Source organism: Grus americana, chromosome 6 (genome assembly GCF_028858705.1).
Source record: "Grus americana isolate bGruAme1 chromosome 6, bGruAme1.mat, whole genome shotgun sequence".
Lineage (NCBI taxonomy): Eukaryota > Metazoa > Chordata > Aves > Gruiformes > Gruidae > Grus > Grus americana.
The window spans coordinates 42,760,167-43,674,816 of NC_072857.1; the positions used below are offsets into that span (position 1 = coordinate 42,760,167).

Below are 914,650 nucleotides of genomic sequence, written 5' to 3' on the forward strand. Positions count from 1 at the left end.
GAAACATATATTTTCCATCTCTCAATTTCCTACCGTACAAAACGTTGGTACCTGTTTTTCCCGTATTGCAAACGAGGGGATCATGATATACCGTGTCCCCAGGCAGCTGAAGCAGCCACACGATACATTTTTGCACCCGTACTGCATGGGAAATATATTGTTTTTCCAGGTGAGCCCCAAGACTCCATGGCCTTTCCCCCTCTCCCTACCCTGGTGCCAGCGGGCAGCGCTGGCAGCTCCTTTCCCTTCTCCTCCCGTCGCCAGTGCCAACTGCTCAGCTGTCCCGCGGGGCTGCGGTGGGGGGCCCCGGGCGATGCCGCCCCGGGATGGGCAGGGGGTTATGGGCTGCAGCCCCAGCACCGAGCTGGCGGGGTTGTGGCATGGCTCAGAGGGGGCGAAGGGAGGGAGTTTGCTTGAGCAAGAAGGTGCGTGCCGGCTCTCTGCGTGTATCGGGCAGCACGGTCACCTCCCTGTGAGGTCCGCTACCCCAGCCCAGGAGCGTGCTGCCGGCAGAGCTCCAGAAAGGTGGTGGAGGCTGCCGGCCCCTGCCGCTCAGCGTCAACGATTCGCTTGGCCTAAATGTCGTAAAACCCGTCCGTGCTCAGCTCTCTGGAGCTTTTCCAGCCTCTGCATTTAAAGGTGCTTCCAGCTCCTTCCTAAGATGCTTTGCTGCCCATTCCCGACCCCTTGCTCTTCTCTCCCTGGCACTTTGGATTCAGCTGTGCCTTTCAGGTGGTCCAGTGGCCCAACATGCTCAAGAACATCCCCTTGCTCCCCATCCAGGGGGGCTCGGGTGCTTTGGGCAGTGCTACGGGGGCTTGGGTGGAGCCGGTGGCCTCCTCCAGCAGGAACCACACCCCCCCCCAATATTCGTGCTGATGCTGGAGCAGGGAGGGAGCCCAGGCACCAAATGTTGCCTCCCCCAAGTTGCCGACTGGCCAGAGCAAGCACAGAGCCAAGGTGGTAAGACAGCTGCGGGCAACCGGCACTCCTCATCTTCTCTTGTTCTTCACTCTGGTCTAGCCCAGGTTTTTTTTTTTCCCTGTTGAAAGAATAAACTATCCGCATGTGAAAATAACCACCCGTCAGTGTGCCAGAGCCACCACGGGGGCCGGGGCAGTGAGCCGGGGCACGTGCCAGCCAGCGAAAGCCCCACATCCCACTGCCACCACCCCCAAGCAAAGCGACGGCAGCCGGTGGCCTGGGGTGATGTCCCCCTCGGAGAGCGATGGGATGCGCAGGGAGCCAGCCCGTCCTGCTGTGCTCAGCCCTCCCCTGGGGCTGCACGACAAGCCGGAGGACGAGCAGATCCCGCAGGCGATGGAGGAGAACAACCGAGGTGTGTGACAGGAGCAGCCCGCATCTTCTCGCGCTGCTTTCTCAGCATGCGGGAGCACTTTAAGCCTCTGGCACGCAGGGCGCAGTCGGAAATCAGCAGCAGCGTTGTGCTGACCAGGACGGAGGAACCCATCGCGAGCCAATGCATTTCTGGGGTTCACGCGTCTGCCGGGCACTTCTGCCCCGAGGAAGGCATGGGACCTTAATGGCTTGCTAATTGCAATGAATGTGGAAATGGCTTTGCATGGGGACCTGCGGTTTCTGCAGATCGTGGCTGCCCTGAATTTCTCTGCTGCGTGTGTGCTGCGCTCCCCGTGCTGTTCCCCACCTCTGCTGAGACACCGCTGCCCAAAATAGCAAATGCCAGATTGGGTCTGTCAGATGCAGCCCAGCTCAGAGGCTACTAGAGAGGGGGAGCAGACTGCAGCAATACCTCCGCACCCATCCCCACGCCAGCGCACCCGCAGATAACATCCCCCGCCGGGTACCATCCCCGTCCCAGCCTGCTGCGATACGCCCATCACCCAGCAAGGCTGTTCCTGCCAGTAAATCCACCGGGAATCGATGGTGAAGGAGGGGAAGTCAGATCCGAGCATCGCTCTGGCATCAGGCGCATATCGGAGCTGTCGTGTCAAGCCGCACGCTGCAGCAAGGACCTGGGCTGGTGGGAACGCTCTGGGGATGGTGCACGGGGCTGCGTGGGGAGCAAGGGACGGCGCCAGCGGTAGCGGCCACCTTACAGGAGCACCGCGTCCTTGGAGCCTCGGCTCTGCGTGGAGTAGAGATCTTCCAGCACCTAGATAAAAAGCAACACCACTCGGGATGTGGTTTTTAAGGACCATTGCTGAAATGTGCCGTCCTGGAGGTCAGAGCGTGGGGATGGGCTTTGCCTTCTCCCCGCGGCATTTCAGCTCGCTGTCTCCCAATGATGTCTGCTTGCTTGGTCGTTAAATCTCGAGGTATTTCCAAGGGACTTGAGCAGGCAAAGGAGCCTCAATGTACCAAACCGATCGCAATTCTGCTTTTTGCTCTGATACAGGATGCTTTTTTGCTTTAGCTGTGTGGAGACCATTTATAATAGAAAAAGCCACTTGAGCAGCTCTAGCCGGGAAATGCCAGCCCTCCTGCAAATGAAGCCAGGGGTTTCTCAGACCGGGCATGCAAAAAATGATAAATCTTGCTGGGCCTCTGCAAAGCAGACGCTTCTTCGCCTTCCATTGCTCAGGAATCCCCTCCTCGGCGGAGGGACGGATACAGCCCGGCCTGCTGCCTCTCCCCCATGCCCCGTGTATTTGGGGTTCGGAGGGAGTGGGAAGGAGCTGAGCCCTTTGCTGAGAGGGTGCAGCGAGGGATGTGGCCAAGGCATCCCTCCTTCGGACATTACCTTTGACTTTGCGACTTCGCTTTGGGGTCACATTTCCCAGGTTATTTTGCAAATTTAAAAAGAAAAAAAAAAGAAAAAAAGAAAAGAAAAGAAGAAACAAAACTCCAGTGTTATGTGGGAATTATAGCAGCTTATCCTCATCGTCTAGGCTTGAGCAAGGCCTGGAGCAAGAGGTGTTTAAACAATTGCAGCATCTCCTGGGAACATGGTTGATGACAACGATAACAACAAAATCACAAGGAATGTATCAAATTCGGCTTTGATTTCTTTGGTATGGCCCAAAAAGAGATTTGCTGTTTTCTTTTGAAGGAGACTTAATGTTTTGCTTTTTCTTGTGATATGTATTGGATTTGCATTTTACACGAACTTAAAATGCTCCAGTGGTGCATCCACAGCCACGCTGCTGGGAAAAATATATGCACATCTCTAGTATTGGAGTGAATATTGAATACAAGGTGAACGGCCCAGTTAATCAACAGAATAGCTTTAATGCATCGCTTGTCTCTCTCAAAGCAATGCATTTTATCCAGACAGAATGATTCAACATTTCTGGAAGCAACTGACTGGGTATTACTCAGTCAAAATCTTTGGGAATGCATTATTTTGTGGGAAATTGTTACTTTGGCAGGAAAGTATTGGTCCGATGCCTCCCCCTGCCCCCAGGGCGTGGTGGCTCTCCATCAGAAAGGGGCCGGCTGAGCTCAGCCCCTTGGGATTCAGCTGGAGGTCTTCACACCCCATCACGTCCTTCCCAGGTCATGCTCCCAAAATTAAGTGTTTGGAGTATTGTTACATGCATTTTTTTTTTTTTCCTTAGACTGTATTTGCAAATCTAGTACATAATAGGAGTTGAAAAAATAGATTGTTTCCCCTAAGGGAAAGTGACTTTCACCAGGGAGACTTTTTAAATTTAATACTCTCTTTTAGTTGTAATTCGGGGGGGTTTATGTATTCATGCTAGTCACTTTTAATTATGCTAATTTCAAGCTTGCGGTCCATTAGCAAGGGTAATTTCACCCCTCCAGTGCCGGCAGAGGTGGGGTTTCTGGGGGGGGGGGGTCGCTGTGTGCTGGGGGAGGGATGAATCCTTCATCTCACTTTCTCCTGGACCACAGGGGTGGAAGGACGCTGCGGGCTCAGCACAAACCCTTTCCGACACCTTTCTCGCGCCGTTTGCAGGAGATGAGAGCCCAGCAGCCCACCTCCCCTCTCCCTGCCTGGCTGCAGCCCCCAGCCCCGGGGAGGTACCCCGGTACCCCCCCAGGCTGGTCACTAGGTGTCCCCCTTGACCATCTTTTCGCACGCATCCTGCTCCAGCCGGGGCGTGGGCAGCCCTGGGACATCGGGTGCTCCCAGCCTCCGCTCCATCCGCTTGCAGAAGACTTGCCGCGCTGCTGGGCGTGAGAAGGGAGCGGGGGGTGTGTGCGTGTCTGTGTGTGTGTGTCTGTGTGTCTCTGTGTGTGTGTCCGTCCACCACTGGTGACGAGCGGTGACATCCACCTAGCAGGCGGCTGGCAGCGTGTCCCACTGCGGGAAGGGTCCCATCAGTGCTGGCACCTTCACGGAGACACCCTTGCCCATCCGGGCAAGCAGCATGGCTAGCAGCTCCCTTGGCCATGCGTGTCCCCACGCTCTCCGGTTATACCGGTTGTGCCAAGGGATGAGGCTGGCGGCACAAGCCCCCGCTGTACGCTGGCCCAAGGCCGTGCGGTCTTACTGGCCTGGCGTTTCGCAACACAAGGACAAGGTTTTTCGGGGAGGTCCCGAGGGTCTCCAGCCCTCGCTGTCCCCGGGGAGGTCGGCGTGCGCAGGCAGGGAGCACTGTGCCTTGGCTCACGGCAGGAGCGTCTGCAGCTGGCGCGGGCGCAGAGCTCGGGGTGGAATGGCTTGCGGAAAGGTCACGGTCTCCGTGCGATTCCCCTGCTCCCATGTTGGATATCATGGGGAGCTGGGGCTCTGCTGGGAGGGTTATTTTTACTTTCCCTTAAAAAAAAAAAAATTGCAGCTGCGGATCTTAATCCGCTGTGCTATGCGTCGAGCCCCAGGCCTCCATCCAAAGGGTAACGTGGCAGTGACTTTTAGGAAGTACTGAATGTACCAGATGTGCAACTCCTTTGACTCCAGATGTGCAGCCCCTCTCCCACTCCGCCTCAGCACAGTTGTCCTGCAAAGAGGAACAAGAGCCACCAGATCGCTCAGAAAGCATCCCGCAGACTAAATCTAGCCAAGTGCAAAACCAGACTGGCTCTGGATTCCCACCCCCGTGTTTAGGCAGCTTAACCGCAGGGATGTCTCTTCCCAGAAACGATGCTCGCGTCGGCTCCGCACATGGGGAACAAAACCAGATGGGAGATGAGCGAGATAGAAATGGAGTGGCGGGAGGAGGCTTCGTTTCCGAGCCCCGTGCCGAACCGCGGCCTGTTGCTGATTTAAAACACGCGTGCTGTTTCTAGAAGGAACTGCTTTGATCCCGAAAGGGAAAGCCGAGATGTGCATGAGGACTCGAGTATTTGAAGCACTCCCGGGGTGCTGCGTTCTGGTTCCCTGCAGGCAGCGTCTCAGCGGTGTTGTTTATTCCTGGAGGAAAGCCTGCGTCTAAGAGCATTTGTGTCTGGACCATAAAGGGGACGAGTGACGCTTGACTCTGGAGCCTCTCTGGGTTTTGATGCTTCAGATGAGACTCCGGGGCGTGGGATGCTCCGGGGAAGCGCAGGCACGGCGGCACGGCGGGCCACCAGCCAGCTGGCAGCACGGCCAAGCACGAAGAGCTCAGGGAGAGTGGGCTGGAGGGATGGAGCAGCATTACTCCTGAATTCAGGGTTGCATGCATGGCTTAGGCTCGAACCGCAATGGAAATCCAGCCGGATTTCCCAGTGCAGAGGAGAGCAAGGCAGCTTCGTGACGTGCTCACCCAAGAGCTCTCATTTAGTGGTGTGGGGTTTTTTTTGGTGGGGTCCTTCGGGGAAGAGCTCCCACCCAGACATTGCGATGACACAACCTCAGACTCCTGCCGCAGCCCCTGCTGTGGTTTTCCCAAGGGACGTTGCTGTGTGCTACTTGGCACACAACCATGCTCCCAAATCTCTTATGGGAGTGCTGCAGAGGAACGGTGCGCTGCTGCTCACTGCCTATGAAAAGCCAGTTAAAGGTGCCAACCTGGCACCCCAGAGAAAACTGCCATCTCTGTGCTTAAAACAGATTTTCAGCTGCATACTAATATTTCTTTTCTTGCCTCAAGTAGATTTCCCCTCCGTATATTTCAGGCTGAAATGTAATGATTTCAAGATGTACAGGATGGTGCAGCGCATCTTTAAATGCAGCCGCATTCTTTTTTGGACCAAAAAAAAGCATTTGCTCACGTGCACGTGCTCATGTACCTGGGATGCGAGATCCAGCCTGTGGTGCTCATCCCCGCTGTGCTGGGGCAGCCTGGGGCTGCGTGACCACGGCTCCTTGTTGGCCAGAGTGCGGGCAGGGTGGGCTTTTGTCCCTTTAGCGCAACACCGAGCACAAAACCTACTCACGGGCTTTCCGCTGCTCCCCAGCAGAGGTGGGGTAGGGGTGTGCGCCCTTCCCCAGTGCTCCTCAACCGGCTGCCGGCTCCTGCCCATCGCCCCCGGCCCCTCAATGCACTCGCCCTTTGCCCATTGCCCCAAGCCTCGCCGCCTGGGCTGACGGGGGCCAGTGGCACCAGCTCTCCTCAGTCACCATCCTCATTGCCACGTTTGTGGGGCAGGCAGGGGCAGGCAGGGGCAGGCAGGGGTGATGCTCAGCCCAGAGACAGCCCACAGCGTGGGGTCGAGGCATTTCCCCTGCACACAGCCTGTGGCCCCAATACGTTCAGATGGCTGCCCTGCAGCCCCCCGAAAGCGGCTCTCAGCACCCGGTGAGAGCCCACGAGGCAAACCTGCAGCACGCCGGGCGACCACCTCGGCTCAGCCGGCAGCCCAGGGTGCTCACGTAGGATGTGTTCGGTGCGAGCTCCGGTGGTGGGGGAGGTTTGTGTTGGTGTAGCAGAGCTCAGCCTGGGCACGGCTCCCCCAGGCTGGGCCTTGGGGGTGCGGGTGATTTCAGCATCACGCTGGAGAGCTTCTCAGGGCGTCGTGCGGGGCCATGTGTCCAAGTAGCCCAAGGCATGGCTGGGGCTGGGAGGGGGAGGCACCAGTGTTGGAGCCTCGGCAGAGCCCTGACCATCTCCCTTGATTGACCCCCAGCTCTCCAGACCCTGATCCCCACGGGAGGAACACCTTCACCGCCTGACCACAGCGCCGCAGCAAGACATGGTGCCAGTGGCTGATGCTTGAGCCCCCCCCGAAGACTCTGCCGGCTTCCCGTGAGCTTCTCCCTCTCCTCCGTGGCACCTTTTTGGGCCGGCTGCCCAAAGCCCCCTGCCCACGGCCCCCCCGGCTGTGGTACGGGGCAGCGGCAGGACCGGGGGGCTCGAGCAGCAGCTCACAGCAGGACAGCAGCTTGCAGCCAGCGTGCAGCAGTACCTGCTTCTGCAAGCAAGCATTTCCCCGTCGCCCCTCTCTGCGCTTCTTCATCTCCCCTCGCTCCCCTGCTGCTTTGCAATGTATTTTGTGGCTTATTTGTGTAATTGCAATAAAGCTTTTGTTGCTTGAGGTCCCCTCTATGGTTAGCACGAGTGGTGAGAGCAAAAAGGGGGTCCCCAGCGGGGTGCACAGCCGTGGCTTGGGCGGGGGGGGGCATCCACAGGGAGGGTAGTGGGATGCTGTGGGGTGGCCCAGCGGCGCAGAAGCCTCTGTCCCCCTGGAAGGGTTAATGGGGAAAGGCAGCCCACGCAGCCCGTGAAGCAAACCACTGCTGGCTGGAAAAAGGGCCTCAGAGCCCTGGCTCCACTCAGCATCCGCACGGGAGCGGGGCTGCCAGGAGGGGAGGGGCAGTGGGCCGGGGGGGGAGCACTGTGAAGAAAATCCAGAGCTTTCCCTGAAGGCAGCGACGGCCGGGATTCATTATCCGTCAGGAGATGTGTTTATAGCAAGCGTGAGTCACTGCTGGGCCCCCGGATGGGAGCGGCCCACGGCGGTGGCCGCCGCCAGCAATTCGGATGGGGTACGGGCTGCCCATCCAGCCCCACACAACGGCAGCTCTCAAGCTAGCCCCCCCGGGCCACCACACGCCGGCCCCAGACCTTGGAGCAGACCCAGCACTATTTTGGGCTGCATCGGGGCACGTGTTTTCTCCAAGATGCTTCATTTCTCATTTGAGACGCGATGCCAGAGCGCTGCGCCTCCCTGCCACGCCACCGGCCCCGGCAGTGCCCACCCGTGCCTGTGCCCTTGGGTAACGCCAGCCCTAAGCAGGGGGCATCACCCCGCGATGATCAGAAACGGAGCTGCCAGCTCAGCCCCCCACTCCGCCTAGCACCCCGATGCACCTGGGGGGGGTTCTCTGTCTCCAGCCGGTCCAGCCCTGGGGCTGAAACGCAGCCAGGAAGCCAGGAGAAGCCACACTGACCACCGGGACCTCTGCCCTGGGGGGAAACAAAGGCAAAAAGGCCAATTTCACCCTTTTTATCCATTTGGGGTTGTATTTTCCACAGCACATGTCACCTCTTCTCCCGTTTGGCCCTGCAAAGGGCTGCGGGCAGGCAGGCAGCCCCCCCCCCCCCCGGGTTTTGGCAGCTGGCCGAGCGCAAGCGTTGCTGCCAGACCCTGCTTTTCACCCCTGCTAAAGCTGCAGGGCTAGCCCCAAATCTGCATGGGCGCTGGTGCTTGCCCCAAGTGCCACCAAGTGGGAAGCCATCCTCCCCTCATCGGTGCTGTCCCTGGCACCCCCTTCGCTGGGGGCTCAGCCCCACAGCCGATCACACAGGCCCTATATAGAGGTGTCAGCCTGTGGCACCATTTAGGGAGTTCTCAGTCACCTCATGGTCAGCATTATGGGCCCACGGGTAAAAAAGGTGCCCGTTCCCACCCCGTCCCAGCACCTGTACCCCAGAGCATCCCCGGGAGGAAGAGCCACCCTTGCAGGCTTGCAGAAAGCCAGGGAGCTTCCACAGTAAAACATCAGCCAGTGCCATCCTTTAAAGCACGCTGTTATCTTGCCTGAGATGGGAATCTGCCTGGGAAAAATCATTTTGCTCCTGCTCTCCTTCACCAATCCCTTTATTTCAGATGAGGTGACACAGCAAAGGGGACCGAAGATGCACACTGCTACCCGTGCTGGCTCCCATGGTGCCCAGCAGCTAGCCCAGCTCGGTGCCTGGCTCAGGCAAGCCACAAAGCCACCCACAACGTGCAGCTCCAGGCCTGGCACCCACTTTTCACTAAAAAAAAAAAGGTTTTCTGGGTTTCTTCTGCCCCAGCAGCTGGTCATATGCTTTGGCTTAGAGAAAAACCCTCGTCCCCACTCCTGTCCCATTCCTCGGAGCAGCAGCACCGTGGAGACCCTCCCAAAGCGGGGCGTCACCAACTAAGACCAATGCTGAGACCCACTGAGCCTGGCTCAGAGCTCCTTTCCCACCTGCCCATGGGCCTCCCACAAGCACCTTGTGTGACCGTGCACCCTTGCACAGTGCTGGGGGACGCTGCCAGAGACAGAGACAGCCGGGCTGGGAACAGCCCTCGGGTGCAGCTATGAGTGCAAACACCTGGGGCTCAGCACCAAATACCGCTGCCCACTCACAGGGCTCGAATCCCTGCCCAGGCTGGAGAGGAGGGATGTTATGGGATGTTAAGCACCCTCCTCCTTCACCTGCACGCACTGGCTTTTCCTCTGCAGGATGCCTCAGCTGAAACACGGAGCACCTGTGCCCAGTGAAGGCATTAAAGGATGCAGATGCCCCCCAGCCCTCCCCATTGCTTCCAGCTCTCTGCTGCAGGCAGCTGGCTGCAGAGCTCAGTGGCTTCCTCCTGAGAGGGTGAGTGTTTGGAGATTTGAAACAGCCTGTTTACTTTTGGCCGTTCCTCTAAAAAATAAAGCAGTGAAGGAGAGATGCTTATCTTTATGGCCTGCTGGGATTTCCCTTGCTGCAGCTTGTGCTGGGGGCCTCTGGTGTGCTGTCTCTGCTGTGACCCCTGCTTCTGCTCCGGGGTGGAGCAGCTCAGCCTCTCCTCCTCTGCCCTGTGCCTGCTTGGTGGCCTGCTATCTCTTTAAAAAGTGGCTGCTCCTGTCCCTTTGTGGGGGGGTTGTGCTGGAGACCTCCATAGTGGGGTGCCTGTCCACAGGACCGAGGGTTGTCCCCCCTTCAAAGAGCAGTGCTGCTCCTCCGTGGTGCCCCTGAGGGACAGCTGTCCTCCCTGTGTCTCCTCCAGCTCAGGGTTGTGGCTGCTGCTTCAGCCACGGCGAAGCACGGAGCAGGGGAAATAGGCTTGAGGACAGCAAAATGGCTGGGTGGCTTACATCGCTCTTCATCGTCTGCAAAGGATCTGAGGAGGATGCTTGGCACTGCTGGGAAGGCGTCCTTGCCAGGAAGGGTAGCTGACTTGTTTTATACTTCTAGGAAAAGGCTGCAGGCTGGCTCTGGCTCTGGTGTGAAGGCAGCTCAGCTGCCAGCCTTGCTGCATCCTCGGGCTGCTCTCGGGGGGCACGGCCACCCCAGAAACCGTGATGGCTGCCGGAGTGACAAAAATAACGAGTATGAACAGCGCGTACTGAAAAAAAATGGGAGCAGAAACAGCCTGGGCATGGGCTAACAGGGACCTCGGGGGGTTTGGCAGAGATGTGCGAGCTCCTGGGGAGGGGTGGATCGTCCCCCTGGGAAAGCGCGGGAAGGGGTCGGGCTGGCTCGGCGCTGCACTGTGAAGCACTGAACTGAGGTATGTTACCCAGAGGGTATCCACCAAGCAAGATAGACCTCTGTGCTTCCGAGGGCTTTGGGGGTTGCTGCCAACACCGAGGGAAAATGGAAGCGTGTTTAGGGGAGTGGAGGGCACTCAAGAGCAGGCAGAAATGAAATGAAAAGCAATTAGGGGTTGTCTCCTGGTTCCGCAGGAGAAGACGTGAGCTGTGCTGTAGCACCACTGCGGCTTGAAAGACAAGCCAAGCTGGTGGAAAACCACGAGGGGTGAAAGGAGAAGCCTAGCGCTGCGTGGGCATCGGGGGGTTTGCTGTGCGGCTTCAGGAGGGGACAGGGAGTGCTGCCAGCCTCGTGCCACCCCTTCCACCCTGGGCTTGCTGGGACCAGTCCTGGATGCTGTTGTGCACCAACAAGCTGCCGAGCATCCGCATGGATACTCGGGGGGGGGGGAGCTTAGAAGTGGTGCTGTATTCCATGGCAGGGGAAAACCAGGTTTTCTACCCGGGTAGCTCATCTCTTTGCAGTTTGGTGATGCAAGCTGGCCCGGATTCTGCAAACCATAAGGCAGGGGAGCCCTGCGCCACCCCCCGGTGCGGGGTTGGGTGGGCGCCAGTGCTTCCAGTCCCCCCAGCTGGAGCCAGGGCTGTGTCTGGCGGCTGCCTGGCTGTTCCTCGAGCGCCCGGTGCCTCCCTTCCCCAGGAAGATGTGCCCTGTCCAGCCCAGCGAGCACGCTCTGCTCCCTGGGAATCACCCAAGCGACGTGTTTTATTGCCAAGAAATGGAAAATATTCTCCGCCCAACGGCTGGAGGGGCTAGCGCGTGTTTTTCCACCCGGTTTTCGTGCTGTGCCTGCTGGATGTGCTCCACAAGAGGCTGCGTGGGAGAGGCGGGTGCTCTGTCCCCGTCCCGGCAGCGGTGTCCCCGGGGCTGGGGGTGGCGTGTCCCGGGGTGCTGCTGACACCACGCAGGCTGGCTGGGCTCAGCTAGCGAGCAATGACACTCAGGCATCAACACCTCCCATTGTTTTTTCTCGAGTTTTCTCAGAAAACCAGACCCCTCCCATCCAATTTTATTTTCTGCAAGAATAGGAGAAGAGTGCAGGTGTTGCCGATCTTTCTGTTTTGGGCCAGTTTTATCCCCAAACCACGATGCTCCCAACCCCCAAAAGCCTATGCTTTGGGCTGTTTCCATTTTCTGAGTGTAAAGTGTAGGTTTTCCCTGGAGAAAAGGGGAAAAAAAGAGCCCTGAAAGTGAGTTTTACTTTGTTTGCCTTCAAGCCTTCATGGTGGGGCTCTTACCCCCAGGAGAGCACGGGGAGGCCCTTCCTGATATCCCGAACGTGTGACGTCCCGGCATCCTGTGGCATCCCCATGAGGAAAGCATCCCTGCGAGAGCTGGGAGGGGGGAAGGAGGGGGCTGAAAAAGGAGCCCAAAAGTGTTATCTTTCCTCCGGCTCCCACGCTGCATCTGCAACCTCCCTTCTTGCCTGATCTGCTCTTCTTTCCTAAGAAGCCGAGCCAAGCTTTCCCACAGACCCAGACAGCTATTAGAGAAATATTATTACCAGATGCTTTGGTTTTTTCCATAGGACCAGAGGCCAGCGTGAGGTAACGGGGAAAATATTAACCCGCCCCGCACCAGCGTGGGCGCGGGGATGCGGCTTTGCCAGTGGAGCCGCGCCGTGTCCTGGCTGTGCCGGCACGCAAGGGGTCTGCAGAGCAGGATGCGGGGGGGCACTGGATCGGTGGGGTGGCTGGAAACCCCCCCTTGGACCGGTGGTGGCCCTGTGGGGTGGCTTAGGAAGGCTTTGATGGGGAAGGGAAGAGCATGTCCCCAAACGGTGCTGGAAGGGAGGGAAGAGCCCCCCCAGGCCAGCTCGAACCGGTGTAGGAGCAAAGCCCAGCTGGCAAACTGCTCGGTGGGGAAGTTCGCGCCGGGTCAGACGAGCCAGAGTTTCAAGTGGAGGAGAAGCGCCACATCCCGGCTGTCCTGCCTCTTGCAGGGTCCATACGAGCGCTAGGTAGAGAAAAGGTGCCACTCTGAGTAGGGGTGCCCAGGGATTTGGAAGATGCTGCATGGCATGGGTTGGCTCTTCCACTGGGTCTTTTTGCAGGTGGGTGGATGAGTGTGAGACCCTGAGCCCGCTCTGTGCCCATGGCAGGATGTTCACAAGGCACCACCCGCCTGTGCTGGGAGAGCTGATGCTCTCCTGCTTGGAGGAGTTTCTCCACTGCCTCCTCCTGCAGAGATCCGCTGTGGGAAGCTAAATTATCATGTGCACAAACACCACAAGCCACACTCTTTCCAGCGGGGTTTGTGGGTGGCACAGTGCTTGGCTCGGACCGCGGCTGCTCCCGTGGTGCAGGTCGGAGCATGGAGATGCAGCGGCCAGCGGGGATGGGGCTGAGCCATGGGCAAGCTGGGTTCTGCACCAAGGGGGGACGGGGTCCGACGGCCTGGGGAGGTGCAGCCCGTGGTAATCAGAGCACACGGAAACCTCTCCTAGCAAGCACTGAGCAAGTCTTGGGCGCTTGTGTCCCCAGGAGCGGGGGGACGGTGACGCAGCCAGCTGGCAGGACGCTGGTGTGCTTCATGTGGTTGCCACCAGGGAAATTTCAGTGCCCAGCACAGTGTGAGAGGACAAAGTAGCCCCAGCTGCGGAAGATGGAGCTGGAAACCTGGCACTCGGTCCTTCCCTGCTTCCCAAAGCACCCTTTGGTTATGAGTCTGCTGGTGGGTTCAATCCTAGCTTTTCCCAGGGGAATTCATTTCAGCTCATTTCCATATTTCCTATGGAAGGAGTATTTTCCATTTCTAAGTGGACTTGATTACAGGGAAGGAAAGGTTGCACGAAAGAGTTAATAGCAGAAAAATGGAGCAAACTCATTCTTTTCTCAATCTCTAGGAGGAGAAAAAGCAAAAAATTCTGTCCCAAGTGCACTTTTTTTCTCTGCACCCCAGTTTGGTCTGGAATTGGACTAAAAGTTTATTGCTTGCTGTGCAGCGCTGCATGCTGGGACTTGGGATGGGGAGCACTCTTTCCCTGGGGCATGCAGGCATCGTGGAGGGGCTCCCCTTGCCCATCTGCATGGTGCTCTGGAAGGATGCCGGCTCCGCGCAGGTAGATGGGGGGGTCCCTCGCTCCTGGAGGGCTTAGCCTCCCCTGGCCTCACCTGAAGAAGGGAAAGGTGATATCTTTCACAGACGCATGTCCTTAGATTTCGGGACACGATGGCGTGCTGCTAGGCCCAATGATTGCAACACCCCTGGGCTCAGCCTGCAAACTGCTGCCCAGCTATCAGCTGGATTTCTGCAAAACTAGCCCACACTTTTCCAAGGAAGCGGCCGTTCGGTGCTCCGGGGACGCTGCTGGCCCTGGTTTAGCACCACGGACCTGGAAAAGGCCATAAAACTTTGGAAGCTGGATGCAGATCTGAGCCCATGGTCTGGTGGGACAGTGGGGAGGATGCGCCTGGGACGTCGTGCCTGATAACAGCCCCTGGGGCTGGTGGCTGGGTGCTGGGCAGGGGTCCCTCGTGGGGTGGGGGGAGCCCTGCCTTGCTGGCTCCCCCTGCCAGGGTGCACGGGGTCTGAGCGGCTGCAGCTGCGCAGAGCCATATACGGTCAGCAGGCGCCTTGCACAAGCCATACCATTATCATTAAGTCTTCGCTGGCGTGGCCGATTGGCCTCCAGCTTGCAAGGCTCTGCGGAGCGGCCGGGCTGTTCCTGAGATGGATGTGCTTTTCCCTTCCTGTAAGGGAGGGGGGGGGGTTAAATCGGCTCTTCTGCTGCTCGGGGTAATTCTGTGGGAGGGAAGGCGAGAGAGGAAGAGATAAAGCAAAGAGGAAATGTCTCTGGTGTGCACATTCACGGAATGCTGATGCATGAGGACAGGTCCCTTCCCAGCACCCCCTTTCCTGGGAGCCCCTGGCTGGTTTTCAGAATCCCAGGTGAGCTCCCCCATGGGAGCCCTGAGGAGGCAAGCTGGAGAGCCGAATCAGGTCCGACATGCCCCCCCACACACACCCACCCCATGAACAGTCATGCAGCAGGATTTGTCCCTGGACATGCTTGCTGTCTTGGAGAGCATATTCAGTAAGTTTGAGATGCCTTGAAAATTTGCCTTTTGGTGTCCTCATCTCCTGGTGCCACCAGCACAGCTCTGCAAAGCCCACCCGCCTCTGCACCTGGGTGGTTACTTACACCAGCTGGGTTCACACTGGTACTCAAGCATTTTGGCTGGGGGGAAAAAAAGTGCTTTCTTCAGCCTAGCAAACACCTGGCTCTTTTGGGACCAGGGAGCCTCACGCACAGTGTTGTTTCACGTTTTGGTGTCACCCCTCAACGCTGCCCAGCCTCGCTCCAAGGAGGAGCCGTGCTGGTCTGGCTGCCCCTCAGTCGAAGCTCATGGCGCCCCAATGCTCTCCAAAGGCCTGGAGGAGCTGTGGGGGTGCAGGGGTGCCCAGCAGCAGTCCTGCCCCTCCTTGGGACCACCAGTTTCCCCTCTTTCCTTGGTTTCAACATCAGCTTCCACAGATGCACCTAAATTTGTGTTGGTGTGAAAAGCAGCGCTTGTGCTGTTGGGTTTATGAGGTTTCAGCTGAGCGCAGTCCGTGTCTTTTTTCCACTGACTTTGGATGTTGTTTATCCAAAGAGTCATTATTTGATGCATCTGCCTTGATAGTGTGGACAGGCTCCTCCACTGATGTAATCTGTAATCACTGGAACTACAGCTTTTTTTTTTTTCAGTTGTCTCAACTCGAGACAACTTCCTACAGCCAAGCCCATGACGTTTTCTCCTGATCATTCGTGCGAAGATGCTGTCAGCATAGTTGTGTGTGAAAGGCAGGGCGATGGAGGTGGCAACCAGCCCTGCGTGGCCCCATGAAGCAGCGTGGCAGGTCTCCTGCTGCCTTTGTGCAACCAACTTGCCTGCAAACCATTTGTACTGGCCGGGTTTGTGCTGTCGACTCTTTGCCCCTGGGAGCCGTCCTGGTCCTATGTGCTTCCACAGGATGCTCTGCATGGCCCGGATCAAGAACATCTCTGGGTTTCATTTCAGCTTTCAAAGGCAAGGTGCCTCCTTAGCCTGGACAACCCATCAATTTGTTATTAAATGACAGCCGTTGGTCCCCTCCTGTACTTGTGGGAGCAGGTTACAGCTGTGGCAGGATCAGCCTCCAGGCGTTTTACCTCTCTTCCCTGATAGCAATTAATGCTCCTGCTGCGATGAGGGGTTTGGCAGTACCCGCCTCTGGGTCTGAGTTCAGCAGCATGGGACTTGTCTCCAGTGCTGGCCATGGAGAGCGGATGGTCTACAACATGCTGGGGAGGCCTTGCTGTGGGGGTGCAGGTCCTCAGGTTCTCCTACCAGATGGGAAGATGCTCATCTCCAGGCACTCCGAAGGGCTTGGGGTCTTGCAGCTACCTCTTTGACCCCATCCCCGCTCTCTGCCCTGAGCGTGGCTGGGAGAAGGTTGTTCCCAGTCTGTGGGGGTCCCTGTGGGGTTTTTCTCAGCTTGGCCCCTCAGATTCCTGACTGGGTTGAGTAGAAAACCCTGAAAGTCAGGGAGGAAGATTCTTCCCCAAAAACGTGGTGTCTCCATGGTGCCACCATCCCCAGGTGGCCATGGGACAGCTCCAGCTCTGCCCTGCGGTCAGCAGGAGAACGCGTGCCAGCTCTCGTGCAGGTGGGGATGCGATGGGAACGCCTGTCCCCCCGGGAGCCGGGTGGGAGCAGGCTGGCAGGAGCCCCACAGAGCCGGCTGACCCCCAAGGGGGGTGCTGGGCACTGACCGTGCTGGGGGTCCCTGCATGAGGCTTGCGGAGGTCCCAGGCGCCGGTGGCCAGGGTGCCATCGCAGGTACAGAAAAAGGACAAGGAGAAATGCCTCATTTGTTTCTGACTCACAGCTGACAGCCCCTGATCCCTCCCTCCCTCCTCAGGCTGGAGAAGTCTCCTCCTCACCCTTACCCTCCTGCCTGCTCTTCCTCCCACGGAAACCAAGGGGAAAGCGGTAAAAAAAAATCTCCAGCAACTCCTGCCTCCGGACCGCAGCCTCTCTCAGCTGCCGGGTTCTCCTTCCCTGCTACTTTTTTTTTTTTTTTTTTTTTTTTTTACCTCCGACCCAGCTCGATGGTAATCTGAACCACGCAGAATGAGGCTGCGAGGCTTTCTGCTCACTTTGTTGCTCCCGGCCGTCTTCCTGGGGGGGGGCTCGTGGGCTCAGCGCCCAGAAATCACCACCCGGGTGGCAAACGCAGAAGGTAAGCCCGGGGTTGCTTCCCAGGGTGTTTTTCCTCCCCGGGATCGGCAGAGAAGTCCGGCTGCTGCTTCCCTCCTCCTGGGCGGACGCCTCGGCTGCCACACACGGCCGCGGCTTTGTCGGGACGTTTGGGGGAAGAGTTGTGTTTGCCGAGGAGAGCGATGCAGTATTAGAGAGGATCTGCAAGACGTACCCACTTTTAATGCTTTTTTTTTTTTGCTCTTTCTCTTTGGCTGTGTCCTGCCAGGTGTTACCAGTAGCACTGGGATGCAGTGGGGGGGACAGCAGCCGATACCAGTTTAGCTTTCTGAAAGATTTTGGTTTTGGCACTGGCTGTTAAGGTGCCTTTGCTCTCCTCTGCGATGATATTTGTGCCACGGTGTGTCCAGAAAATTGTTAATTTTTCATTGTGTTAATTGCCATCATGTCTTGGTTTTATGTAAGTGGTTGTTGCAGCTGCAGGTTATTTTATATAATAACTGGTATTGGTCTTGCAAAGGTAGTCTTTTAATGTAAATGGAAAAAAATGTATAGGAAGCTGTTAAATGCCACAAGCCAGTAAGTATGTGCTCGATCCGGCTTACCCTTGATGCTAAAAGAGAAATGAACGACTTCACTCGTACGTGTGTGTGCCTGCATGGGGTTAGGATGTCAAAGCGGTCCCCTAAGCACGGACCTGGGAGCCTACCGGGCGGGGGGGAGCTGGGCTGCAGGCGTCCCCGGGCTGGGGAGGCGATGCACGGCTGCAGCCCGGGCTGAGCCAACCCCCGCCTCTCCGCTTCTTCCCAGACTGCCCCGTGGACCTGTTCTTTGTCCTGGACACCTCCGAGAGCGTCGCCCTGAGGGTGAAGCCCTTTGGGGACCTGGTTGCCCAAGTGAAAGATTTCACCAACCGGTTCATTGATAAGCTGACAAACAGGTACCTCTCCCGGGGTTTTGTCCAGCCTGCTTTAGGGATGGGTCCTGGTGCTGGGTGGGATGCTGAGACTGCCCCGCGCGCCTGTCCGGAGGGAGAGGAAGAAAGCAGGGATGCAGGGGAGGGGGTGGGAGCGTCTCCTCCCTCTCTTGGTCTGCAGCCACCCCGTTTTTGCTCTGTCCTCGCCGAGGGCAGCGGCGTGCCTTTACCAGCCCTCGGGAAAGCGAGGGCTTCCCGGAGCGGCAGCCCCGGCACCCCAGCCTCTGGCTGGCCGAGTGGTTATTCTGTAGTGGCAAAGCGATGCTGCACCCCGTGCCATCGGCCACTCAGGCCCAGAACAACCCGGGTGCTTGGGTGGCAGCAGGGCACCTCTGATGTTAAACCTGGCACTCACGGGCACCCTGCAGAGCACCCCCCTTGCAAGTGGTGTACCCCAGGACAACGTGCAGCATTGAACCCAGCTTTGGATGCCCCTTATCCACCCCACTGCCCAGCCCTTTATCTGCTTCCTCCTCTCCCACCCTTGCAGCTACCAACCCGGATCGGACCCTGGCTTTCCCAGGCGAGGTCACCCAGGGATGCCCCAAAGCTCCCAGATGCCGGAGGGGGGTGATGCTGGGAAGGGCTGCAGGCAGAGGCCGTGGCTCGCCTGCTGGCGGGACATCCAGGGATGCACAGGAGCACCACAAGTCCTGGAGGCACGTGGGTCTTGCTGAGCCCCTTGGGACAGGAGGAAACACGTGCTGGTGCCCAGAGGGGCACCATGCGGATGTTCCAGTGCTGCACGAGCTGGAGGGGCAAGGCACCCATCTTGAGACAGGCGGGAGGGGGTTAGCAGCTCACCTGCCCGTTGCCCAGGCACGAGAGCTACCTTACCAGGCATTGGGTGACCAGGAGCCCTGTGCTTGGGAACAACCTGCCAGGCTTCCATCAATGCAGCATGACTCTCTCCTAAGCAAGACTCTGGGCTTTGTCCAGAGCCCCTGCTGCATGTGGACAGATGGATGGACCTCCCAAGCCCACCCCAAGCACCCCTGTGCCTACCCTGCCGCTCTCTACCTTCTCTGGCTCTTCAAGCTACCACCGTGCCTGCTGTGCTGCCAGGCATCCGCAGTGTGCACGGTGCAGTCAGCACGGGCGATGGCGAGGCAAATGGCAGCAGTGGTGTGGAGGGGACAGCAGTGAGAGGTGCTCAGGTAGTTTTGGGAAAGGTCCTGCTGGGCAGAGAGGAGATGGGCTGGGGAAGTGAGGGAGCTGTGCAACCCCATCCCTTTGGGATTGGCCCCGGCATCCTGAAAAGACCCTTTTTGGGCCACAGGAGGCTGTGGTGCCTCTGTCCCAGGGAGTCACAGGTGCAGGTCATGTCAGCGTGCAGGACGAGGCTTCAACGCACACACTCATCTGTCTCTGAATCAGAGCATCCCTCAGAGGGAAGGCATCCCTCTTTGATTTTAACACATCCAGCAGCGGAAAACTCACTGCAGTCCTGTTTGGGTATTTCGGTGCTTACCTGCCTTGCGCGCGCACACACACACACACACACACGCCCCTGGCTGTCTGGCTCAGCATCTCGTGCTCAGCTCCAGCCTGGTACCTCTTCAGGAAGCCTCTCTGCCAAACTGTCTGACCCCTGTGGACACCCACCAGCTTGCACCCCTTTGCCCTTCCACCTGCTGAACAAACCGCTCTGCTCCCGTGGCTGGGATTTGCACGTGAAGCACATCCCAGCCTTGCAGGAGAGCAGGGAGCCCTAGCAAAGCCCCTGCAATTTTTGGTGGAGGACTTGCATTTTGCGTGGCGGGCCTGTGCAAGTGAAGTGGAGGTGGTGGCAGACAAAGGTGCTGAAAGCACGTGTCCTGGTCTGTTTGCGCAGGTACTACCGCTGCGACCGCAACCTGGTGTGGAATGCTGGGGCACTGCACTACAGCGATGAGGTCGTGCTCATCAAGAGCCTCACCTCGATGCCCAGCGGCCGGAACGAGCTGAAGAACCGTGTCTCGGACGTGAACTACATTGGGAAGGGCACCTACACCGACTGTGCCATAAAGCGGGGCATCGAGGAGCTGCTCATCAGGTAAGGCGGTGGGGCTGGGGCGGGCGCAGAGGGTGATGCTGGTGGCATGGCTGTGGTGGATGGAGGTTGGGAGCTTCTGGGTTAGGATGTCCCCGTGCGTTGTGCAGAGCTGTCCCCGGGGTGGGAGAGGAGGTCGCCTAGGCACGAAATAGGGGGTGGCAGGTTGATAGCGCTCCGGCTTTGCTGGGACATGGCATGCTCTGACCATAGGCTGGGGCACTGCCTGGGGTGAGTGTCCAGAGGTGCCCAAGCCAATCCGGCTAAATCTGTTAAATCCTTGCAATGTTAAAGTCTGTGTTTAAAACCTTGCAGTGGCTCCCATCACAAGGAGAATAAATACCTGATTGTGGTGACGGATGGACACCCCTTGGAAGGGTACAAGGAGCCCTGCGGGGGCCTGGACGATGCTGCCAACGAAGCCAAACATTTGGGGATCAAAGTGTTCTCCGTCGCCATCTCCCCCAACCACCTGGTAGGGACCACGCGACAGGGATGCTCCCTGCAGGTGTCCCAAGTGGGACCACAGGACCCTCCTGCGTGGCAAAGGAGACTCTGAATGCCCCTCAGAGCCCTCCCTGGAGGAAGGATGCGGGTTCCCAGGGTGGTCTCTGGGGATGGGACCTGCACGGGTGCCTGTCGGTCTCACTCTGCCCTCCCCACCCCCCAACCCTAGGACCAACGGCTCAACATCATCGCCACGGACCATGCCTACCGCCGCAACTTCACTGCCACCAGCCTGAAGCCAACGCGGGAGCTTGACGTGGAGGAAACCATCAACACCATCATTGACATGATTGTGAGTGCCGCCCACCCCCTCCCCAGCCCACCCTCTCCCCGGGCTCATCCATCCCTCTCAACCCCCTTCTCTTTCCTTTCTTGTCTTGCAGAAAGCTAACACGGAGCAATCGGTGAGTGTACTGGGAGCCCTGCATCCCCCCAGTCCTGTGCCTGAGCCCACCCTGCGGGTCACCTGGAGCCAAGCGGGGGCTCGGTGTCACAGCCCTGCCTGGCCCTGCCAACCTTGGGGGCTGCCCCGAGCAGGGTGCAGCCTGGCCCCGGTGCTGCCTGCTGCCTCTAATGCTGTTTTCTCCTTCTCTCTGGGCAGTGCTGCTCCTTCGAGTGCCAGGTGAGTCGGGCTTTTGAGACCCCCTGTCCCCTTCCCTGGCATCCCCATAGCCCCAGGCTGTGCCTGGGTGGCTGGTCTAACCCCTGCCTCCCTCCCACAGCCTCCCCGAGGACTCCCTGGACCTCCCGGCGACCCGGGCAACGAGGTGAGGGACCAGCTGCGGCCGTGCTGCGGGACCCGGGCAGTGGGATGGGCTCACTGGGGATGCCCGGTGGGGCACGGATCCTTGGTACCCCACCACTGCCCCACGGAGAGGTGGATGAGGACCCACACCACCCTCCCACGCAGCCAGCATCATCTGCTCCCCATGTCCATGGAGCATTGCTGCTACCATCCTCCCTGCTCTCCTTTCAACAGGTCCTCGTTCCGTTCCTGGGGATGATGCGCTAACTTTATTTCTGTCCTGTATTGCAGGGAGAAAGAGGCAAGCCAGGTCTTCCTGGCCAGAAAGGAGATGCTGGAGACCCAGTAAGTAAAGGAGCAGCCCTGGTGACTCTGCGCAGGGGCTATTTTTTGGCTGCTTTTGGCCAGACCTCTCGGGAACATCCTTGCCAGCCCTTGCCCCTGCATCACCCTGTTTCCATGGGGCAGTCAGTGGAGTCACGGCCAGCTGTCCCCCTCCTCTGTTGAGTGGTGGCTCCTGGTGGGCAGTGGGGTGGCCCCCTCCTCTGTTGCTACAAGGCTTCCTTGTTCCTCACCCAAAATAGCCGTTCCTCCTGGAGGACACGTCTCTGACTCATGTATGCCAGCCCAGGGCTGGACTCTGGGCTCCCTCCCGCGTCCTCTGACACAACAAGCACGGCAGTGTTACAGGGAAACCTTTGGTAAATAATAAGCTAATAGAATGAGAAAACTATTTCCCTCCTCCTCCCCCTTTTTTTTTTTTTCACTAGGTACACTTATTTTTGGGAGGTGTGTTTCTCCCACACACGTGAGTGTGCAGTTACTCATCTTGTGCATTCCCAGTCTGGAAACCCCATGCCATCTGTTTTTCCTTTCCAAGGGTTTTCTGCCCTTCCCTTTCATCCAAGATGACCTGTCCCCAAGCGCCCAGTTTCCCTCACCCCCAGGAAGGGCTGGAGATTGTGGACGTGAGGGCAGGCCCCCTCTGCCCTCCACAATGATCCTGTGCTCCCAGACCAGGCAAACAAGGAGTGGAGTTATGGGAGAGCCTACTGCGGGAGGCATGGCAGCTGGGACCAGAGCCCCACATCGAGACCCTGGGGGAAAACTGCCCCACGGTGATGGTGGTGACAGTATCTGCCTCCGTAACACCATGTTTCTGTCTCTAGGGCAGGCCAGGGGACATGGGACCTGTTGGCTACCAAGGAATGAAGGTACGTGGGGCTGCAGGGTCACGGGCATGGTTCCTAGACGGGCCACAGGCTTTGTGCCGCAAGTGTTTTAATTTTCCCATTTTCCTCTCTCCTCTCGTCTCTAGGGTGACAAAGGAAGCCGTGGAGAAAAGGTGAGGACAGCAAGGATGCTGCGGGGAGATCTCTGCGTCCCCCTTTTTGGTTACCCTGGGCTGCCCCCGCAGCTGCGTGGTGTTGGGGTCTGGTACGTGCCCACGCATCTGTCCCCGGAGCGGGGATCCGACGGGGTCAGCCAGTTTTCAGCTGACGCAGCCTTGGGGATCAGACAAGCACCGTGCAGTAGGCACAGCCAGGCAGAAGGGGAGAGACTGGTGGTGTGCAGGGGTGCAGTGAACGCCTGCACCCTTGGACTGAGCTGGCGTGGGGACCGCAGCGTGGTGGGGGGATGGATCTGCTCTGCACTGGTCCCTAACCTCTCTCTCCTTCCCTTTGCAGGGCTCGAGAGGAGCCAAAGGAGCCAAGGTCAGCCTCTGATTTTGCACCATTTATTCTTTCTGTTTGATGCCAGGGGGGAGAAGGGTCTTTGGAAATCACTTCTTCATGGTCCCTATTCTCCTTTTCAGGGTGAGAAGGGCAGGCGTGGAATCGATGGCATTGATGGCATGAAGGTAAATCTCCACCCTGGGGCACATTGCTTAGCCTGATGACCCTGGCTGTTGCCCCTCCAAAACCATTGTGGGGTCTGGGAATGAAGCCGGTGGGGCAGTGGGGCTCCCTCCCTGCAGGGCTGCCCGCCTGCCAGCCAGGGACAGGGCTGGGATGTCCCTGTCAGGGCTTTGGGATGATGGACGGGCTCTTCCCACGGGCGCTGCTCATGGAAACCCCTGCTTTGTCTGTCTGACAGGGTGAAGCTGGATACCCCGGGTTACCTGGCTGCAAAGGCTCACCCGGATTCGACGTACGTACCCTGTGGGTGCCCCTTGCATGCGAATGAACTAGCCCAGCAGGTCTGCTGTGATGGCGTGTGGAAATGGGGAGCCCCTCCAAGAAGGGGAGCGGTGGGAGGGAGTTGCCACACTTGGAAACATGCCTCTAGACATGCCATGCTCATCCCAGGCATGGCACCTCTGGGGCGTCCCTGGGGCAGCCTGCCTTGTTCTTGCCTGGAAGCTGTCCCTCATCGCACGGGACTGCCTGGGAAGCTGCACGGTGGAGGAATGTTTGGCTGGAGGCTGTCCAGCACACGGAATTTGGCAAAGAAGAGCTTAGAGCCAGATAGGCAAGTCCAAGATTAAGCAATTCCAGCCTGCTGTGACCAGCCACCCAGAAAATGTTGGAGGTTTTGGAGGGCTCTGGAAAACGTTGTTCTGACATTGCATTTCTCCAGTTTCCCTGCTTGTTTCCGTGCTCTCAGGATAACACATCCATGGTGGCACCAGCGCTACTGTGGTCCAGCCACAGCAGCCCAACAACCACCTTTTCTGCCACTTTCCCCTGAGCTGCAGAAGCACACTCGGTTTTCCAGTGTTTCAGCAACGTGGCCGCACGGCTCCATGGTGCAAGAGTACCGTGCCATCCCTGCGTTGCTCCTGAGTGCATGTCCCTCCTGTCCGTCCTGCTGGGGAGCTGCGGGCCAGCCTGCTGGGATGCTCAGTCCATGCCCAATTTTCCGCGGATAGTGATACCAGCTTGGTTTTCAGTGACGCTGCCTTTATTTTCAACAGGGAGCTCAAGGCCCACCTGGACCAAAGGGAGATCCTGGTGCTTACGGACCCAAGGGAGGAAAGGTGAGCCTCTCTGCCCAGCCCCACGTGGAAGGAGGGGTGCTGGGACCCCTCTCCTGCAAGAGGAAGAGGTGGTGATGGACCCATCGCTGGCCTCCTTGCTCTGGCCGTCACCCACAGTAAGATCTGGCCGGTGTGACTCCCAGCGCGCCCACGGTTAGCGGGTACTCACACACCTGGCACGAGCATCCCCGAGATATTGGGTGGCCGCTGTGGAAAGGTGGCTCGCGCTGGGCAGGTGGGGTGGGAGGGGGATCTGCTGCAGATGAGGAGCTCCCTGGGGAGAGACTACAGCCCAGAAAGGGGCTTGGGGTGCACCGGGGCTCCTGACAGCCTCTGCGTGGTGGGAGCCAAAACCCACCACTGGGCACTGGATGTGATCTTGACGGTGCCTTGTGTCCTTGTGAAGGGGGAAGCTGGGAACGACGGAAAGCCTGGTCGGCAGGGGATTCCCGGCAGCCCTGGAGAGAAGGTGGGTGAAATGCCCGTGCGTGAGCATCCTCCACCCTCTGTGAGGGGGAGACGTCCCCTGCTCCAGCCTTGGCTTCAAAGCAGAGCTTGCTCAAGGCTCTGCAAGCACGCAGGGCTTTGCTCCGAAACCTGCTGACTTGTCTCGTTTGTGTCCCTGTGGCTTGCTCACGCAGGGTGCGCCTGGAAACCGGGGTGAGCCTGGACCGGCAGGAGAGACAGGCGATGAGGTGAGTCCTCTGCCCGTGCCCTTGATGCCCCCCGTGCATGCTTGCTGGCCATCTCCACCGCCTGACCACCCCTGTCGTTTCTCCACAGGGTGCTCCAGGCATGGATGGTCCTCCCGGAGAGCGGGTAAGTGAGGGCACCGCTGCCGGGCACTGTGCCGGCAGGGCATGGGCAGGGGCTGGTACCCTGTGGAGGAGGAGGAGGGCTGGGGATGAGCCTGCTTAGAGGTGGGCAACGAGGGAGGGCTTTGCTCCTGCTTGGAGCAGGTCCTGATTTTGTGTTCCCACCATCTCCTTGCAGGGCAGCAATGGAGAAAGAGGCCCCCCGGGCTCACCGGGTGACCGCGGGCCAAGAGGAGAGCCGGTAACTGCGTCCGCGGGGCAACTTTTGGTGTCTGCTTGCAAACAGGGTCACGCTTGGCAGCTGGGGGCTGGAAATAGGTGCCCAGTGGTTAACTGCACCAGCCTGTTGGCCAGCAAGCAAGCTCAGTGCCTTTACCTGCCAGCCCAGGGGGGGAACCCACCATTGCGCCCCAGCAATCGCCCCATTATGCGGGCAGGCAGCCACCAAACAGCCAAAACCCAGAGGAGAGCGTGCCCCGCAAGCCAAGAGCAGGTGGGGAGCCGTCAGCCCCTGCCTCACGGCTGCAGAACCGCTTGATGGAGAGCAAAGCGGCAAGGTGTCCTCCTCCAGGTGCCCAGGGGCTGCTCGGGGTACGGGTGGCTTGGGAAGAAGGACGCGGGTGCCATCAGCAGCAGGGCAGCGTGCGTGGGTGTGGACGGGCGGGGGGAACACCCTTCCCTCCCCTTTTGGGTGGGAGTCACTAGGAAAGTATTTTTCCTGCCTACTGGGTTGAGTCACCGAGCGTGAGGGCGGGAGGGACAGGCAGGAGCCCTCGCAGGCCAGGACAAACATGTGGCAAGCGGCAGAGGTGCCACGCACGCCGGGGAGGGACGAGGGGTGCCGCTGCATGGGGCGGGGCGGGGGGGGCAGCAGGAGCCAGGGCGTCCGGCAGCAGCATCCTGGCGTGTGGCCAGCCGTGTCCCAGCACCATTCTTCCCTGTCCCTGCAGCGAGGACAGCCAGTACCCACCACTGGCTCGGAGGGGGGGGCAGAGGTCCGCCCTGGGGAGGGGGCAGCTCTGGCGGGGGGGGCTGCTGGCAGCTTTCCCTTTCCTGTTTACCGCTCGGGGAGTGGCAGCGCTGCCGCACGTGGTGTGCGGGGCAGATGTGCACAGGAGGTGCAGGCACGCCAGAGTCCCAGAGTTAAATTGTTCAGCAGACGATGGGCTGCTTCCTTCCAAGTTTTAGTCCAAGCACGAGGCTACGTAACCTCGCCAGAAACGTCTCCACCGGCGCTCAGGGCCCTTTGGAAGTTGTGTTTTATATTTACTGTTTGGCTGAGGCATCTGGAAGCTTCTAGCTTGCAAACAACAGCTTTAGGCCACCAAGCTTTCAACTGCTTTCCTTAAAGTTTTAGGTCAGGTGTGACTGTCACGGGAGGTTTCTGAATGCGTCCCTTCCCTGGGGGCTGCCTGTCCCCACGTCCCAGGGCTGCAGGCAGAGCAGCACCTCGTGCAAAGATAACTTGTCTTGCAGCACTTGGTGCTGGCTGATCTCGGGGGTGGCTTGGCTGTAAGGTGCAAAGCTCTGTGCTTAGCTGTAAAGGGTAACGCTCTACTTTTTAGGGGGGAAAAGCTTTCTTCTGAGTTGCCAGGAACTTGCTGCAAGCCCTTGGGCTGCAGGGATGGTGGGTCATGCATCCTGGCTCTCCTTTTGCCTCCCTGGCTTGCTCGCTCCTGGCTGTGGGACAAGATGGGGAAGGTGCCCCGGAGCCAGCCCGGGTCTGGCAGACACACTGCCCTGTTGGGACGCAGCGCTGCTGGCCTGGTGGAAGGCTGTACCTTTCCACATTGGTGAAGTGAGAGTGGAACTGAGCCGTGCCCAGCCCTTGGGCATCTCCTTCTGTTGGAGCTGTTGGGGTGCAAAAACACCCAGACTCAGGTTTTTCAGGCTCTGCTGGGCTGTCAGTTCTCTGCAAACAGCCCTAACCCAGCTCAGGGTGCTGAGTGTTACCAAAGATGGGGGGAGAGCATCAGCAGTGAGAGGTGAGGATGTCCTGTCCCTCCCCATCTGCTGGCTCGTTCCATTGGAAATGCCCTTAGGTCTGCAGGCAGGGCAGGCTGGAGGAAGAGGGGGTGGAGGAAGGAGGCTGCTAGCCTGGAGTCTCTGCCAATGCATGGGGACAGCAGCTCCTCTCCATGCAGACTGCCCAGGGCAGGAGCTGCTCTAGAAAAGCAGCTGTGGCTACAGACTGTGGCTGGGAAAAGCCACTACGTGGTTTTGGGGCCAGGGCCAGGTCTGTGTATCTGCAGAAGCCTTGCAAGATGGATCTCTTCAGGCATTTGCTTTTCTGGCACAAAATGGGCTGAAACATGTCACCCAGGGGCGAGTGCTCCCATACTTCAGAAGGTCTTCCTCTTGGGCTATCTTCTTGGCTTCAAGGTGCCCGTGCTAGCCCGTCTTTCTCTCCCCGCACCTCTTGATAGTTTCCTACCCAAATCCTGAAGTTGCCTCAAACCTCCCTGTTTGGATGGCTGCATTTCTATCCAGCATGCGCTAGCAGTGCTGCATCCCTGCTCCCCATGGCACGCAGGGCCCTTTGCACCCTACGCCTGCCCCTCTCATGCCCTCTGCGTGCATTTTCAGGGAGAGCCTGGACCACCTGGTGACCAAGGGCGGGAAGGACCCCTCGGACCACCTGGCGACCAGGTAAGAGCTTGGATTAACCTTCTGGATCCCAAGTGGAAGTGGTTGGGGCAGGGGGGAGATGGGGTAGGGGGCTTAACTGATGCCACAGCATCCTGGGGCAAGTTCTCGGCGTCTTCCAGACCAAGTAGCAAAGCTGGTGAAGAGGGGCAGGGATTTCTAGGAGAACTCAGAGTATGAACAGGGCTAAAAAAAATGGAGACTTGGCTGCCGGGCTGGGGACAGAGCAACCTCCACGCCATTTCCCAGTCCCATGGAAACAGATGTCAACATGTCTGACAGATCTGGAAACTGGCAAGTGCAAGCTGCAGCAATGCACAAAGTGTTCAGGCCTGGGGCCAGACGCTGCTCACCTCGGTCAAGGGAGTCAATGAGACATCTTGTGTCAGTGAGGATAGCCTGACGGGGCCCCAGAGGTGTCCCTGACACCCTTGGCATCTGCAGAGACAGTCTGTCCCAAAGCCAGCGTTCCTCTGCTTGCTGCGAGGTCTGGTCCTCCTGCTCTGGGATCTGCTTGTCCTCACGTGCCTCAAGGAACAGATGTCAGATCCCACAGGCTTTCTGGAGAGCAGAGCTGGCTTCCTCCAGCCTGAGGAAGGCTTCTGTCCCCTGCACAATTAAAGGCTCTTCCCAAAGCTGTACCCAGCTCCCAGTTGATAACTCTGGGTCTGGAGGTGTTGCTGGGTTAATCCTCCATGGTGATAGCACTGATTGCAGTGGCCAACAGGGTCTTTGCACCTGAGCAAGCATGCTTTGACATCACCCTTGGACGGGGCTCTCTGGGATAACTCCCCTCCTACCCATACCATCAGAGTTTTGGCAGAGCCCAAGATACAGGGAAGTATTGAAATAAACGTTCCTACACCGGCAGAGCAGGACTTCCACAAGGGGTGAAGCATGGAGACCAGTGTGCGGACAAGGATGAGACAGCTTTTGAACTCCTTTATGGTCAACCAAGTGTTGAAGAGCCCTGAAGGAGATCAGCAGTGCAGGACAGCCATGATGGGGCCTCTGTTGCGTTCACGTTATCCCCAGCATGGGTGACCACACCACACCGCAGCCTGGGCAGAGGACATGTTTGTGCCAGGGTTGTCCTTGTCTGGAGTCAGCCTTCCCTGGAGCCCATCTCGTGCTAGTGAAGAGCACCAAATTCACACAGGAGGATTGTCCAAATCCTATGTCTGTAGCAGAGCTGAGCTCCTGCCGCAACCAAAGAGCATCTGGCAGTATCCAGCTTGTTGGGCACTGCCATGGTGAGAGGTGTCGTTTTGGGAGGTGACCCTGGTAGGAGGGCAGCTCTTCGGATGTGTGTGTAATGGACCGGTGCTGCAGGGTGACACCAGCGACGGAGGAAGGATGGGAGATGCTCTCCGTGTGGTAGAGGCTCATTCTGGGTTCAAGACAGGAGAAGGATTGTGTGGAAGAAGAGTTAAGCTGGAGATTTGATGCAAGCCTGGGAGCCCAAGCTGTGCAAGCATGGTGGGGAGCCAGGCTGGGATAGATCCTGCCTCCTGCCAGCCTTCACTGGTGGGGAGGAGGAGGAGAAAGGAGAAGGAACAGTCTCCCTGCTGTCACTGAGCCTGTGGGATGCCAGTTTTCCCTCCCCAGCACTGAGCTTGAGTCAAACCCCTGTCAGAGAGGGAAGCATTAGAGAAGCAGCTCCCATGTCTCCCCAGCCCAGAGACTGCCCCAGCGTCTCCACTGCTCCAGGGAGATTTCAAAAGCAGTTGCAAAGCGAGGACGTTTTTTCCATAAGCTGAGGAAGAATGCTTTTGCTTGGCCAAATTAAAAATAAATGTGTAATTGGGCTTGGGCAAGAGTAGGACTTTGGCAAACACAAGTGTTTTTCAAGCCGTGTTATCTGCAAGCTCTGGCTCTTGGACCGTGTTTCTCTTGGCAAGGGGAAAGGGCTCCCGCTAACCTGTGACTCCCTTTCATCCTCTTTCTATCCGAGAGACTCTGAAGGTCAGCACGCTCTTTCCCTCATCCTCAGGGCAGGTTTGGTGGTCCCTCTCTCTTCCTGGCCATGGTGCCCATCCCCCCTGTGGTTCTTGTTACTCCCAGGAAGGTAGCGGACAGGGAGCTGCTAAAGATTTCCCGACCCAAAATCCTGCATCTTCATAAAGTCCTCTGGGGCCGTGAGGGATTTGCACTGTGTGCTACAGCGAGGACGTGCACGGCCAGCGCGAGCCAAGGGTACCGTGGATCCAGCTTTGGCTGATGTGAATGATCATGAGTTCCTGTCCCTCCTTCCCAGCCTTCTCTCTTCTGGGCTTTTGTGCAGAAATAAGGTCACATGCCTTTGAGCAGTTTAGTGCTCTGCACTGCGTAATTGTAAGTCCTCTGCACCCGCATGCACACCTTTCCCTGGAAGAAGGGTGCGTGCGGCGTGCATGGATGTTTGGCACCAGCTTCTCCCAGCCGCTGTCGTGCGAGGAGGAGCAGAGATGACAGCTGGAGGGGATTTCAGCTTCCTTGGCTTTCGGGTGGTGAGAGCAAAGCTGGGCCAGGCTGAGCCACCGCACCGAGGCAGCTCCCAAAAAGCGCAGAGGTACTGCTGGTGCACTGGAAGTATGGAGGAAGCTCTTGGGCATGCACCGCTGCGATGCTGAAGCCCAGGTACTGTTGAGCGAGTGCTGCCTGCCAGGAGACTGCAGTCGCATGGCTTGTCGCAGGAAGCATTTCGGGATCGGGAGTCGAACTGGCACGCCCGCTGCCTGCAGCAGCGATGCTGGAGGGGCCAATTGCCGAGCCACTGTGCTCTCCCACCATGGCTTGCTCTCTGCCTGCCTCTGTCATCTCCATCGCCTGGGGACTGATTGCACACCCAGCTCCACGGGAGATGCTGCCTTGCTTGAGCATTGGCACCCATGGGGAAGAGCATCGTTACCCCATCGTTACCCATGTCCTGGCAAGTAAACCCTGCAAAGGGCTGTTGGCACCGAGCAGAAGGTGGAGGGGCTCCCTTGGACATCTGTTGGAGCTCTCTGAGAACAAAAAAAAAAATCTCCTCCCGCCTCCTCTCTGGCCGTCCCTAGCCAGCCCTGCAGCTGACAGGGCGAGCGGCCGCTGCCCAGATGGGATGTGGCAGAGTGACAGCTTTGGTCCGTTCCAGCACACGCTGCCAGGGCTCTGCAGCCTCCTGAGGACACAAACTCCCCAGAGCCACGAAAGAGCCTCCGCCAGCCCGGCTGCGACCCAGACGTGTCTGAGCCCCACGGCACGGGGAGGGCCTCTGCGCAAGGAGGTCTGTGTCACCTTCAGGGTGACGTGCTCCACCAAGGACCGCTCTCTGCCCCGGGGCCACCTCTGCCACAGCTGATGAGCTGCCGCTGTGGAACCCGGCTGCGCTTTGCTGCTAGACAGCATCACCCCTGCCTCCCTGGTCCTCTTTCCCACCAGGTCCTCTGTTGCTGGAGTGAGGTGTGGAGCAGAGGGAAGGCTGTGAGGGCCTGGGAGGCTCTGCTCAGGGATGCTCCCTCCCGCAGCCTGGCCGCCGCTGAGAGCACGTGGTGTTCAACCCATGCCTGCAGCGTCACACCTTGGCCTGAAAGCTTCTTGTTTTGGCTCGTGCTCAGTGGGGATCCGGCCAGGGCTGCCTCCAGGGCTTTGCAGAGAAAGCAGGGTGTAAGGAAGCGTGGGGAGCTGCAGCCCGTGCAGGCGGGGGGCACGGGGGGAGCCAGGCGCAGCTCCTGAAGCATCTCCCCACCTGCGTTAACCCCCGTCAATAGGTCCTTTCTTGTGAGGCTGGCCAAGGCGGAGGTGACTCACGGATGGGTGCGAGGCACGAGGCGGATGCCCCCACCCACCACATCATGAAGTGAAGGGACCAGCCCTTCAGGGCAGGGGCAGCACCAGGAGAAAATCCCTGTTGTGAGAGCTCCTTGTGTTTCCCCAGGGCGAGGTTGGACCCCCAGGACCCAAGGGCTACAGGGGAGACGACGGTCCCCGCGGCAATGAGGTCAGTGCTGCTTCATCACCGCATCTTCTGCGGGGGGGAATTGAAGGGAAGACCATGAGATGCTCCCCGTTAGGGCTGTCCCCACATCCTTCAGATCTTGGAAACCTGTTGTAGGTACAAACTCGGGTGCTAGCTTCCTGGCAGGCACATCGAGGCATTTTTCATGGGTCCTTAAGGCCGTGGCTACCTTTTTCCCCACCTCCCAGGGGCCGTTTCATGGAGGGGGTGTAGCCACACCACAAGCCACGTGGCTTCCCATCACAGAAGGTGAGGGAGCTGCTCTCCAAGGGCAGCCACCTGAACCTGCCGGCAGATTTGATCCCCAGGGCAGGGAGCAAGCTGAATCCCAAGCCCAGCTGTGGGCTTTGCATTGCTCTTGTATAAGCCAAACATCTCCCGTGATGGGCTCATGATGGTAGCTGGTTGCCTCAGAAGGCATCGTCTTCCCAGCTCAAAGGATGGTGTGCAATGCTTAACTGCTGCTTCTGCTCCTTCCAGGGCCCAAAGGGATTGCCTGGAGCACCTGGGCTGCCTGGAGACCCTGGCCTGATGGGAGAAAGGGTGAGTCTGTCTGGGGGGATTGCATGCCATGTGGAAAGGATGGTACAACAGGCTGGCTCCACACAACGTGATCCAACTCAGAAAAGAAATTACATTCGTACACAGCTGAGATGCTGGGAAAATTTGCAAGCAGCCTGCTTTTGAATATGCATCACATCTGCAGGCTCAAAGACCTGTATTTTGGGATGTACTTTCCAGCAACAGAGACCTGATACTTCCCAGCCTGTGGCCATATCCCCAGTCTCTCTCATGAGAGAGACGGTGTCACTCTCCTCTCAGTGGCCGTGCTGGTGTCACACAAGCAAGTTGGCCTTTTTACCTGCCTGCACCAGTGTCCAACCCACCAGTTGCGTATTTTTTGCACAGAAGTTTTGCTGTGGAAATAAACTGTCCAAGGAAGGCAGGATCCTGCTGCCATGCTATCTAAGGAGTCTGCTTTTCATTCTCTCACATATTTCTCCCTTCCTTTCTAGGGGGAGGATGGCCCTCCTGGGAACGGCACGATTGGGTTCACAGGCGCCCCAGTAAGTTTTTTTTGTGCTTCTTTGAAACTGTAAAACCCTTATTTCTGCTTCTCTGACCTAACATGCTTCCTTTCCTTCATCCCTAGGGACAGCCAGGAGACAGAGGTGACCCTGGCATTAACGTAAGTGTGCTGCTTCCTCGTACACCCAACAGAAACTGCCCAGGCCAGCGGTTTGGCTCCTAGAGCCTCTCCATCAGCTGCCTGAAGCAGCCTGCTCCTCCAAAGCCCTCTTTACCTTCTGCCCACCTCTCCCTGCAGTGGATGCTTCTGGTGGAAGTGTCCTGCCTTGGTGCACTGGCAGTAACACCCAAGGGCAGCAGCCTGGGCTGAGTGCTCTCCGATGCAGCCCCAGAGACAGTGTTTGGGGTTGGGACTGCCACCCAGGGGGAGCTGGATGGTGCTAGGACAGTGAAAGCCACCTAAGAAACCCTCTCCCTCAATTGCACCACAATTTGGTACTAAGGACCCTATACGCTCCCCTTCCCCACCCTCCCAAGCCAGCTCTCACAAGGTCACTGCATGCCAGCACCACCAACAGCTTGTCCATGCAGGAGTCTCTTCCATACTGTTTTTCAGGGAACGAAAGGCTATGTCGGTCCTAAAGGTGACGAAGGAGAAGCTGGAGACCCTGGCAATGATGTGAGCAGTCTGTATAAAGCTGAATCGCCTTTCTCTGCGAACACGGGGCAGGAGCTTTGGGCTGGGTCTCTAACACTGCTTTGCATGTGGGTCAGAGCCCATCAGGCTTTGTAAGTCTGCAACGCGCCCTTTGCCGCTGAGCAGTGTCTGATGGCAAGGGGAGCTCTCTCCAGATGTTCATGTTGTGTCCTACAGCTTATGGCTGGCAAACCTCCAGATCTGCTAGGTTGAGGTGGGTATCATTTCCACAATGTTTTGTATGTTTCCAGATAGCACCAGTGGTTGCACCTGTGCTGCACCGCTGTCCTGCGGAGGGAGATTTTCTGTGTCCTAACTCATTTGCTTGGGTACAGCAATCTCAGAAAACATTTTTGTGGTTATGCAGGGCTCAGCAAACATCTAGAGGGGAAAGTGCTGCACCCTGACACACACAGATTTGTGAATTTTGTCTCTGTTTTCATTCCAGAACCCAACCCCTGGCCCCAGGGGCATCAAAGGAGCGAAGGGCCATAGGGGACCTGAAGGCCGCCCGGTAAGTAAGGACCTTGGCAGGGTTTGCACCGATGAGCGCAGCGTGCTGGGCTGATGGAGCTCCCAACCGCAGGGCTCACTGCAGACTTGCTGTGCTTGGCCCTGCTCACAGCAGGAGTAAGGCAGTTTGTAAAAACCACTGCTGCAGCCTGAGCTGAAATCATGTTCATCCCAAATTCAGGGCAGAAAATACAGGCACTTGTGCTTTTTCATGAGCAAAGCGTTCTCGTATGATCAGGTTCAGTAAGGACGAGCAGCCTTTTGGGGTGGCCATGCTGAACCTGAAAGCGTTTCAGTTCGTGTTGAGGCGCCATTTGCTGGTGTTGCCTTGTGTTGGCCCAAAGGCTACGGGAGAGGCATCTTCCAAGCAAATGGCATCCATCCGTCCATCCATCCATCTATCCCCTCAGTGCTGTGGGGGCAATGCCAAGCCATCTTACACACGGTGTGTGTGCTCACTGCCTGCAGCAAGAACTTGCCTTCCCACCTCGGTGGGCATGGCACACGTGGAAGTGGGTCTCCTTCCCCTCCCCGTCCCATGCAGCGCCAGGGCATTGTGCAAGCAAGCAGATGTACCTGCTCAAAGCCCGGTGCAGGGGCCAGCAACCAGGAAACCAAGAGTCTCCAGACTCTGCATTGCTTAGCAAGGTATCGCTGCAGATAGGACTGGCTGCTCTTGTAACTGCTCTCTCCACGCTTCTGTTTGACAGGGACCACCAGGACCTGTGGGGCCTCCAGGACCAGACGTGAGTGGGACAGGATCGGGGCGCTGCTTGCTTGCTTGGTCTGTGCTTCCCCTGCCCCCCATGATGGGGGGTGGTCACTGCTGGGGGAGCCTCCTGCTCCTGGGCTGGGTGGTGGCTGCCCCCCATTACTGTCCCAGCGAGTCTCACTGGCCAGATTTCCTTCATGCCAGTCCATCACCAGCCATCTCCTCTGTAGTGCTCCCCGCTCGCACATCACTCACTTCCAGATCAGGACCTGCTCTGGGGGCACAAAGCAGCAGCGGGGGGGGGTGGGCAGCACCTGGGAGCCAGGAAGCTGCCTTCACTGTTATTCAAACATTTCTTTACCTCTGCTTTCAGGAATGTGAGATCTTGGACATCATCATGAAGATGTGCTGTGAGTATCCCTGTTTTGCTCCTCCTGCCCTGCTCAGCTCCTTGCTTTTTCTCCGTCCCCCAGCAAGCAGGGCCATCCTCAGGCAGCATGCAGAGGGATGCCGTGGGCATTGCTGCCCTTCCACGAGTCACAATTAAGTCAAGGAGCTGGGGGAGAGGTGGGAGGTCCTCCCTGTAGCTGGGACAGCACCCCAAAAGAGGCAAATCTTTTACACAAGTCTTTTCCCTTCTCTTGACCCAGGGACTTCCAGCTCCATCTCTAGAGTAGGTCATGCAACCGTGTTTCACTTGTGCATGCTGCAGACTGGTTTGCTCTGTCTGTGGCTCTGTACATAAACGATTACCCTTCAGGGAAAAAATGAGCAAAGTTGTGTAAAATCTTTATGTGGATCATTTTACAATTTTTTTTTTTCTTAAATAGCAAGGCCTGACTTTCCCCCTTGGGAAAGGGAGGTCTGTTCTGGGGTGTCCTGCCATGGGGAGCAGCAGTACACACGTGCTGCAAAGGGTTTCTGGCCCACGGCCAGTGATGAAGTGCTGGAAGTACGCAGGGTACTTAGGGAACTGAGATTCAGCTACAGACTCTGGTGATTTACTGAATCCCTCCAGGACTAGCTTTTATTTTTATTTAAATAAGAATGCATCAGCATGTGCAGAAATGGAGCTCTGCTGCATGCAGTGCTCCAGGTCGGGGCATTGCAATCCAAAACAGGAGGGAGATCTGGATATTTCAAACAGGAGGGAAACCTCCATGGGCTTGAAATGTTCAGACCAGGTGTCTTTGGGTTTGCAGAAGCACAAACCTGCAGTCTGCATTAGTGCGTGAAAACCCCTTGTGTCAAACTTTTTAACGTTCTCTCTTTCTCTCCCTTCTCCTCTAGCTTGCTGTGGTGAGTGTTACTTGGCAAAGTCGCTCTGCAAACATTTGCTAGCCCTTATCCTTGCATGCACCCCTCCCTTTCCCTGCTCCTTGCCTTCTGCTATGGAGACGTGGTGAGAGCCCAGGAGGGAGGACTGGGCATGAGCAAGGCAGGGGAGGGCAGCGAGTTCTCCCCAAAGGTGCTGTGTGCGTTCAGAGGCTGCTGGGGCTGGGTCCTACAACTGGAAAACTGTTGTCGAGGTGCCCTGTGCCAGCAAACTGCAGGCAGATTTTCTCCACCCTTTCTGCAGCTGAAAGAGACGTCAGCTCAGGGCACACTGTGGATCCAGCTCTGTCCACCTCCTTCCAAGTCCTGTGCTGGTCTGCAGAGAAATGTGCTGGTTTTTTTTCCTCTGATGCTGTCCTGATGGGTTGGGTTTGCAGTCCAAAACCTTGAAGGAAGAGCCAAGGGCACATGATGTCCTTCAGCCATGGGAAAGAGGGGAGCAAGCTGAGTCAGCCTCCTCCAGCCCACCACTGTCAGCTCTGTCCTCCTGGGCTGGGTGAATGGAAGAAGTGAGAAGGCTTATGAGGAAATGGGTTTTGGAATAATTACTGGGAGTTTTAAGGGTACTTGCAGCTTGGAAATGCTACGTGTCTTATAAGGGGCACTGAGCAAAATGAAAATGGAAAAATTAGTAAACTGACTCTCAAGTCTCCTATGCAGCCATTTTGCCGCTTTATTTTACGCTGTGCTTTGCGGGTAGATAGGACGCAGGCACCCACCTGGTCTGGACTAACAGCAGACATCAGCTGCTTGCTCTGGTATGCCTCCCTGCAAAACCTGCCGCTCTGAGCCAGCTGCTCAGAGAGAAAACGCAAGCCCCTCCGCTCCTGTGCCTTGCTGCAGAGTGCACCTGCGGTCCCGTCGACCTCCTCTTCGTGTTGGACAGCTCGGAGAGCATCGGCCTGCAGAACTTCCAGATTGCCAAGGACTTCATCATCAAAGTCATCGACCGCCTGAGCAAGGATGAGCGTGTGAAGGTGAGATTTCCACTGCGTGCTGGGATACGCTTGTGTGCACTCATTTTTTATTGCAAGCAGAAAAACGGGGAGATGCCTCCACTCCAAAGAGCCTTCACTAGGTTGGGTCTTTATTTCTCCCAGATTCATAGTGATGGAGATGAGACAGAAGTTTGTTGTCCCAAAATACAGACATTTCACTCTTTCTGGGCAAAGCGACTCTGCTGCTGCTGTGGCTGTGAACTCTCCCTCCATGTCCCAGAGCAGATGGCTCATAAAGCATTGGCCTGATCAGTCAGTCTCTCAGTCTTTTCCTTGTCCTGATGAGCATTTCAGGTGGCTGGAGTAGATAACACATGAGGTGTGTTGCAACTTACCCCAGGAACTCTTGTCTGCCCCCAAGCTTGGGTTGTGGTTCCCAGTTAAGCACACTGCTAAAAAGGACCTTTGCAACCCAAACCAGCAATGCTGTCCCAGTAGTGAGTCCTTCTGTCTGAAGAGGGACACGAATGCTTACTGTCCCAACTCCTCCCTGGTAACCCACTGTGCATGGGAAATTTCCTTTACCTCTGTGATTTGGAAGGGATGTCTGGGATCCAGTCTTTCCTTAAGGTATGACCAGACACATCTGCAGCACACGGGGTGTAAAGCCACAGTGACCTGCCGTGGGACACTTGTGTGGGCGTGCACGGGTCTCTTTGGCCAGCAAAGAGCTGGTAACAAGCAGAAGGGCTAGAGCTGGGCAGCAAAACCACTGTGTTAGAAGAAAAACAGGAGTTCTGAAAAAAGACCTATTCCTAGCCACCTGCCATGGCAAAGGGCTTGTGTGGAGACCACTGAGACGGGAAACCCGGGTTTGGGTCTTGTGTCACTGACTGGCTCGCTGAATTGGCCCCCCACTCCTGTTGGGGCTCCTTCTGCCTGGAATAAGGTGGAGAAGAGGCGGCAGAGCCTGCCGTGAAGGCGTCAGCACAGACCACCAGCAGGATTTCCGAGCTCCCCAGGGCACCCTGAGGTATCTGACCCACGCTGGCTTCTGGTTTTTCCAACAGTTTGAAGCCGGGGAGTCCCGTGTGGGCGTTGTGCAGTACAGCCACGACAACACGCAGGAGCTGGTGGCCATGGGGGATGCCAACATAGACAATATCGGAGCGCTCAAACAGTGAGTTTGTGGGGTCTTGGTGCATCACGCAGAGACCTGACCCAGGGACACCTACTCACCTCCCACCCTCCATCTCCAGGACAGCGGCTCCTGCAACTGCAAGGATGCTAAATGTTCTTTAGTGGAAAGTAGGGGTTGGTGGTATTGTGGGTGGTGCTGAGGCCAAGGAGCTTGCTAGTTTTCCACCCAAACCCCCGTGCAGGGATGTTGCGCTGCCTCACAAGCATGTCAGAGATGCGTGTTCCCAGGGGCTCCTTCCGTATCCATGGGGCAGGGCTGGCAGGCTCACTGGGGTCTGTGCTTGCAGGGCCGTCAAGAACCTGAAATGGATAGCTGGGGGCACCTACACTGGAGAAGCCCTGCAGTTCACCAAGGAAAACCTGCTGCGGAGATTCACCTCTGACAAGCGCGTTGCCATCGTCATCACGGACGGACGCTCCGACACGCTGCGGGACCCTACCCCGCTCAACTCTCTGTGTGATGTCACCCCGGTAAGGGCACGAGGAAGCACCCTGCCTGCAGAGAACCGCTGGACAGCAGCTGTGCATCAGAGTAGTGCAGGCTTTCTGGGGCTCTCCACATCTTTGCTACCCAAGTCTAGGGCAGGGGGGACACGTGTCACTAGGAGCACTCTCTCAAACTGATGGGCGTTCAAGGTATGAGTGCATCAGGTGATGAATGCATCCTGTGATGGGCTCTAACTTCCCTGCAGGTGGTTTCCCTTGGGATAGGTGACATTTTCCGGAACCCTCCAAATCCAGATCACCTGAATGACATCGCTTGTTTAAGCAGACCAACCAGGCCAGGACTGTCCATTCAAAGGGACAACTATGCCGAGCTCCTGGATGACACCTTCTTGCAGAACATCACCTCGTACGTCTGCCAAGGTGGGTAAAAGGATGTGGCTGGAGGCAATAAGGCAGATAGTGAGGATTGCCTCAGCCAACAGGTGAGGGATGCAGGCTGTCCTCTCTTGCCTTCCCCCAGTCATGCTCTTAAGCAGATGTTGAGGGAGGAGAGCGACGTTCAAGGTTTAGTTAAATAAGAGACAAGGACATCTCGTGTCTCAGAACACTATGCACCTGGGTCCAGGTCCTCTCCTGCTGCAGGACATCTCTGTCCACAGCATTTTTCAGGCACCTCTGTGCTTTCTGGTGGACGTTTATAGTCTATGCCCAGAGCTTTGCACAGTGTGGCTGTGACCGAGGCAAGCGTGTGTCCCTTCCGCATCTTGGTGGGAAGCTATAGGAGAAGTGGTTTTCCCGGGTGAGCTGGTGACGTTACTCTTTCTAATTTTCTTAACAGAGAAGAAATGTCCGGATTACACCTGCCCAAGTGAGTAATGACTCCTCATGCCATTCAAAGGGGTTGTGGGTGCTGTGGAAGTGGGAGTTTGTGGGAGTGAGTAGCTTGGAGGCCTCTTGCAACAGGGATGCTCCTGGGCTGGAGAAGTGAGTGGGGTCTGACATGCACATGTGCCAGCCCAAAGCACCCGGAGGAGAAGCCTAGAGAGTTGCTTTTCTGGCACCTCAAACCTAGAGAGGAGGCTGTGCCAGATTTTAATCCTCACAGGCTTTAGCTGAGGCAGGTAGTGAGATGGAGTGCTATGTGGTGGTGGGAGCACGAGGAAAAGTCAGCACCGTGGCAGGGATATTTGAGAAAGGTGCCTGAAAAGTGAGCGCAAGGAGGAATTTAGTGGGGTCCGCCTCCAAGTCAGAAGCGTATACAATCCTCAGACTCATCACGGAAAGAAGCCGGCCTCGGAAGACAAAGTGGTTCCCCAGACACGCAAGGACAGCGCCGTGTTTAGGCCGCAAGAGTCACTAGATTAGCTAAGCCAGATAAGTACCTGGGAACGCAGCCTGAAGTAAACCAAATAAAAGAAGGAATGAAAGGGTAAAAGGACAAGTGTAGGACAGCACTGCATTGGGGTAGGGGAAACCAAGCTAGCAAACACCCAGAGCGTAGGGATTTCCCAAGCCTGACAAGGCAGGAAGCCTGCGAGACAGCCGGTGACTTCACCGACTTTCCGTGGAAGAGGCAGGAGGAGAAACGCAGCGTAACGAGCCCTGGGCCTTTCCCTTGCAGTCACCTTTGCCGGGCTGGCAGACATCACGCTGCTGGTGGACAGCTCCACCAGCGTGGGAAGCAAGAACTTCGAGACCACCAAGAAGTTCGTGAAGCGGCTGGCGGAGCGGTTCCTGGAGGCCGGCAAGCCTGCTGATGACTCCGTGCGTGTCTCGGTGGTCCAGTACAGCGGCAGGAACCAGCAGAAAGTGGAAGCTCAGTTCCAGTACAACTACACAGTCATCGCCAAAGCCATTGACAACATGGAGTTCATTAATGATGCCACGGACGTCAACGCCGCTCTGCAGTACGTCACAGGGCTGTATCAGCGGTCGTCCCGTCCCGGGGCGAAGAAGAGGGTGCTGGTGTTTTCTGATGGCAACTCTCAAGGGATCACCCCGAGGGCTATTGAGAGGGCTGTGCAGGAAGCTCAGCAGGCTGGCATCGAGATCTATGTGCTGGCAGTGGGCAGCCAAGCCAACGAGCCCAACATCCGTGTCCTGGTCACGGGGAAGAGCGCAGATTACGATGTGGTCTATGGGGAGCGCCACCTCTTCCGTGTGCCCGACTATACCTCTCTGCTGCGTGGCGTCTTCTACCAAACTGTCTCCAGGAAGATAGCTGTTGACTGAGCATTTGGGTAGGTTTCTGCCAAGGCCGTGCCTGCTTCTGTCTTGCCTAAAATTGAAAACCAACAAAACAAAACAAAAAAATCTTAACAGCATTTCTGACCAACCTGAGGAATTGTGTCTATGCAGATAGTAATAGTGCCACAGCCTGGCTGTGCATTGTCCCCTTCCTTCTCCCCCTGCTTCATCATCTGCCTCTCTACTCTGTTAGCCTCAAACTTCCCTCCCTGCCCATGACTGCCTCTCCTTCCCCACAGCAGGCAAACACAAGTACACCTAGCAATAAGCCGCCAGAACACCAATAGAAACCTCATCCCACTGTTTTTTGCCAAGAAAGAATCAGGATGAGGAATTTTGTACCACTAAGGACTAGCTGGTCTCAAGGCTGATTACGCTCTTTTCAGATACAGGTTTGTTTTTTTTTTTTTTTTTGTTCGTTTGCTTCTTTCTTTCATACATCAGCTGAGCACTTGCCCAGCTCACAATGGTCCTAACCCAATGCTGTGCTTCAAGTGAAACATTCAACACTTCAGCAAGCCTTGAGAGGGGATCGTTGTCACTGCTGGAAAATTTAGTTCTTATCTCCCATGCTTGGTGGGGGAGGGCTGGACGGCGTTGCCCGAGCTGGGTGGAAGCATCTCTAGCCTCCAGTGCGATGGGATGGGACACTGACTTCCCAGGGCTGGGGTGGAAGTAGGTGGTAGAGCATCCCTCAGCACTGACACTCCCATTCAGGGCAGGGAGGCTGGGCACCGACCAAATGAAAGACGGACAGCAGCCATTGGGGAGGGGGGAACCCTAGAAGAAGCTACGTAACTGCACTCCTCTAACTGATCTCATGGTTCTACAGTGAAACCAGGAACCTCATGAATAACCTGATGACTTGTGTTATGGTCCAAATGCCATTCTGGAAAATATCTCTGAGCCCAGTTAGTGGGATTTTTTAATTTTATTTTATTTTTTTCAAAAGCGCCAAGCTGTCTAATTCCCAATGAGCTCTCTGGGAATACTGTCTCCATAGGACCATCTCGGAGTTAGGCACCTGGGCCCTAGGGAAACCCACTAACTGTACTATATATTGAATTAGGGCCTCATCCACAGCCCAGCAAAGTCAAGGGAAAGGCTGCCATTATCTGCTGGGGTCTTTGACTCACACCCTATGGATATACTGACAAAGGTGCTATCACTATGTGGGTGATGCAGGCCCCTGGTGTTTACACAGTTGTTTCCAGGACCACGCTGAAGATGTGGTTTGGCTGGTGAGATTTTGTTTCAGTGCTTCCATTGGTGCTCTTGCTATGAATTCATGCGCTTCTGAGAAAGCAACAGTGATTGCCAGGTATCGGCATCCCAAACTCTTTACTTTGTATCCAAAAACCCATTGTACAAGTTAGTTTTATTTTATGCCTGTGTTTTACTAAAATTGTCCATTTTGGAAATTTGTCAAATAAATTGTTTTCCACAATCTCACTGGAAGGTTGTCTGACTTGAATTTCCAGAGTTCCAAATGTGCAAAAAGCCAGTTGGTAAAATTAGAGGTTGATGGGATCTGGGAGGATTTCAGCAGAACTTCTCACATGAAACTGTAAGGGATAGAAGAAGAGAAGATGTGTTGCTTTTGCATCGCATATCTGGCTATTATTGAATGCCATGGATTTGAGAAACCCTGTGAATTCTCTTCATTATGAAATAGCACATAAAACCTGTATGAGAAGAGCACTGAGCTACCAAAGGGTGGGAAATGCTTACGCAGTTTCTGTTTGCCTTCTGGTGGCAAAAAAACCTAACTACACAGGTAGGTACTGTTGTTTCCAGAAGACCAGGTGCAGAGGGATGGTGATCATCAGGTGAAGAGGTAAGCTGTGTTTGCTTTCTGCTTACGTTCAGTCTCTCCTCAGTACCTCATTTCCCGGGCACGTGGGGATGCTGCTCTGCAGACCGGGCTAGTGGTGGAGGTATCAAACATCTCACCCAGCTTTGCCAGGCTCAATGCTCCCCAAACATTTATTTTACACCTAAAGGGTGCCTATCTTTGGGGAAGCTCCCAGGCCATACCTATACGTCCCAAGAGCTTGTTGCAGCCTTTCACTGTGGATGCATTCACAGTCACTTGTTCCCCAGACAGTGGACCACATTCACGTCCTGTTTCTGTAACGGAGAGGCACTGCCTTGCTTCCCCCTTGTCTCACATCCTCCTCTTAGTCACGCTCTCTCCTGGGCCAAGCATCTCAGTTGAGATGCTTCTTGGGCTCCCTGGCTGTCCCGCAGCGATGGGTACAGCTCACTCACAGCTGGAAAGTCTGAGGAGCACCTCTGGGGAGGCTCTGCGGGTGGCTGCAGTTTGTATCGGATGTCCTGCTCTCCTCTCCACAGAAAGTCAGGAAAAAATGCCTTCATGTCTGCCCTAATAAAAGCAGTTATTGTTACAGCTCAAGAAATATTTCTTAACGGCCTGCCGCAGTCCTCGGCATGAATCATCCATGGAGGAAGGGAACGTGGTGGGGACGAGCCCCTGGGTTACACCCCTGCTGCTAGGGCTGCCCAGCCGGTGGGATGCACTGCTGCCAGCGGCGGGGGTGGGAAAAGGGGGCTGCCCCCCCCCCCCATACAGCTCCTGCACCCTCCCGGGCATATGCCCCCCTCGCACCCTAGCCGGGCCATGTCAAATACAGGGATGCAGGAGACACCTGGAGAAAGCTCGCTCTAACTTTGGGCTGGTTTACAGCTTTTTGCTAAAAAAGCAGGTGGCAGGAGGGATTTTTTCCTGCTTCTGTCTTGCTTCTCCTCCACCCCATGCCCTTGCTTTTTTTCCCTTTACTGAAAGGGGAAGAAAATCCCAAACCAGCAAAAATTGTTGGTTTCCAAGCCTCAGTTCTGGAGTGTTTGTCAGTTTTACCCATGAGAAAAATCTAAACATTCCCTTTAAATTCCAGTTTGCCCAGAAGAAACACAGTTTTAAACAGAGCCCAGTGAAGAGCCATCTTCCCCCAAAAGACAGGGACCTGCAGGGATTTTTGAGCAGTGCCCAACACCTCGTGTTTAGGCGTGTTGCCTTGTCTCTCCCTACGCCCATGCACTGTCTAGGCAGGATCGCAGGAGCCCTTGTCGGGTGTTTGGGCCAAATTTGGCCCCGATATGCTGGATCCATTTTGTTTTCCATTTCTGGTTATATTTACTCCCCTCTTTTCAGTCTCAATTTTTATGCTTCCATTACAGGGAAGGTCAAAAATGCCTCTGCCTGCGGGCTGGCTTTGTTAAACTTCAGATGTTCTCCAGATGTTCAGCAAGGGGGTTTATGTAACAATGACAGAATTGGGCCACATTTCTCTGTTTTCCTCTGACTAAATTCTCATCTGAGGCAATGCTGATTCACAGCCCTTCATGGGAAGGTGATGGCTGGGGAAGGAGGGGATCGCTGAGGCCGCTTAACCAATGTGGTAGGACTCCTAAAACAAGTACCCTATGAGCAACGCGAAAGAACAACAGTGCAACTGTCTGGGACAGTACTGTGGGACGGCACTCCTGAAAGAGCAAAAAGTGATCTAAGAGAGGTAAACTGCTAAGTGAGAGATAAAATATCCTGCCCAGTTAGCTCTCGTACATGAGAACATGAGACTGCTTGCACTTGGGAAGCCCCAAGAGGCTCAGCTACACCTGTCCACTGGCACCGCTCATCTGTCCACACCTACCCAGCTTTGTGGCTGCAGCTCTGGAGCAGGTCTGCAGATTAGTTGATTGCCCTGGTCATTATTTAAGAGCCTTTCCCGTGCCTACGGTTTTCCCAACGAGCAGAGGTCCGTTGCCTAACCTCACTCAGATTCAACAGCAGAATAACTGACTGTTCAAACGCCTCCCACTATCCTGTGGTTTGGGGTTTCTTTTAACTCTGTTTTTCCCAAATGTGTTTTAGTTTAAGCTTTGCGTTATTTTGTCCAATTGCACGGATCTCCCCCTTAAAAGAAATCATATTGTATAAGGAGAAAGTATCCGTGGTGTACGTAAGCTTGTGGGCAAACAGCAGGGGAAAGACTGTCACCCATTAAGAAATACGGGGTTGACACACAGAAGTAATTCTGAGCAAACTCAAGACCACAGAGGAAGACCCTTCCCCCAACACGTGCTATTGTCATCATAGTTCTCCTGGTAAAGGATCTGGGAAGCTGATGGCCTCTCATAACATTGCACAGGACGGGGAAGCATCACCAAAGCATGGTGCAACTCTGGGAGTCGTGTGTATAGCAATCTTAGTTTTTGCTAATTCCCATCAATAATTAAATTGTTTAGATTATAAGCACCTATGTAATAACCGGACTAAATAAGTTGTTGTATTCTGGTTAGGCTGAGAAGATGGGTCTTCAGATGGGTTAGGCAAACAATGGAATTTTAGATCTGCAATCAACAGCGTCTTCCTTGGTTGTGAGCTAAGCTCACAGGCAACAAGCATGCTCTGCCAGGGTCTTTCCCCTCAAAATTTGTCCTCGCTGGCTGTTGGGAGATCGGGCTGGGTCCACGCTGTCTGCTTTCCATGCTTTTCTGCAGAAAGCGTATGTTGCATCAGCCCAGTTCACGGTTTCCTCCTGGTAGGCCGTGGCAGAGCTCCTGGGACCTCTGGCAGGAGGGAAGCGGCAGCCAGCCGCTGCCTCACCAAGCAGCTGAGAGGACTTCTGAACAGAGTAATGGGTGCTGTTTAACCTCTTTGGTTTTCTTGTTTCATTTAAAGAGTTTCTCACACACGTGGCCATCCCCGTCAGACGTGGAAACTACAGAGGTGCTCAGAGGAGCACCCCGAGACAACGACACGGCCTTTCCAGCAAGGACTGGGAATGCACGGAGCGACTCATCCCCGAGAAGTACCTCTGCAGCCCTTCCACCTGCCTGCCGTCTCAGCAGAGCAGCGCTCCTGGTCCTGTCCATTGCTGCAGACACCCACAGGAAACCCTTCTCAGCTTTGTCATCCCTGTGAAAATGTTAGAGTTCAACATCCAAGCCACTGAACCAAAGGAAAATACAGCTGGGGTGTCTCTTCTTGATGGCAATATATTAAAAAAGGAAAAAAGAACAAAATAGCAGAAGTTGGAGGCAATGCAGGCGCATCCTACTCCTCATGTCAGGCTTCTGGAGAAAATTTTTGGGGTTTTTTTTTTTCTCACCAAGGACACTTTCCGCTTATGGCACGTTGTTCTGGGTGACTCCAAAGGTCTTGGGAGACAAATTGTTTCTTGAAATAAGATGAGTTTTCTAGTGCAGAAAAATCCTGCAAGAGACTCTGGGGCCATGTATTTGTACACTGTCATCTGATTTGACTGCACAAAGCTGTAGCAGTGCTGGTGTAGCCACGGACTTAAACCTCTGTCTAAAAACTTTATTTTTTTTTTTTTTTCCACAATCTGTTGGCCAAATAAAAGATGCTGCCTCATCGAACTTGGGTTTCTTTAGTCACTGAAGCACTGAGAAATAAGGCACGAAGAGGTCATTTAGCCCATTTTTTACCTTAAAGGTATGTTTTACTGCACAGGCTCTGTATTTGTTCCCCTGTCAGATGGGTGTTTGTCCGTCCTGAAAGAGCTCTGAACACAGAGACTTTAGTGCGTCTGCAGACAGTCTGTTTCAGTGCAAACCACCGCTGCTATTTACAGTGCTGCAAGTAATGCAGCTGGGGCTACTTCTGGAAAACATGTCCTAGTGTCCAGCCTACCTCTTGCTGCCATTGAGCCTGTTACTCCTTGTGGTCTCTCGAACACAGAGATCATGTTCCTCCTTCCCTTGCAGAGCCATTTATCAGCTGAGGTCACTTATCGGTGTTGTTTCTTTTCTCTCAGGACCTGAACGCCCAGTTCTTGTTCACGGTGCCAGAAGCCTGTGGCAGCAAAAAGTCCAGGGGTCTGTTCCCAGCCATGGCACCTATGGAGAAGGTCCTTGTGCCGGACATGCTCATCACAGCAGCAATCTGGAAAACCCTCTCTCAACTGGTAAGGAGCCTGATGGTGGTGGGGGTCCCCTTCCTCCTTGGTCCTGGCTCTGTTTGGGGTTGTTTTCATAGGTTATTCATACTTATGTCTGTATGGCCAACCTTTCTTTTCTGGTTGGCTCCACAGGTTGGTTACACAGTGATCATTTGGAGACCTCTACCCATCCTAAAGGTATTGCAGGGACAGGGCAAAGCCTTTCCGAGCCCACATGGAGCAGATTAATAACCCAGACTAGACTTCTGGTGAGAGAACCTCGAGACATTCATTTTGCACAGTTCTCCTAGAGACTAGGAAGGGATTAAGGCACAAATTGTCTGTGTACAGGCAGCTTTGAAACAGCCTTTGTGGAAGGCAACCTCTGGTTTACGTGTGGATCAGTGGAACGTGCTCAGTTAGCCATCTTCAGCAGCAAGCTTATACCAGCCAGCAGCAAATCATTTTTGAAGCTGAAAGTTGAAATCTGACCTGTTATCCTGGAAAATATGGGCCTCGGAGAGTTCCCAGTCACAGAGGCGAGGCCAGGACATGCTTGACAAAAGGAAATAAATAGCATCATTCCGCAGAATCAGACTGAGGAGAAGAGGCAGCCTGCCAGACCCTGTGGTACCCACATCCCTCAGATGTGCACCGCGACGTGCAGGTGAGCCTGGCTGCTGCAGCAGCACGCAGGGGTGGTGGAGCCCAGGAACCGAGGATGGAAAGCCACCAGCAGACTTTGTGCTTCCTGAACCACTTAGTTTCCAAACGGCCAGCCTGATGTTTCAGCTTTGCAATGACCCATGTCTCCCAGTGCTCCCTCTCCCACCCGTCGGGGCAGGGTGTCTTGCTGGGACTGTGTCCTATGGGTGAAGGGGTCCCAGGGGATGTCCACAGGCTGCTACACGTGGAGCATCACTGCCAATGGCCCCAAAAGCCTCCGCAAAGAGGACGAATTCTGCATGAAATGGAGCGAGATACACACATCTACAACAGTTTTTACATCATCATGTGAGAGCTCTCAAAGCCTCACAGTAATTTCAGGCACTTACCAGGACTTGTCCTTCCTGAGCATGCCAGTTTGTACTCTGACTCCTCAGGGAGACCTGAAATGAAATACCAAAGCAGACTCACGTGTTTCGTAGACCGGCTGGGACGGGCAGCAGCAGCTACCTACCTGGGCCTCATCCAGCATCTCTGGTGGGAGTGCAAAGCCCCCCTGTCTTACCAAACCTTGTCTTTCAGACTCCCTCCCTGGAAGAGCCTGTCGTTTCTTGGGATGATCTCAGGATCATCCCTGCTACCGCTTCATTTTTTCCTTTCTCTGAAGATGGTCCCTGTTGATTGCCGGGCTGAAAATCACTAGAAGCAGGTAGTTCCTTGGCCTTTGCACAGGGGGATAATGGCTCTTTGATGTTCTTCCAGCCTCCCAGAAACAAGCTTTTCTTGCGTTAGGACCAGGGGATTAACTCTCACTGGTGTATTAAACCTCAGATGCTGCTGCAAGCCAGAAAGGGATTTCTGCAATGTCACAACTGCATCTCTTGCAGTCAGACTGAACTAAGTCAGACATCGGATGCCTAGTCCCACGTTGCGTGACCTCGCACCATGTTCGAGGCATATCTAGCCCAGACGCTGGCTAGCCCTGGCAGCAGGACGTCCTTGCCCATGGAGGTCAGCCAGCAGTTTCAAAATAAGTCTCGCGATAGATATTGCAGGCAAGCAAGGAGCCTGCAGCCCCCTTTGTCTGTGCTGCTGCTGCCCCGGTCCTGGCCCCGAGACAGCTGATGGGGAGAGGCAGCGGAAGGACAGACTGCAGGCAGCGTGGGTCCAGAGCACCCCGTTTTGAAAGTAGATTTTTCTACATGGCACCAACCCGGCATAATGTGATCCTAAAGATCCTAAAATGATCCCAAGGTTGCCCCTCTGTCTCCCTTTTCTTCTGCCCCAACAACCAAATCCCGTACCCTTCAACCAGCATTTTTCATAGCTTAAGAGAAAGCAAACAGGGCAGGAATAAGCGTGCAAGGTCGGCACCTAGATCCCACAGTTTTTCACTGCTCCAGAAGGCATATCTGTCAGACCCTGGCTGGTGTTTCTTTCCTGGCTCAGTTCTAGAGAGCAGTTCAGACCTTCATAAACATGGATATTAGCTCAAAGTGCTTGTCTATAGCTTCTGAAATCCCTGCAAATCCCTCTCTTGCCCTAAAAGAATCCAAACCCTCAGGAGCCACAAAGCTTTTGCTCCTTCGTCTGAGTCATGCTTATTTCTACATAAATGGGAAATTCAGCCTGGAGTGTTTCTGAGGGTCCTGGATTTCTGATAGTTCCTCTGGCGATAAAATTATCCCTGCATATAAAATTATGTCTTGGTTAATGTGAGAGCTAAAACACAGTTACATACAGTATTTTCAACAAGACCTGAAGAACTTGAGATTTTTCAAAGGCAGCTTGTAAAACTAGCATGTTGCTTTTCTAGGGCAAGCCTGTCCCGGATAAAGCTTGGACCAAGAGCAGCAGACTGCAGTTTTTTCTGGCTCCAAGAGTCTAGCATGGAAGCGCTGGGCACGTACTTAACAAGACGCAGCCGAGGGCGGCTGGATGAGTCCCATCTGGAGCTCCGCAGCTCCTTTGAAAAGTGTGTCAAAAGGGGTCTGGCGTGCGGGGGAAATGAGAACATGTGGCAGATTACTGCACTCGGATCCAGCCGTCCCAGCAGCAGCCTGGGATGTGACCCAAAACGCCGTCCCCAGGGCGCAGCGGGGTCCTGCCGAAACTGCCATTCGCTACGTTGCAAAGCAAGGCAGGAGCAGACTAGCCTTGCATACATTTCCCTCTGCAACATCCCTGGGTCTCGCAAGCCCCATCCCATGGGAAGACCCATGCTGGGTGTTGGAAGACCACGTGCTCCCCGTGGTGCAGGAGGAGAGGTGCATGCAAAGATGGCAATATTGTTCTGAGGCCACATGGGCCTCGAGCTTGTGTGATCTGGCCAATAGTCTCAGGGTCCCCACAGTTTCCAGCTTCAGTTGATGTCTCATCATCTAGCCCATGCTGTCCCCTTTGCTATGCAAGCTGGCTGCATTGCCAGCTCCTTTGCAAGTGGGTGGGTGCTGGGAATTCAGTGGTCTCAAACCCAAATCTTCATAGTCACCAGGGGATTTGGGATTTCCTGCAAATTCAGGGTTCCTTGGGTTCACATTCTTGTATGTTTTATGCAGGGCCTGGGAAGCCCCTCACGCATGTGGAAAGACATGGCCAAGAAATACTCTGCTGGTAGATGCTGCACGACCGAATGGTGAGTCAATTGTGGCGTTGTTTATGCAGAATACGGGCATTGCCACATCCCGGGAGCTGTGTCATCCAGTTGATGACCGGCTGCTGTGTGAGCATTCTGATAGACTCAGTCTGGCTGCTAGACAGGTACCACTCAAGCATGGAAGGCAGAAAGCGGGCTATCTGGGAAGCTTCTCTGTATCCTCTTTGGTGCAGGGAAGGGAATTTGCAAGAGAAGGCAATTCGGTGTGAGAAACTATAAAACAGCAATATTTGGCCAGCATAGCAAAGATGGATATGACTGTCATATCTGCACAGGGTCAGGGAGGCATTGCACAATTCAAATGCTTCTGCTTTGAAATCAGAAAAATCAGTTTCTGATCATCTTGTGCCCGGTCTACAGGTAATGCCAGAAGATACTGAAAGCACTCTGATTGACAAAGATGTTTGTATATTTGTTGTCTGTGATGTCTAGTGGGTTATTAGGTGAAGAAAAGAGCTAGAAAAATATTATGTGAGCTATTTCACTGGCAGGGAGTTGCAAAACAAAGAAATTAAGAGTTTGCCCAAGACCATAACTCAAGTCAGTAGGAGATGTAGGAACTGAACCACTTTCCCTTGATTCCTGTGTGCAAGAGATTCTGTGAAAACCATCCTGAGTGCACAGGGGACACAAGGCAAAGGCAGCAATGTGCAAAAAAAAGTCAAGCTCCTGTTCAGACACACTTTGGGCTTAATGTTTTCCGCTCCCTCTCCACTGTGCATGGAGTGTGGGAGCACCCTACTGAGACACCTATGTTGGCTGTGCCCCGTACATCGCTGCCAGGCCAGATGCCTTCTTTTATAAGCCTTTTTTTGGGGGGTATTCATTTCCTATAGCTTGAGCTATCTTCAGTGAAGACACCTTAGTCTAAGCGAATAATTTGGGACCTCTTCATAGCAGGGGTAAGAAATAAGCCCTGTGAGACAGGTCAGAGGGTGACAAACTGGTCCATACAAGTCCCATTTCTCTCCACTGACTATCAAGGGGGTGACGGTGGCTCTTTCAGAAGTGCATGGCTACTTACGATCCCAAGAGCAGACAACACCCTTCAGCTCTTGTACAGTGTTATCACATGTTTTTGTGCAGTATTTCAGATAGTTGAATCAAGCCTGACACCACTGTGTCTCCAGGTTTTTTACAGTCCATTGACTTTGATAGCCAAATTAGAAGCATGTGTTCATTGCACAGTTGCGAAACTGAAGTACTCAGCTGACCCACAAACAATATTTTCTTATTGCACTTACATGAGTGGTTGCTTGTTAGCCACCGGAAAGGACATATGTGTTGCGTTAGTAAAAATAGATTTATTACTTTGCACATTTTTTCCAGGAAATTTGCATCAAACCAGTCCAAAAAGTCCCTTTAATTCTATTAAAACAGTTGAGATGTAGTCTTAAATAATCATTCAATGAATAGGGACCTGATAGTTTTTACTGATACATTAGGAGAAATTTAGTAAGTAAGTGATTTTAATAGGATACGAGCCAGCAATGCGCCCTTGCAGCCAAGAAGGCCAACGGTGTCCTGGGCTGCATTAGGAGGAGCGATGGCTGCAGGTCAGGGGAGGTGATGCTTCCCCTCTGCTCAGCACTGGTGAGGCCACACCTGGAGAGAGAGATGGACATACTGGAGAAGGTCCAATGAAGAGCCATCAGGATGATGAAGGGATTGGAGCGTCTCTCACATGGGGAGAGTCTGAGAGAGCTGGGACTGTTCAGACTTGGGGGATGTGATCCATGTGTATAAATACCTGATGGGGAGGGAATGAAGAAGCGGTGCCCAGTGACAGGACAAGAGGTAACGGGCACAAACTGAAACACATGAAATTCCACCTGAACACAAGGAAACACTTTTTTTACTGTGAGGGTGGTCAGACACAGAAACCAGTTGCCCAGAGATGATGTGTGTTCTCCATCTGTGGAGATACTCAAAACCCAACTGGACGCTGCCTGCTCTGGCTGACCCCGCTCGAGATGGCGGGGATGGACTGGATGATGATCTGCAGAGGTGCCTGCGAGCCTCGACCGTTCAGCTGTGATTCTGCTCGTCCCCATTTCACCCCAGGCAAGAGAGAGTCATCTGCTCTGCCTCCGTGCAGGTCCCTGAGCTAATCAAGGTTTCAGAGGAAAACATTCTGCAATCCCAAGGCATTACACGAGGCAGAGGAAAATTAAAGAGGGATCTTCTCCCCTCTTTAGTGCATCACCTTGGACTCAGAAAGTGGGGGGGAAAGTTTATAAACTCTGAAATGGTTCCTGACTTCTTATGTCAAGGTAATCCTGCTGGATTTGGGACCACCCCTGCTGCAGACCACCCGGAGCCCAGCTTCAGGAGCCGGGCGCTCCGTTGCTCACTAGCTCCCAGTGTCTTTGTGTTCCTGGTGACCAAGCTCTAGATGGGGATGGTGGAAGAGCAGCGGTGGGAGTTGCGTGGTTTTTGTCTGTGTGAAAGAGCAGCAGCTTACAGAAAGTACAGTATCTTGTACTGATGTTGCTGCTTAGTCATACTGCAGCGACTGTAACTTGGCAGCTGGTCTCACCCCGGTTCCTTGCAAATGTTTCCATTTATGGCTGGGATTTTTATTTCCCTTTGCCTCCAATCGCCACACAGATGGAAAGTCTCCAAAAGGGAAGGCCGTGGGTTTACATCGGGAGAAACCAGCTGCGTATATTCATACCTTGCATTTCAAGTATCTCTTACAGGACCACACCACCCAGGATGCTCAAGGGATTCATTAGGGATCATTTTGGCCAGAAGCGGGTGCCGTGCCTGTCTGGTGGCAGGAGCACAGATGTCATTGTGGTTGTCAATATTTTCCTTGCCCAGGGCTCAGATAAGCTGTGAAGGAGAAAGCTTCAGCCATTTGACCTGGTTGTCCCTGCTAGCAGCTGGGTGCTGTGGCTGGTCCTGCCAGGGGCACCGGAGAAGGGGGGGGACCACGTGAGCAGGCGGTGCTGGGGACCCTTGGGGCTGTGCCCATCCTCTTCCCAAAGCCACAGCTCCTGAACGCTCCTTGCTGGCCTCCAGGAAGAGGGGATCCAGTTACAGAGAGACAGCATGTGGGATCCAGGTTCCCTCCATGAGTTACAGATGTGCAGGTTTACGACACAGTGTGCTCCAGCAAGCCCATGGAAAAAAGCATTCCCGGCTTATGAAGAGCTTTGGGGCAGATAAAGCAGAGTCGTGACCTGAGCTGGAAAAGGGATGTGCCTGCTGCAGACTTGTTGCTGCGGTGGGAGCTGGAGCCTCTGGGGGAATGGCACTGGGATGCTGCACCCTCGTCTTGCTCTTGTACCTTGTCTGGCTTGCCTGTTCTCCTGCTCACATGGATAACATGGAGCAGCAGGCTGAGAACAATTAAAGGAAAAAAAAAATTACTTTCCTCACCCAGGGCACCGGATTGGAAAAATAACTGATCTTTCATTTAAGGCCAAATTTCAGCAAGGCACTGAAAACCCCAGGCTTTTTGCTCCCACTCCACATAGTTTTGTGGAAATTAAGTGCATGCCTCAGTGAAATCCGGACTGACCGGTTGGAGGTGGCTGCAGGTGGAGCGGAGCTGTGCTCCCACCCCCCAGCAAGGCATAAAGGGTGCAAAGACTGGAGCACTGACTTGGCAGCTGTCTCTTCTTCAGGTTATGGATAACCTCTCCATGTCTGAATTGTTTCCTTTCAAACATTTGGCTCGGTTCTGGGTATTCTGTAGAAACATGTGATTTCTGGAGAAACCTTTTGAAAGAGGGCATCGATTTTTTTCCAGCTAAAAAAGCCTAATCTTTGCCAGAGCCGATTCCTCTACAATCAAAGCATTCAGCTCCTATAACAGTGAGCCACCGTGGGAAGACCAAACGTGTTGTTATTGCCCAGCCCTGCTGATGAAGTCCCTGTCTGCAGCTCTTGGCTTTCTGGCCTGTGTTATCACAACAGGAAAAGAAGACGGGAGCCATTTAAAACCATCAAGTCATGGTGTAGCATCCCTCACCCCATGTCTTGGGATGCAGAAACCATGTGCATTATTCCATTCTCAAGAGCTGGAATCCTACCCAGTCCTTTCTTTGTCTGGGCAGGGAGAAGAACGGGAGAGAAGTGTGGGGTTAGGGGAGATCCCAAAGCGCTCTTCCCAGGTGGGAAGGCAACTGGGCCAACATGGGTTGTCTGGAGTGATCTGGTTTCAGAGTCTACTGATAAAGCTCAGAGCAAAGTCTAGCTCCACAGACCAGAGAGGGGGAAATCTGTGATACAAGTAAAAAATAGACATGCAATATAATTTTTAAAAATATACGCAAGCAATATTGGTGGCTACCTAAAAGTTTGTTTCACTGCTTCATGACCCACTCAGTCTTGTCCATTCCCAGAATCACAGAACCACAGAACAGTTAAGATTGGAAGGGACCTCTGGAGGTCATCTGGTCCAATCCCCTGCTCAAGCAGGGCCACCTAGAGCAGGTTGTCCAGGATCATGTCCAGATGGGTTTTGGGTATCTCCAAGAATGGAGACTCCACAACCTCTCTGGGCACCCTGTGCCAGTGCTCGGTCACCCTCACAGTAAGAAAGCAGGAGTGGTGGTGGCCCGGAGCTGGGACCATCACCATGTGCAGAATCCAGAGGCACCAGCCCAGGAGATGCAGCAGGACTGTGCTGCGTGCCAGACCCTGGGACAACATGTGCTGCTCCGCTGTGGGGATGCCCGGGGCTCACCCCAGCCGGCCGGGGCTGCTTGGCAGGGCTGGAGAGTCCAACCGATGGCTGGGGGCGGGGGCAATGAGCTGCTAACAGGGGCACTAGTGGGGGGCTCCTGGTGGGGAGTCAGCTGAAGCTGAAGCTGCCCCCAGAGCTGCTGCAGGAGCAGGCAGAGGAGGGGGGTGACTCTCCCGGAGGGGGACCCCAACAGCCAGGACAGGGAAATGGGGAGATGTTCCTGCAGTGGCTATGGTGCTGCTGGGACACTGGAGCTGGTGGGATGCAGCTGATGGCGTGGGAGAGCAGGGTGCTGGGGCCCATGCTGTCCTGCTTTCAGGAGGGGCAAGTGTAGGGATATGTGGAGCGGTGGATCCATCCTGCTGTCCCGTGGAGGGACACCATGTGGAGTCTGCAATAGGTGAATATTCAAGCGGCTGGTGCGTTCGGGGATATCTGTTCCGCACAGGCAAGGGATGGAGCTTATTACAGCATAAACTCTGTGTCCTGCTCCACAGGGACGACGGGTGGAGATTGTCACCTGCATGTGTTTAAACTTGTAACCCTCTTAATTTGAGGGGGGGTGTTTTACTGAGCGCATGGACACAGCGTTACCATGTTCATCCGATTTGTCAGGGAGGAAGGGTAGAGTTTGTAGCAAGGGTATGGGAAGGCTGTGATGATGTTAAAAGTGTTTGTAATGAATGTATATTCGAATGATGGCTCTTAAATACATGTTCCCCTGAAATGTGGGCTTTGGGCTGCATGAAAGCAGCTCCTGGTTCTGGAAACATGCTTTCCCTGCAAGCAGGACTCTTAAGTCAGCACGACGCTATTGAAACCGGAGCCGGCGCTGTTCAAGGATCTCAGCAGCTCAGCCGTAGCGAGCCCAGGCTGCAATCTCTGCTGGCAGTTCTGGTTCAGGTCCTCTCCGGTGTGCTCCTCACCCGCCAGCGCCAGCCCCTACTCTTGCCGCAGGGAGCTCACACGGGTTTTGTCTGGCGGCCGCAGCGTTTACAACCATGGCTGCAGCGGGGCCGAAGTAGACCGGGGACCTCCCGTGCTCCCGCACCTCTTCCCACAGGGTTCAACGGCAGAACCCCGGAGCAGAGGCAAGCTTGCTGTTTGCTCGCCGAGACGAAACAGGGCAGAGGCTTTGCCAAAACCGACTGCTGCCCGCTGTCTCCTGTTGCCAGATGCTGCCAGCCCCGTCCCCCCCCCCCAGGAGAGATGTCTGTTCACTGCCGGCCGAGCTGCGGTCTCTCGATGGGATCCATGTGTTCTTGATGAGAGGCCTGGGGAACTTAATAGTCCCTGGTCTGGGGTTTTCTGTCAAGCACTCCTACAGCCTTCAATTATCTGGATTCCCCAGAAGGGATGTGGGAGGCTGATTTCCTCACAGGGTTTCCAGTGGCTCCTACAAGTCCTTCCTTCCCTATTTCCCTCTCCCAGCACCCTTCGCCCTTTCCCACCGTCCTTGTCCTCCTGCCTCCCTGAGGGTGGGCTCTGCTAGGGCGTATCTTGATCACAGATGCACCTTTTCTTTTGTCACACCTGACAGAGATGATGCGCCAAGCAGACAGGACGTCGGTTCTGCCTCTGCAAGGCAGCGAGGTGTGCAAACACGCGTGGGCTGCTTCCCAGGGTGCGCACGTCTGCCTGGTCTCGTGCGCGGGTTGGCTGTTAAACCTCGTGGCATCTCCTGTGACTGGTCAGCCTGCCACGATCCCACAATCACCACCACGGTTTTAGGATGGGAGCAAACAATTTGCTTCCTTACTGTGTGGCAGGGCACCTTTTTTTTTTAATGTGGCTGTATTAGTTATGCTGCTGCGTGAAGAGGCGCTTGGGGAGGTAGCATCAAGCATTTCAGGACCCGTTAGACTGCCAGAGCAATGCAGGGGAAATCCTCACGTAAAGTGAAAATCGGGTTTCTGTACCCAAGAAGGCAATTATAAAAGAAATAAATAAAGCATGATTTCTTGCTCACTTCTGCTTCTCTTCTTTATATTTTTATCTTTGTAGGTGAAGCTGTCGGAGTGTGGATGGATGAGGGGCAGAAGGGAGGGCAAAGAACTGTCCGTAGAAGACAGTGAGTGCACGCCTGCACTTTCAGCTCCCCACTCTTCGTGTTGTGTATCACACACTGAAGCTGGAAAATCTCAAGCCTCTTTGGACTGGAGATAAGCATTCAAGTTCCACTGGCAGTCTTAAGGAGAAGTAGTATAAACATGGGATGTTATTTATTGTGTGCATGTGACCAAAATTACTTTGTTGGAGGCTGGGCTCACATTAATGCCCAAGCGAAGAGCCCAGACATTCAGTTACACTGGTAAAAGGTTATCCACATCCCTGGTAAAAATATTTTGACTTCCTTGTAACCCTGATCTCTTGGGCTGATTTAAGGTACCATCAAAAAAGAATCCCAGGAAGGATGGAATGCTTCTCTCCTCCTGTACCTCTGAATCGCTAACTTGCTCTGCAGAGTATTCGCCTGCTTTATCTCAGAGGAATGCAAGTTAAAAATGCAGCATATTTTTTTGGTTTGGGGTTGTTGTTTATTTTGGTTTTACTTTGTAGGAGGACCTTTGAAACCAACTCAGATAAGAATCTTTCTCTTAACACTAATTATGTGTCTAATTATATTACATTTCCTATACACATAAAAAAAATCCCATTAGAATTTTTATGACACTCGGTGCAAATACCATTTTCCTTTTCAGTAGTGGCAGGTTCGCCTGACGGTAAAGGGGAATTTTATTGCAATGTTGTATTTGGCCAGGAGGACGCTCCATTACAGAATTACACATTTCTTGAGCATCAGTCTATAGCTGCAAATGAAACAAGGGCCTCTAACGTTTTGTGTTAGAGCAAGAATTCGAGCACATGCGTAAGAGAAGGGGAGGTGTTAAGCATCGTGCCAAAAGCAGGCAAATAGCGCTCTGCTGTACGTGACCCAGTGAGCTGGGCCGAAGCACTGCACAGGGTTCCCTGGATTCACATCAACTATGTGAAAAGCAGCAGCCACCGAGCAGTGGAAAAGCTCTGCAGCCCGAGGAACAGCTGCTGGGTGGCTGCCCACCGCGCTGCCCCGCGACAGGGATGTCCGGAGAGGAGGGCAGCTCCCCGCAGCCCCTACCCCAGTGGGGGAAAGCAAGTCCTGGGAGGGCTCAGCACATAAAGTCTGTCCAAGGAGGGCTGGAGACATGCTGGGCTTTTGCTTCGTGGCTTGGTGGTGAGGTGGGCACAGATTTCAGAGGTCTCTGTCACTCCATTTCAGAGGCACGTTTGGATGCCTGTGGCATACGCTGTTAGCAGGACTTGAATTAGCTGCAAAATTTTTTTTTTGCAAATTGTTTTGCAAATCATTATAATTGCAAATTTGTGGAAAATTTTTGCAAATTATTGTTAACCTATGACAAATTTGGCCTCGTATTCGGGTCACGAAAGGGGTCATGAGGGAAACCCTTTCTCCAGGACTGCACTCGTCTTCCAGAGAGTTTGGGGGCCATGTCGTTAGTGAGTAGCCAGATACAGTCCCTTACCACTGCAGAAACTCCAGAAGATATTACTGTTCAGTCTTACTCATTGCCAACGTTTACCTGTGCATTGTCTTTTGCCCATCAAACCATTGATTCACGTGAGCATCAATCAGATTGTCTTCTAGACCCCTTGCTGGCCTCCTTGCTGCCTGCAGCCTGTGGTTTGGGGAGGGAGGGTTTGTATTCCCTTGTAACCTCTATGAGGTAAAAATTAAAAGCTTACTGTGTAGTTAGGGAGAGACTCAAGGGAAGGCTTTTCAGCAGCTTTGTGCTCCTGGAAGGCAATGCAAGCCTCTTTCAGATGGTGTTAGAGGTTCTGCTGGTGGGGTACCAGCGCAGGGGATGCCGGCAGACCTTCCCTGCTGCCTTCGGTATGGACCTTGGGCTCATGTTTGACCGCTGCACTACTGCACCCATGTGCTAAAGCATCCCAAGTGAGGACAGCTGAGCTCATTTCTCAGACCCAGCCACCTCCTGGGGGTTTGTTAAGGTTGAGGGGTTTTCAAGAAGATAAACTTAATGCTTTCTCTTGGTGAGCATCTTTAGTTACAAGTTGCAACCTGGAAGTCTCAGATTTTCATTTAGGACCTGAATCACAGGTCCCTACAGCCAGTAAAAAGCCTCTCATTGACTTCAAGGTGGGGTCTTTTTTTTTTCATATTTCCTTTCTAATTCCTTTTTACTGGTCCTGTGGAAACGAGAATTACACATTATCTGTCCCAAGGATTCTGCTCCATACAGGGGTTGATGTTGGAAACATTTGTTTAAGACGCGAGGGCAGCAGAACAGTGTGGTTAGAGAGAGACAAAGCTGGGATTAAAGACAAGATTAGCATTTCAAATAAATCAGCTGAATTGCTGAGCCCTGATGTGTCCTTGCCAGGCCACCAGACTCCAACCGGGACCAGCCTTCCCCCAGCCCAGCAGCCCACACTGCCATACCCCCACATTCAGAGAAAAGGCTTTTTTTTTTTTCTATATGTGATCCCTTTCAGCCCCCTCTTTTCCCAGGATAAGGCACTAATTAATTCCTTTCCTTTCTATTTATACCCATTAGTCATTGCAAAAGTGTCCCCCGGTAGATTTATGGTTCAATATAATGAGTACGTCTTGAGGGAATATTATTCATACAGTTAGCTGAAATCTAACAGAGAAAGTCTATATTTTATTTGTAACCTTAGCCAGAGCAGTCATTTCATGGGGAGGCAGTATCTCCACGCTCCAGTGTGTTTAGCAAATGTTTAGATAGCAGAAGGAGGAAACTGAAATCTCTTTCTTAGGTCTGTACACGGCGTTAAGGACCGTGGGTGGGGCGGGATGTGACTAAGTTCAAAAATGTACATTTTTTTTTGAACCATCACTGGTAAAAGGCTGGAGAGGGGAATGAGGTTTCCCCTATAAACTATGTGGTTTTTTTCTCTAAATTTCATGGAAACACCACTGCAAGTTTTTCCTTCTCGTTTCTCTGGTGACAAGAAAATAAAACAAATGCAGCTGGGTCATTCTGCTCTCGCTGTATTTCACCATGAAGCCCCAAAGACACAAACCGTGTGTTTTAACTCTCTCGCTACCCTGGGCTACAAAACAGATCGTTTGACATCTCCACAAAGATAGCTCGGGATTATCCAGCACGTACTGCGGACCACAGAGGCATCAGCCGCCTCTCCGAGGTCCTGCCTTGCCAGGGAGCTGGAATGCGATTGCTCCACTACACGAAGGCTCTTCCCAATGAGTCAACGAGTTTTGGGACTCAACCGTCTTGACTGGCTGCGTGGAAAAAATGTGCTGCAAGGGATGAAAGCGTTAAGAAGCAAGGATTGTGAAACCGGTAAAAGGGGAACTATTCTGGGAGAAAGGGTTTCAGTCCATCCTGTCCACACTCTCTGCCCTCTGTCCACCTATTTTTTTGCTTGCTGGGTTCATCTGTGGTCTTGTGTTGATGCTACCTGGCACCTCTGGGAGCACCCCGGGCACCCTCGCTTCCCCTGGAGTTGAAAAGCCTGAGCTGGCTCTTCCACAATGGCGAGGAGACCCAGGAATGGTCAGCTGGAAGGAAGCCCTGGGCTTTCTCCTTGTCTGGAGGGAGCAGCTCCAGAAGTGGTGAGCAGTCAGGGCACTGTAGAATAGCTGACTCTGGACACGAAGCCTGGGCTGAGCAACTGGAGTTAAAATATTAACAAGTATGGCCTCAATGTCAAAAGGCCAAACTTCAGAGACCCAAAAAAATTGTGCAGCAGGAGCAGCTTGGCACAGGAGCTCCGGAGCATCCCTGCCATTCCTTCAAGCCAGCGTACTCAAACTGGCCTCAGGAAGGCAGATCTGGAGCAGAGGGGAATAAAACTTGGAGCAAAGGTCTAACGAAGTCTAAATGAGCACTTCAGGAGGATTATCAGGAATGGTGGGGAAGCGGGCTCATGGCTGGCTGTGCGAGCAAAGCCTCAGCGAGAAGTAGCCCACAGCTGGGACAGAGAGCCAGGAGGACGCCATCCTCTTGCACGAGCTCTCATGATGAAACCTCTGCTGTGCAGAGCAGAACCGAAACGGGCCCTGGGCCCACCAACAAAAGCAAGCTGCATCACGCTAATACCCGCTGGTGGCATTGAGGTGGCTCCTGTAACCTTCTCTGGAGGCTGTGCCATGGGGGACCAGCTGGAAGATGGGGGGCTGCCACCTCCACTTCTGGCCGCTTGCTTTCCCACCGCTGTATCTAAACAACGTAGGGTCTCTGGGATATCATCATCATCATCCTCTAAGGATCTTGAGCTCTAGTGAAAAACCACAAGGTCACAGATAGGGGCCTGCGTCTGGCAAGGCTTCAGTAACGCTGTAGGTTGGGAAATCCTTGGGGCTGTTTAAAAGAAAATTCTAGACACGCCAAACAGTGCTTCCTTATGCGTTAGCAAACAACAATTTACAAGCACGCAAATGCTGTATATAAAAGTGCTAAGTAAATAAGAACTGCAATAGCATGGGAGACTTAAAAGTTAACACCAGGATATTAAAATAGGAAAAAGTACGTGAAGCCTCAGATTGCACTTGTGTGTTCATGATGACTCTAAACATCCTGGAGCAGTTGTCTTTAATGGCCTAAATCCCAGGAAATGCTGCTAAAATATGGTATCAAATGAACATTTGCTTTTTTCTTCAGAAAGATTCCCTTTTGTGTCTCCTTTTACCACAATTCAAGAATGTCAAACACAGTGGGGGCTGTTGCTCATGTACATGACCTGGGTTAATCTAGAAAAATAAGCATTTCTTTCTTCTTTTATTTCTTTAATAGATGTCTTCTCCTGGGCACCAGTGAGGATGAGCAAGACCTGTTAGGGACACCTCAGAGCCAGCCAAGCCTGCACCCAGTGTCCACACAAAGAGGGTGGACCAGCATGGGTGATGCTGTAGTAGGGGGTCTGCTGCAGACCACCTGATGAAGAAAAGGAGGTGGATGAAGGGTTTTTTAGGCACTTCTTGGAATCTTTTGGATTAACCACTGCACTACCGGCTAGGAGAGCAGTGCAGCTGGGCATGACCACCACAAGGGGTTTCTGGAATGGTTTGAAGGCAATGAGAGCAATCGAATTGCAATGAGAGCAATTGAAAGCTGGTGAAGGGTCTGGAGCACAAGTCTTATGAGGAGTGGCTGAGGGAACTGGGGTGGTTTAGTCTGGAGAACAGGAGGCTGAGGGGAGACCTTATCGCTCTCTACAACTACCTGAAGGAGGTTGTGGTGAGGTGGGTGTTGGTCTCTTCTCCCAACCAACAAGTGATAGGACAAGAGGAAATGGCCTCAAATTGCTCCAGGGGAGGTTTAGGTTGGATATTAGGAAAAATTTCTTCACTGAAAGGGTGGTCAGACATTGGAACAGGCTCCCCAGAGAGGTGGTGGAGTCACCATCCCTGGAGGTGTTCAAAAACCATGTAGATATGGTACTTCGGGACATGGTCTCATAGACATAGTGGTGTTGGGTTGACATTTGGACTTGATGATCCTAGAGGTCTTCTCCAACCTTAAAGATTCTATGATTCTATGATTCAATTTTGTGATGGAAGTGATGAATGAACTGACCAGGGTAAATGCTCTTTTGGACCCGCTACTCAAACACGGGGAAAATGAGAAGGCTGGAAGCAGCCTTGTCCGCAGAGACTGCAAGACTGTGGCACTTAAGGTGCTGAGAGAAGTCAGCAAGGCAAAGAGCAGAATTACAACCCTGACCCTCAGAGGAGCAGGGGTTTGCCTGTTGATGGGGGAGGAATACAAACACATTGTATTACTTGAGTTAGGAAGCAAGAATTTCAGAAGATGGCAACTACAAAAGGGCATAAAATCCACCCTTCCATTTGTCGTCAGTGAAAACACTGAGATTATCAACCGCATACTTACAAATATTTGAAAACCAGTGTTCGTTGTTTCCACTAAGCACTTAAATATCTTGGCCTCGTTTTTGGTTCTCTTCACATATTTAGAAAAGACGACCCTTGGAGACCACTGTATAATCTCAGAGTCTCATGAAGGGCGGATGCACTTGCAGACAGGCACAAAGAAACTGCAGTAGCTGTTTCCCAGAGAACCACAGCAGTCCCATAAAGCTGTTTCAGTTGTATGTATGTGATTTAAAACTAGGAGATTGCATTTTATTGGGGGCTAAAAAAAAAGATGTAAAAAAAAAAAAATAAAAACAGCTACACAGTTTACAAAGTAACAACTAAACATACCATAAATCACATTTAAATCTACAAGAGGATGTAAATGAAATAGTAGCCACCTGTGCCTGACTCACTTCAAACTCTATACAGAGTCACAGAGTGACCTTTTTTTTTCAGAAAATTAAGCATTTCTTTCTTTTTCTTTCTTTCTTTCTTTCTTTCTTTCTTTCTTTCTTTCTTTCTTTCTTTCTTTCTTTCTTTCTTTCTTTCTTTCTTTCCTTCTTTCCTTCTTTCCTTCTTTCCTTCTTTCCTTCTTTCCTTCTTTCCTTCTTTCCTTCTTTCCTTCTTTCCTTCTTTCCTTCTTTCCTTCTTTCTTTCTACTCTTCATCTTCCTCCATTTCTTCCCTCTCCATTTTAAATGTAATTGAATAATAAATATCTGTTCAGTACATAGTGTGTTCTGTGAGCAGCAATAATAGTATGCGGGTCAGGTACATAGGGAATGAGCAACTAATCCATGACATTCTCTGCAAAAATCTTTCCGTGAGATTTGTAGTTCCGCTGAAAGGAGAGAAAAAAAGAAAGGCAATTGATTTGAGGATTAGGAAGAGGAGCCAAAGAGAGCACAGAGATAGTGGATGAGGCTCCCATGAGTGAAGGGGGGGATTCCTCACCTGGACAGACATCTTTATCTTTATCTTTATCTTTATCTTTATCTTTATCTTTATCTTTATCTTTATCTTTATATTGCAAGCACTATGTATAAAAGAGGATCACTGCGCACAAAAATAAATGCCTTTGCCCATCTTGATTCCCCTAACAAAGAAGAAAGAAGATGGTAGGTAAAATTTTGGTACTGTCTCAAAAAGTTCCTGCCCCACGTCCATTTTCCTCTAGAACTTCCTACGTTCTCATCCCATTCACGAGAACAAAAGCTCAACTACAGAGAACTATTTCAGGCCTTTAATGCCACCAGCTACGAAAGAAAACTGTAAAAAAGCCCAACAAATCCAGAAAAAAAGGCAGCATGTTGTTTTGAGGTTATTTTGTCCAAATTTCTATGTAACCCCAACATAAGAAATGAACTCTCCAGATGTGGCCATCTATGATAGAGGTGTGAAGATCATATTCCTACAAAAGTCATGAAAACGGATGCCTGGGTAGGTGAGAAAGACCAAGTTAGCCCTTTTTTATTGAGGGAAAGGATGCAATAGGGGTTTGTTTTGTAAAATATACGAGAATCCTTATGGGGACGTTATGTCATGTCAAGCTGCAGGAAAAGGTTTTGATTTGACATGAGGAAGTTCAAGAAGCACGCATCGAAAGTTGAAAGTCTGTAGGTCCTTTGGTCAAGAAACTGCAGACAAAAGACAACGTTCACAAGTCTGTGAGGAGGAAGAGGGAGATGCGGAGGTGTGGGGCTGTGCTCTCCTCCTTTCTACACTTTGGACCCTTGCCAGCAATGTAGGAGACAGATGTGATGTCCAGATGTTTGTGATAAGGCATCCTGGTGGAGAAACAGCTTCTGCAGGGGCAGATTCACCTAGAAATAGGCATGCTGAACGTGAAGCAGCATTGGTGGGTTCTCGTGGATGCAACAGAGCTGGGACGCAGCAGCGAAGTAGGCAAAGAAATGGGCTGGTATGCAGTGTGATCGCTGGATTACTGGAAAGTGAGTGCTCTGCTTAGACATCTCATGGACTGCCCAGTAAATGGCTGTCATCAGAAGCTGGACCCCCTCCTCTTCACTAAAGATGCTCCAGAGGAAACACAACCATCCCATTCAGAGCTGCAGGAGTGCCCCTGGGAAGGGATGGCCCCACAAAATCCTTCCTTGCTCTTCCAAGGAATCGTTGAGAAATTTCTTGTTTCTCAGGTATTCTTATTCTTCAGCGTCCCCTTGCTCCAGAATGAGTCCTGCTTCTGTCACGGGGCTTTAAGATGAACTGGGAAACGGGCACGGAAAATTCCAGCTTACAGCTGTGGTTCCTATAGGTGCTGCCTGAGCATCGTAGAATCATTGGGGTTGGAAAAGACCTTTAAGATCATTGAGTCCATAAAGCTAACACTGCTAAGTCCACCACAGTACTTCTGGTGAAGACACTGACACAGAAGATATTCCAGAAATGTACCTTTTCAAGCACTAGCAGCTACACAGAATTGGGTTTATTCTTTTCACCTGGTAGCTCAGATGTCTTTTCGCAAACACAAAGAGCAATGCGTTCCTGCAGATCCGGACTCGGGGGGGGGTTAGATGCTCTGAGATCTCTTGAGACAAACCCTTTGCTTTTGTCGCTACTGGGGAGTCAGTCACGTGAAAGGAGAGTCACGCTGGGTTTCCCCATTGTGATGGCTTTGTCTGGCAGCTGGGTCCGACCCTGGTCCTGTCACACCATCCATTTACACAGAGTTTGGAGACAGAAAGTCATAGCTCAAGGGATAACAGGCCACGTTCCTGAAAGTCATTGCTGTTCTCCATATTTTGGAGGGACATTTGCTCCTATTTTTCATTTAGCAGAGCTAAAATTTGCCTGTGAAATTAAAAATTTAAAAAACCCAACAACCCCCCCAAAAAAAAACCCCAAACAAAACCCCAAAAAACCCCAACCCAACAACAAAAAACCAAAACCCAGAAATTAATCAATAGGTAGAGGTAATACTCAGACTTGGATGACTCTGAGCAAGACTTGGATACTTGCAAAGGCTAAGATGCACGTTGCTCTTTTTTTTGAAATGTTCTTGTTTTATTTGTTCCACTCAGGACACGTTACCAGGATGAGAAGAGGAGGAGGACGGCGGGGGGGAAAGAAAGAGGAACACTATTTGATGGTATAAATATGTGGGGCAGCAATGCCAACCACGAAAAGAGGCCTCTCATCATGGAAAAATGAGACTTCTTCCAGCTTGTTTAAAAAAAAAAAAAAAAAAAAAAAAAAAGAAGCCTGCAGCTCCAAAGATGACAACCTCGCCCCAGCCCAGCATCCGCCCTGGGAGGGGACCATCCTGAGGTGTCTGTAGACCCACAGTGACTCTCCGTGGATGTCTGCAGCTACTACAAACGAGGATTTGCTTGATTTTGAAGGAGGAGGAATATAGAGGGGAGTTGCAGGGAGCAGAGGGACGGGGCTGGAGACGCCTCTGCTGCTCCTGGCCGCTCCTCCCCAGCGCCTGGAGCTCACCCTGCAGCCGGGGATGCGGGAGCCTTCCTGACACCAGCCACTCCACAGAGTCTTTTTTTTTTCTCCTGACTTTTCGGAAGCTTTTTGGAGGAAATTTTGATGACCTCGTTTTCCAGGTAGGCAAAGCTTTTCCTCGCCTTGTGTAGCGGTCGTGCGGCTTATTGACCGGTGGCTCTCCAGCTAGGAGTAACAGAGGCAGCCCCTGGAATCCCAGCCTGTGCTCCTGCTGCTCACGGGCTCTCCAGCAAGCTGCACATTTCAGGCACACCGTGTTTAGACAGTACCTGCTGTAAGAGAGTATATATTTTTCCGTTACTCTCAGCTTTTGGCTAGTTAGGGTGTTTTTCAAAGAGGGGTTTGGTGGGGTTTTTTCGGTGTGGTTAGTGTGAGCCACAGACTCTCATCTGCCAGGGCCAGAGGTCTAGAAAATCCCTCGGGGGGGGGACCTGTTGAATTAAATTCTTCCCTGGGACAACGGTGTTGCATTCAGCAGCTCCGCTGACATGATGGCAGCGGCACAGGACTCCACCACTGCTGTGCAGCACAGAGACTGATCCGGTGCACGATTCCTCCTTGATTTTCAGAATTTCAGAACATTTGGACTAGGGAAACTTGTGTTTCTCAGTTATGCTGAGTTACATAAGCACAAGCACAAGATTTTGGGGGGTAACTGCACGTTCGGAAATGCCTGCGAGCTTGTTGCTCATCTGGTCAGCTATTTTTTTGCTGGCAGGGCTCTGCGTGAGCGCTGTAAATGCAGGTTTCTGGCTGCCAGAGCAGAAGCTCCAGGGAGCTGCAGCATCCTCGGGGTGCTGCGCGGTCCCACGGCCAGAGCACCCTGCGGGGGCTGCTCCCCCCAGCCTTCCCGTGGCCTGGGCTTCCCTGGCTGAAATCCCGGGAGAGGTGCAGCAGGAGAGCTGGAGAAGAACCAGGCTCCTTCCCGGGGGGAAACCTCCCGCTGGGTGGTCTGCCCAGGGACCGAGGCTGCAGGGCATTTGGGTAGAGATGGCGACGATCACTGAAATTCCCTCCGCGTGCAAAGTGCAAACCGAGTGCATGCAAATGAGGAAGAGGAGGTGCATTTAGAAGAGCTTTTGTTCCAAATGGGACACTTTTTCTTTTTTTTTTTTCTTTCCTGGTTTTATTTAGCAAACATTTGAGTAGAGCAAAATGCTGCCTGCCAAGTGGGTGGCACCACAGGCATGGTCGTGAAAAAAGTTGGGATGGGGTCCCTGCCAGAGCAGCAGTGCTGGTTCAAACTTTATTCTACAGAGGACGTAGCTACCATAATTCTCCTTTTCTGAGAGTAATGCGATTTTTGTGGCCTTAAATAAGCTCCTTGCAGACAGAGTCAGCTTAGAGACCGGAGCACCTGAATTTTTGTAAATTTGGGAACAATTTGCTCAGCTATAATAGGTGTTGTGGTATTGCAGGAGGAGCTTCAGAGATATCCATGTGTGGGATAAGACAGACCATGGCTCTGCCTGGCCAGGCACATGAGCTGACCTTTCTAGTGCATTAAATCAATCTGATAATCAGTTGTGAGTGCGCAAATAAGCCAACTGTAATTTGCACATTTGAAAGAGTAATTGCAAGCCACTCGTTTGCCATAATATTACATCTGGTTCAGTTGCTCAGGGTGGGAAGAGGTACCCACAAGCAGGGAACTCAGGTCCTCTTGCAAGACCACCGTTTTTGCAGGGCTCTGTGTAGATAACTCCATACACTTTTGCAATTGTGTGGGTAACAGCCAGGTCACTTGGGATCTGAGTGTGGGAGCAGCAAACAACCAAGTATTTTTCTCCCGAGCACTTGAGGCATTAGGTCGGAGCATAGACCCTAATTCAGGGAGGGTGGTGCAAAGCAGTGCCCTCAAAAGCTGTTTAGGGAATCCAAAACCACTGCTCGAAATTCCTTGGTTTGTTGGGGGTTTTTTTGTGTGTGTGCATCTCATGGGGAAAGAAATGCATCACTCAACAATACAAATATTGACAGAAAGAAATTTCAAGATAAATCCTTGTAAGGCCTTGCTCCTACAGTATCATGGTCCTGCTCTTGCAGAGAAAGGTCAAGGAAGAACAGGATGGCCAGACCCAAGTGTTCAAACATAATGAGTCAGCTCCCAATTTGTTCTTTCCATTAGTTTTCTGGACTGTCAGTGTTCAAAACTCATCTTCAACATCCAGAAATGCGTTAGTCCGAAGTACACCCTTTTGCTAGTGAAATCTGAGACTTCCCTTTGAGCGTTTCGCAGCAGGAGATGGGGCTTTAAGGAAAATATCAAGTGTTACAAGATTCGCAACAGCATCACAACAGCTGATAGCATTCTGAGGATGACAAAATAGGGACCATGGCCCACCCCAGCCTTGGAGACCCCTTAGATGGGGAGAGGAGTCTCCAGCAGCCTCCCCACCATGTGCCCACTCACCATTAATACCAGAAGGGATCCTGGTATGGCAGAAGGCTAACGTAGCCCGAGGTGCAGAGGTCCCCCCTGAGGGAGACAGAGTGCCTGTGACAAAGTGGAACAGAGCAGACCGTGTGCGACAGGACCACGAAGAAGTGCGGTGTGTCTCGTGTTTTCTGCCTGGGTAGAGGCAAAGGCCGTGGTGCTTCATGGACCCAGTCAAAGCTGTGGGCAGGGGCAGTCCTGGCCCTGGTTGCCCATGTGTTTTAACTGCTCGCCACGGCTCTGCCTGGAGAGCATCTCTTCTACACAGCGCCTTTCCCACCCACACACACACGGCAGGAGGGAGGGAAGGAGGTGGTTAAACGTGGTGATCCGTGAGTCAGACACTTGGCCAAAGCCTCCAGCGCTCCCAGCCTCTCCAGGAACTGACGTCTCCGGCTTCCTCAGCTGACGCTAAAGACTAGCTCTAAAATGGTGCTGTCTGAAGGCACAAAGCTGTCGTGTCCTGCAAAAGATGAGGATCTCCTGCAGCTCTGCTTTGTGGAGGGCAAATGAGATGAAGGAAGCCCGTAGTGATGCTTGAGGGAGGAAGTCTTGATCTTAACTAAAATACCCATTTAGCATTAAAGTATTTTATCCTTACCACACCCCTTCTGTTCTCTGCAGGACAATGAAAACTGAGCCACACTGGCCTGTGCAGGGTCTTCACGAGGCCACACTCAGGTCTCTTTGCAAACATCTGTGCAGCTGCTCTTGAGCTGGAGGGGGAGGAAAAGGACCCATGAACTGCTTGTTAGGGACATTTGGGTGCTGAGCTGGAGGCACGGGAGAGGCCCTTGATGTCAGTGGCCTTTGCTGAGCCACGTCTGTGAAGCACCTCAAGTTGGTGTCCCCAAAGCTTTTGGATCTCTTGTCCCATCCACCTAGGAGACCCAGCATGAGGGTTTCTTCTTCCCCTGTCCAAAACCCAGCCTGAGCACTGGCTCTTGCAGGCTTGTTAGGGTACTCACAAGCCTTAGTAAGGAGGAAGGCTGTCACTGTCGTTAGGAGATCGGTGGCACTGATACGAAATGGCATCTCCAGCATCAACCAGTTTGCAGAACCCTGCGAGGCACTGCAGCTTGCAGTGTAAACTGGAACGGGACATGTCCCACCAGGGAATAGCAGGTCACCACGTGGAGAGAGGTGTCTAGAGAGATGCGGGGGGAGCTGAGCTGCCTGTATTCTTCTGGTAATGCCATTTCTCATGCAACTGAGATGGCAGCTCAGCTGCATTACAGACTTGCCCTCCCACTGCACTGCCAATGCATCCGAATGCACTCTCAGTGTCCGTTCAAGCCTTGGACTCTTCCAAGAGCTACCCAAAAAAGCCATTCAAGGAAGAAACTCTCTTTCTGGACTGGCCTCAGGCCTTCCTTTCATAACAGAGATCACACATGCCCTTTTTTGTTTGTGTTGAGTTGACCACCAAGCAGAAAAGCGTCTATGCTACCACTTGGTCTGTGTGCCAGCAAGGGGCCATGCTGGTTAGTGCGGTTGTCCTCTAAACATGAAGGCGAGCATCATTCTTTGCTGTTGATAAGTGTCACTTGGGTATTGTCTGTGAATGTCCTTTCAAAGCCTGAACACATTTCCAAGAAGTTCTCAGACTAGATCTCTAACTCTTCTGCTGCTTAAGTTACCATAACCCTACACAAAATATATTCCCATGTGCAGCTGGACCTTGGAGGCCCAGTGACGGGTTGAATGCTGAAGATGTGCATTTCTTCAAGTGCTGATTTATTCATCCCTTCACTCCGTGGGTTATGCAGCAGCACTGTTAAGGAAGGGATTTTGTACCTTTTCAGTATGCGCAGGTGTCACCACACCCAGATGGGAGCTGGAGGTGGAAAGGACCTGTTGCATGCCTTCACTGGTAGTCTGGCCAAGGAGGCAGAGAAAGGAGCATGGATGCTTACCGCTGCATGGATCAGGGGTGATGGAGTCAGTGTGGTCATGGAGCAGACAGACACACACTGGGAGAGAAACCATGAAATCAGAAGATCCTGACACACTGTCAATAGCTCCACCGCCTGATCCCTGCCTTCAGACTGACAGAGAAGCTAAAGCACTATTAAATCACTCGCCCATATTCCAACAAAGGAAATATTTTAATTGCTTAGCTTTTGAGTCAATACAAAAATCTACATTAGTGGCCCAGTGATGCATCACGGTGATGGAGAGGTCATGGTTTTCACACACAGGGTTTATATGGAGCATTGGCTGGTTTGTATCTTCCCAGCAGAGCTAGGAGGTTGTATATTGTCCTTAACATGTAACTGGTGTTTTCCCACAGGCATCTAAATATCCAGAGGAACCGCTGAGATGTTCCGAGAAGCCTTTTTTTCCACTCTCCTTTGTGTGGTTCTGGTTCCTCTCCACGCTCAGTTTGATGGGGATCCTGGAGATGTTAGTCCTACCTCCTGTGCAGGTACAAACCAGATAATTTGGGTGTCTCTCTCATTTCTAGGCAGCCATTTCATCAAAAGCAATCGCCCTGCTCGGTTGTAGAGCCTGCTCAGAAGGACTTGACAGTGGCACGTTACACCTCTCCGGCCCCTTTGCACTCCTGGGGTAGCAATCCGTCTGTAGGGAACACCATCCTCTACGGAAACTCCCATTTCTGGGTTTGCATTGGAGTGCAGAGAGGTGGAGATGGAAGAGCTGGGGTCCGCCAGTGGTGGCTTCTACCAGCTGATGCAGTAATAAATCCCAGTCAGTCTCCAGAGCTCAGCTCTGTATCTGATGTCGGACAATAGTCCATTTTGAATTGGATTATTTCAGCGCTTTTCAGTGTCAGTGTGGAGAAGGTGATTTACGTGTCCAGCCTGACTTTTACAAAAAATGGCAAGATTTTTTGAGACTGATTCAATAGTGAGCAGATCTTAGGATTTTGAAGTCCTGGGCACCGGAGAGTCGTCTAACCCGAATGCAGATGTTACTGCTAGAGCTAGGTGGGACTTGGGCTTTTTCCAGTATCATGCTTGGGTATGATCTTTTTGAAAATATTTATAAATCAGAGAGCAACCAGCAGCCTGGCAGGCAGGGCATTCATTTAGCGCGAGCGAGCAAAAGTCAATACCCTTGCTCTTTGTTCAAACCTGGCACTTAGTCCTCAGTTTCCTTGTTTGCTCCAACCCAGGTGGAAATAGCTCCTGATTATTTCCTGCAATGCCCTTGCGGGAAGGTGAATCTCCAGCCTCGTGCTGGGGTTTGCTCTCTTCACAGCTCGGAGTGCTGTCCTCTGTGTGCTGTCTCTATATGCCTCTCGGTCCAGGTTTCTGGGGGACAGTGAAGGGGGTGCAGGGGTGCATGAAGTGCTCTGACCTGGTCTGAATAATTGTCTCCATGCAGAGAAGAGGAACTGCCCCATCAACGTGTACTTCATCATTGACACCTCGGAGAGTGTCGCTCTGCAGACGGTGCCCATCCAGAGCCTCGTGGATCAAATAAAGCGGTTCATCCCTGTGTTCATTGACAAACTGGAGAATGAGCTCTACCAGAACCAAGTCTACATCACTTGGCAGTTTGGTGGACTTCATTACTCGGATGTGGTGGAGGTTTATAGTCTTTTAACAAGCAGCAAAGACATATTCCTCCCCAGGCTGTCCGCTATTAATTACCTTGGCCGGGGCACCTTCACGGACTGTGCCATCTCCAACATGACGGAGCAGATCCAGACCCAGATGGCCTCGGGTGTGAACTTTGCGATAGTCATCACTGACGGCCACGTCACCGGCAGCCCCTGCGGGGGGATGAAGATGCAGGCTGAGAGGGCACGAGACATGGGGATCAAGCTCTTTGCGGTGGCCCCCAGCGAGAACGTCTACGAGCAGGGACTGCGGGAGATCGCCAACCTGCCGCACGAGCTGTACCGCAACAACTACGCCATCACGCAGAAAGACACCCTGGACATCGATGTGAACACCATCGACAGGATAATCCAAGCTATGGTACGGAGTGCCACCTGAGGGGCAGGAGTATAACGGGGGGTTGAGTATAACATGGATTGAGGTGGGGGATGCTTTCTGAGCGGCCCCATGGTGGGTTTTGCCAGGGCTCAAGCGAGCACCTCCAGCAGGGTGCTGTGGTTTAACCCGGCCGGCAGCTAAAACAACCACACAGCCGTTCGGTCACTGCTCCCCCGCGTGGGATGGGGAGAGAAGTGAAAAGGAAAAAAAATGTAAAACTTGTGGGTTGAGATAAAGATGGTTTAATAGGACAGAAAAGGAAGAGAATAATGATAATAATGATAGCAATGATAACAATGATGATAAATAATAATAACAATAATGCTAAAAGAATATACAAACCAAGTGATGCACAGCACAATTGCTTACCAAACTCTGACCGATGCCCAGGTAGTTCCTGAGCCACGGCCCCTCCCGGCCAGCTCCCCCCAGTTATATACGGAGCATGACGCTGTATGGTATGGAATATCCCTTCGGCCAGTCTGGGTCAGCTGCCCTGGCTGTGCCACCCCAGCTCCTTGTGCTCCCCTGGGGAAGGCTCACGCCTCCTTTCTGGCAGGGCCTGGGAAGCTGAAAAGTCCTTGACTTAATTGTAAACACTGCTTAGCAACAGCTAAACATCAGTGTGTTATCGATGTTATTTTCATACTAAATCTAAACTGCAGCGCCCTACCAGCTACTAGGGAGAAAATTAACTCTATCCCAGCCAAAACCCGGACACAGGGAAACGCCTCCATTTGCTTCTCTTCCTTTTCTATGTCCTTTCAGCACTTAGGGGCCAAACGGAGCCTCGAGCATCCCTGATTTCTCTGGTTAGGTGCTTAACCAGGACTCCTTGGTCTGCGCCTCGGTTCCCCCGCAGCACGCCTGGGCAGGCTGCCACCCGGTCTTGGCTCTTGCTGAAGGCCAGACCCGTACCCCAGCCTGCTCCCCATCCAGGGGCGCGCGGAAGAATGTGCAGCACCGAGACGTGTGCTCACCATCACCACGGTCTGTGGGGCCCCACCTGGGAGGCACTACTAAGGGGGGACTCTGCTGAGAATGTCTTCACAGCCACGGGACCTTTTCCGCCTCCTCTCCCTCACCGTCACACACACCTCCAAGGGTGCGATGCGGTTTTTCTCCTGGGGCTCACCACCCTAACTGATTCTGTTCACCCTGTTTTCTCCTTTGCAGAAACACGAAGCCTACGCAGAGGTGAGTGAGCAGCATCTTTACGCCGTTGCCACATGACACAGGTTTAAGTTGCCTCACTTAGAGAAGAGCAGCTCGCGCCCCGGAGTAGCAGGCCAGATTTTACGGCGAGCTGCATGGGATGGGTCTCTGCCCACCTGCGGACCAGTGCAGAGCCTGGGGATCCGTCCCCTGACCCAGTGGTTAAAATGGCACACTGGACTCTTCACTGTCCACCTCCCCCTCACCTGCAATGAACTCAGGTCTATCGAATAGACTCATTTTATTACTTTGGAGGCATGTTTCGCAGGTGCTCTGCAAGCTGAAGCTCCTGCCCTGCTGGTATGGCATGGACAGGGTTTGGCACACGCAGGGAGGAGCGTGCAGAGTGATGCTCCCAAGGGCACGTGCATCCCCTGATGGCCCCAGAAGAGCAAGCCCACACCACCTCACCTGACACTTAGCAGTCCTGTCTTTTCAGTTTGGGCCCAGAGCCAAGCCATCATGAATGTGCTTGTGGCAACTTTCTGCTTTTAATTTATGGGCAGCATTTTTCTGCATGCTTGTTGCTGCCTCAACTCTGACCCAGATGGAGCCATGGTAGTTTTTCAGTGCTGCGGTCACGGGGAGAGGTGCGTGGAGAGCCGTGGTGCGGGGCCGAGCTTCGGGTGCGCGCTGGGTCAGCACACGAAGCAGCCGGCATGCTGCAGCGCGGTGGTTACACCTCCTGTTTAATTTGTCGTGTTTCAGTGCTACAAGATGAGCTGCCTGGAGATTGTGGGTCCGCCTGGTCCCAAGGGATACCGAGGGCAGAAGGTAAGTTGCCTGGGAAGAGAATAATGCCAGTGCCTGCCACAGACACTGCAGGATGCCCTAGATCCCACTTCACAGGTGTAGCACCCAGGTGGGAAATAACTCCCCAGCATCTCTCCTGGCCCTGGGACACTGCCGTGCCGCAGTGAAAGGAGCACACAGCCAGCACCCCTACCCCCTCGTGTCCGTGCCGGGGCTGATGCGTTGACAGCAGTGCAGAGAGGCATCCGAGCATCGGCCGTGCCAGCCACAGCCGGCACCTTCAGCACCTGAGGACAGCAGGACGAGGCAGCAGTTGTCTCCGATTCTCCCACCCTCAAGAGCAGAGCTCTCCTGTGCGCAGGGTGCCCCCTCCCCTCTCCTGCCCCCAGCTCCGTGCGCTCCCCTCCCCATACAGTCTTTCCCCGACTTCCCCAGGATAAAGCAGGTCCCGCTCCGCCAGCACGCTGCCCCAAGCCTGATGCTCCCAGAAATTGCCATTTTCTCACAGTCAGCGCCAAGCCCGGACTTATGTTGGGTTGTTTTTTTTTCCTTTCCTTAGGGTGCAAAGGGGAACATGGGTGAGCCAGGCTCCCCTGGGCTCAAGGGACGACAGGTGAGTTGTGGAAAGTCCCCCGCCGCCGCAGCCAGCACTGCCGTCCCTGCGTTAGCTGGGGCCGCATCTCTGCCGCGCTCAAGCTAACTCTCCGTGTCTTCTTCCCTTAAGGGTGACCCAGGTATCGAAGGTCCGATCGGATACCCTGGTCCCAAGGTAAGAATCCCATAGCCGGTGAGTGGGGTCTTCGCATTCATTGATTTTTGGTAAAGCAGGGGGAGCTTTGCTTCTCCCTCTCACCTGCCCATTTCCTACCTGAGACCCCCAGTACTCCGCTGCCTCTGCTCCTGCTGATCCCCAGGCACTAACACAGGGTTTTTCTTCTTTTCTTTTTGTCTAGGGTGTCCCAGGGCTGAAAGGAGAGAAGGTGAGAAAGAAGAGACCAAATGGCATGTCTGGGCCCTTGGGGGGCGCTGGGGGAGACAGCCTTCTGTTGCAAAGAGGGAGAGTTTAGCTGTAATGGGGAGATTAATAATCCTATTAGTATGTAATTGTGGACATGGGGAGGGATTTCCAGGGGCATCCCAAAGCCTGTCTCATCCTTCAGGCATTGCTTACGGTCTTGTGAAGTGGTGACGTTTTGACAATGTAAGTGGGTGGGATGTAGGCAGTGCCTGACTCCTGTCCTCCTCTTCCCCCAGGGCGAGATTGGATCCGATGGACGGAGGGTAAGAAAGGACATCTTCTAATTTGCATGTTGTTCCAGCTACCAACCCTTGAATCCGTGTTAACAGATCGCTGATCCCTCTTTTCTTCCCCCTGATCCCAGGGTGCCGCTGGTTTGGCAGGCAGGAACGGCACCGATGGACAGAAGGTAACACCACCCGGGAGCACCTTGGAATGTCGCTGCTGCTGTTTCGTTTCTTTACCCACCCTTGTCTCCACAGGTTGTTTTGTTTCTCCCATCCCACTCGCTAGTTTTTTGTTCTGACTGAGGTTTCTATGAACTTATTTGCACATTATTCTGCATGTCCTGTAGAAATATGCAAGCTGGCTGGAGATTAATTAGTTCAGGTCACAGAAGTGCTACCCCTTCCTTAGCAAGCTCTCTGCAGGAACTAGATGTGTCACCCGGACTGTGCTCCTGCTGCAGGAGGATCATCTGGGTGTAGATATCTCCTCTTGAGTGGCAGTGACCCCTACAGGACATGTACACAGGAAGTTTTGCAGAAATTTGGTTTTCACGGCAGTTCATCATAGAATACGAAATTTCATCTCTAAGCTACTGCTTGTTCTTAATATTAAAGCCCTAAAGCCAGGTTCAAGTACCTTGTAACAAAGTCCCTCTGTCCCCTCTGCGGTGAGCATAGAGGGCCACGACGTCCCTTAGCTCACACGCCGCGCAGATGTACCGCAGCGGGATAGCCTAACCTGAGGTGATTTCAGCGGGCTTTGCCCATGGGCCAGCACACATTGGCTTTGCTCTGCACTTTCTCACATACCCAGCCAACCACAGCTGTGAGACAATACCAATTATTCTTCCCACTCCTAAAATGCCTGCCAAAGCTCTAAAAACACAAAAGTCCTTCAGTCACCACCGTTCTCTAAGCCGGGCTGAGCTGTCTAAGCGCTGCTGGCAAAGCCATTTCGGGGTGCAGAGCAAGGCGGTCACCGCTCTCGCGGTGTCCATCAGGCAGCCTGGTTCCTGTGAACCTGAGCTGCTCCGACGTGAGAAGCACAATGGAGGACCAGCACAACCGTGGACGTGAGTGACCACCAAATCCAGCCTCAAGGGATGTGTCCACCACCCCAGGCATGTGCATGGGATGAGCGTGCCTGAATCCCCACCAACACCCATGCTGCCACTCGGGGCGTTGTGGTATTTTCTCCTCCTCCATTTGTCTCTGCACACCACACTCCTGTTTAAGGAGTAAAAATTGATAGCACTTAAAAATGAAATAGCACTTGCTATTTATTCTCTAACTGACCACAGGTACGGTCAGCAGATGACGTTAAAAATTAGTAACTGTTAACAGGAAAAGCTGTATTTTCCCTTCAGACACCTACAGCTTCTCTGTCTTCTTTTGAATGCTATCTCTCTAGGGCAAGCTGGGGAGAATTGGACCTCCGGGCTGCAAGGGAGACCCCGGTGACAAGGTAGGAACGCTTTACTCTTTCACTAGGCACATCAGCTGTATCGCCCCGACTTTAGCTGCTGCTTGAGTGGCACATGCAGAGAAATACGGCCAACGAGAGGTTACTGGCCCATTTTCCAACTGATTGCATGATCTGATCCCAAGCCCGGGATCCACAGAATAGGGAGCACAGACTGAATTTCTTGTGCCTCCTTTCCATGGGCAGGTAAGGTGGGATCCCCGAGTGTCCCTCCCTTCCACGTAGAGAGGATGAACTGCTCCTTGTGTCAACACTAGCGACAAGCAAAAACTATTTTAGTCTCTAGAGCAACTTTCTAAGTCAGTTGATTTATTCTGCAGGGAAAATGCATATTGTTGCCACTGCAAAATGTGTGGTTCTTTGTCCTTTCCCTCTGTAGGGCCCCGATGGCTACCCAGGAGATGCAGGAGACCAAGGTGAAAGAGGAGATGAAGGCATAAAGGTACAAGTAGTCAGAACAGCAAGCAGGGTGTGGGCAGAGGCCACCAGTGGGGACACGGTTGCCTATATTTGCTCTTGAATCCTTCCATGGAGCCCACAGGCTCTGTCTGCCTGGGGTCTGGACCCCATCACCAGACACAGGAGCTGAGGGAAGAGCCTTGCTGGCCACACTCCTTGGGCTCCTCATGGTGCACGTCAGTGGTGCACAGCAACATGCTGACGACGCAGGCAATGACCATCGCTCTCTGGCTATTTCAGGGAGATCCTGGCCGGCCTGGTCGCAGCGGACCCCCGGGACCTCCAGGAGAAAAAGGAAGCCCGGTAGGTTCATGCAAGGTTCAGATGTCTCTGCTCCACCTGGCATGGAGCAGGACAGTATCAACTGCTCTTCATGGGGCAGCTACAGCACAAAGATGACTGCTCGCCAAGGCATCCTGGTGGTTCTGCACATTAGCCCACCGGCACGGAGAACGCACAAGCCCCCAGGTGGGGCGGTCGAGTGAGCTCTCCTGCCGTGCGTGTCCCCACCGGTACAGTGGGAAATGTCACGTGGGCAGCAGGAGAGGGGACTGAGCAACATCCCTGCAGCTGCCCAGAGCAAAATGAGAATGGGCCCAGAGGAGAGAAAAGCAGGCAAAATAGACTTAAGAGGATTTACCTTTCTAGCCAATCCATTGCACTGCATCTTTCCCTGCCTTCCCATCTTCTCTGGAGTAGAAGGTCCCTGTCTGGCCGTGGTCTCTCCGCCACAGTCTCATGACTTCCTCAGTGTTTATGGCAGTGCCAGTGTTTGCAGGCTGCGGGTGGACTTTAACGATTAACTGCTCAGAGATCTAACGCAGGCTTTACCCACCGCACTTGACCTTACAGCCAAAGGGGTTGCTGTGCTGATGGCCAGTTACTTCAGACATAGTGGAGGAGGCTGAAATAGCCCCGCGGCTTTAGGCAGGGCTGAACAGGCGCGGCAAGGAAGAGTTGACAAGCCTTTGCAGTGGCTGATGGAGAAAAGGTGACACAGCATCACCCTGCTCCAAGGCTGGAGCCTGTGCATGCTGCTTTGACATGAAGGCATGGTGGGTGCGTGGAAGCATAAGCTGTGTGCTCATAGACACATCTGCTCAAGGGTGGACTGCTTGACACAGGACAAGAGGGGTGTGTGTGTGCACCTTGACCTCTCTTCTAATGAACTGTGTTTCTTTTTCTTCTCAAGGGACTTCCGGGCAACCCTGGAGCTCAAGGGCCTGCTGGAAGTAAGGGAAGAAAAGGTGAAGTGGGACCTCCTGGACCCAAAGGAGAGCCTGTAAGTGTCTGAATAGCTCTCTGGTCAGTGGGCACACCACGGGAGCGTGATGCAGTTTCATGGATGAGCTCCAAGAAACTGCTCCATTTAGCGTGCCTGCCCTGCCTTCTGCATCCCAAAAGATGTGCAGATGCTGATCTCCTTGCCTTCCCCATCTTCACAGAGCAGTACTTCCATAATCCTAAGCGTGATGTTAGCCATTTCACCTTAGAGAAGCATCCTGTATTCCCACATAGCCACAAATGTCTCCATGGATGTCCAGGGACCCTTTGGCTGTACTCTAGCAAGTTCCCCAAACCTCTGGATTCCTGTAGGAGCTCACAGAGTCGAGATCTGGTGGCTGTTATAGTAGAGCTCTGCCCTGAAAAGAATCACAGCTGTGTCACAATATCGATGGTGCCTCACAGACCAAAGCTAATGTGATGGGGCACTGCAAAATACAGGAGTGGGTTGGAGATGACGTTCCCTGGAAGAATACAGCTGCATGGCTCCACCAGAGCCAAGAGACCAGAACTCAGCCAGCTTGTGTCCTTGTGCAAGATCTGGTGGGGGAAGCAACGCCAGATGAGCTGGAAGTAAAGCAGAGTCTTTAACCCTGAGGGAATGAACCACGAGTGCTTGTGGCCACTGCAGTGACCACCCTCCTGAAAGAGCAGTCTGGCTGTGGCTTCCCAAAAGCCAGAGGCAAGATCCCCCAAGCAGTGCCGGCATGGGCATTCCTGCTCCCCTGGTGCCAGGCACACACTCGCTAAGGGGGCAAGGAGACGTCTCTTGGGCCAGGAGGGAGAAGGCAGGGCAGCCAGGCATCACTGCTCGGGTAGCATCCATCTTTGCATCCCATTTATGTGACTTTCTGTGTCTGCCAAGGGTCGACGTGGAGATCCAGGGACGAAAGGCAGCAAAGGCACTCCTGGGTCCAAAGGAGAAAGGGTGAGTAAAGCAACTGCCCAGACCATTGCAAATGAGCCCAGATGCACAGGAGTGTTGTGAGTGATGCATTACTGCCCAGCCGTGAAGTGTCCAACACCAGCGCTGGGAACTGCAGATCCCCGTGGGCTCTGCATGCGTGCTCTGTTCCCACCGTACCCATGCCTGCCCTGGTGGCAGCCGGTACAGCCTCCTCTTCCAGGGCTTCATCCAGAGAGGGCATGAAGGGCAGCAAAGCTCAAGGCTAAGAGACATGTTGAGAGGGCACACTGCCCTGACTCTGTGTTTCAAGCCAAGAAACACCAGATTTGAGAAAAGCATCATGCCTCCTCGCTCCAAGGAGCGCTGCCATGCGCACAACTAGCATTGGAGACATCCCTGACTGGGAATACCTTTACCCTCTTCACAGGGAGATCCTGGTCCAGAGGGTCCTCGTGGCCTGCCTGGCGAGGTTGGAAGCAAAGGAGAAAGGGTAAGCATGGAGCAGGGGCTGGTGACAGCCAGGAGGGAGGGAGAGTGGTGCTGCCATCCAGGGCAGCTCACCCAGCTCTCCTCCTGATGCACACCTGCCTGTACCTGCCTCTCTACATTCTTGCATCTTGCTTTGCCTTGCAGGGAGACCAAGGACTGCCAGGACCCCGAGGCCCTTCAGGTGTTGTGGGAGAGCCAGGCAAGATAGTAAGTCATCCTGGGGCATCTGTGTGACCGTGTCCTCCCTCTGCGGTGAGAGCTTGTCCTACTGACATAAGCTGGCGGTGCTGTCCCTCCCAAGGGGACCCTGCCTGACCTTTTCTCAGGGAGGCTCAAAAATTATCCCAAGGGCACCTGGCTAGCCCTTCCTGGGGCAAGGAGAAGTTGCAGGACCCAGGAGTCCCTGCTTCTCCATCACTCCCCATCCCAGGTGTACCTATGATCACATGGAAGGGTGTCTCGGAGCGAGGAAAGACGGGTCTCCCTGGGCGCCCATTTGTCCCAGGCCTGTGGTCAGTCCAGCACCCCGCTGCGGCAGTAGTGCCGTAACACTCGTGTGGCTCCATGGGATGCAGGAACCCAAGTGCTGAACCAGTCACTGTCACAATAACCTCATCGGGAGAGGGGGGATGGTCTCGCAGCATCGTCCCAAGAGCTGGTTTCTCCAGCACGGCCCCCTGTGCGGCTGGGGAGCCGCAGGGAACAGCCTCACCCGCTCCCCCCAACGCTGTCCTGCAGGGATCGCGTGGGGACCCTGGCGACCTGGGCCCAAGAGGTGACGCCGGACCACCAGGACCAAAGGTGAAGTACCTGAATGCAACTCTGCATTTGAAAGGGTATTTTGGTGTGCTTTTTTTTTTTTTTTTACTTATTGTTTAAAAAAAGGCAGTTTCCACTGCACAAACTTGTATGCCTTGGGAACAGAATGGCTCAAACCTGAGCCTTCCTATGGGGCAGAGATGTAGGTCTCGCTCTGGCCAAGGCAGCTCTGATTACGCCCCTCACCCCGCACAGATTCAGGGGGGTCCCTGGCATGCGATGTCCCCAAGACCCTGCGAAGCCTGGCTCCGCACAGCCATTCCCAGTGTTTCGTGGCCAGCTGCAGAAGCCACAGCTCCTGGTGGTGCCTCACCCCAAGAGAAGACAAAAACGGCTCTGTCACTGGCATCACCAGGTCAGAAAGGCCAGGTTTGGTTTCTAACGGGTCATATTTTTTCTAACAAAGGGTGACAGAGGCAGACCTGGCTTTAGCTACCCTGGACCAAGAGGACCGCAGGTATGTATGCCTCATCTGGCGCAGATATACGTGCTGTGAGGAAGCTGTTTCGGTGGAGTTGCTGTTGGAGCTGAGCAGCCTGGGAGAAGAGGGAAGGAGGAAGAAACATGATCAGGGTTACAAAAACATGGAGCCTGCAAAGGGGGCGAGGGGGCTGAACGCCGGGACTGAGCCTGGCTGCAGCTCCATCAGCCTCATGGCAGAGGTGCTGGGAACCGCAGCCTCAACGGTGGTGATGGGGAGGTGTCTGTGCCCACCACCCCAACCATCAGCCTGAAGCTACGCCAGCCATTCAGCTTCGTGCCCCTCACTGCAAACATCGGATGTACGCGTGCATGATGGGGGGCTGGTACCGGTTGGATGCTGACGTCTCCCTCCTCTCCCTTTGCAGGGTGACAAGGGTGAGAAGGGGCAGCCGGGACCCAAGGTGAGTGTGTTTGTCTCCGTCGCCTGTTTTTTGCGCTGACTGAAATGCAGAGTAGTGGTCGCCCGACCCTCCGGGTGCGTGGCCGAGGAGCCGGTCCTGCCGGCAGCTGCCCTGGCTGTTCCCTGCAGCTGCGGAGCCTGGGTGTATCTCCCAGGCCCATCTCCTTTTGAAACTATCTGAAATATGCTTTGTGCAAAACTTCTTTATTCTTAGTTAATGCCTATGTAAACACTGTTTATTTGCTCTGCGCTGAGCTGCTGGTGTAGAGGGTGTTCTCCCGGGCCAGGCAGGCATGTGTTTTTGACGGGCTCATAGCAGCAGTGGCTCTGCCTGAGCACATCCAGATGTGCTCCATGCCGGATCTGTTTCTCCTTCCTTCGAGCAGGGAGGAAGAGGTGAGCTTGGACCAAAAGGAGTGCAAGGGACCAAAGGAGAGAAGGGGGAACCGGTAAGCAGACTTCCCGTACTGCCCGTGGGGTCAGCGTCCCCCTCCCATGCCTCTGCCAGATGTACTGGGGATGGTGCTGCCCAATGCCCTGCCTGCCCTGCGTCCTCAGGCTCAGCCTTGGCAGGCTGGTGACCGCGATTAGCAAGGCTGAGCCTGACGAGGGGGTCAGGAGGAGCCCCGCACACCAGTGGCTGCATTGCTGGGGAAATATTTGACCCTTCTTTGCTTCTTACCCAGGGTGATCCTGGCCCAGGAGGTGAGCCCGGACCCCGCGGTCCAACTGGTGAAGCAGGCCCCGAGGTACGGTACCATGCCATCGTGTCTGAGCAGATGCTGCAGCTCCCTCCTCTCCTCCCCTCTTCTCCTTGATGCTCTAAAGCCCAGAGGACCCCAGTGGGTCTCCCTGCAGCAGGGCTTGCTGGAGGGGACACCATGCCAGACACGTCTCCTGACTCCCTGCGAGGCTTTCCTACCCTTCCCATGGCAGACCTCTGCAAAAAGCCATGGTTTTGATGGCTCTGATGTCTAGTTCCCAAAAAGGGAACTCATGGGAAAACTGCGCCTGAAATCCCTGTGCTCTTCTTACAGGGGACCCCCGGCCCACCAGGAGATCCTGGCCTGACTGTAAGTAGCATTGCTCTGCAGCCCCTGGTGCTCTCCCTTCTGGGGCAACCACGGCTTTGCCGTGCAGAGCCTGACAACAAAACAGGTCACCAGGTCCTGCCGCTGCCTGGCAGAGGTGGCCTGTGGCTTCCCACGGGAGCCAGGGAGGGAGGGGAGGGGGCCGGCTGGGTGGGAAGGGAAGGGGGAGCCTTTCCCTGAGAGGGGACGGATACTTCGTAAGGGGAGGGAGGCATTAACCCTGCAACCCTTTGCTGGCAGGACTGCGACGTGATGACCTATGTGCGAGAGACGTGCGGATGCTGTGGTGAGCAGACCATCACCTCCCCCCAGGGCAGGGAAACGACCACTCGAGGGATGGGGAAAGGGGGTCACAGAGGCTGCCTCCTTCTTCGGGAGCTCCCTGGAGGGAGCTCTGCCCCCTGAGCTGTAACACGGAATTGCATGGTCCAGATGATAGGATAGAGTGTATCACACAGCAAGATTAAGGTTTCTTTTGGTATCCTGTGACAGAAAGATGCATGTAAAATCTTCCCTGTGCAGCACCACAAACCCTGTGGTGTGATGCTAACTGTCTCCGTCTTCCCATAGATGGTCTCTTCTGCCCTGGTGGCTTTTGTCCCCACCATCATTGACCTTTGTGCTTTCCTCCTCCTGTCCTCCTCCCCAGACTGTGAGAAGCGCTGCGGTGCCCTGGACATCATGTTTGTCATAGACAGCTCGGAGAGTATTGGCTACACCAACTTCACCCTGGAGAAAAATTTTGTTGTCAACGTGGTCAGCCGGCTGGGCTCTATTGCCAAGGACCCCAAGTCACAGACAGGTCTGGGCTGTGTGGGGACACAGTGGGGCACGGGAAAAAGAAAAGGGTCTTGGATCCCTCCAGCTTCCACATTTGTCTGTAGCTGCCCTGGGCTGCAACCCATCCGTCCAGCATTTTCTCAGCAGTTTCAGCTCTTCCCCCTTCCCTTCCCAGCTCTGTAGACCAACTGGGCAGTTCTTTGCAGATACAAAAGTTTGCTGACTTTCTCCACTTTTCACTGAGGATGCAAAGCCAAGTAACGTGACTCTTCATTGGCAGGTGCCCGTGTTGGGGTGGTGCAGTACAGTCATGAGGGGACCTTCGAAGCCATCAAGCTTGATGATGAGCGCATTGATTCACTGTCGAGCTTCAAGGAAGCAGTGAAGCGCCTGGAGTGGATTGCTGGAGGCACCTGGACACCGTCTGCCCTTCAGTTTGCCTACAACAAGCTCATCAAGGAAAGCAGGCGGGAGAAAGCCCAAGTGTTTGCTGTGGTGATCACGGATGGGCGCTACGACCCCCGGGATGACGACAAGAACCTAGGGGCTCTTTGTGGTAGAGATGTGGTTGTCAACACCATTGGCATTGGAGACATGTTTGATCAGCCAGAACAGAGCGAGACCCTGGTCTCCATCGCCTGCAATGAACCCCAGCGAGTCCAGAAGATGAGGCTCTTCTCAGACCTGGTGGCAGAGGAGTTCATTGACAAGATGGAGGACGTGCTCTGCCCAGGTCTGTACCTGGCCTTGCACAGTTCTTACCAGGACTGGAGTTTTCACCCCCAGGGTTTGGGGGCAGGGGGTGAGGTGGGGGGTGCATATATGGTGCATTGCAATGACTGCAGAGACTGCAGTGTGTCCCAGTGGGTCTGTCAGTAGCTCATAAGTTGGATCATTCATGGCGGGGGCTGACCTTTATGTAGCCCTGGATAAAGAGTCCTTCCTCAGATACGGTCCAGCCTTTTGGGGCAGTCCTTCGGAGTCCTTTCGCCTTGTAAGAGACCTCCCTGACTGCGCAAGCCATGCTGGCAGCACATCACTCACTTTTCCTTGTTTCTTTTCCTTCCAGATCCACAGATCGTCTGTCCCGAGCTGCCCTGTCAGACAGGTAAACATGACAAGTAGCTTCATGCCATCTGCACGGGGTGGTAGGTCTAGGGGAGAGCGCACAAGGATGAGGAGTGGGAGGGGGGGGGCGTGCAACCCTATTCGTTCCCTTTGGATGGCAGGAGTTTGGGAAATAGCATTACTTTACATGAGGAGAGGCTCCAGGGTTTCATCTCCTGCTCTTTTCCTGTCTCTTTGAGTTCTCTGCACAGGTAGGTACGAGTGCACCGCGTTAGTGCACCAGCATGACTCAGCCCTGATATTCCTCCCTGTCCCAATTCCGGGGATCCACCAGGTTTGGACCTCCAAACTCGGCATTTAATTTCTCACTTGTTCCATACATCAAGTCAAAACACCCTTGCTAAACTCTCCCACCCTTGTGACCTTTGAGATGCAGAGCCCAGCCTGCAGCACTGGGCAGGATGCTCCTTGGGAGTGACAAGGGGCTAGGGACCGCTTGGAAAATGACACCGTAGTGGACCCAAAGCTTTGGCTTCTCTAACGCTGGCTGTATTTAATTAACAATTAACTCAGGGTGTTAGATTAAAGGAAAAAGGCTGTGAGGATCCTCTGGTATAAAGGACAGCTGCTGCTCGCTGCAGGTAGCTTTACTTGATTCCATTTTGTTTCTGAAGGAGTAGATCTGCAACCTGAATTCCTAGAGATCCTGTCTGAGCCTCTGTGCCTGTTTAAATACAATAGATGCACATTTGCTGATGTACATAAAGCTTATAGGGGACAAAGTTTTGCCAGTTCTTGCAATTTTTGTCTCTGCTCTTGCCGTGAATGTTTTTGTGAAAGTCCCCAGCTTCAACTCAGTATTATACAGAACCTCAAATTTCATTTTCAAAGAAGTCCCTTTGTTTCCATACAAAGCAAAGGAAAACTGGTCCCAGGATGCTCAGAAATCTGAAGACAGAAAAGCTATAATTATTCTCTCACTATTTTGAGTATTTGTACCTGGCCATGCAGAGAGCACAATGTCCAACCGTGCTGCTGAGCTATCCACCCAGGCTCCTCTGTGGTGTCCTCTGAGGAGCTTTGTCCTGCGGATCCATGCACAAGGAGGCGACTTCCCCAAGCCACACTGGTGACTGATCAGGTGTCTTCAAAGGTTTTGGTCTTTGCAGCCTGCCCGTTTCTGAGGAACACTGCAGGAGAGAGACTGACCCAAGCAGTGGCACACTCATGTTCTCCTAGGCTTGGGCCATCAAAACCCTCCAAAGCAAGGCAAAGTTGGCGGTCCTTTCCCTGTAGTGCACTTGGGTGTTTCTGGTCCTGATGCAAGGTGAGAACAGTTTGCTGGTACCTGACAGTCCTGGAGACCAGAACAGAAACGGCTTGAGGAGGCATCTGAGGGGGTTCTCTCCTGGGCGAATCCCTCAAGCCATGCTGTAGGCAGGCCAGGTCAAGTGCAGGTTCTACACCTGTGCCCCAGAGGACATGGAGGGACCTGGCTGGGTAGGTGTGGGCCTCCTGTGAAAGTGCCCGTATACCCATCTCAGCATGGGCAAAAGTGGTCCTGGTGTGCGAGGATCTGTGCTAGGCCTGGTAGATCAAGTTTTAAGTGATACCCAGGGGTTCAGGGGTCTTTGGGCAAAGCACCTTCCACCCGCCGCGCTGGATGATCCATGATGCATATCTGTCAGCATTTAGAAGGATTTGCAATGATCACACTTGCCTAGTGGCAAGGGAACACGTTAGATGGGATGTGACATAAGGCATGTGACAGAGCCTGGGGCTTCTCTGCTCAGTGCTCACCCTCCTCTGGTTCTCCAAGAACATCTCAAGAGCTGGTGCCAACTCACGTGCAAACCCTTTGGATGGAGACGGTGCCCTTCGCAGGGTATGTGCGTGAGCTTCGTGCACATCCAATGTGTGTGACAGGACAGACGGGTTCAGGTCAGGGAGGCAGCTACGCCCAGCCCTGTTCTTGGCCTCGTGGCTGTCGGAGCTGCAGTCCTGGCACTTTATGAAGCAAATCAATTGCTCATGATTGAGCCTGGGTATTGTCAGCAGAGCGCAGGGAGGGACAGGTATTACATACACCTGGCTTCCTCCCTGCTGCCTTGCAGAGCCAGGCACATCGCCACTTTGGGTTGACATCCGCAGCTGAAGGCGTGCTGCCCCAGTGCTTTGCCTAAGGAAATCCAGGTTTTCCTATTTTCAGGGCAGACCCTTGTCTCCCTGTTACCACCCATCGATTGCTGCGGTGCTGACAGGATGCTGGAGTGTTAAATGGGTTAATTGCCAAGCAAATCTGAACTGACCACTTGCTTCAATAGAAACCGCATGACGCTCCGTGACGCTTCTTCTAACCCATGCAAAAGGCTTTGCTTTGAGCTTTGGGATGTTACTCGAATCTAAGTTCAGGTGGAGATGGAGGCTCTCAGGGTCCCGACTAGCCCAGATGCCGCACAGGAGCATTGCACAGCGCAGGGCAGTGACTCTAGCCAAAGCGCAGCAGGCTGTGTGCCGGGCAAGGAGTTCACATAATGCTGTCCCTTAGATGTCTTTCTGGCTGTACAGCATCATGCGTACAGCTTGCATGTAGCAGAATTCAAAGCTCTGTGATAGCTGAATCCCATACAGCAGAAAGGATCTGGACCCCGTGGCCCTCTTCCAAGCACTGCTCTTTCTCCATCGTGCCTGTGCTGGATGACTGGAAAGGAACTGGGCAGTTAAGGTTTCACGTCATTTTCTGAGGTCTCTTGGTTGATGTGTGATTGACTTTGGTGTGAATCCCATGGTTCCTCAGACGTAAAAGTGGCAGAAAGATTTAAAATCTGGCTTGGTCTTTACTTCTCTGTCCCTCGTTAGCTCTGTTCTTCTCTGGTGCAGTGCACGTAGGAAAGCCAGGCAGCATTCAGAGACACAGCCGTTGCTAGCAAGCCCTGAAAATATTCTTTTGACGCTCACTTGCAGATGACAGGAACCCTGGGAACGTAAACCCACTTATTTTCCGCCCCATGGAAGAGGGAGTCAACATAGATTTCCCCAGCACCATACATTCGATCGCCCAGTTCCTAAACTCCACGCGGGAAACCCAGGACCCCAGCATGTACACCCAGCTGGTAGCCACTTTGGCCTTTACCGCCGAAAAAGCCAAGTTTGCCACTGGAAATGAGCGGCAAGAGTGGATGGACTTGTTCATTGACACCTTCAAAATGGTGCACAGCGAGATTGTGGGAGACCCAGAAACCGTGCTAGGGCTTTGCTGACACCTCCGTTAGAGATCTCATGAAGTGGGTGGAGGCAGAGGTTGAGCGGAGGTGGCAATCGTCTTTCCTCGAGTGCCTGTTTGGCAGAGGGGACAGGTACATTGGTAGATGCTTTTAGTTTAGGAGAAACACAGGCAGTGAAATGGCTTGGTTGCACTCAGCTGGGGACGTGACACAGGCAGCAGTCCCCTCCGGCTTGGCTGGCTGATGAGCATGGCTGCTTTCCCCAGGGATGTCAAGAGATGCTCTTTTTTTGCCCCCTGCTTTTCTGCAGAGGAGCTGCATTGCCTCGGTCCCTGAGCCAGCCACACCGCTCCCCTCCAGCCCTCCCGCGCTCTCACCCAGCTCCGGCAGACTCGCATGTCCCGGCCCTCAGCCACGCGTGAGCACGGGGCTCCATGAAGGAGACTGCCAGCACGCACGTGGCTGAGGGCCAGAGCAAGCCCCTTGTTTGCAGAGAGCCTAACGATGCGCTTTTCCCACGCCTTCCTACATATGTACTTGCTGACTGCTTCTGAAGCATCTTCTGCATCCTCTCGCTGGGTTACCGTGAGGGCTCTCTTTGGGTCCTGCAAGCCATTTGTGTGGCAAGGCTGGCAAAGCAAGGCGCGTCCGCTCTCGCCGCAGTGAGTGTCTCTGTACAACCATTCGATGGGCAGCTGGGGATACTGAGGGGACAGAGCAAAGAGTATGGGAGGGGTGCAACCCTGGCTTTCCATCAAGAGCACCAAAACCCGGGGAGTGCTTCTCTTGGAAGCTGTATGAGCTCCCTCTGCCTTTTTCTCTGCTTGTACGTTTGTGTTTCTTCTGTCTTAATTAGCAACATGTACCTGTTCATATCCACGATAGAGGTTGTGTAGGATCAGGCAGTGCAAAGCAAAAAATCCACGACTGCACAGTCAAACCTCCATGATACATTACGTGAGCTGTTTAAAAGCAAGTATTCGAACTTGTAGTATAACCCATTCAATCCATACCCAGGGCTAGTGTGGTTCAGAGAGACTACAGACCCGCCACTTGCACTGCGGGTACGTGCGTTTAGACAAGGAGTGGCATTTCCATGAGCTCAGCTGCCCCTTGTTTTCACAAAAAGTCGGGCAGGTGACTGCCATTCCTGCCTCCAGAATAACTACTGCCCTCTCAAACTGTAAGAAGAGGAAAAGGCATTTTGCGTGCAGACACAAGAGTAGAAGTGTTTACTGCCAGCAAGTGAATTTTGCAGCCTCTCTAACTGGCATGGTATTATTGCAATAAAGTATACTGAGCAAACGTCATATTTAATGGGTAGGAGGGAGATGTACGGTCTTCAACAATGCGGTTGGGCTGTAATGTTTCCAGGTGTGCGAAGTGGAGCCCGTTGCCAAGCTCATGCATGGGAATTGGAATGAGGAGCTTGCCCACTTGGAACTTCTTGCGGTGTTTTCAACATCTGGGGCTTGCCAGTCTAGGCTAGACGCCGTCCGGCGATGGGCACGCAGGGGAGGCGTTTGTGTCGCTCAGCACGTGAGCAGGTCAGACGCGCTGCACAAAAATAGGCTTTCTCCCAAGGTTTCAGCACTTTTTGCTCCCAGTCTATAGGGACAGGGACCTCAGGACAAACCCAAGGTTTTGCTGAGCTGCCTTGCATCTCTTATGTTCCCACGGGATAACTCCTATGTAAAGGCATCTTACCGCACAGCTCGAAGGCAGCCCTCTCCCGCCGTGAGGGCTGAGCAGCGAGCGGAGTGTCTCTGGGGAGTGCTGCTGCAGTAGAGCCTGCCGGGAGAGCCAGACATGTGTTATGCTCTCGCTGAAGCTCCATGGAGTGATGCTGCTCTCAGACATGGTCTGCTTAACTAGGAGCTCTTAAGGCTTGCTTCGGGTCATGTGGGAGGTGGGTGGATCTTGCTTGTTGTCTCAAGAAACATGACTACACATGGACAAGCATGTTACAGACTGGTAATGCTTCTCCAGCACGATATGCAGCCCTCGCTCCCACCCGCTCGCTTCCACCTGCTTTTGCAGACCCCTACGTAGATTTTGGACTGTGAGGTTGCGAGGTGCGTGCCTTCCCTCCTTTCCCTCTCCATGACTGCGCAGAGCAGGTGAGGACCAGGAGCGCAGGCGCTGCCAAAGCCAAGTATGCTTGTGGCAGCAGCGCCCGCGCACCGGGAACTGCAGCATCAATGCACCCTTAGACAACACTTCTCAAGGAAGGTTGGGCAGAGGTGAGTATGAACCTTTATTGATTTAAAGGAGTGGAGTAGCACAGTTGAATTTCAAAATGTAATGTTGAAAAAGCATCGCTTGGAGATAGGCTTCTACTGCAGTCGGAACTGGCATTGCAGAGGGCTGTTCGCAGTTAGACAATGTACAGTAAGCACCACGCAAGGCATGCTGTCGTTGTAGATATGTTTTACAGTGCGGGCTAAGGAGAAATGCCAGTCTACTATGTCAGGGAACACGATGCAGAAACAACCACAGACTTTTGCAGCGAGTTATGTTAAACCACAAGTACCAGCAGAAGTTCCTGCATCAGGTTTGACTGTTTTATCATGGATGGAAGTGGTGCCAAATAGTCTGCGAGCTCAACAATATGCACCATCGCAGCTTCTGCTACACTGTCTTGGGCTCTTGGTTTTGTGTTGGACACTGTTTTTGTAGTCTCAAGGGTGCAGGTATCTATTTTGCTTTAAATATAACTTTGCTGTTTGCTGAATGTTGACCGCACACATACTACTAATGTACTAAACAGCGATCCACTTGTTGCTCAGCTCATACAAGGAATTCCACTGGCTCAGCACCCGCCGTGCTGAATCCAGGTGTAACAGTGTTCAGCACTGAGGAAGAATTTTGTCAAGTTGGATTTGCTCATAGTAAGGAAATTCAACCTGATGCGATAGTCCTACCCCAAAAGTTACCCCTCGCTGTCAGAAATGGATGTTTAAGCTGGGGCTGCTCCAGAACCTCCTATTCCTTGCCAGTCATGCAACACAAGATGACATCGGCTCCAGGACTTCACCCTTTTGAGATTCAGTCTTAGAGCCACAGAATTGCTTGACAGTGATACAGCCATTGCCCTGCTGCAAACTCGGGGGGAGGGGGGCCATCCGCAGCATGTACATCACAAATCAAGACTGCTGTTGCCATCATATTCCTGACTAGTGCTTTCAGCAGAGAAGGAAACTCAAAGGAAGAAGAAGAAGAAAATTCAACCATGCAGTAATGGAAGTGTTTCTCGGAGTAGTGTACACAGAGGAACACCAAATGCAGTGCACATAACTACTGCAGAGGAACAAAATAATGGTCCCTAACTAACAGCTGTCTCCAAAGACTGCTGTTTAATTCTCCCTTTTTTTCTGAGTTCATTCACTGTGTATATTCTTTTATGCCCACTCTGTGGACAGGTGTGTTCTGAGTGACTGAAGAACAATGTCCCACTGTGTTTCACTCCAATATTGGTCTGTTATATATTACAAAAGCTGCTTTGCTACGTACAGGTGCATCAACAAGAGTAGTCTTGTTTTCCAACCGTATGACCCAACCTTTATAAGCTCTTCAGGAATTAGTGATTGCTGATTAAGCTAATCTGGGTGAAAGGTACGAAAACAGCTTTTGTCCTACACATCTGTGTGTTTCAGAGTAACCCTGAAAGTAAACCCCTCTCTAGAAGTAACTGAGAGGTTTGCAGACACTGCCTGCCATCAATCTCTGGACATTCCTGTTACGGATAAGAGCTGGGCACTGCTGTAAGAAGGTGGATGTAATTCTGGGACTCAAATGCACAGACCTGTCTAATCTCACGGATGCTTGTGGAGGTCTGTCACAGGCCCCAGAATTATCATTCATTAAGATCTAGTGCCCAGGACCTGAGGGAATCAGAAGCAAAGCTCCTGCAGTACCAGCTGCAAAGACAGGCTTTGGCAGCGGAGTGGGGCTCGTCCTTCTTTGGACAAAGATGCACAGAGGCAACACCAGCCCGAACTGCCCGAGACAACCCCCAGACGTATCCCGTAGGCTTTCTTATGCTCCCAAATTTGTCTTCTTCTTTCTCCTGCAGAGCTTGCGGTGGCCCAGTGCACGCAGCGCCCCGTTGATGTCGTCTTCTTGCTCGATGGCTCTGAAAGGATCGGGGAGCAGAATTTCCACAGGGCCCACCACTTTGTGGAGGAGGTGGCCCGACAGCTCACGCTGGCCAGGAGCAACAGCGACAACATGAATGCCCGGATTGCGCTGCTGCAGTACGGCAGTGAGAGGGACCAGGATGTGGTCTTCCCACTGACCTACAACCTGACGGAAATCTCCAATGCCCTGGCACAGATCAAGTACCTGGACTCGTCCTCCAACATTGGGTCAGCCATCATACACGCCATCAACAACATCGTGCTCAGCCCAGGAGATGGGCAGCGACTGGCCCGGCGCAATGCCGAGCTCTCCTTCGTCTTCATCACTGACGGCATCACAGGAAGCAAGAACCTCGAGGAGGCCATCAACTCCATGAAGAAGCAAGACGTTATGCCCACAGTAGTGGCTCTCGGGAGTGACGTAGACATGGACGTCCTGCTGAAGCTTGGCCTCGGGGACCGGGCAGCCATCTTCCGGGAGAAGGACTATGACAGCCTCTCCCAGCCCAGCTTCTTCGACAGGTTCATTAGGTGGATATGTTAAATGAAGGGAGTACACATGTCTTCCTCTCACCAGTATACACCCCCCCGATACTACCTGTTTCATTTTCTTCCCTCTGTATGGTTGCTAGCAACTCTGAGCTGGCCCAGAACAGCTGCCCTCTGGGTCCTCCTTTCTAGCCAAAATCCAGAGCTCTTTATTGATTTTTCATGATGAAAAGTCATGTATCTTACATTTATGGTGCTAATTAAAACCAAGATCGAAGCAGGATACAGAGCCATAAGACATATTTCTGTAAAGCTTTACACACACTAAGCCATGCCTTGCGTACGTACTGTAATCCTAGGAGGGCTTGTCAGAAACCCTTACAGTGCAGTAGGACAAATGATCATCTCTAGTTTTCAAAAACTCTCAATATCCCTCAGTCTTCTCTGAGGAGCTTTATTGTTGTGACATCCCCTGTTCTTTAGCAAACCCTTTTCCAGATTATCTTATCTTTTTTGTTCTCTTGGTACTTCTGCCCTGAGAGAACCAAGTGAGTTTATGACACATCACATGCTGCTTGAAATGGTCAGCAACTTGCTTTCCTTTTGCATGGCCCTTGGTGGCTTGGTTCTCTTTCCCAGGAGCAATGGGTGGTGAGAGGTTTTGCTGCCTTCTACAGTTGTCTGCAGATGCTCCTTTGGGGGCTCTATCTATACTAAATTTCATAGATCATCTTTAAGATCTTCACTTTCCTATGGGTCATTACTTCCTTTTGCCATTCTGACCTTCATCAGAACCTGTTCATTTATTACTGTACCCAAAATCCTGGCTGAGAGGGGCAGCATACCTCCCAGCATCTCACAAAATACCAGGCAGCCTCCAGAGCTGCCTCCCTGTCATCCCAATGTGCTCAAAGCAACTATGGTGCCTTCTTCCCACCGGTATCTGCTGAGCAATGCCCAGATTTGAACATGAATTATTGTGCTGTCTGCAAAAATGAACAAATAAACTCTTTTCACCCTATCCTGGAAAAGCCTCTTTATTTTGTGGTTTGTCTCCTTTTTAAAAATTATTTTTAATGAGCAGCTGTTTCTCCTGGTGCTAAGCTGTTAAGTCCAGATAAGTTTGTATTCTGCCTCTCCTTGCAAGTGCTGGAGCACAAGGCCGGGGGTCCCAGCAGCGCAGGGGCCATGGGGCACTGCTGAGGACCTGAGGGGCTGCAGAATGCTGATGGGGCCCCTCCAGCTCTCCCCCTGTCTCCAGCAGTCCCCTTGCAGACCTGTTCCTCTGCCCCCTGGCCCGCACCCCCCCAGTGCCCATCAAACTGTGGTCTCTCGGCACGACAAAGACTGTCTCTTCGTTCCTCACCTGCGTCATGTTCCTCACCTCTTCATGGGTGAGCAGAGCAGGGGTGCTCAGGTGCCCCTCTTTGAGGGGGGCTGTTTCCCCACCACGAAGGTGGCATCGCACCACAGTCGGGCTTTCCCCACGCTTTCTTCAGCCCCTCTTGCATCCAACACTTGTGTGTCTCAAGCCAGGACAGCGGGGCAGGGGAACCCTCCAAGGACAGGGGCATTTCTGTAAGGTCGCATCCACGGTGGTGGAGGTGGGATGGGAGGAGAGGCTGGGCAGGGCTTGGGTTGTCCATGGGGACCCCCAGCACGGGGCACGGGGCACACGGCGGTGGGGAGCTGCGGCCACGTGTGCTGCAGTGCTGCTGCCGTGTTTTTTCCTTTGGAAAGGAGAGCTATCGGGGAGCTTTGAGGGCCGCAGGACAAAACACGACCGCAGCCAGCGAGGGGCCGGAGGGGTGAAGTCCCGCTGCCCCAGCACGCACCGCATGCCCGGCCAGCAGTGCAGCAGGGGTGGAGAAGGCTGCGCTGGCAGCACATCTGGGTGAGATGGGCTGCGCCACCTCTCTTGGAGATGCCCTCTGCCACGGTGAGCCGCTCGTGTGCGTGCCGCTGGGTCCAGCAGCCAGTCACGCCGGCTGGCAGCAAAGCCTTCCTGGTAACGGGACTGGGAAGGGCCCTCCTGAGCCATGACAATGGGCAAAACAAAAACAAAAGAGCAGCAAAAGCAGCCCTGTGTTAAAACTGCTGCAGTGAAAGCACTGCCAGGCTTTTCACCTTTCCTAGTGAGTGTGCCGCAGTCCCACGGCCATAGCTCAGGGGCTTCAGAAAGAAAACTCACTAATTTTTCCTATTAATTATTACCCTGGCGTGGAGGATGGCAACCCATACAGCTCAGCAAGGGGTAAGTTAAAGCATTCCTCGGCCGACCCCTCTGCTACAGCTGGGAGAGCTCATGCAGAATGAGCTGCTATGGGTGGTGGGACCCACGTTAGCAGCCGGCATCGTTGCCCAGGAAAAAACACACAGACACCAGCAGACTGCAAACCAGCATGTGATACTCCCCACACTGCTACCTGCAGCCTCAGGGGTGACTTTCAGTGGGCTCTCCTGAAAGACAGAGGACGGAGCTGCTGCCCATCGTCTCACAGCAATTCCAGGTCAAAGAATTTACAAGCTAAAACCAAGAAAATCACTCAGCAGGCAAAACGCTACTCTAAGCGAAAGGGGAAAGGAGCAGAGCAACACGCAGGTGGTTCCCACGGGGCGTTCGGCTTCGTGTTTCATGGCCGTGCCGGTGGGAGATGTCCTCTTCAGTCAGAGTCAGAACTGCTGCTTGAGCTGCTTGAGCTGGAGTGCTGGAGGAGATAAAACAACTTTAGGGTAGCACAGAAACAACCTTCTTTCACACCGTTTCTGATAGGTGTTAGCGATCCTGCGGTGGGTGCTGGTTCCCAGTGCCCAGCCGGGTCCAGGTTGAGCCTGCAGCGGCGGCGGCTGCAGACCCACCTCTCCCCAAGTGCCTTTGCACACCAGAAAAATAAGTGCCCCCAGTTTTGCACACTGGCTGGATTGCAAGCCGGTAATTAATTAATGTCATGCTCCAGGGACCACGGGGAGGGTGAGCTGGTGTGGGAGTCAGCTGGCACCATGGCCCCAGGCAGCGAACCCCAGCCACAATACCTTGACTTGAAGATAAAATGGCTGCTGCTAACATCACCGCAGTGTTCATTGCAGTGCTGTTACAAACCATGTTTTAGAGTTTGGAGCCATTCTTTTTCTGCTTGGAGAATATAATTACGGGCATATCATGGGAGGGCTGGGGTTTTTATTATTATTTTACAATGTTCAGTCCAGAAGTGTCCTGCTCTCTGCCAGCGAGGGCAAACGTCAAGGCAGATCACTTCCAAAGCCATTACACAGTGAGAGGAGCTGATGGTTTGGTTTGCTTGGGAAATGCTCCTACCTCTGATGCTGGAGCTGGGGTTTTGTTTACTGGTCCCTCACTCAGACCTATTCCATGGATGGTGCCCATCCCTGCAACAGCATTTTCTGCAGCATCTACTCCCGGCACAGAGAATTGCTTTTCCTTTTTTTTGTTTTGTTTTTGTTTTTTAAGAGGGAACTGAACTGCCCCTCTGCTGCAGAACACTGAGCGAACGTCCCTTGTGGAGGCACGACTCGGTCTCAGGTGGGCAGGACAAAGTCCTGGGATTTAGTACACCGCGTGGTGCACCCTGGGCTGTGTCGCTGTTTCAAATGGCTTCAAGGAATTTCATGGATCACGTTTCAAAAGACTCGCTTGAAATGATTCATGCTTGCCTGTTTATTAACCAAATCGAAGTCTCCACATCTAAAAAAAAGCCACTGAGGTGCTGGCAGCCAACTCCAGCTGCTGCAGGGTGGAAGAGGGGAACCTCAGCTGGCAGGCTGGACGCTGTGGCATGCGTGAGGGGGTCTGAAGGACCACAGCAGAGATTCGGAAGGGTCTGCCGCCACCTCGCTCTTACCTTGCCTCTGTGGTGCTTGGAATGCTTCTTCTTGTGCTTCTTATGGTGCTTCTGATGGGAGTTAGGGGGGCACGGTGTGCACCCCGGCATTCCCGGTGGTCCCAGATGGGGGTGCCCATGGGAATGATGTCCTGGTGGTGGATGTCCACTGGGGTGCTGTCCTGGTGGGCAGGGGCCAGGTGGAGCGGGACCACAGGGATAGCCACCTGGGAAGGCTGGGGGACAGGCTCCAGGGGCACCGGGTGGCACTGGAGAGTAGCCAGGGTAGGGACCTGCTGGAGCGCCGGGACAAGGGTGTCCCGGAGGGGCAGGCGGGCAAATTTGCACTTGCGGTGGTGGCACCCCTCCGGGCACACCTAGGAAGAAGAGGGGGGCTGTTAGTGAGCAGAGCCAGGCTCTCCCCAGACAGGCCATGCAGGGAGCTGGTGTACCTATGCACCCAAAGGACCCCTCCTGGTCCACCCGCTCCCCACAAATGGTGCCCCACTCCCCTTTGGTATGCAGGCAATCCCCCCAGGTGCCCCTGGTGATTGCACTGAGCCCCCCTGCGAGCCCCGATGGCTGTGTGGTACCCATAGCCCTGCCCGGCTCTGCGGCCCCTCACCTGAGTTGGGGTTCCACATCCTCTGCGACCCCCGAGCTGCAAGGGAAGGACAGGCACCATCAGTGCTCCCTCATGGCACCTCTCATCACAGGGACATCATCGCCCTGCCAGCAGCCAGGACCCAGCTCCTCTGCCCCACAAGTCTGCCCTGGGCAGAGACTGTGCTCACTTCCCTAGGAGTGCCGTCCCCCCGCAGACCCCAATAGCCTCCCTGTCCCTTTGGGTGACAGCGCCAACCCTGAGAATGACTGTCCCCACCTCTGTGCACCCCCAAAGCCCAGGCATGCGGTTTCCACCGTTAATGGAAATAATAAACCAACTCCAGCCGAGCCTGGGTGCCCGGCCCACACCCACATCCTTGTGGACCATGAGGGGCTGGGGACACCATGTCTTGGTGCAGCACCAGCCATGGGGATGGTGCACCCTGACCCACAGGCACCTGCGCTCCCACCACCCCGTGCTCCCCGGCTGCCCTGCCAGGCACTGCTGCCTCAGGGAGCAGCTTTCACTCACCAGATCTGCAGAAAAGCTCCTAGCAGAGGCGATGCTGGCAGCACCCTCTGAAGGCAGCGCCACCAGCAGCACCCCCGGTCACCGTCCTCAGCACAGCTCTCCCGGGGTGGCAGACACCCGTTAAATACCGGGGCCCTGCCTGGGTGAGGAGGGGGTGCGGCGGGCAGGGGTGACACCGCTGAGCAGTGGAACCAGCCGTACCGCTCCCTGCACCAGGGCTGTCACCATGGGCACAAGGAAAATGTCAACATGCCACTCCCAGCCTGCACAAAGGTTCCACAGAGCTGATAAAAACGGGACAGAGGGTGGTGGTTTCACGTCCCGGCGTCAGGTGATGGGGTGACTCAGGCGTCCCCACCACGAACCCTGGCTGGGTGCTCCCAGCGTGAGCACAGTGTCCGGGCATGGGGGTGTCACCCACCCGCAGGCACTGCTGTGGGACAGCGGGTCTCGGGGTGCAGCTAATGACTCCCTGTGACACTGCTCAGGGTGCTGCCATGCTGTGCAGGTGGAGGAGGTGATATCTGCCATCAGACCTGGTCAACAGAGAGGAGGCAGGGTTGGATGTCCTAGTGCTCTTCCTCTCGGGAGGATCTATGAGGAGGGGGCAGAGCTCCTCCCGTCCAGTCCCCATCTCCCTGCTAATACCCCCGATGCTGCCCCGCGTTTGGCCGTGGTCCCTTCCCGGGCCAGTGAGCAATGCAACAGGCTGGTCTCGTCATGCACTGTCAACAAGACACGTCGCAGAGAGGGGCTGTGCCGGGACTTGTCCCAGTCCTGGGGGCAGGGTGGTGTCTTGGGGGGGTTTCTGGGCACAGAAACACACAAGGGTGTGCGGGGTCAGGAGGTGCCCATGCACAGGGACCTCCTCCCGGGCAGCACCACGGGGTCCCTGCCATCCCCTCTCTTGGGAGCCCTGTGGCCCCGGGAACTGCCAGCCCAGCCGGATCCTTCTGGCCCAGGGATGGGGGGGATGGAGACTGGGGTGAGAGCACCGTGCAGCAAAAATCACCGTTGGCCAGGGAAAGGCCAGCAGAGAACATGATGCTGGGATCTGCCTGAGCAGAGCAGCTCTTCTGAGGTGGATACCGAAGGAGCCCAGGCAGGGACGAGTGTGTTTCCCAGCTGTATTTGCTGCTGCAGAGCCCCCGCACCCATCCCCAAGCTCCTCTCAGGCCACCCGCTTCTCCAGCAGCGCCAGCACGAGCGCCGAGCCTTGCTTCGCCTCCTCCAGCAGCCTGGAGACCTTCTGCGACATCTGCGTGGAGAGGGAGAAGGAGCATTGTTTGCCACTCAACAGGACAGAAGAGCTGTCCACCATCCACCCCGTGCATCCCGCTGGTGGCAAAGGGGTGGTGTGCCCAGACATGAGGGGTCCCAGGGGTTTTATCTGCATCTCTGTCCCACCTCATGCCTGCCACCAGGGCCAGGGCACACACACGGACCCTGCTTACCGCAAGCTTAAACTTCTCATCCGTTATGTCTTTGAGGTTGATCATGACATTGAAGTAAGCTCCAAACACAGCCGTTTCCAGCATTTTGGCTCCCACCTAGGAAAAGAGGCTTGCGAGAAGCTCTCCTGCTGAACCCAACCACCACCACACGGTCCGGCAGCGGGGCAGATCCTCACGCTGCAGGACTCCCACCCCCCGTCACCCAGCGGCACCCAATGCTTTCCAACACGGTGTTTTCAGGCTGCGGCAGCGGGAACCATTCATGGCCTTGCCACACAGGAGGGAAAAGTCAGGCGAGGGCTGGTGGGGGTCAGCTCTCTACAAGGGCTGCAAGCTGCCAAAACGTGAGCATATGGAAACCGCTGGCCTGTTTGGGGAGTGCGGCTGGAGAGATGCATCAGGACACGATGGGACACCTCGCAGGGAATGCAGTGAGCCTGGCTCCTCCAAAGCCCGAGCCGGGCCAGCGCGTGAGCCCGGGGCCATACCTGGATGTCAGATTTGCAGGCCAGGTTGCAGTGGCATGCCAGGTCCTTCAGAGCAGGCCAGAGCCCACTCACCTTCTCTGCCAGGGCACAGGGCACCCTCACGGCTGTCTTCAGCCCCTGCTGCATGGCAGCCGCACGTCTGGGAGGGGGGACAGCCCCGGGTGAGTGCCGGGTGCTCATGGTGGCCACTCGGCAAATCCCCATGAGCCCAGCTCACCTCTCCCGCTCCTCAGGGGTGCTTTTTGGCAGCTTCATAGCTTCCTGCAGGCAAAGAAAAGCAGATTTGCTGCCATTTGCTCCAAGACCCCGCACGCCTTGCATCAGCATCCAGGGCAGACCTGGGAGCTCCCATGCTCTTGCAAACCTCCTTTAGGTGATGATGTCCCTTCCCCTGGCCCTGGCTTGGGCCAAGGTCACAACCCTGCTCCTAGGACACCAGGACGCAGCGATGCCGGCCCCTGTCCCAGCTGGAAACCGCCCGCCCCCCCCGCTTCCCCACAGGACGTCTGATACCGGTGGGACCTCACCATGTAGCTGCTGAAGGCACGGGAGTCGGCGTCCACCATTGCCACCAGCTCGTCCATGGCTTGGTGGAAGGGGGGGATCAGCTTCCTCATGATGGGGTCCAGCTCCTCAAACTGCCGCTTCCCGTAGCTCATCAGCCCCACCATGCAGCCCAGCGCCGCTCCCTGCGAGGGCACGGGGGTAAATCCTCCAGCAGGACACAGCGCCCGCCGCTACTGCCGTGCCGGCTCCCCTCAGAGGTTCGGCACATCCAGAGGACCCCCTGGGCAGGGACGCCATCCCGATGTGGGGCACGTACCATGGCAGCCGCAGCTGCGGACACGGAGCCTCCTCCTGGTGCTGCCGACCTGCCACCGACTGCTCGCACGAAGGTGCCCAGTGGCTTGGCCACCAGCCCCCCATCCACCTCTCCTGCCTGCACCAGGTACCTGCGGCACAGCGGCCCTGTGGGTCAGAGCCCCCCAGGTTCAGGGACACCCACCACCACCCGGACCCACCACTGCCCTCTCCAACAGGTTTTCATCCACCCCTTGGCTCTGCAGGTGGCTGAGAAGGGGGATAGCCCAAAAACCCCAGCGGGAGGGTTGGGGAGAGGACAAGCAGCCCCTTGGGGACAGACGGGCAGCTGGGGAGCACGTCCTGTGATGCTGGGGGGTTGCTCTGCATTAGACAGGGTGGGCTTGTGCAAACGGCATTTGGTGGGACAGAAGCATGCCTGCAGCCACATCTGCAGGGGGGGGGGGATGAGGACTTAAAGTGTGCGTCCTGATTGCACCTTGGCACAGGTGGATTTCCCTTCCTCTCCCCCCACACACATGCATTTTACACCGGGTGCCGCAGCACAGCATCTCTCCTTGGAGGGCAGCGTGTGAGCCAGAGGCAGTGAAATTTGGGGTGGGGATGGGGTGGAAGATAGGATGGTGGTTTTAACGCATACTTGCTCAAGTCTGGCCACGAAACCTGCTCCTGCTGCCTGCCCGGGTGACCTGGAGCCCACCCACCCCACATTCACCACCATCAGCATTTGGGAGCAGGGACCACCCTGCACAACCCCTGGCAGAGATGTCCTCTGGGTGTGAAGAGGAGCTGGGTGCAGGCACCACTCCCAAAACAAGCTGAGTGCAAGATACAGGCAGCGGGATCCCCCTGTCCAGGCAGGGGTGGGCACCATGACGAGAAGCAGGATGGGGGTCCCTACTCAATGATGCGCTCCCGGGGGTGAAACGCAGACAGGGAGTCCAGGCCCAGCCGGCTGACCACCTGCAAGGAGCAGCACCGCCGCATCAGCCCCGTCACGATAAGTCCCGTTGCATCCTCATTCCCTGCTGTTAATTAACCATGGGTGACCCAGCCCTAGAACAGAGTTGCTCAGGACACCACCCAGGGAGAGGACAGCTGGCGTCACCATCCTGTCCCAGACATGGGGGCAGCGTGCGGCTGCCTACAAACGACTGGAAACTGCACCGATAAATAATTAGCTTGCTCTTATCTAGCACGTTCCCCATAGGGTGGAAAAGTCCCTCCCTCCTGCAGCAGAGCCCGTCTCCTCATTGCCAGCTTACGCCGGTGCTGGGGCAGTTTCCCCTAATGCCATGCACTGTCCTTGAGCTCTGGGGAGGTCTCCTTCCCCTCCTGGCCGCCGTGCTGGGCAGCTGCTGCCCACCCTCTGTCCTCACGGGATGGGGTCCCTGTTCGCTGAGCATCTCGGCATCCTCAGCAATAATGCAACTTGTCCCCGTCGCTGTGCCCTCACAGCTTGCCAGGCACCATCCCTGGAGATAAGTGTCATGCCTGGAGGCTGCCATGGACCCAAATCTTTGTTCAGTGCCACTTTGGGAGGCTGGGGGGGATGGTGTGTGCATGTGTCTCTCCCATAATCCCACCCTTGTCTTGGTACCAGGAGGAGCCACGTTACCAGCCTGATCTTCTGTTCCTCCTCCAGGATGAAGAGTTTTTCCTTCTTGATATAAAACTCGGCCGTGTCCAGCATGGCCTTCTTGGGGACAAGCCCCACCAGCTGGGACCCCACCACGGGCAGGTTCAGTGCCTGTGAAGGGCATTAGAAGTGTAACTGTCCCCAGAGCCACCTGCCCTGCCACTGCTACCACCCCAGCCTGGTGGTCCTCATCCCTTCCCAGGACCTGGGGACCTCATGGAAAAGCCTTCAATGGAGGAGCTGGGGGCTAGTAGCAAGTTGCTGAGCTTTGGGGATTTTCATGCTGTTCAGCACTCTGCCTAGCTTGGCCGAGCTGAGCGTGAGATAAAGCAGATCCTGACCTGGGGATGGGGAGAAAAACTTGGAGGGACACATCCTCTGCAAAGCCTCCATTGAAACAAGCGTGGCGGGCCGCCCCACACCACTTACCTGTGCGTCTCGGCAGACCTCCTCGTAGACGGTGTGGAGCGGCGTGGTCTCAAAGTCCAGCAGATTTGTCGAAACTTGGGCTATATTCTCTTCCTCCAAATACCAGCCAATGCCCTGCACCTTCTTCAAGCGCCCGGGCTGCCAAGACCCGCTGCGGTCAAGTCACAGCCTGGGAGGTGTGGGGGCAAGCAGGCCTGTGCCCGGCACGCCGCCGGCATGGGGGTACCTGGTCGGCACCGCGGCCCTGCTCGCGGATGTTGAGGGCGATGCGGTGAGCCAGCTCCTTGGTGCACATCAGGTTGATGTTGTAAGCGATAAGGAAGGTCCGGGCACCCGTCACGGTGGCCCCCCAGTGGGGAACAAAGGTTGGGGGCCCAAAATCGGGAGCCCACTCTGGTTTTGCAAGCTGGGGAGGAGGGAGGAGAGCACGTGGGCTGGCACCGCCAAGCAGCACAAGCCACCCTCCCGAAGACGGCATCTCCCTCCCCAGCTGGCATCTGCCACAACCACCTCCATGTTCAGCAGCACCCAAAGCATTTCATCAGCTCCTCTTGGAGTGAAGGGACTATGTGAGCCCCCGGCACCCTCCCCAAAGCCGGGGAGGTGCGACTCTGCCCAGCCCATGCCTGCCAGCCAATTGCTGCTGGGCTCACCTTCTCGGGGAGCGCCTCGTACTCCCCGGCACGGATGGCAGGCAGGGCTTTCCTGCTCTCCTCCTGTGCCGCCTCTCCGTACAGGTAAACTGCAAGACAGAGCACGGGGTGAGCACTGCCTGGCAGGGGCTAGCGGCAGGTCATCTAGCAGAGTCCATTTTTTACCATTTGGGAGCAAACCTCATTTGGTTAAGCTTTTGCAAAAGGTGTGCAGTTTCTCCACAGCTGGAAGCACGCGGGGTGGGCTGGGACGGGCAGAGGTTCCTGGCCTCCACTCACCAGGGACCCCCAGCTCCGCTGCCAAGCGCTGCCCGAAGACATTGGCGCAGGTGATGCACTCCTCCATGCTCACATTCATCACCGGCACGAAGGGGCAGACGTCCAGGGCCCCCATGCGAGGGTGTTCACCTGGTGGTGAGGCACATATAAGGGTGGGAGCTGGAAAGAGCAAGCACACAAGGAGGGAGGACGGCCCTTTCTCAGCCTTTTTTGCAGACTGGGCACTGCCACCACAAGGAAAGTTGAGTTTGCTGCAGAAATGTCTACTCCAGCCCAGGGACAAGAGGGATTCAGCCCCTCTGGATCGGGAGGATGAACAAGAGCTTTGCATGGTCCCACCACCATCCATCCCAGCAGCACTGCTTGCTGCAGGTGCAGTAACATGCCGTGCTTGGCCACCAGCAGCTGATTTTTAAGCTCCAGCCATGCAAGATGCACCCAGAGCCGACCACGGACTGCAGCCAAGGGATGCTCCGTGCCAGATCAGCTCCTGCGCTGCCCCCAAGCTCACCCGTGTGTCGGCTCATGTCAATGAGCTGCCCAGCCACGCGGGCCGCGCTCAGTGCCCCTTCGATGACGGCCTCGGGGGACCCCACGAAGGTGTAGACGGTGCGGTTGGTGGAGGCGCCGGCGTCTACGTCCAGCAGCACGCAGCCCGGCGTCCGGGAGATGGCCTGCCCCAGCGCATCGATCACCTGCCACGCAGCAGAGGGGGGCAAGGCGGCTGAGCCAGCCAGAGCCCTGCCACAGCCACAGCTTTGCAAGGTGGGGAATGCCTTTTCTCAGCTCACTGGGGTTGGGGATGACCCCAAGATCAGTGGGGATACAGCCCTGAGTATTTCTGCAGCTTTGCAGATCTTGCAGAGGATGCAGGATCCAAAGGCACGAGCATCCGACTCCTACCCAGGGGGTTGGGGACACCTATGGCTCCCAGCGAGCCCCCAACCCGCCGTGGTGGGGGAGAGATGCCCGACTGCTGCTGCACGTCAGAGAGCACCATCACAAATTTATGTTCCTGAGGATACTGTCCCCTACTAGCTTCAAAACAGATCTGGCTCTGTAAAGCCTGTTCCCTGGGGGGAAGCAGTGGTTTTATTGCAATTTTGGGTTTGTTGAACTCCCCCACCCCCAGCCCGGACAAAGTTCAGCCTAGGGCTGATGCCCAGCACAGATCCCATTGACCTGGATGGCGTATTTCAGCACAACAACTGCAAGTGATATTTCTCTGAGGGGGTAAGCCAGACCACCCCAATCTCTGGTGCTACAACAACCTGCAGGCAGTGGGGAGGGGGGGGTTCTGAGCCCCACTTCTCACTGAGGTGCCAAAAGGGAGCAGGGGCTGCCTTTGGGGATTTTTGGCATTAGCCGGGTAGGGAAAGCTGCGCAATGCTTCAAAGGAGGCAGGGCTAAACCTGGCAGCGGGTGCTGCCTGCAAGGCCCCTCCGCCAAAGCAGCCCAGCCACCTGCACCCCACATCGCCCACCCATCAACCCCTCCTCACCCTCCCTTACCTCCTTGTTAATCCCCTCCGAGAAGTTGGGGACACACTCCACTAGCTTGGCCATGGTCCCAGGGTCTGCCGGCACCCCGCAGCACTGTGCTCGGCTCCTTGCGCCCTCTGGGTTTTCCTGCCCTTTCCTGTCCCACTGCGGAGCAAAATCCTCCCAGCACCCAACCCGTTGTCTCTTCCCTGAGCCAGGGTTTCTCATTAACTGCATCGATCTGCGGCCAGGAGACAGAAAGGGTCTTGGATAAACAACATGGTACTGGCCCTTCTGTGTACCGAGCAGCTCCGGGCACAAGGGCACTGCATGCTCACAGGGCCAGCCTACAACACTAATTACCCACAAGTGCAAATTAATTGCTAGGAGAAAGTGATGCCACATGAAGAAAGGCATCTTCTGTGCCCAGCACCATGCTGTGGCTACTGGCGGGACAGACTGCTCCTGCCCAGGTTGCAGCAACAGGACCACTGGCACCTCCAGCGATGGTGGGGGACTGGTGCTCCCCAGGACCCCCAGCATGGGCACCCCAGGCCCCCATCGTGGGCACAGGGCTGGCAGGTAAAAGCTCTCGCTGTGAGCAGGATTCGAACCTGCGCAGGGAAACCCTATTGGATTTCGAGTCCAACGCCTTCACCCCTCGGCCATCACAGCCCCAGCCCTGGGCACCCGGGGGGACACCTGCCCCCCCCCCCGCCCCGGGCACCCCCTTTCCTGGGAAGTGGCCGGTGCATCCCCACACACACGCTCAGCCCCGCTCGGCTCCCCAGGGGCTGGCACAGGGTCGTTCCCCAAAAAGTGTCCCTGGGGTCCCCGGGGTCCCTTTGCAGCGCTGCCCCCCCCAGCACCCCAGTGCCCGCACAGGGTGGGGGTGCCCGGGCAGCTGCGCACCCCGGCTCGTTGGTCTAGGGGTATGATTCTCGCTTAGGGTGCGAGAGGTCCCGGGTTCAACTCCCGGACGAGCCCTCCTTTTGGGCACCCACCGCCGGCACAGCACCCGCGGGCTCGGGGCACCCACGGGGCGACACTGCCCGGCACAGGGGGGACAGGCGGCCTCCCCACCTCGGACGCGGCCCCTCAGCTGCCACGGTGCCGCCAGTGCCGGGAGCGAGCGAGGTGCTGCCCGCTGCCCCATGGGCAGAGACACGGCTCAGCCGTGGCCGGGGCTCGTCCCCTCCTGGCTGGGGAAGGGGCTGTCGGGGCAGCGGGGGACGGCAGAGCGGGGCCCTCAGCCACCACCACGGCCCCGGGGCCAGCTCTGCCCGGGGGCTGCGTCCAGAGAAACATGTCCCAGCTCTGCCCCACAGCCGTCCTCCCTGTGCCGGCCGGCCCGGGGGCAGCCGAGGGACACCCAGTGCCTGCAGAGCCCGAACCCAGGGCCAGCGGCTGCGGCAGGCGGGGAAGGGAGCAGCGCCAGGGATTTTCCGGGAGGGAAGAGGAAGGTCAGAGGGAACATCAGCTTTGGGGGGTGCCCCATGGAGGAAGAAGGGCGGGGGTGATGGTGCACAGCAGCGGCCATTTCCGCACCGCTGCAAGGGCCAGGGAGGAGGTTTTGAGGAGAAAAACCCCGGAGACGCTGGGAATTGGGGATGCTGGGCACGAAGAGGCTGCAGTCACCTCCAGCTGCTGGCTCCACGCACAGGGATGTCAAGAGGGACCTGCCTGCTCCCAGAGTGTGCCCAGGGTCACGCAGAGCCTCAGCTGCCCCCCCAAAGCCCCAAAAGTGCCTGGGTGACAGGGGTGGGGGGGCAATGGGGTGCAGCACCCCGGCTCGTTGGTCTAGGGGTATGATTCTCGCTTTGGGTGCGAGAGGTCCCGGGTTCAACTCCCGGACGAGCCCTCCTTTTGGGCACCCACCGCCCTCGGCTGGTGTGCGGGGCCCCCGGCCGGTGGTGGGAGCAGGGCCAGGGAGGTGGGAGGGCACCGGTGCCTGGTGTCGCAGGGATGGTCAGAGTGTTTGGGGTGGGCACAGCCCACGGCCAGGATGGATCGCAGCAATGGGAATGGTGGAGTGCGACCCCTGACTGTTTTGAGGCCCTGGGCAGAGCAGGGCGAGGGGTGGGCAGTGGGGCAGCGCTGCGGGTGAGGGGACTTGCCCAGGCCCCCACCCCTGCCCACGCAGAGGGGATGTAGCTCAGCGGGAGAGCGCTTGCTTTGCATGTGAGAGGCCCTGGGTTCAACCCCCAGCATCTCCAGCTTTTGCCTCCTGCCCAGGCTCCCTCCCTGCCCGCTGCGGGGCTGACAGACCCCCAACCCCCCCCCCCCCGAAAAGGTCTGGGGTGCTTCCTGGCACCCGCAGCCCACCTGGAATTGCCAGCGGCCCTTTCCCTCCCCTGCCCGGGTGCTGCAGGGCACGGGGGCACTTTGTTTTCCTTCCCACAGGGCTGGGGGTCTCTCTTGGGGTGAACGTCAGTGCTGGGGGAGCAGCCGGGCGGGAGCAGGGCGGTGGGTGCCCAAAAGGAGGGCTCGTCCAGGAGCTGAACCCGGGACCTCTCGCACACTAAGGAGAATCCTTCCCCCAGACCGAGGAGCTGGGGTGCACAGCTGGGACCCAGCCCAGATCCTGGCCCCACGGCTCCACAGCCCCACGGCCCCGGCACTGCACAGCCCAAATGGTGCCCAGCGCAGGTGGGGGCTGCCCCGGGGCGCTGCCCTCTGCTCTCAGCCATCGGGTCCCCCAGCTTCCCCAGGACGTGGCACGGGGCGATGGCAGGGAGCCCCTCGGCATCTCGGCACAATGGTCCTCAGCTCCCAAACACCGCGGCCCTTGACGGCTGCTTCCTCACCTCTCCTGGGTCTGCAAATCCTGGGGAACCCCGGGGGGGGCTGTGCCCCTCCTGCTGCGGGGCCATCACAGCCCCGAGGCCCTGGGGCATTGCGGGGGACGCAGCCAGGGAGCAGGGTCCCTGGGGCAGGAGCTGCTCACCAGGGAGGAGGTGCAGGGCTGGCGCTGCCCGGGTTCCCTGCACGCTCCTTCCCCAGCTGCCCAAGGGCCCCCAGCACCTCCAGCGAGGTCACCCCAGGACCCTCAGCGTGAGCCACCCCAGGACCCCCAGCATGGGCACCCCAGGCCCCCATCGTGGGCACAGGGCTGGCAGGTAAAAGCTCTCGCTGTGAGCAGGATTCGAACCTGCGCAGGGAAACCCTATTGGATTTCGAGTCCAACGCCTTCACCCCTCGGCCATCACAGCCCCAGCCCTGGGCACCCGGGGGGACACCTGCCCCCCCCCCCGCCCCGGGCACCCCCTTTCCTGGGAAGTGGCCGGTGCATCCCCACACACACGCTCAGCCCCGCTCGGCTCCCCAGGGGCTGGCACAGCGTCGTTCCCCAAAAAGTGTCCCTGGGGTCCCCGGGGTCCCTTTGCAGCGCTGCCCCCCCCAGCACCCCAGTGCCCGGCACAGGGTGGGGGTGCCCGGGCAACTGCACACCCCGGCTCGTTGGTCTAGGGGTATGATTCTCGCTTAGGGTGCGAGAGGTCCCGGGTTCAACTCCCGGACGAGCCCTCCTTTTGGGCACCCACCGCCCTGCTCCTGCCCGGATGCTCCCCACACACATCCCAAAATTCCCGCCGAGAGAGGCCCCGATCCCTGTGGGGAAGGGACACAAGGTGCCTCCACACCCCGCACTGTCTGGGCAGGGGAGGGAAAGGGCCACGGGCATTCACCGCACTTTGCAGATGCCGGGAAGCAGCCCCAGCCCATCGGTGCCCACAGGCAGCCCCAGAGCTTTTCTGGGGGCTTTGGGGGTCTGTCAGCCCCGCAGCGGGCAGGGAGGGGGCCTGGGCAGGAGGCAAAAGCTGGAGATGCTGGGGGTTGAACCCAGGGCCTCTTACATGCAAAGCAAGCGCTCTCCCGCTGAGCTACATCCCCTCTGCGTGGGCAGGGGTGGGGGCCTGGACAAGTCCCCTCACCCGCAGCGCTGCCCCACTGCCCACCCCTCGCCCTGCTCTGCCCAGGGCCTCAAAACAGTCAGGGGTCGCACTCCACCATTCCCATTGCTGCGATCCATCCTGGCCGTGGGCTGTGCCCACCCCAAACACTCTGACCATCCCTGCGACACCAGGCACCGGTGCCCTCCCACCTCCCTGGCCCTGCTCCCACCACCGGCCGGGGGCCCCGCACACCAGCCGAGGGCGGTGGGTGCCCAAAAGGAGGGCTCGTCCGGGAGTTGAACCCGGGACCTCTCGCACCCAAAGCGAGAATCATACCCCTAGACCAACGAGCCGGGGTGCTGCACCCCATTGCCCCCCCACCCCTGTCACCCAGGCACTTTTGGGGCTTTGGGGGGGCAGCTGAGGCTCTGCGTGACCCTGGGCACGCTCTGGGAGTAGGCAGGTCCCTCTTGACATCCCTGTGCGTGGAGCCAGCAGCTGGAGGTGACTGCAGCCTCTTCGTGCCCAGCATCCCCAATTCCCAGCGTCTCCGGGGTTTTTCTCCTCAAAACCTCCTCCCTGGCCCTTGCAGCGGTGCGGAAATGGCCGCTGCTGTGCACCATCACCCCCGCCCTTCTTCCTCCATGGGGCACCCCCCAAAGCTGATGTTCCCTCTGACCTTCCTCTTCCCTCCCGGAAAATCCCTGGCGCTGCTCCCTTCCCCGCCTGCCGCAGCCGCTGGCCCTGGGTTCGGGCTCTGCAGGCACTGGGTGTCCCTCGGCTGCCCCCGGGCCGGCCGGCACAGGGAGGACGGCTGTGGGGCAGAGCTGGGACATGTTTCTCTGGACGCAGCCCCCGGGCAGAGCTGGCCCCGGGGCCGTGGTGGTGGCTGAGGGCCCCGCTCTGCCGTCCCCCGCTGCCCCGACAGCCCCTTCCCCAGCCAGGAGGGGACGAGTCCCGGCCACGGCTGAGCCGTGTCTCTGCCCATGGGGCAGCGGGCAGCACCTCGCTCGCTCCCGGCACTGGCGGCACCGTGGCAGCTGAGGGGCCGCGTCCGAGGTGGGGAGGCCGCCTGTCCCCCCTGTGCCGGGCAGTGTCGCCCCGTGGGTGCCCCGAGCCCGCGGGTGCTGTGCCGGCGGTGGGTGCCCAAAAGGAGGGCTCGTCCGGGAGTTGAACCCGGGACCTCTCGCACCCTAAGCGAGAATCATACCCCTAGACCAACGAGCCGGGGTGCGCAGCTGCCCGGGCACCCCCACCCTGTGCGGACACTGGGGTGCTGTGGGGGGCAGCACTGCAAAGGCACCCCAGGGACACTTTTTGGGGAATGACCCTGTGCCAGCCCCTGGGGAGCCGAGCGGGGCTGAGCATGTGTGCGTGGATGCACCGGCCACTTCCCAGGAAAGGGGGTGCCCGGGGGGCACCGGGACAGATTTTGTGGGGCCAGCACAAGGGGAGAGAGGGGGGCACAGGGAGCCCCGCAAGGCCCCAGGATGGGGCTGTGATGGCCCTGGGGCAGGAGGGGCACAGCCCCCCAAGCCTTTCCAGGCTTTGCAGTCCCAGAGGAGGTGGGGAAGTGGCATTTCCCGGGATGCTGAGTGGGCTCCCAGGCATCGACGTGTGCCCCGTCCCCAGGGCGCTGGGGGAGCCGATGGCCGGAGAGCGGAGGGGAGGGAGGGGGCAGCGACCTGTGAGAGGTGCGGGATTCAACTCCCGGACGAGCCCTCCTTTTGGGCACACACCTTCCCCGGCGGCACGTGGGACCATGGCATCAGCGGGACACGGCGAGGGCAGCGGTGCCCGGCACAGAGGGGTCGGTGTCCCGTCCTGGCTGGCACGTCCCCGTGGGCAGGATGGCCCCCAGGAGCGGGCAGCGAGGTGCTGCCGGGGGTGAGGGCAGGAGGCCGATGGAGGCCAATGGAGGCCGATGGAGCCGATGGAGGACGGGGTTGGGAAGGGCAGGGAGAGGCAGCACTGGGCAGCGCAGCACAGAGTGGGTGCTGCGGCAGCGAGAGCCCCGAGAGTCTGTTCCTGGGGTTGGGGCCCTGGGCAGAGCAGGGCGAGGGGTGGGCAGTGGGGCAGCGCTGCGGGTGAGGGGACTTGCCCAGGCCCCCACCCCTGCCCACGCAGAGGGGATGTAGCTCAGCGGGAGAGCGCTTGCTTTGCATGTAAGAGGCCCTGGGTTCAACCCCCAGCATCTCCAGCTTTTGCCTCCTGCCCAGGCTCCCTCCCTGCCCGCTGCGGGGCTGACAGACCCCCAACCCCCCCCCCCCCCGAAAAGGTCTGGGGTGCTTCCTGGCACCCGCAGCCCACCTGGAATTGCCAGCGGCCCTTTCCCTCCCCTGCCCGGGTGCTGCAGGACACGGGGGCACTTTGTTTTCCTTCCCACAGGGCTGGGGGTCTCTCTTGGGGTGAACGTCAGTGCTGGGGGAGCAGCCGGGCGGGAGCAGGGCGGTGGGTGCCCAAAAGGAGGGCTCGTCCGGGAGCTGAACCTGGGACCTCTCGCACACTAAGGAGAATCCTTCCCCCAGACCGAGGAGCTGGGGTGCACAGCTGGGACCCAGCCCAGATCCTGGCCCCACGGCTCCACAGCCCCACGGCCCCGGCACTGCACAGCCCAAATGGTGCCCAGCGCAGGTGGGGGCTGCCCCGGGGCGCTGCCCTCTGCTCTCAGCCATCGGGTCCCCCAGCTTCCCCAGGACGTGGCACGGGGCGATGGCAGGGAGCCCCTCGGCATCTCGGCACAATGGTCCTCAGCTCCCAAACACCGCGGCCCTTGACGGCTGCTTCCTCACCTCTCCTGGGTCTGCAAATCCTGGGGAACCCCGGGGGGGGCTGTGCCCCTCCTGCTGCGGGGCCATCACAGCCCCGAGGCCCTGGGGCATTGCGGGGGACGCAGCCAGGGAGCAGGGTCCCTGGGGCAGGAGCTGCTCACCAGGGAGGAGGTGCAGGGCTGGCGCTGCCCGGGTTCCCTGCACGCTCCCTCCCCAGCTGCCCAAGGGCCCCCAGCACCTCCAGCGAGGTCACCCCAGGACCCTCAGCGTGAGCACCCCAGGACCCCCAGCATGGGCACCCCAGGCCCCCATCGTGGGCACAGGGCTGGCAGGTAAAAGCTCTCGCTGTGAGCAGGATTCGAACCTGCGCAGGGAAACCCTATTGGATTTCGAGTCCAACGCCTTCACCCCTCGGCCATCACAGCCCCAGCCCTGGGCACCCGGGGGGACACCTGCCCCCCCCCCCCGCCCCGGGCACCCCCTTTCCTGGGAAGTGGCCGGTGCATCCCCACACACACGCTCAGCCCCGCTCGGCTCCCCAGGGGCTGGCACAGCGTCGTTCCCCAAAAAGTGTCCCTGGGGTCCCCGGGGTCCCTTTGCAGCGCTGCCCCCCCCAGCACCCCAGTGCCCGGCACAGGGTGGGGGTGCCCGGGCAACTGCACACCCCGGCTCGTTGGTCTAGGGGTATGATTCTCGCTTAGGGTGCGAGAGGTCCCGGGTTCAACTCCCGGACGAGCCCTCCTTTTGGGCACCCACCGCCCTGCTCCTGCCCGGATGCTCCCCACACACATCCCAAAATTCCCGCCGAGAGAGGCCCCGATCCCTGTGGGGAAGGGACACAAGGTGCCTCCACACCCCGCACTGTCTGGGCAGGGGAGGGAAAGGGCCACGGGCATTCACCGCACTTTGCAGATGCCGGGAAGCAGCCCCAGCCCATCGGTGCCCACAGGCAGCCCCAGAGCTTTTCTGGGGGCTTTGGGGGTCTGTCAGCCCCGCAGCGGGCAGGGAGGGGGCCTGGGCAGGAGGCAAAAGCTGGAGATGCTGGGGGTTGAACCCAGGGCCTCTTACATGCAAAGCAAGCGCTCTCCCGCTGAGCTACATCCCCTCTGCGTGGGCAGGGGTGGGGGCCTGGACAAGTCCCCTCACCCGCAGCGCTGCCCCACTGCCCACCCCTCGCCCTGCTCTGCCCAGGGCCTCAAAACAGTCAGGGGTCGCACTCCACCATTCCCATTGCTGCGATCCATCCTGGCCGTGGGCTGTGCCCACCCCAAACACTCTGACCATCCCTGCGACACCAGGCACCGGTGCCCTCCCACCTCCCTGGCCCTGCTCCCACCACCGGCCGGGGGCCCCGCACACCAGCCGAGGGCGGTGGGTGCCCAAAAGGAGGGCTCGTCCGGGAGTTGAACCCGGGACCTCTCGCACCCAAAGCGAGAATCATACCCCTAGACCAACGAGCCGGGGTGCTGCACCCCATTGCCCCCCCACCCCTGTCACCCAGGCACTTTTGGGGCTTTGGGGGGGCAGCTGAGGCTCTGCGTGACCCTGGGCACGCTCTGGGAGTAGGCAGGTCCCTCTTGACATCCCTGTGCGTGGAGCCAGCAGCTGGAGGTGACTGCAGCCTCTTCGTGCCCAGCATCCCCAATTCCCAGCGTCTCCGGGGTTTTTCTCCTCAAAACCTCCTCCCTGGCCCTTGCAGCGGTGCGGAAATGGCCGCTGCTGTGCACCATCACCCCCGCCCTTCTTCCTCCATGGGGCACCCCCCAAAGCTGATGTTCCCTCTGACCTTCCTCTTCCCTCCCGGAAAATCCCTGGCGCTGCTCCCTTCCCCGCCTGCCGCAGCCGCTGGCCCTGGGTTCGGGCTCTGCAGGCACTGGGTGTCCCTCGGCTGCCCCCGGGCCGGCCGGCACAGGGAGGACGGCTGTGGGGCAGAGCTGGGACATGTTTCTCTGGACGCAGCCCCCGGGCAGAGCTGGCCCCGGGGCCGTGGTGGTGGCTGAGGGCCCCGCTCTGCCGTCCCCCGCTGCCCCGACAGCCCCTTCCCCAGCCAGGAGGGGACGAGTCCCGGCCACGGCTGAGCCGTGTCTCTGCCCATGGGGCAGCGGGCAGCACCTCGCTCGCTCCCGGCACTGGCGGCACCGTGGCAGCTGAGGGGCCGCGTCCGAGGTGGGGAGGCCGCCTGTCCCCCCTGTGCCGGGCAGTGTCGCCCCGTGGGTGCCCCGAGCCCGCGGGTGCTGTGCCGGCGGTGGGTGCCCAAAAGGAGGGCTCGTCCGGGAGTTGAACCCGGGACCTCTCGCACCCTAAGCGAGAATCATACCCCTAGACCAACGAGCCGGGGTGCGCAGCTGCCCGGGCACCCCCACCCTGTGCGGGCACTGGGGTGCTGTGGGGGGCAGCACTGCAAAGGCACCCCAGGGACACTTTTTGGGGAATGACCCTGTGCCAGCCCCTGGGGAGCCGAGCGGGGCTGAGCATGTGTGCGTGGATGCACCGGCCACTTCCCAGGAAAGGGGGTGCCCGGGGGGCACCGGGACAGATTTTGTGGGGCCAGCACAAGGGGAGAGAGGGGGGCACAGGGAGCCCCGCAAGGCCCCAGGATGGGGCTGTGATGGCCCTGGGGCAGGAGGGGCACAGCCCCCCAAGCCTTTCCAGGCTTTGCAGTCCCAGAGGAGGTGGGGAAGTGGCATTTCCCGGGATGCTGAGTGGGCTCCCAGGCATCGACGTGTGCCCCGTCCCCAGGGCGCTGGGGGAGCCGATGGCCGGAGAGCGGAGGGGAGGGAGGGGGCAGCGACCTGTGAGAGGTGCGGGATTCAACTCCCGGACGAGCCCTCCTTTTGGGCACACACCTTCCCCGGTGGCATGTGGGACCATGGCATCAGCGGGACACGGCGAGGGCAGCGGTGCCCGGCACAGAGGGGTCGGTGTCCCGTCCTGGCTGGCACGTCCCCGTGGGCAGGATGGCCCCCAGGAGCGGGCAGCGAGGTGCTGCTGGGGATGAGGGCAGGAGGCCGATGGAGGCCAATGGAGGCCGATGGAGCCAATGGAGGACGGGGTTGGGAAGGGCAGGGAGAGGCAGCACTGGGCAGCGCAGCACAGAGTGGGTGCTGCGGCAGCGAGAGCCCCGAGAGTCTGTTCCCGGGGTTGGGGCCCTGGGCAGAGCAGGGCGAGGGGTGGGCAGTGGGGCAGCGCTGCGGGTGAGGGGACTTGCCCAGGCCCCCACCCCTGCCCACGCAGAGGGGATGTAGCTCAGCGGGAGAGCGCTTGCTTTGCATGTAAGAGGCCCTGGGTTCAACCCCCAGCATCTCCAGCTTTTGCCTCCTGCCCAGGCCCCCTCCCTGCCCGCTGCGGGGCTGACAGACCCCCAAAGCCCCCAGAAAAGCTCTGGGGCTGCCTGTGGGCACCGATGGGCTGGGGCTGCTTCCTGGGTATCTGCAAAGTGCGGTGAATGCCCGTGGCCCTTTCCCTCCCCTGCCCAGACAGTGCGGGGTGTGGAGGCACCTTGTGTCCCTTCCCCACAGGGATCGGGGTCTCTCTCGGCGGGAATTTTGGGGTGTGTGTGGGGAGCATCCGGGCAGGAGCAGGGCGGTGGGTGCCCAAAAGGAGGGCTCGTCCGGGAGTTGAACCCGGGACCTCTCGCACCCTAAGGAGAATCGTTCCCCCAGACCGAGGAGCTGGGGTGCACAGCTGGGACCCAGCCCAGCTCCTGGCCCCACAGGGACCCTGCCCCAGCCCTGCCTGCACCGCCAGTAGAAGCACAAGGGAGAGCACAGAGTTCCTGGCACACAGGAGCTGCCGGTGCTGGGAGTCGGGGACATCCCCAGTGGAGGGTCCCCTTTGGCAACTGGTTCGTAGGAGGGTGCTGCAGGGCTGTGTTTCATCCTCGGTGTTTCAGCCTGTCTGCCAGGTGGCAATGGCCGAGCAGGGGTTGGTCCCCTTCCCAGTGCCGGGGTCGGGCCAGACTGGTGGGAGGTAAACGGAGCTGGGTGAGGACCAGCGGTCTCCAGCACCTGCTGCACTGGGGAGCTGCTCCGGCCACTCTCCCCCTCGGTGTGCCTCATGTGCCTCTCAAAAACCTGGCGATTTTTGGGGTGCCTGAGCACTCAGAGGCTGCACTGAGACTGTTTCGGTCGGCCTTGGGCTCTCCTGGGTGAGCCGGGCAGGTGGGCGATGCCCTGGGGATACCCAGGATGCCAGAGGGAGAGGGGAGATGGCAGCGGTCGCCTCGGGGCAGTGCAGGGTCCGGGGGCAGCTGACAGCACTCTGTGGGGGAAAGGGGAGGAAGGCAGCAAGTCCCCGCACGGGTGGGACCCCAAAACCCAGCTGGTGCAGGGAGGGGAGGTGTTGGGCGCCCTGTGCCGGGTCCCAGGTCAGCACTGGGGATGCTCCCAGTGGCAGAGAGAGAAGGGTTTGGGGCAGTGATGTGGGGCACAGGGAGGGGGTGGGGGGGGGTGGGCAGAGGGTCAGGTGTGTTGGGGGGCACCCCACAGCAGTGGGGCAGGTGGGCGCCATGGCTCAGCTGGTTAAAGCGCCTGTCTAGTAAACAGGAGATCCTGGGTTCGACTCCCAGTGGTGCCTGGGCCTGGGGGCTGTTTTTCCTCCCTGCCCCAAGCTGGGGGTCTCTGTCCTACCCCAAGCAGTGGAGCCCCCCCACCCCTCTGTCCCAGGTGACCCCAGTCTGGGGGGGAAGGTATTTCCTTCTGCTCCCCTCTCCCTGGGGAGCTCACAGTGGAGAGATGACCCAAGCTATCTCCCATCCCCAGGGAATTTGGGAAATAAAGAGGTATGTCCAATGCTGGCTGGGCACCCCTACCACTACCACCACCCCCATCTTTCCCATTAATTTACACAACTGGTAGTGAATTGTGCAGGAAAACCCTCTGGACACAGGTTGGGGGTGGGTGAGTGGTGGCGTGGGGGTGATGGAGACCTGCAACAAGTCACAAAGCCTGGGGCACACATTTTTACAGCAAAAAATATGCCACCTTGCCCTTTGCCATCCTCTGAACACAGGGACAGAAGGGGACATGGGAGAGAAGGGGACATGGGAGGGGGAAATGGATTGCCAGGACCTGCTTGCTGCCCTGCCACAAGCAGGCGGGCAGCTGGCTGCCACGGCCAGGCAGAGGGGCGGCCGGGGCTCTGCCTGCCCAGCCCGGCTCCCCGGGGGAGAACCAGCCACAGCTTTGTAGCCTTTGGTCGAACAGGAGAAAAAAAATCCTCTAAAAAAGTGCTGGGAACAGAGGACGAGGTGGCCGAGTGGTGAAGGCGATGGACTGCTAATCCATTGTGCTCTGCACGCGTGGGTTCGAATCCCACCCTCGTCGGGCCTCCCGGGACCCCCACCCGTAGGGAGGCTTTTAGTGCAGCCCGCGGCGTGGCCAGCTTCCTCTTGCTTTCTCCGTTTTGCTCGTTGATGTTAAATACACGTCTGCCCCTGGATTGCTACTCCCATTTGCCAAACCTCCTCCCAGTTGCTCAGGGACCTGCGTTGCCCTTCAGTGCAACGTGCTGGCCCCCACACCCACGTGCAGGGGCAGGGTACTGTCCCCCTCTGTTCCCCGAGCTCACCTGCTGTCCATCCTCCTGCCAGCCAAATACATCTTCTCCAGGAGGCCAAGCCCCAAACTGTGGGCAGGGAAGGTCAGCGACAGGCTGGCCGTGCCGGCCGGGCAGCGATGTGGGCACATCCTGAGCCTGGGCGCTGCTGCTTTCCCTTCTGCATCTCATACACAAGCCCTGGGCATCCCTATCACGCCAACAGGAGCCAAAAGCCAACCCTGGACAAAGCTGAGCCTTGCTGAGACACCGCCACGTCCTAGAGGTGCTTTTTTTTGAGGATGGCATCGCTGCTGCTTGTTGGCAGCTCCCTCCTGTGTCTGCAGCAGTGCTTGCAGCAGAGGTTCCTGGGCAAAGGAGAGGGTGAGCTGTGCTGCAAGATGAAGGGGAAAGAGGTAAAAAGACTGGCCTGCTGGGAGGTTTCTAACTGCTGAAATCCCGGCGGTTTTGCGGAGAGGGAAGCTTTCATTCCTCAGAGCATGTCTCTGCTTCAACTCAGCTGGGGAAATGTGTTGCACCAGCCTTGCAGGTGCGTTCCATGCTCCCACCCCTTCATTCCATGGATGAGGATGTGGCCAAGCAACGCAGTGGCTTGGAGGCAAGGCGAGGATGCTCAGACATAGCTGCCCACGCCACAAACACTGCGCTGGCTTTTCGACCTTCCCTGGGGCCACGTTTCCTTCCCGTGACTTGGGGAGATACCCCCGGGGACCTGCTAGGAGCTGCTTCCCTCTGACAGCCTCTCCCGAGCCAGATAATGGTGATCAGGCTGCAGGAAAATGCCATCCCCATCCCACTGCCGTGGGATGCTGTGGGGCTTGGCCAGCTCTGCTGCCCTGGGGAAGGGGGATGTCCATGCTCAGAGAGCCAGGCACGCTGCAAGAGCGATGCAGGAGATTTCCTGGGGAGAAAGCATAGATTTTGGTGCATGGGTGTTACAGCCCTGGTGAAACACCAACTTGCAGCTGGAGACGGTGAAATGGGAAGGGGCGATGGGTGCAGGCTCCTCCTCGGGTGGTGGTGCATGGCATGGGGGCTGCTCCAGCAGGATGGGACCTGGGGGCTTGCAGGGCAGAGGCAGCTGGGAGAGGAGACAAGCTGACTCCCTTGGGACACCACACAACCCTGCTGGGCTGCCTCTGCCCTGGCACACGCCTGCCCCTGCCCTGGCATGCAGTGACGAGGCATCCTGGGGGGGACGTGCCAGCCTCGGTGACGCCGGGGAGCATCAGCCCACCCGGGGACCCGACAATTATAGGGGACATGTGGTGGCATGAAACTGGATCATCTGCAGCCCCGGGGAGGCACACAGCAGCAGGAGCCCAGCTCTCCCCAGCGGCACAGGTCGGGCTCCGCTCCCTAGGCTGCTCCCCTGAAGCACCCTGAGTCTGCTCCAGCAAGGACATGGCAGCCAAGGACGCTTCATGGCTGCGGTGAAGGGGCAGCTGCCCAGGGGGAGTCTGTCTGCGTCAGGATGCTGACTCCTGGCACCGGGATGTCCTGCTTGCCCATCAGCCGCCTGGGAGCGGACCCCGCACGTCGAGCTGCCAGCAGGTCGGCTGCAGCCCCGGGGCAAGTCCTGGGCAAGAGCGCTGGATGCAGGTGTTCCTTGGAGATGGGGTGCAGTGGGTCTGTTGCTGCTTCAAAATGTGCCTTTGCATTTGGCTTTCAGGAGAAATTTTGGGGCAGGGGCAAGCTTCCACTGTCCAGCTGGTCTCAGAGACATCTAGCCCTTGGGTTGTTGGAAATCAAAACGCAGAGCAGTGAAATTGGAGTTGGAGAGTGCTGCTGGGGCTGGTGATGCAAAGGCAAACACAGTGAGTGTTCGTCCAGGGCCATGGTTTTGCTCATGCGCTTATCTGCAGGAAGAACCAGGGCCGAGATGGCCACACATCCAGGATGTGCAGAACTTAAGAAAATGGGTCTGATGTCTTTGATTTGGTGAAATTTTCTCAGTTTTGTGGTTCCTCCAGAGAAAGCCATTTCTTAAGTAGAAAGTGCTCATTCCCTGGAATGGATATTAGTTGGAAAAACCAGCCCTTGTCTTCTCCCACATAGCTCCATTTTCAGGAAGAGGTCTTTCCCCTATGGTTTTCCTTTGATTTAATTTGATTCATTAAACAAATGTGATTATTTTAACTTCCTGACACGTGCCTTTTGTTTCCCCTGTCCCCTTCTCCAGGTAAAGGCCTTGTTTCAGTGCACAGATCCTCTCCCATTCAGCAACATGCCCTCTCTAATTGCCCCCGTGCTTTTATTTCAAGCATTGCTGCATGCGTGGATATTCTTCTGGGACATGATGGTCCGGTGCGAGCACAACCTCAGGTACTTAAACTGGGTTGCAAAACTGAAACACATAGTGAGGCTGCAAATCAGGAGATCCCAGCCTGCGTCGGGAAGCCTGGAAGGGAGTCCCCCCAGGACGGGCTGTTTTCCTGGGATCACGGGAGTGCACAGAGGTACACAAGAAAAAGGATGGAAGATGGTTAGTGAAGGGGAGGAAAGCCTGACTGGCAGAAGAAGGGTTTCATTCTTAGGCTGTGGGTCCAAGGTGCATCATGTGGCATCATGTTGTTATTCAAAAGTGGTGCAAAAAGCAGAAAGGTAAAGCTTAAAATCAAGCCTCATCTTTTCCTGCTCACCAAATTGGCCTTTAGGAGGTTGTGATGAACCCACAGCCTCCTGCCTTACTCCAGCAGGCTGGAAGGTTGCTTCTGGCTGCAGCACGTGTCCTCCGCTGCACCTTGGAAAAGCTGATTGCCTCTTTTCCCTTCCAGAATGACGTTAAAAATAGCTGGGCTTGACCCCAGCAGTTCTGAAAGGCTTTTTTGCTCTGGCAGGCAGGGCAGGAAGGGACAATTCAGTGCTATCAACTGTGGCTCTTCATGGCCAAGTCACCCTAGGAACTAAAATGACCCCCAAAACCCTACAAGGCATGTCTTTAACAGTGATGCTGGCAACTCCCAGCTCCACACATGCATAGCACATATGCCCCGGTACTACCACGGTTTATTCCAGGGCAGATGATGTTTGTGCCTTCATCTGGGCTCTGCTGGGGTGAAATGAAAAGCCTTCTTCAAACTTTCCTTGTCCCTGGAGCCTGATGGCTCATTCCCCTGCTTGACACCACGTCAGCGATTCCCTCTCCCCAACGTGCAGGTGATTCACGTTTAAGTGCAGGTCGGGACTTTTGCAACTCCCTGGCTGTTTAGCAGCTAACAGGCTTTCAGCAGAGCAATCTGGTGTCATGCCACAGCCTGTAATTAAAAATGTCTTGACGATGTCACTCCATCACAAGGAAGCATAGCTGTGAACTTCTGGCTCACCGCTGTTAGCATACCCAAAGAGCAGGATGGAAAGGCTCTTGGCCTCAGAAATCAGCTCACTGTGCAAAATTAGTATGTTTTGGTGTGCGTCACCTTCAAGGGTGGACTCCAGAGCCCATGATTATTTTCTTTTTAAAATTTGATGTGCCTTCCAAGCAGAATTCATACCCTGGGCGTGAGGAACAATAACAAAAAAAAAAAAAAAAAAAAAAAGCCAAAATCCTCTAAGTGGATCCAAAAGCGTAACAATTTGGTTGTGCTGGGCTAGCTCAAGTCCCCGTGTCTGTGTCTTTAGCACCGGGGCAGGAGAAATGCCCCTCCAGAATTTTTCTCCCAGCTGTGCGTGGTCCCCCAGCGCCCTCACCCCTGCAGCCCCCCTGATCCTCCTGCCGTGGATGAGACCGCTGTCGCAGGGTACATCTACAGATGCTAAACCCCCGAGCTCACCTCAGGTGCACTGGGGACCTGAATTGTTGTGCTCAGAGGAAGGTGGGGAGCAATGCGCCTGCCCTAAATTCTGCTGAAACGCTTTCCTGCCTCATGGCATAAGACCTAAAAAGTACTTTGGCCTTAGGAAGCAAGGTAATTAATGCCTGTAGCCCAAATCATTTCAATCTTACTCAGTATTAAATGGAAGCAAAACATGACAGATGAAAGAGGGAACTATTTAATCAGCCGGGTGAGCTTTCCAGGAGAAAACTGCCGGTTGTTGGGGAGTTTCAGGCAGAAGGTATGCGCCTGCTCCCCCGGGGGCCAGGGCACCCTATAAAACCCCACAAGGCACCCGTCCCTGCCACCCGCTCCCAGCCGCCGCCGCTGCCTCTGCCGCCCGGGTAAGTCGAGACAGGCTCCGTCTCTTCTCTCCACTGAGCTGTTGCTTTCGTCGATGCCTTGCGCCCGGTCCTCCACAAGAGTTCAAGGTTTGTTACCTGCCTCCCTCCCGCCTGCGGAGGATGTCGGGGAATGGTTTATTTCTGCTCCAAAATGAGGAGTGCAGGGGGTTGTGGGATGCAGGGCTTGCGGGGTCCATAACCACATAGCCAGGTGCATCCTGCATGGTTTCCTTGCTGAAGGAAAAAAAAAAAAAGAATAGCACATGCCCAGGTTGCAGGGCTTGATATGTCCCTGTTTACGGAAGGGCATCAGGGGTCCCTTATATTTTGGGATGGGATAGCTCAGCTCACATGAAGTCCACCTTACTCATGTTGTATTGATTTAAGTGGGTTTTGCTACAACTAGATGTGTGGCAGAGAGCATTTTGCTTGCTGAAGGCTTGCCGTCAGCTCTAAGGCAGGCAGCATGCAGGAGTGGGTCTGCTCTTGGTGCTCTCAGCATCTGGTGCCCTCCCCGGACATGCAGCTCAAACCAAATTCCTCGCTTTCTCCTCAGCGGGTTATGGGAAGGGGGAAGCTGTCTCCTGCCCATTTGGAAAGCCTTCCTTCGGGGTTTCTAAACCATCCAAACTCACCCTCTAGCTAGCTCTCCCACACCTCTTATTATGGGAGCCACTGAATGAGGGCTCAGCAGGGATGGACCAGCCTCTGCCTTGCATTTACGCCCTGGCTCTGGCTTTCAGGTGTACGTCCTCGCCGAGCGATGTCCTGCTACGACCTGTGCCTGCCCTCCTCCTGCAGTCCCCGGCCGCTGGCCACCAGCTGCAACCAGCCCTGCTTCCGCCGCTGCGGGGACTCCACCACCGTCATCCAGCCCCCCACTGTCGTGGTCACCCTGCCCGGGCCCATCCTCAGCTCCTACCCGCAAAACACGACGGTGGGGTCCACAGCGTCGGCGGCGGTGGGGAGCTACCTCCGGTGCTGCGGGGTCCCCATGGCCTCCGGTGGTCCCCGGGGGCTGGGGAAGGCGGGACTGCTGTGCCTGGGCAGCGGGCTGTAGGGGTGTCCCCGGCGGTCACCTCCTCCTGCCGATGCCAGCAGAGCGGCCGCGTCGGGAAGGACAAACGAAGCACAGGACCAAGACTGGGGAAGAGGACTAAGGAAATGCCCGTGGGTTTCCCAGCTTTGGGGGGCACCCGCAGCCCCCCCAGGAGGAGGGGAGCCTCGCAAGCTTGTCACTCGAGCCCGTGCCTCTGTATACCTTTCTCTCACTAAGCCTTACTTTATATTTCCATGTAGGTGTCACACCCTGTGGTGCTGCACAGCATTTGCTACGCGCTGGGAGAAAATGCTTATAGCAGGCTGTAGACAGAAAATGATAGTCATGGGGCGGTGGGGCAGAGGAACACCTTGTAGGGACTGGCTTGTCCCGCAGTGGGGTTTATCCATTTCTTTACCGAGTGCTGGAAATGCACTTCTCATACTCTGAACTGGTTTATTCTCCTTCTCATTAAAGTCATGCTACATCATAGCCTGAGTCTTCTGGTGTTCCTTGTGCCTCTGGTCTGGAGGGGTAGCCTGCTCTGGAGGCAACTTGCTCTGTGTGTGGAGGTTTCTTTTTTGTCTGAAATGGGAGTTTCTGCTGCTCAGCTCTGCGCTGTGCTGACCTAAGTGTGTGGTTTGCTGGGACCAGCCCAGAGGCAACTTTCTCAGCCTGGAAACCTCTCCTGCTGCCCTGTGGCAAGCACCTGCTTAGGGAGGACTTCCTGCAGGAGCAGACTTGTTGCCTGTTCCCTCGGGGAAGTGGGGACATGAAGGGCTGACATTTCAAAATACATTGGGCAGCAATTTTTTGGGTGAGCTAAGGAGGATGGATGTGTGGTCAGGAAAAAAAGGTAGAAGCGGGCTTCTTGGGAGATGCTCCTTTGGATGGTCATCCCATGTCCAACTCAATGTTTTATTGGTGATGATGAAGGGTATAAAATTCCTAAGATATACCAGGGTAAAACTAGACCTCAAGCATTAGGGTCTTCATTCTTGCTCTTTACAACAGCACGTGGCAAAAGGAGCCTCATGCAAATAAGTAGGTACTGACTCAAACCTAGGTACCCAGGTGCCAGTGAGGCATGTGATGTGTCTACATCTGGCTGTATCTCTTAACGAAGCAGCAGAAACATTTTGTTCTGCGCTGCTGCATGCACACACAGACATGCATATGTACAGGTGTGACGGCAACATTTGCCTCGAGTGAGCCCTGCGAGTGAGCCCTGCGAGTACCATGAGTACCCACGCTCCTGTGCTAGCTCAGGGAATGCGATCCCACCTGGATGCGGAGGCACCTGGTCCTACAACCCATGTCCACTGTAGCATCCCCAGCCCCATCAGAGGAAGAGGGGTGCCTGCAATGCGAAACATGGTGCAGGGTTACCCAGGTTTCCTCTGGACGCAGACATTTGGAAGCCCAAATTTGCTGAGACCTGTGACTGAGCACTGATTGATCAGAGGTGTTATGGGGAGAGGCATCCTAACATTTCTCAGAGATACCAAGCGTGAGGGACACCCAGACCTGTGGTAATGCCATCAGGAAAGATATATAAACATAATGATAAGGACATGAAGAAGAAACTATCGTTTCCCCGTGTGCTCCAGGAACAGAGGCGAGAGCAACAGCTGGACCGGCGCTCAGCAGGGAGCTTTACTGTGTTACTGAGGGCAGAGACCTGCAGGTCCTGTCCTTGTGAGCTGGCCAGTTAGAGGAGGACAAGGACAACCTCATCCCTAGCTCCAGCCCCAGCACAGTGAGCTCCATACAGAGCTCTTACCAAAGACTGGGACCCAAGACTTTAGTTGAACACATTGGAGAATAATTGTTTTACAGGGAGGGAATACAGGCGTCTCTGGAAAAAGATGCCAGGCATTGAGCAAAGCCTCTTTTTAATGTGTCATGTATCATCAAGCAGAACCTTTTCAGCAGATGGAAGAAGGATTAAGAGTCCTCCATCGTTATTGTTTAGATCTTCTTTTGTACCTTAAGCATTTTGGTAGCGTGACAATTTGCATAAAGCTTATGAGTGTTTATAATGAGGGATTATGCTGAGCTTGAAAGTGTGTTGGTCTTCAAAAGCCTTTTACCAAGCTCAACTGGTTTTATTGCTCAGGAGATCTTCACAGAGGTGCTCCTAATTTGGAGAAAATTCATGTGGCAATTGCTCAGCAGTCAGAGCACCAGGAGAGAGATGTAGTTTCACATCCCTCTTCCAAGAACTGCTCAGATATTTTTATCCCAACTCCAGAAATTGTCTGCAGAGATAGGATGCAAAATTCTCCTGAAAACTGCAATGAGGAAAAGCATTGAATTTCCAGAAAAAACTTTGTTAGAAAGCTGTAGGCATCTGGGCTTGTGCAACTGTCTTCCACCAGTCTGTTGCACAGGACAGTCCAGGATGGAGCAGGGGGAAAGACTAATGACATTTTTATGTGGCTTTTCACTGAATAACTCCACTGGTGAGATTATACAGATTTTTTTTTTTTCCCCTGAAGATCCAGTGTCTCAAAGGAGACTAAAATCAATGCAGGTCCTTGATTTGACTTGAAAATTGTGATGCCTTAGTGCAGACAGAGTCGGGGAAGTGAGAACCTCGGTGCCCTGCAGGGCTCCTGTCCTAAGGGACCTGGCACCCTGTCTCCCACGGGTGCTGTGACTCCCGGCTGGGAGCCGTGCCATCTTGGCTCCCAGCTCAAGAGCCGTCCTGAATTCACTCTGTCACGTATCCCCTCCAGCCAGCACTTGCCCAGGGCAGGACCCCACAGACCTGCTGATCTGGCCCTAAAATACAGGTTCCTGCAAAGACAGTGCAGCCAAAGGTCCTGGTGAGAAACAGAGAACTGCATACCAAGACTGAGATGAAAAATAGTGTTTAGCAGGTGGAAGGATGGAGGGAAATACCTGGGTCCTGGGGTTTGGTCCCAGCATTGCCTACTTATGGCTTCCAAAAGCATCAGCAGCATTTCTCAGAAAATCCTGGAGCATAGCCCACGTGCAACTCTTTGGCCATACCTGCATCTGTGGCATTTCATGTCTCCTGCTCACCTCCCATCTTCCCTCACCTGCTCATGTCCTTGGAGGAAACCTTCTACCTGCTGACACTCAGCATCCTCCTCCAGCAGCAGCCATTGCTTCCTGGAGACCCCAATTTCCCTTCATTTTCTTTCTTCTGTCCTTTGCTTTGGTGAAGTCAACTGCATCAGCAGAAATTACAGTGCATTAATTACGGTGAGGTACACCAGCTCAACAGGGAGCAGCTGAAACACACCGGCCTAAGAAGGTGATGGGGTCACTCCCCATTGTGGGGTCATAGCCTTCGGGGTGTCAGTCTCCTCTTTAGGGTGCGTGTAACCATGGGGACATTGCAGCCTGCACCAACACATCTGGCAAATGAGCTTGCTCAGGTTTCTCTGCATTTACGTACTTGGGGAAGCCAACAGAAGCAGCCAGCAAGCATCTCGCATGGTGATGAGTAAGTTGCCACCCTGGGGATGGATGAGGTGGGGAGGAGGGGTGAAGTCATGGTTTGAGTTGGAACAAGTAGAGAAGCATAGACAGTTGTCATGGAAAAGGGAAGACTGATGTGAATAGCAAGGAGTGGAAGCCCCGGGCAGCACGGGGCTGGTGATAGGGATGGAGGGATTGGTGGTGGCTGGATGATGGCTGGGTCAACAAGAACCCGGCACATCAGTCTGTGGCTTCTCTGCACGTCCAGATGAGAAGACAAAAATCCCGGTGACTCACAGCAGTGGGACAGGATGAAGAGACAGATCCACCTCCTGTGCCTTTGCTGGGTTGCAAAGGGTGTATCCCACCCCAGCACTTGGGCGTCAAGCTGAGGGCAACACCAGGAGGGTGAGCTGGCCTCAACAGGCAGCGTCCCTCATCCTCCTTGCTGGGGCAAGGATTCCTGGCCAGAGCACTTGGGGACATGTGTCCTGGAGCCAGCCAGGTGGAGAGACGGAGCCCCTGGAGCTGGGAACCTGCAGGCATGGCAGGCTGAGATGAGACTTGTTTGCCAATAAAAATCTGCTTCCTCACCCACCAAAGCCTTGCAACGCAATTTCCCACCAAAGCAGGGAGGATGCCTCTCTTAGGCTTTAGGAAGGGGAGAGAAGTGATTGCATGGCCGGGATAAGAGGGAGGAGAGAGCACGACCAAGAGGACATCCCACCCCAGCACCCATGCACTGACCGCAGGACACGGGCTCATTGCGGTTTCTCGGAGCGCCCTCCCTGCGCCAGCCAGGGGACCCAGACAGGCAATGGCTCCAGCAAGGGCTCCGGTTCTTCCCCAGGGCTGGAGATCCCATGAAGCAGGGAAATAACAGGCCACCCACACATGTGAGTCACGGGGGAAGATGCATGCAAATCAAAAGGTGCTGGCATCCCGGTCTGGCCCTCCTGGTACTACCCGTGGGAGTGGGGCTCACAGGGCTTGCACCCCAGAGAGCCCGCAGACCTGTTGGCTCCACCAGCACCGTGCCTCACCCTGAGCCCAAATCATCGCCAGACTCCGTTCCTGGCTGTCCTACACCCCCTTCTCCTCTGAGCTTCTCCCCCTGGGGAGGGCAGCCCTCAGGGAGAGACAGGGATGAGCGCAATGAAAGTAGAGCCCAAATCCCAACGGTTTGCAAGGTGAAATACTTGGCAATTTGAGTTTCCAACTCAATAATTGTTCAGTTAAATATTCCAGGGCTGTTAATTCACGTTTGCTGAGAATTAGGTGTCTGCAGGATTCCCAAAGAGGAGAAGGGTGATCTGGTTACCGCTGTGTAAGGTAGCTGGTGTTAGCACTGGACACGTGGGGAAGGAGCTGGGCAGCCGTGGGGGGTTATGTGAGCTGGAAATCATGGGGGTGCAGTGATACCCCTGCCCATTCCTCCCATCAGAGGCTCTCTGCAGGCTCTTCACCCTGTTCCCCCCATGGCTGTCCTGTGTGGAGGGGGGTCCAACAACTCAGCAGCTTCTCAGCTTCTCACCCCGGCACAGCTATAGGCAGCCCTACCCTTGGGGACTGTGTCCAGAAAAAATCCCCCTGTCCTGCCCCAGAGCCATCCTCCCAGTCCTTCCCCCCCCCCCCCATGGCACCCATGGGACCCCAGCACCAGCACCCTGCTGACGCCCCCAGTGGCAGCTCCTGGGGGCTGGGAAAAAAGAACATCCGGGGGAATTTGCCAGTAACCTGGCAGTCACAGCTCCTGCCCCTTGTCCCAAAGCCATGCTGGCACCCATGGGGCAGGGGAGAGGGAGATTGTTACCGCTGGGACCATGTGAAATGGGTCTCTGAGGGGCGGTGGTGGGAGATGGGGCACCTAGGGCCATCACCCTGTGCCCAGCACCACGTGTGGATGGAGGACAGGGACCAAGGGCAGGGGGGATGGCTCTGCCCTGGCTCGTTGGTCTAGGGGTATGATTCTCGCTTCGGGTGCGAGAGGTCCCGGGTTCAACTCCCGGACGAGCCCTCCTTTTGGGCACCCGCCTTCCCTGGTGGCACGTGGGGCTGTGACATGACCAGAGCATGGGTTAGGGCAGTGGTGCCCAGCACAGAGGGGTCTGTCCCATGTCCTGGCTGGCACATCCCCATGGGCAGGATGGACCCCAAGAGCTGGCAGCGAGGTTCTGTGGATGCAGAGGGGATGTAGCTCAGCGGGAGAGCGCTTGCTTTGCATGTAAGAGGCCCTGGGTTCAACCCCCAGCATCTCCAGCTTTTGCCTCCTGCCCAGGCCCCCTCCCTGCCCGCTGCAGGGTTGACAGACCCCCAAACCCCCAAGAAAAGCTCCGGGGCTCCCTGCGGGCACCGAAGGCCTGGGGCTGCTACCCGCACCACCAGGCTGTGGGTGTTCTGGGGGAAAACCACAGCCTCAGCTGCACCCCCAACCCCAAAATGTGTGGGGTGTACGAGCTGTGGGTGCAAAAGGGGTGCAGCAACTTGGCTCATTGGTCTAGGAGTATGATTCTCATTCTGGGTGCAAGATGTCCCGGGTTCAACTCCCATTTGAGCCCTCCTTTTAGGACAACCCCTGCTTTGGGGACTGCATCTCTGCTGCTCTCTGCAGAGCCGGTGGAGGAGGGTCAGCACTGGTATCCCACAGCTGCCAGCAAACGGCAAAACCGTGGTATGGCCATTGGGTTTCTCTTTCAGCTGACACTGTTTTTAGCAAGCATGGATGCTGGCGCTGCGGTGGCAGGGACGGTTCGCCCAAGGCATAGCCCTGGGCAGGGGGATGTAGCTCAGCGGGAGAGCGCTTGCTTCGCATGTAAGAGGCCCTGGGTTCAACCCCCAGCATCTCCAGCTTTTGTCTCCCTGAAAATTTCCTCCAGAAAACAGCTCCTTTCTTGCTGCATGGGACATCACCCCCCCAAAGCCCATCTCTGTCTTGCATCATGGTGGCTCCCCTTGTCCCTGGAATCCCAGTGGCTATTCCCTTTCCCAGCAATCTGCCTCTGCCCCTGGGCAGACCTGTCCTCGGGGCCGTGGTGGTGGCTGAGGGCCCCGCTCTGCCATCCCCCGCTGCCCCGACAGCCCCTTCCCCAGCCAGGAGGGGACGAGCCCCGGCCACGGCTGAGCCGTGTCTCTGCCCATGGGGCAGCGGGCAGCACCTCGCTCGCTCCCGGCACTGGCAGCACCGTGGCAGCTGAGGGGCCGCGTCCGAGGTGGGGAGGCCGCCTGTCCCCCCTGTGCCGGGCAGTGTCGCCCCGTGGGTGCCCCGAGCCCGCAGGTGCTGTGCCAGCGGTGGGTGCCCAAAAGGAGGGCTCGTCCGGGAGTTGAACCCGGGACCTCTCGCACCCTAAGCGAGAATCATACCCCTAGACCAACGAGCCGGGGTGCGCAGCTGCCCGGGCACCCCCACCCTGTGCGGGCACTGGGGTGCTGTGGGGGGCAGCACTGCAAAGGCACCCCAGGGACACTTTTTGGGGAATGACCCTGTGCCAGCCCCTGGGGAGCCGAGCGGGGCTGAGCATGTGTGTGGCAATGCACCGGCCACTTCCCAGGAAAGGGGGTGCCCGGGGGGCACCGGGACAGATTTTGTGGGGCCAGCACAAGGGGAGAGAGGGGGGCACAGGGAGCCCCGCAAGGCCCCAGGATGGGGCTGTGATGGCCCTGGGGCAGGAGGGGCACAGCCCCCCCAAGCCTTTCCAGGCTTTGCAGTCCCAGAGGAGGTGGGGAAGTGGCATTTCCCGGGATGCTGAGTGGGCTCCCAGGCATCGACGTGTGCCCCATCCCCAGGGCGCTGGGGGAGCCGATGGCCGGAGAGCGGAGGGGAGGGAGGGGGCAGCGACCTGTGAGAGGTGCGGGATTCAACTCCCGGACGAGCCCTCCTTTTGGGCACACACCTTCCCCGGCGGCATGTGGGACCATGGCATCAGCGGGACACGGCGAGGGCAGCGGTGCCCGGCACAGAGGGGTCGGTGTCCCGTCCTGGCTGGCACGTCCCCGTGGGCAGGATGGCCCCCAGGAGCGGGCAGCGAGGTGCTGCCGGGGGTGAGGGCAGGAGGCCGATGGAGGTCAATGGAGGCCGATGGAGCCAATGGAGGACGGGGTTGGGAAGGGCAGGGAGAGGCAGCACTGGGCAGCGCAGCACAGAGTGGGTGCCGCGGCAGCGGGACCCCGAGGGTCTGTGATATTGTGCGCTCCCTGTGCCCCCCTGGATGCCCTCTCCCAGCCCGTCCTTGCTGCCCCCTTTTCCTGGGAGCTGGGAAAGTCTCCACAGTGGCCGGTGCATCCTCGCACGCACGCTCAGCCCCGCTCGGCTCCCCAGGGGCTGGCACAGGGTCATTCCCCAAAAAGTGTCCCTGGGGTGCCTTTGCAGTGCTGCCCCCCACAGCACCCCAGTGCCCGCACAGGGTGGGGGTGCCCGGGCAGCTGCGCACCCCGGCTCGTTGGTCTAGGGGTATGATTCTCGCTTAGGGTGCGAGAGGTCCCGGGTTCAACTCCCGGACGAGCCCTCCTTTTGGGCACCCACCGCCGGCACAGCACCCGCGGGCTCGGGGCACCCACGGGGCGACACTGCCCGGCACAGGGGGGACAGGCGGCCTCCCCACCTCGGACGCGGCCCCTCAGCTGCCACGGTGCCGCCAGTGCCGGGAGCGAGCGAGGTGCTGCCCGCTGCCCCATGGGCAGAGACACGGCTCAGCCGTGGCCGGGGCTCGTCCCCTCCTGGCTGGGGAAGGGGCTGTCGGGGCAGCGGGGGACGGCAGAGCGGGGCCCTCAGCCACCACCACGGCCCCGGGGCCAGCTCTGCCCGGGGGCTGCGTCCAGAGAAACATGTCCCAGCTCTGCCCCACAGCCGTCCTCCCTGTGCCGGCCGGCCCGGGGGCAGCCGAGGGACACCCAGTGCCTGCAGAGCCCGAACCCAGGGCCAGCGGCTGCGGCAGGCGGGGAAGGGAGCAGCGCCAGGGATTTTCCGGGAGGGAAGAGGAAGGTCAGAGGGAACATCAGCTTTGGGGGGTGCCCCATGGAGGAAGAAGGGCGGGGGTGATGGTGCACAGCAGCGGCCATTTCCGCACCGCTGCAAGGGCCAGGGAGGAGGTTTTGAGGAGAAAAACCCCGGAGACGCTGGGAATTGGGGATGCTGGGCACGAAGAGGCTGCAGTCACCTCCAGCTGCTGGCTCCACGCACAGGGATGTCAAGAGGGACCTGCCTGCTCCCAGAGCGTGCCCAGGGTCACGCAGAGCCTCAGCTGCCCCCCCAAAGCCCCAAAAGTGCCTGGGTGACAGGGGTGGGGGGGCAATGGGGTGCAGCACCCCGGCTCGTTGGTCTAGGGGTATGATTCTCGCTTTGGGTGCGAGAGGTCCCGGGTTCAACTCCCGGACGAGCCCTCCTTTTGGGCACCCACCGCCCTCGGCTGGTGTGCGGGGCCCCCGGCCGGTGGTGGGAGCAGGGCCAGGGAGGTGGGAGGGCACCGGTGCCTGGTGCCGCAGGGATGGTCAGAGTGTTTGGGGTGGGCACAGCCCACGGCCAGGATGGAACGCAGCAATGGGAATGGTGGAGTGCGACCCCTGACTGTTTTGAGGCCCTGGGCAGAGCAGGGCGAGGGGTGGGCAGTGGGGCAGCGCTGCGGGTGAGGGGACTTGCCCAGGCCCCCACCCCTGCCCACGCAGAGGGGATGTAGCTCAGCGGGAGAGCGCTTGCTTTGCATGTAAGAGGCCCTGGGTTCAACCCCCAGCATCTCCAGCTTTTGCCTCCTGCCCAGGCTCCCTCCCTGCCCGCTGCGGGGCTGACAGACCCCCAACCCCCCCCCCCCGAAAAGGTCTGGGGTGCTTCCTGGCACCCGCAGCCCACCTGGAATTGCCAGCGGCCCTTTCCCTCCCCTGCCCGGGTGCTGCAGGGCACGGGGGCACTTTGTTTTCCTTCCCACAGGGCTGGGGGTCTCTCTTGGGGTGAACGTCAGTGCTGGGGGAGCAGCCGGGCGGGAGCAGGGCGGTGGGTGCCCAAAAGGAGGGCTCGTCCAGGAGCTGAACCCGGGACCTCTCGCACCCTAAGGAGAATCCTTCCCCCAGACCGAGGAGCTGGGGTGCACAGCTGGGACCCAGCCCAGATCCTGGCCCCACGGCTCCACAGCCCCACGGCCCCGGCACTGCACAGCCCAAATGGTGCCCAGCGCAGGTGGGGGCTGCCCCGGGGCGCTGCCCTCTGCTCTCAGCCATCGGGTCCCCCAGCTTCCCCAGGACGTGGCACGGGGCGATGGCAGGGAGCCCCTCGGCATCTCGGCACAATGGTCCTCAGCTCCCAAACACCGCGGCCCTTGACGGCTGCTTCCTCACCTCTCCTGGGTCTGCAAATCCTGGGGAACCCCGGGGGGGGCTGTGCCCCTCCTGCTGCGGGGCCATCACAGCCGCGAGGCCCTGGGGCATTGCGGGGGACGCAGCCAGGGAGCAGGGTCCCTGGGGCAGGAGCTGCTCACCAGGGAGGAGGTGCAGGGCTGGCGCTGCCCGGGTTCCCTGCACGCTCCCTCCCCAGCTGCCCAAGGGCCCCCAGCACCTCCAGCGAGGTCACCCCAGGACCCTCAGCGTGAGCCACCCCAGGACCCCCAGCATGGGCACCCCAGGCCCCCATCGTGGGCACAGGGCTGGCAGGTAAAAGCTCTCGCTGTGAGCAGGATTCGAACCTGCGCAGGGAAACCCTATTGGATTTCGAGTCCAACGCCTTCACCCCTCGGCCATCACAGCCCCAGCCCTGGGCACCTGGGGGGACACCTGCCCCCCCGTCCTCGGCACCCCCTGCTCCCCCCTGGGTCCCCCCTTTTCCTGGGAGCTGGGAAAGTCTCCGCAGTGGCCGGTGCATCCCCACACACACGCTCAGCCCCGCTCGGCTCCCCAGGGGCTGGCACAGGGTCGTTCCCCAAAAAGTGTCCCTGGGGTCCCCGGGGTCCCTTTGCAGCGCTGCCCCCCCCAGCACCCCAGTGCCCGGCACAGGGTGGGGGTGCCCGGGCAGCTGCGCACCCCGGCTCGTTGGTCTAGGGGTATGATTCTCGCTTAGGGTGCGAGAGGTCCCGGGTTCAACTCCCGGACGAGCCCTCCTTTTGGGCACCCACCGCCCTGCTCCTGCCCGGCTGCTCCCCCAGCACTGACGTTCACCCCAAGAGAGACCCCCAGCCCTGTGGGAAGGAAAACAAAGTGCCCCCGTGTCCTGCAGCACCCGGGCAGGGGAGGGAAAGGGCTGCTGGCAATTCCAGGTGGGCTGCGGGTGCCAGGAAGCACCCCAGACCTTTTCGGGGGGGGTTTGCGGGGGTTGGGGGCTCTGTCAGAGAGAGGCCCCGATCCCTGTGGGGAAGGGACACAAGGTGCCTCCACACCCCGCACTGTCTGGGCAGGGGAGGGAAAGGGCCACGGGCATTCACCGCACTTTGCAGGTGCCGGGAAGCAGCCCCAGCCCATCGGTGCCCACAGGCAGCCCCAGAGCTTTTCTGGGGGCTTTGGGCGTCTGTCAGCCCCGCAGCGGGCAGGGAGGGAGCCTGGGCAGGAGGCAAAAGCTGGAGATGCTGGGGGTTGAACCCAGGGCCTCTTACATGCAAAGCAAGCGCTCTCCCGCTGAGCTACATCCCCTCTGCGTGGGCAGGGGTGGGGGCCTGGGCAAGTCCCCTCACCCGCAGCGCTGCCCCACTGCCCACCCCTCGCCCTGCTCTGCCCAGGGCCTCAAAACAGCCAGGGGTCGCACTCCACCATTCCCATTGCTGTGATCCATCCTGGCCGTGGGCTGTGCCCACCCCAAACACTCTGACCATCCCTGCGGCACCAGGCACCGGTGCCCTCCCACCTCCCTGGCCCTGCTCCCACCACCGGCCGGGGGCCCCGCACACCAGCCGAGGGCGGTGGGTGCCCAAAAGGAGGGCTCGTCCGGGAGTTGAACCCGGGACCTCTCGCACCCGAAGCGAGAATCATACCCCTAGACCAACGAGCCGGGGTGCTGCAGGTGGGCAGGAACCCCCGCCCTGACCCCCAGTGCTCCGGGAACTGGCAGGGGATGGTGCCTGGGGAATCCCTTTCTGCCCCAAGTATGTTCAGAAGTGGGAGGTGCCCCTTGCTCTGCTCTGGCATGGGGCTCGTATCTGGACATGGCCACGGGCTGTAAGTGCCCCAGCTCCAAAAGCCACAGGGCCAAAGGACCAGCACGGGCAGCAGGACATGCAGGGTCAGGCAGCCCACAGGCAGGGGATGTAGCTCAGCGGGAGAGCGCTTGCTTCGCATGTAAGAGGCCCTGGGTTCAATCCCCAGCATCTCCAGCTTTTGCCTCCCCAGAGCCACCTCCTCCACTGGGCTGTGCTGATAAACCTCACGTCTACTTCTGCAAGGCCTCCCCAAAAAACGTTTTCTGTGCCAGCACGCAGCACCTCAGCACTGGGCAGAGCTGGCCCCGGGGCCGTGGCGGTGGCTGAGGGCCCCGCTCTGCCGTCCCCCGCTGCCCCGACAGCCCCTTCCCCAGCCAGGAGGGGACGAGCCCCGGCCACGGCTGAGCCGTGTCTCTGCCCATGGGGCAGCGGGCAGCACCTCGCTCGCTCCCGGCACTGGCGGCACCGTGGCAGCTGAGGGGCCGCGTCCGAGGTGGGGAGGCCGCCTGTCCCCCCTGTGCTGGGCAGCATCGCCCCGTGGGTGCCCCGAGCCCGCGGGTGCTGTGCCGGCGGTGGGTGCCCAAAAGGAGGGCTCGTCCGGGAGTTGAACCCAGGGTCCCAGAGGCCCACCGGTGCCCAGCACAGCTCTCCTTCTCCACTGCTCTCCAGCCATCTGCTCCCACGGGTTAATGGTGCCCTGGCCCCCAACCCCATCCTGCCGTGGGTAAAAGCTCTCGCTGTGAGCAGGATTCGAACCTGCGCAGGGAAACCCTATTGGATTTCAAGTCCAACGCCTTCACCCCTCGGCCATCACAGCCCCTGACAGCCCCCCATGGGCAGCGACTCCCCAGCTTTGCCCTGGGCTCTGCCTCCAGGGAGAAAATGCCCCCCCGCCCGGCGGGGGCCATCTGTACAGTCCCAATGCCCCTTCACAGCCACAGTGCCCGCACCCATCTCCTCCACAGTCTGCACATGCCAGGGTGGGGAAAAAGGAACACCCAGGGTTATTTACAGATTGCTGGGAAAAATCCCAGTGCAGCAGAGCACTAAAGGGAAGCGTCCTCCAGTCATGCCCAGGGAGACAATGGATTTTTGGGGGAAAAGGACATGGAGATGCTGGGGGTTGAACCCAGGGCCTCTTACATGCAAAGCAAGCGCTCTCCCGCTGAGCTACATCCCCTCTGCGTGGGCAGGGGTGGGGGCCTGGACAAGTCCCCTCACCCGCAGCGCTGCCCCACTGCCCACCCCTCGCCCTGCTCTGCCCAGGGCCTCAAAACAGCCAGGGGCCGCACTCCACCATTCCCATTGCTGCGTTCCATCCTGGCCGTGGGCTGTGCCCACCCCAAACACTCTGACCATCCCCACGGCACCAGGCACCGGTGCCCTCCCACCTCCCTGGCCCTGCTCCCACCACCGGCCGGGGGCCCCGCACACCAGCCGAGGGCGGTGGGTGCCCAAAAGGAGGGCTCGTCCGGGAGTTGAACCCGGGACCTCTCACACCCGAAGCGAGAATCATACCCCTAGACCAACGAGCCGGGGTGCTGCACCCCATTGCACCCCCAGCCTCTGCACCCCACAATTTTGGGGGTTGGTCAGCGTGACTGATGCTTCCTTTTACTGCTGGACAGCCTGGAGCAGGGAAATCCATCTTACTGTGCCCAGGATGTGGGGTCGGCATTTGGAGGTGGCCACAGCACGGAACTGCCCTGGCCCCAGTGGCCATGGGGGCAGCTGGAGCACAGGGTCAGCAGAGCCCCCCATGCACAGCCCTGCCCACGCAGAGGGGATGTAGCTCAGTGGGAGAGCGCTTGCTTTGCATGTAAGAGGCCCTGGGTTCAACCCCCAGCATCTCCAGCTTTTGCCTCCTCCCCAGACCCCCTCCCTGCCCGCTGCAGGGCTGACAGAGCCCCCCAAAAAAGCTTTGGAGCTGCCTGTGGGCATGGCTGGCACAGGACTGAGGGGACAGCAGCGTTGCATGCAGAGCCAGTGGGTGCAGTGGGTGCTCGCACCCCATGCCAGGACCCACAGGAGAGGGAGCTGCCCCACTCACCCTGCCCAGCCCCGAGCTGCAGTGACTGTGGGGCACTGTCAGGGGGAAGGAGGGGATGAAAGCCAACAGCTGACCCCAAATGAGCTCTGTGCTCCCCAGACAAAAGCAGGGCAGGCTTTGCCCAAAGTGAGGGCTCCTCCGGGAGTTGGACCCAGATTCTTTTGCACCTGAAGGTGGAACTATACCCCAAGCCTGCCTTGGGCTCCCCAGCCCTGCTTCTCTTCCCTTTGGCCCCACAACCCACTGGTAAAAGCATCTGCAGATAAACCCACACCTGGCATCCCTTGGCTGTGGGTCCCCAACCTCTTTGGGTGGTCCTTGTCCCCCATCGCATCTGCTCAAGAGGGAGCAGTTCACCTGGCCCCAGGGCAAATGTCCTGCCCCGTGTTGCCTCACTCTCCCGGGGCTGCCAGGGAGCAGGGTCCCTGGTGCGGGAGCTGCTTCCCAGGGAGGAGGTGCACCCCAGGCCCCCATCGTGGGCACAGGGCTGGCAGGTAAAAGCTCTCGCTGTGAGCAGGATTCGAACCTGCGCAGGGAAACCCTATTGGATTTCGAGTCCAACGCCTTCACCCCTCGGCCATCACAGCCCCAGCCCTGGGCACCTGGGGGGACACCTGTCCCCCTGTCCTGGGCACCCCCTGCTCCCCCCTTGTGCCCCCTTTTCCTGGGAGCTGGGAAAGTCTCCGCAGTGGCCGGTGCATCTCCACACACACGCTCAGCCCCGCTCGGCTCCCCAGGGGCTGGCACAGGGTCGTTCCCCAAAAAGTGTCCCTGGGGTCCCCAGGGTCCCTTTGCAGCACTGCCCCCCCACAGCACCCCAGTGCCCACACAGGGTGGGGGTGCCCGGGCAGCTGCACACCCCGGCTCGTTGGTCTAGGGGTATGATTCTCGCTTAGGGTGCGAGAGGTCCCGGGTTCAACTCCCGGACGAGCCCTCCTTTTGGGCACCCACCGCCCGCAACTGGCACAGAGCTCATTTGGGTCCTGGCCATTGACTTTTACCCCCCAGGGACACCTCGCAGTCCCTGGGCCTTTGAGCTCAGCGTGACACGCAGGACTGTCCCCCATCCCCGTGGTCTCGACCCCATGCCCAGGCCCATGGATCCTGCAGGGTGACCCCGGAGTCAGGGTGGCCACACGATGGGGACAGGGGCTGAGCAGGGGACATGGCTGTAGCACACCCTGCAGCCGTGGGGCACCCCATGGCAGTGGGGCAGGTGGGCGCCATGGCTCAGCTGGTTAAAGCGCCTGTCTAGTAAACAGGAGATCCTGGGTTCGACTCCCAGTGGTGCCTGGGCCCGGGGGCTGTTTTTCCTCCCTGCCCCAAGCTGGGGGCACTGCTGGGGGTTTCTGCCTGACCCCAGTGTCCCCATCGGGATTTCCTCCAGTGCCCGCAGCCTCCCTTCCTTTTGCCCTTTGAGGAGGGTCCAGCTGCGACTTCTCGGTTACCCCTGTCGGTGGGTGACACGTCCCCCTATCCGGGCAGTAGCCCCTGGTTCTCTGCCCCGCTGCCCCAGTTTGCCCCCTCCCAAGGATGACGCTGCCCTGGCACAGTCTGGGTGCATGCTTTTCCCAAAAACTTATTTCAGCGCAGGACAGGGACAGTCCTGGAGATGCTGGGGAAGATCTGGAAGTCTGGGTGGGGGCAGAAAGGATTTGGGAGCATCTCTGGGATGTGGGGTGGGTGTTGGGGGGCCGGCAGCCACACATATGTAATGATGGAGCCCATGGAGACAAGGGGAAGGTGCCCCCTGAGCGTACCAGGGCTAAGGCATCTCTGGGTGGATGGGGGGTCCTGGGAGAGGGGACCCTGGGCACAGGCTCTGCTGTGGGGCTGGGTCACGGGATCGGGTGCCCTGGGGCAGGTTTCCAGCGCTTGTTACGGGCAGCAGAAGAGCCGCAAATCATTCAGGGCTGTGTCGTCACTCTTCAGCCCCCGTGCAGGCTCCTGCCGCCTCTGGATGCCGCACACCGCCCTGGGGCACTGGGGACTCCAGCCGCCTCACTGACCCCAGGGGGACCCCGTCCCCTCCAGGACGTGCCCGTCGGAGCAGGCGAAGCGGGCGCTGGTGGCAGCCACTTCATCGCTCAGGAGCCCGTGCTGGGGCACCTGGACCCGCAGCGCAAAGCCCAGCAGGCGCCCTCGGTGCGGGCACCAACAGGCCTCCAACCAGCGGCCCCACCTAGGAGAAGGGAAGATGGTGGGTGCCAAGGGCGGGGGGGTGCAGGAGGAGGAGGAGGAGCACAAGCCCTTCTGAGCTGGAGGCAGCTGTGGAGGAGGGTCCTCAGCCACGGGGAGGGGCTGGGGGGGCTGGGGGCTCACCTGCCACTCTGGGACTCGGCTGTGTATCCACCACTGGGATCCCCGCCACAGGTGCAGTGCAGCCGAATCCCGTTGAGTGCCGTGTCGTCCTCCATCACCCCCTGGGGTGCCTCTACCTGCGAGGGAACAGAGGTGGGGGGTCACTCTCCATGGGAGGGGGGTCCCTGGACTGGCCATGGGCACCGGCACGGAGGCTGCACCTTGAAGCTGACACCGCTGGCATAGGAGCCCTTGGGGCACATGTCCAGCCAGGCCGTCTCCCCAGGGTCCCCCGTTGGACATGGCGATGACAGAGGCATCCCTCCCACCCAGCTCCCGCTCCTGCCCCTGCCCTGTGGCACCCACGAGGCCCCGCCAGCAGCAGCAGGACCCGTCCCCACGGCATGGCTGCCCTGCCTGTGGCCGGCCCGCCAGGCTCTTATACCGAGCAGGGCTGGTGGAAGGACCCTGACAGCATCTCAGTTACCTTCCCAGGGTGCCCGGGCCTGTTGGATGGCCAGGATTAGCTGCAGGGGAGGGCTAATCCCCCGCCGGATGGGATGCAGAGAGATGATCCACCAGCTCTTTGTTTGGGTCCCTCTCAGGGCAGCTTGCCCAGAGCCACCAGCATCCCGGTGCCAACCGGGGCTTGGGGCACCTTCCTCTCCTCCTCTGCGCTCCTGCTGTGTGCAAGATGGGACTTGCATTCTGCCTTTTGCTTCCTGTCTTTTTTGCAGTTAAAATGAATGGGCATGTTCACTGACACCTCTGATGGAAATCCCTTCCCATCTTCTCTGCCCCCACTCCCCAAGGTATCCATATCATCATGGCTTCATGCTTCATTTGTCCCAGTTTGCTTCCCGGTTGCACCCTCCTCTTTTGAAGGGTTACCGTCTTACTGCTTAACAGCCACTGTCTGCAGTAATAGCTCTTTTAAGGATTTCTGAGTGGGGTTTTTTCCCATGAGTCTTGGGATAAAAGACTCCCAGCCACCTCCATACCAGGGTCTGGCTACCCTTTCAGATGCTTCTTCAATTTCTTCTGCCCAGGCTCCTCGGTTTCCTCCTGCCATCCCCTTTCCAAAGTCAAAGGCTACTGTGGAGCCACTGGTGACCTCCCCGTGGAAGGATGCGGTTGCACTGGTGGACCAGACACTTCCTATTAGATCCCCCCGCGTCTCAGACACCGCTGGGTCCCCGTGTGCCAGGCAGGAGCTTGAGCCAAGCCCGGCCGCAGGACACGCCAGCCCGGGCTGTCGTCATTTACCCCACGCTGCAGCAAAAAATCCCGACGAGGGTGGGATTCGAACCCACGCGTGCAGAGCACAATGGATTAGCAGTCCATCGCCTTCACCACTCGGCCACCTCGTCCTGCCCCGCACAGCCAACCGGCCCCGCCCCTCGCTAACCGGTGCGGAGCCCCGCTGCCGGCCGGGCGGGGGGCGGCTGCTCTCCCGGTGCCGCCCCGGTGCCTCCCCGGTGCTCTCCCGCCGGGGCCCGGTGCCGGCCCGGTGCTGACCCGCCTGGGCCCGGCCCACCCGCCCGCTGGAGGCCCGTCCCCAGGCTCGCCCCCCGCCGCCCTCTTAGCGCAGCCGGCAGCGCGTCAGTCTCATAATCTGAAGGTCCTGAGTTCGAGCCTCAGAGAGGGCAGCGCTTTTCCCGCCCCGCCTGGCCGGTGTGCCGCCATTTTGCTGCTCCGCGCAGCCCCGCGGCCGCGTCAGGGAGCTCTGCGGTGGGCCCAGGGCCACCCTCCCTGCCCCGCGCCCAGGCTCCGCTCCTCCCCGCCGCGGCCCTGAAAAAAAAAAAAAAAAAAAAAGCTGTCCCGGGGCCGCCGCCCCCCCTCGTCCGGTTCATCCCGCCCGACGGGGCGGCAAAAGCTTTGCCCTCTCTGAGGCTCGAACTCAGGACCTTCAGATTATGAGACTGACGCGCTGCCGGCTGCGCTAAGAGGGCGGCGGGGGGCTGCTCCGGCCGGGCCCTCTCGTGTTACAGCGGCGCGGGCAGAGGCGGGGCCGGCTGGCAGCGCGGAGGGGCGGGGCCGGCTGGCGGCGCGGGGCAGGACGAGGTGGCCGAGTGGTGAAGGCGATGGACTGCTAATCCATTGTGCTCTGCACGCGTGGGTTCGAATCCCACCCTCGTCGGGACTTTTGCTGCAGCCCCGAGTTTTCCCATCACGTCCCGGAGCCGCAGCTAAGGTGTGAGGTCATGGGGCGTGACGACACGGGGGCTGCTAGGGAGCGAGACCCCCCCCTGCAGTCTGGTAAACTCAGGTACCACACACTAGAAAGGCAAGAGATTATGTTTAATCTCTGAGCGCACCCCGTACCGGGAGCTTTGGCACAGCAACGAGGCGACAGCGCGTTTTCAAGCCGCTACAAATTTATTAGGTACAAAACACATTTACATCAGATGGTGTGAACCACATCCCAAAACACTTTTGGGTGTTTACAGCTGAGTTCCAGGTAAACAGAGAAGCCCAAGGGGCGGCGCTGGGGTAAAGCAACTGTGCTGGGCTGAGGTACGAATAGCCTCAAAGCATCATTTCCTCAGTTGAAATTTCTTATTTTGTCTTAATATTAAGATACTAGTGCTCTTCTAGGTTTAAGGGAAATAATAAAATGCTATTTTAACCCCCCCCCCCCCAGCCAACTATAAAATGACTGGTTTTGGAAGGCATCTGATAGTTTTGGGCTACTGAGAATTTCTAATGAAATCAGGAGCAAGTCAGACAACTGGTCTCTGGCAGGCAAGATAATTGGCGTTCACTGCCAAAGCTGCAGTAATTTGTGTTTCAGCAGGCAGAAGTTTCTGTGTGAGAAAAATCTGCTAATATTCTAACAAAACAAAAAGATTACTTGCACAGGAATACTGCAGACACGAAGTACATCTAGATACTATTTACTGAGAATCATTACTAAACTAAAAAACAAAGGTCTCCAACTTCCAAAGCCACAGATTCTTAAATACCGGAGAACACAAATAATCTGCTCTTCCACAAAAGGAAAATAATTTCTCCAGAGCTGTTTACTGAAGAAAGCATCCTGCTTTCCAGCATGACAATTATAGAATAAGCAACTCATCTGGTTTTAATGCTGTAAATATTCAGTACAATAAAACTTGGGCCCAGCAGAACAAAAATCCTTCTGGATTTGCACTGAGCATCATTAAGTACAACAGACAGTCAAGCGTTGCACCGACTGGAGAACTGACATTCCTGGGCAACAAAACAGCACTTCAAGCCACGGTGCGGCTGCAAGGCAGCTTCTGCATGAAGCAAGCAAGCGCAGAGCTGGGACACCACCCCGAGGACCGTGTCAGTGGAGAGCAATTGCTCCAATGCTCCCAGGAGCCCCTGCTACCTTACAGTTTCCTCCCAGTGAAGCCACATTTACCCACAAGGAGAGCTGGTAGAAAGAAAAATCACCGCTAAGCGTCAATTTAAGGCCTTCCGAGAAAAGCATTTGACTCTTCTCCGTGCCTGTGAAGCAGAGGAGGGAGGCCCAGACCGGGCAAAGCTCACCAGCGAGCCACAGGGACACAGCAAGCCGGGACGCGCTGTCTCTGCGCAGGCAGCCAGGTGAGAGGGGCCCAGGCCCCACGCCTGCTCTGTGTGCTTCTTCCAGGAGGGCACCTGCTGGTTCTGGAACGTGCCCCAGGAGCTCGTCTGTTCTATCACCCGGATTTCTTTACCAAGGTGAGACTCAGCTCTATCGCGTATCTCAGCTCTGCTCAAATATCCACCATGTCCACCAGAGCAGACAGGTGGAGCTCGGAGGCAACTTCACCCTCCTTGTTCGCTCTGAGGAGCTGTTGCAAGTGTTTCAGTCTGTCCGACAGCGCGGGGCTCAGCTCCTCCACCAAAACCTCGCATCCCTCTTGACTCCCAGCCTAGGCAGAAGGGAAAGAGATGAGACTGAGAAAGAAGCATTACCCAGCACCAACCAGGAACTTCTCAGCCCACTGGCTGTTCCCCCACTTTTGAGAACAACCATGGAGGTCAGCACCCCCCACCCCTGAGGGGGTAAGGCCAAAATAGCACGTTCTTCTAGTTCTGTCCCCAGCCCGCCTTTAACTGGGGGAAGCTGACCGACAACAGCGATTCCCTGAGTTGAAGTGCAGCACCACAAGGGCCACTGTTACGACTGCCAGCAGCAGAAAGCATTAACACCTGTGAAGAACTCTTATTCCAGACCTGCAGAAAGCAGTCCCCTCCCTGGAAAGAATTATTTATTTCCAAGGCGTAGTTTTTCAGTCCTTTATTTCCCAAGTCTATCCAACACTGCACACCAAGGTTAATTCCCACCAAAGGTTTTGCAACTACAGCAAGTTTGGCACCTGCGCTCCTCAGAGCTACAGTAATTCTCAGCACCTTTCTTACCCCTTCAGCAGATGACACGGGACTCTTCATCAATGGACAGGTGACAGTTGGGGTGGAGACCAGAGACTGGGGGAGGTAGAGAGGAAGACCTACAAAATCACCAAGGGGCTCGATGTCCTCAACTAGACATTGACGCAACTGTTCTTCAAACCTGGACAGAAAAGATCAAGAGCACCAGCCAGTTTGCAGCCTGGCTTTGTTCTTGTAACCGGTGGGTTAACCAAGAGGTTTGGGTTCGGAAGTGTTTGTAAGAAGGATCTGATGTTCACAGACATTTCCAACACCTTCTGACATACCCCACTGCTATGACAAAAATCTGTCATCCGTGGTTGTGATACAGAAAGGAGCCAGACAGAATGAAGACACACCCAACTGATGGGGAAGGCAGAAGAGACAAGAAACCCTAGGGCCAACCTCAAACACTTTAGTCCTTCAGCTTCATGATCTGCATTGCTACAGGCACCAAAACTAACATCCCAAAGTGGACTTTATAGATGTTTGTGATACTGCAGGACACACAGATTACTGTACACACTGTACTGCTTTTGTTTTGGTGGCTTGATTGACCACAGTTTCCAACCATTCCTCAAATCTCCAAGTATTTCCACCATCCCAGACTGTTTCTTGTGATACAAGTAGGAGCAAGCAGGGAACTGCACTGAAACAATGTGCTCGATGAAATGAGATGAAACGAGATCATCGTCACCTAAGCACTGTTGGACTTCAGCTCCCCATTCCATACAAGTTAGAAATTGTTTACAACCCTGGGCTGGAGCTGCAAGGACAGGATGCTGCTCTGCAAACTTACCTCCTGCTTTCTCTTTTCTCCAGTTGCAATTGTGCCAACAGACGCTCTGGAAGCAACTCCTGGGCCGAGGCTGCATCTGTGAATCCATCTGCACCGGGAATGCTCTTTTCTTGGCCTGACAGCGTGCTCACACCAGAACCATATTGCCCCGGCATCGTAGAGACGCTATAGGGTTTTTTCTTAAAAGAGTTGGGAGATTTTACCCTCAACCTGAGAGAGGAGGAAAAAACAAACACAAGCACAGAAATTGGTATGAGCATATTGATTTTTCCCTACTAGCTTGAAGTTTGGAAATAGCAGGGAGAGAGAATTGATCACTTGGGAGACATAATTCCCTTGTACCAGAGTCCAACATACCACCACGTGCATGGGATTTGAGAGGAACTAATCTGGCAGGGGCTGGGATTCACCCCAAAGAAAGGTACCTACCCGACATCCGCTGCACAGCAGAGCAGTGGCTAAGCTTCCAAGAGGAAAGAGAGACTGGCTTCACGTTGAACAAGGCTAGGGAAGGGAGCCAGACTCTTCAGATCTCAAATACTTTAATGCCACACAGCTAAGGCACGCTCCCTCCTCAACCTCTAGCACTTTCTCTTAGCACTGGGACTCTCCGGGTGTCTTGCCACAAGTTGGGGACAAAGCCTCTTTTGGAACTCAAAGTGTTACAAAATTAATGTGCAATTACCAAAGAGTAAATCTGCAAATCATCTAATGTGTAATTTATCTGTCAGGTCCAGACTGCAGCTGAAGGTGAATGTAAGGGAGGGGGCACTGTTAAGTAAGGGCACACTCATGATGTATCCTGATGCTCTTCCCCAACCTCACACTGTTTTTCCTTCATGCTTTGTGCAGCTAGAGTAAATGCAAGTCTAATTCCAAAGCCTCAGTGGTGTTTTCTCTGGCAGAAGTTAATTTCTCCATTTATAATGCTTTAAGTGGCCCCCCTCCCCAAGCAATCCATTCCTTTGAGAGCTGAGTAACCCTGAAGAAATACAATCTATTTACTACCTGGTTTCAGCACACCCTTGTCCATCATTTTAAGGAGACGTACATAAGTGTGTTCTGGGAGGATGCCACGTGCTGGTTTTCAGCATCATGACTGCGCTGTGCGTTCATCATAGAAGTCCCGAGCGACCTCCTTGGAGTTCGCCGAGCAACTCTGACGGCAAAAGGGACAGCCGAATGGTACTCCCACACGCGGTGCCAGCAGCCGCCTCACCTCTTGTGGCCGTGCCGGATCTCCTCCTGCGTGCGCAGTCTGGCTTGTTCCCATGAAAAAGGGAGAGCAAAATTCTTTAAATGCTCCTTGAAGAAGTACACACGAATCTGGCCATCTTCACTTACTGCTTCTGTGAATAAACCCAAACCCAACGTTTATAAGAGAACAGATTTTCTCCTTCAGAGGAAAAGATCAGTATTAGACAGCAAATTTGAGGAAAAATTGTGTGTTCAGTTTGAAGTAGCTTTAAGTTGTAATCTGTGTATAAAAAGGAGTGTTCAGCTGATTTACAGTTCAACAGCTACTAGGTTACTGGGAAAGACTGTAAAATCTTGCTTTATCTTGATTTTAAAAATTCTAGTGCCTCTAAATTCAGCGTTCAGTGGGTTAAGTAGTCACCTCATTAAAGGAGACTCCCTACGATGAGGCCACAGCATAGAAAAAAAGCCCACACACTTGAAATTGAAAGTAAACAGAATCAGAGACAAACTTCATTAATCCACGGAAGCACTCATTAACATTCTCGGGCCAGCCGAGATGGCAGGCTGCTCTGACCTCTGAGGGACCAATTCCTGGCCTTTTGAAGAATCTAAAAACCTACCGGGAGAGGTGGGCTGAAAGACTCTGACCATATTCCTCCACACAGAGACCAAAGTTTTTAATCATGAGTTCAAGTCAAGTCATAATCAACACCAAATACCCACTCCAAAAAACAGAAGGATGTGCAGTAAGCACAGCGTCATTCTACAGGAGGAGATCAAGACCATAGCTCCCTCCCTGCTACGTATCGCTCGTTGCCATGCATAAAGGCACCACTGTTGAGTCATTAAACACAGTTACGCAAGTATCATCCATGTTGTAGAAGGACACACAATACCTGGAGCAACAGGTAGTTTGGGTGGTGTCCAGTCTCTCAGTTTATGATCAATGCAGACTGCCAAGATATCATCCCAAGGGATCTCATCAACAGAAGGTCCATCTTTGGAGCTCCCAGAGGTCCTGGTTTTCCATTTCTGGTAAGTTTTGCTCAGCAGATTCTCCACTTGAGACTGGATCAGTGGTTGAGTATGGGAAGAACTAGCAATCTGAGAGACGTACTGAAAAATCATGTGGCAAACAGGACGCCAAGGAGCTATTGGAAAAAATAAATGGCAAGAATTTGTGACAGGCTGGTAGTTGAACCCAGCACGGGAACATCTGAGAGAACACCATGCCACCAAGAGGACACTGCAGTGTGAAGTACATACCACCCAATGGAGGCAGATCTAGGTACGGGATCTGGAAGGACAGCACAGCCTTTTTCAGCCAGGCCAGGTGATCAGGCATGTTCCACTGCAGGTGGGGCAACAACTTGTTACCCCCAGGCTCTGAAAACTCAGTAACAGGCCAAGACAAGTCATAAAGGTGCTCTGAGGATGCCACATCTGAAAGAAACTGCAGCACGCTGTTGTACAGCTCTATGATGACCCCAGGCTCCTGAGATGGCAGGCCAGCAAAACGCCTCTCCTTGCAGTCATGGTAGAAGCGCTTGCCAAATTCACTGTCAATCCCATCCTCAATGTACTCCTGAAGGGTCTGACTGCAGAGCTCAAGAGAGTCGGGGCACTGGGACACCAGCCAGCACACAGCCGCAGAGATCTACGACACACAAAACAGGGGCGGTTGGAAACCGCTCTGCAGCAATCAGGACACAGAGGATTCAATCCTGCAACCCTAAGTTTGACGTAGCACCATTCAAGATGCTATGCAGCAAAATACAAACAAATGAACTATCATCATCCCAATATTTGCAACAGTAGTTCTCCAACTAGATGGTCACAAACCAAATTTGCATGCAGGAGGCTCAGGAACAGACAGAAAGAGGCTGTTCACACCAGGTGCAGTCGTGCAGGGGAATTTCCTGCTGCAGGATGCTGGGGATGCCAAAAACTTATCTGGGGGAAATTGGTCAGATTCACAGATATTAGCCCAGGGTGACTACACCCAGAGAAGCCGTGTTTGATCCTGGTGGGCCTTGAACTGCAAAGAGATGCACACTGTGAGGGTTTAGGGGGGAGCATCACTCTGGACTTGTCTTGTTCTCACCTTCTTTCGTAGGCACCTTCTTCAGACACCTCGAGAAGGGAACACAGGGCTGGAGCTGCTTTGGGTCTGAGTCAACCTGGCTGCTCTTGGCCATTACCCTTCTCCCACCTTTGCATTTCAGGACTAGGAGCTTAAGGGTACAAAGGCTTACCCACCACTAGCACCTGTCTGTTAGGCAGCAACTGTACCCCTGCCACTCAATGACGGGAAGACAGACAAGAATGGATTTACCTAATCTACGTACTTTGGTCTCAGTGCAGTTTTCAGTATTACACAGATGAAAATATCTTTTATGTTGCAAATGCCACTGAGCTCTATTAAGTTAAAATAGAACAGTCAGGAATAATGGAAAAGTAGCAGAAATATTTAATTTCAGAATAGTTCTGGCTGATGTTGGAATCACTATTAACAAGCAAGTACCTGACTCCAGCAAATGTGTGTGTGTGAAAAAAAAATGGTAAAAGAGGTTTTTGGACAAAAACTATGTTACAGAAACTTCAACAGAAGTGATATCCCATTACAGAACACTCAGTTGCAATTTAAGCTACTGAGAACATCATCATTTCTTAAAAGGCATTAGTAATTGAGAGGTTAATGATAAACCAGTCAAGTATCTCTTCATGCAATGTGCTGTTCTTACCTTTCTGGTGCCTTGTAAGTCATTGATAGAACCTGGGAGCTCAACAATGGTGTAGTCTGAAACAAGCTGGGCTGAAATCAAGTCCTGCAGCATCAAACCTTAAAAATAAGAAAACCTGCCATATACACAGAGAAAGAACAAACGGGTATCTCCTACTCTGACCACACTCTCTGCACACATTCACAGCATCACTTCTCTCCTCCATCCTCACCTGCAGACTCTCAGGATTAAATACTGTGCCCAAAGGAAAACTGGAAACCAAAAGGAAATTAATCTCTTTCCATATCAATCAGTTCTTAAGGCCTCAGGATTTCTAGCAAAGCTTTGAGAAATACTGTACTTCACAATCCCTCCCTTTACTAGACAATATATTTGAGAGACTGCACTAGCTGCAACAGTTCTACCTGGGGCAGCCCTAAACATTCACATTGTTTTTTCAAGGCACAGAAATAATTACATACCTTCTTCTACTTCTTTCTCTGTGGCCTCCTCTTCTTGACTGGGGACTAGAACCACCAGGGGAACTATCGGGTGGAAAGGTTTGGCCTGAAGCAACTGTTTTAACTGCAGCAAAGCTGAAAGCCAATAAACATCATCTTCTGCAACATCTTCACTCCTAACTCGAGGGGGCAGGAGAAGAATGAGCCCGCTGGTTCCAAGCAAGTCTTTTTGCATCTCAACTGTATCAAGCTCAGAGTTGGACAGCGCACCATGTGCCACCTACACAAGTTACAGAGATGACAACAGTAATGTAGCTAAAGCTAAAACAAAGCTATTTTCGTACTGAAATCTGCAGTTTACTATCATTAGCATTCAGCTTTGACATTCGTTACCAGGAGCTCTACAAATCCTAAGACAATGAGTTATAAGACAAACATGGATGTGTGCAACAGATGCAGGTGAGCACAAAAGCACCTTCGGCACCTGATTTGGCATCAGGAATTGAGATGATTGAGGTTCTAACTACTGCACTGTATTCAGGCAGGTATTTACTCAGTTGACTGGAAACAAGGGAAAAAAAAAAAAAAAAATCGATCTTTTTTCAGACCTCTTGACAACCCCATCCCTCCCAGTATCATCTCCCTCTATCCAACTGGACACTGCCGGAAAAGCCTCCACACAACATCCACTGGAAAAAAGCACACCCTGTTTTTATTGCCTGTTAGGTATCATGGAATTGTTCTCACCTACCTTTACACACACACTGACTTTAATGCTTCTGCTCCCTTGCATGCCAGGAGAATTAAATAACGTCAGTGTTTGAATTCTGCCTTCTGTATGCAAAGCGTTTTTCTTCCAGCTTTTGTCTCCCATAAATTTGGCTTTCAACCAATCCACCAGTACCCTAGAAAACAAGAGCGAGCAGGTTTTTGGGGTATTTGTTTTAAAAAAATGGCATTTTAGAATTTCAGCACCAACACCTCTAAAACACCACAAGGCATCAGAACACCAACCTTCGCATTGTTTGGATTTTGCTAAATAGCTATTAAATGTCCTGAAATTATCCACACTCCTACATACCTCAAGGTTTTGTTTTTAGTATGAGCAAAAGGAATTAAGTGAAAAATGTCAGGAGAAAATACAGACTACTGCAGTAAGCTATAGCTATATTCTTTAGTGCTCTGGAGAAAAAAAAAACAAACTGGAAATTTTACATGGTATGGGGAAAAAAAAAAATACATCAAGGACTGTATCCTACTACTCTTCTTCTATTTGACTGCCCTGTTTGGGAAAGGAACCCAGCAATCAACTCTTACTTACATGTTGGGATCGTCCTCCGCATATTCATCATCATTTGGCAAAACCAATAGCACCTTCCAAAAAACCTGTTCTTGTTGAACTGGAATATGTTCGGTGATTAATGAGACAAGATCCAGAGGAGTCCAAGCAAAATCACTTAAAAGAGAGACAGAAGCAGGTGAAAAGGCCTCCCTGCTGCTCATTCCCACCTGGGAAACGTTTTTCTTGCTTTGAAAAAGTTACAATACTGTAAGTAGCTATGTCCAGTTTAAACACTTTAAAATTAGAGCTAATTCTTTAGATCTATTTCACCACAGACCAGATGCCTTCAAGAACTGCAGCTGCTAAATCTATTACAAGCCCTGCTTTAGGGATGGTGAACTACTTTACTTCCACACTGTTTCACTTTAAGCATTTACATCAATCCCTTCGTATTGGTAACCGCTCATTTACTCCTCTCCCCGTATACCCCATCCCAGGCACCATCCCATCCAGGTATGTAATAAAAAACCCATAATATCCATCAGATCCTTGAAGTTACACCTACAGCAATAGGATCAGATGGCCTAACGCTGTCATGAATTTATCTTCCAGTTTCCCTTATCTGGGAAATACTTCCAGAAGCCAGGCTGCAAGTGGACACTCGAGTCTGATTTGCCATTCCTTACCAACATTTTCGAGACCTCTGGTATGTCTGTTACAATTTGCTTAGAAAGAAAACACAGATCAAATGCCAATGTACCTTAACAATTGCTGGTAGAAGTGCTGAACTTTAATTTCATGCATTGTCTTGTTTCTCAGCCAATTCAATCTAGAAACAAGAGATTCTTGGTTGCAATTTTTCGTATAAAACGGATACTTTAACCTAATTTAAGAAACACTAAGACCTGAGAAGTACTGCAGATGCTTTAGAAAGTTGCCATTAATAAAAGAAGTTTTTTTAGGTTTGCAGTTTTTGTCATTGCATTTGCACAGAAAAGGTCTTTTTGGGGGTATTGGAGAACAAACAGTTTTGCAAAACCACAATGAAGGTTCAAAGAGGGCTACTTTGTAACTTACCTTCCAAAAAATCAAAGAGATTGCCAACTGCTGTCACTGTTAAGTATCCTTACCTCGTGCAAGAGACCCCCAACTTTCCTCCGTTCCCCAGGTTTACAATTCTCTTGCACAAGTTCTCCATGCTTATAGGCCACTCGGCACTAGGGGACAGTGCTTTCAGTTTATTTTTTGGATCCACACAACAGGGAGCGGCTGGAAACGCCCTCATTTGGCGTTTCAACTTTGTTCGAGCTGCCACTGCCTCCCTCCACCTTTGGAAGAGAACAGATAAATAGGTCACATCAATAAACTCTTCTGCAGACCAAACAGGTTTGATCATCTTCGCTCTTCAGACTGGATTGGGCTCTCAGACACCCCACAAAGCAACAGTCTGCCAGGGGCGAGTGCGTGGTGGTGCAGCGGGTTCGGGCCATATTTCTGCACTGCACACAGCCGCAAACTCACAGCTCAAACAGAGCACGAGAGGACAAGAGGAGACCTGCCATCTGTACGCACACACTGTCCGAAAGGGGCATCCACAATACAGACAACAGGGAGCAGCCTTCCGCTCAGCAAGCGGCACTTGCGCTCCGTAGCCAGACAGATCGCAGGAGGAGAACAGGGTTGCCCCTTCCATCTCTTCCCCTGCTCAGTTGTCCTAGCTGTGCTCCCCAGGCAAAAGTTCAAGCATAGCTTTGCTTCCCCATTTTCAGGGCATTTATTCCTAGCACACAGTGCATTTTACAGTGATCCCTTAATAAAGCTTCTCTGATATCTCAAGCACTTGCTGAAAATACTTTTGCAACACCTATTGCAGTAAGAAAGGTATGCCTCTTTTCTCTCTTGTTCTGCTTTGAAGGAACATTTTAAAAGGCAAATTCACCAGCAAGGAGAGGACATATAATAAAGCCTTTATCATTAGATGTTTGTGTGTTTTCCTCTGATCAAATGATTCAAAATGGGTGACATCTAACAGTGTTATAACACAAAAAAGCCAATTTATGAATCGAAAATTTTTTATTGTGTTTCCTCAAGTACTTTCAGTGCTTCTAAAAATATTCCTGCATCATCCAATTTCTTTGACTGCTGCATGTACACTTGTTTTACGTATCTTTAGGCTCCTCCTTAGTTTTCCCTATGCACTGAAGGCTGTTTACACACGCTCTGAATAGACACATGAACTCAATTTTAGGACAAGAACTCTGCAAGGGAAGGCGCTCCACAGAAAAGAGAGGAAGCAGCAGGTTAGTCTTTAGCGGTGAGAGATGCCACCTGAAGTACACTGTAGAAAATACAGAAGGTTAGCAATGAAATGATTATCATAGGACTGCCTGTTCTGAGAAAAATGATGAATATGTACATTTTGATTCTATATAACCTGTGTGTTGGTAATCACCTGCGTGCACGTTGGGTGGAGCTGATTCCCCCTGCATCCAGCGCTGCAATAAAGCAAACCTAGGGCAACTCACGTCTGGTAGATTTCTCATATCCTTCTACAGATGGCGACCCAGATGGGACCCTAGGACGCGAGAGGAAGGAGCACCAGCTAATTCTCTGGACAAACCCGAGACCAACACTCATTGCCGGCATAAAAATAATAGGTGAGTTCACCTAAGAGACTTGGACACGGGTGATTCCGGACAATACTGGGAGTACTCTTGTGTTTAAACTTGCTAAAGATTTGGTAAGAGGAAAAAGAAAAGAAGAAATGGGAAATACACCCAGCGTTGAAAGGGGGACGCCCCTTGCTGAGGTTTTGGAAAATTGGAATAAGGTTTATGGGGCACAGACTTTGCAAAAGAAAAGACTGATTGGGTTGTGTCAGGAGGAATGGCCATTCCTAACTCGAACTCGAGGGGGAGGACCTATGGATATTTGGCCTCCCAAAGGAACTTTTAAGCCCCGTAAGTTAAAATTTCTAAGGATCATGTTAGAAGATACTGCAAGTCAAAGTACTGATTATTGGTATATTTAGTGTGATTGGTCCTATCAAAGACGTAAGCCATCTAAACTACGGGTAAGCTCGCTTCCCTCTGCCCCTGAGGCCGAGGAAACTGACCTTCCCCAAGCAGGGATGTTTCCCATGAAATTGGATTACATCCCAAATCCCAGAGCAGGACCAGGAGCCCCTCCTGGTGTCCCTGCAGTGACTGCTGTGATGCGCCACGAACCTTGGAAACAAGGTGACTTGATCATGTGGCAAAGCAAAATGCCAAGATTAAGAGATGATGCAGATGGATGTGCACAAATGCTAGCTGGAATAGTCACTGATTACACACCTAACTGGAGTGACATGAAAACTTTGCTGAGAGAACTATTCCAGATGGATGAGCGAAATAAAATTTTTCAAAAGGGCCGAGAAATTGCTCGGAGAGGTCAAGGATTAAATCCCTGGCCCACTGAGGACCCCAAGTGGAATTTAGCCACAACCAATGGAATGCAAACTTATTAAGCAGCCATCGGGCAATTATTGGAGGCCATGCGGCAATGTGGTGAAAGAATTATAAACTGGACAAAGGTCCTTGAATGTAGACAAAAACCTGATGAACGTCTCAGTGATTACTGGACAAGATTGAAAGCTACCCTGTTGAAGTACGGGGGAATGACTAGAGAAAATTTTCAAGAACCATTGGCTATTAGTGTATTTGTGGAGCAGTCTTCTCCTGATATAAATAAGTATTTTAAAAAGCACATGCCTGGGTGGCAAGGGGAAACCCTGACTAAAATACTGAGTATTGCTGCTTTTGTTTTTGATGGTAGAGATGAAGAAAAACAAAAAAGAGAGAGCGAGAAACATAAACAGGAAAAGAAGCAAGAACAACAGGAAAAAAAGAGAAATCAGTCTGCTAGCTGCAACAATTACACAGAATTATCAACCAAGGGGAAGGGGCAGGGGAATTTCAAGGGGACCTCCAAGAGGAAGGGGACATGGGAGAAGGGCTCCCTTTCCTCCTTTCCCTAACCAATCTAATCCTAACATTTTAGAGTGTTTTTAATTGTGGGAATATAGGACATATCCAGCGGGAGTGCCCACTCCGCCCAGTAAGTGCTGGACGAGGATCAAATCCACTGTGTCCACCGCGCCCTCACTCACAACAGAAAAATAAGCTGAACTCCATGCTTGCCAAAGGACTGCGAAAATGTCAAATGAAGGAGTGAAGGTAAATGAGTATGGACAAATTACTGCAAAGGTAAACGGACTTTTTGTTGAATTTTTAGTAGACACAGGAGCAACTTTGTCCCTTTTGAATTCTGCAATCCCACAAACACTGATTTCTAAAGAAAACGTACTTATAAGAGGGGTTGTTGGACAAGAAATAAAATATGTTTCAACCCCACTTCCAAGTATCATTGCAGAAAAAATGGTATGGGGAAGATTTGTGATATCTCCTAATTCACCTGTGTCTTTGCTAGGACATGATCTTTTGCAGGAATTTGGTACTCAAATATTCCTTGCTCTGGCTGGAATCAAATCAATAATCATGGGATCAAAAATTGTGCAAATTCCACAAGAATAAGAATCAGCTTTTAAAATTCCAAAAGGACTTGAAGCAGTTCTCCGGGAGCTATGGGGCAGCTCTGGTGATGATATAGGATTATTGTTATCCGCAAAACCGGTAATAATTAAAAAAAAAGGGGTCACCTCCATCAATTAAACAGTACCCGATTGCAGATGAAGCTATTCCAAGTATTCAAAAAACAGATTGCAGTTTTCTTAGAAAAAGGAATACTCAAGGAATGCCAAAGTCCGTATAATACTCCAATCCTGCCAGTAAGTAAACATCGATTAGATAAGGATGGCTATCCAGAATATAGATTTGTTCAAGATCTCTGCGCAGTAAATGAGCATGTAATTTCCCCACACCCTGTTGTCCCTGACCCGAGTTTAATTCTTACCCAAATACCTGTATGGGCACAATATTTTACTGTTTTGGATTTAACAGGAGCAGGTTTTAGCATACCCATTGCTGAAGAAAGTCAATCGATTTTTGCTTTTACTTGGCAAGGGAAACAATTGACTTGGACATGCTTGCCACAAGGGTTCACTAGTTCACCAACTATTTTTTTCTCAAATTCTCAGAAAAGATCTAAGAGACTTAAAATTTCCTGGGAGTTCTATCTTGATTCAGTATGTCGATGATCTGCTACTAGCAAGCCATACGGCTGAAGATTGTATGCAGGATACTGAATATCTGTGCAGCCAACTTGCAAAAAAGGGTCACCGTGCATCTCTATCCAAACTGCAACTCTGTCAACAACAGGTAAAGAAGGATCTGGGGTTTATTCTTAACCCAGGGAGGGAGAGAAGTAGATCCAGAATGGGTAAGAGCTAGACAAGAAATTCCCAGACCAGTAACAAAGAAACAATTAAGGGGAGTTTTAGGACAAGTGGGATTTTGTAGGCCATGGATTCCTGGATTTAGTGAAACAGCGAAACCTCTTAATGAGGCAACGAAAAATGAGGAAGTGGATCCAATAGCTTGGGGTCCTGAACGAGAAAAAGCCTTTCGTGCATTAACGGGAGCATTAATGCAAGCTCCAGCTTTGGGGCTTCCAGACTATTCTAAGCCCTTTAAACTTTATTGCACAGAAAACAAAGGAATAGCAAATGGAGTCTTAGTTCAAACTTTAGGGCCACGTGAAAGACCTATAGCCTATTATTCTTGCACGTTAGATTCAGTAGCAAGAGGAACTCTGTTTTGCGTAAGAGCTGTGGCTACCGCTGCTGAGTTAGTAGAAAAAAGCTGGAACATAGTCTTGGGACATCCCCTAGCAGTCTGTGTGCCACATGAAGTTGAAATATTATTGAAGCGATATGCCGAGAAAGCACTTTCTCCACAAAGAGCGCCTAAATATGAACTAATACTTTTGCCTGCTGACAATTTAAGATTGGAAAGATGTAATACCTTGAATCCTGCCACCTTAATGCCACTGCCCACGGATGGAGAAAAGGATGAACATGATTGTGAACAGGTAATCAAAATGACGAGCAAACCGCGAGACGACTTGTGAGATCAACCTTTAGATGACCCAGATATGAACTTATTTACCAACGGCTCCTCCTATTATGAAGAAGGATGGAAATGTACTGGGTTTGTTGTTACCACTGAAACTAAGGTATCGTTAGCAGGACCTTTGCCTCCCACTTTAGGTGCTCAAGGCACAGAGATCGTCACCCTCACGAAAGCTGCACAATACGCGATCAGAATACAGGTTAATTTGTATACTGACTCTAAGTATGTGTTTGGAGTTTGTCATGCTACAGGAATGCTGTGGAAAGAAAGGGGGTTTCTCATGTCAGCAGGTAAAACGATCGCCCATGGTCAACAGATTAAAGAACTCCTGGAGGAGATTCAATTACTATCCGAACTAGCAGTGATAGATATTAAAGCACACACCAACCAAGAGAATCAATTGGCAAAGGGAATGCGCTCGCGCACCAGGCTGCAAAAGTGGCAGCCCAACAAGTCATCTTTGCGATGACACTGACCCATCAAGGGGAACTCGACCTGGAATTACCAGACATGCAGAAACCGTACGAGGAACTTCCCGAGGAAGACAGCCAGCTCTGGGAGAAGCTGGGAGCCGAACAGCAGAACGGACAATGGACTCCAGGGGGTAAACCATTACTCCCAAAAAAGTACTTAATACCGATGGCGCGATGGCACCATGAGAAAACCCATGGTGGACCTGAAAATACAGCCTCGAGAGTACAGAGATTGTGGGCAGCACCGGGGATTTACACTGCTATTAGGAGAGTTTGCGAAGGGTGTCGACTGTGCAAAGAGTATGCCTCTTTGAAAATTAAGACACCAGCAGGAAAACGACCTCCAGCAACATATCCTTTCCAAAAACTACAAATTGACTACGCGGAGATGCCTAGGGCTATAGGATATGCTTATTTACTTGTGATTGTCGATCAGCTTTCGGGCTGGGTGGAGGCTTTCCCACAACTCAAAAGAATGACTCGGTTAAAGCTCTGTTGAAAGAGGTAATACCTAGGTATGAAGTTCCTGAAATAACTGACTCAGACAGAGGAGCACATTTCTCTGCCGCAATTTTAGTGCAAATTTATCATTCATTAAATATCAAGATGCAATTGCACACACCTTATCACCCACAATCATCAGGGCAAGTAGAAAGGATGAACAGGATGATCAAAGACAAATTAGTTAAAACTTGTAAACAAACTGGCTTGAAGTGGCCAAAGCGCTAAATTTAGTACTTTGGGATATTAGAAACACACCGAGGCAACCACTAGGTGTATCTCCAGCAGAAGTTTTATTTGGGAGAGTTTTAGCAGTACCTGGAACTTATATTCCAGTGAAAACAAGCCTTTTGGATGGAGATGAACAGGTAACTCAATATTTGTTGTACCTGCAAAATTCTTTTATGCAATTGCAAAATCATGCTTATTGGTATGAAGGGATAACGCCTGAAATACAGGTACATAATATTCATTCAGGGGAATTGTTGACTGACATACATAAAATTTGGGAAGTTAGCTCTCAGATGCAACAAGTACAAAAGGGTGACACATCTTGGGGTTTTACTGAAACTGCATCATGATTGACCTCCTGGATTCCTGATTTATCGGTATGGCTCAAAAAGGGCGCTTGCCGTAGTAGCCTTAGTGATTATAGGGATTGTGTGTATAATAATGATTTTTCAAGGTTGTATAACCTGTTTTTCTAGTATAATAGCAAAATTGCAAGGAGCTTGGAGATATAAATAATTGCAGGGATGCAATAAAAACAAAAGGAGGGAATTGTAGAAAATATAGAAGCTTAGCTATAAGAAAACTTATGTTAACCAGAAAGCTACTCAAGGCCTAGAAGGAAAACTTCCAAAGGGGGAAATGTAATCGTGGCATAGAGGCCGTGAGACAGAAACTATAGAATGATTAGCTTGGAATAATTAGTTTGTAACCAAGGTAACAGGTAATGAAGCTAACTGACCATGGCAATGTACAATGCTCCTACGTTCCATATACAATTCCTTCCCAACCGGACAATAGGCCCGGGAATATTAATCTTATGAAGTAAGTTGTTACGGACAGGTGCACCCACAGCGAGGATACTGCGCGTGCCTGCAAGAAGAGGGTCATCCAGCAAACATCCTGACGACCACCAGAGACCCCTGAGGGCCACCGACTCAAATCACTGAGCATGCGTGACGGGGAGGACAATATGTAAATGAATTCCAAGAAATGATTATCATAGGACTGCCTTTTCTGAGAAAAATGATGAATATGTACGTTTTGATTCTATATAACCTGTGTGTTGGTAATCACCTGCGTGCACGTTGGGTGGAGCTGATTCCCCCTGCATCCAGCGCTGCAAGAAAGCAAACCTAGGGCAACTCACGTCTGGTAGACTTCTTATACCCTTTTACGTGCACCTCAACCTGGCTGCACTGGGGCAGCACGGGGGAAAATGAATCTCTGCCTTGGAGCACAAGAACCACTGAACACATAGCACATAGCCAGAAAAACAAGTGTCCAACAGAAAGAATGCAAGGAGAAATTCTTAGAAGTTTCTAGATAGAATGAAGCTGAAATCTCCTACCAAGCTCATTACCTCACTCTGACGCTCCCCTCCCCACATAAAGCTGAGTAACTCACTACAGGCTGGCAGTAAGACTGTACGTCTGCCCTTACAGAAGGGACAAGATGACAGCAAAAAGAACGCAACCAGACAGCAGTATTTCAAACTGTTAACCACCCCATGCCAGCACTCCCAAGGAAAGCAGCTGTGTCACAGGGTGGCAACTCACCGCTGTAAGTACTTGCAGAAACACTGGAGCTCCTGAAGGGTTTCCTTAGCAATCTGGAAAATCTCATCCTCCAGAAAGAGGTCCATGACGTGACCGCAGACTTCTTCTGAACAGCGGGCAATGCGGGCTTGCCGGTCTCTTTCTAAGGCACATCTAGTTCAAAACGAAACAAACCAACAGCTCTAGTGAGGTGGAGGCTACAGCAAACACCAGTACCTTTAGCTGAGGTGCAAACAGGGAAGACCATCACATTTAGCAAAGGAGAGAGATTTTTCACTCTTCTGCTCTATGGCCCTTCTAATTACATCCTGTAATCAATCAGAAGTCATTTAAGTTTTACACTGATCATGGGCTTCCAAAGAAGGGTCTACAAGAGAGCCCACAGCTGAGCGTAAGGGAAGCAGAGAAGGCCAAGCAAGAAGCCCACCACTCCCTGACAAATTCCTACCCTTAGGAAAGCATCCTACAGCAAAGTATAGCATACAATATCTTGTACGTACTTTAACTCACTGGTTGAAGCTTCTTGAACACTCTCCTTTATTACTTCTTCCATTAACTCCATACCCACCAACTGGCTCAACTGCTTTATTAACTGTTCTCTTTCCTGCTTTTGCCTGGAAGACAGAGAACAGATTTACACAAGTGGCAAGACAAGAGCAGCAAGATTTACACAAGTGAAAAGACTTACACTGGCAAACCTGTGTTAGTTACACAAGCGCTACACACAGTGTCAGACAGCTAATTCGCCTAAAATTGAGTTCCCACTAGCTGTTTTCTCTCTCTAAACAGCTTTGCATGGAGCCAGGTTTCCCTCAAAAATACAGGTAACAATGGGGTTATTTTATTCTTACCCCAGTAAGCTACAGACAACTAGCTCACTCGGAAGGAAAAATTCCTGCGCAGAGGAGGGACAGGATGCATTTCCCCCTCTGGAAGCTCTGGGTGAATAGAAGTTCCCAAAATTCCCACCCACCATTTTCTCAGTGGCTCTGTCAGGTCCCCAAAATACTGACCAGCAGATCACCTCAGGGACAGTCGGTCTGCATGATCCCCGGACAATTCAGGGCAAGACAAACTGAATGCTGTTGGCATAGCAGAAAGGCAGAGGGCCTGAGCACACGTGCAAGGACTCAGGTTGGCACCAGCTGCCATTACGTTGCCCACGTATACAGCCCACCCTGCCCCATGGCAAAAGCAGGGACTCACCTCTCTTCCTCCACTCTGCGCTTTTCCTCTTTGACACGCTCCCTTTCTGCGCTAAGCATGCTTCCAGCCACTTGTCTGAGGATCTCCCCCATCACTTCAGTCGCGAGTTCCTCCATGGTGGCCTCCGAGGTGCTGTGCAGAAACAGCGATTCTCTTTTCAAAGTCAGGAAGTTCTCATTCCAAACCCTATGTCTGTGCTTTTCTCAAGCACACCCTTGCTCCGTTGTGGTGGGCTGACTCCCGCCACCAGTCAAGCACCTGCACTGCTACCAGCTCGCTCCCTTCCCCACATTGTGACAGCGGAGAAAAAAGGAAGAACAAAGGCAAAAACACTTCATGGATGGAGATAAAGACACTGTAATAGACAAAGAGAAAAAAGCCACACTCACAGCCCCACCAAGCAAAGGCAGTCAGCCACCACCTCCACAGACAGACCAATGCCCAGCCAGTCTCCAATCAGTGGCCACTCTGGAAGCCAGAAAACCCCATTTTCTTCTTTCTCTAACCCAGTTTTATTGCTGACCATGACATCACATGGTACAGACTATCCCTTTGGTCAGTTTGGGTCAGCTGTCCCAGCTGTGTTCCCTCCCAGCCTCTGGCACAGCCCCAGCTTACTCACCGGGGTGCAGTGGCAAACAAGGAAGCCCCTGACACCGTGCCGTTCAGCAGTAACCAAACACTGGTGCTTTAACAACACCGGTTTGGTCAAACCCACGTGTATGACTACCAACTGCCTTGGAGGCAAAGTGCTATTTGAAGCAGGGTGGCAGCCAGATATGGACATACTCCTTTTGTCCCCTTTTGGGTACCTTCCCTTCCACAACACATTTTTTGTGGCAGCGGTGCAAGTGTCACCAAGGCAAGGTTTACAGAGGTTTGCAGTTATCCTTTCATTAGGCTAGCTGTGCGTAGCAGAGAGGTGGCAGACGCGTGAAGAAGGGTCTGCTTTCCCCCCAACCGTATCAGTAAGACAATCTCCACTGTAGACCTCGCCTTGCTTAGTTTTATCATCCTCAGACACAGTGCTGCTATGGCAAATGGCAGCTTTGATGACAGACTCCAGGAGTGCCAGCAATAAATGCTCTTTACCGGATGGCGGAAGTCACATAAGCCGCTCCTGCTCTGCCGACTTCTCTGCACTCTCCTTTGAGGACGTCCTGCACGAGCCCGTCCACCACTTCGGCAAGGTCCTACAGCACAGCAGAGGAAGCAGCTGAAGCAAGATGCAGTCCTGCTCAGGATGACCTGCATGCACATGTGAACTGGGAGCGAGGCCTTTCAGCCTTGTTTAACTGACGGTATTTCTACTTACAAACTAACCTAGCTTAATCAAACAACAGTCTGGAAATTTTAGACTATCTAAAAGGTTAATGACAGCCCAGAAACAAAAGCAGCTTTCTGCATTAAAGATAGAAATAATAGCTAAGAAAAGTGAATTTTGAGAGGGATTCCTATCTTTGTACTTGACAGTTTCGCCTAGAGTTGCCATTGCTCTACACATACTAGCCAATTTAATTGCAAATGAGGAGGTCTAACCTTCACCGAAATGTAGCCACATTCAGGTAGAACACGGCAACTGTACTTCAGAGAGCAATGAGACACTCCCGAGGTTGGTTCAGTGTTAGTACATATCTAAACTTGTGTGGGAGGGAGAGAAAAGGGAACAGCACAGATACATGGGGTGCACATTCAAGACCCAAGCAAAGTTTACCTCCTAAGTCAAGGTAATGACTTTCTACTGTCACTTTCTGACTCTGTCCTTAGAGGTTTCTCCGATAAATGCTAATCAGACAAGACTATTTATCCTGTGAAGGAGGCAGAGCAAGCACTGGCATTTCAGGCTTGCATCTAAAATCACTCAACTTTTTCTCTTCAGAACAGTTCAAGGAAACAACTTCTCAAAGTATCCACAGCACTGACACAGGCAGTGCCTCCTTTTGACTCTACCCAACACATGCAGATTCTGGAAAACTAGAACAACCCAAGAACTTAGTTACCTTTTATTCTCTCTCACAGATCTTTCCCAAATACTCCATGAAGGTTTTAAATTTCCTTACTGTGTCTGTGTAGACAGGCTGAGGCTTTGAAGGGAGAGGCTCGTGTTGTCCTGCAGGTTGGGAGATTCCCTGCGCAGGAGGCAGCATTGGCACAAGCTGACGAGGTAACAACGAGGGCAGAAGATGAGCTGGGGGCTGCACTCTTACTGCCGCGGCATCTAAATCCACCGCTTTGCTTTCCACTCGTCCTTCTTGGGAGCAGGGGGAAGAGAAAAATTAAGGAAACTAGGTCAGTCACAAATAGAAGCAAAACTATTCTTATCTTCAAAAGTTGGCTTGTCTGATAAATCTCGTCAGGTCATAAAACAAGTCCGTAACAAAAACTTGCTGCCTTCAAATTAAAAATATAATTATATCGTAGAAATTAATTTGTATTTTACACAAAACATTCAAAAATTTCATTGTATATTACCTCAAATACCAGGTACATACGTTTCCAATAAAACAACTGTTTTAAGTCAAGTATCCCTAGCACCTACACTCACCTCTTCAATAAACACGAATATTTGTACTTTCAACAAGGACAACAAAAGCGCACATTCAGCCAACTTGAAAAACAACATCATTATACACACAGTAGGAACAAACAGTTGCAATACAAAATCTGCAAACTGAAGAGGGAAGTTGGCTGTCTGAAGTAGGTGAAATAACTAGATATTTGGCTATGGTGGCAAAATTGCGCTCATCCCCATTAGTACATTTCCTGTATTGGGAAATATATTTTATTAATCACAAAGCTGCTTAGCTTTTACAGATACACGAGTACATTTAAATCAAAACATGCTTTCAGTACACCTAAATTCCTGCACAATTTCAACCCACATGAGTCAAGAACAGTCTCTGCTCTGTAAAATAAAACTGCTCACAGAGCTGACCCAGCACTATGTCCCTGAGCTGTATCTAAAACGCACGTTTGCTCTTACCTGCTGCTTCCACGCTGGGTTTTTGGCTACTACTAGCTTGATCCACAGAGGTGCTTCCACCAGTATACTTGTTCTGACCGTTGAAGCTGGACACAGGCACGTGGTGAGGCACTGAAGGCAACGGCCCACCATTTACAACTTCCCCGACCGAAACAGACAGCTTCTGGCTGACAAACATCGATTTACGTGGTTTGGGTAACCCATCTGGCTCCAGGAAAGCCGAGCGATTCAGCTCCACGTAAGCACTGGGGAAAAATAAAAAACAGGAGTACATACTCAAAGCTCTGGTAACATACAGGTTTCCAGCTGGACAGCTTAGCAGGGCAAAGTGATGCACTGGGCACTCAGGACTGCTCCCTGTAGCCTGGATCTTTGCCTGGAACCAGAGCAGGGAAAGCAAAGAGCACTGTCCTCACAGCTGTCCTCCCAGGACAGAGTACAAACTGCACTGACATTTCTGGACACTCTTGTGAACTATTCTGGCTCATTCTCCTTTTAACCTTTATCCACAGTGTGTATTATCCATGCACATTTTACCCAGACTACATCCCACGCGACAGATGCCAGGGCTATCTACAGAAGTCATTGGGCCACGAAGATGCTCAGAGGGCTGGAAACAGGCTGAGTTGGGATTGTTCAGCCTGGAGAAGAGAAGGCTCCAGGGAGACCTCAGAGCACCTAAAGGGGCTCCAGGAAAGCTGGAGAGGGACTGGTGACAAGGGCAGGGAGTGACAGGACAAGGGGAATGGCCTGGAGCTGCAGGAGGGGAGATGGAGGTGGGATCTGAGGCAGAAATCCTTCCCTGTGAGGGTGCTGAGGCCCTGGCCCAGGTTGCCCAGAGAAGCTGTGGCTGCCCCTGGCTCCCTGGCAGTGTTCAAGGCCAGGTTGGATGGGGCTTTGGGCAACCTGGGCTAGTGGAGGGTGTCCCTGCCCATGGCAGGGGGTGGGACTGGATGGGCTGTGAGGTCCCTTCCAATCCAAACCATTCTGGGATTCTACGCTCTTAAAAGCTGCAATCTTCTTCCAATCTTGGCACCTGTAGTCTGGCCAATTCACTATCTCAAAACAGAAAGTTAACAGGAAATAGAGCACTAACCAGCATGCTCAAGTTTTTTGCCTTCTCCAGTCTCTTGAGATTTTAAGTCTGTACAAAACGCACCTTACAACGTATGTATTTCTGTAGCAGACACTCTTAGCTGAAAACCGTTGGCCTCCAGCATCCTCTAAAAACTGGTCTGCGCTGTTCATCTTCATCCTGCCCTACATGCATCATCATAATGCCAGTTTCCTGAGAAGCAGAACTCTATCCTCATTTCCTATAGTGCTGCAATTTACTACAATTCAACTGCAAGATAAGAACCTAAAACAATTTTTTTTTTTCCTCTACTAGGCTATCCACAACGTCTCTTTCTAGGGAGAAAATCCATGGTGTCCAATGGAGACTGAGCTCAATATGCAGTGTCTCCTTTGAGGGAAAGGTTTCTCTTGTTTTTCATCACCTTCCAGAAAGGGTTTTGTATCCTTGAAATCCCTCATCACCTTATCAAACCAAGTAAAAAAGCTATTGTGAGAAGTCACAGTAGTTCCAAGGATACAAACCCCATTTCTTGAGGGAAAGATGAAAATTAAAAAACTTTTAATAATTACAGCAATAAAAATGGAGCAGATTATTAAAATTTGCTCCCATCACTACATTAGTGCTTTATTCACAGAACACAGCCCCTACTCTTCACCTGTTCTGTTCTTCTTCTGGTTGCAAACTGCAGGAGCAGCCCATCCACATTAACGCTTCGCCTAACACCGGGCTAACCCTGCCAGGCATCCTAAGACGTGGACACCCTTTTCCTCACACTTACCCGTCAGATACACTCAGGCCATAGTAACTTATAAAATCAGTCGCTTCCTCGCAATCTTTGAACAGTAGCATGCGGACCAGGTGATCCAAGGGAAACACTGTACATCTTTGGGTGCTCACAGTGTAGGCAATATTGAGAGATTTGAGAGCATCTTTACGAATCTAGGGGAAGAGAAAAGAAAAAGCTACGTAACTACTAAGTCAAAACTCCCAAAATGTACTATAAAGTGTACTATACACACGAAAATCACGTTTAAAAGAAATCAGTACGTCATCAGCTATCCACACAAACAACTATTCAGATTTAACTTTATTTTTAAATTCTATGCACTTGCTTTCTAGTTTCTGCTTCTCTTCAATGCTGCTCATTTTGAGCATATCCCTTTGGGATCCTTGTGCAGAAGAAAAAGCTTGCAAGGGCTTCTGAAAGTGCAGGTTGATATTTCCTTTGCAAAAGTCTCAGGCCTCCCAGTTATTTTCAGGGCAAACAATATGCATTTGTACACGGTTACAGGGAAAAAAAAATGCTGAGAAGAGCATTCTAGTATTTGCCTTTTATATCACAGCAGAAAACTCTTGATAAATTTTAAATGCTTCTGAAGAAGCAAGAGCAAGATTATTTTTAAGGCTAAACGTGTACCAAGTTTTCTGCTAAGAAGATTTCCTCTCAAAAGTCCTAGATTGTTTTACTGATTAACACTTAAAAAAATATCCATCTGTCTTTTTCTCACCTGGTTGAAATAACCATGTAAGAGACAAGCATTCAGATAGGAAGCTGCTTGCACTAACTTGAAAAACCTCACAAAGTTGTTGCTGTTTAATGCAGCAAAAGCTTGAACTGCAAATCTAACTTCAGGAGAATTTCTAACCTCTGGATGAAACTGCTGTACTTCTCTGTGGAGATAAGAGAGAGACAGAAACCTTTTACTTTGATATTAACAATCACAACCTGTGACAAAACAGAATTAAAATTTAAATGAGACATGCAACTCTCGTCCAAAACCAATGGCTGTGAATTCAATTCACAGCATTATTTATTGATCATTGATCTTCTAACGATGCTTGCATAATCAGCATGCATATATTTAGGTACATCACTCCATCTAGAGAGGAAGGCAGTTAGGAGAATGACCAGAAGAGCAAAGTATGACTCTGCCCACAAAATACTTTTCGCTTGGTCCTACTGCAGATAAAGCAGTGAAGCTTAGACACCACTCCGGCAACAGAAAGAAAAAAAAATATTCCTTGATTGAGAATAGTGAAGATTTAACTTCTTTTTTGTTTGTTTTGTTAGTTTTTTTACTACCTGCAGAAGCTCTAGTGAGTTATTCCAGCAGATAAGAAGAAAAAAAAAAAAGCTTTGTTTTAAGAGAGACACTTTAAGTGATCTATTGAAAAAAATCAAATAAAACATTACTACAGTACACTTTCCTTAACAAAAAAAAAAAGTTTGCAACTGAGCTTTTCACTTCCATTACAATTTGTCTGGACTTAATCGTAATCTCGATTCTTCCCAGAGGCAAAGAGAGAAAACAAATGATATCCATTACTCCCACCTGAGAATATCGCCCTTGTTAAGATTCAGCAAGACGTTATAACCTCGGAACTCTGCTTCACTCTTGCAGTAAATTCCCTTGTTAGCCAGGTCCTGATACATCTCCTTCAAGCTCTGCAGGCATTTAGTCATGTTCTCATTGTTGATTTTGGCATCGAAGGAGGACATGGGCTCTTCACACAAGTGATGAGCACAATGGATATGAAAGCGAGTGCACTTCTCAATCAGAGACACCATCAGTGGGTTGCAGAGATGTTGCTGGGTTATATCCTAATCAGAACGATAAAGAAAGCACTGCGTGTATTTTTAAACTACACTTGAAGAGCACAGTCATCCAGCACTACCTTTGGAAAACTCATTTCAGCAGTGCTTCCAGTCACTTTGCAATTTAAAACATTTGAATTACTATTGCTTTTTGCTTCACTTTTTACAGCATTATGTGATCTTTTGCTTTCTATCATCAAACACCTCCATCCGCCAGTGCTCACCTTTCTTATTCCACGAGTTCTGTTCCAGACAAAGTCATACCATTCTCGGTAGTTTCCTTCTCCTTGATCCATAATGTTTGTCACCAAATAGTCCATGGTCATGCTCAACACCTCAGAGGGTCTCAATTCATGGGGCAGAGGTTCCTCCTGATCTGCTGAAGACCTGCTATATTCCTTGATTGCTGCCGCATGATCTACCTGCAAGATGTGGAGAAAAGAATCAAAGTTCGAGTAGTATGTTCAACTTTTCAGGAGGGGATTTCATCCCATCCATGCCTTGACTTTACTAAGGAGCAGACTATTAAAAGAGTTTCTCCACTGTTCACACTAACAGCCCACGTCCATTCTGCTACAATAACAAATATATTTTATTTTCTTTTATGATAGGATCCTAAGTGTTGACTTAGTCTCATAACCTTCAATACAATGTATACTACTGCCCTATAGTGTGAGAACTACAGTTCTAAAAGCCTGTCTGTAGCAAAATAAAAGACATGAGAGAGTGAAAGAGCAATTCTCTAGCCTTCTTGTTTTACAATGGGGAATTGAAAGACATTAATGAAACGGCCTCCAGAATTTTTCCACCAGAATTAACCCTGTAATCAACTATACAACACCACTAGCTTTATATAAGCAGTGAGCAAACAGATATCCTGGGAACAACAAACCCCTGCATACAGAGGGCCCATACCTTGTCAGATCCTAGAAGCAATTCAAAGATACTGAGCTGGTTTCTCGTCTCCCTCATGTAGCGCTCCTTTTCAGGACACATGTCTGGGCAAGTGCCAACAACAGTTTTTGCTTTGCCAAGATCAGTCCTTTTTATTCGAGCTAAAAGAAAGAAATAAAATTGAAGCAGCACTAAGCATCTCTCAGCTTTGTTTTCATGACAAGCTATTACGCTGATGTGCCAACACAGCCCTAAGCCAGATGCCTCAGCTGGAGTCTGTGCGTTGGTCAATGGATGGATGTCAAGAGGTACATTGTGAGGGCAAAAGTTCACAGAAAAAAAAGTGGTGGGAAAAGGTCTCTAGAGATTCCCATCCTACCTCTACTCAGAGCAAGGCTGTACCCACACCTTGGCATGGCCAGAAATGCACAGGGATGGGGTTCCCCGACTCTGGGGACTGTCTCAGGATTGCACCGCTCCTTTGGGGAAGTTTCTCCTGCTGTCCCACCTGGATACCCAGAGTTTTGCAGAAATGATTGAAGCCTCTAAAAGATACCCAATGTTTTGTGTCCTAACTAAGCACTAGCAATTTCACAATTCCACATCAAATGGATGACAAATCTGTTTGTGGGCAATAAAATAAGATCTTTAATTAAAAGTATGGTCAGCTTCGAAATGACAAGACCAGGGTGGAAGAGTTTACAACCCAGCACTGTAAAATGAAGGGCCATTTCTTGAAATAATTACCAGCTGTGTAGTAGTTTGAATTTAGAGAAACATGGTTAGGCTTTGGGTAGCTTGCTTAAAAGAGCCTGCAGGGACACAAATCTCCCTACATGACCTCCTTTCACCGAAGATGAACAGTCTGCTATTCACCTTCCACACGTAAAACAGATTTTTGCATGTTCTACAAGAAATTAATGTATATATGTACAACAGAAGAGTATTTTACAGACTGCTCCATGTTAAACTGTCTCTTTAAAGCCATTTCCATAATATCACCACAGCTTTGCAACAGACACTAAACACTTATTTCTTTCCAGCAGAGAAGCAGATGTTACACTCATTAACTTGTGTAATTACCTTGTCTCATGATTTTGTCCCTTTGGTCCAAAAGACGGTATCTTTCTTCAGATGTCTCGGCCACTAATCCTACCAGGTTGCTAAGAGATGACAACGAAGCTCCCAAGGCCTCTGAGCTCTGCCCTTCAGAACTAGAATCAAACAGATCCGCTTCGAACTGCAGCGCCTTTCGAAGACCAGGCTTCTTTGCCGGAGAACTAAAAAGAGAAGATTTTTTTAATCAATAATACAGTAATGCATGCCCTGGCCTGAATCAGTTTGCTGTTCTTTAGGACATCAACATCTCTATTTAGAAGAATATTTTGTTCACAAGGCAACGTATCAAATAAACAAAGTATGTATCAACGCACTAAGGTTGTTATGAGCTAACACTAGCACTGGGAGTTAATCTGGTTAAGTCCTCAGCACTGCCTTGATAACACCACCAAGGATTCTTGACTGTGGTGAAAGCACCACAACAGAAATGCTATTACTGAATCTGTCTTAGAGTGGACAGAACCAGATGGTTGTTGCAGCGCTTTTGCATCACTATGGCACAGCAGTTTGCATTTTAAGCCAGGAATTAGACTGCTGTTTGGTGTGAAAAAAACCCAAATGTTTTCTATAGCAACAGAGATTATTAAAAGATTTTACAGGACCCAGATACAAATGTATTTTTTAAATCAAGGAACATTCATTCCTTCACAACATATTACTACTATGTTTTATTATATATATTATTAATATATTATTAATTATATGACTACACACACCAAATTACTTTTGTCAAACTAGACACACCATTAAGGTACGACAGAAAGATGACCACCTTGCCATTTCAGCAACTGACACAAAACAGGAGGATTCCTGTACAAAGACCATTCACTCACAGCGAGGCAAGATGACGATCCAAATTCATCAGCTACTCTGAAAGGGGGATTCTCATTCCAGACTAATTGCCTACAAATGAAACTACTCGCTTCAGAAGCTTGTTTGATCATGACCACAGAACAGTGTCTTACTGCTCAGTCCTAGATTGGCTCCGCACTGTTTCATTCAATTCCCTTACGCCTCACTATTGCAGGCATTGTTACTCACGTTATGAACAAAATATTCAAAAGAAATATGCAGAACAAAGTAAAAACCTTATTAAGCAGTTAGAAGTGTCTTTCTCACAAAGTGAGAGATATGCGAGCTTGTAATTCAGACAAACTGGAAGAGAAGCACGCTCCCTGATAAGAGCACGACTCTTTGGCACGCACTGATCATCGTTTTTCCCCATGCACCCCGTTTCCTGACGGACGGATTCCCAGAGGACCAGACGTACCTTTTACCAGGCATGACACTGCTGGCAGAGGATCTTATTAAGGGTTTTCGAAGAGGGGAATGCTGATAGTTTTGCTCTTCACTGCTTTGCCTGCCTTCATCTTCACCTGCTTTCTTCTCCTTGGATGAAAATTCCCTTTTTGCTGGACCTGAAGTGATATATAAACACAAAGCCAGGTAATTACCAAATAGTTTAAGCAACGACTCTTTTTCCCCCACAGGGGTGGTGGCAAGCAGTTTGTTTAAAAAAAATACTATTAGAAAATAAAACTAAGAGTCACAGTTTTCCACATGTATGTAAAACTTCCAGGACAATTTGCCCTACAAGCCGTACCGAGTAAGTCTACCAATTGCTGGTCAGCTTCACTGTTCTATAAAGAATAAGTATTTTTCAACAAAATATCACTTAGCAATAACTATAAATGGTCAGCAGATTGTCAGTAAATGAAGTCTGATCATTATCTGAATCTAAGTTCTCTCAGGTTTGGAATCTAATCCACAAGTCACAACTCTCTACAGCAGATGACATCCATTTGACCTATGTAAACTACAATTCCCAGTTGTCCTGCTGAAGCATTTTAGTTATTAATTTCCACAGACCCAAGCTTAGACTGTGGTTGACATGCCTTCTCAAGAGTTACATCCACACCTTGCAGGGAGGGCGAATTTCTTCTTCCAGGAATAAATTTTCAACCAGTTGGAGTTCTTAAATTCTCTCAGATTAGTTATTTTAGAATACTGCCATTCACGTTTCCATAGACTTAACACCACAATAAAATGACAAAAAGGCACCCCCCACAACTGCTGCTTCAAAATGTTAATTCTCAGGAAGACAGCTCTGCAGCTGTTCATTTTCTGTGAAGGCAAGTTTGCGGCTGGTCAAAGCTGTGGCGAACCATTCGTTTGCCGACAGCTGAAGTGCATCCCCAGGCTAGGATCTCAGAGGTACGCACAAAGTGTTCATAAAGCTAAGGAAAGGGAAGCACTTGACAGTTCAAGTATTTGCCTAGGGGGTGAACAGCCAACATCCACATCTCTTGCCCTAATCCCAAGCAAGGTCTGCAATCCAGGTTTTCCATTCCTAAACTCAGTTCTCTGGAGGCCAAACACACACGCTGTTCTCTCCTTTTGGTTCAAGCAGTACGTAAATTGTTGATACGCAGAACTCCGACCTCTGCAATGCAGACACTCACTCCAGAGTACTCCTAAACTCAGCGGTCGGGACACCTTCCTGAGAACTGGAAGCCCACATCCCAGTCCATGCTCTGAAGCAGGCAGCAATGCATTTGAAACTGGGTTTTCTTACACCCTCAAAGGACATCCTACTTCCAGATAGGTGCACAAAGTTAACATATTCCTCTTGTGTGACTGCACGAATGGTTTCTAAATTCTCTTGTAAAACTACGCTGTCATTTAAAGTATCTCTAGCTCTTTTGTATGGCCGAAACAGCATTTTGGCTTACATCAAGCAAAATATTTTAGACAACAGGTATTGAAGAAAGAAATGGTGCAACTTCCAACTGTGATTTGCCATCACTCACTTAAACTCTCCTCAATACCAGAGGACAGTACTGCAGATGCTGGAAGTTCACACAGCTTACAAAAGCAACTGGGTAACTTCACAAGAGAAAAACTCTCCAAGAGCTAAGACATCCTTTCTGGCTCCCAGGGTTCCCGAGCCACAGGCTGTTACAGGCTGAGAAATTATTGTGCTTTATTATATTCTTTATCCTGTTCTTTTTCCCCTCCCCTGCATATTCACTATTAGCCTTTGCCGCACACAGAGCCAGCCGGGATATCACATAAACGCAGAACAACTATTTTTATGCTTCCGCAAAGAATAACCTTCAGTGCTCCCAGAAGCTCTGCGCACCAAACAGTCTGACTAGCAAAAGTCAAAGAGAACCATCATACTTCTGGAGCTGTAATAATCCCACTGCAGAGACTGTCTTTGTATTGATCTCAGCACATCGGTTAACAGGAACAAAGTAGATGCCATGCCATTTATCTATCACCCAGTAATCATGGCTGGAAACACAGACTTACTTGTTTTCTTCTTTTGCCAAAACGTTACTATGTCTTTGTGCAACTCTTTTGCTTTTTTTCTGGCAAGAGCTGCAGAGGCCTGAAAGAAAACAAAAGCAGAGTATGAAAACCTATTAGCATCACAACACTGAAATGCACAGCGCAGTTTTTTTCTAGAGAAATATTTACCAATTTCCATAAAATTCTGGTTACTGCATTTTAACCTCTCACTCAAGACGTACATGCAACCAGCAGGACTAGTTTCCACAAAAATCATTGTTTTTCTAAGAGCTACAGCAAGCTCAGAGCACTTGAGACCAAAGGTGTGTTTTTAAGCACAAAACCAGAACAGACCATGCAGTCTCTGAACTGGCTCCTCAACGCACCTCAGTGCTGACATAACGGGTCACTCTGCAGAGCTCACACGAACTCAACTCGCCCCTGGCGCTGCCGAGCCTGAGCAAGAACGCAGCAGCAGATGTAATTCAGGTTTGGGCAACCTGAGACAATAAACTGGAAAGATCCGTCTGGTGTTTGAGCTGGACGCTAACAGGACAGCTAAAGCCAGGTAGAGCTCTGGCAGCTACCACATTTTAGGCGCAACTCAGTACACTACTATCCCTATCTGTAATACGTGATACATAATACATGATACATAATACGTGATAGCTTCCACCCAGGTGAAAAGCACACCACGTTACCAAACGGGTGCAGTTCTCACTAGAGCTGGACCCATCCCAAGCCCTCAGCTTTACGCCTGCTCTCCTATCGATTGCTTCCGATACTCACGTGATCAAAAAAGTGGAGAATGGCCATTTTTTTACTGCGCCTGGTCATGATCCGTCGGACTTTTACAAACTGGCTGAAGTGCTTCTCCAGCACCGTCCTGTCGTTGAGGTAATCGGGGATGTTCTTGCACTGGATGGCGGTCAGCTCGCCGGGCGACAGGCCCCCCAGCCCCTCCGTGCTGTCACTGCCCCGAGCCCGGTGGGCAGGGGTCGCGGGGGCGGCATCTGTGAAGGGAGAGAAGCGGCCGCCTCAGACACCGGGGTGACCCCCGGCCGGCGGGGTGGCCCGGGGCTCCCCCGCCCCAGCCTACCTTCCCGGGGGGGCTCCCGGGCCTCGGCCGGCGGCGGCGACTCCTCAGCGGGTCCCCGCTCGGTGTCGGCGGCGTCCCCGCGGTCACGGTGCCCGCGGCCCTGGCTGCGCAGCACCTCCTGCAGCGTGCGGCCGAAGAGCGCACCGCCGCGGGGCCGGCTCAGCAGCACCGCCCGCTTCTCCGGCGGCGCCACCGCCGCCCGCCCGCCCGCCACCGCCCGCCGCGGAGAGCGCTCCCGCTCTTCCTTCCGCTTCAGGCCCTTGGGCGCCGGCTCCCCCGGCTCCTCGAAGAGCGGCCGCGGGCCCTTCTCCTCCGGACGGCCCAGGGCGGCGGCCGGACGCGAGAAGGAGAAAGGTGTGTCCCCCGCCGCCGCCGCCTCCGGGCCCGCCTCGGGCGCGAAGCCGACGGGCGGCGAGAAGGTGAAGGCGGCGGGGGCGGCCGGGCCCTTCTCCGCCTCGCCACCCGCCAACGGCTTAAAGGCGGCGGCGCTCTCGGGCGCCTTGAAGCGGAACTCGGGCGCCGCGAAGGCCCCGCCGCCGCCCGGCACCTCGCCCGGCGCTGAGAAGCTGCCCAGGTTGGTGGGCGGCTTGAAGCTGAACCCCGCGTTGCCCGCCGGGGCCCCGCTGCTGCCCGCCACCGCGAAGGCCGGCGCCTGGCCTAGCCCATAAGGCTGTCCGAAGGCGGCGGGCCCGGGGGCGAAGGGGAGGCCGGCAGCGCCACCGCCCTGCCCGAAGACGGCGGCCTGCCCGAAGCGCAAGGGCGGCGGGAAGGCGGGCGATCCGCGGAACGGACCCCCGGCGTTCATGGCGGCTGCCGCCACCTTTCCTCAACGGGCGGACCGGGAGGGTTGGGCGGAGCCGCGCAGGCGCGGGTGGGAAGGGGCGGGGTACCGGGTCCCTCCGCCAGGTCCCGCCGCCGCCGTCGCCATGAGCGTGGTGCTGCGGAACGCCCAGCGGGCCGTGCCGGTCCGTCGGGCCCCGCTGCGCCGCGCCGTGTGCGCCCTGCGGGCCGCCCTGGGCGCCTCTCGCTTCGACGTGGGGCTGGTCTGCGCCGGTAACGGGCTGATGCGGCGTCTTAACGGCGCGTACCGGCAGCGCCCGGAGCCCACCGACGTCCTCTCCTTCCCCTTCCACCGGGTCGCGGCGGGGGAGCTGCCGCGGCCGAGCTGCCGGGACGAGTACAACCTGGGGGACATCTTCCTGGGAGTGGAGTACATCCACCAGCAGTGCCGCGCCACCGGGGAGGACTTCGACAGCGTCCTGGCGGTGAGCCCAGCGGGCAGCGGGCAGCCGTGCCCCTGGCCCCGCGATGCAGGGAAGGACAGCCGCGGGGTGGCCCCGGGGGCAGAGCAGCGGCTGCCGCTTTCCTTACCCGGCCGGGCTAAACAAGGAGGCGATGATCTTACCGCTTACCCTGAAAGATTCACTCTGTATTTTAAAACTTGTTTATTGTACTTGGTGAGTTCAGGTGCTGCCGGATCCTCGTTGTTCGGCAGAGCACCGGCTTTTCCCGGCAAGGTCTGGCAGAACGGCAGGTGACCGGTACGGGGTTAGCCCCGGTACCCCCGGTCGTTCGCTGGTGCCCGGGCTGCCCGCGCAGGCGAGCTGCTGGCGTGGGGCTGCGTCCGTTAATACGTGTCCTTTGTTCTCGCCTCTTCGCGCAGGTGACGGCGGCCCACGGGCTGTGCCATTTGCTTGGCTACCGGCACAACACAAAACCTGAGTGGCAACAGGTACGGCGGTGCCCCGGGGCCGGGCAGGTGGGAAGCATCCCCGTGTCTCGCACACACATGCACACCCCCCCACCCCCCCTGTGACGGGGAACCCTCGGGTCTGGCTGTGCAGAGCTGTGGCCGGCGCTGATGCCGGCCCCGGTAGGCGCTGAGCCGGTGCCGCTGACCCTGGCTTCTCTCCTGTGCCCTCCTCCCGCAGATGTACCAGAAGGAGCTGGAGATCCTGGAGGAGCTGAACCGGCTCACCGGCGCCAGCCTCCGGCCCCTGACCGCGGGCCTCTTCTGAGGGGGCTGCTCCGCGGCCGCCGCTTCCCGCCCGCGTACCGAGGGGCCGGGCCGCCGCCGGGGCCGCCCCGGACGTGGCGCGGAGATGGCGGCGCAAGGCCCCGGCTGCCGCCTCCTCCTGCTGCTGCTGCTGGGCCTGGCCGCGCTCGCCCCCCCGCCGCCCGCCTCCGCCCAACCGCCCCCCGCCGCCCTCCGCGCTGGCCACGCCGCCTCCTCGCTGCCCGCCGCCGCCGCCGCTCCGCGCACCCGGTGAGGAGCGACCCCCCCGGCCACTATGGGCCCCGGCAGGGCCGAGCCCGGGCAGCAGCACCCCCGGCCGCTCCTGCCCGCCGGGGTCAGCCCCTGCCGTCCCCGGGACACTCCTCTCGGCAGGTGACGAGCACCCTTGTTCCCGACGTGTCCTCCCTCATGTTCGGCTCACGGGAGTTAGCCCAAGTAAAGTGCCAGTTTCACCGTTCTCACCACACACCATGTTACCCTCGGGACGTGTGAGACATCTGAGGGGTTCACCCCTTGCCCCCCTGCATCCCGCCTCACCGCAGGAAAGGCTCGTGGCATGTGTCGCCTTGGCAATGTCCCGCAAGGAGACCCCAGTGACACCCCCCCCCAGCCCCTGCAGCATGCACTCAACCTTCCTCTACTGCACCCCTTCCATCTTCTGAGTACTACAAACTCATGGAAGTTTCCATCCCCCTAGAACTGTGCCACATGATTATGGGGTAAACACCCCCCCCACCACCATGTACAAGTTTTTAAACTCCCCACAGTAATTACATTGCTTTGTTCTCCCCAGGTACCTTTTGTACGATGTCAATCCTCCTGAAGGGTTCAACCTTCGCAGAGATGTCTACATTCGCATTGCTTCCCTTCTAAAGACTTTGCTGAAAAGTGAAAACTGGGTGTTAGTTCTGCCTCCCTGGGGACGTCTCTATCACTGGCAGAGCCCCGACATCCTTCAGGTCCGGATTCCTTGGTCTGACTTCTTTGATCTCCCAAGCCTCAACAGGAACATCCCCGTCATTGAATACGAGCAGTTCCTTGCAGGTGAGAGTATGGAATCGTACAATCTACAATTGACTAAATATTTGAGGTGGTTTCATCGCAGGTTTATCCCTATATGTGCTTTTATCCTTACATGTGAAATAAAAAAAGTTAAAGGTGGCGAGAGGAGGGATGGGAAAGAATTGTGTTGAGTAACAAACCACTGGGGTGAAATAACCCAATCATTTGGCAGCTCATTTGATGTAGCGCTGTTGACCCCTTGACTTTCTAGGGACCCCAAAGAATGACAGTTAATGCCTCTGGTTAAAGTCAAAGATACTTCTGCGTAACTTTGGCTGTAGTAACAACCCTTGAAGGAGAGAGAGGCGGCCTGCAGCTCTCTGTTGAAATACAGACAAGCCACCTTTTTCTGGAGGCGGTTGGACAGTAAAAGCTGTACAGCGGGTTCTTTGGTGAACTTACTTTTTCATCGTCGCCACTGCATGTACTCAAAATACTTATCCTCTGTTTTTTGTGTACAAAATGGTATGTGAGAAAAGCTTTCCCTAAGAATATGGAAACTGTGAGGTTGGTTCCTGTAGGATTTAATGCCATGTTGAGCTAATCACCAAATGCCAAAATCTGCAGCAGTGTCACAGACTTTTTCAGCAAAGGCCACCAAATGTCACATTCTTCAAAGAGCTCTGAAGGGTTCGTTATCCCCTACCTTTCAGGTAAAACCATTTAAAACCCGGGAATTTAGGGGAAGAAGGGCTTACACTTGTTGTTTTCTTGGACGCGCTCTTCCCATAGCAGCTACTTACAGCATTGGAAACCTCTGTGCTTCATGGTGTGTTTTACCAGCTTCTAAATTTACATTTCTATGGCAATTCAATTCTGTTTCGCACATGAAGTCACGCATAGATGGGTGGGAGTAGCAGGTTGTCACATCCCTGACCCTTCTAGCTTTTCCGGCTCACGCAGAGCTTCCTTTTCTTTTTTATAGGGAAAACAGGGAAGGGAGAGAGTAGTGTAATATTAGCATTTCTAGCAGATTTTTAATTGCAAATAATGCTAGTTCATACCTTTATCGCGTGTTTTTTTCGTACTCACTGATACTTTGCCTTCTGCTCAGAGTCAGGTGGGCCCTTCATCGAACAGATTTATGTCCTACAAGGCTACGCAGAAGGATGGAAAGAAGGAACATGGGAAGAAAAAATAGATGAAAGGCCATGCATTGACCAGCTTATGTACTCCAAAGACAAACATGAGTACTACAGGTAACTTCTAGCAGTCCTTTCAGTCTTCTTTTTAGTGGCATTCAATGAGACATTTGCCTACTCTAACAGAACAGACTTGCACAGTTATTGTAGCGTTGTCTGTGAATCTCTGGATGCTTGGGGTTCGCTTTGTTTTTAAAACCCATCGGTAATAAAATGTTCTATTGGTACTAGAAGATCTGATTTTAGAAAGTTGTTTTTTCACACAAAAACAGTATAAAGGAGCTGGCTGGTTTATTTATATTATGTTATCATCTTTCTAGGGTATACTGTGTGCTTGTTTCGTTATATACATGGCGTTAATTTAAAATACAAGCCTGTGGACCAGTACTTTGTGTTCTCTTTCAGGGGATGGTTCTGGGGTTACGAGGAAACGCGGGGCCTAAATGTCTCTTGTTTGTCTGTCCAAGGATCTGCCTCTATTGTGGCGCCCATCCTTTTGAAGAACACTTCAGCACAGTGAGTTGCCTTGTGTTATTATTTATCGTTGCATTGTGTGCCCGCAAACCCATTGCCAGGTGGGAAGAGCAGGGGGAAGTTACAGGCTATGTCCCAATGTTGTGGTACTTCATCACTGAGTTATTGTAATCTGTTAAAATCACTAGAAAAGAAATTTACACTAAGAAACATCTAAGTTAGGTTAATGCTGCAGTGGTAAAACCTAAGAGGAAATAGCCTTGAGCTCCTTCGTATTCTCTCTCATGTACCTAAACGTCCTTGTCACCCTGAATTTACCTTTTCCTTCCTTTACCCTTCGATGCTGGGTCAAGATGAAACAAACAGAGTGGAATCAGAGTTCCCAAGCCCACGTCTCAGATCATGAGGTGCAGTGCCTGGTCTTGTCCATTCTCAATAACAGGAGCCGGGTTTAGAGAAAGCAAGCAGCATGTTCCGTCTTTCTGCTCTGAGATACTACTAGGATGGTCGGAGGAAAGGAACGCTCTTATATGAGAGATGGAGTGTGCTTACATTATCCCAGTAGCAATTTCCAGTCAGCTGTGACACTATAACAACTGAAGACACTCTTGGCAAAGAAAAAAGCTACTGGGGTACAGGGGAGAACAGGAAACGATCATACTCTATGAATACATCAGGGGAGTAAATCTATAGGAGAAACACAAACCGCGTAAGCTGAAGTGCAGTTTTGCCATGAAAGCAAAAACATCCAAAAATTTGACATCGAGATGATTTAATTGGAAATGAGATGAAGGTTCCCCTAAGCAGAGCACTAGGGATCTGTAGTACCTCCCACTGGGAGCAGAGGGAGCAAAGTCCTGTTTTTTAGCAGGGATGTTCTCCTGTTTGTAGGAGTTATACCATAATCTTTGACAGCGATAGCAGAAAACTGGATTAAATAAGCCATAGAGCTCTCTGTGTTTAGCCCTACAGTTAACTCTTTCATGGCAACTGTCAAAGGTCTGGGGATGAGGAAGGTGAAGAGAAAAATTAGGAGTGGTGCGCAAGTATTCCTGACCCACGTATGAGGTGCTTTATCCACAAGGTCACGTTTCTCAGTCAGCTTGAGTGGGAAGAAGTACCAACATAGCGGCAATGTAAGGGCAGCTACAGTGGTTTGTCTTAAAACTAGTGGCTCATGTTAAAGTTGGTCTAGTTTAGTGTGTGAAATCCAAGAGTGGCTAAAATCAGATGTGTGGGGAAAAGTATAAGAACGGGGCAATGTGTATTATCCCTCCCTTGAGTCCTGTCATGCCCGTCAGATTTGTGGTTGTAGGGATTTTCTGAGCCAAAAGTGATTTTCCTATCTTTTATATCCTTCAGTGAGTCCATGGATCTTTGCAGCTTCCCTTTGAACCCCCACGCACACTGTTAGCATCCACAAAATCTTGGGGCAAGACTTAAAGGTTTTGCATTTTAACTGTGCATCGTATGAAAATCCACCTCCTTTTGTAACTCCTACCTGCAAGTTCCATCTAATGTCCCCTAGTTCATATAGTGGAAGAGACAGTGAACAAACAGCTTTTCCATATTCACCTCCACACCATGCGTGATTCTACATCTCTATCATATTCCCCCTCAGCTGTCCCCTCTGCAGTGGGAAGAGTCCTAGTTTCATGAGTTGTTCTTCGCGTGAAAGCCATTCCGTGCCTTCGGTCATCACTGCCATTCTCTGAACCTTTACAGTTCAACTGGACCCCGCACACTGAGTGTGGGTAAACCCATTATGTATTGGTATAATGACACGTTCTGTTTAGTGCCGCCTTCTTTTTCTGGTAATTCTTAATATACAAGTTCTTTTTTTGACCTCTGATGAGGTTTGATGATGCCTTGACGTTTTCATCAAACTGTCCTCATTCCTGAGCATCGATGGTTAGCATAGAGCCCTTTAGTTATCAGATGAAGCCAGTTTTTTTTTTTTTTACTGGATGCACTCCTACATTAGATTTCATCTGCTACTTTATTGTCCAGTCATCAAACTTCTCTAATTCTTCACAATTTTCCTTTGCCTTTTCTGCTCTGAGCAATTTAAAATGATTGGCAAGCTGTGTCACCCCAAAGTTCACACCCTTTTGTGGGGTGGTGAGGAATATGGTGAAAAGCAGATCCCTTCCACTTGTGACCTCCCTCTACAATGAGAACTGGACATTTATCCCTTCTTCATCCTTAAGTTCCTTGACAGCTGTTGGGTGAATGCAGCCAAGTGTTGGTTTGTTTTGTCTAGCTGTTCCATCGCTGGACGCTTCCTATGGACACTTTGGTTTGAGACACGTCCTCTGATAAGTTCCCCTATAAAAAGTAGTCCTGGCACATGAATCTTCCCAACTCGTCCACCTAGTGCACAGCTAAAAAAAAATTACATTCGCTGTTTCTGTCATGATGTTACTGTCTCCAAGTGCTTGGTAAACCTTTAACTTCCTTTTTCTTTGTATTGGAAGGAAGATTTGTCATTAGATTGAAGGCCTTTATTTCTTGGTCAAAAAAGAATTTGTGCAACTTCTTTATTGTCTTTTTCTGTTTAACTTCATGGAATTGATAAGCCTTTCTGTTTTCTTCACTTGGACACTACTCCTCCATTTTTGCGTAGTCCAGAATGCAACTGCAGTAACATTTCTTTCAGCATTGCTGATCCAGTGGGATGCTGAAGATGAGTACATTTATGGCCACTGTCACAGAGTAGCTCTTCTGCTGCAAGATTTTGGTCCTTGTCTTGCTGCTACTCAAGACAACGTCAGGAGCTACTCCCTGCCCAGTTGGTTCATGTCTTTGACAGTGTCTCAAGCAGCAGTTGCTTAGTCGCATCCTGCTGCGACGCTTTCCCAGGCTACCTGGGGACAGCTGGAATCCCCGGTGGGACTTGTGCACCATGGCCTCTCATCTCCCATATTGCCCTTTTGGCCAGACAGTCAGTTGTACGGTCCTAATACTGTATTATTACTTCAGGTCTGGTCACTTATAGGAATCTTCTTGATACATTTAGATTATTAATCTGATTTACCTCCAAGCTTCCTGTTAAATGCAGTGCTGCTTCTCCACCAGCAGAGCCTAGTCTATTTTCCAGTGATAATCTAGTGATAATCTAAAGTTATCTAGTGATAATCTAAAGTTGATTGGTTATTTGCTTCCTCTCATTTTCGTAGAAGAAGGTCCAGATAACAACTTTGACCCCTTCAGCAGAAGCATTTCTCTGTGTGTTTGCTCATATTCAGTGTGCTCAGAGCACAAACTAATCCTACATCCCCTATGCTCTTGGATACTCTCAAAATCTCTTCTGCTTCTTAGAACTCAGATAGTGCAATTACATTTCAAGTACACAATCCTGAACTGTGTGTATTTATGAAAAGCACAGGCTGTTTTCACGTTGGTGAAAAATTTTCATTTTAAAATGTGTGCTTAGTTGTTGACACACGTTTTTGTAGTGTCTATGTGTTCTTTGATCTGTTGTTTTACTGTAGGACATGTTGTTCTGCATGTGGAAAACACCTTCCCTGCTTTTGCTTTTGTGAGCATGACTCCTGCTTCCTCCAAGAGGCTCTCGCGTGCTCTGAGGCCGAGCATCATCTCCTAGGTCATTTCTCCCCTTTGGATCGCTCTCCCTGTTGGCAATCTTATTTCTCCAACAGCAACTACTGTGAGGACTGCGTGAGAGATTATTAATGCTTGTTTGTGTGTAACTGTCACAATTAAGAGTACCCTTTATTAAGGAAGAGAGCAGGAACACGCAGTGGCATAGTTCCCTTCTCTCCCCAGCAGGCTATGGGTCACAATTGGCTTTACACAGAACAGATTGGCAGCCTATCCCTTGTTCCCCATGCTCCCTTCGCAAACAGATCATAGTCTGTGCTTTATCCTGGCAACTGTATAAAGAAACATCGTAATATAAATTCTATTCCTAAGGGAACTGCACTCAGTTTTACAATTTTTAATAGGTCAGTGATGTTAGACAGAGCTGAAAACCTTCTTCATGACCACTACGGAGGGAGAGATTATTGGAATGTGAGTATTTTCCAGTTAGCTTCTCTAGACTTTGTACTTGGTTCTGATAAATATTTGATAACCGATATGCACTTCAGTTTTGCCTTGGGTTTTTTTTCTTGAAAGCATCTTGTGTCTTATGTTTCAGCAGTATGTGCTAAAGATGGTCTTCAGGCTGCTGTGGGTTAATATAATGCAGGAATTTCTCCTGGCGTCTTGTCCCCAAAGACTCGGTGCTGCAGGGCGTAGCATTTAGAAGGACATCCCCTGTGCATCTGCAATCAGAAGGAAACTGCCTTTGAGCAGTGTCTTGTCTAGTTAGCCTCAACATCAGGCTTTTTAAAAGAATTCCCAAAAGCGCTCCATATTGTCCTAACTGTCTCCCCATTGGCTTTGATGGCAAAATTCCCACGGGTTTCAAGGTAACACCGAGCACTTTGGGAGACTTTCTTGTATTTCAGTTTTAACTACCCGCATGCTTTCTGTTTGGTTTTTTTTTTTTTTCCTTAATAATTCTCTGGATAACATCTGGAGTTCTTTATAAATCATGCTAACAGATGCCCTCTGTCTCAAAGAAGTTTTTAAATTGTAAAAAGACCTCTTCCCTTTGCAACCAACCTATGTATTTGGTGTCCAAAAATACTTGAATTTAATATTGAACTGCATTGCTCGCTTTGTTGTCACCATTTTTGTCTAGGCTTCTCTACCACTGCAAGCTGAAAGGTATTGGTTTGGGATTCTTAATGGTTGAACAACCACGGAGCAGGAAAGACCTCCCAGAATGGTTTAGAAGAAACTGTTGAATCCCTTGAAGAGCATCAGTGTAGCATGAAGAACACATGAGCACTTGACCATCTATATGGAAGCAGAAAGCTCTCTAAGGACAATTCTAGAAGAGCCAACAGTTTTGCATTTGCTTTCACCATTTTGGGGGGGATGATCTCAAAGAATTAGAGGATCTGTACCACTAATTCAATTCATATGCATGAAAGGGAGCATAACCAACGCTGATTTTATTTGTTTGCCTGTTTCCCAAACTTAGACTCACAGAAAAATTCAGGTGGGGAGGTGTCCCGGCAGCCCTGCCTGAAGGTTTGTGCTTCAGAACTTGATCTGGTGGTTTGGGGCTGTGTTCAGCTGAAGGTGGAGAGTCCCCAGAGATGGAGATCCACCATCTCTCTGGGGCCTGCCCCATGACCGTGCCACTCTTAGGGCAAGAGGTTTTGCTGATAGCCAAACAGAAGTTGCTTGCTGCAGCTTGGTCCCATGGCTTCTTGTCTCTTTCCATCCACCTCTGAGAAGCATCTCTCCCTTCTGTTTGTTTCTTTGCAGACAAAAAGGGAGAAGCAGCGAAACTTGGAGGTAGTTGGAAAGAGTGATAATATTGCACGTGCAGATTTGAAACATATACTTTAAATAAGAGGATAACCAGATACAGAGAGCATCCACTTTAGAAAGTGTATCAGTGGAGGCTGACACATTCATCTGTTTTCTCTTTTACATATGCTGTTCCAGAATAAGCGTTCATCCAAAACAGTTGCTGTCAGAGGAGTGCTTTGTGCCCAGGAAAAACTCGGCACAGCATACTGTGTGGGTGCCACACGTGACATGGCAGTTGTGCAGTCCGTCAGGATGAAGTTGAGAGTGTTTGACACAAGTGTAGCATTCACAGCGCTCTGCCATGCGTTGCATATGCTTGTTTGGTGTCTCTTGGGCATACTGTGTTGATCGCAACTTGGGTGAGGTACACGATGACTTGACAGGATTGTATTGTGTTGGCATATTACAAAAAGGAAGGAAAATGTGTCTCTCTGAACTGCAGCATGAGTGTTCTGCAGCAGACAGATATCCTCCCTTGATATAAATGTTTTGCTGGAGGATTTGGGATGGGATTAGAAAGCCAGTGCTGATCTCGAGAGATGCTAGAAGAGCAGGCTTGTACTCCCATTAAATATTTAGAGGGTGTGGATCTCCAGGTACCAGCATGATGGATCTAAATTGTTCTGTGTCTTACTGAGCGATACAGGGGAGGCACCAGTTCAACCACAGTGAGTTTGGCATACGGAGAAACAGCTGCTCTGGGAAAAGATGAAAAAAGGCTGGCACATTCTAGTTGCTGCCCCTTTGCTAGAGCAAGGCAAAGGCGCGATCGGTGTGGCTGTGGCTTGGAGTGCCAGTAGTGCTCTGTCTAGCTTCTCTGTTTTGTAGCGAAGTCTGTGCACTGTGGGCTTCACCATGCTGAGAAAAGAGAGGCCGTTGGAAATTGGAGGGAAGTGTTTTCATTGCACCTTCTTTGGTGCCCGTCACATGTCAGACTAGGGACTCGTATAAAAATAAGAACTAGACCAAATTGCTGAGCGGTGTAAGTCACCTGGGATTTCCTGGTTTGTGTGTGCACGTTAATAAGAAGGCTACCTGTGACTATGTGCAGTGGTAACTGCATCACAAAATCTTGGAAAGAGGTTATTATCCACAGGTGAAGGAAATAATTCCTTTTTCATCATTTTTCCACTGAATTAGATAGGAGTGTCTGTGGCTAGACGCAGGCTTTTTTTTAAGCGGGTTTTATTCTTACAAGTGTTTTGCAAGCTGAAGTCTCTTTGCCCAGCTTTTGTTTCCAAAGATGAGGTGTATTGCTGGAGTGTTCAATTTGGTGTCTTATCTGTTCTGTTGTGTAAATGACTAGAGTCTACCCCGTACACCTATGTATTGCAGGGTCAGACGAGTATACTGGTTATAGATGTGGTTATGATTAGGAATAAACAGTTAAAGCTCAGATGAAAGGTTAGAAATTACTGCTTGTAGTGCTGCATGGATGTATCAGAAGTAACTGCATCCTGGAAGCTCTGTGTATGTGAAACTATCTCCATTTAGTCATTTTTAGCTCTCCCTTTTTCTGACTCGGCATCTGCTCTTATTCCAACAGACCCGTCGGAGCATGGTGTTTGCTAAACACCTCCGTGTAGTGGGAGACGAGTTTAGAAACAAGTATCTTCAATCCACGGATGAAGCAGACAGGACTCATTACAAGGAGGACTGGACACAGATGAAGGTAAAATCACAACAGTCTTATTTCCCATAACAAATGTAGCAATTTTTTTTATTGCAGGGAATTTTGGAAGATAGATGTGAATCTAGTTCTCCCTGCTCAGATCGAGGTGGACGCGCACGTTCCTGCTGTACTCTCTTCTCCCTGTGTGACATGAGTTAACGGAGTCTATTGAGATGTGGCTGACTGGTTCTGGGTGCCAGGCTTCTGCTACCCTCATTTCGCTAAAGGAAACCTGTATTTCTTCTTGTATTCAGCAGCATCTGTGGGTGTGAAGTTCAGCTGCAAACTGCCAGTTGTGGATGTGGTCAAGGAGAGCAATTTTTGCTTACAAAGATTTCGCACTCTGATTTCTCCTGTTTGGTGCAGGCCAACCAGGATCAAAACACTGCAATAAGTGTCCCGAAACACTGCCAAGCCATACCTTAAAATGATGTCCTGCAACTGGAGGAGTTCAGGGCCTTATCTAGAGATTACACGTTCGGGGCTTTTCAGTGTGAATGAATAGTGGTGCTCTCAAGTGTTAAAGTTTATTGATCTTTCTCTCTTAGGTTAAGACGGGCACAGCTCTAGGTGGCCCATACCTTGGGGTTCATCTCAGAAGGAAAGACTTCGTTTGGGGTCACAGAGAAGACGTACCTTCCCTGCAAGGAGCAGTAAAGAAAATCCGCAGCCTCTTGGAGACACATAAACTTGAAAAAGTTTTTATAGCCACTGATGCTGTCGAGGAGGGTAGGCAGATTATAGTCAGTTTAGGACTGATCACCTCTGACAATGAGTGCAGCAATTGCCACTTGGTTTTTACAAATAACTGGAAGTTCATATGCCTCCATCATTGGAGGGGGAATTGAACAGGACTTGGGCAGCTGTTTCCTAGGGATCCGTTTCAATGCATGACGCTAGAATAGCCCTGCAGGGCACAGCTTCTGTGAGAACCGGTGTAAGTTTGCCCCCCTCCATCTACAATACTCTGACGTTTGGCAAACGTGTTGTAAAATTTGTAGGTAGATTTGGGCTTCGCTTGCTTTGTAACTGTTGACCCAGGGTTTCCTTAATCGCTTACATCTTTTGACAGCAGCGAGTTGCTCTTTATAACGTAAAAATAAATTTGCATCTTTCCCTTTTTCAGAGATTGAATTGCTGAAGAAACTGCTGCCTGAGATGGTGAGGTTTGAACCCTCTTGGGAGGAGCTGGAACTCTACAAAGATGGGGGCTTGGCCGTGATTGACCAGTGGATCTGCGCGCACGCAAGGTAGTAAATTCGACTTTTCTTTGAGGAGCCAAATCTTACTGTCATGAAACTGAATAGTGGTTTCTACCCAGATATAGTTGTTTGCAAACTATATATGACATGATATTATATAATTGATATATATATATAAAAAATGCATGTAAAATAGTTATATTGTATAGAGAAAATATATATGACAATTTCATTACCATATAATTTTAATGAACATTAAAGTTCATTGGACTGAAATTGATTACTTGCATTTTAAAAACTGACCCCCTTCACAAACCCATTCTGATTTTTTTCACAGGTATTTTATAGGCACCTCAGTTTCTACATTTTCCTTCCGGATCCATGAGGAAAGGGAGATCTTGGGATTTGATCCAAAAACAACTTACAACCGATTTTGTGGTGAAAAAGAGAAAAACTGTGAGCAGCCAACTCACTGGAAAATTGTATACTAAAAATACAGAGAAATCCAAGGACTTCAATATCAGCGAACTCAAAAGAATAAGGAAAAAACTATGGGAAAATACCTCCCTTTGATCAAACTACAACTTAGTCCTCCACGCTCTTCTTGGTGTTTACTTGTCATTTGGGTTTTGAAGTACAAGTAATATTCATTTTCTTAGTCAGACATTGATGGGAGCAAGAAAAATGAGGTCAGCCTGGGATCCAGTTCCCAGCACGGTTAGGATTAGAGGACAAAACCAGACACTGCAACTGATACTTGAAAGGCAAAAACTTTGTCCTGAAACTGAGTAACAAGTCACGGCTTTGGAGTTCTGAGGAAGAAGAACAGTTTTAACTTTTATAAATGACACACAGCTGTGGTCTGTACTGCATTTCTGTCTTTATTTTGTTGTTCTGTGCCTCTCTGCTCACCAAAAAAATACATCTTGGTTTTGTAACCTGCACTACATGAGGTGCAGATTGTGCATAAACTCTGCCGTTCCTTGGGGAAGTCTTCCCTTTTCAAATAGTAATTTCTGAAGATTCAAATTGTCCGATGCAATCGGTGCTCGAATAAAAGAAGAGGAGGTGGTTATTTCTACGTGAACACCAGCTGCTTCTAACAGCAGACTCAGTGGGTCTGTGCTGAGAGAGGCACAAAGATGGGGGTTGTAGGGTGGTAAGAGAAAGGTTGTGTTTCTTCTTGTGTTTTACCATCATGAAAGAAACTTTTTCCCCGCATTGTCCTCCCAAAGGCCTGTTCAGTTGGACTGATGCAGAAGTCAGCACCCTTTTGGGATCACCCGGTCACTCAGTTTGGTGACACTGATGCTTTGCTAGGGAGCATGCTAAAAAGCCTCTCAAGTGTCCGTGTCAGTGAAATGGATTGTCCCAGTGGTTCAAAAAATGAATTTGCTGCATTTCTGCTTTCAGTTTATGCAAGGGAGCAAGCTGAGGACAATCACAGTCAGCAAAGGTTGTTGGCCTGGGATAACGTGTGTAAGCCTAAGAGTCGGGAACCTCGTGAGTGAGGTTGTTCTCTGATGGAGGTGGCTGGCCCGTAGTGGAGGGAAAAGCCCCATGCTGCACCACCAGCCGGGGGAGAGCGCAGCTCCTGTTTGAGAAGGGTTTTGTGTGAGTACCAGTTGTAGCTCTTGCAGCCTCCTGCTATGTAGAATTGGCTGCTGGCAGGTATTCTGCTCCATCCTGTGCAACTGCAGCAGAAGCTGTGAAGACTGCAAACAGAAGTAGCAGCAGCTCTCCTGTTCTTACCGGCTGGTTATTTTACCTGTGCAGCAGCTGAGCTCCTCTAGCAACAAAGTGTTTTTCAAAGCAGTGCCTTTTCCCACCAAGTCAAATGTTCTGGTTTAGGCTGCGTGCCATCTATAGCGATGGTGGCATTTTACGTGTAATGTATACCTCAGTTCATTAAGAAAAATAAACAGCTTTGTAGCATTTTATGTGACGTATATGTGCTTCTTATGTCTTTCTAACTGTGCATTTTGCTGTCTCCTAGGTCCCTAGCATAGGACTCCAGAAAAGAGAAACTTGGTTAAAACCCGCTGTGCCCTGACAACATTTTTTTAATCATTTGTCCCATGAGGTACTGGTTAGCAAGTGTAGCCAGCGTTACTGTTCTTGGTGCTGGAGACTGCATTGGTAAATCTCGGTGCCCCCAGTTCAAGACGGATGTAGACAAACAGGAGAGAGTCCAGAGGAAAGCTGCTAAAACCATTGTGACCTGGAGGACACGGTGTATGTGGAGAGGAGGAGAGAGCTGGGCTTTTTCAGCCTGGGAAAGGTGAAAGAGGGATCTAACTGTTGTCTTTCACTACATAAAAGGGCTCATGGGGCGGCAGAGCCAGGCCTTTCTCAGAGGTGCACAGCAACAGCACGGGAAGCTACAGGCACAACCTGCCGTAAGGTAAAGCCTCTTGTCCCAGGAGCTACAGGGCCCAGAGAAGAGCAGTGGGTCTTTCAGCTGTGCTGTTTCAGCCTCACTGAAGGAGTCAAAGGCAGCAGAGGACAAGCTCACGTGAAAGTAGGTATTAGAAAATCAACCTTTCCGGCTCAACTACAACACATGAATTAGAGAGAGATGAGAGCAGGGTGACAGCTCCCATGGTCAAGGGTTTCCAGCAACATCTCTGCCTTGAATCCCAGTCATCACGATAAAAAGCTGGAAAGGCGACAGCAATGGTGCACAGACACCGTGGGAGCCTGCTGAGTTGGATTTTTATTGGGTCACAGCCACCATGGGAGTGTGGTGCATTGTTTTGTTACTGGGTATGTCCATTCTTGGCCATTGAGCTCCCTGGCTGCCCGCACAGCCTTTGTGTCACAAGGTGGAGACAGTCGAGCAGTCTGTGATCAGCCCCAGAGCCAGATCTCCAGATCCACGCTGGACCAGAGCAGCTTCTCCAGCAAATCACTGGACTAGATTCTGAGGGTACGTGTAAAACCAATCATGATAACAGTGTGTAGGGATTGCCGTAACCAGCTGTGGGTGGCTGCTGAGAAAGCAAGGTAGCATTCTCATGCAAAATCATCCATATACCACCTACAGCATTTATACATCTATCTCAACAGCTCCCTTATCTACCTCCCACCCCACAGTGTGCTTCTGTGATCACGTTAGGGCTGCCCTTGTTCCCCTCCATCTCTTCGCACAGCTCTTGTGGCAAAAGACAACATGTGAGCGCTGCAGAGCGGGTGCATGGGAGGAAAAAGGTTTTCCTCTCCTTTCCTCTTGCTCTTGCAGGCTGGCACCTGTGGAGCAGCTGGCACCTGTGGCCGGGCCACGGGCTGGGGTATGGCCAGTGCTGCCACTGGCTGCTGGAAAGCCATCGTGGCTGGTCACTCCCTCCTGACGAGGGTCCTGGTTGCTTCCAGCTTTGCTGCTGGTTTACTCCACAAAGGAAGGACGTGCACAAGGCAGCACCTTCTCCGCAGTCCCGTGCTCAGAGACCACTTCTTTTTTCCTCCAAAGGTTTCTTTCTGCATCTGTACGGAGTGTCGGCAGCTGCAGCCGTTAGGTTCAGCTCCCGTTAAAAAGTATGAAGCTACACAGGTTTAAAGGCCTTTAATTGTTCTTCCCCTTTCATGCTCCTGGGTCTCTGTGCATAACAACACGGATTGCATATTCCCCTGCTGGGTGACAGAAGAGCTGTCCCAGGAACAGGGAGAGGCCGGGAGCCACCCGGCCCTCCCCACAGGCTCAGGCGGCCCAGCACACGGAGCTCCTGGGATCACCTCTGCACAGAGCTCCAGCAGCACAGCCAGCCACTGTCCTGGAGAGAAGGCCGCCTACTCCACGCCTTGTGGAGTCGGTCCTGCAGTGCCTGCAGCCTGACTCCAAAGGAAGGTCTTCTCTCTGCACCTCTTAGCAGGAAGAGGGTTTGAGCTGCCAGGTTTGAGACGGAGGGGCTGATGTCATTTGTCATGCCTTGAAGGGCTGGAGGAAGAGAGAGGAACAGAGCCAAGGTCAGAGCCCGCATCTGCGGGGACCCCAGGCACCCCTCCTGCCGGGCCGCCCCACCCAGCTCTTCCCATGGCCAGGACGGAGCAGGGGTCAATAGGATCAGCCGCAAGGTGCTGGCCACGAATACCCCACGTGCCCCTGAAATCTCTCTCTGCTCTGCCCATGCCAGCCCCTTGTCTGCGCAGGGAGCAGAGCCTCCCCGGCCGGGGCAGGGATTCCAGCTCCCTGCACAGGGTCTTTCCTCCTCCCCGCCGTGTCCCGCTGCCCTCACTCACCATTGTAGATGATCTGGAGCTCCTTCTCCTGATACCTCATCCGTCGCCCAGCGAGCCCTAGGAACACGCAGCCCATCACAAATCCCGCTACCCCAGCAGCGCAGCTTCCCCACGACAGCCCCGCTGCACGCTTTCCTGCCCTTGGCAGGGCTGAGCGCGGGGCGTTCCAAGGGCAGGGGAGGGAGAGGGTGGCAGGAAGACCCGCGGGCTCCACATCGTGTAGTCGGTGTTCCACAGCCACAGGGCCGATTCCTGCTGCCGGCGCAGCAGCTGCGGCTGGGGCTGAGCTACAGTGGGGCAGGGAGGGACCCCCAGGGGGTTGTGACTCACCAATAAACCTGACGGCTGCCTCTCGTATGGACTCCTGTGGGCTCTGCAAATACAGCAGGGACTGCAGCAGGTACTCATCTGCTCTGCTGCTGGGCTCCGTCAACTGGAGAGAACACAAGGGGATGGAGGGAAGGGTTAGCGCAGACTCTCCCCCTTGGCCGGGTGCTCCATATGCCCAGCATTGGCCTCCCCTGCCAGGACACCCACGATGCCCGGCCAGCAGCCAGCTGGTGCTGGGGTTTGGAGGGAGCAGAGGGCTGGGTGCTCCCCGGGGAGCTGTGGTGCCACCCTGCTGCCAAAGCCCAGCTGGGCTGGGGCTCCGTCGGCACCCCTGGGCTCAGGGAGGGAGGGAGAAGAGACGGGAGGAGAGCCTGTGGGGCTGCACACACGAGGGATGGGAGCGTGTGTGGGGTGCAGGCTGGCGGTGATGGGCTGAAGCAGCGGGCAGAGGCATAGCCGCCAGCCCCACACACTGGGCATTGGGGCATGGGGCTTGTCCAGGCTGGGTCTGGGGTCTCGTGGCCATCCTTACCAGGCACTCACCGACCGCCCATGTCCGCTGCTTCTTCAGCAGCCATGTGAGCTTCCTCATCTTCAGGAATGTGGCAGCTTGAAGCATGGTTTCCTGACAGGCCTGCAGAGCAGCAGAGATTGGGAGGTGACACCGCTGCCCAGGACACAGCACCTGCGTCCCTTGCACCTGGGCAAGGCTCAGGGCCTTTCCTGGCCCCTGCTGGCAAGATGCAGCAGCTGGGCAACGCCTCCGTCGGTGGGTTTGGTGCCCAAGCAGAAGAGTGGGGCAGCCCTCATGTCGGGCACCTGGTGCTGCCGGGGCAGCAGGACAGAGGCCCCCGGAGCTGCTGCTCTGTAGCCAAGGCCAGGAAGAAGCTGGAGCACTGCAGTCCGCAAGGTGCCAGGGCAGCAGGCAGCCGAGCCACCTCCCACGGGGAAACCAGCAGGTCAGGAATCCTCACCTTTGCCACGCGCTGGTTCTCATCGTGCAAGTGGTAGAGCAGTGGGAGCAAGCTCTGCTGCACATGTGGCTCCAGTGGCTTTTTTCCCACTTCCGATACAAACTCCATCACATTTCGGAAGAGGCGAATGGAGAGCAGTTGCACATAGCTGGACTCCTGGTGGAAAGGAAGAGGGCAAGACCTCAGCGCCGGCTGCTCCAGGCCCACCTGGGCACGGGTCTGTAAATCTGCAGGGCACAAAGTTCCCTGGCAGCACCCAGCACCCGTGAGGAGGGGAGGGTGGATTGTACAAAGCCTTACCTTGTCAAAGAGTGGCTGGAGCGCCTCAGCCAGCTGCAGAGCGATGGGGCTGGCAATCGGGATGTCTATGGCCAGGAGCATCATTCTGAGCACAGACAGGGTCATCCTGACCACCTCCCCATCTGCATCCTGCAGTAGCTCTATAAACCTTGGCAGCAAGAACTCCATTCTTTTGGCCTGTGTGGAAGATAATGCCATTTCATAGAATCTTAAAGCGGGAAAAGACCTCTAAGATCACCAAGTCCAATCGTCAACCCAACACTACCATGTCTACTAAACCATGTCCCGGAGTGCCATGTCTACATGCTTTTTGAACACCTCCAGGGATGGTGACTCCACCACCTCTCTGGGCAGCCTGTTCCAATGCCTGACCACTCTTTCCATGAAGAAATTTTTCCTAATATCTAATCTAAACTTCCCCTGACACAACTTGAGACCATTTCCTCTTGTCCCTTTGCTAGTTACTTGGGAGAAGAACACCCACCTCACTACAACGTCCTTTGAGGAAGCTGTAGAGAGCAATAAGGTCACCCCTCAGCCTCCTCTTCTCCAGGCTCCCTGCCAAAACCCCATAAAAGGCTCCCTGCCAAAACCGCTCCAGCAGTTCGAGCCCATGCTGCTGCCTCAGGGCACAGAAGTCAAAGGCCTGCCCCAAAGGACTCGGGCAGGTGAACACGGAGGCGGGAGAGCTGGGAGCAGCTACCACAGCTCCCAAAGCCCAGCCAAGTCCAAGCTACTGTGTTACCCAGCACACCCCACCCAGACCCACCCCACCAGCATGGTTTTAGCTGCCTGCCCCTGCTCACCATCAAGGGTGTCTTGCAGATAATGATGAGGGCTCTGAGCACCATGCGACGCATCGCTCTGCACTCACTCTGCAGGTACCTTGGGATGAGCTGCAGGATGCGATCAGCCTTTATGCCAGGGCAGGCCACGAGCTGAAACACACAGAGCAGTGACACGAGGGTGCCCGGCCGGCAGGACCCCAGCACCGTGCAGGGCTGGCTCCAGCCAGCAGCACAGGGCACGAGCACCGTCCCAGGCAGCCGAGCCTGAAGGCGGTAGTGACTGCGGAGAGCCCCTGGGCTCCTGGCTCTGTGCCGCGGGGCACACAGCACAGGTCGCTCTCCCCCTCCGCTGTGCCTCCCAGCCCTCGGCACCTTCTGATTCCTCGGCCCAAGGAGCCACGATGGAAGAGCGAGAGCTGGCACAAGGGGGACACAAAACGCAGGAGGGGACAAGCATCACCCCAGCAGCAAGGAGCCAAGGGCACACAGCGCAGACCACCCCCTGCCTCAGCACCACACACTGGGCTCCCCCCGCAGCTGCGCCTACGAGAGGGCAGAGTGGCTGGAGGCAGCTCAGCGAGGCAGCGCTCGCCATCAGGCTCACCTCGACAAGGAACGCCATGGCAGGGAGCTCCCAGCATGTCTCCTTCCCACTCAGCAGCTCGAGGAAGTACTGTGTGATCTCGTTACACACGTTCCTTGACATATGGCGCATCTCTCTGGCAGGAGGAAGAAGGCACCGTTGGCCCTGAGCAGGGCAGGCAAACCTCTCTTGGCACTGACTGGTCTTTCCCCAGCACCTCTCGCCAGGAGAAAGGCGGTGCCCACCACAGCAGACGGAGCCCTCGTTCTGTGCCGGCAGCCCAGGCCCCACGGGAGGGGACGCTGGTGCTTTGGGAGGTGGCCGCTCCCATGCACCCACCTCTCCCAGGCTTTTCCAGTCTGCTGGGCCATTCCTCGGTGACAGGTCCCTCTCGCCCACGCCCAAGGGGATTGTGTGGGGCTCCCTGTCTGCAGGGGAACAATGGAGGGGGGGAGCAGGGAAAAGGGGGCTCTCACCTGGCCAGCAGACCCATTGCGCAGTGCTGGGTCTCAGCGTTGAGCAGTATGTCCCAGCCACGCTTACGCTCAACTTCAAACATCACGTTTTCATAACCAAGGCGGCAGAACAGTGCTTTCATGGTCAGCACTGCAAATCTGTGTGCAGAGCAAAGCCCAGGTGATGCTGGGAGCCCTGGCCCCAGCTCTGGAGCCATGGGAGGGATGGGAGGACTGGGATGCAGTACCTGTTGGGGTTGGTGGGAAGGCAGCCTTCCTCCTGGCATTGCCTCCAGAAGGTGTTGACCTCCTCTGGCATCTGCTCTGTTCTGAAAAAAATTTGGAAGAGCAGTGCCAGGAAGAGATAGGGGAAATACTCCATCAATGCCCCTGTGTGACTGGGCAGCTGGAGGATCTCCCATAGCGCCTTGGTTGCCTGCAGAAAACAAAACACCCAGAGACAGCGCTCAGTGCTGAGACGTCCCCGTGGCAGGGCCAGAGCGTGGGAGAGCGAGGCTCAGGCACTGCCCTGGCCCACAGGAGATGCAGGGGGAGCACCTGGCCTGGCTGCCCCTAAACCTGTCCCTAAGCCAGGTTTCCAGCCCTGCACGTGAGGCAGGGAGAGGCAGTGGCGAGAGAGGATGGAGAGCCGCCCGGAGAGGTGACCCTGGGGGCAAGCAAAGGCCTGGTCCAGAAACTCACAGCCAGGGCAAAGATGTCCATTATTTCACCATCGGAGGTGGACGTGGTGTGCAGTGGCCACTCCTCCAGCACACAGAGCAGCTCCAGCAGCACCTTCTCTGCAGTCCGGTTCATAGAGACCATGGCCCTCCACATGGTCGCAGCAGCTCTGCAGGCCCAGAGCTCTGTGTCAGTGGGGTCTTGGCCACAGTGCCGTGGCCCGGGCCACCCCAGGGGCCCAGGCTGGCCGACAGCCCTGCCTCTGCCCACTGCCCCTAGCAGGCAGCACCCAGCGGGCCTGGCCCTGCGGCAGCTGGCGGCCGAGTGACGGTGCCGTGACGGGCAGGGAGGGAGCATGGCAGCGGGCTCTGGGGCTGCCATGCCAGGGCAGGGAAACAGAGGGGTCAGAGGGTCCTGAAAAGCTCCCTCTCTCTGACACCCCACGTGCGACAGGCTCTACACGCTGATGGGCTCTAAAGGCTGGTGAGCCCTGAGCCCTCAAGGCAGGTGGGCCCCGTACCTGTCACACTCTGGGGCACAGTGCAGGAGGGTCACCACCACATCATGGGCGTGCATGTGGGTCAGCTCCAGAAGGGGGTTGTCCAGCCTGTGCTCGGCAGACACATCCGTGTTGGACTTGAGCAACCGGTAGATGCACCTCACGATGCTCGGCACCTGGAGGAGAAACGGCTGACAGATGGAGCCATTTCCCCAGCTTCCCCCTGGAAGTGCTTCCCTTCCCACCACACCTTGCTGGCCTAAAAGGATGTCAGGAACCCAGTGGACCCGACTTCAGGGGCCACACGATCCCCAGGGGGCTCACAGGCTACTTACACGCTCCAAGGTGGAGGCATCCCTTTGCACAAGCGCATCGAGCATGGCAGCACAAGCCTCCGCATCACAGAAGCCAGAGGCTTCCATGCCCTTAATAGCCGTGAGGGTGCTGTGTTCACGCTCACCGGGCTTCAGGGACTCCCAATACACCTGCAGGAGAAGGAAGGGCAGGGAAGAGAGGGATGTCACACCGAGTGTCCCAACAGCGGTGCTTGGCTGAGCAGCGAGAGCAGGCCCAGCCCAGGCGAGGTTGGCTGCTGGGTACCTGTGCTCTGCTGTGGGAGAGGGCACGGGTGTTTGCCTGCTCCTGCTCTTCTTCTGGCGGCTCCCAGTCTAGGTCTGGCAAAGACCAAGTACAAGCAGAGCTGAGGGGCTGCGGGAGAGGCTGGAGAACACAGCTGAGCCCCTCACTCACCAGGCAGTGCCAGCCGTGGGACAGGGGCTACTGGGGACACTGACCCATCTCTCTGGCCCCAGGTTGGGGCTGGGGGTGCCCAGTGGATGGAGGTTGGCTGGAGCCCAACCATAGGGAACAAGCCCATGCCCTCTTCCCCTTTTTCCCTGGGGATGTCCATGGGGGAAGGCACGGGGCCAAGCTGGCTGCAGCCACTAGCCTTGTGGCCCAGCTCAGTCACTCACCCGCCTGCAGAGGCTGGACCTGCTGCACCTCATCAGGCTGCCATGCTGGGGCAGCCCCAGCACCTGTCATCTTCTCCTCGTTCTTCTCCCCCATCCAGGCCAGCCTGGGCACACTGGGGGCTCTCTCTGCCATCCTGTGAAGGTCTGGCCTCGAGGCCTTCTCTCACAGGGATGGGAGATGCCTCGGAAAAGCGCCACAGACGTGGGTCAGCAGGGAACGAGGTGGCTGCGTAGGGGCTCCTCACAGCCCCACTGTGTCCTGTCCTGTCCCTTCACGTTCTCTGGACACTGTGGGGTGGCCACATCACCACTGGTGCCCATATCACAGCGGGTCACAAAGGGCCCTGTGACATAATGTCATGTGACCGTGCCCTGGGGTCTCCAGCTGCCCTGTACCCTCAGTGTGTCCCACCCGTGTGTCCTCGGGGCACTCTGCCATCTCATCCCCTCAGGGCCTCCCAGCAAGCCCAGTTCTCAGGGCCACCCATGGGCAGCACCTTTTATAGGGACACCAAGGCTTGGCAAGAAGGACCTCTAAGTCTGCCTTGCAGCACAAAACCCCTTTTCCTGTCATTTAAAAATATTTATTATTATGGTATAAAATAATTAATAAAATTTCTCTATACTTATTATTAATGATATTTGTTCAGTGAGAGCAGTGCGAATGAATTGGCTTCATTCACGTTCCTTTTGAACACCTTGGTTCAGTGCTCCGTGACACAGCGATGCGCAGGTCCAGTTCTGGGTTCAGTGTATTTGGTGCTTGGTTTAATGGCCGCCATCGCTGGAAGAGAGACCTCCCGCGGACACGAAGCTCCAAATGCGAGAGGGGCATTGTTGGCCGTGCTTGCTGCATCCTGATGGACCTCCTGTGTTTCCCAGTCCCCCCTTCTCAATTCTGCAAAGGGTTTTGCTGAAAGTCGGCCAGGAAATTTCCCCCATCCTGGATCTCGCTCAGTTATGCTTGCAAACAATTCGGGAGGTCTTGGTGCCTTTTGCTGTTCTTAACAAGTGGCTTCACACCCCTGTGAAACCCTTTCTCTGGGAGACTGTTAAGCAGGTTCGAAAATTCTGCCTCCGAGGTTTGGAAGCATCCAGACAGGAGAGCTTTTATGGGGGACATGGCAGCAAAACCACTTGACGGCAACGTCTCCAAAGGTCTGTTTTCAAAATGCCCTCTCCCCAGCATGGTTCCCTCCCGAAAGCAGTTACTTTCTCACTCCTTGGTCACATGTCACCTTCACCTTGATGGGACAGATTAAGGGCATTTAAGGGCGTTTATTTTTTTGAAAGTATCTGTTGGGTAGCGTACTCCTGACAGCCCCTTGTCCTCGCAGAAACAGCCAGCAAACCTGGAAGACATGTCTTTTTTTGTGCAAGAAAATGCACAACTCGCCTTCGTGTGCGACAGCTCTTTCAAGTGCTTTGCCACAAGAGGACCAGCAAGCAAACCCCTGTGTGGCTCAGAAGTTTTCCCTGGTCACTCCCCATCTCACGACCAAGGATTGTAAAGACTCCACGGTTTGAAGGCCTTGTTTTTATAAAATTAGCCATGCCTGTGCAATCACTTGCCTACAAACAACCCAGCGAGTGGCTTTCATGTGCTGTCACTGCAACCTCACCCTGGGATCCCTTTTTTAATGCAGCCACTCCACCACTGTCCTACCGTCTCATACCCGGCCCATTGCCATCACACCCACCGAGATTTGCTTCTTGTGCCAGGGGTTTCTGCGCCATGCTGCCCAGCAACGCCGGGATCCTCCCCGCAAAAGCCCACCTCAAACGTCACTGTGCAGCTGGTGAGGCCCTGGGAGATCTCAGGCAGGTCGGAAGTGGGGCTGGAGGAAACGCAGCACCCGCGTGGCTGGAATAACGTCAGCGATGATGCCGACTGAGATAGTGCCACAGGGTAAGACATGGCAGTCTGCTTTGTGGAAAGGCTATTTATTCGTCCCTCTCCTCATTGATGCGACCTATGAACCGCCTTACTAGCCTTCACAAACAAAGCTTCAGCTGTCAGCTGTCCACCAGTGAGCCTCGTCTATGACATTAGGAAAGCAAAGATCAAAACAGACGAAAAGCCTTATGCTTTTCGACAACTGGACATCTGGCACGTGTTTTGGGGGCCTCTCCGCAGGTTACTGCTAAGAAATTTCCCTTTGTGGCAGACATCACTTGCTCTACCTCTGCACAGACCTTGTAGAGCACCAGCCTGTTGGGGACTTTGGGGTTCCTTTATTGCACTGCATCCTGACAGGCAGCAATAAATAGAAGGTTGTGACGGTGACGTCTGGCAGGCCACACTACATGCTGGTAAACCACCAGCACATTGACACGATCTCCACCAAAGCAGACTGACTAGAACAAGCACCTCTCGTTTTGCTTTGCGAAAGTGATTGTGACGCTGCATCTTTGGTCCCGGGAGCCTCTGATATTTTAAGAAACCGCACCAAAATGGTAGTGGTAAAAAATTCTGGGGACCTGTCCTTTTACATGAATTAGTACAGAGCTCAGGGCAGCAAGTTCTGCTGTGCTGTTTCAGCCTCACTGAAAGAGTGAAAGGCAGCAGAGGACAAGCTCTCATGCAAGTAGGTTGCAGAGAAAAGAACATCCACCTTTCCAGCTCAAATAGAGCAGAGGGATTAGAGAGACGAGAGCTCCCATGGCCAAGGGTTTCCAGCAACATCTCATCTCCCTTGAATCCCTGTCATCACGATAAAAAGCTGGAAAGGTGACAGCAGTGCATGAAAGTGGGATCTGCTTCTTGTTTCTTAAGTCCACAAGAGCTTGAGAGATGACTCTCCTTTATCTTTGCAATAACAATACATGTATTTCCAAACATACGTATGTACGCAAATACACACACAATGATGTATGTATACATGACCACAGTGCCTTTCATCTGGCAATCTGCACCAAAGCATCTATTGCCCTGTAATTCTCTATTTGCTGGCGTTCTATCAGTGTCTGCTGCTTCCCGGGTTGGAGACTAAGACATTGACTAACGCAGACCTCGTTATCCCATTGCACAGGAAAGCTTAGAAGATTTGTATCGTTGGCAGTCATGCTGTTATGTTCCATTGTGAGAGTGGGTGGACTTGAAGGATCACTTCTCTCTGTCTCAGTGTACAGTGGAAGAAGATGCATTCATCAGTGTGAAAATAGGAAGAGCAAAAGTTCTGTGAGATGCAAGAATAACCACAGAGTATTGTGATGGTTTTCTCTCCACCTTAAAGGACAATCATCGTGTATTTTGTGTCTGCTCGCACTCCTTTCCACAAAGGAAGTTTTAAAGATGGAGTGAAACCCAAAGCACAGCTGCGATTGTGTCCTTTGCACGGCCACTGTAGGAGCCTGCTGCATTGGTTTTTTTATTGGGTATGTCCTTTCTTGGCCATTGAGCTCCCTGGCTGCCAGCACAGCCTTTGTGTCACAAGGTGGAGACAGTGGAGCAGTCTGTGATCAGCCCCAGAGCCAGATCTCCAGATCCACGCTGGACCAGCGCAGCTTCCCCTGCAAACAGTGCTGGACCAGGCTCTGTGGGGACCTGTAAAACCAATCAAAGCAACCCTGGTTGCCTTTCCATGATGACAGTGTGTAGGGATTACCGTAACCAGCTGTGGATGGTTGCTGAGAAAGCAAGGTAGCATTCTCATGCAAAATCATCCATATAGCACCTACAGCATTTATACATCTATCTCAGCAGCTCCCTTCTCTGCCTCCCACCGTGCAGTGTGCTTCTGTGATCATGTTAGGGCCGCCCTTGTTCCCCTCCGTCTCTTAGCACAGCTCTTGTGCCAAAACACGGGCAGCTCCAATGTTCGCGCACCAGAGGCCGTGGGGACACAAATGGCCTGGGGCTGCAGGCTGTACCCCACCCAGCCCTTGCCACAGGAGACGTGAGCACTGCAGAGCGGGTGCCCGGGAGGAAAAAGGTTTTCCTCTCCTTTCCTCTTGCTCTTGCAGGCTGGCGGAGCAGCTGGCACCTGTGGCCAGGCCACGGGCTGGGGTATGGCCAGTGCTGCCACTGGCTGCTGGAAAGCCATCATGGCTGGTTACTCTCTCCTGAGGGTCCTGGTTGCTTCAGGGTTTTCCACTGTTTTACTCCACAAAGGAAGGACACGCAGAAGGCAGCACCTTCTCCGCAGTCCCGTACTCAGAAAGCATTGCCTTCCACCTAGTCACGGCAGCTCTGCGGGCCCTGAGCTCTGTGTCAGCAGGGTCTTGGCCTCAGTGCTGTGGGCTGGGCAACGGGGGGGCCCGGGCTGGTTGCCCGCCCTGCCGCTGCTCACGGCCCCTCGCCGGCAGCACCCAGCGGGCCTGGGACTGCGGAGGCCCCGTCTCCTCCTCCTCCTCCAACAGCCTGGCCAGCCGAGGCACGTTGGGGGCATCCCCACCACCTTGCCAAGGCCTGGCCTCGAGGGCTTCTACCGCAGGGATGGGAGACACCTCAGGGAAGCACCACAGAAGCAGGGTGGCAAGGAACGAGGTGACTGTGTGGGGGCTCCTCATGGCCTCCTGCCACTCTGTCCTCTCATGGCCGCCTGCTCCCAACGCCTCCGGGCCTCCTACTGCTTAATCCCCTCAGGGCTTTCCCACCACCCTGCTGATTCAGGGCCGTCCGCTGCCCTGATGCACCAGAAGACACCCCACCACCTGTCCCCTCATGGCTTTTTGCCACCATGTCCCCTCAGGGCCTCCCCAGCACCTCATCCCCTCACGACCTCCCACCACTCTGTCCCCTCAGGGCCTCCAGCTTCCATGACACACCTGAAGGTGCCCCACTGCCTTGTCCCCACAGGGTCTCCCCCCAGCCCAGCAAACCTGCCCTGCCGCGGCACAGCACTGAAGGATCTCCACGGCAGCCAGCTAAAAAGGCACCTCAGACCCCTCAACAATCCAGCCAGCATCACATAGGCGGGAAGCATGGCTGGGAGAGTATTTGTGGACATCTCCAAGGACAAGATTTTCAGGCATCCCCACAGCTCTGAGCTCTGCCCATGAGCTTTGTCAGAAGCATTAAGGCTTCAGCAGAAGAAACAAAGGGGGTTCTGGACACTTTTCCAACCACGCTACACACGCAAGAGCCCTTTTTCTTCTCTTCCCCAGTGCCCTGGGGACACTAGGGAGCAAAGCAAGGTTGGAGAACAATGCGCAGAAGAGAAGCAGCTCAAGATTTGCAGGTACAGCCATTCCTGGGCTGCTCACCACCACCACAGGATGGCCAAGTCCAGCACCAGGAAAGCGTGTGGGACAAGCTACAGAAATAAAGGCTCTGGAAGAGCCTAGAAATCTGATCACTTCTGGGTTGGTGTTTTTCTCTTTTCCTCCAGAGCTTCCTTTCTGCATCTGTACGGAGTGTTGGCAGCTGCAGCCGTTAGGTTCAGCTCCCCTTAAAAAGTATGAGGTTACGCAGGTTTAAAGGCCTTTAATTGGTCTCGCCCTTTCGTGCTCCAGGGTCTCGGTGCATAACACCACGGATTGCATATTCCCCTGCTGGGTGACAGAAGAGCTGTCCCAGGAACAGGGAGAGGCCGGGAGCCACCCGGCCCTCCCCACAGGCTCAGGCGGCCCAGCACACGGAGCTCCTGGGATCACCTCTGCACAGAGCTCCAGCAGCACAGCCAGCCACTGTCCTGGAGAGAAGGCCGCCTACTCCACGCCTTGTGGAGTAGGTCCTGCAGTGCCTGCAGCCTGACTCCAAAGGAAGGTCTTCTCTCTGCACCTCTTAGCAGGAAGAGGGTTTGAGCTGCCAGGTTTGAGACGGAGGGGCTGATGTCATTTGTCATGCCTTGAAGGGCTGGAGGAAGAGAGAGGAACAGAGCCAAGGTCAGAGCCCGCATCTGCAGGGACCCCAGGCACCCCTCCTGCCGGGCCGCCCCACCCAGCTCTTCCCATGGCCAGGACAGAGCAGGGGCCAATGGGATCAGCCGCAAGGTGCTGGCCACGAATACCCCACGTGCCCCTGAAATCTCTCTCTGCTCTGCCAAAGCCAGCCCCTTGTCTGCGCAGGGAGCAGAGCCTCCCCGGCCGGGGCAGGGATTCCAGCTCCCTGCCCAGGGTCTTTCCTCCTCCCCGCCGTGTCCCGCTGCCCTCACTCACCATTGTAGATGATCTGGAGCTCCTTCTCCTGATACCTCATCCGTCGCCCAGCGAGCCCTAGGAACACGCAGCCCATCACAAATCCCGCTACCCCAGCAGCGCAGCTTCCCCACGACAGCCCCGCTGCACGCTTTCCTGCCCTTGGCAGGGCTGAGCGCGGGGCGTTCCAAGGGCAGGGGAGGGAGAGGGTGGCAGGAAGACCTGCGGGCTCCACATCGTGTAGTCGGTGTTCCACAGCCACAGGGCCGATTCCTGCTGCCGGCGCAGCAGCTGCGGCTGGGGCTGAGCTACAGTGGGGCAGGGAGGGACCCCCAGGGGGTTGTGACTCACCAATAAACCTGACGGCTGCCTCTCGTATGGACTCCTGTGGGCTCTGCAAATACAGCAGGGACTGCAGCAGGTACTCATCTGCTCTGCTGCTGGGCTCCGTCAACTGGAGAGAACACAAGGGGATGGAGGGAAGGGTTAGCGCAGACTCTCCCCCTTGGCCGGGTGCTCCATATGCCCAGCATTGGCCTCCCCTGCCAGGACACCCACGATGCCCGGCCAGCAGCCAGCTGGTGCTGGGGTTTGGAGGGAGCAGAGGGCTGGGTGCTCCCCAGGAAGCTGTGGTGCCACCCTGCTGCCAAAGCCCAGCTGGGCTGGGGCTCCATCGGCACCCCTGGGCTCAGGGAGGGAGGGAGAAGAGACGGGAGGAGAGCCTGTGGGGCTGCACACACGAGGGATGGGAGCGTGTGTGGGGTGCAGGCTGGCGGTGATGGGCTGAAGCAGCGGGCAGAGGCATAGCCGCCAGCCCCACACACTGGGCATTGGGGCATGGGGCTTGTCCAGGCTGGGTCTGGGGTCTCGTGGCCATCCTTACCAGGCACTCGCCGACCGCCCATGTCCGCTTCTTCTTCAGCAGCCATGTGAGCTTCCTCATCTTCAGGAATGTGGCAGCTTGAAGCATGGTTTCCTGACAGGCCTGCAGAGCAGCAGAGATTGGGAGGTGACACCGCTGCCCAGGACACAGCACCTGCGTCCCTTGCACCTGGGCAAGGCTCAGGGCCTTTCCTGGCCCCTGCTGGCAAGATGCAGCAGCTGGGCAACGCCTCCGTCGGTGGGTTTGGTGCCCAAGCAGAAGAGTGGGGCAGCCCTCATGTCGGGCACCTGGTGCTGCCGGGGCAGCAGGACAGAGGCCCCCGGAGCTGCTGCTCTGTAGCCAAGGCCAGGAAGAAGCTGGAGCACCGCAGTCCGCAAGGCGCCAGGGCAGCAGGCAGCCGAGCCACCTCCCACGGGGAAACCAGCAGGTCAGGAATCCTCACCTCTGCCACGCGCTGGTTCTCATCGTGCAAGTGGTAGAGCAGTGGGAGCAAGCTCCGCTGCACATGTGGCTCCAATGGCTTTTTTCCCACTTCCGATACAAACTCCATCACATTTCGGAAGAGGCGAATGGAGAGCAGTTGCACATAGCTGGACTCCTGGTGGAAAGGAAGAGGGCAAGACCTCAGCGCCGGCTGCTCCAGGCCCACCTGGGCACGGGTCTGTAAATCTGCAGGGCACAAAGTTCCCTGGCAGCACCCAGCACCCGTGAGGAGGGGAGGGTGGATTGTACAAAGCCTTACCTTGTCAAAGAGTGGCTGGAGCGCCTCAGCCAGCTGCAGAGCGATGGGGCTGGCAATCGGGATGTCTATGGCCAGGAGCATCATTCTGAGCACAGACAGGGTCATCCTGACCACCTCCCCATCTGCATCCTGCAGTAGCTCTATAAACCTTGGCAGCAAGTACTCCATTCTTTTGGCCTGTGTGGAAGATAATGCCATTTCATAGAATCTTAAAGCTGGAAAAGACCTCTAAGATCACCAAGTCCAATCGTCAACCCAACACTACCATGTCTACTAAACCATGTCCCGGAGTGCCATGTCTACATGCTTTTTGAACACCTCCAGGGATGGTGACTCCACCACCTCTCTGGGCAGCCTGTTCCAATGCCTGACCACTCTTTCCATGAAGAAATTTTTCCTAATATCTAATCTAAACTTCCCCTGACACAACTTGAGACCATTTCCTCTTGTCCCTTTGCTAGTTACTTGGGAGAAGAACACCCACCTCACTACAACGTCCTTTGAGGAAGCTGTAGAGAGCAATAAGGTCACCCCTCAGCCTCCTCTTCTCCAGGCTCCCTGCCAAAACCCCATAAAAGGCTCCCTGCCAAAACCGCTCCAGCAGTTCGAGCCCATGCTGCTGCCTCAGGGCACAGAAGTCAAAGGCCTGCCCCAAAGGACTCGGGCAGGTGAACACGGAGGCGGGAGAGCTGGGAGCAGCTACCACAGCTCCCAAAGCCCAGCCAAGTCCAAGCTACTGTGTTACCCAGCACACCCCACCCAGACCCACCCCACCAGCACGATTTTAGCTGCCTGCCCCTGCTCACCATCAAGGGTGTCTTGCAGATAATGATGAGGGCTCTGAGCACCATGCGACGCATCACTCTGCACTCACTCTGCAGGTACCTTGGGATGAGCTGCAGGATGCGATCAGCCTTTATGCCAGGGCAGGCCACGAGCTGAAACACACAGAGCAGTGACACGAGGGTGCCCGGCCGGCAGGACCCCAGCACCGTGCAGGGCTGGCTCCAGCCAGCAGCACAGGGCACGAGCACCGTCCCAGGCAGCCGAGCCTGAAGGCGGTAGTGACTGCGGAGAGCCCCTGGGCTCCTGGCTCTGCACTGCGGGGCACACAGCACAGGTCGCTCTCCCCCTCCGCTGTGCCTCCCAGCCCTCGGCACCTTCTGATTCCTCGGCCCAAGGAGCCACGATGGAAGAGCGAGAGCTGGCACAAGGGGGACACAAAACGCAGGAGGGGACAAGCATCACCCCAGCAGCAAGGAGCCAAGGGCACACAGCGCAGACCACCCCCTGCCTCAGCACCACACACTGGGCTCCCCCCGCAGCTGCGCCTACGAGAGGGCAGAGTGGCTGGAGGCAGCTCAGCGAGGCAGTGCTCGCCATCAGGCTCACCTCGACAAGGAACGCCATGGCAGGGAGCTCCCAGCATGTCTCCTTCCCACTCAGCAGCTCGAGGAAGTACTGTGTGATCTCGTTACACACGTTCCTTGACATATGGCGCATCTCTCTGGCAGGAGGAAGAAGGCACCGTTGGCCCTGAGCAGGGCAGGCAAACCTCTCTTGGCACTGACTGGTCTTTCCCCACCACCCCTCGCCAGGAGAAAGGCGGTGCCCACCACAGCAGATGGAGCCCTCGTTCTGTGCCGGCAGCCCAGGCCCCACGGGAGGGGACGCTGGTGCTTTGGGAGGTGGCCGCTCCCATGCACCCACCTCTCCCAGGCTTTTCCAGTCTGCTGGGCCATTCCTCGGTGACAAGTCCCTCTCGCCCACGCCCAAGGGGATTGTGTGGGGCTCCCTGTCTGCAGGGGAACAATGGAGGGGGGGAGCAGGGAAAAGGGGGCTCTCACCTGGCCAGCAGACCCATTGCGCAGTGCTGGGTCTCAGCGTTGAGCAGTATGTCCCAGCCACGCTTACGCTCAACTTCAAACATCACGTTTTCATAACCAAGGCGGCAGAACAGTGCTTTCATGGTCAGCACTGCAAATCTGTGTGCAGAGCAAAGCCCAGGTGATGCTGGGAGCCCTGGCCCCAGCTCCAGGGCCATGGGAGGGATGGGAGGACTGGGATGCAGTACCTGTTGGGGTTGGTGGAAAGGCAGCCTTCCTCCTGGCATTGCCTCCAGAAGGTGTTGACCTCCTCTGGCATCTGCTCTGTGCTGACAAAAATTTGGAAGAGCAGTGCCAGGAAGAGATAGGGGAAATACTCCATCAATGCCCCTGTGTGACTGGGCAGCTGGAGGATCTCCCATAGCGCCTTGGTTGCCTGCAGAAAACAAAACACCCAGAGACAGCGCTCAGTGCTGAGACGTCCCCGTGGCAGGGCCAGAGCGTGGGAGAGCGAGGCTCAGGCGCTGCCCTGGCCCACAGGAGACGCAGGAGGAGCACCTGGCCTGGCTGCCCCTAAAGCTGTCCCTCAGCCACGTTTCCAGCCCTGCACGTGAGGCAGGGAGAGGCAGTGGCGAGAGAGGATGGAGAGCCGCCCCGAGAGGTGACCCTGGGGGCAAGCAAAGGCCTGGTCCAGAAACTCACAGCCAGGGCAAAGATGTCCATTATTTCACCATCGGAGGTGGACGTGGTGTGCAGTGGCCAGTCCTCCAGCGCACAGAGCAGCTCCAGCAGCACCTTCTCTGCAGTCCGGTTCACAGAGACCATGGCCCTCCACATGGTTGCAGCAGCTCTGCAGGCCCAGAGCTCTGTGTCAGTGGGGTCTTGGCCACAGTGCCATGGCCTGGGCTGCCCCGGGGGCCTAGGCTGGCCGACAGCCCTGCCTCTGCCCACTGCCCCTAGCTAGGAGCAGCTAGCAGGCTCGGCCCTGCGGCAGCTGGCGGCCGAGTGACGGTGCCGTGACGGGCAGGGAGAGAGCATGGCAGCGGGCTCTGGGGCTGCCATGCCAGGGCAGGGAAACAGAGGGGTCAGAGGGTCCTGAAAAGCTCCCTCTCTCTGGCAGCCCACGTGCGACAGGCTCTACAGGCTGGTGGGCTCTAAAGGCTGGTGAGCCCTGAGCCCTCAAGGCAGGTGGGCCCCGTACCTGTCACACTCTGGGGCACAGTGCAGGAGGGTCACCACCACATCATGGGCGTGCATGTGGGTCAGCTCCAGAAGGGTGTTGTCCAGCCTGTGCTCGGCAGACACATCCGTGTTGGACTTGAGCAACCGGTAGATGCACCTCACGATGCTCGGCACCTGGAGGAGAAACGGCTGAGAGATGGAGCCATTTCCCCAGCTTCCCCCTGGAAGTGCTTCCCTTCCCACCACACCTTGCTGGCCTAAAAGGCTGTCAGGAACCCAGTGGACCCGACTTCAGGGGGCACATGATCCCCAGGGGGCTCACAGGCTACTTACCTGCTCCAAGGTGGAGGCATCCCTTTGCACAAGCGCATCGAGCATGGCAGCACAAGCCTCCGCATCACAGAAGCCAGAGGCTTCCATGCCCTTAATAGCCGTGAGGGTGCTGTCTTCATGCTCACCGGGCTTGAGGGACTCCCAATACACCTGCAGGAGAAGGAAGGGCAGGGAAGAGAGGGATGTCACACCGAGTGTCCCAACAGCGGTGCTTGGCTGAGCAGCGAGAGCAGGCCCAGCCCAGGCGGGGTTGGCTGCCGGTTACCTGTGCTCTGCTGTGGGAGAGGGCACGGGTGTTTGCCTGCTCCTGCTCTTCTTCTGGCGGCTCCCAGTCTAGATCTGGCAAAGACCAAGTACAAGCAGAGCTGAGGGGCTGCGGGAGAGGCTGGAGAACACAGCTGAGCCCCTCACTCACCAGGCAGTGCCAGCCGTGGGACAGGGGCTGCTGGGGACACTGACCCATCTCTCTGGACACAGGTTGGGGCTGGGGGTGCCCAGTGGATGGAGGTTGGCTGGAGCCCAACCATAGGGAACAAGCCCATGCCCTCTTCCCCTTTTTCCCTGGGGATGTCCATGGGGGAGGGCACGGGGCCAAGCTGGCTGCAGCCACTAGCCTCGTGGCCCAGCTCAGTCACTCACCCGCCTGCAGAGGCTGGACCTGCTGCACCTCATCAGGCTGCCATGCTGGGGCAGCCCCAGCACCTGTCATCTTCTCCTCATTCTTCTCCCCCATCCAGGCCAGCCTGGGCACACTGGGGGCTCTCTCTGCCATCCTGTGAAGGTCTGGCCTCGAGGCCTTCTCTCACAGGGATGGGAGATGCCTCGGAAAAGCGCCACAGACGTGGGTCAGCAGGGAACGAGGTGGTTGTGTAGGGGCTCCTCACAGCCCCACTGTGTCCTGTCCTGTCCCTTCACGTTCTCTGGACACTGTGGGGTGGCCACATCACCACTGGTGCCCATATCACAGCGGGTCACAAAGGGCCCTGTGACATAATGTCATGTGACCGTGCCATGGGGTCTCCAGCTGCCCTGTACCCTCAGTGTGTCCCACCCGTGTGTCCTCGGGGCACTCTGCCATCTCATCCCCTCAGGGCCTCCCAGCAAGCCCAGTTCTCAGGGCCACCCATGGGCAGCACCTTTTATAGGGACACCAAGGCTTGGCAAGAAGGACCTCTAAGTCTGCCTTGCAGCACAAAACCCCTTTTCCTGTCATTTAAAAATATTTATTATTATGGTATAAAATAATTAATAAAATTTCTCTATACTTATTATTAATGATATTTGTTCAGTGAGAGCAGTGCGAATGAATTGGCTTCATTCACCTTCCTTTTGAACACCTTGGTTCAGTGCTCCGTGACACAGCGATGCGCAGGTCCAGTTCTGGGTTCAGTGTATTTGGTGCTTGGTTTAATGGCTGCCATCGCTGGAAGAGAGACCTCCCGCGGACACGAAGCTCCAAATGCGAGAGGGGCATTGTTGGCCGTGCTTGCTGCATCCTGATGGACCTCCTGTGTTTCCCAGTCCCCCCTTCTCAATTCTGCAAAGGGTTTTGCTGAAAGTCGGCCAGGAAATTTCCCCCATCCTGGATCTCGCTCAGTTATGCTTGCAAACAATTCGGGAGGTCTTGGTGCCTTTTGCTGTTCTTAACAAGTGGCTTCACACCCCTGTGAAACCCTTTCTCTGGGAGACTGTTAAGCAGGTTCGAAAATTCTGCCTCCGAGGTTTGGAAGCATCCAGACAGGAGAGCTTTTATGGGGGACATGGCAGCAAAACCACTTGACGGCAACGTCTCCAAAGGTCTGTTTTCAAAATGCCCTCTCCCCAGCATGGTTCCCTCCCGAAAGCAGTTACTTTCTCACTCCTTGGTCACGCGTCACCTTCACCTTGATGGGACAGATTAAGGGCGTTTAAGGGCGTTTATTTTTTTGAAAGTATCTGTTGGGTAGCGTACTCCTGACAGCCCCTTGTCCTCGCAGAAACAGCCAGCAAACCTGGAAGACATGTCTTTTTTTGTGCAAGAAAATGCACAACTCGCCTTCACGTGCGACAGCTCTTTCAAGTGCTTTGCCACAAGAGGACCAGCGAGCAAACCCCTGTGTGGCTCAGAAGTTTTCCCTGGTCACTCCCCATCTCACGACTAAGGATTGTAAAGACTCCACGGTTTGAAGGCCTTGTTTTTATAAAATTAGCCATGCCTGTGCAATCACTTGCCTACGAACAACCCAGCGAGTGGCTTTCATGTGCTGTCGCTGCAACCTCACCCTGGGATCCCTTTTTTAATGCAGCCACTCCACCACTGTCCTACCGTCTCATACCCAGCCCGTTGCCATCACACCCACTGAGGTTTGCTTCTTGTGCCAGGGGTTTCTGCGCCATGCTGCCCAGCAACGCTGGGATCCTCCCCGCAAAAGCCCACCTCAAACGTCACTGTGCAGCTGGTGAGGCCTTGGGAGATCTCAGGCAGGTCGGAAGTGGGGCTGGAGGAAACGCAGCACCCGCGTGGCTGGAATAACGTCAGCGATGATGCCGACTCTGAGATAGTGCCACAGGGTAAGACATGGCAGTCTGCTTTGTGGAAAGGCTATTTATTCGTCCCTCTCCTCATTGATGCGACCTATGAACCGCCTTACTAGCCTTCACAAACAAAGCTTCAGCTGTCAGCTGTCCACCAGTGAGCCTCGTCTATGACATTAGGAAAACAAAGATCAAAACAGACGAAAAGCCTTATGCTTTTCGACAACTGGACATCTGGCACGTGTTTTGGGGGCCTCTCCGCAGGTTACTGCTAAGAAATTTCCCTTTGTGGCAGACATCACTTGCTCTACCTCTGCACAGACCTTGTAGAGCACCAGCCTGTTGGGGACTTTGGGGTTCCTTTATTGCACTGCATCCTGACAGGCAGCAATAAATAGAAGGTTGTGACGGTGACGTCTGGCAGGCCACACTACATGCTGGTAAACCACCAGCACATTGACACGATCTCCACCAAAGCAGACTGACTAGAACAAGCACCTCTCGTTTTGCTTTGCGAAAGTGATTGTGACGCTGCATCTTTGGTCCCGGGAGCCTCTGATATTTTAAGAAACCGCACCAAAATGGTAGTGGTAAAAAATTCTGGGGACCTGTCCTTTTACATGAATTAGTACAGAGCTCAGGGCAGCAAGTTCTGCTGTGCTGTTTCAGCCTCACTGAAAGAGTGAAAGGCAGCAGAGGACAAGCTCACATGCAAGTAGGTTGCAGAGAAAAGAACATCCACCTTTCCAGCTCAAATAGAGCAGAGGGATTAGAGAGACGAGAGCTCCCATGGCCAAGGGTTTCCAGCAACATCTCATCTCCCTTGAATCCCTGTCATCACGATAAAAAGCTGGAAAGGTGACAGCAGTGCATGAAAGTGGGATCTGCTTCTTGTTTCTTAAGTCCACAAGAGCTTGAGAGATGACTCTCCTTTATCTTTGCAATAACAATACATGTATTTCCAAACATACGTATGTACGCAAATACACACACAATGATGTATGTATACGTGACCACAGTGCCTTTCATCTGGCAATCTGCACCAAAGCATCTATTGCCCTGTAATTCTCTATTTGCTGGCGTTCTATCAGTGTCTGCTGCTTCCCGGGTTGGAGACTAAGGCATTGACTAACGCAGACCTCGTTATCCCATTGCACAGGAAAGCTTAGAAGATTTGTATCGTTGGCAGTCATGCTGTTATGTTCCATTGTGAGAGTGGGTGGACTTGAAGGATCACTTCTCTCTGTCTCAGTGTACAGTGGAAGAAGATGCATTCATCAGTGTGAAAATAGGAAGAGCAAAAGTTCTGTGAGATGCAAGAATAACCACAGAGTATTGTGATGGTTTTCTCTCCACCTTAAAGGACAATCATCGTGTATTTTGTGTCTGCTCGCACTCCTTTCCACAAAGGAAGTTTTAAAGATGGAGTGAAACCCAAAGCACAGCTGCGATTGTGTCCTTTGCACGGCCACTGTAGGAGCCTGCTGCATTGGTTTTTTTATTGGGTATGTCCTTTCTTGGCCATTGAGCTCCCTGGCTGCCAGCACAGCCTTTGTGTCACAAGGTGGAGACAGTGGAGCAGTCTGTGATCAGCCCCAGAGCCAGATCTCCAGATCCACGCTGGACCAGCGCAGCTTCCCCTGCAAACAGTGCTGGACCAGGCTCTGTGGGGACCTGTAAAACCAATCAAAGCAACCCTGGTTGCCTTTCCATGATGACAGTGTGTAGGGATTACCGTAACCAGCCGTGGATGGTTGCTGAGAAAGCAAGGTAGCATTCTCATGCAAAATCATCCATATAGCACCTACAGCATTTATACATCTATCTCAGCAGCTCCCTTCTCTGCCTCCCACCGTGCAGTGTGCTTCTGTGATCACGTCAGGGCTGCCCTTGTTCCCCTCCGTCTCTTAGCACAGCTCTTGTGCCAAAACACGGGCAGCTCCAATGTTCGCGCACCAGAGGCCGTGGGGACACAAATGGCCTGGGGCTGCAGGCTGTACCCCACCCAGCCCTTGCCACAGGAGACGTGAGCACTGCAGAGCGGGTGCCCGGGAGGAAAAAGGTTTTCCTCTCCTTTCCTCTTGCTCTTGCAGGCTGGCGGAGCAGCTGGCACCTGTGGCCAGGCCACGGGCTGGGGTATGGCCAGTGCTGCCACTGGCTGCTGGAAAGCCATCATGGCTGGTTACTCTCTCCTGAGGGTCCTGGTTGCTTCAGGGTTTTCCACTGTTTTACTCCACAAAGGAAGGACACGCAGAAGGCAGCACCTTCTCCGCAGTCCCGTACTCAGAAAGCATTGCCTTCCACCTAGTCACGGCAGCTCTGCGGGCCCTGAGCTCTGTGTCAGCAGGGTCTTGGCCTCAGTGCTGTGGGCTGGGCAACGGGGGGGCCCGGGCTGGTTGCCCGCCCTGCCGCTGCTCACGGCCCCTCGCCGGCAGCACCCAGCGGGCCTGGGACTGCGGAGGCCCCGTCTCCTCCTCCTCCTCCAACAGCCTGGCCAGCCGAGGCACGTTGGGGGCATCCCCACCACCTTGCCAAGGCCTGGCCTCGAGGGCTTCTACCGCAGGGATGGGAGACACCTCAGGGAAGCACCACAGAAGCAGGGTGGCAAGGAACGAGGTGACTGTGTGGGGGCTCCTCATGGCCTCCTGCCACTCTGTCCTCTCATGGCCGCCTGCTCCCAACGCCTCCGGGCCTCCTACTGCTTAATCCCCTCAGGGCTTTCCCACCACCCTGCTGATTCAGGGCCGTCCGCTGCCCTGATGCACCAGAAGACACCCCACCACCTGTCCCCTCATGGCTTTTTGCCACCATGTCCCCTCAGGGCCTCCCCAGCACCTCATCCCCTCACGACCTCCCACCACTCTGTCCCCTCAGGGCCTCCAGCTTCCATGACACACCTGAAGGTGCCCCACTGCCTTGTCCCCACAGGGTCTCCCCCCAGCCCAGCAAACCTGCCCTGCCGCGGCACAGCACTGAAGGATCTCCACGGCAGCCAGCTAAAAAGGCACCTCAGACCCCTCAACAATCCAGCCAGCATCACATAGGCAGGAAGCATGGCTGGGAGAGTATTTGTGGACATCTCCAAGGACAAGATTTTCAGGCATCCCCACAGCTCTGAGCTCTGCCCATGAGCTTTGTCAGAAGCATTAAGGCTTCAGCAGAAGAAACAAAGGGGGTTCTGGACACTTTTCCAACCACGCTACACACGCAAGAGCCCTTTTTCTTCTCTTCCCCAGTGCCCTGGGGACACTAGGGAGCAAAGCAAGGTTGGAGAACAATGCGCAGAAGAGAAGCAGCTCAAGATTTGCAGGTACAGCCATTCCTGGGCTGCTCACCACCACCACAGGATGGCCAAGTCCAGCACCAGGAAAGCGTGTGGGACAAGCTACAGAAATAAAGGCTCTGGAAGAGCCTAGAAATCTGATCACTTCTGGGTTGGTGTTTTTCTCTTTTCCTCCAGAGCTTCCTTTCTGCATCTGTACGGAGTGTTGGCAGCTGCAGCCGTTAGGTTCAGCTCCCCTTAAAAAGTATGAGGTTACGCAGGTTTAAAGGCCTTTAATTGGTCTCGCCCTTTCGTGCTCCAGGGTCTCGGTGCATAACACCACGGATTGCATATTCCCCTGCTGGGTGACAGAAGAGCTGTCCCAGGAACAGGGAGAGGCCGGGAGCCACCCGGCCCTCCCCACAGGCTCAGGCGGCCCAGCACACGGAGCTCCTGGGATCACCTCTGCACAGAGCTCCAGCAGCACAGCCAGCCACTGTCCTGGAGAGAAGGCCGCCTACTCCACGCCTTGTGGAGTAGGTCCTGCAGTGCCTGCAGCCTGACTCCAAAGGAAGGTCTTCTCTCTGCACCTCTTAGCAGGAAGAGGGTTTGAGCTGCCAGGTTTGAGACGGAGGGGCTGATGTCATTTGTCATGCCTTGAAGGGCTGGAGGAAGAGAGAGGAACAGAGCCAAGGTCAGAGCCCGCATCTGCAGGGACCCCAGGCACCCCTCCTGCCGGGCCGCCCCACCCAGCTCTTCCCATGGCCAGGACAGAGCAGGGGCCAATGGGATCAGCCGCAAGGTGCTGGCCACGAATACCCCACGTGCCCCTGAAATCTCTCTCTGCTCTGCCAAAGCCAGCCCCTTGTCTGCGCAGGGAGCAGAGCCTCCCCGGCCGGGGCAGGGATTCCAGCTCCCTGCCCAGGGTCTTTCCTCCTCCCCGCCGTGTCCCGCTGCCCTCACTCACCATTGTAGATGATCTGGAGCTCCTTCTCCTGATACCTCATCCGTCGCCCAGCGAGCCCTAGGAACACGCAGCCCATCACAAATCCCGCTACCCCAGCAGCGCAGCTTCCCCACGACAGCCCCGCTGCACGCTTTCCTGCCCTTGGCAGGGCTGAGCGCGGGGCGTTCCAAGGGCAGGGGAGGGAGAGGGTGGCAGGAAGACCTGCGGGCTCCACATCGTGTAGTCGGTGTTCCACAGCCACAGGGCCGATTCCTGCTGCCGGCGCAGCAGCTGCGGCTGGGGCTGAGCTACAGTGGGGCAGGGAGGGACCCCCAGGGGGTTGTGACTCACCAATAAACCTGACGGCTGCCTCTCGTATGGACTCCTGTGGGCTCTGCAAATACAGCAGGGACTGCAGCAGGTACTCATCTGCTCTGCTGCTGGGCTCCGTCAACTGGAGAGAACACAAGGGGATGGAGGGAAGGGTTAGCGCAGACTCTCCCCCTTGGCCGGGTGCTCCATATGCCCAGCATTGGCCTCCCCTGCCAGGACACCCACGATGCCCGGCCAGCAGCCAGCTGGTGCTGGGGTTTGGAGGGAGCAGAGGGCTGGGTGCTCCCCGGGGAGCTGTGGTGCCACCCTGCTGCCAAAGCCCAGCTGGGCTGGGGCTCCATCGGCACCCCTGGGCTCAGGGAGGGAGGGAGAAGAGACGGGAGGAGAGCCTGTGGGGCTGCACACACGAGGGATGGGAGCGTGTGTGGGGTGCAGGCTGGCGGTGATGGGCTGAAGCAGCGGGCAGAGGCATAGCCGCCAGCCCCACACACTGGGCATTGGGGCATGGGGCTTGTCCAGGCTGGGTCTGGGGTCTCGTGGCCATCCTTACCAGGCACTCGCCGACCGCCCATGTCCGCTTCTTCTTCAGCAGCCATGTGAGCTTCCTCATCTTCAGGAATGTGGCAGCTTGAAGCATGGTTTCCTGACAGGCCTGCAGAGCAGCAGAGACTGGGAGATGGCACCGCTGCCCAGGACACAGCACCTGCGTCCCTTGCACCTGGGCAAGGCTCAGGGCCTTTCCTGGCCCCTGCTGGCAAGATGCAGCAGCTGGGCAACGCCTCCGTCGGTGGGTTTGGTGCCCAAGCAGAAGAGTGGGGCAGCCCTCATGTCGGGCACCTGGTGTTGCCGGGGCAGCAGGACAGAGGCCCCCGGAGCTGCTGCTCTGTAGCCAAGGCCAGGAAGAAGCTGGAGCACCGCGGTCCGCAAGGCGCCAGGGCAGCAGGCAGCCGAGCCACCTCCCACGGGGAAACCAGCAGGTCAGGAATCCTCACCTCTGCCACGCGCTGGTTCTCATCGTGCAAGTGGTAGAGCAGTGGGAGCAAGCTCCGCTGCACATGTGGCTCCAATGGCTTTTTTCCCACTTCCGATACAAACTCCATCACATTTCGGAAGAGGCGAATGGAGAGCAGTTGCACATAGCTGGACTCCTGGTGGAAAGGAAGAGGGCAAGACCTCAGCGCCGGCTGCTCCAGGCCCACCTGGGCACGGGTCTGTAAATCTGCAGGGCACAAAGTTCCCTGGCAGCACCCAGCACCCGTGAGGAGGGGAGGGTGGATTGTACAAAGCCTTACCTTGTCAAAGAGTGGCTGGAGCGCCTCAGCCAGCTGCAGAGCGATGGGGCTGGCAATCGGGATGTCTATGGCCAGGAGCATCATTCTGAGCACAGACAGGGTCATCCTGACCACCTCCCCATCTGCATCCTGCAGTAGCTCTATAAACCTTGGCAGCAAGTACTCCATTCTTTTGGCCTGTGTGGAAGATAATGCCATTTCATAGAATCTTAAAGCTGGAAAAGACCTCTAAGATCACCAAGTCCAATCGTCAACCCAACACTACCATGTCTACTAAACCATGTCCCGGAGTGCCATGTCTACATGCTTTTTGAACACCTCCAGGGATGGTGACTCCACCACCTCTCTGGGCAGCCTGTTCCAATGCCTGACCACTCTTTCCATGAAGAAATTTTTCCTAATATCTAATCTAAACTTCCCCTGACACAACTTGAGACCATTTCCTCTTGTCCCTTTGCTAGTTACTTGGGAGAAGAACACCCACCTCACTACAACGTCCTTTGAGGAAGCTGTAGAGAGCAATAAGGTCACCCCTCAGCCTCCTCTTCTCCAGGCTCCCTGCCAAAACCCCATAAAAGGCTCCCTGCCAAAACCGCTCCAGCAGTTCGAGCCCATGCTGCTGCCTCAGGGCACAGAAGTCAAAGGCCTGCCCCAAAGGACTCGGGCAGGTGAACACGGAGGCGGGAGAGCTGGGAGCAGCTACCACAGCTCCCAAAGCCCAGCCAAGTCCAAGCTACTGTGTTACCCAGCACACCCCACCCAGACCCACCCCACCAGCACGATTTTAGCTGCCTGCCCCTGCTCACCATCAAGGGTGTCTTGCAGATAATGATGAGGGCTCTGAGCACCATGCGACGCATCACTCTGCACTCACTCTGCAGGTACCTTGGGATGAGCTGCAGGATGCGATCAGCCTTTATGCCAGGGCAGGCCACGAGCTGAAACACACAGAGCAGTGACACGAGGGTGCCCGGCCGGCAGGACCCCAGCACCGTGCAGGGCTGGCTCCAGCCAGCAGCACAGGGCACGAGCACCGTCCCAGGCAGCCGAGCCTGAAGGCGGTAGTGACTGCGGAGAGCCCCTGGGCTCCTGGCTCTGCACTGCGGGGCACACAGCACAGGTCGCTCTCCCCCTCCGCTGTGCCTCCCAGCCCTCGGCACCTTCTGATTCCTCGGCCCAAGGAGCCACGATGGAAGAGCGAGAGCTGGCACAAGGGGGACACAAAACGCAGGAGGGGACAAGCATCACCCCAGCAGCAAGGAGCCAAGGGCACACAGCGCAGACCACCCCCTGCCTCAGCACCACACACTGGGCTCCCCCCGCAGCTGCGCCTACGAGAGGGCAGAGTGGCTGGAGGCAGCTCAGCGAGGCAGTGCTCGCCATCAGGCTCACCTCGACAAGGAACGCCATGGCAGGGAGCTCCCAGCATGTCTCCTTCCCACTCAGCAGCTCGAGGAAGTACTGTGTGATCTCGTTACACACGTTCCTTGACATATGGCGCATCTCTCTGGCAGGAGGAAGAAGGCACCGTTGGCCCTGAGCAGGGCAGGCAAACCTCTCTTGGCACTGACTGGTCTTTCCCCACCACCCCTCGCCAGGAGAAAGGCGGTGCCCACCACAGCAGATGGAGCCCTCGTTCTGTGCCGGCAGCCCAGGCCCCACGGGAGGGGACGCTGGTGCTTTGGGAGGTGGCCGCTCCCATGCACCCACCTCTCCCAGGCTTTTCCAGTCTGCTGGGCCATTCCTCGGTGACAAGTCCCTCTCGCCCACGCCCAAGGGGATTGTGTGGGGCTCCCTGTCTGCAGGGGAACAATGGAGGGGGGGAGCAGGGAAAAGGGGGCTCTCACCTGGCCAGCAGACCCATTGCGCAGTGCTGGGTCTCAGCGTTGAGCAGTATGTCCCAGCCACGCTTACGCTCAACTTCAAACATCACGTTTTCATAACCAAGGCGGCAGAACAGTGCTTTCATGGTCAGCACTGCAAATCTGTGTGCAGAGCAAAGCCCAGGTGATGCTGGGAGCCCTGGCCCCAGCTCCAGGGCCATGGGAGGGATGGGAGGACTGGGATGCAGTACCTGTTGGGGTTGGTGGAAAGGCAGCCTTCCTCCTGGCATTGCCTCCAGAAGGTGTTGACCTCCTCTGGCATCTGCTCTGTGCTGACAAAAATTTGGAAGAGCAGTGCCAGGAAGAGATAGGGGAAATACTCCATCAATGCCCCTGTGTGACTGGGCAGCTGGAGGATCTCCCATAGCGCCTTGGTTGCCTGCAGAAAACAAAACACCCAGAGACAGCGCTCAGTGCTGAGACGTCCCCGTGGCAGGGCCAGAGCGTGGGAGAGCGAGGCTCAGGCGCTGCCCTGGCCCACAGGAGACGCAGGAGGAGCACCTGGCCTGGCTGCCCCTAAAGCTGTCCCTCAGCCACGTTTCCAGCCCTGCACGTGAGGCAGGGAGAGGCAGTGGCGAGAGAGGATGGAGAGCCGCCCCGAGAGGTGACCCTGGGGGCAAGCAAAGGCCTGGTCCAGAAACTCACAGCCAGGGCAAAGATGTCCATTATTTCACCATCGGAGGTGGACGTGGTGTGCAGTGGCCAGTCCTCCAGCGCACAGAGCAGCTCCAGCAGCACCTTCTCTGCAGTCCGGTTCACAGAGACCATGGCCCTCCACATGGTTGCAGCAGCTCTGCAGGCCCAGAGCTCTGTGTCAGTGGGGTCTTGGCCACAGTGCCATGGCCTGGGCTGCCCCGGGGGCCTAGGCTGGCCGACAGCCCTGCCTCTGCCCACTGCCCCTAGCTAGGAGCAGCTAGCAGGCTCGGCCCTGCGGCAGCTGGCGGCCGAGTGACGGTGCCGTGACGGGCAGGGAGGGAGCATGGCAGCGGGCTCTGGGGCTGCCATGCCAGGGCAGGGAAACAGAGGGGTCAGAGGGTCCTGAAAAGCTCCCTCTCTCTGGCAGCCCACGTGGGACGGGCTCTACAGGCTGATGGGCTCTAAAGGCTGGTGAGCCCTGAGCCCTCAAGGCAGGTGGGCCCCGTACCTGTCACACTCTGGGGCACAGTGCAGGAGGGTCACCACCACATCATGGGCGTGCATGTGGGTCAGCTCCAGAAGGGTGTTGTCCAGCCTGTGCTCGGCAGACACATCCGTGTTGGACTTGAGCAACCGGTAGATGCACCTCACGATGCTCGGCACCTGGAGGAGAAACGGCTGAGAGATGGAGCCATTTCCCCAGCTTCCCCCTGGAAGTGCTTCCCTTCCCACCACACCGTGCTGGCCTAAAAGGCTGTCAGGAACCCAGTGGACCCGACTTCAGGGGGCACATGATCCCCAGGGGGCTCACAGGCTACTTACCTGCTCCAAGGTGGAGGCATCCCTTTGCACAAGCGCATCGAGCATGGCAGCACAAGCCTCCGCATCACAGAAGCCAGAGGCTTCCATGCCCTTAATAGCCGTGAGGGTGCTGTCTTCATGCTCACCGGGCTTGAGGGACTCCCAATACACCTGCAGGAGAAGGAAGGGCAGGGAAGAGAGGGATGTCACACCGAGTGTCCCAACAGCACTGCTTGGCTGAGCAGCGAGAGCAGGCCCAGCCCAGGCGGGGTTGGCTGCCGGTTACCTGTGCTCTGCTGTGGGAGAGGGCACAGGTGTTTGCCTGCTCCTGCTCTTCTTCTGGCGGCTCCCAGTCTAGATCTGGCAAAGACCAAGTACAAGCAGAGCTGAGGGGCTGCGGGAGAGGCTGGAGAACACAGCTGAGCCCCTCACTCACCAGGCAGTGCCAGCCGTGGGACAGGGGCTGCTGGGGACACTGACCCATCTCTCTGGACACAGGTTGGGGCTGGGGGTGCCCAGTGGATGGAGGTTGGCTGGAGCCCAACCATAGGGAACAAGCCCATGCCCTCTTCCCCTTTTTCCCTGGGGATGTCCATGGGGGAGGGCACGGGGCCAAGCTGGCTGCAGCCACTAGCCTCGTGGCCCAGCTCAGTCACTCACCCGCCTGCAGAGGCTGGACCTGCTGCACCTCATCAGGCTGCCATGCTGGGGCAGCCCCAGCACCTGTCATCTTCTCCTCATTCTTCTCCCCCATCCAGGCCAGCCTGGGCACACTGGGGGCTCTCTCTGCCATCCTGTGAAGGTCTGGCCTCGAGGCCTTCTCTCACAGGGATGGGAGATGCCTCGGAAAAGCGCCACAGACGTGGGTCAGCAGGGAACGAGGTGGCTGCGTAGGGGCTCCTCACAGCCCCACTGTGTCCTGTCCTGTCCCTTCACGTTCTCTGGACACTGTGGGGTGGCCACATCACCACTGGTGCCCATATCACAGCGGGTCACAAAGGGCCCTGTGACATAATGTCATGTGACCGTGCCATGGGGTCTCCAGCTGCCCTGTACCCTCAGTGTGTCCCACCCGTGTGTCCTCGGGGCACTCTGCCATCTCATCCCCTCAGGGCCTCCCAGCAAGCCCAGTTCTCAGGGCCACCCATGGGCAGCACCTTTTATAGGGACACCAAGGCTTGGCAAGAAGGACCTCTAAGTCTGCCTTGCAGCACAAAACCCCTTTTCCTGTCATTTAAAAATATTTATTATTATGGTATAAAATAATTAATAAAATTTCTCTATACTTATTATTAATGATATTTGTTCAGTGAGAGCAGTGCGAATGAATTGGCTTCATTCACCTTCCTTTTGAACACCTTGGTTCAGTGCTCCGTGACACAGCGATGCGCAGGTCCAGTTCTGGGTTCAGTGTGTTTGGGTGCTTGGTTTAATGGCTGCCATCGCTGGAAGAGAGACCTCCCGCGGACACGAAGCTCCAAATGCGAGAGGGGCATTGTTGGCCGTGCTTGCTGCATCCTGATGGACCTCCTGTGTTTCCCAGTCCCCCCTTCTCAATTCTGCAAAGGGTTTTGCTGAAAGTCGGCCAGGAAATTTCCCCCATCCTGGATCTCGCTCAGTTATGCTTGCAAACAATTCGGGAGGTCTTGGTGCCTTTTGCTGTTCTTAACAAGTGGCTTCACACCCCTGTGAAACCCTTTCTCTGGGAGACTGTTAAGCAGGTTCGAAAATTCTGCCTCCGAGGTTTGGAAGCATCCAGACAGGAGAGCTTTTATGGGGGACATGGCAGCAAAACCACTTGACGGCAACGTCTCCAAAGGTCTGTTTTCAAAATGCCCTCTCCCCAGCATGGTTCCCTCCCGAAAGCAGTTACTTTCTCACTCCTTGGTCACGTGTCACCTTCACCTTGATGGGACAGATTAAGGGCGTTTAAGGGCGTTTATTTTTTTGAAAGTATCTGTTGGGTAGCGTACTCCTGACAGCCCCTTGTCCTCGCAGAAACAGCCAGCAAACCTAGAAGACGTGTCTTTTTTTGTGCAAGAAAATGCACAACTCGCCTTCACGTGCGACAGCTCTTTCAAGTGCTTTGCCACAAGAGGACCAGCGAGCAAACCCCTGTGTGGCTCAGAAGTTTTCCCTGGTCACTCCCCATCTCACGACTAAGGATTGTAAAGACTCCACGGTTTGAAGGCCTTGTTTTTATAAAATTAGCCATGCCTGTGCAATCACTTGCCTACGAACAACCCAGCGAGTGGCTTTCATGTGCTGTCGCTGCAACCTCACCCTGGGATCCCTTTTTTAATGCAGCCACTCCACCACTGTCCTACCGTCTCATACCCAGCCCGTTGCCATCACACCCACTGAGGTTTGCTTCTTGTGCCAGGGGTTTCTGCGCCATGCTGCCCAGCAACGCTGGGATCCTCCCCGCAAAAGCCCACCTCAAACGTCACTGTGCAGCTGGTGAGGCCTTGGGAGATCTCAGGCAGGTCGGAAGTGGGGCTGGAGGAAACGCAGCACCCGCGTGGCTGGAATAACGTCAGCGATGATGCCGACTCTGAGATAGTGCCACAGGGTAAGACATGGCAGTCTGCTTTGTGGAAAGGCTATTTATTCGTCCCTCTCCTCATTGATGCGACCTATGAACCGCCTTACTAGCCTTCACAAACAAAGCTTCAGCTGTCAGCTGTCCACCAGTGAGCCTCGTCTATGACATTAGGAAAGCAAAGATCAAAACAGACCAAAAGCCTTATGCTTTTCGACAACTGGACATCTGGCACGTGTTTTGGGGGCCTCTCCGCAGGTTACTGCTAAGAAATTTCCCTTTGTGGCAGACATCACTTGCTCTACCTCTGCACAGACCTTGTAGAGCACCAGCCTGTTGGGGACTTTGGGGTTCCTTTATTGCACTGCATCCTGACAGGCAGCAATAAATAGAAGGTTGTGACGGTGACGTCTGGCAGGCCACACTACATGCTGGTAAACCACCAGCACATTGACACGATCTCCACCAAAGCAGACTGACTAGAACAAGCACCTCTCGTTTTGCTTTGCGAAAGTGATTGTGACGCTGCATCTTTGGTCCCGGGAGCCTCTGATATTTTAAGAAACCGCACCAAAATGGTAGTGGTAAAAAATTCTGGGGACCTGTCCTTTTACATGAATTAGTACAGAGCTCAGGGCAGCAAGTTCTGCTGTGCTGTTTCAGCCTCACTGAAAGAGTGAAAGGCAGCAGAGGACAAGCTCACATGCAAGTAGGTTGCAGAGAAAAGAACATCCACCTTTCCAGCTCAAATAGAGCAGAGGGATTAGAGAGACGAGAGCTCCCATGGCCAAGGGTTTCCAGCAACATCTCATCTCCCTTGAATCCCTGTCATCACGATAAAAAGCTGGAAAGGTGACAGCAGTGCATGAAAGTGGGATCTGCTTCTTGTTTCTTAAGTCCACAAGAGCTTGAGAGATGACTCTCCTTTATCTTTGCGATAACAATACATGTATTTACAAACATACGTATGTACGCAAATACACACACAATGATGTGTGTATACATAACCACAGCGCCTTTCATCTGGCAATCTGCACCAAAGCATCTATTGCCCTGTAATTCTCTATTTGCTGGTGTTCTATCAGTGTCTGCTGCTTCCCGGGTTGGAGACTAAGGCATTGACTAATGCAGACCTCGTTATCCCATTGCACAGGAAAGCTCAGAAGATTTGTATCGTTGGCAGTCATGCTGTTATGTTCCATTGTGAGAGTGGGTGGACTTGAAGGATCTCTCTGTCTCAGTGTACAGTGGAAGAAGATGCATTCATCAGTGTGAAAATAGGAAGAGCAAAAGTTCTGTGAGATGCAAGAATAACCACAGAGTATTGTGATGGTTTTCTCTCCACCTTAAAGGACAATCATCGTGTATTTTGTGTCTGCTCCCACTCCTCTCCACAAAGGAAGTTTTAAAGATGGAGTGAAACCCAAAGCACAGCTGCGATTGTGTCCTTTGCACGGCCACTGTAGGAGCCTGCTGCATTGTTTTTTTATTGGGTATGTCCTTTCTTGGCCATTGAGCTCCCTGGCTGCCAGCACAGCCTTTGTGTCACAAGGTGGAGACAGTCAGTCTGTGATCAGCCCCAGAGCCAGATCTCCAGATCCACGCTGGACCAGAGCAGCTTCCCCTGCAAACAGTGCTGGACCAGGCTCTGTGGGGACCTGTAAAACCAATCAAAGCAACCCTGGTTGCCTTTCCATGATGACAGTGTGTAGGGATTACCGTAACCAGCCGTGGATGGTTGCTGAGAAAGCAAGGTAGCATTCTCATGCAAAATCATCCATATAGCACCTACAGCATTTATACATCTATCTCAGCAGCTCCCTTCTCTGCCTCCCACCGCGCAGTGTGCTTCTGTGATCACGTCAGGGCTGCCCTTGTTCCCCTCCGTCTCTTAACACAGCTCTTGTCCCAAAACACGGGCAGCTCCAATGTTCGCGCACCAGAGGCCGTGGGGACACAAATGGCCTGGGGCTGCAGGCTGTACCCCACCCAGCCCTTGCCACAGGAGACGTGAGCGCTGCAGAGCGGGTGCCCGGGAGGAAAAAGGTTTTCCTCTCCTTTCCTCTTGCTCTTGCAGGCTGGCGGAGCAGCTGGCACCTGTGGCCAGGCCACAGGCTGGGGTATGGCCAGTGCTGCCACTGGCTGCTGGAAAGCCATCATGGCTGGTTACTCTCTCCTGAGGGTCCTGGTTGCTTCAGGGTTTTCCACTGTTTTACTCCACAAAGGAAGGACATGCAGAAGGCAGCAACTTCTCCGCAGTCCCGTACTCAGAAAGCATTGCCTTCCACCTAGTCACGGCAGCTCTGCGGGCCCTGAGCTCTGTGTCAGCAGGGTCTTGGCCTCAGTGCTGTGGGCTGGGCAACAGGGGGGCCCAGGCTGGTTGCCCGCCCTGCCTCTGCTCACGGCCCCTCGCCAGCAGCACCCAGCAGGCCTGGGACTGCGGAGGCCCTGTCTCCTCCTCCAACAGCCTGGCCAGCCTAGGCACGTTGGGGGCATCCCCACCACCTTGCCAAGGCCTGGCCTCGAGGGCTTCTACCGCAGGGATGGGAGACACCTCAGGGAAGCACCACAGAAGCAGGGTGGCAAGGAACGAGGTGACTGTGTGGGGGCTCCTCATGGCCTCCTGCCACTCTGTCCTCTCATGGCCGCCTGCTCCCAACGCCTCCGGGCCTCCTACCGCTTAATCCCCTCAGGGCTTTCCCACCACCCTGCTGATTCAGGGCCGTCCGCTGCCCTGATGCACCAGAAGACACCCCACCACCTGTCCCCTCATGGCTTTTTGCCACCATGTCCCCTCAGGGCCTCCCCAGCACCTCATCCCCTCACGACCTCCCACCACTCTGTCCCCTCAGGGCCTCCAGCTTCCATGACACACCTGAAGGTGCCCCACTGCCTTGTCCCCACAGGGTCTCCCCCCAGCCCAGCAAACCTGCCCTGCCGCGGCACAGCACTGAAGGATCTCCACGGCAGCCAGCTAAAAAGGCACCTCAGACCCCTCAACAATCCAGCCAGCATCACATAGGCAGGAAGCATGGCTGGGAGAGTATTTGTGGACATCTCCAAGGACAAGATTTTCAGGCATCCCCACAGCTCTGAGCTCTGCCCATGAGCTTTGTCAGAAGCATTAAGGCTTCAGCAGAAGAAACAAAGGGGGTTCTGGACACTTTTCCAACCACGCTACACACGCAAGAGCCCTTTTTCTTCTCTTCCCCAGTGCCCTGGGGACACTAGGGAGCAAAGCAAGGTTGGAGAACAATGCGCAGAAGAGAAGCAGCTCAAGATTTGCAGGTACAGCCATTCCTGGGCTGCTCACCACCACCACAGGATGGCCAAGTCCAGCACCAGGAAAGCGTGTGGGACAAGCTACAGAAATAAAGGCTCTGGAAGAGCCTAGAAATCTGATCACTTCTGGGTTGGTGTTTTTCTCTTTTCCTCCAGAGCTTCCTTTCTGCATCTGTACGGAGTGTTGGCAGCTGCAGCCGTTAGGTTCAGCTCCCCTTAAAAAGTATGAGGTTACGCAGGTTTAAAGGCCTTTAATTGGTCTCGCCCTTTCGTGCTCCAGGGTCTCGGTGCATAACACCACGGATTGCATATTCCCCTGCTGGGTGACAGAAGAGCTGTCCCAGGAACAGGGAGAGGCCGGGAGCCACCCGGCCCTCCCCACAGGCTCAGGCGGCCCAGCACACGGAGCTCCTGGGATCACCTCTGCACAGAGCTCCAGCAGCACAGCCAGCCACTGTCCTGGAGAGGAGGCCACCTACTCCACGCCTTGTGGAGTAGGTCCTGCAGTGCCTGCAGCCTGACTCCAAAGGAAGGTCTTCTCTCTGCACCTCTTAGCAGGAAGAGGGTTTGAGCTGCCAGGTTTGAGACGGAGGGGCTGATGTCATTTGTCATGCCTTGAAGGGCTGGAGGAAGAGAGAGGAACAGAGCCAAGGTCAGAGCCCGCATCTGCAGGGACCCCAGGCACCCCTCCTGCCGGGCCGCCCCACCCAGCTCTTCCCATGGCCAGGACAGAGCAGGGGCCAATGGGATCAGCCGCAAGGTGCTGGCCACGAATACCCCACGTGCCCCTGAAATCTCTCTCTGCTCTGCCAAAGCCAGCCCCTTGTCTGCGCAGGGAGCAGAGCCTCCCCGGCCGGGGCAGGGATTCCAGCTCCCTGCCCAGGGTCTTTCCTCCTCCCCGCCGTGTCCCGCTGCCCTCACTCACCATTGTAGATGATCTGGAGCTCCTTCTCCTGATACCTCATCCGTCGCCCAGCGAGCCCTAGGAACACGCAGCCCATCACAAATCCCGCTACCCCAGCAGCGCAGCTTCCCCACGACAGCCCCGCTGCACGCTTTCCTGCCCTTGGCAGGGCTGAGCGCGGGGCGTTCCAAGGGCAGGGGAGGGAGAGGGTGGCAGGAAGACCCGCGGGCTCCACATCGTGTAGTCGGTGTTCCACAGCCACAGGGCCGATTCCTGCTGCCGGCGCAGCAGCTGCGGCTGGGGCTGAGCTGCAGTGGGGCAGGGAGGGACCCCCAGGGGGTTGTGACTCACCAATAAACCTGACGGCCGCCTCTCGTATGGACTCCTGTGGGCTCTGCAAATACAGCAGGGACTGCAGCAGGTACTCATCTGCTCTGCTGCTGGGCTCCGTCAACTGGAGAGAACACAAGGGGATGGAGGGAAGGGTTAGCGCAGACTCTCCCCCTTGGCCGGCTGCTCCATATGCCCAGCATTGGCCTCCCCTGCCAGGACACCCACGATGCCCGGCCAGCAGCCAGCTGGTGCTGGGGTTTGGAGGGAGCAGAGGGCTGGGTGCTCCCCGGGGAGCTGTGGTGCCACCCTGCTGCCAAAGCCCAGCTGGGCTGGGGCTCCATCGGCACCCCTGGGCTCAGGGAGGGAGGGAGAAGAGACGGGAGGAGAGCCTGTGGGGCTGCACACACGAGGGACGGGAGCGTGTGTGGGGTGCAGGCTGGCGGTGATGGGCTGAAGCAGCGGGCAGAGGCATAGCCGCCAGCCCCACACACTGGGCATTGGGGCATGGGGCTTGTCCAGGCTGGGTCTGGGGTCTCGTGGCCATCCTTACCAGGCACTCGCCGACCGCCCATGTCCGCTGCTTCTTCAGCAGCCGTCTGAGCTTCCTCTTCTTCAGGAATGTGGCAGCTTGAAGCATGGTTTCCTGACAGGCCTGCAGAGCAGCAGAGATTGGGAGGTGGCACCCCTGCCCAGGACACAGCACCTGCGTCCCTTGCACCTGGGCAAGGCTCAGGGCCTTTCCTGGGCCCTGCTGGCAAGATGCAGCAGCTGGGCAACGCCTCCGTCGGTGGGTTTGGTGCCCAAGCAGAAGAGTGGGGCAGCCCTCATGTCGGGCACCTGGTGCTGCCGGGGCAGCAGGACAGAGGCCCCTGGAGCTGCTGCTCTGTAGCCAAGGCCAGGAAGAAGCTGGAGCACTGCAGTCCGCGAGGTGCCAGGGCAGCAGGCAGCCGAGCCACCTCCCACGGGGAAACCAGCAGGTCAGGAATCCTCACCTCTGCCACGCGCTGGTTCTCATCGTGCAAGTGGTAGAGCAGTGGGAGCAAGCTCTGCTGCACATGTGCCTTCAGTGGCTTTTTTCCCACTTCCGATACAAACTCCATCACATCTCGGAAGAGGTGAATGGAGAGCAGTTGCACATAGCTGGACTCCTGGTGGAAAGGAAGAGGGCAAGACCTCAGCGCCGGCTGCTCCAGGCCCACCTGGGCACGGGTCTGTAAATCTGCAGGGCACAAAGTTCCCTGGCAGCACCCAGCACCCGTGAGGAGGGGAGGGTGGATGTTACAAAGCCTTACGTTCTCAAAGTGTGGCCGGAGCGCCTCAGCCAGCTGCTGAGCGATGGGGCTGGCAATTGGGATGTCCATGTTCTGGACCACGTTGCTGAGCACAGACAGGGTCATCCCGACCACCTCCCCGTCTGCATCCTGCAGTAGCCCTATGAGCCTTGGTAGCAGGAACCGCATTCTTTTCGGCTGTGTGGAACATAACGGCATGGTGTGAAGCCGTAAAAGGCTGCTCTGCCAAAACCGCTCCAGGAGTTCGGGCCCACGCTACTGCCTCAGGGTCCAGGAGCCAAAGGGCCGCCCCGAAGGACTCGGGCAGGTGAACACGGAGGCAGGAGAGCTGGGAGCAGCTACCACAGCTCCCGAAGCCCAGCCAAGTCCAAGCTACTGTGTTACCCAGCACACCCCACCCAGACCCACCCCACAAGCATGGTTTTAGCTGCCTGCCCCTGCTCACCATCAAGGATCTCCTGGACATCACAATGAGGGCTCTGAGCACCACGCGACGCATCGCTCTGCACTCACTCTGCAGGTACCTTGGGATGAGCTGCAGGATGCTATCAGCATTTATATCAGGGCAGGCCATGAGCTGAAACACACAGAGCAGTGACACAAGGGTGCCCGGCTGGCAGGACCCCAGCACCGCGCAGGGCTGGCTCCAGCCGGCAGCACAGGGCACGAGCACCGTCCCAGGCAGCCGAGCCTGAAGGCGGTAGTGACTGCGGAGAGCCCCTGGGCTCCTGGCTCTGTGCCGCGGGGCACACAGCACAGGTCGCTCTCCCCCTCCGCTGTGCCTCCCAGCCCTCGGCACCTTCTGATTCCTCGGCCCAAGGAGCCACGATGGAAGAGCGAGAGCTGGCACAAGGGGGACACAAAACGCAGGAGGGGACAAGCGTCACCCCAGCAGCAAGGAGCCAAGGGCACGCAGCGCAGACCACCCCTTACCTCAGCACCACACACTGGGCTCCCCCTGCAGCTGCGCCTACGAGAGGGCAGAGTGGCTGGAGGCAGCTCAGCGAGGCAGTGCTCGCCATCAGGCTCACCTCGACAAGGAACGCCATGGCAGGGAGCTCCCAGCATGTCTCCTTCCCACTCAGCAGCTTGACCAAGTAGCATGCGATCCAGTTACGCGCGTTTCTTGACATATGGCGCATCTCTCTGTCAGGAGGAAGAAGGCACCGTTGGCCCTGAGCAGGGCAGGCAAACCTCTCTTGGCACTGACTGGTCTTTCCCCACCACCCCTCGCCAGGAGAAAGGCGGTGCCCACCACAGCAGATGGAGCCCTCATTCTGTGCCGGCAGCCCAGGCCCCACGGGAGGGGACGCTGGTGCTTTGGGAGGTGGCCGCTCCCATGCACCCACCTCTCCCAGGCTTTTCCAGTCTGCTGGGCCATTCCTCGGTGACAGGTCCCTCTCACCCACGCCCAAGGAGATTGTGTGGGGCTCCCTGTCTGCAGGGGAACAATGGAGGGGGGGAGCAGGGAAAAGGGGGCTCTCACCTGGCCAGCAGACCCATTGCGCAGTGCTGGGTCTCAGCGTTGAGCAGTGTGTCCCAGCCACGCTTACGCTCAACTTCAAACATCACGTTTTCATAACCAAGGCGGCAGAACAGTGCTTTCATGGTCAGCACTGCAAATCTGTGTGCAGAGCAAAGCCCAGGTGATGCTGGGAGCCCTGGCCCCAGCTCTGGGGCCATGGGAGGGATGGGAGGACTGGGATGCAGTACCTGTTGGGGTTGGTGGGAAGGCAGCCTTCCTCCTGGCATTGCCTCCAGAAGGTGCTGACCTCCTCTGGCATCTGCTCTGTGCTGAAGAAAATCTGGAAGAGCAGAGCCAAGAGGAAACGAGCAAAATGCACCTTCAACCTCCATGGGCGCCTGGGCAGACGGAGGATCTCTCGCAGCACCCTGGTTGCCTGCAGAAAACAAAACACCCAGAGACAGCGCTCAGTGCTGAGACGTCCCCGTGGCAGGGCCTGAGCGTGGGAGAGCAAGGCTCAGGCACTGCCCTGGCCCTCCACATGGTCACAGCAGCTCTGCAGGCCCAGCTTCCCCCTGGAAGTGCTTCCCTTCCCACCACACCGTGCTGGCCTAAAAGGATGTCAGGAACCCAGTGGACCCGACTTCAGGGGCCACACGATCCCCAGGGGGCTCACAGGCTACTTACCTGCTCCAAGGTGGAGGCATCCCTTTGCACAAGCGCATCGAGCATGGCAGCACAAGCCTCCGCATCACAGAAGCCAGAGCCTGCCATGCCCTTGATAGCCGTGAGGGTGCTGTCTTCACGCTGACGGGGCTTGAGGGATTCCCAAAACTTCTGCAGGAGAAGGAAGGGCAGGGAAGAGAGGGATGTCACACCGAGTGTCCCAACAGCGGTGCTTGGCTGAGCAGCGAGAGCAGGCCCAGCCCAGGCAGGGTTGGCTGCTGGGTACCTGTGCTCTGCTGTGGGAGAGGGCACGGGTGTTTGCCTGCTCCTGCTCTTCTTCTCATGGCTCCCAGTCTAGGTCTGGCAAAGACCCAGTACAAGCAGAGCTGAGGGGCTGCGGGAGAGGCTGGAGAACACAGCTGAGCCCCTCACTCACCAGGCAGTGCCAGCTGTGGGACAGGGGCTGCTGAGAACACTGACCCCTGTGTCTCTGGCCCCAGGTTGGGGCTGGGGGTGCCCAGTGGATGGAGGTTGGCCGGAGTCCAACCGTAGGCAAGAAGCCCATGCCCTCTTCCCCTTTTTCCCTGGGGATGTCCCTGGGGCCTCCAGCTGCCCCGTCCCCTAAGTGTGTCCCACCTGTGTGTCCTTGGGGCCCTCCGCCCTGTCATCCCCTCGGGGCCTCCCAGCAATCCCAGTTCTGTGGGCCACCCATGGGCAGTGCCTTTTATAGGGACACCAAGTCTTGGCTACAAGGACCTCTGAGTCTGCCTTGCAGCACAAAACCCCTTTTCCTGTCATATAAAAATATTTATTATTATGGTCTTAATGCCTCTATACATATTATTAATGATATTTGTTCAATGAGGGCAGTGCGAATGAATTAGCTTCATTCACGTTCCTTTTGAACACCTTGGTTCAGTGCTCCGTGACACAGCGATGCGCAGGTCCAGTTCTGGGTTCAGTGTATTTGGTGCTTGGTTTAATGGCCGCCATCACTGGAAGAGAGACCTCCCGCAGACACGAAGCTCCAAATGCGAGAGGGGCATTGTTGGCCGTGCTTGCTGCATCCTGATGGACCTCCTGTGTTTCCCAGTCCCCCCTTCTCAATTCTGCAAAGGGTTTTGCTGAAAGTCGGCCAGGAAATTTCCCCCATCCTGGATCTCGCTCAGTTATGCTTGCAAACAATTCAGGAGGTCTTGGTGCCTTTTGCTGTTCTTAACAAGTGGCTTCACACCCCTGTGAAACCCTTTCTCTGGGAGACTGTTAAGCAGGTTCGAAAATTCTGCCTCCGAGGTTTGGAAGCATCCAGACAGGAGAGCTTTTATGGGGGCACAGGGCAGCAAAACCACTTGACGGCAACGTCTCCAAAGGTCTGTTTTCAAAATGCCCTCTCCCCAGCATGGTTCCCTCCCGAAAGCAGTTACTTTCTCACTCCTTGGTCACATGTCACCTTCAACTTGATGGGACAGATTAAGGGCGTTTATTTTTTTGAAAGTATCTGTTGGGTAGCGTACTCCTGACAGCCCCTTGTCCTCGCAGAAACAGCCAGCAAACCTGGAAGACATGTCTTTTTTTGTGCAAGAAAATGCACAACTCGCCTTCAAGCGCTTTGCCACAAGAGGACCAGCAAGCAAACCCCTGTGTGGCTCAGAAGTTTTTCCTGGTCACTCCCCATCTCACGACCAAGGATTGTAAAGACTCCACGGTTTGAAGGCCTTGTTTTTATAAAATTAGCCATGCCTGTGTAATCACTTGCCTACGAACAACCCAGCAAGTGGCTTTCATGTGCTGTTCCTGCAACTTCACCCTGGGATCCATTTTTTAATGCAGCCACTTCACCACTGTCCTACCGTCTCATACCCAGCCTGTTGCCATCACACCCACCGAGGTGTGTGATTCTTCTCTGCCTTGAATCCCAGTCATCATGATAAAAATCCTGAAAAGCGACAGGCACCGTGGGAGCCTGCTGAGTTGGATTTTTATTGGGTATGTCCTTTCTTGGCCATTGAGCTCCCTGGCTGCCAGCACAGCCTTTGTGTCACAAGGTGGAGACAGTGGAGCAGTCTGTGATCAGCCCCAGAGCCAGATCTCCAGATCCACGCTGGACCAGAGCAGCTTCCCCTGCAAACAGTGCTGGACCAGGCTCTGTGGGGACCTGTAAAACCAATCAAAGCAACCCTGGTTGCCTTTCCGTGATGACAGTGTGTAGGGATTACCGTAACCAGCCATGGGTGGTTGCTGAGAAAGCAAGGTAGCATTCTCATGCAAAATCATCCATATAGCACCTACGGCATTTATACATCTATCTCAGCAGCTCCCTTCTCTGCCTCCCACTTGCTTTGTTCCCTAGTGTCCCCAGCACACTGGGGAAGAGGAGAAAAAGGGCACTTGTGCTCGGCAACAGTTGCCCAGACGTGCAGCACGGTTGGAAAAGTGTCCAGAACCCGCTTTGGTTCTTCTGCTGAAGCCTTAATGCTTCTGACAAAGCTCATGGGCAGAGCCCAGACCTATGGGGATGCCTATGGAGATGTCCACAAATACTCTCCCAGCCATGTTTCCCACCCATGTGATGCTGGCTGGAATGTTGCCATTTTAGCTGGCTGCTGCAGAGATCCTTCAGTGCTGTGCCATGGCAGGGCAGGTTTGCAGGGCCGGGGGCAGACCCTGAGGGGGTGGGGCAGTTTGGAGGCCCTGAGGGGATGGGCTGGTGAAAAACCCTGAGAGGACGACGCAGTGGGGCGCCTTCAGGTTTGTAATGGTAGCTGGAGGCCCTGAGGGGACAGAGTGGGGGGGGGGGCATGAGGGGATGAGGTGCTGGGGAATCCCTGAGTCAAAGAGGTGACTGGAGGCCCTGAGGGGACATGGTGAAAGACCCTGAGGGGACGGGGCGGTGGGGCGCGTTCCAGTATGTCATGGTACCTGGAGGCCCTGAGGGGATAGTGTGTTGAGAGGCCCTGAGGGGACTGGCTGGCAGGAGGCCATGAGGGGATGAGGGGCTGGGTAGGCCCTGACAGGAGGCCCTGAGGGGACTGAATGGCAGAGGGCCTTGGGGACAGAATGGTGGGAGGGCATGAGGGGCTGAGGTGCTGGGGAGGCCCTAGGGGACAGAGTGGCAGGAGGCCATGAGGGGATGAGGTTCTGGGGAGGCTCTGAGGGGACTGAATGAGGATAGGCCCGAGGGGGCAGAGTGGCAGGAGGCCATGAGGGGCTGAGGTGCTGGGGAGGCCCTAGGGGCAGAGTGGTAGGAGGCTATGAGGGGATGGAGTGGTGGGGTTTCTTCTGGTGCGTCAGGGCAGCAGGTGGCCCTGAAGGGTGGGGTGGTGGGAAGGCCCTGAAGCGGCAGGGTGTCGGGAGGCCCTGAGGGGACAGGAGTGGCAGGAAGCCCTGTGAGGACAGGGTGGCAGGAGACCATGAGGAGCCTCCACGCAGCCACCTCGTTCCTTGCTGCCCTGCTTCCAGGGTACTTCCCTGAGTTGTCTCCCATCCCTGTGGTAGAAGCCCTCGAGGCCAGGCCTTGGCAAGATGGTGGAGATACCCCCAACATGCCTAGGCTGGGTTGGCTGAGGGAGGAGGAGGAGGAGACAGGGCCTCTGCAGTCCCAGGCCCGCTGGGTGCTGCCGGTGAGGGGCCGTGAGCAGTGGCAGGGCGGGCAATGAGCCCGTGCCCCCCGGTTGCCCAGCCCACAGCACTGAGGCCAAGACCCTGCTGACACAGAGCTCAGGGCCTGCAGAGCTGCCGTGACTAGGTGGAAGGCAATGCTTTCTGAGTACGGGACTGCGGAGAAGGTGCTGCTGAGATAGATGTATAAATGCTGTATGTGATATATGGATGATTTTGCATGAGACACCTTGCTTTCTCGGCTGGTTACGGTAATCCCTACACACTGTCATCATGGAAAGGCAACCAGGGTTGCTTTGATTGGTTTTACAGGTCCCCACAGAGCCTGGTCCAGCACTGTTTGCAGGGGAAGCTGCGCTGGTCCAGCGTGGATCTGGAGATCTGGCTCTGGGGCTGATCACAGACTGCTTGACTGTCTCCACCTTGTGACAGAAAGGCTGTGCTGGCAGCCAGCGAACTCAATGGCCAAGAAAGGACATATCTTTTGTGACCCTCCATGATATGGGCGTTGGCAGTGATATGGCCACCCCACAGTGCCCAGAGGACGCAACGGGACAGGACAGGACGGAGTGGGGCTGCGAGGAGCCCCTGCGCTGCCACCTCCTTCCCTGCTGACCTGCATCCGTGGCGCTTTTCTGAGGCATCTGCCATCCCTGTGAGAGGAGCCCTCGAGGCCAGACCTACACAGGATGGCAGAGAGAGCCCCCAGCGTGCCCAGGCTGGCCTGGATGGGGGAGAAGAACAAGGAGACGAAGAAAGGTGCTGGGGCTGCCCCAGCATGGCAGCCTGATGAGCTGGAGCAGGTCCAGCCTCTGCAGGCGGGTGAGTGACTGAGCTGGGCCCCATGCCATCCCCCATGGACATCCCCAGGGAAAGAGAGAAAGGGGTCAGTGTTCCCAGCAGCCCCTGTCCCACGGCTGGCCCTCCCTGGCGAGTGTGAGGCTCGGCTGTGTTCTCCAGCCTCTCCTGCAGCCCCTCAGCTCTGCTTGTACTTGGTCTTTGCCAGATTTAGACTGGGGCCACGAGAAGAGGAGCAGGAGCAGGCAAACACCCGTGCCCTCTCCCACAGCAGAGCACAGGTAACCGGCAGCCAACCCCACCTGGGCTGGGCCTGCTCTCGCTGCTCAGCCAAGCACCGCTGTTGGGACACTCGGTGTGACATCCCTCTCTTCCCTGCCCTTCCTTCTCCTGCAGAAGTTTTGGGAATCCCTCAAGCCCCGTCAGCGTGAAGACAGCACCCTCACGGCTATCAAGGGCATGGCAGGCTCTGGCTTCTGTGATGCGGAGGCTTGTGCTGCCATGCTCGATGCGCTTGTGCAAAGGGATGCCTCCACCTTGGAGCGTGTAAGTAGCCTGTGAGCCCCCTGGGGATCGTGTGGCCCCTGAAGTCGGGTCCACTGGGTTCCTGACATCCTTTTAGGCCAGCAAGGTGTGGTGGGAAGGGAAGCACTTCCAGGGGGAAGCTGGGGTAATGGCTTCATCTTTCAGAACTCCATCTCTCAACCATGTCTTTTCCAGGTGCTGAGCACTGTGAGGTGCATCTGCCGCTGGCTCAAGTCCAACACGGATGTGTCTGCCGAGCACAGGCTGGACAACACCCTTCTGGAGCTGACCCACATGCACGCCCATGATGTGGTGGTGACCCTCCTGCACTGTGCCCCAGTGTGTGACAGCTAGGGGGCCCACCTGCCTCGAGGGCTCAGGGCTCATCAGCCTTTAGAGCCCATCAGCGTGTAGAGCCTGTCGCACGTGGGGTGTCAGAGAGAGGGAGCTTTTCAGGACCCTCTGACCCCTCTGTTTGCCTGCCCTGGCATGGCAGCCCCAGAGCCCGCTGCCATGCTCCCTCCCTGCCCATCACGGCACCATCACTCGGCCGCCAGCTGCCGCAGGGCCGAGCCTGCTAGCTGCTCCTAGCTAGGGGCAGTGGGCAGAGGCAGGGCTGGCGGCCAGGCTGGGCCCCTGGGGTGGCCCGGGCCATGGCACTGTGGCCAAGACCCCACTGACACAGAGCTCTGGGCCTGCAGAGCTGCTGCGCCCATGTGGAGGGCCATGGTCTCCGCGAACAAGACTGCAGAGAAGGTGCTGCTGGAGCTGCTCTGTGCGCTGGAGGACTGGCCACTGCAGAGCACGTCCACCTCTGATGGGGAAATAATGGACATCTTTGCCCTGGCTGTGAGTTTCTGGACCAGGCCTTTGCTTGCCTCCGCAGTTGCCTCTCCGGGTGGCTCTCCATCCTCCCCCACCGCTGCATCTCCCTGCCTCACGTGGAGGGCTGGAAGCCTCCCTGGCTTAGGGACAGGTTTAGGGGCAGCCGGGACAGGTGCTCCCCCTGGTTCTCCTGTGGGATGGGGCAGCGCCTGAGCCTCACCCTCCCACGCTCTGGCCCTGCCATGGGGATGTCTCGGCATTAAGCGCTGTCTCTGGGTGTTTTGTTTTCTGCAGGCAACCAGGGAGCTGCAGGAGATCCTTCAGCTGCCCTGGCACCCATGGAGGTTGAAGGTTCATTTCCCCCGGCTCCTCCTGGCGCTGCTCTTCCAAAGTTTCTTCAGCAGAGGGCAGTTGCCAGAGGAGATGAATACCTTCTGGAGGCAATGCCAGGAGGAAGGCTGCCTTCCCACCAACCCCAACAGGTACTCCATCCCAGCCCTTTTATCCCTTGTATGGTTCCCGGCATGACCTGGGCTTTGCTCTGCACGCAGATTTGCAGCGCTGACCAACAAAGAAATGCTCTGCTGCCTTGGTTATGAGACCATGGTGTTTGAAGTCGAATGGAAGCCTGGCTGGGACACACTCCTCAACGCTGAGAGCCAGCACTGCACAATGGGTCTGCTGGCCAAGTGAGAGGCCCCTTCTCCCTACGCCCCCGACCATTGTTCCCATGCAGACGTGGAGCCCCACACAATCCACTTGGGTGTGGGTGAGAGGGACTTGTCACCGAGGAATGGCCCAGCAGACTGGAAAAGCCTGGGAGAGGTGGGTGCACAGGAGCAGCCACCTCCCAAAACACCAGGGTCCCCTCCTGTGAGGCCTGAGCTGACGGCACAGAACGAGGGCTCTGTCTGCTGTGTTGAGCACTGCCTTTCTCCTGGCGAGGGGTGGTGGAGAAAGACAAGTCAGTGCCAGGAGACATTTACCCGCCCTGCTCAGGGTCAATGGTGCAAGGAGAAGGAGGAGAAGAAGGAGAAGGAGAAGGAGACAGGCTGTGAGGTCCCTGCCATGGCATTCCTTGTTGATGTGAACCTGATGGCGAGCGCTGCCTCACTGAGCTGCCTCCAGCCACTCTGCCCTCTCGTAGGCGCAGCTGCGGGGGGAGCCCAGTCGGTGGTGCTGGGGCAGGGGGTGGTCTGCGCTGCGTGCCCTTGGCTCCTTGCTGCTGGGGTGACACTTGTCCCCACCTGTGTTTCGTGTCCCCCTTGTGCCAGCTCTTGCTGTTCCATCATGGCTCCTCAGGCCAAGGAATCAGAAGCTGCTGAGGGCTGGGAGGCACAGCGGACGGGGCGAGCGAACTGTGCCTTGTGCCCCGTAGCACAGAGCAGGGAGCCCGGGGGTCTCCACATGTCACCAAATATGGGATAATAAACTCTCCAATACACCGTTTTAGTATTAGAAAGCAGGCATTGCTTTATTTGGCACCGGATGCATGGGGGATCGTTCTGCCTATCATGCATACCCTCAAACAAAAGTTCATCCTTTATATGCCTTAAAGACATGAATATTCAAACATTTTCCAAGAAGTCTCCGCCTCTGTGCCTAGAGAGCATTTACATACTGCTGGCGTGGCAAAACTACACTGCGCGTGCGCAGGGGTCTCGGGTAGTCATCGGTGGTCGTTTGGGGAGTTAGCCCCCCACTCCTTTTTCCCTTTTATGGTCACAACTCTTGAGGACAGTTCCTTCTCCTTGCATGTTTCCCAACTCTGTTGTCCGGCCAAGCAGTTCTTCCTTATCAAGCCTGTTTGGGCAATCCTGCCAAGATGTTTCTGTTCTCAAGGTTAGGATATCTTCTCTGTATACATTAATTACTCACAGGCCTTGCTAAATTCAAAGCTAATCGTTCTTTGGTAAAAGAATATCTCAACACCGGGGCCATGCGAGCAAGAGGAGGGTTGGTCTGGAGTACCTGTTGGGGTTGGTGGGAAGGCAGCCTTCCTCCTGGCATTGCCTCCAGAAGGTATTGACCTCCTCTGGCATCTGCTCTGTGCTGAAGAAACTTTGGAAGAGCAGAGCCAGGAGGAGCTGGGGGAAATGCACCTTCAACCTCCACGGGCGCTTGGGCAGCCAAAGGATCTCCCGCACACCCTAGTTGCCTGCAGAAAACAAAACACCCAGAGACAGTGCTCAGTGCTGAGACATCCCCGTGGCAGGGCCAGAGCGTGGGAAGGTGAGGCTCAGGCGCTGCCCCATCCCACGGGAGAACCAGGGGGAGCACCTGTCCTGGCTGCCCCTAAACCTGTCCCTAAGCCAGGGAGGCTTCCAGCCCTCCACGTGAGGCAGGGAGATGCAGTGGTGGGGGAGGATGGAGAGCCACCCGGAGAGGTGACCCTGGGGGCAAGCAAAGGCCTGGTCCAGAAACTCACAGCCAGGGCAAAGATGTCCATTATTTCCCCATCAGAGGTGGACGTGCTCTGCAGTGGCCAGTCCTCCAGCGCACAGAGCAGCTCCAGCAGCACCTTCTCTGCAGTCTTGTTCGCGGAGACCATGGCCCTCCACATGGGCGCAGCAGCTCTGCAGGCCCAGAGCTCTGTGTCAGTGGGGTCTTGGCCACAGTGCCGTGGCCCGGGCCACCCCAGGGGCCCAGGCTGGCCGCCAGCCCTGCCTCTGCCCGTTGCCCCTCGCTGGCAGCACCCAGCGGGCCTGGCCCTGTGGCAGGAGGCGAACGAGTGATGGTGCGTTGATGGGCAGGGAGGGAGCATGGCAGTGGGCTCTGGGGCTGCCATGCCAGGGCAGGCAAACAGAGGGGTCAGAGGGTCCTGAAAAGCTCCCTCTCTCTGACACCCCACGTGCGACAGGCTCTACACGCTGATGGGCTCTAAAGGCTGATGAGCCCTGAGCCCTCGAGGCAGGTGGGCCCCCTAGCTGTCACACACTGGGGCACAGTGCAGGAGGGTCACCACCACATCATGGGCGTGCATGTGGGTCAGCTCCAGAAGGGTGTTGTCCAGCCTGTGCTCGGCAGACACATCTGTGTTGGACTTGAGCCAGCGGCAGATGCACCACATGATGCTCAGCACCTGGAGGGGAAACAGCTGAGAGATGGAACCATTTCCCCAGCTTCCCCCTGGAAGTGCTTCCCTTCCCACCACACTGTGCTGGCCTAAAAGGATGTCAGGAACCCAGTGGACCCGACTTCAGGGGCCACACGATCCCCAGGGGGCTCACAGGCTACTTACCTGCTCCAAGGTGGAGGCATCCCTTTGCACAAGCGCATCGAGCATGGCAGCACAAGCCTCCGCATCACAGAAGCCAGAGCCTTCCATGCCCTCGATAGCCATGAGGGTGCTGTCTTCACGCTGACGGGGCTTGGGGGATTCCCAAAACTTCTGCAGGGGAAAGAAGGGCAGGGAAGAGAGGGATGTCACACCGAGTGTCCCAACAGTGGTGCTCAGCTGAGCAGCGAGAGCAGGCCCAGCCCAGGCGGGGTTGGCTGCCGGTTACCTGTGCTCTGCTGTGGGAGAGGGCACGGGTGTTTGCCTGCTCCTGCTCCTCTTCTGGCGGCACCCAGTCTAGATCTAGCCACCAGCCCTATGGCCCTGCTCAGTCACTCACCCATCTGTAGTGGCTGGACCTACTCCACCTCATCAGGCTGCAATGCTAGGGCAATCCCAGTGAACGACCCAGCGAGTGGCTTTCATGTGCTGTCGCTGCAACCTCACCCTGGGATCCATTTTTTAATGCAGCCACTCCACCACTGTCCTACCGTCTCATACCTGGCCCATTGCCATCACACCCACCGAGATTTGCTTCTTGTGCCAGGGGTTTCTGCGCCACGCTGCCCAGCAACGCTGGGATCCTCCCCACAAAAGCCCACCTCAAACGTCACTGTGCAGCTGGTGAGGCCCTGGGAGACCCCAGGCAGGTCGAAAGCGGAGGAAACGCAGCACCCGCGTGGCTGGAATAACGTCAGCGATGATGCCGACTGAGATAGTGCCACAGGGTAAGACATGGCAGTCTGCTTTGTGGAAAGGCTATTTATTCGTCCCTCTCCTCATTGATGCGACCTATGAACCGCCTTACTAGCCTTCACAAACAAAGCTTCAGCTGTCAGCTGTCCACCAGTGAGCCTCGTCTATGGCTCTGCCATTAGGAAAGCAAAGATCAAAACAGACGAAAAGACTTATGCTTTTCGACAACTGGACATCTGGCACGTGTTTTGGGGGCCTCTCCGCAGGTTACTGCTAAGAAATTTCCCTTTGTGGCAGACATCACTTGCTCTGCCTCTGCACGGACCTTGTAGAGCACCAGCCTGTTGGGGACTTTGGGGTTCCTTTATTGCACTGCATCCTGACAGGCAGCAATAAATAGAAGGTTGTGACGGTGACGTCTGGCAGGCCACACTACATGCTGGTAAACCACCAGCACATTGACAACGATCTCCACCAAAGCAGACTGACTAGAACAAGCACCTCCCGTTTTGCTTTGCGAAAGTGATTGTGACGCTGCATCTTTGGTCCCGGGAGCCTCTGATATTTTAAGAAACCGCACCAAAATGGTAGTGGTAAAAAATTCTGGGGACCTGTCCTTTTACATGAATTAGTACAGAGCTCAGGGCAGCAAGTTCTGCTGTGCTGTTTCAGCCTCACTGAAAGAGTGAAAGGCAGCAGAGGACAAGCTCACATGCAAGTAGGTTGCAGAGAAAAGAACATCCACCTTTCCAGCTCAATAGAGCAGAGGGATTAGAGAGACGAGAGCTCCCATGGCCAAGGGTTTCCAGCAGCATCTTCTCTGCCTTGAATCCCAGTCATCATGATAAAAATCCTGAAAAGCGACAGGCACCGTGGGAGCCTGCTGAGTTGGATTTTTATTGGGTATGTCCTTTCTTGGCCATTGAGTTCCCTGGCTGCCAGCACAGCCTTTGTGTCACAAGGTGGAGACAGTCGAGCAGTCTGTGATCAGCCCCAGAGCCAGATCTCCAGATCCACGCTGGACCAGAGCAGCTTCCCCTGCAAACAGTGCTGGACCAGGCTCTGTGAGGACCTGTAAAACCAATCAAAGCAACCCTGGTTGCCTTTCCATGATGACAGTGTGTAGGGATTACCGTAACCAGCCATGGGTGGTTGCTGAGAAAGCAAGGTAGCATTCTCATGCAAAATCATCCATATAGCACCTACAGCATTTATACATCTATCTCAGCAGCACCTTCTCTGCCTCCCACCGCGCAGTGTGCTTCTGTGATCACGTCAGGGCTGCCCTTGTTCCCCTCCGTCTCTTAGCACAGCTCTTGTCCCAAAACATGGGCAGCTCCAATACTCGCGCAGCAGAGACCGTGGGGACAGAAGTGGCCTGGAGCTGCGGGCTGTACCCCACCCAGCCCTTGCCACAGGAGACGTGAGCGCTGCAGAGCGGGTGCCCGGGAGGAAAAAGGTTTTCCTCTCCTTTCCTCTTGCTCTTGCAGGCTGGCGGAGCAGCTGGCACCTGTGGCCAGGCCACGGGCTGTGGTATGGCCAGTGCTGCCACTGGCTGCTGGAAAGCCATCATGGCTGGTTACTCTCTCCTGAGGGTCCTGGTTGCTTCTGGGTTTTTCCACTGTTTTACTCCACAAAGGAAGGACACGCAGAAGGCAGCACCTTCTCCGCAGTCCCGTACTCAGAAAGCATTGCCTTCCACCTAGTCACGGCAGCTCTGCGGGCCCTGAGCTCTGTGTCAGCAGGGTCTTGGCCTCAGTGCTGTGGGCTGGGCAACGGGGGGGCCCGGGCTGGTTGCCCGCCCTGCCTCTGCTCACGGCCCCTCGCCGGCAGCACCCAGCGGGCCTGGGACTGCGGAGGCCCCGTCTCCTCCTCCTCCTCCCTCAGCCTGTCCAGCCTAGGCACGTTGGGGGCATCCCCACCATCTTGCCAAGGCCTGGCCTCGAGGGCTTCTACTGCAGGGATGGGAGACCCCTCATGGAAGCACCAAGGAAGCAGGGCAGCAAGGAATGAGGTGGCTGCGTGGAGGCTCCTCATGGCCTCCTGCCACCCTGTCCTCTCAGGGCCTTCTCACCATCCCCCTCAGGGCCATCTGCTTCCCTGAAACACACCACCACTCCATCCCCTCATAGCCTCCTGCCACCATGTCCCCTCAGGGCCTCCTGCCACCCCTTTGCTGCAGGGCCTCCCCAGCACCTCATCCCCTCATGGCCTTGTCAACAAATATGGGATAATAAACTCTCCAATGCTCCATTTTTACTATTAGAAAGCAGGCATTCTTTATTACGGCGCCGGATGACGCAGCCAGTCACAAATCCCGCTCTTCCCAGCAACGCAGCTCCGCAGCCACAGGGCCTATTCCTACTGCCAGTGCAGCAGTCGCAGCTGGGGCTGAGCTGCAGTGGGGCAGGGAGGGACCCCCGGGGCGGTTGTGGCTCACCAATGAACCTGACAGCCACCTCTCATATGGACTCCTGTTGGCTCTGCAGGTACAGCAGGGACTGCAGCAGGTACTCATCTGCTGTGCTGCTGGGCTCCGTCAACTGGAGAGAGCACAAGGGGATGGAGGGAAGGGTTAGTGCAGAGTCTCCCCCTTGGCCGGGTGCTCCATATGCCCAGCATTGGCCTCCCCTCCCTGCCCAGCAGCTGGCTGGTGCTGGGGTTTGGAGGGAGCAGAGGGCTGGGTGCTCCCCGGGGAGCTGCGGTGCCACCCTGCTGCCCAAACCCATCTGGACTGGGGCTCAGTTGGCACCCCTGGGCTCGGGGAGGGAGAAAAGATGGGAAAAGAGCCTGCAGGGCTGCATACCCAAGGGAGTGGGGCATGTGTGGATTACAGGCTGGCGGCAATGGGCGATGGGAGACGGCACCTGGGCAAGGCTCAGGGCCTTTCCTGGCCCCTGCTGGCAAGATGCAGCAGCTGGGCAACGCCTCCGTCGGTGGGTTTGGTGCCCAAGCAGAAGAGTGGGGCGGCCCTCATGTCGGGCACCTGGTGCTGCCGGGGCAGCAGGACAGAGGTCCCCAGAGCTGCTGCTCTGTAGCCAAGGCCAGGAAGAAGCTGGAGCACCGCAGTCCGCAAGGCGCCAGGGCAGCAGGCAGCCGAGCCACCTCCCACGGGGAAACCAGCAGGTCAGGAGTCCTCACCTCTGCCACGCGCTGGTTCTCATCGTGCAAGTGGTAGAGCAGTGGGAGCAAGCTCTGCTGCACATGTGCCTCCAGTGGCTTTTTTCCTGCTTCTGCTACAAACCCCATCGCATCTGGGAAGAGGCGAATGGAGAGCAGTTGCACGTAGCTGGACTCCTGGTGGAAAGGAAGAGGGCAAGACCTCAGCGCCGGCTGCTCCAGGCCCACCTGGGCACGGGTCTGTAAATCTGCAGGGCACAAAGTTTCCTGGCAGCACCCAGCACCCGTGAGGAGGGGAGGGTGGGTGGTTCAAAGCCTTACGTTGTCAAAGAGTGGCCAGAGTGCCTCAGCCAGCTGCAGAGAGATGGGGCTGGCAATTGGCACGTCCATGCTCTGGACCACCTTTATGACCACAGACAGGGTCATCCCGAGCACCTCCCCATCTGCATCCGGCAGTAGCTCTATGAGCCTTGGCAGCAGGAACCGCATTCCTTTGGCCTGTGTGGAACATAACGGCACGGTGTGAAGCCGTAAAAGGCTTCCTGCCAAAACCGCTCCAGTGGTTCGAGCCCACGCTACTGCCTCAGGGTCCAGGAGCCAAAGGGCCGCCCCGAAGGACTCGGGCAGGTGAACACAGAGGCAGGAGAGCTGGGAGCAGCTACCACAGCTCCCGAAGCCCAGCCAAGTCCAAGCTACTGTGTCACCCAGCACCACCCCCCCAGACCCACCCCGTGTGCCACTGCTCACCATCAAGGGTCTTCTGGACTTCACGACGAGGGCTCTAAGCACCACGCGACGCATCGCTCTGCACTCACTCTGCAGGTACCTTGGGATGAGCTGCAGGGTGCGATCACCCTTTATACCAGGGCAGGCCACGAGCTGAAACACACAGAGCAGTGACACGAGGGTGCCCGGCTGGCAGGACCCCAGCACCGTGCAGGGCTGGCTCCAGCCGGCAGCACAGGGCACGAGCACCGTCCCAGGCAGCCGAGCCCGAAGGCGGTAGTGACTGCGGAGAGCCCCTGGGCTCCTGGCTCTGCGCCGCGGGGCACACAGCACAGGTCGCTCTCCCCCTCCGCTGTGCCTCCCAGCCCTCGGCACCTTCTGATTCCTCGGCCCAAGGAGCCACGATGGAAGAGCAAGAGCTGGCACAATGGGGACACAAAACGCAGGAGGGGACAAGCATCACCCCAGCAGCAAGGGGCCAAGGGTACGCAGCACAGACCACCCCCTGCCCCAGCACCACTGACTGGGCTCCCCCTGCAGCTGTGCCTACGAGAGGGCAGAGTGGCTGGAGGCAGCTCAGTGAGGCAGCGCTCGCCATCAGGCTCACCTCGACAAGGAACGCCATGGCAGGGAGCTCCCAGCGTGTCTCTATACATCTATCTCAGCAGCTCCCTTCTCTGCCTCCCACTTGCTTTGTTCCCTAGTGTCCCCAGCACACTGGGGAAGAGGAGAAAAAGGGCACTTGTGCTCAGCAACAGTTGCCCAGACCTGCAGCACGGTTGGAAAAGTGTCCAGAACCCGCTTTGGTTCTTCTGCTGAAGCCTTAATGCTTCTGACAAAGCTCATGGGCAGAGCCCAGACCTATGGGGATGCCTATGGAGATGTCCACAAATACTCTCCCAGCCATGTTTCCCACCCATGTGATGCTGGCTGGAATGTTGCCATTTTAGCTGGCTGCTGCAGAGATCCTTCAGTGCTGTGCCATGGCAGGGCAGGTTTGCAGGGCCGGGGGCAGACCCTGAGGGGGTGGGGCAGTTTGGAGGCCCTGAGGGGATGGGCTGGTGAAAAACCCTGAGAGGACGACGCAGTGGGGCGCCTTCAGGTTTGTAATGGTAGCTGGAGGCCCTGAGGGGACAGAGTGGTGGGGGGGGCATGGGGGGATGAGGTGCTGGGGAATCCCTGAGTCAAAGAGGTGACTGGAGGCCCTGAGGGGACATGGTGAAAGACCCTGAGGGGACGGGGCGGTGGGGCGCGTTCCGGTATGTCATGGTACCTGGAGGCCCTGAGGGGATAGTGTGTTGAGAGGCCCTGAGGGGACTGGCTGGCAGGAGGCCATGAGGGGATGAGGGGCTGGGTAGGCCCTGACAGGAGGCCCTGAGGGGACTGAATGGCAGAGGGCCTTGGGGACAGAATGGTGGGAGGGCATGAGGGGCTGAGGTGCTGGGGAGGCCCTAGGGGACAGAGTGGCAGGAGGCCATGAGGGGATGAGGTTCTGGGGAGGCTCTGAGGGGACTGAATGAGGATAGGCCCGAGGGGGCAGAGTGGCAGGAGGCCATGAGGGGCTGAGGTGCTGGGGAGGCCCTAGGGGCAGAGTGGTAGGAGGCTATGAGGGGATGGAGTGGTGGGGTTTCTTCTGGTGCGTCAGGGCAGCAGGTGGCCCTGAAGGGTGGGGTGGTGGGAAGGCCCTGAAGGGGCAGGGTGTCGGGAGGCCCTGAGGGGACAGGAGTGGCAGGAAGCCCTGCGAGGACAGGGTGGCAGGAGACCATGAGGAGCCTCCACGCAGCCACCTCGTTCCTTGCTGCCCTGCTTCCGGGGTGCTTCCCTGAGTTGTCTCCCATCCCTGTGGTAGAAGCCCTCGAGGCCAGGCCTTGGCAAGATGGTGGAGATACCCCCAACATGCCTAGGCTGGGTTGGCTGAGGGAGGAGGAGGAGGAGACAGGGCCTCTGCAGTCCCAGGCCCGCTGGGTGCTGCCGGCGAGGGGCCGTGAGCAGAGGCAGGGCGGGCAACCAGCCCGGGCCCCCCCGTTGCCCAGCCCACAGCACTGAGGCCAAGACCCTGCTGACACAGAGCTCAGGGCCTGCAGAGCTGCCGTGACTAGGTGGAAGGCAATGCTTTCTGAGTACGGGACTGCGGAGAAGGTGCTGCTGAGATAGATGTATAAATGCTGTATGTGATATATGGATGATTTTGCATGAGACACCTTGCTTTCTCGGCTGGTTACGGTAATCCCTACACACTGTCATCATGGAAAGGCAACCAGGGTTGCTTTGATTGGTTTTACAGGTCCCCACAGAGCCTGGTCCAGCACTGTTTGCAGGGGAAGCTGCGCTGGTCCAGCGTGGATCTGGAGATCTGGCTCTGGGGCTGATCACAGACTGCTTGACTGTCTCCACCTTGTGACAGAAAGGCTGTGCTGGCAGCCAGCGAACTCAATGGCCAAGAAAGGACATATCTTTTGTGACCCTCCATGATATGGGCGTTGGCAGTGATATGGCCACCCCACAGTGCCCGGAGGACGCAACGGGACAGGACAGGACAGGACGGAGTGGGGCTGCGAGGAGCCCCTGCGCTGCCACCTCCTTCCCTGCTGACCTGCATCCGTGGCGCTTTTCTGAGGCATCTGCCATCCCTGTGAGAGGAGCCCTCGAGGCCAGACCTACACAGGATGGCAGAGAGAGCCCCCAGCGTGCCCAGGCTGGCCTGGATGGGGGAGAAGAACAAGGAGACGAAGAAAGGTGCTGGGGCTGCCCCAGCATGGCAGCCTGATGAGCTGGAGCAGGTCCAGCCTCTGCAGGCGGGTGAGTGACTGAGCTGGGCCCCATGCCATCCCCCATGGACATCCCCAGGGAAAGAGAGACAGGGGTCAGTGTTCCCAGCAGCCCCTGTCCCACGGCTGGCCCTGCCTGGCGAGTGTGAGGCTCGGCTGTGTTCTCCAGCCTCTCCTGCAGCCCCTCAGCTCTGCTTGTACTTGGTCTTTGCCAGACCTAGACTGGGAGCCGCCAGAAGAAGAGCAGGAGCAGGCAAACACCCGTGCCCTCTCCCACAGCAGAGCACAGGTACCCAGCAGCCAACCCCACCTGGGCTGGGCCTGCTCTCGCTGCTCAGCCGAGCACCACTGTTGGGACACTCGGTGTGACATCCCTCTCTTCCCTGCCCTTCCTTCTCCTGCAGAAGTTTTGGGAATCCCTCAAGCCCCGTCAGCGTGAAGACAGCACCCTCACGGCTATCAAGGGCATGGCAGGCTCTGGCTTCTGTGATGCGGAGGCTTGTGCTGCCATGCTCGATGCGCTTGTGCAAAGGGATGCCTCCACCTTGGAGCGTGTAAGTAGCCTGTGAGCCCCCTGGGGATCGTGTGGCCCCTGAAGTCGGGTCCACTGGGTTCCTGACATCCTTTTAGGCCAGCAAGGTGTGGTGGGAAGGGAAGCACTTCCAGGGGGAAGCTGGGGTAATGGCTTCATCTTTCAGAACTCCATCTCTCAACCATGTCTTTTCCAGGTGCTGAGCACTGTGAGGTGCATCTGCCGCTGGCTCAAGTCCAACACGGATGTGTCTGCCGAGCACAGGCTGGACAACACCCTTCTGGAGCTGACCCACATGCACGCCCATGATGTGGTGGTGACCCTCCTGCACTGTGCCCCAGTGTGTGACAGCTAGGGGGCCCACCTGCCTTGAGGGCTCAGGGCTCATCAGCCTTTAGAGCCCATCAGCGTGTAGAGCCTGTCGCACGTGGGGTGTCAGAGAGAGGGAGCTTTTCAGGACCCTCTGACCCCTCTGTTTGCCTGCCCTGGCATGGCAGCCCCAGAGCCCACTGCCATGCTCCCTCCCTGCCCATCAACGCACCATCACTCGTTCGCCTCCTGCCACAGGGCCAGGCCCGCTGGGTGCTGCCAGCGAGGGGCAACGGGCAGAGGCAGGGCTGGCTGCCAGCCTGGGCCCCTGGGGTGGCCCGGGCCACGGCACTGTGGCCAAGACCCCACTGACACAGAGCTCTGGGCCTGCAGAGCTGCTGCGCCCATGTGGAGGGCCATGGTCTCCGCGAACAAGACTGCAGAGAAGGTGCTGCTGGAGCTGCTCTGTGCGCTGGAGGACTGGCCACTGCAGAGCACGTCCACCTCTGATGGGGAAATAATGGACATCTTTGCCCTGGCTGTGAGTTTCTGGACCAGGCCTTTGCTTGCCTCCGCGGTTGCCTCTCCGGGTGGCTCTCCATCCTCCCCCACCGCTGCATCTCCCTGCCTCACGTGGAGGGCTGGAAGCCTCCCTGGCTTAGGGACAGGTTTAGGGGCAGCCGGGACAGGTGCTCCCCCTGGTTCTCCCGTGGGATGGGGCAGCGCCTGAGCCTCACCCTCCCACGCTCTGGCCCTGCCATGGGGATGTCTCGGCATTAAGCGCTGTCTCTGGGTGTTTTGTTTTCTGCAGGCAACCAGGGAGCTGCAGGAGATCCTTCAGCTGCCCTGGCACCCATGGAGGTTGAAGGTTCATTTCCCCCGGCTCCTCCTGGCGCTGCTCTTCCAAAGTTTCTTCAGCAGAGGGCAGTTGCCAGAGGAGATGAATACCTTCTGGAGGCAATGCCAGGAGGAAGGCTGCCTTCCCACCAACCCCAACAGGTACTCCATCCCAGCCCTTTTATCCCTTGTATGGTTCCCGGCATGACCTGGGCTTTGCTCTGCACGCAGATTTGCAGCGCTGACCAACAAAGAAATGCTCTGCTGCCTTGGTTATGAGACCATGGTGTTTGAAGTCGAATGGAAGCCTGGCTGGGACACACTCCTCAACGCTGAGAGCCAGCACTGCACAATGGGTCTGCTGGCCAAGTGAGAGGCCCCTTCTCCCTACGCCCCCGACCATTGTTCCCATGCAGACGTGGAGCCCCACACAATCCACTTGGGTGTGGGTGAGAGGGACTTGTCACCGAGGAATGGCCCAGCAGACTGGAAAAGCCTGGGAGAGGTGGGTGCATGGGAGCAGCCACCTCCCAAAGCACCAGCGTCCCCTCCTGTGAGGCCTGAGCTGACGGCACAGAACGAGGGCTCTGTCTGCTGTGTTGAGCACTGCCTTTCTCCTGGCGAGGGGTGGTGGAGAAAGACAAGTCAGTGCCAGGAGACATTTACCCGCCCTGCTCAGGGTCAATGGTGCAAGGAGAAGGAGGAGAAGAAGGAGAAGGAGAAGGAGACAGGCTGTGAGGTCCCTGCCATGGCATTCCTTGTTGATGTGAACCTGATGGCGAGCGCTGCCTCACTGAGCTGCCTCCAGCCACTCTGCCCTCTCGTAGGCGCAGCTGCGGGGGGAGCCCAGTCGGTGGTGCTGGGGCAGGGGGTGGTCTGCGCTGCGTGCCCTTGGCTCCTTGCTGCTGGGGTGACACTTGTCCCCACCTGTGTTTCGTGTCCCCCTTGTGCCAGCTCTTGCTGTTCCATCATGGCTCCTCAGGCCAAGGAATCAGAAGCTGCTGAGGGCTGGGAGGCACAGCGGACGGGGCGAGCGAACTGTGCCTTGTGCCCCGTAGCACAGAGCAGGGAGCCCGGGGGTCTCCACATGTCACCAAATATGGGATAATAAACTCTCCAATACACCGTTTTAGTATTAGAAAGCAGGCATTGCTTTATTTGGCACCGGATGCATGGGGGATCGTTCTGCCTATCATGCATACCCTCAAACAAAAGTTCATCCTTTATATGCCTTAAAGACATGAATATTCAAACATTTTCCAAGAAGTCTCCGCCTCTGTGCCTAGAGAGCATTTACATACTGCTGGCGTGGCAAAACTACACTGCGCGTGCGCAGGGGTCTCGGGTAGTCATCGGTGGTCGTTTGGGGAGTTAGCCCCCCACTCCTTTTTCCCTTTTATGGTCACAACTCTTGAGGACAGTTCCTTCTCCTTGCATGTTTCCCAACTCTGTTGTCCGGCCAAGCAGTTCTTCCTTATCAAGCCTGTTTGGGCAATCCTGCCAAGATGTTTCTGTTCTCAAGGTTAGGATATCTTCTCTGTATACATTAATTACTCACAGGCCTTGCTAAATTCAAAGCTAATCGTTCTTTGGTAAAAGAATATCTCAACACCGGGGCCATGCGAGCAAGAGGAGGGTTGGTCTGGAGTACCTGTTGGGGTTGGTGGGAAGGCAGCCTTCCTCCTGGCATTGCCTCCAGAAGGTATTGACCTCCTCTGGCATCTGCTCTGTGCTGAAGAAACTTTGGAAGAGCAGAGCCAGGAGGAGCTGGGGGAAATGCAACTTCAACCTCCACGGGCGCTTGGGCAGCCAAAGGATCTCCCACACACCCTAGTTGCCTGCAGAAAACAAAACACCCAGAGACAGTGCTCAGTGCTGAGACATCCCCGTGGCAGGGCCAGAGCGTGGGAGGGTGAGGCTCAGGCGCTGCCCCATCCCACGGGAGAACCAGGGGGAGCACCTGTCCTGGCTGCCCCTAAACCTGTCCCTAAGCCAGGGAGGCTTCCAGCCCTCCACGTGAGGCAGGGAGAGGCAGTGGTGGGGGAGGATGGAGAGCCACCCGGAGAGGTGACCCTGGGGGCAAGCAAAGGCCTGGTCCAGAAACTCACAGCCAGGGCAAAGATGTCCATTATTTCCCCATCAGAGGTGGACGTGCTCTGCAGTGGCCAGTCCTCCAGCGCACAGAGCAGCTCCAGCAGCACCTTCTCTGCAGTCTTGTTCGCGGAGACCATGGCCCTCCACATGGGCGCAGCAGCTCTGCAGGCCCAGAGCTCTGTGTCAGTGGGGTCTTGGCCACAGTGCCGTGGCCCGGGCCACCCCAGGGGCCCAGGCTGGCCGCCAGCCCTGCCTCTGCCCGTTGCCCCTCGCTGGCAGCACCCAGCGGGCCTGGCCCTGTGGCAGGAGGCGAACGAGTGATGGTGCGTTGATGGGCAGGGAGGGAGCATGGCAGTGGGCTCTGGGGCTGCCATGCCAGGGCAGGGAAACAGAGGGGTCAGAGGGTCCTGAAAAGCTCCCTCTCTCTGACACCCCACGTGCGACAGGCTCTACACGCTGATGGGCTCTAAAGGCTGATGAGCCCTGAGCCCTCGAGGCAGGTGGGCCCCCTAGCTGTCACACACTGGGGCACAGTGCAGGAGGGTCACCACCACATCATGGGCGTGCATGTGGGTCAGCTCCAGAAGGGTGTTGTCCAGCCTGTGCTCGGCAGACACATCTGTGTTGGACTTGAGCCAGCGGCAGATGCACCACATGATGCTCGGCACCTGGAGGGGAAACAGCTGAGAGATGGAACCATTTCCCCAGCTCCCCCCTGGAAGTGCTTCCCTTCCCACCACACTGTGCTGGCCTAAAAGGATGTCAGGAACCCAGTGGACCCGACTTCAGGGGCCACACGATCCCCAGGGAGCTCACAGGCTACTTACCTGCTCCAAGGTGGAGGCATCCCTTTGCACAAGCGCATCGAGCATGGCAGCACAAGCCTCCGCATCACAGAAGCCAGAGCCTTCCATGCCCTCGATAGCCATGAGGGTGCTGTCTTCACGCTGACGGGGCTTGGGGGATTCCCAAAACTTCTGCAGGGGAAAGAAGGGCAGGGAAGAGAGGGATGTCACACCGAGTGTCCCAACAGTGGTGCTCAGCTGAGCAGCGAGAGCAGGCCCAGCCCAGGCGGGGTTGGCTGCCGGTTACCTGTGCTCTGCTGTGGGAGAGGGCACGGGTGTTTGCCTGCTCCTGCTCCTCTTCTGGCGGCACCCAGTCTAGATCTAGCCACCAGCCCTATGGCCCCGCTCAGTCACTCACCCATCTGTAGTGGCTGGACCTACTCCACCTCATCAGGCTGCAATGCTAGGGCAATCCCAGTGAACGACCCAGCGAGTGGCTTTCATGTGCTGTCGCTGCAACCTCACCCTGGGATCCATTTTTTAATGCAGCCACTCCACCACTGTCCTACCGTCTCATACCTGGCCCGTTGCCATCACACCCACCGAGATTTGCTTCTTGTGCCAGGGGTTTCTGCGCCACGCTGCCCAGCAACGCCGGGATCCTCCCCACAAAAGCCCACCTCAAACGTCACTGTGCAGCTGGTGAGGCCCTGGGAGACCCCAGGCAGGTCGAAAGCGGAGGAAACGCAGCACCCGCGTGGCTGGAATAACGTCAGCGATGATGCCGACTGAGATAGTGCCACAGGGTAAGACATGGCAGTCTGCTTTGTGGAAAGGCTATTTATTCGTCCCTCTCCTCATTGATGCGACCTATGAACCGCCTTACTAGCCTTCACAAACAAAGCTTCAGCTGTCAGCTGTCCACCAGTGAGCCTCATCTATGGCTCTGCCATTAGGAAAGCAAAGATCAAAACAGACGAAAAGCCTTATGCTTTTCGACAACTGGACATCTGGCACGTGTTTTGGGGGCCTCTCCGCAGGTTACTGCTAAGAAATTTCCCTTTGTGGCAGACATCACTTGCTCTGCCTCTACACGGACCTTGTAGAGCACCAGCCTGTTGGGGACTTTGGGGTTCCTTTATTGCACTGCATCCTGACAGGCAGCAATAAATAGAAGGTTGTGACGGTGACGTCTGGCAGGCCACACTACATGCTGGTAAACCACCAGCACATTGACACGATCTCCACCAAAGCAGACTGACTAGAACAAGCACCTCCCGTTTTGCTTTGCAAAAGTGATTGTGACGCTGCATCTTTGGTCCCGGGAGCCTCTGATATTTTAAGAAACCGCACCAAAATGGTAGTGGTAAAAAATTCTGGGGACCTGTCCTTTTACATGAATTAGTACAGAGCTCAGGGCAGCAAGTTCTGCTGTGCTGTTTCAGCCTCACTGAAAGAGTGAAAGGCAGCAGAGGACAAGCTCACATGCAAGTAGGTTGCAGAGAAAAGAACATCCACCTTTCCAGCTCAAATAGAGCAGAGGGATTAGAGAGACGAGAGCTCCCATGGCCAAGGGTTTCCAGCAGCATCTTCTCTGCCTTGAATCCCAGTCATCATGATAAAAATCCTGAAAAGCGACAGGCACCGTGGGAGCCTGCTGAGTTGGATTTTTATTGGGTATGTCCTTTCTTGGCCATTGAGTTCCCTGGCTGCCAGCACAGCCTTTGTGTCACAAGGTGGAGACAGTCGAGCAGTCTGTGATCAGCCCCAGAGCCAGATCTCCAGATCCACGCTGGACCAGAGCAGCTTCCCCTGCAAACAGTGCTGGACCAGGCTCTGTGGGGACCTGTAAAACCAATCAAAGCAACCCTGGTTGCCTTTCCATGATGACAGTGTGTAGGGATTACCGTAACCAGCCATGGGTGGTTGCTGAGAAAGCAAGGTAGCATTCTCATGCAAAATCATCCATATAGCACCTACAGCATTTATACATCTATCTCAGCAGCACCTTCTCTGCCTCCCACCGCGCAGTGTGCTTCTGTGATCACGTCAGGGCTGCCCTTGTTCCCCTCCGTCTCTTAGCACAGCTCTTGTCCCAAAACACGGGCAGCTCCAATACTCGCGCAGCAGAGACCGTGGGGACAGAAGTGGCCTGGAGCTGCGGGCTGTACCCCACCCAGCCCTTGCCACAGGAGACGTGAGCGCTGCAGAGCGGGTGCCCGGGAGGAAAAAGGTTTTCCTCTCCTTTCCTCTTGCTCTTGCAGGCTGGCGGAGCAGCTGGCACCTGTGGCCAGGCCACGGGCTGGGGTATGGCCAGTGCTGCCACTGGCTGCTGGAAAGCCATCATGGCTGGTTACTCTCTCCTGAGGGTCCTGGTTGCTTCTGGGTTTTTCCACTGTTTTACTCCACAAAGGAAGGACACGCAGAAGGCAGCACCTTCTCCGCAGTCCCGTACTCAGAAAGCATTGCCTTCCACCTAGTCACGGCAGCTCTGCGGGCCCTGAGCTCTGTGTCAGCAGGGTCTTGGCCTCAGTGCTGTGGGCTGGGCAACGGGGGGGCCCGGGCTGGTTGCCCGCCCTGCCTCTGCTCACGGCCCCTCGCCGGCAGCACCCAGTGGGCCTGGGACTGCGGAGGCCCCGTCTCCTCCTCCTCCTCCCTCAGCCTGTCCAGCCTAGGCACGTTGGGGGCATCCCCACCATCTTGCCAAGGCCTGGCCTCGAGGGCTTCTACCGCAGGGATGGGAGACACCTCAGGGAAGCACCAAGGAAGCAGGGCAGCAAGGAATGAGGTGGCTGCGTGGAGGCTCCTCATGGCCTCCTGCCACCCTGTCCTCTCAGGGCCTTCTCACCATCCCCCTCAGGGCCATCTGCTTCCCTGAAACACACCACCACTCCATCCCCTCATAGCCTCCTGCCACCATGTCCCCTCAGGGCCTCCTGCCACCCCTTTGCTGCAGGGCCTCCCCAGCACCTCATCCCCTCATGGCCTTGTCAACAAATATGGGATAATAAACTCTCCAATGCTCCATTTTTACTATTAGAAAGCAGGCATTCTTTATTACGGCGCCGGATGACGCAGCCAGTCACAAATCCCGCTCTTCCCAGCAACGCAGCTCCGCAGCCACAGGGCCTATTCCTACTGCCAGTGCAGCAGTCGCAGCTGGGGCTGAGCTGCAGTGGGGCAGGGAGGGACCCCCGGGGCGGTTGTGGCTCACCAATGAACCTGACAGCCACCTCTCGTATGGACTCCTGTTGGCTCTGCAGGTACAGCAGGGACTGCAGCAGGTACTCATCTGCTCTGCTGCTGGGCTCCATCAACTGGAGAGAGCACAAGGGGATGGAGGGAAGGGTTAGTGCAGAGTCTCCCCCTTGGCCGGGTGCTCCATATGCCCAGCATTGGCCTCCCCTCCCTGCCCAGCAGCTGGCTGGTGCTGGGGTTTGGAGGGAGCAGAGGGCTGGGTGCTCCCCGGGGAGCTGCGGTGCCACCCTGCTGCCCAAACCCATCTGGACTGGGGCTCAGTTGGCACCCCTGGGCTCGGGGAGGGAGAAAAGATGGGAAAAGAGCCTGCAGGGCTGCATACCCAAGGGAGTGGGGCGTGTGTGGATTACAGGCTGGCGGCAATGGGCGATGGGAGACGGTACCTGGGCAAGGCTCAGGGCCTTTCCTGGCCCCTGCTGGCAAGATGCAGCAGCTGGGCAACGCCTCCGTCGGTGGGTTTGGTGCCCAAGCAGAAGAGTGGGGCGGCCCTCATGTCGGGCACCTGGTGCTGCCGGGGCAGCAGGACAGAGGCCCCCAGAGCTGCTGCTCTGTAGCCAAGGCCAGGAAGAAGCTGGAGCACCGCAGTCCGCAAGGCGCCAGGGCAGCAGGCAGCCGAGCCACCTCCCACGGGGAAACCAGCAGGTCAGGAGTCCTCACCTCTGCCACGCGCTGGTTCTCATCGTGCAAGTGGTAGAGCAGTGGGAGCAAGCTCTGCTGCACATGTGCCTCCAGTGGCTTTTTTCCTGCTTCTGCTACAAACCCCATCGCATCTGGGAAGAGGCGAATGGAGAGCAGTTGCACGTAGCTGGACTCCTGGTGGAAAGGAAGAGGGCAAGACCTCAGCGCCGGCTGCTCCAGGCCCACCTGGGCACGGGTCTGTAAATCTGCAGGGCACAAAGTTTCCTGGCAGCACCCAGCACCCGTGAGGAGGGGAGGGTGGGTGGTTCAAAGCCTTACGTTGTCAAAGAGTGGCCAGAGTGCCTCAGCCAGCTGCAGAGAGATGGGGCTGGCAATTGGCACGTCCATGCTCTGGACCACCTTTATGACCACAGACAGGGTCATCCCGAGCACCTCCCCATCTGCATCCGGCAGTAGCTCTATGAGCCTTGGCAGCAGGAACCGCATTCCTTTGGCCTGTGTGGAACATAACGGCACGGTGTGAAGCCGTAAAAGGCTTCCTGCCAAAACCGCTCCAGTGGTTCGAGCCCACGCTACTGCCTCAGGGTCCAGGAGCCAAAGGGCCGCCCCGAAGGACTCGGGCAGGTGAACACAGAGGCAGGAGAGCTGGGAGCAGCTACCACAGCTCCCGAAGCCCAGCCAAGTCCAAGCTACTGTGTCACCCAGCACCACCCGCCCAGACCCACCCCGTGTGCCACTTCTCACCATCAAGGGTCTTCTGGACTTCACGACGAGGGCTCTAAGCACCACGCGACGCATCGCTCTGCACTCACTCTGCAGGTACCTTGGGATGAGCTGCAGGGTGCGATCACCCTTTATACCAGGGCAGGCCACGAGCTGAAACACACAGAGCAGTGACACGAGGGTGCCCGGCTGGCAGGACCCCAGCACCGTGCAGGGCTGGCTCCAGCCGGCAGCACAGGGCACGAGCACCGTCCCAGGCAGCCGAGCCCGAAGGCGGTAGTGACTGCGGAGAGCCCCTGGGCTCCTGGCTCTGCGCCGCGGGGCACACAGCACAGGTCGCTCTCCCCCTCCGCTGTGCCTCCCAGCCCTTGGCACCTTCTGATTCCTCGGCCCAAGGAGCCACGATGGAAGAGCAAGAGCTGGCACAATGGGGACACAAAACGCAGGAGGGGACAAGCATCACCCCAGCAGCAAGGGGCCAAGGGTACGCAGCACAGACCACCCCCTGCCCCAGCACCACTGACTGGGCTCCCCCTGCAGCTGTGCCTACGAGAGGGCAGAGTGGCTGGAGGCAGCTCAGTGAGGCAGCGCTCGCCATCAGGCTCACCTCGACAAGGAACGCCATGGCAGGGAGCTCCCAGCGTGTCTCTATACATCTATCTCAGCAGCTCCCTTCTCTGCCTCCCACTTGCTTTGTTCCCTAGTGTCCCCAGCACACTGGGGAAGAGGAGAAAAAGGGCACTTGTGCTCGGCAACAGTTGCCCAGACGTGCAGCACGGTTGGAAAAGTGTCCAGAACCCGCTTTGGTTCTTCTGCTGAAGCCTTAATGCTTCTGACAAAGCTCATGGGCAGAGCCCAGACCTATGGGGATGCCTATGGAGATGTCCACAAATACTCTCCCAGCCATGTTTCCCACCCATGTGATGCTGGCTGGAATGTTGCCATTTTAGCTGGCTGCTGCAGAGATCCTTCAGTGCTGTGCCATGGCAGGGCAGGTTTGCAGGGCCGGGGGCAGACCCTGAGGGGGTGGGGCAGTTTGGAGGCCCTGAGGGGATGGGCTGGTGAAAAACCCTGAGAGGACGACGCAGTGGGGCGCCTTCAGGTTTGTAATGGTAGCTGGAGGCCCTGAGGGGACAGAGGGGTGGGGGGGGCATGAGGGGATGAGGTGCTGGGGAATCCCTGAGTCAAAGAGGTGACTGGAGGCCCTGAGGGGACATGGTGAAAGACCCTGAGGGGACGGGGCGGTGGGGCGCGTTCCGGTATGTCATGGTACCTGGAGGCCCTGAGGGGATAGTGTGTTGAGAGGCCCTGAGGGGACTGGCTGGCAGGAGGCCATGAGGGGATGAGGGGCTGGGTAGGTCCTGACAGGAGGCCCTGAGGGGACTGAATGGCAGAGGGCCTTGGGGACAGAATGGTGGGAGGGCATGAGGGGCTGAGGTGCTGGGGAGGCCCTAGGGGACAGAGTGGCAGGAGGCCATGAGGGGATGAGGTTCTGGGGAGGCTCTGAGGGGACTGAATGAGGATAGGCCCGAGGGGGCAGAGTGGCAGGAGGCCATGAGGGGCTGAGGTGCTGGGGAGGCCCTAGGGGCAGAGTGGTAGGAGGCTATGAGGGGATGGAGTGGTGGGGTTTCTTCTGGTGCGTCAGGGCAGCAGGTGGCCCTGAAGGGTGGGGTGGTGGGAAGGCCCTGAAGGGGCAGGGTGTCGGGAGGCCCTGAGGGGACAGGAGTGGCAGGAAGCCCTGCGAGGACAGGGTGGCAGGAGACCATGAGGAGCCTCCACGCAGCCACCTCGTTCCTTGCTGCCCTGCTTCCGGGGTGCTTCCCTGAGTTGTCTCCCGTCCCTGTGGTAGAAGCCCTCGAGGCCAGGCCTTGGCAAGATGGTGGAGATACCCCCAACATGCCTAGGCTGGGTTGGCTGAGGGAGGAGGAGGAGGAGACAGGGCCTCTGCAGTCCCAGGCCCGCTGGGTGCTGCCGGTGAGGGGCCGTGAGCAGTGGCAGGGCAGGCAATGAGCCCGTGCCCCCCGGTTGCCCAGCCCACAGCACTGAGGCCAAGACCCTGCTGACACAGAGCTCAGGGCCTGCAGAGCTGCCGTGACTAGGTGGAAGGCAATGCTTTCTGAGTACGGGACTGCGGAGAAGGTGCTGCTGAGATAGATGTATAAATGCTGTATGTGATATATGGATGATTTTGCATGAGACACCTTGCTTTCTCGGCTGGTTACGGTAATCCCTACACACTGTCATCATGGAAAGGCAACCAGGGTTGCTTTGATTGGTTTTACAGGTCCCCACAGAGCCTGGTCCAGCACTGTTTGCAGGGGAAGCTGCGCTGGTCCAGCGTGGATCTGGAGATCTGGCTCTGGGGCTGATCACAGACTGCTTGACTGTCTCCACCTTGTGACAGAAAGGCTGTGCTGGCAGCCAGCGAACTCAATGGCCAAGAAAGGACATATCTTTTGTGACCCTCCATGATATGGGCGTTGGCAGTGATATGGCCACCCCACAGTGCCCGGAGGACGCAACGGGACAGGACAGGACAGGACGGAGTGGGGCTGCGAGGAGCCCCTGCGCTGCCACCTCCTTCCCTGCTGACCTGCATCCGTGGCGCTTTTCTGAGGCATCTGCCATCCCTGTGAGAGGAGCCCTCGAGGCCAGACCTACACAGGATGGCAGAGAGAGCCCCCAGCGTGCCCAGGCTGGCCTGGATGGGGGAGAAGAACAAGGAGACGAAGAAAGGTGCTGGGGCTGCCCCAGCATGGCAGCCTGATGAGCTGGAGCAGGTCCAGCCTCTGCAGGCGGGTGAGTGACTGAGCTGGGCCCCATGCCATCCCCCATGGACATCCCCAGGGAAAGAGAGACAGGGGTCAGTGTTCCCAGCAGCCCCTGTCCCATGGCTGGCCCTGCCTGGCGAGTGTGAGGCTCGGCTGTGTTCTCCAGCCTCTCCTGCAGCCCCTCAGCTCTGCTTGTACTTGGTCTTTGCCAGACCTAGACTGGGAGCCGCCAGAAGAAGAGCAGGAGCAGGCAAACACCCGTGCCCTCTCCCACAGCAGAGCACAGGTAACCGGCAGCCAACCCCACCTGGGCTGGGCCTGCTCTCGCTGCTCAGCCAAGCACCACTGTTGGGACACTCGGTGTGACATCCCTCTCTTCCCTGCCCTTCCTTCTCCTGCAGAAGTTTTGGGAATCCCTCAAGCCCGCTGAGCGTGAACACAGCACCCTCACGGCTATCAAGGGCATGGCAGGCTCTGGCTTCTGTGATGCGGAGGCTTGTGCTGCCATGCTCGATGCGCTTGTGCAAAGGGATGCCTCCACCTTGGAGCGTGTAAGTAGCCTGTGAGCCCCCTGGGGATCGTGTGGCCCCTGAAGTCGGGTCCACTGGGTTCCTGACATCCTTTTAGGCCAGCAAGGTGTGGTGGGAAGGGAAGCACTTCCAGGGGGAAGCTGGGGTAATGGCTTCATCTTTCAGAACTCCATCTCTCAACCATGTCTTTTCCAGGTGCTGAGCACTGTGAGGTGCATCTGCCGGTTGCTCAAGTCCAACACGGATGTGTCTGCCGAGCACAGGCTGGACAACACCCTTCTGGAGCTGACCCACATGCACGCCCATGATGTGGTGGTGACCCTCCTGCACTGTGCCCCAGTGTGTGACAGCTAGGGGGCCCACCTGCCTCGAGGGCTCAGGGCTCATCAGCCTTTAGAGCCCATCAGCGTGTAGAGCCTGTCGCACGTGGGGTGTCAGAGAGAGGGAGCTTTTCAGGACCCTCTGACCCCTCTGTTTGCCTGCCCTGGCATGGCAGCCCCAGAGCCCACTGCCATGCTCCCTCCCTGCCCATCAACGCACCATCACTCGTTCGCCTCCTGCCACAGGGCCAGGCCCGCTGGGTGCTGCCAGCGAGGGGCAACGGGCAGAGGCAGGGCTGGCTGCCAGCCTGGGCCCCTGGGGTGGCCCGGGCCACGGCACTGTGGCCAAGACCCCACTGACACAGAGCTCTGGGCCTGCAGAGCTGCTGCGCCCATGTGGAGGGCCATGGTCTCCGCGAACAAGACTGCAGAGAAGGTGCTGCTGGAGCTGCTCTGTGCGCTGGAGGACTGGCCACTGCAGAGCACGTCCACCTCTGATGGGGAAATAATGGACATCTTTGCCCTGGCTGTGAGTTTCTGGACCAGGCCTTGCTTGCCTCCGCGGTTGCCTCTCCGGGTGGCTCTCCATCCTCCCCCACCACTGCATCTCCCTGCCTCACGTGGAGGGCTGGAAGCCTCCCTGGCTTAGGGACAGGTTTAGGGGCAGCCGGGACAGGTGCTCCCCCTGGTTCTCCCGTGGGATGGGGCAGCGCCTGAGCCTCACCCTCCCACGCTCTGGCCCTGCCATGGGGATGTCTTGGCATTAAGCGCTGTCTCTGGGTGTTTTCTTTTCTGCAGGCAACCAGGGAGCTGCAGGAGATCCTTCAGCTGCCCTGGCACCCATGGAGGTTGAAGGTTCATTTCCCCTGGCTCCTCCTGGCGCTGCTCTTCCAAAGTTTCTTCAGCAGAGGGCAGTTGCCTGAGGAGATGAATACCTTCTGGAGGCAATGCCAGGAGGAAGGCTGCCTTCCCACCAACCCCAACAGGTACTCCATCCCAGCCCTTTTATCCCTTGTATGGTTCCCGGCATGACCTGGGCTTTGCTCTGCACGCAGATTTGCAGCGCTGACCAACAAAGAAATGCTCTGCTGCCTTGGTTATGAGACCATGGTGTTTGAAGTCGAATGGAAGCCTGGCTGGGACACACTCCTCAACGCTGAGAGCCAGCACTGCACAATGGGTCTGCTGGCCAAGTGAGAGGCCCCTTCTCCCTACGCCCCCGACCATTGTTCCCATGCAGACGTGGAGCCCCACACAATCCACTTGGGTGTGGGTGAGAGGGACTTGTCACCGAGGAATGGCCCAGCAGACTGGAAAAGCCTGGGAGAGGTGGGTGCACAGGAGCAGCCACCTCCCAAAACACCAGGGTCCCCTCCTGTGAGGCCTGAGCTGACGGCACAGAACGAGGGCTCTGTCTGCTGTGTTGAGCACTGCCTTTCTCCTGGCGAGGGGTGGTGGAGAAAGACAAGTCAGTGCCAGGAGACATTTACCCGCCCTGCTCAGGGTCAATGGTGCAAGGAGAAGGAGGAGAAGAAGGAGAAGGAGAAGGAGACAGGCTGTGAGGTCCCTGCCATGGCATTCCTTGTTGATGTGAACCTGATGGCGAGCGCTGCCTCACTGAGCTGCCTCCAGCCACTCTGCCCTCTCGTAGGCGCAGCTGCGGGGGGAGCCCAGTCGGTGGTGCTGGGGCAGGGGGTGGTCTGCGCTGCGTGCCCTTGGCTCCTTGCTGCTGGGGTGACACTTGTCCCCACCTGTGTTTCGTGTCCCCCTTGTGCCAGCTCTTGCTGTTCCATCATGGCTCCTCAGGCCAAGGAATCAGAAGCTGCTGAGGGCTGGGAGGCACAGCGGACGGGGCGAGCGAACTGTGCCTTGTGCCCCGTAGCACAGAGCAGGGAGCCCGGGGGTCTCCACATGTCACCAAATATGGGATAATAAACTCTCCAATACACCGTTTTAGTATTAGAAAGCAGGCATTGCTTTATTTGGCACCGGATGCATGGGGGATCGTTCTGCCTATCATGCATACCCTCAAACAAAAGTTCATCCTTTATATGCCTTAAAGACATGAATATTCAAACATTTTCCAAGAAGTCTCCGCCTCTGTGCCTAGAGAGCATTTACATACTGCTGGCGTGGCAAAACTACACTGCGCGTGCGCAGGGGTCTCGGGTAGTCATCGGTGGTCGTTTGGGGAGTTAGCCCCCCACTCCTTTTTCCCTTTTATGGTCACAACTCTTGAGGACAGTTCCTTCTCCTTGCATGTTTCCCAACTCTGTTGTCCGGCCAAGCAGTTCTTCCTTATCAAGCCTGTTTGGGCAATCCTGCCAAGATGTTTCTGTTCTCAAGGTTAGGATATCTTCTCTGTATACATTAATTACTCACAGGCCTTGCTAAATTCAAAGCTAATCGTTCTTTGGTAAAAGAATATCTCAACACCGGGGCCATGCGAGCAAGAGGAGGGTTGGTCTGGAGTACCTGTTGGGGTTGGTGGGAAGGCAGCCTTCCTCCTGGCATTGCCTCCAGAAGGTATTGACCTCCTCTGGCATCTGCTCTGTGCTGAAGAAACTTTGGAAGAGCAGAGCCAGGAGGAGCTGGGGGAAATGCACCTTCAACCTCCACGGGCGCTTGGGCAGCCAAAGGATCTCCCACACACCCTAGTTGCCTGCAGAAAACAAAACACCCAGAGACAGTGCTCAGTGCTGAGACATCCCCGTGGCAGGGCCAGAGCGTGGGAGGGTGAGGCTCAGGCGCTGCCCCATCCCACGGGAGAACCAGGGGGAGCACCTGTCCTGGCTGCCCCTAAACCTGTCCCTAAGCCAGGGAGGCTTCCAGCCCTCCATGTGAGGCAGGGAGATGCAGTGGTGGGGGAGGATGGAGAGCCACCCGGAGAGGTGACCCTGGGGGCAAGCAAAGGCCTGGTCCAGAAACTCACAGCCAGGGCAAAGATGTCCATTATTTCCCCATCAGAGGTGGACGTGCTCTGCAGTGGCCAGTCCTCCAGCGCACAGAGCAGCTCCAGCAGCACCTTCTCTGCAGTCTTGTTCGCGGAGACCATGGCCCTCCACATGGGCGCAGCAGCTCTGCAGGCCCAGAGCTCTGTGTCAGTGGGGTCTTGGCCACAGTGCCGTGGCCCGGGCCACCCCAGGGGCCCAGGCTGGCCGCCAGCCCTGCCTCTGCCCGTTGCCCCTCGCTGGCAGCACCCAGCGGGCCTGGCCCTGCGGCAGGAGGCGAACGAGTGATGGTGCGTTGATGGGCAGGGAGGGAGCATGGCAGTGGGCTCTGGGGCTGCCATGCCAGGGCAGGGAAACAGAGGGGTCAGAGGGTCCTGAAAAGCTCCCTCTCTCTGACACCCCACGTGCGACAGGCTCTACACGCTGATGGGCTCTAAAGGCTGATGAGCCCTGAGCCCTCAAGGCAGGTGGGCCCCCTAGCTGTCACACACTGGGGCACAGTGCAGGAGGGTCACCACCACATCATGGGCGTGCATGTGGGTCAGCTCCAGAAGGGGGTTGTCCAGCCTGTACTCAGCAGACACATCTGTGTTGGACTTGAGCCAGCGGCAGATGCACCTCACGATGCTCGGCACCTGGAGGGGAAACAGCTGAGAGATGGAACCATTTCCCCAGCTCCCCCCTGGAAGTGCTTCCCTTCCCACCACACTGTGCTGGCCTAAAAGGCTGTCAGGAACCCAGTGGACCCGACTTCAGGGGCCACACGATCCCCAGGGGGCTCACAGGCTACTTACCTGCTCCAAGGTGGAGGCATCCCTTTGCACAAGCGCATCGAGCATGGCAGCACCAGCCTCCGCATCACAGAAGCCAGAGCCTTCCATGCCCTCGATAGCCATGAGGGTGCCGTCTTCACGCTGACGGGGCTTGGGGGATTCCCAAAACTTCTGCAGGGGAAAGAAGGGCAGGGAAGAGAGGGATGTCACACCGAGTGTCCCAACAGTGGTGCTCAGCTGAGCAGCGAGAGCAGGCCCAGCCCAGGCGGGGTTGGCTGCCGGTTACCTGTGCTCTGCTGTGGGAGAGGGCACGGGTGTTTGCCTGCTCCTGCTCCTCTTCTGGCGGCACCCAGTCTAGATCTAGCCACCAGCCCTATGGCCCCGCTCAGTCACTCACCCATCTGTAGTGGCTGGACCTACTCCACCTCATCAGGCTGCAATGCTAGGGCAATCCCAGTGAACGACCCAGCGAGTGGCTTTCATGTGCTGTCGCTGCAACCTCACCCTGGGATCCATTTTTTAATGCAGCCACTCCACCACTGTCCTACCGTCTCATACCTGGCCCATTGCCATCACACCCACCGAGATTTGCTTCTTGTGCCAGGGGTTTCTGCGCCACGCTGCCCAGCAACGCCGGGATCCTCCCCACAAAAGCCCACCTCAAACGTCACTGTGCAGCTGGTGAGGCCCTGGGAGACCCCAGGCAGGTCGAAAGCGGAGGAAACGCAGCACCCGCGTGGCTGGAATAACGTCAGCGATGATGCCCACTGAGATAGTGCCACAGGGTAAGACATGGCAGTCTGCTTTGTGGAAAGGCTATTTATTCGTCCCTCTCCTCATTGATGCGACCTATGAACCGCCTTACTAGCCTTCACAAACAAAGCTTCAGCTGTCAGCTGTCCACCAGTGAGCCTCGTCTATGGCTCTGCCATTAGGAAAGCAAAGATCAAAACAGACGAAAAGCCTTATGCTTTTCGACAACTGGACATCTGGCACGTGTTTTGGGGGCCTCTCCGCAGGTTACTGCTAAGAAATTTCCCTTTGTGGCAGACATCACTTGCTCTGCCTCTGCACAGACCTTGTAGAGCACCAGCCTGTTGGGGACTTTGGGGTTCCTTTATTGCACTGCATCCTGACAGGCAGCAATAAATAGAAGGTTGTGACGGTGACGTCTGGCAGGCCACACTACATGCTGGTAAACCACCAGCACATTGACAACGATCTCCACCAAAGCAGACTGACTAGAACAAGCACCTCCCGTTTTGCTTTGCAAAAGTGATTGTGACGCTGCATCTTTGGTCCCGGGAGCCTCTGATATTTTAAGAAACCGCACCAAAATGGTAGTGGTAAAAAATTCTGGGGACCTGTCCTTTTACATGAATTAGTACAGAGCTCAGGGCAGCAAGTTCTGCTGTGCTGTTTCAGCCTCACTGAAAGAGTGAAAGGCAGCAGAGGACAAGCTCACATGCAAGTAGGTTGCAGAGAAAAGAACATCCACCTTTCCAGCTCAAATAGAGCAGAGGGATTAGAGAGACGAGAGCTCCCATGGCCAAGGGTTTCCAGCAGCATCTTCTCTGCCTTGAATCCCAGTCATCATGATAAAAATCCTGAAAAGCGACAGGCACCGTGGGAGCCTGCTGAGTTGGATTTTTATTGGGTATGTCCTTTCTTGGCCATTGAGTTCCCTGGCTGCCAGCACAGCCTTTGTGTCACAAGGTGGAGACAGTCGAGCAGTCTGTGATCAGCCCCAGAGCCAGATCTCCAGATCCACGCTGGACCAGAGCAGCTTCCCCTGCAAACAGTGCTGGACCAGGCTCTGTGGGGACCTGTAAAACCAATCAAAGCAACCCTGGTTGCCTTTCCATGATGACAGTGTGTAGGGATTACCGTAACCAGCCATGGGTGGTTGCTGAGAAAGCAAGGTAGCATTCTCATGCAAAATCATCCATATAGCACCTACAGCATTTATACATCTATCTCAGCAGCACCTTCTCTGCCTCCCACCGCGCAGTGTGCTTCTGTGATCACGTCAGGGCTGCCCTTGTTCCCCTCCGTCTCTTAGCACAGCTCTTGTCCCAAAACACGGGCAGCTCCAATACTCGCGCAGCAGAGACCGTGGGGACAGAAGTGGCCTGGAGCTGCGGGCTGTACCCCACCCAGCCCTTGCCACAGGAGACGTGAGCGCTGCAGAGCGGGTGCCCGGGAGGAAAAAGGTTTTCCTCTCCTTTCCTCTTGCTCTTGCAGGCTGGCGGAGCAGCTGGCACCTGTGGCCAGGCCACGGGCTGGGGTATGGCCAGTGCTGCCACTGGCTGCTGGAAAGCCATCATGGCTGGTTACTCTCTCCTGAGGGTCCTGGTTGCTTCTGGGTTTTTCCACTGTTTTACTCCACAAAGGAAGGACACGCAGAAGGCAGCACCTTCTCCGCAGTCCCGTACTCAGAAAGCATTGCCTTCCACCTAGTCACGGCAGCTCTGCGGGCCCTGAGCTCTGTGTCAGCAGGGTCTTGGCCTCAGTGCTGTGGGCTGGGCAACGGGGGGGCCCGGGCTGGTTGCCCGCCCTGCCTCTGCTCACGGCCCCTCGCCGGCAGCACCCAGCGGGCCTGGGACTGCGGAGGCCCCGTCTCCTCCTCCTCCTCCCTCAGCCTGTCCAGCCTAGGCACGTTGGGGGCATCCCCACCATCTTGCCAAGGCCTGGCCTCGAGGGCTTCTACCGCAGGGATGGGAGACCCCTCATGGAAGCACCAAGGAAGCAGGGCAGCAAGGAATGAGGTGGCTGCGTGGAGGCTCCTCATGGCCTCCTGCCACCCTGTCCTCTCAGGGCCTTCTCACCATCCCCCTCAGGGCCATCTGCTTCCCTGAAACACACCACCACTCCATCCCCTCATAGCCTCCTGCCACCATGTCCCCTCAGGGCCTCCTGCCACCCCTTTGCTGCAGGGCCTCCCCAGCACCTCATCCCCTCATGGCCTTGTCAACAAATATGGGATAATAAACTCTCCAATGCTCCATTTTTACTATTAGAAAGCAGGCATTCTTTATTACGGCGCCGGATGACGCAGCCAGTCACAAATCCCGCTCTTCCCAGCAACGCAGCTCCGCAGCCACAGGGCCTATTCCTACTGCCAGTGCAGCAGTCGCAGCTGGGGCTGAGCTGCAGTGGGGCAGGGAGGGACCCCCGGGGCGGTTGTGGCTCACCAATGAACCTGACAGCCACCTCTCGTATGGACTCCTGTTGGCTCTGCAGGTACAGCAGGGACTGCAGCAGGTACTCATCTGCTCTGCTGCTGGGCTCCATCAACTGGAGAGAGCACAAGGGGATGGAGGGAAGGGTTAGTGCAGAGTCTCCCCCTTGGCCGGGTGCTCCATATGCCCAGCATTGGCCTCCCCTCCCTGCCCAGCAGCTGGCTGGTGCTGGGGTTTGGAGGGAGCAGAGGGCTGGGTGCTCCCCGGGGAGCTGCGGTGCCACCCTGCTGCCCAAACCCATCTGGACTGGGGCTCAGTTGGCACCCCTGGGCTCGGGGAGGGAGAAAAGATGGGAAAAGAGCCTGCAGGGCTGCATACCCAAGGGAGTGGGGCGTGTGTGGATTACAGGCTGGCGGCAATGGGCGATGGGAGACGGTACCTGGGCAAGGCTCAGGGCCTTTCCTGGCCCCTGCTGGCAAGATGCAGCAGCTGGGCAACGCCTCCGTCGGTGGGTTTGGTGCCCAAGCAGAAGAGTGGGGCGGCCCTCATGTCGGGCACCTGGTGCTGCCGGGGCAGCAGGACAGAGGCCCCCAGAGCTGCTGCTCTGTAGCCAAGGCCAGGAAGAAGCTGGAGCACCGCAGTCCGCAAGGCGCCAGGGCAGCAGGCAGCCGAGCCACCTCCCACGGGGAAACCAGCAGGTCAGGAGTCCTCACCTCTGCCACGCGCTGGTTCTCATCGTGCAAGTGGTAGAGCAGTGGGAGCAAGCTCTGCTGCACATGTGCCTCCAGTGGCTTTTTTCCTGCTTCTGCTACAAACCCCATCGCATCTGGGAAGAGGCGAATGGAGAGCAGTTGCACGTAGCTGGACTCCTGGTGGAAAGGAAGAGGGCAAGACCTCAGCGCCGGCTGCTCCAGGCCCACCTGGGCACGGGTCTGAAAATCTGCAGGGCACAAAGTTTCCTGGCAGCACCCAGCACCCGTGAGGAGGGGAGGGTGGGTGGTTCAAAGCCTTACGTTGTCAAAGAGTGGCCAGAGTGCCTCAGCCAGCTGCAGAGAGATGGGGCTGGCAATTGGCACGTCCATGCTCTGGACCACCTTTATGACCACAGACAGGGTCATCCCGAGCACCTCCCCATCTGCATCCGGCAGTAGCTCTATGAGCCTTGGCAGCAGGAACCGCATTCCTTTGGCCTGTGTGGAACATAACGGCACGGTGTGAAGCCGTAAAAGGCTTCCTGCCAAAACCGCTCCAGTGGTTCGAGCCCACGCTACTGCCTCAGGGTCCAGGAGCCAAAGGGCCGCCCCGAAGGACTCGGGCAGGTGAACACAGAGGCAGGAGAGCTGGGAGCAGCTACCACAGCTCCCGAAGCCCAGCCAAGTCCAAGCTACTGTGTCACCCAGCACCACCCGCCCAGACCCACCCCGTGTGCCACTGCTCACCATCAAGGGTCTTCTGGACTTCACGACGAGGGCTCTAAGCACCACGCGACGCATCGCTCTGCACTCACTCTGCAGGTACCTTGGGATGAGCTGCAGGGTGCGATCACCCTTTATACCAGGGCAGGCCACGAGCTGAAACACACAGAGCAGTGACACGAGGGTGCCCGGCTGGCAGGACCCCAGCACCGTGCAGGGCTGGCTCCAGCCGGCAGCACAGGGCACGAGCACCGTCCCAGGCAGCCGAGCCCGAAGGCGGTAGTGACTGCGGAGAGCCCCTGGGCTCCTGGCTCTGCGCCGCGGGGCACACAGCACAGGTCGCTCTCCCCCTCCGCTGTGCCTCCCAGCCCTTGGCACCTTCTGATTCCTCGGCCCAAGGAGCCACGATGGAAGAGCGAGAGCTGGCACAAGGGGGACACAAAACGCAGGAGGGGACAAGCATCACCCCAGCAGCAAGGGGCCAAGGGTACGCAGCACAGACCACCCCCTGCCCCAGCACCACTGACTGGGCTCCCCCTGCAGCTGTGCCTACGAGAGGGCAGAGTGGCTGGAGGCAGCTCAGTGAGGCAGCGCTCGCCATCAGGCTCACCTCGACAAGGAACGCCATGGCAGGGAGCTCCCAGCGTGTCTCTATACATCTATCTCAGCAGCTCCCTTCTCTGCCTCCCACTTGCTTTGTTCCCTAGTGTCCCCAGCACACTGGGGAAGAGGAGAAAAAGGGCACTTGTGCTCGGCAACAGTTGCCCAGACGTGCAGCACGGTTGGAAAAGTGTCCAGAACCCGCTTTGGTTCTTCTGCTGAAGCCTTAATGCTTCTGACAAAGCTCATGGGCAGAGCCCAGACCTATGGGGATGCCTATGGAGATGTCCACAAATACTCTCCCAGCCATGTTTCCCACCCATGTGATGCTGGCTGGAATGTTGCCATTTTAGCTGGCTGCTGCAGAGATCCTTCAGTGCTGTGCCATGGCAGGGCAGGTTTGCAGGGCCGGGGGCAGACCCTGAGGGGGTGGGGCAGTTTGGAGGCCCTGAGGGGATGGGCTGGTGAAAAACCCTGAGAGGACGACGCAGTGGGGCGCCTTCAGGTTTGTAATGGTAGCTGGAGGCCCTGAGGGGACAGAGTGGTGGGGGGGGCATGAGGGGATGAGGTGCTGGGGAATCCCTGAGTCAAAGAGGTGACTGGAGGCCCTGAGGGGACATGGTGAAAGACCCTGAGGGGACGGGGCGGTGGGGCGCGTTCCGGTATGTCATGGTACCTGGAGGCCCTGAGGGGATAGTGTGTTGAGAGGCCCTGAGGGGACTGGCTGGCAGGAGGCCATGAGGGGATGAGGGGCTGGGTAGGTCCTGACAGGAGGCCCTGAGGGGACTGAATGGCAGAGGGCCTTGGGGACAGAATGGTGGGAGGGCATGAGGGGCTGAGGTGCTGGGGAGGCCCTAGGGGACAGAGTGGCAGGAGGCCATGAGGGGATGAGGTTCTGGGGAGGCTCTGAGGGGACTGAATGAGGATAGGCCCGAGGGGGCAGAGTGGCAGGAGGCCATGAGGGGCTGAGGTGCTGGGGAGGCCCTAGGGGCAGAGTGGTAGGAGGCTATGAGGGGATGGAGTGGTGGGGTTTCTTCTGGTGCGTCAGGGCAGCAGGTGGCCCTGAAGGGTGGGGTGGTGGGAAGGCCCTGAAGCGGCAGGGTGTCGGGAGGCCCTGAGGGGACAGGAGTGGCAGGAAGCCCTGCGAGGACAGGGTGGCAGGAGACCATGAGGAGCCTCCACGCAGCCACCTCGTTCCTTGCTGCCCTGCTTCCGGGGTGCTTCCCTGAGTTGTCTCCCGTCCCTGTGGTAGAAGCCCTCGAGGCCAGGCCTTGGCAAGATGGTGGAGATACCCCCAACATGCCTAGGCTGGGTTGGCTGAGGGAGGAGGAGGAGGAGACAGGGCCTCTGCAGTCCCAGGCCCGCTGGGTGCTGCCGGTGAGGGGCCGTGAGCAGTGGCAGGGCGGGCAATGAGCCCGTGCCCCCCGGTTGCCCAGCCCACAGCACTGAGGCCAAGACCCTGCTGACACAGAGCTCAGGGCCTGCAGAGCTGCCGTGACTAGGTGGAAGGCAATGCTTTCTGAGTACGGGACTGCGGAGAAGGTGCTGCTGAGATAGATGTATAAATGCTGTATGTGATATATGGATGATTTTGCATGAGACACCTTGCTTTCTCGGCTGGTTACGGTAATCCCTACACACTGTCATCATGGAAAGGCAACCAGGGTTGCTTTGATTGGTTTTACAGGTCCCCACAGAGCCTGGTCCAGCACTGTTTGCAGGGGAAGCTGCTCTGGTCCAGCGTGGATCTGGAGATCTGGCTCTGGGGCTGATCACAGACTGCTCCACTGTCTCCACCTTGTGACACAAAGGCTGTGCTGGCAGCCAGGGAACTCAATGGCCAAGAAAGGACATACCCAATAAAAAAACCAATGCAGCAGGCTCCTACAGTGGCCGTGCAAAGGACACAATCACAGCTGTGCTTTGGGTTTCACTCCATCTTTAAAACTTCCTTTGTGGAAAGGAGTGCGAGCAGACACAAAATACACGATGATTGTCCTTTAAGGTGGAGAGAAAACCATCACAATACTCTGTGGTTATTCTTGCATCTCACAGAACTTTTGCTCTTCCTATTTTCACACTGATGAATGCATCTTCTTCCACTGTACACTGAGACAGAGAGAAGTGATCCTTCAAGTCCACCCACTCTCACAATGGAACACGTCTGACCCACGTCTGTGGCGCTTTTCCGAGGCATCTCCCATCCCTGTGAGAGAAGGCCTCGAGGCCAGACCTTCACAGGATGGCAAGGAGAGCCCCCAGTGTGCCCAGGCTGGCCTGGATGGGGGAGAAGAACGAGGAGAAGATGACAGGTGCTGGGGCTGCCCCAGCATGGCAGCCTGATGAGGTGCAGCAGGTCCAGCCTCTGCAGGCGGGTGAGTGACTGAGCTGGGCCACGAGGCTAGTGGCTGCAGCCAGCTTGGCCCCATGCCCTCCCCCATGGACATCCCCAGGGAAAAAGGGGAAGAGGGCATGGGCTTGTTCCCTATGGTTGGGCTCCAGCCAACCTCCATCCACTGGGCCCCTCCAGCCCCAACCTGTGTCCAGAGAGATGGGTCAGTGTCCCCAGCAGCCCCTGTCCCACGGCTGGCACTGCCTGGTGAGTGAGGGGCTCAGCTGTGTTCTCCAGCCTCTCCCGCAGCCCCTCAGCTCTGCTTGTACTTGGTCTTTGCCAGACCTAGACTGGGAGCCGCCAGAAGAAGAGCAGGAGCAGGCAAACACCCGTGCCCTCTCCCACAGCAGAGCACAGGTACCCAGCAGCCAACCTCGCCTGGGCTGGGCCTGCTCTCGCTGCTCAGCCAAGCACCGCTGTTGGGACACTCGGTGTGACATCCCTCTCTTCCCTGCCCTTCCTTCTCCTGCAGAAGTTTTGGGAATCCCTCAAGCCCGCTGAGCGTGAACACAGCACCCTCACGGCTATCAAGGGCATGGAAGGCTCTGGCTTCTGTGATGCGGAGGCTTGTGCTGCCATGCTCGATGCGCTTGTGCAAAGGGATGCCTCCACCTTGGAGCGTGTAAGTAGCCTGTGAGCCCCCTGGGGATCGTGTGGCCCCTGAAGTCGGGTCCACTGGGTTCCTGACAGCCTTTTAGGCCAGCACGGTGTGGTGGGAAGGGAAGCACTTCCAGGGGGAAGCTGGGGAAATGGTTCCATCTCTCAGCTGTGTCTCCTCCAGGTGCCGAGCATCGTGAGGTGCATCTACCGCTGGCTCAAGTCCAACACGGATGTGTCTGCTGAGTACAGGCTGGACAACCCCCTTCTGGAGCTGACCCACATGCACGCCCATGATGTGGTGGTGACCCTCCTGCACTGTGCCCCAGTGTGCGACAGGTACGGGGCCCACCTGCCTTGACGGCTCAGGCCTCACCAGCCTTTAGAGCCCATCAGCGTGTAGAGTCTGTTGCACGTGGGGTGTCAGAGAGAGGGAGCTTTTCAGGACCCTCTGACCCCTCTGTTTCCCTGCCCTGGCATGGCAGCCCCAGAGCCCGCTGCCATGCTCCCTCCCTGCCCATCACGGCACCGTCACTCGGCCGCCAGCTGCCGCAGGGCCGAGCCTGCTAGCTGCTCCTAGCTAGGGGCAGTGGGCAGAGGCAGGGCTGTCGGCCAGGCTGGGCCCCTGGGGTGGCCCGGGCCACGGCACTGTGGCCAAGACCCCACTGACACAGAGCTCTGGGCCTGCAGAGCTGCTGCGACCATGTGGAGGGCCATGGCCTCCGCGAACAGGACTGCAGAGAAGGTGCTGCTGGAGCTGCTCTGTGCGCTGGAGGACTGGCCACTGCACACCACGTCCACCTCTGATGGGGAAATAATGGACATCTTTGCCCTGGCTGTGAGTTTCTGGACCAGGCCTTTGCTTGCCCCCAGGGTCACCTCTCCGGGCGGCTCTCCATCCTCTCTCGCCACTGCCTCTCCCTGCCTCACGTGGAGGGCTGGAAACCTGGCTGAGGGACAGCTTTAGGGGCAGCTAGTACGGGTGCTCCCCCTGCATCTCCCCTGGACCAGGGCAGCGCTTGAGCCTCACCCTCCCACGCTCGGACCCTGCCACGGGGATGTCTCAGCACTGAGCGCTCTCTCTGGGTGTTTTGTTTTCTGCAGGCAACCAAGGCGCTATGGGAGATCCTCCAGCTGCCCAGTCACACAGGGGCATTGATAGAGTATTTCCCCTATCTCTTCCTGGCACTGCTCTTCCAAAGTTTCTTCAGCACAGAGCAGATGCCAGAGGAGGTCAACACCTTCTGGAGGCAATGCCAGGAGGAAGGCTGCCTTCCCACCAACCCCAACAGGTACTGCATCCCAGTCCTCCCATCCCTCCCATGGCCCCAGAGCTGGGGCCAGGGCTCCCAGCATCACCTGGGCTTTGCTCTGCACACAGATTTGCAGTGCTGACCATGAAAGCACTGTTCTGCCGCCTTGGTTATGAAAACGTGATGTTTGAAGTTGAACGTAAGCGTGGCTGGGACACACTGCTCAATGCTGAGACCCAGCACTGCGCAATGGGTCTGCTGGCCAGGTGAGAGCCCCCTTTTCCCTGCTCCCCCCCTCCATTGTTCCCCTGCAGACAGGGAGCCCCACACAATCCCCTTGGGCGTGGGCGAGAGGGACTTGTCACCGAGGAATGGCCCAGCAGACTGGAAAAGCCTGGGAGAGGTGGGTGCATGGGAGCAGCCACCTCCCAAAGCACCAGCGTCCCCTCCCGTGGGGCCTGGGCTGCCGGCACAGAACGAGAGCTCCGTCTGCTGTGGTGGGCACCGCCTTCCTCCTGGCGAGGGGTGGTGGGGAAAGACCAGTCAGTGCCAAGAGAGGTTTGCCTGCCGGGCTCAGGGCCAACGGTGCCTTCTTCCTCCTGCCAGAGAGATGCGCCGTATGTCAAGAAACGTGTGTAACCAGATCACACAGTACTTCCTCGAGCTGCTGAGCGGGAAGGAGACGAGCTCCCTGCAATGGCATTCCTTGTCGAGGTGAGCCTGATGGCGAGCGCTGCCTCACTGAGCTGCCTCCAGCCACTCTGCCCTCTCGTAGGCGCAGCTGCAGAGGGAGCCCAGTCGGTGGTGCTGGGGCAGGGGGTGGTCTGCGCTGTGTGCCCTTGGCTCCTTGCTGCTGGGGTGATGCTTGTCCCCTCCTGCGTTTCGTGTCCCCATTGTGCCAGCTCTTGCTGTTCCATCATGGCTCTTCGGGCTGAGGAATCAGAAGGTGCCGAGGGCTGGGAGGCACAGCGGAGTGGGCGAAGGACCTGTGCCGTGTGCCCCGGGGCGCAGAGCCAGGAGCCCAGGGACCCTCTGCAGCCGCTACTGCCTTCGGACTCGGCTGCCTGGGACGGTGCTCGCGCCCTGTGCTGCTGGCTGGAGCCAGCCCTGCACGGTGCTGGGGTCCTGCCGGCCGGGCACCCCCCTGTCACTGCTCTGTGTGTTTCAGCTCGTGGCCTGCCCTGGTATAAAGGGTAATCGCATCCTGCAGCTCATCCTAAGGTACCTGCGGACTGAGTGCAGAGTGATGCGTTGCGTGGTGCTCGGAGCCCTCGTCACTGCTGCAGCCCATCGCCGCCCACCTGTACCCCACACACGCTCCCTTCCCTTGGGTGTGCGGCCCTGCAGGCTCTTTTCTCATCTCTTCTCCCTGTCTGAGCCCAGGGGTGCTGACGGAGACCTGGCCCAGATGGGTTTTGGCAGCAGGGTGGCACCGCAGCTCCCCAGGGAGCACCCAGCCCTCTGCTCCCTCCAAACCCCAGCACCAGCTGGCTACTGGCCGGGCATCAGGGGTGTCTTGGCAGGGGAGGCCAATGCTGGGCATATGGACTACTCGACCAAAGGGGGAGAGTCTGCACTAACCCTTCCCCATTATGTAAATGTAGTAGATAGGCGGAGAGGCAGAGACTTCTTGGAAAATGTATGAATATTCATGTCTTTAAGGTATATAAAGGTATATATACCCTCTCGTTTGAGGGTATGCACAATAGGCGGAGCTATCCCCCGTGCATCCGGCACCGTAATAAAGAATGCCTGCTTTCTAATACTAAAAACGGAGTATGGGAGAGTTTATTACCCCATATTTGTTGACAAGGCCATGAGGGGCTGAGGTGCTGGGGAGGCCCTAGGGGACAGAATGGCAGGAGGCCCTGAGGGGACATGGTGGCAGGAAGCCATGAGGGGATGAGTGGCAGGAGGCTATGAGGGGATGGAGTGGTGGGAGGCCCTGAGGGGATGGGTGGTGGGGTGTCTTCCCGTGCTTCAGGGCAGCAGATGGCCCTGAGGGGGGGTGGTGGTGGGAAGGCCCTGAAGCGGCAGGGTGTCGGGAGGCCCTGAGGGGACAGGAGTGGCGGGAAGCCCTGAGAGGACAGGGTGGCAGGAGGCCATGAGGAGCCTCCACGCAGCCACCTCATTCCTTGCTGCCCTGCTTCCTTGGTGCTTCCATGAGGGGTCTCCCATCCCTGCGGTAGAAGCCCTCGAGGCCAGGCCTTGGCAAGATGGTGGGGATGCCCCCAACGTGCCTAGGCTGGACAGGCTGAGGGAGGAGGAGGAGGAGACGGGGCCTCCGCAGTCCCAGGCCCGCTGGGTGCTGCCGGCGAGGGGCCGTGAGCAGAGGCAGGGCGGGCAACCAGCCCGGGCCCCCCCGTTGCCCAGCCCACAGCACTGAGGCCAAGACCCTGCTGACACAGAGCTCAGGGCCCGCAGAGCTGCCGTGACCAGGTGGAAGGCAATGCTTTCTGAGTACGGGACTGCGGAGAAGGTGCTGCCTTCTGCGTGTCCTTCCTTTGTGGAGTAAAACAGTGGAAAAACCCAGAAGCAACCAGGACCCTCAGGAGAGAGTAACCAGCCATGATGGCTTTCCAGCAGCCAGTGGCAGCACTGGCCATACCCCAGCCCGTGGCCCGGCCACAGGTGCCAGCTGCTCCGCCAGCCTGCAAGAGCAAGAGGAAAGGAGAGGAAAACCTTTTTCCTCCCGGGCACCCGCTCTGCAGCGCTCACGTCTCCTGTGGCAAGGGCTGGGTGGGGTACAGCCCGCAGCTCCAGGCCACTTCTGTCCCCACGGTCTCTGCTGCGCGAGTATTGGAGCTGCCCATGTTTTGGGACAAGAGCTGTGTTAAGAGACGGAGGGGAACAAGGGCAGCCCTGACGTGATCACAGAAGCACACTGCGCGGTGGGAGGCAGAGAAGGGAGCTGCTGAGATAGATGTATAAATGCTGTAGGTGCTATATGGATGATTTTGCATGAGATACCTTGCTTTCTCAGCAACCATCCACGGCTGGTTACGGTAATCCCTACACACTGTCATCATGGAAAGGCAACCAGGGTTGCTTTGATTGGTTTTACAGGTCCCCACAGAGCCTGGTCCAGCACTGTTTGCAGGGGAAGCTGCTCTGGTCCTGCGCGGATCTGGAGATCTGGCTCTGGGGCTGATCACAGACTGCTCCACTGTCTCCACCTTGTGACACAAAGGCTGTGCTGGCAGCCAGGGAGCTCAATGGCCAAGAAAGGACATACCCAATAAAAAAACCAATGCAGCAGGCTCCTACAGTGGCCGTGCAAAGGACACAATCGCAGCTGTGCTTTGGGTTTCACTCCATCTTTAAAACTTCCTTTGTGGAAAGGAGTGCGAGCAGACACAAAATACACGATGATTGTCCTTTAAGGTGGAGAGAAAACCATCACAATACTCTGTGGTTATTCTTGCATCTCACAGAACTTTTGCTCTTCCTATTTTCACACTGATGAATGCATCTTCTTCCACTGTACACTGAGACAGAGAGAAGTGATCCTTCAAGTCCACCCACTCTCACAATGGAACACGTCTGACCCACGTCTGTGGCGCTTTTCCGAGGCATCTCCCATCCCTGTGAGAGAAGGCCTCGAGGCCAGACCTTCACAGGATGGCAAGGAGAGCCCCCAGTGTGCCCAGGCTGGCCTGGATGGGGGAGAAGAACGAGGAGAAGATGACAGGTGCTGGGGCTGCCCCAGCATGGCAGCCTGATGAGGTGCAGCAGGTCCAGCCTCTGCAGGCGGGTGAGTGACTGAGCTGGGCCACGAGGCTAGTGGCTGCAGCCAGCTTGGCCCCGTGCCCTCCCCCATGGACATCCCCAGGGAAAAAGGGGAAGAGGGCATGGGCTTGTTCCCTATGGTTGGGCTCCAGCCAACCTCCATCCACTGGGCCCCTCCAGCCCCAACCTGTGTCCAGAGAGATGGGTCAGTGTCCCCAGCAGCCCCTGTCCCACGGCTGGCACTGCCTGGTGAGTGAGGGGCTCAGCTGTGTTCTCCAGCCTCTCCCGCAGCCCCTCAGCTCTGCTTGTACTTGGTCTTTGCCAGACCTAGACTGGGAGCCGCCAGAAGAAGAGCAGGAGCAGGCAAACACCCGTGCCCTCTCCCACAGCAGAGCACAGGTACCCAGCAGCCAACCTCGCCTGGGCTGGGCCTGCTCTCGCTGCTCAGCCAAGCACCGCTGTTGGGACACTCGGTGTGACATCCCTCTCTTCCCTGCCCTTCCTTCTCCTGCAGAAGTTTTGGGAATCCCTCAAGCCCGCTGAGCGTGAACACAGCACCCTCACGGCTATCAAGGGCATGGAAGGCTCTGGCTTCTGTGATGCGGAGGCTTGTGCTGCCATGCTCGATGCGCTTGTGCAAAGGGATGCCTCCACCTTGGAGCGTGTAAGTAGCCTGTGAGCCCCCTGGGGATCGTGTGGCCCCTGAAGTCGGGTCCACTGGGTTCCTGACAGCCTTTTAGGCCAGCACGGTGTGGTGGGAAGGGAAGCACTTCCAGGGGGAAGCTGGGGAAATGGTTCCATCTCTCAGCTGTGTCTCCTCCAGGTGCCGAGCATCGTGAGGTGCATCTACCGCTGGCTCAAGTCCAACACGGATGTGTCTGCTGAGTACAGGCTGGACAACCCCCTTCTGGAGCTGACCCACATGCACGCCCATGATGTGGTGGTGACCCTCCTGCACTGTGCCCCAGTGTGCGACAGGTACGGGGCCCACCTGCCTTGACGGCTCAGGCCTCACCAGCCTTTAGAGCCCATCAGCGTGTAGAGTCTGTTGCACGTGGGGTGTCAGAGAGAGGGAGCTTTTCAGGACCCTCTGACCCCTCTGTTTCCCTGCCCTGGCATGGCAGCCCCAGAGCCCGCTGCCATGCTCCCTCCCTGCCCATCACGGCACCGTCACTCGGCCGCCAGCTGCCGCAGGGCCGAGCCTGCTAGCTGCTCCTAGCTAGGGGCAGTGGGCAGAGGCAGGGCTGTCGGCCAGGCTGGGCCCCTGGGGTGGCCCGGGCCACGGCACTGTGGCCAAGACCCCACTGACACAGAGCTCTGGGCCTGCAGAGCTGCTGCGACCATGTGGAGGGCCATGGCCTCCGCGAACAGGACTGCAGAGAAGGTGCTGCTGGAGCTGCTCTGTGCGCTGGAGGACTGGCCACTGCACACCACGTCCACCTCTGATGGGGAAATAATGGACATCTTTGCCCTGGCTGTGAGTTTCTGGACCAGGCCTTTGCTTGCCCCCAGGGTCACCTCTCCGGGCGGCTCTCCATCCTCTCTCGCCACTGCCTCTCCCTGCCTCACGTGGAGGGCTGGAAACCTGGCTGAGGGACAGCTTTAGGGGCAGCTAGTACGGGTGCTCCCCCTGCATCTCCCCTGGACCAGGGCAGCGCCTGAGCCTCACCCTCCCACGCTCGGACCCTGCCACGGGGATGTCTCAGCACTGAGCGCTCTCTCTGGGTGTTTTGTTTTCTGCAGGCAACCAAGGCGCTATGGGAGATCCTCCAGCTGCCCAGTCACACAGGGGCATTGATAGAGTATTTCCCCTATCTCTTCCTGGCACTGCTCTTCCAAAGTTTCTTCAGCACAGAGCAGATGCCAGAGGAGGTCAACACCTTCTGGAGGCAATGCCAGGAGGAAGGCTGCCTTCCCACCAACCCCAACAGGTACTGCATCCCAGTCCTCCCATCCCTCCCATGGCCCCAGAGCTGGGGCCAGGGCTCCCAGCATCACCTGGGCTTTGCTCTGCACACAGATTTGCAGTGCTGACCATGAAAGCACTGTTCTGCCGCCTTGGTTATGAAAACGTGATGTTTGAAGTTGAACGTAAGCGTGGCTGGGACACACTGCTCAATGCTGAGACCCAGCACTGCGCAATGGGTCTGCTGGCCAGGTGAGAGCCCCCTTTTCCCTGCTCCCCCCCTCCATTGTTCCCCTGCAGACAGGGAGCCCCACACAATCCCCTTGGGCGTGGGCGAGAGGGACTTGTCACCGAGGAATGGCCCAGCAGACTGGAAAAGCCTGGGAGAGGTGGGTGCATGGGAGCAGCCACCTCCCAAAGCACCAGCGTCCCCTCCCGTGGGGCCTGGGCTGCCGGCACAGAACGAGAGCTCCGTCTGCTGTGGTGGGCACCGCCTTCCTCCTGGCGAGGGGTGGTGGGGAAAGACCAGTCAGTGCCAAGAGAGGTTTGCCTGCCGGGCTCAGGGCCAATGGTGCCTTCTTCCTCCTGCCAGAGAGATGCGCCGTATGTCAAGAAACGTGTGTAACCAGATCACACAGTACTTCCTCGAGCTGCTGAGCGGGAAGGAGACGAGCTCCCTGCAATGGCATTCCTTGTCGAGGTGAGCCTGATGGCGAGCGCTGCCTCACTGAGCTGCCTCCAGCCACTCTGCCCTCTCGTAGGCGCAGCTGCAGAGGGAGCCCAGTCGGTGGTGCTGGGGCAGGGGGTGGTCTGCGCTGTGTGCCCTTGGCTCCTTGCTGCTGGGGTGATGCTTGTCCCCTCCTGCGTTTCGTGTCCCCATTGTGCCAGCTCTTGCTGTTCCATCATGGCTCTTCGGGCTGAGGAATCAGAAGGTGCCGAGGGCTGGGAGGCACAGCGGAGTGGGCGAAGGACCTGTGCCGTGTGCCCCGGGGCGCAGAGCCAGGAGCCCAGGGACCCTCTGCAGCCGCTACTGCCTTCGGACTCGGCTGCCTGGGACGGTGCTCGCGCCCTGTGCTGCTGGCTGGAGCCAGCCCTGCACGGTGCTGGGGTCCTGCCGGCCGGGCACCCCCCTGTCACTGCTCTGTGTGTTTCAGCTCGTGGCCTGCCCTGGTATAAAGGGTAATCGCATCCTGCAGCTCATCCTAAGGTACCTGCGGACTGAGTGCAGAGTGATGCGTTGCGTGGTGCTCGGAGCCCTCGTCACTGCTGCAGCCCATCGCCGCCCACCTGTACCCCACACACGCTCCCTTCCCTTGGGTGTGCGGCCCTGCAGGCTCTTTTCTCATCTCTTCTCCCTGTCTGAGCCCAGGGGTGCTGACGGAGACCTGGCCCAGATGGGTTTTGGCAGCAGGGTGGCACCGCAGCTCCCCAGGGAGCACCCAGCCCTCTGCTCCCTCCAAACCCCAGCACCAGCCGGCTACTGGCCGGGCATCAGGGGTGTCTTGGCAGGGGAGGCCAATGCTGGGCATATGGACTACTCGACCAAAGGGGGAGAGTCTGCACTAACCCTTCCCCATTATGTAAATGTAGTAGATAGGCGGAGAGGCAGAGACTTCTTGGAAAATGTATGAATATTCATGTCTTTAAGGTATATAAAGGTATATATACCCTCTCGTTTGAGGGTATGCACAATAGGCGGAGCTATCCCCCGTGCATCCGGCACCGTAATAAAGAATGCCTGCTTTCTAATACTAAAAACGGAGTATGGGAGAGTTTATTACCCCATATTTGTTGACAAGGCCATGAGGGGCTGAGGTGCTGGGGAGGCCCTAGGGGACAGAATGGCAGGAGGCCCTGAGGGGACATGGTGGCAGGAAGCCATGAGGGGATGAGTGGCAGGAGGCTATGAGGGGATGGAGTGGTGGGAGGCCCTGAGGGGATGGGTGGTGGGGTGTCTTCCCGTGCTTCAGGGCAGCAGATGGCCCTGAGGGGGGGTGGTGGTGGGAAGGCCCTGAAGCGGCAGGGTGTCGGGAGGCCCTGAGGGGACAGGAGTGGCGGGAAGCCCTGAGAGGACAGGGTGGCAGGAGGCCATGAGGAGCCTCCACGCAGCCACCTCATTCCTTGCTGCCCTGCTTCCTTGGTGCTTCCATGAGGGGTCTCCCATCCCTGCGGTAGAAGCCCTCGAGGCCAGGCCTTGGCAAGATGGTGGGGATGCCCCCAACGTGCCTAGGCTGGACAGGCTGAGGGAGGAGGAGGAGGAGACGGGGCCTCCGCAGTCCCAGGCCCGCTGGGTGCTGCCGGCGAGGGGCCGTGAGCAGAGGCAGGGCGGGCAACCAGCCCGGGCCCCCCCCGTTGCCCAGCCCACAGCACTGAGGCCAAGACCCTGCTGACACAGAGCTCAGGGCCCGCAGAGCTGCCGTGACTAGGTGGAAGGCAATGCTTTCTGAGTACGGGACTGCGGAGAAGGTGCTGCCTTCTGCGTGTCCTTCCTTTGTGGAGTAAAACAGTGGAAAAACCCAGAAGCAACCAGGACCCTCAGGAGAGAGTAACCAGCCATGATGGCTTTCCAGCAGCCAGTGGCAGCACTGGCCATACCCCAGCCCGTGGCCCGGCCACAGGTGCCAGCTGCTCCGCCAGCCTGCAAGAGCAAGAGGAAAGGAGAGGAAAACCTTTTTCCTCCCGGGCACCCGCTCTGCAGCGCTCACGTCTCCTGTGGCAAGGGCTGGGTGGGGTACAGCCCGCAGCTCCAGGCCACTTCTGTCCCCACGGTCTCTGCTGCACGAGTATTGGAGCTGCCCATGTTTTGGGACAAGAGCTGTGTTAAGAGACGGAGGGGAACAAGGGCAGCCCTGACGTGATCACAGAAGCACACTGCGCGGTGGGAGGCAGAGAAGGGAGCTGCTGAGATTGATGTATAAATGCTGTAGGTGCTATATGGATGATTTTGCATGAGAATGCTACCTTGCTTTCTCAGCAACCATCCACGGCTGGTTACGGTAATCCCTACACACTGTCATCATGGAAAGGCAACCAGGGTTGCTTTGATTGGTTTTACAGGTCCCCACAGAGCCTGGTCCAGCACTGTTTGCAGGGGAAGCTGCTCTGGTCCAGCGCGGATCTGGAGATCTGGCTCTGGGGCTGATCACAGACTGCTCCACTGTCTCCACCTTGTGACACAAAGGCTGTGCTGGCAGCCAGGGAGCTCAATGGCCAAGAAAGGACATACCCAATAAAAAAACCAATGCAGCAGGCTCCTACAGTGGCCGTGCAAAGGACACAATCGCAGCTGTGCTTTGGGTTTCACTCCATCTTTAAAACTTCCTTTGTGGAAAGGAGTGCGAGCAGACACAAAATACACGATGATTGTCCTTTAAGGTGGAGAGAAAACCATCACAATACTCTGTGGTTATTCTTGCATCTCACAGAACTTTTGCTCTTCCTATTTTCACACTGATGAATGCATCTTCTTCCACTGTACACTGAGACAGAGAGAAGTGATCCTTCAAGTCCACCCACTCTCACAATGGAACATAACAGCATGACTGCCAACGATACAAATCTTCTAAGCTTTCCTGTGCAATGGGATAACGAGGTCTGCGCTAGTCAATGCCTTAGTCTCCAACCCGGGAAGCAGCAGACACTGATAGAACGCCAGCAAATAGAGAATTACAGGGCAATAGATGCTTTGGTGCAGATTGCCAGATGAAAGGCGCTGTGGTCATGTATACACACATCATTGTGTGTGTATTTGCGTACATACGTATGTTTGGAAATACATGTATTGTTATCGCAAAGATAAAGGAGAGTCATCTCTCAAGCTCTTGTGGACTTAAGAAACAAGAAGCAGATCCCACTTTCATGCACTGCTGTCACCTTTCCAGCTTTTTATCGTGATGACAGGGATTCAAGGGAGATGAGATGTTGCTGGAAACCCTTGGCCATGGGAGCTCTCGTCTCTCTAATCCCTCTGCTCTATTTGAGCTGGAAAGGTGGATGTTCTTTTCTCTGCAACCTACTTGCATGTGAGCTTGTCCTCTGCTGCCTTTCACTCTTTCAGTGAGGCTGAAACAGCACAGCAGAACTTGCTGCCCTGAGCTCTGTACTAATTCATGTAAAAGGACAGGTCCCCAGAATTTTTTACCACTACCATTTTGGTGCGGTTTCTTAAAATATCAGAGGCTCCCGGGACCAAAGATGCAGCGTCACAATCACTTTCGCAAAGCAAAACGGGAGGTGCTTGTTCTAGTCAGTCTGCTTTGGTGGAGATCGTTGTCAATGTGCTGGTGGTTTACCAGCATGTAGTGTGGCCTGCCAGACGTCACCGTCACAACCTTCTATTTATTGCTGCCTGTCAGGATGCAGTGCAATAAAGGAACCCCAAAGTCCCCAACAGGCTGGTGCTCTACAAGGTCTGTGCAGAGGCAGAGCAAGTGATGTCTGCCACAAAGGGAAATTTCTTAGCAGTAACCTGCGGAGAGGCCCCCAAAACACGTGCCAGATGTCCAGTTGTCGAAAAGCATAAGGCTTTTCGTCTGCTTTGATCTTTGCTTTCCTAATGGCAGAGCCATAGACGAGGCTCACTGGTGGACAGCTGACAGCTGAAGCTTTGTTTGTGAAGGCTAGTAAGGCGGTTCATAGGTCGCATCAATGAGGAGAGGGACGAATAAATAGCCTTTCCACAAAGCAGACTGCCATGTCTTAACCTGTGGCACTATCTCAGTCGGCATCATCGCTGACGTTATTCCAGCCACGCGGGTGCTGCGTTTCCTCCAGCCCCACTTCCGACCTGCCTGAGATCTCCCAGGGCCTCACCAGCTGCACAGTGATGTTTGAGGTGGGCTTTTGCGGGGAGGATCCCGGCGTTGCTGGGCAGCATGGCGCAGAAACCCCTGGCACAAGAAGCAAATCTCGGTGGGTGTGATGGCAATGGGCCGGGTATGAGACGGTAGGACAGTGGTGGAGCGGCTGCATTAAAAAACGGATCCCAGGGTGAGGTTGCAGTGACAGCACATGAAAGCCACTCGCTGGGTTGTTTGTAGACAAGTGATTGCACAGGCATGGCTAATTTTATAAAAACAAGGCCTTCAAACCGTGGAGTCTTTACAATCCTTGGTCGTGAGATGGGGAGTGACTAGGAAAAACTGAGCCACACAGGGGTTTGCTTGCTGGTCCTCTCGTGGCAAAGCACTTGAAAGAGCTGTCGCACGTGACACAACCCCAGGGCGAGTTGTGCATTTTCTTGCACAAAAAAAGACACGTCTTCCAGTTTTGCTGGCTGTTTCTGCGAGGACAAGGGGCTGTCAGGAGTACGCTACCCAACAGATACTTTCAAAAAAACAAAGGCCCTTAATCTGTCCCGTCAAGGTGAAGGTGACATGTGACCAAGGAGTGAGAAAGTAACTGCTTTCGGGAGGGAACCATGCTGGGGAGTGCCCCGAGGACACACGGGTGGGACACACTGAGGGTACAGGGCAGCTGGAGACCACAGAGCCCTTTCTGACCCGCTGTGATATGGGCACCAGTGGTGATGTGGCCACCCCACAGTGTCCAGAGGACATGAAGGGACAGGACAGGACACAGTGGGGCTGCGAGGACCCCCTACACAACCACCTCGTTCCCTGCTGACCCACGTCTGTGGCGCTTTTCCGAGGCATCTCCCATCCCTGTGAGAGAAGGCCTCGAGGCCAGACCTTCACAGGATGGCAAGGAGAGCCCCCAGTGTGCCCAGGCTGGCCTGGATGGGGGAGAAGAACGAGGAGAAGATGACAGGTGCTGGGGCTGCCCCAGCATGGCAGCCTGATGAGGTGCAGCAGGTCCAGCCTCTGCAGGCGGGTGAGTGACTGAGCTGGGCCACGAGGCTAGTGGCTGCAGCCAGCTTGGCCCCGTGCCCTCCCCCATGGACATCCCCAGGGAAAAAGGGGAAGAGGGCATGGGCTTGTTCCCTATGGTTGGGCTCCAGCCAACCTCCATCCACTGGGCCCCTCCAGCCCCAACCTGTGTCCAGAGAGATGGGTCAGTGTCCCCAGCAGCCCCTGTCCCACGGCTGGCACTGCCTGGTGAGTGAGGGGCTCAGCTGTGTTCTCCAGCCTCTCCCGCAGCCCCTCAGCTCTGCTTGTACTTGGTCTTTGCCAGACCTAGACTGGGAGCCGCCAGAAGAAGAGCAGGAGCAGGCAAACACCCGTGCCCTCTCCCACAGCAGAGCACAGGTACCCAGCAGCCAACCTCGCCTGGGCTGGGCCTGCTCTCGCTGCTCAGCCAAGCACCGCTGTTGGGACACTCGGTGTGACATCCCTCTCTTCCCTGCCCTTCCTTCTCCTGCAGAAGTTTTGGGAATCCCTCAAGCCCGCTGAGCGTGAACACAGCACCCTCACGGCTATCAAGGGCATGGAAGGCTCTGGCTTCTGTGATGCGGAGGCTTGTGCTGCCATGCTCGATGCGCTTGTGCAAAGGGATGCCTCCACCTTGGAGCGTGTAAGTAGCCTGTGAGCCCCCTGGGGATCGTGTGGCCCCTGAAGTCGGGTCCACTGGGTTCCTGACAGCCTTTTAGGCCAGCACGGTGTGGTGGGAAGGGAAGCACTTCCAGGGGGAAGCTGGGGAAATGGTTCCATCTCTCAGCTGTGTCTCCTCCAGGTGCCGAGCATCGTGAGGTGCATCTACCGCTGGCTCAAGTCCAACACGGATGTGTCTGCTGAGTACAGGCTGGACAACCCCCTTCTGGAGCTGACCCACATGCACGCCCATGATGTGGTGGTGACCCTCCTGCACTGTGCCCCAGTGTGCGACAGGTACGGGGCCCACCTGCCTTGACGGCTCAGGCCTCACCAGCCTTTAGAGCCCATCAGCGTGTAGAGCCTGTCGCACGTGGGGTGTCAGAGAGAGGGAGCTTTTCAGGACCCTCTGACCCCTCTGTTTCCCTGCCCTGGCATGGCAGCCCCAGAGCCCGCTGCCATGCTCCCTCCCTGCCCGTCACGGCACCGTCACTCGGCCGCCAGCTGCCGCAGGGCCGAGCCTGCTAGCTGCTCCTAGCTAGGGGCAGTGGGCAGAGGCAGGGCTGGCGGCCAGGCTTGGCCCCTGGGGTGGCCCGGGCCACGGCACTGTGGCCAAGACCCCACTGACACAGAGCTCTGGGCCTGCAGAGCTGCTGCGACCATGTGGAGGGCCATGGCCTCCGCGAACAGGACTGCAGAGAAGGTGCTGCTGGAGCTGCTCTGTGCGCTGGAGGACTGGCCACTGCACACCACGTCCACCTCTGATGGGGAAATAATGGACATCTTTGCCCTGGCTGTGAGTTTCTGGACCAGGCCTTTGCTTGCCCCCAGGGTCACCTCTCCGGGCGGCTCTCCATCCTCTCTCGCCACTGCCTCTCCCTGCCTCACGTGGAGGGCTGGAAACCTGGCTGAGGGACAGCTTTAGGGGCAGCTAGTACGGGTGCTCCCCCTGCATCTCCCCTGGACCAGGGCAGCGCCTGAGCCTCACCCTCCCACGCTCGGACCCTGCCACGGGGATGTCTCAGCACTGAGCGCTCTCTCTGGGTGTTTTGTTTTCTGCAGGCAACCAAGGCACTATGGGAGATCCTCCAGCTGCCCAGTCACACAGGGGCATTGATGGAGTATTTCCCCTATCTCTTCCTGGCACTGCTCTTCCAAACTTTTTTCAGAACAGAGCAGATGCCAGAGGAGGTCAACACCTTCTGGAGGCAATGCCAGGAGGAAGGCTGCCTTCCCACCAACCCTAACAGGTACTGCATCCCAGTCCTCCCATCCCTCCCATGGCCCCAGAGCTGGGGCCAGGGCTCCCAGCATCACCTGGGCTTTGCTCTGCACACAGATTTGCAGTGCTGACCATGAAAGCACTGTTCTGCCGCCTTGGTTATGAAAACGTGATGTTTGAAGTTGAACGTAAGCGTGGCTGGGACACACTGCTCAATGCTGAGACCCAGCACTGCGCAATGGGTCTGCTGGCCAGGTGAGAGCCCCCTTTTCCCTGCTCCCCCCCTCCATTGTTCCCCTGCAGACAGGGAGCCCCACACAATCCCCTTGGGCGTGGGCGAGAGGGACTTGTCACCGAGGAATGGCCCAGCAGACTGGAAAAGCCTGGGAGAGGTGGGTGCATGGGAGCAGCCACCTCCCAAAGCACCAGCGTCCCCTCCCGTGGGGCCTGGGCTGCCGGCACAGAACGAGGGCTCCGTCTGCTGTGGTGGGCACCGCCTTCCTCCTGGCGAGGGGTGGTGGGGAAAGACCAGTCAGTGCCAAGAGAGGTTTGCCTGCCGGGCTCAGGGCCAACGGTGCCTTCTTCCTCCTGCCAGAGAGATGCGCCGTATGTCAAGAAACGTGTGTAACCAGATCACACAGTACTTCCTCGAGCTGCTGAGCGGGAAGGAGACGAGCTCCCTGCAATGGCATTCCTTGTCGAGGTGAGCCTGATGGCGAGCGCTGCCTCACTGAGCTGCCTCCAGCCACTCTGCCCTCTCGTAGGCGCAGCTGCGGAGGGAGCCCAGTCGGTGGTGCTGGGGCAGGGGGTGGTTTGCGCTGTGTGCCCTTGGCTCCTTGCTGCTGGGGTGATGCTTGTCCCCTCCTGCGTTTCGTGTCCCCATTGTGCCAGCTCTTGCTGTTCCATCATGGCTCTTCGGGCTGAGGAATCAGAAGGTGCCGAGGGCTGGGAGGCACAGCGGAGTGGGCGAAGGACCTGTGCCGTGTGCCCCGGGGCGCAGAGCCAGGAGCCCAGGGACCCTCTGCAGCCGCTACTGCCTTCGGACTCGGCTGCCTGGGACGGTGCTCGCGCCCTGTGCTGCTGGCTGGAGCCAGCCCTGCACGGTGCTGGGGTCCTGCCGGCCGGGCACCCCCCTGTCACTGCTCTGTGTGTTTCAGCTCGTGGCCTGCCCTGGTATAAAGGGTAATCGCATCCTGCAGCTCATCCTAAGGTACCTGCGGACTGAGTGCAGAGCGATGCGTCGCGTGGTGCTCAGAGCCCTCGTCACTGCTGCAGCCCATCGCCGCCCACCTGTACCCCACACACGCTCCCTTCCCTTGGGTGTGCGGCCCTGCAGGCTCTTTTCTCATCTCTTCTCCCTGTCTGAGCCCAGGGGTGCTGACGGAGACCTGGCCCAGATGGGTTTTGGCAGCAGGGTGGCACCGCAGCTCCCCAGGGAGCACCCAGCCCTCTGCTCCCTCCAAACCCCAGCACCAGCCAGCTACTGGCCGGGCATCAGGGGTGTCTTGGCAGGGGAGGCCAATGCTGGGCATATGGACTACTCGACCAAAGGGGGAGAGTCTGCACTAACCCTTCCCCATTATGTAAATGTAGCAGATAGGCGGAGAGGCAGAGACTTCTTGGAAAATGTATGAATATTCATGTCTTTAAGGTATATAAAGGTATATATACCCTCTCGTTTGAGGGTATGCACAATAGGCGGAGCTATCCCCTGTGCATCCGGCACCGTAATAAAGAATGCCTGCTTTCTAATACTAAAAACGGAGTATGGGAGAGTTTATTACCCCGTATTTGTTGACAAGGCCATGAGGGGCTGAGGTGCTGGGGAGGCCCTAGGGGACAGAATGGCAGGAGGCCCTGAGGGGACATGGTGGCAGGAAGCCATGAGGGGATGAGTGGCAGGAGGCTATGAGGGGATGGAGTGGTGGGAGGCCCTGAGGGGATGGGTGGTGGGGTGTCTTCCCGTGCTTCAGGGCAGCAGATGGCCCTGAGGGGGGGTGGTGGTGGGAAGGCCCTGAAGCGGCAGGGTGTCGGGAGGCCCTGAGGGGACAGGAGTGGCGGGAAGCCCTGAGAGGACAGGGTGGCAGGAGGCCATGAGGAGCCTCCACGCAGCCACCTCATTCCTTGCTGCCCTGCTTCCTTGGTGCTTCCATGAGGGGTCTCCCATCCCTGCGGTAGAAGCCCTCGAGGCCAGGCCTTGGCAAGATGGTGGGGATGCCCCCAACGTGCCTAGGCTGGACAGGCTGAGGGAGGAGGAGGAGGAGATGGGGCCTCCGCAGTCCCAGGCCCGCTGGGTGCTGCCGGCGAGGGGCCGTGAGCAGAGGCAGGGCGGGCAACCAGCCCGGGCCCCCCCCGTTGCCCAGCCCACAGCACTGAGGCCAAGACCCTGCTGACACAGAGCTCAGGGCCCGCAGAGCTGCCGTGACTAGGTGGAAGGCAATGCTTTCTGAGTACGGGACTGCGGAGAAGGTGCTGCCTTCTGCGTGTCCTTCCTTTGTGGAGTAAAACAGTGGAAAAACCCAGAAGCAACCAGGACCCTCAGGAGAGAGTAACCAGCCATGATGGCTTTCCAGCAGCCAGTGGCAGCACTGGCCATACCCCAGCCCGTGGCCCGGCCACAGGTGCCAGCTGCTCCGCCAGCCTGCAAGAGCAAGAGGAAAGGAGAGGAAAACCTTTTTCCTCCCGGGCACCCGCTCTGCAGCGCTCACGTCTCCTGTGGCAAGGGCTGGGTGGGGTACAGCCCGCAGCTCCAGGCCACTTCTGTCCCCACGGTCTCTGCTGCACGAGTATTGGAGCTGCCCATGTTTTGGGACAAGAGCTGTGTTAAGAGACGGAGGGGAACAAGGGCAGCCCTGACGTGATCACAGAAGCACACTGCGCGGTGGGAGGCAGAGAAGGGAGCTGCTGAGATAGATGTATAAATGCTGTAGGTGCTATATGGATGATTTTGCATGAGAATGCTACCTTGCTTTCTCAGCAACCATCCACAGCTGGTTACGGTAATCCCTACACACTGTCATCATGGAAAGGCAACCAGGGTTGCTTTGATTGGTTTTACAGGTCCCCACAGAGCCTGGTCCAGCACTGTTTGCAGGGGAAGCTGCTCTGGTCCAGCGTGGATCTGGAGATCTGGCTCTGGGGCTGATCACAGACTGCTCCACTGTCTCCACCTTGTGACACAAAGGCTGTGCTGGCAGCCAGGGAGCTCAATGGCCAAGAAAGGACATACCCAATAAAAAAACCAATGCAGCAGGCTCCTACAGTGGCCGTGCAAAGGACACAATCGCAGCTGTGCTTTGGGTTTCACTCCATCTTTAAAACTTCCTTTGTGGAAAGGAGTGCGAGCAGACACAAAATACACGATGATTGTCCTTTAAGGTGGAGAGAAAACCATCACAATACTCTGTGGTTATTCTTGCATCTCACAGAACTTTTGCTCTTCCTATTTTCACACTGATGAATGCATCTTCTTCCACTGTACACTGAGACAGAGAGAAGTGATCCTTCAAGTCCACCCACTCTCACAATGGAACATAACAGCATGACTGCCAACGATACAAATCTTCTAAGCTTTCCTGTGCAATGGGATAACGAGGTCTGCGTTAGTCAATGCCTTAGTCTCCAACCCGGGAAGCAGCAGACACTGATAGAACGCCAGCAAATAGAGAATTACAGGGCAATAGATGCTTTGGTGCAGATTGCCAGATGAAAGGCGCTGTGGTCATGTATACACACATCATTGTGTGTGTATTTGCGTACATACGTATGTTTGGAAATACATGTATTGTTATCGCAAAGATAAAGGAGAGTCATCTCTCAAGCTCTTGTGGACTTAAGAAACAAGAAGCAGATCCCACTTTCATGCACTGCTGTCACCTTTCCAGCTTTTTATCGTGATGACAGGGATTCAAGGGAGATGAGATGTTGCTGGAAACCCTTGGCCATGGGAGCTCTCGTCTCTCTAATCCCTCTGCTCTATTTGAGCTGGAAAGGTGGATGTTCTTTTCTCTGCAACCTACTTGCATGTGAGCTTGTCCTCTGCTGCCTTTCACTCTTTCAGTGAGGCTGAAACAGCACAGCAGAACTTGCTGCCCTGAGCTCTGTACTAATTCATGTAAAAGGACAGGTCCCCAGAATTTTTTACCACTACCATTTTGGTGCGGTTTCTTAAAATATCAGAGGCTCCCGGGACCAAAGATGCAGCGTCACAATCACTTTCGCAAAGCAAAACGAGAGGTGCTTGTTCTAGTCAGTCTGCTTTGGTGGAGATCGTTGTCAATGTGCTGGTGGTTTACCAGCATGTAGTGTGGCCTGCCAGACGTCACCGTCACAACCTTCTATTTATTGCTGCCTGTCAGGATGCAGTGCAATAAAGGAACCCCAAAGTCCCCAACAGGCTGGTGCTCTACAAGGTCTGTGCAGAGGCAGAGCAAGTGATGTCTGCCACAAAGGGAAATTTCTTAGCAGTAACCTGCGGAGAGGCCCCCAAAACACGTGCCAGATGTCCAGTTGTCGAAAAGCATAAGGCTTTTCGTCTGCTTTGATCTTTGCTTTCCTAATGGCAGAGCCATAGACGAGGCTCACTGGTGGACAGCTGACAGCTGAAGCTTTGTTTGTGAAGGCTAGTAAGGCGGTTCATAGGTCGCATCAATGAGGAGAGGGACGAATAAATAGCCTTTCCACAAAGCAGACTGCCATGTCTTACCCTGTGGCACTATCTCAGTCGGCATCATCGCTGACGTTATTCCAGCCACGCGGGTGCTGCGTTTCCTCCAGCCCCACTTCCGACCTGCCTGAGATCTCCCAGGGCCTCACCAGCTGCACAGTGACGTTTGAGGTGGGCTTTTGCGGGGAGGATCCCGGCGTTGCTGGGCAGCATGGCGCAGAAACCCCTGGCACAAGAAGCAAATCTCGGTGGGTGTGATGGCAATGGGCCGGGTATGAGACGGTAGGACAGTGGTGGAGCGGCTGCATTAAAAAACGGATCCCAGGGTGAGGTTGCAGTGACAGCACATGAAAGCCACTCGCTGGGTTGTTTGTAGGCAAGTGATTGCACAGGCATGGCTAATTTTATAAAAACAAGGCCTTCAAACCGTGGAGTCTTTACAATCCTTGGTCGTGAGATGGGGAGTGACTAGGAAAAACTGAGCCACACAGGGGTTTGCTTGCTGGTCCTCTCGTGGCAAAGCACTTGAAAGAGCTGTCGCACACGCAGGCGAGTTGTGCATTTTCTTGCACAAAAAAAGACACGTCTTCCAGTTTTGCTGGCTGTTTCTGCGAGGACAAGGGGCTGTCAGGAGTACGCTACCCAACCGATACTTTCAAAAAAACAAAGGCCCTTAATCTGTCCCATCAAGGTGAAGGTGACATGTGACCAAGGAGTGAGAAAGTAACTGCTTTCGGGAGGGAACCATGCTGGGGAGTGCCCCGAGGACACACGGGTGGGACACACTGAGGGTACAGGGCAGCTGGAGACCACAGAGCCCTTTCTGACCCGCTGTGATATGGGCACCAGTGGTGATGTGGCCACCCCACAGTGTCCAGAGGACGTGAAGGGACAGGACAGGACACAGTGGGGCTGCGAGGACCCCCTACACAACCACCTCGTTCCCTGCTGACCCACGTCTGTGGCGCTTTTCCGAGGCATCTCCCATCCCTGTGAGAGAAGGCCTCGAGGCCAGACCTTCACAGGATGGCAAGGAGAGCCCCCAGTGTGCCCAGGCTGGCCTGGATGGGGGAGAAGAACGAGGAGAAGATGACAGGTGCTGGGGCTGCCCCAGCATGGCAGCCTGATGAGGTGCAGCAGGTCCAGCCTCTGCAGGCGGGTGAGTGACTGAGCTGGGCCACGAGGCTAGTGGCTGCAGCCAGCTTGGCCCCGTGCCCTCCCCCATGGACATCCCCAGGGAAAAAGGGGAAGAGGGCATGGGCTTGTTCCCTATGGTTGGGCTCCAGCCAACCTCCATCCACTGGGCCCCTCCAGCCCCAACCTGTGTCCAGAGAGATGGGTCAGTGTCCCCAGCAGCCCCTGTCCCACGGCTGGCACTGCCTGGTGAGTGAGGGGCTCAGCTGTGTTCTCCAGCCTCTCCCGCAGCCCCTCAGCTCTGCTTGTACTTGGTCTTTGCCAGACCTAGACTGGGAGCCGCCAGAAGAAGAGCAGGAGCAGGCAAACACCCGTGCCCTCTCCCACAGCAGAGCACAGGTACCCAGCAGCCAACCTCGCCTGGGCTGGGCCTGCTCTCGCTGCTCAGCCAAGCACCGCTGTTGGGACACTCGGTGTGACATCCCTCTCTTCCCTGCCCTTCCTTCTCCTGCAGAAGTTTTGGGAATCCCTCAAGCCCGCTGAGCGTGAACACAGCACCCTCACGGCTATCAAGGGCATGGAAGGCTCTGGCTTCTGTGATGCGGAGGCTTGTGCTGCCATGCTCGATGCGCTTGTGCAAAGGGATGCCTCCACCTTGGAGCGTGTAAGTAGCCTGTGAGCCCCCTGGGGATCGTGTGGCCCCTGAAGTCGGGTCCACTGGGTTCCTGACAGCCTTTTAGGCCAGCACGGTGTGGTGGGAAGGGAAGCACTTCCAGGGGGAAGCTGGGGAAATGGTTCCATCTCTCAGCTGTGTCTCCTCCAGGTGCCGAGCATCGTGAGGTGCATCTACCGCTGGCTCAAGTCCAACACGGATGTGTCTGCTGAGTACAGGCTGGACAACCCCCTTCTGGAGCTGACCCACATGCACGCCCATGATGTGGTGGTGACCCTCCTGCACTGTGCCCCAGTGTGCGACAGGTACGGGGCCCACCTGCCTTGAGGGCTCAGGGCTCACCAGCCTTTAGAGCCCATCAGCGTGTAGAGCCTGTCGCACGTGGGGTGTCAGAGAGAGGGAGCTTTTCAGGACCCTCTGACCCCTCTGTTTCCCTGCCCTGGCATGGCAGCCCCAGAGCCCGCTGCCATGCTCCCTCCCTGCCCGTCACAGCACCGTCACTCGGCCGCCAGCTGCCGCAGGGCCGAGCCTGCTAGCTGCTCCTAGCTAGGGGCAGTGGGCAGAGGCAGGGCTGGCGGCCAGGCTGGGCCCCTGGGGTGGCCCGGGCCACGGCACTGTGGCCAAGACCCCACTGACACAGAGCTCTGGGCCTGCAGAGCTGCTGCGACCATGTGGAGGGCCATGGCCTCCGCGAACAGGACTGCAGAGAAGGTGCTGCTGGAGCTGCTCTGTGCGCTGGAGGACTGGCCACTGCACACCACGTCCACCTCTGATGGGGAAATAATGGACATCTTTGCCCTGGCTGTGAGTTTCTGGACCAGGCCTTTGCTTGCCCCCAGGGGTCACCTCTCCGGGCGGCTCTCCATCCTCTCTCGCCACTGCCTCTCCCTGCCTCACGTGGAGGGCTGGAAACCTGGCTGAGGGACAGCTTTAGGGGCAGCTAGTACGGGTGCTCCCCCTGCATCTCCCCTGGACCAGGGCAGCGCCTGAGCCTCACCCTCCCACGCTCGGACCCTGCCACGGGGATGTCTCAGCACTGAGCGCTCTCTCTGGGTGTTTTGTTTTCTGCAGGCAACCAAGGCACTATGGGAGATCCTCCAGCTGCCCAGTCACACAGGGGCATTGATGGAGTATTTCCCCTATCTCTTCCTGGCACTGCTCTTCCAAACTTTTTTCAGAACAGAGCAGATGCCAGAGGAGGTCAACACCTTCTGGAGGCAATGCCAGGAGGAAGGCTGCCTTCCCACCAACCCCAACAGGTACTGCATCCCAGTCCTCCCATCCCTCCCATGGCCCCAGAGCTGGGGCCAGGGCTCCCAGCATCACCTGGGCTTTGCTCTGCACACAGATTTGCAGTGCTGACCATGAAAGCACTGTTCTGCCGCCTTGGTTATGAAAACGTGATGTTTGAAGTTGAACGTAAGCGTGGCTGGGACACACTGCTCAATGCTGAGACCCAGCACTGCGCAATGGGTCTGCTGGCCAGGTGAGAGCCCCCTTTTCCCTGCTCCCCCCCTCCATTGTTCCCCTGCAGACAGGGAGCCCCACACAATCCCCTTGGGCGTGGGCGAGAGGGACTTGTCACCGAGGAATGGCCCAGCAGACTGGAAAAGCCTGGGAGAGGTGGGTGCATGGGAGCAGCCACCTCCCAAAGCACCAGCGTCCCCTCCCGTGGGGCCTGGGCTGCCGGCACAGAACGAGAGCTCCGTCTGCTGTGGTGGGCACCGCCTTCCTCCTGGCGAGGGGTGGTGGGGAAAGACCAGTCAGTGCCAAGAGAGGTTTGCCTGCCGGGCTCAGGGCCAACGGTGCCTTCTTCCTCCTGCCAGAGAGATGCGCCGTATGTCAAGAAACGTGTGTAACCAGATCACACAGTACTTCCTCGAGCTGCTGAGCGGGAAGGAGACGAGCTCCCTGCAATGGCATTCCTTGTCGAGGTGAGCCTGATGGCGAGCGCTGCCTCACTGAGCTGCCTCCAGCCACTCTGCCCTCTCGTAGGCGCAGCTGCGGAGGGAGCCCAGTCGGTGGTGCTGGGGCAGGGGGTGGTTTGCGCTGTGTGCCCTTGGCTCCTTGCTGCTGGGGTGATGCTTGTCCCCTCCTGCGTTTCGTGTCCCCATTGTGCCAGCTCTTGCTGTTCCATCATGGCTCTTCGGGCTGAGGAATCAGAAGGTGCCGAGGGCTGGGAGGCACAGCGGAGTGGGCGAAGGACCTGTGCCGTGTGCCCCGGGGCGCAGAGCCAGGAGCCCAGGGACCCTCTGCAGCCGCTACTGCCTTCGGACTCGGCTGCCTGGGACGGTGCTCGCGCCCTGTGCTGCTGGCTGGAGCCAGCCCTGCACGGTGCTGGGGTCCTGCCGGCCGGGCACCCCCCTGTCACTGCTCTGTGTGTTTCAGCTCGTGGCCTGCCCTGGTATAAAGGGTAATCGCATCCTGCAGCTCATCCTAAGGTACCTGCGGAGTGAGTGCAGAGTGATGCGTCGCGTGGTGCTCAGAGCCCTCGTCACTGCTGCAGCCCATCGCCGCCCACCTGTACCCCACACACGCTCCCTTCCCTTGGGTGTGCGGCCCTGCAGGCTCTTTTCTCATCTCTTCTCCCTGTCTGAGCCCAGGGGTGCTGACGGAGACCTGGCCCAGATGGGTTTTGGCAGCAGGGTGGCACCGCAGCTCCCCAGGGAGCACCCAGCCCTCTGCTCCCTCCAAACCCCAGCACCAGCCGGCTACTGGCCGGGCATCAGGGGTGTCTTGGCAGGGGAGGCCAATGCTGGGCATATGGACTACTCGACCAAAGGGGGAGAGTCTGCACTAACCCTTCCCCATTATGTAAATGTAGCAGATAGGCGGAGAGGCAGAGACTTCTTGGAAAATGTATGAATATTCATGTCTTTAAGGTATATAAAGGTATATATACCCTCTCGTTTGAGGGTATGCACAATAGGCGGAGCTATCCCCCGTGCATCCGGCACCGTAATAAAGAATGCCTGCTTTCTAATACTAAAAACGGAGTATGGGAGAGTTTATTACCCCGTATTTGTTGACAAGGCCATGAGGGGCTGAGGTGCTGGGGAGGCCCTAGGGGACAGAATGGCAGGAGGCCCTGAGGGGACATGGTGGCAGGAAGCCATGAGGGGATGAGTGGCAGGAGGCTATGAGGGGATGGAGGGGTGGGAGGGCCTGAGGGGATGGGTGGTGGGGTGTCTTCCCGTGCTTCAGGGCAGCAGATGGCCCTGAGGGGGGGTGGTGGTGGGAAGGCCCTGAAGCGGCAGGGTGTCGGGAGGCCCTGAGGGGACAGGAGTGGCGGGAAGCCCTGAGAGGACAGGGTGGCAGGAGGCCATGAGGAGCCTCCACGCAGCCACCTCATTCCTTGCTGCCCTGCTTCCTTGGTGCTTCCATGAGGGGTCTCCCATCCCTGCGGTAGAAGCCCTCGAGGCCAGGCCTTGGCAAGATGGTGGGGATGCCCCCAACGTGCCTAGGCTGGACAGGCTGAGGGAGGAGGAGGAGGAGACGGGGCCTCCGCAGTCCCAGGCCCGCTGGGTGCTGCCGGCGAGGGGCCGTGAGCAGAGGCAGGGCGGGCAACCAGCCCGGGCCCCCCCCGTTGCCCAGCCCACAGCACTGAGGCCAAGACCCTGCTGACACAGAGCTCAGGGCCCGCAGAGCTGCCGTGACTAGGTGGAAGGCAATGCTTTCTGAGTACGGGACTGCGGAGAAGGTGCTGCCTTCTGCGTGTCCTTCCTTTGTGGAGTAAAACAGTGGAAAAACCCAGAAGCAACCAGGACCCTCAGGAGAGAGTAACCAGCCATGATGGCTTTCCAGCAGCCAGTGGCAGCACTGGCCATACCCCAGCCCGTGGCCCGGCCACAGGTGCCAGCTGCTCCGCCAGCCTGCAAGAGCAAGAGGAAAGGAGAGGAAAACCTTTTTCCTCCCGGGCACCCGCTCTGCAGCGCTCACGTCTCCTGTGGCAAGGGCTGGGTGGGGTACAGCCCGCAGCTCCAGGCCACTTCTGTCCCCACGGTCTCTGCTGCGCGAGTATTGGAGCTGCCCATGTTTTGGGACAAGAGCTGTGTTAAGAGACGGAGGGGAACAAGGGCAGCCCTGACGTGATCACAGAAGCACACTGCGCGGTGGGAGGCAGAGAAGGGAGCTGCTGAGATTGATGTATAAATGCTGTAGGTGCTATATGGATGATTTTGCATGAGAATGCTACCTTGCTTTCTCAGCAACCATCCACGGCTGGTTACGGTAATCCCTACACACTGTCATCATGGAAAGGCAACCAGGGTTGCTTTGATTGGTTTTACAGGTCCCCACAGAGCCTGGTCCAGCACTGTTTGCAGGGGAAGCTGCTCTGGTCCAGCGTGGATCTGGAGATCTGGCTCTGGGGCTGATCACAGACTGCTCCACTGTCTCCACCTTGTGACACAAAGGCTGTGCTGGCAGCCAGGGAGCTCAATGGCCAAGAAAGGACATACCCAATAAAAAAACCAATGCAGCAGGCTCCTACAGTGGCCGTGCAAAGGACACAATCGCAGCTGTGCTTTGGGTTTCACTCCATCTTTAAAACTTCCTTTGTGGAAAGGAGTGCGAGCAGACACAAAATACACGATGATTGTCCTTTAAGGTGGAGAGAAAACCATCACAATACTCTGTGGTTATTCTTGCATCTCACAGAACTTTTGCTCTTCCTATTTTCACACTGATGAATGCATCTTCTTCCACTGTACACTGAGACAGAGAGAAGTGATCCTTCAAGTCCACCCACTCTCACAATGGAACATAACAGCATGACTGCCAACGATACAAATCTTCTAAGCTTTCCTGTGCAATGGGATAACGAGGTCTGCGCTAGTCAATGCCTTAGTCTCCAACCCGGGAAGCAGCAGACACTGATAGAACGCCAGCAAATAGAGAATTACAGGGCAATAGATGCTTTGGTGCAGATTGCCAGATGAAAGGCGCTGTGGTCATGTATACACACATCATTGTGTGTGTATTTGCGTACATACGTATGTTTGGAAATACATGTATTGTTATCGCAAAGATAAAGGAGAGTCATCTCTCAAGCTCTTGTGGACTTAAGAAACAAGAAGCAGATCCCACTTTCATGCACTGCTGTCACCTTTCCAGCTTTTTATCGTGATGACAGGGATTCAAGGGAGATGAGATGTTGCTGGAAACCCTTGGCCATGGGAGCTCTCGTCTCTCTAATCCCTCTGCTCTATTTGAGCTGGAAAGGTGGATGTTCTTTTCTCTGCAACCTACTTGCATGTGAGCTTGTCCTCTGCTGCCTTTCACTCTTTCAGTGAGGCTGAAACAGCACAGCAGAACTTGCTGCCCTGAGCTCTGTACTAATTCATGTAAAAGGACAGGTCCCCAGAATTTTTTACCACTACCATTTTGGTGCGGTTTCTTAAAATATCAGAGGCTCCCGGGACCAAAGATGCAGCGTCACAATCACTTTCGCAAAGCAAAACGAGAGGTGCTTGTTCTAGTCAGTCTGCTTTGGTGGAGATCGTTGTCAATGTGCTGGTGGTTTACCAGCATGTAGTGTGGCCTGCCAGACGTCACCGTCACGACCTTCTATTTATTGCTGCCTGTCAGGATGCAGTGCAATAAAGGAACCCCAAAGTCCCCAACAGGCTGGTGCTCTACAAGGTCCGTGCAGAGGCAGAGCAAGTGATGTCTGCCACAAAGGGAAATTTCTTAGCAGTAACCTGCGGAGAGGCCCCCAAAACACGTGCCAGATGTCCAGTTGTCGAAAAGCATAAGGCTTTTCGTCTGTTTTGATCTTTGCTTTCCTAATGGCAGAGCCATAGACGAGGCTCACTGGTGGACAGCTGACAGCTGAAGCTTTGTTTGTGAAGGCTAGTAAGGCGGTTCATAGGTCGCATCAATGAGGAGAGGGACGAATAAATAGCCTTTCCACAAAGCAGACTGCCATGTCTTACCCTGTGGCACTATCTCAGAGTCGGCATCATCGCTGACGTTATTCCAGCCACGCGGGTGCTGCGTTTCCTCCAGCCCCACTTCCGACCTGCCTGAGATCTCCCAGGGCCTCACCAGCTGCACAGTGACGTTTGAGGTGGGCTTTTGCGGGGAGGATCCCGGCGTTGCTGGGCAGCATGGCGCAGAAACCCCTGGCACAAGAAGCAAATCTCGGTGGGTGTGATGGCAATGGGCCGGGTATGAGACGGTAGGACAGTGGTGGAGCGGCTGCATTAAAAAACGGATCCCAGGGTGAGGTTGCAGTGACAGCACATGAAAGCCACTCGCTGGGTTGTTTGTAGGCAAGTGATTGCACAGGCATGGCTAATTTTATAAAAACAAGGCCTTCAAACCGTGGAGTCTTTACAATCCTTGGTCGTGAGATGGGGAGTGACTAGGAAAAACTGAGCCACACAGGGGTTTGCTTGCTGGTCCTCTCGTGGCAAAGCACTTGAAAGAGCTGTCGCACACGAAGGCGAGTTGTGCATTTTCTTGCACAAAAAAAGACACGTCTTCCAGTTTTGCTGGCTGTTTCTGCGAGGACAAGGGGCTGTCAGGAGTACGCTACCCAACCGATACTTTCAAAAAAACAAAGGCCCTTAATCTGTCCCATCAAGGTGAAGGTGACATGTGACCAAGGAGTGAGAAAGTAACTGCTTTCGGGAGGGAACCATGCTGGGGAGTGCCCCGAGGACACACGGGTGGGACACACTGAGGGTACAGGGCAGCTGGAGACCACAGAGCCCTTTCTGACCCGCTGTGATATGGGCACCAGTGGTGATGTGGCCACCCCACAGTGTCCAGAGGACGTGAAGGGACAGGACAGGACACAGTGGGGCTGCGAGGACCCCCTACACAACCACCTCGTTCCCTGCTGACCCACGTCTGTGGCGCTTTTCCGAGGCATCTCCCATCCCTGTGAGAGAAGGCCTCGAGGCCAGACCTTCACAGGATGGCAAGGAGAGCCCCCAGTGTGCCCAGGCTGGCCTGGATGGGGGAGAAGAACGAGGAGAAGATGACAGGTGCTGGGGCTGCCCCAGCATGGCAGCCTGATGAGGTGCAGCAGGTCCAGCCTCTGCAGGCGGGTGAGTGACTGAGCTGGGCCACGAGGCTAGTGGCTGCAGCCAGCTTGGCCCCGTGCCCTCCCCCATGGACATCCCCAGGGAAAAAGGGGAAGAGGGCATGGGCTTGTTCCCTATGGTTGGGCTCCAGCCAACCTCCATCCACTGGGCCCCTCCAGCCCCAACCTGTGTCCAGAGAGATGGGTCAGTGTCCCCAGCAGCCCCTGTCCCACGGCTGGCACTGCCTGGTGAGTGAGGGGCTCAGCTGTGTTCTCCAGCCTCTCCCGCAGCCCCTCAGCTCTGCTTGTACTTGGTCTTTGCCAGACCTAGACTGGGAGCCGCCAGAAGAAGAGCAGGAGCAGGCAAACACCCGTGCCCTCTCCCACAGCAGAGCACAGGTACCCAGCAGCCAACCTCGCCTGGGCTGGGCCTGCTCTCGCTGCTCAGCCAAGCACCGCTGTTGGGACACTCGGTGTGACATCCCTCTCTTCCCTGCCCTTCCTTCTCCTGCAGAAGTTTTGGGAATCCCTCAAGCCCGCTGAGCGTGAACACAGCACCCTCACGGCTATCAAGGGCATGGAAGGCTCTGGCTTCTGTGATGCGGAGGCTTGTGCTGCCATGCTCGATGCGCTTGTGCAAAGGGATGCCTCCACCTTGGAGCGTGTAAGTAGCCTGTGAGCCCACTGGGGATCGTGTGGCCCCTGAAGTCGGGTCCACTGGGTTCCTGACAGCCTTTTAGGCCAGCAAGGTGTGGTGGGAAGGGAAGCACTTCCAGGGGGAAGCTGGGGAAATGGTTCCATCTCTCAGCTGTGTCTCCTCCAGGTGCCGAGCATCGTGAGGTGCATCTACCGCTGGCTCAAGTCCAACACGGATGTGTCTGCTGAGTACAGGCTGGACAACCCCCTTCTGGAGCTGACCCACATGCACGCCCATGATGTGGTGGTGACCCTCCTGCACTGTGCCCCAGTGTGCGACAGGTACGGGGCCCACCTGCCTTGAGGGCTCAGGGCTCACCAGCCTTTAGAGCCCATCAGCGTGTAGAGCCTGTCGCACGTGGGGTGTCAGAGAGAGGGAGCTTTTCAGGACCCTCTGACCCCTCTGTTTCCCTGCCCTGGCATGGCAGCCCCAGAGCCCGCTGCCATGCTCCCTCCCTGCCCATCACGGCACCATCACTCGGCCGCCAGCTGCCGCAGGGCCGAGCCTGCTAGCTGCTCCTAGCTAGGGGCAGTGGGCAGAGGCAGGGCTGGCGGCCAGGCTGGGCCCCTGGGGTGGCCCGGGCCATGGCACTGTGGCCAAGACCCCACTGACACAGAGCTCTGGGCCTGCAGAGCTGCTGCGACCATGTGGAGGGCCATGGCCTCCGCGAACAGGACTGCAGAGAAGGTGCTGCTGGAGCTGCTCTGTGCGCTGGAGGACTGGCCACTGCACACCACGTCCACCTCTGATGGGGAAATAATGGACATCTTTGCCCTGGCTGTGAGTTTCTGGACCAGGCCTTTGCTTGCCTCCGGGGGTCGCCTCTCGGGGCGGCTCTCCATCCTCTCTCGCCACTGCCTCTCCCTGCCTCACGTGGAGGGCTGGAAACCTGGCTGAGGGACAGCTTTAGGGGCAGCTAGTACGGGTGCTCCCCCTGCATCTCCCCTGGACCAGGGCAGCGCCTGAGCCTCACCCTCCCACGCTCGGACCCTGCCACGGGGATGTCTCAGCACTGAGCGCTCTCTCTGGGTGTTTTGTTTTCTGCAGGCAACCAAGGCACTATGGGAGATCCTCCAGCTGCCCAGTCACACAGGGGCATTGATGGAGTATTTCCCCTATCTCTTCCTGGCACTGCTCTTCCAAACTTTTTTCAGAACAGAGCAGATGCCAGAGGAGGTCAACACCTTCTGGAGGCAATGCCAGGAGGAAGGCTGCCTTCCCACCAACCCCAACAGGTACTGCATCCCAGTCCTCCCATCCCTCCCATGGCTCCAGAGCTGGGGCCAGGGCTCCCAGCATCACCTGGGCTTTGCTCTGCACACAGATTTGCAGTGCTGACCATGAAAGCACTGTTCTGCCGCCTTGGTTATGAAAACGTGATGTTTGAAGTTGAACGTAAGCGTGGCTGGGACACACTGCTCAATGCTGAGACCCAGCACTGCGCAATGGGTCTGCTGGCCAGGTGAGAGCCCCCTTTTCCCTGCTCCCCCCCTCCATTGTTCCCCTGCAGACAGGGAGCCCCACACAATCCCCTTGGGCGTGGGCGAGAGGGACTTGTCACCGAGGAATGGCCCAGCAGACTGGAAAAGCCTGGGAGAGGTGGGTGCATGGGAGCAGCCACCTCCCAAAGCACCAGCGTCCCCTCCCGTGGGGCCTGGGCTGCCGGCACAGAACGAGAGCTCCGTCTGCTGTGGTGGGCACCGCCTTCCTCCTGGCGAGGGGTGGTGGGGAAAGACCAGTCAGTGCCAAGAGAGGTTTGCCTGCCGGGCTCAGGGCCAACGGTGCCTTCTTCCTCCTGCCAGAGAGATGCGCCGTATGTCAAGAAACGTGTGTAACCAGATCACACAGTACTTCCTCGAGCTGCTGAGCGGGAAGGAGACGAGCTCCCTGCAATGGCATTCCTTGTCGAGGTGAGCCTGATGGCGAGCGCTGCCTCACTGAGCTGCCTCCAGCCACTCTGCCCTCTCGTAGGCGCAGCTGCGGAGGGAGCCCAGTCGGTGGTGCTGGGGCAGGGGGTGGTTTGCGCTGTGTGCCCTTGGCTCCTTGCTGCTGGGGTGATGCTTGTCCCCTCCTGCGTTTCGTGTCCCCATTGTGCCAGCTCTTGCTGTTCCATCATGGCTCTTCGGGCTGAGGAATCAGAAGGTGCCGAGGGCTGGGAGGCACAGCGGAGTGGGCGAAGGACCTGTGCCGTGTGCCCCGGGGCGCAGAGCCAGGAGCCCAGGGACCCTCTGCAGCCGCTACTGCCTTCGGACTCAGCTGCCTGGGACGGTGCTCGCGCCCTGTGCTGCTGGCTGGAGCCAGCCCTGCACGGTGCTGGGGTCCTGCCGGCCGGGCACCCCCCTGTCACTGCTCTGTGTGTTTCAGCTCGTGGCCTGCCCTGGTATAAAGGGTAATCGCATCCTGCAGCTCATCCTAAGGTACCTGCGGAGTGAGTGCAGAGTGATGCGTCGCGTGGTGCTCAGAGCCCTCGTCACTGCTGCAGCCCATCGCCGCCCACCTGTACCCCACACACGCTCCCTTCCCTTGGGTGTGCGGCCCTGCAGGCTCTTTTCTCATCTCTTCTCCCTGTCTGAGCCCAGGGGTGCTGACGGAGACCTGGCCCAGATGGGTTTTGGCAGCAGGGTGGCACCGCAGCTCCCCAGGGAGCACCCAGCCCTCTGCTCCCTCCAAACCCCAGCACCAGCCGGCTACTGGCCGGGCATGAGGGGTGTCTTGGCAGGGGAGGCCAATGCTGGGCATATGGACTACTCGACCAAAGGGGGAGAGTCTGCACTAACCCTTCCCCATTATGTAAATGTAGCAGATAGGCGGAGAGGCAGAGACTTCTTGGAAAATGTATGAATATTCATGTCTTTAAGGTATATAAAGGTATATATACCCTCTCGTTTGAGGGTATGCACAATAGGCGGAGCTATCCCCCGTGCATCCGGCACCGTAATAAAGAATGCCTGCTTTCTAATACTAAAAACGGAGTATGGGAGAGTTTATTACCCCGTATTTGTTGACAAGGCCATGAGGGGCTGAGGTGCTGGGGAGGCCCTAGGGGACAGAATGGCAGGAGGCCCTGAGGGGACATGGTGGCAGGAAGCCATGAGGGGATGAGTGGCAGGAGGCTATGAGGGGATGGAGGGGTGGGAGGGCCTGAGGGGATGGGTGGTGGGGTGTCTTCCCGTGCTTCAGGGCAGCAGATGGCCCTGAGGGGGGGTGGTGGTGGGAAGGCCCTGAAGCGGCAGGGTGTCGGGAGGCCCTGAGGGGACAGGAGTGGCGGGAAGCCCTGAGAGGACAGGGTGGCAGGAGGCCATGAGGAGCCTCCACGCAGCCACCTCATTCCTTGCTGCCCTGCTTCCTTGGTGCTTCCATGAGGGGTCTCCCATCCCTGCGGTAGAAGCCCTCGAGGCCAGGCCTTGGCAAGATGGTGGGGATGCCCCCAACGTGCCTAGGCTGGACAGGCTAAGGGAGGAGGAAGAGGAGACGGGGCCTCCGCAGTCCCAGGCCCGCTGGGTGCTGCCGGCGAGGGGCCGTGAGCAGAGGCAGGGCGGGCAACCAGCCCGGGCCCCCCCGTTGCCCAGCCCACAGCACTGAGGCCAAGACCCTGCTGACACAGAGCTCAGGGCCCGCAGAGCTGCCGTGACTAGGTGGAAGGCAATGCTTTCTGAGTACGGGACTGCGGAGAAGGTGCTGCCTTCTGCGTGTCCTTCCTTTGTGGAGTAAAACAGTGGAAAAACCCAGAAGCAACCAGGACCCTCAGGAGAGAGTAACCAGCCATGATGGCTTTCCAGCAGCCAGTGGCAGCACTGGCCATACCCCAGCCCGTGGCCCGGCCACAGGTGCCAGCTGCTCCGCCAGCCTGCAAGAGCAAGAGGAAAGGAGAGGAAAACCTTTTTCCTCCCGGGCACCCGCTCTGCAGCGCTCACGTCTCCTGTGGCAAGGGCTGGGTGGGGTACAGCCCGCAGCTCCAGGCCACTTCTGTCCCCACGGTCTCTGCTGCGCGAGTATTGGAGCTGCCCATGTTTTGGGACAAGAGCTGTGTTAAGAGACGGAGGGGAACAAGGGCAGCCCTGACGTGATCACAGAAGCACACTGCGCGGTGGGAGGCAGAGAAGGGAGCTGCTGAGATTGATGTATAAATGCTGTAGGTGCTATATGGATGATTTTGCATGAGAATGCTACCTTGCTTTCTCAGCAACCATCCACGGCTGGTTACGGTAATCCCTACACACTGTCATCATGGAAAGGCAACCAGGGTTGCTTTGATTGGTTTTACAGGTCCCCACAGAGCCTGGTCCAGCACTGTTTGCAGGGGAAGCTGCTCTGGTCCAGCGTGGATCTGGAGATCTGGCTCTGGGGCTGATCACAGACTGCTCCACTGTCTCCACCTTGTGACACAAAGGCTGTGCTGGCAGCCAGGGAGCTCAATGGCCAAGAAAGGACATACCCAATAAAAAAACCAATGCAGCAGGCTCCTACAGTGGCCGTGCAAAGGACACAATCGCAGCTGTGCTTTGGGTTTCACTCCATCTTTAAAACTTCCTTTGTGGAAAGGAGTGCGAGCAGACACAAAATACACGATGATTGTCCTTTAAGGTGGAGAGAAAACCATCACAATACTCTGTGGTTATTCTTGCATCTCACAGAACTTTTGCTCTTCCTATTTTCACACTGATGAATGCATCTTCTTCCACTGTACACTGAGACAGAGAGAAGTGATCCTTCAAGTCCACCCACTCTCACAATGGAACATAACAGCATGACTGCCAACGATACAAATCTTCTAAGCTTTCCTGTGCAATGGGATAACGAGGTCTGCGCTAGTCAATGCCTTAGTCTCCAACCCGGGAAGCAGCAGACACTGATAGAACGCCAGCAAATAGAGAATTACAGGGCAATAGATGCTTTGGTGCAGATTGCCAGATGAAAGGCGCTGTGGTCATGTATACACACATCATTGTGTGTGTATTTGCGTACATACGTATGTTTGGAAATACATGTATTGTTATCGCAAAGATAAAGGAGAGTCATCTCTCAAGCTCTTGTGGACTTAAGAAACAAGAAGCAGATCCCACTTTCATGCACTGCTGTCACCTTTCCAGCTTTTTATCGTGATGACAGGGATTCAAGGGAGATGAGATGTTGCTGGAAACCCTTGGCCATGGGAGCTCTCGTCTCTCTAATCCCTCTGCTCTATTTGAGCTGGAAAGGTGGATGTTCTTTTCTCTGCAACCTACTTGCATGTGAGCTTGTCCTCTGCTGCCTTTCACTCTTTCAGTGAGGCTGAAACAGCACAGCAGAACTTGCTGCCCTGAGCTCTGTACTAATTCATGTAAAAGGACAGGTCCCCAGAATTTTTTACCACTACCATTTTGGTGCGGTTTCTTAAAATATCAGAGGCTCCCGGGACCAAAGATGCAGCGTCACAATCACTTTCGCAAAGCAAAACGAGAGGTGCTTGTTCTAGTCAGTCTGCTTTGGTGGAGATCGTTGTCAATGTGCTGGTGGTTTACCAGCATGTAGTGTGGCCTGCCAGACGTCACCGTCACGACCTTCTATTTATTGCTGCCTGTCAGGATGCAGTGCAATAAAGGAACCCCAAAGTCCCCAACAGGCTGGTGCTCTACAAGGTCCGTGCAGAGGCAGAGCAAGTGATGTCTGCCACAAAGGGAAATTTCTTAGCAGTAACCTGCGGAGAGGCCCCCAAAACACGTGCCAGATGTCCAGTTGTCGAAAAGCATAAGGCTTTTCGTCTGTTTTGATCTTTGCTTTCCTAATGGCAGAGCCATAGACGAGGCTCACTGGTGGACAGCTGACAGCTGAAGCTTTGTTTGTGAAGGCTAGTAAGGCGGTTCATAGGTCGCATCAATGAGGAGAGGGACGAATAAATAGCCTTTCCACAAAGCAGACTGCCATGTCTTACCCTGTGGCACTATCTCAGAGTCGGCATCATCGCTGACGTTATTCCAGCCACGCGGGTGCTGCGTTTCCTCCAGCCCCACTTCCGACCTGCCTGAGATCTCCCAGGGCCTCACCAGCTGCACAGTGATGTTTGAGGTGGGCTTTTGCGGGGAGGATCCCGGCGTTGCTGGGCAGCATGGCGCAGAAACCCCTGGCACAAGAAGCAAATCTCGGTGGGTGTGATGGCAATGGGCCGGGTATGAGACGGTAGGACAGTGGTGGAGCGGCTGCATTAAAAAACGGATCCCAGGGTGAGGTTGCAGTGACAGCACATGAAAGCCACTCGCTGGGTTGTTTGTAGGCAAGTGATTGCACAGGCATGGCTAATTTTATAAAAACAAGGCCTTCAAACCGTGGAGTCTTTACAATCCTTGGTCGTGAGATGGGGAGTGACTAGGAAAAACTGAGCCACACAGGGGTTTGCTTGCTGGTCCTCTCGTGGCAAAGCACTTGAAAGAGCTGTCGCACACGAAGGCGAGTTGTGCATTTTCTTGCACAAAAAAAGACACGTCTTCCAGTTTTGCTGGCTGTTTCTGCGAGGACAAGGGGCTGTCAGGAGTACGCTACCCAACCGATACTTTCAAAAAAACAAAGGCCCTTAATCTGTCCCATCAAGGTGAAGGTGACATGTGACCAAGGAGTGAGAAAGTAACTGCTTTCGGGAGGGAACCATGCTGGGGAGTGCCCCGAGGACACACGGGTGGGACACACTGAGGGTACAGGGCAGCTGGAGACCACAGAGCCCTTTCTGACCCGCTGTGATATGGGCACCAGTGGTGATGTGGCCACCCCACAGTGTCCAGAGGACGTGAAGGGACAGGACAGGACACAGTGGGGCTGCGAGGACCCCCTACACAACCACCTCGTTCCCTGCTGACCCACGTCTGTGGCGCTTTTCCGAGGCATCTCCCATCCCTGTGAGAGAAGGCCTCGAGGCCAGACCTTCACAGGATGGCAAGGAGAGCCCCCAGTGTGCCCAGGCTGGCCTGGATGGGGGAGAAGAACGAGGAGAAGATGACAGGTGCTGGGGCTGCCCCAGCATGGCAGCCTGATGAGGTGCAGCAGGTCCAGCCTCTGCAGGCGGGTGAGTGACTGAGCTGGGCCACGAGGCTAGTGGCTGCAGCCAGCTTGGCCCCGTGCCCTCCCCCATGGACATCCCCAGGGAAAAAGGGGACGAGGGCATGGGCTTGTTCCCTATGGTTGGGCTCCAGCCAACCTCCATCCACTGGGCCCCTCCAGCCCCAACCTGTGTCCAGAGAGATGGGTCAGTGTCCCCAGCAGCCCCTGTCCCACGGCTGGCACTGCCTGGTGAGTGAGGGGCTCAGCTGTGTTCTCCAGCCTCTCCCGCAGCCCCTCAGCTCTGCTTGTACTTGGTCTTTGCCAGACCTAGACTGGGAGCCGCCAGAAGAAGAGCAGGAGCAGGCAAACACCCGTGCCCTCTCCCACAGCAGAGCACAGGTACCCAGCAGCCAACCTCGCCTGGGCTGGGCCTGCTCTCGCTGCTCAGCCAAGCACCGCTGTTGGGACACTCGGTGTGACATCCCTCTCTTCCCTGCCCTTCCTTCTCCTGCAGAAGTTTTGGGAATCCCTCAAGCCCGCTGAGCGTGAACACAGCACCCTCACGGCTATCAAGGGCATGGAAGGCTCTGGCTTCTGTGATGCGGAGGCTTGTGCTGCCATGCTCGATGCGCTTGTGCAAAGGGATGCCTCCACCTTGGAGCGTGTAAGTAGCCTGTGAGCCCACTGGGGATCGTGTGGCCCCTGAAGTCGGGTCCACTGGGTTCCTGACAGCCTTTTAGGCCAGCAAGGTGTGGTGGGAAGGGAAGCACTTCCAGGGGGAAGCTGGGGAAATGGTTCCATCTCTCAGCTGTGTCTCCTCCAGGTGCCGAGCATCGTGAGGTGCATCTACCGCTGGCTCAAGTCCAACACGGATGTGTCTGCTGAGTACAGGCTGGACAACCCCCTTCTGGAGCTGACCCACATGCACGCCCATGATGTGGTGGTGACCCTCCTGCACTGTGCCCCAGTGTGCGACAGGTACGGGGCCCACCTGCCTTGAGGGCTCAGGGCTCACCAGCCTTTAGAGCCCATCAGCGTGTAGAGCCTGTCGCACGTGGGGTGTCAGAGAGAGGGAGCTTTTCAGGACCCTCTGACCCCTCTGTTTCCCTGCCCTGGCATGGCAGCCCCAGAGCCCGCTGCCATGCTCCCTCCCTGCCCGTCACGGCACCATCACTCGGCCGCCAGCTGCCGCAGGGCCGAGCCTGCTAGCTGCTCCTAGCTAGGGGCAGTGGGCAGAGGCAGGGCTGGCGGCCAGGCTGGGCCCCTGGGGTGGCCCGGGCCATGGCACTGTGGCCAAGACCCCACTGACACAGAGCTCTGGGCCTGCAGAGCTGCTGCGACCATGTGGAGGGCCATGGCCTCCGCGAACAGGACTGCAGAGAAGGTGCTGCTGGAGCTGCTCTGTGCGCTGGAGGACTGGCCACTGCACACCACGTCCACCTCTGATGGGGAAATAATGGACATCTTTGCCCTGGCTGTGAGTTTCTGGACCAGGCCTTTGCTTGCCTCCGGGGGTCGCCTCTCGGGGCGGCTCTCCATCCTCTCTCGCCACTGCCTCTCCCTGCCTCACGTGGAGGGCTGGAAACCTGGCTGAGGGACAGCTTTAGGGGCAGCTAGTACGGGTGCTCCCCCTGCATCTCCCCTGGACCAGGGCAGCGCCTGAGCCTCACCCTCCCACGCTCGGACCCTGCCACGGGGATGTCTCAGCACTGAGCGCTCTCTCTGGGTGTTTTGTTTTCTGCAGGCAACCAAGGCACTATGGGAGATCCTCCAGCTGCCCAGTCACACAGGGGCATTGATGGAGTATTTCCCCTATCTCTTCCTGGCACTGCTCTTCCAAACTTTTTTCAGAACAGAGCAGATGCCAGAGGAGGTCAACACCTTCTGGAGGCAATGCCAGGAGGAAGGCTGCCTTCCCACCAACCCCAACAGGTACTGCATCCCAGTCCTCCCATCCCTCCCATGGCCCCAGAGCTGGGGCCAGGGCTCCCAGCATCACCTGGGCTTTGCTCTGCACACAGATTTGCAGTGCTGACCATGAAAGCACTGTTCTGCCGCCTTGGTTATGAAAACGTGATGTTTGAAGTTGAACGTAAGCGTGGCTGGGACACACTGCTCAATGCTGAGACCCAGCACTGCGCAATGGGTCTGCTGGCCAGGTGAGAGCCCCCTTTTCCCTGCTCCCCCCCTCCATTGTTCCCCTGCAGACAGGGAGCCCCACACAATCCCCTTGGGCGTGGGCGAGAGGGACTTGTCACCGAGGAATGGCCCAGCAGACTGGAAAAGCCTGGGAGAGGTGGGTGCATGGGAGCAGCCACCTCCCAAAGCACCAGCGTCCCCTCCCGTGGGGCCTGGGCTGCCGGCACAGAACGAGAGCTCCGTCTGCTGTGGTGGGCACCGCCTTCCTCCTGGCGAGGGGTGGTGGGGAAAGACCAGTCAGTGCCAAGAGAGGTTTGCCTGCCGGGCTCAGGGCCAACGGTGCCTTCTTCCTCCTGCCAGAGAGATGCGCCGTATGTCAAGAAACGTGTGTAACCAGATCACACAGTACTTCCTCGAGCTGCTGAGCGGGAAGGAGACGAGCTCCCTGCAATGGCATTCCTTGTCGAGGTGAGCCTGATGGCGAGCGCTGCCTCACTGAGCTGCCTCCAGCCACTCTGCCCTCTCGTAGGCGCAGCTGCGGAGGGAGCCCAGTCGGTGGTGCTGGGGCAGGGGGTGGTTTGCGCTGTGTGCCCTTGGCTCCTTGCTGCTGGGGTGATGCTTGTCCCCTCCTGCGTTTCGTGTCCCCATTGTGCCAGCTCTTGCTGTTCCATCATGGCTCTTCGGGCTGAGGAATCAGAAGGTGCCGAGGGCTGGGAGGCACAGCGGAGTGGGCGAAGGACCTGTGCCGTGTGCCCCGGGGCGCAGAGCCAGGAGCCCAGGGACCCTCTGCAGCCGCTACTGCCTTCGGACTCAGCTGCCTGGGACGGTGCTCGCGCCCTGTGCTGCTGGCTGGAGCCAGCCCTGCACGGTGCTGGGGTCCTGCCGGCCGGGCACCCCCCTGTCACTGCTCTGTGTGTTTCAGCTCGTGGCCTGCCCTGGTATAAAGGGTAATCGCATCCTGCAGCTCATCCTAAGGTACCTGCGGACTGAGTGCAGAGCGATGCGTCGCGTGGTGCTCAGAGCCCTCGTCACTGCTGCAGCCCATCGCCGCCCACCTGTACCCCACACACGCTCCCTTCCCTTGGGTGTGCGGCCCTGCAGGCTCTTTTCTCATCTCTTCTCCCTGTCTGAGCCCAGGGGTGCTGACGGAGACCTGGCCCAGATGGGTTTTGGCAGCAGGGTGGCACCGCAGCTCCCCAGGGAGCACCCAGCCCTCTGCTCCCTCCAAACCCCAGCACCAGCCGGCTACTGGCCGGGCATGAGGGGTGTCTTGGCAGGGGAGGCCAATGCTGGGCATATGGACTACTCGACCAAAGGGGGAGAGTCTGCACTAACCCTTCCCCATTATGTAAATGTAGCAGATAGGCGGAGAGGCAGAGACTTCTTGGAAAATGTATGAATATTCATGTCTTTAAGGTATATAAAGGTATATATACCCTCTCGTTTGAGGGTATGCACAATAGGCGGAGCTATCCCCCGTGCATCCGGCACCGTAATAAAGAATGCCTGCTTTCTAATACTAAAAACGGAGTATGGGAGAGTTTATTACCCCGTATTTGTTGACAAGGCCATGAGGGGCTGAGGTGCTGGGGAGGCCCTAGGGGACAGAATGGCAGGAGGCCCTGAGGGGACATGGTGGCAGGAAGCCATGAGGGGATGAGTGGCAGGAGGCTATGAGGGGATGGAGGGGTGGGAGGGCCTGAGGGGATGGGTGGTGGGGTGTCTTCCCGTGCTTCAGGGCAGCAGATGGCCCTGAGGGGGGGTGGTGGTGGGAAGGCCCTGAAGCGGCAGGGTGTCGGGAGGCCCTGAGGGGACAGGAGTGGCGGGAAGCCCTGAGAGGACAGGGTGGCAGGAGGCCATGAGGAGCCTCCACGCAGCCACCTCATTCCTTGCTGCCCTGCTTCCTTGGTGCTTCCATGAGGGGTCTCCCATCCCTGCGGTAGAAGCCCTCGAGGCCAGGCCTTGGCAAGATGGTGGGGATGCCCCCAACGTGCCTAGGCTGGACAGGCTAAGGGAGGAGGAAGAGGAGACGGGGCCTCCGCAGTCCCAGGCCCGCTGGGTGCTGCCGGCGAGGGGCCGTGAGCAGAGGCAGGGCGGGCAACCAGCCCGGGCCCCCCCGTTGCCCAGCCCACAGCACTGAGGCCAAGACCCTGCTGACACAGAGCTCAGGGCCCGCAGAGCTGCCGTGACTAGGTGGAAGGCAATGCTTTCTGAGTACGGGACTGCGGAGAAGGTGCTGCCTTCTGCGTGTCCTTCCTTTGTGGAGTAAAACAGTGGAAAAACCCAGAAGCAACCAGGACCCTCAGGAGAGAGTAACCAGCCATGATGGCTTTCCAGCAGCCAGTGGCAGCACTGGCCATACCCCAGCCCGTGGCCCGGCCACAGGTGCCAGCTGCTCCGCCAGCCTGCAAGAGCAAGAGGAAAGGAGAGGAAAACCTTTTTCCTCCCGGGCACCCGCTCTGCAGCGCTCACGTCTCCTGTGGCAAGGGCTGGGTGGGGTACAGCCCGCAGCTCCAGGCCACTTCTGTCCCCACGGTCTCTGCTGCGCGAGTATTGGAGCTGCCCATGTTTTGGGACAAGAGCTGTGTTAAGAGACGGAGGGGAACAAGGGCAGCCCTGACGTGATCACAGAAGCACACTGCGCGGTGGGAGGCAGAGAAGGGAGCTGCTGAGATTGATGTATAAATGCTGTAGGTGCTATATGGATGATTTTGCATGAGAATGCTACCTTGCTTTCTCAGCAACCATCCACGGCTGGTTACGGTAATCCCTACACACTGTCATCATGGAAAGGCAACCAGGGTTGCTTTGATTGGTTTTACAGGTCCCCACAGAGCCTGGTCCAGCACTGTTTGCAGGGGAAGCTGCTCTGGTCCAGCGTGGATCTGGAGATCTGGCTCTGGGGCTGATCACAGACTGCTCCACTGTCTCCACCTTGTGACACAAAGGCTGTGCTGGCAGCCAGGGAGCTCAATGGCCAAGAAAGGACATACCCAATAAAAAAACCAATGCAGCAGGCTCCTACAGTGGCCGTGCAAAGGACACAATCGCAGCTGTGCTTTGGGTTTCACTCCATCTTTAAAACTTCCTTTGTGGAAAGGAGTGCGAGCAGACACAAAATACACGATGATTGTCCTTTAAGGTGGAGAGAAAACCATCACAATACTCTGTGGTTATTCTTGCATCTCACAGAACTTTTGCTCTTCCTATTTTCACACTGATGAATGCATCTTCTTCCACTGTACACTGAGACAGAGAGAAGTGATCCTTCAAGTCCACCCACTCTCACAATGGAACATAACAGCATGACTGCCAACGATACAAATCTTCTAAGCTTTCCTGTGCAATGGGATAACGAGGTCTGTGTTAGTCAATGCCTTAGTCTCCAACCCGGGAAGCAGCAGACACTGATAGAACGCCAGCAAATAGAGAATTACAGGGCAATAGATGCTTTGGTGCAGATTGCCAGATGAAAGGCACTGTGGTCATGTATACACACATCATTGTGTGTGTATTTGCGTACATACGTATGTTTGGAAATACATGTATTGTTATCGCAAAGATAAAGGAGAGTCATCTCTCAAGCTCTTGTGGACTTAAGAAACAAGAAGCAGATCCCACTTTCATGCACTGCTGTCACCTTTCCAGCTTTTTATCGTGATGACAGGGATTCAAGGGAGATGAGATGTTGCTGGAAACCCTTGGCCATGGGAGCTCTCGTCTCTCTAATCCCTCTGCTCTATTTGAGCTGGAAAGGTGGATGTTCTTTTCTCTGCAACCTACTTGCATGTGAGCTTGTCCTCTGCTGCCTTTCACTCTTTCAGTGAGGCTGAAACAGCACAGCAGAACTTGCTGCCCTGAGCTCTGTACTAATTCATGTAAAAGGACAGGTCCCCAGAATTTTTTACCACTACCATTTTGGTGCGGTTTCTTAAAATATCAGAGGCTCCCGGGACCAAAGATGCAGCGTCACAATCACTTTCGCAAAGCAAAACGAGAGGTGCTTGTTCTAGTCAGTCTGCTTTGGTGGAGATCGTTGTCAATGTGCTGGTGGTTTACCAGCATGTAGTGTGGCCTGCCAGACGTCACCGTCACGACCTTCTATTTATTGCTGCCTGTCAGGATGCAGTGCAATAAAGGAACCCCAAAGTCCCCAACAGGCTGGTGCTCTACAAGGTCCGTGCAGAGGCAGAGCAAGTGATGTCTGCCACAAAGGGAAATTTCTTAGCAGTAACCTGCGGAGAGGCCCCCAAAACACGTGCCAGATGTCCAGTTGTCGAAAAGCATAAGGCTTTTCGTCTGTTTTGATCTTTGCTTTCCTAATGGCAGAGCCATAGACGAGGCTCACTGGTGGACAGCTGACAGCTGAAGCTTTGTTTGTGAAGGCTAGTAAGGCGGTTCATAGGTCGCATCAATGAGGAGAGGGACGAATAAATAGCCTTTCCACAAAGCAGACTGCCATGTCTTACCCTGTGGCACTATCTCAGAGTCGGCATCATCGCTGACGTTATTCCAGCCACGCGGGTGCTGCGTTTCCTCCAGCCCCACTTCCGACCTGCCTGAGATCTCCCAGGGCCTCACCAGCTGCACAGTGATGTTTGAGGTGGGCTTTTGCGGGGAGGATCCCGGCGTTGCTGGGCAGCATGGCGCAGAAACCCCTGGCACAAGAAGCAAATCTCGGTGGGTGTGATGGCAATGGGCCGGGTATGAGACGGTAGGACAGTGGTGGAGCGGCTGCATTAAAAAACGGATCCCAGGGTGAGGTTGCAGTGACAGCACATGAAAGCCACTCGCTGGGTTGTTTGTAGGCAAGTGATTGCACAGGCATGGCTAATTTTATAAAAACAAGGCCTTCAAACCGTGGAGTCTTTACAATCCTTGGTCGTGAGATGGGGAGTGACTAGGAAAAACTGAGCCACACAGGGGTTTGCTTGCTGGTCCTCTCGTGGCAAAGCACTTGAAAGAGCTGTCGCACACGAAGGCGAGTTGTGCATTTTCTTGCACAAAAAAAGACACGTCTTCCAGTTTTGCTGGCTGTTTCTGCGAGGACAAGGGGCTGTCAGGAGTACGCTACCCAACCGATACTTTCAAAAAAACAAAGGCCCTTAATCTGTCCCATCAAGGTGAAGGTGACATGTGACCAAGGAGTGAGAAAGTAACTGCTTTCGGGAGGGAACCATGCTGGGGAGTGCCCCGAGGACACACGGGTGGGACACACTGAGGGTACAGGGCAGCTGGAGACCACAGAGCCCTTTCTGACCCGCTGTGATATGGGCACCAGTGGTGATGTGGCCACCCCACAGTGTCCAGACGACATGAAGGGACAGGACAGGACACAGTGGGGCTGCGAGGACCCCCTACACAACCACCTCGTTCCCTGCTGACCCACGTCTGTGGCGCTTTTCCGAGGCATCTCCCATCCCTGTGAGAGAAGGCCTCGAGGCCAGACCTTCACAGGATGGCAAGGAGAGCCCCCAGTGTGCCCAGGCTGGCCTGGATGGGGGAGAAGAACGAGGAGAAGATGACAGGTGCTGGGGCTGCCCCAGCATGGCAGCCTGATGAGGTGCAGCAGGTCCAGCCTCTGCAGGCGGGTGAGTGACTGAGCTGGGCCACGAGGCTAGTGGCTGCAGCCAGCTTGGCCCCGTGCCCTCCCCCATGGACATCCCCAGGGAAAAAGGGGAAGAGGGCATGGGCTTGTTCCCTATGGTTGGGCTCCAGCCAACCTCCATCCACTGGGCCCCTCCAGCCCCAACCTGTGTCCAGAGAGATGGGTCAGTGTCCCCAGCAGCCCCTGTCCCACGGCTGGCACTGCCTGGTGAGTGAGGGGCTCAGCTGTGTTCTCCAGCCTCTCCCGCAGCCCCTCAGCTCTGCTTGTACTTGGTCTTTGCCAGACCTAGACTGGGAGCCGCCAGAAGAAGAGCAGGAGCAGGCAAACACCCGTGCCCTCTCCCACAGCAGAGCACAGGTACCCAGCAGCCAACCTCGCCTGGGCTGGGCCTGCTCTCGCTGCTCAGCCAAGCACCGCTGTTGGGACACTCGGTGTGACATCCCTCTCTTCCCTGCCCTTCCTTCTCCTGCAGAAGTTTTGGGAATCCCTCAAGCCCGCTGAGCGTGAACACAGCACCCTCACGGCTATCAAGGGCATGGAAGGCTCTGGCTTCTGTGATGCGGAGGCTTGTGCTGCCATGCTCGATGCGCTTGTGCAAAGGGATGCCTCCACCTTGGAGCGTGTAAGTAGCCTGTGAGCCCCCTGGGGATCGTGTGGCCCCTGAAGTCGGGTCCACTGGGTTCCTGACAGCCTTTTAGGCCAGCAAGGTGTGGTGGGAAGGGAAGCACTTCCAGGGGGAAGCTGGGGAAATGGTTCCATCTCTCAGCTGTGTCTCCTCCAGGTGCCGAGCATCGTGAGGTGCATCTACCGCTGGCTCAAGTCCAACACGGATGTGTCTGCTGAGTACAGGCTGGACAACCCCCTTCTGGAGCTGACCCACATGCACGCCCATGATGTGGTGGTGACCCTCCTGCACTGTGCCCCAGTGTGCGACAGGTACGGGGCCCACCTGCCTTGAGGGCTCAGGGCTCACCAGCCTTTAGAGCCCATCAGCGTGTAGAGCCTGTCGCACGTGGGGTGTCAGAGAGAGGGAGCTTTTCAGGACCCTCTGACCCCTCTGTTTCCCTGCCCTGGCATGGCAGCCCCAGAGCCCGCTGCCATGCTCCCTCCCTGCCCATCACGGCACCATCACTCGGCCGCCAGCTGCCGCAGGGCCGAGCCTGCTAGCTGCTCCTAGCTAGGGGCAGTGGGCAGAGGCAGGGCTGGCGGCCAGGCTGGGCCCCTGGGGTGGCCCGGGCCATGGCACTGTGGCCAAGACCCCACTGACACAGAGCTCTGGGCCTGCAGAGCTGCTGCGACCATGTGGAGGGCCATGGCCTCCGCGAACAGGACTGCAGAGAAGGTGCTGCTGGAGCTGCTCTGTGCGCTGGAGGACTGGCCACTGCACACCACGTCCACCTCTGATGGGGAAATAATGGACATCTTTGCCCTGGCTGTGAGTTTCTGGACCAGGCCTTTGCTTGCCCCCAGGGTCGCCTCTCGGGGCGGCTCTCCATCCTCTCTCGCCACTGCCTCTCCCTGCCTCACGTGGAGGGCTGGAAACCTGGCTGAGGGACAGCTTTAGGGGCAGCTAGTACGGGTGCTCCCCCTGCATCTCCCCTGGACCAGGGCAGCGCCTGAGCCTCACCCTCCCACGCTCGGACCCTGCCACGGGGATGTCTCAGCACTGAGCGCTCTCTCTGGGTGTTTTGTTTTCTGCAGGCAACCAAGGCACTATGGGAGATCCTCCAGCTGCCCAGTCACACAGGGGCATTGATGGAGTATTTCCCCTATCTCTTCCTGGCACTGCTCTTCCAAACTTTTTTCAGAACAGAGCAGATGCCAGAGGAGGTCAACACCTTCTGGAGGCAATGCCAGGAGGAAGGCTGCCTTCCCACCAACCCCAACAGGTACTGCATCCCAGTCCTCCCATCCCTCCCATGGCCCCAGAGCTGGGGCCAGGGCTCCCAGCATCACCTGGGCTTTGCTCTGCACACAGATTTGCAGTGCTGACCATGAAAGCACTGTTCTGCCGCCTTGGTTATGAAAACGTGATGTTTGAAGTTGAACGTAAGCGTGGCTGGGACACACTGCTCAATGCTGAGACCCAGCACTGCGCAATGGGTCTGCTGGCCAGGTGAGAGCCCCCTTTTCCCTGCTCCCCCCCTCCATTGTTCCCCTGCAGACAGGGAGCCCCACACAATCCCCTTGGGCGTGGGCGAGAGGGACTTGTCACCGAGGAATGGCCCAGCAGACTGGAAAAGCCTGGGAGAGGTGGGTGCATGGGAGCAGCCACCTCCCAAAGCACCAGCGTCCCCTCCCGTGGGGCCTGGGCTGCCGGCACAGAACGAGGGCTCCGTCTGCTGTGGTGGGCACCGCCTTCCTCCTGGCGAGGGGTGGTGGGGAAAGACCAGTCAGTGCCAAGAGAGGTTTGCCTGCGGGGCTCAGGGCCAACGGTGCCTTCTTCCTCCTGCCAGAGAGATGCGCCGTATGTCAAGAAACGTGTGTAACCAGATCACACAGTACTTCCTCGAGCTGCTGAGCGGGAAGGAGACGAGCTCCCTGCAATGGCATTCCTTGTCGAGGTGAGCCTGATGGCGAGCGCTGCCTCACTGAGCTGCCTCCAGCCACTCTGCCCTCTCGTAGGCGCAGCTGCGGAGGGAGCCCAGTCGGTGGTGCTGGGGCAGGGGGTGGTTTGCGCTGTGTGCCCTTGGCTCCTTGCTGCTGGGGTGATGCTTGTCCCCTCCTGCGTTTCGTGTCCCCATTGTGCCAGCTCTTGCTGTTCCATCATGGCTCTTCGGGCTGAGGAATCAGAAGGTGCCGAGGGCTGGGAGGCACAGCGGAGTGGGCGAAGGACCTGTGCCGTGTGCCCCGGGGCGCAGAGCCAGGAGCCCAGGGACCCTCTGCAGCCGTTACTGCCTTCGGACTCGGCTGCCTGGGACGGTGCTCGCGCCCTGTGCTGCTGGCTGGAGCCAGCCCTGCACGGTGCTGGGGTCCTGCCGGCCGGGCACCCCCCTGTCACTGCTCTGTGTGTTTCAGCTCGTGGCCTGCCCTGGTATAAAGGGTAATCGCATCCTGCAGCTCATCCTAAGGTACCTGCGGAGTGAGTGCAGAGTGATGCGTCGCGTGGTGCTCAGAGCCCTCGTCACTGCTGCAGCCCATCGCCGCCCACCTGTACCCCACACACGCTCCCTTCCCTTGGGTGTGCGGCCCTGCAGGCTCTTTTCTCATCTCTTCTCCCTGTCTGAGCCCAGGGGTGCTGACGGAGACCTGGCCCAGATGGGTTTTGGCAGCAGGGTGGCACCGCAGCTCCCCAGGGAGCACCCAGCCCTCTGCTCCCTCCAAACCCCAGCACCAGCCAGCTACTGGCCGGGCATGAGGGGTGTCTTGGCAGGGGAGGCCAATGCTGGGCATATGGACTACTCGACCAAAGGGGGAGAGTCTGCACTAACCCTTCCCCATTATGTAAATGTAGCAGATAGGCGGAGAGGCAGAGACTTCTTGGAAAATGTATGAATATTCATGTCTTTAAGGTATATAAAGGTATATATACCCTCTCGTTTGAGGGTATGCACAATAGGCGGAGCTATCCCCCGTGCATCCGGCACCGTAATAAAGAATGCCTGCTTTCTAATACTAAAAACGGAGTATGGGAGAGTTTATTACCCCGTATTTGTTGACAAGGCCATGAGGGGCTGAGGTGCTGGGGAGGCCCTAGGGGACAGAATGGCAGGAGGCCCTGAGGGGACATGGTGGCAGGAAGCCATGAGGGGATGAGTGGCAGGAGGCTATGAGGGGATGGAGTGGTGGGAGGCCCTGAGGGGATGGGTGGTGGGGTGTCTTCCCGTGCTTCAGGGCAGCAGATGGCCCTGAGGGCGGGTGGTGGTGGGAAGGCCCTGAAGCGGCAGGGTGTCGGGAGGCCCTGAGGGGACAGGAGTGGCAGGAAGCCCTGAGAGGACAGGGTGGCAGGAGGCCATGAGGAGCCTCCACGCAGCCACCTCATTCCTTGCTGCCCTGCTTCCTTGGTGCTTCCATGAGGGGTCTCCCATCCCTGCGGTAGAAGCCCTCGAGGCCAGGCCTTGGCAAGATGGTGGGGATGCCCCCAACGTGCCTAGGCTGGACAGGCTGAGGGAGGAGGAGGAGGAGACGGGGCCTCCGCAGTCCCAGGCCCGCTGGGTGCTGCCGGCGAGGGGCCGTGAGCAGAGGCAGGGCGGGCAACCAGCCCGGGCCCCCCCGTTGCCCAGCCCACAGCACTGAGGCCAAGACCCTGCTGACACAGAGCTCAGGGCCCGCAGAGCTGCCGTGACTAGGTGGAAGGCAATGCTTTCTGAGTACGGGACTGCGGAGAAGGTGCTGCCTTCTGCGTGTCCTTCCTTTGTGGAGTAAAACAGTGGAAAAACCCAGAAGCAACCAGGACCCTCAGGAGAGAGTAACCAGCCATGATGGCTTTCCAGCAGCCAGTGGCAGCACTGGCCATACCCCAGCCCGTGGCCCGGCCACAGGTGCCAGCTGCTCCGCCAGCCTGCAAGAGCAAGAGGAAAGGAGAGGAAAACCTTTTTCCTCCCGGGCACCCGCTCTGCAGCGCTCACGTCTCCTGTGGCAAGGGCTGGGTGGGGTACAGCCCGCAGCTCCAGGCCACTTCTGTCCCCACGGTCTCTGCTGCGCGAGTATTGGAGCTGCCCATGTTTTGGGACAAGAGCTGTGTTAAGAGACGGAGGGGAACAAGGGCAGCCCTGACGTGATCACAGAAGCACACTGCGCGGTGGGAGGCAGAGAAGGGAGCTGCTGAGATTGATGTATAAATGCTGTAGGTGCTATATGGATGATTTTGCATGAGAATGCTACCTTGCTTTCTCAGCAACCATCCACAGCTGGTTACGGTAATCCCTACACACTGTCATCATGGAAAGGCAACCAGGGTTGCTTTGATTGGTTTTACAGGTCCCCACAGAGCCTGGTCCAGCACTGTTTGCAGGGGAAGCTGCTCTGGTCCAGCGCGGATCTGGAGATCTGGCTCTGGGGCTGATCACAGACTGCTCCACTGTCTCCACCTTGTGACACAAAGGCTGTGCTGGCAGCCAGGGAGCTCAATGGCCAAGAAAGGACATACCCAATAAAAAAACCAATGCAGCAGGCTCCTACAGTGGCCGTGCAAAGGACACAATCGCAGCTGTGCTTTGGGTTTCACTCCATCTTTAAAACTTCCTTTGTGGAAAGGAGTGCGAGCAGACACAAAATACACGATGATTGTCCTTTAAGGTGGAGAGAAAACCATCACAATACTCTGTGGTTATTCTTGCATCTCACAGAACTTTTGCTCTTCCTATTTTCACACTGATGAATGCATCTTCTTCCACTGTACACTGAGACAGAGAGAAGTGATCCTTCAAGTCCACCCACTCTCACAATGGAACATAACAGCATGACTGCCAACGATACAAATCTTCTAAGCTTTCCTGTGCAATGGGATAACGAGGTCTGCGTTAGTCAATGCCTTAGTCTCCAACCCGGGAAGCAGCAGACACTGATAGAACGCCAGCAAATAGAGAATTACAGGGCAATAGATGCTTTGGTGCAGATTGCCAGATGAAAGGCGCTGTGGTCATGTATACACACATCATTGTGTGTGTATTTGCGTACATACGTATGTTTGGAAATACATGTATTGTTATCGCAAAGATAAAGGAGAGTCATCTCTCAAGCTCTTGTGGACTTAAGAAACAAGAAGCAGATCCCACTTTCATGCACTGCTGTCACCTTTCCAGCTTTTTATCGTGATGACAGGGATTCAAGGGAGATGAGATGTTGCTGGAAACCCTTGGCCATGGGAGCTCTCGTCTCTCTAATCCCTCTGCTCTATTTGAGCTGGAAAGGTGGATGTTCTTTTCTCTGCAACCTACTTGCATGTGAGCTTGTCCTCTGCTGCCTTTCACTCTTTCAGTGAGGCTGAAACAGCACAGCAGAACTTGCTGCCCTGAGCTCTGTACTAATTCATGTAAAAGGACAGGTCCCCAGAATTTTTTACCACTACCATTTTGGTGCGGTTTCTTAAAATATCAGAGGCTCCCGGGACCAAAGATGCAGCGTCACAATCACTTTTGCAAAGCAAAACGAGAGGTGCTTGTTCTAGTCAGTCTGCTTTGGTGGAGATCGTTGTCAATGTGCTGGTGGTTTACCAGCATGTAGTGTGGCCTGCCAGACGTCACCGTCACAACCTTCTATTTATTGCTGCCTGTCAGGATGCAGTGCAATAAAGGAACCCCAAAGTCCCCAACAGGCTGGTGCTCTACAAGGTCTGTGCAGAGGCAGAGCAAGTGATGTCTGCCACAAAGGGAAATTTCTTAGCAGTAACCTGCGGAGAGGCCCCCAAAACACGTGCCAGATGTCCAGTTGTCGAAAAGCATAAGGCTTTTCGTCTGCTTTGATCTTTGCTTTCCTAATGGCAGAGCCATAGACGAGGCTCACTGGTGGACAGCTGACAGCTGAAGCTTTGTTTGTGAAGGCTAGTAAGGCGGTTCATAGGTCGCATCAATGAGGAGAGGGACAAATAAATAGCCTTTCCACAAAGCAGACTGCCATGTCTTACCCTGTGGCACTATCTCAGTCGGCATCATCGCTGACGTTATTCCAGCCACGCGGGTGCTGCGTTTCCTCCAGCCCCACTTCCGACCTGCCTGAGATCTCCCAGGGCCTCACCAGCTGCACAGTGACGTTTGAGGTGGGCTTTTGCGGGGAGGATCCCGGCGTTGCTGGGCAGCATGGCGCAGAAACCCCTGGCACAAGAAGCAAATCTCGGTGGGTGTGATGGCAATGGGCCGGGTATGAGACGGTAGGACAGTGGTGGAGCGGCTGCATTAAAAAACGGATCCCAGGGTGAGGTTGCAGTGACAGCACATGAAAGCCACTCGCTGGGTTGTTTGTAGGCAAGTGATTGCACAGGCATGGCTAATTTTATAAAAACAAGGCCTTCAAACCGTGGAGTCTTTACAATCCTTGGTCGTGAGATGGGGAGTGACTAGGAAAAACTGAGCCACACAGGGGTTTGCTTGCTGGTCCTCTCGTGGCAAAGCACTTGAAAGAGCTGTCGCACACGAAGGCGAGTTGTGCATTTTCTTGCACAAAAAAAGACACGTCTTCCAGTTTTGCTGGCTGTTTCTGCGAGGACAAGGGGCTGTCAGGAGTACGCTACCCAACAGATACTTTCAAAAAAACAAAGGCCCTTAATCTGTCCCATCAAGGTGAAGGTGACATGTGACCAAGGAGTGAGAAAGTAACTGCTTTCGGGAGGGAACCATGCTGGGGAGTGCCCCGAGGACACACGGGTGGGACACACTGAGGGTACAGGGCAGCTGGAGACCACAGAGCCCTTTCTGACCCGCTGTGATATGGGCACCAGTGGTGATGTGGCCACCCCACAGTGTCCAGAGGACGTGAAGGGACAGGACAGGACACAGTGGGGCTGCGAGGACCCCCTACACAACCACCTCGTTCCCTGCTGACCCACGTCTGTGGCGCTTTTCCGAGGCATCTCCCATCCCTGTGAGAGAAGGCCTCGAGGCCAGACCTTCACAGGATGGCAAGGAGAGCCCCCAGTGTGCCCAGGCTGGCCTGGATGGGGGAGAAGAACGAGGAGAAGATGACAGGTGCTGGGGCTGCCCCAGCATGGCAGCCTGATGAGGTGCAGCAGGTCCAGCCTCTGCAGGCGGGTGAGTGACTGAGCTGGGCCACGAGGCTAGTGGCTGCAGCCAGCTTGGCCCCGTGCCCTCCCCCATGGACATCCCCAGGGAAAAAGGGGAAGAGGGCATGGGCTTGTTCCCTATGGTTGGGCTCCAGCCAACCTCCATCCACTGGGCCCCTCCAGCCCCAACCTGTGTCCAGAGAGATGGGTCAGTGTCCCCAGCAGCCCCTGTCCCACGGCTGGCACTGCCTGGTGAGTGAGGGGCTCAGCTGTGTTCTCCAGCCTCTCCCGCAGCCCCTCAGCTCTGCTTGTACTTGGTCTTTGCCAGACCTAGACTGGGAGCCGCCAGAAGAAGAGCAGGAGCAGGCAAACACCCGTGCCCTCTCCCACAGCAGAGCACAGGTACCCAGCAGCCAACCTCGCCTGGGCTGGGCCTGCTCTCGCTGCTCAGCCAAGCACCGCTGTTGGGACACTCGGTGTGACATCCCTCTCTTCCCTGCCCTTCCTTCTCCTGCAGAAGTTTTGGGAATCCCTCAAGCCCGCTGAGCGTGAACACAGCACCCTCACGGCTATCAAGGGCATGGAAGGCTCTGGCTTCTGTGATGCGGAGGCTTGTGCTGCCATGCTCGATGCGCTTGTGCAAAGGGATGCCTCCACCTTGGAGCGTGTAAGTAGCCTGTGAGCCCCCTGGGGATCGTGTGGCCCCTGAAGTCGGGTCCACTGGGTTCCTGACAGCCTTTTAGGCCAGCACGGTGTGGTGGGAAGGGAAGCACTTCCGGGGGAAGCTGGGGAAATGGTTCCATCTCTCAGCTGTGTCTCCTCCAGGTGCCGAGCATCGTGAGGTGCATCTACCGCTGGCTCAAGTCCAACACGGATGTGTCTGCTGAGTACAGGCTGGACAACCCCCTTCTGGAGCTGACCCACATGCACGCCCATGATGTGGTGGTGACCCTCCTGCACTGTGCCCCAGTGTGCGACAGGTACGGGGCCCACCTGCCTTGATGGCTCAGGCCTCACCAGCCTTTAGAGCCCATCAGCGTGTAGAGCCTGTCGCACGTGGGGTGTCAGAGAGAGGGAGCTTTTCAGGACCCTCTGACCCCTCTGTTTCCCTGCCCTGGCATGGCAGCCCCAGAGCCCGCTGCCATGCTCCCTCCCTGCCCGTCACGGCACCGTCACTCGGCCGCCAGCTGCCGCAGGGCCGAGCCTGCTAGCTGCTCCTAGCTAGGGGCAGTGGGCAGAGGCAGGGCTGGCGGCCAGGCTGGGCCCCTGGGGTGGCCCAGGCCACGGCACTGTGGCCAAGACCCCACTGACACAGAGCTCTGGGCCTGCAGAGCTGCTGCGACCATGTGGAGGGCCATGGCCTCCGCGAACAGGACTGCAGAGAAGGTGCTGCTGGAGCTGCTCTGTGCGCTGGAGGACTGGCCACTGCACACCACGTCCACCTCTGATGGGGAAATAATGGACATCTTTGCCCTGGCTGTGAGTTTCTGGACCAGGCCTTTGCTTGCCCCCAGGGTCACCTCTCCGGGCGGCTCTCCATCCTCTCTCGCCACTGCCTCTCCCTGCCTCACGTGGAGGGCTGGAAACCTGGCTGAGGGACAGCTTTAGGGGCAGCTAGTACGGGTGCTCCCCCTGCATCTCCCCTGGACCAGGGCAGCGCCTGAGCCTCACCCTCCCACGCTCGGACCCTGCCACGGGGATGTCTCAGCACTGAGCGCTGTCTCTGGGTGTTTTGTTTTCTGCAGGCAACCAAGGCACTATGGGAGATCCTCCAGCTGCCCAGTCACACAGGGGCATTGATGGAGTATTTCCCCTATCTCTTCCTGGCACTGCTCTTCCAAACTTTTTTCAGAACAGAGCAGATGCCAGAGGAGGTCAACACCTTCTGGAGGCAATGCCAGGAGGAAGGCTGCCTTCCCACCAACCCCAACAGGTACTGCATCCCAGTCCTCCCATCCCTCCCATGGCCCCAGAGCTGGGGCCAGGGCTCCCAGCATCACCTGGGCTTTGCTCTGCACACAGATTTGCAGTGCTGACCATGAAAGCACTGTTCTGCCGCCTTGGTTATGAAAACGTGATGTTTGAAGTTGAACGTAAGCGTGGCTGGGACACACTGCTCAATGCTGAGACCCAGCACTGCGCAATGGGTCTGCTGGCCAGGTGAGAGCCCCCTTTTCCCTGCTCCCCCCCTCCATTGTTCCCCTGCAGACAGGGAGCCCCACACAATCCCCTTGGGCGTGGGCGAGAGGGACTTGTCACCGAGGAATGGCCCAGCAGACTGGAAAAGCCTGGGAGAGGTGGGTGCATGGGAGCAGCCACCTCCCAAAGCACCAGCGTCCCCTCCCGTGGGGCCTGGGCTGCCGGCACAGAACGAGGGCTCCGTCTGCTGTGGTGGGCACCGCCTTCCTCCTGGCGAGGGGTGGTGGGGAAAGACCAGTCAGTGCCAAGAGAGGTTTGCCTGCCGGGCTCAGGGCCAACGGTGCCTTCTTCCTCCTGCCAGAGAGATGCGCCGTATGTCAAGAAACGTGTGTAACCAGATCACACAGTACTTCCTCGAGCTGCTGAGCGGGAAGGAGACGAGCTCCCTGCAATGGCATTCCTTGTCGAGGTGAGCCTGATGGCGAGCGCTGCCTCACTGAGCTGCCTCCAGCCACTCTGCCCTCTCGTAGGCGCAGCTGCGGAGGGAGCCCAGTCGGTGGTGCTGGGGCAGGGGGTGGTTTGCGCTGTGTGCCCTTGGCTCCTTGCTGCTGGGGTGATGCTTGTCCCCTCCTGCGTTTCGTGTCCCCATTGTGCCAGCTCTTGCTGTTCCATCATGGCTCTTCGGGCTGAGGAATCAGAAGGTGCCGAGGGCTGGGAGGCACAGCGGAGTGGGCGAAGGACGTGTGCCGTGTGCCCCGGGGCGCAGAGCCAGGAGCCCAGGGACCCTCTGCAGCCATTACTGCCTTCGGACTCGGCTGCCTGGGACGGTGCTCGCGCCCTGTGCTGCTGGCTGGAGCCAGCCCTGCACGGTGCTGGGGTCCTGCCGGCCGGGCACCCCCCTGTCACTGCTCTGTGTGTTTCAGCTCGTGGCCTGCCCTGGTATAAAGGGTAATCGCATCCTGCAGCTCATCCTAAGGTACCTGCGGAGTGAGTGCAGAGTGATGCGTCGCGTGGTGCTCAGAGCCCTCGTCACTGCTGCAGCCCATCGCCGCCCACCTGTACCCCACACACGCTCCCTTCCCTTGGGTGTGCGGCCCTGCAGGCTCTTTTCTCATCTCTTCTCCCTGTCTGAGCCCAGGGGTGCTGACGGAGACCTGGCCCAGATGGGTTTTGGCAGCAGGGTGGCACCGCAGCTCCCCAGGGAGCACCCAGCCCTCTGCTCCCTCCAAACCCCAGCACCAGCCAGCTACTGGCCGGGCATCAGGGGTGTCTTGGCAGGGGAGGCCAATGCTGGGCATATGGACTACTCGACCAAAGGGGGAGAGTCTGCACTAACCCTTCCCCATTATGTAAATGTAGTAGATAGGCAGAGAGGCAGAGACTTCTTGGAAAATGTATGAATATTCATGTCTTTAAGGTATATAAAGGTATATATACCCTCTCGTTTGAGGGTATGCACAATAGGCGGAGCTATCCCCCGTGCATCCGGCACCGTAATAAAGAATGCCTGCTTTCTAATACTAAAAACGGAGTATGGGAGCGTTTATTACCCCGTATTTGTTGACAAGGCCATGAGGGGCTGAGGTGCTGGGGAGGCCCTAGGGGACAGAATGGCAGGAGGCCCTGAGGGGACATGGTGGCAGGAAGCCATGAGGGGATGAGTGGCAGGAGGCTATGAGGGGATGGAGTGGTGGGAGGGCCTGAGGGGATGGGTGGTGGGGTGTCTTCCCGTGCTTCAGGGCAGCAGATGGCCCTGAGGGGGGGTGGTGGTGGGAAGGCCCTGAAGCGGCAGGGTGTCGGGAGGCCCTGAGGGGACAGGAGTGGCGGGAAGCCCTGAGAGGACAGGGTGGCAGGAGGCCATGAGGAGCCTCCACGCAGCCACCTCATTCCTTGCTGCCCTGCTTCCTTGGTGCTTCCATGAGGGGTCTCCCATCCCTGCGGTAGAAGCCCTCCAGCTTTAAGATTCTATGATGTGGCATTATCTTCCACACAGGCCAAATGAATGGAGTTCTTGCTGCCAAGGTTTATAGAGCTACTGCAGGATGCAGATGGGGAGGTGGTCAGGATGACCCTATCTGTGCTCAGAATGATGCTCCTGGCCATAGACATCCCGATTGCCAGCCCCATCACTCTGCAGCTGGCTAAGGCACTCCGGCCACTCTTTGACAACGTAAGGCTTTGTACAATCCACCCTCCCCTCCTCACGGGTGCTGGGTGCTGCCAGGAAACTTTGTGCCCTGCAGATTTACAGACCCTTGCCCAGGTGGGCCTGGAGCAGCCGGCGCTGAGGTCTTGCCCTCTTCCTTTCCACCAGGAGTCCAGCTATGTGCAACTGCTCTCCATTCGCCTCTTCCGAAATGTGATGGAGTTTGTATCGGAAGTGGGAAAAAAGCCACTGGAGGCGCATGTGCAGCAGAGCTTGCTCCCACTGCTCTACCACTTGCACGATGAGAACCAGCGCGTGGCAGAGGTGAGGATTCCTGACCTGCTGGTTTCCCCGTGGGAGGTGGCTCGGCTGCCTGCTGCCCTGGCGCCTCGCGGACTGCAGTGCTCCAGCTTCTTCCTGGCCTTGGCTACAGAGCAGCAGCTCCGGGGGCCTCTGTCCTGCTGCCCCGGCAGCACCAGGTGCCCGACATGAGGGCTGCCCCACTCTTCTGCTTGGGCACCAAACTCACCGACGGAGGCGTTGCCCAGCTGCTGCATCTTGCCAGCAGGGGCCAGGAAAGGCCCTGAGCCTTGCCCAGGTGCAAGGGACGCAGGTGCTGTGTCCTGGGCAGGGGTGCCACCTCCCAGTCTCTGCTGCTCTGCAGGCCTGTCAGGAAACCATGCTTCAAGCTGCCACATTCCTGAACAAGAGGAAGCTCACATGGCTGCTGAAGAAGCAGCGGACATGGGCGGTCGGCGAGTGCCTGGTAAGGATGGCCACGAGACCCCAGACCCAGCCTGGACAAGCCCCATGCCCCCAATGCCCAGTGTGTGGGGCTGGCGGCTATGCCTCTGCCCGCTGCTTCAGCCCATCACCGCCAGCCTGCACCCCACACACGCTCCCGTCCCTCGCGTGTGCAGCCCCACAGGCTCTCCTCCCGTCTCTTCTCCCTCCCTCCCTGAGCCCAGGGGTGCCGACGGAGCCCCAGCCCAGCTGGGCTTTGGCAGCAGGGTGGCACCACAGCTCCCCGGGGAGCACCCAGCCCTCTGCTCCCTCCAAACCCCAGCACCAGCTGGCTGCTGGCCGGGCATCGTGGGTGTCCTGGCAGGGGAGGCCAGTGCTGGGCATATGGAGCACCCGGCCAAGGGGGAGAGTCTGTGCTAACCCTTCCCTCCATCCCCTTGTGCTCTCTCCAGTTGACGGAGCCCAGCAGCAAAGCAGATGAGTACCTGCTGCAGTCCCTGCTGTATTTGCAGAGCCCACAGGAGTCAACGCGAGAGGCGGCTGTCAGGTTTATTGGTGAGTCACAACCCCCTGGGGGTCCCTCCCTGCCCCACTGCAGCTCAGCCCCAGCCGCAGCTGCTGCGCCGGCAGCAGGAATCGGCCCTGTGGCTGTGGAACACCGACTACACGATGCGGAGCCCGCGGGTCTTCCCGCCACCCTCTCCCTCCCCTGCCCTTGGAACGCCCCGCGCTCAGCCCTGCCAAGGGCAGGAAAGCGTGCAGCGGGGCTGTCGTGGGGAAGCTGCGCTGCTGGGGTAGCGGGATTTGTGATGGGCTGCGTGTTCCTAGGGCTCGCTGGGCGACGGATGAGGTATCAGGAGAAGGAGCTCCAGATCATCTACAATGGTGAGTGAGGGCAGCGGGACACGGCGGGGAGGAGGAAAGACCCTGGGCAGGGAGCTGGAATCCCTGCCCCGGCCGGGGAGGCTCTGCTCCCTGCGCAGACAAGGGGCTGGCATGGGCAGAGCAGAGAGAGATTTCAGGGGCACGTGGGGTATTCGTGGCCAGCACCTTGCGGCTGATCCTATTGACCCCTGCTCCGTCCTGGCCATGGGAAGAGCTGGGTGGGGCGGCCCGGCAGGAGGGGTGCCTGGGGTCCCTGCAGATGCGGGCTCTGACCTTGGCTCTGTTCCTCTCTCTTCCTCCAGCCCTTCAAGGCATGACAAATGACATCAGCCCCTCCGTCTCAAACCTGGCAGCTCAAACCCTCTTCCTGCTAAGAGGTGCAGAGAGAAGACCTTCCTTTGGAGTCAGGCTGCAGGCACTGCAGGACCGACTCCACAAGGCGTGGAGTAGGCGACCTTCTCTCCAGGACAGTGGCTGGCTGTGCTGCTGGAGCTCTGTGCAGAGGTGATCCCAGGAGCTCCGTGTGCTGGGCCGCCTGAGCCTGTGGGGAGGGCCGGGTGGCTCCCGGCCTCTCCCTGTTCCTGGGACAGCTCTTCTGTCACCCAGCAGGGGAATATGCAATCCGTGGTGTTATGCACCGAGACCCTGGAGCACGAAAGGGCGAGACCAATTAAAGGCCTTTAAACCTGCGTAACCTCATACTTTTTAAGGGGAGCTGAACCTAACGGCTGCAGCTGCCAACACTCCGTACAGATGCAGAAAGGAAGCTCTGGAGGAAAAGAGAAAAACACCAACCCAGAAGTGATCAGATTTCTAGGCTCTTCCAGAGCCTTTATTTCTGTAGCTTGTCCCACACGCTTTCCTGGTGCTGGACTTGGCCATCCTGTGGTGGTGGTGAGCAGCCCAGGAATGGCTGTACCTGCAAATCTTGAGCTGCTTCTCTTCTGCGCATTGTTCTCCAACCTTGCTTTGCTCCCTAGTGTCCCCAGGGCACTGGGGAAGAGAAGAAAAAGGGCTCTTGCGTGTGTAGCGTGGTTGGAAAAGTGTCCAGAACCCCCTTTGTTTCTTCTGCTGAAGCCTTAATGCTTCTGACAAAGCTCATGGGCAGAGCTCAGAGCTGTGGGGATGCCTGAAAATCTTGTCCTTGGAGATGTCCACAAATACTCTCCCAGCCATGCTTCCTGCCTATGTGATGCTGGCTGGATTGTTGAGGGGTCTGAGGTGCCTTTTTAGCTGGCTGCCGTGGAGATCCTTCAGTGCTGTGCCGCGGCAGGGCAGGTTTGCTGGGCTGGGGGGAGACCCTGTGGGGACAAGGCAGTGGGGCACCTTCAGGTGTGTCATGGAAGCTGGAGGCCCTGAGGGGACAGAGTGGTGGGAGGTCGTGAGGGGATGAGGTGCTGGGGAGACCCTGAGGGGACATGGTGGCAAAAAGCCATGAGGGGACAGGTGGTGGGGTGTCTTCTGGTGCATCAGGGCAGCGGACGGCCCTGAATCAGCAGGGTGGTGGGAAAGCCCTGAGGGGATTAAGCGGTAGGAGGCCCGGAGGCGTTGGGAGCAGGCGGCCATGAGAGGACAGAGTGGCAGGAGGCCATGAGGGGCCCCCACACAGTCACCTCGTTCCTTGCCACCCTGCTTCTGTGGTGCTTCCCTGAGGTGTCTCCCATCCCTGCGGTAGAAGCCCTCGAGGCCAGGCCTTGGCAAGGTGGTGGGGATGCCCCCAACGTGCCTCGGCTGGACAGGCTGTTGGAGGAGGAGGAGGAGACAGGGCCTCCGCAGTCCCAGGCCTGCTGGGTGCTGCTGGCGAGGGGCCGTGAGCAGAGGCAGGGTGGGCAACCAGCCCGGGCCCCCCCGGTTGCCCAGCCCACAGCACTGAGGCCAAGACCCTGCTGACACAGAGCTCAGGGCCCGCAGAGCTGCCGTGACTAGGTGGAAGGCAATGCTTTCTGAGTACGGGACTGCGGAGAAGGTGCTGCCTTCTGCGTGTCCTTCCTTTGTGGAGTAAAACAGTGGAAAAACCCAGAAGCAACCAGGACCCTCAGGAGAGAGTAACCAGCCATGATGGCTTTCCAGCAGCCAGTGGCAGCACTGGCCATACCCCAGCCCGTGGCCCGGCCACAGGTGCCAGCTGCTCCGCCAGCCTGCAAGAGCAAGAGGAAAGGAGAGGAAAACCTTTTTCCTCCCGGGCACCCGCTCTGCAGCGCTCACGTCTCCTGTGGCAAGGGCTGGGTGGGGTACAGCCCGCAGCTCCAGGCCACTTCTGTCCCCACGGTCTCTGCTGCGCGAGTATTGGAGCTGCCCATGTTTTGGGACAAGAGCTGTGCTAAGAGACGGAGGGGAACAAGGGCAGCCCTGACGTGATCACAGAAGCACACTGCGCGGTGGGAGGCAGAGAAGGGAGCTGCTGAGATTGATGTATAAATGCTGTAGGTGCTATATGGATGATTTTGCATGAGAATGCTACCTTGCTTTCTCAGCAACCACCCACGGCTGGTTACGGTAATCCCTACACACTGTCATCATGGAAAGGCAACCAGGGTTGCTTTGATTGGTTTTACAGGTCCCCACAGAGCCTGGTCCAGCACTGTTTGCAGGGGAAGCTGCTCTGGTCCAGCGCGGATCTGGAGATCTGGCTCTGGGGCTGATCACAGACTGCTCCACTGTCTCCACCTTGTGACACAAAGGCTGTGCTGGCAGCCAGGGAGCTCAATGGCCAAGAAAGGACATACCCAATAAAAAAACCAATGCAGCAGGCTCCTACAGTGGCCGTGCAAAGGACACAATCGCAGCTGTGCTTTGGGTTTCACTCCATCTTTAAAACTTCCTTTGTGGAAAGGAGTGGGAGCAGACACAAAATACACGATGATTGTCCTTTAAGGTGGAGAGAAAACCATCACAATACTCTGTGGTTATTCTTGCATCTCACAGAACTTTTGCTCTTCCTATTTTCACACTGATGAATGCATCTTCTTCCACTGTACACTGAGACAGAGAGAAGTGATCCTTCAAGTCCACCCACTCTCACAATGGAACATAACAGCATGACTGCCAACGATACAAATCTTCTAAGCTTTCCTGTGCAATGGGATAACGAGGTCTGCGTTAGTCAATGCCTTAGTCTCCAACCCGGGAAGCAGCAGACACTGATAGAACGCCAGCAAATAGAGAATTACAGGGCAATAGATGCTTTGGTGCAGATTGCCAGATGAAAGGCGCTGTGGTCATGTATACACACATCATTGTGTGTGTATTTGCATACATACATATGTAAATACATGTTATCGCAAAGATAAAGGAGAGTCATCTCTCAAGCTCTTGTGGACTTAAGAAACAAGAAGCAGATCCCACTTTCATGCACTGCTGTCACCTTTCCAGCTTTTTATCGTGATGACAGGGATTCAAGGGAGATGAGATGTTGCTGGAAACCCTTGGCCATGGGAGCTCTCGTCTCTCTAATCCCTCTGCTCTATTTGAGCTGGAAAGGTGGATGTTCTTTTCTCTGCAACCTACTTGCATGTGAGCTTGTCCTCTGCTGCCTTTCACTCTTTCAGTGAGGCTGAAACAGCACAGCAGAACTTGCTGCCCTGAGCTCTGTACTAATTCACGTAAAAGGACAGGTCCCCAGAATTTTTTACCACTACCATTTTGGTGCGGTTTCTTAAAATATCAGAGGCTCCCGGAACCATAGATGCAGCGTCACAATCACTTTTGCAAAGCAAAACGAGAGGTGCTTGTTCTAGTCAGTCTGCTTTGGTGGAGATCGTTGTCAATGTGCTGGTGGTTTACCAGCACGTAGTGTGGCCTGCCAGACGTCACTGTCACAACCTTCTATTTATTGCTGCCTGTCAGGATGCAGTGCAATAAAGGAACCCCAAAGTCCCCAACAGGCTGGTGCTCTACCAGGTCCGTGCAGAGGCAGAGCAAGTGATGTCTGCCACAAAGGGAAATTTCTTAGCAGTAACCTGCGGAGAGGCCCCCAAAACACGTGCCAGATGTCCAGTTGTCGAAAAGCATAAGGCTTTTCGTCTGCTTTGATCTTTGCTTTCCTAATGGCAGAGCCATAGACGAGGCTCACTGGTGGACAGCTGACAGCTGAAGCTTTGTTTGTGAAGGCTAGTAAGGCGGTTCATAGGTCGCATCAATGAGGAGAGGGACGAATAAATAGCCTTTCCACAAAGCAGACTGCCATGTCTTACCCTGTGGCACTATCTCAGAGTTGGCATCATCGCTGACGTTATTCCAGCCACGCGGGTGCTGCCTTTCCTCCAGCCCCACTTCCGACCTGCCTGAGATCTCCCAGGGCCTCACCAGCTGCACAGTGACGTTTGAGGTGGGCTTTTGCGGGGAGGATCCCGGCGTTGCTGGGCAGCATGGCGCAGAAACCCCTGGCACAAGAAGCAAATCTCGGTGGGTGTGATGGCAATGGGCCAGGTATGAGACGGTAGGACAGTGGTGGAGCGGCTGCATTAAAAAACGGATCCCAGGGTGAGGTTGCAGTGACAGCACATGAAAGCCACTCGCTGGGTTGTTTGTAGGCAGTGATTGCACAGGCATGGCTAATTTTATAAAAACAAGGCCTTCAAACCGTGGAGTCTTTACAATCCTTGGTCGTGAGATGGGGAGTGACTAGGAAAAACTGAGCCACACAGGGGTTTGCTTGCTGGTCCTCTTGTGGCAAAGCACTTGAAAGAGCTGTCGCACGTGACACAACCCCAGGGCGAGTTGTGCATTTTCTTGCACAAAAAAAGACATGTCTTCCAGGTTTGCTGGCTGTTTCTGCGAGGACAAGGGGCTGTCAGGAGTACGCTACCCAACAGATACTTTCAAAAAAATAAACGCCCTTAAACGCCCTTAATCTGTCCCATCAAGGTGAAGGTGACACGTGACCAAGGAGTGAGAAAGTAACTGCTTTCGGGAGGGAACCATGCTGGGGAGAGGGCATTTTGAAAACAGACCTTTGGAGATGTTGCCGTCAAGTGGTTTTGCTGCCATGTCCCCCATAAAAGCTCTCCTGTCTGGATGCTTCCAAACCTCGGAGGCAGAATTCTCGAACCTGCTTAACAGTCTCCCAGAGAAAGGGTTTCACAGGGGTGTGAAGCCACTTGTTAAGAACAGCAAAAGGCACCAAGACCTCCTGAATTGTTTGCAAGCATAACTGAGCGAGATCCAGGATGGGGGAAATTTCCTGGTCGACTTTCAGCAAAACCCTTTGCAGAATTGAGAAGGGGGGACTGGGAAACACAGGAGGTCCATCAGGATGCAGCAAGCACGGCCAACAATGCCCCTCTCGCATTTGGAGCTTCGTGTCTGCGGGAGGTCTCTCTTCCAGTGATGGCGGCCATTAAACCAAGCACCAAATACACTGAACCCAGAACTGGACCTGCGCATCGCTGTGTCACGGAGCACTGAACCAAGGTGTTCAAAAGGAACGTGAATGAAGCCAATTCATTCGCACTGCTCTCACTGAACAAATATCATTAATAATAAGTATAGAGAAATTTTATTAATTATTTTATACCATAATAATAAATATTTTTATATGACAGGAAAAGGGGTTTTGTGCTGCAAGGCAGACTTAGAGGTACTTCTTGCCAAGCCTTGGTGTCCCTATAAAAGGTGCTGCCCATGGGTGGCCCTGAGAACTGGGCTTGCTGGGAGGCCCTGAGGGGATGAGATGGCAGAGTGCCCCGAGGACATACGGGTGGGACACACTGAGGGTACAGGGCAGCTGGAGACCCCAGGGCACGGTCACATGACATTATGTCACAGGGCCCTTTGTGACCCGCTGTGATATGGGCACCAGTGGTGATGTGGCCACCCCACAGTGTCCAGAGGACGTGAAGGGACAGGACAGGACACAGTGGGGCTGCGAGGACCCCCTACACAACCACCTCGTTCCCTGCTGACCCACGTCTGTGGCGCTTTTCCGAGGCATCTCCCATCCCTGTGAGAGAAGGCCTCGAGGCCAGACCTTCACAGGATGGCAGAGAGAGCCCCCAGTGTGCCCAGGCTGGCCTGGATGGGGGAGAAGAATGAGGAGAAGATGACAGGTGCTGGGGCTGCCCCAGCATGGCAGCCTGATGAGGTGCAGCAGGTCCAGCCTCTGCAGGCGGGTGAGTGACTGAGCTGGGCCACGAGGCTAGTGGCTGCAGCCAGCTTGGCCCCGTGCCCTCCCCCATGGACATCCCCAGGGAAAAAGGGGAAGAGGGCATGGGCTTGTTCCCTATGGTTGGGCTCCAGCCAACCTCCATCCACTGGGCCCCTCCAGCCCCAACCTGTGTCCAGAGAGATGGGTCAGTGTCCCCAGCAGCCCCTGTCCCACGGCTGGCACTGCCTGGTGAGTGAGGGGCTCAGCTGTGTTCTCCAGCCTCTCCCGCAGCCCCTCAGCTCTGCTTGTACTTGGTCTTTGCCAGATCTAGACTGGGAGCCGCCAGAAGAAGAGCAGGAGCAGGCAAACACCCGTGCCCTCTCCCACAGCAGAGCACAGGTACCCAGCAGCCAACCCCGCCTGGGCTGGGCCTGCTCTCGCTGCTCAGCCAAGCACCGCTGTTGGGACACTCGGTGTGACATCCCTCTCTTCCCTGCCCTTCCTTCTCCTGCAGAAGTTTTGGGAGTCCCTCAAGCCCGCTGAGCGTGAACACAGCACCCTCACGGCTATTAAGGGCATGGAAGCCTCTGGCTTCTGTGATGCGGAGGCTTGTGCTGCCATGCTCGATGCGCTTGTGCAAAGGGATGCCTCCACCTTGGAGCGTGTAAGTAGCCTGTGAGCCCCCTGGGGATCGTGTGGCCCCTGAAGTCGGGTCCACTGGGTTCCTGACAGCCTTTTAGGCCAGCACGGTGTGGTGGGAAGGGAAGCACTTCCAGGGGGAAGCTGGGGAAATGGCTCCATCTGTCAGCACTCCATCTCTCAGCCGTTTCTCCTCCAGGTGCCGAGCATCGTGAGGTGCATCTACCGGTTGCTCAAGTCCAACACGGATGTGTCTGCCGAGCACAGGCTGGACAACACCCTTCTGGAGCTGACCCACGTGCACGCCCATGATGTGGTGGTGACCCTCCTGCACTGTGCCCCAGTGTGCGACAGGTACGGGGCCCACCTGCCTCGAGGGCTCAGGCCTCACCAGCCTTTAGAGCCCACCAGCCTGTAGAGCCTGTCGCATGTGGGCTGCCAGAGAGATGGAGCTTTTCAGGACCCTCTGACCCCTCTGTTTCCCTGCCCTGGCATGGCAGCCCCAGAGCCCGCTGCCATGCTCCCTCCCTGCCCGTCACGGCACCGTCACTCGGCCGCCAGCTGCCGCAGGGCCGAGCCTGCTAGCTGCTCCTAGCTAGGGGCAGTGGGCAGAGGCAGGGCTGGCGGCCAGCCTGGGCCCCTGGGGTGGCCCGGGCCATGGCACTGTGGCCAAGACCCCACTGACACAGAGCTCTGGGCCTGCAGAGCTGCTGCGACCATGTGGAGGGCCATGGTCTCTGTGAACCGGACTGCAGAGAAGGTGCTGCCGGAGCTGCTCTGTGCGCTGGAGGACTGGCCACTGCACACCACGTCCACCTCTGATGGGGAAATAATGGACATCTTTGCCCTGGCTGTGAGTTTCTGGACCAGGCCTTTGCTCGCCCCTAGGGTCTGGGTGGCTCTCCATCCTCCCTCGCCACTGCCTCTCCCTGCCTCACGTGGAGGGCTGGAAACCTGGCTGAGGGACAGCTTTAGGGGCATCCAGGCCAGGTGCTCCCCCTGCGTCTCCTGTGGGCCAGGGCAGTGCCTGAGCGTCACCCTCCTACACTCTGGCCCTGCCATGGGGACGTCTCGGCACTGAGCGCTGTCTCTGGGTGTTTGGTTTTCTGCAGGCAACCAAGGCGCTATGGGAGATCCTTCGGCTGCCCAGGTGCCCACGGAGGTTGAAGGTGCATTTCCCCCGGGTCCTCCTGGCGCTGCTCTTCCAAAGTTTCTTCAGCACAGAGCAGATGCCAGAGGAGGTCAACACCTTCTGGAGGCAATGCCAGGAGGAAGGCTGCCTTCCCTCCAACCCCAACAGGTACTGCATCCCAGTCCTCCCATCCCTCCCATGGCCCCAGAGCTGGGGCCAGGGCTCCCAGCATCACCTGGGCTTTGCTCTGCACACAGATTTGCAGTGCTGACCATGAAAGCACTGTTCTGCCGCCTTGGTTATGAAAATGTGATGTTTGAAGTTGAACGTAAGCGTGGCTGGGACACACTGCTCAACGCTGAGACCCAGCACTGCGCAATGGGTCTGCTGGCCAGGTGAGAGCCCCCTTTTCCCTGCTCCCCCCCTCCATTGTTCCCCTGCAGACAGGGAGCCCCACACAATCCCCTTGGGCGTGGGCGAGAGGGACCTGTCACCGAGGAATGGCCCAGCAGACTGGAAAAGCCTGGGAGAGGTGGGTGCATGGGAGCAGCCACCTCCCAAAGCACCAGCGTCCCCTCCCGTGGGGCCTGGGCTGCCGGCACAGAACGAGAGCTCCGTCTGCTGTGGTGGGCACCGCCTTCCTCCTGGCGAGGGGTGGTGGGGAAAGACCAGTCAGTGCCAAGAGAGGTTTGCCTGCCCTGCTCAGGGCCAACGGTGCCTTCTTCCTCCTGCCAGAGAGATGCGCCATATGTCAAGAAACGCGCGTAACTGGATCGCATGCTACTTGGTCAAGCTGCTGAGGAGGAAGGAGACATGCTGGGAGCTCCCTGCCATGGCGTTCCTTGTCGAGGTGAGCCTGATGGCGAGCACTGCTTCACTGAGCTGCCTCCAGCCACTCTGCCCTCTCGTAGGCGCAGCTGCGGGGGGAGCCCAGTGTGTGGTGCTGAGGCAGGGGGTGGTCTGCGCTGCGTGCCCTTGGCTCCTTGCTGCTGGGGTGATGCTTGTCCCCTCCTGCGTTTTGTGTCCCCCTTGTGCCAGCTCTCGCTCTTCCATCATGGCTCCTTGGGCCGAGGAATCAGAAGGTGCCGAGGGCTGGGAGGCACAGCGGAGGGGGAGAGCGACCTGTGCTGTGTGCCCCGCAGTGCAGAGCCAGGAGCCCAGGGGCTCTCCGCAGTCACTACCGCCTTCAGGCTCGGCTGCCTGGGACGGTGCTCGTGCCCTGTGCTGCCAGCTGGAGCCAGCCCTGCACGGTGCTGGGGTCCTGCCGGCCGGGCACCCTCGTGTCACTGCTCTGTGTGTTTCAGCTCGTGGCCTGCCCTGATATAAATGCTGATAGCATCCTGCAGCTCATCCCAAGGTACCTGCAGAGTGAGTGCAGAGCGATGCGTCGCGTGGTGCTCAGAGCCCTCATTGTGATGTCCAGGAGATCCTTGATGGTGAGCAGGGGCAGGCAGCTAAAACCATGCTTGTGGGGTGGGTCTGGGTGGGGTGTGCTGGGTAACACAGTAGCTTGGACTTGGCTGGGCTTCGGGAGCTGTGGTAGCTGCTCTCAGCTCTCCTGCCTCTGCGTTCACCTGCCCGAGTCCTTCGCGGCGGCCCTTTGGCTCCTGGACCCTGAGCCAGTAGCGTGGGCTCGAACCACTGGAGCGGTTTTGGCAGAGCAGCCTTTTATGGCTTCACACCATGCCGTTATGTTCCACACAGCCGAAAAGAATGCAGTTCCTGCTACCAATGCTCATAGGGCTACTGCAGGATGCAGACGGGGAGGTGGTCGGGATGACCCTGTCTGTGCTCAGCAACGTGGTCCAGAACATGGACATCCCAATTGCCAGCCCCATCGCTCAGCAGCTGGCTGAGGCGCTCCGGCCACACTTTGAGAACGTAAGGCTTTGTAACATCCACCCTCCCCTCCTCACGGGTGCTGGGTGCTGCCAGGGAACTTTGTGCCCTGCAGATTTACAGACCCGTGCCCAGGTGGGCCTGGAGCAGCCGGCGCTGAGGTCTTGCCCTCTTCCTTTCCACCAGGAGTCCAGCTATGTGCAACTGCTCTCCATTCACCTCTTCCGAGATGTGATGGAGTTTGTATCGGAAGTGGGAAAAAAGCCACTGAAGGCACATGTGCAGCAGAGCTTGCTCCCACTGCTCTACCACTTGCACGATGAGAACCAGCGCGTGGCAGAGGTGAGGATTCCTGACCTGCTGGTTTCCCCGTGGGAGGTGGCTCGGCTGCCTGCTGCCCTGGCGCCTTGCGGACTGCGGTGCTCCAGCTTCTTCCTGGCCTTGGCTACAGAGCAGCAGCTCCGGGGGCCTCTGTCCTGCTGCCCCGGCAGCACCAGGTGCCCGACATGAGGGCTGCCCCACTCTTCTGCTTGGGCACCAAACCCACCGACGGAGGCGTTGCCCAGCTGCTGCATCTTGCCAGCAGGGCCCAGGAAAGGCCCTGAGCCTTGCCCAGGTGCAAGGGACGCAGGTGCTGTGTCCTGGGCAGGGGTGCCACCTCCCAATCTCTGCTGCTCTGCAGGCCTGTCAGGAAACCATGCTTCAAGCTGCCACATTCCTGAAGAAGAGGAAGCTCACACGGCTGCTGAAGAAGCAGCGGACATGGGCGGTCGGCGAGTGCCTGGTAAGGATGGCCACGAGACCCCAGACCCAGCCTGGACAAGCCCCATGCCCCCAATGCCCAGTGTGTGGGGCTGGCGGCTATGCCTCTGCCCGCTGCTTCAGCCCATCACCGCCAGCCTGCACCCCACACACGCTCCCGTCCCTCGCGTGTGCAGCCCCACAGGCTCTCCTCCCGTCTCTTCTCCCTCCCTCCCTGAGCCCAGGGGTGCCGACGGAGCCCCAGCCCAGCTGGGCTTTGGCAGCAGGGTGGCACCACAGCTCCCCGGGGAGCACCCAGCCCTCTGCTCCCTCCAAACCCCAGCACCAGCTGGCTGCTGGCCGGGCATCGTGGGTGTCCTGGCAGGGGAGGCCAGTGCTGGGCATATGGAGCACCCGGCCAAGGGGGAGAGTCTGCGCTAACCCTTCCCTCCATCCCCTTGTGCTCTCTCCAGTTGACGGAGCCCAGCAGCAAAGCAGATGAGTACCTGCTGCAGTCCCTGCTGTATTTGCAGAGCCCACAGGAGTCAACGCGAGAGGCGGCTGTCAGGTTTATTGGTGAGTCACAACCCCCTGGGGGTCCCTCCCTGCCCCACTGCAGCTCAGCCCCAGCCGCAGCTGCTGCGCCGGCAGCAGGAATCGGCCCTGTGGCTGTGGAACACCGACTACACGATGCGGAGCCCGCGGGTCTTCCTGCCACCCTCTCCCTCCCCTGCCCTTGGAACGCCCCGCGCTCAGCCCTGCCAAGGGCAGGAAAGCGTGCAGCGGGGCTGTCGTGGGGAAGCTGCGCTGCTGGGGTAGCGGGATTTGTGATGGGCTGCGTGTTCCTAGGGCTCGCTGGGCGACGGATGAGGTATCAGGAGAAGGAGCTCCAGATCATCTACAATGGTGAGTGAGGGCAGCGGGACACGGCGGGGAGGAGGAAAGACCCTGGGCAGGGAGCTGGAATCCCTGCCCCGGCCGGGGAGGCTCTGCTCCCTGCGCAGACAAGGGGCTGGCTTTGGCAGAGCAGAGAGAGATTTCAGGGGCACGTGGGGTATTCGTGGCCAGCACCTTGCGGCTGATCCTATTGACCCCTGCTCCGTCCTGGCCATGGGAAGAGCTGGGTGGGGCGGCCCGGCAGGAGGGGTGCCTGGGGTCCCTGCAGATGCGGGCTCTGACCTTGGCTCTGTTCCTCTCTCTTCCTCCAGCCCTTCAAGGCATGACAAATGACATCAGCCCCTCCGTCTCAAACCTGGCAGCTCAAACCCTCTTCCTGCTAAGAGGTGCAGAGAGAAGACCTTCCTTTGGAGTCAGGCTGCAGGCACTGCAGGACCGACTCCACAAGGCGTGGAGTAGGCGACCTTCTCTCCAGGACAGTGGCTGGCTGTGCTGCTGGAGCTCTGTGCAGAGGTGATCCCAGGAGCTCCGTGTGCTGGGCCGCCTGAGCCTGTGGGGAGGGCCGGGTGGCTCCCGGCCTCTCCCTGTTCCTGGGACAGCTCTTCTGTCACCCAGCAGGGGAATATGCAATCCGTGGTGTTATGCACCGAGACCCTGGAGCACGAAAGGGCGAGACCAATTAAAGGCCTTTAAACCTGCGTAACCTCATACTTTTTAAGGGGAGCTGAACCTAACGGCTGCAGCTGCCAACACTCCGTACAGATGCAGAAAGGAAGCTCTGGAGGAAAAGAGAAAAACACCAACCCAGAAGTGATCAGATTTCTAGGCTCTTCCAGAGCCTTTATTTCTGTAGCTTGTCCCACACGCTTTCCTGGTGCTGGACTTGGCCATCCTGTGGTGGTGGTGAGCAGCCCAGGAATGGCTGTACCTGCAAATCTTGAGCTGCTTCTCTTCTGCGCATTGTTCTCCAACCTTGCTTTGCTCCCTAGTGTCCCCAGGGCACTGGGGAAGAGAAGAAAAAGGGCTCTTGCGTGTGTAGCGTGGTTGGAAAAGTGTCCAGAACCCCCTTTGTTTCTTCTGCTGAAGCCTTAATGCTTCTGACAAAGCTCATGGGCAGAGCTCAGAGCTGTGGGGATGCCTGAAAATCTTGTCCTTGGAGATGTCCACAAATACTCTCCCAGCCATGCTTCCTGCCTATGTGATGCTGGCTGGATTGTTGAGGGGTCTGAGGTGCCTTTTTAGCTGGCTGCCGTGGAGATCCTTCAGTGCTGTGCCGCGGCAGGGCAGGTTTGCTGGGCTGGGGGGAGACCCTGTGGGGACAAGGCAGTGGGGCACCTTCAGGTGTGTCATGGAAGCTGGAGGCCCTGAGCGGACAGAGTGGTGGGAGGTCATGAGGGGATGAGGTGCTGGGGAGACCCTGAGGGGACATGGTGGCAAAAAGCCATGAGGGGACAGGTGGTGGGGTGTCTTCTGGTGCATCAGGGCAGCGGACGGCCCTGAATCAGCAGGGTGGTGGGAAAGCCCTGAGGGGATTAAGCGGTAGGAGGCCCGGAGGCGTTGGGAGCAGGCGGCCATGAGAGGACAGAGTGGCAGGAGGCCATGAGGGGCCCCCACACAGTCACCTCGTTCCTTGCCACCCTGCTTCTGTGGTGCTTCCCTGAGGTGTCTCCCATCCCTGCGGTAGAAGCCCTCGAGGCCAGGCCTTGGCAAGGTGGTGGGGATGCCCCCAACGTGCCTCGGCTGGACAGGCTGTTGGAGGAGGAGGAGGAGACAGGGCCTCCGCAGTCCCAGGCCCGCTGGGTGCTGCTGGCGAGGGGCCGTGAGCAGAGGCAGGGTGGGCAACCAGCCCGGGCCCCCCCGGTTGCCCAGCCCACAGCACTGAGGCCAAGACCCTGCTGACACAGAGCTCAGGGCCCGCAGAGCTGCCGTGACTAGGTGGAAGGCAATGCTTTCTGAGTACGGGACTGCGGAGAAGGTGCTGCCTTCTGCGTGTCCTTCCTTTGTGGAGTAAAACAGTGGAAAAACCCAGAAGCAACCAGGACCCTCAGGAGAGAGTAACCAGCCATGATGGCTTTCCAGCAGCCAGTGGCAGCACTGGCCATACCCCAGCCCGTGGCCCGGCCACAGGTGCCAGCTGCTCCGCCAGCCTGCAAGAGCAAGAGGAAAGGAGAGGAAAACCTTTTTCCTCCCGGGCACCCGCTCTGCAGCGCTCACGTCTCCTGTGGCAAGGGCTGGGTGGGGTACAGCCCGCAGCTCCAGGCCACTTCTGTCCCCACGGCCTCTGGTGCGCGAACATTGGAGCTGCCTGTGTTTTGGCACAAGAGCTGTGCTAAGAGATGGAGGGGAGCGAGGGCGGCCCTAACGTGATCGTAGAAGCACACTGCGCGGTGGGAGGCAGAGAAGGGAGCTGCTGAGACAGATGTATATGACACACGTCTGATTTTCCATAAGATTACTAGCTTCCAGATGAGGGAAGGTTTGATCCAGGTACGCCAGCACTGCTGCCTGCCCCCAGGGTGGGTTTGTGCCCTCAACACTCCAGAGCTGTAAGGCTGCTGGAGGCCTTAAGGACATCCCTTGGGAGAGAAGAATCTTGCCCCTGCTCCACCAAGCACCAGCCTGTTTCTCTGCTGGGCGCTGTGCCTTCACATGAGGGATGGGTGCCTCAGGGGTGGGTGCCTCAGGCAGAGGAGAAAAAGGGCACTTGTGTGTGTGGAGTGGTTGGAAAAGTGTCCAGAACCCCCTTTGGTTCTCCTGCTGAAGCCTTAATGCTTCTGACAAAGCTCATGGGCAGAGCCCAGAGCTGTGGGGATCCCTGAAAATCTTGTTTTGAGAAAACACTTCCCCATACTTGAAAGCTGCCCTGCCGTCTGTATGGTGCTGCTCGGAGAGGTAACAGGTCCCACCCAGGCCACCCCCAAAGCCTCCCGCAGTTTCTGTGAGGCAGGGTGCACCCCTGGGCAGTCATTCACAGCCCAACCCATCCTGTTGGAGCAGCAGGATGAGCCTCTTTATTGCTGGCCAGGGTCTGCTTCTGTCTGCCTCCCCAAGATCAAACCCATCTGATTTTCCAGCAAGGCAAAAGCACCCAGTGAAGAGGTGTCCCTGGCTGTGGAGGCCTGCTTTTACATGCGACCACCCTGCAGACCGTGCATCTTGCTTGCTTTCTTCCAGACTATTTACCCCCCCAGGCTTCTGTAGACGTTTCCTCCCTTGCATTCATTGCCTGGGAGCCCAGCGAGGCTGCTGGCTGCCGGCCCGTTCCTCAGCTCCCGGCTTGCTGCTGCAAAGATCGGCAGAGGGCAGGGCAATCCCACCAAAGGGTGACCCAAGACAATTCCCAGGAGCCAGGGTATCCCACCACAGTGCCATAGAGGGTGGCTGCCGATGAAAAAAAGTTCAGGGTGCCCAACCGACCTCCTCCCCGAGGAGGGTGCAGCTGGTCAGGCAGGGTCCCTGCCAAAAAAATAGGCAGGGTGCCAATGAAATTGCTTTTGGAAGTGCCAGAGATCCTACTTCCAGCTTAAAACCTGCATCCTTTGGGGGTCTGGGAACAAGCCCACCCTGGGTAAGAGGCAGGCAGCGCAGCCCTGCTCTGGCAGCTGGCTCTGCCCGTGCTGAGGCTCCCCAGAACGAGTGCAAGGGAGCCAGCACCTCTCACGCTCCAGCCCTGACCTGCTTTGCAGGAAGGAGCTCGCTCCCAGCTGTGCTATGTGCAGGTAACAGGGTCTGCCAGCAGCCACAGCAAGAGGATGGGCCGGGGCCAAGAGCAGGGCTGTAGGCAACACCAGGAGCAAGGCTGCAGCGTGGACCTGAGGGATGCATCCAGGAGATGGGGTGAACACAAGCTGTCTACCACACTGGTATGAGGTCCACACAGGAAACAGCGCCTGAGAGAAACTACCTGTTACACAGGTCCAAGGTCCATCTGGAGACAGAGGCATCAATAAACACGCCCTCACAGAGCTCAGGCCACGACTAGGTGCTCAGGGCTGAGCTGAAGTGAGTGCAGGGCCCACCACTGGAGGACGTGTGGGTGGAGGTCCCAGGAGAGGCTGTTCAGGATCATCAAGACCCATTAGTGGCCTCAGGGACCTGACACTTAGAGCAAGTCAAGGTTTGAGCATGTGGTGTGGGCCACCCAGTGCCTCAAGGGTTCAGCTCTGGTTGGGGCTACTCCTCAAGACGGGGGTTGAGGGGAGCTGCATGGTGATGGTGCCCATCCCCATGTGTGGCCATGGCCAACTACCTGAAACCTGTTTCCTCTCTTCCAAAAGTGGAGTTTGTGGATGTTTCCTGTGGGTAATCTGCCAGGTACCATGTTTGTACAGATGCTCCATCAGAGCCCAACACTTGGTATCTTTGCTTCTTTGAAATCCCAGGTGCATCTGGGTCACCCAGCTTTGGAAAATGTCATTGGGTGGCCAAGGCTGACTTGTTCATTTGCTTTCCTAGGTGCTTGGCTTTCAAGGGTCCTTGGCACTCTCCTAGTGAATGCACAGAGGGGTCGCATCCCCTGGAGATGCTCTTTTGTCTTCCCAGCAGACAGGCTGGAGAAAAAAATCCGACTTTCCTACCCATGAATTGCAGCCAGAGAAATGAAGCAGATGAGTGTCCAGCTGTGCCGCTGAGGTGATGTGCCAAAAAGCCAACTTCAGGGGCTGGGGGCCAGGCATGGGGGGGCTGCATCTTCTCCAGGAGCCTCAAGGAGGCTGGGGGGAGTGCAGGACAGAGAAGTCGCGAACCCGCAGCACAACACAGATAAGCAGCCTTGTTTCTGCAGCCGGCAGCCATGCTCATAAATAGCAGGAAGTTTCAGATACCAGGAAAAGCAATTTCAACTGCAGTTGGTTTTGCCACATGCAGAGGGTGGTTTGGTATCCATGCCTGGAGGGCATGATTCTTCTCCAGCTCACCAAGTCTGTCTGTCCTCCTCCGGGCCAGGGCTCTGCAGGGCTCTGTGCCTTGCCGGCAAAATCTCTGCAGGAGCAGGTGGAAAGCATGCCTATGGGGACACATCTGCACGTGTCTCCATGCTGGGAGGGCTGGGGACGGGCTTTTATGGGAAAGCCTAGTGTCTCGCCTGAGCACGTGAGCCCAACAGCTGGAGCTTTGAGAAACAATTTGAGATTAAAAAATAAATACATCACAGGAGGCAACGATACCAGCAAGTGCCCAAGGATCCCCCAGCCCCACGCAGCCTGCACATCAGGAGCCTCCTCTTGCCCGCTACCCACTGCCCAGCTGTGCTAGAGCTGCCAACCCACACCTGTGTCTTCTACCTGCTGCATTTGGGGAGAGCTGTGACACCGAAAGGTCTCTCTGCGAGAGATGGAGCAGGACCAGTCCTTTCCCTGGTGCAGTCTACCCAGGCGTGGGAGGGGAGTGGAGAGGGCCTTTCTTTCCCAGCTCCAGCAGACGCAAGGGCAGAAGTGGAAGCACACAGCAAGCCTTCAGGGTCCAAGTTTGCACCTTGTTTCTCTGCTGGGGGCTGGGGGCGGTGGGAATTTGGCAGCTCTCCCTCTTTGGAAAGGGTCCAGCTGCCTTAGGAGAAATTCCTCACATAGCTTTGCTGTGAAGAAAGTGCTGACCTGTTCGGGGGCGTTTGCTGAGCAAGTGAAGACGAGCCAAAGGCAGCTCGTAAGTGCTGGGAGAAAATGGCCTGTTGTCTGTTGTCTCATCACCAGGGTTAGGCGGCAGGTCAGGATCTTGGGGCAAAGCCGTGCCTGGTGGCACTTACTTTGTGTGCCGCAAGCAACTCCAGCAGGATGCCCTGATGTTCGCTGCCTTCACACGCTGCCAGGGAGATGCTGCGAGTACGGCAGAGAAGCTGATCGTGCGGTAGGTATCGGAGGGTGAGCTGGCAGCTATGTCCAGGCTGCTTGGCCGGACACTGAAACCCTGGCAGTCCCAGGGGTGAGACCCAGGAAACATGCGGAGAGCAGGAGTCTCAGGGTGGGGATGAGACGGTGGGTCAGAGGAGGGGGCTTTAGCTATGGTAGGACTCGGAGCACCTCTTGGGATGCTAGGGACACACACAGGACGGAGATGCTGTTCCTTCATTGTAACAGAAGCAGGATGCTGGCACTGATAACCGCAGTGCCAGGAGTATTTAAACCAGAAGCAGGCGGCTTCTGGCCTGATGGAACTGACGTGGGGAACGCAGCTAGTGTTCAGTACGCTTCTGAAAGTGCCAGCAGGAAAATAAACAGCGTAACTGCAATCAGTAAGGAAGGCAAATCAGATCCCCTGCCATGCCAGGAGAGCAGCCAGCTCTGTCTGGGCAACAGAGCAAGGGAAAACCTACAAGTGCTGCCGCACCAATGCCACACACCTAAAGCCAAATACTTAGGGGTTTTAGGGGAGGCTGTAATACGGGAACACTTCAACTACCCACTTGTGGACTGGATTGAAGTGTCAGGGGACAAGATGTAAGCATAAAACGTTTGAATTGGGTACATGGTGCCATCCCCCCACAGAAGCAGTCTGAGAACCACCAGGAGAAGATGTTTTTCTGGATCTGCTCTTGCACAGCACATGGGGCTTAGCTTGGGAAGGTTTAGGCCAGCTGTGATACCACTTGGTTTTAATTTTATGGTAAGGAAGAGCAGGCTGAATAAATCCAGCATGTGGTTATTCAATTGGAAGACAAGAAACCGTGTAAAACTGAGGAAATGTGTCAAAAAAGAAAAAATTCCAAACCTCTCAGCGGTGTGGTCCAGAAAGCCAGAGGCCTCCAAGCTGCCTGGAGGCTGCAGAAAAACGCCACATTAAGAGCCTCAGTAAAACACGGAGTGAAGAGCAAATTGGGCAATCCTGTAAAGCTCCCGCACAGCTGATGGGAAAGAATGGGGAGCACAGGAAAAAGGTGGATGCTGAAGAGCAAAAGGTCTGCCAAAAGAAGAACAGGAAAGCTGAAAAAAACACAACAAGTTGGATATAAACAAGGAAGCAAGAGGGATAGGAGCAGGCTTGAGGAGTGTCCTGCCAAATGTGCTCAAACCAGTGGTGAACAGCTCAGCAAATCTACTGCAGGGACCAGGAGGTGAGCAGGGTGTGAGGGGTTGGATGGCCACAGCGGACAGGTCTTTGCCCCGGGGCATTCCCACCCCCGCCCATCCCAGCCCATTTTTTTTTTCCCAAATAGGAGGGAAGGGTTCATAAATTGGAACAGAAATCCTGAGGGGGTTATCCTGGAGAGACAAGCTAAATGTCGGTCAGTGCTGGACAGCTCGGAGGTGGCTGGCTCGGAGGTGGCTGGCACCAGCTGGGCCAGAACGGGATGGGGCACATTGACTGTCAGCAGACACGTGGTCAGGTCCTAGCGTTACCCTCCGCAAGGTGGGTGCGAGGATCCTTGAGCGTGGGGATCCTCACGGGAGCAATCCTTCCCGGTGGCCAGACCCCCTCCCAGGCTGCGGGAAGCCTGGCAGCTCAGTGCATCCTGGCGTGGAGAACTGGGGCAGAACCTCAGGGCATCCAGTCGCTGAGCAGCCTGGGGCGGTCCGGTCCCACAGAGCCAACGAGCACAAGATCTTCCGTGAGGAGCTGGGAATTTCCTCTTCCCAGGAAGGAGACAGCTCATATTTTGAGTCTAGCTGGAACAAAGGACTCTGATTTCTTCCTTTTTTTTTTTTTTCTTTCCAGCTGAGTCAAAGTTGACCGTTCCTCTCCAGGGGAGATGCTGAGTGCAGTCTGGGAGAGAGGAGGTGACAGCCTCAGGGCTGCTGGGAGACTCCCCAAGGAAGCAGCACTGCCACATGCCAGGGCCGTTTGCTCTCATCATTACCTCCACCCAGGGAAAACACAGGCGTGCTTCACCACCGACACAGCATCCCCAGGGTCCCACTGGTCCCTCCTCCAGCCACAACCCTGCACTGTGACCCGTGTCCTCCCACCCGCATCCAGCTCCCCGTGCCTGAGCCAGAGACATCTGTGACTTACAGCCCGTTGGACAGTGATGCTGACAGGGCTCTCCCCAAAACGGCAGCCTGGGCTCAGCCCCATTACTGTGCCAGACCCGTCTCTCTCCCAGAGACCTTGTCCTGCCTGGCCTGATTTCAAGGCTTTCCCTTGAGCAAGCACCTGTCTGTCAATTCAGGAAGGAGGAGGAACATGGTCTTTTTCTCATGTTAAAAATAAACTGCTTTTTAAGAGCTCTCTCTGAAAGGGCTGGGGACGGGAACCAGGAATCCGGATGAGTTTGCTTGCTCTGTGGCTGCTGGCCCCAGCTTGCACCCATCAGGGCGGGCAGACGTTGATTTGAACTGGAGTTTCTGGAGAAAAACGGGGAGCTGGGGGTGTGAGCAGAGCTTGCTGGGGCACAGCGCCCACGGGCAGGCCATGCGAGGGGAGGGAGAGCTCGGGGCACGGGTCCCAGTCGGGAGCTGGAGGGTGCTGGTCCCCACCAGCCGTAGGAGGGACATTGAGGGGCTGGAGCTGGCAGCCAGAGCGTCCCAGCACGGGAGGACTCCTCCCTTGCATGAGCAATTCAGGCAGCACAGACGACCAGGGCGTTTGGGAGCTCTCCCAGCCTTGCTGGGTTTGGCAGAGCTGGGGACAGATGGTGCTCCAGGAGAGCCCAGCCCTGCAGAGGGATGGGGGCTTTGGGCAGGGTGCGCAGTGGGAAGGGGCAAAGGGGGACCCGGTGTCACTCCCTGGGTGGGTGATGGGGGCTCAGGCTGGCACACGTCTCCATGGGCTGTGACAAGAGATGCTGCTGGGGGATGCCGTGAGCCTGGCCACTCCGTGGGCTGGTCCCCTCATACTGTCTGTAGTCACCACATCAGGGATATGGGTGGGGACGTGCCTGTCCAGGCTCTTTAGGGCCTGTTCACAATCATGATTTCTCTCCTCCCTTCCTAGCTGGTCCTGTCCACGTCCCCATCCCACCATGGCTGGGGACAGAAATGCCTGCTGGGGTCTGCTCTCCCCTCTCTCTGCTGAGCCTCAGCAAGTGCCCCCGATGCTGGCGTTACGGGCTGCAGCGAGGAACAGCTCTGCATCCACCTCGCCCACCAGCTCTGTGAGTGTGTAGCCCTGCATCATCCCCCCTCCCACCCCCTCCTCCCCTCCCAAACCCCTGCCGGGTGGTCTCGCCCCTCAGGCAGCTGCTCTGTCCTCTCCATCGTTGCAGATGCTCCTCACCCCAGCTCCAACGGGTCCCTCTGAAGCTATGAGGGACCAGACCTGCACCTTGTGCCTGGGACATGGGTGCACCAAGGTTTCATGCAGCTCCAGAGCTCTACCCTTCTTATCTTCCACTGGTGGTGTAGGAGCATGACTGCACAGCGGGAAGGGAAACAAGTGCCATTTCCCACAGCCAGCCAAGAGGCAGAGACCCAAGGGCGAGCAGCCGGGATGAGGCATGCGAGAAGCATCCACCTCATCCCCTTTCCCATGAAATGCTTCTCTCGGTCCTTTGTCTGATGTGTGCTGAAATACTGATTTTCCCCTGGAGTGGATGAGTCACGGAGAAGCCAGGAGGGAGTGGGGGCTGCCAGGACACCTCAGGTGCCCGTCTCCGGTGGGAACACTGCACAGGAGGGAGCAGGCACTGCCCAGGGGTGCCGGCAGGGAGCAGGAAGGATGCACGTGGTCCAGGGGTCTGGGGCTGGGTCTCTCCCTGCCGACACTGCACAGGGCTCCCCAGCCCTGGGGTAGGAAGGGGGATCCCTCCTCTGGTCCCCCTCCTCCGGTCCCCCTCCTCCTTCCCTGGGGAGGCAGTTACTGTGCGTAGGGGGGTGAGCTCTTGGCTGTGCCTCTGCTGAATTAGCGGCTTTGTATCTGCTGGCTCCAGAGCAAATGCTCTCGCTTGCCCTTCTCTCTCATGCGTCGCTCGGCTCTTTTATTGCCAATACCCAGCTTGGGAACGGGCCAGGCTGTCTCCATCATGTTGTGACTCTGCCAGATGAGAGCTCTCCCCACCTCATGGCCCAGGGAGAGAGGCAGCGGCTCCAGGACGTGGCCGGGGCTGGGGTGCCCTGCCTGCCCAGCTCCATGTGCAGGGCTCTAGGCCCTGCAGTGGTGGGGGGGCTGGGCCACGCAATGTGGCAGACAGGAGTCTGCCCTGTCCCTGCTGAGGCAGGAGGTGATGGCACGGTGGTCCCTCCCTGCCGAGCTGCAGCAATCCACGCTGTCCTGTCCTCCTCGCATCTGCGGGAGGGATGCGAGTGGGGTCCAGATCCTGGAGCATTTCTGCTGCCAGCCAGGCCTCTGGCCGCACCTGTAACACCTCCTTCTACCCTCTGCAGCCCCTCGCTAACGCGTCCACCAGATCTGGCTGCTGGGCCCAGCCTCCCACCACCCCAGCCTGGGTTAGCTCATCCCCGCCTGCATGGGCGGGTAACATGGTCCCCACTCGGCCAAGCACTCCTGCTTGTCAGCTTTCCTTGTTCAGGGAATATCTGGATTTCCAATTATTCCCACTCCCTGCCTGAGCTCCTTGGGTCCCTCCCAAACGCCCACCTTCGTGGCTGTGCATGCTTCATCTCCGGAAAGGAGGGATGCCTTTCGCAGACCAAGATGCTGTCGCATCATCCCTCGCCAGATCCTCGGTGAAGGTGTCAGCTGAAGGGAGGGCATTGTGCTGCCCTTTGCAGCAGACATCCCTCCTGGACCAGCTCCTCCACCGCTGTCCTGGTGGGTCTGGGCCGTCAGTGCACACGGGCTTCTGAGCCAGAACAATGGATGTGGCAGAGAGATGCAAAACTGGCTGGTGCCAGTGGTCCTGAGTGCTCATGCCCAGGGGCTGCAGCCAGGAAAAGGTGGCTTTAACAGGGACAAACGGCACATCAAAGTGTCAGGACCAGCCACAGCCACCTCTTGGGGACTGGCACAGACGGGACAGCCCTGCCTGTCAGTGCTTTTCTGCTCCTTCCACTTGCTGCAGCCTTTGTTTTTCTGCACAGATGCTTGCCAAATATTGTCCTTTGCCTTCTCGTCCCTCACTGCCCCTTGGCCCCAGTCCTGTGGCTCCCGCTGCCCCCCCGCCTCCTCACTAAGCCCCCGCAGAAAAGCACGGTGGTGATGGGACAGAGCCCCCTGCCCGCATCCCAGCTGGAAGTCACAGGAGCATCTCAAGGCAACTGTGCAAAAGCAACCGATTTTCGGTGGTAGCGACAGTTCACGGTGTCTGCTGGCACCCCCACTGCTCCCACGGCAAATGGGTCACAGCTCCTCGGGCCACTCGGCAGCCTGAGAACACGCCGGGGCAGCCGTCGTGCCGGAGCCTCTTCGGGAGGGGGACGTGGACACAGGCCATGCGTGCCAGCCCTGGAGCCACTGCCAGGGACGCGCCTGGGCCGCGACAGTCGGCATTTCCAACCCTTCCTCTCTGTCCAAAGGAGGGAAAAACAGGCCAGTCGTCCCACAGGGTTGCCGGGGTGACATATTTTTGGCTGCCGCGCTGTCCCAGCCGCTGAGCTGGCAGGGGCTGTGTGCTGGGAGCTGGGACAGCCCCTCTGTCCCCGCACCGGGGTGCCCTTGCCTGGGGCCACCCAGCAGCATGGGACGACCAGCCACGGGATGCAGCAGGAGGGAGCGGGTGGGAGCCAGGCACAGGGGTGGGAGCACAGCAGGACCCTGGAGGAGCCGTGCGGAGATGAAAAATGCCAAAGCTTTGCTGGAGCTTGAAGCCTGCAGGGCAGGAGGGCCTTTTTGGCTGGGGTTTGGGAAGTGGCGGCTGCGAGTAGCTGAGCCAAAATCGGAGCACCACTGGTTTCCATTTGGTCGGCTTTCGAAAGAGCTGCCTCCCTGGCAGCGTGTCCCCCCCCCGTGGCAGGCAGTGTTTGTTTGCTTGGGAAAAGATGAGCCTCATTATCTGTCCTTCGCGGCTCTCCAAAGTGCAGCGGGAGGAAATTTTATGATGGGAAACTGCCCCGGTGTCAGCCAGGCACTTTGCATGGAGGTCTGCTGGGGGGAGACGGCCCTGCGGCGTGGGGCAGGCACCGGGGCAGAGACCCACTGGCATGCACAGGCAGGATGGTGGGCAAAAGGTGATGCACTTGAACCTGCCCCGTGTCTCTCCCTGGAGAACGAGCACAGCGGGAGCCAGGGGAGCACAGCCGGGGCAGGCAGAGCCTGGAGGTGCAGCCAGGAGGAGGTTGGGGCTGTCAAGCAGCTCCACATTCACCTGCACCTCAGCGCTTGCAGCGCCCAGCAGTAACATCTCTGCTCTCGCTGAAGCACCGGCTGCGTCAGTGCGTGGGAAGGTCCGGGCAGGCGGTCAGGGTAGCCCCAACCAGGTTTGCACCTCCTGGCCCATGCGGCACTGATAACGATAGGAAGGGTCAGCGCCGTGTTTCCCTGCTGAGCAGAGCAATGCCGCCCCGGAGCTGCCCATGGCCTCTCCCACCCTGCGGGAGCATTTCCCCACCCGCTCCCATCCAGCCCATTAAAAGCCGGTTCACTTTGAAGATACCGCTGCTACCAGGGAAGATCATTTTCTGTTTTCAAGGAGAGTTTTCCAAGCACCATCCTCACCCCAGGACTCTCCTCCCACTTGCTCTACACTCTCCAGGCCCAGCGCCATCGCGACTCCTCCTGCAGCCCATCCGCCCCTCTGAAATCCCTGCGCGAAATGGCAGCCCGGTGACTCAGGACTGCCACGTGTTGCCTTTTGTGCAGCTCAGGTACTTGGGCAACGCACATCAGCGTCTACCTGGAGGAAAGGAATCCAGCTGCGGGAGGAGAAAGGGGTGGTAAGTATTTCAGCATCCAGCCAGGAAAGCGTAAATTTAACAGGCCCAACCGCGTGAAATCATTCTGCACCCAAACAAAAAGCAGCTTCGGTGTCTATTCATCAGCCCCAGACCAGGGTTGTGCCGAGGGGCTGCCTGCCTTTGGTTCCATGGTGCAAGGTGCGGTTAAAAGATTCATGGCTAAAAGACGGATAGCGATAGTGTGCACCTCTGCAAGCACGGAGCCGAGCAGCTGGATGCCATGGTTTATTCTGCTAAATCCAAACCGTGACTTAGACTAAACACCGCCTCTGCCATCAGTGAATCACTTCTAGATCGCCTGGAAGTTTCCAGGGCTTGGATTTCGGAAGCTTGCTGCTGCGGGGCACTAAAACGCGGCGGAAGACAAAGCAAGGTGTGGCAGGTTCCATGGGGATTATCCTGCCCTCTGCCGTGCTGGGGCCGGAGGGAGAAGGGAGATGAAAGCTGGGGTTCGGGGAGAAGGTGGAAGTGGGCGGCAGTGCCAGCTTGAACTCCTTTCCCTGCGTGGGAAAGGTGGGGTCTGCTGCCGCCCGGGGCCCTGGCACTCCAGCCCCCCCCCCCCGGTAAGGGCTGTCCCGGGAGGGGGCCCAGGGACCCCCAGGTTCATCGCACGAACAGCAAGAGCAGCAAGGGAGGCTCGTGGGGTTCCCAAGTCCCCCACACGCAGTGGGGAGGAGCGAGGGGCAGCTGGGGTAGGGAAGGGCCAGGAGAGGGGGGCATGGGGTGCCCGGACGGGAGCACCCGTCCCTGCTTGGTGCCCCGGGGCTTGGACAGGGGAGAGGAGAGGGGATGAGCTCGGCTCGCTGATTCACTTCCTCCTCCAAGACCAGGCCCGGCCCCTGTGAGCCAAACCCCAGGGGCTTGGTGGAGCAGGCGGTGCCGGGGCAGGTCCGGGCTGCCGGTGCCCTTTGGGGGCGAGGGCGCTCCCCGACGCCTCGGGGTGAGGATGCTCCTCGGAGTGGGGCGGGGGGGGGGGGAGGAAGCTCCTCGGAAGGGGGATGCTCCTCGGGGGGGAGCTGCTCCTCGGGAAGCCGTGCCGTGCTCCCCCACACACCGGCCGTGCTGGGGCTGGTGCAGAGCCCGGACGCCCCGTGCGGTGCAAGCCCCGGGACGGGGGCTGGGGGCGGGCTGAGCCCCGGCGCGCCCGCTCTGCCGCCAGCCCGGGGCGGGCCGCCTCTCCCCTCCCCGTCCCTCCCTCCCCGCCACCCGGGCCGGGCCGGGCCGTGCCGAGCCGAGCCGAGCCGAGCCGAGCCGAGCCGAGCCGAGCGGGCACCATGCGCCCAGGGTGAGCGACGGGGCCGATGGGCTGCGGGCGCCGGGGCTGGGGGACACTGGGAACGGGGAGCCGCCGGGGCTGGGGGGCACCGGGACCGGGGAGCCGCCGGGGCTGGGGCTCATCGGGACCCCGGTGCACCGGGACCCCCGAGCTGCCGGGGCTGGGATTCACCGATACTCCGGTGCACCGGTGCCGCCGAGGCTGGGGGATACGGGTACGCAGTGGGGACCCCGGGGCGCCCTGGGGCTGCGGGAGTTTGGGGGGAGGGGGACCGGGGCGGGCGGGAGGGTGGGTAACCCCTTGCTCTCTCCTTCCCCTCCCGCAGGTGCCCCCCGCGGCGGCTTCTGCTCGGGCTCTTTGTCCTGCTGGTCCCCGCCGCTTCCCAGGAGCCGGGTAACGTGCGCGGGGTGCTGGGGGGGTGGGGGGTGTCCCTGCCGCCGTGCCCCAGGTCCCGGACCCCCTCCCTGTCCTGAAGCCCCCGGTCCCCTGGGGTGCTGTGCGAACGCAGCCCCGCTCCCCAGCGCGCGTGGGGTTGCGTCTTCCCTCTGGCCACGTGGTGCACCCAGTGGTCCCCAAAGGGAAGGGTGATGGGGGCAGTTCCCCCCCACGCATCCCTTCAACAGCCGCATCCCTCGTGGCTGCTGAGGGTGGCAGGGTTGGGGTCCCATGTGCCCCATCTCATCGAAGGGGCACCGGGGAAGGATGCTGGGGAAACGCTGTGCCGGGCAAGCCTCGAGACAGATGCCTGGCTGCAGCGTGCTCGAAGGCTTTACTGGGGTGAGAGTGGTTTGTCTGGTCCGTGCTGGTTGTGAGACGGACAGGATGGCGTTACCCCAAAGTGGCCGTGCTCCATGTGTTAGCGGTTTCTGCCGCGCCTGCAGAAGTCTTCCCCGTGACTGCATGTCCTTGGAAGCGTTGCGAGTGGTAGGAAGCCTCGGGCGTGTGCCCCGGGGATGCAACACCTCCCACGCCACTCGCTGGCTTTCCCCTGCCTTCGGGGCTCTGCGAACAAACCGCTCATCCTGCTCTCAACCTGCTCCTGCCCTGGGAGAGGGGAGTTCGGCGCTGACTCAGCTTTCAAGCCCTTCTTTCCCCATGGGGCACGCCAGCCGGTTCTCCCACTGCCTGAGCGCACGAGCTGCCTATTTTCCTGGTGAATTCTACCTCCCCGCCGGGGAAGTTTCCTCCCAGCTGCCAGGCCAGTTGAAAGCCCTCCTCCCCTTGCAGCCGGTCTCTGGATGTGTGCCTGGCGCGAGGCGGCAGAGAGAGCCGCGGCTGACACCGGGAGCCCCCGACCCCACTTGCGGCCCAGGAACCCTGTTTGCAAAATCAGCTTGAGGTGCAAGTGGTGATCTGAAACTGGGTGAGGGTGATTTTGCTCCACGGTGATGTTCTGGTTGTCTTCTGCTTGCCCGAAGCATTGTCAGCTCGCCAGCATGTTACAAGGCATGGCTCGTGCCCCTCTCTGTCATCGTAGGCTGGGCGAGACGTGTTGGTAAGTGGCTGCCCCAGGTACAAGCGAGCTGGAAGTCAGACAGGTGCTGGGCCGTTAAATCGGTGGATTATTTACTGGAGCAAGGCTTCCTGTCATCTAGGAACAGCTCGGGCACGGCTGTGCAGAGGCTGGGTCATGTCATGGAGGGGAAGAGAGTGGCCTGGGTGGCAGGGATGCCCAGCACTCCCCGAGCGTGTCTGGGAACGCTTGGAGAAGGTCTCCAAGTGCCCCGGGCTGGGTTTGTGATGCCGCTTTCCATGGCGTGGGTGCCTCCCCTGGGAACAAAGCTCCCCTTGGAGTTCTCCAGAAATGGGAACAGCATTCCCATGTGAAATCCTGATTTGACTATTTTAGGTCCCTGGAGACCATCCAGCACGGCTGAACTGAGCTGGAGGGCTGGGAGCCGCTGTAACAGCGGTTACTTTGAGCTATTCGTGCCCTTCCCACCCCTCTCTCCGTCCTGGCTCCCGGCACAGCATTGCACACGCGGGGCTGGCACGCACGTGTTGCACACGCTGAAGCTGCATCCCCCCTGCTTTTGAGCAGCCATGCTGGGGGACCCCAAGGAGGCTTCACGTGGCGTGTGGAGGGGTTAAACGTTGGGGGACCCCTACCTGGTCACCGCTGGCAGGGAGCTGCCCCTTTCACCCAGCTGACTTGGCTGTCTCCCTAAGGCTGGCTACGAATCTGGTTTTAAAAGAATTTGCAAGAGGGTTGGTGTTGCTTTTTTTCTTTCTTTTTTTTTTTTTTTTTTCCCCTTCCCTTGGTTCAATGTCCAAGGACTGCAGGGCCTGTTCTGCCAGCCCTCCTTTGTGATGGCTCCTGGGGAATGTTTGCTCTGAAGGCTGTCCTGGCATGGAGATAACCTTTCTGTTTATCTGCCTGCCTTGCAAATTTGGGAGCTTAGCTGCCCAGAGCTGGTCTTACCTCTTATCACCAGATCTCTGGGATTCCTCAGCAAGGGCACGTAGCCACGCAGGGGATGAGGATGCTGCAGGATGCTGCTGTGGGAGCGGTCCTGAGAGCACGGGGGATTTGGGGCGTATGTAGGGCTGTGGGTGTCCCCCGTGCACAGGGCAGCAGCCCCGGCTGTGTCGGATGCTGGGGATGTTCCCAGGAGGGGCGACAACCCCAGGGCAGGTCCCTGGAGGTGGGGGATCCCCACCATTAGGGGTTTACAAAGGGGTTTGGCCAGGGTAGCCCCACTCTGTTGGTGGAGACGGCCTGACTTCACTCATCTTCTCTCGCGCTTAGTTTCTCTGCATCGATTTGGGGCCGGGATGGGCTGGTACATCAAGGTCTTGGCTGGTGATGAGGAGGAGGATGCAGGCAGCACCTGGGAAGCCGAGCTGCCTCCTCCCGTTGTTAAATATAGCAGGTGCCGGAGCCGCTTGCTGCTGGCGTAGAGGCTCGTGCCTAATTTTATTTCCATCTTCAATGGCTCGTCGGTCTCAATTGCTGGGATTCCTTGCAAGCACGTGCCTTCAAAGATGAAACAGGTGCCGTACAAAGCGATTTACAGCCTGTGACATAACTGCTTTGGCATCGGTGCCTGGGGATTTTTGACAGGTGGATCGGAGCTTTCGCAAACATTGTTTTAAGAATTTTGTCTATAGACTAGGGGAAGGACTTTTGGGGAATCGGCTGGAGGAAGAGAGAAGAACAGAGCCAAGGTCAGAGCCAGGATCTGCGGGGACCCCAGGCACCCCTCCTGTCGGGCCACCCCATCCAGCTCTTCCCATGGCCAGGAAGGAGCAGGGAGCAATGGGATCAGTCGCAAGGTGCTGGCCACGAATACCCCACGTGCCCCTGAAACCTCTCAGCCCCCTGCTGCATGCTTTCCTGCCCTTGGCAGGGCCAAGCCCGGGGCATTCCAAGGGCAGGGGAGGGAGAGGGTGGCAGGAAGACCCGCGGGCTCCACATCGTGTAGTCGGTGTTCCACAGCCACAGGGCCGATTCCTGCTGCCGGTGCAGCAGCCGTGGCTGGGGCTGAGCTACAGTGGGGCAGGGAGGGACCACCGTGGAGGTTGTGGCTCACCAATGAACCTGATGGCCGCCTCTCGTATGGACTCCTGTGGGCTCTGCAGGTACTCATCTGCTCTGCTGCTGGGCTCCGTCAACTGGAGAGAGCACAAGGGGATGGAGGGAAGGGTTAGTGCAGAGTCTCCCCCTTTGGTCGAGTAGTCCATATGCCCAGCGTTGGCCTCCCCTGCCAAGACACCCATGACACCCGGACAGCAGCTGGAAGGTGTCGGGGTTTGGAGGGAGCAGAGGGCTGGGTGCTTCCTGGGGATCTGCAGGTGCCACCCTGCCACCAAACCCCAGCTGGGCCAGGTGTCCGTCAGCACCCCTGGGGTCGGACAGGGAGAAGAGATGGCAGGAGAGCCTGCAGGGCCGCACACCCAAGGGAAGGGAGCGTGTGTGGGGTACAGGCTGGCGGCAATGGGCTGCAGCAGTGGTCAGGGGCACAGCTGCCAGCCCCGCACACTGGGCATTGGGGGGCAGGGGGCTTGTCCAGGCTGGGTCTGGGGCTTCGCACCATCCTTACCAGGCATTCGCCGACCTCCTATGTCTGCTGCCTCTGCAGCAGCCGTGTGAGCTTTCCTCTTGTTCAGGAACATGGTAGCTTGAAGCAGGGTTTCCCGACAGGCCTGCAGAGCAGCAGAGATTGGGAGGTGGCACCCCTGCCCAGGACACAGCACCTGCATCCCTTGCACCTGGGCAAAGCTCAGGGCCTTTCCTGGGCCCTGCTGGCAAGATGCAGCAGCTGGGCAACGCCTCCGTCGGTGGGTTTGGTGCCCAAGCAGAAGAGTGGGGCAGCCCTCATGTCGGGCACCTGGTGCTGCCGGGGCAGCAGGACAGAGGCCCCCGGAGCTGCTGCTCTGTAGCCAAGGCCAGGAAGAAGCTGGAACACCACAGTCTGCGAGGTGCCAGGGCAGCAGGCAGCCGAGCCACCTCCCACGGGGAAACCAGCAGGTCAGGAATCCTCACCTCTGCCACGCGCTGGTTCTCATCGTGCAAGTGGTAGAGCAGTGGGAGCAAGCTCTGCTGCACATGTGCCTCCAGTGGCTTTTTTCCCACTTCCGATACAAACTCCATCACATCTGGGAAGAGGTGAATGGAGAGCAGTTGCACGTAGCTGGACTCCTGGTGGAAAGGAAGAGGGCAACTCCTCACACCGGCTGCTTCAGGTCCTCTTGGCCATAGGTCTGAAAATTTGCAGGGCACAAAGTTTCCTGGCAGAACCCAGCGCCTGTGAGGCGGGGAGGGTGGATGTTACAAAGCCTTACGTTGTCAAAGAGTGCCTTAGCCAGCTGCAGAGCGATGGGGCTGGCAATTGGGATGTCTGTAGCCAGGACCATCATGCTGAGCACAGACAGGGTCATCCTGATCATCTCAACGCCTGCATCCTGCAGTAGCTCTATGAGCCTTGGCAGCAAGAACGCCATTCTTTTGGCCTGCGTGGAACATAACGCCGTGGTGTGAAGCCATAAAAGACTGCTCTGCCAAAACCGCTTCAGCAGTTCGAGCCCACGCTGCTGCCTCAGGGTCCAGGAGCCAAAGGCCTGCCCTGAAGGACTCGGGCAGGTGAACACAGAGGCGGGAGAGCTGGGAGCAGCTACCACAGCTCCCGAAGCCCAGCCAAGTCCAAGCTACTGTGTTACCCAGCACCCCCCGCCCAGACCCACCCTGCCAGCATGGTTTCAGCTGCCTGCCCCTGCTCACCATCAAGGGTGTCTTGCAGATAATGATGAGGGCTCTGAGCACCACGCGACACATCGCTCTGCACTCACTCTGCAGGTACCTTGGGATGAGCTGCAGGATGCGATCAGCCTTTATACCAGGGCAGGCCAGGAGCTGAAACACACAGAGCAGTGACAGGGGGGTGCCCGGCTGGCAGGACCCCAGCACCGTGCAGGGCTGGCTCCAGCCAGCAGCACAGGGCGCGAGCACTGTCCCAGGCAGCCGAGTCCGAAGGCGGTAGTGGCTGCAGAGGGTCCCTGGGCTCCTGGCTCTGCGCCCCGGGGCACACGGCACAGGTCCTTCGCCCACTCCGCTGTGCCTCCCAGCCCTCGGCACCTTCTGATTCCTCGGCCTGAGGAGCCATGATGGAACAGCAAGAGCTGGCACAAGGGGGACATGAAACACAGGTGGGCACAAGCGTCACCCCAGCAGTAAGGGGCCAAGGGCACACAGCGCAGACCAACCCTGCCCCCGCACCACCGACTGGGCTCCCCCCACAGCTGCGCCTACGAGAGGGCAGAGCGGCTGGAGGCAGCTCAGTGAGGCAGTGCTCGCCATCAGGCTCACCTCGACAAGGAATGCCATTGCAGGATGTTCCCAGCATGTCTCCTTCCCACTCGGCAGCTCGAGGAAGTACTGTGTGATCTGGTTACACACGTTTCTTGACATATAGCGCATCTCTCTGGCAGGAGGAAGAAGGCACCGTTGGCCCTGAGCAGGGCAGGCAAACCTCTCTTGGCACTGACTGGTCTTTCCCCACCACCCCTCGCCAGGAGGAAGGCGGTGCCCACCACAGCAGATGGAGCCCTCGTTCTGTGCCGGCAGCCCAGGCCCCACGGGAGGGGACGCTGGTGCTTTGGGAGGTGGCTGCTCCCATGCACCCACCTCTCCCAGGCTTTTCCAGTCTGCTGGGCCATTCCTCGGTGACAAGTCCCTCTCGCCCACGCCCAAGGGGATTGTGTGGGGCTCCCTGTCTGCAGGGGAACAATGGAGGGGGGGAGCAGGGAAAAGGGGGCTCTCACCTGGCCAGCAGACCCATTGCGCAGTGCTGGGTCTCAGCATTGAGCAGTGTGTCCCAGCCACGCTTACGTTCAACTTCAAACATCACGTTTTCATAACCAAGGCGGCAGAACAGTGCTTTCATGGTCAGCACTGCAAATCTGTGTGCAGAGCAAAGCCCAGGTGATGCTGGGAGCCCTGGCCCCAGCTCTGGGGCCATGGGAGGGATGGGAGGACTGGGATGCAGTACCTGTTGGGGTTGGTGGGAAGGCAGCCTTCCTCCTGGCATTGCCTCCAGAAGGTGTTGACCTCCTCTGGCATCTGCTCTGTGCTGAAGAAACTTTGGAAGAGCAGCACCAGGAGGAGCCGGGGGGAAATGCACCTTCAACCTCCCGCAGCACCCTGGTTGCCTGCAGAAAACAAAACACCCAGAGACAGCGCTCAGTGCCGAGACGTCCCCGTGGCAGGGTCCAAGCGTGGGAGGGTGAGGCTCAGGCGCTGCCCTGTCCCACGGGAGAACCAGGGGGAGCACTTGGCCTGGCTGCCCCTAAAGCTGTCCCTAAGCCAGGTTTCCAGCCCTCCGTGGGAGACAGTGAGATGTAATGGCAGGGGAGGATGGAGAGCAGCCCGGAGAGACGACCCTCAGGGTGAGCAAAAGCTTGGTCCAGAAACTCACAGCCAGGGCAAAGATGTCCATTATTTCCCCATCAGAGGTGGACGTGGTGTGCAGTGGCCAGTCCTCCAGCGCACAGAGCAGCTCCAGCAGCACCTTCTCTGCAGTCCTGTTCGCAGAGGCCATGGCCCTCCACATGGTCGCAGCAGCTCTGCAGGCCCAGAGCTCTGTGTCAGTGGGGTCTTGGCCACAGTGCCGTGGCCCGGGCCACCCCAGGGGCCCAGGCTGGCTGCCAGCCCTGCCTCTGCCCACTGTCCCTCACTGGCAGCACCCAGCGGGCCTGGCCCTGCAGCAGCAGGTGACCGAGTGATGGTGCCGTGATGGGCAGGGAGGGAGCATGGCAGCGGGCTCTGGGGCTGCCATGCCAGGGCAGGGAAACAGAGGGGTCAGAGGGTCCTGAAAAGCTCCATCTCTCTGACACCCCACGTGCGACAGGCTCTACACGCTGATGGGCTCTAAAGGCTGGTGAGGCCTGAGCCGTCAAGGCAGGTGGGCCCCGTACCTGTCGCACACTGGGGCACAGTGCAGGAGGGTCACCACCACATCATGGGCGTGCACGTGGGTCAGCTCCAGAAGGGCCTTGTCCAGCCTGTACTCAGCAGACACATCCGTGTTGGACTTGAGCCAGCGGCAGATGCACCTCACGGTGCTCGGCACCTGGAGGAGACACAGCTGAGAGATGGAGCCATTTCCCCAGCTTCCCCCTGGAAGTGCTTCCCTTCCCACCACACCGTGCTGGCCTAAAAGGCTGTCAGGAACCCAGTGGACCCGACTTCAGGGGCCACACGATCCCCAGGGGGCTCACAGGCTACTTACACGCTCCAAGGTGGAGGCATCCCTTTGCACAAGCGCATCGAGCATGGCAGCACAAGCCTCCGCATCACAGAAGCCAGAGGCTTCCATGCCCTTGATAGCCGTGAGGGTGCTGTGTTCACGCTCAGCGGGCTTGAGGGATTCCCAAAACTTCTGCAGGAGAAGGAAGGGCAGGGAAGAGAGGGATGTCACACCGAGTGTCCCAACAGCACTGCTTGGCTGAGCAGCGAGAGCAGGCCCAGCCCAGGCGGGGTTGGCTGCTGGGTACCTGTGCTCTGCTGTGGGAGAGGGCACGGGTGTTTGCCTGCTCCTGCTCTTCTTCTGGCGGCTCCCAGTCTAGATCTGGCAAAGACCAAGTACAAGCAGAGCTGAGGGGCTGCGGGAGAGGCTGGAGAACACAGCTGAGCCCCTCACTCACCAGGCAGTGCCAGCCGTGGGACAGGGGCTGCTGGGGACACTGACCCCTGTGTCTCTGGCCACTGACCCCTGTGTCTCTGGCCCCAGGTTGGGGCTGGAGGGGCCCAGTGGATAGAGGTTGGCTGGAGCCCAACCATAGGGAACAAGCCCATGCCCTCTTCCCCTCTTTCCCTGGGGATGTCCATGGGGGAGGGCACAGGGCCAAGCTGGCTGCAGCCACTAGCCTCGTGGCCCAGCTCAGTCACTCACCCGCCTGCAGAGGCTGGACCTGCTGCACCTCATCAGGCTGCCATGCTGGGGCAGCCCCAGCACCTGTCATCTTCTCCTCGTTCTTCTCCCCCATCCAGGCCAGCCTGGGCACACTGGGGGCTCTCCTTGCCATCCTGTGAAGGTCTGGCCTCGAGGCCTTCTCTCACAGGGATGGGAGATGCCTCGGAAAAGCGCCACAGACGTGGGTCAGCAGGGAACGAGGTGGTTGTGTAGGGGGTCCTCGCAGCCCCACTGTGTCCTGTCCTGTCCCTTCACGTCCTCTGGACACTGTGGGGTGGCCACATCACCACTGGTGCCCATATCATGGCGGGTCACAAACGGTATGTCCTTTCTTGGCCATTGAGCTCCCTGGCTGCCAGCACAGCCTTTCTGCGTCCCACCGCACAGTGTGCTTCTATGATCACGTTATGGGTGCCCTTGTTCCCCTCCGTCTCTTCACACAGCTCTTGTCCCAAAACATGGGCAGCTCCAATACTCGCGCAGCAGAGACCGTGGGGACAGAAGTGGCCTGGAGCTGCGGGCTGTACCCCACCCAGCCCTTGCCACAGGAGACGTGAGCGCTGCAGAGCGGGTGCCCGGGAGGAAAAAGGTTTTCCTCTCCTTTCCTCTTGCTCTTGCAGGCTGGCGGAGCAGCTGGCACCTGTGGCCGGGCCACGGGCTGGGGTATGGCCAGTGCTGCCACTGGCTGCTGGAAAGCCATCATGGCTGGTTACTCTCTCCTGAGGGTCCTGGTTGCTTCTGGGTTTTTCCACTGTTTTACTCCACAAAGGAAGGACACGCAGAAGGCAGCACCTTCTCCGCAGTCCCGTACTCAGAAAGCATTGCCTTCCACCTAGTCACGGCAGCTCTGCGGGCCCTGAGCTCTGTGTCAGCAGGGTCTTGGCCTCAGTGCTGTGGGCTGGGCAACCGGGGGGGCCCGGGCTGGTTGCCCGCCCTGCCTCTGCTCACGGCCCCTCGCCAGCAGCACCCAGCGGGCCTGGGACTGCGGAGGCCCTGTCTCCTCCTCCTCCTCCAACAGCCTGTCCAGCCGAGGCACGTTGGGGGCATCCCCACCACCTTGCCAAGGCCTGGCCTCGAGGGCTTCTACCGCAGGGATGGGAGACACCTCAGGGAAGCACCACAGAAGCAGGGTGGCAAGGAACGAGGTGACTGTGTGGGGGCCCCTCATGGCCTCCTGCCACTCTGTCCTCTCATGGCCGCCTGCTCCCAACGCCTCCGGGCCTCCTACCGCTTAATCCCCTCAGGGCTTTCCCACCACCCTGCTGATTCAGGGCCGTCCGCTGCCCTGATGCACCAGAAGACACCCCACCACCTGTCCCCTCATGGCTTTTTGCCACCATGTCCCCTCAGGGTCTCCCCAGCACCTCATCCCCTCACGACCTCCCACCACTCTGTCCCCTCAGGGCCTCCAGCTTCCATGACACACCTGAAGGTGCCCCACTGCCTTGTCCCCACAGGGTCTCCCCCCAGCCCAGCAAACCTGCCCTGCCGCGGCACAGCACTGAAGGATCTCCATGGCAGCCAGCTAAAAAGGCACCTCAGACCCCTCAACAATCCAGCCAGCATCACATAGGCAGGAAGCATGGCTGGGAGAGTATTTGTGGACATCTCCAAGGACAAGATTTTCAGGCATCCCCACAGCTCTGAGCTCTGCCCATGAGCTTTGTCAGAAGCATTAAGGCTTCAGCAGAAGAAACAAAGGGGGTTCTGGACACTTTTCCAACCACGCTACACACGCAAGAGCCCTTTTTCTTCTCTTCCCCAGTGCCCTGGGGACACTAGGGAGCAAAGCAAGGTTGGAGAACAATGCGCAGAAGAGAAGCAGCTCAAGATTTGCAGGTACAGCCATTCCTGGGCTGCTCACCACCACCACAGGATGGCCAAGTCCAGCACCAGGAAAGCGTGTGGGACAAGCTACAGAAATAAAGGCTCTGGAAGAGCCTAGAAATCTGATCACTTCTGGGTTGGTGTTTTTCTCTTTTCCTCCAGAGCTTCCTTTCTGCATCTGTACGGAGTGTTGGCAGCTGCAGCCGTTAGGTTCAGCTCCCCTTAAAAAGTATGAGGTTACGCAGCTTTAAAGGCCTTTAATTGGTCTCGCCCTTTCGTGCTCCAGGGTCTCGGTGCATAACACCACGGATTGCATATTCCCCTGCTGGGTGACAGAAGAGCTGTCCCAGGAACAGGGAGAGGCCGGGAGCCACCCGGCCCTCCCCACAGGCTCAGGCGGCCCAGCACACGGAGCTCCTGGGATCACCTCTGCACAGAGCTCCAGCAGCACAGCCAGCCACTGTCCTGGAGAGAAGGTCGCCTACTCCACGCCTTGTGGAGTCGGTCCTGCAGTGCCTGCAGCCTGACTCCAAAGGAAGGTCTTCTCTCTGCACCTCTTAGCAGGAAGAGGGTTTGAGCTGCCAGGTTTGAGACGGAGGGGCTGATGTCATTTGTCATGCCTTGAAGGGCTGGAGGAAGAGAGAGGAACAGAGCCAAGGTCAGAGCCCGCATCTGCAGGGACCCCAGGCACCCCTCCTGCCGGGCCGCCCCACCCAGCTCTTCCCATGGCCAGGACGGAGCAGGGGTCAATAGGATCAGCCGCAAGGTGCTGGCCACGAATACCCCACGTGCCCCTGAAATCTCTCTCTGCTCTGCCCATGCCAGCCCCTTGTCTGCGCAGGGAGCAGAGCGTCCCCGGCCGGGGCAGGGATTCCAGCTCCCTGCCCAGGGTCTTTCCTCCTCCCCGCCGTGTCCTGCTGCCCTCACTCACCATTGTAGATGATCTGGAGCTCCTTCTCCTGATACCTCATCCGTCGCCCAGCGAGCCCTAGGAACACGCAGCCCATCACAAATCCCGCTACCCCAGCAGCGCAGCTTCCCCACGACAGCCCCGCTGCACGCTTTCCTGCCCTTGGCAGGGCTGAGCGCGGGGCGTTCCAAGGGCAGGGGAGGGAGAGGGTGGCGGGAAGACCCGCGGGCTCCGCATCGTGTAGTCGGTGTTCCACAGCCACAGGGCCGATTCCTGCTGCCGGCGCAGCAGCTGCGGCTGGGGCTGAGCTGCAGTGGGGCAGGGAGGGACCCCCAGGGGGTTGTGACTCACCAATAAACCTGACAGCCGCCTCTCGCGTTGACTCCTGTGGGCTCTGCAAATACAGCAGGGACTGCAGCAGGTACTCATCTGCTTTGCTGCTGGGCTCCGTCAACTGGAGAGAACACAAGGGGATGGAGGGAAGGGTTAGCGCAGACTCTCCCCCTTGGCCGGGTGCTCCATATGCCCAGCACTGGCCTCCCCTGCCAGGACACCCACGATGCCCGGCCAGCAGCCAGCTGGTGCTGGGGTTTGGAGGGAGCAGAGGGCTGGGTGCTCCCCGGGGAGCTGTGGTGCCACCCTGCTGCCAAAGCCCAGCTGGGCTGGGGCTCCGTCGGCACCCCTGGGCTCAGGGAGGGAGGGAGAAGAGACGGGAGGAGAGCCTGTGGGGCTGCACACGCGAGGGACGGGAGCGTGTGTGGGGTGCAGGCTGGCGGTGATGGGCTGAAGCAGCGGGCAGAGGCATAGCCGCCAGCCCCACACACTGGGCATTGGGGGCATGGGGCTTGTCCAGGCTGGGTCTGGGGTCTCGTGGCCATCCTTACCAGGCACTCGCCGACCGCCCATGTCCGCTGCTTCTTCAGCAGCCGTGTGAGCTTCCTCTTCTTCAGGAATGTGGCAGCTTGAAGCATGGTTTCCTGACAGGCCTGCAGAGCAGCAGAGATTGGGAGGTGGCACCCCTGCCCAGGACACAGCACCTGCGTCCCTTGCACCTGGGCAAGGCTCAGGGCCTTTCCTGGGCCCTGCTGGCAAGATGCAGCAGCTGGGCAATGCCTCCGTCGGTGGGTTTGGTGCCCAAGCAGAAGAGTGGGGCAGCCCTCATGTCGGGCACCTGGTGCTGCCGGGGCAGCAGGACAGAGGCCCCCGGAGCTGCTGCTCTGTAGCCAAGGCCAGGAAGAAGCTGGAGCACCGCAGTCCGCAAGGCGCCAGGGCAGCAGGCAGCCGAGCCACCTCCCACGGGGAAACCAGCAGGTCAGGAATCCTCACCTCTGCCACGCGCTGGTTCTCATCGTGCAAGTGGTAGAGCAGTGGGAGCAAGCTCTGCTGCACATGTGCCTTCAGTGGCTTTTTTCCCACTTCCGATACAAACTCCATCACATCTCGGAAGAGGTGAATGGAGAGCAGTTGCACATAGCTGGACTCCTGGTGGAAAGGAAGAGGGCAAGACCTCAGCGCTGGCTGCTCCAGGCCCACCTGGGCACGGGTCTGTAAATCTGCAGGGCACAAAGTTCCCTGGCAGCACCCAGCACCCGTGAGGAGGGGAGGGTGGATGTTACAAAGCCTTACGTTCTCAAAGTGTGGCCGGAGCGCCTCAGCCAGCTGCTGAGCGATGGGGCTGGCAATTGGGATGTCCATGTTCTGGACCACGTTGCTGAGCACAGACAGGGTCATCCCGACCACCTCCCCGTCTGCATCCTGCAGTAGCCCTATGAGCCTTGGTAGCAGGAACCGCATTCTTTTCGGCTGTGTGGAACATAACGGCATGGTGTGAAGCCATAAAAGGCTGCTCTGCCAAAACCGCTCCAGTGGTTCGAGCCCACGCTACTGGCTCAGGGTCCAGGAGCCAAAGGGCCACCCCGAAGGACTCGGGCAGGTGAACACAGAGGCAGGAGAGCTGAGAGCAGCTACCACAGCTCCCGAAGCCCAGCCAAGTCCAAGCTACTGTGTTACCCAGCACACCCCACCCAGACCCACCCCACAAGCATGGTTTTAGCTGCCTGCCCCTGCTCACCATCAAGGATCTCCTGGACATCACAATGAGGGCTCTGAGCACCACGCGACGCATCGCTCTGCACTCACTCTGCAGGTACCTTGGGATGAGCTGCAGGATGCTATCAGCATTTATATCAGGGCAGGCCACGAGCTGAAACACACAGAGCAGTGACACGAGGGTGCCCGGCCGGCAGGACCCCAGCACCGTGCAGGGCTGGCTCCAGCTGGCAGCACAGGGCACGAGCACCGTCCCAGGCAGCCGAGCCTGAAGGCGGTAGTGGCTGCAGAGAGCCCCTGGGCTCCTGGCTCTGCACTGCGGGGCACACAGCACAGGTCGCTCTCCCCCTCCGCTGTGCCTCCCAGCCCTCGGCACCTTCTGATTCCTCGGCCCAAGGAGCCATGATGGAAGAGCGAGAGCTGGCACAAGGGGGACACAAAACGCAGGAGGGGACAAGCATCACCCCAGCAGCAAGGAGCCAAGGGCACGCAGCGCAGACCACCCCCTGCCTCAGCACCACACACTGGGCTCCCCCCGCAGCTGCGCCTACGAGAGGGCAGAGTGGCTGGAGGCAGCTCAGTGAAGCAGTGCTCGCCATCAGGCTCACCTCGACAAGGAACGCCATGGCAGGGAGCTCCCAGCATGTCTCCTTCCTCCTCAGCAGCTTGACCAAGTAGCATGCGATCCAGTTACGCGCGTTTCTTGACATATGGCGCATCTCTCTGGCAGGAGGAAGAAGGCACCGTTGGCCCTGAGCAGGGCAGGCAAACCTCTCTTGGCACTGACTGGTCTTTCCCCACCACCCCTCGCCAGGAGGAAGGCGGTGCCCACCACAGCAGATGGAGCCCTCGTTCTGTGCCGGCAGCCCAGGCCCCACGGGAGGGGACGCTGGTGCTTTGGGAGGTGGCTGCTCCCATGCACCCACCTCTCCCAGGCTTTTCCAGTCTGCTGGGCCATTCCTCGGTGACAGGTCCCTCTCGCCCACGCCCAAGGGGATTGTGTGGGGCTCCCTGTCTGCAGGGGAACAATGGAGGGGGGGAGCAGGGAAAAGGGGGCTCTCACCTGGCCAGCAGACCCATTGCGCAGTGCTGGGTCTCAGCATTGAGCAGTGTGTCCCAGCCACGCTTACGTTCAACTTCAAACATCACATTTTCATAACCAAGGCGGCAGAACAGTGCTTTCATGGTCAGCACTGCAAATCTGTGTGCAGAGCAAAGCCCAGGTGATGCTGGGAGCCCTGGCCCCAGCTCTGGGGCCATGGGAGGGATGGGAGGACTGGGATGCAGTACCTGTTGGGGTTGGTGGGAAGGCAGCCTTCCTCCTGGCATTGCCTCCAGAAGGTGTTGACCTCCTCTGGCATCTGCTCTGTGCTGAAGAAACTTTGGAAGAGCAGCGCCAGGAGGACCCGGGGGAAACGCACCTTCAACCTCCGTGGGCACCTGGGCAGCCGAAGGATCTCCCATAGCGCCTTGGTTGCCTGCAGAAAACCAAACACCCAGAGACAGCGCTCAGTGCCGAGACGTCCCCATGGCAGGGCCAGAGTGTAGGAGGGTGACGCTCAGGCACTGCCCTGGCCCACAGGAGACGCAGGGGGAGCACCTGGCCTGGATGCCCCTAAAGCTGTCCCTCAGCCAGGTTTCCAGCCCTCCACGTGAGGCAGGGAGAGGCAGTGGCGAGGGAGGATGGAGAGCCACCCAGACCCTAGGGGCGAGCAAAGGCCTGGTCCAGAAACTCACAGCCAGGGCAAAGATGTCCATTATTTCCCCATCAGAGGTGGACGTGGTGTGCAGTGGCCAGTCCTCCAGCGCACAGAGCAGCTCCGGCAGCACCTTCTCTGCAGTCCGGTTCACAGAGACCATGGCCCTCCACATGGTCGCAGCAGCTCTGCAGGCCCAGAGCTCTGTGTCAGTGGGGTCTTGGCCACAGTGCCATGGCCCGGGCCACCCCAGGGGCCCAGCCTGGCCGCCAGCCCTGCCTCTGCCCACTGCCCCTAGCTAGGAGCAGCTAGCAGGCTCGGCCCTGCGGCAGCTGGCGGCCGAGTGACGGTGCTGTGACGGGCAGGGAGGGAGCATGGCAGCGGGCTCTGGGGCTGCCATGCCAGGGCAGGGAAACAGAGGGGTCAGAGGGTCCTGAAAAGCTCCATCTCTCTGGCAGCCCACATGCGACAGGCTCTACAGGCTGGTGGGCTCTAAAGGCTGGTGAGGCCTGAGCCCTCGAGGCAGGTGGGCCCCGTACCTGTCACACTCTGGGGCACAGTGCAGGAGGGTCACCACCACATCATGGGCGTGCACGTGGGTCAGCTCCAGAAGGGTGTTGTCCAGCCTGTGCTCGGCAGACACATCCGTGTTGGACTTGAGCAACCGGTAGATGCACCTCACGATGCTCGGCACCTGGAGGAGACACAGCTGAGAGATGGAGTGCTGACAGATGGAGCCATTTCCCCAGCTTCCCCCTGGAAGTGCTTCCCTTCCCACCACACCGTGCTGGCCTAAAAGGCTGTCAGGAACCCAGTGGACCCGACTTCAGGGGGCACACGATCCCCAGGGGGCTCACAGGCTACTTACACGCTCCAAGGTGGAGGCATCCCTTTGCACAAGCGCATCGAGCATGGCAGCACAAGCCTCCGCATCACAGAAGCCAGAGGCTTCCATGCCCTTAATAGCCGTGAGGGTGCTGTCTTCATGCTCACCGGGCTTGAGGGACTCCCAAAACTTCTGCAGGAGAAGGAAGGGCAGGGAAGAGAGGGATGTCACACCGAGTGTCCCAACAGCACTGCTTGGCTGAGCAGCGAGAGCAGGCCCAGCCCAGGCGGGGTTGGCTGCTGGGTACCTGTGCTCTGCTGTGGGAGAGGGCACGGGTGTTTGCCTGCTCCTGCTCTTCTTCTGGCGGCTCCCAGTCTAGATCTGGCAAAGACCAAGTACAAGCAGAGCTGAGGGGCTGCGGGAGAGGCTGGAGAACACAGCTGAGCCCCTCACTCACCAGGCAGTGCCAGCCGTGGGACAGGGGCTGCTGGGGACACTGACCCATCTCTCTGGACACAGGTTGGGGCTGGAGGGGCCCAGTGGATGGAGGTTGGCTGGAGCCCAACCATAGGGAACAAGCCCATGCCCTCTTCCCCTTTTTCCCTGGGGATGTCCATGGGGGAGGGCACGGGGCCAAGCTGGCCGCAGCCACTAGCCTCGTGGCCCAGCTCAGTCACTCACCCGCCTGCAGAGGCTGGACCTGCTGCACCTCATCAGGCTGCCATGCTGGGGCAGCCCCAGCACCTGTCATCTTCTCCTCATTCTTCTCCCCCATCCAGGCCAGCCTGGGCACACTGGGGGCTCTCTCTGCCATCCTGTGAAGGTCTGGCCTCGAGGCCTTCTCTCACAGGGATGGGAGATGCCTCGGAAAAGCGCCACAGACGTGGGTCAGCAGGGAACGAGGTGGTTGTGTAGGGGGTCCTCGCAGCCCCACTGTGTCCTGTCCTGTCCCTTCACGTCCTCTGGACACTGTGGGGTGGCCACATCACCACTGGTGCCCATATCACAGCGGGTCACAAAGGGCCCTGTGACATAATGTCATGTGACCGTGCCCTGGGGTCTCCAGCTGCCCTGTACCCTCAGTGTGTCCCACCCGTGTGTCCTCGGGGCACTCTGCCATCTCATCCCCTCAGGGCCTCCCAGCAAGCCCAGTTCTCAGGGCCACCCATGGGCAGCACCTTTTATAGGGACACCAAGGCTTGGCAAGAAGTACCTCTAAGTCTGCCTTGCAGCACAAAACCCCTTTTCCTGTCATATAAAAATATTTATTATTATGGTATAAAATAATTAATAAAATTTCTCTATACTTATTATTAATGATATTTGTTCAGTGAGAGCAGTGCGAATGAATTGGCTTCATTCACGTTCCTTTTGAACACCTTGGTTCAGTGCTCCGTGACACAGCGATGCGCAGGTCCAGTTCTGGGTTCAGTGTATTTGGTGCTTGGTTTAATGGCCGCCATCACTGGAAGAGAGACCTCCCGCGGACACGAAGCTCCAAATGCGAGAGGGGCATTGTTGGCCGTGCTTGCTGCATCCTGATGGACCTCCTGTGTTTCCCAGTCCCCCCTTCTCAATTCTGCAAAGGGTTTTGCTGAAAGTCGGCCAGGAAATTTCCCCCATCCTGGATCTTGCTCAATTATGCTTGCAAACAAATCGGGAGGTCTTGGTGCCTTTTGCTGTTCTTAACAAGTGGCTTCACACCCCTGTGAAACCCTTTCTCTGGGAGACTGTTAAGCAGGTTCGGGAATTCTGCCTCCGAGGTTTGGAAGCATCCAGACAGGAGAGCTTTTATGGGGGACATGGCAGCAAAACCACTTGACAGCAATGTCTCCAAAGGTCTGTTTTCAAAATGCCCTCTCCCCAGCATGGTTCCCTCCCGAAAGCAGTTACTTTCTCACTCCTTGGTCACATGTCACCTTCACCTTGACGGGACAGATTAAGGGCATTTGTTTTTTTGAAAGTATCTGTTGGGTAGCGTACTCCTGACAGCCCCTTGTCCTCGCAGAAACAGCCAGCAAACCTGGAAGACGTGTCTTTTTTTGTGCAAGAAAATGCACAACTCGCCTTCACGTGCGACAGCTCTTTCAAGCGCTTTGCCACAAGAGGACCAGCAAGCAAACCCCTGTGTGGCTCAGTTTTTCCTAGTCACTCCCCATCTCACGACTAAGGATTGTAAAGACTCCACGGTTTGAAGGCCTTGTTTTTATAAAATTAGCCATGCCTGTGCAATCACTGCCTACAAACAACCCAGCGAGTGGCTTTCATGTGCTGTCACTGCAATCTCACCCTGGGATCCGTTTTTTAATGCAGCCACTCCACCACTGTCCTACCGTCTCATACCCGGCCCATTGCCATCACACCCACCGAGATTTACTTCTTGTGCCAGGGGTTTCTGCGCCATGCTGCCCAGCAACGCCGGGATCCTCCCCACAAAGGCCCACCTCAAACGTCACTGTGCAGCTGGTGAGGCCCTGGGAGACCTCAGGCAGGTCGGAAGTGGGGCTGCAGGAAAGGCAGCACCCGCGTGGCTGGAATAACGTCAGCGATGATGCCGACTCTGAGATAGTGCCACAGGGTAAGACATGGCAGTCTGCTTTGTGGAAAGGCTATTTATTCGTCCCTCTCCTCATTGATGCGACCTATGAACCGCCTTACTAGCCTTCACAAACAAAGCTTCAGCTGTCAGCTGTCCACCAGTGAGCCTCGTCTATGGCTCTGCCATTAGGAAAGCAAAGATCAAAACAGACGAAAAGCCTTATGCTTTTCGACAACTGGACATCTGGCACGTGTTTTGGGGGCCTCTCCGCAGGTTACTGCTAAGAAATTTCCCTTTGTGGCAGACATCACTTGCTCTGCCTCTGCACGGACCTTGTAGAGCACCAGCCTGTTGGGGACTTTGGGGTTCCTTTATTGCACTGCATCCTGACAGGCAGCAATAAATAGAAGGTTGTGACGGTGACGTCTGGCAGGCCACACTACATGCTGGTAAACCACCAGCACATTGACACGATCTCCACCAAAGCAGACTGACTAGAACAAGCACCTCTCGTTTTGCTTTGCAAAAGTGATTGTGACGCTGCATCTTTGGTCCCGGGAGCCTCTGATATTTTAAGGAACCGCACGAAGATGGTAGTGTGAAAAAAATTCTGGGGACCTGTCCTTTTACATGAATTAGTACAGAGCTCAGGGCAGCAAGTTCTGCTGTGCTGTTTCAGCCTCACTGAAAAACTGAAAGGCAGCAGGGGACAAGCTCTTATGCAAGTAGTTTGCGGAGAAAGAACATCCACCTTTCTGGCTCAAACAGAACATGGGGATTAGCGAGTCAAGAGCAGGGTGACAACTCCCATGGCCAAGGGTTTCCAGCAGCATCTTCTCTGCCTTGAATCCCTGTCATCACGATAAAAAGCCTGAAAAGCAACAGGCACCGTGGGAGCCTGCTGCATTGGTTTTTTTATTGGGTATGTCCTTTCTTGGCCATTGAGCTCCCTGGCTGCCAGCACAGCCTTTGTGTCACAAGGTGGAGACAGTGGAGCAGTCTGTGATCAGCCCCAGAGCCAGATCTCCAGATCCACACTGGACCAGAGCAGCTTCCCCTGCAAACAGTGCTGGACCAGGCTCTGTGGGGACCTGTAAAACCAATCAAAGCAACCCTGGTTGCCTTTCCGTGATGACAGTGTGTAGGGATTACTGTAACCAGCCGTGGGTGGTTGCTGAGAAAGCAAGGTATCTCATGCAAAATCATCCATATAGCACCTACAGCATTTATACATCTATCTCAGCAGCTCCCTTCTCTGCCTTCCACCGCGCAGTGTGCTTCTGTGATCACGTCAGGGCTGCCCTTGTTCCCCTCCGTCTCTTAACACAGCTCTTGTCCCAAAACATGGGCAGCTCCAGTGCCCGCGCACCAGAGGCTGTGGGGACCGAAATCACAGAATCACAGAATCCCAGACTGGCAGGGGTTGGAAGGGACCTCAGGAGATCACCTAGTCCAACCCCCCTGCTACAGCAGGATCACCCAGAGCAGGTTGCACAGGATGGCATCCAGGGGGGTTTGGAATCTCTCCAGAGAAGGAGACTCCACAACCTCTCTGGGCAGCCTGTCCCAGTGCTTGGTCACCCTCAGAGTGAAGAAGTTTTTCCTCATGTTGAGATGGAACTTCCTCTGTTCCAGTTTGTGCCCATTGCCCCTTGTCCTGTCACTGGGCACTACATGTGCAGGAGCTTGCAAGATGGTTCATGTCTGTGCCTTGTTGCTTGTGAAGAAGGTGCAGGTGGCAAGTGGAGTGTGTTGAGGGCATGGGGAGGCATTACTTACAGTCAGCTAAATACACCATGGACCAGGTGGGCATGAATTCAACTGGCAGTTGTGTCAGCAGCCAGGAAAATGGAACAGCTGCCCAAGCTTGTTATCTGGTTTGTTGATAACCACACTTTTAGCTGTGATTATGCTGAGAATCCCTTTAACTTGCCTTCCCAGGTGCCCTTACACAACAAATATGAGACTCTAGAGTTCGAAGGACAGGGACATGATGAGGTGGATGACAATCCATCTATGCTAGAAGTCACCATAATCAGGTCAGCCTATTCCCACATCATGACCACTTCCATGAAGAAAAAAAAAAAAATGGCCTTTGAGGGGAACAGAGCACCCAATCTGTTAACCAAACCCACCTTTTAGAGAAGTTTTCTGCCTCTCTGGGGCTCGGGTTAAAGTCGTTACCAGGAAACTTCCTCCCTGGTAGGGCCCTGAGATTATTATTCACTATTGCTTTTTCATCCGAGTACCAACAGAGTCATGATGAGAAGCCCAAGGGTGATCAAAGAGACTTCAGGGCTATGGGGAGATTTAAAAGGTTTCAGGAGCACAGTTAGTATTCTCATCTATCCTCCCAGTCGTAAGGAATGACATCGAAAAAACCAGACGAATCCAGTTTATCAATATCTGGCTCTGAGGCTGGTGTTACCAGCAGAATTTTGTGGTTTTTCTATCATGGGATGGTCTACAGGACACCAGACCTGTTGAGTCCCAATGGGATTCACCTTTATCAAATGAGGGGAAAGAATTTTTTCTCGTAAGTTAGCAGGGCTAATTGAAAGAGCTTTAAACTAGGTTTGGAGGGCAAAAGGGTTAAAATCGGGCTTACTAGTGATAAACAATGGGATGGCATGACAGTGTTTGAGGGATGGTGTGCTAGTGAGGGCTTTCATGATGTACTGAGTACGCTGGAGAGCATCTGAAATATTTATACACTAATGCATGCGGTATAAGGAATAAACACAAGGAACTAGAAGCTTCATCTCAGTTTCAGAGCTACAATATTGTTGGCATAAGGGAGATGTGGTGGGAGGAGGCTGTGACTGGAGTGCTGTGACGGCTCCTTGGGTGAGAGAGGCAGGTGAGGTGGAGGGGTGGCACTGTATGTAAAGGGGGGGATTGGACTATACAGCACTTGCAGTTGGGGACAATGTGGCTGAAAGCCTCTGGGTAAGGTTTAGGGGCAAAGCTAGTAAAGTGGATGTTGTTGTGGGAGTCTACTATAATCATTCAGCCAGGATGGTGACACCACTGTATTATTCTATGGGAATTAAGGGGAATCTCTAGATCAGTTGCCCTTGTCTTTATGGGCAACTTCAACTTCCCAGATGTTAACTGGGACTGTCATACAACAGACTCAAAACATAGCCTAGGGGACAAAAGGCTGGAGTGTAGCCCTGCAGAAAGAGATCTGGGGGTTTTAATTGATGGTAAACTCAATATAAGTCAGCAATGTGCCCTGGCAGCCAAAAGGGCCAAAACTGTGTCCTGGGATGCATTAAGCACAGTGCAGCAAACTAGATGAAAGAAGTGATTGTTCCATTATCCTTAGCATTAGTGTAGTCTCACCTGGAATACTGTGTGCAGTTTTGGGTTCCACAGTATAAGAAGGATATAAAAATACTAGAATATGTCCAAAGGAGGGCAACAAAGATGGGCATAACTTATGACGAGTGGCTGAAGATTCTGTTTAGCTTAGAGAAGAGGAGACTGAGGGGCAATCTCATGTCTGTCTACAACTTCTTCATGGGGGGAGTGGAAAGTGCTGATCTCTTTTCTCTAGCAATAGGACATGAGGGAGTGGCTTAAAGCTGCCCTGGGTGAAGTTCAGATTGGATATTAGGGAAAAATTCTTCACTGAGTCATCAAGCACTGGAACACACTCCACAAGGTCATGGCCTGTTGGTGCTCAAAAAGTGTTTGGACAACACTCTTAGATATATGGTTTAACATTTAGGTTGCCCCCTGTGAAGTCAGGAGTTGGACTCAATGATCTTAGTAGGTCCCTTCCAACTCAGGATATCCTACAATTCTGTGAACTTCAAACATTATTGTATAAATTTGTGGCCTTGTAAGTGGGTAGTGAACAAACATCAGCAAAATTGCTGCAGTCTGATTTTGAGAATGGCTGCCATGTGAGAAAATACACCCCGCTCCTTCAGATGACCAGCAGCTGTATGAAAGATCATATAGCCTGTTGGCTGACAGGGAAGAGTTTGCCCATGGATGTATCCTGTTCACCATTGACTTGTCTCCAAACCAAAAATGTGTCAATGACTATTTGGGTTGTATGATGCCATAGTCATATGATGCTATTGCTATATGTCAAAAGTACTACAGCAGGAGTCACCTGAACCAATGAAAACTGAACCTTACGAGATTCCTTACAAGGAACTGGGCAAGTGCAGCAGTGGTCCAACCTGAGCAGGTTTCAGCACTGAACAGTCCAACACAACACACTGTCCCAAATGACCATCGCAACAGATGAAGCTGAAGTCCTGGACAAAATTAACTGAATACATATTGGAATGGACATTTGAATGGCTGTGGCCCATAGACTAAGGAAATGATACCTGTGTATATCACAAAGGACAGGGAAGTGGGCACTGGTGGTTGATGAAAACGTATTGAATACTGTAGGGCATGAGCATGATGCAAATGGTATGGAATAAGAGGTGGAGATTGTACTGGATTTGGCTGGGATGGAGTTAGTTTTCTTCACATCAGCTGGTATGGCGGTGTGTTGTAGATTTATGCCCAACACAGTGTTGACAGCACACCAATGTTTTGGCTGTTGCGAGCAATGCTTGCACAGCCTCAAGGCCTTTTCACTCTGTCCACTGCGAGTTGGCTGGGAGTGGGTGAGAGGCTGGGAGGTAGATGCATGGTTTTGTTTAGATGGTGAAGGAATAGAGGTTAATAAGATCACAATGATGTATCTTTTCATTAGGGCCTACTTTGTGATACAGTCAAATGACATTTGTCCTGCCACGGACCAGTGTCCTGGCTGAGCACTCTACATCTCACTGTGCTGCAGCGACCCACTCCTGATCCCATACCAGTCTGCTGCTGAAACTCGCTCTCTTTAGGTGGTTCATCTTTTGTTGTGTTGTATAATACAAATATCCAACAGTGGCCCCCGCCAGAGGGTTCCTATCATTTCCACAGCAGCATTTGATACAGCCATGGAAAAAGCACCCATTACCTTCAAACTCTGTCGGCACCCCATCACTGATTGCATAGCCATCCAAGAAGTAGGATCCTACTTGATGTTCACTACCTTGTAACACAGGATAGATTTGAATATTTTTCAGCAATGTATATAAGCCATTGAAGAGAGGGGACTGAGTATCAATTTGTCCTCCGAAAAAGAAGGGAGGGAGAGTGCAATCTGCTAGGCTATAGGAACATTCACCAGTATGTGCCCATGCGAGTAGAGGCCAGTGCAGTGCACTGAGACATACCTGTAGAGCAACAGACCTTCACCTTTATGCTGTCCTCTGTCTCACAGAAAGCGTGATGGATATCACTGTAATCTCATTCCCATATGCATAGCTTCCCTCAAAGCCTTTACCTCTTGTTGGCAAAAATAACCCAGGGGAGAGGGACTGTTTATCAGGGAGTGTAGTGACAGGACAAGGGGAATGGGCTTAAACTAAAAGAGGGGAGATTTAGATTAGATGTTAGGAAGAAATTCCTCCCTGTGAGGGTGGTGAGGCCCTGGCACAGGTTGCCCAGAGAAGCTGTGGCTGCCCCTGGCTCCCTGGCAGTGTTCAAGGCCAAGCTGGATGGGGCTTTGGGCAACCTGGGCTGGTGGAGGGTGTCCCTGCCCATGGCAGGGGTGGGACTGGATGGGCTTTGAGGTCCCTTCCAACCCAAACCAGTGTGGGATTCTATGATTCTATAAAAGTCCCCCCTGAGCCGTTGCATGGGATACAGCAGCTCCAGGCAGCAACATGCCAAACCCTGCAGGTGGCTAGCAGCAAGCTGCGGAGGTAGAGCCAGCTCCGCTGGGTGGCAAATGCTGACCTGGCCTTTGCAGCACCAGCAAAACCACAGCTGCAAACCGAGCCCTGACCCTGCACAGGGACAGGCTGGTGGTGCTGGCACATGCTGGCCATCAGCAGCCTTGGGGATGGTGGCCCACAGAGAGGGGCTGACCAGGGACCCTCTCCCACACCCTTTTGCCCTTCTGGGAACTCAAATGGGTTCCCATCTTGCCGTTTTGAGGTTCAAAAAAAATTGCTCTGAAGGCTGGCTGCCACCAAGGCAGATGTCCCAGTGTGCCCATGGCTGTAGCAGTGATGCTGCCAGCTGTCCACTTCAAATGCTGGTACATTTCCTAAGCTTGGGATGATGCTTCTCATGCCTGGGAGCATTTTTTTGCTTGTTTTTAAAAGGCATGCAATCATTCTTCCATAGCACCTAAAAAAGTCGCCACTGTTTACTGTTGCTATGAAGCACTATCTTTATTTGAACAGCATTAGCTAGACCATGACATTTGGCAGGTGAATATGTCCCAAACACCCTTGCTGTTCTCATAAATATTGAATTTTGGCTGACATGCAAATTCATTGGGAAGCTCGAGTGTTAAGTTGGAGACACGGTGACATGCAGACATGAGAAGCTTGACCTTGATTGTCATTGGTTGCCTCTGAGGGTGGTAAAGCTTTTCCCTTGCCTCTGGGTTCCACCTCCCGGTGTAGCTGCCAGTTGCCCAGGGCAGCGAGTGTGGCCCCCTCCAGGACCTGCCTGTCCAGGGGGTCACATGAGTGGCCACCCTCGACCTCTGATTCCTGAACCCAGGTGCATTTGCAGGCATCCTCACACACATGCTCGGGAGGGTGAGTTCTGCTTCCCACGTACCTCGAACTCTGTCAGGGAGCAAGTGGTGCATCCTCTCTGTGCCATAGCCAGCACTCTTGTGGGACACGCATCCTCTCACGGGACCCAAGGGCTGCCACGGCCCTGGGGCTTTTACAGGCCACGCTTCAGTGCAGACTGAGGGAGGGAGAGCGAGAAGTGACATTTTTTTAGCAGCTAAGGGCACCAGGTCTGGGCTGATCTCACGTCAGGAAGAGCTGGGTCAGCAGCAGCACCAATGGGCCACACCTCCATGTTGACACTGTGATAGGGGGGCATGGGTTGTCACAGTGATTCTGGCCATTTCAAAAGCCTGGAAATGAAATTCAGAGTCGAGCTTTCTGATGAAGCTGTGATAGAGATGAGACAGGGAAGGAGACAGAAAAAAAAAATTCCATTAAAACATCCCACTGTATCTGCAGCTTGGTGCTTCCTATAATAAGCCAGTGCACAAAAAGCTACTGACTCACTTTTCCTATAACCTTCTTATACGCGGCATGAAGGAATTTGCCACAAAGCACTAATTTCCACATCAGGGAAACCGAGTAAACGTAGCTTCACCTTCAGAGGGAATGGCTTCCCCAACCACCATTCCTGCCTCCACCCACCACCGTCCCGCTTTCACTGCACAAGGAAATGCCTCGGAGGAGATCCCTGCCCTCCCCTAGGTACCTACCACCGTGTCTGGTGCAATAGGTCCCTGAGCCAAGATGGTCCCAGCAGGTGACAATGTCACCTGGCTGTGTAGAGCCCAGTATCACCATGAAACATCTGAGCCAGGAGCTGCTCTTGGGGCTGGTGCCTCTTGACATGGTGCCACTGGCTGAGCAGAGAGGCTGGAGGGGACAGCAGCAGATGCTAGTAGGAGGAATCACTCTCTGCTCACTGGCCTCATCTGCTGGGGGAACGTGACCCTGTTGTTAGCTCAGACAGCGGATCCAGTCAGCTTGCTTGTGCTCACGGCAGTGGGCAAAGGCGCTTGAAACACGTGTCCTTCATCCACAAAGCTATTGCCTTTCTTGGCAAAACAGGAACGAGCTATGCCTTGGGGCAAACTGCTGGGATTGAAGCGGGTGGGTTGTGCTGTGCCTCTGCCAGCCCCATTGCTTCCCCCTCCAAGCAGTTCCCACTATCTCACATCACCCAATTTGTGGTTGTGCTGGGGACCACGGCGCACAGTCGATGACAGTGCCCATCAAGCCATCATCTCAGAAACCATTTTCACGCTGATGGAGTTTTCTTTTGCACGTGTCTGGTCTTTGCTTTTCCTGTTGTTCATAACGAAGGTCACAGAGTTTATAAGGGGTCTTTCCAAAAAGGGTGCATCACCCATGCAGGGATCTCCTATCTTGCTCCTCTCCCAACCAGGAGTTGAGATGATAAGCCAGGTGAGAACAAATACCAGCCTGAAGGCCACCATCCACATCAGTCCCACAACAAGCTGGTTGTGGAGCTGAGCTGACACGGATCTGTCTCCTTTTTAGGATGAATTTCCTCTGTGCAGGGTCAGATAAACAATGCCCTGATGGCAGTCGGCTCTGTCGTCAAAACACACTGGTTTGTTCATGGAAAGGTGTGTAGGGAGAGCCCCATCTCGGTGGGCCACAAACTGTGCATCTGCTTCTGGAGGTTGGGCTGCATGGAGGGGGGGGTTAGAGGTCCCTGTGCTGCCCCAACTGTCACTGCAGCCCCTGAGCTGAGAGGGCATTTGTGTGGCTGGTCAACTGAGTGGACACCAGGATCTTCCATTCCTCTACTGGGGCACGTCAGCTGGGAGAATGTCCCAGAGCTTTGTCGGTGGCTTCTGCATGTGCCGCAGAGATGTCCCTTGAGCAGGATGTGAGCACAGCAAGACCAGGCTCTCCCACTTTGCCAGGACAGGTGCTGACAACGGGTGAGAACCAGGCGGTTGGGCTTTTGCCATCCCCAGCACTGGGGACCCGGGTTCCCACCCCGGGCGGTGGCACTGCAGGCACCCATGGGGCTCACCCAGCCCACCAGGCAGCAGGGCTCACAGCTGTGACCACGTGCAGGATCCAAACCCAACAGAGGATGCACGCTGAGATGAAAACTCTAGTGACCACCTACAAGTCCCTAGAAGTTATGGACACATCATCCACTTTGGATTTGAGTAAATGACTGCAAACCACCATTTCCCAAAAGTGGCAGCAGTCGCACAACCCTCCCCGCACCCAGCTGCAGGCCACATGCCCACGCTGGAGCTGCAGACCTGTATTTTCTCGCCCTCCCCTCTCCCATGCTCTGGCCATCAGCATCACCACATGTCCACCCACCCAACCACACCCAGGCAGTGTCGGTGTCCCATGGGCAGGAAGGGCAGCTCCCACCTCCAGAGCTTCCTATTCCAACCGCAGGAACTGCACACCCCGGGCGCTCCTGCTTGCCCAGCGAGGTGATGCCGTGCGTTCCCAAGTATGCAATCCCTCCGTCTTTGCAAAAGCTGCAGTTTCAGAGACCAGGTTGGCAGCTTCAGAAATACACCCTCAGCTGACTTCCTCGTGAACTCTTCAGGATGTAACCAAACCCACTGTTTTACGGACATGCACAGTATTTTGTGATGTTTCACTGATTTTTTTTCTTGCTGCCACTAGCGATATCAATAGACAAAAACAATGATGAAACTTAGCAATGCTATAGCTCTTTATATTTTCAAATCTCTGTACAAACGTTAATTAAACAAAGCAAGGTAGTATGCAAAACAGTCATTGCTTAGAATAGTTGACTGATGGGTTGTGCTTCAGCAGTGACACAGCCATAGGAACAAGTGTGCTGTAAGGAAAGTGACAAACCAGAGGTAAAACGAGGTCTCATCTTCAAAGTTGGGATTATGAGCAGAGAAAATAAGCGGTGAGGACAGTATCTGAGAGTGTTCTTTAATATCCTTACACCAGGTAGGTAGAGCTAATGCATTTGCACTATCACACAGGAAGATTGGGGAAGAGTAACTGCTTAATGCAAATAATATACAGCAATATATATATATATGTATAAATATATATTCACACACACATTTGATCTTAAATTTGTTAAAGATGCCTCAGCCGAACTACAACAAAAAAGAGATTGGCATGATAACGATGAAGATATTAAAAATGTAAAAAACCACTGCACTAACCTCGACTGGGGATCTTTCCCTCCAGACAACAAAAATTCTTTAAATCTTTACACCTGCCAAGGCCGGCTGCCCTCGGTACTGACAGCCAACACGACTCTTACATCCCCTTTTCTGGAATGACTGAACAAAACATAGCTACCCATAAAACTCATTCCTACACAATTAACTGCCAGTTTATTAACAGGCAACAGGACAGACCTTTGGCTGCAAAGGTTCTGAAAAACACCATACGCTGGCATGATCCCAGGGGACACTCAGGTCCTATCTGCTCTGTGCCAGCTCTGGCAGATTCAGGATTTCAGCCACAGCTCATTTTCTGCAGCCCCCTGAAGTTTTGCATTGTTCCTGCCATAACCAGCTCAACAGAAACAAGGAAATAAATAAATACCAGAAGCGCCGTAGCAGCTGAGGCCCGTGATGCAATAGTGGATGTACTCCATTTTATCCGCCTGGGTGTGCTTTGGGGACACACACACCACCCGCCTAGCGATGAACCACCACACATCCTGCGGCTGTAAATCCCCAACCTGCCCACCACAGACACCCACGCAACCCTCTTCCTCAGGGGTCAACCCAAAATTGTTGCAAATACTCCAGTTGTTTCCATAAAGGAACGGCAGCTAGCTCGATGCACCCTAAAAGCCTCAGATTCACAGGCAGCTGGGGCCGGCCCATGCTGCGACGGCTCCAGGAAAGGCCGAGGCTGGGACACGCCTGCTGCCGAGCAGACAATTTGTTTGGCCCGTGCTCCTCGTCTCCTGCGCAAGGGCCTCTCCAGCAGAGAGCAGGACGGAGCAGAAATCCCAACCCAAACCATCATTTCTGCTTTAGGAAGTAGAGAAAGCAGCAATTTCTCTCTCCTCCTCCTCCTGCTTCAGTCAGATGCTGACTCAGCAGCAGCTGGGGCACATCAGACCAAGCCAACAGTGGTCTCCACTGAGCCACCAGCAGGACAGGGACCGAGCCCAGGCCACTGCACTGGGGTGCAGCAGGGACCTGCCCCCGCACCATCCTCCTCCCAAGTCCCATGTCCCTTCCAACATCCACTTCAGGTCCCTCTCAAAACCCGTGCCTCGGTTAGCTCTAGGTAACCCTGGGATAAACGTCCTCTCCCAAGAGGAGTGCGCTAAGCCAAGATGTCATCTTTTAAACTCAACTGAAATCACTTGGCATTAGGAAAAAAAAAAACAAAAAACCCAAACCAAAAACACACGGCCATTCTGAGACAGGTTAATTATATTTTATACGTTTTATTTCTGTGGGTTCTTAGGTTTTAAGTAGCATTAGACATTTTTGTTCTGACTGCATACCTGAAGTGCAGCTCTTCTTTTTCAGTAAACTTTGGGGTAATTTTCACAGTGGACAGTTTATGATGATAAAAATGCAAAGAATTCGAAGCGTGAGCCTTCCAAGCATCAAAGCTTAATTTACGGAATGGCAATAATCATCTTAGCTATTTAGAAAACCATTGATATATTGATATTTTAAAAAAAACCAAAACAACCCTCAATTATGCAGTGACCACGACCGAGCAATTCTTAGAATTGATTCTCAGTTCCCGGTTGGTTATTTTTTTAAAAAGCTTGGTTTCAAAAGGTGGCACTACTCTTCCATAAGACACACACTGCTTTGTGCTACCAAGCACTCTGAACCAACGGTTTTATTCTATGCACGTTTTCACTGCAAGAGCAGGATGAGATTTGGGATTTCCCCTCGGGAAGACACACTCTTGGACATCACAGAACTGGACTGATGAAACGCAACACCAGCTCTGAGATCCTTAGACTTGCAGCTGCAAGTTATTTTATATTTAGAGGATGCACAGAGTAATAGCACACAAAAATCTTCTACTCCTGAGTTTCCTATGCAGTAACTAGTCGTGAAGAGGTTGCTCTAAGATGAGAAGATCAAAATCGCCAGTGGTACAGAAACCCCGGGGCTGTGCATTCCTAAGCACGCAGAGTCACGCTGACCATCACTAGTAACGTGGGGGTGAGCGGGGGCCGCAAGCACTACGTGGACATCCACAACGCTGGGGGAGAACAGTTGCTAACAAACTCCTACACACGATACGCTTCACACACAAGCAGTAAGAAATAACCTATAGTTATTACCAGGTCCTGAGTACAGCCATAACCGATATTTCAAGTGTTAAACTTTAGGTCCAAATTTCCTTAAAATGATCCTGCAGAACACATATATTTCAAACATCTATATTTAAAACGATCTATGTTACTAACCTACAAACTTTATTATAGCTAGACTCATCTGGAGAAAAAAACACCTTAAATTAGATTTCAAGTATTCATCAACATTAAAGTTGTTACTCTTTAAGTCCTTTGAAGATCCTGAGACAAACACTCATATTCAATCACAAGTAAGAAAAAAAAAAATAATTAAAAGAACCGAAGCAGCTCCCACCCACCCAGCCCAGGCTTTCCAGACAGGCTCAGCCTCCCAACCCGCCAGGGAGACCTGCAGCTCCCAACAGAAAGGTCACCCACAAAATTCAGCAGCTGCTGGAAGCCGAGTCATCTTATCTTTTGCAGTCGCTCAAAATTATATACATCACTATCCATTCTTGCTCGGTGATGGTGGTTTGTGAGGAATACAGGAACATCAGCAATCGCAGTTCTGCCTCCCAACTTCTGTCCATGTACTGACTGCACAAAAAGGGACAAGCAAGTGAAGGAAGCCAAGCAGTGTTTTATTGACTCCCAGAAGACAGGTATGGATTGCATACAACCCTGGAAAACTTCTTTCTTTTTAAAATCCCGGAATTATAAACAAGAGAACTCATTCCTCATAAATAACCTGACACCATTCCTTCGCAAAAGATTTTGGCATGGAACATATTTCCTTTACTTTTAATCGTTCATTCAAACAGCTTAAAAAACTATGTCTATAATAATACTTAAATATATTGCTCATATTTGTGACTTCATAAAAAAAATAGTTTGAGCTAATACTTTCCTAGTCGTCAAAAAAATCCAGAGACACCAACTTTTGAATGAGCACTTCAGAAAAGATGGGTAAAAATAATTTGCTGGAAATTATCAAGAGACTTCATTTATCAATAGACTGAGCCCCTTAAAAAAAACCCACGTGTATTTCATCTAATAGCAGTAACGATCTCAAGAAAATGCAGACGGTGCAACCAGCTTTCCCTTGATCCTGAAGAAAGGTGTGCACTTATTCAACCACAGCCACAAGAGAATTTCTGCAACGTGAACAAGATCTCAACAGTGGACGCCCGAGTACTTGCAAAAATCTGACCACATATAATTAAATTCCTTCTAGTTTAGAACAGATCAGTCTAAGCCTCTGTCAGGTGACAACCACGAAAGCCTTGTCGGGCTGGCAGAGGCCATGGGAGCACTCCTGGATTTAATGAGAAGCAGACAGGATGGATGAAGTTGCCGACGAAGCTGAATTAACGCAATTTGTCTATTGCTGCTTGCAACTTGTTCCTCTGGCATCTGGGAAAGGCAGTAACCTCTGGAAGCATCACAGTCTTTTCCAAGGGGATAACTAGGCCACAGAACCGCTTGCCTTCCCACAGCTGTGCTCGCTATTGTCTGTAATACTGCCAAAAACGCGTTGTTTGCACCTCAGTGCATTACACTTCCAAAACACTAACCCAGAGGCTTCAACTAATGCACAAGTGATTTTCAGGTTTGATCAGTTTTTGAAGTTGAAAACAGGTTCCTACTTGAGCAGTAACAAAGCAGAACATCTCCTTGGCATCCGTGATTGGCCAGAAGTGTTTTTTTCATCAAAGTCTCCAATGCTCCAAGTATTGGCTAACCCCCTGGAGATGCTGGGGCTGAGGTAACTCATACAGCTCCACAACGCACAGGCTTTGGCCGTGAAGCTGGCCGAAGGGACCCATGCTCCACCCCACCGCCTCCGCAGATGCGCCAGCACAACTCTAAACTGGGTCTCTGACCCAATGTGGGTCTCAATAACACCTGACTTGACTTCAAAGCACGGACCAGCCCGCTGATCTGATGTCCCGTGTGGCACAGGCAAGGGGCACTGGAACAGAGGAACAGGAACCAACAGCTGGAGCGGTGGTGCACCGGTTTGGTTTTGTCAGGCAAGCTCCTGTGTCATGAAGCATCCACCTTCATCGTTTGCAAAGGGGACACGGAGGATCTCCCAGATGCTCTTCGGAAAGCGCAGGTGATACCTGGATGGGCACGAGCCAAGGGGTGTGTTGGGCACACGCCTGTGAGCAGAGAAATGGTCCTGCACGTTGTCTCATCTAAAAAGTGTTTTTAAAAATGCCTTCTATACACCAGTTAAACTGATCTCACAGTATTTTCCTTCTATCTTACATTTGTACATAAAGCAGAAGTGTCTACACCTCTCGGAAAAACACCTTTCTAAGTAATCGTCAAAGCAAACGAAAGCACGTTTGAGAGCAACTTACCTAATTAGCTTTGTGAAGACCATCACACATGTAAAGCCAAAAGGCAATGAAATCTCTGAGACACAACAACTTGGGTGAAAAGCAGATATAACTCACAGGAAAGAAGTTTTAACAACTTTTTGTCCATACGAGAGCTTTTCATTTCTTCAAGAGGAGAGCAATCAACACCCAGCAAGTGACTGGTTTTGGCAATTCAGGCTTAGTGCTCTTAAAATGAGCAATTTTTTTTTTTTTAAGTTGTCATATTACAGTTACGATTGTATTCTGATGAGTTCCTGGGATATACAAATCACCTACTTCTAAACAGGTTTTTGCATGTTATAGACTAAACTTCTTAACTTACAAATAATTATTTTGCTGTTTCCAGTTTTACAATGGTAAAAAAAAAAGAAGACTTCACAATGTGTGTAAATGGGAGGTAAATGTATTTTTAAAAACAGAATAAAAAGCTGCATGTTAAAAACTGGGTCACAGACTAATAAATACATACATCAAAGACATGAAATTTTCAGCAGCTGGTTTTAAAGAGCAAGGAATTGGGGAAAAACTAGCTGTCCAGACTCCATTCTGGCTCTGTGGTCTACGTGCTAGAAATACCTGCAGTTCAAAAACAATTTAACAGAGGAGTAGTATCAGCTTTGTCACCTATTTTCTTTTTAAAAAATTAAGCTACTTCCTAAAAGTGTGGTGTAAAACCTACAGAAACTTTCATTTCTTCATGCACTTGATGACATTGAATTAAAAAAAGAACTTATTTTAACCCAGAAAAAATGAGTCATTGTATACTGTAAGGACAGCCTTACTGCAAGTTTTCTACAGTAAAAGTATTTCTAGAAATACACCAGAAATTACTTTCCCATAACAAAATATACAATTATGTGTCAGATCATCATTGAGTTTCAATACTTGGGCAAAACAGAAACAGTTACTATGAAGTTTCAAAACAAAAGAAATCAAAGGAGAAAACCCAACTCCAAGCAGTAAAAAGATGTTTTGACGGCTGTGGAGATGCCAGAAAGCGATGCTGGACACCAGGAATTTCCAGAACAACCCCCTTTCCAAAGTGATGTGCAGTCTGTGAATTAGACGGTGAGAGAAAACTGATCCTGTTCTATGGGCTTCTCCACCCAGGCTCCAAGTCCTGCCTTCAGGAATGCTTTAAACAAACACTCTTTGGCAGTTTGATACTCCGTGGCTCCTTGCTTGGTTTCGTGGTACAGGTTAGGCTTGAGGATCTTTGAGCGCAAGCTGGAGGAAAGCTGTGTGGGTTGCAGATGAGAGAGACAAGAAACTATTAAGCCAAACAGCTTGCGAGCGACTGAGTTATTAAAAACGACTATTATTAAAGCAAGGTAACGAACTACTAACCCAAGCGTTCAGGCAAGGGCAGACAAGCGTACAGCACTGCTCCTTCATGGCGCTGTGCCTGGCTGCGGCGTTTGCCTCTCGCCGAGCCAGCCCCTTGCAGCACCACGCCGGGGGTGCTCACTCCTTGGACTAGGCTCGCCCCAGCTGGCCTGCTTTTTGCTTTCTCTGCGTTATCAACTCCCTTCGGTGGAAGAAATCTAGCCACTGAAAAGCCACTGACAGATATTTTCTTGTAGCTTTTCTCTCTAAGAGAGGACAGAGCGAAACCTCGGTAGGTTCGCTTGAAGCGAAACTGGGACTACCCCTCCAAATAAATTAAAATGAGAAGGCAAGCTCAAAGGAGATAGCACCCTTAGCTATAAACCAAGGATTATTAGATCTTTGCATGCATTTTGGACCAGACATCATCAAAATAAAGAATAAGCTAAACAAATGCACTGTTCTTTTCCATTACTACACAGAGCAGTAGCTAATGTCAGGCTCAGCTTAAAATGGGCTTAGAAAGTGGCTTCTGAGTACAGAAAGCAGCATGCATGGATATTTAATTCAGAATTAAAAAGAAGTGGAAAATCTAGCACTCTGGAAGATATACCTTTGCATGAATACGCATCCAGCGGCTGTAAAAAGCATGCTTACAAAGACGAGATGCACGACCCATTTCATCTTTGCCGGTTGTAGCATTAACAACTTCAAGACCAGTGTCTCCTACTGTCCAGTTCACGCTGAAGTTTGGTGCTTTCCCTGGTTGACGGGCTTCTGCATTACTAATACCTGAAAGAAAAATGAAGTTTAATAACAATAGTAAATACTAACTCTTGATCTTTGTTTTTACTGAGGAGTAAGCAATACAGCAGCGCTACCGAAATCACATCGCTAAGCAGTCTTACAAGCGGATCTTTTATTCCGAGGACATTCTCCTGCAGATTTTTCACTGACTCACAGAGATATCGCCATGCACATCTCATTCTCATCCTGGCTAAAGCGCTCTCTCCTTCCGTCCTTCCTGGCAGGGCAAGTGTGCGTGGCTGGAGCCGTGAGAAACCAGCCTCCTCAGCGGAGGGGATCACAGAAAGGTCTGTGGCACGGGGCATGGGGACAGCAACACGAGCACCTTGCCACATCCATCTCAGGTGGATCTGGTCTTGCTTATTGGGCAAACCAATGAATCAATTAACAACCTGCAAATAAGTACAAAGTGGAAAGAAAGCGGCTCTGCTGCTGCACAAGAAACCGCTGCTCTCAGAGCCCACTCAGTAGCGGGACAAGTCGAGTGTAGGAAAGAACAGATACTGCGAGGTTTTGTCAGTTGGAAATCTCCCATCAATTCCCTTTCGCTCTGCTGTTGTAAAAAATTTAAGTGCATGTTGCTTATCTCATTTCAAAACGGGTGTGAAACTATGAACCCTGGTCACGTTTCAACACACAGTTACAGTTCAGCTAACAACTTTGACTGCAGTTGTATTCAGAGAATCCCAGACTGGTTTGGGTGGGAAGGGACCTCACAGCCCACCCAGTCCCACCCCCTGCCATGGGCAGGGACACCCTCCACTAGCCCAGGTTGCCCAAAGCCCCATCCAACCTGGCCTTGAACACTGCCAGGGAGCCAGGGGCAGCCACAGCTTCTCTGGGCACCCTGTGCCAGGGCCTCACCACCCTCACAGGGAAGGATTTCTGCCTCACATCCCATCTCCATCTCCCCTCCTGCAGCTTCAGGCCATTCCCCTTGTCACTACACTCCCTGATAAACAGTCCCTCTCCAGCTTTCCTGTAGGCCCCTTCAGGTACCGGAAGGCTGCAATTAGATCTCCCCGGAGCCTTCTTTACTCCAGGCTGAACAACTCCAACTCTCTCAGCCTGTCCTCATAGGAGAGGTGCTCCAGCCCTCTGATTCGGAGAGGTCATGCTTATTTAGAAGTGACTACAAGGTGCTTTTTCACTTTCCCTCATAAAATTGGAGTTAGGTCAGAGCAGTGGTATGAGCCTTGCAAACCAAGGCATGAAGGTGCCTGCGTTTCGGTAGCTGTCGAGCGTGTTTCATTAAAAACTACCAATCTATTTCCTCCTTCTTACGGGCTACGCCGGGGCATGGCGTGACTAGCACATGCAGTGGCACTGATGCTGCGGGCATCTAAGTTAGACAAAGCGAGCCCCATCCTCAGCATCCTCTGCAGAAAGCCAAAACTGGCAGACATTTGGGTCTTTCCACGTAAATCCGGCTGTGCTTGAGCTGCCTCCCCACTTTACGTGCCCATCGCTACTGACAGTGCCCAGAAACGGCGAACTGCAGGACTCAAGAGAGGATGCAGATCATTTTGCTCAGTGTTAAATTGTGCGACACCTCTGAAATACGGCTTCATCGCTACAGATGGAGAAGCAAAGCCACCAGAAGTCTAACCCAAGTGTGAAGTGAGGTCAGCTGTCTGCCCGGGGCAAGATTTATCCCCCCCCAGCACCCCGACGCTGCAGAGATGTGCTGTATATAGTGACCACGGTACCGTGCTTGAAGGTGACAGCAGCCACTGCCATCCACCTGCAACTCCTCTCCTGCACGGTGCTCGCAAGCAGCAGCCAAGACCATGAATTTGGGTTGTGCATGCTATGGAAAAGCCAAGGAGCACATCGGTTTTGATCCTGCAGATGTTACAGGGGTGGCAAACCTCTACCTTTAAGATGTCTCAGTTGTCTCACCAGGAGAGAACAAAGAACAGGGCAATTTTTTCTTTCTAATAGGTAAAGATCCCACTTTTAACGCAACCCTCACTGAGAATCTATTTCGAATCTACTCTGAGGTTATGGTAGGTCCTACGCTTTATATAATTAGCAAATTTGTATAAATTGAACAGAAATGTTGCAGCAGGATGCATTTCTTGCTGATATTTGAAACACAATCTAATAAACAAAGTTAAGCCAACCTCAGGCACCCAAGCACAGGACGGGCTCGTTGGCCCGGGACTCGCGGCACCTCTGAGCCCAGCACTGAGAGCGAGTCACCTACGAAGTCTGAGTGACACAGCACAATTCAGTTTGCTTACTATCATCAATTCCCCATTTAATAAATAAACATTTTGAAATATCAATCATATTGAACTTCCTGAAGCTGTTGTATTTTTATGGTTTATGTCAACCTGGTCACTATGACTAATAACCAGTAATTAAGTGAATAAGTACATAAAAAAAAATAACTCTACCATTCTCCATTTTCTTAAAATATAAGCTGAAAAAAATTAAGAATCAGAACAAAAGTTTCTTGAAGAGTTTTTTTCTGGTTTATTTTAGGTGCTGAAATACAGCAGGATGCCACAGATCTACATCCACCAATCTACTGTAAATCGGTGAGGAGGGATGTGGGATCCACACACAGCGGTCCCTGCTGAGCAGGTACCATCAGCAACATTACGCAAGCAATATTGAGGAAGACCCAGCAAGAACAGGGCTTTATGATGAGAGTCAAAAAGTCCCCATCACAACTTCTGCCGTCCTTCCAAGCAGTTGGCAATGAATGCGTGCATCACGCCTCCGGAAAACCAGAGCAGTTCGTGCACAATGCAACTTGTGCTGTGCCACTGAAGTGCAAACGCTGCCACTCCATGAGTCACACCACACAAGGCTCGCACCTAAACACCTAATAAATTGTAAATTTTGGGTGCACACAAAACGAATCTCAATTCTGAGTCTCCAAAATCATATAAATTCAGGCTGCTTTTGTGAAGCTTATGTGAAACAGACCCATGCTGACAAACTTCTTAATCAAAAATTGGGTTTACCAAAACTATTGAGGCAAGAGGGACAGGAAATTGCCACCACACAAGCAGGTCACCAGTCATATTTTTTCTTTAATGCTATTTATACGATTACCTTTGCTTTCGTTCCATACACTACTGAACAAGTACAGGGATCAGATATAGTTCATCGAGTGCTGCAAACCACCTTGAGTCTGCTCCTGCCCTATCAGCTGCTCAAACACCTGTGACGTCACAAACACCCGCATAGGCCAGGTGCCTGCTTGCACCCTATCAGCTGCTCAGACACCTGCGACATCACAAACACTCACACAAGCAAATCAAATAAAGATGAGGAAGTTGAACATCCAGTACGCACTATATTTCCATAGCAATTATACAATTGCATTCCTTAGATTATTTGGATGAATTAAATAAAAAAAAACCCAACAGACTCAGAATTTCAAATAGACTTAAATAACACCACCCTGTTCAGCTGCTTAATTATCTGCACGAACCCTGGAGAGATGGCAAAATAGTCCCTGAAGGTGGATCACGGGTAGCACGGACAGGGAATAAAGGTCATCTCAAAAGCAAAGTGTCTGGTAACGCTTTAGGTGGATCCTATCTCCTCCCTCAAAATCTAGACATGAACATAAGCTGAAACTAGTAATGGGAGAGAAAGCTAGGATAGAAAGTAAAATATTTTATTCTCCTTTGAAAATTGATGTAACTAAGCTATTTAGAGAACATCTCTCAGAACTTATTGTTGAATATGATTATAATGGGGTATAATAAGCAAAAGGAAAGGTCACGGCTCTTTGTGCAAGTGCTTATATAAATAATAAAGCTTGACAGTTCTTTGAGGACAGAGCTCAAAAAAGCTTCATTAAAAAGGAGATAGAGAGCTGAAAAACACCAATGTGAACAGGAGGATAAGGTACCAAGGAAACAGCCCCCCCCCCAAAAAAAAAAATCACCAAAGGTTCTGTTGAAGGATTTATTTTTGTTTAAAAAAAAATTAAAAATGCAAATGTAGACAGCAGTCAGGGGAGTGCTGAGACATGAGCATTTATAATAACCCCTCTTGCTGTGGTGGTTGAAGTCTTCTTGTGTATAAAAAACAAATGAGTGTTTTGCAAAAAGGGTAGGTGGGTGCCCAGGCCGGAGCCCCTCTTCACAGGCAACATGGCCAGAGGAGCCACCTCCCACTGAGGTGCCTGTAAGAGTAGTTCTAGGATATGTGTATGAAGTAAGCAAACACCAGTTACGGCACCCAGACAACATTCAACCACATTCGAGGAGACCAAAGACAAGGCAGCAAGAACAGCAGTTGTGATACATAACCTCTCATCAGAAACCATGCAAGTTGTCCAGGATGAAAGGTGGCCAATGGGACTCCAATTTTTAAGTTTAGAGGTGTGCCAGGGAAATACCAATCAATTACAGAATCACAGAATCCCAGACTGGCAGGGGTTGAAAGGACCTCAGGAGATCACCTAGTCCAACCCCCTGCTAGAGCAGGATCACCCAGAGCAGGTTGCACAGGATGGCATCCAGGTGGGTTTGGAATCTCTCCAGAGAAGGAGACTCCACAACCTCTCTGGGCAGCCTGTCCCAGTGCTCGGTCACCCTCAGATGGAAGAAGTTTTTCCTCACGTTGAGATGGAACTTCCTGTGTTCCAGTTTGTGCCCGTTGCCCCTTGTCCTGTCACTGGGCACCACTGGGAAGAGTCTGGCCCCTTCCTCTTGACATCCACCCTTTAGATATTGATAAATGTTGATCGGATCCCTCTCAGTCTTCTCCAGACTACCCAGCCCCAGCTCTCTCAGCCTTTCCTCACACCAGAGATGCTCCAGGCCCCTCATCATCCTCGCAGCCCTCCGCTGGACTCTCCCCAGTAGTTCCCTGTCTGTCTGGAACTGGGGAGCTCACAACTGGACACAGAACTCCAGATGTAGCCTCACCAGGGCAGGGCAGAGGGGGAGGAGAACCTCCCTCGACCTGCTGGCCACGCTCTTCTAAATGCAACCCAGGTACCATTGGCCTTCTTGACCATGAGGGCACACTGCTGGTCAAGGAGAGCTTGTTGTCCACCAGGACTCCCAGGTCCTTCTCCACAGCGCTGCTTCCCAGCAGCTCAACCCCTCACCCGTACTGGTGCCTGGGGTTGTTCTTCCCTAGGTGCAGGACCCTACACTTGCCCTTATTGAATTTCATTAGGTTCCTCTCCACCCAATGGCAGCACGGCCTTCTGGTGTGTTGGCCACTCCTCCCAGTTTTGTACCGTCAGCCAACTGGCTGAGGGTGCACTCTGTTCCCTCGTCCAGGTCAGTGATGAATATTTTGAACAAGACCGGACCCAGTGCTGAGCCCTGCGGCACATCACTAGCTACAGGCCTCCAACTGGACTCTGCGCCACTCATCACAACCCTCTGGACTCTGCCGTTCAGCCAGTTCTCAACCCACCTCACTGTCCACTCATCCAGCCCACACTTCCAACCCACAATAAACACGCCATCGGCACCAGGAAGGCTGCAGGAACTACACCACCACGCTTCTGGGCGCAGACGTAAATACAGTGATATTGGGAATGACTCAACAAAAAACTGCCTCAGTTACTGAAGACTGGAGGTGACCAGTGTGACACTAATTCTTAGAGACCCCAGAGAGTAGAAGGCTGTTCGATGTCTACCTTAAAAACAGACTTAATGGACACCTGGATGAGGATGGTCTCCTTGGGAAGAGCCAACACAGCTGGAGACCTTCAGGCTCTGTGCAGACCTGGAAAGGGTGTGTGTGGGGAAAAAAAAATGAGGTAAGATTGTTATTATACTAAATTATTTAAGAAGGTAAATAAGAAAAGCAATTGTAAAGAGGAGCAGAAAAAAGCTCACACTGTTGGGTGACTGAACAATAAAAAAGCAGATGAAATTCCTCACATATAAATATTAGGTAATACATACGAAGAAAACAACAAAGCAATTTTGCATAAGGACTGCCGTACTTGGAGCTGGATATTAGCATTCAGGAATGAGATTTTAGTTTCTAATATTCAGTTCTACCAAAAGGTCAGGTCAGTGATCAACAGTAATCAAAGGAAGAAAAGTGGAATATGGCAGAGGTACAGAAAACTGAGCGCCATGACAAAAGCGCCATGACTACTGCTTATAACCTGTATCGTTTGGAGCACTGAGGAGCATCTAATTCCATTGCACGAATCTTGGCACATCCTACAGCCCTCCATGCTAAAGGAGGCTGCGGATGGTAAAAAGTTTAAACCAGTTTAAAAAACAAAACCAGGAGTGCATGAATGAAAGATCCGTTAAGGATTTCTAGACACAAAGATTCTCAATACTTGACTTGGGATGTCCCTGATCTGCAGATGACTACTGCAATTCTCAGGAGGTATCTGCAGAGGATTGTGATTTCCTTTTGCTTTTCACTGCCTGACTACCTGTGGAAAAGAGTACTGGGCTGGATGGATCGTACCTTCATATCATATCTTGGTCTTACTGAAGAGAGTTCTTACGCTAGTGACCAGATAATCAGCAGATGTGACACTGCTCCAGGATGTTTCAGCCAAGAACTGAAATAGGAAATACCTGTCAGCAGCACCACCAGCAACGGGTCAAAATGGCCAACGACGTTAATTTCTGACAATACTCTGGTTAAAGATGGGAAGCTTTAGAGAAACTAAAGCATAAGCAACTGTCAACTGACCGGTCATCAAAAGAGGGAAAACTTTGCCTGTATTAATATTATAATCACAATGAAAAGAGGCATTGCCCACAAAAGCGGACGCTACTGCAGGGTTTGGTTGAGAAGCCGTTGCAGACAGGAGAGCATGTTGGGGCCCAGCCTGCCGTCTGCTTTGTGGTCATAGCCCCAGCGGAGGCCATTAGCTGAGGTCCTTGGGCCTCCGAGCATGCCTACCAGCAACAGGAACCATAACGACAGGTGCCTGATGAAGTTTGGTTCACATTAGTTGCCTCCAGTGAAGAAAAGCTTGTATTTTATATGTAATGTGCTCTCTTGAATGCAAGACGTAATTAATGATTTCAGCTCTCAAGGATTTTCAAGGGCTGATTCTCTGAATGGAGTATCTGCTGAGCTCTGCCACCCTACTTCCACCCTGGGTGAACCCCTTCGTGCCCACCTCCCACAATGGCTCCAAAAAGAGTCTGTGCAGATTGCCCTGCAGACTGGCACTTTGTTATAGGCTGATTTATGCAATCCTCATTCTATTTGATTGAGAAATCGATTCCTTTTCAGATTATTCTAGAAATTCACAAGATTCGAACCTGTCTTCGCTTCAAGTGAGCTGGCCAGTTCTCAGCGAGAGCTCATGTGCCCTTGGTGCCACAGTGCTAAAGGCATCCTGAGAGGCTGGGTCCTGCAACCAAAATGCTTCCAAGAGTCAGCACAGGGAGGGAGTTTTCTACCAATGTGCAGGTTTCCTGCATCCCCTAGCTGAAAATCAGCCACTCTGATAGGCATGTTCACAGTTAACTTGCTGGGAAAAGGAGGTATAAGTAGAAAATCTCCTATAAGGAAAGAAAGATGATGAAAAGACAATTTTTAGCAGTAGATAACAGTAAGTCTGGCTTTGACTTAATGCAATTGTCCCTGCAGACATAAAACTTGTTTTATGAGAGAAAAAAAACCAGTTTTTACAGTACTTTCACAGCTAAACAGGTGAGAGAGAGTGGGGAATGACAGCTATTTCTCTTTCAGGTCATCCCTCTGATAGAAACGAGCCACCATCACACAGTTGTGCGTGAGGTACCGGGAGGAACATGGAATTGGGGACAGGTATTTCTGCGGTGCTTATTCCACGTAAGAATACACCGCAAAACGTGTGAATCAAAGAGCAGATGGGTAGCTACATGACGGCCCCAGCTGAATCCAACAGCGTGGGTCAGAAGACAAACTTTCAAGACTGAACCAGCAGAAGAAAATCCATCAACACGATTCTCCACCCAACCTCCCAAACCAGCTTCCCGTTCATTTCTGAGATGTGTATTTTTCATGAAAACTCAACAGCTGAGAATGTTTCCGAACTCCCTCTACTGCTCAGCAAGTCCCAGCTGAACTGTTTAAACAGATGGTGCTATTTCATGGCAAATAGGTGATCTCAATATTGCAGAAAGATCATTTTTAAGAAGACACATAGTATTATATGTTGTGAAAAGGATAACAAAAGCTCCTTCCACCCCAAACCTGCTCTTTTGATAAAAATTCCCGAAAATCAGGCAGAAACAGTCAATACATCAGCTACTATGTCCATACAACAATTTAATATTTGGTACTGTGAGTGTTGTAACTGTTACTTGCTAATATAAGGACAAATATGTTAGTTAACAATTTAATATGTGCTAGTCCAGGGAATCCTTGATTACCTTTCTTATCTAAAGAAATGCTGGTTATTCAGTAGGCTCCTTTCCCCACTCCCTCCCTAAATCTATTTTAAAAATTTATGCCAAACTTTAAACATGCTTTAAAATACTGAGCTTTTTTCTTCCTGGAAAATAAACAGACACATGCCAAAAGCCAAGCTCTACAGAACAAAGCAATGCACACAATGAGAGGGAGGATAAGAGATTTCAGTTTTAAAGCTCTCTCAGCATTACTGTAACCAGCAGTTTTAGAATTTCAGACACTTCAGAACTTTCCTTTGAAAGTCATGGCTCAGTTAGAAGTTACAACCTGTTAATTCAAAGACTGTCATTCCTCTTAGCCCCGCTACAGCCTAGCATCAGCGCAAAGCCAAAAAACAGTACTTAAATGTTCAAAAGCAGCTGCAAAGGACAACCACTAACTACACTGGCTGGGGCTTGCCATATTGCTGTCCGCCAGATATATTTAATACTCTATTAAAAGTATTCCCAGAGAATGTGCCACCGGCTTCTGAATGCAGCATTTGTGCATTAACCTACATAGTGGAAATTAAAATATTATGATTATTGGGTCATGCAAACAAGTTGGGTGCCATGCTAACTAAAGCCAGTGCTGCATCCAACAGAGATCGATGACAAAAAGAAAATACAACCAATGGTAGCTGAGATGTTCTCTCCATCCATTTTTAGTTTGTTATTGATCTAGAAATTGTGAACCAAATGTGTCTATCTTGGCATACTGATTCCTGACGTGGCCGTTCAACAAACATCTGCAATGGCAAGAGAAGTGACAGTGAGAGCTAACGCGCTATTTCACTGGTGGGAAGAGGTTTCACTAAGCTGGGGCCTTCAACTTGCCTCACGTATTGCTAGGGCACGCTCCAGACAGCAATTATGTGACACCGCATCCAAAGGTTCATTCCGCAGTTCCTTCCACCTTTTAACTCACGAAGGGTCCTTGCTATGGTATTTCTGACTGAGTATCTATGTCAGGTTTAGACCATAACTTCTCTGTTGTAACCAGAAAGCAGTTTACTCACAGTACATAATTTGCAAGGTTTTGAAAACTGCAAAATCACATTGCTACTGGAACAGACTTAGTTACCGGCACGGCCTTCTCCATTAGATACTTGCCACTAAGTAAAGGTCTGTTGAGTGTATAAAGAGGTGGTAGATCTTCTATCTCTGCTATCCTCTGGTATACGGCTCTGGATAGATGATCCCCATGATATAAACTCCCCAAGATGATGCTAGAGAAGTAAATTGGCTCCACAAAGAGGCTAAGTAAGGCTCCTTGAATACCCAATACGTTCCACCTAAGAGGGAGGGAAAAACAAAACAAAAAAACAAAAAAAACACTTTCTTTTTAATGGAACAAGTAACATCTGCCAGACATAACAGCAGTCAATCACAATGGACCAGACTTTCAACCCTTCCTCTTGACCAGCACATGACTATGGTAGCATAGCTGTGACACCTGCCAGAATTTCAGAGATCAGCTTATGGGATGCTCAACGAAATCCTGAGTAAGATGACCTATAGCAACAGGCCTACTGTTAGCATCCACTTCAGGAGCAGACTCCATAACTTTACTTCCCCACTAACATGCCTGGTGATGCATTTTCCAGCACCCTAATCCCAGAGACGGACAGCATCATTCAATCGGGGAAAGCCAAAAACTGTGAGGTCCTCAGTCAGAAACAGTAGCTGATGCCTCCAAAAGCCACCTGGCAGTGGGCAAACGCGAGAAGGATTGTGTCTGCAAGACCTCAGCACCTCATCGCCATAAGGGAAAGCTTGTCCTTGACACCCTAGCCATGCTGTCCACATCCTGCTGCCAGAAAGGACATCTATAGCTGCTTGCAATATCCACGGGCAGGGAGAAAACTGAATCTGAAAACTGAAAATATGCAAAGAGTGCATATACTCTTTGCTTCATACACTCCAACCATAAATCCCTGTCTGCACCCCTGTGACCTACACTGGATCAGGCCCAGTGGCAGGGATATAGCGTGCATAGGAGCTAAATATTGAAGTTGTTTTGTAGCTGTGTTCATTCAATCAAGTTTTGGCTCTCAATCTGCACGTAACAGTCATGCAAACTGCTTTTTAAAACCTCAAAGTCTCCTGCAGAGTATTTTCACTGCCCTTGTCTCTGAGGTACAGATTCACAGAATACGTACGTACATTGTACGAGGCATGCCTGCAAACAGCTTGGCACTATTAAAATAGCATACTTGAGTACAACTGCAACACCCAGACACGAGCAGCAGGAAAGTTTCTTTTGGTGCTTGAATAAAATACATGAGCACGACAGAAGCTCCCATGCTCACATCAAATGGTTCTCCTTATTGAAAGACCCACTCTAAACCAGGTTGCAAGGGTCCTCCAGTTACTCTGATGTAGCTAACAGTGTTTCTTGCAGCTTTTGCTGGGATGGGATGGCTATACATCATCAGTTCGGGCTAGAAACTGTATGGCACAACTGCTTCCCTACTGCAAAAACTGAACTACACATATTGGCTACAAGACTTGTAAAATGTTTAAAAAAAAAAAAAAGGTAAAACGAAAACTGCAATCCAAGGAAACAATTTCTTTGCGTATCTTTACTGAGGATGAAAATGGAGGCAACATGCATTAGCTTATTCACCTGTCATTAAAAAAGCTGACCCTAATGAATGAGTAAAAATACTGTCCTAATAAAAAATAAGGCATATTTTACATTTTATAAAAGCGCATTTTGTATAACACTGAAATTGCAATCAGGAACCAAACGTCAGAGTAAAGGTATCAAGTGAAAATTATTGCTTCCCAGGGCCAGGATGCCTTTCTAAGGACCTTACCATGACCACAGTTTTGTAAGCACAGAGGTATTTCAAGTGCCAAATCAATCACAATAGTGTTTTCTTGTTATCTGCAGTTTTCCCTACATCAAGCATGGAGAAGCGTATGGACTGCTACAGACACAGGTAATATTATGGAAGCAACATCTGGAAAGAATTCAAGACTAAACATTGCAGACTCAGGTCTTACAATTGTATCTGGAACTTGCAGACACACAACCCGAGCTTCCTTCAGCAAGGCACGTCGCATTTTACTTTTCACGAACAGTACTCAAGTGATGGATGGACATTTTAAAAAAGGCCAAAGCATTCCTCTGGCAAGCCCTAGCTCCCTAAATAAAACCTCTGCCAGACCCTTCTCCTTGCTTCAGTGGTCAGCATTTCCAGAGCTTGTGTTTTGCTGCCTCCTCCCACACTTGGTGACCTTCTCCGGCAAAGAAAACAAAAGCTGAAGTTTGTCTTCCTAAACTTCTTCTGATTAAAAAGAGCGAGGACACCTGAACAAGCCTCTGCAAGGTGAACTGTATGAACCGGTATTACAAGAGCTACCCTGAGACTGCCCACATGCCCACTGTTTTGCTGCATCACATCTACCGCTGTGGTACGTGCTTGTGAGCGCTGGATTCGGAGCAACCTTCAGGACAAGGCTTGCAGAAACCATTCACACAACCAAAGCCTCGAGCTGTTAATATTGATTAGGCAGGGCTGGATAGTGGTTAGGTTCATAAAACTAGCTTTAAATCTCAATTGTTGTAACAAAAGAACATATACTTATCTATAGAAACATATACTTGTATCAGAAACTGGCAGTACCGCAGAGATAAAACATGAAACCCAAATGAAGTTCCGTGGGTTGTAACAGAGTCTAAAGGAAGGATTGCACAGAGACTTTCTTGTTGTTCCTTTTTTATACTGTACTTTTCTGTCAAACAGTAATTTCTCACTTCCATTAGCACGTACACTAAAAACAACCTTTATAGATATAAACTGAGAAGAAGCTACAGCAACACCACGCATCAGTTTTCGAAAGGCCACAGGCGTTGCCTCCTGAAATGGTAAAACTGCCTCCTCCTTCCACTTTACAAGCACGAGCTGTCAGAATGCATGCCAACAAAATGCTGTCAAACTAGTACTGCAGCTTACTGAAACCACAAATTCTTGTGAAGGTAATGGGCCAAATTCTGTATTTCACTACAAACCGTGAGGTGCAGAGCAGTAAGAGCAAAATTTATTACAGAAAACTTTAATAAAGTCAGTGCTGCCTTTCCAGTGAAACAATTAAGCAGATGATTTTTTTCTTCATATTAAAAATATTATCAAAAAGGGGTAACTGAAGCGACTTAATTCTAGCTTATGAACGCAAATCTTCCAAAGCTCAGATGCAGTTTGTAACACAGAAGTGAACCTTTCCACACGGCAGTAGAGTGGACGTGGACCCTGGCCGCAGCCCTGTAACTCCTTTAGGAGCGTTTGATGGCTCAAGAAAGTTATAACAGGAGACAACTCTCCCATCACTAATTCAGCAGTTTCAATCTCTCCTGCACCGGCTGTGGACAAAACCGCAGCGCTCCCACGTAAAACAACCTGATCTCGTTTTACTGGGCAGACGGCAGAGCGGACCGGAGCTGCGCGGTACCTCTCCTCACCACTAAAGCAGGAAAACGGCACCACGTTTGGAACAGAGAAAAGCACTAAAAGCAGGAGCGTAAGCAGAATACGGGAATGCTGCATCACGCCAGCGGCAATACTGAAACGCCTGAAGCAAGGCGCGTAGACAAGAGATGTGCTGAGGGGGCAGGAGACACCCTCCGGTGTAAAACTTCTCACTCGGAAAATCTGAGACACTTGTCTTAGCCGAGCATAAAACCAAGGCCTCTTGTGACAGTTTTTACATATTCCAAGTGTTCTGGTTTTAAGTTACTACAAGAATTTTCTTTCGCAACCTTTATAAAACCTGAAAACAAAGCTGGCATTTAAAATACAAGCTTTTCTACTGATATAAAGCGCAAGTCACTGGAGTTAGGCCCAGACTGTCGGCATGTACGTACAGGTGCCTTGATTTGAGCTGGGAGTCTAGATCTCATTACAGTTAATGAGCAGCTGAGCAAGACCACGGTCGTTGGGCTGAACTCCGTCACTGGGCTGGCCGTCTAACGCCAGAGAAGCTGGGGCACGCGGTGCGGATGGGGACACCTGCGGCCACATGCCAGCCGCACCTTCACCAGCCCGCAATACTCTTTCCGCTCCAACTCTGTGGTTCTGCATGTGATGCACGAAAGTTCAAAGGCATATGTACTCATCCTGAACCGGCTTTTCGCTTCAGAGCTGCCAGAAGGTCGTTCAGAGTCACCAAGCAGTTTGGTTCCCTCTCTACCAGGGGCTCCCTGAGGTGATATTTAAGCCCTACCATGTTTGATGAGGCAACAATTTCTAAAGCTCTTCAGCAATAATTAGAAAAGTTTAGCATGACAAGGGAAGCAAAAGCTGCAAAGCAAAACCACAGCTCTCCTTTTTCCACAGACAGGCCAGCCACACACCACAACGCCCTTACTAGCACCCGGATTAGGAGGTTCAGTGTTCCCATCACTACACGTGTGAGCTACTGCTGCTTTTCTGGGACAAGGAAAAAATAAATTATAACTTTATCTGGCCACTGAGCAGCTCCCAACAGTTAAAAAACAAACAACCCTGGCCTTGTATTTTGAAAAGACAAGTTTCTCTAGTCTGGTTTACGGCACAGCTCCACAAACAACTGCGGGACCGCTGCGGACACGCAGCGTGCAGAAGGGATGCAGCACGTGGGCGTGGGTACTGGGAGTCTCCCAAAACACTTTCTCCATCAGCAAATACACTACTGAAAGCACGGTCCCAACCCCAGCTGCAAGTCTGCTTGGGTTTAGAAACGAAATAGGGACTGGACAAATGCAGCTTTTTCCTGCAGAGAATCTTTTTTATTTCAGCAGGGGCACTCTGCTGAGCAAAGTAATGCAAGGCGGAGCGAGATGATGCAAGTGTGAGGAGCAACAAATCACATCTGGTCCGACCAACATATGACATGTATCCTTTTAGTATCCTCTTATTCCCCTTAAATTCCTTATTATTTCATATATTCACTGTTTGCTGAGGAAGAAATAATGCATAATTACATAAAGCTCTCTTATTCGGTATCAGGTTTGTTATTCTGAGAAATTTCCATCAAAGTTGTACCAGCGGATCATCTTCTTTGATGAAGCCTTTTTCTTATATAAAGACTCTGCTTTCCATCGAGTATTTTTGTTTAGCATGAAAAATTCAGCCATCTGAAAAAATTTCAGGTGCAAACCAAAAACTGCTTCAACTCAGAAATGCTGCCGAGATGTCTCCCTGGGAGTACAGCTTGGGGTGCCAAGTATCCCCACTTTGCTCTACAGTTCGCAGCTTAGCTTAGCTGCAAAAGCCAAAATTTTCCCTGTCACCAAGATTTTGCCATGTCCTTTACCTCATCTACGAAGTAATCTCATGCCTGAGCATGCAGAGAAATGCTCTTTCAAACCACTACATCTCACCACCTTTACCGACTAGACCCCTGACATGTGACTTGTGCATGTGAAATGTGTTCAACTCCTGACTATTTACACAGAGGATACACTCTGTGTAGTGTGCTCACCTGGGGTTTTATAGCCAAGCACCGCGCTGGGGAAAGCTGAATTTTACAAATTTATCATGCTGAAGTTGAAGCTGAATCCTTTCCTTACTTGATATTCACCACGTAGATCCTGTTGATAACAACCTGGAGGATGGATGCACTTTCTCAACCTTCTTGCTGTTCTCAATCATACGACATTAAAAAAAGAGGGCAGAGAAACTGGAGACTGACACCAAATCAAGAGGTGTCCTCTCCTCCTTGCTGTGTTGTCACATTTCTGCTTTAGACTACCATGCGCTCGGAGGCAAGGCTGACTACAGTGGATTCCTAAAAGGTCTACTGATGTCTTCATGACACGCAGCTGATTTCACAACTCTCAATACATGAAAAGGGAAGTCAAATTTAACTCTGCAGCAACGCTTCCACGCAGCGTGCCAATGCACCTCTTGCCAAAAAAAAAAAAAAAAAAAAAAGAAACCCCAGGTTGAAAAATACATGCTTCAGGTGAAAACTCTCCTCTGAACTTTCCAAATCCAAGCTGCAAACAGATTCTGTTATTTGCACTATTTTAGAGAAAACATAGAAATGAGGGGACCCTAACAGCAGTAAGCAATAAAGCTTGACGTTAATATCAAACGTCTTGGTATCAGTCTCAATAACTTTTATGCAGACAGCAGTATGGAAGAGGCGAGTCACCACGCGTTGCGTTTACAATGTGTATGTGTGGCACTGGTTTCAGAATTCATCCCAGGAAAATGAAGAGGGTCTCCTGCAACTACCAAAATGAGAGCTTACTGTTGAAAAACTGAAATTATATTTATGATAGACTGCAAAACCTGGCAAACCCAAGTGTTTACAATTCAAAGAGCTGCTTTTGTTAATATAATTTATAAGCAGCAATGACTATGAAGAAAGGAAAATTATTTAGCAGGCATTTGGTTTGTGACAAGCTTTTACTTGCAACCAATGGCAAGGGAGAGAAGGCGTCAACGTGTGAGAAGATGTCAGACTATCCCCAGAAAGCATTTGTCACATGCATCTCCTGCCCTGTCTCAGGAGCAATCCCAAAGGCAAGCTTGGCTTACTGCGACATCAACGCCATTTCAAGGTCTTTTGAATGGCAAGATGAACCAAGAGCTCCCCACGACCACGGTGCAGCCAAGATGGGGCAACTCACTCCTTACCACAGAGATGCTGGAAGCCACAGAGCCAGGGGCTCTCACTAGCTCTGAACTGGACACTACGGAGGAAAAGTGCTCAGGTTTGCAATAGCTCCGCCCGTGGGTTTTCCTGCACGTTCCTGGTTTCCAGGACCGCTGTGATCAGCCTGCCAAGTTTGAGGCTGGCAGCAACCCCAGGGACGCTTGCAGAGCCCTGTGGTGGTTTCACCTCTGTAGCTCGGTGACAAGCATTTGTCTGTCTGTGCAACCGCGTTCGCTGTGGTTCCTCATTCACATGCAGGGACATTTCTGCTGCTCAGCTTCAACTCAGAGCCACTCTGGGCAGGTCACGATCTGCTTGCTGCGGGCCCCCATCTAGCTGGGCTTCACGCTCATCACCTGGCAGAATGAACGGGCAGAGCTGACTTCAGTCAGCTAACCGCGATCTGTTTTCTGTTCTGGTTTTAAATCTGACTTCTCTTTGTTTTCTTAAGAGATTAAGTGAATCTCTACGACCAGCCCAGGCCTTTCACGAGCCACAGCATGCAACATCTTTACATGGAGGGTAGTCGGAGTTTCTTTTACATCAGATGACTCTGTTAGCGGCCCACACTATAAGAAGCCCATGCTTTTTGACAGTAGCACTTCTCGCAAACATCTTTTTATTTATCCTGATGGTCATATGTGCGTTCCAGACAAGAGGACCTGTTTTCCCTTGTACCTGTACCTAGGCTGGCAACCACAGAGCTCTGAGATGTCCCAGCGTTTCTGATGGTGCCTGGATTTGCTGCGTACCTGGGTCAAGACTCAGGTCACTGGTGTGACAGGTTACGTGATGCTACACCTGGTTATTTAGATGCTACGTCTTGGGTAGTAGCTTCCTACCACTTTCTCCCAGGGTTTTTTCCTAGGTGTCACATAGCCACCGCATACCAAAGTGACTACATTCACATTGGCCACTGCCACTTGGGTTAAGAGCTGGCGAGAAGAACTGCTCCTCCTAACGCTGTTCAGAAATCACACCGGCTCCGCCATGGAGCTTGCCACTTGGAAATAACCCTCAAAGACAGCTGGAGAACATGGACACAGCTGCAGAACATGCAGCCTTCTGTGAGCGTGCTGAGGATTTTAAGATGTGTTTGTGCAACTTCATCAGTCCCAGAAAACTAGGTGGTGGGGTCAAGAAAACATTGGGGAAATAAAGAGAAAGATTGAGTTACAAACTTCCGTTCGTACTCCCCACTCTGAGTAAGCACAAAACAAGGCCAGTGCATGGGCATGTAATGTTCTTTCACACAAAAGATTGTCAGAAATAATATTTTCCCTTCTTTAGTGTAGAAGAGTACTAATGACTTCCTCTTTAACAACTCGACCTAATGTTAAAGCACTTCTCAATTCCTACAGCAACGAAATGGGATGAAAAAAAATTTTTTTTGCTCTTCTCAGCAAGACATTAGCCACAACTGGAATGTTTCACGAGAAGTTAAGTAATTATTTGAAGCCAAAAAACTTACAATGAGCATGGGTGGAAAAACGCATCAAAAGGAGAATGACAAAAATACACATACTAAAGTCCCATGGAACAAGGTTAGGATACACTTAAAACAAATGCATGTATATTAATGTCCCGAAAGAGTTCCTCTGGCCACAGAAACCACCCTAACACCATACTGCAGTGCCACCAGGCACCAACACACCAGGATAATCCTGTTCTGATGCTGCCAACCCGAATGGGACTGCACTCACGGCCTTTCAGTGTTTCCCACAACTTTTCCTGGGTGTTCCTACCAGGCTGAGGAGGGTGCTAGACAGCACACTGCAACGAATCCCTCAGAGGCTGGAAGTAACAGCTTGGATTATACATATAATCCACACAGATGAGGATGTTCAGATACAAGGAGTTTTCCTGCCTGTTTAATCCTGCACCTCGAATTTATTCACAACTTTTTCAGGCTGGGACTGTGAACCTTCAGGAAAACTCAGTGGAAATTTGCAGGGCTCAGGCATACTGGAGGACTGACTACTGGACACTACGGAGCAATGCATTTTTTCAAATGGAAATGGACAAAACACGGTCATAAGTGGCAGGGAAATGTAAAAAAAAAAAAAAAAAAAAAAAGAAATATGAAAATTTGGGCCTCCTTACCCGTCATACAGTCTTTGTTCTGTGTCAAGGGGTTCTATTTGCTTCCTTCACTGGCACAAACAAAATTATTCCCATTAGCCCCAAGGAGAGGTGACAGCTAGCTACGCAAGCGAGAGATGGATTCTGTTCTGCATCACACAAAATCAACAAAATAGTCAAATGTGTTCTAGCTCAACAACTGTCTTCATATTTTTTTTTTATTTGCACTAACAGCAATGACGATGTGATAAAAGTCAAATGAATGTGACACGATTATCGTGTCGGGTGGTTGGGAGAAGTCCCTGGCATGAAGTTGGGGAATTTATTTGGTGAATTTTATTGAAAATATTATAAAAGAAACTGAAATGTCATTTTTGCAGAATCACCTTTCAACAACTTACTGTCCTAGCTTCTGAAAGGCCCTATCCATTTATGTTAGGGGGACTTAAACCAAAGTCAAACGTCTTCCTTCAGTGGAGATGCTGATTACTTGAGACACAACGAGAGGAACAAAGCAATTAGGCAACCTTCCTCCTGTATGTTTGATTTGGCATACATGGTTCACAAGAATAGTTCCAACTTAAAACACTTAATAAATTTTGAATCAGACTAACTGTGACTTGACAAAACAGCAGAGTTATTTTAATTAAAAAAATAAGTAAAATATCATCAGCTGAAAAACTTGGTGTTTCTCATCTATTTTGCAAGAACACAGAGGCTGCAAACACACAGACTCATTTCAAAAAATTGTATTGCAACTCTCCCATACTTCTGATACTTGTTAAAGGGTACTGCTGCTAAATTTTTTGGGGGGTAATCATTTGTCCATTTACAGTTTTATGAAAAAAGTAAAATCTTTCAATCTTTGTCAAAAAGGACAACGAAGAAGGAATCCGATAAAATATAAATAAAAGCACTAGTATTGGAAACAAAATATTTCATTATGGTAAAACTATTTAAAATTAAAATAATTTTAAAGTTAAAAATCAGTTAAGATTTTTAACAGGTAAGCATATCTGTTAAGATTTTTTTTTAACTGGAACATTTTTTCCCCTGTATAAAATAATACAAATCTAAATCTATTCATGGACAATGTATGTATCACAGAATCCCAGACTGGTTTGGGTCGGAAGGGACCTCTCAGCCCATCCAGTCCCACCCCCTGCCATGGGCAGGGACACCCTCCACTAGCCCAGGTTGCCCAAAGCCCCATCCAGCCTGGCCTGGAATACTTCCAGGGAGCTGGGGCAAGGATGTATACCACCAGAGGAAGCTGTCCAAATATAACTAATGCAATATATTTATTGCACTGTTTTCCTAATGCTACTTTTTTTTTGGGGGGGGGGGACATGGGGTGGAAGAATACCTCTCCTCTTTCCTAGTGATATAAATACAAACGAAAGCTGTCATGACTTGAAGTGGCTGGAATGATAGATAATGGTTTCACCTTGCCTCTGAAGCCAGCAGAAGGTCTGACACCAATTGCAGGTGAAGAATCACAGCTTTATCACTCACAGCCACCCCCACGCTCCGTCTAAGCAATGAAACGAGCCAATCCATAACCTGCACATTGACTGCAGGCATCATGCAACCCTCCGTTCTTGTCCAGCAATAAAAAGCAACAGCAAAGAAACCAATCACTCGATATATCTCACCTCGCTATCTTGTCACTGCAGGACATGGTAAGCAGCCTTTCTCCTTGCAATACGCCATCCCACGTCTGGATAGTGGTAGTAGAGCGCACAGGGATGGTCCCTTCCCCAGATTCTATTTTAGTCCGTAGTTGTCCTCTCGCTTTGCGGTTGGGATGCCTGTCCCCTTGATCTAAATGACAAAAATCACTTCCAATCAGCTGAGAAACCTTCTCAAAGGGTTTTACAGATAGCATTACAGTAAGAAGAGTCGATTAAAGCTATTTGCCTGCGTAACTGTTGGCTTGGATAACAGTTTCTATTTCTCCTTGCAAATTAGCTACAGCATCAGACATCTCTCACAAATACTGTCTTCTAAACCACATTTGCAATTAAACCAAACTTTCCATGAAGCAGCAGCACGCAGCAGGTAGCTCTTCAATTCTCTTCTGCACGTTACAGCGTTAGAATGAAGTTAACGGACAGGTCGAGAAAGGGGCAGGCAGACAGCCACCGTTAAAAGATGGAAAGAGCGAAACGGCCCAGTTAGTTCTGTACAAATCCTTGCTGACTCACTGGCTTATCTCGGCTAGCATTCAGCCTCTTCAAGACCACATGGTGGATCAGTCTACACTTAACTTCTACCACACCAGAAGAACAGCTCAGATATTCTTTTGAAGAGATCTTTGTCTAACACACGTCTACACTAAAAGGAAAGAAGACGTCTACATTTTAACTTGTACACGCTCAAAGAACACTTTAAACTCCCTTGCTCAAGCAGGGCTGCTGTCATACCCTCTTGTGCCGCTTCGTGCGGTGAGAAAATCCTTGCGTCGCCACAAGGAGATGTGCTGATATAGAGATGAAACTGCACATTCTCCTTCAGCTTAAACCCGCCTCGCTCCGACTTGATAAAAATGGATTTTTGTTGATCTTCTTTATTGCTGAAACAGAGAACAAAGCTAGAGTCAAAACTGGCTTTAACGTGTAAATAACCATAAGCTGGGCAGTCTTAATAGGCATTAAAAGCAAACACAGAATGTCTGGAAATTTTATAGTATAAATCTAACAGTTATTACAATTAATTAACAAAAATAAAAGACCATTGAGACAAGAAATAGAGAGCCGCTGACATCCCCAGATGTCAAGAGCTTTCAGGCACTTAACAGCAACTGAAACATCACCGCCCTTTAGCCCACTTAAGATTATTTTGATTTACATATTTACAGTTTACAGAATGAGTCCAAATTATTTTCCTGTCCTCCCACTCTCATGATTGACACCTAACTGAACACATGTTTTGTTAAAGTCAAACTTTAGGGCAAAGGGCCCGAGTTCTCAATGAAACATCCTAATGCAACAGGACAAGTGTTTCACATTGAAATAATTAAGGCAGATGTTTTACACAGACACCTTTTCAGCTCCCTGTGATCAGCTCGTCTCCCTTTTCCCTCCAGCTTACCTTAGATAAAGCTCAAGCTGCATGTACAGAAATTTAAGCAGGCACCGGCGAGATATAATTTCCGCATGGCAATCATTTAATGCAAGACCACGATCACTCATGTATTCACCGTTGATGCATTTTGTCCCTGTAGAAACACTTATTACCAGGGCATCTTTCACATCTGTACCTGGAAAACAGAATTTCAGGAAGAAGATGCAATTAAAATCACAAATAATCTAGCAAGTGAGAACCCAAAGGCCTTTTTGGTTTTGCTCGCTTCTTTAAAAAAAAAAAAAAAGTTTTTTCTTCCAGTGCTTTATTTAAAGCAGAAACTTCACTTAGCCATACCCTCCCTGTACCAGTAAGGTCTACAGTTCTTGTGAGTTCTTCATGTTGGAGTTCAGACAAGTTAGAAATCAAAAACCTGCAGGGCAAAAAAGGGAAAAACCTGCAGGAAGGTTTATTAAAGCCTGAGCTCCAAAGACGGTGCTTTTTACCTGAGCCTGAGGCAGCCAGCTAGCTTCCAGCATGAGCCTTCTGGCCAGCCGTGCAGATAGTCAGAGCGACTTCAGAAATCGGAAAGGCACTGATCTGTTAAAGCAGCAACACGTTGTGGAAGGGTATTAAGCCAACAACAGGAAAGGTAAGACTAGGAAATGAAGAAGTTGAAATGCTTGAATCATTGTGAAGCTTATCAGCAGTATAATGCTTCTAGAAGTGTAGTTCATGGTATTAAATCATTCCGTACAATAGAATTAAAAAAAATATTTGGGGTGTTTTCTACACAGAGAACTGTCTTTATCACACACATAAGGAAAAAAAAAAGGTCAGCTGCATGAAGAATTCAGAAAGACAGGTCAAAATGTTACATCCCTCTAGCAAAACAGCAAAAAAAAGCCCCAACAAGCCAGACTAACTCCTCTGAAGCTCCCGAGGCCTCACCAGAGTGGCCAAGCCCTGCCCAACGCCTTCTGCTGTCTTCCTCCCACGGAATAGTTACTGCGGGATGGAAAACCAGAAAAAACGCTTTTGACGCACCCTGAGCACCTAGAGTTGAGGATCTTCCCACAACCACCTGGCTGCACGACGGCGGTGCTGATATCTAAGAGGCATAGCTAATAATTAGCAAGGGAATGGGTAACTGAGTAATTAAAAAGATAACTGAGAGATGGGCTGCTTGAGCTCTCACTCCTGATGAAATATATGGCCTTAAAAAGCTGAGCCTGAGCCCAGCTGCCCCTCCTGCTCCACAGCACAAGGCTGCACAACGGGGTCATCTAATTCCAGGGGCTCACCAGACCCGTATCCAGGCAAAGATGGTTTCTAATTCTGGGTAAAGCTATTTCTTCAGTTAATCAAAATGTATTCACATATTAACTAAGTCTTAATTCTTTGGTCACGTGGCTCTTCTGGTAATTGTGGATGCAGGACTGTAATTGCAAGAAAAGCTTCTTAAATATCACAAAATATATTAAATGAAGCTACAGCACGTTCCTCACAGTGCTTTGCCTTTGGGGCAATGGTGTTGGTATCAGACCAACGTTTTGGCTGTCGCTGAAAGGTTCTTGAGGAGCGTCAAAGGCTTTCTCTCCCAACCTCCCAAAGGTGTGCCGGGGCGGGCGAGAGCCTGGGAGGGGACACAGCCGGGACAGCCGAGCCACGGTGACCAAGGGATACCCCCACACCATGAGCATCATGCTCAGCAATAAGAGCTCGGGGAAAGGAAGAGAGGACGTTTGAGGTGACGGCGTTCATCCACTCATGAGTCTTCTCGCCCTCCTTCCATTTTCTCCCCATGACCCCCCGAGAAGGCAGCATGCGAGAGGCCGGGTGGGTGTTTGCTGGCCAGGGTCAGCCCACCACAGATGTCTTGTGAGACTTTGGGCCACGCTATCCCCTTGTCACATCCCCCTGTCCCTAGAGCATGCAGGTGTCGCCTACGTGAACCAGCACCCTCAGACCTCGGCAAGGAAACGCCTGCTCGGAGGAGGAGGACCCCCCCTACAAACATCCCCACAGGAAAAGGGTCGGCGTTGCCCAAATCACCACGGGAAGCTGCTAGGCAGCCTGAAGGACCAAGAAAAATGCCCACAGCACACGCTCCATGAAGACTCAGAAGAAACCTGGCTGTACATTTATCGTGGATGTCTGTCTGACTTGTACAGCTAAGCAGGGACATTTCACGACAGGTCCAAAATGAACATCCCATCAAGGGTTCAGACGGATTGAAGACCAAGATTAATCTTGACCTGAGGAAAATTCAGCAGCAGTGCGGAGGCAGATCGGCTTAGGGCAGAACCTCAGTGTTTTGGGTGATCTGGCAGAGCCCAGACCTTACACCCGCAATCAGGAAACCATGACATTACTGCTGTTTGTGCACACGCACAGCGTCAGCTGCCAAAACATAAGCTGCTTTCTTCAGATACTTTTGCTAAAATGACAGAGACAAAGCACGAAAAATAAAATAACACAAGAATAACTCAAAGTGCAAAACCTTAAAAACTTGGAAAGCAAGCATAAATTCTTACATAATATGGCAAAATCCAAGAATGCCATCTGTGTGACCGATGCGGTGAAATTTATTTTAGATTTACGTTCAAAAAAGTTGCATGATTCATTTTAAAAGGTACGTGTGTTTTGTAGCCCATGAGTCTCAGATGACTCGATCAAGCAGAAGACAGGAACTCTGGAAACAGAGGTACTTGCACGTCTATTTTTCCTGTAATTACCTTTAGCTAAGATTTAATTGCTATATTTCGTGCACCTTGAAGATTAAATAGTAGAAATTCTTTTCAATACAGGTTGACTGAAAAAAGATAGTTTATTAGAATGCAAAAAGAGCTCTTGTATTCACGCAGTTAAAATAGTACTTTTTTCTTTTTTCTTTACCTGTTGTCATGACAATTCCAGCAAGGACTTTTCTACGTGCATGTGGAGATGTGAAATTTTCTGTCAAATCACTGAATTTATCTACAACCAAGCGTGCAACAGCATCAGCTAAAACCTGTAGGATCACACAGAAATGCACATTAGAAAATTCAGCAAATAATTTAAAAATTACAGCAGCATTAGGTTATGAAGATTTGCACTTTTAAATGATTTGACGCAGTAAATTAAACGAGTGGACACCAAGGCATCAGCAAGACGTCAAGGAGGTGGCTGGGTCCAATTTTCAGGCGTATTGAACCCTTGCAGCTCTTTGGAAGTGGAAGCAGAGCTCTGTGTGCTCCACGTCTATTAAAACAGGGTCAGACAGCCCTAAGCCAAGCATCAAAGTACCTAATGCTCATGGTCGTTATGAACATTTGAGGCTTAGGAGAACAACTGGATAGACAGATAAGTCTATGCTTTCATGCTCAAACCTCAAAACACATCATTTCAGTATTCTCAACATTGGACCTGACAAGAAGATTGGAGTGCAAAAACCAGGCTCCTCAAACCAACACGTAAACCTTTTATAACTATCAAATTAATTATCTAGCAATTACATAAATAAGAATGAATCTGTTTTCAACACTGGTTAAACCAATTCAATTTCTTATTTTTACATATACAAATCCAGGAATAGAAACTGCCAATGTATTACCCAAAATAAACTACCTCAAAATTAGGAAGGATTTATCTCTTTCACCTTCAGGAAAACTTGAACAATAACAGTCACAGCCTTGTATCTTGCCAGCAGGGTTAGCAAGCAATGTCGGTCAGACTGTAAGGGGGGCTAAATTCTAATTTTAAGGAAAACTTCAAAATAGGACGAGGAGCAGACAAGCCCGGGAGGAAGCTCAGGTTGTCTGTGTGTTGGCACCCAGCAGTATCTGAGTTGTTCTGTAGTAACCACCTGGCCCACAGGTTGACACACCAGAAGGACACAGGTGCTGTGTCCTACCTGCCAGCGCCATGCAGATGTCTTAGATACCCAAGAGCATCCAACATGGTGCTGAACACACAGGTAAGCAACTACATCAAGCCCAAAAGGATGTGGCCAAGAGTCGTCTGCTTACAAACTGGTTTTGGGCTCTCCGTAACGGAAGATCATCACTTCACCCCTCCAGAGGATTCAAGGCAAATCAATGGTGCTGATGGGCGGCACTATACAGAGCTTGGGGGCACCCACTTGAAACGGCACGAACTCTTGAACACAATCAGTTCTAAAAACAGACTGCCAGGGTCAAAAGAAAAGAACAAAAAGAGGGTTTGAAGACTGCCACCCTGATTCACCACCATTGCCTTACCAATGCTCATGAGAACCGACAGCCTAGAAATAACGTTGGAGGAGCTCTCAATGTTAACTTCCTTCTGGAAAAGCTTTAGCGGCCAAAGAAGCAATAATTAAAGCTCATGTGTCATGACTTCAGAGTTCAACAGTTTTTTCCAGAATCTGACTGGAGATTGCGACCAGCAGTCAGTGGTGACTGGGGGGGTCACATCTGCACCCAGCTTTGGTCAACGTTTTGCAATTGCACAACTTGTCGAGTCAGAAGACTCCCAACAGTGCAAATACAAATTTTCTTGACGCATTTGAATGGACTGCAACTCAGAAACTCTTATCAACAGGTTGAGAAATTTTTCAGGAACACAGTTTTGCTCAGAAGCTACGAACGTGTCTAGTCAGGCACTGTTTCTCAAATAATGTCATTTGCTGCTGGACCCAAAATTGCGTTACAGTCCGTGCTCTGACAGCACCATGACCATGCAGCACATCTGCATTTTATTGTGCTAGTACTTACCTAATGCAGAAAGCTGAACTTTAAGGTAAATACACAAAAGAAAAATAATGAATGACAGTTTTATTATCACCCTGGTTTTAGGAATGGAAAATTAATACACAAAAGGCTTAAACAATTACCCTCGCTGCAGCCATGCAGGCAGATCACTGCAGGGACAAGAAACAGAGTCCCCATTCCAGTGTTTTATCCATAGCCCCACTGCATAACTATGGATACTGCTTCCCAGATGCAAGTTTTATGCTCTCGTTTCTGTAATGCATGTATTTTTCTACTCTACATCATGACATGCTGGGCAGGAGAACACGGCTGGCAGCTGACAAGCTACCAGGCAACATAAAATCATGCTGAATGACATTATGATGGAACATACTACTGCAGAACCAGTGAAACAAAATTTTCCAAGTAGGGATGGGCCTGACCCACCAAGAGAACACATGCTTCAGAGCCTGCCAGAAAGGCTTGCCATCCAGGTAATAAACAACATGGCTCACCCCTTCTCCAAAAACAAAGTAGTAACTGGAGGAGTCTTCTCCAACGCTGAGCTACACAAAACCACAAAGTTCAGCACATACCAGAAATGGTGATTCCAAAATGCTGAACTAAAACCAAGCGGTTGCAAAGGGTGAACATAGAGGAATGCTTCTTCCAGCATCAGCGGACACGGGTAACTCACAGATCCTCAACCTGCCTAGCCAAATGGAGGCTGATGTACAGTCCCTGGCAACCAGGGCTGGCTCGGGGAGGTTCTCATCAAGAGGTGGCAACTGAAGCTGCCAGGCGTTTCTGGGAAGAAATGGCCCACTTGCCTGCCAATGCTGCCGACAAAAAGGCTGCTTGAACAGCAGTTGGGTAGGATGCTTACATACAGCATGGACACATTATCTTTTTCCAAAAAGATTATTTTTTGCACATAATGAGTAAAGCAGAGGAACCTGTGGTGTTGGTACACAAGTGAGAACACGATGAGTCCCTCTGGGAAGATGCAAGCTGGCCCAAAAGGATGGGATGGGGCTGCATCTCAAACAGCGTGGAACTAAGCTGCTGGCAAGGAAACCTTGAATGAACATGAAGCCAGACAGTGGGGAGGGCTGATAAGAAGGACCAAGCAGAACTCAAGCGAGACAAAACGACCACTAGAAATGCAAACAATACAGGAGGAACTGGAGGGGAGGGGGAAAAAAACCCCACAACAGGCAGATATATTACAGATTGCTTTATTCTATTTGATACCCAAGTTGCGTGACAACAGGTGGGTGGCGAGGAATAAACACTATTAAATGTCTGCAGATTTAGTTATTAAGGTTTTGGTCTTTTATAAGAATACTCACCTGATAAACTAGAAGCATTATCCTTTTCACCCGAGTGGTCTGTTACGTTAACATAGTTAGGAGTCACTAAGAGCATGGAGGAGATGGGAATAAGGCAGGCTATGAACAGACCACTGCAGCGCCAGGAACAAGACTCACTGACCTAAAATGATGTCCTTGCTGTCCCCATCTCAAAACCAAGCTGTCTCCACATCAAGCCCAGGCCACTGATGGGCCTGGGTAGGGATCTTTCATTACTCATTCTGACTCTACTCCTCTTCATATAAATAAATATTAATTGGAACAGAAATTGAACTCGTGTCTCACCTTCCCAGTGAGTGCCCTAACATCTGACACACGGTTCCTCTACCCTCGCTCCTGCATTAAATCATTATTCAAAGTTGGGTAATTCAAAAAAGGAAAGACCTAAAATAGCTGACAGTTTGCTCGTTAAGGCATGTGAGCTCAAAGCTATTTTGGGTGCGTTATTCCTTTCTCTGATGAAGTTACAGTGAAGCCACTTCTTTTCTATACATACAGACTGATTTTGGTTAACATACACCTTGCAGCAATGTTGTAGCAGAACCCACAATCATCCATGGTTTAAAATATTGTGAAGCTGATGAAGTTGAGGTCGGTCTGGATCCGAAGGAAGACCTTGGCAGGCCACATCGGCCCCCAGTGAATGCTGGTGAGCACGCGTGTGTCGGAGCCCAAGGCACCTCCGTGATGGAGCAGGGGCACTGCGTGGGCCAACAACACCCAGTGCTCACTGGGGAACTGACCCAAGGCCTCCCCATCTTTTGTGCTCTCCTTGGATCTCCAGTGATCCTGCCCAAGCACAAATGTTCTCCCTCAGCTTTATTTCTTCTTACCTTCACAGCTTAGGGCTTATGCGAACTTTCACAAGCTGAAGAACAGTGTCAGTGCCCACAGTAGGTAAAATCAAAGTCTGCCAGGTCCATTATCTCTCCTTGGACAGTGACCAGCACACACAATTCAGAGAAGGTGCAAACATCTCTACACTAAAAACAGGGTAATTATTTTCTAGTGCTCCAAAGTTTCCTGTGTTTACTTAAAGGACCTGCTACCTGGCAATAGATCCTCTCCCTGCTTATGCAAATGTATCTTTTACATTTTTGCCAATTCCACAGCAATTACTCCAACATATTACTCATTAATTCCCATAAACACATTCAGTATTTTTTGCTAGGTTTGAATTTGTTACATTCTCATTCTCCTGTATACTGCCTAGAGCTCTCCAGTACCCCTGCAGAAGCAGCTTTCCCAGATCTCCGATCATTTTCAACATTCATTTGTTTATCTTTTCTATATTTGAATACTTCTTTTATAGCTTCCCCCCGCCCCGGGCTGAACGAGGATTAAGATAGCACTTCAGGTAAAAGTAGCCATTGCACTACGGGTTCTCACTTCATTCCTTCTGCTTAATGTTTTCTTTCAATGCCTGTCTACAGTGATATACAGGAGAAATTAAATTTGCAACACAATGAGGTGAATGATTAGAAGTATTCCCTCTAGTGGATTTTTTAAAAATTAATTTCATTTGGAGCTACAGTCCTTATTTGTGTAGCTGAAGTTGCTTTCTCTCATGATAGTCCAGCTTCCACTGTCTAAATAACTCTATATTTAAGCTTTGATACTTACAATTCCAATTCTCTAATCTCCACCTCTTTGCATCCTGACTAATCAGTTATCTTTTTTAAGTCAGCAGTTTGAGGAAATCTGGGAAGTATCATTATAAAGCTTACATGGAGGTCTTCCTAACAGAGGCCATCAGTGGCCTAAAGAGGATGTCTCCACCAGCAGGTTCCTACCTTCTGATGGAAACCATTTCCATCAATAATGCCACCATTTCCATCAATAATGCTGGCAGCCTGGACCAGCAGACTTCACCAAAAGTCACCAAGTGCCCTAGGGCACACCAGGATGCACACTGCACGTTCAGAACAAGTAAGATGAGACTTTTCTTCCCACAGCACATGCTTAAACAGCAGAGCCCATTACTACAAGGTGCTGTGGAAGCTAAAGGATGACAGAAGTTCAAGAAAGGGTTGACATTCATGGGGGAAAACAATCCATCAAGGACTCTCAGATGGAAAGACACCATTTCTGGCTTAGAAAATCCTTGAGACGCGAAGTGCTGGAGGTTAAAGGCACATACCGGAGAAGTACAACACCAATATGCCCTTTTCTCAGTTTTTTTCAAGGCATTTGGTACTGGCCTGAGTACTTTTAGGGATGGCACCATCCCACCTTTGACAGAGGTGTGAGACCCCTGCGTGGCCTTCCTTGGGAAGCAGGGAGCATCTAAGGGAAGAGAAAAAAGGAGAGAAAACAAGTGATCTCTGGGAGACTTCTTTCTGGGTGATAAAGAGATCAAAAATGAAGAAATAGGGAAGTCCAACAGAGCATCCGCTGCTCCCAAGGTGTGCAAGGATGGCCTTGTCCCATCTCCCAAGACGTGCAAGGCACTGCTAGCAGGGACATGGCACTGGGGATAGGATGATGTGTGAGATGGAGCTTTTGCATGGCACAGTGTGGCTCTTGCTGTGGTCGAGTACTCAACAATACTCTTTTTCCCCAGAAATCAGATTTGGACTTTGCGCTAACCGTTTTCAAAAACCTGGTCACATTGACCTCCACGCTTCATCTATAAACGTGTAACCCTTTGTTCTCAGAAGAGATTTTAAAAGACTGTTCACATTTCACTGTCTTCTCCAGTTCTCATCACCTACCAACCCTGCAGACCTATGAGAAGCCATGCACTTAAACTTTTAAATGATATTAATATAAGTATGCTGAAACATGCAGGGTTTTTCTATGGAAAAGAATAAAACTTGAAGGACACACATTTTAGAGCCCTTGGTACATGGCTTATTGCAGAACACAGGTCACCCCCTCGCATTGAGGGGTGGGAGGTAGAGTGAGGATGGCTATCAATTTACAAAGTGTACCTAAACATAAAAATATTTTGGTTTTGGAGAGGCAAGCCCTATAACACAAGACTGACAACCTCTTCCATTTTAACACGCTCACTGCCAAGGTAATAAATGCACGAGCGCTGATTTTTTTTTCAGCAGGCCGTTTTCATCCGCTCCAAGGCACACGTTGAGTGACTTACTGGCTTTAACTCACTTTCCCAGCAAAAAGATTGTCCTCACCGCAGGCAACATTGCTTTGTCCCTCACAAAAGGTCAAGCTGTAAGCAAGCAGATAAAGCTTGCTTTGCAAAGACTGGTTTTAAATATATTAAACCATGGGATCAGCACCTCGGTAACCCACTCTACAGACCATAAGATTATACCTACACCCATTTTATAAGCTGATTTCTGATGTCAACTGCCCCTCTGTATCATTTGATAGCTTGCACGTGTATTTCCACATTTAATTTCCGCTGAGCGCCTGCAGCTGTTGGGAGGTATGTGATCATGGATATGCATTCCAGCCGATACCCACGACCAACGCTGGAGCAGGGATGGGATCTCCTCTCCGTCGCTTCTTCTCACGAGGCACCACAAATTAATGCACATACAGGGTTTGAACCAGCCACCCAGACAGTCAATCCCAACATCTTCATCGGCACAACCGCACTGTACTTTTTAAATTTCCACTGAGCATTTGGATTTTTCCTCCCCTTGCATGTTTCCAGCTTCCATTTTTTTCCAATCCAATCAGCATTTTATTTGGTCTACAGGTTATAATGAATCCTATTCTCATTTACATCATTCCTGTACTCTCCAATGTTTGCAGCTTCACCTACTTTAGAATTATCTCCAAATTTAACGTCTTTACACATCCTGAGTAAAAACTCTGTAAAAAAATAAAACAACTCATAGAGTTAAAAAAAAAAAAAAGAAGATAAAGCAGCACCTGAAAACATCACAAATGCTTAAATCCCTTATTAATCATTAATAGATACCAGACCAAAATCACTAATATGTAACAGACCTTGATATAATTCCAATAACTAGACAGCTAATTATAATTAAAAGCAGAGTAATACAACACAGCAAAGTGCAGAACGGAGGACGACGTCCTCATGACAGGCTGATCAAAAGCCTCTGAATAAGTAACGGACTTTGAATCGGGTCTACACGAGGCAGTACCAGCAACCTGCCCCTTCCCACCCAGCGTACCAGCACTACTCCAAAAGCCCAGGAGCACCCAGGCACTGCTCCTAAAGCCCACCAGGTTCTCCTCCACACCGGAGCAGCCTTTTTCAGCGCACACCCACGAGACAGGTGAAACGCAAGCCAGCCCTGGGGCACGCTTTGTTGTACACAACACGGGTATCAAGGTCAGTGTAGGAGCACTGGGAAAAATTAAAAATAGTGTTTCCATGGGTTGCTTTTTTGTTATTTAACACCATAGCCTAGGCTCGAACACCCTGATCGCCCCATAAGCTCTGGCACAGCTACCTGGGAGTCAGCCAAAACCTGACCAAGGCAAGGAGCTGATAAAAACCCAGCTCTGCCCAGCAGTCACCAAAGTCCCTTAAAGAAGAGAGGCTGTGTAAGCTGTTACACGTCAGTCTGCGGGGCAGAGAAACCCTCTTGGAATGTCCCCTCTTTCACGTCTCACCCCGTGCTCTTTCACACTTGTCTGTTCCGGTTCCAATTTTCACCACTTTACCAGTTCAAGAACTAATAACACACAAATTACTGGCAGCGAAATGTTTTCGGCGACTGGGGCCAAATCTACTTTTAAAAGCACAGCAGAGAATGCAGTCTGAAATTACTGAATCTACTGAAGAAATCATAACTACCTGAAATAGCATGATCCTAGATTTGAAAATGAAGGGAACAATCATCAATAATGCAATAATTGCACAACATTAAAAAAAGAGAGCATATAGGAATTTCTAAACAATGCATATTGTCCATGCATTTTCAGAAAACATACTTAAAAATAGTCACAACACCTACTTACACTCTTCCACCCCACATTATGAATCAAACCAGTATCTTCTATTTTTAATGACATCTAAACCAGTGGTTTTGAGATAGAAAAGGTCAAAGCCTTAAAACTGTCACAATAAACAGATAGAAAGTTGCAAGAAAAGTCACAGGCAAGTATTTTAATTTAGACAGACATATAGTATCATTAAAAAGACCCAAAAGCCGCAGTTGAAAGAGGGTAGTGAAACAATCATTACTGTAGTTTGACTGGGGAGAAACATAAGCAAGCAAATAAGAGAGAATTTTTCTTCATTAAAAAAAATTTAAAATTACTCCGTTCTAGCTATTTTAAATTTCTGGTCTATGTCTGGTATGTTTGATACTTTCCCTAGTTCATTAATTATTTGATTTAAACTATTCCTCATCCAGATTTACTTGCCTACGTAACTTACATATGCTTATTAAGTAATTCGATTAGAGCACAATCCTTTAGATGACGGCTGTTTAACCACAGGTCTTGGATATGCCCTCTGTGAGCGCGCTGTTTATTGAGCCCCTGGAAATACACGGCAACTGCATTAGCCTCACTTAATCTGTCCTTGACTTCCGTTATTCAGCTCTGTTGATGCCAACAATTTCAGTTTGCAGAACAGAGTGATTTTCTTCTCTGCTAAAAACTGTTGTCTTAAATAATAATTTTACTTAAAGTGGTAATTCTGACTTGAAGTCCATCTAAGTCTTGCTGCCTGAGATGAGCAGGACGCGATTCAACCTTTCCTCAGCACAAACCATAATCCAAGCTGGCACTGCACAGGGCTTGGTGCCTTCTTATGTGACATGATCGAGGCTGAAAGGATCAGCAAGAAAGCCTCCTCTCTGTCCAACAGAATACAAAGATTTCATGCAATTGTCAGAAGCCATAAGTGGATAAATCACCTTATATATATATATGTTAAAAAAAAATATATATATGTCCACACACATCTGCAAAAGCAGAATAAACAGCAGAAATGCTGCTCAAGCTGACTTAATACACATGGCTTGGCTACTCTTGGTCATTACCCAAAGACATCAACAAAACCAAAGGGCTTCTCATCTCACCTGTGGCAGGTGTAACTGGAGCCCCTCGCTGGGAATGGGCTGTCGCGACGGGGTCTGGTCCAGCTGCATGTTAAACAAGGATGCCAGGGCCGACTGAGCGGCCCGAGCTTTTGCCAGCTTTTTATTCCTTCCCGAGCCTTCAAAAGTCTGACCGTCCACCGCCACGGCCATGACAAAGTTTTTGGCGTGGCTCTCCCCGCTCTCTGAGAGAAACTCATACTTTAGCCCCGGGCGCAGCTCGTTGAGGATCATGACGGGGTTCTTCCCGCTGGCAGAGGGGTAGGGCGATGGGGCGGGGAGAGGCGACTGGGAAAGGCTGCTGGCTACGGCAGACGACGGCAAACCGTAGTCCCCGCTAGAGCTAAAGGACCCGTCCCCGTTGGACCCTAGGTAAAAGGATGCATCAGAAGGGACCGGCGTTTCGAAGCCATTGAAAAGGGTGTCAGGGAAGTCCGCTTGGTCAGAGGTGAAGTCCGTGTTGACCGACAGAGTCCTCCCCATTGCCAGGTGGGCTTCCGAGGCATTTGGAAATTGGACGAAAGACCGCAGAGCCTTCTCGGCGGCATGAAGCTTGGCTTTCTTTTTCGTCGGGCCAGACCCCTCAAACACCTGCCCGTTGACTTCGACTGCCATCACGAACATGGGGGCATGGACCGGCCCCGTCTGGGAGAGGAGTTTATACTGTAAACCAGGTTTAATCTCGTTAAGTTGCATCAGGGCATTCTTTGGCAGAACAGGGCCGGGCGTTTTCTTCCTCTTCTTCGGGCGAAATTTGGAGTGGCCATTGTTGCCCTCCTCCAAAGGACGCTTTCTGCTGCTGCTGCCACCGCCGTTGGAGAGCTGCGTCCCCTCCCCGGCACCTTGCCCGCCGCCGTCCTTGGGGGGAACGTTGTCCACGTTGCGGTTTTCTTTAACATCGGTGCTGCTCGAACCTGCGGTGCCCAGAAAGAGTAACTTACAATGCCTTCGTTGCAGGATCTTGTAAATGCAAAATTTATAGATTCCTTTATCTCTCTTTGTAACTGGTTAAGTGATGTGTGCTCACACGTTAAATGTTTTGCAATACCAGCAGAGATAATAATAACGCAATACAACCTCTCGACAATTCAAAAAGTTAATACACTCGAGAATGATTTTCAAACTATGCATTTGATACAATCATATGGCAATAAAACACTGCAGCTTTTTTCTTTCTTTTTTGTTTTTTAATTTATATCATGATGGAACAAAACTTTTACTCATACGTTACATTTGGCCTGAAAAATGCTTTAAACCAGAAATATAGGTTATAGTAGCATATGCCTATAAAACCACGAACTACCATTAGTAAAATAAAAATGGATGCTTAAGACCAGTACTAGGAGATGGATATTTAATTTTACTTTATTCTTATTTTATTCACGTTACATTCTTTTTCTCAGTGACTTTAGTTGCTCAAATTGAGACATGACATAAATAAAACCTAAGCCATGAAAAATTAGGCAGTTTTTTGGTAGGCACCTTGACTGAAGAGTGTCTGAATGCTTTTGTTTCTGTTTAGCTATTCCATATTCTCCAAATTCAATTCTTTTTATGCTTTTCCTAGACTTTCATTCCACCTCACCCCAGTTTGCTCAGGAACTACCTGCTCTGCCAGCATGACCACAAGACTACTTTGTGTATTTCCACACAGACTTCTATTAAGAAACCTTATATTTGCCATTTACAAGCTATTTTTTAATTCCTTGCAAAGTAAGAAAATGGCTGACACGAGAGTTACAAACCCAAAAATCATGATAAAGATCCTCTCTCAAAACTGCGCAGAATACAAGAAGGGTGACAAAAGCGGCGCAATCACAATGATGACATTTTAATGGGGGGCCAACAGGCATTGTAATATTAATTTAATGATTTATTTTCTTAAGTAGAAAGTTGGGTAATGATATGTCAGAGGTATATTTGAATAATTATATTTGGTATACCTGCAAAGACCTCATTTTTATCCTGATAAAGAAACTAGAGAAATTAATTATTTGTGCTTTATACTGGCATTTATGAATGACAAGGCAAATTTACTAGGTCAAGTATTTCTAACATTTCTGTTCAAAGCCTACAAAATATCTATACTTACATCTACACTGATACTAGGTGATAAATGTTAATTGAAATGAGAGCAAACCGCGCTGGAAGCTCCCTTTCACAGTGACAAATTTCAACCACACCTTAAGCCTTCCCTAAGAATCCCCTACCATGCACACATCACTTCACCCAAGTTACAAAGCTGATGGAATGGTTACTAAATTTTCATTTATAACATCCTCCAGCAAAAGCTCGATAGGTTACTCCTTTCGGTGCTCAGAGAGAAAAGAAGGAAAAAAAAAAATCAAGAGAAAAAGCCAAAGTAGGAACACATTTTGTTAAAGCACAGTAGCACAACAAAGAATTGTACAGTACTGAACATTAAATTCCAGTCAATTATATTCGGTCAAGAATGAAACACTAAATATTCTGAAGCATTTCATTGCTAGAAATCTGCTAAATTTAATAAAGTTTCCTTTGGAATGTTCAGCCGCAAATTATATTTCCTGCAGAACATGTGTTATAGGGCCACAACTGTCAATACACAGTGTTCATGCATATATATTCTTTTTTTATATACATATATACACAGTGAAGAAATCTAGGGACAACAGAGTGAATTTTTAAATCTTTCCTTACAGTGAGTTTCTTACCTGAAGCTGCAATCTCCAAAAAAATACATCTCATCTAAAACACCATTTCTGGAACATTGCTTTTACCAGCAGCACCAGGAATTTGCTACCAACCAATATGACTTTTAGGCTAACCAGAAATATTCCGTTAACACAAATTAATGGCCTCTTTTTACATGAAGACTACTACCAGTGCCTGTGGAAACCACAGAAGGAAAATATCAGTTGAACAGACTCCAGCTGAACATAAAAAAAAAAAAAAGAACTCTTGCATGTAAGTACAGCAGCTGGAGGAACACCTTCATCCATCTCATGGCACAGGTAGGGGAAACGATGTCCTGACAGAGAGGAGGGACTCGTAAGAAGCAGGAAAAACTTGCATGCTTACCTTGTCTCAGTAAGAAAGAAGGGAAGAAAACTACTCCTTGCCTGAGAGCTACTAGGCTTGTTAGCTTTGGAGAACCTGCAGGGTGGAAGAAACTAGGAGACAAAGCAAGCAGGGAGCTAGCAGCCTGGGTCAAACTCAGAGACCACGAAAGGAGGCAAGTTTCTACATCGCGGAGGTGATCCAAATCTAAGCTTTGCACGTGATGGAAAGAAAAAGACTCTCCATGCAAAGCAGACAGACCTGGGTTTGTTTCAGCCCACACAGTCACTGGACTGCAAGAAAGAGCAACTGCTTCTCAGGGTGAAGGCGTGCTTTTGGTCCTTTTCTTTAGCCTGCCCTGCCCAGCACTGGTGAGTTCCCCCAAGTACCTTCGGGCTGGAGAAGAGCTGACAGATTAGTCAAAAAGCAAGATTAGCTGCCACCACCTGTTAAAGCCAGAGAAGCCATCTCATTTCATCTTGTCCATGATCGGACATGGAGTAACTCCTCCAGCCCAGCCTCTCCTCCCTGTTCAGAAACAGCTCTCCCTTCCCCAGGCATCTCACCTCATTGGAGAAGTAAAGAACAGCCTCACTGCTCATCCTCGCCTCGCCCAGCTCCCCACCTGCGACGGGGCCACCAGTGGACCCCAAGAGAGGACATAAAACTGGAGCAAGGACACAGCAGTGCTTCCCCAGGCAGGCTGTCAGCTGCAGGGAGCCGCAGGTCTGGGCTGTCCCGGAGGGGTGGCAGGGAGCCACCCTTGGGGGCTTTTCCTCCCCAGGAATTTTTCTAACTGTTTTTCAAGACTTCATAAACCCTTGGTATCCACAGTGTCCTGGGCAATGCGTTTCACATTGCATGAAGACATCTCCCATTGCTTGCTTCGAGCCCCATCGGTTAGTCTCACTTAAGAGTATCTATTATTTTTTAATTGCTTTTTTTTTTAATTTGATGATTCCAATATCAAACACCCTGTACTGCTCATGATTTTACTGATATCTCTACTATTTCAAACTTGTCAACCCTCTTCTACACCGCAGGGCTCTCTGTCCCTTGTCCCGAGGTCATCCTCTTCTCACAGCAGCAGACTCTATATTTGCTTTTCTTGCTCTATTCTGCAGCCTTTTTTTTTTTTTTTTTTTTTTGGTAGTACACTCTTTTAGAGACTGTAAGACTTTGGGGAGTCTCTCAGTCATTCCAAAGAGAATGAGGGAGGGCATCTTCACCCCCAAAAGTGATCAAAGAGAAAGGCCAGGACAGCCACATGCTAGTGTCCCAGGTTTTCTCCCTTGTCCATAAGGCAATCGATAAGGAGAGGCAACAGGGTGAATTTACACCTAGAAAATTATTTATTTCTATTGTATCAATGCTTCCGCAGGGCTCTCTGATTTGACATGGAGATAATATGCAGATGGGCTTCTGGCACAGATTCCTGGGGCCTTCAGAGTGCTGTGGACATACCTTCCATGCAAAGCAATGGAAACCCAAATAAAAACATTCTAAAAACCCCCAAACCTTTCCCCAAATCTCTTGTAACATCTTCTCTATGTTCAAGGGATAAAGAAGGAAGACCTTTAAACCTGAAGTCCGAAACACTGTATTTTCTCAGGGATATTAACGTACCCTCATCACTGTCTTACATTTCAGCTGAGCCAATACAAGTTTAATTCTGGCTTCTGCAGAGCAATTCTAGTTATGCAACTGCAAGCTACAAATATTGCATATGCCCACCTCCCTTTCCTGTAAGATACTTCCCCAAAAAGGAGCTACATAAATAAAAAAAATTAATAGGCAACTTTCGATATCGCACTTTGCAATCTTGAGAGATATAAAAATACTGTAAGATTAAAAAAAATTTAAGGAATCTTTGCACATATTAAGGGGAAGAACTGAAGAGTTTGAACTTTGATTTCTCTCCCCCACATCTGATGAGGTGACAAAGTTCAGTGAATGGGTTCCCAGGCTGATGCACTAACAGACAAAAAAAAAAACCCAACCCAGAAGTAGACAAAAACTGTTTCGCTTAGGGACATTTACAGAATGCCCCTGTGAAGAGATGATATTTTCTCCAGCTCAGGAAGGCACCTTTTCTTCATGCTCAGATATTCTCCTTATTGAGATAAGGGGATGTTTTATCCAAAGAATTATCTTAGGTGGATTATCCAACTACAGCTGTTGCTTTTTTAAAGTCCTCCTCAGGGAGATCACTTTTAGGAATAGCTAAAGCATCCACCTGAAGTAACTTCTTTTATACCAAGGAAAAGAAAGTGTTAGCAATCATATTCCATACTTTGGTCAAATAAAAAAAGATGCATTCTAGTCCAGTTAATATTTTTAGGGGTTTGGGGGTTTTGGGGGTTTGGTTTTTTGTGTTGTTTGCTTGTTGTTTTTTTTTAAACACAGCGATCTAGCTTCTTATCTCCCGCTAAAAATGTTCTGTATCTCCTTCAGACTGAACTAAAGTCTTCCACCCTAAAGCCTCCTACACTGCTGGGCTTTGTCAGCTTTGCCAGAGACGCGCTGTTTAGCCGTTGTCACTTAGGGGAAAAATAAGCACATTTGTTATTACATCACATACAATCATTTACAGTCAGGCACAGCACAGCAGCACAGCAGCAACAGAACATTTCTCTCATTCACAAAAGATAGTGGAAAGGCCAATAATAGTACAAGTATTTTTATAATGTTTTAATGAGAAGACTTTTCTCCACAGGTTGTCAGACCTTAATTACACCAGAGTTAGCAACCTCGCAGCGCTTTGCCAGCGTGTGCATCACGATGATCACTATATTTAACTATTTTTGTGTTTAAACACACTTGCGCAATTCAGTAGCTCAGGGCTGGAACAAGCAGCACCTAATGAGGATAATCAGCCACGCAAGAGCTCTTCTAGCTCCTTGTGTTGGGTTTGCGTGGCAAGGTTTTGGTAGTGGGGGGGGGGGCTACAGGGGTGGCTTCTGTGAGAAGCTGCTAGAAGCTCCCCCTGTGTCTGACAGAGCCAATGCCAGCCGGCTCTAAGACGGGCCCGCCGCTGGCCAAGGCCAAGCCAATCAGCGCCTCTGTGATAACATATTTAAGAAGAAGAAAAACACTTAGAGAGAGAGAGCTTTTGCAGCCGGAGAGAGGAGTGAGAAGATGTAAGAAACTCTGCAGACACCAAGGTCAGTGCAGATGGAGGGGGAGGAGGTGCTCCAGGCACTGGAGCAGAGATCCCCCTGCAGCCCGTGGTGAAGACCATGGTGAAGCAGGCTGTCCCCCTGCAGCCCATGGAGGAAGGATGAGGGGGTGTAGAGATTCCACCTGCAGCCCGTGGAGGACCCCACACCGGAGCAGGTGGAGGCACCTGAAGGAGGCTGCGGCCCGTGGGAAGCCCATGCTGGAGCAAGTTCCTGGCCGGACCAGTGGACCCGTGAAGAGGGGAGCCCACGTCAGGGCACGTTTGCTGGCAGGACTTGTGGCCCCGTGGGGGACCCCACGCTGGAGCAGTTTGCTCCTGAAGGTCTGCACCCCGTGAGAGGGACTCCATGCTGGAGCAGGGGAGCGATGAGAGGAGTCCTCCCCCTGAGGATGAAGAAGCAGCACCGTGAGATGAACTGACCGTAACCCCCATTCCCCGTCCCCCTGTGCTGCTGAGGGGGGGAAGGTTGAAGCCGGGAGTGAAGTTGAGCCCGGGAAGATGGGAGGGGTGGGGGGAAGTGTTTTAAGAGTTGATTTTATTTTCTCATTCCTCTACTCTGTTTTGCCTAGTAATAAATTAGATGAATTCCCTCTCTAAGTTCGGTCTGTTTTGCTCGTGACGATAATTAGTGAGTGATCTCTCCCTGTCCTTATCTCAACCTACAAGCATTTCGTTATGCCTTTTCTCCCCTGTTTAGTGAATGAGGGGAGTGAGAGAGCGGCTCTGGTGGGCACCTGGCCTCCAGCCAGGGTCAACCCACCACACTCCTCCTTTTGCTTCTCCTTCCTCCATTTCTGCTTTCCCTCATTTATTTTGTGCATTTTAACTCTATCTCCTTCGTCTCCCCCCTCCCTTTTGACTGGTCCCCAACCCTTGGCACTCCCAGTATTCTCCCTCTCTTCTTCATTGCAGGTTCAAAACAGGAAAATATTTTGTTTAATTAGTCAGTTGTTGGAAGAAAAATATGAGACACAAAGTATAACTAGGTTAGCGTATAGCCACGCGCATTTAAAACACTTAATGCAAAAGCTCCGATTCACTCTTCTATCTTGTATTTTAAAACATATAAATAATTTTCATTTGTGCTTCCAAAGTTTCTTCGCAGTCATCCCTGTGCTCGTGAGGAAAAAGTCACCTTCAGAAATGATTACATCATTTATTACTGTGTAAATAAGCACATCTTACTCATGTTTTCTTCATCATCTACATCCATTGTGAAATATTTTTGCTGGTTTCTTGGCTGGCGGAGACTGCTTCTGTCTGGAAAACAGAGAGTGGGATATTTAAGCTTTAAGGTACCAAGATACAAGGTAAAGCATTAAATGTTCTTTAAAAGCAGCAGCCTGGGCACTGGTTTTGCTTTGGGCTGTCCACGGTTTTTGCTCACTTTTCGCATAATATTTCCCCAAAGTGCCTATTTCTGTAGCTGAGGTACACGCCGCAGAATTGAAAATTTGACAAGGTTTGCAAGAATTCGGGGTTTTTTATTATGAACTACAATATTTTTATCTGAAGGAGTATGTAAACTACATTATCTATTTCTAAAAAAAAAAAAAAAAAAAAAGAAAAACAAAACCTCAAAAATAACGTCAAATCCACTCTGCAGGTTACCGGACAGACAATTTAAGCAGTCAAAACACCGAAGATGCAGTTTTTTACCCAGCACCAAACTGATGGATGTCTGTTTGGTTTGGTTAAATCCTGACCCAAGATCCCTCCTACAAATGAGATGATCATCAACCACTGCAGGATGTAGCCCCACATCAGGCGAAGGGCAGAGCCGGTAACGTAACCCTCTCTCCTACACTGGATTTTCTTATTAACTGAAAAATCCAGATGATATTACCTGTGGGTTATCTGGCTGTGTGGAAATAGATTTTATTAGCCACAGGAATTTTCAATTCATCAAGAGAGACTGATCTAAAGGTGAATATAACCATCAGACATGCAAAATCTGCCTAGCGTTTCGTTTGGAAGAAGGCAACGCTTTTACCCAAGTCAAAAGGACTAATTTAAGGGTGATGGGGTTTGCGGTTTGGTTTCGGTTTTATTATTACTCCTGTTTGTTTTTTCCTGAAAACTAATCAAGTACTTAATATCTGTCGTGTTCCAGGTAATTGCTCCAGTCTCATTATGCCACGAGCGCTCCAACAGGGAGCACTGAACCCCAAAACCACACAAACAAAAAAGGATCTTTTGTTAAAAGATCCATTATTACAGTGAGAAAAAAGTAGCGGAGCATTAACAGGCTTCACGTTCTTACACTGGAGTGGATCAAACCATGGAAATTTGTGTTGTACTTGCCAATCTGTTGAATTTTGGCATCTGTCTCAGCTCTTCTGAAGCATTCCCAACTAAGCGTTGCGCCTGCATGGCAATATATATATTTTTTAATATAATGCATTAATTTTCAGCTGATTCTTCACCACAATTAAATGTTTGGAAAGTACCTGAAGAGAGTGAAGTCCAGTACAAACGCAAAACCGCTCTGTGATAATCTAGTCCCGTGTAACATCTGTAAACTTTGATTCCTTTTGCTGACAATCAGATTAAATTAAGATTGAAGTCCTACTTTTAAGTGCATCTTTGATCCTACTCCAAAACTATTACGAATAGTCCACAGAAATCACGGGGTGAAACTTCAACCTTCTTTTGTTACTTCCAATATAATTATCTCCCAGCCGAGCTTCCGCCTTTTACTTAGCTTACTTTTACCACAGAGAGTATCAATTCTAACTACCCGTGGACATTTTACTTACGCTGTACATATCGTAAAAGTTAATGATTGCATGGATACTGTCAGGTAAGCGTTCAGGACGCGGCAGAAGAAGCGATACCCGATTCAGCCCGAGGCTGCGGTCACATACGTCAGATCAGATGAGGGAACTGATTCTCACCACCAGCACATCACTACTGGTGCCAGTAAAAATACCTGGGCGCTGTGGCGGGGAAGAAGAGAGGCACGATGATGTCTTAGGAGGATACTGCCAGGCATGGTAATGTCTTGTAAAACCAAGGGCTGAGGCTGCTGCTGGAAGGGACGGGGAGGTCGGGGTGGGAAGCGGAGGTCGTTGGTGCCTTCAAAAGCGTGGGGATGCTGGGAGGTGGGCGGCGCAGGAGACGCTGCTTGGTTTCCCGCTGCCGTATGGGCTGGCACAATTCACAGCACTCAAGTATTTGCTCTGTTACATTACATTTTGCCCTTCCCTCAGCGAGGACACACATCTGTGTCTCCCATCCAGCTGCCAACGTCAAATATTTAGGAACGTCAATGCTTTGAGACTTAAAGTGTCAGCACTGGTGGAAATCAGACAACAGAGTCAGAAGTTTTCGAGAAGAGGAACCACATAAACCAACATGGTCACTTGATAAGGCTGACACAATAAAATCAACGCTCAACAACAAACATGGCCACGTGCCTGCTCCGTAATGACGAATTTGTTCCATCTCTCTTCCCTCCTCTGGTGGAAAAAATCTAGCTTTAATTCCACTCTGAATTAAAACTGTAGTCAGCTGTAGCTAGTAAACAAGAGGCAGAACTTTGCACCCATGTTGTTCTTAATGCACAGATGGCATACAAGAGTAATTGGAGAGCATAAGAAGTAATTATTCAGTTTGCAAAAAGAAACTAGCCATTCCTACCCTATTTATTATTTCGGTAGACACTTCATGCAAAGCATGGAAAAGCATGCTGCAAATCCAGAGTCCAGGCATAAACGCCAAACGTAATGAACTGCATTGTTCTGGTTTGTGCTTTTTGAAGTCAGTTTGGTTTTATCTTTCCTAACAAAAGAAGAAGAGAAAAAAAACCTCACAAAAAATTCCACCCAAGAAGGAAGGGTATGTAGGGATACAGAAACAAATAACACAGCTAACTGCTCGACAGCAGTATAACCCACAGGGATGATGCACACCACAGAAGCAGCACTGATTGCCCTGCAGGCTGAACAGCTGGGGAACCATCCATCCACTGCTCAGCACACTCAAACTTCATCCTGACCTGCCAGATGATGACTTTGGGACAGGATAACTGTGCAACTTGCCCAGCGACACTGTCACTTCAAAACCAGGGGGTTGTAAAACTGCAACCACTGGCACGTAGGCGATTAAAATGTGTTAATCGTGTATACCAGAAACATCAAGAAACTTGTAGTCCAAAAATATCAGATATGGAGAAATGAAGAGCGACATTAAAATATACGTATGGATGTGTAAGTTTGCAATGGTAAAATCCACGCTAAATGTTGTTATTCAGTAGTTTAAAACAATGAAATCTGTTTATCCTCAACTAAAATCCTCAGCACAGTGCTATTTGCAATCTTCACAGCTTACTTTTCACAGCAGGAGCTAAGCAGCCCTTACTGAAAATGTAAAATGTGCCTTTAGCAATCATTACACTAATTAACGCTACGTCTCTAATAGTAGAAGGAGAAAGAAATATATCTCTGTGTTTGTCACCATTTCACACATTGCTTCAAAACCAAAGCCCACGTGCTTGCAGATATCCTGAATTTCCTACCGCCACCACCAGACATTTCTGATCATCCCAGTTTGTGACCTGGAGTGTCTTTGCTCAGGCAAGACGATTCCTTTTCGCTCCCCAACGCTGCCTGGAGAAGACACTGATTTAAGTAACTGAGAGGATTCTGCACAAACAAAAAGGAGAGGCAGTGACCAAAGATGCAAAACCACACTTCTGAGCACAGAGAAGCTGTTCAGATTCCCCACAAGCCAGACAGCACAAACTCAAGCAGATCGTAAAAATATGATAAGACAAGCAGTAAAACTCCCCATTAATTTTGTCACCAGCAGTGCAGAATTTCAAGGGGCACAGAGCTAAAATACTTGACCCACACATACTACTTCTCCCAAGACTCCTGGGAGCACCTAAAACAAATAACTGCATTTCCACAACATTTTTTTTTTTTTTTAATCCCAAGGCTACGTACAAAATGACTATGTAAACTCCATCTCACATGCATCAAAGCTTTAGGTAAACCGTGGGTTTCAGCGTGACAATCTCTCTCTCGCATCCCTGTCACCGTTCACCTTGTATACCACAACCTCGCCGCTGGTCCGTAACAAATCCTGTATTCCAGGGAACATCTGCATATTCAAAGAGCTTCCCAGAGCATCGCTTCCAGCCCGGGTATACGTACATACACTCATCCTCTACACAGCGGGTTGCTCTCCTTCCTCCATCCCTTTTGCTGTGCAGGAAACTCGTGTGGCTCCTCACACCCAGCCCAACTCCTCTTTCTGGCTGCAGCAGTTCTTGGTGCATTTTCCCCTTCTTAACTCTGTTATCTCAGAGGCACGACCACCCTCACTGATGGGCTCGGCCTTGGCCAGCGGCGGGTGCCTCTTGGAGCCGGCTGGCATTGGCTCTATCAGACACAGGGGAAGCTTCTAGCAGCTTCTCACAGAAGCCACCCCTGTAGCCCCCCCCGCTACCAAAACCTTGCCACGCAAACCCAACCCACCTCCCACACCACTAAAACTGAGAGGCTTCACTCCCCAAGATGCCCGTGCCTCATTTCACACAGCACGAGACAGCTCCAACCACAATGCAAATCCCTTCAGCATCAGAGGAGCACTGACGTGCTTTAGGTGGGTTATTCCTCCTCTGAGCTAAAATACTCATGGTGACCTGAGGGGGATGCAGAGCTTCCCATCATGTTTTATCCCAGCTGCAGGCCATGGCAGCCACAATCCTGGCTACTTCACTTTGGGCTGGCGACCAGGGTCCCCGTCTCATGGTGGCATCTGTCGCAGTGCAGTAAGGGGGAACAAACCAACCAGTAACTGAAGTTGCCATAAACCCGCATGTTTTACTAAGCAGAGTAAAGCAAATACATCACCTCAATCACTCTTCGTTTAGATAGAGTTTAAGAGTCAGAAAAGCCTTTCAAACAAACAAGTGGGAGCCGATCAGAGTTCCCTCTCTCCCTCCAACTTCAAGAGCTTCTGGATTTCATCCATACACTGAAATACGCCCCGCTGTGCTGAATGGGGCAGCGGAGCCGCCTCTAGTGCTTCATACTGAAAGAATTAGCAGCCTTTTCACTGCAGGCAATTGCGTGGCTACGCTAGTGTGTTATGCTAAGCAAGAACTTGCAAATGTGTGTATTATTGAACATTGGCAACTATGGGGTTTATTGCCTTTTTTGCAGTACCACCCGTCCCTAGACCTACGGTCACTGGGGGCTGGAGCAGCGATGCTTGCATCAATGCCAAGTACACAAGTGCCAGCAATAACCAACAAACAACAGAAATACTTACTGGGGAAGGAGGGATGAGTGAAAGAACTAGGAAGAGAAAACAGTTATTTTCCAGCAAAAGTCAAAAGAAATGCCTACGGCTTGGGGACAACTACTTTCCCATAGGATGTGCAATGCCCGAGGGCGCAGCGGGAGGAAAGGACAGGACACCCGGGCACCTTACTTTGCTTTTTGTTGGAGTGCCAGAGATGCCAAAGAGCTGTTGAGAATTCCCCAGTCCCAGCTGGGCAGCGCAGACTTTGGAAAGAAGACACCGCTTCAGAATATCCGAGGCGCCGTCCTAGTGCGCGCTCCGAACGCAACAGATTCAAGAGGACCTCTGCCACCAGTTGGGCTCCCTGCAACGCGGCAGCTCAGACGGGCAGGATCGCACCCCTGTCTGATCCAGGTCCCCGTAAGACCTGCACACGCCTGGCTCATCAATTTTTAACGACAAAGCATGCCATGCTTCCGCTGCGGCAGCGCCAGCTTGGGCATCTCTCTCGCACCTGGTCACCATCCTCGCTAAAGCAGATGGACAGAGAGAGGGGAGAGGATCACGCAAATCACATAAGTCTTTTCCCTTAAAGAGATTAGAAATTTGAGCAGAACTTTTGCTAAACAGGCTACTTTATTTGCTCTATAAAAGCTGCTTAAATTTGCTTTCCTATCACCATAGAGAAAGCCTGATTCCAGTCCTAATTAACTCTGTACTATCAATAAGGCTGTAACTCTCAGCATACTAATATTACCATCAACCAGATTACCTGTTGTGTATATTATGGACAGCATTACACACAGTTATGTACAGCAGTTAAGAGGAAGCATTTCTCCACAGTAACAGAAGCAGCAGCGCTCATCCTGTGCAGATACACAGCTCAGATACCACACAGTCACAGATATTTAAAATCCAGCTATGCCGGAAAAGCGTAAAGATTGTATCTGCAAAAGGTGAATTTTTTTGTGGGCTGTGTTTCTGTGTTATCATGAAAGCACCGTGTTTTATTTTATCATGATGATGCACGTTTCATGACAACCAAGCACGGACCAACAAGGTATTTTGGAATCAGAATCAAATTCCAGCACCTCCCAAGCGCTATGGGCACGCTGCTTGCCATGCGGAATTTGGGAAAGGGATATTCGCGTGTTTGCAAACTACCCCTGGCCGTACTGTGTATTGTACGTGTGTATACAGTGCCTCATGTAAACTGTATGTACTTACTAACTACATTTGGGGTTTTAAAACATATAACTGAAGCAAGTGTGAAGGCTTAATACACTTTCCCTTGAACTGATTGGCAAAGACAACAAAAACAAAGTGATAAATAATATTTTTTAACTATTAAACCAAAGGGTATTTATGGTTTAAAAAGCAAGCATTTCAAATATGTTTGAAAACCGGTGAGATGCTTCTAAAAGTACTGTATTCCAAAAGATGTTACGTTTTCCAAGCTTGTATCAGTTCAGATAAATTTCCCTTGAAAATATATTAATTCTTAGAGAAAGGACCTGCAACATTGTTGAAAAAATAATTTTCCTTTTGAGTAAAGATTCTTTTCAGAATTATTTATTTCAATGCGTATGAAACAGGAAAATAAAATACTCCTGAGACGATAAAATGCTTTAAAGGCTTTAGGCACGGCGAGGTATTCCTAAAGACCACAGGGAGCTTCAACATCAATTTTCAACATCCCGTGCCATCACCACATACACCTAACTGAATAAAGGTTAAGAGCTTGAGCAAGTGGGCTGGGAAATTCTGATCTGTGACTGGAATCAAGCGCATTTATCACCGAGCCAGGCCAGAGAGATCTGGGGAGAGCGAGGGCTGCGGCAAGTATCAGGTCCAAGCCTGAATTAGATGTAAAACAGGAAGAGGTTAGCTCTCCTTTGATCTACTGCCCTCAGGAGCGTGGTGCCCAGCGCTGTTCGTCCCTCGCAGCCCCGAGTGAGTGTCACCGCTGTCCTAACCCACTTGTCACAGCTCAGGGTTGCTGCCGCCCGAAGTCAGAGGCAGGGTAAAAAACCCCAACAAATAACCAATGTTCTTACCAAAGTACTAGAGCTACTAAGGAAACATTTTGCTGTACTGCCACATTTGCATTATGTAGCATCAGCACAACTCCAGTGTAACAAGAAGAAATTAGTTGACTGTAATCAACAGGACTTGTAAATAATTGTCACCTTATTTAGCACATCAAACCGGCTCCAGCCACTCCCGCAGCACCACGGCTTGCTCAAGGACGAAAGACTTGGACAATTCCCCTTTGAATCACCACGGAAGCGATTGGCAAGCCGAGCCAGAAGTGAGAGACGCCGTACAGCTGCCTCACGCTGCCGTATGGGGGATAAAGCCTCCCGAGGAGCTGGGTTATCAGTCTGGGCTCAGCACCGCATCCCCACAGCCGGGCATCCTGCTCCTCCAGCCTGAAGCAGAGGAAAAGCAAGCTCCTGTCTGCTAAAAGCATAGGTAAACGGGAACTCCAGTTGCATAAATATTTGTATAAATTAATGTAGACTGTTGGTGGCATTACTGAAGTTTGTAAGACACAGAATTTACACAGATCTATTTAAAAAAAAAACAATTAAATAAGTGTGCTAAAAAGATTTTGGAAGCATCAGTTAAGATGGTCAGTAACAGGGATGGTTGACACAAGGGCTGTCAGGCACGTAAGAGATGCGACGCCAGAGTAATAAATAACGCAGCCAAACGACACTAAACCATCTGTCCACATTTTCTAATGAAGCGTTTGTATCCTTTTAACATTTTATGTATTTAAGAGTTAGTATAATGAATGACTACATTTTTTCCCAATCCTTTCCTTATAAAAAAAATACACTTGAGAAAAACTAGCCGTGCTCAGCCCTTCCCCCCCAGCACCCAGGACTACAACAGTGGATTACTCCTGCCTTGCTCTCCTTGCTGGCCTGCTCCTTCGCAGAAGTCACCTAGCACAGACCCCGGGCTAGAAAGCCCAGCCGAGCTTGGCTGACTGCCCACCAAGCCTGCGTCTCTGCACCGTGCTCTCCCATGCTTTGCGTCCCTGGGCGTTGCGCCGCAGGCGCTGAAACTCGCCCTGCATGGAGCGAATGGGTTCCGGAGAACGCGTTGAGTTGAACCGTGCCACCCACGTGGTCCCATCACTACATTTCAACTCAACAACGCACACTCCCACTCGTACAAAGCTGTGCACGCACCATCTTCCCAGGCAGGGAAGAGCTAGAAAAAGAACTACTAACATATCTATAATATTTTAGCATCCTAACAGATACCAATTCTCAGTTCACGGACTCCACAAGCATCCAGACTCCTCCCTTTGCTTGGCAAGCAACTGCTCAACTGATCTAAACTGACTCTACCTGACTCTAAAACTGCCCGACAAGGCTGGGATTTGACTTTGACACCTAAAGCAAGGAGTAAAGTGCACCTGAAGTCTCTCAGAGCACCATGGGTGTATTTTTCATTACAGTTCCCCCATCCCAAGCACATCACTACAGCAAGAAGGCCGTGGGCATTTTATGGAAGTAACGCATCATTGATTTCCATTACACCTAACTTCTGACCTCTTAACAGTCAAAAATGCTTTGAAGAGAATGAATTAGATGTACTTACTAATGAAATCCAAAACCATCTACTTTTCCTAGCGAATAACATTCAGACAGTACGTATAACACGTAGGAGAAAGTACTTAGCTGGGGCAGAGAGAATTAACTTCTCAGCACTTTTTGTACACATATTAATTAGGAGATCAAGCTGTCAAACTTGCTGCGACTGGATTATGTTTTTTTATTATTATTTTTTACCTGGTAATTAAAAAGAAATAATTTAAAATAATATAAAATAGTGCCCACGTATGTTTTCAGAAACTGAGGGTAGATTTTTTTTTTCAGAAAAAGGACTCTGAACCCAGGCTGCTCACTACAGGAAAGAGCTTCCTCTCTTGCCAAGGCATGCTTGATTACTTCTGAAATCATTAATAATTCAGTTCTCATTTCACTTTGAAGAAGGAACAGCGGTTTTGACTTCTTTGACCTTCCAAACTTTTATTCGAGCAGGTTTCATAATGCAGCAAAACCGCGCTAATACATACATTCACTGCCTCTAAATAATCTGTTTACAGCAACAGACGTCCAGAAACCTCTCAGATCCTACAGGCACAAAGTCTCTGCACGGCTTCAGCATCAAGGTTTGGAACCGTCGGTGGCATCTGAGCAAGGACAGCTTCCAAAAGGACTCCACCGAAGCCTCAGACAGCAGGTGCGAGTAAACTTTTTATTCCTAAAAACCTGCTCTGACACAAGCTCCTTGAGACCACTGGAAAAACTTTAAGTTTGGGGGGAAAAAAAGAAAGGTAAGAATAAAGGAAAAAGCTTAATTGCTGCTCAGAGATTTACAGATCTTTCAAAAAGAACAATAAAGAATAATTGACATACATATTAGTTAACTGCTTTAGGTCAGTGCATATACAGCATTTTGTATGTGGAATAGGACTAAGGAGAATGTGCAGCCAAGGAGCAGGCTAAGTGTTTTTTCTCGGGTATACTGCTAAAATAAATTCAGGTTTCAACTACACTATGCTGATGTAGTAGAGGGGATTTTTGCTTCTAACGTGAAGCAACAAACCAAAGTGCAGCTGTTAGCTAAACACGCCGAAGGGAAGCGATTCTGCAGAGTAGCACACCCCACAATATTTAGACTACAAGAAATACTGCAAAAAGCTTTCCTTTCCTAAATGCATGACATGCCAGCCGTATCAAACGCAAAAACATCTAAATGTATGCTAATTTAAGTGGAGCCACGAAAAAGTACAGTATATTTACACTTTTAACTCTCTCCTGGTTTTGAAGTCTCTATTTCCCACCGGGTATTGTCGAAGACAGGAAGAACACCAGAAATACTTCAAAATGTACTAGCCAACACAACAGCATTTGCATTTATTTCCTCAAGAGACTCCTTGAAAGACTTTTAACTAAATGTTGGTGATAGCAAGTACACACTACATGAGTACAGAGATACAACTTGCCTTTTGTTTGAATATTCTATGTATTCACTACACATAAAAAAGTTGTGAAGGCCCCTTTTATCAGCTATCTTGGTTTAGCCTCATCACTGAGGAGAAAACTAGATACACCTCGAAAGGAAAATTTAGCGGCTACCCAACGTTTTATGTTAACAGAGAATGGCATATATGCAAAATATCGTAACCTGGCAGCTGAAACAAAACTATTATTAGAAGGGAGTAGAATGCAGAAAGCTGCAGCTTTAGAGAAGTTTTGTATTTGTTAAACAGTATTCTCCTTCCAAACTTGGAAAGCCAAGTGAAATAAAACGTTGGGAGACGTAAAAGGATTCTGTTCAAAATATTTCTTTTAATCCAAACAGAACAAACTGAAGTTGCACTTAGCAACAAAGGTTCAAACCTCACCTGAAAACTTTTACAACTACCCCCCCGGCCCCCATACTTTGTTTCGACCACACAGCAATTAAAACACTACCTTTACGCTCCGATCGTTTATTCCGCCTCCGCTTACAGCGCCGCCGGACCGCACTGGAGAGGGTCCCCATGCCGAGAGCCGTGGCCAGAAGAGATGCCACGCAACACTGCCAGCCCCGCTTGCCAGCCCGCGGCACCTCCTCCTGACAAGGCAGCGATGTCTCCCCAAAAAGGGGGTTCCCCCTGCGTTCTCCTTGCGCTCTCTTCACCCAACCCAGGCCCCTTGAACCGCAGGACGCGCCGACGCACGGTCCGATGAACAAAGATGAACGAACGCTGCAGCTCGTCCCTACCCGCCGCAGGAGGCACATGTGACAATTAACCCTTCGGTAAGTGACGGGGCAGGGAAGGACAGCGTTCTTAAAAGGACAATGTCGAAGACATCCTCGCGACTGGGTGTGGAAAGGCAAATTTATTCTTATTTTGTTATTAGAAAAGGAGGGCAAGTCTTTGGCGTGGCGTCAGCCTCGTACATATCTCGGGAACAAGGAGAGACATAAGCAAGGAAATGTTTATACAACCCAGTGCATGAAACCAAGGTGCCTTCAGCATCCTGTGTCATTGTTTCTCATGTTCTTAGTCACGTATGTCATACGCTGCCCAGGAACGCAGAAAATACATTTGTGAACAGCAGGAATACGCAAATATGCAAATCTCCAAGAGCTATGTTTCAGTCGCACATTTTCCATACGAGGGTTTGTACGCCGGGTCTTACTGAGAGACTTCCCAACAGCAACGTTAACTGTAGCATTTTCCAGCCTTTTCATAAACAAAAAAGCAACACGTGACATTACGGGATGCTGTGATATTACCCCGCTTCCCCAGTTTGAGCAACCAACCGAACACATGTTCATCCTTTGGATGAGCAGCACAGACTGGGGCTTGCAGCATCCTTTAATCCTGCACGTAGATTAAACCTCGCAGGACAGAAAACACCTTCCAGCAAGGGCTGTTTGCAGGTGCAAGCTCCACAGGTTTCTTCAGCATGTTACCAGAGCAAGGAGGCTTCTCTGACAAGTCACCTCCACCTGCTCTCAGACCTTCATTTCTCAGTGTATCAGGCCTCAGCTCTTTGGATAACAGCACACCATCAAATCTGGATAAACTCTGGTAGACGACATACATGGACCATCACGTTTTGACAACTAGCCAGGCTGGCATTTTTGGAAAAACATTGCCGCTGGCATCTTAAATTAGCAGTACTTCACTAACCAAAACCAACACACTCAGGCTCACCACTGGGACTGGGCTGACCTGCTAGAAGGAACCCTACCTCTCCACCTCCTGCTCTCTCTGCTGGCACTTGTTCTACAGATCCTAGGGAACACCTTTCTCATCTCCAGCCTGCGATGGAAAGCTCCTGAGACTGAGTTAACTTGCTGACTGAAATTATTTCTGCAGGAAGCCTAAGTGCTAAGGGCTGCAAACTTCCCCGCTTACTTCAGAGGAGCTGAAGTTCTACTTCAGCATCTACATTAATGGACACCACTGAGGATGAAGAAATATCAACAGAACCATTTATGCTCAGCTTACACTATTTAAAAAGAAGAACTTGCAATGGTGGAACAAGCCACCAATGCCATTGTCACGCTATCACGTGTTCACCAACATCAAGAAGCCCAGGAAAAAATGAGTCCCACCATCATCTAAGACCAACTCCCCAAACCAGTCTTCCCTGGAACAGCAAGGTGTGATCTTCCTTTGCAGCAGACACAAAGGCAGGCATTTTCTTCTGCTTCCAGCATCTCTCCTTTCTTTACTAAATACTGCCCACTTGGGCTCACAGACCAGAGGCACGCTCTGGATTAACACAGCAACATTTGTCCCTTCATGGAAGCCAGAAATAGCCTCATTTAAAAGTGATGATAGTCTGACATCAGGCCTTGCAACCCAACAGAGTCACGGCAAGGTTAAGGCAGACATCAAGGAAACCCCCATGAAGCCCACAGCTCGTGTCAGCATGGGCACCAGCTGCGCATGGGCGGAGCGCTCTCCCATCTCACCAGACCTAATTTAAGACTAAAGTTAGTGATTCTGCAGCTCACTAATTAACAGTTTCAGGCCAAGTTTGACATTTAAATCCACATTAAGCTGTGCATGACAGGGAAAGGACAAGGAGGGTGAGGTATCCACATCTACACGGCCTTGAAGGAAAAGCACCATTGATACACAGAGAGAAAAAGGCAAAAAACACTCCTGAGGGGAACAGGAATTCATTTTGTTCCTTTGAGCAAACAGCACACTTTGTAAAAAGCAAAGAAACAGCCTGCGAAACCACTGAGCTCTTTACCATAATTCTTCCAGCTAGGGAAACTTTCACCACCTTGTTCTCGCCACGGGCAAGACAGATGTACGTAACAACGTGTGTTTCTCCTTCCCTTTCAGGGAAGAGTAGCTGCATCAGGTATTCAAAGTTCAAACGTGATTTTGCCCCCAACAATTAATCTGCCCCAACCTGCCAGAGCTTTGGTTCACAGAACTTGGTGTGAAGACTGAAAAAAGACTCCTCCAGCTCAGCCCTGTGGCTCTCCTCTCCACAGCAGCTCCGACTCAACTGACCACTGCTCCCCAAAGCAAAGCGCCTCTGCACTATGAGAATCAGGAAGAAGATCTGAGATAATTTTAGCTTGAAGAATGACAGCTTTCAACAGAGAAATAAAGTCTCTAAAATCTGACTACTGACTCAGGAATGTACATGATGCACTTGGGAGAGAAACTTAGTGACCCACTGCATTCATTCGCAGTTGGCACATTAACGACAGTGTTAGGAAACAAAAAATATGCAATCTGTACTATGTGTGAGATTCGATATTCAATATCGGAAAATATATTGCAACATCTCCATGATTAGAACAAAGCAGGTTAAAACCTGAACTTGAGGAAGCAAACGCGATGCACCGGAACAAAAACGTGGCATTCAGTTTTAACGTGTTCCTTGGAAGCAGTAAATCCCGTAACATCTTGTATTTCACAGATTCAACACCCACAAAAGCATCAAGGAGAAACCGGACTGCCTTCTCTCCAAAGAAAACACAATTCCCAGGGGGAATTCAGTTACGCACCTACAAATCTCACCTGCAAATCTCGGAATGCAGAGACCCTAGACAATTAAGGTGTCCTCCATCAAAACCCCAGAGGTAAAGTAACCCAAGTGACACCAGAGGCTACACAGCAACGCTGACCGAGACGTTCCTTTTTTCTCAATTCTCTTCTCTGCCACCTAGACCACCGGAACAAAGCCAGCCTAGGTTTCTGTGCATCTATGGCTTGTGACAGATGGGGTTTTGTGGCTAAGTATTTGTGAGTTCCACCTGACGACCCTGTAGCTGTGGCATCTACAGGCCCTTCCCATCGAGGTTCCCTAGCACCAGGAGGCTTAAGGCCACGCTGCAGCCCTTCTGCCAGGCACAGCACCTAGGGAGGGTCTCCTTCACCTGGCACTCTTCGCAAAACTCATAGGAATAATTATCTCTTTGGAATAATTATCTGATCTTTAGGTACCCACTAGACTCACTTCAAATCAGGTAAGTTGGAAAGCTGCTGGGGAAAGGAGAAAGAGGACAAAAAGAGTTTGACCACTGAACAAAAAAGAAACTCACTACTACTACTTTTAAAAAATAATATATTGCACCAAAACCATCCTTGCAAATCTCACTTACTTATAGATTTGGTCACTACTATCAGCTTACTGATTGTATCCATTGAAGAAACGGTCACACACCATACTTTGTAAGCACTCTTAGTGATTTTTTTTCCCCCACGTGCAATTCATGTACTTCTCAAGCACGAGGACAGCATTACAGGCCAACAGCAAGTTTTCCTTCAAGTTTTGTGTACTGCAGCACGACTGAATATAAATTAGCAGCAAAGGCTAGAATTTGTATAGGCTAATTACAGCCTGAGCATTTGCTCTGCACAGCAAATCTCAAAACACAAAGCTGCTGGCTGCACTAGGAACCCCCAGAGCTCTGGCACCTGGTGCCCCAGCTCGCAGGGCCACTCCTCAGGCGATCGACTCTGCTCCAACAGCACCATCTACTGTTGCACCACACAAATAACGGATTTTACGGCTATAGCTCCCTTGACCAAGGAAGTCTAGAACCCAGCTCCAAATTAGAAATACCTTACGGTGTTTGCGGATTTATTCTACAGTGAACTGTTTCGGAACATATATTTATTATGAGGTTTGGTAGCCTTTGGCTGTATCCTTCTTACTGTCTTACTCTGAGGTCTGAACATCTAATTATTCTTTTTTTTTACATTATTTTTGAAGGACTCCTCAAATACCCGTGACTGTCAGAAATGTATTTCCAAGGAAAAAGTGGTAACCATTCAGAGAAAAAAACCCTGAGCAGCCTAGATCTCCCAGTAAGCAACATCAGTATTTTCATCACCATTTAAAAGATAATAGATGCAGCTACCCAGTGGTGCTAAGGAAAATAATAGTTAATTGGAAGAAAGATCTAAAATAGTTTTAAAGGAGCTTAAAAAAGTCTCAAAGATTTTGAAGTTATTTTATAAAAAGAAAAAAGGAAAAAAAGAGTCATGCAGGTAGGGTGATGTTTGGCATCAGGAGACAGACTTAGAAATTGGCCATATTTCCTCCTTTCCAATCACAATCAGTTATCGAGCTTGGCTCAAACACTCAGCAAACTCTCAAGTTCTACGTGCCAGCTTTGCATATTTATTTTATTAATATGGATTGGATAAAAATTTGCAGTTAGAAGGGTAAGTAATTTTTTGTAACATGTACATCGGCTTGATACAGTTATATAATTCTTAACAATATTTTCTCTATTTTAAAACCGTACTGATCCAATATCTTTGAAGGGGTTTAGAGTACAAAGATAAAGAATAGTTATATATAAAATAAGAAAGTTTAAATAACTCTTTAAGGGCATTAAGATGAATTCTCTCTTCCAAGTTACGATCTGAATGCATCCATCAGAAAACAAAGACTCTCGCTATATATTTGCCAATGTGCTCTGCTTACCTTTTTAACTAGTAGAGACACATGCTGATTCTGCAACCTGCAAAAAGAGGAAGCACAGTTAACATTTTTTTCTTTTACAGATTTAAATGCATTACAAATGGCAACTCCTGACCTTAAAAGGGACAAATTTCTGATTCTGTAAGAATACCTAGTACATACTGCATATACACAGTCAGAGAGCCAGCTCCCTTGTAACCCCAGCAAAGGGAGGGGGAGAAACAATTCTGGACATTCCTGGCTGGGAAAAAAAAAATAAATTAAAAAAAAAATCAAGACTGAAGCTGCTTAGTACTTGGGGCCAGGAGAAACATCCCAGAGGTACAAGCAGCTACTTAGCAGAACCCAATCTGCAATCTCTGCACCTTCTAACAGAAAGGGTCAGCAAAAAATTTGCCCAATAACGGCTGAAAACTAAAATCAACTTCTGTGTTATCACAGCCAACTTATCCTGCAAGCAAAACTAAAGCTGTTGTCTTGTTAGAATTTTTTTTTTAATTTAGACCTTAAATTTTCTTCTTAGTGGTTGATTTTAATCCACATAAACAAGACCTTTTTCAAACACCAGTTTCTTGATACTACCGGCATCAGCTTGCATCGTGCTGAAGTGCCTGCAGAACCGGAAAATCCCTCAACTACCAGCAATGGGGTAAGAAGGACACAGGATAATGGAAAGGACTAATGCTACAAGAAATTTTCTTTTATTTCCATAAATACATATAAACTGCACGGCTGTTCAATCAGGAACAGTTAGTTTTATTTTTACAGATAACCTAGTTACAGGAAAATATTTATGTGACTTTATCAATGGGAAGATCCGCTATTCTAAAACGGTTCAGCAAATCACAGAAACTGTTTCCAAAACAACAGAGTATTTTGGCCAGGTGGCTGCGTTCTGCAAACACCCCCAGGCAGTCCACCGGGACCTGTGAAGGGGTTTGATATTTGCACCTTGAAAAGACAAAAATTCTCTGCTGTTACACTGCCCACGAGAGGGTGCTGGCACCCTGCAAAAATTTAAGTTATGCAGCACGCACAGCACAGCTATGGACCAAACTGGTGGATGTACACATGGTATCTGAAACTGCTTTGGTCAAGTTAGACAAGGGATCTGACACAATATTTAAAGTCCGTAAAACATTTAAATATTTATTGAAACAATTTTTAAATAGTAAAAAATATTTAAATACCAGGAGATTGCATTAATTCAATCCGGGTTGTGGTGGTTTTTTTTTCAAAGACATTTCAATTTCCCAACACTTCACGGTGGCATTTTCCACTAATCCAGAAAAATATGCCAATAATATATTGGTCTTAGCATGAAGTAGTGAAAATGCCTAGAAAGCTCAGCGCAGTATCAGCTGAAGCCAGCTTCCCAACGGAAGCTGCAACGGATTATACGCAATCCCACCAAATGGAATAATGCAGTATTTACAGCATGATGATTTACCATTTCCCTCATATTTTCCCAACCTGGTAGCCCCATATCCACAACAAAACCTCTTCCAAACCCTTGGAATATGAGCTATAAACTGTGTGACATGAAATTCCAGTATTTGTGGCAACATCCACACACACACAAAAAAATTAAATGAGTTTTTGATAATTCTCATTCTACATGAGCATTGCTTTATTTAAAGTTATAATGAATCCTGAGACAACACACTGCTAGTAACTTCTAACTAAGTTTTTACATTAGTATACCCTCAAGTTGTTTTAGAAATTGTATTCCTTATAGGCTGTATCACCCCAGTCAGTAATTCTCTGAGTTTCAAACAAACTAAACAAAGACAATTCATGAGACTTGGAGCTTAAGTACAAAAAATCCGTATATATCGACAGCTGCAGACCCAGGGTAAGAACGGGCCCACAGGCACAACGCGTGAGGAGCAGTTTTGCAGTACTGCTTACAAACGTACCTACAGTGAAAACCCCAACCTTTATTTTCTAACTCCTAGTTTTCTAGCTGGTAAACCTCAGCAGTCCAAGTCTGCACTGCAGGAGGTGAGCAGCAGCAGGCAGGGCAGGCAGGGCAGGCAGGGCAGGCAGGGGGGCCCTGCCAGCTTGCCCAGACAGGGCTGGTTGCTGCTTCTGCAGGGCACCACAGCGCTCTTGCCCACTCCCAAGGCACTACATTCATCTCGGGGGGAAAAAAAGCAGGAGCTCACCACCAGGAAAAAGAAATGCTGATTTTAATTTTTCTATTTAAAACCCATGGGCACACCATGCCATTTGCACGGGGTTTTCACAGCGGGCAGAGCCACGCGTGCAGACACATCTCGTGGCTCCAAGGGCATTTGCTCAGCAGAGGATCGCTCTGCCCTTAGGTTTTGTGGCTCCCGCCCCACAGCGGCAGCGGCAGAGCCCCCTGCAAGCCAGGCCCCAGCCCAGAGCCCCCTGACCTGCACTAACCCCTCCCGCCGGCGAGCGCAGGCGGACGAAGCCAGCTTTGCTGCTGAAGGACTGCGAGCAAAAAGAGGGGCGGAGGAAAAAGTGAAGATATTAAATGGGAAAGAAAAAGAAATACCACTGTTATAAAAACCAGGAATAAACCTCTCATCTTCCACACACCCTGCCTGGCTCGGCCTGGGGGCAGATGGGGATACCTCAGGGCTCGCTCAAGTCAGAACGCGCTTCCCCACCTCCTCTTGCAGGGGCTCCTCCAAGAGCTCGGCACCTCCCCACAGCATCTCCACATCGTTACTTCCCAAAAAATCAGGAACCCAATTCTTAGACCCTTACGAATGTCAGGAAACAGGCCCCGAAGACAGATGTGCATGTCGCCTCACTGGCATTTGCTTCCCTCATGAAACCACGACTGTCATTTTCATACAGGTTTATCCTCCTGCCACAGACAGGAGTAAAATAGAGTTCAAAGCAAGCCTGAGAAGAATTCTTTTTCATCACGTGGCTGGAATAACAACTAAAAAGCAAAACAAATGGAAATCAAGGGACTTCCAAACAGCTTCATTTTTAAAAATGACTAGTGAGTTTATTCACATGAAAAAGTTGGAAACACACCCAACATGATTTCTCCCTGGACAGCAAAGGATACTTGAAACCCATTTGAAGAACATGTCATGTTGGACATTTAGGACTTTCTGAAAAGACTAACTTTTTAAAGCTCAACTGAAAACGTTTCAAGGCAATGAGAAACAAATCGGAGATCTGATAACTAACTTTGTTACACAGACCACATCTCATGTGTATAAAACAGCATCTCCAGTTTCTCAGAGGTAATCTGCCGGCCCTTTGAAATCTTCCTTTGGAGAAAGGCTTCCAACTAACATTTCGAAGTCTTCGTTGGTCAACAAATAGTCCTAAAATCTTTGAGAAAGAAAGATTTCAGGGGTCTCCTTAAGCAATGAAGATCTCCTTCCTTGAAGGCAATGAAGGCCTCCTTGGCTGAGCAGGTGGCGGAGGTCCTGCGACTCCAACTCTACAGCTACCACTGCCACCCTGCCCGTCCCAGGAGCCATCAGCCCGTCCCAGGACCATGCTCCAGCCCAGAGGAGCGGAGGCACACCACCAGGCAGGGACCCACCTTATGAGGTCAGAGGATGGGATGCAGCGGCAGGTCCCAGGCGTGACACCAGCAGAGGAGACAAGGGGAGCAGGCACCCTTGCGTTGGGCACATGTGCAAACACATCCATGTTTCTCTCCGGTAACTGACAGTGATTTTCCAACAGAATTTAAATTTGCAAGATGCTAGATATGTCAAATCAGTTCTGTAAGATTTTGGGGGGGAAAAGTACAGCCAATGACAGAGATCTCCCAACCACCAACCCACAAGGGACAGGAGGTCCCACCTCAAGACACAAACCTGCGAAGTAACTATCTGGAGACACTTGCCACCAGCCGCGGGATAAGACAAAAACCACTAGTTCCAATCTTTACATATTTACTTTCCTATTTATTTTGGATGGGGCTTTGGGCAACCTGGGCTAGTGGAGGGTGTCCCTGCCCATGGCAGGGGTGGGACTGGATGGGCTTTGAGGTCCCTTCCAACCCAAACCATTCTGGGATTCTATGAAAGACACAGGTAAGCCAAGCCAAGGCATTTCAACTGCACGCATCCACATGACAAAAACCACAGGTATGTTAAATCCAGCATCTCTGCCCTTCCAATTTTACTGCTGGCTCAGGAAACAGCACTGCTTAGAGGTGGAAAGCCAACTGCATTGCTCAGCTCGTTTTTGCTCAGTTTACACTCTGACGCAGGCTGTCTCAAAACATTTCACAGACAGGTCAAACAAGAAACTCAAAAGATGGTGGATTTTTGATGCAGGCACAGCCACAGTTTTTGCTAACTGATTTACACCCTCCCTAGGCACCAGAGGAGCTAGGGTTTTTATTAATTAAAATAGACTTGCTTCAGACTCTCAACCCCAGATTAAGGCGAGCAGCTGCAAGAAACCTTTGGAAATAGTTTTTCCACCTAAATACAAAGAAACAATTTGACATCTATGATGGTTCCTACCTTATTTTATCAGACTGAATCAATGAAATAATAGCCCAAATCCAAACCACGATCACTATATCCCTTTTGAATTGCTCATTTAAAATTCCAAAATCAATTAGGAAAGACTAGCAAGCGATCATCATCATGAAAAAAATAAGTTTCAAAAAAAGCAGTAAGTGCAGTTTATACACAATACAAAGCTGTCAAATGTGTCTCCTTCCCTTGGCATAAAACAAGCTCTTTATTTGAACTTACGTATAAAAAGTATCTGTAAGACACTGAAACCAAGTTCACTGACACTTCAAAAGGTATGAAAATTCAGCAGCTATTAAGCAACAGGAATCAGGTTAGTATCCACAGGAAAAGAAGTATGCTACTCCATGAAGCACTGCTTTTGCTGCAGGTATTAAATAAGATTACATTCATCATTTACTCTGGAACACTCAAAGATTCAAACCTGTTCAGGAACAAATACAGACGTAAATTATTTTTTTTCAAACATTCTCTCACCAAAAATGCTTTCACATGTTCACATAATATCAGCAAGGAACTTTTAATTTCTGATTTTTAATTTTGTGATCCAAACATTTGAAAAATTATATTAACAATGTGTTGGTGTACTGGTTATTTATGACAGCCTAAAGCCTCAATATAAAATTTCAGTATTGAAACAACATTATTTCAGAATCAAAGATTTTAATGCCACTCCTCCCTTCTACAGGATCCCGACACCCCATGTATAAGAGAGTTACCTTCGAGAAGAATGCGACAGAAGCCAAAGGAATGATTCACATGAGCAAAATTACCAGAAATGTCTTCAGGGAATCTAGGCTTTAATCTTGTTTTTTGTGATTTCACTATAGCTAATGTTTAAATATTTATATTACTCATTTAGTTGTTTTAAACATTAGTCAAACGGAAATAGTACAATAGCGTGATCTCGAGACTAAGCAGCAACTGTTGAAATACAAAGGAACTTAAGAAATCAATTGAAAGTAATTTCTCCATTCTGTATTAGTACTTTTTAGACAACAGCTACAAGAACAAGATTAGTCTGGACTACAGACAGACTGTGGACAAGAATTTAGGCCCAAGGAGTGGTGGGGATGGGACAACCCACCCGTCCCAGCTGCACCGACCAACTCCGGCGCTGGAAGATGCTCCACCAAGGCGGGCGTTCCTGCACCAACTGAGAAAGCTGCTGAAATCTGTTGTCTCTGCTACGGTGAGCGACCGGGGGTTTCTGCTCAACATATCCTGAAAAAAATACCTGTAAAACCCCCTGCATGCTTGTTCGACATATGTTCAGCATATACTAGAGGTCCGCAAACCTTTCTTCATTTGAACAACAGCGATATTTTTAAGACTTCCAAACAAGGCAGGCTGATAATCTTCATTCTTACTTCCTCCCTGAGGCAAAGATAAGATGCACATGAGCTACGTGGACATTTTGTACCTTAACATTAGGCTTCAGAAAAATGCATCAGAAATCAATGTTTAGTAAAAAGATGCAAAACACTTATCACTCAGTTTAACAGTGTTGAAAACCATGAGATGATGTCCTGCATTAAGGACATATGAATGTCTTCTCTAGGCTTTACCGTGGGAAGTGACTCCCCACGATCCTTAAATATTAAATTTACTGCTTCAGGACCACCAAAACAACACATCTTATCCACAGACTTCTACTTTTACAGGCAGGACAGGACAGCCGAGCCGCTGCCAGGCAGAGAACCAAACCGCTGCCTTCAGCTGCTTCCAACCACCCGGTGTAACAAGCAGCTGCTGACGAAGCTGGGAGACAGAGCAGTGATGAGCAAAGGTGGGGTGATGTACGCCCACGCCAAGCAGCGCCTGGTTACGAGACACAACTCGCTAGTTGCTCCCACAACGCTGCTGAAGAACCAATGCGATTTATAGCTGGATTTACAAGCAGAGTATTGACTGGGACTAGGGTTACCTATCTGCACCTGACAGAGGACGAGCGACACAAAGGAGGTTAAAACCGACAAGACCCAAGGGGCACAGGCATATCCACACACCAATGACTGCAGGAAAAACACTCACGCAGCCCAGCCACAGAATTTCATTAATTTTATCACTGAGATTAGAAGGCAACTTGATTGCAGTTTATAGCGCCTATATGAAGATAAAACAGCAGAAGAGGGTGCTGCAACTTCAGTAAAAGGAGTACGCTAAGATAAAATGTACAGGCTGGAAACAGGGCTTAACATAGACATTGTTTGTGCACATTTCAGGCTCAGCCTTTGATATGAATCACGATGCTAATCGTTCTCCATCAGCCTGCAGCTCACCAACAGCTTCCCCCACCGAGAAAAAACAGCACAAAACCCCATCCGCTGGGCACAAAAAGCCAGGAAGCACAAACTAAACCGGGGAAACAAAAATCGTGGATTGCACACGTGTACCAAAAGCCAGGGCACCCAGCAGCGGCGGCGGCAAGCACTCTGCCCTAGCAACCACCCCACTCAAGCAGACAGGTTGTGGTCACTGCCAGTGCGCGTGCTTTATTATTTTTTAAATAAGTGTTATGCATTTAACGTGGGAGGATTTCAGTGCGCTCTAATCCCTTGGCTTTAATTTGCACATTACAGGAACTCCATGCACAGGGTAGTTAAAAGACTGCAGAAGAAACCCAAATCATGCCGTTTTCCCAAACAAAGGACCGGGCCGCAATTAGCTGGGCATCACATTTCCAGGTCAGTTGTTTTCTCGCTGCTTCCCTATTTATGCATCTATACCCCAGCAGAGCTGGGAACTGCGGGAGGGCGATGCAGACAGGAGAGGGGCTAAGCTCCATGGGAGATGGGAAGGGGAAGAGTTGCCAAAGGCTGCACTGAGCCGTAACTTTTGCCCTTCTCTTGCAAACGGGATTACCCACATCCCAGCACACACCGCTCTGCCCCACCATCCCGGTCTGGCTGCGGCTATTTTCACAGCCCAACCTGAGGGCTGGACCATGGGCAAGGACTCTGACCTACCTGTGGGCACGGTGGCCCCTGCCCTGCAGCACAAAGGGGATCCCATGAACTGCCTCACTGCACTGGGGAGTCAAAAAAACAGCACCTGTACCTTAAATTGGTTGGGGTTTTTTCCCCCCGCAGAGGCCCGCTCTTAGCCCGCTGCAGCGTGCATGGAGAGCGCATGGCAACTGAACTCGAAGCACCCCGTGTTTGTAACTCAAGTCTCGCTGACAGTCTGCATTTCCATGGTGGCAGCTTGCAGGATTTTTGTGTGTGTCTCATCACTGCAATGTTTCTGGTAAAAACAGCTGCTGGACTTCTAAGAATATGAAAGTGTTACCTTTCACTTCTAAAAATCACATTTCTGCTATTTCTCCACTACAAATATGAGCGGATTTGAAGAACTTCAAGCTAATTTTTGAGAGGGCTTGACTCCCAGTTTCTGGAAGCCTTCCTCAGGAGCTGGCAGTTGCAGCTGGCTATTGGGATCTCTCTAACACAAGACTGACTCAAACTGTCCCTTCCGGAGCAGTTCCTTGTGTTATTCTATATTAACTAGCTGTATGTTTTAAAAAAACAACCACCAACCATGCTTATGGTGTAAAATCTGACTTCCATCACCACTCTGGTGTGTAGGCAGAGTGTTTGCCATCACAGAATATTAGACATTTTACAGCCACGACGTGCAGAAACGGTACTTACCACCTTCTTACTCAAGAAATTGTAATACATCCCCGAATTTTACAAGACCAGCAAGGGAAACGCCGGGTAGGGTTTGGATAGGGCAGGAGGAGAGCGAGAGAGAGGGAGGATGCTGGCATGGCCCAGGCACAGGTCAGGATGGCATGGCCAGAACAGACCCTTGGCTTGCATGACTTGCATACAGAAAAAGGGTTGAAAAAATCTTTTATGTTGTGATTCTCAAGCAGAAACCACAGCCAACTGGGCCAAAACTTGTGAGTGTATCAATGCGGAGACTTGAGACTACAGAAGACAATTTTGATGCATTACCCCCATAGGCTGAGTTCTCAGTAGGTAACTCTTACGCTCATTTTCATTTGTCTTTTTGAGTTCAGATAAAATTTGATTAATACCTTTTCAGATAATACAGTATCTCTTGCTGAGTATTAAAAGTTGCTCCTGATAGCCAAAGGAAATGAGGCTAAAAAGAGCAGAAATACATATGCCTACTTTAGTTACTAAATTATACAAAGTGGCCCCAAAGAATCTCCTAGCAAGACAAACCTGAAACTACATATATTTAAGAGGAGGAGAATTAATCAGTCAGTGATGAAAGTTCCTGATACAGAGCAAATTTTTTCTTTGTTTTTGTGTGTTTGAAAAGTTCCATAATAATAAAAAAAAAATTAAATATTAGGGCTGAAAAAAATTGGTTAAAGGACTGTAATCTTGAATAGAAACACAGATGTTCAAGCTGAAATAATTCACGTCATTGGTTCATATGAAATGCTTCTCCCAGCTTACACCAGAACCCACCTTGCCCTGTGTTTGTGGGCTGTTGAGCCGATGGCCGGTGCCGCATGAGCATGGAGATTCCCATATTGCTTGTGGTTTTTTTCCAGGAGCATCCCAACCTGCCTAGCTTCACCGGCTGCAACTGGGAACTTCCCCACATCTTGAGCTGCTGCGGCTCTCGGTGCAGCCACAGCTTGTATTTCAAACTACCAATATTCAGGTTATTCCAACAAAACCAGAAGGGAACAGAAAATACAGTGTTTAAGTCTGAACGCAGAGCTCAGCACATGCTGCAGTTGAAGTTACGATTCATGGCTAGAAGATTTTGTGCCTACAACATTCAGTAAAAAATCCTGAATACAAGCTCTGGATGACCCCAAAACTCAAACCAATGAAATGGCAGGGCATGTAGAGAAGTATTTCTCCACCAAAGCTGGGTAATTTGCTTCTCCAAAGTACAAGTCTCTTAGAACCTCATGGGAACTTGGGGGCTGACTCTCCCGTTGATTAACAGAGAAAATACCACTTCTCTGACCAAACTACCACAGGTCCCAGCAAATGCCAATTTCCACTGTAAATCAGTTCCCAGCTAGTCAATCTCTTGGTTCTTTTGCCAAAATCTGCCCACTTCCATTTGGTTTTTTTTTGGAGGGTGGTTTCTCCACCCTTTGTGCATTTACAGACATGTTTTTATAGTCCCATGGTTTTTTACCCCCATTAGTCTTAACAATGGGTGAGAGACATGGTATTTCAGTTACACATATTGAGCTTCAGATATTATTTTAAATATAATTTAGAGTAATTACAACCTCTTGGTGGGGATTTTTTGTTGTTCCCACACCAGTTCTTCAACATCAGTACTCCCGTGTTTACTTTCATCTGTGCTGCTATCAATTTCTGTGTTCCCTGGGTAGCATAAAGTCTGTACTGCTGTTACTGCCCTTTGCTTGGATGGGACTTCACTTGGAATCCACAAAAGTGTTTTCCTGATTCATAAGCAATGCAGACTGAGAAAGCTGGACAAATATTTATGGTGGAAGATGCAAAAAATATTTTTAGAAGAAAACCCAACAAAACCACACTTTGAATGGGAATTAACTCCTCTGTATATTAGTTGAGCCAACTGTTGAGTAAGACTGGCCAAAAAGAAAGCCTTGCTGAGCAGCATGCGAAGCTTCAGCGGGGACCATGTACCCCGTGGGACCCCAGCATCAAACCGTGCATTATCATTCACTAGAGATCTCGAGTGCATCAGCGAAGCATTGGTTAGAAGCAGGCGTACTGACCTCACCTAGCTTTTCAAATGGCTTTTGCCAGTGTCTCCCTCTCAAGAAATTGCACATCTTTCATGATAGTCACCATCATCGGATGGGGAAGAGATAGAGTTGGAGTTAATACCAGTCTTACCAATGAAAATAAATCAATACGGTATTTGATAGAAGACCATAATAACTAACTAGTTCTGCAGAGGAGATGGCGACTTCCAGAACGAGGGGGCTTAAAAGGAGAGAGGACAGAGTTCTGCCAGAAGGGACATTTTGTTGGGGAAAATTTACCAATACAAGAGAATTATTTACACCAGAAATTTATCATTGCACGAGGCACGGCAAAATTGCATCCGGACTCTGCCCATCTCTGCCATCTCTTACAAATCGATATCGTTTTGAAGCAGAAGGTAAATAGGGGAGGACTACGGGGCCATATGGAGCATAGAGAGCTCGAGAGAAGTCCCCCAAGAGCTGCTCAGTCTAGGAGAACAAATCAGAGCATGACTGTGCCAAATACAGGGGGAGAGGAAAAAAGAGAAGAAATTATCTGTCCTGGAAGGGAGCGCTGTCAGAACCAAGCGAGGCTTTTTGTATGAAGGCAAGAAATAATCGATGCTTTTCAGGCAGAATTGATACATGCCACAGATGACGGCAGAGCAAGGACTATGCTGGATTAGCCAGGAGTGCCTTCGTTTTTCTTCAGCCTTTCAGAAAGCATTTCCTGGTGGCCCCAGGAGGAGGAGGAGAGCTGCCAGCATTCCACGCGTGCTGTGGGAGGGCAGCAGCTGAGCAGCACCCAGCCACCAGCCAGCCCCAAGCCCCCACGGAAGGAAGGGTGGACAAGCCAAGGGAAGCCAGCCTTCACCTGGGGCACAAGGGGCACCTCCCTGCGATTTTGTTGGAAACCGGAGAGCCGCATCTCTTTTTCCCAGGCTTGGCTGCATTTCTGCTCCAGCCAAAACCACAGCACCGCAGTGCCATCCAAGCTGCCGGCTGAGGTACGGGATGCTACAGCCATCCTCCCCACCTCACGGGGCACGTACCACCACCACATCCCTCCTCCGTCTCTGCCACTTCCCACACACAAGGTCTAAAGACCACCCCAGCATAGGTCCCCAAGAACTTAAAACCAGCAAGAGATTAACAGAGGGATGAGCACCTCTTCTGTATGTACTATGCCACATCTGCTCCTGGAGCAGGGTGGAAAATCCCCGTTCCCCTGGCACACCGAGACAGGGGAAGCAAACAAGTCCAGGTGTAAAATTTGCTTCAGGTTCTCTACAGCAGAACTGCAGCGTGAAAGAGCCATTTAATGCAATCAAGACTACCTAAGCGATCTCAGCCAGTACATCAGTTCATATGTGAAGAAACCACGTTACTGAGTGGAATTTAGATTCTGCACCTACTTTAGTGACCTTTTACTGTATCTAAATTATTTTTAGACTGAAATTCTTATTCTGGACAAAGTACTGAACGTAAAAAATTATACACATGCATGTATTTCATATATATGCATATACTGCACACATCTTCTGTGAAGAGGAAGCTATTCCTTCCGAAATACAGGGAGTTAGCCGTTCTCTAAACAACGCTCTAAACAAGAAACCAAGACTTTAGCTCTGTGAGGTGAAAACCTCCAATAAAAACATCAGCAGCCTCCCAGCACAGATCCAAAGTCATTTATTCAAAATGATCCCACTGCACACACACGAAAGTAGTATTCACTACCAATGCTGCCATGGATGATGTGCACCTCAAGTCCAGCAAACTGTTGGAGCAAGAGGAGTTTGTATGCATTTTAAGTACCAGTGGATGCAAAAATACACATTTATACTCACTTTCCTGGACTTCTGCACATCTAGGGGTTCCTGCTGTTCCCATCTTTCATGCGACAACCACCATCCCTCCGTATCAGAGGGACCTATATGAGTCTTAGAACCATCATGGTCAACCTGCCCCAGTGCTCAGCAGGCAAAGCACTGGTCATGGGTATAGTTAGGACTTACACAAGATGACGGTTACGGCTCAACAGCAAGAGCAGCAAATACTTCATAGTGGCAGTGTAGTATCCCATTTTAAACCATTCACTCACGTCTGTCAGGACAGCCCACTGTCTAGTTGTTCTTCTGGGTGTCCAGCTAAACAGACACCGTTAGCGCTTCCTACCTCTTCCCAGGCACAGGAACTAGCCTGTCCTGATTAATATCCTTGTTTTACAATTTTGTCCTGTTTGCACTACAGCAATGTATCAAACCAAGGCAAGAAACCACTAGAAGATGGCAAAGAAAGTATGCAAGCCAGGGAGCAGCGCGAATACCAAAGCCAAAGCATTAGCTAATGCTGAGGAGCTATGTTACACTGAAAGCTACCAGGAGAACAATTCCTGTTCCTACTTTCTAACACTGCACTATAAAAGCTATGACCTTCAAAATATTGTTGTTTTTTTTTTCCTTTAGGATTCAAAGCAGCTTGTTTCGTCTAAGCAGTCCTATAGATCAGGTGATATTCTGGCAAGAGAAAAACAGTCAATAGCCATATTCCTCAACAGAGCTTTTATTGCAAGAATCAAATGTTGTACTCCTAGTCTCTTCCACATTCACTCAAAGCAATCAAGAGCAGCTGTTTAGAAAATGGTCTCACAGCTATCAGGGAAGCTTGCTGAAGACTGGAAAGTCAACTTTCTTTTAAAATCACAAAATCATGGAATGGTTTGGGTCAGAAGGGACCTCAAGGCCCATCCAGTTCCAACCCCCTGCCATGGGCAGGGACACCCTCCACCAGCCCAGGTTGCCCAAAGCCCCATCCAACCTGGCCTTGAACACTGCCAGGGAGCCAGGGGCAGCCACAGCTTCTCTGGGCAACCTGGGCCAGGGCCTCAGCACCCTCACAGGCAAGAATTGCTTCCTCACATCCCATCTCCATCTCCCCTCCTGCAGCTTCAGGCCATTCCCCTTGGCCTGTTACTCCCTGCCCTTCTCACCAGCCCCTCTCCAGCTTTCCTGGAGCCCCTGCAGGGACTGGAAGGGGCTCTGAGGTCTCCCCGCAGCCTTCTCTTCTCCAGGCTGAACAACCCCAAACTCTCTCAGCCTGAGGTCTCCAGAGCAGAGGTGCTCCAGCCCTCCGATAATCTTCGTGGCCTCCTCTGGACTTGCTCCAACAGCTCCATGTCCTTCTTGTGCTGGGGACCCCCGAGCTGGATGCAGTACTGCAGGGGGGTCTCACCAGAGCGAAGTAGAGGGGCAGAATCCCCTCCCTCGACCTGCTGGTCACGCTGCTGGGGATGCAGCCCAGGACACAGTTGGCTTTCTGGGCTGTGAATGCATGTTGCTGGCTCGTGTTGAGCTTCTCATCAACCAACACTCCCCAAGTCCTTCTCCTCAGGGCTGCTCTCAATCCATTCTACACTCAGTCTGTAGTTGTGCTTGGGATTGCCCCAATCCACATGCAAGACCTTGCACTTGGTCACATTGAACTTCATGCAGTTTGCACAGTCCCACCTCTCCAGCTTGTCCAGGTCCCTCTGGATGGCATCCCTTCCCTCCAGCGTGTTGAAAATAAACCTCTTGAATGAGTTACTGCAGAAAGAACAGATTGCAAGCAGGAAAAAGGACAACTCCAAACCTGAGGTAGGTTTATGCTGAAAAAGCCAGGCAGGACAGCACTGATGCAGAGAGAAGCTGCATACGTTCAGAACCGGGCTGGTAAAGCCAACCTCCGAAGTGTCCTGGTTCACCTGCGACTCAGATCTCACCTGCCAGCCATTAAACCAGACGCAACCCTACATGAAAAGCAGGCGGTTTTGCCTAAGAAAAAAAGCATGAGGAGGCCAAAGGAAATGGAAAATGAACAGTGGAGTTGGGAATACTGTCTAATAGTGCTGAGTATTACCCGGGCTACAAAAAAACCAGCCATCGTGATCTGAAATGTAACGATGGGAGAAGGGGGGCTGAGAAAAATGTATGGAGTTACACGAACACCAGGTGTATTTATTTAAGCTGTATTACATTTACACCATCTCCAGGAAACGTGACCATGGCCTAACGTCCAAAGTTTACAATTCCAGCCCGCCAAAGCCCTCAGCAGAGCGAGGGGCAGCTCTGCGGAGCGCAGTGCCACACAGACTTTGTACCTTTGCGCAGCCCGAGTCCAAACCGAGACACCCCCCGCTCTGCTCCCAGCCACGGATCCAACCCCGGGCGTCAGCAGGGCGGACTGAGCTCGCTGGGCGGGCCGGGCCACGCCACGCCACGTCACCCCCGGCCGGCCGGTCACCGGCACGGCCACGCGCGCTCCGGCGGCGGGACGGGGCGGGGCGGGGCGGGGCGGGGCGAGTCGGCCCCGCTCGGCACCACGGAGAGCTCCCGCCCTCCCTGCCGCCCTCCGGTCACGGCAGCAGCGGCGGCCGCGGGACAACCCGCCCTGTGCCCCCCCCCAACCCCTCCCGGCTCAGCACAACCCTCCCTGTGCGCCCCCCCCCCCAACCCCCCCCGGCTCAGCACAACCCTCCCTGTGCGCCCCCCCCCCAACCCCCCCCGGCTCAGCACAACCCTCCCTGTGCGCCCCGCCGGGCTCAGCACAACCCTCCCTGTGCCCCCCCCCCCCCCGGCTCAGCACAACCCTCCCTGTGCCCCCCCCCCCCCCCCGGCTCAGCACAACCCTCCCTGTGCCCCCCCCCCCCCCCCCCCGGCTCAGCACAACCCTCCCTGTGCTCCCCCCCGGCTCAGCACAACCCTCCCTGTGCGCCCCCCCCCCCCCCGGCTCAGCACAACCCTCCCTGTGCGCCCCCCCCCGGCTCAGCACAACCCTCCCTGTGCTCCCCTCCGGCTCTGCGGGGCCTCAGCCCTGAGGAGAGGCGTGCAAAGCTCCCGCGCGAGGAGATTGACAGGTGTCGATCACCGCCTTGGTCTCCTCAAGTGGATCAACCCTCCTAAAAAGGGGAAAACATAAAGTTTGCCACCAGTCATTTTACTTTCAAAGCAGGAAACAAAACTCCGTTTCACAGGCTGTATCTAAGGAATTTGTACACAGAACAATTACTCTTGACAGCACCGAGGCAAACAAGCGGGGACGGTGCAGTATAAGAAGCTAGATGCATGAAGAATGATGCTAGCTTCCAAAAATATAAATAAATTATCATCTTGGCAATAAATATGAGCCAAAGCCCGAATGAACTATTTTACTTCCAGGCAAGTTCATTCATAGATCTTATTAACAGTGAACCTGGTTCCTTTATGAACTCAGGAGCAGCAGGAGGAAAAGCATATAAGAAGATTACGTTAATACTATATTTAAGCATATGTAAGGACAGTGAATGAAATACTGATTATTCACTCAATTCAAAAAAAAACAACCACTTACTAAGAATAGCTTTCAGGGGATAAGAGAAGAGAAACTAGGCTGCACCAGAAAAAAAAAACCAACCCTGACAGAGCTACAGTAGTACTCCCTATCCCTCATTATCCGCATTCATCACCGCTGAGGTCTACGGAAATCAACTTTGATATAAAAGCATCAACGGGGATAAACTACCCAAAGGCTTTCAGACTAATGCGCCCTGTGCACAGACAGGGAGTATTTCCAATTCATTATCATCATTATGGAATTGGGTTTAACGTAACTTCCCAGATTTTTGCAAAAAGGTTCAAAAACACAGGAAAAATCAGACTTTGCTGACTTTACTGCGATGGAAGGACCCGACAGTGCTCATGAAATAGAGGGGAGGCGATAGGCTCAAGCTTCCACCGCTCCAAGCACGTAAGGTTACGGAGTTAAGAGAGGATTTTCTGCACTTTCTCGAAGCTCTTTAGTCGGGAGACTTTGCCCCTTTGCCTGTACTTTGCCAAAAGCACAGGCACGCACGCTCCCAAGCAGACCTCCGTGCTTTCGCTCGAGTCAGCTCTACTTTTCTGTTTCACGTTCTTAAGAGCTGCTAACTCAGCAAAGGGGTCCCAATTTAGCTTCTGATTAATCAAAGGCTGAACGCTCGTGAGCAATCGAGGCACGACCCAATTGCTTACTCAGAGGCGGCGGATGTGCCCCTGGAGCTCATCTCTGCGCTCGCCATCCTCTGACTTTGTTACTCCTCTGTCTGAGCTGAAGCACAAGTACGTGGAGACAAGCAGGAGACTGCCAAAAGCACGTTCCCAATGCAAATTAAAATCCTAACGTACGCACCCAACACACAACTGCCAGGATCACTGGTTCGAGTTAAGCATTAATTTCCAGCTCCACTTTGTTATCAAAACACAGTATCACACTACATCAAACCGCAGAGTACCGCTTGGCGCTGGTAAGCGGCGAGAGATAAAAAGCATCTGTAAAAATGCGACTATAAGAATGTCTGTATAATACACATTAAATCCCAGGAAAGCAAATCTGCTCTCAGCACTTGAAGGATGACTTCGCTGCTGTAAGAGTGCTTCTAACCAAGAGAGTGGCTGCAGCTCCAGACAAGACATCAAAGCCATGGCGGCTGAGAAGATGGAAGTGCAGTGCCACACGGCTGCTCTGAAAAGCTTAAGGAGAGGAAAAAAAAAATGGGAACGTGGTTTAGCCTAGCTGGTTTAATGTGGAATATGACCGTAACTCATGGTTGCCTGTGGCTCCACACCTTCGAAACAGCACCCAGACTTTCTGCAGACTCCACAGGCAACAGGTTCAAGGGACTGCAAACCTACACGGAGTCAGTGTCCAAAAGGGGATGTTCAACCAGATTACAAGTTTCAGCTACCAAACCTACAAAAATTTAAGTGAGAAAACAATGCTGCTTCTCATACAGATCAAGCAGGAGATCTCTCCCTCCGTAACACCCCTTGCTACCTTCTGTAGTGTGGGAAACACACAGAACACATGTGCTACAAAGTTCTGTCCAGGGTGGAAGCTCGATCAAAGGCTATCAGATGAAAAAAGCAGGGAAGCACCTGACAGAAGAGCAGTTATCTCCTCCTCCTCCTCTGGTCTCCCAGTGTGAGCTACATGTCTGTGTCAAGAGCAAGCTTTAAAACTTGAGCAGCGGAGGAGGGATATGAACCCAGTTCCCCCACGGAGCGAGCTTTATTACAAGTTTCTCACAAACGAGGCACAGTTCAGCCATCAGCTTATGTTCATTCTTCTCATTTTTCAGAGACTTAAATATACCAGTACTGATCCTCTGTCTTTGGAAGTGAAAAGCATGGCGAGCCTAAGGACAAAAGCAGCCTTGAAATGTGTTATCTTAGTCTGGTTTTGATCAGTAGACTTTTTTTTTTTCCTTACTATCCCCCTAATGGCATCCAGGGTGGACCACACCAAGGCTCCATCATCTTGAGTGCTACGCTCTTCCCTCAGCAGCTGCTCCAAGAACAGGGCAAGCCTGCAGCGATAGTTTCCTTCAGTGCTCTCCCAAATCCCTGGTAATTTCTGCTGCACAAATTTCCTGATTTACAGTCTGTACCTTGATGTCTGTATTACCCCTAGCTGGAGTCTTCTGCTAGGGCTGGCCACATTTATTTTCCAGCTAACCTGCATGCATGTGCAATATTTATTAATGAAAACATAGGGCTGAGCATGCTTTTGAATTGAAGATCCTACTATGCTCTTACTGGGAGTCATATAAAGTCTTTTTTTAAATTATTATTATGAAGTACTCAATATTTGAGGTGAAAAATAAGAACTCATTTTGATTCAGAATGGGCTTTCTAAACAAAGTTTTCTAAAATCTGCATCTAAAGAAAGAAATCAAAGATATTTTTTCCCCTCTAATAGTTTCTCAGTAGACTGTGCCTAAATATTAGAGTATAATTAAACAAGGAAAAAAGGCAGTGAAAGTTTAAACTTAAAGACTCATTTGCTAATAAAGGTGAGGAGCTGAGTAAATCAACCTAAATATCAACCTCATTTTAGATGCACTGAACACTTTCAGCAGAAGCCCTTCAGAATGGAAGAGGCAAGTACTAATTATCTCTGCAAATCTCAAAATTTAAACAGATTAAATGGGAAAAAACCACTTCTAATCAAGGCTGCCTCACAATCCCTAGGTAAAAAACTTCATTTTCACATGCTACATCTGACAAATGAAAGAAACTAATGTTTTCCATACTTGCTTGTTCTCTTTTTGATCAAATTTTAAACAATTCATCTCTTCCCAGAGCTGATACAACAAAATTAATAGCAGAAAGGAGGAGGGGGAGTCATTGGGAAATTAAGAGTGCTAGCACATGTAGAGTTTGGAACAATGATAAATTGGTATCGGTATAGTCCCCAAGCCTAATATTACCAAAGGCCCATCACAAAATTTTTTACGTGACTTAAAGTATTACAGTAACAAAAGGTAATCGGAGAGTATGCCCTGACATGCAGCGCCAAACAAGGAATATTTCTACTTTCCTTTAAATTCAAAATATACCATATTCCTCCCACGTTTTCTCTGAATGAGAATACTTGGGATACTCAGCATCTTACCCGCAGGATTCAAGATATGGGTCCAAGAGCTCTGTTCTGTTAGAATCTCTTCAAAATAAAAAATAAATTTTTAAAAAAAAAATCCCATTTCAGTATGCCACACAAAGGAAAAGCTTCAGAAACCAAAATGGAAAAGAACATCCATATAAATACCTTAAATTCATACTGGTGCAAACAGGAAAAAGGCGATGCTCTTCAGTCCCCCGAGCAGACCTTCCTTTTGCATCTCTGCCAAAAGCACTCTGCACAGAAAACTCCTGACCCGAGCGGCTACGTGGCACCTATAAAAGGACGTTTTCCCAGACAACTGCAAAAGCCTTTACAGTTAAATTTAAAATCTTCACTCATCTCCCTCCCCCTTCGGCCCCGAGGGGCAGGGTGAAGGACGGCACCCGAAATCTTTTGTTTTCTTCTGTCACCTATGACAATGCAAGATTGCTACTTGGATCACTCCTCACCACTTCCACAAAGGAAAACAAGGACACTCAGCTTCTACTGGAACCATTTATGAAACTCGATTTCCTGTTTGTCTCCCTACCATGAAGACCCTCTGACGTCTAATAATATATTTGCACTTGGCCAACAGCTTTTCTTCCAGCGGAGTGCTAACCTGAGAATTTCCTCCACGCAGATTCTTGTCCCCCGTGCACCTTCTCGGCACTTACCTTTGACAACTCTACCCTCTCGTCAAATTTGATGGACTTTTCAACGTGTTGACCAATTTCATTAAGGTACGCTGACAGTGCGATGCTTATGCAATGGGACATTGAGCTCAGAAACATACGGGAGTGGCAGGAGTTCTTGATAAAAACATTTGTTTGTGAGGTAATCCTGATTTAAAAACACGGACAGCATCCTCACGTTAAGGGGCAGGAAACACACAGAGCCCTAACCCTACAGCATCAGGGAAGAAATTTCTCCGCAAGGAAAACAAAGCACCATTCCTATTCAAGCAGATAAAAATAAAATTAAATTCAATAAAATTTCAAACCTGACACAACCCACAAAGATATCAAACCATAACAGCGTGCTATCAAGTACAAAGGAAAGGAGCTTCTGGCCTCTGAGCTCCCTGGCACTCCCACAGCTGCTCGGTACGGCATATAAAAGCTCAGTAATGACCAAGTTCCACCACAGACACGCACAATTACCGAAAGCAGCCCCGCATTCCCAGATCCCTCTAACCAGCACATACCCACAGAGGACACTTCTGTAATCAGGTTATTCCCCGGCTCTGTTGGCAGCGGGCTGGACGTGCGTCCGAGGGGACCGCACTGAGTCACAGCCCTCGGCAGCCAGCACTGACTCAGCCCCTGCTCCCCGCCGGCGAAGGAGGCGCAAGGTAACCCGCGCAGCTTTTCTGGAGGCGCCGAATTCCCTTTGCACGGGGACGGACAAACGCCGTGGCTGACCCGGAGGTAGAGAATGTAAAAATGATCCCAATTCCCTTTGCAACCAGATATTCTTGAGAGGATGGCTGTCCAGGGCATCACTCTGAGACAAGCTCAGCTCCCAGAGTAGTATCAGTTACTTGGGTTTCTTCTTTTCTTTTTTTTTTTAAATTATTATTTTTTTAAATGCACAGACATGCTGCTGCTTTGGTCAGGTACAGACCCTGATACTCACAGCCGGCTCTTGCCAGCTCCCAGAGCCTGCTGACGGCCTCTTCAAGGACTCAAATTGTGAAAACAAATATTTCTCATACCTACCATACAAAAGACATTCACTAAAAGGACTGAAAAAACACACTCTGTTGTTAAATGGTAGGAATGAGCAAGAAACAGCCACATTGTATGCAAACAGGAAAGAAACTTGCTTCAAAATGTCATTTCGTTTGCTTACATAATCAATTTGCCAAGTTGTTGTGTTGGTTTTTGTTTTTTTTTTTTTTGGTCACGCAACATTTATACTATAAAGGCATTTCCTTTAAAACCAAGATACATAAATAACAGCTTCTACTGATAAATACAGTCCAAAACCACAGTTTTAATCTCTGGTACTTAAACTTAAACTGAAATCCATAGCACGGCAGCTGGATGGGCTGAGTTTCAAAGGTGCCAAGCACTTACTGGTCTCAGAAGCTGCAGAAACAGCAAGTGCTACGTGTCTCTCTCCATCAGACCACGTCCTTAGATGTTCAGAGATTCTCACCTAACATCTTCGGGTTGTGCGCCCACTGAGCTGACTTCGAATGCAAGAGGCATCGACCTGACCAGCCACGCTCACTGCCAGCACCTGGAGACAGCCTAGTTCAGCCTCGCCTAAGATCGTCCTGGCCTGGAGAGGCACTAACGGACTCGTTCAGCCCTTGCGCCGGCGAGATGCTCCTCACCAGGGGCATACCCACTGCTGCCATCCCCACAAGTTTCTCCAGGCACGGATGACATCCCAAAAACATCGATGCTGAGTTCCTTAGAGGGCGTGTTATATTTCTGGTCTGTTCCATGGCTCTCCAACACGACGGTTTGCCATCACACTGTTTAACAGGACCCCTTTGCTCCCCCGCAGGGTCTCTGACCAGGTGACTGCGAACAACCAAAGGCACCGGTACGGGGTACACCGGGCACTGAGATGAGTCTGCGGGAGGGCAGCGGAGCCCAACCTGGTTGCAGTCCCAAACTGCGACGATGCCCTGCCTGAGCTAATAAGCCCAGCCGTTTAGGTTTTACCCACTCAAGACAAAACACAGTTGGCTTTTAAAAGAGAAGCCAGTCCCATTTGCGTATAATAAACAAGATTAAAGTACTCTAGGGGATGTATGTGCTCATAGCAAGCAAGAGGCCTGCTGCTGAAGGCTTACGGCACCGCATTTCCATTCCTGAACCACGTACAGCCCATGAAAGGGCACTAAACTGTCATCAGAGCAGATAAATCTGAATAACCTGGGGGCAAATACAAAAATGGCCTGAGGTCCACGAGCGCAGCACGAGCAAAGCTCTGACACACCTCCTGCTTCAAACACTGAGCACAATGTCCTCCACGGTACCTTCCCAGAAAACAAGTCTTCATAAAGCAAATTCTCCTCCTGCTGAAAAAGCTGGGCTGCTCTTCCTTCCTTGAGCTGAGGAGCCGGTGCTTTTGCACACGAGCCACGGCCAGCACGCTGGCTGCTGAAAAGAAACTTTAAAAAGCATGTGTGCATGAGGGGTGAGGGCCACAGCTCATCTGTTACGCTCTGATAAACCGTATGGCAAAACGTGAGAAAATTCCTCGCACAATTCTTTTGCTTAATTACCGGAAGCAAGAATTGCACGTTAATGCTGCTGTGCCCTGGCAAACTCGGGGAAGGCATCCCGGGAGGCCAGCCTTGCAAAACCGAGCGCCGTGACAAAGAGCCCGGCACAGGGTGAGCACATCGGCACAAGCAACGCAACCACGATCACGCCTGAGCTGCTCTTCGCACAAAAACCATGGACTTACCAGCACAGACAAACACTAGCCGACAGAGCTCTGCACTTAATTAACTGGGGACAGCGCCTCCAAGCAAAAGTGATGCAGAGTCACCTGTCAAAGCCAACTGCTGGTCACGCTTCTGCGTAGGTGGCAGCGCACAGAGCAGGAATTTCGTGGAAAAGACAGGACTGCTCGACCTTGGGCTGCCAGAAGAGCGGTGGGGAAGCTTTCTGTCCTGCCGTGCCAGTCCCGAATGGCAAGGGTTACTAAGCTTTTCCTCTGGTCATCGCACGACTACACGCCGTAAGGGCCAAGAACCACATTATTCGTTGCAGAAAAAAAAGGGTCAAACAGACAGAGGATTTGGCAAAACCCCCAAAAGCATCTATCTTCAACATCCTAAAAGTAACAACAGTCATTCAAGACGTGACTGTTTATACTACGAGACTCATTACACAGGAGGCCTGCCTATTTTTAGAGGTAGATATCACTACAATTGAGTGCTAGATAAACCCAAACAATTATTTTAAAAGGGTATTCCATCACTAATTATTCTAAACATCTTCTGCACTCTGTAGGTTGGCCTGCTGCCACTCTCGAGCATAACAGCTCAGAGAATGATGCTAGAATGGTGCTACAACTTCACCCATGCGACGCTCAAATGGTGGTGACGGATAACTCACAGAGCAAACGGCGTGTCCGTACGAGTCCAACAGCCAGGACGAGCTCGTCACCGCTTCTGCGCGCCAAAAAAAAAAAAACCAACCAAAAACCAACCGCAATCTTGTTTATGCTACAAAACCCAGGAAGTTTTAATTTACCACCGAAAAAGATTCCCCGAGGAATAAACATGCTACAAACAGTGGCAAAAGCCCTTGAGCAGCAGCGCCACGTTCAGAGCCCCAGGGCTCAAATCCGATACTGCACAACATAGAAACATCAACAGCAGTTTGCTGCTGCTCAAAAGAACCTACTGGAGATGGAGGGGGAAAAAAAAAAAAAAAAAAAAGAGGTTAGGTTCCTGCACAGAGACATATCTGCTCAAAGAACTAAATAAAAGCCCAGGCCAAGCGTGTTTCTAAGGACCAGCCTGGCTGCTGCTGGCTACGGCGCTCGTTGGTCTGCTTTGTGGTTTCACCAGACTGAGCCCAGAGTCCCGACGGCTTTGCAGCCTCCCCTCTGGCCCAGCGCCGCCGGCCGTCCATCACCCCGAGTCCTGACAAGCACAAGGTGAGGACGCGGGCGGAACGCCGGGCTGGAGCAGGCCAGCAGCCACCCCTCGGCCACAGCCCAGCCGGGCATCCTTCAGGGCAACCCAACGCGCCTCGATTGCTAAAAACGCGCGCAAACATTTTTTTAAGCGAACCAGACTTTTTGCACAATAACAGATATCGCCGCCGCAGTTTTGTTCCAGCACAGCCTAAATCCAACCAGATCCAGGAGGAACCAGGAAACCCCAAACCCACCAGGAGCCACAGCAACAGATGGCACGCTAAAACAAAAAAAAAAAGGGGGGGGGGGGCGGGCGCTTTGGGGCTTTTAGGGTTTTTTAACCAGCCAGGGAAAAAAAGAGACGCTGCGAGGTGAACCCGCATTTCACGCCCGAGCTCCTCTCGCAAGGACGCGCCCGCCCTCCCCGCTGCAGAGGGCGGGCAGCGGGGGCCGGGGGGAGGCGGCCAGCCCCGGTTCCCCCGGAGGGAGCACGCCGGCCCCGGGTGGCCGGGCGAAGAGGAGGGGAGGGCGGCCAGGCCACCGCGACCGCCGCGCTCACCTTCGCCGCCAGCAGCGGGCTCCCGGGCGGCAGAGCACCGGGCGCCAGAAAGCAGCGAGCCCGGTCCCCGCGGCGGCCGCGTCCCCGGGAGGCTGGAGAAGACGCCGGGCTCCGCGGCCGGTCCCGCCGGGTGGCTCCCTCCGGGGAGGGCGACCGGGGCCAAACTTCCCGCCGCGCCGTCACCCCCTCAAAATGGCTTCGCCGCCGCGGCCCCTGGCCGAGGAAGGCCGCCCGGGAGCCCGCCCCCGCCCCGCCGCCGGGCACGGCCGGGCCCCGCGCCGCACTGCGCCCCGCCACGCCGGCGGCCGGCACCCCCGCCCCGACCCGCCCTGCCCCGCCCCGACCCGCCGCGCTCAACAGGTGCGGAGCGGCCGGGCCCGCCGCCGCCGCCGGCACCTGCCGCCGCGTCAGGACCTGGACAGGTCCCGCGGGGCGCTCCCGCCGCCGCAACCGCACCTCACCTCACCCAGCGCCGCGCCGCTGCCCGGGCCCCTCCGCCGCCGCCGCCGCCGCTCCGCCATCCGCAGCCCCAGCCGAGCCGAGCGGCGGCCCCCGCTGCGCCGCCGCCGCCGGCTCCCGTGCGCGCCTGCGCGCGACCGGGACGACCGGCCGCGCGCGCCCCCGCCGACGTACAGGCCGCACCGGGCCCGCCAGCGGCGCGAGCCCCGCGCGCGGGGCGGGACCGGGGGCGGGGCCTTCATTCCTATTGGCGGGCCCCGGGAGGGGCGGGGCAGGGGCGCGAGCGGGGAGCGGGCGCGCGCCCGGGCGCGCTCGCACCGGGAACGGCAACGGGAGCGAGGCGGGGCCGGCTGCTGGGGGAGACGGCCGCCGATTGGGCGAGCGTGGCGAGGGGGCGGGGCAGGCGGCGGCCAGAGGGGCGGGGGGGGCGCTGCGACGCAGAGCCGGCAGGGGCGGGGCGGGAGCGAGGGGCGGGGCCAGCGCCGGCCCGGGGGTGGGGTCTGGAGCAGGGGCCGGGCCGGGCCGGGCTGGGCCCGTCCCGTCCCGTCCCGTCCCGTCCCCTCGCTGCCTTCCCCGGCACTACCCACCCCGCTGCCCCGGCGGCGGGCGGCCCTGGGCGAGGCCGGCTGGGCTCAGGCAGGCCCGCCGCTCCCCGTGCCAGGCCTCAGCAGGCAGGTGACAGCGGCATTGGCCCGGCCGGCTCTGCGGGGTGTGCGGCGCTGTGTGCCCGCGTCCCCCGGGCAGCGTGCCGGGAGCAGCCCCCCGGGGGCCGGTGCTGGGAGCGACTCCTCGGCCCACCCGGCGAGTCCGTCACGGCCCGGACAAAAGGGACTTCGAGTGCGCGGGGCCGGCTGCGGGCGAGATGCCTACAGCAGGGACTTTAAGGAAAGCGAGAAAAAAATACAGTTTAAGTCATCCAAGTGCCTTTAGCATGTGGCAAAGGACCCGGCAACGTCGGCAGCACCTGCGGCTGAGGGTGCCCGGGTGCTGCTGAGGGTGCCCGGGTGCGGCTCAGGGTGCCCGGGTGCTGCTGGACACCCCCGAGATGTTCAACGTCACCAGGAGCACGCAAGACGCTGAGGAGCTTTTCTGCTTTTGACTTCGTTTGCCTTTTAGACCCAAACGCCTGCATTTTATTTTTCAACAAGGTCACTTTTGGTCAAGAGGCACGGAAATGCCAGCGTTGGTTCAGAAGAGGGGGAAAAAAAAAAAAAAAGAACAAGTCCCCATGTCCTCCGTGCTCAACCCCCGGGGACTTGCGACTGGCGTCGGAGCCAGCAGAACCCCAGGACTGAGCTTTTCATTTCCAAAATCATCTCGGATGCGATGTCCGTGTCCGAGTCCATCCCACCAGGCCAAGATGAGAAAGCCAAACAGTGTTTTCCAGCAAACAGTGAGTGATCTCCACTCAAACACCAACAGCATAGTTCATCAGTGTATCTCATGGCTCGTTATGTAAATTATGGCTTCAACCTCTCGCAGAACAGGAGATCCAAAAAGGCTTAAATAATTACTTTAAAACCTGGCTCTCGCACGGCCTGCTGGTGACAGCAGGCTGAGAGTGAAAGCATGCGGTCACCTTGGGGAGCAGGTTTCTGAGCGATGACTTGCGTTTTGCTCTTGACAGCTGCAGGTCTCAAAACAAGCTCACAGGATGCTACAGGACACAGCAGGACACAGCACTGGCCTCACTCTTCCCCGCTTTCGTGGCTTTTTGGGCTTGCACTCCTCTCCTCTGTCCTTTAGAGTGCTTCATCATGTCCTAAAAACTTGTTCCCAGCTACAGCTGACAACACTGACTGGTCGAGCAGCAATCTTACTTTCCCAGCTTCTGTGCCCTTGAGGTTACCAAATGAACACAAAAAGTTATTAAAGAAGCCAACAGCTTATTTAATTTGCCCTCAGGTAATATTTTTCTAAGAAGCCACGCTCAACGTTATATACCTCAGCCTCTTTGCCTGGAGCACGGTTTCCAGAGCCAAGTGATGGAGCAATCATCCATCACACACAGATCTCAGGGCAGAGGTGGACCCGTCTGCAAAAGCATCAGCTCTATGCCCAGAAGCTGCCCCGAAGCAAGGGGCAAGCTGGCAGAGTCAGCTGCACCACGGTGAGCACCCATGCCAGCCCTGCATCTCATGGCCTGGGGCACTTCTGCGATGTCACAGAATCACAGAATCCCAGACTGGTTTGGGTTGGAAGGGACCTCAAAGCCCACCCAGTGCCACCCCCTGCCATGGGCAGGGACACCCTCCACTAGCCCAGGTTGCCCAAAGCCCCATCCAGCCTGGCCTTCAACACTGCCAGGGAGCCAGGGGCAGCCACAGCTTCTCTGGGCAACCTGGGCCAGGGCCTCACCACCCTCACAGGGAAGGATTTCTGCCTCACATCCCATCTCCATCTCCCCTCCTGCAGCTTCAGGCCATTCCCCTTGGCCTGTCACTCCCTGCCCTTCTCACCAGCCCCTCTCCAGCTTTCCTGGAGCCCCTGCAGGGACTGGAAGGAGCTCTAAGGTCTCCCCGCAGCCTTCTCTTCTCCAGGCTGAACAAGCCCAATTCTCTCAGCCTGTCTCCATAGCAGAGGTGCTCCAGCCCTCCTATCATCTTCATTCCAGGCAGCAAAGCTGTCCTCTTCATGGTAAAAAAGGTAATGGCTGTTCTGCACTGGGGTATTTCTGGTGAGAAGAGCAAGGTGTTAAGCCTGAAGTCAGTGAAATGCAGAATATATGCTGCAAATATCAGAAGAAGAAGCTTCCTCCAGGGGAGCAATGGAACATCTGGCCATGGGCTGCACCAGCCCCAGGACTCTCTGCAGCGGGTCAAAGCAGAAGAAAGATGCAGAGTACCAGAAGTACAGAGGGGAGCTGGAGCACTTCCCTCAGCCTCCCTCCCCTCCAAAGCAGAGACAGGTTCCTCCACCCAACACAAAGTCTGAGCTCAAAGCCCCCGGCTGCTGTTGGCACCAAGACACGAGCAAAACCCAGGAACTGCCAACCTTTGCATGGAGCACAGGGGTATCCAGAACGGCAACAGCCAATGCTGAAACCAAGGTGCTGTGAAGCAAGGTGGGACCTTGCCTGCAGGGCCCCTCCTGGAAGACCACTCCTGGTGTCCATCCTCCTGCAGCTGCCCACAGATCCACAGGTGACACCCAGCTTGCTCGCCACCAGAAAAAGAATCTGTTCCTTAAAGTAATTAGGATCCAAAAGGAAGGGGCATTTAAATAAAAGATATTTAAAGGGGTTATTTAAAGAAAAACACATGATTTTCCAAGGCTTTGACCCACAGACATGCCGGTGGGAAGAACCACCAGTGGGAAGAGCCTCTGGCATCTCCCATCTGGCTTCCCCCATGGGAAGCTGGCCCTGTCCCACAGTGAGGTGTGCCCAGCCATCACAGGAACCTCATGCAGAAATCAATCAGACAAAAATGATACGTAGTGCTGTAACACCTCAGTGTTATCCAAAGCTCGTGCCAAGAGCTTCACGTGCTTTCTCGCCCATCTCTCTAGAGCACTTGGGTGGTGGCACCCACATTACCACGTTGCACCGCGGTCCCTTCAGTGCCCAGCGCGGGCTGTAGGTGCAGCACCGAGCGGCTGCTGCGCTCGCGCCTGGCTTCTTCCCTCACCCTGTTTGTTCCTGGCAGGGTAAGGATCTGTACACACGTTCACAGGGATGGTGAAGAGGACCAGCACGAAGGCCTGCGCTGGAAACAACAACCTATTTTTATACTTCCTCCCTCGCAGAGACAATCCTCCGCCTCTGCCCTGCTTGGGAGCGGCAGCACCCGCAGGCGGGCAGCTCTTGGCCAGTGAAGCCTTCGCCTCCGGGAACGCCTGTCCGCGTTTCCTTATCGTATTTTATTTTTGGCACAAGGAATTTAACACTAGCTACTGCTTTCTTTTTTTTTTTTTCTCCCCCCCCTTAGGATCAGCAGTGAAGCCAGCAAGAACAAAACCGCATTCCTCAGTTCCACCTCTGTGTCATGGGCTGAAGCGGTTGTGTTCTGCTGGGATGTCGGGGAAACCGCTACCAGGGCAGGAGCGGGGGGGATGAGGCTGAGAATTAGTTACTGTGGCTGGTACCACTGATGATGATGAAAATACAGCAGTGGGGAGGTGCTGGCCCCCAGGATAGCTGTTGCCCCAAGGACATCTGGATGTGTCCCCCAGGACAGGCACAAACACACTCTGGGACATCCCCTCTGGCCCCGCCGGAGCCGAAGGGCTCAAGGAGGGGGTCTCTGCCAGCTCCGGCCCTGCGTCCGAGAGAGGAAAGCCACCGCCGGGGCCCCCACGAGGGCTCACGTTGGGCAGACGGCGCAGGGCGAGGGTGGTGTGGAGGGCACAGCGTCCCGTCCCGCCCCCCCCCCCCAGGCGCCTCATCCCGCTCAATGGCTGCCCCATGGATCAGCTGGGTTCCTGCCACCGCGAGGACAAACAGGCTGCCTCCCCAAGAGCGCTGGTCTTGCACAGTTGCTGGTGCTTATGGAACATCACTTTTTTCCAAATCATTTCCTCTTTTTCTTCCTTATTTTCATCCAAATCTTGTTCTGGTTTTTGGGGGTTTTTTGCTTGGTTTGTTTTCCATAAACTTACTTTAATAAATGAATGCTTTTAACAATGGCTTTTTCATCAAAGTCCTGGGAAATTGGAAATATTAGGCTGTTGCTTGTAAAACCGAACACAGCGCGTTTCGAACACCACAAGCCAAAAGCAGCTTTACAGTTTCTGTGCTCTGAAACGCTTTTCCACCCAGGGCAGCCTGATTTGGCCTCACTCCTTGGGGTGCCCACACCCCAGGACCCATCTCGGGGCTCACTTAGCACCAGTGGGAGTGGGGCCATGCCCAGCACAAGGCTTCTGCACACGTCCTGCCATCCCTGGCCATGGCTAATTTGCTGGCCAGTGTCACCGGTGAGGCTTGTGCAGCCTTGGAGGTCCCTGCGGGACATGGGGTTTCAAGAGCTGAGATGACTGTGGGCTTACCAGAGCCACAGATTTCAGAAATGACTGACTCTTCCCAGAAGCATTGCCTGTGATTTCAGGGAATTTTGTCTTGAAATCTTGCCTTACTGCCATGTCTGACCACCAGCTGAAACCTGCTGCTTTTTAATGGCTCTGTCTGCATGTGTCCTCTGCGTCGTGCTGGCATCTTCTGCAGGCAACTCGCCCATGAGCTCTGACCTAGAGAGCGGAGTCCAAGGTGAAGGACCCATGTTTCAGCATCCCGATGGCCTTCAGGGCAGGCACTGAATGCAGCCCTGTGTGCTGTCCTCCCATCCCAGTGAAACACTCCTGCAATGTGTGACCAGCAGGTCGAGGGAGGGGATTCTGCTCCTCTGCTCTGCTCTGGTGAGACCCCCCTGCAGAACTGCATCCAGCTCGGGGGTCCCCAGCACAAGAAGGACATGGAGCTGTTGGAGCAAGTGCAGAGGAGGCCACGGAGATGATGGGAGGGCTGGAGCACCTCTGCTATGGAGACCTCAGGCTGAGAGAGTTGGGGTTGTTCAGCCTGGAGAAGAGAAGGCTGCGGGGAGACCTTAGAGCCCCTTCCAGTCCCTGCAGGGGCTCCAGGAAAGCTGGAGAGGGGCTGGTGACAAGGGCAGGGAGTGACAGGCCAAGGGGAATGGCCTGAAGCTGCAGGAGGGGAGATGGAGATGGGATGTGAGGCAGAAATTCTTGCCTGTGAGGGTGGTGAGGCCCTGGCCCAGGTTGCCCAGAGAAGCTGTGGCTGCCCCTGGCTCCCTGGCAGTGTTCAAGGCCAGGTTGGATGGGGCTTTGGGCAACCTGGGCTAGTGGAGGGTGTCCCTGCCCATGGCAGGGGGTTGGAACTGGATGGGCTTTGAGGTTCCTTCCAACCCGAACCATTCTGTGATTTCCATCCCACACCCACTGTGCTGGAGCCACACCTTGCGCCCGGTATGCTGGGTCATCCAGATCTGTTTTTAGAGTCCTTGTCCTCACCTGAGGGACGTGGTAGATGCACTGCCAGACCTGTCGCCTCCTCCATCCCATGCCACCAACAGAACAGAAACTGCATCCCCAGAAAGCCCTAGCAGCAGATCCAGCCATGGCAGTTTCCCCTCATATCGTATGCTGCCATATGATCCTCAGTGGAGCAGCAGCCAAGCCCAGGGAACCTGCAGCCAAAGCCGTGCTGCAAAAAGGAGGGGGATGTTTAACCCAGCCCTCACAGAGGGTGGCAAGCTGGCTGTCGTATGGGAGGACAACAGTGTCCTCACCGGGACGGTGGCTGCCTGCCGGAGGACACCTGGGAAGCACAGTTGCCTCCTCCAAGGTTTAGCTGCTTGCCAGTAGCAATCCTTCTTAGAAAAGAGACAGGGCTGGGGGAAACGCTGTGGTCTGCAGCTCCCCTGCCGGAGAGCCCTGGGCATGTTGGCATTGGCCAAGCTCCCCGCACCCCCACCACATCCCACCCCTCCTGCCCGGGGCACTGGGCACCCTCGCCCCACACCGGGTGAGCTCACAGGCATTAGCTGTGTGTTTCTGAGCAGAGATTGCTACAGAGCATGTAATTTAACTCTCATAAAAATCATCACTGCCTCAATTATTCAGCACGCTCGCCCCATGGCCCAAGCTCACTTGCTGATGTTTCCATGCAGTTGAGATATCAAATTGTTTGTTGTATAATTGGTGTTGGTTGCCAAGATCCAGCTCCTACTCTGTAACACACGTGTGCCTGTATTCCTACTGCCTTGTTTATACGTGATTGAACTTACGCATGTGCAGATGCCTGTACATGATACAGCTGCTTTGTACACGGTCTCTGTAACATGAATTTCTGAGGGCAGCGCGTGATTCAACGCAGTTTGGCAGCTCCACTTGCAGTAACCTGCTTGTGCAGATCCTTGAAGGATGCCAAGACGCGTACCTGTGCTTACGCGGTGCCGTGCGCTGGGTCTGCAGGCAGGACGGTGATGCCAGACCGGCACATGGCCATGAGCCCCCAGATCGGGTGCTGGCTGCCAGCCCAAGCGGGGTGACCTGCCTGCTGTCATCCGAGGGAGAGCTGGCAGCAGGACGGCCCTGAGATGGAAGGGCTCCTGCTCTGCGACGGGGACAGGTCCCAGAGGTGGGGAACTCCATCCTTGGGGGTTGGAGGAAGGGTGATGTTGGGCCAACGCAACTTTACACCAGCAGAAACGCTCCCGTCTCCTCGCCCCCTGGCAGGGACCCTTCCTGGGGCCATGGCGGAGGAAGGTCTGGCTCTGGCTCCTCCTCGCCCTCTGCCCGAGCTCACATCCCCGGGCTGAGCAGCTGCGGGCATGGGGCTGCATGATGCCACCCATGGCAAAGTGGCCCCCATGGGTCATGGTGGGCAGGCAGGACCAGAAGCCAAAGTGCAGGACTCCCTTGGGGGCAGTCACAGCAGTGTCCAACTGTGAAGCAGGTCATGAACCAACCTGCTCGGTGACCAATGCAAGGCCAATTTTTAAATCATGAAGATCTAGGGAAGTGCTGGTCCAAGCCTGGGCAGAGCTGCACAAACCACCCTGGAGGGCAGGAGCAGCCATGCATGGATAAGCACAGCACACAGGAAGCCAAGGGACATGGGGGACACAGCTACTGGGAGACTACGCAGGTGAGGGAGATCAGCGGACAGCGGCTGCTTGGACATCTGCAGACATTCAACAGGGTCACCCACCGGGGTCTAAGGATGCCAAGGGGCAGCAGGATACGGGGGAAGGTCTTTGCAGGGATAAATCGCTGGTTACAAGGATAGGGAATGGAGGGTATGAGCAACAGGCAGTTTTCATCGGGGAGCCCCACGGGGATCTGTGATGGTAACTGCATTCTTCAACATAGTCATAAACAATCTGGAGAAGAAGCGTGCAGCGAGGTGGCACGGTTTGTTGCTGATACTCACATCAAGGAAGCAAAGACAAGGCAGGACACAAAGAACTGCAGAAAGATTTTCCAGGGCTGACTGAGGGTGCCCCCAAAAAGAGGCAGATGAGACACAGTGTGGGTAGTCACAGTGGGATGCACTGGGAAAACGCAGTCTGCAGCCCTGGGCTGGCCGTTACCACTCAGCCGCGAGGCCTTGGCGCTGCGGCAGACTGAGCTGACCTTTTGTGGAGCTGTGCCAAGGAGAGGTCAAAAAAATAAAAATAGCAAAGTTAATGTTGGGAATTAGGAGGAGGAAAAATTGGAAGCATGATCCAGCAAGGATTATTAGGTACAAGAACAACATCTCTGGCTGAAAAATCCCAAGACACGGATTGTGGGAGGTTGGAAAAAAATGTGTGAAGAAGCATTGCTTGAACTGCTTTGCTGCTTCCCTTAGAGCGGCCACCAGCAGCAACAGCATCCAGGGCTCGCCCCAGGTCCCTGCGGCATGTCCTGCTCCACCAAGGCAGCACATGTGCACACTAAGCAACGTGGAGCATGCTGAGAGTTCACCTGGTGCCCACCACCACCATCACCCCCTAAAGGAGCGCAAGCTCTGCCTTTACACGGAGGACTGAAGAGCAGGTGGAGGAACATCAACAGCTCTGTAAGAGTTAAGTGCTCTTCCCCACTCCCAAACTACCAGCAAGTGGGTTCATGAGACAGGCCGCGGTGGTTTTACCGAGTGAAGTGGAAGGTGTTTAGATTAACCTTCGCACTGGTGAGCGATGATTAAATGTATCCAGGATGGCTGTAAACGCACTCAGATTAAACGTATCCAAAATAGCTGAAAACACAGGCGCGTCCCCTTGGCCTGGCGCACCCACACAGCCTGCAGCAAGGAGCTGCCGGCTGCGTCTCTGGGCCACGGCACCGCTGATGGAGTCAGAAACCCATCAGACAGCGGTCAGGCCTGCAGCCCTCGCACGCTGCAGCAGGCATCAATCCCCCCCGCAGCCCCATCCCGGTGTGGGGCTCTGGGCAGCCCCCTCCTCGCCACCGAGCTGGCGGAGCCTGTGGGGAGCGGAGGGCCGGGGGCAGCAGCACCCCCAGGGAAGCAGCTCTCCTTCTTGCCTGCCCCCTCGCACGTGTTGGTCTCTATCCCTCGGTACCTCAAACGGTGCCTGGTAGAGCTGGATAAGCCACAAATACATAAAGACCAAGTATTCAACCGCGAGAACAGTCTGTCCTCATGGCCCCCTTCTGCCGTCTGTCTGTCCCTCCTCCCGGGCTGGCTGAACGTGGGACAAAGGGGTGCGTGCGCCGGGGCGGTTATCTCTTCCTCCATCTCCTTCTCCTGGGAGGATATCCTGGCATCATCTGCCTTCACCTACCCAGTCCCTGACATTTGTTCCCTTCCCAGCAGCTTCCTGTTTGGGATATTTCTTTGTCTCGGCTTCCTCTCCTACTTGTGCCACTGAAACCAAGGCGACTGTCGCAGGAGCATCAAGCGAACGAGGTGTTGCACGCCAGGTTTTGTTCTGTCAACATCCTCCACAGCAAATTGCATCCCACACGCTCGTCGAGCGGACCTGCCAGCTCGCCACGCCGGGCAGCAAACCTGCTACGGCAGCCTCGACGCCACCGGCGAGCCCAGCACGCAGCTGTGGTTCCCACCAGCCACGCTGACACCTCTGTTGCCCGGGCCACGGCTCGCTCAGTCACAGAGAGAACCTGCAGTATGTGAAACCACAGAAATCCCCACCTGATGAACGTGAGCACGGTGTCCAGATCCCACCGCCACAGCCACCCACCCTCATTGCCCCGGGGCAGCACAGCAAACTCTTCAGCACCCTGGGGGACGACTGTGGCTCCCTGCACGCGCAGGGATGATGAGCCATGCCGAGTAGATGCAGGCGGACCTGTATGGTGATGGGAGCAGTTCATGCGCAAATCACAGCGAGTTCAAACAGGGTCACCAACACACCCCGTCTGGCACGAAACACCGATCATTAAAGCAGAGAGAAACCCTTAGATTATATTTTTATGTGTCCTACTTGAAACCAAGTGATCTGGAAAATCCCAGAACACTCAGATGCAAAGGTCTAAATCTTAACGATGCTCCTGGCAAGGCTCTTGTGCTTTGTTTGCGCTGTTTAACAGCTTCTTCATAAGGAAACAATTGACTCGGTTAAGGAAAAAAGCCACCACAAAAATCCTCGCCTTGCCGTTCAGCCGACAGAGCTCCATCAGCGACGTCAGTCTTGATGCCGGTCCCAGTTTGGGTTGCTGGAGCTCCTGCACCCAGCGAGGCGTCTGGACCAGGCGGGGAGAAACCACAGAGCCGCACGCTGCAACTCTGGCTGCTCGGGTGCCGGGAAGGGACCAGCCTCAGGGAACTGAAGGCGACCATTTATTTTTGCATGGTTTTGGAAACACTTCCTTTAGCATACAACACACTTTCCTCTGATCTGTGTATCTTATCGCCCTCAAATATTTAGTTTTTTTACCACAAGTCTAACTTTGTTACATAAATTTGTGCTTAGGAACTGTAACCTATTTCAACACAGGGTTTTGTTGGTTTTGGGGGTTTTTTTGTGGATGGAGGCAAAGCTTTTTCACACGCCCTGAGTGAGAAGCCCAGCCCTGACAACCGACATGCGGCACAACCAGTGGCCTGCCCAGCACTGTTCCCATGTCCTCCCTTCGCCACCCTGCGCGAGGCAGGGGAGACATCCTGGCAGCTTCAGGAAACCAGAGGAGCTGGGATTTGCACATCAGGCATCCGCCTCTGCCCTGTGTCCGAGCTGCCGGTGTGCCAGGCCAGGTCCCCAGCTGCCACCCCGGCTCAGTGCTGCTTCCCCCCCGGATCGCAGCTCCACGGGGGCAATGCCGCCTTTTGCAGAGAAAATGGCTGAACAGGATTAAATTGCTCATCAAAATGAAAACACGAAGCTAGGTTTAACGCCTCACACTGAAGTAAGCCACGGTTCAGAGCAGAATCAGCAGATGCCCAGATAATTATCACATTGGGGAAGAGTTAGCATCGCAGCGCATGGTTTTCCCTTGCAAGGAAATGGCAAGTACGGAGATGAGGGTGATCCAATTAACCAGGCTTTATGTGGATTTCCAAATGGCATGTGGCAATGCTCTTAAGCGCTTAAAGAATGCCTAAAAGCTCTTAAAGAAACTGAGCTGCCATGGGATAAAAGGTAGAGACCTCCTGGGATTACTAACTGGTTAAAGGCCAAGAAGTGAAGAGCAGCAGCAGGACTGCATCTATCAAGGGAGGGCACTGGTGGAGCTCCCGAGGGTCTGACCCATCCTGCACCTCCCCAAGTGCTATGGAAAAGGCCAGGACATGACAAGGTGATGACACGTCCTGGCAGGACGACCACCAAGGGCAGTGAAAGCAGCAAAGGCCGCCGCAAAAAGGCCATGGTGAAGTCCACGCTTCAGGGCAGGGACACGTGGCTTTGTGCCCGCGACAAAGGCTCGATCAGGTGGTTGACCTCGCCCCTCTCTTGTGCAACATGTGGATGAAAGGAGGAATTGCTGATGCCAATCTCATCTGCTTCCAAAATCATCACGCAGCTCAAATTCGCATGCAGTTGTATTTCCTGCTGCATCTGCAGGAACCCATCCTGGGTTGGTTTCAGATTTTCCTGTGCTTTAGATAAAAGGCAAAAGAAACAGGTACGAGTGTGCAAGCAGCTTTGTAAAGTGTGGGAAATGCAAGGATCAGCTGGGGAAGAGGGAATGTGGGGGGAGAAATAACCCCACGCAGGGAAAGGGCTCGCTGCGCTTGCTGGAGCATGCAAGAGGGAGGAGTGGCAGGTCACAAGCGCCAGGTCTCTGCTCCACCAAGCCACGTTCAGTTTTGCCTCTGTCCCTTGGAGGCTGGAAGGAGCAGGAGTCACTGCAGCTTGAACCCTTTGGAGCTTCCTAAGTGCTGGGCCAGCCATGCTCCTGGCAGCGGGACTGCTGAGAAGGTCTTCATGGCTGGAAGGAGCCTGCTGCCTGGAGCAGTTCCCAAGCTGAGCACCGCAGCCACTTCCCTCACAAGCCGCCCCAGGCAGAGCACGCAGGGCAGGCATGGAGGAAGGAAGTCCAGCACTACTTGCTATTCAAAGGAAAAATCTGGCTTCCTCATGCCCCAGGATCTCTGGTTCCACCGTGCTCCCCAGGAAGCCAACTCGTACACGGTGGAGCCGGATGGGTGCTCTGGGTCACAGGGAGGTGACCAGGACCAGGGCTACAGCAAGGACAGCCACAGCCAGGCTGAGTCATGGCCGGCCAGGTCCCAGACAGCTGCTCCCGTGGGCTGGGGTGTGAGTCAGCTCATGGAGCGGCCGCCCTTGCTCACAGCCCGTCCTGGTGACACGTGGGGTTAGCGAGGGTGAGGAGTTCAGATCTTCTTTGTGAGCTGGGAGACACCTCCTCATCCCCGGGTGGCAAACCTACAGATGCACCGCCAGATGACTGCAGAGGTTCAAGGCTTGACATGCTCCTGGGGACAGGCTGACCAGAGGCTGTGGTGAAGACATGCATGGGAAGGGAGCCAGCCCCAGGCGTGCCCTGGCCAGGGAGCAGAGAGGAGCAACCATCCTGCAGCAAAGACCCAATGCTTCCAATGCTCCCACTGCTCCTCACCAGCTGCCAATGACAACACCAAGTTCTGAGTTGGAGTTGCACCAGACCAAGGCATGACCAGCTGGTGGAGAGAAGAACCGGGGAGTCATCCCAAGGAGCTCACAGGAGCCCCTCAAGCCCAAGCTCCCAGCCAGCAGTCAGCATGAGCCATCCAAGAGCCTCTGGCAGATCCCATGAAGGAAGGATGGTTGGGCTCCCCCACTGCTCAGCCAGCCGGTGCCTCCTGTGGCGCAGACCAAGGTCTCGCTGCACATTGGAAGCCGTTCCTGGGTCTGGCACAGCCACAACATGTCAGAACTTGGGATCAAGCTCAGGAACCCACAGGTTCCAGCATGGCTGGAAAACAGCATCCCTGTCAGACATCCAGCTGCTTCTCCTCGGCCATGCCAAGAGAAGGCTTCACTCCCAGAGAGGTGATTACACTGCGTGGATGAAAGGCAGGGCGACGGTCGGTTTTAGGGATCCAAGTGCAGACTACTCACACAGCCAGAGTACCCCCGCCAGTCCTGGGGTCACTTCACTGGCTCAGCAAGACTCAGGAGAAAGCAAATTAATCTGTCATGCTCCCATTCCTCTCCTCTGCAAATTGGTGTTGGTATGAAGGAGGTGGTGCCAACAGCAACCCTCCCGTCATCCAAGAAAAGGTACTACCAGTGCATACCAATGCTGTCCTGCCTGTACCCTGCAACGATGATACCGCCCTTGATCTCTCCATGCCAGCCCCATGCGCCAGCCCAGAGCATTTACTAACAAAGCCAGTTCAACTAAAGCAGCGTGGATTAGCTGGGGTTTGCAGTCCATTACAGACGTATTTACCAGGAAGGCAGAGGCGGCCAGCTCCATCCCGGCAGTACCAGGCACGTCCCTCAGTGCCGGAGCTGGCGGGTGTTGTGCTGGCCAAAGCCATCACGCATGCTTAGCTCTAGGAAAAAAAGCAAGCCATGGGGCCAACGCGGCTCATAGCTTCAACGAGAGCATAAGCAAAAGTACTCTCTACCCGGCATAAGATACTTTCCATATGCAAAGGGGATGGGGGGAACTCGCTTGCACAAGGTCTGTAAGGAAAACTCTGCAGGGCAGACAAGCCAGAAAGAGGAAGGAAGGAGGAGGGAGTCTACGTACTCACACTAGGGACTTCCTTGGGTTAGACGAAGGGTCGGGGCCAGGTCCGTGTGACTCACCACATGTTTCTGAGACATGCTGCTGGCCCAATGCAACCCCCGCTCCAGCAGAAACAAAGCACGATGGGCCATCGCTGGTGCTGGGGCGAAACACGGGAGTTGCAAGAGCTGCTATAAAAAAATATCCCTTTGCAACCTGCCAACCAAAGATGCTACCCATGAGCTGCTGGTAAAGGAGAATCCCCTTCCACCCACCACTTTGGGTGCTTTGTGTGTAGCAGAAAATAACTGCCAGTAGCACCAGATGGACAGGATACCCTGGCTTCTGCTTTCAGACATGATTCTGTGACCAGCCTTTAAGGACAAAATCACCAACAAGAAAGAAAACAGCCGTGAAAAGTAGCCCCACATTTTTCCAGTCCTGCCTTCTCAGTGCATTCCCTGCTTACTCACTTCTTGCTAAGTCTAGAGCTGCCGGGTGGGGCCCCCACCCTCCCCTCCGGCACAACTACTCCTTACAGCTTGGAAGCTATTTTTTTCCTACCCCGCTATCTAAAAAAAAAAAAAAAAATTAAAAAAAAAATATTGGCGTGAAAGCTTTTATCATCCTGAAAACATGCCAACTGCAAAGGCGACTCTGTGTCTCAGACGCCTGTTTCCTGGCAGATTTTAAGTCCTTTGCTCAACTGCTAGGATGGCGGGGGCAGGAGATGCTGGCAGCAGCAGGCTGTGAACTGTAGTTTCAAACAGTCACATGTTTAACTGCTGCTAAAAACCCAGGAGACCAACACTTTCAAACAGTGGGCTAAGAGCGAGACACGCAGCCAAAGTGACGGCATCGGCCCATCCGAGGTAAAGACAAGGTGTGAGTGTGCCGCAGGGGATGCCGTGCACGGAGATGGAGGGCCACCAGCGTGGGTACCACTGCCAGGCACTACGGAGGGGGTGACCTGGCCCAACGCCTCCGCCTGGTCAGTCACCGCTTCGCTTCCCGGGTAACGAGGCTTCAGCTCTGTCGGCTCCCAGTGGTCTGGAGGGAAAGGATGGGACCAGCAACTGGGCTGAGAAGTGCTGGACGGCTGTGCTGGTGGTGTCCATATTGCCAAGTGCCCAGCGCTGGCCATCACCACCAGTTAGCACTGGGAAGCCCCCGTCTTGACGCCACCCTGGAAGAGCTACACAGACCACGGAGCCCTTCGCCCTGGTGATGCTTTCTGGGGCTCCAAAGTGCTCAGAGCTGGTTTTGCACGCACAAATCCCTTTTCCACGCCAGGCCCAAACTGCAGGGCCTCTTAGAAAAAAACTGCACAGGATGAGAAAAGGATGCAGTCTGTCCGGCTTTACTCTTTTGGAGATAGAAAGCATCTCTCTCTTGGCACGTGACCCACAGTGACATCTACCCTGGTACCCATCTATACGTAGTCCTTCTGCCGGCTGAGGATTTTCCCTCACGCTGCAGTTCAGGCCATCCAAGCATTGCTTCAACTCTGTTACTTGGAACCACCTGTGAAAAGAAAACTGAGTAGTCTGGGAAGACAGGAATTTAAAACCTTTCAGATATTTCTTTCACCCTAGGGAGAAATTACTAAGAAGAAACTGGTCTGGAATGGAGGTGCATGGGACAATCCAACTAACCCTCCGGGGGCTTTAAAGGATCGTTTCGCTCTGTGCCAAATAGATGGTGTGCCCAGGAAATTGGTGCTTGCCAGATGAAATCACCGCTCCCGCTGGATCTCTGCAAAGCAGAGTCATGGTGCACCACATGGATCTCCAAGGGGAGGGATACGATCCCCCCCGCAGCGCACAACCCAGGAGGCATTTCATAAACTCGCCTGTGGCTTCCCTCACCTATCGCACCGATTTGCGGTGGCATAGAGCAACTCACCGCCGCTGCTGCTGCGAGGGGAAGACGAGGGCACAGCTCGGCTACTGCACGACCCAGCTGTACACGGAGGCCAGGGCCAGGTCACATACCGTATAAAAACCACCAGACAAAAAGAAAGCTGCGAAGCTCCTGCAAAGTACCAAAGACAAGCAACAGAAGTCCTCCAGTGTGCCATGCAAGCCGCCTTCTGTCCCTCCTGCCCTGCAGATACACTTCTCCATCCCCCCGAGTGCCCTGTTCACTGACAAGAGGAGCAACCTTCATCCTCCTTTGTACTTGGATGTCTTCACCTTCTTCATCTCTCCCCTTCCCTCCATTTAAGCACAAGGATGGCGCCTTTCTCAGGAGGCAGCTAGCTACGAGATGGAGGAAAGGGTAAACAGGAGGCTTACAGAGAAAACCACCCCAAAAACCTTAGCTTGGTCCAAGTCTTAGTCATATCTTGGGCTGTTGGGAGGCAGGAGCAGCAGGAGCAGCTAGGTCTCCGATTCAGTGCCCAGCCTGGATAACAGGAGCAGGGAATGCTGGCGCTCAGAGCTCAAAATCCAACATGGCCTAAAAGAAACACAGTCGGACACTGGTAAGAGAGCCAGCAGGAAGCAGCTGGGAGATGGGGACATTTCGAGTTGTCTGACCCCACCCCAGCCCTCTGCTTTTCAAAGCCTGGGTCCCTTTGCTCAACAGTGCCAGCCTAGAGGGAGAAGAAAAGCAGCATTACTGGTGACGCAGGAGACAGGCATGACCAGGGTCCCTGCCGCTCCCGTTGCAGCGGGTTTTGGGCACTGACTTGGGTGAGAGTCAGCTGCAGCTTCCGTTCTGTCTGGGCATCAGAGTGAACTTCTTTCTTAAAGGTTTCAGGTGCTCCTCAGGGTTGACCTGACATAGGCAGGCTGTTTTTCTTAAGAAGCATCAGAAAACCTTTTTGTATGGTTCAAAAAACAGCACTGACATTTTGGGGTGTGAAAATGGAATCATCTCAAAGAGAGAACACCCTGCCTTCAGTTGTCCCCATGAAAATTCACTGGTTTTTTTGTGAAAACTGGTGTTTGGTAGAAGGAAAGGCCCCCCCCCCCCCGCTGCAGCAGTTCCCAAACCCAAACCTGTAAATGACCAGCTGAAGCTCCCAGCCAGTAGCCAGGACACATTTTGGGACGCTTCCATAGGGCAGGCCAAGCAGGGAACACGACAGGGGCCTAAAGGGATCAGCATCGCCCACGGGCAGCACACACTTCCAGGGCAGGAGGAAGGCAAGGCTATGAGTTAGATGTGATCTGCAATGATTTCACGTGGCTTCACTGCCTAGTGTTTCGCTGTACCCAGGGAAAAACCCATTCTTTTAAGTTGTTTTTCCAGTGGTGTGAATGAAGTCATATTTCAATTAGTATTTACCAAAGCAAGAGCCAGAAAACCTCAGTATTGCGTGAAAGTGTGTTTATTCCAAAGCTAAATTTCTCACATAAAACAACGTCTCTGAACAGCAGCATCAGTCCTTACGCAGATCCACAACAGCCTTCTGGGCTTCAGGGCACGGGGTCGTGAACCATCTCAAGAGAGCAACAGGGAATCTCTTTTCAGAGCTGTCAGAAAGGGGAGCGAAACGACAGAAAACAGATACATTGCCACTGGCACAATTTCTTAAATTGTGCCTGCTCGAGAGAAGAGAAAAGGTGTCAGGACACTTCGTGGGGAGCTTAATGTCTGCACAAAGATCTCGCAGAGCGCCCTGCTCTCTGCAGGCTGCTTGCCAAGGAGCAGCTGCCGCTGTCAGGAGAGAACTGCATCATTCCTGCAGACAGAAAACAGGACTGTTGGGTTTAATAATCTGCTGAACCGCTTCCAAGGACTGAAGTGGCTGAGAGGTCGTGGTAGCGATGTGCTCCTTCGCAGCCTGGAGCCCTCGCACCCGCTCCTGTGTGCATGTTTGGTCCCAGCTGACACCCTAGAGGGGCTTGCTGCCTTCCTCCTGCCTCAGCCTCTTGGAGAGATGCTCACTGATGGCCATGAGGGGATTGGCTCTGTACCTGGGACTGGCGATGACCTCATGAAACCGAGCCACTTCCTCCTCTCTGAGGAAAGAAGAACAACACACAAATGCTAAGTGCTTCACGCAAAAGGAACTGGGCAGACAAGAACTCATAAAGCAGCGGGTTTCTGTACAGACGGAATGATCCTGGGTGTAAACCTCAGAAAGAAGTGCGAGAAATAAACCTGATTTACCCGAGGGCAAGGCTCAAATTGCTGCCAGCTCACGGGAGCCAGAGACTTGATCTAGTGCCACAGAGACAGAAACAATCGCGTTAGTGTCCAGCATCACTTGGAAGGGTGGGGGTTTTTACAGCTTTTCCCTAGTAAATCAGGAACGAGAGACTATGGGTATCTGGTAGATCACTAACAATGAAAACTACTTCAGAGTGCACTAGCACAAAAGCAGATTCTGCTTTCGAGAGCTCATCTATGGACCCTCTTTATTGCTCAATGTAGAGGCTCGGTAATCCTGTGTGCAACACTAGTTAAACACCCTGGGAGGAGCGTGACAGAATAACCTTTGCATGCTTGGTCACAGCTGCTTGCTGTGGAAATGGTCTTGTCTTAAAAAGTAAGCAAGCAGGGAAGAAGAAGAACAGAGCAGGAGGAGTGTTAAAAAAAAAAAAAAAAAGTGAGTTTTCACAGAAGTCACATCCATTGCGACCTCCCTCAGACAGACTGCCAGGCTCTCCTCAGCCCAGCCAGACACACATCTCCATGCTCTCAGCAGTTGCTGTGGATCAGCAGAGAGCTCTTCAGCTCGCAGCATGGTTCCCTCTCTAGCAGGGCCCTTCCCCTCCACACCGGCCCTGCCCCTGCAGAGGAACAGAGAGAGAAGCCAAACCTGAAGGTTGGGGCAGCTGGGGCAATGGGGTGAGGCTTAGGGAACCTCCAGTACCAACTAACGTCCTGGAAAATAAACCTCCGAGGCCTTCCTCCAACTCTTTTCCCTCCCACTCCTGGACAGACTTCCCAGACTGCTACGGTAGGATACACACCACTACTCGGTGCATCCGTCCAGTTTTGTGCAGAGAAGAGGGGGGCAAACAGGGGGTCACCAGCGTGCTGACACAGGAGATTGTTGCCTACTGGGACTTAGATCTGTATACAAGTTCCTCCTCAAGCAGCGTTCCTCACCTACGAGCACAATGAAATGCACACTGGTGGCGCTCGAGGCCGTGACCCTCGGGCTCCTGCAATGAGCCAAGGAGGGACTCATCCAGAAAGGCAGAACTGAGCAAGAAAGGGATCCCAGCACCGGCACTGGCCAGTTTCAGACAGAGAAGGGTATTCGCAGCCTGTGCTGGAGAGCAGGGCTGGGAGCTGCAGACTGACCGTTCTCCTTGGCGTCAGGCTGAAGTTGAACGTCTCAGAACTGACAGAAATCCTGGAACAGGGATCACAGAAAGCAAACACTGCGAGATCACAGTGCCTAGCCAGGAGAGCTGTGCTGAGGGGAAATTAAGCTCTTGATGTCTAGTGGCAGTATAAAATATCCAACAGATTCTACAGAGGAATAAGGAGTTCCAGACCCTTAACCAAGTCCAAGAATTATTCAAAAGCTTCATTTTACAAGAAAAGGTTTGGCAGACACCAATGGACAGCTGTCCTCCCAAGGGATGTACGGCAGGTAAGGTAGCATTCCAGAGGTGTTCCAATGGAGCTGCTGAAGCTCCTGATGCTACGCAGAGTTCCAGGAGCTCCTTGCCTACACAACCACAGGAGGCTTTCCTGAAGGGCATCAGCTCTCTTTGCTTAGATTTTACATGAGACAGAAGCGGAAGCAGACTGAATCCATTTAGAATTGACAGAGTCTGATACGGTCAAAGCAGAAGGACACCACGAACATCCTGCACTATGTAAAGGGGAGAATCAAGGCTGCCACCTCTTCTAGGGCCTTCGGGTGTGAAAGACTGAAACACTGGAACTGGTTGCTTAGAGAGGTTGCGTGATCTCTATCCTTGGAGATACTCAAAAGCTACGTGGACGTGGTTCTGGGCAACCAGCTCTAGGTGACCCTGCTTGATGCTCTGCAGGGGCTGGACACTCTGATACCTGGGTACTTACAAGAGCTGGTGTTTCTGGGCCTGTTTCATCAGACAGAAGTCTGCTGGTTCTGCCTTTGCTTTCACACGGCTGTGGAGAGAAGAAACAAAAGTGAGCGAGCGTTATAGAGCAGCGGTAATTTAGCAATTGCTGTGGCGATTGAAAGGGTCCAGGGATTCTGCATCTGCCTTCCCAGAAAGTATAGGTAATTGGCCTGTGTGGAAATTGTCCTGAAAGGCAATTATTTCCATAGCCAGACAGTAACGGAGATGCAAACTCCTTCCGCCACACGCTGACAACAGCTCAGGAGTCAGGACTGCATGGGCAGGAGGTGAATGCACTAAAGAAAAATTGGATCATTTAATTCTAGAACTGGTCATGAGCTGTCCATGCCCAGATCACTTTCTGCTTATCGCTAACCTCCGGGTCAAACTGATACTGCTGCTTAGAGAAAAGATCCCATCGAACTTCCCCTCACCACCGGGCACACATCACCTCTGCACATCTCGTGTTCCTTGCTAATGCTGCCGAGCTCCAGCATCAGCAGGCATCCGTTATAGACAGTGCCACGGTTACTCAGCAAGAAGAGGGGACCGCCAGCCCTGCTTCGAGTCCTGCGGTGGGACCACTGGGCTGTGAGGTGTCATTTATATTTTAATATAAAGAATGGCAATAGTCTTTTCTCCCTTGCCAAAGGCTTGCTGGTTTAAGTCAGCTGCAGACAGATTAGCCAAAGAGAAAGCACAGCAACGGAGCGTCAGCGTTGAGAACCCATGCAGTTGCAGGAAGATGGACTCAGGGGAACGTAGGCTGGTGCACTACGTGCAGCCGAGACACAGCGGCCAGCACAGATCTGCGCTCTCGGCACCCATTTCTGATTCCTGGGCAAAGTCCAAGGAGACCAGAAGTGTAGCCCCATCCTGCGCAGAATGCTGGAAGCACGTGGTGCCTGACGCCAAGTAGTGGCAGAGGTTTACCAAAAAGCCAAACACTGAGCCCAAGCAGGGGACACGCAGGAAGGGCAGCGACTGCTTTTGGGACTTGAAGTGCACAAGGGGAGTGAGTTGCTGGTAGAACTGGACATTAAGGAGCAGAAACTTCCATTCCTCAGGATTACACAGCTACAGAGGGAAACAGGAGAAGCAAGTGGGGAAGAGGGTTTACCTCTGCAGAGAAGCTCCCCCCCCCACCCCGATTCGCCCTGGGGGAGGAGGGTCTGCTGCCCACCCCTCTGCTGGGGCAGGGCTCGAGGAGGAACCTCCCTGTACTGGTGGGTGCTGGGGGCCAGGGCCTCCCCCACCTCATCTGCCCCTGAGCCTTTCAGCTTTCTCAAGGAAACATGACAGCCCCTCACCTTCTCTTCAAGAAAGATCTGGTCTTTTGTTGGCAGTGTTACAGTGATGTCCTCTTCCTATTTCCCTCTCTGACCCACTACCCTTCCATCCTTTTATTCTGCACTGGTTTTCCTCATGCTTCCTGTCTTCCTCCTCCCTTGCCCCATATTCCCTCGCCGCACTCACTTGCATCATCCCTCTCCACTCGATCAGCTCCTGCTCGTTTTCCTCATCTCTCCCTCTCCCCATTCTGCCCCATTTTATTCTTCCCCGAGGTCCTCCCTCCTGGGGTCCCCAGGCTGCTGAGGGCTGCTCTCACCACTGCCCCGATCCCATCCGAGTTACCCTCAGCCCAGCACGCTCTGCCCCAGCACCAAAGCTCCCTGCCAACCCAGACAAACCCAAACAGCGTGGATGTATGGCAGCCAGCCTCTGCGGCACAGAGCCCGTGAGGAACCGGCGGCCAGGCAGCTCAATGCCTGCGCGCTGCTCCTGTACCCTGCAGTCCCTCCCGAGGTCACCCTAGCACTGCCGGCGTTACACAACAGGCCCGCGAGCTCACGAGGAATGGCCATCAGCAAGAGCAAACAAACAGCTACAGGGGTTCGAGCAGCTCACGTCACACTGCTACGTCCACGGGCACGGCAAGGCGCAGAAAGAGCAGGAAGCACCTCTGCTCTCTTCACGGCCGTTAACCGCTTGGCACAGGAACAATTTCTTGTCCGAGGTTGCCTGGATCGCTCACAGCAGCACAGAGAATCTCTCCTCAAGTTGGATGGCACCCCACCAGAGCAGGGGCTTGCCAAGCGTGCCACCAAGTCGCCACGGCAGTCCCTTCAAAGATGAGCAGCTCTGCAGAGGGCGATGACGGAGTACACCCGTCCTGGGCCATCCCAGACCACGTGCCTCTGGGGACAGCTTCCTCTGCCGCACACCACGAGGGCGCGGGGCGCTCCAGGCTGTGCAAGCCCACTTTAGCCTTCAGCCACCCCACTATTTTAAAGGGCTGGGCGCTTCTGAAGGCTTTTCAGTTGCACTCAACAGCTCTGCCCCACCGGTCTGGCTGCTGCCTGCATCTCCTCCACCAAAGCACCAGCACGCTGCCTGCTCACTTGGACTGTGTTAGCAGCCCTGTTTCATTACACTTCATTGCCTTCATTCATTATAAAACAGAATAAAAACCTCACTGTAATGCTCTCTTACCCAGCAGGAGATCAAATTCCTGGAGAATCTAATCTTTTATTAATAACGCTGACAAATCACCAGAGTATTACCCTTCATTTATGTAATGATTCAAATCCTATAAAAGCCTCCCCTGATTCTTTCAAACACTTATGCACACATGTCCTCACGCAGTCCAGGAAGTCACAAGCCAGCATGAGGAAGAAGACCACTGTAGCTCCTCCATGCCAGCACCAAGGGACTCTGCTTTTTGGCTGGCAAGTCCAAGGACACCTGGGTGACATCAGTCAGTGACAAGCTCCCACCTCTGCTGTGCCGACTGCACATCCTGAAATTCTCAGCCAGGGTTGGGCTTCTCTACCCTGCTGTGCCACAGCCCCGCTGGGCTTTACAGACACTAGAGCCTGGCAGTCGAAGTGAAAACAAAGCCAGAGTATGAGCTCAGGCTTCCAGAAAGAGAGAAGGGCTGCCACGCTCCCACAGCAGGTCTGGGTTTGGGGAGAGAGGGCGCTGACAGCGCTTCTCTGAGGATGTCAGCCTAGAGATGCATGCAAGACCACCAAACGCTTCCACATGTGGAACGCTTCCTCTGCTATGAAGTGTACTACAGAAGAGAAGAGTGACTGCGGTGAGTCCGCTGAAGGACCATTTTGGGCAGTGTTCTGCCCCAACGCAGCCAGAGAGGGTGGCCAGAGAGGAGCTACACCAAGGCAAGCGTATAGCCACGTCCTCGCCAGGATTTGCAGCTCAGAGACCTCGTGCCAGCTGCAGTCTATAAACATGCCGTAACCCTCCAAGGAGCTCTCCTCACTGGATTTGTCAGGTCTCACCTGAACCCACAGGCTTCCCTCAGCCACGACATCCTGCAGCAAGGAGCTGGGCAGAGCAGTGAGCCTCCTGCTAGCGCTGAACCGGACACTCACTAGCTATGTTTGATGTCTCTATTTCTCATACTGGAAAAGAAGATGAACTACATCGTAACCACATCGCACTTGATTTTATAAAGAATTACATTCCCAAGCCTCTTTGCCTCTGTCTCCTGTCCAGGCTGAGGACTCCCCAGCTCACGTAGCCACCCCTTGCGCAGAAGCTGCCACAGACCCTTCACCGTCATCCTTGTCAGCCAGCTCTGAGCCTTTTCCAGTTCTACTCTATCTTCAGCTGGTCCAGAACTGCAGGCAGCAGCGACGCCGTGTATTTGTAGCCAGCCGGGCAAGCAATCCCCAGAGGAAGCACCCTACCTGTCCTCCCTTCCATATACGTACTTTCTGCAAGCCGCTCTCCTGGATAGCGGGGGCTCAGCCACCAAGGGGGCCGGGGGAAAACGACTCCTGAACACAACCCGGATGCCACGCATGGTTGTGGCACAGCATCACAGAAAGAGGGCAAAGCCACCTATTCAGGCTTAGGCTGAGCCCTGGCCCAGAGCTCCATCCAACCAACCCTCAGCACTCTGCAAGACTTGAAACACTGTGTGCACTTTTGCTGGTCGTTCCCACCGAAAGAGAGGGCAGGCTGACTGAATGGCTGCATAAAGGGAAAAAAAAAAAAAAGAGGAAAAAATGCTATTCAAAGAATTAGAAGCCAAGTAAAGGACTGAAATATTTTCCGATGCTGAGATGCAAGGTTTGTAGCTGCTGTTTGTCTGACGAGTGGCTTTCCAGAAGCACAGGGAACTGCCAACTCAGCCATGCTCTGTAGGCGGATGTCCCACCTGGGTCAGAGTTTATTTCTGGGGCATCCAGCAAGTCACAAGAGGGTTCATGGTATCTCCAGCCTTGATCTGCAACCAAAGAGGAGGGTGCTTTGCCAGACAGCCACCTTTTTGGCTGTTCTCTAATCCAAATGCTTTCTTATTACGGTCAAAACAAGATTCTAGCTCCAACTGAGCAAGTTGCTCCACTGAGCAACTGGAGAGGAGGGATAAGTGTTTGTGCAGCACGCAGAGCACTTTTATAATGTACTGAGGGATGCAAAAGCAGCTGCAACACCAACCAGATGGTCAGGCAGAGCACTGCATTAAAATGAGAAAACATAAGGGCAACCAGAACCCACCCTAGGGCTGGCTGGGACGGCTGACATGTGGATGTCAGGGGCTCAGAAACAGCCCTTCTCTTTCAGTGCAATAAAGGGAATGGAAACACCATCTTTCTGCTCTTGTCCAAAGTCACATTCCAAGCCAACGGGGCAAACAAAGAGTCTGGCCAGAGCGTATAGCTCTGCTCAAAGGGCTTGAACTACCTCAGGAGAAAGCCCGGACGTCTGGAAGGACAGAACGGCCGGCTGACATGGCCAGAGGCTCATGGGGGAAGGGAGTCTAAAATCCTAGCAGGCAGCACTGTGCTCTGGACCCTGGCTCTCCAGATCCACTCCCCCTTGTCACCCCAGAGCTGTGTGAATTTGGGCAAGCCATTGTCCCAGTCTTTGCCACTTGCAATGAAAGAATTTGTCCCCTTTGCAAGCTGCAGATATACCCTGCTAGAAGAGAGTGGATTTCTCTCATGGAGTCAAACACCATTTGCTGATAGTGGCGTTGAGGACAATTGTCATCATAAAAAACAAACCTTAAGTCCAGATTCTCAGGTGAGCTCAGCAGCAATTCACTCCGGACACATGTGTGTCACTCCTGCAACTCCCAGGACATCTGGCTGCTCCCACCCCATCTCATGCCAAACCTCATCTGAGCAATACCGTTCCCCTCTTAGCTGTGGATTCAGAAGGCACATTTAAGCTTTTTTTTTTTTTTTTTGCGGGGAGTGAAGCATGGAAAGGGGTGAAATGGCGTTGAGAATGAACCCTGTTCTCCTGACCACTGGCACCCAGCTTGCGTTGCCTGCAGCTACAAGCTGAGCTGAAAGGCACCTCATCTTGCAGGAGGAAGGGAAATACAGAGCCCATCCCTAAGGCCACGTACCTCCGGGGTGGCTTCCTGCCCCTGCTACCTGTGGTCAGGTCGGAGAGCTCGGGCAGGGCTTCCATCAACGGCTGCATGTCTCCCACCACAGGTGTTGCTTTCCGCTTTGCTTCGGCTTTTTGCTTCTGCTTGGCTAGCTTCACGCTTTCTATTTCTGAATCAGAAACAAGACATCACTGGAGGAAGGGGAAGCGTTTGCAACCCTTGAGCTAAGAAATTCACAGGCTGCTTCAGCATCTGCAGGAACAACAGGCCAGAAGTGATTTAAAGCAGGGAAAGGCTGAAAATAATGGAGCTGGGTAGTTCCCTCCCTTGCTGTGTTTGCTTATAACTATATACATCCCTACTGAGATTTGCACCGGGAAGTGAAATCCCCAGACTGATTTTGTCTGAACTGTTTCCATCCCCTGCACCACGGCACGTGAGACTGTTCATCGCTCACAGCGACACGTCACAGCAGTCCTGGGGTGGGAAAAACCACAATGACCTTGCACGGAATCAGGAGAGAGAAACAAGAGGGGAAGGGACAAACCAAATACAGTCAGCTCCACGTGTGGCATTAAACAGTCACAGCCCCATCTCTGCTTTGCTGTTGGGACAAAACAATGGTCTCCTAGCACGGGCAAAAAAGATGGACTTAATTTCAGTTGTTTATTTAGTTTGGAGCAAGTCAAGGCCTCACCTTCATGACTCACAGCAGAGCTCAAGCAGTCAGATGCTGGGTGACCTGGGCCCTTGGACAAGCACTGCACCAAGTGCCTGACACAGAGGCAGCTAGCTTTTCCTCCAGACCACGTTCGCCAGCCTCCCTGCAGCAGCTCTCGGCAAGGCTGCAGGCACATAAGGCTCTACAAACGTTACGGCAGTCTCCCTTCTCGGCCATGGGAGGTGGGCGTTGAAAGCTGCGGGCTTCTGCCTCAGCCCTCGAGGCTTCCTGGTGTAGAAATAAGTCCCGCAGCTGCCCAAGCCTTGCAGAGCCAGCAGCCTCCAGGGAGAGCCCCAGCAGAACGTGTTCCTCTCCAGGACAGCCCACCAAAGCCCAGCACTGCTACAAGCCCCCAGCCGAGCTCCAAGATGCCCCAATCTGTCCCAGAGGTCCCTTGACAATGCCACCAGAAATAGCCAGAGCTCAGTGGGATCCATGAGCTCCTTTTCCTTCTGCCAGGTGATCTCCGGGCCCGGAAACCTGCTGCATTGCCTTGAAACCCGCAGGGGTACCAGTGCTGCAGGGTACACGATGGAGGACTCCACCTCCTCCACGTGCACCCAGCGGAGGCCATGGTGGAAGAGAAGGCTTCTGCATCTTGCTTTGGACAACGAACGTATTGCAAGGACGAGCCTGAGTGCCGAGCTACAAACTCCTTGTCTGGAGGTGACGGAGGCAGTGCCAGCGGCCGCGGGGCCAAGCTGGAGACACAGGGAGGCCAGCAGCTTCCAGCGCAGCATGGCCACAGAAACAGGACTAAATCAGTACAAGTATTTTTCGTGGGAACACAAAAGCAGCCAGTCCCACTTACAGACTGCAGGCAAGATGCCACCTGCAATTCTGGGTCTAATCCTGCTGCCTCCTTTAATATCTTTGTCTTGTTCCTTCCCCAACTCAGCTGAGTCGAAGAGCAACAATATTTCATGAACTGCAATTTTGCTGTAAATGGATGTTTGTGACAAATCTGGATTGTAAACGCTTCTCCTCACAGCAATCCCTGCCAAGAACACAGCTTTCTGTTCTGCATCACTTCTTTTTTTGGTCTGGCTTTACGAAGCTGACTACTTCAGTGCTTTCATAAACAGTATGCGCTCAAAATTTTCAGACACCTGATTCTGCGCAAACATCCCAAATTCTTTTCCTATGAAGTCTTGTTCGTCTGAGGAGCCATGCAATATATGTATTTTTAAATGTGCATACTTCTAATGTCTGAAGCATTGCGTAATTTTTTTTCCTTCTCTAGTCTCTCATGAGATGATTTATAGGAATGGAAGAAATCTCCAAGTTTTGCATTTGCACTACTGAGCTGAACTTCATTTCCCAGGGTCTTGGCATCCAGTGTCACAAAAGCAGCCCTGGGACAAGAAGAAACAACAAACTCTTGGGAAGATTTAGGAAAACAGCGATGCAATGATAACAACTTCAGCAGTCCAAGTTGGGATCTCTTTTGGGGGTGAGGGGAGCAGGTGAGGACTGCACAACCCACAAAGAATCGGCAGAGTTATCGGCATCAGCTAAAAATCAATGTGTTTCAGTTGACTGCAGCTCTTTAAGGTCACAACGTTAGAATGTCAAGTTTCATTTATAAATCGCCATCTCTGGAAATACCAGTTCATTTTGCTCCATTAGCTAATAATAATAGTATCGGTTTCTTTATTGCTGTTTATATAGGCTCTTTCCAGCTATTCCATTTTTCTCAACAACAAGCTGCACACCTGGTACTTACACTTGTGACTTTTCCTACAGAAATCCCCAAGTACTCCCTACCCTTAGCAAAGCATTTGCTAGGGAATGCTGGCGTTTGCCAACTGGCCGCAAGATTACTGGGGGAGTCAAGACAGCCAGCAATTTAGGTACTTCTGTATCTGTAAAGCACTTCTAATACCTAGTATCTTCTAAGACAGAGATAATTTGGTCTAAGTTTTCTATCTTGGTGTTCTCCTCAAAGTAAATCCTTTGCATTTCATTTGTATTTGCTCAACTCAGTAATTTCAGAGCCGAGAGTGGAGGAAAGAGGCCACAGCAGGGCCAAAATAACATATGAGATCTTGAGAAAGACTGATGCCACAAAGGCGTACGTGCGGGAGGACAGGATTAAGAGAGTGTAGGGATCCTGCTCCTGGGCCTTTCCAAAGTGACCATGGGAGCAGTGCTGTCATCTAACTGCAGGAGCATGCCCTCTATTTCTTGCAGAAGACATGAGTCCCATGCACCCCTTTTGCTGTGGATGCTGTCATAAAATGTTGCTGAGGATGTGCCTTTCTCCATGGCACCTAGTACCAGTCCTGGTATCAGGGGAAGGAAAGCTCAGCTGCGCTCCAGCAGTCCCCTCCTCTCTCCCCACAATGGTATCAGACAAGGAGAGATCTTTAGGAGCACCGAGATCGCAGCTGGCATGCCAGACGTCAGGACTAGCGCAGCCACCTTTGTGCCCAACAGGGACACCGAGGGTTGCAGATGCCAAAGGCACTTGGTAGTTGTTGGTTGGTGACAAGGAGGGTTTCCTTCACAGTCACAGTGTTAAATTATCAGCTTTTCACGTAAGAGGAGCCAGAGACACCTTTGCTGTGAGTGGTGAAATCACGGGTTGACGGACCTGAGCTCAGGAGCAGAGAGCATATGGTGCGGCAGAAAGGCCCATCCCTCAGCCCCAAACACAGTCTGTCACATCTCTGCTGGGCAAGAAGGTGTTCAGGGAAAAGCCTGTCCCAGGAACAGCTCCAGGTGGGAAAAGGCATCCCCGAGCAGGACAGCATAGTCTCTTACTGTGCTGAGCTACTCGAAGCAAAAATACAGACACTTCCCGCAGGAAAGAGAAGCATTTCTGCCATGGGCTGGTTTTGTTTAGCTCGTATTTCACAGCCTCAGGAAAGGCCAGACTGTCTGGTGAGTGGGTTCACTGACCGGTGGCACGTGGGAAAGAGCAGGGACACAACCAGCAGCGCCCAGAGATGCCCCTGCCTGACGGGCAGGAGGGCCCACAGGCTTCCACCTCTGGGCCCTGGCATTAGCTGGTGGCTGCGTGGGGCTCAGCTCCAGCTGCCATGTCTTCCTCCTCGGGGAGGAGAAGCTCCGCTACACAGCTCGTCCCGTCTGTACCAGAGCTTTAACAGATAGAGAAACGTGCTAAACCTACGTGGGCACAGTGTCCAATCTGGATAAATAAGGTTTTACGTAGTCACTTACATCACACGTGGAGGAAGATCAAAAGCAGGTTTGGGGCAATGACTGAATCTCAGTGCTAAACACTGAGAAGCGATACCTGGGACTTTTACCCCCTGTGAAGGTTTCTGAGAAGCGTTCAGCCTCCCTCGGCACTGCTTAGCGCTGCCACCCACACCCCAGGTACGGAGAGACCCACCAGAGCTGCGCTCTGCCATGGCCGTGGTACTGCCGTGCTTCGGAGGAGTACTTACTCTGCAGCCATTTTTCCTTCCTCAGCTTCATCTTTTCTTTTTTGGAAAGAATCGTTTTTTCTTCTAAACCTAGGAGAGAAGAGAGATGTGAGATGGAGCCTGGCTACCACACACAGGTTCAGTGCTGGACACTTCCCAAAGATAGCAGAGTCCGTAATATTTTGTTCAACCCTTTTGACCTTGCTGGCAGGTCGGGCAGGCGGCAGGCAGACTGGGGGCTACACCGCACCCCAACTTTTAGCCAAACAACTTGAACCCATCTCACCGTCGGTTAAGAAATAAGAAACGGGTGAGTAGATCGGAGCACCAGGCCAGGAAGCTCTTGGAGAAAAGGTTTTTGAGAGGCCCTTGCCCCGTGTCCTGCACTCCTGCATGAACCTGGCCTGGGAGCTGGCATGTTCTTCTGAACACTAGCCCCAAGCGATGGGTGGACATACAGGTGCCAGAAATGGGAGCAAAAAGCAAGTTGTAATCTGAAAACACGCAGGCTGATAAAGCTGAGAAGAAGGAAAACACGGGCTGCAGACACGTGCGAGGGTAGGGGGGATGGCGACCAGCCGTGGCTATCGGCACACGCCGGCCCAACGGCCTCACCGCCTGCCCAGACAGCACGGGGCAGGCAGGGGAAGGACTGGCAAGGGTCTGAAATACCCACATCTGCAGCAGCCCTAAGGAACAGCTGATTACTAACAGCTTGTAAAAAGGGCTAGTACCTACTATGTACCAAATTTAGTATTTGGAAAGTAGCTGTTGATCATTGATATCAAGTAAAATAACGTCACAAATATTTTTTACTGGAGATCTGTTGCAGATGCTATAAAATTTTATCTTATCTCCAATGTTTAAGACAAAATTGACTTTAGCCAACTTTTCTCCCAAAATGTGCTGGCAATACTGCTACAGGAATGCCAATGGAGGAACAAGCTCTCAAAAGACCTCTCACCTTAGGTTACTCTTAAGCCTGGAAAAAACCCCCCAACATTTTTCTCCTCAGAAGAAAGGAATTCATCGCAACTCTAAAAACAACTCACTGAGGACAACTTCTCTGCAGCTGCGAATCTTTCGGGGTGATGTAAACAAAAGCACGACCATAACTTAGTAATGTCAATGCCTTAAGATCAGAACAAGCCTGCTGGGGCTGGGGAGGCTTTTCCATACAACCCACAACCACCACCGTGGTTTGAGTTTCTAGAGGACCTGGAGAACGAAGCTGTAGCTTTCGCCGCCTTGTGTCCCAGAAAAATAGGTTACTGCAGTCAATGCACCCAGGAAGCGAGAAATAAAACGACGCCTAGAAGCCATCACTTATTTACAAAGCTTGGGGATGTCTTGAAGGGTTTGTATGTGACTGACGCCGCTGTACATTTTGCCGTCTCCTGCACGAAACGCCGATGCACGGGCACTCTGGTAGGCCCGGGCCAGCACGACAGCCCCGCCAGGACACGGGGCCAGCTAGAGCAGAGACAAACATCTAATCACGTTAAGGGCAAATTCCCTCAATCCATTTGCTGTGGTATCACTGCGGATGCTAAACCAACTAATTGCATGTTCCAACAACCAACTCCCAGCTACCCCCCACCCCCATCACCCCACATTTCTGTGGGTTCAGGCTAAAAAAGGATGCCGGCAGGCGACTTGCGCCCCGATGATGCCCGGAGGGCTGCCTGCCTGGGACGCCTCCGTCCTGCCTCGCCGGCTGCCCAGCCTGCCCAGGCGTCAGCGGTGGCAGTGCCGGGCAGATTCGCCCCCTCGTCTGAAAACACGCTCATTACTTCATTGGGAAAACAGCGTCCAGTGGGATTTGTTAATGAAAAAAAAAAAAAAATTCAGCCAGCTGGCCAATTCTAGTAATAACATCAATTCAGATTTTTTTTTTTTTTTTTCTCCCAAACGGCAGCAGAATATTTAAGGAAACACAAAAGCTGTTTTCTTGGCAGGAGCCCAAGCTCGCTGCAGACCGGGGACGGCGGCCGGCACCCCGGCCAGCAGCCGCAGATCACCAGAGGGGTGCGGGGCGGGGAGCCGGATCCCTCCTGCACCCGCTGCGAGCAGCCGGGGAACAGCCGGTTTCTGCCCTTTCTCGGCGCCTGCTCCCCGGACACCTCCATTTTACGTATCCCACCCCCTTCAGGAGGCTGTTCTGCTGCTGGAAGGTGCCAAGTTGTGTTTGGCAACTTCCAGTCGTGACGCCGAGTGCCAAAGCTGCTGGAAACCCACTGGAGAACAGCAGAGGCAGAATTTAGCTAGTTAATTAACGGCACAGACTGTCCCCAAGGTAGTCTTTTATTTTTATTTAGCTTATAAGCACCTCTGAGATCAAAGCCAGACCGCAGCTCCAGTTTAATTATTTCTCTGTGAAATCAGAAGGGTTCTGGTCCCCCTCCCTGGCCCATTCCACACGTAACAACACTTGCCTTTGAAACCTTGTGCACAAAAGAAAGGTGAGCAAAACCCGCTTCTGTTAGCTGAGAGCAATTTATATACTGTAAACTTGACAATTATTCCTTTTAGTGCCTGGATGTGTTTTTTCTTCCCTCTAATCTGCACAGTACAAAACATCTCAAATATAAACAGATTAAAAAAACCCAAAATAATAGCTTTTTGCCTCCTACATCAAGTGTTTGATACTACTCCTGGCAACTCTCAGGATCCTGCTTTCAAGGCAGATAAGCAGATTCTTTCTGAGTACGGCTTCCTTCATTTCAAAAAGGTTGAGGTTTTTTGGTAAAAGACTCCTTAGACTAAAAAAAAAAAAAAAATTAAAAAATTATATATGTATTTATGATCGCTTTTCATAAAGGACTCCTTGGACTAAATATATAGATATCCTATCTTAAAAGTCCTCATTTCATCCTTTCTAGGCATTCAGAAAGAAGCTGGACTGGGTTAAAGCCGTAACGCTACAGACTTCCCTGAGCCCCGAGATCCCACCATTTCAGTTTGACTCCACAACCGAGAGGTGAAACCACGGACTTCACCGTTCCAGGAAACCACATTATTTCGAGGACTTGGCCATGAGCAGAAATATCAAATAAACCTGTGCCTGTGCAACGCCACGTGAACAGAGGAGGGTCCTTCGGCAAAGTCCCCCCTTTGGTACGAGCTATTAAGAAATAGCACGTAGTATTAAGTATTACTCCCAGAACTCCGACGATACATAACAGTAAAGTTGTTGCTGCTCGAAACATAATATTTTGGCAAAACAGGGTACCGTATAAATTGAAGTTAAACAACAACAGATGTGTTAATTTTAGCCTCGGTTGTATAACTGCAGCAAAAATGAGCACATGCCTACAGCTGTGCGATGAGTTCACTGAAGAAATTCAAACAGTGCATCCAAAAGGAGAGGACTGGGTGTGGGTTTCGGGTTAGGTTTTTTGTTGTTGGTTTTTTTTTTTACATTACATGGCGACACTTGTAAATCGTCTGATACACCTTTACACCAAAAGGGCCTGGGAAATGGTAAACCACAGTCTGCGGGGGCACAGGCAACGGGCGACCTCCAGCTCCACCACTTCTCTGGAAAGCCCTCGCGCGGAGCCTGGTCACCAACGGGACTGAGGTCCGGAGGTGGCCAGGCCAGAGGCAGCGGGTTGACCCAGGCTCTTTGTCCCCCCTGCTCGCAGAGGAGCCCCCGGAGACAGCCTGGCACCTGTACGTGGTACACCGAGACCGCGGCGGGGGGGAGGTTGGATTTACCCAGCCCAAGCCATGCCAGGCTGAGCGGGCTTGGGAACCCGTGCTGGAGAGGTGACAGCCCCTGCTGGGACAGGGCAGGTTGCACCATGGATACGGCATTTGCTTTTTGTGTTCCAAAACAAGCTGCATTATTTTTGTTCATGCTTAATCATTACACCAGCACGCAGGCTTTCCTCCTGCCCCTGATGAAGGAGGAGTCCTATCTAAAGTGGGATCTGCATTCTCAACCTTTCCAGATCCCCCAGTTATTCAAAGCGGAGCCTACTTCCAAACCCGGCTTCCCATCCGAGACCCGGAGGAGCAGCACAACTCGCGTCCTCGCGCCGAGGTCAGGCCTGGTAAACATCCCCGGGCTCCGACCAGCTACAGCAAGGGCACGAAACCTCCCTCTGCAGAAGAGCCGAGACTCATCTCTAGTTAGCCGCATAAGTGCACAAGTGACGTGCCATCTGAAGCGGGAGCAGTTCCCCTCAGGAGGTGACCGAGAAGTCACAATCTGCACAGTAGTCTGCAAAAGGCAACTCCAGACACAAAGTCACAGAATCACAGAAATCACAAAATCACAGAATCCCAGACTGGCAGGGGTTGGGAAGGGACCTCAGGAGATCACCTAGTCCAACCCCCTGCTACAGCAGGATCACCCAGAGGAGGTTGCACAGGATCACATCCAGGCGGGTTTGGAATCTCTCCAGAGAAGGAGACTCCACAACCTCTCTGGGCAGCCTGTCCCAGTGCTCGGTCACCCTCAGAGGGAAGAAGTTTTTCCTCACGTTGAGATGGAACTTCCTGTGTTCCAGTTTGTGCCCGTTGCCCCTTGTCCTGTCACTGGGCACCACCGAGAAGAAGAGTCTGGCCCTTCCTCTTGACATCCACCCTTTAGATATTGATAAGTGTTGATCAGATCCCCTCTCAGTCTTCTCCAGACTAGCCAGCCCCAGCTCTCTCAGCCTTTCCTCATACCAGAGATGCTCCAGGCCCTTCATCATCCTCGCAGCCCTCCACTGGACTCTCCCCAGTAGTTCCCTGTCTGTCTGGAACTGGGGAGCCCAGACCTGGACACAGAACTCCAGATGTGGCCTCACCAGGGCAGAGTAGAGGGGGAGGAGAACCTCCCTCGACCTGCTGGCCACATCTGTCCTCCCAAGCAACGCCTTAAGCGCTGCAGGCACACGCAGCCCCTGCCATGAGGTAGAAGTGCCTCCTCCTCCGCCCGAGGGATTTTGCACTTTTCAGAAGTCCTTGGTCTTCCCACCCGCACCCTCCCCAGCACAGAGGCTGACATTTCAGAGGTCTGTCTCAGACAGACACACAGAGGATGCTCAAGGTGGCCCAGCGTGTCGCTGTCCTTAAAGCCACTTTTGCAGCCGGAAGGTTATTTTCATAACCAAGGCAGAAGGAGGTAAAACGTCTTGGGGAACCTAGATTTCTCAACCAAATGTGACACAAGGACTGCAAAACGCCTTGTTCTGAGCCAGGTGCTTGGCATTGCCAATTCATGGCACAGAGAGACCCCAGAAACCACCATGATCCTTCCGACTGGAGAAGCTATGGCTGCCACAAGAAGCTCATCTCATCTGCCAGGTTCCTCCCTGGGAACAGTTACCTTTTGCTCTTGGAAAAAGGTCAGCTTATTTCAGGAGCTATCTCCCCCGTAAAACATGTACAGGGTACAAACACGGTGGGGTCAGAGGGAGAAATACCCCACCACAATTTCTGTAGCGTGCAGCCTTCTTAGGGTGGGAGCCTCCACAGAAGTAGCGCTGGGGGACACCAGGACAACCATGTGGTCTCTGCTTTATTTTGTTCATGAATTTCCATTAGCGCCTTTCCTGTATTACCTCCGTCCTGCTGCGAACACCCGGGAGGGCAGCAAAGTAGGTCAGACCCATCACTAGTCCAGGGCACTGAAATGCCTTTTTTTCCCCATACATTTTGCTGGTTTTGGAAAGTTTCTCATAAAAAATTGAAAGAAACCACGTAGTTACTATCAGCATGTCCTGCTGAGTCACTGGGTAGGCAGCGAGACTGAAGAGGGAGAAGGAAACACAGGATACCAGACAGCCAGTGCCACTGTCTGATACCAGACAGGCTGCGCTGCTTCCCCTTCCTGACCAGGAGAGCATTCTGAGATGCAGCCGGGACCCACCGGACACGAAGCTGCTGTAGAAGTCTTTGCTACAGGAACAGGAGGACTTGCCTAGAGCAGACAATGTAGGCTACAGAAAGCCTGCATTTAAGCAAACCAAAGGGAAAGACCGATAACCATTTGACAGCCACTAGAGCTCTTGAAACTGCCAGCAGAAAGTACCTTTTTTTATATATTTTCTTTAAACTGATTTGTCCTTATTACATTGCAGATGCACAGTTTTGCCTGAATAACACAGGTGCTACCACTCACCCTCCTTTTTTCCTGCCACTTGCATGTTTGGCTGCCCTTTCTCTGGCAGTCTTGGATGAGTACGGTGAGCAGCAGCCAAACCAGGCTCTGTGCTCAGCAGCCTCGGAGGTACCCTCTTGCCGTTCCTCCACTGAACACGAAGCAGCGAATGAGATGAGATAGCTCCTCACCTCTTTCTCTACGGCTTCCCTGGTCAGAGAAAAAAACCGTTTGGCAAAAGGTGCAACTACTGAGGATGTTATTGCACCAGTGCAGGAGCTCCACGTCGTTTGCTAGAAAAAGCATCCCTAGTTGTGCATCCTTACCAGCCAGATAGGTCAGGTTGCTACCTGGATTCAACACATCTTTGCGAGAAAAGATGCTGGATTACTTTTTATTTATTTCCGTTCACGTCTCTTTTGCACTCAAAAAAAACCCAACAAACCCAAACCAAACCAGTTCTCAGTACTCCCTGAGCTGTAATACTTCAAAAACACAAAACAAATGCAGAAAGGCTCACCCACAGACAGGTGCCCTGGGAAACACATGCCATGTTGGGGTCTTTGCAGGACCAGGTGTGATTTTGTTCAAGAAACAGCGTTTTCCAGCTTTGGAAGAATGAGTTTGCTTCCAAGAAAAGACATTTCAATCCCCCTCTGCCCCTTTTCTTATCCACGAGGAAAAAAAAAAAAAGGATGATGTACATGCGACAAGTGTGTGTACATGTCTTCCAACAAAAAAGCAAGAAGTCCTCCAAAAGTATCCTGAAGTCCCACAGCACAAATAAGATATTCTTATTTATCAAGGGATGGCATGTCCGAAAAAGCTGACTTTTTCTTCGCTTCCTCTGGCATGTATTTGCAGCCCCATAAACAGCTTAAATATCAGTGATCACAGTGAATTTTATGCCCAGCAGCTCTCAGCAAGTGGTGCTGCAGCTTCTAGCCTTACAAAAGGTCCCCCAGTGCAAAGAGAAGAGAAGCAAGGGGCATCAGGGCACGTTTGAGACACTCCTAACAGCTCAGTTCATGAGATTTCTTTCAGGTTTCATGACGAGCCATCTTGTCCTTCCTGCAGACCCTTCTCTGATCACAGCAACTCGCATAGGAAACAGCCACGGAAGATGAGAATTTGCCGTGTCTGTGTGCGAGGCAGAATGAATGGCAAAGCCTTCTTGCAATCAAGCTGATCCAAGGAGTTGTAGGTCTGCAGCACAACCTCGGTTTTTCCACGCTCAGCCAAGAAACCTGACCATCTCCAACCTCCTCCTGCCTTGCTACTGCTAGCAGAGAAACCCCACCTTCGGCTTCTGAGGGCAACTTCATGGCCCCAGCCACCTCAGCGGGGAGAACCAACCAGGCTTTCTTCGCTTTTGTCATCTGTGTAGAAGCCTACGAGTCAAGCGTCCAAGACGGTGGAGCCAAATGCTGCTTCAGGCAGCGCCAGGGGAGCCTGGACCCACAGTGCCACCATGCATTTCCCTCCCTCATAAGGGAAACAAGTCTGAACTGCTCAAGATATTCCCTAAGAAACATGAACAAGGGCATCTCTGCCAGATCCCAGGTTAGAGAGCTGGTGAGCTCGTACATTGGCATTAAGCATTGCCACGGAGGCAAAGCAGCTTCCTCTGCTGTAATTCAGATCTAGGGGACAACGGCGCTATGCGAAGCCCTCAAGACCTGACTCTTGAGAGTCTCTCTCAAGACCTGGGCAGCCCTCATTCCCAAAGGCATCAGCATTCCCAAAGTTGTGGCACCCAGCCCTAGCAGAAGTTTTGCAAATAAGCAATGTGTAACCCACCTTGGGAGTACACCCACTATACCTGCTTCCCTGCTCCTGCTGGGAATGAGACCTGGTCTGACAGGATTTGCAGTGTCTCTGTTCCGCTGCCAATTCCTTCCCTTGTCCATGGAAGCCTAGCAAGCCGTGCTTCCTCCTCCTCATAGAACAGAATCATAGAATCATTAAGGTTGGAAAAGACCTCTAAGATCATCAAGTCCAACCGTCAACCCAACACCACCATGTCTACTACACCACGTCCTGAAGCGCCACTTCTACATGTTTTTTTGAACACCTCCAGGGATGATGACTCCACCACCGCTCTGGGCAGCCCGTTCCAATGCTTCGTCCTTTCATCCAGCACTCATACTATTCCTGGGAAGTAGCACATAAGCTTGGGGTATGAAGCACTCCACAGTAGCCCATGCATTTGCAGCCCAGGTCAGCCGTGGTGTAAGCTAGGACTGAAAGCAGCCTCGTTACTATCCTCTTCTCATCTCTGCCACACACACTTCTGACCTATTTCTTTCTCAAGTTTTGAACAATTTGACTTTTCTTCCAATGCAACAGAAAAATAAAATTCTGCTCCCTTCAGCAAGAAAGCTGGCACTTGGCTCTCTGCAGAGATGGTTTAAAAAAAAAAAAAGCCCAAGAGATCTGAGAGTTCAGGCCCTCAGCTCTCACTAGCATGCAGTCTCAAATGCCATGCTAAAAGTAAAACCAACCCAAAATTAAATAGCCACATCACTTCCCAGATGGTGTGTTGGGGGCACTTTCCTTGTGCAAGCATGACTGACACACATAGTCATACCTTCAACGTGAAAAGACTACCAAGACAAGGAGGTCAGTCATAGGAAGACGTAGTGAAGAACGCCCTGATCATTCTCTCACATGTAAAAGGGCCATGGAAAAGAGCAGAGAGGCTGTGCTCTCATTTATAAGCACTGACCTTTGGGAAAGGCTGACAGCAGAGGCAGACCACACACTGCTTCAAGGTACTTGGAATCTCTCCATTGAGCTGGATGTGGAGTTTTAAGCAATTAGTGAGAAAGGTCAAAACCAAACCAAGTGGGTTAGAGCCAACCACCCCCTGAACGGCTGTGAAGGGTGTACACACCTACTGGACACCATCACAGCCGTCCACCAACGGAGCTTTGCACCAACTCAGTTGTGTAGCTCCCCTCCATCACTGCCTTCCTCTTCTCCACCTGCCTCCTCTTCTCCATGTCAAAAGCTTCCAGAAAAGCAACAGAGAGCAGCTGACCAGCTAGAGAGCATCTTTGGTGGCCACCAAGTTGAACATGAGCCAGCAAAGGCAGCTGACAGTGTCCTGGGGTGCTTTAGAAGTGTTGTCAGCAGGTCAAGGGAGGTGATACTTCTCCTCTGCTCAGCGCTGGGGAGGCCACACCTGGAGTGATGGGCCCACTTCTGAGCTCCCCAGTACAACAAAGATATGGACTTACTGGTGTGAATCCAGCTAAGGGCCACTAAGATGATGGGAGCATCTTTCTCTTGAGAAGAGGCTGAGAGCGCTGGAATAGAGGTGGCTAAGGAGAAAACCCATCAATATGCATAAATACCCGATGGGAAGGAAGAAGAGGGAGCCAGACTATTCCTAGCAGTGCCCTGTGACAAGACAAGAGGCAATGGGCACACATTGAAACATTTGGGTTTGGGATAATTTTTATGTTTTTTTAACTGTCAGGATAGTCAAACACTGGAACAGGTTGCCCAAAGAGGTTATAGAGTCTCCAGGTCTCCATCCATGGAGACACTCAAAACCTAAGTAGACACAGTCCTGGACAACCTGCTGTTATCTGCCTCTGCTTGAGCAGTGGCTGAACCAGATCATCTTGTGAGGTTCCTTCCAACCTTAACAATTTTGTGATTATGTGCAACATCCAAACCAAAAAATTCAGACAGTTTTTATAGGCGCACCTACTTTCAAGGCCTCTACAGGGGGGCTATCCTTTGGGAAGGATACTTGCCGTAAAAACAAAACACTTGCCTGGCATGGCATGGGAAAGCACTGCAGAAGATTTTTCATCCCTACCCTTGCCCGCTGCTGATTTCAAAACAGATCGGTGCCACTGGCAGAGCACACGAGCTTAGCACAGATCAGCTCTTGACTCCAGCACACGCTGACCACGCAGGGTAGCAGGGCTTTGCTCTCCAGTTTATTTTCCATAAGGCAAGAGCGCCAGACGTACAGAGAGCTGGACCTTCCTGGCTGTCCCGACAGGACACAACCCACCTTCCTGGCTGGGCAGCACGATGTGGACAGATCCATTCCCTTTTGAGCCCGTCCTCAGTTTACGTGCAGTGAGGAAAGCATGCAGATCTGTGGCTCCCTTGTCAGAAAAGACCTGCCCTTGAAAGAACAGTATTTGAAAAGTCACCTTGGCAACAGAGTTCCTTCCAGCAGGCATCTGTAAGGCAATGACTCATAGGTTTGCCATCGCAACCTGAAAACAAGGTACCGGGGCACGCGGAGGTGTTGTTCTCAGCTGTTTTCACCTCCTGCAGCAAGTGTCTTTAAGGTTCGTACAAAACCATGGACACCACCAAGGTGGACCACCAAAGGAGACCATAGCACGGCATAATCCGGCCAGTCGGCAAGTCCCCTTCCACAGAGGATAAAAATTTATATTTTAACCACAAAGAAAGATACGTGCACAAGAGATATTTGTGTGGCTATTGCAGTTTCGATAGGGAGCAGTGGGAAGAACAGAATACAATTTCTATAAAAGCTTAAACAGCAACAAATATCTGGAATGAGATTTATTCTGAGACCAAAAGTAATTCATGTTTACCAATGGGTAAATTCTCTCCTTAGGGCTTACTAAGGGAGACAGAATACTGAAACATCCCTATGCTTTTTGACAACGCCTTGCAGGCTTGTATTTTAAAGAGATTTTCCCCAAAATATCCTTTCCATTCCTGCTACTAAGATTGCCTTTGACTACATCGTCCTTTGAAAAGTTTGAAATATCAGTAGTTCAATACCTTCTGCAGTATTCCCCAGTGAAAGACCTAGATCTGAAAGCGGCAACACTATTTGATTTTACCTAGTGCTTGTAACTTATGCAAAATGCAAGAAAACATTACTTTACCTTAATTTCCTTGTCTTTTAGCTATATATTAGCTAGTAGACAATTAAATGGGCATTCTCTAGGGAGGTTTTCCATTTCCAGCCACTGGCTCCTGTAATGCCTCTTGCCTTTGTTTTGGTACCTGGCATTTCTTTTACAAGTGCACTCTTACCTATCACGTCATGTTGTACTTGTCATTACATTCTCAATGCACAGATTCAGTGGTGGCCCTGCAAACTGATCATCAATCTCCTTCCCTAGGTTTGATAACAGGCAGATTTCTTCCCACCTGAATTTCTCTGCTTCAGTCCTTAAGTCTCTGAAGAGCTCCTTTAATGGGACTGCGGACAAAAGACTTCTGTTTTATCCAAATACTGGCTTTACCGTTCAGCAGTTCTATATAGTTGAAGCCACCCTACACCTCAGACAATTCTGTAGCTCCTGCAAGTCATGCACAAGAGAGATTTAGACATAACCGATGTTTATTCATATTTATGAACACACTCATATATTCGCCATAGCTGTTTTCTAACCACAGGTATTTTTCAAGATACGCAGCAGAGAACCTCATTTTATGCTGCATTTCCCTCAATGCTGAAGCAGCGGCCTGATGGGGTGCTGGGGGAAGGAGAGAGGGCAGACAGCAATAGCGAAAAAAGGGAAAAAAATGAATATTTAAAGATGCTGAGAGGAACTGCAAAAGCCCAGAGGGCAAGAGTTCCGAAGCAGACAGGCAAGTATGTCACTGCCAGGTGCCACCGCAGCACTGGCAGCAGACCAGCCGCGCATGGAAGGATGCACGAGACGATACCTAGAACGAGTTGTAGAGTTGTTTGCTGTTCCTCAGGAATTACAGCAAACACCACAAGAAGCCCCACCTTCCCCCCCCCCCCCCCCCCCCCACTTCTCCAGGTAATACATTTCATGGATTCCTTGGTTTGTTGTTAGAAGCACTGAATCTTCCTCATTCCCCCCATCCGGGTTGAGCATCTAAAGCCATTTTCCTTCCCTCCACTGGGGAAAAACACAACATGGGAGAGATGCAGACAGACAGTATCATCTGAAATTATTTATTTCAACTGAAATGGGGAAGGACGGGCAATCGGACTGCATTCACCGTACGACTCGGTGAAAGAAGCGCCTGCAGGAACCTCCGCCTTAACCAAGGGACAAGGGATGGAGGCAGTAGGAAGAGCTGCAGCTGGACCTTTCCTCAGGTGGAGATGGGGGAAAAGAGGCAGCCGGAATCCCTTGGCTGGTACTGCTGAGCAAAGGCAGCGTACGCTGTGCCTCACAGTAAGAGCTGGGGAAGGAAGAGACACCAATAAAACAGTCACGCAGCTAAATATTATCTAAAACTGAAGACAAGGCTGCACCTTCAACCCCCCCTTTGCATCTATTTCGATGCAAATACACACGAAGGCGCAGGAGGAGATGCTGCTTCTCGGGCAACACGCACTTAAGATCCTCACAGGGGCCAAAAGCTCTGCTCTGCCCCTTCTCCAGCATCCCTGCTCCTTCCCAGAGCAGCGCACGGTGAATCCAGGCTGTCAGAATGAGCTTTCCGTGGCAACGCGGCACAAAGCAGCAGCGACAGCGCTGGCATCCCTGGGCCGTGTCAGTCTGCAGCCAGGCTGCAGTTTTCTGTAAAGCAGGCTGCCCTTCGGCCAGCCTCCGAGCGCCGGCCTCTCGCCGCGCGGAAGCACGCCACACCTCGCTGTGATTTTTGCTAAAACACCAACAATCGGTGGCAAATGTTTCCTCCATCCTGGGAAAGACTGCGGATTCCAAATTTGAACGACGTCAGAATTTAAGGATACATTAACAGAGATTACAAAACTATCTCCATCAAAATCCTTTCGGTTTAATGCTTTTGACTCCGTTTTGAAAAAAACCACAACGTTGCAAAATGAAGCATATTTCAAAGTTTTATTCCGAAATTTTCTTTAGCTCTTCCTTACAAACAATTCAGGGATACAAAAGGATTTTCAGGCAGCTTTTCATTAGAAAATGCAAATTAGGAACCACTCCATAAAGAAAAAACAGCCCTAAGACTGTCGCACAGCAACAAGATGACCTGGAGGACCACTCCAGATACCTTAAAACATGGAGAGAGGTTGTTACATCTACGCTAGTAGGGTAAAACAACTTTAACAAAGTTGTGTTCTTTCCAAAGAGCGCAGGATGTAACTGGAAAACACGTACAAAACCAGCGACGGCGTTACGCAGGCAAACCTCACTCTGACATCGCCCGAGTCAGCACCAGTATCGCTCCAAAAGCAGAAAATTACACAGGAAACCATTTTATAAATGATATTTCTAATGGTAGACCCTCTCACCCTTCTCCAAGCAGCATACAAGCTTGGTTTTCATTTACGGCTATTTCCAAGCTTTGAATCTAAATGTCCTCCCAACATTCAAGTCCCGCAAGTCAAGTCGCAGCTCCAGCCACTCCATACAGAGTGGGATGTACCACAGGTACCATGGTCTTCAACTCCACAGCCCATCCACTCTGTTTTACGTCAGTTTGACTTGAGTATTTGAAAATACTTCTTGCAGGTTTGTTCAGACCCTCTAGTCTGCTGGGACTGGGTACTCAGTGTCCAAATCGAGATCAGTAACAAGCTGCACCCCTGAGGGGTCCCTGCTGGGACCAGTACTGTTCAATACCATCATTAATTGCATCGACAGTGGGATCGAGTGCACCCTCAGCAACTTTGAGGATCACACCAAGCTGAGCAGTGCCATTGATTCACTTGAGGGAAGGGATGCCATCCAGAGGGACCGGGACGTGCTGGAGGAGAGGGCCCACGTGAACCTCATGAGGTTCACCAAGGCCAAGCACAAGGTCTTGCTGCACTGTGACCCTGCTAATTTGAACAGCCACGTAATTGGCTAGCTCAGTACCCAAATCCCCAAATATCTTGAAACCTTCGCAATAAAACGGGGTTTAGCTCACCACAGACATGGCAGTAACTAAGCAGGAGGGACGCAAAGGAGAAAGCTCTGTATGTCCCACCACATTCATTGAGGTCAGGCTACATGATATTTTTATGCTAGTTGTCGCACTCAGGCAGCCAGCAGGGACACAGTTTCAGGTTAAGCACACAGCTCATATTAAAGGCTGCCTCTGACCAGAGGTTTTCAAAGACTTTTGATGGACAGAATCCAATGTGAACTGGTAGCAAGACTTCACAGCAGAGAAACATTCTTTTTCTCATCTGTGCTTCTCAAGCTGCATCCACAATGGCTCTCTGTAGCCTCTCTGCAGGTCTAAGGGAGGCACGGGAGTCGGAGCAACGGAGACCACCAGGGAGCAAAGAGGACAAGTTGCATTTATTTGCACTCTCTGTGACGTGGAGACCTGGCAGAGGAAGGCATCTTCCAGCAAGCAGCTATTCAGCTCCTGAATCAGGTCAGCCACTGACAGATATGCCGTCTGAATAAGAGAGATGCCAGCATTTTCCAGGAAGCCCCCAGAAAGCGAGATGCTAACTGGAAGTACTCCAGCCTGGCTTCTAACGGACGAGAGGATTTAGTAGTAACCACTGAGGTGGCGTAGGGCTTCTGGAAATTTATGACGAGCAGAGAAGAACAAGCAGGAGCAGGCAAGAAACAACAGTACCAGCAAAATAGCAATGCCCAGATCACCACCGGGCGAGGGACTCGCAACTATTAAAAGGCAAAAATGTAAGGAAAGACAGCACGCCACTCCAAGGCCTCTTCTCTACACCCTTCCTCTCAACACATGCACACGCTACTTAAGCTGGTAGGTAACAAACATAACTGGAATGACATACTGTTACACATAATTAATATATTAACCAATTTGACTGCCGAGTGCACTGTGATCAATACTTAATTATATTTCCAGGCAATACAACAATGTCAGCCAGAATTCAATTGAGTAGACCATGCAGATACATAACTTGAGGGTCAAAACAAAACCATCACAAGAACAGCAGTAAGCTGGACTTGTACAGGAATTTCAGCAGTGCGTGCGGAGTAGAGAGAACAGATCACATCACAGATGTCTTCACAGCGAAGGAAGAAGAACTGAGCCATGAAGGTCAAGAAAAGAATGTCAAAATTGGCTGAAATGACAGGTTCAAATGACAGCAAGATAAGGATGAAGCTCTTGCACAGAGAGAAGGGAGGGAAGCAGGAACAGCTAGGGAAGGGGCAGAAACATGGGCATTAAGGGAAGCCGGACATCCACAAGACACCATTAAGTGTGCAGCGAGGTTCATCTTCCAACTGACAGATGCAGGGCTGCCAGGCAACTGATGCAATGGCCAAACCGAAGCAGACAGAAAGCCCACCTGGGCAGACAGGGAGAAGAAGTGCTTTCCAGAAGGCAGAAGAACCATTTCTGTTCCCAGCCTGGTGACCTGAAGAAGCTACTCACTCAGCCTTCTCTTCTCTGAGGTGCCCATGAGGCACAGATCGGGCAAGTTTTATCCCCTCCTTTCATCAGTGGAGAAGGAATAGACATTCAGAGGCACAGCAGAAGGCAAAGAAGAGCTGGGAACGGAGAGGGTTCCCCTCACCATTACTTCCTCAGTCTCTAGTTTGCCAGAGGGGCATCAAGTACTTCACCCAGCATCTTCCCTTTCAGAAATAGCTGTGCTCATCCCAATCAGTGCTTTGCAGAAATACCTGAACCTATTACTTTTTAAGCAGGACAGCTGACCCAAAAGTAACATCCAAGCCTTATCTCCGCACCCCACCATTCTCCATGGCAGCCACTATTCCAATGGCAACAGGGACTTGAACTTGCTTGAACTAGGAGAAGACTGCCTAAAATTTATTCCTGAAGCCCTCCCTGTTTCACATGTGTCCAGAAATACAAGGACACAAAGGAAGCACATGTGCGAAACTGGAAGAAATCACAGGAAGACTCTTGAAGATCCACACGAGTATTCTTCCCAGCCAACAGTTTCCCTGCCTCTCCTTGGGAGATTCTTGAGATTAGCATCTGAAGCGTGTATTGTCTTCCAGTTGTGCAGAACCCAGCCCCTGAGCATCTAAATCTAGCCCTGAGGAAAGGGATTTGCTGGATGGCCCTGACTGAATGCATTTGTTTAACACTGTCGCGGCAAGTAGCCATCTCAGGACACCTTTTCAGCAAGGCTGCCTGCTCAGGAAGCAGAGGGGATGCTCCATCAGTAGGAAGGACCATCTTGCCACCCATGGTCCAGGGAGCTGTACGGCCTCAGGCTCAGTCTGCCATTAAGTTCAGAGCGCAGTGGCAGAGGTGTGACAAGGAAACTGACATGTCATTCCTCTGCTTTCCCACCCCAAAACAAGAAATAGTGCTTCGGCATCTATAATCAAGCTGGGATTCCACCAAAATACATATTCCAGAAAAACATGTCAGGCAACAGACAGAAAGCCTGAAGTGCAGCCAGCCACACCTAAGGTATGCAGTCCTCAGCCTCTGCATCAGGGGAGCCTTGACAATTTAATAAACGCTCTGTTCAGTAAATCTGCTTTCTTGGCTCACTAGCAGCCTCTGCCACTACACGCCTGTACAGGCCACATTTCCCACACGCCACTCCAAGGTTTCTATATGCCAACACCCCACCTATTGTTAAAGGGATTGCTCCCATCCATCAGCAAATATCCATCAGCACAGCGAGGGCGGTCGCTTCTGCACAAGGGCCTCACATTCACGTTAAAAATCAGAATAACTTCCTTCCAATACAAATGGAAGAGAGCTAATTTAAGTCTCCAGCGTGGCTTCCTGCCCATGTCCAAATCTATGAAGAAGAGGGGGCTGCCTGTGCAGACACACTCCTCAAGCTCTGCTGTGATGCTGGCAGGATGCTCAGGGGTGGTTTGGGGAGGAAGGAAGAGTTCTGGAAGGTGCTGACCTGCTCCAGGGAATACTGAATGCAATATTGGATTGCTTGTCTCTAATGGAACTAGAGAAAAAAAAAATCAATTGCAATCGATTTCCCTTGTGAATGACACAGAGACAGGGCTGCTTCCTCTGGAAAGATCGACATGCAATGTGCGGCAGTATCAATACCAGCAACATTATCAACACATGACATTTGGAAACTTGGCACGGAGACAACAGCAGGCAGACTCCAGCAGAGAGCAGCTCAGGGTGCAGGCAAACGAGAGCTTAGCTTAAGCTTAGCTTACCCAAGAGTTTGTTACTGCAACAGCAGCAGCCTTCCGCCATGCCTCCCCCGCACCCTCCTACTCCAGCTCTGGTGTCCACCTCCAGCAGAAAAACCTAACTCATTTCCACCCGGAGTTAGTTTTCTGGTAGTTTAGCGAGCTGAACCAAATCAAGTCACCATCGGGTCAGGAAGACATGGTCAGGGGAGGAGGAAGCAGGCCTCCCCATCTTCAGCAGCAGCAAGCTGTTTGAGACAGCTGCACTGATCTTCCAGACTTCAGCCCCAAGGTCTAAAGTGCCCATAATCTATTTTAGACAGAAGGTAAAATGGATCAGTAGCAACATATCTTTAGGCCAACTGTTGTCTTTATTCCAGCCTGACATGAAGGAGCACATGAGCACTTCAAGTCCCCCACAAGCACAAGGGCAGAGGGAATGTCTGCAGAACCTCTCGGGGCCGGAGGAACAGGGGGGCTCAAAGGATTTGGCACTGGCGGTATCTACAGCCTTCTTCTTCAGCTCACTAGTTTGTGCTCCGTACTAGTTATGAGGCACTGGGAGTTTTAAGTGCCCAGCTAAGCGTTTTGAGGAAAGTACTGCTATATTCCCCAGGTTCTCCCTCCGGCTGCTGTCAAAAGATGGGATTGCTCAACTTGGCTACCCTTTTGTTCTGACGCGGTACACCAGGTCATATGCCAAGCTACATGGGAAGGTGGGGAAGATCTTGTCACAGTAAGAGGTTCAGCAGTGACAGCACTGACCCAGCCCTGAGAAACAAGAGGAACCTGAAAATCATTGCTTCATGCCTCTGGCCTAAAGACCTAACCTGGTAATTCCTGCAGTGGGCAGGACGCTGGACATGAAGTACAATTTCAGAGTTTGATTAGTGGGGATATTTTTGGTTTAAACTTTCCTTCACAGAGCCCAGAGCAGAAAACTCTCAATGATCTACTAAACTCACGCTAAAAAAAATATCAAAGGCATGAAGACAGCAATCCGGAAATACTACTGCCTTGTGCCTAAGTTAAGTAGATGAACTGAACTGCCATGACACGAGATAAATGTGTTCTAAGGCAGAGTGCAGTCCTCTCCTCTGCGCTCTGCATGCTGCCAGGGGCCCAAGTGTGAAAGTCCTGTTGATAGTTTGGGACAGAAGAAGCAGCTGGATCCTGAAATATATCCTGATTTCTAGATTTGTTCAAACCAAGCAACAAAAATGCATGATGGTCCCACCCATAGGGACCACAGAAACCATACTTATCACCACCAGACAAGGAGGGGAAGAAACAAATCTCCTGATTAAACATCTCAGCACCAATTCCCACCCTGATAGCAGCCCCGAAGTGGCTTCAGAAACAGCTCAGAGGTCAACATCAAACCAGCAGTTTTCGACCTGCTCTAACACCAGCTCATCAACAGCTTGAAAAATCTTCCTTCCTCCCCGATTTCACCTTCTCCTTTAATGTTTCTTGCTACAGATTTCTCAGCTGGGTTCCGCCTCTTCCCAAGGACCTAATTAGGAGAACAGACAGCCAAAAGGCAGCCGCCACAGCTCCACCGGGAAATAAGGCAACACGTGGCATTGGAGAAGGCGGGCGACCAGAGGCAGGCCGTGGAATGGCACCACAGCTTGATTTCCCAGCCAGACTCAGACAGTACCTCAGGTTTGACTCCAGAAGAGCCGTGCTGGTGGAGCAGCTGGCAGCACTCCTAACAGGGAAACCTGGATACATGCTCTGAATAAAGAGCTTTTGGGGTGGACCCTGACAACATCTGTCTGTTGAAGTTATGATGAACATTGCTATAGTATCTCCTCCCTCTCTTCTTCTCCAGAGATTACCTGAGTAACAGCTGAATAGTTTAGTCTCTCATGGCACAAGCACCTCTCCTCTCCTCCTATGGTCCCGTAACTGTCCCATGAACGAGCTTTCCACCACCTCCACAGTAGTCTCTTCCTTTCCTACTCACTCTCTAGGGCTACTGAGGTGTCGACACCTCTGTCTCAATACCCAGAAGGGAGATCTGGCTAAGAGATCAGGCCACCAAGACTACAAAACACGAGCTCACAGCTGTGCCAGGAAGCTGGCGGTAAGAGGCTGTGCAAGCACTCCAAGGATGCAGCAGCTTTCAGACAGAGATGACAAAGAAGAAAGTGCCCGCACTGGCTCTCGGAGAGCAGCTGATGGAAGAAAGCAGGCAGCCAGAGAGGTGCTCTCCGGCACAAGCCGAGGCACGCTCAATGCAGTCCTGCTGCACGCTAGCTGAGGTTTCACAGCCACATGGGCTCCCAACACCCACAGCTATAGAGACAGGCTCCTTCCTTCTGGCACATCAACAGCTCAGCACTAACAGGAGGTCCAACCTCCTCGTCTCTTGCTGACGTGCTCTGGACACTGAGCTTTCCCCTACGAGGGCCTCAGGAAAGAGAAAAACAGAAAATAAAATGTCAGCGATGCAAGAAGAAAAATACGGCAGGTACGTGAAACGTTTGGTGACGCACACAGGCCTACCTCTGCGGCCAGGCTGACGTGGTCTTAGAAGTTACACGTAGTGTGTTTGCCCCAGCAAATTGGTAACTGGCCCCAGGCACACACAGAGCGTGGGATACACATAAAATCAGCGGTACTGCACCAGCCAGCCCACTGCCCAGTTTGGCCCAGAGCATGTACCCAGAGAGGAGCATGTGGCTACTAAACTGAAGATGCGCACGTGGGAATTCTACAAGCAATAAACAGACACAGCTTACATAAGCCAATGAACAGAAGAAAATAGAATGGGAAGAGAAACACAGGAGAAGACTAAAAACTCTAGTCCGCTTTAGGAACGGGCATGAGGTGAGAAGGAGGTTCAGGCAGAAGACCACACCATCCAAGACTTCACAGCGTGCAGAGGCCAAGCACCAGAGGTGCATTTAACGCCGCTCTGTTAGCTAGCTTGGGCAGCCTCCTACTCCTTCCAGCCCTCTGCAGGATGGGCTGAAAGCCAGTCCTACGTAACCCTGCGTAACACGGGGATAACAGCTAGGAGTTTGCAATTAATTAAGCTGGCCGAGAGCAGGAGCACAGACACACTGAAATTGAAGGGCATTCCCTGCCTCCAACTTGGTGTGCAGAGACTGAGCAAGACAGAACATTACACACAGTCACCCCACAAACCGGCCGTAGCGTTTAGCCAGACCTGAACCGCTGCAAAAATCCCGCCACACGCTGTGGGGTGGAAATCTATCATAATGGCTCACACGCCTGGTATGGCACGTCATGGCAAGGCAGGGGAGGAAGGGGGAATGCGGCAGGAGGCTTCTCTCCCCTAGGTCAAGGCTTGCTGTGGGACAGCTCACCTCTCTAAGCTCGGCTCTCCCTGAAGCACTCAAGGAGCTGCTCTGGCTTCCCACAATCACATGCCAGGAGAGCAAAGCTGCAGGCTCCGGGCAGGGTGACCTGGGACGTTAACCATATGCTGGGACAAAGGGCCAGGAAGAAGGTTCAAGCCTCTTCTGAGGAACCCCCAGTGCTTGATCCTGGGCAAGACTAAACAACAAAGAGGAAGAAAAAAAGGCTCGCCTCACCTTATTTTCTTTCAGGTAGTGCATGAATAACTGGTGATGAGTTTTGCCTTTCAATGCTAGTTAATCCAATCGGTCCCTGCCCTTTTCAGCTGCCTCTGCTTTCCACCCAGCCTCCACACCGTTGCTTCCCAGCCACTTGGGCTCAGGTTACCCTTTTTCCAGGCCAGCAGAGTCAGCATTTCTATTGTCTACTATATTCTTACCCTGTTTGCTGTTTAACCGTAATCTCTCCTCCCCAGCGCTGCAGTAGCCAATGTTTCCAGTCTTGCCGTAGCCCTTATTTTCCAGACGAAACCCGCACAGCCTGTCTTGAAGCAAGAAACGCAGAGCAGATGCCTCATAACTCAGGCAATGTGTTCCGTTTCTCTACTTTATCTGAGATAGCACTTCCAGCAAACTCCTGCCACATGCAGTGGACAAATTTCTTTCCCTCTTCTTTTTTCCTCACCAATTAATTCCATGACAGATCTGAAGGCCAGCAGGAAGCACAGCAGAGAAGTAAGTAAGTACAGACTAATGACTGCAAAACAGACTGGGAAGATTTAGCAATTTTCAGCCAGTTACAAGAACACTACAGACAGAAGGGAAGAAAAGGCCCCAAACCGAACTTGTACCCCTGAAATACTCTTAATCAGCTCCTCTTGATTTCAGCAGGTCTGCCACAGAACTGTATCAAAGGCAACTGCACAAGGTCAGATTCTTCACACTTTCATTTCAGTTTTTAAATTGCACTAGAAATACAGCGACAACTTAATATAGACAAATGGCAGAATCATTGCATGAATGTATTTGGGACCAGGATCAGGACAGAAACAAAAAAATTCCACTTTGGTGCCGCTTAGCTGTGCCACTGGCACCCCCTCGGCCCCATCCCCAGCTGCAGGTGTCTGTAGCTTCGGGAGACAGAAGAGCCACTGAGATCGTGGGTTGGAGGGAACGTCCAGCGTCCTCGCAGGCTCTTCGCAGCACACAAGAGCATCGCCACCGTGAAGCGCATGGCTACGTACCTCTTCTTACGGCTGCAAGGACAGACATTATGCTAGGTGCAAAGCCTAACTAGCAGAACAGATGAATACAGGAAAAGTCTCCAAAGTCCCTCTCATTCCCCCCACATTCCCAGGAAGCCTGCTGCCTCTATCTTTTTGGTTGTTTCCTTTTGAATACCTATCACAGAATCACAGAATCCCAGACTGGTTTGGGTTGGAAGGGACCATCCAGTGCCACCCCCTGCCATGGGCAGGGACACCCTCCACTAGACCACATTGCCCAAAGCCCCATCCAGCCTGGCCTTGAACACTGCCAGGGAGCCAGGGGCAGCCACAGCTTCTCTGGGCACCCTGTGCCAGGGCCTCACCACCCTCACAGGGAAGGATTTCTGCCTCACATCCCATCTCCATCTCCCCTCCTGCAGCTTCAGGCCATTCCCCTTGGCCTGTCACTCCCTGGCCTTGTCACCAGCCCCTCTCCAGCTTTTCTGGAGCCCCTGCAGGGACTGGAAGGGCCTCTAAGGTCTCCCCGCAGCCTTCTCTTCTCCAGGCTGAACAACCCCAACTCTCTCAGCCTGAGGTCTCCACAGCAGAGGTGCTCCAGCCCTCCCATCATCTCCGTGGCCTCCTCTGGACTCGCTCCAACAGCTCCATGTCCTCCTTGTGCTGGGGACCCCAGAGCTGGACGCAGTACTGCAGGGGGGTCTCACCAGAGCCGAGTAGAGGGGCAGAATCCCCTCCCTTGACCTGCTGGTCATGCTGCTGGGGATGCAGCCCAGGACACAGTTGGCTTTCTGGGTGAGCACACATTGCCGTCTCTCTTGCCTCTGGCATTGCCTCCTCTTTGCAAGGCTCCCCAGAGATTGACGTACTACAGGCAGTACTGACTGGCATTCGAACGAGTCAAGATTAGCAGCCCATGTGTTTCGATAACAAAAGTCCCCTCATAGCATTACAAATCCAGCTGCCCAGTTACATGGTAGATGTGATTAAAGCATTTCCACAAATTAGGAGATATGACATCACCTGTAATTGCAAGCCAGGGTTGCAAATGCGACGGAAACCCCAAGACACGGTCAGCCCCCCTTGCCTTTCACTCTGTCCAAGCGAAAGAGCACTGCTCCTGCAACCATCAGCAGGAGCTACACACAAAAACCTCGTAGAGCTTTAACAGAAGGTGTTTTGAGGACCTGAGCTTGAGCCTTGGTGTTCAGCTTTAGCACTAGTAAATAGAACCATTGGGCTAAGAACATCCCAGGCCTGACCACAGCTTCATGCATGCCAATACCACGTGTCCAACAGGGCCAGCGATGAATGCCCAAGTACAGAGCGGGCACATTTAGTACCCCCAACGTATTTTTACCAGTTGCTTTGAAGCCCATGTGGGTACTAGTAATTCAGAACACCTATGAGCAAGGAGTCCTACTATTTAACCACCATTTTCCTGAACAATCTTTGCCCATCCTGAACCCAGCATCTTCTAGTTTAATTTGATTTCTTTCACTTATCTCACTGGAAGAGACTGGGAACAAGTCTAATCTCTCTTCACCTCTGTGGTAATCATATTTTACTAAACTTCATCAGCTCCTCTTTTCTCAGACAGTCATCTTTTCCAGGCAAAAGAGCTCTGATCCATTTAATCACTGCTCACATTCCACGCCTTTAGCATCAATGCTGAAGAGCTGATCTACAGCTGACACGAATGCTCTGAAAGGACCGCATTTGACTGCAGAAACTGTTATGAGCTCGTATATCCCGTTTGGCTAATGGCTTTTTTCTTTGAGGGGAGGCACGTGTGCTTTTTCTGCCCCTGTGCTGAAGAAGCTCAGTGAACCCCAGCATCACCTTCTACACATTCACAACCACGAGTACTCAGGCCATGCCTCCGCACCAGTGGAAAGAAAAGCAGGAGCTGAGTTTCTAGAGACGCCTCCATTCAGCTCCAATCAGAGTTTTCATGAAGTAATTACTCTGAACCTTACTCAGAGCTCATTAGGACCACAGCAAAATTTCCAATAGGTTATTTTAACCATTGATTAATTCTCCTTTCCTGGCCGATTTCCTTGGATTCTTTAACATGTCTGGTCTCAGGCTCCCCATGGTGTGGGTTCGTTTCCCCACTCCCAACATTCCACGCATTGACAGGGAAATGAAAAAAGTAATCACTGTCAGAGCTCGCCCTTGATTTTTAAGTCTTTGTGGCAGATTAGTGGAGTGCGCTCCCCCTCCCCATGCTGTCCTATCTATTGCACAACCGTACGTCAAGGAGTTAATCCCACCGTCTGCAGCTGTCAGAGCTCCTGCCACACCAGGAAACCCCAACTCCTAACAGTGTGGGAGCACCAAGGGAACAGAAAGTCCAACCACGTCTTCTACCACTGAACGGTCATATATTAAATGTAATAATATTAATTTCTTTTACCCAATAGCTCGCTTAGTCAACATATACAAGATAATTTTAGATTTAGACATGGAAAAGAGCTCAACAACTCAGGCTGTATAATGCCAGCAGACTTTCATTATTTACATAATCTAAGAATTATTAGCTCGATCCCGGACACATTTTGATCAGTCACTTCCAACACCACTCACATTATAAGTGGCTTTGTAAACTGCCGCACACGCAGAGGACTCCAACACTAACATAAAGTTGGAATGAGGGTGAGAACACCCGGGAAAGCTTCCCAAATTGTCTGCGACAGGCCTGTGTTTGACCTCCAGCCCCCAACTCACCGTTCAGCTTTGCCTACAAGCAGCTGGGCAACAACCGACACGCAGGATCAGCAATACCTAACATTGCTGGGGCCTCACCGCCCATTCTTCCCCTCTCCTGTTTTTTGGAGCACATATAGCAGACTTTAAAACAGGAAAGCATTTGAAGAATAGAGCTAGACAAATAATCACCTGGAGAAGTACAAAGCATGAAATCCACGCTACTCTGGTCTGAGACTGGGGTGGAGAGATACCTCAATGCCAATCTCAAGCACCTTTTGCAGGTTAACATCTGCTGCTCCCCGGTACCCACTCCTGCCCGACACAAGCACATGGCCCTCCCAGTTCAGAGGGCTGGCAAGCTATGTCCAGAGCAGACACAAGCTGACTTTTTTTCTTCACATCACTATAAAACTGACTACCACTGATAAGTAAACGCTTCACCACAAGATCAAGATTGGAGATGCCAAGCAGAAGCCCCCGAAGCACAGACATGAAGACTGTATGATAACAAGGGCCCTCTAACCTTGAAAAGTGTTACTAATCCTGGCATTCATATGTGACACGGGGAACTACCTTTTTTTCTGTGGTGGTGATGTTGATTACACAGTCCACCAAGCCAAACCCATGAAAATACCCGTTCCAGGAGATGCCCGAGCACCTCAAGTCTCCTTCGCTCCTCATGGGTGCGCAGACTGCCCCATAAGTGGAACGGGTCCAAACGCTGCTTCTCCACCTCTTCCAGCCTCCGGCGTTTCTGGTGGCTGCCGCTTTTGTGCCATCTCAACTGCTCTTCTGCTTCAGTGAACAATTTATTGCTCCCAGAAGCCCTGAGGCACTAATATGATCACCGGCTCTGCCATCTTACGGAACACACGACACTCCCACAGTGTCTTCCCCCCTGCACACCCTACATCCTCCTCCCTGCTCCTCCTCTGCCTGGGCTCCAGGGGACACAGGCACCGTCCCGCAGCTTTGCCAAGCCCCTCGACAGACCACCGTGATCATCACCCCACCATGGACCTCCTGTGGCATTCTTGTTCTCCTGTTTGACCACTCTGCCAGGGACCCTTCCCCTTTCCCCTAATGATTCTCACACAAGACAATTTCCTTTTTTCAAAACACTCTACTCCAATGTGCCCATTTGGCTTACTTAAACGAGGATGAAATCGTCAAAAGAGAAAAATCAAGATCTGGGTCCCTCTAGGAGAGGCAGAAGTTATTTTTTTCTCCATCTCATCACCTCTTTCTCTTTTCTTTATTTGAAACTTGTAGGACAGGATCAGTCACCCATCCTGGAACGACATTCTTCCAGTAGAATCTATTTTAAAGCAAGCAATTTCAAAAACATGACAGGGCTCTGCTACTTTGTACTTCGTGCTCTCTACACCCCTGCCAGCAGCACACGCAGACAATAGCAAGCCTCGGCAAACGGCACGCGCTGCTGCACAGCATCGGTACCGCGCCTGCACTAGCACAAACGGATGCTCTCACCACAGCCCCAGCGATGAGATCAGCAGCTGCCAGAAGAGAGCTGTTGCAAGAACACCCGTGTCATTAAAATAAATAACAGGGGTGGGGTGGGGAAGGACCAAACCATAGCAGGTGCTTCTGTGACACTCCCTGCCATCAGTTTTCAGAGCTGCCAGACATTTGGCATTGCCTTGGTCTTACAGGACTACAGCACCAAACGAGAGAGCCTGGAGACCCATCTGCGCCCTCACCTCTCTGCACCTCAGTACCCCCACGCTGACGGGGTCTGCTGGTTTTGGCTGGGATAGAGATCGTTTTGTTCACAGTAGCTGGTACGGAGCTTGCTTTGGATTTGTGCTGAAAGCAGCGTTGGTAGCACAGGGATGCTTTCGTTCCTGCGGAGCAGTGCTTACACGGCGTCAAGGGCTGTTCTGCTCCTTAGCCCACCCCACCAGCAAGTAGCTGGTGGTGCACAAGGGGCTGGAAGGGGACACAGTTGGGATGGCTGTGACCCCAGTGACCGAAGGAATATTCCATACCATATGATGTCATGCTCAGCATATAAAGCTGAGGGAAGAAGATGGAAGGGGGAGGGACCTTCGGACTGATGGCGTTTGTCTTCCCAAGTCACCGTTATGCGTGATGGAGCCCTGCTTTCCTGGGGATGGCTGAACACCTGCCTGCCGTGGGAAGTGGGGAATGAGTTCCTTGTTTTGCTTTGTTTGCATGTGCTGCTTTTGCGTTACCTATTAAACCGTCTTCGTCTCACCCCACGAGTTGTCTGTTTTACCCCCCATCCCACTGGAGGGGAGCGAGTGAGTGGCTGCGTGGTGCTGAGCTGCTGGCTGGGGCAAAACCATGACAGTCCTTTTAACTCTACCTCAGCCAAAACCAGAACACAGGGGAACGCAGTCTGGTGTCGTTCCTGTAAAGAAAGCATTCCTCCAACAAAAAAACCCTACACACCCCTTCCCAAGTGGTAGTCTTGCAATACTTAGGCTCACCATGCCCAAAATACACCTACTGAGAACATCCGCATCCCCAACAAAATACTGTACTATTTCTCAGAAGAGAGAGACTTTCACTGTAAAAGAAGGGCCAGCAGAATTTCTTTCCATATTGCACAGAAGATGCTGGCAAGAGGAGTATTTCTCTGCGGTGAAGAGGGCTGCTGGCATGAGCGCTGCGCCTGCAAATTTCCTAATATGGACCAAACAGTGCAATGGGTTGAGATCCACACATCGCGCGCCTGCGGACTCATCACTGGTGTAAGACTGAGTTTAATCTTTTTACCCTACTGACAGGATATTAATTTTTACCTAATGGACCAAGAGCTGCCAAGCGCTATGAGACATTTTTCACATTTTTCTGGCTCTGTTCAGCTTTCGTTTCCTGACGAGGATCTTCCCATCAGTCCTGCCTTCGCTGAGGTGTCGCAACGAAGACATGAAGAAATGCCAGCTTCCCAGTGGATCCCAAACCAAGAGTGCAAAGCACAATCTGCACCTCTCCGGGAGGTGGGACTGATCCAAGCCGCTGCGCCAGGAACAACGTTTGCCAGTATCAGGAAGGCTGTTCCACCTCAGCGGTTTGCGGGCTTGGAAATTGCCACCCTAAAAAATAACGTAGGACAGAAAGCAGCAGCCAAGTACACCCTGCTGTGCTAGGGTACCCACCCATGTGAGGACCACGAGGTACTTACCAAGCCCTGAGGAACCTGCAGCTCTGCGTCCCTTTGGGTGGACACATGTCCCTTCGGGTAGGGGAGGGGGAGATAGGGGAATCTGCAGGACGTAACGTGGAAACACTCTCTGGGAAAGAGAGAAAGGTGTCGTGTCTCCCCTTGCCAATCCTCACACATGCTCCTCCACTCTAGGCCAAGGAGCTTCAGGAAGACGAAGGTTCAGCAAAGATTCTCGAGACACAAAACCTATTTGTACATCTCTTGAAATATTTGTTTTCTTCTAATGAAGTTTTGCTTCCACCGAGGAACCTTGCAAAATCAGAGCCATCTGTTGGAAACCAAGGGCTGATGCTGCTAAAACTGAAAAATCCATTTTTCCTGCTATTTCAGCCACCTTGAACCAGCTCACGTCCCCCCGAGAGGTCAACGGTGTGCAAAATCCTGCTAATAAGATGTGCACTGGACAGGTTCGCTCCTAGCCAGGATTTCTACACAGCTCCTCCTGAAGCCAGAAACACACTAGCTGCAAAGTCAAACAGCGCTGCAGCCGCCTTCTATGAATGTTACATAATAAATAATGTATTTAAGTATTGTGATGTTGGGCTCCGAATCCCAGCCTCACTTAGCCTTTAAAGACTGTGCCATAATTATTTATAGTATTTATATTACAGAGGATGGGGGTGTACTATCAGATCTCGTTTAAAGACTACTTTCAGATGAAGCAAGTCTGGTTCTTTAACGTTTTCTTCAAGCAGAAAAAGGTGGTGGTGGCAGCTGGGGTACAGCAAACAAATCAATAGATGCATATGGACATATAGGTCAAATAAGAATTAGGCTGAGCAAATAACAAGTTAGCTGTGAAGCATTCCTTTGGCTGCTTTTCCACATGCGGTGCTAGCCGTTTGTGGTTTCATCTTAGAGAAGCTCCGTCTCGTTCGAGCCTGCAACACTTACAAGCTTCCAAGAAGCAAGTTTTTACTCTAATTGCTCTATGTTTCTTTACACTGGCTAATGTTTTCATATGAGCATCGCTGTTTTATACACTTACTGCACTAGGAGAAACTGAAGGAGGAACTGGAAAATTTTGTTCTGTGTCCTGTCGAGCAGAAAAATATCATTCAAAAAATACAGAACTGACCTAGAAAAAGGAAGAGTTATTCTGCTGCCCTCTAATGAGCACATCTAATATCTGAACAAGAGCACTCTCAGAGATAATATTCTGTTCTGCCACAGGCACATCCTCTCCTGCTACAGTGCTGTCAGCAGTGCAGTCACAGCTGGAGCAAGGCAGCACCTCCTACACAGTAAAGACATGCAGAAGAAACATCTGGATGGACCGGAGACCTATTCTGTACTTTCCTGAGCTTAGATTAGAGAACACGGCTGTGTCCTGTTCTGGTCCCTTTCCTTCCCCAAATAGAGGGAGGAGGGGAGAGGTTCCTACTTGTGACCTTCAGGACACAGGCAAATGTACCAGCTCACCTCTGCAGCTTCCACCAGGACCACCCTCCCTCTAAAGTTACCTCCAAAGTACATTTGCTGCATTCACCTTCTGTGTCCCTTCCTTGGGTCCCTCTGGATGCTATTCATACGTTAAATCTCTTCAGTCACCCTAACAAAAAAGTACTGTAACCTCAGGATACGGAGTTAGACCATAGGCTTCACTGCTGCAGAGGGCCACAATGTTCTTACATACAGGGACAACAGAAACACGGAGGAATGACTTGCTTAAACATCTGTGAGTGTTACTGAAAAGCAAAGGAATTCAGTTCTCATGTGAGGGATCTGGATCTGCACAATGCTGAGAGACATTCAGTTGTAGAAGGCAGTAACGAAGGCAGAGGAACAGCCACGGAGCAACAGTTCTACGTGGCACTGAGTTCAAACTCAACTTCTACCAAGGTACGGTAACGTGGTGGGCTGACTGTAGGGAGCTGCCAGATGCCCACCCAGCCACTCCCTCACTCCCCCTCCTCAGCAGAACAGGGGCAGAAAATAAGATGGAAAATTTGTGAGCCGAGGTAAACGACAGGGAGATCACTCACCAATTACCATCACAGGCAAAACAGATTTGACTGGGGGAAAATTAATGTATTGCCAATTAAAATAGAATTGGGCGGTAAGAAATGAAAACAGACACAAACACCTTCCCCCACCCACCCCCCCTCTCCCCAGGCTCAGCTTCACTCCTTCATTCCCAACTCTACCTCCTCCCCTGAGAGCGCAGGGGGACAGGGAATGGCATTACAGTCAGTCCGTCACAGCTCCTTCCTCCTCACGCTCACCCACCGTGGTCCTCTCCACAGGCTGCTCTGGTGACCAGAGCCCCTCGCCTCCTCATTCTCTGACCCTGGTGTTCACAGGGCCATTTCTCACTTTTTTCACCTACTCTTCTGCCTGCCCAGCATTTTTACCCCTTCTTAATTGTACGTTTTTCCAGAGGCACCACCATCGTGGCCAACCAGGTCAGGGCAGCCCCAGCCTCTCCCCCTGCTACCCAAACCTTGCCACTTACACCCAGTACAGGTGAACACGCCAAAACCCTCTAGTTTGGAGGAAGAAAACACATGAAGAAGTTATAACAACCCCATATAAACAGTATCTACACATTTATATGCTATTTCCGTAAATAAAAACTGCTGAGGTAGAGGCACTAAAGCACCAAGCGCGCCTGCAGCTGCAGGGGAGCACATGTAAGCCCAGCCCTGGGGCCACAAATCGCTGGCATGAATCAAAAGCAATAGCCAGAAGCTTCATTGAGATGAAAGTACCACTGAACAAAACAACTTAAATTCGAAATCAGGATTTCTGTCAGCAGAATTCCTGCAGTCTGGAACAGCCTTCCCCTACCTCCCTGTCGACAGGCACACCGGGTTATTTCAACTCAAAGCGCATTGCAAAATAACTACTGCATGTATAGACACAGCCCGCACCCGTCGCAGCTGGGAATGTCCTACCCATGCTAAAGGAGCCATTCCCAGTTACATAAGAACACTCAGTGACCTGAATTTACAAATAATCTTTATTTTGAAAGGAAGGAGAAGACGACAGACATAAGTAAAAGCAAATTTAGAAAGCCATGTAGCTAGGAAGTGCCACAGCAGCAAATCAGCCCAGAGCATGCACGTGCACAGCCACATTAGGCATGAAAGTCCACGATACCCACAGAAGCCAAAGTCCTTTAAGCAGATCTACTGATTTTCTGCGTGTCCTCCATGCACACAGCACCAGTGGGCCAGGAAACAAGGTTGTGTGCCCCACTTTCCCTCAGATATCCTTCTGCCAGGGACTCTCTGAAACAACACATTTCATTGGAGCTGGTTAACAGTATCCCTAAATACAATGCTTTCAAGAGCATTCCAGCTGCAGGTCACTCCTTGCTTGAAGATCTGCTTGGACAGCCTGTTCTTCTCCCGCAGGATCCATTTTCTATGGTTAGCTTCGTGGCACATTTGCAACACTGCTAGTTCAATCTAAACCTGTCCAGATTACCATTTCAAACAGCCCAGAATATTTCGGTACCCACCACATTTAATTCTTGCCTAGTCTTTTTTCCTACATTTAGCTCAGACAATGTCCATCGAGATTTACAGTGTGAAAAACTCCATTAAAACAAAAAAAACCCAAAAAACCTTACTTCCTTTCTACAAGCCACTTGACTAAAAAGCTAAACCCAAATTATGTGCTGGTTAGGCTACATATGAGCATCAATAATACCACTTTTGAAGCACTGAGGTGGGCAAACAGCCCTTCAGCTGGTGCACACAATTTTACCCAACCATAAAGAACACCTTTGTCCACAAATTGCTCACAAAGACTCTTTGAATACCTCTGTATCCCAAGGATCCCCTGAGCAGAATGGCTCTCAGCACAGGAGCCAGCACTGTTCACCATTTCTTAAGTGTGTGGTGCAATCAGCCTGAGAGGAGGAGATGGCTCCAGGACAGTATCATGTTTTCCCATAATTAGAACTTACGGGCCATTAGTACTGCCACTGAGGGATTGCAGGTTATCTGGGAGTGAGTGCCCCATTAACAGACTGCGTAATTTAAAAAACAAAAACCAAAACCTCAGGCAAGCTAGACCTGCTCCTATTCCAATAAGGTATAACTTGCGTAGAATAATACTATAGATCCCACTTAGTCTGAATTAGAGACATTAACTCCTAAGAGATCTACTACTAAATACAGGGCCTGCAATCCAGGTAAGACTCACATTAGCAGGGCGGAGATTTCTCTCTCAGTAAATCAGAAATCTGATTTATGTAGATGCCCTTGGAAAGCACAGCCAAGCAAAACCAAGCACAGCCAAGTCTTCCTCACAGGGGCATTTCCCAGGGGCATTAGCAGAGGAAAGAGGACGACGACTTACTCCTGCACCCCAAAAGCACGTCAAGGCAAGTCAGAAGGGGCAACCCAGGAGAAGGAGACCTCTCATCTCATCCACCCTTTACCAATTTTCTAAATAGAGCATCTATTAAATATTAAACTCCCAGGATGCATATTTCAGAAATACGTTTGACAGCTTGACACAACTCCGTACCGATGCTGGTGACAAGGGAAGGGCTCTGACTTCCAGAGCTGTCAATCCGCCCTCTCCACAAGCGCTGCTCCATCCCTCTCGGGAGTCAGATTCTCAGTTCACGCAGTGTTAAACTGTTCCTCTCTGGCCCCATGAGAGGGTTTCATTACCGGCACTTGTGCTGGGTGGTATCTTTGCCACCGGTGCAGAACTATGCCTCCTCTCTCTTTGTAGCATTTACAATTTTATAACTCGATTATGCCAAAGCTGTAACATTACAACAGCAAAGGCGTGGATTTTGGTTCATAGCCCTCTTTTGTAACACTGCAGCTTCAGCACTCTGCTAAGCAGGGCTGATCTATTTTTGTGTAAGTAAGGATGTCTGACCACTTTAAACTGATTTAGCAGGAGAATACCAGGCTAGATTAGTATCCTTGTAAAGCTTTGGGAATCATAATCACATGGAGCAAGACGTGGTGTGACATGCAAGCTGCCATGCCCCATCATGCCTGAAGGAAGGCAAGAAGGTCTGCTGGCCTCAAACTCGGCGAGCCCTTCAGCGGCACGAGGCATTTGACCTAAAAAGTACACATTTGAGCATCCAGCTTTTACAAAGGCTGGAGGAAGGCTTTGCAAAAGCACAGAGCAGCACCCGGAAGCCTCACCAAAGGAGTCCCCAGTCCCTCGCTGAGCCCTACCCTTCAACGCACCCACAAAGCAGCACAAGAGGCTGCTCCAGGGCAGGCGCGTACCTTCCACCATTGCCAGTGGTGAACATTACGCAGCAGGCACAGCCACAGGAACCAACCAGAATAAGAAATCGCAGGGATCTGACACATCATTCAAACTCCTAAGACTCATTTCAGGCTCTTCCCACTACCAACAGCCTCCTCTCCCTGGAGCGGACTGCAAACACCTTGGCAGCTTCGGGCACTCTGGAAAATGTTACTGTGTTTGTATAGTGCTCAGTATCCATGACCACTAGCTAATTTGAGGATTTTTAAAAAAAAAAACTGTTAATTTTAAGAACAAGGACTTAGCCACAGCTAGAGGGAGGGGAAGGAAAAAAAAAGTTAATTACTTCCATAAATATTAACACAGCTGATTCCCATGATCTGGCAGAAGGCACTCACAACATGGAAACAGTCTGTCTCCAGAAGGGAAGTCAAAGCACTTGAAGGAGTGCAAGTTTCAGACGCTCATTTGGCTCTTTTCATTTAATTGCACTGACTGTAATTAAAGTGGAGTTTCATACAGCTACACTCACAGCCGGCACCACACTGCACAGACAATAAATTGTTAAACTAATTTTAAGCAGTGTGGATTTTTTTTTTAAAGATTGTTATTATTTTTATTTAAGGTATCACTGTCTTTAGCTTTCAGTGGGATTCCCACTCCAAATTCTCCCAGAAGCTACCCACAGCAGGTCCCTGTCCTCCATTTCAAGCAGTCCCCACAGCTGTTCGCCTCTGCTGGAGAACTTGGCCAATTTGACCCTTGAAGCAAGGTCCCATGGATTTTGAGCCCTCTGGCTTCAAGGTGAGTTGCTACAACCTACAGTCTTCTGCCTGAGGCATCCTGTAGACCGAGGTCATCTGACCTCACTGGAGAGGCTTCCCATACCTCAAACCGCTATTTGAGCTCCTCTCAACCACCACGCAGTTTTGTAACAGCCTGTTAGAAAACACTCGGACACCACATTGCCATTACAAGGTGATCTGGCGTTGTGTGGTGGGTTGACCCTGGCTGGGGGCCAGGTGCCCACCAGAGCCGCTCTCTCACTCCCCTCATTCACCAGACAGGGGAGAAAAGGTATGACAAAAAACTTATGGGTCGAGATAGGGACAGGGAGAGATCACTCCCTAGTTATCGTCACGAGCAAAACAGACTGAACTTAGGGAGGGAATTCATCTAATTTATTACTAAGCAAAACAGAGTAGAGGAATGAGAAATAAAATCAACTCTTAAAACACCTCCCCCCACCCCTCCCATCTTCCCGGGCTCAACTTCCGGCTTCAACCTCTGCCCCCCTCAGTGGCACAGGGGGACGGGGAATGGGGGTTACGGTCAGTTCATCACACGTTGTTTCTGCCGCTTCTTCATCCTCAGGGGGAGGACTCCTCTCATCGTTCCCCTGCTCCAGCATGGAGTCCCTCTCACGGGAGACAGTCCTTCACCAGCTTCTCCAACGTGAGTCTCTCCCACGGGCTACAGTCCTTCACGAACTGCTCCAGCGTGGTCTCTTCCATGGGGTGCAGACCTTCAGGAGCAAACTGCTCCAGCGTGGATCCCCCACGGGGTCACAAGTCCTGCCAGCAAACCTGCTCTGGCGTGGGCTCCTCTCTCCACCTGCCAGGAGCCTGCTCCAGCATGGGCTTCCCACGGGCCACAGCCTCCTTCAGGTGCCTCCACCTGCTCCAGCGTGGGGTCCTCCACGGGCTGCAGGTGGAATCTCTACACCCCCTCATCCTTCCTCCATGGGCTGCAGGGGGACAGCCTGCTTCACCATGGTCTTCACCACGGGCTGCAGGGGGATCTCTGCTCCGGCGCCTGGAGCTCCTCCTCCCCCTCCATCTGCACTGACCTTGGTGTCTGCAGAGTTTCTCACATCTTCTCACTCCTCTCTCCGGCTGCAAAAGCTCTCTCTAACTGTTTTTTTCCTTCTTAAATATGTTATCACAGAGGTGCTGATTGGCTTGGCCTTGGCCAGCGGTGGGTCTGTCTTGGAGCCGGCTGGCATTGGCTCTGTCAGACACAGGGGGAGCTTCTAGCAGCTTCTCACAGAAGCCACCCCTGTAGCCCCCCCCACTACCAAAACCTTGCCACGCAAACCCAACACACATTGTCAAGGTAAGAGCAGATCCTAATGATGCAGTCAAAAAAACAAATTTCAGCCAAAAAGCAAGAAGGAACCTATGGTAAACTGCTACCAGGAGCAAGTTACCCAGGTATGGTAAATTGTCACCATATCAAACTAGCAGGGTGGCTATCCTGGATGCAGCCTTGCTCTGCTAGTCAGGCCAGCACGTACGCTTCCGAGCTCTTCACCCGCTTTCTCCTTTCTCCTTCAAACCATGGTCTCCTTATGGCAACTCCCATCCACAGCCAAAAGCAGCCTGCCTGTAGCCCTAAGCCTGAAATAAAGGTATTTTCAGCTCCCGTCAAGTCTGTAAATAAGTGGTATACTGGGTTACCAAAAGTTAACAGCACTCCTCCAAGAGGTTCAAGTTTTTTGCTTGCTGCTATGCAAGAAAGGAACTGGGGTCCCCCTGCTCCGTGCCAGTTGGTGCTTGGCTGGCATCGAGGGCCTTCTGGCTGGGTCGGGGTCTCCTCCCGCTCAGTGCCACCAGTTCAGGCTCTCACTGCAGTGTCACACTGGTCAGGGCACAGTTAGTTACAGCTCAGCTCAAGGCATGGAAGTGAGCAACGCTTTTTGGCCTGCACTTCTGCAAACAGGCAGAGGAACTGCTCCCCCAGTTAATGGAATAAAGATAGATACAGTGTCCTTCACAGCCATTTCTGGATGCCAAGTCCTTAACCTTGGGGCTGGGGGAGAGGCAAAGAGGATGGCTTTGCCTGTTTAACCCCTGCCCAGCATTTCCCCTTTCCTGGGAATTTTTGCTTTCTTGCAAATTCTTTTCTTGGAGGTTTGAAGCACTTTCATACACAATGTCAGAGAAAACACCAGTTCATGGAGGGAAGGTTGCAGTTTGACCTGAGACCTGCACGTTCCAGTCCTGGGAGACACCCCTGACCCATGCTGATTACATGAAGGACACGGCCACCTTGCAGAAGATATGTGGGTGGGGAGGAGAGAGGCACGCAAAGGAGAGGTGTGCAGCTCACATCTGCCTTGGGAGAGAGCGCTCGGGGGCTGAAGGGGGCTGCGCTTTGACTGTTCATGTCAGCGCGGTGGGTAGATACAGTAGAGATAAGAATATGAAAGAGAAATGAGGAACTGCCAAAACAGCTGCTGGCTTTCCTGAGCCCTTCTCCTCCCCACGTCCCTCAAGCCTGCACAGGAAAGGGGAGCTGGTGTCTACCCAAGGCTGGATGCTCACGGGCACGCGTCATTCTCAGTCTGTCAGGGCAAGAGGCAAGGGATGCTGCAGAGTACTTTGTCTGTCCTGAGGGCGCAAAAAGCAGCCACTGCCACTCACATCCGGGGCGGATGAGTGGGGCAGGCTGGGAGCACAACGTCAAGTGATGCTTTATCCAAGTTGCAATAGCTGAAGGCGCCTTTAATGGAGGTTGGGTGCCCTGTTTTAAAGCCATGTGGATATCCAGTCCCCGCTCATGAAAGCGAAAAATTCCAGCTCAAATGCCACTCAAATAGCCGCTCCTCCTAGGGCAGCGTCCACATGCCAAGTAAAGATTTTCAAAGACAAGACATTAAAATCATTTCAGTGCAACACCACCAAGGGCATCGCCAATAAGCTACCCCTGACCCTAGCTTAATGGAGAGCATTTCAATGCTCCCAAAATTCACACAGACCAAGGCCTGGGCAGCTAATAACAAAGACAGATGGAGCAGGAATATCTTGTCATTTTGGACTAGCACAGCACGTCACATTTTACACACGTGCTGGAGATGCTACAGCCGCTCCTCACAGGCCGCTCACTGTCATCCTCAGCTTGCGGAGGAAACTGTTTTCACCCTATTTCCATCTGAAGACTGTTACGGTGGGGAACAGCTTGAGAAAGACGCTCTGCACAAAACAAACACAAGATGGGCATGACAGCTGCCAGCACAGAATTAAATACTGAAGAAAAGCGACAGCAGCAGAATCATGAAGATCCAGCAGCTTTCTACACCAGGGATGTGGCGAATGACCAACACAAGCAGAAGATTTAAAAATACCCCAAACTCTCATTAAGAAAAAGCAGCAAAGGCTTAAAACTGATATTCAGAAAGGATCTGTTCATTAAAACAAGCAGGATTAATTTTATTTTTTTAATCCTTCAATTGCTAAACACTCCAACATGCCAGAAAAGAAAAAAAACAAAATAAAAAAAAACCCCAAACCAAACAGGAGACCTCCAGCTGCATGAGGCCTGGCACTGCACTATACCCGGGAAGGCACAGCCAAAGGGGACTACATGACGCTCTACAGGAGGTGAAGGAAATGCCCAAAATGTACACAATGGGAAGGCTGCCAATGTCTCCGGTCTGTTCTTACCAATTTATGGCACCAAAAATCTATCTAAAGAAGGTGCACAGCACTAGGAATAGACATGGCAGGAGGGCAGACTCACACCATGCTCTGCAGAGTAACACAGCAAACTTCTTCCCAGCAGAAGCGACCTGCTCCTACCAGCATCACAGCTCTAGGATTTGCACAGAAGCATTTCATGGAGAAATGTGATCGGGGTGAGGACAGAAGAGGAAGAACCATAATATTTACAGGCCACAAACAAGAAGAAATCTGACAAAAAGATAGGAATAAACTACAGGACACAAAGATCAGAGCTCCTGAAGCATAACAGGGGACTGGCCACGGCTGCAATTCTGCAAGCAACACAACAGTGGTGACCATGAATCCAGACACTGCAGGAACAGCGATGCTGGAAGACAAGAGGTCTCACAGGGATCCTGGCATATCACGCATTAAAAAAACAGGAAAGTAAATGATGTCACATGAAGTTAGTGCATGGTCCCACGACAGGACAACAATGCTAACCAACCACAGCTTTTCTGCTTCTCATTTGAGGCTATGAAAGGAGAACAGCCTTGGAGTGCAATGAGCCCAAGGAGGAAGCAAGCAGATATGTGACAGACACAGCAAATCCAGAACACCAGAGCAGAAGCAGAGGTGCAAGCCAGAGGGCATAATCAGTGACTCTGCAGAGGGAGGCTTGGTAAGAAAAGGAACTCACAGAGTACCTAAGAAAGAGGAAAAGCAAGACTGTACACAGCCTGCAGGCTCCAGCAATTCCAAGCTGTCAGGTTTCTGCTTGGCCTGATTTTATTCTCTCCTGTCTCCACATTTCTTCAGGAGGAAAAGGGACTTCCATCTTTGTCAGATGATCAGTAATTTTACTCCTCTGCTCCCCTCTGTGCCACTGACAGAGGAACTCATGCTGCAAGACAGTCCTGGTCATCAGAGGACAAAAGCTCTCAAGATACAAAGGGAAAGTCAGAGATACTACAGCATGTGTGCCAAAACTCCCCTATAGCTTTGCGTCACATTGTGCGGATCCAGGCTTCAGCCACAGCAAGGCCCAGCTCAACCTCTGTTCACATCATTCTGTGCCCCACACCTTGGTGAAGAATCATAGACTCACAGAGTGTTTGAGTTGGAAGAGACCTTCAGAGATCATCTAGTCCAACCCTCCTTTCATCTTTCACTAACCCAGGTTGCCCAAAGCCCCATCCAACCTGACCTTGAACGCTTCCAGGGATGGGGCAACCACAGCTTCTTTGGGCAACCTGTGCCAGGGCCTCCCACCCTCTTCATAAAAAAATGTCTTCTTTATGTCCAGTCTAAACCTACCTTCTGGTAGACCTTATGGTTTCCTTAAGGACCCTTAACTGGTCCAGGACCAGAGGCAGCAAATGGTTTTAATCCTCGTTTCACATTTTTCTGGCTCACCAGGGGCACAGTGCAAGAGCTAGAGCAATCTGCAGGAAAAGCTACTCTTGCCACCACCTCAGAAATCAAGGTAACAAGCTAAGGTTTCAAAAGCAATTCTGAAGTAGTAGCACTTGCTGCTGTTGCACTTTGGCTTTCTCAGCAACACATCTTGTCACAGTTCCCTTCCGGAGAAGCTGAAAATAAAGCAGGGAGCTGCCAGTCCAGTTGTTCATATCATTCCACAGCTGGTTCATCATCCACTCCAAAAAAAGACATTGCCAGGCAATTGGTTTGCCAGAGCCACACTTGAACAGGCCCTTGATTCAAGGAGCAAACTCTGAGGAGGGAAAGCTAAGGCAAAAAAAAAAAAGCAGCAGCATGCCCCCAGCCCCCCCATACAACAGGCCATTATTTCTGACATAGTTAGAAACATTTAATTCCCACGCTACGGAGGCTCACCCAGATGAGAATTATTCATTCCCACCAGTAACAGAGGTCCTTGCATAGATTAGATTATGGCAATGCATTTGATTTACATTACGTCAGTGACTAAGTAAACTACACTGATAGGAAGCAGTCATTCAGTAAGCAACTAACTCATGGACTTTACTCCGGTGTTCGCAGTGATGTTGCTGGCTTTTGTTACCTACGAGCATGTGGAAATCATCTGGAATCTGGTGTTAAGACGAACTAATGATTAAAGACAAGAAGCAGAGCAGGAGAAAGTAATTGCAGCAGGTCTGTTTCACAGTACGACATGGCTCAGAGCTCCCCATATTAAAATACTTTCCATTTTAGACCACTGGCTTTCTACTGTCACACACGCAAGACTCACCTAAAATTAATTCCATTTGGTGACATTTTTTATTATAGTTCCACCCTTTCCTTCTCATGCCGCAACAATTACCAATGCCAGAGCAGCCTAAGCTGGTACCTCGCACTGACCACAAGCAGCATGCTTAATCAGCCTTGTATCTAAGGGAAGCAATGAGACCATTACCATGAGAGTAGCAGATGCTTTGACAGGGCACCCTGCCTCCACCAGATGCACCAGGAATCTTCAGAAATCCTCAGAAAAACAGGACCTTCAGTTGGCACCACCGGTTTATCCTCCCAAAACAAGGGGCCTTTTTCCATCTCCTTTCAGCCCCAGCACACACCTGCGCGGGCACACACGACCACTTGTGTTAACCAAGATGCAAACCCTGCTATAGATGCTGAACTTTGCAACTTAGGTACCATACTCCTCCCTGTTCCCTCAGAGTAACCACAGCCAGAAGAGCAGCAGAAGCTGGTCACTTAATAAATTGAGGAAAACTAAGGGAAAAAAAAGTAGAGAGAGAGAGGTCTCCTCTTTCGTTGGTGTCTACAGGCAATAGCCCCCAAGCCCCAGCATGACAATGGCTTGGTTTCCTACAGGATTGCTTCCCTCTGGCTCCAGCACATCAAAGCAGGTCTTCCAGATGAAGCTTTTCATCACATGGAAGTAACCATGCTCTGCTGTTTAGTTAGCCCCTAGCAGATCACGCAACTCCACAGCCGCGGTCCAGGCCCTGCTCTCGCCCCAGCCATCCCACACTGTCCTGGTGGCAGCCCGTGTCCCCTCCCGGCACATCCCAGTGGCCTGAGCCACCGCACAGCCCCCCGGCTGCAGCACAGAGGGACCTCCTTGGAGTTAGGACCACCCTTGGGGGTGGAAGAAGCCTGTCTCCAGTCCTGCTGCAGCACTACAAGCCATGGCCAGGCCTCAACTTCCCTCCCTTTTTCCACCTAAGACCCAGCAGGAGCAGAACCGCCATGCTCCACCGGTGCGTCCCAAATCAGATGAGTCCTTGTGTTAAGAAACCCCATCGGCCCCCTCCATCAATCTGTGCAGCCCCTTTCTGAACCCGCAGAGGCGTCCAGCGCTCACATCACACACAGACATGGAGTCCAGAGCCAAATTCACCATGTGAGACACGAAATGTCTTGTTCGGGTGCGTGTCCACCATCTGCTACTGCCATTGCTTCTTCCAGGTTTGCAGCGGAAGAAACGGCAGCCAGCCACAGGCAGCTCCAGGCTTCCATCACAGCCTGCCTCGCTGCCCTCCCCTAGCTGGAGAGCCTGGGGCTTTTGCTTTAGGAACAAAGCAAAAAGGCATCCCAGGCCTCTGAGCAACCTTGCTGCCCTTCTCTGAATCTTTGCTGGTCTGCTACATCTTTTTTGAGACAAGAGGACCAGGGCCACACATCGTATCAAATAGCAGCATGCACCAAGGATTTATTTATGGACCATAACAACGTTCTCCAGGTCATTCTCTTTTCCTCCTATTTCCCAATTTGCTTTTTTTGACCACTGTTGAGCTCCGAGCTAATATCTTCTACAATATAACCCAAATCTAAGCTTTCCCTCAGACTAGATTTTAACTAGAAGAGACCAGACCCGCAGAATGAAGCACAGTGTAAAAATTGAGTACACAAGGGATATCTTTCCTTTGCCACTACCAGCTGATTTTACAGGTACTCCGAATAATTCAGTGAATTCAGAATATCATCTCTCTGTCTCCTGCCCAAGCTGCCCTGTCTTTGTTAGAGCCCCGCAGTTCAGGCAGTCTTTCTCCCCACTGCAGCCAAGGCCCACGCTTATACATCTGCCCATGCTCCCATCCTTCTGCAGGCTGCTTTGAATGAAGACAGGGCAACTTGAAACCTGCCTTAGGAACTAGGAAGATGAGGAGAAGATAGCCATCCTCTTTGATAACAAAACTGAACACAAACCCTGAGAAAAAAGCCTGTCCAGGCGAGGCTGGGAGAGATGATCCTTATTACAGATGTTAGCCCCAACCACTAACAGCATCTGAGGCTTTCAAAGAAGCACTTGCCTTTCTCCGCAGCTTGCTTCTTCAGCTCTCCATCCCCTCCCAAATCTAAGGCATTGAGAACTGGGATATGGCAGGGCACAGTCAGCTCATGGCAGACACAGGAATGTAATAGTGGAGTGAAACATGTCTACTCCAGCTGCTGGACTAACATTTACCTCTCTAAGCTCCTGGTGTTAGAATGAAAAGATGACAGCAACCAAGAATCACCTCATCTTCTCCAGAGAAAATGAAGCAGAATGTTTTGTCATGAGCATAGATACCTTCAGAGCTGGACAAAAGGTAAAGAACTGCAAAAGCTGCCCCAAGTGCCCAGGCCACCCGGGAGAGAGGAAGGAACCACACAAGTATGTCAAATAGGGAGAGGACGGACAGAGAAAGTGGGGAGCCAGAAAGTACATCCCAGGCACAGAAGGCAGAGAGGGAGGCCAAGGAACCCGAGGGAAGTAGCCAGCTAAAGATGCACCGTCATAGTCACCTACTCATCCCAGTTAGGACAGAAGGAAAGGGAGCTCCACAACCCTCCAAGTCTTCCAGGGAGCCCCGCAAGAGCAGCCCTGGCTGGCTCTAACCCCTACACCACCACCTCAAACTGGTCCAGGAGCATCTGCTGCCCTGCACCGTGCTCTGAGGAGACCAGGCTTTCCAGGTCTCTTCTGCTTATCCAGCCAGCCACTATCCTCGCTTAAACAGTGACGGGTGGGGCAGGGGGAAGGTGTGACAGGTGGAGCTGCAATCTCTCAACCCCACATATCCTTCTGGGCCCGCTCCACATCTGACAGCTTCAGAGTTAGCAGAGAGCACTCCAGCTCACACAGCTTTGGTGCTCAGGCTCTGTCAAGACAAAAGTTGGGTCCCTCAGTTCAAGCACAAAGCCAAAATGTGAAAGCTCAAGTGGAGAAAGTAACAGAGGCAAATAGTAGTAGGAAGATCAAATGTTTTACCCATAAACATCTTACACAGATACCTTTGACCATGGAAGCACAGCCATGGAGCGAGATGCTGACTTTCTGGGAACTGCACCTCCAAAGGCAGAGGGATGCAGGGTCTAAGGAAGAGAGATAACAGAGCCAAAACCCAGCAGAGTATTTTCTGCCAGGTCCAAGCCCTGTAACCTCTCCCTTGTCTCACTCACACCCTGCAGGCCTCTCTAAGCCCACATTGAAGCCTTCCTCGCTGTCCCTAAAGCGTCACAGCACAAGGCCAGATCGTAACACAAAACACAGAGATACCAGCAATCTTAGATAATGTGAAGCGATCTTAGGTAACGTGAGGCACGCGTGCACACAGGGAGGACAAATATACCAGCTTTCTCAACTGCCACATAGCATCCTTGACAGAAAAAAATCTTCTTCAGCTGTGAAAAGCACAGGAGATAGAGTAAGCCTACCTACAGTCTGCCAACTTGACCTTCTCAGAGCTTGAAAAGCATGTGGGAGAGAAACACTTTTTTTGTCTTGCTACTAAATCTTAAAATAACAATGTGTAGGAGAATCCTACCCCCTATCCTGTGCACTGAGCTAAGGGGGGGTGGGAGGAAGGAGTCAAGTTGAATTTCCTGCTGAACAGGCCCTCAGCTGACCAGAGATCCCAGGAGACAAAGCATGTCTGCCTAGAATCTCTTTTCTAACTCCAGGGTATCTGCCATTGTATGCACAGCCTAGTTACAGTTCACTGAATTAACACAAAAAAATTGAATTGATTTCCATAATGAAAAAGCCTCCACATGGCTCCAGAGTGATACAAAAAGAAAAGGCACAGCAGCTTGGGAAGATTTTTAAAAAAAAAAAAAAAGATCAGATCACTTTTTGCCTCGTTGAATTGCAGTTTTGAGCCCCCAAATGAACAGCTATTTTTAGCTGATCGCTTTGAAAGTGCGAGGGAGCACAAAGCACCATGGTCAGCATCACTGTGTGCAGGAAGCCAGCATGCAGCCTGAAGAGAGGGTTAAACACAGTCAGGCACCACACATCTGCATCATCAGCACTGCACGGGGACCAGCAGCACAGGTCTATTTATAAACCAGACATGTACAGCTGTAGCCTGCAATGAAAGACTAGGATTGCAGGCTGTCAGCCTTCAACAACATGCTGTCTAATTTAATTAAAGAGATGGCTGCGTTCACGTGCACACACATATGCACACATGTCCTTTTCCCAGGAGAGTTACCAACAATGAGCTCGGTGTTCTGAAAACAATACATCTCACAAAGGTTTCTGTGCAGAGGACACACATCTCCAGCAAGCATGTCCTCAGACAACCTTCCCATTCCCCCACTCTGCAACCAGATGTGACCGATGGGCTACGGCAGCTACAGCTCACCACCGCTCGGGTAACCATTAGCCCTTGGGTGCTGTCCTGGTTTCAGATGGGATAGAGTTAATTTTCTCCCTAGTAGCTGGTAGGGCGCTGCAGTTTAGATTTAGTATGAAAATAACATCGATAACACACTGATGTTTAGCTGTTGCTAAGCAGTGTTTACAATTAAGTCAAGGACTTTTCAGCTTCCCAGGCCCTGCCAGCAAGGAGGCGTGAGCCTTCCCCAGGGGAGCACAAGGAGCTGGGGTGGCACAGCCAGGGCAGCTGACCCAGACTGGCCGAAGGGATATTCCATACCATACAGCGTCATGCTCCGTATATAACTGGGGGGAACTGGCCGGGAGGGGCCGTGGCTCAGGAACTACCTGGGCATCGGTCAGAGTTTGGTGAGCAATTGTGCTGTGCATCACTTGGTTTGTATATTCTTTTATCATTATTATTGTCTCCCTTTTCTGGCCATTAAACTGTTTTTATCTCAACCCACAAGTGATTCTCTCCCTCATCCCACTGAGGCAGGGGGAGCGAGGGAAGGCTGTGTGGTTACTTTGGCTGCCTGCGGGTTTAAACCAGGATGGGTGGTTACTGGGTTTGTTTGTAGCCCTGGACATGAGAACAAAGTCACTGTAGCAGTATTAATCTGCATGGAGAGAAGAAACTAATTTAGTTTGCAAAAAAGGTATTTGGGTGTCACACACATCTTCTGCACGAGGACAATTGCTGTGCCATCAGATTCCATTCCAAGGGGTGAAACCCAGTTTCAGATACAAAGCTCTGTCTGCTACTGAGCAGCTAGAGGGAGCGTTTCCTTGTTACAGGACTAGAAAACAAAAGCCTCTATCATCTCCTCCCTTTTCCCACTCTCACTCTTGACACTCCCTGGTAAGCTGGACTCTCCTGCCCAGGAATCCTTGAGCCAGGGACCTAACAACAGCAAAGGACAGGAGGAGAGAACTGGCTGCAACCAGGCTGCCGCGGGCAAAGCACTGTTGGGACACAGCAAGCAACTTGCTGACAAAACGCTGGGGTAGGAATGGCAGCTGCTGGTGGGGCAAAAGCACTGCAGAGGAAACCCAGAGATCAGGTCACAGCTGGGGCTCTGCGGTCCCCTCAGCCCCTGGGGACCAGGAGCCTCTGGCTGCATGAGGACATCGCACATGTGTGGAGACATCCTTCACGCCTCTGGCTGCACGAGGACATCACACATGTGTGGAGACATCCTTCACGCCTCTGGCTGCACGAGGACATCACACATGTGTGGAGACATCCTTCACGCCTCTGGCTGCACGAGGACATCGCACACGTGCAGGGACATCCTTCACGCCTCTGGCTGCACGAGGACATCACACACGTGCAGGGACATCCTTCACGCCTCTGGCTGCACGAGGACATCACACACGTGCAGGGACATCCTTCACGCCTCTGGCTGCACAAGGACATCACACACGTGCAGGGACATCCTTCACGCCTCTGGCTGCACGAGGACATCACACACGTGCAGGGACATCCTTCACGCCTCTGGCTGCACGAGGACATCGCACACGTGCAGGGACATCCTTCACGCCTCTGGCTGCACGAGGACATCGCACACGTGCAGGGACATCCTTCACGCCTCTGGCTGCACGAGGACATCGCACACGTGCAGGGACATCCTTCACGCCTCTGGCTGCACGAGGACATCGCACACGTGCAGGGACATCCTTCACGCCTCTGGCTGCACGAGGACATCGCACACGCGCGGGGACATCCTTCACGCCTCTGGCTGCACGAGGACATCGCACACGCGTGGGGACATTCCTCACGCCTCTGGCTGCACGAGGACATCGCACACGCGTGGGGACATTCCTCACGCCTCTGGCTGCACGAGGACATCGCACACGCGTGGGGACATTCCTCACGCCTCTGGCTGCACGAGGACATCGCACACGCGTGGGGACATTCCTCACGCCTCTGGCTGCACGAGGACATCGCACACACGTGGGGACATTCCTCACGCCTCTGGCTGCACGAGGACACCCCACACATCTGGGGACATCCCTCACGCCTCTGGCTGCACGAGGACATCCCACACACATGGGAACATCCCTCATGCCTCTGGCTGCACGAGGACATCCCACAGGCGTGGAGACATCCCACGGGTGGGGGCTCCAGCTGCCTGGCACAGCCCAGCAGCCCTCAGGTGGCCTGAAGCTGGTTCCCCACCTAGGGAGCGCTAAGCACGCACACGCCTTTCTGCCACCTCCAGCTCCAAACAGAAAGCACTCCTAAAAGGAACAGGAGAAGCTGTGTTTGGGTTCGAGTCTCCTAGGCTTGTTCTGACAACCACTGCAAAGTCCCCAGTGTCTTTGCTCACAACCTAAAGTGGCACTCATTCAAAACACAACAACAAACCTGTTCTGGAGGAGATGATGCTTCTGGAGTCCAAGTCAAGCTTCTTTACTAGAGTATCAGGGTCAATCTTCAGCCCGGAAAAGACACCAGGAGATGAGAAGTCCCAGTCCTTATGCACAAGAAACATTAAGCAGGAGTCAGTACAGTCACCACCAGGCAGCATTCATTTAAAACCCCTCAAGCCCAACACCATCCAGACAGGAGCAGGGTGCATTCTCCAGCAGCAGGTGCAGGTGCCCCTCCTGAGCAGGCAGGGGTAGGTAAGGCACCTCACTGGCTTGGCCCCCCCGGCTCTTCCACACACAAGGAAGTTTCTCAAAGTCATGTTTTGGATTGCTCTATTCCTAACAGATTTCTGCCTGAACTCAGCCTCACCTCACTCAAGTGTATTCAGGTATTATGCCTAGGAGAACTGTGAATGGTATCCTTCGGAAAAGCCAGATTTATTACAGGTATGTAAGTATGTAACAATACAGATAAGCAACAAATGAACAGATTGGGGTCCTAAATTGATGGACATTAAGAGATCTAGTAGCAACTTCAAAATCTTCAGCATGTAGTCGCTTCAAGCATGCACTACCTCCCTAAGTCCTAAGCTGCGCAGTAGCTTCTCTGGTTGGCTTAGAAGAGTTTATTATTTTGGCCAGCAGTATCTCCCAGTGCCAACACATAACTTTATAGTGGTATAAAACCAGCTGTATATGGCACAGCCTATTCCTCTCCTCCCAAGAAAGCCGTAAGTGCATAAAAACCATTTACTGTTCTGTGTCCTTGCTGTGAGGGGGCGGGGGAAGCACTCAGCTTTAACCTGAACTGTGGGTTAGTAACACAGCTGGTGAAACAGGATTATGAAGACAGACTGAGAGAGTTGGGGCTGTTCAGCCTGGAGAAGAGAAGGCTGTGGGGAGACCTTAGAGCCCCTTCCAGTCCCTGCAGGGGCTCCAGGAAAGCTGGAGAGGGGCTGGTGACAAGGGCAGGGAGTGACAGGCCAAGGGGAATGGCCTGAAGCTGCAGGAGGGGAGATGGAGATGGGATGTGAGGCAGAAATTCTTGCCTGTGAGGGTGGTGAGGCCCTGGCACAGGGTGCCCAGAGAAGCTGTGGCTGCCCCTGGCTCCCTGGCAGTGTTCAAGGCCAGGTTGGATGGGGCTTTGGGCAACCTGGGCTAGTGGAGGGTGTCCCTGCCCATGGCAGGGGTGGGACTGGGTGGGCTGTGAGGTCCCTTCTGACCCAAACCAGTCTGGGATTCTATGAAACCACACATGGTCTAAATCTCATAAATGACTGTGTGCAAACTAACAGCTCATCTCCACCTGCCCTAGACAGAAACTGAAGAGAACAACTGCAAAACGAGCCAGGCAACCTCTTATCCCTCTGCTCCCAACACTTGCAGGTAACGATCCCCACTACTGCATCCAAGTCACCCCTCAGAGGCACAGCACAGGCACTCATTCCCCCAGCAGCGGGGTCACCGCCGCCTCCCCACGCAGTCCCCCTCTCTGCAGGGTAAAGGCCTGGGGATGCTACGGCGGCTGCCACAGCGCTGCCGTAGCTATGGCGGGTGGCGGTTCCATCACCGTGGCTGCAGTCCTGAAGCTCCAGGCTCCCTTGTCTCGCCTCCCTTCCTGCTCTGAGGAGCCGTGGCCTCGTCGGCACCGTCCCTCGGGTGATAAGCGGCACAAGAGGAGAGCAGCTGCCGGGCAGGGTGCCACAGCAGCCTCAAGGCCGCAAGAAGAGCATCGAGGGCACAACGAGGCTTTTTTAAGCAGGAGAAGAGACCGGCCTTCAGGAGACAACTTCCCCCGACTCCTGCCCTGCCGGCTGCCACCAGCCCTCCACCGTGCCCAGGACCGGGGGTGTCCGTGCCCCCAGACACCCTGCGGTGCCACACACGGGTCCTGCGCCCGTGACGGCCACGCCTGGGACTCCACGGCGTCCCAAGAGCTCTACAGACCCGAGCGCTGCTGCCGCCACCGCCTCAGTCACCGCCCCGGCCCCTCACAAACCGCCCCCCCGCGCCGTGACCGCCGCCGCCCGCAGGAGGTGGAGCCCCGCCCGGCCCACGTGACGCCGCGCCGCTGCCCGCCCGCCCGCGCTACCTTGCCGGCTGTCGCGTTCCAGCCGCCGGGGCCGGGGCCGGGGCTGGGCTTGGGGCCGGGCTCGGGGAGCGGCGGCGGATCCCGGGCGGGCCAGGGCCGGGGGGCGGCGCGGTGGAGCCGCGGGCGCTTGGCCTTCCCTACCATGGCGGGCGGCGCGGCGTGGCGGAGCGGGGCGGGGCGGAAGGGGGCGGGCTGGCCTGTGCCGCGCCTCTCCCGCCCCGGGGCCGCCCCCGCCCGGGCGGGCCCTGCCGGCTGGTTCCGCCGGCGCTCGGGGCGGCTGCGGCAGCGGAGGGCGGCGGCCCCGGCGGGGTTGGGAAGCGTCCGTCCCCCCCCCGTACCCCCCGCAGCAACGGGCAGAGCCCAGGAAGCGCCTCCGCGGCAGCCGCAGCTGCCCCCCCCACCCCCGCCGTCCGCGGCTGTTAACTCTGAAGCGTAATGGTGGCTGTTAACTCTGAAGCATAATGGTGGCTGTTAACGCTGACGCATAACGGTGGCTGTTAACTCTGAAGTGTAATGGTGGTGTTACTGCTCAAACGGCAATAAGAACTTTCCAAACGGAAATGCAGTTTAGAAAGCCAACATTGGTTTATTCAGCACTGGGTGCATGGGGGATCTCTCCTAACATGCCCACCTAGCCTACAAACATACACATATTTATAGTCTCAAACCACACATAGTTACAATTACATCACATAGTTACATAGTTACTTCATTATGATTGGTGGAAAACTTTGCTTTTAAAGCTATAGACAAATTCAGAGAGCATGCCCAGGGAGGGGGGGTCATACCTTGGAGGTGGGCAGCTTTTAGAATGGAGGTGCGTTTGGGTATTATGATTAGATTATAATGAACAAAGTTCACTCAAAGGACATGATTTTGACAGAAAATGAAATATTACTTGGCTCATGTACCAACTACACAATTTATCAGCTCCATGGTACCACCAAGCTCTCAGGTTCTCATTCTTAAAATGTTTTTATTAGCTACCTGTTAGGTTGGGGCTGTACAGGGACCACAGCAGCAAGACTGGTTACTAACACCACAATCATTTGACCATTACCTTACTATTGCTAGTAATCTCATCACCTTGGTCCCATCACCCTGGTTACAAAGACTATACACAACCTATCCCATTGTCACCAAAATTCAGGACTAAAAGAAAACTCCTTAACACCAATTTAGCAATAAGACGTAGGCATTTCCTTTATTGCAGCACTGGGTGTCAGGAGGAGAGTTCCTCACATCAGGCACCCCTAACGCCGGTTCTCTTGTCATATTTACACACACGTGTTACAAAGATTACAAAGTGGTACACTCCCCGTTACAATGATTGGTTCATATTTCTTTGCCTAGTATGCAAACTAGAACGCATGCTCAGTTCCTTTCTCCACCTCTATCTTTTGCATAGGTGGGATAATTTGGGTGGGGGGCTCATGGGTCGGTGGTGGTGGGGACCCTGGCCCAAATTACCTTTCCCCTAGTTTCTCAATACTTCGGTGTTGGTAATTGTTCGCTGTATGCCTCAGGAAGATAAGGCTGCTGCTGGAGGCAATTAGTGTCCTCCCTTCCTGCAAAGTGTGTACATAAGGGCCTTGAAGTGTTTTGGAGCTCCTCCTTTTTCTCATGCTGTGTAGCAGGTGCTCATTCTAAGAATCGTTAGCCTTCTACCTAAAGTAATAATGAAGAGTTTCTTAACACATATAAGTAGGCCTTCATTACAGGCCTATCTTTTTTGCTACACCATCACCATGGTTAAAAAAAGTTAAACGCATCGGTTACAGCAGTGTCTTAAAGGCCAGCGTTCTGCCACCAGCCGCTTTGATGGGCAGCCCCGGGGTTAACGGCCTTCAGGCCAGCAGCAGGCAGGCGGCTTGCGGAGGGTGGCTCCTGGAAGCAGCCGGAGGGTTTTCATTTGGTGTGCTTGGGCTAAACCCAGAGACTCTGCAACGCAGTTAAAGCCTGGTGTAAGCCCCTGGGAGAGCTGAGGCCTCTCGGTAGCGCTAGCCAGAGACAGGGATGCCACGGTAGGACAGAAAACCAACCTCTGAAATTATTTCCATAGTTCTAACAGCAGAAAATACCTGAGGAGCCCCCATGGAGCCCAAGCATGTGTTTGACTGTGCAGTTGTGGGTCCAGGTGGAGACCCCCAACAAGAGCCATGGCCCTCGCCGCGCCTTCCCATGCACGTGAGGGGGTGAAATGCAAAGCTGCTTCTCCCACAGGTGAATAAAAAGCCCCAGTCTTGGGAACCACGGTGGTTTTGCTCTGAAAAGGCCCAACGGGTGCTCTGTGGTTAATGCATCCTCCATTTTCCAGCTGGCCTTTCTCTGCCCTCCCCATCCCCCCCAATCTGTGTTTCCCAGGTGTTGGGGAACAGCCCCAGGGACCCCCATCCCCACCCTCACTTCAGGACTACCCTGGGTAGCATTTTTACACTGGTTTTTTGAAACCTCAAAAATACAACAACAACAACAACAAAAGACACATGTTGTGTTCACCAGTAAGTGATTTCTTAAAGCAAGGCAAACCTCTTACCGCATACTTCTCCACACTGACTGAAGTTCCTTTTTCCTTTTCCCCAGGTCCCTTGTTCAGCCCAGGCTTGCAGATGGATGAGCACGAAGGTGCCAGAGGAGGAGAAGAGCGAGGCCGGGGGAAGCCCGGCTGCTCCTGGCAAGAAGCTCAGCATTGGTGAGTCCATCTCCTGGGCGGCAGTCGCTCCCACCCGGTTAACGAGTATGGATTGGCGTGGGCAAGCTGTACCACGGGAGTGCACGGCTGCGACGCTCCTCGTGGGTACCAAGGACATGGGGCAATGCGGGGAGAGCTCCCTGGGAGGGTGATGCTGCTCGGAAGATGCCACGTCCAGTTTAGGCACCTGCTTGTTCAGCCTGAGTATGGCGGTGGCTGGGACGTGCAAGGGCAGATTGAACTTTCATCGGAGATGACACCCAGAAACCTTCCATTACCCTGCTGTAGGCTGGGTGAGCAACGTTTAGGAGCAAAGCACTGCAATGAACAACTCTGGGGAGCAACCACTCCGAGGGTGCCCAGCAGGATGCACAGCTGGATGCCCTGCTCTCTGCCCAGCTGCTCACGAGCATCCTGCAAAAGCCACAACAGTCCCACTGTCGGGGGGGGTGTGTGTGAAGCACAATCCACTCTAGTAAAAATAAAATTAAAAGGGGGAACTAATAAAGATGGTTAAAATAAAATAGAAAAAAGAATATTTAATAGCTTAAAACGCTTACAATCAGGCTGGGGACCATCCCACGGTCACGCACTGCAACTGAGCGCATACATGTCTCTCAAGGATGCCCACCCCCTTCATGTGCAGCAGGCTTAGATAGCAGCAAGGAGAAATAAAAGACAGAAATAAAAATACATCCTCTAAAAAATGGAAGTTGTTCCCAAACCAGGAAGTATCAAAGATTAAAACCCAAAGCAGGTGAAACCTGCACCCGAGGAGCGTGGGTTTGGCCGGCTGTGGGGGGTGGCGAGCAGGAGAGGTTGGACATCAGCATCCTAATGCTGCCTGCTCCAGCCCTGGCTTGCTTCTGCTTCATCTTGTCCTGTGTGTGCTTGTGAAAGCACAGACACAATGTAAGAGTAGCTACTCATTGGCCAATACACGTAGTGAATAGCCAGGACTAACGAGCTACCAGGCTAAGCACTGGTGAGCTGGGGGGGAGGGGAGGACACACGTGTGAAGGGTCCCCTAGGAAGTGTTAGGGACGGTGCTTTGCTGTGGATGTCTACTCACAGCCAGAGAGTGTGAGGAACAGCTGGGAGGAACTAGGAGTACCCCCGCGAGCTCCAGCCTTGGGCCAGAAGGCCCCATGGCAGAGCCGCTCTGGTCCCGCTGCTCCAGCTCTCCCTCGTCAGCAGGAGCGGAGCGGTTCGACAAACCCAATGAAACAATTGAAGAGAGCAGCCCAATAAGGGCCTTACACAACACAAAAAGAAAAATTACGACAGCTCATCTTGCTCGAGCACACTTCCTTCCCCCAGATCTGTAACCAGCAACGCTGGCAGTAAGCCCCACCAGCTTTCCCAGCTTCCTCCACCCCGGCTCGCCTGCCGCAGGGCCGGGGGTGCTCTGCAGCATCCAGCCGCAGCCACCCGGCTTCCCACACAAGCAGGGGGTGGGCACCCCAGCTCCCAGCAGGCTCACCCGCAGGCTCCATCCCCACCGTACCTCACGCCAGCCAGGCGATCGCAGCTCTGACGCTCCCATCCCGCTGCAAGCATTGCTCCAGTGCTCCCTAACTACCCCAGCGCCTGGCTGAGATGAAACCTGCCCAGAGCTCTGTTGTCTTCTTTAATAAAAACACTAACCCGTGGAGCATTCACCAGGGCTCGGAATTCTGCTGCTAGCACTGCGATTCTCTTTGCTTGCTGCAAAAATAAACCCAGCTCCATGACTGTAGGTGAACTGCATCGGTGTCTTGTAATGCATCGCGGTTACTCAACATCAGCTTGCTGGAAGGGGAACCTACAAAGCAATTAACAAAAGCTTCACATTAATTATCTTTATAAAAAAATCTACCATCCTCTACATTTTCTAAACAACTTTTATTTTTTTTTAATTTACTGCCCTAAAGAGGTCAAAAAATAGTTGCCAGGAGGCAGTTCCTCTCTGCTCAGGGAAATTATGTTGCGGGTGCGCTGGCAGGAGGTGTTGCAGCCTGCACAACAAAATTTGAAGGCTGCTTAAGAAAAACCCCACACAGCCCTGAGCTGTGCCACTGCGAGAACTGCACTGGCATCCTCTGCCAAGCGAGGAGGCCTCGCTACCTCGGCAGTGAGCCGGACACAAAAATTTCAGAGCCCAACCCAGAGTCTGAGGGGAGGCAGCTCCCCATCTTCACGCTCCGGGGCTCCCAGAGGAACCACTTTCCGCCACTAACAGCTTTATCTGCATGCTGGGGGAAAGGGCTGGCCCCTGGTGGCACTGTGAAAGGTTAAAAGTGGGGCAAAAAGGGCGGGTTTTGGGTAGGGTCCCTTTCCTGGGTGCAGCAGAGGGCTGCGGCCCCCGCGGCATAGCCCAGGGAGCCCAGCCCCAGCCCCGCAGGGCAGGATGCTTCGCCAGGGCTTTGGGCAGCGTGAGTGGGGCTGGTCAAGTTTTGGGGGGGGGGGAAACACACCCTCCCACAGCCACCGCTCCGACTTCCTCCTTTCTACCCAAGCCGACTGTAAGACAGAAATAGGAAGGAAGGATTGGGGTGCGTCGCAAAGCTCCTGATGCCCAGCTGCTTTTCCCAGGCAAGCTCGAGAAGCTGAGACCATCCTCATCCAGCCCAAGCACGGGACGGAGGAGAGGCTTGATGCGAGGCAAGTACAGCATCTCCACTTTCTTTGCTTCTGTTCCTCCTTCTTGCGGGGGGAGGCAGCCAGGCGAAAAGGTGGTTTCATAGCTCTGGTGTTTCCCGTTAATTTGTTTTATAATTCCCGATCTAACCTCCCGCCGCTCGAGTCCTTCAGGGACTTTGGCCTGGTGTCCCTGCCGTGTGCGGCATGGTGTGGTGGTCAGTCTGCTTGCCTGGTCTGTAAGGTTTTTGCTTTTGGAGGTAGGATTAAACCTGGAACTGCCAGTGATTACTGGGGGGGAGAGTGTCAGACCCCACACAAGCCCTCCCTTGCTGCCCCATGGGCCTGGCAAGCAGAGCAGCGAGGGTGCAGCGTGCTCCCTCTGCACTCTCACACATGGCGCTGGGGACAGCGGCGCCAGCTGCCTGCCCAGCTGGCAGCACCAGGCAAGCGCCAGGGCCGGGGGCTGCGACGGCTCCTCTCCCGAGACCCCCCTCTTCCTCAGGGGATCCCGTACAAGCACCCACCACCGGCTGCAGGATGGGATGGCTCAGAGGGGAAGAGGGAACCGGCGTGGCGGCATGGTGCGAGGGCGGCAGGGATGGCTGCCGAGGGGGGGCTTGGCACGGTGCCACGGCCGGCACGCCGGCACAGGGACCTTCCTGGAGAGAAGAAGTGGGGGAGGGCATTGTGGGACCCTTTCTCATCTCCTCCATCTCTCTGTGTGCTGTGCACATCAAATACTCCGCTGACAACCGTTGAAAATGCCTGGTGGCGGCAGAGAAGGCAGCAGAGGCTGCGGGCAGGCTAACTGTGGGGAGAGCACGTCCTTCCCAAAATCTCCGTGGCTCTTGGACACAGACAAAATGTGGGGCACACCCCAGGTGTCAGGGAAAGCAGGCTGGCATCTATTTTCAATGCTTTTTCCAGCACCGTGACCGCAACTCCCAGCTCCCAGGCAGGTGAAAAGCAAATGTGTGAACACTCGCAGAGGCGTCGTGCCCTGCGGCCGTCATGGATGCCCGTACACAGCTACTGCAATGTGCGGGAGGGCTTTACACAGTGTATTTCACTATCACGGCTGTCACATCCTGCTTCACACGGTGGTTTTGCACTTCTGTCGTCATCCCGGTGTTGTTTTAATCACAAGCAATCTTGGCGTGCTGGAAAGCGCGGTGCAGGGTGGTTTATTTTCTCAGAGAAAGGCATACTTGAGTCACCGTAGGACTGGTGGTGATGGGGGTCCCTCCTTTGCTCCCACGAAGCGCGAGCTCTGCCAGCTCCAGGGGATGGGCTGTGCCCCTGGGCAGGTCCCTGCATCCTTGCTGAGCCCCAGGACTCCGTCCTGCATCTCTGCAAACCCTGCAGTGGTCACAGCGTCCCTGCTGGGATCAGCCAAGGGGTGATGCCCACTGGAGACCAGGCACAAGAAATGGCTTCTCTGCTCCTAAACATCCCAGGCTGCCCAGGGCAGCCCCTGCCCACCTAAACAGGGCTCTGACCCAGGGAGACCCTCTCAGGGCAGGGTGAGGGTCCTACGGGCACCCAGGGACCTCGGCATGCAGAGCCAAGGGACACCACGGGCCCTGCGCTTGGTGCACATGGGACAGTGCTCATCCCACGCACCCATCCCCTGCAGGCACTGGAGGCTGCTGGAGGGAAGTGTATGTCAAATATATTTGTATAATAGGACATGGGAAGATATATATATTCTTTTATATATATATAAAAAAGTACTTTCCTATATATTTATATATTTTGTATTTTTCTGTATTTTTATATATTCATATACCCAAAAATATATATAAAAATACATATACACACACACTGAGTGTGATACTCTGCACAGAGGGGTCTGAGCCAGCAGGAAGCCCTGAGTATGGCTGTCTGCCTTGATGGGAGCTACCCGCATCACACAACCAAGTGATGGAAGCAATGGCCACGAGCCAAGTGACGTCCACTCTCCCATCTTTGCTGTGCCCCACTCTGCTCATTTACCACCCATGCATGGGGTCTGGGGCTGCCCAGAGTGGGGCAGGGGGGAAAGGAGCAGCTGCTGGGCACAATACCCGGCATCTCTGTCACAGTGTGATGGTGATGCGGCACCTGGGATGCTTGGGAGCGTGGAGGAAGCACCCAGGGACACCAAGGCACAAGCACTGACACTAGTGGCACCTCACCGTTGCAGGTGGATGGTGCAAATGCCCCAGGAATCCTCCCAGGATACTGGGCACGAGAGCATGTCCTCCTGTTTTGCAAGAAAACAGATGTTTAGCAAAGCACTGAAGCGGAGTTGTGGCTAACAGACTGCAAGACCCGTCTCTGCTGTTGAACACTCGTCTTACAGCAGCGAGATAGCAGCTAGCATCAACACTTCCCCTTCAGCCCTATTTATAAATCCCAGCTCAGCCCTATTTATAAGTCCCAGCTCGCTCCTCAGTGCTGCACAGCAGCCGGCCCCGTCCCACCGACACCCCCAGCACACCCAGCGCCCTCAGAGGCTGGCGTGCCCTGCTCTGCTCCCTGCCTGCAGGACAGCACCCAGCCCTTTGCTCGAGCACCTTCCCCAAGGCCGCGTTCACATTTTCTGGCTCATAGACCCCTCAGGAGCATCTTGCCCTGCCTGAGCCATGCCACGTATATAACACATGGCAAGCGAGAGATGCTCCATAGGTGGAACACCCTGCTGGCTTCTGCAAAGGGCTCCTGGTGAAGCAGGGCCCTGGTCCTGAGCCACGTGGTGAGAAGATCAGAGCTCAGGGCCAAGGAGGACCCTGGTCCTGGGGTGCAGCCTTCTCCCCCCGATTCCACCACGCAGCCCTGGCCAGGGAGCAGAGCCTGGTGGCAACATGCCCTGCCCCGAGCCAGGGTACTCAGTCTCGGCACCGTGCTCCCCATCCTGGCATGAAGGTGGTTGTAAAGCTCTGCGGTTCTGCTCCTTCACACCAGGGCATGAGGATAGCATGTGTGCATCCCTCTGCTTGCCTTTATTTATGAAAAAGAGGGGAAAAACCCAACATCCCAGGCAGAGCATGCCCAGGAGAAGAGCACCCAGGACCAGCGGTGACAGTGACAAGTCCAGGACTGAGCCAAAGGGATTGTCAAGGGAGCTGGAGAAAACACTGCTGAGGCCTGCACCTGGGCCCTGCTAATGCAGAGCGCCAGACCAAAAGCCTGCTTTCCCCTCCCCTGAACGCTGTAAGGAGGCAGATAAAAGCAGAAGCCCCATTTTTTCTCTTTGAAAGTCACCTTACGTCACGTATACACTCATCTACCCACACAGCAGTGAATAATTCCTCTCCACAGCAGAAGAAAGAAGTGGTGAGCTTTCTGCTGCTGCTCTCCCCTAGTAGCAGGGTGCATTTTATGTGCTTGCGACAGGGTAAAGAAACAACTTTGGGGATTAGAGAGGCATCCAAATCCAGCCTACAAAATGAACCCTGCATTACAAAATTCAGTAGCAGTCAGAGCTGGGCGAGGGGTTGAAGTTCCCACTTTATTTCTGGGGTTTGGGAGCTTTTTTTAATTGGAAACTTGCTCTGTTTTATGAGATGAGCCTGTTAGCAGGACCCTCAAAACCTCCAGCAAGGATGAGGAGCTCCCAAAGCCTCAATCCGCCCCATCGCTGCCCCATGCCTTGGCATGGCGACAGGATGTAAACACTTGGAAACATTGGGCAGGTGGGATTGCAGGAGCTCATAGAGCCCCTGGGTTCGGTCCCCACAGCCAGTGCGGGAAGTTGGAGCCTGTGGAAGAGCTGGAGCCTAATTAGGCACATTTGGGGTGTCGATCAGCTGAGTGCTACAGGAAATGAGGGTGGGAGCGGCTCTTCCCTCCTGCCAGCAGCGGCAGCTCTTCCTGGGCAAGAGCCTGTTTCCCTGACCCCATTTTTTGGGAGGGTTTGCAGAAATAGGAGCTCACGCTGTTTTCAGCATCCCCTAGTAATTAACTAGATGCATGTGGAAAAGCAGGTGCAAGCAGGGATCAATAACAAATGGAGTGTGAATACAGCTGAGAGTACGGCAAACGTGGTCATGAAGGAACCAGCCGTGCCTCGGAGTGCGACATTGCTCTTGGAGGACCTCTCAGGTGGGGCTGGGACCAGTCACTGGGCACATCCTGGCGCAGGGTGCCACAGCCCAAGTGAGTCATCAAAGTCATTTCCCAGCCAGGTGCACCCAGGAGGGTCCAACACGCATCTGGTGTCCACCCCGCCTTGTAGAGCTTTCACTGTTAAGACCTTTTTCTTTTTTTTATACTTTTAAGAGTTTGTAGCTGTTGTCCGCAAGGTCACGCAGTGCTGGCGGAATTTGAAGGTGACAAAAATGTGTTGGGCCAGCTAAGCACGGCAACCGCAGATGGTGCAGGCTGGGACGTTGCAGCTGTGATGATAAGCAATGCCGGTAAAAACTTACCAAGGTGGACTGTGGTGCTGGAGAGGGACTTGTGGAGGACGTCTTTGTGAAGGGCTCTGTCCACCCACCACAGGAAGGTTTTGGGCCAGAGATGGCAGAGTGAGCTCCTGGGCCACGTCACTGTAAGGGCACAACCAGGTGACCAGAGAGGCGCCTGTCATTGCCTGCACAGCCGTGTGGTGGTGATGCTCCCGCAGCTCTGCTGGGAGGCTGGCTCAGGGCAGGCTGAGAACCCTCACATCCAGATGGCCCTTGCCATAAGCAGTGGTGGCAACCAGCCTCAGCAGTCCTGCCACATCTCTGAGTCCATACTACAGCTGGGCACCAAACCTCACTGTGCAAATGTCACTGAAACGACACCCATGAACCTACCTAGACCTTCCTTCTGCCCTCGGGAGGAGACCGGACCTTCTTTCAAGGCTGACCAGTGTCATCCTTTGCTTGATGGGTATCTTACAGACGCTGACAAGGGAAGAAAGGACATACTCAAGTCTCAGAAGGGGATCTGAGCAGCCCTACGCACTAACCTGGCCCTGGTGCCTTTGAAGGTTTCCCTTGTTTTCTCATTTCCATTTCACCCTGAGCTGTTAATTCAACCAGTTCCTGGGGAGGGTGATGGCACTTTGTGGAGTTGGCAGGAGACAGGCAGTGGTGGTTTTCTTGCTCAGGGCAGCACCAGAGCTATTTCAAAACCAATGACCTGTTTTTCAGATTCTGGGTCTAATATTGCTAAAAAGGGCAATGTTTGTTGTTCCTTCATGCTTATTCCTTTTTCCTCTTTTAACAAATTCCTCTTTTTTCACTTCACCGTGTGCGTCCATGTTGCAAGGCCACTACTCAGTTGGGTTTTACTCCAGGGCTGTGCTGGGGGGGAGGCGTTATGAGAAATGACAGCATTAATGAACATGATCTCATTGACACCAGAGGAAGAACACTGAAAAATCAGTCCCTGAGAGTGATTTAGTCAACTTTATGGACAGCATAAATTTCTGGGATCGGGAGAAGTGAATAGTGTGAGCAGCTAGAACAAGCACTGCAAGAACGTGCTTCTGAAGGGCAGGGTCTGCATCATGCTCTGAAACGCTGGCGTAACTGAGATTAGCAACTGCCTGTGGGGGTTGGATGATGTGCTGGGAGTCCTCCCCTGCACACCAGTAAGAAATGCGCAGCCACCTCTGCAGCCCCGGGGTCAGAGCCCCCACGCACGGCATCATGTCCTGGCCCCCCCTCCCCATGCCGGTCTGACTCCAACACCCCGTCCTTCTTCCTCACCCTGCACATTGTGCAAGAACCAGCCTGATGGTTGTTGCCACACCGGCAAGGCTGGACCTCACCATGCAGTGCGAGCCAGCCTCTCCACTTCGCTCAGAGATGGGACTGCAGCTCTCCTAAGATGTCGGTCACTCATGCTGTGATGTTGCAAACCCTTGCTTGTTGGAAACTCAGCAGAAAAACTTGTATTAATCCATGATGTGGTTCAGCCCCAGCTGAGCACCACGTGCTGCTCACTCACCCCCCGCTCCCAGTGGGATGGGGAGGAGAATGGGGAGACAAAGGCAAAACCTCGTGGGTTGGGATAAGGACAGTTTACTGGGACAGCAAAGGGAGAGGGAAACAACAGCAACAGTACCAATAACGGAATATTCACAATGGGTGATAACAGAAAGCAATTCACTGATCTGACAACAGACCAACTGGATGCTCAGCCCACACTCAGAACCTCCCGGAGCCGCACTGACCCGCCCCTGCCCGACTGGCCCCCTTTTATGGTGAGCATGATGTCACATGGTATGGAATAGCCCCCGGCCAGCTTGGGTCACCTGTCCTGGCTCTTTGGGAAATTAACTCTGTCCTTGCCAGAACCAGGACAATTCACTACATGAAATACTTCATTTTCTTGATGAATCAGTTAAATGTAAAGCAAGTAGAAATAGACTTGTTTCCCACGTATCTAGCACGCCTTGCTACTTAATTATTAGAAATATATGGTCATTTTCATAGAATCATAGAATCATAGAATCACAGAATGGTTTGGATTGGAAGGGACCTCACAGCCCATCCAGTCCAACCCCCTGCCATGGGCAGGGACACCCTCCACTAGCCCAGGTTGCCCAAAGCCCCATCCAACCTGGCCTTGAACACTGCCAGGGAGCCAGGGGCAGCCACAGCTTCTCTGGGCAACCTGGGCCAGGGCCTCAGCACCCTCACAGGGAAGGATTTCTGCCTCACATCCCATCTCCATCTCCCCTCCTGCAGCTTCAGGCCATTCCCCTTGGCCTGTCACTCCCTGCCCTTGTCACCAGCCCCTCTCCAGCTTTCCTGGAGCCCCTGCAGGGACTGGAAGGGGCTCTAAGGTCTCCCCGCAGCCTTCTCTTCTCCAGGCTGAACCACCCCAACTCTCTCAGCCTGAGGTCTCCAGAGCAGAGGTGCTCCAGCCCTCCCATCATCTCCGTGGCCTCCTCTGAACTCGCTCCAACAGCTCCATGTCCTTCTTGTGCTGGGGACCCCAGAGTTAGACGCAGCACTGCAGGGGGGTCTCACCAGAGTGGAGCAGAGGAGCAGAATGCCCTCCCTCGACCTGCTGGTCATGCTGCTGGGGATGCAAGCTCGCATTGCCAGCTCATGTTGAGCTTTTCATCAATGAACACTCCCAAGTCCTTCTCCTCAGGACTGTTTTTAATCCATTCTCCACCCAGGTTTTGTTAATTTTGATTCCAATTTCCATACAAATATAGCTCAACGCAGAAGCTGAAAAAACTCACATCTAGTAAAACCTAAATGGAGTGCTTGAGATTTTCCAGTGTTACATAGATGTAATCATAGGTCTAAGAGTCAGGATAAATACTATGTCAAGCTTTGCAGCAGTTCAGCTGAATGCATAGCAGTACAGTGCAAGTTCCCGCTCTGCTGACTTCCACATTTAGTCCAAAAGCTATTGGAAGCCAATGTATTTCTGTAAGAGCACACCAACACCCATCCTGAGTCAGCCCCCACACCCGGGGTGGCTGCCCTGGCCCCAACTCCTGGGGCTGTGGCAGGGTGACGCTCTCAGGCTCTGCCCGCAGTGGGATGGCTGCAGGAAGGGAACATCCCCCTGGGGCCACCATCCTCTTCAGCCACTTTCTGTGGGGTTCCAGGGCTGCCTTCCCTGCTCCAGGCGGTCACAGGGATGCTTTTTGTCTTGCAGAAAATGTCGTGTGACTGCTGCTTCCGGCTGCCAGCGGTCACCTGGGTGCTGCTGCTGGTGACGACAGGTGAGCCCTTCCTCGCTGCCTTCCCCCGGCACCTCACGTGGGCAGTGAAATGGGGAGGGGGGGGCCCAAATGCTGCCCATCAGCTGGGGGAACATGGTGCTGAGAGGCATGCAAGGGCCAGATTCTGCATTGCTGGGATCTGGAGTTACCTCGAGCCAGCCCAGCTGAGGGACAGTGAGGCAGGTGAGGACCCTGCCAGGGCACCCAGCATGGGTTTATAGGCAGGGCGGGCTCAGGACAGCATGGGTGCCCGGTGCTGGGTGTCAGAGCACCCCACGGCTGCCGACACTGCAGACTGGCCTTCCCCGAGTCCCCTCCCATGCCAACTCAGTCTTCTCTCCATTTCAGCCTTTGCCATGGAGTGCCCCAAGATCAAGGTGGGGACATGCAAGGACTGCATCCAGTCCGGTCCTGGCTGTGCCTGGTGCAAGAAGCCGGTAGGTCCACGTAGGCTCCCGTGCTGTCAGCCCCCAGCAGTCAGTCAGCTAACAGGCAACGGGATGGTCACCCTGCCCGCCTGGCTCTGCCTGCAGTGGACGGGGGAGACTGTGTCGTGGGAGTGTTTCACGTCCTACCTGGTGGACGGGAGCAGGAGGGAGCTGAAGGCAGGACCCTTCAACCTTCCTTTCTCCATCAATACCCTGGAGACCTGGTTTGGGAGCTGGGTCATCTTGTAACGAGCCCGTTCACCTCCTGCTCCTCTGATTCTTTCCTGCTGATGTTGCAACACACAGAGTTTCACCAAAGCTGGCGAGCCAGACTCTATCCGCTGCGACACCATCGAGCAGCTGCAGCAGAAGGGATGCCCGCGCAATGAGATTGAGTTTCCAGTCAATGTCATTACAAGGACACAGGACAGTCCCTTAAGCAACGACATACAGCTGACTCCCCAGGAGGTGCACCTGAAACTGAGGATAGGTACGGTCAGCCCGGTGTCCCCAACGCCCTTCCGCCCGCCCCCAGGCTCACCGGGGACGTGGCGGCACTTCACAGCCCGCACTTCCTCCCTTTGCCAAAAGAGAGGAGGATCCCAGCGGGGGGTGGGCAATGGGGCGAGATGTGAGCCACAGCACGGCAGCTGATCCCAGCGTTCCCATCCCGCAGGCCAGCCTGCTGTATTCGAGGTGAAGTTTCGCCGTGCCATGGGGTACCCCATTGATCTCTACTACCTCATGGACCTCTCCTACTCCATGCTGGATGACCTGGAGAAGGTGAAGAAGCTGGGAGGGGAGCTGCTGAGGGCGCTGGAGAGCACCACCCCTTCCCGTCGCATAGGTGAGCCTGTCTCCAGCACGGGACCCCTCTTTGCTGCTGGGAAGAGCTGCGGAGCTGGAGCAAGATACTGGCAGCGGGCAGCGTGACCTGTCCTCTGCCAGGCTGGAGAGTGTGCTGGGGCAAGGGACGTGGACACGTACACAGGGGCCAGCAGATTATCCATGCCCTGTGCCGCAGGGATGTCTGCCGGTCCCTGCCTGCCCCTGACACTGCGGTCCTGGATGCCCTAGGCTTTGGCTCCTTCGTGGACAAGACGGTGCTGCCCTTTGTGAACACGCACCCCGAGAAGCTGCAGAACCCCTGCCCCAACAAGGACAAGCAATGCCAGCCTCCCTTCGCCTTCAAGCACATCCTCTCGCTGACTGACAATGCCAAGAAGTTCGAGAGTGAAGTGGGGAAGCAGTTTATCTCAGGGAACCTGGATGCCCCGGAGGGGGGGCTGGATGCCATGATGCAGGCAGCTGTCTGTGGGGTGAGTCTCTGCATCTGCCCTGCTGTTGGCAACTGTGGGCAGGCATGAGGGCTGCGACCCACGCTCATGCGCCGTCCCTCAGGAGGTGGCTCTGCCCCTCTCCAGGTGGGCTCTGGAAGTCCTGATTCGGCAATAGGACAGGTTACTCCAGGGGGGTACAAGACAGCATCTTACCCCAGCCTCCTGACCCCAATCTCCTGTAACTCACCCCCTCCATGTCCCCTGCCCCACACCGTTGCCGACACGAGACTTGCTGTGCTTTGGCGAGGGCCATACCATGCCCCGCTCAGGGACAGGTCTCCATGCCGCTTGCAGGACTTGATCGGCTGGCGCAATGTGACCCGCTTGCTGGTGTATGCCACTGATGATGGCTTCCACTTCGCTGGTGATGGCAAGCTCGGGGCCATCCTGACCCCCAATGATGGCAAGTGCCACTTGGAGGACAACATGTACAAAAGGAGTAACGAGTTCGTAAGTACCCAGAGGCTGCTCAGCAGCTCTGCACCCTCAGCCTCGCTCCCCCAGGCAAGAACAAAAGGTCATATAAAAAGCCTGTTGTGAGATCGCAAGGTCACCATAATCACCATAATTTGAGCCGCAAATCCCAAACTGTCCGACCTGCTGCTGGTGGGGGAGATCATGCTGAGCACAGCATCCCTCTCCCCACCCAGGACTACCCGTCTGTTGGCCAGCTGGTCCAGAAACTTGCCGAAAACAACATTCAGCCTATTTTTGCTGTGACCAGTAAGATGGTGGATGTTTACAAGGTAAGGAGACTTCAGATGGTTCAGGTGGCCCCTGTCCCTCCCCAGGAGGACAGCAACAGCTGTGCGTGTCCTCCTGCTGCTGCGCCCTGCTCCACCATCACGCAGGGGGACCGCTTACCTCTGCTCTCCATTGGCAGAAACTCAGTGAGATGATCCCAAAGTCAGCAGTGGGAGAGCTGAATGAGGACTCCAGCAACATCATTGAACTCATCCAGGTGGCCTACAATGTAAGTGCTGGAGGAGGCTGTGTTTCGCCTGTCTCACAGGGCTCGGAGCAGGGAAAGGTTCCCATTGTGTGTCCTCACCGTCAGAGAGCAGCTGGGACCAGGGCTCTGAGGACAGGACATGATGAGTCCCTCTGCCCACAGCAAGCAAGAGGTTCCAGCCTCTCCAATGCTATCACCTGCCTTTCCAGAACCACCCCAGGCAGCTGAAAGCCCAGCCTGCAGGGGTCCCTGTCCCTGTCCCCTGGGCTGGGGGGAAGCCCTGACCTGCAACCCCACACCCCCTTGCTTTGGTCTCCTCTTGGACTGATCGCACTTTCTCCACCATTTCCCCACAGAACCTCTCCTCGCGGATCATCCTGGACCACTCTGCCCTGCCGGACGTCCTGGATGTCAAATACGACTCCATATGTGGTAACGGCAAGGTCGTCTTGGATGAAGCAAGAGGGCAGTGTGACAACGTCAAGATCAACGATGAGGTATGTTCCCCCATACTGGGAACGCCCCACAGCTTGCAAGGTTCTTGATGCCCGTCCCGTTTAATGGCAGGAACCCAGCCGCTCCAGGCTCTCTGTGTACATGAATTTAATGCCAAGAGTGTCCAAAATTATGCGTGATGGGGGAATCCTCCGTTGCACTGGATGTGCGCGTGCTCAGCTTGGCACTGATACCACCCTCCAATTGCTGAAGCTACCTGACAGCCTCTGGCCCTTCCCTTTCTCACTCTGCACTTTCTAGGTCATCTTCAAAGTGAAGATCACAGCCAAGGAATGCATCAAAAGCCAGTCCTTCACCATCCGGCCACTGGGCTTCACAGACACCCTCACCATCCACCTGGACAGCAACTGCAACTGCAACTGCAATGAGCAACCCAACCCAACCGCCTGCAGTGGGAAAGGCAGCATCGTCTGTGGGATCTGCAGGTACGTGCTGTCCCCATAAAACAATATTTCAAATGCTGCCAGAGCTGAGGAGCTGCTGGGAGAGGGCCGTTGGGCCAAGCCAAGGGCAGCTGCGTGGTGTGCTTGGTTCCTCCAAGCACCTTTGTGCCTGGAGAACGTGGGGCCAGTTGAGGGCTCAGCAGAGGGATGTCTACATGGTGATCAGTCATGGCTCTGCAGCTTTGCACCAATTTTCTTACTCAGAGAGGTGGTTTATATTCATGGAGGCAGGGGACAGAGTGAGCTCTCTTTTCTGTTGGTGGGGGTCTCTGCTGCTTCCCTAAGGGCATCCATCCACTCACCCACCCATCCATCCAACCATCCACCAACCCACCCACTGAGCAGACACAGATTTCTGTAGAAATCTCTCAACATCCCACTTCAAGGCTGTCATTCATGCAGATCTTTACGTGCAATTATTGCTTCATGGCCCCTCAGTGACAGGGAGAGGAAAAGACTGGGTTTCCTTGGGAAACACTCAGATCTCCTTGGCAAGGGTTTGGAAATCATAAATATAACAATAATTTCCGGGCAACCGTCTGGTGTTGTAAATATGACCAGCGGGGAGAGCTGCATTTCTGAGGTTTCTGCCTGATCAGCCACCCTGCTCCAGCACGAAGTGAGCACCAGCGTGCTGTGGTTGGGTTTTGGCGAGGCTGTCCCAGATTCGCTCCACTTTGGCCGAGGTCTGGGCCCCACACATGCCCCACAGCGTTTCTTGTGGCTGCTGACCCAGGCCCGCTCCTCTCCTTTGATGGCAGCTGCAATTCGGGCTACACGGGGAAGAACTGTGAGTGTGACACCAAAGGCAAGACCAGCAAGGAGCTGGAAGGCAGCTGCCGGAAGGACAACAGCTCGGTCATCTGCTCAGGGCTGGGGGACTGTGTGTGCGGGCAGTGCATCTGCCACACCAGCGACGTGCCCAACAAGCAGATCTACGGCACCTTCTGCGAGTGCGACAACATGAACTGCGAGTTTCACAACGGTTCCCCCTGTGGCGGCAAAGGTGATGCACCTGCGTGACGGGTTCTCCACCCGCACGCTGTTTAGAGAGATTAAATCCCCAGGGTGATGCTGCCTTTCCCTACCAAAACCCAAGTGGCTGGGTTTGGGGGTCCTGGGTCCCACCGCAGCGGCCTGCAGGACCTCCTTGACCATCCCATGGAGGGTGGCAAGGAGAGTGCAGCGTGGGGGATGCTCTCCATGCACGGGCAGAGGGAGGGTGACCTGGCTCTCTGTAGGATCCTGGTCTGAAAGGCCTTTCCCCGCAGAGCGTGGGAAATGTGACTGCGGGGAGTGCAAGTGCACACCCGAGTACCAGGGCAGCGCCTGCCAGTGCAAGAAGTCGACAGATGGCTGCTTGAACGTCCGCGGCAATGAGTGCAGCCACCGCGGGACCTGCCACTGCAACCGCTGCCAGTGCCGGGGGGGATATCAGCCCCCCTTATGCCAGGAGTGCCCTGGCTGCCCCTCGCCCTGTGGCAGATATGTGTGAGTGATGCGCGGGGATGGCGCGGGGAGCGGTGGGGATTGCCCCCACCTCCCAGGAAGGTGCAGGCAAGCCCTGCCTGTGCTCATGGCCAAAGCCAGGTGAGAGGGCTCTGCCCCTGCAGACATGAGCTGTGGCCACCTGTTTTGCAGCTCCTGTGTGGAATGCAAGGCCTTCCAGAGCGGCCCCTTCCAGAAGAACTGCTCTCAGGCCTGCCCCAACATCCAGGTGGCCAAGGAGTTGACGGGGGTGAGCAAGCAGTGCAGGGAGAAGGACTCCCAGAACTGCTGGATCTCCTTCCGCATGGTCCAGGAGGATGGCGAGGAGGTGTACAGCATCACCTTTGATCCTGAAAAAGGTACCCCAGCCCTGCTCCTCCTGCCCCTCTGCGGGGAGGCTGCAGGGGGTGGTGGCCTCACTGCCCCGCCGGACACTGTCTGTCTGCCCCACAGAGTGCCCAAAGCCTCCCAATGTCGCGCTGATCGTGGGTGGCACCGTTGCTGGCGTGGCCCTCATTGGCCTGGTGCTCCTGCTGATGTGGCGGCTCTTGACGGAGCTGTTTGACCGTCGGGAATACCGCCGCTTCGAGAAGGAGAAGTCCAAGGCCAAGTGGAATGACGTAAGAGAGTCTGTCCGCATCAGGGGGGTGTGCTGGGACATTGATGTACCTGTGGTGGGGACATCTGGAGAGGTTATCCTCTCCAGAGGCAGCCATGGCAGACCTCAGCCCTCCCCACCAGCTGGGTTTGCAGCCGGAATTTGCAGGGCGCTAAAGCAGCTGGTGGGCTCTTCTGCCAACACTGTCTGCACCATCGACATTGGGAGGGGTGGGGTGGGTAATGCTCCGCTGAAAATGGGATACAGCACAACAACGCGGGCCTCTCACCTCTCTCCCTCTAGGCTGATAACCCCCTCTTCAAGAGTGCCACCACCACAGTCGTGAACCCCAGGTTCAATGAACAGTGAAGCGGAGTAACGCCCAGCAGCGCTGGGACCCACCGTTCAATAAAGAAATGCCAAGATGAGGAAATCTCAAACTAAGGCTCCCACCTCCTCTTCTTTATCCTGTTGGTTTGTTCCCTTCTTCCGAGAGGCCACCAGCATGTCAGGCTGCACCATGCCTGTCTCCTGGCGCAGCGCTCGACAATTGGGTCAGTGGAGCTGGGAGAGGGGAACAGACGGCTTTACCATGGATGGGACAGCAGAGCAGGTCTCACCAGCGAGCACATGCACCGGCTCCTGTACCGGTTTCTGACTGCCTTAGCTCTTGATGCTTACTTTGCCTTCTGGCAGGAGTCTTGGACACCAAGCCCCCAAACCAGCTGAGTGCACGGAGTGCTTTCCAGCTTTGGTTTGGAGCTGGGATTTCAAAACTGCCCTTTCCCTTCTGCTCTAGCAGGATCTGCTCACAGGCTGCTCCATGCCTTCCCCTGCTACGCTTGTCTCCACCACTATGTTTGCACTAGTTTCTAAAGCACTCGCTGCTGAGTTGGACGTGGAAGGTCCTCCAGGCTGGCAGTCTGCTCTGGACATTGCAGTGAGGTGATGGGCCCTAAGGGCTAGTGAGCACCTGTATCTGGAGACAAAGAGCAGCTGGGGAACATGCACTGAATTGTTTTTCCAAATCATCAGCTGCTTCCCAGTGTTGCTCCCCTCTCACATCTACCTCAGGCAAGGTTCTACTTGGGCTCCTGCAAGCTTGGCTTACCTCTGCCAGGCCTTGAGCTCTCTGCATGAGGAGGCGGCAAGGGAGCAGCTGTTTGAACTATGAAACATCAGCACCGAGCACATGAAACATTGCCTGCAGCTCAGAGCTCGGCCACAGCTTCTCCCACTACCCCCAGGGTGAGATCCTTCCCCTGCTCTGCGAGCGCATCAGACATGCCAAGGGCCAGGCGTGCAAAAGCCCTGGCAGTACCTGGAGCATCTCCAGCTCAGCCCTTTTCCAAACCATGCACAGCAGCTAATTGCTCTTACGTTGTGGGGACATTCCTGTGAAATAGCGGTACAATTCCATATTTGCTTTAATTTGGGGAATAATTTGCATATAGCTGTATTGTGTTACATCTTTGTTTGCTCTCTGAAGAGGTTTATCATTAATAAAAATTAATATATAAATACATCTGTCCTGCTAAGAATCAGGAGCAAGGGCAGCAGCTGAAGCGTTCATCGGAGAAACTACAGCAAAATCCTGTCATCGCTGCCAGCATCTCCCGTAGATACAGCGCCTGGGAAAGGTGCTGTCCAGAGGAACAAACTGTATTCTACATTAATGTGCCATCTACATCCTGAAAGGTGCTCCCCTGCAAGCCAAAAACGACTCACTGAGTGATGCAAACCAGTTCTGTCCCTGCCCATCTGCTGGCAGCTATACGTAAACCACCTCAAACAAGAGTGGCAGATCAGGGGTTAACGTGGGCCATTTTGCTGTTCTTCAACAGTGACCGTGAGGGTCTAGGACAAGGTAAGAAGAAGGAATGTGTGTCTGATACTCCCCCCGGTACTATCCCAGCCTGCAGCTAGTTTTGGCTCAAGGAGCCCCAACGCAGAGTAGGTCCCGTGCACCCCGTGCCTGGCTGCAGGGGCACCTGAGGCACCCGTGCGGGCTCTGGGCCTTGGGCGCATCACCCATTGCCAGGGACCCAGGCAGAGCTGCTGTTACTTGAACGTGAAGAGACTATCTGTCTGCCCCATCAGCAGCTGCAGGTCCTACCGCTGGCGTAGTGTGTGCAGAACAAGTATGACCATGTAGGTGCTTTGGAGGACAATTAGAGACAATCGATGAGGGATCCAGGCTTTTTCAAAGAGAAATATGATCAGTAATGGTGTTAGACAGAAGTATATGCTAGGGCACATGCAAAAGTCCAGAGGAAAACAGCAAGCTAGGAGGGTCCTTCAGGCCCCTGGTCTTGCTTTAGCCCAAAGGCTGGGTGGTCCCTCTGTGGAAACCTGCTTGCAAAAGCCAGAAATATTTCTCAGTCACATGTGGAAGGCCCTTTCTGCAGGCTTCAAGCATTGCCCCAGGACATCCTTTCTTAAAGTTGTTTCATTTCCACCAAAAATAACTGAACCATATTTTCTCTGACTTGGGGTGGGGAGGAAGCTGGCTGATTTTCAAGTCAAGACGTTGATTTTGGAAAGAGCAGCAGCCAGCAGTACAGGCTGGGACACCCCAACCAGTTCAGGTGGCTGTCCTGCTGGCTGGGAGGCCGCACGCTCCCCCCGTTACTGCGCACAAAGCCCACACCCAGCCCATGACACACCACATCACTCAAGATGAGGCTGCTGAGATGAGGCAGAGAGACAGCTGAGCCCCTGCAGAGGCTCTCGGGGCACTCTGTGCCCCATGGGCTCCTCTCACCTGGGGAGAGGGACCACCGCTCCCAAGGGGGCAGGAGGCAGAGGGGCTGCAGGAGCTGCCAGGCCACATCCCAAGAGAAACATCGTCATCCAGCAGAGCCAACAGCCCGTGCCCTCACTTTTATTACGACCAGAAGCTCCCCTTACATTTAAGCCACTTGTTTTCCAAAGGGAAAATTCCCAATAGTCTTCAGATAATGGGACCAGCCCCACAAGTTTTCCATGCAGAAGTCCAAATCCCGTGCCAGCCGCCTTATGAGCAGGTAGGTGCCACCCAGTCCTGCTGCCCCCATGACAAAGAGCCCTCGATTAATTATCTGCAAGTGCAAAGAGAAACCCCGGCATCATCAGAGGTTTGCTCCTACCCTGTGGCACCAAGCGAAGTCTTCATGCCTGCGCCCACCTGGCAATATCCCACCACCAAAGCTCCCCCCCTGCAGATGAACAGTGCTGGTGTGCAGGATGCTCACGAGGCTTGTGGCATGGGGAGGACGGGCACCACCACTGACCAACCTTTTTCTGCCATTTCCAGCGCTGAAGTGCCTCATGGTAGCGAATTCTGGTGAAGGTCACCTGGGAGGGTTGCAGGAGAAGGTCACCACCTCAAAGCCAGGCAGGAGGAGCTTGCGGCAGCTCAGGCAGTGGGGATCGAGGTGCTGGCCTTACCATGGTGTACAGCGGAACGATGGTGGAAGGCATGAGGGTGTGGAGGAAGTTGTCTACATGCTTCCGGAAAATGAACCATGTTGAATTCACGTGCTCACGCATCTGCAACAGAGCAACCATCACCCCTTTGCAGGGCGTCCTGGCAGAGCTCCCCCGTGTTTTGCTAGCTCTCCCGCTGCCTGCCCTGGGGGTCAACGCAAGGAGTGGAGCCTCCCAGCCCCAGCGGCATTCCCAAGGGGCTCTTAGGCTAAAGTCTGCCGGGGTGAGAGCCCAACCAGAGCCTTGCCAGAGACCCTGCCCACTCCATGTGTCCTAACAGAGGGCCACTGTGTGCACGGCCCATGGGACCACAAGTCTGCGTGCGGCTCGCCTACCTCTACGTAGTTGTACATGGCTAAATCCGAGATCGCGTGGTCATCTGGCACCCTCAGCCGGGAGAACTCAGGGAGGCAGGCACCTGGGAGAAGAAAGCAGTGGCTCATGGGCAGCTCCCCAGCAGGGTCTCCAGCTGCCTTCAGCTGCAGAGGGATCCTCCTCTGCTCTCGCTCCTCCCCAGCCACCCGACTCACCGAGGTCATTGTGGAACCGGTCCATTAATTCATCAAAGACCAGACAATCCTCAAAGCCCTGGGAGGAAAATTAGAGGGTAAATTGGCAGAAGGAACAATGCGTTCACGAGAAGTGCTCTCACAAGTGCTTAGCTAGTGCAGCTGTTTGCACGAGCAGGGTCCCACTGACCACCACTTCAGAGCAAGGAGTCTTACTCCGGGCCACTCTGCCAGCAGTCTTGCAGAGAAATCCAGGACTTTGCCTTTCCTGGCAGACTGGGGCTGCCCTGCTGGACCCCCCTCCCATGCAGTCCTCTGCCCCACAGGAAGGGGCCACCGCCACCCCGTCCCCTCTCCTCCCCGGGTACAGCAGGTCCCAGTGAGCAACCAGGTGCCCGAGGGGAGTTCAGACCTGCCAATTCAGAGGACATCAGACTGTGAGACAGGCCAGCCCGTGAACTCTACAGAGCTACGCTCTAAATCCAGGCCTTTCTGGGTGAAAAGAGCGGGGACCCAACTGACAAGGCCCATGAACTTACTGCATTCATGCCCTGTCCGTAAAAAGGCACAACAGCGTGTGCGGCATCTCCCATCAGCACGCACCGGGAAGCGAGGTGGTAGGAGGAGCACTTCACAGATATCATGGCCTGGGCTGGCAGCAAAAAGTAATCGTGCTTCAGCTCTCGCCTTCAGGCAAAACAACAGATACTTCATTTGTGGGACCACAAGAGAGAAGAAGAGCAAGTCATGCCACGTCCAAGCTCAGAAAGCCAGGGCCACGGGCACTGTCAGTGTTGGGATGCAAAAACCAAGCCTACTGACTAGAACATTTGTGCTGGGAAAAAAGTGGAAGCCAGAAAACCTATTTCATTAACTTCCTCCCATGTACCAAATATTTTGTCTGCAGCTTTTAAGCTCTGTACACAACTTGACCGTGGGTAAGAGTGTCATCGACATCTCAGTCCTCTTACCATGAGCAGTGGTGGATGGTGGTCACTGTAGGAAGGATATGCCAGAGGATATCGGAGTTTCTAAATTTATATGAAGTCCTGTGATACAGTCTCCTTAAGAGGAAAGGAGACTGCCTAACACAGCTGAGACTCTTCCTATCAGCCAAAACCAGCCCATAATAGATAACTACGTTGCAAAGCAGAAGCATTAATAGGGTGGGCTGGAGCTCGCACCGGCTGGGGAGCTTCCCTCTTTGCAGGAAAAGTAGGACGTGCTGACCAGAGCCATGGCCATCAGGATGTGTGCTGGAAAGGCTGGTCCTGGTCCCCACTGCCCCCAGGGCCCCTGGGCCGAGCAGGATGCTCCAGCTCCACGCTGCTGCCCTTGTGCCGTTTGCCCAGCAGCAAGAGGGTCCCCACTGCCCGGGGAGCAGCACGCCGCTGGGAACTACCTGCTCCTGCACCTCACAGCCCTGACACTTGTTCCAGCCATACGATCAATAACTGCCAGGCTTTCTTCAGTCAGCACAGTGGGTTGGGTTGGGTTTTGGTTTTGCCGAGCCCAGCTTTTCTCTGTTAGCTAAATTCTCAACATTTGCGCAACCCAACTATCTGAACAGCGGGACTGCCTTTGTGCTGCTGGTTTTGGTGCGCAACCCTTACCTTCACTCTAGCAGAGTCACTGTGCTCACCCACCTCTAACATCAAAACCACACAGCTTATGAACAGCCAATCCATCCCTTGAGTTCAAAGCCTTTAACAGCAGTACGAAAGCAGCAGGAGGTGATCTGCACTTTGCTCCCGCAGTGGCAGGGCCTGGGCCGTGTCTCCAAGGGACAGAGCGGTGCTTCAGTGCAACTCTGTCAGAAACGGCCACGGGATGGGGCTGCATCCCACTGCTGAGCCTGCTATTCCAGCACGGACACAATGCGGACCTCAGTCTGCTCGCTCCCCACTCTTTCAGACATACAGGCCATGGAGATCCACCCCAACAGTGTTCACAACCCCTTGGCCCACCAGCTTCAGCGGAGTCTCCATCACCAGGCCCCCGAGGCTGGGTGGGGATGCGTCCCCTGGCTTCATGGTGCTGCGATGATGAGCGAGAAGGGAAGACGGGAACACTTACTCTCCAATGAGGGGGATGGCGTCTGGGAAGTAGGTCTGGAAAAAACCCAGCACTTGCTCGCCTGTCGTGAGCTTCTCAAATTCCTCAAAGGGCATGAAGAGTGTGCAGGTGAAGGACTTGTCCTGCCAGCCGGGGAGGAAGGTCAGAAAGAAGCCCAGAGGCCACAGAGAGCAGCTGGTGACTGCAGCAGCAGCTCAGTGCTCAGCCCGTCACCCAGCAATTGCAGCGACCCACCTGCGCAGCAGAGACGAGCACCCAGCCACCCTGTTTCCCACGGTGGGCTTGCACATGCTGGGGGCAGGCAGGGGGGAGGCAGAAACAGGCAGCGTGTGATCTGCCTGGCATGCTGCCCTCTACTCCCATATCTCGTTTATAACATCCAGCTGCAGAGAGCTGGTTTTCGGGGTGCTCAGGTGGGCTCGGATGGGCGGGCAGAGAGGTGGCACAGGTATCTGCTCAGCACTGTGAGGCAGGGCCGGCTCTGGGGGTCCTGCCCTGCACCACCCCCGGGCTGTGGGATGCCTGGCGTGGGCTGGGGGTCCCTCCTGGCACCTTGTCGGCCCTCCCAGCCCCTGCCACGTGCCTGCCACCACAGCCAGTTCACCCCCACAAGCTCTATCCCGTGCCCCAAGAGAGCGTGGCTGTGGGTTATCACCATGTTGGGCAGTGCAATCATCATGAAGGTGTTTCTTGGCCAGATATGGAGGTAGTTTGGTTCCATGGCAAACTGAAAGAGAAGGAGAATCGCCTTGTGTCCCTGCCCTGCTCAGTTTCCTCAGCCCAGCCTCTGGTTCCCCACCACACTACCACACCAGTTCCCATCCATTGTACCATGAGAAGACGCAATGACCACAGGGCCCCTTTTTGGTACCTGATGCTTCAGGGAGACACAGAGCAAGGGCAAGAGGAAAGGGTAGGAAAGATGAGCAAAAATCTGCTGGCTTGCTATCGCTGATGTCCCCACAGACCCACTCGCATATCCCCAGGACCTCTCAGAGCTAGAGTTAACCCCACTGCTCTGGGACCGGCTCTGCAGGATTTTTGCAGCCAGGTACCAAGACATTGGCCCCACCACTGGAAGAGGAAAAGATGCCTCCCTTCTCCTAGGAAAGTTTTAATCCCTTGGCTGAGCCCCAGCTGAGAAATTAGTTTCTCTAGAGCTGCTGTAGCAGAGCCACCACGAGAGGGGAGCAGGGTGTCCCACCCGCAAAGGGGGTAGCAGCCCCCCAGGACAGGCACACTTACATCTCCACCCTTGGGAGGGATGGTCAGCTCCATATAGCCATGAGGAATGTACTCATGACTGTAGTTAAAGCGCGTTTGCCTCATGAACTGCTTTCTCACTGTTGAGAAGGCTCCATCGCATCCCACAATGAGGTCGTAGGTGACTTCCAAGGGCTGCTGGTCATATCTGAAGGCAAGAGAGCCCTGTGGATCAATCCTGCCGTAACTCCAGGCCAGCTCAGCACCGCTGGGCACAGCGGATCTGCCTTTTGCAAAATGCTGGGGTCACCTTCAGCATTATTCATTTTCTAGGGTGAGGGAAGATGGCTTTCACTGACTGGGAAGCTCAGCGTTAGGACAAATAATTATCCTGTATGTTATCAAAAGGATAAATCTGCCAGATCTACCCAAGAACACAATGGGCACTGTTGGGATAATGCTGCTGCTTGTAGAGCCTGCGTCCCCAGGTGTATGGGGGGCATGGCCAGAACTTAACAGGACTATGAAACAAGGTCGCTATCTGCCCTCCCTGATGAGCAACCTGTCCCTGAAAATCAGTGCTACAGAGACTGGCATGTTTATTCCCTGCACAGGTCAGCAAGCAAGTGCCTACTGCCAGGCTGCTGGGGGTTAGGGAGTCGCTTAAATTGTTTTTCAGCCTCCCCACGGCCCCTGCTTCGATGTCTCTCCTTTCCAAAGCTGACACCAAGTTTTGCCCGCTCAGGAATAACACGGTAGTTTCAAACTGAGATTGCTCAATTGTTTGAGGTTTTATGAATGATTAAGCAGAAAACAACTGAACGCAGCAGTTTTGATCCCAGGCTTGCTCAGGGATTACCTTTTTATGGTTAACATCCCCAACTCTGTGTTGCACCCCAGGAGCTTGTGTCCAAAGTACAGTTTAGTGTTGGAGTACTTCTCAGCAGCTGTGAAAAGAAAAGACAACTAAATGTAGAGGTTTGTACTGTGACTCCAAAAATATTTCCAAGGGATACCTGAGTTATAGAGACTTTTGCCATTACAGCAAATAAGATAGCTGTGTTGAGTGATGGCCAGGGCAGGGCACACTAGGACTGCGTTTGGTCAACTCTGGTGAAAACTATTTAAAAAGTGCAAGGAATCCTGCAAAGATTTCTTTCTTCCCCACAGCAACATGAGTCATTGACCTGTTTCCACCATCACTCCTTTCTGTTTCAGGATGGGATGTGGTACCTATAGTCAGTGGGGAAATTTGGGGAAATTTGGCCTGATTACATGCTCTGCTCCGATTTCTACATCTCTGTACAATCAGGGGTTGCAGAAAATGCCACGAAGTGTGGCAAGGCTGAGGAGGTATCTCCTGCTTTGGCTGGTGAAGTTCTGGCAGCAGACTCCGGTGCCAGGAGCCGGAGAGCTGAGGCAGCTCCCACTCGAGGGTGAAGGAGGGAGAGCTGCTCCTCGGGGATTTCTGCACATGAGAAAGGCCTCAGGGGGACTTATCTGAATATCCTTTTTGTGTCAGACAAGCAGCAGGGAAACAGCACAGATTTTCGTCTTAAAAACACAGCTAGTTCACGTGTGCACTTTCTGAGAGCCAGGATATGCAGAACTCATGGGCAAAGACAGCCTGGGGGCCAAAGTCTCCTGTTCATGGGGCAAACCCTAAAATCCTCAGTGAACAGGGTGTAAAAGTGTTTGCATTACAGAACTGGCAACCTACCCGTTAGCAGCTCTCTGTTTAAGTTTGCTCTGTCCACAGAGAGAATGTACTGCAAGGTAAACAAAACACGGGGTTCAGGAGGCATGGCTGAAGGATGCTCTGCACGGCCAGACAAGAAACATCACCCTCTCCAAACCGCCGCACTGAACCCAGGGGGTCACGCAACCCCCTTCCCGCTCAGGGCATCCTTTCTAAGAGCGCGAGCCCCAGGCTGTCCGTCACACAGAGCTACAAACGCCATCAAAGACCCCTTGTGCTCTGCGAAGCATCTCCGAGTGGCAGCAGGAGACCAGTACCTGGTTCTTCTTCCCATAGGGGATAGAGTACTTCTTTCCTGATGGCATATGTATCCTCCTTGCCCGCATGGGAATGCCTTTGGACACAATCTGAAATGGAAGGGAACATAACCCAGCCTTCTGCCAAGGGGGAGGGCACAAGGTACCCAGCACCATTCCCCCCGCACACTGCACTCCAGGCAGAATGGGATGCTCTCTGCTCACGCATTTTCGTGTGGCTATCTGAGTTACTGGGGAAAATTCTGTAGGGCTGTCAACACCAAGTCACTGCATCTTACTGAGATTACTTACGAGCTCATTCTCATAAAAATCAGTGCAAAAATATTTCTTGATAGAAGGGACATGAAAAGCCCCAGGGTGCTGGACAGGGCAGGGGATGACAGCCAGATTACATCCTAGTGCGGGAATACGACCTGTCAAAGCCTGGGCTCCTTCTCTGCAGGAGCCAGGGGCCAGGAGATCCCACCGCTGCCAACAGCTGGATGTTAAACAGTAGCAAGCACCCAGAAGAGGAGTGCTGGGCTCTGAGTCAGGTGTGTTGTGCAGAAGTCAGTGTGCATGGATCTCAGGGGTCAGCCCAAAGCTCAAAGTTTTGGGGGAAAATACAAATCTGCGCATGTCAGCGAGGAAACCAGCCCCCTTTATCACATCCTGCTGGTGCTCCAGTTCTTTTGGGAGTCCACCTAGTCCTGCCCCATTTTCCCTCACCCTTCAGCAGGGAGGAGAGCATGGCAGGGAGGTAAACACTGGAAGGTGTTGTCTGAGCGTTGGTTTCCTGGGGAAGCACCCTCTGCCACAAGCAGAGCCCAGCTGCTGCCCCCAGGCTGGGGGAGATCTCCATTGGTGGCTGTGCCATGAAGCAGTGGAGAGCCAGGCTGCAGACATGCAGTGGGAGAGGTCTACCCCCACCCTCAGGAAAGCAGAGGTGGCCCCTGTGCGCTTGGGGAGCAGAAAACAGCCCGTCCATCACCAGCTGAAGTCAACAGCATTTTAACAACAGAGACCCCACCACTGACAGGAGCTGCCGGAGTACCTGCTTTTCCATCCCCACGGCTTGGAGGGCTTGGCGTCCTCTGTGGGACAGGGCCAAGTTAATGCTTCTGCCACGGGCAAAGCTGGCCACACGGATATCTGCATGGAAAGAGCAGCTGGTTATGAGATGCCGATACCACAGACTGGTGCGGGTGGCATCTCCTGAAATCCCTGCAGCTGCAGCAGGCAGGGCAGTGGGGAGTCCCTGTCCCCCGCCGCGTGCACAGAGGGCAGGTATCACAGGGCATGTTCAGCTGTCAGGAAGGCAGCCGAGCAGCTTCGAGGCCGCTTGCTCCGTGCCGCCTCCAGCCTGGAAGAAGCGTCTGCAGCCAAGTGCTGCAAAGGGAACGTTGATCCTGACAGCTCCGCACAGTGCCGGAGAGCTCATTATCACCAAGAGCCATTTCCCTTCTAAGCAGAGAGAGCTGAGTGATGAATGCCTGGCAGCTTCTGCTGAGACCCACAGACTGATGCTTTCACCTTCTCCATCACTGTCCAGTTCAAAATGTCTCAGCGCTGGCCTGTTCCTCCTCTGAATGGCTCACTCAGGCTTCCCAGGTTGTCCGGCCAGCACGTGTGGCAGGGCCTCATCCCAATAGCTTTCAGGGTTGCATCTCAGCACAACAAATGGGCCAAAAACTGGAGTAGAATGGTAAAATGCATCTGACTCAGAAGGCAGGTAAGAGCAACCAGAGGCTTTTTAAACCTGTGAAACTTCTAGTATATACAACATCCAGAAAAAAAACCACAGTGAAAAGCCATTTGCTCTTGCTTTGAGCCTGCAGCCTGCTGGCATCATTTGGGGCTGGCTGCTATGAACCCCCGTTTCTGTGGCAGGGACCCAGAGCTGTGCACAGAACTTGGGCTGGGCACAGCTGAGAGCCATGAAGCAGAACTGCCCATGCCGATGTCTGCCCGAGCAGAAACAGTCACCACAGAGACGAGGTGTCAGACGGGGCTTCTCCTCCCCTTCACTGCACGTTTGAGTTGAGTTTCACCTTCCATGGTGTCAATCATATTTGCCATGTAGCTTGCCATCTCTGCCCGGGTTTTATTTGTCTGTCAGCTGATAGACACTGGAGGTGAACAATTTCTCTGCCTTTCAGCCAGCACCTGGGCTCCAAATCATCTTTTCTCTGTTGGGGTGCCCTGCAGAGCTCCATCTCTCCTTCTGCACCAGCCCTCCTCACCACCAATGGCAGTGGTTACACATCAAGTCAATGCTTTCAACCCTAACAGAGATGCTGCAGCATTAACAACAGCCGTTGCTTCCAAACTTCTGACCCAGTCTGGTTCAACAGCACTGTGCTATAACTCTTCATGCAGAGACCAGTTTTCAAAGGTGAGGATTTGAATCGGTATTTAAGCCAAGAACATAAAAAAAAGGCATCATTTTAGTAGCTGAAGGGTGGGTTGCCTCCACACAAGATGGCATGTTTCAAATAAATGCTCCCCCCACCTGGAGCTAAAGGGAAAAGTGAAAAGAATATCCCCAAAGTGCCACAGATTTCATTTTCTTTCTGCAGTTTCAGTGAGCTCACATAGTTTCTCTTTTGCTTCTTCAAGAACTGTTACCAGTAAAGGGATAGAAACATATTAATAGAGCAGTAATAATCAGGCTGAACTTACCTTCTCTGGCTTCATAAACGTCAACATGGAAACCTCGTCTAGCGAAGAAACAAGCATTTAATGCGCCCACCTACAAGAGAAGGATCAGGAATGGTGGGTGAAGCATTTCGCGAGCAGCTGTATCACAGATCACTGCTGAGATGCATCAGGGGAAAGCAGTGGCCAGGGGATGCAGCTCAGCATATACAGGAAGACCCTTCGATCAAGAACCTTAGAGAACTTCTTCCCAGAGAGGAGTCCTCTGGCACCCCTGATGTGCCTGCAGAGCCTCCAAGACAAAAGTCACCCATCAAAACTCATCGTATACATCATACCAAGTTCAGCGCTTGTTTACATGCAGTGATTAATTGCAGCAGGGCTAACCCCTTCAGCCAGAGGCAGAGGCTCCCTGCTCCTCTCTGGACTATATTTATCTTCCTCGATAGAGTTCAGGGTGCTGCAGCATTCCCTTGGGAACACAGCAGGGGAAGCTAGACCTGTGCAAAAGCAAGGTGTTACCTTAAAAAGGACAGCACACATATGTCCTGCTTGTTATTTAAATGGTTGGCTGTCTTGTTCTTGTTTAATTGCCATCATTAATTGCTGTCAGAACTACAGACTCATATGTCATCACTCTTTTCCAGCAGCACAGGGACCAAGAAGCTAATGGCCAAAAAGTCAAAAGAGCAATTTAGGTGCTGCAATGCTCCATGCTGTCCTTTAGAGTTAGACCACTCTGTGAGTAGGAATGGAGGAAAAGCATTCCTAAAGTGGGCAGGGGAAGGCATTTCCTCTTAGCCTAGCATTTACCAAGTCGCAGTCCTCACAAAGCATTTCACGTTGGTAACTTGGTTAAAGCCAGAAGCAGCCAAGGGGCAGGAGGATCTGGCAGCCCAAATGTTATTTAGCGTACCTGGGCACCTCCCAAACCCCTTCCTCTGAGAAAAGGACTCTTGGCAGCGGGATTTATTTGCACACACCGTTCAAGGCAAGCGCCCACCACAGACACGTGTTGCGACACTGGGATATCTCAGCAGCAAAGCTTTCCCTCGAGGGAAAGAGCGGTTCTCCTCCTACAAAGTCCTAGCTGCTCAAATGAGCCTCGCCTGCCTCCCGCAGCGGGAACTCAACCAACTCCTCCATAACACTCCATCATCTGAAGGAGGAATGACTTTAAAAAAAACATTTGCCCCACACCCAAGCAATATTTTCACAGCCCTGGCTCCCTGGCCAACGCAATCACACAGTAGCCAAATTGCGTTTCCTACCAGACCACCGCCGATGATGGCAACTCTTTTCCCCCGTGGGTCACCGGGCTCCATCGCTGGGGCAGCCCCTGGATCGCAGGTTCTTATGGCTGCGGCCCTGCTCCCTGTCCTGCTGTGCTGCCCTGGCCAGCGGGGAGGAGAATAGGAAGGATGTGGGCGGCTGAGTCACGCCTGGGTTCTTCTCCCCTGGTTCATATTAAAGTTTAACTCCCAGCCCAGGGACTACCAGCGAATCAGCCTGGCTGTGTGGCCAGCCACACTGAGCCAGAGGTGGAGAGATGTGAATGTGGCGTTATTCTGCCAGGCCTTACCAAAAGGCATCTTTTGAAAATTGTAAAGCAATTCTGCAGCCTTCAAGGACATCCTAATGAAATGCACAAAAAACAGGAGGAGAACTTGCATCTGCCAGGCTTTTGCTGGTGCTTTGCTGGGCTGCAGCTGCAGAGGCACCGTGGGATGATGCGGACTAACTCCCAGGGCCTCACGGGACAGACACTTCTGAGGGTGGGATGTGAACCATGCCGCTTGCCCCGATCCCATCTGCGAGGACATCTTTCACCCCAGGAAGCTGTGTGTGGCTCCAGCGTTCTGGGGCGTGATCTGAGCAGAGGCCCATGCCTAATCTGCAGAAGGTTTCCAGGACTGGGACGAGACTGTGAGGAGACATCTCTGCGTGCACCATTTCACGTGCCCGTCCTTGGGAGGAAGTGCTCTGCTCAGCCAACGCTGCACACAGTAAGATTTTAAAAGGGAGGAGCACACAATAATTAAACAGCAGACAGTGAAAACACATACATTAACATACACCAGCTACCATTTATCGCTAAATCTGCAATGCACAGCCCAAACCAGCAGGTCTGTCTCAAAGGAGCAAGATCAAATCCCTGCACAAGCACAGCGCCGTTCCCCATTGCGTGTCCCGGTGCAGGAAGGGCCAGCTGCTCCCGAGGGAACGGGGAGCAAGCACCGCGCCATGGTCCCACCACACAGTACCGTGCAAGGAGAGGACATGCAGGATGGGGTCAGCAGGACCGACAACAGGCCCAGGCCCAAGTTTCAATGGGATTGCTGGCCTTGGGGCAGGCAGGCATCCCAGCTGGGGCTGGCTGGGGCTGAGAAAGGCTGTTAGTGCCCGCGGCCCTGGCGCTGAACAAGCGGCCACTGAAGACCCTTCGTTGGGTTTCTCTGATCAGCTCAGCAGTGAATTGATCCACGCTGACTGACTCACACACACAGAGCAAAGAAAACAAAGCAGGGAGGGCAAAGAGCAAGGTAAGTTTTACATAGTAAATAAATGATTCATTAATTGTTTTCAGAGCGCAGACAGCACACCATTAGCTTCCAGCAGTGACAGTTATTCTTTGGAAGTACCACTCACAGCACCCTTTGCATACTTGACCAGTAGGCTTTACAGATTGCTCCACCACACTGGCTCATGAATTTGATAGCAGCACTTTAAGGTACGCCAATTCATTCGCAGACTCCTGTGGATAACACAGCAGACAATTGTGTAACTAAAGCTGGTTTTGTAATACCACTTTCTGCACAAGCAGCCTCGGCCACAGTCCGTGTACCAGCTCTGGGGGATACACGGGGAAGCACTGACCTGTCGGCGAGCAGCGTTACGTGGTACCGTATGTGGGTCGCAGTTTGAAAGTTTTTCCTTCCAAGATAATGCATATCTGCTTCTCGTTGCCAAACCTGTCTGCTTAGCTACTGACAATAGCTCTTGGCAAACCAGACTAACCATTGCCTATCAGGGACTCTCTGTGCCCAGTGCAAAATCTTTTCTTCTGGGTAACCATTCCAAACAAAATTTAGGTCCCTGGGTTATCTTAATCAGATTCACTCATAAACTGCACCAGGCAAAACCAACATAAAAATGTTCTCCACTTTAAAAACAGGAGAAGGTGGAAAGACATTGAGAAAGTGCAACCAAGTCATTGTTTATCTTTCTGTAATAAACACAACCAAAAATATCACTTGATTAAAACTCTGAGTGAGCCTCCCGAGGAGTCCTAAATGAAAAAAAAAAAATAGGATAGCATGGGGTCAGATTAAAGTCTGCCCTCTGAAACATTGTGGGAAAAGTAAAGAATGGGAAAATGTTTGATTTATGTTGCTGAAGAAAAAGACATGCCAATATCCAAGGAAGAACCTCGGGATTTTATTATTTAAAAGTCAAGTCTAAACCCTGATTATATGAGAGAAAGGTTGAGAAACAATGAAACAAATATACACAATTCCAGGCTGCTTAAATCACCTTCCAATAGCTCTTTGAGAAGAAAACCATGGGTAGCTTTGTAAATGTGAGATTTGGGAGAGGCTGAGAGTCAGAGCCCTCCTGGGGCAGAAAACGTGGACTGTGGTTAGCTGGGGGTGGGCATTGCACAGCGACGTTTAAACCCAATGACCACAGAAGCAGATTTCCTTCTGTTCTTCTCCACTGAGAATTATTTATCCAAATAGTGAGTAAAGCCAACTGGCACAGGTAGGGAAAAGTGGTGGTCTTTGGGAAAACCCAATGCCAAGATTTTGCTCTGCTATGCAGGTAACTTGCATTTGGATGGTTCCTGCTCATCTTTAGTTCCCCAGGTAGGTAATTACTGTCGGACGAATATATGTGAGTGACAGAGTAAACCCAAAAATGCTGAGGGAGGAACACTTCAGGCTGATGAAGTCTGGGGACTAAACCCTCATTCAGGCGTCCTGGGTTAGTTTGCATTGTCCTCCCTGGGAGGGCAGCAGCCCCCTTTGCACGGGGCATTTCCATGCAGGTGTAGGGGACTCTCAGCCCTGGAGCTGGGTCACCCTCCTTTGCAAGGGCTCAGATAACAGTGGTGCTCAGATTATTTCACGCCCAGGGACTGCTGCCAAGCCTGCAAGACACTTCGGGGTGGGTTTTCTTGGTTCTGTGAAGAAAGGGCAAAACCAGTGGTGCTTGTTTGTGGCTGTTCTGGGCTTGGAAGATATGAGGAAACAACTGAACTAGCAGAAGTGGGTGAGCAGACCACAGGTGCACGGTACGTTTGTTCTGAACATCTGCAGCCTTTCTCCCGCTCCCTTCTTGTACCAGTGCAGTCATACAGGCATTAGGCTGTCAATCATCAGACAGATTATTTAGGAACTGTTCAAATACAGGCTGACCTCAGCAAGGCCATGGTCCACTTGGAGAGGAGCGTGTACTGTCAGTATGTGGGCCACCTGCAACAAGAAAAATGGCTTTATTGTGGTTGGTAATAGCCAACAGTGCGTGCTTGCTGCAGCTGCAAAACGACAGCATAGATGTGTCAGATTTCCTAATTCATGGCGGAAGGTAGCTGAAGAAGAGGAAGAAAACAGCTTAAAAGCCATGACAAGATCTTCCTTTGTTTTCTGCAAACAGCTAATTGCACTGATCCTGGAAGGAGCCAAGAGATCTTTACCGGTACAGATTACAAACCCATATAAAAGTGAAAGGGGTAGAAATGTTTATCCCATATAATCCTATTAGGTACCTAATCTGTTCAGGAATTCAAATCCCATGGTAAAGAGGGCCATACAGATACCCCTGCCAGCAGGTTGCCCAGGCCTGAGGATGCAGCTGCCTCCATCCTGTCCTGTTCACCGAGGCTTTGAAAGAGCCATAGCACAGGAATAAAAGCTGTGTTCTGACCGGTGCAACAGCGAGTCCCCACCCCGAAGTCCCCAGCCACCCCACCACACTCCAGCAATGTGCATTCCTTTACCAGTTTCAGCACATAAGAACATTCTGGCACCGCTGCTTCCACACCTGCTTTCTTGCTATCCCTTCCTGACGTACTCAGCAAAACACTGCACTCTCAGCTCAGATCCTTGCCCAAGACCCCTCCTGCTGCTGACGTTCACATGACCAGACTAGTTCAAACACTAGTTTGCTCAGAGGTAGCAGGGAAGAGGCAGCCTGGAGGAAGCCGGCTGCTGACCTCTGCTAAGGGCTTGAGGGCTCTATGGACCTGGGAGCAGCCTGGGGAGAAGTCCATCCATTTCCGTACTTGAAAAAACACCCCAGCTACGGGCACAGGCTTATCACAAAGGCTCAGCTTTATTTCTGAGTACTCCCCCCGCTTTGTACCATTTTCCTTAGCAAGTAGTGGTGGGGGTTTTTTCCAGGAATTCTGATTAGCAAATGTCTCAGCAGTGTTTTAAGACTATAAATCCTACTGGGAACCTTAGCCTGAATGTAAAACACATGTGGCCCTCATTTAGCAGGGAGGAGACCCAAAACCCCAGGTAACAACCACTGCGGAGAGGATCCATGCAGCATTGCTGGGTGGTGGCTCTGTGCAGCAGGGACACGGCTTGGTGTCATCTCCAGAACTTGTCTGATCCTCATGTTTACTCCACAGCAAGCAAGGGTTAATTACTCAAGTTCTAAGATTGAGTGTACCAAATCATTACTTAACCCGCCTCAGTCCCACTGTTGTGTTAAAGACACTATTCAGGACTGGTCTCAGCGAGGAACCATGAAGACATGGGATTGTCTGGTCTATCTTGCTACCCCACCTGTGCAGGAAGGAAGGGCTAAAAGTTTACATCGTGGCTGTTTACTTACGTAGGCAGGGCAGGGAGCGTGCTGCCAGTCCAGTGGTGTGCCGTGGATGAGGATGGGAAGCCCCCGTGGGGCACCGGGAGCACCCCGGTGGGGGGGTAGTGGTGGTGGTGGTGCACCGCGGATGGCCTGGGCCTGTCTGCTTTCACAGCCAGGGGAGCAGCAAACTGCAGGTCCTTGTTGGAGAGAGACAAAGAGCAAATTGTGAAATCTGTGCCCCCATGGGAAGGGTCTGTGGCCGAGGGACTGGGTTCCCACTCGGCCACCCCTTCAGCACGTGTCTGGAGATGGGGTCTGCCAGCTCCAACACAGAAGGTCCAGCAAACACTCAGTGATTTCAGGTTTCGCCTGATATTCAGAGGCACTCAGATCCCACTACCCCCAATTTATCCCACCAGCCTACGTCAGGGAATCTCACAGTGACAGGATGGCCTGGGGAGGAAGGTGGGGACGGGGCAATGCACGCTCTTCCTCTGCCACCTTCCTTTAGACTTCCTTTAGGCAGGGTCCTCCACACAAAGCTGCAGACAAGTCTGCTCGCTCTCCCAGCACCACCGTGTGCCCCAGACATCTCCCTCATGGCAAGGGGGAAAGAGTATTCAAAACCAGAAACTGCAAAGTTGAAGTAAAATAGAAAAGGATTTCTGTCCGAGGCCATGCTCGGCGCAGCTCTGACACGAGGAAGAGCGGGCACTGCCTGCCCTGCCCACAGCACGTCCGCCCGGGGCCACGGCTGACACAGCCAGTGGGCCCCTCTGTGCCGCGGGCAGCCTCCTGGGGTGTCAGTGCCCCGAAAGGCAAGAGCTACCAGCTGCTGTCGGGGGCTTTCTGTCCCGGACAGACATTTGGTCCCAACAGGTGCAAAACCCCATCAGTTCCCTCCAAGCCGTGGGATGGGCTGTGGAGGAGGATTGCATTTCCCACCCACCGTTAAACCTGGGGCTCGGCGGCTTTTAAGCCGTCTGTTGTTTTTGCAAAGAGCAGGTAGGAAAGGTGTGAGTGAGCTGGGCAAGGACTGCAGGAGTGTGGGAGTTATGTTCTCAGCACCTGACAGCCTTAACAACTGAGAAAAAAAGCAAATCTTTCCTACAGCACAGGGAAAAGACATAGTTAGCCTGAAAATGGAGAGGTAGGAAAAGTATAGGGGAGGTTTTTGCAACACTGGGACATGCCCTCCTCCCCAAAGATCAACTGTCCTTGCTTCTTCAGCAATAAATGCTACAGATTGGAGACTAGAAATATAATTTTCCAAAGCACTTAAGAACACTAAGGAGCTATATCACCTTCTTAAAAATAGTTTAGGAATTGGGCACTCTTATCAGGCACTGGATACATTTTGGAAAAATCCCTACAAGCATCTACACACCAAAATACCTTTAAGATCTGTCCTTTCAGAGCTCAGCAGCCATTGATTTTCAGCGAGACAGGAACTAGAGCAGTGGGCCTCCAAGTATGATCACAGAATCTGTGCTTGAGCTCTAGCCCCTTTGAAACTGCCAGGTCAAATTTTACCAGTTACAGGATTTGTAACATAAACATTGCCCTGCTGTTTGCAGCAAGCGGACCTGCAGCAGCACATGCCCAGTGTAGATGTCTTCCCTGCATAGTCTGTTAGTGGTTCCATTGTGCAGGCTAGATAATTTTCAGAGCTGGACCGAACCTGGTTTGCACTTGTGGAGGAGACATTGTTCCACTGGGTGCTGTCGCAGTGCTCATCACGGTAAAGAGGCAGGCTGTGCTCTGCTCAGTGAGTCTTCTAGCGCAGTGGCTTGAAGGTGTGCATAGCTGTTAGACATCCCAGACTTTCTGTGTGTTTTGTCCAGGCCCTGCGCCCTCCCAAGGAGATGAACCACTGCCTCACGTGAGCAAGGACGCCCTTCGGACTCCGGTGTCATTACCTGCAGCGCATGCTGAAGCAGGGGAGAGCTGGCTCCAGCAGGCTGTGCAAACGACATCGGTGGCAGAGCCTTCAGCATCATGTTCTGCATGATGATCTGGTGCATCTGAGCATTCTGCATCAGCATCATTTCTACCATGTCTTGGAAGAGGTCACCCCAAGGAAGAAAGTAAGAGCTTTATCAGCAACTGACAAGCAGCAGAGGCATCTCGGTAAGAAGTGCCCTCCAGCATACAGACTGGTCACTGCAACCAAGACAAAGCAACTGAAAGGGACGCATGAAGAATATTAGCAATATTTGGCCAGGCACTGCAAAATTAATGTCTGTGAATGTGTCTATGAATGTAGCATGACCAGCAGGTCAAGGGAGGGGATTCTGCCCCTCTGCTCTGCTCTGGTGAGAACCCCCTGCAGTGCTGCGTCCAACTCTGGGGTCCCCAGCACAAGAAAGTCATCAAGCTGTTGGAGAGAGTCCAGAGGAGGCCACAAAGTTGATCAGAGGGCTGGAGCACCTCTGCTATGGAGACCTCAGGCTGAGAGAGTTGGGGTTGTTCAGCCTGGAGAAGAGAAGGCTGCGGGGAGACCTTAGAGCCCCTTCCAGTCCCTGCAGGGGCTCCAGGAAAGCTGGAGAGGGGCTGGTGACAAGGCCAGGGAGTGACAGGCCAAGGGGAATGGCCTGAAGCTGCAGGAGGGAGATGGAGATGAGATGTGAGGCAGAAATTCTTGCCTGTGAGGGTGGTGAGGCCCTGGCACAGGGTGCCCAGAGAAGCTGTGGCTGCCCCTGGCTCCCTGGCAGTGTTCAAGGCCAGGTTGGATGGGGCTTTGGGCAATGTGGTCTAGTGGAGGGTGTCCCTGCCCATGGCAGGGGTGGGACTGGATGGGCTTTAAGGTCCCTTCCAACCCAAACCATTCCATGATTCTATAAGACTGTTCAGATCGGTTCCTGTTTCTCCTCCCTTCTACAAGAAAGCTGCTGTTGAGCATCTTCTGTTTCCCCACAAGCCTGCCCTGGGCTATGCTGACTGGCAGGCTGGAGAAGGGCTGAGCGCTAGAGCTCTCTCGTTTACTCCAGCATGGACTGGCTCCTTACAGTGCTCTCCATTGCTTCAGCTCAAGATCATTGCTTTCCACGTGAGAGGTTTCCTCAGCTTTGCATGATATTGCAGTGCCACCTTGAGAGCCCACTGCATGTGCATCAAATCTGCTTACTGTGACCTCTGGGTCCTAATCACAAAGGACCTGTGCAGTGGAACTAATTTGCTAGGGGGGAAAGGATGGAGGGAGAGGGGGAAAAAAAGAAAATATCAAAGCAACTCTGCTTTTTTTTTTTTTAACTGGTCATACCAAAAGTTATTTACATGTATCAGCTTTGGAAAAGTCGTGCATTAATTGGGACTATTTCGTTTATCAAAATAGACTCTGATTCAGAAATCCAGACACTAAGATGAAGAAAGAGCTGAAAAATATTGCAATTTCATGACTGAGGATTTCTCTGTGGGATGAAGAAACCTGTGATTGAAGGTTGAGCCAGGGAAGTCATCCCAGGTTTTTGTTCACGTATTATTTCACAGTAGCATCCACCTATGTTTAGAAACAAACTCTTTATTGGCATTGCACTATATTTGGAACAGCCCTTTCAGCTGTTCTGTCTTGTTTCCAGACATGGGGCATAATAAAAGCCTGTATTATTCTGAGGAGATTGACCTGCAGGTTAAGAGGGAACGAAATAATAAGAAACAGATTTTAGAAGCCTGTTTGTTAATTTTGGAATCATCTGTGTGCATGAGTTTGACCTTGTTTAACATTACTTAGTGCCTTGGGTTGAGCTGTTTTACTTTCCCAAGCTTCCCTGGCAGCTAACTTGGCTTTGCTGAGTTTGTAGTCCCTTTCTCTTTAGTTTTAGCAATACGAGTTTTTCTGAAAGCCTCTCAGAAATGGTATCTAGTCCATTTATGGACTGTAATTCCCACAGGTCCAGTAGCAGCCCAGTCATGAAACAGCACATCACTAACTAGCTTGGACGCTCTCCCGTGCCTCCTTCCACTTGCCATGGAACCTCGCCTGCCCTCTTGAGGCCTGGCGATGGGGGCTGGCTGCTAGACGGAGGGTACGTTACCTTCTTTAATGCTTCCAGAGCGGGGGGCTGCAAAGGGCTGGGCAGGGGGGATCTGCGTGATCAGGGGGGATGGATGAGGTAACTGCTGGATGATGGTGGCAGGCTGAGGCGGCATCTGAAAAAGAAAGGAAAATGGAGAAGTCAGGGTTGGTTTTGGCCTTCTTCCTCATCTTTGGGAAGGGAGAGCAGTGGGTATCATCCGTCTGGATTTCAGTAAGGCTTTGGACATTGTCTCCCATGAGACCCTCGCGGAGAAGCTGTTGAGGTTGTGGGCTGTGTGAGCAGCAATGTGCATTGGAAACCAGTTGAATGTCCAGGCCAGAGTGTGCGCAATGCTCCCGCTCCTCTTGCTACCTCATTCCTATGGTAAACCATTCATTTTGTGCCTTATTTGTAAGATGATTTCCCTTAGATTTTGCCTAGGGCAGTAAGTGTCCCATTCAACAGCAAGAAGCGTGTCTTCCCTTTCGGTGGGATGAGCGCTTCCACACAGCCCCCGAGTCCCTCCAGCTGTGGTGGTTGTCTCAGAGCGGCACAGCGCTAGTGGCGTTTCCTAGGAAAGAGGATCCTCACCGTCTGCTGGATAATCCTTGGTGGCTCCACATGGGGAGCTGGAAAAGGTATCTGGTAGACATGCGGGGGGGCATCTCTGTGGTTATGACATTGTCCTCCAGATGGTGCAGGCGGCTGTGAAAGCTCTTCCAGAAGGTGCTGCTCCTGCAAAATCAAGTATCTTCTTAAAGAAAACCTGGTCACAGAAAGGCAGACGGTATTGTTACGCTCTCTGGACTAAATGGGATTAGCCCTTGGGAGCCCACAGCGGGGCACAGCCTTGCTCGCCAAAACACTGCTGCAGGAACATCCAGCACTGCCACCTCTGCCAGGCAGACCACAACTGACCACTGCCTGAAGGGAAGCACTCAGCCAGTGCCTGCACAGGTATAAAGACAGTTTTTCTTCCCACATATCTCGAAGCCATACAGTTGTCAGTGCAAGCAAAACGGAATGTAAAAAAAAAATTAAAAAAAAAAAAGTGAAGAACAAACCGTCAAAAGTTTGTGAAAATGTTTCATTAATGGTTGGGACCCTCCACAACAGGAATAAGTAACAGTCACTATTGTCCCTATTTTGGCAGTACTACAAGTCCCTTATTTGCATTTTGGCACTACCCCAGACAGCTTATGATGCAGCAGTTCAGGACAAACAGAAGCAACCCACCAACCAACTGAAGCGGGTGCAAGCTTTGTTAGCTGTAGCGAGGGAAGATGGACTCCCTCCCGGCCCCTCTCCCTGGTTAGCTGGCCCAGCCTCTATACCCAAATACTGCCCAGCCGAAGAGCTGAAGGACAGGAAAGAACCGAATCCGCACCGGCAGTGGACGTGCAGATAACCTGGCCCTTTCTGTTGTTTCTGTCCACAGAGAGGGCTCTTACCCTAAGCTCCTGCAGGAGATCTTTCCTTCGCCTTAGGGCGCTTTGGAGCATATCCTCACGTCTGTTCCCTGAAGGAGGAAAAGTCCATTATCTTCTCAAAGGATCACAAAGACAGAGCTATTATAGCAGCTACGTTATGAGATTAATTCTGTTATACGTGTTATAAGATAGCTTGACTTCTTCCCCAAAAGGCTTCAGGCTACTTTTCTTGTCAAGTCCAGGAACAGATAATGACTTTATGCCACATACAGACGCAGCTGTTCAGCGGCTCTACAAAGGCGATGCACCTTCTCTGAAAACAAACTTTTCAGACTGCTCTCTGAAGCCTGCTTTTAAACTTTTGGCTTAGAAACTCATTTCAGCCTGAAATGTTCTAGATATACTCTGTACACGCAGAGGATGATTGCGCAAAGTGTAAAAAAAAGGTTTTTATGACATATCAAAACAAACTCAGTTTTGAATGTCAACTTTTCTGTTTCCTTTCATTCTGAATCAACTTCCTTTTCAGTTCTTCCCTCACACAGCTGATTTTGAACTCACTTGAAATGAAAATAAGAACGAACGTTTTCAGATACATTGGAGGCATGCCTGACATCCGCTATGAAAAGCATCATTTTGTATTTTGAAATTGTAAGTTGTTAAAGAGATATTTAATTTTTGGCCACAGCATTGAAAGCTTCCAACTATTTGTGCATCAGCTCAATGAATATGAGCCCAGAGTACAATTTAGAAATATTACTGATCTTCTACTGGTGGCCTTTAATCCATAGATAGTACAATTACAAACACCGTATGTGTCATGCAAAGAAATGAATGCACTGCCCATAGCATGCATAGCTTCCATGGGAGTACTGAAGGGAACACACTACTTGTACGTGAAACCTCATAGCAGTCTTTGAAAGAGTTTGATAAAGACACAAGTTATTTTAAACTCCCTTATTTATTGACTTTTAGCTGGTTTGCTAGCTTTTCTAGAGAATTGTCTAAACTTTGAAAGTTTTGTGAGTATGCTGGGATTCCCAAATCAAAGTCAGGATGTAATTGCACATGCATCGATTCCTTGTAAAACGTTTTCCCAGCTCTTATTAATGCAGTCCTCAAGATCAATTCTTTCAGTATAATGATTTGTTTCATAAGCTGAGTCACATTTTTTTACATTGGAAACCACGTTTTGGTCTGCACAAGGCTGCATTAGTCAGCTTTGCAGGTGCAAAGCAGCATTGGTAGTGGAGTGTTCCTCCTGCCTGGATCCCTCAGAGACACACAGTTGTCCTAACGATGCCTTTTTGGGATCACCAAAGCCAAGCATACAGCTGGACTGCAACAGGGGCTCACTCCTAGGTATAGGAGCTGGGACAAATAGGATCACCAGTAGTTTGCTCCAGCTGAACCAGCATCCGCAGCTGAGAGGCTGCAGAGGACACCTGGGCAGGAGGTCGTTCTTATGTCAGTGCTCAGCTGGCTGAGCTTTCTCTTTGTCCAAAAAAAAAAAAAAAAAAAAGTTGAAGAAAAACAAAAGACAAAATGTAGATCGCTGCACAGTTTAGCAAGTCACATCAAAGCCACTAAGATTCACTGGTTTGGCTAGGACCGAGACTAGTATACAGACTGACGTTACTGAAGAAGCTTCACTGGAACTTGCATTTTTGCTACTTCAAATTCCAGGGCTTCATACAGATTTAGATATGCGGGCTGAGTTGGGGCAGCACTGACTCAAGTTCAGAACCTCCCTCCTGCCCTCCAGACAATGTCCCTGTTACAGAAGCCAGGACAGAGCAAGTTCTGACTACCCAAATGCCCAGCCACTGAGGACGCAGTTAGGGAGGACATGTGATCATCTGGTGTGACCTACTGAGAACATCACTAAGCCCTTTCCATTTTATGCCCATAATTAGAACAAATGCTTCTCTTTACTTGCAGCTGGGAGAGGTGACTCCATCTTCTCTAAGCTCTCCTGTTCATTTTCTAGTCTCTGTTGGTAGAACCACAACAAGAACTGGTTATGAGTCAGGCACCAAAGCTCACAACAATTTCCAACCCTACCCTACAGGCGTAGGTTTGGGATGGAGGAAATAAAGCAGAAGTGGAGACAAACGATGCTTCTTAAGTGCTAAATCACAGCTAGCGAGGGCTACAAGAAGTATTCATAGAAGGATGAAACGTCTCACCACAAATCTAGTAATGGTAAAAGAATAGTCATGCTTCCAACTGGCCAGGTTACCCCAGACCTGGAAATTGATAGCATGGTGAATCAGGAGACTTATACATAATTTATTTTGTGTGGTAGAGAGCTGGATCATATGAAGATAATGCTGGAAAGTTTGGGGTATCTGGTGCACTAATAGGCCTAAATGGCCCTGACCAGCCTTACCTGGGGCTTCCATCCACGCCTGCTGCTCATGTGCCTAGGACCCCCTTTAATCTCAGCTCTAGGTCTTCAGTTCCCACCTGAGCTCTACTGCATGAGTATTGGTTTGCAGTTCAACCACAGCCATGCCCGTGACTGGCCATGGATCCTTTTAACCCTGATCCCAATCTGCAGTCACTTCCTAGGTTGGCCTTGGACCTGCCTCATCACCATGAGCTTGCCCGATAGATCTAGCCACCATCTCTGGCTCTGCTCTGCTTGCCTCGCTTGGGGGCTGGCTGGCCAGGCCCCTGCTCTGCTGGCTGTGTTATTGTGCTCAACTCCTTGGTCCTGAGGGAGCAGCTCCCTGATGCTTAGAAATTAGAGACCTTTTGCTCATGCACAGGCTCTTTTCTTGGTTCTGCATGGCTCCACACTGGTGAAAGCTTTGCCCTCAAATGGCTGCTGCATCTCAGACAGACTCCACTGTGGAGACAGGTTAGATGCCGCTTCCAGCATTCACATCTCCAGGCAAATTGTTTTTCCTTCCAACTCCTCTTTAAAGTGGCTTCTGGAGGACACTGAAGCAGAAGATCCACACTAGTCGGTGTCAGATGTGCTGAGGGTGGAGAACCCTGGGTACATTAGTGTGTGGAGTCACAACAAAGAGCTACTGGGGTTCTGTGCAGCACCTCATGTGCTTTCAGTGAAGGTCTGCCCGTGTTTCACCAGGTAACATATCTTATGTGAAAATAGACAAAAAAGATGACGCGGGATTGCCTTAAAACAATCCGAGGTCCTCTTGACTCAAAATTTACTCTTAAACTTAGCATGTCACAACTCAAAGTGGTTTTGACCTAACTGGTGACATTTCCCATAAGATCAAAGTTATTTTAACTCTATTTTTAATTTACTGTAGGTCCACATAAACTTGTACAGTGTTATTTAAGAAAGCGGGAGTCACCATAGCACCACTGCACATTGGTCTGCCTCTGCTCGCACGAAGAAAGGTTCTCAACTGGTTGCAGATCCTCTTTGTATCTCAGTAGAAATATAATTATTTAAAATAGAATGTTAATGCTTAAACATCTGAGAGCAAACAGCAGAGCAGAGGTGACCACTGCAGAGTTAATTCCCTTACCTTTTCTAGGAGTTTGAGTTTCAGTCGTGTCAGGTGATCCACCATGGAAGGATCTGTCATTGCAGTAGTCTCCTGGAAGTGTAGGCAGGCAAAAACAGGTTAAAAAGCTAAGCAAAGGCAGATAGGTTTCCAGTGGTCATTTTTTCCTCTCCATGACCTTCAGAGAAGAATAATTCCATTGGAAAAAAAACCCCGTAAGATTGTGAGCAATCTTCAGTTTCACTCCCACGTAGGAACGAGCACAGACGTTCACCACAATGTCACAGGCGCAGCTTTTTCTGCCATTTCTCCCAACACACTTTCGTGCTGCAGGCTGCGACGGCCGTGGCGGGGTAACTCAGAGTGAATATCTGTCTGTTCGTGAGAGTCACTAGCCCTTCCCCGGCAGCGGCACTACGCCTGGCCCTCTGTGTTGTTAGCGTCTTCTAACTAGCTCAGAGTTTTGTGCCGGTAACCTGGTTGCTAAGTTTGTCGTCTCAACCCACAATATAAACACTTTAATCTCCAGGTGTAGAAACTCATTCACCTTTTGTAAAGCAAATGCCCAGCACATTAGTGGACAAGAAAAAAGAGAAATAAAAGTGAACAGTTCTTTAACACAAGCCCAGTGGTAGGGCTCAGTTTATGACCTTGCTGATTGATGCCTGATAGCAATATTTATCCCGCTGTAAGGTGCCCGTACACATTTGACATAGCCCTTCATATGAGTTTTCATCATCAGGTAGTAACTAAAAGCTCAAAAAATTAAGGAACATAGCTGGAACTCATCCCCAGATGAGTAAAAGAGCAAAGAGGCTACGGTACAATGTCCTTTTGCTTACCACCTCCCAAGTGACCTGTAGGTTGTCTCCCTCTCCTGGCAAGGCCCTACCAGCATAAAACCCAGGGTTTTCATGTCATCAGTGACAGCCATAACATCAACACCAAGGCATGAGAAAGAAGCCAGGTAATAGATACTCATTCTCAGTATCATATTTTAAGCCCAGTTCTGCTCCTTGAAGAGCAAAGTTACAACCCCTTCCTGAGTTAAGGGCACAGCAAAGCTGCAGCTGAGCCACTGCCGGCAGCTGGAGTGGCTGATAGATGCTTGTAGGTAGCTGCGTGGGAGCAGCACACATCTCCTCCTCCAGCTGTGACCCACACAGCATGTGTGTGCAATCTGGCCCTAAAAATACACAGGCTGGCGGTCACTAGAGAGGTTACGGAAACTGAGAGGTGAGGATCCCAAAAATAGTTGTGCCGTGTCAGAGCTGGGGCTCAGCTTTCTCTGGCAGGGCTCATTTGTGAATGCTATGAGAACAGGAAACCCTCTCACCCGCCAGCAGTTTTCTGAGAAACAGCCCTGTGTACATTTTTGTACTTTAAAACCCCAGTAGACTTTTCTCCTGTTATCTTGAACACCTTTGATCCCTTCATCCTTTGGGCAGCTGCAACAACAAACAAGGAGTTTCCTAGCTGTCCTAAGCAGAAGCCTAGTTATGCAAGTAAACTGCATAAGTATAGTTCGCTTAAGTGTTAGGCAAAAAAAGGATTACTGTTTTAAATCTAGATTCCTGAAAAGTTTATTGGAAATCTTCTCATTTATTATGTGAAATATATACGACTGTTCTCCACACACTTTTTCCATACCATTTGCGAGTTATATTCCCATATCATATTCCCATTCAGGTGTCTCTTTTCTAAGCAAGAGAATCTACTTAATATGTCCTCAAACAGCAGGTTTCCCTTGCTCGTTGATCTCCTGGCTCTGCTGGGAAGGTGTCATGCAAGAGCCCACCCGGGCTGTTCCCATCCCCGCCTCCCGGCCACTCTCAGAGATGCTGCATCAGCTGCACCTCTGACCACACTGTGGCCATACGTCTCTGCACAGGCTCACGTTCCCCGTAGTTGCTTCTCTCCCTGCCTTTCTAGTTCATAAACCCTTTTGGGATGGGGGACCAGGGTTGTGGGCAGCATTCAGGCAGCAATGTAGCAAAGCAAGCTATGTTGGCGTCTCCAGACAACCACAACAGCACCAAGCCTGCTGTTAGTCACCACTGACGCTGTAGTAACTTTTTGACAGCTGATGAATATTGAGTGGATGTTTTACCATCAACTAGTTTAATACAGTGCCCCCTAGAAGTTAAATTTCTCAAGCCTTCATTGCAATAGAAATAGAGTTACAGGAAAGGTTGACAAAAAGAACCAAGTATTCCAGTAAAAATACAGCGCCAGTGTTAAGCATCTGAGTTGACTATAGAGGAAAAGAAGAAGGAGAAACTTCTGCTTGATGTGACAGGTATCCCAGAGAAAATCCAACAGTAGGTAAAAAAATGCTGTCTAGCAAATCTGCTAAGGGATCTTTTCCCACACTTAACGGATGCCCTGCTCACAGTGGGATCCCTCATTGAGGCACATCTTACAACCTGCTAATTAACAACTTGCCAGAAACGTGTCAGCCAGACACAAGAGGATCTTGCTGAAAGGGATCTGTAGTAACACTGAATCACAAACTGGGGATCACACATGAACAGAGTGATGCAAAAGAGCAAAAGCAGACAAATTTAATTCTGAAAAGGATTAACAGGAGTGTTACGTGCACCTCACAAGAGATAATTGTTCTGCTTTATTTAACAGCGCTGAAGTCAGAGTTTGAATACTGTGCCTAATTTTAAACATGGTGGTTTAAGAGGGAAAGAAAGTCCATAAAAAAATAAAATGGTACATTTACAAAATCTAAGTTCTGAGGAAGACATGGAGGAACTGACTTTAGTTAGTAAGTAAATGGTGAAAAGAAGACAGGCTATCCTTTAATTTATTTAAAGATTGCTACAATCAAGAACAGGGTGGGGGTTTTTTCTGTCTGAAAAGGCTGGGCAAGAAGCATTTGGCTTAGTGAGGGAGAGGAAACCTGATAAAAACAAGAAAAAAATCTTAATTATATAGTAAGATAAATGGTGGAGCAGATATCTAAGAAAAAACTTTCACAGAAGATGTTTAAAAACAATATAGAAAAACAGCTGTGATGAACATTGTAGGACTGTTAGACCCCTCCTCAGAAACAAGAATGGATTAGATAACCTGGGGACGGCCACAGCAGTACTACATTTCTACAGTGTCTTTTATTGATTTAGATACTTTTTGCCTTCAATTTTAGTTACTATGATTTCTAAAACACAACATAAAAAGAACCAAACTGACACACCTGGAAATATCTGGAGACAATACACTTTCATGCTGTGGTTCCACAGCGAGGAGTCTTTTATCATTTCAGTCTTAGAAGAGTTTTTTAATTTATTAAAAGAGAGTTAAAAGAATAAAGAAACACACACAAAAATCACCAATGGAGAAATACATATACTTTCCTTCCAATCAACTCTCTGCTTCTGCTAATTGTAATGTTGCAAATTAATAGTCAAGAGTTCTTTTTAGGCTGCTTGGTGGTTACAAGTATTGTAGAAATGTCCTGACTGCGTTTGAAGCTAAACATATGAATAAAACATAGTCTACAATTAGAGTTATTGTGCATTCTTATATGACAGTGGCATGAAATCTTGTTTTTTACTGTTATTTCTGAAAACAGTGCTCCTAGTTTGAACCAAATTATACTTACGATTAAGTCTGCTTACTTATGATTAAGTAAACTGTACTAATCATATACTATATTTATGATTATTGTCTTCTTATGTGACAATGGCAAACCACTAGTCTCTGCAAACGCTGCTCACTTATTTGCAGATACACTGCAGCAGCACCCAGAGTTGTCCGTAAGGTTTCTTAGTGCAGCATTCTCAGTGCCTCTGCTAAGTTAATCGAGGTGTAAATGACCTCCACTGCTTTTGTGGTTATGTCAGGTATGATTTGCCCCAGCGGAAACAGCGGTGGTGGCCCTGCCACCAGAGACAGGTCCCTTTCACGTACTTGCTCTGGAGTCAATTTAATTAGATTAGCACTAGAAATCCTGACATTTTAACAAACAGACAGGGATATAAGAAAATATAATGCATGAGTTGGTTATTAAAAAAAAAAAAAAAAAGAATTACCAATAAACCAAAATCCACTAAACCCAAACAAACATGACATTTATTTTACATTTTTAGCTGGAACGAGAAGTCAAAACAGTAATTTATTGTAAACCAAATTTTTTAAGTGACATATCTGATTTAACAAAATTGCCATTATAAATGCCATGATATGGTATCTTTTTTCCTTTAAGAAACTTCTTTGTTCTGAGCTTACCAGTTTCCTTTTGCTTCTCAGATGACACAAGCTTTTGCACTGAGAAATTTCATAATTCAGACTTTCTCTCTTAGCATTGACCAGGGACAAACTCCAGAATCCTGTTTACGGGGTCAGAGAACATGGCAGTACTACCTGGAAAAACAAATAAACAAAAAACCACCTCAAAACAGCCAAGGGCTGACAAAGCAGGAGGTGACCAGAATTAGCACTAGGAGCCTGTCCTCGCCATCAGATCTAGTGTCTCTGCACGGTTTGCTCCCTGAAACTTCCATGCTTCCTTAGAAGAGCCAAATTGGTTGTGAAGAAAAGGAAAGCCAATGCATACTGTTCCCTGCAGTAGTTTAACATTTAACCTCTACCTGGGCCCTGGACACAGACAGGCTTTCAGATGCATAGAGCAAGCCGTGCCATCTCTGCCTTGCTCCCAGCGTCCCCAGCTTTCTCTTTGGAGCACTGAGCACGCTGCTCCAGTCTTCATGTTGTCTACGCTGAAACATTCACATAGAGCTAACGCAGGAGGCCAGGAGATTGGTACAAAAGGGCTTATTCCAAGAAAGCAAACACGGCCACATTTCTTCCCGCATACTTTTTGGATGGTGGTTGACATAGGCATGGGAAACCCAGAGTGCGTAGCTGCACTCCACAGGAGCGGCTAGGCCCAGCTCATGACCTGGATGACGCAGCGTCTGAATTTGGGGCAAAAGCCCATACGGAGAAGAGCCCGACTTAAGGATCAAATGCATAGAAAGGTGCAGGGATAGAAAAGGGGTTGTTAGATCACAAAGACGCTTGCCTTTCTGTGTTTCTTCGAAAGAAAAAGCCAGTGCATTGCAAGAGGTTACCACTAAACTGAGCAGAGTAACAACTTGAAGCTTCAAGAGACAAAGAAGCCGCCAGTTTTGCAGATGACAGCAAGGTTAATTTTTCTCAATAATAACAAAAGAGCACCTCATTTCTCCCTTTTTACCCCACAGCTGTTGCCGGCCGTCAGCTGCCGCCCGGCTCCTCACAGCGCGCTCCCTGCAGTGACCGCAAAGCGCTGAGACAACACAGAGCCGAGACGCACAACAGACACCAAGGGCGGACGAGGCGTGCTGCCGAGGGCAACAGTTCTACACAGAAGTTTATAATCAAGCTGGACGGCCAACCGCCCTGCGACAGCGCCGGGACCGCTCACAGAGGGGCAGGAACGGCAGAGGGAAGGGCGCAGCTCCCACAGGCAGCCTCTCTTTGCGGAAGGCCGGCCTCGAGCCGAAGCACCAGCCGCGGCCCCCGAGCGAGCAAGGAGCGGCACAGCCCGACCCTCAGTGCTGCTCGGCAACGGCCGGCTCTGCTTTCCCGCGGCAGCCGCCCCCTCCTCCCATTGGCTGCCTCCCGCCCCTGGGCGGGGCCGTGGCTGGCGGCCCGTTTGAAACTGGCCATTCAGCGCAGCCCGGGCGGCGGGCGGCTGCCTCTCCCATTGGTGGCTGCTGGGGAGGGGGCGGGCGCTGGCGGCAGCGGGGGCGGAGGCAGAAAGCGCGCTGCGGCTTGCGCTGTCTATCCCAGGAGTCAGTTAGCGAGAGTGGGCGGGGCTAGGCTAACGGCTGCTCTAGGCATTGGCTGGCGAACCTCCTGGCTACGGCGATCCTCGCCAATTCCTGGAGAGCTTCCTCCCTTCTCCGGGAGGGTGGGCCAGACCCTGTCTTCTGATTGGCCAGCGCTTACTGTGCCGCCTCGCGATTGGCGGTGGAGTCGAGATGGGCGGGGAGAAGGCTCTGGGGCGGCCATGACCGAAAGTTCTGTGCCCCCTCCAGTGTGACAGTTGGAGTAGCGAGGGCCGCGGGCCGGGGCCGGCTGTTGCCCCCGGGGCCCGCTGTTGCCCCCGGGGCCCCGGTTCCCCTGGCACATGGACGCGGAGGAGGAGGCGCGGAGGCGGAAACTGGAGGCCGGCAGGGCCAAGGTGAGGGAGGGGTCCCGGCTTGCGGGCGGGGGGCCGCGCCTGCCTCGGCCTCGCCCCCGGCGCCCTGCGGTGCCCCCGGTCGGGTACCGAGCGGTGGGGCCTGGCGGCGCGCTGGCTCCCGGAGCCGCCCACGGCATCGCCTCTGCCCGCCCCGGGTCTCTGCCCCGCGGCGGGGCGCCGGCGGGTTTTCCCTCGTTGAGTGGCGGGGCCGGGGCCGCGCTCGAAGCGGCGGTGGGGTCCGGGCGTTGCGGCCGCTTGGAGCTGTGTCAGGAGGTGGGTGAGGGGTGTCACCTGGGTAGCGAGGCTCTGCCAGAAATAAACATGCCCAGCGGGGCTCCCGAGTGCGGGTTGCCTGGGAGGTTTCCCGAATTACTACAGAGGTATATAAACGTTCTGTTCAGTGAGCAAGGAGCGGCTTGAATTCACGTGTATATCTTCCCCTAGGTTCTGGTTTTGTGATTTTTTTTTTTTCCTCCCAGTTCTCCCATTTTTACCTGGGATTCCACTCAGTTGTTTGTGGAAATACTGTATGTCCACGTGAGAATCCCCAAAAGCAGGTGTTGTGTGTTTTACTACTTCAACCCCCACAAGTGCTGCCTCCAGCTCGGGGGTCCCCAGCACAAGAAGGACATGGAGCTGTTGGAGCGAGCCCAGACGAGGCCACGGAGATGATGGGAGGGCTGGAGCACCTCTGCTATGGAGACCTCAGGCTGAGAGAGTTGGGGTTGTTCAGCCTGGAGAAGAGAAGGCTGCGGGAGACCTTAGAGCTCCTTCTAGTCCCTGAGGGAGCCACAGGAAAGCTGGAGAGGGGCTGGTGACAAGGGCAGGGAGTGACAGGCCAAGGGGAATGGCCTGAAGCTGCAGGAGGGGAGATGGAGATGGGATGTGAGGCAGAAATCCTTCCCTGTGAGGGTGGTGAGGCCCTGGCACAGGGTGCCCAGAGAAGCTGTGGCTGCCCCTGGCTCCCTGGCAGTGTTGAAGGCCAGGTTGGATGGGGCTTTGGGCAACCTGGGCTAGTGGAGGGTGTCCCTGCCCATGGCAGTGGGACTGGGTGGGCTGGGAGGTCCCTTCCCACCCAAACCATTCCGTGACTCTATAATGACTAGTCCACTTGCCCTTGCATCTGCAGGTGGGTTATTGGAGAACTGGGTTGGGTTGTTTCCAGTCCTGCTGTTAGCGAATGCTTCATACACTTTGAGCAGTTACATGCCTTCAGGTAGGTGTAGCTTGGTGGGACTGTCTAGAGAGCTCATATGGTGTGACTGATGTATAAAGGTGACATTCTCTTAGTAACTATTTTCTGCAGCTACGTCCTTAGCACTTGGTGTGTATTAACCATGTTAGATACAAACTTCTGCTTTGGGTAATGATGTTCAAGAAGCTGGCTAGAAATGCCCGATTACTGTTCTTTTAATTCAGCTTCTCAGCTGGTTTTTGAGCTGTTATTGTCATATTTCCCTTCTGGAAATCTACTGCTGAACAAGGCTGGCCAGTCTGCACCTACCGTTTTTCCCTGTCCTCACCATCCTGGTTGGACTGCAGTGGGGGATTGCAACTAGAAGGCAATAGCTGTGGCTGCACAGGGCATCAGGAGGTTTGGACAGATCAAGATGTTTCCATGAGGCTGCAGCCTCCTCACCCCAATACCAGTCTTAGCGACTCTCCCGCAGGCAAAGGGTCATGGCCCTTTCTGCAGGGGACCTGTCTGGAGGTCTGGCTAGTGGGGTCAGAGGTGGTGTGGAGCTGTGCTGTCGGCCCCAGAACTTTTCAGCAGTCCTCTGTGTTTGTGTTTCAGCTCCCTCTTCCCAGCGTTGTGCAGAAGGCGATTAAAGAGAGTGTTACTGGAAGGGGAGCAGGATTGGGGCTAGAGCTTAATGGTAGGCAGTACAGATCCTCTGGCTCTGGCCCTGGCCTGTACCACCCAGAGGCTGTCGTGGTTGTCACACTCCCCACTCAGCAGCTCCTCATCCGCTTGCCCTCGCAGCCTTGATACGTGCTGTGTGGATGCAATCGCCTGTCAGAGAATGATTGCATGATTAGTTTTTGGATTAATACGGAGAGAGGAAACTTGAAGAACAGGAGTTCTTCAGGTTGAAAAGTTACATTAGCTGTGGCAAGACTTATTTTAACATTTCTTTTGTAACCCTTCTCTAAGTGCAGTATCTGTTTATAGTTCGAAAAACGTGATAGACTTGCCTTGAATAAGTTATTAGTTCCCACCTGTTGTACAGCTGTTGTTTGACATTGGAAAAAAAAAAAAGTAGGGACTTGCATTACGTTTCAAGTTATGTGTGCAGAGCCAGTGTAGCATTTATTTTTTTTTAAACTATATGCTAAATATTTCTCATCTTACCATTTTAAAAAAACTGTTAGTGGCCCATCAATGTTGCTATTGCACGGTATCATATACCTGATGTAGTGAGAGGAAAGGAAAGGGTTTAGGAAGGCAGAGATGGTGTAGAGCTTCCTCTGCTTGTTAAAATGTCACAGAGATCCATTGCTTGGCTAGCAGATCATGGGCACCAGATAATTTTCAAAATACACCCAGACAAATGAATGGAAGCAATATCCATTTGGGCTATTACACGCAAAGATAGTAAGGACATGGAGCTGTTGGAGCGAGTCCAGAGGAGGCCACGGAGATGATGGGAGGGCTGGAGCACCTTTGCTATGGAGACAGGCTGAGAGAGTTGGGGTTGTTCAGCCTGGAGAAGAGAAGGCTGCGGGGAGACCTTAGAGCCCCTTCCAGTCCCTGCAGGGGCTCCAGGAAAGCTGGAGAGGGGCTGGTGACAAGGCCAGGGAGTGACAGGCCAAGGGGAATGGCCTGAAGCTGCAGGAGGGGAGATGGAGATGGGATGTGAGGCAGAAATCCTTCCCTGTGAGGGTGGTGAGGCCCTGGCACAGGTTGCCCAGAGAAGCTGTGGCTGCCCCTGGCTCCCTGGCAGTGTTGAAGGCCAGGTTGGATGGGGCTTTGGGCAACCTGGGCTAGTGGAGGGTGTCCCTGCCCATGGCAGGGGGTTGTGTCTGGATGGGCTGTGAGGTCCCTTCCCACCCAAACCAGTCTGGGATTCTGTGATTCCATGTTTGGCTTTGGAAGGCAAACCCGTGAGCTGCAGATACCTTAGCATGCTCACACCCAATTTCTAGCTTGTATGGCTCTGTGCTTGCCCTGTTTTTGTATCTTATATACCTGCAGTTGTAGAGCTGGCTTATGGAACAGATGCATATTGGGCTAATTACTGAAATAAATGCACTTTTGGTCTTAGTGTAGTTCTGTGCGTGTTCTTAAGCCCATAGTAGGATATGGTCCTGCTGCTGAGTAGGTGGGCTGCAGGACTGTAACTTGCTTCAGCAACTTCCTTGGGATAGCTCATGTTTTTGAAGGTTCTTATATAATAGAGTAGTAGGGAAATGTCCCTCCTTTTTGTTGTTTTCCTTTTCTTTTTTGTTTTCTTTGCATTGCCCTCCTCATGAATACAAAAGCAATTTTGAAAGGGAAAAATAACCATGAGCAGGTACGATATTTCCTTCCTGTGGTGCAGACCTACAGCAGCCTAAGGTGATCCCATCTCCGGACCGATACAGAAGTGTTCAGTGTCCATCCAGATCAGCTTCCTGAATTATCTCACCGTGTCGCTGCGAGGGTGCTCAGGACGGTAGGGGACAGGAGTGCAGGTTGTGTGTTGCAGACCTCTGTTATAGCAACCTGACTTGTAGCAACACATGCAGCTATGCTAATCGCAGTCTGATACTGCGTGAATCTGGAGGTGGGAACTACTGTGGGGTTTTCTGCCTTCCCGCCCCCTCCTTTCCCCATCAAATTTTATTTTTTTTGTCTTTGGCATCCTTAGATTTTTAGTCTGCTAAATAATCACTTGGGGAAGGAATGCAATGCAAATGCTTTCTTGTTTAAACCAGTACTTGTGTTATTCTTTCTCATGTAGGAATAAAAACTCCATTATTGAAATGCATTTAAGTTATCACCAAATAATAATTCTGACTTATATTAATTGGAAATTGTCATGATTTGGAAGCTAAGTACTGACTGTCGCAGGTATTTCAGACTTCCATTTTAAATAAATGCAGTACTGATAGCCAAGGTAGTAATTGAGAAACAGAACAAAATCCAAGTGCTGCTTTTTTCTCCTTGATTTTTTTCCACCTGGTGTTAGCTAGTGTGCATGTTGGTCAGCTCTAGTTACAGACCTGTATGTGCCGTACCCCATGCGTGAGCAGTTCTTGCTGTTCCTGCATTTTATGTGGTAGGAACTCAAAAAGGAGTGCGAGTTTTCCAGGAAGATTTCCCGCTTCATTGGCTTGAGGAAGCTTTAGAAAATCTTTCTGGGTTTTGTCTAAGAGCACTCTTTGCTTATGTTTACCGTATCTAAGAGGTGGACTAAGGTTTATTTGAACAACTTGTTTCTGTTTGGTGCTGATACGGTTTTCTGTTCTGTGCCATTTTCTATGGGCATTCTTTTCGTACTGATTTCTGAAGCATGTAAAGCTTAATCCAGGAGTAAATCGTGTGAGAGGTAGGCTGGGGAGAGCTGAACAGCGCTGCATGTGCCTCAGTTTTCTTCTCTGCTGGTCCATGCCGCTGGTAGCAGTTAATCGGGGGCAGGGATGACACGGGGACCACGCGGCACAGGACCTGGCAGGCTCATGCTGGCGTACCAATTCAGCGGTGCCTTGCGGTTGCCACTTTTAACTGACTGGTCCCAGTGGAATGAAGTTGCAGTATATTGGTACCTGCAGAAAGGTCGGAGAGCTGCTGGTGGTGTTCCTGTGGCATGCTATGTCTTGGCTAAAAGCGAAGCTTTCGCCTTTGCACATGCTGCTAGAGGGCAAACCGAGAATTGGATCCTTCTGAAGGGGCATGATGGATCTCCCTGGGATGGGGGTGAATCTGTGCGTTCTTCATATTCACACACACTTCTTCATGTTGGATGGCTGGCTGTGTATCTGATGATACTCTTCTAATGACACTTTAATTCATGTAGCTGATGAAAAGCTTTGGAAACCTGATACTGCCCTAACTACGCTTTTCTCCACCCAGTGTTTCCATAAATCTGGAGCCTGTTTAACTCCAAACTCTTTCGTGGACCAACAAGTCCAGTAGTTCTGTAAACTTTTGGAGTAGGTGGATATTTTTGCATGATATGTATTATGATTTCGTATGTTTCATATTGGGGAAAATGTTTTGTTTTCTTCGAACTGCGGGTTTAAAAATTTGTACTCATTTAGATGTTCAGTCATGCCACATCCTGGTATTTTAGTGTCAAATTCTTGGTCTCCCTTCATGAAATCATTAACCGCTCTCTGTGATGGCCACTCTCTCTGCCTTTCCTTTCTTATCTTTTCTGATCGTTTTACTCGTGTTTTCCCTTTTTTCCTGCTTCAGTAGCTTCTTCTGTTCTCCATTTTTCTGCAGGTTTCCTCCTGTCCCTTTCCCCCGTGTAATTGGGTTAATTAGTGCAATAGCTATTTTTGACATATATTGCCATCAGTAAGTGCTAGAGTTAACGCCTGATTCCAGAGAATAGTATTTGCGTCTCACTACTGGTCTGTTCATTTTGCTTATTTTGAAAGGCACCTGGCAATCTTTATTTAATCTGCATTCAGTATTAATAAATATGGAAACTACGGAGTGGTAATCTTAAAAATAAGCTATTTGTACATAAACGTCTTAACTGCTGGTACGAAACTGGTGTCTTTCTGCAAATATACCTTTCAAACTGGCTGCTCAGGGGAGCAGGTGTGTAACCATGTATCTGTTGAGTAGCTGAGTTGTCAGGTAGAAGTTGCTATAATGGCAGGGGTGTGAGGAGAAAGAACTGAATTAAATCCATTTCACAAGTTGAATGAAAAGAAACGGGCATGATTTTTCTGCAAGGTGGCTGTTTTACAGGAATACCAAGCTGTCAAACAGGAGATTTTCTTATATATTGCAGGTAGAACTTGACAATTGTTTTTGCATCCTGTCATCATTTGACTATTTTATCTCATCACAAGGATATATTAACAGTGCACTTGATAACCTATGGTTGTAACCTTGGAGAAGGCTTTTTCCTTATGAGAAGGAGGTCTGGATTTATGCTGCGAGGGAAATGTTACTTCGAAATGCTGCCTAAACACAATACTAGAGTTGAAAATACGATAATCCTTTTTAAGCTGTTTAAGGTGCTAAGGAAACTTGGGTAATAAATTCTGTCAGTGACATTCTTTACAAGTCCCTGGTGCTTCAGAGAGCTGTGATAGTCTGATAAAGTAGAGCATCTGATTCTTCAACAGAAGAAATTAAAATGACCTGGCTTAATTGATTTTCTATTTATGTACTGCTTTCTGGCTAGGAAGTTTTGCTGTATTCTCTTAAGGGGGTGGCAGGGAAGGAGCGTGAGGATTCACTTCCGTTAATTTTAATCTTAAAGCTTACACTGGCAAAGATCTGTTTAGATACGTTTCTAGGGGGTTATTGTTTTTTGCCAGTCTTGCAGAAAGACTGCTCAATTATGATTTTTTCCTAGTGATTCTAGTATATCAACAACTCGTTCCTTTACTAATCTGTCTTGCTGTAATTCTGGATTGTCATTGACACACAAAGTTTCACTGAGTAAAATTTGATTCTTGTATTGAAATGAGTCTTTAGTACTGGTGTGAGATTTCTTGCTTAATTGCACAGTTATCGAGTATGTTCTGAATGTGTAGCAAGTAGGAAGATAAAGCAGTTTTTCTGCAGATGTATATATTTTGTCAAGACAGGATCTTCTTCACCCATGAGTGTGTTAATCTTGTGGTCCTGCTACCTTTTTCTCACTTACCTCTCCCTCTACCTCTTCCAATCTTTTCTGCACAGTTTGCTTACTTCAGACAACGAAAAACAAAAGGTGACATCACGCAGTCGCAGAAAAAGACGTCGAAGAGGAAGGGCTCGTCTGTCCACACGCATGACGTTCCGAAGGAAGAGTACGCACTAGCGGCCCAAGATGTTGGTAAGGGTATAGAGAGTAAGGCTGAAGACACCAACCTACTAGAGACAACAGCAGAGACAGAGGTAAATCTTTAGTATTCTTGTGTTTCACTTCACTCCATCTGCAGATAACAAGTGTTTCAGGGGTTTGTTTTACTTAATTGGGTGTTAACTCTCTGGCACCATCAACTAGCTGCCATTGAGAAGTAAGTAAAGTGATGTATTTTCGCTTGTAATAATTAACTCTCTTACAAAGTGATGTAAATAACTGAAAAAAAATCTCCATTTTATGGACTGGACTGGTATTGTCAAGGAGCTGTCTGCTGTTAGCCTCCTAAATTGAGGTCCTTCACCTTTCACTGTCATGAACTTCTCTTGGGCAGACTTCTGGTTATGTGGCTGTGACTCCAGGAAATGGCAAATCTAGACTGAGAGGCGTGGTAGATGAGCAAAACTGTCAGGACCTTATAATGCTCAGTATTAGTTTGGTTTTGTATCACTTTGCTAGCTCAAATGTGCTTAATATTTTCTGAAAAAAATATAATTTGTTCCAGCATGCTCTTAGTAGCCATCATAAAGCCAGCATAGATTTTACATTCTCTGACAAATTTGTTTAAAATGCAACTCTGCTTGTGCCTGATGTATTTCAGTGTGTTTGTACTGATGACTCTCTAGAGGTAGCCCTGTGGTCGTGTTGAAAAACATAGAAACAGCTTCCGATACAGCTTGAGATTACCAGACATCTGCCAATAGACGTACTGGTCTGCCTGAATTAAGCAGTTGCTTTCTTGCTTGAGCTCACAAGCAAGATTTTTATTTTTGTATCAGCTGTGGATTAGAGGATCATGTAACGCTTGCTTCTTTTTATTATGAGACAGAAAGAGAGAGAAAAACATAGTTTTGAACAATTTTGTTTTTGTAGGAATCCAACTTGCTTCTGAACTGGTCGGCTAATGCTTTCCCAAGCCTCAGAAGCTACAAGGCAACTCTGGCTACAACAAAATATATCTATCTCAGTCTGGGAGTTCATTTAGAAAGTAGTTTTCGGGTACATTTTGGCATCTTATCTATGCAAAGGTTCATGAGTTTTGGGGAGGCAATGCCTTCTGCATGAAAAGCATCTCGCCAGCTGTTGGTGTTTTTTCACAACATCCAACAATAGCATCAGACTGGTGTATTTGCAAACCTGCAATAAAGGAGGATACTGCTGGCATGTATGATCCCGCTTTCTGTTGTGAGGGCATCCCTAGATCCTGAACCTAATGTTAGCATTGCAAAGGCTTTGAGGCAGCTACATGCCAAGCCATCTGCACTGAGAAAAAAACGTACAGTATTTTGTCACTCAACCATAGCAGTGTCCTTATTACGTTCACGTGAACTTAAATTAAAAAACAAACAAAAATCAGTTATTGCTTCTAAACAGCTTTTGTCAAAATAGCTGGTTTGTAAAGCAAATGGAATCGCTTTCTAGGTTACATGGAGAGGGCACCTCTAGGGAGAGGGCGATCACTGGGAACTACTCTGTGCAGATTCAAAATACAGGGAGGGTTATGGGCTGCCTTTTCTAAATAGTGCTGCAGTCATCTTTGTCTTGTTGTGAGCTTAGTCAGAGGTAAATATCTTTAAAATATCAAGCTATGTTAAGTATATGCGTCAGAAAATAGTACTGCTTTCATCATTTTCTGAATTATTTTAGCAAGTTTGTCAAATAGTTGACTAATATTTAGTAGTAGATTAAAGAGTGCTCAACTATATTTGCAAGGTACAAAAGCAGAAAATAAAACATTGAATCTCAATGGTGAGACTTAGCCCTGCATTTTTGAGTAGACATTCATAATAATTTTGGGTTTGGTTTTTTTTTTTTTTTTTATTTCATTCATTTGACCATGCATTACCAGCTGAGTTTAACATTCAAGTCAGTCTCTCACTAGTATGTTGTCTCACAGCATGGCCCTCTCTGGTTCATGTGCTCAGGGTGTTTCCAAAACAATTCTGCTTCTCCTTATGTTTCTTTAAAATGGCCATGATTTAGTCTTGGTTTTATTTGTTTACTTACCAGGGGAGCGCTGACTTGTCCACCTGGGATGTACTGAGTGACCATGCCCCTGAAGTAAGTGTGAAAGAATGTCTCTTTAGTGAGAGATGGTGATATATGTGTGAAAGAAGAGGATGATAATTGGTTACTAAATTGATTAGTTATTGACCATTGTCATCAAACATCATAAGCGATGCGATTTTGCTATTTTACAGCCTAAAATGGGTACTTATCTGTATGTACGTGTACTGGCTGCAAGATTGGTTGCTAAGAGAGTTGGTTTTAGTGAAATCATGGACCTTGTCCAGAGACATTTGAACAATGTTTTTAATTGAAAAGTAGATTTATTCTTTGTTTTATACATTAAAACAAAAAAATATTTAAAATAAAACACAAGATACTGTCTCCTCTGTGAGAATTGTAACAATATTGCTCCTAAGAAATCACAGGATTGATTGGAGCAACTTCTTTGTACTTTTTTGTTTATTTGCTTTGCTGTTAAAGGCCATAGACACTCAGAGTATGTTGAATATTTATTTGCAGTAGTTGCTTACACTTGAATTGAATTTTAAGTCAAGAACGTTACATTATTATTTTTCCTATGGATGGACTGTTCTCTAGTCAGCGCATATGGATGTAAAAACTTTGTTTAATTTTGGTAGTATTCCCCCTCTCCTCCTGCAACCTGTGAGTTGGAGTGTATTTTAAATCCCAACATGTGTCAAAATGGCACTTTACCAGAATTTGGTGCTGTAGAATCACAGGACTCTTCTCCCTAATTTACTTTTGTGCCTTGAAGTATCATAGGAAAATATATTATCTATGAAGTGTTTTTTATTTGAAATTTTTAAGAATTAAGGACTTTATACATGATGTTTCTATTAAATACAAAGCCTCAATGTTGCATTACTTTTAAGCTAGAATTTGCTCAGAATTTAAGCTTATATTCAGAGTAATCGCAAAACAGAAATGGTATATTATTTTGGTGAGTAAATATGCTTTTGTTTCTTTTATGAAGGAAGTTACAATAAATTCTGCTGCAGAATACAGTGAGCTTGATGCTAAGATGTGTCAGGCGAGAATAGCTGAGAACAGATTTTGGGAGAAACAAGAAGCCGTCGAAAGACTCACTGCACAGATGGATGAGCTGCAGGAACAACTTACCCAGCACAGTGACTCTATGCAACTTCAGGTACATTTCATAGAATTGGATAATGGGGATAATAGTACTTCAGATTAATCCTAAAAACATTTAGGAGGCAAAACTCAAAATAAGCATTATTTTTACTGAAAGTACTTCACCTTGCTAACATGTGCTGCAAAAAGCAGTACTGAGGTTTTCCGGGACTTCATATTGCTTGAATCGAGTGAGAGTAAAATTAAATTTGAAATGCTTCTATTTTTAGACAGTTTTTATGAAATGTGTAGTTAAATTCTTCTGCTAAGAAATAGTTGGACGCTTGCTGCTAGTTTTTATTGGTAAATTTTCTTACTATATTGAGGAGTGGGCCTTTAGAGAGAATCTGCAAGAACCACTGAGGTTAAGAATAGTTAATCGCACATTGAGGTAGGGTTCGGTGTAAAAGCATGGGGCTTATAATTATATAAATACTGACTTTATATATGTTATATATCAAGGTTATGCTGAAAAATGGTGGAAAAAAACCTCTGAAACATTGTTCAAACTATTGAAAAGGAAGTACTTATTACAATGTCAGTGTTTCTGTGGATATGACAGCAAACCACTTCATGGATGCAGCTGGGCTCCTTTTCAAATGTTCACATGGGATGGCAGACACCACCACCCCCATGGGTGAATTTTTCCCCAGAGATCACTCACACTTTTTGAATATTTGTAAATACTTGTGGTTTTCTGGTTTTGGGGTGGTTTTTTGGTGGTGGTTTGGGTTGGTTTTTTTGTTTGTTTGTTTTGTATGGACAAATGATTAAGTAGGAGAAATTAAACTTTATTAAACTGACAGGTACCTTCCCCTCTCCTAAAATATTAAAAAAAGATATTTTGAATTCCTTTTCTCTAGCATTTCTATGTAAAGGGAAATTACCAGGTGCTACTGAAGAATAGTTACTTCCCCTTTTACATGCTGTTTTTCTCCTTTTAGGACTGGGAAACAAAGACATTTCCTGTTGGTGAGAAGTACATTGAAAAGGTTAATGTGATTAACATAAAATAGGATTAATGTATCCCATCTCATTAGCTTTCTCTCACATGACTGAAAAGGAGAGCTGGCAGATAGGAAACAATTTAGGGGGTACTAAATATTCATTATATCCTGTAGAAAACTTCATTGTTTTTACATCAATAAGAACTACAAAATTTTTAACTAAAAATATTTATTTCATTACTGGTATCCTATCATTTGTTTAAAAAGTCACTTTTGATTAGCTTTGTCATCTCTTTGAGATCAGTGTAAGATTCTTATTTCCTCACGCCTGCTGTCTTTCTTGAACAGAAATATTTCTGGTCCTTTGGTGCAAGTTTTTCAAAACTTAAGTGTAACTATAGACTCATAACAGCTTTGCTTTGAGAAAACTTACTGGATTCCTACTGTGCTAAAACTGTTTTAATTTTATAACTGCACTTCTTGTGGTCCATATAGGAAACTACTGTTCAAGAGCAGAACGAAGTCATCAGGAAACTAACAACCTGCCTTCAACAGGCGAAGAAGGATCGGGATGACCTACAGGAAGAGGCTTCACATGTAGCTGGTCAGATCCATGATCTACAACTTCAGTTACATCAGGTGTGTCTCTCCTCCGATTTTTGTTTCCTTACAAAGAGCATAAGAACAGGTTTGGAATATGAACATGAAAACATATTGAGCTTATCACATAGTTCTTCATAGTTCAGTTTGCGATGCAGCAGTGAAGATGATTTCAGGGTGAGGCAGAGTTTTCCCCAGCTGCTAGGGAGAAGTCCCAGAAATATCCTTATACCTTCCACTTGCTTGTGTAATGTTTGGGAGGTCATTACACTTCTTTGCCCATCAATTTAGCCCTTGTTAGGGAATCTTCCCCAATATTGTTGTGGTTTGGGATCACTGTAGTGGTATGGGCTTACGTGCGATCAGTTTTCCTTGCCTTTGCCAAAGAAAGCTCCAAGTGTGTGCACGGGCAACTGTAACAGCTCAGCTGTTCCACAGAAACTTGCTGTCTTGAGGTAACGTGACTTGGCTCAAAGATGGAGATTTAAAATAACCTGAAGACAGTTGATGCAGCCCCTGTGACACATAGAAACTGCTTCAGTGCAACAAGTTGATTATGGATCTAATCCTGGGATAATGAGAGATCCTACAGCCTTTCATCTACTTTACATATTTTTTTCCTTAAAATACTTTATGCTTTTTCGGTGATGCTCAATGTTCCAGTGGCTAGTCTCTCTAAACACCCCTTTATTTGTTGTCTCAGGAGCCTTGTAGTATATGCCAGAGAGTTATAGTTATGTTTACTTACCATTTCAGGTTTGCAAGATAAGAATTGTGCTAGGAGGGATTATGTGTCTTAAATTTCTAGATAGGAAGGGGGTTTGAAAAAAAAAAAAATAATGGGACTTACTGAAGTCTAGGGATTATCTTGAAGGAGTTGCTCATGCCCTGGAAAATGTATCTTCTGCTAAATGAAATTCTAAGTTTGGAAAAGAAAAAAAATACTGCTTTCTATCTACAATTCTGACTGCTATTGGCAAAATATGGGGTAATAGTGAAAATTAGTCTAAAGATGATGTTGGGATTTGCTCCATAAGCCATCAAAAGACAATGATAAAGCCTCTAAATAGCACTTCAGGCATATTCTAAGTAAGGCTAGTAATATGATACAAGTTGTTTGTGGAAGCACATCAACGTTAATAACAGATGAAAGTACTAATACTATCTTAAATATTATCTTCTTGGTTTTAGAAAAATCTTTAGAAAAAGGTTTTAAAAATGGGGGTAAAATAAAATATGTTTTATTCATGGGGGTGAATGTTTTCTTTTCATTTGGAGGGAGGTGGAGAGAAAAAACCACCCTTTAGTACAGAGCTGTAAATCCTTTGCAGAGAAGACTGGTTTTGTTCATTGTACTCTTACCAGGACGTCCAGTCCATTGGAAGTCCTGCTTTGTTTTGGGGGCTTCATAGACATAAATTATCTAACATTTATATCTTTACAGTAAGTAATAGTATCTAAAACATGACAAGTTTTGTCTGACCTCTTAGGGAGATTCTTATTCACTGAGAATGAAAGACATAGGGTAAACCTGTGGTAAATGAATATAGTATATTTTATGCATACATTGAGACTTGTGTATGAGTTATTGTGATATGAACTTTCTTCTGACTGTGAGTACCTTTATGCGTTCAGGTTAATGAGATGCTGAGGAGTAAAACCCCTGGGAAAACCAAAATATTAGAAGCCCAGCAGCAGATGTCCTTGTTTCAGAACCGTCTCAGAGAGCAAAATGAACATTTGGAGATGCTGCGTCAGAAAGCACGTGACCTGGAAGTACAGCTGGAGTCTTCTCAGAAGGTAAAAACTGTTTCAAGTGCCTTTAGAATTAGGAGTTCTAGGTAGTTAGGTTTTTGTTGCGATCATGCAAGCCAAGGTGGTACTTTTCATAGAATCATAGAATGATTTGGGTTGGAAGGGACCTCACAGCCCATCCAGTTCCAACCCCCTGCCACGGGCAGGGACACCCTCCACTAGACCACATTGTCCAAAGCCCCATCCAACCTGGCCTTGAACGCTGCCAGGGAGCCAGGGGCAGCCACAGCTTCTCTGGGCACCCTGTGCCAGGGCCTCAGCACCCTCACAGGGAAGAATTTCTGCCTCAGATCCCACCTCCATCTCCCCTCCTGCAGCTTCGGGCCATTCCCCCTTGTCCTGTCACTACACTCCGTGATAAACAGTCCCTCCGTTTTGGAGGAAGAACCTGCAATGAACATTTGATTTGTGCATGAGGTAACATTGATGCCTCAGGACTGAAACTACACTTTAATATGGAATTAAAAATCTGTTCTTCTGAAGGTAATGTTCAGCTAAGCCAAAATCGCTGCTTGCAATTTAAGTTTTGGGTTGGTTTTCTTTTTTATGGAATAAGGGTTCAGTTCTGGCTCTTTCAAATTTGTTTATTTATTGAAATTACTCCATCGGTTTCTGTTGCAGTAGGGTTGGTCTTTAACTCTGTTACTGAATTGTTGTATAAGAAGTCTCCATCAGAAGCAAGTCCATCTGGTGTTTGTTGAACTGAGGCATGTGGGAACATAACTGACAGAGGCTTGCGGTGGGGTGATGGGTGCTGAATATGCTGTGTAAGCATGTAACAACACAGTTGTGTGTGAACTTGAAACACCTAGATGAGAGTAAGTTAACTGTATCTGTAATCATGTTAGCTTCAGATGCAAAACAAAGTGAAAAGCTCGTGTGGGAACATTTTGATGTACTCATTTCAGAAACAAGCGCTATGAGTAAAGAAACTCAGCTAAAGTTAAAAACGCATAAGAGATATTTATTTTTTTATAATATGTATTTCACATTTGGTGATAAGTCCGACCTGCCGTAGTGGCATGGTCATGAAAAAAGTCCTTTTCTTTAGAAACAAATTTATAGGGATTGTGATTACTGACATATATTAAAGGAACAGCTTAAAAGGTCTGATTTCCTTTAAGCACACAACCAGCAATGCCATAGAAGCCTTAAACTTTTGAGTCAGATGAGTCAAAATTTGACGTGGCTGTTCAGCTGGCCTATTCCTGCCTGCGGGAGGTGTTTTCTCTGGCTGTGAGATGGAGATGTGTCAGTAGCTCTGGTATTTATTTATTTATTTTTAATTAAAATACTCAAAGTTTGAGATATGCCACGACTAGAGAGAAAGAAAATAGTGGCTGCAACTTGTAATTACTTGGACAATTTGGTATTTGTTACCACATTTGAAGAGTCTTTCAATAGTACTTTCCACTCTCAAGGATGTGCTTGAAAATCCTGTTGCCTAGGCCAATGATACACCCTGCACTAAACAGTAAATATTATGTGTGAAGATACATTAAAGACATGAGTCTTAAGGAAATTAAAACATGGCATATTTCATATGTAATATTTTATTTTTAAGAATACCAAAGATAAAGAAAATCTTCTTTCCCAAATGGAAGAGGATATAAAAGATACAATGCAACATCTATACAAAAGCATAGGAGAAAAAGACCAACATATTAAAAGTCTTCAAGATCTACTGACATCGGAAAGATATAGCTTATCTATACTACAACATACCCTTTCTCTCCGGGACTCAGAAATAACAGAATTAAAAAATGAAATAGCTTTATCCAAAATGAAAGAACAGCAGTGTATTGAAGAACTGAAAATCAATCATGAAACGGATATTTGCAGACAGTTGGAGAACTTGAGGGCTGAGCTGGAGAAGTGCAAGAGAAGAGAGATTGCAGAAGCCAAGCAGGTATATGAAGAAGAAATTATTTTAAAATATAAGAATGAACTTGAACAGTTAAAAAAAGAGCTCTGTGCTCTGAATTCTGAAGAACACATTCAGAATTTGAATGGCATAATAATTGACTTAAATAATAGTCTTCATGAGTCTGAAATTAATAAAGAAAATTTGAGAAGGAAACTTGAAAACCAACAGGAAGAGTTCCAGAGAGAAAAATCTGAAATTGAGACTAAATACAAGGATTTAATTGATGGCCTTAAGTCTCAACTTTCTGATGCAGAAGAGCAGGTCAAGGAAGCCCAGCGATACAAACAAGAAAAACAGTCCTTGAATGAAGAGATTCAGAGACTGAATTCTTTCATTCAGGAATTAAATGAAAAGCGACTTTATGAAGCAGAAGAAAGTATGGATGTAGGAGAAAAGCATGATGAAGAGATTGTCTCCAATAAAAACCTAATGAAACTGAAGGAAAATCAGATTTTACCAGAGGTGTCGCTGAGAGCAGAGATGTGGAATAAACCACATGAGTTGAAAGGTGAAGATGAGCTAGTTCACGAAGAACTAGAGTTCCAGCGTGACTTGGGAGTAGAGTCCTCAAGTGATCAACTAGAAGAAATTAAGAATTCAAAGATCGCAGAGAATAATGAAAGTAGTGAAGGAGATAACCTGCCTGAAGAACACTTGTCAGAACTAGGGTTCTTCAGTGGTGATGAAGGCATATTGGCTAAGTATCTCATATCCACAGAGAGACCAGAAGAGTCATATGCGTCCAGCTCTTCTGACAGTTATGCCATTGAAGAAGGTAGATGCAGTAGGTATGGGTTAGACAGTAGTGTACTTCTAGAACCCAGCAGAAGCTTGGCTCAAGAGACTTTTGAAGAGACTGAGGTGGGAGCAGAGACCTTTGTTTCATTTTTGTCAGATAGCTCCCTGCAGCAAAACAAAATAAGTGACCATGGTGACTTAAAGGATAATGAGACAGCTTGTTTAGTAGAGAGATGTGTGAAGCTAACTGAGCAGCTCCATGAGAAGGAGTCAGCCTTGAAGAAATCTTATCAGGAGACCCAAGAAGCTGTTGGAAAATGGGAAAAAGTAATGGCTGAGCTCTCTCATATCTGTGTGGAACTGGATGAGGAACGTGAAGCACGGATCCGTTGTGAAAAAGAACTTCTTCAAAAAACGGAGAAGGAGAAAGAACTTGAAAACAAAATAATGTTTCTAGTAAAGCAGCAGGGTGAGGATGGAGGCCAACCTTCCTGCTCTGTAGAGCCTTTAACACAAGCATCAAAATCCTCGACCTGGCAAGAAATGGTAAAAGACCTCCAGGAGGAAAGAGAAATGTTGATGGTGCAGCTGCGAACTCAGGAGCAATTGGTGAAAGATGTTCAAGAGCAGAAAACAGCTTCTGATTCTGTAACAAGTGAAGTACAGTCCCTTTTTGGGCGTCAGTTAGCTGCCTTGCAAAGTCAAAGGGATCAAATGCAAAGTCAGCTTGATGCTCAGAAGGCTAAAAACCAGGCAATAGCAGAGCTGCTTGGTCAGAAAACTGTATCTGAAGAGACATTGCTAAAAGAACAGGAGTTGCTCAAAGCTGAAATCAATAATAAAGAACAAAATTTAGCACTCTTACAGAAGGAAAAAACAGCCTTAGGAGAAAGATTGTCTGACGTGGAGAAGGATCTCATAAAAGCAGAAAAAGTACTAGCAGAGAACGCTAGCATCATTGAGGATCTTGAGAAAAACATACATGAACTTAATGCTGAAGTAAAAAACCTCAAAGAAATACAGGAGTGTGAAAGACTGGGATATGAGGACAGATTAAACTTCAGCAACCTAGAAATTCATAAACTTAATGCTGAAATAAAGGCAAAAAATACTGAATACAATGAGAAAAAAAGCCAGCTGACCGAAGAAATTGCCCATTTGAAGACTGTTCATTTGGAGCTTGAGACTCGCTTGCAGGAGTCCTTTCAGTCTGCACAAGCTGCGCAGGAGGCGCAATCCCAGATGGTGAAACATTACAAAGAGGAAATTGATAAAATGGAGACTCGACGCCTTGCCGAATTAACTAAAGTGAGTTTGATACACAAGAAAGAGGTAGGAAACCCTCTGATAAGGGCAGGAGTCTTGGGATTTCAGAATGCTCAAGGAAGTCATTGCAAATGTTTGTATGCCTGTTTTCAGATAGAAGAATTAAATGCTGAAATAAAAGATCAAGTGGAAAAACAGCAGAAGTTGGAAGAAGAAAGAAAGGAACAGATTGCTTTAATAAAAAAGGTAAATGCTGTCATTGGGTTTATTTCAGAAAAATAACCTTATCTTGTGTTGTTTTTCATTTAAGTAGTACAAAAGTTTTAGAGATGAAAAAATTGTTTTTTTCCCTTATGTCTTTGATTTGGGGTCAGGAGGAGGGGAGAATTCTGGCTCAATAATTTATTGGGGGGCTAACTAACTATTTTGAAGAAAGCTCTTTATCTGAGTATTCTCTGCAGGTACATGAACGGGAGCATGATCGTGAAATCTCTGAACTGATTGCTAAACATGAAGAGGAAATGGAGACGGTGCGTGCTGAACTAAATAAAGAGCAGCAGCACCTGTTGGATGAACTTCGGCAGCAAATGGCAGCCGCGCACAAAGCAGAGATTGAGCAAGCTCAGCTCCAATCACAGGTAAAATAAAAAAATGCAGTAATTACTACTGTCGTGGTTACCTGGCTCTTGCAGAGAGAAGGCTCCTTGATTTTTGTGCATACTGTGTGTGCTGCAATTGAAGAATTAGGAGGGTTCCCTTGGTGGGCAGTAGGAGAGATTTTCTACAGGAGCTTTCCAGGATCCTCACTGCAATTATATTTTAACATTAATTCTGAAGAAAACTGGATACTTAAATTGATGTGTTTAAAAAAACCCATGAAACTTTGTCATTTTTAATGTCTTTAACAAGTAAATTTATAAAAAATACTTTATAAAAGTCCCACTTTTTCATTATCCCACTAATGCGATTAGGAATGCTCTTGTGCTAAACTTAAGTATGTAAACCTGACTTTTTCCTCTAAATATTTACTGGGTTTTGAACATTTCCACTAAATGCAAAGTGGAAATGGAAAGAATATGTCTATTGTCAGGTCAAATTACAAGATGTTTGTGTACTGTTTAGTTTACGTAAGAACTGAAAAGTTTAGTTGGTCTATTTCAGCTACCATTTCTAACTGTTGGATATTCCTCACTTTTTTTAATGAGGCATGGTCAATTTTATTTCTGCTTTTCCACCACCACTTCAGAATTTTGCTTTTTAACAAATGATAACCAATAGCAAATATGAGGAATTTTTTTTTAAATAGAGAGTGAAAGGTCAGGATGAGCTTGTGTTCTGGTCTGATGACACTGTGAGGAAGTGGACAGATACAAGGTATTTGGTAGGTGATGAAATTAAGAGGCAGGTAAGGAAAAACCTTTTACCTCGCACTGAAAACGTTATGCAAACCTCATGGTAACAAAGGTCAGCTTATTTTCAGGGTTCTGTCCCTGCTGTGAAGAAACACTCTCCAAGTACAGAAAACTTTGATGTGTTTAACAGTTGAAAGCAATTGAAACTCGTCATGGAAAAAGTGAATGCGTTTCATTAGAGGGGAGGGAAAAACACTTTTTCTTCTCTGTTACAGACACTGCACAGCCTTGAATTGGAAGCTTTACGCCTAAGCTTGAATAATATGCACACCTCCCAGCTTGAGCTTACTCAGTCGAACTTGACAAAAGAAAAGGAAACGGCCCTTGTGGAACTACGGGAGATGCTCAATGATAAGCGTGCTCAGGAGGTAGCAATTCTGCAAAGCCGCCATCAGATGGAGTGGGAGAAGAATAAACAACAGTGCCTGAAGGAAAAAGAAGACCTTGAGTTAAAGTATCACCAAGAACTAGGTATTAAAATTTGGGAATAATGGACCAGAAATTGAAACACTCTTGGTATTTTTCTTCCTCCACAGGTTCCTGTCTTGGTGTAGAGCTGACCTTTTGAGTGACGACTGGTGTTGGCTGCAATAGGGATAGCACCTAGACTGGCATGTGGAAAAGTGCATGTCGTATATGCGAAAATGAAGATGTCCAGACCTAAGTTTAGTTTTTCTTCAACTATATGGGTGTTTTGCTGCCACTTCTGTAACATAGCACTATACTGAACTAGTTGCTTTCAGGAAGCATTAGACAGAGCTCTCATGAAGAATTTAATTGGCACAAAGAGTAGAGCTCTTACCCCTTATGTTTCTTAAGGGCTTTTATTGCCCTAAAGTCAGCACTGACTACTGTTGTGTTTCTGACAAGATATGGAAATGCTTCCTGGCTTGTCGTCTCTGGTTTATAAAGGAGTGGGAAGGGAACTGAAAGGCTCAGTGAGAACCTGCAGCTGGGTGTCCTTTGAGATATGTTTGATGTAAGATTGTATTTTCACATCAGCAAGAGGAAAGCTGCACTTGATAGTACTGAAGGCCTGCTGATGGTGCTTTTAGCATTGTTTGGAATATTTGCCTCTTCCCAGTTCAGGAGACTGTTTCTGACCTGTATGGCAGAGCTTGAGGAATTTCTGGAGAAAAGTGACGCCAGCAGTAACTCACTGAAGAAGTTTAGGAACCATTCCTTTAGTTGTCTTTCCCTCAGAGGAAGAGAATCTTTCAGGGTTGTGTCTTTTTGACTGAGAGTAGGAAACCAGATTTGGGAGCAGGAGGAGGTCTGGATGCAGTTCTTAAGATGAATGCTGTTCACGTGCGTTTTGGCAATGTAACGATGAATGTAACCACTTGTGAGTGCTTGAACATAGGGGCTGAGAAGGAGAATCTGGAATCAGATGATGCAGGAGACCTGGTGGGAGTTGTGGATGCTGTTACCTGGGGGGGGCTAGAGGAAAGACATTTCAGGGAGGTGATGACTGGGCATGAACCAACTTACTTGAGTGCTGGGACACTGCCTTGTAACTTAGATGATATTTCTTCCTCTGCTGGACTGTTAGGTGGGTACCTGGCACCATCTTGGTCTCCGAGTTCTCATTTGCCACTGAAATAATTGAAATAAGGTGGTAGGCTAAGGCAACGGTACTTTGAAGGTGTAAGGAGGGGACTGATAGGCCTTTACAGGGTTCTTGCAGATCAAGAAAGGTGCTGAACAAGAAGTTGGAATGAATTGGGGAAGGAAGAAGCCGTTGGTGTCAGTGAGCAGATAACAGCATCTGTCTTCCAGTCTCTTTCCTAGGCATTTTTAGAAGACATTGGAAGAGAGTTTCCTACTCACTGCTGCTGCCAGCTGCTCTTTTGCTGTGTCTCTGGAGATAGAGATGATTCAAACACTTAATAGTGACGTGCAGTGAAATGCTAGCATCTAAAATGAAATTGATAGGCATTTGAATTTATATCTTTAGGAATAAAGGTGTGGGGTTCTTTGTGGTTTTTGTGGTTTTGTTTGTGGTTTTTTTTAGTATCATGCTCTCTGTAGATTTAAGCAGACTTTCTGTTGCTAATTAAGCTGAGCCTAACCTTCAGGGTTGTCTTTGCCGTTGTAACTGCTAGATGCTTATTTTCTAAAATGAAAGTGAATTACTGGGATGTAGCATAACAGCAGATTTGGGTAGAACCCGATACCCCTCACTGCTGCATGCAATTAAAGCTCTGAGTTTGATACCGAAAATGGTAATCTCATCCATGTTTCTACTTCTCATTTAATCGTAACATTTTGTGTAAATTTATTAATAAGTAGTATTTTGTTTCACAGTTGATCAGAGAAAGAAAATAGAATTGGAAATGGAAGAGACACATATCCAGGCATTAGAGGTACAAATTCTGTTCTTCATACAAGAAAAAGTAAAACGCCTTTCAGCAAAATAGAGCTGATAGAAGTCCTATGTCTACTACACATTTATTGTAGAGACAAATAAATGGAGGAGGAAAGAAAAAAAAAAGGTACTAATTTACTAAATGTGTTTGCTTTAATAACGCATGTCTCGCTTTCTTAGACTCTCAAAAGAGACTGGGAATTGGAGTCTGAGATGCGTTTAAAAAGTACACGTGAAGAGCTGTCTGAAAAATATCAGACCGAAATGGTGGAACTGCAGAAAACTCTGGAAATGGAATTAGAAAAAGTCAAAGCTGAGCTGGGACCTCTTTCTCTTGAGAACGAACAGTCTAAAAGTAAGTGCCATGGTCTGGAAGCAGTTGTCTTTATTGAACAATCAAAAAGCTAACAAAGTGTTTTTAGAACCTGCATAAAAAGAAAACAGAAGATATATCCCATGTACTCCTAAAAGCTGGGTTGATGGCATGAGACTGTCTAGAAAACAAGATGTAAATGAAAAACTGTTTAAAGCCTAGTTAGCTGTGTTGTGTTTTGACTTCCACAGAATATAAGATGGACTATTTTTACCTTCAGGTGTATTAAAGGGAGGTGCTACTTTACTTCCAGCTGAAAACCAGCTGTGGCAGTTACTGAATTAATCAAAATTCTGATTAATACCAATAGAAGCTTCTTCTAACAAAAAAGTCGGATTTGGACTGTGAATAAAGTGTAATGGAACAGCAGCATTTTCAAATACTGTCCTGGAAGTGATGTTTTTGAGACTACTGTAATTGGAGTTTCCATTAACTTCAAAAATGAAATCTGGATGAGCACCTAGCCGGGTACATCTGTTTATATCTTTTGCTGAGGTGCTGATAGGAGGAAGGACTACGAAAAGTCTGTGTAGGTAGTTTGCATCTCTGTCGAGATAGTGGTTGACCAGCACAATAGTGTCAGATTTGCTGTCCGTAATGGCATGAAAAGGAGCCACGAGATGTGGTGAGCCATGAAGTGAAGAGTTGGGTTGCGTAGCCTCTGGGGCGCTGTGCACATGAGAGACATGGGAAATAATCCTCTCTCCAAATAGATGGAAATGCAGTCTTAAGGGTACTGGATGATGCTGGTTGGCAGGCAGTAAGACCAGGTTTAAGAAGTGAAGAGTAGCTTCAGCCAAGGGCTGGATGCTTTCACAGTGTTTGACTCACCTTTGGCTGCTGCGAGGATGTGTTTGTAGCAATGGCTTGTTCTTCCCAGCCTGCACTGACTTTACTAGGTTTCTCTGAACCTGTATCATTAAAGTCTGTTCCATGAGGATACCGTACATCTCTTGCAGCTCACTGTGGTCGTTTGATTGCAGATGCTTTCTGGGAAAGTCAAGATTTGTTGACCAGATGAGGTAGCAGGAGGTTTACAGGGTTCAGAGAGTGCTCGGTCCCTCTGGCGCTGCTGTTGGCTAACACTGTGGGATGCAGGGGACGAGGAAGCACTGTGTGGAAATGTTTGACTTTGGAGTACTTTACTATTCAAGTATTTTTGTGATTCCCTGTAAGCTAGCATTCTAGTCTAGAGACATGCATTTCTATTTTAGTTGCAGAAGAGTTGTACAGGTTATTTGGTAACCAGGATGGTGGTGTAACAGAACTCATTTTTAATTTTAGTCAAATGTATAGAATTGGAGAAGCAACACCAGGTAACCATTACAAAATTACAAGAACAGCTGCAGACTGAACATAACCAACTCCTAGAAGACATGAAGATGAAAAGCCAAGAAAAAGAACAGAATCTTCAGAAGGAGGTAAATAGGATTTCTTTATGTGTTTTGAGTGCTTGATTATATATAATGTAACAAAAACTAGACCATATGCATATCATCTGGGAGACTTGTTTGTATTTGGGGATTTTATTGAGAAACTAAAATGCATCTCATGAAGTAGGTAAATACCCTGGGATTCTACAGTGGTTCAAAATCTTTTGAATGCAATTGTCTTTATGCCATTTAGTGCTGTTTCTTCTGCTGTATTTATTTATATGCTTAATTTTCTGGTTCCTCTGTTTCATTTTTATCTAGCTAATACTTTATTTTTGCCAGTGATGATAAATACAGCATCAGGAACAAATTCCTCTCTCTTAGAGGAGTGAGTCTAACAGTGAAGTGCTACTCAGTATCTCTGGTAGCCTGGGTCAGGAGCTGAGAGTCCAGTTGTCACTAAATGTTTCCACCTATTTCTGACAGAACTATCTGTGGCATATAAAATAAGCAATTAGAACAAAATTATTTTTAAAAGTTGGGGGTTTTTTGGTTTTTGTTTTGTTTTGTTTTTTTTTAACATATCTTCCATAGCTGGAGAAACTTCAGGTCATGCATGAAGAACTCAAGACTCGGTCACAAGAAGAAATCAGGCAGCTTTGGTCTCAGCTCGATAGTACCCGAGCAAATCGGCAGGAGCTAAGTGGTATGTTCAAAAACTGACGTGTTTTATTTTTTGCCTCTTCTTCATACAGAAGTATGCATTAGTGACACAAAATACTTTTAACAGTGTACCAGAAACACACAGGTGGGTCACAGAATAGGGTAGGTTGTACCCTATTGATCTGTTACTGAAGTGAGAGCTGGGTCGATGTCAGATGATGAGTGGGTTCTGCAGTGCCAAAAAGGATGGCGTGGCCTTGGGAAAAGCTTGCTCCGTGTGTTTTCCTTTCCCTTCCCGCTCCATTCCTGCACCTGATAAAAATCTTCAGTGAAAACAAACATTTTTTTCATAGCAATGTCAAATTAAGTATAGTGTAGTTAAAAAATGAAGAAAATGTTGGTCAATGCAGTAACATGCTCCTGTGTGTATTCAGCATGGAAGCAAGTACGAATTCAATGGTGAAAACTGTTCATTGAAGGTAGGCAGTAAAGATCACCACTCAGTTTATGACTTGAGTGGTTTATTGTGGCTACAATATTTTCTTTGATTTGGAGATAATTAAGAGATCAGTCTGCTTAAAAAAAAAAGCAGAAATATTTTAAACCTGTGTGATTAGGTTATATCTTGAGGTAGCAATGGCTTTTTTTCCCTTTCAGTTTTAAGGTGAGCTAAAATGCTTTTTCATTGACATTGAAAATGAAGATTTACCATCTTCTGAAAGACTTTTAATTCTTAAGTATAGAAGTGCCCTGGGTAGATATCTCTATTTTAAAAATAAAAACGTTCAGGTGATACTTCTGAAATCAGAATGAATGATAATGTTGTTTTCTTATGAGGCTAAAAATAACCTATTTCCGTAAGGATGCTTCTGTTTTAAAAATAAACAAATCCCCTAAACCTAAAAGCAAAAAATAAAAGGAAAATATTGTGCACAGCAATTAAACATGACTAGTTTTGAGGTTTTTATGGGTTTTTTTTTAATTAGTCTTATGTATATCTGCATTAAACTTATAAAAAAATGTAAAGCTTGAGAGAAAATAATGACTGGTTGAAATCTGGCACCATATACTTTAGATATCTTAAGGTATCTAATTCAAGATTTAGGTGCAAAACAGTCAACTTTACGGAGTAGTGATTGGAGGTGCCACATTTTCTGTTGAAGTGAAGTAGGATGTGGCTCAGATGTGTGTGTGCAAACAGATGTATAATACATGAAAGAAGAAATTTTGGAAAAATAAAAAAGCTAGAGACCGCAACGTTAACCTTGACTATGGGTGTGTTCACCTTGTATTGAGACTGCATCATTAGGTCACGTTCTTTTCTTCTGTTGGGGTAGTTGAGCATATTATATTGGCCTTTTGTTTTAAATGCAGTTTCAGATTTTCTAAATAGTATACTGGTAAATAGTTTTTGAAGTATAATAGGGTTTTGTGAGGGTGTTTGTTGTTGTTTTTATTGGTCATAAATTGTATAAATAATTTTTCTATGTAGTCAGACTTTGCCTTGACTTTTTCAAATCTCTGATTTGATATTACAGAATTATAGCAGATAGCACTGGAATTTTTGTATTTGCTGTATTTGCTGGAATTCTTATATTTCCTCTCTGTACTCCTAACGTTTATTAACCTTTCAAATGTTTTTCTATGTTTCTAATCACTCATGTTCCCATTCTTTGAACCCTTTCTTTTCTTTTTCATCTTGCTTGAGATGGTGAGACCAGAATGCAAGCCCATGGTCCAGGTGAGGATATCTCTTTTGGTGTGTGAGATCTGAAAGGTGTTTTGGTTTACTCTGCTTTTCTTCACTTGAGTGATCATTTGACAATGCGTTTGCGTTGGTTTGAGGTCTCATGGTGGTGGATTCAGAACATAGCAGCAGGACAATGGGATTGCTGCTCTGATGTAAGAGCGACATGCCAGTTCAAAAGTGTTAAACACTTTTCTGGGTTAATTTTGTGCTGGCAGACTTTACTGGTTAGGCAGAACATACCCATGCCAGATCAGACTTGCCTTGCCTGTCCCATTGGTGGTGTTACTTGTCCCTGCTTGTCACTTGATTTCTCTGTTCCTTGGGCTTGACAACTGCTCCCTTTGGAAGCAGGCTTGAGCCATGTACTTATTTCTCTTATTCTTTCTGTTTGCATGTTTGTTATGTGACTTTTTAATGCCAAGTGTGTGTTTTCTGGTTTGCTACACAAAAACAAACTGTGACAATCAGCTGTGTTCCTTCCTGGGTGGCCTTCTCTGTTTCTGTAAAGGTTTCTGGTTTCTCTTCTTGCCTAATGTAAGCAGATGCTTTTTTCCAGGTTCTTCATTCTTGAAATGCAGTTCCATCTTCAGTTGATTCTGTGGGGATTCAGCTAACTTAAGTCATCTGGGAAGTTGAGCCATCTGGGAAACTTTTTTTAATTCCCCCTCATGATTTTTGTCCTTTTTTCCTACCTTTTCACTTCCTAATTCTTTAATACAGAAAGTGAGGAAGAAGGCTCTCCAAGAGTTCATGAACAGGTTGCAATGCTGGCCATGGCCTTCCCTCCCTGAAAGGAAGGTAGCTTGCTGAACCAGCCTTGATCGCTGTTTGCTACTGCATTCTATTTTATTTTTTTCTTGTTGGATGGTTCTTTTTAATTCAATGAATTTAGCCTCTGCTTGAGTTAATGATGGATAGCCAAACCATCAATAAAGTAATCCAGAATTGATTTTTTTTTCTTGTGATTTTTGTTTTTCTACATAGTTTGCACTAAAGTTGGTTTCGTTTGTTGGGAAGTTTTTCCTGGAGCAAATTAAATGTTCTTGACTAAATTATTGCTTCTGGTTGCCACAACCAGCAGGTGTGAAGGTTAAGCAATATTGCAGGACTCTGCATGTCACTGGCCCAGACCTGAAGCCCAAGGAAACGAGGAGGGCCAGAAGTCTGCTGGTAGTTTTGATCCTTGTCATGAAGATGGTTTTTTCTGAATACCATGCAGAACATGGTTTTACTGTCTTCTGAGGAAGGAATGTTTTGTCTGTCAGAAGTTCATTTTCTTATGTAGCTTGTTGGGATAACATTTTACTACTATCTCAACAACTAAAGCGTGGCTGATCTTCATGGAATGACTTGGCCTGACGATACGTACCTCTGAGTCTTTGTGTTGGTTTTGCCTTCCTTCCAGAGCTAAAAGAGCAGCTCCTGGCTCGTGCATCGCGGGTGGAAGAAATAGAGCGTTTAAAACAAGAATTTGAACAGCAGCGTCAGCAAAGGAAAAGTGAGCATGAAACTGAATTGGAACAACTGAGACTTTATTTTGAAAAGAAGTTAAGAGTTGCTGAAGAAAACTACAGAGAAGAATTGACTTTGCTGCATCAGAGACTGCAAGACCTGAAGGAATATTCGCTGTCAGAGTTGGAAATGAGTCAAGACCAAGCAGGGGACATCAGGTGATCTATTCTTTATTCTTTTTTCCTTTTTCATTTCATCTTATGTTAGTTAGATCTGTAGTTAGAAACACAGCGTTGGAAGTCACAAGTGCACAGTCCTGAGCAATTGTTAAAGTTGCTCTGTGCCTGCTTTCAGTACTACATCGTAAGTCAGCAAGTTCATTTAACTTAATTTGTGACACATGTTACAATCTCACTCTACCACACTTTTCTCAGTTCTTCTGTTGCAGTTTTTGAAGAGACTGCTGAGAAAGAGAGAGGCGATACAATTGGTCAGCTAAACCAACAGCTGGAACAACATCAGGTAGTATTTTCGATATTCTACTGTTCATTACATCATCTGTATCAAACTTGACGTCTGACTCCTAGCTCTTAGCAAAGTGTTAGTTAATTTGAGATATTTATTAAGGCTTAATTATTTTTGACAAGTATATTGTAAATTGCTAACTTTAATAGTTCTCAGGCTAGTAGAACAGATGAAACATGGTGTTCTGTAATTTTGTATGCTGTTTGGATTATCCCGTGCCTAATAAGGAGCTTATCAAAGCTCTTCCACACAAGTACACAATTCATGGTGTGTCTCTTTTCTGTAGCTTCTGTAATAATTGTGCCTTTTATTGCTGTCTTTTCTCTTCAAGTGGAGATGCTAATTTGGTCCCTCTTCTATTTATGCACCTATTTTTATATACCTTGTTGTAATTTAAGATCTTGACTTCTTTGCTCAACTTATCTGAAGTTGGCTAAGAGTTTCAAAAAGGAATTTTCCTTTTTTTTCTTTAGAATTTTTTTATTTTTTAAATTAACTATTAAAAAAATATTTTTTTAGTGAGGGAATGACAAGCAGACAAGACGTACACAAGACAGCACGAGCTTAATTTCATTAGAAAATCACACAAAAACCATATGAGTTGTAATTGAGAAATGTATACATCCTGCCTTTTTTCTTGCTGCTCTTTGCTACCTAGCTGAGCATGAAACTGCCATTCATAGATCGTTACTTCTAAGTTCTGTGGTGTGTAGAGGGTGGTCTTCTCAGTGTGGAGAGTCAATAGTTTCTCCACCCAGATGCATGTGGGACTTCCCCCTCTATTATACTTTCAAATGGCTCCTGAAACTCAGATCTGCCTTGTGGCATGGAGCGTATATACTTTTTCTTACTCAAAAGGCTCTAATATACAGATGTTTTAGAGACTATTTTGTTCTTACCCTGTTTCCCTATTCGAAGTACACTAAGACAGCAGCTAGGGACATGGTTTAGTGGTGCACTTGGCAGTGTTAGGTTTATAGTTGGACTCGATCTTACAGGTCTATTCCAACCTAAATGATTCTATAATTCTACTTCGAAGGGCTCTGCCTCTCCAGTAGCAGATGGACTGGCAGGAATGGAGCTTCTCGGCCTTTTGGCTAAGATCAAGTGTGGTATCGGTTCTTACCAGTTTAATATCAGATACTTACTTTTTTCTTTTTGTGGTTGGACTGGCAGTGGGAGGTTAATAGTTAGACTTGATGATCTTAAAGGTCTTTTCCAACCAAAATGATTTTATGGTTTTATGAAAACCAGCAGGGTTTTTGGAAAGCAGATATATACGTGTGAAGCAGGTGCATTATAGTGCAATTTATGCAGTGCTCTCATTGAAAGGTTCTCGGCATGGTTTCTTCAAAGCTGAAGATGTCTTTCTAACCCATTTGTTACGTAGGAAGAACTTGCCTCTTTGCAGGTACAACTTAAAGAACAACACAGGCATGAATTAGATTCCTTAAGGTCTTCCCTTGCGCTGCAATATAAGGAGGACCTAATGAAAATGAAGATGGATCTGTCAGACAAATATATATCAGAAATTGAGGAAATGAAAAGAAAGCATTGTTTAGAACTTGAGCAGCTCCGTGCCCAACTTTCAGAAGAGCATATTAAAGGTAAGAAGAGCTGACAGACTGGGAAGTAAGTGGTAAGCTGCTTGTGTGGCTTATATTTTTCTTTAAATATTTAAAGGTTTATCTGAAGAAGTTTTCAATTTGTTATTAGTTTAAACTATAGGGAACACTTAACACGTGTTAATCCATGGCATTGAGTGCTTTGCTTTTTGACTTTTATCACCATGTTGAGCTGTACTTCCAAAGATGTGCTGACCTGAAGTTGATTATTCTGTAGTAAAACCTACTGCAACTGTGGAGCAGTTGCTAAAAGGAGTTGATCAGTTTTCCATTCCTGATGCCTAGAGGGGCACTGCCAATTCCTGAATTAATACTTATTGGAAAATTTCTTAGTGTTGTTTGTCAGCTATGTTAAATGTCTCTTGTATTTCCATGAAATAGGTCCGTTCTCACTCTGTTCCATAGAGCAGACCCAGTTCTGTTCTATGTTCCATGCCTTTTACCTGTTATCCTTTTGTGGATTATTATTTAACGTTAATATTTCTTTTCCCTCCTGTGTTTGCCAACTAGTTGGCATACGTATTGGGATGAATTTTTTGAACAAAGAGGAAAGTATTTATTGGGAGCAGAGTTTGTAATAGGTATCTTTTGCTGTAGGGTTCAGGTTAAAGTTCCTCTTACGGCTAAATTTAATGAGACTTCCAACGTGATCATGGGTTTGTGTAATTTAACAGTTGCTGCTTTTCTTGGAATTGTGATTTATAGAAATATGCTGCCTGGTACTGGTTCAATATGAAATGTGTGTATTGTTGAGGTGCAGGTGAGGGATCATGGCAGTTCTTGTATCTGCAACCTGTCTCTGGGAGCACAGTATGACACACAAACATTTGAACTCATCATCCATAACTTAGTTACCTATTGAACACACATGGCTGTAACTACATTCCACTGTGTGTTGGTTAAAAGGATCAGTACAACTTTTTTAAATTTGCAGTTATATTTCTTATCTTCATTTGTTTATTTATTTTTAATACTAGACAGCATATCAGAACTGCTTAAATTAGAATGTTTAGAGACTTGTCCCATCTGCTTTTTGGGGAAATGCCTTATGTAAATTGTGTGTGCAAAAGAGGAGATAGAACTTGCGTAAATCTGCCATTACCTTGTCCAAAAAGAAAGTCAGCTCCTGTGGCTGTTGCTGATAGGAGGGAGGTCCTGCTGCAGGTCTCATGATCCTTCCCCATTATTCCGTGTGTGTTCATACTGATAAATTTCAGAGATGGTGATGAAGCAGATCAGAGTACAAAATCCCGATGAGGGATTCTTGTTGGTCTGCAGTTAGTATGGCTACTGATAAACTGCACAGCTGCCAATGCTCAGCTTTATTTCTGTGCATTAATAGGACCTGTTAAAAGAAAATAAATTCCAGAATGTCGTTTTGTTTTGTTTTTTTCTTTTCAGAAATCACCAAACTGCGCCTACAGAGTGCTCAAGATGCAGCCCGTCAAGTTGAAATGGAGGTGGCTGACCAAGTGTCTGTGCTGGAGGAAGAGCACAAAGCTAAGCTCTCTCTCCTCCACTCTGAGAAACAGCGTATTGCAGAGCTTTTGGAAGAAATAAAGCATTTAAAGGAAGAGATTACTAAACAGAAAGATTATTCTGTGCAAAATGAAAAGCATCTAAAAGAGGAAATGGAAAAGGTAATCTGTATTAGAGTACTGTTTCATATAGACATGGGCAAGCTCAGATCTGTTGGTAAGGCCCAGGGAGATAGAAGCAGCACTTGCTTTTAAATGTCCTTACTTTAGTGATAGTAACTTCAGCTTTAAATGGACTTGCATGGATACACACAAATATTGGAATACAAATCTGAAGCTCAGTGCAATGCTTAGTTTCTCCACAGATGTTCTTTTCTTTAAGAGCACAGATAGTGTGGGAAGGCAGGACCTTCAGGGGTTGATCCAGTCCACCTTTTATATTGACGTGGGTAGAGCGTATGTATACCACACCAATACAGGCAGGTACAAAAGGTCCTCATCCTGCACATCTCCCTGCTGCTCATTGTAGTGTCCTGGTGCAAGAGTAACATGGTGCACTTGCATACTGTCACTGGTAATGGAGAATTCAGCAGAAAGCACTGTGGCAGATGGAAAAAGCCCCTCAGCTGAATGGGTCCCCTCTAAGAAATTTCTGGGTTTGATAGGACTGTCTTTTGAAGCAAATAACCAGAAATACAAAACTAGGAGTGGCTGACACAGCAGAAGGCTGCGCTGCCATTCAGCAAGATCTGGACAGGCTGGAGAGTTGGGCAATGAAATGATGAAATTCAATAAGGGCAAGTGTAGGGTCCTGCACCTAGGGAAGAACAACCCCAGGCACCAGTACGGGTGAGGGGTTGAGCTGCTGGGAAGCAGCGCTGTGGAGAAGGACCTGGGAGTCCTGGTGGACACCAAGCTCTCCTTGACCAGCAGTGTGCCCTCGTGTCCAAGAAGGCCAACGGTGTCCTGGGTTGCATTTAGAAGAGCGTGGCCAGCAGGTCGAGGGAGGTTCTTCTCCCCCTCTGCCCTGCCCTGGTGAGGCTACATCTGGAGTTCTGTGTCCAGTTGTGGGCTCCCCAGTTCTAGACAGACAAAGAACTATTGGAGAGAGTCCAGCGGAGGGCTGTGAGGATGATAAGGGGGCTGGAGCATCTCTGGTATGAGGAAAGGCTGAGAGAGCTGGGGCTGGTTAGTCTGGAGAAGACTGAGAGGGGATCTGATCAACACTTATCAATATCTAAAGGGTGGATGTCAAGAGGAAGGGGCCAGACTCTTCTTCTCGGTGGTGCCCAGTGACAGGACAAGGGGCAACGGGCACAAACTGGAACGCAGGAAGTTCCATCTCAACGTGAGGAAAAACTTCTACGTCTGAGGGTGACTGAGCACTGGGACAGGCTGCCCAGAGAGGTTGTGGAGTCTCCTTCTCTGGAGAGATTCCAAACCCACCTGGATGCCATCCTGTGCAACCTGCTCTGGGTGATCCTGCTGTAGCAGGGGGTTGGACTAGGTGATCTCCTGAGGTCCCTTCCCAACCCCTGCCAGTCTGGGATTCTGTGAAATATTTTTTCAGACCTTTTTTTGAGGGAAGAAGAAAGAATCTGGACAACAGATTTTTGCCTTTGCTTTGGTGTAGGTCTTATACCTTCACTCTAAAAGACTTAGAGTTGAAAGAATCGTATCTGGCACCTTCCCTCTTACCTGTTAAATCGGCTGTCCCATCTGAGGATAAACTTAGATTGGATGTTAATTCACTGTTTAATTTATTCTGATATTTGAATGCTTATAAGAATTAGATGGATCAAGCTCTCATTTCTCAAGTCCTCCTTTCCTCCTTTTAATAAAGAGAGATCAGTATGTGTATCCTTTTCCAGACTTAAAAACTGGTGTGGGAGGCCAGAGAAAACACTTGCAGACTGTTTGTAGATAACATGGAGACTCAGGTGAAGCTTCCAGTAGTGAAGCTTTCAGTACTGCTGGTTTACCCACAATATCGTGTTTGTGGCACTGCTGGCTGGGTTAAAGACAAGCATATCCAGAACGGGGTGTTTGAAATGAGCTTGTTCCACCTGCTGATCCACTGGCTGCAAATACGTTATTTTGTTTCCCTTCTTGGTCTCTTGCTCTCAGAAGGAGAGTGAACCAATTTCCTCAATTGCCTCTCTGTTTCCAGGGCATCCCCGCCAAGTTTTCATGGATTGTCTTAATCAAAATTTGGGGTTTTGTCTTTCTTTTCTGCCTCTTCATTTAGGTTGTAGCATAAATGAATGCTTAAATATTTGTTCAAAACAAACCTTCCAAGTGAAAAATGAAGAATATACTTCTTACTGATGCTCCTACGTGATCTCTTATTAGCTTTTAATTTTCTTTGGAGATGACCTTGTTGTTTCCTTAGTTTACTATTTATTTGTTTGCCTGTTTACCTCTAGTGTATTTTTTCCCTTTTGTTATTGAGCCACCATTTGGTGCTTTTGCTTCTGGTTTTGTGCTACATGTTTTTATGTTATTTTTATGCTGTGCATGGATACTGCTTATAGAATGACACTGGAACATGCAAGGAGAGGAGAGGTTTAAGATTTTTAATCATATAAATACTGAAGGTGCCTATAGCTTTATAAGTTGAACTCCTGAAATGAAGAAGAGTATCCCCAAGAGAAAACAACATCGAGTACCATATTAATTCTAGAATTTTCCCTTAATTTTTTTCTTATCTTCCTTATCCTAATTAATTCTTAATAGCGCATTGAATGAAATGCCTGAGAATGTTCACTTCACACACTTCAGTTTGGTTTTGTATTTTATACATTTTTTAATAACTGTTTTCACAGGTAAAATGTAAAATTGCTGAGGATCACAAGAATAAATTAAGGGAAGCCAGAGAAGAAGTCCAGAAAATAGAGACTATGTACAAAGAAAAAGAGATGAAATGGAAATGTGAAAGCGAGGACCAAAGAATCCAAGCAGAAGAGAAGTTATCATTGTTGCGTATAGAACTGCAAAATAGAGCGGAATATGAGAAGCAGAATTTACAAAAAGAGTTTGAACTTCGTGAAGCCGAAATGAATCAGCTTCAAGATCACCAAGCTGCCAGAATTTTAGAATTGGAGAAGCTGGTCAAAGAGCAGCAAAACAACTTGCAGCAACTAGAGGACAGCCTTGCGAGTGCACAGGCTGTGCAGAAATCTCAGGAGCAATATGACTGTGACCTGCAGGCGGCCAAAGCACTCATGGCAAAAGAAATGGAAAAGGCCACGCTTTGTCTGCAGGAAGAATGCACGCTGAAACTTATGGAGGCACAAAACAAGTAAGTCCTGTGTATTTGAGCACTTCAACTTACCAGTTCAGTCAGTTCTGTTTAGTATCTTTATCAATGATCTGGACAAGGGGATTCAGTGCGCCCTCAGTAAGGTTGCAGATGACACCAGGTTGGGTGGGAGTGTCAATCTGCTCAAGGGTAGGAAGGCTCTACAGAGGGATCTGGACAGGCTGGATCGATGGGCTGAGGCCAACTGTATGAGGTTTAACAAGGCTCAGTGCCGGGTCCTGCACTTGGGTCACAGCAACCCCCGGCAACGCTACAGGCTTGGGGAAGAACGTCTGGAAAGCTGCCCGGTGGAAAAGGACCTGGGGCTGTTGGTCGACAGCAGCTGAACATGAGCCAGCAGTGTGCCCAGGTGGCCAAGGGGGCCAACAGCACCCTGGCTTGTATCAGGAATAGTATGGTCAGCAGGAGTAGGGCAGTGATCGTCCCCCTGTACTCAGCTCTGGTGAGGCCGCACCTTGAGTGCTGTGTTTGGTTTTGGGCCCCTTGGTAGAAGAAGGACATTGAGGTGCTGGAGCATGTCCAGAGAACGGCAATGAAGTGGTGAAGGGTCTGGAGCACAAGTCTGATGAGGAGTGGCTCAGGGAACTGGGGGTGTTTAGCCTGGAGAAAAGGAGATTCAGGGGAGGCCTTATTGCTCTCTACAACTACCTGAAAGGAGGCTGTAGTGAGGTGGGTGTTGGTCTCTTTTTCCCAAGTAACAAGTGATAGAACGAGAGGAAACGGTCTCAAGTTTTGTTGGGGAGGCTTAGATTGGGTATTAGGAAAAATTCTTCACTGACAAGGTTATTGAGCACTGGAACAGGCTGCCCCAGGAAGTAGTTGAGTCACCATCCCTGGAGGTGTTCAAAAAACACGTGTAGATGTGGTGCTTAGGGACATGGTTTAGTGGTGGGCTTGGCAGTGCTAGGTTAATGGTTGGACTTGATGATCTTAAAGGTCTTTTCCAACCAAAACGATTCTATGATTCTGTGATTGTCATTGTTACTTTTTCTTATTTTAGTGAGCTGTAGCGATGTAGGTTTGTCACTTGATGGCACCAGCTAACTTATATATGTAAAGCTTACTCCTAAGGAACAGTAATGCTGTCCGTTACAGTATACTATAGAATTTTGCTTCATGTAAATGTATTTAATCTAGCCTAGCAAATCAAATGAAGTGTAGTCAAGTTCTGCCTGTTACAGTTAAGAATACAACACCCAGCTGAAAATCGTATACTAGCCTTGGAGGAGGGGAAGTGATACAGGACATGTAAGTGGAAAAAATCTGTAAATTTTTTTTCAACTGTTTTCAAACAATTCAAATGAATTTGAGCAAGCTTTTTCTGGTGAACGAAGCTTGTGTTATCCACTGAATGCTGAGGCTGATGGGCTGCATATGGTATTCTTCTTCAGTTCTGGTTAGACGTGAAGGTTGTAACTGCTCGGTTTTTCCTCCTCTTCCTACCACCATTGGTTTTAGTGTATTAAAGGAAATATTCAAACAACTACACGTTCGTATTTGTATGCATTGCTTCAAATTTATCCCTTCTTTCCTCCCCAAACATATGCTCATAGAACAAGATTGGGGAAATAATTATAGTAAGAAAATGCTGAAAGCTGGAACTTAGCCTTTAAATAACCAATCACTTTTTAATTATTGGTGTCTGTCTCCGTAAGTACTGTAGTTAATGATTACAGTAAATTGCAGCATTACAGATAGTAAATCTTGTGCATCGAGCTTTAAGCAGACCTCAGAGAGCTGAGTGGAGTTTGGAGGAGCCCCCAAGGATCCCATGTACACTTCCACCATGGTTTTATGTCTGAGTCTTAACCAGATGACACTTTGTTTCCTTGCAGACAGCACATTCGAGATGTAGACAATGTATATACTATGTCCTGGATGCTCTTATATGGCAGTATTTTCTCAAACAGAGAATGACATTTGTATGTTGCACTGTATTAGTGAGTAATTTAATGCCAGTAAACCTAGTAATACCCAGATACCACCAAGTGACATTGCATAAACCTTTAATTATGTGGCCATGAAATCATCTTTGTGGCTTGCTTTGAATTTGTTCTGTATTTGAAACATAAAGTAAAATTTGTGGAGGCTAAGTAAAGCCTACTTGTTATTCTTTGATTTGTATTTATTATTTCAATTATTTAAAAAAAAAACAACAGTGCCTTTTTGACAATATTCTCTTAACTTTTTTGGAAATAATATAGGTTTATGGAGGAACACAAAGCTATGACTCAGAAATTCACAACTGAGCAAGAGATTCTTCTCCAAGAGCTGAAAAAGAAACATGTTGATGAGCTGGAACTCCAAAGTCAGCAGTTACAGGAGAAGCATAAGCAGCAAATTTTGTCTCTTACAGCTGAGTTTCAGACAAAGCACCAAGCTGAAATGGAGACACTTAAATCTATGCTAGAAAGTAAACAGCAGATTCAGCTTGAAGCTTGTGTTGCTGAACTACAGACAAAGCATCAGACACAAATTGATGAGCTGGAGGCTAAACACTTATCAAATCTGGATTCCTTAGAGTCATCCTACCTATCTGAAATTCAGAATATAAGAGATGAACACAGTCAGGCTCTTGAGAAACTACAGCTGCAGCACACAGAACAGCTCCATGAAAAGGATAAAATGGATCAAGCACGCTTGGTTCAGGAGATAGAGATGCTGAAATTAAAGCATGCTGAAGAACTTCAGCTTTCCCAAAATAATTTGAAAATTGAGCTAGCTACTGTTCATATGGAAAAACTTAAAGCCATGGCTGTTGAAGCTGAAGAAGCTCATAAGGTGAGTCAGAAGGAAAACTTGGCATAGAAGGTGGCATTTCCTGGTACGTTGTGTGGGATCACCTTTTCCCTTGTGCTTGGGGTGTATTTCTACAATGTCCTTTGTGCCAGCACTGACACTTGTGTGCGTCCATATTGTGAGCGAAACAGGAAACTGAAGCTGAAAATTAAGTCCATCTGTCACTTCCCCCCAAAATGCTCAGACTAATGAGTTTTCTCTCTCAGTGTGTGGGAAAGGTACAAATGAAGTATATATTTTTAACATAATTCAGATTGGAGGGTCTCCATTTTGTGGCTCACAGCTTCTCTGCCTGATAGAGTTAGCGTGTAATTCTTCAGATACGATTCTGTGGGTTAAGCTACATCTCTAAGAATCCAAAGATCCTGCCTAGTGGCACAGTCTCAAGGGGAAGAATGGAAGAAAGGTATCTCTAAAGGTCCCAGGTGGGATTTTGGGAGCAGGTCATGGGTGAGTGGATATTGTCTTAGGGCCTTTAACAGAAGTCCATAGCTTTACTCGTCGTAAGGCAGAGGTGTGAGCTCTTTTAGAGTTCAGAGGGGTAAAAAATGATCCTGAAACTTCTCCAAGTCAAACAGGTAAGGAGGTTTAACTCATTGCTAAAACTTCAGAGCCTTCCAGAGAGAGATGTACTGTTTTTCAGGCTTGTCTGTTGCCATGCCCGCTTCCCAGACTTACAATTATATGTGGTTTCTGTGCCCACAAAGGCGAAGAGGAAGGTCTTATGGGAGGAAAGGTGGTAGTTTTCTTCTGTCCTATCTTTGCTAACTAATCTTAAATCTGCATTTTGATTGTTCTTGAGTGTAAAGAAAGAAAAAGTTGAAGATTGTGTTGATAGGGAGTGCTGTCATGGATAGAGGAAAAAGTAGAGGATTTACAAAACTTTTAATAGATAGGAAAAATAAACCCATTTCAATGACAGAGGGAGTGTGTATGTGTGCTCATGGTTCATGGGGCAATATCGTTCCTGTTTACTTCAAAGGCTTTGATACTGCAGAACATGTGCTTTACAAATGGGTTACAACAGTATTTGTACTTACTTTTTTCTCTCATTTCTTAATTCATGCTTACACAGGATGAGTTGAACACAGCTCTTCAAAATCAAAGGAAGTTGCTGGAAGAAGAAAAACGTCTGGCCCTGGATATATTGCGTGAGGAAGTATTGCATATGGAGGAAAAGCATAGAAAAGCACTCCAAGAACTTCAGGATCTTCATGAGGCAGAAATTAAGAACCATAAGGAAGAATACTCCAGGGAGCTGGAAAAAGAATTGAGGAAACTAAAAGCACAGCATGAACATGAGCAAGAGGTCAGAATGTTGCTAATACCTAAACCCAAAATAATCCCTGCTTACATAAAATAAATTCAGTTTTATTAACCTGAGAAATAAGGCTGTTTATCTAGACACTTTTTGGATTATTTTTTTTTTAATAGTGCCAGTAGATAAGAGACAAAGTTAACATTTTTAAGCCTTGCTTTATCTAAAAGGACTTAAAAGAATCTGTATATATGTATTATCCTGAATTTTTAAAATTTAATTCCATATTTTCAGGGCTCTCTTTATCGGGGCAGGGGGAAGTAGGCTAGCTTTCTTCTGAGTCCCTACTGTATTTTTAATTAAAAATTTTAAAGCTGCTATTTTGATAGAAAACTAATAGGTTAGGTCATTAACCACTTGTGGAAAGTAATTGCTCACTTCAAGCTTTTATAAGTGAACAACCTGTACTAACATTGTTTTCTTCTTTTTGTAGAGAAATCATAGTAGGTAATACTTTTCCAAATATGTTTTCTCAGTGAGATTTGGAAATCTTCCTAGTTGCCCTTAAAGCTTTACCATTTCTTCTTGATGGGAATGTTTACGTGTAAGCTTGATGATAGTTACTTTTATAGGGAAGGCTAAAGATTTGATCATCTATGCTAAGTTCTCCTTAAACATCAAAATGGAGTAAGATCTATTTATTCAGTCTTTTATACTATCTAACTTCTGTTGATGCAAGCAACCACGAGTGATTAAGACTTTTCACTTTTCTATATTATCTATTACATTCATATATTAGGAGAAGTCACAAACAAAATGAGTTTTATCCAGCTACAACCAAACAACATATGTTATTGTAAAATATAACTTACTCTTGCTTTTTCACTTAGTAATTTGAAAGTTGGATCGTGTGCTAAGTAACTCCCTAGTCACTGGTGCACCTTTGTATTACTTGTGCACCTCCCAAAAACCATTTAGGTTTGAGGACATCCCCTGTGTCCTTTCGGACTGTCAGGCCTTAGAGCTGGTAGTGGTTTCCAGCTGGCCAGAGCGCGTTGCAAAGTCTTCTCACTTTTGGAAGATTAGTTTGCCTGGGAAGTTAGTTTTGTGGGAAGTTCTCGTGATTATTAAATTTTTAAGCCCTTCATCCTAGAAACAGGATTTATCTCTGTTCTTGTTACTACAATGACTCTTCTTAGAGAGGATAATAGGAAAAAACAAAACGAAACAAAAACCCCCAAACCTTTCTCTGATACTTTTGACGGACTTCTTTGTTGTATTTCATAGGGTAATTGCATTAAGTATAGTGCATAATGTTTAATCCCATTTAAACAAGAAATCACGTCCTAACAAAACATGCTCTCCTTGTGTTTCTCTCCCCCTCTTCCTTCCTTATTTCTTTGAATTTCTCTTAGACAAGTGTCTGTTGTAAAGAACAAGCAGGGAGTACTCTGTTAGTCTGACCTGATGGTCTCGTGAATACAGGAGATACTTGATACCTAATGCCTTGTTGCTTCTTATCTATTTTTATCAACTTGATTTTTTCTGCAGTCAGTGTGATGATAGATGGAAGCGCTGTGTGACCTTGAGGATTGGAGTAGACCTGTTGTGAAAATACTCTTAAGAATTGGGCTGAGCTTGATGGTTTTGTTTTGGTTTGGCTTGATTTTTTTCCTTAATTATAACACTATGGCTAAAATATTTTATATTTCTTACTTGTCTGCAGATGTATGCTTCTGCATCGGCCTCTGAAGTAGAAACTGTGCGGACGGCTCTTCTAGCTCAATTTGAGGAGGTAAAATTGAAGCAGCAGCTTCAGTTCCAGGAAGAGATTGAGCTGCTGAAGTGTCAGTCAGAGGTACTGCTTGAACAGCAGATTGCACAGCTGAAGGTAGGGTCTGATGTAAATGAACTTCAGAGCATGCCCTCTGTAGTAGTGTGTTTTTCTGAAAGAGCACTATTGGAAACGGTGCAGTGTTCTGTAAGCACTTATGATATTTACTACAGGGTTGTCTTAAAATCCTTAATTAGATGTGAGGTGGTGTCCTTCAAACAAAACAAAAATATCAATGGAAAGTCTTTACTCTAACCAACCGTCCTTGCGTATGTTTATGTTCAGTTTGAAATGATAAACTTTTTCTTCTTGGTGTCTGCAGAGACTACGCCCTTGGCCTGTCATCCCTCGTCTTCTGCGCTCATGTATATATGGCCAATAACATTCCGTGTTATCTAAGCTTTTGCCAAGCGCGTGATGACAGTGAGCACTTGGTGCATGAGATTTTTTTGTAGTTGTTCTTAATTTCTGCTTTCTTGGGTTCGTCTTTTTTGTTCCAAACTTTTATCTTGATGAGCACCTTCAAGATGCTTATCCCTGAAAATTACCTTTGTTTGCCCTTGTGTACAATGTAGTAATTGCCTGTCATCTTCTGAGCCTTGTGCAAAATGTCTTCATTGGCTCACTGACGAGCGCCTGTCGATCTATTAAATGAATGGAGAAGACACATCCTGTGTCAGAAGAGAGGGAAACGCACCAACACCGGAGAGCAGTGCTTACATGCACCTCAGTGCTATCGCTGTACTGTGTGTGGAGCACAAATAACTTGGATTAGATGAACTACCGTTTCCTTCTTTGCTTCTCCTTGAGAGATTTCAAGAGGTCCTTGCTGTTCTGTCAGTGCCCCAACCTGAGGTGGGACTCTTCCCAACAGCTGCATGAACCTCTAGAACTGGGTGCTGCAGACGTGCAGAAAATTTCTCTGGCTTCCTGCCTCTGGCCCAGTGTGGAGCCCTGGTCATTCTTTGACCTCCCTCCATCTGGTGCAGCTGTCTTTTGAAACAGAGGATGCACGTGTGTCCCAAAAAGCTGCTGGAGGTGTATTTGGCATTGCTGTCCTCGGCTGAACCCCAGCCTTCAGCCCGCAGCCACTGGGACGGGGCTGGCCGTTATGCGCCTGCCCCAGTGGCGATTCCTGCTTTTCCCTTTCTTGTGCTGCCCAGGCGCTTCAGTTACTGAGTAGCGTTTGGGACACCAGGAACTTCCCTTTTTGTTGAAACTTTGCCAGGGGTAATTCCGCTGCTAGTACAGCTGTCTCTGAGTTGGTTTTTTTCTCATTAACTTGATGACTGGTGTTTTGTCCCAGAAGAGGCTGGCTGGATCTCTTTGCAGTGTCGGGCTGAGCTGGCTCATGGTCCGATACAGGTTTTTACAATGAGCCTTCCCCTGCCTACTCCTCCTCGCTATCTCAGCAGTCTGCAATGGCCTGGGTCTCAGTGAGCACACGCAGATAGTTCATTCACCTACTTAACTATTTTTAAATCATTGTTTTGGCATAATTTTGTTGATTGGGGGTGTTAACTGTGTAGTTAATCTGAGATGTAAGGCGGAAAAAAAAAGGAGGGGAGGGTTTTGGTTGTGGGGTTTTTTGGGGTGGTTGTTGGTTGTGTGTTTTGTTGTTTTTTCCTCCCTCTGTAAATCAAAGTGTATGTGACTTACACAGGAGGAATTTGAAGCTGAAAAAAAGGCATCACTACATGACAAGGAGCAGATGTTGATTCAGGAAAGGGAGAAGGCACGGGCTGCTCACCAAAAGGAGCAGGAGATGTTATCAGCCCAGCTACAGGAAAAAGCAGCAATAATTGTCCAGGTGCGTGGAAAATATTTTAAACATCGATTTTAAATGTGCTTTTATGGTTGTATTTTAGCACAGTGCTCTTGCCTTTCTCAAGATGTATACAGAGGGACTGTGTGTATAGTTCTTGTGATCGCTAGTTTTCAAGATTCAATGTCTCTTAGTTGGAGTACTACAGCAGCAACATGGAAGTTGAACCGGGAGCAGCTTGAAAACTGATCTTCAGCCATTTCTCAGGGAGATTAACACTGCGTTATAAGAGAAGGTTGGACATTAGCCCTTGTTGTCTGTGTATTAAATGCCATCTGTATCTATCACGTTTTTTGTCAAAAGAATAGTGCTCTAGTAGCTTTTGTTAGACCAACTGACCTATAGCTTGGAGGAAGTAAGACAGGCAAGTGGGAAGTTTGCATCTAGAAGTGGCAAAGATAATATTCATTTGCCAAACAAAAGAAAATTTAATGCCTCCTGTAAAGCAAATATCTAAGTTGAATTTAGTTTACCCAGAAAGCTTTAAAGAGAGAGGAACAGCTTGAAAAAGGTGTCTGTTTTAATTAGGAAGTTTAGAAATGTCAAGTTCTTTTTTTTTCAATAAAATAATAATTAAAATAATAGCTTTGAGTTTTCAGAAAAGAAGATAAAATGAAATAAAACATTCATGTCTTCTTTCACAATTCAGGAAGCTCTGACCAAAATGTAAATTTGATATATTGGACTGTTCTGTTAGGCCTTTATGTTTAGTGGGAAAACTGGAAGCAAAACTAAGAATTTCCTCTACTGGAAGAAGTACATTATTGTTTTGTGCTCTGCATGCAGGATTTGATGAGAGGTGAGAAGGTGAGCAAGGGAATAGAATGCTTTTCTTTCCTTGCAGTTTCTTCCCAAATAGATATTTTGACTAATTTGTTAGCTTACTTTTGAGACAAAATAGGACTGATTAGTTTGGCAGTAAAATACAGGGGTTGGGGTGGGTATATACTTTCATTTTTATATATAAATATATATATATATGATGTGGGATGGAGGAGTCATCTGAACATATAAATATGAGAAAACATTTTTCTAGATACTTGTTTTCAGGCAGAGCTTATAAAGCAAAGATGACAGTTGGCTGGTGCAGATGGTACTGGCTCAGGTTGCTGTTCAGGTTTGTGTGCTACAGTGTCAAAACTTATGCTAGGACATTGCTCTGTGTCTCTGAGGCATAACAATGAAAGCAAACTAAGAGCAAACTAAAGTTTGATGTGAAGTTTTTACAAGCTTTTTACATTGCTTGTATGCATGGAGTCTGAATGCAGGTGAGGCAGCTCCCTGAAGCAAAATCGACATCAGAAAAGGAAAACTAAAAAAAAAAAATAACCGTTCATTTTTAGCCTTTCTGCTCTCCTTCATTTCTAGTACTTGTGGAAGCAAATTTGTGTAACAGCAGACGATGGTTGTGTGAATATATACGAAGTGATGAAGGGTAAGATCGTTGGGTGAAGTTCATAGTTTGGGCAAAATGATCAACTTTGTTGCATTGTTACTGTATTTTCCACAGCTGGAAAAGAAAGTGGAGTCTTTAAACCATGAAATAGAGGAGACCAACTCTGAACTGGAGACACTCCTTCAACGGCGGGACAGAGAAAACCAAGAAGGAGGGAATTTGGTAGCCATGTTGAGATCTGACATTGAGCAGTCCAAGGATGAACGGTTTGTACATCTTGGGTTATATAATGCTTGGTGGTTGGGGTTTTATTTGTTTGTTTTCTCACTTTTCATAAAGATATCAATAACTAGGCAAAATTAAGCCAGCTCAAATTAATAGTGTAGGATGATGATGTAATGGCTTTATTTTCAAGGGTTTTTTGAGGAGGAGTTTATTACCAACCTATCTTGGTATGGACTGCAAGGGTGTTGTGGGGTTTTTTTCCTCCTTTTTTTCTTGTGGTCTGATGGAGACTTTGGTGTTTTGGGGTTTCCACTGTCTGTAATCTTGAAAAAAGCTAGGAAATGAAGAAAGCCTCTTGGTCACAGAAACCTTTCAGTGCAATGTAGATTGGTTTGATACGTCATTGGAATGTGTGGGTTAGAGAGAAGCTGTCATGCTGAATAAAATTCTAGAAGAATTCCCTGTCTCACCTTTTAAGAAAAACAGTAAGCCAGTTTTTTTAAACTAAAATGTTTTCATAAATATAATTTTTGTTGTCTAGTCTGCCAGAACACCCCTAGTTATTTTGATTTCATAGATATTACAGTAGTATAGTATAGACGTGTTCTCCCTGCTGGTGCTTCCACAGACGTGGAAGCCTGAGATGCTTGTGACTGCAGTATGATCTCTCCATCTACCTGTGGAGAAGACAAAGGTTTTTTTGCTGAGCCTGCTCTGTGGAAACAGCCTTGGTTTTTTGCAAGTCATCTGAATGGTCTTCACTATTAACTGTCAAACTATGGCAAGATATCCTTTTTAGACTGCTGGTTTTTCAGTAGGTTCAAAGTGTCTTTTAAATCAAGTGCATGCAATTTTTGAAGTGTTCAGTATGCTTTTGTTCTAGGAAAAAACTGCAGGAATCTTACCAGCATGTTTTGAAATTGCTTATGGAGTTGGTGAAGGCCACAATAGACATTGAGGACCTTATCTGCAGCAAAATTGGTCTTTGCCTTGATGACAGTCTGGCTTCTGGGTATTCTAGAGAAAGTCACAGTATTGTGGAAGAAATAGGATTTGTGCAGTATTTCAAAGCCAAAGAAAAGCATCACCTAGAAAAAGGTGAGTACAAATCTGCATAACTGGATGTAGTCAGTTCACGTTCTTGAAAACGCCTTTTTATTTCCTTTTATATGGACAAGGTTCAGAAAGGGGATAACTCTTGTTGCAGTATTTTCTGTGTGTCTTTCAAAGTTGCTCCACACTTAAGATAGTGTCTATCAATGTTCTTTCATTTAAATACTTTTCATAGTTCAGATACTAAAATGTTGCTGGGAAAAGCTGAATGAATTATAGGGCAGGAAAGATGAACTTGGTGAATGCAGAGTTTCAGGCCCTTACATATAGCACAATATTTCCAAATGTTGTGAAAGACAGTCTTGATTTGTCAACAGTGAGTTATTGATGTATACAGGTTTTCACCTTGTAATACATCTCCAGGACCAAGCAAGGTCACTGTCTGCTGTCAGTTGTTACCTGAGTGGCCAGTTCTGTGTCATTTTTCTGTGTTTTTTTTGAAATAGCTTGCTTGTTTTCAGCAGAAGAGCTGCTTGATGAAACTCTCACCGAACACAACCAGCTGTCTCCAGTGACTGACGAGGGGTCTGACTTGAGCCAATACTTATGCGAAAGTGTTTTTGCAAAGCCAGAATTGGCATGTGAAAATGAAGAAATGATACTGAAAATTGGTCATCGCTTGCGCACTGCAGTGGAAAGACTTCTGGAACTGGTTACAGAATCAACTAAACGGGTAAAACTTATTAATCTATAGAGAGGTATAATTATACTGAAGAAAATGTGAAATCTGTTTTAAGGCGTGTGTGTTAGCAATCCGTAGGACTGGCTACTAAAAAGAAACAGATTTTGTCTGAATACGTGACAAGTTATCAGTATAGGGAGTCACGTGCATCCCCTGCTTCGTACAATGAAGGTTTTGCCCTTATTTGATCATTTTTATAAATGAGACTAATGACTTTTTTTTCTTTTAGTAGATCTGTAGGAAGGCTATGAGTTGGTTGCCTTAAGTAGATTTAGTCTAGGATTTTAGATGCATTTGGTAAATTGAGGAGACCAAGAGTTAAGGGTTTTTGAGGGGTTTTTGTTGCACTTCACATCGATGATTCTTCAACATTGATAAGCAGGTTCAAGAAGACTCAGTCTTATGTTAAAATGTTTTGGTAATATGTAGATAGCAGTAAGCAAATGTCCTTGTAATTATATACTGCTTAATTGTGATAGAAGGAGCTCAACTCATGAAAGAATTGGAGTATTTCCATAGTGAGCTTTGCAACGTCTAGTCATTCAGGTTTGGGAGGAGGAGTTGTAAATCTGAGGTAGATGCCTGAGTACCGTATACATTTAGAGGATTGAATTTAGTGCTACAGTAATTAGTTTGTTGAGTAAGGAAGCCCCTAACTTCAGAGAAAATGTGAAGGGAAGGAATATATCTTGAAATTCATCTTCTTGTCAGGTATTTTGTGCAACACAGAGATAAGTGTATGTGTGAAATGTATATTCACCATCTTAAAAAATCCCTCCTACACTGAGGTGCTGAAATTTGTACTTTTGGGTACTGATGGCTGGTTCCACTAGCATGTAGCTAACTTGGGGTTAAAGCACTTGCCCAAGCCATGGCAGATCTAGATTCTAGGTCACCTTCATCAGCTGCGTTTAAGCATACTTTGTTTAGCTCTGTGAAATGTCCTGCCCACCAGGATAAGCTAATTAGCAACTAAATGGGAATGGCACTGATCTATTCCTTTCCTTTGAACTTGAGACACTGCACATAGGAATGCAGCGTACATAGTCTCAGAGAACTGCTGCCCATACCTTGAAAACCTGGTGATGTATTGACTTCACTGTCTGTTAGACATGCCTGAATCTCTTGAAGAATTTAAGTGCAAGTGATATCCGGCATCGAATTTAAAGGTTAATCATAATTCTGTAGCTAAGAAGTTACAGATAATTCTTCATAGTTCCATAGTTAAGGATGTCACAGATAGTTTTGTTAATAGTTGCTAGGTACTACTGAGGATGGCTATTGTACAGTCCTACCATTGTTAGGTAATATTTACCCAAACAATGTATTAATTAAGATGTGATTGTCAAGAGGTAGAAGCATAACCGATAAATTGTTTGTCTGATCAACAGACCCTGAAGAACCATTTGGAAGTGCCAGAATTATTGAGAAACTAGGGGAAAGGTAATTTGGGCCAGGGTCTCTGCGACCACCGACCCATGAGCCCCCTACCCAAATTATCCCACCTACCCAAAAGATAAAGGTGGAGAAAAGAACTGAGGATGCGTTCTAGTTTGCATACTAGGCAAAGAAATATGAACCAATCATTGTAACTGGGAGCGTACTCATTTGTAACATTTGTGTATAAATTGGTGTTAGGTGTGCTTGATTTGTGGAAATCCACCAAGCACCCAGGCCTGAATAAAAAGCAATATCTCTCCTCCATGTGTGAGAATTGACTTATTGCACACCAGGCAACGAATCCGCTTTTCGGACAACACAAGGATGCTTTGAATTTCAGGTGGCTCAGAAAGTGTCATGCTGAGCAGTTCAGCCAACAGGGAGGTATATCTTTTTATGCACAGTAAAGAAGCTTATGTCCCTAAGGAAGATTTGTGGCAAAAATACAGGGAGTCACCAAAGTTTCCAGGGGTTTTGGGCAAAGTCAACCTAGTACTAAAATTAAACTTCAAAACCTGGACCTTAATACATAAATGTTATAAAAAATTGAGAGGTTTTTTGTTCAAATGTCTGTAGTATTGTTACATTGCATGTGCATCCAAGATCTGATGCTAGGGGAAATTGTTTACTTTTAGCTGGAGAAAATGCACGAAAACCATGCGCAATTTGAAGAAGAATTCAGCCGCCGAAATTTGGAAACTGCCCAAGTGGTTAGTCAGCACCAGGAGCTAATGGAGTGCCTCAGCGAGGAAAGCGAGGCCAAGAATCAGCTGGCACTAGAGCTTCATAAAGCAGAGGGTAAGAAAATGAAACCAATAGGAACAGATCTCAGTGCCATTTACTCATACCTCTTTCCTCCAGATATCTATGGTATGCTTTTTTGTGGCTTTTGTTGTTGATTTCCCTGTCTATCATCCATTTTCTGCCTTTCAGATTACTAATTACTTGAAGCTTGGGTCTTCTCTTGCAAATCTACTACTTAACTCTTCTCATCAGAATTGCATTTCCCTGGGCCACATGTGACAGTGCTTATAAATACTTATTCCATTGACTGCATGAGAAAAATACCATCATTTTTTAAAAACGAGCAGTTTGTGTTCCTAAACACAGGAGCTTGGATTATTGAAAAGAAGATACACTCCCAGAGTAAATCAGCCCACCTGTCTGACCTTGGGAGGGTTCAGCGTGAACTGGAGCAGTATTTGATGGTAGTGCAGGCATAAAGAGATTCTGTAAGAAGAGACAGAAAGGCTGAGGCCTTTGATCTCAACACTATCACAGACTGCATATCATCAGTCTAATTCCCCCTTGTGAAGACTACGACTTGAGGTCTTCGTGTTTATGTAGGAGAATCTTGAGGGTTTCCGTGTCCTTTAAGTTGAGCTTCTCTCCCTGATCACGGCATCTGCTTTCCATTCCTCTTCTCAGTCATAGTCCTTTAGGCTTATTTGGTCTTTCCAAGATCCTGTTTCCTTCCTTTCTGTGAATCATTCCTGGATTTCTTGGGCTTTGAATCTAACACTTGATCTTACTTTCTGTAGATTCTGTTTCTTCGAACCCCAGCCCCCAGCAGAGGATGTGTCAGACTGTCCTATGTTGCGAGGTGATCCCAGGCCATCAAGGCTTAATAGTCCCCATATACATTCCATATGTTTGGAGACATTTTGTGACACGTCAGCCTCATAAAATCTGTTAGAATACATCAACTGGTACATTTTATTCCTTAAGATGCTTCAAGAAGCCTAGCTACAGTGTAAATTTAAGTCATCTTCCACTTCTTCCTTTCTGTGTCACCTTTCATTGTTTGCATAAAATCGTTTACTCATGTTTTCAAGCTGCTTTTTTCCAATAGATGAGTTTGCGGCTTTATTTGCATTCTAACTTGGGATTTTAGGCATTATCGAAGGCTATGTTGCAGAAAAAGCTGCATTGGAAGAGGCCTTGAATCTGAAGGAGGAATCTGAGCGTCGCCTTGTTGTGGAGCTGGAGAATATGCGTGAACGCTTCCAGGAGCTAACCCAGGAGCAAGCAATTCTTGGTGAGGAGTGTGTATGACACCATTAGTGGAAAGGGCACACTGCAATGTGTTTCTATAACGTATCAGTCTTTGGTTTGATGACCTAGTGAGCAGCTCAGTCTGGTACAGATGTTAGCAGGGTCTTCCTGTAAAAGCAGAAAATAAAGCAACTGGTTCTTTGCTGATACAAAGACAGTACTGTTAGTGAAGAGTACTGCTGTAGTCTTATGTTTAGTTAAGAATGGAAAGTGTCTGAGAAAATAAGAGGCATGTATTAACTACAGGTAGTTAGTTGCAACAAAAAATTAGCACTTTGTTAGTAACTGAAATGCTGGTTATTTGACACTGCAGTCAAAGATAAGAGTTGGAGCTTCAAGACTTTTGACTGCTTTCAGGACTAATGAGATAGCTTAATAACGATGGTAGAAAAAAACCCCTGTTGGATGATTATTTGAATTATGCAAAACTTATGGTGGTGATGTGTACTTAGTTTCCTACGTAAGCTTTTCCCTGCTCCCCAGCCTTGTCCTGTTAAAACACACGCATGTGATCAGTAAGGGTGACTGTGGAAAGAGTTTAATGATCAAGCTCAAAGTCTGTTCAGGTTTTTAAAGGAAAGTACATGGGTTGAAAAAGCTGCATGAGGTAGTGTTGTTGGAGAGGATAACGTGAGGCAAGTGTCTTAAACCTTTATGTAAGGAGTGACTCACTGCAAGCCAATGACAGCTGCTGAAATACCAAATCAAACTCAGACTAGGTGCAAATCAGCAGGCTACATAACTCCTTCCCTCACTCCATCATCCCTCAGCCCCACAGCGTATGTGATATGATGTAAGCTGACTACAGGAAGCTTGTGTGGGGAAGTGAAATAGGATAAAGGGGATCTCTTTGAGATACTGGAGGGAATCTATTACTCAATGGGTGGAAGTTGGTGCTGTGATAACTCACACTGCAAATGAGGTAGCACACATTTTAACAGTGACAGCAGTGATTTAATAAAGACTCTGAAAAATCTAAGTGTAATATAACTGGTTTACATGTAAGATTTTTTTTGATTCACAGAAGAAAATTCAGATATGTGACTTGCACTATGCAGGAACTCAAGACTAGGTTATGCTGGCTCATAACGAATCTGTGAATCATTTCAACAGCATTATGTAGTTTTGACTTCTTGAATTTGCAGCCTTAATGTCATTCTAATACTTCTATAAGTGAATTTTTCTGTATCGTCTTCCAGTAGAAATTTTGTCACTTGGGATCACTGTGTTTCCGTTTCTGCTAGTGCCGTCATTACGCTACCCTCAGCTATGTCACCACGATGCCACCGTCAGCTATGCGGCATAGATCATTACTGCCTGAGCAGACTACATAACTGGTAGTTGTACATAGTGCGTGCTTGGGCTGGAAATAAAGACAGCAAGAAACAGTTTTCTAGTGGATTTCTCCATTGTCGGTAGTAGAGGAATATAAAGACTCTAGCCTTTAGGTATGGATCCACATTCTACAGGAGGGGTGTGTTTGGCTGAACACAGTCTGTATATTGCAATTATCTGTCCACCTCTCAGGAGCCTCTGTTGTAGACTAATGCCTGTCTCTCAGCCCTACTGTATCATTCTTCTGCAACTCTTCTCTGCCTCTTGCCTCTCCCCCACCTCATCCTCTCTTCTTCTCTTCAGCTTGCTGTTCTTCACCTCTCTTCTGGCTCTTGACTCTACCATTGTCCTGCTGTTGTGGGCCGCCATCCTTCTGTGTTCTTCCTTTTGGCTCTGCTCTTGACCTTTCAAATGTAGTGCAATCAAAATACTCATGTTGTATGTAGAATCATAGAATGATTTGGATTGGAAGGAACCTTTAAAGATCGTCTAGTCCAACCTTCCTGCAACGAGCAGGGACACCTTCAACTAGAATAGAATATTTTTAGTTGGAAGAGACCTACAATGATCATCTAGTCCAACTGCCTGACCACTTCAGGGCTGACCAAAAGTTAAAGCCTGTTGTCAAGGGCATTGTCCAAATGCCTCTTAAACATTGACAGGCTTGGGGCATTGACCACCTCTCTAGGAAGCCTGTTCCAGTGTTTGACCACCCTCTTGGTAAAGAAATGCTTCCTCGTGTCCAGTCTGAACCTCCTTTGGTGCAGCTTTGAGCCATTCCCAGGCGTTCTGTCCCTAGATCCCAGGGAGAAGAGCTCAGCACCTCCCTTTCCACATCCCCTCCTCAGGGAGCTGCGGAGAGCCATGAGGTCTCCCTTCAGCCTCTTTTTCTCCAAACCAGACAAACCCAGTGTCCTCAGCTGTTCCTCAGAGGACATCCCTTCCAGCCCTGCCACCAGCAATGAGAGCGGGTTGCTCAGAGCCCCATCCAACCTGACCTTGGATGTTTCCAGGGATGGGGCATCTACCACCTCTCTGGGCAACCTGCGCCAGTGTTTCACCACCCTGATATTTGTAAAAAATATCTTCCTTATATGTAGTCTGAATCTACCCTCTTTACTTTAAAACCATCGGCCCTTGTCTTATTGCTACAGGCCCTACTAAAAAGTATAATACATGTGTGTCTGTCTCTGACCTCTCATGTGATATCTTAATAATATCTTACCGTTCCCTTAAGAGACTAGTACCTTACTTTGCCCCAGTAAGCAGAGGAAGAGGGGGGGGAAGACCTCTCTTCCTCAGGGCAAAGACAGCAGAACATAAACAGATTCAGGGGCTGCAACTGAAACTAAAGGCATGTTGTGCTTACTTTACAACAGTGATTATGGCCTTGAGTAGTATGTCCCACAGGAAACGCAAAATAATTCCACGGAATTGTTGATCGCAAGTACGTCTGTGTGTCACGGCAATGTGTGACATATTAGTCTGTAAGTCTGTGCCAGCTGGACTGAATCCTGCTTGGAATCCCCTGGCAGGAACTAAAAGGGGGGTTTGAGGCATTAATTATTCCATCTCTGTCTGGGGAAAATTGCAAAAAGAGAATATCGATTGTATTAGAAAATGCATAAGTGACAAGCCAAGAATGTTGCAACAGACTTGCATGGTTATAATGTAAACCCATTTCTATAGTAGCTCTAGTCCGATTAACAGACACGGATCAACATATGTCATCAGGAGCTTTGTGTCATAATAAAGGTGATGTGCATTTTCTGCCAAATAAAAGGTAGGCACTCTCTGTGTTACGTATGAATTTTTTGTGTTTTAAAAGATGGAATGGATCACAATGCCCTATTCTTGTCTTGTACATATCTCTGTGTTTTGATTTCTAGGAATACCTTTTGCTAATGTAGCACAAAAAGAAGGTTCAGGTTTGTAATGATGAGTGTGGGGCTTTTCTGGTTTGTGTTGCTGTAACACTGACTGACTGAATTGATAGTTTTGATTTTATTTTAACAAAGAGGAATAGTACTTCATAAATAGGCCCAAGAAATTACTGGGATTATGAATATCTTGGCAAAAAAAGAGTTATGACTTCTGTGATGCATCAGAAAACAACTAAAGCTAAGAATATTCAATTCACGGATCAATATTTAAAGGAAAAAAAAACGTTTTGCTGCTGTTTAGGCTTAAAAGACATTATGCCATTATCTTCATGTTTGCCATCTTCATTTTTCTTTTGAGGGGATGGAGTGGGTTGTAAGTTTGCTGTGAGCTTCTGGTGATACACAGTGGGCTGTTAAAATGATTAAATTATTTAAAGGGGGGGAAAAAAAGAAAAAATATTTGCGGTGATGTAAAATGCGGAGCTAAAATACAGCCAGAACTGAAGGAAGTCTAAGGGAGACTAGAGAAATGTAACTGAATGGCCAGGTAGATCAGAAAAAAGAAGGGCAGAGCAGAACGGTAAGGAAGGCTAGTTATGGGAAGAACGATGAGACCAAAAACAAGCAAGAAGGGTCCGTAGAGCTTTACGCTGACTTTGGAAGTCTAATGCTGAAGTAAAATTTGCAGGTGCCAATTTGAAAGAGGCTTTTTTTTTTTTTTTCTTCCTCCTAAACTGTAGTGCTCCTGAGTAGCAAACATTTAAATCTGATAAATTCTGATAAATTCGTAGCTGCCATGATTAGGTTTTGTGGTCTACACAAAATATAATTATCTTACCATCTTTTTAGATTAATTTTATTTGTATGCACATATGTATTTGTAGATACGTTCTCTTGCATATTCACTGTCTCGTTGTTTCTAGACTTTTTCTTTTTCCCCAAAGAGTGTGAGCTGGGTAAACCGAACCCCTCAGGTGAATAAAAAAGAATTAACTAGGTAAATTCCAGTTAAAGTTAAAAAAGCTGCACTGGGCTGTCTTGCCCATTATTACATCTTTATTCCTTCTGTCCCTCAAACACTATTATTATTTAATGTACTTTTTGTGGCCACCTCACTGTCCTGAAATTTGCTGCTGCCTGCTTAGTGCGAGGGAACATCTGACCGAGCTGGCTGGGGGGTGGCTGGGGACTGATGTTCCCCTGGTAGCTGCAGTCCGGCTCTTGCCAGCAGCTTGTTTGAACTCTCAGAGAGTTCCATTTGCTGCAAGTGCCGAGCCCTAAATTTCATTCCCTTTCCCCCACCCCAACCAGTAGTACTCTTCCTCTGGTTTGGAATTGTTTGTAGTATGTGGAAAATATGATAAATAAAAATCATATTGTTTGGAGTTGATTGACGTGGCTTATCCCTTGAAAAGCTGATGTGGAGTACTAATGTGAGTAGAATGGCCTCGCTAATAAAATGCACTTAGAATGGAGCTTGGCATTTGCTGATGGTGATCTGGGGAGCGGGGAGGAGTGTGCCGGGGCGTTACCAAAGTGGAATTGCATGATTTGAATAAGCATTAATAAAATAGCAGGTTTGTCCCTACAGAGGAACAAATCTGTGATCTGATGTTCTATTCATGTTGCTTGAAATTATATTTATACACTTGGGGAATGTGTGCTTAAAATAATAAAAATTAGAAAATTGCTCAAAGAGATTACACTTACTGAGATGGCCAAAATTTGATACCTGATTTCTCTGAAACATTCTCAATTCCATGTAAAATCTCTTAGCCTAATTACTTTTTTCTATTACCTTGCATTTCTGTCCGAGGAGGTGACCATGACCGTTTATTTCAGTTTTATCTAATCAATATTTTGTTCCTCTGAAAGCAATAGTGTTCCTTTTGAAACTAAAAAGAAGCCATCCACTCATTAATGACCGTGTTTCTTAGGGTATAGAAGGAAAAATTCTTGTGCTTGTTTCCACAAAAGCATCAGTTCTTTTCTCGGTCTACATACGTGCCCCTCCTACGGGTTCATGTATGTCTGTACAGACTCCTCTGTGCACTGTGGACAAGCAAATACAGTAGAGTGTTTATTTTTATTTTATTTTATTTTATTTTATTTTATTTTATTTTATTTTATTTTATTTTATTTTATTTTATTCCCATCTCCTGCCTGGCAAAACGCAGCACTTGGTAACAGATACTCTGTGTTGTGCAGCTGTGGTGGGGTTCAGTCTCCTAATGGAATTCAGACTGTCGTCAGCATTTTTCTGGACGGTGTGTTTCAGCCTTGGATAACATGCTGTGTGGCATCTCACGATGGCAGGAGGCTCTTACAGCTCCGAGTGGGATGTGAGAGAGATTCTTTGGTGGAGACTCTTCGTTTACCCACGTGCATTCTGCCAGAGCCTGAGTTACATCCGCAACTCAATGAACATTTGATTAGGAAACTCGGAGCTTAGTTCGTGTGATTATTTAGTACTGTGGTAGAAAAGGTAGGGAGCGTGGCACTGCGATTGCACGGTTGTCGTTAGTGTGTAGGCATCTGAGATACCGCTCTTGGTAATTGTGAGTTTGCAAAATTAGTGCATGCGGTGAAATGTAGTTGGATGTAGTTGTGGCTTATCACTCAAAGGCAAAAAGTACCTACCAGGACTAGAGCTTTTGGAGATACACAGTCTGTGTGTGTATCTCCAGCAGTTCCTCAAAGGCCTTTATTAACCCTGTGATTTGTATTTATCAGCTGATAGCAAACTTAAAATGGCAGGAGAAGCCCGGTGCCAGTGTAGCCGTGTGTAAGGGAGAGCAGGCTCTTAACACGTCATCTGGAGTGACTGCAAAACAAACCAGGTTGGGTTTTTTCCCCTTCAGCTGGTGTGCGTCATGCTCTCATGTTGCCAATGTACACCCGTGCTGCGCATCTCGAAGAATTCCAGTGACTGATAAGCAATTTTGTGTCCGTTCCAGTTGGTTTCAAAACCACTGTGGGTGATTAGCAAATCTGACAAAGGGCTAGAGAATCTGGTACAGTTCTGTATCTGCTAAATTTTCTTTTGCTCAGTTAACCTCTTAGTTTTCTCTTGCATACTTTGATATTGTCTTAATGCAGAGAAAGTAGAGTTGCTACAGTAAGAGACCAGGGTGACTAAATCATGGAGTCACAGGGTTGCTGTGGAACTCGAGAGCTCATTCAGTCCATGTTTTTGTCCCAAAACAGAATTTACTTTACTTGTTTCTTTGTCCAGCCTCTTGAATTTCCAGAGACGGAGATTTCACAGCCCCTGCCCAGTCTGTTCCAGTGCTTCATTAGCCTTACCGCGGTGACGTTTTCCCCAATGTTTAATGTAAATGTTAGTGCATCATTCTGAGCTTGTGACGCTTATCCTCTTAAGCATGAACATAGAAATGTTCATGTTTCTTGGCTTATTTTAGAGTGTCTAGAAATTTAATTAAATACCTGTGGATAGTGAAGCACTAGAAAAGATGTTTTAAGAAGGGTGTGGTATCACATTTGTTTTTGAAGGTTTGTAACAGCAACTTAGAAAGATGTTAGCTCAGGAATCGTGTGGATTGAGTTGATCATGCTTGGAAAACGGAATTGAGCCATCCTGGGAACTGGGCTGCGTGACCAGTTAAGGTCCTTGTTGGAGTCATAGACTTACCTTTTTCTCTATGACTGAAAACATTTAAGATGAGTAATGGAACATTTGAAGAGTAAAATAATGAGTTCTTGCAGGACCTTGCTTTAAATACTAAATAGCTGGACTTCTGTTTTTATGTTCAGGTTACTTTCAGCTATATTCACACTAAAATAGTTTTACTCCAAGTGCATTCACGGTAGAGTCTCAGTTTGGGCCTCCTAGGCAGTATATTCAGTGCATCCAGCTGATTGAAAATGCAGTTTATAGGTATAAATTTGGTCTTGATAACTTACATAATCTTGAGCTATGTACATGTTCATAGTTGTGGTATTTCTTTTGCAGTCTGTGTAGGGCATATACCTGCCATCTTTTTCCCAGGTGTTTCTTCCCTTTGCAGCCTCAGAACTGGACTGATTTTCTGTAAGCCTGATTTTTTTTTTTCTGGGTTTTAATCCCCGCTCAAAGAGAAAGCAAAGAGAAAGATTACCTTTGCTTCCTCATAGCAGCTAGCTTCAGGGTAGGGCTGGGCACCGGTGGCCGCTGAGGAGGAGATGGACTGGGTGCTGACTGAACCGTGTGGACATCAGCAGCAGTATTCAGCATGGATCGAGAGGAGTAACAGAGAGGCTGGCCTGAGACTAGGTGTTGGAGGTCTGAGGCTGATCTTGGCATGATGGTTTGGAGCAATTGAGAATTCAGTATTGGATGGTTTGATTGGGAAGAGATTTGAAGTAGGGTGGGAAGTTGGGATGGAAGGGGTGGCAAGGATTTAGGATAGAATAGTGAAGGATGGAGCAGTTGGAAGGATGGGTATGAGAGACGAGGTGGGTGAAAGTGGGTGTGGGCTTTAAACTTAGGGATGGAGCACATCTGGAATGGAATGAATTTGGAGAATTGAGGAGCTGGTGTGGTTTGGAAAGAGCTGCTGGGCAAGGAGGAGTGTGGACCTGGGGTTGAGAGGGCAAGGACCTAGAGAGAGAATTTGAAGGACTTCTGATCAGGTGAGATGGAGCTCTCTGGAATTGGGAGGTCTCCAGGGGTGAAGATGAAAGCTTGCTATGTGCCCAGAATATTTCCAGCCAGGATTTACTTTGGGATTGAGCACAGATGCCCATGTCGTCCTTTACTACATCGTACAGTAGTCTTAACAGAGATGGCTTTCAGAAACACAGTTGGCAGTCAAGTATCATGCTTCCTTTTGTGTCTCTTATGGACCGTCTCGGGAGACTTTTCTTTGGTTGCGATGCTGTCCAAAGTACCTGAATTTAATCTCATCTTAAACTTAATTTGATTTTTGTACCCTGCACTGAAAACTTTGTTGTTATTTTTGTGTTCTTATTCAGGTCTACTCAAGGAAGTAGAGTATTTAGCAAAGGAGAAATTAGAGCTTCAGTGTCAGGCAGAAAAGGACCATTCCAACTTACGCTCTCAAATGAAAGTTTTGGAGGTGGAACTAGAAGAACAGCTGCATAGTAATCAAGACCTGGCCACACAGTTACTGGAGGTTGCTGAATTAAAACAGCAAATTCAAGTTCTTGAAAAACAGCTTAAAAACCAGCGGCAATTCATGGATGTAAGCAAGCTTGGTACCACGTTTCCATGGTTTTGGAGGTGATAAATACCACCAAGTTTGTGCTTGGGACTTGGGAGATGGTTCCTAAAATGGGATACTTTCTGTTTTGTTTGAAATTAAGAACTCTGTATTCTAGTCTTGTAAAGGAAAAAAAAGGTAGTTTTTAAATTCCCATTCTGTAGTATTACAGGATAATTTTTTCCTTTTTATTAATTGCTAATTGTAGTTTGTGTTTACATTGGAGTCAAAAAGGGGTTTTTGTCTTTCCCTGTAATTTTAGCTATGCTTTCAGGACTACTAAAGGGTGAATTATTTTTAAGTGAGCATAATTTCTTCACCACAAAACCAAACCCCAGTTTCTTCTTTTACTCAATGTTTTAATGAAATCAAAAGTTTCTTAACAAAGATTTTCATTGTCTCTGGCTGGGTTTACAGGAACAAGCTATAGAAAGGGAACACGAACGTGATGATTTTCAGCAGGAGATTCAGAAACTGGAAGAACAGTTAAAAATCTCAGCAAAATCACAGACTTCAGGAGAGCCCAGAGAGTATAGGGTGAGTAAAATCACACTTAGTGGCCAAAGGAGTTTATTCACTACAATTAAATACTCAAACCTGTATTGTCTTGGGGGACTGGCTTTTGAGAGACTTTTTTTTCCCTCTGTTGCCACCCAGAGAGCAGATTTTCCCCCAGCTGACTGGACTACATTTAGGCAGTGAGAGTGTACTTACATTATTTCTTACGGAGATGGAAAGAAATGTTGTATGTGCATCACAGTAAAATTTCACAGCCTGTGAGTCCGATTTAAATTAACCGAGGAGACAACAATACAGACGCTCTGCTCTACAGAGCACACCTGAGGGATGACTTCTGGGTTCTACATGTGTTTAGTTTTTCCAGCTATAACAGTTGTAATAAGAGATGGTCTTTGTCTGCATGCCTTGTCCTATTTAAGTTTATAAATCAGTCCTTTTTTTCACATGTTCATTTGTTTGCTGCTTGGTTTCAAAGATTAACTTTTGCTTTTTTGTTTTTGTTTATTTTTTTTCACATAAATGAACATTATACAGAACTATGAATTGATTCTACAGGTATGGAAAACGGCATGAACATCTCTAACTTTTCTTTCCTTTTCCTTTCAATCCTTTCTATTAATTAGATCTGCTTTGGCTTTTTTCCCTATTCTTGATATGTCAAGGCTGCTTATCCTGGGTGATAAGGATATGTGTTTTAGGGTGGCAGAATTCTTGCAGGGAGTGAGGAACTGCTTTCAGTTTAATTTCCTAGACATAAGTGCTTTGTTCTCCTGGCTTATTGCTCAGATGTATTTCAGGCAGTTATGTACCATAAAAGAGCTTTTTGGCACGAAAGGAGAAGTTGAGGTTTGGAGTATGAAACTGAGATAATGGAATTATGGTGATACACTGTGCCTTAGCCTTCAGCTTTTGTTTGTGGCCCTGCTCTTCAACGTGTATAGTACCTCATTTCATTTCCATCTATTCATTTGTGCACAGTTTATGAAATTGTGTACCTTGGTGGTAGAGAAGCAAATCTTGTAAGGAACAACTGAGTCTTTGATACAGAGAGTGAATTTTCCATGCTGGAGGGCACCTGATTGTCACTTGCCTTCTGTAACCTCTGATAGGACTTCATCGAGCTTCTGAAGTAGAGTGATTACATATCATTCTGCATCAGTCTCGGCTTCTCCTTTGCATGAATATCATTCATTATCTGGCATTAAGGCTTTCTGAGTATATCACACACATAGCCTACGTGCTATTTACACTGTGGCGAAGATCAGGAAAAGAATGGCAAAGATTTTTGTTTTGAAGGCCACGTGACTTGTTGAAGATCTGTTGGTACCTCTGTGGCAGTCTTGTGTATACAGAATCATAAAGGGTATATGTCAGGTTATTCAAAATATTTCAAACTGTTAAGACTTGCTTTCTGTCCAAGATGTTAGGTGGATGACAGTTAGTTACTAGTGTGCCTGTGGCTTAGTAAAGGGGAATATCTGAAAAAAATGAAGACTAGCTGCTGTGACTTTGCAACCTCTCTCAGGATTAAAACTTCGTTGGAGAAAGGCACATGAGGAAGGTAACTAAGCAAGTGCCATTTGTGGGTAGAGCGAGGTATGCATGCAAGCTGTGCCAAAATAAAATGTCAGCATTTAGACAGTTCTTGTGCAGTTGTTTAATGCAGCTGTAACGTCGGTAGTTGCTTAACTCGCTCTGAAACAAATCAGTTCAAGTGAACTTCTGATTTCTGCATGTACGAGTTACAAGAAGTTCATCGTGGTTCTCTCTGCTGTTCTCTAGGCTCAAGGTAGATGTGAATGGGATTATTTTATGAAAAGAGTGCTGAGTGGTGCTGGGAGCTGCCATCGGAGAGCGTGCCGCGAGGGTGAAGGTTGTGAAAGGGTTTTCTTAGCTACAAGGTTGCGGCAGTAGCTTCCTAGCAACCTGGTATTAAACCCCACACTTTTCATGTGTAAAGTGGCATAGTTTCTGGGATTCTGATGCCAAAATTGTATAGCGTTAGAAAGTAGTAGACTTCTGAAAGATTTTTCTGTAGCGAAAAGCTTTACTGTAAGGCTTGCGTTATGCTTAACAGTTGATTGCTGGTGAGATGAGAAGGGAATAAGATATATGCATAATTAAGGAAACTTATATGTGCCTGTAAGCAGTTTAAAATGTAATGTTAATCACTTTTGGTATTCTTGACTAGTCTGTGACGCTCTCCATGCTTATTAATTTAACTAAATTATTCTTCTGTATTTTGCTAGAGAGTGTTTTTCTGCTTTAGTAATATCTGTACAATACTGTGAAGATGTAAAGTTCACTATTAATACAAATAATTTTTATTTTATAATATTGAAGTGAAATTTGCATAAATTCAGACACTTGCTGATGTAGAAAGCATTTGTTTTGTAAAATCTCGGCTTCTTTGCTCATTGGTATTGACCAAATTATTTCTCCTTTAGGTTTCCCATTTCTTTCCTATCTGAGCTTGCTTTCAGTATGCTCAGTGGCTTTATCACTTCCGACGTAGTCTGCCTGTCACACTTGGTTCTCTCCCGCCTCTGTTAGCCACCCAAGCTCGTAGCCTTGCCTTCGCATTAGTTACTGGGATGAACGAGTGACTGTTTTCCTGCAGCTCTGTGCATGATTGGATCTCAGTGAGCTCAAATGCAAAATTGTTATCCTCTTCATATTTAAGCGATTTTTTGGAAAAAGAGTACCTGTTCTATGTTGACTGCTGTGAATCTTTCTGATTTGCGGGCACTCAGTATGTTACGGTGCATACTTATCTTTCAATTCTTGGTATCTTCCTTTAAACTGGAATTCCTTGAAGTAATGGAAGAGAGTTTTGAGGTTACGGAAATACACCTAATTCTATTACTAATAATTCATGTAATCTGGTTTTTTTTTAATCTTAAACAAATAAACAAACAACAAAAGAAACAACAAAACTCCCACTCACACCACAGGGCACCTTTTGATGGGCCTTGAAGAGTATGCCTTCATCCAGCACTTTGCTAGAATACTGCAAATTTTAAGACAGAGTAATCAAATGTGAATTTAAAAGCTACTGCATTTGGAAAACAAAATTTCAGAAAGTTACTTTTTCATCCTTTCTGTCTACATCTGTTTTTTCTTTCATCTGGCATTTTAGCATAGTTTAGTCCATAGTAAAACTCCACCTGCTTTGCCATCAAATTGCTCTTGCTTCCAATTGGAAGTCTGTTGTATTGCCTGAATATCTGTATAATGTGATTTCTGTATAGGTAGAATCTTTGCAAGCAGAAATAAAAGAGAAGACGGATGATTACAATAAGCTGTTATTAGAAAAGGAGCAAAAACATCAAGAAATCACAGCTCGTGATAAAGAGATAGAAAAACTGTTGGTGCAGATACGAGAACTGGAGCACCGCGGTACTGAAGTCTCAAAGACTGTACGCTACCTGGAACGACAACTGGAAAAAATGAAGAAAGTGGAAACCGAATTAAACCAAGTAATTTTTAAATACTTCTTTAAATGGGAGCGGCATTATACAGACAGTGTCATCAATGACTGTGTTAGTGTTGTTTGAGACTATCCCTGGCACCTGGTGGTGAGTTAAACTGTTGTATTAACGGCAGGTATCGGGGCCACAGTTTTAAACAAACTCTGGTTTTACGAACTATAAGCCTACTTACTACAGACTACATGACTATACAACAACTACAGTTGTCAGGTTTGCATAGATCAGAGCTGCTTTTTTGCTTCGCTGGAAGTTCCTGAGAAGATGGTGTTACTGAATATTAAACATCATGGGTCTTCAGTAAATAACTGCGTTTAAACTCCTATTATCTTAATCGGCAGCTCTTCTTGCTGTGTGGGTTTGGAGCCAGGTCGGTTTGTCACACTCCAAAATTTTTAGTGCTTTTTTATTACTGCAGATTGAATCACAGCATGGAGTTAGGAATTACATTCCATTTAGCAAAAGTATTTGTCTTTTACCAAACATCTGAGTAACCTTCTTAAACTAAATGTTTCCGTTTCCTCGCAGCAATTTTCCTTGGTTCAGTATTGTTGGTGCGCCTGTCAAGTTTGAAGATTTGAGAATGGCATGATCTAAACTAAATTTATTAGTTTACTTGCTAATTGTGTAAATATTTACTTCTATTATTTTTCATTTTAAAAATATTGAACAAAAGGTTTTTTTCTTGTAGCTTCAGGTAAAGTGATATGGACTAGCCAGTGTTAGTTTATATTATTCCTATTTACTTGCCACTTGCAAGATTGCATCTGGGGAATTGCTTGGTTTTAGACTCCCACGTACAGGAAAGACATTGGTGGACTGGAGCAAGCCTAGCAAGGGACCATCAAGATGGTCAGGGGGCTGGAGAAGATGATTTTTGAGGGGAAGCTGAGAGAACAGGGTTTGTTTAGCTTTGTGGAGATCTTATTGTTGCTACAGCCACATAATGTGAGGTTATAGAGAAGATGAAGTCAGACTTGGAGGTGCACAGCGAAAGGATGAGAAGATATGAGCATAAACTGCAACAAGGGAAGTTCCAGTCAAATGGTAGTGGGAAACAGTCATACTGGGGGCAGCCAAATGTTGAAAAAGGGGCTCAGGGTGGCAGTGGCGTCTCTGTGACTTGGAGGTGTTCAGAATTCGGCTGGCCGAGGCACTGAGCAGAGCCAAGTTGGTTCTGCTTGGAGTCAGAGGTTGGACCAGAGAGTTCCAGGGACCCTTCCCAGCTTAAGCTCTTCTGTGATGTTATCCAAGTGTGCAAAAGCCATGCCCGTTTGCTTTCCGTCTGGCTTGCCTTGGAGTGGATGGAGACTGTGATGCTCCTTTTGGCAAGTGGCTCTTTTCTCTGAAATCTCAGCTTTCTGTTAAACAGGCTTTCTTTATCTACGTGCATTCAAAATATTCTTTCAGCTCTTTGAATGTCCCAGGAAACTGGACATTCTTAAAAATCCTAAATAAGTCAAATTCAGTCTTTTTTTCCCCAAAAAACTAATTAATCAGCTTTAAACAAGGCTATACTATTCAATTTGCCAACTGTAGGCATTATAACAGCTTGTCTGGAAGCACTTTCATGCAGTAAATAACTGCCAACAGAGCTCTAAGAATGATTGCATGTCATGAAATGACAATTACAGATTTTTATTTTCCCCAGATTCCAACATATGAAAAATATAGGTGTTGCAGATAATGGAGAGTAGTGCTAATGAAAAGTAGGTCTGGAGAGAGTGATTTTGAATATGGAACAGTATCTTTTTGTGAAGAATACCGACTAAACTCACAGCTAGCAGATCCGTTTGTCCTGCCGTCATGTGCGTGGAGCAGGTCTTTGTTTTTTCCTGGTCCGATTCCTTTCAGTTGTTCAGGTTGTTGGTACGTAACATTGACGCTTCTGGTTAGGGTTGTGCTGGGAGGACTCTTCATGCTTTGGCTTGAGGTCTTGAAAACGGGGCTCCCTAGAGAGTCTGCTGTCCTATGGATTTTGGTATTGGTGAAATACCATGTTAGACTACATCTGCAAGGGCATCCAGAAGGTTTTACAGTGAAGGTGCGTTATGTAAAGCTCTGTTTTTTGCCTGGGTTGCCATTTGCTTTTCCTGGGTCACTGTAGCAACCTCAGGACATGGCAACAGGAGAATGCTAGGAGAAACTTAGCTCTTGTGTGCAGCGCCGCGCTGACGCCATGAGCTATGGCACACTTGCAGCTCTGCTGTCCAGTGAGTGCAGGAACATCTGCGGTAAGGCAGCCCGGTTCTGCAGGAATCGGGATTTGCACAGTGTTACTGGAAGTTTTTTGTCAGTGATCAAGATGGTGCGGGTAATGTCTTATTTTCAGTTGATACAAACCAAAAGCAGTCTCTGTTCTTGCTTGGGTATTTCTGTGTTAGGTGCTTTCTTACCCAAAAAAGTGAAGGTGATGCTTTCATAATGATTCCATTTGGTTTTTATCCTGCCAGTGATCTTAGGTGTGAACGACAGCTTTGTACCCAACTGGCTGTCTCTCCTGTAATTTCCTCTTTCCTCTTGCGTGTGCCTGGGCTGTCCCCAGAGCTGGCCCGAGAGCCAGGGGGACTGCCGGGGGCTACCGCGTGGAAATCAGGTGGCCTGCTCAGTATGTGAACGTGAGGGTTTGGACAATGGTTTTAAATCCTTGTTCTGGGGCATGCTGCTTTGATACTGCGATACAGCGTTAACTTTGTAATTTATTTTTTATTTTTTTTAATTGACGTTTCTTTCATTTTAAGATTAGAAGATTCTATCCATGTACTCTGGGTCATAGTTCTCTTTGATTGAGAGAAAAGATGGTCAAATTTTATATAAATTTTTGGCAAATCATATGATGAGTCTAAAATAACCCTTCTGTTAGAGGAATTGTGTAGTGAGCTATGGGTAGAGTAAGTGTTGAACAGCAGAGGCAGTTACTGCCTTAAATTTTAAAATAAATAAATAAAACAATGGTAGCTTGACAGATCACAGATCTGACAGAAACTTAATGCTGGAGCTTCACATTCTGACTTAACATGATGGTTTGGTAGTAGGCTTTTGATCTACCCAGAACTCTCTATCTCTTAAGTTTAGCTTGGCAAATATATGGTATCACAATAAATGAGAACAAGATGTTTAGGTTATTAAACATACGAACTGCTGTGTAATTGAGAAAGTATAATGTATCACTGAATGCTAAATTTTCAGAAGTTGTTAGACTTGGGTTAGAAGAAATAAAGGGGTAAAAACTTAAGTGAGCTAAAAACATGCAGTTGTTCTGCATTCCTGTTTCTTTGTAGGCCACTGGGATTAGGTACTTCTCTTCTTGTACTGGGGTTTGCCAGTGTTTTGGCAGGATTGTTCTGGTTTGGTGGGTATGTATATTGACAGCAATTAATTCTAACATTAAAAAAAAATGTTTTGCAGGATAAAGAGGCATTGCAACAGCAACAGTACAATAACCTGATCCAGATCTCTGCCTTACAGTCCAAACTGGACGAGGCGAGGCACAGAGTACCAGCAGACGGCAGTTCTGCCCCCGTGCTGAAGGAGCAGTTACAGGCAGAGCAGGAAGCGCTTCACACGAAAGAGAGAGAGGTAAGAGCTCTGGCAGGGTCCTGTGGATTTCTGACTCGCTCACATAACTGCAGAAACATTTTGTGCAAACTCGTAGCGGTGAATTTAAGCCGTTCCAAAGCCCAATGACTGATGATGTAGTAAATGTGCCTTCTTGCCCAGTATTCTCTCTGCTTTGGTGTTAACTAACCTTCCCTTTTCTTGCTTTTGTGTCCATCTCCCCTCCCACTGGAAACTGTCATGTGATGATTCCTGTCAGCTTTGAGACTGATTGATCAATATCTGTTGTAAACTGATTTTCCTTTCTTTCCAAAGTGGAAGTGGAGCGGAAGGTAGATATATTTTGGTCTGAGTGAGAGTCAGTGGTAATTCCTTTAAGAACAGAAGGGACAAATACCCATAATGGCATCATCAGACCTTCTCTGTTTTGTGAGCCAGAGAATGTTAGCGATGAGTGAGTACTTGTGCCAAGCTAAGTTGAAACGCAGTGTAATTGGTCACATTATTTAGATCTTTTACTGGATTTACATGCACAGGTACATAGACACTTCCCCCCCCCCCCCGCCCCGGTGTGGGTTTATGTAATATTACATAATTATTATAGTATCTGTAGTATACAAACATACAGTCCAGTTTAGGAAGTGCAAAGAAGAAAAATGTGGGTGATCCTCCAGTTAATTGTGCACCACTGTTTCAAGAACAGTACGACAATAAAACCTAATTTCTTACAGATGGAAGTTCCCTGTCTCTTATGAAGTCTGACTTCAGGAGCCACTACACCTTTTCCATTCTCAGAGCCCTTTATACCTTGCTACCCATTAGGGCAAAAAACCTAATTTATTTAGGTTTATTTTATTAGGATAAAACCTGTGGGTGGCAAGATCACAGTGTTTCCAAGCAGCTCTTTGCTCTCAAGCTGTCAAACAGCTACAAGCAGAGAAATGTGTATTTACTGACTCTTTTAGAGCTTGAAGGAGTCCATGCTCAGAATTTTGATTGCTGGGATTAGCACTGCAGTGCTAATTGCCATCTTCTAGGAGGAGCAAAATGGTGATTATGTTAACTGCTTGTGATTACATTAGCCATCAAATGCTAACATGTCTCCTGTTGTTATGTCAAATTACATCAGTGGTCAAGGCTTGATTATTCAGAACAGAGGTTAATGTATCTTTTACGAGCAGTTAGATATTTTTATTTTTAAAGAAAATGGAAAACCACCTTAGTAGTACTTTGGTTTCGCAGCTGAGGAGCTGGAACACTAGCTTCTTACTCTCTTTTTACGTCTCAAATATTTTATTAATGCAAACTGATTACAGAGAGTTTAAATCATAGAATTTGCTGAAGTTACTTGCTCTCAGTAAATAAGGCAATGAATGAAGTTTTATCTTTTCTGCTTAAGTAAGAGGACTTAATTGAAACAACTATGCATTTTTTCTCTTTTTTTTTTCAGATTGCAAGCTTGTTAGACCAACTAGAACAATATAAAGATAATTTGATCAGTAAAAATGAGGAGATATTGCAGCTGAACTTGCAGTTAGAGATGCAAAAAAACCTTAGCACTTCCAGCATCAGCCAGCTTCAGTTAGAGAATGCACACTTGAAGGTAGGTTACCTCAGCTTTAGTGTGCACCAGGTAAGACTTGAGAGACCTCCTTTCTTGAGTGTTGTGGTCTTCATCTCGTGATGTTATAAACAGATAATTTGTTTCTCTCTTCAAGGGAATATTGCATTACTGTTCCAAGGCTAATGCTGGTTATTGTGGAACAAAACCGCCCCGATACTCTAAATTCATGCTTACGGCATTATCTTCTACAGCCATTTGATTTAAATAAAAAGCTTAGCTTTTTCTAGCCCTGGCAGGTTATGAACTACAGTGTTATCATTTAGTAAACACTACAGTTTTGTGTGTGTACCTGACCTCTACAGCCATAGCAAATGTGACAAGTTAGAAAACTGGCTGGCTGTCAGTCTGGCAACTGGAGTGTTCATCTTGTACCTTGAAAGTTGAGAAATGTTTTGGCAATCTAATCCAGTGGTACAGGTCTAAACAAAAGTAGCTATTGTTGTGTTCTTGAGATCTTTAATGTTATGGTAAGGAGGAGAATGTTTAAATAAAGCCCTTAGTTCTGTTCTGCCATTAGGTTGGGAGAGAAAGTCAGTCCTTTGACTCTCATTTGACCAATGAGATTGCTATTTTTTCTGATCAGGAGGATCTAACAAAACTTCATGTGAAGCAAAATCAGGACCCAGGTGTTAGTGATTCCTCAGCTTTGTCATTCCCACAAGCTCTACTTAAAGAAAAGAATCAAGAAATCGATCACTTGAATGAGCAGGTGAAGACGCTCCAGCACAAGCTAGAGAATACTCTGGAGAATAAAGTAAGAGTGCTTACTATATGTTCATTGCTTGATTTTGAGGGAAGCAAGGTATACAGGATCTTACTGTAAATGAAATCTATTTGATAATTCTCTTAGGAAAGTAGAGAGTATTCTGAGTAGCTACCAGCTGAAGTGTGCAGTTCTTCCTGATGTTAAATGTGTGATTTAACGCCTACGTGATTCAGAAGGAAAATGTAATTTAAACTCTATGTGCAATAGCAATTCTGCCTACATACAGTAATTTTCAGACCTTACCCTTTTGCTCAGGTTGTGGAAGAGCAAAAATCTGAAATTGAAGAACTCAGATCACTTGTCGAGCACCTTCGTGGAGACCAGGAAAGGCTGCATAGGGACAAAGACGAAGAGGTAGAGCAACTCCATGGAGTAATTGAGAAGCTTCAAAAAGAGCTGGCACGATTTGGACCAGTATGTCATGAAGTTAGTGACAACCAAGATGATCTCTATCAACTTGCATTGGGAAAGCCAGTGGAAAACCTTGAGAATGAGTTGAAGAAGGGACTGGTAGATTGTCAGGGTGATACTGATCCAAACAGAAGAAACTCATTGCTACTCTCCAAAGTGAGAGAACTTCAGGAGGAACTAGAGCTTGTCTCAACTGCTAGAGAAGCTCTGCAGCAGCAACTGGAAGAGAAGGAATCGCAGTTCAAAATGGAAGTGGAAATTTTGGAGAAAAAATGCCGAAAACTACGAGAGTCATCAGAGCAGCACATTGCAGAGCTGACCTCTCTGAGAATACAGTACGATGCACTTCAGGAAGAATACGGCCTTTTCCAAACACGTTTTTCTCAGAAAGAGGTTGAAGCAAAGATGACGACTTCTCGCATTCAAGAACTTGAAGATACTGTGAGAGAAAGGGAAGCAAATATTCTAGAGAAAGATAGGCAAATGAAGACCATGGCAGATCAAAGAGAAGCTGATACAAGCAAGTTGCAGTACTTCACAAAAAAGGCAGCAGAGCTTCAAACGGAGTTAGAAAAGAGAGATGCAAGTCAGGCTCAAGATGTTTATAGTCTTCAGTTAGAAGTTTCTAGACTTGATTTCCAGGTGCAAGCACTGAATCAGAAAGAAGTAGCTTATCAGAGAGAAATCAGTGAACTGCAAGGTAGCACTACAAAACTGAAAGATCAAATTGAGGCATATGTGAAAGAGCTTGAAGCCTTACGGTTGGAAAGAAGTGAACTGATTTCACAGGTGGAGTTGTACAAGCCTAAGGAGCAACGTGATCATGAAGAGACTAACCTTGTCAAGCCGTTCTGCTGGGGAGAAGGAAAAGATGAAGCCCTTAAAGGAATGGAGGAATTGGAAGAACTGGAAGCAAATGTTGATCAGTCATTTGCAGTACTGGCTTCACCTACTGATAAACTGGTATGTGATTTGTATTTTAATATTATTGCTTGTTTTTTAAAATAATCCAATTTTATGTGTCATGTAAAGCCCTATAGTTTATCCTCTTCAGTGCTGTAAGGAAGGGTGAAGATGAATACTGTGGCATAAAAATGGCTGTGGTGAGTCAATTGAAGGGTCTGTCTATCTCTGTGTAGTTTCTCCAGCAGTGGCTAGAGGTAGATGCCTGGATGGTCTTAAGAACAGGGCGAGGATGTGTGGAAACCTAATCCAGTCAGTTTTTCTGAGCCGGGTATGATTTTGGGCATGGATCCTAAGGTGTAGGTGGCAAGGTGTTGGCAGGGGGGGAGCTGTAGGGGGGCTTCTATAAGAAAAGGCCGGGGCTGCTCCATGCTGGGCAGAGCTGGTTCCACCGCAGGACACAACTGAACCGGTCAGCCATGTGCGTGGCACCACTGAGAAAACATATTTAAGAAAGGACAAACCACTGCACAGCCAGCGAGGGGAAAAAAGTGTGAGAAAGCCCATGGAAGAGATGGTGCTGGAGCAGATATCCACACCGCAAGGAGGAAGTAGAGGAGTTTGGAATGAGGGCGTGAAATCGAGCCTGGGGTGAAATCGAGCCTGGCGGGGGGGCTGTTTCAGTGTTTGTGTCTTGCCATCCAACTCTGTTTTTAATGGCAAGAAATTAAATATGTTTTCCCCAAGTCAAGTCTGTTTTGCCGTGAGAGTAGTTAGTAGGTGATATCCCTGTCTTTATCTCCACCCGTAAGCTCTTTCCATCTTATTTTCTCCCCCTGATCAGTTGAGGATGGAGAGTGAGAGAGCGGCTGGGTGGGCAGCTGGCAGCCAGTCAAGGTCAACCCACCACGAGCTACTAGGACCATATTTGCCGTGATTTATGCCTCTCTTGGCAAACTACTTGAAAATACTTTGTCATGTATCATGTTTTTTTATGAATCCTTATTTACTGTGAGACTTTCTTGTATTTACTCTGAATCTTTTCTAGAACTATTTGCTCCAGATAACCTAATGTGAACTTTTATTAAATCACTCAGTTTTGGAAAACGGTAGGACCCAGATGACCTGTTTTTGCAGAGAGCTGTAGTTGTCTGTCATATACTAACTTACTGTCTTTTAAGGCCAGCTTACAGAGGTGATAAGTGTTAGTAAGAGAGCTTACTAACTTTTACTAACTGAAAGACTTTCTGAGTGCATAGGAAAGGATAGGAAAAAAAAGTTAGGTGTTACTTTTGTGTGGATTTTGGGAGTCCTGATTGGCAGTATGATATGGGTATAAAAATTCAACGTGGTTGACTTATACTGTACTAGTTGCCCCTTTGTAATGAGAAGGGAAGATGGCTTTTCAGCATCGGGTAGTGTTAAGGCAAAGTACAATATTTGGTTTAGAACATCAACTATCTGAGCAACATAGTGACCATGACCCTGAGAGCTGGAGAAGGGGAAAAATAACAATATTTGGGTAATTCTGTTGTTTTAGTATGGATTAGCTAAATGCCATCATAGAGAACATCTTCACTGGAAAAGAAATGTCTGCTGCTTGGAGTATCAAGACAGAAAACCCACATGACATTAAGCAGCTCTTTACTTAACCCTGAATAGTGAATGAGAGTTGGTTCAAATTATTAATACTGAAGAATCTTTGTGTAATAATGAATGTAACACAAACAAATACAGCATTCTTAGAGGAGTAAAGAAACCCCCTCGGTTATTCTTGGGTTCAAAAGTGAGAACAATGTGAAAGTTAGGGAATATATTAAAATGGAAGCTGGAGGAGCAGCTAAAAGGGTAAAGTACTTGCAGCGAGCAGTAGGCTTAAAACGTGCTAGGAGTCACCAGCTAAGATGGATGATTAACACAAAAGGATTAAGGTGATGGTCTGAAATGAAAGAGAGAATAATTATTCACTGTGTCTTACAATGTGAGAGGCTTGGAATGAAATGAAATTTGCATGGTGGCAGGTTTAAAATAAACTAAAAGACATATCTTTTCAAGCAGTGCATCATTCAGACTCTTAGCTGCTGAATCCAAGAGATCGAAAGAGTAATTTTATCTTAAAATGACTTAAATGAAGCAACTGAAGGAACAATCAACCAAAAACTCTCAAACAGAAAGATGTTGATGGTGTATGTGGCCTGGGATGTGCAGACCTTGGATTGCGGGGAGCTGGGCAGGCATGCTTGGGGAGATACCACTCTGCAAGGACCGGGCAAAGCTCTGCTGTCCACAGTGTTCCTTTGCAGAAAGCGTTCTCTAGTCCTCTTAAACCTTCCTCGGGATGATGGCAGTAAAAAGGGCAGCAAGGAGGGAAAACAGACCCTGCTTAAAGCAGTGGGTGGACCGGTTTGGGAGGGGGCTTTGGGAGGGTTCACTGCCTTGGAGCACTGAAGATGAAAAAGTGGAGGGAGCAAGGCAGCCAGACCTTCTGCCTAAGTTGTGGAGGCATTAGAAGAGAAGCTGCAGCTTGGCATGCTCAGTATATGCTCTGGAGTCTCCCTCCTGCCACAGAAGAGGCACAGCCTTTGCCATGAGCACCACTGTGCCTGCTTTTCCCTTAGCAGTGTCTGTATTCTGGGCAGCCTGGGCTAGTGGAGGGCGTCCCTGCCCGTGGCAGGGGGGTTGGAACTGGATGGGCTTTGAGATCCCTTCCAACCCAAACCATTCCATGATTCTGTTCATGGCATCAGTAAGCCCTGGAATTACAGCGAGTTGGACACTAGCCTTAGGGTTCCTTAATCACTTGGTGATGGCATGTCCTACCACACTGCATGCCTGAGGTTATAAGGATGAGGGTAAAGGTATTTTCATGATGTGGTTCAGAGATGTTCCGTTTGGATGTCAGCCTCCAGGTGGAGTGAGTAACAGGTTTAGAGGCTGAAAGACAGAAGGTTTGACTTCTGGAGTAAGCAGTGAGACTTGTTAGAGCAGTGGCTCTGCAACAGCAGCCTTCCTGTGGTGTCTATGACACACCTGGTTGTTGAAAAGAGCATTAAGGTCATAGAAAGAGAAGAATAACTTCAAGAGGCCTTGGGAAGGGAAGAAAGCTCTCTATATAGAAACGCTGACTAAATGAGAGCCCTTGTAGCAAGGTAGGCAGGGATGTACCTGCGTATTCCGTGGCACAGTATTGACATTATTCAGCTGTCTCAGCAGTTTGAAGGTGGATGTCTAGCCTTGACCTGGGCACTGACCATGCCCTCACACAAGGGGAAAGATGCTGGAAAGGTTCTGTGGCCATTCAGATATCCAAGCCCTCAGGCTGGAAAAATAACTAGGTACGTGCAAGGATCACAAGAGCCGAGGAAGATGGACACCTGTGGTGCCCACGCTAGCTGTGTTTCCCTGTTGGCCTCCGTCAGAGACGGTGGTTGGGTAGCAAGGCTTTGGTCTGACCTAGTGTCTCTGTTTTTATGGAGTCACAGTTTGAGAAATGGTCTGCAGTGTTGCTGATCAGCAGAGACCCAAGTTTGATGTTTAATGCTTGGAAAAATTAATTTAAAAAAAAAAAAAAAAAAGGAGTAGAGTATCCCTGTGGGATAAAGCATGTTGGTATGTATGGCTGCTGTGCATCTCACATGATGGGACGTGTGAATCCATGTTGCTCTTCCCTCCAGTGACTAGAAGTAGATGGTTGACAGTTTCTCCTGCGTTGAAATGGCAGGCATGGGGACCGCCTGTAGACTTCTTAACTGTTTTTTCCTGGTGCCCTGGGTCAGGAATTAAGCTTTAAGATAGTTCAGGAGATTTGTCCAGTTAGGAAAGCAACAGGTTTTATATTTATTTGAAAGTAGGAAGATTATCTACACAGCTACAAGGAATACCCTTTCTTTCCTGATTGATACAAAAGTCAGCTCTGCAGAAATACATTTGCTTATTGTACAGATTTTACTTTTTTCCTTATTGATGATATGCTTGTTAAAAAGCCTGGTTAGCTGGCACATAAAATATACTAAACTGTCAGATCATTTTTACATAAAACCTGGGAATAAAAATAGGTACGACTAGTAAATTTGAGAAGATCTTTTACAATGCATTTTTTTCAGTTTGTAAATTCATATTTAATTTCCATTAAACAATTATTTTGTGTTATTCCATTGTAGAAAAAAGATGAAGTTATGTTTGACTTGATGACTCGCAATATAAATCCAAAAACTCAGATTAATCAATCACAAGAAAATATCTTGACTCGGGAATTGGACGTGATCAACAACTCTGAAGAGGAGCAAGATTTGAGAAAGCATTGCCAGGAAACGTTGGAAATTCATCAAACTCCTGATTCTCCAAAACACAACTTGAACATAGGCAAAGACAGTTCAAAAGACTTCCAGAATTTCATTGCAGATATGGCTTCGTGGGGCTCGCCTGAGATCGTGAGAAAGCAAGATATGAGCCTGGAACTTCAACCAGAGCTTCATCTGACGCCCTTTTCAGAAGTTGAAAGCACAGATTTTGAAATGATGCACACCAGGTCATCTATGCAAGAAGATAATTCTGTGCTGCTGGGATATTCTAAGCTGTATGAAAATGGCAGTGAGGAAGCAGCAGTGGGAGTAGATAGAAAATCTCCAGCTTTCTCTGAAAGTACCTACTCTGTTGATGATGACCAAGATATGGAGAAGAAGATTTTGGTAAGTGATATTTCATGTCTGTTTTAATTCTAATTAAACAAGACCACTCAGCTCTGTCCCCCTCGGATCGTTGTTGGGCCATTGGCTCCAAGTAGTAGAAACTTACACACCGAGAGGAGTAGGTCCAGTAATGTTCTGGATGTACAATTGTTAGTTGTTAAACATTGTTTACCACAGCTTTGAATAATTGAAAACAGTCTTCCAAAACCTAAAATTGATCAATAAGCTGCTTACAGCAGGCTTTACGTCCTGCACGACTATATGCTGCTGATGTGGTGTCAATAAAAATATGGGTATTGCTCTTGTGCTCTCAGAAGATTTGTTGAGAGGACTCTTCAAATCCTGGTACTTTTGCAGTGACACTACATGGAAGTAATTGATAAATTTGTGATAACACTTCATGTGCAAGTCATTGTGTAAAACTTTTTGCTACCACAGTACTCAACTTACTGTAACAGTTTTCCACTTAGGAATATCTGTCGTTGAGCGTTAGAAGAAACTGTTTCAAAAATGGATAATAGAGGGTTTTCTTTGTAATGGAAATATTTTATATATTTGTGTCTGTATCATTTCACAGGAAGATGAAGTCTGTACTTCAGAAAATTAATCTTCGGTTGTATATTTTTATGCCTTGCTCTTGAAGGGCAATTAATTATAAATACATGTTTGTTTCTTAAGACTATTGAAAGGGAGGAAAAGAAGGAGATGGAATGGCTTCCAAAGAGCATTCATTGTGGTATTTGCCATCTCTAACAAACACTATGATCAAGTAGGCATTTGCTAAAATCTGCCCTAGTAACAAAGTTGTTATAAATGCAGAAAACTCCACAGCTGGATTCAGAAAACTAAATTAACGTGAAAAAATTATTTCCAAGCAGATGAGAGAAGCTGATAATCTAACTTTAACCCCTTCTGATTTACAAGATGATGTAAGATCAAGAGCATCTGCCATAGATGCGATGAGCGATGGATATGGCAGCAGTAAGTTGAACTTTGTAGACTCCTTTCACCTTTTGTTAACTTCAGTATAAAAATATTAAAACGTTTCCTCTTTTTGCTATTTTCTTTTACTGTAGGTCTTTTATTTGAAAGCTATGCTTTGTCAGGTGGTTCTTTGTTTAGAAAGGCTTGTATACTTGTGCTAGCATCTTTACATACTGAAAAGGAGACATGGGGTTTTAGCGAGTCCTGACTTAACTACAACACTTTCTCTGGTGCTAAAGGCAACTTACAACTTTTTTACTTGTTCAAGTTAGTTGAGATGTCAACCAACTAACTTCAGCTGACCCTGCATTCACACTAACAGAACAACTCACGGTTATTTTGCAAGCGGCTATGCTGGTTTCATGTTCTCTTCATCTTTGTAACGCTTGTGGGGGCGGGGGCTGTCTGTTTTTTCAGATACCGGCTCAAATTTGGCAGCTAAACTAAAGCAGGAGCTACAAACATCAGACCACCTAGATCCTAGTTTCACGGCTTATCTGCGGTACCGTGGAATGCTTCCAGATATTATGGAATCAATGAGAGAAAAGGAAATACTTTCACCACAGCTGAAGGTAATATATGATTAATCTAAGCATATCAGCAAATTAAAACTGAAATGTGAATATAAAATAGAGATAGCTGCTATCTTTACATGTAAACTGTTCTGTAATAGTTTAAACTTCAAGTTGATCATGGTTCTTGAGTAATTTTTGCATCTTTCATGTGACAAATTTACTGACATTTGTTGTACTTGTTAGAATTGAAAAAGTTTTGCTAGGACAGCACTGGTGATGTTCCAGCATGTGGTGGTACTGATCGATCTGATCCATGGGTTTGTCTTGGAGGCTTTACAGAAAGCTGTTTCATAAATAAGCATAGCTAGCTGGCATCCTGCTCCCCTGCCTATTTCAGTCATTCTAATATGGTGGAGAGCTGTGGAAACACCACGGCAAGGTGCAGAGGATTCTTTCAGAGTCAGTTCAAGGAGCGTGAAGAATATACAGAAGACTGAGCAGTGGTTGCTTACTGCAGTCAGTAAGGCAAGTTTAAGAAAGCATACGCCTGGGACTGTGGTTTGGTGCTGCAGCTGAACAAACTCTCAGCCATTCCAGGAATTCCAGCTGGTGAAAGGGAGAAATTCCCCAAATCATAGCATCTGTGGGGCTGGTGAGAAGTATGTGGGTAAGGGCAGTCGGCTACAGGGAGCCCAAATACTTGAAGAAACTTGAGTAATAAGAAACTAGAAGAAATACACTTCCTAGAAAGTGAATGCTGCCTCCTAAAATGTTTAGCAGATTCTTTCAGCTTGCGCAGCAAAATGAAGGAAGATCTGTGCAATGAAGGAAGGCTGTGCAAGGGGAATGTAAGCCTGAATTTGAACTCAAGCTGACTGGCACAAGTAACTCACAAGATAAAGGTGAGCCCTGCAGATTGTCATCCGCTCCTACTGTTCCATGTAGGGTCTAACGATGCTGTAACAAGGCAACTTGGAACCATCAAAAGAGATTATATGTCCCTCGGATCAATGTTAAAAGGATTGGGAGCACAGATGGTGGTCTCCCCTGTCCTCCCAGTGCAAGGAAGGGGTCCAGGATGGAGGACACGAACAGGTGAACGCCTGGCTATGTAGCTGGTGCTGTACTGAAGGTTTTAGTTTCTGTGATCATGGATCTACCTTTGAGGAGCCGGGTCTGTTGGGAGCTGATGGGTTTCGCCCAAATGGGACAAGAGTGTCTTCAGCAATAAGCTGGCCAAACCTATAAGGAGAGCTTTAAATTAGACTTAGCAGGAGAAGAGGACGGATTTTGAGCTTCAGAGAAGAGTCAGGGGCTGCTGATGTGTTAGGAACGAACAGGGAAACACCCATGAAATGCCTCAAAGAAACTGGGGCTTGTTCCTCCAAAAAGGTAACACAGTCGACAGCCCAAGTGAAGAGCCTCTGCACCGATGCACATAGCATGGGTAACAAACAGGAGGAGCTGGAAGTCACTGTGCAGCTAGAAAGCTACGATCTCGTTGCTATCACTGAAACTTGGTGGGACAAATCACACGATTGGAGCGGTGCGATCAATGGCTATAAACTGTTCAGAAGAGACAGGCAAGGAAGGAGACATAGCGGGGCTTTTCTCTGTGTAAAAACAAACAAACAAACCAGGATTGATTGTACAGATCTGTCTTTTTGTAAAACAGAGTAGAGTCAGGACCCTGAATTTTAGGAGAGCAAGCTTTCAGTTGTTTAAGGAATTCGTGGATGGGACTCCCTGGGAATCTGCCTTCAGGGATAAAGGAGCAGAACAGAGCTGGCAGCTCTTTAAGGACACCTTTCTTAGAGCACCAGAGCTTTTGATTCCCATCTGTAAGAAATCAGGCAAGGAAGGCAGTAGCCAAGCATGACCCCTGGTCAAACTAAAATGTGAGAAGGAAATGCACAGGAAGTGGAACTAGGGATATGTGACCTGGGAAGAATATAGGGATGCTGCCTGGAAGTGTAGGGATGGGATCAGGAAAGCTAAGGCACAGTTGGAGGGGAATTTGGCAAGGAATGTGAGGAGGAATAAGAAGGGCTTCAACAAGTACATTGGACAGAAGAGGAAGATTAAAGACAATTTGTATGTACACACACGTGATAAATAAGACAGGAGAACTAGTGACAACTGACAAGGCTGAGGTACTCAACAACTTTTTTTTGCCGAGTTTTCACTGGCAATCACTCTTCTCACATCTTAAGTCCTTGAACCTCAAGGCAGGGACTGGGCAAATGAAGTCCCTCCCATCGTAAGTGTCCTGGTTTCAGCTGGGATAGAGTTAATTTTCTTCCTAGCAGGTGGTACAGTGCTGTGTTTTGCATTTAGGATGAGAATAATGTTGATAACGCACTGATGTTTTAGTTGCTGCCAAGCAGTCAAGGAGTCAAGCTTCTTATACCGGCCTGTCAACAAGAAGCCAGGGGACACCCAAGAAGCTGGGAGGGGGATACAGCCAGGGCAGCTGGCCCAAACGGGCCAAAAGGATATTCCATGCCGTATGACATCATGCTCAGTATATAACTAAGGAGGCTGGCTGGGAGGCAGGGTAGCTTGGGAACTAACTGAGCATCGGCTTCAGGTGGTGAGAAATTGTGCTGTTCATCACTTGTTTTGTATTATTATTATTATTATTTTCTTCTTCTTTTTTCTTCTTCTTCCTTTTCTGTCCTATCTGTTTCTTTATCTCAACCCATGAGTTTTACTTTTTTTTTTTTTTTTTTTCAATTCTCTCCCCCATCCCACTGGAGGGGGGAGTGAGCAAACGGCTATGTGGTTGTTTTAGTGGCCGGCCAGGTTAAACCATGATGGTAAGAGATGATGATTAGATACGGTCAACATGGCTTTACCAAGGGCAAATTGTGCCTGACTTCAACGATGTGTCTGGGGCCTTCAATGATGGAGTCACTGTGTTGGTGGACAAGGGAAGAGCAAGTGATGTCATTTACCTGGACTTCTGTAAGGCCTGTGATATAGTCCCCCACAATATTCTTGCCTCTAAATTGGAGAGAGATGGATTTGATGGATGGACTGTTGGATGGATAAGGAATTGGCTGGATGGCTACATCCAAAGGGTTACAATCAACAGCTCAATGTCCAAGTGGAAACTAGTAATGAGTGTAATGAGTGTTCCTTAGGGGTCTGTCCTGGGATCAATACCATTTAATATCTTCATTAATGGCATTGACAGTGGGATCGAGTGCACTCTCAGCAAGTTTGTGGATAAAACCAAACTGAGTGGTGCAGTTGATTCACTTGAGGGAGGGGATGCCATCCAGAAGGACCTGGACAGGCTGGAGGAGAGGGCCCACATGAACCTCATGAGGTTCAACAAGGCCAAGTGCAAAGTGCTGCACATGGGTTGGGGCAACCCCCAGTATCAGTACAGGCTGAAGGATGAAGAGATTGAGCAGCCCTGAGGAGAAGGACTTGGGGGTATGGGTGGATGAAAAATAGAACATGAGCTGGCAATGTGCGCTTGCAGCCCAGAAAGCCAACCGTGTCCTGGGCTGCATCCCCAGCAGCGTGACCAGCAGGTCGAGGGAGGGGATTCTGCCCCTCTACTCGGCTCTGGTGAGACCCCCCTGCAGTACTGCGTCCAGCTCTGGGGTCCCCAGCACAAGAAGGACATGGAGCTGTTGGAGTGAGTCCAGAGGAGGCCACGGAGATGATGGGAGGGCTGGAGCACCTCTGCTCTGGAGACCTCAGGCTGAGAGAGTTGGGGTTGTTCAGCCTGGAGAAGAGAAGGCTGCGGGGAGACCTTAGAGCCCCTTCCAGTCCCTACAGGGGCTCCAGGAAAGCTGGAGAGAGGCTGGTGACAAGGCCAGGGAGTGACAGGCCAAGGGGAATGGCCTGAAGCTGCAGGAGGGGAGATGGAGATGGGATGTGAGGCAGAAATTCTTGCCTGTGAGGGTGGGGAGGCCCTGGCCCAGGTTGCCCAGAGAAGCTGTGGCTGCCCCTGGCTCCCTGGCAGTGTTGAAGGCCAGGTTGGATGGGGCTTTGGGCAACCTGGGCTAATGAAAATGTCCCCATGCCTGTGGCAGGAGGTTGGACTAGGCGATCTTGAAAGGTCCTTTCCAACCCAATTCATTCTATGATTCTGAATCTAAAAAAATTAATAATTCTGAAAGAGCCTAGTTTCATAGACTTCATGGAAGAGATGTATTTTATTTTATCTTAAGAAACAGAGAATTTTTTTATTTAGTTTCTTTCAAGGATCTAGACTTTAGTGGCTGTAAGATCTGAGTGCATACTCCAGTACTGAATGTTGTTTGAACAGTGTGCTGCTCTCGTTAATATTTACTAAAGGTTTTCATCATTTCGTGTTAGTTCTTGAAGTACTCACTATTTTGATTCCCGTGTCAGAAAAGCAACTCCAGTTGCTTCAAAAGTGAAGTTGTTCAAAAATGGCAAAGAAAGAACATCAAGAGTGAAAGAAAAGTACTCCGTATTGTTGTTGTTAAAGTGAGTAGCAATGAGAAACAGCTCCCCGTCGAGTTTGGGATATTTTCTTTATGAGATGTAGATAGAAAAGGACCGCAATCTCCAGCGACCTTCCTTCAAAAGAGACCAGGAAACATCTGTGCGTGATGTAATAGTTTTTGAACAGGGAATTTATTTAAAAGAGATTATTTTGCCTGACAATGTTAGAGGAAACAATTTCCACTGTGTAAATTATTGACTGATTATTTTGGGAGATATTCTTTGTACATAATCTGCTCAATTAAGCCAAGGTTGTCTAAATATGTAATTCAGGTTTCTGACATCACTGGGGTTTAGTAGCGTGGCTTCAGACTTGTTAGAATTTAATCTATTCCCAAGAAAGTTAGCTAAATAATTCAGAAACAACAAAGATCAAGTACAGTCCTTTGAGTTAATTGCATATCGGCACGTTGATAAGCACAGCAGTAAGATGTGTGGGCCGAGGCTGCCATTTGTACTTTCACGGTGTGAATATTTAAGAATACGGTGGGCTAGTCTTAAATATTTGGCCTCGGTTGTTAAGAGATAAAAATTCTTGGGTAACTGTTGGCTCACTCTATATGTGTGTGTGTATACGTGTATTCTTAGTTGATTTTGCATGCCCAGTCGCAGGGCAGAGCTGCGTGCCTTTATCTGTATCACAGCCTCGGCCAGCTGCCTTATTTGTGTTGTCTAGTGCCCATCTGGCTCTTGCGCTGTCAGGATGCTGATGCCTCTTTCCTAATATACGTGTTGGGCTTTTTTTTTTTTTTTTCTTCTCAGACTGTGCTGAAGATGGTATACGAGGAAAGCCGCAAAATATTGGCTTTGTCAGAACATCCCTTTGGTTTTAGGGAGCTGAAAAATGTTCATCAGACCAGAGCGGCGATGGAGGGATGGAAGAAGGAGGGCTTAGCCTTGCTGGATGCTATACAGTCACTGAAAGATTACCTGAGCAAGGTGGCAGATAGAGGAGACAAGGTATGACAATAAAAACATTCTTTAAAGCCACGTAACCAGTATTTCATACATACAGAACTGTATATTGTTATGTAGTTAGTATATATGTATGTGTATGAGGAGCAAGGGGCTCTGGCCTTTCTGAGATTTGAATGTGCCTCTTTAAACACCTTTGGTCTGCTTAAATTAACAGATAGGTATACCCGTACACAGTAATGCTATGAAAGTGCATTAGAGATTGAGAGAGATGCCATTTTAAAGAAAACAAATAATATTTTTTACCAGGAACATTGCAGTGTTGCTGCTGACTGGAGAGGAGAACTTCTGCAGGCGGTACAGAGCGTGTTTGAGAAGGAGAGAAACGTGTTGCAAATTGACTTGAAGTCTCACTTCTCCAATCCTGGGTCTGGTGACGAAGGTTCATTAGTGGAAAAACTGGAGTATATCATGAAACAACAAGTAGGAAAACCTCTTACAGTGTTATGCTTGTAAATCACTACTACTATTCCCCTGTATTTTTTTAAGGTTTTTGCAGTTTTATTACTTCTATTGTTAAATCTTACCTTGTGCACTAATCCAGATTGTGTGGGATCAGTAGGCTTTTATAGTCTACATTTTGGCACCATTTTTCTCAAAATTTGTATATTGTGTTACAAAGCCTATTATTTTAACTGGCCTCCAGAAAAAATAGTGACCTGGAGATTGTGATAGAGAAAAGGAAATATTTGATAAAAAGGGAAGGAGGGGAAGATTTTCATCTAGAGCTTCGCAGCCTTCTCTTGCACAGGGTATATATTGAGCTGACTCTGAATCCATTTGACATTTTTTGCTGATAATACTTAGCTTTTAGGTTCAAACCAGATGGTTTGTCATAACAATGATGTATAAGCTATTATTAATAATTATTACTCTATATGGAATCTAGTGAAGTGGAGTTTTTCTTTTTTACTTAACGCTAACATTTTGCATTAATATGAAGTGCAAACTTTGTCGTTTGAAGTTGCCTCCGTATAAAACTTGTACTGCAAGGGCTTCTCTAGGGTTTCTCTTTGTCAAAAATATGGGAATGGCCTTGTAGATTTAATAGTTGGTTCGTTTTCAGGAGGAACAGAGGCAGATGGTTGTAGAGCACCTTTTCTCCTCGGACCGGAATAGCCTGCTCTCTGAAATACAGGACCTCCGAGCTCAGCTGCGCATGACGCATCTTCAGAACCAGGAGAAGCTACAGCAGTTACAGGAAACCCTTACCAATGTGGAAGATCATGGGAGCAAACAAGAACACCACCTTCGGAGGAAAGGTAGTAATCACCAAGTTCTTGTTACCTAGTCTGCTATGTCAGTTCTTTCCTTTTTTGCCTAGAAGATAAAAGGCAAAAACGGATTGTTTTGCAAAGAAGCAGATGCTGTACAAATCCTTCAGTTTTACTCATGCACTCAGGTTTCCTACGATTTTAGCAGAAGAAGGAATTCTTCTTTCTAATATTAGTAGTTAAGAAAAAGCAGTGAAAAGCAAAGAGAAACTTTTAAATAACCCGAAGCAACAGAACTGAAGGGTGACTCTGGTAAATAGTGTGTACATGTCAAAAAGCCATCAGGGATCATAAACCAGCCTTGTTGGTTTTCAGGAAGTTCTTTATATACGTGTTTGCTAGTAAATGGATGGGTGTGCTTAACAATGTTTAGAATCCAGTAGTAACAGGCTACTTGCAGTAGCTGTCATAGTCTTGCCCAGCTTTCATGTTCTTCTCCCTCTGCCTGGTCCACTAGCAACAGAGCTGTAGCGTGTACGTGTGTCTGCCGGTTCACCTCATGTTTGAAAATAAATGAATGCTCCAGACAAGAACACTTTAATACAGCTGAACCAGTGTAACTCATAACATTGCCAAGTTCTCTGTAATACAAATCACTGTTAATGTTTTCTTATCCTAGTTGAATTATTAGAATATAAGCTTCAGCAGGAAAAATCTATCGTAAGCGACTTGCACGGCACCCTGTCTGAGGAGCAGAAGAGAGCCTCCGAAACATGTGATCTCTTGAATCAAGAAAAAGCAGCCCTGAAATCAGAGCTTTATGAAAATAAGCAAGAGAATGAAAGGCTGCAGAAATCCCTAGAAGAGCTTCAGAGAGAAATAAACCAGTTACGGTGAGAAGTAGATTTATTCGTTTATTTTATTCATCAACAGAGCTTTATACTCACTGGATCCACAAATGGTCTCGTTCTTGGAAACACAAGGAGGAAAGCTAACCTCTCTCACTTTTCATGGATACGTTCATTTTTCTTTACCAACTGCTTAAATTTATTTATTCTTCAATTCAAATTTGCATATTTACCTTTTCTGTAGCCTTGACTGAGAAGGTTGTGCAAACAAGTGCATGTTGAAGGGGTGAATTAAAAGGGAAGGGACTAGCTCTCTGTAGCCCTGACGTTCCGCACTCCTGCAGCTTCTGTCTTAGTCTTTTGGTTGGTACTTCAGTTTGCCTGTCATCTGGTGTATGGTTTTTTTCTCTGCCCACTTATTCCCAGTGTATGCCAATGTTTTCCTCTCACAGGAAAACAGTTTTGCTCTGCCAGGATAGACAACTTCTCTCTATCTCCTAATTGTTACTAAATAGAGGAATTGAGCTTTGCTTGCAGGGAGGTAAATGTTTTCAGGTGCTAAATAGCTGTGACTTGAAAACTGACCCTCTTGAGAAAGAGCAGAGGCCATCTTAAAGAAACAAATCAATAGACCAACTCACAAACAGTAACCCAAAGTGTCTTGCTTGTGTCTGGTGAAGGATGTTCTGAACATAGAAGTGTCATTTTGAACTTTGCAGTTTTGAATTGGAAAAAAAAGAAAAGGATTTGACAGCTGCACTTGAAGACGTGCAGACTGAGCACCTGAAGGAAACAGAGCTGCGAGGTTTGTTTGAGGAACAACAGCTTCAGCATAAGAAAGCAGAAGATGAAAAGACAAAGGCCTTGGAGGTAATGCCCCGCATCTCCATGCTTCAGTTCCACTCCCTTGGTGCATGAAGTTAACAGGTTATTTCTGCAGTCTTTCACATCCAGTGACTTTTGTGTAATAACTTTAAAAAAAATCCCCAAACTTATACTGAAGGTACATAGCGTTTATTTTGTTTTCACAGAATTAAAGCTTTCAGCTACCATCCTTAATTGCACATGCGGAAGTAAGCAAAAGTTGTATGCTTCCCACCCCCCAGTATCTTCTTATTGTTTTCGGAGCCTTACGCTTTCGCATTCCTGGGACCAGTTTTGTACTGACCCTTGCTCTACAGGGAGAGCCAGACTCTACGTTTGTGTAACTGCACTCTTTATTCCAGAGCAAACGTGCTATGAGGATGTGATGTGTATGATCAACTCAGATGATAAAGAAAACCACCCAGTGATACATTTGCTTGGCAGAGAGTAACTGGAGCCTTTCCAATGTAACATGTATTTTTGGAGGTTAACCAAAGACTTTTTTCGTTCCCTTTCCTCTGAATTGAAGAGAAAACAAATGAACAGCTTTCTCTCTGATACTGTGATAGCAATGACTCAGTTCTTGTAAAAGGCCTACAGTGACTGGAAAAGGAAGAAGATTTAACATAAACCTTTGATTGTGGTTTTTAAGTTTAAAAAAACTCTACTAGATAACTCCAAAACAATGCTAGTTAAATGCCCTAAGTGAGGAAACACAATTCTGCCTCTCCTTCCTCGTAGTTTGGCCTCTCACATCAGCTTTCCCGTAGATGGTTAGGTTTGTGGGTGATTGTTGGGATTTTGGTTACTACTTGCACGGTGGGACGTGGTGCTAACATCCCCCATCTTGTACACAGACAGCTCTTGCAGGGACGGCCGGGACCATCTTAGCCAAGGCAGAGAGAGAAGTGCATGGCCCAGGTGGACTGCACAATAGATTGAACCATTCGTGGTTCACATTGCTGTGGTCTTGCATTCCCAAATCCTCCCTTGCATTCCTAAATCCTCCTTTGAAGTCCTACTAGGGAAAGCTGACGCCCTTCCTGTCTGACCTGGCTTTCTACAAGAGCAGAGGTGGTGCTGGCTGGGGGCAGGCAGAGCCCCCTGCTAGGAGGAGCAGTGCAACCTCTGACTGGGAGCACCTTGGGGCTGCCCCTGCAGCTGCTCTGTTCCTTTGGCTGGCTCCCAAAATGGACCTAGGGAGGGATTGTTTTTATCAGTCTGCACCATGTGCTTTAAACAGATGACTTTAAAATCCAGAGGTTTTACATCTACTCTCACTGCTTAGATTTTTGGTTCTTTTTAAATCAACATGGATTGTTTCTGCTTCAGGTGACACCTGTTAAGGTGATTGAGTGATGTAAAGAATAGTGAGTTCCTTTTGAGGGTCTTCCTAATTGAAGAAAAAATAACATACTGGAAGATATTTTAGCATGACGATCTTTGGTTTTGTTACTTGGAGCCATGTTGCTAACAAGCATGCTTCTGGCACTAGTAATTAGAAAATTAAACTTTGTAACTTTAACTTAAACTTTTTAATACCTGAACTACTCTAGTTCAGCCTTGAATTTCTTCCTGGATAAAACAGGAGGTTGAAAATTGCCCAGTGCCAGCCTGCCCCACAAGCGTTAACGTGCGCTTCCCCCTTTCAAACAGGAGCTGCAGGCCGCCTTGGAGCTGCAGTCGGTGCAGAACAGCCAGCTGGCCGTATCCTTAGAGCACGAGCAAACGATAACAGATAATCTCCGCAAGGAACTCCAGATCGAGCACTCCCGTTGTGAAGCGTTGCTGTCCCAGGAACAGGCCAAACTGTTGGAGCTACAGAGAAGTTTGGATGCTGAGAAAAATCGTTCGTTGGAGCTCCTGAATTCCTTGAATCACGAACGCGTTTTGACTGAACAGTTGAGCATGAGAATGAAAGAAGGTGCTTCTTGTCAGCACAGGGAGTCGCTGCTGGAACAAGCCTTTGTTCGAGAGCTGCAGGCCCAGCTGGAAGAAGAGAGGTCCCGAACTATGGAGCTAGCTGCTGTTATTGAGAAAACACACCAGAAAGCCATTCGTTCCAAAAGGCAGCTTGAGGCTGAGGTCCAGATGTGCTGTGAAGAAACCCAGAAGGAGAGAGAGGTCAGCGGCAAATTGCGAGCGATGCTGGAGTCTCTTCAGGGTCAAAAGCAAGAGGTGAGCCATTCCTTAGAGGCCCAGAAGGAAAGGGAGGCGAAGCTGAAAGCTGACTGGGAACAACCGCAGTCGCCCTTCAAGACAATGAAGGAGCAAGATAAAAACAAGAAAGAGGAGAGAGAGAGAGAGCGAAGGCAGCAGCAACCAACAGAGCTGGAGAAACAGAAGGACTGGCAGAGGGATCAAGAGAGGCTGGTGAGAATGCCATACATTGAAATAGCCACAAACTGGAATAAACCCTGTGGGTTGTGTTCTTTAATTGAAACATTTCCTTCCCTGAGACAAAGCGTTCTGAAGAATGCATTAGATGAGCTCTTCCTGCATTTCTCAAATGCAGCTGTTTTCAGGGGGTTGTGTCTTGGTTTATCATTGCCAGAACCTGACCCAGTCTTTATGTCTTTGCCTATGCTGGGAATTGCTGGGTGTTACCAGGCGGAGAAGAGTATGGCTTAAACACAGACCAGAACCGCACTAGGGTTCATGTCATTGCCCTTATTTTGAGCTAGGCTCCTAATTATGGTTTGCAACAGTTTCGATTTCACCCTTCTTGTTTCTCAGCTCCCTCATGTTCATTAGAGGAGGAGGGAGGCTTTTCAGGCTCTTTGGAGACTTGTCTGTCACCACATCTGGAAATGGATGGAGAAATTGCCTGCCCCAGAGTCATTCCAGGGCTTCCCAGTGGCCCTGAAGTTGCTATAAGCCTCCCCATCAGTGGTCTGTGAGATAAGGAACATGGGTGTGCTAGTTAGGTGCAATGCTTTTATTTGCAGTCTGTGTGCATGCATATAAAAAAAACCAACCCCCAAAACCACTTACATGTGAGTATGTATATGTCTGTAGACGTATAAGATGCAATTAACTACTGCTTATTCTGTTGAAATAGCAACACTTGGAACAGCAACACCAGAGGGATGAACAAAGAATTAAAGAGCTGCAGGAAATACTGGCAATATTAGAAAAAAGAGAAAGAAGTCTCCCATCTCCAAACCGTCAGCAAGGACTGTTGTGTACCTTAAACAAAGATCGAAATGCCAAACAGGCCACGGCAAAAGAAACTGAAAAATCGCATTTGCAGCAGCAGCAACAACACCTAGAGAAGATAAGACAGCAGTTGCTTTTTGTAGCCGTGCACCTCAATGAGTTCATATATAAAACCGTAGATAAGTGAGTAGTTGTTCATTAAATAGCAGTTTTCTTTCCATCCTGCTTCTGAACTTGTGTGGGTTGTAGCTGAGAGCCCTGTGCTGAAGGGAGCGAGTAGTCTATCTGCTTACAAGAGTCAACCTTGTGTGAAGCTGCGGTTTTGTGGTGCAGCAGACTGGTTATTGTCATCCTGCTGCAGCCGTTCCCACTAGAAGCTGGTGTGCCTGCGTTTGCTCTAGCTCTGTGAAGTGGCCCTGCTTAAAAAGAACAATTCCAAAGAAAACCTATTGGAAAGAGTCATTTGTAGTTTAGCGACTGCAGCAGTCTAATTAGAGAACAATCAAAAAACCAGGTTAATCAACACATCTGCAAGTTTAGAATGGGAAACGCCGGTGAGCGTGGCAGGGCAAAGCTAGGGGTCAGGAATGACTGGCCAAGTAGCAGTAATTCTGATTTCCTTGGCAGCAGAGTGAAACACTAGTGATGTTTTGCTGCAGCCTGAATTTGCATGGTAGAATTTCAGACTGGTGTAAGGTACAGACTTCTGAATAAATCCTATGTGGCATTATTTAGAAATTTGACTCTTAAAAATTAACAAAACTTGCTAATTTCTCTGTGTATTCATCGTATTTTGTGCAGTGAATAGTGCATAAGTACAGCCTCTAAACTGAAAGGTCATCCAGTGGGGAGGAGGAATCAAATGTATGATAACATTACTACGAATCACCCTGGTACTGAAAAAAGTATTTCTGTTTAACAGAACAGTTAACGATTGGTCTGCATCAAATGATGAAGCTGTAGCCTCCTTACTACAGACATTAAAGGAACTAAAATCAGATTTATTGTCTCCTACATCTCAGGTAAGGAAAACAGCATGTATTTGTTATTATCAGTAAGTAGTTCTGTATTCCTTGGGTTGCAGTACACATGTAAGTTGATTGATTGATTGATTATTTCCCCCCCCCTTCCTTTTTTGGTAAAACATTCTGAGGAAAATTGTGTTTTGCCTTGAGGATGAAAAAAAGATGTATTCTTACACTCACACTGTCATTATATTAACGTATTTCAGTGTCAGACTTTTTTGTTTTATTGCAGAGTCTGCCTCTGACAGCAGTTTTTCATAGATATGCAATATGTCTGACATATCAGGCCCTGGGATGTGCTGCTGCTGAGGCATCCAGAGACCGTGGTTTTTCAGCAAATTGTCAAGTAATTTTCAAAAAGCACAATAGGAGGGGTATTCTGACCGATGTTTGCAGTATTGCAAATATTTTATCCAAGCCTGGGGATTATCAAAGACCGAGCTCAGGTCTATTGACACAAAATACATGGTTTTTAGATACCATCTTATTCACCAGGTAACCTTGCCCTATCATTTACGTGTTTCTGTTGTAATAAAGGAGGAGATCTTCAACCACATTGCAGCCCTTTCAGTCTAAATTTGGGGGTTTAGGGCTAATTAACAGGTTTGGCTCTGTTCGATTCAGGCTCTCTCTGCTCCCTCGCCTGCCTGACAGCAGATCCCCAGAAAACAGACCTCTGAGAGAGAGTTCTGACTGTCTGGGGCACAAAGAGGCTTTTGCAACTTGTTCTTGCGTGCTCTGTAATACAACTGATGGATGACAAGCTGGCAAGGCGCGCTGCAAGCTCTCCCTGGGTCTAACTATGTATAAAATACAATAAATACTTTCCTTCTGTCACCTGTGCAGCCACTTAGGTGGTTGCCAAATGGATCATCTCAGCAGCGGGACGTAACCTCTTCCCAAGCAGGTGTTCATGGAGTTATTTTGGTTAAGTCTTCCTCTCTCAATGCTTTAGAGCCCTCTGCCGCAGACAAAACGCTGGGAGAGCCAGTGGGGGGAACCAGACAACCTTGTTTAAAGGCTCTATTTAAATCTGACTTAGCAAACTCCTGCCAGAGCTGAGCTGTCTTTCTGGCTCAGCTCCCTCCAGGTTATTACTCTACTGGAAAAGAAAAAAATAGTTTGGGCTGTTTGTTTTTCCTCTGATGCCATGAGGTGGTCTGCATTAGAAACTCTGTTGGAAATGCTTTCCACACTCTAGGTTCTGGGCTCTGGTTGCTGTCAATTAGCCGGCCTCTTACCATTGAGGCGGTGGATGCCGTGCACAACAGTAGTCCTTCTCGTGTTGGGCCAGACTTTGCAGTTGCCTCCTCCCGGGACTATGACCACGCTGAAATAAAGGAACTCAAATTTTCTGACTTAAGTTTTGTTTAACAAAAAAAAAGAGTTTAGTGGAGCACTCTAAAGACATATGGCATTCTATAGCTTAGGGAGCGAAAACTCTACCGTGATATCCTTTCTTCTGTGGGCACAAATGTCCCTGTCCCTCCTCTCTGCCCTCTTTTCAGGCTTTGATTTTTTCCAGAATCTCCTTTTGTTTCAGTCTCCTCCCTGAATTTCTCCTTCCCTTAAAGTACCGAACCGCATGCTCTGGACACCAAAGGAATTTACTGCTGTCACCTCCTTGAGTTGCGATAAATTGGGGACTGTTAGGGAGACTGGCAAAATGCAAAAGTGAAAAATCTGCACCAACATGAATATGGCATCAACTGGTCGATCAAATGCCACCTGGTGCAGTAGAAATCAGGTGGGTAGATGGGTCATGTGGAACTCCTCAGCTATTGCAAGTGTCTGGTTCTGCCTTCAAATGGAGGTTTTGTAGCTCTGGGGTGGTGGGACCGTGGTCCTTACTGGGATGCTTGCTGAGGAGGCCAATGTAAAGCAGCCTCCCCCCCACCTCACTACAATATAGATGGGTTTGTTTCCCATGTTTGAACTACTATTAGTAATTCTTGCCTGAATTGTGTTTTGTCTCTGAAGTCCTTATCTCTGCCCTTGTTCTCGAAACACTTCTGTCCCATCTCCAGGTGTGATATGGCACAGCTGCCAGCTGTGTGTAGGGAAACATGTGCTCTAGTTTGTCTAACTTCAGTACAAACCCCTGAAATCGTATCGAGCATCTGTGAATTAGATAAGTACAGTGCAAGAGTTTAACTTGGACAGAAATAAACGCTTAATTCAAAACAATACCAAAGGTAATGTTAGATTCTTGAAGCATTCTTGAACTCTGAGAAGTGTTAAGAAGCAGCTGAGAAGTGGTGAGCCTTTGCTTTCAGAAGTTTTAAAGACATTGCAAAGTGAAAAGGGAGGGAGGTGGGTTATGTGCCATGGAGGTATGGATAGCATTGCGATCCCCAGTTGTTGCTGTATACGTTGCAGGCAGTAAGACGACTTAGATGTCTGTGGTTTATTAAACTTCATTATAGAAGATTTTTTACTTGACAAGTTGTGCTCTTTGTAGGAGACAGATGTGAATGACACGTGTTGGTGTATGAAGGTATCCATAAGAAGTTACTCCTGAAAAAGCTCAAACTCCTAACGAGGCTGTACTAAAATGAGTTGCTAGGAGAAATCTGGGTCAGTTGTGCGTACTAGCTCCTCTAATGTACAGATTTTATGTCAAAGGATAAAACATTAACTGCCTCAAAAAATCTGTCTTGTTCCTCTGTGGTCTGCTGCATCACACACTGATGTAACGACCATTAAATTGAGAGTCGATACGAAGAGGGTTGTGAAGGCAGAACTTCCACAGAGAGCTGGACCTGGAGTTGTGGGTCTCGTTCCTGCAGGAGATGACTTGCCATAAAACTGAACGGCTCAGAATGGAACGTGATTTCTCAGAATTTGTTTCTGTAGGTGCTTTGCAACATGTTTCTGTGCACAGATGTACACTGGCATCTTTCTTCACAGTTTCTGTGCTGCCTGGGATGTGAAGAAAGCCAGATGGTTTGTTCCCGTTTCCCAGTGTTTGGGAGACTCTGTTGTTAAAGGGAACAGGATTCCCGTGAAGCTGATCAGACCAGTCTGTGGAGAAGGGGTAGTTTGATTGACCATTAGTTTGATACTCCTTAAGAAGGGCTGTTTCTGTGTTTCCGTTTCCCGTCCTACCATTTAACGCCTGAATGCCATTGCTGATTTTCAGGCTCATTATTTTTATGTTTTAGTTTGAGTAAGAAACTAACTGTATGCACAGTTTGAGGTGCTTGGCTGTGGAAGTGACATGCAAAAACCATCACAGCTCACTTCCTTTGGGTTTTGTTTTTAGATCAGATCTACGGATGATACCAGCTCTGCTCAAGAACTGGAAAGAGACGCTTGGCAGCGTGAGAGAAGCATTTTGCAGAATGCACTGAAACAGGCTGAATCCGAACTGGCTAAAGCGACTGTTGAAATTGAAAACAAACCGGTGATAGAAACCTCCAGTCTGAAGGTAAAAAGCTGCTGCTGGCCAGCAAACGGGCTGCCAGGAGCTCGGTGAGCGGCAGTGCTGTGGCCGTTAGCGCACGTGGTTTGCTCTCGCTGTCTTGCCTGTTGTACAGGCTTGCTCTGTGAGGACTGTTATCCAACTCAAGAGCATAAAACTTCTGGGGAGCTCAGTCCTTGGTAGTGTTGTTCTTGGGCATTTTCTAAGGGATTAATGTCCGTGTAGAACAGGTAATTTAGTAATTCTTTTTTGGTTTTTTTTTAATAAAGCTGATAAAATTTATCAGAGGAGCCAGGAAGTGTACAGCTCAGATTTCTGGGGATACAAGTATCTGTCAGATTATGGCATTTAACTTATTGCTGTAATCTTTTTCAGTTGCTATTTTAAAAGATGATTTTATAGAGGAACAGTTTTATAAACTGCCTATTAAATTAGGGACAGCACTTTCCCTGTATGTCCCTCATCAGGGAAGTTCCTTTGTAACCTTCTTGGTGTTAGACAGGAACCTGCCCCAAAAGTAACCCAGCTCTTTGAATCTCCTTCTACTCTTAAATGAGAGGGAGCTTCAGATTTCTTGTCTAAGCATGAAAATATCAAACATCCATGATTTTGAATGTTTTTCCCCCTGATCTTAAATACTTTTTATTTTTCTGACACATTTGATTGTAATCAAGTCAGATGGGCACTTAGTCCAACATGCTTTCTAGTTAATATTTATTCAAAGCAGATGTTCTTTTCTTTGTTACAGAGTTAAACTGTTTCAGAGTTTTGGCTATGACAATTTTGCTTTGAAACATGCAGGAGACCAAAGGCAGTCTGACACTCCAAATGGGGGGGGGCTTTTTAGCCAGGTACAGAATTGTTCCAATTCCCCTCGTGTCCTCAGCACAGGCGTTTGACGTGAAGACAGCTTGTTTGTCCTGGTTTTTTGCACACCAAGCAGTAACCAGCATTGTCTAGCCTAGCCGAGACTTCATAGACACAAAGAAATTCAGTGGACTTGGTACAAGGCTCCACGTCTGGTGTCCAAACTGCCAGCGTGTCATACTGCTACTTTGCACCAAAACTGGCCAAGTCACGGAGTCTGTTATACAAATACTTTCTCAGAATTTCATTTTAGAGATAAATGTTCACTGCTTCCATACTTCATAATTATGAAATAGCTATCTACAATTTTGTAAAGCAAAATAGGTTTTTAGATACCCATGCACAGCCAAGTTGCGGGAGATATTGCTGGAAAAAGCGACCCGCTTTTCTAAGCATTCTGTAGCTAAATCTTAACAGATTGAATACTTTTTTCCCCCTTTTTCCTTTCTCCAGTTGCAGAGATTATACAGGAAGTACCTTAGAGCAGAGAGCTTTAGAAAAGCTCTGGTTTATCAGAAGAAATACCTCTTGCTGCTCCTTGGTGGATTTCAGGACTGTGAGCAGGCAACGCTCTCTCTAATAGCACGCATGGGGATCTACCCCTCACCTGCAGACCTGCAGCCTTCTGGATCGCGTTCCCGTCCTTTCACCAAGTTCAGATGTGCAGCCAGGGCAATCATCGCCGTGTCAAGGTAAAGCCCAAACACTCGATGTCTCTCACACATGGTGTTTTCTTGGAAATTTTAAAAATTGATAGTTCCTGTGGTTTATCCTACGTTAATATTAAGCAAAAGCAACCTCCGAAACTAGTTCACACATGACTTGTGAGCTACAACTTTGGCCAAACTGCTATTCCAGGGTCAGCGCTGGTTGCATGCATCCTACACTAAGGATTTATAAAAAGCTGCTCCTGCCTCGAGACGTACCCAGCCGCAATAGAGTTGCGAATCAGTGCACACCCACAGCATCCTTTCAGGTCTGACCCCTGTCTGTGGGGACTGCCTGGATGGTCTGTCTTGTGCCAGAATGTCACCATCTCGTCAGGGCTGGTTTTCCTCTCTTGGCCTGTGTTTCACTGGGTGTGATTCTATCATACCCTGTCACTACCAAACGGGTTTTTTTAGCTGTGCTTGGGACAATGTGCCATCTCATAATGGCTTTTGAGTCCATTTAATGAGAAAAAAACCCCAACCACCCACCCAACCCAGTTTTAAATGTAATAGGTGGTTACTTCTAAGCAATTTCCTTGTCTAGTAAAAAATTACCACTAGCAAATTTAAGACTTGGAGGAGATGGCACAGGGTGTTTGTAGGCTGCTGTCTTTGACGTGGATGCTATAACGATAGCAATATCAAAGGAGGTGGGAACAGTGAGCTCCAAACTACTCCTCAGAGGCAGGAGGAGCTGCCACATCACTCTGCAGATTAGGGATGGTGGAGGAGCAGTGCCAAACCGAGCAAACCTTTCCGTCCGTCAGAGGATCGCTGCAGAGTCGAACGGGATAAGCCTTCGTTCCAAAGACTGAAGCCGAAGAATTCTTCCTCCCTTCCTGCAAGGATTGTTACTTATGTTGTTTAATACGTCTCATGCCAACAAAGAGTTTAGTATTCAAATTCAATGTATTTTTGCTTATTTTTAATGATTGTGCAAATTTATTTTGTTGCTAAGGTTAAAGTTTTTGGTGAAAAAGTGGAACAAAGTTAGCAGGAAGAATGCACAGGGCGAAACCATTTCTCACAGTATAGGAGGTAATACAGGTAAGCCTTCTGGACACGTACATTGTTTTAATCATAATTTCTCTTTAGTGATGTGTTTCGTTTAAAAACAAAACCAAAAAAAATACCCACTGAAGTAGCAAAATCTGTTTATCCGTTAACACAAATGTGTTTATCCGTTTCCTGCACACAATGATGATGAGTTTGCAAGGACATTGTAAGAAATCACAATTGACAACTTTCAGAATTTATAATTTACAGCAACACCAAGCTGCTCCTCTTCTCTCTTCATTGCAACTGTTCGAGCTGCGAAACAGAGTCCTGGGTTTATAAAACTCATCAGAGAATGATGTCTTGTACAGTTTGAAGCTACCTGTAATGGAAATTAGTGCCATGAGTTATTAATAAGGCAAGGACAAATACTGCTGTAATAGTATTAGAAGGGGTACGTGTAGCATCAAAGTAAGTCTTAGAAGTGGTGCACTCGCTAGGGCTGCCGGAGGTGAAAAAGGGCTTTCAGTGGTTCTGGAGGTTCAGAAGATGGCAGATAATCCACAGCAGATATCCCATAACTGTTTTCTCTGGGGTTTATGATGTGCTATCAAAGATGAGAAAGTGGAGCAGCTGGGTAGATGGTCTGATGCAGGTCAGTAAGGACAGTCCCTCTGCGTTACGTATGGGTGTGTTTGGTGAGAATTCAAACATCTTCGTGCAGTACCCGGTATGGCGCAACTGTCCCATTTTATGTAGTATTCCTTTACTTGTGGCTTTTCAACACTAAACAAAATTCAGATGAAATAGCGCATTTTTCATTACCTGGTACTACATAATTTTCACTGTTTCTCAGTTGCTGGAAATACTTATTTTAAAAAAACTCCCTACGTAAACCCACTGTGGTTCCTATGAAACTTGAATCCTGAAATGCATGCTAAACTTTTTAACTCACTACAAAATAGCATCTTGGCAGCCTCATTAAAAAAGTATTTAATTTCTTTTTGTGATTTAAAGGGCTTGTCTGAAGGGGTTTTTCTCTTTTAATGAAAACAAAACAACCCTGCCCTCAAACTTTCACCATTCTCTGCTGTCTCTGAAGTCAGAGAGCGTAAGTCAACAGTAACATGTAGTTAGAGCAAACAACAAGAATTAAAATTTCTTGAAAAAAAATACTTTGCTCATGTCGGCCATTGGAACGTCCCCTGTGTGGTTATAGCAACAGCTGATGAAAAAGCAAGTCTAGAGAAAGAAAATGGTGCAAGTTCTCCATTTGCAGGAAGCAGTTGTTCGACATTAAAATGTCAAACTTCTGTTAAATCTGGTGAAAACAAACAAAACCCAGCAGTTAGCTGTAGAAAGTGTATTTTAGCTGCATTTGAAACCAAACAGAACAGTACTCTGCTGTAATTCTTGTGGCTTTTATCCGTCGTGTTTATGATAGCCTGTTATGACTGGTTCCCAGGGCGTATTTTTAAACTGTTTCGTATTTAACACAGCCTGTGGTGCTAGAACAGAAATCCTGAAGCAGCAGCAGCAGCAGCCCCCAGCTGTCCATCTCAGCTCTCCCCCCACCCGCGACACTGGGCTGTGCCACAGAACTGGCTCGGCGAGAGTTGTGAGCCGCTCGCCCAGGTCCTGCTTACACAACAGGTCAGTCTGCAATCTCTGCCCTTGGTAATGGCCCTGATGGACACGGTCATCAAAATGTAACCACTTACTGGAGTTGGGACTTCAATGAGAGGAGAAATTTAATGATGATACAGAACTGGGAGGAGTGGCTGACACAGCAGAAGGCTGCGCTGCCATTCAGCAAGATCTGGACAGGCTGGAGAGTTGGGTGGAGAGGAACCCAATGAAATTCAATAAGGGCAAGTGTAGGGTCCTGCACCCGGGGAGGAATAACCCCAGGCACTGGTACAGGTGAGGGGTTCACCTGCTGGGAAGCAGCGCTGTGGAGAAGGACCTGGGAGTCCTGGTGGACAACAAGCTCTCCTTGACCAGCAGTGTGCCCTCGTGTCCAAGAAGGCCAACGGTGTCCTGGGTTGCATTAAGAAGAGTGTGGCCAGCAGGTCAAGGGAGGTTCTCCTCCCCCTCTACTCTGCCCTGGTGAGGCCACATCTGGAGTTCTGTGTCCAGTTGTGGGCTCCCCAGTTCCAGACCAGGAACTATTGGAGAGAGTCCAGCGGAGGGCTGTGAGGATGATAAGGGGGCTGGAGCATCTCTGGTGTGAGGAAAGGCTGAGAGAGCTGGGGCTGGTTAGTCTGGAGAAGACTGAGAGGGGATCTGATCAACATTTATCAATATCTAAAGGGTGGATGTCAAGAGGAAGGGGCCAGACTCTTCCCAGTGGTGCCCAGTGACAGGACAAGGGGCAACGGGCACAAACTGGAACACAGGAAGTTCCATCTCAACGTGAGGAAAAACTTCTTCCATCTGAGGGTGACTGAGCACTGGGACAGGCCGCCCAGAGAGGTTGTGGAGTCTCCTTCTCTGGAGAGATTCCAAACCCACCTGGATGTGATCCTGTGCAACCTGCTCTGGGTGATCCTGCTGTAGCAGGGGGTTGGACTAGGTGATCTCCTGAGGTCCCTTCCAACCCTTCCCAATCTCTGAATCTGTGAATCTTAGATCTGGTAAATGTTTTATTTCTTTCAAGATGGTACAGGAGAAGACAACTTCTCATTTGCTTTAAGCATGTCTGACGTTCTTGGACTAAAGAGCATTCCTAGTGGTGCTCCCCAGTTTAATTTGGACAGGGTACAGGATTTACAACGGCCATGTCTGTTAGCCCTCTTTGCAGGGTAATTCTTGTTGCCTTTGCTGTCCAAGTTGGAGATTAATTTCTGAGCATCCCGTGGAAGCGTCTCCCCTGCCATGTGGCAGCATTGCATTAGTATTAGCTGCCTTCAGGCTCTGCATGCGCACAGAACAGGAGGCGGGGAACTTGCAGGGTGTGCGCAGCTGCAGTTTTTAATGAATTATGGCCAGTTCTGCACAAATAGAACCCCAGCGACTTGTTGCTGGGTTGGATGTCACGGGTGACATTCTGCACAGTGCTGCTGAGACAGCGCCTGAGCTGCAAGGCTGAGCTGGAGGAAGGTTGCCTTCAGCCATTGCTGACCTGCCCACTCCCGGGCTCTCCCAGGCCCCAGAGTAACCTCAGGCATTAATAGCCCGTTACTGGTGTAGCGTCTCCTCTCCTTGTACGTGGCTTCTTGCTTAAAGTAAGGATTTGCAGGAGCTGATGTGGAAGGTAGCTGTTCTCAGTCCCATCGGCTTGGGGCGTGTTGTTTGTTTCTTTAATGTCCTTGCTAAATTAGAAACTTCAACCAGCAGGCAAGGGTTTTCTTCATAAAGAAAAAAGGAGCAGCAAGGGAGTCACTGTGGTGATCTAGAGGTACACAAAGACAGCAGATGCTCCATATTGTTTTAGGTTTTTTAACATTTTAATGTTGCTGACTGATTTGGGGGACAGGATAGTGCTTGTCACAAAGGACAGGTAGTGTTCTGGTTTCCATAGAATTTAGCAAAATATTTTGGAGAGTTAGAGACCTGCAAGCATTTCCCAAAAGACTGAATTCTACCTTGCCCTATTCCTGTCATGGCATCTATCAGACAGCCAGAAACAGCAGCTGGCAGATTACCTATCAAGAAAAGTCACTTGCATTGTACGGAAGGAGGATATTAATAGTAGTAGGCCTTCACTGACTACTCTGTGTGACTGGGTTAGTGGTAGCTCAACTCTGAAGTGGACATGAGATAGGTTAAACGATGCCTGTGGCTGCTTTTGTTTCCTGGCAAAGCTAGGAAGGAAGGGATGGATAGGAACTACCTTCTGCTCATGGAGGGTGCAGGGGGAGGAGTAAATCCTAACTCCAGACAGGAGCATGTTTGCACAGTGTTCCCTCCAACGTGTATTTCTGCTAATATTTGAAATCTGTTGTTAATGTCCAGAAAGGAAACACAGGGAGCCGTCTAAAGGGTCCCCCCTTTCAACCTTGTCCCTCAAGGTAGCGTTTTACCTGCTGAACCGGAGAGCACGCGCCTGGATGCAGCGTGCTCCTTGTCAGTCCTCCTCCGCAGAAGCGGGTCTTTTCTCACTTGGCCATTTGGACTTGTCTCTGACCGCAGCCCCCTTACGCGAGGGACTTTGTGTTGCGTATTAGTAGGGAGAGATTCACAGATGCTCCAGCTTTTACCAAAGCATCCTTTGTTCTGACTCCTCTGTATACAAAGCTGCCCAGTCTATATTGTTGTATACGTAAATTTTGGGTGGTGGTGGGTTTTACTGTTGTTATAGTTTGCTTTGCACTGAATTACTGCCTATATGAATGTAACTTTATCATATTTATTTGGGAGGATAGCATGAGAAAAGTAAATAATTTGTTTTCTTTTTAAGATTGCATCCATCCACAAGTTCAGCTTCAGAAAAGTCACTTGTGCCTGCTCAGGACCCTGAGCGATCGCTAACGGAATACATCCATCGCTTAGAGGTTATCCAGCAAAGACTAGGGGGTGCACAACCAGGTAGGAACCACCTTGTGACCCCTCACGGCTGCCAGCAGTCTGGGCTGCTTTTTGCAAGGTTCTTCCTACATACTGCCTATAACACTTAAAGCATGTAAAGAGCATCGCTTTAATGAATAATTGTAATTATTGGGGGAGGAGGAGAAAAAATTAAGTCTCTGAAATGAGACATTTTTGTGAATCATATCTAAAACTTGTCCGAGTGTGGCATTTCTCAAAATAAGTTCTTAGTGAAATTCTTCAGAGATAAGGCTGAATAATTTCATGTGATTTCCCCCCCTCCTGGTATCAAGTCTAAATGAGCAAGTGTTGCAGTTGTGTATAGAGTTAATTTGCTTTAAAGTCAAAGAGAACCGTTGTAATAGCCGAACGGGGCTTTCTCTGCAGCACAAACTATAATACTTCCCTCGTTTATCGCTTCCTTATTTTCCATAGCAAATTTAAAAGAAATTTGGAGGCTGTTAAAAACAGCCATCTAGTTCTAAGATAGATCAAAAAGCACAGAAAGGATTGTTAGTGGCACTTATCTTTGCTATTTAAAACATTCCCACCTGATTTCTAGACTAAATTTACTTAGTTTAATCTTCTAGTTGCTCGCTCTTGTTAGATCGTAGTTATATCATGGAAATTCCTTGTCCCAAGAAAGAAATTATAACTGTTATCATGCCATCCTCAAATCATCTCCTGTCAGGGTATGATTAGATGTGTTTTCCAGTGTTTTGTTATTTTTGAGACTTCAGCCTCAACCTTCTCCAGCGTATCAGTATGTCTGGGTGGGAATGACAGAGCTGGACCTCCAGCTGCAGAGTCACTTGGGCTGGACCAAATACGATAGTTTCCTGGTCTGAGCTAATACGGGCCACCAGGTCAGATAATGCCACTGACGTTTTCACCCAGCCTTCGTCCCTTTCATCTGCTGTGGCTCTTTCCTTCCCCATGTTCTTCTGGCTGCTCATCCCAAAATCAGTTTACTTCATCATACTGCTTTTGGGTCACTACCATCCTTGATCTCTAGGGAAGCACTGATCACTTCCTTCCACCAACCACTGCCCTTGGCTGCCCCTAATTTCAGCCAAAAGCTGGAAAGATTACCCAGTAGGTATTTGGCTGTGGCACCACGGGAGGGCCATGCGCGTTCCTTCACACGTACACATCTTACATATTTCTTTCACTAAGCATAACCGTTGTTTCCCAGGCAGGCTTGCCTCCTGTAATTGTCCTTCAGCCTTTGCCCAAAGACGTGTGGCTTTATACCGGTTTTCCCAAGATGAGAAAAATATTTGACCATATCCAGAAAATCTCAGCCAGGTACCAGTGCTCTTCCTGCTGGCCACTCCTCTGGTCTTTATCATCAGCAGGTCATCTCTGTGGTGATTTTTTTCGGAGAAGGGGTGGGGATTCAGTCACTGGTCACAGCATTACATAGTGACTCTTGGCCCTGCCATCATTGCAGATGCTCGTTCAGATTGCATCTGCTGCACTGGCTCCTCAGCGATACCGGGTTTGGACGTTAATCTATACCGCAGAGGTGCTGTGTTGTTCTCACTCGGTTTCCCCACAATTTATAAAAGGCATTATTAATTGCAATTACTGACTTTACTGCTTTTGGAAAATTAATGATTCTTAAGTTAACTTCTGAGGCAGATTTTTTTATGATCACATGTTGCATTCCTAACACATTTTTAGTGTTAACTTTGATAAATTCAACTTTAAAATTACGTGTTTCTCTAGAAAGAGAGGAATCCTGGCTTTGTCAACGTTCATGGGAGCCTGGTATGGCTGGACAACAGCTCTGGGGAAAGTCTGAAACATTGCCTGTTTTTCTAGTGCTATGAGTTCATCTAATTAGAAGTTTAAAAAAACAAACAAAAAAGGGTACCTTGCTTACAAATCTTAGCCTTGCTAATATCACTAAAGTCAACAGCTACAGCGACACCTCCATATGGGAACTTTGACATTGTTCTCAGCAGAATTTTACCTAGAAACCTTAATACTGTGGTTTGTTGGGTTTTTTTTTTTTCCCCAAATACTGCAATTGTTTATGGCAGATGTAGATAGTTAAACAGATTTTAGAATTGAAACCTGACAGCATTTCATAGAAATAAGGTATTTCGCTGTACGCTAAGTGTGGCATAAGTATTCCACAACTGGGACACCATTAATAGCAATTTTGTGGAAAGTACGTATCATTTTTATAATTTTCATGTTACCAGAATGATGACGTCAGGAATTAGAGACCGATGCCTGTAAGCAAAATGATTTCCCAGTTTCTAATGAACTTGAAAACATCTACTCAGTGACAAGACCTTGTACAGCAACAGAACGTGTATTGAATCATCACAAAAGTAGTAGAGTTGGTCAGAGCAACCCCGTTGCTGCATGTAGCAAGCTGGCGATGGAGCTCTGGTCTTAACGTGCAAGCGTTTGCTTTGGCAGACGTGTGAGCTTTCAAATCGTGTTTTGTATTGTTCCTAGGTGGCTCATGAAAATGGTAATTGCTTTCAGCGTAGCTCATATGAAGCACTTTGAGGAAATTACGTGCTGCTAACTGCACCCTGTTGCTTCATAACACAAGCAGTTTCCTAATATTCAATTGTTTTATTTAAATTTAGGACAGGTTCCAGGCCCACCTCGCCAGAGAAACGTGGAAAAGTGATGAGAAGGCTTCTGAAATCTGTACCATGACCCTCCACGTTATTGCTTGCTTCTGAGTTGGTCCACACTGAATGGAGACACTTGTGATCTCTTGTGCAACTGAATAAAGGGCAGTGCTTTTGCATCAGTTTTTTATATGACTCTTTTTATTATATTTTAGTACTTTAAGAGGAAATGACTTTTCACTAAGAACAATGTTTTACATTCTCATGTGAAATTACTACTCAGTTAACAGCTGAAGTGTGCCTGCATCACTCTATTGTAAGTTGCAAAGAGTCTCTTTGGTGTTTATTTTTCTATAGTGTATAGCTGGATTCCTTGTAAAAAAAGTTATTAAAATGGCATTTTATTAGTGAATGCTTACATTGTATGGTTATTTATTTCCACCTTACCCATTTACTTTTTTTGCTGTTCCTAAAATTGTTTGGGGTTTAATATTTCTGTAGGATCATTCTGAATAACGGAACAGCTAAACTGCTCTCCCATATATCAAAGATACATGTAGCCTTCTGTGAATTTAGGGTTTGCTCTTCTGGTTTTACAATAAAGAAGTTCTCCCTCCCTCAGTCTTTCTCATGACATTCCACTTTAGTGCCAAGCCACCACTCCTTGAGCTCTTCTGTGACTGAGCTGTGCGTGCATGGTGCATTTGGTCTGACAGAACTCATGCAATGTAATTAATCTGTGCCTGCTCGAGGCGTCAAATGCACGTTAGATTTTCCTCCAGCGTGACCTTCACCTATCAGACTCATCTTCCCAGCCCTGAACTTGACTCGGTATTAGAGCTCTCCTTCCAGTTTCCTTTGGTGTTCCCTCTGGGGAGAGGGAAGAGCAGAGCTTTAGGGGGAAACTGCCTCGGTGCTCAATGTAGGGTGTTTCCATACAGTAGAGGATGTCTGCCTGTACTGTGCTGCACGTCTGTCCTGTCTGGGGTGTCCCCCCCACCCTGCTCCAAATGACAGCTTGGGCAGGTGGCTCCTCTCGCTGCCCTGGCACTGGTGTGCCAGGTTGTATTTGCTGATGATTTGAGTAAAGGTAATGGGCACTGGTCTGCATGCGAGCAAACCTGTGCTGCAAGTAATGGGACAGAAGAGCACTAGTCTTCTCCTGGGAGACTTAGCTGTTTCCAACCTACTTCTGAACTCGGCTGTCTGGACCCTTGCCTCTCCCTGAACTTAGTAGAGACTCAGAGTAGTCTGAAAAGGAGCTGCTTCTGACACTTGGCAGACTGGAGCATCTGTGGTCCAAAATAGATCTGCATTAGACTGGTGTTTATAGATGGGAAAATTAACACAGTCAATGCAGGAAAGCAGACATTAAGTTCAGTCTAAAGTGTAATGGGACAGAAGAGAAATAAGTGAAGCTTACAAGCGCCGATTCAGAAGTTTTTAACACAGCTTTTGGACTGCTGGTAGTTACCTGTCCCGTTTAGTCTGGATCCTTTTAGCTTCATTTTCCTAATTCAAAAGGCTCATAATTTTTGTTTAACTGTACGCATTTTTGGCAAAACCAAACAAACCCCCTAAACTATATCTACCTCTAATTAAGGGAAACTCCTGATTGCAAATCTGAGCTCTGCGCAGTACCCTGTGCTTTAGGTACCTGCCAGGGAGGCAGTTCCAGGTGTGAACTAAATTGCTGGAGAGGAGAGAAGAGACGTTCTGGTGGTACACCCGTTTCTATCATAATGTCTCAAGTGCAAAAATGACATTCCCAATATCCTGCTGAATAAGACTTCTTCCTGTGATACTTACCTGTGGTATTTGTTGTCACGATATTTCACAGAAGCCAAGTGCTTCTTGGGATAACCTAAGATTCTTCTCCTTTTCTTTAGAAAAAGTATAGGCAGAATTGTAAAACCAGAAGTATTTTAAGACTCTGGAAACGTGAAGTTTCTACCTTTGAAACATATGTGTACATGGTGTTTAACTTTGGAGTATCAGAAAAATCTCTTCTGGAGGCAGATTATTCTCCTACAGCCGATTGAAAGATATTTGTCTACAGGATGTTTGACAATTGGATATTGGCATTTGTCTGAGATCGATATACTTACTTAACTGCTTTTGTCCAATATTGATCTTGGCAAGCTCTTCTTTATCTGTCGGGTAGATCCCCATTTAGTTCTCTGAAAAACAGCATGGTATGACACACTTGAAAAATAGAGGAGCCTGGCGTGAGCAGCAGGGGAGAGGAGCCATTTGTGCCGACAGCCTATCCATGGGGAAAATGAGCCGTGCCAAGAGCTTCTGTGCTGCGTGGAGGAAATGCTGTGGAGCTTTAGTGCCAACCCTAGGCCAAGGAAGAGTAGTGGACTGCTCCTGGTCCTCATGGCTCCTCAGCACGTGCTTCTGCCTCTGGGTTGATTGGAGCCTGGCTTGACAAAGTGCTGTACCTGACAGGGCTGTGTATTTTTGTCATTTGGTGGTGGGAGCACCCAGGGCTGCATTCCTGAGTCACCAGCAGGCTTGGAGCATGGCCGGCAGGCAGCACGCTGTGCAGCTCAGGCTCAGGAGACTGCAAAGCCACCCTCGGTTCCACCACCTGTAACTGTGGTGGGTGGTCCTGCCGCATCTGCTCCCAGCCTGGCTGCCCTTTGGAGAACCTCTTGCTGGGCTCCTTTGCTACCTGCCAGGCTGCCCGCTCGAGGCAAAGGTGCCTGTGGGAGCTGGGAGCCATGTGGTGCTTTGCAGGTGGCCTTTGGGTCAGTTTGTGCGATGTTATCTTGGCACGCATACAGAGGTTATTACCCCGCGGCGGTTACAGCAGAACCTATTACCTGATTGGGCATAAATTTAAGAGGGCCACGAACAGGAGGTACCTGATTTGGTATAAAAGCTTGCCAAAAGTAACTTCACTTGTTCAGAATTCCAAACCAATTTGAACAAATTTATGCTGGATCAGTGGCTGTATCCTGTTTCTTTTCAAAATCTGATTCTAGGAGCCTTAACGCTAGATGTGGCATTCTGTCAGACTGCACACTCCGAATGGTGTTGGTGTCCTTTTTTTTAGCATACCACGAGTATATCTTGTGTTATAAATAATGTGCGTTTCTAGAACAGAATTCCAAACCATCACTAAATCAAATCTGTAATTTCACATGTGAACTTTTTCACACGTGCGCTTCTCATTTTGACTTTGTAAGCAGGAAGGTTATTAGACCTTAGGGCCTGTACTAATCAGCCAGTAAGTAGTGACACTGCAAATCTAAGTTAATGACTAGTTTTAAGATCTGGCACTTTCTGGTGGACAATAAAAAAACCCCCACCTTTTAAAGGACAAAAGGTAAATTTTACGTGTATTTAATTAGTTTCCCGGCATGCCCCGGTGTTCCTAAGTTGGCATATCATAAGGATCAGTTCTGTTTCAAGTGAATTTGGTTTTGCATTTGCACATTTTTAAATCAATCTATAGTCTAAGTAATTTAATGTCCCAAAGATTCACTGCTCTTAGATCAGTCACCGATAGGGTGAAACCGATTCAAATATTTCCTTAGTGTGCACACAAAAGCTATAGGAACAAACACAATTTTCCCTCAGCACTTTGTGCCAGATGCAAGCACAGCGGAATAGTGGAGAACGGAAGTGTTCCTATGTACACCCTACTCCATCCTTCTCAGAGATGAGGGCTGCGGGTGAAGTAAGGTGTTACTGGAAAGCGGCAAAATACTTCACTCTCTAAGACTTATTTGGAAGTTTTAGACAGCAGGCATTCTTTATTGCAGCGCTGGGTGCACGGGGGATAACTCCACCTAACGTGCACACCCAAAAGACAAAACTAGCAAGTATTTATACTATGTTAATACACATTCATTACATTTCCGAGTAGTGCTTATCACATTCATGGATTTTCCAGGAACTCGTTAGCATATGCTAATATCTTTCTCACGCATGTTTGTTGGCACCTCCGGGTGGTGGTCGGGGGGGGGGGGGGTGTATATGTGTGTGTGTGTGTGTGTGTGTCTTCAGACTCAGTCCTGGTGTCAGGTATACCTTATCCCTCAAGGCTGGTTTTGTGATCACCTTGTAACTTTCCTATCTTTGCGCATCTGTTCTTCCAAGGCCGAGCTGTTTAAAATGAGATTGTTCCAGAGCTTCTTATTTTACAACTAATTATTTTCTAAGTTACAATGGTTTCCCTTTCGTTTGGTTACATCTATTGAGCAATGGCTCTAATTGCTTGAATTGATCTTAATATTTCAAGATTCACAGGTATCAAAGGCTGTTAGCAATTCACCTCTAGGCCAGGAGAGCTATCAGTAACTTGATGTATTTGCTGCTGAGGCTCCCCCCCACCCGTAGAGGCCAAGCACTCGGCACCCACTGAAGGGCAAGGCCCGAGCCTCTGCAGGGCTTGTGTTCAGCTGGAGCCTTTCCTGGACACTCAGGGCCGTGTTATTCCCCTGCCTCGCCTCCTCTTACCCAATGCACTGCAGCAACCCCTCTAAGATAGTCTCCTTGGGCCTCTGCTGTTTGCAGAAACGCAGGCAGGATGTGGGGGGCAAGAGGCAGGCACTGCCCCCCCCTTCAGAAAGGAAATTGGCAGAGGATTCAAGCCCATCAGTCTTTCAGGATCCGTGAGCTACAGCTAAGGTGTTGCCTGTGGCTACACTCCCATCTGCTCCCTGGCTCCCACAGAGAGAGTTTTCTGAAGGGCAGTGCAGGTGAGAGAAGTGTTTCTGCCCAGGTGGGGTGGTAAAGTCAAGTTTTGAACAGAGTGGCTTTCCAAGTCCTGGTGCGGTGCGGCTGTGCCTTCTGAAGGGCAGTCCTACAGGACGCGTGCTCTGCAACACGTTGACCTCAGTAGCGTGAGCAGAGAAATCAGAGGCTGAAGCACTTCGTGACTGGGTGGGGAAAACAGAAGAGAGAGGGCAGGAGCAGAAAAGGGAAGGAGAAGCAAGGACCCACGGTAGTTAACAGGACCAGAAAGCGCCTGATCTTCCAAGTAATTTTTTGGTAATCTTCCCTGAATGGAGCATGAGTAGAGAGTCTCCTACTGCTGCAGTGACCTGGAATATCTGCTAGTACAAATGTCTGCCTGTCTCACCCTGAGCTATGCTACAGCATGCTATCCATCCACATTTCACAGAATGCAAGCACGGTGCTGGCAAACACAAATGCCATCCTATGTCTTGTTGCTTGGAGACTTGCAGCTCCTAACTGCTTCCTTGTTTGAAGGCTGCACTGTACTGTGGATGCTGGGGTGCTGCGTGACGTGAAGCCATGCTAACCCATGTGAAACCAGTGTGGTGTGGTGTTTTTTTTTTTTTATACCTGTCATGTATGCGCGTGAGAAAGAGAACAGCATTCACGTGATGTCTTCCTCAGCAGTGAGGTGCCCTGATCTCAGAACAAACAAACTCTTCAGCCTCTGTCATTCTGCCGCCAGTTCAGGAGCAGGGTCCGCAGGGATACCAGGTGCAGTGCCACGGCCATGTTCTTCTGCAGCACTGCACTCGGGAGGCGAAGGTGCAGAGAAAACGCTTACATCAAAGGCCTGGGAGAGGCCTGCACTGCCCCTGCCCCATGTCCGATACCAACACAAACCTGGTCCCCACAAGGGAGACCTGCTTCTGACAGAAGTAGTTGTTGGTAGAAAACTTCTCCCCAGATTTCTTCCTTGCTTTCTGGCTCCAGGAAAGCTATTGGTACTTGCAGAGCCATCCTGGTGGTCAGGACCACTGGCAAGGTCCTGGATTTGCCTTTGCCTGCATCTCTGCGGGCTGCAGGAATGCCAGAGGAAGATCATGCCTTGGTGCCTGCCGCACATTCACCCTGGAACCTGTGGTTAAACTGGGATGAGCCGCTGCATCAATGCAGGCTCCAAACCAAACATTTCCTGCTGGTCCCTGTAGTGCTCTCCAAAGGTGGTTTTCTTTTTTTTTTTTTTAAACTTTATGCGGGCCCAAGCACCACTTTACATCCAGGCTCTCGCATCTCCATGCCCGCTCCTGGGAACCGCTGTCAGAAGGATGGGGCAGGATTGTTTCCGATTTTCTGCTGGGAGGAAGAAGAGGGGAGGGAGAGAAAGCGCACTTTCGGTATTTTGAGAACGGGACACCAGCAGGTGGGGAAGGGAAGGGAAAGGACAGCAGCTGGATGAGGTTGAGGGCGGGTCCTGCCGAGGTCCTTCCTCAGCGGTGAGACCACGCCGGGGTGAGGGGGGTCGGGGCCTTCCGCAGGCCAGGGGCTCCCTGCCCTCACCACGGGAGGGCGCCCGCTCCTAGGGGAGCTTTCGTTGGGAGCCTGGCCCTTACTGCGGACGCAGACCGGGTTCCGGCTCTCCCGCCGGGGCGCTCCCCGCAGCGGCGGCGCCTCACGCTGAGGGACCCGCCCGCAGCCGCTTCCCGCCGCCAGGGGACCCGCGCGCGGGCCGGCTCGCGCGAGGCGGCCTGGGAGCGCCCCGCCCCGCCCTTGGCGGCCGCCCCGCCCCTCGCGCGGGGCACGCGTCCCTGGCTGCGGCAGCGGCTGCGCGGGGCGGCAGGGTCGGTGGCGTCTCCTCCCGTCCTGCTCCCGTCCCGGGGCCGGCGCCTGCCCCCGCCTCCTGCCCGGCCCCGGCCCCGGCCCCGGCCCCGGCCCCGGCCCCGGCCCCGGCCCCGGCCCCGGCCCCGGCCCCGGCCCCGGCCCCGGCCCCACCTGCGGCAGCGCTGGGCGGCGGCTTTGGCAGGGCCCGCTCGCTCCTCGCCTGCACCATGGCGGCGGAGCGCGGGGGCTGCTCGCTGGAGGCGGTGCCGCTGCCGCCCGAGGTGCGCGAGAGCCTGGCGGAGCTGGAGCTGGAGCTGTCGGAGGGTGAGGGCGGCCGGGCCGGGGGACTGGGGGGCTGCGACCGGGCACGGGGCGGGGGGATCGGCCCGGGCCGGCCGGCGCCGCGGCAGGAAGCCCGCGGGTCGCTTCCGTTGTCCGCCCGGGGCGGGGCGGGGGCCTGGTCCGTCCGAGGGGCTGGGGAGGCGGCGGGAGCCTCGTCCCCCGGCTCCCCCCGTGGCTCCTCTCCCGCCACCGGCCCTCGGAGGGGAGCCGGGCCCGGGGCTCCGAGGGCCTGCGCCCTTCTGCCCGGGACTCCTGGCCAGGCAGCGGTGGGGCTCGCCCGGCGGCTGAGGGACCGCTGCGGGGGGAGGCGGCTCCAGCCCCCGCGTCCTCGGCCAGCGGCCCCGGGTGGAAGCGGTGGTGGAGGCCCTTTCTGAGGTGGCCATGAGATGTTTTACCATTCGATCTGAGCTGGCACCGAAAGGGTCGGTTAGTGTGCTGCTGGATACTGTGAAAATACTGGTTCGGTATTTTTTTTTTTTTTTAATATTCATTCCTAATTATAGCTAAAGTCTTAAATCCGTTGTTTTGGATCTCTCTATAATTCCCAGCACTTTTATGCTTTCCTGTATATCAGGTTTCAAGGCAGAAATATGGTGACATTCCGTCCACTTCTGTAGCTAATGACCCCTTGGTCAGAGGTGGCAGAGCTGCAGTGCCAGGCTAAGGTTCACTTTGACAATATAGATGAGCCCATCTATTGGTTTGGTCCCCTCAAAAGGTATGGTTCCTTTCCTTCCACCTCCAGGCTTGTGTTTGGTGGTAACAGTCCTTTTGTGATCCCTGGGGAATTATACTTATTTTCTTGGTAGGATTGGGAGGTTTTATGCAGACCCCTTCCCTGGTGTGGCCCACCCTGCAGACAGGCAAGTGTAGACGTTTGGTGCAGGAGAGCACGCGGGGGATGGAGGGGACCACGGCAGCATTTTCTGGGAGCAGTTAGTCATTGCGTTTTCCCTAGCTGTGTTGTCAAGCTGCACCTTGGACAGAAGAGCTAAAAAGCTGTTAGTGCCATGGTCCCTGGGGGTAGGAGCATTCAGTGTGCTTCTCAGATGTTGCGGTTTTCAGATCAGTACGTTCAGGTGGGGAGGACGGGTTATTTCACCTTCATATGCTGGCTGACGTGTAATGGTTTAGGAAATGATTCACGGATCAGATGTCCTCACCTCCAATGTGGAACCTTTGGTGCAGAGGCAGGGGAAAAGTATAGGGTTAGTAACTTTGTTGTCCAAGTTTAACCTGTTGCTGCATGTCTATCAGAGCAGTAGGAAGCAGTACCTGACGTGTACTGTTGCTTGTGCAAGAGGAGTTCCTGTGACTTGCGAGCTGCAGTAGCGTGCAGCTGGTACCCGTGTGCTTTTGCACTGCGGCCATGCTTGGTGCAGCGGTTCTTGCATGTGTGCCTGCTGGCACTTGCCGATCGGCTGGGATATCCTGGAGTTGGCTCCTCTTTTGTGTAGGTCCTGACTGTGTGTTTGTTTAACCACTGGAATCTTTTCTTATATATGGGCCTGCAGTATGTTAAATCTGTGAAACGCCCAGAGTGATTGCAAATTGTCTTCATGCAGCACATCTAATACTGAAATTTCTATTGCTGCGTAGCTGCTGGATTAATTAAATGATTGGATAAAGTGATAATGTTAGCTGAAACATCTTGACTGCTCTGAAGACTTTGTTTATGATCTTAGGTGTGATCTTTGATCTAAGGCACAATTCTTTTTCTGCCTTGCCTAAATGAAAAATGAAAGCGTTTAGGGGCAGGAGTTCTTCAACATCGTGTAATATGTTATGTATCCATGTTCTGCGATCACTTGGAGTTTGTATATGCTGCTTTTAATGACCCCTCCATCATTAATATTCAGAACTTACTTACTTGGAGAGGACGGAATAGTGATCTAGGATTAGGTACTTGCATTTTAATCTATGTAAAGTGGATACAAATTTTGTGTAGTATTCTAATTCTAGAAGTAAATCGATAGCTGTAGAGATTGTCAATTATTTCCCTCTTTTTATGGGAGTGGAATCCAGCCCATAGTGGAAGGCCGCTGCTGCCAACGACTTCCTCAAGTTTTCAGCAGCCTTTTTACTAGATGTACAGTGCTTTTCTGCACTTTGTGTGTGGCTGTTGTAGCTGACCTCAGCCTTAACAAAGGCTTTTGTGTGTGTGTGAAAACAGGCGGACTGCAAGGACATGTAATGGGGGATTTCTGATACTGAAAACACTATAAATTGGAAAAGGTCGTACTTGGGAGGATGTTACCACAATCTGAGAGGAAGTGAGAAGGAAGGAAAAGAGAAGAAGAAACTTGAGAGCAAGTTCCTTTCTACTTTGCACGTGTACTTTGTTAATTGAAATGTTACGTGTGCTATGTTGGGGCAGGAATAACATATGTTCTCTCTGATTACATTATTTTCACCTATGAATAAATCAGGAAGACGATTAGAAGCTTCCTTTGGTTTTGCCCCAGGTTGTTATAGTGAAAGTTGGGAAAACTGTTTACATTTTGATGTAGAGGAAAATGAAGACAGAGTACATGTCTACTTTCTAAAGACAACTCAAAATCCCAAATAAAGTGTTCAGCCTTGAAGAGTTTTGGATAGGGAGGGAACTCCCAACTCTTGTTACAATTCTGGTTGCATGTGGTGTGATGGATCCTTCCACTTTTTATTAGATCCTAATCTCTTGATGGACAACTCTTTGTATTCTTCATGCACTAGAAAAATAATTGGGAGGAAAAAAAGAAACCTTAGAACAATGCTGCTGCGGTGTTTTGTTATATCAACACTGTAATTTCTTTCTTGCTGAAAAAAAAATAGTGCATCTTAGTGAAAACTAAGAGATCTGCCATGACCTTTTGGGGAGATAAGGACAATTTTGAGACGGTGATTGGCAGCTAAGCTGAATTGTAGCTCCTCAAGCTGTAGGCTAAGCTTTCTTACCTTAAGACTGTAAGATGCTGCAACTTTCTGATGTCATGGAAAGATGTGGAGTTCCCTAATCAATCTGGCAGGATCTTCTGTGAAAGCATGAAAGTGATGCTGTGAAAGTCCTGTACTTTATTTTTTTATTAGTGACTATAAAATGGGTTTTTTCTTCTGTGCTCTGGAAGAGAACTAAGGTTATAAACTCCCTGTTAAAACAAAACCCAATCCGCGTTGGAGATTTTGTAGGAGAAACATCAATGTGCTTTTTCAAAGCCTGTACCTGGTTTATGACAGTGTATCGTATATTTGTGTGTATTTTTACATATCTAAATGTATTTGTAGCTTTTCATTAAGGTGTGATAATTTTGAACAGCAGGTCTCATTTAGACGTATAACTTATCCGTTCATGAAAATTACGTTTTATTTGAAAGCTGTGCCTCAAAACAACTTTTGACTGTGCTCTTGTGCAAAAGGCTCCTCGTTTTTATCCTTTTCCTTTTCAGAGCTTTCCCAGTTTTTCTGCTACTTTTTTTCCATGGCACATAGCTATAATTTACTGGCTTATGCAACAAGATGCGTGTTTTGGGTAAGAGAGAAAAGCTCGGGAGGTCGTGAAACCTTCCTCTGGCAAAAATGGATCTTGGCGTTCAAAGACCTCTTTCTGAAGAGCGCTAGGCACTGCGCTTCCACTTGAGCAGCTGCTAGGGGATGTGGAATTGGGTCATTTTTTGCTTCTTCTGGGTCATCTGTGCAGGAAGATGCCTCACTTGTTCCTCCTTAATCCAAGGAAACGTACGTAGAAGCAGTCAAAGATAAAGCCATATTATATATCCTTATAGCAATGAGGACCGTCCCACTGGTGTTAGCTTGTGTGGCTTTGTCTTCTAGAGTTTGCAGTGGTAGTCTCCTCAGCTAGCAGGTCAGGGTCTTAAAAGAACATACAACTATGCTTGTTTCTTTTCTTGGAAATTTTTTGTATGTGTTGCTATGTGGTTCTGGTGAGACCAGGCCATTTGGATGTGTAACACATGCTTTGCATTCAGTAAATGTTACATAAAAGCTGTGGAGTTTCCAGACTTTCAGGTGGCTGTTTGACCAGCGTGTGAATGTTATAACGCTTTTCTTTTATTTGTCTGAATTTCTGATCAGCTTTAAATGTTACATATATGGATTTGTTTTTTCTTCCATTTCTTAGAAATTTGTAGGTCAGGCTTATTTTGGAACTGAGCTGAAACTCTTAACAGAGATTACCTACTGTAAAGATGCTGAAGCTAAGAAGTCTATTCTGTTACCTCACTGATTGCCAGATGGCAAGTGCTGCTCTTGATGGCTTCTATCAAACAGGCTACAGAATTAGTCCTGAGATAGAAATACATTGTCACATAGTTTACTGTCTTAATTATAATTTAATTTCACTGTTTACTTGGGGTGTTGTGTTTTCCATCTCATAACACATAGCTCCAAAGGTTCTTCTGAGCCTGGTTAAGTTTTCGTGGAAAGCGTGGTGGTTTAGATGGAGAATTTGATGTGCAGGTTGCTCTGGTTCCTGATGAGGTGTTTGCATCTGCCTCGACAGAAAACTCACTTTCACATAATTTTGATCCCAATTATTTATTTCCCATTTAAGAAAGGAAAAATTGGTGTGTGTGACAAGCTTTGTCCGGTTTGTTATTTTGGGGTTTTTTGGGGGGTATTTTGACGTACTGTAGGTAGTGTAATGCATACAACTGAGTGGAAGAAGCTGTCAGCTAAAAAGGGTTTCCTAAGAAAATTAAAATTTATTTAGTGTCTGACATTTTTGGCTATTGCAAATATTCCAGCAAATACTTTTTGTAATAACTACTAGCCAATATTAGCCCATGCTAACAGTCTGGTTGGGGGTTTTAAAAAAATAAATTGATAACAGAATACTTTTTTTGTGCAGAACACCTTTCTTATAAAAACTAAAGGTAGCAGTCAGAGCTGAGAAATGTAAGTTAATTGGTTTTGTTATGCTAGCAGTGTTGGTGTGGTAATAAAATACTGTATGTGAAATGAGGTGAGGAAGACACATACACACACTTTAACCTATTACCCTTATGATGAAGCATGGTATTTGGGTGTCAAGTTTTTTCTGGTCTTAAAGTGGTAGTTTTCCATTACAGAGGTCTTCAAAAAGTATGTCTGCAAATTAGAGTTGTTTATCACTTCTGCGATCATTTTAATACTTGGAGATAAGTATAATCTGAGGCTGTTGGTGAGAACAACTGTTGGAACTGGGGAGGCTGATGCTTGGTAAGTGGATGGTAGGTAGTCTGTGAAACTTGACCTGCAGCGTCTTTGTTGCTTAATTTCTGGGTCTCTCCAACAGAAACTGTTAATTGTGTGATAGTATGTGGGGCTTGCCAAATGCCCGTGGGAACTGAGTAAGTCTACAAAGCTTGTTCTCACACGTTACACCCCTCACAGGTCTTGGGAAGCGACTGGCTGACGTCCTTCAGGCTAGCTTGTATCCTTAGATCCGGTCCGTGACTGAAATAGTTACGCAGTGTTCGAAGGGAAGCAGGTTTCTGATTGATTTTTTTTTTTAATTTATTAATTGTAAAACAGTCTTGTGGCAAGGAGCAGTCGCCATTGCAAGCTTCATGGTTACGCTATGCAATTCTGGTGATGTAAGGTACCTGAAGAAGGGCTTTGAGGGCTTGTTGTTGGTGCTCATCAACTGATGGAACAAGGCTAGCTCTATCTGCCAGCCCTGTCTGGAAGTAAGGTGCTTTCGTAGTCTTTATGAATACTCGCTGCTTTAATGCAATATTGTATATAAGCCAACAAGTGGTAGCCAACTCGAATGTGCCTTGTGTGGATACAAGCCTATTTGAATCCTTTTATCAAAATGTGCCTGTATTTAAACAGGTTTTGCTTTGACAGATTTTGATTGTAGATGATGTAGCTAACATTACCTTCCTGAAACATTCGGAGAATCTAGTTACAATGGCTTGACTTCGTGGGAGTCCAGTGTTTCATTGGTGGGTCTCTAACCATGTTTTCAATTTGTGTCATTCTTTGGCTTATGTTGTTTAATGCATGTATTATGAGATTATCATTCGGGAGGGATTTGGTTATTTAAGGAAAAGAGGGGATTTTCACAGCCTGTAACAGGTGGAGGATTTCACGTGCTGCTATTTGAAATGAACACAGTATATGGAATTTCAATTACAGCCATCTTTGAGGATATCTTCTAGGAGATTAAAGCTGCTGCCTCCATGGTGGTAGGCCTTTGCTCCAAAACCTTCTTTTCATTTATGTCCAAGCAGATTTCTTGCCTGCTGTGAAAAGCTGGTGAAGCTTTGGGGTTTCATGGGCAAAAGGTGTTATTGCTGGATGGACTTAACTGTCCCAACCTTTCCGTTTCACTGATGGCATCAGTGGATGCAAAGTCACCCACAGCTGTTGACAGGCTGGCAGTGAAGTAACTGCCTGGCTGGTTGTCATTGCTCTGTCTTGTCCCACTGCTCTGACTGTTAAAGAGCAGGTGCCCTATGACTTCAGCTTTCTGAAGCTGTGTTCCGGCTGCAACTAAATTTTCTTTTATAACAGCAGCAGCTGAAAACTAGATTGCTTTTAAAGCCCCCTTCTTTTCCAAGTAAAACATCATGATGATAGTAGAAGACTTGTTGAATAAGGTGACAGTTGGAGTGAAGACTTTTTTCCATACTGGTTATGACAACTTTAATGATACCATTGCTATTAAACCATAAAAAAGAAATAGCATCCTTACTTGATACGATCAAGAATGGCATTTTCTTTCCGAAAGTGGGTTCAGAATCTCCCTACTCTGCTTTAGGATAGGAGTGAAGTTTATGTGAAGGCCACGTGTCTGTTGAGATACAGACAGTCCAGCTGTGTGGCTGATCGGTAGACACCTGGTCTGTGGGATGTTGCCATCCATGGTGCTCCCTTCAGCCACAGCACGCTCTGAAGACTGTTCGGTGTGGAATCTTTCCCTAGCCACGAGCTAGTTTGCTGGTAGGGCAGGAGAAGAAGGGAGAGGTGGAGGAGAGAGGCATTGCTGCTGGGCTAAGTCGGAGTACTTCTGCTGAGCCAGGCTACTGGCACAGAGATGACAGCAGCTGTTTTTCCTATACATTTTTGTACTCCTCTATCCTGTGCGTCAGCCACGTGAGGTTGTAAAGCTTGTGCTGGTCTGTGAAGGTGCGGTTGGGTCTGTTGCTGACTGGCTGTTGAGGTTGAGCTGTCCTGTCTAGAATGTGCGGGAGGTATTTTCCTAAACTGAGTTAGATGTTGTAATTGGGACCATTCCCAACGTTTCGGAGTTACCCCATCACATTAGTATAATTGTAATGGGGACACCTGAGACTCTTGTAGCTATCTCTGTTGGATTACTACACTGAAAAACAATTTCACACATTTTTCCTGCTCTCTTCTTTTATGTACACCTCCTTTTAATTTTTTACAATGAAAAGCCTGTTCCTCAGAAAGGGGCCAGACTGTCACTTCACCTGTGGGAATGCACTATAGTTGGGTTTACTATCCAAACCTTGCTATGTCCTCAGTAAAATTAACTCATAAACTAAGGATTTAAGAGAGATGGCAGTTAACATAGATGGTCTGAAGAGTTCAAAGCTCTATTCTACATTGTGAGAGAAAAACAAATTGACCCATTTTCTTTTTCTTACAATGTCTGTACTGGATGATCAGAGTAGAATTTTTTTTTTGTCTCCCCTCTATTTTGGAAGGTAATGAGAAGCTGGTTTAGGGGCTCTCTTTGGGTTGGCCTTAAAGATTAGCAGTGACCATGCTGGAAAGTTCTGTTGTGGTGGTGGAATAATATAATTGACCATGGTTTTCATTGGTAACACACCTTCCCTTTCACTCTGATTCCCACTCCCCCATCATATTCATTTTCCATCAGTGTTATTCTGCCCCCCACCCTCCCCCTTTTATTTTTTCCCTACCTTCTGGAACATGGGAGGATGAGCAAGGTGTCTTGTCTTAGCTCAGAGCGTCCTTCCAGTTTTTATCTTTAGCTGCTTCCAGTGAAAACAGTCCTGTGAGCAGTGAGAAGACATAAGGATGTCCAGTCTTACTTTGACGTCTGTGGCTTCCAGCTTCAGAGTGATGGTGATGCACTCAACGGCTTACAAAAAAGAAAAAAAAGGACTAAATCTACTGTGGTGTTATCTTTATCGCTTTGAGGAAACAGAAAATGCACAACCAGGAGAACTGGGAGTGCTAGGTCATCAACTCTCTTTCCAATCAAAGCAGAATTTCAGACTCGACCAGTTAGGTGGTTGGGGCTTTTTTTTGGTCTTTTGGATTTCTGCTGTAGTTAACCAGTGTTTAAATTATTCCCTTCCCTTTGTTTGAGTAGAAGAATGTAAAATACTCTCTGTCTCTATCGGAACCAATTCTGCATTGAATGGTCAACTGTAGTTGTTGGAGGCTGAGGTTGAAGACTTAAGTTGCAGCTTGCGATGTTCTTGGGAGATAACTAAATTAATTGCTGGACTGAATGGCAACAATAATGATAGCCGTAAAATGCTGGGGTTTATCTAGCTAAGATGTGGGTAACATTTGTCATAAATTCCTTTAGGATTTCCTCGGGTGTGGTCCTGGGCAGGCTGCTTGAGCTGACCTTGCAGGAGTAGGGCGTTGAACTAGGTTAAACTTGAGGTGTCCTTTCCAACTTGAGCTGCTCTGTGGCAGAGGGCTGGTCTTTCAGCCTTGTTATTCTTCTGTATGTTGCTTTGGCCAGGGAGGTTAAATCCTGGTGAGGAACAGGAGTATGATGGCAACCTGTACTTTAGGAGAATTAAAGGAAATACATTTTCTTCCTGGTGTTCTCATGCAAAAGTAAGCTTCCCTTAAAATCATGAATGCACACATTTATGAAGTAAATAGACCTTTATAATATTAACGTTGAACACTGTCCTGTGTTCTACCTCCCTATCCTTCCCTGCAAACCTAAATCAGGCTCTGCCATTCTTGAGAACATAAGGTGGGATTTTTTTTTTTCCCATTTGCTAGTTAAAATAGTTTCTGTAATAAGGTGTTGGGGTTTTTTTGTGTTGTGGGTTTTGTTTTGTTTTTTGTTGGGGGTTTTTTTTAAGAATAAACTATTCTTCCGAAATGTGATTTCATTGATGAAGAGCTATGGGCATTTTTTGGACTGAACAGTATGTCTCACAGAGACTCAAGATGCCAGCTTGATGACATTTCATACTGCTGAGTTACAGATGCATCACCTAGTTCTGTTACTGGAAGAAAGATCTTTTTACTGTACCTATATGCAAATACAGAGGCAAAATATTTCAGTCTCTCTGATTACATGACAGTCATTTGGTTATAAAGGACTTGTGTATTTACCTTGGCATAAGCATCAAAGTATTTGACAGCTCCTTGGCACAAGGTTTGTAGCTCTCAAGGAAGCATAGACTACAGCATACTCCTGTCTCTTTTTGAAGCAATGATTGCAGACCCAAATTTGACGATCTGCAGTAAGATATAAGTGTATGGTTTTCCTCTGCTAAGGTTGAAGAAAGCAGTTCTGCAATGCAGAATTCAGGGGACCAAGCCGAGATCTGTGGCTGAATCATGAAAGCCTCCACATCATCATCGTATCCTTCTACCTTCTTGCTGTTTTATTACCACCTTTATTCTTTCTCACTGTTGTTTCCCCAGCGATGCTCAACAAGACACAAAGATAGGTTGTCTTTGTTACAGCTCCTCCCCTGAAGTCTTGTTGAAGAATGCAGCATTGTTTGGCTTACCTCCCTGGGTCAGGATTCAGTCCACTAACTCGTGGGTCAATATGTACAAAGACTGAGAAGCGTCCAGTGTGGACAAATGTCTGGTTTTATGGTGGTGAGCTGGGGCTCAGCTGCACAAGTTAGCTCAGCTGACTTGCTGTGTGGTTTACCTGATGTCTGAAAGAAGCGTTTTGGACAAGCTTGATTTTAATTGATTTTATTAACTCCTTTTTACTAACTGGATTTCTTGTAAACCTCCTCGGATGTTTGTTTGTTTTCCTGTGTTGAATCTTGTGTCTTGTAGTGGGTGTCTACGATAAGCTTACTGACAAGACAGTGAAGAAAGAAGCAGCTCTTGATCTTCATGTCATGTTACCTTTTAAAGGTCAAGACGTTTCTATTCTATACGTCTCTGTGTATGTCCCTTAGAGAATATGGCTAGATCTCTTACAAGTGAATACAGTTGGGCCTCATCCCTTCACTAGCAGGAACAACTTGTTCAGTGTTCCTCCTGGACGCCAGCAAGAAGGGTCTGACAAAATTCCGCCTCTTGTAGTGTTTGCTATTTATGGACACTGAAAATATACTAAAAGATGATGTCATAGTATTATGAAGATAGAAGCAAATCATCTTTTGTTCTGTCTTTTTATTATAATTCATCGTGGCTCAAATTTTTGAGGTTTTTGTTCTTTTTTTCCAGTTTTCTTGTTTCTTTCATTTCTGATTATCTTTTTTCCCTAGAGTGCCTTTCAGAGTAAACAGCTACTTCAGAAGAAAGTTATGAGGGTAACGTTACCTTATGTATCCTTAAAACAATATTGCCCAGTAATGTAGAAACTGCTGATTACACTTAACAGGCTGCTGCTGAAGTCTGAAGGGTGCGCATGTGCATATGGGTATATGGGCAGTTTCAGTTCAGCTAGCTCCTTCCTTCCTGCTGGAAAAAAAATAAATAATACTGGGATTTTGCTGCTTCCCCTTCTGCCCTATTATCCTTTATGTAGTGGTTTTCTGCTGAAGTTTGGGAGCACCCTTCTGCTGCTGGAGCTCATTCTTTCCATTTCCCATCTTGCGCACAAGAGTCGCGGTTTTTACAATGGGGATCTTGTGCTCGCCTTGTGTCCCTGCTTGCTGCTGTGAAGGGAGCCGGAAGGGGCCTCCCTCCGTCCCCGGGCAGGGTGCTGCTTCACCAGGCAGCTGAACTAAAGAAGCAGCTGTTGCCCAAAAGGGAAATTCCCGTCCCCAGGCTTTTATCTTGCGCTGCATCTGGTGCCTGTTGGATGCTATGATACAGTGGCAGCAAGTTAGAATAGGAAAAAGTGAAATTTATTTTTTTAAAAGCAATTTAGTGAGTTGAATTGGCTTAGTGCTGTAGCGAGATGGGCCCAGAGCTGGTTGGAAGGGTTGGGTGGAGGGGAGAAGGATGAAGGAGGGTGCCAGTACTTCAGCTCAGCTGCAACACGAATCCGTCATACCCAAAATAAATTTTTTCAGTGTCTGCCTGTATCTGTGCTGCTGTTCCTTCAGTGCTGTCCTGGATCCAGCCTGGAATGAAATGTTGGCCTTGCTGGTTATAGCAGCATTTTGTCCTTCTAGAACTTGAAATATAAAAACTCCCGTAAATCATGGTGCAAGATCAATACGTTAGTGTCCCACAGCTCTGTGATTAATCAGATACAAGGAAAATACAAGCCACTCTATTTTATCAGGTAGGGTTTGAAAAAACTGTTTGCATGTGGAGAACTGAAATCCTGCAATGGTAGGTGGTTTGACTATAACCAGAGGGCCTTCAGCCCCATCCTGCCACAAAGAGGTTTCTGCAGGGCAGTCCGGGAACTGCAGCTTGTTTGGAGGTGAGGAAGGTGGGGGGTTGTGGTTCTGTTTTTTTCTGTTGTGAGAAGTAACATAGGAAGGAGGAGGCTGAAGATAAAGCGTGTATGTCCTATGGAGGATGGCAGTACAATGTGGGGGGGCTGAAAAGAGAAGTCCTGTGAATGGTATAAAGATTATGGGTGAGCATTAGCGTGGCCAGCAGGTCGAGGGAGGGGATTCTGCTCCTCTACTCCACTCTGGTGAGACCCCCCTGCAGAGCTGTGTGCAGCTCGGGGGTCCCCAGCACAAGAAGGACATGGAGCTGTTGGAGCGAGTTCAGAGGAGGCCACAGAGATGATGGGAGGGCTGGAGCACCTCTGCTATGGAGACAGGCTGAGAGAGTTGGGGTGGTTCAGCCTGGAGAAGAGAAGGCTGCGGGGAGACCTTAGAGCCCCTTCCAGTCCCTGCAGGGGCTCCAGGAAAGCTGGAGAGGGGCTGGTGAGAAGGGCAGGGAGTGACAGGCCAAGGGGAATGGCCTGAAGCTGCAGGAGGGGAGATGGAGATGGGATGTGAGGCAGAAATGCTTGCCTGTGAGGGTGGTGAGGCCCTGGCCCAGGTTGCCCAGAGAAGCTGTGGCTGCCCCTGGCTCCCTGGCAGTGTTGAAGGCCAGGCTGGATGGGGCTTTGGGCAACCTGGGCTAGTGGAGGGTGTCCCTGCCCATGGCAGGGGGTGGGACTGGGTGGGCTGGGAGGTCCCTTCCAACCCAAACCATTTTGTGATTCTCCAATATGATTCTATGTTTTTTTTCTGTGCAGAGCAGATTCAGCTCACAGAGGTGCTGTGCAAAGACCACGGTGGGAACATGTAATTTGGGGCAGTGATGGGGGGAGCAGCCATGAGTTCCCCCTTCACCAGGCTTTAGTTCTAGGCTGTCATGCAAGTTCATACTGAGCTATTACTCTCCAGCAGACCTCCCTGCTCTGGACACGCTGGTGCGCCCTACGTACGAGCAGTGCCTCACTGCATGCTTCTCCTGCTGGTTACTGTCCCCTGTGCCATCCTGCAGCTTTGTAATTGATCCCAAGGTAACAAAGCAAGGAAGATTTCCAGCTGACCGCATCCCGCTGTCTCCCACGATGACTAGGATTTTTACGTTTGGTCTCTGGTCTGACCTCTTTTTGGTGAAAGAATCTGCATGCCGTAATACAGTAGGGAGAAGAAGCTGAGGGGTAAAAAAGTATGCTACTGTGTTTTCTTATCTTCAAGATCATTTTGCTTCCTGGTATGAAGCCGGAATTCTGTAAGAGTCCTACAATATGAGATCTCTGCCTTACATTATAAGTAATAAGAAATGTTAAGGAAATGTAGGAATTTGTTGCTGCAAAGAAAGCATGTCAGACACATCATGTCATTAAAGCACACTGGGAGGCAGGGTTAGGAAAAGACATTTGGGATCACTGAGGAAAAAAGTTTGTTTACAATTACATGTTGTTTAACAAAAATATTTAAGTTCCTCGTTACAGATGTTTGTGTATAATTTGTATTTGGTGGAAATTACTTCAATTTGCAAAGGGTATTCACTGTTTCCAGAGATAGGAGCTCAGTAAAGATTTTTCCCTTCATTTTTTTTTTTTTTCCAGAAACAGTATTTGTAGAAAGCAAGTATTTGGGTTTGAGCATCTTTTTCCTTTTTTTTTTTTTTTTTTGGCCTAAGTTTTCATTTACTAAGTAACAATCACAAATAAAATTAAACTATATAAACCAGCTAGTTGAGGTTGTAGTACGTGTTGTGGGAATTAGGACCGTACTTGGGACTGCTCGTTGTTTCTACTGCCCTTGGGTTATACATGTGCATAGTAAAATTAATGACCTTGAAACTTCTCAGCAAACTGATGAACCCTGAGTCACTCCTTAAGCAGGAGCTAGAGGTCTTTTTTTCCCCTTGCTCTAGCGCAAACCCATTGTTGCTCGATGAGCTTGCACATCCAGAGTTGCACCTGGTTTGACTCCACGTAGTCTCTGCTGATTTTTGGGCTACATTTACAATTTACCCAGAAGACTCCAGTAAGGTAAGGATTAGTTTGGCTATTGTGGATTGGTGTGTCATATTTTTGCTGGTTATGAGTTTGCCTTCCTTGAGCAGTTTGGTAAACTGAGAAACAATATATTTTGTGGTGGTCAATCTGAAACCGTAGCTGGCCACGTCAGTTTGAGCAACAGCGCAGGAGTAGAGGCGGTGTGTGCCTTTGTCCCTGTGCTCCCTTTCCAGCTTGTTTGTGAGGTTTTGGGTTACTTTTCTTGAATAATGTAGTAAACTGGTCGGTTTAAAAGGGTTGCTATGGTAAGTGACCAATGTGATTGTGTGACAAGTGAAGGAATGTGTTACATTTTTGAACAGGAAATGCTCTTCTGATTATCTTAACGTGGTTAGAACAAATTACATCTATATTTCTAGGCTTTTCGAGCTTGCGATGCCAGGATTAGATGTATGAGCAACTCTTGCCTAAATGGGTGCAAAGTCGTAGTTTTCTTCAAATTTGGGTTTTAGAAGTTATTGACACTGTTCTGATTTGTGGGTTTTTTAATTTCCACAGGACATTAATTTATAAATTGATCAGTGCTTGCAATTGACCATTAAGCTGTAGCAAATGAGAATCTTCCCTTCCTAAAGAAAGGTGTTTTTCAGATGTCCTTCAGAATGTTTAGATTCTGTTAATTGAAAGAAAAACTTAGGGTTCTGGAAATACTTGTAACGGAGCTGTTTGCAGGCGGCAGGGGCTGCTCCAGATGCCATAGAGTGAAGATCTACAAAAGGTAGCGCAGTGGTTATCACCCTTTCCTTTTTCAGTTCAAGTGAATTTTTTTTTTTTTACCTTTTTGTTAATAATAGAAACTTGTGGCACAGCACATGCTAAACTAGAGAAACCCTGCATAGTTTTCCATCGGGAAGAGAACAGGAACCAGAACCACATGGAATAACTTCTAACCCTGTCAGTGATGCGCCTCTGATACACGCTTGGCTAACGGGCCACAGGTCTTACCAGGTCCTGAACAACACAAAGGGAGCTTCGTTTATTCTCTTTTTTCCAGGATAGGTGACAAAATAAATTACTTCTGGACTAACTGTATGAATTCTTACTTGAAAAATGGAATAATCAACCACGATCTGACAGCACTGTAGTAGAGCCATCAGCACAATGCCCAGTTCCTGCGAGTTTCTGGCCATCTGAAGCTGTTAACTTCTGCTCGCAGGAGTCCCTCACATTCTGTGTTTGCTTGTAGCTATGGCTCAATATTCTGATCTTATGCTACTGTTAAGGTTATAAATAATATTTTAAGTAACAAAATGGTTGTGTGTAAATCCATATATATATTACTTTTGCCCCAGTAAGTTGCATGGGTCTTAAACTTTGAGATAAGTCTATGTGTTGCAAAATCATAGCCTGATAGCTATGATGATGAAGGTGGCTTACAGGCTGGTTTGAGGTGGTGGAGGAAGAAGAGCAAAATGCCTAGTGAAAACCAGTAGATAGTAGTAAGAAATGAATGAAGTCTTGTACTTTTTAAATGGAAGCTGTATGAATAAGATTTGACAAATTCAGTGGCTGAGTAGGTGCTTACACAACTGCTGTACTGCTGATCCTTCTCCCCTGGCAGGACCTGTGTTGTCTGCCATGCATCCAGAGGAGAAAAAATAATGTAGAAATAATTTTGAATATGCAAAACTTGTGCATAGCTAATATCTGACAAGTTGTTCCTGTGATCATTATGCGTCTTCTGTGCCCTGCAGCACTTCATTGCATCTTCCACTTGGCAAGCCCTTCATCAGGGTTGCTTTTACTATTTATTCAGGTTGTTTCCTTTTGTGGTTAGGCCATTTTAGTCACAGCTGTGCTACAAACAGATTTTTCTTGACTGCGGAAAGAGCCTGTTCTTGGTTTTATCCAACTCTGTCCAAAGTCTTCAGCGCTAGTGATAACCTACAAGTTTTTTGGCAGCTTTACCTTGCTTTAATGGGCATTTGTAAGTAATTAAGTCAACTGGTAGATACTTTATGCTTAACTTTGAGCTGTACTCTGCAGTGCTTCAATCATGCTTCCTCTGTTTGTGCAGTTTGAGAAGCCCAATAAACTGAATGACGGGCATTCACGCATATGTTTAATGTTATTTTATGTTAAGTGCACACGGATTTTTTTTTTTAATAATAAAGATCGAAGATTGTAAACGAGGTAGATGGTATCTCTTGTAGCGTGATTCAGTGCATGAAGCCCAACAGCTGCTTCTCTGTCATGTTGGCAATATGGTTATGTGAAAAGTGTGATAGCAGAATAAGCCCTTCTGGGTATGGGGGGAATTAACAGCAGTCTTACAACTTTGGGCAATGCTCTCCTTAAGGAGTGACATACCAGACAGGTATTCTGTGAGCCATTCCTTCTTTCCTTGCTGTCCCCAATGTTGGGGTTTGGGTTTGGTTTTTTTACTGGCTGTTACTCACTGAGCCCATGACTAGCGATCGTGATAAAATAAAAGTGACGTTGGCTAAATCATAACAAGAGGTAGTCTTGCTGTGTTAAAACAAGCAATGTCTTGACAATGCAAACTAAAGAGAGGTTATGAGTCGGTGTGAGAGGATTCCCTGTGGGGACTGAAGGGTACTGTTGGATGGATTGATGACTCATGTAGTATTGATGTTACCAAAATTGTTTTCATCACATGAAATAGGTTCTCAATGCCTTTTTTTAAGGGAAATTCTGAGCTTTAAACTTGAGAACTTGTTTTGCAGTTGTTTGCACTGGATATTGTATTTGGTAGAATGACTGCAGTAAAATGGTTAATTGATGCTGTATAAAGACCATTGCGTAGTTTTGTGCTAGGAGGGCAATACGAATGTTCACTGGAAAATAATGATGTGCGTAATTGGTAGAAGTGTATTTGGCAAAATGTGGTTCAGATTATTTTAAATAGAGATATTTCTGTAAGCGCAACACTTTTACGTTGTGACCAGAGGGAGCAAAAAACCCCCCAGAAATGATCACGTTGACCTTTAGATGATAAAACAGGTGATAAAATATTAATTTTGCTGGTTTAAGGATTTGTAGACATTTTTAATAGCAGTGAAATAATGAGTGTTTAATGAAATGAAACCATTGGGTTTTTAATGGTAAATGCCAGTGGACTGTATTTTAAGACTAAGGAAACTTATGTTTAAAAAATCCAGTTACCAACATTATAGGAATTGGTGTTACTCCTTTGAGACTCATCTTCAAGTTTTGGACTTGTTTTTCTATACGTGATTTATTTGATTCCATGCATATCCAAGTATTTTTAAATTGTTTATTGAATTGCTAGTTTCTGCAGTCTACACTTAATTGGCATGAACATTTAAAAAAATAAATTCTATTGATATGTTTACTTGAGAAAGTGTTTGAGGACTATTTTTTTGAGAAAACCAGAAGGCACTGTTTTTCCAGTTATTTCTTGGATTGAATCATACAATAGTATCACAGAATGGTTTGGGTTGGAAGGGACCTTTTAAAGGCCATCTAGTCCAACCCCGCCTGCAATAAGCAGGGACATCTCCAACTAGATCGGGTTGCCCAAAGCCCCATCCAACCTGACCTTGAATGTTTCCAGGGATGGGGCGTCTACCACCTCTCTGGGCAACCTGCGCCAGTGTTTTGCCACTCTCTTCATAAAAGATTTCTTCTTCCTTACTTTCCAAATAGTAATTCTCTTTTCTTCAATGTCTCAGTACTTGCTCAGCTTAAATTCTTTTTGCCCGATATCTGGCACTTGCTCTGACTCTTGTCTACTACTTTGTTTTTCTATCGCATGGAGGAAAACCTAACAGCATGCTATTCCTTTCTGACTTGAGATGATAGGACAGCTGGAGATCAGCTTAAAACAGATGACAAGTGGAGAAGTAGTTTTCTATTCTTTGCTAGTGCTAGCTAAGTTTTTATTCTACTTTATTCTACCTCTTTCTCCTCCTACGATCAGTTCCAAATAGACTTTATTTATCTTTCTGAAAAATGCTTCGTCTTACACTGAATGCTTGCAAAATCTTAGGCAGAAAGGACTTTAGGAGTGTGCAGGGCTATGTTCCCAGACAGACCTCGGTGATGTTATTTGTGCTGTAGAAAGCTGCAACTTTTTGCCAAATGCAGTCCTCTGCCACCCAAGGCAGGTGGGAGCTTGTGACATGAGGAAACCCTTCGCGCCAGATGGTTATTGCTTTACAAACGCCAGGAAAAGGGGGTGGGAAGTCCTCAGGACATTGCCATTTACACATTCACATGGAGAACCAGTGTTGCTTCTAGCAGGAAAACATCTGCCTGTGTTCAGAAAGGATGCTGAAGCAAGCTCTTATTAGTTCCTAACCTTTCTTAGGTGCTAATTAACAAATGTTGGCTCACCGCACTTCTCTTAGGTTTTTCAAGGAAGTTTCTGATGTCGGGGCTTTCCCATGACACTTGGAGAGTCTTGAATACACGTGAATTTATTAGAGGAGGTTCTGAGGAGCAGGTCCTTTAATGACTGAGGGCTGTTGAAAGTGAGGCCTAAAAATAGAAGTAAATATAAAATCTGTCACTTGGCATCAACGTGACAGTCTTCTGCCTTTAACCCTGTTTTGGCGTTTCCAGTAGATTTTACTGGGTCTTGCCGCCATGTTAATAATGTTACTAATTTCCAGCTTCTCCAGGGAGGGACTTCAGTGGCAGCTTTTGTAGTGAATTTTATTCTTGCTTACACCAAAGAAAGTAACAACAGGACCTTAAGCAAAATCTGCGTGCAGATTATGGACTTTGAAATTACTTTTTCTTTCTTTCCTAGCTGCAGTGACTTGTAGAGTTTTCCAGAGATGTTGCTGATGGCTGAGATGAGTAATCAGAATTTCTTGATTTCAGTCTTTCTTCTTCTGGGAGGAAGGTTAAAGTAATGCTGCTTTCTAGAATATTGGGGAGAGGGAACCTTAGCAACTGTAAAAGCTTTAGAATTTTAAACTCTTTAAATATCTTTTACAATTTGGGAACTAAAATTACTTTCTAAATTTATGAGTAAATCAGTTTAGCTGTTGAAAGAACACTTGAGTATCTAATAGAAATATATGAGGCTTTGAAATTATTATCTACTTGTGTCAGTTTGAGTGTTTTACACCCATGGGTTATGGGTTAAGTCATGTACACTGAAAAAGTTGATAATTATGGAAGACTACGATGCCTTTGTTCCTGAGAGAAGCTAAAAATGGAGCATCTCATTTCTGAAGCACAAGAGGATTTAGCCACAAAACTGTAGAGAATATGGAATTATTGGGATTCAGCTGTTTTCATACAGACCAAGGCACATACTAAGAAAACATGCAAAAATCAGAAAAGCTTTGGAGTTTGGTGATACTGGAAAGTTTAAAATTGCAGAACTTCAGCTGAAAAATGGAGCTGTTAATAATGGTATACCAAGACAATTCTCTTGGGAAAGGAGTTGCATTTCCAAAAGAGAAATCTTGTACAAATATACGTATGTAGTAGTACAAAGATTGAACTAAAATTTTTTCAGGAGTAAAAATTCTAAGTACTGCCTAACCTTCTCTACGAGAAAATCGTATTGGGCTACTTTCCAAGTTTATTTAAATATTTCAAACTAATGGATGAGGGGGAAGTTGATGGTAACTCAGGACGTAGGTTTTTACAGCTCTCTTACCAGACCTCTGGAGGGTCTAAATTTTCCAGGAGTAAAAAGCAAAATGCTCTCATGAATTACTAAAAGTTATGGTAGGTAAGTGAATAGTAGCTCTGGTAGAATATTTTTTTTCCTCATATTAATCAAGACTGGAGAAAGAAGACTGGGGAACATGAGAAACCTAATCACATTAGATGAATGGCCAAGGCAAGTGAAACTTAACGTTTGTACAGGTCAAGTCAGCAGCATCTACATATTAGATTAGCAGGAATTTAATTGATTTAAAATTCCACAGCTGTTTATAAAATGCAGTAAGGCCATTTAAGTGTCTTCTGATCATCAGTCAAAGTGAAGGGACTAATTATAGCTATTTGAAATCCTTAGCTCTAAGAGTAGCTGTATTTTTTGTATTAGCAATGCAGGGACTTCTTTATTCCAGTCTCAAATAATGTAAAGCCCTGAAGCATTTGTCTGTTGTGAACAGTAACAGCTTTGTCTCATGAGTGTTTTAACCAATTATTCAAACAATTTAAACATGATTTGGAGTGTCAATTAAAAAATGCTAGTCCATTTCATTTGTTATCTGAAGAATCTTTAAAGTCTTGGTGGTAATTGAAATAGTCACCATCATAAGATGTGGTGTTGAATCATAACTGTGTATTATGTAGTGACTGTTACATTCAGGGGAAAAATAACTAGAGCGTCATAACTTTCAGGTAGAATAGGCCACTTTTGGCATTTGTATGGATCTATGACTGTGCCCCAGTCCTTTCTGGTGACAATAAAGAGTATATCTTGATTTGTAGTGCTTTCCTGAGAATGCAGTATTCAGACTTCATTGGTTACTTAACAAGTTAAAATATCAAACCCCTTTTGATAAGCACTTCTGCAAAACAGATTGTTTTGTTTTGGAGTGGTTTTGGTGTTTTGTTGGGGTTTTTTTGTAAATAAGTGAACTTCTGTGCTGGAAATAGAGTTCAGATAGCCTGCTGAGTAAGCTTAGAAGGAGCAAGTATTGCAACATGTAGAGGACATCCACTCCATTTCCTCGCGTTGCCCCCATGCTGCCGTTCATCCCCCCATCTTCAGTGATCCCCATCCATGAGCACTTGCGTTGCCTGGAGGTCCATTTGCTTTAACTTGGGAGGAAGAAGCAAGTAGCCCTTCAGCATGATCCCCTTACATTTTTGTCTTTGTTCTGAACTTTACAGGTTTGCTAAAGTGAGTCTAGACGTTAAGTAGTTTAATATGCTGCTGTTAAACCTTGTAATGGGCTGACAAAACCCTTCTGTAACGCTGTATTTGGAATGGTCATGTCAGCAGTGCCTTAAATTTGCCCAGGTTTTGGAGGCAAATGTCAAAATCTATTGCTTTGAACTAGGACAGTTTCACTGCTAATGAGTTTCCCCGTGTGGAATCTTTAATGTTCCAATCTCTTAAGTGTAAGAGATTGAGTAAAAAACCAACTTATCAGTAGATAGCTTTATTCCGCACATATCTAGAAGCTATTTTAATACAGGTTATTGTGGTGGGTTGAGCCTGGCTGGGGGCCAGGTGCCCACCAGAGCCGCTCTCTCACTCCCCTCATTCACCAGACAAGGGAGAAAAGGCATAACGAAATGCTTGTAGGTCAAGATAAGGACAGGGAGAGATCACTCACTAATTATCGTCACGAGCAAAACAGACTGAACTTAGAGAGGGAATTCATCTAATTTATTACTAGGCAAAACAGAGTAGAGGAATGAGAAAATAAAATCAACTCTTAAAACACCTCCCCCCACCCCTCCCATCTTCCCGGCTTCAACCTTCCCCCCCGGCTTCAACCTTCCCCCCCGGCTTCAACCTTCCCCCCCGGCTTCAACCTTCCCCCCCCTCAGCGGCACAGCGGGACGGGGAATGGGGGTTACGGTCAATTCATCACACGGTGTTTCTGCCGCTTCTTCATCCTCAGGGGGAGGACTCCTCTCATCGTTCCCCTGCTCCAGCATGGAGTCCCTCTCACGGGGTGCAGACCTTCAGGAGCAAACTGCTCCAGCGTGGGGTCCCCCACGGGATCACAAGTCCTGCCAGCAAACGTGCCCTGACGTGTGCTCCCCTCTTCACGGGTCCACCAGTCTGGCCTGGAACTTGCTCCAGCGTGGGCTTCCCACGGGCCGCAGCCTCCTTCAGGTGTCTCCACCTGCTCCAGCGTGGGGTCCTCCACGGGCTGCAGGTGGAATCTCTACACCCCCTCATCCTTCCTCCATGGGCTGCAGGGGGACAGCCTGCTTCACCATGGTCTTCACCACGGGCTGCAGGGGGATCTCTGCTCCGGCGCCTGGAGCTCCTCCTGCCCCTCCTTCTGCACTGACCTTGGTGTCTGCAGAGTTTCTTACATCTTCTCGCTCCTCTCTCCGGCTGCAAAAGCTCTCTCTCTCTAAGTGTTTTTCTTCTTCTTAAATATGTTATCACAGAGGCGCTGATTGGCTTGGCCTTGGCCAGCGGCGGGCCCGTCTTAGACCTGACTGGCATTGGCTCTGTCAGACACAGGGGGAGCTTCTAGCAGCTTCTCACAGAAGCCACCCCTGTAGCCCCCCCACTACCAAAACCTTGCCACGCAAACCTGACACAAGGTGAAACCAGATCCAGGTGTTATCTTTGAAGATACCAACTTCAGTGCAAGCAATGCCATCTCTCTCTCTTTTTTTAAAAAAGAAAAAAAATTCTTGTGTGGCCTTACTTTCTGTGCTGCATCCAGTGCAAAGCAGTCAACAGGTTGTTGCATCATCAGGTTCTGAACACCAACAAGCAGCACTGCTGGAGGTCTTGGTGGGACTTTTGAAATAAATCCACACTCAGACTAAATCTGAATTTAGGATCAGGTGGTTTTTCATACCATAACATATCTGAATGAGACTATTTTGAGTATAAACAAATACAGATTTCCTATTTTAGGATGAAAAAGTTTGAACATGTGGTGCCACCCTAGTAACTCCTTCACAAGTACCCCCAACCATGACCTTCCTGTTCATATGCTCTTGCATTCTGAAGCCTGTTCTATCTTGGCAAAAGAATTAAAAAACAAAACACAAACCTATTCAATATTCTGTTCATTGAACAATGTCTCTTCAGTGCACTGGATGAGTCAGAGTTCTTGTTGAAAAATAAATGCGGTCATGTAGATTTTCCCAGTACTTGCGTGCAAGGGACTACATTGGATTGAATGCACAAGCTGAAGTCTGGTATTATTGAATTCACATGTTTATCTTTAATGTTTGTCTAAATTTGCATTTTGGGCAGGCAGACTTTGTTTGTTAGTACTGGGTAGCATTGCATATGGTGGGTTTTTTGTACTAGGCTTCACTGATACAGCATCAAATACGTGAACTTTCTGAAGTTCATAGATAAGTATTGTTTTAAAAGAATTGCTTGCAATCTCTTTATTTTAATAGAGATTCCAAGTGATTAAGTGATTAGTAATCACTTAATAGTGATCACTGTTAAGGAGCTGTGGGGGAAAGCTGGTAGTAATGGAAGAGCTTGAGGAAAACATAACTTTCCCATTAAGCTGAAGAACTTTGGTATTTCAGCATAGCTGAGGACAGCGTGGTCCCTTGCTGCTGGGTATCTCCTCTTGTGCTCTGGGCCATGGGGTGCTATCCCGTATGCTAACTATGGGACTCAGCAGGTCTCTCTATGAGCCAGTTCGGATCATTCACTTAAAACTAATTCTCCCCACTGTTACCAGAAAGCGGCAAAATACTTCACTCTCTAAGACTTATTTGGAAGTTTTAGACAGCAGGCATTCTTTATTGCAGCGCTGGGTGCACGGGGGATAACTCCACCTAACATGCACACCCAAAAGACAAAACTAGCAAGTATTTATACTATGTTAATACACATTCATTACATTTCCGAGTAGTGCTTATCACATTCATGGATTTTCCAGGAACTCGTTAGCATATGCTAATATCTTTCGCGCATGTTTGTTGGCACCTCCGGGTGGTGGTCGGTGGCGGGGGGGGGGGGGGGGGGTGTCTTCAGACTCAGTCCTGGTGTCAGGTATACCTTATCCCTCAAGGCTGGTTTTGTGATCACCTTGTAACTTTCCTATCTTTGCGCATCTGTTCTTCCAAGGCCGAGCTGTTTAAAATGAGATTGTTCCAGAGCTTCTTATCTTACAACTAATTATTTTCTAAGTTACAATGGTTTCCCTTTCGTGTGGTTACCTCTATTGAGCAATGGCTCTAATTGCTTGAATTGATCTTAATATTTCAATATTCACAGGTATCACCACCCTTCCCATTTTGTTGCCTTAAAACTTAGTTTGTTGCCTTAAAACTTAGTTTGTTGTCTGGATTAATGTCACCGAGGTTTTGGAGGGGTCTGAGTGCTGGAGCTGGTGCAGACTTGTGGCAGGAACAGCTGAAGGAGAGCAGGTCTGTCTCTTCCAGCCGCAATCCTGTCGCGGGCAACCGCACCCTTTGCCTCCTTGCCAAGGTGAAAAATAGTTACGCTGCCGCACCCCTCCTCAGCCACCCTCTTAATGAACTGAAACGATTTTCAGCACATTTAAATGTCCTTTCAACAACACTTGCATTAACAGCAGCACCAAACATGCACACCAGATTTGACAGGAGCTCTAGATAAAGCGTTATGGTGTGGACATGGGCAAGATGCAAAAGAAGATGGAGAGAAGGTGGATGGAGGGTATGAGAGAAGAAAAAGGAGAACCTCTTGGAATGAGTTGCCTGGCTTTGACACTGGTGGCTGTTCCAGTACAGTTACATTTTCTGTGTACTTTATCGATATTTCCTTGTATGGAGATGTCAAAAGAGAAAATGAGGACCCAGGTACCCTTTAGTAACTAAGATCATCTACAGCTTGCTGGTGCCAAAAAGAGAGCTGTTTCAGTTTGTTAACTGAACAGAAAACGTACCTGGCACAAGGTGAAGGGGTCTGGCTGTTTGTTAACTTGCCAGGTTAGTGATTTGAGTGAGCGTACTTTGTGATCAGGTGAGCTCGAAGGCTGGCGTTGGGGGGTGCAGTGGTTGGGAGTTAGAAGCAGAGCTACATCTTTCAGCAGCAGTAACCTATTAAATTAGCCTAGGTGTGTTGCGTGACCAGACTTGGAAAAATTAATCTGTTTTCTTTAATCCTATTTTTTAATCCTATTTCCCTTAGTATCCTTTGGCCTTGGCTTGGGAACTTACATACCTACTACACCTGTCCTCTTGTGTTATGTACCTGCTGACTTTGAGGATCTTCACCTGTCTGTTACTGCTGTTGAAACTGCAAGTGTGTCTCGAGAGAAGGTCTATGATCATTTGAGACACGATTCTGTAATGCAGACATCGCATTGGTCTCCTACTGCTGATCAGCAGCGGGCGAATGCTTTCCTCTTTCTGACCTGAAGCCAGACTTTGTGTGCATGAGGTTTATATTGGTGGCTCAGCAGGAAGAGAGCATTGTGGTTTTGAAAAAACAATATCTAACAATACAGAGAATTGTTGAAGCAGTCATCGTTATCTCCAACACGATTTGCAGACTCAAAGAAACTGGCCACCAAGAAGCCAGAGGTTTAATTTGGCAGGTTGTAATAGTTAGAGCAATTTTATTTTGTGTAACTGGAGGCAAGTGAGATAATAATGCTGTGAACACGAGAAGAATGGATGAGGGGCTATTGTCTATAGTTAAAAATGTTGCCATTTTCAGGTTCAGAGCACAGAAACATCAAAAAAATCATCAAATATGACCCGTTGAGACTGAAAGAAGAGTATATCAAGGACAAAGTAACCACAAGAAATATTGGAGTGTTATCAATATAAAAATCCCGTGTTTTTCAAATGATTTGAGAAAGGTAGAAGTACTGAAAGGAATTCCCTGTTGGGCATAGGGAAGGGCTGGAAGATGTTGTATGCTTTTTTTCAGCTGTAATTGAAAATGTTAAGCCTTGTCCACTGAAGTGAGAAAACATTAAATAAGCAACTAAGGGCCTTGAAAAAGCAGTTTCAAGGAAGAGGCTAGTGGAGAAGGTCTTTGAACTGTTGATGTCGCTCATCTCCAAAGAAATCGTCTAGAAGATGGAGCCAGGCACTTCAGATTGGTGCACGCAGGAAGAGCGAGAGGCAACGGACTTAAAATGAAGCAGGAGAAATCTAGCTGGATATAAGGAGAAGGATTAGGATTGGCCTCACTGTGAGGGTGATCAGAATTCCCAGAGAGGCTGTGTGGTCAAGGTCCAACTGGATCACCTGAGCAACCCAGCCTGACCTCTTTATTTTCCTGCTTTTAGCAGGAGGTTGGGCTAGAGACCTCCTGCGGTCCCTTCCAGCCTGAATGACTCTCCAATTCTATGTTAATTTTTCAGTAGTGCTAGAAGGAGTGGGAAGAGAGGAATTAATTTCGTGAAACCTTAGCTTGAGAGACAGAGGAAAAAGACTTGGGAAGCTTACAAGGAACCCTCCACAGCTTTGAGAGAACTATTAAATGGGTGATCTGGAAGGAATTAGGATGCATTGGGTAACACAGGCATCTAGCTGATAATAGATGAGCGTATAGTAGGACAGAATGAGGCCTGTGTGAATAGGGAAGGCTTGAGAATCTGGCTGGTTTTTATGGACCAAATAGTGAATAGCTACCGTGGGGGAATCCCTGAAAAAAATAGAGGTATTGGAATTAGTAATGTGATAATAAGAAGCTAGGAAGATTAGAAGTCACTATGAACGATTTAAAAAGCAGCTTAATGATACAACTTTTAAAAGGAATTATAAATATGACCACTTCCCAGATTGCAGTAGTTTTAGTAGGTTTTTCAAGTTTGGCCCAGTTATAAACACTTTATTTTTCTCAAGCAGCTAGCAATTGAATACTTTTTAGATTCCAGTGGGAGAAGTAAAGGGAAATAGCAAAGTAGCTTGCTAAGGAGATTTAGAAGCAATGTCATCAAATATATGGGCACAGGATCATAGGGCAGAATCCATATGCTGTATTCGGGGAAGCAGCAATTGCAAAGAATAGGAAGAAGTGGTGGATAATCAGTTGATGCAGGTTCTCTGTGCAGTCTCGTGGTGTATTACAGTGGTTCTCCAGTTTGAGATGTGCCAGAGCATGAGGCAAGCCTGAGCTTGGCCAGAGTGGTTCTGTGCTGGTAAGTTCAGGTACTGCCAAACTGTGCTCTCAAGACTGGGAGCTTTGAACAAATTAAATGCCAGAGTGGCTTCAGATGGAATCAAATGTGTCCCGCTTAGTATCTGTAGTTTGATGTCAGTGTCAGTGCTATTAAAATCATTTGCACAATAGGAGGAGGAAATGATTGTGGGAGAGTAGGGGTGGGAGATGCAAGGAGGTGAAGGTCCTGCAGGAGAACTTTGTTTTCTCAACGTACAGCTACAGAAAGTCTGGGAACTGTTGGCCAAGACGGATGATGTTCATGCTGCAGGTGTTGGTGGAACTCTTGAATAGATTATAGTGGCTTTCTGAAGTAACATTGTGTTCATCTGCTACTGGGAATCTCTTTGCTTCTGCTGCCTGAAAGCTGGGAAAATGGAGGGCACTCAGAGAAATGGGAGAATAAGTTAAGGAATTGGGCTTGGCAGTTCTGCATTGACTGAGTTTATTCAGGAGGCTAGTTAGTGCTTACATGGAAAACAAAGCTGATGAGGGCTCTCAAAGCTAGCACAGAAGGAGACAGTAAGAAGCAGTGACTGGAGACACATAACCTTAGATGAAAAGTAAATGCACTTTTTTTAGAGGTAGTAAATACTGGAACAACATTTCTGCTATTACAGTATTTGAAGTCAGGGTGAGGTGGATTTGTAAAGATGCTGTTGTTCAAGTACAGCTGTTGAACTTGCAGTTGAAAGCCAGTGCAATGTAAAGGTCTGCATTAGGGAGGGTGTGGAACTAGATAAACCTTTTGCGTGGTGTTGACCAACACCGAGAACCTAGCCAGGGGCCCATCTGTCAATAATAAAGATTTACGTACCTGGTTTTGCTTAGTAATGGGAAGAAGGTCTTGTAAGCTTAGGATTGTGTTCTTAATGATCAAATCACACATTTTGGAGTAGTTCTTATTAAACTCAAATTCAATACAAGTTGGTTTTGTTAGTCTTTGAAATACCAATGTGTAAAAACAGGTCACCAGTCATAACTCCAGCACTGAAATATGCTGTATTTATGTGAGTTGGTAACTCTTGAATAGCAAACACAAGATTACAGCAGAATAACATTTTTGGTAGATGAAATTAACTTGAACTTTGGGTTTTCTTTTTCACTTTTCTAGATTAGTCTTTTAGCTGCCATTCACATTCCAACCAAATGAAGGCTGAGTCTGATCTATTAATTTGAGCAGATATACAAAATCTGTGAATACTTAGAGAAAATAATTATTTGCTAGATTCCTTGTGAAGTCAATAACTTCTTAGAAGTAACACTTTCGAAGTTTGCACTGAGAAAAATTTTAAAGGTGGTACTGCTGATGTAGTTCTTGATGACAGTCACTTATATATACATCTAGAGCAAGGTTTTAATGGAGTGTGGGAGTAAGAGAAAGGAAAGAAGAAACCGTTACATGGGCTGAAGTAGACTATAATCAGTAAACAAAGATAATCATGCCAGTTTATTGTGGTTTTTCCCCCCAGTTTTGAATTCCTGACTAATTGAGTTGCCAGTCCATTCCTTACTCTTCCTATGTTATTTTTGCAATTTAATGCACTTATCTGCAGCTTCTAAAAGGGGTTAGATTCTGTTGAACATGTTTCTCTAATAGAGAAATAGCTCCAATCAAAGAAAAAAACAGAATAGTTAACTTGAATCAGACTTTGTGCACCATATGAGTAGCAAACGTTTGGGCATAGTCAGGTAGTTGGTCAGGTGGATGAGGGAAATTGCCTGAAGTCTCCGTGTTCTTGGCCTTGTCATTCCGAAGTCTGTGCATTAGTAGACCTGAATTATAAAATAAAGGTAAAAACCCTTTCAATTTTATTAATGCAAATGCTGGACAATGCGTGTTATTAAATTAAGTAGCAATGTTACCAGAGTTGTTAAAATAAAAATGAGTTTTGTGCTGGAATAAAAACCAGATGAAATTGGCCGACTTGCTTTCCACATTTATAAAATTACCAAGTAAGTGTTAGGTTTGGGTCAGTCCTAAGGAAGGAAGTAGGTCTTTGCTCAATAACTAAGATGGAATTTAGCAGCAAAGCCCGTGGCAGTGCTTTGCAGTGTGTTGGGGCACAGTGATGGCTGTAAAACCTGACTGAGGCAATTTATTCCACCGAAGTCCCCGGTGCTGTTCGTGGAGGATTGCTGACCCCTTGTGCTGGCTCTCCTGGTCACTCCAAGTGAACCGTTTGAAAGCAAATTTGGCAGGAAAAGGTTCTTTTCAGCAGGTGGTGTGTTCAAACTATGGTTTGAGTAGTGATATAGTCCTACTCAGTGGCTTATCCACAGATGTGGATTTTAAATTATTTCAGAAATGAAAGAAATGGACATCTGAACAGACGGGACAAAAGGTGTGTAGACTTGAACTTTTCTAGAAAATATGAATCAGGAGCCAAATAAAGTTTTATTCTAAACCTTTTTCCTCAGTTTTTGAATATTCAGTTTTCCATACCAAAGAATGTTACAGAGAGGAATAAAAATGATGCTTTTTCACTACTTGGGTTTTAATAAACTGTACTTTATAGAAAATACTGCTAGTTAGCCACCGTAACGTAACAGCAGCATGTTACGTTCAACCTCAAACAGGGTGCTAGTTGGTGGGCTTTAGCATCTAAGATTACAGACACTGATCTTGGCTTTCCTTTGACTCCTTCTAACAAGGTAAATGAGGAAAAAAAAATGCAGTTGGCAGAAATGGCAGCATTTTGTTCTTCCTGTTCAGGAAGAACTCCAGTTCATCAGAAAAATAGCTGTCTGTTTTTCTAAGGAAGATTTGTCAAGTGTATGAAAGCATTTGGAAATAAATCAGCATCTTCATTTTGAGGAGCTAATTTTCCTGGTATCGGTAGCAAACTGATGGCTCTGGACATGAAGCAGGAATGGCGGAGCTGAGTGTGCGGGGGGGGCGTGCGGGAGCGAAGCAGCCCACTTGTCCATAACCAGCACCGGTGGGAGCCTTGCGGTGGGGTGGTCGTGGTCCTTGGTAACGACCTCTAGGTGGAAAGCTGGCGTGAGGTGTTGTGTTTAATTTTTGTGAGCGCTCACAGTAGCTGACTTTGAAGAGATACACGGCGTGTGCTGTGTGATAAGCTTGACTAGTACAGCACTGCTCCCATGCATGTGAGTAATCAAGAAAGGCCTTTACAAGCCATGTTCTTGTACTTTTCAAGTCCTGGATTCAGGAAAATATGTTTGCTGATCACTTTTAGGCTCCTCATCTCAGCTAGACACTTAATAAGTAGGGTTGCAACTAGGAAAAAATGTAAATAAGTTTAGCCATCATAGGGACCCATGCTGGGGCTTCCCAGGCTTGTAAGCACTGACATGTTCTGGTCATAATGGGGATTGATTTATTTTTTTTTATTTTTTCTTTTCCTCCTGCCGTGAGAGGTTGGTTGCGTGCACCAGCTGGCTTGCTTTTCTGGATGCTTCCGTGAATAATTCAGCTGGTTTCTTTTTTCAGTTTTTCAGTGTAGTTCATCATTTTGTAGTTCAGCCAGGAACTCTGAATCACTTCATCTGTTTCTTCCTGATCACATTGGACAATCTATCTGGATCCAATATAAAGTCTTTTGGTGAGGTCTAACTTCCTAGCAAAAGTATATTGTATTATGTTATTTTGTAGCTTTACCATGGATACTGATGATTTTTTTTAATATATGCTACCTTTTTATTTAAAAATGTTAGTATCTGCATTCATAGTAAAACTTGGCCCAGTAGCCACCCCCACCCCGCCCCAGTTACTTCATTATCAACCTGAAATCTCTTTTGTCCTTTCCTCTGAAAGCATGGTTTGACAATGCACGTCAGGGCGTGGTAATAACGTGTCAGGAAACTAATCAAACCTGAAACCCAGACCTAGAAATCCAAAAAGTTTTGTGGTTTACCAATTGAAATAATGTGAGTTGTGTATGCTCTAGGTATTGCAGGTTACGTGACTTCTCTTTGTGTGCTTTGAATGGACTCTGAATTTTGAATATCGTGCTGTGGTTTGGGATTTTCTGGTTGGTTTTCAAAAGATTTTTCATGGTCTAATTAATGAGTTGGATCTTCCCATAGTCATGGATTTCTGAATAAGGCTGCCTCCATCTTCAGTATTGTGCATCATGCCTAAATGGCATATTTGCTGTGATCTGTTGGGCTTTGGTTGCTACCAGAGTATGAATATGAGCTTTTTGCGACTGGTAAATGTGAAATGCTCAGTTGCTTGTAAAACGTCTCCCTGTGGAGTGAGCTCAAGGATTTACTGAAGCAGTGTAAGAACAATTCATTAATTGGGCTAACTGAGCCTGGAAACTTGCCAGGTTGCTTTTGTGATCTGATTATTTAACCTTCTTTTACCATGTCAAATGCCTGCTCCTGGTAAGTGAAGCAACTAATGGCTTAAAGCCAATATTTAAAAAGGAGCAGCTCTCATCTTGCACAGTTTACAAGTGTGGATTTGTGCAGAACAGAACAACCTGGACTGCATAGACTTTTCTCATCCTCACTGTACTGCATACTTTATTCACCTTGGCTTTTTTTTTCTTAGCTTGTAAAATATAAGTGGTGCTTTTGTCTAGCAACTGCTTTGAAACTGTGAGGTGAAAGAATAGAATTTTCTAATTCTGGCATTTAGCATTGCTTTGCCAATAGCAAAACTCCTAATGGCTTGATCAGGCTAAGTTTAGGCCAAGAGAAAGCACACTAGGCAATTAGTGGTATTATAAAATAAATAGTCCCATTGTGTAATTGTGCACAAAGTGGAAAACTTAGTCTTCTGTTACTAACATATTGGTAAAATTACTTCCCTTTCTGTCGTTGATACATGCAATTAGCTAGTCAATATTTGTCCAGTCTCTAGAACTTGGTATTTCAGTGATTTCATTGTGCATGCAAAGGTTTAATGAAACTGTGTAGACTGAAGGAGTTGTATATCTCCAAGTTACTACTGTTACATGCAGACAAGTTTTGTACTTTGACAGAATTTAAGTTATCAAAGGGATGAAAGTCCTGCTGCAAATTAGGAATTACTAATAACGTACATTTTCAGTGAAGTTGTGCTAAACTTCTAATACTGCTTAAAAGGCATCTCGATGTTCTTGGGATGTTTAAAATAGGATCTTTGAAATAGAATTTCTTATAGGTTAGTCAAACACATCACATTATGGAATGATCAGATGTCACACGAATCTGTTTAAAATGGAAATAATATGGAAGATTATAATCAAGACTTTCACACTTCACTTAGCTCATCATATGCAAACTAAATTAAGGCATCAATCGATAGCCCTTACTTCAGAAAATAGCAGTGATGCAGGATAAAGGACCGCTGTTTGAATATTTTGCAAACTGACAGATGTAAGGAAGTGTTATTTTCTGGATATTAAAGATAAAGCTTCACCCATTTCTCATGTGGCTACAGTTTTCTATGCTTTTCAAAGACAACGTGAACATAAGCTTAACTGTGGCTGAAACACTGTCCCATAGAATGAGTCTTGGAATGAAGGTGTGTTGTATAGAGGAGGAAAAAAATGGGACTTTTCAGTAGAAACTGCATGCCAGAGTGGACTTCAGGTTACCTGACAAGTTAAAAGTGCTTCTTTATAGCCATGATGGCAAAGCATGAGTTTTATAGAAGAACAAACAATTGGGAAACAGTTGTACTTAGCACTCTTACCCCCAAAAAATCCCACTACTGAGTTTAGCAGTACAACTAATCGGTATACAGTCACTTATTTCAATATAAAGTTCAATAATGATGGAAATACAGTTTGTAATACAATTTTAGGAAAAGAATCAGAGGTTAAGATTGAAATAGGAAAAATATGAGTAGCTAAAAATGTAGAACCAAGACTACTTAATGGACTACTTATTAACAGACAGTTGTGTGATCTCCTGCTGGTTTATCAACGCAGTGTTGATTAATAATTCAGCTACTAGGGAAAGAATCCAGGGGTAAACTTCTGGTTTTCCCAGGAAAAAATGATGATTCCTCAGCTGGCAGAAAAAGGGGAAAAAAAAAACCCAACCAAAAAACCCCACCATGGTTTACAGAAGAGCTGTGTTGATGTGGAGCCAGTTTGTTTAATAAATGCACCAATTTCCAGATAGGGGTAGGTGATGGTTATGGAAGAATTGTGGGGGTTTTTTCTTTTAAAAAAAAAAAAACCCCAAACATTTTAATTACCAGATTTGAACAGCACAGACCTGCCAGAGACCATATCTCAGGGATGGCTGCAAGTGTTCTGCATAGTTTGGAGGTCCAAAACCCTTTCTTTAATTGCAAGTAATGATTTTCATTTTCTAGTTCTTTTACCACCTGTTGATGAATTTGGCTTTTGCCCAATTTATACAAAAAAGTGTGGTATCTGGGAGAAGGAAGCATAGCAGGTAGCCAAAGCTCGTAATGGGCACTAGTGGTAGGTTTGGGAGAGTTGTTCTGGTTTTTTAGATTTAAGTAGTGATTAGAAGTTGAGAGTCGAGAAGAATGATTGTGAACTGTCACTCGGCAGAATCTGTTGACGGCACACCTACACGTGGCCCAGCTTGAAGCTCGTGGGTGTGTATGTGGAGAAAATACATCCCTAAACCACTTCCAGTTTTCTTAAAAGTATTTCATTTCTGCAAGTTTTTCTTAACCTTCCCCCCTTACTTTCCAGTATTTCTACAGTTCCTCTTTAAGGATTTGTATTTTGATCTTTGATGAATCTTCAGAGACTTTCCTCCAAGTTATACTTCAACCCTGAACTACCTGCAACTGTCCAATTCCACGTTCATATGAGAGTTGTCTGCACCCTTGGAAGGGAATGTGTCTGTCCAAATGTTTGCTAGGTGACGTGGTTTAGCCCCAGCCGGTAGCTGGGTGCCAGCACTACTCACTCACCCCTCCCCTGGCAGGTTGGGGAAGAGAATGGAAAAAACAATGGCAAAGCCTCGAGGGTTGGGATAAGGGCAGTTTACTGGGACAGCAAGGGAGAGGGAAACAATCAACAACAGTGCTGATAACAGATATTCACAATGGGTGATAACAAAGAACAATTTACCGATCCGAGACCGACCGACCGGACGCTCAGCCTGTCCCGGAGTCACACCGAACCCGCCCCTGCCCCCGACTGGCCCCCTCCTATGGTGAGCATGATGTCCCATGGTATGGAATAGCCCCCGGCCAGCTTGGCTCACCTGTCCTGGCTCTTTGTGAAATTAACTCTGTCCTTGCCAGAACCAGGACACTAGGTCAAGTCTTTAAGCGTATTTAAACAGTGAGCGTAAGGTGTATGACGATCGTCTGGAAAAGTCCACAAAACTTTATGTGGGTAATAAAGTTTTGATGGGTTTTTTTTTTGCTTCCCCCCGCCCCCCCCCAAGTCAGTAAGACCTCAGTCAACTTTGTCAGCTCTGCCCTTTAATCCCAGTGAGGACTGCGACCTCCCAACGTCTCTCCCTTTCCCTCCTTTGCTGGATCGTGTGGCACTTCTCACCTGTGTGGCAAGTACTCATGTACACAGTCTTACAACGCTGGGGTTAGTCCTCTCATCCACAAGGTCAGCAGTCCCAGAGTGAAGGCTTAACAGAACATTTCTTCTTCGCTGCTGCTGTTGAAGTTGCTTGGCTATTTGGGAGTTTGTCCATCAACCCCTCGATCGGGGATTGCAGTTGCGCTGGTTTCACCTTCTTCAAAAAAAAAGGCTAGACTTTGGAAACACCCTCATAATGTTTGATTTTGAGACTTTAATTTCAGTTAAGCGGTGACCTTGGTGGGCTTTTTCATGGCTTGGTGTTTGTTTTGGTGTCAACGGAATAGCTGTTAACAGCTTTTGAATGGCACAGCATGAAGATGCCCTGTGATGCATGGCCCTGCCGCTCAGGGAGTTCTGCTCCTCTTCCTCCTCCTCTTCGTCAAGGCCCTGTTTGTGACTATAAGTTCAGGCATAAATACAACCATCCTGCTGTATTTCAGTGCTGCACCCTATTCTTTCTCAGAGTATCAGCAGCCAGTATTGGCTACCAGGGTGCTGCACCAACTGACATGCTTTGGAATTCAAAAAGTGGGTAACAAGGGATGTGTGACACTGCTTGAGGTGCATCACGTGACTGACAGTATAGATCTGACTTACCATCATGGCTCAGTATTCATTTCAGGAATTACATGTGGCTACTGCTGTGGATCTCTCCCTTGATGAGCAAACAGCTTTATCCTACTGTCATGCTCTCTCCATTTTCAATCTTTTACATCTTGATTACTATTAGCAAGGGCTTTCTGAATCCTCCTGATCTACTGTAAATGCATCTTGCTGAAAGGATAAATGTTGTGTTCCTAGGAGTGTGGATTTTTTTTTTCCTCCAGTCTCTGCTTACTGCAGTTCTTAGAGCTATGTTTGAGAGAACAGCATCCTTGAGATTTTGTAATAGGGATTGCCATTCAGGTGGTTTCATCGTCCTTATTACAGGTTAGATGCACCAAATTACTGGGTATTATTCATCTGTATTGGTTTCAAGCCTCTTAGCAGTAAGCATCCTTGAGGAACTTTGTCCCTGTTGATGCTGGCTATGATTTCTTATTGGCGCTTTCTGAGGTAGTATCAAGAATGCTTAAGCTTGCAGTGCACGTGCCTGATATGACTCAGAAGCTCAGGATCTCCACGGTCTTCATGCTCAAATAGCTGTAGAGCTTTGCCCTGTTAGCACAGGAGATGAACCACCCATTGATGGTTCTGTTGTCATCAGCCTTTGTAGTGGTGAGGTCTCCTCTTTTCCTATGTGCTTCTATTATCAGCAATTTCCTTGGAACTGGTTGGCACATTATTTACTCTGGAGGACAGATGCCGTAAGAAATGGAGCCAGTTCTGCTGGCTGCATGGTTCAATGTTCCTGTGCACCATCTTTCAATTCCCCAGCTGTTACACCAAGTGTCACTGGCTTTCCTTATAGTTGACTCTCATCATAGTTCTTAGAAATGCCTTGATTATTTTTGCTTTCACAGTGGACAAAAATCACAGATATCAGAATAATTATTTCTTTTGCAATTTTTTTTGTTGTTTCTGACTTTGAAGTAAGTCCAAATCATGTAGCAATGTAGTGTTCCTTTTATAATACTTCTAAGATGATGCAAAATAAAGCTTGGCAAGTTGTTTCACTTAAAAATATTTAGCAGGCTTGTCTAAGAGGTAGAATTAGAAATCATGACTGCTGAATCCCAACTCTGCCAACCCTTCAAACACAGGGACAACCTGTCCCCAGAAATACTGGAGATTTACTTTCATTTTTTCCACAGGTGACTTCTGAGTTATGTTTTGGCCGGCAACTTGCCTTTTCAAACCATCCATGAGCCACCTCTTTGAGCAGAAGCCAGTATTCCCACCCTTGACTTTCACTTTAGGCTGGAGGAACTGGCAAGTTTCTGCAGTGATTTGTCAGTAGTTGAGATACCCGAGATTGTGACTCTGCTCGCCAGTGACCAGTGGAACACTTAAAGGTTTCATCTTGCAGATCTAATACATCTTATTCTTTTCATCCAAGTTTAATGCACAGTCACCTCATTTAGAAGTGTCTCTGTTCTTGACCTCGGCAAATTGGTGACCTGGAGCCATTTGCTTATCTTCAGCAAGTGCTAGGCTCTTGCAGAGCCATCCTCAGCTGTACAGTCAGTCATCTTGGGGAGAGCGCTTACACCATGGACACAGTGTGCTGCACAGTGTCTTGTAGCTGCTCCCAGTGAGAATTTAAGTGCAAACTACTGATGAAGGACTGGAGAAGTTGCTCGCTTCACAGCAAGCTCACCTTTCCATGAGCTGTTCAGTGTCTGTCTGCATCTTGCCCATCTTTCCTTCTCCACCAGAAGCCCTCAAGGACCCCTCAGCGCAGGGATAAAAAGCTACGAAGGAGCTGGGATAGCAGTGGGTGTCCTCTGCCCTGCACGGTCGTGTGCTGGAGAGGAGAGGCTGCTGCACTTGTGGGGGTCCTTTGGCGAGCAAGGAAATAATGTTCTACTGTGCACGCTGTGTTTATTTATGAACTACATAACTCACGTATGCCCAATTCCTAGTTTAAAAAAAAAAAACTAAACACTTTTTCTAAGCATTGTTACCCAGTGGGTAGAGCTGCCATAGAATAGTTGAGATGCAAAGTCAGGACTTTGCAGCACGAGGACTGTGATGCGATGAGGCATGGCAGCTGTACCTCGGCGGCGAAGTGCGTGCTTGTTTCCTGTTGTGTTTTTGAAGAGCATTGAAGTGTTCACCACCTACTTTTCAGAATTGAAAATAAGCTAATTGAAATTTTTGAACTCAGCAGGTGGATAGCTGAGGAAAAATAATTCATGAAAAGCCAATAAAATACAGGTAATATTTATGTAGTTAATTTGGCATTAAGATTCTGTCAGCTGTAGTGCTAACACTGTGAAATAAAAACATGCCTGGGTAGATTTGGGGTAACTGCATGACAAATGCAACTACATTCTTTGTGCACTCGTTAAGAAAATATTTTTTTACAGATCATTTTAAGAAATGCCAATGCTTTTATCTCTAGATTAATTTTCTTGGAGCCTCTGACTTATTTTACAATATATCAGACATTCCAGGCAGAGAACTAACAGCTCGCTCCAGTGTCTAGCTTTATCCGGGCTTGCCAGCTGGTTTGCCGAGACTGAGGAACCTCAGATTGCTTTTGTGTAATCTAATAACTAGGGAGAAAGTGAGGCTAAATGACAGCAGCTGTGGCCCTGCCATACCAGATGTGGCTAAGCGGCTCTTTTTTGGAAGAGGTGAGGGATCACAAAGGACCCCAAATGACGGGTTAATCCTGCCGAGGGCGAGGGGGTGGGTTGCAATTGTCAGGAGGAGTCCAGCCAGCCCCGAGCCCTCGGGAAGGGAACAAAGAGCAGCTTTGCTAGGCAGCAAAGCCTGGCTTGCCAGCGGGGCTGCAAAAGTCGGCAAAGATGCTTTTGACTTTGGGATTTTCTTAACCCAATTCAAGGAAAATTCTTCGAGTCAGCGTTCCAGCAAAATCAAAGAATTTCCAAATGCATCGAGATGTCAAAGTTTGGGATATTCTGGTTTAAATATGAGTCTCTGTTCACCCTGCCTTCTGATCTGCTGCTTCCCTGGCATGCCTCTTCAGCTGGGTGATACCTGGCAAGGTGGCCTATCTGCGCAGAGATTTAAGGATTACTTGAATCGTTTATGAAGCTGTGAAAATCACTGTCCTCACCGAAGTTACGGTATGGCAGATTTGTGTTACATACAGCATTTGTCACTTAAAGAATTTGCTGAGATTGCTTTAGTGTTCCAAATTACTTACATCTTGAGATAAACTGTTGTTCCTGCTGGTGCTTCTTGTCTGATTTGTGGGGGTTTTTTTCCCTCCATAACTGAAAAAGATGCCTTTTTTTTTGTATTCTTTTTCTTTCTTTGTAGAAATGGCTCACTTAGAGTGTAATTTGTCATTTTGATCAGCTATTCCCAGGCACACAAATCTGCTTGGACATCTGTGGGTTATTTTGTTTGATTTCATTCTTCTTTTGATATATAATTATATAACATACATGTATATATATAAAAAATATATTTCTGGATCTTTTTTCAGCTAAAAAGCTTTCTGCTCAAGAAAAATGGTAACCAAAGCACTTCTGTCTTGTGTCCAAATTTTATATGGAATATTTACACAAGTTTATGAGTAAAAACCAACAAATTCCATTTAGTTGTAGTTTGAAATACCTGCAAGGATTGAAGCACTCCAGGATTTGCATTATTTTTTCCCTATCTATTTTGAACAGTGTCTTCAAGCTCTCATTGCTTGTTTTGGCATGCTGTCAGTAACTTTACATGATGCATATTCACTTAATTGTGGGGCGATGGTAGAATGAAGTCACTTTGTTTCTGTTCACGGTGTCCTTTGATGTAGGAGGGAGATAGATGTTTGAGGAAATGTGTTTAGAGCATGTACTGCTATGGACAATATTAAACAAAACCCCAAACTAACCCTTATGTACCCAAGAAACATTTTAAAATACTGAGTAAGAACTTCTCTGTAAAATCTGGCTGAGAAAAAGGGGTTCTTGCTTCTGCATACCCAAGCCATGCCACTCATCTGGATGAATTAAAAATGACTGTTACTAGGAACGTAGACTCTTATATCCATATATCGTTTTATAGCCACTGTCTTTCTTTGGATTGCCCAGGTCTGGGATGACTGAGGTCACAGAGGCCTTAGAAATAGCATGGGGAGTATTCTGGGAGTTCTGTCAAATGCAAGACCTAAATCCATTTAAGCACCAAGTTGATAAGACTCACAGAATTTTTTTTTTTCCACTCCTGTTATGGTTTCCAGACATTAAGTTTTGATTCCTTGTGTGACTAGGATGGAGAAAGAGTTTCAGGTTTGACAGAAAGCAAATGGACAGAGGTAGGCTGTTTTACGTAATCCATATATATGTAATTTATGCCTTTTTTTTTTCTTTCCTCCTCTGTAGTTTGCTTCGATACACTCTATCACCAATGTGTTGCTGAAAGAATGTGCTTGAAGCAAAGATCTAAATGTAAAATTTTACTTTTGTGTCTTAATTAAAGTCAAGATAATTATCAGCCTACATTTCTGAAATTCACCTTCTATTTGAGTATGTTTTCAAAAAATATCATCAGATATTTTTAATATCTTTAATCTTGGTTATGTTTCATGCTGTCGTGATGCGTTTGCCAGGCGTGGAGGGAGAAAAGTTAGTTGGAACTGTATAGTATCTCACTGTCTTCAAGCAAGTGTGAATTTTAGGAGGTGGGAGTGGTTTTTAAACTATTCGAGATCACTGTTGTTATGTCTACACTGAGATCTAAAAAATGGACAAAGCTCATAAAATTTTGGTGGTGTTTGATGGTTTTTATTTTCATACTAAGCTTGCTGCTGGTTTTGCATGAAGCCACCTTGTTCTGTTGGTAGAATTGTGGAAGTACAGATTCTGAAAGGTCCCAAAAACTTATTTTGAGTTTCTGCAGAAGTTTTGCTTTTATTCTAGTCTGCGTGAAAACGCATGTCACGTTTTACCAGTGGAGTCTGCAATATAGGTTTAAAACAGGATATCAGATGACAACTGTGAGTAAAAACTAGTGTTAGAAGGAGGTTATCACCTGCCAGAATTTGAATGTGGAGACTGATGTGCTGCAGAGTAGATAACATGGTCTAGAGTTTGAAAGGCACTACAGAGGTGCTGGAGGATGGGTGTTCTCTCAATCCGTGGAATATTGAGCATTTTGGATGCCCCAGAAGGCTGCAGAGCCGGGATTGTCACCTTTGTTGGCTTCCGCTACGCTGCAGTCTTTTGTGCTGCGTTCTACAGTATGGCAAATACCTCCAGAACCAGGTTCAGCACAGGTGCTGCAGACAAAAACACTATTCCTCTGTCGCATACCTCCAAGACACTCATTTTCATATGTGCAGAGATAGCGCTGCATGGATGGTATGTATATGGCCATGAATTTCTCTGACATGTCCAGGTCTTTGTTGCTAACATGACTGATTCAAAGTTAGTGAGTTTAATCATAGGTATCGCAAAAATGAGGAAGCTTCTTTAAAAACTGCTCAAAACAATATGAATTTATTTCTTTGTTTCTTTAGGAGACATCACTCAGAAAGGATATGAAAAGAAAAGAGCAAAGCTGTTAGCACGGTACATACCACTAATTCAAGGTAAGAGACTGCATGTAAGTTATACCTTTTGTGCTAAGTCTGTGAAAATGTGTAATGAGAAGGTTCTCACTAAATAGAACAGATGAATTAATAACATTTGGTTGACATGGCATCAATAGCCAGTAGGGGAAAATGGCTATTATAGAGAAGTGCAGAATAAGAGAAAAGTTTGAAATTATTTTTTTTTTAATGTTTTATGTGAAATGTTAACTGGTAACATTTTTGTCAGCAAACTTTAGTTTGAGAACTGCATCCAAGACTTTAAGATAACTTTAAAAATGAGTGAAGTTACCCTGAAAGCAAGTTGGCCAGTTTCATTAAATGAAAACACTCACTAGTAGTCACTGTCATTCTTTAGTGTGCTTTTTTGCACATGCCTTCTGCCTCCCCCGCCCCAGTTTCTTCAAAATACTGACTTTTTGTTATAAACTATTAGTAGTTAAGCTGGTTACTATCAGACTTTATCTTCAATGGCCTACAAAAGCTAAATGCCCAACTTATTTATTTTTATAGTAGGACGCTTAAATCACTCGCGGTTAAAGATGTTGTACTGCCGTTGAGCTTTAGTCTTGTATAATAATGTGAGGCCAATTCTTCCATAGCTTGAGAGATTCCAGTTGAGATAAGGGAAAATGAGAAGACAGCCGAGATGAGTGGGGACCCATAATGAGGCACTGTAGATAGATGAGAGAAAAAGAATAGCAGGTATTATTTTACAGCGTTAGTGTTATGCTTTCAGATCAGAGAACAGAGGGATTAATGTTGTGATTTTGGTCCTGTTTTGGTTCTGATATTTGCAGAAGTTATTGATTTGAAGGAGGACTGGGTATCTCCAGCCAGTTTTGTGCAAATTGTTGAACTAGATGATAGTCTCTTTTACTTTTGAAATCTTGATGCAGTGACCCCTGTGGCTCTTCGTAGCAGGACAGACAAAAGTTTTGTTCTCATGAGTTCCGCTGACTGCTGTGTTGCGGTGTTTTAGAAAAAGTTTTATGGTGTGTGTTTGGTGTTGAACATGGTCTGGTGTTTCATCATGGAGTTTCTTAGCACAGGTTTGTTGTTGTGGGGTTTTTTTGGTTTTGTTTTTGTTTTAGTATACCTATAGCTCTTCCCTTAGCAAATTTACAGTACTCTGTAGACTACACAGTACCTAACTCATCTTTATAAAATGGCTCATTCCTTGAATAGAAGCAGTTTGGATTTTTTTTGGTAAGTATTGTGGTCAGCAGCAAGCCCTAGCTTCACCTGCAGCAGCCTCTCCTCCTTACACCATTTTTGTCTAAGGAACTGTCTCAATTTTCTGTTCAGAATACCCCGTCCTCTGACTCAGCTTAGTTAAAGATTTTGAGAACAGGCTAAGGATGGATTTTGACCGAGGATTAAGAGTTACGACAAGTGTTCAATGTAGTCAATGAACTCTGTCTACTAGAAAGTCATGTCTTTGGATTTCTGTCTCTTGTTCTAATCTCTCATAACCGTTGACTTACTCTGCCTTCTTCTTTCTATTGATAACCATTTTTTAATTATTTTTCCCTCTCAACCCTTAAACTGAAAGGCTGTTTGCACAAATTGTTCATGTTCTGAGTTCTCAAGTGTAGCTTAGGAAAGTACAGCACTCGGTCTTCCATACTATTTTAAGTAAGTTTTAAAGCTAGGGTGCAGCGTAAAGTACCTTTATTCCCCTTTTCTGCATGAATACTGTTGGCTCTGTGTCCTATTCTAATTCATGGAGCCTTGGAAGCAACACTGACTTGGGGTTTCTAGAGGTGTTAGACTGATTAAATTCAGTTGTCTGCTCTAGAAACCTGCTGTGGTACCTGTATCGTTTCCAAAGGTGTTTTGTAAGATCTTATTTAGGTAACGTGCTCATTCAGAAGCTCGCTCAGCTGAAGCAGTGTATGAGAATACAGAAAAGTGACTTTGTATAATCTAGGTTAACACCTTAACATCCTGGACAATAATTGTAAAAAGCACGTCCTCAGGAGATAACAGTGCAATTCAGCAGTCTCCTAGTTGGTCTGTGATACGATGTTAGGCTCAACTAAGAATCTTAGGGCCCTTTAGATTTCCAGCTGCTTAAAAATTTCTCCTTGTTCAGCCAGGTTTTCCCCAATCGTCCTAAGGAGCGGTCGAAAATTAGCTGATCTATGGTTTGACCTACTTGCTTGATACCACATTTTCTAAGAAGTACCCGATTACCTGAATTGTCTACCACTTCTACCCAGCTTTGCTATGAGATGACAGGAATCTAGCTTTATGCTAAAAAGAGAGTGAGCGAGCTGTCTGCCTCTGAGCACAGGGAGCGATACTTTGGCAAAAAGACAAAAGTTTCCTTAAAACCCGACGCTAACTACTTGTTTCAGTTTCCTGACATATGTTCCATTAACCCAGTTCTGGCTTGGAAATTTGTTAATTGACACAGCTTCAGCATGGCTCAGATTAATGTGTGGGAGTCCCGGTGGCTTTGAGCCTGCAGTGATTTTTTTTTTTTTTATCATTAACAATTTGATAGCAGGATTTTTTGTAATGTCCTTTGCTCAGTAGCATTCCTAATAGGATTCGTTAAGTTTCCCATTATCCATCAAGTTTTTGCAGACTGATGGATGTCGGCATTTTAGATTTGACGAGTTTCTAGTCTGTGATTTGACGATCTCCAGGACCCGTAACTCATGTCTTTCTGAAGTTGATTTTTCGAGTATATGCATTGTTGTCTTAGTTCTCTGTTGGTCTATGAGTTAAAGACTGCTGACGAGTTAATTTTATCTCATGTTCTTCAGTATGTACTTGAATTTCACAAACCCCAGTGTCGTCTTCAAGGTGTATCAGTACCTAGCTCTGCTTGTTTTCTTGTGAAACTTTAGCTGATAGTACAGTTTTGCTGATTAGTAAGGTTTTTAACAAAATGTAGGGTGGGCAGTGAAAGTACCGAGTAAGAAGTAAAATTCCTGGTAAGAGGCAGGAAAGTAGAAAAAGGAGTAGTGGGAAAATTGTTTGAAATGAAAGTTTAGATTACTGTAAGTTTATGAAATATGAAATGATTTAAGAACTTGAGATAGAACTGCAAGTGGATGTGATACTTGAAGGAAAAAGTGGTGGCACAGGCTTGGAAGCAACTGTGGAAGGAGATGGCTTAAATTGAGAGGAGAGAGTAACCATTCTGTGAATCTGCTGTAGGTTCTCCAACTTAGACTTGAATGTGGACAAGGTTTTCTACAATTTTGGGGTGATTCTTCTGTCTTGTTAGAAATTGGAAACAGATATCTGTAATCGTAGCATTCACATTTACAGAAGTAGTTGATGGGATCTTTTAACAAATACTTATGAATCAGCAAGTTGTGCGTGTCTTAAAGCATACTCGTAAGTTTTGAGTTCTGGAAGTTGAATTTTTCGTGTTATACTTCATCAGCTGCCACGTAAAAACTAATCATATGAGAACTCCTCTTTCAATGGCATATACAATGGATTGGATTAAGTTTCTACTGCACTGTGTAGGTGAATCTGTGGGGAACCAAATTATTATACAGACAGTGTTTAAATAACCCCGTAGAGAGCTTGGTGAATAGAAAAAGAAAGAAGTGGCTGCAAAGCATATTTTCAATTAACAGTAAAATTAAGTAGAATGTGTTAGTATTCAGGAGTGGTGTTCCTGTAGGCTCTGGTTTGCATTCTAAAATTCTAAACCTGCAGTTATGAAGAGTTAGCGGAAATGTTAGATTTCATTTCGGAATGATAAAACTACATAGTTACGGGGAAGTACTAATTAAAATGTGTTATCTTTCACTAATTGAACCAAATGCACTGTGCAAAAGTAAAAACAAGTGTTGGGTAACAGCAAGCGTTAAGAGTAATCGATTTCCTCAGTCAACCTCTGCAACCAAATTTCAGATAAAACTCTGAGGAAATAATTATATCTGTAGGCATCCTGGCATGCTGCTAGGTGAAGCTTCTGAGTGATGGATGACATGAGACACATTGCAAAAAATACATTTTGAATGTGGATAGAGCTGGGGTGTAAAAAGATTCAGAAATAACATGATAAAATAAGCAGTGTTTACAGTGAAATTTGGTATTTTGCATCCCGGAGCATGCTGTCCTGACTGTACTTCGTTCACCCTCTTTTCCTTGTGGCCGATGTTCATCGTGATTTTTTGCTGCTGAATTTCAGGAAACTTTTGGTGGTTAAAGGAACTGTTTCTTTCTAGAATCACTGTGGGATATATCTCAATGCGAAACAATACCAGGGACCATGGCAACTCCAAATGCCTCATTATAAGCAATCCTGGTGCTGTGCTTGGGAGAACAGGTAACTTCTGCCTGTGAGGTTACATTTGTCATTGGAGCATTAAAAAATTCATGCCAGGAAGTGGAATGTTGTGAGCTAGTTATTGAATGTGAAATAAATAAAATTTCTTCTCTGCACTCAAATGTGATGTTAGTAACTGTAGATTTCTTTTTAGTGGTTGCCATGCCATTACCTGAATTGTGCTGATACTCCAGACAACTTGAAACCATTTCAAAGCTATTTTAACCAAACAGGAAGATGAAATAAGAACCTCAGAGGTTCTGACAGCAACCCGTCAGTCACTTGAGGGTAGTCTGGTTCCCTTTTGTTAAATAGGAATTACCCTGGAACCTTTGCTACTGTGGTAATTTCCTGCTCGTCTACCAGCTGTTTCTTTAAAATAATGAACATTTTCTGTAGTTTTAAAAACTTGGCCAGTGCAGCTGTTCTATAGTTTTTTTAATATATATATATATAAAAAATATATATATATAAAAAAATGCAGATTTTTATATATATATATTTGATATAAATATTACATAAAAATATATAGACTGGAAGATACAGTCTTTTTAGGAAAGACAGGCAGGGAAGACAAGGAGAGGTTGTCACCTCTGTGTTAATGACCAGCTGGAGGGCATGGAGCTCCACCTGGGGATGGGTGAGGAGCTGACTGAGAGCTTATGGGTCAGGATTAAAGGGAAGGCAGGGAAAGGGGACATTATACTGGGGTCTGCTACAGGCCACCCGAGCAGGAAGACCGAGTGGATGAGGCCCTCTATAGACAGATAGAAGCAGCTTCACATTCAGAAGCCCTGGTCCTCATGGGGGGACCTCAACCACCCCGATATCTGTTGGAGGGACAACACAGCAGGACATAAGCAATCCAGGAAGTTCCTGGATGTGTTGGTGATAACTTCCGCCTCCAAGTGATAGAGTAGCTGGTGAGGAGAGGTGCCATGCTGGACCTTGTTCTCACCAACAAGGAGGGGCTGGTAGGGGATGTGAAGCTCAAGGGCAGCCTTGGCTGCAGTGACCACGAAATGGTGGAGTTGAAGATCCTCAGGGCAACGAGGAGGGCGCACAGCAAGCTCACTACCCTGGACTTCAGGAGAGCAGACTTTGGCCTCTGCAGGGGTCTGCTTGGTAGAATACCATGGGATAAAGCCCTGGAGGGAAGAGGGGCTGAAGACAGCTGGCTAATATTCAAGGATCGCCTCCTCCAAGCTCAGGAGCAGCTGCAAGTATTTTGCTTATTATGTGCTTAACACATAGAAAAAGATTATTTTTGAAAATTAGGTATTTATTTAGACATAATTAAAAATGAATATGTTTTATATGCTGTGAATGAGAATTGTGCTCATCATTGCTAACACAATGACAAAGAAGAACATGGCAGAAGAAAGCTGGAACGATTAAAGCATCTAACTTTCCAACAAACATTGGTAACATTCACATGATACATGATAACAGGCAATTTATAAATTTGCCTCACTGAAGAGTTTCATAACTGTTAGCATTTTTCATCCAAAACAAAGCAATTTTCTGAGGAAAAATCAGATTGTCAAAAATGGTAACATATTTTATAAATAAACTGCAGTAGTTATTGTTTTTGACAAAAATAAAAAATCATAAAGATAAAACCTGCCTAGAATATTGGCTAAAACTGTAGAATAATTTATTTAAATGGAAATCTTGCATCAATCATAGAATCATAGAATGGTTTGGGTTGGAAGGGACCTTAAAGATCATCTAGTTCCAACCCCCCTGCTGTGGGCAGGGACACTCTCCACTAGACCACGTTGCCCAAAGCCTCAATCTTTGTTCAAAAATCCCAACAAAGAGGAAGTCAGGCAAAAACGCCTGGAGGCCTGCACGGATGAACAAGGAACTCCTGGAAAAAGTCAACCACAAAAAGAAGCCTACAGAGGAAGTGAGGGCAGGTAGCCTGGGAGGAATATAGAGAATCTGTCTGAGCAGCCAGGGAGTAGGTTAGGAAGACTAAAGCCCTGATAGAATTAAACCTGGCCAGTGACATCAAGGGCAACAAGAAAAGCTTCTGTAGATGTGCCAGTGATAAAAGGAAGATGAGGGAAAATGTGGGCCCTCTCCAGAATGAAACAGAACACCTGGTTACCTGGCATATGGAGAAGGCTGAGGTACTCAACGACTTCTTTGCCTCAGTCTTCACTGGCAAGTGCTTGAGCCACACTGCCCAAGTCACAGAAGGCAAAGACAGGACTGGGAGAATGCAGAACCGCCCACTGTAGGAGAAGATCAGGTTCGAGACCATCTAAGGAACCTGAAGGTGCCCAAGTCCATGGGACCTGATGAGATGCATCCACGGTTCCTGAAGGAACTGGCGGATGAAGTGGCCAGGCCACTCTCCATCATATTTGAGAAGTCCTGGCAGTCCGGCGAAGTTCTCACTGACTGGAAAAGGGGAAACATAACCCCCATTTTTAAGAAGGGAAAAAAGGAAAACCCAGGCAACTACAGGCCAGTCAGTCTCACCTCTGTGCCTGGCAAGATCATGGAGCAGATCCTCCTGGAGACTATGCTCAGGCACATGGAAACTAAGGAGGTGATTGGTGACAGCCAACATGGCTTCACTAAGGGCAAATTGTGCCTGACAAATTTGGTGGCCTTCTGTGACAGGATTACAGCATTGGTGGATAAGGGAAGAGCAACTGGCATCATCTGCCTGGACTTGTGCAAAGCATTTGACACTGTCCCGCATGACATCCTTGTGTCTAAATTGGAGAGACTTGGATTTGATGGATGGGTCGCTCAGTGGATAAAGAATTAGCTGGATGGTCACACTCAGAGTTCCAGTCAACAGCTCGATGTCCAAGTAGAGACCAGTAATGAGTGGCGTTCCTTAGGGGTCAGTACTGGACTGGCACTGTTTAACATCTTTGTGGGTGACAGAGACAGTGGGATCGAGTGCACCCTCAGCAAGTTTGCTGATGACACCAGGCTGTGTGGTGTGGTCGACACGCTGGAGGGAAGGGATGCCATCCAGAGGGACCTTGACAGGCTTCAGAGGTGGGCCCGTGCGAACCATATGAAGTTCAACAAGGCCAAGTGCAAGGTCCTGCACGTGGGTCGGTGCAATCCCAAGCACAACCATAGGCTGGGCAGGGAATGGATTGAAAGCAGCCCTGAGGAGAAGGACCTGGGGGTACTGATTGATGAGAAGCTCAACGTGAGCCGGCAGTGTGCGCTTGCAGCCCAGAAAGCCAACCATGTCCTGGGCTACATCACCAGCAGCATGATCAGCAGGTCGAGGGAGGGGATTCTGCTCCTCTACTCCGCTCTTGTTAGATCCCACCTGGAGTACTGCGTGCAGCTCTGGGGGCCCCAGTACAAGAAGGACATGGAGCTGTTGGAGAGAGTCCAGAGGAGGCCACGGAGATGATGGGAAGGCTGGAGCACCTCTGCTATGGAGACAGGCTGAGAGAGTTGGGGTGGTTCAGCCTGGAGAAGAGAAGGCTGTGGGGAGACCTTAGAGCCCCTTCCAGTCCCTGCAGGGGCTCCAGGAAAGCTGGAGAGGGGCTGGTGACGAGGGCAGGGAGTGACAGGCCAAGGGGGAATGGCCTGAAGCTGCAGGAGGGGAGATGGAGGTGGGATGTGAGGCAGAAATGCTTGCCTGTGAGGGTGGTGAGGCCCTGGCCCAGGTTGCCCAGAGAAGCTGTGGCTGCCCCGGCTCCCTGGCAGTGTTCAAGGCCAGGTTGGATGGGGCTTTGGGCAACCTGGGCTAGTGGAGGGTGTCCCTGCCCATGGCAGGGGGTGGGACTGGATGGGCTGTGAGGTCCCTTCCCACCCAAACCATTCTATGATATAAATAGAACAGCTACACTGTTTTATATATATATTTCTATATTTTATATATTGTGTATATTAATAACATCTGTATAGCACTATATATATTTATTTTTTATTTGCCTGTGTTTCACTTGTTTTCTTCCTAGCTCTTGGAACGTTTGAGGAGTCAGACTTTCCTGGTCTAAATATGCTTTCAGTTGAGAAAACTCAGTGGTAGCATTTGAGGCCCGCTGTCACTTTGTATATTAGTTGTCAAATGCCAGGGGGATCAGACCTTGAACACCTTCCGTTGAGGCCCACCTTCCGTGCTGGTACTGGATTTGGAGACTGACCACTGTGCTCATTCATAAACTCCTCCTAGCCAGGGTACCCCAGGGCCCTCAGGGCTTTAATGCTCTGTATTGCTGGAAAGCAAAAGAAGTTTGTAAGCTTACCTTTCCCTGTTTTTGGCATTTGTGAGAGCAGTAAGAATAAATTTCGAGGTTGTTCCCTGAGAAAGTCCAAGACAGATTTTGGTGTTGTAGCTAGAACCAACCTGGGAGAGCTGTGCTGGGAAAAGAAAATGAAAATTTCAGAGATTCCATCTTGGGCGCTGTAAGTGGTTTTTAAAAGTACATAAATGTACTTCAAATGTACTTAAGTACTTAAAAACAAAATTGTTTGTCAGAAGAACCTGCTAGGACCTGGTGATTTTAAGATTCAAGAGCACTTCCAAGCCAAAGCAGAAGAAACAAAATCCAACAAGAAAAATATATTGGTTGACTTCATCTAATCCTGAGATGCTGGAAGAGACCTCTGTTGACTTGAAGGTAATTGCTTCAGCTCGAGGCCATACTTCTGCAGTCTGTAGTGGATCTGCAGTGAATCATCCAATAATACAGACTTGTTCTGCCTCACCTACATGATTGTAATTAGGCAGAGCACATACAGGTCTGTTCCGTTAGCTTGCTTATGACAAGTCTGGTTTGGTCGATGTTAGGAAGAAATTTGGTACAAGAAGAAACAATCGGTGCCAGATTAAAACTTGCTGGTTTACCCCTGCTGCCTCTGATGGTCTCTTCAGCCATCAGGTTTCACATAGAAGTTCCAAATGTCTGTCTTCATCTTGGGCAAATAAATTTTTGAGATTGTTGCTTTTAGGGATTTATTGTGAAAGAAAATATGAGTGGTACATTACCATCGTGCAGCTGCCACTGCTGCTTAGCTATTTGTGACAATATAACAAACATAAAGAAGGCAAAAATGGAGAAATATGTAAATACTAATCCAAACATTCTTCTGCTTTATAAACTTGAAAAAAAAAAAACCCCACATTCTTCATTTTCGTCTGAGAGCTGTTATTTACAGGACATAGTGTGTTTGTCAACCACAAGTACTAGTCGAGATTAATGGTAGTTTTGAGAAAGCTTATCGGAGTGAAATCTGGCATAAAGTGTGACCTACAAAACCCACAGCGTGTAGGTCAAGCAAAAAGCTGTTAACGTGTGAAGCTTTACACCTCTTCTCTTGAAAGCTAACCCGTTTGCTGTCTTGGAGTTTTCCTGTGGTGGATTAAACTTAGAGACTTGCATCTCTCTCATGTACTTTTTCATAGAGTGATAGTGTAACTAGTGAGAACAAAAATCCCTGAATTCATTATCATCAACAAAATATTTCTTATATTCAGAATTTAAAAAAAAAATATGCAAAAACACCCAAACCCCTGTAAGGCAGCAAATCACAGGTTATTCTGTTGAGTTAAAAGTGATGCTAATCATTTCATTTTATAAATATCAAGTAACCTGAGCACATAGCTTGTTTTTAATACAACGAAACCTTGCCTCTGAGTATCGTGAGATCCAATGGTCATTCCGTGGTATCAGTTCAGCCAACTTTTCATGGTGCTTTAACAAATTAACATACACGGAGACATCTTTTGCTTCTGTTACTAATGCTGTCTTATATTTAAGTTGGAGAATAATCAAGATGAAGTAGTCTTAAAGGAAACAAGCTGATCATAGGATTTTTTTTTTTATTAAAACATGTGGTTCTTCAGATTCTTTAAAAATAAGGACAAATTATTTCAGCTTGTTCCTTCATAGATCTCTAAGGGGCTCTTTGAGGCTTAAAACAGAAATGCTATTCAGTCAGTGTCCTTTACTCATTTGTGTGTTCCCAAGAGCTGATATTTTCTACTGCATCAACATCTTTATCAGTAAGGGCTTTATAAAGGCGGTTTGAAATTTTAAAGCGCAGTGCGTATCATTAGTGGTAGTATCACTTGTGAGCCACGCAATACGAGGAGCTTTTGCCAACAGGGGTTTTGTAAGCGGAGAAATGTTCTACTAGGCGGCATGTCTGGTAGGAGTGAAGTACCTCCAGATGCACAGGAATTGTATGATAAAGCAATTATATCTGAAAACAAGGGTTTTTTTAATAGAATCATAGAATGGTTTGGGTTGGAAGGAACCTTAAAGATCATCTAGTTCCAACCCCTCTGCCATGGACAGGGACACCCTCCACTAGACCAGGTTGCCCAAAGCCCCATCCAACCTGGCCTTGAACACTGCCAGGGATGGGGCCTCCACAACCTCTCTGGGCAACCTGTTCTAGTACCTCACCACTCTAAAGGTAAAGAATTTCTTTCTAACATCTAATCTAAATCGACCCTCCTTCAGCTTAAACCCCTTACCCCTTGTCCTGTCACTACACTCCCTGATAAACAGTCCATCACCATCTTTCCTGTAGGCCCCTTCAGGTACGGAAGGCTGCAATTAGATCTCCCTGGAGCCTTCTTTTCTCCAGGCTGAACAAGCCCAACTCTCTCAGCCTGTCCTCATAGGAGAGGTGCTCCAGCCCTCTGATCAGCTTCGTGGCCTCTTCTGGACTCTCTCCAACAGCTCCATGTCCTTCTTGTACTGGGGCCCCCAGAGCTGCACGCAGTACTCCAGGTGGGATCTAACAAGAGCGGAGTAGAGGAGCAGAATCCCCTCCCTCGACCTGCTGATCATGCTGCTGGTGATGTAGCCCAGGACATGGTTGGCTTTCTGGGCTGCAAGCGCACACTGCCGGCTCACGTTGAGCTTCTCATCAATCAGTACCCCCAGGTCCTTCTCCTCAGGGCTGCTTTCAATCCATTCCCTGCCCAGCCTATGGTTGTGCTTGGGATTGCACCGACCCACGTGCAGGACCTTGCACTTGGCCTTGTTGAACTTCATATGGTTCGCACGGGCCCACCTCTGAAGCCTGTCAAGGTCCCTCTGGATGGCATCCCTTCCCTCCAGCGTGTCGACCACACCACACAGCCTGGTGTCATCAGCAAACTTGCTGAGGGTGCACTCGATCCCACTGTCTCTGTCACCCACAAAGATGTTAAACAGTGCCAGTCCAGTACTGACCCCTAAGGAACGCCACTCATTACTGGTCTCTACTTGGACATCGAGCTGTTGACTGGAACTCTGAGTGTGACCATCCAGCTAATTCTTTATCCACTGAGCGACCCATCCATCAAATCCAAGTCTCTCCAATTTAGACACAAGGATGTCATGCGGGACAGTGTCAAATGCTTTGCACAAGTCCAGGCAGATGATGCCAGTTGCTCTTCCCTTATCCACCAATGCTGTAATCCTGTCACAGAAGGCCACCAAATTTGTCAGGCACAATTTGCCCTTAGTGAAGCCATGTTGGCTGTCACCAATCACCTCCTTAGTTTCCATGTGCCTGAGCATAGTCTCCAGGAGGATCTGCTCCATGATCTTGCCAGGCACAGAGGTGAGACTGACTGGCCTGTAGTTGCCTGGGTTTTCCTTTTTTCCCTTCTTAAAAATGGGGGTTATGTTTCCCCTTTTCCAGTCAGTGAGAACTTCGCCGGACTGCCAGGACTTCTCAAATATGATGGAGAGTGGCCTGGCCACTTCATCCGCCAGTTCCTTCAGGAACCGTGGATGCATCTCATCAGGTCCCATGGACTTGGGCACCTTCAGGTTCCTTAGATGGTCTCGAACCTGATCTTCTCCTACAGTGGGCGGTTCTGCATTCTCCCAGTCCTGTCTTTGCCTTCTGTGACTTGGGCAGTGTGGCTCAAGCACTTGCCAGTGAAGACTGAGGCAAAGAAGTCGTTGAGTACCTCAGCCTTCTCCATATGCCAGGTAACCAGGTGTTCTGTTTCATTCTGGAGAGGGCCCACATTTTCCCTCATCTTCCTTTTATCACTGGCACATCTACAGAAGCTTTTCTTGTTGCCCTTGATGTCACTGGCCAGGTTTAATTCTATCAGGGCTTTAGTCTTCCTAACCTACTCCCTGGCTGCTCAGACAGTTTCTCTGTATTCTTCTGAGGCTCCCTGCCCTTGCTTCCACCCTCTGTAGGCTTCCTTTTTTTGTTTGACTTTCCTCCTCCTTTTTTCCTCCTATTCTTGTCTACTTTGTCCCAACTATTGCTGGTTCTAATAAAAGGTATCGTATTTCTGCTTGAACTTTGTTATGATTTGGTTTGTGGTTTCCTCCGCTCCAGTTTTATCATTTACGGCTTTACTTCGGGTCATTAAAACCCCCAAAATATTGAAAAGCATGTAAGGTGTTACTCCTTTTTGTCCGGTTGTTATTCTTGAAAACAAATGAACTGACTTTGGCTTCAAGACACGGTCAAAAGGAAGGGTTTATGTGCAAACAGATCAGGGGAAGAGTTTATTCTTCAAAGTAAACAGAGTTATATAAGCTGGATGGCTGCCCCAAAGAATCATATTGCAAAACTCCTCAAAATATTTGCAGAAGGGTGTGGTAGTGGCAAATATGAATTAGTTTAACAGCTGAGAGGTTTGACAAAGGGCTTATCGTAAGCAAAGCTCCAGGTAGGAGTACCAGCCCATTTTTCTAGCTCATTTAGAGCTTTCTCCTTTGCTTAAACCTAGTGATAGTAACTACATCCTGACCGATTCTTTGGGTACTGTCTGAACAAGGAAAACAACTGTAAAATCCCAGTTCCTTTCCATTTAATGTGTTGTGCTGAGTAGGACATTGGTGTTGGGGTTGAGGGACATCTGTTCTGAACATGTGGAGGTGCTACTTCATCCTTTCTGCTGAAATTCCCTCTGGAGAAGTTGGGATGCAAGATTAAAATGGGAGACAGTCCCACGTGCGTGTTTCTGGCTCTTGTGTGTAGTAGAAGTCCCTCTTCTCCATCTCCTAGGCAGTGTGGTGGGAACATTAGTTTGGATAAAGCTTCAGTGAAAGATGTTTGGAGGAGACTTTTAGGGGAAAGAAAAAATACAGAGAGACTGAGGAGCCTCGTTGAAAGGGAAAAGACGACTGCATTGTAAAGGAAAACCGTATTTCACTTGGAGGGAAGGGAAGGAGACACTCAAACGTAATACCTCTAAAACAGAAGACAAGACTGTCATCTAATTTGTGAGATGGAGCTAGGGGATAGTGTCTGCCATGAGTGTTAATTTTGCTTCCTTACACTGGTGGATGCTCTGTTGCTTGCTGTTTATTCTTCCATAAGCCTATCAGTTTCAATTAACTGCAAACATTTTTTGCTCCATGGTTTTCTCAGGCACATGTTGTCTCCAGCTCCTGCTGTAATTCTGTGTCTTCTACAGGAATGATTATGCTACCATAAAGGTGCTGGTCTTCAGCTTCCTTTCTCAACAGCTCAAGTTGTAACTCCAAAATCTCTTTCCTACCCTACACCTACCTGGTGTCTACACTATTACTGCTGGTTCATCTCCAATATTTTGCAGGACCACATTCAGATATGTCGTGAGAACTTTTCACCTGGCACTTCATCCTGCAGGCCTCTCAGATATGGTCAGAAATCTAGACAGTTGGTTCATGGTGGAACCCCCTAACACAGCAGTCCCCTTTTTCTTGTCCCTAGAGAGGTATCTATCAATTCAAAAGTAAATCTGGCCATCTTATCAAGCAGACACATCATGAAATAATTTCTCTTCGTTAGGTTGGTGCCATCTTGCATGGAAACTTTTCTCCTCCATTAGGGCTGCTAATACGGAAACAGGATTTCTCTGTGATGCCCCTGAATTATCTCGTTGAACCTCTTTTTCTCTTCAGTGGCCGTTTACTCAGATATGTCAATGAAACTTGTCTGCCTGAGCTTTCAGATCCAGTTCACCAACATAGACAGAAATCTGAGGGCCTTTGGCCAACTGCGACATGCATGCTCCTGAGAACGTGGGCATCTGCCCTCTTGCCTCATGATGGTCGTTTCCTCAGTATCCTGATTTCTTAGTGATCTTTTTTGCAGTGTTAATGGTTATTTCCAAATTGCCTCTTCTGCTGCGTAAATTAGGTTGTAACTGCAGTCAGTGTTCTGGTGCTGCTTTACAGAACAGTTTGTGTAGATGATTTCACTAGATTTAGTGCTAGAGAAACACCTTGCTGGGTAACTTTATTTTCCCTCTGTTGTCAAGAGTGATTCCACTGTAATTAAAATTATTTTCTTTTGTTCATTTCTTCCCTTTTCTTTCTTAGTGCTTCTGCTCTAGCAAAATGAAAACATTACCATTGTCAAATTTTCATTTTTAAGAAAAATGATGATGAAACCTCCTCTAGTTTTGGTTGAGGCTAGCATGTCCCATACTTCCATTTTTCTTACGTTTTCATTGTTTTATGTAACTTACCTGAAAAACCCTACTGCTAATTCTGTAGGAACTCAGTGAAAGCATCAAACAATCAAATAGTACGAAAGATAACTTAGCAGTGCAGCCTAGTATGCCTGATGGTTTTGTCTACTGGTCATATGAAGTCCTGAAAATAAAAGACCGTATTTCTTATGCTGTAATACTTTTGATTACTTGATGAATGATGAGTGTGTATTCTGTTAGCCATGCTGAATAGAAAGGCGTGTTAGAGTGGGATTAAGGCTAGTGCAGGAAACTGGGTTTAAGACTCTGCAGCCGTTTGACATTCCTCCAGTCTCTGAAAAATGTTTCTGCTGCTAACAAGGATACATGCCCTTCCTATTCCAACTGAAAGGACCAGGTGATCTTTCAAGGTCCAACCTGGGCTGTTCTCTGATTCTATGTAGCTGTGATTTTTGGTTTTCTTTATTTATGAGTACTCCAGCCCAGCATTCAATTGGAATGGGATGAGTTTTACATGTCCTATAGCACTTTGTTCTGTAGTTCCTTTTCTAAGGAACGTGCAGCTTACCCTGGTGTCTTGGAGTCTACAATAGCTTTTATAATTTCTTATATTTATAATTTATAGGAAAAAAAGTGCAGTTACCTTTCTTGATGTTACTGAATTAAAACTCCTACTTCTTCTCCCCCTCTACTCTGCCCTGGTGAGGCCACATCTGGAGTTCTGTGTCCAGTTGTGGGCTCCCCAGTTCCAGACGGACAGGGAACTACTGGGGAGAGTCCAGCAGAGGGCTGTGAGGATGATGAGGGGCCTGGAGCATCTCTGGTATGAGGAAAGGCTGAGAGAGCTGGGGCTGGCTAGTCTGGAGAAGACTGAGAGGAGATCTGATCAACACTTACCAATATCTAAAGGGTGGATGTCAAGAGGAAGGGGCCAGACTCTTCCCAGTGGTGCCCAGTGACAGGACAAGGGGCAACGGGCACAAACTGGAACACCGGAAGTTCCATCTCAACGTGAGGAAAAACTTCTTTACTGTGAGGGTGACCGAGCACTGGGACAGGCCGCCCAGAGAGGTTGTGGAGTCTCCTTCTCTGGAGAGATTCCAAACCCACCTGGATGTGATCCTGTGCAACCTGCTCTGGGTGATCCTGCTGTAGCAGGGGGTTGGACTAGGTGATCTCCTGAGGTCCCTTCCCAACCCCTGCCAGTCTGGGATTCTGTGATTTCTGTGATATCAAGAGATTACTGTTCTTGTACCTTTTTAATTAAGTGATTTTTTTAGTATTGCACCTTTATGACCATATTTCATAGTACATTCTTTTAGGAGCTTGAACAAGGAGATTGGGCTATAAGATTGACTATGGTTTTTGTTGATTATTTTTTTTGTGATAAATTAATTTTTCATGAAAAGTAAGAGTCATCCTGCACCAGTCTAACTATATCTGTCTAGGTACAACAAATATTTTTGAGCTTGCTGCCAAGGGAGGAAACAAAATGTTGGTGATTTCACTCTGTGAATTAAAAAAAAATAAAAATTCAAAGAAACGAGTCCTCAGGCAGGTGATTCTCAAGTAATCTGAACGTAAGTAGTCAGGTTCAAGCCATTCATCTTTTCCCGTGGTTCATTTGGTAATCGGTTGGTGGTTACCACCTATGTAGTGGTAAAGGCTAACTAGATAGTATAGAGTTTAATCAGCATATTATTTTAAGGATGGTATATTCTGTTTGGATCTTTATGCTATAGAATATTTGGTTTAGGATTTAGAAGCTGCATGCATTATACATCTGGGCGTAAACCTTCTGACACAGTCAAGAGCAAATGATCAAGTAGCATACTAAACTCAAGTAATTTAATTCTATAGGAAACATTGAGGTAAGTAGTTTTTAAAATTATGATGAAATTAAAAGCTACATTTGTGTAATCTCAGACTTTTATCTAGAAATTATGTATTTCCTAGAAATAAAGTGGACTTGGACGCAGGGTTCATAGGTTTTGGTTTCCTTGGCTGTGTTTTGTAGGTGGCAGCCCTTCACGCTCCCGCTCCCTTGTGCTTAGGAAGCATTGCTGCTGCTGCTGTTAGTTGCAGCATGTCTTTTCTGATAGACAATGCCTTGTACTTTTCTCAAACTAGCAATGTAAGACCTCTGTTCCCATCAGGAACCCAAAATGTGGTTATATCCATCATCCTTGGTAGCTTGCTTTCTTCTTTTCTAATTAGTGTGCTTAACTAGACATTGCCTCTGCTGGCTCAGCTAATCTAACCAAATTCACAGAAGTGATGTGGCCAACCTCACCTTGAAAGTTGCTAGCCAAGCAGGGAGGGTTATTCCAAGGTCCAGGGACCGAATTGTCCCGTTGCTGTCTGCTGGAGCTAGGTGCTCCACTGCCAGCCGTCTTCCTCCAATTGCTGTGCTTCGCCCTTCCCTGCTCCTGGCATTGATTTTGCTGACTCTGCCACCGGAGCTTTTCATATCTGGCTTCTGCTTCTTTTAATGCCTGCGTTGATTAGACCTGTGCTGCGTGGGCAATTTGTATTAATTTGGGCTGTGACTGACAGGCAGGATCACCCCAGGAGAGCTGGGCTGCTTGTGAAGCATCTCCTGAACTGCTGCTTAGAATGGACTGTTATTTTGAGAAAGAAAAGTTCTGGCTTATGATACGTAGATGTTCTGCTTAGCAGTCAGGTCATAATGTCTAAATAAGCATGTCTTTTGCCATTGGTATTTTGTCATTAAGACAGTTTCGTTTCCTGGCTAGTATTTGGATTCATTGAATTTTTAAAAAGCTGTTTCTACACTATTGTATTTTTTGCTGCTGTTGTATGCTTTCTTTAATGGAAAGTAATAACACTCTTAAAATTGTTTTATTTTCTCCAAGTGGAAACTTAGGAAATGAAGTTTAATTCCCTGAGTAGAGGGAAATGTTACAGAACAGTGGAAGATTGTCAAGCATAATGCATGTATATGATGCCTTTTTTTGCCTTTTCATTATTTTCTAATATCTTTTTCTGAGTAATAAATTACATTGGGTAGACCCTTGTTCAGTCTCGCTGACCCGGAAGGTATGAACACTTAGATCGTTTCATATATTGAAGACAAGAATGTGTGCATCAGGTAATATGTCCCGGGATGTGGTATGACAGCAGAGAATGATAAAATTGAACTATGACCTGAGTAAGGACCGGATGCCTAATAACTGAGGTGAGGCTTCTCAGCCCAAAAAGTAGAGAGAGGTCCTCAGACTTCAGTATCTTGAGGAAAAATTTCCATTTATTCTCCTGCCTTAAGTTTTCTATGAAAAGATCTGGGACTCAGCATATGTGTTTCATGTAAAACTTTAGCATCTCAGGTCATTTTTGTGAGAAGTTTGCTTTTTTCCCCTCACAGTTCAGGGGGAAATAACTGTATCTAAAATTCTATTTAAAGAAATCTGGAATTAGTACGACTGCTATCGCGGAGCTGTACTTAAGCCGGTTACACATTAGCACAGCTACGCAGCTTTGCTTGAGAAGACTGAGGAGTACGAGGTACCCTAGCGATGGTGAGATCAAGGGGTTACATGCAGATACTTCACGTGATGGTGCTGCACAGCGATGCACCTCTTCTGCCATGATGTATTGGTTGGAGGAGATGGGGGTGGAAGGGGCAGTAAGGCAGAGCGTGCTGCGGGCTGCTCAGCTGGCCCTGGGCTTTGGGCAGAGCCGGGTGTGGAGGAGACAGCCGAGAGGGACGAGAGCGGGGCTGGATGGACCGGAAGGTTGGCCTAGAGCCAGACCGGGAGTTTCCCACACGTGTTTTATTTTCTGCCTTGTCATACCCCTTTTTCCTTTCTTTTAGTGCTTTGAACCCGGTTGTAGTCTTTTGTTCCTTTCTTATTTCTAGATCCAGTTCAACAGCTGCAGAAAGGTTTAATAGTGTATGAAGAGCCTAAAGTTTCCTCTACGGTCTCCCTCTTCCTCTCTCCTCTCTGCAAAGCTCTTTAATAGGATACGCTGTGGATATTTGGGGGCATGATACGTAACTGGGTAGCAACGCAAGTAAAACCAAGATGAGGGAATTGCTTTTTTAACTCCTTTGGTTTTACTGTTCAATTTACCACTAAAACTTGGAAGAGAATACTTTTGAAAGGTTCAGCTTGTAAACTGGTACAACTTACAGAAATTAACCTAGTTTAGAACTGAAATTACTTTGTCCGAATTTCTATTTTGGGAGATGAATTTCAAGACCAGTCTTTTTGCAAAGGTAATTAGATTCGAATGTCTAATAGCTGTTTCAAATAAGAGTTTGCTGAGACATTGGTGAAAGTCTTTAAAAATCATTGAATTAATAGAATCTTTAAGAATCATAGAATCTTTAAGGTTGGAAAAGACCTCTAAGATCATCAAGTCCAACCATCAAATTTGATGTTAAGACATCACATCTTAGGCACATGAGATGTAAGAGGCAATAGGGCAACTGCTCTGCATGTGAGTTGCCCGGGAGAGTCCTCTAGCAATAAAGTTTGTGTTTTTGCTAAGAATGTTTTTGAAATCTTTATCTCTGCCTATCTGATGCCAGATGTGTTTAGCTAGGCATCCTCCCTGGCAATGCTAGCAAAGAGTCTTCATTGTACTGTCAACTGTTCGGTGCTCTTACGGTAAAATAATTTTTGCTTGTATAAATCAAAATTGCTAGAAATGTCAGTGTTAGACTTGGTTCTCCAATGTAAGTGGATGGAAAAATACAGTTATAATTCAAATATTAACTTTAATTCCATCCTGTAGAAGCAAATTGTTGAGTTAATTGGAACAAGCAGCCTCTTTAAGATGAGTTTTCATTCTTGCTGGCTTTGGGTAAGTTAAAAATGGACAAAATACAGTAATAGTGGATCAAGTGTCTTTAGTGTGTATTTCTTAAAATGTTATTTTTGTAAAAGATCTTCAGTGTGAATGGAGGGAGTTAGCCTAATTATCCAGCTGCTTTTGCTGAAGGCTAAGGTAGTGATTTGCATAGTACCAGAATAAATTAACAAGTTCACCAAGCTTGTGGAACATGATTTTTCTGGTACATAATTGCGTAACCTAAGAGTTAGATGCAATGTCTTACTCTTTTTACAAAACCTGATGTTTTTCAGACTCATCCTGGGTATTTTTTCACTATGATGTGAAACCTTCTTCTTTGAGAAAGCAAAAAGGGAGATTTAACCTGAAGAAATACAGTTGTGGTTTCCAACAGTGCCACTGATTTTGTGCCTCGTCCTAATTTAATGGGAACTGCTGAGGTTCATTGGTATATGTTTCGTCACAGTACAGCTGTCCTAACACTGATCAACAAAAATCTGTTCTGTAAGTGTTGGGAGGAGGAGAGGGTTCTGGTTTTGGAGTTGGTAAGCCTTCATGCACGCTTACGCTTATTTGGGGTCCCTTCTCTTCCCCACTCCCCCTGCCCCCAGTACTGGTGTTAACCAAAGAGCAGTGCTCAAGTGGCACATGGCTCGGAAGCACCCCACATGCAGCTTGTCATCTGCTGAATGATTATTCCAATTAGCTCCAACTTTCCATCTTATTTTCCCTGTGCTTTCAAGGACTGATCCATTGTGCCAGATGCAGCAGTGTCATCGATCACAGGTCATGCTGACCAGCTTTGCTGGGCACATGGGGTTAATCACAAAGTGGGGAAGGGGCTTGGTTGCGGTCTTGTGAGTCCTGACTCCAAGGCTCTGTAGTTACTTGCTTATGTACCAGCTTGTGTTGGGTTTGCGTGGCAAGGTTTTGGTAGCGGGGCAGGGCTACAGGGGTGGCTTCTGTGAGAAGCTGCTAGAAGCTCCCCCTGTGTCTGATAGAGCCAATGCCAGCCGGCTCTAAGACGGGCCCGCCCCTGGCCAAGGCCAAGCCAATCAGCGCCTCTGTGATAACATATTTAAGAAGAGGAAAAACACTTAGAGAGAGAGAGTTTTTGCAGCCGGAGAGAGGAGTGAGAAGATGTGAGAAACTCTGCAGACACCAAGGTCAGTGCAGAAGGAGGGGCAGGAGGTGCTCCAGGCGCCGGAGCAGAGATCCCCCTGCAGCCCGTGGTGAAGACCATGGTGAAGCAGGCTGTCCCCCTGCAGCCCATGGAGGAAGGATGAGGGGGTGTAGAGATTCCACCTGCAGCCCGTGGAGGACCCCACGCTGGAGCAGGTGGAGGCACCTGAAGGAGGCTGCGGCCCGTGGGAAGCCCACGCTGGAGCAAGCTCCTGGCAGGACCTGTGGACCCATGGAGAGAGGAGCCCACGCCAGAGCAGGTTTGCTGGCAGGACTTGTGACCCCATGGGGGACCCAGGCTGGAGCAGTTTGCTCCTGAAGGTCTGCACCCCGTGAGCAGGGGAGCGATGAGAGGAGTCCTCCCCCTGAGGATGAAGAAGCGGCAGAAACAACGTGTGATGAACTGACCGTAACCCCCATTCCCTGTCCCCCTGTGCCACTGAGGGGGGGAAGGTTGAAGCCTGGAGTGAAGTTGAGCCTGGGAAGATGGGAGGGGTGGGGGGAGGTGTTTTAAGAGTTGATTTTATTTCTCATTCCTCTATTCTGTTTTGCCTAGTAATAAATTAGATGAATTCCCTCTCTAAGTTCAGTCTGTTTTGCTTGTGACGATAACTAGGGAGTGATCTCTCCCTGTCCTTATCTCTACCCACAAGCGTTTCGTTATACTTTTTCTCCCCTGTTTAGTGAATGAGGGGAGTGAGAGAGCGGCTCTGGTGGGCACCTGGCCCCCAGCCAGGGTCAACCCACCACACAGCTGCAGGAGTTCAACGTGGGGATTCATGGGCTGTACCGTGCCCATGGAAAGGGACAGGCTTGGAAAGCCACGTACTGAACTGTAGGACTGGAAAAGATAGGTGTAAGGAATTATGAGTAGAGCATTAATCTCTTCTTCCACTTACAACTGATAACCCTCTTTTGGAAGAAAAAATGGCACAAAAAAACCCCCCAAACCAACTTTCCTGCTCTTTTGTTGCCTTATTCACCCACGGTCCCTTGTGACAAGATCACCCAAAATTGACCTGATGTTTGGCACGTTGACCTTCCGAATGTAGATACGCTGTTGTCTGAAAATGTCACAAACAGGCAGTCTGGTTTCGGGAGACTCCCGGCTTTGCTAGTCCTGTTCCCTTTTTCACCACCTTAGTTATTGCGTTATCCATTTGCATCCACTCTTTTTTTGACTCAGGCTTTGAGGAGATGACTTGCCTCAATCTTTTTAACCAAATACAAAGTTGTTGTTTACTGTTCCCAGATCAACAAATCTGGCTGGACACTTGAGTTGTGCTTATGTAAAACTTTTATTCACGTGAAATGTAAAATACAATTCTCAAGTGTTTTCACCTCTCTGAGTATCAGATATGTTGAATCAATTCAGTGGGTAGACTAAATTTGTTTTTCTTCTAGAAACAGAATTCTGCTAAACCATTTAACATTACCTCTTTATACTGGGTAGGGTTGAAACATCCCATGCTTACTCAGCTTCATGTTCAACTGCTCTGCGTTGAGGACACTTCAGTTTCTTTACTGGCCTGTCTCATTTCCCCTGTCGGGAAATCTATTTGATGTTTCTTAGTGTGTCATCTACTTCAAAAGCTTCACTTTTGGAGAGTAGGAACACTGCATTAGGTGAGAATGTATGTGTTCCTTCTGCATAGCAGATTGTAAAAGACAGGAGCATGTCTCTGGAGGTGGATTAATTTCTAAAATCTTAGATCTGTGTGATTTATTAAATGTTCCTTCCTCTTCTATTACTTCGGCTCCTGTTTTTTCCCCACACCCCCTCCCTGAACCCATGGCTAACTCAATGTTGCCTTCTCAACACCTGGAGGGGTTAGCTCTCACCTGCAAATAGGGATGGAAAAAGGATTACGGAGCACATTCACCTAGTGGTCTTAGCAGATGCCTAAGAAAGCTGATGTGTAGCAACTAATCCAGTCAAGAAGATGATAAAACACTTTTCCTGAGGATATTATATTTAAAGAGAGTATTTATTTGAAAGTTCGTTTTGATTAGTTGAGGTAGAACTGGTATATTTAATCCAATCACTGCTTGAAAACTTATACTTCAAATGTGAAGAACACATCTTACTGAAAAGTCTTAATAAAAATCTTTTCTAATTGCTAGATTTATTGATAATTAATCAGCAATTTCTTTCTTGGTAAACACTTGGGGTGTAGGGGAGGGAGGGAACAGAAACCCCATGAGAGAGAGAGGAATCCTTTCTCACTTGTTAGTCATAGTTTTACTTGCAAAGGAACTGGCACAGACTCTTCTTGAGTGATGTCTTGAGGGAAAGCTGCTTTCTGTAAATATTTGCATTTTGAAAATGTTGTTTCTAGTTCTAGCAAGACTTGAGGGCAGGTGGGAAAGCAGAAGCTCTTCAAGGGAAGGAAAGAGTAAAATGAAAGATGTACTCAGCCCTGTATGGTCCAAGGGCTAGAAACATAGTAAACTTGGTGCAGCAGATTTTACATGGTTAAGGAAGGTTTACTGTGAAACACAACACTAAGCCAAATAACCACATAAGATCATAAATTTATGATAGGTTCATGCAAAATAACCTTGCAGCTGCTTTGTAATTTTACATCGGTTGTACTTGGTGTGTAGTGGCTATTGCACTTCTGGAGGTGATCGCGCACCGGTCTTCAAACAGTGCACACTGAAGAGTCCTGCTTTGTTCCTTACGCTCCTCTGGCTTCTCGTGGCTGTGGGTGACGTGTGTCCTCAGAGAGCACCTGCAGAGCTCTCAGCTCTTGGGTTCGTACTCGAAGTGTAGATGGTATAATAGGTGAGCAAATAAAATTGCAAGTGAAGTTCCTAGATTAAATTTGTATAGTCCTTACAGATATATCAAGGGGGAGTCTCCTCATTTGGGGAGTTAGGGAGTGATAGGAAATATTTAATAGTTACTGTCCACCCCTTTGATTTCTTATTTCTGCTGTGCTAGAATGTAAAGGTGAGATTCAGCTTCCTGAATGTCCACCAGCCCAAAGGCAGGCGCCTGCTCTAGTTCTCTGCCTACAGCCCTGTTCTAGGCAGGTGCCGAGGAAATGACTAGAGGGCGGTTCAGTGCCTCTCGGTTTTGTTCCCCTTCACGGGGACGGGCAGATCTGTAATCCTTTAATGAGTAGATAAAGTGCCTGGCCAACCTAGGTTAGAGCAGCAGCTTTTAGACAGCTGAAGCTGACGGAGTAATTCTGCCCTTAATATCTGCAAAGTTTTTATTGGAGAATTGTGGAGGTTTTGTACAATGTGAATCTTCTGGGTATTGCTCTATTAAATAGGGATAAACAGATGTGCACATTCCTAAATTTTACCCAAATTAGCTGTCTTGGTTTTAGACTCAAAAGAAATTTGACAGAATAGTTCAAGTTTTATTTAAAAAGTGGAGCAGTATCATCTTATCTCTTCAGGATCTCCAAGTCCAATGTGTAATTGTAACCATTTCTGCAGCATTTCTTTTGATGTCTAGCAGTAAGCTGGGAGAGGGTTGGTTCCCTCTCCCCCTTCCGCGTGGATCTGGCGTACAGAGCACCTAGTGACAAATGATCGTAAACTCCTGCCTGTGAGGAGTAAAGGAGTTTTTCTGTTACTCAGAAGTGTTTCTTATTTTCTGTGTGAAATGCTTATCAGGTCAGGCAGGGTTTAAATAATTTAAAAAGTGTTTTTTTAACTCATTTTAACCTTTTTTTTAAAGGTATAGACTTAGGGCTGCGGTTGAACTTGTAAGTAGGTGTCAAGGGTGGTAGAACAACGTAGACATGAGAGCAGATGTTTTATTTGTGAACCTGAATTTGTATTGAAATAAAACTGTATTTCAGGTGTGGATCCATCCCTGCAAGCAGAGAACAGAGTCCCAGGCTCTTCGCAAGCTACCGCTGCTGTATCTAAACAGCAGAAATCTCGTTCTACCAACTCGAGGGATGAGCGCTTCCGATCAGGTAAGGAAAAGAAATGTAGCTAAAACATCATGCGTCTTAAGAGGAAAAGCGTACCAGTAAAGTAGTACCTACACCTAAAGAAAAAGCTGAAAGTGCTTTGGAAGAAGGGAAGAGCTAATGGATATTTTTCAAGTAGCTTTTTGTATTTTGTATAGGTGAGTGGATTTGTTCAAATCCAGAATGGAGGAAATGCTAGGATGGAAAGAAATTGTAGACATGCCTTCTGAAGTTTTTCTTACTGTGAATTTTATAGCATGCTTCACAATTTTCTCGTTTGCCATTTGGGTTTCTGGTCTGTAGAACAATTATTTAAATATTCAGAAGACTACTGCATGTGGGTTGTGGGGTTTTTATTTGCTTGGTTGGTTGGGCTGTTTTGTTAAGGGAAGGTTATAGGATTATCATATTTACTGTAGCTCACTTTCAGATATTTCCTGGTTTAAGGCAAGTGCACAAAAAAGGGAAATGTCACAATGGATATTTTACTTAATGTTAAATGGACACCACTGTGACAAACCTGTTTTGGAAACTTCTGTGAAAATATCAATATCCCCATCGCATCCTGTTTCCATTGTTACTTATCAGGTGGTTGAAGTACGCTGTTTCCCTGTGAAATTCCTTGTCACAATAGTGAGAAAAGGCAGGTGTTTGGAAGCTTTTCTCTCCTAAATAACTTTGGACTTTTAACTGGAAATCTTTCTGTTTGTTTTGCAGAGTAATTATATGTCTTGGGTTTGGGGATGAGAAGTGCAAGCAATGGCATGCACTGCACATCCTTAATACGTTGTCGGTCTTGCGCCACCTTGTTTTGCTTGGGCATAGTGGTTATTGCATCATATGTGCATTGCTGCCATTTAAAACCTTGCTCCAGAAATGGAGCTGATATGCCTGTATGGGTTCCTTTTGAATAACTGTAAGATGAATGAGACTCCTTAAATATTCTGAGGGTTATATGGACTCCTGGAAAAGATGCGTGCATTCAGCTACACAAAGAAGAAACTTCTGAATGTCAGGAAAGATTACATAGTATCAAAATTAACTAAATGACGTGTTTAAGAGTATGTACAAATCAGTCATTTCAATTTATTTTTGCATTTTAAATGTATCGTCAATATAATTCTACTGTTGAATATATACCGAAGGGAGGAAAAAACCCCACAAAAAACCCCCACAAAAACAAACAAAAAACCCCAAACACAACAGATTTAGTGGTTGAATTACAGCCATGATTTCCAAGTTCCTTTGAGTGAGTAGATTCCAAATAAATTACAAGCAGAGTCATGAATCTGATAGAAATTAATTCATTTAAAGTAGCATTTGACATTGTTAAACTAACATAAATAAAATCTGCAAAAAGAGCACAACTGCAGCAGGGGATACTTGGGAACCATTAGCTGAGAGAGCTAGGAGGGTCTAGAGCAATATGCTGTATACGCGGACAATTTTCCTGTCTCAGAGCCTCAGATGTCCCATTTAATCTGCACCGAAGATACTTAAAAAAGCTAACAAACAAACCAAGAAGCAAGTAAACAATCCTGCCATACTACTGGTGGTGTCTGGGGGAAGTTTGGCATAGGGCTCATTAGTCTTGCAGTGCAAGACATGTAGGAGTGGGTGGATATTACCAAGTTCAGCTAGCATACTTGCTTAGGAATAGATGTGGCTTTTAAATGTTAGTCTAATTAGCAGTGCTTCCTCTTTTCCTAGAGTGAATATTTCCATGGCCTTGTTAATTTTAAAATTCTTTTAAATAAAAATTTTTCAGTGATTCTGAAGTACTGCTCACAGACTCATTGGTCTAGAGCTTAGCCGATAGTTTAACATCTCAATCTGAGTATTTCTGAATGGCCCTAAGTGTTCAGGCAATCCTGCCAGTGGGCAGTTATTCAAGATGTGAGGGGTTTTAGGTTATTTCTTGTACTTGTCACTGGCCAGTGCCAAAACCCTAGGTAATACTTCATGTGGGCTGCTAGGGTTTCCCATCGCTGCTCCGCTAACTCATGTTTCATGAAATATTCTTGCCCAGAACATGTTCTTCACTTTGAAATTTAAACTCTTGGGGAAAAAGTTCTTCGTTGTAACACGTGTAATTGTATTTCTTTTTCCCAGCAGTGATATATGACAAGACTTAGTGTGCTGAGGTGGTGTCAAAACCAAATAGCAATGGGTTTACTTGACTTGATTTAGGTTAAACTTATGTCTAGGGAAGGTAACATAGATATAGCTTTCAGAAGCTGGTCTCCTTTTTCCTTTTTAATTTTTACAAAACAATTCTTCAGATTTATTGCATTAGTGGTTCTCTTTACCTCAATGAAGAGATAGACTGAAAGAAAAACGCAAGATGTTTGTTGCATGTGCTTTTACTCCTTGAACGTATTACTACTGTGATTCTAGTAGATGGTGAATCATGTAGTTGATTCGAGTCTGAAAATCCTTCACATTGGTGTTGATGCTCTTTTTCATCGCTGCTCATGCTGTGAGATTTATGTATACATTGAGCGCGAACAGAAATGTTGACAAGATGCCTCAGAAAATGCCTGTTACTGCGAAGTAGCTTCACTTTGTTCCTCTCAATACTTTGGCATAAAGACAGTCACAGTTTTGCTTCACAAAGCAATCCCAATTTATCTGAGAAATTCTAGCATGTTCTACCTAAAGGCAAGCTGTCCACCAGCACCAGCTTGAAATGTTGTTACCTTTCTAAATTTCCCTGGATGTTGACACACGTTACCTGTTATGAAGGATGAACAGCTTTAGGCTGTCATTCTGGATACTGTTGCTGCTTTTATCAATGGCACGCTTATTTATTCTTTAGAATTTTGGGGGAAGCGGAGGGTGTGTTGTTTCTTTTTTTATTTCCTCCTAGTCTTTATTTCTTTTTTTCCTTTCTTTGCATCTCATCGGTTCTGCTATGTTCTTTTCAAGAGTAGCTGATGAGGGTGCAATGCAACTTCATAGAACAGGATCTCTTTCTGGAGCAATTATAGTTATTTTAGAACTGTCCACATAAATTACTTAAAATAAGCAAGCGAAACAGTTTTGTCTTTTTATGCAATTAATCTGCCATTTGCTAGCCGTAAGCACATTTTTTTATAGTTTCCCAGGGTTGTTGTCCATTTAAACTAACTATAATTTTTATCACCCGCAGATTTTTGTCTTCAAGCAGTAAATATTACCAAAAAAATTCCAACAGTGAATACCATCAACAAATACCGTAGGCAACTAAATTACGTAAGAGTTCCTGAACAGCAGTTAACATTAAAGCACTTAAACTAGGTTTTCCTTCTGTTAAGTGAAAACAGTGTGATAAAGTGAGAAATGCGGAGACTTCGCAAATATCTGTCCGTGCTAAGCACCAAGACCCTCACGCCCGCAGCTGGACGCTTCCCGATGGGTGTATTGCCACTGCTGCTGGCTTTTCCTTCAGAGAGGGTGTGTGGTGTCTGATGGAGGCATCGTGCCTTCTCCTGGGTTCAGTCCCACTGCTGCCTGGTTTTGGGTAAGAACACAAAGGAGCTGGCTGTAAGCATTTAGGGAGTCTGAAGAAGCCTTCCCGGCAGCTGCACTCCCTCTTTCCACTCTCGCGCTTTTTTTCTGGTTACTGTTCTTCAGCCTGTCGTATACAGGCTGTCGTATACAGGCCGTCCTCCCTGGAGCAGGATGCAGGGATGCATTTGGGGAGCTGCTCTAGGTGAGGAGCAAGGCTGTTAAGGGCGCAGGGGTGATTCCTGTACAGCGGCGTACAATACACGGCAGCTCTCTTTCGTTTCATGTGATAGAGCTTCATCCCGCACTGATCCTCTCTTCTCTACCAGCCTTCCTGGAGTCGTACTAGCTTTTTAAAAAATATTTTTACTTTTTTGTTTGTTTTATTTTGGGTTTGCGTGGCAAGGTTTTGGTAGCTGGGCGGCTACAGGGGTGGCTTCTGTGAGAACCTGCTAGAAGCTTCCCCCATACCTGACAGAGCCAACGCCAGCCGGCTCCAAGAGGGACCCGCCGCTGGCCAAGGCCAAGCCCATCAGTGAGGGTGGTAGTGCCTCTGAGATAACAGAGTTAAGAAGGGGAAAAAAACCTAGGAGCAGTTTTTGCAGCCAGAGAGAGGAGTGAGAAGATGTAAGAAGCTCTGCAGACACCAAGGTCAGTGCAGAAGGAGGGGAGAAGGGGCTGCAGGCGCTGGAGCAGAGATCCCCCTGCAGCCCGTGGAGGATGATGGGGAGCAGAGATTCCCCCTGCAGCCCATGGAGGAAGGATGAGGGGGTGTAGAGATTCCTCCTGCAGCCCGTGGAGGACCCCACGCCAGAGCAGGTGGAGGCACCTGAAGGAGGCTGTGACCCCGTGGGAAGCCCACGCTGGAGCAAGCTCCTGGCAGAACCTGCGGCCCCGTGGAGAGAGGAGCCCATGCCAGAGCAGGTTTGCTGGCAGGACTTGTGACCCCATGGGGGACCCACACTGGAGTAGTCTGCTCTTGAAGGTCTGCACCCTGTGGAAGGATCTCCCTGTCCTTGTCTCGACCCACGAACCCTTCATTATATTTTCTGTCTCCTGTCTAGCTGAGGTGATAGAGCGGCTTTGGGGGGGCACCTGGCCTCTAGCCAGGGTCAACCCATCATGTTTTTTACTGGCAGTCTTCATCGCAGAGACGCAACCATACAGGACACGAGTTTGCAGCAGCCATTTGTAGAGACAGCCAGCGCTGTCTGCTTTACCTGCTGGCATCTGGAGCTCCGTGAGCAGCAGGGAAACTGGTCAACCTGGGAATGCTGTTTTTTCTTCAAACAACTGTAGAAATTCTTCCTCCAGTGCCTACGGCAGGAACAAGAATCGGAGGCTGATGAACAAGCAGAGGCTACAAACAGGAAAGAAAAAAAGCTCTTCTAATAGCTGGGGGGTTTAGGGTGTAAGAGTTTGGGTGATTTATTGTGCCCAAACTATTTCTTAGTTTTCCTCTTCTATCCTTTTTTAAGGACATGTAGAAGGAAAGAAAATGAGAATAGGTGCATAAAACGGAAGAGAAGATTATGTGGTTTACTACAACAGAGGAAGGAAAAAATGTTTTGAATCAATAATAAATTGTTCGTGGTTGTTTGCAGCTTAATAAAGAGCAGAAACTTAAAACTATTTTTTCAAGACTTTCTTCTGCTTTTGGATGGCAGCATACGTATTTTTTTCTCACTTTGGTATGCATAATCTTCATGTTAATAAGATGCTGGTCGTGCTGTTCATCTCCTTCAGTGTTCAGTGTTGAACATTTCTGTTCCTTGTTCTCAGAAATACGATGTAACACAGATCACATTTGACCTGATTTTAATGACTGTTTAATCCACTGTAGGAAACTGAAGTCCACAGTTCTTACATGTTAAATCAGTTTCACAGCAAATTTTTAAGAATCTAGTAATAGACAATGGTAGAGAGCTTCTTTTTGCAGTTCCAATATCCAGTTAATTTATAGTAATTTATGAATTTTTCTACCCTAAATGTTCTGCTCCTTTAAAATTATTCCTTTTACTTTTTATAGTGAAGTCTGTTGCATCTTGTACATGATGTAGAAAAGCTCTTAAAGGAAACATGGAACAGGAACAAAGCGTTCCAGGGAAGTGAAAGCCATTGCTTACTGGCAGAGGGAGGTTGGTCCTACTCAGTTCTTATCCAAGGACAAGATATGAAAAGAAAAATTTCAAGCTGGAAATAGATCTTAATGAGTACAGAAGGAACTGATGAGTTAAATCAACGCTATAAAAATAAAACATGAAACAGAATAAAAATTTATCCTGTCTTCTGGTTGCATTTTTATCATTTAATCTGGTATTTTCCAGGTTTTGGGGTGGGAGTTAGGAAGGCTAGAGGAGGCGGCGTTGCTGATTTTGCCCTCTGGAAATGGAATAAAAAGTAGTTCCCATGCTTGCTGCCACGAATCCGTGTGGTGTTATGACCTGTCCCACTCTGTTAAAATACCTCAACACACCCTTGCCTCAAGCTAGTCCTTTCCGTTCCCTAAATACACAACCAGCTTAGAATACTTTTGGTTTTTTATCTGCAACGTTATTTAATGAATTTATATACAGACTATAAATACTGTGTGGTTTTTTTCTCTTTTGCAAGACTTTTTCTGAAGGAAAAGCCATTTGTTATGTTCCCCTTCTTCCTACCAGATGTTAATGTAACATAAAAATATGTTCTAAATTATATGTAGATATATGCATGGTTGAAGCGAGTACATCTAATAGTTACCATCTTTTTTTTAAACCATGCAACTTGGTTTTGACTTCAGGTTCTGCTATGGAAATGTGTCCTGCAGAATTGGCATTTTGCCCCTAACTTTTAAGGCTGCAAAAATAACCTTGAATTTAAGTAATATTCTCAAGCCTGTGGATAGCAGTAATGTCCTTGGGGCATCGAAGTAACACAGCAAAACAAGAAGTGTCTTGCGTTCTGCTTAAACTTTCTGGAGTTCTCTAAAATTGAGAGGTTTGCTTTTGGGTATCCATGAGAATAAACTTCAATGGTGGACGTTTACGGAGGGCAGGGGGAAAGTCCAAAACTAGAGCTCAGGAGAAATGAAGACTTGGCAAAAAGCAGTGGCCCAGATGTGGGGAAGGGAGGCAGGGAGATGTGGGGAGAGGGTAGTGAAATTTTGAATCATAAAACATCTGTGAACCACTCCTCGGTGTGAAGGACAGTAGCAAAATTCTAACATGGTGCCCAGTATTAAAAAAAAAAAAAATTGTGTCAAAACATAGAGGTTTAAGAAGTTTTTTTTTATATATATTTTTTTTCCCCCTCATAACAGCATTGTCCTTGAACCTCACAGATTAGTTGCACAAAAAGTTCTTATTTGAGACAAGCATCTACCTAGTAAATTTGTAAGTCTTGTGAAGAACACACAGGTGGTACAGTATATTCCCATACATGTGTATTTTAAATACAGCACTGAACAGATGATCTGGGGGGAGCTGCAGCCTTGAAAAGTGGTGTTATAACTGCAAAGAACGAGAAGGTGGCGGGGAGCGTACCGCAGGGCTTATTTTGGTTTCTCTGATCCGTTTGGCCAGGCTGAAGGAAACAGTTTGTTTCTCACTGGGACCTGTGACTAAGAAAAGCAGCTTCCTGATTTTTGGTTAAGAGTGAATTGGCTTTTTTCCCCTGGTATTTCTCTTACAGGCACCGTGCTCTTCCGGTACTGGGGCTTTAATTGCTTCTCTCACGGCGTCTCTGAACTCACGTAGTAAATCGTGCTGCGTAGTCAGGGACCAGAAGTTAGATGCCTGAAGTATGTGGTGGGAGCAGGGGGGATTTTTATGTGTGGAAACAGAACAGTTTTCATCTAACATAGGGAAAGATGTCAGATAAAGGGATGGTGATTTTTGATTTACTTAAGAATAGAAATTCTGACAGAAAGTCATTGGTCAGTACCTGTTGTTAGAGTTGGTTAGAGATGTATTGCTTGAAGCCTTCTCTGGTGAGGTCATGCTTCTTGAGTTTATATGTGCAGCGTTTGTAATCACTTTTGGAGTGGAGAATTGAATAGTTGGTCCCCAAGTGTCAGGCGTTTATCCAGTGCATTGGGACACAGCTGCCTTAGGAAATTGTGTCACACCAAGACTTCCTCCAGGTTGACATCAATGTGCTGTGCTTTGCTGTTTCATAGCCTCTCATTCTCTGGGATGCTCAAAAATCTCTTCCGATTTTTGTTAAAATATATATTCATTAGCTTTCCCCTATCTCTTGCTTTGTCAAAGCTAACTGGAATTGATCCCCATATTTAAAATAAATTAGGAAGACCAAAGCAGGTTCAGGACTAGCACCAGAAATGGTACCTTTTTTTTTTTTTTTAAAAAAAAGGTACTGTAAAAAATGGAGCTTTGTTTGTAATCATCATCAAGGTTAATCCCTATAGGCATAGGACAGAGAAATTAGTTGGCTTTTTTTAATATGTAAGTTGTGTATGTATGCCACGCGTCCGAGTTTCATACCTATGAGTCTATCAGCCTGTTACGTATTTGCAGCCTTAGATGGATACTTAAAGAAAGAATATGTCTTTTTGTCAAATTGAACCATTTCATTCTGTAATTCTTCTACAGCAGCTTCCCTGTAAGAGAAATGTGGGTCACACAAACGCATAATCACAATACTTGTTTCTGGGCCCTTTGTAGCTATGTGTAAGTGTATACGTGTTGTACTTGTTTTTCATGAGTGTGAATCTTAGGTCATAAGTTGAAGTATATTTTTGGTCTGCCTCATTCCTCCTTGTCATCTGTTCGCTTCTTATGAATTTTCTTTCTACATAAGTTTTGGTTTTTGTCACCATTGAAATATGTATGTCAAAGAGAAAAATCAGCTGAAGGCAATTTAGAATTACTTGAATACGTTAAATTTTATCTGTGATGTGGTCTTGATTGAACACTAAATTCCTCTTTAATCGCAGTTTTGGCTTAAAAATAAGAAAATTTAAAATATACCCAATGAGTATATTAGGGTAATTTTTGCTTTCAGGAAAGTAAAAACAGTTCATGTCTCTTCCCTAATTCTTGATACATATTCAGCCTCCTTTTCGTTTTTCTGTGAGAGCTTCAAGTATACATTTTTCACTTCTTTTCCCATTGCGCATTTTGAAGGATGAGGAGTCCAAAGCTGTTGCATATTTACAGTATCTGCATTGAAAATTCCCCTCAAAATAAAAATAAATCATATTATGCTAGGTATTCTGTAACTTCGGTCTTGCTTTTCTGGGTGTTCTTCCTAAATGATACTTGCAAAGCATTTTCAAGCTGATTTCATGAGGAAAATATGTTGACGTGACCCTGCTTATATCCTCCCTTAACTTTTGAAACCGTTGCTTCTGAGCTGAGTTTGCGTGGGAGGTGGGCGTATTTATTCAGTCCCACTAAACACCGTTGAAGGAGAAGCAGTTGGTAGAGCGGTCGCAGCTTCAGAACTGAAAACTGTGTTACTGTAGTTTAGCTTTGGACCTTTCTGCTCTCCAAGAAACGCTCCTGAAGCTGCGACCATGCTCCTTTCTGCGAGCTACTAACGCCATAAGGGCTGTCATCTGCGCTTCAGGCTCTGGATTTGAGCTGCAAAAGGTGGCATTGATGTTTTGTCTTTAGAAAGAAATAATGATTAAACTTAACGTCTTCACCTTTTTTGTTTTCTATATAGATGTCCACACTGAAGCAGTACAAGCAGCACTCGCAAAATACAAAGAGAGAAAAATGCCCATGCCTTCAAAAAGACGGTCTGTTCTTGTGCACTCTTCAGTAGAAACGTACACACCTCCAGGTATCTATTGAGTTAACATACGTAAATCTTGCCAGGTGAACCTGATAGCAAAATATAAAGAGCAAATGCTTTGTTCTGCTAAGTTGTAAGTATGTTGCAATAAACTACTTCCATATTCATGGCTGTATTTCCTGATAATCAGGTGTTGGTTGGATTTGTTCTCTGATGTCTTTCCTCCAGATTTTTAGTGTCTCATCTAGAGATACTGTAGCTGCTAAAGGGACGCTGGAAAGCAGTTGCAGAGTGAGCAGTCGCCCTTTCTGCATTAAGTATGTTCTCTTATGTAATGTCTCGCTTGGAAGGAGATCATCTTGGCAAGCATGTCAGAGCTGTAAATACCTTATTTCACATTGCATAAGACTTTTTTGTAAGAGTTGAAGAAAATGCCAGAGGATTAAGTTGCTGCATTAGCTTGCCGAACGCTCATCAGATGATTTCAACTGTGAGCAATTTAAAACATTCAGAAAATCATATGCTATAATTGTTCAGATTGTTTAGGTCAGAACATTTTCTTTAGGTTTTTTTTAGGAGGGAAAAAGAAGTAATCTTCCTGTTGTCTCACAATGAATTCTCTAGAGGTTAAGAAAATCTTTCTCCAGATAACATGTTGTGCTAGCGAGCCAAGTGTTCTGCAGCCGGTGTCTTGTATACAAAGAAGAGGAATTTCCCTAAGCTCTTAGTTTTTGAATGATGTGCTCTTTCTTGTCTTTTCTGATGAGGCCCGGGAGTGGAGGCACACTGACCTCTAGTGCCCTTCCCCATCGATTCTAGTTCTCATCCCCCTTCTGCAAGAGAGCAGGTCTGGTGTGCTGCTCTCTGGCTTCCTGGGCTGTATTTCTTCCTTCTGCTCTTCACATTTAAAGGAAATTCCCCTTTTTTTTGCTAGTCACACACATTTGTATATTGGTTTTGTGGGTTCACTGGTTAATTAATTAGTTAATAAATAATGAGGTTCTTCTGTAGTGTTATATATGGTCTTTCTTCACCCTTATGTTTTTGCCTACAAGATACATTAAGGTATCGTGCATTTTGATTAGCTTATTCTTCTAGGATGCATACACTCAGAAGCCCCTGAGGGCAGCTGGGGTAGCAGGGTGGTTATCACGCTCTTTGAGTTTTCTCACATCCGTGTTGGTTTTGTATGTGAAAGATGTCGTGAATTGCATGAAGCAAAATCCTGGAGAAAATTAACGTACAGCAACCATCTGTATACTGAGTCTTTGGGAGAAAGGCCCTGAGGTTTCTGTTTATAGCTCTTCAAAGCAATGTTCCTTCTCACTCTCCAAAATGAACTCTGGTAGGGCAGTCAGGGGTGTGTTTCATGTAGCATCACACTGTCCTTTCCTCTCATTCCCCGAGTGTGACAAATTGCTATGTGCTTGGTGTGCAGTACATCATGACAAGAAAAGAATGTGCCGCTGTTCTGCCTAAGATTTGGTGTACAAAAAATAGCTGGCATCCAGCAGCTCTGCTGAGAGCGGAGGACAGCTGGGCTTTCCTGTCTCCCTTAGCATTTAAAACTAGAAGGAATCGCCTTGCAGGGTTTTTTTGAGACAACCAAAATATCATTCTCTTTTGAATACCTTTGGGACAGGTTTGAAGCAGTGTCCCTGTGGTTGCTGCTGTGCCCGCACCGCCTGAGGTCAGCAAAGTCTTTGGGGGCTTGAGAGATTCTATAAAGAAAAATAAAATTGAGATGCTCTGGGTAAAATATGAGGTTATGAGATAAAAGCTGGGCTGCACAGCTTTGCAGGAGCACAGAGGCAGGTGGAGGACCCCAAATAATGCCCTGCCCCGGCTGCTCCCTCCCAGGCCTGCCCAGAGCCATCGGGCTGTCCCAGAGCCATCTCCCCAGGGAGAATGGCCAGCAGGAACCCACGGTATGGACTTGGAAGAATCACAGAATCTTTAAGGTTGTAAAAGACCTCTAAGATCATCAAGTCCAACAGTCAACCCAACACCACCATGTCTACTAAACCATGTCCTGAAGTGCCACGTCTACGTGATTTTTGAACACCTCCAGGGGTGGTGACTCCACCACCTCTGGGCAGCCTGTTCCAATGCCTGACCACTCTTTCCATGAAGAAATTTTTCCTAATATCTGATCTAAACCTCCCCTGACACAACTTGAGACCATTTCCTCTTGTCCTTTTGCTAGTTACTTGGGAGAAGAGACCAACACCCACCTCACTACAGCCTCCTTTGAGGTAGTTGTTGAGAGCGATCAGGTCTCCCCTGAGCCTCCTCTTCTCCAGGTGCTAAACAGCCCCAGTTCCCTGAGCCGCTCCTCATCAGACTTGTGCTCCAGACCCTTCACCAGCTTCGTTGCCCTTCTCTGGACACGCTCCAGCACCTCAATGTCCTTCTTGTACTGAGGGGCCCAAAACCGAACACAGCACTCGAGGCGTGGCCTCACCAGTGCCAAGTACAGGGGGACAATCACTACCCTACTCCTGCTGGCCGCACTATTCCTGATACAAGCCAGGGTGCTGTTGGCTTGTCCAGGCCCCTGCTCGGGCTGTCCCTGGAGAACCTCAGCCCTCCTGACCGGGCATGAAACCCATCAAGAGCAGTCAATGCTAAAGCAGCTTCTGGACTGAGGGGCGATGCCACAGAGGGGTGTGGGACATGTTATGGGATGCAGGGGACTGCATGAGGCTCGTTACAGAATGGTTAGGTGAGGAACCGCAGATGGGGAAAGGGGTAGATTGAGGTGATTTGGGGAGGAAGTGTGGGGAAGGGGACAAAAAGGGCTGGTACTGTATAAATGGTACGCTTGCCTGGCCGTGCCCCGCACCTGACCTGCAGCCTGTCCTCTCCTCCTCTTATACTCCATCTGTAACAGCGCTCCCGGGCGAGGGACTCTGCGTTAGGTGTGCACAAAGTGCCCAAGTCAGTCTGTCTGTACCAGCTGATGGAGCAGGACTGCAGCCTCGGGCTTGTACATCCAGGTGCCAGCAACTGGGGAGACTGGCGTCCGGGGAAGCGACCCGACAGAGTGAGTGGAGGGACCACGTTGTACGTGCGTGTGTGCACGTGTGACCTGCGTCCCGCTCAGACGGAGAGGGGAGCGGGATGAGGCCATGGGATCTGCCTGTCTTTGTGTTGGCGGTTTGGTGTGTTGGTGCTGTTGGAGAGCGTCATCTTCTACCATGCCTGCCTGAGGCGTTAGCAGGGAAGACAAGTATCCTCGCACGGGGCTTAGCAGGATACAGAGGCACCCTGACTGATACATTGTGAAAGAAGAGTCAAGTGTCTCTGGGATCTGTCCTCATGGGATTCATGTCATCTGTCTGGGATTCTGTATCATGGGAGATCAGGCCATTCAGAAATATTCTGAGGTCTTGCTTCAGCTGTATCGATTCACAAAAATAATTGTCTTTTTATGGGCCTGCCTTTATTCACAAAGTTAGCTCAGCCAGAAAGATCTGAAACTGCAAAGAACCTGAGTAGCACTGAAGTATCTGGTTTTGTTGTCTTGAGCCATTAAGCCGCTGCCTTAAAGTCTTTGTATTGGCAGAAGTTAATGCAATTCAAACCAGGCTTTTTTAATAACTGAAATTTTGTTACAAACAGTTGCCATCGGTCACCAAGAAGGAAGCATCGGATTCTACTCATGTTAAGTTTAAAACCAACTCCTGACTGGCAGTAATGGAACTGCTTTCATCAGTCATCCTTCCCAAAGATTTTAACATACTTTTGTTTTCGTCCCACCGAGTCTCTCATCTTCCCCATGCGGATTTCACGTGATCGGAACTTGAGCTGTAGTCTTGATGCAAGTTTGGTCCAAAGGGTGGTGGTGGTTTCTGTGGCTGTCTTGGGTCAGCTCCCAGCCAGGAAGAGCTGGACGCCAAGTACATAGCATTCTGCTCCCTGCGCACCCAGCACCGCTCATTAATTAACTCTTGCGACTGCCACAGACCTAGTTATGGATCTTACCTTACTGCTTTTCTGTTGTAATTATGCTTCAGTATTAGAATGTTTTTACTACAGATCTTCCATTTTTACACGCAGTTTATATTTTACATTTAAAGTGGGTGGGGTTTCCCCCTCTGTTTATGTAAGACATCTGAAGGCTTAGACATTTTAGAGACACTTCACTAAACTTGTGTCTGGATAAGGACATACTATCAGAGTATGTTTTCTTTGAAAAACCTATTTTTTTCTTTTGTTTTATCTCTTACTCTGAAGTGTTAGTAGATCGCAAGTGCGGTGTGTTGGGTTTTTTTTTTCCCCGAAACCTGACTGACTATAATCCTATCTTGTTCTGTATTCCTGGAATTGTTTATTTTTGCTTTCTGCCTAAAAGAAAGGGAAGGTTGCAAGCACGAAGGGGCAGGTTTGGCTCCTCTCCAGGAGCAGATGGGGTCAGCAGCCAAAAACTACAACCATGGCAGCAGACCAGAAATACCATACCAGGCACGGACCCAGGGATGGTGATCCACCACAGCTGTATCTTCTCAACGATCGAGTCTTTGTCTATTTTCATTCAAAGTTGTCATGTTTCATTAGGGATGGTCAAGTAATGAGATATCTGCGATTTTAACTTTGAAAATGCCATCGAGTTAAGCGGGCTTCTTAGGAAATGAGTTCTGATTTTTTGCGGTTTTAGACTATTTAAGAGAAGTTATTCTGAAGCTATTGTACATGCATATATACTTGAAAAGCAGAAAATTAAACACCTGGTAACTGAAATTTGTTGCCAAAGATGAGGAAAAGATTCTTCATGTGGATTCAAAAAAATGTATATGGAATTGTATATAGCTGAACAGTCATGTCTTCAGAGGATTAAAAAAAAAAAAAAAAAAAAGCCAAAATTAAGGTTGCAGGATTTCTGATGTAACCCACCCCACTCTCACCCAGGATTTCCCTGTCTGGAAGGGACTCTCGAGTTTATGATGGACACCCTGTCTTTTTCAGAAGCTTTTTTTTCCAGCCTTTTCTGACTTCTTAATTGGTCTGGCCATTACGTGGGACTTAAAACCGCTCTTCACAAACCGACATGATGTGAACTCAATCAGTATATGGGCAGTACATTGGTTTAGGTGCTTTCCTTTAATTGCCCGGGGGGTTGTGGCATAGAAGGATCAAGTTTTTAAAATGCAGCAGTCTCTTTAGGAGGGCAAGGTTATTTTTTTCTGTAACAAAAGTTTCTATTTTTCACTCAAAATCAACAGGGATGTATTTTCTTGATATTCAGAAAGACCTTTTTATTTGTTATTGAGTGACTAATAAATGTGGAAAGATTGAGTGCCAAAGGGAAACTTCTGGAAGGTGGTAAATAACTGACTGGTAATTAAAATAGGAGCCCTTTATCAGACTTCTAACATACATCTAGAATGAAAAGATACTTTACTAAGCATTTCTGTGTAGTGCTCGTTCATAGCAGCTTATGTAGTTAATGTACATGCTTTTAAATTCCCTTTAATTATTCTTAAATTAATGAAATTACTCTTTCGTTGAACTTTATAGCACTGTGCTTTTTTTAGTAATTCTCAAAAAATTTGTCAAAAGAATCAAAAAGTGAAGAATTTGCCCCCCAAAAATAAAAAGAAAATACCCAACCAAAAAGGTAATGGAATTTATTCAGGTGGGATGAGATCCAGTTTACCTGTGCAGAACAGAAATATTCTTTCAGAGGAATAGGTATGATATGCTCACTGAGAACGGTTAGCAGATGTATGAGGTACCGTAGGTGGAGGGCTTTTTTGAGTCTTACGTCATTCCAAATACAGCAGGTAAATGAAACTTTGCTTCCAGTGTGTTCTAGCAATAATGTGTAGAAGTTGTTGCATTAACCTGACAAATGGCAATGAGCAGAATTTGTGCATGTGAATATACCATTTGCTTAATACATGCATCTCATGTGTAGCACATGAGAACACTGCGTGAAGAACATGGAAAAAAACTTCATGTTCCCGTCTGTTGGGTCATTCCCACATTACATGCCTGTCATCGTTATTTTAATCACAGACACATCGTCAGCATCAGAAGATGAGGGCTCGTTACGTCGGCAAGGGCGGATCACCTCCACTCCGTTCCAGAGCCATTCCAACGTAGAGCCCTGGCTTAACCGGGTTATTCAGGGCTCCTCCACCTCATCCTCTGCATCCTCCACCTCATCTCATCCAGGAGGGAAACCTGCTGCTGCTTCCAATACTGCTACTGCCACCGCTGCTGCCACTGTGCTTGCAGATCTCATGGCACACACCCAGCTAGGTCAGTAACGAACTGCCTGCATGGTTGGAATAAACTCAAATTAAAAATCCCAAAGCAGGGCTAAACACAAAAGTCTTCACCAGAAGATATCTGTAAATACCTTTAAAATGTACAACCCACAGACCAGGTATGTATGATGTGTGTGTATGTATTTAATTTAAACCAAACCAGTTGTTCATGAGATCTGAACATGCGTTCTTCTTGGTAAAATGCTTGATTTATCAAGAAACTAAGGTTCAGTTTTACTGGATTCAAAAGCAGAATTTCAAAGGGGTCATATTTTTGGTGCATGCTTTCCAATCTGCACGTATTTACCCTTGACATTATCAGGTTATGGATTTCAAAGGTGACTCCGTTGGTAAACACCCAAAAGACTAGAAAAGCATCCAGAATCTTTGGGAAATTTATGAAGTCAGAGGTACTGACAAAGCTAGGTTTCAAGCTCAAATGGGATTTTTTTTTTCCCTTTAATTAACATTTAAGTCATGAATAGTCCTTTACTGTGAAACTAGAGTGAAAACGTAGAAGTACTGGTAAGACAAAATGTAAATGTGAGTTTTGCCTCAATCTGTAACACTGCAGGTCCAGAACATCAGGTTACATTTTTTGTCCTGAAATGCAGAGCACTAGTCTTGTGCTTCTACTACCATACAATAGGCATCACGTATATTGTTTGCGGACATTTCAGGTTTTGGCGGTTTTAGTGCTCCACTTACCTGACTTTCTGTTTATCTGTGCCTGTATGTCTATACAGACAGTTGGTTTGTGTTTCGTTACAGAGAACAGGTTAGGTCAGATGAGGAAAACCCAGTGAAATGCTTTAGATTTAAACTGACTATACAGGCTTCTGTGTCCTTAGAGATGTCAATTAACACAATAATTTAAGGCACAAATATATTTCGCAAATACCTGTTCATTTAGCTGGTCTAGCCGTTACCTTCAAATTTTGTAGAAAGCCCAGTGATGTATCCTTTAGACTTCTCTGTTGGGATGACACGAACAGGTCACAGTTCTCTTAGGCGCGAGCAGCGGTTCCTGAGAGGGCCGATCTCCGTTCTTTGCTGGTTTGCACTCTGAGTTCCTTCTGCCTCACACTAAGTTTGGGGCATCAGCCTTAGTTCAGAGTAGCTACGGGCTTCCAAACGCAACCAGTGCTTCTGGTTTGTGACCGGGAGCTTTACCCCTTCGGATCCCTAAAGCACATTGTGCGCCAGGGAAAGGAGTATGAACAAGCCAGAGACTCTCTGAAGGAGGGTCCTCCGGATCTCCTCTGTGGCTTAGGTGCCAACAGAAACAGGGATTGACACTTTCTGCCGTGACTGACATCCCGGTTTTCACAGTGCGGGCTGTTTTCTGCACGTGGAGCTGAGATGGGAAGAGGCAGCAGCTTGCTTGGCGTTCTGGAGGGCTCTTCAGGTGCCAGAGAGCCTGGGAAGGATTGTCGCTGCCTTTCCTGCTTGCTGTTGCTCCCTCCTCTGTGCTGTACGACGATCTCTTAGTTGTGGAAGCTAGTATGGAAAAGAGTTCTGATATCTAAGCTTTTAAAGGCAAAACGTTTTTCCCCAAGCCTGCTTAGTGCTGTTGCTTTAGAAAGCTCCTGCGTGCTGAAATGGTGGGTTTGGTTTTGTGCCGTGCAAAGTTACGGGCAGCATACGGCTTTGTTCATTTTCCTGCACTTCATCAGTACTTCATCCATAAACACAGTTAGAAAGCTTTGCCTCTTCGGTTAACTTTTGTGGCTTTATTGCTAGTGAAATGTTCCTGTTTGTACAAAACACACCCATCTTATTGCCTTTAAAGAAATCTAAATGTTCATCTTCCCATGTCCAAGCTTATGTAGAATGAGAAATTTGCAAATTTTTTTTTTTTTTTTTACTTAGTAGATGTAAGTAAGATGGAGTATGTCTACACCTTGCTGTGAGGGCGTTCTGGATTTCACATTATGGCTTTATAGGAATCATGTTTAACTCCTTAAAATTAACAAATAGACTTGGAAGTTTAGCCATAATTGTAAGTGTGCATTGAAATTCTTACATAGCTGTAAAAACTTGCAAGACATGCAAAACGTAACACAGCATCCTGTTACATCTAATATCTCGGGCCGTATAAATACAGATCAAATTTTACAACTAGCTTCTTAAGACCTACCCATCAGGACTATTTAATCATCAAAATTGTGTGCAAAATCAAGGCCTTGTTAACAATTCAAAGTCCAGCATTTAAGCAGCTAAATGTGTAACTGCATGCAGTGGAGTGATTGGAAATTTCATTAATGGGAAATAAATATGCAATTGTAGAATGTATCAGGAAGGAAGCTCAGGGATCATTGAGAGCTGATCTACTAGAAATATTTAAAAAGGTGAGATTTCCAGTGCCTTTGACAAAAAATTAAATGTCCTTTTGCATGAGAATAATCCTCCTCATACCTGAAACGCTTGCCATATTCCATCGATTTCCATTTCTAGCTTGGTAACATTCAGGTGTGTCCAATAACAATTCAGTTGTGCCATTTTTTTATGTTTGTCTGTAGTCCTCCTTGCTATGACAACTTAGTTCTTAGATTGCAAAGTTTTTTGATTATCGATAAATACTAGTATTCTTTCATAAAAGACGCCTTTGATTTGTCCTGGAGCATAAAAGAATATTTATTTTCTCAGTTAATGTGCCGACATCAGCAATATAAAAGGCATCTTCTACATTTTAAATACTGTGCCTTACTAAAATATTCTGTGTTTTGACTATGTACTTAATAACTTCACAATTTTGAGATGTTGGAGAATTTAAATCTAGCAGATTGTTCCCTTACAGCTCATCTTTTTCTAGTTTGCATTTTTAATGATGAGATCCTACTAAATTCCCCAGCAATAGACTGCAGCATTGGAAGTGCAAGGTTACAGTATTTAACAAAGTCTGATAGGAACATGCGTTATTTTTAAGCTGTTTGTCTTTCACCTGTAAAAGCAAGGACTACATCTACATGTTGTTTTGGAGGCTTTTTTTTTTGTGTGTGTGTGATATTTTCTTTAAAGTGAAAGCTAGCAGCGTGTCTGGGTTTTTTTTCAAGGACACCATCTCAATTGTGGAGTATTTCCCAACTTGGCTTTTGTTCGAGTCACTGGGAGAATGGATTATCGTGGTATTTGACCCACTATTTATTGAAAGACTTAAAAGTACAATTCCTTTCCTTAAGGAGAAGCAGAGTTACAAGAGTAGGTGTTTTGAACTGCTGTGGCTCTGTAAGCAGTTGTACAGGAGTTGTAAGAGTGAGGTGTGCTAGAAACAAGTTCAAAGAGTTTACTGAAGAGGAAACACAGAGTGGGGAGTATTTTGTGTTCTGGCTGGGTTAGTGCGCTCTTTTTTTTTTTTTTTTCTTTTTTTTTCTTTTTTCTTTTTTTCTTTTTTCTTTTTTTCTTTTTTTCTTTTCTTTTTTCTTTTTTCTTCTTTCTCTCTCTCTCTTCCCTCTCTTGTTTTCTTTTCCCCTTTTTTCCCCTTTTTTCCCCTTTTTTCCCCTTTTTTCTCCTTTTTTCACCTTTTTTCCCTTTTTTTTATTGTTCCAAATCAATTTAATGAACTTTTAAATGTCTATTTTGGTTGAGTGGTTTCCTAGAGACAAAGCAATCGTATACAGCCATCTCTAGGTCTAACCTGACCTCCTCCTAGGTCGGGACTTTTCTAAAGTTTTTGAATCGTCACCCTGAGATTCCTCCTTAGAGACTACTTTCTGATGCCTAGCTTTTAATTTTCTGTATCGTAACCCATATGTTCTTTCTAGGGCCACTGCTCTCTTTTGCGTTTATCTCTGTCTTCTAATCAATAATGGAAATGTACTTCAGTCTAAATCCAATTAACTTTATTCCTAAAGTCATAAGTCTGTTCTCTCTTTTTTTCTTTTTTTTTTTTTGACTACTCACCACTTCTCTTTCTCTGCTTTGCCACAGTATCTCTAGATGATGCAAACTAATTTCATGCATTCTCATGGGCATATATTAATAAAATGCCTAAATAATGAATGAAGCTAATGTGATTTTTTAGCTGAGCATAAATCCTGAAAATTGAATTTGTTCCTTCTACATGCATAGAAAGAATTTTGCCTTCTTGAGGCAGAATCAGGAGAGTCAGTTCTCTGCTGTACGTAAGATGAAATAGCTGTGGGCAGCAGAGAGTTTGTTCATAAGGACCCCTGCCATTTCCCCGCTGCGGTGAGGGACACTGATGTCAGCTCCAAGATGCTTGTAAGATACGCGAATGCTGTAGATCAGCACCTCCATATATAGCTATTTTTTGTGCTTGTTTTCAGTTGGGAATGACAGTTAATGGGGTTTTGGTTTCTTTTCTGAGCGTTCTCATTTTTTGTGTGATTTCTTTGAGCTTGTGGTGGGTTGACCCTGGCTGGGGGCCAGGTGCCCACCAGAGCCGCTCTCTCACTCCCCTCATTCACCAGACAGGGGAGAAAAGGTATGACAAAAAACTTATGGGTCAAGATAGGGACAGGGAGAGATCACTCACTAGTTACCGTCACGAGCAAAACAGACCAAACTTAGAGAGGGAATTCATCTAATGTATTACTAAGCAAAACAGAGTAGAGGTATGAGAAATAAAATCAACTCTTAAAACACCTCCCCCCACCCCTCCCATCTTTCCGGGCTCAACTTCACTCCCGGCTTCAACCTTCCCCCCCCTCAAGCGGCACAGGGGGACGGGGAATGGGGGTTACGGTCAGTTCATCACACGGTGTTTCTGCCGCTTCTTCCTCCTCAGGGGGAGGACTCCTCTCATCGTTCCCCTGCTCCAGCATGGAGTCCCTCTCATGGGAGACAGTCCTTCACCAGCTTCTCCAACGTGAGTCTCTCCCACGAGCTACAGTCCTTCACGAACTGCTCCAGCGTGGTCTCTTCCATGGGGTGCAGACCTTCAGGAGCAAACTGCTCCAGCGTGGGGTCCCCCACGGGGTCACAAGTCCTGCCAGCAAACCTGCTCTGGCATGGGGTCCTCTCTCCATGGGTCCACAGGTCCTGCCAGGAGCTTGCTCCAGCGTGGGCTTCCCACGGGGCACAGCCTCCTTCAGGTGCCTCCACCTGCTCCGGCGTGGGGTCCTCCACGGGCTGCAGGTGGAATCTCTACACCCCCTCATCCTTCCTCCATGGGCTGCAGGGGGACAGCCTGCTTCACCATGGCCTTCACCACGGGCTGCAGGGGGATCTCTGCTCCGGCGCCTGGAGCACCTCCTCCCCCTCCATCTTCACTGACCTTGGTGTCTGCAGAGTTTCTTACATCTTCTCACTCCTCTCTCCGGCTGCAAAAGCTCTCTCTCTCTAAGTGTTTTTCTTCTTCTTAAATATGTTATCACAGAGGCGCTGATTGGCTTGGCCTTGGCCAGCGGCGGGTCCGTCTTAGAGCCGGCTGGCATTGGCTCTGTCAGACACAGGGGGAGCTTCTAGCAGCTTCTCACAGAAGCCACCCCTGTAGCCCCCCCCACTACCAAAACCTTGCCACGCAAACCCAACACAGAGCTGTTCCCAAGTACACAGCTCTTCCGTAAATGTTCCCAAATAGCTTCTTCCTTATGTTATTTTCTGAGCTTCTAATTGCAGAGCTTTTGTATTTCAAATATCTGCCTTGTGTGTGGGTGGAAGATTGTTATTTCCCATCAGGAATATGCACGGTAAAACCTGCATCCGTTCAGCATGCACAGTTTCTGTCCTGGATCTGCACGAGTCTCAGTGTGTGTGTCAGCCCCTCTTGTCCTCTCTCGATTATTATATTTGTACCTATGTGTACATCACTTTGACTGGACATTTTGAGTCACCTTAATGTTTAGTGGTGACAACTTCATCTATAGGAATGCCATTTTTGGGGCCTTCCACTGATGAAGCCACACTGCAGATACATCCTTAATTGTATTTCTTGCTGGTGTATTCACGGAGTGGAAGCTTTAGACGTTGATAATCGCTGCATGGTTTGTCAGCTGAGAAGTGTGGACTTGTGGGCTCATACCGCAGTGTGGGAACCAGGTACGTTAGACTCTGTGTACTTTTCTGTGATTAATTTGTATGCTGTGCAAAGTCCGTGTTTTGGGACTTTGGTACAGCTTAGGAAAAAACCACAACCAAAACCCAATGCAAGAAGTATGTAGAACACAGCAAGAGCATTTCAATTTACTCTGCGCACGTGGGCTTTCTGTACGCCCCGTAAAGTGGTTATACAGATCAGCTTTACACAGAGTTGATGCCTTTTCTTGTCACTGGTCCTGACTCGGGCATTTCTCAGAAAGATGAAGTGATATTTTGTCCTTCATGTACCTTACCCAGAGGAAAGGAATTTGTGGTCTTCGCTTAGTACCCAGCAAGACAGATCTCTGCAGTACAAAAACTGGCATTGCAGTGATGACTGTTGGAAAGTATGGGAATGCATTTATTCTTTTCTTCTGGTGATGCCTCTAAACCCACTTAGAGCTGTACTGGTGACTTGTACGTCAGCTCCGGAGATCTGTAAGCCGAGCTATGAATGCTTGTTAGCCGAGCGCTTCTCACTTCCTCAAAACAGGTGGGGTGAAATGCGTATTTCACAGCACTGCCCTGGTCTCCTGTGCTGCAGAGCCTGTGGCACGCTGAGGTCCTTCAAGGGGTATCGCTGCAGAGCTGCGTGACCCAGCAGTGCAGCACCGTGTTCTTAAGCTCTTTTTTGTTGCACACCTGGTTTTACTCATTAGGATTCTGAATATTTCAGGCCTCCGATTCTTGTTTTTCCGTATTTGAACACTTCTACCAGATACTGCCATTTCCTGACCTGTGATTCCTTTCAAAACCATTCCGTAATCTAGGTCACTATTTTGGAATGGGGATATTCCCTGGGCATTGTTCTGCAACACAGAAACGTGGTGCAGTTCCAAGCAAAGCGGCTTTTGCCTCAAGGTTGTTACAAGATGGTCCTCAAGCCCCTGTGAATATATGAGGATTTGAGAATTGCCCTGCTTTTCCTATATAAATATACATTATAAAACATTTATGTATTTATTACTTGTAGCGCGCACCATTGAAATGAAACAGCATGTCACGTCCGGCCAAAAAAAGAACACATCATGCCTCAGAAACCCCTGTGCTAAATTTATCTGTTGCGAGCGGTGTGTGTGTAATGCTGACATCATCACGGGTTTTCTGAGTGTTACAGGCATTCCAGCTGTGCTCATCAGTAGATGCCCCAGTGAAGAGTATACGGTGTCTGTACCACGACACAAGCTTTTTCCTGCAGTATCATTAGGAGACTGTTAAAAACAGGCGGTAAGAAAAGCTGCTTTAGGAAAACCATGATTGGTCTTACAAACTGGAGGTGACGATTTTTGAAGTCAGCGGTTACTTTCCTCCGAGGGAGTCTCTCATCTGTCCCTGTCCATCCTCGAGATGTGTTCAGACCTAAGTGTTCTGTCTTTGCCACCTTAAATCTTCATCTGTGTTTGTCAGCAAAAGTCCTCTTAGAGCCTGCAGAATGCAGCTCACATTATCCTGGGGCAGAAGTTCCCTTCTTTTAACCTTATGCTATTGTCCCTTTCTCTTCCTGTGGGACTTAGACTAGTCATTCCAGCTTTGCGGTGACACTTTGAGTGCCTGTGTTTCTTCTGGGAGATGTGAGACAGGCTTTCTTTGCAGACTTGTGTTGTTTACGCATAATGAATCTCCTTGCTTTCGCCTTGAAGTGATGGAGTGACCCACTGCTCTCTTTATTTGTCAGCATTTGTTTGGATCCCTTTGAAAGCTGGAATAGCTCCTCTCCGCCCTGGAGAGACGTGGCAGTTCCTTTCAAGATTTCCCCTGTATCTAGAAGATTTTGGTTACAGTTTGGTTAGAGAAATCAGAGTTTCGTTAAAAACACGTGAGAAACCGGCACGAATGCTGTAAGAAGTGACTCTGGATATATTGATTCTTAAGGTGACTGATGAGCTCCCATGTCTGTCTTCCATTTCTGCAGATAACCACTCTGCACCTCCAGATGTAACCACTGGCCTGGTGGAACATCTACATCACGAGCGCCCGCAGGTGGCATCGGTGCGAGGAGTTCCCAGAGGCTACAACAGCAGCATTTTGGAAACTGCAGATGGTGATTGTATTATATAAACCTCCTACCTTTCAATATTTGTTCCTTTTTCTGACTAAGCGAATGCAGAACGGAGCTTGGGACCCATCGTGTGCTGTGGCTGTCCCCTCCAAAGCTTTGCAGGAGTATGGTGTATCTGTCAGTCTGCCACTGGAGAGGGGACTGTTCTGCATTTCCCATGTTATGCTGATGGGACTCATGTCCCCATTTCTGTGTATTTCTATAGTAAAAGCCCATGTAAGCCCTTTAGTCTCACATTTTAATTTTATATTGCCTCAGTGCTTTAAATTTCAATAAATATAAACACCATATTCATATTTAATTTAAAATGAATATGGCACACATACAAATGAAAATCAGTGTTCAACATGGTTTTGTGCTGTGACAATTTTTTGCTAGCCCTGTAAAATATTGAAAGAGTCACTTGTTTTTCCCAAGCATTCTCACACTTTCAGAACTGAATGAATGTTAAGATGTAGCAAATACCTAGACTCTTGAAGAAAAGAACATTCTTCCTGTTTGTGTTGGAATCTCATGAAGGAGTCAGCACTTTGAAAGGCTAAAGGAAGGTGTGATATGCATCAGCCAGGTAGCTAGGGTACAGCATTGTTTTAAAAGAAAGAAATCCATGGTTGAAACTGTTAGTGATTAAAGCTGCTTTTTTCCAAACAAGCTGCTCATCTGGAAAGACTCTTGCACCTGAAAGCTGTGCTGAGCTTAGCGTGATGTTGCCAGCAATGTGGCAGCATGTGTTTCAGTGTATGTTTATTAATACATGGTGTTAATGGTAATAAATCTTTTCTGTTTGGCAGGTGTCCCAGTGAATAGCAGAGTGTCCTCTAAAATCCAGCAACTTCTAAATACATTGAAAAGACCAAAGCGACCACCTTTGAAAGAGTTTTTTGTTGATGATTTTGAAGAACTGCTAGAAGGTTAATTTTCTTTCAAATACATTTTCACTCTTTGTGCAAGCAGTTCACAGAAGAGATGATACTTCTTAGCAAGTGGTGTTTTCTTTTTCTCTTCCCAGTAGAAAACAAATCATGGTAGAGTTGTTATATGGGAGAGAGAAAGGTCATACGCTATCACAAGTACAACATAATCTTCAACTCAGCCCTCCTGCTCAGTGTACTTCTTCTACCCTCCCTTGCTTTGCAACCTGTTCTGATTCAGCCCAGTTTGGACCAATGTGATGAGCTAGTGAATCCTGAAGGCAGTAGTGATTTACAGATACTTGGAGAAATTCTGTTCGCGCCTGTCAAGAAATTCATTAGTTCATCCAGAAGTTGTCACATTTGGTGATGACCTCAGCGTCGGTTTTTGCCTCAGAGATTCTAAACTCTGCCCTGTGGTAATCGGCAAATTTATAGAGAGTACTCTTTGGAGTAAGTCAGAGTATAACCTAAAGTGTATCTGATGGTGCAGTGGACCTCTGGAAGCCTCTGACCAAACTCCTGTTCAAGGTCTAACTGGTTCAGGCTACTCAGGGCTGTGTCCAGTCCAGTTCTGAGCATCTCCAAACCTGGAGATTCCCCGGCCTCTCTGGCTGCTCATGTTCAGCTGCGTGGCCACAAGCACCCCCACGTCCTCCTCTGAAAAACTGCTTTGTAGCTGGTCAGTGCCCAAATGTAGTTAGATGCAAAAAGTTATGATAATATTGTTTGCATGCATCATAATATCCTCTTCTTGAAATCCAGAAACTTTCATTGTTTTAGAGGTTCAGAGGAATTAAATGCATTGAGTGCACTGTGCCATATGTCTTCTCTCTGCTCTGCATGATAAGGTGGTGCTTGTGCATGCCTGCAGATACTGCTCGGCTAAAACCTGCTATTTTCTTCTCTGTATGCACTTGTCCAGCCAGAAAGAAAAGCATCTGTAACAAAGGTAGAAGTTGCTAGCAATGTGTAGCTGCCTTTAAAACCAGCTGCCTCAGCTAATTTTGGAGAATGGTTTGTTCCATTCTCTTAAAGATTAAATGCAAATTCTGTTCTCTGACATTTTTGAGCAGCTGCTATTAGATGCCCTGTACTGTTTGTTTGATACTTTAAGATTAATGAAGTGATTGCTGTTCTAGTCTTTCGCTGAAGATTTTTCAGGCAAACTGTGGTTGAGGAGCATGTGTGTCATTGTGGAGAGCAGTGAGCATCGCTTTGAACTGTTAATTTGAGTTATTGCATAGATTTGAGTGTTAGCTAAATCCAACTTTGACTTTGTTTTGCTAACTAAAGGTCAAGATACTTGAGCAGCTTGAGGCAGAATTTTAACAGCAGAATACTCAGAGAGCAAACGGCAGACAAACCTGCAGTGTTCCACAGCTGAGAGGGATGATCCAGAAATCATAGAATCATAGAATCTTAAGATTGGAAGAGACCTCTAAGATCATCAAGTCCAACCGTCAACCCAACACCACCATGTCTACTAAACCATGTCCTGAAGTGCCACGTCTACGTGATTTTTGAACACCTCCAGGGGTGGTGACTCCACCACCTCTGGGCAGCCTGTTCCAATGCCTGACCACTCTTTCCATGAAGAAATTTTTCCTAATATCTGATCTAAACCTCCCCTGACGCAACTTGAGATCATTTCCTCTTGTCCCTTTGCTAGTTACTTGGGAGAAGAGACCAACACCCACCTCACTACAACCTCCTTTGAGGTAGTTGTTGAGAGCGATCAGGTCTCCCCTGAGCCTCCTCTTCTCCAGGTGCTAAACAGCCCCAGTTCCCTGAGCCGCTCCTCATCAGACTTGTGCTCCAGACCCTTCACCAGCTTCGTTGCCCTTCTCTGGTCATGCTCCAGCACCTCAATGTCCTTCTTGTACTGAGGGGCCCAGTACTCTGTGACTGATACAGTTTTAGTTGTAGATAATCCATACCAGGAGCATTTCATCTGGCTTTTTAAAATATATATATATATTGTTACAGAAGCACAGTGTCATTCTTCATCTTGAGAGTGTGGTACAGCAAAAATAAATGTCCTATTGTCACTGAAGCCATTCTCTCCGATAACGCTTCTTGACTTGGTGTAGGCTTTCATTTAAATAGCTGTGCAGAATTCATTTAAATAGATGTGCAGAACAAATGGCAGGAAATGCCATCTTTCCAAAGTAGAGAAAAAGAGTGAACTAGGGATTCAAATTCTGTTCCTGTGGCCAGGTCCTTTGAATAATGTGGAATCAGAACTCCAAATTGATGGTAATTATTTTTTGTGAAGCCGACAGATGATTAGCATAGCATCATCCTAAAGCAGAGGAGAAGTAATTATAGCTGTGAGGAAGAGGAAGGTGAGAACGGTTCGTAGAACAGTCTATTAAGCATAACATGCATGTTTTGTAAGGATTGACATTTGTCATTTTACTGTGCTCTGCTTTTAGTGCAACAGCCTGACCCGAATCAACCAAAGCCTGAAGGAAATCAAATGAATGTACTTAAAGGTGAACCCTTAGGCGTGGTGACCAACTGGCCACCGTCTCTGCTGGCTGCCCTGCAGCGCTGGGGGACCACCCAGCCAAAAGCCCCTTGTCTGACGGCACTGGATACCACTGGGAAAGCTATTTATACGCTTACCTACGGTAGGTATCGGCGATAACTGTAAGGAAGAGTTAGGCGTTCTTTGTGGAATGAACAGTTGGCTTTACTTAAGAGGGACTGGCTGCGCTTGCGACGGATACTTTGAGATTGCTATTGGAATGCGAATTATGAATTCACTGTATATGAAAAGCATTTTAAAGAAAGTTAATGAAGGGGAAATTTGTGCGGTATTGATTCTTTACAAGTGGCTGTTTGTAAATTTCAAAGAATTGTGTTGGGTTTTTTTTCCTTAAAAGAACACTAAAAATAGCCTGGTGTAAAATAGGAGGAAGAAACAGATGACTAATAACGCATTCTTCAGATTCCCAGAGTAGATATTAAATTTTAGCACGTTCTTGCACATCCTTATAGAGAAGACTTGTAGTTCAGGAGCGTGTTAAGAATGTTATTGTGGGAAGTGAAACTTGCCTGTATTAATGAACTAGAAGTATTATAGTAACTGCATTTTGGGGGAAGATAATTGTGTCCCTCAGGACAGCTAACTGCAGCATTTCGTTGTATAGTATGTGAGAGCGTTAAAATTTCTTGTTTGTGTTCTTACAGATGCTTACAGGAAATGTGGCTGAGCAGCTGCATTAGTTTCATTACTTTGCAGTGGAGCTTTGAGAATTGTTTAAAAAAAAAGAATGGAAAAGACAAACTAACAAGCCAAGCTCTAAATTGTATTTGGACTCTCTGCCAACTGTGCCGAATGGCCAGTTCTATAAAGAGCTACCCATTTGATGTTCTTAAGTCATGTGTAACTTTTTTTTATCTAACTGGAAATTACGCAGAAAAAAACCCTGTTGAATTGAAGAAGTTTCAGACTGACAAACACAAAAAAACTGATGGTTGCTACATGGTCTGAAGGGACTGAGTGTGGATGTCAGTCCGTGATAAAGGCCCTGGACTAGAAAGCTGAGTTCCCAGTGCATGCTGTTTGCCACGACATGCTTCTCTGCAGGGTTCTTCCTTTGATTTACTATTTACAGTGGAAGGGTTTTGCTGTGGCTCAATTTTTTATAAACAGAATTTTTTAGCAGAGCTTTGTTTTTTTTTTGAGGCTACAAATTAAAAATTGGTTTTTTTGATTGTGTCAAATAAGTAGATTGTTGTATTTAATAGCTCGGAATAATTCCTTATTCTGAGTTATTGAGAGCTCTGTAGATCAGTACTGAGCACTGAACTGGCATGTCACAGAGCCAGATATCATGGCATTTATTCCTTTGTTTCTCAAATTTCAGTTAATTTTTTGTCCAGTTTAGGATTTTTCTTTTTATCCCAAGCAGTTTGCTTTCTCTAAGAGCCCTTAGGAAGGAGTCTTGTGAAGTGCCTTTTGGAAACGCATTTAGGTTGTCTCAGCCAGATTGCGCGTCTGTGTGCGCACGTGCACTGAAACATTGGAAGAACTCAGTAGGTTGGTGAGGTAGGATGGCTTTCACAACAGTAATGTTCGCTTCCCCCCAATTACTTGCTCATGTGCCTGTTGACCCTGTTCTAATACAGCCGACTTGCGTAGCGCATATGTAAGGCACTGAGATTTGCCAATTAAATGTTAAAATTTTAGTCTCTGTTTTTTAATTTCTGTATTGTCTGTTTTTTCTTTAGGCAAGCTGTGGAGTCGAAGCTTGAAGTTAGCATATACCCTGCTAAACAAGCTAACCACTAAGAATGAACCACTGCTGAAGCCCGGAGACCGGGTAGGCTTCTGTTTGAAATGGTCTCTGTGGATAAAATAGACAGTGAGGAACAGCTTTAGCTAAAGAAAGCCTTGTAATACTGTGACTTGTAATAGTGTGGCATCACAATGTATAGTGTTTCCGTTCCTGGTTTAAATATGAACCTGAACAACGTTGTGAAGATTTTTTTCCACAAATTGAAAACCAGCCTTCCCCCCCGAAACGATGACAAAACCCATTTCTTGTTATTTTAATGTATTTTTGTAGGTAGCTCTCGTATTTCCTAATAGTGATCCGGTTATGTTTATGGTGGCATTTTATGGATGTCTCCTGGCGGAACTTATTCCTGTCCCAATAGAAGTTCCACTAACAAGAAAGGTAGGCAAATACATTCAACGCTTTTATGCTTTTGTAAATAAAGCAAGCAGGTGGGTGTCTAAATCCTGTAGTCTTTGCATGGGACCCCTCAGAGCCTGCACTTTGGAGTGCATCAGCTGAACTCATCAGCGCATGTCCTATGCTTGGAAAGTATTTGGTATTCAGTTGGGCAAGGGGGGAAATAGCATAAAGCTAGTAAGTTACCTATTCTAGGATACGTGACTGTAGAAATAATTTTATTAATTATTTTTGAAAAGACGTGTGGAAGTATTTCTCAAAATATAACGCAGACACTGTGTCTTTTCAGCTCTCATGCTGAGTAATGAGAGCACAGGTGGGCAGAGACACCATATTTACTGGAAATTCTGGTGTAATCCCACACACCGAGATTATTAGGGAAGAACTGAAAAGCTGCAGGCTCTGCTTTTCAGTGCCTGAGGACTCAAACAGCATCAAACCAGCTCTCTGTCTTACCAGAACTTATAAACGTCCCTGTTGGGTTGGAGAGGGATGCACAGCCCTTGCTTTTAACACTACTTTGCTACCATTGCTTGCCAGATCTACTGCCAAATCTAACTTAGTTGGCACAAAGCAAACCCAAGCCTTTTGAGCGTAGACTTCAGTCTTTTGTCTTCTATAAAAGGTCTTATGGGCTCGAAGTTTGTTTTTTCCTGTGATATAAATTGGCATAATATTTTCAAAACAGTAAACTGTACAAAAGCTTCATTACTTGTAAGTTTGCTGTAACATGGTTTCTCTATAGGATGCTGGCAGCCAGCAGATTGGATTTCTTTTGGGCAGCTGTGGAGTAACGCTCGCTTTAACCACTGATGCCTGTCAAAAAGGCCTTCCTAAAGCTCAGACTGGCGAGGTGGTTACGTTCAAAGGTATGTTTATAAGCTACTCAAATTTCTTTATAGGATAATGAGCGCGTATATCCATTGTAGCTATTAAACAACAATCTTTGAGTTTGCTTGCATGTTTCTGGCTTGCACAGAAAGAAGTGCCTTCACTGTCAAGACAGCACTTAGTGCCACTTCGTCCTGTCCGGGGGGTGATGCTGCAGCTTTTGCTTGCTTCCTGTTATCTCTGAATATTGGGAAAACCCCTGATTTTTGGAACCGTGATGACAGTAACTTTTCTTTTTCTTTGAAGGCTGGCCTCGTCTCATTTGGTTTGTGATTGATGGGAAGCATCTGGCAAAACCAGCTAAGGACTGGCATCCGCAAGTACGGGATGCCAGTGCTGAGATTGCTTATATTGAGGTGATCCAGTATAATATGCCTAACTTACGGTTACTCTGTTGTAGTTTATGTCTCAGCACGTTTTCTTCCTTTAATCTCTTGATGCAATAAAAGAGATTACTGTAATATTTGTAACTGTGGAACAAGAATGTTTCCTTTGAGGTTGCCAGGCAAACTGTGATTTGAGTGGTTGTGCTGAGTCAGATTGAAGATTGGGGATAATTGGCATTTTGGGATCCCTGGGACAATTTGTTTAATTGGGGTAGAGAAATAGTCAGATTTCATATGATATTAGTGTATTCTCTGAACAGAAATGCATCTTTCATGGTAGCTTTTTTTTAAAAAAAAACCACCTTCATTTTTGTAATAAAATATCCTTTCAGTTCACTACTGTAAATTTTCCAGATTTTGTTGTTAATCCAATGCTTCTATAAACTTTTTCTTTTCAGTACAAAACAAGTAAAGAGGGCAGCACAGTGGGCATTACTATATCTCATGCTTCCATGCTGGCACACTGTCATGCATTGACTCAGGCATGTGGTTATTCAGAAGGTAAGTTAGATCAGTACAACTTTAAAATGATACTCATAGCTTTGAATGTTCAGACAATTTATGGTACAAAAACATATTTACTGTCTTAAAAGAACTTGGTAGCTTTAATTGCAAAGGGAAAGACAAGCTTCCTCATTCATAATCAATCTGGTATGTGAAGGAAAGTAAGAAGCCACTTGTGAAATCATAATCACAGAATCCCAGACTGGTTTGGATTGGAAGGGACCTCAAAGCCCATCCAGTGCCACCCCTGCCATGGGCAGGGACACCCTCCACTAGCCCAGGTTGCCCAAAGCCCCATCCAGCCTGGCCTTGAACACTGCCAGGGAGCCAGGGGCAGCCACAGCTTCTCTGGGCAACCTGGGCCAGGGCTTCACCACCCTCACAGGGAAGGATTTCTGCCTCACATCCCATCTCCATCTCCCCTCCTGCAGCTTCAGGCCATTCCCCTTGGCCTGTCACTCCCTGCCCTTGTCACCAGCCCCTCTCCAGCTTTCCTGGAGCCCCTGCAGGGACTGGAAGGGGCTCTAAGGTCTCCCCGCAGCCTTCTCTTCTCCAGGCTGAACAACCCCAACTCTCTCAGCCTGTCTCCATAGCAGAGGTGCTCCAGCCCTCCCATCATCTTCGTGGCCCTCCTCAATGTGTATTAAAATTTTTTTAACCTAAAATCCTTATCAATTTTATTCAAGGGTTTGGATTTTTCAATCTTCATAAATTTGTTAGTCGGTGGTAAGAGCTATACTGATTTTTCATCCTCTTGAAAATGACTTTGCTACGAATCTGGTTTGCCCTCCCTAATGCCTTTTGAATGTACCGGCCACTTTATGAGGTCATAAGGGGGCCAGTTTGAGATGCCCACAGGTTAGAGGAGCTCTCGCAGCAGAAATTGAGGGAGCTTTCTTAGACTGATTCTAGAGACCGTTGGAGTAGCTTGGATCTCTGAAGAGCTTTTGATGCTGCCAGTTCCAGCTATAACTGCTCTAACAGTGCAGACTGCTGTGCCATGCAGCCAGGCTGGGGTCATTGTGCAGCTTCTTGTTCTCAGGAGAAAGACTTGCAGTTACTGACTGAAGGGAAGGCCTTCTGAAGTCTTGACCTGAAACCCAGTAATGACTAGATGAGACGTAATATGCATCATAGTCCTTATAACTCTTCTACTTTGTGATTCCTAGGAGTGTGACACTTGACCCCTGTAACACAGGCTTGATCAAGAACATCTGAGAGTTGCCATACTAAAAAAACACCCCGACTCGCTTGGCTTTACTGCTCTTGCACCTTTGGTGACCCTGCCTGCCTGGATCACAAAGTCCTAGTGCAAGTCATCTGGCCCAATTACTTGAACTAAGTCTGTGATTCTAGATAGGGCATTCGAGGGCATGAGGAGATTGCTAACAGTTGCTAACTGTCTTCTCTTGCGCTTTTTTACTTCCCCCTTCATTTGGGCAATCAGTTTACGCCTGTAGTGCTTCAAAGTCCACACAAGTAGTATGATAGGGTAAAAGAGATTTTACAGTCAGATATCTGTACTCTCTTTAGTTACCATCAAAGAGGACCCTTTCCCATTTTCGGGACATCCCATCACAGCTGCCAATTACAAGAACTGTGCTGGGAGAGGGGAGGGTGCACCCAGCCTGTAGGTGAAGTGTTCCAGGCCAGGCTGGATGGGGCTTTGGGCAATGTGGTCTAGTGGAGGGTGTCCCTGCCCATGGCAGGGGGTGGAACTAGATGGTCTTTGAGGTCCCTTCCAACCCAAACCATTCTATGATTCTATGATTGCACAGCAGTTCCTGAATCCTGAAAGGAGGATGGCAACCAGTTATGGATCGAAGTTGTTTACACATCTTAATGTTCAGACAAATGTGGAGTGGTGTTGCTAGCCATTAACATTTCAGATCTGCACAGAGAGTACTGAATTCCCTTGTCCTCTTATATGTTAGTTTTTCAAATTACCACATGCTAAAGATGCTGTCACAAGGTTTGTGTTCTGTTTAGACCATACCCAGGATAAAGGTTTGCCTTCTGTTTTATTTATACTTGTTGCAGCTTCACAATTTTGACCGCAATAGTTCCTATTTTCAGAAAAGAAGAGATCTTCGTCTTAGTTAATCATGTCCTACAAAAGAACATCTCCTTAGGGTTTTGAATCTACTCTGTCTAAGAGAGATCTACCTGTATTCAGTCATTTTCTCAATTAATAGCCAAGAGCTGCACCTGGTTTTGACCATGTGCAGAGAGTTCATCTGTGCCATCATCAACCAAAAACTTTTCCCTTTGAAATCTGTTTGCTCAAAGAATGTCACGGTTTGACTAGTTTTTATCCCATAATGGGGTAGCATGTGCTAATGTATCTTGGGAGATGCAGAATCACAGAATGGGTGAGATTGGAAGGGACCTCCAGAGGTCATCTGGTCAACCCCTCAGCTCAAGCAGAACCACCCAGAGCCAGTTACCCAGGACCATGTCCAGATGACTTTTCAGTATCTCCAAGGATGGAAAATCCACAACCTCTCTAGGCAACTTGTGCCAGTGCACAGTGACCCCTGCATAAAGTTTTTCCAGCTACTCCAGTCCCTCAGTTATCCTGGTGGCCCTTCACTGGACTCACTTCTGTAGCTCCGTCTCTCTCCTGTACTGGGGAGCCCAGACACGGACACAGCACTGCAGGCTGTGGCCTCACCAGTGCTGAGCAGAGGGGAAGAATCGCCTCCGTTGACCTGCTGGCAACACTCCTCCCAGAGCACCATTAGCCGCCTTTGCCGTAAGGGCACGTTGCTGGCTCACGTTCAACTTGGTGGCCACCATGAACCTCAAGGCCCTTTCTGCAAAGCTGCTCTCCAGACTGCTGGCTCCCAGCATGTCCTGGTGCACGGGGTTATTCCTCCCCAGGGGGCGGGACTTTGCATTTCTCCTTGCTGAACTTCACGAGGTTCCTGTCAAGGTCCTTCTGGATGGCAGCACAACCCGCTGGTGGATCAGCCGTTTCTCCCAGCTTTGCGTCATCTGAAAACTTGCTGACGATACACTCTGCCCCATCATCTAGATCATCAATGAAGATGCTGAGCAGAACTGGAGCCAGTATTGAGCCCTGGGCTACACAGCTAGTTACTGGCCTCCAACTAGACTTTGCGCCACCAGACAGCACCCTCTGGGCCTGGTGGTTCAGCCAATTTTCCATCCACCTCCCTGCTGCTCATCCAGCCCATACTTCATCAGCTTCTCTGTGAGGATCGTATGGAGTCTGTCAGAAGATGCTGTGAAACTGCTGGCTGCAGGGTCTCAGAGCTCTCGGTCACCCAGAGAACGAACAGAGATGTGGCTGGCTTACCCAAGTATTTTATTTATTGGGAAATAGCTGTGTACATTCTGAAAACTTAAAAAGAATAATAAACACCCCAAAGAACAATTTCTTGTGCATGCAGCAATCCTACATCAGTGATAAGGAAGTTTCACCTGATCAGTATAAGATATCCCTCTAAAATTGGGTTAAATCTGAAATCGCATAAGGAGGTCACATTTCTCAGAGAAAACACTAAAGAAAATTTATTACAGCCATCATAATATTTCTCACTAAATTTCATTCTTTCAAATATAGCTGAACTTTTTCAGTTCAGCTGAAAAAGGCTGCATCAAAACTAAAGTTTTGGTCTGCGAAGTTCATTGGCAAGTTAACAAACACATGGTATAATGAAAATGGAGTCTTAAATACTTGGTAATAATGTAGTCTAATTATAATTTAAGGATGATTATTTTCAGTAAAATAAGACACTTTCAGCTTAAGCAGCCTGTTATAGGCAAGAAGGCATGGCAACATAGCTTTGATTTCTTAGTGGTGTTGGAAGTTTCATAGCTGCTTTAACACGTATTTTGAGTTCTTAAATATTCTCATGAATATGCTGGTTAAGTCTGATAGATTTTCCTTCGCTTTCAGCTGAAACACTAACAAATGTCTTGGATTTCAAAAGAGATGCTGGCCTTTGGCATGGAGTATTAACAGTGAGTATTTGAATGAATGAATGAATGAATGAATGAATGAATGAAAAAATCTGCAGCAAGTTGCTTCTCTCAGGGGTAGAGTATTGGTATCAGGATGGTCAAACTCTCAAACTAGTTATCTTTCAGTATTTGTGGTTTTCAGAATAAAGTGTTACTTTTTCAGTAACAGACTGCACAGGCATACTTTATGTTTGTAATGACTATACACATAGTTTTCACTAACAGGTAAATGTAAGAGTTATGCTGTAGCTGTGATGATTTTTTTTTTAACGTATTGGTACCTGCTGTGTATTCTTTGAGCCACTTGAAAGTTTATGTTTTAATATTTTTCTCATAGAGTGTTATGAACAGGATGCATGTCATCAGTATTCCCTATGCATTAATGAAGGTTAATCCACTTTCCTGGATACAGAAAGTCTGCTCATACAAAGGTAACCTTAAAGTATTTTTACTTAACCCATCTCTTTTTGGATGATTTAAAAAACCAAAATAATTAAATAAATTTGTTTCTATAAAATGTCTGCTCTAGCTGAGGCCACTGCTGTTTTATCCAGCTGACTTTATCCACAGCTTTAGCAATTGGGTACTCCATTTCAGTATTATATGTCCTGATAGATTCATAGATGAATGACATTGATGGCTTCTGATAGACCTTTAAAGAAGCTGTGTTTCTCATCTCAGTATTTGAATTTACAGTAAACATTTAAATTCTGTAATGATGTCCATCTGGAGACATTGAGTATACACGTCATAGTAGTTAAATATTTGGCATTTGTATTTGTTTTCTGTGTCTGGAATTTGTTTTATAAATTTATGTAAATACAAAAATGTTTATATAATTTTATAATTGGTCTTTATTTTGTTCTGCGCATACACCATAATTATTTTTGTATTTTCAGCCCGCGTAGCAGTAGTGAAATCACGGGATATGCACTGGTCACTTTTGGCTCAGAGGGATCAGAGAGATGTCAGCCTGAGCTCTTTACGAATGTTGATAGTGGCAGATGGAGCTAATCCATGTGAGTACGGATGCATTTTCTGAGTGTCAGTCCAAGGTGAACTGAAGCACGCTGGAAGTGGCAGAACTCAGTCTGCACCGTAGGAGCTCAGCGGCACTGGCTGTAGTTCAGCAAAACAGAGACAGCAGCAGTATTTCTTTGCCAAGGACACTGGAGTGAAACTTTCATAGAAAATGTTCTGAAGGATCTATTCTTTATATAAAGAATAGTTAGCAACGTAATTCAGAAGAGGCTTTTAAAATTTCGAGTAAATCACAATGCCAGTTTCGAAGTAGTTGCTTGTGTATTGTATGTAGACATCAAATCTTGGAGTTGCGGTGTGTCTGTTTCTGTACATGCCCCTAGGGCTTGTCTCAATCACGTGCAAGGACGTAAAAAGGGGTGCAGTCACAGCATTAACTCAAACCCATGACAATTATTAACTAGAGTATGCGGTAGGTTCTTGCCTTTTTCTGTCAATCATATGGTGGTGGTTGGCAGTAATTTGAGAAAGCAGCTGGGAGGTGTATTTTGCAACAGACAAGAATGTACCTTGGTTGGTTAATTCTGCTGTTCTGCTACACCAGAAAATCAATCGTATTTCAGATTCCTTGGAGTTGCCTAAGAGGTCAGCAAGTCGTGATGGTAGAAGGTGAAAGCTTGAAATTGTCTCGCTAAGATTTGTTGTAAGCACGGTTTCAGAGCTGATGCTTAGAATTTTAGGCAGTTTGTTCTGTAGTAGAATACTATTTGTATGCTAGTGATGCCACTGCTTTTTCATTGCTGTTTGCACTTCCTAGCTATATTTAGCTGTGTAAATTCATTTTTTAACTTCATCTTTTCATCAGTGCTGGACTCTTATATGAATTGACATGAAAGTATACCTAGGATGTAGTACAATCACTGAAGTTTGCTCGTTTGCTTTAAGTGCTGCAATTCCACAACTGTGCGATACAAAGCTGTAGGCAATGAGGTGTCCTCTTGCTTTTTGGGCTGAGTGCTGAAGGCCAGGTAGAGTTCTGAAGTGAAGATATGTCAGAAGCATTTGATGTTAATTTCTAAATGCTTTGGTTCTGTGACCTCTATAAGAAGAGCTCATATAGGAGCTATATAGGAAGCTGAGAGTAAGCACAGACTTTGAAATCCTGCAGCTCAAGCTTTCCTGCCCTTGGCAAATTGTTTCCAATTGTGTGATTGTTCTTTTTAGGGTCAATATCTTCCTGTGATGCGTTCCTGAATGTATTTCAATCCAGAGGTCTGAGACCAGAAGTAATCTGTCCGTGCGCTAGTTCTGCAGAGGCACTAACTGTTGCTATTCGCAGGTAATTCTCTTCTGAGAGATGAACTAAAGCATTTCTTGACTATTGAAATGTATCTGGTGTTAAAATGGTAGTCGGAAAAAACGATTACCCCCATAAAGGTGCCCAAAGACCTAGACAGAGGAGGTCTGAGACTGACAGGTATCTCCTTCACTGAAGGACGGGTGATTCTTGTTTGTTTTCTTTAAAAAGGTTAATATTTTCTAAAAGTAGTCAGCCGTAAGGTGTTGGGGTTTTTTTACTGCTTGGGAAAGTGAGGTCTCATCCTCACTGATGTTGCTGGAGGACCTTTATAAAATGCCCCAAAAATCAAGACTGTTACTCATTTGGGAGGAAGAAGATGCTGAATATTCAAGTAATTGCTTATATACAATGTCTTGTAAACAGGAAGCTACAGAAAGAAAAAAGTATTTGTAACTGGTCTGAAAAATACCATTGAATTTCTGGAGATAGCAAGGGATGCTCTGAAAAAAAAGGAAATACTTCGGTTATGTATGGACGTATGTTTGGAATATGCTGGAATATTTTGACAGTAGTTTTGGTCAAAATGTGCTTTTTTGGAAAATCAGTTTCAAGAAAACTTGAAACAAAAAAGTTTGAGATTTTGGAGAGTACTTTCTCTGGTGGGAGAACTGACATTTCCAAATTGAAAAAAAATGCACTTAAGGAACTGGTTTTTACAACAGTGTCTGGAATCTTTTGCTCTGTTCCATCCTGAAAGTCGAACAGTTACACAAAATGGAGTTGTTGGTCCTCAATCGATTCTGCTCAGAGTAAGCAGTGTCAAGCCCTCCAAACACTTCCTAATTTTTCCTAGTATTTAGAAAATTTAGCCTTTGAATGCTTATTCTGAACACTTCTTTGCCCATAATAGACCTAAATCCTCTCTGTAAGAGTTTAGAGTGGGAGGAAGCTATGTGCTGGTTTGTTCTAGCTCTTTTTTCATCTGGTTAAAATATACTACCGCTCCTCAACTCTTGTTTAAAATGAGAAACCATTATTTCTCTTTACCTTAACAAGCCTGAGACTCTTGCACGGTGGTTTTGATGACCATATTGCCATTGGTCTGTTGATTCATATCTGATTTGACTTTCTGTTTTTCAGACCTCCAGAACTGGGTGGGCCTCCTCCAGGAAAAGCAGTGTTATCTATGAATTGTCTGAGTTTCGGCGTGATAAGAGTGGATACAGAAGAGAAGTTGTCAGTGTTAACTGTACAGGATGTTGGTCAGATTATGCCTGGAGGTAGGAAAGCATTTAATGTAGTTTTAAGCGTAGTCCACGTAAGTTATCTTTACTATTATATTTGTGCTGATGAAATAAATAAAAATGTCAAATGATAAATACCTTCAGGGTAGTATGACTTAATGTTTTGATGCGTTACCGAAACACATGACAATTAAGTACTGTCTCAACTAGATTATTCAGTGTTTTCAGGTAGAGATTAATGGACAATAAATTTGAATGACCATAGGTTTTGATATGGGCTGATGCTTTTGGCTGGTCTGCAGAGTTGTGTTATTGTTCACTCGTTAGCATTACATACAGCTATGTAATAACGAATACGACAGAACAAACTAAAATGTAAAGTGTAGTAAGAAATGCAGTCTTTCATCCTGGAGTAACAGTCCACATGTTAGAATAAAATAGAATATTTCAGTTGGGAGGGACCTAAAATGATCATCTAGTCCAACTGCCTGACCACTTCAGGGCTGACCAAAAGTTAAAGCCTGTTGTTAAGGGCATTGTCCAAATGCCTCTTAAACATTGACAGGCTTGGGGCATCGACCACCTCTCTAGGAAGCCTGTTCCAGTGTTTGACCACCCTCTTGGTAAAGAAATGCTTCCTCATGTCCAGTCTGAACCTCCTCTGGTGCAGCTTTGAGCCATTCCCAGGCGTCCTGTCCCTAGATCCCAGGGAGAAGAGCTCAGCACCTCCCTTTCCACATCCCCTCCTCAGGGAGCTGCGGAGAGCCATGAGGTCTCCCTTCAGCCTCTTTTTCTCCAAACCAGACAAACCCAGTGTCCTCAGCTGTTCCTCAGAGAACATGCCTTCCAGCCCTGCCACAAGTTTGGTTGCCCTCGTCTGGATGAATTGATGGACCTGGGATCACAGAAACATGGTGGGATACAGTCTCTTTAGGAAGGACAGGAGGGGCAGCTGCTCTTTATGTGAGGGAACAGTTGAAATGCGTAGAGCTCACCTGAAGATGGATGAGGAGCCAACTGAGAGCTTCTAGGTAAGATTAAAGAGAAGAGCAGTATGGGTGATGTTGTAGTGGGTATCTGCTATAGACTGCCGGACCAGGAAGAACAAGTGCATGAGGCCTTCTGCAGACAGCTAGAAGCAGCCTCGTGTTTGTAGGCCATGGTCTTCATGGGGGACTTCAGTCACCTAGATGTGTGATGGCAGGGCACCAGGGCATAAGAATCCAGGAGGTTCCTGGAGAGCATTAGTGACGAATTCCTGACCCAAGTGGATAGAGGAACCAGTGAGGAGAGGGTCTTTGCTGGACCTCATACTCACAAATGAGGAGGCGGTCGTCGGGGATCTCAATGTCGAAGGCTACAGTGACCATGAGATAGTGGAGTTCAGGATCCCGAGAGGATGGAGCAGGGCAAAAGCAAGATCACAGCACTGCATTTAAGGAGAGCAGACTTCAGCCTCTTCAGGGATCAGCTTAGTAGACTCCCATGAGATAAGGCCCTGAAGGGAGAGGGGCCCAAGAAAGCTGATTAATATTCAAGGATGACGTCCTCCAAGATCAAGAGCAGTCCATCCCAAAGAGCTGCAAGTTGGGCAAAAATGCCAGGAGTCTTGTATGAATGAACTAGGAGCTCCTGGCAGAAATCATACCTGATAAGGAAGTCTATAGAAGGTGGAACAGGAGCAAGTAACCTGAAAGGAATACTGAGACACTGTCTGAGCATGCAGAGATGGGGTAAGGAAAGCCAAAGGCCATCTGAAATTGAATCAGGGGAGAGATGTTAAAGGCAACAAGAAGGGCTTCTATAAATACATAAGTGACAAAAGAAAGACCAGGAAAAATGAGGGCCTGCTGCTGAACGAGGGAGAAGACCTAGCAACACAGGACATGGAAAAGGCTGAGATACTGAATGCCTCCTTCACCTCAGTCTTTACCATCCAGACTGGCTTTCAGAAATCCCAGGCTCTGGAGACCTGGGGGAAAGTCTGGAGTAAGGAAACATAGCCTTGGTAGAAGAGGTGAAGTTGAGGAATACTTAAACAAACTGCACATGCACAAGTACATGGGCCCTGATGGGATTCACCCATGAGTGTTGAGGGAGCTGTTTGATGTCATTGTGAGGCCACTCTCAACAATCTTTCAGTGACCATGGTGATTGGGAGAAGTCCCTGAGGACTTGAGGAAAGCAAATGTCACTCCTGTCTTCAAGAAGGGTCAGAAGGAGAATTCAGGAAACTACAGACTAGTCAGCCTCACCTCAAACCATGAGAAGGTGATGGAACAACTAATTCTTAAAACACTTTTCTCAGGCATCTGGAGGACAAGAAAGTCATCAGGAATAGTCAGCATCAATTCACCAAGAAGTCATGCTTGACCAACCTGATCACCTTCTGTGATGAAGTGACTGGCTTGGTAGATGAGGGGAGAGCAGTGGATAATTGTCTGCCTTGACTTTTGTCAAGTTTTGGACACTGTCTCCTGTACAATCTTCACAGAGAAGCTGATGAAGTATGGGCTGGATGAGCAGCAGGGAGGTGGATGGAAAATTGGCTGAACCACCAGGCCCAGAGGGTGCTGTCTGGTGGCGCAAAGTCTAGTTGGAGGCCAGTAACTAGCTGTGTAGCCCAGGGCTCAATACTGGCTCCAGTTCTGCTCAGCATCTTCATTGATGATCTAGATGATGGGGCAGAGTGTATCGTCAGCAAGTTTTCAGATGACACAAAGCTGGGAGAAACGGCTGATCCACCAGCGGGTTGTGCTGCCATCCAGAAGGACCTTGACAGGAACCTCGTGAAGTTCAGCAAGGAGAAATGCAAAGTCCCGCCCCCTGGGGAGGAATAACCCCGTGCACCAGGACATGCTGGGAGCCAGCAGTCTGGAGAGCAGCTTTGCAGAAAGGGCCCTGAGGTTCATGGTGGCCACCAAGTTGAACGTGAGCCAGCAACGTGCCCTTACGGCAAAGGCGGCTAATGGTGCTCTGGGAGGAGTGTTGCCAGCAGGTCAACGGAGGCGATTCTTCCCCTCTGCTCAGCACTGGTGAGGCCACAGCCTGCAGTGCTGTGTCCGTGTCTGGGCTCCCCAGTACAGGAGAGAGACGGAGCTACAGAAGTGAGTCCAGTGAAGGGCCACCAGGATAACTGAGGGACCGGAGCATCTCAGCGTATGAGATGAGAGAGCTGGGACTGTTCAGCCTGGAAAAGAGAAGACTCGGGGGGATCTCATCAATGTTTACAAATATCAGAAGGGAGGTTATAGAGAAGGCTGAGTCAGGCTCTTTTCAGTGGTGTCCCATGACAGAACAAGAGCCAATGGACACAAACTGAAACACATGAGCTTCCCTCTGAACAGAAGAAAAAACTTTTTCCACTGTGAGGGTGACTGAGCACTGGAATGGGAATATCTCCATCCTTGGAGATACTGAAAACCTGCCTGGACATGGTCCTGGGAACTGGCTCTAGGTGGCCCTGCTTGAGCTGAGTGGTTGGATGAGATGACCTCCAGAGGTCCTGTTGAACCTCAACCATTCTGAGAGTCCCAGACTCTGGATATCCCAGCAAACTGGTGAGTCCTGGATTTACCTCAGTTTCTTAATGACATCTGTTGGCAACACTGTGCTTCCTAAAGTAGGTAGGTATGGGTGTTGTTCCCCAGCCCCGTGGATTGTAGCAAGGAGACTTTGTTCCCTATTGTTCTCTTTTGAGGCTAGGCTGCTGAATCATGCATTATTTGGAGACGAGACCACTCTGAAGAAGATTAATAAAATTAGGGTGCCAAACCAGACCTAAGACTGTGGACAATGACTGGGATTTGTGTCATGAAAGACAGACTGCTTAGTGCCCTTTACTCCAGAAGTGAAGATTGCAACATCTAGGTTGGTGGTGTAATGTTCCCTGGCGCTATCTGTCTGAGGGTACCACTGGCTTCAGGCCCTGTCCTGACCTGGTCTGGGTGTGCTTGGAGAGGATGAGTTACAGATTTTTTTTTAATTCTCCTTATCCCTTCAGGTTTACTATGTAGTGACCAAAAAACCTGATTAGTTCTGGTCATGCCCTTGGCACTCATGGCTTTGCTGTTCTTAGTCCTGTTACAAACCTCATTCCTTGCTGAGCTGTGGTTCCAAAGCCCTCCTCTCTGTAGAGCATTTACTCAATGGAAAGATGAAGGGAAGAGCCATCTTGTGCTATTTCAGCAACCACCTCTTCCCAGTAAATCAAGACTCTCATTATGACTAAGAAGAGGCAGACACCTTTCCAGTCTGCTGATAAAAATTTCAGCCATCTTGTAGCAGTTTGCACTGATCTTGTTTCATTTTCCTCATTACTCCCAGAAGCACTTTGCAGCTGAGAAGGTTGGTGATACAGTTATTCTCACTGAACTGACATTCACATTCAGAGCTTCCTCCTGCTACCAATAAAAGACTGAGCAGAAGCTCTGCACTTCATACCAAAATAAAGGGAAAGGAGCCCTTCCTGTGGGGATTCATGTCCAACCTCCTTATTTTAACTGCAGAAAATTGAAGATCTCTATTCTGACCTTCTAGATAGATAGGCAAGGCAAGATATTAAAAATGTTCTCATGAGAGCAAGGGCTTTGTGGCCAGCAGGAGGCTTTTAATACATTCCTAGATCTGTTCATGGAACTGTGTGCGTTATGCAGATCCTGATAGAGTTCAGTGTGCCAGACACGCTTGGGCAGCTGGTACCTGGGTGGGTCTGTGAAAGATCCTTGTGTACTCAGTGCTCTGGCAGTTGCCATTGTATCACCATCTCTCTTTTCTGCTTATGATCCGTATGAGCATATGTAGCATCACAGATCTAAGTCAAGGTAATTTACAGCAAAATTATTTCTGCTTCAACTTAATGCTCGAGGAAGTAAGGTTGTCAAGGCAGGCCAATGTGAATACAGCCATCAAGGATGATGACTGTGTGTTGTTGTATGACCTCAATATGAAAATGTGAGTGCAGGAAAAAAAGAGTATGGTGACTTAATCTGACTTAATGGCTCCTGAATTGCTTCACCTGAATGTTCAGGTTGTTAAACTTGTCTGCAAAGACACAGAAGATGGTCAGCTGCGACTGGCTTCTGTATCTCAACAGAATGGTTCTTTTTCCACTTCAACTAGAATACAGATGGCATAGACTACTACTGCTGTCCGGTTTGGCTGTTCAGACCACTGATGTCCCATTGAAACCCCACTGAAATTTAGCTGCTTCTGCTTAGGTTATGGGTTAGTCAGAGGAACATGGAGGCAACAAGTTTGCATGCCCTTCAGGTAGTCACGAATCCTTTGGTGAACCAACTGAGGTTGAACTGAATGTTGGTGCAGTTTCTGAGAGTTCAAAAAAGCGGTGTTTGATGCAGGATTAAAATCTTTCTTTGGATCATTTTATCACATGGAGATCCTCTTGGATTTGCTGTAGGCTTGTTCTCTGGGCAGAGTGTGCTTGGCTACACTAAGGCACAAAACAGTCTATGGTTGTATTGCACCTTAAGCTACTCATCGTATTCAGACATTACAGCTGTAAGTCCAGTTGGTTAATCTTCCGTAGTGCATTTGCTCAGTGGCAGGTTCAAATCTGCCTTATGATGTTGGAAGAATTAGCTGTATGCTTGTGGGTAAGTAATTTCACCTTCCTCTTCTATGTTAATGAAAAACATGTCCCTGTCCTTGTGAAATGCTTAGTTGGATGCTGAGAAGGATCTTTGATGAAACTCCTTCTCCTTTGTCAAATGCCTTGGAGCATTGTCTCGCAAATCTAATGGACCCTTCTGGTTTAGGATGCCATTGACAGACAATTGGCAACACTACCATGACTTTCTACATTAGTAAGAAATGTTGAGTGACTTGTCTGTGTGAGGGGAGAACAGCTAAGTGTGTATCCATTTAGTGCCTCGAAGTAGTATGACTTGTAATTGATGATTATTGCTATTGACTGATGACTATTGACTATTTTAAAATATAGTAGTAAGTGGTAAAACTACTTGTAGGTTAAGCAGAAGTTGGGCAACTTAATGAATTAACTCTGATTAGCATTGGGCTATCAGTATCTGGGGCAGATTAGCTTCAATTTGACCAAATGATAAAAATTCCAGGTCTGAAAGTATATTTTAGCAGAAATTTCTCTCTACATTCCTTAAGTCAGAGCATACACAACAGACTACTTTCTAGAGGATAATCTGATGACTTTGTTCCCTGTGACTGTCTCTGAAAAATTATAATTAAAAAAATTGTTAAAAGCTTCCAGAGTAGGAAGAAAATAAAAAGGCTAGCAGTTATTTATAGATGTGTGCCAAATGAAAAGAAATTAATGACTTATTTTCAAATGAGTCTGCATGTACATTCTACCATGGGATATGCTTGTGCCTTACCTTGTAAGATCTATGCTTTTTCCGATGTAGTGTTCATGGAGGATGTGCTCTGTCTATTCTCAGTTGGTGTTTGGCATACAGGAGAGAACATACCACCATTTCCTTTCCTGTTAGTTGCCCTCTTGAATTACTCTGCTGACTGATGAGTCTTGCTCTTTATCTGGTTTTGGTTTTGTATTCTCTTCCTTTCCTTAGATGTCCGTGCTTTCACCAAAGACCTAATTTGAGTCACATGCCATCCTTGAAGGCTTTGTTCCATCTTCTGATCCCCATTGGATAGATTCAAGGTCTTGGAAATGACTACGTGCCTTAGTCTGTCAAACATCTTATGACATAGGAGCTCACATTCCTGAATTTAATTTGGTCAAACATGCTGTGAAAGTAGTCTTCTAGCCAAGAACTAGTAGCCATGTGGAGGCTTGTTCAGTCAAGCCAAATGGATCTCATTACTCTTGAAGATCCCTGGTGTACTTTATCCAGGAACCAGCTGGTTAAAAGGTCATGGATAAAGTGTCCACTTTGGCCTCCTTTATTCAGATCTTGCTATTTGTTCTGAGATACTGAGCCCACCTGCTATGGAGATCTTACTCAACAGACCCCTCAGCACCGGGATCATGTCTTATGTCACTGCTGTTTAACCCACAGGCCACTCTTGATGCCATGTTCTCTTCAGTTGCCTTGGCTGTTCACTTTCATGATCTACCATGAATGCCAATCACAAGAGCCACCAGGGAAGTGCAAGCATCCACAAAGAAATCTTTCCATCAAAGATAGCATGGGAATTCTTAAGAGAGAACCTGCTATGCCTTCCTCTGGAATTTTCTCTGCAGCTCCTGGAGGGATGATGTTTTGCCTCACCTGTTGACCACCTTGGGCTATTTTCATACAATGGTTTGGGTTGGAAGGGACCTCACAGCCCATCCAGTTCCAACTCCCTGCCATGGGCAGGGACACCCTCCACTAGCCCAGGTTGCCCAAAGCCCCTTCCAACCCGGCCTTGAACACTGCCAGGGAGCCAGGGGCAGCCACAGCTTCTCTGGGCAACCTGGGCCAGGGCCTCACCACCCTCACAGGCAAGCATTTCTGCCTCAGATCCCACCTCCATCTCCCCTCCTGCAGCTTCAGGCCATTCCCCTTGGCCTGTCACTCCCTGCCCTTGTCACCAGCCCCTCTCCAGCTTTCCTGGAGCCCCTGCAGGGACTGGAAGGGGCTCTAAGGTCTCCCCGCAGCCTTCTCTTCTCCAGGCTGAACCACCCCAACTCTCTCAGCCTGTCTCCATAGCAGAGGTGCTCCAGCCCTCCCATCATCTCCGTGGCCTCCTCTGAACTCGCTCCAACAGCTCCATGTCCTTCTTGTGCTGGGAACCCCAGAGCTGGAGGCAGCACTGCAGGGGGGTCTCACCAGAGTGGAGCAGAGGTGCAGAATCCCCTCCCTCGACCTGCTGATCATGCTGCTGGTGATGTAGCCCAGGACATGGTTGGCTTTCTGGGCTGCAAGCGCACATTGCCCACTCATGTTGAGCTTCTTGCCCCCCAACATCCCCAAGTCCTTCTCCTCAGGGCTGCTTTCAATCCATTCCCTGCCCAGCCTATAGTTGTGCTTGGGATTGTGCCGACCCACATGCAGGACTTTGCACTTGGCCTTGTTGAACTTCATGCAGTTTACACGGGCCCGCCTCCAAAGCCTGTCAAGGTCCCTCTGGATGGCATCCCTTCCCTCCAGCGTGTCGACCCATCACACAGCTTGGTGTTGTCAGCAAACTTGCTGAGGGTGCACTCGATCCCACTGTCTCTGTCGCCAACAAAGATGTTAAACAGTGCCAGTCCCAGTACTGACCCCTGAGGAACGCCACTCATCACCGGTCTCCACTTGGACATTGAGCTGTTGACCGCAACTTTTCGAATGTGACCATCCAACCAATTCCTTTTTGCATGGTTTCTGTCTGGGACTGACGTTGCTAAGCAGCAGTATTTGGCTCCTAACAATCTTCAGTTCATTTTTTCCAAATTGGACTGGTAAACATGGTAGGGAGAGTACCAAACTTCTCTTCTTCTCCCTGTTTTGTGCCTCCAACTTTCACATCAACTGGGATGCGATTGCCGTGTCATCTGTCATCTTGGATTATACGTTATACTATATGTATACGTTACAATATACGTTATGCTTGGACCTGGATATGGATGCTCAGGGTATTCAATTAAGTTTGCCTCCCTGCTACTTCCTCACTAAACATTTCCATTCTTTTGCAGGGATTCTTTCTTTGACAGGGAGTAACCCTTTCTAATCCAGAAGATCTATATCGCTATAGCTCCCAATCATATGAAGCCTGGTTCATAGAAAGAATGCTGCAGCAGCTACTTTCATATACTCGAGCAGAAAATTTTGGGTTGGTGCCAGGCCTTAGGCTTCTGCAAGATGAACTTATGCATATATAGAGTTTCAGGTTCTGGTTTGTGGCTGTATTCAGTACCTTTTCCGGAAATTCAAGGAGAATTGTTCAATTCTCACAAATGGCCAGATGATTTCTTCGTCTCCAGTCTGTGGATGTCATGGATGTTACTGTTGCCTCTGTCCACGTCTTACCAAACATTTGCCCAGGTTCTGGTAGTTACCACAATGCATCTTCACTGAAGAGGAATCTGGTTCCTTTATCTCAGTGCCCAATTTGTGAAAGGAGTTGTTACAGAACACCTTTGTAAAGCTTTCAGTCTTTTTCCTTAGGTTGTGAATGTGAGATAGCAGTACCTCATTCCCACTCGGTCCTTAGAATTTATCATGGTAATCAGTTCTGTGTGTTCTGCTTTGGTCTGTCACATGATGGCACAACAGCCTGCCACGGCAGAACTTCTTCTCTTAGAGATCTGTGGCAATGTGTACACTTGTGATGAGATCTTTTCTTCCAATTTAAATGTTGTGCTTTGGATGCTTGTGTCAGCACCTTTAGAGTCTAGATTCTTGTTCATCCTTATCTGGGAAGCTGGCTTGCTTTATGCCTATTGCCCTTAGCAGAAGAGCAGGGAAAGATTCAGGTCCTTGCATTGGGCATCCCCATATGATGTTTTCTGCAAAGATTAGGTTTCTGTGGAAACCCTGCAAATACCTTCCACAATGGTGGTAGAGGCATTTTATCCTATCCTTTTAGTATTTTTTCCTAAGGCTTCATGCTTCTAGAACAGAAGTTGTAACTAAAGTCTGTAGTGCAAGGAGGGCCCTCTTGCTTTTATTCTCACAGACCCTGGCCTTTTAGGAAGACTTGCTTGCCACAAGAAGATCCTGGAGTTCCACTATTGGCACACAGTAGCAATCCAAATGGATATCAGTTGCATATGGATCTGCTATGAAATCGTGAAAGTGGACCAAGAGAGCACTTTCTAACACTCATCGGGCACCTTTGGTAGTTGCCTTCTGCTGTGCAGGCCTCTGACATTCTTCTTGCATTCATGCCATGCTGGTCTTGAAACACCCGAAGCGGAAATCAGTCTCTGGTAGGGCATCAGTGCAGTCATTTGTTTGCACAGTAGGATTCTCATCCTCTGCCAAAAATCTCATGGCAGGGCTAACCGCTGAGAGTCACCATCTATAAGAATGTACATGTGGACTCATTTGAAGAAAGCAAGCTTTCTTACCAGTAATCAGTATTCTTCGTGATGTGTAGTCCACATGTACATTCCCATCCCATCTGCTTTTCCCTTCTCTCTAATTCTTTTTCAGATGCAATGCTGTTGAGAGAGACTGAAATGGTGGTAGATGCACTCTCTTGTATGTCACACATGAAGCAGGAAAAGAAGGAGAAGCAAGAGTACAGGCTCTACAGATACTGCAAAAGGGAAACCTTGCAGTATCCCATGGCAGGGCAGAACTATGCCTGCTGTTAGAATGTACGTGTAGACTGCCTGTATCATACATTGGTTACTGGTAAGTATGTTTTTTTACTTGATCAGGGTGATAGGATTGTCCTTGGGCTTCACGGACAGAGCATCATCTTTTGGGGACTGTAGGCTAATCTGTTGGGTTTTCCATGTTTGTGAGTGAGTTGAGGACTGTAGCATTTGTCTACGCCTACAAATTGTTGCACGCTCTTTAGTTATTAACACTTCTCTCTGCATCATTGCTTAAGCATTACGTACAGAGTTCTGAGATTAACTCAAGTTATTTGCTGTGGTAATAAAAAATAATTCTGTTTCAATTTACCATGAAGTTTTAAATGGCCTTTTTTTTTTTCAATTTCTCCTCCTAAATTGCAAAATGCGTTTTTTGGACAACTAACTGCTAGTTCATACTGTATAACTTAATTCCAACCTTCTAGTTCATACATACAATTTTCAGCAACTGAAACTGTTGTGCTAATTTGGACTTGGACCTGTACCAGAATTTGAGTGGCGTCTCCTTATTTGGTCACCAGAGGTTATCATTGTGTGGTTCCAAACACTTTATTAATAAATGCTAGTTGTTCTGATAGATCATTTTTAGGAAACCAAGATAATGTAGAGGTTGGTAGGGTGAATTCTTGTCTCTCCTGTTCAGACCTAAGAACTTTTCTGAGATTTGAAAATATACCTATGGACCTGTTCTACCAGCAGAGTTCGTGGTCCACGCTTGCAGCAGAGCTGGCTTTATCATATATTAGTGTTAAAGGAAATGTGCCACTTTCCATTTATGATTTCTCTTCATGCTAGTTGAACAGTGGTAAAAGTAAGGGCTGTCTGTATATCACCTAAGGTTGGCTAAATTAGAGAACAGTAACACAGCCCTTCATAATGGCTCTGGTCAGCCTTATCTCGGCTTCCCATCTGACATATGTTCCGTGGCCAAAACATTCAAAAGATCCTGATGGAAATAAACCAACTAAATAAATTTCCGATACTCCTGGAGTCTCAACGGTTGTTTTCTTTGATATAGTGTGCACGACCACAAAGTACTCTGGTAATCTGAATTGGAAGCAAATGGAATGGGAAAGGGCAGAAAATTAATTTATGGCATATAGTCTGTGTTATTTTTCAAAGACTCCATTTATTTTGTATTGACCCAGATAGCCATTTTGATTTCTTTGTTAATCTTGCGTCTTAAGTCTTCCTTGCTCCATCGTGCCTTCTCCCTCCATATCCTTTTTCCTAGTCCGAAAGAGAAAAGAAAGGACAAATTCTGACTGCTTAACCAAGGGCTCTGTTTAGCCAGAGAAACCTGTGGCTTCAGAAGTAAAGTATAACCAGTGGCCATAGCAAAGCTCAGTGTAATATTTGGTTTACAAGTGTGTATGTCCTTGATTAAAAATAAGAACATTTCAGTATAGGAAGACTTCTGAGATTTCAGAAGAAAATTGGTAAGGAGAATAGCGGTAGGACCTTTATGAAATGCCATCATTTTGATGAGCTGAAGAAGGTCATCAGACTGCAGATGGGAAAGAGATAATATGTAGTTGTAGGAGGAAGTTCAGTAAGGGACAGCTCTGTGATATGAGTTGTATGTGGTCTCCCAATACTAGCTGGCAGACTGGCCTGCTTTAAAAGAAGATGGGACGCAATACAGAAAAATCATTGACCTGACACTGACATAATAAAATAGCTGAGTTTTCTCTCCATTTCTGAACTGCTTCTCACATAACTTAAGGGATAATACTATGAACGCTGAAGTGTGCAATAAGTAAAAGGAATGATACGTCTGTAACTGGTATTTTCTTATTTTTCGTCTTTATTCTCGTATATGCTTGTACTTGATCAAACCATCTGCCTTCATGTGGAAAAGCAATTGCTGCCGTTGTGGATTCAGTTGCAGCTGATGTGTAGGCTGTGAAGCACTGTAAGAAACAAAAAGTTTGTGTTTGCGATCTTGCATCTTTAATCTTGGAAAACACATGACACAGGCTGTCAGAAAGATAGATAGAACTCTCTTGCATGCCGTGGTTTTGCTGTCGCTGACAGATAATTGATCTTAAAATCTTTATCTGCCTGTCAGCGGCAAAGCAACTTCTGCGTCAGCTGCTGAAGCATACCGATGCCGTGAGTCTGTGTTCTTCCTCTCCCTCCAGCAAACGTGTGTGTTGTGAAGGTGGATGGGACTCCCTATCTGTGTAAAGCCGATGAGGTGGGAGAAATATGTGTGAATTCAGGTGCAACTGGGATGGCGTATTTCGGCCTCCTCGGAATCACCAAGAATGTGTTTGAGGTTTGTATTTCTCTTTGTAATGCAAAGTTTCGTTGTTACAGTTCTAGTATTTCTTCTTGCAAATAAACTTATTTGTTCCTTAAACTTCCTTTTTTATTTTATCGGAAAAAGCCCTGGCCAAATACACTTTGCCTCATTCTCTATCAGAACTCAATATTCTGTCTCTTACAACCAAAAATACAAAGTACCATCAGCAGTCAGTCAGCTGCCTCTGTATTCTGCGATCCAGTGTTGTGCCTATGTTAGCATTTAAATTCATCTTAGTTCTGTATTAATACAGCAGTTTTCTGTAAAGTTACCTGAAGACATTTAAAGTTTTATCAGTGCACAACTTGGGACGTAGAGTTAGAAGTTAGTCTGGTATTTGTGAGCTTCTTCATTCAATTAAAATGCACCTGTTAAGACATAATAAATTATTTAGAAAAGATTCCTTTGTGTAGTGCAAACAGTATGTGCTTTTCAAAGTGAACTTCAGTGTTGGTTTCCTGTAACGCTTAGAACAGTTTGCTGTCGGGTATATGAAATTATGTTCCTAGGTGTATGGAAGAAGAGATCGTGAGGATGATAACGTAACAGTCATAAGCCTTGTAGTTTGTCAAAGTAAAGCAAAAGTGATTCTTCTGCCCAGATTTTTCCTCGCTGTGGTACCCCAGTTTCATGTTTTCCCTTTTCTGGCAAGAAAGGAGTGAAGGTCCTTTGGGAGTCGCACACACAGTCATGTTACACTGGGCAGCAGTTCCAAGACTCAGCTGAAGTGTGGAGTTCTACCAGAGAGACAAAAGAAATCCTGACCATAGTCCTCTCTTTCAAAAAAACCTCTTTCAGTCAGCATGCCAAGCCTCAACGCTTCCAGCAGCTCCGCTTTCAGCACTGTCCTTAGCTAGGGAGAGAGCCAGTGAGAAATCTGATGTAATGGAGGAGTTGGGGGTTAAGGGGAAGGCAAGGAAACCACCTGAGCAGATGAGAGGAACTTGCTGATAAGCTTAATGCTTGCACTCTGGTTCTGCGGTGTAGGTGGTCCCATAAGTGCAGCAAACTTAACTTTCTCAAAGTTGTGATAGTGTTGTGTCTGTTGCAATTGATGTGATGTGCCTGGGTACATATCTCATCAGGGGTGTTAATAGTAGCAACAGAAAGACTTTCTGATTAAGTGCTAGATGAGTTCATACTATAAAACCTGATTTAAAAAGCAGTGTGAACTCTTGTTATGAAGACCGAGTAGCTGAGAAAAAAGATAAGAATGCTACCACAGAAATAAGAATTGATGTGTTCTTCATTATTCAAAAAGCTTGTTCATACTTGACATGATAGTAGCTGTTGTCATCGGGTAATTTTTCAGCTGAGTGTAGAGCTGCAGTGAAACAGAGGCAAGAAGCATTTTAACTTCACTTTTCTTACCAGTACTGTGTCTGAATACTTTGTGTTCTTTCAGGCCGTTCCAGTGACGGCAGCTGGCGTGCCTGTTTCAGACCAGCCCTTTACGAGAACAGGATTGCTTGGCTTCGTGGGGCCTGTAAGTGTGAACGAGCCGCCTGGGGCCCTGCTTTGTCCTGACTCCCAGCTCTGAGCGATGCCCCTGAATTCAGCAGTATTCTGCGTCAGGGCAGTGATGTCACAACGATCTTGAGAATATTGTTGGCTTTAGTCAGGCATGTATCGCCAGGAATCTGGAGGTTTTGCCCTGTATTTCTAATCCTGTCTTTTTTTCAGGACTATTTGGTGTTTGTGGTAGGAAAACTGGATGGCCTAATGACAGTTAGTGGCCGCAGGCACAATGCAGATGATGTGGTAGCCACCGCGTTGGCAGTCGAACCCATGAAGTTTGTATATCGGGGGAGGTGAGTATCTTAAAAACTTCACCACTGCAGGTTGGACTTTGTTGCTCCAAAGTATCACAAAGCATACACAGGAGCTCTGCATGTGAATGTTGACACGTGTATTTTGTAGGAAAGATGGCACTAGGCTGTGATATGCCAGATAAGAACTTGGCTGTCCCTGACAAATATTGACACCCTGCTTCATGCATAATAGATTTAAAATTAGTTTCACATAATATAAACATAGATCTTTAAGTGTCCATTTCAAACTTCTTTCAAAGCTTCTCTTAAGGCAGTCAAATGAAGCTCGTATCCTTGTATGTTGTAAAACACAACTCCCCTTTGTCCACCTGAGCCTTCCATGCAGAGTGGCCTAGGGAAGAACTTTGCAGCACGTTCTAAAGAACAAACTAGGAGTGTTGAGGCTGCTGAAAGACCTTCAAAGATAGTATGTGTTGTGTCACCAACCCTACTGCTCTTCAGTGGTCTGTGGCTCAGTGTCTGGATGGAGATCAGTGATGACTTGTGTCCCTCAGGGGTCCATATTGGGACCAGGACTGTTTAATATTTTCATCAGTGACATAGACAATTGGATCGAGTGCACCCTCAGCAAATTTGCAGATGACACCAAGCTGAGTGGTGTGGTTGACGTGGCTGAGGGAAGGGATGCCATTCCAAGAGACCTTGACAAGCTTGAGAAGTGGGCCCATGTGAACTTCATGAGGTTCAGCAAGGCCAAGCACAAGGTCCTGCACATGGGTCAGGGCAACCCCCCCTGTCAACGCAGGTTGGGGATGAAGGGATTGAGAGCAGCCCTGAGGAGAAGGACTTGGGGGTACTAGTGGATGAGAAGCTCAACGAGAGCTGGCAATGTGCGCTTGCAGCCCAGAAAGCCAACTGTGTCCTGGGCTGCATCACCAGCAGCATGACCAGCAGGTTGAGGGAGGGGATTCTGCTGGATCCGAGGGCTGGGGCACCTCTGCTATGGAGACAGGCTGAGAGAGTTGGAGTTGTACAGCCTGGAGAAGAGAAGGCTCTGGGGAGATCTAATTGCAGCCTTTCAGTAGTTAAAGGGGGCTTATGAGAAAGATGGGGACAGGCTTTATAGTAGGGCCTTTAGTGATAGGACAAGGGCTAGTGTCTTTAAACTAAAAGAGGGGAGATTTAGACTAGATCTAAGGAAGAAATTTTTTATGCTGCGAGTGATGAGGCACTGGCACAGGTTGCCCAGCGAGGTGGTAGATGCCCCATCCCTGGAAACATTCGAGGTCAGGTTGGATGGGGCTTTGGGCAACCCGATCTACTTGAAGATGTCCCTTCCTCATTGCAGGGGGGTTGGACTAGATGGCCTTTAAAGGTCCCTTCCAACCCAAACCATTCTGTGACGCTATGAAAGTTGAGCTTACCTCATTTTTGCATCACTTGTACAATTCACGTATCATAAAAAAAATGGCACATACCTGGCTGAGACAATATTTTATCCTAGAAGACACAAGCCTAAAATTAATTTAATTCACAAAGGGGAGTAAGTATTTTTCAGTGCAAGCATTGATAGACAGGCTGGTCGGTAATTTGGCATAGTTGTCTTTCAGGAGGGACATCATATGTAGGTGCAACAAGTTTGTCGTGCGTGGTGGAGTTACGTAGGCAAGGTTTGCGCAGCCCCTGCACATATGGAACCTGCCTGTGCTAAACGTGTGCTGCACTGGTGACTGCAAATTCACTTGGCCCCCAAGAGAAATAAATTACAATAATGAACCTACATTTGTTCTAAAGTTGTCTGTGATTTTGTGATGATCTGGCGTGAATAATGCTTGTGTGTGTTGAACCGGTTAAACCATTAAAGGTTGCAGTCATTTCCACGTTATAATAAACCATGCTATGTTCATCACATGTTGCATCCTATCATTCTTCTGTCCTTTGCGTTTTAGGATAGCAGTGTTTTCTGTGACCGTTTTGCATGATGATCGAATAGTGCTTGTGGCAGAGCAGCGCCCTGATGCGTCAGAGGAGGATAGTTTTCAGTGGATGAGCAGGGTTCTACAGGTAGTCAGTCTGTCCTTTCTCTCTTTCCAGGTGAATAAGGCTGATGTATTAAATGAGAATCTCAGAGCGTCTTTTTTTCCATAAGAAAAACCTAGCAGTGTAACGACAGAGCATTGTAATAAGCTGACCTCTGAATGTATTTCAGGGTTTGATAGTTAACGGAATTTTGTAAAAAGACTTTCTTTCAGAATGTTTTTTAATTGCATATTACTAAGATTCTTGAAGTCCTAAGGATGATAGTGTGTGTTTGTTTTAATTCTGCATACCTCTGCTGAGCTCATACTGGCTGGGAAGGCAAGTCTGAAAATGTTTAAGGGTATACTCAGTGCCAAGTATCAAAACAGACCCTGAAATCTTTTTATGTCACTGACATCCTTATTCTAGACCTCCAACAGTAAGCATTAAAAACTTTTTCCCTTGATTCCTTTGTTGTGTTTCTGTGGGGGGCCAGGATTGAGAGGGGAATTCTGGTAGAAGTTGCATTTGAGGATTTCAGAATTAATCCATTGATTCTAAGGAAGTAAAAAGTAAGAGCGCAGTTACGGAAGAAAACTGGTGAAGGGGTAACTGCAGACTAGAGAGAATGACTTAAGGGAAGATGGCTCTTAAGAGTAAGGCAGTTGTGTAATAATGGTTTCTGTCTAATTTCAGCTTTGTAATCTTTTTAGAGGGCATACCTGGTGATGGAAAGGCTCCATGGGAGGAGATATTTTTATTTCTCTTTTTAGAAGTGTCATAGCTAAAATAGACACTTAATTTAGGCAGCAAGATGTTTCCCTCCCTATTTTTGTGATATTATGTTCTACTGCGCTTTTGTGATTGTGCCATATGTGCTAAATTTGCTGTGGTATAATTTTGGCTTTTTAAAATCTCTGCACTTTTTGCCCACTTTAAGAGACTTTCCTAATCCCTGATGTGCAGGTGGCATCCCCTTGATAGAGTGCACAAGCAAAGTCCTGGGTCTGCTCCTGCTCCCATTGAAGTCATGGCACAACTTCTATGAGTTCAGTGAGTGCAGAATTGGACCCTTTATTTGCAAATTGTAGTGCAAGTAAAAATTTTAATGTTATTAAATGACTTGAATTCAAATTCTTCCTCTAGCTACATCACAGTTGATAACACGGAATGTTTTGGTCTGTTTTTCTTCTATCAAGGCAATTGATAGCATTCACCAAGTGGGCGTCTACTGTCTCGCCTTGGTGCCAGCCAACACTTTGCCAAAGGCTCCGCTCGGAGGAATTCATATTTCAGAAACCAAGCAGCGCTTTTTAGAGGGTGCTCTGCACCCTTGTAATGTCCTGATGTGTCCACATACTTGTGTTACTAACCTGCCTAAGCCTCGACAGAAACAACCAGGTGAGTAAACCAGAGCATGTTGCTTAGTTCTGCCTGTCTGTCTCCGAGAGTGTGCATGGAGCGTGATCTGGAGCAACGTGGCAGCTCAGGGCTGTGCAGGTTGGATGGCTTTAAGCTGCTTAACTGGTGTCAGAGCAGCCCAGAGCTCAGTGAGGGCATCGTGGTCTGCCTTGAATCCCAGATACGTTGAAGGGCGTACAGCACGTACCAGTTTCATGCTTCTGTAGCTACGTTACAAATTGTTCCTGTACTGGCCATCTTGCAAAGGCTGGTCCTCAAACTGACGTACAGACAGACCTCAATTTGCTGAATCACTAACAGACTGATTTTTAATGCACCATACTCATAATGGACTGATTTTCAGTGTACCGTACTATCCTCTTGTATTCAGAGCAGCCCTGAGGAGAAGGACTTGGGGTTGTCGATTGATGAGAAGCTCAACATGAGCTGGCAATGTGCGCTTGCAGCCCAGAAAGCCAACCGTGTCCTGGGCTGCATCCCCAGCAGCGTGGCCAGCAGGTCGAGGGAGGGGATTCTGCCCCTCTACTCCACTCTGGTGAGATCCCCCTGCAGTGCTGTGTCCAGCTCTGGGGTCCCCAGCACAAGAAGGACATGGAGCTGTTGGAGCGAGTCCAGAGGAGGTCACGGAGATGATGGGAGGGCTGGAGCACCTCTGCTATGGAGACAGGCTGAGAGAGTTGGGGTGGTTCAGCCTGGAGAAGAGAAGGCTGCGGGGAGACCTTAGAGCCCCTTCCAGTCCCTGCAGGGGCTCCAGGAAAGCTGGAGAGGGGCTGGTGACGAGGGCAGGGAGTGACAGGCCAAGGGGAATGGCCTGAAGCTGCAGGAGGGGAGATGGAGATGGGATGTGAGGCAGAAATCCTTCCCTGTGAGGGTGCTGAGGCCCTGGCCCAGGTTGCCCAGAGAAGCTGTGGCTGCCCCTGGCTCCCTGGCAGTGTTCAAGGCCAGGTTGGATGGGGCTTTGGGCAACCTGGGCTAGTGGAGGGTGTCCCTGCCCATGGCAGGGGTGGGACTGGGTGGGCTTTGAGGTCCCTTCCAACCCAAACCAGTCTGGGATTCTGTGATCCTCTTCTCTCTTTTTCTATGCAATGTGATCCTTGGTTTTAGCTTTTCACATTTTTCAGATCTGTGTTACATATGGCACTTATAGTAACCTGCAGGCCGAACTAGAGATTATTACATGTTCCTTACATTATTTTTCCTCATTTTTGTGCTGTTTTTCAAAATGCAGATGTTGGTCCTGCTTCAATGATAGTAGGAAACCTTGTTGCTGGAAAGAGAATTGCACAAGCCTCAGGGAGAGATGTTACCCAGTTGGAGGATAATGACCAGGCAAGAAAGGTAACACGGATGTCGTGGTATTATTAAATATTTGAATTGGTTTATTCAAAATGAGAGAAGACCAGTTATGGTATTCTGCTGAAACTAAGCATGGTGCATTTTGAGGGAACCCAAGTGCCCTTTTCTTTCTGTTTCAGTTCCTGTATTTGGCAGACGTCCTTCAGTGGCGAGCTCAGACAACTCCAGATCATCCCCTGTTCCTTTTGCTGAATTCCAAGGTGAGATGCACTTTAGCTCATATTTGGAGATTGACATCAGTAAAAGATTGTTTGCATTCTAAGAAAATTCCAGTTAGAAGTTTTTTCCTAAAATACTTCAGGTTATTTTGATGATGTGGGATGTCATGGTTTTGAAGCAGAAAAAAATTGCTAGTTAGCAAGCAGTGTAATTTTTCCACATCCGGAATTTTATTATGCATCTTTTATTCCACATCTGGAATTTCAGTATACATTCTGCCTAACTTAAAACATTGCAGTAATGGCATTTCCTGCTGGAACACAACTTTTGTCATATTAATGTAGGACACAATTCTGTCATCTTCCATGAGCACAAGGGTAAGTGGAAGTCAGAGCTGGAGGATTTTTTTAATTAGAAGGTCTAGAGCCGAAGCAGAGAACCCTTGGGACAGCTTTGGAGTCACATTATCCAGGGACACTGCACACCCTTCAGGAGACACTGATGCCTTGTCCTCGGCTAGGCTCTGCCCCCAAAAAGGATGGCACTTACAGTCACTCAAACAGGATCAAGTAAATGCTTTGGTTTTGGAGTACTGGCTCTGTGTACTTACAGGCTCTATATACTTAGGGTATTCAAGGGCAGTCTGAGCCCTCGTGAGATAAGACAAGGCAACAGTCATGTTTTTCAGTAAATACATCATTTTTGCTAATAGCCATTACTCTGCATGTGACTGTCAGTAGTTTTGGAGTGTTCGCGTACCCTGTGCGTCCAACACTTTGTAAAGGGGTGTGAAAAAACCGTGTACTTCTATATGCCCCTCAGTGTATCAGCCTCCCTGGGCTTGAGAAGCACTACTGCTGTGCATAATGCAGAAAACTCAAGTATTTCAGATTCTGCTGCTGCTGTCCTGGCACTTTTTTATTCCCCTCCTTTCTTTCCAGTAGGCAAAGTTGGTCAATTTTCGTTTGAGCCTGTACTGGGTATCCCCAGTAAATTAGGTCTGCCTTGTGCTGTACTGTGCCGCAGGCACGCGAGACAGGGAACGTACGTGCCTTCAGACAGGCAGAATGGTTTAGGACACGGTTCAAAGTTCTGACTTGTCTCGTGAGACTCTGCTTTAGTAGAAGAAACTGCTTCAATATGGTTATTGTTAAAAGCCACAGAATTGGTTTATTCTCTTGGAGTAAAGAGGCTTTTGAGGGAAGTTTTCTAGTACGCAGAAGCTCCTTTCTGGGTCTCTTGGTTCAGGCAGCTTTTACCCTTCACAAGGAGAATCTGCAAAAAGGAGACACAAAACTTAGGCACAAAGAAATTCTCTGTTGGTGAACACATCTTAAATAGCTAAGACTAGTAAGCGAGAAGGCTAAACATGAGTGTGCTCACAGGTCTCCATGAGAAACCCTTCTGGTTTACACCTTTTCATGTCAATATTTTTCTCCCAAGTCCTTGAGCTGCTACTGTTCCTGTATCAGAAATACACTGTCTTTACTGTTCTTATTTTGCGTGACTTTAACTCCCAGGCTTTAACAGCAGTGTCCTCAGCAAAACTGAGCAGAGTGCCGGTGCCATCCTGCATTGCACTAGGCCTTGGATCAGAGCTGTGTGTTGGGGCTGAGGATTACATGTGACAGCTTGTCTGGGACTTGAAACTGAATACTTGTACAGCAGACATCTGCTGTGATGATCCTTCTCTGTATAGCGGGAGGCTTGATTCAGTCTCTCACTGACTGTTTCCCTCTGAGGTGGTTGTCCCACCAGTTTTTCTTGAATCAGACTGTAGTCTTGGAAAAATGGATACATCCTAACCTCACAGGCCTAAGGCTAAGGCATCGCTTCCTAGGCTGGGTAGCAAAAGGATGTTCTCTGTCTTCACATCAAAAACTGGACTAAGCCTTTTGGAATCCCCATGACTTTGTGACTGCCTAAGCAATCCAAAGATACAGCTGCTTCCATGGGAAGATTTTCCAGCTGTGTAGTTGTGGGAAATGCACTTTCCACAAGATGGACAGTGGGTGCACTGAAGCAGAAGTGACACTGCGTACCAACCACAGCTCAGGTTGCCTCTTGGACCCTTTAAAAGAATGTCTGTGCCAAAGACATCAGCAGAGTTCCCTTTGCACTTTTAAGAATGCTGATTGCAAAAGCATCTCGAGGTTTGGCTGTGCGTGGTAGGGTAAAGCTGACACAGTGCTTCACTTGCTGCTGCAACAATTGTGTTACTCCTCCTCCTCCTCCTGCTGCTATGTTTTCTCCCTTGGACTGTGAAATTTCAAATACTTGGAAGGTATTATTTTTGTGGTACCAAATACATTTAGAAGCTGCTTCACTGTCTGACGTTCAAAATAACACGTATAAAATTCTCTAGCATTCTCAAAGTTCGTGGTACCAGTTGCATGGTTTCCAGAACACCGAGACAGAGTCTTTAAAAGGGTTTGCTGTATTGTTAAAATAAGGCCAATGAAATATTCATCTGCAGCATGTACTTTATTCGGTTTCAAACTGTTCTCCACAAAGTTTTCTGATGTCGCTTTTGTTTTGTGCAGGGCACTGTAGCTAGCACTGCATCGTGCATACAGTTGCACAAGAGAGCGGAGAGAGTGGCCGTCGCACTGATGGAGAAGGGACGACTGAACATTGGTGACCACGTGGCCCTGGTTTATCCTCCAGGTAAGGCAGTACAGACAGCAAAAATCAAAGTCAGACATCACAAGAAAAGAAACAACTCTTGCCAAGACAGAGCATTGGAACATCCATTGAATACAGCGGTATGTGGCAGTGATGTAGCGTTTCAAGGGAGAGATTTCCTTTTTGCCATTTTGTTATTAAGTCGCTTCTCCAGGTGGCAAACTACATTTACCAAACATTTCATCTAACCGCTCCAGATCTCTGGACAGTTCTGCAGAGTAGCTTGATTTAAACCACATGAAAGATTCTCAATTTTCAGCCTCAGGGAATGGAATAAAACTGTTCAAAGCTAGATTAGGGATGTCAGTGTGTGAACACCCCTTCTTTCCTGAATGGCTGTCTCTAGAAGTGAAATCCAGACCCCAGACTTGCATTACTAGTGTGTATTTGCAAGCGTACCTCAGGAAAAAAGTATTACCTCATAAAAGTAGGATGACTGCATATTTCAGTGTGATAATTGTGAAAAACGGGTGTATGCTTTTTAAAGGAATCTGAGTTGTCATCTTCATAACTTACAGCACCTTGGTTTGTTATTTTTGTTATTTTATGCTACCTGACCATGAAAACATATCCCTACAAATTTAAAGTTGGTAGCGTTTGAATAATTTTTGCTAACTCTCAAGCGCAAAATATTTTAACCTCACAGAATTGGGCACGGCCAAGAACAGCCTGTTGGGTTGAAGAGACCTTTGTGACAAATTGTTACATCTTAATAAATCGATGTGTGTGTGTTTATTTTGGTGAAAGAATTTGGTCTCTTGTTCTGATACAAATTACTTAAATGTCACAAATATCCTTTACAGGAGTAGACTTGATAGCAACTTTCTATGGCTGCCTATACGCTGGCTGTATACCTATCACCGTTCGCCCACCTCATCCGCAGAATCTTGCTACTACTCTGCCCACTGTCAAAATGATTGTAGAGGTATGTATAAGATGTTCCTCTCCTAATGCTTTTGGTGGGTGTAGGATGGTTGATGCAGCCTGATAAACTGCTTCACCTCAGTGAATGTAAAATAAGCTAGGAAAAAACATAATCAGTATGCTGTGGCTGAGTCACTAAATACTTTTTTGGAAATTCATTTAAAATGTTCTTTCTGTTGTTGTAATTTATTTTGCTCTGTTTCCAATGTTTTTCTTCATCTGTTCAGCTTACTGGTTATCTCATCTGGATGGATATGAAATCACTTGAGCATTCATTCACTAGTTTTGTAAATGTTTTTTAATGCTGTGTCTTTTACAGGTCAGTAAGTCTGCATGTATACTGACCACACAAGCGATAATGAAACTGCTGAAGTCCAAGGAAGCTGCAACAGCTGTAGATATTAAAACATGGCCCACGATTTTGGATACAGGTACAGAATGTTTGCCCACTAGCCAAAATGTAAATCGTTTGAAGACTGGTTATTTATTTTGTTATACCATAACTGCCTAACTGAAGGGATGTATCTTGCATTCCATTGAAATAGCTGTCCAGAAACTAGAAAGCACCTGGTGTTAATGCTGTAAAGACACATTTTTGTCTTGTGCTCTTTTTCCAAAATAATAATATGGTACTCTTCTCTTTGTATAGATGATATGCCTAAAAAGAAGCTGGCTAGTATTTTCAGACCTACATCTCCAGATATGTTGGCATACTTGGACTTCAGTGTGTCTACTACTGGTATATTGGCAGGAGTAAAGGTAGAGTAACAAGAGAGATATTATTATACTTTGTTTCCGTATATATAGGCATATTCCACATTCATTCCTCCTGCCAGAGAAGAAATACAAAAATGTAAGTGGACGATGGTAGTGTTCAGAAAGCTTATTTTTAAATTTGCATGACATCAAAATTTCTTGATGCACTTTTTGGAAGCATTCCGTCTTACTGGCTCTGTGTGAGGAATCAGTGAGGGGACTAAATGGAGAGTGTTTGTCCTAAAGTTCATGAATGTTTTCTTCTGTGATTTATTGTAGAGATGTCAGATGTCATTTGGCATCATTTGATGTCATGACAGATGTCAGTTGCCACTAGCATGAAAAGCACCTGTGAAATTTTGGGCTAATATCCCTTTCCTGTTTTAATGGTGCTTAAAAAAACCCCAAACCACTACATGTTGTCATGTCTTCTACAATAAACGTGTCTATCCATTATTACATGTGATACCATTTTTTTAAGTCCCTGAGAGCACCTGTTTTCCTCTTACAGATGTCACATGCAGCTACAAGTGCCTTATGTCGCTCTATAAAGCTGCAGTGTGAGCTGTACCCCTCGCGTCAGATTGCCATCTGCCTCGACCCTTACTGTGGCTTGGGATTTGCACTGTGGTGCTTGTGCAGGTATGTCGCTAGTCATAGGCTTTCTCTCGAATCCCAGGGAACAGTCGTGGATGGAACTGTCAGAGAAACCCAGATTCACCTTTTTATAGGTATTTCATAAAATACCTTTTGTGGTAACAAAATTCATTTCAGTAAGGTAGTTACTCGAGTAACTTAGGTTTTGCAAGTAGAATTAATTAGATACCAAATCCAAGGAAAAAGGACTTCGCTGTCTATTTCACATTGATTAAATAAATCCTTTAAAGTCTTTTGAGATTAAACCATATTTTTTACAAGACCCTTAAGGTGTTGACTACCAAGATTGGTATGCACTAAGAAATACTGCTAAAGGAAGCAATTAAATGTTTCTTAAAATGAATGAGACCTGAACTGATTCAATCAGATAACTACTATAATGCAGCACATCTTGCAAAGCTGCAAAATTTTCCTCTTTTTTGCCTTTTTGAACATTCCATATGCTTTAACTAATCCAAAGATTTAATAGTTTTTTACTTATTTCGTTAAAAAAAAGTTCAGAAACTAAGCATGAAAGGTTATTTTGTAAACAGATGAAGTTACATTTACTGTAGGTAACCTGTTCATTCCCCAACTGCAAAGGAAGTCTACTGAAGGAAAGCAAAATTTGAACTTTGGTGTAACATCTTATGATTTATGTCATCCATAAAGTGAGGCAGGGTGGAGGGAAAAGAAACCTCAGAGATGGAAGAATTAAAATCTAAGTGGATTTTTAAAAAATATTTTTAGGGAAGGTAACCTCATGCATCATGCTTTCTATACAAGAGTTAATATAAGGTCTGCTGTGTTATAGCTTTGTTTTGGTGTGAAAGGTTGTTTTATTACAGAATGATTTTTTTTCTATTTTAGAATGTTTAAAAAGAAAACAAAAAACCTCATCATATTGCTCACTACAAAAACACATCAACTCTAGTCAGGAGAAATGGCAAGCATGTTAAGTTACCTGTTGAAAGCAATTAGAGATCCTGTTATTTTTTTCCAGATGCATTGTTTTATCTAAGCCTGGTTTTGCAGAGGGGTGTGTCACTGATTTTGTTGATAGTAACTGATGTAAAAAACACTTGGTAATTTAAGACTGTATGGTCATGGCATTTACTGTCTTGAAATGAGCATATAATATTACAAAAAAATAAAAATTAAACGGTGGTGTGACTCTGAATTTGACTTTCTGTCCACTCATGTTAGCTGGTATCCAGGTTAAATATTTCACATAAACACTGTTTAAAAACTGAGACACCTACTGCAAAGGCTAGAAAACTGCACTAAAAACTTGAATAGGTGTTAAAGACTCATTTCACTCAAAGCAAAAGGTGCATTTTCCCTAGAATGACTCTCAAAAATAAGCTGAATTACCAATTGTAATCTGTAACTGGAATGTGTCTCAAATGTTAACGGTTTTGTGTCAGAAGTTCTGTCTGTTCAAGGCATTGAGTATTTGGCTATAGTTCAGCACAATTTACTGCAGGACAAGTATAGTCACCTTAAAGTTTGTGACTTAACTCACACCCATAGTTCTTAGGTAACTAAGAGACACTTGCTCTCTGTAGAGAAGATTAGCTGAAGTTCAAATAGATACCAAGCTCTCAGTTTTCCTGTATTTGCTTCATTTTGACTTTACGTAACTTTTGGCTTTTTTTTATGCTGGCTTGAAGTTTTCGTGTTTCTTTTTCTTCTTCTCCCTAGTGTATATTCAGGTCATCAGTCTATTCTAGTCCCTCCTCTGGAACTGGAGAGCAACGTGTCTCTGTGGTTGTCTGCTGTAAGTCAGTATAAAGTGCGCGTCACGTTCTGCTCTTACTCCGTGATGGAAATGTGCACCAAAGGGCTTGGAACACAGACTGATATACTCCGGGTGAGCGGACTTAATTTTTCAACATGCCAACATATAAATACATGTATCTTTCTAAAAATACTGCATTTTGGCTTGCAGAAGATGGGCCCGTAAGTCTTTCTGTGAAAGCCTTTCATTATGACTTGCTTTTTGGGAAATGTTGAGATTGCTGGGAGTTTCAGTTCTCATGCTTCTATTGGGGGGGAAAAAAAAAAAGAAGTCTTATGTTTTCAACTTACTTGTGCCACCTCTGTGTTGATGAGTATTTCTGAGATTTTGGGCAAAATACATAGGAAGCCTAACAACTTTGTCTTGTCTGAGACAGAAAAACCCAAACAAACTCCCCAAACAAACAGACAAAACACACACCAAAAAAGAAAAAAAACAACAAAACCTCACTAAACCCAGAAAACCTCTCATCAAAACAAAAAGCCCTCCAAAACCTGGAAAGTTTTTCAGATCACTTGATAGCAAAAGTATTGAGTTCTAAAATGGATGTAATCTTCCTCACAGCAGCAATTACAACTAATACCTCCATTTATTTTTGGGGGAGATCTGTTAACTAAAAATTTCCCTGCAGAGGTGCCTCCGTCTCAATGGTAGGAGAGTTCCCACGGCTGTTGTAACTAAGCTGCTCAGGACTTCCACTGAGAATGTCTGGCAGCTTGTTGCAGACCAGACAGCGGCTACATTGTGCTTATTCCCACTATGGACAAAAAACTCCGTCCCTCCATTCTCCTGGATCTCGCTGAAGGGAATCCTGGCCCACAGCCAGTTGCCACAGGTTCACACTGCTGAGAGCTAGTAATGCCTCGAACACTCCACGTGCATCTGAACCCCGCGGCGCTGGGAGCAAGCGGGTTTCTTGTGAGCCCAGCCCAGCGACACAATGATGTTTTGTGGGCTTTTCAGCTTGAAGTGATGAGCGGCTGTGTGGCAGCTACACGATGCAAGTAGTTTGCATCTTGTGTGTCAAACCCTGCCGCAAAGCTGCCTGGCACAATTTTAGAGGGTTGTCCTGGGTGGATGGAGCCAAGCTGAGTGCAGTCCGTGTCTGTATTGTTTAACCAGTTCATGTCAGTCATTCTGGTGTTTTTAAAGTCCATCCCTTCCGCAAATTAAAATGGCTTATGTCTAGAACTGCTGACTTCAGACTTAAAATAATGTTGTTTTCTTCACCCAACCTCTCAGATGAAAGGTGTGAACCTGTCCTGCGTGCGAACGTGCATGGTGGTTGCAGAGGAGAGACCGAGGATTACCCTAACACAGTCTTTCTCTAAGCTGTTCAAAGACCTGGGCCTCTCTGCTCGTGCAGTCAGCACTACATTTGGGTGCAGGGTCAACGTAGCGATTTGCTTACAGGTGAGACTGAACTGCTTATTTCTTATGCAAAATCTCTGGGAACTTTATAGGAAATCATGTTCAGCTGCATGTAATTTTTTTTCAGTTGAACTGGAGCTCCATTGCTTGCTTGCTTCATCACCAAGTTAAATAAGTCTTGAAGATGTGGATTATGATAATTTCACTTTTCTGTACTAGCTGACCAATTGATTTGCCTTTCTAATACAGAGGATCAGTATTAAGAAACTTGTTTTCTTCCTGCTGTGCAGGAGCAGTATTAAAATTAAATACACAGCTTCCTGTTCATAAACATACTAAATATTTCAAGCAGCGCTATTTCAGCTTTTGTGCGATTCAGATTTTGTCTGTTTGAAAAATAGCTTATGTATATGTGGAATTAAATGGACGACAGAGTTCCTCAAATAAGACCCAGGAAAATGGGCAAGTTTGGCAGGGTTTTTTTTACTTTTAAAGATCTCAAATGAGTATTATCAACATGGAAATACGTTTGTCTCACCTCATGTGAGAGTTGGAGGGGTTTTTTTGAATTCAAGGTATAAAATTGGAAGCTTTGAGGAGGAGAATATGCCCATAACGTACAGCCCTACTTCACAGACGGGAGATAATGACGTGCTGTGGTCCAGACCCGCCTTTGATAGTTCAATATTCAGTTGATGATAATCTTGTATGTGTAATTTAACCAGATCAACTTGAACTTTTCTTAATGAGATGCTGCTTCTCTAGTTAGGAGAGGAAAAAAAAAATTATTCCACAAGTTACCTGGAAATCAGGTACTAAGTATGGTCTGGTAAATGGCAAAGCACCCTGGGTTTTGGGTGATCCTTGAGTTAATAGATAAACTCCTTGAGGTTCAGATATGGCAGTATGTAGCTTTATATGTGGGGAATTTCATAGATGGCATGTGCATTAAGTATGTGTATAATGTTAAATTTTATTTCCAATTTTACTGGTATGAATTACACTTAATAAAAAATATGATGCTATGAAGATTGCTACTGTGTCTCTGCAAAAGGTTTTTTTCTTTCTTTCTGGTGCCCACTAGATGAAGGAAAGCCTTCTTTCCTCTCGGAATATATTTTAATGTTCTAGATTTCCTACAAGAGAGATGTTTTGGGCCATTAGCTTCTTAAATATGTTGCCATTCGTAATTGTTTCTTTAGTTTCTATAGTTTCTTTCACACATATTAAAGGAAAAAAGGTTTTTAGCAACCCCTAGATAAATGGTTATAAAGAAATGTGGCCAGAGCAATTTTATGAATTAGTAGATGGACAAATAGGAAGGATATAGATGAAATCAAGATGACTGTAAATGAAGATTTTAAATTTATTGAATAAAACATTACGTATGCCAGGTGTGAAAGAACAGCTTTCTGAATTGGCTGTCTAAAGAATTTTAAAAGCCGGTTTTGGATACTTGCTGTTCAGACTGCACAAAGGGGGGAAAAAACCCTCAGTTTTTCTGCAGAATACTAAATAGCAATTGGAAAAGTACTCCCAAGAAAACTGTGGAGAGTGTAGGGCTGCTGGGCAGTTAAGCTTCCCATTCATTTTATACCTTTTACATCTCTGTTCTCCATTCTTGAGCCCTTTTTAGCGTGGTGGGGGGTTTTTTACCCCCTTCCCTCATTCTTCCAAAGTTATACCTATATCTGACTTTTTTAAATCATCGAATTGAAATTAATATAGATGAAAGTCCAAACTGAATGGGCATTTGACACAAGTGAGCATGCAAATAAATACATCATGTCTTCCAACCTTACTGGACTGGTTTACTGAGGTGGTGTTTCTGAACCCGCAAGCAGCCTTTAGATATGTACAGATGGAGGAGGGATTTATGATAAAGCAACAGGCCTGACGTATGATCTGCCTTAAACCTCTTCTTATTAACTGGGACTTGCATGTTTCCCAGTGAACGCTTCAAAGTGCCACGCTCTTACTAAGTAATCTGAAATGGAAATTTTCTTTTCATTCTAAAACAGTATGAGTTTTGTTTTCTGTCTTACTGTGTGTATCTTATGTTTCCAGTGCCTCTTTGTTTGTATTTTCTTTTTTCCCCTTTCTCTCTGTTTCACACACTTTGATGGCCTCTGTTACTTCTGTTTGTGGTCCCACTGTCAGCCAAACAGGCTGGGCAAGCTGGCTGAACAGGTATAGTGATGCATGTGTGCTTGTAACGTCCTAAAGTCAGTCTGGTTCAGCAGTATTACTCTCTAATGCCATTTGCGAGAGTGTTCATTTGAAACAGATCAGGCGAGATTTTTTTTTCTAAAGAAGTTCAGTTTTACTCCAAAGAACACTTACAGCTGAAGTACAAAACCTCTTTCTCAAGCCAGAAAGGGAGTTATAGTAATGATTAACATTACTGAATGGTACAGTCCTAAAGATCAAGATCATACCTTAGCGTGGTGTGGCCGTCAGTGGCACTGAGCCTCAGCAGTGCTACGGAACTACAAGGGAATGTCGTTATAAAGACATCATGGCTCTTCTCCAGCACGGCAATCTTGAGCTGATGGCAGAATGGCCTCATTTTAAGTATTTCTAAAATGAGAAGCTGTGCTATGGGGGAAGATAGTCACTGAAACTTTGCCTGGTTGTTTTAGTTTAAATATGCATTTCACTGTAGTTTCTAGTTGTCTTGAGATTAAATTCTGCTGGTGGAAAAAAAAAAGGCCCCCGTTCCCAGGTTGGGAAATGAGAAACCTTGCACCAGAGCTTGTCAGTTTTATCCTCTGACTGCAACAGAGCTCTGCCTCTGCCTCGGCTGTTACTGGCAGCAGCCTTGAAAAGATACGGGTTGGTTAGAGTTATGTTTTAGTTAAATGTTGGTGGGGTTTTTTCTTCCAAGTTGACAAAACTGTTATAAAGTCCAACAGTTGAGCTTTGGGAAGGGGATTAGGCCCGCACAGGTTTATGCTTACATGCTTTGCACTTGGTATGTAGTTATTAGAGGAGGTGCTTACTAAAATAAAAGTTTTACAACTTAAGTTTTAAATTTAAAAATTTTTAAAACTTAAAGACTTACCTGTATAACTACATACTTCACTTGTGCATCCATTTACTGATTCCATACAACATCAAAGCTTTATGGCAGTCACTCTAGAAATGGTGTCTATTTTACTGTATTTCCGATAGATTAGGGCAGTCCTTTATAAGCGTCAGTAAAAAAGGGAGAGGAATTTGTGAATTTATGTGGCTGTGAGCATAAAAGCAGAATTTTCTGGCTTTGGTTGAATTTGTTTCTTCCTTCTTACTCTTAGGGAACAGCAGGACCAGATCCAACAACGGTGTACGTAGATATGAGAGCACTTCGCCATGACAGGTATAAATTATGTTAATGTATTAACTATTTAATGACTGTAGAGGAGAAAGTTCAGCCTCATGGCATTGCATTGGTTTGTTGAAATACCCTTGGCAGCAGCTAATCCCTCATCACCATATACACAGAACCCACCCTAGAAAATGATGGCTATGTGCTGGGAGTGGCCGGGCATCTCCTCCTCCATCACTTGCTGCAGTGTTCCTTTCCAGACCCTCACCTAACTTGCTGTCTGTTCATCAGTCCTGTATAATCTAGACTCATCAGCTGTTTCTTGCCTAACCACACTGTTAGCAAAAGGTGGCTTTGCCAGCTGGCTGGTTAGTCACAGAATCACAGAAACAGGGTGGGCAGGATCTCTGGATGTCCCTCGTGCAAGCTCCTGCTCAAAGCAAGACCAGCTTCAAGGCTTCATCAGGTTACTGAGGGCCAGGACCTGTTCAGTATGGAAAATCTCCAAGAACAGAGAGCCTCCTCCTCTCTGGGTGTATGTGCTGAGACTGACACCCTGCTCTGGAGAAGTTTTCCTTACTGGCATTTGCCATCTTGCGTATTATGTCCCTGGCCTCTTCTCCTTCTGGTGTGAGAAACTCTGAGAAATCTGGCTCCATCTTCTCTGTAACAATCCTTTAGGTAGTGCAAAAAAAAGTGCAGTTAGAGATCCCCTTAGTCTGTCTTTTTTTTTTTGTCTTCAGACCAAACCAACTCAATTCCCTCAGCCTTCCCAGATCCAACAAATTGATGTCAGGCCTGTACTACAGTGTATCAAAACACATGCACATGGCATCTGGAAACTTGCCAAGGATACATCATTCTGCCGGACTTAATTCTGTAGTCATAATTTTTGTATGAACTCGTCTCTCGCTTAAATTAGTTAATACAAGTGTGGCAGCACCAAGTTCAGACTGCAAGCACAGTAGGATTCATGCACATATATATTTCCTTCTGGACTTATTTTAAGAAACATAATATCAAGACTTGGTGCATTTGCTTTATTTTTTTTTTAATTGATAATGTTAAATTAGGGGCTTTTGTTAACTGGCAGCTTTTGTGACTACTCATCTCTAATTTTTGCAAGCTTAAATCTCAGCTGTTAGAAGACAAGCTATTCACCATCGATGGTGTGATCCCAGTCTAGCATCTGAACAGATCAATGTAAACTACAGTCATTTTCGCCTTATTTAATACATTGCTATGACTTGCATGGTACATATTCCTGTTAAAACCAAGTTTGGCTATAGCCTCAAACCTGCTGCTGTGTTAGCCTGTTCTAGCCTATGGGTGTAGGGATAGTGTAATATGACATCATATATAGGATCCTCTTCTCTTGTACACCTCTCCTACTGCACTCAATTCTTGCTCCTTCTGTAAACTCCCCTTCATAAGTTGTGCTACTAATGGGCTGCACAATGTCACTTAATTCCATTTTAGCTGCTTGCTCTTCCCTTTTTGTAATTCCTACTGACACTCTGCCGTGGTTCGGCGTGGCAAGCAGGGGTCCAGGAGAGTCCACCAAAGAAGGTGAATTTAAAATGCTGGTGGAACTGCAACCTTGGAGCTCTGTTGAAAAAAGTTACTCATCTCTCCAGAGAGCCAAATTTCTGATTCTTAAAAGGAACATGGTCAATGGGGATGCTCATATGGAAGCCTTGAAGACAACTAGAAACTCTTACCTGTCTTACTGCACTGTGAATAACTGAGCATAACTGGCTGGCACCACAACAGTTTGGTCAGTGCAGCTGAGGATAGGATAACACTGAAACACATCTATTTAGCTTCTATTTAAGTTCATAAATCCTTGTACAAATGCATTCTCTTATTTTCTCAGGGTGCGTTTGGTAGAGAGAGGCTCTCCACACAGTCTGCCGCTCATGGAGTCTGGGAAGGTGAGAGCTTGCGAGCAATCCTTCCTCCTCATGACCCTTACCTGGCTGGTGAGCTGCTTCAGCTGGATCTCAGTACAGAATCTGTGCAACCAGCTTCACTAACCACAGTACATCTTGGAGAGGCACTAGAGAGCATAAAATGAAGCAACAGGATATGTTGCTACAACTGAAAAACTCAGAGGCCTTCTTGTGGAAGGCGTTTTTCAGGTCTGAAACAAACTTCAACTCTGCAGCTGCAGAATAGCTGCTTGGAGTTTAAATGATTAAACAACTTGGTAGGAAGAGATGGTTGATGTCTGTGGTGCAGAGAGGAATAGAAGGGAGTGGCACAGACTGTTGACTTCTGGGGCTCTGCATTATTAACTTCTGATGAATTCAAGTTCTCTTAACTTCTATTTTAAACATTTTCTTCAAGATCCTTCCAGGGGTAAAGGTCATCATAGCACACACAGAAACCAAGGGACCTCTGGGAGACTCGCATTTAGGAGAGGTAAAGCTTTGATGCTGTTGCACTTTGTTTATTGGCAGTGATTTTAATACGTAGGTAAATCATGTTAGATAAATGCCTGTCTTAGTGGGACAGCCACACAATGTGGCAAGTGAATGAACTCTACATAGAGCTGGAACTGTTTACATACTCATATGTATATCTGCGTGGTTTCCTCCCTCCTCTGCCAAACTCCTGCATGCCAGTTCCAGGTGCTATCAGTTGACTAGTCTGTGTCTGACTGGCAGCTGGAAGAGGCAGTATATATCTTACCTACTCCCCTCAGTGGAGAGTAGTAACGAGGTAATATGCTGTTTAGTTTCATCTTTGTTTTATATAAATCTGGATTTGTGTATACTAAGATGCTCACCTAATAGAAGATTGCAGGTTAACAGGTGTTCCTTTCCAGTTCAAATGCCCAGTTCATTTTTCCTCTCTACCATCCCTAATTACATGTATATAAAACTCCTTTTTACTCCTTTCTCATGGTCATTTTCTGTGAGGCAGAAGTTAATGAATTATTTTCATAAAACTACTACTGGCATTTTAGAAGCCACAAAATTGTCAGTGGAACAGATCTTTAAATCAATAAATGATGCTGCCTGGATCTGGCAAAATAACCTGTTTATATGGGAATGATTCCCCTTTGGTTTGGGTTTCTTTTTTAATCCTTTAGATATGGGTGAGTAGTCCGCACAATGCTACTGGTTACTACACGGTGTATGGAGAAGAAGCACTGCACGCTGATCACTTCACTGCTCACTTGAGTTTTGGAGACACTCAGACCGTATGGGCTCGGACTGGGTACCTTGGCTTTCTGCGCAGAACAGAACTTACTGATGCTAGTGGAGGTGAGAAAAAAACAAACGCACTTAGAGAAGCATGTGTTTGAAACTCCTCGGGGTAGTTGAGCTAGCAAAGAGTAAGCTGTCCTGAAAGTTTATCCTGACTTCCATCAGAGAAAAGTGCTGAATTGTAACAGGAATTGTTACTCTCTGCATATTCATTGATTATAATGATACTGGGTAATCATGCAAAACGGGAATTCATAATGCCTTTTTGGCAGATTTAGAAATCGTGTTCATCTTCCTTTATTTCCACTTAGAATAATATGAGCACATTTGTTAGAAGCACTAGAGCCTTTCTACTCACTTTTTCTCTGAACCCTTTTCCTTACAGACAGGATGCTGTATTTCAGTGCTGATCCACAGAATACGAATAATGTTATTATTCAGCAGTTTTAGGACATGCACAAATACCAGTGATTTCCCAGCCTTTTAGTAGTTAAAGGTCTAGAGGAGTAACTTCTCTGTAATTTTTCCAGTATAGAAAATGAATTGTTAATCTTATTTTTTCAATCTAAGCCAGGATGTGTAAACTTGAGAAATGTAAGCTGATGGAAGAAAAACGGTTCCTTTTTCTCTTAAGACTGAATATGGAGTAGGTATAACTCTTGATTATCACACATTTTTTAAAAAGAAATAATCTCTAAACATCCTAAAAAAGGAGTCTGAATGCTTGTAACTTACTAGCAAATGTATATTGCTATTTGTCTGTGATTGGACTTAAATGAATGGTGTTATCTACATGGATAGCGTTGGTGTCCGCTCATTGCTGTCTCTGGATAATGAACTGTAGGGGGTTCACAGACACTTTTTACATTTCCCGTAATCACTCATGGTACAAGACAGAAAAGCAGTGTTCCCACTTCTGGAATGTCTCTTTGGAGGACACCACCTGTGTCCGTCCTACTTTTAGTCCTCCATTATGTGAAGGAAGAAGTGTGAGCGAGGAGAACAGTTTGTTAAGGTGCAGACTTTGTGGAGGCGCTACCCCATCTGTTGCAGTGGATACCAGTCCAGGGTTCAGAAATGGACCGTGATGCAACTCTGTTGGATCTAGTCGGTAAGAGAGCGTCATCCTCCAGTCTACTGCGCTGGTGTGCTATTCAGTCTCCCTGGGGCTCTTGAGAAGAAGAAACATTGATGCTATTGCTCTGGCTGGAGAAATCCCTCCAGAGTTACAGGATGAATGTGGCAATGTGGAGAGCATGTCCTTCAACAAAGGTCTAGGAGAGCTTTGCTTATTGAACCTAGCAAAGCTAAGGCTGAGGAGGGGATGGAGTTGTTCTTGCTGCATTAATGGGGGGGAACTAGAGAAGAATATTGCTGGCATGAAGGCAAGTGAGTATAAGCTGGTTTTAAAGAAAAAAAAAAAGGTAAATTTGGAAATTGGAAAAGTGTTCCTATCTATCAGAGGAGAGTTCTCTGGTAAGAATAGGGTGACAAAAAGATGCTTTAACAATGGATTTTGATTGGGTTTTGTTGTGGTTTTACCCCAGCCGGCAGCTAAGCACCACGCAGCCGCTCACTCGCTCCCCCCCCATCGGGATGGGGGAGAGAATTGGAAATGTTAAAGTGAGAAAACTCGTGGGTTGAGATAAAGACATTTTAATAGGTAAAGCAAAAGCCGCGTGCACAAGCAAAGCAAAGCAAGGAATTCATTCACCACTCCCCATGGGCAGGCAGGTGTTCAGCCATCTCCAGGAAAGCAGGGCTCCATCACGCGTAACGGTTACTTGGGAAGACAAATGCCATCACTCCGAACGCCACCGCCCCCCCCTTCTCTTCCCCCAAGCTCCTTATAAACTGAGCATGATGTCATATGGTATGGAATATCCCTTTGGTCAGTTTGGGTCACCTGTCCTGTCTGTGTCTCCTCCCAACTTCTTGTGCACCCCCAGCCATCCCGCTGGCAGGGCAGTGCAAGAAGCAGAAAAGGCCTTGGCCCCGTGTAAACACTGCTCAACAATAAGTCCATAGAACAAAAACATCTCTATATTATCAACACTGTCTCCAGCACAAATCCAAAACATATCCTCACACTAGCTACTATGAAGAAAATCAGCCCTCTCAGCTAAAACCAGGACAGGTTTATGAACTGAGATGACACGTTGTGCGAGAAGGGGCAGAATTTAATGACCCCGGAATGCTTTTTAGTCTGGTTTCATTTGCTTGGAGTCAATAGGTGGAAGTGCTAAATGACCTCTTAATTTTCTCTCCAAAGAGAGCTTGATGCATATTATAGACTTTCTCCGAGGGAGCACCACGGACATCTTAGAATGTCAGGAATGAGCATGTACAAATGACCACGTTTGTTCCGTAGATCTGACGATGTTTTAAATGTCTGTGCTATATTGCAGAGAGGCATGATGCCCTGTATGTGGTGGGCTCCTTGGATGAAACACTGGAGCTCAGGGGAATGAGGTATCATCCCATCGATATAGAGACCTCTGTAATAAGAGCACATAAGAGCATCGCAGAATGGTAAGAGCCTCAGTATTACTTTTCGGTATCCTTTTATTTCTCCTAAAGCCGCAGAACTCAAGCTTTGGGGAACAGCATGCTAGCCTGAGAGCTTGCTGTAGAGTGAAATCACCAAAACTTTGCTTAGAAACAACTGCAGTGAGAGGACCCAGCCCTTTGTCAGTTTGATCTTCATAGTCTGAAAGACAGGGAGGGCGGGGCGTGAAGCAGGGCAGCAGAGCGCTCACAAGTTGTGTTGTAGACTTCCCTGGCTGTGTCAGAATGTGCGCGCTTGGATGCGGTAAACAAATCTCAAGGATTTCTTTACTATCTTTTCATTTGGTCCTAATGGACGACGTACACTGTTTGGTGTAGATCCTCTTCAGTCCCAAAGCTGTAGTGTTTACTTGTAATCTTGGAGGTTTTTTCTTTCCTTTAATAACCTCTGAAGATTTACACAAGTACATTAATATCAAGTATGCACACACTGCGTGTGAAATCTTAATGGTTCCTGGTTTAATATGTAAGTGCAAAGGACTCTTAAATACATGACTGCGTACATCTAAGAGAAAAAGACCTACTTATATTTTGTACACTGACAATTAAAAAACAAGTGGCAGAGAATATCCCAAGAAGTTACAGCTTTAATAGCTCTTACTTTATAAGTATTTTCTCATTACTATTATATGACTTGCTTTCATTTATTATATTGTTCGAGTCCTTACAAAATGCATTTCCAATGAGTCTCTCTTTGATAAGTAGCTCCCTTTGACTGTGTATTTCTTTCTCACCATCAATATTTGCATCATGCTGACAGCGCTGTGTTTACATGGACCAACTTGCTGGTGGTGGTTGTGGAATTAGAAGGCTCAGAACAAGAAGCGTTGGACCTGGTCGCGCTGGTAACAAATGTCGTTCTGGAAGAGCATTATCTCATAGTAGGTGTTGTAGTCATTGTGGACCCCGGTGTTATTCCTATCAATTCCCGTGGCGAGAAACAACGAATGCACTTGAGAGATGGATTTTTAGCTGACCAGTTGGATCCTATTTATGTTGCCTACAACATGTGAAAACAGAAAATCACATCATGGCTGAAGCACCAAAATCAAGGGACTTTCCAAAAAAGAACATCAGATTCCATTCTCTGTGGTTTTAAAAGCTGTTGAAGACCTTAGGAAAACGAAGATACTAATCTTCACAGACCTTCATCTCTCAGATCGCATTTGCTTTCATAAATCCATTTAACAGTTACAGCTGTCTTAGGATGGAGAGTTGACTGGAATTCCCGAAGGAAGCTTATTAGAACTATCATGGACCAATGTTTTTTTTACAATAATTATGAATGTCAGTACTTGATGCACTGCATAGAAGGACATAAAGCGGGGTGGGGAGATAACACCAGCTGTGAGGAGGACTCTTGGAAATAATACTGAAAGTCGTGAGTAACCGTTCAGAGTTCACCTTCCATGTGATTGTTTGCAATATATCGGCAGCATCTGGGTTGGGATGTAACTTTCAAGACTGCACGCATCTCTACCACATTCTCTACTGTACTGAAAGGAATTTTGCACGTATTTGAGATTTAAAAATGCAGCCTTTTTATTTTAAATCACTGACTCATCCCTGTTCAGAAAAAACAAATTCATTCCAATCCCGGATTCAACATAACAACAATTATGCTGCTGTTCAGCTTTTTTTGTACCGAGCAAAAACAAATACTGCAACTGTAACAAGGTTACTTATCGTGCCATGCTGGCCTCTGTAATGCTATAAACTTTATAATAAAATATAAATTAACATCCAGTTTTAACTACTTGATGCAGGAGCCTTCACTGCTCTTGCTGTCGTAACTTCATGTTAAAGTTGCTTGTTTTCATAGCATTAGCTGTTAATTACTGCCCTGCATAACGCCAAGTATTTGAAAATTCATTCCAAAGTCAATTGTCTCCAACTGATTTGTAGAAACATTTACAAAGCATGGTCTCACAGTATGTTTTCCCTGAATAACCTGTGCTAAATGATAGTGATTTTTTTTTCCACCATCACAAAGATATTCAGTGTTAGTTAGCTTGATCTGCTGTGGTACAGACTTTCATTTTTATTTAGAGTTGTATTTAGATGGGCTTTTTTGTTCAAGCTGAAATATCCAGTTGGTTAAGTCACACTCAACTAATTAAGGTTTTGAAGTTTCTGCCTGATCTCGTTCTGCAGTGAACCTAATTCAGAAAGAGAATGTGAAATTATACAAATACTTCATATATTTGAAGGTAAGCACGAGACCAGCAAATAATTATTTTTATAGAGTTGTTAAAGATTTTGAGCTACATAAAATTTTTTTAAATAATGCATGAGTTCAGCAAAAGAGCCAGGTTTTTCTGCAAGGCAATTCTGCCTGGATCAGTGCCTAAGAAAGATGGATGTCAGTCTCCCGATATGAGGATATCAAATTGACTCTCTGTCAAATAAACTATAAAATCTTCAACAAAAGCTTTCATATATAGTCATTCTTTGCCCTCATGGTGTTTGACTGTGGTGTATTATACAGCTGCATACTCTGACTGTAATTATGTACAGAACTTGTGTAACTTATTAAGTACAGCAACCTCTAGCTATGGGATGCTCCTCGTAACAAAACAGCTGGCAAAAGGAAAGAACTACCTAACCCCGATTTTAATGTTGTAGTTTTTTAGCAAATAAAGCATTGTAAGATTTTTGTATTGAGATATTGATGACAGTGAGACAAGTTGCCTTGTAAAGTAAATCTAAAACAAGAAGCACATTAAACATTTCAAAACAGGTCTTGAAAATCTGACTTGCTGAATGTTGACGCTTATGCTGTTAGATCAAAAACTTACGTTTTGACAGTTTAATGTCTAAAGAGCTTTTTCTGCAAAACTTCATTGCAGTTGCTTTACAATTAAAGCAATTGCCCATCCTCAAAGCCTTGGACGTTCCCGAATTTCCTGTTTTAAGTACCGGAACTGAAATACCCTCTGGGGTCTGCCTTACCTCCCTGCCCTGTGTGGGTCCTACCACCTCCTACACGCCGAGTTTTCTCCACTTGGGCGTGTGGAGTACAGCCTGGGGCGGCGTGGGGGGGGGGGGAAGCGGGGTGTGTTTAACATCCCTGCCTTCGGGACGGTGCTGCTCCTTTCACACCGCAAAGCCAAGGCTGAGTCTTGACGTAAAGCCCTGCTGGCTCAGCGCAGGAGGGAGGGGAACCTGGAAAGGCCGCCCCTGCCTAGAGAGAAGATGGCGGCCGGCAGCCCGCACGTCGCTTCCTCACGTCACCACCGGGCGCCGGCAAGCGCATGCGCGCGGGGCGTGGCCCGTGCCCCCGCTTCCGGGGTGTGGCGAGGCGCGTGCAGCCGCGATGGTGCCGGCGGGGACGCCGGGCGGGCCGGGCCCTCAGGCGGGGGGCGGGCGGGGCTGGGCGCTCGCCGCCGGGGCGGAGCGGCCCCACGGGTGCGAGCAGTGCGGGAAGGCCTTCGCGCAGGCCGGCGCCCTGGCCAAGCACCGGCGGGTCCACACCGGGGAGAAGCCGTACCGCTGCCCCGTATGCGCCAAGGCCTTTGCGCTGTCCTCGGGGCTGGTCCTCCACAAGCGCACCCACACCGGGGAGCGGCCCCATGCCTGCCCGCTCTGCGGCAAGGCCTTCATCTCCTCGTCGCACCTCGCCCTCCACCTCCGCTCCCACACGGGTGAGCGGAAGTACCAGTGCCCCGTCTGCGGGAAGCTCTTCCTCCAGTCCTCCCACCTGGTGCGCCACAAGGCCATCCACACCGGTGAGAGGCCCTTCAAGTGCGAGGACTGCGGCAAGCTCTTCGGGCGCGCCTCGCACCTGGTGACCCACCGCCGCGTGCACACGGGCGAGAGGCCTTTCAAGTGCCTGCAGTGCGAGAAGGCCTTCACACAGAAGGCTGGGCTGGTCCTCCACGTCCGCCTGCACACCGGGGAACGGCCCTACAAGTGCGACAAGTGTGGGAAGAACTTCCGGTCCTCCGCCCACCTCGTGTCGCACCAGCTTCTCGAGTCGGGAGAGAGGAACTTCAAGTGCTCTACCTGCGGGAAGGCCTTCAAGCAGGCATCGTCCCTCAAGCAGCACCTAAAGACCCATGAGGCACGCGAGCCTCACCGCTGCTCGGTCTGCAGTCGAGCTTTTTCCAGATCCTCTTACCTGCAGCTTCACATGAGAACACACAGTGGGGAGCGGCCATACCACTGTTTGCTTTGCAACCGGACATATGCCAAAATTTCCACCTTTGAAAAACACTGTAAAAAGCACCAGCTGGATGAGGAGAGGCCTGAGGCTAGACCCAAGCCAATGACCACCAGGGCAAAAAACTCTGGCCAAAAAGAAGAAGCAGGAGCAGAAGCACCAAGACAACAGCCTCAACCAACCTCACCCAAAGCAGCAGCAGATGGAAAGACTGTAAAAGTCACTAAAACAAGAAGTGTTCCCGGTCCTCTGCAACGTGGCTCATGGGAGGTAGAGAGTCTGGTTTAATTTTTATCAAAAGAAAATGACGTGCTGCACCAGCATTGCTGTAGAGTGGGTTTCCAACTGGAATTCTTTCTCTGATGCAGGGTTCAATGCAAACACTTCTCTGGGGCACAGCAGATATGCAGAAGTCTGCTGAGGCTCCCCACAGTCAGTGTGCTGCCCAGAACGCTCCATGGTTGCAGGGGGATTCCACCCCGCTCACGGGCCCTGGTGGTTTTGGTTTATGTCAGCAGCATTTTCTAACACAGACTTCCAGGGGTTCCTGACCAAAGCACCTGCTTTTGCCCAGATTGAAAGAGGGATGATGCTTTGTATGCAGAAAGAAATTTAAGTTGTAGGCTCTTAAACGAAGCAAAAGTTTTTGTTTGAAGAGGCAAGAGAGGTGGCATGCCTAAAGAAAACAGAGTTGTACCTACAGTAGGTTTAGGAAACAAACAGTTTATTCTGCAAAGTGCAATTTGTTTTTAAAAGCACGGTACATGGCGAGAAGACAGTAGTTTTGAGCCTTTTCTGGTTTTCTCACTGTTAATTACAATAAGGCATTGTACTCATCGTCCAGGTAATGCTGTGTATGAAGTGCATTTAAAGCATAGGTTTTATTGCCAAAGCAACTTAACTCATCTTTCTCAAAACTAAGGAAGACAGGTGTCAAAAACCTGTCATTCATCTTAAATTGAATGAGTTTGACATTTGAAATACCAATTTGTAGTACAGGTACAAGAATGATTTTTTTTTTTTTTGGGGGGGGGGGGGTGGAGACACGTAAAATGTGGTAATAAGGGAATTCTAAACCCTGTCTCCTTCTGAATTAACAACTTGCTGTAGCTGGTTCGCTGGCCAGTCGCCATGCTGAGGGAATGAGGCAAATTGCCATGAAAGAGTTGCTGTCAAAGCAGAATGTTTCATATTTATTTTGAGGTGTGAGATCGGACTCCAGTGAGTACTAAATAACTTTATAAACGTTAATAAAACTGCCTTTACTGCAGCAGTGTTCTTTGTGAGTCTGCACTTTGTACTGACTTTTTATAAGCTTTATGTCATTCCAGCAACAGTACTATGAAGCTACTTTATGCCTGCCTTTATCACTTATTGTTACCCAGGAATTATAGCAGAAAAAAGGAAGCAGTGAGTTCATTTTAAGTGCACATTCCTAATTTTTTGTACCAAGTCCCTAATTTTTTTAACACTATTTCCCTGCTATTGTGTGAAAACACGTATTATGCACTTTAAGGATCTTTTTGGATAGGCTGCTGGGTTTGGTTTCTGTAGCATATTCACAAATCTGTTTTAAGGCCAAAAAAGGAATTTTCCAAAAGCTTGCACATTTAAAGTATTGCAGCATATCAGACCAGAAACCATGTTAGTACACGACTGAGCTGGGTTGCATCTAAGAACTAATTTACAGCTAACAAAACTGCATTGAATAATTCTCTAACTTCTTGCACTTCAGGATTTACTTGATGCTGAGTATACTAAGATATAGCTCTTACTGTTGAACTGATGTTTATATTCAGCTGGTTAATATACTTTAAATATTTACATGGTCAGATATTTCAAATGAGATGTTTCTAAGCCGGAGTTTCTTGTCATGACAAATTCTAATGTAAGTTTTTGCTACAGTCTTCAGATTTTGTTTTGTGACCAATGGTGGTGTTTAGGAGGAACCAGACACACTGGGTTTTATTTCCAGTTTGGTTATGCCATTGCCATATAAGCAGAGTTCTATCTTTTTTTGTATTTCAATACATGTTATTAAAATAATATACACCACTATCTTTTCCTCCAGTGACTTTTTTTTTAACCCTGTTCTCACCTAAAAATAAAAGTTTGCTTGAAGTGAAAAACAGTTGCTAATTTTCTAGCATTCTTTAAAACTTAGCTTGCAAAGGTAACTGCAAAATAACCATTCGTCTTTATTTCTGGTATTTTTCTCTGCCAGATGTGGATGATAGTGCCATGGTGGTTGTGTCTTCTAACATGGCATGGCTACATGCAGAATGAAAATTTCAGTGGCAAGAAAATATAAACGTGGCTTTTTTTATCAGTTTTATGTTGTTCCTTAATAGTTTTGGAGGTGTTTTGTTTTGTTTAAGAAGCTTTCCGTTTTGCTCTTCTAGTTTCCTGCTCTGTCAGCTGTCTTCCCCCTGCAATTAGAAGTCCACACTGTTCAGGATGCAGAATGAACTCAGACTTTGTACAGTAAAATCCAGTGTTGAGAATATTTCAGAATGGAAAAACTGAAAATACACTGTAATGCCCTGACTGTTGCAGTACAGTAAGGCAGGACAGGCAAATCCCTTGGATTTCATATCTAGTAGGTGGAAGAAATTCAATCTGTGGATCACTCACAGAAATGCTGCCACTTTCTTTTGAAATGTTTTTTTTCAGCGTAATGTACAGGGGGAGCAGGAATGTGCTTCCATGTCACTAGACTGCCAGGATGGAGGAGCACCTCGCAGTGCCGTCACAGCTTGCAGTGCGGAGTTCTGAACACGTGGGAGATGCAGCCCAGCGGTGCAGTGGTTTGTTTACGCAATTGCTTTACTCCATCCAACAAGGTCAGGAATGTGCCTTCTCTGGGGTCTGTGAAAGTCTGTGTTTGATTTGTGGAAAAAGCATACTTTGTTTTTAACATAAGTTATTTTTCTTGCTGTCAGCAGATGAACTCTGCTGTTGAATGATTCAGCCTGAGTGCATTTCCATCAACAGTTAACAAGATGAAGAATATTTTTTTAAGATGTGCTAACAGCAATAATTAGCACTCTCAGTAAGATTAGATCCTGCGTGGAAGAAACGTTCTTGGGGGGGGGTCTCTAAGTGCTCTTCCAGTGCAGGTAATTTTGTGTCTGACCCAGAGAGAAGGTTCCCTTTCTCTGCCTGTAATTATTTAGGGGGTGAGTAAAAGTGCAGATTCTAATTTCCCAGAGCAAAAATGGCAGCATTTTAAATAATGAAAATGTAATTCAGCAGAGGTGCAATACATCATGTATGTACTTAATCTGCCCCCGTCTGTCAGTTTTCTAGTTTGTGAAGTTAATTTGCATCTGTTAAACATCTCGGGCTTCTCCTGCTGTTGTACTTTCTTCTCTCTGATTCACTTCTAGTACTGTTGATAAACAGTTCTTGTCTTGACAGGGCATTTAACATAAGAAACCATCCCTAGGTGCCCTTCCTGGTGGGAAATTCATTTGTATCCTTCCCTATAGGGAGTCAAAAGCATAACTGACAAACCTGTCCAAACGTCAGGGAGGCGTTGCTAGTGCAGTGCTGCTGTTTCATCCTTGGGGAGCCTCCCAGGGCCCTGAGGGTCCCATGGCACAGACCCCAGAGCTCCGTTACCAAACCAGCCTTTCTGCAGGTTGTTGCACTCCAGTCTGCACCAGTGACAAAAAAGTGGATTTTTCTGAGCTCTCCTGGATTCGATGCAATGTCAGATCAATCTAACAGTGCCAGTGAAGTATTGCAGGAGCACACGCAATCCAGCAGGCTGATTCTGTTGCCTGGGATGGGGGCATAACTAAAAATTATTTAATAATATCATTAGCCTATCACCTTCCCTTCCTGATGAGTGAACTATCCCTGCCAGAGCCTGAAAACCAGTGGTGTCAGGACGAGCACTTTTTAAGTATCTCACCTGTTGTCTCTGGGAGGTTAGTGAGTTGCTTGAGCATTTTGAGCCTCCTTCAGAGCCATCTGTGACGTCTGCCTTGCAGAGCTCTGACACCTGCTCCTTGGCCCCAAGGCTTGAGAGATTTTCTTTTTTTTCCCCAGAAAGCCTCACTGTGCTTCTGAGCCCCTCAAAGCACTACTCAAACCTGTTGATGACATGGCAGCATCCTTTTTCTAGGCTGGACACAGGGCTTGTGCAGTCCGTGGGGACCCAGGGTGTTAGCGGAGGTGCTGCGGGTGGCTCTGCTTTCCTTGCTGGCTGGGGAGGAGTGTCTGGGGATCGGTAGCCTGAGCACCGCGTACTGCACCGCTGGCAGGGTACTCACCTCAAAGGAAGACAAGCTCTCTTCCTCCCTGACAAGAGAGGCACAAGCTCTGCTGTGCCTTGTCCTGCGCCAGGTAAAGCCTCTGTAAATTCCCAGCAGTGGCATTGCTAAGTCAGGATCAGCCTTACTGCGAGAAACGTGCACAATCGGACTGTGTTGCTCCCTGCTCCTGTTCCCATTGCTCGCCAGGGACAGGGCAGCCTGCTCTGTGTCTCGCCAGCTCTGCCAGCATTCAAGCCATGTGTTACGCCTACAGCTCTGCTGCTGCAATGCTGTGCAGAGCTGCTGGACAGGCTCGGTTTTGGGGAAGGATCCTCATCCATGGGAGCACTGCTGGTGTGGTGAAGCAGAAGGCAACCTCACCTGCAGATCCTTGCGCTGAAGCATCAGACCCCTCTGCTGAACTCAGGTTCAGGCTTGAGAGACAGTCGTGAGAGTCCCGTCTACCCTGTCTGACCTTGGGACACTCTGGGACAGACAGTGTCCCCATTCATTGTCCTCACACACTGTGTGTGGTCCGTACAAGTGTTGGAAACACTGAACCAAGAACTGATGGGGAGGTTAAAAATGTGGTGGAGGTAGCTTGGATGCTAAACAAGTTCTCAACAAATGAGTGCTACCCTGGGATGGCAAAACTGCTTTTTTAATTCCAGATGGAGTACAAGATGTTGTCTGTCTTGTGTGCGTGTATCTGCCTGAGTGTCCCCTTTCACAGCTTGGGGGAGGCAGATGAGAATAGCGAGATGGTCCCTATCCAAAGACGTGTCATTTTGTGCATGAAATCATTATTAAACGTGGAATGAGGTAAAAACGACACCACCACCTGTGGGCACATGTTGTGAACCTGTCACGATAGATGTTGCTAGCTGTGAGGTCTAACTCAGAGGTATCACTGAGCTGGATGCAAGTGCAGACTGAAAAAGGCAGGAGCATAGGCTTCGGGGAAATTGTTCTAGGTTTAGTTTTGGCTTTGCAAAGGCTCACCAGTGCAACCTCTTGGATGACCCTGGCAACAGTGGATACATCCTGAGCAGCAGCAGTCCTGCGGAGGTGCATTGTGCTCCTTTGGCCTCGCAGGTACTTTGGAGAGCCAGGTGGAGTATGGTGGTGGCAACAGCCTTGAGCTGTTTGGCTGGCTACAGCGATGGCCATGAGATGAAGAGTTGATGCCCGACAAGAAACCCCGGGGTGTGAGCCTTAGCAGTGCTTCAGGCTGCATCCTCCAGCCTTCCCCTCTGACACTACAAGGCAGCCGGGGAGCTGCATGCAGCCTGGGACAAAAGGACAGGCTTTTCATCAGAGACTAACTGCGGCCCACAAACCAAAACAATATTTTATTCTCACCATTTCCACACACTCTGGAGGCTGCGCCTGGTCTGCGTTAAAGCACTGTGGTCACACTGAGCGGATCCCCCCTTCCCTTCTGACTGAGCCTGGAGACCTTGCCAAGGCACATCCCAGGCCCAGACGCTGTCCCCAGCCCAGGAGCCTCATATGCTTTTACTTCCAGTTCTGCAGGAGGATTCATCAACAAGAGAAAAGCCTGGGCTGTTAGATGGTTATGCTTTGCCTTTCAAGCCAAGGGTGTCTCAATTTGCCAAGAAATGCGTGGGCTCTGCTGAGCCCCGTGATGGGACCGGGGCCATGCTGCCTGGGTTAGTACCGTGCACAGGGTGGTCAGAGCCCACGGGAATCAACGGGACCCTTTCTGTCAAGCCAGTGGGCTCAGAACCAGGCTTCTGTAACCAGCCCCTCTGCATCACCTCCTACTTCAGCCTGTGAATTTCCCTTTTCCCTTTGCACGCAAGCATGGATCGCAGTGTCTGCCTCCCTCCAGCCCCATACACGTCCCTTGCATACAGCAGTAGGGAAGGAGCTGGAGTCCAGGCATTCGCACACCACATCCAGCCAGGCGGGCGCTGGCCAATAGGCTTTCCTGAGCCATGTGGGTGTTTCTTGTTCACAAAGCTGCAGAGCTTAATAAGCTGCTTAAGTCTAGCACAAGCTTAACTCCAAGGAGCCCCTAGTTGCACCCAGTCTTTTCCCAGAGGAGCGATGCTGCTCTGCATCTCTCCAGCATGAGCAGGAGGTGCTTGCCTGCTTCCTGCCAGCTCACTCATGCTCAAAGAACTCATGGCAAGCAGCGGTGACCATCGCAATGAAGGCTACAAACTCCTGGAAGTCGCACTCTGCATCCCCATCGCTGTCCAGTGCCTCCATGACTTTGTCCACAGTCTCCTGGTCTTTGATCTCCTGAAGGGATAAAAACAGGCAGCCAAAGCTGGGGAGGATCAGTGAGGCCCAGACTGTAACATGTCCCTGCTTCTTGGGTGCTCTCATGGCTGAATCTCTGTTCAGACACATCCGAACTAGCTCGTTGCTGTTTCCCGTCTGTGTTAGGGCACCGCCCTGCGCCTGCAGCAACATTGGCGCAGCAGCAGCCCTCTTGAAGGGGGAATTGCAGCCACAGCTGTGCCGTTGGGAAGGGGCACCTTGAGCCCTTTGGGGCAAGGCTGCCCCCCCGCCCCCAAGGAAGGAAATTTCCCTAGCATCCAACCCGAACCCCAGCCCCCGACACAGGCTGTTGCCCTTGTCTTGCCATCTGCTGCTCCTGTGGAGCTGGAGCAAAGTGTTTAATGCACTGCTGCATGAATAAACCCCTTCCCCTGTGCTTGCTTCCCACATGAGATGGAGTATGCAGAGCACAGCAACTGCTCGACACAGCTCCCTTAGCCTAGCTAGGCGTGCTGCGCGGAAGGCAATACTTACACCAAGGAAATGGGTCAACTCGTTGTTAATGAGCTCCTTCAGTTCTGATTTCTTCAGCTTGTGCTTGTCTCCCTCCTTCCCTGAGTATTGGTGGAAGGCATCAATGATGGCAATCATGGCCTTCTCCAGCTCAGACATGGTGACAGTGTGGCCCTGAGATCAGAGAAGCAATGGGTGCATTAGTCTGGGCAAGCTCCAGCTCTGCCTTTTGCTTTGCAAGCATGGCCACCCTGGGATTCCTCCCACGCATCCCCAACGCCAAACCCCACACTCAAAACATGCTGCTGAAAAGCACCACTAGCAGCTCTTGCTTCAGGGAGGAAGATCCTGAGAGACCTTGGCTCTGCCTCCCACAGCTCTTGAGGAGAGGAGAGCTACAACGCAACACCCAGACTAGGACTGGCGCGTACCGGGAGCTGACACATCCCCTGGGACTGATGTGAGTTTGGCATCTTGGGTCTCTGTGTGGGCAGAGGGCAGGAGGGAAAATGTGGAGAGGCTGCAAAGCCCTGGTGGCTTCCAGCAAGGTGCTCCTGCATTTTCCGTATCTGCCAGCCTGGCTAACGGGTGGCATGTTGTCACTTCACCTCTTGTTTGGCTCCCACTGCTTAACCCATTGCTTTGTTCTCCTTGCTTGGGAGAGGGGTGGGTAGGGGGGGGTATTTCTGCACATGGAGCTTCAGAAAGGTTTTGCTGTCTCCTCTGCCACAGGCACTCTTGCCTCTGCCTTTCTTGCCTGCAGGCCTGTCTCCAGCTGAGCAATCAGGGGAACCCAGGCAGCAACCAGTTTTGATGAGTGCCAGCAGGACAAAATAAGCACATCTCCAACCTCCCTCCTCCCATGCTTGATCTGAAGACCTTCTCGGGAATGTTAATAATTGAGATTGCAGCATTTCCTGCAGATTTCACAAACAAACCAAAGAGACTCTGATCGAAAAGGGAGAGATGCAAAACCACCTTCTGAAAAGCTGTTGAATGCACTGATGCTGGGGAAAAAAAAAAGCAAGAAAAAAAAAGCCTTATTGGCTGGCATGCTTAATTCATACCTCACGGATAAATGTCTCCTGCCCTGCAGCCTGGCTCTTGTTTCACCACTGCAAGGCCCAGCACTGAAGGCACCAGTTTCATGCCGTAGCCTGACTCTCAAGCTGACACCCTCCCCTGCACGGCAGTCAGCTTCCAAACTGCAAGGCTGTTTGCAGTCAGGTAGGACATATTCCTGAAGCACTGTATGCATGCATCCTAAGAGCTCTTTGCGTGCTCGTGCCCTGCCTGCGCCAGGCTGAGCTAGCTGCCAGCAGCGCTGCCTGCTTCCCATCCGCAAGGCTGAGGAGCATTTCAGCTCCCCACTGGCCTCTGCTGTAGTGGCAGAGCTCAGAGCTGTGATGGTGCCCCCCGCGCCACCCCTCCCGTGGCAGCAGCCAAGCGCCTACCGCAGCATCCCCCAGCCCCTCTCACCTTGCTGGCGGCAGGGCTGTGACACGGCAACGCAATGCAGCCAGGGGCCCTGGGACTCGCTGGCTTCTTATGCCTGGGGGCGGAGAGCCTCGGGCCCTGCCGCAGCACCAGCAGCGCCAATGGCAGCTGGAGGCAGGGGCGGACGGAGCTGGGCGCTGGGCCCGCGCTGCACAGGGATACACACAGGGATGCATTGACTCGCTGCCAGCCCACAGCCGCAGACGTGGGAGCCATTGCAGAGAAAGCTGCCTTTGTGAGAAAAGAAATAACTGGGTAGTCAGCAGGAGAGCTGGCCTGGCAGCGTTGCTTGTGCTGCCGCTCTCGTCCACAGTAAAGGCAATGAATTGTGAACCGTGGCTGGACAGGCGTGCTCAGGGCTGGGCTGGGGGCCCCAACATCTGCCCCAAGATGCCCCACAGCCAGGACCAGGCACATGGGAACAATGGTCCCGCCTCGTCCCTGAGGGCCCTGTCCCAGGGCTGCAGCACCCTCTGGGGCAGAGGTTTGTCTTCGCATGTGACAGGAACCTTGATCACAGCAGCTTGTGCCTGCGGCCTCTTGGCCCTTCACTGTGCACCTCTGAGATGGGTCTGGCTGCAACTTCTCCGCCACCCGGTCAGTCTAGGGGACAGTGGGACTCTTTGTGGGGGAGTTGTGATTGTATCGAGCTGCAAATGGTTGAAGGACAGAGCTGGCGGCAGCAGCTCCTCCCTGATGCCTCCTGCCGGGCAGCGCCAGGTCCCAGGGTGAGCCTTACTGCAGCCTCACACAAAGCCGTGTCAGGTGGCTGTGGGTTACAAAGGTGCTCTCACCTGGCCAGTAACCGCCACACCACCCTTTTGTCTGGGGGGGCGGCAGGAACCTGCCGCCTGCCTGTCCCTGTTGGCCGTGGCACAGCTGCGCCCATGGCGTTGTCAGAAGTGCTCTGCCGGCCCCAGCAGCCACCACGGGCACTACGTGCACTTTTATTTAAACCCAAGAGCTCTGAGTTTCCCTGTTCACCAGACTCCCTTGCGGGCTGGTGCACAGACCCAGTGGAGGTGATGCTTTGTGAGGGCCGGCAGGCAGCCCGGCAGGGAAGGGGGATGTGGAGGGGAGCAGGTGACAAGCAGCAAGAGCAGCAAGCGGCGTCTTTTGCCCCGGCTGCTCCTGGTGGTGCAGTACAAGTGGGTGGTTGATACCAGAGAACATGCTGAAGAAAGCAGGTTTTCACTGTGTTTCATTGCCTAGCCACCCTGTTTCCCAAGAATGAGATGGGATGAGCCAAAGTTGAAGCTGTCTGCTGTTACTGATCTGGCATGTTTCCCTTTACGCCTTTTTCACTGCAGCACAGGATTAATAATTGCTTTATGTCTTAGGCCTTTGTTGAATTTCAGACTCAGTTCAACTTGGAGCAGGTCACCACTCTTACCAAGAAGACAGGTTAGCAATATCCATGATGGAGAGCCCAGAGGTGTCATTTTATTACCACTGTCAGCTCCTGTGGAGAAATGTGAGGAGCGTAAGTAAGTGCCTTATACATATGCTTGTGGGGCAGGATGAAGGTCTGGACCTCTTAAAAATGTCCCTTTGAAGAGGCAAGACCAGGCTGCTGGACAAACATAGTCTCTGGCAGTTCCTGTGGTCCCCAAAGCTACCATGAATGCGATCACTGAGAACCTACCGTATTACTTAGTTTTTCACATACCAGCGTGAAGTAAACCTGTCCATGTTGATCATTTCCTTCCATCAGCTCTTGAAAGCTTTTGTAACAGCTTCAAACTCTGATTTGGGGAAAATTAATTTCACCAGTGCTAAGCTTGAGTATGTTGACCCTAATGTAGACCTGACCACTGAAATTCTCACATTTTATGGCATCGTGAACTGCAGCAGTTACCTGTGCTCTCGTTGGACTGGCAGGGATAGGAGGCATGCTTTTAGGCAGTGGTGTTTCTAGTGCAGAGATAGTTTGTCAACAGTCTTGCAATATTCCATATTTTCCAAGGCTATTTGTATTCACTTAAGAGCTGGCTATAAATGGGGCTCTCTGTCAGCAGAGATGCTGTCTCCATTGATAGCAATTTGATCTGGTAGATCTCTTAGTTTAGTCATTAGCCAAGAAATGCATCAAAGCACACCATTTGTAGTCAGAGACAAGGTCCTAGCTTGGCCTTATTACACCATTTTCTGATGTCATTCTTGAAAGTGACCTTTTCTTAAAACAGAACAGAAACATTAGCATTTGGCAGATCAAAACCTGAACAGTCTTTCCTGCTTATTCTTACTGGCCATTTTACCCGAAATCATTCTGACTTCTGTATTTTACAGGGAATGATCTGGAAGGCTGCACTGTCTGATAGGGTGGGAAGTAGCAGCAGGATCAGGTATGAACATCAGAAACCTTGGCCCTTTCCTGCCTCTACTAATGAGCAGCTCCAGGTGACTTCCCTGATCCTTGTCCAGGCTTGTATCCTAGCAAGAACGGCTCTCCAGGGTCATCCCTGACCCAGCCTGTGAAAGCTCAAGAGGTCTGGGCATGGGGGTGGGGCTGAGAGCTGGCTGCACCTTTAGTGCTGCCCAAAGAGCTGCTCCCATTATTTTAAAATTCATGGTCCTGATCTTTGAAGAGGAGACTGTAACCTTGGGCTCCTTTCCTCAGGGTCACCTGAGGGCTGATGTGTTTAAAGAAACAGAGGGTTTTACAGAGCCCAAGGCAGAGCAAAACACTTCAGTCCTCTGCCTGTCTCTCTCTCCCCAGTAAAACACAATGTGGGCTCTTCATAGCAGGCTCAGGGAGAAAAGCCAGTGTATTTCTTTGTCTCTCTGGTGTGTGTGGCACCAGGCTCTGCCAGACCACGAGACAAAGGCTGGTGGTCACTGAACTGGGAGAAAAAAGCAATGAAAGCAGAGGAATTTGGGTGGGAGGGGGAAGAAGCTGCTTCTGCCTCCGCAGGGCTGTGCTCGTAGTCCCAGCACACAGAGCAGTGTTGCAGAGAGCAGGTTCCCGGCTCTGTGCCATGGTCACTGAAGCAACAAACATGGCAGCAGAGATGAACTAGGGTCCTCATGGAAAGCCTCAAATGATGCTGAGAAGCAGAAATGCCAGGACACATTTGGGAACTGGGCTGGTGCTTGTTGCAGTTGTTGGAGGAAGGTGATGGGCCCCACTTAATGCCCTGCATGTATGTCCAGGGGGCCCGAGGGGTTGTGTCTGCCTTGGGAGGGACAGACCCACTGGCCCTGCACTGTCTCTGCCAGCCCCATGCAAACATCACCTCTGCCTTTGCCTGGGGATGAGGAGAGACTGGGCAGGCTTTTCTGCCCATATAGAACAGACTGGTAACGTTACGATGGTGCCTCCCTTTCGGGAATCACAAGCAGAAGTAGCTTTACATCCACTTCATCTTACAAATCCTGGGCTCTGGCTAACTGCCATTTCCCCCACTCCCTTCATTCCCCCACTGTCCTCCCAGCACATCGTGCACGAGGATTGCAGAGGAGCAGCTCTGGACCTTGCTGCTGGTCCACCAGGTTCTGTCATTTGGCAGTTTTTGTGACCCCTTAAGAAAGCACCGAATAGTGCTGCTGCCACTGCAACAAATTCTCTGGAGTTGAAAACACTGGGACACTCTTACCTTGTCTGAAACATGGCCTTGAGCTTAGGTCAGTCGCTGGCTGAATTCAGCTGAAACAAGACTACTCTTAAATTCATTTAAAAGAAAATATGAATATCTTCTCCATCAAACCTGTGCCGAGAGAAGGCATTCCAACATCAATCCGGAGTGTCTTTTGGGCCCCTGGTAGAGGCAGCAGCCCCAGCGGGAGAGGGCTGTGGGCTTGCTGGTGGAGCAGGGTGCTGGAGGCTCCCATCCTTTGCTGCGTGGAGCCAAGTTACCTTAACAGGGATGGAGGAAACCGGGGGGGGGGGGGTGGTGGTGGTGTTTTAGATGATTTGAAAACACCCGTGTTTTTGCTTAAACTATTTCTGCCGCAGCAGTGACCATTTCAGGCCTATCTTCTCTCAAAGCAGCAGCAGCCATATTTAAACCATGGTTTGTAAAATCCCTTTGATCAGATCCCTTTTAATACAAACTAGACGATATCCCATGGCTTTAAAGTACCTTTGCAATGTTTACTCTAGCGGCATAACAAATAGCAGTTGGCAGATAAGACCTTGTGAACTGAGTCTTGTGTGCTGGGGTTGGTTTGTTGTGGCATTTGCTTTTATGAGCTGACGGCATCCCTGTCTCGGGAACACTTTCAACTTCTAATGTCTCCAGCAAGCAGAGCACCCACAAACAACAGGAACAGAGCGTTACCCTGTCATAGAATCATAGAATGATTAGGGTTGGAAGGGACCTCAAAGATCATCTAGTTCCAACCCCTCTGCCATGGGCAGGGACACCCTCCACTAGCCCAGGTTGCCCAAAGCCCCATCCAACCTGGCCTTGAACACTTCCAGGGATGGGGCCTCCACAACCTCTCTGGGCAACCTGTGCTTGTGCCTCACCACTCTAACGGTAAAGAATTTCTTTCTAACATCTAATCTAAATCGACCCTCCTTCAGCTTAAACCCCTTACCCCTTGTCCTGTCACTACACTCCCTGATAAACAGTCCATCACCATCTTTCCTGTAGGCCCCTTCAGGTACCGGAAGGCTGCAATTAGATCTCCCTGGAGCCTTCTTTTCTCCAGGCTGAACAAGCCCAACTCTCTCAGCCTGTCCTCATAGGAGAGGTGCTCCAGCCCTCTGATCAGCTTCGTGGCCTCTTCTGGACTCTCTCCAACAGCTCCATGTCCTTCTTGTACTGGGGCCCCCAGAGCTGGATGCAGCACTGCAGGGGGATCTCACCAGAGCGGAGTAGAGGAGCAGAATCCCCTCCCTCGACCTGCTGGTCACGCTGGTTTTGATGCAGCCCAGGACATGGTTGGCTTTCTGGGCTGCAAGCGCACACTGCCAGCTCATCAATCAGTACCCCCAGGTCCTTCTCCTCAGGGCTGCTCTCAATCCATTCTCCACCCAGCCTGTAGTTGTGCTTGGGATTGCACTGACCCATGTGCAGGACCTTGCACTTGGCCTTGTTGAACTTCATGCGATTTGCACGGGCCCACCTCTGAAGCCTGTCAAGGTCCCTCTGGATGGCATCCCTTCCCTCCAGCGTGTCGACCACACCACACAGCTTGGTGTCATCAGCAAACTTGCTGAGGGTGAACTCAATACCGCTGTGTCGCTGACAAAGATGTTACACAGTGCCGGTCCCAGTACCGACCCCTGAGGAACGCCACTGTCAACTGTGGTCTAAACCGCAGGCATATAAAAACTAGTATAAAATTAATGCCCAGGTAACAGTTTGGCGATTATTAAAAATAAAAGTTTCATAACTAAAATGGAATTTCTAAGGCAGGCAGGTTGTATAGAGACAGAAAAATAAAATCATCTTCCATCACTGCCTTTAGGCAAATATTACCATAAATTATCTGAAGATTTTGGTATCCGCAAGGAATTGGAAATAGTTACATGAAGCTCGTCTCAGGCAGATTCATTATGACAATCTTTTTTTTTCTTAAACGAAAAATAAATGACAGGCTATTAAGCTCCAAATGCAACACCCATATCACTGAACTTCTAGAGTTCCCTTTGTCCATTTAAACTGTGCAAGAGAAGCAACACAGCTCTCCCTAGTGAGGACCAGCGGTATGAGGCACAAGCCACAGGTGTTATCCTCATGCCATGACACCCCCTGGGAGGACTTCAACACCGTTAGTCGTTTGGACAAAATTCTGCTGTTACTGAACACAGCCAGGGCTGAACCTGTGTGTGTGCTAAGCCTAGCTTATAAAATAAACAGCAAATTAATTCTATAATTCCCAAATAAAATTACTGTATCCTCTCCAAATAATCCCTGAGGTTATTTGCTAGCAGAGGAGCATTTTAAGTTCAACTTGAAGTGAGTGACTAGAGTAAGCGTTAATTCACAGGCATGGTTCAGTCCTGGGGTGCTGACAGGTGCCACATCTGGGAGTAGCTCTTTTATCCCTGGGCCCCCTTGCTCCCCGAGGCCCCTGGGGACTGCTGTCCCAGGCGGTGCACAGACAGGGAGGTAGTCCCTGCCTCCACGGCCTTAGAGTCGAGGTTGAATTTTGATCACTAGTATTTACAGCCATGAATTTGGGTTTTTCAACTTGAACTTTCCCGTGGCTTAGCTGATCTGGTGTCCACTCTGCAGTAGGAGGGAAGCCAGGTCGCTCTGAAAGGCAGCAGGAAGACATTTTATCACCATATATAAACAAGTACACATTAAATTCCTACCCAGCCCTTCCAACACACAACAGCAGCAAGTAAAGCATCTCAGGCTCATGTGCTTCCTTCCCAGAGCAGTGTGTAATAAAACCAGTGCATTTCCTTGGAGGGATGGGGACAGTAAAAAACCCGATGTCTGCAGGAGGAAAGGAAAAGGGAATTCATCTGTGCTGAGAATGCACGCTTTTAAGTCCGTGTCCCCACAGCTCTGGAATGCGACTGTAGGGCCCCAGCCTGTGTTGGGAGGGTTTGCAAGCCAGGCATGTTTCCGTCCCACAAAATCCCATTTGCAGCCCAGTTTAGGCCTTCCTCCTGCAAAGCAGTCCCTGACATCCCTGGGCTGCACGGTTCTGCCAGCAACGCGTCCCCAAGTGTCCGTCTGACCTCGAGGGCTCTCTGGCTCCTCCTGCGCCTCCCCGCACTCCTGTTGGGTTTCAGCAGGGTGCTAACCCCTTCCCAACCACCCGTGTGCCTGGTGGAGTTCGTACCTCCATCATTTCAGCCCATCCTCTTGGGCTAAAAACCACTTGCTCACTGGCCCGGGCAGGGAGCGCTGCCAAGCACGGGACAGCACTGGGGGTGTTAGGAGAGAGATGGGGGCATGTTGCTGGGACAGGAGGAGCTCTGCCCCCTCCTCATGGACTGTTGTCCCACGGCAGCACCTGCAGGAGGGTGACACTCCCCCACCCCCAACACTGCACCCATGCCCAGGACATCAAGGCAGGTTCACAGTGGGGATGCCTGACTCCCCCCATCCCAAGGTGAAACAACCACCCATCCTCACCCCAGCCCTGATGGTGTTTTTATAAGGGCTGGCAGACCCTTGTGCCCATGACAGGATGTGCCACTTGTCTGTTCTGCTGTAGCCCAATGGTTACGGCACCTGTAAAGCAAAACAAATTGTTTTACGGGTGTCACCTGCTGCCTGCATTGCCTCTGCTAGGAGCTTTTCTGCAGATCTGGTGAGTGAAAGCTGCTCCCTGAGGCAGCAGTGCCTGGCAGGGCGCAGGGCAGCCAGGGAACACGGGGGCGGTGGGAGCACGGGCGCCCGTGGGTCAGGGTGCACCGTCCCCATGGCTGGTGCTGCACCAAGACATGGTGTCCCCAGCCCCTCATGGTCCACAAGGATGTGGGTGTGGGCCGGGCACCCAGGCTCGGCTGGAGTTGGTTTATTATTTCCATTAACGGTGGAAACCGCATGCCTGGGCTTTGAGTTTGCAGAGAGGTGGGGACAGTCACTCTCAGGGTTGGCGCTGTCACCCGAAGGGACAGGGCAGCTATTGGGGTCTGCAGGTCCTGGGGAAGTGAGTGCTGTCTCTGTGCCTGGGGCAGACACGTGGGATGGAAGAGCTGAGTCCTGGCTGCTGGCAGGGCAATGACATCCCCATGACAGGAGGTGCCGCAAGGAGGGAGATGTGCACGGGGATGGATGCAGTGGCATGTCCCCATGGAGCCAGGGGAAGCAACACCATGGCATGCCCTGGGGCTGGGCATTGGAGCTGGTTGTACATCTGGGGCTGCGTGTCCAAGAGTGATACCGGTGGAACTGAGTCTGGGCTGGTGGCCCGTGGTGGGTCCTCAGGAGGAACCACCACTGCTAGGCAGTAAAACATGACCAATGCCCACTCCATTGGGTGGGTGTCCATCTTTATCAACCACCTGCTTGTCTGGCACCGCCACGACCTCCTGCTCTTGCTGCTTGTCACCTGCTCCCCTCCACATCCCCCTTCCCTGCCGGGCTGCCTGCCGGCCCTCACAAAGCATCACCTCCACTGGGTCTGTGCACCAGCCCGCAAGGGAGTCTGGTGAACAGGGAAACTCAGAGCTCTTGGGTTTAAATAAAAGTGCACGTAGTGCCCGTGGTGGCTGCTGGGGCCGGCAGAGCACTTCTGACAACACCACGGGCGCGGCTGTGCCACGGCCAACAGGGACAGGCAGGCGGCAGGTTCCTGCCGCCCCCCCAGACAAAAGGGTGGTGTGGCGGTTACTGGCCAGGTGAGAGCACCTTTGTAACCCACAGCCACCTGACACGGCTTTGTGTGAGGCTGCGGTAAGGCTCACCCCGGGACCTGGCGCTGCCAACTCCGCCCCCAGGCCCGCCCCCAGGCCGCGCTGCCGCCCGCCCCGGGGCGAACAACCTCCGACAAGCGGCGCCGGCCGCGGCCAGGAGCCTCCGTCACCCGCCGCTGGCACCGCCCCGCGCGGGCGGGGCTTGGGGCGGGGGCGGGGCTGTCGGCCCGGCTGCGAGGCCCCATTGGCTGCCGCCCGTGAGGCGATGTCGGCCCAGAGCGGTGCGGCCCCGGCCCCGGCCCGGCCGTGGTGGGGATGGGGACGCGGAGGGGGACGGCGATGGCGGCGGACGGCGGGTGGGTGTCGGCGCGGTGGAGGGGAGCCGGCGGGGCGGCGCGGGGGTAGCTGCCGCGGCGGTCGCGGCTAACGGCGCCCGACTCCTGCAGGGCGGTGCGGCGGCGCGGCGGTCCGTGGCGCTCGGCGGCGGCTACAGAGCTGCCCGCCTGGCGGCTGCGCTGCGAGGGCGGCCGGCAGCGCTGGCGCTACCTGGGCGACGGCGATGGCGATGGCGACGACGGCGAGGCGGGCGGCGAGCGGCGGGCGCAGACGGCGCTGGAGGAGCACAGCCTCGGCCTGGACACGGTGCGGGGCGGGGGGGGGGCCGGGGCGGGGGCCGGGCGGCAGGGCCCGGGCCCAGGGGCACCCCCGGCTGAGGCGCCGTCTCCCCGCAGGGCGAGGCGCTGCGGCCCTCGCCGGCGGCGGGCACATCCCGGGAGGCTGCCCAGAAGGGCATGCGGTTCTACGCCGCCCTGCAAGCCGAGGACGGGCACTGGGCGGGCGACTACGGCGGGCCCCTCTTCCTCCTGCCAGGTAGGTCTCGCGGGGCGCTTTCCTGAGAGGGGTGACTGTGCCGCGCTGGGCTTCATACAAGAGCCAGCCTGTCTGATCTTCCAGGTCTCCTCATCACGTGCCACACCACCAAGATCCAGCTGCCAGAGGGGTTTCGGAAAGAGATGGTGCGCTATCTGCGTTCTGTGCAGCTCCCGGATGGAGGATGGGGCTTGTGAGTAGCAAAGATGATGCTTTTAGTGATGGCTCCTCCCCAGTCCAGCCCTTGGAGCTGCTGTCAAATCTGCCCGGGCTTGGGGAGTGGGACTTGGCAACTGTCATACCTCTGGGTGGTTGGACTTGCTTGTGTAGCACTCCAGGCATACCTTTTGTCACAGAGGTGTCTGGAGCATCAGGTCTGGCTGCATCTCCTCTTTGGTGCTATATCCCAAAGCATCATATGCAACAGGGTAGTGCAGAGCAATGTTTCTTCGTGGGTTAGTTGAGTCTCCCCTTTTCCACAGTCACCCCTGGCATCCCACTTCACCCCGACAAAGACCCCAACCCTCTGTGCAGTGGTTTATGTCTGGCTAATGCTAATAACTGGCTAAAGGCTACACCATCTCTGTGTATGCACGACAGGCATGTGGAAGACAAATCGACAGTGTTTGGCACAGCACTCAACTACGTAGCTCTGAGGATCCTGGGGCTCGGACCAGATGACCCTGACGTTGTGCGGGCCCGTGTCAACCTGCACAGCAAAGGTCAGCTCTATTGTGTCCAGCGCAGCAGCTGTGGGGCTGGTACACTGGTGGGAGAGGTCTGACTGGACCTGAGGGCAGTGTGAAACATGGGGGGCTGCCTGGTAGTGGAGGACCTGTTGATCTTGCTTGCCCTTGATGCCACGTGCATTTTCAATTAATGATGGGAAAGCGTGTTACATTTTTGTACCATTGCCTGCTTGCCCTTTTTCATGTCCCTTTTGGCATGCTCCCAAACACGGGGAAAAGTGGACCCTGCGATGGGGAAGAAAACAGGGAGCTGGCATGGTTGTGTTAACCCTGAAAGCAGATATTGGTCTCTGCAGGAGGTGCTGTGGGAATCCCTTCGTGGGGGAAGTTTTGGCTGTCTGTCTTGAACGTTTACAGCTGGGAGGGAATGAACACGCTTCTCCCAGAGATGTGGTATGTGCTGCCCTTGATGTGGAGGTAGGGGTGTCGTCAGTCCTGCCACCAGTCTCAACCCAGAGCTGTCCCAGGCGCTGGTGTTTGCTGGGATAACTCCAGCTGTGGCCTGGAACTGGGGGTGCTCAGGCTGCTTGTCAGCTGGGAGACCAGAGCAAGGCCAACCAGTGGGTGGATAGCACTGAACACTGCGCCACAGGGAGATGCCAGAGCTCAGCCCTGTTAGCTTTACCCATGGGCTCCCTGATACATCTGAGTGCTCCCTGCCTGCCACCAGTATCTTCTGCTCTTGTGGCCAGCCAGAACTGGCCCTAGCAGGACAGGACAGCCACATGTCAGGCTGCCAGCTCTAACCCTCACTTGTATCCTCTCCGATCGCTCAGAGGGCCGCTGGGTGTCAGAGAGGGAAAGTGTCATACTGGGGAAAATCAGGGGCTGCACAGTACCAAGGGCTGCTGGTGCTTTGTCATCAAGTGCACTTAACCATCAGTCTGGGCCTCTGCTCATGGGGAGGAGTGGGGCCCCTGAACTGACTGGCCCCCCTTCCTCTCTTGAGATCCTCCCTGCCCTGTGTCAGCTGGGCCAGGATCAGTGTCTGCTGGCCCTGGTCGGAAGGGAGCAGCCCTCTTGGGGAGGATATTCCCTTCTTTTCGCCTGCAACTGTACCAGCAGCAGCAGCAGGCCTGGTACAGAGGATAGGGAAAGGCACACCTGGCTCCGGGCATCCCCCTGTCAGCACACGTCTCTCCGTGCTGCCCTTGGCCCTCCTTGTTCATCACAGTAGCACCTTCTCTATTGCAAACAGGCTGCTTCCTACGTGGTTCCCAGCCCACCCGTCCCGGCTCTGGTGTCACTGCCGCCAGGTTTACCTCCCCATGAGCTACTGTTACGCCAGGCGTCTGTCAGCAGAAGAGGACGAGCTCATACGGAGCTTGCGGCAGGTAAGGAGCTGACCCTGCTGGGGCTCCCCAACAAGGAAACGTGGCTTGCAGACCACCTGCTGTGCCAGCTATATCCTTGTGGGCCAGCCTCTGGCTTATGAAGTGACCAGTCTCATACCTGCACAGTCTCTCTGTCCAGGCAGTGGAGACAGCTTTCAGCAGTAAGTTGCCTCTGGCTGCTTGCTCCCAGCTTGCCAGGCTGATGCCCGTTGTTATCTTGTGCCAGGAGCTGTACGTGCAAGACTACGCCAGCATAGACTGGCCAGCTCAGAGGAACAATGTGGCTGCCTGTGATGTGTACACCCCGCACAGCTGGCTGCTGGGGGTTGCCTATGGTGAGTGTGATGTGTACAGCCCGCACAGCTGGCTCCTGGGGGTTGCCCATGGTGTGATGTTGGCTGGGGTGGAAGGGCCCTTGCCATGTGAGCTGGTGGTAGGGGAACTGAAGCTGCCTTGTACCATGGGGGCTCTTTAGGGTCTACTGCCAGCTACCAGTGTATGCCCTGGAGCTGGAGTGGGGACATGGATTGTGTGATCCTTGGGCTTCTCCCTCCCTGAGAGCAGCAGGGCCCTGTGCCCAGATCCTTGGGCCAGTCTGTAGACTGCAGAGCAGTTCCCATGCTTTCCTTGACTGGTCATCACATGAGCAGGGTTTTTCATTGCATGTCCCTTTCTTCTCCTGTAGCCATCATGAATGTGTATGAAGCCCACCACAGCACTCACCTGCGACAGCGAGCCATCACAGAGCTGTACGACCACATCAAAGCTGATGACAGATTCACCAAGTGCATCAGCATTGGGCCGGTAGGACACTTGCTGTTGATCCTTTAAAGATGTTGCCCTTTGCTCATTAGGGATCAACTTGTGCCCCCTCAGCCCTTTGCAATTGTGGCATGTAACTATAATCACCAGATTTTACTCAGGCACAACTCCTGCTGCTTATAATGCTCAAGAGGTTAATGCTAACCGGGCATAGAAGATGCACAGAGGGCATAGAGACAGCTGTGGCCCTGGTGAGGGGTATTTCTCCTTGTGGTCCGGGGAAATGATCTGAGGGGAAGTTCTGGAGTAATCTCACAGCACTCTCATGCCCCACTAACTCAGCTATGCTGAGTGATGCCACAGATGGAGCTGTTGACATTAAGCCCGGGACTACCTCTAGATGGCTTTATGCTGGGTGGGAGGGATATATTTCTCTGGGGCTGGAAGAAGCTCTATCCAGAGCAGTGACAGTGCTGCTCTTGGCAGATTTCCAAGACGATCAACATGCTGGTCCGCTGGTTCGTGGATGGGAAGAACTCTCCAGCTTTTCAGGATCATGTTTCCAGGATCCCCGACTATCTCTGGTAAGGGATGAGTGTGGCCCAGCTGGCACAGCGTAGGGCTCTGATCACTGTGGAGTGGCTCCCAACCTGCTTCCTGGCACTCTTGCTGTGCCTGCGCTGCAGCACTGTGCTCTCTCCTCCCCACAGGCTGGGCCTTGACGGCATGAAGATGCAGGTGAAGTGCTGTAGGAGTTCAGCTGTGACAGAGGGACCCTGGCATGCTGGGGCAGCCCATGGAATAATGGGACAGCTTGTTCATCCTGGGCCTGAGCTCCTGGCATCTCGCCTTTGGTGCTTGGTGGTCTTGTCTGTCTCTGCCACCTCCCCTGGCTGTGCCAGGAGTGAGTAGTGGGCATCCTGCTAGTTTGCCTCTCTGTGACTGTGAGCTGAGGGGGGGGCAGCTCTAGGCCTCCACCCCCTTTATCCCCATGGGTCCTGGGAGAAGGGGGTGAAAAAGACAGGCCCCTGGTACTGCATGTTGCTTCTCTCATAGCCGTTGTGTCCCTCTGCTCCTTATTGCTAGCCACCTCTCCTGTCTTGGCTGTGCACAGAGCAGGCTGAAGCAACTGTCTCATTTCCTATGGCCTTGCTGTTGCATCTGTCCCCTCTATGCTAGCACCTCAGCCGTGATGCTGGGTGACATAAAACAGACGCAGGGTGGAGGGAGCTAGTGGGGGTAGTGGAGGGGGGATAAGCTGTCCCATAGACCTCACAGCTGGGTCAGGCTGCTGCCAGCACCTGCCCTTCACTACTGACTTTCTCTCTTCCAGGGCACAAATGGATCCCAGCTCTGGGACACTGCCTTTGCCATCCAAGCCTTCCTGGAGGTAATGCACCCCTCAGTGCTATGTGCTGCCTTGGGAAAATGGTCTCTCCTGGCATGTCCCCTGCTCCAGCAGCTCCTACTGTGCGTCCCCTCAGACTTCTGCTGTGCCAGCTCCGGCATTGCTTCGTATGACCGAGCCAGGCAAACACACATCTCAGAGCCCACTTCAGCCGTGGTAGGCAGAGTGCTACTCTGGTAGGCAGAGTGCCCAGCACAGCTGGTACAGCTCATCTTTGCCAGCTGCTTTTGAAGCAAGAGGCCACAGCGCTGGCTGAGCGGGTCAGTTTAGGCTTCCCAGTTGCTGCAGTCTTGTGGTAAAATCCTGGCCCTTCCTCCTTGCTCTGCTTGGCCCTGGAGCATTGCCATTTGGCAGGGACAATGTGCAGGTCTCCTGCTTTCCTGCACTGGGGCAGAGACAGCTGTGGTGGTTGTGCTTTTTGGAGGGTGTTGTGATTGCCCAGGTAAGGCTCTAACCTGGTCACGCAAATATCTCTCAGTGATGCCGGCAACAGTTGTTGATTAAGTTCTCACTGTAGAGGTTTGTGATGGAAACAGTAAAAGGAGCACGGATGCAAACATACAGAAAGTGCTATATGAAGGGCCAGGCATTAATGGCACCTAGATCAGCAGGTCAGCGAGCTCCTGGCACATCCTCTTCTTCCTGAAGGGCATGTTTGGTGGCCACAACTCCTTGCTGACAGCTGACTGAGCACCTCTGTTTCTAGGCAGAAGCCCAGAAGATGCCTGAATTTACGTCCTGCCTCCAAAATGCCTATGAGTTCCTCCGGTTCACCCAGGTGAGCAGAGCAAGTTGGTGGCGTCTCTCACATGCTGGCTGTGCAGACTTGGCTGCTTCTGGAGACCTGTTGGATGCATCTGTTGTCTTCTGAAGAGCTCTTACGAAGGGCTGGACTAGCAAACTCTTAGGGACAGCCTGCTGTTTTCTGCTCCCTGTTGCTGGGAGCCATCTGTGCAGCTTGGAGAGGACCTTCGCCAGGCCCAGGGCTGTTTGGGTTGGCTGCCTGGGCTAAGAGAGGCTGGAAAACTGAGAGCTTAGGCTTCTTTGCCCTTTGTCCTGGTGCCCACACGTCTAAGACACCCTTCTGGGAAATCCAGACTCCTTAGCTAGTGACTGCGTGAGCTCAGTTCCTGCTCGCCAGGCCAGTGGCTCAAGTGGGGGTCACCAGCAGCTTAGTGCAGATGCAGTCATAGGTCTTGCTGCCAATGCAAGTACTGAAAGCAGATGGCCCCCTGGCAGGAAAGCACCCAAAGAGGGGATTTTAGCAACACTTGCTGAAACCAGGCCAAAATGTGATTTCTCTTCAGCACTCCCTGCTCTACAGCTGACCTGTCTACCTCCCTCAGCAAAAGACAGGTGGTGCCCAGTCCCACACAGTTGTGCATCTGCAGTGGTTTCAGCCCATGGTCCTTCCAGCTGGGCACCTCCAGCCTGCCCTCGCTTGTTTCTTGTCTTCCGCAGATCCCAGAGAACCCACCTGACTACCAGAAATATTATCGCCATATGAATAAGGTACGATGACTGGAACTGGTCTCTGAAGGACGCGTGAATGGGACAGGGATTTGGGCAGAGGGGATGGGAATGAAGGACAGCACCTCTCCCCTTATAAGAACAGAACAGGTCAGGGGAAGGTGCTGAGCCTTCCTGACCCCTTTCCAGGGTGGCTTCCCCTTCAGCACCCGAGACTGTGGTTGGATCGTGGCAGACTGCACAGCAGAGGGGCTGAAGTCAGTTATGCTGCTGCAGGAGAAGTGCCCCTTCATAGCCAAGCTTGTCCCCCCTGAGCGCCTCTTTGATGCCGTGAATGTGGTAAGTGCTGCAAAAATTAGGGCCAAGTGAAATACGGGCAGCTAAACCAAGCTAAAATAAGAGAGGTCAAGGCCAGATGAGTTGTTAAATCTGGCATTACTAAGCTGTTACTATGGCCTGGTATGGCAACACCATATTTACTGTGATATGGAGCTACATATGTGACATAATGCAATGGTCCAGATTGGGCCTGCTTGTCAATGCAGTTTGGGACCTGGGTTGTCTGCCAACCCCATGGATTCGTGGGTCTGACTTTGTCCTCACACCTGGCTTGGGGCCAGACGGGGGTGGTACTGCCTGCGAGCCAGTCCCAACCCCTCTCTGCTTGTCTGGGCAGTTGCTGAGCATGAGGAACTCGGATGGAGGCTTTGCCACATACGAAACCAAACGAGGAGGCCACTTGCTGGAGCTGCTGAACCCCTCAGAGGTGTTTGGTAAGGGAAGCTGCGTGGGGGCTGGTTCATCCCCTGAATGGACACAGTAGACTGGCCTTGCTGTGCCCAGTGGGTGCCCAGCTTTGCCCAAGGCCCCTCTGAGATAAGTGTGCCCTGAGTCCAAGGGAGAGGTTGGCAGTGAGTGGCTCGGAGGCTCCCTGGTGGAGGGACTGTTGCACTGATAGCCTTCGCCTGCTGCCAGGTGACATCATGATCGACTACACCTATGTGGAGTGCACATCGGCTGTCATGCAGGCACTGAGACACTTCCATGACAAGTTCCCTGAGCACAGAGCCCCAGAGATCAGGTGAGGCACTGAAATGAGAATCGGGTAGGGGAGAAGACAGGCTGCGATGTCCCACGCTGCCTGCCATGGCCTCTGTTGGCACAGCCCCTGCTGAGCCTTGTCAGGGGTCTTGCCTGGACCTCTGCACTGGCATGGAGCAGCCTCTGTGGTGGCCCTTGGTGTGTGCACAGCTGGGATGCAGGTTACTTCTCCTAACCAGAGCCCCCCACAAGAGCCTGGGGCCCAGCCTCTCTCAAGGAGCAGGGCATAGGCTGTTTGGGATCAGGCTGGGGGAAATTCTTGGAGATCTCCCTGCCTCTTGACTTCGCAGTTGCCTTGATTTTGCAGCCAGCTACAGGCTGGGTCCCCTGCTTGCGTGCAGAGGTAAAAGAGCACCCACCTGCTGCATGGTTTGACCCTGAGATGCTGAACAACGTGGCTGCCCATTTGCATGCTCTTGCCTCTTGAGCCCTCTAATAATGGGACCCATCAAAGCCTCAGGGGGACTAATGGATGCCCCTGATGAAGCAGCCACTGAGTTTGATCTTTTTCCTGGCCAGGGAGACTCTGCAGAAGGGCCTGGACTTCTGTCGTAAGAAGCAGCGAGCTGATGGGTCATGGGAAGGGTAAGCAGTGTTCCCAGTGTCCAGTTTTCCCCTGGCTGCCCCAGTGTGAGAGGGACCATGATGGCAAGCATTCCTGGCTGGCAGGATCTGTGGAAAAGGGAAGTAGGGGCCGATGCTCCTCTAGCTCCTGTGCTTTGCGCTCCTTTCCAGGAGAGCAGGCCAGGCAGAGCAGCCAGGCAGAGCAGGCACCTGGACAACCCCTGGGGTCTAGGGTGGCTCCAGCTTCTCTGGTCCCAGAGTGTCTACTGACACCTGAGTGAGCTGGGAGCAGGTGCTGGTGGGACTGGGCATGGCTGCACCATAGGGGAAGGCAGGCTGCGGCTCTGTGCCTGGCTCTGCTCTTGGTGTGAATATGGCTGTGTCGCAGCCTGCCTCTACCAGGGGCCTTGCAGCCCTGACAATACTGCTGTCCCTTTACTCCTAGGAGCTGGGGGGTTTGTTTCACTTACGGCACCTGGTTTGGTCTGGAGGCATTCGCCAGTATGCAGCACACGTACCGCAATGGGTGAGAAGGGACTCTCAGATTCCCCTGCCCCTACCTACCTCTTGGGCCGGGGCAAGACTCCATGGTGGGGCTGGGCAGATGCTGTGCGTGGGCTCCCTGCACCAGGTACAGCTCCTCCCAAATCCTGTGCCTGTGATATGACCAGGACACTCACTGCCTGAGCTTCAGACTCTTGGGGCAGTCCCAGCTGTGGGCAGGGCAGAGCACAGCTCCTGTTTGCAGCTGGGAAACACGGGCATCCAAATGTTCCCTGTCCCCAGTCCTGTCTGATTCTCTGCCCCATCCTTACAGGGCTGCACGCCAAGAGGTGGCCCAGGCCTGCCAGTTCCTCCTCTCCAAGCAGATGGCAGATGGCGGGTGGGGAGAGGACTTTGAATCGTGCGAGCAGCGCACGTATGTGCAGAGCGCCACATCGCAGATCCACAACACGTGTTGGGCCCTGTTGGGGCTCATGGCTGTCAGGTAGGAGCATCCCTCACCTCTTCAGGCACGCCCTGGCCCTGAGCGCTCAGTGAAATGGGAAATACAGGCTGGGCTAGGTGGCAGAGCTGGCATGGGCCCTGGGCCTGGCTGGTGTGGGCCATGCACCCAACTGTGTGTGTCTGTGACCTCATGGGTCACGAGCCTCCTGCAATGAGGGACTGGCCTGCACAGTGTTCCACGGGCCGGTGAGGCTCATAATGCTGGGCAGGGGTGAGCCAGCACAAAGCAAAGGTCTGTCTGATCACAACTGTAGGCCTCCAGCCTGGGAAAAGGTTGCTGTTTTCGTAATGTCTGGTGTCCTCAGATTGTGAGGGGCCTTCCCAAAGCACTCCACATGCCTAGGACAAGCTCAGGGCAGCCTGGAGGTGGTTGAGTTCCCTAAGCACATGGATGGGGATTTGCCGACAGTTTGGATAAGAGTGCTCACGTCTCCATCATGCTTTGCAGGTACCCTGACATCGACGTGCTGGAAAGGGGCATCAAAGTGTTGATTGATAAGCAGCTGCCCAACGGGGACTGGCCTCAGGTACATCTTTCCTCTTGTCTTTCCAAGGAGTTCTCTGGTGTTGCAGGTGTCGTGGGCATTGTGCAGCCATTGCAATGGTGTGCTTTCCTTCACCTGGAAAGGAAGCCATGTGTGGCTTTTGGTGGGGTACTTCAGGAAGGCAATGAGCTCGGCACCACATCCTGGACACACTGCAGTCCCCTGTCACCCATACCATCTTGCTCTCTGTCTCACTCTCAGGAGAATATTGCTGGGGTATTCAACAAGTCGTGTGCCATCAGTTACACTGCGTACCGCAATGTCTTCCCCATCTGGACGCTGGGGCGTTTCTGCCGGCTGCATCCCAACAGCCCTCTTGCTGGGCAGCTGCAATCCAGACCCTCGCCTGGGGCAGGGAAGACGGTGCAGGAGGCCTCGTCTGCCTGAACCTGGGCCATTGCAGATGCCACGACCTCTGACTTGTCTTAGATACTGGCTGCTGCATGGGGCCATGGGGGTGTTTCCTGCATAGGACATCTCAGTGCTGATCTTAACACTGCCTGTGCCACAGAGTGCTGCCATGGTGCTGCAGAGTCTCTGCTTTCTGCTGAACCTCTTCTAAAAATCCACATTTAAAGGTTTTCCCAGGTATATCCTCCCGCATGGGATGGGGAGTGAAGTGCCTTTTCAGACCACTTTGGGGATCTGAGAAGAGAAAGCTACCAAGCTGTGTTGTCTTACACATCTAGACAGACTTTCTCATTCCGGGTAGAGTGAGGCTGCCTTTATCTTCCCCTGACGCTGTCCAGGTTGGCTATCTGTGGCATGAGTGCGGGATTTGGGGCCTCCCTTGTGCGCAGCGTCATGATGGGGTGCACTGCACAATCCCTGCTGAGCCCGCCTCTGTCCTGTGGGTGCCAGCGACCGCCTTTGAAGTGCTCTCTGCTCTTGAACCCATGCGTGGAGGGGAAGGGCACCTGTCCTCCCCCAGACAGATGGGAAAGAGGAGTGCTTGGCTCAGTTTTCTTACCATCCTGTCCCCCAGCTGGTGGCACCAGACTACCCAGAGCCGCTCAGGTGAAGTAACCAGCATCATTCCCACTTTGAAAAGGGGGAAACTGAAGCAGAAAGCACTGAGGTGATGAGCATCAGGGCACATCCTGGGTCCCTGGGCATCAGCCTTCCCCCAGCGCAGCAGGTGCCCCTGCTCAGGCTATGGTGCAGTTGGGCATTCGCATTTTGTTGTCAGAGTTTGAAGTCGTGTTGACTGATGGGTTAATAAATTGCTCATGGTGTTGCAAATGAAACTTAATGGTGTGTTGGTCTACTTATGGTCTGCCCCAGTGTGTGTCCCACGCAGAGGGGAGCTGGCACAGCAGCATCCTGTAACCTGGCTTGGGTCACCTGTCCCCAGTGGTATGGGCACCATCTCCACCAACAAGCAAGCTGTGCTTGGAGCCTGTGCCTGCTTTGCCCTCCACCAATGCCTTTGGCCCCAGAAAAATAGAATCAAGGAAGCAGCTGACTGCTGCTGAGGGAACAATCGCTTCCCTCCATCTGCTACTTACACTCATGTGAGTAAGCCCAGTATGTGGTTGACTGCACTCTCTTGGACTCGTTGCTGACCAGGACCCCTAGTCCATTTTTGCAAAGCTGTTCCCCAGCCAGCTGGCCAGCCACTTGGCTAGCCTGTGCCGCTGATGGGGTTATTCCATCCTATGGGCAAAATACTGTACTTGCCTGGGTCTAACTTCGTAGAAGAACCATGGAAACATAGACCTTTCTGTTCAGCCCATTTCTCCAGCCTCTGCAAAGCACCCCCGCTCTGGACCATACCCTCCACCTGCCCAGACTGGTAGGGTCTGCAGGCTTGCTGAGCATGTATTCTATCCTCTTGCCCAGGTTGTTAGCTAGAAAAGCTTATTTAAGCAAGTTTAACTCAGGCTGTTTTGACAGCCCTGATTGCCTTTTCCGGTTCTGGATTCCTTTACACCTGTCTGCGATGCTGTTCTGCATGTAAAGCACCTCCATACTCTCCATTACAAGCAGGAAGAGGCTTTTGTTGTACTTTTGATTTTGGGGTTTTGTGGGTTTTTTTAAAATCATTGTAGGGGAACTTGAGACAAACAGTATCCTTTCAACATGTTATTGCAAGTTTGGGGTTTTTGTCTTTTATTGTATACAGTTCCTTGATCTCCAATGCTCCAAGCAACGTGGTGTTCCTAGGAGAGCTGCAAAGAAGAAGCTGTTTTATCACTAAAATCCCATTTTCATTATAAACATTTTGGTTGGTAAGGAGCCAAAGATTTGTGACGTTAGATACCATTTAGTTGCATTTATGCCCTGTACGGATGCTTTTGTTTCCATCTTTGCACAAGATCAGGAGCAGGGAGTGACGGTTACTAAGCTTTCTTCTGGCTGAAACTGAGCTGATTCAAGTGTCATCCAGTCATGTGTTTTGAGAGGACGTGGCTGTTTGGATTTCCACCTAGGTTGTGGCTTGAGAACACATTTCCCTTTAACCAAAACCAAGGTTGCCTTGCAAATTTTATAACCATAAACTGCTGAATGTAATTTATTTTCTGTCCTCCCTTGGGATTCCAGGAATTCTTCAGTTTCAGAGCAGAAAAATGTTCCCTCTGCTTTGCAGTGGGAGGATCATGGTGAGGAGCATTATATGACATAAAGCAGAGGTACTAGACAGCAAATAGGTCCTCTCTAAAGGTAAAACAAACCTCTTAGCTTGGGGTTTCAGGCTGAACTTTGTATTTGTCTTGTTTCTGAGTGAGAGGCAGAAAGGGGGCTCATAGAATCAGAGAGTATCTCAAGTTGGAAGGGACCCATAGGGATCATCGAGTCCAACTCCCTGCTCCTCAGAGGACTACCTAAAACTAAACTGTATGAGTAAGCACGTTGTCCAGACACCCCTTGATCTCAGACAGCTCTTTCAGCACCCTGGGATGAATCCCATTGGGTCCCAGAGCCTTATGTGCATCCAGCTGGAGCAGCAGACGCGTTCAGAGTCAGCTGGGTTTATCATCCCCCCCAGTCATGACTCTGGGGGTCCCAGGGCCCAACAGGGGTGTGAAAGACAGAGGCGAAGAAAGCATTAAATGTCTCCGCTTTGTCTATGTCCCTGTTTGTGAGGTGACTGGCCTCATCAAGGAAGGGACCAATGTTACAATGCTGGGGATAAGGGCAGTCATTTGGGATCCATCCATCATGTCAAACCCTACTCCCCAGCAGCTCTATCTGGCCAGGCTGATCTGCTTTCCTTGGATCTCAAAAGACATAGAAGTGCCTAATTCTTATGGGGTTCACAAATCATCTGGATCCTGAAACACCTAGGCTTTGGACCCAGATTCTGCTCTACACTTGTAGGATTTAACAGCACTTTCTTACACCGTGATTTTATCAAGACAGACAAGAGAGATAAAGACCAAAAAAGTTACTATGACAATCCAGACGTTTGATACTCAGGTAGTACTTCTCTCATACTGGTACTTAAATAGTACTCTTTTCATGCTGTCATCATTTTTTTTTGGCATGTGGAGTTAGTTTGCAGTTTTCTTTCTTCACACGGCTGCTCTAGTTGTTCTTGAACCAATTTCCAAAATAGGGCTCATCAGTTTAAAAAAGAGACTGGTTTTCAGTCAGGAATTAGAAAGCTGGACTTGTTGCTTCTTCAGGTCAGCGGCAGTCAGCTTTTCCAGCAACGTGAGCAGATCTTTGCCACAAACAGAACCAACATGTCTTGCTTTAAAAATAATTTGGTTTCTCTGTTGAGTACAAGATTGTAATTATGATTCCTAAAGAGAGTGTGAAAGCTGTTTCCTATGCATGAGATAAAGGCCGTTTTAATGGATTTTAGGTCTTGATGGTGTCAGTTAATGTTTTAAAGCTGTCCTAGACACTCCTGTGGTTTGAAGCCTCTTGGCTGTGTCTGACAAGCAGGTCCCTGGTTGGGTTAGGGCAGTGACATGCCTTTTGTTGAAATGACAGTCTTGGGGCAGGTGTTATTTTATATACCAACTGTGAGGTACTCCAAGGTGTCATGACTCAAAGGCCAGGCTACGCACAAGCTGGGAAACTTGGGTTCTCCAATCTTCCATTCAAATTCAGCATGCCAAAACTGGAATGTTTTAAAGTTGCTGAGGTTTTCTGAATATTAACTATCCTTCCTCCTTCCCTCCCACCTCAAGAAACCAGAAACTCCCACCTCAGAATGACTGTGTGATGATCATTTCTTAACCTAATTTCTACATAGGAGTAGCCAAGGTAAACAATAGCACTCAAGAAAGAGCAGATGGCTGCTAGCCCCAGCAGTTCAGCCTTTCTACCCTCAGGGACCATTGCTTTTTAGGGCAAAAAACCCCCAAAACTTAGGACTATCTTGTGCAAGGTTGCCATCTTGCCTTCCATTTATAAAAAAAAATAAAATTAAGCTACATTTGAACATTCACTGATATCCTCCTTTTTCGCTCATCAGTTGTTCCCAGCCACAGCCACATTTCTTTTTGCACTTCTTTCACCTGTTATCGCAGGCTGAGAAAATTTGCATAAGATGAACATCCTGGGAGAACTGAGTAAAAGAAAAGTGGAGTGGTTTTGTGCTTAAATTTTAAGCTGCTCCCCTCCCCCCCTCAGTATTATTTTCTTGTGTGTAAATTTTGGGACAGCCACCTAGTCACCTGCTGGGAGATGAAGCTGGAGGAGAGCTCAAGTGCCGCAGCCTCTCAGCCTCTGCCCCCGCAGAGGTGGGCGAGAGGGAAACAATCCTTTCCCCAGGTTAGCGAAGAGGAAAGGCGTGGGGCTGGAGCTCTTTGGGTGCTCAAGTGGGGTTAAGTGGCACCCAGAGAAGGCTGGAAGTCCCCTAAGAGCTGCTGTGTGTGTGGCAGCGTGTGTCGTCCTGGCCCCTGTCACCATGCTGTCCAGGTGTGCAGGTCCATAAGAGCTGGCACAGCACCATGGCACGAGGGGTGGGAGGCCCTGCAGCTGAGTGTCGTATCCTACTGCTACAAAACTAAGGATTCAACTAAAAACCACTGTTCAAGCTGTAAAAGTAATCACAGGCTGTGCCTGCGCTTTGTTCTGTTTCAAACCGTTGTGATTTTTTTGGCCCATCTTTTTAGAAAAAGCAAAGGTAAATGCCATGAGACAGCGTCACTACCCTGGGTCTCATTAGAACAGTGGCTTTTAGCAGAGAAGAGGTAGAAGCTACATCTCTGGTGTCCTGTTTAAATTTGTCACAGACTTTGGCATCATTTGGATTTCACAGTGGATCTGCCTTAAACTCTTGGGTGGTAACTGTGGTGAAGGCAGGAAAATATTTCTTGGGTCAAGAGAGGAAAACTCTCAGCTCCTTCCACCAGAAAACACCAGCAACATCTGGCTTCTTCCCAGAGGCTGCGTGCGCACAGTTGGGATGAGAGTGCCATTAAGTCCTACTTCAAGTGCAGAGCAGAAACTAGGTCCCGGAGGTGCCCCGCCACTCTGCAGCTGGTGAAGAAGCTTCTTCCACTCTTTGATGACAAAGCTGCTGTGGGAGCCTGAGCTCCACAGATGGGAACTGCAAAGACAAGTGCCCTTCAGCCCAGCCCTGTGGGCAGAACTCGGGCAGGGCTGTTTCCCGGGGGTCTCATAGGATGGCTTCTGGGCTCTGCAGTCCAGCACGGCTTCTCCCTGGCAGGTGGGGTCCATTATATATCATTATATTGAATTATGTACAATTGTGAATTCTATATCGAATTATTACATTATCTATTATATCATATACAATATTATAACTTATATTCCATATTATACACTATACATATTATTTATACTATACAATATATAATATATATATAATATATTTATAATATATAAAATAGGGCATGTATATATTTATAATATATATAATATATATCATATGTATATATATAATTGAAGGAGGAAAAAAGCAGAAGGGGGGTCAGAAGCATGGCTGGGGCGTAGCAGGGAACAGCCAGCCAGGGTGGGATTCATTTCACTTCAGAAAAATCGCAACACAGAGATCTAAGTCACCCAAGAACCTCCCTGCTGTTCGCATGAAGAAGGGGTGGGGGGGGGGGCTGCGAGATTTGCACCTTTGATGTCTCTGCCCCAGGCACCTGCTTTGGAATGAGGTAACTGGACCTGGAGGGGCCCATTTCTTTACTCCCACAGCCAGAGGAGCCTAACGACTCATTTAGACAAGGAAACCTATGTTTGTTTAGATTAGTCACACCTCAAGAACCTAGAAGGAAAGGTAAGGACAAGTCTGTGGATGCCTAGGGGAACAGAGCACCCAGCTGTATTACATTTACAGCTGACTTGGAATTATATCCCCCTGGCGTAGACTTCTTCAATAACTTAAATGAGAAAAAGGGATCTAAGAAGTATATGGGAAGAAGAAGAAACCACAGAGCAGTTATGGTTCATCTTATACTGAGAGGCCCCAGATGAAACAGGGAAGAGAATCTAAAAAATTATTTTGCAAACGGCTGCTTCAACTCCTGTTCCCACAGAAGCTACTGACAACCTATTAAAGAGCTTTGTGCTTTATTAAAAGTCTGTTAAATACTGTTGATAATTACAAAGAAAGGGATCTCTCTGCTTCTTCGGTGCTGTAATGTGCCTACATCTCAAAACCATTTCATCAGCAAATTGTGTTTGGGCTGACTTTTTAGAGGGAAACCAGGGCCTCCAGCAAATACTCAAATAAAACACATTTGAGAGCTGCCAAGGAGTCAACAAAAGTAAAAGCAAAATGCACTTCCTGTTTCCTGAAAAAAATGGCAATAGCGCAGTCCTAAAAAAAAGGTAAACCTTCCTATAAAGAGCATACACACACTCAGAAATTATAAATACAAGCAGGTAAAATTGTATTACAGATCAACACTAAGTGGGGGCTTTTGGGTAAGTTGTTTTTCCCCTTTCTCCCCTACCAAAGGTAGGGGAGGAATTTCAGTGTTTATTTTAGAAGAGATTTAGTAACAGTATAAAAACTTCCATGGTAATTCTAAGATAGGCACTTTCAAAGCATTTGATGATAAACACATCTAGGTAAGATTCTCTCCCCCCCCCCCTTCCCTCTTGAGCCAAAAGAGTCATAATGAGAACAGCATATTCATATTTTTAGCGTATCTTCCTTTACTGCAAACTCTTGGAAGTCTAGAAAGTTAGGCATGTACACTTACTGAATCTTGTTTAAGAATACAACTAAAAAGTGATTTCACAATTATTTAAACAGATGTTCGGACTCAGCTTTCTAATTTGTAAACATTTGGCCTAGATGAAGACAGAAATTTAAATTTTCTTAATTCCTTTTCTTCATTTCAATTCTAAATTAAATTCCATCATTAACAGTGTGACTACCGTATTATGAAATGGCAGAATGTCAGCAGAAATGTTTTCTGTAAAAATACCTTTTGTCATTTACATTTCAAGCACCACATATTCTTGTCTAGGTACATACCTAACCATCTTGAACTCACTGAAATTAGTGTCCTAAAAGTAAATTAATACATGTCTAATAAGTGATGGCAGGAAGCGAGAAACTGTTGGGTTAAAGTGAATCTTTTGACTCAGAAAACACTTCAGACAAATGCTTCTTTTGTCTAAGCAAATTTTAAGAGATCCAGTTGGAGTGCCTAAGTAATAGCTGTATACATTTCCTTAAGAGAGCACAGTACTCGCAGGTGCTTAAAAGATGCATAAATTAGCATGAAACTCGATGAAAAAGAAAAGTGTTGATAGAAACACCTCTTGTGGGAGAGCTGCGTGACGTACATCAGATGTCGCAAGCAGCAAAACAGGAGCAAACGTTGGCATGCTGTGCGATAGGGTGTAAAAGTAGCTTTCACTGTAGCTCCAACAGCCTCCCACCACAAATGGAGGTGTGCAAGATAAAACACTTGTTGCTGTCCTCTGAACTTCTTGCATCAACTAGTAAAAGAAAAGCTTGGATACTAAAGCATGTAGGATGGGCTGCTAAGAAACAACACCCTATCAATCGAACTAGCCCACAACATAGGAGTACATGAAGACAAAAATGTCAAAACAAATAACAAAAAACCCCACATACAAAAAAAAAAAAAAAAGGATGGGAACCCAAGACAGCAAGTCAATCCCAAGAACTGCAGAAGAGATGATGTGTTAATGTTATCGGCTGCAATTAAAAAGCAAACACCACAAGTGATGGGGTGGCAGAAGCACCTAGGGGAGAGGAAGAACTTGCAGGAACGAGGATAAAACCAAGGGCAGGGACTGTCTGCCCGATTCAAGAGTGGGAAGAAAGGACTAAGCTGGAACCTGTGCGGACATACTTTACAGAGGAAGAGACATGGGATAGTGAAGGACTGAACAAGTTGAAAACAGTCCAGTAAGTGGAGAGGGTCAAGTGTTGCTAAAATGGATTTGCTTGCATTTTTCTGTTCTTCTAGTTTATGCATAGCTACCGGAGAGAGGGCAGCAGAAGTACACATTAGCTAAAACCCCTTTTCTTGCCAGCATTAAGGCTCAGCCCCTTTCAGCTCTTGCCTACTGGAGGCTTCCCACTCCACGGTTTCATCTGTTTCCCTGGCCTGGCCTGACATGAGAAACCTCCCCCAAAGACATTTATCCCCAGGGACTCCACTCTGCCGGGATCTCTCTCCCCGTGTCTCTGGCTTCTTGGTCCTTCGCTTTCTTCCAGGAGATGCAGCTGAGCCAACGTGTCTGGTCCATGCAAGCAGCAAGTCAGGGGAAATAGGAGTTACCGTCAGGGCTGAGAAGCTCTATGGGGTTGGGAGGAGGCTCGGACCATTTGAGGGCAGTGCAAAGCCTGATGTGCAGGGAGCCAGGGCTCATGCGTGCCTGGACCCAACCCCTTGCAGCCGTGCGGCAGAACGGGGGTCCTTCTGAGCCCCCCTCGTACAAACTGAGCATGTCCAGCTCAGTTGCTTGCCCTGCACCTGGCACGCTCAGCTCCCAGGACTGCCGGAGCCCTCGGCACTGCAGGCACCCAGGGAAAGCCCTGGCCCCGGCGCCTCAGCCCTTGCTGGTGCCCTCCTCAGCAGGACACCCCCCCCCCAGCATGATGTTCCACCCAGTGAGGGGCTTGAGTCCCTCTTACAGTTCCATCCTCCCCTCTGTCAAGGAACACGACTGTGCAGGGCAGGAGCATGGGTTTGAGCAAACTTGGCAGAGCCTTCAGTTTGGATCACACCTATGACGGGACCCCTGGGGTAGGGGACCAGAGGCTCACATGGGCTTGCAGCAGGGCCAGGGTGCCCAGCAGCCTGAGGGATGAAACCACATCTGTGCTGCTGGGCTCCCTGTGTGGAGCTGCCCCTGCTCCACACTGATGTGCCCAGGCCCACTGGGCCTGGGGAGCACCACCAGTGTGAGCTCTGTTAGTGGGCAGGGGTCTGATGGGCTGGCTGGACCCCTCTGCTCAGCGCCTGTGCCATTGCTGACCCTTTAAGATCCCCCTGACATTCCCCACTTGTCCCCCAGTGCCTACCTTCTGCCCCCTGCCCACACCCCTGTAAACTCCTGTGCCCGCCTCAGTTTCCCCCACCCACCCCACAGTGTTCCCCTTTTCCCCAGTCTTCCCAAGTAACCCTTACACATGACAGAGCCCTGCTTTCCTGGAGATGGCTGAACACCTGCCTGCCAATGGGAAGTGAGGAATGAATTCTTTGTTTTGCTTTCCTTGTGTGCATGGCTTTTGCTTTACGTATTAAACTGTCTTTATCTCAACCCACGAGTTTTCTCACTTTAAGTTTTCCAATTCTCTCCCCCATTCCTATCTTTTTAAGAATGCTCCATGCCGGGGCTTTTTCAGGGCCTCCATCACTTGAGTGTTTTGGAGCTGGCCAACCCAGGGGTTTTTGGGGAACACTATATATGAGGACTGTTTGGGAGCGCTGCTCTGTTACTTGGGAGAGTTTCACCATTTTGGTTTTTGGGCATCCTATATTAGTTTAGTGTTTGATGGAACAGGACAACACCCAGCATTTTTTAAATTATTTACAACAGCATCCTGGAGGAGTACATCACCTCACCACCCAGGAAGATGGAGCACTGCAGTGGGTGAATGCTTCAACGAATAGTCCTGGAGGAGTACATCACTGTTCTGGTTTCTGGGACCCATTTTTTTTTTGAGGAGTCCCTAATTTTTTACTTTTTCTTCTTTTTTTTTTTTTTTTAGCTTAAGACGCAGGGATTTTTATTTTTTTCAGTCCTCAATCTCCCCTGCCAGGTGGGGCTGGCCTGGGGCTGGTTGGGACCCCCCTCCCCCCCTCCCAAGGCGCTGCAGGCCCAGGGCTCCTTGCGACCTGCCCCCCAATCAATGGCAGCCAGCCCGGGTCTCCTTGTGAGCCCCCCGAGCACTGCCGGCACCGGGGCTCCTGGCGAACCCCCAAGGCACGGCCGGCCCGGGGCTTTTTGCAAGCCCCCCTCCCCCAGTGCAGCCATCCAGGGGCTCCTTGTGAACCTCCAAGGCATGGGTGGCCCCGGGCTCCTTGCGAGCCCCGGGACGTGCGACCGGTCCAGGGCTTTGTTGTTGCACTTTATTGATTTTGTATTTTCTGGAAGTCTATAGCAGTCTTTGATAGCTTCACCAGCTCCTTGGACTATTGCATCACCGCTTGGGTTTTTTGAGCCGTTCACTCTGTTGTTCTTTTGCAGTCATCACTGGGGTTTTTTTTGGCAGGTCTCCAGTCTGGGTCTTTGTAGGAGCCCTCCATCTCCTGCGTGTGTTCGAGGTCTCCACCTGCTGCTGTCCCGGAGGTCTTCAGACTTGAACTTTTTATGGAGCTCTTCAGCATTCTGGTTTTTTGGCGCCTTTACAGTGTGTCTTTTTTATGGAACACTACAACACCCAGTGCTTTTGGAATGCATCGCCACTTGGCCCTGGAGGAGTGCTTCACTCTTGGTTTTTTGTAAGCCCTTTATGGTTTTACTGTAGTATGGAATCCTACAGCACTTGGCTTTTTTGAAAAAGGATCGCAGCACTGCCCTGGAGAAATGTAGCACCGTTTGGTTTTTTGGGAACTGTGTACTGTGACCCCGGAGGAGCGTGTCGCCGCTGTGCTGCCCTGGAGGAGTGCATTCCTCTTTGGTGTTTTGTGCCGTTCTCCGTGTTGCTTTTTGGGAGTTGTCACTGTTTGGATTTTTGGCTGCTCGCCACCCTGGGTATTTTCTTGAAGCTCTCCATCTCCTGGGTGTTTTTAAGCTCTGTATCGCAGGGCTTTTTGGGAGCTCTGCACCCCGGAGCTTTTTGTCAGCCCTCGATCCTTGGCTTTTTTAGGGAAGTCTCCAGCCTGAGGCTTTGTTGGAGCTCTTCACCATATTGGTGTTTTGGAGGCCTTTACAGTTTTTGTATGGAGTACTACAACCCTCGATATTTTTGGTGTTTCTTTTTCCTGTTTGGTTTCTTTGGGAGCTGTTTACCATGTTGTTTTTTTGGAGTTGTCACCATTTGTCTGTTTGGGGTTTTTTTGGCAGATCTCCACCCCAGACCTTTATTGGAGCCCTCTGTCTCCTGGGTGTTTTTGAGCTCTCTGTCCTGAGGTTTGGGGTTCTTTTTTTTTTTTTTTTTTTTTTTGAGCACTTCATGGTTTGGGTATTTTGGAGCTCGCCAGCCCCGGGACTTTTTTGGCAACCCTTCACTGTTTGGGTATTTTGGAGCACTTTGGTGCTTTTTTAAGAATGTTCCATGCCGAGGCTTTTTCAGCGGCCTCCATTGCTTGGGGTTTTGGGGAACACTCTACCCTGGGTCTGTTTGGGAACTCTGCACCCTGGGGCTGCTTGGAGAGCTTCAGTGTTTTGTTTTTGGTGCCCTTTGCAGTTTTGCTATTTTCTGGAATGCTGCGATGCCCTGTGACCCTGGAGGAGCTCTTCACATTTAGATCTTCTGGAGGGCTCCATTCCCTGGCTGTTACTGGAGTTCATCACTGCGTGGCCCTCAGAGCGCATCTCTGTGTGGGCTTTTTGGCTCTTTTAAATCAGTTTCAGTAAAAGGTCTCTTAGATTGGCAAATGATTAGGAAGTACATCTGTTGCATGATACAAACGGAGTGTTCAGAAATGTTCTGACTTCACTGTTGTCGACATGTGAAATTGTTTGAGAACTCAAAATGGAATGCTATGGGGAAATAAGATGGGAAAGAAGCGTTGGGGTTTTCCTTGCTTAAGAGTAGTAGTGCTGTGTGACATGGTGCTGGGAGAGCATGGGGCTGGGGACCTCACTGAATGGGGGGGCCAGGGCCGAGCTGAGGGGTAGTGCTCGCATAGAGCGCGGAGGCCGGGGCCGAGCGTGGGGCTGGGCCAGCACCGAGCACGGGGATGGGGACAGCAGCGACAATGGCATGGGAAGGGTGCCTAGCGTGGTGGATGGGTATGGCTCTGAGCGGGAGCACAGAGACAGTGCCGAGCATGGGGGTGGGTACAGCGCTGCGCACCGGAGGGCTCCTCTAAAACAAGCTGTAGTAGGACCCAGGCAGGTTCCCGGACATCGGACTTTCAGAATGGCTTGTGTTCCTTTTAGCCCGAATGATTTAGTGCTAGGGCAACAACAGGTGCCCAGGCTCAGAGATGTGCCTGTGCCAGCCGGAAAGGGGCTGCATTTTTCTAGACCGCCTGCCTGTGTCACTCGGGGAGGGCAAATTAAGACACAGACTTAGTTCCAGTGTTCAACCAAAGTGCAGAGCATGCAAACAATGGCAGTTCTAATTAGTCAAAGCGTTTCAGAGGTAGCAGAGTTTTCCCCAGGAACTTTTGCTCCATTGCAGATCAGCTGAGCCAGCGCATCCCCAGGAGATGCAGGGAGAGCCAAGGAGATGCAGGACGGCCTCTCCCCGAGCACATCCAGCACCAGGAGGGGGTCTTGTGGATGTTGTGCCCTCTCTGCTGCTCGACGTGAAAAAGCACTGGCCGTGGGGTCCCAGGGAAATTACAAGGCCTCACCACGGAAGCTGTGTGGTCCATTTAACTCTCCCCTCTCCAGCAAGGCTATGAAGGGGTTTTAAATCAAGGGAAGTTGTGTAGAGAATGAGGAAGCAGTAAAAGGTCAGCATGCCGGATGAATCAGCAGTGGATGACTCTGTGCTGCCCTTGCACCAATGGTCCAACCCTGCTCCCACATGTGTGTGCACTTTCTGAGGTGACCGGTCCCTGCCCTCCTGCCCTGGTTGTGCTCTGTAGCTCTTGGCAGGGCTTTGGGGGAGTTTGGCCCTTAGTTTCTGCTCCTTAAAAGTATGTCCCCTTTCCACAAGCTTTCCGGCCTGTCACTGCCAAAGGGATGGGCCAATTCAGCACCCGTCATCAGGCACCACAGGCCTGGGTCCATACTCCTGCTCCCAGCAGTCATAACACGACCTGCAGCTTTCGCAGCTGCAGTACTGTCGTGAGCGCAGAGCTGCTGGCTGTCCCGTGGAGGGTGTCCTGATAGCAGTCCACGTCCGCAGAGGAACTCAGGGAACATAAACCTATTGTCTTGTGTTTGCTGCAAGAGGGAAAAAACTCATCAGCCCCGAACTCCTCCAAGGAAGCTACCTGGGCAGTTTTGTGTATGTTGGAGGCAGGCATCCTCCCAGGCATCTCCTGCAGTGTTTTGTCCTCCCTCAGTAGGGAGCAAAAATGATAGAAGCATAGAATGGTTTGGGTTGGAAAGGAACTTCAAAGATCACCTAGTCCAACCCCCTGCCGTGGGCAGGGACAGCCTCCACTAGCTCAGGTTGCTCAAAGCCCCATCCAACCTGGCCTTGAATGCTTCCAATGATGGGACATCCACAAGTTCTCTGGGCAACCTGTGCCAGTGTGTCACCGCTCTCAGCGTAAACTGTGTATTCCTTATGTCCAATTTAAACCTACCCTCTTTCAGTTTAAAACCCTTGCCCCTTCTCCTGTCACCGGTAAAAAGTCTCTCCGCGCCTTTCTTGTAAGCCCCCTTTATATACCGCAAGGCCACAGCAAGGTCTCCCTGGAGCCTTCTGCTCTCCAGGCTGAACACCCCCAACTCTCTCAGCGTTTCTGCACAGGAGAGGTGTTCCAGCCCTGGGATTCTCCTCTGGACCCGCTCTAACAGGTCTGTGTCTTGCGCTGGGGACCCCGGAGCTGGATGCAGTGCTCCAGGTGGGATCTCAGGAGAATGGAGTAGAGGGGGAGAATCCCTTCCCTCAACCTGCTGGCCACGCTCTTCTTAATGCACCCCAGGACACCATTGGCTTTGTGGCCACAAGGGCACACTGTTGGCTCATGCTTAACTTGTCCACCAGGACTGCCAAGTTCTCTGCAGCGCTGCTTCCCACCAGGTCAACCCCTAACCTGTACTGGTGCTTGGGGTTATTCCTCACTAGGAGCAGGACCCTACACTTGCCCTTATTGAATTTCATTAGATTCCTCTCTGCCCAACTCTCTAGCCTGTCTAGATCTCACAGAATGGCAGCACAGCCTTCTGGTATATCAGCCACTCTTCCCACTTTAGTATCGTCAGCAAGCTTGTTGAACTCCATCCAGGAAGAAACATGCAGCGTGATGGCTTATTAGAATAGGTTTGATGTGATGGATTCTGGAGAATGTCCCTCCCATGCGCAGTGGATGTGGCCTGTAGTAAGGTTTTGGAAGAATTTGTGGAGGAATACCAAATGCCTTTAGGTCTAGGAACAGATCTATGCAACATTCCAGGCAGAAGACTCCCCTGCTCATCTGTATGGTCCTGAGATCTCAGTTGTCCATTTCCATCTATTCTATTAATTTTAAGGCTCTGTTGGCATTTCCAGTTCCCAGCCCCGATGGAGGGAGCAAACCTGACCATAGATTTGCTCTCCAAGCATAGCCAGGGGTCTCTTTTCAGAGTAGCGACAAACCCTTCTTGGCGGAAGGGTGGTATCCTTCCTTTCTTCAGTGAAAGTTCGTAATGTAGATTCCAGTCCTTGTACTACTGAGAACTCTGTGGGACAGACACCCAGGAGAGGTGGTTTCTGGCAGAGGATGGGCTGTTAGTGCATGTCCAACAGTCAGGCTAATTTGCCTCTGCTGCTGTAGTTTTGACTGTGGCTATGGTGGAATTATGGAATGAATATGTATAGTCCATATTCCACCACACGCTTATAAGCAAGGCTACCATATTAAACCCTAGGCTTCCAAATCACTCTTAACAGGAAAAACAGACAGACACAAACAGCAAAAATAACTATCCCTTGGACAGAGAGGACAGCACAGAAATCAAAAGGGTTTCCTGTCTCCGGAAGCCCCCAAGGCATTTAAAGATCTAAACCAAGCACTTGTGGAAGCTCCCTCGTTAGCCCTGCCAGACTACGAGAAGCCTTTCCTATTATATTTACCTGAACAAAAAGGAATAGCCGGTTGACCCGGAAGCGTCTGCAAGCCATTGATTATTATTACTCAGCAGAACTAGCCCTTGTAATTCAAGGCAGGATTTCATGCACTAGGGCTGGGTCAGCAGCAGCTGTGGTGACTGAGAAAGCAAGAAGGATGTCCTGGGGCACCTCCTAATGCCAGTGGTTCGTTCCTCAGTTTTTAGTCCCCCTCTCTAGCGTTCAAGCAACTGTGGATGTGCCACAGTTGGGAAATGCATTGGTCATTGCCTTCTTTGACTGAACGTCCCATAAATGCAACAAGATACCCTCACACCCCCTGAGATGTCCCTTTCCTTCACTGGCCCTGCGGCATGGGCAGCCAAGCGCCACACGGCAAAGCCCACTGCATCTCCCGCAGGCTGTCTTGCCCTGGCTGGCTGCTGACAGGAGGGGACACTGGGTGGTGGCAGCGTGGGGGGTGACAGGACACCAGGTGGTGATAGGTTGAGGGGGACAGAAGGGACACCAGTGGCACGGGGCGGTGACAGGCACGGGGCTGATGGCCTGGGACATTGTCACCGAAACCCGGGAATCGTAACACCAATGTAGTGTTAAAAGGCAGGCATTCTTTATTGCAGCGCTGGATGCACGGGGGGGGGGTAGCTCCACCCAACGTGCGTGCCAGGTGATCGCCAACACACAGGTTATGTAGGATGAAAACATACATATTCATTGTTTTTCTCAGAAAGGGCAGTCCTATGATAATCATTTCTTGGAACTGATTTACATATTCTCCTCCCCGTCACGCACGCTCAGTGATTTGAGTCGGTGGTCTTCAAGGGGTCTCTGGTGGCTGTCAGTGGTCGCGCACCCGTGTCTGCTGGATGACCCTCTTCTTGCGGGCATGCGCAGTATCCTTGCTGTGGGGGCACCTGTCCGTAACAACTTACTTCATAAGATTAATATCTCCGAACCTGTTGTTCGGTTTGGTAGGGACTGTACATGGAACATAGCAGCATTGTACCTTGCCATGGTCAATTAGCTTCATTACCTGTTACCTTGGTTACAAACTAATTATCTCCAGCTGATTCTATAGTTTCTGTCTCACGGCCCCTATCCCACGGTTACATTTCCCCCTTTTGGAAGTTTTCAAATAATCCCTTTTCAATACTTTCACTCATATTTTCCTATCCTAGACACATTACAGATGTTCTTAAACTTGTAACCATAGCATCTAGACCCCAGTGTGTCTGCTCATGTTTCTCTTTTGCAAGTTCTAATGTAACTAGTGGAGTTACTATTACCTGATTTTCTGGTGTTACCCACCATCCTTCCGTATTCTGAGATGCTTTTACATGCTCTGCCAATTGTTCATCTAGTTTACTTTATCTTGCTTTTAAATTTGGAATTTTCATCTGTATAAGTGGTAATAGTGCAAGGATACCTTGTTCTGCAGCCACCTTTGCAGCTTTATCCGCCAATCGATTACCTACATTTACAGCCGTCTGAGCAAATTGATGAGCCTTGCAATGCATTACGGCCACTTCCTTCGGTTTCTGTACATCTTGTAGGAGTTGAAGAACTTCCTCCTTATGTCTTATTGGTGATCCTTGGGCTGATAACAGTCCTCATTCTTTCCAGATGGCTCCATGAGCATGGATCACCCCAAATACATATTTGGAATCCATCCATATGTTTACCCTTTTCCCTTCTGCCCTCCGTAAAGCCTGCTTTAACGCCACCAATTCTGCTTTCTGCACTGATGTATTTGCAGGTAGTGTCCCTGACTCCAATACCTTGTCAGTGGTAACAACAGCATACCCGGCCATTCGCCTTCCTTCTTGCACGAAACTGCTTCCATCCGTAAACAGTTCCAGATCAGGATCCTTCAAAGGTTTGTCCTTCAGGTCCGGTCTGCTGGAATAAACTTGTTCAATGGTTAGCAGGCAATCATGTTCCAATTTCTCAGTAGGGTTTTCTGTTGACAGGAACATCGCCGGATTTCCAGTTGCTGTGGTTTTAAATTCCACATCATCTTGTTCCAATAGGACACCCCGATATTTCAGCATTCTGCTAGGGGATAGCCAGTGACCCCCCTTTTGTTCTAAGACAGTTATTACCATATGCGGTACATATACCACTATCTTTTGGCCCATAGTCAATTTTCGAGCTTCCTGAATCAGCAGCACTGTTGCTGCCATGGCATGCAAACATCCCGGCCATCCCTTACTCATGTTGTCAAGTTGTTTGGAGAAGTACCCCACTGGCTGCTTCGAGGATCCCAGCCGTTGCTCCAGCACTCCAAGGGCCAGATGTTGCTGACAGGAGGGGACACTGGGTGGTGGCAGCATGGGGGGGTGACAGGACACCAGGTGATGATATGTTGAGGGGGACAGAAGGGACGCCAGCGGCACGGGGCGGTGACAGGCATGGGGCTGATGGCCTGTGACATCAACCAGTGACGGCTCTCCTGTAGGGGCTACTCAGTGTTAGAATGAAGAGGGCAGGGCCACCACACCTATATGACCTAGGCTTTTTGTCATAATGCGCTGGGTCACATGAAGCACTGGGGTGGGTGCAGTGTGCTGTTGCATGTACACAGTGAGGTGCTCGTGGCAGCCTGTGGTTGCCAGGCGGTATACCCCTCAGTGGAACACGGTGGCAGGGGTGCCCCAGTCGCCATAGCGAGCTGTTGGGCCTGGGAGAACTGCGTGCGGGAGAGGGAGCAGAGACTGAGCTGGGGCCATGGGGGCCTCTCCCTGTCATCCGCCTGCTCGCCCAGGCTGAGACGAGGAGCCGGGCAGCTACCGCTGCCTTGGCCCAGCTCCATCACTGAGGCCTCCGCCAACCAATTCTAGCTGAGACTGCAAGGCCTGGCCATGGCGGAGCGCCACGGCCTCTGAGCGCTACCAGCCCACCCGAGCTCAGCCTGTGCTGTCTTCCCTGGCCCCCTTGGTGGGCCCTTCCCCGTGCTGCTGCAGGCCCTAACCTGGCACAGAGGCTGTGACGCTGTCTGCCGTGGTAGACAGCGTTGCGGAGCAGGCACCGCCTGGGTCCAGCCATGTCGTGTGTCCACTATAAGTTCTCTTCAAAGCTGAACTATGACACAGTCACCTTCAACGGCTTCCACATCTGCCTGCGTGACCTCAAGCGCCAGATCTTTGGCCGCGAGAAGCTGAAGCCGGCCAACTGTGACCTGCAGATCACCAATGCCCAGACCAGAGAAGGTGTGTGGGGGCAGCGGGCATGGGGCCTCAAGGATCACCCGGCTGACAGTGGCACAGACTGCCCTGCAGCGGCCGCTGCCTGCAGGGGCCACGTTCTGCTCTTTGTGGGTCGTCCCCACATAGCGTGAGTCAGCCTGGGGCCCATCCCGCCGGCATGCGGCGGACTGGGAGGGCAAGCTGTACCGGGCATTAAGTGGGGTGGGAAGCCATAATGCGATTTGGCCACAACTCGTAGCTGTGACTTGTGTTGGGAGCCTTACCGAGCTGTTCCTTTGGAGTTGCTGTTCTGACAGCTACCTTCAGATCTGTGTTTTAGACACGGAGCTAGGCATAGAAGAATATGCGGTTGATGTGCAACATGTAGTGCTTACAAAAGTTTTAGTTTCCTGGACTTCTTTTAGGTAAAACGATAAGGAGATTTGGGAGGATATCTTACAATAACAAACCTGACAGATTTCTCTGAAATCTGGTGGAGAAAGCTGAAAGTGCTAGAAATAGAACAGATGGCTAATTTGAAGGAAAAAAGTGCTTTTTGGTGACTTAATTTTGTCTTCAACTTGTTTTACTCCACTGCATTGGAAACCTGGTTTTGTGGCTGTTGCAGAAATTGCTCACTAGCAAGATTTTGAATCAAGACTGTATCTGAGTTATAATCTATGCAGTCCCTTTAAAGCCTTCTTGCACGGTTCTTGTTCTCTGTATCTAAATTAGACTTTGGAATTTCTTGTTCATATAACCTCTTTTCTTCACCAAAGACATTATCATTCAGACGCTGTTGAGCATCATTTCATCATTCATTTCTAAAGGATTTTTTTCTTCTTGGTACTAACCATGTCAGGGCAGTACTGATGTTTTATGGCAGAACATTTATGGTGAATATACGTAATAAATGTTCTTAGAGAAGTCATAAATTCTTTTAAATCTAATAAATGGTGCTTGATTCTCAGAGATGGTAATGGTTTTGTATTACTTGGTGTGATGTTTCTGTTTGGTAATCTGCCATCTTGATAAGTTTGAATGTGATTAAAGACTTTGGGATATGATTTCTCAGAAATAAAAAGACATGTAAAGTGTTTTCTTTCCTTAACCATCCCATTTCTTTTTTTTCCCCTGTGGTTCTGTGACACTCTTACAACAGTCTTTAACATGTGTACTAATGGTTTTTTTTTTTTTTTTCCCCTCTTCTTGTTTGACGTGTTAAAACTTAAACAGAATAATATGTACGCTGTGGTAACTGCAGCCCCAGCCTTTAAAAAGTGGCTTTAAAGTGGTTGGACCTAAAGCTCACTGTTTATCTACAGATATTTAAAGTATCTTCAGGAGAATGTCTATGAAGATTTAACAGTACTTCACAAATGCCAGCAGGCTGAATGGCCAACTGGCTGACATCACTCCTGTGATAGTTGGGTCTGTGTAAACAGGGCCTTCAAATGAGAATGTTGGATGGTAGTAAACTGCAATGGAGCCCAATTATTGTCACTAGAAGAAAAAATATTTGAAATAGGCCAAACACATGGATTCTGTTATAGCAGGTGAGAAACAGAAAGCAAAGTTTTAGAATAAAAATTTATGCTCTTAAATATGTTACCCCATCAAGTGTTACTCTAATATGCATAATTCCAGTTGTACAAAGTGTGTTGCTTTGTTTTCATACATAATCAAAATCCAGTGAAGAAAAAGTATCTGCTCCACTAGGTTCTGTTAAATGTGGTGTTGCCTAAAGATGAAGTTAAAGAAGGAATATCTTTCATACTTCAAAGAGCATCAGTCTTGTTTAACAGTGACAAAGTCCTCCTCTATTTAGGTTGTGTTGCGCTTTGACCTTTGTAAAATGAGGATAAAATTTTAAGCTTGGTATGTTAGTGACACAGATCGTAGAATCATAGAATCATCGAATGGTTTGGGTTGGAAGGGATCTTAAAGATCATCTACTTCCAACCTCCCTGCCACAGGCAGGGACACCCTCCTCCACTACACCAGGCTGGAATGTTTATGGAAGCTTTCGTGAGGGTGTTTTCCATGTGAACACACAAAAATCCCCCAGTGGTTTTCAGAGCAAAGCTAGAGAATACATTTCAGTGTAATATATATGTGTGTCAAATTTTTGGTTTATATGCATAACCGTGAATTTCAGTTTTTATTAATCAGATATAGGTGCTTAAACTCACCTTCAGAAGATAAAGGAAAAAACTAGACCAGGATATTCTGCCTAAACAGGATATTTGGAATTCTTACATGTGGACATAAAGTATTGGGTTTTTTATACCTTTGTCTGTGCAGAAGTCCTGACTAAATGTTGAAATGATCTTGGAAAGAACAAAGGGAACCTTAAGTGAAGATGGCCTGCTTGTTCAGATTTCTCCAAGTCTCTAACCTTTTACTGCTCAGTAACTTACTTTTCATAATGGAAATCTCGTCATAGAAGCAGTGCCAGTATAAGCAAAAAGTAGACAGGATTTTAAATATCAGTGGAAAAAATGATGCGATGACTTACTTTAAGATGCTGGGAAGGCAAAATGGATGGTTGGAACCTATTTAAAAAAAGGAGGAGAGGGTATCCTTTTCCATGCTTACTCTGGAGGCATGTTCTATAAAGGCAGAATTCCCTTCAAAAAGCCTGTACTCAAGAATCGTGCATTTAAACTTGCCTCCTTTTAATTTGATCTGAATTTCTTGACTTGTCTTTTATAATTATAATATAATTTAATGGTCATATAATTTATATGTTCTCACAATATTGTGGAAGAACCACAAACTGCTGAACTCGGGTTTCTTGAGTACTCTCTCCTGTTCTGTCGCATTCTGACTCAAACCACTTGGAGAATGTGCTATTCTGCTTGTCAGACAAAATATAAAAACTATAAACCCAAAAATGAGACTCTGAACTGGTCTTAGATGAATAGTGTTAAGGAAGAACAGTGCTCTTATAAGACTGTCTCTTGAACTCAGGACTTGCCTGAGTTCAGTGTTGCACTTGACAGTCTTAGTAATGCCACGACATGATGTCTTTGAAAGAAACCCACGCTAACTCTGAATGAATTAATTTGGCCTCAGAGCTGATGTCTGTCTGTCTGTCTACTGGAATGTCTCCAACACTGTGCAAACTTCGCATTTTAGAGACGGCGCTTAAGCAACTTTTAAACCTTGCCCTTCGCTGTGACATTTTGTGTTGGCAGTGCTAGCATGGGGGATTACTTTGGTTACACCACATAAGACATGAAGGCATTGGGCAGTTTTTATAATCAGATTAATGATTGGAAGTATGTTAGATTTTATTGACTCCTCCTTTCAAAGCAATGTAGGTGCTCTTTTGGAGCCTATATCTATCTCGCTATATAAACATGCAAGAATAGCCTATAAGGCGGCAGATGTCAATGCTTCTCTTCTAATGGTCAACGAATTGTCACAAAATACTAAAAGGGCACGTACTCTTCTTTTTGCATAATACACCTCTTGTGCGTGTTCCAATTGACCTCTGCGGGCTTGCATAATTTATGAATAAATGTATTGGCCGCTGTCCTCATATATACAGTCTCTTTCTAGGAGAGGTGCTGGCACTTGGAATCTTCTGCAGAACGACCGCAATCCTCAGTTCGGCACGGGCGTAGCAAACTCTGGTATTTCAGAGAGTTTCTCTGCTCTGCAAACAGTGAATTGAAAGAATTCACGTCCCTTTGGTTAAGTCAAACTAGACAATTAGCTGAAGAGGGGAGATACCACTTTAGTTGGAGCCAATTCTGCCCTGCTTGTGAAAGCAAGCTCAAAAAAACCCCCCAAAATTTCTGTGATCCAAATTCTAGCACTGCCAGTTTTGTTTCCATTTAAATGTAAAGCACTGAGCAGCTGAGAAGTGTGGTTGTTGATGGATTAAGCTCCAAGAAATCGGCAGAGATGGCAGGGTCTCTTCCGTGTTCTGTCAGTCTTGAGCGCGAGCAGCAGAGGTGACTCGTTTTTAGTGAGCCGCTATGAAAGCAATGGTGCAGAGTTTTCATGCTGTAGCCCGGTGCCTGTTTTGTTGTCACCTGGCTTATGCAGGTGAGACTTGCTGTGGTTTGTTTTTCTCCAGGGATCTATTAGTTTTGTAGCCTAACGGAAGTAAAAGCAACTTAAGCTAGATCAGGAGAGAACCTCGTGCAGACTCTCCTTTAGAGCCCTTTGAGACTATTTTGCTGTTGGCATTCAAACAGTATTAAAAAAATGAAAAAGAGTTTGCTGCTTCTGTTTGATTATCAAACATTCTTCAAATGTACCGCTAGTGTGTTGAGACGATAAAAGCGCGATGTTACATATAAAATTGTGCTCTTACATCTGTAAAGGGCTTCTGAAGTGCTATGTAATTACGTATTAGCATACATTCTTACAAGCTGACTGCTGTGTTTTTTCTGTATTTATGTTGTTTTCAGAATACACAGATGAGAATGCCCTGATTCCTAAGAACTCATCAGTAATTGTGAGAAGAATCCCTGCTGGAGGAGGTAAAGCTACCAGCAAAAGACATGTTCTGTAAGTATCCATAAAGCATTGGCTTCTTTGTTAGGGGTTTCAGCCAGTTAACTTTTTAAAGGATACTAGTTTACAGAGGCATTCAGATTGTATCTTTCTTGTTCAAGCTGCTGGTAATTTTTGTTGTCATGGGTAGATTTTCATATATCTGTCCCAAAGTAGACTTAGATTTTTAGGCCTTCTGGGACATGGGGTTCCAGTTCCAACAATGGTAACTTTAGGGTGATTCTTTTGGGTTTGTTCAGAGCCAAGGTGTAGATCCTGTTTCCTCTACGTGGAGAGATTATTATATGTGTTTGCTTTTATTGCTTTTATAGTAAAGGCAGATACACATTATAGTGTAAAATTATAATTTGTTCCCATCTCAGAAGAGTCTGATTCTCGGTGTTTGACTATTTCTTGTGTTTGGGTGGGGGGGGTGGGGGTGGGGGATATGGCAGGTGTTCTTATGCCCCAAATCTGGGGGTTTTGCATACTAGCCGTACAGGAAGGACCAAGGGTGGCCAGCTGGCGAACCACACGAACAAGTTTCCTTTCAGTTTCCTAAAGGCCGTGTCCATTTCAGGCAAGAGGAAAAGAACAACATCCTAAAGTGTATTGGTTTTTGTGCGAGTGTGATGAAGGAATAGTTCATGTAATACTACTTAATCCTTTCCAAACTTGAAACTCAGTAAGCAGTTTAGCATGTTACCAAATGTTAGTAGTTATCTTTCTATGTCTGTTTTTACCCTGAGCTGATATCTGTGCTCCACGTTTAATTCTGTATTCCCAAGATTTCCGGAGGACAGAGAAACAGGGGTATTGATGAAAATTACAGCTATTCAAATACACTCCTGACTACAGGAATATTACTGCCACTTATGTATTCCTAGAGCCCAGTTCTATATCAGCTACATTAGCATTGTTTGAATGGTCGTGTTCTCCAGCCTTCTTAAAGTTACACCTCTCCACCACAATTAGTCGATTTTATTAGCTTGTGGGTTTGCCATGTATTTGTAACATTGGTTGTCAAAAAATAGACTGATGAGTTACAGTGTGTCTGGGACAAACAGCGCAGCAGCGTCCTAGTACCCATGAAGCATTTGCAAGCAAACCCCCCTCAATTTATGTGGCTCTGCGTGTAAACATTGGGCATATTACTGCAGTAGTTGTTGAAGTGCTTTCAGGCACTCCCTAGTAATTCTGGACACCACAGCATTGTGCTTATAAACATGGCCGTGTTTGGGGGTTAATTTAAATATGTATGCTTAAACATACCTTGCCAATGCATCCTCCATTTCTGGTGGATGGCATCCTCTCCTGGTATTGCAGTGCTGCCCTAAAAGGAGAGGGTCGATGCTGCTAGCATCAAAGATCAAATGGATACCTGTGTGTGAGGATAACGAAAGAATGGCACTGTTGTTCATTGAAAATTAACCAGGCGGATTAGGTCTCTGTTCCTGCAGCTGGAACAATTGCAGAAACAACTGGTAGAGCAGTTAATGTTTGGGAATGATGAATGCGTGCTGTAATGGTGGAGAGGCCTTCAAAAATGTGCTAATCGCCTTGTAGTATGTTCTTCGGGTAAAAAGAAACCATTATGTGGTAATCTAAAGTGGTTCCTTCTACATCCTCATCTTCGGGAGGTCCGTGGCTGTAATTGCGAGCCTCGGTGGTGTTCTAGCAGTGGCAGGAAGCATGAGCCTTTCTATTTGTCCATCAGTTCCACAGCAGCCTTTGAATTGCCTCCGTTCATGGGACACTTTGGATGATGCATGAATTGTTTGTAACAATATCAACGGTTGCATGTCTGATCCATGATGAGCAGCATGCAGATACAGATCAATGAGTATGTGGAATCTCAGCAAGTTTTCAAATGTAATCAGTATTTCCTAGAACGTCGTAGCATTTTCAAGATTACCTTAAAAGCAAATTCTGGCAATTCAGACTTTTTTTTTTTTTTTTTTTTTTTGGTCACAGGGCTCATAAATCACCGAAAATCTTAGGATCTCCTTTCAGGTGACATTTCTACTACTATTTTTAATCAATATCGCATAGGTAACACATGTAGCATTTTGGCACTTTAATGGCTAAGTATGGTAGACATCTGAACACAGTGCTTGGGCTTCCACAAAGAAACTCTCTTCTAAAGGCTGTGTTGCTGACAGTGGTGTTACTTCTTTGTCAGATGACTGATTTTTTTCACTTAAGTAAACTTGCACTTCAGAGTGTCTAGCCTATCACTGTTCTTTCTTAGGAACTAGAGTACTCTATCTGGTACCTATTTGTGATACTAGGGAAATACAGATGGGCTAAAGTTACCTTTGTATTTTGATGGTTGATTATTTAAGAACACAAAACTGTAATACTGACTTCATATTTTTGATACGTAGCAGAGACAAAATATCTGAGGGCTTCCACTTTCACTGTTGTGGTCTGTATCCATAAGTCTTAGAGTAATTGGTGCAAAGTAGACATGGGATATTGAAGGGGTTTTTTTACTTGCACTGAAAGTACCAAGAGGGAACAGTTTATGTATATGAATAACTTTCCACATTCAGTAGACTCTCAGAACATAATGTGTTGATGTTCAGGTTTTATAATCTGTTTTCACTGCTTTATGTTGGGTATGAGTGCTTTAAGTTCTGATCACCTTTATTTCTTCTTCTAGAAGTCGAACTGAGCCAGTGAGTGGAACATCAAAAGCGGTATGTAAAACCACAATTTCACACTTTTTTCTACACACTGCACTTAATTCTAAATCACGTATTAGTTTTCCAAACATTAACTGAATATATTTTCCAGTCAAACATAGTATATGTTGTAAATACAGCGTATTTAATTCAGCATAGTAAAAACTGAGTAACACCATCATTTGCACGGTTCCCATGTGAATATTGGCATTGGTGCCTAGTGATGCATTGTATTTCATATTGAATATGTTAGATTATTTCCTGAATGACTTTGTGTGGCACAGATATTGTAGGATCATTTTTAGATCATGTAGGTTCGAGGTTTGCACAACTGACCATAGTGCCCTGTTCAATACCGGTCTGCCTACACCTAGTCATATGCATGTTTGTATAGCTTGTGTGTGCTTTTTGTTTCTTGCCACAAACATTGTTTGGAGTGTGCCTTTTGCCATTTTCACATTTTATCACTTAGCTTTTGTTTTTAAATGTTTTTTTCCTAACTGGCAAAAAATGGGGGGTTCCAACAAATACCAAACCCAACATATCCCATACATTTTGAGGGCAGTTCTGTGCAGCTAAATGATTCTTTTTCATGTCCTTAACTACTTGGGCATTTGTTCCTAAAACTGTATAATTGAAGTGAAATTGTTTGGGCCCCTCTGGGTCTATAAATGTGTTTAATAGGTTGCCATGAATATAAATATTGTTGCTACACAAAGTGGTATTCTCAAGTTCTGCATTGGATCTCTCCACTTTATCTGATGAAGCAGTTAATAGTTTGTCTGCGAATGAAAATATCTGAAAGCCAGTGTACAAATTTTGGCACAAGGTTAGAGCCTTGCCGATCTCCAGCGGGTCTGGGTATTACAGTTTCTTTTCATTAACCACAGAGGCACTCTGAAGCTGTCATAGGTTTGGACTCTGTTTTGAGCAAATACAAATCACAGTAGGTTGGAAATACCTCTTTCAGTGACACTCAGAGGATATAGTGCAGACTTTCAGACTACAGGAGAGGTTAACTATTGCTGTGTTTTGAGTGTGGAACTTGAATATGTATTTAATTTTTTGTGAACAGGTTGATGAGTCTTCTGCACCTACTTCTCTGGCCCAGCTTATGAAGGTATATACAAATTCTTGCCAAGTAATAAAAAATAGTATTTGCTTCATATTTTTAAATCTTAGACTGTGATCTATAGCTGGATAACGGTTGTCATGTGAACAAAAGTTTAATATAATTTTTAATAATTTAAAGTATTTATTTTGACTTTAAAATGTCTGTATACTTTGATACTATTCTGTAACAAGTAGTTCCCAGTGTGGGAAGATAGAAGGGGAGCACCTTATCAGCCCCAACATGATGTTGCAAATTACTCACCTTCAAGACACAAAGAAGAGGCACTTCAGAAGCTGTTTACCATTTTTCCTATGTTTTGTTAATTTTGCATTGGAAACTAAGACAATTTTCACAGAAGAATTTAATTGGCTGTAAGTTATGGATGTTTCAGGGGGATTTGCAACAGCCAAAAGAGAAGCGTTTCTCTCACATGGACAACTGCATGGCTATTTCTGAATTTCTAGTCATTATAGTTATAGGTCCATTCTTTGAATGCTTCACAATTTCATAAATTGTAGTGTATGTACAGTGGGCAACACAATCTGATTTGTTTGAACGCAGACTGTGTAAGTTGTGTAAATGTACCTAATTGCTTGTAGGAATATACCAATGTGCATGTGTGGCATATTAGCAGTCGTGACCTTCTGAAACTGTGGTAATGCCCTGTTTTCCTATGGAACTGCCTGCATTCTTTCCTCAACTGTGTGTAACTTTGTCTGAGGAAGCACTAATGACTGCACTTTGTGTGAAGGCGTAGCGCTACCCAATTAAATTTCTAGTCTTTAAAGCTGCACAAATTAGAGAAGGCAGGGCCTCACACAGAGGAGCTAGTTCGTTCTCAAAATAAAGGCTGGAGTTCATTTCCAAGGAAGAGAAATCTCTTCCCACTGGTAACTTCTCACCTGTCTCACTGCAGAAATTAAATTCTGTACGTTTGGGGGGAAAAAAAAAAAATTAGATTGGAAGGTAGCCACCAAAAGAAATTGGTCTCCATTAGTGCTGTCCCTACACGTGTGCTTGGTTCTGTAAACTCATGTGAAGTTTTACTCTAAAATGGGAAAAACTGTCCAAGTGGTCTACACATCTAAGCTTTTGAGAAAATTTAAGCATTTCAGAAAAATGCAGGAACGTGACATAAAGCAGCTCAAAACTGCTACTCTAACCTCTTTAGTGCAGACTGGCTAGCATGGAGGCAATGCGTTGTAAAAAGTTTTCTGGTTTATCATTACTATGTATTAAATGCCATATTTGAATTTTGTTCTATTCCTAGTAATGTTTTGTGGTTTGGGGATGTGTTTTGTAAAATGCTTGGATTCAAACAAATCAGTCGATTATCTCTAAAGTTTTCTGTAAATGTTAATGGCAGTGATTTCATAGATGTCAAACTGGCTTATGTTACTGTTGAGAAAAAGCTGTGTATATGAAAGAACCATTTAATAAACTGTAAAAACTAGTTGGTTGCTTTTGTGAATGAATGCATGTAAAACCAAACACAAGCGGCTGCTCTGAATGAGAGGTGCTTGAAGGTCCACGTCATTTACAGTCACTCCCTTAGACCCTGCTTGTATCTGGAATCGTGTGTAATAAAAACTTTTGAGCAAATACTACTAAAAAAAATAAATCAGCTGACTTCAATAATTTGAAGATATAATTCTGCAGAAGGCTTATATTACAAACTGTATGTTAAAAAGAACAGTCAACTGGAAAAAAACTGCAGGTTTTTTTCTTACTCTAGTTAAATCACTTAATATGAAGAAGTGAGTGGGGGGAACATGCAGTTTGGACTGCCTGCAGCACATGATGGTCCAATTTCTACTGAAAAGAATCTTTTGTCTTGCTGAGGGATTGTAAAAAGTTGGATGCCTTTTAATGCTTTTGTGTTTGAAGCTGAATTTCAACAAGCAAAACCAACTGCCCTGACTCTTAAGTTGTATGTCCTTTTAGTGCTGTAAAATGTAAATAATGATACTTGCATACATCTTTCTCAATTAAATGTACAGTGGGTATCTTCTTGTTCAAATAGTCTGGAGCTTAAAAATCAGCTTAAAAATACTAGATGGTATAATTTTTTTCTACAGATAGCTTCAGTCCATGTGGGACAAAATTGGATTGGTTACACGAGTCTTTATGTAAGGTACAGCTGAGTCTAAAGGTTTGAGTGCTCAGGAACGCTATTTTCAAGTAGGTTGACAGGCACATAAACACCCTGTCATGGCGTAAGGACTCCCCAGAACATCTCCAGGATAACTGTATTTTATACAAGCAGCTGTTCTCCTGCAACCTCCGCTAGCGTTGTGCTGCTCTTTACAGGATGGGATGAGTGGTGTTGTCTTTGGCTGTGTGTGCTTCAATGTGTTCCTAACATGTGTGTCAAATCATTACCTGTTACGCAGACTGCTGATCTGGCTGAAGCCAACGCTTCCGAAGAAGATAAAATAAAAGCTATGATGGTACAGTCTTGCCAGGCATATGATCCAATCAAGTAAGTTTTGATAATGTCCAATCTGTTCTTTGAAGACTGGAAAAAAATGCAGAGATGTTTGTTTCAACAAGAGAGACACATATATACCTTTTTTTTCCCTTCCCCAAACCTTTCAGTTACATGAAGAAACCCTTGGGTCCACCTCCACCATCATATATTTGCTTTCGTTGTGGGAAACCTGGCCACTACATAAAGGACTGCCCAACGACTGGGGTAAGATTGTGGGGGACTTCTGGCCTCACTGAGTTTTGAATTTTTTTACCTTGGCAGTTACGTAACAAAGGCATGAATACTCATATTTTCTCTTTTTTGTTTCTCTTGGGGTGAAATACAGAGGTTATATGGCAATGTTGCAAAGCCCTTCAAAATGCAAGGGAAACCTGGAATTATAAATGTATAATTTTCTTTGTTTTAGGTCACAGAGATTAAACATATTCATAGATCTTTCTCTGGGAACTTTCATGCATATTTTTAGATATTTCACTATTACTGGAAATTTTTCTGGTTTTCACTCTTTTTGATGACAGTTCACAGTTTTTAGTATTTTGTATAAAACCAAGATGTTTCTGTTGACCCTATCTGTCGAATATTTCTGTGTTTTAATTGCACAAGCCTCTGGTTTAGTATTGCTGCCATTTAAGGTTAGTCACTGAATGTATATGCAGGAGGTAAGAATTCAACCTCGGTATCTCGATGGTGACTGTAAGTTTCCCCGGTGACTGACCGAGAACCCTGAAGTAAGCTCCCACCTGAACTGCGCTTTGGAGGAGGAGCGGGTTTGTGTCTCTTCCCTGAGCGGGTGGTGAGCTCAGAGATATTTCACCATTAAGGAACCTGAAGGCAAGCCAAAGAGTGTCGATTGAGTTCAAAACACTGCTCAAGCCTTTTGAACATCCTGGCTATATTCATTTAGGAAAATAAGTATGTTAGTTGAGCAACCCTTACGCTAGGTAAAAGGAGAGGATTAAAGGCTTACGCTACTTAAAATAACCATTGAAATGTCATTTTGAGTGTGGGTCCTAAGATGAGATATCTCTGCATTTATTTTCTCTTCACAGGACAAACATTTTGAGTCTGTTCCCAGAATTAAAAAGAGCACAGGAATTCCAAGGAGTTTCATGATGGAGGTGAAAGATCCCAATACAAAGGGCGCTATGCTGACAAACACTGGAAAATATGCAATACCAATTATTAATGCGTAAGTATGGAATTAATTGGACTGACCAAACACTGAACAAGAGAAACCACGCGTAAATGTCTGCGTGGCAATAGAACCAAGTTGGCTGGCATCCGTAGTTACGGGGAAGGAAGCATTGTCATTGTATCTTAGCCTTAAAATCTGTGATACTTTCTCATATTAAAATAGAGTGGTCCCACTGTTCATGCCCCTGGAAGTTGGCTGAACTCGTGGTATGCTAAGAATCAGTATTTCTGCAAAAGATTTCAGCAGTGTTTAAGGTGGAGTCATTCTCTTTGAAAGCTCGTTTTGCTTCTGTTTGACATATCAAAGGCTTCTTGCAAAATTTAGCAAATAGCTGTTGGACAGAGATTTCCTCCCCTCTAACTTGTATCAAATCCCACGTGTGAAACAGACTGAAGTTTTCCTGATGCTACAAACTAAGAAAATACTATTGTGTGCTGACAAGAGTGGCTGTTTTCAAACGCACTTGGTAGCACTTCTGTTTTTCAGCCATGGATCTCCCTTTGTAGAAGCTATAACAGAGACTTTCATTTATAAAATGTCATTACTCAGAGACTAACTTCATCCTAAGCCTGCGCTTTGTGTTTACCCTCTGGCAAAGGAGAGGTGGGATTCATTTCACCTGATTTCTAGCTGTCAAAAAATGACTTTTCTAGTCTGAGCTAATTTCTGAGTTGATCCAATGAATGGGAGAGTTCTGCAGAAGGAAAATTGTTCCCCCCCTCCCTCTTCTGGTGTTGTGCCTATAGAAAAGTAGTTTAAACTAAATGCCTATGATTTAGAAGGCTAATGTGGAGTTAGAAGAATGCCATCTATTCTCTTCCTTTGATAAAATACAAAGCTTGGGAAAGTTTGCCTTCACCCATCTTTAACTTTTTTCTTCTTCCTTCCCCCCATCCCACCCTCCAGGGAAGCGTATGCAAGAGGAAAGAAGGAAAAGCGTCCCTTTTTACCAGAGGAGCCCTCCTCCTCCTCAGATGATCCTATTCCAGATGAATTGTTATGTCTCATTTGTAAAGATATGGTGACTGATGCCGTGGTTATTCCCTGCTGTGGAAACAGTTATTGTGATGAATGTAAGTGCTACTCCCATGTTTGTCAATTCCAAACATCACATCTGATCTTCTGAAAGCAGAAAAAGGAGATAACGAAATTACTTTCTAATCAGTTCTATTTAATACTTAAGTACACCCTGAATAGGAAAGGACTCTGATCCTGTAAAGGAAAAAAAAAAAAAGGCAGAAAGCTTGTTTATGCATCTAGTTAAATCCTCTTTACATGCAGAAGGATGAGTGTGAGAAGAGTGCATAATTGTGCAGGTGATTACAGTATTAGATCTTGAATGCATTTAGTTTGTCCGCAGCCCTTTCTCTCATACAAAATTATATAGGCAACTCTGGTGACTTACTGCAGTCTGCAACAAACAGATATTTAGGCATTTAATGCGCATTCTTCTCCACGGGAGAGCTGCTTAAAATCTTCAGAACTCAAACCTACTAATGGCTTTTTGATGTGTGTTTTGTTCATTAACCTTGAGGTTGGTGACTTCTCACTGTACCAGACAGTGGAAAGATGATGAGTCGAAACACCAAGATACAGTCTACTCGACATCTTCAAATGTTACAATAGTGAAATTAAAACTGTGCAGTTATTTGCTGCATACTAGAAATTGTTTACGCTATTCAACAGCTATAGCTTCATGCTCTCAATTCAAGACCATATTCACCCATTAATGACATACGCCTTTTTATAATTGATTAGAACCCCCAAAATTTCCCTAGGTTGGCTAAAAACTATTTTGATCATTCTAATGATTCACAGGTATTAAAACAGCATTACTGGAATCTGAGGAACACACATGCCCAACGTGTCATCAGACAGATGTTTCTCCTGACACTTTAATTGCCAACAAGTCCCTCCGCAAGGTAACATGATGACTGTTACGTATACTGTTTGTAAGAAAAGTCTCTTTGTAAGAAGCTGAAAGGGAAGAAAATATTAATTAATAAAAATTAATTATTAATAAATAAATAAATGATGATGACTGTTACACCTCCTGCTGCTCTGGTGACTGCCACCGAACAATCCACATCTTCCTCTCTGTCAATCAGCAGTTTGTTGGAAGTGAAGGTAAATTTTATTTTTATTTTAATATTTTTTATTAATAAATATTTTTAGTATTATTTATTTAGCCTTAAGCAAGGCTAAATTGAATAAGGCTACATTTACGTTTCAAATGCATTATCTGTTGCTACAGAAGCTTACAACTCTTTAGAGACAACCTGGTAAATTCAGATGACACTTTTGTTTAACATGATTGCTCACTTTCAAATTTCGTGTTAACGCTGAAGTACTTTGAATACAGACACTCGGAGTTACCAGTCATCAACATCAGTGTTTAAAGTGATGTGTTGATACATCTGTACAGAAATACACAAGTAATTTTACTCTGTGAGGCCTTTGTTCATGTATCTACTGAAGTTTCATATTACCTTTTCGTAAATTCTTTTCTGCCTCCAGGCTGTGAACAACTTCAAAAATGGAACTGGCTACACAAAAAGGCTCCGTCAGCAGATTCAGCAGCACCAGCAGATGATGACTGTTACACCTCCTGCTGCTCTGGTGACTGCTGCTGGACAATCCACATCTTCCTCTCGGTCAATCAGCAGTTTGTTGGAAGAGAAGGTAAATTTCATTTCAACGTATGCTGTGATTCTTGTGGTTTAGTAGAGCTCATTTTCCAACTGTTTGCATTTATTTACAACGGCTATCAGGTTCCTGCACAAAGACAACCAGCATTACCAAGTCTTGTGGGACCTCGAGGACAATCAATACCCTCAACTGGTAAGTAACTAGAACTTTAGAATTTCTTTAAAGAATTATCTTCGGGTAAACTGAATGGCATTTTTTTTGTTTTTCCTCTCCCACTCCAAAAGGTCACCCAATGACAGCCAGTGCAGTTCGCTCAGCAGGTGGCAGATCAGGCTGGGAACGGTAAGTATTCTACGGAAATTCAATATACTCCTACTTGTAACCTGTGAAAGGAGGTCGTAACACATAACTTACACAACAGCTGATTTATAGTGACGTAAGTATGCACAGATAGTTGTGGAGACTGCAAGTGGTAATTAATTTTTAAATGGCTTAATTTGAATTGGCTTTAACAAAGGGGATCTGTGCTTGCAGTAAGATTATTTAAAATAAAACTCCAGTACATGATTGAAAAGAGGACTCTGAAAAATGACCACTTTTTGAGGAGATCATCATTACATAGAAAAATTAAATATTATTAAAGAATCAGATGGAAAGCCACTCTTTTGATTACTGGTTGAACAGGGCTGAAGAAATTGATCTCCCAAGAGAAATCAGCCTCCGACATTCTTTCTTTAACAACTTAGTTGATACTGATTGAGAAAATTATTGGAAAAGACAATGCTGTTACTTTATCAGCATTTGGAATTTCTTCAATTTAGTCATCTCAAACAGCCAAGCTGCTTTCTCTCAGTTGGAGAGAGAGGAGTCTCTTTTATCTATTACTGCCGTGTCAAGTTAGTCCTTCGGTTTTTTATAGATAGATTGTAAGGGTGCATTGTGTTTACAAAATCTTAAAGATAAATTGAAACAAAGACCAGGATCCATCCCACAGATTGTCTAAAACCTCCAGTTCAGCAAGCAAGAAAATAACAGTTCAGGGACAAGAACAAGCCAAATACATCATCATGCGGCAACAATGTAGGAAGCATATGTGGAAGTTGAAAGAAGTTTGAGAGAAGACGAGTTCATATCTGTGCAGTGCTTTGAAGACCAGAAGTGTGAAGTATCACGTGCATCCAGGAGTGGCAGAGGAGCGGTGGGCACTGGGCACATGGGAGATGGGAGTCTCTTTTAAGTGTGGGCAGCCTCCATCCACAGTTGCAAAACTGAGTATAGGAGAGAAGAGTGAGGGAACTGTTGGGGGCGAGGATGAGGAAGGCAACTATGAGGACCAAGAAACAAGTGTCATCTCAAATGAACAGAAAGTAGGGAGAGAAATGCGTAAGTTGAGAACAAGAAGTGCTCGTCACCATGCTCCCGCTTCATTCGGCTTCCTCGTTAAAATCAGGGCAGAGTGTAACAGTGACACATGCGTTGGGGTTTCTTTAGAAGTTCAAACCAATGACGCCTGCACAGTGAAGGTACCCAAAGGACTCAGGCCCCAACACTGCCAGCATCAACACCCGTCTCTGTGCCTGTGCCTCCATGTCCCTTGTATCATCCACCTCCCCAGGCACTTCTCTTCCACTGGGGTACCACCACCACTGTTTACTCCTCAATTTCCATCTGGTCAGCCTCCATCTGCTGGGTACACCGTCCCCTTTCCAGGATATCCCCCAGCTCCTGCAAACATGTCATCAGCTTGGGTACCAACAGCAGTACCAACAGCTCATTCAAATGCCACCCCAACAATGCACACACACCTCCTTTGTCTAGAGAGGGGTTTTACAGAGAACAACGGAGACTTAAAGAGCAGTAAGTATTTGGCTCAATGACATTGCGTTGTTTTTCATTTCTGTATCTCGGTAGCATATCAGACTGCAGTTACACCAAAGTGCATCTGATATAAGCAAAAATGACAGTGTCTTTTTTTCCAATATGCTTTGTCATTGCAGATGATAAACATCCAAAACCAAACCAAGACAAATGTAAATTCTAAAACTTTCTCTAAAACTTGCAGGAATTCTAAACTGGTTTTGCTTAAATAGGACCTTTGCCATTTGCACGCAGTATACCTTCTCTCATATTGGCCATGTTTTGTTTCTTGATGTCTTTTTGTAATAAAGGTAAAACTATAATTGTAGTAAATGTCAAAGTTATTTTAACAGTTACAAGTCCAAACTTGATGAGTTTACAAATGATTTTGCTAAGGAATTGATGGAATATAATGAGATTCAAAAGGAGCGTAGGCGTTCGTTTTCCATACTTTACATGTCTGTAATGGAGAAGCAGATTGTCCAGAAGAATCAGGAGGAGTTCCACTCCACCCCTCTATCGTTAGATGGACTGGATGATCCAGGGGATTAGCAGCGGTAGGAGTTCCATATGTAGGTTACTCGCTCCAATATGGGAGAGATGACAGTTGCCCAACAGTTGTAATTTTGCAGCAGTTGTTAAGGAGCAGATGTGTCTTTTACTAAAGCTTCTCTGTAATGACATCCTTCACCTCCTGAAAGCCATGAGGAGGCCAGAAACTGAAGAGTTGTAGTTGCTGGATTTTCTGCATCTCCCTACTCTGATTTGAACCATTGCTTCAAAGCTCTTCAGAGGAGATATGCAAGACAAATTGTCTTCATTTCCTCTTTTGTCTGCCTCATGTGGATAGACGGATAGATTTTATCCTGGCCTGCAGACTGGAGGCTTTCACTAGTATTTTCTTGTCATTGTTAACTATTTCTTAGGAATTAAAAGATCAGACTTCTTTGTAAGGAAATCTTAAATTGATGAAGGAGTTTGAGAGGAGAGATGATGCTAACAAACGTATGTGGAAAATAAAAAGTTGTGAAGAAAAAACCCAGGGTAGCTGATGTTTTCTGTCCCCAAAAATCACCTGGGCAGGAGTCTGAATAGCTCTCTATTAGTAATGCTGTCAGTATCTTCCCTAGAGTAGTGGCATTGAGTCATATTACTAGATATGACTTTTCTTGAAATGTGGTCACTATCCTTGCTTCGAGCTAGAGGTATGTGCAAAACGTTGCTAGGACATCTGGCTAGAAATGGTGATTAAATAGCCCCGTACGTAGGATTGCCGTACAAGTATTTTGCATCCTGGGTGACTTGCCAAGCAAGTAGTGAAGTTAAATAGACTAAACTGGCATTTTAAAATTGAGCTTTACTGTCTTTGGGCTAAATCATGTTTTCTTGATGTTTGATAGTGCCCTGTAGCCATTAAGACTTGCTCTTTTTGCATCTCACCGCAACAAAAATGATTTGCAGTGCATGGAGCTGCAGAGCATATGGAGAGGAAAAAAAACCCCACACACCAAATTTGGGAGGAAAAAGATGGGGGAGAGTGACTGTTTTAAATTAACATCATTTTTTTTGTGTGTTGTGTTTACTTTAAGCTCCAAGTCTCCCTGCAGTGCTTCATCAGTGCTGCTGTATCCACGAAGAGGCAAAGAGAAGAGGCGTAACAATCAGTCTAGGTCAAGGTCACGTGGTTATCACCGGTCAAGGTCTCCAGTACGTAAAGGCCAGTCTCCCACTGAACAGACTACACCTCAAGGGAAAGAAGGAAGGGAGCATTTTAACAGATACAAAGAAATTCCACCTTAAGTTGTTTATGTTCTTATTCATCTTCCTACTATGTCTATAAAAAATTTTTGAACTTGTGCATGCTCATTATTTTGAAAAAAAAGCACACAACATCCAATAGCTTTTCTCAGTGTTTAGCTACAGCTGCTAATCTTTCCAGAACAGAGCTATGCTGCAAGACCTTTTTTTTTTGGTAAAGACAGCAAGAGAAATCACAAGAAAAGATTTGCCCCGTAATAGTCCAATTAAGTAGAAATTCCAATGACTGCAAACGTGACTTTAAAGGAACTCCATTGGGCTAATAGTGTGATGTTCAGAAAAGCTCACTGTGGTGACTGGCACAGTAGATGAGAAATGGGCTTAGCTGTAACTCGAGTCTTAAACTGATTCAAAGGAAAAAAAAAACCCAACCAAACAAAAAACAACAACAAAGAGAGAAAGCAAGGATTTAAAAGACCAGACTTTGTGCCCGATATTGCTCATTTATATCAGTTACCAGTGTTTGTGTAAAGCTTGTGGCTGGAGATTGGAACGTTCTTGCTAACCCCGATTTTAAGGCTGCAGCGTAATAGCATGCAATGAAGGCAAAACCAGCCAAGGTGCTCTCAGGAACAGCAGTAATGTGCATTATACAGCGCCTTTATCGCAAGCTGAACAAGGACAGGATAACACAGAACTCCCTTTGGGAAATGCACTCAAATCATGTTGAAGATGCTGAATTCAAGACCCCACTGTATTAGCTCCTGGTGTCACTCAAAACTGAACAGCTACCATCTGCCTTTGTGAACAAGACATGGATGAATGCCAAAGGCAGAGTGGCACCGAGCTGCTGGCTCCCTCGGGGCTGCAGGCCCCACACAACAGGGCTTTCTCAGCAGGGAAAAAAAAGGTCATTGTGCTCATTTTCTGCATTTTCTGTTCTTTCTCCAACATATGTGCTAAGGCTGTACAGACTGATGTGTGTCTGGGAGAGCTGACGGAGAATCAGCAGCAGGCAGATAGCTCTACCCACCACAGGAGACGGGGCTCCTTCACACATCAGCTAGTGTTGAGACTGGTGTGTACGTTCGTCAGGGGCACGGCTGAGGCACGCTCGCCCATGCAGAACCTTACGGGAGGGCTGGCTGGGCTACACCTGTGTCACAGGGACAGCGGGCAAGTATGCCGAGATTTTGAACACAAGCCACTTGTCAACATTCAATCCAGAGAAAATCCATGACTAAAAAAACTAACCAGCCTAAATGGCTTCCTGTTAGGCAGCAGACTCTGGATGAGATTTCCTATAGAAAGCTGAAAACTACTGTTGTAGCTTATTTGCTATTGTTATACAGTCATCTGTAAGCATCGTCAGTCCTTTTCTCCTGCTCACCTTTCTCTATTGGATGTATGCTACTTTGCCCTTCCTTTTCCTACACTACAGCAGTTGCCACAGGATTTCGCCACCTGCTAATCCCAGGCTCCTCCACTGTGCTCCCTGAGGGCAGTAGGGATTTCCTCCTGGGAATACTCAGTGTGGCCAACGGCAGCTGCTTGGGGAAGTAGCGGGCAAGAAAATGAACCCACCACACATTACGAAGCATAACTTCATTTCCTCTACATTTCTGGGCATATGCTCCCTTTGCTCTCATAAAGTTCCTTATTTGAAAGGGCCTGACCAAACAGAACACTTCAACATTATCGCTAGAAATCCAGGACAAACAGATTCATCTGCGCATTTCTCTGTCTCTCAGGAGAAAGATGCTGTATTTTTAGGTCATGATCTTTGCCACATTACGGCATGCCATCTCCAGGCATCTGAACACTTTGAGCCAAAAAACACCCCAAGCTAAGACCAGGAGGAATGCCACAAAGCAGCATCTGTTCTAAGCTGATGCTTCATATCTAGTCCTAGAGGCAACAGACAAAAACACCAAATCGTAGGCAATCCCCTTCCCAAATAAAAGCACACTACGCATTCCTTTCCTTGCCTTCCCAAAACGAAAGCTTTAGTGAAGTGCTTGGTGTATAAGTGAGCATTTCTTCACAGCACAGGGCAGAAATAATGACTATGCCTGTTGCTCATTTTTGCATACAAGCGGATTCGTGACTCACCGCAGACTGCTGACTTCTGCGTGTTGGGATGCATTGGCATGTACGCCACTGGAAAGAAGGAAAAAAAAAAAAAGTCAGTCACAGCACCAGCAACGGTCGGAAGCAACACGCACAGCTAGGCAGACAATAAATAGCACCATCAATGACAGGGGAACAATGACATTTTCCACTCATCATTAATTCTGTTTGCTGAACTTGACAAAAGTTGGCATGGCTGTTGGAGGGATGGCCCTTACACACTGTACACTTGGAAGTCTTACCAAAAAATTATGTTTCTCTCTGCTCTCTGAAGCAGCACTTCAAACAAACTGCATTCTGAAAGCTTTGGTACACAGACTGATACTTCATTTCATCTCTGTAATCAGTGTTAATATTACTTACCTATATCAGCAGAGGCATTACACAGGGAATTTCTCTGGCATCTTAGTTCAGGAAAGCAAACTGTGCTACAGGACATGACTGAAAAAAATGTGCTAAAGCCCTACGGAAACTGATGCGATGTGATAATGGCTAAGTGCTAAAATAAGGCTGGTGGGTTCTCCTGCTCTAACAGAAAAAGACTCCGACTGATCTCAGTGGTGTTTCCATGATCCTTTAAGTGCCTTTTACATAACCTGGAAACCCACTGCTCAACTGATTTTCAGAATACCCTAAATGCAATGGAACAATACAGTATCTCTCACTATTGCCACGGACAAGTTACTTGAAATCTCACACCCATACCCTCTCAACTCCCAAATGTCCCCATATACCATTCGTTTCTCTATTTTCCAAATGGCCCTGAGGGAGAGGGAAAAAAAAGTTAATTGAATCTCAATAACCGAGATGATTTTCTTTTACTTGAATGTGCAAAATCATTTGGAAAGTAGTAAAAAAGACTTCCAAATCTTTCTTCTCATGTGACAGACTTATTTTGCACAGAATTGCAAAGCAGCAGTGGTTCCCACAGTTATCTCCTCCCTGAGATAACATCAACAGAAACCAAAACTGTCATCCTGTCCGAGGAACAGTAATATTCAAAAAAAGAGCTGTAACAAGGTCCTCAAGCTGAATTCCCAGTGCTATTTTCTTTTTAAAACAAATGTCAACCAAACAGCCACCTGGAGCAAAACCAGATGGAAGAGGCTTGCTTTGAATCCGACATCAGGAGCTTCCCTATCCCGCAGCTCGGTCCACGGGCCATGTGGTCAGTATGGATGTACCCTCCAGATCACTGACCGAGGGGGTAGTGGAGTCCGAAGGGGTGGTGGAGAAAATGCTGGGAGGAAACCAGCACCCCATGCCCACAGACAATGTGGGGAGCGGGGCCCGCAGGGTGAGCTGCCGGGAGCTGGTCCCTCCTGCACTCTCCGGAGCCCTAGTGCTTCCGCTTCACTGGCGGCCTGGCTTTGTCCTTTCCCGGGGCTCAGCCAGCATCTGTTTATTCCGCATAGTCTAACCAAAACAGGGCTGTCTTGCTGCCGTAAGACTCCCTCCTTCAGCTGCTTCTCATACCAACCTTGTGGATCTCCATCCACAATGTTTGTATAAGAGGTCACCACCTCTTATGTGCAATTGTCACAGACCCAAGTTATCTTTTCTTCCATTTTACCAGCAGAGGAAAGGGTGCAGCCAGAAATAGAGATACAATGCAAATCAACTTCTGGCTTCGTGGCTGATGCTGTTGTGAGGGTCTCGGCAACAGGACATTCTTCGATCACTATAGCCTGCTACGGTGGGATGGGATCCACTTGTCTAGAAGAGGCAAGGAGTCTTTGGCAGTGGGCTGGCCAACTTAGTGAGGCAGGCTTTAAACTGAAGGACTCGGGGGGCGGGGTCCAAAGTGGCAATGCTCACGCCACTCCAACCAACTGGGGAATAAGACTGGCAAACCAGAGCGGTGACAACTGTTCCTTAGCTAAGTCCGCCCAAGATGTGAACCAGAAGACCAACCACCTCGAGTGTACGTATACCAATGCACCCAGCCTGGGGAACAAACAGGAGCAACTGGAGCTTAAAGGAGGATCCAGGAAACTGTAGGCCCATCACTCTTACTTCAATCCCTGTGAAGGTAATGGAACGAATCCTCCTGGGGGCTATCACAAGTCAAATGAAGCATGTGATTGGGAAAAGCCAGCATGGATTCACCAAGGGCAATTGGTGCTTGACAAACCTGATTGCCTTCTATGACAAAGCAAGCTGCTCAGTTGATGTGGGGTGAACAGTGGACATTGTCTACCTGGATTTCTCCAAGGCTTTTGATTCAGTTCCACACAGCCTCCTCCTAGAGAAACTGATGCATTATGGTCTAGACAAGTGGTGGGGAACTAGCTGACAGGCTGCACCCAGAGAGTGGTGGTAAATAGCTCTTTTTTGAACTGGCAACCTGTCACAAGTGGGGTCCCCCAGGGATCAATACTCAGCCCAACGCTGTTTAGTATCTTCATATGTAAGCTGGATGATGGGATCAAGTGCACCCTGATGACGTTTGCAGATGATACCAAACTGAGTGGGGAAGTAGACAGTTTGGAAGGGAGAGCCACCCTGCAGGAAGACCTACATAGGCTGGAAGAGTGGGCTAAGAAGAACCTTTTGAAGTTCAACAAGGACAAGTGTAAGGTTTTGCACCTGGGAAAACATAATCCAGGAGCGCAGACTAGGAACCACCTGGCTGGAGAGCAGCTCTGTGGAGAGGAACCTGGGGGTCCTGGTGGACAGCAAGCTCAATATGTGTGCTGCAGAAGCAAATAAAGCCAGCAGGTTCAACAAGGGCATCACCAAGAGATAAAGAAGTCATTATCCTTCTCTATTCAGCACTTGTCAGGCCATGCCTGGAATACTGTGTTCAGTTTTCATCCCCACTATACAAAAAAGATGTGGACAGGCTGAAGAGGGTCC

The 914,650-nt window shown here is 50.1% G+C and overlaps 18 protein-coding genes, 3 long non-coding RNA genes, 40 other non-coding genes and 1 pseudogene across 94 annotated transcripts; 32 read left to right on the forward strand and 30 right to left on the reverse strand.

The window, feature by feature from the left end:
• The first annotated feature begins 16,469 nt into the window (after positions 1-16,469).
• Positions 16,470-41,979, forward strand: COL6A1 (collagen type VI alpha 1 chain). Its single transcript, XM_054830470.1, has 35 exons — positions 16,470-16,751; positions 17,540-17,669; positions 19,540-19,740; positions 20,053-20,212; positions 20,414-20,536; positions 20,628-20,648; positions 20,846-20,866; positions 20,967-21,011; positions 21,281-21,334; positions 22,159-22,203; positions 22,308-22,334; positions 22,678-22,704; positions 22,806-22,850; positions 23,087-23,140; positions 23,907-23,969; positions 24,376-24,438; positions 24,611-24,664; positions 24,753-24,788; positions 24,963-25,025; positions 27,371-27,433; positions 31,329-31,391; positions 31,890-31,952; positions 32,426-32,476; positions 32,563-32,598; positions 33,055-33,117; positions 33,584-33,649; positions 34,359-34,394; positions 34,734-34,770; positions 35,651-35,659; positions 36,539-36,672; positions 37,704-37,813; positions 38,121-38,304; positions 38,526-38,700; positions 39,119-39,148; positions 39,902-41,979. Exons 1-35 carry the CDS (start codon positions 16,643-16,645, stop codon positions 40,510-40,512), a joined length of 3,072 nt encoding a protein of 1,023 aa, XP_054686445.1. The 5' UTR covers positions 16,470-16,642; the 3' UTR covers positions 40,513-41,979.
• Positions 41,980-65,728: 23,749 nt separating this feature from the next.
• COL6A2 (collagen type VI alpha 2 chain) lies at positions 65,729-93,585 on the forward strand. 2 transcript variants are annotated; one of them, XM_054830212.1, is made up of 28 exons: positions 65,729-65,928; positions 70,558-70,692; positions 71,616-72,214; positions 73,409-73,429; positions 74,156-74,221; positions 74,760-74,813; positions 74,925-74,969; positions 75,154-75,180; positions 75,455-75,481; positions 75,583-75,627; positions 76,857-76,910; positions 77,308-77,370; positions 77,628-77,690; positions 78,580-78,669; positions 79,537-79,599; positions 80,006-80,068; positions 80,212-80,274; positions 80,806-80,868; positions 81,293-81,343; positions 81,735-81,770; positions 82,156-82,218; positions 82,456-82,518; positions 82,807-82,842; positions 83,101-83,146; positions 83,510-83,662; positions 83,921-84,373; positions 84,710-84,748; positions 87,673-89,240. In XM_054830212.1, the coding sequence occupies exons 2-28, from the start codon at positions 70,587-70,589 to the stop codon at positions 87,966-87,968; spliced, it is 2,748 nt and encodes a 915-aa protein (XP_054686187.1). In that variant the 5' UTR covers positions 65,729-65,928; positions 70,558-70,586; the 3' UTR covers positions 87,969-89,240. The 2 variants fall into 2 exon arrangements, with proteins under 2 accessions (XP_054686187.1, XP_054686186.1); XM_054830211.1 differs by lacking the exon at positions 87,673-89,240 and adding an exon at positions 92,008-93,585 and having other exon boundaries at positions 65,735-65,928.
• LOC129208059 (uncharacterized) lies at positions 93,582-98,078 on the reverse strand. Its single transcript, XR_008577666.1, has 4 exons — positions 97,538-98,078; positions 97,025-97,060; positions 96,421-96,776; positions 93,582-95,268 (listed from the first exon to the last, which is right to left on the reverse strand). It is a non-coding gene; the product is annotated as an uncharacterized LOC129208059 (long non-coding RNA).
• A 572-nt stretch (positions 98,079-98,650) lies between these two features.
• Positions 98,651-104,986, reverse strand: FTCD (formimidoyltransferase cyclodeaminase). Its single transcript, XM_054830728.1, has 14 exons — positions 104,813-104,986; positions 103,813-103,996; positions 103,302-103,430; positions 103,023-103,111; positions 102,596-102,775; positions 102,370-102,507; positions 101,920-102,051; positions 101,203-101,264; positions 100,303-100,432; positions 100,007-100,168; positions 99,697-99,740; positions 99,480-99,618; positions 98,992-99,087; positions 98,651-98,795 (listed from the first exon to the last, which is right to left on the reverse strand). The coding sequence occupies exons 1-14, from the start codon at positions 104,864-104,866 to the stop codon at positions 98,709-98,711; spliced, it is 1,626 nt and encodes a 541-aa protein (XP_054686703.1). The 5' UTR covers positions 104,867-104,986; the 3' UTR covers positions 98,651-98,708.
• Positions 104,987-105,375: 389 nt separating this feature from the next.
• Positions 105,376-105,457, reverse strand: TRNAS-CGA (transfer RNA serine (anticodon CGA)). Its single transcript has one exon. It is a non-coding gene; the product is annotated as a tRNA-Ser (tRNA).
• A 240-nt stretch (positions 105,458-105,697) lies between these two features.
• On the forward strand, positions 105,698-105,769 carry TRNAP-AGG (transfer RNA proline (anticodon AGG)). Its single transcript has one exon. It is a non-coding gene; the product is annotated as a tRNA-Pro (tRNA).
• Positions 105,770-106,571: 802 nt separating this feature from the next.
• On the forward strand, positions 106,572-106,643 carry TRNAP-UGG (transfer RNA proline (anticodon UGG)). The gene has a single exon. It is a non-coding gene; the product is annotated as a tRNA-Pro (tRNA).
• Positions 106,644-107,912: 1,269 nt separating this feature from the next.
• TRNAS-CGA (transfer RNA serine (anticodon CGA)) lies at positions 107,913-107,994 on the reverse strand. The gene has a single exon. It is a non-coding gene; the product is annotated as a tRNA-Ser (tRNA).
• A 241-nt stretch (positions 107,995-108,235) lies between these two features.
• TRNAP-AGG (transfer RNA proline (anticodon AGG)) lies at positions 108,236-108,307 on the forward strand. Its single transcript has one exon. It is a non-coding gene; the product is annotated as a tRNA-Pro (tRNA).
• Positions 108,308-108,601: 294 nt separating this feature from the next.
• TRNAA-UGC (transfer RNA alanine (anticodon UGC)) lies at positions 108,602-108,673 on the reverse strand. Its single transcript has one exon. It is a non-coding gene; the product is annotated as a tRNA-Ala (tRNA).
• A 283-nt stretch (positions 108,674-108,956) lies between these two features.
• TRNAP-UGG (transfer RNA proline (anticodon UGG)) lies at positions 108,957-109,028 on the reverse strand. The gene has a single exon. It is a non-coding gene; the product is annotated as a tRNA-Pro (tRNA).
• Positions 109,029-109,830: 802 nt separating this feature from the next.
• Positions 109,831-109,902, reverse strand: TRNAP-AGG (transfer RNA proline (anticodon AGG)). The gene has a single exon. It is a non-coding gene; the product is annotated as a tRNA-Pro (tRNA).
• A 901-nt stretch (positions 109,903-110,803) lies between these two features.
• Positions 110,804-110,875, forward strand: TRNAA-UGC (transfer RNA alanine (anticodon UGC)). Its single transcript has one exon. It is a non-coding gene; the product is annotated as a tRNA-Ala (tRNA).
• A 914-nt stretch (positions 110,876-111,789) lies between these two features.
• Positions 111,790-111,871, reverse strand: TRNAS-CGA (transfer RNA serine (anticodon CGA)). Its single transcript has one exon. It is a non-coding gene; the product is annotated as a tRNA-Ser (tRNA).
• A 242-nt stretch (positions 111,872-112,113) lies between these two features.
• On the forward strand, positions 112,114-112,185 carry TRNAP-AGG (transfer RNA proline (anticodon AGG)). The gene has a single exon. It is a non-coding gene; the product is annotated as a tRNA-Pro (tRNA).
• Positions 112,186-112,479: 294 nt separating this feature from the next.
• TRNAA-UGC (transfer RNA alanine (anticodon UGC)) lies at positions 112,480-112,551 on the reverse strand. The gene has a single exon. It is a non-coding gene; the product is annotated as a tRNA-Ala (tRNA).
• Positions 112,552-112,834: 283 nt separating this feature from the next.
• Positions 112,835-112,906, reverse strand: TRNAP-UGG (transfer RNA proline (anticodon UGG)). Its single transcript has one exon. It is a non-coding gene; the product is annotated as a tRNA-Pro (tRNA).
• Positions 112,907-113,708: 802 nt separating this feature from the next.
• On the reverse strand, positions 113,709-113,780 carry TRNAP-AGG (transfer RNA proline (anticodon AGG)). Its single transcript has one exon. It is a non-coding gene; the product is annotated as a tRNA-Pro (tRNA).
• Positions 113,781-114,681: 901 nt separating this feature from the next.
• Positions 114,682-114,753, forward strand: TRNAA-UGC (transfer RNA alanine (anticodon UGC)). Its single transcript has one exon. It is a non-coding gene; the product is annotated as a tRNA-Ala (tRNA).
• Positions 114,754-115,947: 1,194 nt separating this feature from the next.
• TRNAT-AGU (transfer RNA threonine (anticodon AGU)) lies at positions 115,948-116,021 on the forward strand. Its single transcript has one exon. It is a non-coding gene; the product is annotated as a tRNA-Thr (tRNA).
• A 667-nt stretch (positions 116,022-116,688) lies between these two features.
• On the forward strand, positions 116,689-116,770 carry TRNAS-GCU (transfer RNA serine (anticodon GCU)). Its single transcript has one exon. It is a non-coding gene; the product is annotated as a tRNA-Ser (tRNA).
• A 10,828-nt stretch (positions 116,771-127,598) lies between these two features.
• On the forward strand, positions 127,599-127,670 carry TRNAP-CGG (transfer RNA proline (anticodon CGG)). Its single transcript has one exon. It is a non-coding gene; the product is annotated as a tRNA-Pro (tRNA).
• Positions 127,671-127,840: 170 nt separating this feature from the next.
• On the forward strand, positions 127,841-127,912 carry TRNAA-UGC (transfer RNA alanine (anticodon UGC)). The gene has a single exon. It is a non-coding gene; the product is annotated as a tRNA-Ala (tRNA).
• A 516-nt stretch (positions 127,913-128,428) lies between these two features.
• Positions 128,429-128,500, forward strand: TRNAA-CGC (transfer RNA alanine (anticodon CGC)). Its single transcript has one exon. It is a non-coding gene; the product is annotated as a tRNA-Ala (tRNA).
• A 458-nt stretch (positions 128,501-128,958) lies between these two features.
• On the reverse strand, positions 128,959-129,030 carry TRNAP-AGG (transfer RNA proline (anticodon AGG)). The gene has a single exon. It is a non-coding gene; the product is annotated as a tRNA-Pro (tRNA).
• A 1,053-nt stretch (positions 129,031-130,083) lies between these two features.
• Positions 130,084-130,155, forward strand: TRNAP-AGG (transfer RNA proline (anticodon AGG)). The gene has a single exon. It is a non-coding gene; the product is annotated as a tRNA-Pro (tRNA).
• An 802-nt stretch (positions 130,156-130,957) lies between these two features.
• On the forward strand, positions 130,958-131,029 carry TRNAP-UGG (transfer RNA proline (anticodon UGG)). Its single transcript has one exon. It is a non-coding gene; the product is annotated as a tRNA-Pro (tRNA).
• A 283-nt stretch (positions 131,030-131,312) lies between these two features.
• Positions 131,313-131,384, forward strand: TRNAA-UGC (transfer RNA alanine (anticodon UGC)). The gene has a single exon. It is a non-coding gene; the product is annotated as a tRNA-Ala (tRNA).
• A 913-nt stretch (positions 131,385-132,297) lies between these two features.
• TRNAS-CGA (transfer RNA serine (anticodon CGA)) lies at positions 132,298-132,379 on the reverse strand. The gene has a single exon. It is a non-coding gene; the product is annotated as a tRNA-Ser (tRNA).
• Positions 132,380-132,655: 276 nt separating this feature from the next.
• Positions 132,656-132,727, forward strand: TRNAP-AGG (transfer RNA proline (anticodon AGG)). The gene has a single exon. It is a non-coding gene; the product is annotated as a tRNA-Pro (tRNA).
• A 456-nt stretch (positions 132,728-133,183) lies between these two features.
• TRNAA-UGC (transfer RNA alanine (anticodon UGC)) lies at positions 133,184-133,255 on the reverse strand. Its single transcript has one exon. It is a non-coding gene; the product is annotated as a tRNA-Ala (tRNA).
• A 283-nt stretch (positions 133,256-133,538) lies between these two features.
• TRNAP-CGG (transfer RNA proline (anticodon CGG)) lies at positions 133,539-133,610 on the reverse strand. Its single transcript has one exon. It is a non-coding gene; the product is annotated as a tRNA-Pro (tRNA).
• A 250-nt stretch (positions 133,611-133,860) lies between these two features.
• Positions 133,861-133,932, forward strand: TRNAA-CGC (transfer RNA alanine (anticodon CGC)). Its single transcript has one exon. It is a non-coding gene; the product is annotated as a tRNA-Ala (tRNA).
• Positions 133,933-134,493: 561 nt separating this feature from the next.
• On the reverse strand, positions 134,494-134,575 carry TRNAS-UGA (transfer RNA serine (anticodon UGA)). The gene has a single exon. It is a non-coding gene; the product is annotated as a tRNA-Ser (tRNA).
• Positions 134,576-134,866: 291 nt separating this feature from the next.
• Positions 134,867-134,938, reverse strand: TRNAA-UGC (transfer RNA alanine (anticodon UGC)). Its single transcript has one exon. It is a non-coding gene; the product is annotated as a tRNA-Ala (tRNA).
• Positions 134,939-135,221: 283 nt separating this feature from the next.
• Positions 135,222-135,293, reverse strand: TRNAP-CGG (transfer RNA proline (anticodon CGG)). Its single transcript has one exon. It is a non-coding gene; the product is annotated as a tRNA-Pro (tRNA).
• A 247-nt stretch (positions 135,294-135,540) lies between these two features.
• On the forward strand, positions 135,541-135,612 carry TRNAA-UGC (transfer RNA alanine (anticodon UGC)). Its single transcript has one exon. It is a non-coding gene; the product is annotated as a tRNA-Ala (tRNA).
• Positions 135,613-136,313: 701 nt separating this feature from the next.
• TRNAS-CGA (transfer RNA serine (anticodon CGA)) lies at positions 136,314-136,395 on the reverse strand. Its single transcript has one exon. It is a non-coding gene; the product is annotated as a tRNA-Ser (tRNA).
• A 275-nt stretch (positions 136,396-136,670) lies between these two features.
• TRNAP-AGG (transfer RNA proline (anticodon AGG)) lies at positions 136,671-136,742 on the forward strand. The gene has a single exon. It is a non-coding gene; the product is annotated as a tRNA-Pro (tRNA).
• A 285-nt stretch (positions 136,743-137,027) lies between these two features.
• Positions 137,028-137,101, forward strand: TRNAT-AGU (transfer RNA threonine (anticodon AGU)). The gene has a single exon. It is a non-coding gene; the product is annotated as a tRNA-Thr (tRNA).
• A 2,296-nt stretch (positions 137,102-139,397) lies between these two features.
• Positions 139,398-139,479, reverse strand: TRNAS-GCU (transfer RNA serine (anticodon GCU)). The gene has a single exon. It is a non-coding gene; the product is annotated as a tRNA-Ser (tRNA).
• Positions 139,480-139,685: 206 nt separating this feature from the next.
• On the forward strand, positions 139,686-139,758 carry TRNAM-CAU (transfer RNA methionine (anticodon CAU)). The gene has a single exon. It is a non-coding gene; the product is annotated as a tRNA-Met (tRNA).
• A 230-nt stretch (positions 139,759-139,988) lies between these two features.
• Positions 139,989-140,061, reverse strand: TRNAM-CAU (transfer RNA methionine (anticodon CAU)). The gene has a single exon. It is a non-coding gene; the product is annotated as a tRNA-Met (tRNA).
• Positions 140,062-140,167: 106 nt separating this feature from the next.
• On the forward strand, positions 140,168-140,249 carry TRNAS-GCU (transfer RNA serine (anticodon GCU)). Its single transcript has one exon. It is a non-coding gene; the product is annotated as a tRNA-Ser (tRNA).
• A 220-nt stretch (positions 140,250-140,469) lies between these two features.
• Positions 140,470-172,901, reverse strand: MCM3AP (minichromosome maintenance complex component 3 associated protein). 3 transcript variants are annotated; one of them, XM_054829357.1, is made up of 28 exons: positions 172,062-172,901; positions 171,752-171,975; positions 170,984-171,062; positions 168,939-169,086; positions 167,633-167,829; positions 166,571-166,710; positions 165,880-166,077; positions 165,393-165,661; positions 164,568-164,730; positions 163,838-163,998; positions 161,982-162,226; positions 161,059-161,246; positions 160,091-160,191; positions 158,999-159,130; positions 158,293-158,406; positions 157,793-157,945; positions 150,091-150,288; positions 149,721-149,789; positions 149,000-149,134; positions 148,430-148,583; positions 147,700-147,958; positions 147,239-147,336; positions 145,761-146,151; positions 145,391-145,645; positions 144,514-144,643; positions 143,295-143,504; positions 142,487-142,637; positions 140,470-141,996 (listed from the first exon to the last, which is right to left on the reverse strand). In XM_054829357.1, exons 1-28 carry the CDS (start codon positions 172,864-172,866, stop codon positions 141,838-141,840), a joined length of 5,526 nt encoding a protein of 1,841 aa, XP_054685332.1. In that variant the 5' UTR covers positions 172,867-172,901; the 3' UTR covers positions 140,470-141,837. The 3 variants fall into 3 exon arrangements, with proteins under 3 accessions (XP_054685332.1, XP_054685331.1, XP_054685333.1); XM_054829356.1 differs by having other exon boundaries at positions 161,059-161,249; XM_054829358.1 differs by lacking the exon at positions 158,293-158,406 and having other exon boundaries at positions 161,059-161,249.
• Positions 172,902-172,941: 40 nt separating this feature from the next.
• YBEY (ybeY metalloendoribonuclease) lies at positions 172,942-174,130 on the forward strand. The gene is made up of 3 exons (XM_054829360.1): positions 172,942-173,326; positions 173,725-173,793; positions 173,993-174,130. The coding sequence occupies exons 1-3, from the start codon at positions 172,988-172,990 to the stop codon at positions 174,077-174,079; spliced, it is 495 nt and encodes a 164-aa protein (XP_054685335.1). The 5' UTR covers positions 172,942-172,987; the 3' UTR covers positions 174,080-174,130.
• A 33-nt stretch (positions 174,131-174,163) lies between these two features.
• POFUT2 (protein O-fucosyltransferase 2) lies at positions 174,164-186,971 on the forward strand. The gene is made up of 9 exons (XM_054829359.1): positions 174,164-174,327; positions 174,872-175,122; positions 176,195-176,339; positions 176,688-176,798; positions 180,725-180,791; positions 183,697-183,822; positions 184,371-184,551; positions 184,949-185,072; positions 185,362-186,971. The coding sequence occupies exons 1-9, from the start codon at positions 174,164-174,166 to the stop codon at positions 185,513-185,515; spliced, it is 1,323 nt and encodes a 440-aa protein (XP_054685334.1). The 3' UTR covers positions 185,516-186,971.
• A 2,376-nt stretch (positions 186,972-189,347) lies between these two features.
• Positions 189,348-194,938, reverse strand: LOC129207873 (maestro heat-like repeat-containing protein family member 6). The gene is made up of 14 exons (XM_054829508.1): positions 194,845-194,938; positions 194,471-194,544; positions 194,206-194,355; positions 193,892-194,046; positions 193,393-193,540; positions 192,939-193,126; positions 192,712-192,849; positions 192,257-192,371; positions 191,671-191,802; positions 190,865-191,041; positions 190,565-190,720; positions 190,123-190,224; positions 189,591-189,693; positions 189,348-189,547 (listed from the first exon to the last, which is right to left on the reverse strand). The coding sequence occupies exons 1-14, from the start codon at positions 194,936-194,938 to the stop codon at positions 189,348-189,350; spliced, it is 1,932 nt and encodes a 643-aa protein (XP_054685483.1).
• A 29,456-nt stretch (positions 194,939-224,394) lies between these two features.
• LOC129207874 (maestro heat-like repeat-containing protein family member 7) lies at positions 224,395-242,262 on the reverse strand. The gene is made up of 7 exons (XM_054829509.1): positions 242,235-242,262; positions 241,649-241,780; positions 241,223-241,399; positions 240,923-241,078; positions 225,170-225,271; positions 224,638-224,740; positions 224,395-224,594 (listed from the first exon to the last, which is right to left on the reverse strand). Exons 1-7 carry the CDS (start codon positions 242,250-242,252, stop codon positions 224,395-224,397), a joined length of 888 nt encoding a protein of 295 aa, XP_054685484.1. The 5' UTR covers positions 242,253-242,262.
• An 83,534-nt stretch (positions 242,263-325,796) lies between these two features.
• LOC129207758 (uncharacterized) lies at positions 325,797-326,669 on the forward strand. Its single transcript, XR_008577536.1, has 3 exons — positions 325,797-325,900; positions 326,174-326,230; positions 326,533-326,669. It is a non-coding gene; the product is annotated as an uncharacterized LOC129207758 (long non-coding RNA).
• A 55,335-nt stretch (positions 326,670-382,004) lies between these two features.
• On the reverse strand, positions 382,005-466,833 carry ADARB1 (adenosine deaminase RNA specific B1). Of its 4 annotated transcripts, none has more exons than XM_054829815.1 (11): positions 466,646-466,833; positions 442,389-442,425; positions 426,826-426,900; positions 419,403-420,334; positions 410,238-410,352; positions 407,367-407,535; positions 406,700-406,848; positions 405,929-406,097; positions 395,655-395,836; positions 385,994-386,172; positions 382,005-385,292 (listed from the first exon to the last, which is right to left on the reverse strand). In XM_054829815.1, exons 3-11 carry the CDS (start codon positions 426,851-426,853, stop codon positions 385,116-385,118), a joined length of 2,100 nt encoding a protein of 699 aa, XP_054685790.1. In that variant the 5' UTR covers positions 426,854-426,900; positions 442,389-442,425; positions 466,646-466,833; the 3' UTR covers positions 382,005-385,115. The 4 variants fall into 4 exon arrangements, 3 of the variants coding, with proteins under 3 accessions (XP_054685790.1, XP_054685789.1, XP_054685791.1); XM_054829814.1 differs by having other exon boundaries at positions 466,641-466,833; XR_008577624.1 differs by lacking the exon at positions 382,005-385,292 and adding an exon at positions 391,817-391,905 and having other exon boundaries at positions 386,043-386,172; positions 466,641-466,833.
• Positions 466,834-483,574: 16,741 nt separating this feature from the next.
• SLX9 (SLX9 ribosome biogenesis factor) lies at positions 483,575-544,216 on the reverse strand. Of its 3 annotated transcripts, none has more exons than XM_054830461.1 (6): positions 544,033-544,215; positions 541,936-542,044; positions 495,775-495,843; positions 491,653-491,806; positions 486,244-486,312; positions 483,575-483,728 (listed from the first exon to the last, which is right to left on the reverse strand). In XM_054830461.1, exons 1-6 carry the CDS (start codon positions 544,174-544,176, stop codon positions 483,635-483,637), a joined length of 639 nt encoding a protein of 212 aa, XP_054686436.1. In that variant the 5' UTR covers positions 544,177-544,215; the 3' UTR covers positions 483,575-483,634. The 3 variants fall into 3 exon arrangements, with proteins under 3 accessions (XP_054686436.1, XP_054686438.1, XP_054686435.1); XM_054830463.1 differs by having other exon boundaries at positions 483,586-484,217; positions 544,174-544,216; XM_054830460.1 differs by having other exon boundaries at positions 483,586-484,217.
• Positions 544,217-549,161: 4,945 nt separating this feature from the next.
• Positions 549,162-563,217, forward strand: ITGB2 (integrin subunit beta 2). Of its 2 annotated transcripts, XM_054829906.1 has the most exons (17): positions 549,162-549,367; positions 555,448-555,527; positions 556,946-557,012; positions 557,361-557,449; positions 557,747-557,930; positions 558,117-558,287; positions 558,518-558,759; positions 559,075-559,230; positions 559,431-559,526; positions 559,664-559,753; positions 560,089-560,229; positions 560,489-560,673; positions 561,453-561,697; positions 561,963-562,182; positions 562,333-562,538; positions 562,633-562,799; positions 563,081-563,217. In XM_054829906.1, the coding sequence occupies exons 1-17, from the start codon at positions 549,361-549,363 to the stop codon at positions 563,144-563,146; spliced, it is 2,412 nt and encodes an 803-aa protein (XP_054685881.1). In that variant the 5' UTR covers positions 549,162-549,360; the 3' UTR covers positions 563,147-563,217. The 2 variants fall into 2 exon arrangements, with proteins under 2 accessions (XP_054685881.1, XP_054685882.1); XM_054829907.1 differs by lacking the exon at positions 555,448-555,527.
• A 2,428-nt stretch (positions 563,218-565,645) lies between these two features.
• Positions 565,646-576,091, reverse strand: KMO (kynurenine 3-monooxygenase). The gene is made up of 15 exons (XM_054829908.1): positions 575,958-576,091; positions 574,711-574,780; positions 573,083-573,180; positions 572,050-572,139; positions 571,754-571,802; positions 570,893-570,980; positions 570,076-570,241; positions 569,486-569,557; positions 568,831-568,952; positions 567,294-567,441; positions 566,776-566,833; positions 566,581-566,663; positions 566,207-566,308; positions 566,054-566,113; positions 565,646-565,857 (listed from the first exon to the last, which is right to left on the reverse strand). Exons 1-15 carry the CDS (start codon positions 576,009-576,011, stop codon positions 565,690-565,692), a joined length of 1,428 nt encoding a protein of 475 aa, XP_054685883.1. The 5' UTR covers positions 576,012-576,091; the 3' UTR covers positions 565,646-565,689.
• Positions 576,092-576,251: 160 nt separating this feature from the next.
• On the reverse strand, positions 576,252-589,879 carry C6H21orf58 (chromosome 6 C21orf58 homolog). Of its 4 annotated transcripts, XR_008577635.1 has the most exons (10): positions 589,462-589,879; positions 587,888-587,945; positions 585,974-586,041; positions 585,114-585,257; positions 584,541-584,655; positions 582,426-582,565; positions 580,531-580,703; positions 577,564-579,161; positions 577,336-577,441; positions 576,252-576,683 (listed from the first exon to the last, which is right to left on the reverse strand). XR_008577635.1 is itself a non-coding variant. In XM_054829909.1 (9 exons), the coding sequence occupies exons 1-8, from the start codon at positions 589,519-589,521 to the stop codon at positions 579,146-579,148; spliced, it is 774 nt and encodes a 257-aa protein (XP_054685884.1). In that variant the 5' UTR covers positions 589,522-589,873; the 3' UTR covers positions 577,951-577,975; positions 579,105-579,145. The 4 variants fall into 4 exon arrangements, 1 of the variants encoding a protein (XP_054685884.1); XR_008577636.1 differs by lacking the exon at positions 582,426-582,565 and having other exon boundaries at positions 589,462-589,873; XM_054829909.1 differs by lacking the exons at positions 576,252-576,683; positions 577,336-577,441 and having other exon boundaries at positions 577,951-577,975; positions 579,105-579,161; positions 589,462-589,873.
• Positions 589,880-595,438: 5,559 nt separating this feature from the next.
• PCNT (pericentrin) lies at positions 595,439-696,098 on the forward strand. 16 transcript variants are annotated; one of them, XM_054829677.1, is made up of 55 exons: positions 595,448-595,621; positions 602,475-602,672; positions 604,648-604,698; positions 605,642-605,815; positions 606,744-606,791; positions 607,242-607,385; positions 608,982-609,146; positions 610,726-613,158; positions 613,246-613,338; positions 613,554-613,730; positions 614,720-614,975; positions 616,812-616,870; positions 617,053-617,227; positions 618,530-618,666; positions 619,213-619,324; positions 620,990-621,022; positions 622,437-622,701; positions 622,918-623,005; positions 624,399-624,615; positions 626,035-626,273; positions 628,937-629,412; positions 631,638-632,214; positions 633,308-633,541; positions 635,217-635,381; positions 636,988-637,134; positions 638,660-638,811; positions 639,654-639,868; positions 640,330-640,556; positions 642,641-642,803; positions 643,900-644,043; positions 652,253-652,482; positions 652,918-653,037; positions 653,554-653,574; positions 656,271-656,498; positions 659,916-660,086; positions 661,516-661,668; positions 662,273-662,443; positions 662,711-663,829; positions 667,930-668,457; positions 669,333-669,438; positions 669,859-670,013; positions 675,210-675,407; positions 675,672-675,845; positions 676,489-676,684; positions 677,316-677,529; positions 678,204-678,354; positions 680,005-680,721; positions 681,410-681,690; positions 682,430-682,529; positions 685,798-685,962; positions 687,277-687,515; positions 688,492-688,580; positions 690,029-690,182; positions 692,932-693,059; positions 695,672-696,098. In XM_054829677.1, the coding sequence occupies exons 1-55, from the start codon at positions 595,568-595,570 to the stop codon at positions 695,713-695,715; spliced, it is 13,470 nt and encodes a 4,489-aa protein (XP_054685652.1). In that variant the 5' UTR covers positions 595,448-595,567; the 3' UTR covers positions 695,716-696,098. The 16 variants fall into 16 exon arrangements, 15 of the variants coding, with proteins under 15 accessions (XP_054685661.1, XP_054685652.1, XP_054685653.1 ...); XM_054829678.1 differs by having other exon boundaries at positions 669,336-669,438; XM_054829688.1 differs by lacking the exon at positions 643,900-644,043 and adding an exon at positions 647,285-647,323.
• LOC129208377 (U2 spliceosomal RNA) lies at positions 624,086-624,264 on the forward strand (annotated as a pseudogene).
• A 6,129-nt stretch (positions 696,099-702,227) lies between the features above and the next one.
• DIP2A (disco interacting protein 2 homolog A) lies at positions 702,228-844,970 on the forward strand. 4 transcript variants are annotated; one of them, XM_054830887.1, is made up of 39 exons: positions 702,228-702,257; positions 702,300-702,499; positions 742,405-742,476; positions 766,988-767,107; positions 776,264-776,383; positions 782,357-782,602; positions 790,565-790,693; positions 791,503-791,622; positions 794,061-794,258; positions 795,865-795,956; positions 796,203-796,313; positions 797,077-797,200; positions 797,469-797,578; positions 798,007-798,109; positions 802,038-802,102; positions 802,440-802,533; positions 803,002-803,121; positions 804,308-804,422; positions 805,524-805,663; positions 818,021-818,157; positions 819,590-819,670; positions 819,868-819,995; positions 821,906-822,020; positions 823,175-823,376; positions 824,626-824,735; positions 824,873-824,953; positions 827,456-827,579; positions 828,401-828,522; positions 828,841-828,952; positions 829,171-829,280; positions 829,789-829,919; positions 831,618-831,786; positions 832,957-833,127; positions 836,385-836,446; positions 838,272-838,329; positions 838,745-838,819; positions 839,493-839,667; positions 842,019-842,142; positions 842,939-844,970. In XM_054830887.1, exons 2-39 carry the CDS (start codon positions 702,403-702,405, stop codon positions 843,189-843,191), a joined length of 4,716 nt encoding a protein of 1,571 aa, XP_054686862.1. In that variant the 5' UTR covers positions 702,228-702,257; positions 702,300-702,402; the 3' UTR covers positions 843,192-844,970. The 4 variants fall into 4 exon arrangements, 3 of the variants coding, with proteins under 3 accessions (XP_054686862.1, XP_054686863.1, XP_054686864.1); XM_054830888.1 differs by lacking the exon at positions 702,228-702,257 and having other exon boundaries at positions 702,451-702,499; positions 742,405-742,490; XM_054830889.1 differs by lacking the exons at positions 702,228-702,257; positions 702,300-702,499 and adding an exon at positions 703,561-703,725.
• On the reverse strand, positions 843,003-845,124 carry LOC129208339 (uncharacterized). Its single transcript, XR_008577781.1, has 2 exons — positions 844,977-845,124; positions 843,003-843,178 (listed from the first exon to the last, which is right to left on the reverse strand). It is a non-coding gene; the product is annotated as an uncharacterized LOC129208339 (long non-coding RNA).
• Positions 845,125-845,494: 370 nt separating this feature from the next.
• On the forward strand, positions 845,495-849,488 carry LOC129207884 (zinc finger protein 664-like). Its single transcript, XM_054829539.1, has 2 exons — positions 845,495-846,610; positions 849,014-849,488. Exons 1-2 carry the CDS (start codon positions 845,495-845,497, stop codon positions 849,113-849,115), a joined length of 1,218 nt encoding a protein of 405 aa, XP_054685514.1. The 3' UTR covers positions 849,116-849,488.
• Positions 849,489-851,528: 2,040 nt separating this feature from the next.
• Positions 851,529-854,963, reverse strand: S100B (S100 calcium binding protein B). The gene is made up of 3 exons (XM_054830895.1): positions 854,848-854,963; positions 853,390-853,542; positions 851,529-852,873 (listed from the first exon to the last, which is right to left on the reverse strand). Exons 2-3 carry the CDS (start codon positions 853,525-853,527, stop codon positions 852,733-852,735), a joined length of 279 nt encoding a protein of 92 aa, XP_054686870.1. The 5' UTR covers positions 853,528-853,542; positions 854,848-854,963; the 3' UTR covers positions 851,529-852,732.
• An 8,437-nt stretch (positions 854,964-863,400) lies between these two features.
• LSS (lanosterol synthase) lies at positions 863,401-877,271 on the forward strand. 4 transcript variants are annotated; one of them, XM_054830894.1, is made up of 22 exons: positions 863,401-863,493; positions 863,584-863,779; positions 863,869-864,007; positions 864,092-864,200; positions 864,608-864,729; positions 865,053-865,149; positions 865,955-866,090; positions 866,317-866,425; positions 866,776-866,894; positions 867,339-867,436; positions 867,563-867,590; positions 868,186-868,242; positions 868,967-869,038; positions 869,722-869,772; positions 869,920-870,069; positions 870,407-870,503; positions 870,706-870,811; positions 871,351-871,416; positions 871,841-871,921; positions 872,213-872,383; positions 872,852-872,930; positions 875,074-877,271. In XM_054830894.1, the coding sequence occupies exons 1-22, from the start codon at positions 863,453-863,455 to the stop codon at positions 875,146-875,148; spliced, it is 2,199 nt and encodes a 732-aa protein (XP_054686869.1). In that variant the 5' UTR covers positions 863,401-863,452; the 3' UTR covers positions 875,149-877,271. The 4 variants fall into 4 exon arrangements, with proteins under 4 accessions (XP_054686869.1, XP_054686867.1, XP_054686868.1 ...); XM_054830892.1 differs by lacking the exon at positions 875,074-877,271 and adding an exon at positions 873,150-874,195; XM_054830893.1 differs by lacking the exons at positions 871,841-871,921; positions 875,074-877,271 and adding an exon at positions 873,150-874,195.
• The last annotated feature ends 37,379 nt before the right edge of the window (positions 877,272-914,650 follow it).

What these genes read in the sequence shown, in the direction of transcription:
- LOC129207874 (XM_054829509.1), bottom strand. An exon ending in AGTCCAGAAGACCCTTGATG is followed by an intron (nt 241,400 to 241,648) that starts GTGAGCAGTGGC and finishes TGTTCCACACAG; the next exon opens with GCCAAAGGAATGCGGTTCCT. An exon ending in GGCGGCCGTCAGGTTTATTG is followed by an intron (nt 224,595 to 224,637) that starts GTGAGTCACAAC and finishes GCCCCACTGCAG; the next exon opens with CTCAGCCCCAGCCGCAGCTG.
- ITGB2 (XM_054829906.1), top strand. An exon ending in GCACCTGAAACTGAGGATAG is followed by an intron (nt 557,931 to 558,116) that starts GTACGGTCAGCC and finishes CCCATCCCGCAG; the next exon opens with GCCAGCCTGCTGTATTCGAG. An exon ending in TTCCCCCTGTGGCGGCAAAG is followed by an intron (nt 561,698 to 561,962) that starts GTGATGCACCTG and finishes CTTTCCCCGCAG; the next exon opens with AGCGTGGGAAATGTGACTGC.
- LOC129207873 (XM_054829508.1), bottom strand. Translation starts at nt 194,938, where the DNA reads ATGGGGGAGAAGAACGAGGAGAAGATGACAGGTGCTGGGGCTGCCCCA. An exon ending in TGTGCCCCAGAGTGTGACAG is followed by an intron (nt 193,541 to 193,891) that starts GTACGGGGCCCA and finishes CTGGGCCTGCAG; the next exon opens with AGCTGCTGCGACCATGTGGA. An exon ending in CTTCCCACCAACCCCAACAG is followed by an intron (nt 192,850 to 192,938) that starts GTACTGCATCCC and finishes CTCTGCACACAG; the next exon opens with ATTTGCAGTGCTGACCATGA.
- PCNT (XM_054829677.1), top strand. Translation starts at nt 595,568, where the DNA reads ATGGACGCGGAGGAGGAGGCGCGGAGGCGGAAACTGGAGGCCGGCAGG. An exon ending in AAGCTCAGCTCCAATCACAG is followed by an intron (nt 613,731 to 614,719) that starts GTAAAATAAAAA and finishes TCTCTGTTACAG; the next exon opens with ACACTGCACAGCCTTGAATT. An exon ending in CACATATCCAGGCATTAGAG is followed by an intron (nt 616,871 to 617,052) that starts GTACAAATTCTG and finishes TCGCTTTCTTAG; the next exon opens with ACTCTCAAAAGAGACTGGGA.
- SLX9 (XM_054830460.1), bottom strand. Translation starts at nt 544,176, where the DNA reads ATGGTAGGGAAGGCCAAGCGCCCGCGGCTCCACCGCGCCGCCCCCCGG. An exon ending in GAAGGAAAAATGGCTGCAGA is followed by an intron (nt 491,807 to 495,774) that starts GTAAGTACTCCT and finishes TTTCTGATTCAG; the next exon opens with AAATAGAAAGCGTGAAGCTA. An exon ending in GCCCAGAAACACCAGCTCTT is followed by an intron (nt 484,218 to 486,243) that starts GTAAGTACCCAG and finishes TTCTTTCCTCAG; the next exon opens with AGAGGAGGAAGTGGCTCGGT.
- ADARB1 (XM_054829815.1), bottom strand. Translation starts at nt 426,853, where the DNA reads ATGGATGTAGATGATGAAGAAAACATGA. An exon ending in GCACGAAGCGGCACAAGAGG is followed by an intron (nt 406,098 to 406,699) that starts GTATGACAGCAG and finishes TTTGTCATTTAG; the next exon opens with ATCAAGGGGACAGGCATCCC. An exon ending in GGATGCGTATTCATGCAAAG is followed by an intron (nt 385,293 to 385,993) that starts GTATATCTTCCA and finishes CAACCCACACAG; the next exon opens with CTTTCCTCCAGCTTGCGCTC.
- COL6A1 (XM_054830470.1), top strand. Translation starts at nt 16,643, where the DNA reads ATGAGGCTGCGAGGCTTTCTGCTCACTTTGTTGCTCCCGGCCGTCTTC. An exon ending in AAGCTAACACGGAGCAATCG is followed by an intron (nt 20,649 to 20,845) that starts GTGAGTGTACTG and finishes CTCTCTGGGCAG; the next exon opens with TGCTGCTCCTTCGAGTGCCA. An exon ending in AAGGAAGCCGTGGAGAAAAG is followed by an intron (nt 22,335 to 22,677) that starts GTGAGGACAGCA and finishes TTCCCTTTGCAG; the next exon opens with GGCTCGAGAGGAGCCAAAGG.
- MCM3AP (XM_054829356.1), bottom strand. Translation starts at nt 172,866, where the DNA reads ATGAACGCCGGGGGTCCGTTCCGCGGATCGCCCGCCTTCCCGCCGCCC. An exon ending in CGCAGAGTGGAGGAAGAGAG is followed by an intron (nt 158,407 to 158,998) that starts GTGAGTCCCTGC and finishes TCTGTCTTCCAG; the next exon opens with GCAAAAGCAGGAAAGAGAAC. An exon ending in CCGTGTCATCTGCTGAAGGG is followed by an intron (nt 141,997 to 142,486) that starts GTAAGAAAGGTG and finishes CCTTCTGCCTAG; the next exon opens with GCTGGGAGTCAAGAGGGATG.
- C6H21orf58 (XM_054829909.1), bottom strand. Translation starts at nt 589,521, where the DNA reads ATGACAGATCCTTCCATGGTGGATCACCTGACACGACTGAAACTCAAA. An exon ending in AACTCAAACTCCTAGAAAAG is followed by an intron (nt 587,946 to 589,461) that starts GTAAGGGAATTA and finishes TTCTACCAACAG; the next exon opens with AGACTAGAAAATGAACAGGA. An exon ending in GTCACCTCTCCCAGCTGCAA is followed by an intron (nt 586,042 to 587,887) that starts GTAAAGAGAAGC and finishes TTCCTCCTTCAG; the next exon opens with GGAACAGACGTGAGGATATG.
- DIP2A (XM_054830887.1), top strand. Translation starts at nt 702,403, where the DNA reads ATGGCGGCGGAGCGCGGGGGCTGCTCGCTGGAGGCGGTGCCGCTGCCG. An exon ending in GGAGCTGGAGCTGTCGGAGG is followed by an intron (nt 702,500 to 742,404) that starts GTGAGGGCGGCC and finishes TTGTTTCTTTAG; the next exon opens with GAGACATCACTCAGAAAGGA. An exon ending in TCACCAAGAATGTGTTTGAG is followed by an intron (nt 818,158 to 819,589) that starts GTTTGTATTTCT and finishes GTGTTCTTTCAG; the next exon opens with GCCGTTCCAGTGACGGCAGC.
- LOC129207884 (XM_054829539.1), top strand. Translation starts at nt 845,495, where the DNA reads ATGGTGCCGGCGGGGACGCCGGGCGGGCCGGGCCCTCAGGCGGGGGGC. An exon ending in TGCAACGTGGCTCATGGGAG is followed by an intron (nt 846,611 to 849,013) that starts GTAGAGAGTCTG and finishes GTTTTTTTTCAG; the next exon opens with CGTAATGTACAGGGGGAGCA.
- S100B (XM_054830895.1), bottom strand. Translation starts at nt 853,527, where the DNA reads ATGTCTGAGCTGGAGAAGGCCATGATTGCCATCATTGATGCCTTCCAC. An exon ending in AGTTGACCCATTTCCTTGGT is followed by an intron (nt 852,874 to 853,389) that starts GTAAGTATTGCC and finishes TTATCCCTTCAG; the next exon opens with GAGATCAAAGACCAGGAGAC.
- FTCD (XM_054830728.1), bottom strand. Translation starts at nt 104,866, where the DNA reads ATGGCCAAGCTAGTGGAGTGTGTCCCCAACTTCTCGGAGGGGATTAAC. An exon ending in AGCGGAGCTGGGGGTCCCTG is followed by an intron (nt 103,112 to 103,301) that starts GTGAGTGGAGGC and finishes TCTGTCTTGCAG; the next exon opens with TTTACCTGTACGGAGAGGCG. An exon ending in AGGTCTGCCGAGACGCACAG is followed by an intron (nt 102,052 to 102,369) that starts GTAAGTGGTGTG and finishes TGCCCTTCACAG; the next exon opens with GCACTGAACCTGCCCGTGGT.
- COL6A2 (XM_054830211.1), top strand. Translation starts at nt 70,587, where the DNA reads ATGTTCCGAGAAGCCTTTTTTTCCACTCTCCTTTGTGTGGTTCTGGTT. An exon ending in GAGGAGATGAAGGCATAAAG is followed by an intron (nt 77,371 to 77,627) that starts GTACAAGTAGTC and finishes TGGCTATTTCAG; the next exon opens with GGAGATCCTGGCCGGCCTGG. An exon ending in TGGGAGAGCCAGGCAAGATA is followed by an intron (nt 80,275 to 80,805) that starts GTAAGTCATCCT and finishes GCTGTCCTGCAG; the next exon opens with GGATCGCGTGGGGACCCTGG.
- KMO (XM_054829908.1), bottom strand. Translation starts at nt 576,011, where the DNA reads ATGGAGCCCGGTGACCCACGGGGGAAAAGAGTTGCCATCATCGGCGGT. An exon ending in GGGATGTTAACCATAAAAAG is followed by an intron (nt 570,242 to 570,892) that starts GTAATCCCTGAG and finishes TCTTGCCTTCAG; the next exon opens with ATATGACCAGCAGCCCTTGG. An exon ending in TCGTTCCGCTGTACACCATG is followed by an intron (nt 566,114 to 566,206) that starts GTAAGGCCAGCA and finishes CAACCCTCCCAG; the next exon opens with GTGACCTTCACCAGAATTCG.
- LSS (XM_054830891.1), top strand. Translation starts at nt 863,453, where the DNA reads ATGGGGACGCGGAGGGGGACGGCGATGGCGGCGGACGGCGG. An exon ending in CCGGATGGAGGATGGGGCTT is followed by an intron (nt 864,201 to 864,607) that starts GTGAGTAGCAAA and finishes TATGCACGACAG; the next exon opens with GCATGTGGAAGACAAATCGA. An exon ending in AGTGCATCAGCATTGGGCCG is followed by an intron (nt 866,895 to 867,338) that starts GTAGGACACTTG and finishes TGCTCTTGGCAG; the next exon opens with ATTTCCAAGACGATCAACAT.
- YBEY (XM_054829360.1), top strand. Translation starts at nt 172,988, where the DNA reads ATGAGCGTGGTGCTGCGGAACGCCCAGCGGGCCGTGCCGGTCCGTCGG. An exon ending in ACTTCGACAGCGTCCTGGCG is followed by an intron (nt 173,327 to 173,724) that starts GTGAGCCCAGCG and finishes CTCTTCGCGCAG; the next exon opens with GTGACGGCGGCCCACGGGCT. An exon ending in CAAAACCTGAGTGGCAACAG is followed by an intron (nt 173,794 to 173,992) that starts GTACGGCGGTGC and finishes CTCCTCCCGCAG; the next exon opens with ATGTACCAGAAGGAGCTGGA.
- POFUT2 (XM_054829359.1), top strand. Translation starts at nt 174,164, where the DNA reads ATGGCGGCGCAAGGCCCCGGCTGCCGCCTCCTCCTGCTGCTGCTGCTG. An exon ending in GACAAACATGAGTACTACAG is followed by an intron (nt 176,340 to 176,687) that starts GTAACTTCTAGC and finishes GTTCTCTTTCAG; the next exon opens with GGGATGGTTCTGGGGTTACG. An exon ending in TGGATCTGCGCGCACGCAAG is followed by an intron (nt 185,073 to 185,361) that starts GTAGTAAATTCG and finishes TTTTTTTCACAG; the next exon opens with GTATTTTATAGGCACCTCAG.